This window comes from Urocitellus parryii, chromosome 7 (assembly GCF_045843805.1).
Source record: "Urocitellus parryii isolate mUroPar1 chromosome 7, mUroPar1.hap1, whole genome shotgun sequence".
In the NCBI taxonomy this organism is placed as follows: Eukaryota; Metazoa; Chordata; class Mammalia; order Rodentia; family Sciuridae; genus Urocitellus; species Urocitellus parryii.
Genome location: NC_135537.1, coordinates 18,843,246 through 19,987,419, shown reverse-complemented (window position 1 = coordinate 19,987,419; position 1,144,174 = coordinate 18,843,246). Strand labels below are relative to the sequence as shown.

Genomic DNA, 1,144,174 nt, shown 5'->3' with positions numbered 1-1,144,174 from the left:
TATATGCTGTGAAGATCAAATGAAATTATGTAAGTGAAACCCTAAGCTGTTCTTTGGGGATAGTAAAATGTAGCTATCATTTGCTTTAAAGTGCTTTCATGTATGTAATGCCTCCAGTGGAGTAACAGGAACTTCCTTTTCTTTCATTTTTCTCACTCCCTTCTTCCCATTATACTTTTGGCTTCTGACTCATTAGAAGTTGGTCCCTTCCTCTTTTCTTCCTTGAATTCCTTTGAATTCCTTCTTACATTACTTTCTTTTTGTCCCCGTCTAGACTTAATATCAGTTCTAGTCTTTTTCTCCTTCCATCTCCGTTTATTCATTTCCTTGTCTTACCACTGCCTGCCATTTTGATCTGTGAAAGCCCCACCCAGGGTGCTATCTGTGAGAACTAGACCTCATCTCACCTCCATGTCCCCTGGCACTGCTGTGGCTGTGTGGTCTGCCTCTGCCCTGGGCCCTCAATACCTCTGTGATCCCTGCAAGTGTGCCTTGTGATCCTTGCAAGCAAGGTCTCCCTGATTATGCAGAGTCACTCCCCCCACTCTTCAGGCTTCCCTTCAGCAAACAGCCCTTCCCCCAAACAAGAATACCAGAGAAGGGGAGGGATAGGGGAACTACTGGAGACCTAAATGGAGCAAATCATATTCGAGGTTCCTATGGTTATATCAAAATGAACCCCAATATTATGTATAGTTGTAAGGCACTTATAAAAATATTTTTAAAAAGGAAGAACACAGAGGGTATCAGGAGGAGTCTCCACTTTCTTTTTCTGCACCAGAGGGACAAACCTCTACTCTTAACCCCCACATGGGAGGCGCTTCTTCTGTGTGCCATGGATTTCCTGTCTGGAATATTCTTTCTTCAAACACTCCCTTTCAGGGGCTGGGGATGTGGCTCAAGCGGTAGCGCGCTCGCCTGGCATGCGTGCGACCCGGGTTCGATCCTCAGCACCACATACCAACAAAGATGTTGTGTCCGCCGAGAACTAAAAAATAAATATTAAAAAAAATTCTCTCTCTCTCTCTCTCTCTCTCCTCTCTCACTCTCTCTTTAAAAAAAAAAAAACACTCCCTTTCACTTTCTTCTTTACTGATTTCATTAGTTCCTTTATTCTGTGGACATTTATAAAACAACTCTTATATGCCACTCGGCATGCTTGGTTCTGGTCATACAGGGATAAATAAAATACCACAGCCTAGAAACACATTCATTATGTGCCCCCCACAATAATGAACATTGTTTTCTTTAAAATGTAGTCTAAATATGTGCCTGCTCCTTGCAATAACAACAATACACACACACACACACACACACACACACACACACACACACACAAATAGCCAAGAATATTCTTCCCATGGACGTCCAAGGCCAGTTCCTGCTCAAACTGTAGGTTTTAACTTACTGTCATCTCCTTGAAGAGACTTCGCCTGGCCAGTTAAGTGAGGTAGCTTCTTCCTGATAGTCTGTTAACCTTCACTGTTTCCTTTGTATCTTTTATCCCAGGTCAAAATGAGAGATTCCTCAGTCCACTTCCTTGTTTAAGTTCTATTGCTTCTACTAGTTGGAAACTTCATGATGCCTGGGACTCTCATCTTACTTGAGGTTGTATCTCCAGTATCTCCAGTACCCTCGTACTACTAGAAAGTTCTCTAATTGTATTCTTCAAAACACCAGGACCACTTTGCCTGTTTTTCTCCCCTCTTTCTTCAAGTCCATCATAAAACCTAAGGATTTTTTAAAAATATTTTTTTAGATGTTGATGGACCTTTATTTTATTCATTAATTTGTAGGCAGTGCTGAGCATTGAACCCAGTGCCTCACACATGCTAGGCAAGTGCTCTTCCACTGAGGCATAACCCCAGTCCCATACTGATTTTTGATGTTGACAGCAATTAGAATCTCCCAAAATTCCTGATGCCCAAAATACACTGAGACCAATTGTTTCTGGAGAAAATTTAGGTAATTCCAAAAGCCAAGCTTGAGCAGCACTGACTTAACCTCCGCATGACACTGGTGACTCAATGAAGGAATAAATGAGTAGATAAATAATTCAAAGAACATAGTAATTAGCTCCTGCTTATCTTGCAAACCCCTAATGAGTTCTGCCTTTTCATTTTTCTAAGCTTTTACCTGCTGCTGTCTCTACCCAAAACCCTCACATCCCATTTTGGCTGCCTAAGGGGTTTCCTGCTGGACTCCCCAGTAAACTCTGGATTTGAGCTCAACAAAACCTCCTCTGCCAGGCTTTGGCCTCTTCTCTGCTTGCACACAACATGCTGTGAGAGCATCCTGGCTGCTTCGCACTGCTGTGTCATGATTTTCTTGACCCGGAGCTCTCTTCTCACTGTATCCCATGTGTAAGCAACTGCTTAGCCAGAAAAGGCATTCCAAAGATGCTGTGGAATTAATTAATGAGTTAATGGACCAACACACTGAATGAATTTTTAAAGAGATGCTCTTTTTTTTTTTTTTTAGTTTTCCGTTTGTTTTAATAGCTTTATTGAAATGTAGTCATGCGACATATAATTACTAATTTACATTGTATAACTCAATGTTTTTAGGAGATCCAAAGAGCTATATAACCATCACATAATCAATTTTAGAACATTTCATCATTCCATTAATCATACATCCTCCCAGCCTCCCAGCCCTAAGTAATCACCAGTAGAGACAGAATTATGTCTCTATAGGGGCTGAGATTGTGGCTTAGTGGTGGAGTGCTTGCCTAGCACGGGTGGGACCCGGGTTTGATCCACATAAAAAATAATAAAGGCATTGTGTTGTGTCCATCTACACCAAAAATAAATATTAAAAAAGGATTATGTCTCTATAGATTTGCCTATTGTAGTTATTTCCTGCCAATGGAATTATCCAATGCCTGATCTTTTGTGATTTGCATCTACTTCCACATGTGAAGATCCATCCATTTTGCCATGAACATGCATTTCATATAGAGTGTATGTGACAGAATACAGCTTCTGGTAGAGATCTGGGAGGAAAAATCAAGGCAGTAGTTTTTAGATAGTGTTATTACACAGAAGCCTGAAGAATTATCCAAATTCCTGAGCTCCAAAGATAAGGGGGAGAGGGGAGAAAGAAACTCAGCTATACCTGTTACCACAGAAGAACAGGAAACAGGGTGTGGAGGCCAGCATGGTTCAGCTCTGCCTCACCAGCCCTGTTCCAGCCAAAGCCTTTTGGGCAGGACCACCTGTATCATTAGGACACCACATTGAGGGAAAACTTTCTGGGTCTAGCTTTACCATATATTAGCTGTAACTCTTCATGTCCTATGTCCTCAAATCCAAAATGGAGATAAGAAAAATTCCTACCTTATAGGCATAGCATCATAGAATTGTTGCAAGAATTATACACATAAGTGCACAGCAGAGTACCTGGGATGCTGTAAATGTTTCAAGTATGTTTATGTTTCTTCTTGTTGTTGCTTAACCACGGCTCTTTGTATATCGACCTTCTAAACAAAATTTAATATAAAAAAGGAATCCTGGTCCTTTAAAAAAAAATGCAAACCATTACCTTGGGAAAACTTCACACACCATACAGATATCCACTGCTGGATGGTCAGTTAGTCTCCTCTCCCTTTCTATTAACGATGCCTCTTTGGCTTCAGCTAAATCTTACTAAATCTGACAAATATTCAGGTGATTTAACTGAAGCCAGAGAGTAATTATTAATAGAAAGTGAGAAGAGAGGTGTGTTAGGTCCAATTTTAGCACAAAGTTGATGGAAAGAACCTAATTGTCTCCACCAACTATTCATCAGCACCACTAGCAGGCAGAGTATGTCGGCTTCATGGACCTTTGGTCTTATCCTTTCACCTGCTCTCCTCTCCTACAGTTTCTTTACTTTCCTTTTACTACTCTGAGGTGTCAGACCTGCATATGGCACCTTCTGCTAAGCCTTTCTGGGCATCTCTTAAAGACAACTGGAATCAGCACATTGGGCGGCTAGCCTTCAGTAGGCAATTCAATGCTTGGACAAGACCATCCATCTGCACTGAGGCAGGTGGCCAGAGGATACATACACTGATTTTGCCACCATCCTGTCAGACAATTATCCTGCAAGCCCCAAAGAGCTGCCCTTGAAAGCAAGCATCTATCTTGAGTTAGGGAAGAAATCACAGACCTTCTGGTTTCCACAGCTTTGAAGGATCTTTCCTGCGCATCTGGCAAACCTTTGTTCAGTTTCAGCTCTGCTGTTCCTCTTGCCTTTCTCTCTCCTGTGTTTCACCAGGCTAGGATAGCACTGAGCATAGTCTCCAGTTACCACCCATGTGTATGACCATCTCTGCTGTTGCACTGTGAATGACTATACAATAGGGACTTTTTCATTTATTTTTATGTCTCCCCTTTGATCCCTAGGACAATGCATGCTCGTTCTTCTATTTGACAGCTATCCATGGAGAGCCTCTGTGTGTGCCGACACTTCAAAAGGCAAATAGAAACATGACATTGCAATTCTGAAATGAATTTTGAGAGGAGGAAATGAGGCCCAAGAAGGGAGTTTCTTGTTAAGTGTCCCAAAGACCCGGTAGGGAAAACTCCGGTGATAAACCTTGTTCTTTTATGGTAAGAATTTCTCCTTTGGTTAAAATAATAGATTGATTTAAACTCCACTAGAAAACTAAAGACAATCTGAATGATTATTCTGTTTGTTATTGGTTTTCCCAGCTCAAATACCAGCCTAAATTGGAGGTTAAAGATATCCACACAGACCAATGCAAATTTACAATGTGGCTAATTCCACTATTATCTTACTCTCTGTGTTTCTTACACCCCCACTCTGTTGGCTCATGTCTCACGCCCACCAGGCCAGGCCCACCAAAGGCCTGTGAAAATTTAACCTGGTAGGATTGCACAACTTTGAGAGTTTGAATTGCTTTTGGGGGGTAATGAATGAGATTCTTCAATAGCCTTGCAAAAATGTTTCTAGTAGGAGGAAAAATGAACAAATTGCCACAATCTGGTCCTCATCAGGCTTGGGTGAGGTTATTATACAACTAAAGGAGGCTGAGACACTCATCCAGGCCATCCTGGGGACTCATGGCATCTTGTTCTGTGTCTTTCTTCTCTGTTGTGGAATTTCTATTGTTTAGGATCTACTTCCCTTTTGGAGAAGATAAATGTGTTTTTTAACTTGATTGTCAGATGGTTTCCCAGGTATCTGCATATGTCCAAACTTTTTTAAAGTACTGATTATATCTCAGTAAAGCTTTTATAAAAAAATAAAAACCTATTTCCTCACTGAGTCAAATCATGGTCCATCAAATCCACTCTTGTGTCTTGCACCCAGGCAAGTTTTGGTAAGGAAGAACAAGACTAATTTCTACCATGTTCCTTGAAGGCTGCTGCTGAATCTCCTTTAACTAGTCATGATGGCTCTAATGCCAACGAATGTCACTATGTTAGATGAAACCACCATCATCTCTCCTCTAGACCACTGAGCATATCTCCTAACTACCTTCCTTTACTTCAATTCAAAGTGGTCTAGCAAAGTTTCCATGCTGCAGTCTGAAAAATCTAAAATTCTAATCTGACAGCTTAATTCCTCTGCTTAATGCCCTGCAAGATTTCCCATTGACCTGAGGACAAAGCACCAACTCCTCCATACAGGTTAGCAGTCACCTGGTCAAGGTTGCTGTGTATAGATAGGGGCCTCCAGCTAAGGGTAGAGTGAGGCTGGAACCCAGTCCATGTTCCACATGCCAAGCCATGAGCTCAAGCCTAAGACCCAGGGAGGGCTAGAGGTGCTTCTGAAAAGGCCTGTCACCTCCTGCTGGCCACCCACCTCCTGCTTCTATCCTAACTTCAGCATCACAATCCTACAGCCCACAGAACTCTGCTTTCTCTTCCCTCTGACCCTCTCCCTTCATTCCCCTCTGCTTGAACTTCTTTTCCTTCTTGTTTGTTTTTTAAAAATTAATTTTATTATCTTTTTAAGTGCAAGACAACAGTAGTCCTTCCTGTTTTCAGCTAGGTAAATCACATTCTTCTACCTGCTCTCCACTTAAGCATCACCTTTCCTGAGCCTCTTGGACTGGGTTGGGTGCCCCCAAAGTACATTCCCAAAGCACAGTGTGGTTTTCATAATGGAGCACTCATCCTAGTGTCTTAAATTGCCTATTATCTGTCTCCCCTTGAAAACAGGACTGCCCTAAGTTACTTTGTAATCTCTTTGTCTAGATATTCAATAGATACCTGCTGATCAAAGAAGCGAATGAGTAAATGGATGGATACATAAATATGTTAAGAACTTGGAACTCATGTTTCTTATTACCTACTCCCTGTTTTTATCTTAAGTGGTTTTTTTATCTGCCTTCACAGAATGCACTTGAAGAGGTAAAGTTCTAGGAATTGGTAATTTATCTTAGTTCTTTCAAAACCACAGTCTTTTAGATTTTATAGACTAAAAATGCCAGATTTCTTTCCTTTGAGTCTTCATGTTTCCAAATGAAAAGATGCTGGTCTCTCTCAGGTGTCTTTGCTCACAGTGGGAGGCCATGGCTGTCTTGTTGAGAAGTTTAGTATTCAGCCTGTGGTAAAGAGTCCATAGAGAATGCTAACAAGCGAGTGACATGTTCAAATTTGCATTTTGTGTAATCTCTCTGGTACTATAAGGAATATGAGAACCTGGGACCAGAGAAATCAGAGAGAAGACCAATGGTCCAGGAAAGACATGATGAAAGCCTGGGGCAAAGAAGGGCTTATGGCAAGGAAGATGGAGATGCAGAATCAAGAGACATTCAGGAGGTCAAAATACCTCTGACTTGATTCAACATGGATGGAGATTACTGGAGGGAAAGAAACAAGGATGATTCCAGAGTTTCTAGTTTCAGCAAGTAGGTCCCTGGTGGTACCATCATCTGAGCTCAGGGCTGTGGAGGAGGCAGTGGGTTTGCTTTAAGATGTATTCAGCATAAGAAATAAAGGTACTAAACACATCTATTAACCCAGCTTCCATATGCCTTATACAAAGAAGGTGCTCAAAATGTTTCTTGAATCGAAGGTGCAGTGCATCCTAGTTAGAGGATTTTTCAATATCTCCAATTTACACTGTCAGTGGTGTGTCTTTTGTAAGATTCCATCCAACCCATCCAACCATACTGCTCTAATATAATATTTATCCATATGACAAGCTAAGAAATTTCAACCCCCTGGAAAGTATGACTAAGAAATTTTACAGCAATAATAATTTTCACCAAGTGGTTGAAGGAATGGGGAAAAGGGATAGTTATTATAACAACCACAAATTGGTTCAGACCTACATTTGGCTTCCAATTTCACTACAAATTTCAGAGAAGCCATAAAAGATTCAAGTGAAATCTGGTTGGTTGATTAGAAACATGTGAAGGAACCCCAAACAGGCACGTGTTTCACATTCCCACTTCCAAGTTCGCCAAGAATTAATCATCATCTGCCCTGTGATATTCCAGAAAACAGAATCACCCCAGCTGGCCCTTGGAAGGAGAGGGCCTGGGTCAGCAGAATGCCTAACAAATCCAGGATGTCCTAGGCAGGAAGTTAACAAATCCTATACAAAATGGAGGTGCTATACTCAACTTGCTCCTTTGTCCCTTCCCAACTGTTACCATTGCCCCACATGCCCCACCCTTGGCCTTCTCCATACTCACCTCTGTATCAGAAGAGGAGAAGTTTTGGGGAGTAGCCTCTCCTATGAAAGCACTGTTGCCTCATCCTGAACCTCCCTCCCTCCCTGTCCAGAACACAAATTCCAGAACAGAACAAGCACACACTTTGGAGCCAGAAAATCCCAAACTTGAAACCAAACTCCACCATTTACTTTGAAGAATTCACTTTAACCCTCTTGAGCCTGAGTTTTCCTCACTTATCAACAAGGGAAGGCCTATTTTGAAAGGGTGTTATGAAGACTGAATTCAATAAGTTCTGTGCAATATATATATGCATATGATGCTAACAAAAGCATTTGGACCTTTTTTTTTTTGCCCCCTCCCTTCTGATGAGGCAAGCTGGAGCACAATTGTCACAAACATAGGATCCCATCAAGGAAATACCCAGGGAATGTTCGCAGCATATGCACTATAGAGACCTGAATTGGATCTAGTCCTCATTTGACTAGGACTGAGCAAGGGGACAACAAATCTGGCCTGTCTCTGGTTATAGTGCTATGAGAACAAGGAAGTGGGGTAATTTGGATTAGTCAGGTCAGACCTCATAGATGAGGCCACATTTTAATTTGGCCTTAATGGATGAGTAACATTTTCTGGGACATTTCACACATAAGGGGTGGAAAAATAAAGACATTGAGACCATGGTGCGCTCAAGAAACCGATTATGTTCAGCTGGAGGTGAGGTTAAGCAGGAGAGGTGCTGAGAAAGAAGTAGGACTACTCAATGACTTTATCAAGAGCTTACCATGCTGAGGCAGAGACTCTTGATTTAATACTATAAATAATGCAAGCTTATTAAAGAGATTTGAGAATTTCTCCTTTGAATTTTATTGTATTTTTCCTAGCATTTTCTATCTGCATTATGAAAATCATACAGATGGTAAAATATATATATATATATTCAAACGGTACAAAAGGATGCAATAATTTTCAAAATCTCTTTTTTCCAACCATGAGTCTACTGCTCAGAAATAACTAGTGTGAAGTCTTTATTCTCTTCTTGCAGAAATGTTCTATATTTAAATGCTCTTGTAAGACTTTCTGTGAATGAATAAATAGCCCCTTTACTGCACTTTCTTCTCTTTCCCTTTATAAGGTCTAATGAAATCTTTCCATTTCAGCATATATAATTTTGCCTCATTGTTTTAACTAGCTAGATGGCATTTCACACATTACATTGTTGCATCATCTTGTGTTTTACTAGTCCCTGGTGACAGATTTTTAGACTGTTCCCAATTGTTTATTATTATAACTTGGCAAGTATCTGAGAGTATCCCTGTAGAAAAAACTACTCAGCACAGAATTGCTGGAAGAAAGGGTATGTGCTTTTAAACTCTGAAAGCTATTTTCAACTTTCCCATTAAAAAAGTACCTATTTATACTCCAGTCTCTAGAGGATGACTATATTTGTTTCCACATACTCTTTATATCATTCTGCTATCAAACTTTTAAATTTTGGCCAATCTGATAAGTGAACATTATTTCCTTGTTTAAACTTGCATCTCTTTAACTGAATAAAGATGAGCAAGTACTCATCTGTTTACCAACCATTTTTATTTTTTTCTTTTAGAGCAGCATTTTTTAATGTTCATTGCCAACTTTTCTATTTGTTTGTGCTTTTTACTGATTTATACGAGCTCTTTATATATTTAGAAAACGGGCAAATGGACCACTGTTTTGTTTATGCTTTCTGAGCTCTATCCAAAACTTAGAAAAGTCTTTACCACTCCAATATTATTTTAAAATTCACTCATATTTTCCTTCACATTTTTATTACTTCCTATTTCATGTTTATGTTTTTGACATATTGAGAATTTGTTTTGCTATAGGGTATGTTATACAGACTTCATGATTCATCAGTTTTCTTTTAAAAGATGACTTTAGGGCTGGCGATATAGCTCAGTTGGTAGAGAGCCTGCTTCACATGCACAAGACCCTGGGTTCAATCCCTAGCACCAATAAATAAATAAATAATAAAAGATGGTTTTATTCCCAGGTAAATTTATTGACACTTCCTTTATCTTTGATGTCTGGTCTGCCTTTATCTTCTCTGAAATCCCCCTTTACAGAGAACTGTTTGATTGAAGAGCAAGGAGATCTACCTGAGACACAATGGAGTCTCATATGTCAAAAGTGCTTTGTGTGTATGTGTGTGTGTGTGTGTGTGTGTGCGCGAGCTATGTTAATCAGTTGACTCTATATGATTCCACACACTGGAATGTGATAGGGTATGTGATCACTCTGAGAATTCCTGTAAAGTAGGCATTTTGCAGGTTTCTCTTTGCCCTTCCTTTCCCATGGTGTGTGCCATGGGAAACAAGGATGTGGATGTTCACCTAGTCTGTTGCTATTTGGGGCACAATTGGCTCCTATGATTTTCTGCCTCCTTTTGGAGTCCTCTATAGAAAAATGGACTTACTGTCAATGTCTTCCTCCAATTAGATCCAAATTGTACTATGTTTATTAAATATTCTTCAGAGTTTGGGGAGGGTAGGTTCTTTCTTCCTTCCTTTCCTTTCTTTCTTTCCTTCTTTCCTTCCTCCTTTCTTTCTTCTTTCTTCCTTCCTTTCTTCTTTCTTTCTTTCTTTTCAGTTTTGGAAGACAGACTAGGAATAGAAATGGCTTTAAACTGTTTTCAACCAGAATTTTTCCATTTAAGATAGTTGAACAGGGGAAACTATATTGATTGTGATTTTGAAAGAAGGACTGGGGGAAAAAAAAACGGAGGTGGAAAAATCAATAGGAAGCCAGTGTGGACATCAAAAATAGAACAGAGGTGAAACGAATCTAGTGGAAATAATAATAGGGAGGAAGAAAAGTCTGCAGGCCAAACTGACAGAATTTTGTGAATTATTTAAAAAAAATTAGTTCAAGAGAAAAAAAAAAGAGGTGACTTGCTAGAGAGTCCTAAATTATTTGATGCAAGAAATATAGCAGAGCGAACGAGTTAACTTTAATATGTTTTGGTGCCTGTAATATTCAGAGGACACTATCAAGTAGACAGTTGGAAATATTGAACTGAGATTCAGGAAAGAGCCAAGGCAATGAATATGAATGTAAGTCACTATTAGATTGAAAGTTGTGGTATCTGGACCCATGACGTAGATTAATTTGCCAAGACTGCAGTATAAAGTAAGATGAGGGTGGAGACAGAACCCGAAGAACGCCAGTCTAAAGGGCTGGTGGGGGAAGTGGAACCCACAAAGTTAGAACTGTAAAGGTGGGAAGGAGACACCATGACAGAGACATCATGGAAAAACGTGAGGGAGAGTGTAGTAAGAAAGGATTTATAGTCGGCAAGTTCAATGGGCAATAAAACAAGCACTGAACATCATCCTCTGAATTTGGCAATTGACCAGACAACTTTGGTCAAAAAGGAAGCAGAGCAAAGGGGATCTAATACATACCTGGCAACACATTAGCATTGGCCTATCATTCTACTTTTTCTGCATAAAAATCCCCCAGAAGAGGAATCAGTGGCTACTAGATATTAACTAATCCTCTGAGGATCATTCAGAGGCTCAGGGAAGCTGTTGAATTTATATACAGGCCTGCCCCATTTTCAAAGCGCTATCTTATTTCCACTACCTTATCTTTCAAGTAAGATGATATTGAATTAACTAATGTCTTTAGCCTCGAAAACGTACTATACTTTCATATCACAGTTTCCTAAGTTACTCCTAGTAGAAAAAGTTTGCTTGATTGCTTTTACAAATTCTGATAGCCAGGACAATCACTAGGACTGGTGGCATAATGTGGGCTAATCCACTTCCTCCTGCAAACTAGCCCAACTGCATTGGCTTCATTCCTGGCAAGGAAGTGCACAATAGATGGTAACTAAATCAATAGCACCACAAAATTAGTGGCAAAAGGATAACAATAATAAACAAGGCAAATCCCCTATGTTTTCCCTGCTTTTTTTTTTGGGGGGGGGTACTGGGGAGTGAACCCAGGGGCACTTAACCACTGAGCCATATTCCCAACCATTTTTACTTTTTATTTGGGAACAGGGTCTCACTAAGTTGATTAGGGCCTCACTAAATTGCTGAGGCTGGCTTTGAACTTGGGATCCTCTTGTGTTAGCTTCCTGAGTCACTGGGATTATAGGCATGCACTACCCTTCCCAGATCCCTTCATGTTTCTTTTTTTTTCTTTTTCATAGGATATCTTTTTTAAAAATTCTAATTTGTTATATATGAAAGTAGAATGCATACAACTCATATTACACATATAGAGCACAATTTTTCATATCTCTGGTTGTATACAAAATATATTCACACCATTCATGTCTTCATACATGTACTTAGGGTTCCTGAATGTTTCTTTAATAGAAAATTTTCCCTAATTGATTGTTCATCTCCAACTATGTTGGAGAGAGATGAATATATACAAACTTTCTTGGCCTGGAAATGACACTCTCACCTCTTGTATTCCCTTTTCACGTTTCTGTCTCTCTCACAAGACACCAGCGCTCTTCTTTGCTCAATGCAGTGCACACTATAAAGGAGGTGCTCAACAAATGTTTCTTCTGCTGAGCTGTTTCTTCTCCATCCCCAGGCTGAAGACAGTGCTGGTGGTTCTATAACCAACTTGCCTTCCTTAAGAGAGAAACTAAAAAACACATCAACATCAGAGTACATGATTAGTCTCAACTTCATTACTCAACTGTTTCAAAACATATCAACTGATGATATTGGCTGAAGGAAGTGTCAGTAATTTTATAGTCTTCCTGAGTAGGGGGAAAAGATAAGTTGTATGAACAAGTTTATAATGGGAAAATAAATAAAGATTCTAGAATTCCTCCTTATCATTTCTATCCAGAGAAATTCGCCCCCGAACATAGAGAATGCTATGAGAAGTGAGATTTTCAATGGGGCCATAGGACCAGGATTTGTGTACTATATATAATATTCATAGCAATTGATTTTCAAACCAACTTAACTAGAAGAAAAGAAAAACTCCTTGCCTTGGCACTGTGGTGACTGCACTTCGTAAGACTGCCTCCTATAGCTAATTGGTTAATACATCTTTTAGTGGAAATGTTTTAGGGTACACATTTTCTCAATAGGGAATTCAAGAAGAGCAACATTAACCATGTACCATAATTTTCTGCATACCTATACATTTTCCAGGAACTGTGGCTTAATTCTTTAAATAATTCTATATGTCAAGGACCGTAACCTAAGTAACACACTTGAAGTCATTGGAAAAGCCAGGGTATAACCAGATCTGTTTATTATAGGATCTGTTATCTTAATTATAAGACTAGAGAATGGTGACCCTCCTTTTAATTAAAAAATACACTCTAATAACAACAGAACCCTTGATATTTAGATGGTCCTATAGTCCCCCAGAAAAAAATAGCCTTTCTTGCAGTTAGTTAAGGTCATGACTAGGTTTTGACTAATGTAATAGAGGCAGATGTGATATATGCAATTTCTGAAATTTATTCTAAAGGAAGGAAGCACACCAGTCTTCATCATATCCTCCTTCCTACTGGCCAGAGTTTACATGTAACTGCCATAGTTCCTATAGTCATTTTGGTATGGAAACTGTTTTAGTCCATTCTGTGTTGCTATAACAGCATACCTGAGACTGGGTAATATGCTCTTTTAAAAAAGAAATTTATTTCTCATAGTTCTGGAGTCCAGGAAACCTAATATACCAAGATGCAGGCTTCTGTTGGGAGTCTTCTTCCTGTGTCATAACATGGGCAAGAACATCACATGAGGAGAGTACAAGAACATCATCTCAAGTCCCTCTTCCTTTTCATATAGTCACTAATCTAATCACGGGGCCCCACCCTCATGACATCATTTAATTCTTATTACCTCCCAAAGGTAATTAATTTTCAAATACCATCAACATGTGAATTTGGGGATTAAGTTTCCAACACGTGAGGACTTGGGAGGCAAATCCAAACCATAGCAGAAGTAATAGGGAATTGCAATAGGGAAGAAAGTGTCTGGGCCACGTGCACCATGGAGTACTAGCTACTGCCCACAGACATCTTGAATGTGGGGACATCATTCCTACTTGCTTAAGCAACCGTGTTTATTTCTTGTTCCCCACAGTTGGGTCTAATTCTAACCCATACAGGAACCTTATGGTATCTCATGTATTATGATATACTAACATTGAATTTGAGTTTACTGTTAATAAGTTAGTATTGGAAGTGCTAAGTCCGAATGATAACAATGACTTAGATACAGGCTTTCTTCAAGGAGGTTTTAATCTTGAAGAGGAGAGGAGGTAAACCAATGGGACCACAATAAAGGGATTACGTGGTATGTGAGTAGAATATTTCTACACACCATTTATTTTCAGGTATGTTGTGAAATTTTTAAATTTGGTTTCCTACATGGACAAGGGAGAGGGCACTGTGAAAGTCTTAATTTGGGGGGAATGTTTCAGTTTCTGACCTTCCTGGGCTTCAAGTCTTTAATTACAGTTAATGAATTATGAGGGTTGGACTCCATGGCCTTCAAGGTCTCATGTAGCACAAATGTTCCGTGACTATGTGGCTAGAAGCCCCAAACAGGGATTTAGGGAATCTTGGAAGATGTACTATGGACTGAATGTTTATATCCTCCCAAATTCACATGTTGAAACCCTGCTCCCCAGTGTTATGGTATTTGGAGATTAACTTTGGGAGGTAATTAGGTCATGAAGATGAGCCCTTTATGATGAGGTTAGTGCCTTTATAAGAAGAGATAGGAGAAAAGGAGTTCTCTCTCTCTCTCTCTCTCTCTCTCTCTCTCTCTCTCTCTTTCTCCTTTTTGCCATGTGAAGACATACCAAAGAGATAGCCATTTGCAAAACCAGGAAGGATGTCTTCACAAGAACTCAACCATGTTGGCACCCTGTTCTCAGATTTCCTACTTCCAGAACTTTAAGAAATATATTTCTGTTGTTTTAGTCCCCCAATTTATGGTATTTTTGTTATAACAGAATTAATTAAGATATGGGCTGGGGTCGTAGCTCAGTGGTAGAGTGCTCGCACCACATAAAAATAAATAAAATAATAGGTAATAATAAATAATAAATAAAAGGCATTGTGTCCATCTACAACTAAAAATAAATAATAAAAAAGGATTAATTAAGGTAGATTGAATTTGGTTCTTCCACCAATTCACATGATGATCTTGTAATAGATATGCAAATCTGCTAACCCATAAGACAAGGCAGGTGAATAGTATAAGATGCCTTATACTATGTCAGAGAGTTCATTTATTCTATGAATACCTTATGAAAAATTATTCTTTCCTGATGAAAAACAATCAAGTTAGTATTTTAAAATATATGGTTGTAGCATTTAAAATAACTCTAACCTAGTATTCCCCACATAAACCAGGGATTATTTTTTAATTACTACCCTGTGATAATACCAAAATTGGAAGAGAAATGGAATTTTACATTATCTTTTATCATTTTACATGGGCTTATACAGATCACAGCTGAGGTCAGAAATGAAAATGTTCTCTAGGGAAAAAGAAGTATCTTGAACAGTCATGTAGGTCTGTGTGGATGACCATGACCAACAATCTTAATGTCCTGTTATTCCCCTTGATCCCAAATCAGTTTCTTTTATCCAGGTCCAAGCAATTCATCTATGTCCATTAGAAGAAAATCATTCAGCATCATCCATCCCCTTTTTAATACCCTTCAAATCCTCCCTTACAATAAATCTTAGCCTAAGGCCAGCAAAGTATTGTGTTTTTTCCTTTTAGAGCTTGTACAATGTGTACACATTTCCAGAGCAAGACATTCTACGTCAACTCCAGGCTGTAACTAAGGACTTAGTAAACAAAACAGTTAGGGGTAGTTAACATAGCTTAGTGCCAAAAAATTGAAAAGTCACTATCTTCATCAAACAACAAAATTCTGAGTGAATGGAAAATTTTATTGCTTTTTAAAAAAATTTTTTGGGGTAATTTTCAATTTGTCAGAAGAACATCAGTTTATTTACCTATTAGAACTAGAAAAAAACCAACTTGAGTAAAATAAATATACCAATCTCCTCTTCCTAAATTGAGGCTCAAATTTTGAAACTTTGCATTATGGACTGAATTTGTTCCCCAAAAGCTCATATGTTGGATTTCTAACTCCCAGTATTTCAGAATGTGACCATATTTAAAATAAGGTAAAATGAGGTCACATTAGGTGGGCCCTAATCCAAGATGACTGATATCCTTATAAGAAAGAACACAGATACCACACTGAGAAAGTGTTTGTGAGGAAGGAAGAAGAAAATCCTCTATAAACCAAAGAGACAAAGACCTCAGAAAAAAACAACACTGTGGACATCTTGATGTCAGAGTTCTAGCTTTAAGAATGGTGGAAAAATAAACTGCTATTGTTTAAGCTACCCAGTCTGTGATACTTTTTTATTGCAGCTCTAGCAAACTTATACAGGTTGCATATTCTGTGTCAGATTGACACAAATGGTGAGTCTCTGAAAGTTTATCCCAGTGCCTTGGACATCATAAGCACCACAAATGAAAATATAATTTTGTAATGGAATCATAACTCACCTAGACTTCTAGTGCTTAAATTGTTTTGAAGTGATAAATAACCAGCCCATTTTTCTTTAAGCCTCTCTCTCATTTCACTTCAGGCCAAAATTTCTGTAATAGTTCTTACTGCATTTGTGATGGAAACCAATGCTCTTATTGCACTGCTTGCATATATGTTCTGCATTCTTCTAGAATTAGATACAACTCTCTCCATAAGTGAGGAAGTGACCTTAGTGTCTCTTTATATAGCCTTTAAAAATGCCAGAACAATGGAGAACATTTAAGAGACAACACCTGAAGTCTAGGAAAATTGATCCACCTTGAGAACTGAGGAACAGATAGGACAAAAACAATTCATCTGGGTATTTGGGATTGTATTTGCCCATTCTGCCTTCTCTTTGAGGCTTTATGGAATTGTAAAGTTACTTGAACTCTTTTCTCTGGTCTTTCCAAATGAGCAGAGTGTCAATTAAAAATTTCTCTTGAATCATTCTTCCCTTTGTACTTTGCATGTCAGATATTTATGAATGGGTCTATAGAGCAGTAAGATAAGCCAACAAAGCTTCAATCTTTACATGTAATACTTAACCCTCAAAGTGTTCAATAGAGTTATTCTGGTGTTGCAGTCTTGGTTTTGAGTGTGGAAGTGTTTTTGTGGTGCTGGGGTTTGAACCTAGGGCCTGCACATGCTACCTTTGAGGTATATTCTCAACCCTTGTGGTTTTTTTTTTTTTAAATAAATGAATAAACACCTCCAAACTATGGCAAATTTATTCAGCCAATTATTTATTTAGTGCATCATCAATGCAGGTACCCTACCAAGAATGGAGATACAGAAGTGCAGATAAGGAACTTAAAGACCAAATGAAAGGACCATAAATGAATAGTGATGATACAGTGTAATGTTACATATCATCTGTGTGAAATGGTAATGGGAACACAGCAAAGTGAAAACCATCCTATTCTAGAGTAAGGGCTTCCCTGTAAACCTTTGCTCCCGTTGTCCCCCTGAATATCCTAGCTATCTTTCAATTTCGTATATTCCTACAGTTCTTGACTTATTAAAAAAAAAAAAGCAAGACATTCTACGTCATTCTATGTCAACTCCAGGCTGTAACTAAAGACAAAGAATTCATACTCATATTAAATTTTTTTGTAAGTCCAATGGGACTTTTAGAAAGTCCAGCTTAAGTTGTAACCCTTGGGAAAATCTTTTCTGATTTTCCATCCATCTTCCTCACAGTTAAAATCCATTTAGCAGTGACTCTAAAACCATCTTAAGAAATACTTCAATTGTTCACTTGTGTCATACATTGGTAGTACCTGTTTGATGCTGAAAGTTTCTTGGAGGTGAGAACCACCAATACTAATATGATGTTAAAAACTCAATGAATTTTATGGCTATTTAATCTAACTTCATCTTTTACAGGTGAGACAACCCAGAGTCACAGACATTGTCACTTACTCATAAGAATACAGAGTTAGTGGAAGAACAAAATTAAATTGCAAAGTTAAAATGATTTGAAAATACATATCAGAACACTAAGAGTCCTGTCCATCTTTTCAAGTGCCAGCGTCTTTTGGGGCTTTGACTTCCTTCTTCTAACATCCTCTCTCTTGAATTTAGTCCCTATAGAATGAAAGAAGGGCATATTGTATCCCTAAGGAGAATGCAAGGTGAGGGATTGTGTTAACACCATAGATTTTGAAATGAGATGGTTTTGTTTCAAATCACAAATCTTTTTCTTTTTTTTTCCTTTGTGTATCTCCAAATCTGTTTCTGTGTCTATAAAATAAAAATAAGTCTGGGGATATAGCTCAATTAGTGGGTTCAATTCCCAGTACCAAACAAATAAAAGTTAGAATACTTACCTTTTTTGTTCTCTTACAAGATCAGACTTGTGAAGTGATATCATAATGCCCAACAAAGAGTGAGTGCTCAAAACACTTATGATTATTATGAAATTAAATGCACATTTTTAAAATATGATCTTGATTTGATTAAAATGAAATGTCCAGGTAAAAGCTGTAGAAAAGGCTCACAATGCATAAAAATATCATGTAAATTCTTTATAAGCAGTTACACACTTCAAACCTCAGCATGTAAAGATTACCATTTTTCTAAAAAAAAAAAAAATTCTTTCCTTTCCAATCAGAAAAAGAGACCACCAAAGATGCCCCTACATTTAGTTAAACTACTTCCCTCAGAAAACAATCAGGCACTCATTTTTATTGCAGGTTGGAGGACAAGTGTCAAGGTCAATATGGCTATTCATTATTTGTAATCCCTTTTCCACTGTCAAACGAAAACAGGAATCAATTAATTTCCTTCAGATGCCTATTCAGTTGAGTCCCGCCGGCATTCTGGCTGTTTCTAAGGACTTTCCTCAATGATACCATCAAGGGCCTTGAGAGTTTCCTTCCTCTCTGCTTGTGTCTCTCCTAAAAGAATATTCAATTTACTACTTTTTTTTTCCTGGTGGATAATTAACAATTTATGGTAAAAGTATGGAAAATTACCCCCATTGTAGTTTCCCTTCAGCTCTGCCAAAACAAAATGAAACAAAACAAAACAGAAGGTTGCTACAGAACTTACAGAATATCTAAACCATTCCTACAAAATTGGAAAGGGATTTAGTGAGTTTCTAAGATTACAGCAGATTTTGTTAATGCTCTAGCTGGAGGTCTTTTTGACCTCTACTGATGATCTTGTAGGAAACTGTAAATGCCTTTGCTCTCCTCCTTGAATCTAAAAAAAAAAAAAAAAAAAAAAAAAAAAAAATCAGATCTACTGAACTGAACACAATTGAGAATTAAAGACACGTGCATTTCTATCTGGTAGTAATTAATATCTTTGTGAAGATAGACTAAGAAGTGGGTGCAGAGGAAATAAAAAAGGCCACCCTCCTTCTGCTCCTGGCTCTCAATCTGTCAGTTGCTGTGGGCACTCCTAACAAGTAGCAGGGGATGTCTCTATGAGAATGGAGAAGTCCAATTCATGAATTTTGTTTTCAGAGCCAACCATATAAACAAATGTGTCATATATCTGTCTGCTTAAAACTGCACGTGATACACTCCACTCTTAGGATGCCTATACTAGGGATTCAAAATTACTGAAGAGCTTCCTCCCTGCACTTTGGTACTAAGAATTAAATCCAGGGATGCTCTACCACTGAGCCTCATCCCCCGCTCTTTTTACTTTTTGGTTTGAGACATGATCTCACTAAGTTGCCCAGGCTGGTCTTTGAACTTCCCATCTTCCTGCTTCAGCCTCCCAAGTCACTGGGATTACAGGTGTATGCTACCATACTGTGCCTGAAGAGTTTTTTAAACATGCAAATCCCCAGACCTCACATCCCTGAGAGACTGGTGGAACAATGGTGATACCCAGAAATTTGAATTTTTAGTAAGAGGCTCAGACAGAATTGTGATGTAGATGCTTAGATCACATTTTTAAAATTTTTTGGCAGTTCTGGGGATCAAACCCAGGGCCTCCTGCATGCTATGCAAGTGCCGTACCCCCGAGCTGCATTCTCAGCCCAGACAGTACTTATTGAAAGATTTCTCAGGCAAGTGTATCAGGCGCCAGATGGTTATTCTTCCAGAGCTCACTAGCTCCCTGTCCTAGTCACCACCCTCAACTAGCTGTCTCACTGGAAACCAGAAATCTGACACAGCAAAGGTGGTAATAACTAGAAAACTTTTCTCTCCCAGAAACATTTTTTTTTATTTTAATGAGGAAGAAAGGGAAGGGTGGCTGGTTTAGAAAAACACTTTTACATGAAGGAAAGAGGGATGCTCAAAGCATCTGCCCAGTAAACCTGGCCCTGTGGCATTTCCACTTATCCATGCAGAAATTCTCAAACTCCTCTTTCTTAATTCTCATGACATGTAAGCCCACCCTGAAGTCATCTTCTGTCTGACTTTCTCTCTGCTATCTTTGTGAACCAAGCCTGACATTTTTGGCATCACCAATTATGGAATTCCTTTGCAGTTTTCTTTTACTTTTTAATTTTGCCCTCTTCTAATTATCATTAATCATCAAAAAGCCTGTGAAGTTAAAAAGGCAATATCCTCAGTTCTCTATTGAATTTGCTCCCCAGCTCTGCCATGTCATAAGAAAATTAATGAAGACTGTTCCTTCTGCACTGAAGAACCTAAAGCATGCTTTGCTGATTCAGTCTGCGTGAATGTTATTTGTTATTTTTGTTCATCGGGGTGTTAGTAAAGAATAGTGACATGGTGTTCAGAACATCTACTAAATCCTAGATACTGAGCTAGGTCCTCAACATCCATTAGGAAGTTTAAACCTCCTATCAGCCCTGCTCTGGAAGATGCTATCATGACCATTTAACAGATTAAGAGAGATTGAAGTGATTTGTCAAAGTCACACACCTGGAGAGCTGGAATTTGTCCTTCTGACTTCAACCCCACACTCTTCTCATTACATCACAACCGCTTCCCTCTGTTAAACATGTTGCAATTATTTAATTATAAGCGATTAATTTTAAGCACCAATGTGCCAGGGACAACATTTCGCTGGAATTGTGAATATAATTCAATTAAAATCATATTGTACTCAAATAGCCAACAGATATCCACAAAGCATTTCACACTCTAGAGAAGCTATGCTACAACATAAAACATATCCAGGCAATATGGTTAGCACTGACTGCATCTGCAAATTGCCTTCTCTATTCAGAAACAGGATGGCTTTTTAATTTCAGGGCATTAGTTCAAATCTGTTCTAGATTTGAATTGATGGAAAATTGTTCCCTCCTGACAGCCATTCGGCAGTCCATGCTCATTCTCAATAAATTGGTGTTCCCAGAGGGCAGAGTTGCTTGTGCACAAACTCTGAATGCCATTGTCTTCTGCTAAACCACATGGTAGAGTTGGGGAAAACCTGAGGAAAAGATCAACTTCCTTTAAAAACATTTCCTAAAGGGACCCTGTGTTTAAGGCAAAACAGATGCTCCTGAGAAACAACATCAACTGAAGGGGGCCTTGTGCTCTGCCAGGAACCATCCCAAAATTCAGATCAGCCCTTGATCATGGCTCCTCTTTTTCCAATCCTCTTCTTTTTTATGTCTTTGCAGCACATTCACACATGTGCACACACAGTGGTCAGAAGTCAGGTTGCAGACTTTCTCAATGTAAAATCTCAGGACAATGGAGAATCATCCAGCTTTGCAACAAACTATCTGGGGATGACCCTAGTCAACAGTGGTGCAAACACCTACAAATTTATGGAGCTCTTAATGTACCAGACCCTGGGCCAAGTGATTCATGTGGATGTGCAGGTGAGGAAATTGGGGATTATAGAAGCTGTTATTTCCAAGATCATGCATCTAACTAATAGTGGTTCTGGGATGCATACCAGCTCAATCTGACTCTGAAATCCAAGCTCTAAATTCCCAAATTGCACACATTCTCAGTCATCCCTATAAAGCTCATCTGTTAAATGGGTATGCTGGACAAATTTTAGATTTTTAGAAGATCAAAAAAGGAGCTCACAGGAGTTGTGGAACGTTTTTATTTCTTTGAGTTATTGTAATTTTTTGCCACAGGGTTTTTTTGTTTTTTTTTTCCCAGTCTTAACTTGGTTGCTTTTAGTCAGGATATTCATACCCCTGTTCATCCAGGGTGCACCTATCTTCTATCTTCCCACTTTAGGCTCTACTCTTTGCCTACTACGGCTTGTCTTCTGAAAGCATTAACATTTTCAACTCCTGAACGCTCTGTACGTATTTCTTTAGCTTGACCATCTATAATCTCTTCATGTCTGAAAGTTCGGAGCTCTGAAAGTGGGGTAGATACAAAGTAGATGCTAGTGAAGTCAGAGTGAGAGATGTTGAAATTAACAATGGCTATGTGACAAGATGCCAAGTTTGGGCTTACACGAGAAATGGAAGACATTATTATCTAACATGTCAATTCTGATTGGTTTTTAGTAGAAGAATGGAATTAGGTGTTGAGAAAGATTCTGAGGCTGTATCCAGACACAACAGAAGAGAGTACCAAGTTTGATTCTTGAAATGTTTTAGCCACAGAACATTTTCCTTGAACAAAAGCTTGTTAGACTTCATTAACAAAGCACAAGTGGAGTTGTTTGAGCTTCATGAAACAGATAAGACTTAAGCACCATTCTTCAAGTTTCCTTTAATCCTTTGTAATTACGGACTTAACTACCTTCATAGATATCCTTTGGCTCCTAAGAGATAATTTAAAAATCATTGGCAAACCATTCTCAAAGTATCCTTCATACTCAGAGATATATATATGGATTCCTTGAGACATCAAGAGCCTCTAGATAGTCAGGCAAATTCTAAGGAAAATGGAGGTTCTCATTTAAATACCTTTAATCAACCTAAACACAGGGTCAACCTCTTCAGGCAGAGATAGGTTGCCATTTACATCATTTCCATGATTGTTTATCTGACAAGCCAAACCATTTCCATCATGTCCTCCGTGGTCCAGAAGGTCATGGTCTCTGCACTGCCTCCTGGGTGGCCTCTCTGCCTCACCCCTCCCATCTAACTTATTCACCACTAACGCAAAGAGCAGACTTTTAAACATTAGATCACCTCATGTCTCCACTCAGGCCTACAAATCCTTCCCAGTCAACCTAGGGAAAATCCCCAAGTTATCACCACCTGAAGGTTGCTCCATGTATTCCCCAGTGACATCTCCACCGATCCTTTCCTTACTGTGCTCTAGGGCAGCAGCTCTCAAATCCAGTTCTGACACTCTTTCAGAGGTCTGAGAGGTCAAAATTACTTTTATTGTAATGCTAAAATATTGTTTCCTTGTTCATTTTCTCATAGCCCAAATAGTTTATTGATATGGATTCAGATTCCGCATTGTGTCTACCTTTTAAAAGACTAGCACTTGTTGAGTATTGATGTAATGTTAAAGAAGAAGAACTACAAATATCTAAAAAGCCTATTAAAATACTTTCCCACTGTCTGGTCACAGATCTCTCTGAGGCCAGATTCTCTTCACATTGGTAAGCCTGGAATGGGCAGGCCTGGTCAGACTCATCTTCCCAGAGAGATGTATATAAGTGGTACAAGAGAATACCCCTTTGACCTGGGGCTGCCAAGCTGGGAATTAATGAATCAAGGGCCATTGACATTCTCTTGCTTCAGTTTCATGAAATAAGATCTATCTGCAATAGGAGGGAACAAGGTCAACATACAAAGACAAGCAGATCCACAGTAAGAGGAGACAACATCATTTGAGGAGATGACATCATTTGAGTCCTTTGAGTGACGTGGGCCTGAAGCCTAATGTCTCAGTTATGATCCAGTAAATTCCCTGAGATGAGTTGGGCCGGAGTTGTTTTTTTTTTTTTTTTTTTTTTTTGGACATCTGTCGCTTGTATTTGAAATTCCTGACCAAAACTTACATCACTAGTATGTTTTCTTTAAAAATTGTTTTAAGGCCAGGTGTGGTGGTATACCCTTGTAATTCCAGAAGCTCGGGAAGCTGAGGCAGGAGGTTCTCACAAGTTCAAAGCTGGCCTCATCAACTTAGCAAGGACCTAAGCAACTTAGAAAGACCCTGTCTCAAAATAAAAAAATAAAAAGGGCTGAGGAATGAGGCTTAGTGATTGAGTGCCTCTAGGTTCAATCCCTGGTACCAAAAGAAAAGTTAAAAAATGTTATTATTAAATAAAGATTAATTTCTAATGTGAAAGAAGAGAATGTGTGTACATTTCTGCCTCAACCACACATATCTTTGAAGTCTGGCTTACCTGCTTTGAAAAGCCCTTGCTGATCCACCTCTCCTTTCCATTCTTCCTGCCCACCTGTGAGGGCTGGATGCCCTCATTTTTTGTTACAGAACACCTGGGCGTCTTCTTAACCACATCACATTGTATTGAAATGCCCTGTTTCTAGGATTACACATCCCTGTAGATGACAGTCTCCCTGGGGACCAGGATACCTTCATATACTAAGTACTTACACTCACAGCTATGTTTAATAAGGATTATATTAAACCTAGAGCTGAAAATGTGTACCCACAACTTATTATCACCACCTTGTGGTAGAGGTCTAAACTATTCTTTCATTTCCTTTGGAATATATCAACCAACCACCAAGTACCTTGGAAGGGGAAACCAGGGAATGTGCCTATTCAGCTTACTAAATTAGAATAATATTCTCAAATACAAAATTACTGAAAGGTTTCTAAGTCAAAACTACCCAAAAATAGTACTGTTAATTTTAAATAAATCTCAAGAATGGTGAAATCATGGGAACGTATTTTGGCAGATAAAGCTTGATTTATATTGTAAAATTTTGCCATATTGCATTCAAGGATTTTTAAAAATTAGATTCATTTTTATATAAAAATAGTCAGAGGCCAGTAAGTTTCCAGTAGTTTCTCTCCTTGAGGTGAAAAGCAAGGTCTGCTGCAATCACAAATCCTCAGCAATCAGTGATTCCAGCTGGCTGCATTTCCATGTCAAAACTAGGTTTGTCCTCTGGGAAATGAGCAGACAATAACAATAAATCAAATATGAAATTTTCCACTCTGCAAAGAGAAAAACATACCATTAAAATCATTGCTAGTAGGTGAACATTTGCAAGTGCTATATTTTGCATTTTCTTACATTCCTAACATCCCCAATCCCCATCCTATTGCTTCTCTGGTAATAAACACTCTACCCTCCATTTTACAAACTTCCTTTCCTAAATGATGATACCAGCTCCTGACAAAGCATTCTCTAGCACTTTCCCATGATTGCCTCTGCCATCTGACAGGTGTGTGTCTCTTAGAGACCTATCCATATTAATAACAGCTTGAGACATATTCATGTACTATACAACTTATCCATTTAAAGTGTAAACCTCAATTTTAAAATTTTTTTTGTCACAAAATTGTGCAACAATCAATTTTGAACATTTTCTTCACCCCAGAAAGAAACACTGTACCCATTAGCAATGACTCACCCCATTCCCCTCTCAACCCTAGGCAATCAATAATCAATAGATTTGCCTCTTCTGAATACTTAATTTAATGGAATTACATAATATGTGGTCTTTTGGAACAATGTTTTTAAAAGGTTTAACAATGTTGTAGAGTGTATCAGTATTTTATTTCTTTTTATTACTTAATAATATTCCACTATATTTATTTATCCACTTATCAGCTGATAGACATTTGGGTTGCATCCACTTTTTAGTTTTTAAAAATAAAATTTTAAAGAAAATTTGGGTACAAGTTTTCAAGAAATAGATTTTCATTTTTTAAAAATACATTCCCTAGGATTATAACTGCTGGCCTATATGTTTAATCTTTCAATGAGCTGAGAAATTATTTTCCAAAGTGGCTATACCATTTTACATGAATAGTGTAGGAGGGTTCCTGATCCACATTTATAATTGCCTTTATTTTTAATATTAGCCATTCTAGTAGAAGTGCTGCTAGTTCATTATGATTGTGATTTGTATTTCCTGTTCAGCATCTTTTCCAGTGTTTACTGGCCATTAGTATATGCTATTTTGTAAATTTGATGTCTATTCAGATCCTCTGCCCATTTTAAAATTGGGTTGTCTTTTTATTTTAGAGTTGTAGGAGTTCTTTATATGTTCTAGATACAATTCCTTTTGCAAAAAAAAAAAAAAAACTTTTGTAGTTGTTTTTTTTTTTCATTTTCTTTTTGTCCTTTGAGGTGCAGTTTTTAATTTTGTTCAAGTCTAATGTATCTACCTTTTTTTTAATCTTATGATTTTATCATATACGTGTCAAATGAAGGTCACAAAGATTTAGATTTGTTTTAAGAGTTTTATTACTGTAATTCTTACATGAAGTCTTTGATCCAATTTGAATTAATGTTTTGCATGTGGTTGGAGATAGGGATCCAACTTCATTACTTTGCATATGGTTACTGTAGCTCCCCAGTTGTTCCAGCACCTTTTGTTAAAAGACTGTGTTCTTTTCTCATTGAATTATCTTGCCCCTTTGTTGAAAATCAATTTCCTGTGAATGTAAGGGTTTGTTTCTGGATTCTTGATTTTTATGCTTATGCTTGTACCCTATTGCCCTGATTGCTATACTTTGTAGTATGCTTTGAAATTGAAAAGTGAGGACCCTCCAGGTTTGTTCTTATTTTTCAAGATTATCTTTGTAGACTTTGGTCCCTTCCATTTTATATGAGTTTTGGGGTTAGCTTGTTAATTTCTACAAAGAAATCGGCTGGAATTTTGAAAAGGATTATATTGTTATCTGTATGTAGATCAAGTTGGAGGATATTGCCATCTCAACAACATTAATCTTTCAACATTATTTTGTAAGTTTTCAGCATGTGCATTTTATACTTTTGTTTAAAGTATTTAGAAATATTTTGCTTGTTTTTACGTTATAAATGGAATTTCTTAGTGTCATCTTCAAATTATTCACTGCAAGCATATACAAAAATCTTTTTAAGTCTTTTATGTGATCTTATATACTTCAATACTGTTTATTAATTACAATATTATTTAATGAATTAATTTGAGTTTCCTATATATAAGATCATGTATTCTGCAAACAGAAGTAGTTTTTTTTTTTCAATCTAGATATCTTTTATTTCATTTTCCTGCCTAGTGATTCTGGCTGGCAGTTGTATCACAATGTTGAACAAGAGTGGACAGAATGCAAACCTTTTTCTTTTTCCTGGATATTGGTGGGGGAAGATTTAGTCTTTAACCATTAAATATGATATTAGCTATTGGGGTTTTTTGTTAATTTTTTTATTTGTCTTTAGCTATTTTTTTAACTTTGTATTTTATCAGTTCTAATCAGTTATATATGACAGCAGAAGCTTTTTGATTGATTGTACACAAATGGAGCATAACTTTTCATTTCTCTGGTTGTACATGATGTAGAGTCATACCACATGTGCAGTCATACATGTACCTAGGGTATTGAGGTTTGTCTCATTCCACCACCTTTCCTACCCACCTGGTCCCTTCCCCTTTTTTCCTTCCCCTTGGCCCAATCAAAGTTCCTCCATTCCCCACCCCACCCCCCATTATGGATCAGCATCCATTTATCAGAGAGACCATTAGGCCTTTGATTTTTGGGAATTGGCTTACTTTGCTTAGCCTGGTATTCTCCAACTCCATCCATTTACCTGCAAATGCCATAATTTTATTCTCTCTTAATGCTGAGTAATATTCCATTGTGTATGTGTGTGTGTGTGTGTGTGTGTGTGTGTGTATATATATATATATATATATATATATATATATATATATATAACAATTTCTTTATCCATTAATCTATTAAAGGGCATCTAGGTTGGTTCCACAATTTAGCTATTATGAGTTGTGCAGTTATGAACATTGATGTGGCTGTGGCTCTGTAGTATGCTGTTTTTAAGTCCTCTGGGTATAGACCAAGAAGTGGGATAGCTGGGTCAAATGGTGGTTCCATTCCAAGTTTTCCAAGGAATCTCCATACTGCTTTTCAGATTAGTTGCACCAATCTGTAGTCCCACCAGCAATGTATGAGTGTACCTTTTCCCCCACATCCTCGCCAACACTTATTGCTGTTTGTATTCTTGATAGCTGCCATTCTGACTGGAGTGAGATGAAATCTTAGAGTAGTTCTGATTTCTCTAAATCTTAGAATAGTTTGCATTTCTCTAATTGCTAGAGATGTTGAACATTTTTCATATGTTTTAGGATAAAAATTAGCTACTCTCAGGATGGAAAATAAAAATCAAAACCTAGAAGCACATTGTTAAGTATTAACATGGAGTGGTGATTATGGGGGAAGCCTTAACATTCCAATATAAACACATCCCATATACCAGGTGCCAAAACTAATGCCAGAGAGCTTTATTTAAGAAACTTCACTTCATCTTTCAAGAACCACAAGGAAGGTGATTAAGAGCTCTGAGTCTGAAGTCAGCCTTGTGGGATCAGAAATCCAATTCTGTCGCTAACTAGCTGATTAAATTGAAATATTTAACATCTCTGGGCTTCAGTTTCTACATCTGGAGATTGGAGATAATAATGGTACTTATTAATGTAGGAGTTAAGAATGGGCTCACCTGCAAGTAAAAGAACACCAGACAAAAGTAGGTTAAACAAATAAGGGTATTTTTACATAATCAAACTTCTAGTCAGTAAGTGCACTTCAACAATGTCAGGGATGGTATCTGTGATTCCTTTGGCCTTTTCTTCAGTAGCACAAGATGGCTGCTGCAAACCACACATCATGTCAACAAGGCAGGCAGCAAGAGGGGCCAATTGGAACTAGCTATGGGGTCCCCACTTGGGCAGCAAAGCCAAGGCAAAACCCCACAGATTTTTGTTTATGTCTTCATGGCCACACTATATCATATACATCCATTTGAGATAGATATATGATGGAGACATTCTTCACCCACTCAAAATCTATAAGCAAGTGAGAAGAATTACTGTTAGATAAGCACCTAAACAGTGTCTGCCATGTTATTCTATGAGGCTAGGGGAACTGAGGGAATTCATGCTCTTAACACAGTTCAGGTACTCATCTACTGCAGTAGAGGTTACCTGGGTTATTTTAATGTTTGTTTTTTGGCAGACAAAGAGTTTGAACAATTTGTCTCAAACACACAGTTTCTATACAAAAGAGCAAGATTCAAGAGCAGCCCTGTGGCCTCCAAAACCTAAGCATTAATAATGTAAAAAGTCATTAGAATACCCAGGTAGGAGCTTTTTTAAATATTCCTTTGTTCCTGCATTCCTCTGTATACTCTAAGACTCACACATTTTTTTTCTTTCATAGATATATTAAAGTATACCTCTGCTGGAGCCCCTGCAGGATTAATGGAACAAGAAGTGAAGAACAAATCTAGTGTTTAGTCTTCTGAATCACCAAGCAACCACCTATAATGCAGCAAAAAGACATGTGCATTCAACAGAAAACTTTGTATTTAACCAAAAAATTGCCATGAAGCTCAATTGTTCGATTAAGTATGGAAACCAAATACTGACCTTTTAGGATAATAATTGGCTTCTCTCAGAATGGAAAATGACTATGAGAATCAAAACCTGCTGTGTGAACTATCCCCTCGAAGCAAGATATTCAAAAGATGTTAGAAGCTTTTGCCAAGAAAACAGACATCTTTATTTTTCACTTGAAATTTACCATCACTAATTAAAACCACAACATTTAAAGACTGATGTCACCTTGCCCCACACCCCAGCCACTGCATGAAAGGAATTAGGTTCATATTTGCAAGGTGTAAGGAACATGTAAGGCCTGGTGACTTCATACAGAACAACTCGGTGAATATAATTACTGTGTACAGAGGTGTCTGGACAGCAGATTTTCATCAATGCCAGGACAAGCCTGTATTACATTATTAGAAATGGAGAACACATGGTTCCAAATCTGTTTTTCAACCATAAAACGAGCAGAGTATTTGTAGCTTTATTTCCTTGCAGAGGATAAAGAGAAGCTCCATGAAGACACAAGCTTCAACTATAAAGCATTGATCGCAGTGGTTACCAGACCTGGGAAATTCAAAACTGTCAACTTTTACCTTGCCAAATAAAACCAATTGTAACAACCAACAACCAACCAGCAAACTAACCACCTTCTTCCTCCTCCTCCTTCTTCATTATCATCATTTCATAGAAGGACTTTTTAATACCAAGCAAGAACAATGGACATGCTTATTCTCAAAGTAACAGGCAATATTTAAGCACAATGAGTTTCATCAAAGTCTATTTTTTAAAAATTATTGGATACGAACAGATTAGCATTCGGGAATCACAGGGTCAGTCTCCGCATTGTTTTCTCTGTCCTAGATCCATTTTCCAGGGACTGGATTTTAAGGATAAGAGAGCTCTCTAGTATAAGATTATAAGCAGGACCCAGAATTTTCAAGATGCATGCAATGAAAAATTGTCATTAGAAGTTTTTAGAATATATTTTTTAATTGGAGCAAAGAACTTGACAAGACTTCTCATACTCCCCACATGGTATATGCCCTAAAGTATCTTATTAGTTTTAAGACTGAGCTTATTCATACTAAAGATTCAAGTTCCTGTTATTGGTATTTTTTGCAAACACCTTCACCATACAACATAGCCTCCCTGAAGGCAGAGGCCTTCTATTCTTCACAGGATCTCCCACCCAGCAGGAATCTAATGGTGCTTACCTACTCCAAGTGACTCAGCATGATCCTGAAGCCTGTAAAAGATCTAAAAGGCAATCAGCAGCTGGTGAACATCACTGTGAGCTGGGGAAAAAAAATAAATCTGTCCAGAGTTAAGAGAAAACAGTTTACAGAAAATTAAAAACTTTCATGCTCATTCACATATCTTAACTATAGTATTTTGTCCATATGTACAAAGTATATGCAGATGGTGTGAGGCTGAAATATTAGTCTTAAATAAAGATTTTCTCTGTGCATTTTACTATATAGTAGGAACAGAATAATCACAGATGCCTTGTGACAATCTTATAATTTTCATTCTTTAAGGACACTAGCCTCAGTAAGATTGGGTGACTTTTTTTTATTGGTGCATTATAATTATACAAAGTAATGAATCCACATAATAGTGAGATTCATTATGGTATATTTATGCACATAACATAATCTGATCGATTTCATTCCCTAGGTCCTTCCCTTTCCCTCCCTTCCACCCTGCCTCACTTGCTCTATACTACTGATCTCCCTTCTATTATTACCACTATTTTAATTAGTGTTGTAATTATATAGATGCATGTAATTATACACCCATATGCACGTGTGTGTGTGTATGGTTTGTTGTGGTATATTCATACATGGACACAGTATAATTTGGTAGATTTCATTCTTTGGGTGACTTTTTTCAGGTCACAACACAAAGCTCTCAGAGTTGTGATACAGAATCCAATTCTGTTTTCCAGAGCCATGATCTCTCTACATTGATCTCTCTGCTTTCTGATTGATATTTGACAAAACCAGAGTTCATGTTAAGTGCAAAAAGTGACTTGCAGTGGTACTGAATGATTAAGAGAGGATAAGCATGTTAAACAGGATAAGGACATGACTTGTGCACTCAGTGACTCAAAGTCAAATGGAAAAGATCCTCATATACCCAAGTAACATCTTTTAGGGTAATTTAGCATCATAAAAATTTTCAATTTTTAATTCATCTAATTTGCTGAGCCTTTCCACTTTCTCTACCACATTCATAATATCTAACATGTATATTATACAGAATACCTTCTATAGTCAATTAGGTATCCCTATTGGAGAGTGAAATAAAAGCCCTCCCTAGAAGCTGCATCTCAATGCTTGTGAGTAGGAAAATGAAATAATATATTTTATATTAAATATATTTATATTTATATTTCGTGCTCCTTTGCACAAAACCCTGCACATTTAACCTACACACTGACATGCAAACTTGCAATTGTCACATTAAGAATTCCATTTAATGTACATCAGTGTTAATCTAATCAATGTTCCAAACAACTATCATTGTAACTCAAGAACACAATTCCTAACAACTATAATGAAAAAGAAGTGAGTGAAAGATTAGTTCTGATTGGCATTATCCTTGAGGATAGGGGCTATCTGTCTTCCTGACTGTTTAAGAACAAAGAAAATAGTGGGTATTCAAAATACTGCATGTGTGAGTGTAAGGAACAAAGGAAGGAAGAGGAGGGAAGAAGAGAGAATAAAAGGAGGGAGAAAAGAAACAATGGTTGTGTAGTTGGAACCTGAAAATCTCATGTCAGAGGAGGCCTGAGTGGGGTCTCTGAGCAAGGCAAAATGTTGAGAAGGGGAAAGTAGTGGGCAAGTCATCCAGGCCATGCAGGCTATGCACTGTCATACTCCCGAGGGCTGTTTACATAAGACCCTGATACTCTGGTTTTTCTTCAGATTGTATAAATCTTTCACTTTTTACATAAGACCCTGGCACCCCTAAAGAAGATGAAATCTATCCATAATGGTGGATATTCCCTAAATGTATTTATAGTTCATCAATCACGATTGATTTGGCTTTTTCTTCCAGAATATAATTTAGGTGAAGGTAGTGGTAGAAACTGAGATGAAGTGCTGTTCTAGAAATGATATCCAGGTTAAAAACTTGACCCTTCTTCTCATTTAGCTGTGCAACAAGCTCCTTGAGAACAAAAGTGGCATCTGTCTTGTTCATGAATTTACCCCAATGCCTAGCACACAGACTATAGCTAACAAATGCTGGATGATAAATTTTAATCACAAATTACATACTTGTTATGTCATCTATAAAACAAGGACATTGGCACTTATTTTACATGGTACACTGAATATGAAACACAATAATGCACATGAAGCAGGTACCAGGCACAGTGCAGACGGTTAATTATTAGAAACAATATGAATTTGTTTATTTTAAATAATGAAACCAAGCAATTTTCTGTCTTGTAAACTGACAGACACTAATGAGAATCTGGAGAGATACTGTTAGCCCAAGAGTTTCAAATGTGAGCAATACTTTCACTAGGGGATGATAATATAAAGATACGTAAGGAGTTCATGATTGTTCCAATGACTGGGCATGCTATTGGCATGCAGTGGACAAGAACCAGAGATGCTAAATGTCCAATAAAGCATAGAGCAATGCTACATAAAACATCCAACACATACACTCATGCTGTCATGAAAAGCATCACATTCTTTGAGATAATGATGTCTACTGGTTTCCTACCATCTTTTACTTTAAAATACTATATCCACAACAGGAAGTATGTCTTAAAAGTACTTGCAAATCAAATTTCCACATTGTTCTCATACATAGAAAAATAAATAGCAGGTCCCATCATATTATAAAATAAATTCAATTAAAATGTCACAATTGCCAGGAGTGGTGGCACACACCTGTAATCCCAGAGGCTTTGGAGGCTGAGGCAGGAGGATTGCAAGTTCAAATCCAGCCTCGGCAACTTAATTTTGTGAGGCTCTAAGCAACTTAGTGAGACCCTGTTTCAAAATAAAAAACTACAAAGGCCTAGGGATGTGGTTCAGTGGTTAAATGCCCCTGGGTTCAAACCCCAGTATCAAATCAAATAAAAAGGGCTGGGGTGTATATCAATTACAGAGCACTTACCTGTATGTGCAAGGCCTTGGGTTCAATCCTTAACACTATCAAAAAAAAAAAAAGTCATAATATTCTTATGAAGGCATAAAAAGTTCTAATAATAAAAAATAAAGATGGGTTAGCTGATGAATGCCAGCTAACAGAAAGGACTTCTGTTTCCTTCTAGGTGGTGGCCCAGCTGCAAAGCAGAGTTGGCCTTTTCCTGAGTGGGGTTCCGACCCCCTCTTCCTGGACCCTCCCCTGCTGATTGCCAATAGCAGTTGGGGCCAACTTTCTTGTAGATGGACACAATACCTTTATTTATGTATTTTTATGTGGTGCTAAGGATCAAACCCAGTGCCTCATGCATGCTAGGCAAGCACTCTACCCCTGAGCCACAAGCCCAGCCCCTCTGACTTTCTTGGTGTGAACTGTATTACAAGTTTATACCTGGATTTGAGGAACTGTGAACAATAGCAACAAGTTTTTGTTTCTTATATGGTTGAAGAGAACAATGTTTGACTATGAAGTGATTATAGTAAATAGGGCTCAGTGGCATCTCTTAAAGTAAGGCTGATATTGAGATCAGCAGAGGTCATCACTGACTTAAAATATCATTATATCGATATGTACCCAACCCAGGGGTCTTAAGAGAAAGAAGCTCACAAAGTAGTCTATTAAAGAATTGGAGAACCATACCAATAGATAGATGGGTAGCCATATAAACAATATGAAATAAGCAAGGGAACAAACCATCCCAAAGAGCCCAACAACTGATTTCCTTGACACCACAACAACTGATTTCCTTGACACCACAGTGGAGTAAATGTCTGAGAAGGAATTTAGAAAGTTCATAGTTAAAATGTTCAATGAACTAAAAGAAGATAGAAAATGAAATCACAGAGAAAATACAGGAAGTGAAAGATTACTTCAAAATAAAGAGAAAAAGATTCTAAAAAAGAACCAAATGGAAATCACAGAAATAAAAGAATCAATAAACCAAATTAGGGGATGTAGCTAAGTGGTAGAATACTTGCCTTGCATATATGAGGCCCTGGGTTTGATCTCCAGCACCACAAACAAACAAACAAATTAAAAATTAAAAAAAATAAACCAAACTAAAAATTCAATGGAAAGAATTACTAATAGATTAGAATACTTTGAAGATAGATTTTCAAGCCTTGAAGACAAAGTATATAATCTTGAGTATAAAGTCTACCATAAAGAAAACAGTGTTAAGAGAACATGAATAGAATAGTCAAGAAATCTAGTATAACATTAAAAGGCCAAATTTAAGAATAATTGGGATAGATACAAACTATGAAATACAAGCTAAAGGGATGCATTTTCTTTTCAACAAAATAATATCAGAAACACAGAAACCACTCTAACACATGGAGATTGAAGAATACATTTTTGAATGATGAAGAGATAGCAGATGAAATCAGGGGAGAAATAAAAAAAATTCTTAGAAGTAAATGAGAATAGTGCAACATATCAAAATCTCTGGAACAGAATGAAGGCAGTTCTAAGAGGAAAGATCATAGATTGAGCTCATACATCAAAAGAAGAGAAAGATACCAAATAAATAAACTAACATTACTTCTTGGATCCTAGAAAAAGAAGAATAAACCAACACCCAAATCAGTAAAAGACAGGAAATAATTAAAATCAGTGCCAAAATCAATGAAGCTGAGATTAAAAAAATATAAAAGATAAATGAAAAACAAAGAACTGGTTTTGTGAGGATAAACAAAATTGATAAACCTTTAGCTAAACTAACCAAAAGAGGAAAAACTCAAATTAACAAAATCTGAGATGAAAAAGGAAATATTACCACAGACACTACTGAAATCCAGAGGATCATTGGAAACTACTTTGAAAATTTATACTCTAATAATCTAGAAAATCTTGAAGATACTGACAAATTCCTAGAGACATATGGCCTACCCATGAGGACACAGAAAACTTAAATAGATCAATATCAAGTAATGAAATTGAAGCAGCTATTAGAAGCCTTCCAACAAAGAAAAGCCCAGGACCAAGTGGATTCTCAGCAGAGATCTACCATACCTTTAATGAAGAACTAATTCCAATCCTCCTCAAATTATTCCAAGAAATACAAAAGGAGAGAACAATGCCAAACTCATTCTACAAAGCCAATATCATACTGATACCAAAACCAGAACAGAGATACACCAAGGAAAGAAAACTTCAGACCAATCAATGTACTTGATGAACATGGATGCAAAAATTTTTAATAAAATACTGGCAAATCACATACAAACACACATTAAAAAGAAAGTGCACCATGATCAAATGGGTTTCATCCCAGGGATGCAAGATTGGTTCAATATACAGAAATCAATAAATGTAATTTACCATATAAATAGACTTAAAGGCAAGAATCACATGATTATTTCAATACATGCAGAGAAAGCATTTGACAAAATATAGCACCCATTCATGTTTAAAACACTAGAAAAACTAAGGATAGAAGAAAATTACCTCAACATTGGAAAGGCTACATATAAAAAACCCAAGGCTAACATTATTCTGAATGGAGAAAAACTGAAAACATTTCCTCTAAAAACAGGAACAAGACAAGGATGCCCACTTTCACCACTTCTATTAGTCAAAGTCCTTGAAACTCTAGCCAGAGCAATCAGGTAAGAAAAAGAAATTAAAGGGATACGAATAGGAAGAGTTCAAATTATCTGTTTGCTGACAACATGATTCTATATTAAGAAAACCCCAAACACTCCACCAAAAAAGACAACTAGAGCTCATAAATGAATTCATCAAAGTAGCAGGATACAGGATCAACATTTAAACCAATTACATTCCTATATTCCAACAATGAGTCCACTGAAAAAGAAATTAGGAAAACTCTCCCATTCATAATAGCCTCAAAAAAAAAATCTTGGGAATCCATCTAATAAAAGAGGTGAAGAACCTCTACAATGACAACTATAAAACACTAAAGTAAGAAACTGAAGTCCCTAGAAGATGGAAAAAACTCCCATGTTCTCGGGTAAGCAGAATTAATATTGTCAAAATGGCTATATTACCAAAAGTACTATACAGATTCAATGTAATCCCAGTCAAAATGCCAATGATGTTCTTCACAGAACTAGAAAAAGCTGTTATAAAATTCACGTGGAAAAAGAAAAGACGCAGGAATACAACAGTCACTAATATGCCATTATGTAAAAATGTGTGTGTAACCGATGTGATTCTGCAATTTGTATTTGGGGTAAAAATGGGAGTTCATAACCCAATTGAGTCAAATGTATGAAAGATGATATATCATGAGCTTTGTAATGTTTTGAACAACCAATAAAAAAAAAAAAAGACGCAGAATACCAAAAGCAATCTTTAGTAAGAAAAGTGAAGCAGGAGACATCACAATCCCGGATCTCAAATTATATTACATTACTGACACCAAAACAACAATGAAGACCAATGGAATAGAAGACATAAGAGACAAACCCACAAGAATGCAGTTATCTCATACTAGGTAAAGATGCCAAAAACATACATTGGAGAAAAGATAGCCTTTTTAGCAAATGGTGCTGAGAAAACTAGAAATCCATATGTGGTAGAATGAAATTTAACCCCTATTCCTCATCCTGCACAAAACTCAACTCAAAGTGGATCAAAGACGTAAGAATTAGACCAGAAACCTTGCAATTGCTAGAAAAAAATGTAGGTCCAACACTTCAACATGTTGGCTCAGGAAGTGACTTCTTTAAGACTTCAAAGGAAGAAAAATAAAAAATCAACTAGTGGGATGGCATCAAATTAAAAAGCACTTCATAGCAAAGAAAACAATGGAGCATGAAGAAAGAGCCTACAGTATGGGAAGAAAATCTTTGCCACCTTTTTCTCAAATAGGGCATTAATATCTGGGACACATAAAGAACTGAAAAACCTTAACCAAAAAAAAATTTTTTTTTGATTAATGGGAAAAGGAACTAAACAGACACTTCTAAAAAAGGAAAGAAAGAAAGAAAGACAAATGGTTAACAAATATATGAAAAAATGTTCAACAGTTCTAGCAATGAAGAGAAATGTAAATTAAAACTACACTGAGATTTCATATCACTCCAATCAAAATTATAAAAAACAAAATAATAATAAATGCTGATGAGGGTATAGGGAAAAAGGTACACTCATACCTTGCTGGTGGAACTGCAAATTAGTAAAACCATTCTGGAAAGCAGTATGTAAATTCCTCAAAAAACTAAAAATGGAATCACCATATGACTCAGCTATCCCACTCTTTGGTATACATCTAAAAGTTTTAAAATGAGCATATAATAGTGACAAAGCCACATCAATTTTAAAGCAGCACAATTTACAACAGCCATGATATGGAAGCAGCCTAGGTGCCCTTCAACTGATGAATGGATTTTTTAAAATGTAATATATATATATATATATATATATACACACACACACACATACAAGGGAGTATTACTCAGTCATAAAGAATAATGATTTTATGGCATCTGCTAGTAAATGGATGGAACTGGAAATTATAATACTAATAAGCCAGTCCCCCAAAAGTCAAAGTTTGATGTTTTCTCTAATATGTGGAAGCTAATCCAAAATAAGGGGTCTAGGGGTGAAAAAAAGAGAATACAAGAAAGATCAGTGGAGAAGACAAGGGGAATGAAGGGAATGAGAAAGGATGAGATAGGGAAAGACAGTGGAATGAATCTGACCTAATTTTCTATGCACGTATATGAATGTGCTAGAGTGAATTCACCATCATGTATATCCACAAGACACTAATTTTAAAAAAAACTAAGTAAATAGCAAAACATCAGCAGAGTAGAGGGAAAGGAACAAGCAGAGGAAGAAGAAGAGGGTTAAGGTAAGTACTGGGGACTGAATTAAAACAAATTATATTCCATGGTTTTATAATTATGTTAAGATGAATCCTATTGTTATATATAACTAAGAAAAATAAAAAAGAAAATTAGTTTGTAAGTAGAGTTTAGTACTCATGGACATAACATGTTCTATTTTAACTTGGCTTGTAGTCACTTAGTTCTGATAATAGTTTACTTTATTCACTTTGAATTTCTGCATAGCAGAACTTTATGTTCAAGTATAGACATCAGAATGACATTCAGATAGAGCTAAATAATTTCACTGAGGAAAAATAAATGATGTAGGTTCTTATCAAGAACTTGTTTTAACATAATCAAGACCAGGAGAATAGAGGAAGGGTATCAGGGGAAGGGAGGACAAGCAGAGGTATCAGGAATTAAATTGATTAAATGATGTTATGTACATGAACACATATGCCACAACGAAACTCACTCTTCTGTATAATTATTATGCACCAATTAAACAAACAAACAACAACAAAAAGTCTTATTTCAGCCAGCCACATTGTACCTGTGATTCCAGCTACTCAGGAGAATGGGGCAAGGGGGTCTTAGGTTTGAGGTCAGCCTGGCAGTTTAGACCCTGTCTCAAATAAGGAGGATGGAAGTGTAGCTTAGTGGTAAAGTACAAGGGTGAAGCCCTAGGTTTAATCCTCAGTACTGAAAAGAAAAAAATACTTCCATTCTGAGAATTATCTAGGGTAGCTATTACCCATTTACCAAATCATCCATAAAACAACCTCAGCATGGCATTTGTGGAACCATCTGATTTTGAAGTACTGTATACTAATCAGTCTGTTAGAATAAGTTATCCGGTCATGAATAAAAGACCAGAGTAAGTTCTAGTTCTGTGCCAGTAATCAGCTGTATGGCCTTAGTCAAATCTTTAACTCCTTTATGCCTTAGTTTCTTTAAATCTATAAAAAGAAGTGATTTCTGCTATCTTATTTAAAACAAAGTCCATTATTGTGAAAAATTTTTGCTTGTGTCTATAAAATTTAATGGTTTTACTTAAAACAATTTTTTTTAGTTGTGGATGGACACAATACTTTTTAAAATTTTTATGTGGTGTTGAGGGTTGAACCCAGTGTCTCATGCATGCTAGGCAAGCGCTCTACCACTGAGCTACAACTCCTGCCCTGGTTTTACTTAGTATAGTTGATTCTGAATTACCTACCCTTTTTCTAAGAAATATTTTAGGGAAGTTTTAGGCCAAAGGTTTGGAAGACTCTTTTGTTCATGCTAAGGCCCACACTGATTATTTTTTACAAAGAATTGAATGAACAGTTCAGAACTCTTCAGATAGCCATCAATCAGAAAATTAAAAAAAAAATCTTTCTATATCCAACTCAAATTAAAAACAAGCAAGTACTGGGCACCATGGCATGCCTGTCATCCCAGCAGCATGGGAGATTGAGGCAGTAAGACTGTGAGTTCAAAGTCAGCCTCAACAATTTTGTAAGTCCCCAAACAACTCAGTGAGACCCTGTCTCTAAATAAAATATAAAAAGAGCTTGGCATGTGACTCAGTGGTTAAGTGCCACAGGGTTCAATCCCTGGTACCAAAATTAAAAATAAAAAGCAATTAGGTATTACCTGTGTGTCTCAGTCCTCTGCTGCTCAGTTTCTGTCATCCAATCAATGGACTAAAAGGCATTTTGCAGGGCCAAGTACCATGGACTTCACCTGATAATTACTTTTATATCTGGAGCTTCAACTATGTCCTCCTTTCTGTTTTAAAACATGATGATCAACAGTTTTGAAATCAGTTTACAATTTCCCCTTTATCATATGAATTGCTCAGAGGTAGTTATCTAAGTAGCAAACTAGGAGAAATTCTTATGATAGAACCAAAGGACATATTCTTGCTTCTCTTTACTATAATTCATGAAAATTGCCTTTTGTCAGTGAAAACCCAAAACCTTGCAGTCCGAGGCCCTAATAGTGTTGACTAGGTTAGCATATTCACACAGGGAGGAAGCATTGTGACATGGACAGTCTGGTGGACAGGATTGTACAAGGGTCCCCTGACTATTGAAAAGTCCATCTATTGCTTGTTTTTTGGGTTGTTGTTATTTATTTTTTTTCTGTACTGGGGCTTGAACTCAGCAGCCTTTGCATATGCAAGGCCCTGGGTTTAATCCCTAACACTAACCTCCCCTAACCCCTACTCCCACCCCCCAAAAAATATATAGATAGAATAGATAGACAGATAGATATTTACCTCTCAAAAAGATGTACTGCCTTTTTTTCAGTGCTGATGTTGGGCACTTGGGACCAAAAGCCAGCCTCCTGCATGTTAGACTGGAGCTCTACTACCCAGTTATAATTCCACCCAGATGCACCAATTTTTCCTTTTATCAGGGAAAAGTGCCTATTGTCCCTTACCTTCTCCACTTTTTGTGATTTTTGTTGTTATTAGTGAATGGTGATCTTTGTCAAATGGGATAAAAGTGGTATCTTTTAAAATGTTTATTTCTTGGATCACTAATGAGATTTAATACTTTTATGTATATTTGCTATTAATACTTCTCATTTATAATTTCTCTGTTTTCTATAAAAAAAAAATTCTAGTTTTCCTGCTGAGTATTAGTCCTGCTGGTTGGTCCCTTGCCCTAAGACCTGCCTATTCCTTTGCAAAAATGGAGATGGAGGAAAAACAATGATGAAACATTAAGGCACTGGAAAAGCAGGAAATAGGTTAAGGATATAAGATCAAAAGTGCAGAACAGTGGCCTCCAAAGCAAAGTGCTTATATGCTTGGCTTATATTTACTTATATAACTGATAATCTGTTTATCATGTCAGAATATCATATTGTGTCTTTTAAAGTTTCTGAGCCCTGAGTATTCCACTGGTTTATACAAGCTGTGTGACCTCTGGTTTAACTTTCTTATGCCTAATCATTTGCCTATCTTATGTGGTTATGGTTCAAGTTAAATTAGTAATACTTAAAAAGTACTTAAAATGTTGCATGGTATACGTAAGTTTTTATGATCTCCTAATCAGATTCTGAGAAAAAGGAAAAAATAGAAGTAAATTATTAAAATAATTTGAAATATTAACAAATTCTTGTTTCTAATAAACCAGAACTGAGTTTGTATTGGCTTCAATGTGTTATGTTGTTAGTATGAAGTAATTAAAAGCATCAGAGTAACAAATAATTCGGTTATTTACAATAATTCAGTTCATCTTTATTTTAGCCTTTTTATATTTTATAATAAACATAATATTAATAAAATTTAAAAAAACACACATACATTGGTCATGCACACCAAATTTTTTTAAAAAGTAAATGGAATAAACAATCAAAAATGTTTGGAAAACACTGATAAATCAAGAGAAGTTTGTTTCAGCAAGAAAACAGTGCTAGGTAGATAGGTATTCAGTTACTGCTTTAAAGTCAAGTAGATAATTACTGAGTTAAAAATGTTTGCACAAGGAATCCTGATTACTCAGAAACTTTAAAAAGCCATAATGTAACTTACCCAAGAACAGAGGAGGCTCTCAGTAATTATGTCCCTTTATTAAACACTAAGATATTTTTGAGTAAGTCCTAAGAATTGGCAAAATTTCTAAAACGAAGGACTTTTCTCAATAACTGATTGAGAAAAATCATACTTTGGCCTTGAAAATAGTCCAAATAGCATAAATTATCAGGATAATAATGAAAACTTATGTCAGACAAATAGACTTTAAGTCAAAAAACTATAAAATGAGACAAAGAAAGGACATTATATAATGATAAAGGAGTCAATTCATCAAGAGGATATAACACATGTTGGAGCATCCAATATATAGAACAAATACAAAGGATCTGAAAGGGAAGAAACTGCAGTACAGAAATAGTAAGGGACTTCAGTACCACACCTTCAACAATAAATGAATCATCCATAAGAAAATTAATATAAAAACATTGCATTTGAACAACATTTTAGGCAAAATGGACCTGATAAGACATATACAGAATGTTCCATGCAATAACAACAGAACATGTATTCTTCAAACATACACTGAATGTTCTCTACATTATGTTAGGGCATAAAATGAGCCTAAGCAAGTTTAATAAGATTGAAATCTTTTATCCTTTCCAGACCTAATGGTATGAAACTAGAAATTAAATATCAGGAATTTCAGAAAATTCACAAATACATGCAAACTAACATGACCAACCTGAACAGCCAATGGGTCAATGAAGAAATTAGAAGGAAAACTTAAAATTATCTTGAGACAAACAAAAATGGAAACACAACACATCAAAACTTATGGGATACAACAAAATCAATTCTAAGAGGGAAGTTTATAGCAATAAGTTCATACATTTAAAAGGAAGATCTCAAATAAACAACTTCATATTACTCTTCAAGGGACAAGAAAAAAATCAAAACCAAAATTAGCAAATAGAATTATAAGGATTAGAGAAAAATAAATAAAATAGAAACACAACAAAACTAAGTTTCTTTTCAAAAAAGATAAGGCAAGATCAACAAGGCCTTTAGTTAGACAAAGAAAACAGAAGACTCAAAATCAGAAATGAACAGAGGAGACAATACAATTGCTGGCACACAAGAACAAAGGATCATAAGAGATCATGATGAACAATTATATGGCAACAAACTGAATATCTTAGAGGAAGTGGATAAATTCCTAGATACATACATATATCATGCCAAGACTAACCTGTGAAAGAACAGAAACTTTGAACAGACTAATAAGGGGACTGAATTAGTAATAATAAAGATTTCATTCAAAGAGAAGCTCAGGATCTGATTGATGTCTTCACTGCTGAATGCTACCAAATATTTACTTTTTGCACTTTTTTTAAATTGGTGCATTATAGTTAAACCAAATGCTTAAAGAAAAACTAATACCAATCTTTTTCAAACTCTTCTAAAAAACTGAAGACAAGGGAATACTACTAAACTCTTTTTACAAGGCCATCATTACCCTAATACCAAAACAAGGCAGGAACTTTACAAGAGAAGTACAGGGCAATAGTCTTTATGTACATAAATTCAAAATTCCTCAAAAAAATATAAGCAAACTAAAGTTGACAAAATACTTAAAGGATCACCCAACATATTAAAGTGGGGTTTATCCCTATTTGTGATACACCACATTAACAGAGGAAGGATTAAAAACTTTCATTATAATCATCTCAACAGATGTAGGAAAATTATTTTATAAAATATTCAAAATCCTTTCATGATAAAAACTCACAGTAAGCAAATTAGATATAGAAGAAATATACCTCAGCATGATAAAGGCTATCCATGAGAAGCTCACAGCTAACATATCACTCTAATGGTAAAAAACTATATTTCTTCTAAGATTTAGAACAAGACAAGGATACCCACTTTTCTTTTTTCTTCATCAAAGTATTGGAAGTTGTTGCTGGAGCAATTCGACAAGAGAAATAGAAGGTGTCCAAATTGGGAAGAAAGAAGAATTGTCAGTCTTTGCTGTAGACATGATCCTATTATAAATAAAATCATAAAAATTCCACCCCTCCCCCCAAAAAATTTATTCCTAAGTGAATATAGTAAAGTTGAAGGATAAAAAAACCAACACATACACACACACACACACAGAGACACACACAAAATCATTGTTTCTATACACTAACAAGCGACTATTTGAAAAAGAAATCAGAGAAGTCTCATTACCAAAAAATAAAAATAAAAAAACCTTAGGAATAAATTTAACCAAGGAGATAAAGGACCTGTATATTGCAACTATGAAATGTTGAAAAAAGAGACTGTAGACACAGATAAATGAGAAGAACCACATTCATGGACTGAAGAATCAATATTGTTGAAATATTTACGCTATTCAAATTGATCTACAGATTTAATGTAGTCTTTTTATCAAAATTCCAATATAATTTCTCATAGAAATAGAAAAAAAATCCTAAATTTCATATGGAATCACAAAAGAAACTGAATAGCCAAGGCAATCATGAGGAAAAAGAACAAAGCTGGAGGCATCACACTACCTAATTTTAATCCGTACTGCAATGCTAGAATAATTAAAACATCATGGTACTGGAAAACAAAAAGAAACACCGACCAATGGAACAGAAGAGAGCGCCCCAAAATAAACTCATGAATGTATGGTCAAATAATTTTCAACAAAGGTGCTAAGAATATACAATGAGAAAAGAATGTCTTTTTAAAAAATCATGTTGGAAAAAAATGTATATTTATATGCAGAGGAATGAAATAAGACCATTATTCACATCACATATAAAAAAATCAATTCAAAATGGATTAAAGACCTAAACTACTTGGGGGGGAAAAAACAGTGGAATAACATATGACATTGGTTTGTGCAATCATCTTTTGAAACTGACCCATAGAGCATATGGAACAAAAGCAAAACTAGACAACATAAAACTAAAAAGAAAACAACAGTGTGAAGAGACAAACTATGGATTCAGAGAAAATACTGGCAAACCATACATCAAATAATGGGATAATATCCAAAATGTACAGAAATTCAAACAACTCAGCAACATGAAAACAAAACACCCAATTAAAAAATGGGCAAGGGACCTAAACAGATATTTCTCATGAGAAGACATACAAGAAGTCAACAGATATATGACAAAATACTCAACAACACTAGCTGTTTTAGTACCTTTTTCACTGATGTGACCAAAGACCTGACAAGAACAATTTTAGAGGAGGTAAAGTTCATTTTGGAGCTCATGGTTTTAGAGGTCCTAGTCCATACATAGCCAGCTCCTTTCCTCAGGACTCGATGTGAGGCAAAAATGATGGCAAAATAGTATGGTGGAGGAAAGCAACTTAGGACATGACAATCAGGAAGCACAGAGTGAGCTCACCTCACCATGACAAAAATATAAACCCAAAAAGGCATGACTCTAATAACTTACTTCCTCCAGCCACATCCTACCTGTTTTCAGTTACCACTCAGTTAATTGCCTATCAGGGGATGAACACACTGATTGGGTTAAGGCTCACATAACCCAATCATTTCCCTTCTAAATCTTATTGCATTTCTAAACCATAACACTAGTCATTAGGAAATGCAAATGAAAACTACAATGACATAACATCTTACATATTTTATGATGGCATAATCAAAAGGATAAAAGTTAGTGCTGGCAAGGATACCAAGAAAAGGTTACTCTTATACATTGTTGGTAGAAATGTAAATTAGTACAGTCACTATGCAAAGTTGTATTGAGGTTCCTCAAAAACCTAAAACTAGAATTACCATATGATCCAGAAATCCTACTCCTGAGTATGTAACCAAAAGATCTGAAATCAGTTTGTCAAAGAAATATCTGCATTTCCATATTCGTTGCAGCACTATTTACAATGCCCAATTCACGGAATCAACTTGGTATCCATTAATAACAGATAAAGAAAATGGTACATATACACATTGAAATAATATTAAGTTTTAAAAAGGAAGGAAATTTTGTCACTTGTGACAACCGGATAGAATTAGAGAACATTAAACTACATGAAATAAATAAGGCACTGAAAGACAACACATGAATCTAAATCAATTGAACTCATAGAAGCAAAAAGAGGAGTGGTTACAGAGGTGTGGGTGGGGGTGATGGGAGGTATGGTCAAAGTTCAGTAAGATAGAAGGAATAAGGATTTTTTAAAATTCCATTGCATAATTATGATGAACAGTGAGTGAGTGTACTATATATTACAAAATTGGTAAAACCAAATTTTAAATGTTCTCACCACAAAAAATAAATATTTGAAGGAATGTATTAATTAATCATCCCACATCATATTCTTAAATCATAGCATCACTGTGTACCCCATAAATCTGTACAATTATAAATTGTTAACTTATAATAACAAAAAAGACTACTTATTCCTCAGCCTTTTCATTTCTTCCTTGGAAGAAATCCTTTCACAATTCTCTCCTGATTACAAATTTTGGACCACTATCATTGATAACTTTGACCTTTCTCCAAATATACTTCTAATAAGTGTACAAAATTTTATTCTAAATCCTGAATTGAGGAAATGAATTTTTATATCTCTAAGAAGTAAATAATTTGGGTTATAGAGACAAGCAAAATACACTCATATTTTAGGATTACAATTCTATTAGCAACTCTTCCTTAGTATTCCCACATACCCTTCACCCAGTTTTCCCTATTGTTAATATCTTATATTACCACAGTACATTTGTCAAATCTAAAAAACGACTGTCCTACTACATGTAAGTGGTTGGACTGGGTATACTTTTAAGTAGCTTATAAAAAAGAAAATTTTATCTCAGTTCTGGACTCTGGGAAGTCCAAGATCAAGTAAGATGCCAGCAGATTCAGTGTCTAGTAAGGGCTTGCTTCTAGGTTAATGGGTGATGTCTTTTTCCAGTATTCCCCTCTGTCTGAAGAAGCAAGCTAGTTCTCATGGCTTTCTTTCATAATGGAAACCCTCATGACCTAAAAAGTTCCCACCTTCTAATACCATCACATTGGAGGTTCAATTTCTAACATCAATTTGGCGGGGGGGGGGGGGGGCAAAAAAACTCACACCATAACAGCAACATCAGTACATTAATGAAATTCCAAAATGCACTATAATTTCATTTGTTCTCCCACTAAAGTTATTTTTTCTTGCAGGATCCAATCCTGGATATCACAATGCATTGTTGTTATGGTCTCCTTAGCCTCGTCTGGTCTGTGAATTTCCCAGCACTGTCTTGTTCTAAATGATGTGAAAGCTTTGAGATTAATGGACAACTATTTTCTAGTGTCCCTCAGTTTAAGTTTGTCTGTTACATCTCTTATGATAAGTAAGATTAGATTGGGTAATCAAGATTGTAGGTTAATTTTTTTAGTTGTTTAATATTTTTTAGTTGTTTTGTAATATTTGTTTTTATGTGGTGCTGAGGACTGAACCCCATGCCTCACACATGCCAGGCAAGCACTCTACTACTGAGCTACAACCCCAACCCTGATTGTAGGTTTTTATACCTACAGGTAAGTGGCCTTCTCATCATATCACACTAAGAATTCTATAAGATATTAACACAACTTGTCACTATGATTACTTGGTTAAGATAATTTCTATGACTTTCTTAACAGTGAAGTTCCTATTTTTCCCTTTATGTACTCAATTCTTAGAAGCAAGTCTAGCACACACTTTGACAAAGGGGAAGGTGCTAGGAGTTTAACTTTGAAATAAAGTTCTGCTTAGACTGGTAAACATTTGATCTGAGGAAATTTCATTTATTTATTAAAAAAATAGAAAGGATGAGAAAACTAGTAGCTTTCCAGTCATTTCACAGATAAGGATTTCAAAGTAAGGATGATATTTTGATCAAAATTGTCTTCTTATGGAGTTGCATGACTTTGGTCTTCTCCAATCTCTATGAAAGAAACCAAAAGAAACACAAAGAGGCCAGGCATGATGGCACCTTCCTGTAATCCCAGCAGCTTGGCTTGGGGCCAAGACAGGAGGATTGAAAGTTCAAAGCCAGCTTCAGCAAAAGCAAGGTGCTAAGCAACTCAGTGAGACCCTGTCTCTAAATAAAATGCAAAATCGGGCTGGGGATGTGGCTCAGTGGTTGAGGGCCCCGGAAATTCAATCCCCAGTACCAAAAAAAGACCCCACAAAGAACAAGAAGCAAAACCATACCAAGGAACTAAAAGAAATGTGAATCTCAACCCATGACACACAAGGAAGGGCTGCCAAAGTACACAGGGTGCAGGAAGACCATGAGAGAGGATGTTCATCCTCGCAACTCTCAGGCAAACTTAGCAAGAGAAAAGATGTCATACGAAAGGCAAAATTAGAAAACTAGTACATGAAGATTTGAAAAGAGGTAATAATACCTCCATCATTTACAGATGTAATTATTTTCAAGGACAATTGAAGAAATGCTTTAAAATGTTGCAAATAATGAGAATTCAGGCAGATAGTTAAGCACAAGCTTAGCATAAAGGAATAAATAATCTTATAGTGAAAAAAGACAATTTATAGAATATCAAATGATAACTTATAAAAGAACTATTACATTAATAGTAACATTGACATCTCTAATATGAATCAATAGCAGGATATCAACTCTAAGTTACTTCCTGATTTAACGACAAACTACAAAAATAATTTTGAGGAGAAACTAGAAAAACTGATGTCATATCATTACTGAAAATAAACCCACAAAAAGGAAAAAAATCACAGGGTGGAAAACTGATAAGTATATGACAAGGAGTAGATTTTACAACATATAAATTAGAAGATAAATCAAAGGAAAAAAGAAAATAGTCCACAAGAAGAGACAAAAAATTCTGAAAATGAAAAGTAATAAAACATTAGTTATATCACAGTTCTATAATAATCTAAACAGTATGGTAGTGATAAGAAAACAGATCCATGAAATCAGCTATAAAATAATTTAGTAAAGAATATATTGAAATCTAGAAATTAAAGACAAGAGTTTTAAACACATGGTGTTGGGTAACATTCGGGAAGGAAAAAAAATGTGGATCCCTATCAATATTTTATCAAAACAATTCAAGATGGAATCTAGTTAGACAAAGGATATAAACTTGAAAAAACATTTTAAAGACTCTAAAAGAAAAAAAAGGGGGAAATTCTTTTATAATCATGGAATAAGAAAAATTACTAAAGGCAAAAAAAAAAAAAGAAAAAAGAATAAAATGGAAAAAAAAAACTCTCACTTTTTTTTTGTACTCTGTTCCAAAGATTTGAAGGCAGCAGCAGACTATCTTACATGAGACTATGTGTCTTTGTTTTTCTACGTATCTTATTTAGACATTTGGCTTCAAAAGTCTAGTAGATTTAGGGGCTGGAGTTGTGGCTCAGCAGTAGAGAGCTCGCCTACCATGTGCTAGAGGCTGGGTTCAATCCTCAGCGCCACATAAAAATAAATAAATAAAATAAAGGTATCATGTCCAACTACAACTAAAAAAAATATTAAAAAAAAAAGTCTAGCAGATTTAAAACAAATCCACAGGACACCAGAGAACGCAAACAAAATAATTATATCTGAACAGCATTTCTGTTCCTCTCTTTTGTTGCCATTGTTGTTACAATGGCTTTGCATTAAAAATATTAAAAGCAAAAAGAAAAAACCACCACCAACAAAAACCGTATAAATATATATACCTGTAAATGTATATGGACTAGCTATAGAAAGGCACTAAACACTGCCAGCAATTACCTATTTTCAAAAACCTGAATAAAGTAATTTTCACATTGTCTGCTCTGAACTATCAGCCTAAGTAATCGAGAGTGAACTATAAAAAAAGTTCTTCACAAGTATAATACAAATATCCAATTTTGCAGTAGCACATATAATAGACACAAAAGGTGCTTTTAAATTATAATAGAAAGCTATTATTTGCCACTCTTCCTACAACACAAATAACTGAAAACTTGTCTGTAGAATTTTCAAAGCTGTGAGTTCTACGTACAGTACCACTGTGGACTCTATCATAAAAGATCCCGTTTTCTAAAAATAATTTCAGTTGGTCAACATTCAATTAATTAGAATCTTTAAATACCTGTCATTTAAGCACTTCAGCATCTGAATATATTCCTTTGCATTCACATTCCAAGCCATCTGTGCTTTCTAATTCCCAAATATGTCCTTACTTTGCTCATGCCTTTGAAGATAGTGTTTCTTCTGCTGAGACACTTTTGCCTCACCTTTACCTACTAAATGATCCTTGCTATTGGGGCCAGCTCAAATTCACCTAAAATTCACCTATTTGCAAAGTGCTCTGCAAACCATGTGGATAAGTTTATTATACATACACAATAAAAAGGAAACAAACGACATAGAAAGATACAAAGGCAGAATGGTCAATTTAAAAAGTTATTTATTAAACAAGTTAAATACAACTAAAAGTATACTTAAAAGTTTAACAATATTGGATCCCTTTTGAAATATCTATTCAGGGAACAAGTATCTTGTCAAACTTTTTAATGACATGGGAGATGATAAAAATTGAAGATATAAAAAGTATTCTTAAACAAACAATAAAACACGTGGTAAATCCAGAAGAAAAAATAAAAACACAAAACCACACAGATTATTAAACCATGAAACCAAAACGTTTCACATGTTTGCAAATGCTGTTACACTCACATGAGTACTGAACTGTCTTCATCCAAATTAATAAACAAATAAACTCACCTTAAGGTCATACGTTGTGGTATATTTTAAAAAGAATACATGTTGGGTGTGTAAATTGTCCACATCTAACAAAACATTTTACATATGAACCTATTCACTTATACTTAATGGAAGACAAAACAAAACTTATAATTTAAGCATCTTGATTTGAGAACAATTGTGGATTTGGTATCTCTGTTAAATTCCAACATAATAATCACCAAATGTGCTATCAAAAGATAGTTATTCCAATTTTTGCTAAAAAGAACTTCTTCCAAAAATTGTAGTATTTCAGGATAAAAGGAAACACAACATATTCTTTGTTCATAAATTACATTGCTTAGTTTCTACTGTTAACACAAAAAATAGTGCAAGAGGGAAGACTCCTATAGAAAAGCCTCTGTCTTTTCAGTAGTTTCAAATGGTGTTATACAATATTTCACTGGAAATAGTGGTTACACCACAGATTTGGCAGTTGCTTCTGTTTAAACCGTAACTCTGCCCCATAACATCCATCAAAGGCTTTCAAACATAATTGGTTTTGGCAGTACACATGGAGATCATGATGTGAATGGGGACTGCCCAATGGACACGAGGGCTTTTGTAAAAGAAGTTTTCTCTGTGTGTCTGTGTGTTTTAAGTAGGAAACAGGCGATGAAATAGTTTACCCAGAACCATAAAACACATCTTCCTAATTAAATCTCAATTGTATAAATAATATAAATCAAATGTCTAGAACTTAAATGGATTCTGAATTTATGTAAGAAAAGCAAATCCTTTCCTGCATTTTATCATTCTCCACAGAGGATAAAGCTTTAGTTATATACATTCTTCTGGACACAGAGGGAAAGGGCTCTTTGTCCCTTTTTCAGTCTGAAAGAGAGGTGAACGAGCAGACCTGCCACTGGCAGGGCTGGAGTAAGTGAAAGGATCCTTGTCCTTTTCTTTGCTGTCGTGCTTATGCTTGTGTTTATGTTTATGTTTGTGCTTCTTCTTCTTTTTCTTATGCTCATGGTGATGGTGGTCACTGTGTTTGGAGGATGTAGATTCCTTAGTAAATACTGAGAGTGGAGCTGTTGCCACTGGATGCATACTCATCTCCAAAGGCGATTGTTCTTTACCTTTAAGATTAAAAATACCAAATGAATTCCTGTTGATACCAAGGAAGACAAAACTAAAGTAAGAGGAAGCTGATGATAATATTATGGAAAGGGAGATTCCTAAGTACTTATCACTTCCATCAGGAATGAGGAATATCAATAAGATATCCAACCAGTTATACAAAGTTTTTAGTATTTTTGGCCATGAAGTTGAATGTTTTAGTTTCTTAGTTTATACAAATTATGATACAAACCAATGCATATATTAAAAGATGACCAAATTACCTTTCAATATTTTTAAGTATTACATGGTATGTTACGGGTTAAGATCTACATTAGTCAATAAAAATATAATTACTTCCAATACAATTCTGCCCTATGTATTAAATGTAGAAATGGCAGTATTTGATTAGTGCCATTTAAAAAACTATTCACTCACAAATGTGTTACTGACAATGATATTTTAGTGAAAACTGAACATTCTTATGGTCCCTTAATACAATTTCTGGGAATAGATGGGCAAAAGTAAACTCTCTGAGAGGATTCATATACACAGTTTTAGAAACCCAGAAAAGGGGGGCTGGGGATGTGGCTCAAGCGGTAGTGTGCTCGCCTGGCATGCGTTTGGCCCGAGTTTGACCCTCAGCACCACATACAAACAAAGATGTTGTGTCCACCAAAAACTGAAAAATAAATATTAAAAAATTTCTCTTTCTGTCTCTCTCACCTCTCTCTTTAAAAAAAAAAAAAAAAGAAAAGAAACCCAGAAAAGGCATAGTGTCATTGAAAAAGAAAGGGTCAAGAATTGGGAGACTCTTGCTCTAGACTAGGTTGTCCTTCTAGTCTTTAGTGTACTTTATCTCTTAGAGCAGTAAGTCCCTCATCTAAAAATCTAAATAGAACATTCTCTCCAGTTCTAACAATCTACCAACCTAGGACTCTATAATAGCAGTTCTGAGACTTGAGTAAAAGAATTTTCTTCTTGTCCTTTGACCATGCTTTAAAAAACAATTACCTCTTATATTACTTCAGGTTAATGGCATTGCTTTAGATGCAGCCAACTGAGGAAAGTCTGAGATTCATCTCAGATCCCATCTCCTCCAGATCTAACTGGTCACCAAATCTTGTTAATTCTCACAGCCTCTCTTAAATCAGTCCCCACCCTGATCCTGTCTGCAACTGTATTAATTCATACCTCTTCATCTCATCTGGACTACACCAATAGTTTCCTATTAACTGATTCCTCTGTCTGAAGTATACCCTAACTATATACAGTTGCACAGTAGGTTATTTGGCAATATCTGGAGACATTTTTTTGTGTTTTTTTTCAACTGGTATGGGGATAGGAAATGTAACTTGGCATTGTATGGGCAGAGAACAGGGATACTGCCAAACATACAATCTACAACCCCCTACCCCACAACAAAGAATTATTATGCCTAAAGTATCAATGATGTCCAGGCTGGCAAACCCTGTTCTATAATAATCTTCCTAAAAACAAAGCTGACCATGATATATACTTAAAAGGTCAGTTGGTTCTACTGATAGTATATAAGCTTGGGACTTCAGTGTAGAAGTCTCCCCCATGACCACCCAAATTAACAAAGAAAAAAAAATTCAAACTAAAAATAATCCAAGCTTTTCACTAAAATAAGCTTCAAGGTAACTGTTTATATTTTAAAAAGTAATTTCTCAGCACAAATTCTGATCCAAACCAGCTCCAAAACAGTAGTTTTCAACAAAGTAGGACGTTTTCTAAAAACTATACCATAGCACTAATTTTACTGACAATTCACAATGTGTCCTGAAGTTACCTTTCCAGTCTTATCTTCCACTCTTCCTCTAGGTAAAAGAGAATATTTGTAAATATTATTTCCTTGTGCTTAGAATAACCTCCCCTTTTTGTTATCTGGCTCACATACTCATTGAACAAATATCAGAAACTATTGGGGAACTAGAAAAAACAATGATAAATTGGATGGATCTTAGCTCTTCTGGAGCTTACAAATCAGAAAAGAAAAAAAGTTTCTAAAGATACAGGGGCCCAGTAGGGGACTTAAAGTATTTTGGAGGCAGAACTAGAAAGACAAAGTTCCCCAAAAAGTAATAGTAAAGATGTAACCTAAAGGAGGGTTTAGAGGGCCACTTTAGTCTCTTTAATTGTTTAAAAATAAATTCAAATGTCTCTTTGGGATGTTTCCCCAATGTTAATAAGTTCTCAGCTCATCATTTAGTTATTCTACATAACAGACTTCTGCAACTTTCTAATTTGCTGTCTGCACTCCTGGGAGACTGAGGTCCTTTTCTGGCTTGAAAAAAAGTTTCTTCATCTAATCCTAAGTACCTGCCAAGCTACTTGGATTGCAGAAAAGCCAATAATTATACTGGAACCTGTAGTTCCCAGCAGAGGCAAGTACCAAATGGACAACTGAGTGTTTGTGGTGTACTCTTTTCTAAGGAATATTTAGAACCACTTTGAAAGTGATTCCAATCTTTTGTCTGCAGGTCCTAAAGTTTACACTAAGGTTACACTGATCACAAATCTTATACTTCATTTGATTTACATGGGGTCTATTTAAAAAATGGATTAGAGCTGGGGCTGTGGCTCAGTGGCAGAGCACTCGCCTACTATGTATGAGGCACTGGGCTCGATTCTCAGCACCACATAAAAATAAATAAAAGTCCATTGACAACTAAAAATATTAATTTAAAAAATGGATTAGAACACAAGTTAAGAATACAGGTATTAGGAACCAAGGTCCTAGGAAAAATCTGATTCCAGGTCCAAGGCAGAATATTTATTTACAAAATAACCTGAAATATTGTGTATAATAGGAAGGAAGTTAAAAGTCTTGCCAAACAGATTCAGGAGTCAGCTTAAGAGGGCATTAATGTCCAAAGACAATTTGAATGCTGATAAAGATAATGATTATAACAGACTCAAGTGTCTCACTGAAGGATGCTAGTCAACCAACTCATTATTTTTAAATGTAATAAGTTTGTTATTTTAAAAATTATTAATAGAATCAAATATTTATTTTGACTTTTCTAAATGATTTATATCATTCTGTACAAATGAGGAAGAATTTAGCTTTATAAAAGTAGCAGATGAGTGGATAAAGAAAATGTGGTATGTATATACCACGTGACATATATATGTATTACTCATAATTTCATTCTTCTTTATGGCATTTGTTGATAAATGGATGGAACTGGAGAATATCATGCTAAGTAGAATCAACCAATCCCCAAAAAACCAAAGGCTGAATGTTTTCTCTGACATGTGGATGCTAATTCACAATAAGGACATGGTGGTAGGGAAGAATAGAAGGACTTTGGATTAGACAAAGGGGAATGAAGGCAAGGGAGGGAGAATGGGAACAGGAAAAATAGTAGAATGAATCAGACATTACTATCCTATGTGCATATATGTTACACAACCAATGAAATTCTACATCATGTACAACCCGAAGAATGAGAAGTTATACTCCATATATGTATAACATATCAAATTTTTTTTAAAAAAAGATGCTCTTGGGGAGGGAAAGGGGAAATACTGGGGACTGAATTAGAGCAAATTACATTCTATCCTTTTATAAATTATCTCAAAATGAAATGTAATGTTATGTATAACTAAAATGAATCAATAAAAAAGATGGGCTCGTTTTTTTTAAAGTAGCAGATGAACAAGAATTTTAATTTATAGAAACAATCCAACTTATAAATAAAAATAGAAGATGAATTAGAATATCACCATCTTGCAACCCTCAGGAACCTAATGAATCTACAACCTTGAACATTTACTGTGGTTAACCTCACGAAAAGGAATTGACCTGACACTGTATGCTTCCAGATGAAGAACACACCACCACCTGTAAATATGAATCCAATTACGCTCCAGAACAACTACTAATACTATAGAGACTTTTAATATGTTATACAAATAGCAAAATACAGACTTAAAAAAATACAGATCAAAAGCCTGGTTTATTTAACAAAAACACTATAAGCTGCGGTAGGGGGCAGGGGACTGGAGAGAGAGGGATGAGAAATTTTAGAATAAAAAGGATATATTAGCAAATTGAAATGTGGACCTTACATGGACACTGATATAAGCAAATGAATTGTTAAAAACAAAGCCAAAGTAATGGGCTGGGGATATAGCTCAGTTGGTAGAGTGCTTGCCTTGCAGGCAGGCACAAGGCCCATGGTTCAGTCCCCAGCAACAAAAAAGCACCAAAAACAAACCCCAAACAAAATAAGTATACTTATGAATCAATTAAAATTGAAGCAAATTAGATATTTAATAGTATAAAAATACTAATTTTACGTATAATAATTTTACTGTGCTTATAAACTTTAAAATTTTTATCTTTTAGATACATACTAAATTGTGGATGGAATGACAAGATTTATTTCAAACTAATTCAGAAGGGTAGAAATGAGTAAGAGTACAGATTAAATAAGACTGACCATGAACTGATCATTGTCAAAACTAAGTTAAAAGATAAATGAAAATGAAGTTCATTGTACTAATCTACTTTGTTGTTTTCCATAATAAATTGTTTCTTAAGAAGTAATTAGGGTAATTTAGCAATATATATGAAAATGTTAAGAGGCCATATCTTTGATATAGGAAAGTTCATTTCTAGAAACTTATACCACTAATATGTTCATGAATATGTGCAAACACATGAACACAGAGAAATTGTTTTTAATAGCAAAACATCTGCCCACATTATATTATCACCACAAAAAAAATTGTTAGCTCTTAGCTCTTATGTTTTTTCATTTGTTATAAACAATGCATATTTCTTATTTGCTTTTTCTCTATCTTTCCTAAAAAACTTTACCAGGTCTAATCCAAAGTGATAAGAAATACAATTTCCTTCTCATGTAGATCACATTAACATTCAGATTAAGTATACATGAATTTACTTTCACAATAATATAATGAGGTTACTCAAGGACTTTCATGAATATGCATGTATTAATCATTTCCTAGACACAAAATGACACACAATTTTAGAGGTTTATTTTTAAAATGCTTAGAAACTTGAGGCCCACCCACAGTTAAGCGTCACTCCTTTTTAAGCTAATGAAAACCATTTTAGTGACCTAAAATATGTATTTCTATTTAAGATAGCAGATAAATCAGAAGAAAATAATACACATAATTAAAAATACTACAATTTTCCTATTTCATATTAAAAATAGAAAACAAAAGACATATTCAGAGTTTTGTTGTTCTGAAAATTTTTTCCCGAAGACCAAATAAAATAAACCATGAATAAAGGTTATTGCAGCAAATTTAACAAATGCAAAAAAAACAGAAAGAGGCACTTACAATAAGTTTAATATAGGTTTTTAGTTCACTTGATAAAACTGCTGCTGAGAAACAGTGAATAATCTGCTAATTAATCTATTAAATTTGTTCATATTAAGTGCTTGGATTTAATCAAAAACCTGTAGGTTCTATTAGGAAAGGTATGAAGTAGTTTTTTTTTTTTCCTCAACGCTTTAAAGCAATATAAAAATAAAGTGTTGAATTATACCATGATGATTTAAGGATAAAAAGATCAAAGTCTAGGGCTGGGGTTGTAGCTCAGTGGTAGAGCACAGCTTCTCATGCATGAGGAACTAGGTTCGATCCTCAGCATATAAAAATAAATAAATCAAGATACTGTGTCCATCTACAACTAAAAAAATTAAAAAAAAAAAAGAAAGATCTAAGTCTGTTTCTCATATTTAGTACCAAAGAAAGACCTACAGGGAAAGTTTCCAAACTTAAAAAAAAAAAAAAAAAAAAGCTTTAACTTAAAAAATCAAGCACTAGAAATATGTTCTGATTTGCACAAGAAGAATTACATAACATAGTGGCCAAAGTTAAGCACCTGCAGAAACTTGCCTTCTCTTCCCCACAGAAACTACTAGGAATTCCCAATGCACCTTGTTCCCCTCACCTTGCTCTCCTCTTAATCACTGTAACCCTGTAGCAACCTGGAGATAGCCCTGTCACCTCAAGCCTTTACAGTGGTGGAGAGCTGCAGTAGTTGGAAGGGAGGGGCTTCAGTATGTTCAGCCTATCACCAAGAGGACCATTTAGCCCTTTCTGCACATTCCCTCCCTTACCTCAGCAAAGGGAAAGGAACACTCAGGTAATGAAGGAAAACACACTTGCCACTTTTCTTTTCTTACCCTAATGGCTCAACCTGCTACCCACATATGACTGATTACACCCTAAAATGCCCTTTTATCATATACAAGGAAAGGGAAAATTGTGTATATGTGAGACATGAGGTAGGGTGAGGTTTAGAAAGTAAAACCTTTACTTTCTACTAAACAGCTTCCATTTCCTCTTTTACCTAAATCCTCATTCCTTTTCTCTGTCTTCTAGATGAACTCTGCAACACATTTTAGTTCTTAATTCCAATTTGGTTCCCTGGTCCTAAGCTTAAGAAATCTGAGACTTCATCTCAGCTCAGGAACAAAGGAGGCAGGGACCCAAACAAAAAGGCTTTAAACCCAAGGAAAAGTATAAATAAGCAGACACTACAGGGTACAGCATAGGAAAAGTTTGAACTGGAAAGTACATACCCTCCCTATGAAGTCCTCTCAGTTAAATCTTCAAGAAAAATCTAGATTATGTGTGATCCCTTCATTTTTAGTCAACCCATTAAAAAATTTTTGTAAGAATTACCCAGATTGAATAAAAGACATTTCACCTGGATGAGCTGAATGTGCCTCCCCAAACCCATGTGTCCTAAATCTAGATTCCAAAGACTGAAGAGAGATCACCTTACAGCTGCTCTACCTTTCTCTCAGGAGCCTCTCACATGACTTTCAATCTCAGAAGATCCCCAGCTGTTACTGGGAGACAGGAAGAGAATACATTCCTTTTTAACAAAGAATTTCACATGACTTTATTTAGGTTAGGCTGAAGTTGTGCTTCTGACCTCCCAAAGATGAAGCCGAGTGGCCTGCTCTCACAGAAACTTTGCTATACACAATGGCTAGATTTGATACTTCTATTCTCCATCTGTGGTATGTGTTCAAAGGGCTTTTGGTAGGCTAGTTTGGGAAAGTTACAATATCCAACATTTTCAACAATGTATTTATGGAAAAACTGCATTCAAAATTCTAAAATCAATACACTTAAACTTTTGGGGCTGGGGTTGTGGCTCAGTGGAAGAGTGCTTGCCTCACGTGTGTGAGGCACTGGGTTCGATTCTCAGCACCATATATAAATAAAAAATAAATAAAGGTCCATCGAAAACTAAAAGGAAAAATTTAAAAACAAACTTTTAGAACACTACCCTTTGTAAAATGCATGTTTTCTAAAATCTAAATATTGCTGTTGAGTTTTAAGAGATGCTCAATGGTTTTAGGGTACTGAATAGTCCAAATATACTTAAAGGAAATTACAAAGGCATATCAAAGAGTATATTTCAAATTAAAAAAAAAAAAAAAAAAAGTTTAATAGATCAGTCTACATAACTGCCATATATTTTGCCTTATGATATAAAATAGTTCTACATGGATACCAATCAAAGCTAAAATTTTAACACTTTATTATTTTCCACCATTAGCCTGTATCTGTCTCTCCCCAGGCTTCTCATATGATGCAATGAGAACTACAACAAAGATTGGGGGTAGGGGGATTTTTAAAAGCAATATGAAACAATGATACAAAGCACACTAGTGGACATAAAAATGCATTAAAGTTTGCTTCTACACAGGTTTGTGGGCCACATCATTAAGAAAATCCAAACAATGTATTGAACTTCTTCTTGGACTAGAAACTGATTTGACTCTTAGAAATTCAGACAGAACTTAGTTTTTCATAGGCAAAGAAGGCAGGCAGAAGCACCATAAACTATATCAATAAGTTTTAATCCCATATGCTTTGTAATTTTTTTTTTAAAGTAGAAAATTATTCATGTCCAGTAAAAGTTTTAAAAATACACTGATGATAAGGCAAAACTATACCAAAACCAAAACTAAAACCAAGATAATACAAAGCCCTGAGTGGTTGAATGCTTTGCTTGTCTAGAATGTGTCAGGATCCAGGTTCCCCCTCTAGTACCAAAAGAAAAAACAAACAAAACCCCACAAAACAATAACAACAAAAAGAAAAAAACAAAACAAAAAACAAACCCAGAACACAAAATCAGCAGAGGCCAAGAAATGAGAAATGTGAAAATTCATTCATCAGAGTAAACGCCAAAGTGCAATAGTCTGGGGTCTCAACATCAAAATATTTTGAAGTGTCACTTTTATTTGAAGTCTCCTTTTAGTCACAGTGACCCCTAAGCTCTTCAAATGAATAAACAGTACTCTACTGCTTATACTGGAAAATAATTTTGGTTACATATCTTGTTTTTCACTCCCTGTTTCTTGAAAACTTGAAGACTAATGAATCTTTATTTCATGGTAGCTCATCAGCATCTAACGTTTATTACTCTTTATTTGGATTTTAACCTCTTAGTAAGTAACATAAGAACAGAATAAATAGAAAAATATGTAAAACCATGGAATAGGTAACAAGCACATCTGTACTGAATTACCTTTCATAAACTTAAGCCTAATTAGTATCAATAATTTAAAAGATATAACATTTGAATTTTCTAGGTAAATCATCAAGTCTTCATAAATAAATCACCAATCATGAACACTGGGTATATGGAGGGAATAAGCAGCTGATTTTCATATTTTATAAAGTTATAATGATACAGATTTGATGGTTTCTACTTAAGTTAGTATTTGTCATAATAATTAGAAAATGTACTATAAGAGCAAAATATTAATTTAAAGGGTATATATAATGGTATCAGGTGAAATGATTTTTATTTTCATTTATTTTTCTGTTAGTTTCCTGTAACAAAAGTACATTTCTTTTGAAACAGAAAAAAGTCTAATTTAAAAGTCTTTAAAGTTAAATAAAGTCAAATGTACTATAAGGAAAGCAACTCCTAAGATCTATATTTTTAAAGTATTTTTTCAAGTTATTAAAGTAACTCTATGTAGTTTACAGATTTGTTCTTGAGGGGAAAAAAAAAAAAGGAAATTAGTCGATCGATTTTTACCTGTTCCCTTACGTGTAAGTTCCATACTCCATGGGGGTTTTGTGGTAGCTGTGCTATCACAACCTGATGAATGCTGAGGCATTAAAACAGATCGAGAGCTAGCTGGTCGATATTTGGAAAGTCCTAAAATGCCAAACAAGAGGAAAAGGATGGATTTACTTCCTTGTTTCCTAAAAGCTGAAAAAAGCTGATGGGTTTTTATAAGTTACCCTTAAAACTAGAGGCAGTGGAACCACAGTAAACTTCTGATAATAAAAAGAATATCCTTTAAAAACTACTAACAATCCCATTTAATTTAATCCTTTGTCACAGGTCCTGTAAGTTTAAATCTGAAAATAATACACATTGAAGAGAGACAATATGGTGGAATGACTTGGTAAACATATGAATTAGATTCTATATTCTATCACAGAAACCATTTCATAAATTTTTTTACATGGAACTTTCACATAATAAAATGTGCCCACTCTCCCAAAAATCCACTAATAAATTACATTATAAAATTTATTTTAAAATAGATCAAAATAATTTAGGAATTACAGAAGACATTTAAGAAAGGAAGTGAGTGAGGCATGGCTGCTCACATCTGTAATCCCAATCCCAGTGGCTGGGGAAGCTGAAGCAGGAGGATTCCAGGTTTGAAGCCAGCCTCAGCCACTTAGTAAGGCTATAAGCAACTTGGTGAGATCCTGTCTCAAAATAAAATATAAAAAGGGATGGGGATGTAGCTCAGTGGTAAAGCACTTCTGGGTTCAATCTCCAGTGCCAAAACAAAAACAAACAAAAAGCAGATAGTGGTTTAATGGTGTAACACGATCAGTACCTGATACCAATTTATCAGCAAGTATCTATTTGTGTGTTAATTCCTTCACCTATAATATGGAAAAATTCTAAGATTTGGATGTAGTTGGCCATTACATGTGTGTGTCAGTTCAGGCAAATCATTTAAATATCTCTGCTCAAGTTTACCACTTAAGTGAGCAAAACAGGTCACTATTATTATTAAGATCTCTTACAATTATAGAAGCAAAAGAATTCAGGACCTATTAGTTTCCAATTATATCCTAGGCTCATATTCTATGTGAAACCAATTCTCAAATTCTTTAGTTCATCTTAGATTACCAGATTATATAAAATAATATAGGTCCCATAAATAAAAAGACAGACAAGCAAATCAAGGTGAATAGTGGGGACTTTAGAACTTAAAAAAAGTAAAATTTAAAAAACCTCACTCAAGCTGGGTGTGGTGGTGTATGCCTGTAATCCCAGCTGCTCGAGAAGCTAAGGCAGGAGGATCTCAAGGTCAAAACCAGCCTCAGCTAAAGCTAGGCACTAAGCAACTCAGTGAGACTCTGTCTCTAAATAATATACAAAATAGGGCTGGGAATGTGGCTCAGTGGTCCAGTGCCCCTGTGTTCAATACCCGGTACCAAAAAAAAAAAAAAAAACTCATTCAAATGTAAAAATTATAAACTACAACTACATGGGGTATTAGGATTTTCAAATAAGAAGAACATAAAAAAGAAGCAACTCAGGAAGGATATAAAAAGAAGAAAAATAGTCATATTCATTATAGAAAAATGCATTAAAAACAAACCTGAATAATAACAGTTATTATTATTGGTACTGGCAACTGAACCCAGGGGTGCTTAACCACTAAGCCATTTCCCCAACCCTTCTCATTTTTTGAGACAAGGTCTTAATAAATTGCTGGGATTAGAGTTGTGCACCACCACACCCAGCATTAAACCTTAATTAATCATTTTAGAGTTCCTAAATAAGAATATTAACTTATTACACTGAGGATAATAAAACAGTGCTATGACAGACATGATAATGATACATATAGATTAATGGATTATACCTTATGTATCCATATTAATTTAGAAACAACGTTGAGTGAAAAAAGCCATATTATCATACCATTTTCATAAAAATTCAAACAATAAGAGCAAGTAAACATAGAATAATACATCTGTGCTGTATACTATCAAGAAAAGCAACAAAACTAAATTTAGAAAAAGAAAATTCAAGATAGTAGTTAACTACAGTGCAAAGGCAACAGAATAGAACTAGGACAGAAGTCTACAGGAACATCCACACTTGTACTATGTTGTACAGGTTAAGTGATGATCAAGTTCACAGATACTTGTTCTATTACTGTATTTCATGACTTATGCGCGAGTCATATCAAAAGCTTTAATTATTCCTTAAAAATTAAAAAAATGTTTATGACATATACTGATATAATCTCTTCAAAAAGTACCATGCACAAAGCAATAGGTCCAATTTCCAGCACTGAAAAAAAGGGGAGAAAAAAAAAGCACCATGACAACAAATAACAAAAGAGATAAAAAAGCTAGCCTGTAGTGTTAGCTACTTGGGAGGCTGAGCTCAGCCTCAACGGATCCCTTGAGCTCAGCAGTTAAAAATCAGCCTGGGCTACATAGTGAAGTGAAATCACCCCTCACAAAAAAAAGCTGTATGAAAATCTTAAGATGAATATCTCACAATATAGCTAATATTCTTTTCAATAATATTTCAGGAATATATACTAAGAACATAATTTAAAAGTAAAAGTATCAAAAGCTTTCTTGTAAAGATATTCAGTTCAGAATTGCCTATAATCAATAAAGACTAGAAACAACCTCAACATCTGCAAACAGGGAAATAATAAGGCAAATTATAAGCATTATCAATTCAATAGTGTCTTGAGTAGTATTTCCAAAAGAAAACTTGCTTTGAGAGATACATGCAAAAGTCTAGAATATATTACATGGAATAGGCAGGCACAAAGAGAAAGTAGTATTATGGGTAGCACTAGATTTAGTTTAAAAAAATTAACGTAAATATAGTTACATTATTAAAAACTCAACGAGACCTAATTTTTCATTTCAAAGCTGAGTCTACCACACATGAGCACATACACTTAAAGAAATTAAAGCTATTGGGCTGGGGTTGTGGCTCAGTGGTAGAGTGCTCGCCTAACATGTGTGAGGCACTGAGTTTGATCCTCAGCACCACATAAAAATAAATAAAATAAAGCACCTACAACTAAAGAAAAATATTAAAAAAAAAGAAATTAAAGCTATTGTAAGGAATCTGATAAACAGGTTTTACAAAAAACAAGTTCAAAAGCACACAATATTTTAAAAAATTAAAATTAAATCAAGAGAAACACTTAAAATTTTTTTATTTTGCTTATGTGTTTTAAAATCTGATATCATCTAATATTTTGTACTGGCTGCCTTTTCAATTTTATAGGTTTCATTTGAAGATAAAGCAACAAATGTTCAAATGGAGATATCATGGGAACTCCTTCTTCTCAGAGTAGAATACTAATCTTACCTGGAGTTGACGGTCTTTCAAGCATGTTCAGATGATGGGAGATGAAGGCCTGACTATCATGAACAGTATCCATGTCAATCTCCTCCTCATCTTGAGAATTTGAGAACTAAACATAGGCACACAAAACAAACAAAAAGAAGCCATTACATCACTTTATATTTAGATCTTATCTTTTAGAAAAAGTGGCAGAGGCAATAAGAATATAACCCCTTATAATCTTAAAAGGAAAAGCAGTGTCTTTTCCTCAAAAGGTATTAAGAGAAAGGAAGGATTAGGTGGTCCAGCCTCCAAAAGAAGCTGATTTAGAAATTACTGGAAATGTAATAGCAACTAAAATCTACTCCTATATTGTGGGAAGAAGTAGTGAGTTGTGGTGAAACGTGCACACATAGTTCCTTCCCCAAACAGAGAAGAAATATGTGATAATAGAAGTTAAATAACTGGATGAAATGACTTGGAAGGACATTTGGGTTGTTTTATGATTCAGTCTGTCCCACATGTTCCTGTTAAGGAAAAACCATTCCAAGTATTCAAAAAGATTTATGAGAATGTGAATACCCTACACTGTTAATACAGGTTGAACCTGTATTTCTTACTCTGATTTTGAGTTTGACTTTACTGCTATCCTCATTCTTCTCCAGTATTTGACCAGGTTCTAGTGGGGACCCCAGTGGTGTATCAGCCTTCCTCTTCACTCCCTGCTGATGAGCTGATACATTACATGATGCTTCCTTGGCAAGGTGATCATCTTCCTGTGGCAATATTTAAGATCAAAATTAGACTTGTAAAGACAAGTAGCTCATATTATAGCTGAGAACTAATAGCTATAACAACCATGCAGATTAGAGCATGCCCAAAGGCTAAAAAATGGGCTTAAAAATATAACCTTTTTCTGTGTGTTTTACTTTTGGGGTGAGAATATAAGTATTTAAGTGAACTTCCAGAGCTTTTCCAAAAGAATGTATCTTTTAGTGTCACTTTCTTTACTTATCCTAAAGTGTGAATGTGCACAATTAACATATGGGCAAGAACTATAAACTATTTACTTCCACATGTTTATAAATATCTAAATATCTAAATCTAAAAGAGCTCCTTTTTTAGACTTGTTTTTCCTATGTTAATTGGCCTTACTTCTTTAAAATCAAACTCTAAGACACATGTAAAATTTACAACAAATAAGTGTGGTTACATTTCAAAAAATTTAGGTAAATAAGTTTAAAAATTACTTAGTATCATAGAGAAAATCTGAGTATCAAAATGTTAAAACACCAGTAGGGCTTTGCCATGCAAGTAATCTGGTCTAAATATTGGTGAAAAATGAAGCTTGAAATACTATAGACACTCTCATCAGTAAGAAAACTGTTTTTAGAAAACTTTGTTTATAGTCAAATAATTAATATGTATCCTATAAGTCCTTTTACAAAAAGGCTGACAATTGTATGATGTATAGTTAGAAAAGCTTTTCTAAAGGCAAACACACACAAATATATAAAAATTTTTAAGACAGTCTTCTCCCAAATCGGCAGCTTATTTATTTACCTGATCATTCATTCATTTATTTATTTTCATTCAACAAGCATTTGCCAGGCACTTACCATGTTTAGAATTGTGCTAGGTACTACACAGAGCAAAAATTAAAAAAGACAGGGCCTTTGGGTTCAAAAAGCTTGCCATGAGCACATTTGGACAAAACAGATTAATATGTAATAGATCAACTATTCATTTTTATTTTCTACTACTCAGAGAAGAAATTCTATGCTCAAATATTTTTTAAAAATGATTATGTCATCACAAAAGAGAGTAAATAGACTGATAAAATGCTAAACAAATGTTAGCTACAAGTTTTAAAATGGCACTGTGAACTGTTTTAGTTGCTATAAAATTTACCAGTTCACAAGAAGTAATTCTTTTCTCTAGATGGCTCTATATAATAAAACTATATCTTCTGTATGTAATACTTGTGATTCTTACAGGATTCTGAAATCCAACTAGCTGTGCATGACTGCCTGGATTATTCGCAGCTTCTTGGTTGCCTGCTACAGCCTCTGGAATTATAGTAGGATTCAAGACAGCTTTTTTCTCCTTCAGATTAAGAACCAACCCAAGCTCTGGTAAGGGTAAACAGGAAGGTCTACTGAGGCCAAAAAGTGTGAAATACAAGTCCACAGCACCACACCGCAACCTCCAGTCATGTGAAGTACCTAAGATATAAATAATAAAGAAATTTTATTATCACACCTTTATTCTTACAAAATGAGTACTATACATCAACTAAAAAATCTAACATTCTAAAAACAATTTTTTCCCTGGCTTTCAATATTCTTTTACTTCTTCCTCACCAGTAATTAGTTATACCACATTCATTCACTCTCTGTCCAACTTGTCTGATTCTCTTCATCAACAGACTGTCAAGCAAACATCACTCCATAATCCTTCATGTACCTTATCATAGAAAAAAAGTTTTAAAGTATTTAAAGTATTAAAACAAATACCTACTACACTCCTACCTTCTATATATAACAACTATTTATATCTAATAAAACACATTTCAACCTATCTTTTGATTGAGTCTTTATACTAAAACCAGTGTTAGTTTCAACCTATCAGAGACATCAGGCAAATTTGGTGAAATGTATGTAATACTTACAAACCCATAGAAGAAGAACAATAACCTGAATAAATAAAAATGACTTAAAAAAGACACAGGTTTGGGGTGTGCTCTGTGGTAGTGCATTTGCATAGCTTTCACAAGGCCCTGGGTTCAATCCCCAGCACAGGAAAAAAAGGAATTGCAAATATCTAAAATATAAGCAGCATAATGATAATATCATCATTACACTTGTCTAACAACATTTTTAAGTATTCAATATAAGCCAGATACTGTGCTTAACTCATTTTAATTCTCAGTTTACAGGAGTTGATATAATTATCATGTGCATTTTATAAATGAAAAAAGTTTAGAAGCTACACAGTGAGAAAATAACTAAGACTCAACTATCTGCAAACTGGTTTCAAAGAGAGTGCTCCTAAGCAGTGTTATCCTACTTCTTGACCTCACTCAAATAAATTAAGTTAAAACTATAATATACCATGAACTCCAGGGTGCAGACCAAAACCAATATGCAGTTTTAAAAAATGGAGACTGATTCTATATGCACTGACTGCCCCTGCCAGGATAAGAAATTGGTTACTTATGGGAAAGGCCACTAAGTGGCTATGGAAAAGAGGTGGAAAGTTTAAGTTTTCACTACTATGTAACACTTTGTAGGGTTATATTAATAGCCCTTTAATCATCTGAAACACTTTCAAATAAATTAATCTTTTATTTCCTTAACCTCAGTGGGGAGCAAAGTGAGCATATTCTTAACCAATATAATACCCATCACTGTAAAAGTGTGATATTCTACTTGAAAAAAAAAAAGGCAAAAACTAAAATCTTCTGTTCTTATGTGCTACTGAATTGCAAGTCTGCTATAAAATGAAAATACTCCAATAATAAAAATTTCTTTAAAAATCACTGCTCTCTTACCAGAATTCATAAGTTTCCAAAGTTGATCTACCAGGGCTTCATTGCATAATGGAGACTCCATGTTCTTTGTAAATGGTGGATTCTTAGTCAACATATTTAGAATCTTATGCCTGAAAGAGTGAAAAACAAATTAATTAATTTTTGCTGACCATCTGTTGACTGATACTGAGTCAGAGACACCACAAAACAGCTGAAAATTATGTGTACTTCTTCCTTCCTAATTTGCCACTTAGGCCTAGTTTTGTGACTAGATTAGTTTGATTTCAGAAGACGTTACATCCTAAATACTTCCTACTTGTTTCAATTTAAAAAAAATCTGGTTGTTTTGCTTCTAAATCAACTAACTGTGCAATAAAAAGCTTGACTACACAATCTTAACCAATCTTTACCATAACATTTTGTGTGTGTGTGTGTTAGGAGACCTTTGCAAATTTTAAGCAAGTACTCTACGACTTGGTTATATCCCCAGCCACTTTTATAATTTTGAGACACAGTTTCAAATGGCACAGGCTGAACTGACTTTTTCCTCCTGCCTCAGACACCCTAGTAGCTAGAATTATATGCTTGGGCTACTGTGCCCAGCTACACCCATCCCATGTTTTAAAATAAACAATCTACTCTCCATAGAAACATGTACAAAAAAGAAAACACACATAGACTGGTCAGTTAAGTACATTTTAAAATTGAGGCAAAACCCCCCAAAACCCACAAAATACATAATAGACCTAGAAGTCTATACTTAAGATAATAAAATGAATATAGACATCATTATTCTATCTTTGTAGAGAATGTGAGGGAGCATTTTTAATGTGGTACCTACAAAAAGATTCTTCAAATTAAGCTGAGGTAAAAAAGAGTCAATTAAGAAAAGTATTCTCATAGGGGTAACTGTTAAACTCTACTAAGTCATTTAGTCAAAATACGGCATTATGATGAAGAAAAAATTTGAAAAAGAAGTATCTGATGGTATGAAAATAAGACATCATATGAAGTATATAGAGAAAAGCAAACCCAGGTCTAAGATCAAGGAAAAATTCAAGGTTTAAGAGTAACTGGAGAGCTGGGGTTGTGGCTCAGTGGTACAGCACTCGCCTAGCTTGTCCGAGACCCTGGGTTTGATCCTCAGCACCACATAAAAAAAAATTTAATTAATTAATTAAATAAATAAAAAAAGAGTAACTGAAATTCTACAACATAAGTGAGAGGGAAAGAAACTGAATTTTATCCTTATGGTGCTTAGCAAATCTTGAGAAAAGGTGAATCTGGGAATTTTTTACATTTAATTGTTGGTGGTAAGACACCAAATTAGACTTGAAACTAGGAAAGAAATGGGAAGAAAGTTGATCTGTAAGTGATAATTTCTTAGACATTAAATGCTTATTGGCTATAATTTCATATTTATAATACTGAGACGTGGATTCTGTTAAATACACTTTGGGGCTATGAAATTAAAGATTATAAAATAAGACTGCTAAAAGACTACAAAAACAAAAAAGCAAAATGTGGTTATAGATACAACTATGAAGTGTGGTATGAATTTTTATAGACATCTACTTTTGTCTTTATGGATAAACACAATTCCTGTCCTTCAAGAACTATAACTTCATTTCTAAGAGTATAGAACTGTATTTCTGGGCTTGGGCCACTGTGCATCCTTAAAATGTGAGTGAGTCCCAATCTGGTCAACTATTTTGACCATCTCAGTTAAGAAGGTTCTTTCATTCTTCATCAAGATTTTAAAATTTTTAACTAATTGATTTTATTCTTTCTGTGTGTCGAGGGAGATGTATTCTAGCTGTGCTGGTTGGTTCAGTGACATATATACATACACTTATTTCTTTTTCTTTCATTTGTAGTATTTTAAAAAATGTAATTATTTTTTCCTAGCATAGTCAAAATTTTGAGGGTTCAAGTATTCTAGATTGTACAATTTGATTTGGTCCTGTATTATTTTCACTTGTTTATTTCTATTGTTTCTCTTTTTCTCTTCTCCTGCTAACAGCCAAATTCTGTTGTTTTTTTGTGGTACTGACAATTAAACCCAGGGGCACTTAACCACTAAGCCACATCGCTGAGTTGCTTAGGGCTTCAATAAGTTGCCGAGGCCAGCTTTAACAATTTTCCTACCTTCTGAGCTGCTGAGATTACAGTCATGTGCCACCATGCCTGGCCAAGGTTGACACTTGCCATTTGCTTCAAAGCCATATCCCAGTTCATGGTTATTATTGTTTTTACTATTGACAATTGCCCGAACCAATCTTTCTTTTTTATTGGAGGCAATTAATGTTGAAGACTTCACAGTAGGGACTAGGTATTTACTAAACACTGTATATTGTTTGTTGTTTGCAACCCTTGTTCTGTTGTTTATTTCACCCAATTCTGTGAGGTGCTAAGAATCTACAGGGACACTAAAAGTTCATAGGTTAGAGATTCTGCTGCTGAACTAAACATTCCTTAACATTACTTCCACTCAAGGGAAGAAACCAAAGACTCAAACCAATAAGGACTCACGGAGGGAAAAAAATAGAGAAGGAACCCAGGTCCCATTCCTTGGCATCTACGTATACATCAAAAACAGAGAGAAGTCCCAGAACAAATAAGATTAAATAATAAAAGAATACCCACAATAAAAGAGGTAGAGGAGTCCACCTGAATTGATGCGTAAGACTAAGACATTTGAAAACATGAGAAAACAGGCAAACAGATCTCTCAAAATCCACAATCCTCCAACAAAGATCCAGCTGATACTAAGGTGGGTGCAAGCCTAGAGAAAGATTATTAAAAAAAAACCCATTCTTAAAATGTTCAATGAACTAAAATAAGACATAAGGAAGGAATTGAGAATTCCTAAGGAAGGAATTACAGAAGATGAAAGAAAACTTTTAAATAGAGAGAAAAGACCAAACAGAATTCCTAGAAATGAAAGACACCATCAATCAAATTAAAAACTCACTTGAAGGCTTCACTAACAGATTAGACTGCAGAGAATATACAACCTTAGCCCTTGAAGACAGAACTTCAGGCCTTAAAGACAGGCTATATTATGATCTTGAGTACACAGAAGGCAATAAAAGAGAAAAAATTATAGGACATGATCAGAATACAAAAGACATCTGGGATAACATTAAAAGACCAAACCTGAGAATCACTGGGATAGAAGAAAACATGGAGATAAAAACTTAAGGCATAAAGAAAATCTTCAATGAGCTAGTTACAGAAAAATTTTCCCATATCAGAAATGGGCCAGACTAATGCTAATTGTTAATAGTCTCAAAGCCCCAACTAAAAGACACATATTAGCAGTCTGGATCAAAAAACAAGATACAACAAATTACAAGAGACTCATCTTAAGGGAAAGACAACCACAGGCTGAAGGTAAAAGGATGGAAAAAATATTCCATGCATGGTCCAAGAAAACAAGAAGGAGTAGCTGTTCTCTTATCCAACAAAGCAGAATTCAAGCAAAAATTACTGAGACAAAGGCCACTACATTCCAGAAAGAGTACAATCCAACAAGATGATATAATGAGGGTAAATATTTAAGCCCCAAATGTTGACACACCCAATTACATGGGAAAAAAAATATTCCTTGACATTAAATTCCATGACACAGACCCTAACACAATAATATTGGGTAATTTCAAAACACCCTCAATCACCAACTGGTCACCAAAACATAATATCAAATAAAGATATCTCCAACTTAATCAACATTATAAATAAAATGGAACTAAGGGACAACTACAAAATCTTCATTCCCAAATAGCTAAATTTACCTTCTTCTTAGCTGCACTTGAAACTTTTTCCAAAATAGATCATATTCTAGATCAAAAAGTAAATCTTAGCCAATACGAAAAAATGTGATATAGTCCCACATATCCTATCAGATCATAATGGAATGAGGCTAGAATCCAACAGCAAGAAAAATAATAGAAACCACATAAACCATGTAGACTGAAAAAAGAAAAAATAAACCAAAGAATAAATCAAGAAATTCTTATAAATGAACAAGAATAGAGATACAACATATTAAAATCCCTGAGAGAATATGAAAGCGGTTTTACGAGGAATATTTAAGAGCACCGAATTCCGTAGTTAAAAATTAGAACCAAGTAAATAAGCTTATGCTCTACTTCAAGGCCTTAGAAAAAGAACAAATTAACCCCCAAATCAGTAGAAGACAGGAAATAATTAAGATCAGAGACAAAAATTAATGCAACTGAGCATGAGAAAACAATACCCAAGGATCAATGCAAGGAAGAGTTGGTTCTAACCCTTAGCCAAATACAAAACAAGGGGGGGGGTGGGGAATAATAGGAATCCATTGGATTAGACAAAGGGAAATGAAAGGAAGAGAAGGGGGAGGGGAATAGGAAAGACAGTAGAATTAATTGGACACAACTCTTCTGGCCATGCATTTGAATACACAACCAGAGTAATTTGGCATCATGGACAACCACAAGAGTGGGATCCAAAACAGAATAAGTTATTCCCTATGTATGTATAATTTGCCAAAACCCACTCTACTGTCATGTATAACTAAGAACAATAGTAACAACAACAACAACAACAACAAAAACCCTTAGGCCAACTAACCAAAAGAGTAAGAAGATACAAATTAATGAGATCAGATATTTAAAAAAGACAAAAATTAAGTAATGAAATTGAAATGGCAATTAAAAGCATTCCAAAAAAGAAAAACCCAGACCTGCTGGATTCTCAGCTGAGTTCTACCAAACCATTACAGAAAAACAACAATCTTTCTCAAATTATTCCAGGAAACTGAAAGAAAACATTCCTAAAAATATTTTATAAAGCTAGTATAACACTGACACCAAAACCAGATAAAAACCCATGAAGGGAAGAAAACTACTGACCAATATCTCTAATGAACACAGATGTAAAAATCCTTAATAAAATAGCAGCAAACTACATTCAAAAATATCAAAAAGATAATATAACATGAAAATTCCAGGAATGCAAGGTTGGTTCAACATATGCAATCAATAAATGTAATTCATCACTTAAACAGAATTAAGGACAAAAATCACAAATAGACACAGATAAGGCCTTTGATAAAATCCCACTGCCAATCACCATAAAAAAATGAAGCTAAATCAAAACAAATAATATTAAACACTCTTTCAGGAGAAAAAGCAGTCAATGTAAGTTTGTCCCCTTAAAGAATTGATGCATTCTATTCATAAGTATGCTTAATTACAAAATGGGAGGATAATTCCATGGCACTATTAATCTAAAGCCCACATAACTATTTTTTCTACTAATGTACAAAAGGAAATATAAGCATAGAAATAACTGAAGAGCAATAAATAAGAATAGTAAGAATTATTGTTTTCTAGCTATAACAATTATAAGCTACTATACAGCTTTCTTCTTAATATACTGATTCTGCATTTTTTCAAAATTTGTATATTTTAGAAAGTCACTCTCATTGAAACTCTGTAATTCCAAAATTTTAAGTTTTAATTTAAAACAAACCTAGGTTTACATATTTAGTTAAAAGCTAAATATCTAAATTTATTCTTTTAATTTTAACAGACATATTAAATCAAAAGCAAATTTCATGGGAAAAAGAAGTGCTAATAGTTTGTCAGGTGATTATAAAGACTAACCAAAATATATTTATTTAGTTTAATTGGAAAAATATAATAAAAAGCAGGTATAGAATCTGAAAATTCTCTACTAAGAGTAGATTATACAAGAAAAATGGTAATCCCTGTCCCTACATTTGTGACATCAATCACACAGAAGACCACATACTTTCCTAAACATTCTTTTCCTGGTTGTTGGTTCTAAGATTAAACTCAGGAGGAGCTTAACCAGTGAGCCACATCTCCAGCCAATTTTTGGTTGTTGTTTTTGTTTTTTCTGAAACAAGGTCTCACTAAGTTGTTCAGGCTTACTTTGAACTTGTGATCCTTCTGCCTGAGCATCAAGTTACTGCTGGGATTACAGGTGTGTGCCATGATGTCTATCCTTAGCCATTTTTATATGATTATATATCTTAAAATTTTTTCCAACTAGTTGTCACAACACAAATAAAATAAATTAAGTTTAAAACATATATATACACACACATACATGTGTGTTTATGTAATATATATGTGATTAGAGAAAAAAGGAAAAAAATATCCATTTTTTTAACATGTATTTGACCAATTATGTACAAAGCAATGTGCTATGTGTCAGATATACAATGGCAGAAAGAGATAAGGCCTCTGCCTTTCAAGAGTTATATTCCAGCTGTACTCCAAAAATAATCAATAATCAAACTATAAAATTAATACTTAATAACTAGTCCAGAGAGTCAAGGAAGTTCCCCTTGACTCTCTGGACTAGTTATTAAGTATTAATTTATTTATTAATGATATTCTAAAGTGACAAACGTAATTATGAAGGGGAAATAAAAGAAAAAGAAAAAAATTCATTTTCTTTGCTTCTGACTTTAAGGTTTTACCTCAAATTCCTTTGGATAATTTTGATCACAAATCAAGAACTATGAAATTTATCTAACTCTAATCAAAGGAGTAATTCTGACATATATAATAATAAAATCAGGAATAGAAAATCTACATACTTTAAAATTTTTTTTTTTTTTAAAGAGAGAGTGAGAGAGGAGAGAGGGAGAGGGAGAGAGAGAGAGAGATAATTTTTAATATTTATTTTTTAGTTCTCGGCGGACACAACATCTTTGTTGGTATGTGGTGCTAAGGATCGAACCCGGGCCGCACGCATGCCAGGCGAGCGCGCTACCGCTTGAGCCACATCCCCAGCCCCATACTTTAAAATTTTTAATAAAGTCCTTTTTTTTTTGGTGGTGGTGGTATTTGGGATTGAACCCAGGGCCTCATCCATGCTAAGCATGAGCTCTACCACTGAGCCACATTTACAGCCCTAGTAAAGGCAATTTTTACCATGAGTTTAATAATCCACCAAAGACCTTAAAAAAGAAATGCTTATGTTTGGGCCAGGAGAGGAAAATGCTACTGATTTTAAGAGAAAAACTTATCTGTCTTAATATTAAGAATTCTGTCCAATTAATACAAACAAATATAGACATTCTATATGGCAGTTATATAATGAGGTTTTTAAAAAGTAATATCAGGATGAAGAGAAAAAGAAAAAGTTCATATTCAAAGTATAAAAAATGGGGCTGAAATTGTGGCTCAGTGGTAGAGTGCTTGCCTTCCAAGGCAGGCGGGACCCGGGTTCGATCCTCAGCACCACATAAAAATAAAGGCACTGTGTTGTGTCCATCTACATCTAAAAAAAAAAAAAAAAAGTATACAAAATGGAGAAACACAAAAGTCCCAAACATTTAAAAATATGTTGAATTTTTATAACTATGTGTATAAACTACATGCTATATGATATTAATGTCCCTAAGTTTCCCTGAGAGTGATATAAATGAACCACATCACTTGAGACCAAGACAAGAGGAACCCAAGCTCAAAACAAGCCTGAGAAACTTGGTAAAGACTTGTCTCAAAATAAAAAAATGAACAGATAAAAGGCTGCAGATGTAGCACAGTGGTTTAGCACTTGCCTAGCATGTGCCAGGCCCTTAGTTTAAGACCCCAGTGCCTGAAAAAAAAGCTAAAACAATAAAAAATATATATTTAAAAAGACTTTCTATTCAAACTATATATCACAGGATTCTTAAAATATGAATGCTTCTTAACAGTTTCAAACAGTATTCCCAAAACAATTAGATTATATGGTATACAGTTTATACAGTAATTTTAAATATTACAAAATTATGATAATCTGCTACAAAGTCTTTGAAAGAAATGTCTTTAAAACAGATCCCAGAAATATGTGTATTAATCTAAGTTATGTTAATGTAAACTGAAAACAAATGAATGAATACCCAATCCTACTGGCTATCAGCAGGATCTTTATGATAAACTGCCAAATGCACATACTCTGTTGGATAAAACAGGAGGCTGGTTTCCCAAACCTGTATTTTAAAACAGGTAATTATGAGGGTTTTCTTTTTTCATGTCAATCTTATATTAGCATATTGATCTCAAGGAAAACATACTTAAAATGCAAGTTAGATCACAAATCAAGAACTATGAAATCTTAAAAATTCTTTCTAGTTATAAGCAAACTTTTGCACAAAGAATTTAACAATCATCATCACTTAAAGTACTGGACTATAAGGTAACTTAAACAAGAGCTCATTATTACAAACAATGTGAAAATTTTTTTTAAATATTTATTTTTTTTAGTTATAGGTAGACACAGTATCTTTATTTTATTTTTATGTGGGCTGAAGATCGAAACCAGTACCTCAGGCATGCCAAGCAAGCAACTCTCTGAGCCACAATCCCAGCCCCAACAATGCAAAAATTTGTTAGTCAAAGACCAATCTCTGTGTTCACTTCTCATGCCCACATGCATTCTGGTGAGGTGGTTAGAAGGTGAGGTTTTACTTTCTGTCATTTTAGGAGATTGTAAGACAATTAAGGTCTCAGAGTCTTATGTCCTCATTTCTAGTTGGAAAGCTATAATTTATTTTTCAGCTTTAAATTCTGTTCTACAAAGTCATAATATTAAACCAAACAAAAATCTGTTAACTATTTTCAAAGAAAAAAAGACACAGAAATGGTTAAATGGACTCTTATCTCAATATCCTATGAACATACTACCTTGTAAAAGAAAGCAGCAGAAATGAAGAAAATGACAAGAAGAGGATTTAAAAATAAAAGTAATTACTATGTCAGAATTGGAATTTTATTTTTTCCTCATGTTCTAAAATTTTAATAATATTATCTTTAAAAATATTCCAAAATTGAGATTGTGAGACAAATAGGAAAAAAGGGACCCCCAAAACACTGCTCTTAATTACTCTCAAAATTGCTCTCAAAAATCAATGAGTTCAGAGGTCTTATAACTTGGGATTTGTAAGGAATAAAATCCATATTCACTACAAACTATTACATAAGCTTTTCTTTAAGTTACCATAGAAAACACACTAAAAATTACAGGGAATAAACTTTGTTAGCAATCTATTTTAAAAAACGTTTTCCTAAAGGCAAATCAAATTTTAGAAAATGAAATTTTAAAAAAGATACAAATATATGCTTAACATGTTCCCATATTTTCAAAAACTCATCTCTTCTCTGTATAATCTGAAATTATTCAATTTACTTCAGGACTTACAAAAATAAAGTACTATAGTACATAAACTAACCTCACATAGGGTACAGGGTCATTCTGAATCATATTAAGAAGCCACTGCAATTCTTCATAACTCCTGTCCACTGAAAATAAAATTGAGGAAATATAGTTGTAGTTAATTAAAACAAATTAAAGTACAAGTGATAAGCAGAGAGTTTATACTCATTCGTAGAATTCTGCTTTAGCTGGATTTCCATTCAAAGTTGAAGGTTACAATCAAGCTCTTATACTTTCTTAGATTTTTTATGCAATTTTATATTGCATAAAATTGTATAACATTCTTAAGAAAGAAATGTTTCACAAATGTAAACTAAATTTTATTTTAGAAACATTGTTAGACATCACTAGTTCACTTCACACATTCATCAAGTTTGAGTTATAATCTGATTTATAGCTAGGTCAGTGGAAAATTATCTTTGTGAGTTTACTTCTTAAGAATGTTATACATTTTTATGTTTATAATTTTGTAAGTATTGTGACATACATAACCAAGACACAAAATACTATCAACTACATATTCTTTACCAAAGTTCAAATCAATGGCAAACACACCATAAAGCCAATTATAATTTATTGAGTCCTAAATTAAAGATGATTAACTAGATAAAATCTGTGTAAACAGAATTATTTCTTAAGTGCTTACAGAGAGGCTTGATACCCATTGGTATCTCAACTATATTATAGAGAATGATCAACTTTTTGTCCACACAGTTTCTTTCACTTTGAGACCAAAGAGTAGTCTTAATTTTTCAGTACAATATAAAACACAATAAAAAAGTGCTATTAATATAACTGACATAAAATTATTCACTACTACTGTTCATCTTTTCAACATGTTTCACTTTTATGATTTGAAAAGCTTTTAAATTTTATTCCCAATAGTTGTCATTTCTTTTAATTTGACAACCAACGTTTAAACTTAAAATTTAAAAAACAGTGAAGTCTGGGGATTCATGGTTTACATTTAAGCAAATTACATTATATTTTAATCATTAGTTTAACATTCTTTTGGAAACCATAATATTAATATCTACTTCATTTCAGGTTTATAAAGACATTATATACCATTCATACATCCTGGGAAACAAGTTGAGCATACCAGCAAATTTGTTGGACCTTAAGACTTCCTTTTCATAGTTGGATGATAAATTTAGCATACTTAAATTTCTTTACTCTTCCCATATTTTAAATAATCTTGACTTCTAGATGTAGACTACATTTATATGTTTCTTTGACTTGCATATTCTTTTAAAAGAAATGTTTTACAAATGTAAACTAAATTTTATTTTAGAGGCATTGTTAGAATCAAGAGTTCACTTCACATATTCACCAAGTTTGAGTTATAATCTGATTCACAGCCATGTCAGTCGAAAATTATCTTTGGGAGTTTTCTTCTTAAAATGTTATACAGGAGATGTACTTCTAATTCTATAAGGCTACCTTAACACATGGTCACTATTTAGATCGCAGTTTTCCCCTAAAACTTACATAGCAATTTTTCACTTGTCTTTGAATCTTCATATTCTGAAGAATTTACAGGCCACACTATTCTTTTACCTTGTACAAAAATATGGTTCTGATATTCCTAAGAACTTTTTTCCTTAACCTGAAAAATTGAAATTTCATCAAAATATAGCTTAACCCAGTTTAATTTACACCCTTTCATAGATTTCTATTATTATTGCTTTTCTTCCAATCCATTTCATTTTTCATGACTTCTTCTTTCTTTATGTTTTTACTACTTTTCCTCATTTGAATTTTCAAAAATGTTTTAACATATATTATTCTTTTATTCATTTTTTGGCCTTCTTTTACATCTTTTTGACTTTGTGAAAAATTGCCTAATTTCCCTACTGAAATTCCTGTTTATGTCTTCTGCTATTTTCGGATATAATTTTTTTCAAGGGTATATTGCCTCCACTTCTTAGAAATTTCCAAAAAAATCTCCATTAAAAAAAACCCACATATAATTAAATCTATAGAAAACAATAACTTCTCAAAAAAGCCATAGATATCTATGATTTTATTCTTTTCCCTCATTTATCAATTTTTATGTGAATTCTACATTTTATCAAAAATTCTTTCAAATTCAATGTCACAAATTTAAAACTATATTGTAGACTTGCTTTAAAAAGTATTTCTAAAATGACATAGCATCTATCTTTAAAACATTACCTTTAGTATAATCAACAACTGCTTCCAAAGCTGCTATCCTGATGTCTACAAAGTGACCGTATTCAGCGTAAGACTTAAAAAGAGCTGGATCACTTGGCACATGTCCATTCTTTTGAAGTACCCGTATGGCTCTCAAGCAACTATGAAAGAAATTTTCAGTTAACTACTTTCATTGAGGTATTTTGAAACAAATTTGTTTTCTAGACAGCAGAGATTCCTTTATCACAGTAAATTTAAAGAGATGATTTGAATCCACATTCGATTTTGTAATATTCAATTTTTTCTATGATAAATTTTTTAAATAACCAGATCCTACTTAAAGAAAACAAATTTCAAAACTTATGGAAATTTAAGTTTGATGTATCATTACAACAGAAGAACTGTTCAGAAACTATTTAGCATAAAATATCATTTAAATTAAGTTTTTTCTCCAAAAGCTTTAATAATATAGTTTACTCATTTTATAATGGAAAGTTATATTATAACCTTATTATATAAAAGGTTACATGTAAACTGAATATAAAAATATATAAGATAATATGAGTAATTACAAAGTTCTGTAATTATAAAAGGGAAACATTTAGGTTATTTTTCAAATATTAAAAATTTATATGTAGATAAAAGAATCACAGAATTAAATTTTCCCTTTTATTTCCCAATTTATCTGATGAAAATAAATTTATTTTATACTTATAAAAATAAATATGGGGGGCTGGGGATGTGGCTCAAGCGGTAGCGCGCTCGCCTGGCATGCGTGCGGCCCGGGTTCGATCCTCAGCACCACATACAAACAAAGATGTTGTGTCCGCCGAGAACTAAAAAATAAATTAAAAAAAAAAAAATATGGGACTGGGGCTGGGGCTCAGTTGTAGAGTGCTTGCTATGTGTGAGGCACTGGGTTCGATCCTCAGAGCCTCATGAAAATAAATGAATAAATAAAGATATTGTGTCCATCTACAACTAAAAAAATATTTTAAAAACAAATAAATACGTTCAAAGAAAAAGCAAAGAAAATTTAATGCTACCTGACAGTGATAGTGTGTCTATAACTTGGAAGGAGTTTTTCCATATTCAAAAACCTGGTGATTTCTTCAAGAATTAGTCGCACATCAGGATTTAAGTTATCCAGGGTTCTAACTTCATTATTCACACTAACTGCAGGTGTAACAGAGTTGGCCAGAGCATCAATCATTTCTGCACGATAATAGTTATCTGAAAACTAAGTCAAAGAATAATTAACAGAAGAAAATTCTTCTAATGAAAACTTAATATGAATTACTTAAAAACACAATTTATCTGAAGATCTAATCCAGTTCTCTAGTAAATATTCAACTCTGGCCTTTCCATAGAGTCATACTTCGGAAAAAGAGTAAAAGAAATTTATTAATCAGTGACTCATTACTTTACCAAATAAATATTTACTCTGCAAGACACTCTCATAGCAATCTAGCTAGATCCTCTAAAAGGAAACCATGGTCCACAGGTCCTCCTGTAACACAAAGCTTCTAATCAGCTATTTAATGTTCTACTTTAATATATAAAAATACAACCAAGGATCACCACATATTTGAGGAAGGCTTCAACATGAAAAAGAAGCACTATGATAGGCAGGAAGCTGTGGTTCAATCTCAGTAGCACAGAAAGGAAAAAAAAAAAATGCTGGGCATGGTGGCACATGCCTGTAATCCCAGCAGCTCTGGAAGCTAAGGCAGGAGGATCACAGGTTCAAAGACAACCTTAGCAACTTAGTAAAGGCTGTAAGCAACCTATTGAGGCCCTGTCTCAAAATTTAAAAAAATTTAAAAAAGGGATAAGGATTGGCTCAGTGATTAAGCACCTTTGAGTTCAATCCCTGGTACCAAAAAAGAAATTTTTAAAAAGACGTAAGAAAAGAACTCAGAACAAAAAAGCAACTTGTAAGATACAGAGCATGGAAGGACCAGAAAAAAAACTTCAGTAAGGGACAAAAGAAAAATTCATGAATTATCATTAATATTATTTGAGTAATTATCAATGATATGTATTCCAACAGCATAACATTCCTTTTTTTTCAGCTTCCATATCGTTATTTTATCAGATTGTTTAAACATTAAATTTATTCTCATTTGCAATCCAAAATAGTTAATTGAAGTCTGCTGTTGTGTGTGTGTGTGTGTATGTGTGTGTCTGTTTACTTTTACTGGTTATTTGTCTTCTAAACTCTTTGGCACAATTTTCTGGGGGCGTTCAGACTGCCACAATTCAAGTCTGGAGAGCTTTTCTTCTGTGCTGCTAATTTCAAGCATTTAAATTTGGGTTGTGGCTTTTTTGTCTTTGAAGTCTGCATTCTTTTTTTTTTTTAATTTTTTTTACATGAGCTCTATTATTATTATTATTGTTGTTGTTGTTGTTTGCATCACAATTCTTAATATACCTTTATACCACAATTTATCATATCTCTGTATATAAGATATGTTGACACCAAATTAACATCTTCATACATGTATTTTGTGTAATGATGAGGGTCTCCTTCCACCATCCATGCAATTCCCCTTCTCCCTCCCTTTCCCTCCCACCCCTCTTCCCTATCTAGAGGTAATCTTCCTCCCATGCTCTTCCTCCCTACCCCATTTTGAGTCACCCCCTTATATCAGAGAAATGGATAGCATTAGAGCAGATTATGCTAAGTGAAGTTAGCCAATCCCAAAAAAAACAAATGCTGAATGTCTTCTCTGAAGTCTCTATTCTTTATTTGTAACAATTGTACTTTTATATCCTCTAACTCCAGAGTTTTATTTTTCTCCCCCTTCACTCCTACTTCTATATTCACTGTTGAACCATATTATTAGGAAAGGCACCCTGATGAAAAGATCAAGATTAGGAGCTCTGACCATTTGTCAGTATTTTCCCTAAAATAATTTAAACAAAAACCAAAAAAACCTAAAGAGCATCTTTCGTTTTTCCCCCTCTGTTTTACATGTCTTGTGCAGCATCAGTAGACAGAACTTCGGTTCATTTTATGAAATGCAACATCTAACCCCTTGTTTTCTGGGAAAAAGAAACTGCAATAAATTTAAGTTGATAATATAAATATCACCTCACTTCACACATACTCATTCTCAGACTGTAATAATCCTTCACTCTCCTTCTAGCCTGCACGTGTACAATACCATGTGACAAAGGTACAGCCACAGGTAGGCTTGAGAACCAAGCTTATTCCAATAACATTACTTTTAAAGAAAGAAATATGCATAGAAAAGGACCAAATATTAAATTGTGCCAAAATTCAGAAATCCTGCCAGTACGAAGATAACTATGGGCTGGGGTTGTGACTCAGTGATAGAGCACTTAGTATGTGTGAGGAGGCACTGGGTTCGATTCTTAGCACCACTTATAAATAAATGAATAAAATAAAGGTCCATCAACAACTAAAAAAAATATATATATATATATAAATTTTTTAAAAAGGAGTGTTATATGTACATATACATTCATATACATACTTTCTGACTTATACACATATACATCTTCTTAAACACACTTATCTTCTGATTCAGTAAGCATCCACAAATAATTTTAATGTATAGTCAGACTAGCCACTAACAATAGAAAATAAACTGGACTTTCTTTCCAATTTCATTAACTCTGATAATTCTATGCTTCAGCTTTGCTAAGGAACTGTGTATGAAGTGAAATAATAGGAGAAGTAGTGCTATGTTAGGCAAGTACTCTACTACTGACTATACCCTCAGTTCTCCTTTTTTTTTTTTTTAAGAAATGTAACCATGCTTGTTTATTATTATTATTTTTAAAATTAAATCTAAGCTTGATTTTTCAAAAATGATGCAGATGTACAGTGTTCATTTATCAACTACTTAGTAAATTCTTGGTACCATAATAAGTGCTTTTCTTACAGTCTTATTTTTTATAACATTATGTATGGCTATTTTAATGTAACATTCATAAAGGAAAAAAACTTCAATGAAACCTAACAAGAAAAAAAAATGGGCTTAACTAAATATAAAAAACAATTTGGAAGTCAAATCCCCAAAGATTAAAACAGTAATTTAAAAAAATCATGGTAATTATGTTTCTATGGGCATATTGAGTGCTTTCCCAAATAGGCCACACAGTTTAGACTAGTAGGTAGAAAAACTTTCTTCAAATTAAGAACTTTGAAAGGAAATAATGAGAAATATAGCCAGTTAAAGTCCATTAGATTAAATTTCCCTGGGAACTAGTTACCCAGCTATGTACTGACTGAAATAAAACATCAGATGAAATTAAAGATTTCACCCAGTGTTTTATTCCAATTTAGTGTTAAGTTAGATGAAAATCTTAGACACTTAAATGAAACAATAATGCAAGAAAAATAAGCAAATGCTTGTTACAATGGGTCTGACAACACAAGCTACTCATTAAAAAAGCCAGACCCATGAGAAAGGTAACTAAAAGTTATCCTTGGAATTCTATGACCCTAATGTCCCTTTTCTGGGTGACACTGATGATCATCTCATCCCAGCGATAAAGTCAAAAAGTATTCAAAAATAGCAAGAAAAATGAAACCTGTTGAAATGTATTCTTTTAAAACACTTAAGTTTTAAGGAGACTTTTAAAATTTGTTCTTTATGGATATACACGATAATAGAGTATATTTTGACAAATTATACACACATAGAATAAGTATTAGGATCTCATTATTGATCGGTTGTGTATTTATATATAAGAATAAGAAAGTTATGACTAATTCATTCTATTGTCTTAAGAACACTTTTAAATATTATTTAAAAAGGCAAAATTTGTCTTCTTAATTTTCATAGAAAGTCATCTTCTTTTAACTAGAGATCATTATGTTAAGTGAAATAGCCAAACTCAGAAGATCAAGAGTATATGTTCTCTCTCATATGTGGAAGCTAGAAAGGAAAAAGGAAAAGAAAGAGGGAGGGTGGATCTTATGAAAATTAAAAGGACATAAGTAGAGGAAAGGGACCAGTGGGTGGGAGGTAGGGAGATAGCAAAGAAGGAATGGGGAGTGGTACTAGCTAAATTATATTGTTACATTGTAGGCATGTATGAATATGTAACAATAAATCCCATCATTATGTATAACCACAATGCACCAATAAAAATGTGGAAAAAATAATCTTTTTTAATAGTGCTGACTTCATTTTTTTACTGTTTCAGCATTTTATTAAACTTCATAATTTTGTTCTACCAGTCACATGTGTCTTTGTATGTGATATTCCTTCAATTCGAAATGACCTTCCTAAATTAGCCCTATTCATAAACAGGGAAAGTCCTATTCATCTTTATGATTCAGTTTGAAGCTCACTACTTCTCTACAAAACTTCCCTACGATTTGGAAGCTGGCACTACTTCCTGAGATGCCCCAAGAAATTATGTATACTTCCATCATGGTAGTTATCCTGAATGACTTGTGTTTATTTATCTGATTACCTACTAGATTTAGTCCTTGAGGGCCCAAAATCAGACCATGAATATATAAGAGTTGTTCAATAAATGTTTAATGAATAAATGAAGTTCCAGAAGATGTCAACTGTGTCTTCTATTAAAAATTGTACATTGCCTATAACATATATTCAAAAAAATGCTTGATTATTAGACTGACAACCAGTAAGATGAAATAACCTTTGAAGGATAATATCTAATAACGATTGCTAAGTAAATGAATACAAACATAAAATGGTTAAAAAAAACACAACAACATCAAATTAACCAATGAACAAGTTAATCCCAAGCCTTCCAAGCCGTAACTGCTTATAAAAGTTATCATTTTATTTATTTTTATTAAAAGAGTATAAATAATATTGTGCTGCCAGACTTCATCAAACCAAATTTTAGCTGGCTCTCCCAAATACAATTCACTGCTACTCCCTACAAGAAATTTGAGGAACACTTAAAAAAAATTCACTGGTTATTCTAATAAGTAATGTTTCTAAGACTTTAACTCTAGAAATTTCAAGTATCATGGACTCAACAATGATTATACAGACAAATATCTGTTTCCTTTCTTCCTTTTTTTTGGGGGGTGGTGTTAGGGATTGAACCCAAAGCCTTGCACATGCTAGGCAAGAACTGCACCACTGAGCAACATCCCCAGTCTCCTAAAAATTTCTTTAAGAACAAAGTATCAATGGTTAGATTTATAATATCCATTAAGAAAAGTTTCTTACCTTATTTTTCCTGTTGTCATTGTACTTGATTAAGTCTAAAATAAATGTTAAGACTTCTTTGGGACAAAGGTTATGAACATCCCTTAATAAAGCCATTGCAACTGGCATAGTCTACAAATTAAAAAAAAAAAAATTAAGCATATAACCCAAATTTTTCATTATGACAATTTTTTGAACTATATGTAGAAAAAATATTACTCTAGAGTTGACATACATATGTGGATAGAGCCTAACCCCTTGGCACCCACTTATTCCCATTGAGAACATCTCTCTAAGCATTCTAAGAGCTTGGAAGGAAACCAAAAAAGAGAACTGTATGACTGGATGTACTATGTAGGACATGAACCTGTGAGTTCATTTGCTATAGGAAAGTATATTTCATGTAAATTATATAAACTCAGTTCTGAATGATACAGTGGAAAGGAATAGATTTTAGCATTGGTCATTATTCAACTCCTAACTCTACTATCTACTACCCTGTAGTGTTTTTTAGCTAGTTGCTTACTAAATAGGAACCTTGTTCACCTGTAAGCATTTTTAGGGTTAAATAAATACTGGCTGGAGTTAGATTGCATACAATAGTGCTCAATCTCTATTATTCTCCAGTACTACCTAACCCTGAGACTAAGGAAAAATAGTATGTTATCTGAAACCCAACCTACCTTTTCCCCTTTTCAAAATTTTCAAGTGCAATTTTTCTATGTAAATAGAAACATGTCTCAAATATAGTGGTACACCCTAGGCAAACTGCAGATACCCTTAGTACATGGCAAGATTTGCACTATCCCATCTAAACTGGGAGGGCAGAAAGAAGAATGGCTCATTTTTCTTGCTAGAAGGAGCAAAGGCAATGGAAGCAACAACAGTGTTCAGATTCTGTAAAATAAACAGAGGAAAAGTTTCTTTTCCATTGAAATATCTATCCTACACGGTTCTGTTCTCTCTCTGTCCTACCCACTACAAGTATTATAAGAAAAGTCAATTAGTCTAAAAGGATTAGCTTTCTAAGTTTTTTGACTGCAATAAGAAATATATTTTATAACACAATCTAACACATGCACACACATTTAGAAGCAATGTATATAAACTAAAAAATAAAAGGCTTATAATGAACCTCATCACACATGATACATTCTGACACTGCTTATTCTGTTTTATTTAAAAAAATAAAAAGCAAACAACAAACAAAAACTTCTAAATTAATTTCAAGGTCCCTCACAAACTGTCCACACCTCTAATTTGAAAGATATTCAGAAGTACAATAGTGTAATCCAGAGAATAATTAAATAGACACAGAAATTAACTTTCACAAGTCTGTGAAACAGCCAAGAACTGGGCAATATGTTTGAGTACTTATTATCCAATGTTCAGTTCTTAAAAATAAAACAAGATGCCACACACTTCTTTGATCACACCTATTTGCCTTTCCCTACAGCTGGGTCATCCTCAACCTATTCTACTAATGAAATTTATATAATTATACCATGATGGCCCCTCTCAACAGGCACCCCAATGTTACCAGAAATCCTTTACTATTCATTATATTGTACATAAATCAACTTGTCTAACATACTCCTCAATATATCTTTTTACTTGTTTCTAATCTGCTTTTCACCTTCTTTAGAAAAAGGAATGTTTCTATCTTTTTTACAATTCTTCTCCTAGTTGTGTCCTCTCCTCTACTAACACCTTCAAAATTTGTTCCATCACCTCTCTTTTACATTTACTTTCTCTCACTTAAAATTTTTTTTTTCTTTCTTTTGGGTACTGGGGTTGAACTCAGTGACCCTTGACCACTGACCAAATCCCCAGCCCTATTTTGTATTTTATTTAGACAGGGTCTCACCAATTTGCTTAGCACTTCACTTTTGCTGAGGCTGATTTTGAACTCCAGAGCCTCCTGCCTTAGCTTCCCAAGCTGTGAGGATTATGGGTGTGTGCCACCTCACCCAGCTCACTTACATATTTCATATCTTTCTCTCCACCAATTCTTTTTCTTTGCCCCAAATATGTCTTGGTTTACTTTTTCCTCTTTACAAAATAAACATAAAATGTCCTCTCTTCAACTTGGCTTTATCCTCAACACAGTTTTCTTTCTCATATTCTTCAACTAAAATCATGAAAGAATATGCTTCATTATTTTTCTCCACTTCAACTTCACTCCTTTCTATTTCAATCTAGTAATCTGATCTCTGACTTCATTTTTACATCACTCAAAAAACTACAAATGATTTCCTCATCACCCACTGATCACACTCTCATTCCTCTATCCTTTCCTAAAACAGTAATTCTAACCACACTATATCACCACTTTCTAAATTATCACTTACAGAAAACTTACTAATGTAATCAGTGCAGTAAAAAGCACTTTACATACTTATCTTATTTAATTCTAAAACAGATAAATTTTAAATTGAGCAAATAGGCTTTCTAAGTTAAAAACTTTTAGATTAAGAAACTTGTCCATGTGTAAACTGGTGGTGAATTATAGAACTGGGACAAAAACTAGAGGCCTATGCTGTATTGTTCCTGACATGGATATGCCTGTCACATTCTAGAAGGACTGCCATCAGAAAGCCTTACCAATTCCTCCATTTACCAGAGAACCAACCAAAGACAAGTCATCCATTTCTACTTACTTGAGTACAATATAGATAGTGAGTTACTTGTATAAAATTCATTTTTAAAACTCAAGAAAAAAATCAAAATTAAAGTTCTGAAAGAAATATTATAAGATCAAAAGCAGACTTGTAATTAAAAAAAAGTAAACACATTATTTGAACAATTTCCAAGTAAAACTACAATATACAGATTATGGCATTAAAGTCCTAAAGGCAAGCATAAATAAAATTAAATGTAAAAAAAATCATTAGAATAGAACATAAACTGTACCTTTTGTAGAAAATAACTTTGAAAGCTCATAAAGTTGTTTGTTTTCACAATATTTGGACAAGTTTTACAACAAAACATTCTAGTAAAGAGTGACTTCATGGCTGGTGGTCCTGTCCACGTGCTCACCATTGAATTTGCAATCTGCAAATAATCAGAAAATGAAGTATTTTTCCATCACCACTACAAACATATTTTTAAATCAATAAAATATCTTTATAAAAGCCAATACTATATTTCTTTTAAATTAATAAAATTTGAGCCAGGCACAATGGCACACACCTAAAATCCCAGCAGCTTGGGAGACTGAGGCAGGAGGATCACAAGGTCAAAAGCAGCCTCAACAAATTAGCAAGATCCTGTCTTTACAAAAAAAAAAAAAAAAGGCTAGGGATGTGGCTCAGTGGATCAATATCTCTGGGTTCAACCCCTCGCATGAAAAATAAATAAATAAATAAACAAATAAATAAATAAATACACACACACATACACATACACACACACACACACATTTGTCCTTTTATTATCATCTCCAAGAATATATACAAACCCACCCTCCAAAAATAATTCTTATGTATACTTATAGTTATTTTCCACAACTTAATTTCTAAACTGCAATAATCAAGAAATATGTTTGCAAAAGGCTTCTTCTCTGAGTAAGTTTGTCTCCATCCACTTAAAATGGACTTATAATTGTAATATTTTAAATTTATCAGGCAGAAACATCACCATAAATTTTAAATAAGGTTTTTCAGTATACCCAAGTCAAAAACCATACTATTTAAGTCTTTTAGAATGCTTTACAAATAAATAAATAAATAAATAAATAAATCTGGCTTCTGGTATGTTCAGGGTATATAAAAAATATGTCTGAAAAAATAAAGTTATGATTAACTTTAAGTAACACATTCCACATTTAAGTGTCACAAAGATCTTTACAGAAGCAATAAAATTTTATCTCTAAGGGATAATCATGTTTTTCCTCAAATATGTGAGAACACAGGAATTAAACTACTCATATGCTATCATTAAACAAAACAAAGCTAAACCATTACCATCTGCTGAAATGTAAGATAAATGAATTTAGCAGTCAGAAAGGGAAGAGGGTCACTAAATCAGAATGAACTTATTATAAAGATGCCTTTTAAATACCTGTTAACCAATACTTCTGTCTAAATATTTGTCTGCATTCTTCTGCATTCATTTCACTTTTTCTGCCTTCAGATTTTTTTTTTTAATTCTAAAGACAGATATTTAGTGTTTTTAAACAAAATAACTTTTCCAGAATGTTAAATTGTAGAGCCAATCAGTATTAAATTACATGTCACAAATATTGGTTCCTAAGCCAAATCAATGTGAAATAACTGCTACAGAGGGATAATTAAGATTGATTTCTATAATTTAAAAAGGAAAAACTCACACCAGAGAATTTTTTATCAAATATATTCTTTGCTTTAAAAATATAATTGGCATGAGCACGGTGACATATGCCTGTAATCCCAGTGATGCGGGAGGCTGAGCAGGAGCACTGCAAGTTCAAAGCCAGCTTCAGCAACTTAATGAAGCCCCAAGCAACTTACGTGAGACCCTAACTCAAAATGAAAAATAAAAAGGGCTGGGAATTTGGCTCAGTGGTTAAGCACCCCTATGTACCAAAATTTCCAGTTCCAAAAAATGAATAAAGTTGATTGGTCATTTAATACAACAGAGAAAATTCTCTTTGGTTTTAAAATCTGGTGTTTCAGTTTGACAACCATCACATTTTTGTGCACATGTGCTTTTAGGTTAAAACATGTTTCTTCCAAATCAGTCCTGTTAAGTATTTGGCAGAAGCTTTCAAAGAACAGTTACCAAGTAAATTTAGACTATGGTGAATTGTAATTCATTTTCAGAAATTAAAAAAAAAAAACCATACAATAGTCATCTTGTTTTCCTTCTGCTTATATAATCTCACCTTTGCAAGACAGAAGCAAGCTGACATCCTTACTCGGTAGAAACACTGCTCTTGTTCTAATATGTCAGTGAGAGCAAGCCGAGATGCTGGAGTAGGAAATTTTTCCAAAGCCAAGATGGATTCCTGCTGTGCAACAACATCCCTCTCATAGCGGAGTTGATATTGCCACATAAAATCAGCTTGCTCAAATTCTACCTTTCTCAATACTGACATATCTGGGTCTATCCTTATCCACAGCAAAGGGGAATCAGCACTGAAATAAAATGCAATTTTCTATTTTATTTATTTTAACTTAAAAAAATTAATCCTTATTCTTAGAAAATAAAAACTAAGAAATTATTAATCATATTCTCCTTTAGATATAGTATTTAAACCATTGAGTGAGTTTCTGTATTTTTTTAAACTGTACCAACAAATTTTTTATTATTTTTAATATATGTCAACTTTCTCACAATGTTTAATTTACATAAATCTTAATAAAAAGATCTTTTAAGGACAAGTCAACTGCTGTCACATAGGATACTGAATCCTTCATTTGCCATCTGAAAATATTTTTTTTGGCATTTTTATTTGTGATTATGTAATGTGAAAAAGGAAAATGATATGAAATCTCTCTATTTAACCTTCTATTTGATAATGGCCTCCTATTTGATAATGGCTATGAATACTATTTTTTATTGGAAATCAATTTGTGACTAAAAAAATGAAAACATCCATTTAACTAAATTTATTCCTTTAGTTGACTTTTAATACTTTTTAAATGCTAGATTAATAATTACGTTTCTCAAATGGCAAGTTCTGAAACTATAATTCTAAAGAATGAGTTTATCCTCATGTATTTTTCAAGTCATAAGCACAGCTCTAAAACTGAGTCTATGTCAACAATTCACCAAAAGAATACCATCTGTAATATTAATTCAATTCAACAAATATTACAGGGTGTTTACTATAGGCAAGGTACTTGCTACGGAAAAATTCAGATTAACACTGATATTAACACTGATATTCTACATGTAAATAGTAATAACAATCTGGTGCCCAAGTCAGTAAATAACTACAGATGTTTATAAAAACATACAGGCACAGGGTAAGTGAACAAAATAACAAAGTCTGAGTTATATTATCTTTAAAAATGAGGCACTGTCAATCAATAAATATTATACCACATAAAATAAAAAATGTTGGTTTTTAAAATTTTTTTCTAATTTAATTATATATGACAGCAGAAAGCATTTCAATTCATATTACACATATATAGCACAATTTTTAATATCTCTGGTTGTACACCACAAAGAGTCACACCATTTTTGTATTCATACATGTACTTAAGAGTAATAATGTCCACCTCATTCCACTGCCTTTCTGAGAACATTGGTTTTTAAATTATGTTTTTGCAAATACAGGGAATCTCAAAGTGTTCTGGAGCATTATCCCCAAGATAATATCATGTGACAGTACTGAGTCGGAAACTACATTTTAAGATCCCCAAATGATTCACAGGCACATCAAAGTTTAAGCAGCACTGCCTGAGAAGCCACCTAAAAGGAGCAAATAGACTGCTCACTTGAGGCTCTCTCAACTCCCACACAATCATGCTGCATTTCCTCTTAATTTCACTCAACCAGTCCAGATATATAATCTGATCTCTTTTTTGAGTCATGATTTTATAAAAATTGTTTCAAGCACAGAATTTATATTAACCTTAAATATTTTTTTAAAAAAAATTACTCATTTCAAGGATAATTACATACTTGTAAGTAACTTACTCCATTGCAGAAAGATCCATGTCAACTTCTTCTCCATTCATTAATGGGATTTTTTTCTTCTTATTCCTATATTTAAGAAAAAGTAAGTTTGAAAACTAGATTTTCGAAGATAAATAACAGCTAGAGATCTAAAAAAGAACCTCACATAATATTAAAGATGTTCTAATGAAGAATGGATAACAAATGTAAAGGAATTTAAAAACAACAAAATCTATTCTGAAGCTAGAGAAAATACTAAAATCTTTACCAGATCAAAGTTTAACAAAAAGCAGAAATATATAATTAAATGTCAACTGCAATCATGTATATTCTCAAGAACAATTTTAAATAGAAAAAAATAAGAGGATTTACCAATAAAGAAATCCTTTACAACAAATAAAAAAAATAACTAGGCCTGAAATAAGATGCAAATCATTTCAAATTGAATTATGTGCTTTATCTGTAAGGCTGTGTCCTATATAAAATGAAGTGATTAACTATTAAAACATCTTAAGAGTATTAATTAACACTTTAGTTGGATCTGAAATATCTCCCAAGGATTCATGTGTTAAAAGCTTGGACCTCAACTGGTAGCACTATTAGGAGGTAGTGGAAACTTAAGAGGGTAGGGCCTATTTGGAGGAAGTTCATTGAGGGTGTTATGTTGAAGGGCATTTCAGTACATAGACCCATTCCTACCGTCTCTCTACTTCTTGGCCACCAAGAAGTGAGCAGCTTTACTCGATCATGCACTGCTTACCATAATATTCTGCTTTACCACAGGTCCAGAGTCAATGGTGCAAAGTGACCATGGACTGAAAACTTTGAAACCACAAGCCAAATGAATTTTTTCTCAGGTATTTTGGCACAGCAATAAGGAGACTGACATGGAAAATGGTGCCCAGCAAGGAGGTCCCTGTTGTGACTATTTCTGACCATGTGGTTTAGAAGTTTTTGGAACTAGTCTGCAGAAATTTGGAAGGGTTTGGAGATGTAGGCTAGAAAAGCCCTAGAATTATTGTAAGCAGTGTTTAATGGACTAGTCTAGTGAGGGGTGGAAGACCAGAATGCTGATAGGACTATATACTGTAAAGAGCATGTTCATGAGGCTTCAGTTGTAAATGAGGACTCTACTGAGAACTGGACTACAGGCCACACTTGGTATATTCTGGCAAAAAAATCCTGTCTAAATTTTCTCTATGCCCTGCGACTTTTTGTGACACTGAGTTTAAAGAGGGGTTTCTATGGTAACTGAAAGGTAGTTGGCAAAGTGGTTACTTGCTACCAGGCTCCTGGTGCTAGAGTCTGTAAACAAGTCAAGCTGGCGCCTGGCATTTTGCAGAGGGAGTGGTTTGTGAAGTAACGCCAGTGAGCCATTAAGTGTGGAGATTCCTGATTGGTTGACTGCTGTATCTAGTTTATGTTAATTAAGATAAGCAGTGTGGAATGTATATATAAGGGGGGGGGTGACAAGCAACTTATGTAGATTCTCCACACTTAATGGCTCACTGGCGTTACTTCACAAACCACTCCCTCTGCAAAATGCCAGGCGCCATCTTGACTTGTTTACAGACTCTAGCATCCTGGCAATGCCACTTCTATGTGTTTTGCAGGAAGAAGCACCTTGCCTGCAGGATATCAACACAACCTTAACAAAAAAGAATTTATTTCCTCTTACACCATGGCATATCAGTTATCCAGAAATACCACTGTGGGAAACAGTCTTCAGGAAAGCCTAAATGACTCAAACAGTCTCAATAGGTCATCCACCTGAACTTACCCTTCAAATTCAACTTCAGTTTGATAAAGTTATATAAATTAAAGAATTAGGAACAGTTTTGGGAGAATGCTCTATGTAAAGATTTTGCAATAATGTGTGGACTTTTGTATTGAATGATGTTGAATTCAGAGAGGTGAATTAAAGTGGATAAAGCAAAAATTGTAGCCTGTGATGGTAAAAATATTGGCTCCAATACTTCAGAATGACTAGAAAAAACATTTTTAGTACATCTACTGTTATCCATCACTTTTTGAAAAGAAGCAAAGAAGAAAAAAAATTATTCTAGCACTGCATGAATGATTACACTGTGCTTTAGTATCAGAGAATTCCAGCAAAAACCTTATAGCTCTATATTCTCTTACATTATACAGTATGAAGAAATGTAACTTTTTTAAAAAGGACAAATCAAAAGTTACTGCCGTAAGAACATTCTTTAATAAACTAATTTTAAAACTTGAAGAAAAGAAAAAAAAGATGATGAAGCAAATCTGACAGAGGAATTTTCAAGGCAGCACAGCATTCAGGCAATGGCATCAGTATTGCTGGTAGCTTTTAGCCAGATATACTGTGAGAATAACAACAAGGAGCAAAGAAAGATTTGAAAAACCTGCAGTTTGGCCAGAAAACAGGCACTGGGGAAGTTAGGGCAAAGGAAAATGTGAGTGCTTAAGAGATTAGCACCTTTAAAAAGAAATCAAGTACTTTGCACTGGGATAATAGGGAAGATGCCTAAGGGCATCTCAGAAATTGGCCCGGTTCCATCCACTACAGACACAAGAATGTTAAGTATAAACCTTTCATTTGAAAAGAAGAGTAGGGGGGCTCCTAGGTCCCTAGGGAAGCCTCAGAAGTTGTTTCCCCAGGAATCATTTCACTGTGTTCAGTCATCTGTGCACAGAGGTCTCTGAAGCCATGGTCCAAGCATGCCTGGCTACAGCTCATTGATGGGAAACCTGCTGTCATCCATGTGATGCTACATGCCTGGGGCTTGCAGAAATGCAGAATGCAAGAGCTACAAGGTCACAGAGGTTTCCACCAAAGACCTGGAAGGCCAGGCAGTATGTGGTAGGTCAGAATCCCTGCAGGAGCCTATTATGGTTAGGATAAAAAAGCTCATGTGTAAAACAATGTAAGAAGGTTTATAGGAGAAATGATTCCAGTTATGAGTCTTAAGCCAAACAATGAATTAATCCCCTAATGGGATAAACTGAGTGGTAACAGAAAGTGGATAGGGTGTGGCTGCAGAAGGTGGGAATTAGCAGCATGCCTTTGGGGCATATATTTTTTATCTTGCAAGTGGAGTCTCTAGGCTTTCTGATCATCTTGTGGGCTGCTTTCTTCCACCACCCCCTTCTGCCACGGTGTTCTGCCTCAGTTTGAGCTGCAAGGAATGAAGCCAGCCTTCTATGGATTGAGACCTCAGAATCGATGAGCCCTCAAAATAAACTTTTCCTCCTCTATAATTGTCTTTTAGTCACAGCAACAAAAAAGCTGAGTAAAAGAGACCCTGAGAGGGCCATGCAGAAACCAGAAAGTGAAGCCAAAATTACAAAGGAGATTCCAGGAACATAGAATGTCTGCCAGGGAATGCAGCAGCAGCAAGCCAACACAGCCCAAAAGAATGGCCATGTGGGATGCAGTAAGCAAAGCCACAGGAAAGGGGCTGCACAAGCCCTTTGGGGCCCTTAGATGCCAGACATGGGATTATAGGATTTAATGGTGGCCTCCTGGATTTCAGTCTTGCTTTGGTCCAATTCCTCCTTAGTATTCCTTCCTTTTGGAATGAGAATGTTTATCCTATACCTTTGTATATTAGAAGTATGTAACTTTCTTTTTGCTTGTATAGAGGCTTACAGCTGAGAGTTTATTTTGAGCTTCAAGGGAAACTATGAACGTTTAAGTAATGCTAGAACTGTTAAAACCATTCGGACTCGTGATGATTAAACTAAATACATTTTGCACTGGGAGATAAGCATAGGCCTTTGGGGAGCAGGGGTAGAGTTTTATACTTTAGATCTGAAGTATCTCCCAAAGCTTGGTCCCCAGATGGTGGTACCATAAAGAATAATAAAATCCTGTCACCTGCAGAAAATGGATAGAATGGGAGAACATCATGTCAAGTGAAACAAGCCAGACACAGAAAGATATGTGTGACATGTTTTTTTTCTCATATGGGTAAACTTAAAAAAAAAAAAAAAGATGATCTGAAAGAAGAGAGATTAATTATAGGGTCTGGGAAGTGGGAGGAGAGGGGAGAGGAAGAAGAGACAGTAGAAGAATGGATGGACATGATCAATGCACAATATAAGCATGTAAGAAATAGCACAGTGAACCACATTAATTTGTACAATTAAAATGTGTCATAATTTTTTTACAAAGCATAAACCTAAATTGTTTTCCTTGAGTGTTTCTTAGCTTCAAAGACAAAACTTCCATCCTCTTCTCCTACCTGCTCCCTCCCCACAAAATAAGTACCTCAAACCTAAATTTAAAAAATTAACGCCATGCCAATGCAATGGCATATGCCTGTAATTTCAGCAGGAAATTATGGCAGGAGGATGGCAAATTTAAAACCAGGATCAGCAACTTAGCTGAAACCCTGGCTGAAAATAAAAAAGTATTAACTCAGTGGTTAAGCAACCCTGGGTTCATTCCCCAGTACCTCCCCGACACACACACACACACACACACACACACACACAGTATTAATTCTAAAGATAAAAAGTCATTAGAAACAGAAAACAAATGAAGACTATTTGGTAATGCTAACTTGAGGTAAAATAAAAAAGAAAGATACTAGATAACATGTTCTTTACTTTAAAAGTTTGGAATACAAAAGGATTTTTGTTTTGGCATTTTTATCTGTGAGATTCATAGTTTAACCTTCTGTTTTTAGTCATGATTAAAATGCCTACCTTCTGCTTTTGGAATGGCAGGGTATATCGTGTTTAAGGCTGTTTTCTTCAATTTGCAATGTATGATTGAAGGATCCATCTAATTCCTGTACTGTCACTTTAAGTGGTCCCTTAAAAAAATATAAACATACTGTTTGAAAATTGTGCTAGAAAAAACATCAATATGTATACTTATGTGTATAGACAGACACATGTATAAAGATATAAAATAATACTATCCAAGATGTGTATATACAAACACACAAGAGCATCTGGTGACAAAGAAGAGGAAATGGGAGAATCTGAAACCTGCTCTGAAGCCCCTCTTCCCTTCATAGACTCATGGGATTTTTCAATTCATTCTCTGCAAACAAAATCCTATTATGAAACTTCTAACCAGTAACTTTATACCTTAAACCCTTCCTATACTGAAAATGGAGAGCAATACAAAAGGCCCCTTTGGAAAAACAACACTTACCACATACTTCTGAGTTCCAGGAGATGTATAATCTTGTTTTATTTCCAACTCTAAGACATTTCGTTTTCTATTAAATGCAAAACTTCCATAAAATTTTACCACTCCACTTTGGTCTCTGAAGAATTGTAAAGGAAATTTCACATGCTGAAATGAATATATACTAAACAAAATAAGTTATTCACTGTAGTTTAAAAATTTTCAAATGTATTATCAGGAGTTCAAAGCTTGAAAGCAGACTTTATTATAAACCAGGTGACAAAGTATTCAAAAACCTTGTGAAAAATGCTTCCCCAGATTTAAACAAAATTTTTGAAACATTGAGAAATTTGTCTTTTGAAAAAAAAAAATTCTACCAGATTATTAAAATGTTCTTAAAATGAAAAATGCAAAAACTGCAAAATTCCAAGATACCATTCAAGTTGTGCCAATTTCTAACCACATCTAAAAGTCACCAGACCATTTCATCTTACAAGTGCATTGCTACAGGCTGTCTGGTAGATTATTTACCTCATCCACTAGCAAACCTATTTTTTACTTGCATATTAAAAAGTACTTAAAATATGACAAATTTTATAAAAATAAGCATGTTTGTATATATACATATATGTGTATCTCAATGATTAGCAGCAATTTTAGAGGAAACAATTCACAATTCACAGCCATTTCCACTATTTTTTTTACAAATATTAACAGTTCATACATACTCCCCCTACACCCCAAATCCTTCTTCTTTCATCTTCCCTTTAAACATACCTTACTCCCCACCCCACTCTGTAGAAATGCTATTGAAAAGGATACACCCACTGCTTTATTAAGGGCTGGATATCTTTGCCAGAGACATTTGAAATGGATTTCAAAAACCCAGATGTGGAAACCAACATCTGACTCCACATATGTGACTGGAACTTCTGAGATGAAGCAGTACTAGCCAGGCTTAGCAATTTATTGAAAACCTTTAACAATAAAAGTATCATTTAGTAAGTTCATATAACACTGCTTTCTGTTGTATACTGTACCCACTTGGCATTATAACCTCATTATAGCCAACTGTAAAATACAATAATTTCACAACTTCTTATATAGATTGTTCTAGTTAAAGACTACAAAGCAACAGAAACATGCAAAGATTTAAACAGCCAGAATACAAAAGCATTCTAAATGTAAACATTATTGAATAAATAATACAGTGAACAAAAAGTATTGTTTACAATTAGATCAACATCTAATACCTACAATTTATTCTGTTGAGTTTTATAGAGAAACTAAAAATTAAGGACTTAAGAATATTCATTAGCAGTCTAATACTCTCAAGTCTTAAGCATGAGTCTTAAATTTTGTGCCTTTACTATTTACAAAAGGTGGGGAGACAGCTGGAGGTGTTCATCAGTGTTAGAGTTCCTCCCAAGCATGTGTGAATTCCTAGGTTTGAGCCCCTGAACTACAAAAATTAAATAAAAAGTAAATATACAACCAGAGAAATGAAAAATTATACACCACTTGTGTACTATGAATCAAAGTACATTCTGCTGTCATGTATAACTAATTAGAATAAATACATAAATAAATTATATAAAAAAAAAAGTAGGTCTAGGGATATAGCGCAGTTTGTAGAGTGCTTGCCTTGCATGCACAAGGCTCTGGGTAAAATCCCAAGTGCCAAAAAGAAAAAAAAAAAAGTAAATACAAATAGTCACTAGGATTTATACTACTATAAAAAGTTGAATGGCTCTTTATAGATCATTTTCTCATTTAATATTTCCTTTATCCAACCTAAAGGCAAAATGAATGATAAAAGAATTAAAATTAACTTTAAGGTAAACTTAAAATGCTTTCTCTTTCTGTTTTGGGAGACTAAGGAAGAAGTATTGCAAGTTCAAGACAAGCCCCAGCAACTTAGCAAGGCCCTAAGTAACTTAGTGAAACTATGTCTCAAAATAAAAAATAAAAAGGGATGAATATGTGGCTCAGTGATAAAGTGCCTCTAGGTTTAAGCCCCAGTACCAGAAAAAAAAAAAAAAAAGCATTAAATGTTTTTTCCACCTGCCTCTCAGAATGCTACTATCATTTATAATCTCTACTATCTCATCTACCATACTGTTAACTACTTAAGCCTGAACATGTTTAAAAGTATGGCAGAATTTAACAATAGCAAAAAATAAGCACCTGTTAAATGGGTTTGTTTTTTTTTCTATTGCTAGTATTTTTAAATGGAATTTCATCCTTATTCTTCTAATTACTGCAGAATACAAAATAATGACTAAATAGGTTTGACCTTCATCTTCACATCCTAATTTCATCTTCATAATAATCATGTGCTAAGTAGCTTAGGTACTGACACCATTCTATTCTTGAGAAATGCAAATTAACAAGTTATTTAGTAGCAAATAACAGTATAAACCCAGATTCCTAGAGAATAATACTCATTATAAACATATAAATTTATCTCTTCTTTTGTTAAGTTCTTAATTTTAGTACTTACTTGTAGCATAAATTCCATGCTGATTCTATTTTCAATCAATCTCATCACAAGATGGGCTTTACACTGAAACATAGTGTAGTATTCCCAGGACAGTGTATGCGGATGCTTTATGGAAAAGTGTAGATGGGATGCTGGACTAAACAACAACAACAACAAAAAGATTTATTTAATAAAACACATTTGACTATTAATTAAGCACTAAATTTCATGGCCACATCAAAAGCCTCATGGGAATACCTAACATATTTCCTTAGTACTAAGAAACATCTAAAAATCAACTTAACTAGAAGAAAATTATGATATTTTCCTAACGCACATAAAGGAAAACTTGAAAAAATAGAAATAACAAACTCATAGATGGGAAGACATAATACTGTATATATAAATTCTCACCAAATCCAGAAATACAATCAATGCAATCAATTCCAACCAATATCCCAATACTAAAGCATGCATAAAAATACATTCAAGGTAAATTGCATAAAGTACAAATCTACCAAGAAAAAAAAAGAAATTTTTCTCTTCATAATCCCAGAGTGGGTGAAATTTTCCTAAGAAAAATGTGAAATCTGAAGAACATGAATACCAGATTGACTATGTAAAAATTTAAAATTTTGACAAGATAAAAAAGATCATTAGTGAGAGAAAGGTACAGTCTAGTAGAAAAGTAGAATTTCTACATGATCAAATACCTTGAAGAAGAATTGGGTAATCTGGAAATTACCCATTTTTAAAATTTGAATCAATATATTAGCTTTCAAAAATATATCAAATTATACTCTTTGAATCAATATATAAATAGTGGCCCTCCAAAAATTCACATTAAAACTTAATCCCAATGTAACAGAATTAAGAGGTGTGACCTCTGGGAGATGATTATGTTATGAGGGCTCCCCACCCTCTATGAACAGGATCAGCACCTTAGTAAAAGGGTCTCAAGGGTAAAGGGAACTTATTTGCCTGTCTGTCACTTAGGTCATGTGATGACACAGTGTTTCTCCCCTCTGTAGGCTGCACAACAAGATGCTTTCTTGGAGGCAGAAAGCAACCCTCCTCAGATATCAATTTTGTCTGTCCCTCAAGCTTGGACTTTCCAGCTTCAGCTTCCCCAGGGTTAATAACCATGAGAAATAATTTCCACTGTTTATAAATTAGCACCTATGTGATCTCTAATATCTCATCTACTATATTAACTACTTAGTTACAGTAGCATAAACTAAGACAAGTATTATGTGTGCTTAAAAGCATGGCATACTGGAGCTGGAGTTGTGGCTCAGTGGTAGAGCGCTTGCCTCACATGTGTGAGGCACTGGGTTAGATTCTCAGTACCACATATAAATAAATGAATAAAGGTCCATCAACAAAAAAAAATTTTAAAAATCGCATGGCATATTGAAATTTAAAGTATTTTAACCAATCCAATATTTATAAAATTATTTTTATATTTCACTTATTACTTTCAACCTTTTGAGCACTGTGGGTTTATAAGCTTTAGAAATAAACAGTAACATGGCAAATGCTAAGGCAAAATGGAATAGTATGTAAATCTTAAATGGAATGAAGCAAGTTAATGTAGTTACAGAGATTGTTTTCCAATACTTCTAAATTTTCTTGAACTCTTGAAAGAATATTTTTCACGTACAAATTTTTAAAATTAAACATATAACAAAAACTAATAAATGAGTGGGACTAATATAAAACCATTGAGTATAAATACTAAGGAACAATGGGAATGCCCTAATTATACTAGGAAACTGCTAAGCATCAGGCACTCAGGAGAAGAAAATAAAAGAAATTAAAATTTACTGAGTGCTTATTTATATATATAGCTTTACCTCAAGTAATCCTTCACAACCAACCACTTTAAGGTGAATCATTACTGGTAATGTATAAATACATTAAAACACACACATGCACATACACATAAAGGTTATGTAATTTTCTTTAACTGCAAATTTAACAATAAAAGTCTAGTTTGCCTAACTCTATAAATTCCCTATACTTTGGAATATTATTCAGCCATAAAAATGAATGATATAATTTTTTAATAATTTTTGCTGGTAAATGGATAGATCTAGAGACTACCATGAAATAAGCCATTCTCAAAAACCAATGGCAGAATGTTCACACAATGGGGGCAGGGAAGAGGAATAGAAGTTAGGTGGATTAGACAAAGGGTAATAAGGAGAAGGAAATAGGGATGGAAACAGAAAAGACAGTAGTATGAATTAGACATAACTTTTCTGTGTTCATATATGAATACACCACCAGCGAAATGCTACATCATGTACAACCACAAGAATGAGAGCCTAACTACAATAAGTTATACTTCATGTATGTATAATATGTCAACATAAACTCTACTGTCCTGTGTATCTAAAAAGAACCAAAAACAATAAAATAAAATAATTAATTCCTATTCTTCCCCACTGACAATTTTATCACAGTGATCATCTGCAACAACAACAAAAAGGATTACCACTTGCAAAACTTTAATTATCTTAATATTTGCTGTTCTTTGAGCACTACAGGCACTATGATTAACCCTATGAGTCCTAAGTAAAAATTTGCTTTTAAATAACTAAAATACATAGGGTTATAAAGGAAACTAATTATAACGATAGTTAATCAAAATATTAAAAATTATGATACTCCACTGAATATGCAAGTTTACTTATTAAAAAACAACAAGATCTAGCAAGAGTCTGCTGTAGTCATTTTGAGGTAGTAATGAATAAAAGGATATATAAATATATCTGCTACCAGCGATAATGTGACAGAAAAACACCTATGATTTCTACTGCTGACAAAGTAACACATATTGTTAATACTACCATAGTCTATTGCCAACATCCCTAATGAAGGAAATGAAAAATTTTAGTTTATGGTTAGGGAAATTAGGAAATTTTTACTTCACTTCAATCCATAGTCCTTTAGAGAATCTATGAACTTTAGATGAAAATTCCTGCCAGCACCACTGTGTTGTTATAAGTGACTATCTTAAGAATCACAGCCTCAGGAAAAGAGTCTCCTGTGTATCTCCTTTGCTAGCAAAGCAAAAAACTTTTTTCCTTTTTCTGAAACCGTGTCCTCATTATTGGATTGGCATCAGGGACAAGGACCAAATTTTCAGTAACAAACTGGCAACATAGATGGGACTTGAGAACACTTCCCTCTCCAGTTTTCTTGGGCAGGTCTAGTATTCCTAGCAATCCCTCTTCCATACTGAGGATTCAAGGTGGCTGGTCACCTTGTTAGAGAGCCAATGGCTAGAAAATTAGGAGACGAGGGAGTCTGCCTCAGGCTGAACAGGAGGAGCTGTTCCCATGAGTAAAGGGAAGGACTGAGGGACCATCTAAGCAGCTATCAAGCTCTTTTGGCTTTAGAAAATTCTTGCCTTCTCTCTCTGAACTGTATAGATTGCTCCATCAACTGTGAGAAAAAGGAAAATGAATGCTGTAAAGTCGGGACACCCTTAGCCATCTGCATCATTTCTGCCCTATGTATTCCTTGTCCAGTCACCCACCAACTGCTACCACAGACATCTGGACTGCCATGATGCTAAATATCCTTAACTGTCATTGTCCCACCTGATAAAGGAAGAAGGACTTTGGGTCACTTCTCTCCAACTTTGCTCTCTAGAAGGAAGCAACTTGGAGATGTAGTTACCCATTTTTCCATAAAAATGGAATGTAGAAATTGACAGTGGGGAAATGTAACAGTGCTCCACTTCATGCATTAAATATAAACTTTTGCTGCCCTGCTGCTGTAACTTATTTTTAAAACAGACATGTTTCTTTCTTCTCCCCTTCTTCCTCCCTAATCCTTTCTTTCCAATCTGGGGAGGGAGAGGGTAGGATTACCCTTCTTCCTCATCCTAGGCATTCCTGTGCTTAAGCACACACAAGAATGAAGTAATCAGGTGATGCAGAAGATCTAAGAAATCTCCCAAACTAACAAGCAAATTAAGACCCCCACCCCAATCTAGGGTACACCTAGAATGTAGCCTTTGAATCCCCCAATAGGCAGATTCCTTTAGGACCGGAGTCCCATTTGTTTCTCCTTTCCTAACAGAGTAATAAATTTTTTTTTTTCCTTTTTCCAAAACAAAAACAAAAAGTGGCTGTCTCTTTTAGTGACTTGATAAAACAGAGAAGACAGGGAGAAGGAAGAGTGAGGGAAAGAATAGGAAAAAGGAATAAATGAGTGTCTACTTAGGTAGCTACTCAGGTAAATAGGAAGCTTATTTATTTAGGGGTAGGATGTCTTGATGCTGAAATTATCTACTTAGACTTAAAAAAATCTGGTATAAAAGCAAAATACTCGTTTCCATTATTTTTAAACTTTAATAAGAACAGTATGACACATAGCATTAAGAAGTAATCACAGAAAATAGCCTACTTTTTTTTAAAGTCTTTTTTTTCAGTTTGAATCCATTTGTAGCCATCTCATGAGATAAACATAGAAAACAAATGAAAGGAATATTCATAGCATTAATGGTTTTGCATACTATTGGTACTTCTTTGGCCTTGCAGGGGCCTCAATAAAAACACAAGTGATCTAAGAGTGACTCCATGAAATAAGGCTCATATCTTGGAACAGAAAACTTACTTATCCTTCTCTTTTCCTCCACCAAATATGGGATGTAGTAAAACTCCCCCAGTTTTTAGTTCATATGCCACTATTTTATCTAGCTCCTAAAAAAGACAAAAAAATGGGAGTTAAAAACATTCACACACCAAATTTTAGAAATAAACCATAAATTCTCTTTCCTGGCACCAGAATATAAATTTTATAAGATAAATGAAATGCATCTGCAGAATAGTTAATGTTCTTATAAATAAAGCAAACTATACAGCTGGCTGAATGCTAAAAGCCAAACAGCATTCTTTACTTTGTGACTTCAGGGCTGGCCAGCAGCCTGGCAACTTTTCCTTATGGCTCTTCTCAACCTCTCTGACCTGTCTTCCAACTTTATTTTTTCCTTCTCAGTATTTTGCTTCTGAAGATTTAGACAAGTAAATAAAGGGGATAAATTATGTTAGAAATCTATAATTTTAAAACATCTCTAGTTTTCTCTAGTATGACATAAATCAAACTCATGAATAACTTAAACAATATAACAATGCCTGACACAAGTAGGATGTAATTTTTTTCTCCTTCTGAAATGAAGAACTGGCTCTAACAGTTCTGAATGTGTAAATTCTTTCAACAGTTCTAGATGTGTGAAGTCTTTTTAACAATTAAGTTTTGGGCTTGGGTTTATGCCTGAATGATAAAAATATATAAAATAATAAAATGGGTAAAATGAAGGAGGGTATTTAATGAGAACATTACAACTGAGAAGAATATAAGCATGACATAATTAAAACATATATGACTAGAATGGAATATGCAAAATAGATGTTTTAATTTTTTTCTAAATGTTTAAATAACAGGAAAAAGGTATAACAATAGAGAACATATAAGCATTAAAGGGATAACTAGCCTGTAATAAGCATTCATCATGTGCAAAACGCCATGCATGATATAGTGTGTCACAACCCTTGACAACAGGGTAAACACTATTTCACTCCTTACACAGATGAAGCTTAGAAAGATTAACCAGTCACAAAGCCAGACTAATTTGCAAAGCACAGGTACAAAAGACCACTATGAGGAGCTGGGATATATCTATTGACCAACTTGATGATTAGAGAGTTTAAATATTCTTCTCCTTAGGGAAAAGTTGTTAGGGGCCGACATTGACAATAAAAACTAGATAAAACAGATAACTAATTTTTTTCTCAGTGAATTGACACTCATTTTACGAGGGAAAATTAGAGATTTTTCAAGTTATGTTTTACAGTCATTAAAAATAAAGTACATGATGGGAGCTGGGGTTGGTAGAGTGTTTGCCTAGCATGTTGGGAAGACCTGGGTTCAATCTCCAAACCAAAAAGAAAGCAAAACAAAATGAGCACATATAACTTGGAAACCAGGAAAATACTAATGTATCTTACTGACTTATGAGTGTGTAAGGGATCTAGCTATTATTACCTCTTTAATCCAATGGTGGTACTCATTAACACCAAAAGTTTTCTTCATCCAAAGTCCATAAATATAGCCTGAAATTCCCTTCAGCACCCATTCATCAGACCTAAGCAAAAAGTCAACATATAAACTTATTTTTAATCATAAAACTCTTCAGATGAAGTAAAAAAGAATAATGCAACTAGTATGAACCTCCTCCAGCCTTCTGAAAGAAAAGGAAAGTGATTAACAAATTATTGGGCTCCTAAGTTCCTCTGTTTGATTTACCCATTCATTATGCCTTCTTTTTTTTTTAACATCTGGCTTAATCTTTAATTATAAGGCTACTTTCCAATCTTATTTCAAGTATAATTTATCAATAGATGTGCTCTATTTCAACAGTGTTGCTTCTCTCTTTACCAACTCTGCTCTGATCATCTGCCTCTTTAGAAATACTTGTGAATAACAAGGATTGCACTGCTCAGTTCAACATTCCACTTTCTATTACTGCTAATCCAATGCATAATTTTCTTTTTCTCTCTTTTTTTGGGGGCAGGAGGAACTGAACTCAGAGGGGCTTTAACACTGAGCCACATTCCCACCCTTTTAATTTTTGTTTGTTTGTTTTGTTTTGTTTTGAGACAGGGAATCACTAAGTTGTTTAGGCTAGCCTCAAACCTGTGATTCTCCTACCTCAGCCTCATGAGTCTCTGGGATTACAGGCATGTGCCACTATGCCCAGTTCTATGCATAATTTTCAATGGTATTCAAAACATGAAGTTGAACTATTAATTACTGTTATGTTTCTCCAGAGAAAAGACAACTGGCATCATTCACTTATTTATTCATTCATAAATATATCCCCATCTGTCCAGGTATCTGCCTATCATGTTCAGGCACCATTCTTTAATTAAACTATATAAAATGTTAGGAAAATTATAAATCAGAAATGTTCCCCTTTCCCATTTAGCAAGAAAGAATAACAAGCCAGGATTTATACAATAGGTAGAGTACAAAATGTTTGCAATTAGAAAGTGTAATCTTCAAGAATTTTTTTTGTATTCTTTCAAACTCATCTCAAGCTAAACAAAAAGAAAATAGAAGGGTTTGGTGGCTTTTTTTTTTTTTTTTTTTTTTTTGGCAGTGCTGAGGATTAGACCCAGGGCTTGGTACATGCTAGGCAAGTACTCTATCACTGAGACATACTTATAGTCCAAAAAAATATTCTCATCTCTCCTTTCTTTCAAGCAATGTGGTACACAGTTAAATACTAGCAAGGAACTCCCTATATCATTAACACTATTGTGGAGAATTATTTTGCTTTAAACATTACCTTGAACATTTCCAACTGCTATGAGCACTAGCATCAGAATTTTCACTATAGTTTTGTGCACATTTAAGTCTATTCTTTAAGAAATTGTGTTTAAAAGTCTGACTTTATTACAGAAGCAATTATACTGATTTTTACAGCCAAAAAGTTAGGATGAAATTTAAATTCATTACTTTTCTAAGATATACACAGAGAATAGTATCTTTTAAGTTAGTTATCTACAATTAGAGCAAAGGTCAGCTTACACTGCAAGAAAAGAAATAAACCTTTCTGATTCAATTTCTTATTTGAATTGAACCCAGAGGTAATGTAAACATTAAAATGACTTACCAAGACATTCTGGATATGAAACATCCAAAAAACTGCTGGGCCAAGGACTGGGCTAAACACCTTCTAGTCAAAGGTGTCTCATCTATAATCATGGCACTGTGTAGAAGATTTGTGCTGAAATTTAAATGAAGAGGAAGTTAATTAAAATCAAGAAATCATTATTCAGTCAAAATAAAATAATTAATAATTAAATAATCATACTTTTAAAATAATTGTATTAAAGTTAAACACAAAAGATAAAAACCAGAAAAGTTTCCCAGAATACTTTCTAATCTTTTCAGAACTTGGCTGAAATTTATAGTCTTAACTGCTACTTAACACAGGGAACAATGCTGTGCATAGTGGCACATGCCTGAAATTCCAGCGACTGGGGAGGGTGAAGCAGAGGAATCTCAAGGGCCACCCTGAGCAACTAAGCAAGAATCTTTCTCAAAATAAAAAATAAAAAGGACTGGGGATGTAGCTCAGTGGTAAAGCTTCCCGATTTCATCCCCAGTAACAAAAAACAAAACAACAACAACAAAAAAAACCTTTCCTAATAATTACTAACTTTGTTTTATTATTTATCTTTAAACACATTATCTCATTGGACTTTCCAAACAACACTCTGAGGAATGCCCATTTTACACATGAGAAAATTTAGAAGCAAGGAAGGTAAAACAACTGACTTTGAAACATAAAACAGATAATTGGAATTTTCTAAAGAAGGAATAAAAGAAGAGAGGCAGGTAAGGAAGTTTAAGAAAGAAGGAAAAGGAGAGAATGAAAAACAAGTCCTCTCTACTTTTTTCCATGAACAAGTTTCTGATGATATCAGCATATTTTTAAATATTACTAGAAAAACTAAACTATGGGTATGATTTTTTAAAATTTATAAACAAAAAAAGAGACTAAAACATGCAAAATATTAACATCTATTAATTCTGGATGAAGATAATGAGTCTTTAAAGTTACTTTAAAATTTTCTTCATGTTTTTCTACAATTTTAAATTTTAAAAACACAATATTTTCTTCAACTCAATTACATTTAAATTAAGGGGAGAAAGTTCATACCTCACATTAACGCTGCCCATAAAATCAGAAAGCTTTCCTCATATCACTATTCTACTTTAGGCACTTCAAATGTGAAGAGATACCAACCTAAAAATGCTCATGGAAGCATAAGCAGCCACTTCAACATAAGCCTCATCAATGAATACAGTCTTAAAACACGAGTATGGATATCGACATGTAAGAATTTCTTCATAAAATTCAAAAACTTCATGAAGGTATGACGTGGTATGTTTAAGCAATGGAAGAAGTTGGGGTAAACAAAAATGTGTAACCTGAAAATAAAAAGCCAGGGAGGTCATCTAAATGTAAGGGTTAACTTTTATATTTTAAATTTCCTAAATTTCAATTCTTTCTCTCTCTCTCTCTCTCTCTCTCTATATATATATATATATATTTTTTTTTTTTTTACAAATTTCATAATCCTGACAGTAAATGCTATGATAAAATTATTAATTACTTTTTTAATCACCTTTACCAAATATTCATTCTATTGAAAATACTAAATTCATGATGGATTATAAATCTGTGAAATGCTTAGACCTATTAAAAATAAAACTCTGGTTCCAAATTAAACTAAAATTTCTTCTGACAGGAATACATAAAAAGAATTTTCAAAACCTACCTCTTATTTATAAATATCTAACCTATTGAATACTATGCATTTTATAGCACTCTCTTAATAATTTTTCTTTTGCAGGTGCTGGGGATTGAACCTAGAGCCTTGCACGTGCTAGTCAAGTGCTCTATCACTATGCTATATCCCCAGCCTCCCATCCTAGTACTTTAGTTAATGCTAACCAACTGCATATAAAGAACAATTACTATATTTGGCCTCTAAAATCTCAAATACATAATGAAAGCTACAGAAGCTTATTGGTAGTTAGGAGATAAGAAATGCTCACAATACAAGTAGCAATTTTGGTTTTCTTATTAGGTAACAATTCACCAGTCACAGAAGTATCACCGTCTCATGATAATTCTATGCCAAATTAATGACTTCAACAACAGCACAGAAGAGAATACCCAGGAAGGTTTCATATAAGAAAAAGAATCTGAGGTAATCATTTTAAGTTAGATAAAAGTTTGGTACACCACAACAGGAAAAGTGAATATCCAAGATGGAGAAATAACTATGTTATGATAAATAGACTATTTCAAATATATTAAAATTTTAGATTTTTTACAACATGGTGCTTAGTATTCTAAAAAATTCAAGTATAATCTGATTAGAGTATAGACTGATGTCTACTAATTCTGTTCATTATTAATGTCTTCTTTTTCCTTAACATGTGTTTATGAGTGTTCAAGTCCCATCTCTGGAATCTGAAAAATCACATATTCAAAATTAAAAAGCAAGCCAGGCACAGCGACACACGCTGGCAATCCCAGCAACCTAGGAGGCTGAGCCAGGAGGATTGCAAATTCAAGGCCAGCCTCAGCAACTTAATGAGACCCTGTCTCAAACTAAAAATAAAAAAGGGTTGGGGATGCACCTCAGTGGCAAAGTGCCCTTGGATTAGAACCCCAGTACCGATAAATAAATAAACAGAATTTGAAGCGCAGGACTTATTCTCACTTCATTGTATTCAGAAAAGAGAAAAAAAGACTGAGGCAGGGTTCAAATTCTAGTCAGCAAACTCATGAAGACTTCTTTCCTTTTGAGAGGAATTCATTCAAGAATTCATGTCATTAAAATGTAATTAACAGTTTCTAAAAATAAAAAATAATATATATTTTCTCTCTAATGATATTCTTGGAAGCTGGAAGATGAGTTAACAAAGACATTATTTCATTAATACTCTTCATTTAATAAGAAATGAAAGGATAGAAGAGAGCAAGAGGGGAGAAGCTATGACTTACCTCATGCATATACGGATCTACAAGTATTTCAAAAGGTCCAATGGCCAAGGAGATGTTTGATGCTGCTGTAGGAATGGTAAGCATGTAATGGAAGGTCTTCTTCCTCATATCATGGGTATACACTGTCTCTACCAAATCTCCATTGGATATAGCCACCATAGCGGCATCTACTGTAAATTCTAATTTCCAGGTACATAATTCAGAGTATGAATCAACACACGGGAACCAAAATCTAGAACAAAGATTGACAGTATAGAAAATACATTGAAAGTGTATCCTACATTGTTGTCTCCACATCTAAGTTATTTTACCATTTCTAAAAATGTATAAAAAGATATTTTATTTCATTGATGAAGTTTTCACTCTGAGTTTTCAAAGAATCTGATTTAAAAAAAAAAATTCCAAAAATCATTTGGCAATATTTAAAAAATATATTGTGTGGCAACTCCAGTTGAAATGATAAACTGTTAAGCAATTCCTACTTTTTAAGTTAAAAATAATTTTAACTTGTATAATCACAGATATTTTTTATGTAGCATTCATTTGCAGCAATTAAAAAGTCTATAATTAAGTTTTATGAAACAATTAATATTCAGAATCTAGTATGTAAGTTGCTTTTTTTTTTTAATATTTATTTTTTAGTTTTCTGCAGACACAACATCTTTGTATGTGGTGCTGAGGTTCGAACCTGGGCCGCACGCATGCCAGGCGAGTGTGCTACCGCTTGAGCCACATCCCCAGCCCCTGGAAGTTGCTTTTTGATATTATGTGATATATTGCATAATTTCACACTGAGTACTAATAAAACAAGATGCAAAATTTATTTGACTGTCAATTCAGGTCAGGTCTTATTGTGGTTTTAGGGTTGGTACTTGGTAATGAAACATAAATGGGCTTAGAGAAGTTAATAATACAAGGAGAGTAAACTTACTATAAAACATTTCAGTAACGTGTAGCAAATTACAGAGTATATGAATGTATGAACTACAATTACACACAAAGATGTAGGTAAATTTCACTATCAATTTTGAACAAAAACAGCCAAATATAAAGAGCATAATACATATGACTCCATTTATATCAAATTCAAAAACAACTAAACTGGCATTTTAGAAAATAATATAGTTGGAAAACAGAATGCTCTGTGGAAACAATGAATGGAGGCAAGCACAAGGGGTGTCTGTGATGCTGGTCATGTTTTTCATCTTAATTTGAGATATGGATTAAATGAGTTCATTCACTTGTGAAAATTTATTGAGCTTTACATTTAAAATTTCTGTAATTTTCTGCATTTTTTTAAACTTCCATATAAAGTTAAAGAATCAAGTAAGATAATTATTTTAGAACAACAGACTTCAAAAGAAAGAGGAAAAGGAAAGACACAAGACTGAGGAGGAATAACTAGGAAGAGGTATATGTTTGGGGAAATCAAATTCATACTTCTCATTTTACATTAAATGAATATATTACATGTACATTCATGATAAAATAAATTGAAAAATAAAATTAACTGAAATATATAAGAATTTATAATCTACCTTGTGGAATTTTGATACCCACAAGAGAAGACATGAGCACCTCTCTCTGCCATACTCCCCTCTACACTGGGTACCACAAAATGAAGACCTCCTTTTGGCTGATCCAAAGAAAAATTAATGTGTATCTTCAGAACCTTTAACTCTGCAACAAATAAATACACACATCTGTTGATATATAAATAACAGTGATCTATATACAGAGTTACACTGAATATAAAATGGGAGTCAAAGCCTGAATTTTATATTAAAAACCATACTATGTACCTTAGTTAGGCCTATTATTCTCTCTCCACTTATATTAACCCAAGAGCCTACCTCTACCAGTGTTCCTACTCCAATCAGTTTAATTGATGCTTACTGCTTTTCACAAAATACTGCTGCTCTGGTTATATCATATCCTCTTCTCAACATGTCTAACAACATATAATGCCCAAAGAAAAAAGTTCAAAATTCCCACAATGCACATGCAGGCCTTTCCAATCCAATCCCGAATTTTCTTTTCAAGTTTTTTCTTCTTTTACATTTCCCTAAAAATTGTTCACTGTAGTTGACTTTGGAGAGTACAGAAGAAAGACGTATAAGAACAGGACTACCCGTGAATTTGCATTTTCTTTTAAGCTTTTCATTATGTTTGATAAACATGTATTGCTTTCATTAATATTTTTTAAAATTTTTACTTCAATTTATCTCCAAATATTACAATCATTTCAACAATGATAAACTTTAATGGCTGGTCCCTATATTGTATAACCTCCCTGAATTCTCCCACCCCCAGTCATACAGAAAGCAAATATAAAAAGTCTTTAACTTTTTTATCTCAGTTAATTTTTTTAAGGCTAAATGAAGGCAGGCAAAAGCTTTTATAATAATTATAATGGCTGAAAATGTACGATTTAGAAAGAATATGCTCTAAAGTATATAGAGTAAGTACCAGGAATCCTATGTTCCAGTTTTGACTTCACCAATAATTAGCTAAATGAAATTCAGTAGGCCATTACTCTCAGTAGATTTCAGATTATTATTCTATAAAATGAAGAAGCTGAACCAGATTATTTTTCAGGATCTATCCTGCTATAAGATGCTATAATTCTAAAATGATTTAATATGGCATAGGCTCTCAAATCTTGACAATTTGTCCTGTCCATCTTTTTTTAAAGTAAAAATTTTAAATTTAAAAAACAACAGTGATAGTGGCATGCCTATAACTCCTGATACTAAAATAGCAGAAAGACCACAAAGTTCAAGGCTAGCCTGGACAACTACTGAGTAAGACCCGGTCTCAAAATTAAAAAAAAATTTATAAAAGGGCTACAGATGAAGTTTAGTAGTTGAGTGCCCCTGGGTTAAATCCCCAGTATCACAAAAAAGACAGACAAAGTTTCCAACTCTTCTTCCTCCTCCTATATATTTAAACTGATTTATTTACAATTTAGATATCATTAATTTTCAAATCTCTGAATTTTACACGATTTTAATGTAGTCAATATATTCTTGGTACTTTACCATCAACGTGCTTCCATAGCTCTGATGGAACCTTAATGCAAAGTTCTCCATTTCCTGCATCAGGATCCACGGCACTAACTGCAGCTGCATATGCATTGGAAAAATAATTGAGATTCCTCCTGGAGAAAGAGGGGAGAAAAAATGATTTGTAATAACACTAAGTTACATATTTCACCAAGATTCTTCTTAGATCTCATTTGACACCAATTGTTTTTAAGCATAATATAATTCATAAGAATTACGATTCTTACATAGCTCCTAAGAATACTTTTTATCCAAGTTAACTATTGCTCTACTCACCATGTTAGAAACTATTAAACTACAAAGATAATGGCATATATATATTTCGCTTACTGTTACATGACTATTATCATGAAACTGACACACTGACTGATGTGCCGAGAAGGCTCTTGAATGACTATTATTATGAGCATCACATTCTTCATTAATTTTGGAATGTCAAAGTCACTATACTTTTCTACATTCTGAAAGTAAACAGACTACTCAATATATTAAAAATATTTTTCTATTATGATAACTGTAAAATAAAAGCTGTAAAACTTCAGAGGCAACCTAAAGACAGGAACTGTGGATTTTCTGTTTTTTTCTGGTGCTGGGGATTGAACTCAGGGACTTGCACATGGTAAGCACATTTTCTACCACTGAACTACATTCCTTGCCAATAACTGTTTTTTAACATATCATCTATTTCTTTCATTATTATCATACAATAAAAATGACCTTTTTCTTTCCTTTTGGTATACAGTTCTATAAATTTTAACACATGTAGATATAAGTAACCACCACCACAATCATGATAAAAAACGTTGCCATCACCCTAAAAGAGTGCTACCCCTTGTGTCAAATAAATGGAATCATACAGAACGTGACCTTTTGAAACTGGCTTGTGCTATTCAGTATGTCTTCGAAATCGAGCCAAATTGTTAGACGTATCGATATTGTGTTCCTTTTAACCAATTAATAGCATTACATTGCCTGACTCTACCACAGTTAATTTATCCTTGCACCAGCTCAAGTATACTTAGGCAATTTTCAGCTTTAGGCTGTCACAAATAGAGCTGCTATGAACATTTGTATTTAGGTTTTTTCTATCAATATAAGTTTCATTTCTATAGTGTAAATAAAATACTTGTGAGTGACACTGAGGCATATGGTAAACATGTTTAACTTTCTAAGAATCTGCCAAACTGTGTTCCAGAAGAGTTGTACTATTGATATCCTTACCAGCAATATATGAAAGTACTAGTCCAAATCCTCACTAACATTTAGCATACCATCTCATTTTAAAACTATTTTATCTACATATTACAATGACTTTTCAATAAAATTTTAAAAACATGAAATTTGAGAGATAGCGACAGAACTTTTATCCCATTAACCCCCGTTATCTGTGAAATTCAAAAATAAAAAATATGAAGGGCCAAGGGTGTAGTGAGCTTAACATGCATTAGACCTCGGGTTAAAAAAATAAATAAAAGAAAAAAACTTTTAGACAAAAAATAATCCAGATTTAAACATTACACATTAGAGTGCTTAATTGTTCTTTATTTATGGGTAATTATTTTTACTTAATCTCATTTCCTGAGAAAATGTAAACTGGTCCAAATAAAATGGGCAAGTTATCATAAATGTACTCTATTGGGAAGCCAGTCATGAAGAACAATCTTCTGATAGTTTGGTTTTAGTATAGAAATGAAATGTCTTCTTTCATAACTCATGAACTCAGAAATTACTACAGCAAGATTATAGGCTTTTGAATTTTCAGAAAAATTCTGTGATTTTTGCCCTATGACTACCACCATCTCAACTCCCAGCTCTCCTCATGGAAACACAGCTTAAAAAGGAACAATGCTATAGAGGAATACTAAAAAACTAGTAAATTAAAGGAATCAAAAGAATTCTAAGAACCTATTACAGGTTAAGGACTCCTAATTCAAAAATCTAAGATCCAAAATATGAAATATTTTGACCATCAGGGATGGTCAACCAGTAAAGTCTATCTATGTAAATACCCCCCAAACTGAAAATCTCCAAAATCTGAAACATTTCTGATCCTAAGTATTTCAGGTAAGGGATAACCAATTCTTATTTATGAAACCATATTAAATTAAAATAACCTGATAATCCTTTGTTGAATAAAGAACATTCGTTTTTTAAAACTATAGGTGCAGATTTTTGCAACAGATATCAGCTATACTGGCTACTCATCCACAAAAAACAGTTTCCTGTGGCAAAATCTGTTTATTTTACAACTAAGAAGAGAGAAGTCTAACAAAGCAGCAGACAGACAGACAGACAGACAGACACACACACACACACACACACACACACCAAAAAAACCCCCAAAACAAAACAAAAAAAAACATCCAAAGACCCACAGCTCCTTTGGAAGCGAACTATATCTATATCTATTTTATAACACATAAGATTCAAATTTTAAAAATGTATTTGGAAAAGCTTCCAAGTGCTAAAATTATTTTACTGGAAAAAAATTAACCCCCCCCCAAAAAAAAGGGAAAGGAGAAATGTTACATAACCAATATGGTTTTTAATTCTTAAAGGCAATTTAACAAGTCAACTAACATACAGTTGAATAAGCAGAAATGTCTTTCATCTTTTATCTGAAATTTTCCTTCCTGCATATCCTTCTACAGTTCAAAGATGCTAAATCTGAGAGCACATTCTATCAAAACTGGGAGGAGCTGGTGCCTAAACTTTAAAACAAATAAGAAAAAAATGTGATAAAATAGTACATTACTTGTTTTGAGTATTAAGACATTTAGGGCTGGGGTTGTGGCTCAATGGGAGAGCACTTGCCTAGCATGTGTGAGGCACTGGGTTCAATTCTCAGCATCACATATAAATATATGAATAAAATAAAGATCCATCAATGTCTAAAAAATTTTTTTAAAAAAGACATTTAAGTGTATTAAGATCAAATTTTACCATGGAATTTTAAGTTTTATTTTTTAATTTCAAAACCACTACAAGTTAATTCTCATTTTAGTTTTATTGGAAACTTTATAGGTACATTAAAGAAAAGTTATTTTAGAAACAAGAAAGATAACTCTAGTGTCTGGGAACATGCTAAAGATGTTAACTAGCTGTATTTCCCAAAGTTTCCTTTAAAAATATAATGTGATCCATGAGAGATATTTTTTATATTCAAATGCCAAGAAAAGTAATATTTCTCCTGAATAATCGGTGTATTTCTGTCTTGTGTCTTCTGAGTCTCATAAACAATATGTTTCCTTCTTTGTTATGACAACTAGAAATGAGAACCAAACCTGCAGTTTTCTTCTAAGAATCTTGTGGTAATTTAACAATGTGTATTCACCAACATCCATTTGTTTATCCTTTATGCCAATTTCATCATCTACCTTTTACAACTTTTGTCTAATAAAACTCTAAAACCAATTCCAAATTCTTTTTAAAACAAGTCATGGGATAATAAAATCAGAAAAAAAAAATCATCTCTCTTTAAAGAGTAGTAAAGATTTTGAAGTTAGGCAAAAAAGCAGGGGATGCTAGTTAAACATTTACTAATGACCATGGCCAATAAAATTCTGCTTCTAGCTGGAAGGAAAATTTAAACTATATCTTTCCTAATTTCCTAACATAATCTTTGAAAAGCCTCTCCTTTATCATTTCCTTTATTTTTAATACTAAAAGTGATAAAATACCAGGTGCAGTGGCACATGCCTGTAATCCCTACAACTTGGGAGGTTGAAGCAGGAGGACAGCCTCAGCAACTTAGCAAGCCTGTTTCAAGATAAAAAATAAAAAGAGTAGGGAATGTAGCTCAGTGATTTAAGCAGCCCTGGGTTCAATTCCCAATACCAAAACAAAACAAAACAAAGGGTTAAGCCATCATCAATATCACTAGAGAAAAATTTTAGGAGGTATCATCAAAGTAAGTAGCAAAGTAAAGTTTGCTTCCTTAATGTAACAGGATATCCACTGTTCCTGTCATTGCACTATAACAGATTATTTGCTATGAGTCCTGAGCATCAGAAACAAATCATTGGTAAAGCATATGTGCAAATAATATGTTTTGTATCTGGCTTCCTACCCTATCATCAAATGCAGGGTTCTAGGCTAAATATGATAGATATGTTTTTCCTCTAGCAAAACAATTAGTCCCCTATAAGCTCATTTTAAAGATGTCCTTTCCATTCATTAGAGGTAAACACTTAGTACTCTAAAGGAAGATTTCTTTTCTCCTGAAGAAAAGGGGATAGAGAAAATCTTGTAATGAGAGCCTTTTTATGTAAGTTTAGGGCAACTATAAAAACAATGTAATTTTAAGAACTCACCTATGTGAGATGGGAAGTTATAGGAGTAACTCAGAGTCCCTGGACTTTTCAACACCATTTTCAGGTCTCCTCTCTGAGTTTGAAAGATTCTGAAGCAATGATTACTTAGATCTTAAATATGTCACAAGTTAAGTTTCCCTTCTCAACAGTCCCCAAACCCTTATGGCAGTGTTTCTCAAGCAACAGCTTACAGCAGAATCACCTAGAAAGCCTATTAGAACACAAATTGTAGGATGCTGACCACAGTCTCTAGTAGGTCTGGGTTAATGCTTGGGAGTTTACAGTTCTAACAAGTTCCTAGGTGATGCTCATGTTGCTCAATTGGGAACACAATTTAAGAATTGATTGATGCCTTAAGGCAAAAATTATATATCCTAGCCACTCAGGAGGTTGAGGTAGGAGTATTACCAGTCTAAGATCAGCCAATTCTAAATAAAAAATAAAAGAGAACCAAGGATATAGCTCAGTGGTAGAGCAGCCTGGGTTCAAACACTAGTACCAGAAAGAAAAAAATAAAAATAAAAAGATTACACACACTACACTGGTTAATTTTTAAAAATATCACACTGATTAAGAAGAGTATATAATGACTTTTGGTATCTACCCCCAAATACCAAGAATCACAGAAATGATATGACACAATGCTACTGAAGCTTTTAAAAAACAAGTACTCTCAAATGTATTTATAATAGTAATGGACATGTTTTCAGGGGAGCAATACTGGGTTTGAACCGAGGTATACTCTACTACTGAGCTACATCTACAGCCCTTTTTCTTTTTTGAGAACAGATCCCTCCAGAGCAGCTAAAATTACAGGTATACACCACTGTCTCCAGCCTACACGTAATATTTTCATATGATATTTTAAAACAGACAAAATATTCTATAGACTATTTTAAGTTAGTCTTTGACCTAAGAATTATGGTGACCACCCAACACACTGAAAATCACTTTTATTTTTTATTTAGTAAATAGTTAAAAATAATTTAAAACAGGAAAATGGCTAATAAGATTTAACTAAGTTCTTTGGTAAGAAGAAAGGAAACTTGGCACCATATAATACTGAGAACAAAACCACCTGAAATACATGCACAAAGTGGAAAAAAAAATCCAGAATCTTATAATAATCTGAAAAAAATAAGTAATCCAATCATTGAAAACAATAGCAAAAAAAATTGACAGAAATGTTGACTTTTAAAGTGTACAACTTACTGTTTTGATTCATTGTGACAAACTTCTAAGGTTGGATCATTATAAATAAAAGCAGCCTCTAAATCATTGATCCTTACTCGATAGATTCTACACTGTTTGCTGTTCAACTTGATTCTATTCAAGTTTGCAACTGTAGGAAATATAGTCAGTTCCACAAAGCCCTAAAAGATAAAGAATAATAGCTTTATTATAAAGATTGGTATGTTTTAGAACATATTTCTTTGACTTCTACTACTTAGAAACATACTACCCTCCAGAAATAACATCCTAAAAAGCTACATACACACAAATTCTCTACAAATATCTTAATTTTAACATGATTGACCTAGTGAATCAATGGGGTCTGAGTTATGTATACTATACCATCTTAGTCATTCATATGAACTATCAGTGAAAATTAAGTTAATACAAGTTAATACAAGTATTCAATACACTCAAATACAACAATTTTTAGATAGACTGCAACCCAAACAGAGAATAATAAGAAGAAAATAAAAGAGCAGAAAGAATCAAACAGGTTGGTAAGTGAAAGAACATGGGAAGGCAAAAAAAGGGGGGGGGGGCAATAAAAACCTGTCTTACTGAAGCCAACAAGTATGAGTCCCGGCTTATAGGAGGTAAATCAGGACATGTGAAATAGCAAGTGCTAAAAGAAAATCTCAGGCATGTAGGTACTTCAAAATGCAGAAGATTTTCCTACCAAGTAGTCCATAGTTCTACCATGTTAGCTGTGTGGTATGCAATCTATCTGAAGCATATACCTAAGAGATGACAGACAGATAAATAAATTGACCACTCACCATTTGTTCATTTGTTCAATCAAATGGGAAAGACAGACAGATGAAACATGGAGTACATCACCAGTGATTTTAGTATCACTATTTGAAAACTAATATACTCAAACATGAAATATGAGAGAGCATAATATAGTAACATTTTAGGGGCTGCAAAGTGAGCAGGAAAACTTAAGAGGATATAATGGGGATATCTACAATGAAACTCAAGCAGTCACCAAGGAGAACTAGATTACAATGGCTTCTACTCTATGACAGATATTATACTGTATACTTTCATTATGTATTCTCTATTCCTAATACTAACTCTGAGAGATAAGTGCTACTTTATGCTTTTTACAGAGAGGCTCTAAGAGCTAAGTGCTATTGAAAAGTGCAAAAAATAAATTAACTTTTTACAAATAAATGAATAAAATTTAAAAAATTTATCAAGTGGAGAACTCACAGATACATTTAAATGATCCCAACAGATTCCCACTATTCCATAATGCCTCTGGGCACAAAGGCTTTAAATATTTTATTTATTTATTTGTTTGTTTGTAGTTATAGATGGACCTCACACATGCTAGGTAAGCACTCTGCCACTGAGCCACAACCCCAGTCCCTTAAATATGTTTTGAAACAACCTTAAGCCCAATTGTTTAAAAGCCTGGAATTATACAGACCCTCTGCCCCCTATTCCCAAAGAGAATCACACACTCTTAAATTAGACCATTTATACAGATCCATGGGGAAGCAACATAGAAAATAGGTCAAAGGCAAAAATATTGTTAATGAAGGTTTTATGTTTAAAAGTGTAAGCCATGAGCAATTGTATATGGAAGACCAATATTTTCTTAAATCACTAATTCAGTCATCCATTGACCACTCCAAATAAATGAGCTTCAATTATTTGAAAACCAGCAAGTAGTAACAACACAACAATGTCAAAAGTGAATTGGAAGTGTCATCAATATGTACTTCAGCAAGGGTGGGTAAGAACATGATTTGGTTTTTTACAGTAAAGTAAGTAATAACAAAAAAGTGGACAGAGAATATTTCAGGAAGACAGGGAAAGCATGCCCTGATACTACCTAACCTCTACAAGCCTCCTGTCATCATTGGCCACTGGTATAAATGCAAGTTCCCCAAGTATTCTAACCTCATACTTTTATTTCATTCTTGCTGCTTGACCTCTTCTGACTATTTCACAGCTTAACCATACTGTGTTTTCTATCTTTTCAAAAATCTTCTTTTCACTTTCTATCCTTAAATGAAATATCTCCTGACTCCCCATTGACAATAAACTACTTAATTCTCTCACTCACTATAAATTAAGATTGGGGAAAAAATACAAATTCTCACTGTTACTTCTAGGCCATTTATAGGATTTTATACAATACACACTACAAGAGCCAGGAGAATGGTGTTACAGTTAAATGAATGTGTTATGGGGGTAAACTCCTATATTCAAGTATCAGCTCCACCATTTAGTAATTTTATGCTCTTGGAATACTCTATTTTTCTGTGCCTCATTTTCCTCATCCGTGAAACAAAAATAATGATACTAACTACCTTGTACTGATATTATGACAACTGAACAATTTACTACATGAAACCTACTTAAAATAGCTAAGGGACATTGGTATGGCTCAGGGGTAGAGTGCTTGCATAGCATATGTGAGGCCCCGGATTCTATCCTTAGCATCAGGAAATTTGGTTGGCATTTAGTATTTGCTTAACACCTAAATGTTTATATTCTTTTTTTTCCTACTTCTTGTTTTTTGTGATCATACTAATACAGGCATACCATCCTCCACAATTGATTAAATCCCCCTACATTCACTGAACACTCCTTCCTAACATATCTTTGCTATCGTTTTAAGTGACTTCAATATAGGTTTATCTGATCCTTCCAATAACACCACTTTAAAGTTCCTTAACCCCAGATCCTACAATTTTCATTTCCACTCCTTGACAAAAATCAAAATCACAATCTGAGTCCAGCACAGTGTAATCCCAGTGCATGGCCTGGGAGGCCAAGACAGAAGGATCACAAATTCAAAGCCAGCCTTAGCAACTCAGTGAGACCCTAAGCAACTCAGTGAGACCCTGCCTCTAAATAAAATAGCAAAAAAGGGCTGGGGATGTGACTCTGTGGTTAAGTATCTGAGTTCAATCCCCGGGGTAAGGGGAAAAAAAAAAAGGAATCACAATCTGAAAGGTACCTCATCACAGCTCGATCCTGACATCATATTCTTGACTATCCAGGACAAGACACCTATTCCTGATAATTACTTCTCTCCCAGTCCTTCTGTTCGATCACCTACATGATTAAGAGTTTCTCACCCCAATCCATCCTAGTACTTCTGGGGTTTTCTTCACTGCTCCCCCTGAATCCTTAACTTCAATCACTTTTCTGCCAACTACCAATTCTACTCTGCTGCTGTGTTCCTCCTCCTTTTCTCCCTAAAATGATCCTTCTACTAGTCCTCTGGAGTTAATCTCCACATTATTACCAGAAATATTACTCTGCTTATTATCTTTGCCTCAAATTACAATCTTTCCTCTCTGTAGAAATTCTCCCTATGCCCATGAACATGTTGAAAACTCACAAACAAAGCCGGGCATGGTGCTACATGCCTGTAATCCCAGCAATTTAGAAAGGTGAGGCAGGAGGATCCCAAGTTCAAAGCCAGCCTCAGCAATTTAGGGAGGCCCTAGGCAACTTAGTGAGACCCTATCTCAAAAAACAAAAAGGAATGGGATGTGGCTCAACTGTAAAGTGCCTCTGGGTTCAAACCCTGGCATCAAAAACAAAACACAAAAAAACACCTCACAGAAAAGTAGGCACAAAATATACCATAGAAACAGACTGGGTAAAGATAGTGGGAGGTTTTTGTTGTCATTTTGGTTTGTTTTTTTTTTTTGAGACAGAGTCTTGCTATGTTGCCCAGGCTAGTTTCAACCTCCCAGGTTCAAATAATCCTCCTTCCTCAGACTCAGTGCTAGGATTACAGGTGTATGCCACTGCACCCAGCTTAAAAAGAGTTTTTGATTCACAGGGAATCTAAGGCCAATGATTACTGGGTCTAGAAGAATGAAAACTAAAGATAGTTTATGATGTTTCTCAATAATATAAAAAGTATAGGTCTAATAGGCAAAAACTTGACTCAAGGTGCAAAAGGAGGAATTTATGACCTCTTATTCAGTTCCTAGACCTCAGCCAGTTCACAGTTCCAGAACAGAGCCCTTTGAGTAAGTTTGATGAGAGGTCACACAGCCTCTAGAGTTTATCTTCTAAGACTATCCCAGAATGGCCTGTAGCTGAATTACCAGGTACTGATTCATTCTGGAGAAAAGAAAATTTCCAAATCTTCCTTGAGTTATTATATCTTGGTTCTGATCTGATGTGAATACTAAAGTCCTGAAACATTACGATAGTCCATTAGTCAGACTAAGTTTTTAGAGGTCAAATAATAAGTGGTGTTACAGACCAAGTCAATCACACAGAAAGACTTCTCCAATCCTATAACATATAGTATATATTTTATTTAGTAGTTGGCAAATATCCTTATTGGATACCTAGAAAATGGAGTAAGGGCTATTATGGTAAGGGTAAGTAGAGACCACTGGACAGACTATTTCTTTACTACAATATAGCAAACCAAAGCAACTAGACAACCCTGGGGAATTGCAGATTAGTGCCAAAAAAGATTGGAAAAATGCTGATACCAAAAGTTCCTCTCTGACAGGATGCAGGTAAGCAGAAGCTTCATTGATATGTTAATATTTTATTCTTCTACTTTCCTTTAGGAAAGTTACTTAACCTCTATTCTTTCAGCTACCTCACTTATAGTTACGATTAAAATATTATCTACTTCATGAGATTCTGGTGAAGATTCAATTAGTTAATACACATAACAATTTAGAAGAAGTTTCTACCATACATGTTCACTGTAATTCAATCAACCATGTCAACTCCTTCTATTCCATTCTCATAAATGCTATCATTCTTGAGGGTGTCACCATTTCCCCACCAGACTACTGTAGTAACCTGTTATACAGACTCCAAATTTTCATACCTTTCCTACACAATTCATACAACATTATACACCTAAAGTATTCTACCACAGATACAAAGTAAATAATAAGGTGTGAGGAACACTGCAAAAGAAACACCACAAATGGCCAGGAGTGGTGGCGTAGGCCTGTAATCCCAGAGGCTGGAGAGGCTGAGGCAGGAGGATAACTGTTCAAAGAGTTCAAAGCCCACTTCAGCAACCACAAGGCGCTAAGCAACTCCATGAAACCTTCTCTCTAAATAACAAAAAATAGGGCTGTGGATGTGGCTCAGTGGTCAACTGCCCTGAGTTCAACCCCCAGTACCCCCCCCCAAAAAAAATACCACAAATGAATAGACGAACTTAATGAAATGTTTAGAATCTTTACAAATCTTGACCATATCTCAAATATTATATTAGAAACCACTAAAAAGCAATACCACCTAAACTAGGTCAGCCAAGGATCAGAAAACAAAAGCAGTGGCATATTAGAAGCTAACTAAAGTGAGTCCACTCATCTTAATTTTTTCACAGAAGAGATCTCACAATGGGCTTACTGTTATTTCATGCACAACTCTAAAAAGCTTGGTTATACAAGCTTTCATACTCCACAATAAAGAAATAAATTGTAATCAGGAAAAAGAAAAGAGGAGAAGGATTGAGAAATGTACAGAAGGACATCAGAATCAAACAGATCTGAATTCTAATTCTTAGCTAGTCTTAAAACATCATTATCTGAAAGAATATACAGTGTTCAAGTACTGTGAAAGGTACACTTATTATTCATTATAATTTTTAGAAAAAACTTACCACAACAGACTTCCTCTGGAAATTTATGTTGTTGATGCAGACAACTTGATGGGTTGTATATTAAAAAATACAAAAGGATAAAATAATTTCTATTATTACATGAAAGCAAACTCTATCCAAGTATAAATATATGTTCTAAGCATACGTGTGCCTTTGTGTGTGTATAAAAATCATATAATCCACATAAATTCAAAAATTACACGTTAATCTTTCATTTAAAAACCCTACAAACTGGAATGATTTGCTTGTTTTAAATCTAGCAACAGCCACAAAACACAAATTTCTTTAGACAGAAATAATTTAGTACTTTAAGAAAAAGATTTATTAAATCTGCATGGTGAACTATATCTGCTAATTGACACTGCCATTCATAATGATCACCCTACAAAGACCACTTCCATCACAGCGAGAGGACTCTCGTTTTCCACCGTTTCCAAGGCCCACCAAGTCGGTTTCAAACAATTACAAACTAAATAATGAGAAAAAAGGGGGAGGAATGAAAAGATACTTATAATTTATATGGCCTTGGGCTTTCAAAGCCCTTGTCTCCTTTCTTCCTGTTCATTCTGAAGGGCTCCGCACCGGTCGATGGCATACAGCGGCCCGCGGGGCTGGGCTTCCCGGCTTCCCCGGGGGCTACGGGGCATTACCGGTCTCGGGAGCCTAGCTCTTCCCTGCCCCGACAGTCACGCCCCGCGTCCGGGACACCCTGGGCACCCAGACCCGGCTCCGCCGATAGACTAGGCTCCTTTCAGCCTCCTGCGTCCAGCTTCTGTCACACGGACGCTCCTCTCTGTAACCGCTCAAAGGGAGCGCCAGCCGACATGCTGCCGGTTGCCTTTAACCTCTGGCGTCAGCGGAAGTTGGACGCCTCCGGGGGCGGACCCGGAAGTCTCCCGTGAGTGGGCGGTGCTTGCGCGACAAAAACGCGGGAATTTTCTCATTTCCTTGCGATTGTTAAAACTTAGAAGAATGGAGAAAATAATGGATGAGAGGAGAAGCGCAGTTAGGGAAGAGACATTAAAAGTTCTTTTATTATTTTTTTTTTTGTACTGAGGATTGAACCCAGAGGTGCTCAACCACTGAGCCACATCCCCGACCTTTTTTAATATATTTTTCTCTTTTTTTTTGGTACCGGGGATATAACTCAGGGGCACTCGACCAGGGAGCCACATCCCCCAGCCCTATTTTGCATTTTATTTAAAGATAGGGTCTTGCTGAGTTGCTAAGTGCCTCCCTGAGTTGCTGAGGGTGAGTTTGAACTCGCAGTCCTCCTGCCTCAGCCCCCCCACCGGCTGGGGTTACAGGCATGCGCCACCCCTCCGGGCTAAAGTTTTTAAATAAAGGTCTACTGCTCGCAGGTTGTGAAGTGCGGGGGAACAAGGTTTGCAAAGAGCCTAGAATAAACAGGGTAGGGGCCAACATTGGGGGCGCTTCTCAAAACCAAGAGGAGGGATGTGCTTCCGGCTTGCTGTATGGAGACACCACAAACTCAACTCATTTGTACCCACTGATTTAAACTGTAGGTAATGTCCCTATACTACAGGTAGCCTGACAAACCTGGAGTCCTTATTAGGCACTGCTGACTCAATATATGCTGCGTGTGCCTTTGTGTGTGTTTAAAAATCATATAATCCACATAAATGCAGAAAAATGTATTGAAAAAGATTTTTCATATTCTTGTTGGTGAATTATAGATGTGCAAAATGGTGGGGTTTTTTTTACATGCTCTTACATAAACACAAATATAAATTAACCAATACCATTCCTCAGTATTTCCTCTTTCCCTCCTCTTCCCCTCCCCCAGTCTCTTTATTCTTCTGAACGCCCTTTGATCTGCATATTTCCCCAATCTTTCTTTTCCTTTTTCCTCTCTAGCTTTCACATAGAAAACATACAAGCCTTGACCTGGTGAGTTTGACTTATTTCTGTTACCAAAATGGTCTCTAGTTCCACCCACTTTCCTGCAAATGACTTCATTTTTCTTTATGGATGAACAAAACTCCATTGTGTGTATATGTCACATTTTCTCTATTCATTCATTCATCCATAATTTGGCTATTGTGAATTATGCTGCTATAAACATGAGTACACATGTATCATGGAGTATGACGACTCTAATTCTTTAGGATAAATACCAAAGAGTAAAAGAGCTGGATCATATGGTGATTCCATTCCTAACCCTTTGAGAAACTTCCAGACTGATTTCCATAGTGCATGTACTGATTTACATCCCAACAATAGTGCAAAAAGTATTCACGTTCTCCACGTCCTCTCCAGCCAGCTTTTATTATTTGTATTCTTGATGACTGCCATTCTGAGTGGTGTGAGGTGAAATATCAGTATAGCTTTAATTTGCATTTCCCTAATTGCTAGTGATGTTGGACATTAAGATCATTTGTTCATTTATTAGTTTATTTGGCGTTTTTATTGTTGTTTTTGAGTTCTTTATATATTCTGGACCTTGAATCTGTCAGAAGAGTAGCTAGAGAAAATATCCCCATTCTGTAGATTCTCTTTACATCCTTAATGGGTTTAGTTGCTATGCAGCTTTTACTTTTTTTTTTTTTTGGTGGGGGGTGGGGTTTTGCTGGAGAGCTAACCAGTGGCACTTAACCAGGTGAGGTGTATGCCACTGCACCCAGCGTGCAGAAGCTTTTTGATTTGATATTGTCTCATTAACTCTTGTCATTCTTTCCTGAGCTTCAGGGTCCTATTAAGAAAGTGGCTGCCTGTGCCTATATATTGGAGTGTTGACCCTATGTTTTCTTCTAGGAATTGCATAATGTCTAGCCTAATTCCTAGGTCTTTGATCCATTTTAAGTTAATTTTTGTGCAGGGTGAGAGATAAGAGTCTAGCCTCTTCTAATATGGAAAACCAGTTGTCCCAGTCCCATTTGTTTAAAAGGCTGTCTTTCTCCAGTTTATGTTTCTGGCACCTTTGTCAAAGATCAGATGACTGTATGTGGGTTTGTCTTTGTGTCTTCTATTCTGTACCACTGGTCTATGTGTCTGTCTTTATGTCAGTACAATGCAGTTTTTGTTACTATATTTCTGTAGCATACTTTGAAGTCAGGTATTATGATACCTCCAGCATTGCTTTATTGGTTTAGAACTGCTTTGGCTATTCTGGGTCAAAAGACAAGCCTTGACCTTGTGAGTTTGACTTATTTCTGTTACCATAATGGTCTCTAGTTCCACCTACTTCCATTCTTCCAAATGAAATTTAGGACAGTTTTTTTTCTAATTCTGTAAAGAATATCATTGGTATTTTGATGGGAATTGCATTGACTCTATACCTTGAGTTTTGGTAGTATAGCAAATTTAACAGTATTAATTCTGCCTATCCAAGAACATCAGAGGTTTTCCATCTTCTTATGAAAAAAACATATTTTGAAGCCATCATGTTGCATTTCACACGCATGAGAAAAAAGCTGGTAAACTTTAGTAACAGTTAAATCTTGTAATTATGTATTAACACTTTTCGAAACTTGGACCAGATTTAACTTGGCCTATCTTTTCCTTCTGTCCTACTGGAAAGCTTATTAACTAAAATAAAATTTGGTCTAAACAAAAACAAATTTTATCAAGCATTCCAACTCCACCTAGAAATTACCAGTAGTTTTCTAATGAGTTTTATTTGTGCCAGGATTATAAACCGATCTATAAGATTGAGGATTAAACCCATTTTGTTTAAAGTGCATGTATATACCAGCTAAGTGAACAGGGAAGCAATTACCAAGCCAATTTCACAAATCTTAACAATACACTTGATAGCACCTAGTGACATCCTGTTTCTGTGAAAGATTGAAAGTAGAGAAGAACTCAATTGAGAAATAGCATGTAAGTGACTAGATCTCTTCTAGACACTTATTTTCTTATCTAGAAAACTTTTAAATAATGAGAACATCAAATCCTAACTAAAGGTGTGAAATTTATATACAAAAAGCAATGTCCTTTCTATAAATAGAACCATGTAGACATCAGAGACTACAGAACTACTTTTCTATTAAATATAGGAAATAATACTTTCTTGTGCCCTTGTTTACACTGAGTACATACAACAAATGTAATCTGAAGAATACTGAAATATCCTGTTACACTTAAAAAGTAAGTAGTAATAGTTTCAAAACATTAAGATGAGAACAAAAAATGCATTCAAGGAGTAGGTTTTTAAAAGCCAAAATAAAAATACATAAAAGAATCTTTTTCTTATATCTAGCAACTTTATAAAGCAATTCAGTTCCAAAGAAGAAACTCTTGTTCAAATTTTAAGTAATGGGTCTTCTTGAATTATAAACTTTAACTCCATTTTGCATTGAAGAACGTGAGTATTTAGTGAGTAATGCACCTATGGTTTGCTTCTCTCCACACAAATCTCTGTGGGAAGGAAAAAATAAACGAATAACATGAAAATCTTAGGAAGCATAAATATAAAGTACTAATTATTTTATCTTTCTTCCCCTTAATCCATCTTTCAAGTAGGCATAAGGGTATGTTTTGCGGGGAGAAACAGGGTGGGGATTGGTTAAGTCTTAACTGAATGGGTACATTACATTACATTATTATTTTATTGAATCTTCACAGTAGAAGCAAGAGTGATATATTATTTAGCCCTACATTAGATAAGAGGAAGAGGCTCAAAGATGATAAACAACAGTCAAATTTTGCCACCAGGTCTTTATGACTTCAGAGTCCCATGTTTTCTGTAATATCATACAATTTCTAAGGTTAGAATTCCAAGCAATGTGATACCCTGGAGTCTGGAATGAGAAAATCTAGATACTAGGCCAACTGTGTGAGCCTGTCTATGCTACCTGCCCTTTTTGAACTTGAGCTTCCTTTTCTGTACCTCAAAGAGGAGAAGATTATGTCCAGAACATAATGCAGGGAGGGAAGACATGATGAAAGGGGAAAGGCCTAGATCATAAATAACCATGAAGACATGAAAGGGAGCTGTGACTTAATTCTAAATAAATAAGAAGCCCCTAAGAGAGTTTTAAATAATAGAAAAAAAGCATAACGTGATCTAAGTTTTAAATAATAGAAGCAACAAGTCAATGACTAAGAAACATGGGTGGGGGTATGTGGAGGGTTCACTATATTATATTGCTGCTTTTGAATGCTTAAAGCTTTTCAAAATAAGAAGCATAAAGAAAGGAGAGGGAAAGTAAGAAAAGTAGAAGGAAAGAGCCCAGTTCAAAGATGACCATCAGGATTTACTCATACTTTGCCCCAGAAAGTGAAGGAAGGCAAGGACAAGAATGGTTTCTAGACTTTTTGCTTGAATAATGGATGAGTGGAGGTGCTACTCACTGAGATGAAGAAGATGAAGAAGATGAAGAGTAGAGGCAGGAAGAATCAATGTTCTGTTATGAAATTCCTATTAGATATCCAAATGGACATGTTAAGTAGGCAGCTAAATATAACAATCACAGATAAGGTAAAGTATGAAGATAAAATGAAGAAGTCACTAAATTTAAATCCAAGATGAGGGCTCCAATGGAAAAGCATGCACAGAAGAGACAATCACCAAGAATAGAGTCCTAGAGCACTTCAAAATTTAAAGATGGGGAAGAAAGGGAAAAGTCAGCAAAAAGACATAAAAGGAGCTGCCCTGGGGAAGAAAGGAGAAACCCAAGATGTTTCAAGAAGGGGAAAGTGGCCTACTGTGTCAAACAGTGCTAAGAGGTGAAGTAAACAAGGACAATTGGCCACTGCATGTAGGAAGATGGAAGTCATTGGAATCAGGAGATGTCACTGGGTAAAGGAAAAAAAACAGAAGATGAAAAAGCAGAGAGTAAATATACACATTTTTAAAAGGTGTCTTCTTGTAAGAGAACGTATGTAGCCAGTGTTTTCTTTCAAGACGGACAATACAGACAATATTATAGATATTGTGCTGATGGGATGATCCATCCAATCCCAATGATAGGGAGACACTGATAATAAGAGTGGGAAAAGGGGATAATTAAAGGAGCCATGTCTTGAAGAAGACAGAGGAAATGAATCTATTGCAGAGGAAAGACTACCCTTAACAGCAGGGACAGTTCATGCACTGCATAGGAGGGACTGCAAAAGAAGAGGCGCAGACATGAGGAAGTTGCAGAGTTGACAATGGGATAAGGTGGTATTATGGTTTGGATGTGAGGTGTCCCACTAAAGCTCATGTGTGAGACAATGCAAGAAGGTTTGGAGGAGAAATTATTGGGCTGTAGCCTTAACCTAATCAGTGAATTGATTCCCTGATAGGGATTAACTGAGTGCTAACTGAAGTGGTATGATGTGGCTAGAAGAGGAGGGAATTAGGGCATGGCTTTGGGGCATATATTTGTATCTGATGAGTGGAGTCTGTCTCTGCTTTCTGATCACCATATGAACTACTTCCCTCTGACACACTCTTCTGCCATGATATTCAGGCTCACTTCAACCTCCAAGGAATGGAGCTGGCTGTCTACAGAGACCTCTGAAACCGGGAATGGGAAAAAAAAAAAAAAAAAAAAAAAAAAAAAAAAACAAGGAGAGAAATGAATTATAGTAGATGGGGTAGAGAGAGAAGATGGGAGGGGAGGGGAGGGGGGATAGTAGAGGAAGGAAAGGTAGCAGAATACAACAGTTACTTATATGGCATTATGTAAAAATGTGGATGTTTAACCGATGTGATTCTGCAATCTTTGTAATGTTTTGAACAACCAATAAAAAAAAAAAAAAAAAAGAGACCTCTGAAACCGTGAGCCCTTAAAAAAACTTTTTCTCCTTTACAATTGTCCTGGTTAGATCTTTTAGTTACCTCAGCAAAAAAAAAAAAAAAAAAAAAAAAAAAACTGATTAAAACAGGTGGTTCTGTCTAATTGCTCTGATGTCTTCAAGAAATAATGTCATAAGCATAAACTAGGCACAATGGCATACATCTATGATCCCAGCAACTTGAGAGGCTGAGACAGGAGAACAGCAAGTGTGAGGCCAAGCTGAACAACTTGCAGAGAGCCTGTCTCAAAAAATAAAAATAGGTTGGGGACGTAGTTCAGTGATAGAGTACCACTGGATTCCGTCCCCAATACCATGAAAAAATAAAAATTGTAAAATAAAGAAGGTCCTAAGCTGAGGACAAAGAAGAAACAGGAGATATTGCTGGTGTGTAGAGATAGAAAAAGATGTAATTGAAGTTCCAACAATAGAACAATTTCAATGAAGAAATGGTGCCTAGCCAGGGGCTTTGGTAAATTCCTCTTACATTTTTGGAGGTAGATGGAGGGGGACCAGGGATGAAACCCAGGGGCAATTTTACCACTGAGCCACCCATCCCTTATTTATTATTTTGAGACAGGGTCTTGTTAAGTTTCTTAGGACCTCACTGAGTTGCTGAAGCTGCCCTTGAATTTACAATCCTCCTGGCTCAGTCTCCCAAATTGCTGGGATTACAGGCATGTGCCACTGCATCCAGTTTCACTTACATTCCTTTTTTTTTTTTTTTTTCAGTTGTCGATGAACCTTTATTTAATTTATTTATTTACATGCAGTGCTGAGGATCCAATCCAGGACGACACACATGCTAGGCAAGCGCCCTACCACACTGAGCTACGATCCCAGCTACTCTACTCACATTTTTAACCGAAAGTGACAGCCCCATTATGTTCTCTCTGAGAAATTTTGGCTGCCCAGGTATAGGTATGGAATAAGCAGAAAGTTGTATTAAATCTTTGTAGATTTTTACCAGAGCCGTATGAGGAAGAGAGGGCACAGTAAGAAAGTATAAATAGCAGACGTTAGAGACACTGGCCACAGAATCTAAGCTGGGTAAACAGAAGAGAGATGATCTATTAGGTGTGACACACAGGGATGAAGCCATAGTGTTAGTGGATCTCAAGTGTCGGTGCCTTGAGATCCTCTAAACAGTGACTCAGGGTTAACACATTCTGCTGCAGTTTGGCTTCTACCAAAATGTTAAAAAGTAAGGCAATAAATAGGTGGCAAAGAGAGGTGATTAGAGTTTTAGTGAGGTATATATTCTGTCCCTCAAAGAACTGTAATTTTGTAGGAAAGAGAGCAGAAGTGTTCTAGGAGTTGTAAGGAACAAAGCTAACACATATGCCACCTCCAGGACCAGTCATCATGGAGACTACCTGAGCAAGTGTGGAGGGAAGCAGTGTTCTCAGGGAATGCAAAATAACAGTCCTGGTAATAAATCTAAAATGCTATGCCACTCTTTGTAAAAAGAACGACCCTCAAAATCCACTTTTCATAAATTACTTACCGGATATATGGAGCAATGTCTTCTTCTGTCCACTTCTCCCTTAGAGAAAATAGACTATTAAAACGTTCCTGATTTCCCTCTGGTAAATCATCTACTTTCAGCAAAAATATGATTTCTGGTCTTGAGTGTCTATCCACCAGTGCTAAACCCTATAAGAAATGACAACAACAACAACAAAAAATGGCAGTTAAAGTAATGATCTAATATTCAAACATGACTCATTCTTTTACCACTAGATTTAGCTTAGCCCATAGTATTAAAAAAGTCAGCTACATGAAACTTACACGAACCATCCACGGATTTATAATAGTCTTTTTCATGAAAAGAGTTCCTTTAAGCAGTCACCTCTTCTCCTTGTATTCCAGCTTCTACTACCACCAATTTATTAAAGTAACTTTAGTTATTTTTTCTTTTTAATAGTGCTGAGGATCAAACCCAGGGCCTTGTTCATGCTAGCCAAGTACCATACCATTGAGCTACATCCCTAGCCCAAGACAGCTTTAGTTATTAAGGTCACCAATGACCTGTCCTTGTATAATCCAGTGGGCTCTTTTCCTGAATTCATCTTACTGACCCACTGCTTCTTGTTAATGTTGATGACTCCTTTATCTACTCCTTTATCTTTATAGATAAAGGAGTCATCATTGAGTAGATAAAAGAGTCATCACTGACATCACTCTCTTATTTTCTGCATTACTTGATATAGTAGTTCCCTGGGCCTCTATCCTGACCCCATTACCTCTTTCACTGTCACTCTTCTGGGTAACCTCATATTAACCTGTGGCCCGGCATTACCTGCTAATGACTAACATTTGTATCTCCCACTCCAATGTCTTTCTGAGACCCAGACTTCTATATCCAAATTTACAGATGAATTCATGTTGTTTATCATCCCATTCTGCTATAGACCCAGTATGCTAGGAAAATAGGAAACCTAGGTATCATCGTAGATTTTATTGTTCAAACCCCAAACCTAAGTGGTTAACAAATCCTGTAGATTTAGAGCCTCAAGATTTCTCTATCCATTCCCTATTGCCTATTTCTTTGGCCAACACTCTTTTAAACAGGAGTATTTAAGTGCAGAAAGCCTGGAATGTTCTTTTTCATAATCTATCCAAACTTCCATCCATCTAACTTCTTTATTGTTATAGTACAGGATGAACATCTCTAATCAAAAATGCTCAAAAAGTTTCAAATTTTGGATTTGGGAGCATTTGGGATTTTGGATTAGAGATGCTCAACCTGAAGAATTTATGCAAATATTCCAAAATCTGAAAAATCCTGAAATCTGAAATAGTTCTGGTCCCAAGCTTTTCAGGTAAGGACACTCAACTTATATTCTTTCCAAAAGGCAAATCTGATAAGCACTTGATGAGGCAACTCTTCTAACCAATGTCACTGAATGGCCCCAGATCTTTAGAATTGAAGGGTTTTTTGCACAATCCATAGTGTCCCTAACTATCTCGCCAGCACCCTTCACTTAGCCACTATCCATACTAACAGTACCTCAATTTTTTTTTAAAGAGAGAGAGACAGAGAGAATTTTTTAATATTTATTTTTAGTTTTTCGGTGGACACAACATCTTTATTTTATTTTTATGTGGTGCTGAGGATCAAACCCAGCGCCCTGCTCATGCCAGGCAAGCGCACTACCACTTGAGCCACATCCCCAGCCTGGTACCCCAATTTTTATACTTCTATACCTTTTGAAAATACTCTCTTGGTACCTGTCTCTGCCCTTCCTACCTAGAAAGAAAAAGTTCATCCTTCCATACCCAGCAAGTAAAGCATCTATTACTTCTAACAATCATCTGATTGATAAACTCCTTTTCTTTGCTCTCATACATTCTGTGCATGCGTTTTCGGTGGCAACAATCACTATTTGTAAGAACAGATTTACTCATGAAATGTGCACCCCACCATTGCCAATTCCCAAGCCAGCTCTTAGCACCTGTATGGTGGTTAGCATCTAGTTTGGTACCTAGACATAAGAGGAACTTTGTAAATATGGAATGAATTCTTTCGTTTACTTTCCAAATACTTATTAAATATACTACATCCCAGGCAGAATGCCCCATATGGGCAAGCAACAATAAACAAAATGCTATCAAAGCAGACAGTGAGAAACTATGTAATTAAACACTTTTCCAAAGCTAAGGGGTAAGTGTCATGAGGAAAAACTACAGGGCACTACAGAAGGAGGAAATGGGAGGCATTTTTTTTAGAAAGAAATAAGTAAGAGTTGGTCAGGTGGAATTAGAGTGAATATCATTCTAGAACAAAAGCCTTATATGAAGGTCCTAATGTAAGATAAGAGTTTAATGATCTTTAAACCTTCAAGAAGGCTGTTATGTGGTAAGCCAGAGAGAAAGCAAACACATAAAGCTTTGGGCAGATCAAAAAGGGCCTAGGGGCTGGGGTTGTGGCTCAGTGGTAGAGTGCTTGCCTCGCACGCATGAGGCATGGGGTTGTAAGAGGCATGGGGTTCGATCCTCAGCACTCCATAAAAATAAATAAAATAAAGACATTGTGTCCGTCTACAACTAAAAAAAGTATTTTTTAAAAAAGGGAGCCTATAGGCCGAGATACAAAGTCTGTATTTTACATCTTAAGTGCAATGGGCAATCATTAAAATGATTTAAGCCAGACATTCATCTAATCTCACTAGCAATTTTAAAAGATCATTCTAGGGCCTGGGGATATGGTTCAATGGCAGAGCACTAGATTAGCATGCTCAGTGGCCTGGGTTGGAATTCCAGCACCATACATAGACAAAATTCATTCTAGTAGTACCACAGGAAGGGACTGAAGATGGGGAAAATGAGAAGTGCAGGAGCCTGCTGAGGGATTCTATTACAGATGCAGGAGACCCTGGTAGTTTGGAGTAGGACAGTTGTGATGGAAATGGAGAGAAATGGAATAAAATGAGACACACTGGGTAGGAAAAGAGATTATCTATGAATGGGCCCAAGGGATATTAAGGAGGTGATGGAAGTGTTCTAATACTGGATTGTGGTGATAGCTATATAACTAGTCAAGTCACTAAAAATCATTTTAGTTGATTCATTTATTTTTGGTGAGGATCAAACTCAAGGCTTTGTGAGTGCTAACACAAGCTCTTCCATTGAGCTAGCTCCCCAATCATTAAAGTCATTTTTAAAAGGTAATGTTATGAAATGAAAATTATGCCTCCATCAAGTATTGGGAATTCTAAAAGGACTCTGCGATGAATTCAACGGGCATTATAATCCCCTTGGTGTCTAGGAAAATAAATCAGCTCCAAATTCAGATCCAAGACAAATATTATCTCCCCTAGTAAGTAATCACCTATTGAATCATGTAGTAACTTTGACTGATATTACCTTGAGCTGATCAAGCCTAGTTATCATTCCTTCAGGAACACTCTGTTGCCACACTTCTTGAAACTCAGCCAGATTGAATTTCACTGCATTCTGAAGTAACATTTGTGCTGTTGCTCTGCATATTTTATCAGCACTCAAATCAAAATAAACTTCACCTAAGGAAAAGATAGTTTCAAATTATCCACTTACAATTAAATGTAGCACTAATGTTTTCTTTTCATCTATACTACTTCTAGGAAAGAATTATACACCTCCACTCACCTCCCACAGTGCCACTATTATTTTTAACACCAGCATGCTTTAGAAAGGTATACCAATTTTAACATACAAAAGTTAAAATACCCATTAAAATACTTTAAAAACTTACCTTCTTCTGTATATTTCTTCCCATAACATTTAAGACAGTGTTCTATCATTTCCCTGAAAAATTTAAAACAATCTTTGACAAATTACCAACATTTTTATACACTGTATTTTAAACCCTATTGCTAATTAGAAACTAAGATAAAAATTTGAGATTTGAGATACTAAATTATTTGGATGCCAAATAAGACTTTATTTAAATTGGGAACTAAATAAAATATACTGGGAAGCTGCTACATGCCAAGCCCCAGGCTAATACATTTTTACATGAATTATGTGAGCACAATTTTATGACTGTAAAATAGCTCAAACATAACAATTCCTTTTAGAATTCCCAATACTTGATGGAGGCATAATTTTCATTTCATAACATTACCTTTTAAAAATGAAAAATTTTAAATAAATAATAAATAGAAAAATTTTATGATAAAAACAAAATAGAAAGGAGAAAACATGATGTAAATTTATTCAGCCAGTTACCAAATTTCCTAAATCCTTTTTAGTTCTATATTTAAATTATTTTTATATTGAAATACAAATACTCTATCCCCTGGATTTAGTTTTCCTCTGGAAAAGAATTTCCTTCCCCTTAAAGAAATCTGGAGGGACAAGTAATTAAAATACTTACCCTGGTTCCAATGGTCCAAGTTCCTGAAGGCATATGTTCAAAGGAACTTTACTAAAAGACCAAGATTCAGAATCCACCAGCTGAGTTATATGATTCAGAAGTTTCATCTCATAGTCAAAGTCAAGAATCCTCCAATAACCTAAAAATTCCAAAAGTTATATTTAGCAAAGAACATTTAAACGAATTAAACATTAAGTGAATTAATTAGCTAACAGATTGTTAATACAGCAGCATTCTCTTGCCCATTGCAAAAAAAAAAAAAAAAAAAGCTCAAAAAAAAGAAAAAAAGGCACTAAAAGTCTTATTTTCTTTAAACAATTTTTTTTTTTTTAATGCTTTTCTCCCAGGTTTTGTGGTGGTGGGGATTAAACTCAGGACTCCATACACGCTAAGAACTCTACCATTGTGCTATACCACTAGTCCTCTCAATCATTTAAAATTCTGTCCTGGGGAAGATCAACCGATTTTTAAATAGCATTTTTTATATGACCAACACTGGGTTTCTTCAAGATGTTTTATATTCTTTTTTTTAATATTTATTTTTTAGTTTTAGATGGACACAATATCTTTATTTTACATTTATGTGGTGCTGAGGATCGAACCCAGTGCCTCGTGCATGCTAGGTGAGCACTCTACCACTGAGCCACAACCCCAGCCCCCAAGATATTTAATATTCTATTATCTCACAATAATTTTCTTGTTCTGTGAAAGTAAGGAAATCTGCAGCTGGTATAGCCATTTCATTAGCAAACATTTTCAAATAAATGAAGCGAGGGTCACAGATTCCAGGGTAATCTACAGGGTAATCTCTGCTGTGCAGCATTGCCAGGTTATAATTCCCCGGTCACGGCTATTTTGCAGTGATATTCTCACATTCATAAAAATGTTTAGCTCAATTGAGATATGGCAGACTCTAATACAGTATGGGCAAAGGAAAATAAACATTGGACACTGAGATATATTATCCCTGTAACTGTGCAAGAATATAAAATGCCATATTATAATTGATAACACAACCACCAGCCCTGGAAAAAGAAACTGAGCACACGTCCACCATTTCCAAGAGAAAAGGTTTCTATTTCTATACTGAAAAAATAAAAGCAACATTAAAAAATGGATTGTGTGATGTAAAACTAGAGGAGAGAGCTAGGAGTAATCTATGTATCCCTCTAGCAAAATTTTATCCATTCCCATGCAATCAGTGAATAATGTAGAGGGCTTCAGAAGATACATGGTTTATAGCTGGGTGCGGTACCACACCCCTGTAATCCCAGAGATTTTGGAAGCTGAAGTAGGAGGATCACAAGTTCAAAGACAGCCTCAGCAACTTAGCAATGCCCTAAGCAACTTACTGAAACTCATTCCAAAATAAAAAATGAAAAGGGCTGGGGATGTGACTCAGTGGTAAATCCTCTCTGGGTTCAATTCCTAGTACCAAAAAAAAAAAAAAAAAAAAAAGAATAAATGGTTTGGTTTGCCACCACCCCCCACCATTTAAAACTAACATTCAAGGCATCCATACACCATACTAATTAGCAGCAAGTATACTTAATTAAAAACTGTTTTAGACGCTCTAGACAGAATGAGTCTCAAGAAACCACAACAAAGGGCTAAGTGGTACCAGTTAATCCTAAATTGTGTGAAGTTGCTTTACTCAACAAAATTTGCCACATTGAGGGGTATAGTCTCACAAAAGTTAATCTTGATTGGAAGATTATAAGCAAATTGAATCATGTATCTACCAATGCATGCTGATTTCCTCATCCATAACACATGGGGACAGAATTAAGCTGCTTCTCTTGGCAATAATAAAAATAATTTAAAAATTAAAAAAAGAGAATGCATGCAAACATCTACTGAGGATCACCACAGATCCATGTGCTGAAAAGAATCTCCGATAAGGTATTGCACGGTTTCTCCATCAAGCCCTCCTGTATCTTTTATATAGGCTTAAATGATAAATACATGCTTAGAAATACATTAAAGAAGAAACACAGCCCCATCTCCAAGCAATTTGTAAATACAATGAGATTATTAAATTAATTTTGAACTAGGAATTCAAATACAGGATTCTTTGCCATATCCTATCTTTCAACATGTAGCCCTGGACAAGGTCGTTTTTTAAACTTTGTCCTAGGCCTTAGTTTCCTTACCTATTAAAAAAAAGTAATAGACTGCCTGATATATCAAACGCTTTCTCAATCAAACATGGTTCTTCTATTACCACTTAACCTAAAGAAAAAGGCTACAAGGAATGGTTAAAGTCACTGGTAACCTTCTGTATGATGATCACACATAGACTCTCCCATACCCAAAAAGACAAATACCATCCTATTTTCTTCCTCTTCTTCATTTTTTAGTTTTTGGTGGTACTAGGGTTGCAAACACAGCGCCTCATACGTGCTAGCCAAACATTCGACCACACAGCAACATCCCCAGTCACTAATATTATCATATCTGAACGCAAAAGATTAAATAAGCCAGGAGAAATGGTGCACACATTTAACCCCAGCTACTTGGGAGGCTGAGGAAGGAGAATATCAAGTTCAAGGCCAGTCTTAGCAACTTAGTGAGACTTTGTCTCAAAAAAATAAATAAATAGCCAGGCTCAGTAGCTCACACTTGTAATCTCAGCAATTCAAGAGGCTGAGGCAGGAGGATCACATGTTTAAAGCCAGCCTCAGTAACTTAGTGAAGCCCTAAGCAACTTAGCAAGACCCTGTCTCAAAATAAAACATAAAAAGGGCTGGGGATGTGGCTCAGTTGTTAAGCTCTCCTGGGTTCAATCCCTGGTACCAGAATAAATAAATAAATAAATAAACAAACAAACAAACAAATAAGCAAGCATGCAACAGGGTGAAGCTGTCCAAAAACTTCTCGATTCATACCCAAATCTATCTTTAAAAATGATAAAAATAAAAAATGTTACCTCCAATCTCACAGGCATTTAAAACTTCTAACTGGGTCATTATTTCTTCTTCACTTGCCTGAATTCGATCAAGCAAATCTTCAGTGGTATACTGAAACAAACAAAAACATTTTAGTGCTTTGAAGAATAATATTTTAGATTCCTTGTTGAATTTTCGGAAATAAATACATAGAACAGATTAAAGCAATATTTATGGACTAGTCCAGTTTCTTTTATTAATAAATAATGCTTATAATACAAAATCAATAGACAGCAGAAAACAGAGGTAAATGTTCATGTCACTGAAATTGGTAATAGTTTCTTTCTTTTTTTGTCTTGCTGGAGATTGAACCCAGGGCCTCATGCATGCCAGGCAAGCACTCTACCACTGAGCTACATCCCCAGACTTCACTGAAATGATGAATTTTTGTATCAAAGCACTATCAAGAGTTGTGGGTTGTGGCTCATCAGTAGAGCGCTTGCCTCACATGTGTGAGGCACTGGGTTTGATCCTCAGTACCACATAAAAATAAATAAACAAAATAAAGTTATTGTGACTATCTACAACTAAAAAATATTTTTTAAAAAACACTAACAATGCAAAAGAACAAATATTATATGATTCCACATCCATATGATGTATTAAGAGTACTTAAATTCAGAGACAGACAGTAGAATGTGGCTGTTATTGCTCAGGGAGAGGGAGGAATCCATTGGGAAATCCATTGTTTAATGAATACAAAGTTTCATCTTCCCAACATCCTCCATTAGGAAGATGATAAAGTTCTAGAGAAAAATGGTGCTTAATTTGCACACCAACATGAATGTACTTAGTGCTACTGAATTTATATTTTAAAGTCATTAAAATGGTAAGTGTTATGTTGTATCTATTTTATCACAATAAAAATACATCAAGAAATTAAAAGAACAACCTGCCAAATGGGAGAAAATATTTGCATATGATATATATGATAAGGGTTCATAAATAAAAGACAAATAATTAAAACACAGGCAAAGAAAGTAAGTAGATATATTTCTCCAATGATATACAAATTAAATAAAATCATGAAAATGTGCTGAATATCATTAGTCATCAGGGAAATGTACTTCAAAACCACATGAGATACCATTTATTTATTTACATATATATATGTACATTTTAAGCCTACAACACCCAGTATTCCCATGTGTTCTCCCATTCGAGAGCTGACCAGGCCCAACCCTACCTAGCTTCCAAGATCATAAAAGTTCAGGTATGGTCAGAGTGGCATGGCCCTTGAAAAGTTACCATTTTAAGCCCATCAGAATGAGTTTAAAATTTTCATAACCTTTAAAAAGTAAGAATTTCACCATGAAGTGCACCTTATAAAAGTTTTCTAAATTTCAAATCAAGAATGAAAACAGGAGTCTTACTTTTGAGCAATTTGAATCCTCTTCTTTTTGACTGTCAGGTCCTTCATAGGTATTTTCCATTAGAAGTTTCTTTAGCTTCTTTAATTTAGGTCTGCATCTTCTCAATTCCCAATAGTTATTAGAAAAACCAAAGATCTAGAAATCATATCATAACCTCTTAGGGTCCATTCTAAAAGAGAGTTCATAAGAAATTCCAACTAATCCATCTTTCCTGACCAAAACCAAAGAAAAAGGAACCAAAGTATTCTACTTTTTATCAGGAAGATACCCATCCAGTTGCATCAAGTAGATGGATAGATATCTTTAACAAACATCTTTTCTCAATGTCCAATTCAGAAAATGCTGCCAACAAAGTGAGAATCAATAACTGAGCATCACATCTCAATAATAGTCTTAGAAGGGCTGGGGTTGTGGCTCAGTGGTAGAGCGCTTACCTAGCATGTGTAAGGCCCTGGGTTCGATCCTCAGCACCACATAAAGATAGATAAATAAATGTATTGTATCCATCTACAACTAAAAAATGTTTTTAAAAAGAATAGTCTTAGAAACTAAAGTCTGCCCAGAATAGAATGAGCAGAATGGTCACAATTCTGCAAATCTGGTAGAAGTAAACTGAAAATGAACATGGTTATGAAAAACATAGTTATGAAAACATATAGTCTGAAAAATAGAAAATAGAAACATTATCTCAGTCATCAAATAATGAAGGAATATTAAAAGGAAAAGAAGGTACCCTCCTTCTATCTTGATCAGTTTGGGGAGGCTTTTGTTCAGTGCAAAAATTTCTACTATTTCGAATTACAGCTAATTTGATTGCTGGACTTGTTGAGAGCTACAGCAGAGTCTGAATGGCGCCTGGCATATTACCAGAAGGAGTGATTGAGAGGTGAAGCCAGGGAGCCATTAAGATGATAATTAAGTTAAGCTATGTATAATTGCTGTGACTGGATGACGCTGGATTGAAACAGGCTGTGTATTCAGTTGTATATGGACCCCTGCTGTCCGGCAATAGGGCGGCTCCTGCTGCCTACGCCTGTTGAATTCCCATTGAGTCCCCTTGAGTTCTCGGTGGAGTAGTTCTAGCGGAGCCCAGTGAAGGGTGAAGGAAGTTCTGGGGGAGGGAGTTCCGGTTGGTGTGGTGGGAAGGGCCACTTGGGTGGCGTTTGGGAGAGTTCGGGAGAGTTTGGGAGAGTGCCTGTTTGAACCTATAAGTGCCTCGTGGTGGCTCCGTTATTTTGTGACCAGCCAGACTGAGGCATGGACTTGTGACAGAGGTCTATCACTTGAAGAAATCCAGGTCACAGAGGCTAGATGATGGATGAATATGTTATTTCCCTCTACATTTTCAGGATAGCCGAGCACTGGATGCCCAATAAGTGTTTACATGAAAGGAGAAAAAGCTAAACTGGATTATCTCCAGGATGCCTTGCAACTCTGAGATGGAAGGACAGGGGATGCTTCTATTCTCAAAATAGGAAAAGGCTTGACTGACAAGATGAGGCTACAGCCTGAAGGAGATGCTACTGAATCTAAGGCCTTCAAAAGAAGAGGTTGGTGCCAAACAAAAAAGATGGAGTCTATCCGTAGTTCAAAGTGGCAGCTATCTGACTATCTCCAAGGCACAGATGTGGGCATATGGTTTCGTGTGGTACAGGAGAGGAATCAGGTTTGGCCTTATGTTTAAATTAGTTGCCAAAAAAAAAAAAAAATAGGATTTTATCCCCAAAACCTAAATTTCAAGCATAATTGAAAAAAAGAAAATCACAATGCTGGGCCTGCTTACCTACAAGTCAACTGAATAATGGCCATCCACCTACTTAGGGCTTATGGTGTCCAATTTGCCACAGACCCAAACACTACTTGCTACTCCTGGGTATCTACTACCATTTGTCAACCCCAGCCTTGCTGATGTGCATTCTCATTTAGTCCTCTTAGGCATTTCTCTGCTGGGAAGAGCTACCATGGATTATGGCTTTGGTTAGTGGATCTTTAAGTTCTACCCAGTCTCATCAACCAGAATTCCCACAACAAATAAAAGCTCAAAGATACTTGTAGATATTATTATGTTCTCACAAAAACACCAACCAACCAAGTTAGTGATGAAAAATATAACATCTTTTACAAAAGAATGAACTATTAATATATCTAGTTAGTTACAGTGAAAGATTTGTAACCCGACAGAAACCAAAATAAAAATTTTACTGGAAATTCCTCTATTCCAGTAACATCACATGAATCACCAAAGCTTCCCAGCATTTTCCCTTTTTTCCTCTCCAGTTCTATTTTTAAGAAAATAGTTGGCCTAAAGTCATCCTGAAAGAATTAAGAGCTATGCTTTGATTGTTACATGTGTAATGACCTAGACAGGATAGAGACTTTCGTTTGGTAACTACCATTAGTATTCTCCAAAATAATTAAAAATTTGTTATACTTGGCTGCAGATATTAATGAACTAAACCACACTTAAAGCACACTTCATTCAAAAATTCATTTTCTCCCCTTTTCTCCCTTGTAACTACTTCCATATACACTAGTTATGACTTGAGGGAGTTTCTTTTCAAAACACATCCACAACAAAATTCAATGAAATTAGGTCAAACTTTTTGAATGAGTCACCTAATAGCAAAGTCATCACATCAGAAAAAAGATCGATTTGAGACTTAAAATCAAATTAGTGGCTGGGGAATGTGGCTCAGTGGAGAGCACTTGCCAGGCATGCATGAAGCCCTCAGTTCAAACCCCAGTACCACAAAAGAAAAAAAAAAGAAAGAAAGAAAGAATTAAGTTGAGAAACTAAAGACAAGTTCACAATACTTCAAACAAAATAATAATAATAATAATAATAATAATAATGCTGAAAAACTTTTGAATTTCATTATAGAGGGCTAAGCAAGATGTTGCACACCTGTAATCCCAGCGACCTGGCCTTGGCAGGAGGATGGCAAGCTTGAGGCCAACTTCAGCAATTTAGTGAGACTCAGTTTCAAAATAAGGGCTGGGTATATATATAGTTCAATGGTAAAATGCCCTTGAGTTAAATCCCCAGTACCAAAATAAATGAAAAAGTAGAAACAAATTTCATAACACAACTTCTGCAATTCCCCACGATTATACATTTTATGCCAAAAGTTTTAATAAAAGGCAAGATTGGCACCTGTGTTATCAACCTCAGACTTACATAAATGAGGGGAGAGAAAACAGTACCTCAGTGTGAATAATGTTACACTGTGTTTCCTCCATCTTCAGCTGGTCTGGAGTTTTACAGCCAGGAATAAAAAGCAACATATTTGAAGTATCTGCTATTTTCAAGTCATATGTTTTGTCTTTACTGCACAGCACAGCTTGTTCATCTTTATCTCCCCGAATCACAAGACTGCAGGAAAACAGAGGGAAAATACAAGGTTTAGGGCTGGGGTTGTGGCTTAGTGGTAGAGCACTTGCCTAGCATGGGTGAGGCACTGGGTCCTATTCTCAGCACTGCATATAAATAAAAAAACAAAAAAAGTCTATCAACAAAATATATATATATATGAAAACATGGTTTATTGAGACTCCAGTGGACTCCAGTGGACATCTTCATTTTAAACTCACTTCCCGAATGTTCTGGCTTGCAGAATTTAAAATTAAGCCTTGATGCTGTGTCCAGCCTTGTGGTACAATCATGGATTCCAAAGAGCAAATACTGGACCAAGTGAGAGCCAGACAGGCGCCTGGTGCCTCACTAAGGAAAACAATAACTAAATATGGGCAAGAAAGACCTAAAGAGGCCATGAGGCCAAATGTCACCCAAAGGCATCTTTGTGCAAGCTACTGGGAAGACCACAAGTATCTAGAGGCTTTAGTCGATGTCTCACAACTTTCTAAAACAGGCTAAAGTTGTGCTTATGAAACATGTGCATAGGAATCTGGTTATAAAGCAAATTGGGATATAGTAGGTCTGGGATGGGACCTAAGACTCTATTTCTATAAAGCTACCTAGGATAAGCACACTACTGCTTTGATGCCCACTCAAATGTTTTCGGTGTTTTGTTCTGAGCAATCAAAGGAGCACATCCTAGCCTAACCATTAGCTATGCGGCAAAGATATCTCGGCCTTGTGAAAAGAAGACTGTGAGGCTGAATGAAAAATAGGACAAGGATATGTATACAAATGAAAGACTCTGAGAAAGGGAATTTATCACAGGTGAAGAAAAGCAAAAAGATAAGGATGAAGGTGAAGAGGAGGAAGAGGAAAGACCAGATGATGACAGAGTTGATTCTCCAAGTTTTCCTTGTGTATGGAACATTAAACTCTCCTGTGCACAACTCACTTCTTTTAAACAAATAATTACAAATCTAAAATAGAAGACTGCAATTGTCTTTGTAACTAAGCCGTCAGTTAAGTGAAAAGAATGTTTCTTAGATTCCTATTGCTAATAGTTAATAAGCCCAAATGTCTACCCTTTAATGTTTGTTTCTACATTGCACTATCCCCAATAAAATGCACAAGTTTGTGAGCTTAGCCAGAAAAGAGAAGGTTCTCATACCTGAAGTCTTTTTGATCTCCATTAACTCAGATGGACACTCATAAGGGAAGCTTTTCAGTTCTCTTAAGGGTACTCTGATTAATACCAAAGACTGGTCAATTGACTAGAACACTGTTTGAAAGAGTCAGATATGAAGATTGAAACGCAGCCCAAAGGGCCCAACTAAAAGGAACCTACAAATATGTAGGTTGGAGTAAGAATGACACAAAAGAAAATCAATTTGCAGGAGTTGGGACTGCACCAAGTTGACAAGCAACTGATTGAAGGATTCTCTAGATTTCTCAAGGCTGCCTTCACAACTACCAACTTCTATTTTTTGTTGTTGTTGTTGTTTGTACTGGGAGCAAACCCAAGGCCTCTGCATGCTAATCTAATCAAGCACTGTACCACAGAGCAACACTCTCAATACCTGACTATGTTTTTTAATCCAAGAGGTTGGCAGCAAATTTGCAGCTGACCTAGAATTAGAAATAGCTTTAAGTCCCCATTAAATGACCCCAAACAAGTCTGTTTGGGGCCCTAGCTCAATTACCAAGTCATAATTAAGGCTTTTTTTTTTTTAATTATAATACCTTTATTTATTTATTTTTTTTATGTGATGCTGAGAATGGAACCCAGGGCCTCGCGCTCTACTGCTGAGCCACAACCCCAGCCCCCCCATAATTAAGGCTTTTAACTTATTCCCTAAAGGTCCTATCCATCTTTTGAGTAAAAGTAATATATGTGGGAAACAAGACGTCTGTAAAGATCAGATATTATCATTGTACTTTAAAGTAGAACGGCAACAGAATGAATCAAACATGACTTTCCTATGTTCATATATGAATTCAAGAGCAGTGTAACTCCACATCATGTACAACCACAAAAATGGTAAGTTTTACTCCATCTACGTATGGTGTGTCAAAATGCATTCTACTGTCGTTTGTACCTAACAAGAACAACAACAAAGTAGAATGACAAAGTGTCCTGTGGAGTCCCTGGCATCACTGTTAATGTCTTCAAATTTTTAGTGGGGTTCTAGTTGCCGACAATTCCACTGACACAGGCCTCCTGGTTCGGCTGAACCCATCCTATTTATCAGCTCAGTCCAGCTAACTGCAGGGCCATGCAGGGGCTGGGGATCCTTCTCGGGAGTTGGCGGCACGCAGGATATCAGGCCACCAGCTGGCTGTGCGCCGCTGGCATTTCTCTGGCCCTGATTGCTCCACCTGAATTTCCAGGTGAAAAAAAACCAGAAGGCGGCTGGCAGCAGGCGGGCTCCGCGGGGCGTCCTGGGACCCCAGCCCCCGGCTCACCTGTGTCCGGCCTCCAGCTGCTGGCACAGTGCGGGCTCCAGTTCCAGCAGGCAGAAGTCGCCGGCGGCCGCGCCGCTGGCCCCCAGGCCGAAGCTCAGGCAGTGCACGGTGGGCAGCAGCTCGGCGGCGTTCAGCTTGGCGACCTGCAGCGTCGCGTCTACCTCCTCGCGTGTCCTCATCGCGGCGCGGCGAGGGGGATGCCGAGCACCAGGGTCGCGGGGGCGGGTGCGACGGGCAAGAACCAGACACTCAAGCAGCAGAAGCCGGCCAAACGGACACGAAATATACACTATTTCAAAAGCGCGCCAAGGCGCTGGAGACGTGTTTCCGGGGCGGAGCGCGCCGCAGTGCGCGGGAAGATCCCAAAGCATCAGGGCGCGCCACCCCTAGGAGGCCGGGTCTTTCTACAGAGTCTTGACCGCCAGAAAGCAAATCGGCTGCCTGCGGGCCTGCTGCGTGGAAGTTCGCGGAGCAGAGCTGAGACCCGGCGGGGCCTGACAGAACCCTACCCAGTCCTTCCCCGCCCTACCCCGCCCCACTCCGCCCCAGTCCTTTATTCCCCGCCAGTGTTCCCAGTCCTTGCACATACGATTTCATTAACCCCTTTAGGACGACCCTGCGAGGTGGGGCATGGTCATCCTGTTTTCTGCGAACGAGGAAACAGGGCCTTTGCCCGTGGTGGCAAAGACAGGAGATGGCAAAGTCTGATTCCAGCTTAGTGTAGCATGGCTCTAAAAGCATCTTGCGGGGTTTTGTGCAAAGGATGCACCACCGAGAATCAGCTGATTAGAATCAGACTGGGCATCTCACGTGTTTGTGCCCGGCGACCATCCTACCTGGGAGACAGGGGCTTGGACTAGTCTACCCATTCGTTTGTTTCAGCTCTTCAGATAATATGAAAATACTAAAATAGGGAGTCTCAGGTCTGTGAGATGCTTCAGTTGGTAGTGGAAAATTTGGTTTATTACTTCTTCATTAACCTTCTCATTCTGCTCACCCTGCCTCCAACACTGGGGATTGAACCCAGTGGTGCTCTACCACTGAGCTGCATCCCCAGCACTTTTTTATTATGTGTTTTATTTAAGCATTATGACTATACATAATAGTGGGATTCATTACGCCATATCCATACCTGTGTTTGGGGGCAAGGGCCTGCTGCAAAACTGAGGCCGCACAGAGGTCCCTTCACCAGCTCTTAAATCATGACACACAGATTTCAGACATGTGGCTTAGAGTAGCAGGCATAAGTTTGTTAGAAGGGGATAGAAAAAGGGACCTTCTCAATGGAGACATTGGGTCTTCTCAGAAGGCCAGAGTGCCCCTCTTGCCCTCCAGTTTTATTGGGAGTCCCAGGGAGGTTTCCAGAGAGTCCTACCCAGGTCTACCTTTGACTTTTGACTGAGTGGGACAAACATTCTTTCATTGTCTCATGAATGAGCTTTTGAGGGCACCTCATCTTCAAATCATAAAAAACATATGGATCCTGACCTTCTGAGTTTGATTTATTTTACTTAGCATGATGTTCTATAGTTCCATCCAGTGAATGACATAATTTCATTCTTCTTTATGACTTCCTTCTTATTTTTTATTTTGAGTTAGGGTCTAGCCAAGTTGCTATTGCTGACCTCGAATTTGAAACCCTCCTGCCTCAGTCTCTCTGGTATAGCTGTCACGTGCCACTTTGCCTGGCAACCTACTCTTTTAAAATATAAGAACACATAAGAAAAATGATAAAGCAACATGCTGAATAGGAAGGTGATTGCCTCATGAGCATATATTATTAGGAAGATAATCAACCATTACAGATGCACTATTAAATAGGAAACATTCTCTACAGCTAGAAGTAGTGCAGTATAAGTAAATCTTACATTTTCATTAGCCAGGCTTGGCTGGAATCCCAGCTCTGCCCTCAGAGCTTTGTGATCTAAGGCAGTTTGCCTATTTTTTTTAACTGCACTTCCTTATTCTGAAATTCATGTAAAGTACAACCTGTTATGATTGGGAAAATGTGGTGTATAGAATATTACTCAGCCATAAAGAAGAATGACTTTATGGCTTTTGCAAGTAAATGGATGGACCTGGAGACTATCATGCTAAGGGAAATAAGCCAGTCCCCCAAAATCTAAGGTCATATGTTTTTGCTGATATAGGAAAGCTAATCCACAATAAGGCGGGAGAGGGGAAGAATAGATATTGAGTAGATTAGATAAAGGGGAATGAAGGGAAGGGTTGGGGGATAGGAAAACGAAAGACAGTGGAATGAATCCAAAATTATTTTCCCATGTACTTATATGAATATGCCTTAGTGAATCTCACCATTATGGACATTCATAAGAATGGGGTCCTAAGTAGAATGATATATATTTTTAAACATTTTTAGTTGTAGATGGACATGATATCTTTATTTATTTTTTTATACAGTGATGAGAATGGAACCCGGTGCCTCACATGCTAGGCAAGCACTCCACCACTGACCCACAACCCCAGCCCTAGAATAACATATATTCCATGCTTGAACAATTATATCAAGATGAATTTTACTATCATATATAACTAAAAAGAACCAAAAAAATCTTTTCAAAAGTACAGCCTGGGGGCTGGGAATTGTGGCTCAGTGGTAGAGTGTTCACCTAGCACGTGGGAGGCCCTGGGTTCAATCCTCAATACATCATATAAATAAATAAAATAAAGGTATTGTGTCCAACTACAACTAACAAATAAATATTTTAAAAAGTACAGCCTGTTTAATAAATGGCAGCTGAAGTTTTGGGTTTTTCCCCCCGTTCTTATTTGATATAGCTAGTTATTTAATAATTTTATTTTAATTAATGATATTCGATCATTACCATTAATTCAATATTCCAGCAGGGAGTTGGACCTAGGTTCTCTTAAAATAGAATGATAAGGGGCTGCGGTTGTTGCTCAAGCACTGGGTTCAATCCTCGGCACCACATAAAAATAAATAAATAAAATAAAGATACTGTGTCCATCTACAACTAAAAAAGATTTTTAAAAATTAGAATGATAGGGTTGGGACTATTGCTCAGTAATAGAGCACTCTCTTAACATACAGAGTTGGTTCCCTAGCCCAACCAATAAGTAAATAAAGCAAGCTTGCAAACTGTATCACTTTGTTTGAACTTACAATAACTTCAGATAAAAAGTCCTAAATTACCGCTAAATTTATTTTATTCTGTGGGAAATACAATCACTTAAAAGGTAGTTTCACATATTTTGTGAAGTAGATTTTTAAGGTTTTGCTTATATAACAATCAAGATTTTTCCCACTAGGTGGTGATATTGTTTCATGTTTCATGAAGCAGCCTGCTTCTCTATTTTCCCTCTGTTGCCTTAGAAAAGCAAAGAAATCTTTACTGTTTACTGAGTCAAGCACTAGACTGATCATGCAACTCCTGCAACAAAGTGAGTCAGATCCTTCCATTCAAGACCCCCCAGTGGATTCTGATCTCCTTTAGAATTAAAAGCCAAGTCCTTACCAAGGCCCATAAGACCATAAGTAACCTGTATTCCCCTCACCCCTCATCTTGCTACTCCCTAAATTCACAGGACACACTTTTACCTCAGGATCACTTAATTTATTTTTAAATCAACCTTATTGAGATATAAATAAAATATATCCATTTAAATTAAATGATTTAACATTTTGACAAACACTGTGAACCTATTATTGCAAGCAAGATGCAGAAATTCTTATCACACCCAAAAGTTTTCTTGGGCCACTTAGGAAAAAAGGAAAGGAAGCCGGGCACAGTGGCACATGACTATCATCCCAGTGACTTGGGATACTGAGGCAGGAGGATCACAAGTTCAAGATCAAACATAGCAACTGAGCAAGGTCCTAAGCAACGTAAGGAGATACAACCAGAGACATGAAAAATTGTGCTGTATACATGTAATAAGACTTGTAATGCATTCTGCTATCATTTATTTTTATTTATTTTTTTTAAAGAGAGAGAATTTTTTATTTATTTTTTTTATTTTTTTAGTTTTCGGCGGACACAACATCTTTATTTGTATGTGGTACTGAGGATCGAACCCAGGCAGCATGCATGACAGGCGAGCGCACTACCACTTGAACCATATCCCTAGCCCTTTTTATTTTTTTTTTAAATCAATAAAAAGTGTGTGTGGGGGGGCTGGGGATATAGCTCAGTGGATAAGTGCTCTTGAGTTTAATTCCTAGTATCAAAAATAAATAAATGAAACAAAAGAAATGTGGAGTTTTTAATAATTTGTTTAGAATGTAAGTGAGTCCTGAGATCAATTGACAACTGGTGATATACATAGCGTCTTCCTGGCGTAGAGTGGAGACCATCTCCAACGTTCAATGATAGTGAGGTCCATGGGGCCTGCTGACTGTTTGAAGCCTTGTTCTGCCACTTACTGGTTGTATGACCTTGGGGAAATTCAGTTAACTTGGCATTGCTCTGGTTTCCTTTTATATAAAATAGAGATGGTGATAATGATCAACCAGGTTCCACATAGAAAAATAGAACACATTTAGATAATGAAAGGGCTGGGGTTACAGTTCAGTGTGGACTGCTTGCCCAGCATGTGTGGGACTCTAGGTTTTATCCCTAGTACTGAAATACAAAAAATAAATAAATAAATGAGGGAGAATTTCTTATAGGAAATTGTTCTCATGGGTGATGGGGAATCTAAGACACTCAAAAGAGGAATAGTGAAACAATCTCAAAAATCGGAGCAGCAGGAAACCTCTGCCATTCTTAGGTCAGAAGAGAGGCAGAGTTCCTGGCCCCGGGGGGACAGCGGTCCCCCTGGGAACTATAATGGAACTGTGTAGAAGGACCTATAGCCTCAGAGGCAGAGAGCATTGATAAGAAATACCCTGGACTCTCCTTTATGTATGCTGTCCAATCTCCCACCACAGCCTCCTGTTGGCTGAATCTAACTGGAAATGTCATGAGCTTGGAAATGCAGTGAGTGGGTTCAGACCCCTTCTGCTGCACATTAGAGCTGGGAAAGAACCTGGGAACCAGAGAGCAAACAGGTCTAAAAGATTATATCACTGCCTTGTAGGGAGGTAGGGATGATCACTTCCCTCAACCCTCCGAAGGGGTACAGCACTCACTTCTATAACAAAAGCCATGCTAACAAATGAACACACATTTATTTCATTGTGTGACTTGGGAGCCTTCAGATTGAAGGCCAATAGACTCAGGATGAATTATCCATTTTCTAGGATTCAATGAAGCCATAGAAACACAACTGGACAAAAAGGGTGCCATCTATTACTGGTAACCCAGTGGGAACACCCAGCTAGGCCTATCTGTGCAGCATGTCTTCCCCGGAGCTATAGGGCAGGACCCCTTCTGGAATGAGATTCTTATGACCTGTGACAAACAAGGTAGACCAGAGAATTTCTTTGTGGCCAGCTCTTACACAGAAAGGTGAAGGAAAGTTAAAGCAATATTTTTAGGTTTTATGTCTGGCTTCAGGTCTTCACTTTGGGGTACTACTTTCTGAGCCCCAAACAACCTGATAAGGAATGTTTCAATTAAATGATTTAACAACTATAACATATATGTAAGTGGTATAAGTAGTACCTGGCACATGTTAAGTGCTCTACAAAAGTTTATAAATAAAAATTTTTAAAAAGCACTAACCCCCAGCTGTTTTGATTTCTTGTGGGGTTTTTTTTGTATTTGTTTTATTTTAAATATCAGTATTTTATTTTATTTTGGTACTCATGGTTGAACCCAAGGGTGCTTTACCACTGAGCTACATCTCCAGCTCATTTATTTTTTATTTTTGAGGCAGGGCCTCACCAAGTTGCTTAGGGCCTCATTAAGTGACTGAGGCTGGCAATGAACTTGTGATTCTCCTGCCTCAGCCTCCTGAGTTGCTGGAATAACAGGCATGTGTACCTGTGTCCAAGCAAGTATTAGGTATTGTCGACAATTAAGTATTGTTGACAGCCTACAAAGTTCTGAGCTTTCTTTTGTTCAGAAGGAAGGGATGGCCCTGCCATCCAGCAAAGCCCTCCAATGCACACACATTTATATCAAAGCACAATCATTTTCTAGATTATCTCTCATGATCGATGAAGGTAGATATCTGATAACTTCTTTTTCTTCCTTTATGGTATTTTTAATCCAGAAATAAAATGGTATTTCCACACACAAAGGTCCCTGAACAATGGTTCAAGTGCATTTTCTGTGCCTAAGCTTTGGGTGAAATAACTCCACTAAGGAAGGAGGAGAAAAGCAGAGTGCAATGGTGCCCAACTGTAATCCCAGGGACTCTACTCTGGAGTCTGAGGCAGGAGGATTGAAAATTTGGCACCAGCCTGGGCAACTTAGCAAGACCCTATCTCAAAATGAAGAGAGCTTAGAAATTAAATTAGTGGTAGTATGTGTGCGACCTTGGATTCAGTCCCAGCACCACATAAATGAAAAAAGAAAAAGGAGGAGGAAGAGGAGGAGGACAAAAGTGTGGGGCATATTCTTATTTACAATCTAGGTAGACAGAGAAGATACTCACTCAGGAAACAAACAGGGAAAATCCATGCCACGCTGTGCCCACAGAGGTTACGGTAGTCCTACGGCTCTGATGTATTCAAACTAAGGATTGACAGCGTGGAGGAAGAGGGAACAGGGAGATCTCAGAGAACCAGCAAGCTTTCCCTTTCTTTTACGTACTTGATAGTGCTGGCTAATTGTCCAAGCCTGCCAGGGGACACAGATAACACCATTATGGCATTTGCCAACTCCCTCACACTTTCTCTTTCAATCCTGTGAAGAGGTTGCCATCATATTCCCCAGTAGTGAGAGCCTGGGAGTTCTCAGCAGCTGGTCTGCCTGGAGGGGATAACCCCTCCTTCAAAGGGCTTAAAGAAGACGCCAGTAAAGCACATCAGAGTATTGGCCTATGGGAAGAACTGGCACCCAGGGACTTGCCCCTTTGGAGAGGCAGCATAATGAAGGAACTACCAAAGTGGCTTCTAAAACCAGCAGAGCTGGGTTCAAATCCAGGCCTCACTGGTTTTTGAGGCCTCACTCATTTGCTCTACTCTGGAAGGCTTGCATGGTCTCCCCTTCCCCTAGCCTCAATTTCTTCTTCTCAAAAGTGAGAAGAAAAACAGTTCAAAGGGTTATTTTGAGGAATAAATGCTTAACATAGACCATACTTTGTGAACATGCCCAGGAGCTCAATAAATACCTACTATTATTCCCTTTAAAAAACTCCTATCTAACTCAGTGTTTCCTTTAAAACTAACAGATGTGATTATCATTTTGTTTTAATGTACTTAGTTTGCAGGTAATATAACCTTTTTGTGTGTATGTAATTAACCAAATATCAATATGTTGCCCTTACCAGAATATAGGGAAGAAATGTAAAAGGGAAATAATACATAATAAAAATAATAAATACTTCAATATTTAAATGAGCATAGAAGACCTAAGGAGGTAATCATACTCAGGTGTTTATAATAATTTTACTTATTTATTTAATTCATGGTACTGGGGATTTAACCCAGGTGTGCTCTACTATTCAGCTACACCCCCAGTCCTTTCTTATTTTTATTTTGAGACAGGAGCTTTCTAAATTGCTGAGGCTAAACTTGAGCTCACCGTTCTTCTGCTTCAGTCTAAGGAACAGCTGGGATTACAGGTGTGAATCATCATGACCAACTTCAGGTTGAATAATTTTTAATTAAGAGAATTAAGAAAACATTTTACTCAATGTTTCCATACTTTATTTATGCATTTGTCATTTTAAAAAGGCTAAATAATTTATTCCTACTCAACACATACAGATGATCACTGTGACTGCTGCAGTTACTGAATACAGAATATAATTGTGCCATATGCAGTGAATGTCACACAAATGAAATTACTTTATGAAAATTCAGGGTCAGGTTTGGAATAGAACAAAGTACAGTCTTTTCTCAATGTACACAATAATTGCATTCCTGATAATTCAGTATTATATTAAAATTGTGCAAAATGACCACCTAAGACAGACATTCCAGATTTGGGACAATGCTTTGTGAGGTGCTGAGACAGGAGGTTCACAAGTTTGAGGCCAACTTTTGCAAATTACAGAGGTCTTAAGTAAACGAGAATAACTAGCATCTCAGTCCCTCATGACCAAAAGTCAGTAGCACACCCCCACCCCACCCCCAATAGGATAAACAGCAACTTCTGCCCTAAACTTCCCAACAAACTCGCAGGAGGTAGCCCTTTCCCTATTAGCAATCCACAATCATTTCATGTTATTATGAAAAAAAATCGGCAGGTGGCAGCATACACCAAAGTATCAAGCATTCAAGTCCTGCAGGGAACCAAAGTTAAGACCCAGGGGATTTCCTGGGAAGGCAGAATTGGAACTGGAGAGCAAGCGACCTCAACTTTATTTGTAATGCTTTCTTTCCATTCCTATGAAGTCAAATATAACAAAAATATTTAAAATGGGGGTGAATAGGCTAGGCATGGTGGTTTGGGAGGCTAAGGCAGCAGGATGGCAAGTTCAAGGCTACTCTGGGCAACTTAGTGAGACCCTGTCTCAAAATAGGAAAGGTTGAGGATGTGGCTTGGTAGTTAGGCACCCCTGGGTTCAATCTTTTGAACCAAAATTAATAAATTAATTAATTTAATGTGTTGTGAATAATGAAGGTGAGGGAATTTTATATTTTTACTATCTTTACATTTATTTTTAAAAGACAGTTCTCCTAACAGGATCTAGCAATGGAAGTATCTGGACGGAATACTGCCAAATCAGTTTTCTTCCATTCACAAGAAGAATAAAAATTATAGCAGCTAAAGAATTGGGATTTCCACTAATGGTTAAGAATAGTCTTAAATCTGTAAGAAGATGTAAATTCACAGGAAGGTGCAACACACTGCTTGGGAAAGTCCAGGAAGATCACATAGAGATGGAGGCGTCTGAGTTAGTCTATAAGATCAGGCCAGAATAAAACAGATGTACATTAAGAGGCATCAGCAACACTCATGACAACTAGTCTATTATGAAACCTCATAGGTGGCCCTATTCTTTTGCATATTTTATAAATTTAAGCCCATCCCCTCACACTGCCACTCACCTTTAGGAAAAGTTTAGTACACAAGTACCACTCAGAGCTTGGTCAATCAACTGGTGGCCATTACTTGTGGTGAAAAACAACCAGACATAACAACATTGAAAAATCAATTAGAAATGTGTAGAGCAAGCTGGGTGTGGTGGTGCACGCCTGTAATCCCTGCTACTTGGGAAGCTGAGACAGGAGGTTCACAAGTTTGAGGCCAATTTTTGCAAATTACAGAGGTCCTAAGCAACTTGGCAAAACTCTGTCTTAAAAAATAAAAGGGCTGGAGATGTAGCTCAGTGGTAAACTACTGCTGGGGTCAACCCCCGGTCGACCTCCTCCCCACCCAGCCAAAAAAAAAAAAAAAAAAGAAATGTGTAGAGCAATTTGACAGAATATTTCCATTTATTGATCCCTATAGAATTTGGGATTTTGCTTTATAGATTTTTTTAATCTCATTTTATTACATTTCATCAAAGTATCGGGCTTAAATGGGCTGAAAACACAAATACATCACATACCCACACACTACATACCACCATCAAAATTTTGAGAAACATTAGCCCCCAAAGTACTAAAACATACAGAAAGCATGAAAGAGGCGAAGAGACCTGGAAAGCTCTCATTTAGTAATGTCCACCTAGGGCTGGGGATGTGGCTCAGTGACAGAGTACTTACCTAGCATGCATGAGGTCCTGGATTTCAATCCCCAGCACTGGGGGTGGGGAGGGGGGTTGTGGGGGGGAATTATCTACCTTTAATAAAAGCAGTTTTTAAATTTCATTTAATCCTCCCAATAATCCAATGGGACTGGTGGTATAATCTTTACATAAGAGGACAGAAAATTCAGAGAAGATGATGAACTTGCCCAAATAGAGCCAGGAATCAAACCCAGATCTGTCAGAATTTAGCTCTTCCAGAATCTTCATGCTAGAGTAATTGTCACATTGGTGTCCTTCTCTCTTTCATCAATACTCATAGGTCACAGCTCACTCTAGGACCACTTGCTCCAGGGCTCCTGGTCACAGGCATTGGTGCTAACCAGTCCTCAGGAGTCAGTTCATCAATTTTCCCATAAATTAGGGAAAAGAGTTTTTCTCCTTACCTAGTGAGGCATGTTGTATTTCATGTATCAATGAAAGGTTAAAACAATAGCAGCAGAGCAATTCCCATTTCCTATAAACATCTACAACCATCTACACACAACAACAACAACTATCTTGCCAAGTAAGAAAAATTAATTATACTCTCTCCTGCTCATTTTCCCGACTCAATTTTTCCTCCCATATGTTAAGGCACTTTTCAGAAGGAGCAGCCTAAGGATGGAACCCAAGGTTTCATGCGTACTAGACAAAGGTAGCACTGAGCTACCTTTCCCAACCCTTTTTAGTTTCTTTTGAGTCAGGGTCTCTGTAAGTTGCTGAGGCTGGGCTTTAACTTGCAAACCTCCTGCCTGACTCTCCTGAGTTGCTGGAATTACAGATGTGTGCCACTGTAGTGGGCTTAAGATACTTCTTTTCTAACTTAAAAAAAATTTGGTTACTGAAATGAATCTTTAAAATTTTAAATAATGGAAATTTTATATAATGCTATTCATTTAAGCCATGTGTTATAGGTTAGATATGGGGTGTCCCCACAAAGCTTAGGTGTAAGAAAAATGAAAGAAAGTTTAAAGGTAAAATGATTAGACTATGAGAATCTACACCTAATCAGTGTGTTAATCCTCCAATAGGGATTACCTGGTAGTGACTATAGGCAGGTAGGATGTCCCTGGAGGAGACTATAAACCCTGGAGGTGTATATTGTGTCAGTGGTAAGGGAAGCTGTCTCTCTCTCTGCCTCCTGGTGCCATGTCCTGAGCTGCTTTCCTCCTCAACACTCATCCCCCATGATGTTTTGCCTCATTTCAGTCATAGAGCAATAGAGTTGTCCACCTGTGGATCGAGATCTTTGAAACTGCCCCAAATAAACTTTTCTTCCTCTAAAATTGCTCTTGTTATTGGGTCTTTTGATGACAGCAATGAAAAAGCTGACTAAAACAGCACATAACAGCCCTATAAAGGAGAAATTACTATTCATGTTTTGTCAATAGGAAATTGAAGCCCCCCCAAAGTTAAGTGACTAGCAAAGATTACAAAGTTATAGATGACAGAATCAGGATAGAAACTCAGCATTTGAGTGAGAATCCCCCCAAAACTATTTGCTTGATGTTGTCATTTTAGCACTGGGAATTAAACACTGGGAATACTAGGCATATGCTCTACTGCTGAGACCCCAAGCAAATTCTTGATATTCTATATAATAATTACTGAATTAAAGCATTAACTACTTCTGTTAAATGATTTTTATGCTTTATGCAGAATGAGGCTCTTATTTATTTATTTAAATTTGTTATATATAACAGAATGCATTATAATTTATATTACACATATAGAGCACAATTTTTCATATCTCTGGTTGTACACAAAGTAGAATCACATCATTCATGTCTTCATACATGTACTTAGTGTAATGATGTCCATCTCACTCCACCATCTTTTCTACCCTCATGTACCCTCCCTTCTCCTCCCTCCCCTCCACTTTTCTCCTTTGCCCTATCTAGAGTTCATCTAATCCTCCCATGCCCCCACAACCACATTATGAATCAGCATCCTTAAATCAGAGAACAGAATAAGGCTCTTAAAATCACATGTAACTGAAACTATGACTCCCTGGGTCTACATTTCCACCATGATCTACTTAGAAAGTTAAGAACCTTAGAGAATTTCTTTGAGCAAAAGAGTTGCCTGATATTTAGTGTTGGATATGAGAGAGAGTGTTATCCTGGAGTCTGGCTGAGCACGGCCTTGGGAGTCAGCAGAATTAGAGTTCAAAGGCTGCCTAACCTTCTATATAAAAAATTTAGATATGCTTTACCTGTCTGTGCTTATGCATATTTTTCTTTTGGTGCTGGGGATCAAATCCAGGGCCTCATGCATGGCAGGCAAATACTATACCACTGAGTCACATTCCCAGTCCTGTGATTAAGCTTTGTTAGTTGTAAATTGAAATCAATATTTAACTCTTAGAATTTTAAGGATAAATTAAACAATATAAATAAGGTGCCTGTGGTATATAAAACACATGATGAATGCTTAATGAGTTGTTGCAAGTTTCAGTTAATGTCAACACTAACATTGCAGCAGTTTGGCAAAGACTTGTATGATCTTCCTTAAAAAACAAAAACAAAAACAAAAAAACGTGCTGAGTGAGGTGGCAGATGCCTGTAATCCCAACAGACTCGGGAGGCCAACTTAGAGGGCAGCCTCAGCAATTTAGAAAGAGACCCTCAGTAACTTAGTGAGACTCTGACTCAAAATTAAAATTAAAAAGGGCTGGTGAGTTAGCTTAGTGGTTAAGCACCCCTGGGTTCAACCCCCAATTCCAAAAAAGAAAAGGAAAAAACATGATCAAACAAACATGCCCTCCCCGAAAATAAAATACAATACACTTGTAGAAGAGTAAATATAAATACTTTGAAATAGCAGAATTGATTGATTGATTGTGTGTGTGTGTGTGTGTGTGTGCGCGCGCGTGCGCATGTACGTATAAACATGTGTATATAGAAGTTGGTTTTCAACTTCCTCCCATTTTCATTCTGTAAACGTCTCCCTGCTTCTCCTTCTTTTTTTTTTACCCATGTACTAGTCTGTAAACTTCCACCACATACCTGCAACTGAAAAATTATGTCTCTCAAGATAGTTGTGGAGCTCGATCCCAGATCTGTTTAATTTCAGGCCAGCGTTATGTATCGATCACACCGTCAAGTTATATAAGTTGTCTTCGGTGAGAGTGGTCCGGATGAAAGGAATGCTTAATTTTTCCATGCCTCGCGGTTGCGAAGGCTTGAAATACCTGCTACTCCGGGAGGCTGAGACAGGAGAATTGCGAGTTCAAAGCCAGCCTCAGCAAAAGTGAGGCGCTAAGCAACTCAGTGAGATCCTGTCTCGAAATAAAATACAAAGTAGGGTTGGGGATGAGGCTCAGTGGTCGAGTGCCTCTGAGTTCACTCCTCGGTACCACCCCTCATCCCAATTTTTTTTTTTTCCATGTCCTGCAGTGACATGTGTATCCTCTCTTGTGCACTATTGGGTGTACTGTTCTCATTCATTCTCTGCAATTTGGGCATGGGCAATATAATAAAAACGCAGGCTTTCATAGCAAGAGCTTTGCAGGGTAAAGGAAGGAAAGTCCCGGGAATTCATCCACAGCCAGCACACACAGCCCTGAGCCTGTGCCCAGCTCAGATGTTGATATTTTCCTCCCTCGGCCCCGCCCCCAGCCACGAGGGACTCCAGCCACGCCCCTAAGCTGAAGTTTCTGGGGCCGGACTCGCCTAGTGCCTCCGCTAACTCACAGGGATTCCCTCCCTAACCAATCACTTCAGAGCATTGGGACTGCCCCGAACAAAGATGGCGGGAGAAGCCTCGGTGAGGGCAGACTGATTCGAACAGCAGAATCCGAGGCGGATAGCCCAGGCAGTGGTAGCGGCGTGGCCCGGACCATGGAGGAGGGCGGCAGCACTGGCGGCAGTGGCAGCGACAGCAGCACTAGCGGGAGTGGCGGGGCGCAGCAAAGGGAGCTGGAGCGCATGGCTGAAGTCCTGGTCACTGGAGAACAGTTACGGTAAGACCTGAGACAGAGAGGGTGGGCTTGCTATGGCATTGCCAGCCCGTGCCCGCTGCAGTCCTGCGCGCACGCGCCCCGTGTGTGGTGGCTTGCGAGTCTCTCCGGGCTCTGGGACAGGTGCAGACGCGTGGACAGTCCACGCTGCGCCGCGCCTTGCTGCTGCAGCGGCTGGACACGCACAGCGTGCGAGGCTGTCCGGGCAGGCACAGGCGAGCGGGTGGTGCGCGCTGCGCCCTAGCCTGGTTGCTGCAGCCCTGCGCCGGGATGAGTCGCTACCACCCGCCGCGCGCTCCCTCCTCGGAGGTACTTGGGCGCTGCCAATGCTCCCTGCTGATAGCCTGCACCTTGTCCGCCTGGTGAACCGAGGGTCGCTGTGGGGTCCGAGCTAACCCCAGCCCCTGTACTCCTTGAAGTCAGCTCAGTGATTGCTTCTGTTGTTTTCCTTTTTTGTGTCTGTTGGCAAGTCATACCTTATTCCTCATCTGTAAAACGGAGTCCACGCCTCCTTTTAAGGGTTGCTGTGGAAGCTAAACAGAGAATTTTTCAGAAACCCTGAACCTATCTATCCTTTAATTGGCACATCATAATTATCCTTTGAGTCCGCCAGGGGGCGTGGAGGCACCTTGTCTAGTGCCCTTCTGCTGTGCCAACTTTCCCAGAGGTCACGTTTTGGGCCATGGACTCCATTGATCGCCCCAAGTCTGCAGCAAGAATTAGAATTTGTTAGGTCTCACAACGCCCAGAAATGAGCGATGGTCTTCAGGGTTCTCCTGCTGTTTCCATCACTTCCTGTTCTGTGTTTGAGGATTGTAGTTATGGTCAGACTGGTTCTGCAGCTGCCCTTCTGTGATCATAAATCAGTTTGCCAGGAAAAAATAATCCATCTTTGTAGTGTTTCAGCCTCAACTTGCACATGGGCCCCTGGCCCGGCCAGAACTACGTTCCTTTAAGGTCTTGGTTTGAATTTCCCAGCTCATTTTGGTTTCTAGATGACTGTTTCAGGACCTGATGGAGAATCTTGCAAACATTCCTGAAGGTTTGGTAGACACCAGCTTGCAGCGCTTAGTTTGAGGAAGTAAATTTTGAACGTCAGAATTCGTGTTACAAAAGACAAATTGCACATTTATATACCTTGTTGAATTTTTTGAATGTATAGTCAAAAGTAAAGGGACTAAAAACTTGTTTTCCCTTCAAGAATGTTTTCTAACTAAAATTTGAAGTAAAGCTCTTCTGAAATAATCTGAAACACTTTGTTTTTAATAGTTTGATTTCTTTGTTTTTCATTACTATATTGTCTTTTTTAGTGTTCTTCCTTAGATAAGGTTACTTGCTTTTTATTTCTTTTACAAATACTAGGTTGTGTAGTAACTCCCTTTGTCCAGCAAGCTCTTTATCCTTCAGAGTGCAGCTTAAATGCCCTTTCTTATGGGTCTCCAGAGCATTTGTACTCCCTCTTCCCTGGCTCCTCTCCACCCTGCAGCAGATTTAAGGGTCATCCATGGGCAAGTGGGTGAAAAGATAGAAGGCTGTCACTCAGGAGTTAGAGCTGAGTTTGAATTTCTGCTCCACCACTCATTCCAAGGGTCATCATTAGGTTTGTTTTGAGGAGGCCTTTGAGCTGCAGTGAATCTTGGCCATGTTACCCCTCAACTAGTATAGGACCTTGGACAAGTTATTTAATTTAGAATGATGATAATAATGAAATTTACCTTGTAAGTTCTTATGAAGACTAGATGCATTAGTGCTTAAAACAGAACCTGAAATGTAAGTGTCATATCAGCATTAGATATTGTAATTAATTCATTCATTTCTCTGAGCCTCTGTTTCCTCATCGGTAAGATGGCAACAGAGATAAGAGTATTTTATGAGAGGCTCCTGAGAATTGGCCCTGAGCTTCCTGTAACACCACATGTCACTTCCAGTTACATAAAACCTGGCAGGAAGGACTACAGCTGTTATGAGCATACGTTACAGACCCAGGCTGCCCAGGTTCTTGTTCTGTCTCCACCATTTATTAATTTTTGTGACTTTGGGACAATTTACTTTTAACCTCTCTTGTCTCTCCTCTATGGAAAAGAGATTCTTTTAATTAAGACTTTCAATATTTTAATTGATTTCAAAATTTTTCAATTCCTTTTAAATCATTTTTTATAAATGACAGTAGAGTGAATTTTGACATTATACATATATGGAATGAAACTTCTCATTCCTCTGGTTGCATGTGATGTGTAATTACACTGGTCATTACTCTATATGAACATATATGATAGAAGTATATGACATATATATGAAATAAAAAAATGCACATGAAAGATTCTTAGATTTAAATTTTCTTATTTTATTGGTACTGGGGGTGGAAACCAGGACCTCAAACAAGTTAGGTAAACACTCTACCACTGAGCTCTATCCCAGCCCTTTTTATTTTGTTTTGAGATAGGGTCTTGATAATTTGCCCAGGCTGGCCTTAAATTTGTAATTCTTCTGCCTCAGCCTCCCCAGTAGCTGGGATTACAGATGTGCACCAACACATCCAACTTAGAAAGGGAAGTCTGGTGACAGTCCTCCCTCAGGAGTTTTGGGAGCATGAAGTGAGATGCTACATGTAAAAGTTTTAGTAAATGTTAGTCATTTAATTTTACTTTGGAAAATTTTAATCATTCTATTTGTTATTTCAGTCATTTTATTACTGTGACTAACACATAGTAATTTCTTAATAAATGTTTGGATGAGTGTTGTATGTAATCCAGTATACTTCTATTAATACAGCTTAATACGATATTTAATTAACACTTAGGGATCAGCGTGGCTGTATGCCTGGCTTCCTGATTACTGGAGGGTGGAAACTTGGTCATCTTTTTGCTACTGTCACAATGTGTTCTTCTGTCCCCAGCTTGCTCTCTTAACTGTATGATTGTGGCCACTTTGTGATGACCAGGCCTCTGGCCTTTAATTGTTTCACACATACCCTGGGTTCACCTCTGCCTTCTCTTGCCTTTGCATTGGTTTCTGGGTCATCAGTGATAAGGTTGGGATCATGAGGAAAGAGGAAGCCATCGACTGAGATGTGAGATAAAAAGTTATGCTTCCAAACTCAGTTCTGTTCACTTCCTTTTCCTTTCTCTTTAGTTTTGTAGCTCTGGTTCCTGGGGCAATTCAGTGAATCTTTGCAGCCCTTACACCCTTGCAGATTGGAATACTATCCTCCCACATGAGATTTGTGGTGGTGGATCAGATGGGGTACAACATGGAAAGGCTCCCTGTAAAATAAGTCAATAGACCCAGAAGAGTGTTGTTGTGAATATTATCTGCTCCAGATGGGAAGTTGGAGGCTGGCTGCACGATGCTCACACTTTTCTGCAGTTCATTGCATAAGAATAACACATCTAACATCTGCTGCTTTCCTTTCCATCTCGACTGCAGGACCCTTTTCCTAATTCTCTTTATGTTTTTCCCTTGTCTTAAAAGATTTTGCTTCCTTGTCCAATTATTTCCTATGTTTTTGCATCTAGGAATGCATTTGGATCCCCACCCCCAGGTTGGGTCATAATAAAAACGTCAGATAGTAACAAGTGTTGGTGAGAATGTGGAGAAATTAGAATTTTCTCACACTATTGGTGGTGATGTAAAATGGGATGGCCACTTTGGAAAACAATTTGGTAGTTCCTCAAAGATGAAACATAAAAACCCAAAAATTCCATTCCTTGTTATATACTCAGAGAAGTGAAAGCATCTGGCCACAGATATCCACGCTGTTATTCATGAAAACAGAAACAGCTCAAATATTCATCAGCTGATGAACGAATAAACAAAACATGATCAGTCCTTTAGTGGAATGTTATTCACCAGTAAAAAGGCAAAGTACTGATGCATGCTACAACATGGATGAACTTTGGCAAGATCACCCATAAAAAAAGCCGGATTAAAAGGACAAATATTGTATGACTCCATTTCTATGAATTGTCCAAAATAGGCAAATAAATAAAAAGACAGAAAGTAGATTGGCAATTGTCAGGACAGCAGAAGGGGGAATGGAGGGTAACTGCTAGTGAGTATGGAGTTTCCTTTTGGGCTGATGAAATGATGTAACCCTGATTTGTATGATGGTTGCACACACAACTCAGGATATAGTTAAAACCACTACATTGTGTACATTAAATGGGTGAATTGTTTGGCATGCAAATTATATTCCAGTAAAGCTGTCACAAAAATGCATTTAGATAAAACATTGGGATGGTAGAAGACAAAAATATTAAAACTTTTTAGTTGCTGTATTTTTATTGCCCCCAAAATACAATGATTTTTTTTTGTCACTAATTAAATAACATTATTACAATACCACTGGGATATGTGTGTGTGTTTATTTTTAACGGTGTATAATAGTTATATTTAATAGTGGATTTTTTTTACATTCTTGTACATGTACACAATATAACAATGTAATTTGGTTGACTTCACTCCTTAGAACTTCCCCTTCATTTCCCCTCCTGGTGGTACTGATATTTTACATATACATTATCATAGTGTTTTGTTGACAATAGAACAGAGAAGAGGTACTAGTCAAGAAAATATTCTCTGAATGTTCTTAATTTTTTTAAGCTTCTTTTAAAAAAAAGACTTGTAGTTATAAATGGACACAATACCTTTATTTTATTTATTTATTTTTATGTGGTGCTGAGGATCAAACCCCGTTCCTCACACATGCTATCAAGAGCTCTACCACTGAGCCACCACCTCAGCCCCAAAATATTCCTAATTTTAAGATAATCAACCACATATAAATAATTCATATTAAGTGTCTTATGCTATGATTTTTCAAATCATTAGTTATTTTATGGGTTTTAGATGTAAACCTATTATTTTGAAATTTAGTTATCCATTTGTAACTATGACACTAATTGGGACATCCAGATTCTACCTCCTGTTTCTTCCAGGACTAATCCTGGAGGTACTTACAGAGAAAGATGTTTGTAATAGAGCATTTTAAAACAAAGAAGCCTAAAAATATTAGTTTGTTCTTTTTGTAGTAATGGTGAGAATGATCATCAAAACAATAACAATATTGAGCCAGGAACGGTGGTGCATACCAGTGATCCCAGCTACTCCATAGGCTGAGTCAGGAGGATCCCAAGTGAAAGGTCAATCTGGGCAACTTAGCCAGACCCTGTCTCTGAATAAAATAGTTTAAAGGGGCTGGGTATGTAGCTCAGTGGTAGAGCATCCCTGGATTCCATCTCTAGTACCACCAAGAGAAAAAACAATAACACTTAGACAGCCCTTATTACCTGCCTAGGTTTCTTCTAAATGTTAATGGCTTAACTCTTCATAGCAACTCTGTATAGTGATTACTCTCAATACCCACATTTTACAGATGAGAAAATGGAAACACAGAGCATTAAAACTGGCTATAGGTCAGTCAGCCAGAAAGTGGTAGAGTTGAGAGTCTCTTCTCTGAAGCAAGATGTCACGCTGCAATTTAACATTGTCTCATCTAGTGACTCAGAGGGTTAAAGAAAATAGAACACTAAAATTTAAAACAGAATCATGTGTATGAGACTGGCACATTTGTAGTGTGACAACTTTTGCAAACAAAAAAAGTCGACAAATGGTTTTTCCATTCTGTTGGGGGAAAATCTAATTTATTCCTAGAAGTGTTTATGTTTTGACAAGACAGGATTCTCATTTTCTTTACTAAATATTAAACTGGGTCTTTTTTGCCATGTGGTTTTGAAATTTTAATTTGGACTTCATTTATTCTGAATTTTGTCACCATTTTAATGGGAGGATAAATTGCAGTTAGTTCACTGTTTTGCCATGGGTGAGCATGGGAGCAGGATGGAAAAGAGAATTAAGAATATAAGAGGAATGCTTAAGTAATGAGAGAAAATGTTTCTAGCATTTCAGTTATTCTCTTCTATCTAGACTAATTATTCTAATTACAACAATCTTATCCAGTCACTAAAGCCAGTTCCCTAAAAGCAATTTACTAGGCAATGAGTTTTAGCAACGTAGGAAATCACAGTTTTTTCAGAATTTTTGCTCTAACAGACTGTGTTCCAAGCTCTCCTTGCTATTGCCTTTTTTATAAAAAATATGTTCACTAATGTATTGTCTTGCTCTCCTGGATTTGCTTTGCAAATGTCAAGGCACTGTGCAGATAAAAGGTAAAAAAACAAACAAACAAAAAGACAGTTGATCCAAAGACCAACATGCAATAAATCAAATATAAGATAAGGAAATTAGAAAACACCAAATAGGAAAAGGAGGAATAATTTTTTGGGGGGAGGGGGTACCGAGGATTTAACTTGATCAAGGGCACTCAACCACTGAGCCACATCCCCAACTCTTATTTTTGAAGAGACAGGGTCTCATTGAGTTGCTTAGTGCCTTGCTATTGCTGAGGCTAGCTTTGAACTTGTGATCCTCCTGCCTCAGCCTCCCAAGCTACTGGGAGGAGAAATGATTTTTTTTTTAAACTTTAAACCTAACAAACTCTTCAGGTTCTTTAGAACCCTGAGTATGTCTTAGTGGGTTGGTAGCCCTTATTGATGACATCAATCTGGAAACTTAGCTCCACTGGATACTGTAACAGAAGGGAACTGCTGGCAAGCTACCTCCCCAGCAGCTGCTACTAAAATCTAGGTACCCAAACATGGGGGTGATGCAATTTTATTCTTTTATATAACAGAGAAGTCAAGAAATTACTGCCTATACAGATTCAAAAGTTGGTGGGGGCAGGGGCGGGGAATGGAAGCTAAGTGTAGAGTATTAAATTGCCTTTGGATCAGCATACAGACCCCTTTCCTGAGAATGCCATTTCTGCTTCACAAATTGGATCTGAGGTCAGGGAACACAATCCTGGCAGATAGGAGACACTCAGCAAAGGCTTCTTTCTTCTGTGGAGGGAGAGTATATAAAACTACTTTGTAACTTGCAAAAGCATGCAAATGAAAGACACCTAGTAAATGTTCAATAAATGTGGAATTATACCCCTCAGCAGTTATTTTTACATATAACCTTTAAAAAAAAAATGACCTGAGTATTACTTGTTTGTGGATGATATGTGTGTGGTTGTTTTTTAAAAGGCCAATGCTGATGTTTAAATTATGGCTTCCGTCAGTTTTGGAATCAGTAATCCTGAAAATAAGTTAAATAAGAGAATTCAAGGTGAAGGAAGACCACTGCCTTCTCCTGTTATTTTTAGTACTCATTTGGATCAGGAACTTATTTCCCTTTATTAGGTTGTGACTCTTAAGTGGTGAGTGTCCATGAGTTCAGTGATTAGGAAGAAAAAGGAAGCAGCAGTCAGTCCCTATGTGTATGGAATGTTCACACCTTCCCTCCCTCCCTCCTTCCCTCCCTCCCTCCTTCCCTCCCTCCCTCCTTCCTTCCCTCCCTCCTTCCTTCCTGCTGGTGATTGAACCCAGGGGGGCTCTATCACTGAGCACATCCTGAGCCCTTGTTAATTTTTTGTTTTGAGACAGAGTCTTAGTAAGTTGCCCAGGCTGACTGGCCTCAAACTTGGAATTCTCCTGCTTCAACCTCCTGAGTCACCAGGATTGTAGGTATGGCCACCATGTCTGGCATGATCATGCCTTTCTAGCAAAGAGTGGTAGCCACCAGATCTGAGTCTTTAACTAAACTTGGAAGCTTATGTCAGGGACTATTTTTATGGATTAGTAGATACTTGGGGGCCACAGTGGAGATGCAGTGGGGGGAGCTGGCTTAGTGGATCAGGCAGCATGCTTGCAAGCAGCTGTTCCCATGGTGATACCAGCAGGAGCAACTTGAACTATTGTCAGCAGGGCTGGCTGGAATGGTTTCATCCTTTGAAGTGTTCATAGCACTGACTTACTTACGTCTGCACACAGAGTCATTTTTTCTGTATCTTTTATGCTTTGTTTTGTTTTTGCTATACTGGAAATTGAATCTAGGAATGCTTTACCACCAAACTACATCTCCACATCTTTTAATTTTTTTTTTTTTCATTTTGAGGCAGAGTCTCACCAAGTTACCCAGGCTGGCCTCAAACTTGTGGGTCCTCTTGCTTCCAGCCTCCCTAGTAGCTGGGATGGCAGGGGTGCGCCATTGCGCCTGGCACTTTGCTGTATCTCTTCAAACATTTTAAAGATTTGATAGGGAAGCCAAGATGGAGCATTGAAACACACCGGGGAGTGTGGGCTAAGATACCCTTTTGCATCCCTAGTTTTGAGATACCAGCTGTTGCTGTGGTGTAGCAAAAGGGCACAAATGCCAGGGCCTGCAGCTTGAGGAAGCCCAGGGCAGCTGCAGAGGCAGGTACCTTGAGCCAGGGAAGGCTGAGGTCTGCCTGCTTCTAACCCCCAGGCTGCTTGCTGATGGTTCTGTAGTTTGATTTGATTCTGTCTCCTTACAGTCCTTGTACTACAGATTTCTGATTCTACTATTTTCCTAGGAACTCTCTTTATTGAGCAAACTTAACTTCATGAAGGGGTGTGTACCCTAGAGGGGTGGGAGTTGCAAGGATGCCTGAATGAAAAAGACAAATGTCACATACTCTACGAATCTTAGGTTTCATGCCCCAAATAACAAATTTATTTTAATATCTGGATTTGCAATAAGTATTAAGCTCATATTAATAATTATTCAATATAATGCAATAAGCAGAAAACCCGAGAAACACTGAAATGAGATCATTCAAAAATCTAAGCATGGGTGAGCTGAAGATGCTTTTGGACATTTGGGTCAAAGAACATTTAGAAAAGACAACTGTGCCTCTATCATAGGGAAGATAACTTCCATAGAAACTCTTGCAGGGCCAGAGCTTAAAAGAAAAGAATCACACAGCCCTTAAACACAGGATGTGGGATGAAAAAAAACAGCCTGCATTGTGGGAAACTGGGCCAGAAGTGGGCTGTCAGGTTCTGGACTGCCCTGACTCTGAAATGTTCTTCTGACCTAACAAGCCTGTGGTAAACCACTTGATCTGGAAATTTGGAACACAATCTTAGAGGTGATGATAATCATCTAGAGAAGGGGCCTATGGATGATAGGGAAGTGTCGGGTCCTGGTCTGTGCATTTACTTTTGCATTACGTCCTTGACTCCTTACAATAATTCTGTCCTTTTTTTAAAATAGAAGAGATCACCACATAAGCAGTTTGCCCAATGTCACATAAGTGGTAGGTATGGAACCTTGTTTTGGTTCCTTGATTTTGAATCCAGGCCTTTCAGAGTCCTAACAAGGTGCAAGCAACTGTGGAAGTAACCAGCCAAAATATCAAGAATTAAGGTTCTTACTCCTTGCCTTCCAGTCGCAGTCTATGGTGGCAGGCATAGGGAAAAAAGCATCATGGGCATAATAATTTGAAAGTAATAATTTGAATGGACAATGTATACGTTGGTTTACACAATGAAGGGCATTTCTTAGTTATGTAACATTAATTTCAGGTGAGCCTGGGTCAGAATTTCAGGTCTCAGCTGGGCACCGTAGTCACATCTGTAATTCCAGCAGCTCTGGAGGCTGAAGCAGGAGGATCGTGAGTTCAAAGCCAGACTCAGCAACTCAGTGAGGCCCTGTCTGTAAATAAAATATAAAACAGGACTGGGGATGTGGCTCAGTGGTTAAGTGCCTCTGGGTTCAATCCCTGGTACAAAAAAAAAAAAAAAAGAGAGAGAAAGAAAGAGAAAGCCAGGTCTCCAGATCTCTTTCTCTTCAATTCTTGATTCTCCTCTGTGCATTAGCTTTGTCTTGATGGAGACAAAGCTATTGCTGTCGTCAAGCCGTGGCCATCAACCATGTGATAGGAGATTTTACTATCACATTTATCTTAACTTCAGCTTTGATCTTTTTAGACCATCTTCAATCAGAGCCGCAGGATCTTAAGGCCGAGCAGCATCCAGCATTGGTTGTCTTCACCTCACCATTTGCAGTTTTGTGGCATGGAGGATGGTGTTCCCTTGGCTATCTTAGACCAGTCAGAATCCCCCTTGGTAGCTGCTGTCCTTTGGAGAGGGAGTGAGTGAGTGTCGGGTGATAGATAAGCACAGCTCCCTCTGCAGAAGGTCATTTGGGCTTAATGATGAGGCACCCGAGGAGGGTATGATATTATTAAGGCAAAACTTAAGGAGAAATACTTTAAAGCTGGGAGGGAAGGAAGTTTATACACAGACAAAGAAACATAGAAAAGCCTCAGAACTGAGACAGAGTGGGAAAGGTGGGGAGCTGCTGGCATGTGTCTTGGACCTGACTGTTTTCAACATAGTTCCCTACAAAAGTCCTCCAAGGATGGTGGCCGGTTGATCATCCCCACATTTGCCCCCGCCAATTCCTTATTTGGAATATACGGCCCTATTGTTCAAACATTTACTCAGTAATAGAGGTAAAATAAAACTCTCAACACATGACTACAGTTGCAAATGGCTCAAATTCAAGTTGGAAGGAATGATTTTTGTACTACTTGAATTTTGATGTCTTTCCAAGAAACACCTCCACCCAGAGAGAGTCCCAGCCAAAACTGTCTATAAGTTATTTCTTTGTATAAGCAAAGCTGCTTGAGGAATAATTAAGATGCAGACTTTCTGGGAAAGTTGCAAAATGGTGTTTACTTATATAACTCAGCAGAGGTCACACGTGTCAATATAATTTGTCAATATTTTTTCTTCCTTCTCTATAAATTAGAAATTGAAAGTACCTTTGATTGCCACGGGGGCATTTTTTTTTTCATTCTTAGTTTGATTTAAGCTTATAACTCAGTTTACCATTGCACTGACATAACATTCTTAACTCTGACCTTGACTTTGTGCTTCATCTTGCTGTAAACATAATAGAACTAAATAGAAATAAAACTGGTTTTATTCTTGGTTAATAATGTATGAGTTTATCTTTTATTTTTTTAAAATATGTATGTAGCATGTGCACAAACCCTTTATGCTGAAGTACTGACAAGGAATTGTGACTTAAACAGCATGATTATTTCTTTACATGTGTCAGCTGCGAAAGAGAGAAACTCCAGTTAAACCACTGAGAAGCATCTTGATGTCTAAGAAACAGGGCTCAGAGTTGGCACATTTGTCTACTTGTTCCATCACTGGCTGACTTCCCACTAACCAGAGCTTTAAGCCTAGAGGAGCAGAGTCCAATTACTGAGGACTTTATTATAATTTACACTCGTGTCTTTCAATTGAAGGTGCAACAACTAGGGCCAGAAATTCCTTAGAAACCACTCTTCTTATGGGCCGGGACTTATTGATCCTTATATTACCATGGAACAAACAGTCTAATTATTGACATGTTTAATTAACCAAAAGGGGTCACTTTAATGATCTCCCTATTAACTCTATTTTGGGTGGTTATTTTGCTGCTAGATTGCTTCTTATCTTAAAGGGATAGGAGAGGAAGTTGGTTTGACTATTTATCAGTTCTGAAAGAATGTTTATTCACAGAGGCATTTGAAATCTGTGAGGATTTGAAGATTTTTCTGGACATTTTCAGTTCTTCCATCTCTTCCCTGTCCCATCTGTATTCTTAGATTTCCTGGTTGAAGCCAGATCTTCTGGGAGTGCTGGGGGCAGGGTTATAATAAAGATCTCTTCTCCCCAGGTTCTTGAGATTCAGAACATCTCCCTGCCACCTGTAACTTCTACCTGATACAGAATTGATCCTTCAGCCTCTGCCAGAAAAAAAACCTCAGTGGCCTGTACTCAATCTCTTCCTAATGAGCTTCTAAATAAATGGGCTGAGGGTGGGGGTCCATCACCGTAGCACCCCTGTATATGGACTCTAACATACATATTGGGAAATCATTGCAATCTTTATTGATGGCTTATGTGAAAGGAGATTTTACTATCACATTTATCTTAACTGTTGTTAAAAGACCATGTACCTATAATAAAATAGGACCATTTGTTTTACTTACTAAATGAAAATGCTATTATTAATAGAACCTAGCAAGAATTAGTTAATAAAGATGTCTAAGGTTCCTGGGAATTTAGCCTTCATGGCGATTACAATGCAGTGTGTAAAAATGCTTATTTAAAACTACACTTAGGGGGCTGGGGCTGTAGCTCAGTGGTAGAGTGCTTGCCTAGCATGTGTGAGGCACTGGGTTCGATCCTCAGCACCACATTAAAAGTAAATAAATAAACAAACAAATAAATAAAATAAAGGCATTCTGTCCACCTACAACTACAAAAAAAATTAAAAAGATAAAATAAAACTACACTTAGATCTATTCAGAGTCTTATTCAGATGTTATATCTGAGAAATGCAATTAATCCCTTAAAACTACACACATCAGAGTGCAGACATTTATGAAGCATTAGGCTGCATGGCTTTGAGACTCAGGTCTGAATTACCTGCTTAACCTGAAGTGCCTTCCATGGTACAAGGTTGTCCCAGTGAGTATGTGTTTTTCACAGGGCATATGTTTTCTTCTCCAAGAGCCTTTATGTCTTACTTGATAATTCTCCTAGATGAAGATCAAGGCATTTGGTGACCTATTTTCCCTAACCCCTGAGACTTTAGGAATGGGAGGTGTAGCAAAGAGAGAAGTTTTCTAAATCAGAAGGCCAAATCTCACTAACAAATTTCTTATTCTAGTGCCTTAAAAGAATGGGTTCTCTGTCTGCTGTGAGCCTCCTGCAGACTGTCACCATGGGGGCTACAACATTTTTGCCCCCCTTATATGGTGAGGTGGGAAAATATATAATATGTTATAGTGCAGATTAAGAAATGGTGTTTTAATCAACTTTTTGTAAACAAAAGACCTGACAAGAGCAATGTAGAGGAGGAAAAGTTTATTTTGGCTCACACTTTCAGAGGTTCAGTCAGTAGTTGTCCAACACTGGGCCCAAGGTGAGGCAGGACATCATGGTGGAACTGTTGGCAGAGGAAAGCAGCTCAGGACGTAGAAACCAGGAAGCAGAGAGAGCAGCTCACCAGGAACAAAATACAAACCCCAAAGGTATGTATGCCTCCAGTGACAAGTTTCCTCCAGCCACACCCTACCTGCCTACAATTACCACCCAGTTATTCCATATCGGTAAATTAATCTGCAGATTAGGTTACAGTGCTCATAATCTAATCGCATCACCACTGCACATTTCTTGTTTTGTCTCCAGCTTTGGAGGGATGACTCATATCTAAATCTTAACAAATGGCTTTATTAGTAATCCACAAATACAGATGATGGTCAAGAAGGGAGGGAGTCCTCCACTCTCTTAGTATTCTATAAAGAGCTGGGTATGATCTGGAAGCTGCCTGACACACAGTGGGTTTCTATTCCACAGGGGGAACCTTGTCTCTCTGTCACTGTCTTCCTGTAGTGCAAGCATGAGAATGACTGAATGACCTTATCTCTGCTGGGCATTTACTGTGAACTCAGGCACTGAAGGGCCTGAACTGGAAATGCTGAGTATCTAGCACCTGGAAATCTTGGGGGCTGAGTTGAAGGCACAGTCTTTTTTACTGGGGAATGTTCCTACTCCCTGTCCACCAGCACACTGCATGACAAATCAAGCTGAGCTTCTGAGGTCATATCCACAAATCCTGCATGTCCCTCCAGCCTGGCAGGACTGTGCACTATCCAAGGTGAGGTATGGCACCTCATTCATTCTTACGTCTAAAGCTTCCTTGCTTAAAATCCAGGAAGAAGCATATCATTATTTCAATGCCACACTTGCATTTTTTACTTACTCTGAGGTTTTGAAACAAGGAATTTTGCAAATGAGAGTGTTAAGCCGAAGGTTACATTAGGTTATATCTTTTAACCTTTGACTATTTTTAATTGCTTAACACTGAACTTTCATCTGTTTTCCTTCTGCCAAGATAGAAGGATTATTCATTGGGAGCAGATTTTAAATTTTATTACTAGGCTATCAATTGCAATATTTGTTGGTTTGGTGTTATTTTAATTTTTTAAAGCTTTTTCAAGAAATAGTAATAGTATAATGATAGCTAGTATTTATTGAGCTCATACTGTGTGCCCAGTAGTATGATAAGCATTTCATGTGAATTATATCATTTAATTTAAGAGTAGGTAGCATCTGTTCCATTTGTGAGTTGGGGATGCAGAAGCTTAGAGCTTAAGAAACTTGTCCTAGGTCACAAGGTGAGCCAGTGGGAGCTGGAATTACAATCCACAGCCTCATTTAAAAGTCATGCTCTTCGATGGTTCTGTACACAACTGGTCTCAGCCTTAAGCCATTGAAGCATGGAGGTCAGAGGTGGAGCATGTGACCATTGTGGACATGGAGCCTGCACCTTTGAAATTTGACTAATCTCTGAATATTTCTGTCTATAATGGACAAAAATTAAACTTACATATATGATAATCATGCCAGCTACTTATATGAAAATGATCTCATTAATTCATTAAGAATCAAGAAATATTTAAAAGCTCTAAAAGCTTAGGTTGGTTATATAAATAATTATTTTTCTCTGCCATGTATGTCTAGTTACCAGGTAAGTTACTGGTGAATATGAATATAGTAAATATGTCAGATTCACTTTCATGCATATTACTTGGAGTTACTATTATGCATTGTTGATTAAAAATATTAGTAGTTGTGAATATGAACCTACTGGTCATATTTTAGGCTCTGGAAGAAAACTTATCTCTGATCTTTTGTGTGAAATTTAACCCTAGGAAAATGAATATTCTTAGACTGAATATGCTATACATATATGAAATAAATTATCCAGTAGGATTTCATACAAGAAACATTTTTATGTATTTTAGAAATTATTTAGTACTGTGTAGATCAAGAACATTTTAAGATATTGCTCAACTTCTGTTTAGATATAGAAGCCTGAGATATTTTCACTTAATTAACTGTAAGATTCTTACTATAGATGCCATCGCATAAAGACTTTGACTCATTATCCTCAAAAAGTATAAGATTAAAATAGCAAAATAAGCACAGGATATTTAGTTCAACACCCTCGAACTTTCTTTGAAGGCATGGACAAGGCCATAATTTTATGATCATAGATTTTCACACCAGATCTCAAGATGTGGTGGAAAATAGGACCTGTAAGTTTAGGGGCTGATTTTAGGGTCAGAAGAATACAAAATTCTAAGGATCACAGATTCTTGGAATCAAGATAGAAAAAAATATAAAGATCTTCTAAGCTCTAAGGGAATGTTTGGGCATAATGCTACAATTTTCAAATGTCCTGAGAGAAGGTTCATTTGGGGAAAAAAGAGGATAAAGAGTATTTTTAAGGGGAATATGTAATCTTGCATGGTTTTTGGATAAATGGGCTCTCTAAGCAGAATCAGAGGCTGTTTCTAACTGAATTCTATTGACTAATGCAAATTAAAGTTCATAGTTTCCTTTTCTGTAAAATGGGAAGAGTAAGTCGTGTGCTTGAGTTACATGCCAGTAAAGTTCTTAGGATAGACCTAGCATGTAGGAAATGCTCACTGTTAGTTGTTACTGTTATTAATAATAACAAACAGGCTAACATGACTCAGTTAATATTTAGAAAGCACCTTTTCTTCAATTATGAACTGCAGGTACAGAATTTATTCATGGTATTGCACACAGGACTTAAAAATGATATATGAAAATCAATCTCATATATGTCAAAGATAGAAAAAAACTATGGCTGGTAGGCCATATGTGGCCCACTGCTCACTTTATAAATAAAGTTTTATTAGAATTCAGCCATTTTATATTATGTACGGCTGCTTTTGTGCTACAACAGTAGTTAACGGCAACAAAAACTGTATTACCTCTGAAACCAAAAATATTTACAGTCTGTCCCTTGATAGAAAAAATTTGTATATTGAAAACTGAAAAAAAAATTGTATATGTATATGTGTGATTTGTATATAGATACACAAGTTGCCAACATTCTTCAAGTGAGATATAAATCCTTGGCAGACTTATAAATTGATGTTTATGTGATCACTTCCATTTTAAAAGCTTTATATTTTACAGTAGGAAATCAAGCATAGAAACATTCTATAATTTTGACCAAAGGTCAATAAGGCTTTTACTTAAATATTATCAGTCATATGGATTCTAAACCTTCATTTTCTAATTACTTCCCCCTTGTCATGGATGTGTAATACCAATTTCATTGATGGAAAAGATAACATTAAAGTATTTGCAGCTACAAATTGACTTTGTATGCAGTTGTGGCAAAAAGTCCAATTTCTTCTGATAAAATTCACACTAGAGGACGTGTGGGGCGGGTAGTTCAGTGGTAGAACACTTGCCTAGCATGCACAAGGTTCTTGGTTCAATCTCCAGCCCTGGAGAAAAAAAATAAAGAAAAGAAATGGAAAGATAACACATGTGTTGCTGTTTGAACCAAATGTGAAACTTGATTTTCTCCTATCATTTTTGGCCTACTGTCTATCAACCACTACAGATCTTGAGGTATTGCTGTAGGTATAAGTCATATTTCCCTTTTACTTCCCCTTATCTAGTGATATAATGCTTTCTTTATTTTGTATTCTCTGAGCAGCTGCTTGTGTTGATGTTATCAGACTTCCTCACATCGCTAGACATGAAATTAGAAGCTGTCATTAGGTAGCTGGATTGCACTTCTCTACATGGGAGTCTCTACTTCTCTAAATTCTTGTTCTTGGTCACAGATCTCATCTAGGAAATGAATGTTGCCTGAAAAAGGAATTACTTACTCTTTCTATTCATTCCTTTACCTTCTTTAACTGGAAGAAAAACAAATCAGCTGGACCCAGAAGGCACGCCTGCATTCATTCAGACCCAACAAACTCTTAGTGAGGTGAATGCTTTCCATCTGTGCAACAATCTGTAGATATTGAAATTGTTAGCCAAAAATCTTGGTTAAATAAGAAATCTGTTTTCAGAAATGTGTATTCTGGCATTGGCAATTGGAATGACTTTTAGTTTGTAAAACTTGTTTGATTTATTATTTTTTTCATGACAAATCTGTTATGAAAAAAATTATAATTTTTTTGCTCAGAGAAACCTGCCAACGTATTTCAAGATTATGCAGCCTTCATCATTTAGAAGTTCCTAAATGTCTCTGAAAGTCTCTTACCTATCTAATTTCAGAACCTTCCAGCAGTTCGTATGCTGCCCTGATGTGATTCTGGAGCATATTTACACACTTGTACAGTTTCTGGGATTTCAGAGACTGGATCTTCAGCCTTCCCTTGAACTTGTAAAAGCCTCTTTATCCTTTTAGTTAAATCCCTCTTTACTTAAATTAGCTAGAATTAGTTTCTGTTTCTTTCCCTTTTTTAGTACTGGGGATTGAACCCAGGGGTACTTTATGACTGAGCCCCACCTCCAGTTCTTTTTATTTTTACTCTGAGACAGGGCCACGCTAAACTGCTGAGGTTGACCTGGAACTTGTGATCCTCCTATCTCAACCTCCCTATTTGCTGGGATTGCTAGTGTGCACCACTGCACCTGGTTCTAGGTTCTGTTTCTTATTTACAATCAGATATCACAGTTGACACAAAAATTAGTACCAGAAATCTAACAAATAAATACTGTGTCAAAAATTATAGATGTCTTTTACACCCATTTTTTTATTCTTAGCTTTTGCTAGAAGCACAAAATGGGGATATTTATTTTAAAAATATTTCCTGTTAAAAAGTGTAAATGAAAGCTAATTCTGCTTGGTATAGAATAAACTTTCACATTTATATGTGCTCTCATAGATGAAAATGTTTGACTTCTGACAACATTTGTTATATAGAGGGTTCTGTTATTCTATTTTTGTACTAACTTATAACATTTCCACTGTTCTAGGAATAGAGTGAAATATAAATAAATATTTATAAATTGATCTCTAGTGAAAAGGGAAATTGCTTTCATTTTTCAAGCAATGGTTTTTTTCCCCTCCCAATTCTTCCTTTGAAAATAGAGGATCTCTGAGATTTGAGGAATTGAACTTCTGTGTGCTTTGGAATTGACATTGAGCAAGAATAGTGTTTTTATTAAATTGATTTTATTTGATTATTTGCAGTTTATTTACTTACTGCAGTACTGGGGATTAAATCCAGGGGTGCTGTACTGGTGAGCTACATCCCCAGACACTACCCATCCCTTTTTTAAAGTATTTTTTTAAATTTTAATATTTTTTAGTTGTCAATGGATGTTTTATTTTATATTTATATGCAGTGCTGAGAATCGAACCCAGTGCCTCTCACCTGCTAGGCAAGTGCTCTACCACTGAGCCACAACCCCAGCCCACTAACCCTCCCTTTTTATAAACTTTTGAGACAATTTGTCCCTAATTTATCAAGGCTGGCCTCAAACTTTCCATCCTTCCGCCTCAGCTTGCCAAGTCACAGTATACTAGGTGCCTAATTTCTTTGCAGGTTTTGTTTTTGTACTAGGGATTGAACCTAGGGGCATTTAACCACTGAACCACATCCCAGCCCTTTTTAATATTTTAGTTAGCTAAGTTACTAAGGCTGGCTTTGATCTCATGGTCCTCTTGCCTCAGCCTCCCAAGCCACTGATTACAGGTGTGTGCCACCATGCCTGATTTCTTTGCAGCTTTATCTGTATGCATGGACAAAGACACAATTCTATTATGAACCAGTTACCAGTTTTTGGTCTTTGTATATTTCAGTGTGTCACTTCAGTGTGCTGTTGAAGTTGCTAAACATTTAGGTGCCAATACAGACTTACAGTTTGGAGTCAGCTGATTATGTAATCACAAGTAAAAAGATACACAAACATACTAAATTTTAAGCTTTTACAAATGTTGTTAGAAATACATGAGAATTTCAGCTTCATGGATTCACAGCAGCTATTATAGTTGATGGCACAAATGCTCTCTGAAGAAATGGGAGCAGGCATGCTTAGTTTTTGGTCAGAAGAATCACATAAAACATTTGCCGGGTGAGGTGGAATTGTGAGGAAATGCCATTCTCTCTATAACAAACCTTCCTTTCCTAAATCTTAGATTTGTTGTATTTGTGATACACATTATGAGCATTAGCTAACATTTAAATAGCATGTTAGTTGGGCATGGTAGTGCACACTTGTAATCCCAGATACTCTGGAGGCTAAGACAGGGGTGTGACAAGTTCAAGGCCAGTCTGGGTAACTTAGTGACAAGAGACAGAACTCATGTTTAAAATTTTTTCTATTCCAAGTCCTATATGCAAATAACTTTACAATGTTTATGCTCCTAGAGGACAACTGAAATAGTTTTTACTGATGCCAAGAACTTTGATACAGAAACACATTCAGAAACTTAAAAATGCAGATTTCTTAAATTGGATAATTATTTCACACCTATAATTAAATTCTAGAAGTTCTGATATGTTCAAGTAGAATTATTTTTTTTAACTATGTGAAGTTGGAGAAGAAATCTTGAGGTTCTATCATTCTGGAGTTCACACTGAATCATATATATATATATATATATATATATTTTAAATATATATATATATTTTTTATATAAATAAAATATATATATATTTTATTTATATAAAATATATATATATATTTTATATATAATATATATATATATTTTATTTTTTACATGAATGGTCTCCGAGGACAGGGTCCCTGAGATGTATCTTGTTTGTCACTGTATACTCAGCGTTTGGCACAGAGCCAGTATATAGCATCATGGGTGTTAATATTTGTGAACAGGATTGAGATCCAAAAAACTGAAGTAGCTGCCATAGTTACACATTAATGAAGGTCTTCCTTACGGTTGGTCACACCATGGTTGAATAATGTGCTACCTTCATGTCTTCAACATAGTGAAGTTGTTGAAGGAATAGTGAAGTTGACGAAGTTGAGGGAATTTAGCAACCATCTCTTTCAACCCCTTTACGTGGCTCTTGCTCGGCCACCTGATTTGGTACCTGAGTCGGAATCAGAACTGATGGTCTTGGTTCAGCCACCTTCCTTCATCATGTCAACTCTGAAAATATTTATGAGGAATCCAGACTAATGAGGTCTCTCAGGTGGCCCCTGAGCTGGCCTCTGTCAAGCTGAGATAGGACGTGAAACTTGTAGCTTCATCCTGGGCCGTTTTCTCTCAATCCCACAGGCTTTTGCAGAGGACATTTCCACCCAAGCAGCATCTTTCTGCATTTCTGATTTGTGCCTTCCAGTTTAGCGAAGCTTAGTTTCCAACTTTAATTCAGAATGGAAAGTGGACAGCCGTTTCTGGTGAATTAGAAGTGTGTAGGGTTCTCACCTCCTGGCTGTACATTTTCTATTTAACTGGGGATCAGGAGCTGTAGTTTAACATCTGGAGCATGAACACCCTTCCTAACCTTGGGGGGCAAGGTGTGGGCACCTCTGCTCTATGAGGGGTTGGTGGGAAGAAGGAAAATACAGTACCCTCTGTTTGATTGGCTGTGTGAAACTTCTGTTCTCTTCAAGTTCCTTGCAGCTAGAAAGAAAAATTGTGAATACATTTCTCACATGATTTATAAGAGTAACTTATGAGCCTGGCACTGTTGTAGCCCTGGAGAACAATGTGTAATCTGTGAGAACGATGCCCTCCAGGAACTCACAGCCTGGCGCCAGCCATCTAGGTTCAGGTGCAGAGGTAGATGGATGTGACAACCCAGCAGGATAATTTCTGTAATAGAAAGATGTCCCAGTATGATGGGAGCTCTGGGTGGAGGTGACAGACTCCTCCTGGGGGAGAGAGGATGGCAGAGACCTCCTCAAGCAGGTGACAGCTGAGCTGGGGAAGAGAGAAGCTACCAGGAGCACTTCAGTGAGGAAGAGAGCACTGTAGTCACTTTAGCAAGGAGAAAGATTTGCCAGTGTGACATGTCCTGGCATGTTCTTCAGAGTCCTAAGAGTTCTGTCATCCAGTGAGTTTCCAATGTCTCAGCTTCCCCCTCCTTATCTGTGTAAATATCTTGATGTAGATTTCCTTAATTGAGGCATATTAATATAACAGTTATATACATGCAATTCTCTCCTAATGTGTTTGTATTATAAACAAACATAGAAAAAATTTTTAAAAATCTTTTAAAGTTTAAGATTAATTAATTAATTAGCATAGACATTTCGGTATTTTCTAGCTCTTTCCCAATGGATGGTCCTAGGCCCTCCTTTAGAAGCCATTCTTTGGACTCTAAGCTATACGACAAAGGTCAGTTATGTAAGATTCACTACGGTATCCCTCAGATCTTACAGTCTCTAGTATTACTGGGAACCCCATAAATATTTGTTGGATTGAGCTGATTTGTGGTATTGCCATACCACAAGCCTAAGGTGATGAGACAGTAGCAAATGTGTCCCAGGCTTTAGTGAAGGAAGCACTAGCATAGCCTTTCCCAGGACTCTAAGCAGGACTCGAGAGCTGAGTTCAAGCTCCGACCCTTGCCATTTGTCTTAGTGTAGTCGAGTTCCTCATAATTTCTCTGTGTCTCCTATGCATTCAGGGAGTTCAGCTGGGCCAATAATATTCCTGTGCATTACATGGTGCTTGTGGTGTGTAATTAATAAAAGGGATATTGTGACTCACTTGGCACAGTTGAAAGGCCTATCAAAATGGTAAATAGCCCTTATATAAGCAGGCGGAGAGAATGAGGCTATTCTTCCTCCTACCACAGCTCTTACTGGTAATGATAACAACATCAATAGCATATTTTTCTGTTTGACTTTTGAATCCAGGGGTCTTTGATGTTGTAGTAACAGAACTGTCTTCTTTGCATGGCAACCAGCAAAACACAGAGTCTGAGATAGCCCTCTAGTGAGTCAGTGGATCTGAACAAGCTGTAAGGCAGTGGACCAGAACTTTCTTTTTTCAAAGCACAGTAAACATTTTATTATGCATTAGTTAATTTGAGGCTTTGGGGGTGTATATAAGGCACAGCTTATCCCCAAATACCAGAGAAACCTGAATATATCTTTTTTCATTTTTTTCTGCAAGAATAATTTTCTCATTCCTATGTGTGCTCCTGTATATAACTGTTAAATTAATATGCCTAAATGTTTCTCATCACATTTTGTCTTTAGTCAGCCTACAGATGTTTATTGAAAGCCTGTGAGATTGGCTTTTGATAGTCTTGAACAAGATATAAAGAAATAAACAGCATGATCACTGCCCTCAAAGAGACAGCTTTTCTTTGTGTGTGTGTTGGGGATTGAGGGAGATGACTTAGGTAGAGAAAGAGAAGAATCCATGAGTTGATGGAGGGCAACTGAACAAAATATTACTGTGGTAAAATAAGAAACATATTTAGTGTTTTTCTCTGTTACAGACCCTGAATCCTTAGTGTTTCTGAAGTTATGGGAGTGTCCAGCGTTATTTCTAATACACTCTTCTGATCATAACTGTGTCTATGCTAGTGAAGTGACTTACACATATGTGACCCCCTCAGGATGGGGCTGGTCACTAGAAAGACCAAGTGACCAGAGGAGTAGAGGGTTGGAACTTTCAGTGCTACCCACCAACCCTCCAGGACTAGGGAGAGGTTAGAGATAAAGCCCTATTAAAAAAAAAAAAAACTGGACTGAAGTCAAGAGAATAAATACAGTCATTGATGTTTACTGTGAAATTGATTATATAACACCAATAAAAAGTTTGGAAGTACCATTGGATGGAAAGTAAAGACTAAAGAACAGTTGATTTTTGTGCAGGGCACTAGAACAGAGACCCTACACCTAATAGAAGAAAAAGTAGGCCCAGATCTTTACCATGTTGGCCTAGGATCCGACTTCCTTAACAAGACTCCTAAAGCACAAGAAGTAAAAACAAGAATCAATAAATGGGATGGACTCAAATTAATAAAGCTTCTTCTCAGCAAAGGAAACAATAACGTGAGGAGAGAGCCTACAGATTGGGAGAAAATCTTTACCACATGCATTTGATAAAACAATAATCTCTAGGATATATAGAAAACTCAAAAAACGCCAAAAAACCAAATAACCCAATCAATAAATGGGCTAAGGAACTGAATGGACACTTCACATAAGAAGAAATACAGTTGATCAACAAATATATGAAAAAGTGTTCAACATCTCTAGCAACTAGAGAAATGCAAATCAAACTACACTAAGATTTCATCTCACTCCTGTCAGAATAGCAATCATCAAGAATACAGGCAACAAAAAATGTTGATGAGGCTGTGGGGGAAAAGATATGCTCATACATTACTGGTAGGACTGCATATTGGTGCAACCACTATGGAAAGCAGTATGGAGATTCCTCAGAAAACTTGGAATGGAACTGCCATTTGACCTAGCTGTCCCACTCCTTGGTTTATACCCAAAGGACTTAAAATCAGCATACTATAATGATGCACCCACATCAATGTTTATAGCAGTCAACTCACAATAGCTAAATTGTGGAACCAACCTAGCTGTTGCCTAGGTTGGTTCCACAGTATAGTATTGTGAGTTGGTATATACATTCAATGGAAATTACTCATCTTTAAAGAAGAATTAAATTATGGTATTTTCCAGTAAATGGATGGAGTTAGAGAATATCTTGCTAAGTGAAATAAGCCAATTCCATAAAAAAAATAAAGGTAGATGTTTTCTCTAATATGTGGATACTAATTCACAATAAGGTGGGGGACACTAGAGAAGAATAGTATTACCTGAGATTAGATAGAGGAAAGTGAAGGGAGGGAGGGGAAGGGATGTGGGGATAGGAAAGATAGTAGAAGGAAACAGACGTTATTACTTTGATTCTACAACATGGACACTCAGAAAAAATGAGAAATTATATTCCATCTATGTATGATATATCAAAGTTCATGAATGCATTCTACTGTCATGTATAACTAATTAAAACAAATAAGGTGGGAGGGAAAGGGAGTGAGAAGGGAAATCGCATGGAAATGGAAGGCGATCCTCAGGGTTATACATAATGACATATAAGAGGAAAGGAGGGGTAAGACAAGATAATACAAATGGAAGAAATGATTTACAGTAGAAGGGGTAGAGAGAGAAAAGGGGAGGGGAGGGGAGGGGAGGGGAGGGGGGATAGTAGATAATAGGACAGACAGCAGAATACATCAGACACTAGAAAGGCAATTTGTCAATCAATGGAAGGGTAACTGATGTGATACAGCAATCTGTATACGGGGTAAAATTGGGAGTTCATAACCCACTTGAATCAAATTGTGAAATATGATGTATTAAGAACTATGTAATGTTTTGAACGACCAACAATAAAAAAATAAATAAATTAAAAAAAAAATTTAAAAAAGACTAAAGAACAGGTCTAGGATTGAAGCTCAATAGTAGAATGCTTGCCTCGCATGGATGAGGCACTGGGTTTTAAAAAAAAATTATTTTAATTAGGTATATATTACAGCAGAATGCATTTTGATTCATTGTACACAATTGCAGAACAACTTTACATTTCTGTGAGGCACTGAGTTTGATCCTTTGCACCACATAAAAATAAGTAAATAAAGGTATTGTGTTCATCTATAACTAAAAATATTAAAGAACAATAAGAAGAAAATTTACATGTCTGCTAAGTGCAGTAATGCTTTATTATCTGGATTTGTTTCGTTTTTACTACATATTTCTTTCTTCTTTGTTTTCTGTGGTGCTAGAGATTGAATCCAGGGCCTTGTGCATGAGGCAAGCACTCTATATCCCCAGCCCATTTACTACATATTTCTTAGTCCAAGGCTTTTTCTTTTCTTTAGTAGTAATGGTCACCTTTTGACCTTTAGCTTATGCATTGAAGAAATGCAGAATGAACTTTGTGTAGTGGTGCAGACCAGTAATCCCAATGACTGGGGAGACTGAGGTAGGAGGATTGCAAGTTCAAGGCCAGCTTGAGCAATTTAGCAAGATCCTATCTCAAAATAAAAAACATAAAGGGCTGGGGATGTAGCTCCTGGTAGAATGCCCCTGGGTTTAGTATTAAGTAACCCCCTCCCCATTCCCTTCACCCTTACCCCTCCCCGCCCCATTAAAAGGTCTGCAGCATAGAACTCAAATATCATGATGCATTTTGGGAGCAAATGGAATTTATTCTCATTTCATGAAGTGAAAGTCACAGGATAAGCCAGACATTTAAAAAACAAACAAACAAACAAAAAACCTGGGACTGGGGTTATGGCTCAGAGGTAGAGCGCTTGCCTAGCATGTGTGAGGCACTGGGTTTGAGTCTCAGCACCACATACAAATAAATAAAATAAAGGTCCATCAACAACTAAAAATATATTTTTAAAAAACCACTAATTGCATGTCCAATGCAATGGATGGATTTTATCCACTGATACATGATTCAACATGGGATGTTACACTGGCTGAGTTTGGTTTGGGTGAGAGCTTCCCTAGTCTTCAAAGACCATGTTAAATACATCAGGAGAAGATTTAGGAAGCTGGATGGTGTGGTCATTTCAATAAATAATTTTTTTAAATTTATTTTTTAGTTGTAGTTGGACACAAAACATTTATGTTATTTATTTATTTATTTATTTATTTATATGTGGTGCTGAGGATTGAACCCAGGGCCTAACACGTGCTAGGCGAGTGCTCTACCACTGAGCCACAACCCCAGCCCCATGGTAGAGTTTTAGAAATCCAATAACGAAGACAAGGTCTTGAGAAAAAGGAAAAAGAAGATTTATTGCTTTGCTAGCAAAGGAGAAACGAAGAGGACTCCTATCCCAAAGGCTGTGATTCCGCCCATTCGCAGGAACAGGGGGCTTTTATAAAGATGACTCATAGAAAATGAGATTAAAGAGGAGAAATCAGGAAGGAGAAGATCATGGAAAAGAAGATCAGGGAGAAGTTTAAGGAAAAGAAGAACGGAAAAAATAAAAAAAAATATGTAAGTTTCGAAGCCACAAGGGATATAGTCAAAGCATTAAGTGAACCCCTGTTACAGAGGGTTCTGTGGTTCTCGAAACATGGACATGTTCTGTTGTATTTACTCAACAGCTCATTTCCAGCAAGTATAGCGATTGTATTCAGGCCATCATTTTTTCTATTAACAAACTAGTACAAAATGCCTATTCTTTGGCCTACTTTCTTTCAGAAGTTGGGAGGTGAACTCAGGGTCTTGTATACGTGCTAGGTAAGCGTTCTACCACTCAGCTGCATCCCCAGCCCCTCTTCTGTGGTTACTTGATGTCAATTTATCAAAGTGCATGTTTTATTATTGTTTTAGTCTTAAAACCTGTTCATGGGTAACTTGAGTTGCTATTGAAGCTCTTGTCCCTGAATTTTATTGTGTAATCAGTGGGAAAGTTACATGGTTGATGAATGGGGACTCATTTGCAGGACATTTTAAGTTTCAAGGAGGAACGAATGAGATCCTTAACTTATCCAAATACTTTTGGGCAGCTGTAACAGTGATATAAATCAGAGTCACCAAGGAACAGTCCACTACGCTAAAATAGAAGCTCCTTAAAAACCAGGACAGCCTACTAATTCTCAAAACACAAATATTAACTTTTTGGTACCCAGAGCTAGAGTTTGTCATGTTGGATTTTTTGTTAACCAGAATCTTTCACACAATAAAACAAGGGATGGTATGGGAAGATATTGGAAACAGATACCCATAGTAGGGTGAAGTTCAACTAAGTCTTTCAAAGGCCCCGTAGAATCCTAATGATTTCCCAAGAGTCCCCATTGAGCTTCCCTGCTTTGCCTTTACTAGCCTGATTAGTAGAGTGTAACTTTTTAGCTGTTGCCAAGTGCCACTCCAGTTCAAATGACAGCTGTCAGGAGAATGTGGCTGAGGGCTGATGGGATCTTCAGTTACCTAGCTATCTTTAGAAGATGCTCTGTTTGGCTTAATGAATACTCTATTTCATAAGTAGCCACAGGTGTTTGGAGGCATTGTAGGCATTCTTGGGGCTCCAAATAAGGTTTGGTAAGTTTTTAGATTCTTTATATAATCATCAGCAGATTTTTGAATACCTGCTCATAGGAGTTATAGAGAAAACAGTGTTGGGGGTGCTTATAAAATAATGGAGCACCCATGAAAAACCTAAATGTGGGAAAAAACCCCACTACAGATAAAACCATGAATGTAACTAATAGCAACCATGCAGAGATATTCTTATTAGTGAGGTTGGATGGACTCTTCTAGAGAGTCTTGGTTGCTGGGTATGGTGGTACCTGCCTGTAATCTCATCTTGGAAGGCTGAGACAGGAGGATGGCAACCTGCAGACCAACCTGGGCAACTTAGTCAGATCCTGTCTCAAAAAACAAAGAGCTCAGTGAAGTGCCCCTGGGTTCAATCCCCAGTACTGCAAAAACAGAACAAAAAGCCAGCAACTTGGGAGACTGAAGCAGGAGGACCACAAGTTTCAGACCATTCTCAACAGTTTACTGGGACCTTAAGCAACTCAGAGCTTATCTTATCTCAAAGTAGAAAATAAAAGGGACTGGTGAAAGCACAGGAAAGGAAATACAAAAAGAAAAAGGAAATGGAGGGAGACCTCATGGAGCAGCGATGGTTTATTCATCACTGGAGAGACACATCTTGGTTGCAGGTGCAGGGGGTGGGGTGGGCGGCAGCTGGCTCCCAAGAGGGTCTGGTTTTTGTAATGTGTAGCAGAGCTAGGTCATGGAAGAGTTCTTTTTGCAGACAGGGCCAGGTAATGGGAGGAATTTAGGGTGGGGCAAGAGGACTGGTAGGTAACCATTTCCTTCAACTGGGACTGTAGCTCAGTGGTAAAGCACCTCTGGGTTCAATCCCAGGTACCAAAAACAGTGAGTGGTGGTGAGAAACATTAAGTTCTGGGTGGTGTACGCAGCGTTGCCATGTGCAAGCTATTAGCAACTGATTTCAATCACCAGAGAAAACCTCCTCTATGCGCAGGGGTTAATCATCTCTCTCTTGTCTTTTAGATCTTCTCAACAGGTCTTCCTGTGACCAAAAGTTTTGGTTCTTAGTGTTTGGAAGTGTGTGTCCCCACCCGGCACTGACACCCTGGGGTTCCTCTTTTATGGGTACTGTCACCCTTTCACAGAGGGCTGCGTCTACACTGATGCCTCCTTCTCACCGAACTTCAGTGACCACAGGCACCTTCAGTTTGGGCTCCTTGTCCTCGGGGCTGACAGATACTGAGGTCTTCTGCCAGTTTCTCTCCTGTCTCCTTGTCTGACCCCCTTGCTGAACTCTGAGCTATCAGCTGACTCCCAGAAGGCCCTGTCCACCAGCCCGAGCCCCACCTGTCCAGACAGTAGATAGAGCTCCAGCAAAAGCTCGGCCGCCTGCTTTGTGTACTCTGGAAAAACCCAGCTCTTCCTCAAGGAAGAGCCATTTTAACATCTCCTCTCCCAGGGAACCAGACCAACATACAGGTGGTCCTGAGACTGCGTATGCATAGAAAAGCAATGGCAGAAACCACTAGAAGTGCTGCTGGCTGTGTTCAACCTGGAAGAGGGGGTACAGGTGCCAGAGGGCCAACACTAGGACCAGGTACATTCTGTACCGTGCTGTTGTTTCTGGTCAGCATTAAACAAAGATGGACACCCCAACCCTTTTATTTGGTGTCATTTAGCCCTATCCCAGATGCTCTGGCAAAATATGAAAAAAGAAAGAATTGTAATATAGTTGAAGAGAGAATTAGTGCAAAGAAGTGTAAAGTAATACAAAACAGTACGTGGGTAAAAATGAGCACTGGAGAAAATAGATCCTACTGGAAATTGCATCCTGCTGGTTAGATGAAGGACGGGACAATGGAAGGAGGTTGAAGTGAACTTGAATTTGGTGACATAAGAACATGTCCTCCAAGAGGCTGGGGTTGTGGCTCAGTGGTAGAGCACTTGCCTAGCACATTAAGTCACTGGGTTCGATCCTCAGCACCACATACAAATAAATAAAATAAAGTGATTGTGTCCATCTACAACTAAAGAAAAAAAATTTTAAAAAAAGAAAATGTCCTCAAAAGGAAACAGAAGTCTAGAAGTCGAGTGCAATGGTGCACACCTGTGTTTCTAATGACTTTGGAGGTTGAGGCAGGCAGATCACAAGTTTGAGACCAGCCTCAGCAACTCAGTGAGGCCCTAAGCGAGTTAGTGAGACCCTGTCTCAAATAAAAAATAAAAACCACTGGAGATGTGACTCAGTTTTTAAGTGTCCCTGAGTCTAATCCCCAGTAGCAAAGATTAAAAACAAACAAACAAAACAAACAAAAAACCATTCATTTAGAGACAAAGGCAGAAGGTGAGACATTTGGCTAAGACAGAGAAAAGAAATAGGGGAAAAATAATGTGGGATAGATTTTTACCTATTTTGGAGACATATATACTGTATATAGTATATAGTATATACTGCCTCTATACAGAGTACACATTTCATGTGGAAAAAACAACACCTGTTTCAGTTCCATTGCCCTCAGACTACAGAAACTAGTCTACCATAAACAGTTTTTTAAGCTATGTCTGGTATGCAGTTGGGAGTCAATAAATGTATGTTGCTTGAGAAATATTTTTTACAAGCTCCTTACCCAAAAGCCACCTTTAGTATAGATACAGATGTCACTGATAACACTTTTGAAGACTCAGAATATTTTTAAATCCTGAGAAACCTTGTGTGTTATCGTGAAAAAAATGTGCAAAACCCAAAGCCGGTGTCACTCTGGCAGCCTTAGCATCTGTCCTGGGGGCTGAAAATAGACGATGGTAACCCTACACGGTGTTTGCACAGCATGCTTAGCACAAGATTCCCTTTAATACGCTCATCCTTGTTTGGAAGCCCAAAGGAAATGAAATTTGCTGTTCTGTGTTTCCTGGCCCTGTGGTTTGTGGTTGATCTTTTCAGTACAAAATGTGCCCAAAACTCTCTGTTCTATTTTGATCCTGTGAGAATTTACCCTGGAGGCTCATCAGGGTGTCTGTGAAAACACAGAAGTTACGGGTTGAAAGAGATTTTCGAGATACATGGAGTCAACTTCCTCATTTTCCAGATCAGGAAATGAATTGGGTCCTGACTGGAGAGACCAATCTAGATGCCAAGAGACTGCTCAGGTACCTAGATAAAAACTGCACCCACTATGGCTCAGGTGTCCCGACTCCTCCCAGAAATGACACTCTACCTGACCCCTTCTCTTCTGCCCACTTATGGACCACGGTCAGGGCAGCTTCCTGAGCCTGGCTTCCCCTGGGTTCATCTTTGCCTTCCAGTGGGACAGCTCCTTCCTTCGAAATGAAGAGCCTTCCTATTCTAAACTTCCCCTGTCAAAATGGGAAAAGGTGCAATACCTGCCATTAGTTACACCAGCTGAGTAACTATTCACCTCGTATAGAAGTGAGCTTATGTTCCTCAACCAGAGAACTGTCTTAATAATTACACACCAATTTTTAAAACACTGTCTTAAAAATAAACAAAATCATGGAATTTGCAGGGAAATGGATGGCATTAGAGCAGATTATGCTAAGTGAAGCTAGCCAATCCCTAAAAAACAAATGCCAAATGTCTTCTTTGATATAATGAGAGCAACTAAGAACAGAGCAGGGAGGAAGAGCAGGAGGAAAAGATTAACATTAAACAGAGACATGAGGAGGGAGGGAAAGGGAGAGAAAAGGGAAATTGCATGGAAATGGAAGGAGACCCTCATTGTTATACAAAATTACATATAAGAGGTTGTGAGGGGAATGGGAAAAAATAAGGAGAGAAATGAATTACAGTAGATGGGGTAGAGAGAGAAGATGGGAGGGGAGGGGAGGGGGGATAGTAGAGGATAGGAAAGGTAGCAGAATACAACAGTTACTAATAGGGCATTATGTAAAAATGTGGATGTGTAACTGATGTGATTCTGCAATCTTTGTGATGTTTTGAATAACCAATAATAAAAAAAAAGAACATTAAAAAAAAAAAAAACCCAAAAACCTTTATGCCTTTTTATTGGAAGGAAAGGCCAGGCCACTGCCCAAAGAAGAAGCAAGCAGGTAGGGAAATGCACTTAAAAGGAGGGGACCTAAAAGCAGGATAAACCTGGTTCTGAATTGAGTTCACTGGTCTGTGGGCCTTGGGCCACAGGTTCTGGTTCTCAGAGAGGGGTACTTGGGTTCCTGGAAGCAAGCCGGCAGGGTGGGGCGGGTGTGTCCTTGACCACACCCTGCCTGGCTTAGATTTACTTGCTCAACTTCACCTTGCTTCCCTCCTCCCTGTCATTTCCCATTATTCTTCTGAGGCTGCTGCTTTTCTTTTTTCTTTCTTTCTTTTTTTTTTTTTTTTTTTTTTTTTTTTTGGTAGTGGGAATTGCCCCCTGGGGAGCTCCACCAGCCCTTTTTATTTTTATTTTGAGATAGGGGGCCTTGCAAAGTTGCCCGGGCTGGCCTTGAACTTGCCACTCTTTGGGCTCAGCCTCTCACCTGGGTCCCATTATTCTTTTATTCTGTTGACTCCTCAACACAACTGTTGGCTCTGTGAGATCCCAACCCAGGGATAGGCAAAAGTGTGGTCCCTAATCTTCCTCACTCAGGCACCCATATTCTTGGGCCCACCCAGACCTATTGAATTAGAAAAGTAGGCTGTGTCCCCATTGTCCCCCCTCCCCCAGCCTTGTTTCAACCAGCCCTTGAGGTGATTCTAGTGCTGACAGTCCAGATCAGCTTGCCTGTGTTTTTCAGGTTTCATGGTGGTAGTGGTGGGATGTATTGGATGACATTTTAGGTATCTGATGATATTTTGTACTTGATCTTTCTATATATTTTCCTTTGTCTAAAATAGTCCCTGAGGTACTGTCTTCTCTGGGAAGAGGTTTCCAGTTTCCACCACTAATCGTTTGGTTGGGAGGCAGCATGTTGTTGAAGAATGAGTGCATCCTGGGGCTGGGGATGTGGCTCAAGTGGTAGCTCGCTCACCTGGCATGTGTGAGGCACTGGGTTCGATTCTCAGCACCACATAAAAAAATGAAATAAAGATATTGTGTCCATCTAAAACTAAAAAAATATTTTTTTTTTTTTAAAAAAGAAGAAGAATGAGTGTATTCTGGATGCCACCAGAAATCACCTGAAAGGCTGCCACAGGCCGAGCCCAGGCCAGCTCTCTTCTCAGTGGGCCACTTCTGGATGAAGAATAGCTCAGGGGGCTCCTTTCCCACAGTGCAACTGTGGAGCACACTGACCCATTCTGGAATCAATCAGGAGCCCACGGTTTAAGTTCCAGCTGGGAAAACTTGAGCAAGTCACCGAACTTCTCTAAATCTCAGTTTTCCCTTCTGTAAAAACCAATATGAGGGAAGGCGTGATCTGGATTTGCCTGCCAGTTCTTTCCAGTTAAAACACTTAAGTGATTTTAATTATCAATTTGGTTTTCAGAGAAGAGTGAGGTTGAGCCTCCGGTGTGGTGGTGTAGGTCTATAATCTCAGTGACTCTGGAGGCTAAGACAGGAGCATTGCTATTTTGAGGCCAACCTAGGCAAGGTAGCAAGACCCTATCTCAAAATAAAAAATAAAAAGGGTGGGGGATGTTACTCAGTGGTAGAATGCCCCCAGTTTTCAGTACCTCCAAAAAAAAGAAGAGATGAGGTTGGCACTAGCAAGTCTCAAGGAAGAGAGGGTCTCAACCTATTTGTAGGGAGTGAGCAAGGAGTCCCTCACCTCCAGTGCCCTGGATTTAACCCGCCACTCCATTAGCAGGGCTGTCTTTCTAATTCTTTATCAAAAGAGGCCAGACTCTTCAGTAATTACTAGCCCACCCTGATTTTTCCCTGATTCATGACTACATTTGTTTTGCAAAATCACCAAAATGCATATTTAGGGACTTCTATATGCTTGCAGCAAAAAAGACAATTAAATATATATTACATAATAATAACTGTAATGGGAGTTGATATTTATTGAGATGATCTTGTGTGCTAAGAATTCTACATAGTTTGTCATTTATTCCTCACTATAATCCTATGAGTCATGCTTTCTTATTCCCATTTTAAAGATGAGAAAGTCCAGTCACCAAGAAGGGACACTGAACTCTGGTGTCCAAAGTTAGAGGGAATAATGGATGGAAGTTGTATTTGAACCCTGGCTCTCCAGCTCCATAGCACTGCTTCTGTGTGAATAATGAATAGTGAATGAGGAAGGCAGAAGTTATTTTGTTTACTAATGTAACTGAGCCCCTTAGACCTACCTGGGAACTTTAGTTTTCTTCTCCCCCAGTTGCTGTCACCTGAGCAGGACCGTTTCTTGGCTGGCTGTCAGATCTTGGAACCCCATGTGAAGGGAGGGATACAGTGTATCCTGCTGTTTGGGAAACCCTGCTCTAAGAGAACATAGTTCACCTGTGTTTGTAGAAGTCAGGACAAGCATCCCTTCATGACAGAGAGGGACAACAGGGACAGGGGCCAAGAGTGGAGAACGCTGCCCTGTCCTTTACCAAGACCGCCAGGGCTGATGGACACTGTAACCAGTCTTGGTCCTGTGAGTCACGCTGTGTCTTCAGCAAGTTCTCCGAACCATTCTGGACTTGTTTCTTCACCTGTAAGATGGCAATTAGAGGCCTAATGCTCCTGGGCGAGGTGTGTAGACAAATAATGGCCTGTTTGTGAAACAGAAATTCTTGGTGCTTCTTGGAAAGGTGCTTCATGAGCAGGAAGAGCACATTTCTTCTGACTCATCAGAGGACAGATCAGACCTGGAGATATGGTGTGCTTTTGTTTCTTCAGAAGGAGAGAGCTCTTGAGAAAGAGTTCACGTGGAGAAAGAATAAGTGAAAATCACAGGTTTAACCCACGATAAAGAGAGCTGACCTAGAGAACTTCCCATCCCGACCCTGTCTCAAGAATGAGGTCAGAGATTAGAAAGGCCTCACAAGCCTGTAGGCAAACATCATTGAGAAGCAGATGTCTCACATGAACTGACCAACTCTCTGAATGGTCTAATCCTCTGCCCATTTCCTGCCCCCTGGAGTGTCATGTTAATCATATGACATCCTCTGGATGCAAACATGAGGATAGCGGGATAACTTCTTTTGTAGGCATTTCTGTTGAGTGTGACCTATATATTGGTGGCATTGTCTGTGATGTGTAAATTGCGTAAGTTCTCATTTTTATTATGGCACTTGGACATACCTAGAATGTTTCTTCTTTCGAGCACTGCTCCAAACAGGTGCTCCTACCACCAAACAGTTGATGACCTGAAAGCTCTTTAAACATAGCAATCAGAAGATCTGGGTTCAAGTCCTGATCTCTTATTATTAAAATGTGACTTGATCAAGTCTCTTAACTTTTTTGAACTCCCCTCTTTATCAGATGAGCGTGACATTGCCTTCCTGTGAGGCTCAGCTCTGGTGGTGTATGGCTCCATCCAGATGCAGCATATTACTATTATTTTGGCTGCTGATACTCCTTCATCATGATTTAGAAGGGATTATGTGTTATATGAGATTTGGAATAAAAATTCCTTTCTGGGTGTGTTTGCCATCTCGATGCATTGCAATGACCTGAGACAGCTCATAGGGGATTTTGCTTTGTGTCGACTTCACACAAAGAAGGACTTGGAGTAGAACTTTGATTTTGGCTTTGTTCTTCATTCACAGAACAATTGCCTACAACCTCCTGAAAAGGATTTGCTAGTGGAATGTTTGGCATGAACATTTTCTACAACAGTGAACTGCAGCTGGGCATGGTGGCACACACCTGTAATCCCCAGCAGCTCAAGAGGCGGAGGCAGGAGGATGGCAAATCTGAGGCCAGCCTGGGCAATTTTGTGAGACCTTGTCTCAAAAAAACCAAAAATTAAAAAAAAGGCTGGAGACAGAACTCAGTGGTAGAGTGCCCCTGTGTGCTAAATAAATAAGCGAAGTGGGTACTGCCACTTTTAGCCTGTTGTGAGTGAGTTAGTGTGTGTGTGTGTGTGTGTATGTAGTCCCAGACCAGTTCCTTCTGATTCACCAGAGTCACACATGCTCTGTTTACAGTTCTGTACTCTTTCCTTCCCATTCCTGTCCGTGTTCTATTGTTCTGGTCAGGCTGGGAGCATTCAAGCAGTCTCTTGAAGCAATACTACAAAATGTGCATTATGATCTTATTTCATATAAAAATATACTTATCAAACCATATGTGTGTGTCTATATAGCAGATTTCTGCAGAATTACATAAGCAACAATTAATATCAGGGTTTTTTTGGAAGGTGGAGAGGAAGGAAAATGTCATATATCAAAGTAGATACTACAGTATACATAAGCACACTTTCCTGTCAGCTAGCTTCAACAATGATCAGTTTATTGCTAGTTTACTGGCTTCAATAATCCAGGAAGGAGGCTTTTAGTTTTCATTTAGTATGTGTTGAATTTTTCTCTACTGTGAGCATTTATTTGGATAATTTAAATTTTTAATTATAAAATGAATCCCAAAGGTAATGGAGTTGTGTTAAATTTCATTTGTTCCTGTTTTCGTTTGTCCTTTTAGGCTCAGAGCCTTTCAAGGATAATGACTTAGAGTGACTTTCTCTGGGTTCTCAGGTCCCCAAGGACACTTACTGGCTGTGGCAGAACATGTGGAAAGGACAATAGCTTTGGCTTAAGGCACACCTGTGTTGGGGCTGTTGCCCACATCACAAGGCTCTCTGTTCTGTTTGCTGTGTTCTTAACTCAAAATGTTGACTTTGGCTGAGATTTAGGACACTGTTTTTAAATGAGAATATGTGCTTTCAGTCTCCCCTCTGTTTTCTGGGTCCCGCAGCCTGCTGCATTTCTCTGTGAGCTATTTTTTGAAAAACAGTTTCCACATTTCTTATCAGATGGACAGTGATTTTGTAGGTATTATTAACACCCTGCACTCAGTAATGTTTGTTCTCCTAGGGCTGAAAGAGGAAATTGTCTGATGCAATTTTAGCAGCTGGTTAGCTGGACCGGAATAGAATATTACAGAATCACCTTGAATCTAAAGCCTATGAACCAACTGTCGGAGATGAAGGATGGGATGGTGGGGTTTGGTTTGGTTTCATTTTCTTTCCTTTTGTACTGGGATTAAAACCAGGGGTGCATATGATTGAGCCATATCCCCAGTTCTTTTTATATTTTGTTTTGAGACAGGGTATTGTTAAGCTTAGGGTCTCACTAAGTTGCTGAGGCTGGCCTCTAACTTGTGATCCTCCTTCCTCAGCTTTATGAACCACTGGGATTACAGGTGCACACCACACCACCATGCCCGCCTCTTTTCTTTTTTTGATTTAAATTCCATAATCAAGGGGATTGAAAATGCAGCCAAACTGGGTGTGATAGCTCATGTCTGTAATCCCAGTGGCTTCAGAGGCTGAGACAGGAGGATCTCCAGTTCAAAGCCAGCCCCAGCAATTTAGTGTGGCCCTGAGCAACTCAGTGAGACCCTGTCTCTAAATAAAATACAAAATAGGGCTGGGATGCAGCTCAGGGGTCAAGTGTCCCTGAGTTCCATCCCCCGTATACCAAAAAAAAAAAAAAAAAAGTGCCACTAAAACAGAGTTGGGTTTCTCCCCAGTGTGTTGAGTATGGGTTGCTTTGGACTCTGTTAGTCCAAAGACTATTTTGTCTATGCTTCCCACGGTGCTGAGAGTATAGTATGTGCTAATTGATTTTCCCATCCAGGATTGATCCCCTACCATTTCCTGTGCACTGGAATTGCAGCAACAAATAAGCAATTGTCCCCTACTGTCCATGATCACATATATCTGTAATATGGTGGGATGAATGCTCTACAGTGGCACTAAAATACCTTGTAGGAGAATAGAGGAAAGAAGGCTGCTTCCTGGTGTGGGGCAATGTTCACAGAGCAGGTGCCCTTGGAAAGCTGACCCTTGAAGAGCTAGTAGGATTTTTTTGAATTGCTGAAGGTGGGAAGAGGGCGTATTCTAAAGCATGGTGTCCTCATGCTCAAGGTGTGAAGAGTCAAGAGTGTCCGGGAGGTGAGAAAGAGGCAAGGCAAGGGAGCCTCAGAGGGACCTGGGGTGAGAGGAGGGGCTGCTTGGATCCTGGGTACTGTGAATTTTGGATCTAGAGAGTCAAGGCTCACTTAACCATCTGAGGGGCAGGGTTGTGTCCTGGTTATTAAAAGGTGCACAAGGCTCCAAAGAGAAACTGGAACCCTCTAAGGAACCAAGGCACTCCAGAGCCTGCTGTCCCTGACCACCCCTTGTTGGAAGCTTCAGCGACCTTGTCTCCCGTTTTTTTTTTTTTTGGTACCAGGATTAAACTCAGGTGCATTCTACCACGGAGCCACATCCCCAGCCCTATTTTGTATTTTAGAGACAGTCTCACTGAGTTGCTTGGTGCCTCACTTTTTGCTGAGACTTTGAACTTGAGATCCTCCTGCCTCAGCTTCCCGGAGTTGCTGGGATTACAGGTTTGGGCCACTGCGCCTCATTCCTAATGGTCTGGTTTCCTCGACTTCCTCAACTTCTTCTGTTTTATTTTTAACCTTTGTTCCACAAATTCTAGGTATTCTGGGGCTGTGGAGGGGGTGTGTTAGAACACCAGGGAATACTGATACTGCCAGTTACCGGTGACGAGTCCTGCTCCCTCACACGTTGAAGTGTAACATTAGAGAATTTAAAGCATATAAGGCAGGGTTTATTTAAAAAGGGGTATCAGACTTCTCCCAGAAGGGAGAAGGGAGAAGGGGGCCATAGCTGGTATCCTGGTATCCCAAGAAGCCAGGGTGTTTCGCCTTTTTATGTGTCCTAGACCTTTGTTCTCCTCTTCTCCTTCCCTTTTCCCCTTATCTCTCTCCTTCCTGTGTGTGTGACTATGCCCAGGAGATGCCCAGGTGGGATGGTCAAAAGGTGAGAAGCACATGGGGCTTTGGGGCCAAATTGGAGTTATCTGGGCAGGAATGGGGCATAATTAACAACTCCCTATGGGGAGGGACTATCGCTGAGACAGGTCACTTTAGCAACAGGCTGGAGCAGGGGCAGGTTATCTTGATAAGGGTGGAGGAAGGGCTCTGAAGGAATTAGCAATTCAATTCCTCCATCCTCTGGATCTGACCCTTGCCTGTCTAATTCTGGCTTCAATACTCTGGATTGGACAGCAGAGCTGCCTCTTAACCAGAGCACCCCGCCTTGCTCTTGATTTACTGTTTGGGGAAGTTTTCACCTGAAGAAAATATGCCATGGCATAGAGTTTGAAAACCTCAACTCTGGTTTAAATCTGGCAAGGGGTCTTTGGGCTTGGTGTACCTATGACTGTAAGCTGGACTGGGGAGCATCTTGTACCCTGGGCCTTCCCATTGTCCTGCCTGTGCATGTGTACAGGGACCACCAGAGGTCAAGGGCTCTTCCACTTAGACCCTGCCCTATGCAGACAAATGAGCATGTGTTTTGAGCACTAAAGAGTGCTATTCATGAGAGGCTCTGCTCTGTAGAAATTTGTCTTTTCCAACAAGGCTTTGAAATATGGCTACTCTCTCCCTTTCTTTGAGATGTGTATTTTCAGGTTTTGAAAAGTTGTGAAAATTTGAAAGAAGTTTAGTTCAAGTAAAAGGAAATGTTTTTCTTTTTAAAACAAATGATAAGGAGCAAAACTTTGGCAATCACTCTACCACTGAGCTACATCCCAGCCCTAGTAGTAAACCTTGGGAAATCAATTACTCTAAAAAGCAGAGATATAGTTTTTAATTTAATTTAATTTAATTTTTGCAGTACTGGGGATGGAATCCAGGGCCTTGCACATGCTAGGCAAATGCTCTATCATTCACTGAGTTACATCCTGAGCCCTTTTTATTTTTTTGATTTTTGAGACTGGGCATCACCAAATTGCCCAGGCTGGCCTTGAACTCATGATCCTTTTTGCCTCAGTCTCCTGAATAGCTGGGATTACTGGTGTGCACTACCACACCCAATTTGTGATAAGCAAATTTCAGTGCTCATTTTCAGAATTCTGTGTTTCTGACTATAAAAGAAAAAAAGATGGTAGCACAGTTATTGAGCACTTTTAAACCCCTGGTAACTTGTCTAAAAATATCAGTGTTCATATAGCCAATATCCTGGATCTAAAATTTTTTCTCTTTCATCTTATTTCTGCTCAGTTTTTGTAAACATGGAAATGTACCAGGGCTTGGTGGTGCAGGAGGGGGAGTGTGCCACCCCTGTCCCACTGAGCAGGATGGGAGTCAGTAGGCATACAGACTTCTCCAGAAGGGCTCCAGGCTCAGGGGTTGTGAAAGGACAGTAACTGAAAGGCTCTGTTCTGTAGTATTTAAAGATAAACACTACCTAATAATTTTTTAATTTGGAAACTTTACAGGAGCTAAAACTCCTCTCTTGGCTCATAACTTATTCCTCCTCCTCCAAATTATATGGAAGCTTGTTCCACATTTCAATTTCTAAGTAAATTGGTCTTCATTATTCTTGGATTCCTGACAGACATCATGTCTAAGAATTAATGTTTTGCATTCTGCCACTCTGTGCATGTTAAACAAATTACTCATTGTCATTGTCACCGAATTAATTAGAAGGATTCATGTGATGACTTCAGCACACTTATGTGAACTTTTTTTTTAAAATTAGGGCCCATTTATTTTTTTTAACTAATAATTACAGCTCTACATGGGTACCATTTGTAGTTTAGAATTACCTGCCTTCAGGAGTTGTCACGAGGATCAATGCCCATGAAGCAGTTTCAGCTGTGTCTACCACATAGTTGGGCACCAGTATCTCTGTTTTACCGATGCGTAGAACTCCAATGCTTGAAAGTTGATTGTCACAGAATTACTGACAGTCCAAGTCTTTGTTTTGCTGAAACGACCCTTGGGGGTTAAACCTGTGTGCCCAGAAAAGAACAAAGGGCTATATGGAATGGTTTCCCAGAGGTCTTCCGGGTCTATACCTCCAGAAACATCATCCCATAACTAAAACATAACCTATTGCAAGAAAGAACTGAGCCTCATCAGCTTGCCAAGAAATACTTGGGCAGTCTCTTTTTTTCTTGAAATACCCAAACCTTCCTTAGATCTAATATGAAGGTGGCTATTTGAGTTGGTTCCTGAAACTTGAGTATACTGAGCAAATATTAGGAATTAATTTTATACTAAAATATATATTTCTACCTGCTTTAATTTCTTTGTTTTCCCCCCTTCTTTTATTAAAGTCTTTTTTTCAATCAGAATTTCATTTTTTAGCTATGTAGTTTGTTTGTCCTTGCAGTTTGTAATTCATTTAACAATGATGATCTTACTGCAGTTTTTTTCTCTAAAAATTTCTTTTCATACTAATTTCATCTTTGAGTTCTTATTTTACTGAACTCATGTTCTTTTCAGTTTTTTTTTTAATCAGAATAGGGTCATTTCTTTTGGTTTCCTAAATTGTTTTCTTTCAGACTAGATTCTTATTTAATCTATTGCATGATCTCTTCCTTTTTTAATCTTTGTGAATTATTATTCAATTTTGCATAGCTCTTTTTTTTCATCATGTTTATGTTTATGTTTAACACAAGCAGTTCTGTCCCTACTTTGGATATGTCCTTTTTTCCCTAATCTCTGTTCTAATGAGAGACAGATGACACCTCCTTGACCCCTTCCTAAGATATCTCAAAATGAAAGAATGTCATTTCCCCACCTTGAGCTGCTCTCTACCCAGTGGGGATTGAACCCAGGATGTCTACCACTGATCTACATCCCAGTCCTTTTTATTTTTATTTTGAGACAGGGTCTTGCTAAAATGCCAAGGTTGACCTTGAACTTGTGATTTTCCTGCTTTAGCCTCCTGATTCTCTGGGATTACAGAGAGTTAATTTTTCTTTTCTTTCTTTTGTGTGTGTGTGTGTTGTTGGGGATTGAACCCAGCACCACCTGGGTACTTACCATTGAGCTATATTTCACTGCCTTTTCTACTAGCCCTGAATCAGAAGACAGAAAACTCAGGTTTTCCTGTTTTTGATTTTCTTTTTTTCCTAAGCAGTGAGAGCCCACTTGCCTTCCCTGGTCACTCCTGGAATTTCTTTCTTTTTTTTTTTTTTTTTTCCTTAGCTGATGTTTTTAAAAAGTTATAGAGTTAAAACCTGGTATTGATACCGCCAGTTACTGGTGATGAGTCCTGCTCCCCACATGTTGAAGTATAACATTAGAGAAGCACGCTGAGGCAAGCATATAAAGCAGGGCTTATTTAAAAAGAGTAACAGACTTCTCCCAGGAGGGAGGAGGGGGCCATAGCTGGTATCCTGGTATCCCAAGAAGCTAGGTATTCTGTCTTTTTTATGTGTCCTAGGCTTCCTTGTTCTCCTGCTGTCTTCCCTCTATCTTTCTCCTTCCTGTTCATGACTAAGCCAGGAGATGCTGGGTGGAGTGGCCAAAAGGTGAGAAGCAGATGGACAGGGGAAGGTCCATATGGAGCGCCCAGGATTCATTAATTGACGACATTATAACTCCCTGTAGGGAGGGGCAATGCCTGGGACAGGATACTTTAGCAAAAGGTTGGAGCTGGGGCAGGTTATCTTGATAGGGTAGAGGAAGGGCTCTGAAGGAATTAACATTTCAAATCTTCCATTCTCTGGATCTGACCCTTGCCTATCTGCCTGTCTAATTCTGGCTTCAGTATGGTGGTGCATGCCTCTAATCCCAGCAATTTGGGAGGCTGAGGTAGGAGGATTGCAAGTTCCTGGCCAGCCTTAGCAACTTAGTGTAGACTCTGTTTCGAAAAAAGGATAGGGATGTAGGTCAGTGGTAGAACACCCCTGGGTTCAATCTCTAGCACCCAAGAGGGAAACAAATTAAGCCAGATAATTTTAAAAGTAAAGCATAGCAAAATTTTGGCTAAAAGTGGCCGAAGAAGGAAAGCAGTAAAATCTAATTGCATATTTTTTCTCCCAGTACTGGAGTTTGAACTCAGGAGTGTTCTACCACTGAGCTACATCCCCAACCCTATTTTTCATTTTGAGACAGGGTCTCTCTAAGTTGGAGAGCCTGATCTCCTGCCTCAGCCTCCAGAGTCACTGAGATTACAGGCTCATGCCACAATACCCAGCTATTTGGCTGAATAAGATTCTGTGGTTTGATTTCACTCCATCCGCTTTATAATTTATAATCTATAATCTTTATAGTTTATATTTCGTACCCTGTCCTCAGCACATGAAATCTGTGGTCTGGCCCCAAGCACATGGACCAAAGTATTTTCTGGAAGAATCAGATAAACATGATGAGTCAAGTACTCTACATAATTTTCACAAGTAGCTTCCCTAGAGGAGAAAGCCCTGAAGACACAAGAGTGCCCTCTAACATTCTAATATACCAGCTTCCATGTTTAATAAGACACATCCCAGATAATATGCAGGGTACTTAGTAGAATTTGAATTGAAGATCCAGTGAATAATAGGGTATTTTTTATTATTATAAGTAGGTCTCATGTAACATTTGGGATATGTTTGTATGAAAATTTGTTGTTTCTCTGAAATTCAGATTTAACTGAGTTTCCTAGATTTTTTTCCTGCTTAAATCTGGCAATGCTATTCCACCACTACTATTTTATAAGCATATTTTCTGGGCCTACTAGATTCCTCCTCTTTGATGTTTTCCTAATATTACTGACACCCTCATCTCTTTTTCTATTAGATTTATTGCTGTGCCCTTTCTGTAGCCAGTCTTACTAATATGTCTGGACTTCTAGTTTTTAGATGATAGAAATTTACAAATGGTGGGGGGCTGAGACTGTAGCTCAGTGGCAGAGTGCTTGCCTGGCATGTGTGAGGCACTGAGTTCAATCCCCAGCACCACATAAACAAACTAAATAAACAAAATAAAGATATTGTGTCCATCTACAGCTAAAAAAAAGATTTTTTAAAATATGGAATTTACAAATGATAGAGCATTGTGAAGTAATTAAGCACAATTAACATTTACCCTCAGTTTTTTAGCCCTTAGCCGAGGATCAGTAATAAAGTACACAAAACAGCCTTTTAGTGACCAGAATAGATGTCATACATTCCGTGCATGATGTGCTTGTTCTCTTTATTCCTAGATGTTCATGTCAAGCTTTTGCTCAAAATCTTTGAGTTCTACATAAATATTTTTACACCAGCTAGCTTAGAGGACCCTGGCAGAACAGAAGCAGGAGATTAAGGGAACTGTTGGAGTTCAGGAACAAGGACAGTGATTTGCATGACAGCAGAACACAGGAGGAGACCAGAGAATGAAAGACCTTTTATCTGACTCTAGGAAGTTCTGGGATGACTGGGTGCAGGAACAGACAGCTCTAAATGCACCAGTTTCTCGCAACTTTCAATGCCACAGAGCCATCAAACCATTCAACTGGAGGATGTTTTAGGATGATTTTGGTATTAGATACCTAATTCAACTTACTTAAGCATAAAGGAATGTATTAGTTCATGTAATTAAATCAAGGTTAGGCAGGGTCTTAGCTTTTGCATTGCCGGTGACCAAAATACCTGACAAGAATGACTTAGAGATGGAAAAGTTTATTTGGGGCTCAGGGTTTCAGAGGCCTCAGTCCATGGACCTCAGACTGCTCTGGGCTCAAGGTGAGGCAGAACATCATGGCGGAAGGGCCTAGCAGAGAAGAGCAGCTCAGCTCATGGCAACTGGGAGGCAAAGGAAGAGAGGGGAAGGGGCCCGGGGAAGATGCACCCTTCCAGGGCAGATCCCTGATGACCTGCCTCCTCCAGTCATGCCTCCCCCTGCCTACAGTTACCACCCGTCGGTCCATTTAATCTAGGGTGGAATTATTAGTTTACAGTTCTCATAATCCAATCATCTTACCTTGAATGTTCCTGCATTAACAGTAGCTTCTGGGGATACTTCCTGTCCTAATCACAACAGTTGGTTTCATGAACTTCTGAATTCAGTGCTCAAAATTGTTTGAAACATTTCCCTCCCCCACCTTTTTTGGGTACCAGGAATTGAACCCAGGGGAGCTTCGCCACAGAGTCACATCCCCAACCCTTTTTATTTATTTATTTATTTTAATTTTGAGACAAGTTCTCACTGTGTTATCCAAGTTGGTCTCAAACTTAGGATCCTCCTTGCCTCAGCCTTTCATTTCTTCTGTATTTAATGGTGCATGAGTCTGCTGCCTCAAAGTTCCTAAAAGGCAGGTGGTAGTCACTCATGAGTATTTGTTATATGAATGGAGGAGTGAAATTATGGTGGACCCTGAGCAATTTGTGATGGAGAGAAAGTACCTTGTTTCAATAGGTTTCTAGAGTTTTTATTGGTGGGTTGAACCAATAACATCAGAAGTAGAGGGAGAAAGAGGAAGGGAGTAAGGTAAAGTAGAAGATAAAGAGCTTTCTTTGATCTCCTGAATGGCTGGAGAGTTGTAGGTTGGCCTTGTGGTTTTTTCTTCTCACATTTACCTGTATCATCCCTAGATATGAGGGTGGAATCACCTCCCGGAGCCTTTGAGCTCTGACAGTATGGAAATCACCAACTGACATGAAGATATTTTAGTACCACTCGGATGCATTTAGAGCTTCTGTTTTGTTAACTTCTCTCTGGGATTGGTTTAATTATTCATGTGGTCTTCCAAATTCCTAAAGTAAATTGTTCATTGTTTTTTTCTAGACTCAGGCTGCATGAAGAAAAGGTCATTAAAGATAGACGACATCATCTCAAAACCTACCCAAACTGTTTTGTTGCAAAAGAATTGATTGACTGGCTGATTGAACACAAAGAGGCTTCCGATAGAGAGACGGCAATTAAGCTCATGCAGAAATTAGCAGACCGGGGCATTATTCATCATGGTGAGTGAGGTGGCCACAGTCAAGTTGACTTGAGAGGAAAAATAGGGCTAAATCTTTCATGAATTTAAGAAATGCAAAAAGAAAAAGAAAAAAGAAATGCATATATTACTTTAAGTTGTCTCTTGTGTACCTCTTCCCAGTTGCATTCCTGTCCTTCTGCCAAGAGGTATTGGCTTATTTCCATGTACTTTTTTATACTTTTCCTTTCTATGTATACATCTCTTAAGTAGCGTGTCATGTTGTTTTAAGTGTTTTGAGCCATTATAAGAATGCATGTTTATTCTTTTGTGACTTGAACAATACGCTATGAGATTCACTCATGTTAGTACTATATCCGTTCATTTTGCTGCTATCGTACACTTATCCATTCCTCTGTTGATGGAGATCCAGGTTGTTTATGTTTTTGCCATTTCTCTCAATGGTTCAGTTAACCCTCATGAACACATTTCGAAATCTCTCAGCCTGGTTTGGACCCTTGCATGTGCTCCTCTTCTCCGGGCTGGGATACCAAGCCCCCTCCTTTTTGCCCAGTTACTACTTACTCTTCAGATTTCCATGTACAGACTTTTCAAGGGAGCTTTCTTTCCCTAAAGTTGGGGTCCTGGGCTCTCCTTTCCCCAAAGTTGGGGTCCTGGGCTCCTGGGCACTGGTCTCTCTTTACCTCCTTTTTGTTTGGTTGTTTTTTTTTCCAGTACTGGGGATCAAAAACAGGGTTGCTTTACCAGTGAGCCTCATCCCTAGCTCGTTTTGTTTTTTGAGACAGGGTCTTACTAAGTTGCCCAGGCTGAATTTGAACATGTTAAGGCTAGCCTCAAACCTGTGATCCTTCTGTCTCAGCCTCCCCCTGGGATTACAGGCATGCACCACTGTGCCTGACTCTCCTCTCCCCTTCATGGCCTGTCACACCATGTTTTAGCTCCATGCTGCCATTTCTCTCTGTCTCACTAGATTGTGCGCTCTTTGAGGCTAACGTCTGCCTCAATATCATCTTAAGAAGAGTGTGTAGAATAAATGATGAATTTTGTGAACCTCTTAATAGATAATAATGATGATGATGATGATGATGATAGCTAGTCAGACTGAGCACTTACTGTGTACCAGGTATCGTGCTAAGTGCTGTGCATGTATTTACCCATACAGTAGCCATTTGTGTGCTTGCAGAATTGGGAAGTGAAATGATTCTTACTTAGCAACTTACATCACTTGAGTAATTAAATACAGAGTGATTCATTTTCCTCATTTGCCTCTCTGTGCATGTTGTGTTTCAGTGTGTGACGAGCATAAGGAGTTCAAGGATGTCAAACTCTTCTACCGCTTTAGAAAGGACGATGGCACCTTCCCGCTGGATAATGAGGTGAAGGCGTTCATGCGAGGACAGAGGCTGTATGAGAAGTAAGTGTGTGGGGACCCCGAGCTGTCATCCTGCCTGGTAGAGAGAAGCAGGGCGGTCTCCATCTTTCCTTCTGTTGACTTCAGCCTGGCTGCTCCACGGGGGCTGGTTACATAACTGTTCCTTTTAAGAGGAGAAAATGTGATCACCCATTTGCTTTTCTCTGCCAGAAATTAAGTTGATTTCATGAGATTCTTAATAAAGAATGAAGTCATCTTTTCTATATTTAAGTCAATTTAACAAAAACTCCAAAAGTGAAAACAAAGGATGGGGTTTGGCGCTCCCCTTCGGGTGAGGCCGGTGCCCTTTACCATGTGTGAAGCGGAATGCTGCTGTAGCAGCAGGAGGCTCAGGCTTGGAATTAGCTAGAAAAGCAGAGTCAAGGGCAGGGGAAGATCAGGGCTCATCAAGAGATACTTGAAGTAGCAAGAACTTCAAGTAGCATGATGTCTACAGGAATCATCTTTCTATTCTTCTTTTATATATATACACATACACACACACCAGGGATTGAACCTGGGGCACTCAACCACTGAGTCACATCCCCTTTTTTTATATTTCATTTTGAGACAGGGTCTCATTGAGTTGTTTAGGGCCTCACTTTTGCTGATGCTGGCTTTGAACTTGTGGTCCTCCTGCATCAGTCTCCCGAGTTGCTGGAATCACAGGTGAGTGCCACCATGATCATCTTTCTGCTCTTCTGAAAAGGATTCTGTTGTTGGATCTTGAACCCCCAGGAGTCTGTCTCTGAGCTGACCTGCTACTCTATGGCTTCTTCCTCATTCTACCTATCTTGTTTTTTTCCCCAGGGTAACCATTAGAGACAGGAGTGCAGAGGACTTAGCTCAGGGGTAGCAGGTGTGTCTAACATGTGCAAAGCCCAGGCTCAATCCCCAGTACCACCAAAAAAAAAAAAAGCAGAAATCAGAAGCCATGCCACATCCCAAGTGTGTAGCTCAGATGTCTGGGACATAGGAAGACCCCATGGTTGACAGCCATTCCCGATGTGAGCTCAGTATTGATGACCACCCTCAAATCTGTCCTTCCTGTGCTATGTGCTCTGTCCGACTTCTGTTTGCCTGTTTCTGTGCTGGTCTTGTCTCACTGTTTTTGGTTGGTGTTATATTTTATTTGTTTCTGGTACTAGGGATAGAACCAGGGGTGCTGTACCACTGAGCTATATTTTTTATTTTCTAAGAATAGCCTTGAACTTCAACCTCCTGAGGCACTAGGGTACAGGTGTGTGCCACCACATCCAGCTTGTCTTACCATTTTATGTCCCAATATGCACTAGCTCTTCAGTCACTTATTTTTTAACTTAAAGTATAGAAAATCATCTCATCTCCCTGGAAGGATCCACCAGCACCTCTATTGGAATATTTGAGCTTCTACTTGATGTTGTTTTCTTTCACTTTCTTGGTTCCATTTGTAAAATTCTAAGAGGTATTAGATATTTAGATACCATAACTTCAAACTATGATTCTGTGTTGCCAAAGCCATTCATGCCCTCTCCCTGCAGCTTATCCTTTGAATCTGGATATCCACACTTTAGGACAAGTATTAGCAGCAATTTTAAAAGTCTAGAAGAAGGGTTAGGGCTATAGCTCAATGGTGTAGTGCTTTCTAGCATGAAATGAAGTCCTAGGTTTAATCCCCAGCCTTATAAGGAAAAAAAAATGTGAAAATGTCTGGTGTCAGCTTTTATTGATAACATGAAGATCACGATGGCAAGATAACAAGAAGAAGAGTTCAAGTTGTTGACGCCTTCTAGAAAAGAGACTCCAGCCTCACCTTCTGTTGCTTCTCCTCTCATCCTATGTATGCATATTCACATGCATATCTCTGGACCATCCGAATATTCTCTCTGCCTTCAGGAAATATATTTACTCATTGATTATTTAACAGATCTATGTTGAGCCTTTACCCCATGCCAAGCACTGGAAATGTTCCCTGAGCTGGGCTTGGTGGCCACATGCCAACTTGGGAGGCTAAGTCAGAGGATTGCAACTTAGAGGCCAGCCTCATCAAGTTAACAAGATTCTTTCTCAGAACAAAATAAAATAAAATAAAAAGGGCTAGGTATATAACTCAATGGTAGAGCATCCCTGGGTTCAACCCCCAGCACCTCCCTCCCCACCTTGCCACACACAAAAGGTAATGAAGCATAATGCTGGTGGTTGTCACTGTTAGAAAGAAAAGTAGATTTACTGAAGGTGGTGAGGTGTTTTAGACAGGGGGGGGGTCAAGGAAGATGTCCCCAGGGAGATGCCATTTGAATAGCATGAGTTTTGCAGATGTCTGGTGGAAGGTGACCCAGGCAGGGGAACAGCAAGGGTAGAGTTTTTGGATACCAGGGATTGAACTCAGGGGCACTCCACCACTGAGCCACATCTGCAGCCCTATTTCATATTTTTTTTTAGAGGCAGGGTCTCACAGAATTGCTTAGCACCTCACTTTTTCTGAGGTTGGCTTTGAACTTGAGATCCTCCTACCTCAACCTCCCAAGCCACTGGGATTACAGGCGTGTGACACTGTACCCAGCTGCGTGAACTTTTTGATGGGTTCTTCAATATTGCTGTGCTTTTTCTGTGTGCACTTAACTTTCCAGTCATTAATATTCAGTGTCATAATATCTAAGGAAATTTATTTCTTCAAATTGCTTGTGAAACTAGAACTAGGAAAAAGTAATTTAATAAGTACTTAACCTTGGATGACCTAGCTGCCTCCTAGCAAACCTTGGCAGTCCCTTCTGGTGGCTGGAACACACCTGGAACAAACTTGAGGACTTTTGGAAGTGACATTTCTGTTTACTTATTCTATCTGTTATTTTTAGCATGTATATTTTATGCACTTTTCTTGTTTTCTAGGCTTTTTGTGAATTTTGTAAGTTTTAGATACCTTTTTAAAAATAACATTAGAAGTTGGAGGTAGAGATGTAACTTGGTAGAACACTTGCCTACCATACCTGAGGCCCTGGGCTCAGTCCCTAGCTTCTGAGAGAGAGAGAGAGAGAGAGAGAGAGAGAGAGAGAGAGAGAGAGAGAGAGAAACCATATGAATAGTTGGTTTTGTTTATAGCTCATTTTTTCAATTATTTTAATTTTTTAGTATTGACATTTTGTTCCTGCATTCTTTTTTTTCTTTTTTGTTTGTCTTTTACTTGTAGGTGGACACAATAACCTTTATTTTGTTTTTATGTGGTGTCCAGGACCAAGCCCAGTTCTTCATGTGTGCTAGGCGAGTACTCTACCACTGACCCCCAGCCCTAGCCCCAGTTCTTACATTCTTTTCAGCAGAATACTTATTTGGGATATCTCTTAAATTTATACATGAAAGATTTGCAAGATGTGTCCCTTTTGCTACTTTCCTTCTGAGATCCTAACAACAGATATTTGCTGATTGCCGACTGTGTATCAGACTTCCAGACTAATCCACTTTACTTAATTGTCATAACAATTCTGAATTAGATGCTGTTGTTGTCTGTTTTAAGAGTAAAATGTGACAGGGAAAGCTAAATCTCTTATCCAAGCTCATTTCAGTAAAATAACAGCTGGACCCCAGACCCTAACCTCTTTGTCACTAGGCTATTAATAAATCCTTTATATTTCTATTAGTAGAGATTAGATGAATGAAATCAACATTGACTTCAACCTATAGCTTCCCATACAGAAGGATTTGTAAGTTGTCAGGGTGAAGAACCTTCTGTAAAACTTCACTAAAGATAGACCAGGATGTCGATTTGGGGAAATGAGAGCCAACTCTTTCTCCTTGGTGGTAGGTCTGCAGGGCATCCTGTAGATCTGATCAAGGCAACAACAGCGCCTTTTATTTGCAAACTAAGTTCCTTTAAGCACTCTTGTTAGATTACTTCATCTGAACTTCCTTACAAAATGGGGTCATGACCTCTTCATCTTGCTTTCAGAAGGAGCATCAGAGACCCAAAGCTGTGAAGTCATTAGATATGAGGTGACACAGCCTGAGAGAACAGAGGGGGGCCTGTACCCAGGGTGGGGGCAGTGCCTGCTACTGTCTGCACCCTTCCCACCAAATCCGAGGGACCGGGACCAAGGGATGGAGGGACTGGCTGTATTGCCCGTGTTTCCTCTTAGCTCTTCTCTTGCTTGTTCTGTTATTAATAGGACTTTGAAACTCAGTGGTTTCTAGTTGAGGTTTTACTGAACTATGATGATTTTAAGGTGCCCTGGTTTTCTACTCTGTGGCGGTGTCTGCTGTTTAGTTGAACAGAAATTCTGTTTTGAAACTAAAATATCAATCACTGCTGGCTCTCCGTGTTTATGTCCCCCAGTTGCCTTATATCAAGGATTCTGGAATGAGTGACAATAAAGAGTTCAGAAGCTTCCCACTGTGATGAGAGTTATAGGGGAGAAGGAGACAGGAGTCCTCCTGCATAATAAGTGACAGTGAAGGTGGGCTTTGGAGTCATAAAGCCCTGGTCTCTAATCCCAGACATACATATTGCTCTGTGACCTTGAGCAGGTTGCTGTGGTCAAGACTCTGATCTGCTGTCTTCAATGACCGTACGGCCAGAATCCAGAAGGGACAGTTGGGAAGATTATATATGAGATTTGTCTGTACAGTATGTGGCATGGAACAAGAGATTAAGAATTTCTACCTGCTCTATTAGAGTAGTATTTATAATAATATAAATAAATGATACCTGTTATTCTTGGTTCATCATGTCATTATAAGATGCAGCCTAGTAAGAACTCAGGAGCCTTACTTGCTTGCTTGTGGATCTTGGCTTTGTGCCTTGGAGCAAATAGCTTCACCTTCCTCTGCCTCCATTTGCCTGTCTAGTAAATGGAGGTACTGATTGTACTGACCTCATAGGCATCTTACGGGATAAAGTGGACCAGCATGTACAAGCACACAGCATAGAGCCTACCCCCAAGTGTCGTGCATACTGCTGCTCATCTGCTGCCAGCTTGGAAAAAAGAGAGAGGGAGTGCATTGAGTTGATGCCCCAGCTTGTCATTTTGAGGAATTCATCTAGGTGCATTCAGGGCAGAGTGTGCTTTCATGAACATGCACCACCCGCGTGCACTATGGCCTGTGGATGGCTAAGCGTGCAAGGAGTGAAGCAAAACACAGCCTCTCTCCAGGAGAGCCTTGCCTGTCCACTGCATTTCACATGGGCGTGTGTACCTGAGACAGCCAGCACACAAACAGAAGGCACATTCTCCCCAGCAGTACAATTTTTAGTTTTCAAAGGAAACTTTTGTTAGCAGGATAAATATGCATAACTTAAAAGAGCAGCACTAAATCTGTGTATGCTGCCTTCAGAGGCTAGGAGGTGTGGTGCATCCTCCAAACTGTAGAACTAGTCATTTAGCAGTTGGCAAAATAGATCTCTTTAAGAGAAACACTGAACTCTAAATTATCAAGTGCTGGGCTGGAGTGCTCACCTAGCACACACGAGGACTGGATTTTAATCTCCAGCACTGCAAGAAAAAAAAAATACTTAAAAAAAACATATCAAGGGCTCTGTATACTGATGAATAGAATTAGCTATAAAATAGAATATGACTTAGAGGTACCATTTGCACTTTCCTTACTAAATCTAGTAGTTGAAATGCACATTTTCAGCTAACCATGATTTCATCTTTAAACTTAGAGGAGATATCTCCATTCTTATTTGACCTCAGTCTTCATATGGAGTTAGAGCCCTTCTAGGGCTGGTTCCTGGAGACATTTGTCTAGTTTTTCATCCAAAGGGCCTTGGTATTCTTAGCAGCAGGAGTTTCTCTCTGCAGCCCCTAGTGGTCCATTTATCCTGCATAGGGGTTTAAACCCAGCTGAAGAGTTGGCTTAAAGGGTCGGTATGCCATCAGATCTTTGCATTCCCACTGCTTCCTTTATGCTCTCTTCCAAGGACAGAAGAGTAATGAAAGAGAGAAGCTGTATCCAAAGCGCAAAGCCCCTTGTGTGTTTTATCTTATCAGAGGTTTCTCCATCATGTGCCCCAGGAACACTCCTTTGTTCTCTCCCAGTGCCTGGCACAGTAAATATTTGTTGAATGAACAAAGGACTCTCCATGTTGTGACAGCTATGAGCTGCTGATCTTGTGGTGTGAAAGAGCCACAGAGAGCTGGCTTTTAATGACAAGCAGCAGCAGCAGCCAGAGGTTTAGCTTGCCTGGCTTCTTAGAGTTGACAAAGCATTTTACGCATTATTTATTTGATGCTCTGTACAGTTCTGTGAGCTGTATACCCAGCAGGCACAACCAATCCTGTTGTAAAATGGGAAGCATGAGCTATAGAGAGGTTTAATAATTGATATAGACCCTGAGAGGGAACTGGAATTAAAAATAAAGGTCTTTAAGCTTTCCAGCTATTTATTCCATTTTGTTCTATTTTCAATATGGAAGTGGTTTTGTTTATTGTTTTTTTGTACCAGGGATTAAACCCAGGGCTCTTTGTCACTAAGCTACATCCCCAGCCCTTTTTATATTTTATTTGGGACAGGGTCTTGCTAAGTTATGGAGGGCCTTGCTAAGTTTCTGAGGTCGCCCTACCCTCCTGAGTCACTGGGATTATAGTTGTGTGCCACGTGTTTGACTTGTTTTGTTATTTCAAACTGAAATCCCAAGTTCTATAACTTGATTTAATTTGATTCAAAACAAATGAACAAAAAATTTGATGGTACGGGGATAAAACCCAGGAGCACTTTACCACTGAACTATATCCCCAGTTCTTTAACTTAGATTAAAAAAAAAAAAAACTTTTAATTTTTTAAATTGATTTGTTTAAAAAAATTTGATACAGGGACTCACTAAGTTGCTGAGACTGACCTCAAAGTTGCCATCCTCCTGCCTTAGCCTCCTGAGCTGCTAGAATTACAGGCTTGCACCATTGTTTTGAGTCTAGCTTGATTCAAATTTTATCTTTAAATATTTTAAAACTATTTTGCAAACTATAATACATTTTCTTTTTTTAATATTTTATTTTTTGGTTGTAGCTGGACACAATACCTTTATTTAATTTAATTTATTTTTATGTAGTGCTGAGGATGGAACCCAGGGCCTTGAATGTGTGATGCAAGTGCTCTACTGCTGAGCCACAACCGCAGCCCCAATACATTTTCTAATATGTGCATATTTGCATTTTACTTGTGCTACCTAATTAATTAGTGGTTTAATAGAATCTCCTAATTAACATTTTCTACCTTCTTAGGTTTAAGTTTCCTAAGGTTACAATGTTAGTGGGTTAAAAGCTATTAGGTTTTGTAACTATTTATGTGACCAGGAATGATTTTCCTCCTTCTTCTTCTTCTTCTTCTTCTTCTTCTTCTTCTTCTTCTTCTTCTTCTTCTTCTTTCTTCTTTCTTCTTTCTTCTTTCTTCTTTCTTCTTTCTTCTTCATCATTTGGTGTGGGCATCTAACCCAGGGCTTTGAGGCAAGCACTCTACCAACTGAGCTATATCCCCAGCCCTCAGGAATGATTTTGATAATGTGTAACTAATGTCAAGAACTGATAAGAGCTGGGCTCAGTGGCACATGCCTGTAATGCCAGTGACTTGGGAGGATGAGGCAGGAGGATCACAAGTTCAAGGCCAGACTTAGCAATTTAGTGAGGCCTTAAGCAATCTAGTAAGACCTCAAAATAAAAAAAATAAAAAGAGCTGGGGATGTAGCTCAGCTAAAGTGCCCCTGGGTTCAATCCCTAGTACAAACAAAACAAAAAACTATTAGGGGTCTGACCTTTTACTTGCAAGCTACCAAATTTGCCTGACATTTCTTCATGGATACTGTAGACGATAAGAAACCCCTGGGTCAGGACAAAGATACCTTATTATTCTTAGTAATAGCAGTAACCAGAGTATCATCATTTTGTTGACTTAGTTCTCAAACCTTAGTTCCTACAAAATAGCACAATGAACTCCGGAGACATTGCACACCCAGTGGGTTTCGTGGTAGAAGAGGAACCCTAAGCTTCAGGGACCTGAATTGTTTTTATCATGCTCTTCTTCAGACCCACCTGCCCTCAGTTCCAGAAGGAGATATAACATTGTTGCTTCTTTGGCAGAGAAAAATCTACCTTTTTTTTTTTTTTTTTTTTTTTTGCTCTAGGGAGAGCCATAATCTTCCAAGTCTATTCACTGTATAAGCATCCTTGAGAAGCTAGTCTGGAACAAAAGCTGTTAGTACTTCTGTTTGTAAAACATAAAAAAACGAGAGAGATTCATGGAGAATTCTCTCTCAACAAGTACAACAAAATGCAAAAATTGAATTTTGTAGCTAAACATTGGGATAGAAATGCTTATGCCCCTACTCCTCTTCTTATTTCTATATTTTTTCTGTTAATCAAAAATGTTTTATAGGTTTAATTGTTTAACTTGTAGTCTCAGCTACTCCGAGGCTGAGGTAGGAGGACCATGTGAATCTACAAGTTGGAGAAGACCAGCCTAGGCAATGTAGTGAGAGCCCATTTTTTAAAAAAGAAGAAGAGCCAGGTGCAGTGGCACATGTCTGTGTTCCCAGCAGCTGGGGAGGCTGGGGCAGGGGGATTCCAAGTTTGAGACTAGCCTCAGCAATTCAGCAAGGCCCTAAGCAACGTAACAAGATCACGTCTCAAAATAATAAAAAAAGGGCTGGGGAGGTAAGTCAGTGGTAAAGCATCCCTGGCCCCAGTAAAGTCTCATCCCCCCCCCCCCAAAGTATTTTTCAGTCTGAAGCTTTTACTTCTCAAAATTTCTTTGGGTTCAGTCTCATAGCCATAAGGAAGACTGTTTAATAATGGTGAATGATATGCAGCTTAATGGATTTTTAAATGAGCTGCTGGAGGAAAGTGTCCATCACTTGGCTCACACCAACTCCTTGCATCTGGTTTTGGAAATCACATTTTCCTAGTCATACACCTTCCCCCTGCTGTGTAATATATGGCAATAATGTTAGAACTTCGTTATTATGCAGATCAGGCAACAGGCCAGCTGCGCTTGTCAGAAGTCGTCAGCCCTAGGTTGTCATCGGCAGATTTCTAGCTCTGGTTGATTATTTAGAAGTGACTTGATTTAAAGGTAAACACACTGCTGTTCAAACAATGGCCTGGACTTGTTGACTGTAGAGATTGACTGTACTGGTAACTTCTGCTAAATTGTCCTAATCCTGTGTAGTGTCAGGGGTACAAACCAAGTTTCTGTAACGTTGATTTTTGCCAGTCAACCTCTAGAGCTACTTTTCAACTTGGTAGAATGCAAAATACCATTTAAGATTCCTGAGCTGGAGAAGTATGGGTCAGAGTTCTTCTTCTGCCACTTAAGACATTTGTCCCTCTTGAGTCTGTTTTTTCTTCTGTGATCTAGAAAGAAGATGCCCATTCAGAGGCTTGTTGTGAGGACAAATGTGGTCAAGTCCAATGGAGTCTTACTAAAGCAGGACCATTAGGTTTCCGATATGTAAGGAAATATATAGACTCAAAAATATCCTCTTATTGCCAGGTATGGGGGCACACATTTATAATCCTAACTACTTAGAAGACTCTGGCAGGAGGATCGCAAGTTTGAGGCCAGCCTGGGCAACCTAGCAAAACCCTGTTTCAAATAAAAAGGGCTGGCGGTACAGCTCGGTGGTAGAGCACCCTAGGTTCTGCAAAACAAACAAATAACAACAATAAAAATCTCTCTAAAACTGGATGTGGTGGCACATGCTTGCAATCCCAGCAGTTTTGGAGACTGAGGCAGGACGATTGTGAGTTCAAAGCCAACCTCAGAATTTAGTGAGGCTTAAAACAACTCAGTGAGACTCTGTCTCTAAATAAAATATAATAAAAGGGCTGGGGATGTGGCTCAGTGATTAAATGCCCCTGGGTTCAATCCCCAGTAGTAAACAAACAAAAAAAAACAAACAAAAAACAACCTTCTGTTACCCAAGTTGCATCAAAACCCAGCCTTTCTACAGTAGAGTTATATTCTACATGATGTTCAGCCTGTATGTGGGACATTTCAGTCTGTCTTCTAGATCTATTCTCAGCCCTTTCCAAGTTTCTGTGTTCCCAGAAGACTGGCCTATATGAACAGCTTTAACAGGCCTCATGGTCTTCTGCTCCTGGTTTGTCTCAGTCAGTGAAGGGACTAGCAGGACATTCCTGTTTCCTCTGTACTATTGAAGGCCACAGCTCTTGCCAGGCAGCCCTCTCCTTAAATCCATCCTCTGTGGGCTCTAGACACCCTACCTCCAACCCGTCCCCATAACCCTCGGGCCTAGAGTTGTTAATGGCTGCCCACCCAATCTCTGAGACTTGAACTTTACCATCCCTCCTCGTTTCCCTTAACCCTACCCATAGCTTTAGTAGTTCCTGTATTATAAGCCGTCTTCCATTAACCATGGTCTTGTTTTTCCTACTGGGACCCTGACTGACAAAGCCTGTGAGACTCACTTAGGGAGTCAGATGGGTTCTTATCTCCTTTCTCTAGGAGTTGACAGGCAGGCTGAATTGCCTTCCCCCTATAAATGGAAAAGTTACTTGATCTTTCTGTGTTGTTGTTTGGATGGTGTACTACTTGTAATATCATAGTTGAAACTGACACATGGTACTCTGAGTGGCCACTATTTGTAGTGGAGAAGTTCTGTATTATGATGAATTATTCTGGCTCCTTTGCCCTCTGCAGTGTTGCGCTGGGTGCCAGCCTGCTGCCATCTCTCCAGGGTAACTTGTGTTTAATATTTCAGTCTCTCCAGCATGACTGAAAACCTCTTTGAGGGGATAGACCTTGAAACCTTACCCCGTGATGAGATCTCAATGCCCAACACAGGGCATGTACTTCTAAATGCTGTTGAAGAGATGAAAAGACAAATGAATGTTTGGTCATTCTTATTTAGAAAAAGAGTCAATGGGCAGCCTCTTTCTCTCTTTCCTAAACTTAGGGATATTGAAGTGTAAATAAGATAGTAAGTAGATTTTTACTATTCTAGCCAGGCATGGTGGAACATGCCTGTAATCCTAGCAACTCAGGATTAAGTTCAAGGCCAGCTTTAGCAATCTAGCAAGGCCCTAAGCAATTTAGCAAGCTCCTGTTTCAAAAAATAAAAAGGACTGGAGATGTGGCTCCAGGTTAAGCCACCCCTGGGTTCAATCCCTGGTACAAAAAAAAAAAAGTTTACTATTATAAGATCATTCTCTTCATGTTTATTAATTATAGCTTCTGATTGTATATATTTGGAAAATATTATTTATTCAGAACTTCTGTGTTCTACACACAATATTTTTGGGGGCGGGTACCAGGGATTGAACCCAGGGGCACTTAACCACTGAGCCACATCCTCAGCCCTTTGTATATTTTTATTTACAGACCAGATCTCACAAAGTTTCTTAGGGCCTCAATAAGTTACTGAGGCTGGCTTTGAACTCACAATCCTTCTGCTTCAGCCTCCCTAGTTCCTGGGATTACAGGTGTGCATTACCGTGTCCGGCTATAATCCTATTTCTTACACATAATTTCATTCAGTCCTTCCCTTACCATCTAGTTTACTGGTAAGGAAAGTGAATTTGAAATGGGCTAAGTAACATGCTCATGGTCTTCCAGTTACTGGCCAAAAGTTGCTCACAGGGCTGGCTCTTTATTTTCCCATAATTGGCATTCAATTTTTCAAATTTTAATTCCTTGCAGTGAACCTGCAGAGACTGAATACCATGTCTACCATGTTGAGTCCAAAGACCCCAGCTCTCACTGAGTGTTGGTGGATTCCATCTGGAAGAGATTTAGAACCATGGAATCCTTTCTAGACAAAAATCACTCTGGCTGAATCAAGGGGGAGGAGGCAGGGTGAGCCCTCTATGGTCAACAGGCTGCAACAGAGAGCACACACACAAAGCTGAAGTGAGGGTGGGACCCTCTGAGAGAAGAGGCACATTGGCATAAAGTAAAAGGGAATATCTGGGAGAGATACCAATGGAGCCCTGGCTGGGAGTTTCTAAAGATGGAGGCTCCCTTGTGTGATGGCTTCTTATTAAGTGCGGAGATGGTTCCAGGAGGTATACTTGCTGCGCTGTTTTTCTTGCTTTGTTTGCTAAATGAAAACATCCCTGCTTAATTACGGTCCCTTCACACACAGCTTGGGAGGGAAAATGAGGGCATTGTTCCACCAAATGGGAAAAGCACCAAATTGACAGAAAGCACTTATTAATTTCAGAGCCCCTAAGAACAGTTTTTCATACCCTGAAGAAAGAACATCCAAATAACATTTTTAACTTTACTCAAGTAAATTTCTAGCTCAACTGTAAAGTTAAATGTATTGAAATGTAATATCCACAAAGTCTACAGCTTTAGTAAATTTTCATAAACTGAACACACCTGTGAGACCACCACCCGGATGGCATTTAAAAAAAAAAAAAGTCCTCTGTATTCTACTGTGGCCCAATAAATATCCCAAACAAAATTACCTTTGGCATCAGCATTCGAATTCTCTAGAATATAAAACTTACTTTTAAGTAATTTAACTTTGCCTTTTCTCTCTTCCACCCATCACAAGACACCACCCTCCTGCAGGTACCTGGACATGGTCTTCTGGCCAGTCTGGACTGTTTTCAGCCTCTGTAAGAATCAACCCTTGGGGAGGGGCATGTGTGTACTTGTATCATTGCTCATTGCAACTGTGTGCCAGGGAGTATGGTAGATGCTTGAAACAGATTATCTCTAATTTTTACAATGACTCTGATAAGTATTATTGTCCTCATCACTTTGAGAAGAAGTTTACTATCCTAGAAACCAACTACAGCTTGGAAACCACAGTTCTGAGATTTAAATCTAGGATGGCTTCCCCTTGTCTCTCCCTCTCTGGAGCTATGTGTGTTGAAAGGCCAGTAGGGAGGAGAAGGTAATCAAGTGGATCACCCCCACTCCCTTCATCTGGCCCTGGGGTATTGATTTTACTCATTTTGTTTCTTTTCTGCCTAAAACAGATTCAGAAATAACTGAATCACATCCTGCTTTTGTGGATCCTGCTTTTCCCTCTGGTCATGCTAAGTGGTGGCTGAGCATCTGCCCACACACCAGTGGCTCTACTTTGTGTTTCTTTTTCCCATTTCTCTGCACCAAAATAAGCCATTGGTGCTTTGGTGCTGATGACCTCTTGCTGGGTTCCAGCCAGAAGGACAGGTCAAAATTCCTACTGAAAAAAAAAAAAAAAAATCCCAGCTTTCAGAGAATGTGTGTACTCTGCTTCTTCCAGATCTTCCAAAGTAGGAACTTTGCCTTATCTGTTGTGTTCCTAGTGACCAGCACGGGTCAGGGTATCTATCCAGTAAATGCCTGATACATTTGCTGAACTGAAAAGCAAGATTGCTATAGTGGAAAGTAAGAAGGTGACTGATCCCATCATGCAAAAGGATCATTATGCTGTCATTTTTTTGTTTTGTTTTGTTTTGTACTGGGAATGGACCCAGGGGCTCTATACCAGCTCTTTTTTTACATTTTTTATTTTGAGACAGGGTCTTGCTAAGTTGCTGAGGCTGGCTTGAACTTGCCTGCACATCTTCCCAAGTCCCAGGGGTTACAGGCATGGGCCACCTTGCTCAGCTCATCTTTGCTATTCTGATGGACACTCCTGGGCTCAGCATTTTTCTGTGGCTCTTCTCACCTGTAGGGTAAGAAGCCTTTCTGACCTCATCACTTTCTGGTACCCATGCATCCTTCTCTCTGCCCTCCCTTCCTTCCCCTCCCCATCCTGTCCTGACACCTTGTCCTGATTTTCACTCCTACCAAGAATTTGTACTAGCTGACCTTGACTCTGTGCCCTCTCCCTGGCTCCCAAGGTCATTCTTGGAGCTGGAACGCTCCCTTTGGCAGACTTGGTTATTTTATTCTCTTGCTTCTCCTTTCTCCTCATATAGACCTCCACCTCTGTTAAAGCACTTATGTGCTTGTCATAGGTTTGTTGATGTGGTGGTAGTGGTGGTGCTGGGGATCGGAACTAGAGCCTCACACATGATAGATAAGCACTCTACCACCAAGCTACACCCCTGACACATGGGTTTTAGTGTTTGCTTACTATTGTATGGGGCAGCAACTTAAGGGTAATGGCCATGATTTTCATTTCAGTTAAAACTCCTAGGACACAGAATTAGCTCAGTAAATATCTGCTTCATGAATAGAAATGATTTTTAACAGCTTTTTTGAGATATAGTTTGCATATTATACAGTTTGTTCATTAAAGCCTATAATTCAATGGTCTTTACTATATTCACAGATAGGTGAAACCCCATCCCCTTAGCTGTCACATCTCTAGTCCTTCATCCACCTGCCTCATCCCTAGTCAACCACTAGTCTACTTTTTTCCCTATAGATTTCTCGGTTCTGAACATTTATATGAATGAAACCATGTAAGGTATAGTGTTTTGGCACTGTCTTTCTTCACTCAGTGTTTTCAGGGTTTACCCACGTTGGAGTATGTTTCAGTACTTCATTTCTTTTTATAGCCAAATAATATTCCACGTACAGATAGGTGGCATTTTTAGTTTTCCTACTTGATGGTCATTCGAGTTGATTCTTTGGGGCCATAATGCGTGGTGCTGTTGTGAGCATCTCTATGCTAGCATTTTCTGTAGGTAGATGTTTTCATTTCTCTTGAACATAAATCTAGGTGTAGAATGCATCAAATGAGTAACTGTGTTTCGTGGTTTCAGGAACTGTGAGATCTCTCTGAAGTGGCTGGGCCTCTTATGGTTCCCACCTACAGTGTAGGAGGCTTCCATTTCTTCAATTCTTGCCAATACTTGTTATTATGTAGCTTTTTTAATCTAGCAAAATAATGGATGTGAAATGGTATCTCCTCAAACCAGGGGTGCTTAACCAGTAAGCCATATCCCCAGCCCTTGTTGTTTTTAACTTTGGGATAGCAAAACTCCTGAAGTTGCTTAGGATCTCACTAAGTTGCTGAGATTGGCCTTGAACTTGTGATCCTCCTGCCTCAACCTCCCGAGCCACTGGGATTACAGATGTGTGCCACTGATATCCAGTATCTTTCTCTGTACTTACTGGCCATTTGTTTCAAATCACTTATTTGCTGTTTAATTGGGTTATTTATCTTTCTATTATTGTACTTTGTGACTTCTCTGTCTATTCCAGATACAAATCCCTTATCAGAGATATAACCTGAAAATATTTTCTCCCATTCTATGACTTATACTTGCCTTTGCATCTTTTCACTTCTCTTCTGGTTGTTTTGTTTGGTTGGTTTTATGCCAGGGATTTTGTTTTGTTTTTGTACCAGGGATTGAACCCAAGGACACTCTACCACTGAGCTATATCCCCAGCCCTTTTAGTTTTATTTTGAGACAGGGTCTCATTAAATTGAGAAGTTCTCGATAAGTTGCTGGCCTCAAACTTGCCTCAGTTTCCCAAGTCTCTGGATGATAGACATGTACCACTGAACTCTCCTAAGCCACAAAAGTTTTAAATAATGATTATCCCAGTTTAATTTTTTTTTTTTTTGGCATGTGTGCTTTGGTGTCAAATCTAATGTTTCTTTGCCAAACTCAAGTTCATGAAAACCCCCATTTTTTTTTTTTTTGGTAAAAGTTTTATGGCTTTGGCTCTTAAAATTAGGTCTTGAATCTATTTGGGGTAATTTTTAATATATAATGTCAAGTGAGGGTCCAAGTCTGTTATTTTGCATGTAGCTAGTTGTCTCCTCACTGTTTGTTGAAAAGACCATCCTTTCTCCATGAGATGGCCTTGACACTTATCAAAACTCAGCTGACAGCCAGGCATGGTGGTGCATGCTTATAATCCCAGCAGCTTGGGAGGTGGAGGTAGATACAGGATCTCCAGTTCAAGTCCAAATTTCAGCAACTTAGCGAGGCCCTAAGCAACTCAGTGGACCCTGTCTCTAAATTTAAAAATACCCCAAAGTGGCGGGGGGGGGGGGGGGGGGGGCGGTGCTAGGGATGTGGCTCAGTGGTGGAGTACCCCTGGATTCAATCCCCAGTATCCAAGAAACAAACAAAACTCAGCTGACCACAGACTATCAGGATAATGATTTAAAAGCTATCTTAAGAGAGGGAGTTTTATGACTGTACAAGAAGGTGATTGACTAAGGAGAGAAGGCTCACTCTCGCGCGCGCGTGCTCTCTCTCTCTCTCTCTCTGTCTTTATTGGCACAGAGGATTGAACCCAGGGATGCTGAGTCCCATCCCCAGGCTTATTTATTTTTTATTTTGAGACAGGGCCTCTTTAAGTTGCTGGGGCCTCTGTAAGTTGCTGAGGCTGGCCCCAAACTTGAGATCCTCCGTTCTCAGCCTCCTGAGCCACTGGGATTATAGGTGTGTGCCACGGCTCCTGGCTGTCTTCCCTTTATTTGTTTGTTTGTTTTTGGTAAGGGGACCCTTAATCACTGAACCACATCCACAGTCCTTTTTATATTTTTATTTAGAGACAGAGTCTCTCACAGTTACTTAGGACCTGCTAAATTACTGAGGCTGGTCTTGAACTCATGATCTTCCTGCCTCAGCCTCCCAAGCTGTTGGGACTACAGGTGAGGGCCACTACACCTGGCTATCTTCCCCTTTTATACAGCTCCCACATGCTGGGTCCTCTAGTCACTTCGCCTCTTCACTTGTATAAAGATGGTCCTGTTATCCTTGTATTGAGTTTTTTTTTTTTTCCGTTTTTCAATATGTGTACTCAGTTTTTATCACTTTCTTAACTCTCTTAACTCACTTTCCCTCCTTGGTATTGTATTTCATTTTTCTTCATCACTTCACCTTACACCTCCTTAATTTCTTCCTTTACCCCTCATTTCTTTCTTCATTTTGGGTGACAGATCCTCTGATGATGACAGAAGCCTCCAAATAAATAATGGCCATGTCTCTGAAAGAGCTTTTATAAAACTCGGCTTCCCTTGATAGTTGTTCGAAAGGCTTAGGAAGGTTTGGATTGTTTGGATTGAGGGCAAGGGTGCTTGGTTTTTCTCCTTTTTGTGTAATTTTATGGTTATGAAACCACAGTTGAATGTAGCCTTTTCAAATAGCCCTGGACTCAGAATCTGCTCTTGGCCTCTGTCTAAAGCTGATTCAAGTTCTGAAAATGACTGTTAAGACAACATTAAAAACCACAGGGAATGTGGAAATCACAGTTTAGGTTTCATAATCTCTGTCTCTTTATAACATGAAACCAGTACTAAAATGTTCTTGGTTTTCTTCCAACTAATTTAAAACAATAAGCAAAGAGGAAGGGATATTATCTTTCAAAGACAATACTTTCCATTACTGTTTCTTATGGTTTCTGCTTAGTTTTTGTCACTTGATAAGAACATGTTTGTGGAGCATCTAATGTATACCTCTTCTCTGAGTTTAGTTTTCTAAGAAATAAAATCATTTAAGGCATGGTATCTCACCTTTAAGAGCTTCTAGTCTGGCTGGAGGGAGGGGTAAAAATAGCATATTGAAAATTGAACCAGGCATGGTGGCACGTACCTGTCATCCTAGCAACTCAGGAGGCTGAGTCAGGAGGATTGCAAGTTCAAGACCAGCCTGAGCAATTCAGTGAGATCCTGTCTCAAAATAAAAAAATAAAAAGGGCTGGGGATGTGGCTTGATGGTAGAGCACCCCTGGGTACAATCCCCAATATAAAAAAAAAAAAAAAAGAAAAAGAAAAATTGAGCCGAGTACAGTGGTACATGCCTGTAATCCCAGTGATTTGGGAGACTGAGACAGGAGGATTGCAAGTTGGAGGCCAGCCTCAGCAATTTAGTGAGTCCCTAAGCAGATTAGCAAGACCCTATCTCAAAATAAAAAGGAGTAGGAGCACTGGGGAGATGGCTCAGTGGTAAAGTACCTCAGTGGTAAAATACCCCAGGGTTCAATCCCCAGGACCAAATAAACAAAAAATTGAGATGATATGTGTGTGAATATATACATATATATACATATATATATACATATATATAGTCTTAGGACTTAATGGGGTTATTTAAAGCACATTTGCACTACCTCATTTTTTCTGTACTAGTGATTGACTATCCAGGGCTACTCCATCATTGAGCTAAAGCCCCAGCCCTTTTTATTTCTTATTTTGATACAGGGTCTCACTAAATGCTGAGATTGGCCTCAAATTGGCGAGCTTCCTGCCTCAGCCTTGTGCGTCCCTGGGATTACAGGCGAACCCCACTGCACCAGGTCATTCAGCACCTTGATGTAAATGAGCACCGGACGGGACGCCCCTCTGCCTTTCCCTCAGGCTGCTGCAGCCCTCATCCCACAGGACTGATCACAGGGAGCTGGACCTCAGCCCTCCTTTGTCCCTGAAGCCAGGTTCCCTTGCCTAGTAAACATCCTGTGTCACTGCACCAGCAGCCCTTGTTTTCAAAGACTAGCCCAGATTTCTCCAGGGAAGGGAAAAAGAGAGGGAAGAGCATGAGTAAGGGATACAGCTGAGGACAAATCTGTGCGTTTAGTGTGGAGAGGGGTGAAGGGAGGAGCAGAGACTTGGTGGTGGAGTGTGGAATGCTGTTTTGCCCTCCCCGCTTTGCTTTTCCAGTATGCATTGCTTTTACTCATAAATATTAACGGAACAGCTTTCTGTTTACTTGTTCTTAACCTAATTATCATGAAAATTATATCAGTTTATCCATATAACATCTGTTTTACAGATAATGGCATAAAACTTAAAAATACCAGTACTTGGGTAAGCATGGATATTTTCCTGTTCACCACACAATTCAATATTAGATGTTCAAAACTCTGTGGGGAGCATCTACATCTAAATGTATAGTCTAAACTTTGGAAACTAGTTTATTATATTGGGCATAGAAATATAACCCTTTTTTTTTTTTTTGCAAGGTGTAGTGGCACACTCCTGTAATCCCAGCAGCTGGGAAGACTGAGGCAGGAGGATCCCAAGCTCAAAGCTAGCCTTCGCAACTTAGCTAAGGCCCTAAGCAACTTAGCTAAGGCCCTAAGCAACCTAGGGAGACCCTGTCTCAAAATAATAAATAACAAGGGCTGGGGATGTGGCTCCGTGGTTAAGTGCCCCTGGGTCCAATTTCCAGTACCAAAAAATGAAAAAAGAAATATAACCATTTTTACTTACATTTTGTCAGGAACCACACATCTGGTTAAACATAAACTTAACCTTAATTTAACTCCTTGATTGATAACATTTTTCCCAGTTATAAATGTAGTACATTTTCTTTGGGGCAGAATTTGAGTAATAGAGAACTCTATTTGGCAAAATTATTCATAAACCACCTTCAATCTTTGATCGAATTGATTTTTAAGTTTTAAAGCCAAATAACAGTTATCATGTATATAAATAATTTATTATTGTATTAACTCATGTCTTTTTAACTCTTTTCCTAGTTTCCCCTCCTGCTCACCATTCCCATATATTGTCATTTTATATAGGGTCTGTTCAGATCTTTTGAATTTTTTTTCAATGTACAAGGAGATTGCTATCAGCTTGTTTCTATTCCTGTATTGGCACCTAAATGTAGAGTTCCTTCTATTGTATGCTGCCTTCCCTTTGGTTAATGTGAGTCTGGGAAATCTGACTCAGATATAGATGCAGGAAAGGTTGAAATCAGTTCACATGTGCAATCAGCCTGCTGAAGGCTTGCAGGAGACAAGAATTATGAATGCCAAAACATGTGTAGAAATGGTTCTATACTTTGGGGAGGAATTATTGTTCTTGTCTATAAAAATAATACAAAAGCTTCATTCATTTTGATGCAAAGAAAGTTTTTTTAATCAAATAATGGCTCCATCTATAAAACTTATATAGTAGTTATCATCATTGTCAATACCATCATCATCATCATGGCTAAAATGTATTCAGTGTTTGCTGATGTTGTGCCAGGCATCATGATTTTTATGTCTCATCACATTTAAGCTCACAATTCCCTGAGTTGGCACTATTATTACTCCCATTTTTTAAAAAAATATTTTTTAGTTGTTGATGGACCTTTATTTATTTGTTTGTGGTGCTGAGAATCGAACCCAGTGCCTCATGCATGCTCGGCAAGCTCGCTACCACTGAGCCACAACCCCATTACTACTCCCATTTTACACATGAACAAAGAGAGTCAGACAACTAACAAGTGTGCAGAGTTCAAATCTGTCTGATTTTAGACCATCTTACATGTGGGCTCGTGGACTGAAATGTCATTATGGAACTAAGGACTACACAACTGTTCATAGCAGCATTATTCATGATAATTAAAAATGGGGGAAAAAACCCCAAATGTTTACCAGTTGATGAATGGATAAGCAAAATGTGGTATACCCATGAAGTGGAATATTATTTGGCAATAAAAAGCATAATTGGTACAATGCAGATGGTCCTTATAAACATTATGCTAAGTGAAAGAAGCTAGGCACAACAGACCACATGTGGTATGAGCCATTCATATGAACTCTCCAGAAAAGACAGATTCAAAGCCAGAACACTGATTAGTGTTTTGTCTAGGACTGAAGAGATGGGGAATGACTTAATGGGCTTAGAGTCTCCTACTGGGGAGATGAAAATGTTGTAATGTGGATTGTGGAGATGGTGGTATAAGTTGCACATATATTTTTTAAAAAAAAAAACCACTGAATTGTTTACATGAAATGGATTAATTGTATGGTGTGTGAGTTATATCTGAATAAAATTGGGAGAAGGAGGAGTTGACATCATTTCATCCTGGTAGCCTCTGCTTCCTCTTCCTGAAGCCCTGTGGCACTAGGTAGAAAGTCCAGGCTGCCTTGCTAGACAGAGGAGCGCCACAGAGGCTGACCTCCAGCCCTGGCCACCCTCTGCATGCAGTTGTGTGTAACTCCACGCCAGAGCCATCCAAAACTAAAAGATGGTTAAATGATGGTTGTTTAAAACTGCTGCATTCGAGGGTAGCTTATTATCAAGCAAAAGAGGAAGGGGACCCATTGTAAGACAAATTCTTGCCTGAACACTGTGACTACATAATGGTAACAAAATCAAATCCCAAGAAAGACTGGGCCTTAAAAAGGGGAACCGGGATGGAGACATATTTCCTTGATCAAGGGGAAATGAAATAAGGAAGAGTCAAGGGTGGTAGGGCATGTTTTAAATGGCAAGCCGAAGCCACCCAGGCAGCCTGCCAGCTGCTCTCTTTCCTGAAGCTCGCCTTGGCAGAAGCAGCTCACCAGCCACTTGTCCAGAGTCTACCAGCTCCTTGGCGGGAACTCTAGAGGACTGGCAGATCTTGATTCTGGAGGGAAAAATGACACAAAGTAACCCCATGCACTTGTCCTCCCTAAACCCTGAAAGGAGAATCCCTGAGCTGCAAGGGGCAGAGTCATTACAAGCAAGGCTAAAGGCCAGGAGTCTGTCTGCAGTGGAGAGTGTCAGCAGTACAGACTCATTTCCCCCACCCACCACTGGTGCTGGGGATCAAATCCAGGAATTCATGCACGTTAGACAAATGTTCTACCACGGAGCTACACTCCCCGACTGGAACTCTCTTGATTCACCTCATCTCCACATAGAGTCATCCTAAGGGGGTCATTTTATTTCTTTCTTTATTAATACATGTGCTCACTGTGTTGTCCAGGGTGGCCTTGAACTCGTACTCCTCCTGCTTCAGCCTCCTGATTGCATGGGATTGTAGGAGTGCCCCACTATGCCCAGCTGTAGGTTTCTTAGGTGGAGTCCTGGGTATTGAACCCAGCAGGGCTTAACCACTCAGCTACATCCTCAGCCCCTTTTTATTTTTTGAGGCAGGGGATCTCAGTTACTGCGGCAGGAGGATCACAAGGTGGAGGCCAGCCTCAGCAACTTAGACCCTGTCTTAAAATGAAAAAAAAAATAAAGGACTGGAGATAGAGTTCAGTGGTAAAGCACCCCTGGGTTCAGTTCCCAATACTCGCCCCACCAAATGGATGGTGACAGGAAATGCATAGAAATGAGTTTAATTTATTCATCCAGCCAAAATTTTTAGTAAACCTATTGTGCTAGGAAACAACCATGAACTACATAAACAGGGTCTCTGCTCATCAAAAGCTTACAGTCGTGGGAGCAGGTGATTCCCAAGGACTCTGGAAGTGGCATGGTTCAGATTTGTAAGAATCAGAGATTTCTCAGGAGATATAATATTTATAATGGCAAAATTGAGGCTAGTTATCCCATTTTTTTTGCTCCATTCTTTGAAGGTCAAAGAAATGAAGGAAGGGTGGTATTTCTTTTTCTTTCTTTCTTTTTTTTTTTTTTTTTTTTTTGTGGTGCTTTGGATTGAACCTAGGTCCTTGAGCATTGCAAGGAAGGCACTTAACTAACTGGGCTATATCCCCAGCCCCAGGGTGGTGTTCCTTATTGGGACCTGAACATATGAATCCTAGATTCTCATCACCAGTGCAGGCTCCCAGGTCTGGCCACATATGGCTTTTTTTCTGTGCAGTTTATTTCCAGCACCCTCCACCGTTCCTTATCGTGCCCTTAACACTTTCTGAGCTGTGTGATGTGTTCCTGTGTGTGATGTTTCACATATTATCGCCACCTTCTGTTGATAGGAATGTGTCCCAATTATCTATTCCTGCAAAGCAAATCACCCTAGAACTTAATAATTGTGTTATTTTTCCTGATTCTATGGGTTGGCGTGGTTCTTCCAGTCCTTTCTCCAGGGCTTGCTCTTGGAGGGCCAACAGGTCCAGGATGGTCTCATTCACATGTCCAAGAGTTGGTGCTGGCTGTTGCCTGGGCACCTTGGTTCCCTTCCTTGGGCCCTCTCCTTCCAAGAGGCCACCTGCACTCTTACATGGTGGCACTACAATGGAACAAAGGAGGAAGTTGGCCAGGCCTCTTACACTTCACCTTTGAAGTCTCTATAATGTCACTTCCACTGCATCCTGTTGATCAAAGCCAGTCTCAAAGCCAACACAAGTTCAAGGGAAGTTGAAACAGACTCAGCCTCTTGATGGGAGACACAAGGCAGTCACAGTGGAAGGCAGGTGAGAGGAGCTGTGTGGCCTCCGTGCACTTGATCACCTATAGAATGTCTTCATGATTCTGACACTTGTGTTGCCCTTCACCTTCTAAGAAGGGGCTGGCCAGTATTATACTAAATAATACTTAAGTAGCTCTGAGCTCTTATTGCCCACCCCAACTCAGCTGTCATTAACCCCAGGCAAGCAGCCTAGTAACTACTTCTCAGTATGAACAAAAGTACAGAAGAGGATTGACTTAGAGAGGGATTTAAATAAGAAGTGTTTAAATGAGATCATCCTGAATTAGAAGATTTTAAATGAGAAATTGTAGCTTTTATAAATTCTCTTTATATAAAATATATATTTATATTCTTTGAACTTTTAGGGTCCCCCCCCCCTGGAAAAGACTTTTGATGATAGCAGTAACCCAGTGAGAAAAGTAGAACAGGCGTTATTTTCCTTATTTAATATGTTTGGAAGACACTGAAGCAGTGAGAAATGGCATGTGGCAGTCTGAATTCGGATCCCAAGACTGCGGTTTGCTAATCCTATGCCCTTCTGTGACTTGTATTTAGCAAAACTCCTAATTCTTCTGGGAGGAGCAGAGGAATTTTGAAAGAGTTTCTGTTTCCATCAGTTCATAGCCTTTAGGAACAAGGTTGTCGTGTCCTGGTGTGGGCATCGGGGGTTACTTAAGTAGTGCAGGGCTTGGCATTTACAGTGACTTCTGCATTATGAAGCCATTTACTCATGTGTGATTGTTACAACAGCTCCGTGAAGGTGCCATTATACTCCTGAGGAGAATGAGTCTGGAAAAAAAATAAAGAGGGCTTGCCTGATGTCTCAAAGCTGCTAAGTGAAAACCTTATCTGATTCCTAGACCAGTGTTCACTCTGTAGCATGGTTGGGCTGTAGGTCAGAAAGCACCAAGGATGGACACCCTATGGCACTCAGGTGTACTGTGCAGTTATCCCTTACAGTGAGGGCTGTTGCGTAGTTTTCCTCATCTGGATGAGAACTGCATTTTTTCTTGTGTAGATGCAGAGGAAGCTGGGTTACAAAGATCTCTAAGGTTTCTTCCTGCTCTAGAGTGAAGTGGTTCAATTTGTATTGCATATTATTGTTTGAAAGGAAACAAAGCTTTTTAAAAGAAAGACCAGCTTTCATATGGAAGACAGAAATTACCAGGCACAGTTTTACAAAAGAAGATGATACAGCCTTGTATTTGGTTTTTGACCTTGGTATTTGTCGAGATTCTGTTTTTCATAAAATTTTGTGGATGAACATGGACCCTACCCTCCTGGAGCTTATATTGAATAGGGGAGGTAATCCTTAGTCTGGAAATTACACAAAATGCAGGGGAAACAATGAGAAGATTCTAATAGAGACCTGTCAATAAAGATGTGAAGGATAGGAGTTAAATAAGCATGAAAAATGGAGGCAAGATGGGGAGAAGCAGGAGAGAATATTCTAGCATTCAAAGGCCCTTTGGAAGATAGGGTATGGGATGTCTGTGGGACTAAAAGAAGGCCAGTGTCCCCAAAGAAGTGAGAGTGATTACTCATTTAATACTGGGGATTGAACCCAGGGTGCTCTACCACTAGGTTACCTTCCCAGACACTCTCCACCACCACCCTTTAATTTTTTTTTTTTTTTTAAATTTCAAGACAGGGTTTCAGTAAGTTGCCCAGACTGTCCTCAACCTTGTGATCCTCCTGCCTCAGCCTCTCAGATCTCTGGGATTATAGGCATGTGCCACCAGGCCTGGCCACAGCAATGATTCTAGTGAGACAGAGGGCAGGATTTTGCATGCATTATAAGCCGTGTAAACGACTTTGGTTTTTATTTTAAAGGCAATGAGAAGTCATTGAAGTATATTTTCTTATTTTTCCTTTTTGATTCTGGGGATTGAACCCATGTACTTTACCCGATAGCTATATCCCCAGCCTTTTTTAATTTTTAATTCTTCTTCTTCTTCTTCTTCTTTTTTTTTTTTTAACAGGGATAAGAGGCTGCTCTTTATTTTTTATTTTGAGACAAGATCTTGCTGACTTGCTGAGGGCCTCGCTAAGTTGCCCAGTCTGGCCTAAAATTTGCAATCTGCTTGTTTTAGCCTTCTGAGTGGCAGGGATTACAGGCATGTACCACCACACCCAGCTCACTAAAGTATAATTTCAACAGTGGAAGAACATTATCAGATTTGAATTTTTGAAAGATAATTTTAATTACCATATCAGGATATAGGTGTATAAAGTTGGGTTGAGAACAAAAGCAGATGGATAAATACTCTAAGAAAACACCATCATTATTTCAGTTAAAGGTATGGGTGTTTTTGGCTAAGGTGGTGGCAATGCAGAAAGAGAAGACCTAGACATACATGAGAGAGATTTAGGAAATAAAATCTGCAGTTCATCTGACAGATTGTGGGGGTGGGAGGCTGGTAAAGATGTAGGTATTGGGGCTTTTATTTATTTATTTTTCTGTCCAGAGAGTGGAAGCATTCACTAGCACAGAACCTGGTTGGGAGGAAGACAGGAGCTCAATGTTTGTTAATTTTGAGGTGTCTTTTCAGCATTTATATGGATGCAAATGACTGGAGTTGGGTGTAGAGGCCCTGTCTGGGGATGTATATTTGGGGATCTTGGAGGCACAGATAGTAACTGAATCTATAAGGATGTTAGAGTTCACCCAGGAGATTATGGAATGAGAAAAGAAGTATTTGGGGTGTGAATCTCAAATGATTCCAGCCTTTACATTAATGCATAATGTATTATTCCAAAACTTAAAGTTCAGGGAGAAGAGGAGAAACCAACACAGATGCCCTGAGAAAGAGATGGGAGTGGAGGAACAGGAGAGGAATATAAGTGTGATGTCCCTTTAGCTGGAGGAAGTGGTCAGTAGCATCTAATGGTACTTATGTCAACCTAAAAGAAGACTTAGATTTATGTTACATTGTGTCATATTTGCATGCATAGGAGAATGCTGATGGCCCCAGTGAAGCGATTTTGAAGGGCAAAATCCCAAGGAGTAGAGAAATGCTTAGAAAGCAAGTTAGGTGAAGATAGGAAGATTGTAAAGGACTGACTTATGTGGCTGTCTTAGCTCAGGCTACTTTAGCAAAATTACCCTAGATTTGGTTAGCTTAAACAAACAACAAGTGTTTGGGAATTTCCAGATGAAGGTGCCAGCAGACCCTGTATCTGATGAGGACCTGCTTCCTGGTTTGAGGATGGTTGTCTTGTCATTGCATCTTTGTATAGATAGAGCAGAGAGAGAGAAGCATGCTATCTGTGTCTCTTCTTGCAAGGGCACTAATTCCATCATGAAGGCTCCAACCACATAAACTACCTTCCAAAGACCCATCTCCAATCCATCACATTAGGGATTATTCAGCATATACAAAGAATTGGTGTGTGTGTGTGTGTGGGGGGTGGTTTACAAACAGTCTACAGCAGAAATCTTGTTAGCACAGTGATTTGAGAAATGGATTATGTCTTTAGGAAAGAAACACTAGCCTTTTTAGAAAGGTGGGATGGGGCTACTACTTCGCAAGGTGACTATCTTGAATATCATCTATGAATGGTAAAGTCTTAGGTTTTATTTCCAGTTTTTTTTCCCTTATTACCAGAAGAAAATGCATCTGTTCACTTCTGAAGCAGATCCTCTCTTAGAATTTGCATTTGTGGCAGCACATGTCAGCCAAATCTGTCTGTCTGACAAGTGCTGTGATACTTCACAGAAGTCTATGATTTAGGATTTCAAATGAGCTATGCTCCTTTTGTGTTGATTTGCTTTATATTTCTTTCCCACTTTTTTCCTCCCAGGCTGATGGCCCCTGAAAACACACTCTTACAACCCAGGGAAGAAGAAGGAGTCAAGTATGAGCGCACCTTCATGGCATCTGAATTCCTGGATTGGCTGGTTCAGGAAGGTGAGGCCACCACAAGAAAAGAGGCTGAGCAGCTTTGCCACCGGCTTATGGAGCATGGCATCATACAACATGGTGAGTGTATTGGTCAGCATTTGCTGTAGTAACAAACAAACCCCACAATCTTGTGATATATATAACAACAAGCACTTTTTTTTTCTCAATCATGGTTCTAAATCTGTTGTACCTCTGCTTGGGTATAACTTGGCTTGTCTGTAAGCTGAGAGTCAATTTCAGATATGTGTATCATGCCTTCTTGTTCTGGGACACAGTCTAGAGGTACATCCACTGTCTGGGGTATGTTATTTTTACAGATGACTGCCGAAGCTGAAAAGGACAGGCAGATTCTTGTGATGCTTTCAGAAGCTTCTACTCAGATGAGAATGTAACATCACAAACAACTCCATCCATGGCCTTGGGAAGTAGATATCTTGGGAGGAGAAAATGAAATTTTTCTGAATCATGATACAAGTAGTCACAGTGAAGGGTTAATCAAAAGAGACTTCATAAAGTTTTCATTTTCTTTATAGTGCTGAATCATAATGATGCAGTGTAACCTATTGGTTCAGAGCTGTATCAGTTACCTTTCACTACATGACAAATTATCCTAAAATTTAATGCATAATGTATTATTCCAAAACTCAAAGTATCAAACAACAATAACTTTTATTATCTCACACAGTTTCTGTGGAATTTAGGAGAAGCTCAGCTGGGCGGTTCTGGCTTGGGTGCCACCTGAGGTTAAGTCAAGACATTGGCCAGGGTGCTAGTCATCTGAAGACCAGCCAGGCTGGAGGACTCACTTCCACAGTGACTCACTTGTTGCCAAACAGGTTGGTTCTGGCTGTAGGCTAGAGGCTTTAGTGCAACACTGTGTGGACTTCAGCAAGCTGCTTGAGGATTCTGGTGACCTGATAGCTTGGCTTCCCCCAGAGAGGGAGGGGCCAAGAGAGTGAAAGGCAGAAGCCACAGTGCTTTTTCTAACTGAGCCTTGGAAGTCAGACTCTGCCATTTCCTCAATAGTTTATCGGTTACATGGTCAGCCCTGTTCAGTGTGGGAGAGGAGGCAGGGATACCAGAACACAGTGACCGCTGGAGCCATCTTGGAGGTGGACTGTCACAAATCATAGCCTCCCAAATCCCAGCCCCACCATTTACAGCTGCTTACCTTCCCCTGTCTCGAAAATCGGGATAACCTCACAGGGTGGCTGTGTGAATAAATGGATAGATGTAAAGACTTGGATCAGCGCCCTGCCCTTAGTAACTGCTTAGTCAGAGGCCATAAGGTGGAGGCTTGGGACTGGGAGGAAAGAAATGGGAACAGGACAGCATTTTGCCTATAGGGCAACATGAGAGGTGATCCTTGAGTTACTTTTTACCCCCGCTCCCTTCCAGGCCTACATAGGATTTCTATTCCAAGATTAGGAATTATAGACTTGAAATAAACTTTAGAAATTATTTGGAGCAATGTTAAACATGCAGATTAAAACCCCTTCGTGGGTCCTGAAATAAGTTTAAAGGATCATTTCTAGCATTAAAAAATTTTAAAATAATATAAAATAACTTTAAATAAACTAGACTAGGCTCTTTCTAATCAAAGTATGGTCCATGAACCTGCAGTATGACCTGGGAATGTGATGGAAAGGCAGAATCTCTGACCCTACCCAAGTCCTGCTGAATCTGATCTGAATTTTAAGATGATCACAAAATTGGACTGTATATTAAAGTTTAAGAGGAACTAAATTTGATTTAACTAGGAAATAATGGGGTATATTTTATAAAATAAAGATAAATATTTTTTGCAAATTTTATTTTAGTTAGGTATACACTATATAAATATGTAGATAGTATAGGTACTGCATGTTCTGTAGTATCTACATTATATGTATATATACTATCTAGATAGTATATATATATATATATATATATATATATAGTACAATATAGATATAGATATTTATGTAGTATTCAAGCATGTATTGAATTGCAACCAAAAAGCACCGTGTATTGGGGTCAAATGCTTGGAAAGCCACTGCTATGGAGGCATTGACTGGAGTGGCACTGGGCGTATCCCAGGCGCTTTGCTCCCATGTGCTACTGCCACACTGAACTCACAGCTGTGGATAACCTGCCTCCAGTGGAGCTGAGTTCACTGAGGGAGGGAAGATGAAAAGAAAGCGTGGTGCCAGTATGGTCCCTGGACTTCAAAGGCTCAAAGCCTTGTTGGACGAGAAAATAGTTTTAGAAGCAATTAGAGGACAGTAGAAGGTGTATCATATATTTTTTCCATTTGTTTATTGATTTTACATGGTGCTAGGCACTGTTCTAATAATTTTACCCTTTATTAATTTATTAAAACTGACAAGATAGCTATTAATCTTTTAAATCTTATTTCATTGTGGTAATTAAGAACACTTAATGTGAGATCTGCCCTCTTCTTTAAGGGTATAATACAGTATTCTTACTATCTCCATTTTATAGATCAGGGAATGAAATCACCAGTAGGTTATATAATTTGTCAGAGGCCATTCAGTAGTAATGTCCAAATGGACATTACTGCTGGTAGGTATGAACTTGGAGTTGGTTGGAGTGTTAGGGTTTTCCCGGTGAGCCATGGTATGTTTGAGTTACAATTGGTTCTGCCATCTTTGCTCAAGCAGAAAAATTCAGGTGATAACCAGGTTCTGTGAGAAAACCAGCCTCTTGTACTATGATTATGACTTCTCTCATGACTCATACTGTGCATGAGAGAAGATAGAGGATGTCATGAATTGTTTCCAGATGACTTCAAAGGAATGACTAATTACACCTCAATTACAATGAATTTTATATGCTACAAACATAAGTGCCATAAAGATGCAATGCAGGGTTAGGGATGTGACTCAGTAGCAGAGCACTTGCCTAGCATGCACAAGGCTCCAGGATCAATCCCCAGCACCACAAAACACATACATACATACATACATATAATGTAAAGGATAAAATTAAGACTTTGATAGCAGATCTTAACCACACCAGTTTGCATTCCATGATTTTAGGAGTATTGAATAGTCTGTATAGCAGCTGGACTCATCGTTATACAGCACAGCAATTCATTGCTGGATTACTAATTTAGAGTTACAGAAATGTAGCCGTCATATCTGTATATGTTAGGGCTCATGATAAATACCAGTTAGTGTCTTAAACTAAGTGAGACCCTGTCTCAAAATCAAAAAGAAAAGGGGCTAGGGATGGAGTTCAGTGGTAAAGGGCCCCTGGATTAAATCCCCATTACCAAAAAAATAAAAAGTGTTTTCATCAATTGAAACCAGTTGGTATAAAAATCAGGCCCACTTATGAAACCCTAACTAGCTTCACCTATGAATGGTGAATGACACTCTATTATCAAGGCAGAGTTTGTTAGTCACGTAATTCATTTGCATGCATATTTATGTTATGTGTCATGTCTGTGTGATTATATGTATATACTTATTTTTGGTACTTCAGATTGAACCCAGGATAGCTTTTCCATTGAGCTGTATCTGTAGCCCTTTTATTTTTCCATTTTGAGACAGAATCTCAATATAATCTTACCAAATCCTCACATCAATTCTGTGACATTGATATTACTATGATAGTTTTACAGGAAGAAATCTGAGTTTCAAGCCTTTAAGATCTTTTTTCCAGGGTTGCTTTTCTGGCTAGTCCCTGCTAGGCATCCATACCTTAGAAAGAAGCTTGCCTATGTCCAGTAAGCATGTAGTCAGGTGTGGCTGCCTGGCACGGTGGCAGGAGCACAGTTTTTAGTACAGTGTCTAACTCTGATGGCCTTCAAATGCTAGTTCTTGTATATGATCTGATCAATTCCAAATCATAGCTAGCATTTATAGAGCTCCTACTGTATGCTAGCAGTCACTGTTCTAAGCCTCTATGCCTTTACTCTTTTATTTCTCTGCATTCTGAGTTAGTTATCATAATCATTTTCATTTTGAGATGAGGTTAAGTAAACTTACTGAAGATGAAAGCTAAAAAGTGATAGATTCAAGATTAGGGATCAAGCCAGTCTAGCTTTAGAGGCAAACTCTCAAATACTAAAGAAGATAGGGTGCTAAATGTAAGTCATAGGGCACTAGGGGAAAAAATTCAACTTTTATTATATTAGTTCGCACAACCTGGCAGAGGTTGCAACTATAAAATACCGTTAGCCCATAAAATCTAAAAATTCCCTTTCTCCAAACAATGACTAGGTGCCTTGAGTTTTTTGTGTAACCTTTGCAAATGGGATGAACACGCTTCTTTACTCATATTAGATACCCACCACCCCCACTGCCTTAGCTGCCATCCAGCTATCTCAGCCTTAAAAGAAAGGAGATGGAAACTGGATAATCATGTGGGTAAACTGCTCACAGCTGCAGCAGCTGACCCTGGATAATCAGGCTATTGCTGCTGTGTCCAGGCGTATAATTTTCTCTTTTAGAACTTTAGCTAGAGCGCTTCAACAATTTTAACACTCCAGAAAGCCTTCTTTCTTTTTCTTTTGTTTTAAAAAATGTATTTAGATAACATTGTGCAGTACATAAAGTAGTTTCATGAGAATTAATTTTTCCATTCCCCCTGCTGCCCCAAGGTAGTAATGATTATCCCTTCCCCTGGTGGAAGAAGGTTGCTGAGACATCTACTCTGAAAGCCATAAAGAACTTGGGAGGATAGATGCTATCAGGAAAGGACCCAATGAAGGAAACAGAAAGCAGAGGCAGCTCTACAGTAACCCAGGTTTATTCAGGACAGAGCTGCAGTTGGGGGCCCAGTGGAGACTGAGATCTGTCTTCCACTGAGGTAATGACAGGGGAGTAAGGAAGGAGGGGACTTTTGCGGTTAGGCCTTTACCAGGTTAGGCCTTTACCAGGTTAGGCCTTTACCAGGTTAGGCCTTTACCAGGGGGTTGTCAGGGAAGAATCAAAACAGGTGTTTTTCAGGATTTCAGTCCCAGATAACAATTTCCTTTCTTTGCATGATAATGGAGTATTGTCTGGAGGATTGGTCAGGCTGCCACCACTTTGGTTCTAAGATTGAGGTTAAATTTCCAAATGGCGTTACCTGTGTCAAGTTTGTCTTAACAAAATGCTTGATCCTGACAGGAATCAATGGCATCTTTCCAGTAATCAAGGTCATTGACAGAGTTCAGCTTAAACCTGTCTAGAGAAAGACAAATAATGAAAAGAAGTGAAAAAAAGGAGAGAGGGAAGGCAGAAGAGAAGATGAGAAGGAATAAGCAGGGAGGGAAGGAAGGAAGGACCAATGAAGGTTAAAGGTAAAATTGTGTAGGGGAAGAAGAATAACTTTCTACCCTTTGTGAGTTTGTTTTTTTTTTTTTTTTTTTTTTAACTGGGAATTGAACTCAGAAGTATTTAATCACTGAGCCACGTCCCTAGCCCTTTTTATTTTGAAACAGGGCCTCGATAAATTGCTGAGGCCTTGAACTTGAAATCCTCCTGCCTCAGCCTCCAGAGTGGCTGGGATTATAGCCATGGGCCACCGTGCCTTGCCGTGCTCTTCATGAGTTCTTCACTGGATTCTTGTAACAACAAGAGAAAAACAAGTTTAATAACATGCATACCTCTTGTGTACATGGGAGATAACCCGGAGAAATGAGTGGACTTCTAGAGTAGATCTCAAAGGCATTGTTTAAACTTTAGTCCTAAATACCATCCTTATCTGAAACAAAGGGGGAAAAAAAAAGGCAGTGAACACCTGGCTAAATGAAAAGGCCAGGTGGTGGAGCGCAGCGCAAACAAAGTAAGGTTTGTTCAGTAGATTTAAACCCAACCCTTCTCCATTGGCTCAGAGTCCCTCCTGGTTTAGTCATCCTTCCCTGTGCAGAGGGAGACATGCTTGTGCTTACACATGGACGGTTCTTTTATAAAGGGACAGATTTTCCCAGCTACTGCTGTGTCTGCTGATCCTAAAATAACTAACTCAAAATAATCCTCATGGCTGCCTCTCCCTCTGGAGATGTCCTGCACACTCCCTGGAACGCGTCTTCCTTGCTTTACTCCCAAAGGCCTGTCTGTCTCCCCCGCCCCCCCCCCAACCTCCACCCCTTGATTGCCCCCATTCTCCCTTGAATATGTATCTACTTTCCTAACTAAACCGCTTTCTCTGCCTGGGGGGGAAAACAAAATCCTCATGTCAGAGAGGCATGTTTTGAGGTGGGATACTGTCTCCTGAAGTCATATTTTGGGATAGCATATTGTTTCCTACAGTGGTATTTGGGGATGGCATTTCCTGAGCATCATCAGTCGCAACATGCCCAAGCCATTGAAGAGAAGCTATTCTAACACTTGACAAAATGGTGAGAAAATGCTAAAGGAATCTTTATTCAAGACTCCTGCAATGGAGGCATTGTGGTAGGGGAGAAATGGATTGAATTCTAAGCAGACAAGGACGAGTGAGGATTTATAGCATGATGACGGGGTCCTTGGAGGGAAGATCACTAGGAAGAGACATCACTAGGAAGGATTCTTACTAAGCTGTCCTTCCAGGTTGATTTTTTTTTTTTTTTTTTTGGTACTGCGGATGAAGCCCAGTGGTGCTCTACCACTGAACTGCATCCCCAGCCCTTTGTATAAATGTATATTTTGAGACAGTATCTCAAAATAAAGACCAGTTGTCCAGGCTGTTTTGAACTTGGAATCCTCCTGCCTCAGCCTCCCGAGTTGCTGGGATTCCAGAATGTGTCCCACCTGGAAGGCTCAGGGTTGTTGCTAAAGGCAGGCCAAGGACTCACACATCAAAGATGGGAGATGAGGACCATGAAAAGATACTTCAATACCAAAGGTGAGAGGACTCTTGCTGAAATAGTTTAGCAGGATTCTTTGCTAAAACTGGGATGGGCCCCCCAGCCAATGACAACAGGACAGGGATTGGGAGAAACAGCAGCAGGGTCAAGGCTGAGTAGAAACAGGGTTCAAGGAAGCCCGACTGAAGTTTGGTGGAGGAGAGAATTTTTGTCAGAGCTGACCTATCCTTGCTTGCCTACCTGCTCTTCCTTTCCACAAGGCCCTCTTACTCAGTCTCTTTCTTTGGCATGCGGTGACCTTTGGCCACTTCCACCATCAAGAAATGGAGATTTTCTTCCATTACAAATGGAAAAAAATACACCTTTCTTTACCCTTACTTAACTAGTGCCTAGGTGTTTTTAGGACAGAGAATTTTTCTCCATCTTTGTATCTCCAGTGACCTGGACTTTATATATATTAATTATCCCTTGACCAAAATGCTTAGGATAAGAAGTGTTGCAGGTTTCAGGGTTTTTGTTGTTGTTGTTGTTTGTTTGTTTCTTTTTGTTTTTGAGTTTGGAATATTTGCATAGACTTTATCAGTTGAGCATCTCTAATTTAAAAACCCCAGTCCCTAGTGTGTATACACACACACACACACACACACCAAAAAAATAAACAAACAAACAAACAAACAAAAAATCCAAATACTCTGAAATGCTCTGAAATTCAAAACTTGATGCTCAAGGGTTTCAGATTTTTGAAGCATTTCAGATTTGGGATTTTTAGATTAGGAATGCTCAATTTGTAATAGCCACTCAGTAAAAATGTATTGAATGAACAAATGATAATATTGACCATTTGTTGAGAACTTGACATTTGCTAGGCACAGTAGATGTTTATACCAGCTAGAGGTCTTTGAATATAAGGGGTCTCAGTCATCCCAGAGTCAGTTAAAGAAAACACTGAAAAAGCAAGCTACTCTAAGAGGAGGAACCAAAGCAGCTACCAGGAACCAGTGTCTACATGGTAGTAATCTATCCCTCCAGCCTCCAATGGCCAGATAAATCTGCTCTGTTTTCTGTCTGTTCAATTATTCTTATGATGCAGATATTCTAGAGAGGAACCCAATTGGCTGATTCTGGCTCACTTGTTCCTCCTACCCTTGATCCTGAGTAGGCAGGACACTTTGATTGACAGACCTTCTAAATGGGATAGATGGAGTAGTTGCATCAAAACCAAAACAACAACAACAACAACAAAATGCAAGCTCTGTTACTACAGGGAAATGAGCACTAAGCAGATGAGCACAGCAGCAGATAAGCTGGTTTAAAAAAAAATTAAATTATATTTGGCTCTAATCTTGACAAGCAGTCAATACACTCAATACTGTCAGCTTATTTCTTTTGATGAGGATGTTGAGGAAATTGCAAATGATATAATCATTCTCACCTCCAAAATATTAAACTTTGAATTAAAAAAATTAAAAATGGGTAAAATATTTTCTCATTCTAATTTCAATATTTAATGTTTCAATCCATAATCAACCACTATAATCTAATTTTTATTTTCTCAATTTAGAATTTCTGGGAATTTTCCACTGTGCTCCCTCATGTGTTTGGCTGTTTGCCTTTTTATTGTAGCTGAATCCAAAGCAGGAAGAAAAATAGACAGCCAGAAATTTGTTGTAATATAAATATAAGAGAGCAAGGTTGCTTGGTAAAGTCATGCACTGAGACTTTGGTACACATTATAGTGTTGGTTTTGGTTAAAGGAAAACAGACCGGTCACTGTATCAGATCTTAACTTTTTACAATGTGTGAAAAGACTAAAGGGTAGGCACTCTGTATAATTGTCCAAAAGAAAAGTGGTATACATGGAACAGAAGTGTTTCTTTTGTGAAGTGTCATAACTGTATTTCTTTTCTCCTTGACATTAGTATGGTTTTGTCAGGGGTCTATAAACTGGTCCTCTAGAATCAGATCATGTTTGGCTCCCAGGCCTGTGTAACTGTCCTTTCCTGCCTTGTCCCTGACAGTTTTTCACCCAGTGTCCCCTGCAGTATGTAGTTCTCAGTTTACCCAACCATGCACTATTTCCAAGAGGAAATCTTTTGCTGGGAATCAGACCCAGGGCCTGATGCATGCTAGGTGAGCCCTCTACCCATGAGCTACATCCTCAGCCCCTATAAGAGGAAGTCTTAAAATATAAGCACATATGTTGGGGATATAGCTCAGTTGGTAGAGTGCTTGCCTTGCATGTACAAGGCCCTGGGTTGTAATCCCTAGCACCACCAAACAAACAAACAAACAAAAACCAAGAAACAAACAAAAAAACAAAAACAAAAAAACACAAGCACACAATCTTTCTACAGTTCAAGTAGAATCAGCTATCTGTATTCTTGGTGTCTCACAGGTAGATTCAACCAACCATGGATGGAAAATATTTGGGAAAAAATTGAATCAGTATTGAACACATACAGTGTGTCATCATTCCCTAAACAATATATTTTAACAACTATTTACAAAGCATTTACAGTGTTTTAGGTATTATAAGTAACCTAGAAATGATTTAAAGTACCCAAGAGGATGTGTGTAGATTATGTACAAGGACTATGCCATTTTATATGAGGAACCTGAGCATGCATGGATTTTGGTATCTGTAGATCCCCATAGGTACCAAAGGAGAACTGTAATATGGGAAGTACAGAGTCTACTATTAAGTACTTAGCTTGGCCTTATGTGATAATTTAAGTATTCAGATGGGATTAAGTGGTCATTTTTAGTGGGACACATAAGTTGAGTTCTCAGGTTTATTAGAAAAACATACTAGAATCTCTCGGGTGGACTGGAAAGTTCAAAGTGTGGATTCTGATAAGATTGCCTCCTTTCTTCTTGGTAGAGGAGCACTGTGATGTTAAATTCTAGTTAGTGAGCTTGACCACAGCCCCCAAAGAGGCAGGGCTCAGGGGGACAAAAACTTGGGATCCTTTCCTTTAAGCAGTGAATTGTTCCCATACTTTCCATCACAGGTCTTTTTTCATGTCTTTGTATCTTGTGCCAATCTGGGATGAGTGCCTTGGGTCAGCCTGACCCAGCTAGGAGGTTGAGGGCTTAGTCAGGGATTCCAGCGGGGACTCAGGCTGTCTTTGGCAGAAGACTTGTAATATTTATTCTCGCAGCCATCCTTGTCAGTCTGCTGTCACTTCTTCCTCTAGAAACTCTCCCACCAGCCTTTTGTGGCCTGATTCTGAGTGTCTTGCCATTTTACACATTCTCTCAGCTGATAATTCCATCTCATTACAGCTGGGCTGTCTTTCCTGTTTAGACCAATGGTTCTTTGGAAAAATCGCTCTTACCTTCCCCTTCCTTGCCTGATGCATACTTCCACTCCAGCATGGAATGGATAAACAAGCTCAAGTGTATGAATCTCTTGGAGTGACTGACCATACGTAAACTCTGATGAGTGCAACTATGAAATTATTAGGTTGAAATTTACAAAGGCATTATGTATGCACAAACCCACACATTGGTCCTGTTTATAATTGGATAAATATGTGTTTTTAATTTTTATAACTGATTTTGATTTAATTTTGAGTACCATTTAAAGAATTATTTGTATGCTATTTTAAATTAACATAAAATTTTAACCCTAACATTTCGTGTAGTGTTTTTGTTTTGTTTTATTTTCTAAAAAGCTTCCTTCTTTCTTTCTCCTGAGTGTTGACATTTGACCCAAAATAGGGCACACACCCTCACCTTTCCTTCCAATCGAGGAAGATCTGCAAATCAAGATTTGGTTGTTTGGTTTTGGAGGTGTTTTTTTTTGTTTTTTTTTTTTTGTTTTGTTTTGTTTTGTGTGTGTGTGTGTGTGTGTGTGTGTGTGTATGTAAGCATATGCTCCACCATTGAGCTACATTCCTAGCCCCAGAATCTGTATTCTTTAAATTTTATTCCAACCATGTCCCCAGCTATTTCCCAGGTTTTGGTCAAATTGGAAATTCCTAAAGGTTCCATGCCCGCAGGGAAGGGGTGAGTGCTGATTTTGCCTCACTGGCTCACTACTCTCTCTTTCTAGTCCTCCAGGTTGCTTAAATCATGAACTCATGGAGATTCCTATTGAATGGGTACATAATGTGCTTCCTCGTCAAAATGAGGGAAATGGGATGGGAAAAAGAGAGAGAGAGAAAAAACCTACCACTGCTCTTAATTATTTGCCTTTAGAAGCTCAGGACAAGGGTCATCTTCTCTGCAGGTGCTGCACCTGTTTAAAGGGATGGATGTTATTTGTTGGTTGATTGGTCCATCCTTATGGGAGAGAAGCCTCCACATCAGTGCTACCAAATGGAAATATGACACAAACCACAAGTGCAGTCCACATGTGTAATTTTAAAATTTCCTAGTAGCCACAGCAAAAATGTAGGAAGAAGTTAAATTCATCTTTGTAATACATTTTGAATCACTATCTCTAAAATATTATCATTTCAAAATGGAACTAAAATAAAATGTTAATCTTGAGTGTTACATCTTTTTCATACATAATCTTGAAAATGCAGTACTTATTTTATACTTAACATCAGATTCACCATATTTCAAGTGCTCAGCAACCACATGTGGCTAGTGGCCACCATCATAAGGAGTCCAGTTCTAGACATTTTGGAAACCAGCACAGGGCAGGGTAGCATCTTCTTGAATGCAAGTTTAATTTTTTAGTCCTTTATCCCAGGAATCTTTCTTCCACTGTGGTGGAGACTATGGAGAGCTGTATTTTGCAGTTCCACTTTGGAACTAAAGAAGTGGGGGATCAGCCCCAGAAGCAAAAGCAAATGTTCTCCCTTCCTCAGCACAATGATTCCACAGTCAAGTTTCCTTACCCATTTTATTGATGAAGTATTAATTACCCCAAGAAGACACAGTATGTGAATGGCAGAGAGAAACACAACTGTAGCCAGGAGCAATGGTGCACGGCTGTAATTGCAGTGACTCTTGAGTCTGAGGTTGGTAGATTCCAAGTTTAAGACTAGCCTCAGCAATTTAGTGAGAGACCCTGTCTCAAAATTAAAAATGAAAGGAGCTGCTGGGAATGCAGCTCAGGGGTTAATTGCCCTGTGTTCAGTTCCCTATACCATAAAAAGAAATAGACCTCCAGTGTCTGACTTCACCGTCCAAGTTCTAAGCCACATCTCTACGATAAACAATTCCTGTGTTTGTTTAGGTTCTCATAAAAAATTGAAAACAATGTCCTACAGTATATGGCTACCAGACTAAATTTACACTCAGTTCTATGCTATCATTTGTATCTTAGAGTCTATTGAGGTTTATTATTCTATTGAGGTTTAATTTCATATTTTTCTTTTTATTCTTACCTTTAATTGGTGGTGGTGGTGGGGGCTCTTTACCATAGAGCTGTCTCTCCAGTCATTTTTACTTTGAATTTTGAGATAGGGTCTTGCGAAGTTGCTGAGGCTGGCCTCAAACTTGCGGTCCTCCCGCCTTCACTTCCCAAAATGCTGGGATTACAGGTTTGTGCCACTTGTTCTTACCTTTGATTTTTTTAATATTTCCACAAGTCAAAACTAGTTGGCTACTATTGTTTAGACTGGGACTGATCTTGTTAGTTCTCATGTTTTTACATAGAAAAGATTTATCTAAGATATGATCCAAAATTCAAATAATACCTTCTATTCTTCTTTGTGGGGTCCTTTGAAGTTTTACTGTAAGTGAAACAACATTATCTCTCTCTTTCTCTTTATTTATTTATTTTTTTCCTGGCAGAGCTGGGGACCAAGGAATCTTGTGCATGCTAAACAATGCTGTACCACGGACCTACCTCCCCAGTCCACAGCAATATCGTCATATGTATGCTTGTGTCCCTGCACACGCACGCATTCACACACACACACACACACTTTTTTTTTTTTTCTGGTATTGGAAATGGAAGATCAAACCCAGAGCACTTTGCTACATTCTTACCCCGTTTTATTTTTTATTTTGAGACAGGGTCTAAGTTACTCAGGTTGGTCTCAAACTTGCTATCCTCCTGGCTCAACCTCCCAGGGATCACAGGCATATGCCATTGAGTGTCCAGCTCAGGACAGCATTTTCAATGGTGTATCATTGAGACTCTGTCTTCCAGAGAGCTATTAGTCTCCACGTGTTTTCTTTCTCCCCTGCCTTCTGATTTAGCATCATGGCATCTTTGGGGGGGAGACAGTCTCATGGGGCGATGAGGGGATGGGGTTTGAGTCAGTCAGTTTTTCTGGCTTGGCTCATTAGTTAATAACTCTGGGACCCTTTGGCAAGTTTATATTGTCTATTCTCCACTTCTCCCATCTTTAAAATGGGAATAGTTATAATGACTCTGATAGTGATGCTCTGAGAACTAAATGATAGAACCATCCCCTGTGCTTTAGCACATGGCCTGGCAGAGTGTTACTGGGTTAGCTGATCATTATTATCATTGTTTTTATTCTCAGCCCTCCTCATCAAATTCCTTGGGGGCAAACTTTAATATAAGTTTGATGACCTCATTCACTTCTGGTCTTAAACAATACCTCTTACACATTGTCTGAATACCTCTTACACTGAAGTGCTTTGAACAGGTGTTTGGATTTATGCCAACAATTTAAAAAGATTTACAATAGATTTGCAGATTTTTTTTTCATTGAGTCATGTATCTGAGATATTCATTTGCTTGACAAAATAGATTTTGTTTTGCTTTTTTTTAGGATATTTTTACCTTTACTGCATGATATAGTCTCTGAAAAATCTAACCTATGCTCTGCATGTTATCACTCATAAAGAATGTTGTCAATATTTGAAATACACACAGCTACCACCTGCTGATGCGTAGAGAAGAATGAAGCATAGTTTGACCTTCTGTCTGTTTAATACCTTTATGTTTCTGCCAGGAAGACACAGAAGTAGCAGAAACTTGTATAATCAGAATGTCATGTTTGGTTTCTTCTGTTATCTTTGTTAAGGTGACTTTGAATCCTTTTTCCTTTTCTCTTTCCCATCTTCCCTCTTCCCTACAATCAATTAAATAAATTTTAAGTAGGATATAATTTGGTGTATGAAGTGTTTCATTTTAATATTAGCTAGGAGAATTTTATGCCCTAAAAACCAATTTCCTGCTTTTACATCCTCTTCTTAATGTTGTCAGTTCTAAGGAAGTAATTATTTTAGCCTCTGACTCACTGCTGCTAATGCCTCTTGAGAAGCTTTATACCCCAAACACCTAACATGGTCCTTGTTGAAGTAGGCACTCAAAAACAATTGCTTTATCTTCTTGAACCAAGAATTTTGCTGCTTCCGGTGACAGGGCTCCTTCAATTACTGCCTCCTCTCAGGATGATATGAGGTGGCTAATTTTGGCCTGTGATTCAGCTCAGATTTTCCTGAAAAAATAGCTTTCTAATTCATTCTTAATTCATGTTTTCTTCCAAACACATGGTTAAAACCACAATATTAATATATTTTTTTCAAGTTTGGCAATTTTTGTTTTAAATATGTAGTATTAAATTACATCAATTACCTGGGTTCTGTAGGCCTTTGGTCTATTAGGGGAAGGGAGACAAAACACTGCAGATCCAGCCTGGACATGTGAAGCAGCTTAGTGCTTACATCTTGTTGGCAGAGTGGGTATGGGTTTCTTCTATGCAGAATCCATTTGCCTTCTAGAAACACCGAGTATGAAGAAAAGACCTGCTACCTGCTTATCCCTGGAAGTTTGTCTGTACTCTCAGGCAATGTCTGTAGTACTCGGTGGATCTTTTAGAACTCAGTAGAAGCCAGGTGCAGTGTCACACAGCTGCAGTCCTGGGAATCTAAGAGACTGAGGTGGGAGGACTGCTTGGGCCCATGAGTTCGAGACCAACCTGGGCAACATTGCAAGACCCCATCTCAAAAACAAACAAATAAATAATAAAAAACAAAAATCAGGATAAAGAGGTCAACAGGAGACGTAAAAGCAGAAGAAAAAGGAACAAGTGGTTATCACTGACCATACAGAATGATGCTTCACCAACACAACCCCACTACCAGCCTCGTACAGTTTAGTGAGGTGATGGGCCGCGGCCACCCTGGCTGTGGAGGAATGTAGGGTGATAGTGATGTTGGCAGTGGCAGCTCATGAGCTTCTGTCTGTAAGCCTACCTCGATTCCCTTTTTAACTCTGGCACTGGTTTGTAGTCGTATTCATAGCTCCTTTAGTTCTGTCCTTGCTGTTCTCTCTTATTTATTGCCTTTGCTTTTGAGGCCCCCCTCTTTTACTCCACTAAGTTGCCTACGTGATCCCAAAATCCAAGATTGTCTTTTATGGCTTTTTGATGCTGAGGTTGCAGCTGAGGTCTGCACTCGCTGTGTGGTTGTGAGACTGCTGGGCTAGTTCACTGATTTCATCAAGCCTGTTGGGTTAGGTGGCTTTCCAGTAAGCATTTCCGGAAGGGTGAAAGTATATGACCTTCCTCCTTTCAACAAGATAAGTAGCCTAAAATGTCTTTTATACTCAGCTGAACTTGTAGAGCTCAAGGTGAGTTTTTTTTAATCTTTGTCCTTAGACTACATGTGAATGCAATGGAAGCTGATTTCCCCCCTCTTACATCCTCAGCTTTTTAAAATTTCTTTATGTCTGCTAGGATCACCCTGATTGATAGCTTATCATACGTGAGAAAAGAAAACATCTGTACTGTATCATCATTATTTTGGTAGACCAAATGACATCTCCCTCATGCTTTCTGTAAGTCAAGACATCCAGTCAGCAGGGATCTGTTTCTCTTTAAACAAACCTGAGCTCAGTGTTTCCAGAGCCCCACACATCCTAAGCAGTAAAATTCTCTGTGTTTACATGGCCTCGGCTTTCTGGCTATGTCTGCCTTCCCTATTTCATAGCCCAAGTCAAACCTCTAGAGAATTCCACCAAAGCAAAGGATGTCCCAGAAATTATAAATCAAGTAACAAAATTAGTTTTTTTTTCTTTTTTTTTTTTTAAAAAAAGTTGTTGATGGACCTTTATTTTATTCACTTATTTATATGTGGTGCTGAGAATTGAACCCAGTGCCTCACACACGCTAGGCAAGTGCTGTACCACTGAGCCACAAGCCCAGCCCCATACAAAATTTGTTTTTGATTATAGCTGTTGATAAGATCACAACTGGACATTGAATGTGGGCTTCGAACATGTGTTTCTTCTCATTGTCTCCTGTTTAGAGATGAATAGTGCTAAAAAGCAAAGAATAAAACTTATCAAACCGGATATGTTGCAACATTTACTATAATATTAAGATCTTCCATAATACTGGAATCTGAGAAATGGAGACCAGGATCACCTATAAGATTTAGAGTCACCTGTGAACTGTTCTGCTTGATTTTTTTTCTTCCCTCTTTTCGTTTAGATCATGCATTATTTTTTTCTTTATTTTAAAAGGTTAAGTAGCTTGTATAGTAAATAATTTTTGTATTGAACATGAAGAATATCACATTGAAATGTAGACAGAATTAACTTTCTCTGTTTGGAATATAAACGATTACATTTACCCATTGTTATTTCTTGGATCTCTGCTTATGTAAATTATAATTATAAAAGAAATGTTTGTCTTTAATATTTTTAAGAAGCTTACTAAGCTTATTGTGTCTTAACATACTCCTTTATTTCTTGATTTCCTTTGACTTCAGAACTTTAAATATCTTCAGTGGGATTCTTGCTAAACTTGATCTGGATGTCCAGTTAAGAGATCATATTTTTCATGCATCATAGGTGATAGAATTGCACATGAGAGAAGGGCAAAATGTTCTCTGAAAGAAGGCAGAGAAGAAAGGAAATGGGTTCTGTAAAGGAACGTAATGATCTAAGGCTGGAAGTCTTTAAGACAAAGAACATGTGAAACCCTGTAAGTTGGGCTGGGAATGGAACTCAGTGGCAGAGCACTTCCCCAGCATGCACAAGGGCCTGGGTGTGATGCTCAGCACCACCAAAAGAAAACAAGAAAAGAAAGAGAAGGAAAACACCATATAGAGAAAGAAAATACCATATATTAGTTGCCATGCCATATCTCTTGCATGAGTTACCCCATTTCTTCTTTCTATAGAAACTGTGCAGAAAACAGTTGAAATTTGAAATGTTTAATAAGTTGCCCAAATCACTGACTCAGCTACTCAGTAGAACTGGGATTCAAACCAAGACTGTCTGACTATAAAACCTGAGTTCTTCATGGAGAGGTATTATTTTGTAAGACTTTATTTAGCATAAGGGAGTTTCAGTAAAGGCCTGGTTTAATTGTTTTGTTTTGATATGAAATAGTGTCTCTTTCAGCAGACTTTGGTGTTAATGAGCTTTCCAGTGTCAGATCGCTCTTGATCACAGTGCTGAGATAGACAGCTGGGACCATGTGTGACTCTAGCAGCTCTTAGCACTGGTTTGTGGAGTCAGTGAATTGGTGTGATTTATTGAGGCTGTGATACAGCTGACAACCTGCACTCCTTCAACTTTTGAAGCTACAATCACATGTTCCATCTTCCAGTTACTTACACAAAGCAAGTGCATGAAACTCACGTTAAACTTTTAATGAGAGAGAAAGGATAAAGAATACTTCAAGGCAAAATTAAGTATTGACAATAATGCAGGCAATTTGTGCACCTGTCCCTCCTCTACTGAGAGAACTTGACTCATGTGCCAAGACGCACAGCTGGGTGGATGAACCCATGGTGACCTTCGTTTCACAGAGGGACAGTGGCTGCTCCTGAGGCATTAAAACTCAAGTCAGTCTTTGGAAACTGAAGTGGGGCATTCAGTGTAATGGCTTCTAAAATTGAATTTTCATAAGCCAAATGGCAGTGTATCATCAGCAAATGATAACAGTAAAAACAACAACAGTGGTTGTAAAATAATTAAAGTGCAATTTGTTGGGTTCTTACAATCTGTTTGGCAATATGTGATGATTAAAGATTATTTAAATTTAACCCTGTCTCTTTATCTTAGACAGTATGTTTTCCATTTGGCTGCAGATGGTGTAGAGCTGAGGAGATGGAGTATGGAGACTGGGAATTAAACACTAGATTGGTAATTAAAGCTGGAGGAGACACATGATTAGATTAGCAGGCGAATTTCCACTGCAGTTAAAAAATACTTTTAATATACTTTCATCTGTTATGGAATTTGTTTGTATTCAGACTATTTTTTAGGATTTATTTATACCAGAGCCAACACTTTTATGTAATACACTGTGCCAAGAGAAAACAGTAGGTATTAATAAGTATATATATATAGATCTGTGTATTTGCAGGTCATAATTTAAGATGTCATTGCTAAAGACAGCTTGAGGGTTTTTTAAAATCAATAAATTCAGAAAATATGGCCAAAAATAAATAACTTATCTCTAAACTTTTATTATAGTATCACTCAGTGTTGTGATGGAAATTTGTTAAAATCTGACTGTGAACAAGGGAAGCAGTAATTGTAGAGATCACATCAAAGTATAATTGGTTTATTTCTTGGTCCAGATAGCATTAGGAGAGCATCTTGTGACTCAACAATAGATTATTTACTGAGAACATGTAGAATTACCACTGAATTAAGTGTATCTTTCTTTAAGGCCAATATTATTCATTTGACCAAAGTGAATAGTTTATCATCATTTAAAGACTATGAATCATCCATATGAATCATTAGGTTAAATGTTGGCTGGAATATTCTCATTACAGGGATCTCGAATTCTGAGACTCGGATCAAGTGCCTTGTAAACCCAAGGCATTTTACGAACTGGCATTGGCTTTAAAGGTGCTAATAAATTATTCTTCCATTTCAATTTCCATTCCATCATTCACATTTAAACTCCAAGATTAATGTTTAACCAGCATACATATACATTAACAAATGTGGGTAACAATTACAGTTACAACCCTAGATTGCACTTTTGGTGTTGACCTAGAGAGGATGTAAATAATGTTTATGAAACACCAAAGGAGGGTGTGAAGAAGTTAGCATTATTGATTAAGTGGTTAATGTGAATTGTACTAGGTTACATTTGATTATTTTCCTAGTGGTTTATGGAATTTTTAATCTCACAATTAAAAAAAAAGTTGCCATTGATGAGTATTTTTTTTAAATTTTTTCTCCCTCATTTTGTAAAACATTAGGTGTGAAAAGTACCTGACTTATAGTCTGCCTAATTCCGTACCTGTTAGCTGCGTAGATGGATAGATGCTGGACAATAAAAATGTAGTCCTGGTATAATTTTGGAGCAAAGGAAAGCCTTCAAACTAGAAAAACCAAATGCTCAGCAAGCCCTCCAGGAACTACAGGAGCACACAGATTGGTTTGGGTGGAACTCCGGCACAGACGGCTCAAAAGGGTTCAGAGTCAGCACTGTTATGTGCCTGGTGCTCATCCTTCTTACCTATCATGCTCGAATCTCTTTCAACCATTCATCCAGCACCTTCCCTGAGCTAAGCATATATGATAGTCTAGGATTTGAGGATGACAGAGTGACTAAGCCAGTCTGGGCTCTCAGGCAGAGTGACTTAGTTGGGGAAAGAGATGTGCTCACCCTCTGCCCACCCCCAGAAAACCCTTGTTACACGACAATATGGTGTCACAGTCACAGAGAGATGCCCAGTCACTAGGTATGTATGTGACAACACACTCCATGATGCACCTGAAGAGTGAATGTTGGAGAAGGTAGCATTTTACCATCACTTTAGTCTTTTCCAACTGTCTGTGGCCTGTGACTTGTACAACTCTGTCAACGTGTGGCCCATGTTGATTTAGGCTCAGAAGTTGTAGCAGTGTGGCCTTGGGCGAGTTACTAAACCAATTTAAGTCTCATTTTTTTTTTCCACAGTGAAATTAAGGGAAGGAAGGAAAAAAAAAAAAGGAACAGTCACATTTACCTTGCAAAGTGATCATGAGGCTGGGGTCTGGGTCAGTGGTAGAGCACTTGCCTAGCATGCACCGGGCCCTGGGTTCAACTCCCAGCATTGCAAATAAAAAAAAAAAAGAAAAGAAAAGAAAATGAAATTGTCTCTGTGCAAATGAAATTGTCTCATAAAGTGCTTAGTAAAATGGCCTGTAGTCAGTGAACGATTGTTGTCACTGTCATGACTAAACTTCACCAAGGTTAGCAAAGGAAGCTACGATCACTGCCCCAAATAACCTAGTGTTTAGGGGGAGAAACAGGGAGAAAATGGACAATGACAGTGTAGGGCAGTCAGTGCGGTGATGAAGGGGACCCAGGGACCAGCAGACCACCTTGAAGAGAATAGCTCAAGTTGGGGGTGAGGTCAGGGAAGGTTTCCCTGAGGAACAGCTTAGCAAATTTTTAAAGTGCATGACACATGGAAGCAATTTGGGACTGCAAATTGTGGAGAGACCACAAGCCCATGTGGTAGCTATAGAACTAACCTCTTTCTAGAGGCTTCTGCCTCTGTTGTCGGCATCCTCTGACTTCTGGCTGCAGTGCTGGGTGGCCAGGATGCCAGGCATCCTCACCGGCTCTTTCTTCTCCCCCAGTGTCCAACAAGCACCCATTTGTGGACAGCAATCTTCTCTACCAGTTCAGAATGAACTTCCGTCGGAGGAGAAGACTGATGGAGCTTCTCAATGAAAAGTCCCCCTCCTCCCAGGAGGCTCATGACAGCCCCTTCTGCCTGAGGAAGCAGAGCCATGACAATCGGAAATCTACCAGCTTCATGTCAGGTATGCCGGTCCCATGATGTATGTGAACCTGTATTTGCCTTATGAGAAATGGTAGAATAATAATTCTTCTTTGTGAAACTGTTTCTCCAGCAGATTTTTTATTTAAGAATAACCAAGAAGTATGCAAATAAACAAAAAAAGCAAAAAAACAAGTTGTTCTCAGGTTTAAATACCATGAAGTCTGTTTTATGAAATTATGTACTTGAATTAGAGAAGATCACTCAAGCTCATTCATGCCCTATTTACTTTTCATTTACAAACAACTCTCTTCTTCCTCCTTTTTTATCTTTTTTTTTTTTATACTAGGAATTGAACTCAGGGCACTTTGCCACTGAGCCACCTCCCTAGCCCTTTGTGATTTTAATTTTGAGACAGGGTCTCCCTAAGTTGCTTAGAGCCTCTCTAAGTTGCCAAGGCTGGCCTCAAACTTGTAATCCTCCTGCCTCAACCTACTGAGTCACTGGGATTATAGGTATGTGCCACCACACCTGGCTCACAATTATATGTCATCAATGATCCTCCTTCCTTCCTTCCTTCCTTTCTTTTGGTACTTGGGTTTGCCAGGGTGCTTAACCACAGAGCCACATCCCCAGCCTCTTTTCTTTTTTTTATTTTAAGACAGGGTCTTGCTAAGTTGCTCAGGGCCTCACTAAGTTGCTGAGACTGGATTTGAACTTGCAATCTTCTTGCCTCAGCTTTCTGAGCTGCTGGGATTTCAGATGTGCACCACCATACCCTGGAATGACTAGGTTTTCTAAACCTTGACTTTAAAAGGCTATTTTAAGGACAAATAAAGGACTTATATATGTGTGTACACACAAAAACAATTAAAAGGCAACTGATTGTCAACCCATCATCAAGAGGCAACACAAAGAAAACTAGGAAAAGCAGCAGCAGGAGCTCATAAAGCACACAACCTGTGGTAATGTGTAAAATCAAGCTGTCTCGGGTTTTCAGTTACTAATTGTATGTCACCGGTGGTGGTGATTGATATCCACAAAGATAACTTAGAAAAGGTGAACTTGAAGAAAGTGTCATTTTGTTTAAGAGGGTGAGATGCTTAAAGGGGTGTTTTCAACTTCTCAGAAAACTTGGCTTTCACTCAAGGGACTTGTTGGCTGAAGGTCTGGAAGTACTGGGCCTCTTCTAGCACCAACGGAAGCGTCCTGTCTTGGTTCTGGGTAGGATTTGACTGAGAACACTTACAAGTGTGTGCAGAGATATTTCTAAGTCCCAGGTACTGAAACAAGATTGGTCGTGTGAATTTTCTCATTTAATTGTTACCACAAACCTACGAGGGTTTTTCATATCTTCGTTGTACAGGCAGAGAGGAATTGAGTGGCTTACCCAGGGTTTGAAGTGGTGGATGGAGTTCTCTTGGCTCCGATGTTTACTTTCTACTGGCCCTGACCTAAGCCCCAGGCATACCTGGTTCCTCAGACATTGCTGGGCTGGAGCAGAGAATGAAGCAAGAGCTGTGAAGGGAAAATAAAAGCTAACCAAAGATCAGCAGCCTAAGCCTGTGCTCCAAGGTCAGCCTGGCCAGACTTAAAGGACACCTAAAGTTGTGTGTCTTCTGAAGGTTGTAGCCTAATGCAAAAGCAGAGTTAAGAGTTCACTTTTGCACTGGTACAAAGGTTTACCTGTTCCTCAAGAGGCCCCAGCAGACTCGAACACATGATGCTGTTGAGAAGGAGGCTGTAGTCATTGTAGTCCCCCAGAAAGCTAGATTTATTTTTTGCTTCCTTGTGCCAGGCAGTGGGCAGAGTGTTCTCCATAGCCTCTTTCTTTCACTTGTGGCCCTTCCTCTGCTTGAGAGCCAGCCTGTTCCACAGCAGGAAGAACCAAATCAGAAAATTGAAGACACTGCCTCATGTAACACTTCGAAAGTATGAATATGTGCTCTGTATTTTAAGTCCCTTCTCTCATGACTCTGAATGATTAATGGTTTGATATGAAACCAGGTGGCATTTACCATTACTGTTTATTTATCACACGTGTAGCCAGCACTGAACTTACACCCTGGCCAGGAACGCTTGGGTTTGGTCATTCCTGAAATAATATCATACTTTCATGGACATTCTATAATCCTTCTGCTTGCACTAACCCTGTGAGCTCACATGGTTACTTTACATCAGGGAAATCGAGTCTCAGAGAACTGAAGACAGTGGCCAAATTGTGCTGTAAGTGGCAGAGCTGCCCCTCAAGTTCCTGCTTTTCTGACTCCAAGGCCAGGGTGTGTTTTCCTGGCCAACGTACCTTGCTTTGCTGTACCTTGCCTCTGGAAGAAGCGTGGGTGCTCCAGGGAACCGAGATGGCCCCCGCAGTGAACTGTGTGTGTCTTCCCTTCTGCAGTCAGCCCCAGCAAGGAGATCAAGATCGTGTCTGCCGTGCGGAGGAGCAGCATGAGCAGCTGTGGCAGCAGTGGCTACTTCAGTAGCAGCCCCACCCTCAGCAGCAGCCCCCCTGTGCTCTGCAACCCCAAATCTGGTGAGTTCATGAAAGGCGGTCCTGCTCCTGGCTATGGGGACTGGGACAGATGTGCAGGCTGGGTTCCCCGGTGAACAAGTCTCCCTGAAATGGAGGGAGACTGCAGGAATCTTGTGAGAGCTGGCTCTTAGGGGAGAGAGTAGAACTGGGCAGAGGAGAAATTAGATGGCGAGTCAGTCTCAGTGAAGGCTGCAGTGGACCCCAGTGGAAGATCTGCACTGGGTGGCCCCGTAGAGTCACATGGAGTTGTGTTGAGAGGGCTGGGCTTTTGTACCCACCCACAAGTTAACCAGATTTTAAATGTTGCTATCCCAGAGAGGAAGCCATGACTGGCCAGTGTTACTCTCTTCAGAGAAGTGGATCCCAAAGACAGCTGAGGGCCATCTGCTGTGAGTTCTCCCAGCAGCTGGGAGGAGCCCCTCAGCCTTTGAGGGGCAGCTGCTCACTATAGTAGGAGAAACAGCGCTTCCCCAGGCTGGAGGGTACACATCAGAGGCTTGTGCTCTTAAGGAAGAATGGATCTATGCAAATCCCCCTGTCTCTGGAATTCCCGGGTGCCTTACACTTTTAAAATCTACTCATCAACCTCTATGGTCTCTGTATGCCTGGGAAAAAAATGCAGGTTCAAAGAATGTTGAACTTGTACTAAGAAACAATCCTCTCTTGACCTCATCACCCAGGAACCTGCCATCCATCCACATTACCCCTTTCTCACTCCCCCTACCGGCCCAGTCCTCACTGTTCTTCCCAGGATGAGCTGGTGTATGACATCATTATAGTCATCACTTGAGAACATCCTCAACTCCAGTTGTTCAGTGCACTTTCCACTTTCCCTTCAGTGTGTCCTTTCAGGGGACTTTGTTCCTTCTGTTCATGTTTCCCCAGCATCAGATGTTGGGGATACAGAGACGAGAGGCCATGACCCCTTAGCTCAACGAGTACTTCATCCCCGTGGAGGAAAAAATCAAAACATAATAAGATGAAGGGCTAAAAGATGTTGTTCAAAAGGTTTAAAGAGGAACTTGTCATCCAATGCTACTGTCTGGGAAGGTGGCTGCTTTTTCTGATCTAACTTGTGTTTCTCTGCCTTCCGAGAACTGGTGGCAAGAATAAACTTGCAAGCAAATGAAGAAACTTGCTTCCATCCTGGTCTTGGCTGCAAAATTATTGAATACCCATGTTCTACTATGTTTTGCTGTTACTGGAGTGTGCTTATAAGGGAGAATGAGAAAGGAGAAGGACTTTCTAGAAAAAGGATATTCAGGGCTTGTCTAGTGTGTGCTAGGCCCCGAGTTCCATCCCCAGCACAATAATAAAAGAAGAAGAAGGATATTTGAAAACTGGGTAGAAGCCTGAAAGGCCTCCTCAAAGTTAAAAGCAAAAGATCTCAGTTTCAAAAAAAAGGATAGTCATACTATCTCCATTTTTCCATATATATTTGTGTGTGTGTGTATGTACATATATTTATATTTGTGTATATACATATGTATATATTTGCACGTGCTAAACAAGTGCTCTACCACTGAATTACATCCGCAGCCCCCACCCACAGATGGATAGGTAGATTTGAAAACCTTTTTTTTAATATATCAGAGATTGAACCTAGGGGTGCTTAACCACTCAGGCACACTCGCTGCCTTTTTTACTTTTTACTTAAGACAGGGCCTCACTAAGTTGCTGAGGCTGGCCTCGAACTTACAATCCTCCTGCCTCAGCTGATATTGCAGGGGTGTGCCACCAAGGCTGGATATTTATTTATTTTTGATTGCATATGATAAAATATGAGCAAAGGGTTAATTATTTAAATTAGCAACACATCTATGTGCTCCCAGGTGGGTTATACTATTTCCTGTTTTCCCCTTTCACCCAGATCAGAGGGAAGAATTCACTGATAAGTGGGTAGAAAAGGAAGCTGCCTTTCTTGAGTCTCTGAGGCCTGGAGCAGTCAGGACTGAATAGTGGCTCCGGCATCTCACTTCTTACCCATATTCTGACAAGCTTCTCCTTCACCCTTGTGAAGGTGGCCGGTACTTTGTGAGCTCATCTATGATCTTTTTTTTTTTTTTTTTCTCAAGCGGATAAACAGGCCTTCAAAGTAAAGAATTTAAAATTAACCACCCAGAAACATCAATATGTATTTTTGGTAGTTTATTAAAAAAATGCCTTAAGCCAGACATTCTGCCCAAAAAACTATAGCTATTATGACCATAATCAGTATCCTGCTAAAATGTTATCTTCCAAGGATATGAAAAAAGGACTCTAAGGATATTTTTTCAAGCCTCAAAAGTTTCTAGTTTTTCAAAGTAATAAAGAAATAAAGTACATTAAAATAAATGGTCACTGTGATGGTGTCCTGTATTCAGATTCATAAACTCCATGAGGATTTATGGGGCATGGAGAGGAATTGTCTGCCAGGATTAAAAAATATCTCAGCTCTCCAACATGGACCACTTTTCTTATCTCCTTTCCATCTTCTGAGAGATTCTGTTCCCAGCTGGATATTTAACCTACTCCCTTTTGTTTGGTGAACATAAAATCATTTGCTGTTTTATAAGCTTCTGAAAGCAAAAGTAGTAATCTCAGCCATCTGTCATCTCCGCAGAAGCATTTCACTGCCTTTAACTGAGAGATCTTGTTAGGCCTGGGCTGCACCCAACAGACAAGACCCAGCTGCTTGGAAATCACACATGCCTTGCCCCACACTCCTGCCCACTTGTGCAGGGCTGGTGTCTGACCTCTGGTTGCCACTTGCAAAGGGAATTAGAGCTGGCACTTGTCCAGGCTGGCCTGGCTCTGGCACTTTCCATTTCCTTGTGGCACTTAAGTCCCTGATTTTCATATAAACTAGAATGGTCTCTGTCCCCGATCAACTATTCTAGAAGGAAGGGGAAATCCTTTCTCCAGTTCTTAATAGGCATACAACAGATGATAAAGTTATTTGTGGGTGTTTTTTATAGCTGGCGGGTCAGGAATTGGCTGCTGGCTTTTCCATCTTGGTAGGCAACAGCAACAGGTGAGCCGCTGAAAACAGACATCTTAGGATGAACAGACACCACACCACACCACTGTCTTCCAGAGCTTCTGAGCCCTTCTGTCTACTTACAAGACAGCATAGTGCAAGGGGTCAGTGTAACACAGTGGCTGAGAGTGTGGGCATGGACATTCAACATCTGACTTTGGTCCTAATTCTGGAAGCTGCTAATTAGCTTTAGGTCCTTGGCCATAAATACTTTAACTATTTTAGGTTTGTTTTCTCACATATAAAATGAGGATACTGATGAACCTAACTCATTAGTTCTTGTGATAATTAACTGAATAATGGGTTACCTAGCATGATACTCAGGACATGCTGAATTCTCAGAAAAATTCACCAGTATTATCACTCTGGGCACAAGGCAGTATTATATGTAGCCCTGTGTTCCTATGTTATTTAGGAAATGAGTAGAGCTCTTTTTTTTTTTTTAAGAGAGAGAGAGAGAGAGATAGAGATAGAGAATTTCAATAGTTATTTTTTAGTTTTCAGCGGACACAACATCTTTGTTTGTATGTGGTGCTGAGGATCGAACCTGGGCTGCACACATGCCAGGCATGCGCACTACCGCTTGAGCCACATCCTCAGCCCGATGAGTAGAGCTTTAATGCATGGGACAAGGGCAGTGTGGGAATGGGGTTGGAGCTGGTTAGTGCTTAAAGCTTGACTCTCAGACTGCTGGAGCTATTTTTTCCTACCTTTGAGACATATAAATGCATAATAGATTTATAAGAGAGAAATGGGAAAAATAGAAAACATGACATTTTCCTTTATAGGAAAACTTCGACCCTGTCCTTTGTCCCTTCTGCTTCTATTCCTTTTGCTACCCACCAACTCCTTAGCTCTGTGGGTGGGTTTAGGGTTACTTGTTTGCTGATATTTTATTACTAACAGTGGGGCAGGGGCCTGGCCACTGTAGTTCACTGATGGTCATGTAACAGGTGTTCAGTAAGTATCTGCTGAATGAATGAAGGAAGGACTTCCAGGTACTCATTCCCTGACCCTGTGTCTGCTTCTCAGTGCTCAAGAGGCCAGTCACTTCTGAGGAGCTCCTGACTCCTGGGGCACCATACGCAAGGAAGACGTTCACGGTATGCTTATGCCTTGTTTTTTCTCCTGTGATACTCATTTTTCTGTCATGTCAACAGGTTGATGTGTAGCTCATGGACTGAATTGAAAACTTGTCCTAAATTTCCTTTGTTTTTCACATGTGTTGTGAGCAAACTGTGTTAACATAAACAAAACACATTTGTGTCTTTCAAGAATATCACAATTTATTGAATAACAGTAAATTCACAGGCTATACCAGCTGATCAGTGGCAGTTCACTGAATATTTGTGGGTCACCTGGTAGTCATAAGCCAGGAGATCACAGGTTCTTTTACTCTAATCTTAGTTTCTAGTATCTGTAACACTCAAGTTATACTTTATACAATTATATATACAGTTTACAGAAAGGTCAAGAAGAAGTTAAGGCAGCCATTGGGGTTCAGGAGGCTGCACTGAGAGCAAAGGCAGAGACATGAATGCAGAGTCAAAGAGTCAGTGGAGGTGGTCGGGATGCAGAACTGTCAAAGCACAGGAACTTATGCTAGGCCAAGGTCTGCCTGGACAGCAGGTTCACAGTGTCAGCTTGAGATGTTAGCTTGGAGTGGGTGTGCATGGTGATCACTGGCAGCAGAAACTGCTCTGCTAAAGTCCAAGGACAGAGATTCAGAGGTTCATCACTGTGGGTTTTCCTGGGCAAGCTTGGGACGAGTGATAGGTGATAGGAAAAGGATGCTGTCGTGACCAGACTCTCCTTTTTGGGCCTCAAGTAGGGGGTTGTTTCATTCAGTAGTAAAAGTCTGGGGTGTTTGATAAGCTCATGAGCCTGTTTTATTTTTCCCCCATATGAGTTTGATACACCTGTCCATGTGCTTCTGATTAATTTGATGAGGCCACAGGTGGCCATTTTTATTAGTGTGATTAATTTATCAGTTTTTGGCTTATGGTTGTTTTATGTTTGTGTGTTTGTACAAACAAGGTATAGAGTCATTCTACCTGAGCACTTAAACTCAACATTGTGTAGCTTATGGCAGACTACAAAATGTAGCAGCTCAGATTTAGGTCCAGCCTGAACACTGCTGTTTTATATATCATGAAATAATTCAGAGAGGGCACAGCCTGCTCTCCATATTATGAAAGTAGGCTTTTTTTTTTTTTTTTGGACACTAAGACACTAAAACATAAAGCTCATTAGGTCTTTACATGATTCACTTGTTATTCACATAGTATTTTGGTATCTTAAATTATTTTTGATATATCTTTTAAAAAGAGATTTCCATTTTGCATTTATGCTAATGTAATTATGGAATTCTAAGGCAAATGGTAGTGCAAATAATGCCAACAATTTCTTCTGCATTACACTTAATTTTAAAAATCACTTAAGACAGTAGGGGAGTCTTAAGGTAGAAAAAGGGAACAATCGAATAAATTGTTCCACTGTAAAGAGTGGTGCCTTTTACAATATCAGCAAACCCCGAGTTGTGAAGGCATCTAATTTGGGGCCCTGTGTGGCTGTGAGGGGCTCCTGAAGACCTACTGGGGAAAGGCCCTGCAGCCTTAACTCTGCCTCCCTCTAGCCCCAGAGGTTTTCTTCAGAATGTGGAAGTTTTCTGATTGACAGCACCTCCCCCCATCCCCTTCCTTTCAGATTCCTCACATCTACATCAACTTCCTCTTATACACTTCTCTTTCCTCTTGTTTTCCATTACCTCAGGTAGAGAAACACACACACACACACACACACACACACACACACACAAGCTTTCCACAATCATACATAATGCAAACATTTTTTGATGGCTACTTCTGTTGCTGAGCTAGAGGACTTAACATGAGAAAGGCACTGATATATATTTGTATCCAGGGAAAAGGCAAACAGTGCATTTGGGAGTGAAATTTTGTATAATAAACGAAATAATAGCAAACCCTAAAATCGCTAAAGTGATTAAGAATCTTGAGAATTTCCACCAAATTCCTGCTTTCCTCAGTCTCCAGCTTTGAAGAGATGGTGGATTGTATTTATTTTAGGCTTTTAGTTTTATGCCAGCATTGCTAGTAATTGATTGTGAATGCGTTTCATCTGTATTTCAATTAACGTATGTATTAAGGATGAATCTGAGAGGGCCCAGGGAATGTAACTGCCAATTATATTAGTGATTCAATAAGAAAAGGTTATGTGCCATTTCTAAAATAACTTTTGGATTGGAGTCTACTTATGAATTGAGAACTTTATGTACCTTTTCACCTCCTTTTTCTCTTCCCTTCTTTCTTTGTTTCTGTTGTTGGTACTGGGAATTGAACACAAAGGTGCTCTACCACTAAGCTATATTCCCAGCCCTTTTTATTTTTCTCTTTTGAGACAGTCTCTCTAAGTTGCCCAGGGTGACCTCAAATTTGCAATCCTCCTGTGGAAGTCTTCAGAATCACTGGAATTACAAGTGCATGCCACTGCGCCTGGATCACTTTATTTTCTTGGTATAGAAAATTGTTTCAAGAAATACTAGGCTCTTCATATTTCTCATTATCAGTAATTTAAAATGTTATTCCAGACATGAGTGACATAGATAGATAATAGTGTATCGTTTGGATCCAGATGGAAAAGACAAACTTGGGGTAGAGATTGGATTTGGAGAGAAATTACAACCATGTTTTTAAGATCTTCTAAACCTTCTACTAGATTTTGATATTGAATCATCGAGCAGCCTAAGAAAGAGGCAGTCTGCCAATTATTTATTGAGTAGTGCCCTCCCCAAAGCAACTTCCTTCTGCCAAACAGGTTCTGTTTCTCAACCACATTTTCCACAGAGCTATGCCTGCTTTCATGATAGAAGCAAAGTATTCCATCCCCTTAACAAGGTGGCAAGGAAGTGGAGAAAGATGTGTCATGGCACATGCTTAATCCTGTGCTGGTTTTCCGTCTCTTGGCAGGACAGGCAAATTGCCAGGGACTGCCTGCCTATTGCTAATTGTGGTTTTCTTCTCTAGATTGTTGGCGATGCGGTTGGCTGGGGCTTTGTGGTAAGAGGAAGTAAGCCATGCCACATCCAGGCTGTGGACCCCAGTGGCCCTGCAGCGGCAGCAGGAATGAAGGTACTCCCAGGCCTTACTGACTTGGTTTGTATCTGTCCTGGGTTCTGCCTGCGTTGGCTGCAATTCTGTCATGGGATCCAAAGCCCTCTCAGGTTGTGCCCTTTCAATTTCTAATCTCCACACCCTTTACCTGTCCTGGGTCTTCCCTCTCCTTTAACAGCCCAGTGTGAACACTTCCAGCCTTATTTAATTATTTGATGCCATCTGTACTTTCTCTCCCTAAGTATTTTTGTTCCATTTTTGTCAAATTTTCTTTTTCCTTTCTGAATGGGGTCGAGATGAAGATAAGAGCATATAATGCAGCAACCAGAGAAGAAGGTTTGCCCACTTCCTGCCTCTGCTTTGTATTCTCCAAACTCTCATTGTTTTTCTTTCTTTTTTTTCCACATTTCTCTTCTTAATGCTGAATTTAGAGAGGAAAAAAAAAACATACATATATATATATGTTTTTTTTAAATTTTAATTTTTTTTTGTTAGTGGGGAGGGATGCTGGGGATTGAACTCAGGGGCACTCAATCACTGAGCCACATCCCCAGCCCTATTTTGTATCTTATTTAGAGACAGGGTCTCACTAAGTTGCTTAGCAACTCGCTAAGTTGCTGAGGCTGGCTTTGAACTTGTGATCCTCCTGTCTCAGCCTCTCCAGGCACTAGGATTACAGGTATGCACCACCATACCCAAGTGTATTTATTTATTTTTATATATTTACATAAACATATATTTCTTTTTGCTTAAATCTCGTTTCAAAATCTGCTGTTTGTGTTGTAGACAAGGTCTATTCTGTGGATTATATGCCATCAGTAGATCATACTAGACCCTAATGAGCACATATTGAGAAAAAAATTCATGGAATTTGAAGAGAACAATATTCATATCTTGATTCTGCTAGTTACTGGCTTTTTGAGCAAGTTTGGTGACATCTCAGAACCTATTTCCTCTTCTCTGAAATGGCATTAATCTTTCCCTTAACTCTTTTTATGGATTATATATGTGGACATACTTGATAAAGTACAAACAGCTACACAAATATCAATTCAATATTGAATGAATTGAAAGATTTTCTGGCAATAATTTTACATATTGTTTGGTATTAAAGTGATGTGTGTCCAAGAAAATTTGGAAAACACAGACAAGCCTAAAAAAAGTTGAAATTGCCTATCATCTTTCTTAATCCAGAAATGACAACTATATAACATTCTAAAAGCAGCCTTCTGGATGTATAATTAGCACCCGGTAGAGTAGTACCATTTACATTTTGATTTTTATTTTTCTAGACTTCTCATATGCATATATGGAAATACATTGTCTTTATAACAGAAATGAAAGAGAATATTGAAAGCATTGATTTTTTTTTTTTCTCAGAGCTTCGAAACACCTTTATCTGGCACAGTTTTGTTCTGTCATCTGTGAAACATTTCCCAGGGCGTATTGATCTCAGTTATCCGGGACATGGGAGGGTTCAGCAGGCTGGAAAGCTGTAGATCACTCTCACCATTCACTCATCAGTGCTTTCATCCTCTCCCATCAAGCTTTTTCTGGTGCAGCAACAGGTGTGATTGGATTCTCCACCTGTCTGCTTTCCAGCATGTGCCCTCTGGCGTTGGTGTACACACTGGGGGAAAAGGGGGAGCAAAGAGCTTCACCTTTAGTGCCAGTCTAGGTAATCAGGCTAGTGTGATCAGGTGCTGGCCCTGCACCCTGATTTCATGACCTTGTCCGAATGGGGGAGGCACAGTCCTGCCGTGCCCTGTGCCCCATGGCAGCTGTGGAAACCTCAGAAGACCTTCCCTACCTTCTCCGTACCACAGCAGGCACAGCACCAAAGAAACTCAGCAGGAAAGTTGGCTAGGAACATAAAGGGCAAGTACTTGTGTCTGTGCCGAGGCTGAATTTCTCATTTTCTAATGGAACTCTTGGCTGTGGGAAGGATCTTACATTTTATTTCCATAGTAAAGTACCCAGTATGGATGATTTTGGCAGAGAGCTTGGGTGCTGAGCGTGCATTCATTCACATGAGGACTTGGCTTTAAGCACATTTCCTTTGAGGAAACCAGTAGATTTATATTGCAACTGAAGAACTTGCTTTGCCTAGCCAAGTGTATAGGGAATTTAATTGATTCTAGTTCATCTCTGTCAATTAACATGCATAATTGGCATGTCAGTTAATTAACTATTTGCTGTATGTACCTGGATAAATGGGTTTCCTGATATATGTATTTTTTATTTTATAAACTAATACATCATATGGTTTATATTTTTATTTTCCTTGGAAGTTTATAATGGTTTTCCTATATCCTGGAGCTGTATAGAATTCATCAGAGCAGCTCTTCTGCAATTGCATAACATAGCTCTCTTACTCAGCAGAATGTTCTATCCTGAGCTTCTCTACTTAAAAGTAGCTTTATTTGTATTCTATCCCATTTTATTTTATTTGCAGTACTGGGAATGGAATCCAGGGGTGCTGTACCACTGACCCATATCCCCAGCTCTTCTTTTAAATTTTTTAAAATTTTGAGACAGGTCTCTCTAAGTTGCCAAGGCTGAATTTGAACTTCTGATCCTCTAGCCTCAGCATCTGGAGTTGCTAGGATTATAGGCTAACACAAAGCAGCCAGCACCTTGCCAGGGTAATTCTTACTGAACAGGAAGGAATAAGCCATAGGAGAATTAAAGTCTGAAATAATTAGTGAAGAAATAAGACAAAGTCAAAATTAGTTTTAAGGGAGCCCCAGATGGGTTCTCCCAGTCCTGGTGGAAGCTGGAACAGAACAGTTAGAAAATGGCTCCGATTCTTTATTTAAGGGAGAGCATCAAAGGCGGGGATAGGTTTCAGTGGGTAGAGTCTTGCTTCATGGTGTCTTGCAGTGGACAGCTTGATTGGCATCTTGGGAAGCCGCACCTATTTCTGGGAGTCTGTGTGGCTAGGTGGCTGCAGCAGGTCACCCCATCTCTGGTACTGTGTGGAACCTGGCGGAGCTGAATAGAACACATATGTATCTGGGCTGTCTTAACCAGCACAAGTGCCACTGGAAGTTTCCAGATATCAGACCTTCCTATTCACTGACTACAAGGCCAGTTTTGGTCCATACGTAGTCCACGATGGCTCTTGACAACAGGTGTGTGCCTCCTCATCCAACTTAAAACCATTTTAAACTGCACACACTTCATCTCCTTCTTGGAAATTAATAAAACAAATCAGCATATTAAATTTCTAGTCTTGCAGAGGGCTAATTTTGTTTCAATTATTTAACATATCATTTTATCACTTAAGAGAAACACTCAAATGGAGTCTTCATTGGTTAAGATAGCTCTCAAACTGTTAGAAGATGCCTTTGGCCAAACTATTTTGGAATGAAATTCATAGAGATATAGTTTTGAATGCACTATTGGTTTGTTGGTTAAATGAAAATGATGGTGATTGTCATGCCCTTCAAATAATTTAGCTGTGTTTATTATTAGAGATAGTTTGTTCATGATTCTCTGACCTAAAACACTTACTAAACTATCTCATATTTTACCACTTGTGTTAGTAATAGAATGTTTCAGTTTCATAAGCAGCCAGTTGTGTAATGTAATACTGAAGGCTTGTTTCCACCAACCTGTCCTGCCACAGAGTTTTGATTTTGCAGTTCTCTTGGGGGGCCTAAGGGGAAGGTCTGCTTATGTTTCTACAACTCTAAAGTGGGGCATGAAATATGCAAAGTGTCAAAAGTGTGGTTGCACCCATGGCTGCACATTTGTATCTCCTTCTTCCCCACATTTTCTATTTGCTGACTTTTCACTCATCTTTGGGAATTTCACCAGCAGCTGCTATTCCTTTCAATACAAAGGGGAAGGGAGAAAACATGAAAAGGAACCCTGGTTTCCTGAGAGTCTTCTCTGTGCCTGTACCTTGCTGGCCCTTCTCTTCGTGAGCCCATTTAATGGCTACAGCAAAATACTAATATCCTGAGGGAGCAGCAATTTCAGGATATCTGTCCTCTCTATCACTCCAGTTAACTCCATTTCTGGACCACGCTATGATCATCTTAACCTACGTGATCCTCTAATAAGCAGCCTTCTTTCTAACCAGGCAGACTTTTCACATTTCACTAGTATCTCATGATCGCGCCTATGTCCAGCTCTTAAGTAAATCTAATTCATTGACTCTGGCCATGAATGCTCTAATGGCTTCCTGTCACAATGAGAATAAACTCCAGATGTCTTTTGTGGACTGCAGAGTCCTTGATCTGGTTCTGCAGATCAGAACCTCATCTCCTGCACTGTGTTGCTTATAGTACCCCTGACTTTCTCTTTGTGCTCCCCAAATATCAGCTTTGTTCCCACTTGAAGAAAGACGGCTGGTTCCGTTGTTGTCTTTCTAATCTCAGGTTCCATGTTGATTTTCCAGAGAAGCCTTCCTTAACTATCCTGTGATATTCCCCTGTCTTCCACCAGCTGCTCTTCATCATCTCACCCTGCTCTCTTAGTCATTTCAGTCTGCTGTATCAAAAATAATATAAACTAGGGGCTGAGGTTGTAGCTCAGTGATGGAGTGTTTGCCTACCACGTGTGAGACACTGGGTTTAATCCTCAGCACCATAAAAAAATAAAAAAATAAATAAATAAATAAAATAAAGGTATTGTGTCCAATAATAATAATAATATACACTGGGAGGTTTTGTAAATGACAAGCATTTGTTTGGAAAGTCCGAGATCAAGATACTGGCGGATCCATTGTCCGTCAGGGCCTGCTACCTGGTTTTCAAAGGCCATCTTCTCGCTGTTTCCTCACACGTCATAGAGCAGAGAGAAGAGCAAGTCTTCCTGTCGTCTTCTTATAAAGGCACCAGTCCCATCCACTCTCATGACCTAATCCCTTCCTGAAGGCCCCGCCTCTGTGTTATTCTACAAAAGGTTCAGGGAACTTACATACGGAGCCACTTGTATCATGAACTTGGGCCTTTCCCATATATGGTCTTGACTTTTGAAGGTGGGTGGGTTACAGTCTCCCTACTTCACAAGTGAGGAAACCCAATTAATCCCTTCCTGGTTACCAGTTTGTAAATATCAAGAGCTAGATTCAAATCCACATGCTTCTCATAGTATTAGTTCATGAAATACAAACCCAAGGCACAGCCCAATAGATGACATGTCCCATTAAAATCTTAAACCCTAGGTAGACTGCTCTTGGATTCATGACCTTTCATGTCTCCTGTGCAGAGACTGTATATTCTATGCAAAGTGCATTGGTAAAGTGGTCACATGTTCATCTGGGTTGGCTTGAAGAAGATCAAATGAGTAGTTTTAGTCCCTGGCACTGGCCCCTCACTTAGGTGAGGACTAGATCTTGCAGTGTCATCCAAGTGAAAAATCTAAAATACTTACTTTCGTTAGTTGAATGAAACACTTGTTAGAACTAACGGTTGAGCCTTTAGGCTACGAAGGAATCTGAGCCATATTTACAAATAAAGGACAAAAGATATCCTTGCTTTTTTCTGGAAAGTTTATTTTTCTTGTGGGAATAATTAAATCCTGCCAGAAGCAGTATTCCAGTTTTCATGCTGCCCCGTGCCAAGTCTCAGAGGGATTTCAAGACTCCTGGCTTCTTTTCTTGTTTCCTGCTGTGATGAATTGATGGATGTGGACTGACTCCATCTCTTTTCTCTGTTTACTTATTTCTTTGCATGTTTATATAGAAACAGAACTATCTGAGTCAGAATAAGGAATTAGTGGCCATTATATCTTTTTTCCCCCCTCTTAAAAATTGACTTGTTTTTCACACAGAAAAAAAAATTTTTCAAAATCCTGCCCATTGATCTTTTCTCCCCAGGGACAGAGTGCTGTGTTATTTCATGGAATTTACCTACTGCACCAAAAGAGGCCAGGTTCTTACCTAATTGGCCAAGTCAGTTTGGGCACTAAAGTAAATTATGGAATGACCATCCACAGAGATTTTTTTTAAATGACTTCATTTGATGTTTTTAAAAGTAGCTCCTTTCCAGGTGACTTCAGGCTGCTCTGTGCCTTGGCTGGCCCTTACAGAGGGTGACAGGAATAGTGGGGACGAGAATCCTCCACTTGCCACTGGGCAGGACTGGGAGGGAAGAGACAACTCCTTTGCCTGGGAGGGACCTGCCAATAAGTGAGGGCCACTTCCCGGGCTCAGACTCACATCATCTCCTGCTCTGTCCCCTTCCTTAGCAGGGAGCCTTCCCTGTGCCAGGCTCCAACAGTCCTCAAGTAAACATTCACCTCTACCATGTGCTTGGCATTAGGTTAGGCCATCCTGGGATTTACAGTTGAGAGAAGAAAAAGAGACATTAAGCAAACACTTCCCCTAATGAAAGTAGAATTACTATAGGAAAGGAAAGGGTGGGGGGAACCTGATGCTTCTGCTTTTGCAGAATAAAGGGGGAATGAGCAGGAACACTCCCCAACCTTCAGGGGAAAGAAGGCCTGAGCTGAGACTCAAAGAATGAACAGAAACCTGCTAAGTGTGTGCACCCTGCATGTGTATGGGTGTGCACAGGATTGGGTGTTCACATGGGTACACACACACACAGGTTTTATTCTGTATGGAGGGAACCCAGAAGGTAGCATGGTGTCTTGCAGAAAAGAATGAAAGTCATAACCAGACGGCAGTGTGAGGAGAATTGGGAAGGAGGGAGCTGTGGATTAAGGAAGTTTCTTGCCTTTTTTTTTATGATTCACCCCATGAGGAATATGTCTAATATATGTTTTTTCTAGTTACCCTCCCTGTGAAATGTAGATCCCAGTGATTTACAGAGTACCTGTTTATCTATTATGTTCTACTGTATATATGTATACAGTGTGTGGATATATATATATATATATATATATATATATATATATTCTACTATATATATGTCTATACAAATGCACGTATGCTTTATACTTAAAAATAGGATAAGCTGGGTGAAATAGCTCACAGCTCTAATCCCAGCTACTCAGGAGGCAAAGGCAAGAGGATTGCAAGTTCAAGGGCAGTCTCAGCAACTTAGCAAGGTCCTACGCAAATTAACAAGACCCTGTCTCAAAATAAAAAATAGAAAGATAGAGGATATAGCTCAATAATACAGTGTCCCTGGGTTCAACCTCCAGTACTGCCAAATTAGTCAAAATGATTTAATCAATACACACACACACACACACACACACACACACATATATATATACACACACATATATACATTTTTCATACTCTAAGAAACAATATTTGTTCTTTAGGGACTATGTCCCTTTCCTCCATGAGAAAGCATGATTTAGAGGAAGGAAGAGGTTCAAGAGCTTTATAAAATTATGTTCTGAATTGAGGCATAATTTTCATGCAATAATGCACATGGCTTTTAAGTGTGTAGTTTACAGGTTTGGTCAGATGTGCACGCTAGTGTCACTACCAGTCAGATTGTAGGACATGTCACTCCAGGAAACTCTTCACGTCTCTTTCATGTCAGCCCCTTCACCAGAGGCAGCCATGGATATGATTTCTGTCATAAGAAATTGGGTTTTTGGAGTCAGATGGATCCATTCGCCCCTCCTCCTGCCTGTGTAAGGTTTGGCACATCATTTAGCTTCCCGGGCCTCTCTCTCTCTCTCGTCTGCTGACTGAGGACCTTTGTGGCTCTTCCTCAGGGCTAGGTGGGGGGTTGAGGGAGGTGGTGTACAGAGCCCCTTACCAGGCTGGGCACCTGGTCCTCCCCTCCGTCCCACTCTGAATAATACATGGGTGCATCTCTAAGAGCCCAGCTATAGCCAGTTTATAAAATAAAGCTGAATACCTCTTCAGTCTTGGACTTTGTCTTAGTGCCTCTGAATGTCATGCTTGCCAGTCCAGTTGCCCTGTGCTCTGCCCTGCCCATTCCAAGGTCATTTCATGGTCTAACATAACTGCTGACGTGATAGTGATTAGGGTTTGCATCCTAGCCACTCTGAAGGGAAGAAAGGAAGCAGAGGGCACTGCCCCTCATTTAAAATACTTTCTGGGAGTTGCACATACTACTTCTTTTATATTCCACTGGCTAGAATATAACCACACATGGCTTGGATGCAAGAAAATATGGGGAATGGACATTTTATTTTGAGTGGCTGTTGCAAATTCACATTGTACTTTAATTGGGGACTGTCCTCTAGTCCTAACCCCTAGTGCCTCAGAAGTTGAGTTGACTTTATTTGGAAACAGGGACTGAGGTAAAGTTAAGATGAGGTTATTAGAGTGACCCCGATCTAATATGACTAGCGTCCTTATAAGAAGAGGAAACTGGACGTAGGGACAGATGCACAAAAAGGATGATGTGAAAAACATCTCAGGGAGAAGATGTCCACATAACAGGAGCGATGGAGCTACGTGCTAAGGGATGCCAAGGATCGCTTACAAACTTAAAAACAAAACCTGGACAAACCAAGGAAGGACTCAATTCTGGAGCCATCAGAGAGAGCAAGGTGACACCTTGATTTCACACTTCTAGCATCCAGAGCTGTGAGACAAAATATTCTTGTTATTCTAAGCCGTCCAATTTGGGGGACTTTGTTACAGAAACCCTAGGAAATAAATACAGTTGCCATGTCCAGAAAAAAATGGGGGTTCTATTAATAAAGAGAGGATAGTGGATATTGGGGGACAACTAATAATTTCTGTCATGACCTACCCCCCAAAAAAACCTGCACAGATATCCTACAACACATATTTACTGAGTACCTACCATATGTGATGCCCTAGAGCAGGCACAGGGGGTCCAGTAGGGAGCAAAGGCAGCAAGGTCAGGGGCTTCAGGTTTAGCTATGAGGCAGCTATTAATGACCTGCAAATATCTATTACACACAAATATTTAATTATAAACTGTGGAACATGTATTTGAAAGGAACATTGCTGAAGGCAAGGCTTCCGTTCCTACATTACAGATTTTTGCATATTTACACATTTCATCCATTGTCAGACTTCCACAGTGACGACTCTGAAACATGCATCGAGTCTGTCCTTTTGCTTAATTCTACCCATCATATCTTCTGCCAGATGAAATGAAATTATCATTGGTATTACTGTTAGAACTTGGGGTCCTCCAAGAGAGCCTGTAAGAGTAATTGAAATGACGGAAACTGAAGTGGGAACATTGGTTTGCCTCAAGGTCAGATCCCCGGAATAGAAATTCTGGGTATTGAGTTGATTGAAGGCTTTGTTTTGCACATTCCTGAACCTCCTCCTCTTCTCTTCCATCTCAATAAATAACATCAACATCCACCCAGTTGCCTGGGCCAGAAATCTAGAAATCAGCCATGCTTTTCTCTTTTTCCTCTAGTTGAAGATGCTTCTAAAATGTATCTTGAGCGAACAAGTCTCATTTTTGTTTTCTAAAAGGATTTGAGCATGTCAGCAGATATTCAGTTAATATAACGGATACAAAAGTCACAGATGGCACTGAACCTATAGACATTACTAAAAAGGTATTTTTTTTTTATTTAATGATTGGAAACATATTCTCCTCTTTCAGTAGGTTTAATGGATAACTGATAAAAGCTCTACGATATATTAAAGCAATATTTGCTGAGTGATATGAAGCACCAAGCACCATGCTAGGTATATTATATCTGTCTTACCATTTAAGATAATAATCCTCAGACACAGTTATTGTCTCCATTTTTACAGATGGAAAAAAAATAAGATTCAGAGAGGCTAAGAAATTCTCATAAGGTCAAGACTTGAATATGAATTCATGTATGCTGGGAACTTGATCCTGTGCTTTGGAATTGTTATTGCTCATGTATGGAGCTGATTATCTCAAATGAAGGCATAGGCCAGAAGTTCCTTTTGTATTGTAGGGATTTAGATAATCTTGTAGCCTGAGCACAATATTACACTAGGGGCCACTCTACATGGGCTCGTACTGTAAAGCCATATTCTCCAAGAATATAATACCAATAGATGGCATTTTGAGGAAGTGATAAGTTCATATCAATAAAATTTTTAAAACTGAAAGTGTTGCGTTTTGGAAACAAGGAAGAACATATGCTTGTCTCTGAATTTTCTGTACCCCAAGGATTTGAGCAGCTCAAAACAGTTCACCTTTAGGATACATTTGAACAATCAGCATTTTAGCAGGTCTCCTGAATGAATATTTGCTGTTGATCTGATCTAAAAGCCTGAACCCTAGCCTCCCAAGAGACCATGTGTAGATCCTGATGACTCGATTGTAGAGAGCCTTAAGCAAAGTCTGGACTCAGCATCAGCAGACACTTTGTTCCACTCAGGGCTTAGCATCTGTTTTTTCCTTACTCTGTGCTTTGTGTGACAGTGGCTCACATTCTTACTCAGGTTGAATTCCATAGTTAAGACTTTTTTCCTTTTGCCCCAAGGCTTCATTTTCTTCCCCATCCATCCTCCAGCACAACATACTTCTCCCACCAGCACCGTTGTGGAATGTACAGAAAGCCTCCAGATTGGCAGGGCCTCAAGGATGTCCCAAATCCCACAGGGCTGGGCTTCTGAGACCACTTTCCAACCAACTTGATTTTTAGGAAATAAAGGCAGCATTGACAGTGTTTAAAGGGCATTGGCTCAGCTTTTGATTTTGACTCAAATCTAGTGTTTTACATTGAAGAACTTTATAAAAGATAGGGTAAAGATATCTTTGCCAAAAATATTTGAAATCTACCCATAAATAAATGGCTTTGGAGTTTCCAAAGCATTATTTTCACTACTAATAATCTGAAAACTTAAGAGTTGGGAAGGTTCCTTTGATTCTTTTTGGGGGGTGGGGTGGAGGGTAGGGGCAGGGATGGGGATTGAATTCAAGGGTGCTTAACCATTGAGCCACATCCCTAGCCCTTTTTTATATTTTATTTAGAGAGGATCTCGCTGAATAGCTTAGGGCCTCACTAAGTTGATGAGGCTGGCTTTGAACTCGTGATCCTTCTACCTCTGGAGCTGCTGGTATTACATGTGTGTGCTAGCATGCCCGGCAGATTCCTCTGATTCTTAACATTATTTGGAGATCATGTGCCTCTTTGAGGATCTGATGATAGTTATAGACCTTAATCCCAGAAAAAAAGTCGTGCACATGTGTGTGTTACATTTGCACAATTTGATGTTGTGCATGGATCATACAAAAATTTAACCGGGAACCCAGGATAAGAACCCCTGGTTTGACCTCTTCAATTAACAAAAGCAAGGCCTACAGAAGTGAAATTTCTCATTAAGGGTCAAGTGAGATGAGCAGAAGTAAGATATGACCACGATATTAAATGTGGGGGAATAGACCAACTGCTGTGGTTGTGGTCTGATGGTCACTCATTTTATATTATTTTCAACCGTCTTCTTCCATCACGGTGATTCCAATATCTGATATGAACTGGGCTGTTTTACATTTACATTATGTTCAACTGTTATAATAATAATAATAGTAGTGTTAACAATAATAATGATGCTTGCTTTTGTAAAACGTGTGTGAGGACATCACGTTTCTCATTGTAGTCTCACAGCTTCGGGAAATAGAGATGAGGAAGTACGACTGACTCCATTTTACACATTAAAAAATGAAACCCACTGAGCTGTTCATGACCAAGATGAGAGTCAGTGCCATGAATTGCATTGTAGGGTACTGGGCTTGATTGAATATAATCATCTTGTTTAAAGCAAGGCATAAACAAGAACAAGGATTGCCCAGACCAGGGCTTCTCATCTTTCACTATGCATCAGAATCATCTGGGAAACTCCTAAACAGTACTCAGAGATATAGACACGGTTGATCTGGATTGAGCCCCAGACGTCAGCTCTCTGTGTAAACTCCCAGGTGATTTTCATGCACAGCCAAGTGTAAGGATGTCTGTCCCAGATCTCTGGAGAGGAATACAATGCTGTTTGTTCTGCATATTGCTGGACCAGGGACTATGTTGATTTTCATGCCTCAAATTCAGATGGAAAGCGGTATCCTATGACTTGTTTATGAAATCTTTGGTTGATGTACTTTTGGTGTTGGGGTATTTCCTTGCAGAGTATCAGTTACACACATTGGAAAACTTTCTAGCTCTTAATGTCAAAATTCTCATGGAGCACACCAAGCCAAGCAGCAGCCCCTAATCCCTAATAACAGTCTCTAGAGCCAAATATTGCTCATGCCTTCATCCTGGTTGCTTTGAATCATCACAGCTGGGCCATGTGGCATTTAGGAAGCCGAGCCTGCCCCAACTAGCAGTGTAAAACACAGTTCACATCTCAGGCACCGTACCTAGGGAGGCTGCCAATGAGTAGCTGTGGTCTTGTACCCTGGGAAGGTTCTACTGTGTCCTGTTTTTTTTTTTTAATTTTTTTATTTTTAAGAAGCAGAGCCTTTGTGAAGACAAGAAAAATATACTTCCTAAGGAAAGCTTAGGACTAATTTGAGGAGGTCAGTGTTATTTATTCATATGTGCTCTAGGTCTTTTAAAGTGAGGATGTTCCTCCACAAAAGGGTAAATATTTGCTTTCCCCACATGTGTCAATACCAAGTCCTATACCCTCTCCGTGTTGGCAAGAGTTTGTGCAGACTGGTAGAAAGTTCACAGCGCAAGGTTTTAAATGGGGCTCACTGTTGGGGCAGGGAAAGTGTGGGATGTCAGCTCTCTGGATAAGGAGTGTCCACAGAGCCCTCTGCATCTCAGGATAAAGCTACATTTGTGACAGCCACGTGTGGACAGCTGTGTAATCACTGCAGACAAAACAGGACCTTAACTATACTGTGTTCTGGTCAGGGTAGCCACCTGCACATGTCCACCCTGGGGTTAATGGGATTCAATTCTGCTTTCTAAAACCCGAGTAATCAACACCAGGCACCAATCTTATCTTTGTAAGCCCAGAGGTACCTGACTGTCCCTGCCTAGACCAGGCCTGGGGAGGCTGTGGGCCACATGTGGAGAGAGGTCAGCTCTCTTTAGGATTTTCAAGTCTTGTGGAAATAGCCTATAAATGGAGAGACATAACTAGAAGAAAAGGTCATGTTTGGATTTCGAGGTGGTGTTGCTGCTTTGATACTGTAATGGTGGGTATGTGCCATTAAACGTTTGCCCTTATGATGGGATGTGCAGCAGGCAACCTGGTCTCTATTGTGACCATGGACTCTGGGTGATAATGATGTGTCGGTGTGGCCTCTTTGGTTCTACAAATGTATCTCTTAAGTGGAAGATGTTGATAATGGGAGAGGCTATGCATGGAGGATTATAGGCAAGGAGATATGGGTCTGTGCTTTCCTCCCTATCTTTCCGTGAACCCATAACTCCTCAAAAAATAGTTCACTTAAAGTCATGTTTGTATATGATTCAGTGCTCCATTTTGCTGTAATGAGACTCTGTCTGTGCCCTGCTGTTTCACTATCCACCTTTGTGTCAGTGATTGGAAGTCAGCTGACTGTCCACCCCAAGCTCTCTCAGAGCTCCTCGCCCATACTCCGTCTCTTCCTGGACACTGCAGCAGCACATCTCATCAGTATGGTCATGTCTCTAAGCTCCTCCTTAATGTTGCATCTCCTATTAATCCCCTTCCCCATGTCTGTCCTTGCCATCATTATTCTCCTGGCCAGCCAGGTCCGATACCTGGAATTCTCTTGGGTCCTCGGCCTGCATCCTCATTTGTCAGCTGTGCCTGTGCAGTGAGCTTCCATTTTTATGCCCCCTTTAGTCTTCAGTCTGGGTGACACGTTCCTTTTGACACTTATTTTAGTGGGTCTGAACTTTTCTTAGCAGAGGCAGCATGTGATATGAACGGCTGAATATAGAGTGGAGGAGAATCAGAGCGAGTTGGAAGCTACCAGCACTTCTGCATTTATCTCTCACCTCATAGAAGAGTGACCTCAAGTTGTAACCCATCAGCCTCTCTGCGTCTGTCTTAGGAACTTCCCTTTTTATAATACTTCTTCCATATGCCCTTAGTCCCCAGAAAGCACCTGGGTTGCTTTTGGTTCCCAAACCTTCATTCTGCAAATTCTTCTTTCTAGGTGACACTAACTTTCATTCCTGAAGATTGTAGAGTGGGCTCACAAGGGAAGCTAGTGACAAAGTGTCTGGAAGACTCCAGCCTCATCAGCTGGCGGGATTTTGGAAGCCACTGGTCAGTGGTACCATCAGTTGAGGAGAAGAATTGGACAGGCACCCTCGTGTCCACCCTTCACTGCCATGAACCACAGTAGCCATGAGCAATGGCAGCTGTTTCACTTCCACCTTCCAGATATTGTGCACAGTTCTCTTGTGGCCAACTTGAACCCGGAACTACACAGGAAAGGGAATCTGGGACATGTAGTTCTAGATTAGCCAAGTTGATACCATAAAACTCTACCCTCTTATTTATATTCATGTTCTTCTGCTGCAACACATAACTAAATCAGGGTCACTCCAGGTGAATTTGGGTTGGCACAAAATAATTACAGAAAATACCCCTTTCTTTGGGTTCTGTGATGGCTCTCAACCTTAGGGATCCATTGGAAAAGAGAAGCAGCATACCTCAAACCCTGATTTTATTGGAGGAGGCTCTTCGGAAGACCAATCCATCCATATAAGGCAGAGGGGTAATGTTTGAAGGGGCAGCCCACTCCCACTGGGTAACGTCCACTCCCAAAGCTTTGCTCCTCTGCTCAACGGAGATGGGGATCCACCTGCTTCCATTGCTCAAACCTAGAGGACGCTCAGCTCCTATGTGGCAACTCCCAACATTCTTCCTAAAGGCCAGTCCAGAAAATGATCAGTACAGGAGGAAGGGGTGGAGAGAGTGAATAAGGCTCATCCAGAGAGCAGTGGTGAGGATGCTCTGTTAAAGGACGTTGACAGCTTTCCTTGAGCATTAGACCTCATACCTACTACCAGAGATGGAATTCTACATCCAGAGTGAGGCTGCTTCCACGGTTGTCTCTGTGAGCTAAACCGTCTGTCTTATTCCCTCTGGCTCTTTGAGACAGGGATACGAAAGGATGAAGTTTTGAAGAGAAGAATCCTTTTCACAGTATTTTCTCTCCAGCCTCTAAAAGAACTGGTCCCAGCAAGCTCTAGTTGTGTACTCTACATGGTTTACTTCAGCCACTTTGTAAGACACAGAAGAAATATGACCAAGCTAAATGTGGCTGTCTGGAAAATTTTCTGGGAAAAATTTTTGAATGTCCAAAATGTAGTTGGTTTTCCAGAGTTAGACTATAAATTAATCGCTTTCTCGCATAGAGGCTTAGTAAAGGAATTTGGTCCTGGCTAAGATTCTAGTGGTTTAGCATTTAAAGTAACTATTATAGACCTGGGAACTAGCCTAGAGGGTAGAGTGCTTATGTAACTTCAAGTCTAGTAGATTCTAAAGGGGATAAAGGAAGGGACCACTTTTTGTTGTTCATTATGCTGGTTACTGTGCTAGTTGCTTACTGGGTATTGTCTCCTTTACTCTTTCTTGAAACCCTGTGGGCTGAATATTAATTGCATATTATTGTTGAGGCTGAAAGAGTTTGAGCCACAGCCATGGGTGGTGCAACTGAGTGTGAGAGCTAGAAGCCAAAACAGCTCAGGTTGGTCTGGCTTCAGAGCTCATGATTTCCCCATCGTACCCTAGTGCTCTACAAATGGGTTGAAATTATTTTACTTTCCTGGTCCTCAGTTTCTCCATCTTCCTGCTATATGTTACCCACTCTGCCAGAGGTTAGGTACTCTCTCTTTTTTTTTAAGTTCCTTTTTTTTTTCTTTTTTAGTTTTATTGATTTTATTTTTTTAAATACATGACAGTGGAATGCATTACAATTCTTATTACACATATAGAGTACAATTTTTATATCTTTGTATATGGAGTATGTTCATGCCAATTCAAGCCTTTATACATGTACCTTGTTTTGTTTTGTTTTGTTTTGCATTACAATTCTTATTATACATATATACCACATTTTTTATATCTCTGTTTATATATAAAGTATGTTCACACCCAATTTGAGTCTTCATACAGGTACTTTGGATAACGATGTCCATCACATTCCACCACCCTTGCTCATCCCCTGCCCCTCCCTTCCCCTCCCACCCCTCTTCCCTATCTAGAATTCATCTAATCCTCCCATGCTCCCCCTCCCTACCCCACTATGAACTCTCTAGGAATAGCTATTTGAGGAACTTTATTCCACAAATTCATACAGTTCTCTGTGACTGGTGTTCAAGGCTTCTAAGAATGATATGATCCAGATGACACACTGTCCCACACCTACTTTCAAATACTAGACAAGTCTTCACCCCCAGTATCTCACCAAATCAGCATGGAACACTTTCTTGAACCCTAAGTACAAGTTCTTGAACTGGGACAGTCCTGAAGTGGGCCAGCTTCATGGTCCTAATGATAGCCATGTAGTGGTGGAATAAGGAAGTGGTTCTGAGCAGAAACCAGCTTGGTCCTTCCTCTGTGGGCATCCAGGAAAGGATAGGTAAGGATTCTTAGTCCAGCTCTCACTACACCCAAAAAAGGGTACCCTGTGGTCAATCCTATTTAAATTATTTTGTTTTTCCCATTAAAACATTACAAATTAGGTGGCAACATCCTTATGCATATCTGCAATACGCATGCCCCGCCCCCATTTGTTCTTGACCCATATCAGAGCACAACCACCTTAGAGGAAGAATGAGAAAGGTTGACTCATTTAGAGGTTAGATCATAACACCAACAAACTACAGATCATCCCTTGTGGGTGAAATAATGCCTTGTGCTTTTTTTTTAAAGGACTTTATTGGGGTGTGTGTGTGTGTGTGTGTGTTTTTTAAGAGAGAGTGAGAGACAGAGAGAGAATTTTTTAATATTTATTTTTTAGTTTTCGGCGGGCACAACATCTTTGTTTGTATGTGGTGCTGAGGATCGAACCCGGGTCGCACACATGCCAGGCGACCGCGCTACCGCTTGAGTCACATCCCCAGCCCCTGCCTTGTGCTTATGAGAACAAAGTTATAGTTCAATTAGTTGCCTGATGAATAACCTTAATATTCTTTATCTTGGTTAAGAGTCAGTCTTTTAAAATCTTTGGAGGGGGAAAAAAGTCTAATAATTTCTGAGTGTTAAAACAGTTAATAATAAACATTTTAAAGCCAAACAGATAACTGGGTAAAAGGTTCTTATGGAGAAAGGAATTTGGGATCAGGGAGGAAGGCTGACCTCGTCGAGCCTTGTATTTGAGTCAACGTGTGGAGGATGTGCCTCCCACTGTTGGAACCTCCCCTCAACCCACTCATAATTGCAGGGAGTTCTGAGGAGCTTTCTGTATCCAGAGTAAGCCAATTTTGTGGTGGCTATTATGGTTTAGATATGTGACATCCCCCAAAAGCTCACATGTGAGACAATGAAAGCATTTTCAAAGGTGATATGATTAGATTATGAGAGGTGTAACCTGAATGGAGGATTCATCCACTGATATGGATTAACTGGTGGTAACTGCAGACAAGGAGGGTGGGATACAGTAAGTAGGGGGTGCACCTATGCACCTTGTGGGGTTTATATTTTGTCCCTGGAGAGTGGAGCTCACTCTCTCTGCTTCCTGGTTGTGTCCTAGGTTGCTTTCCTCAAGTTTCCTTTCTGCTAGGATGTTCTGCCTCACCTGGGGCCTAGAGGCATGGAATCAGTTAAACATTGACTGAACCTCTGAAACCGTGAGCCAAAATAAACTTTTCCTCCTCTGAATTGTTCTTGTCGTGTGTTTTATTGACGCAAAAGCTGACTAAGAGCAGCTTAGGAGTGTGAGAGTGAGATTTGATCCTAAGGTGATAGGTAATGTGCATGCATTGCTTCTTTCCAGTGACTGGACCTTTCTTATGGCTTTGGGAAAGTGCCACATTGAGAATATGCTGTATTCCTTGAATGCAAGCAGGCCTTGCAAGTGGTCCTAGAACAGTCCCGGGCTGCCTGTGGGAAGTGGACGTGAACTGTCAGTATGGGTCACAGATCCTCCATTTGGCTTTTTCCATATCTCTAGAGAAAATCCCAGGAAAACAATTTTTTTGTCTTAACTTTGAGAATCAAGTTCCACGAACTGAGCCAGCATTCCCCATCCTTGCCCCTCCTTTGGGTGTACCACAATCCCCCTGGAGTTGATTTACCCAGCTGGGCAGAGTGGACCAAGGGTAAGCCTAGATCTGACACACACCAGTGGTTGATGGGTTCAAATGGGGCAGATTCTGTGTAGGGCCAGCAGGCACTTTGAATTTCTCAAATTGAAACAAAAATGCTTTTGTGCTGCTTTGAGTTACTGTCATTGTTGTTTTATTGTGAAAGATAGTCACTCTTATGAACAGTTGGCTTTCCTTCAAGGCTAATTGTGCGCTGTTCTTTGGGGACACCACATAGACATATATAGCGTGCTTAAAATGCATGAGGCTTAGAGAAGGACTAATTCCCTGGGGAGAGAATCCTGTGCTTGTCCAAGAGCTGGACCTCTACCTCCTCCCACACCCGTCACTCCAGCCAGTTGCATACTTGGAGAAGAGATTTATGGGGCTGAAGATACAGCTGCAAGTTTTCTTTTTCTTTCTTTCTTTTTTTCCTCCCTCCTTTTCCCCCTCAGAACAGTGTTCTGCTGTCCTGGCTGTTCTGCTAGAGACACAAACCCACAACTTATTTACAACAGCAGCATCTGAAAATTCTAAGTCGTGTCCTTGATGAGTGTGAATGTTTTTATAAGCATAAAGCATTCCATGGATGTAATGAATTCCTACTTACCAGCAAATCTTGAGCTGGCTTATGTCTCTAATATTTTGATGAAGGACCATCTTTGAGTCTAATTACACTGTACAACTGCTTCAGCTCTGAAACAGCTTTGTTAATGTGAATACCTTAGGGACAGGACCACGGATTCCACAGATTCTGCTCTGACCCCTCTGTTTACTTTCAATGTATACTAATGGTTTACTGTGGCTTCTAGATTCTCTGTCTTTATAGGGTTCTCTTAGATTGGAGCAAATTCTCTTTTCAGTTTTTAAACATTCTTCATCTAGGGGTTGGGGCTGTAGCTCAGTGGTGGAGTGCCTGCTTCACATGTGTGAGGCACCGGGTTCGATCCTCAGTACCACATAAAAATAAAAATAAAGATATTTGAAAATAAAATTCTTCATCTGAATGAGTGAGGCCATCACTTGACAAGTTTGCATTTCCCAAACTAGAATCCAGACTGGCTTTCCTGAATAAGAAGCCTTGCCTTCAACAATTTGCTTTCACTGGACTATATGGTGGAAGAAGGATTGCGTAGGAAGAAGAATGAAAGAGAAAAGCCAACATTTATTTAATATTTACTGCTATTAAACACTGAGATTAGTACTTAATCAGATTTGATCCTATTAATAAACTTGATCCTTATTTTACAGATGAGTGAAGTAGAATTCAGAGTTTTCAACTTGCCCACAGTCACAAAACTAGTAACTTATAAAGGTAGGGGTTAAAACGAAAATGTTATTGAACTATGTAAAAATGTACAAAGTATTTAAGTACATCTACAGTTATTACAAACTGAGTTGCTAATGTAACCACTATCAAGGAATTCTAAATCATGGACTAGTTATCTATTTTTGAAGTCTTTTTAAATTAGTCATACCGTAAGCATGGTATTGTGTACAATATGGGAGCGGAATTGCTGATCATAGGCTATACATATGTATTACATATGTCTAGGGTGACCTTCTGCGTAATTGCTCTATCCTTTATTGAAAATGGGACAGAATAGTCTTAACTGTTTTTGTGTAATTGCCCATTTATCCCTTGAATTCTGTGAATTTTGCTATGTGGTTTATGAGACTTTTTTTAGGTGGGTAAGTGTTTTCAATTTTTTTTTAATTTTCCTGATAAAGATTTGAACCTTTGATCACTATGAAATGTTTCTCTTTTCTATCGTACAGTTTTGGTCTTAAGTCCAATGCACATGTATGAGGATCAGTTACTAGACTTTTAGTCCTGTCACATTCTGCTGACGGCTATGCTACACAGTCTTAAGGGAAGAGAGCTTTGTAATATGTCTTTTTGCTTTGTTTGTTTGTTCATAAACCTAAATGCATTAAGTGCAGGAAAGAAACTCTGATCTTATGTTCTTCCATTTGCATGGCTCTGAAACTTCAGTTTATGTATCTAAGAATAACATTTCCTTTACAAATTTAATAGAAACAAATGCCTGGCCTAGTTTTTGGCACATAAGTATTTAATAAACCAAAGGCACTGTTAATAGTAAACATGTTGTTCAATCACCATTTTCTTTTCCACATAGAACATTAGAGCTAAAATGTACTTTAAATTTTCTAAAAATGTTTTCTTTTTTTTTAAATATAATTTATCAGATGAAGAACTAATACCCAGAGAAGGGAAATAGCATGCTTCATAATTCAGTTTATTGGGTGTAGAGTTGAGATTAGAATTTATCTCCTGACTCCTGCTTCTGCGCTACTTTTCTTTTACCCTGTGCTTGAGGATCCTTGGAGAATCCCTCATCAGAAAGAGAGGAAGGAAGGAGAGAATGAGAATATCCCCAGGGATAAACTCCATAGGAAATTGATTTTTGCTGTGAATAAACCAAGTTTTAGAGGCACGTAAAGGGTGTTTATTATCAAGCATGGTGATATCTATGCTGTGTTGATCATGTTATACCCAATTTCTCACCCACCTACTCAAGACAGATGATATATTTAATCTTTTGCTCTTCTGTTTCTATTATGAAGCAGCAATAACCACAACAGCAAAAAAAGCATTGGGAGTGGAATTGTTCATGCTGGGTGAAGGCAGAGATTAGGTAATATAATCGATTATTATGACAAATGATGTGGTTTAGGGAACTTGCTGGCTGAACTATATGCAGCATTGCCACCAAAGGTGATTGTACCCTCCTCTATTCCTCTGGAATCTTTAAGCTCTTCATCCAGAAATCATTAATCTTCCCCTCATTGTTGCATCATAGTTAAATCTAGCAAAGGAGAAGAGCTGCCATCAGTGAGAAGGACCTTCCTCCTCCTCCTTCAGGTTATGAGGAAACAGGGTTATCTGAACTGTCTTTGGAGATAAGATGGCACATAACCCTGCTGGATCTGACTTACGTTTGCCTGAGTTATTGTTTTCTTTTCCCTTCCTTCCTTCCTTCCTTCCTTCCTTCCTTCCTTCCTTCCTTCCTTCCTTCTTTCCTTCCTTCCTTCCTTCCTTCGATTGAACCAAGGGCATTTAAACACCAAGCCACATCCCCAGCCCTTTTTATTTTTTGTTTTGAGACAGGATCTTTTTGCAAAGTTACTTAATGCCATGCTAAATTGCTGAGGCTGACCTTGAACTTGTGATCCTCCTGCCTTTGTCTCCCAAGCAACTGAGATTACAGGCATGAGAGTTATTTTTTAGGAGAATAAAAATGTCCCCTACCTGTTCTTATTTATTTTCTTCTCTGTATAAGGATGATGGTGATAATAATGATGACTATGTAATGAGCAGTGTTCCATATTCAGGGATAGTAGAAGGAAAAAGCAAATGTTGTGTTCTTGAGAAATTAATTATGTCTAAGAGGCACTTAGACACCAGATCAGGGTAGAGTGTTCATCCATAGGGTGTTAGTGCCAGTTTTAGGGAAGTGGCTAGCTGAGTGCAAGATGCAGAGTAATCTAGGATGTAAGTCTACAAGTTCAAGGTCAGAATCCTGGCTTCACCACTTGTAGCTACATGAACTTGGGCCAGTGAAGTAACTTAAATTTCCATTGTAAAATTCGAATAAAAATAATTAACTGCCTCAGGAGGGTATGATGAGAATTTTAAGTGAAATCACACACATCAAGAACTTTGGAAGAGGGCTGGGCATGGTGGTGCATGCCTGTAATCCCCGTGGCTCTGGAGGCTGAGGCAGGAGGATCACAAATTCAAAGCCAGCCTCGGAATTTAGTGAGATCCTGTCTCAAAAAAATATATAAAAAATGGGCTATGGATGTGACTCAGTGGTTAAGCACCCCTAAGTTCAATCCCCAGTATCCGAAAAAAAAAAAAAAAAAAAAAGCTTTGAAAGAAGATTAGGTGTTCTTAGCTATTATAGCACTGTCCATGCTGATTGGCAAGTTGTGACCTAAGAAGTCGTCTGGGGTAAGGACTGCTGTGGTATGAATGTTTGTGTCTCCCAAATTCACATTTCACACATTGAAATCCTAGGCCCCAAGGTGAAGGTATTAGGAGGTGAGACCTTTGGGAAGTTATGAGCTCATGGAGGTGGAGCCTTCATGAATGCCGTTATGCCCTTTTAAAAGTGTCCTGAAAGAGTGCTGTCACCCCTCCCGATATGAGGATGGGAAGGTATCATCTGCTAGGAAGCCATTGGCCCTCCCCAGCACCTCTTTGTTGGTGATTTTAGAATTCCTGCCCTCCAGAAATGGGAGACAAATATTTGTTATTTGTAAGCTACCCTGTTTATGGTACTGGTTTTCGCCTCCCAGACAGATTGAGGTGTGGACCCAATGGCTGGGCTTTCAGAAGTGTGCATTGGAGAGGAGAGAGAGTGCTCTGTGGAAATGTGTCTGCCATTGCTTTCACATTATTCAGGATCCTATTATGACAGTCACATGTATGATTTGAAGCAAAGATTAAGGGAATAAGAACAATCAAAATATAACTTGTTTTTCTTTTTGAACACGAAATTTCAACATTTTTCAAATATTTCTTAATTTACTCATGACTCTTTTTGCTGTGGTTTACCCTAGCCTTCTTTTCTTTTTGATGTTTTGGCCTTCAAAAGTTGTAACTTTATTCTCAGTAGGCCTGACCATAGTATTAATTTGTGACATCAACAGTTGAGATAAAGCTCATAAATGTCATGAGAGGTATGTGTGGACTAACATGACAGCATGTTTTACTTTTTGTGTTGTGTTTTGGGAAACTTAGATGTTATCTCCGATTGTGGCTCTAATCTTCAGCATTTTATAGATTATTATTAGCTTTGAAGCCTAAAAGTTAGCAAAATTTGACTCAAGTAAAAAACTGAAATGTGATTTTTTTTCCCCTTTTGTTTGAAGTTGTTAATACTCATGGTTAAAGAATATAATGTTATAAGACAGGTGGGATGAGCATTTAAACTAATGATGTTGGAAAAATTTTGACTAGATGCTTTGCAGCACTGTTTCTCGAAATGGTACCTGATATGCTCAATGAAAATGGGAATTCTTAGAGCACACTCCCGGAGAGTCTGATTTGGTAGGTCTCGGGTGAGATCTGAGAGTCCACACTTGAGAAAACTACTCAAAGTGACTTGTATTTGCAGTGCAGTTTGCAAGCTAGCATTTTATATCTGAGTGTGCTTTTTGCTTAAGCAATTGGCATTAAAAGTGACTTAGACAATGTTGATTGCACACATAGCAGGAACAGCTACCATGCAACTGCCCCCAGCCCCCAAAAGCCTTCCTTATCATTTGCTGCATTTCCTGACCTAAGAAGTGTTTAAGAGAAGATAGGCTGGATGGCTGGCAGGGTCTGATAGAACAGGGTTCCACTTGTAATGGGATCTTGATCAGGATGATCTCTAGAGCACAGTAGAGCATTCTGCTTGATTGAGAGTTTTAGGTTTGCTGCCTGGCATCTGGTTCCTGCTTTCTGTATCATTTAGATGGACAGGATTCCCCACCCCATAACTAGGAACCAGCTCTTCCTGATTATTTTCTGCATCTGTTTCTGTCTCTTTTATCTCTCTCTTCCTTCTGATTTTTGTCTCTAAAGCTTTATCTGCCTCTGTCTCTCTAAACATTTTCTGTAATCTTCAGAGAAAGTCTGAAGCAGCTCACCCTTCAGTCCTTTCAGGATCAGAAAGAAAGAAAGAAAGAAAGACAAAAGAGGCAAAGACAAGTCAAAGTGCATTCATACGAAGCAGTGGCAGGGTGCAAGATTCTGAATGGATGCAGATTCCCAGGGCAGGGAGAAGACCTTCTTGTAATTGTAGGTGCTGTGTTTCTCCCCAGCCTCGCTCCCACTTTGGATGAATCAAGTTGAGTAATTGTGGGACTTCAGCCATGTAAGAACAAATGTGCAGTTGCACAATCCCTTGGGAACTCAGCCTGTCCAGAGGGTTATCATCCATCTGCCAGGACTGGCGCAGGGAGAGGAATTAGAGGCAAGATTATTTAGTTGATTTGGCTTCCTATCAGGAGGAAGGCTGGAGTTCTGCCTAGGTATTTGTTCCAACCTGATCACACCCTGCAATGTGCTTAGTCCTGCCTTCCTCTTGTTAACTCTTACAAGGCCCACTCAGTTTCTTAGACTTTTCTCCACTGCCTGCTTGCTCAGAGACATTTCTTTCCTAGGCTTACTACGACAGACGAAGGTGATAACATGTTTCATGTCGCTTCATTTAAAAGTTAGCAGATGGGAGAGACTGGATCCTAAACTTTGCCAGGTATGGTAGCAAACACCTGTAATCCCAGCTATTCTGAAAGCTGAGGCAGGAGGACCCCACATTTGAAGCCAGCCTGAGCAATTTAGTGAAATTCTGTCTCAAAATAAAAAATTAAAATGGCTGGGGATGTAACTTCAGTGGTAGAACACTTGCCCAGCATGCGTGAGGCCCTGGACTCATTTCTCTGCAGCACACACACACTCCTGGGAGATGAGTTACAGAGCAGCTGCACAAACTCATGATTGATCGCTTTTCTAAGAATTGGGGAAATGAAAGAACTGCAGCCCAATCTTTGAAAATAGACATGATAAAGATGATTATAAGGAAAAGTGTTCTGAACTCGCTTGAATTCTCATCTAAGCCCTCCAGCCCAGGAAGGGGGTAATATGTTCCTCAGGTGGGCCAATTCAGAGGCACCTGTTCTCTGTATTTGTGTCTGTTTGCTTTTTAATACAGAGAAGTCATTTCCCCCCAAGCTGTGCACTTCCTGTGGTTACTCATAATGCATGTTGATTTGCAAAATATAGTGTACCATGGATGCTAATTGGAGGTCCATTATGACTGAATACCTTACACTGTAAGACTGCAGTTCTAGATCATTTTGTACATTTTTAGTAACAGGACATTGGAACTGCAGGAACCACAGTGTTGAGAACACTTGGGGAGAGATGACGTCTTTCTAAAGTCTAATTCTAAAAATACTACCTTGAATATAAGCAGGATAAAGGTTTTGAAGCCTTTTTTTCTTCCTTTAAGGAAAATTGTGAAATAAGTGTCTAACTCTACATATTGTTGAGAATGACAAATGACACACATAGCAACCCAGTCTTAATTGAATAAAAACCTTCTTAAAAAGTTGAAAGATCCTAAACATCAAAACTATAAGAGATTTGAGTGGGTCTACAACTATTTAATAGTTAAAGAGAAAAAAATACCTATCTTCCACTCTTTGCATTCCTCAGAATTCACGTGTACATACTGTACTTCATAAATTTGTATCTGTGTAATGCTGTGGATTCATATGGAGTTTAAATTCCAGATGTGGCACTTAACTGTGTGACCTTGAGCAAGTAACTTGACCTCCCTGACATTCAGTTTGCTCACAAGGATTGTATTGGGAATTATGGGTTGCCAATGAGAGAAACCAGCTATGATAAGAAAAAAAAAGAACTGATTAGAAGGATATCAAGTACACAAAACAATCAAAGGCAAATCTAGAGAACCACAATTGATAAGCAAGGGACAGGAATAGAGATGACCTGGAGACCTAAGAACCAATGCAAATGAAGTTTGTCTTTAGTGTTACATCCAGATTCAGTGCTTCGGGGAGAGTGAGGGTGAATGGCCAAGCTTGAGTCAGGTGACCCCAGGAATGAGGGAGGTGACAGGGTACCTCGGTTGACATTCCTATGCATATTGCCCACTGCAGAGACAGAGGGAAGGTGATTTCTGAAAAAGATATCAAGCTGATTTTAGGATGACAGCTGGGTGTCTGGCCAGAACCTAACACATGTCACTACATGGTTGTTAGGAAATTTTTGGTTTGTTTGTTTGTTTGTTTGTTTGGTACTGGGAATTGAATCAAGGAGCATTCAACCACTGATCCACATCCCCAGCCCTTTTTATTTTGAGACAGTCTTGCCAAGTTGCTAGGGCTTTGCTAAGTTGCTGAGACTGGCTTTGAGCTTCCTGTGATCTTCCTGCTTCAGCCTCCAAGCCACTGAGATTACAGGTGTGTACCAATGCGCCCGGCCAGGAAGATTTTTTAATTAAGTATTTAAAGTACCTGGATTGGTGCTTGGAAAAGAATATGTTTTATTCTCTCGTCTCCTGTGTGTGTGTGTGTGTGTGTGTGTGTGTGTGTGTTGCTGGGGGGATTGAACCCAGGGCCTCATGTATACTAGGCACTTATTCTACCACAGAGCTATATTCCCATCCCCAAAGACAGGTTTTCAGTCAATGGACAGACTTTACTGAAAAGCTGCCCTCAATTTTGAAAGGACCCTACCTGTGATATTCTGCTTCTCCAACTAAATTGTGAGCTTCATGAAAGCAAGGACTCTGGTGGTTAAATCTTTTTTTTTTTTTTTTAATTTCTTCACACTCACTTTGGTTCAAGATGTCTTAGCCTTGTCCCCTTGGTGGCAGAGGTCTCCCCTTGATGGTTATACTCCCAGAGGTGTACCCAGGTGTTGGCACAGGTAAAGAGGATTGTGGGCTATGAGTTGTTCACAGGGCATTTGTTCTAACCCCCTATTGCCCCTGCTACTTCGAAAGGGAGTGAGAATGTCTAATTGCCCAGTCTTATTGCCTTATTTTATGAGAAAGCAAATAAGTCACACTTTGGTATTTGAGAAAGGTGCCTGTGTGTGCACATGCATACAAACCAAAACCAAGAAATGATCCTCTCCCTTTGCCTAAAATTAAATTTAATTCAAGCCACCACTCACCAAGATGTATGATGTCCAGATCATAAATAAAATTATAAATAAAAAGAAATCCCTTACCCTTTAGCAGTCACCCCCATGTCCTACCCCTGTTCTCCAGCCCTCTGCAACCCATAGGACTCTGCCATTCTAAACATTTCCTACAGATGGCTCCTCTGAAGTGGTTCACTGGGAGCATGGCTATGGGGTATGTATTTTGTATCTGGCAAGTGGAGTCCTCTCTCTCTGGGCTGTTGTGACTGGCTTCTTTCACTTCGTATGTTTTCTAAGCTCATCCGTGCGTGTTACAGCGTGTGGTTTGTTCCATTTTATGGCTGGATAACCTCCCATTGCATGGATACTCCACATCTCATTTCTCCTTCAGTTCTCGAAGCTTCAAGCCGCTGTCTCTTTGGCTTCTTTTCTCTGCTGGTTCCAGATAGGGGATTTCAAACTCAAACGCCCATCAGCTAAGCATCAGTTAGGAAGTAGAAATTACGGTGGCAAATGAGAGGGTGGCGTATGCCCCATTGAGAAGGGGCTGCCCTTACTCAGCCCCTGTCCAGTGGCCATCCGGGCTTGATGTGATCAGGTCTTCTCCTTGTCCAGGAGAGGCCCCAATCTGGATTTTATATGAAGAATTTCTATTTTTTTTTAAATTGTTGGTCAGTTAATACAAACTATAGACAAAACCCAGTGTGGTGCTGACTCATTCTGAATGTGACCCTGTGTGATGCAGAGACACATTTAATTTTGGGGAACCTGTGAAGGGTGAGCTGGAGCTGGACTTCCTGGAAACTCTTGCTTTCAAAATGATTGGATTATTTGGCAATACAAAGAGGAAAGAAGAATCAAGCTCTAAAGACCAACTCTCTGGTATGGGAGGGGGTGAAATTCCTCCCATTCTTTGGCTGGAGAGTCTGCTCTGCAGAAGAAAAAAACAAAAAAACAAAGCCCAGGCTAATGCCTATGTGCAATTAGAACGAAATTGTCCTGTGCATTACTGTGACCCACTTGGGGAGGAATTACGACCTGGTGCATGACCTCCATTATGACTCTGACCTTGACCATGGTTGACAAATGCTGATTTTATATAAGACATGCCCTGAATCCAAGAGGAAAGACTAATGAAAAGGAACAGGGAAAACTGGTGATCACGGGGTGGCCTTGGGCAGGTGAAACACCTTAGTGATGTAAATTGGGGAGTAGAAAATCCAAGAAGAAATAGCAACTGTTCACTGAGTAAATAAACAGTCTGCTTATGACCTTCCACTTTCTATTCTGTTTTGTATGTGACCTTGAAGGGAGTGTTTTTAAGGAAAAAAATGAATAGAACCTAGCTCTACTGTATTGCTTGGTGTTAAGGAAGAGGTTTTAAGTGCATTCTCTAATCCGAACCTGTGAGGATAAGCATGTTTACCTAACTCTTTTAAAAATAAGATGTATCATGTTATTGTTTGGATGTGAAGTGTCCCCCAAAAAACTCATGTGTGAGACAATGCTAGAAGGTTTGGAGGAGAAATGATTGGGGAGGAATTAGTCCCTGATGGGATTACCTGGTTGGTGGCTGGAGGCAGGTGGGATATGGTTGGAGGAAATGGTTCACTGGGGGTGTGGTTATGGGGGATCTATTTTGTATCTGGCAAGTGGAGTCCTCTCTCTCTCTGCTTTCTGATCATCATGTGAGCTGGTTCCCTCTGCCACAATCTTCCACCATGATATCCACCTTATCTTGAGCCCCTAGGAATGGAGTCTGCTGTCTGTGGATTTGGACTTCTGAAGCCATGAGCCCCTAAAATAAAACTTTCCTCCCCTAAAATTGTTCTGGTGAGAACTTTTAGTCACAGCAGCGAAAAAAAAACTGACTAAAACATATTATGAGACATAGAAGAGCAGAAGTGATTTGTTTAAAGTCGTCCATCAAAGGGGCCAAGGATGTCAATCTATAATGTTGGATTCTAAATCCCACATCTTTTCTGCAGAGGCAGAACTGACCTTTTAATACTTTCAAATTTTGGTGTACCTAAGTAGTAGGTATAGATTGTTTGGAACTTAATATAATGTTTGAATTTAAATTGAAATTATCCTCTGTTATTGTTTAGAGGTGAGGTATCCCATCACCCCGCTCCCCCCCCCCAAAAGCTCATGGGTGAGACAACACAAGAAGGTTTAGAGGCAAAATGATTGGATTATGAGCTTTAACTTAATGGGTGGGTCAGCCCCCCAATAGGTATTAACTAAGAGGTGACTGGGGCTGGCAGGGTGTGTCTGGAGGAGGTGGGTCATTGGGCATGCCTTTGGGTATGTATTTTGTGTTGTGGAGCAGAGCTTCCTTCCTGGTGACCATGACCTGAACCTCTTTCCTCCACGTCACTTCCACCATGATGTCCTGCCTTATCTTGGGCCCTGAGGAATGGAATCAGCCATCTGTGGACAGAGACCTCTGAAACCATTAGCCCCAAACGAACTTTCCCTCCTCTCATTTTCTTGTCAGGTCTTTGGTCACAGCCATGAAAAAACTGACTACAACACCCACTCAGAAAACATCTAAAGGGAAATGGTAGCTTCAGAATGTTTTTGTATTTTCCACATTGTTTGGTTGAATCCTTCAACACTAAATTAATTAATAACCAGTTAGGAGCAGGAGCACACATTAGTTACTCAGGCCTTGTACTAACAGGAGTGGGGTGATGAGAACCACAGATATGGGACTCATCACTCAATTAGTCCATCTCAACCATCTTCCATACTTCCTTTCCTTCTCCCTGTTTCTATCCCTTCTCCTGCTTGCTGTCTTTTCCTTCTTCCTATTTTCTTATTTTCCCAGTGAAAGGAGAGATTTATGTGGAGCAAGAAGGCCTTCAGACTCAATCCTAATTGTGCTGTTTTATTTATGCATTTAGTTATTCAGTTCATTCGACACTGAATATGTGTAAGTACTGCTGCTATAACAAATAAGCACAGACTTACCAAACTTAACTGATATATACAGAGTGGGCGCACATAAATGAATGGTGCTTGTCATTGTTTTGTGGTTCCCTCTCCTGCCATAGGTTACCACTCACTGTAAAAGTTAGCCTTTGTTAGCCTCATCCACTTTTCTGGGGATAGGAAATAGGGAGATTTGTAGAATTTATCATTACAACTGGTACACTTCAGCCAGGTGTGATGGCACATGCCTGTAATCCCAGGGACTCCAGAGGCTAAGGCAGGAAGATTGCAAGTTTGAGGCCAACCTTAACTACTTAGGGACACTTTGTCTTAAAAAAAAAAAAAGTAGGAGTGAGGTGGGGATTGGGAAAGTGGCTTTCTTGGTAAAGTGCCCCTGGGTTCCATACACAATACTGGAAAAAATGACTGGACCCCTTGACAAATGGAAGGAAGCACTAGGAAGCACTATTAATAATCATGTAAAAGCAATATTTATAAAAGAGAACTGTTTAGAGAACACTGGACCATAGGTTTTCTTGTCTACAGAGTCCATATGAATAATTACAGCCATAAAAAAAAAAAAAAAAAACAAACCACAGTGACTGTAAGGAAACATTGCATCTCCACAGATTTGGAGCACTGTAACGAAGCTTTGTGTATTTCACCTTCTTTAATTCTTGCAATAACCTTATAAGGTAGGTAACATCCCTATTTTAGAATTAAAGGAAATAAAGCTCAGAAATTTAAATAACCTAGCTTAAGGTTCTGAGTTAGGATTTAAGCCCAATTTTGTGAAACCCTAAAATAAATGCTTCTTCACCAGGCACATTATTGACGCACACCTGTAATTCCAGGAACTCAGGAGGATGAAGCAGGAAGACTGTAAATTGTTTGCCAGGGCAACTTAGACCCTGTCCCAATTTAAAAGGGGGTGGGCCTAGTATTGTAGCTCAGCAGTAGAGCACTCCTGGGTTCAATCCCCAGTACTGAAAATAAATACATAAAATACATGTTTTTTTCCCATCACAATGCCAGGAAAAATGTGGCTTTTTGGAGATTGTTGAATTGGAGTTGTCAGTGGGTTTGGATGGATATTTTAAGAATGACTTACCTGTTATGGCTGCACGCTATCTTTATGAAAGGTCTGTAAAAACCTTGCAGGTATAACTGATGTTCTTTCTTTTCATTGCTCCTTTAGGTCTGTCAGTTCGTCGTCTCTGTCAATGGGCTCAATGTGCTGCACGTAGACTACCGGACCGTGAGCAATCTGATTCTGACAGGCCCACGGACAATTGTCATGGAAGTCATGGAGGAGTTAGAGTGCTGAGCAGCTGTCCCTCCAGGCCTCCAGTGGCCCATGGGTGACCAGAGTGACACAATAACACAATGACAACACTTCATGCGAATGGATGGCTTTGGACATAGGAAATTTTTCTTTGTGCATACACATCTTAAAATTGAGTTTCATACACTGTTTGAATGTGGAAGAACCGGGTAACACATATTTTAAAAAACATTTGGGAACTAGAGTTTTCCTACATGATGGAATTGCCTTACTAGATTTCTAGGTGTAGTTCTCATTCATTGTATTTTTAAATCTTAGTTTGCAGAAAGTTGTTAAAATGTTTTTCTACCCAGAAGAGCAACATGCTAAAATTCCCCTTTTAGGAGTCATTAGTTGTTACAGACTTAAAATTGTACTTTTAAGCTGGGCACAGTAGTATGTACCTGTAGTCCCAGCTACATAGGAGGCTGAGGCAGGAAGATGGCCAGGGGTTCCAGGGTCACAAGGCATGATCCCATCTCAAAAAACAAAAGCAACAAACAAACAAAAACTTTCACCCAAATTAGCAGGGAATTGTTTAATCGAGGGTCTAGATTTCACCAAGCTTCAAACGAAAGTGACATCCATAGGAATGTGACCTGTTAACCAACATTTCCAAAAAGGTTCCAAAGCATCTAAGTGATTAAAAGCCATTATAAAATGACAAATTTCTTAATTACTGCCTTCAGTATCAACTTTTAACTTAATGTTAATTAGGACATTAGATTAAAAAAAAAAGAAAGAAACCTTGTCATGCTGTGAGCAGGTAAATAGGGAAATAATGATCTTTTACTGAGATGATTATTCTTTTTACTGAGCCTAAATCATTTGGTTCTATAAATCAGCTATAACCATTTTCTAGAATTAATTCTAAATATATTGAATGTGAATAGAAGAAGTTTGTGCATAGACGACACGTGAAGCTCAAAATCAAGCCTTCTAGCAAGGGTTTTACTTTGCAAGTGTCCACTTTTAAGGTAAATATTCTAGAATTCAGTTTCTGTGTGATAAAACTTGAAACTCTGAATTGCTTTCTTAAACCCAAATTGTTACTGGCCTTATAATGCAACATATTCCAAGGACATGACATGCTGCTCATTAGGGGGATTATTTTCACTGAAATTGCCATCTGGGGTAGGGATTTTTCATCTTTGTTGTACAGATGCACGATTCCTTTTTTGGTCTAGGAAAGAGTACATCTTGGGTCTTGGTATGTAGAGGTAGTTCCTCAAAGTGCCAAATGAGGGAGTCTGGGAATGCTAAATTCTTTTTATTATTTCCCATAAACAACAAGATTGCTTTCTTAATATGCTCTAACAAAGTAAGAGGGTTGTACCTCAGTCATTTCTTGGTGATAGGTTATCACCATACATTGGTACCAGCGGATGGGAAAACATGCTGAAGATTTTTTACATATATATATATATTTTTTTTCCTGGTAATCCAACTTTTCTAGCTGTAGTCAGAGGATAGGATTTTGAAGTAATATTGAATGTCTAGCATTAATATTGTCAATCTATATTTGAGAAAGATGATTGCCTCCACGTGTGTGTGCGTTTCTACTGCGTGTTGGGCTCTGTGCTGTGGTATTTGCTGTGTATGATTTCCTTCCCTCCTCATCACAGTCTTTTGAGGTAGATATCACCACCCACATTTTTCAGATGTGGAAACTAAGTCTGAGCAAGTTTGAATTTGTTCTCTAAGCTCAAACAGCTGCCAAAACTACTGCATCCTACAGCCTGAGTTCAAACACCAGGTAGTTTCATGCTAAAGCCTGTGTTACCCCTCCCCTCCAAACTTTCCCCATTTAGGGACCTTATATTGGAAGCTCTCATATGCCAGGTGCCATGCTAAGACTTGACCTGTTTGTCTTTAATGAGCTGTGGGGTCAAGGCCAGCGTTATCCCCATTGTACACGTGAGGAATCCCACTTGTAAAGAGGTTAGTCATATGCCCAAACCACACAACTAGTCAGTAGGAAAACATACTACCTGGGTTTTTTTTTCCCCATTTTTTATTAGCTATTTATGTATATAGTAGTTGGTTACCACCTGGTTTTTAACAACATTTCTTGTAGCATCTTTTAAAGATGGGTCTTAGATGCTTTGTTTCTCCAGGTCTTCATTAATTGACAAGAGAAGAAAGAACGCCTTTCCAAAAAAATGCCATCTTTTCACCTGCTGCTTGTACATTTTACTGAGATCCCAAGGCCCACCGTCTTGAACCCTGGGAAATATAACTTCCCGTGAGCTAACCTGAGCACCAGAGAAGTACCTGTACTCCACACAGCCTTCCCCTGCCAGGGAGCGGAGGCAGAGAGGGTTTTCTTCCTTGGTTCTCATCACCCTCAGTTTAAAGGCCAAATGCCAGAGTGTCTCTTAAGGCCACAAGAGCTGTACGTTAGCCACTCCTCCGCCCACCCCAGTGTCCTCATACCTGAGTCACAGTGAATGCCCCTGTGTCCCACGTCCTCATCTCACTCTCTTCAGGGTGTGCACCTGCTGTTTCTCTTTCCTAGAATGTTCTATCTCCTTCTTTACCCAGGAATCTCTTTCTTCTTATCAACCCACCCCTTACATATTGTCTCCTCTGAGAAGCCTTTATTGCCAGTTTCCTAATTCTGGCATTTATGCCCCTTCTCTGAATTCCTACAAACCTTGAGTTAGTCCCACCCCAACCCCATTATAGTACCAATGACATTCCTTTGAAATTGCTCTGCCTCCGGACTGTCTCCCAGCCTAGACGCTGAGCATCTGCAGAATAAGGATGCCTTGGTACCCAGGAGGATATCCCTTTACCTAACATAGTTCCTTACACAGAGGAGAATTCCAGCTGTTTATTGTTGCCCAACAACCTCCCCCTAAGTTTTTTTGCTCCCGACCCTACAGGTTGTCAGTTGGGGCAGAATTAAGCTGAGGTGGCCCACCACTGCCCCACGTTTGTGGTTAGTGAGCAGTTGGTGGAGGCTGCTTGATCTTGGATGGTGCTGCAGTTTGAATCTTGAAAACCCCTGAAGACCCATGTGTTAAAGATTTGATCCCCAGAGTGATAATATTGGGACAATGGTGGAACCTTGTAGAAGGTCCTTAAGTCATAGGAGTATGTCCTTGAGAGGGACTGGGAGGCCCTAGTCCTTCTTCTTTTTCTTCCTAGCCATCAGTTGAGCACTTTTGTTTCACCATCTTCTCCTGCTGTGATATCCTGCCTCACCATAGACCCCAAAGCAATGGCCAGTTGATGGCCTGGAACCTCCCAAAATGAGCTATAGTAAACCTTTTCTCTTTGTAAGTTAATTATCTCAGGTATTTTGTTATACTGATGGAAAGCTAACAAACACAGATGGTCTTATGCATATGTCTTATAGTGGGCTGGGACTGTGGGCCAAATTGCCTGTTTCCACTGCATTTGACTATTCCCCAGAACTAGCCCAGGCTGAGATTAAATATACTGCAATACCTTTCTTCTACTTGCTTAGAAGTTACATAGTTTCACTTCCACACCATTTTATGAGCCAAAAGGAGTCATAAAGTTAGTCCAGAACTAAGGGGTAGGAAACAAGATGCCTCCTTTTTATGGGTCAATTTCAAAGAATTTGTAGCCATTTTTAATCCACCTAGAGTGGGACACCACCACCCCCCCCCCCGCCCCATTTGTTTAATAAATCCCAACAGGTAACCTAGCTACAGAAAGCTTTTCTCTATCCAGATGCAAATTACTAGTCAGCATCCTGGGTAGAGTGTAATATTGAATCAAAGCTGTTTCTAATGAAAACTTCAAGTCAGAAAATCCTAAAATGATAGTGCTATGGGAGGCCATGTGGGGCATGGCTCAGTCTTTTCATTTGATGACCAAGGAAACAGAATGGTCACGTGACATGCTCAGACCCACGAAGCTTGCTGGGTGAGAGCTTAGGCCAGAGGCCCTGTTCCTCCTCCTAACCAGGGCCTTTGCAGTCCTGCTGTGTAGCCGAGGGTAATGTTGCCAGAATGGGCCTTTGGCTTGTAGGTATTCAGCAAAGGAAAGAGGTCTGTAAAGGCTAGGGAATAGAGTTTTAATTGATCTGTCTTGAATTGTCAAATCATATCATAAAACAATAAGTATTCTACCTGATATTTTCACAGTTTTCTGCTTTAAAATTTAAAAACCCATTTCTAAATGTAGCACAAAAGAATATCTTAAATGAATAAGAGCAGTGTTTCTAGGAGCTTTTATTACGTGTGTGTGTGAGTGTGTCTGGACTGTGCCTTCCCCACATAGGGCACGGGTATTGTGTGAGGTTTTACTCACACCCGGGGGCCTCTGATATCTTTCTTTGCTCCCTTCTTTGCTCACTTTTGATTTATCAGGTGTTTGTGTATGTGATGAGTTTATCTTTTGGTGATGGAAAGGAATATAGTTTTTGTTTCTTCATTATTTCAATGTGTGCAAATTTGAAAGCCATGTTTTGTTATAGAGAGAAATGCAGCTACCTTTTGGGTTGAGTCTTGAGGTTTTATTTGTAATCTTTGTTAAATAATTGTATAAATTCATAAGACGTTAAGTTGATAAATGGGGAATAACTTGGAGATGATAATCATTATGTGTGTGGATTAGTGTGATTGACTTCACACCATCTTATAAAAGGTGGCTATACCACAGGGACAGGTAATTCATATTTAAAATGTTACTCCTGAAAGTTTGTTCATATTGGAATCTCACATTTTTAAATACTGTTTCCTTTCAAATGTATTGTGAAAATAATCTGCTGTCTTAAAGAGAGACCTGTTTTAAATTGTTGAGATTAACTATTCTCTCCTGTTGAGTATTAATCCTGTTTAATTTTTTTATTATAAATGATCAGAATAACTCTAGAACATGTTGGTTTTGCTAATTGGTTGAAATCTGTCACTGTCATTGACCATGGTTTTAATCACTTAAGGCAGATTTTCAGGTGCAATGTATCTTTCTTCATTTTAATACCAAAACACAAATGCGCTATGTACCAAAATGAAGTTCATTGTCAAAGATAGCATATGGTATTGTTAAATGAATTAATAAATGTACTTAATATATATCTTTAAAATTGGGTTGAGGTTTATTTGCCCTTTATTAAAATGGTAGCATAATACTTAGAATTATTATATAAAAACAGAGGCATGTGGCATGAAATAAATGGAACATTTTTAAAACAATGACTTTAGGGCTTCAGCTTTTCCTGTCATTTAAAACAAATTAGCCAATTTTTGTTCAAAGAAAGGGTTGCATTATAAGCTGATCTACTACTTATTTATCAGAGAAAACACATGGGACTCATATCTAATTCTCTAAGGTAGCCAAAAGTGCCATTTTTAAACCTACTTCTTGATGGATTTTTCTGGAGGTCTTTTGCCTGGAAAAAAAATATGCACTAAAATGTGTTTTTTTTTCTGTACTATATTTGATTCAGAATAATTTTCTCCTATACAGATACCCTATATGATGGGTATTGTAGGATGTTCTATATGGAAAAATACCATGTACTTGTCATTTTTAAAAACTGATGACGATGGATTAGGAAATAAGTTAAATAATTCTGTATTGCGGGGGGATGTAAAGTTTTAGGGGTTAGTGGTTATTCACACTATACTCAGAGTTAACCAAAAGGACATTTAATTTTCTATTGCTTATTCACTTATTGATTCATTCAGGAAACCTTACTGAGGACTTGGGTTTTAGACACTGCACGTACGCACTGGGAATACAAAGTGAGCAGACGTGCAAGCTAATCCTTCAAGAGTCACCTTTGGGCTTGTCTCTTAAAATTATTCTCTCTGTAGATGGGGGAATAAGAAAGCAAGGTGTTTAAACAGCTGGGTTTTTTGTTTTGTTGTGTTGTGTTTGGGGTACCAAGAATCGAACCCAGGGGCACTTAACCACCGAGCCACATCTCCAGCCATTTTTATGTTTTATTTAGAGACAGAGTGCCACTGAGTTTAGGGCCTCACTGAGTTGTTGAGGCTGGCTTTGAACTTGTGATCCTCCTGCCTCAACCTTCCAAGTCAATGGGATTACAGGTGTGTGCCACTGCACCCAGCTAAAACATCTGTTTTAATGCTAGAGACCACCTTCCAACTCAAGAACCAGAATACTGATAATACTTTAATAATTTAATTGTATTTTTCTTCCCACTCCCATCTCTGACTTTCCCTTAATCAAGGAAAACACAGTGATGAACATGAAGTTTACCATTCTTCTCGCTTTTTTTGGTTCTTATTAATTGTTTAGTTTTTTTTTTTAAAAAAATAAATTTACTAAAAGAGCATCGAGTTTTATGTAATCTGCAATTTGCATTTTATTCTCCAGATTTTTATGTATAATAATTCATTCCTTTTTCAAACTCAGTAAAATCCATGCCGCAAATTCTTTAGTTTCCTGTCGATGGGCAGTTGAGCCATTCCCACTGCTATTGTCATAAGTGTGGTTGCTCTGAACATTCTCATGCCATCTCCAAACAATAGAGGAGTTTCTTTTAGATGTCCACTTAGGAAAATAATTGTTGAGTTGTAGGAAATATGAACGTCCAACTTTATAGAGTTATACTAATGAGCTTCCAAACTGACTCAAAATACAAAAGTGGTGTATATTAATTAATATCTTCTCCAACTCTTCACGTTTTGAGACTTCTTGATGATTGTCAAATGAGTGTATGTGTGGTCGATGATACTGAGGTTTCTAAGGTGCTGCAGAGCTCCTAAACTAAAGCACAGACTTACCTACGTTTGCCATCCTAATTTACTACATTATGCCTTCATCATATGCAGGATGTCTTCAACCTTTGTATCCTACAACTCCATGAATCAATTGAGGCAAGGATTATTGAGAGTTTGTATAATATATTCGGGAACCTCCAACAAATAATCTGTTACTCTACATTCAATTGAGTGCCTTAAAAGGGCCCATTCTGTCACTTTTTTTTTTTACATTTTTTTAAATTTGTAAATATACATGATAAATATTCATGATAGAAGAGAGTATTTTGACATTATATATACATGGAGCATAACTTATTCTAATTAGGATCCCATTCTTGTGGTTGTCTATGATGTGGAGTTTCATTGATGGTGTATTCATATATGAACATGGGAAAGTTGTGTCCAATTCATTCTACTGCCTTTCTATTCCCATCCACTGTCCTTTCCCTTCCTTCCCCTTTGTCTAATCCAATGAACTTCTATTCTCCCCCTACACACACACACACACACACACACACACACACACATTGTGTGTTAGCATCAGCAGATCAGAGAACATTTGGTCTTTGGTTCTTTGGGATTGGCTTATTTCATGTACAATAATAGTCTCCAGTTCCATCCATTTACAGCCAAATGCCATAGTTTCATTTACCAACTCCATAGCTTGGCTGCCATACACATTGACATGGCTGCGTTACTGTGCTACGCTGATTTTAAGTTCGTTAGGTATATGTCAAGGAGTGGGATAACTGGGTCAAATGATGGTTTGGTTCCAAGTTTTCTGAGGACTCTCCATACTGCTTTCCAGAGTGGTTGTACCAATTTGCAGTCCCATGAGCAATGTATGAGTACACCTTTCCCCACACATCCTTGCCAACATTTATAATTACTTGTATTCTTTATAATTGCCATTCTGACTGGAGTGAGATGGAATCTCAGTATAGTTTTAATTTGCATTTCTCTAATTGCTAGAGATGTTGAATATTTTTTTCATATATTTGTTGACCAGTCATATTTCTTCTTCTGTGATGTGCCTGTTCAGTTCCTTTGCCCATTTATTGATTGGGTTATTTGTGGGGTTTTTTTTAATATTTTCTAATTTTTTGGTGTTAAGTTTTTTATATATCCTGGGGATTAATGTTCCATCTGAGGTGCAGGTGGCAAAGATTTGCTCCCATTCTGCAGGCTCTTTCTTCATGTTTTTGATTGTTTCTTTTGCTGTGAAGAAGTTTTTTAGTTTGATACTATTCCATATATTGATTCTTGATTTTACTTCTTGCGCTTTACGCGTTTCGTTGAGGAAGTCAGTTCCTAAGCTGATGTAATAGAGTTGGGCCTATATTTTCCTCCTCATAGGCCCAGAGCTCTGGTCTAATTCCTGGGTCCTCGATCCACTTTGAGTTTTGAGCAAGTGAGAGACAGGGATTCAATGTAATTCTGCTACATATGGATTTCCTAGCATCATTTGTTGAAGAAGCAATTTTTACTTCAATGTGCATCTCATTCTGTCACTTTGACTATTTTTCTCAGTTACTGAGGAATAAGGAGATTCACAGGTTAATAGAAAACATAGCTCTGAATTTTGGATTGTAAATTGGGAGGAAGCCAAAATAAATTTGCTTTTGGATCCGTATCTGACTCAGATACCTAGCTATTGAAATTAAAACATATGTGGAATGTGGAAATGACTCACCAAACATAATCTTTAAAGTTTAAAATTTCCTATAGAATAGTTTCACAAACAACAATATCTATTTCTTACCCTATCAGATTCCCAGCAGTTTTACAGCCTGGTAGGAAAGCAATAAAAAACAATCGACATGTTGGCACTATTGTAGGTCATTGTATCCGATAGCAAAGCTCTCCGGGGGTATTGGAGAGTTCATCTTGATGATGGAGGTGGTTTCCCCCCACTGCCCCGTGAACACACCTGAACTGAGACATCATTAGAATTACATGAGCAACACACATCCTTGTGCTTCTGTTTGCATAAGCTTTCTGTGGTCAGAGCGGAAGCACAGGCTACTGCTTGCCTTGTATGTCTGATGAACGTACTGAGCAAAATAAAGGAAGGTTTGTCAAGAACTTGGCTCACGTGTCTCCTTTCTTTAGTTTCCAGAACTTGACAACTCTCTTTTTCCTTGGCAGGTTATTCTGTCTTTGTGGCTCTCTCTTTGACTCCGGGGACTCCATATCTTACTCTAGCTGTCCTTTGCTTCCTCAGAGTTAAATATTAAACTCATTTCTGCGAGTCTTGAGTTGCCTGGGTCCACAGAGGTCAGTTCATAATTGGGGCTTTATGAAGGTGGACAGTGACACCTTTCCAGGTCCAGTCTGACTCGATGGGACATCAGGTGACTAGCACTCAGGTAGCTTGGGAAGAGAGAGAGGACGTTGGCTCTGTGACCTCAACTTGAACATGGATGTGTGAGTGTAGCCAAAACTGTGAGCCTGGAATTTTAAAAGACCCAGATGTTTCTGCTGCTATGAATGGTAAAAAGCAGAATACTAGCACCTACACCTGAAAAACTCACGAGCTGCGTGACATGGGGACACCGATGCTAGTTAAATATTAAGTAGGGAGCCCCCTAGATCTGTTATTTAGCAGCACAAAGGGAGGAAAGCAAGTCTGATGAGCTGTCAGGAACATGGGAGTCTGAGAACATGAGACCAGCCTGTTGTGTTAAACTAAGAACCCTTGATTTTTTCAGATTTTACTCCAGCCAGTTTGAGCTACATCAGCTTTCTGGTGCTTTAGGTATTGACATGGAATGGGAAGAGGTTGGGTACTATCTTCATTAAAGTTCACGTTCTTTCTTAACAAGCAAAAGAAAATCCACTAATTTTCTTCCCTACATCCACCTGTTTCGCTTTCTTCCCACCAGTACTGTACATACTCCCAACTTGTTCTGTAAGTGCAAAGAAAAGAATAAGATAAACTTTGTTAGATAAACTTTGTTAAATTTTCTGGTAAAATTGTTATTTTTTTCCCAAACAGTCTTAGAAATAACTGATAATGAGGGCTGGGTTTGTAGCTCAGTGGTAAAATACTTCCTACCACGTACCTGTGAGGCACTGGTTTGATCCTCAGCACCACATAAAAATAAATAAATAAAATAAAGGTATTGTGTCCATCTACGACTAAAAAAAATGTTCAAAAATAATAACTGATAATGATAGTTACTATTAGTACTATTACACTGAGGATGTTGCCTAATGGTAGAATGCTTGCTTAGCATACTCAAGACCTGGATTCAGTCCCCAGCACTGCACACAGACACATACACACACACACACACACACACACACACACACACACACACACACACAGTGGGGGGTAGGGGGTTACTAGTATTTATTGCACTCTAAATTCATGTCAGCTACTCTGCTAAATGTTTTCTACAGATGATCTCATTTAATCCTCACAATTCCGTGAAGTATGTATTAGTAAAGTTCCCATTTTACAAAGACTGCAGTTCTTTAGTCATTAAGTCAGTGGAGATCACATATTGGCCAAGTGATGGGGCCAGGCTTGGAACCTAGCCCCTGACTACGGAGGGAATCTGCCATCCAATTTGAGCATGAGATTACACATGCACAGAAATGGAGAGAACAATCTAGAATAAGAACTTGCTCCTTGAGAGCACCCCACTTTCTGCTGGGGAGCTACCCAGTCCCCTCCTGAGCAGTGAGGACCTAGGCTTATTCCTCTAACCTGGTGCCTGGATCGCATCCTTGCTTTTCATCTGCACACATGGTGATTCTACCTGCTTCGCTCTTTCTTCTCGATATCACTACTATCACTTGACTCCTTCCAAGAGTCTCCTTTCCTCCAAAACTGGGGGTGCAGTAGCTTTTTCTCTAGCTTGCTTGACAGTTGCTATTCTAGAAGCAAATGTTTTCATACGTGCATTTCCTTTCCTTTCATTTCATCTAGCACAATCATCTTTGCTGGACCCCTCTGCTGTGTTAAATATTAAGTGCTAATTACTAGAAGCAGCAATGAAAAGTAACCTGGCAAGTCCACGAGTTCTAGTGGACAGAAACTGCATTAGTGAATACTGATATACCCAGGACCTCATCGTACCCTGACACAGGAGCCACTTGATGAATGTTTGCTAAATAAAAGCATGTGTTTGTAAAAATGTCCCCCAGTTTGCAGTGGTCCTTAGTCTTCCCTAGAATAGAAGTCTCGCTGATGCCTGTTTCCACCTCCTTTCTTAAAGATGGCCTGTCAAAGACTCCACTCCCCTTTTCAATCATTCTTGGAAGCAGGCTTGTGTGTCTTCGCTTTCTCTTGGTCCTCCTTAAGGCACCAGCAAGGCCAGACTGACATCTGGTGGAGCACAAGGGGATGTGGAGTTCAGAGAGAATAAAATGGTGAGCTGATAGAAAAGATGGAGGAGAAAGAAGCAAAGGAACTTTTTTTTTTTTTTTTTTTGAAAGAACAGACCTTCAGGGTCACCTATCCACCACAAAAGGAGTCCAGGTAAATCCCCCGCATTCTAGGCTATGAGAAAGAAGATGGTTTTCATTTATAGTAGCAATAGTTAAGTGTCCACTATGTAACAGACATGCTAAGTGTTTTACGCCCTCTATTAAGTGTTTTATATTTACTTTGTGTACATTGTCCAAGCAACCACTTTCTAATGCAAGTCAGCACTTGGTAATGCCTGGTACAGTGCTTCAATCCCGCCCTAAACTCTGACCTTTGGCTTCCTCTTTGACCTCCAAACATGCAAAACAGATTACAAAGCAGGCTGGTAAAGCTGGAATTTTCACTCACAAACGTTTGAAGGGGAAAAAAGCATTCTTAAGAGAGTTGCGGCTGTCTTTTAATTCCTGACAAATTCTTTATTTTGGGATTTGTCATGCTTTTCTTACATGAATGAGGAAGTCAAAAAGAATATGTTAGTTTTCATTTAGAAAGATGAACATGTTAAAGGACTCTTGGGATCTACCTCAGTCTTCTAGCTAGGTTATTGACTCTCACAGAGTTTTATTAGGAAAGAACGTGACTGTGAAAAAATCAAAGATTGTTAGTGCCCACAGAGGAGGAAGAGTAGGAGGAGGAGGAAGAGGAAGAAGAGAAAGGGGAGGGGGAGGAGAGAGGAGGAGGAGAAGAAGGCGAAGAAAACAAATCTCAAAGGACATGCACTTTATGGTTTCTTAACATAATGCACACCATTGTAGGGGGCTTCCTGCCTCTAGTCCCAGTTATACAAGGGGGCTGCCAGGATGCACACATTGGCCATCAATCAGTTTCAACCAGCGGCTGAAGTGCTCTTCTCATTCCTTGGAAATGACTGTTCACATCAATTGTGTTTGGATGACTTGGAGTGATGTAAACCTCTTACTATGAAAGAGTAAGTCAAGAAACAAAGAATGTATTGGCTTGTCCAGCAAGTTTTGTGGGGGTTAGACAATGGGGGGGGGCTCTGTGAGGGCTGAGACCACCACTTGCATGAACAGAGGCTGCCTCTTGTGTGCCTGCTGGAGTCTCCCCCACTCCTAACCTTGCCACCCCAAAGAGAATTCTACTGCAAAAATAAAAACACGGCTCACAAGGCTTCTCATACAATATGCTCCTTTCTTGGAGACGTTTCTTTATAGTTAGTGTCTAGGCTCTAGATAAAAATCAAGTAAAACTTCCTTTTAAAAAAATTCATGCAGACTGGGAGTTAGAGTGCAAGGCTATTTCTTTTGATTCTCCTTGCCTGTTGTTTTCCTGGACCACCAACTGACTTTGGCCCTGTCTTACCCTTTCCTTCCCCATTTTGACTCAAAATCTGTTATGTTTCCCTTTCAGCTTTTTCATCCGTCTCTTCCAGCACTCGTTGAATGTTGAACTCTGTCTCAGGGATGCTGTCTAAAATTGGGCAAGAATAAATATGAGCTTGGGTTCAAAGATAAGTAATGGAAGAAGCACTGAGGAATCCACATGGAGAGGCTGCCTCCTATGGTCAGTCTGTGTAAGATGGCAAACAGGAAACAGAGTGAAAATCAGCACCCTGGCAACAGAAAGACCGCAAGCCCAGGTTCCATCTGAATTGGAGAAGGAGCCCTAAATCAAAAAAAAAAAAAAAAAAAAGAAGGAAGAGGGCGCAAGTTCTTTTATCATGAGCAACATTGTCCAGAACTCCTTTCTCCTCTTGACCAGCTCGGTGGTGTCTTGTGAATCAACCTCAGTTAAAGTTAGATCCCGAATTGAACAGATACCTCTTGATACCCTTACAATGGTGTCTTTTGTATCAATTCTATTTATATATACTGTTTTGTCCTATCATTGAAGACCCTAGCAGACTCATCTTGGTATATCCTACAATCTCTAGCATATAACTCCATAATAAAGTGATTCATCTTATATGAATTAAATATGAGTTAAAGACAGTATCCATCCAAGTGCTGTTTTAATATGCTAACTTGGGCAGTTTCCTCATAGAATGTGAAATGCACAAAAAATGATATGAGTAATTGTTGGCATCCGCTGTTTTCGCATTTGCCTTGTTTAATCCTTACCAAACCTCATAAAGTTGTTATAAAATTAAATGAAATGAGATAACCCAATGTAAAAATCTTAATATGTGTTTGGCATATCAATGCATAATATCATTGTATAAGTTATAATAAGTATATAATATAATTATGTGGTTTTATTTTAACACACATCAACTGTAAGATGACTTTGTGGTAGACTGACTAGACACTTGCTCACCAAATCCTGCTTCCTCCTTCGGGCACACAGGAAGTGTACATTTCCCTGCTCCTCTTGCATGTGGGTGGAACAGTGTGACTCAGTTCTGGCCAATGCTATGTGGTTAGAAGTTAGCCCTACCATATCCTGTAAAACCTTACACTCACTCTCTCCCCTTTCAAGGGCCTGAAGAGAAGGATTCTTTGATTGAGGAGATGCTTGATGGAAAGGGCTTGGATCCCTAAGTTGTGCATGGAGGAGACCATCCTGACTCACATGAGGCAGAAATGTGCCAAACCACTTAGATTTGGGGGATTTATTTGTTGTTATAGTGTATGTGAGCCTATCCTGATTAATAAAATATGTATTTATTTTGACATAACTAATTACCCGAATAAGGCAGAAGATTTGCACATGAAAAAAAATCTTCAAAACTGTGGGATTTTTGGAAAGCTATACAGCATCATCCTGCTGGAGGTTAAGTTTCAGGTTTGCACAGTGACAATAATGGCTGAGCTGGGACATGAATCAGGTGTGCCTGACTCCAGGACCAATAACTTTCTTCATCACATTTTCCATCGGTTTGAGGGGAGAGCCAGAAAAAAAATGCTTTCTGCTAGCATCAGTGCTAAGGCTCAAGGTCTCAGGGGCCAAATGAGGGTGAACTGTGGATTAGCCACTAGCTTTTGTAGATGAAAAATGGTGGAGAGCTCTAGAGGCAGTGCTGAAAGGTCAGAGTGGTGAGATGTGCATTACTAAGGAGATCAAATCATGAGGTCAGAAGCCAAAAGGGGAACAGGGCAGATGTGTAGAGCTCTGGAGTTGACATCAAGAAAAAAGAAACCATGGGAAGATATTGGAGGCTGGTTCTAATGTGATATTGATTAAGGAGGAAGCCATGAAGGACAGGACCCAGCAGGGTGGATTTAAGGCAGAGGAATGAATACATCAGGAAACCTCAAAAAAAAAAAAAATTCCTACAAACACCAACCCCAAACTTTTACTCAATAACTGCAGAATGCAGAAATGCATAATACATAAAATATTAGCTTCATCATCACTCAGGGTGGTCACATTTATGGTTCTTCGTTATTCCAGAAAGATCAACTATGTCATCACCAGTTCTTCTGAGCACCATTCACATTTGTTATATGAGAATTCTTCAGCTCTTGTTAGTATAGACACACAAATAGCTGGTTAAATCAGTAAATGCACATTGTTAAGTATATATTTGGTCTTTTAGAGGGTGGATTGCCTCTACCTAATTTTGTGTAGTTATAACAGAATACCTATCATGATGCCCTCTCTCTCCTATTGAACCAGTGGGCCCCAAACTCAACTTGTGCCATTTGATCCTCTTCAAGGACAATGAATTTGAGCTGGATAATGCAATTATGGAAAACACAGTTAAAGCTAACTCATCCAGGTGGTCTCTTAGGCTAACCTTGGCTCTTATCCTCTCTAACCATGGTCCCAGAACTTCCAGATGAAATTTGTGCACTATGCTGACTTTGGGGTGAGGTATGAAGCAAAGGAACTCATGATCAGGCCATGATGGTTGGATAGGTTTCGGAGGGTCCAAGAAGCCAATTCTACAAAGTAAGTGGAGACCAAGCATCAGATGTAGAATCAGGAATCTGCCAAGGAGTTCAAGAAAAAGCGTAAGTAATCAAACCCAGAAATCAGTTTGGAAAAATTCCCTGATTAATTTGGGAAATAAAGGTAATTCAGTAAGACTTTTTTGTTGTTGCAAGTGACAGAAAACCAGTTTAAACTAATGTAAGGGCGAAAAGACTTGATTGCTTTAACCACATTGCGAAGAGATAATGATTAAATAATTTATGGGACACTTCTGAGAATGAAAGTGAGAGCTGTTAATGATTGAGCTGAGACAACAGGGTGTAAGCTGGAACTGCCTATGTAGACTGGGAGGCCTGCTCATTTTAGTACAGAAAATCAGGATGAATACAACCTAAAAAGCTGCCGAGTTTCTCTCCCCCTTTCTTTGTTGCTTTTTTTCTGAGTATCTAGAGCGAGCTATATTCCAATAAGGTCATATAGCAAGGGACACAGCTGGTAGAAGCACCAGGCTCAAATTCTTTTTCCTTAGTTTTGGGGTACTGGGGACCTGACCCAGGGTTACTTTACCACTGAACTACATCTTGGCCCTTTTTATTTTGAGATGGGTCTCAGTGATCTCAAACTTGCAATCCTCCTGCCTCAGCTTCCTGGGTCCCTAGGATTACAGATGTGCACCTCCTTGCCCTGCTCTCTCCAGGGTTAAATGCATACAGCTTACCAGTCAGAAAGGAAAACAGTGCTGTTCCATTTGCTCCACTGTGAAATATCTTGTCCGTGAATTCCATGTAGTCTGGCCTATTTCACATGAATTTCTGGATCCATCTCTGAAAAAAAGATGGATTTCTACCACAAGTTCATCTTGGCTTATATGTCCTTCCTGCTTGGAGGACATGGGAGAACAATGATTAACAGTCTCAATAGCTTGAAGCAGCATTTCCCCAAAGAGAAAGGCTGTTGTTATGGAAGACAAAACCATAAATATCCACGAAGACAGTCTTTTTATAGAGTGCCTGCTGCCAAGTCCGCTGGCAGTGAGAACTGTTAACTGTTACATAAAACATGCTGGAGCTACCTGGGAATAGGGTGAAAACCTTGTGGCCCTGGAAGCTCTTTGAAATCTGCCTTTTTTAGGAAGGGTCTGGTTTGGAATTGAACCTAGGGACTCAGACATGACACACTTTCCCAGTGAGCTATACCCCTACTTCACAATCAATCTTTTTAAACAAAGAGTCACAGGCCTGTCCTATTCATTTATTATCCAGTATATAATACTCAGTTACAGATGTGTGAGGCCCCAGAGCTGAATGCTCCCATGAGCAACAAGCACCTTTCAAATGAAATGACAGTAGGAGGTGACATAGGAAGGATGGACCTGGATTCTGCTCTGCTTTTCTCATTTGGCTTTGCCCTGAAAAGCCATTGGCAGAGCCATGAAGACACTGGGCACCTTGCGTTTTAAATGGAGAGTTAGGGAACAGGAAGGAAAGTAAGGACTCCATAGAAAATGACTGAAAAAAGAGGTTTGGTAGAAACAACTTTCTTTCCATCCCAGATTCGCCAAGCTCCTAGTTCTGCATCCACCCAATACCCTCCTTCAAATCCATTGCTGAAACCACAACCATCTATGATGAAATTTGGAACAGAAAGAGGTGCTACTTTCCACCCTGGAATGATCGTTGCCCCTGTGAAGAGTTTTCCTTCATGCTAAAACTCATCAGAAACCTGCTTTTCCCCAACTCAACCCTTCCCTAGGAGAGGGAGTGGATACATGTGTGGGAGGCTGTCTAGATGGCGATGGGTCCCACACCTGCAATGAGGTGGCCCAGCCCGGGGAAGGAAGGGGAGTGCAATCCAACAGAACATGATTCCACAGTGGGCCTCGCCACTCCAGGGAGCACGGCATGTGCTGGAGAGAGCTCTTTAACCTGCAAGCCAGCTGTGTCTTCCAAGAAACTGCAGCCTTAACTCCAATAATAATTAACCAGCTCAGCCCAAGCCCTGTTGGAGCAGATAGGGTTATTCTGGCCACAGTACTGAGCAACATGACCATCTGCTGCAAGCCCTGCCCTATGAAAGTAGCTGACAGAACTGAAAATGCTGGAAGCTATAACCACTGTTTGGGGCTCCACATTATAAAAGGGAGAGTCCACCAAGGGCTACTAATAGGTACATTCTCTCTTGCTAGACTCTAAGGATCTGTGCAAACCACAGAAATTCTTCTTGGAACTAAAAAATGTGTGGCTAGAAAAAACATTTGTTAGCATTTGGTTTGTAATAAATTACTAACAAAATACGCCATAGGCCACCTTGGCCCAGGGTTCAGGATAATGAGACAAATTACTGGTAATGGTTTTAAGCATTTCAGTGATGGTGTGTGGTCAATGTGTACATTGCCTGTCCCATCTTGTTATTCGTTCTTTCGAATGTTTCTTTCTTCTTTCATCATTCAAGTCAGAATCTTTGTTGTTATGCTTTTTGTTCAAGTATTTACTGGTAGTTGTGGTTGCCTTCCAGACTGGAGTTCTCATGTTTACCTGGCCAGTAGGTTCTGGGTTGAGCCCCTCTCCAGCACACGCCCTCTGCTAAAAATAAGAGATGCCTCCTCTCAGGTCCTGCTCCCGTCCTCATGGCAGCCCACATTTTAGGAGAAAGGACTGACTTTTTGGACAGGAATTGCAAAGACCCTGCTTAAAAGAGATTATGTGATCAATAGGGGCATGTAAATATCTAACCTCCAAGTCCCAATTCATCACAACCCCTGAGGGGATGGTCTGAGGGCTTTGTGGTGGCATTTCATATTTCACCTGTTCTCTTTGCTCATTTAAGCCTTCCTTTGTCACAGATATCATTCTGAAGTGTGCCTACCCCAATTAACTTCTAGCTTTTTCCCCCCAGTACTGAGGATTGAACCTGGGTTTCACAAATGCCAGGCAAGCACTAGTACATGGTTATCTATCTCAGTCTGCTTTCCAGCAAACTGACCCCAATACCATATAACATAAACTCTGAAAAATGCATTGATTATAATCGTGCCACTAGATGAATTTTTATAAAATGAACCCACCTATATAATCGGTCTCCAAATCAAGAATATACCACACAAGTTGGGTGTGGTGTACATACCTGTAATCCCAGCAACTGGGGAGGAAGAGGCAAGAGGATTGCAAGTTCAAGCCCAACCTTAGTAATTTAGTGAGACTCTCCTAAGCAATTTAGCAAGACTCTGTCTCAAAATAGAAAATGGCTGGGGATGTAGCTCAGTGTGCCCCTAGGTTTGCAATCCTCAGTACCACCCACCCTCCCCCAAAAAGAATATCCCACATGCTTTCTTCTCATCACCTATCACTTCTAATAGATTGATTTCCCTTGCCTGTCCTAGTGCTTTATCTAAATGACATCATATCGTACATTCTCTATCTAGCTTCCATTGCTCAATATTTTGTTGGAATTTGTTGGTGCTGTTGCATGGGTTTGTGAACAATTCACTACCGTTGCTGTGTAGTATTCCACTGTGAGGATGACACAGTTTGTTTTTTAGCTTTTTGGTTGACAAACATTTGAGTAGTTCCACTTGGAGGCCACTCAGAGTGGCAGCATAATGAACATTCTAGAAAATGTCTTTGGCTGGGCCTAAGCACTCCTGGTTGTAGGGAATTGCATTGTTTAGTTTTAGTAGGCACAGTTCTGCCAAACAGTTTTCCAAAGTGGTGATACCAGTTTATACTGCCATTTGCAGTACAGGAACGTTAGGACCAACACTTGGTGTTTTCTGTCCTTTTAATCTCAACCACCATGGCCAGCTGTGTGGTAGCTGTACACTGAGGCCTTTATTTGCATTTCCCTGGAGCCAATGAAAATGAGCATATTTTTACGTGTTTATTGGCTATTTGAATAGTTCAAAGTGTTGCCCATTTTCTGATGAGTGGTCAAGATAGTCTTCTCTTTGCCTTTGACCCCTGGGAGCCCCTACGGAGGCCATCTTTGGTAGAGAGGGAAGGAGGAGTATTTTGTTAGAGGACAAAAGTTGGGAATAGGTAAAGAAAGCGTGCAGAGGAATACACATATGATAAAGCAGGGCTTTGAAGCTGCTGGAGAAAGGAAGTAGACATGAGATTCATCCACAACAGCAAAGCCATAGACTCACGTAGGGAACAGTAGATGGAGGTGGTGGAGAGAAGCCGCCGACACAGATGGGGTCCAGCTGCTGGACTCAGGAAAGCCAAGCGGTGGCTTTGGGCAGGTGCCAGCAAGAATCACAGGAATCCGCTCAATGGAAGAGACTCTGCACACATGAGAAATGTTCTCCTGATTGCCAGAATAGTTAGAAAAGGCTGTTTCCTGGATAGTATCCAAAAAAGAGATTAGCGTGAAAAATAATAGTTGTCGTGGGTCTTGGGTAGCCGGTGGACTTATGAGATAAGTGAGTGGATAGCACGGTTTTCCAGCAGAAGAAAAGGTACAAAGTTTTTTTCAGGCTCAGTCAACCACCACATGTGAGCAATAAACAACAAGGGCAGAGTGACCTAGAACACAAAAACATCATTATCCAGGCAGCGCTGTCCCGGCAAGCAGCCCACAACCCTGACTAGCAGGAGGGGCTTGGGGTCAAACCCATAGTGACTTTGAGGCTTTTTTCTGCCTTTCTGTGAAACTGACCCTTCACATACCTGTCCCAACATGATGCAGAGAATTTTTTTTTTTTTTTGATACACAAGTCAACTTTATTAAAAGAAAGCAAGAAGCACACACTGGCAGAGTAGAATGTGGGTGGGCACTCACTGGTTTGATCTGGGCATTGATATGTAAAACCTATGGTTTGTTTGTTTGTTTTGTGGTATTGGAGACTGAACCCAGGGGCGCTCTACCACTGAGATACATTCCCAACCCGTTTTATTTTGTATTTTGAGACAGGGTCTCAATAATTTGCACAGACTGAACTCAAACTTGGGATCCTCTGCCTCTTGAGTCACAGGCCTGATGCCTCTGTGTCCCAGCTAAAATCTATAGTTTTATAGACATGATCTAAGAAGGTGATTTTGGTTCTCCTTTCTGTTAGTTACATGACATGCTTACTGGGTTTTTTTCTTTTTTAATTTTAATTTGTTATATATGACAACAGGATGCATTACAATTCATATTACACATACAGAGCACAGATTTTCATATCTCTGGTTGTACATAAAGTAGAGTCACATCCTTCAAGTCTTCATACATGTACTTAGCTTAATGATGGCCATCACATTCCACCGTCTTTCCTAATCCTATGCCCCCCTTTCCCCTTCCTCCCCTTTGCCCTATCTAGAATTCATTTAATCCTCCCATCCCCTGCCCTGCACAACATATTATGGATCAGCATCCTTAAGTCAGAGAAGTCATTCAGCATTTAGTTTTTTGGGATTAGCTAATTTCACTTAGCGTTATATTCTCCATCCATTTACCTGCAAATGCTGTGATTTTATTCTTTTATTGCTAAATAATATTCCATTGTGTGTATATATACTATATTTTCTTTATCCATTTATTTACTGAAGGGCATCGAAGTTGGTTCCACAGTTTAGCTATTGTGAATTATGCTTCTATAAACATTAATGTGGCTGCATCCCTGTAGTATGCTGTTTTTAAGTCCTCTGTATATAGACTGAGGAGTGGGATAGCTGGGTCAAATGGTGATTCCATTCCCAGTTTTCTAAGGATTCTCCATACTGCTTTCCAGATTGGCTGCACCAATTTGCAGTCCTACCAGCAGTAGGACTTTTTCCCCACATCCTCGTCAACACTTACTGTTGTTTGTCTTCATAATAGCTGCCATTCTGACTGGAGTGAGATGAAATCTTAGAGTGGTTTTGATTTGCATTTCTCTAATTGCTAGTGATATGAACATTTTTTCATATATTTGTCATTGATTGTATATCATCTTCTGAGAAGTGTCTGTTCAGATCTTTGGCCCATTTATTGATTGGGTTATTTGTTTTTTTGATGCTTAGCTTTTTGAGTTCTTTATATATCCTAGAGATTAGTGCTCTATCTGATGTGTGAGGGGTAAAGACTTGCTCCCAAGATGTAGGCTCTCTGTTCACCTCACAGATTGTTTCTCTTGCTGAGAAGAGACTTTTTAGTTTGAGTCCATCCCATTTATTGATTCTTGATTGAGTCTTATTAAGGAAGTTGGGGCCTTATCCCACATGATGGAGATTTGGGCCTGTTTTTTCTTCTATTAGACACAGGGTCTCTGGTTTTATCCTAAGTCCTTAGTCCATTTTGAGTTGAGTTTTATGCATGCTGAGAGATAGGGGCTTAATTTCATTTTACTACATATGAATTTCCAGTTTTCCCAGCACCATTTGTTGAAGAGGCTATCTTTTCTCCAATGTACGTTTTTGGCACCTTTGTAAAATATAAGATAACTGTAATAGGAGGGTTAGTCTCTGTGTCCTCTATTCTGTACCATTGGTCTACCAGTCTATTTTGGTGCTGTTTTTGTTACTATTGCTTTGTAGTACAGTTTAAGGTCTGGTATAGTGATGCCACCTGCTTCACTCTTCCTGTAATGATTGCTTTAGCTATTCTGGGTCTCTTATTTTTCCAAGTGAATTTCATGGCTGATTTTTCTATTTCTATGAGGAATGTCATTGGGATTTTAATTGGAATTGCATTAAATCTGTATAGTGCTTTTGGTAGTATGATCATTTTGGCAATATTAATTCTGTCTATCCAAGAACCAGTTAGATTTTTCCATCTTCTAAGGTCTTCTTTAATTTCTTTCTTTAGCATTCTGTAGTTATCATTGTAGAGGTCTCTCACCTCTTTTGTTAAGATGATTCCCAAGTATTTTATTTATTTTGATGCTATTGTAAGTGGGGTAGTTTTCCTCATTTCCCTTTCAGGGGATTTGTTACTGAAATACAGAAATGCCTTTGATTTATGGGTGTTGATTTTGTATCCTTGATGCAGAGAATTTTAAAGCTACGTTGGATCCTGCTTTGGATCCAGTTTGATCTGAAAGAACTCTCAGGTCCCTATGAATGACCCTGGAAACTAGGATCCCATTTTACTCTTTTCAGACCCCTATCCTATCACTTGTGCTCGGGAGAAGATCTTACTATTTTGCAACAATAGGTTCTCTTGAGAGAAGAGTTTATATTAGGGATGGGAGGGAGGGGAGATACTTTCCACAGACCTAGTTGAACCTATGGAGCCTGTAGGAACCTTATGACCTATTAGCTAGTAGATAGGGACTGCAGAAAAAAATGTTATTTCGTGAATTCATTTAGACAGGTTTTTACTGAACATCGGCTATGTCCGTGGTGATTTGCCCCCTGTGGGCACAGCAGACAAGAGTACCTTCCTGGAGCTTTTTTGTTCTGGTGGGTCAGGTGGACAGTAACCAGGTAGCTGCAATAAAATATAGCATCAGGGAGGTTCAGACACCTTTCCCTCGGAGGGAAACTTGTTCAATGTTTTATAGAAGAAGTAATTAAAAGACTCAAAGCCCAGGTTCTCCACCAGTGGTTCTCAAGTGGGACTGCTTTTGCTTTCCAGGGATATTTGGCAGTATATGGAATGATATTTGGTTATTACAACTAGGTACTATGAGCAACTGGTGGACATAGGGACACAGCTAAACATTTTATAATGTACAGGACAGTGCTCCAAAGTGGAGTGATTCGGCTTGTTATGTCAGTAATGCAGGATTTAAGAACTTTGGTGCCATGTGGGTCAAACATTAATATAGTTTCTAAACATTCTGCAGTACACAAGGCAACACCTCCAGCCCTGCATACCACAAAGAATTATCTAGTCCCAAACTTCAATAGTTCTGTAGCCAAGAAATCCTGTTCTGCATGAATTCCTGATTCTTCCTACTCTAGTTGATTAGTTCCTGTGGACCAGACCTGGTGCTAAGAATTTTCATTGTCTCATCTGCTCATCAAGGAAGAACAACGGGTTCTGTTGTTATTTCAAAGTGTCCCAAGTTAAAAAATCTCTTTATGAATCATTATGAATAGATTTATGGAACAGAAAGACCTTGCCTATTTAAAGTAGATAACATTCACACCGGGTGTGGTGATACTTGCCTGTGATCCCAGTGATTCAGGAGAGTGAGGCAGGAGGATCCTAAGTTCAAAGACAGCCTCAGAAATTTAGCAGGGCCCTAAGCAACTTAGTGAGACCCTAGCTCTAAATAAAATATTAAAAAAAAAAAGGACTGGGGATGTGGCTCAGTGGTTAAGTGTTCCCAGGTTTAATCCCCAGTACCAAAACAAATAAAATCCCTCAAACTCTTAAACTTGGAATACATAATTGAACATAGGTATTAAAAGGTAGAAGAAATGTCTAAATTTTCAATGATTGTAGCAGTTCAGTTTCAGGGAACTTGACATGACTCATGATACATAAGTACAAAAATATAAAATAGTATCATCAAGAGCTTTTTTGCTCTATCTGAAAAAAGCATGGAATGCCAAAGTAGTGTCCTAAAATTTAGAAGTGTCTTCCGTGTAGCTGGCAGCTAGAGGTTGTCTTTGCCCTATGGCTTCCCAGTGAATCAGAAAACACCTGAAAGTCTGGATCTATCTATGGCCACATGGTCCACTTAGGCCAATACCAAACCAACAATCACCTTGTTTAAGAATTACCAAAAGAAGCAAGGAATTCGTCTTATCTATTTCAAAGGCAAGAAACATTGGAAAGGTCTGTGGAGACGCCTCTCCTCTGCTGAATGCAGCCTGCCACCTGGCTGGTGAGCTGAAGGGGAACTGTGAAGAGGAAAGAGGGAAGGGCAGATTGGGCAGTTGGTGAATCTCTTGTGTGTGTCTTCTGCGGTGGTGAGGAAGGAGGGACGATGGTCTTTTGCAAGAAAGAGACTAGTTTGAAAACTTCTCTCGGCCCCAGGTCATGTATTTTTTTTGTTTGTTTTATTTTGTTTTAGGTAAACACAAAAGCTTTAATAGCAGGCGGATATGGACATGTGGGAAGACACAGGGCTGAGGCAGTGGGAGGAAGGGCTGCGTGAGCCCTAAAATGCCTGCTCCTTCTAAGACATTCCAACTCCACTAATGTTTGTATCAAAACAAAATAAAACAAAACCACAGGCTTAAGTGAAATGAAACACCTCTGAAGACCCAGGACCCTCCTCAACCCACCCGTTTATAATCCCTGTGAACCGGGGCCTCAGTGTCTTCTGAAGGTGAGGATTCTCCCATTGAGTGCTGCTGCCGCTTGCCACGTTAGTCCTAGGTACAGTCTCACTGGGGCAACTTACCAAGAATATTGTGACAATTCTTCCTGAAGACAAGGGTAGAATGAATCATGTCAATATATTCAGACTTGGCTGTTTAGCAGGCTAGGGTTTAGAATCTAGGCCAGTAAATAGAAATTAAAGGCAATTTTGTACTAATCAAAGTCTATCTGGATACGAACATACATTGGCTTCTAGAGTTATTTAGGGGCTGGAGATGTAGCCAAATGATAGAACACATGCTTATCAGTCACAAGAGCCTGGGTTTGATCCCCAGCATCAAAAAAATAAATTAAAATAAAAGAAAAATTTTAATTTTCCCTCTTTACTAAAACTAACACCATTAAGCCAATAATCATAATATATATTTTCTTTCCTTTCTCTGTGTCAGGCACCACATGCTTCTTCCTTCCTTCCTTCCTGCCTTCTTCTCTTTTTCTTCCTTTCACATTTAATCCTTGCAACGACCCTCTAAGGTAGGTGGTGTCACTCTCCTCATTATACAGATGAGGATGCTGAGGACAGAAAAGTTCACCTGTTCTGTCTCATCATCCCAGATGTGAGATAAAAACTTAAATATAGAATAGAATATATCAGATAATTGTATGATATTCAGCATAATATAATCAGGTTATATTATAATTATAATGTGATTATTTAAATTGATATATGTGCTCTAGATTATGGTTTCCAACCTATGTGAATGCACCTGAGTCAACTTGGTTGAAATGATCACAGAATGACACACTTGGGACTTCATGGGATAAGCAAGTTTCCAGTCATTCAGTAAGTGGCAGAGATGGAATCTGATCTCAGGAGGTGTGGCCAAGTTATCATCCATAAATCCAACTAACCATTATCAAATCTCTTCTACCCCCCAGGAGCTCTACCAGTGGAGGGAGTGACCCCAGAGCCTTAGACCTACAGGCACCCCTTGTTTTGTTTTAGGTAAACCTGGCAAGAAGAGATTCAGAAGATGAGTTCTTTGTAGTCTCCTGAGATGTTTCTTGTGGAATTATCCTTATCACTGCTGAAGCTCCTCAGAACAATGGCAGGGGGTTCAGAGCAAAGGTCTAATTACATGCTGATGACTATTCATTTCACTGGGCACGGGGTGTGCATGGGCAGGGCGCCAGGAGTCCTGCTATCAGGAGCGCATGATGCACCCTGGGTGGATGAGTTAGAAGTGATGGCTGGATGTCAGGGCGAAGGCTTCCCAAACACTGGAGGACCGATGGCTTCCTTTTGACCTCCCGGGCAGCATGTCAGATACACAAGGCACTTTCCATAAGGGGTGAAAATGCTCTGGGGTGCAGAAGTTTAGGATAATATCTGGGAATTAACAAAAGTTTTTTTTTTTTTTTTAATATTTATTTATTGTTTTTTAGTTTTCAGCAGACACAACATCTTTGTTTGTATGTGGTGTTGAGGATCGAACCCGGGTCGCACGCATGCCAGGTGAGCGCGCTACCGCTTGAGCCACATCCCCAGCCCAACAAAAGTTTTTGAGACCAATGCCATGCAAGCTGTTTTCTGTCTCACTACACCAGGGACTTGATATCAGGTCCCTAGTGAAGTAAGGACATAAAGAAACTATTAGTAAATTCAGTAGAATAAAAGAGATAGACTAATAGGCACCCTCAGGAAGCAGCGGTGCTGTCCTGCTATGACTTAAAAAAGGAATTTGGGTCTGGATCCTAGAGCCTAAACATGGATGCTGAGGAACTTCCGGACCAAGGGCTTAAACATGGACGAGCGCCTGAGGAACTTCCGGATCCTGGGACATAAACATGGATGTGTGCCTCAGCAACTTCCGGTTGCTACGGCTTAAACATGGAGGACTGATGAACTTCCGGATCCAGGGGCTTAAACATGGACGTGTGCTTGAGGAACTTCCGGATCCGAGGGCCTAAACATGGATGCCTGAGGCACTTCCAGATCCGAGGGTCCAAAGATGGACATGTACCTAAGGAACTTCCAGACCTGGGGGCCTAAAAATGGACATGCACCTGAGGAACTTCCGGGTCCGGGGGCCTAAACATGGAAGACTGAGGAACTTCCCGATCCAAGGGCCCAAAAATGGACGTGCATCTGAGGAACTTCCGGATCTGGGGGCCTAAATATGGATGTGCGCCTCAGGAACATCCGGATCCGGGGGGCCTAAACATGGACACTGAGGAACTTCCGGATCCTAGAGCCTAAATATGGATGTGCACCTGAGGCACTTCTGGATGCTACGCCTAAACATAGATGTGCGTCCAAGGAACTTCCGGATCTGGGCAACTAAACATGGACGTGCACCTTTGAAACTTCTGGATCCGGATCTTAGGCCTAAACATGGATGTCTGAGGAACTTCCGGATCCCGAAGCCTAAACATAGACCCTTGAGGCACTTCCAGATCCGAGGGCCTAAACATGGACGTGTCCCTGGAACTTCTGGGTCCTTGTGCCTATAAAGGGCAGGGTGTGACTCTCAGAAGGGACGTGGCCCATAAAGGGGAGCTGAGTATGGGGCCTGTTGGGAGGCAGACTGAGCTGTCACACCCTGAACTTGAATGTGACGATGGCCTCACTTCCCTGCCTTCCCCTGGGTGTCACTTCCTCCCCTTCCAAGCGGTGCCGGGGAGGAAGTGAGACCAGGAGCAGGGGCCAGGCCACTGTCTTTCTCCGCCCTTAGCCAAGCGCCCAGCCTGGCTGGGGATGGGGACGTCTTATGACACTAGGTGCCTCCTACATCCCTGCCCCAGGACCTCAGGGACTACAGGCGGGGACAGTCATTGATTCTCCCCTGGCGGTTGACTCTCAGCCTCGGGTTCTACCCAGGGAGAGCTCTGTTTCCCAGAGGGTCAGGGGGCCCCTGTGACCTGCTGCTCCTTACCCACTGTCATCCTGGGTGAGCACAGGTCAGGACACCAGACGCTAATGAGAGTGACATCTCCTGGATGGGCGGCTGGGGACTTTGCCTCTGTCCCCAGGCCTCAGACACTGGATGATCCCCCCCAGAGACAGAAAATAACCCCACACTGCCCAAGACTTATTTTTAAGCTTTGGATTCTGAAATTTTCCTGCTGCCACTTTCTTTGTGAAGCCAGTTTTTCAACAGAGACAATATTCCAGGGGAAAAAAAAACCATGGTGTCAATCAAACCAAGCTGACACATCTAGTCCTCCAAGAGAAATCTAGATTGGGGGGAGAACATCCATTCTCAACTGGCGAAATAGTGAAGTTCCCTTGTCCTTATTTTGTGTAAGCAAAATAAATAATCTGATGTTAACTCATAAAAAAAAGAAAGAAAGAAAGAAAGAAAGAAAGAAAGAAAGAAAGAAAGAAAGAAAGAAAGAAAGAAAGAAAAAGAAAAAAAGAAAAAGAAAAAGGAATTTGGTCCAAGTGGGAGGCCATTTCTTCAACTTCAGCCTTTAAATAGGCTGTAGTTGTTGTCGTCTGTAATCCATTTTCTCTCTGCCTGGCGAAGGTCCGGGTTGGTCTTTGGCAGTCTGGTCTCACTTTGGCTATTTCTGGCCCTACAGATTCCCTGGCTTCCACCCTGTCTTCCACCCAGCCCCCGGCTCTGCTGTCCACTTGCAGGACCTGCCTCGTCCCGAGGATGGTGGGCAGCAGCCTCAATCTTTGCCACAGTGGGCGTGTCGTGGGTATGTAGGTTCTCCCTCTCTACCTTGCTGCCTTCCGAGATCCCAGGAACCTCAGGAGCAGAGAATTACCTAGGGAGGCTCAAAGTCATTCACTCTGCCAACCACGATGCACTGTCCGATTTACTGTGTTGTGGTTGTCACATGGTTGGGCGGCCTGGGAAGTGGATGTTGCTTCCTTGGTCTGACTGAGGAGGAGGAGGAGAGAACTTTCTCTTCCCCTAGGCTTTCTTCTCCAGGCCGCAGACTTTATCCCAGAGAGCAGGCGACAGGGCAAGCATGCTGATCACTTCATCTTTTGTCTTTCTTTCTATTAAACTTCTCCCCACAAAAAAAGGTGACATTTTTCTCTTACTTCCTGGACTCCAGGGTCATCTTTAAGCAAGGACCTGCAAACCTCTTGGCCTGCTTGTTATGGGAAGGGAGAGAAGCTTCAGAAACTCTGGAAATGAGTCCACCAGGCCTATCTTTATATAGATAGTACCAGGCTCTATTGATAAAGACCCTCATTTTCTGTCCCCAGACAGCCTCATTTTCTTGTCTTTCTAAAGAGGGCAAGTGCACCATATCTGTCACCCTGAGGCTTTAGAATGGCTCATCCTCAGAGGCGAGAGAATACAATAAAATATGATTCAAGGGAGAAATTAAAGGACACAGCTTTAATATTTGTAAAACATTTTGGAATGCTTATCATCTAACCCATTCCCTTCAGACCTCCTTTATGTTGAGGATTAATGCAGAATTACACTGGGAGCCTCTTTCTGTTCTGGAAGTTGATTCATGTTTTGCTCAAATTAACTACGCATCTTCAGTGACAAGGTGTCAAGCTTGGTGTCCATGGGTCTTTTGGTAAAAAGTCAGTCACCATCAGCAAGTGACCAAGGGAGAGAATATGATAATACAGGGTTGAAAAAACACTTAATTGACAGTCGAGAAGCACTAACAAGTGTCCTGCTTTGCTGCTCTTGAACTTTGGGATTTAAATTAATTTAGGGTGATTTCTTTGAGGTATTTGGACTTTGTTTCCTTATTAGATAAAACACACTCTGTAAGGAGGTCTATTCTCCATCTATGAGGCTGTACAAAAGAAAGCCCACTTACTCAGTACTTTTCCTTCATAAGGTTATGAAATACTGCCCCCTGGTGTTTTTCAGTGTTTGCTTAGTTTTAAAATAAAATTTTAATTTTAAACACATCGAATGTTAAAACTTTGTTTTGATTTTTTTTTTAAGGCTTACCCGTTTTTCTCAACTTCTAAAACAAAGCAAGTAGTTATAGGATCACAGCTACTGCTGCAACTGATTCAGTGAAAAAAAAAGTTACAATATCCTTAAGTGAAATGTAAATGCAATTGTTCCCATTTTAATGATAAAGACAGACAATAAGGGCTAGGTTGTGGCTCAGTGGCAGAGCGCTTGCCTTGCACATGTGAGACACTGGGTTCGATCCTCAGCACCACATAAAAATAAATCAACAACATAAAGATATTGTGCCCATGTATAACTAAAAGAAGGAGAAAGAAAGAAAGAAAGAAAGAAAGAAAGAAAGAAAGAAAGAAAGAAAGAAAGAAAGAAAGAAAGAAATTGCCAATCCTCATCCATAAGGATTCTCTTGAAATCTGTTCATTCCTGGACTTGTAACATGAACTTAGACTTACTCAGCTTAGATCAAAGACTCCTGATCTTTGGTTTAGAAAAGAACAAAGTCCCTTCTAAATGCCAGCCTTGTTCTGCTAAAGCAGTCATCCTTTCACTTGTAATGCTGAATCTGTGCAGATGAACTACACTGTGATAGCCCATAAGCCACTTGGGGACACTGTTCCTTAGAGGGTTCTCTAAGGGACAGTGGAATTCTCTAAGGGACAGAGAATCATAGCCCAGGAGCAAATTCCAGTGCCTAGGAGCGCTCAAGGACTTTAAAAGGATTGCCACTGCTCAGTTCCCTGAGTCATGCTGTATGTGAATCTCCATCTCATCTTTCTTTTTAAACAAATTCACTGAAATAATTGAAAAATACATTTTCTAATAAAAGATAACCCACTTGTAGGAAAAAATACACAAATAAGTGTACAGCTCAGTGAATTATCAAAAAAAAAATAATAAGCCCAACCCAATAACCTACACCTGGGTCAGGAAAAAAATGTTACCAGGGCCCCAGAAGACTCCATAGATTGCCCTCCTAATCACTACTCCATTTTTCCCAACCACTGGTAACCTCTGTCTTGACTGCTAATACTATGGACTTATGCTTTGAAGTTGAGGGGTATGGTCTGCTTAATCTGGGTTAAAAATGTGAGGGGATGTCACATGGGTATATTACATATGCATAAATACATTGAACTCTGTATTTAAAATTTGTGCATTTGCTGCCTGCAAATTATACCTCATCATTTATTCCAGCTTTTTATTCATTTATTCCCAATGGTAGGGTTGGCCCCAAGTAACCTTCCCATTATGCTAACACCTTACATAATCACAGTGCAAGTATCAAAACCAGGAGAATTGAATTAAAATCAGTATTACAGTGTTAACTAAAACGCAGACTTCAGTTAAATCAGTTTTTCAACTATTGTCCTGTTATGGTTTGGATATGAGGTGTCCCCCAAAGGCTCCCATGTGAGATAATGCAAGACGGTTCAGAGGAGAAGTGATTGGGTTGTGAAAGCCTTAACCCAATCAGTGAATTGATCCCCTGATGGGATTAATTGAGTGGTAGCTGAAGGTGCGTAGGGTGTGACTGGGGGAGGTGGGCATTGGGGGACGTGGCTTTGGGATATATATTTTGTATCTGGCTGGTGGAGTCTGTCTCTGCTTCCTGATCCTCATGTCAGCCACTTTCCTCCCCCATATCTTCCACCATGATGTTCTGCCTCACCTTGAGCCCTGAGGAATGGGAGCCAGTCTCCTATGGACGGAGACCTCTGAAATCATGAGCCCTCCTATAAACTTTTCCTCCTCTACAGTTGTTCTGGTTGTGTCTTTTAGTCACAGCAGTGAAAAAGCTGACTAAAATATGTCCTCTTTCTGTTCCGGGATCCTGTTGAGGATTGCACATTCTATTTGTCTTTTATTTCTCTTTAGCCCCTTCCAGCTTATAAGAGTTCCACCCGTGAGCAGAACTTTCCACACCTTCTTTTTTAGACAGACCCACAAATCCTCTCACACTGTGGAATTGCATGACGTTTAGCAGCCTCTCTGGAGGTTGGACCTGGAGTTCCACCACCTTCTCTGGGTTTTCTCTTCAAGGTCTTCTCACTATCATCACCCACCGCCACCAAAGAGATGTGTCCCCATTCTTTCTCTCAAGGAGTAGCTGTGCCAGGTCAGGCTGACCCTACTCATTCCCATGGCATTTTCTCCATCATATACCTTGGAAATTCAAGAGACATCTTTGCTGTTCCCTCAAGGCTGGCTAAACGGTGGCCCTGATGTCCATTTTTACTACTGCTTACCTTTGTCAACTTTGGCAGGGTGGCAGGGTGTGGTGAGCGTGGAATGGCTTAGATGTCATTACTGTAGCTGGAAATCGCCCCACCACCTATGACCAGGTGAAGTAGACTGGTGAGAAGGGAGTGAGGAAATGCAGCTGTGAGGGCAGATCAGGGGAAGGACACGTGTTCAACTCCTGCTGTGTCAGGCCCTTTATCCACCATCTCACTTAACCCTCACTGCAACTCCATGTTACTCTCTGTTTTGGAAATGAATAAGCTGAGAGAGACTAAATAATTCACTTAAGGTCAGACAACTGTCAGAATTTGTGATGATCGCACAGATTGTCCATGACACATGACGTTTTGCGCCTCTGTGAACATAAATGAGAACAGCAATATAAGAACAAGAGAATGAGATACCCAGTCTTCCCAAGAATATACTCTGTGTCACTCAATTCATGTACATTATTTTAGTCCCCATGACGGCTCCATCAATTAAGGTCTACCATTATGCCACTTACAGACAACAGAACTGGAGTTCAAGGGCTGGGATATGTTTCCCACAATTAATTCAAGTTAGATCATAAAATGGCCAAGTGCCTGAGCTTTACTCTCATTGCAGTGCTCAGGCCTGGAGAGACTGTAATGTAGGTGCCAGGAGGGCGGCAGTCGAGGGACAGTATCTGTGCATGTGGCACTCGACCACCACTTCTCTACCACTGGGCAGAGAAACTGAGTTCCAACCTTTCCACCAAAGCTCTTATCTAATTACTCCTCCATCAGGTAGGGTAGGCTAGATTTTAATGCAGGAAAAAAATCTCAGTGGTTTAAAACAAAAGTTTATTTCCAATGTCAGCTGAAAAGCTCTGTTCTGAGCTGTCTGTCCTTGGACTAACGGATGGAGTAACATCGTCATTACAATGGAAACACACACACACACACACACACACACACACACACACACACCCAAAACTCCTAAAACTGTGCTGTCCAATACATAGACTCTAGCTCATGTGGCAATTTAGATCTAATTTAAAAGTCACTAAAAAAAAATAAAAATTTCAATCCCTAGTTGCACTAGCCACGTTTCCGGTGCTCAATAGCCAACAGTGGCTCCTGCTACCATATTGCACAGGGCGACTGTCTCATCCGCAGGACACACCTGTGTTTCATCTGTGGACATTGTTGACCTAGACTAGATCACATTGTTCTGACTCACAAATAAATGGCACATGTTTTCTTCCAAACAAAATTTGCTAGTCAAAGTTTGGGGATCGAGAGCTGAAATGTTAAAAATTAAGATAAAATTTAGATAAATACAAAAAGCATAAAAGCAGTCCATTTTAAAATTATCTTTCTGATCCTAGCAATATAACAATCCAAAGTTCCTCCACCCCCACACCTGCATTATGAATGAGTATCTGCTTATCAGGGAAAACACTCAGCCTTTGGATTTTTGGGATTTGACTTATTTCACTTAGCATGATATTATCCGACTCCATCCATTTACCTGCAAATGCCATCATTTCATTCTTCTTTAAGGCCAAGTAATTTTCCATTGTATATATATATCACATTTTTTTAATCTATTCATCTGTTGAAGGGCACCTAGGTTGGTTTCATAGCTTAACTATTATGAATTGAGCTGCTAAAAACATTGATGTAGCTGCATTACTGCAGTATCCTGATTTTAAATCCTTTAGATATACACCAAGGAGTGGGATAACTGGGTCAAATGGTGGTTCCATTCCAAAATTTCTGAGGAATCTCCATATTGCTTTCCAGAGTGGTTGCACCAATTTGCAGCCCCACCAGCAATGTATGAGTACCTTTTCCCCCCACATCCTCACCAACATTTATCTGTAACTTGTATTCTAAATAATTGCCATTCTGACTGGAGTGAGATGAAATCTCAGTGTAGTTTTAATTTGCAATTCTCTAGTTGCAAGAGATGTTGAATATTTTTTCATGTATTTGTTGAACATTTTTTCATATTTCTTCTTTTGAAACGTATCTGTTTAGTTCCTTTGCTCATTTATTGATTGGATTATTTGTTTTTGTTGTTGTATATCCTGGAAATTAATGCCTTACCTGAGGTGTGAGTGGCAAAGATTTTTTCCCATTCTGTAGGCTCTCTCTTCACGCTGTTGATCATTTCCTTTGCTGCAAAGAAGCTGTATGTGTTTTAAATTATATATTTTTATATAATTACATATTTATATATAAAATGAATAGGCGTGAAATGCATATATTTGATCACATATATAATTTTTATAATGGTGTGTAACATTTTATTGTGTGTAACATTCCATTGTGGGTCTGAAATGTGTGTATTTCATTTCACTTAATATTTATTTACTGTGCTATAATTGATCATTATTAAAAACCCAATATCAACCTTTAGAAACATGTTATGGAAAAGTCTCTCATAAATTTCTGGAGAAGGAATAAATTGTCACAACCACTTTGAAAAGGAATAGGGCAGTATCTCATAAAGTTGAATATTCTTAAGCCCTAGGATCCAACGGTTCCATTCCTATGTCAGCATCACTATTCACAGGAGAAGAAGAAAATTGACAACAATCTAAAAGCCCATTGTTCAAAGTATGAATAACTAGACACATTTCAGTACAATTGAATGCTACACACCACTGAAAGTCAGTTACAAGACAACTGAACCTATCAATGTGAATGAATGTTTCTAACATTGATTTCTAAAATTTCAAGATAACTAGAACTAAATAGTCCATATATGTATGTATATATTACATTTATGTCTATATATGTGTGTAATGCGTATGTACCTATTGCATATGAGTGTGCGCACAGATGCATATCTGTAATTAGTTATCAGTATTCTGGTTCTCAGTGTGGTGTTGGATTCATAGATGTCGTTTTATTATATGACATCATTTTAGGGAAAATTGGCCAAACATGGAGCACAATGATAGTGGTGTGTCATGAACTGAGGAGTTTAGATGAATCCAGTAAGAGCCCTTTATGCACATGGACCGCCCCACCTGGTGCCTTTTTATGTACCATCTTCAGTTGCCTCCGTTGTTCTCTCTCTTGGTGGTACCCAACTTCAGCCAGGTTGGCTTTTCATTTTAAGGCCTCGAGGAAACATCACAAAATAGGAGAGAGCTGACTTCCTGAGCAGCCGCCAAAGGTTAGAAACCACACCAGGAAGCACAGAGGAATTAGCTTCTTGCAAGGTAAAACAAAAGGAAATGGGGAAGTGGAGTGAATCAATTCCCACATCATTTTTTGAGTTGTAGGTGGACACAGTGTCTTTACTTTGTTTATTTATTTTTATGTGGTGCTGAGGATCGAACCCAGTGCCTCACATGTGAGAGGCAAGCGCTCCACCACTGAGCCCCAGCCCCAGCCCCCCAACTTCCTCCTTCAGAGGATGCTCCATGTGCAGTTGTTCCTTGTGACCCTTTTAGAGAGGTCCCCAAGCAAAGCACACTTGCTGTGTCTCTCGGCAATGTGCAGTGAATCAGTCCCAGGCAGCATGGAACACAGCCCTTGGTGTGCCTTTATGTCTTTTCTGTTCCCACGTTCTCCTCCCTTCTCTTCTCCCTGTCCTGGCTTTTACTTTTAGGATCTTAATTCTTGTTTCAGTCTCTACTTTCCGGAGGACCTAGTCCCACACAAAAGATTTCATTTAAGACACTAATATGAATTGCTCCTGTCTCAAAATGAATTTAAATTGTGCCCTCTTAATCCAGCCCTCTTTCAGGAATACCTTAAATCACCCTCCCAATGACTCTATGAAATGGTTTTATCTGGAGATGAGGAAATGGTCCCTTGGAGATTCCATACGATTTAATACCATATGATCCCTGGGATTATTCATTTTAGGATCAACTGGTATTCAGGCCTATTTTTACCTAGGAGTCCTTAGAGGCTTTGCTGCTTCCTAAATCCACAAATATTAATGACTTAGACATGCAATGTCTGAAATATTCATGCAACCAGGATTCTACACAAGGAATTCAAGATGATACACTTAATGATAAAAAATTGAGAAAGTTTCGTTGGAATAAGGAACTTATTAGCAATGTGGACAAACAGAAAAAACTCTCTGACCTTTTTGTATTGATAACAGAAGCACTGGAAAATATTAATCAAAAGATAATTTTGTGTCTAAAATAAACCTATGAAAATGTAAAGGCTAATTTCAGAAAAAAAGTTGCCTAAAGCAAATTACATAATTGATGTAGGTGGGTTTCCATCTATTATTGGGTTGTGAAAATATGTAGTGGGTTGAAACCCGCCTCCAAAAAAAAAAAAAGGGGGGGGGCAGAAAAAGAGTAGAACAGTTATTATCTGTTTGCACATGAGAAAAAGGGTATGCTGAGCTGGGCTTGGTGACATATGCCTGTAATCCCTGTGACTTGGAGGCTGAGGCAGGAGGATCACAAGTTGAAAGCCAGCCTCAGCAATTCAATGAGGTCCTAAACAACTTAGCAAGACTCTGTCTCAAAAAAAAAAAAAGACTGGGGATGTGGTTCAGTAGTTAAGCACGCCAGGGTTCAATCCCCAATAACAAAAAAGATGAGAGAAAAAAGAAGAAAAGTATATTCTGTTTTGGGAAGTTTTTCTTTGTATGTTTTAGAATGTATGTAGGTGTATATGAGGTAATGATATAAATGTCTTTACTATGGTTAAAAAGTTGTGTGTTCTTTTTGTTTGTTTTTGTTTTGTTTTGGTACTAGGGGCTGAACTGGGGCACTCAACCACTGAGCTACATACCTAGCCTTTTTATTTTTTGAGACAGGGTCTTGTTAAGTTGTGTAGGGCCTTGCTAAATTGCTGACGCCAGCCTCAAACTTGCAATCTTTCTGCCTCAGCCTCCTGAACTCATGAAATTACAGGCACTGTACCTAGAAAAAAGTTCTTTTTAAAACACCGATGTATTATGTGACAATATCACCTGGCTTAAAAGAAAACAAAGCAGAACATGTGTTTGGAGACAGAGACATCAGGTGACTTGCCCAACCATAATTTTTATGAGTCCAAGTTAAGTGGGTGTTATGGTTTAGATATTAGTTGTCCCCCAAAACTCATGTTGAGTCAATTTGAGAAAGTTTAGGAGATGAAATGATTTTGAGAAACCGACTTAATCAGTGCATCAATCCTCTGTTGGGATTAACTGGGTGGTAACTATAGGCAGGCAGGATGTGACTGGAGGAGGCGTGTCATTGGGGGTGTGCCTTTGGGGTCTATATTTTGTCCCTGGAGAGTAGAGCTGTCTCTGCTTCCTGATTCCATGTCCTGAGCTGCCTTCCTCCACCATACTCTTCTGCCATGATGTTCTGCCTTACCTTGGGCCCGGAGCCTCAGAGACTGAGACCTCTGAAACCGTGAGCCCCCAAATAAAGTTTTCCTTTTTGGGCTGGGGCTGTGGCTCAGTGGTAGAGCGCTCACCTAGCATGTGGGAGGCACTGGGTTTGATCCTCAGCACCACATAAATAAATAAATAAATAAAGGTATCATGTCCGTCTAAAACTAAAGCTTGCTCACCTACTACTCTTCAGTAGGAGAGTGTTCTGGGAAAGGCTGAGAGACTCTCCACATTTTTTCTTCACTGGAATGCATTTAGTATGCTCCCAATATGCTTCTGTCCATGATAGACAGGACTCGGTTTACTGTCCCACCTGGTTCTCACATCACCATCCATCATGACAACTTTCTGATCCTCTCCACTCCTGGAGAATCTTAGAGCTATTAAGGGACCAGAAGTAACCCTTGATTCAGAGTCTGACACATCTTTGATATGGAAAAATAAGTATTCACAGGATGATTTCCTTCCAAGTGATTCACACCTGAGATCTGACTAAATGCCCAAGCTTAAGGGAGATTCTTGGGGAGGAGAAGACAGGTTGTCATCTAGTCTAGTGAAGTGGAAAACAAACTCAGAAGGAATTTGAACTCCTTTTTGGCAAGGACCCTCCTTTTTTTTTTTTTTTCCAGACTTGCTGCCAAAACAGATTCAATCTGCCTTTTGCAGGTGTCTGTGTGAAATAGTGGGAGTATTTCATGGCAGGAGAAGAGTGGGCTGGACAAGACCTGGTGAAACGTCAAAACAGTCCAAGGATGCTCCAGACTCCCCTGTGCAACTAGATTCTTCTTCCCTAAAATTTTAACTTCTTACTCCTGGAGCAGAGAACATTTTTAAATGCTTTTGAACTAAAAAAAAGGCACAAATTAAAAAAAATAAAAATAGCAATTGTAAAAGTAAGGGAAAATAACCTTAAAAAACATTAGCAATACAAAGAAAAAATAAAATTTTTATTACCTATTATCTCATCATCCAGAGAAAATCATGGTTTATACTTTCACCTATATTCTTTCAGACCTTCTTCATGCACATAACACATACTTTGTTTTGTTTTGTTGTTAGAACTATTCTTGTCTCTTAAACTTCACATACAATGGTCTTATGGTCTTATGCTCTTTCCAGATTCAAACAGTGCACATATTGTGAGGGTCCTCTCTTCAGTTTACATACACATCCTTAGTCTTCCCTCCTCTAGAAGCTTCACAATCACCCTGGAAGTATGACAAGACTCAGAGAGCTGTTGTTGTTCTGTTATCGTCAATAACATGCCCATTTGATGACCAATGACAAGGCAGTCAAGGGAACTTGACTTCTAAACGTTATCACTAAGAGGGAAAAACTGAAGCAAAAAAAAAAAATAGTTGCAAGGTAGCAAAAGCAATTGATTTGTGTATTCATAAAAAGCAAATTTCACATGAGAAATAGAACTTTGAGGTATAGCTCAAATTTTACTTTCTTAAAGGAGACTTCAGTATCAGTGGGGTGTAGAGAACTTAGGAGCTATTTTGAGAGCCATTCGTGATCTTTGTAATGCTACTGCCTTCAAATCTGATAGCTGAGGTTGAGATTTGCAAGGCAGTTGAGAATAGGAGCGTAAGCAAGGACAAGAGGGGACCGAAGCAGCAAGCTGGTGTTCTAGGCAGTTCTCACCACTTCCAACCTTATAACGTGGGTGTTTTGCAGAACACCTGGTGCCCTTCTTCACCATGCAGCAAAACCCATGCTTGGCCCAGAAATCAGAGGAACTGAAGAAAGATCCAAAAAAGGGGGAACAATGTCAGACCTGGCCACTGCCTCATGTGGTAAACCACATCTTAGTAGTAAAATTCATACGCTGCAAAGCCTGCTGCTTCATTCCTGCCTTCTGAAAGTCCACGAGACTCTTGTGGTCCCCCATACAGGGAAAGGAATTCTGCAAAGTATAGTTTAGCCTGGTCAAGCAAATCCAATACAAAGCCTGGTGGGGCAGCCCAGGCCTTCAATCCCAAAGTGTCAGATGCTTAGTAGCCATGCCTAGTTTTCCATTGTCTGTCTGTCTATCTGTCTGTCTGTCTATCTATCTATCTATCTATCTATCATCATCATCGAAATCTCTCTGTCTATATCCATCCGTCTATTTTTATGGTGCTGGGGATTGAGCCTAGAGCCTCATGTATTCCACCCTCTAGCCCTCTATTGACTTTAATCATAAGATGTTTAAACATTAAGAGATTCCCTGCAAGACCTCCTTCATTCCAAACATATTTTTTGATCCACGGTGTGTAGAAACAACATTATAGTCAGAGAGATCATCTCAGCCCATGTAACCCCATTCTTTGCCTGTAGATTCATTAGCATGAGGAATTCATGGTGGTCAATGGTCTGTTCCTAGTTCAGATAACTGTTGTATGCCTTGGTAGAAATGTTCCTCCCTTTGGAAACAAGGCCTCTAGAGCAACAGTCTGAAGTTCCAGGGATAATATGCAAAAATTTTGCTAATGGTACTGAGTGTAAGGGTAAGAGGAGTTAATTTCCAGACTTTAATTCCTGGATTTAAGAATTATGGGTATGGGAGAAACAGCCTCATAAATTGGAGACTGGTTTAGAGCATGCTATGGTTTGGATGAAACTTGATCCTTAATGGTTTCTATGTTGGAGTTTTGGTCCTAGAAATGGAGCCTAGTGAGAGGTCATTACTGGCTCCTCCCACACTCTGGCTTCCTCTCTTACAACAGGATCTTTCCCTTATACATGTGCTCCTGCCATGAAGTCCACCATAATGTGATGTAGCCAGGGGACCCTCACCAGAAGTAGTGCTGTGCAGTTTGGACTTTCAGCTTTCAAAGCTGTGAGTAAAATAAATCTCTTTTCTTTGTAAGTACCCGTAGTCACAGGTAAGTTTTTATAGCCCAGACCACAGAATAATAGAGAGCACAGAACATTTCCTCAAAGACATTTTCCAGCCTTACAAGATGTTGCCACCTAGCTGGTACCATAGCTGATCCTGTAGAAAGCCATCCCTTACTTTATCAAGGCTATTGGCTCAGGATTTTGGCCAATGTGGTAAGATACTAAGGTGATTAAATGATTCTGAACCTCAGGGAAATTAAATTCTAGCTAGGGAAGACTTACATTAATGTAGAATTATAAGAGGTTTAAGTTCTACAGAAGAGCTAATATGAATACCTCCAAATAGGGAATTTGTTCTGGTTCTAAAGAGTCAGGAAGTTTTACCATGATAGTGGCCTGAGATCTAAAGAAAGTAGGAGCTACCTAGATGGAGAATAAAGAGAGAAGTACTCCACATTGGAGAATAGGAAGCTGACATAGGAGGAAACCAGGGGATTTAAGAATTATGGGTGTGCTGGAACAGAGGTAGTATGAGAGAGCAGGGTGTGGTGGGTTGGGGAGTGGGGAAGGTGGGTGTGGGGCTGTTATGTCAAATCTTTCAGGTTGTATTAAAAACATTTGACTTGATCCTAAGAGCAATGAGAAGCCACTGGAGGATAATGCCAGTAGTTCCAGCAAATTGTTCCTCCATTTTCCACTGGTTTGCAATGTGCCAATACCATAATTTCTTGGTGTGTAAATATCTTGTTCCACCACTTAATAACTTTAGCACCCAGTGATGTTTCTTGCCTAAGTCAATTTTTACTACCTATGGTGCAAAATAGGGAGCCCCTCTACATCCATTATTTGGCATTCTACAGTAAGGAAAAACTTTTTTTTTTTTTTGCTGTCTATCTCCAGACCCATGAATTTTAAAATATTTTATCCAGTGAATTATAACCCATTACTATGATAATTTATTTTCATTCTCAAAATTATTCCAGATTTGGCCAGGGGAACCACTTCAGACCGGCTGTGTCTGTTTAACATGACCTCATCCGTCTTTGAGTAGTTCTGTACTTTCTGGAACAAGATGTTCCAGGCTTATTTTGTATTTTCTTTTCTTATCTTGGAGTCAGTTATTTCTCCAAACTGGCTCCTTTTATTGGGGCTGAGTACCTAGAAAGCAAGCTCAGGGCACCATGGGGACTTCATGGCTTCCTGGTTCTTCCCAGCTCATTCCCACAGGGCTTTTCCTTGACTTCCCTCCTTCCGTATTTCTATCTCCCTGCTCCACAGTGAGAAGAATAACTCCCCAAACATCAGTTTATTTCCTGATTTACTCACTCACAATGCACACAAGTTAGCATCAGATTTGCTGCACCCATAATTCTGTCAATAGCAAACCCATGAAATAGAATTCAAGATTTCTTAGTAGTTCTTTTGTCTTTATATGAGTAACATGGAGTCAAAGAACAGTGGTAGAGATGTGATTGGACTGTTTACTGTTTTCATTTTCCCTCTGGTGTGGCTATATTATTCATTGGAAATATTGTAAAGATCAGGTTTTTTTCTGTTCATATTAAATTTTAGGTTTTAGATCCATCCTTGTTGATCCCATTTTGTATTTTGATTATGCAAAACACGAAATAGTTTACAATAGTGAAAATTATAATGAAAGGTTTATTTGAGAAGTCTATCCTCCTCTCCTATTATTTTTTTTCCTAATTTATCTTGTGGATAAGGATTTTCTTAATTTCTAGTTTTCGTTCCTTTTTTGCTTTGTTTTGTTAAACAATCAGAAACACTGCCTCCACGCCACATCTATTATTTCCCCTCCTCTCTTGTACAATAAAATAGCATTATTGTATTGTACTTTATGGTGTACTCTTCTGTATTTTGTCTTTTTTATTTAAAAATGTGTTCTGAAAGTTATTTAAAAACCAATACTTATTTTTTTTTTCAAAAGACACACAGTATTCTATTTCGTAGGACAGCAAATTGGTAACCTTGGAAAGCAGAATGGAGATTCCTCAAAAGAATAGTGTTGGATCCATCATATGAACCAGATATCCCACTCCTGGTTATTTATCCAGAAGAACTAAAAGCAGCATACTACAGTGATACATGCATACCCGTGTTTACAGCAGCATAATTCATAACAGCCACATTTAGGAACCAGCCTAGTGGTCTCTCAGTAGAAGGTTGGATTAAAAAATGTGGTATACATACACAATTGAGCTTTACTCACCCATAAAGAATTAAATCAGGTCATTTGCTGGCAAATGGATATCGATTCTTTATCTGCAATAATGAAAACATTTTCTCCCAGTTTGTTTTTTGACTTTATGATTTTGAGTTTTGTGCTATGCGAAGTTTTATTTTTTTCTTAAATTTTTTTTTTACAGTTGGATTCATGAATCTTTCATCATATCTGGATTTGTACACATATTTATAAAGTCTTCCTTCACTAGATTTCAAAGGAATTTATCTGTTTTCTCTTGGTATTTGCATGACTTAATTTTTATAATTAATTTTCTCATTCATTTTAAAATTTCCTTTTGTGAAGTGTGAGGAAGGGATAGAATTTCATCTCCTAAGGGCTTTCCTCTCTTCCTAACCCAATTTACTAAAAAGCCTAAGTTGTTCCCAGGAATTGAGATGCCAACTTTATCATACATTAGAGTTCCATATCTTTTTATGCTTTCTAGTTTCCACCACTAGCTTGTCTATTTATTCATGCTTCAGTCTCCCAAATCACTGTGAATATAGGCATGCACCACCATGCCCAGCTGTCTTTTCAATAGTATCTTTTATAATTTATCAGCTTTGACTTAAAGCCTTTCCCTTTTTTGTACTTATAAAAACATTTATTATTTTTTTTGAGCCTCTGGGAAAAACTTGGTTGAGTATAGGCTTCTATCTTCTGTAGGGCTCTTTGATTTCCAGAAATGGAAAGTTTTCCCCAGTAATGAGGCTATTGATGGAAAGGGAGCAGAGGGTGTGGCTCTCTCTTTGGAGTCTTCCAAAAGTTTGAGGAGTTGAAAAGGCTTAGAGGATGTCTTGCCTGGAAGCAGAGAACAGAGGAGGTCATCAGTCCCCCAGGTGCCTTCTGGAGGACCATTCCGTTATTTTGTGGGAGTATCCCCTGACTGGAATTGTCTCTTGTTTTTTCTCCACTACCTCATTATAGGAAACAGTAACTCCAGATGAAGCATCTTACAATTTTTCACTCTTTTGGAGTTCTTGTTCATGGGTCTTCCCGGAATGGAGCAGAGAAGTATATAAAAAAATTTAGAGTGAAAACCAGAAGATCATGAGCTCTAACAATATCACAACACACCCTTTTCTTGGGCAAATGTGCAAGAAAATATTACTCCAGCAAGATCCACTGTATGTGGAAGCAGGTGCTGTTACAAAATAAAGTTTTTGGGGAAAAAAAGTATACTTGAGACTATAGGAAAATTCCACTTGCATACATCATAAAAATATACAAAAAAGGAAAGACAGTTGCTGGCAGTCATTTAAACTATGAAGTTCAATTGTGTAAATATATAAACCACATTTATAATTTTTAAAGAGAATGTCTTTCGGAAGAACAATTCAGATTTATCACCATTTAACACTCTCTTCAACAGAATAAGTTGCTTCTCCAAGATGTGGATGGGTTTAGGTCCTCAGTAAAATAACTGAAAGTCCTTACAGCATTACAAATGAATATTAAGGGCACCCTGTAGTTATATCAACTATGCTGCCTGTGTTCATTTGAACGATCAGACAGATTCATTTGTTTTGATCATCGATTAAAACCTCTCTGTTGAAACTGCATTTTTGTCCTGTGGAGTAAGAAAGAGTTTCAAACTCTGTTCAACCCTCTCATCCCAGGCTGCCTCATGAATTACTTCATTATCATAAGTGTTGACAGGTCAGACTTGGCAAGTTAGCTTTCCAGGAGGTTTGGAATGAACGGAGAGTTCGTCAGCATGCCTTCCTCAGTACAAGGGGAAGGCCCTGAGCAGGACACCTCTAGACAAGGAATCCATCTAACCCTTTATGGATCTGGAACCTCCTCTGGATGTTTTGTGCTGTTTGAGAAATCCAGCCCATTAGTTCTCTTGCAAGTTGACCCCCATATTGGTGAGGAATCTTGGATTCTGCCACATGGTCACAAGACATCCTTCTTTCTGCCTCTTTTTTCTCTTTTTTTTTTTTTTTCTAAATGGATGATACTAAGTGTTTTCCTGTACCCACAGGATCATGATGAGGATCATGTGTGATGGGTTATTTCACAAAGATTTGAAAGCAAAGTAGCCAACTTGTAAAAATCCCATTCTTAAAATTGTCTCTCCCCAAAACAAGATTTTCATAAGAAGAAAACACAAGAAATAAGAAGAAAATAGATCTGAATGCTTGAATGATCTTCCTGATAGTTAAATCAGACCATATCATTGTTCTGTTCACAACTCCCTTTCTTGCACAGAGAAAAAATCCAAAGTCTTTGTCTACAATCCCTGGATTTAGCTACAATATTGACAGCATCTGGAGCCAGCTTCCTCTCTGACCTCACTCGGTAGCCACGGCCCACTTGCTCACTCCTCTTAAGTCTCTGTGCCTCCCTGCTCTTCTCCCATCCTCAAGACTTTGCATTCATGTTTTCTTTCTTTTCCTCCTGTTAGTTCCACCGCAGACTCCCTGTCTTCATTTGGTGTCTGCTCACCCTGACCACCCCATGCAACACAGCAGTTTGTATCCATTTTGACCTCCTGGTCTTATTCTTCTTTCCACCTCTTACCAGTGAAGTTGTTCTATGTATTTATTTGTTAGGTCTTTTCCGTCAATCTCCCTTATGAGTAAGCTCCAAGAGAGCAGGGACATCTTCACTGTGTGTCCCTGTTGCCGCGGATCTCACCAGGTAGGGCAAAGGTGGTAGATAAGTATTTCCTGGTGGGATGAATATGAAAATAAGTGTATGGGTCCTGAGTCTAGAGCCACCAGCCCTCTTAGTTAACCCGCATGTGTTACGCATATGGATTTAGATAGATGACTTACAACTGATGACGGCCACATGGGAAGAATCAAAGAGCTATAACTGATTAACATTTCATCCTACTCAGTATAGCAAACATTTAGCAAGCCTTTATTATGAGCAAGGTTCTATGTTGGAGATGCTATTAGCACATCTGCTTCTCTAAAGAAGCTTATAATTAATGTTTTCTACATAGGAAAACCCAAAAGTACAAACACTTCCAGACACTTGGGATTCCCTCTTCTGATCTCCGTAGAAATAAGTTTAGCTTGGCAGGCCTTTGTTGAAACCATACTATGAACAGGGCACAGTGTCACTGATAACCTTTATCGACATTCTTCATAACAGCATCACTTTTCAGCTTTAAATAATGAAAAACCTAATATTGGGGAAAATTCACTATGGCAATATAGCATAAATCATAGGCCTTTGCAGAGCTGCATTAACTTAAGTGCTTCTAGAAGTACAAATATTAAAGCTATTAGAATTCTATTATGGTGATATGTACACACACTGTTCATTGATGAGCATTTTTGGTTGAAATGAGCAATACGTGTGTGTGTGTGTGTGTGTGTGTGTGTGTATAATTAATATTTTTATAAGTTTTTCTTATTATTGTCTGAATATTTAGGACCCATTTTTTGGCAAATATTTTTATAGTTTATTTCTGGTATATCCATCTAAATCATTTAAAAGAATAATTTTTGGGGGTACCAGGGATTGAACCCAGGGACCCTCTATCAGTGAGCTACAGCCCCAGCCCTTTTGATTTTTTATTTTGAGACAAGGTCTTGCTAAGTTTCTGAGGCTGGCCTCAAAATCATGATCTTCCTGCCTTAGTCTCTTGAGTAGCTGGGCTTGTGCCACTATGCCCAGCCCTAAGAGTAAGTTTTAAAAGCACACATATATCAGACCTCATCATTTAAAAGGTAATGGAATATAAATAGTTCAGAATTTGGTTTCAAGTCTTGCTCCTGTTAGTAGTGTTTTAAATATTGTTTGGTCTTGGTGGGTATATCTTGATGGTTTTATATTATCTGGAATTTTCTCTGGGGTGTGAATTTTCAGAGGAAGTCTCATGGATACCCATGGAGTGTGCCATCTATAGGAGCAGGAACTAAAATGGAAGGGAATAATTTGTAGTTTTTGGCTCAATGTAAATGCATTTAACTTCTTCCTCTAGCAACCTGGCTTGTCCACTGGGAGACAGTCAGGAAACAGTGCTTCGTCCTTGTCATTAGTTTCTATCGAGCTCTTTGGGGTTATCATTATTATGATTTCCTCAGAATAGTCAATTCTATTCAGTTGACAGGAAAAAGCAATCCACATGAATTTAAGTTGATTAAAAGAATGTTAACAAGGAAGATATATTAACACAGTGATAAGGATATTAGTTCTTTTGGTGACAGGTGGCCTTGGTGACAGGTTTTGAGTTGTATCTCTTTGACTTACTACCTCCATGATAATTTCCTCCTCCTTCTCAGTTCCTGCTTCTGCAAGTGGAGAGTATAAGTGTTCCACCCCAGAGGTCTTTTGAAGTGCTTCTTAGCTGAGATGGTATCTTGACCATCCACATCTCATAGTCTCCTCCTCCAAACCTTCTGAATCTATGTGATAAAAGGTACTAAGAGAAAAAATGATAGCATCACAATAAAAGGAATGGATGAGTGGTGACAGATATGTTGAAGAAAATCTAATTCTAAGGAGTAGTGGAATCAGGGAAGCTGAGAAACCACTCAGTCTATATCACAGTCTCTTCAAAAGCCTGAGTCCAAAATAGCAGCATCATAGAATGTCTTAGCTGGTTGCAATAATAAAATACTGTAGACTGGGTGGTCTAATCAACAAATGTTTATGTCTTGCAGTTGTAGAGATGGGAAATCCAAGGGCAAGGTTCTGGCGATTCAGTGTCTGGTGAGGGCCTGCTTCCTGGTTTGCAGTTGGTTGCCTTCTAGCTCTATCAGGAGGGAGAGGAAGGGAGGGGAGGGAGGGAGAGGGAGGGGAAAGTTCTGGTCTCCTCTTCTTATAAGGGCTTTAGTCTCATCATAGGGGCTCCACCTTGTGACTCATCTAAACCTCATTCCTCCCAAAGGCACCTCTTCCCAATAATATTTTGACTTGACAAATTTGGGGAAGACACAAACATTCATAGCTCTGGGATGAAAAGGATTGGTGTTAAAACAAGGAGGATTGAGTAGAAGCTGTTTGAGAAACAAATCAACAGAAAAGTTGAAAGGTTATTATGAAGAAAACCCATACAGTTTTCACATTGGTTCAGCAAAGGGTTAACATTTTTTCAATCTCTCTCTTTACACATATTCACTATTTTCTGAATCATTTGGTACTTTTTCATGCTTAATACTAAGCAGACCCACCAAGGAATAACAAAAATCTCAGAAATGTTTCTATGGAAGATGGAATCCCAAACTAAGAAAGAAACAGTCTTTTGGAAAATAGTTTACACAGAGAGAAAGTCTAAGAAAAAGAATACCATTAATATCTTCGGGAAAAAAATAATAGGATGCTATTTGAAAAACTGTAAAAAGATAAAAATTATTCTTAGAAATTAAAATATTATAGCAGAAATTTTATTTAAAATAATTTTATTTAAAATAAAATTTTATTTAAAATAAAATTTAGCAGAAATTTTATTTAAAATAATTTTATTTAAAATAAAATTTTAAATATTATTTAAAATAAAATTTAAATACTAGGGACAAAATCCAGAAGGGAGAACCAAGAGACAAAGAGATAGGAAACAGGAAGAAAAAGAAAATATATATATATATAATCATTCTCAGAGGCTGACTATCCAGACAGAGGGGAGGATTTCATTAGTTCAATGCTTAAAAAGACTTTTCCAGAACCAAAGGGTATAAATTTCCAGACTGAAAGAGTGTATGTAATTGCAGAGTACAGTTGATTAAACTAAACTCATATTAAAGCATATCACTGTGAAATTTCAAAACGGGAGGCAAAAAGAAGCTTCTACAATGTTCTAGAATGAAAAGGTTGGTGAGATGAATTCAAGGATGACCAAAAGTCACAATGGCTTCTCAATCATAGCAGCAATGCTGAAAGCAAGAAATAAAGAAGCAAAAATCTTCAAAAAATTTAAAGGAAAATCATTTAAAGGAATCCCATGCCCAGTTAAGCTAGTAATGAGATATGAGGGCAAGCTACATCCAAGGCCTCCTGGGCATCATGCACCTACCTTAGGCTACCACTAGGGGATGTGGGAGGGGAGAGGAGGGTTGGGGAGATAGGAAGGTTTGTAGAATGAAACAGACATTATTACTGTGTATATATATGTGAATGCATGACCAATGTGATTTTGTAACCTGTATACTCAGAAAAATGAGATATTATATCCCATCTGATTCAAAGGTATAATATGTCAAGGTAATTGTACTGTCATGTGTAACTAATTAGAACCAATAAAAAAAAAAAACAAAAAACTGAGGGAATGAATGGGAAATAAATAAATAAATAAAATGAAATATATTTAAGTCCAAAAAAAAAGAAAGAAAAGAAAATGAAGGGGTAAAACAACTCAGAAGGCAGAAAAATTGAAAGCGGGGGTATATAGCACAGGAGAGAAATAGGGGGAACCTATGGAATAATGATTGTGGAGGTTGGTGGCTATGAACTCCATAAAGCCTCAATCCCATTATCTGATAGTGTTTGAAGGTGGGACCTTTGGAAGATTAGATTATGTGGGTGGAGCCCTCCTGAGCAGGTTTACTGTGTAAGAGGGGTGATCTTTCTCTCCACCATGTGAGGATACCAGATAATTGTCATCTGCAAACCAATATGCAGTTGTGGGATCTGGAGCGTCCTTGATATTAGTCTTTCCCAGCCTGTAGACTGTGAGAAGTAACTTTCTGATGGTTCAGCCATCCAGTCTATGACATCTGTGACAGCTACCCAAACTGACTAAGATAGAAGCCATTCAGATTGAAGTAGCATGGCAAAAGAGAGGCTGTCCAGAGCTGTCACTATGCCTGCTACTATGAACCTTTTTTCTTTCTTTCTTTCTCTTTTTGCTTTATTTTTGTTTTTAAGGGAGTGTATGGTTACACTGCTGCTGGCTTTCTAAGGTCAAATGTATTTATCATCATGCAATGAGATCAACTTTGTGAGAAAACAAACTTAAGAGGCCATATTTCATTGGAGAAACTCAAAACACATGTCTTTGGGTCCCTTTATGTAGCTTGCACCAGAAAATGATGTCATACCCGTTGAACCAGCTTTTAAACCAGAGAAATTCATGGAGGACATACTCTACCAAATCAGAGGGATATACTAAAAGAGAAGAAGAAATGATATCCAGGAAATAAGGAATCCAAACGTGGAGAAAGGCAGAGGGAATGTTTAGTAGAAAAACAAAGGTCAGGATACAGCTTTTTTTAAAGGAACCCTGTCCAGAGAAGGAGAAATGGCTAAAAACATATCCCTGGTCTATGTGATCTTATGGATCATTGTACTAAGACATTAGTGGAAATAATAGGAAGAAATGGCAAAAGAAGCAAAAAGAAAATTAAGTAAATAAAAAAGCAAGATAAGGTAAATATTCCTTTCTTTAGTCAAGTTAATTTTGGGAAAACTGAAAGTAGAAAGGGAAACTAATCATAATACATAATGATGTTTTTATGTAAATGATATTTACATAGCATATAAATGGAAATTCTGAACATGAATTTTACCAAAATTGTAATCCAGTCACATACAGAAAATAGAAGAGGGGATGGCAGCATACAAAAATTTCCTCTTCTATCATAATAGAAAAAAATAGATGATGTTTAAGATAGTAAAGACACATAACAGCATATACATTTATTTAGAAGTACAGATACTCGAAAATGTCAGAAAAAATTCTTACCTTGCTGAAACTAAAAAATGGGTTACTTTTAGAGAGAAAGACAGTATTATTTACGTTTTGCAAATGTTCAGTATATCACTTGACTTTAAAAATTACACGTATGAATTATTTTCATAAAATAATAAAAAGCTAAAATAGCCCACTTGAGCTCTCCCAAGTGTGAGCTCTTTTCATGATATTATTACTATGTGAATGAGTCTTGCTTTTTCAGATGACACAAAATCTAGCAATATCTGCCACTGAAGTTTCAGGAGATTTGGACAGGAATTGGACCTCAGATTCTTCATTGTAAAGTGAAGGAGTTTTGGCACATATGTGATCACAGGCCTGTGCCAGCACTATTATGGTATGAATAGAACCTTTTATGCAATATGCATATGCTGACAGGGTGCTGTCACACATGAAAAACTTGGCTGCGGTCAAAGTCATGACTTTGATATGGGCCATGGAGCTGAAAAAGATGAAGAATGTCTTAATTCACTGGTCCAAGACCATGAAGCGAAATTATGAGAAGAGAACTCCAGGACATTAAGAATAAGACAACGTAGTTTGAACCCCTGGAATGATTCTTACCTTGAAGAACTAGTGTAGTAAAATAGAGTGATATACTTCACCACACTTTGTAAAGCAAAAATTCTGATTAGACATGAGAGGTATCACTAATGTTTGAAAAGTCGTTAGCACACTATGGTAGGAAAATCTCTGGCCTGGGAGCTAAGACTTTTGAATTCTAGTGTTGATTTTGCTATTAACAATCTGGGGAAACGTGGACAACTTCTCTTATGTCCTTTGTCCTCACTTGAGGACTGGAAAACTAAAGGATGACTTGGGTGCATTTCTCCCATTAGCAGGGGAATAAAAATAAAAACGGGCATAAGTAGGGTTGCCCATGGGACTGAGAGCAAAGCTTCAGGAAGGACAAGAGCCAGGTAGGTGTTCAGGAGCTCTGGGCAGCACTGGTATCCCAGAGATTGAGCAACCAGGATGGCACACGGACCATTCAATCAGAATGAATGCCTGCAGCCAGACTTCAGCAGGGACCTAGAGGCCCCAAGCTGATCCAAAGACCTGTTGGTCAGAGAAAAATCTGGGCAGTGGCCCCAGAAAGGTGATAGTAGAGAGGATATTCAGGGTTGTGAGCCAGCAGCTATCTACCAACTGGCCTTGAAGCATTTTGATATTTTAACAACCAGTCAGCCACTTTGGAGTGCTCCTACTGGGTATAAGAGAAGCATCTGAATGTGGGGAGCTGGCATTCCTTCCGTTCTCACTGTTAGGATGAGCTGAGCTAAAAGTTCAGCTAATACATTTTTTTTTCTGCTCTTGTTTCCCACCACTTAATACTCATGTTTGAGAGAGGAGAGTATTCAGTTGGCTTAGTTTACAGTTTATGCCTATACTTGGGTGAGGAAACAGGGCACTGGCACCCCTGAATGATAGACACCCCCCTACCTCCCTGCAGCTGTATCCGATGAAGTGAAGGCAGTTTCCTAAAGGAATGCAGAGCTCTTCATATCTCACTCTAGGGTGAAATACAAAATATTTAACAGCTGCTATGGCAGGTTCTTCTGTCAATTAGGAAGAACATGGATCCTTGAATTTGGGGCAGGGTCCTGAAGGCTCCCCACTATGCTAAAGTTAACTGTAACCAGCTGTGCTGCTACAAGAGGAAAATACCAGAGTCACAGGAGCAGGAGGTCAACATTGAGTAATGGAACATCAGAACAGGGATTGGGGACTTGGGCCATAGTGATTGGTCATAGGCGTGACATAGTGTTATCAGCTGGCTCCTATCTGTTGATTGAGTATGAAGGGAAAAGGGATGCTGGGCTCTAGGGGATCACAGCTGACTGTTATAGAGCCACTGAAGTAGAACTGCAAATAACTCATTCAGCTGGGCACTGTGGTTTGCTAGCATGCTTGAGGTGTGATGGTATTATTGGTTTTCATCATGACTAGGAGATAGGGTGGCTGCTACTGGAATTTGGCCTATGGGACTAGCAATGGCAAATATTCTACAGTGTTCGGGGTAGTGCTGCTGTCCTGCCCAAAATGCCAGCAGAACTTCTTGTAAGAAACATTGAGAGGCTGGGATTTAGCCAGTGGTAGAGCACTTGCCAAGGAGACCCAGGGTTGGATACCCAGCAACAGCAACACACACAGGACACATTGAACAGAAAATCTTTCAGAAGGAACTGCTGAAGAGTGTATAGTCATATGCAACAGGCAGAAGGGGTAGAATACCAATTTGAGTAATGTAGTTTTCATAAATACATGTCATTTAATCCATTGACAATCCCCTAAGGTTTAAATAACCACCTTCTTCTTATACATGAAGAGTTAGGTTTAGCAAGGCAAAATACTTCAGCAGGTAAAAACAGGCAAAGGACAGAGCCTTTCAATTTAGGTTTAAGTCTAAAGCCTTCCTGCAAGACTTCAGGGGACTAAGAGGAGAGGGGCAGTGTGTGTGCGTGTGTGTGTGTGTGTGTGTGTGAGAGAGAGAGAGAGAGAGAGAGAGAGAGAGAGAGAGAGAGAGAGAGAGAGAGACAGACACTGGGGAGAAATAAAATAGAATTATAGTCATGTCACAAACTCAGGGTGAGAATCAACTGTGGGAAACTGGAATTCCTAGATGGAAAGGAAAGAGATTTTTGCAGGGTCTTCTGGTCTTGTTTCTATGATTCAGTTCTCTGTACTCTACCACACTCCGAGGGATGACTTTAAGATAAATGTTGAATAAACACTCCTGCAAGGACTAGAAATTTACACACAATTGCAACTATATGGAAAACTGACTGAAACCAACTATGCTGAGCTAACATTAACTGAAATTTATTTACTAACAAGTTAAAGAGATATAGGAAGTATGAATTAGATTTTTTAAAAAATAAGATTTTATATGGTCATTAAATCAATACCAATCATGTAAGACTTTTTATTTAACAAACATGATTTCTTTGTAATTATGGGATTTTGTATATTTTTTTTGTTTTTAAGACCATCAGGTAATCTTCTTTTCTTAATTTTCTGTAATGAAGCAATCATACGCCTCTCCCATCTTTTCCTTTCAACCCGTGATAACGTGCAACTCCCTCCCTCAAGGGAATTACAAGAAAAGGTTGTACCCGTCATCAGTATCTTGGTAAGAACGAAAAGCAAAAGAGTAAATTTTCGTTAGTTAAGTGGGTAATAGAATAAGCACTTGTATTAAGCGGGGAGGGGAAAGATCTAACCAAAGTAGTCAATGTCTCTAGGAGCTGCATTTAGGGAATGCTACTTGTCAATCTCCTGAGTTGGTAGGCATCTTTCTAGTTCCCGCCCTATTCAAAACTCCGCACAGACACCAGGTGGCGGTGTCGCCCTGGCAGTCCTGCGTCCAGAGGCCTCGGTGGGCGCTGTTCTTCTAAAAGGCTGCGGCTGGCCATCTGACCCCAGAGGAAGGGGTTCAGTGAAGCGCGGAAGCAGAACGGCGCCTTACTGAGGCCGCGCCCTGTGGCTGAGCCGAAGCCAATTTCCACCCCAAAGTCCTGCGGGGCGGCGGCGGGAGCTGGAGCCCGCCCTTTTCACTCCAACCGCAACACGAGGTGGAGTTCAGAGCCTGGGCAGGGGCGCAAACACTAAATTCGAGGAGCGCAGAGGAGGCGGCTCTGAGCAGTTCGGGTGGTTGGAGTGTGGGAAGGACCACTTTGCAGGGTGTCAAACTTTACAGCTCCTTCTGCTGGATTCTCAGCCGAGCATGAAGGAGGCAGGTTCCAGGGCTTTCTAAGGGTACTCCTTGCCCTTTCTCTTCTCTCCATCACCAGCTTTCTGCGGTGACGAAATACTGTCTTTTCAGTTTTCCAAGGCGAGAAGGTGATTTCTCACAAAAATAGGGTCTTGCTAAATCCCCAGTTTCTACTCAGCCTCTCTTAACATTTGTGAGCGAACCACAAGTTATAGTGTAAAGAATTGGACGCGTGGGGTTTGTTAAGTTGGGTTCAAAAAATGGGAAAGATGACTTTTTAAGGAGGGCCCAGAGGGCGAGAGCGTAGGCCCGATTCCCCAGGGAACCAGCGAGGGGCTCTGGAGCTCCTGGTGTTGATGATATTCAAGTCTCAGGGTAGAACCTCCCAAAGAATGATCCGCATGGGTCAGAACCAATGTTTGATAAATGCAGTCCCTGGTCCCAGGACAGACCTGTCAACCAGAATCTCTGCGCGTGGTCTAACCACACGAACCTGTCGACATTCGTCTTTTCATTGCCAACAAAAATGGCCAATTTAATACCCCCACATGATTCTCCTGTACGTTAAAGTTTGACAATCGTCGCTTTGGCGTTTATATCCCACTTGGACTAGTTGGGAAGGAGAGGAAAGACCTAAGGGGGCTGTTATAGGAGCCCAGTCTTTTCAGGCGAAGGAAAGAAAGGCGAGTCTTTGGGGATGGAGAAGTGGACCCAGAGTGCCTGGAAACAGGAGGACACAGAGACCTTCCGTAGAGCTCAGGGGGGCTGTTTTAGGAGATTTGCCTGAGCCTCGGTCCCAGTCCCTGGGAGAGAGTGGCTCGCTCCCGGTGCACTACACAGAGCTGCAGTGCGTACCTGGGGCGGTCGCCAGGTCTTAAGGGGAAAGGGTGTGTGGCGGGGGCCGGGCTCCTCTGCTTCTCTTATGGGGGCGGGGATGCGGGAGAGGAGGAGGCGAGAAAGTGGGGGGCGCTAGGGGCTTGGGCCTGCCTCCCACCTCCTCACCTCCCGCCCCCAAGGCCACCGTCCGCTTTATAATTGGCTGCCCGTAGCCCTTCCTTTTTCTCTTATCTGATCCTGGGCACCCAGCGGGAGGGAAGCGCTGCAGAGGCGGAGGCACCTCGGGGCGGCGGGGAGTGGGAGCGGGAGAGGGAGAGGGACAAGAAGAGGGAGAAAGGCTAATAGAAAAAAAATTTAAAAAGAAAAAAGAAAAAAAAAAGGAGAGGGAAGCGAACAAGGAACCGTGCGTTGCGGTGCGCCGCTGGGAACCAACTCCAGGCGGATCTTCCTTAGTCACCAAGAGGTTTCCAGCCTGGGCTGGAAGCTTGCCTTGCACAGGTCAGTTCGACTTTCTCTGCTCTTTTTTGGCTTGGCTTTGAAAAGACTCCTCTCGAGAAAGGAAAAGTGGAGAGAGCGAGCCACCTGCAGACGCAGTGCAATTCCCTGGACCTTGTCTGAACGCGCGCGCTCCCAGGATGGCGTGGGGATCCTTGTGGTGGGACAGGACCGTGCGCCCAGATACCTCTTCGCCAGGCTCTCTGGGCAGCGAGATGAGTGGCTCTGCGAGATGAGTGTCCGGTGACAGTGGAGATACTGTTGCTCCTGGGTGCTTCTCCCTGTGCTTGCTCGAACGCGGCTGAAGAAGCCGGATTTGGCTGCGGGAAGGTGGAGTCTCCAGTATGTAGAAGGGGTTTAGAAAAGGCGACTATATAGCGGACTAGGGGCTTAGTGATTTGTCTTGAAGAGTTGTGTGTGCATAGTGAACACACTGTTCTTATTTAGTCTGTATTTGGTGTAGTTTGGGAGATCATGGAGATCATGGGAGGCAACACTCACGCAACCATCCTCTGTACTGTCACAGATTTGGGTAGCCAAGGACCAGGTGCTGGAAGCAAAGGGGAGCAACCAGGCAGAACTTAATGATGGAGGATGGTGGCGCTGATGCGCTCCTCCATGTCTCTGCTGCAGGAAACCTGGACACAGTATACTTTGCTTTGGTGTCTGAATCAAGGAGGTTGTGGCTTTGAGCTGAAGTGCACTTCCATGCTCTGATATTGGAGGACCCTTTTTGCCTAGCTTCTTCTTCCCTCACTTCTTTTCTTGCATTCCTCTGGATCCCTCCCAACTTTATGTCCTCTAGTATGCAGCACCTGGGTGGAGAACCCGGACTTTGGCTCACAGTGCGCACAGCACAGGCTGAGCAGGGTAACAGCTAGCTCAAGAGCAGCGGTATGTGTCCTTAGAGTAAACTTAGTCACCGGCCAGGACCTGGAGGCCTCCTGCAAATTTGAGACTACAGGCGCTGAATTCTGGGGGAAGCATGTCCGATGTGGCAAAAGCCAAGGGTTGCTCAGCTAAGATCCACGCTGGCTTTGGACCTGGCCTAAGGGAAAGGGTCCAAATGAAGCTTGTGTATAGCTCTCACAGGGGCCTGATTTTCCCTGAACATTGTTTCTGGGGGTTGCTGTTGACAGTTCCATTCCTTCTGAAAGTTTTGGACTCCTTTCTGTAAGTTTTGGAGAGTCCCCTGCTGGCGGCAGCTAAAGGGATAGGGGTGGGGTGGAAAAGAGGGGAATATGGTGGCTCAATGGAGAGCAGACATGAAAACGAGTTTTCCTGATTCCCCTTGATAGAAGTATAGGACCCCCTCATAGACAGAGGGCCAGGAGGGCACTTTGTATTTGCAGCATGTGGTCAAGAAGCCAGTTGCCAGTTTAGTCCAGGGAACGAACGGCTTAAGCTGCTTGCAACAAGGAGACTTGTGTTTGATTGCTAACAAGTAGTTCAGTGCTGCACGCAGAGAGCTTGCTGGGCAATTTAGAATGAATGAATGAATGGAATTTGGACTTTTTTTTTTTTGTTGTTGTTCAAAAGAGCAATTTGGATGAATCACCTCTGAACATGGATCCAGTGACTTGCTTGTTGTAAGATAGACTTTGGGATAGTTTTGTTAAAAAAAGATCTTTATTGAGAAATAATTCCCATACCTAACAATTTGCCCCATTAAATTATACAATGCAATGATGCAATGGTTTTTAGTATCTTCAACTATATTAGTATATTGTGCAACTATCACCATAATTTAAGAACACTTTAGTACCCCAAAGAAATACCTGTTCGCAGAATAATATACCTACAGTAGAACTAACACAGAATTATATACCTATATGCCTGTAACTGTGGAGTAAGCAGTGACTCTACAATTCTTCTTAATATGCCACCCTGGCTCTGTGGTTTTCATAGGAATGGATTATACCGTATGTGGTTCTCTGTGACTGATTCTTTTGACTAGCAAGACATTCTCAGGCTTCATCTATGATGCATAGGATATATTTTACTCTCTCCATATCAGTGGACCCCCGTCCTTGTGCTTGAGGAGGCTTGAACCAGAATGGACCTGGACCTCCACTGTAGCCCTGACCTCCTGTAGGTCCCTTTGAAGGAGAGGAGCCACAATGGTGAGGCCTCTTAGTAATTCCCTGGGCAGAAATCCTTGGAACCTATCAGGATTCCTGGAGCAGTTTTGGATGGGTCCCGGGCTTCAGGATTGATGGGAGGAGCTCTTTGGCGCTTCTCCTGTTGTTAACAGTCCAGCTGAAGATTTCAGAAAATGCTTGGGGCCTCCCCATGCTTCTCAGACTCAGCCAGGGTCAGCCTTACGAATGGGCTGAGCAAACTGATGTGATTTAAGGGGTACTCGGGAGAGCCCCCAGCCTGTGAAGAAAGACCCCTTGGGGTGTTCTCCCTTTGGATCTAAAATATTTCCCAGGGTCCCCTAGTAAAAGATCTTTTGCTTATTTTCAGTTGCCAGTCTCTGCAGTGATGTGACTAGAGCCACATTTGCCATCAGTCTTATCCAAGTTCAGCCAAATGACTGCTGTTTTCCTGGCGGACGGAGTATATACTAAGATTCCTTTAAAGAGACAAGAGCCGCCTTGAATTGCTGCAGGATGAGGCATGACTATTTAAAAAAACTCCAAGTTAACAAATTATCTGGGATTATGGCAGTTTGTGGAGAACAAAATTATTGGAAATGAGACATAAGATGAGTCCCCCAGGGGAACTGGCATTGGAGTGGGGGCAAGGGGAATAGAAAGAGAATTGACAAAAATAAATTTTCTTCTTGGGACATTTGCCCCCAGATAGTGCTGAATATCAGGAAAACAATCATTCTCCTTTACTTTTTCTATAAGTAAATAAAAAGTGGCAGGCATCCACTTTTTTAACTCTTCTATATACACTAAACTTTGAGTGGAAACTGCTTCTTGTTTCCATGGGGGTGACTGGTGTGTCTCTCTGTGTGTTATTGTGTGTAAGAAATTGTGCTACTCATCTTTCTGTTACTATAACAAAATGCCTGAGATAACAAACTTATATAACCGAGAAAATGTTTATAGTGGCTTGCAGTGATAGGGGTTCTAGCCCATGAGCAGCTGGCCCTATTCTTTTGAGCCTGTAGTGAGATAGTATATCACAGTGGAAGCATAGTAGAGCAAAATTACCTATGTCACAGGTCTGGGAGTTAAGAGAGAGAGAAAGAGAGGAGGGAACCAGGTTCTCACAACCCCCTTCAAGGGCACACTCCAATGACCTTAAGACCTTCCACTATGCCCCTCCTCCTCATGTTTGTAACACCTCCCAATAATACACCCTGAGGACCAAGCCTTTAACCCGTGGGCCCTTGGGGCACATTTATGATCCAAAACATAGCAGAAATCTCAACATAGTTATTTGTTAGGTATCTGTCCTTTTCTCTTTTAGAATCACATTTGTCTTTCAGGTACTTGGAGAAGTAACTATTCCTCCTTTAGTGATGAAACCACTGAGCTTCATGGAGATAAAGAAACTTTTGTGGGATTAAGAAGAAGATGATTAAGAAAAGTCTATATGGAAATTTGGACCCAGGTCACATTGGACACTGTCTTGAACAGCTTCCCCGACGGGGGAGTCACTTGTGATTGCAAGTGGCTTGGGAATAAAGGAACTGAGGCCACCCGATCTGGGAGCTGGAGCAGAGGATGGAAGGCAGACAGATAGGAGGGAGATGTCAGCTTGCTGCGTCTGTGCTCTTATGCACGTCCCTTTACATCTCTAGTTTTTATTTTCCCATCTGGAAAACACGGATAACAATAGCCACTTCATAGGGTGGTTTAAGGGGACTTAGTACAGAGCCTGGGAGACAACAATGCGTTCTCTTTTCTCCTGCTTCTTTTTCTTCTTTTCACTATTTTCTTTCCTGCCTCCACTGTTTTGTGGGCATAGTGAATAGAAAGGAGAGTGTATGGGCAGTTCAAAGACCCTAAGCTAAGGTGTAGAGCTTAGAGTCTCCATTTCCTCAAGGTCATATTTTTATCAGTGGACTTGTTGCTCTTTCTGCCCATGGGCCTTTGGTGGCACTCCCCTGGTGGGTGTCTTCAACTTTGAATTTTAGGGAGCAGTGTCTGATCTCTTTCCTCCCAAGAATTGCCTGGGTTGCTTGTGAAAACTGGTCCAGAGGGAGGCTGGACTTTGCCAAATCTGTTACAAATGTCTTAGGACACATCTGTCTAGGGGCAGTCAGGAGACCATTAATGGAATGAAGATCTGTTCCTTTCCGTCTCTGCTTTTGCAAAGAGGAGAACACTGAATTGATCTCCAAAAATGATATTCTACTGATGGTTTTTTTTTACTCTGCTTTTCCTGCACCCTCTGGTCCTGCCTTCTATCATGTACTGGCATTGTGCTAAACTTTCAAATTGGTTAAGTAGAAATGAATAGAATCAGCTACAGTACAGTATTAGATGCTACAGAATGGGAAATAAAGGTTATTCCTATAGGAACCAGAAAACAAAAGCAAAAACATTTGATCCCAAATGTGGAGGATCAGGGAATTCTTCCTGAAGGAAAAGATGTCTAAGCTGAGAAGCCCAGCTACCTTTTATGCTGAATATAAGAGATTTGGTTACAAATAAAAATCTCCCATTTCTTTGAAAGAGGCTCTATGTCAGTCCTTAAAAACAGAAAGGGTGGAGAGGGTGGGTAGAAGCCAGATGATGGAACATTCCTGTGTCAGGGAACTGTCAGTCCAATTTGCCTTACTTTTGGAATAGCTCTGGCTCCCATCACATAGAATTTAGAGCATCTAGTTTGAGACTGCTAGAGCAGATGCATTTCTGAGGCTAATGTGCAGTCAAATGTCATGCATTTGAGTAACTCATAGGACTGCTGACTTAATAGGGTCTTTCTGTCATTTAGAAAAAGTCAGCCCCTCGGGGTCCATGCCGTTGGGAGAAGAAAGCATCACTGGGTAGCAGAGCTCTGAACTGAGGCACACACTGGCAAGGAGAGTGCTAATTTCAAGTGTCATTACCCTAAACCAACTACAGATTGTGCAGTACCTCAGCTTTGGACTGTGTGTGCCTCAGCCCTAAGCATCCAAACATTGATAATTAAATCATTATTCATTGGTTGCCCATTATGTATGTGAATTTGTTTTATTATGAGTTAAACTTCCCATCTAGAGGTGTGGTAGTGTCCAATATCCAGACGGTAAGAACAATTACCACGGCCGTGGAGTTAACTGGAGAGTTGCAATGGGATGGAGAACAGATGCATTCATTGGAGGCCTGGTTAGTACTACTGCTAGTTGGTGCCCACGGGAATTGCTACCTGCTCCTGATGAGATAAAATTGTGTCAGGATACAAATCATATAGATCCCTAAGCACGCTGTTGGTTCAGCTGAGGTATTTTTTTCATGGTAAAGCTTTCCTAATGAAGGAAACAGGGAAATTCTTCTATTTATATTTTGGAGTAAGCACCTTGTCTCACTGTACCAGCAACAGTTTAGAGACTGGCTCTTTGAAGTAGTGCCCATCGTGGGGACAGAGGCCTGCATCTGGTGAGGACCCTTGTGTTCTCTGCCTCGCATCCTCTTCTTTACCATTTCTCTTTCTCTTCTCCCTTTTCTCACTACCACTTTACTATTTCCTTTCTCTTCCCTTTTGATGTTTCTATCTTGTGCAAAAATTATCGTGAATTTGAGCGTTTTGTCTTTTAAAAAGCAAAACCAGGAGAGCCCCAATACCCAAGGTAAGAAATGAGAATGGAAAACAATCTCAACATTACTGGCAATTTAAAACTTTGGTAATTAAAATAAGTATATTCCAATAAATTACAAAAACTGGACAAAATAGAAATCATTAAGATTTGTCCTAGGTTATATAGAAATTATAAATAAATAGGCTCAAATCGTGAAAAAGTTGTTAAAACCTTATCTCCCTCAAAATACCAAATCCTATGATTTTTGCAATAGCATACTAACAAAAAGGTGAAAGCCCAATGATACCAATGTCTTCTTACTATAGCTGTCCCATCATATGGTATGTAGAAAAAGGAAAACTTTTTGTAAAACCACAAAAATAAAACTAATATAAAAACTTGACAGCATAATAAAAAATGAAGCTATTGACTAATCTCACTTACTGGTCAATATAGTTGTTAATAGTATATTAACAAAGAAAGCCCAGTAATACATCAAAAGAATAATCCACAGTGATCAAGCTGAGATCATATTTTCAAATAAAAGTTTAGTATTAGAAATTGATTAACATAATTCATTGTAATGATAGATTAAAGGGAAAAAAATCACATTGATTCTCTCTCTAGCCCACTACAAAAATTTAGCATTTTTTCAGACTGATGATAAGGTCTACACAGATGGCTATTTACTTAACATGATACATCTATATCAGTATATATATGTTTGTCTTCTATCTGCCTGACTGTGTAACCATGTATCATTAAAACCAAAGTCATGTTAAAGAAGCATTTCTATGAAAAACAAGAACAAGACAAGATGTCCACTATTAATATTTTGGAAATAGTAGCCAAAGCAGAAAATTTAGAATGTATAGGAAAGATATCATTTGCAGAATACGTTTAGGAAATTAACTGTTATACTTTGACAAATGTTAAGCTATTATAAATACTAAAAACCTTTACTAAAGTGATAGATTACAAAACTAATATTAAAATAAACAGTTTTATTAAGCAACAACTTGTTTAAAATCTGGTTAAAGAAAAACCTATTTATGCTGTGAACAGTGGCACAGGAGAATCACAAGTTAAAAGTCAGGCTCAGTAACTTAGTGAGGTCCTAAGCAACACAGAGAAACTCTGTTTCAAAATAAAAAATAAAAAAGGGATGGGGATGTGGCTCAGTGGTTGACTGTCCCTGGATTCAGTCCTTGGTTAAAAAAAGAAAAGAAAAACATATATATATATATATATATATATATATATATATATATATATATATACTTTGTTTATTTAGGATATATATATATATCCTAAATAAACAAAGTAAAGGTAAAATATCTATCTATCTATCTATCTATGTAATGCAGTTGATTTCTTTCCCTAGTACCTGCCCTTTCTCTCCTTTCTTCCCTGTCCCTCTTCCTCTACTCCTCTGGTTCCAGGGCTTATTTTTAAGAAGGTCTCATTAGCTAATCCTGAAAATGTTCCTTATGATTCCGTCTGTGAGGAGGATGGTATTTTCAGTAGAGAGAAGAAATAAGGAATACCCAAAATGTATGATACTAGGTTGGGCCTATTGTTGTTGCTGTTACTGTTTTTTTTTTTTTTTATTTTTAATGCTTCCTGACCTAGATCATCAATTGACTATAAAGTTCTACCATAAAGTGAATATTAAAATCTTAAAAATCTACTTGGGGAAGGTAATTTAGAGGCCATATGACCACTACCCCAAGTTTGGTAACATCTCTTATGGATAAAAACTTACCCATCCTATGTCTTCAAACTTATAATAAAAGAAAATAAATTCAGCACAGTGGCACACTCCTGTAATTCCAACAACTTGGGAGGTTGAGGCAGGAGGATTGCAAGTTCAAGCCCAGCCTAATCAACTTAGGAAGACCCTGTCTCAAAATAAAAAAAGACTAGGGATTTAGCTCAGTGGTAGAGTGCCCCTGGGTTCAATTCCCAGTAGCAGTAAACAAATAAACATACTATTATTACTATTAAAATTAGAATTTGGATTTGGATCATACCACTTTTTCAAGTTTTGTTGTCAAATCTGCACAAAAGAAATCAGTTTTATCTTTTCAAGTATATGAACAAATCTGTTATGTGCCTCTGATTCTTAGTTTTCCTAGGTTGAAAGCCTGCTTAATTATTACCTTTCCTTCAAACTTTTTTGCATGAACTTGTCAACTAACTGCTAAGTCTTCTTCTAAGCCAGTGCATTGCTCATAAGTCATGTTTCCCACATTTTCATACAGTTGATTTTTTAAAACCTCTATAGATCTCTCCTCTGGAGAGTGATAAAAATGGATAGGAATGTATTTCAAAAAATCTAAAGCAAGTCACTCATGCAAATAATTGATGTGCCTGTACTCATCTGAATCTTCAGTTTCTGCTTAAGCCTTTCTGCCAAGTAAGTTCTATAACCTTAATATGATGGAGGAATAAAAAGTCTTTTGTTCCTTCTGTCCTTCCTTCTTTAGCATCTGCCAACTAACAAATTCATTGGTTATTATTTTACTATTTCTTTTGTGTTCTTGCAGCCTGTTGCTGACATTGCTACCAATTAGAACATTTTGAGTGCTACTCTATCAAATCATCTTAAAGATAGATATTATCTTCTACATTTTACTGATAAACAATCATAGAGTAGTTAAACCAGTTAGTTAAGGACCCCAGCAGATTATTGCCAGAACTGTCCTCCTAACTCCTACTTAGGGGTTAGAGGTGATGGCCTGCATCTTGTTGCGGGGTTCTTTCTTCTTCTTGCCAAGGGTATAAGCCACCTGAGAAATTAAAGTCTAGAATAACTAGTGAAGCACAAAAGACAAAGAGTCCGAAATATATTTTCAAAAGCAGAGCCCTGATAGGTTTAGTCCACAAGGGAGCTGGAACTAGACAAAAGACAAAATGGCTCCTGTGGTTTATTTAAGGGGGTACATCAAAGGCAGGGATAAGGTTTCAAGGGCAGAGTCTTGCTTTGTGATATTTTGCAGTCAGCAGGTTGATTGGCATCTTGGCAGGTCACACCCATCTCAGGTGCTGTGTGGGACATGGCAGAGCTGGATAGTAATTCGAAATGTCTCTGGGCAATCTTACACAGAAGAAATGTCCACTGGTAGTTCCCAGACACCACATGTTCCTATTCAGTAGCCTTCCATGCGCGGTGGCCCACGCACAGCCCATGGATGGCTCGTGACATCCCACTTTTCCATTCATACCATCTGTGCTAACTTTCCTTTGTATTTCATTCTTATTTCATTTAGTTTTTCAACATGTTTGCTTATAGCCTTCCTTATCAAGTAAGTTGTAAGTGAGCTCCCTAAAGGGAACACATGGCATAAGGTTTTGTATCTTCTTTAGTACCAAGTACAATGCTTTTGTTATATGAAGGACTCTCAGTAAGTGATTGTTGGAATGAAGATTCCAATACTAAAAACTCCTCTCAGGGCATAGAGTTTCTGGGTATGCATGTGCTAGATGGCTAATGGCAAGTTTGTTTACATTTATAGTGTATTTTGGGAAGTGGGAGTCATTGAATTGAATGTTGCCCAAGGTTTGTATGTGTACATGTAGATAACTCTGAGAGGTGGGGGATAAAAGAGAGGGAGCTTTATAAAAGCTTTAGAAGAAATATTTTAATGCGTTTTGATAAAAATGGCTGTGTATTAGGTCGGAGGTTTTGTAGATGTCTGGGATCACTGACTAATGGCTGTACTCAAGGTTTTTGCTCCTTATAAAACCTGGCTACACAAATAAAATTACAGATACCAAAAATACAAAATAGAGGCAGAACAAATTAGCACTAATGAGGCTAGTTTTAAGTTACTGATATTTAAGATTATGACCGCTTTTTGCAAGTTATAAGGAGTTTTTATTACTCTGGTTATAAGTAATTTAAAAGATACACAATTTGTGGATAATTTATACCAGTCTGTGGCTTATTTTTCATTTAGGATATCTTACATTACATATTATCACCTCTCTTCAAATTTAGTTTATACCTCTGAACTCAGAGCTAGGTAGCCATTTCTAGCATGATGCTTTCAAGCAAAATAAAGGTAGATAAATAAATAAATAAATATTAAAACCCAGGGGGGGAAATCAAGGTAGGATTTCTTGTTTTGTACAGGCTTTTGGGCAAAGTTTCAACAAATTTGACTTTGACATTTTGGTAAACGTTAAAATATCTCACGGATTGTTAGTAGAATTTGGGATTTTTCTTGCCTCTACTTTTCAGTCCAAAAGTTTGGGGACTTGGCAGAAAATCTTGGGAAGCTAAAATTCCACTTTTTCCAATATGCCATTGCTCATCCTAATTTAAAATAAACAACAAAAAAGAGCAGAATTTAAAGATAGGCTCCGCCTACAATTTTTTCCATGTAAATAATACTTAGTTCCCCCAACTGTTGCCAAGGCTAATGTAGCATTGATTTATTTGTTTAGTTAGCTCTTAAAGCCAGTGAAAGCAGATTAACTTCCAATGTTATATGTTAATTATTGCTTGGAAACATCTGCACACAGATATTTCAGTGCTTGGATGAGAACAGAGAAAAGACTGTTCACCTGATTATGACTTGAAAAACAATCCTTTAAAGTAATATCATGTGATGTCTGATATGTGTGGGTTTTTTTTTTTTTATATCGAGGATTGAACCCTGGGGTAAACCACTGAGCCATATCCTCAGCCTCTTTTATTTATTATTTTCAGACAGGGTCTTGCCAAGTTGCTTAGGGCCCCATTAAGTTGCTGAGGCTAGCTCTGAACTTGTGATCCTCCTGCCCCAGATTCCCAAACCACTGGGATTATAGGTTTGAGCTACTGACTTGTCCTGAACTTAAATGTGCATACCTGAAACACAAATGTGGCCTGTTTCTTTACCTTTCCTCTCATGCCTTGTTCTAGCTGACCCCTCTGGTTATATCACTGGAGATAGATAATTTTAGAAAGAACACTTCATTTGAGTTGAGAAAGTGGGTCTACTGTTATATTTTTCCTTGGCTATATGGGATACTACCTGTGTGCCTAGCATATTTACTGATGTACTGATTTGATAGGGCTGAATCTGGCTGCTGCATTTTTTGGACCCCCTGTATTCATGCCTTCTGTCTACATACGGGTTGCTCACACCCTTCTGGATAATCCACTAAGCTTGATTTACCTGCCTCTGTAGGGTGAGGGTTCTATGTATGTTCCAGGACTTTTCATGTGGTGTTTTATCAAAACTTCCATGTCTTCTTTGTCCTAACAAATAATTGGTTTGCTAACATGTAATAAATTAAATCAGGCTAAAATTACTTATAGATATTGGTTACTTAGTATGTTACCTATTATTTTCAAATTTCTTTATTATTCATTTATTACTCTCTATATACTATGATATTCTGGAATGAAATTTGAATATCAGGCTTAAGTTTTAAAACATATAGCTTTGAAGGTTCACATAATTGCTTTGGTATATTCGTTGTACTAACTCCGGGGTTAAAAAGGAAATTAAAGGTAATATGATGCTGCCAATGCATATTAAGTGGCGAATTAATGTCCTCAACTACAGAATGGCATTATATTAATTAAGGATTAAACAAAAACAGCAATGATAAAAGAACAGCAAAAACTAAAAAAAGAAGTGCATAAAAGCATAAGAAAGCAACTACACATGATAAATGCAAATTTTTGGTAAACAAAACAGTACCAACAATTTAGCAAAATAGTTGTTCTAAAATATTGCAAATAGGACAATCTGTAGCTTATTTACGTAGGAGGGAAGAGAGAAGTCAGAAAAATACCAACTTAATACACACAATATAGCAATAAACAAAAAAAAATAAATTGAGAGATAATACAACTATGTGTTAATAAATATGAAAATCCAAATAAAAAGAACAATTTCATGGAAAAATATCCAAACTAGACTAAGAAGTAGAAAACCTATGTAAATCTATAAAGAAACAAACAAACAAAAAATTGAAAAAGTTGTATAAGAATCAGCATCAAAAAATAAAAATAAAAAGACCCCAAAACCAAACATGTCCATTTGATGTTCTTATTCCTGTAACTTACAGTTTTTCATAGATAAATCTCAAGCTACTTAAACTATTACAAAACACTGAAAATACAGAAAGCTTTAATTTATTTTCTGAAGCTAGAAATATCTGGATGCCAAAATTTTTTAAGAAAAGGAAATTGAAAGTCAGCATTGGTTATTAATATAAATTTGAAAATTAGCTATATGAATTTGACTTTACATAAAAATGATAATACATTGATACAATGAAGATAAGAGAGGGAGGAGGGCTGTCCAGGTGGTTTTAGACTCCAGGAAATGTCTGATTGGTAGTTGTTAAAAGAGATTCTATGGTAATCTGGTGTATTACTGGCTGCACAAACTCAGCCCAGGACTAGGAGTTCAGGCATCAGAACACTCTGTGCAGGAGGCCCCCACAGATGGGCAAAACCTTGGAATCCCTGAGACACATCCTTGTCCAAGTCTCTCCTCACAGGGACCCAGCTCTAGTCTTCAAAGCTTTGGATGTTACTGGAATTTGGTTAAAGTAAGCAGCAGCAAAGGGCAGCGTTTCCAAGAGAAGGCATAAGTGGAGGCCATCTCCTGGACTCTTTTGTGAGTTATGCAATCCTCCTGTGGAGAAGCTATTTTGGCAACCTTGAGTGCTGCTTTAGTTAAGTACAGCAGAGGCCCAATGGGAGGCAGCTCAAGTGGTCCTGATCAAATCCTCCTCCACTGATCCGGCTTGCAGGATCAACCAAGGAATTAATTCATTATGGGAAGTGTTCAGGAAGCAGTCACCTCCTCCTGTGGCACTTTAGATTTGTTGATGACCTGGCATCAGCACTGGACTCTATCTATCCTTTGGAATCAAATGAACACGGGGGAGGCTGCATTTGGAATTTGAGGAGCAATGCCCATTTTGCAACTACTGCATTGGAATGGAATCCTAAAAAAATCCCTTCTGAAACAAAGTGTTCTAAACAGGAATTTATCTTCTAAATTCCCAGCTCTGTGATGAAAAGACACTCAGCTATAAGGCCACGGACTAGATCATGAGGGAGTTAGAAGAATCCAGGAAAACAGGAGGAGATCTTACGGTTTTACAAAGAAAAGGAAGGAATCCTCAGCCTACCCCTAACTCAGATCCAAAGTAACACTGACATTTCCTGACCTGGTGATATTCAGCTGAACCCAAGGCCATGTGTGACTATCACTATGAAGGTCAGGTTCAAGTGTCCCCAAGAATGTCCCCAAGAAGAGGCCAGATTTAACTTTAGGAGTTTCCTCTAAGGGGGCCATCAGGGACTTTAGCATCTATAGCTGCTACATGACACGGTGCTAATCTTCCCCACCCATTCCATTCACAGAATTGAACAGGAATAGGACTCCTACAGGACTCAGCATACCCCTTGGTGACAGTGTTTCACTGCACTGTACGGACAGAAAGTATGGAAGTAAGCATTGACTAAAATTTATTTCCCATGCTGGGCTCCAACCTAAAGCATAGTTGCTTTGTACCTTACTAGATTATATAACTTGTCTCCAAGAGTGGGCTGGTACAGCATCCCTCAAAAAGAATACCATCCAGGACCGGGAGAAGTAGCATGGTAGCAATTTCAAAAAAAATATTTGAGATTAAATAAGCAGTATGGAATTTTTAAAAAAGAAATTCTGGTACAGGGGGAGTTTGGTAGGAAAACAATAAAGTCATGAGTAAAAGGAATGCATAGAAAACGTATCTGGTCCTATAGAGTTAGTAGAGGTGACTATGAATTTGACCCCAAATTTCTGACTATTATAAAAAAAAGAATATGCTAAATTTCAAGACTAAAACTAAGAAAGATAGAATATGCTAATTTTAAGACTACTATATTATTATAATAATTTTTTTAAATTTTTTTTTCATATTTTTTGATTTTTTTTTCTTTTTTTTATTATTTTATTTTTTTTTAATGTTGGTTGTTCAAAACATTACATAGTTCTTGATATATCATATTTCACATTTTGATTCAAGCTGGTTATGAACTCCCATTTTACCCCGTATACAGCTTGCAGAATCACATCAGTTAAAATTTTTTATTTGTTCTAATATTAGATTAAATTTTAAGACATATGTTTCAGGAGATGTATAGGTTTTCCTCAGACTGAGAGCTGAGCAGAATTTTCCTCATGGTTCATCTAAAACAGTTCCCTGTTTCTTATTCACCATAAAATGTATTGAGCCCTCTCTGAATATAAAGATGATTCTAAGTATGTCTTTTTAATCTCTGAAGACAGGACTCAGAATTTCTCCTCCATAATGACCTGAAATAGAATTTTAGTGTGTGGGTGGACCTTTAAGATTAATAGCAAATGATGTCCTTTTTGACCCTTTCCCTTCCCTCCCTCTCTCCCCTGTTTTTCTTTTCTCTTCCCTTCCCTTCCCTCCCTCTTTATCCCCTTGATTCCTTTTTCCTTTTATCTTTCTCTCTCTCTCTCTCTCTCTTTTTTTTGGTAGCTCTCTTTCACTGATATTCTAAGGAAAAAGAAAAATCTGGAAGAGTTTTATATTCACATATTAGAAAAAAAAGACCGATGAGAAAAGATTAGAGATCATTCAACTGAATGAAGAGAACATGGATCAATGGGGTCATAGAGCATCAAGTGGGCTTACAAGGGCTCCTTGATCGCTAGTAGAAAGGTCCTGTATATTTGTACTCTGTAGGCAATCTAAGGCGGTGGTCGGAGTTCTAACTAACTATAGGTGATAAATATGAGAGGGACATGTGACCGGATAGGACATTGTGACGGGTTTTACTGCTCACTTCAGGTACAGTGATGGAATTTATCTCTTTGGGAGATCCACTATGCAATTTATGTCCTTAGAGAAGTGGCACAAAGCACATTCTGAACCGCTCTCCCGAATGCCTTCAGATCACTATCTCCATTTACAACTTCTTCTAAAAAATCTTTCATCAGTTTGCATTTTAGACTGTCATCCACAATGTTCTAGGGAATTAATTATTTCCTAACAAAGCCAATCCACATTAGCTTATTTGCCTGTCCTAGATGACCATGTATACTTACTTTCAGCTTCTAAAAAAAGTCTCTGTGCTTTCTGTTTCCAGGCCAGCTGCTACACCCCATGTAAAAGGCAGAAAATAAAATGAAGATTTTTCAGTGCAAGATGCGGTACTGGCTGATCCCAGCTTTTTTGGCAATTGCATATTTCTGCACTATCGTCCAGGGTCAAGGTAATTGAAAACTTTAACAGAATCAATGGGGCCTGAGAGTATAGCTCTCTTGGTTCTGATTGTTGTTTTAATCCACTAGGATTAATAGTGCTTCACTGGTTTAATTGTGTTTCTAGGCAGGCCAGTATGTCAACTCAGTTTACCAACTGTTTGTACTGTAGAAAGGTACTATAGCTTTGATGAGTATTACCACCTCACCAGTTAACTGAGTGTATTAATTTTGAGGTCATTGCTTAAGTAACACCTTCTGAAAATACCATGCAAGTTTAATCAGTGAGAATCAAATTTTCATATTATAAGATCAGTTCTTTTAATAGAGCTATAATATGCATGTGTGTATATTCTAATTATACTTCATCCCCCATATAAGTGTCTATAAAATATTTATACCCACTCATACTTGGTCCTTAATTTTGCTCCTTTCCTTGAAAATGGAGCACATAGTTTAAAGGCTCCTGGCAACCCATGTTAAGCATTTGTAATGATTACTAGCTTTGTTTTAATTGAACTTTGTGAGATCTACTCTTTGTATTATTACTGGGCTCCTAGTTTTTATTTTTTATTTCAATCTTATTTTATGACATAAATCTGTGGTTGAGAAACTATAGACTTGGCCCATTGCCGGTTTTTATGAAGCAAGTTTATGGGCTCACAGCCATGCATATTTGTTTACATATTCTCTGTGGCTGCTTTCTTGCTATGATGGCAGAGTTGAGTAGCCAATGACAGAGACTGTATGTCCTTCAAAGTCAAATATATTTACTCTCTGGCCCTTTACAGAAAAATCGTGCTAATACCTGAAATAAGTGCATAGTATTCATGAGTGTGTAGTGATGTAAGTAGACAAACATGGTAATCCTGCAGAGACTGAAGTGTTGGTGATGAAATGTCATTTATCACAGAGCAAGGAAATATAAATGTGACAAAGTGTTTTTAGGAATGTTAATGCCTAATGTTTGGAGTTGAGTGTTGTGGAAAACTCAAATGCATGAACCACCACACCCTGCCTCCTTAAAGGGAGGCTTATCTGTCTGGAAAGGAATAGAATTAAACTCTTTGCAAGCTCAAAAAGCTTTTACACGGTGTGTTTTTATACCCATATTTTCAACTGCTTCATTTTGCACATAGTGGGAAATTAGGTAGACAAATTCTGCTTTCCTTGTTTACATTGGTAAAAGAATGTTTTCATCAGTGGTGATTGGAGAAGCAATGATGGGAATCATAAACAACTCACTCCAAACTCAAGGATGCAAGATACAGGTCCTGAGGAACAAAGCATGGGCACGTTGCTCAACTCTTTAGTGTTGTCGTCTCAGTCTAGCTTAGTTCTTCAATGGTCAGTCATGGAGTAACATCATTAGAGCTCTTCTAAGATATTTCCAAGGGTGCACTCTACCAGGTATTCATTGTTTGCCAGTTTAAAACAACACTTATGGTGCACATTCTGTGTGTCCAGTTCAAGATCTAGAGCCAAATAGTATTTTATTTATTTTATCTTCAAGCAACTTGCTGTCTACTAGAGAGACAGACATATAGGCAGATAAGTCACAATATAAACTTTGTGCAGTTGTGGCAAAAGATGAAGGGGGAAAGATATATGGAAGCCAGGTTATAGAAGATTTTAAACAATTATGGTTTTTTTTTTTAAGAAAAACACTTTGATAACATTATCGGTGGTACTACTTTTGTTTGTAACTTATATGGGTTTGAGGGATTGGAAAAAGTAAGAGAAGTTAGACCATTAAAAGACATAAAATTGTTAATGAAATTGGTGTGGAGAATCTGAAGTATGTGATATGATAGAAAGAAGAGAATGAATCCAATAATCACTTAAGATTAAAATGATTCAATATGGAGATGGGTGCAGAAATGGGAAACATCAGCTATGAGTCTGAGTCTAAAACCCCGGGATCGAGACCTGAACGGATGGGACCTTTCATTTCAACCCTTGTGTTATTACTGCTTCTGTTTGTTTGCCTGATGATGGCTTACTATACCTCATTACAGGCAGTGAACTCTCTTTTGATGTCTTATTTCCAGTACAGAATGATTGCTTCAGTCATAATAGACATTGATTAAAGAGATTAATAAATGGAGCAGGTATTTGAAGTGGAAACAATGAGTTCAATCCTAGAAAAATATATGAAGCTGAAGTTGTTTTGGGGGGCATCCAGGTGGAGATGACTGGTAGGCACTTGGTGGGGAGTTTAAGAGAAGGATTTTGGGACAGGAGATTATATTTGAATTTCATTGTACCTGGGAATTAGCTGAGAAGAACCTGTAAGGTAGAGTTAGAAAGGGATAGATAGCTCATGGGAAGAAGGAGTGTGAAGTCCACAGAGAATTAGCAGTTAAGAGTTTAGTAGAAGAAAATGACAATTCAAAGTGTCCAAAACAAATTCAACTATCAGGAGAGTGCTGTGGCCTAGAAGTGAAGGCTGAAAATGACTTTCAAGAAGGAAGATGGCGGCTATATGCTGGAGGAAATCCCATAAAGAAAAACTTAACATTCCATTGGCTTTAGTGTTTAGGAAAATACATGAGATCATTGAGAAAACTCATCTTATTTCTACCATGACTCCTTTTAGTTACATGATTAATTTTGAGCAAGGGATAAAGAATATGAATTGCTTTATTAGATTTGTTTTCTCCTTCTGAAGCAAGTATAGTAGTGAGCTCCTGTGAGTTAGCTATGTTGATTCTAAGTTTCATTCATGTAGGCATGTTAAAAGTCATGTTTATGAACAAAATCGAAAAAAGGTCATGTGGTAGGCAGAATAATGTGCCCACAAAACTGTTCACTTCCTGATTTCCAGAAACTATGAACATGTTATAGCATATGTCAAAGGGGAATTAACATGTTGGATTGAATGAAGTTGATAATCTTCTGACTTTAAAATTATAGAGATTATCCTAGATTATCTGGGTGGCTCCAATATAATCACAAGGTGCTTTAAATATGGAACATGGGGGCAGAGGATCCAGCATCTAGAGTACCATGCTAGAAAGACTTAAAATATGGCTGTCTTTGAAGGTGGAAGAGGGCCATAAGCCAAGGAATGTGTGTGACCTCTAGTTGGAAAAGGCTAGAAAATGGGTTTTCCTTATTCCTTTCCTCGGTCTATACCCAAAGGACTTAAAAACAGCATACTACAGGGACACAGCCACATCAATGTTTATAGCAGCACAATTCACGATAGCTAATCTGTGGAGCCAACCTAGATGCCCTTCAATAGATGAGAGGATAAAAAAATGTGGCATATATACACAATGGAATATTATTTAGCAATAAAAGAGAATAAAATCATGGCATTTGTAGGTAAATGGATGGAGTTAGAAAAGATAATGCTAAGTGAAGTTAGCCAATCCCAAATAACCAAATGCCAAATGTTTTCTTTGATATAAGGAGGCTGATTCATAGTGGGGTAGGGAGAGGGAGCATGGGAGGAATAGATGAACTCTAGATAGGGCAGAGGGGTGGGAGGGGAGGGGAGGGGCATAGGGTTATAAATGATGGTGAAATGTGAGATCATTATCATCCAAAGTACATGTATGAAGACACGAATTGATGTGAGTATACTGTGGATACAATAAGAGATATGAAAAATTGTGCTTTATATGTGTAATAAGAATTGTAATGCATTCTGCTGTCATATATAAATAAAAAAAAGAAAAAGGAATATAGCCTACTGGTACCTTGATTTTAGTGCAGGATACCCATTTCAGATTTCTGATCCTTAAAGCTATTAGATAGTAAGTATCTGTTGTTTTAAGGCACTAAGAATGTAAAATTTGTTACAGCAGCAGTAGGGAACTAATACAGTTAACATTAAAAAGGCATACAGGCTGGGATGGGGTGGGGCTGTGGTTGTGGCTCAGTGGTAGAGTACTTGTCTAGCACATATGAGGTATTGGGTTCAAACCTTAGCAACCACATAAAAATGAAATAAAGATATTGTGTCCACCTATAAATAAAAAATAAACATTTTTTAAAAAATTACAGGAAATTAATTCCCTCTTAAATTGTTGATCAACAGAATGTACCTTATCACTTGGTCTCTTCATGTAATAATTCATAAAAATCTTTCCCCCTCCCAAAACTGTAAACCCACATTGGCTTGAGGAGTTGCATTTACCTGGATTATTCTGGCATCTTCTTTACAAGACAAGTTGTAAATGAACTGGTATGCAGGAAAAGTAAGGTGTTGACTGTAGGGAAAAGATGTGTATAGCAATGACAGAATGGTTGTATCAACACTTTCTCCGAATTTCACAGTAAATATGCTTTGGTTTCAGCAATGTTTGTTTTGGATGGTTAAAAAAAGGAACCACAGAAGGTAAAGTGACTGTCACTTAAAAACCTCAAAGCATATGAAATTGGAGACTTTTTATGGAGACTAGATGTCACTTTATAAAGGCCTCTGTGTCCACACATTTCACATGTATTTTTCAGTCAAACATATTTGAACATTGAGAGTATTTTTCTTACTGCTTTTTTCTGCATTTTTGTAATGGATCATGAAATTAAAATATATTAAATTCCAACATGGTTAAAAGAATGTCTCTCAAAATTTAATTACTCCTATTTATAAAATATTTGGGCAATGTATGTAACAGAAAAAATAAGTGACATAAAAACTAAGGGTTTGGGCTGGGATTGTGGCTGAGTGGCAGAGCACTTGCCAAGCATGTGTGATACACTGCTTTGAGTCTCAGCACTGCGTATCAATAAATAAAATAAAACTCCACTGACAACTAAAAAATATTTTAAAAAACTAAGGGTTTTGTTTTTTGTTTTAGATCCCTTAGAAAAAATAACCGAATAACTCTCTGCTATTTAAAGTTTTTTTTTAAAATATAATAAGTAGTCTTTTCAATTTAGGACCCTTAACTGTGCTTATAGAGGAAAATACTCTCAGTGTGACCTCTACTATAACATCTCTATCAAAAAGAGATTTTTGGTTGCACATAAAAGGAATTTTCTGTGGCCAACTTAAACAAAAATGTATACACTAGTAGGTCATGCAGTAGCTCAAATAATTAAAATAAAATTTAAGTAATCAAACTTGACAAAGATAAGAACATGGGAACCCGTGGTGATAGAGTTTGCAGGATTGATGACAATTTTGCACACAGCATGTCCTGGCAATGACATCACCAGAGCCATTTTTCCTTCTTTCATTACTGGACTCAAGTTTCAGATTCTGGGAGAGTCAGCTTGACCTGGTGTGAGTCATTTTCCCACTTACCCAGGGGAGCATGGGGAAGGGCAGTGCAGCCAAGGTTCCCTGAAGTAGAAAGACGGTTTTCCTTGGAAGAAAAGCAGGGTGCTGTTTGGTAAGGAAGAGGGGAGATGTTAATGGGTACTATGAAGACCACAGCTATGTGTTGCAGCAGTGCTGTGTGTGGAACAGCATGTTCTAAGAAATCAGTGAGAATATTTCACTAGAAATAAATCTTTACATCTTCATACAAGTATTTTGTATAGCAATGAGGGTCTCCTTCCACCATCCAATGTGAGAGAGAAAAAAAAAAAAAGAATAGCGTTACCCTAGATTAGGTAGAGAGAAGTGATGGGAGGGGAGGAAGGGGATGGGGAGATAGGAAGGTTGGTAGAATGAAACAGACATTATTATTACTGTGTGTATATATGTGACTGCATGATTCTGCAACCTGTATACTCAGAAAAATGAGAAATTATATCCCATCTGATTCAAATGTATGATATGTCAAGATCATTGTACTGTCATGTGTAACTAAGTAAAACAAAAAAAAAAAGAGATAAATCTTTACATAGATTACTACTTGTCAAAACAGCGAGATTTTAAAATGAATTGAAAAGAAAGAAAGAAAAGGAGGAAACAGCAGAAAATTGCCCTTTAATTAGCATTAAAAAGGCATACAGGCTGGGATGGGGTGGGTCTGTGGTTGTGGCTCAGTGGTAGAGTACTTGTCTAGCACATATGAGGTATTGGGTTCAAACCTTAGCACATATGAGGTATTGGGTTCAAACTCAGATTGTGAAATAGAATTTCATAAGTGCTGATGACAGGGAGGCTTCCACAGAATGACAGAAAGTGCCTCTCCTGCCTTTGGGCTCCGGAGGGAAAGACTGCAGTGAAATGCTTTGGCTTTGAAGAAAGCGTTCCTTCTGAAACGAATCACCATCTGATTATTATGGTTTGGACGTGAGGTGTCCCCCAAAAGCTCACCTGTGCGACAATGCAAGAAGGTTCAGAGGAGAAATGATTGGGTTGTTAGAGCCAATTAAATCACCCAATCAGTGATTGAATCCCCTGACAGGAATTAACTGGGTGCTCACTGAAGTGGTAGGGGGTGGCTGGGGGAGGTGGGAATTAGGGCATGGCTTTGGGGTATATATTTGTATCTGAAAAGTAGAGTCTTTCTCTCTGCTTCCTGATCACCATGATGTGAGCTGCTTCCATTTTCCACACATTCCACCATGATGTTCAGCCTCATCTCGAGCCCCGAGAAATGGAGGCAGCCTTCTATGGACTAAGACCTCTGAAACTGTGAGCCCTCAAAGAAACTTTTTCTCCACTGTAGATGTTCTGGTCAGATCCTTTAGTTACAGCAGTGAAAAGCTGACTAAAACACCCATACAGCAAACAAACCAACCAACTCTATATTTTTAGCAACAGGACTCACCCTGCACCAGAAAAGATAATGATTTGGATCCTCCACCTTCCCTTTTGGGGTGAGGTTCATGGACTCACAAGTGTTCTATTGGGCCTACCCTGGCTCAGGAAGCCTTGCTTCCCCATGCAAAGGATGAGTTTGTCAGCTACCTCTAGGTTCCTGGTGTGTGCCAGAAATATAACTATACATTTAACTTTTGTTCTTTTTTTTTGAAAAATAAGGACATAAACTGACACAAGTTAGCTTATGAGTCAAGTTCAGGCAAGCATTTGTACTTACTGGAAGTTAAGTATAGTGTATATGCAATAGAAAGCCCTTCCTTTGTGCTTGCTAAAAGAAAAAAAAATCATGGGTCTGGTATTAACTATATACAAATTTTTGTTCCATGAGATAAGAGCAATTATTTCTCCATGAAACTAACAGTGTTTCTGTCAATTTTGCTGCCCTTGGTTTTGGCCCAGGTCCCAGGACCTTCCAAAAGGGGAAAAGGGCTAACTTTGAAATCCACAACTGTGACCTCATGCCTCTTTCTTTTTTAACTAGCATTTCTTTTTTCAATGTTTTTTCCCCAAAGGCAAAAACTTAAAGGGATTGTGAACTTTGTGTCTAATCATGATTTTCTTGTAGCAATTATGAGAGTTATCTAAATCCTATAGACATTAATGTGATGTGTTGATAAAAGGTCACAGTGGTATTGCTTTTTGCTAGCAGTCACAATGCAGCTGTAGTCATATGAATCATTTGTAAATTAAGAAAAACATTGACTATTGTTGGATTTGGTTGTTGCATTTTCTCCAGACTTTGTGTCCTTCAACAATCCCATACAAGCCAATGCTAATCTGGTTTCTGGAGCACCATCTGCATTGTCTGAGCACTGTCTATGATGTCCTCTGTACTTTTTTGCTGGGGGTTTAGAAGGTTAGCAATTGACTAAAAAGATGTTGAGGGCTATTAATGCAGAGAAAATAATAAAGTAGTAGCCTACATGGGAAAGGCTCTATAGATTTAGAATTTCTCTGCTCTCTGTGAGATCTCAATGTACCTGGTAGTGGTAGTGGGGTGCTGGTAGAATCAGTTGACTCTTTTGGAACCATCTAGATTGAAGCCCCCATTTGATGTACTTTTCCACTTGATGGTTCTCAGGCATGCTGTTTTTCTTTCAACTGCACAGTCAATGCAGAACTTGGCCAATGATATCTACCAGCCCCTTGAGTTGATTTGACTCAGAAACTTGGATCTAGTATTTAATTTTTTTAATTCTTATTTTTAGTTTTCTCTCATAAGTAACAAGAACCTATCATGCATAAGGTTTCTTCCCAAGTTGAAGACTGAGCAATATAGTAAAAGTTTCTCTATTCATCCTAATGCTAGGTTTAGCCACCTTCCACTTCCATTTGAAAATAGTTGTCCTTATGATAAATTTGTACTTTCTGATCAATAGGGGGAGGGGGAAGCAGTGAGTAGGGAGAGGGAAGGGGAAGAAGAGGTACTGGGGTCTGAATTAAAACAAGATATATTCAATACTTATATAATTATGTCAAAATGTATTCTACTGTCATATAAAACTAAAAAGAATCAATAAAAAAATTCCTGCTTTCCCATTAACCAATGAAAGGTAAATTCTTTCTTCCATTCATTATCAAACTCAGAATGGGAAGCTGATGTGTTTGTCCCACATGACTGGCACTCTCTACTTATGGGTAGTAAGAAACAACGAGAAAGTGAACACTGTTCTTATGATTGTCTTTCAGTGCTTTCTGACTTCAGATGAGGGAATAGTTTGTAGAGTAGTTAATTCTTCATGCATCCAGCTCAGTGAAGGGTGACTTCTTAGTGTAGATCTTCATCCAATCAAATAGTGTGTGCGTTTCATCTGGGGTCAATAATTTTCCCTCACTAGTATGTAACCTTGAGCAAGTCTCTTAGGTGCTCCTTGGTTCCTTTATCCGTAGTATTGGGATAGCAATACATTTTTGTGAGGACTTAAATGAACTCAACAGATGTTTGAGGATTTTTGAGCTCAAAGTTAGAGGAAACAAGGGAAAAGGGGAGGAGATATTTATTGACCACCTATTATAGTACATTATATCCATTAGCTTATTCAAAATTATCATCTTGCCTTTGCAGAAAGTATTGCTGTCACCTTTTCTAACACTGAGAAAACTGATTCTTTGGAAAAACATAATCACTTGTTCCATGTTATTTAGGCAATAAGTGATGGAACTGGGAATCATATTGACATACAAGCCCCATATGATGCCACATGCTATTTTATAGGACTCTTGTTTCCTTCCTTTATACTCCATTTCTGAGATAAAAAGGCTGGGTATAAGAGTGGGTAATGAGTGCTAACTTTCCTGTTATTTATTAACTTTTCTTTCTTTCTTTTTTTTAATAAAAAACTAGATATTTTTAGGTATTATGTAATAAAAACCTTCTTAACTAAAGTCCTTCTTTTGAAATTCTGGAACATTTATGGAGGGTGCTGAAAACATGTTTTAAAATTTGAATGACTTACTCAAAAAGCAGCTACCCATTTTGATGATCTGTCAAAAAAAGATTATTAAATATTCTGGGTGGAATCATGACCCATGTACTATGTATCTGACAGGTTTAAGTCAGTTAATCTTGAAGAGTTGATCCAAGTTTACAAAACAATTATCTTTTATTTGATCCTTTGTAAGCCTTTGTAATTTCTTTCTCAGATGTTTTAAGTGACTATCTTATTACCATAATTTGTTCTAATATCCTTCTCAAATATTATATCATTAAAAATATTGGATCACCACAGTGAGAAACCAAAAGTCATGAGTACAGTGGTCCCAGTGGAGAAGATTATAAATGCTCACAAGTTCCAAGTAGGAAATTCATCTTTACAATATAATAGAGGGATTTTACAAAATTGGCTTCAATTTTTAAACTACGATAGAGAATTAGATTCTAACACTTAGTTCTTTGTCATAAGGAGTCATATTTGACAAATAGGTGTCTGTTAAGTAAAAAACAAATGCCCTCCCATTTGCATTATTTTACAAACTGAACATTAATGGGGTTTTAGAGAGAGCATAGTTTGAGGCTGATGAAGCATGTGTATTTTGAATGTTACTTTGATTTTTCAGTTTAAAAAATGAAGTGTGGACATTTCCATGTTTAAGCCATTTTATTCTTCCTTTACAGTGGCTCCACCCACACGGTTAAGGTATAATGTCTTATCTCAGGACAGTATACAGATTTCATGGAAGGCTCCAAGAGGGAAATTTGGTGGATACAAGCTTCTTGTGACTCCAGCTTCAGGTAAAAACAATCAATAAGAGCATTAGCACCTTCTTTTGTATAGGTGGTTAGAAGTGTTGCTTTAGGGATCATTTGAAAGCTCTTTGTTTTATTGAATCTTTTGAGCTTGAAATCTCACCTTGTAATCAAAGAAATTATGTTCTCCAAAGTATAAAAAAGTGATCTTGATCTCTTTGTAATTAATTCTCTTCAGGTCAAATTTCCAGAGCATGGAAGAATCTCTGTTCAAGTCCAATGATGCTTCAAACGTATAATACACCTGGGTGTCATGACTATTTAAATACATTATAATCAATTAACTTGATAGAATGTTATTCAGAAATTACACCTTATTACTGTAAAGGCTAAGTAGACATTGTAAAAATAAGTGATAAATTAAAACAGGAAAAATATAAACAAATTTATCAATCATGAGTATAAAGTAATATGTAAAAAATTTTAATTAAATTTTAGTTGAATTTTTCTTTCTCATATTTATGCTTCTATTATACAAGTATGATAAACTGAAGAGAGGGCATCTGAGGGGATTGCATGGGTGTCGTGGAAATGAAGAAAGAATCAGCAACTGGACTTTTTAGTTCAAACCCTGGTTTGGTCATTTTTCAATAGTGTGATTCAGGAGAGGTATTTAATATCTTAGTGCCTCTGTTTCTTCTATGCAATGTGTCAGGCAATGTTAGTGACTTCCTTGTGGAGGTTTCATGAAGGTAGATTACTGTAATACTGGCGTGGGAGCTTGTTATGAAATGCTAAAGATTAGGTCTCAACTCCAAACTCCTGAATTGGCATCTGAATTTTAAGAGTCCCTAGGCAATTCCTATTTGTATTAAATCTGAGAAACAAGCAAGTGACCAAGCAAGAAACACCTGGCTTCTTGCTTGGTCACTAAAAAGGACATTTTTTAAAATTAAGAAATACTATGCATAGGCTCATTAGAGTGACTTTCAGTTGAATGACAGCAGATGCCAACTTTTCCTGTGGTGGCCTACAGAAGTGACTCACTTGGAGAAAGAAGCTCTTGGAGTGGGTCCCAATTATGAATTTTTTGGACTTTTAAAAATAGTTGGTTTAGGGGCTGGGACTGTGGCTCAGCGGTAGTGCACTTGACTGGCATGTGTGATTTGATTCTCAGCACTGCATATAAATAAATAAAATAAATAAAATAAAGGTCTATTAACAAATATATATATATATATATTTGGTTTAAAAAAATAAGACAGCATGGAAGTTTAAAGTTTAAGAGATTCTTGAATACCATTATGATTCTATCTAAATGTCAGCATACAAGTTACTAATTTGTGGTACTTTGGAGAATTCCCTATGTCATATTTTGGAATGTAATGAGGAACCATACAATCTTAGAAGTGATTTGGATGGCTGCTGAGCCAAACCTCAACCTGATCCTTCAATCCCCTGTGAAACTGTGCATCCAAAAATGTATGTGCCCAGCTCTTACTTAAATGTCCACAATGAAATAAAAATAAAAATATGGATAAAATGAAAATAAAAACTGGGGTGAAAGCAAATTATTTTCTGGTGAGTGTTGAGTTTACTTTGCATAATGTCCTTATTACATTCCCCCAAGTCAGTTGAACAGCTTGACACTCTGGTATCTACTTGACTAGACATAGTAAATAAAACTGCAATAAATAAATCTAGACACATACTGTTTATAGATGTTTTAGTACTTTGAGACATAGTCCAAGTATTGTTTATGCCAGTCTTTCACCATGATATACTGCAAGGATGCTAATAGCCCTTATGCAATCAAATGGTTTAATAGTCAAATAGATTTGGGAAATGCTAGTTTAGACAGAGTTTTAAACTTTTTAATGGAAGGATTCTCAAAGCCTTTAATAAAATAATACATTATGTAACTCTCAACAGAAGACTCTAATACACAGGGTTTTACACGGAACTTTTTGTTTTTAGCAAAGCACCCATTGTGAGAATTTACTTTCGGTGAATTTTATAGTGGGTGAATTTTAAATGATAGAAATTTGTGGAACCATATTTAACATCTTGGATGCAAATGCATTTAAAAAAAGGGGCTTTGGCAAGAGAAAGACCCAACTTTCTGTTCTAGTAGCAGGCAGCATGAAAAGTAACATCAAAAACACCTTTCAAACTTAATGACATTCATTTTATTAGAATATAATTAAAATATATTATAATCTGTGTTACCTTTGATTAATTTGGCAAATTTCAAACCCCTCTTGCTGTTACCACTAGAGGGATAGAGTTTTAAATTAATTTCCCTTTTCTCAGATGTAGTAACCCATACCAGAAACTTTTAAGTGGGCAGGCAATGCATGGTTTCTTCAGCATCCTGAGCCCATGGTGGCTAGATTTAAGATAATTCAATTGTTCATGTTTCCAGGATGCTTTGAATTACTTAGAGAGGCCATAGGAAAAATTCCAGTGTGGATAATTATGTTCAGCCTGCTCATAGCTCCCTTTTCACTTTTAAGTGGAACTCTTTTCCTTGAAGAGTATATCTGATATTGAGGGCCTGCTGTCTTCTGCCTTTGTATCGTGGCTTTGCCTAGAGAATACAAGTCATAGTATGTTGTGATGGAAGATTTTCATTAATGTGCTTTTATCTAATTTAGTCAGTTATCCAAGTTTTCTAGTAAAAGAGAACAGCTGAAAATGAGAAAGTTATATTCCAAGGAAGTGCTATATCCATGTACTATTTATTACATGCATTTTATACGCCTTTACCTTTCAACATGCTCAAAACATTATGCTGTACACTGTAAAAGTAAATAGTGAAAATGAATTTTAAAAGTGTCTTAGCCTTTTAAAATCTTGTTTTATTATTTCATAATGCACATAGTTAACCTTATGTAGAACTGTTTATCTTTCTGTTTTATTATAGGAGGAAAAACCAATCAATTGAATCTCCAGAACACTGCAACTAAAGCAATTATTCAAGGTCTTATGCCAGAGCAGAATTACACAGTTCAACTTATTGCATACCATAAAGACAAAGAAAGCAAGCCAGCTCAAGGCCAATTCAGAAGTATGTATTTATAGGTCTTAAAGAACCACTGTGGGGCTCTGTTCCAACATTGGATTTGAATCTGTGGTATATATTCTAAATGCTTACAAATGTAGATTTTTTTCTAGATTTGCAGAGATCTTAAAAGAACTTCACTCCAACCTTCTATGTATACCTCCTATCTCTACCCTTCCATTTCCTTATTGTGGTGGATTCCTCCAATTCTTCAAGTTTTACTTTCCAAATGCTCTCCCTGACATTGTTTCCTGAGTTTTACTTAGACATCTCTCCTGTGTACCTTCTCTGGTTGTACTAGCTTCCCCTCTGGTTCAAATGACATCGAATCCCAATGGCCTTTTTATTTCTCTGTGTCCCTGACAAACAAGCTTATAAGGTTTGAGAAGTCAGAGGTTCGATTCCTTCTATTTTTAATTATATTCTAACTGCGTATCAAATGCATGTCCTAATAGGTGCTCAATAAATACTTAAAAACTATATGATGATGCCTGCATCTCCTCTGTAGAATCATTCAGCAAATGTAGAGTGTGCAGGGGATATTGTAACCAGGGGAGAAAGCCCTGAAGTTGCCCAATTCATGTCTGCACAGTTCTATTAGAAAGCTTTTCCTAATATAGAGTTTAAAATTAGTCCACACAGGCCCTGGTTCTATAACTATCAGGATGCATTCATTCATTTATTCACTCCCTTTTTAATTAAAAGTATGTACTACATGTCTACCACGTAGCAGGCCATATTCTCCGTACTAGACACATGTTAAATCCTTTTCTCTATGGGCTGGGTGTTCTAGTTACCAGAGAGGCCCTCTTCCCAGAGGTGATCTTTCAAATGTGAAGGACAAAATTCTTGTATTGTGAGTAAGAACTGAAGAAATCTATCCTGGTTAACTTTCTGTTACTTCATTGCCAAAGAGCAATTTAAAACATAATATCCCCAAATCAACCAAATGGTACAATAAACCCCTAAGTTTTCATCATCCAGCTTTAGCAATTAGCCACTCATCATGGTCAGTCTTCTTCCTATATAGGGCCACACTCTCCTTATTGTTTTGATGCAAATAATAGACATTATTTAAAATAGAGTTTCCTTATATTAAACAACAGCTTTTTCAATTCTGCTGTAATATTAATCCACGCATTCAGGAGGCCACAGAATCTGAAACTCTGTATATCAATGTTCTGTCTGGATTTCCTACACCATGTTTCCTATTTTCTTCCTTCCCTGAGTAATGTTCTGTGTGAACATTTGGTGACTTAAAAAAAAAATTAGAATGAAATCAAACAAAACTTTGTTAACCTACTACCTCTTGAAACATGTGAACAAAGACATTTGGTATATTCACCTATCAGTGGGATGTACAGATATTATAAATATTATATTCTTTTGAGACTCTCATTGTCCACAAGCTCTGGAAAAGTTTTTTAATATTATTTTTAGTATAAATCAGCCTCTTCTTTTATTCAGTTTTTAGCATCTTATATCTATATAAGTGAATGAAATAATTTAAAGTCGGTGAGAAGCAGTAAAAGGTGAAATGGTTTGTTTAGCTGGAGTCTGAAGGTTTTGCAACTGTATATTTCAAATATCCCACCAAAAGAGCAGTAGAAGAAACAAAGGCCCTTAAAAAAACTTTCTCAGTAGCTACTTATTCAAAGTACTTAAAAAGAAATTCATTTGTTTACAGCTTGATTAGCTCTGAGGAATAATTGTAGCAAAGGTCTAACTGGTTAGCTAGAAAAATTATATGCAGACTTTTTCTTAGCTATGTTATTGTTACTGGCAAGAAAGAGGGATTAGTTTGACTTAAATAACAGTTTCTAAGAAAGAAATTCAGTTAACTTTTTTTTTGGCATGCCTTCCTTTTTAATGTTGCATGTCAGTAATATTCTTCCTCCCTGTAAGATGGAGTTAAAGCCTGGTTTCTATGACTTGAAAAATTTCAAAGTTAGATCCAGGAAAATTGTGGTCAAGACAAAGCTTTGTGGGTATAGGTTTGCAGCTAGTGCAGGGATTTGGATTCTTTATGAGCCATCTTCTTTTGGATATATAGGAAACTTATACAACCTTTGGATTTTAAAGACAGAAGGGCATGTCCAAATGCAGGATATTAGGCGTCCAAATCTGCCACACATGACAATAACTTCCAGTCTTGGTTTCTTCATCTGCAAATGGGGATGACAGCATGTATGTAATGTTGTGTGGATTAACTTCAGTACATAGTAAGACATAGTAGTTACTGTTGTAAACCACTTTGCTCACGACAGTTTTCTAGTTATGTCCTTATGCAACTAGGTGTGATATATCTGTTGTACCTTCTAGGTGACCCATTGAGCCAATTTTCAAAGTGATTTATTTTTCTTTTTTATCCATAAGTGGGGTTATGGTATGTCATGGCAAACTTTCTTTTCAGTGACCATTTTTCCTTTTTGGAATGATCTTTTGCTGATCTCTGCCTGCAAAATTCTGCCCATGTGACTTAAATGTCACCTTTCCAGTGAAATTTCTCCAAACTCCATTTTTGGAATTATTATTCTTTGCCAGATCTATTTCTACCTCCAGTTGTACTCAGTACAATTTTTCTTATATTAAATTTGCCAACATATATTCTTTGAGAAAATATAAGTAATTTGGGGCCAAAGTCCATGTGTGGGTGGAGTTGAAGATGTAGATTTGGAAATTATCCATGGGGAAGATGAGAACTTAAATTGTGTGATAATAAAATTACAGGCGGAGTTTACAGAGATGCAAGGCAGCTTTTGCAGATGATTTTTTTTTCCTGGAATGAAATAGAAAAAGATCCAAAGAATGAGAATATAAAGGAGGGGTTAGCCAGGATAATGCCTTTGTAAAAGCTGAGAAAAAGATTTTTTAAAAAGCCATTTTAATCAGTTTTTTCACTGCTATGACCAAAGGATCTGACAAGAACAATCTCAAAGGAAGAAAAGTTTATTTGAAGGTTCACAGTTTCAGAAATCTCAATCCACAGATGGCCCATTCCCTTCCTTGGGACTTTAGGTGAGGCAGAACATCATGGTGGAAGCATGTGGGTAGAGAAAAGCAGCTTTGGACATCTGCTCAACAAGGACAAAATATAAACCTCAAGGGCACACCCCCAGGTACCCCCCTCCTTCAGCCACACCTTACCTGCCCACAGTTACTGCCTTTTAATCCTATGAGTGAATTAACACATTGTTTAGGTAGATACTCTCATAATCCGATCATTTTACCTCTAAGCTTTCTTGCATTGTCTTGTACGTGAGCTTTTGGGGGACAGCTCATATCTAAACCATAATAAAAGTGGTGCTCCAAAGGGCCCGTGCTTATAAAGAAGCTAGAGAATGAGCTCTAAAGTGAATGTAAAACATTAGGTCAGTAGGACTAGCATGATCAAAGTATCTTACTACTTTTTTTTTCTTTTAAATCTTGTAATTTAATTTCTGGGTACCAGAAAGCCAAGGAAGGTTTTCACAGACAGAAACAATAGAGTTGGAGTGAGAATTTCTTGGTGGATGACAGGTCTCAGACTCTTTCGCAGAGGGATAGAAGCCAGTGGAAAGAAAGAGGTGGAGGCTATGAGAAGGACAGGAGCCTTGGAACCACATCCTGGAGAAGACAGCAAGGAAGGGTGGGAGAGAGCCGTTGCTTTCCCCTTGTAGCCTACCCGGTCCTAAATGTGCTGATTCTGTGAGGTGAATGTACAAGTAAATGAAGTGTGTTGCTGTTGGCTTGCTCCTGCATAGTCACAGGGCATTTTGTTTGTGCAGAACTTGCCATTTGGTGGTGGTCTTGAATGACGCCAACTGTTTAAGCTTCCAAGCAACAGCAGGAAAACTGTTGTGGATTTTAAGCAGAGAATACAAATAGAAAGTTAAGCTAATGGTGTTAAGTTGGTAGTGTATCAAAGGGCCAAAGATCATTTTTGGTCTCTGTTTCCTATTAATGTGACAAAGAAACACTACCCTTTGTTAATAGAGAAACATTTTTTTTTAAGCTTGAAAGAAAACTGTTATGAGGTTCTCCTGTTGCAGATGGAGTCATTTCAAAGGAAACTATTCATGGCTAATATCTTTCTAGAAAGGGAGTCAAGCTCATAGGCCAAGTCCAGGGACATGAAGATATGGCATATATCCTAGACCAGCACCCATTGGTTTTATAAGATGTGTTTTGGCCTCCTGGTTTTATAAACTCTTGTGTATGAGATGGGAGTAATATGCTAATTTTGCAGCAGGTATGAAGGAAGAAATTTATTTGATAACCTCTGCCCCTAGTCAGTACTCAACACAAATTCCTTAAGTGCTTTCTGCACCTTCTCCTGAAAAGGTTGAAAAAACTCAGCAGTTCTAATATTTGGGGATGTGTTTGTGCCATGGAACTGATTTCTATTAATATTCTAAGGGTTTTCAGGGGTTTTAGTAAAAACTTATTGATTTTTTTTTTCTTTTGGACCCTAACGAATAGCTGTATTTCTACTTTTCTTCCAGTTAAAGATTTGGAAAAAAGAAAGGATCCAACAAAGCCCAGAGCCAAGGTTGTGGATAAAGGAAATGGGACTAAACCCACTGTACCAGGTCAGACTCTTTTTTTTTTGGATTGGCTCACTTTGGGAGTTGGTTGTTTCAATGACGCAGGCTGTACATGCATGCGTGGTTGTTGGTGGCAGCAGAAGAGTATATAATCGACTATAAAAATCACCTTTGGGGCCTTTCCACCCTCTTCCTTCCCCAACCTAATGACAGTCAACACTTGGGCGCATGACACCCTGGTCACCTCTCTTCACATTCATACATGTGCAGCCTTCCCATTCTGGTCTTTGTTCTGTGCCTTGCTGTTTCCCGTGGGTGCTTTCCCCATCCATCTGTAGAGGAGTCAGGTGGGGCAGTGGTAGGCTTCTCAGGCTCTCCCATTACAAGCCTACTGTTGCATTCAGGAGGCACATGGGAGAGCTTGAGTGATCTTATGCTAGTTACCCAAATGATTGTGTCTCTAGTTCCTCATCTGCAAAATAGGAACAGGACACCTCAGAGAATTGTTTGGGATAAATCATGACGATATGCATAAAATAGTCAGAATGCTGCCCACCCTGGAATATGTTAGGTGTTATTATTAGTCTACCTCATTTTAAAAAAATGGCCAGATAATCTTTGTGGGATAGACTATGAAATGTACTGCTCATTCCCCTATGATTGGGCATTTAAATGTTTTCTAATTCTATCATAAACATACTGCAATGAGCGTATTTCTAACTGTGGCACTACAGGGCTAAAGGATTTGCAAATTTTATACTTCCAAATTTAGAGTGTGCTACATTGTCTTAATTTTTTCTATAATTTGTATTTCTACCAGCAACGTATGACAGTGCTTATTTCTATATATTTCTAACATTTGAAATACACAATATTTTGAATTTTTCTCAATAATACTTAATTACTTTAATTTTTATTTCTCTGATTACTAATGAAATTGAGTATTATTTTTTTTATCTTAGTAATCATTAATATTTTTTTTCCTGTTCATTTTTGTTTTGTGTTATCATTATTTGGGGGCAGGGGTAACAAGGGATTGAACTCAGGGGGACTTGTCCACTGAGTCACATCCCTAGCCCTATTTTGTATTTTATTTAGAGACAGAATCTCACTGAATTGCTTAGCGCCTGGGCTTTGCTGGTAAGCTGAGGCTAGCTTTGAACTTGCCATCCTCCTGCCTCAGCCTCCTTACTTGCTGGGATTACAGGCATGCACCACTTCGTGTGGCTTATGTAATTGTTTTTATTAATTTTTTATTAGTGCATTTTATTATACATAGTATTGGGGTTCATTTTGACATAATCATACATGCATAGAATATGATTTGCTCCCTTTCAGTTCCTAGTGTTTCACTTTCCCTCTCCTCCTCCCTCTCCCTGTTCCCTTTCCTCTACTCTACTGGTATTTCTTCTACTTATTTATAGTTTTTTTTTTTTAATAGTGCATTATAGACATACATAAAGGTGAAATTCACTGTGGTCTATTCACATATGTACATAGGAGAGTTTGGTCAATTTCATTCTACCATGCCTCCCTATCTTCTTTCCTCTTCCTTCCTCTTCAATCCCCTTCCTCTGCTCCACTGACTCCCTCCTGTTTTCATGGGATTCCTTTCACTAACACACACACACACACACACACACACACCTCTTTCCCCTTATTTTGGAGATAGCTTTTGAATATAAGAGAAAATATTCAACCTTTCACTTTCTGGGTCTGGCTTATTTCACTTAACATGATGCCCTCCAGTTCTATCCATTTACCAGCAAATGCCATGATTTCATTCTTCTTTAAGGCTGTGTAATGCTCTTTTGTGTACATATACCACCACATTCATCTTTTGAAGGGCACTTAGGTTGGTTCCATAATTTGTATAATTGTGAATTGTGCTGCTATAAACATTGATGTGACCATATCCCTATGTACACTGATTTTAGATCTTTTGGATATATAACAAGGAGTGGGATAACATTCCTAGTTTTTTTGAGGAATCTCCATACTGCTTTCCAGAGTGGTTGTATTATTTTGCAGTCCTAACAGCAGTATTTGAGTGTACCTTTCCTCCCACATCCTTGCCAGCATTTATTAGTATTTGTATTCATATTTGTGTTGTCTTTTCAAAATGAATATTTGGTGGCAAAAATATTTGTGATGAGGTACCTTTTAAAATATTTTCTATTTAATACCTGAAGTTCTATATCTAGTATTATTATTTTTTGTCCCTTGTCAATATCTGGAATTGTTTTCTTATTGGTTCTTTTAAATATTATGCATTGCTAATTATCTGTAATGAAATGGAATGTACTTTATTTGGCCTTTTAGTTCCATTCTGTAATATTTTTACCAGAAAAAATTTATTACGATCACTTAAAAAATGAGTATTTGGAAGATTTCTAAGTATTTTGTATATAAAACCCTTTTCTGTTATATTGCTATTTATCCGCAAATATCTTCTCCTGGACTGCCATTGGCTTACAACTTTTGCATCTCTTTTCTCTCTCTCTCTCTCTCTCTCTCTCTCTCTCTCTCTCTCTCTCTCTCTTCTTTCTCTTTCTTTTTTTTTTCTTTTTTTTTTTTTGGTGCTAGGGATTGAACCCAGAGTTGCTTTACCATTGAGGTACATTCTCAGTTCTTTTTTTTTTTTTTTTGGAGACAAGGTCTCAATAAGTTGCTGATTGTCTTGATAAATTACTGAGGCTGATCTTGAACTTGTGAGGTTCCTGTCTCAGCCTCCTGCATAGCTGGGATTACAGGCATGTGCCACCATGCCTGGCTTGCTTTATTCTTTAATATATTTTCCTTTCCTAACATCATGAACTGGATACTTATCTCATTAATTTTTGGTCTTTCTTCTTTTCTATTATATGTAGTTTAAGGCTATAAATGTATAAGTTCTGCTTGAGCTGTATCATATAGATTTTGATATACAGAATTACTGTTATCTAATTATTACTATATTCTTTGATTCACAAATTACTTGAAATATGTTATTAATTTCTAAACATGGAGATATTAAACATATTTATTTGTTATTAATGTCTAACTTCATTGCACTGTGGTCAGGGAATATGGTGTATAGGGAAATTCTTTGAATTTTTTTGAGACATTTTATTACTTAGATGTTGTCAGTTGTTAAAAACATTTTATTATTTAGATGTAGTCAATTTTTAAAACCATTCCACATGTCCTTGAGAAAAATGTGTTTTAGTCTCTATCACTAATATTTATCCATTTACATCTATAACTCTTGCAATCTTGCTTTCAATAATTATAATGATAAATGAGTATGCAATAAGAGTTATGTTTTCCTAGTGGATTTTTCTTTTTCTTGTTTTGTAATGATTTCTTTGTTCTTAGAAATTCAATGTTTGCCTCAAAGACTATTTGGTCTAATACTAATGTAGGTGTAACACCTTTATTTTGTTTAGTACTCAAAAAATACATCCATTTTCTGTTCTTGAACTTTCACTCTATTTGTGTTCTCAGGTTTAAGGTGAGTAGTTTTATAAAGAAGATTTAGTGGCATTTAAATATTCTGTCTGACAATCTCTGTGTTTTACTTGATGACTTCAGTTCACTTGGTAGAAGTTACTGATAATTTTTGGGCTTACCATTTATTTTGTGCTACTATCTCACATTTTCCTATCCTTTTTTTTTCTCCTTTATGGTTTACTTAAACTCATTCAAGTTTCTTTTTTCTTTAAATTCTTTTTATCCCTCTATTGACCTGAAAGGTATTTGTGATTTTCATATTTTCTTGTATGATTGTAATCAAAAAGTTAACATGCATATGAAACCTAAGATTAGCCCAAGATTCATCAATATCTTTATAGTTTCCCAACAGTGGAACATTTACAGTGCTTCTCTTATCTATCTTTAGGTCTGTTGTATTGTACATGTATCTTACACCTATATCACATGGTTCATTCTAGCCCACTCTCCTTCCATATTTATAACACCAATTTCAAGAGACGGAGAAACATGGCTCCCAGTATCCTAAATGCATCTCCTTACACACTCATCCGTAGAACTAGTTTCAGAATGGTTAATCCACGTACACTGCCAAACTGACAAACCTATAACTAGAGCTCAATCTTTGCCTTTAGACTGGAGTTTATGAATCTATATTGAAACAGAGCTTGGATAAGTTCTCTTCTTCCCTAGTCACTGTTTTTGTTCTTTATATTTAATATGGTCAGGCTAATTTGTAGATACATAAAACATTAATGTGATTCCAAAAGTAAAAAAATTTAAAAGGGAAATAGAAAGAAGTATTGTTTCCCCTCTTCCTTCTTCCTAGCTTCATGGGCCCTTTCTAAGTAGGCAAACCCATTTCTTCCTTTCTTTTATTTTTTATTTACTTGTTGGCAGTGCTGGAGATTGAACCCAGGATCTTGAGTGTGCTAAGCAAGTGCTGTACTATTGAGCGGCACCTCCCCCCAACTCATTAGATTTGGACTTATCTTTTCTGTACTTCTTTTTATATATAAAGATTTGTTAATAGTTTTCATGTAGGATTGTGTATGTAAATTCTCAGCTGAAGTTTGTATCAGCATTTTTTTGCACTCAGTGGAATGGTGATGACTCGCATGAGGTGGGGTGGGGGATAGTGAGGATGTTGAGGGGCCTGGTTGTGTGGGGGGATTGTCTTAAAAAGTGAATTATAAACAGTGACAATCCAGGCCAGCTTAGAGCTCCCAAGGAGTTGAATGGGGAGCACTAATGGAAGCCATGGAGAACAGGAGACCCTCCCCATGCAGGTCTTTCAAGCAGGATTTAGCATAAATATCCCTCCAAATTGTGTTAGCCTCATGATTCTCTTCTAACTGTGCTGCTCATTGTTTGCCTTACAATCTATAATTTTCTGGTACAAGAGACTACTTTGACAGTGGCTCAGATATAATCAGACATAGTTCACATATTTTAGAATTTTAGTTTAAATGCAAAGAGCTGAGATCCTTAGCAGAAGTTGCGATGCAGTTAGTTACTTGTTTTTAATCTGCTGTACATGTTTCTTCAATAATCTAAAACTAGCTCGCAAACAAAAGTGGAATTTGCCTTTGAGCATAATATTGGCACATTTGCATGATGGCTATTTCTTCATTGTGTCCAAACAGCTTTTTCTAGTTATTTTTGGAGTTTTGCATAAGAACGCAGAACCTGATTAAAAAAGATTATGAGACAGATAGTAGCAGCATGGGGTTTCTTTCTTTCTTTCTCTTAATCACTTTTTCATTTGTGATCATTGATTCTCATTCTCTTTCGGTCTCAAGTTCTCTACAGTACAGAGAAGGGTGGGTCCTACAGCTCTCACTTTTTAGGGGAAAAGTATGAGATGAGTTTGTTATTCTTTCCAGAAGTCAGCAAACTATGGCCTCATGGGCCATGTCCAGTCCTCTATTTTTTTTTTCAGAAAGATTTTTTGGAACACAGCTCTGCTCATTCCTTTACATATTGTCTATGGCTGCTTTCCCACAATATCAGAGTTGAGAAGTTCCGACAGAGATCATATGGCCTCAAAAGACTAAAATGTTTTCTGTCTTGTCCTTTTTAGAACAATGTTGCTGATTCTTTTCCTTAGAATGTTTAAAACTTTTGAATGTTTTGGAATAGAACCCTTCACTATACTGAGTGATTAATTGCTATTCCAAGGACAGTGTGTCTGTTTTGCTACTTCTAGTAAGAATTGTATAGGATATACTCTCATTTATATACCTTTGAAGGATTCTACTTATATGCTCACATTTTATTTTATTTTACCTGAAACTAGAGAACTCCCAGGAGTTGGTTGTGAGGATCGAATGAATTAATATATGTAAAGTACTTGGAACATAGTAAATGCCAGATAAGCGTATGCTGTTTAGAGTGCATATTTTATATGAGTTGATGCCATCATAGCTAATCTTTCATGTTGATTTAACAATGACTGCATAGCTGAGGTTTGATAATTTCCGCCTAGTCCTGAGCAGTGAGAGAGTGGCTGGGGAGTAAATGGTGAGCATGGTCACCAAATTCTGCCCTGACAGAGCCTCGGTGGCCCAGTGGCAGCTTAACATATGTACCCAGTGCCTCCTCTTGCTGAAGAGCCAGTTCTGAAGTAGACACAGTCATTATGGTAGAGTGTGACAATCTTTAGAATTTGAGCTGAGCTCATGTGCCTGGAATCCAATTTTGTGTTTGCTTCTGCTAGGCATCCCTGGCTTTAAGCTGTGGACACATGATTATCCTCAAGGTGTATTTTCCACTTACTGGGATCGCTGATCTCCCATAAACACTTAATGGTCCTTGACTCATAGTTCACAGATGGATTTAAAATTTTGTGTCCTTTCCTGCTAGGTATTCTAGGCCTTGGATCTGCCAAACCCAGGGCTGTGAGCTCAGCTTGAACAGATGGAGATTTAGATTTCAGTTAGGCAAGGGTCAGAAGATCAGCTAAAGCACAGGGGGTAGGTGGGTTTCACAGGTTAATGCCAGTTATATCCTGACTCCACTCCTAGAAGCAAGGGGCAAGGGGCTGGTTCTGGTCATAAATGGGACATTGGGGTTAAGCTGTGGGCTGAGATTCATGCATTAAAAGGATTAGAATGATGCCTGGCTCGTTGAGTATCCTCTGGAAGGGATTTTTCCTTCTCCTCCTCCTCTTCCTCATTCTTTCTCTTCCTCTTCCTCTTCTTGTCCTCTCCTATTCTCTCTGTTAATGTAATTACCGTTGTCTAGACACTCCCCACAGCCTTCCAGCTCAACTAGGGTGGACTAGAACATCATTGCTAATCAGTTCAGGGAAACAGGAGGAAACTCTGCCTTTGTGCCTGGCCCTGCATTAGGGAAAAGGCCCCCGAGAGTGTGTCACCACAGGCCTTGGCCACACACAGTTTCAACATTCAATTATACTCTTCACAAACTCGGGATCCTCCCATTCAAGAAATGAATATAAAAAGTGCTCAGGGCTGCTAAAAGCCACGGGATGCCTGGCAGGAGCAAACATAAAATTGGATTTCAGGCACAGGAACTCAGCTCAACTTCTAGATTGCTGCAGATATAAAATGAGTGAAGAATTCATAACCAGTATTTCAAATCACAGAAATAAATCATGAGCTGAGTAAGAGTCAGAGGACACATACTGGGTGGTCCCTGGATTCAATGAGTTTCAGTTATGGAACTATTACCTAAAGATTGTATAATAAAGAACATATTAATAAGGAATAGAAGTATTCAAAACAGAAGAAAGAATAAAAGACTATAACAAAGGATATCGATAAATTTTAAAAGGGACCAAAAAAAGAGTGTATGTTAAAAGATGGTCTCACTCACTACCATGTTATTGAGACTATAGGACACCAAGGACAAAGAGAAGATTTTGAAAGAGGAAAGAGAATCAAGTAGGAAGTAAAGGACTTGTTGAACCCTTTTTTAATTGATGGAGATTTAGTTATCTGCCATGATCTGTTCTTCAGTACCTTGAGATGTTGAATAAAACCACTCTTTTTATTTTATTCCTTTATTTATTTTCAGTATCAGGGATTGAACCCAGGGGCACTTAACCACTGAGCTACATATGAAGCCCTTTTCTGTTTTTTATTGCAATCTTCCTGCCTCAGCTTTCCGAATCCCTGGGATCACAGGCGTGTGCCACCACACCCAGTAAAACCACTGTTTATAAAAAGTAATGTCAGTGACTTACATAAAACCATGATAGCAGAGATAAAAGAGGACAGGAATCCCTTCCAGTGAGAATACTCCTAGTCCATAGCATTTCATATGTTGTCACCTAAATGTAAGAAGGCAATTGATATAAAACTTGGAATTCACCCTGTTTACACATGGTTCCTCACAGAGCTAATTGAAATCCTTTAAGTTCTCAGGATCTGTGTGAGAACTAAACTTTTCTTCTTTTAGACCTAGTTTCCCTTTTGTTTATGATCTGCCTTCACTGAACAATTCTAGGTGATATATTAGTCAGGAATCTTTTGACTTCAGCTGAAACACATACCAAATAGTTTAAGCACAAAGCAGTCCATGAAGAGTTACGTCTTGTTTAACTACAGGACACGTTTGGGGAAATGTGTCATTGGGTAATTTGGTCATTGTGCAACCGTAATGGAGTGTACTTACACAGACTAGGTGGCTTGGTGAATGATCCAACCATTTTCAAGTGTTGGATGTACACGTGATTGTACATGTTATGCCTTTATATGACTGGTGGTGCACTAGGCTTGTTCACACCAGCATTACCATAGACACATGAGCAATGAGCTGTGCTGTGGCATTATAATGGCTATGATGTCTTAGGAACTTTGCAGCTTCACTATAGTTCCATGGGAGCACCATCACCTGTGGTCCATTGGTGATGGACATGCTGTTTTGCAGGATATGACTATATATGCAACCTCGTTGGATCTCTATCTGAAATAAATTTTGGTGTAGTCCATCTCTCAGGAATTCTGGAGCTTGTCAATTGTTAACTTCCTTCTTGTTGAAGGATTTTTTATTGAACATCTCATCTGTGTACCTTCAGGGTTGACTGCATCAAATTGAGCAGGTGTTTTGGCTTCAAAAGTTGTGAAATTTTACAATCTATTTGTTAATGATTTGGAGTAACAGGGATGACTGAATTGTTGCATTTTGCAGAAAATCACCTAAAATCACCTAAACAAAAAAAAAGTAGACATATAGTCAAATCATATAGTACTATATGCAGAACTGCAAATAAATGGAAATGTCATGTGCTGGCTTCTAAAGTGGAGCAAATGTCATTTTAAAATAGAGGTGGTCAGACAAAGTAGACAGGTAGATTTCGGAGATGATACGTAAGAGATGAGGGGGATAGAAATTGAATTGGAAGTCTCAGAGATGGGAATGCTTTTCAGGAAAACAAAGGTAATTATATTTCAACAAAGGGAAAAATAAACATGGATGAGTCAAGTGGAGTTGAATTCAGGAGAGCCTTGAAAAGCACAACAGATAGTTCAGGTGTAATTCGGTAGGTGGGGCAGGGAGGAAGTAATCATAAACACCAGTGCTGGAAGTTCCTATAGCTGAGTCAGTTGAGAGGTCTTGAATTGAGCATTCCATCAGGGGTGGTCTTGCACCTGCTTTCGTGAACAGCAATCTCACCGTTTCCCCAAGCAGACATCCTGTCTGTAATTGAGTGGAGATCCATCTCCTCGTACATGCCTTGTGGGCATACAGAATGTTCCTAATCCCTCTTCCGTATGACAGCCCTTTCAATATTTGAAGACAGCTGTCATATCTTCCCCATATCCTTACGGAGTAGAGCAGAGAAGAAATGTGATGAATGTGGTGTTTAGTAATTGCCAGTTACTATGAAGAGGGGCTCTGAGTGACAGCCGGAACAGTCTTCCTGCTGTAGTGCAGCCACTGAGCTTCACACTCCTGGAGGCTGTCATGGTGGAACTCACTCCAGGTCAAACATGAGACCATGGCTTTGATTTCATGCTGTCTTTAATTCCAAGGCATGGGAAGCTTTCTTTCCCACTTTCTTTTCTACCTGTTCATCCTCCTTCTCTCCTTTCTTCCTTCTCTCCTTTCTAATGCTTCTCTCTGTTGATAGAACCTGAACAGCACAACAGCTAAACAGTTCAGGCTTTGCAAGTCAGTCCTCGATTTGGATTTGGTGTTTCTACTTCTCAGTGTGTGACAATGGGCACATTTTAATCTCCCTGGTTGCTTAGCCTTTCCTCCTGAATGAAGGGAGAGAACACCTGCCTTCTAGGATTGATATTGAGCATAAATGAAAAGACAGGTAGGTAGAAAGAGGTTTATGATATGGAATTGGATTGCGTGATTATGAAGCTGAGGAGTCACAGCCGCAACCTGGAGCCCAGGAGAGCTGAGGTGTCATTTCAGCACACAGAAGTTATTGGTGTAAGTTCCCATTCAGAAGCCAGCAGGCTTGACACCTAGGAAGAGCCGATGCTTCGGGTCAGGTCTGCAGGCAGGAGAAGACTGATCTCTCCCCCAGGAGCCAGGGAGGAGCAGCTCTGGCCCTCTCACCCATCCTTTTTGCCCTGTTGAGGTGAGTTTGTGAGTTGCTCCCACAGCAGAGCAGGCAATCTGCTTTGCTGCTCACCCAGAAACACCTTTATTGACACATCCAGAATAACGTTTGGTCAAATGCATCGGCACCCGTGGCCCAGACAAGTCAACACAAGAACTTAATCATCATGTTTAATCATCATGTATATTTCTAGGAAGAAAGAAGTTCTAGGAAGAAAAATAGAAGCAGGTAAATGAAGAGAATGTTGGGGGAGAATTGTTTCACATTAGCGTAAGTCATCTATCACTGATGCTTGGAAAGGTACATCTCCACCAAGACTGGGTTAGATGAGCACCAAGCTCACCTTGTTGAAGATGAACTCCAAGTATAGCTGAAATGAGCCCCTGGCTCCACATCCACTAGTCCAATGCTATTTCATATGACAGTGACCATTCATGCTGCCTTTGTGAGGGCAACTGTGGTAAAGAAAGCATGGTGCATTGGAAAAGGCAGATTGGACCAAACATTTAGAAGACCTGGTGTCCTGTCCTAGCTCCGCTCATACCTAATGAATCCATCACCGATCCTCTCTTAACCTCAGTTTCATTTTCCAAAAAATGAGGACAATAGTTGCTCTTTATGGGAATGTTGTGAGAAACAGAATATGCCAATGTATCAGAAAACTCTTAGAACAATTTGAGCTCTTGACAAATAGAAAATGATCTTAACTCTTTTTTTAAAAAATGTCTCTTCAGTGAGAAGTCTGTAGCCAATCATGGCTTGGTAACAGTGAGCTTCCAAGAGTTCTACTGCACCAAATTCTTAGGGATTTTCTTTTACTTTTGGTTAGGAAACTTGAAGTCAACCTCACAGGAGACTTAAGTGAAAAATTGCAACCACAGTTTTTTTTTCTTCAAATGTCTTGATTAATGAATGACCTTGCTAGATATTTTGCTAGTGGCATAGAAAAAATAATTCAAAGCCACTAAATGAATCCTAGACTAGTTGTGGTGAAATAATTATGAGGTTTCCTGACTGTATATTAAGACAGTATGAGTAAAAATAGCACACTCTTGCTTTTCATTCAGCTTAGCCACTAGCATTGGGAAAACATCAAGGAAGATAAGCAACTCTGATAAAACCTCCCTGATCTCTAAATAACTGTAGCCTACTTTCCCAGTGCAGTTGCATGGCAGGGCAGGAGGAGAGACCACATTTAACTGAACTATCATGGTTCATTTCTCTAATGCTTACGTTATGAATTACATGAAAACATAATTTTTTTAAAGAACACAATTCCATTTAGTTCACATTCAATGATGTGACAAGAGTTGAGCAGCCCAAAGGATCTAAAAAGGTAATGCATAAAATTCCTTACTTCTCAAAGTGTTCGAGGTCTAGTCAGGGAGATAGAAATATTTGCAAAATGCAATATTCCATTGTAACAAGTACAGTAACTATATAAAAATGCAAGGAAGGAAATGAGGGTATATTTAGAGTCCCATCTGGGGGCAGTGGGAAAAGATTCATGGAGGTAGTGAAGGGTAACCTGGGTTTTGAAGGATGAATAAGAGTTTACCTGGCAGAAAAAGTCCTGTAACTCCTGTAGTCCTTTTTATTTTTTTGTATTTTTATTAACTTCTATGAGTGAATATTTTTCTCCATAAATACACTGCAGGGCTGGGGATGTGGCTCAAGCGGTAGCGCGCTCGCCTGGCATGCGTGCGGTCCGGGTTCGATCCTCAGCACCACATACAAACAAAGATGTTGTGTCCGCCAAAAACTAAATAAATATTAAAAAAAAAAAGTATAAAAAAAATACACTGCAAACATTTCTACATAAACCCAAACTAGATCTTTAATCTAAATGCCATTAAGACAAAAGAACTAATGTGGCTTAAAGGGAAGACTTTTAATTTGGTAATTTTATGCCATTTTCATTAAAATAGCAGCCCCACCCTCACATGTAGTTACTCTTTATAAGATAATAAGATTTTGTTTATTTGTATAGGCCCCTTAAAAAATCTGAATGTATGTTGTTCCTTGTTCCCTAGAACAGTGCTCTTGGTACTACACAGTAAAAAAAAAAAAAAAAAAAAAAAAAAAATATATATATATATATATATATATATATATATATATATATAAATTTCACTGGAAAATTAGTTGTACAATCTCAAATTAACAGACACAGATTTAGAATTTCTCATTATGTTAATAACACAATTAAATTAGTATGAAATTATCAGTAAGAGCCACTTTTTACAGGCTACTTTTGCACCAAGTGCATACCTTTAAAGGAGTAAACAGTTCTGGACAGACAGTTGGAGACAGCACATATTAGCTGCAGACACAGCAGGCAAGCCTATCTATAGAGACACTGCTTTATATTAGAGGCTCCCCCCCCTCCCTTCCTTCCTTCCTTCCTTCCTTCCTTCCTTCCTTCCTTCCTTCCTTCCTTCCTTCCTTCCTTCCTTCCAAATATTAAACCCAGGGGCACCTTACTACTGAACTACATCCCTAGCCTCTTCTGTTTATTTTGAGATAGGGTCTCACTATGTTGCTGAGGCTGGGCTCAAACTGCGATCCTCCTGTCTCAGCCTCCCAAGTCTCTGGGTTATAGTTGTACACAACCACAACTGTTTTCCTCCACCCACCCCCCCCCACTTTCTAAGTGTATATGCTGTAGAGTGCCTTCATGAGATATGGGACATATTACCTGGGTTCAAATCCACGCTTTGCCACTTAGCTACCTGACACCTTGGGCAAATCACAGAATTCTTATATGACATACTTTTCAGGACTGATAATAATAGTACCTGTCTCATAGTACTATCTATTAAATCAACAGATTGATGTGAAGGGCACGCCATTTAATATAATGATGAATGTAGCCTTCAGATATGGAATGGCAGGAAACTGTTCTCCCAGGCTTCCTCACCTTGCAGCTTTAGAAGGTGCAGAACTGAGAACTGTTCTTTTTCTACTTGTGCAGTTGTTCCTTTTGATTCTATGTGATATCAGACAGCTGTGAGTTTTGCAGTCTGCCTCATATATTGAGTGTTGCATTTAGTTGTTAAAGCATATATCTATATTTTTACTCTTTCTGGTTTTTTTTCAGAGTTGTGTTTTTGATAAAGTTCATGTTCTGCCAAAAGCTGAAATAGAATATAATTCAAGGGGTTATTCTCCTTAGCCCTTTGCTTAACTTTATTTTTCTTTTTGGTGTATGCAAAAACTTACTGACTAGGATGTTTGTCAAAAAAATTGAAAAAATCCAAAGTGTACAATATTTCTCTATGTTTTAACTGTACATACAATATTGAGGGCAAAAAGGATTTAGTTTATTTAAAAACGAATCACTGAATATTGTTCTTTTTTTAGTTGCTGATAAGACATTTGTTTTATTTATTTATTTTTATGTGGTGCTGATAATTGAACCCAGTGCCTCACACATGCTAGGCAAGTACTCTACCACTGAGTCACAACCCCAGCCCTGAATATTATTTTAACAATAAGAGTATATTACTTATTCCTCTTTAATGCAATTTAAATTATATTTTGCTACTTAAATTATATTATGCAATATTAACCTGGTCCCCCAGGCATATGTATTTTTTCCCCTACCATCTGATTCATTTTAAGTCACTTGCATATTTTCTTTTTGATTGGCCTCTTTCCCTTAATGAATATTGAGATGGATAAGGTGTTTGCCAGTGGAAGGTGATAGTATTTGTCTTCAGTTTTGAAATGGGCTTGTTTTATCATGACAAGAATTTGGGTATATTTCTCAAAATATCTACTAGAGCAGCTAGAATAATGTTTGAGATGTGTAATCATAGAACTTGAACATAACAGCTTTAAAGCTCTTTAAATAGCTTTGGTTAGGAAACTTGAAGTGTCTAGATGCCTCTGGCAAAGATAAACCTGCTGACAGGACAATTGTGACACTTGTCTGTGGGCAGGTCCACCCACACTCACCCGCCTGAAGACCTATGCGCTGCCTTTGTGCTTGTTACAACGGATAATAGCCACTAGGTTTCATTGTGTTTGAATTTATCTTAGAGTAATAACCTGGGTTTAGGACTTTTGGGGAAATAAGTTTTTATAGTTCCCTTGTGAGTGTGTAGAAAAATCATACTTTGGAATACAGAACCAGTAGTAGATTTTGACATCTAAAGTCCTTGAAAAGAACATCTTTCTGCTGATGTAACAGATGCTAGACTTTAAAATAGGAAACAGGGCACCAGTCTTAATATCAAATACAATATGCAGAAATTATACCTTGCATTTAGGATTTTGGGTGCTTGCATTATATGACATAAGCATAAAAGTATTTTCCTAGATAATGTCTTCTGCAAGCCAGGTAGGATTACTTCACTTTTCTTTTAATTAGTTAGTTTGAATATTTGTGTGTGTGGCATAATAAGCAGCCCACCCTTCCTCCTCAAGATCTCAGATCTTGACTACCACCCACATCTATCCACCTGGTGCTGGCACTACCCCAGATCCATGGTCCTCTCACCCAAGCAGTCTACCTTGGATCCCTTCTTTCCTTTTCCCTTGCTGTCCTTTTTACCTAGGTCTACCATCACATTTAAATGTAATGTTCTTGTACCTACATTTTTTTCAACCACCAAATATTGCTATTTTCCAAATGGCAGTAGGTTGCTGAGATTCCTTCCTACTGCTGTATTTCAGTGAAATAGCTCATTTAATTTTGCTGTTATATTACTTTCCATTCAATGCCATAATTAATGATCCTCTCTCATATTAATGGTATTTGAGTTGTTTCCAGCTTTTTACTACTGTGAACAGTGCTACTGTTAAATTCCACCTACTTATCTCCCATTGTATGGGTGAAAGAATTTCCCTTGTTGTAGACTCAACAGTGGAATTGCTGGATGATAAGGTTGGTTCAATATTTAACTTTAGAAGGAAATGCCAACAATTGCCTACAATAAAAACAGTGATTTTACAAATGGGTTTACAGCTTTGAATGTTGGACAGGGAGAGAACAGAAGTGATTAGGATGTGATGATTATAAGGGAGAAGGAGAGAAGATATAAGTAAAAAATAATGAAAAAGTGAAAGAGAGAATAATAAAGATTGACTGTTAACAGCAGAAAAGAGAAAAAGAAAATCAAGGGAAAGAGATATGTGAGTCAAAAAATATATTTAAATCAAACATTTTAAAATTAAAAATAAAAATAATAAGACTACAAAGCAAAACTGAAATATATGTATCAAACTTCCTAGTTCTCATAAAAAATGATCCATAAAATAATGGCTTCAGAAATGCTAGAAATAATAATAATAAAAAAATGTGAATATGTATAAATGGCTCTGAACCATTAAGGTCAATTAAACAGAGAAAAGAAAAAAGGAAAAATCTTGATGAAAACTTAAAGAATCATCTCTGTTGGAGTTCAAAGGATTTTCAGTTTCCCTCTTAGAAGTGATAGGTGAGGTTGTCTGGAGTGTGATGCTTGCTCCACCCTGGGGGTGGGGGTTTGTTAGAAAAGAGAGGTTATCCTATAGGCAGAATTCCTGGAGGCAGGGTTTAGGCTTAGATATACTCCAGGCTCTTTGCTGACTGCCAATTGGTCTGGAGTTTTGTTTTTTTGTTTGTTTGTTTGTTTTATTAAATACCAGGGATTGAACTCAGAGGCATTCAACCACTGAGCTACATCGCTTTGAACACAAGGATATTGCGTTCAGCTCTATTTTGTATTTTATTTAGAGACAGGGTCTTACTGAGTTTTACTTAGCAAGCCTTGCCATTGCTGAGGCTGGTTTTGAACTCGTGATCCTCCCGTCTCAGCCTCCCAAGCTGCTAGGATTACAGGTGTGCACTACCATTCCCAGCTGGTCTGGAGATTTTAAATCTACACACCTCCTGGGCCCAGCAGTTGCAAATGCACACTGGAAGATTGCATCCCAGAGATCACCCCTTGGTTCCACTCATGTGGTGGAGGAGCCAATTCTTAGTCCACTGGATCACCGGCAGCTCCCACATTTTCTGGTCTCAGGTGGGTTCAGTCTCCAAACTCAATCTCTTCCACCCCTGCCCTTTCAAATTCCTGGCCAGGTGCTTTTCTATTTTTCTATTCTGCCATCTTGAAAACCCTCTACATTTGTTTATTGACCATGAATATTTTCTGTTCTCTATAAAATCTGTTCATGTTTCTTAATATAAATTCTTTTTCTTGGTTTAACATATTACACAGGTATTTTTCCAGCGGGTCCTGAAGGTGGCAGGATTAGAGGGGGAGGGGAGAGCCAGATGGGTTTACATGATCAACTGTCTCCTTTGTAAACCTCTCTCCATGTTTGATTTTCTCCTGGTCACTTAGGCACATTCTATGTGTCGGTTTGCCAGGAATCGGCTCCCCCAGCTGCTGCCCACTGTGCTATGCTTTCAAAATAGTTCCTTCCTCTCTCCTCCACATGCAGGTGGGAGAAATGGGGCTCTCCCTGTCCCCCACACAAGGATATTGTGTTCAGTGTGCCTTTCAGTTTAGTCAGACAGTCTTTGATCTCTAAACTCTCCTTACCCAGACATGCCTCAGGCCTCCTAAAAATATGGGTTTCTTTAATTCCCTTATCCTTCCACTTTGCTCACAGAGGGACTGTTGTGGCTCGTGCCTCTGGCTGCAGTGGCAGCTGTAGTGCTGGGGATTTCTTCCTTATTATATCTAACCTCCTGAGTCCCTGATCTGCTTTGAATATACAGTATTAAATTCCAGTATAACCCCACCCCCACCCCCATTTTTGTTCACCCACCTTGCTGAGGGGCTGCCTATCTGCTTTCTGGGTTTCACACCACAGAGCAGCCAGGTGTGAATTCTGCCATCTTGAAAACCCTCTACGATCATTTATTGGCCATGTATATTTTCTATTCTCTATAAAATCTGTTTATGTTTCTTAATATAAATTATTTTTTGGTTTTACATATTACACAGGCATTTTTCCAGTTGAACTTATCTTTTTTTTTAATTTTAAGGTGTTTTTGATGAACAACTTTTAAAATTTTAGTATTATTAAGGTTATCTTTTGTTTTATAGTCAGTTAATTTTATACCTTACTTGGACTAGGTCTTATTGATATCTCTAAGTTACTATGACTTCAATGTGCTCAGCAAACAGAGCATTCTTAATGGAGATCATTTTTCAAAACATAAAAAAATACCAGTTTTCTTACTCCTCTTCCACATAAACAGAAAGTGTTTCTTTCTAAGAGCTTTTCTGCATTGTTCCATAACAATTGTGTGAGTATTTCTAGCAGTTTTAGAAGAGAACTACTCTTCATTTGGGAGTAGGCTTTCCCCAGAAAAAAAAAATTAGAGAAATGGGCCCTTAAAGCTTAATCAGACCTCAATTTTCCCTGCTTATGTCCAAAACCCACATTAATTTTTATCCCATGATTCGTGGCAGTATTCCATTTTAGACTTTTCTTGGTTTGTCACATTAGGGCTGACTCCCAAACACAAAGCTGGTAGCTTTCTTCTATTTAAAAAATGGGAATTTATTGCCAAAAAAATATAAACTATTAACTTTTGGAGTGAGGTGTACTGTTGAGCTCCATAGGAGACTGGAGTGTTTCATTGGCAAATATATTCCCCCCCATCTGGTAAAAGTATCTACATGTTCCATGCATATTTATTTCTGGAAAAAAACCCTGAGACCCTTTAAGGCAAAGTGGTGTGGTAGGTGCAAAGGCATATTAAGCTGCCAATGCCAACCATAGTAGTTCAGCTATTTTTCTTTAGGTTATAAACATATTGGATTTGTTTTGTTTCTTAACACACCTGTGCTTTGGTTTTCAATATATAAATTATATTTTAAATATTTTTTTTCTTTTTTTCATATTACAAATTTAATTAGTTAGCAGGACGTACATGGTAAACAATGCCTTTTAACAACTAAAGTTTGAAATTTGAGAGTAGTGCCCATCTTCCAATGGGTATAACCCTAAGTTTTTATTTTTTTATTGGTTCTTTTAGTTATGACAGTACAATCCATTTTGATTTAATTATATGAGCATGGACTGTATCTTATTCTAATTAGGACCCTATTTTTGTGGATGTACACAATGGTGGGATTCACTATGGTGTATTCATATAGGCATTGACATTGAAAAATGATGTCAGATTCATTCCGCTGTCTTTCTTTTTCCTTTCCTCCCTCCTTTCCCTTCATTCCCCTTTGTCTCATCCAATGCGCTTCACTGCCCCCACCCTTATTGTGAGTTAGCTTCCACATATCAGAGAATACATTGGACCTTTGGTTTTTGGGAGACTGGCTTATTTCAGTACAACAGTCTCCAGATCCATTTATTTACTGGCACATTTCATAAAGTCATTTTTTATGGCTGAGTAATATTCTATAGTGTATATATATCGTATTTTCTTCATCCATTCATCTGTTGGAGGGCCCTTATGTTGGCTCCATAGCTCAGTTATTGTGAATTGAGCTGTTATAAACATTGACGTGGCTATGTCACTGTAGGATGCTGATTTTAAGTCCTTTGGATATATACCAAGGAAACTAAGTAGGGATTTTCTGGGCCTTCAAGAGACAAAGTGGATAAACACATATGCACACACACACACACACACACACAGCTTTATCTCCTCTCTTAATATGAAATTGCCTCAGAGTCAAGCAGTCCTTTGGAAGCACAGACTAGAGTATGATGCAATACTCCTAAAGGCACTAAAAATACCATGACGTGTTAAAGGATTTGTAAAACACTTCAAGAGTATTCCCTCATGCTGGCTGGCTGTGAACAGAAGTGGTGGTTTTCAGCTAGTCAAGCAGCCTGCTCCTTGTAGCAAAAACATGGCCGGTTACTCTCATCTCCCAGGATTCCTGTGGGTGGGGGACATTCTCTGGTGGTCAAGCTTCGGTCATGCCATCCTTTTCTGGATCGTTATCTAGAGTCCTCATAGAGCCATTTAAAAAGTCAATTACTTAGCTGGGCATGGTGGTGCAGGCCTGTAATCCCAGAGGCTCCGGAGGCTGAGGCAGGAGGATTGCGAGTTCAAAGCCAGCTTTAGCAAAAGCAATGGGCTAAGCAACTCGGTGAGACCTAAAGAAAATATAAAATGGGGCTGGGGATATGGCTTAGTGGTTGAGTGCCCCTGAGTTCAATCCCTGGTACCTGCCGCCAAGAAAAGAAAGTCAATTACTTAGATAATTATCAAGGAGAGAATCTTGCATGGACAATATACAATTTTTTTTTTTTTTGGAATTAGAGGAAATTCTTGGGTTGTATTCCAATTTTCCTTCTCCAGAAAACTTTCTACTTTAGCAGAGATCTGTGTACCTTTCTTAGATTAAATGCTTGGCCTTGACTTTTCCTTGAATTTGGGAAAAATTTCTCTTTCCTATCACTTCCTCCAGCATAGACTTACCAGACTAGGAGAGCCACCTTTTGGCTTCCTGGCCATCTTCCCATCTTGGCTGACTGACCTACACTGGTGTTGCTAAGACCTTTCCTGGAAAGAATCTGCAGGCCAGAGCCCAAAGTTGGATGATTTTGTACAGACACTACTTTCTAAAACACTCAGAAGGATGAGTTGCCAGGTTGGCAGGAACCTGCCAGTATTTTGCTAACTATTTCCAGAACACTGACTCTGCTGCCAACCGTTACCAAGATTTTTCCCTAGTAAGAATGCATCTAAGAGCAGGGTTGTAAAAAGATGACTGCTTTAATGGGAACTTTATTGTAACCTTAGCACTGTTATTTGAGAGACATTAAAAGAAAGTCTTTTAGAGGTTCCAACAGTAACTAACGTGAGTGCTTTTCTGGTTTTTTGCTTCACAGAAGTGAAATTTTTCTGTGAAACTCCAGCGATTGCTGATATTGTGATCTTGGTTGATGGTTCTTGGAGTATTGGAAGATTCAACTTCAGACTGGTTCGGCTTTTCTTGGAAAACCTGGTTACAGCGTTCAATGTGGGCTCAGAGAAGACACGAATTGGTATATATCCTGTTACTGACAATAGTAGTCAACTATCAATATAAAACCACTGGAAAACTCTACAAACTGCCTTTTATTTAGAATTACAGTAGCAACTATACTGATGTTCCTTAAAGTGCATGTTTGGGTCAATAAGTATTTGGATCAATAAGTATTTATTCCTAACTAATTTTTGCTATGGCAATATCATTCAATTAATTATTGAATACATTTTAATTTTCTGAAAAGGCAAAATATTATTAATAACAATAATAAAGTTTTAAAGGTATTGCCTATTTATGAGTTTGTCACATAGCAGCTTTTATTTTTTTTTAAAAAAAAGGTAGCTGAATCCAGGGAAATGTTGAAAAAAAATGGAAATAGTTTTATTGTACAAGATAATCTTTGCTAAGTTAATGCTAGCCAAGATTAAAAGCAAAAAATTACAAATCTTTAAAAAATTACAAATATTTTATAATATAAAGTTTCATAGTTTAACTTTTAAATAGCAATTGAGGAAAATCATTCCTTTTAGATATAACATTAACAAATAATTCTAGACCTTTTACCTACATATGTGACCAGGGATTTTTTTTCTTTTGAATGTCAAATACCTAATTAGGTGCTAACTTCTATAGGGTTAGAAAATTTGTACCCTCCTTCTACTCCTGCATACATAAACTTAATTTCTTTAATTGATGTCAGGAATTCTTTTTGAAAGTCTATAGTCAAGCCAAGAAAAAGAAAATGTTGTACAAAATTAGGCTCTCACCCCTTCTGATTTCTTGAGTGGTTGTTCTGTGACATTCTTGAGCAACACATCATTGCTTGTGGAATTTCTCATCTTTTCCAGGCCTTGCACAGTATAGTGGTGACCCCAGAATAGAATGGCACTTGAATGCCTTCAACACAAAAGATGAAGTGATTGAAGCTGTCCGGAACCTTCCATACAAGGGAGGGAATACCCTAACAGGTATGTTTCTCTCAGTCCACATTTTAAGCAACATCTCTTTCCAAAGAATAGTTGTATTACCATATTTGGCTACTTTTAAAGACTTAGCATACTGATTTGTTAAGCAAAAAGCACTTGTAATTCTTAGGTAGCTCTTTGAACTCAGTGTTAAGAGTTAAACCCCAGACCTCTCATTTGTTCTGCTGTAGGAACTTCATGTCCCTGTAAGGGGTTGATTGGGCTAGAAGAAAATAAAGCAATCACCCAGGCCAGCAGCCTGCTGGCCTTTATTAGTTCATTTTCCTTCCTTTTCCCCTCTTTTCATGTATATTCATCCTGACACTTAAATTAAAACAAATTTCTCTCTTATTTTTAAAGAAGGTACTTTTTTTTGCCCTTATTCTGAAATCAGTAGTTATCAAGAAAATATTTATGTATTTTTGGCTCATTAGTATTTTTGAAAAATGATTCATATAATAATATTGACATTATAATTATCCAAAGGGTTTGTGTAGTTTTGTTGTTTATAATTATTATATTATTATTATTATTATTACTTTTTGTGGGCTGGGACTGAACCCAGGGCCTCATGCATGTTAGGTGAGTGCTGTACCATGGAGCTGCATGCACCTCAAACCCTGTTCTTGCTTATTTTAACCCTAGTACAAGTTATTGCCTAACACATGATATAGATACTCAACTTCCATAATGAAGATTCTCTTATTGACTTTTTGGTAAACCACTGAAATCTTGATAATTCTTTGCTATTTTGATGCAAAATGTAGCAGAATTTTTGTTAATAAAATGGAAGTTTATTAAGCACAAATGCTGTAACAGTATTGCAGTATTTCTTATTTCTTTGTGAATGGAATTTGTCTCAGAAGGTAGGAGTTTTATGATTTTAGTTATGTTCCCATTACTTGTTGGGGGGGGGGAGCAGAGAGGAGTGGGAGAAGAGGGGAAGGAAGAAAGTGAGAGAGAAATTTTTGGTTCTTAGAACAACATGAACAAAATTGAAAGTGTAGTGATAATATTTTGGACAGGCACTAATGTGTGGGAGTTATTGTTTCATCATAAGTTTAAAGGTTTGTTTTTCTTGAACATAAGCTCTGTTAGCATCTGTTGCCATGAATTCAGTGTCTTTGCATCTACAGTTATGAAGTAAAATATTGTGAAAGCCCACAGTGGCAGGCAGAGGCCAGGAATTTTCCCTATTTATTCCTCTCATCTTGGGGTGAAACCACTGGGACGGTTGATTTCTGTTTATCTTTCCTCGTTTTCCTCTCAGCTCTTGCTTTGAACTACATTTTTGAACATAGCTGTAGACTAACAGCAGGTCAGGTGTCACTTTCATTTTTCATTCCTATCATTAGTGCTCGACACAGAACAAGTGTCCAGCAAATTGTTGTGCAATGATTTGATAGGCTGAAGGAATTCTAAGATAGCAACAGTACCCTTAGTATTAAAAATCAAAATGCACATGAAAGATACATGTAGGAGAGGTATTTTGTTATCATTTGAATAAGTGAAGTGCATTATTCTATGTCAGTACATTCAGTTAAGAGAATATAATAGTCTATCTCAAAGATGCACTATTCAATTACTTTATTGCCTTTATTCTGATGGATTTTAGTTTTTCTTCAGATCTGTCAAGCACAAGGTCATTTTGAAAATGAAGATTCAACATCTAATAAAACCTCTTTTAGCTCAATAAGTTATGCATCTTGTGGTTACATTTTTCAGAATCAGAAGGCTTTTGATTAGAGACAGTAGCTTTGTGTTGATTTTTCCTTGTTTTCCTCCCAGGTCTTGCTTTGAGCTACATTTTTGAAAATAGCTTTAAACCAGAAGCAGGATCAAGGACTGGAGTTTCCAAAATTGGCATCTTAATCACAGATGGAAAATCTCAAGATGATATTATTCCGCCATCTAGAAACCTTCGTGAGTCTGGTGTAGAACTGTTTGCTATAGGTATGTTTCTTCCGCTGTGGACTGAGACACCCACTGATTCATTCATTTGTTATGCAATGCAAGGGTCAGTTCCTGGAAAGCCATACACCCGAGTGCTTTCTAGTCCTGGTTCTCACAGTCAGCTGTTCTCAGACCCCAACTTCCTTGCATTTAAAATGAGAGTGTTGCAAACTGTCATGTACTACACAGTGATAGGACCTCTAGATGGGATATTGACCATAACACATGAAAAGCATGAATTGACATAAAAGGTCAGGTGCATGTCTGATACCATTTAATTAGTTAGGACATTCTCTTTAGGATCAGTTTATCTCTTTTCTGATTGTCTAGGGCAAAACCAATTTATCATTTCAAGGAATTAATGTCCTGCAGCCTGGAGTTCTAGATATGCAGTATTACTGATTTGAAATTAACTCCTTAAAAGGGAGTGTAGATATGACCAAAGCATGATATCCTCAATATGGAAATGTCATGTGAAACCCATTAATTTGTGCAATGAACTCCACTTGGAGTTATATATCAATTAGGACAGACATACTGTGTTTGGTATCTGTTTTTCACTAGTGTCCAGCCAAGAACAGTCTAAGAACAGCTGCAGAAGTTGTAGAAACTGTGTTCTTTCCTCTCTTTTTCTTATCTCTATAGCATTTCTAAGCAATGGGTTCCTTATGGGGGAAGATTGCATCTTCATTCCTATCACCTAACCCAGTGCTCGACACAAAATAAATGTTTAGAAAATGCTTATGGAATGATTTGATGGCCCAAGGATTTCTAAAATAGCAATATTACCCTTAGTATTAAAAATCCAAATTCTCATGAAAGATACATGTAAGAGAAGCATATTATTTTTATGCACATAAGTGAGGCATCTTATCCTATAGAGTTGGCATGGTTATATTTGCCATTCACAGAACATAGAATAAAAATATCTAGGGGGAAAAGAATGTATTGTGTTCCAACTTTGTTTCAGTAAATTATAAGTTTATTACTTTAATGTGTTTGTGTTTTGTGGAGGGGAAGGCAGTGTTGTATCTCAGTGGTCTGCAGGAGCGGCTGAGACCAGTTTGCAAGAACCAATTGTGCACATCTCTTCCTACATCAGTATCCTGTGACCTCACTTGGATAGTTTGAAATAAATCATAGTTACATGTTTATACTGCAGTGATTGGAAAACATCACAAATCTGGGCAGAAAGAGGGCTGTTAAATATTTGCTATATTTACTAGCACACTTATAGAACTTAAGTGGACAATAATCTAAGTGACTTTTAACTATATGATAACTTCAGTCCTTAAAATAAATGAAGAACTTAATTTAAACTTTCTTGGCATTAACATTTATCATTCTGAAGTTACACAATACATCTTTCAGAGTTATCAATGAAAGTAAAAATTCCTTTGACCCATTATTGGTTTGCTACTCAAAATGTGAATTTTGGAATGCTTTATTCAAGAAGTATTTGCTTATCGACTGTGTTTTAGGCATTGTGGTGTGTGCTGGGGCACAAAGTTGGGCAAAGCAAAATCCTTATATAATAAATTCCTTCAAAGTCACTATCACCATTTTCTTTCTTTTCCATGAAGTTGCAAGGCAAACTATTTTATTCAGAAAGGAAGATTGATTAATTTCAGGATATGTTTCTTAGAATATTCTTATGAGTCCAAACTTGTCAGTTTCAACTGAGTGTCATGAGAAAGCACCGGTGGCTGATTGCTTCAGTTGTGCACTCAATTAATATGGAATCACATGTGCATTTTAGAATAAATCCCCAGGCAAAAAAACATCACAGAGGTTTATTTTTTATTTTCTTATCCCTTCATCCAATAAAGGAAATTTCTACAGAAGACTTAAAGTCATGGGGGATTAGCTTGTGTGTTTACCCTCCATTCTCTTCTCTTGTTAATAATGAATGGATGAGTTTTAAACAAAACTTTTAAGTCAATTCATCCAGATATGACTTGTACTATTTTTTTTCCTCTGGAAATTACCTGGAAATCATCTGTATTTATTATCTTAAAACCTTCTAAAGAGAAAAGTTCAGAGACAACTAATGCTTTGTTACTCAATATATCGAGACTGACAGCTAAGTTACTTGGCACGGCCAGGAATCTAAGAAGTAATTCATGTTGCTCCAGGTCATCTCTCTTCCTTGCTTCCCAACTACCTCCTTTTAATACTTCCAGATGATTGAAATGACAGGGATTTATAAAGAAACCCTTCTTGTCTGCTAAAGCTTGGGGAAGACAAATCTACCTTAATACCCATAAAACCTAACCTTGGATCTCTCCTTTTCTACCTCTAATTGCAATGGTAAAACTTTACTAATTTTAGCATATACTCTTTTGAGACGGAGCGTGGCATAATAAAATCCAAGCTGTACATTCACTAGCTGTGTAACCTCGAGCAAGTGAATTCAACTCTCTGCATATTTATTCATCTGGAAGTTGGCAGGACCAATAATGCCGACCTCACATAAAATACATATTAATATATGTATTTTACATATATTAATTTACACATTAATATATGTAAAATACTCAATGCTGTGGGCATAGTAAACATTCTTCCAAGTGTTAGTGTCCACTGCTCTCTGCCCTTCTCTGTTCCCTGCTACGTTACAGAGACTCAGGATTTTGCTTGGCCTGTGATAATGGAATACAGTAGATACTGTGGAAGGACTGGAACTTCCTTTTTGCACAAGGAAAATTTCAGTGGTTATTAGGCAGCAAGTTGTTTTTGAATATGCTAGAAACAAATTCCCCCTAAGCTTTCTCTTGGCTCACTCCTATATAATAATAATTTTAAATGTATGTGATTTTCATTCTAGGAATATCTCTCAATTTAAGTAACCTTATTTCACAGAAATTTAAACCAGAAGCTTTGATAGTATAGAGTCCTGGTTTAATTACTATTGCTTCTGCAGTATTCATGAAAGCAGAGGTTAGTTTCATTAAATGATCTTCCTGTTAGGATGTACTGAGCAAAATTACTATCTAATCATTTAAAAAAAGGCTTCGGAAGCTGACTTTTAAAAAACAATCTGACATGAAACATGTCTCTTTAAAGTAGCAGATGCTTTCGACTGACTCTAAGCCTGCAAGTCTATCAGCAGGGGAAGTGTAACCAATCGGGATCTGAGATAGGAGTCCCAGCTGCCATTTGTCAGGACACAGGCACATAATAGCTTTCATTTTGTTAACAACCCATATTCTTACTCTGGCCCTTTCTTGTTTATTTTCTTTCTATATACATTCTAGAGAATCAAAGCTATTATTTCCTGTTATGACACAGAAGATTTAGGTATATTTTTCATTTTTTTCATGTGTATATTTATTATGTATTTATTTAATCATTCATTTCCTTTGATAAATGTGTTTTTTTTTTTTTTTTTTTTGGCAAGCAGGGATGGCGGGGAGTGGAGTTTTGGAGATCCAACTCAGGGGCACTTGACCACTGAGCCACATCACCAGCCCTATTTGTATTTTATTTAGAGACAGGGTCTCACTGAGTTGCTTAATGCCTCGATTTTGCTGAGGCTGGCTTTGAACTCCTGATCCTCCTGTCTCAGCTTCTTGAGTCACTGGGATTACAGGCCTGTGCCACCATGGTGGGCTCATTCATCCCTTTGAGATGTGAACTTCCTACATTGTCCAGGCTGGCCTCAAACTCCTGGGCTCAAGAGAATTTTCCACCTCAGCCTCCTGAATAGCAGGGACTGCAGGTGTGCAACACCACACCCAGCATGCATGTGTTTTAATTTAAAATAAAAATTTTCATTATTTATCAAAATGAACAGCCTGGGTCAAGCCAAGCCCCCTGTAGTTGCTCTTTCCAATGAGACATGAAGGTCACCATTTGTCCCTGTTGTGCTCAATGCCAGGGGTGAAAAACGCTGACCTGAACGAGCTGCAGGAAATCGCCTCGGAACCGGACAGCACGCACGTGTACAACGTTGCCGAATTCGATCTGATGCACACGGTGGTGGAGAGCCTGACGAGGACCGTGTGTTCCAGGGTGGAAGAACAGGACCGGGAAATTAAAGGCAAGTGGGTGACAGAGCACAGTCCCAGGGATGTGAGTGTCATCAAGCACAAAGTCTATGCCGGACTATAAAAACCCTCACTATTCCTAATTTCAAGTTTCTTAAGGCTCCTTTTGGTCCTAACTCATCAGAGTAGACAAGGAGCATCGTGACAAACGTTGTAGGGCTGATAGAGGGCTGCTTTGACCACTAGATTTTTTTTTCTCCATAGTGTTCCATTTAGAACACCACGGTTTTAAAATTAAATTAAATTCTTTTTTACCATCATGTTTTTAAAATTAAACTTTAAGTCTTGTGATAATTGTGCATTCATATCCAATTGTAAAAAATAATACACAGAGAGTGCATTCTTTACCAGTTTCCCCCAATGGTAGCATCTTACAAAAACTATAGCTCCCATATCACAAGTGGTGGAACAGTCTAGGTACAGAACATTTCCATCACTGCAACTGTGGCTCCTGTTACCCATTTATAACCACCCTGACTAACGTCCTTCCCAAACTCTTTCCCCCCAAATTGTTCCCCATCTCTAATTTTCTTTTATTTCAAAAATTATGTGAGTGAAATTATGCAATATATAATCTTTAGGCACATTTTTTTCCCCATGCAGAATGAGTCCCCAGAAATTCCTCCAAGTCGTTACGTGTATCAACAACCCTTTCCTTTTTATTGCAGTGTCATATTCCCTGGTATGGATGTGTCACAATTTGTTTAATCATTCTCACATTGAAGGATATCTGGATTCTTTCCAGCTTTCGGCTACTGTGAATAAAGCTGCTGTGAATAAAGCTGCTGTGAATGTTTGTGTATGTGTTTGTGACTCATCCAATCCATGAACACATTGTGTTTGTTTACTTGTGTGTTGGTTTCTCGAATGAACATAAGTTTTTGCTTCTCTGGAATAATGCCCAGGAGTATGATGGCTGGATCATTTCCTAGTAACATATTTAGTTTAGTTTTCATTAAGAAACTGCCAAACTATTTCCAGAGTGGCTGTAGCATTTTTTTGCTCCCACTAGCAGCGTATAAGTGACCCAGTTTCTGTGCATCATCACAACATTTGTTATTGATACTACTTTTTAAAATTTAGCTCTTCTGACAGGTGTGGAGAGATGCAACACTATGGTTTGAATTTTCATTTCCCTCATGGCTAAAGAACATCTTTTCACATACTTATTTCTTCATGTGTATGTTTTCATTGGTAAAATGTTTCTTCATGTCTTTTGTCCATTTTCAAGTTGAATAATTTTTTTGTGTGTGTCAGAGATCAGGTAGGAATAATTTATGTGGGTTTATTTCAGAGTTCTCTGGTCTGGTGCACTAAATCTACTTGTCTAACCCTCTTCCAATACCATCTTGAATTATTATAGCTACATAGTAAGTCTTGAAATTGGGTAGAATTGAGTTCTCCTACTTGATTATTCTTTTTAAAAATCATTTTTACTCTTCTGATTCCTTTGCCTTCCCATTAAGTATTAGAATAATCTTTATAAAAAAATCTTACTGAGATTTTGATAGGAATTACAATAAATCAATGATCAATTATCAGACATCAATTACCAAATATCAATATGGGGAGAAGAATCATTTTTACCTTGTTGAGTCATCTAATCAATGAATACATTTGTGTCTCTTAATTAGACATTCTTGATTTCTTTCATCAGCTTTTTATAATTTTCAGGACTTACATGTGTCTCATATACTTATATCCTATACAGGTTTTGTTAGAATTCCACTAAAGTATTTAATTTTATTTGGGTGATTTTTGTTGTATTTTTAATTTTCTTTCACTTGTAGACAGACACAATACCTTTATTTTATTTATTTGTTTTTATGTGGTGCTGAGGATTGAACCCAGTGCCTCATATATGCAAGGCAAATGTTCTACCAATTGAGCCACAACCCCAGCCCCTTTGATTGTATTTTTAGTTTCAGTGTCCACATGTTCATTGATTATAAGGAGAAATAAAGTTGATTTTTTTATGCTATGATGTTCTGATTTGTACTTGTTAAGTAGTCTAGAAGTTTTTCTCTAGATTTTAGAGAGTTTCTATGTATAAAATCATCTGCAAATATGGAAGTTTATTTGCCATAATTTTTGTTTCCTTTGATCTCTATAAATTTTATTTCCTTTTCTTGCCTTATTGCATTTGCTATAATTTCTCATACTGATTGAATATAACAATTGTAAGTAAACATATTTGCCTGATTCTCAATTGTAGGAAGAAATTTTCTGATTTTCAAAGAGTTAATCCATTTCATCAGGCTTGTAGGATTAATGTGTGTGTTCTTCAGAGTATTCTCTTATTATTACTTTGATGTCTCAAGGTACTATAGTAATTTCTGTTTCCTTTCTTATTTTGATGGTATAGGTGTAGAAACCTTGCCTGTTTTCAAGTCCCTTTATCACCATGTCTGTGTATCATGTAATTGTCTTAAATATTTATGTATATATAGAGAACCACATCGGAAATTTTATATTTTCTGCTTCAACCATCAAACATAATTTAGAAAACCCAAGAGAAGTAAAATGTATCATACTTCCTTATTTTTATACTTTCTGGTATTTTTACTTTCCTCATGAGGATCTAGGTTTTCTTCTTTTTAAATCATTTTCTTTTTGTTTAGACAACTTTCTTTAAGGATATGTCTGTTGGTGATAAATTCTCTTAAATTTCCCCCATATGAGAATGCCTTGGTTTTCCCCTAATTTCAGATATTTTTGTTCAGTATAGAGGTCTGGTTGGAAAGTTCTTTTCTCTCAACACTTGAAAAGTGTTGTGCCTCTTCCTTCTGTTTTCTGATGAGAAATCTGTCATTCAAATTGTTCTCTTTTTATAGGAAAGGTCTCATTTCTCTCTCATTACTTATAAGATTTTTTTTCTTTGAGTTTAGTTTTTCAAAGTTTTATTATAATATATCTTAGTATGAGTTTCTGTGTGTCTGTCTTGTTTGGGGGTGGTATACTCATTTTCTTGAATCTATAGTTTGTGTGATTTGTCAAATTAGAGGCCTTGAAGATGCCTTATTTCTTCAAGTGCTTTTTCAGCCCGGACTTCATTCTCTTTTTCTTTGGGAATCTGATATGAATAGGTATTTCATTATAGTTCCACATCTCTTTAAGGCTCTGTTAATTTTTTAAGTCTACTTTTCTTCTCTTATTCAGATCAGGTAATTCTATCAATCAAATTTATGCTGCTGTTGAGTTCATTAACTTTTTGTAAAAATGTTGGTTGTTACATTTTTGTATTTCCAAAATTTCAACTTGGTTCCTTTTTATATTATTTACTTTTTACTAAGATTTTCTATTTCTTTGTTGAGAGTTTTAATTTTTTCATTTGTTTCAGTTGTTTGTAATTGTGCATTGAATTGTCCTATGATGACTGGACTCTGATTTGTCTGGTTTCCTCTGGTACTGCTCTGGCAAGGGAGGTAGGGGCACTGCTTCACTTTTGCTAGGTAGAAGTCCAGGTTCTTGACTAGGTCTCCTTTAACATCTTAGAAGAAGAGACTATTTACTAGCCTTCCACTAATGCCACCCTAGTAGAGGAGCAGGAGTCCCTCATTCTTTGTCCCTGGGTGGCTTCCACCAACACTGCTGTGGAAGTGACCTCCTTACTGCTGAACAGTGGTGAAAGCTCTGAGTCACCACTAGGTCGTCCCTGACACCCTCCCAGAGTGAAGAAGTGGCCCTGGTTAGAAGACGAGGCAGGCTCTTTATGTGGTCTCCACTGATATCACATGTAGGGGTGTGGTAGAAAGGATTTATTACTCCATGGACCACCTTAACTGGGGTGCGGGGATGAGGTGATGTTGATTATAGCAAAGAAAGAGCAGCAGCACTGACTCCCCATTTAATCTTTGCTGTCCATGATGTGGACACAGCTTTTTCTGTAGTGTTTTCTGTAGTAGTTAATGCCTAAAAATTTTCCGTCTTGGGAAGCTGACTTTTTCAGGTCCTCTGACTAGAGAAAGCAGGCTTTGTTGCAACATCTTTCTTTTGTCTTTATCTTTTGATGTTTTGGGGTTGCTAGATACTTTAGTTCCATGTCTGGAATATATGAGCAAAAAAGAAAGCAGGAAACTCACCCCGGGATATCACTTGAGTCCTGCAATCTCCCTGCCCCCTGCTTCCTACCTTTCCTTTAATTTCAGTGTCTTCTTCTGCTTGTCTCTCATATAATTTTCAGAATTTTAAGTTATACTCAAAAGGAGGAATAGAGAAAATTACATCTGCTTTGTCTTCCCAGGAACAAATCCATCATGGATTTTTAACATTCGCCCATCATGATATCATTGGTCTGCAGGTTGTACCTGGCTTATGTGATCTGGAAGAGGGGCCAATGTTGAATTCTTATTTTAAGAGTCTGGTTTTGTTTCCTGCCTCTATTGTATCCAGGAATGTGACCTGATTCTCTTTGGCTCATGTCCTTCTCTTGCCTGTCATCCCCTTTTCTCTGGGCCAGATCTCTTAGGATTGGGTTCGGTATCTAAGCATTAGGATCCTGAACAAACTTCTCTGGGCTTCAGAGTAAGACTACTTTAGATCCCAGCTTCTCATGCACACAAAAGAACTCTTCATGTGGTTGATGGTAAAGCATGCGATACAGTTCCTGGTCATAGTTAATGTTCAAAACTTTTGTGGTTATTAAAGTCCCTTGGGTAAGTGCTCTTAAAGGTAGAGAAATCCTAAAACTCAAACTTGTTATTCTTGTTTTCACCTTTTATTCTTTCTCCATTTGAATTTTACACGTCCAAAGTCTTCATAGAACTATTTGTTTTAACAGGTATATAACATGCACAAATTGCTTACCTAGTATTTTGACTCAGAGTAAGCATTTGGTATATATTAGTTGCTTTTTCTTCTTTTTAAGTTTTTATACCAGACATTTCTTTAAGCCTTTATGATTGAGGCTGTATCATCTTATTCTAAAAACTGCATGCTCCAGGAAGCCCAGATAGCAATCTGAGCTTTGAGACATACTACTAGTGAGACCTTCATCAAATTCATTCTTTCTTGTGCCTTGGTTTTCTCACCTACAAAATGTGAATTATATTAGTAACTACTCAGAATGAAATGAGATAATACTTATGAAGAACTCAGAAGAATACCTTTAGATTGCACACATGCTCAATTAATGCTCTTTTTTATTGTTCATTAACAATACTCTTAAATGTCTTTAAGAACATTCCTGGGAGTCAAGGACTATGTCTTATTTAAGTTTGTACCCTCAGAACCTAGCATTGTGCATAGTATCTAGTGGATACTAAAATGTTTGAACTATTGCAGACATTAATAATTACATCAACTTATCTAGAGATAAAAAATCTAAGAGGTAGTACAAAAGCAATAGTCATTTCTGACTAATGAAATTTGTTAGGCTTACAAGGATAACTTTGGGAAAATGGTTTATTTGATATATTTCTTTGCTTTAGCCTCAGCCCTCACCACCATTGGGCCACCTACGGAGTTGATTACTTCTGAAGTCACAGCCAGAAGCTTTATGGTTAACTGGACTCATGCCCCAGGAAAAGTGGAAAAATACAGAGTTGTGTATTATCCCACCAGAGGTGGAAAACCACAAGAGGTAAGAAGGAAGCAGTATTTTTAAGCTATACTTTTAGTCCTCTGAAGTCTTCTATAATAATGAGAACAAGACCCATGTATATCTGAAAGATGATTCTGTCACGAATATTTTAAATCATTTGAAATACATTTCCATGTGTCTACATTGTTCTCCCATCTCTCTAAATTATGGTGGTTCCATCTTCTTCTCTTATCCCTCCATCAAATAACTCTCAGGACTGATCAGGTATGCATGTCTAACTTAGCTTATTCTTCTTCTTAAAGCTAGTGAGTTCTAAAGTAAAACTTATTAGGGGCCAATTATCTGGCCAGCACCTCTTTTGATATTCATTCATTTTTTTCCTACTTGGGAGTAATGAGATTTCTGTCCTAGTGAAGTCTTTGTGTTTCAAATTATGAGGTGATATAATGGACAAGTCCTCCAGGATTTGGAATTTCCTAAACGTTTGTAGAGATCAGTGCAATTAAAAAGTCAGAATAAAACAGCTGTGGCCAGCATTTTTCAGGGGTTGGCCAACACAGAAGAGAGCACCTTTTGCCAGATGATTGGGTCCTTCCCAATCCCTACTTTTGATACTGCTGTTCACAGGGAATTAATTAAAACATGGCAAAATCCCCATTTCCTTTTGTTGTTCTAACCTCTGATTGACCTCGGCAAGTTTCATAATTTTCTTCTGTATTATTATTTTTATGGCAGGATTTGCAAATTTTTTTTCCTTTCAAGTATTAAAAATAAGAAGTAAATCATTTGGACAAAAAAAACAACCAGAGTGCTTCCAATCATTCTATCTTTTTCATGACTAATAAACCTTTCAGATGCTTTCCAAATTTCCAAGGAAAAAAATAATTTGTCTCCTATTATGTAGTGGATATGAGTAGGATAATGATTATCTCAGGAGTGACACAATTTCCATTAGATAAGAACTAACAAATGACTTTGGCCACATTCCATAAAAGATGCTTCACTTTATGTGGTAATTTAAGGAGAGTTGGTGGCCATAAGAGTAAGGAGGATGTGTTACAAATAATAAAATAGCCAATGAAATGTTTCTTGCTGGGGAAACTTTTGCCTTTTGGGTTGTAGTTCTGCATGTGAGATATCCTCAAACTCTCAAACTGTTCTTCAAACAGGTGGTGGTGGATGGAAGCTTATCTTCCACAGTGCTGAAAAATTTGATGTCTTTGACTGAATATCAAGTAGCAGTATTTGCAATATATGCTCACACTGCTAGTGAAGGCCTGAGAGGAACTGAAACCACACGTAAGTATTTAATCCTACACCACTTCTCACTTGGCCAGCACTGCCTAGGTGGCCTTCCTACATCAGGCTGCTCAGGTTGCACTGGTATATATCCTAAGGCAAATTCATAGAAAATAGTTCTCATGCCAATTGTGATACAGGTCCCATGATGTAGCTGCTGATTTTCAGTGCCACATATGGAAATGGGTGTTATAACTCTCTGGAATGTTTAGGAAAGAGCAACCTTGGTGGTAAAGGGTGCAGAAACACTCATTTATTTATTAAACAAATGGCTCTTAAGAACCAGGAACTGTGTTAGAATCTGTCAGTAGAAATAAGTGAGAGTTCTGTGGCTCTTCTGTCCAGTAGACTACCAAGAAAATTATGTTGCATCTTTCTTCATTGTTCATATCATGGTCATAACCAGATTCTGAATACTATGACCATGATAACACATATAAACAACACACACAAGATACATAACTCATGGGAAGAATGATGGGAAGAGATATTGTTTTTAAAAAGATCAACCATTCTTTTAATAATTTCAAATAATGAATTTCTACTACATGACAGACACTCTGAAAATTTTGTCTAAGAATATCTACCTCTGATGGAGCAATAAGAATTTAAAGAACACAAAGAACAATATTCCAGGCACTATGGTAATCATTCTCTATACATTTTTGGATTTATGGCTGACAAGAATCTGTAGGTGGGTGTTATGCTTCAACTTTGCAGAAATATTTGAGTGGCCATCCTTGCTCTTGAGGATGTTTTAGTCTAGTAAGGGGTGGGCATTCAAACCAAGGACATAGAAACACACTGATGCAATGAAGTGCTGTAGACACATCAACAAAAGTTTGCAAGTGTAAGCAAAGTTTTGAGTTTGCCAGCGTGGTGAGAAAAGTAGGCAGGGCCACATTTTGAAGGATATAGAATTATATTTGAAAACAACATTTCATGTTTGTCATTAGCATTAAGCTAGGAGCTTGCAACTTATCCCTTTCTGCCTCCTGCTTCAACATGGCCAACCTTATTTCTTGGTTATTCCATTTTTCTCAAGGATACTTATAAATAGCTGAACATTAAAATGAATCTCCTCTTGCAGTTGCTTTACCCATGGCTTCTGACCTTGAACTATACGATGTGACCGAAAACAGTTTGCGTGTCAGATGGGATGCAGTTCCTGGGGCCACAGGATACCTGATCCTCTATGCTCCTCTCACAGAGGGCCTGGCTGGGGATGAAAAAGAGGTAACCTTCTGTGTCCTACTGTAGTCCTAGAGTCTTTGACTTTTTAAATATATCTATATATCTATTCTATAAAAATTGAGTGTATAGAACTTAAAAAATTCAGATTAACAACAAGAAAAAAATTATTTGTAATCCTACTACCTAGAGATAATGATTTATTAACATTTAGCTAACAGTCTTTATGAATGCATTTTTTTGGGAGTATCAGATATTGAGTGCAGGGGTGCTTAACCACTGAGCCACATCCACAGCCCCCTTTTGGTATTTTTTCTAGAGACAGGAGCTCACAGAGTTGTTCAGTTCTCTGATAAGTTACTGAGGCTGGTTTTGAACTCGTGATCCTACTGCCTCAGCCTCCTAAACTGCTGGGATTACAGGAATGTGCCACCACACCTGGCTCAAATGCATTAAAAAAATTTTTTTCGATTTGTATTATCTTGTCTTACCCCTCCTTTCCTCTTATATGTCCTTATGTATAATCCTGAGGATCGCCTTCCATTTCCATGCGATTTAGAGAGAGAAAAGGGGAGGGGAGGGGAGGGGAGGGGAGGGGGGGATAGTAGAGAATAGGACAGACAGCAGAATACATCAGACACTAGAAAGGCAATTTGTCAACCAATGGAAAGGTAACTGATGTGATTCAGCAATCTGTATACGGGGTATAATTGGGAGTTCATAACCCACTTGAATCAAATTGTGAAATATGATGTATTAAGAACTATGTAATGTTTTGAACGACCAACAATAAAAAAAAAATTTTTTTTTTTAGTTGTAGTTGGACACGATACCTTTATCTATCTATCTATCTATTTATTTATTTATGTGGTGCCTAGGATAGAACCGAGCGCCTCGCGTGTGCTAGGCGAGTGCTCTACCACTGAGCTACAACCCTAGCCCCACGAATGCATTTTTAATACAACAAATGAAGGCAGTTTTGTAGCTTGCCATTTTCATCTCATTTAATGTGAATATATGTCTGTACCATTAAAGAATATTTTATGTAGTCATTTTGCATTTATAGTATCCATTGTTGGTTCATACAGATTGTGTTTATACTCATATTATTGGACATAAGAGATAACTTGTAAAAATTATGCTTGACATTCTTAACATTCTTTGCATAATTCTGAATCTTTGCATAATTGCCCAATTATTTCTTTGGAATATATTCCCAGAAATGAAGTTTCTTTTTTCAAAGGGGCATGCAAATTATTAAAGCTTATCTTAGATATTACCAGATGGTTCTAGAGGAAGTTTATATAATTTGTCTTACAATATACAGTTCATAAGTGGTTATTTCACCCATGAATACTGAATCATTATTATTTTTTTACTAATTTGAGACATAGACGAATATATCTCATTGGTATGAATTTTGCATTTATTTTAAATCATGAATATTTGATTTCTAAATTATTTCTTTCAGTACTCAGGACTCATTTTTAATGTATGAGGGGCGGGGATTGTTAGAATGCAAACATTCATAGAAAAAAGAAGAAGTGTCTTGAACAAGCTGTGGGGTAGAGAAGAGAGGCAATTTGGACATTGGTTCTCTAAGATTGTTTAAAAACCTACCTCTGCTTGCTGAAATCAGCAAAAAGTAGTGAAAAATATGGTGAATCTGAGTATCCAGAACAGAGCACTGGTGATCTGATTTTTCTTATTTCCAAGACTTAAAAAATGTTTTCCATTCAGATGTAAAGTTGATCTTAATTGTTTTGGTAGAAGAAAAAGTTAAAAATGATGCTGGAAAGATGCTTAGCTACACTAGAAAAGAGAAAAATCATAATGAAAGGAGTGATGATTCCAACAGACTAGTGAAGATTTTTTGAGTCTGTAACAGCATGCAGCAGTGAACATGTGCGAGACAATCACTCCTCTACTGCTGCAGGTGTGGAAGCTGCTACAGCCGCTTTGAAGGATATCTTGAAATTTCATCTGTTAAAGATACATTCTGTCTGGATGTGTATCATAGGGAAGTATTTTCAAAATTTTTTTTCAGTGAGGCTACTTGGTCAGGACAAAACCTGGCAAGGAACTAATATGACCATGGGTAGAGGAATGGAAAACAGTAATGTAGTTATAGAAAAGACGCTCATAAAAGAATTAATAATGTAAAATCTGTCTCTATGCATCAATGAATCTTGAAACATTATTGACAGAGAAAAAATAACAAATTATAAAAAGATCATGTTGATAGGGTCTCATGTGTTTTGTCAAACATATAGGACCATAGATTGTTATCAGATTCAGACACATATGTATGGAATTTAAAAAAGATTTTATATATATATATATATATATATATATATATATATATCTCCAAAAGATTGAGAAAGAACTTCTGTTTTATTTGAATATATTAATTCTTTCTAAAATAAGAACTGAAATCGATATGACAAAGTTTTCATTTTGAATTTGACTAAGGAGGTAAGGGATACACTGGGGTGTATTATATTATTTTCTATACACTCATGTTATATGATGTAATATTTAAAAGTTTAAAAATCTAATTTGTCAGTAACACTTGTAGTTGTGGGGCTAGAGACAGTTTATGAAATTTTTTCTTTCATCCTTTCCAAACATAAAGTGAACCTGTCACACAATTGGCTCTTGGTTGTGCAACAACTGAGATTATTGGCTAGTTGACCAACTGCAAAGATTAGAAATAGTATCTCAGAATCAAGAAGCAAATTGTTAATTCAGGTATCAAGGTGGGCTTATCATTTCTGAACACTAGAAGGGACCTGCAATCCAACCAGATATGCCTCATATTGAATGGAGTGGTAAAACTAGCCCAACTCAATTGAGCTCAAAGTAAAAACTGGGCATCTGGCCAGAGCACTGGTTAGAATTAGCAAGTAGTGACAGATGCCCACTTAGCCCTGCCTCCAGCATGCTGGCCTGGCTTTTTATCTCTACAGGATATTTCTGATTCAGTTCCACCCACACTCTTCTGGGGCCCAGACGCCCAACATTGTTCTTCTGGTTGGAATTGCCATTTTTCCAGATGCAAAGAGTTATCCTAATACAGGATGTATGGGTATGTTCAATTTTATGTAGTTCCATATTATGTGTTCCCAATATAAAATACAAAATAATTTAAAAAATGATGACTGAAGCCTATTTGATATAGAGGTTGTGAGGAGATACAAAGTCTTATTCCACAAAGCCTCACCTTTGAAAGTTCCAGTTGGATCAGCAGGAATAAACACATTGGGCAAATGATCTAATTACATGTGTTCTTTTCAGATGAAAATTGGAGAGACCCACACAGACATTGAGTTAAGTGGGTTGGTCCCCAATACGGAGTACACAGTCACAGTTTATGCCATGTTTGGGGAAGAGGCCAGTGATCCTGCTACAGGACAAGAAACAACATGTGAGCATTTTAGTCATTTTGATGAAAAACTGTCATAAAAGTTCAAATAAATGTTAGGATTGGAAGTACCAGTTTAGGTTGAAATCTTTTAGAAACCTATTGTAATATAGAAAAATGCGTATTTTATCTAGGGGAAAGAAGTGCATTTTTTAAAAAAAGTATATATTTTTTAGTTGTAGATGGACATAATACCATTATTTAGTATTTTTTTAATGTAGTGCTGGGGAATGAACCCAGTGCTCCACAGGTGCTATGCAAACACTCCACCATTGAGTCACAATCCCAGCATGAAAAGGCATTTTTTCTATCTTGTATTAAAATAAGTGAAATGGATATCAGAACTGAACTTGAACATCCTTCAGATAATTCCACCTGTGTCTCTGACTGAATCCAAATGCTGAATCTGGATGGAGAAAGAAGAGCTCTATAAGGGTTTCGAATCACAGGAGCTGGGATGGGAATTTTAGCTTAGGTCATATTTCAGCTGGGTGACAACGGGCAAGTATTGTAACTATTAAAAGAAGAACAATATCTTACAACATGTGGTTGATATGAGATTAAATACAGTACTACATGTGAAAGCACTTAGCACATAATTACTCAATATCTGTTTTCCACGCATCAAGACAAATAATTTTTTTTTCTAAAAATCTTTGCTATCCTTTTATCTGAGCCTATTATTGTATTTTTTTAATTGACTAAGAAATTTTTGGCATGGCTAGTCTTGACTTTTTGTTTGGTTGATTTTTGCCATGTTGGGGACCAAACCCTGTACTGCACACGTTAGGCAAGTGTTCTATCACTGAGCGACATGCCCAATCCTATAGCTAATTTTTAGTAAATATATGGACTTTATAATACTTTTAGGAAATGTAGACATTATCTATATTTTAAATATATGTCAATAGTCTGGTTTATGTAACTACCCTGATTTACTAATAAGTCTTCCCATAAACTACTGAAAACATGATTTTATTCATCTTTTGAAACATAGGAAAGTTCAGGAGGCCCTGGGTACTTTCCCACCACTCTGAGCCTTGGAAAGGGATGAGAGCAACTTTCTGTAGTGCTTGGAAATTCTACTTGGGAAATACATAACAGAAGTTTAATGCTAAGGAAATATGTTTTCACACCTTCATTCTACGTTAATTAATGCTATGTTCTCACACTTCAGAGAAAGACTAATGCAATTAAAATAGCAAACAAACAAACAAACAAAACAGGGACAGAAGAAAAGAAATGAATTTTACTAGAAAGTATCTAATATACCACTTGACTTGATTTTTTAAAAACAAGAAAGAAAAGAGGTACTAAAGGTGATGTTCTGGGTAATAGTCCCTGAGACTGGCATCTTTCTGTATTAAGGAAACTGGACTTTATTCTGTTATGTCGCCAGATACAACTGAATTGCAGAAAAATATAGAGTGAAGTGTTCAGAATGATGGTTATATTGCTTTTCTCTTTCCTATACTTTCTCTCTAGTCCCTTAAGTATCAAGAAGGTCACTGACTCCTGTTAAGTTCTTTATTAGCAGGAAATCAGTATGTATTACATTCAAGAAAGAATTGGCATTTGGGATAGGGAGTATTACGCCTGTGACTATGGCCTGTAATTCTCAAATTTGTCTTCAAGGTTTTTCTATCAGCACTGTTGGTTATTGTGGAGTGTGTGTGTTTTATGTGTGTGTGTGTGTGTGTGTATGTGTGTGTGTGTGTGTGTGAGAGAGAGAGAGAGAGAGAGAGAGAGAGAGAGAGAGAGAGAGAGGGAGGGAGGGAGGAGATTAGCTAGCATACTGGTCAATATCACCAGCTCCTATATCAACTCCCTGGGTTAAATTCTTACTGGTCTTCTGCTCCTAGTAACTGTGATTTTGACCAAGCTACCTCACTTTAGTTATCAATATAATGGGAATGATTACAACTTCATCCTTGCAGTCTAATGAAAGGTTTAATGGGATAACATGTTATGTGTCACACACACCCATGGAAAGTACTCAATAAATGTTAACAATTATTGATACTATAAATCTATACTTGAAGTCTCATGAAACTCTCAAATATTATGAACAATTTTCAATATGTTGAATCAGAAGAGGCTCCTTGAAGAAGTTAAAAAAAGCTATGGAGCTAACAGCCAGGAGTCTGCAGAAATATTTCTTTGAATAATTTTAAAGTAAAGCAGAGTAAGAGAGTATTCATTTTTAATTTAGTGTCAAAAAGCCAATATGAGAGTCCAGGGCAGGTAATTATTCATTGATTCCTTGAATATTTATTGAGTATATTCTATATTGGAGACAGAGCTGGGAACAAAATTAAGCCAAATTCTTCAATCCCCTGAGATTTCAATGTGTTTAGGTGTCGGGGAGTGGAGAGAGGTGGGGGGAGGTGGAGATAGGGAGGGAGGGGGGAGGGAGAATAAACCAAAAAAATGTGCAAAGCATAAAATGAGAAAATCCCTAGGGGAGCATTGGGATGGAAAACCTTAGCACAAAGGTGGTGTGTGTTCAGGCCTGAAGGAGGTAAGGACAGCAGCCAGGCAGGTACCTGGGGGAAGAGCCTCGTAGCAGATTGGATAGCAAGTGCAGAGGCCTGTGTGAGCGTGCTTGGAGGTTCCTGTACCAGAGGAGATGCCAACAAGTGGCATGAGCCAAGGGCAGGACGGTGGGAGAGAGAGCAGCAAGATGGCAGTGGTCCAGTTATGGAGGGGTAGAATGGTCACTGTAAGAACTAGAGAGTTGGGGGCCATTTGGACAGATTTGCCCAGCGGAGCCAACGTGTATGGCATTGGGTTTTACAGGAGCCCACTGGCTGCAGTTAAAGACCATTGAGAACTCTAAGCCAGGTGGGGAGAGTGGCTTCCGTCATGTCAGTAGCTAGTGGGCGTCGAGGAGAAGTGGTCACCATCTGGAGATTTATTGAAAGCACTGATGGTGGATAAAAAGTGGGTTGTGAGAGAAAAGGAATCCAGGACGACACCAAAGTTTTGGGCCTGAGTGACAGGAAACATAATGTTTTCCATTTGCTTAGAAGGAAAGACTGGGGAAGAAGTTTGGGTCAGTGGGCCAGGTTTGGAAGTTAGTTGGAGACGCCTAGTAGACACCCACGTGGAGATGGCAGACGGCATCTTCCTCAGTTTACACACAGAAATCATGGAGCTGAGAGGTAAAGCGGCTTTGCCAGAGTCACATGATAGTCAAGTGAAATAGCTGAGATTTTGTTTCAGGGTCCTTCTTTTTAATCCGTTAGGATTTTTATTTACACTAGGCTATCATGATCGCACTGACCAGAGGAAAAAGGCACAAAATATTACTTAAATCTTATTTATTTCTAGGGATATATATATATATATATATATATCTTTATTACTATAATTCTTTCTCTATCAGGAAAACTTTTTCTTTGCTAAGTAGACGGCTCACTGTTTATTTTGGATTATAAATTCTTATCCTGGTGACATTTTTCATATGAAATAGTTCAGAAGATAGTGTTTCTTGTCTTTTTTTTATATGATTTAAAATTCTAATTATTTTCTATTCCATTTACTGTGAAGTGCCTTTATCTCCACCAAGAAACCTGAGAATCTCCAATATTGGCTCTAACAGTGCTCGATTATCCTGGGACCCTACATCCAGAAAGATCAGTGGTTACCGGATTTTATACACCAGTGCAGATGGGACTGAAATCAATGAGGTAAGGTACAGAACAGGATATGAATTTTTCAGGCCACTGTGTGGAGTTTATCAGTTGCATATCCAAAGGCTACTGGCTTAAAGCAACACTAATTATATTCTTTCATCCTTTCTATGGGTCAGAAATTGAGGCTTGCATGCGCAGTTGTAGCTGCAGGGTCACACATGAAGTTAGATATTAGCTGGAGTTGGCATCTTCTCAATGGCTTCTTTTTTCTCATGATTGTTTTTGGTTATGCTTGACAATAGAATTTATTTTGATATAATTATACAAGCATGGAACATATCTTATTCTAATTAGGACCCTATTCTTGTGGATATACACAATGATGGAATTCACTATGGTGTATTCATATATGTACAAAGAAAAATTATTTCAAATTCCTTCCACTGTCTTTTCCTATCCTCCCGCCCTTCTCTTCATTCTCCTTTGTCTAATCTACTGAATCTCTATTCTTCCCTTCTACCCCTTATTGTGGGTTAGCTTCCACATATCAGCAAAAAACATTTTACCTTTGGCTTTTTGGGACTGGCTTATTTCACTTAGCACAATAGTCTCCAGATCCATCCATTCACTGGCAAATTTCATAAAGTCATTCTTCTTTGTGGCTGAGTAATACTCCATTGTGTACCACGTTTTCTTTATCCATTCGTCTGTTGAAGGGTACCTAGGTTGGCTCCTTAGCTTAGCTATTGTGAATTTGTATGTCTGGTACTTGCTCTGAGAAGACTGGAACAGATGGAGTAAGTCTCTAAGTAGACTTTTCACATGATGCTTCTGGCATGCAGCTTTAGGGGAGTTGGCACAGGAGTCCACAACACATGTCTCGGGAGAGAGAGTACAAAGTGGAAGTTACAATGACTGGGCTCAGAAGTCATTTGATATTTCCTCCACCACATTCCATCACTAGGAGATGTCACAAGCCCCTGCCTGTATACAAGGCAGAGAAACAGATACCACCTACCATAGGAACTTGTCAGTCACGTACGAGGAGCATGTATGATGGGAGATGTACACTGACGTGACCATCTTGGGAAAATGCCATCTTCCACGGTGGATGGGGCTGGGAAAGTGTGTACTTTCATGGACGAATCAAACTAGAAACAGAGTCAACATTATCCAGTTTATCTCTGCTTTTGAATAAACTGACATTGGAAAGAGTTAGATGAGACAAAATTAAAAAGATGAACAATTCTACTTTTGTATAGAAAGGTGCTTTCAAATAATAGAACTTAGTAAACTCATGAAGAATCAGAACCATGCGTGCCATGACTAATACTTTCAGAAATTCTTTCCTTGGAACTATGTTTTGGTAAGATAGCAAGGTTATTTTTATTTTATTTTTCCTCATCTTGGTCCAGGAAGTTAGGACAAAGAAATATGTTGGATTGCATCATTTCTATTTTATCATCAAATAAAGCAAGTATTTTCATATATCAAGATAAAATTTTTCTACAGTTAAATCTAGGCAATAGTTTACGGAATGCACCTTCACAAGGGAACTTGTATATAATGCATGGCCCATAAATGCACATTTATAACCTACAGGAGTACAGCTAAACATCTCTCATTAAGACTGCATAAATCCTGAGGGTAAATCATTTTGATGAGTTGGGGTCATTGGGACCCACAAAGTTGCTTTGTGTTTGAAGACAGGAACCTAGAGCAGTAAAAAGATTGAAATGAAAACCACTGAGTGAGAGGTATTTCTCTTTCACCAGTGATAAAGAAAACACTTTCCCAAGAGTTGCAAACCTAACCCTGTAGGAGGATCAGATGGATAAAATAAATGTGCACAAACAGATACACCTGCAAAGAAATACACTTTCACCTGTTTTTCCTGAAACATGAGGTTAACTTACACTATATATTGCGTTCCCATTTTGAGGACATAGCTGTAGAAGAAATTCTCTACTGAAGGGCAATTTGAGACCAGTGATCAATGATAATGGATAATGGGCTTTGAAGAGCACAAGTGCCATCCAAGATACAGCAGGTCTCAGCTCCTACTATGCCCAGGGAGCTGCCAGGTCATGGGACTCTTGAAGAGATAGACAGACTTCTATTTCTGTATAAAATTTACCAATTTAAAAATTGAACATCCCAAATAACATGACAGCTATATTCACCAATAAATGTTTCTTTATTGTGGAGCACGCTTCCTTAGCAATAACTTCTATAAAATAGAAGTACACTTTCATATAGGTAGGCTATATTTATGGCTATCTAATATATAACATAAGTATATAATGAAAAAGACTGTTGTCTTTGTCCATTCAAGCTGCTATAGCAAATTGCCTAGACTGGGTCACTTATGCTTACACTGGGTCACTTAGAAATTTACTATTCATAGCTCTGGCAGCTGGGAAGCCCAAGATCAAGGTACCAGCAGATTGGGTGTCTGGTAAGGGCAGATTGCTCATCATGGACACCCACCTGTGTCCTCACATGGTGGAAGGAGCAGATGATTCCATAGAGCTTACAAGGGCGCTAATTCTTCATGACCTAATTACCTCTGAAAGGCCCCTCTTAATATTATTACACCAGGAATTAGTTATCAACTTATGAATTTGGGAGGGGGAACACAAAGATTCAGATCCTAGTAGCAGTTATGGCCTTATCTAGTATTTTGCGTTTTTTATTTTTGCAAAGAATGACCCTACACAAATATATCTGTTGAGAATGTATGAATTTTTTTTTGTAGTTCTGTTCAACCTTAGGGATGCCTTTAGCATTTGTTATCTCTAATTTGTGTTTTTCTGGGAAATTAGAAACTATGCTAAAATTGAATTTAAAATATGAATCAATGGACTCTGAATGAAGACCTAAGAAAATTTTATTTGAATAGAATGCATTAATGCTGCTTGGATTTTTAAAATATTTATTTTGACTGGTGCATATGTTTTCTCATTTCTTGATCTTTTTTTTCGGGAGTATTGGTGGTTAAACTCAAGGGTCCTTAACTACTGAGCCACATCCCCAGCTCTTTTTTGTATTTTATTTTAGAGACAGGGTCTCACTAAGTTGCTTAGGGCTTGCCAAGTTGCTGAGGCCAGCTTTGAACTCATGATCCTCCTGCTTTAGCCTCCCAAGCTGCTGGTATTATAGGCTTGTGTCACCATGCCCAGCCCTTATTTCTTGATTCTCAAACTCAACATTGCTGCATAAGTATATCTTTTACTTAAATGTAGTACTATTTTACCTGACCTAGGAAAATATGATCTTTGAGAGTGAATATTTCTACCAGTTTTGCTTTAATTTCTATGAATTTAAGTTTTTATGTTTAGATAATGCACAATTGGGACTTTAGGAAATCCCCCTAAACATTCTGGAATGAACTAAAATCTACTTTGAAGATGACATGAAAGCTTTTATTTTAAAAGCAGTTAACATTTCTCCACTTCCCTTCCTCCTCCTCTTACCTTCCCTACCTAACTTCCCCTTCCTCCCACTCTTCCTCCTTCACTTTCTCTCCTCCCTCTCTATCTTTTCTGTAATGTCTCCCTGCCAACTTGGAGATGGGAAAAGAAAAGTAAACCAGGACACATCAACTGATGATGATAATGATGGTGGCAATTGTGCTGATGATAATGGCACCTACCACTTGGCTGTTTACCACGAGCCAGGAGCTGAGTATTCTGGAGAGACTCTCAGGCAGTCTTTACAGGACCAAATGCTGGAAAAGCATGACTTGTCAGATGATGGACAGATGCCATCTCAGTCTGCATTCACTGTAAAAGGATTTGGGAAGTATACATACATGATGGAGAATCAGTGCTGCCATTTGAATTTCATAAATGAAAAGGCCACAGTTTTTAGACCCTTGAGAGTGTGGTTCCCAACAGCAATGACTCAGTTGCACAGCCCAGAGAGCAGCCCAAATCCCTCATTGCTCATCGAGGACTCTTCATCCTTCCCAAATTAGGCGAAGTTAAGCTTTTAGCTGGACTCATAAAATCATTCTCAAAAAATAGTTGCAAAACAGTGAGATCATGATAATTTGTTACCCTTTCTTCAGATTCTTCTCTTACATCTTTAAATCACCACCAACAAAACCAGTTCCAGAACTAATATTTTAAAACCTAATATTATAATGAAAATAAATGATACCTAAAGTCTTCATAAAATAAAATAATCAATGATTAAATTGTTTAAAATAGTCTATTCAGTATCAAATAAAATGTTTTAGTAAATAAATTAGATCCTTTTAAATAGACTATCTATATAAAAGACTATGTATCTATCACTTTTTCCCCATTTAGTCTCTCAGTGTACCTAAAGAAATATGATTTTAACAGCTTTTGTGTATGTTTGATATGTTTTCCTTCCTATTTGTCACAGGTTTGAGACTTAGAAATCTGTGGTCAAGGACTAAGGGAATTCCATTTGATAGTTTTATAACTACTGAAGTCAGTTAACTCTTTGGACCTCAGGTTTCTCTTTGGAAACCCATTCTTCTACATGGGAAGGACCTCTAAACAAAATAATGTGTCAAGTTCTTGATATTAGGTGCTCAATACATCTTAGCTGTGATGATGCAAAGCAGTAGAAAGCAATATCTAAGTATAATTTTGGAAAATGTGTCTGAAACTCATATTTTGAATATGGATTTGTGTTCTCTCTGAGTTTAAACAATAAAACCATCCTGGAGAAAGAGAATAGGATTTAGAGTTGGAAACACCTGGGCTTCAGTCCTTGGCCCCAGCTGGTTTCCTCTGGGGCCAGATCCTTACCCTTCCCATCTTCACATTGGGGGTGACAGTCAGCGACCTACAGGCTGTGGTCAGGGTCAAGTGCCTCTGTGTGCATAAAGCATGCAGATCATGCCAGGCCGGGGCAAACACTAGATGCTAAGGACAAGCTGTAAAGTTATTGATCCTTGGGTCAGGAGAAGATAATGCAGAGCTTCAGTGAACTATTGCTATGTGACAGAAACTCAGCTTAAAACGGAGGACCATGGTCAGACAGTGCGGCAGAGCTCAGCAGGCACGGCTCGTCTCCACCCTGTGGGTCAGCTGAGGTGACTCTGGAGTCCCTCGGGACTTGGGGGCTGGAACTGCCAAGATGACGTCTCCCCAGTCTCGTATCTCAACTGGGGTGACCTGGAAGGTAGGCGTGACTGGCCCTCCAGCAGAGTGGCTCGGGGTTCTAGTTCCATAAAATGGACGCTCTGCTCTCCAGGTGGGTACAGTTTTGGACCTACAGTTAATTCCTTCTGTGGTCTCTGGACCAGATCTTCATTTATATAAGACTTTTCTTATCTCTCTCTTTTTTTAAAAAAAAAGCTTTTTGGAGTTTTATCTTCATTTTCACTTATTTTATTCATTAGAGAATACAATTAAACATACAGTGGCAAAGAAATTAATCGAGGCCCTGCCCACAAGGGCTCAACAGGAGACAGACATTAAATAAACAAAGAAATAAAAACCTTTCAAATGTCACTGTGCCAGGGAGGAAACTACAAGGGCAGTGTTAGAGAAATGTGGAAAGAGAAACCTAAACCCTCTGAGGAGGTGATCCTTAGGGACATCCTGCCAGATGAGGAAGACCTAATTTTGAAAAGAGCTGAGTAATAGGGTCACAGACAAAATGAGTTGCTTGTGCCAAGGCCCTGAGGTGGAAACGTTGAGTCTATCCCTGAAACCATGGTGGCTGGAGCTTCATGACCAGTGGTTCATTAGGACTATAGCAGAGAGGACTTGTGCTCCAGATCATGCAAGGACATCCAAACCCAAACCCAGGGTGCTTGGCTTTGGTTTTGGAGGCAATGGGTAGCCACTGAAGGTTCCAGTGGATAAAGGTTGTTTTGATTGCCATGAACAAACTCAAAGGATGAGTGGTTTTCCTTTTAACGTTGGGTGGCATTAAGATTAGTCATTGACAACATTGAAACTAGAGAACTTATTGATGTCGATCAACAATGTCCCCCTGAAACCATTCTAAGTGGAACCTAATTTGGCAGTCTACTCTCAGATAAATATGGCCATTGTTTCAGTGGTCTAGACTATTGTTTCAATGGTCTAGACTGTTGTCAGAGCTAAGGTACCTTATTTTAAGTTATTGCAAATTTTTGTGAGGATTAATTGAGAAGGCATGTGAAGGCCCGGGCTTTACACCACATGTAGGTTCCCAGCATGTTCCTGTCCTGTGCCCCTTGGCAGCCCAACACCTAGCCTTTCAATGATGAAGATGGGTCTGCTCCTCTTTCTCTCTCCTCAAGGGTGACTTTGAGTAGGACTCTGCCTGATAGATCCTCCTCTCCTCTCCTCTTTGTGTTCTTTCCTCAAGGTCAATTCTTGGTTGTGTTCTAACCCTTCCCTCTTCTTACATTCTTTGTTCTTATCCTCAGGATTTCATCCCTTATGTACCCCAAAAAGGTTCATATATATTTTCCCAAATAAGTCTTTCTGTGAAAGATAAAGGGATATTTCAAATGTTTACTAGTTTTGGCTGTTTTCTTTAGTATTAATACCCTTCCTCTGCATGGTTGGGTACCTGTGTCTGTGCATCACTCTGCCCTGGAACCAGCAGAGCCCAGGAAGTAAGACCAAAAGGCAGCTGCTTCTAGTAGATCTGTCTGGAAACATTAAATGTATTTATATCAGCCTCTGAGGTTGTGCACACTTAATGTCCTTCAGGAATGGAAACAATATTGATTTTAAAGTTGTCCTGAGAATTAACCCAGCAGGAAATCTATTGAAGGGTGTAAAATTAGAATAGTGTATATATAAACTGACTGGTCTTATAATTCAGGAGGCTTTTTGAAGTATTTTATAGCCCTGCTGTCTGCCAAGTGAACTACAGACCATAATAAAATGATTGCTGTGTTTAGAGAACGTCGGATACAGCTACTGTGATGATTCTCTCTTGCAGGTTGAGGTCGATCCGATCACTACGTTCCCTCTGAAAGGTTTGACTCCCCTCACCGAGTATTCCATTGCCATTTTCTCCATCTATGAAGAAGGGCAGTCTTTGCCTCTGGTTGGAGTTTTCACCACAGGTAAGCCTCGTTAGGTTTTGGAAGTTTTGCAAAAGTAATCATATAGAAACCAAAACCTAAAACAGCTTCTTCAGTTGTGATTTTAAAGATATTGCATTTTCACTTTTAAAATATTATTAACAAACCATTACATAGCTAGCATATGTACTAATTGTTTTGTACCAGAGTGAAGAAAAGAGAGAAGTTTGTCTACCTTTAAAAGGTCTAAGTTTTAAAAAGCCTGTGCATTCTTCTTATTCTAACCTCACACCTTCTTTTATTCCTTGATGTAAACATTTTGCTTCCCTTTTCCATCCACGTGTGTTCATTAAGTTGCATTTCCAAATACTGATATCCAATCATTTTTGGCCAACAAAAAAGTGACAATTTCTTATTACTTAACCTAACGCATCATTATAGCTATTTCTATTTTCATGGAGCCTAAAAAAAATATTAACACAAAAAAGAATGTCTTAAATACTAAACTTAAATAGAATGTATGCATACATGATTTTTCTATTCTATATTTACTCTGTCATTGCCCAAGAAATCATAAAACATTTGCCTCTTGGTGCAAAAATTGTGTTGTTTGCCTTCTGAATTTGTCAATTGGCCTCAGACACAAATTTAGTTCTGCATTGAAGAGATGACAGGTAATTTAGAAAGAAATGAGAGTACTGATTGAGAAATGTTTACACAAAGATACAATAATTTCACAAAATCTTGGAAAGTCTGATAAATAACATTTCTCTCCTGATGACATCCATGTGAGAACATTAGAAAGATGAAGATTCTTCCCCAGAATGTAGGACCAGTGAATAATTAATTACTAAAGCAAAAAAAAAAAAAAAAAAAAACCTAAAAGGAAACATTTCTCCAGTCTCTGGGGTACCATTTTGCTTATTTACTCAAAATACTGGGAAGATAATATCTTTATAAAATTATGAATATAGCATTTTTATTTTTTTCATACTTAAAAGAGGCAAGTAAATAGTCTAAGAGTTCTGGAATTACTGGGACAAAATTTGAAAGTCTGCTATTTCCATGGTTTTCCTAATTTATGCTGTTGGTAGATGCTGGAAGTTGAAATGTAATGCCACACTAGACTGATGGGCACTGCCTTTCCTCCTATGGTTTTCCAAAAGCAAAAGATTCCTTATGGAGTCTTTTCTTCCCACAGCCCCTGGGAGCTGTTTGGGTTTTGGCTTTCTCGCCCTTTCATTTCCCTAACAAAATCTTCCTGTGCTTCCAGAGGAAGTTCCAGCCCAGCAATACTTGGAAATCGACGAGGTGAAGACAGACGGCTTTCGAGTGACCTGGCACCCACTCTCTGCCGAGGAAGGGCAACACAAGTTGATGTGGATTCCAGTCTACGGTGGGAAGACCGAAGAGGTAAGTCGTCCGAAAGAGATGAAAACGGATCCGGAGCATGTTCTGTGCTGCACAGGAGTTGGTCTTCATTTTAAAAAAAGATTGAGAATCCCAGAGGTCATTAATATTGTGCAAGCCATGGAGTGTCACAAAGGTCCAACCATGTTATTTTTCTAAGACTAAAATGCATTGTCTCCTGGGCTTCAGTCATGTATCTAATATATTTCTAGATTCTTTTACTTTCCTACAGAACGTGTAATAAAAACTTCAAAGTACCACCTTTAGAATATTAATAATGTTGATAATTAAAATTGATTTCAGCAGCCTTGGCGTTCATTATGCTTCATTATTCCTTGATTGCACTCAGAATGACATTTTTTTCCTTTTTTTTTTTTTTTTAAGAGCCTTTTCTCCCCTTTTAAATTCAACTAAACCTGATTACTAAGCACTATATACTTTTTAGGTTGACCTAAAGGAAGAGCAGGATTCATATGTTATTGAGGGTCTGGAACCTGGCACTGAATATGAAGTCTCGCTGTTGGCCGTACTTGACGATGGAAGTGAGAGTGAGGTGGTGACCGCTGTAGGGACCACACGTAAGTCTTGTTCTGGGGCAAGTGCAACTTCAGCAGCACCCACCATCCACATGGACACTCCCTTCACCACACCAGGCTCCCTCTCTGTCTGCCTTGTCCCTGGCTGTGGAGTCTTCAATTATTCTCTGTCCTTCAGAGTTCGCCATGTATCTCTACCTTCCATGAAACGGACATGTGAAAAATCTTAACGTTCTAAATTCTTACCACTTCGAGGAAGTGATCATATCTGTCTTATTCATTATTGTATTCTCCACACTTAGCACAATTGTTGGTTTGTTTTCACTGGATGATAAATATTCATTGGATTGATGGATGCACAAATGGATGAGTGGGTGGAAGAAAGGACGGAATAATTTTTGAATGAATAAATTGGCAAATAAATAAACCTATGGCTAACAGGTCCAAGAGTTTCTGGAATTTTCCAAGTTGATCATGGTTCCAAGAGTTTTGTACAAAAAAAATTTACTCATTGATTGATTTATTCCTTCATTTTTTTTTAAAAAATGTGAGCTATTAACTGCGTATTAAACTGTCTTACATCGGGTTTCCTGGAATCAGATTTTGAGACAGAAAATTGCATCCAGGAGGTTTATTGAAGAGTGCAGTTAGGAGACACTTATGTAAGGAACTGAAAACTGTGAGATAGAGAATAGGGAGAAGCTGAAACTGAGCCTTCAGCTCATTCTGTTAAAAGCTCTAGGGCTAGAATCACCCTTCTGAATTGCCCCAAATTGTGGCAAAGGAGCTGGGCCTTTACATCCCCACATCACCAATTATTGGAGTTGCACTGTTCCTTGGCAGGGCAATTCCTAGAGCTATTGAGACTTGGCAGCCAGTATTCCAGCACCTGGAGAATAGATGTGTTCATCAGCGCGTGAATGCAAAGCACCTCTGCTGCTCCATTCCATGTACACCCAGGGAGGGTACTGGAAAGAGACCATGCACTTCTTGCCAGAGCACATTGCCCTCCTTGGTGGTCTTGCTTGGCAGCCCTTTCACAACTTGGTCTAGCAACTCTGTTTAATTTCCTTTAATTATTACGGTTATGCCGCTATTTCAAAATAATTGGGAGGTTTCATAATTTTATGGATGTAATTCAGATGTTTATATGAAGTCTGGTATCTGTGATGTGAAACCAGCCTCTTTGGGCTTTGGTTTCCTTATTCATGGAACAGATATGCCTGCCTTACTTGTGACTCACTTTTCTTGTCTTCCAACCGTAGTCAAGTTTGTGGTAGGAAGAAAGTAAGATAATGGAGGTGACATTTTCTTTAAAAGTTATTAAGTGATTTATGCAAATGTATAGAGGTATTGTCATTATAAAATTTTAAAATAATGAATTTTTTTTTTTAGTTGATAGTTTTTGGACAGAACCAGCCACAACCATAGTACCTACCAGCCCTGTAACTTCAGGTAAGAACACACAGGAGCCCATTTTTCCGATACAGAAGTCATATTTTATTTAACATTATAATTAGGGAAGAGATGCTGCCCTCTTCCATGTCTACCAAACCGGTTCACATTTCCTGCCACTCAAATTCTCAAAATCTTCTTTACCATGGTACTCCAGCCTTCTATTACTCCAGCCTCCCTGTTAAATCTCTCTGCCTTTTTCATCTCTGTCTTAGATTCCCATTCACCTTCCAGAGCATGTTAACATAGTAACATCACTGGGGGTCTTTGCCCCCCTTTTTATCCCAGAGATATCTCCTACTGCTCTGTTGAGAATTATTATGTCATGGTTTTTGTGCATTTTTGTGGGTCAATAAGATTTGGCTAGTCCATCAGCTGTTTCCTCTCCCCTCCACTGCAACACACTTCCCAACTAGCTACCAAAGGTAACTAAGTAACATATGCACTCACTTCAGTGATTTACAGTTACCCATTCATTCATTCATTTCCTTTTCAACTAATCTTTACTGAGCCTTCCTTTGTGCCCTAAGGTCTTTTTATTGTAACATCTAAGATCTTTCCTGATAGTTCCTGCTTCCCTTCCTGTCCTCAACTGTATTTCCCACTCTTTCTCCATTTCCTCCTGTCATTTCGGAACTCTTTGCCTTGAAATGAGGAGTTCCCTCCCATTCCCACTGCCTGGTATCCTGCCAGGTAAATGTCCATCTTTTATCTCTTCTGCGACGTTCTTCCTACTCTTGTCAAGGTTATGTCCTGTATATCTCAAAAGACCTAACGAAGTCAAACACACTGGAGGAATGTGATGAATGTTTTCAGAACGAGTGAATAAATGCATGAAGAGGAAGATGTGGTGGAGATGAGCAGGGCAGTCCGGGCAGAAGGGAGAAAGGGAAAAAAAAAAAATTGAACAAATGAAGGAGCAGGCACCTCCAGAGATGAGGAGACAGGTGAAGGAGTTTGGACAAGTGTCAGAGAGAAAAGATAAAATCTGTGGGCTGAATGGGTAAAGGCACTCTGGATGTTCTTGAATGACAAGTGTCAAAACCAAAATGGGGGACTAGTAGGTGGGATGCATGTTGGATGCTGATGGCCCACGAAGGGTGATGAGATCTGGTGCAGCAGGACCACTTCTTCAACAAATCGGTAGTGTGACCTGCTTATGTCCATGTTCCCCTTTAGGTTCATGGGTTGATTTTTCAGTCCAGGATATTTTCCCAGGGTGTCCTGAATAGTGTGTATGCAAGGCTGATAATCTAGAGAAGTCCATGACCTCATCTTATAAACATCTCTTAAACCCATGCTCTCCTAAACCTGTAGCTACCTTGACTTCCCATTAGCCACTAGAGTGCAGCTGTTCTTGCTTCATGTGGCTCTGCATCATAGATCTATCTTCAATGATGCTCCTTGCCACTCCACAAGTAATCTCCATGGCTCATCTTGGAATATGAAGGGGTTGGAAGTTCTTTAATCCTCGATTGTGTTTATTTCAGCTTTCCAGACAGGAATCAGAAACCTGGTTGTAGATGATGAAACCACTTCTAGTCTGCGGGTAACATGGGACATTTCTGACAGCAATGTGGAGCAGTTTAGGGTGACCTACCTGACCGCACAAGGGGACCCTGCGGAAGAAGTGGTAGGAACGGTCTGTATAAATACAGCTAAATAGAAACTCCACAGACTTTCCTAACAGAACTAATGAAACAGTCTCCAGAGACTAATGAAAGCTTTACTGCTCATTGCTTGGTGACTCTTCCATCTCCAGAAGCTAATGTTCTTGATAAACTCAAACTTCACTGCTGATTTCTTGATTAGCTTTCTATCTCCAATTTTTTTCCACACATGTGCTTCAAGCTATAAAACCTCTAAATCTTGTTTCTAACATTGCTTCTGCTGCTTTGATGACTTGGAATACCAAAATTGGGTCATAAAAGGTCTATCACATACTTATATCTGTAGATATAGGTGGATAAAGTTTCAGATCGGTATTTAACATTTTTTTGCACTTGGCAATCAGATAAAAAGCTTTTCAAGCAAAACACACATGGAAGGTTTTTTTTTTTTAATGTAGTTGAAATGTTTCTAACAAAATGCCATCCATTAACAAATAGTTATGTTTTTTTAAAAATTTTACTGATATCAATTCATTTCAAGAAGATTTATAGTAATTTCTTATATATCTTAATCATGGGTGTCTCTCCTCAGGGATTTAGATTTTTATATGTTGTGTTTTCTTTAAGTTGATCTATCTTTATTTCTTTTTTCTATATGGCAAACCTGTCACCCTCTTAATCATGGCCTCTACATGTTCTCTTAATTTATACCATATTTAATTTGAAATTGTTTTGTAGATGTGGGTCTAGGAACCAGATAACTCCAGTGTTTAGCCAGAAGAAATTTGTCTCTTTCATCATGCAATATGATTTATCGAGCCTCATTAATTGAAATTTTGGTCTGCATTAGTTTTGACACTCTAAGAAAGAAATTTTTAAAATTCATCACTGCTCAAGAATAGCATTATTCTTTCTTTCCCTTCCTTCCTTAAAAAGTCTTGGGTGGAAAATCATTTTTATTTATGTGTATACATAAACTATTACTTGAGTTCAAATTTCTTTCAGGAGAGGACTGTATTTATAATGAAAAGAGGAAAGCTTATAGGGCCCAATGAAGGCCTCAACAAGAACCCTATCCCTGTGAACAGCCAGAAGATCCATGAATTGGTCTGGGGATACTTATGGAAAGTTAATGATCTCAAACAAAATCCACTCTTACCATACATTTCAAATGATTCATGACTGGCAAATTTTTTAAAAATGTACTTAAGTATGGCAATTAATATAATAATTTGCAGTGTTTTATTTTTCCTAACATTTTCTTCCTTTCATGGCTCAGTTTCTAAAAGTGAGATCCATAGAAACTTTCCAGACTATGGGTTTTTCATTTTTGTTTTTTTGTGAATTTTTCTTACTCTTTCCAAGAAACACTTTAGCTTCTTGGTGAGTTATTCCTGTTAATTAGTAAACAGTAACAATTTAATCTCACACATGCACTTGTGAGCTACACAAGCCAAGGTGAAATAATAATAATATTTACTTTGGGTTGTATCTAGATAATTTTCCCTTTGCTAGTTTCTTTCCTTTAGCACTGTTTATTTTTGAAACACTTGGACACCTGCATGAAGGGGGAAAAAAATCAAAGTCTTAGTCTGCCCCAGTTAAACAAACCTTTAATAAAAATGAAAAATATTGATATATTTGGTGGTGATTATTTACTATGCAGAAGTATTTGTTTTTGTATTTTGCTTTTGCTGTATTAAAAAAGGTACTGTAGTATTCATTAAATATCAAACTCTTTTGGTGCATTTTAATTAAACTAGATTTGTGCACACAGCTTATAAGCACTTTCTTAGTTTATATAGGGACTCACCTGAGGATAGATTGAGAATTGTTTCCTCAAGTGTTAGTGCTATACAAATGGATTAGTGTTATTATTAGAAATAGAAAGTGGGTGCATCTAAGTTTAGATTATGAAGCTAAGGTAGGACCATCGGATGTGGACCTATGCCAGAGAACATTGGTCTTACAATCACACAGACCAAATGATATCTTAAAATAAGGATGCATACAGAGAAAGACAGATGATAAAAACATATTATAAAAGCAAAAGGAAATGTGTCCAGAGAAGAGGTATGACTCCTAACATGTTTCCAAATTTTCCTTAACTGTAAACACTGATTGTATTTATATAAGGAAAGAATAAGAGAGCGTTGGAGAATAGTACAGGTATACAGCATTGCAAACCAAAGAGAACAGGGTAATTAAATTTATAAAGTTAAGGTATGTGAATTTTTTATGTAGATTCTAGGTATAATCAAATCTACCAGACACTTTCAAGAAAAAAAAAATAAACACTTAGAAATAAAACTGCCTGCCAATATTTCATAAAGATTAACTTTCAACTCTTTTTTGAAATTAGAAAAAGTGGCAACGACATTGTCTCCATTGTGTTAGAGCAGGGAGATCTCTTATTTATTTATTAAAAACCAGACTTTCTAGAGCCTGGGTTTCAAAAGCATTAACCATGGCACACCTATAATCCCAGTGGCTCTGGAGGCTGAGACAGAAGGATTGCATGTTCAACACCAGACTCAGCACAAAGCAAGGCACTTAGCAACTCAGTGAGACCCTGTCTCTAACTAAAAATGCAAAATAGGGCTGGGGGTTTGGCTCAGTGGTTGAGTGCCCCTGAGTTCAATCCCCAGTACCCGCCCCAGAAAAAAAGCATTAACCATGGCCTGAATTTTCAGTTGTAAGGAATTTTCTAGAGTAGGACTACTCAAAATGGGCCTTGGTCTCCTACATGATAAGTTCAGATTGAACATGAAGCTTTTAAAAATGTGGATAGCCATTTGACATTGCTGCAACCATCCAAGAACAAGATGATGATCACTTTTCTAGCAAACTGGTATTATTGTATTTTATGCAGATATTGGTCTACAGTGGATTGGGGTTAAATCAAAATTCAACCATTAACTCTTAGTCTTTAATCACAGAGAGTTTGAGAACCACTGTCTAAAAACAGATGGGACTGTTATAAAATGAGACTCCAGTGAGATACAGAGGATCCTTTTTCTACTCCAGGCAACAATTTGCTGCTTGTTGCCCGGTCTGCTCTGAAGAAATTTGGGTCATAATGGAGCCAGATAAAGTTGCATTTCTGCAAAAATTAAAAACATGAAGTTTATTGGCAAAATTTTCATTCTATTTAACCATGAGCATCCTTTATAGATTAGTTTTATAAATACAACCACCGTCTGCTTTTGCCTATATATTTGTGCACACAGCTTACAAGCACTTTCTTAATTTATATGAAAGTTAGATTGTTATAGATTGTTTCCTCAAGTGTTAGTGCTATACAAATGGATTAGTGTTATTATTAGAAATAGAAAGTGGGGTGCATCTACGTTTAGATTATGAAGCTAAGGTAGGACCATCGGATGTGGACCTATGCCAAAGAACATTGGTCTTACAATCACACAGAGCACAATAACACTTGAGGAAACACACACACACACACACACACACACACTCACACTTGTTTGTTTGTTTGTTTTACTCTGCTTTACCTAAACAAGCAGAGGCCAAGCAGGAAGAACTTTGCATACTCCAGAAATTTCCATTTCACTTTTCCAAATAATTATCATGAGCGTTAAAAAGTTTAAAGCAATACATTTGTGTGAAGTAGGAGGCCAATGTTAAAGGAAGGTGTGGACTCTATTCTCACGTTTATGTTCCTTTACTGAGCTGGGTGGGCCTCAGTTTCACCATATGCAAATGTGTGAAATGACAAGGTGGTGATAAAGATTAAGTGAATAACTGTATTCAAATTCTTGAATAGCACCCAGCACATATACTTGCTAGATAAGTGAGAGCTATTGTTCTAATTTCACAGCAACAACTTCCTGGCAAGCACAATGAATTCTTCAAAATAACCACACCACTTTTCAATATACCACAGGCTGAACTTGATTGGTTGGAGGGTCATGTGCTTTTCAATATGAAAGATGACCTTATTTAAGGAACATCCACATGGGTGGTTTACTAGAAAGACAGCTTGGAATGAAAACCCTGGCTCTTTTTTCTGAAAGAGTTATATTTAAGAGAAATACCCCAAAGGAAGCTACACTGTCTGAGTAATATAAGTCAGGGCACCCCCTGTCACAGTCCTTCCTTAAAAGTCTTTAATGCCAGGTCGTCTGACTTGAGAATAAAGCAGAGCCCCTCTTTTTCATTGCTCCTTCCCAGGACCCTGTGTACACACATCAATGCAACTCTGTACCTTTCAGTGCTCCTTCCTATGAGGAACAGAATCTTATTAATCTAATATAAAATCATCTAATTCAGACTTCCTTTTTCATATTAAAAAACATTGCTTTTTAGAGCTTTGCAATATCTTAGCAACAGCTGCTTCTGGGTTCAACTGGAGGCTTCCTAAGGCTTATTTCATGATTTATAGGTTTCTTCCTTCATCCAGGAGTAGACAGCACCGCCCTTGCCTGCTGGCATTTCACCCAGCCCTTGAATGGAAAAGTCTCTAGTTGTTCGGGTCTTGTGACTCCTTTCAACCCATTTGGGTTAGTTCTTACATCCTAGTGTTTTTTCCAGGCCTGATTTTGTTCCTTAAATGGTCCAGAGATGTGCCAGCATCTAACTCCTGGAGCACAGGCTGCAAGTTTTGTGCTTTCAGCATTGAGCATACAGGGCTTTTCTGGTCCACACTATGCTCTTAGGGATGTGAGGTTTGCACTGCTGCATACTATGGTGTGTGGCACTCATGCTCGAGCAGTTAACCCTGGTGCTGCGTTTCTGTTTTGGGCATCTTCTTAGAGACAGAAGGATCATGATTGCAGATTGAGGAAGACATCTCCTTTTGGAAATAAAAAAAAAATTGCAGCACTTTTTAGTGTTGCTGGTAAATATGTTTCAACTTGGAAAACTTGGCTCCCGTGCATGGCTCTGTTGCTCTTGGCTAGCATCCATTCTTTCTAATTGAAAGAATAAAAATGCTGGGTTCAGGTTATCTCTGAGGGAGGAAAGCAGGGGAGGCTGATTTTGCAAGAGGATACTTAAGTTGAACCCAACTGATAAGCAGCAGTATGAGTTATAAAATGAACACTCCTAATCCATAAACACCTGCTAGGCAAACAGACCATTATTCTGTCTTGTGAGGACTTCACAAGTGCTGAGAAGATGTTGAGAGAAGAATACTCCTTAAAGTTTAAGAGCTTCAAACCTGAGCCTTCTGTATCAGTGGGTGTAGACTAAGGGTTACTGCAGAGGGGAATTTCAGAGCAATGCTCTTGTATGCATGCCCTTTCTTTTCTCACCATGCCCTGAGCATGTCCCCTACTCTGATGCTCTCTGAGCATGTCCTCTGCTCTGATGGTCTCTGAGTGTCTACAGTCTCTGATGATTTCTAAATGTCTCCATTAGTAGGTCAGTGGGAAGAAGGGGTCTTACTAGGACGATGGTCCCTACTTTTCTGTTCAGGTTATGGTGCCTGGGAGCCAGAACAATCTCCTTCTGAAGCCTCTCCTTCCAGATACTGAGTACAAAGTCACAGTGACTCCTATCTACACTGATGGAGAAGGTGTCAGCGTCTCTGCCCCTGGAAGAACCTGTAAGTGACGCTTTCTCCTTTTGAATATGAACTGACTCATAAACTGGAAATGTCTTTTTCCCAGTAATGTATCCTGAAAGATGCAGCATAGTGACATGAAAAGAGCAAAAGTGATTTGGAAACAGAAAATCTGTGTTTGAATCTTGTCTTCACATGCAAGCTGTCTGGCATTGGGCAAGTTGCTCAACAGCTCTGGGCTTAAGTTTTCTTTTCTGTGAAAACTAAGACTTGAAAAGCAAATAATCTCTGTCCTCCAGCATCTGATTCATCACAGGCCTGTGGATTCATCAAAATACTCTCATTCCCCACTAGAATCAGGATAAATCCACCATCCTCCCAATGGCTCTGCACAACTGTCTGACCTGGACCCTGCTGATCTCTTTGATCTCACCTCCTAACTAGTCCTAGCTCTAGCCTGCTTTCTGCTGGGCATAGGACTCTATGACTGTTCCTCCTTAGGCTATAGCTAGTCAGTCCCCTCCTGTGGAGCATCCTTTCCAGATATTGGCATGTTTGATTTTTCTTTTCACTGTGGTCTTAGTTCAATATCAAACCTGCCCCAGCCTTTTTTGAACATCTCATGCAAACTAGTTTCCACTCTGTGACATTGTCCTGTTTTTTGTTTGCCTTTTGTTTTTGATCATGTGATGGCACGATTTACTGCCTTGTGTTCCCTTTTTTGCTCATGGATTTCTTCACTGCCCATCTCCCATCTCTGCAGGGCAGGCGTCACGAGAGCCTTGGAGTGCCTCTGTGCCCTTCACCTCTGAAGCTCCCACAGCAGAGTGTGGCACAGAGGAGACATCATGAAATGTTTATTTAAGATGACTTGGCCATAAAAATCAAATGAGGAATGGGTGTGAAAACAATTGGTTAAAGTACTCCAAAGTCTCAGGGGTCTTCATCACTGTAATGGATATCTAATTTTGCATACAGACTAATGTAGGGCATGATGGTTTCAAACAGTGACCATTTTATTATTGTGTGGATTAGGAAATTAGGCAGCTCCACATGGTATCAATTAACATCACCCAGTGGTATTCACTTGGTGGCTGCTTTGGTCTAGAGGGTTCATGACAATTTACTAATCTAGCATCTTAGTGGGGACAGCTAGACTCAGTTCTCTCTCTCCTTTCTCTACTAGTGTCAGAGCCTCTCCATGTGGTTCTTTCAACAAAGTAGCCATATATCCTCATAGCGACTGGGGTCTATGAAAACAAGATATCCAAGAGGCAGGAAGGAGACTGCTGGGCTAGTTCAGGGCTCTGAATGAGTGTTACTTGTGCTGCAGTGTATTGGTCAAGGTAGTCACAGATTCCTGCCAGAACTAAACAGAGAGTTGTGGCTTCCACGTTTCAATGGAAAGATGATCAAAAAAATCTATGACCATCTTGAGTCCATCATAAATACTAAGTAGTTACGTGAGATCATGTGCAGAAGAGTGTCAGAGACTGAATTCTATGCCCAGGGCAGCTGAATGTGGATTTTTTTTTCATCTGAGTCTCTGCAAGTCATTAAAATTCTGCTGCCCAGAGTCCTCCGCTGAGCAAATAGCTATTAGCTCCTCCTCCAATGGCATTGGCATCTGTCATCCCTGTGTCTGAGCTATTGTACCTCCACCCAGACTCCATCCAAGCTGGCATATTTTTCTAAAGATCGCCTAGAGTATTGTGATCTTCCTTCCATATTTATTTCCCGTGGGGTCATGCAGAAGGAGAGATGGCCATGGGAAGAACAGAGCAGTAATGGAGTTTCCAGCTTGGCCCTCCACTTTTGCCAGTGCCAGTATCTGGATTCGGTCTCCTCCACTGGATGAGTGACTGCATTGTCTGCACTGGATACAGTCTCCTCACTCTGTGGATAGTGGATATCCATCCTCTACACAGGATATATTTTATGTGTCAAGAGGCTCGACAGTGGATCTGGATTTGACCTATACAATGGGATTTTTACTGTATATTTTTTTTATTTTGCTGCTAAGTAAATGTTGGAACCCACATACTTAAACAATGAAGAAAAATCAATCAATATTTACCTCACACTAGTAAAGACTAAAACAGACAATTACTGTAGAAAACATGACTTGAATCTCATTACAAAAGTGTCATTCTATGCAGCAATCTCTCGATAGTAAAATTATTTCAAAGTGTGAGTAAATGGTCTACATATTTGAAGAGTAATTAGTACAACAACTATGTTCTATCAACAATGAAATAGTGATACTGTCAAGACGCATCACAGTTAGCAGAGCTCCTCCATTTGACTTTAATATTTTTATAAAAATTGATAAAACAATAATACAGAATTTTAAAAATATATAGACAATATGAAGCTGAAAATAAGGAAATCCTTAGACTCTTGCCTCCAAGAATCATCATTATTCGTTTTGTGTGAGCAGCATCCTCAGTATCACCCTGATCACGTGGAGCAGAGGGTGATGTAGATAGTAAATTTTAATAACACTATCCAACTTGATGTTACTTCACATTAACTGAGGAAAAGGGAACCAGCATGATATTGAATGGATTTCTGAATTCCAGACAGAATCCTTTCTTCACAAGAGGAATTTTCCATATATTTAATTTTTAAAGCAACCACAGATTCAAAGGCTTCCCACTGTGTGTTTTGGTGCAATTCGCCCTGTGTCTTTAACCCTGTGTGACGTTATCTTAGCTTTTGTTGACAACAGTGGAGGTCCTCAAGAAGGGAACTACACTGAATCTGTGTTTCTCCCTTTCTTCCCTGCTCAGTGCCCTCCTCTGGTCCCCAGAACTTAAGGGTCTCAGAGGAATGGTATAACCGGCTGCGCATCACGTGGGATCCTCCATCTGCCCCTGTAAAAGGCTATAGGATCCTCTACAAACCTGTCAGTGGTAAGTAATGCTCCGTCCCATGAGCAGGGATCTAAAGTATATTTTAAGACAATTTTTTTTTTGTTCTGTTTCGGTAACTGTTTGATTTTCTAGTTTAAAGAAATAGGAAGAGCCTCTTGTTTTTCAGAAAAAAAAAAAGGTGTTTTTAGCATGGGCAGTGTTCAGACCGATATCATCTGAAGGGCGGAGCATGACCTATGCTGCTGGCACAGCAATGACTTACACCTGACCTACTCATGCCCTAGACAAGGAACCAGCCTAAGAAACCTTCATTTTCTAGGAACAGGAAACTTTATGGCTCTATGGATATGGAAGTTCTAAATATTTGAAATCTCTAATTTTGATTTTTTTTTTTAGTTCTGTCTCTTTGATTAGTTGAAAAAAATAACATTGATCAACTTCTCATTCTGGAAACTAGGGAGATAAAACTCACCAAAGCAGAAAGATGCTTTTACAGCAGCCCTGTAGTTCAATGCCCAAGGAGACCCTACTCCTCTGCCTTCTACATCATTATATCTTAAAGGCAGGAGAAAGATGTAAATAGGGGGTAACTGTGCCCTTGGCCCGTATGCCTGTGAAGAGGAGACCATATGGACTGCAACTCAGAGTATCATCTCCCTATATTTATCGTGCTCATGGATGTTTAAACTGGAAACTGAAAGCCTATTATAAACATTTTTGCAATTTTCTAGACCTGGCTTTCAGAACTCTGGTTGGTCAACAGAGTTTCTACAATTATTCTTAATTTGGCATGAAAATTTTAAAAACATTTTTTGAGCCATTACAAAATGCTTTCTGCCTTTGAAAATTCCATTAGTCTTAATCTAATGATAAGATGAACCTGAGATGTTGTTCTTGTCCCTGTATCAATTTTTAGCCTCTTCTGTTATGTCCAATTAATTTTCCAGGAGTGGTTGTCATGGTGCCCATACAAATAAAATGGTCTCACCTCCAGTTTCTCCAGACAAACACCTTTGTGAACCATGACAAATAAAATAGAAAGGATAGAGCATTGGTGCACTGGCCTGCTGCATATTGAGTCTTTGGAACCCATTATCTATAAATTTGTCTGCTTTTTATTTTGTCTCTTTGCTTTAGGACTGAAGGTTATGTTAATTTGCAAGATATCTTTGCCCAAGTTCTTTTGATTATTTTACAAATATTTATCAATTTTTTCTGAGTACCAATAGCTTTGGTTTTGAGTGGTGGTTCCCAAAATTGATGCAATATGCCCCCAATCGGGACATTTTGGATCATCACAACTTGGGGGCATGGGGGATATGCTACTGGCATGTAGAAAGTACTGCTAAACATTCTACCACTCACAGTGGTAATAAAGAAGCATCCAGCCCAAGTGTCAATAGTGCTGAGGTTAAGAAATCCTGTCCAGGCCCAGTGGGAGAATTGTATGTGGCCATTTGCCCTGCACATATGGAGCAAGGGAAAATAGCTACTGATTGAACACATACAAACAAATACATGAATATATTGTTGGAAAGGGGGCTTCTGGAGGAACATGATGAGTATTTCAGGAACTTTCTCTAACTCAGAGCTCTTAGAGAATGGGCACATATGGAAAGATGCTGCACATAATAAATTTGTGTAAAACTTATCAAAGAATGCTTTTAATGTGAAATCAAAGACACCAGCCAGAAACTGAGTTGAGACAGAGTTGAAGTTATAAAGGCCTGCAGCCAGCTGATCAAGGGCCTTGGGATAAAAGCTTCATCTGTCCAATATTAAAAATTTAGAATCTGTAAAACATTGCTTTAATTATTCCATTATTGATGATTTTTCAAGTACAGTTTTCAAAAAAGTTTTGATTTTTCTATTTAAAATAAAAAGTTATTGATGTTTTAGCATGTCCTCAGAATAGATTTTTTTTTTTTTTTTGGTAATCTTACTACATCTTCCAGTTCCCCCAAGATATAAATTCAATTGTAGTTCACCCATGCAAATTATTCACTCTAATAAGTTAACATGTGGTAACTCAAACGCAACATCTTTCCTATAAAAGATGTGAATGAAGTGACTGATCTAGCTGCCAGAGATTGCTTATTGTCTGAAGGAATAGGTGATGGGAGATTTTACTAAAACAGAAAACTGTGGGTATTTTTAACTTAATAGATTAAGGTTTCAGTTTGGATAAAGCTGAAATATCTTGGTATATTGGTTCTATTAGTGTGTTCAAACATAAGGCCCAGACAATGTTGAGGGTTTATTTTTCCCCTTAACATCACTATTATATGAATTACTGGATAATGTTCATTAATACAAGCAATGTAGCTAAAATCAGGATCTCAAAAATTGTTCTTATTTTCTCCCAGTCCATAATATTTCCATGTTGGGAAAATTGAATTTGTATGAGAAGTTAGATAATTTAACCAATCAGGTATTAAGAATTATTTGCTATCTAAGTGAATTTAAATAATGTACTCTTAAAAACCATGGCCCTATCTTATTTTTTAACATAAAAGTAGTTTTTATGCTGCCAAGTAAATTTGAATAATGATTAAAAAAAAAATCCTACAAGGGGTAGATAAAACTGTAGCATCTACTTTCACAGCTAGTCTCCCATGTGGCCAGGTCTGGTCTGGTGTGCAGGACAAAATATGCTGTTCCTTCCAGTTGGATGCTTGCTGAGGATGGAGCTGGGAAAATTGATAATGTTTTCTTTAATTGGGCAAGTACCTCAAATGTCTGTTCCAACAGAGTGGCTCCTAATAGGGTGGAAGATGGATTGTGAGGTGGGATAACTTGTTTGAGTAAGCACAAAGGGAAAAATGGTAATGGGAAAAAGACAAGGTGCCTAAAAATGATCTCCAGGCTGGTGGTCAGGTACGGGTGTTAGAGCTGGATGTTCTAGGTTCAGAGTCTCAGCCCTGCTCTCTGCTTGCTGGACAATCCTGGGCAACTGAAAAGCAGCTGACTGAGTCCAGTTTGCTCCAAGAATTCTTGCATTTTTGCACATTCTGTCATAGCTGAAAGATATGCTCCTTCTCCTTCAGTTCCTGGCCCAACCCTGGAGACTTTTGTGGGCGCTGACATTAACACCATTCTTATCACCAACCTCCTCAGTGGAATGGACTACAACGTGAAGATATTCGCCTCCCAGGCCGCAGGCCTCAGCGAGGACGCGCTGACAGGCCTGGTGAAAACACGTAAGACTGATGTCCGTCCCCTTGCCCCAGTTCCGTGTAGGGTTCTGCTGCTGGGAACCCAAGCCCTGCTTCAGCGTGGCAGTTGCTTTCTCTCCCTGCCCCCCTCCGTGTTGTCCTTTCTGGATGGTGTTTCCTGGAAGGAGAGGTGTGCTCTTTCCTCAGGGGAGTTCCCAGGCCAGCTTGGCAGGCGGGATGTCAGCACCTGGCTTTCAAACTGGCTCCACCATCTCGGATAGGATTTCCTTCTGGAAAGTCTTTTGCTGGCATTTCTCAAAATAAGTGAAATTTTCCAAACAGCAAGTAACCAGGCCTGGCTAGTGCCAGTCAGAGTTGGGCCAGGGGAAATTTGCCTTTTTTTAAAAACCGTTCTCCTTCCAGCCTCTGACCCCCACCCATACGCCATCTATTAAAAGTATATGACACTCCACTCTACGAACTTCTTTCTCTTTTATGGGGTTTTATGCTGTCTGCGCACTGTCTGGGACTTCTCATTGGCACACAGCACCACAGACACCCATGGAATATGCAGTATTTTCCAAATTCCAGCATGGACCTTCCATAGTCCTCAAGTGTGTTATACCTCCACACCATCTGTGGAATAGATTTCTTTACATCAACTTACAGTTTTTGACCTAAATACTTTTCAAAATCCATATAATTTACTCTAAACAGATTTTCACTCTAAACAGATATTATTTTAAATAGCACATTAAAAGTAATACAGAAATGATCATCATAAAAACACTTCCACTGTGATAATATAACCTGAGTGCTATTAAACAGTACCTGCGTATTCTTGAGAATGGGTGGTCATGGTAGCATCAAAAGAATAACCCTTGGGTGTGCTGCTTGTTAGCTATGGCCTTGGGCACATTACCCACCTTCTCTGAGTCTAAGCTCTCTCAACTCTACAAGGAAGATAGACAATATCAGACAACAAAGAGCCTCTACTCAACTAGACCCCAGCCATCCTGGATTTCATAGAGGACTTCCCTTCCTTAAAGGGGGTTTCCTTAATTCTCCTTTGTGGAATATCTTGAGGTCTTAAAAGTTAGATGCTGAATAAGTTCAATCTCAGTCAGTCTCTGTATTTGACTGGTCTGGGAAGGCTTTGGTCTGTGGTTCTGACCTTGAACTTGGCTGCTGAAGTGACACTATTCTGGGCCCTGACATAAACCTCAATGTATTTCCGTGTGGCTCTATGCCAGCACCCACTATCCCTCCTTCAGCTCATGTCAGATCTGCTGTGCATCTTCCCATCTCTCTCTTCTCTCTCCTTCTCCTGGTTGACTTTCCTCTTTGGATTACACTTCTTCAGTCTCTGATATTTTTCTTTCTGGCCTCTCTCCCTATCCTTTCTTCTCTCATTCTGTCCTCCTTTCTCTGCCTCCGTCTCTTTTCTTTTCTTTCCCCACTCTCTCAATAAACACTGAACATTCCAAACATTTTGTAAAAAACTTGGAGTGTTAAAGTTTCATATATTCTTATCATTAATGTAAAAAAATAGGCTAATTATTTATTGTCTTTCTCCTTAACAACAGCAACAACAAACCTCACATAATGGCACATAAGTAAATTTAATGTTTTTTTTTTTTAAATTTAGTATAGAAACCATTATTAATTTCCTTTTGTTGTACATGAGAGAAGTAGTTTAATTTGGTTTAGAAAAAACTTCCTTCTCTGCTGTAAGAGTAAGAAACAATCTACAGATAGAAATTATGTTTTATTTTATGAGTTACCTAAAAGATGGAGAAGTCAGAGAAAATTATATGGATGGAAACAGTCTAAGACCATTATGAAAGTAGATAGTATTAAAATTTTCTGGGGTTTTTTTGCTTGTTTTTGTGTTTGAATCTGAATGATAAACCCCAGATGCCTACTCTTATCTTATCCTAGAGAAACAGTATTTTTATATTGCTTGTCAAAATAATCACTTTTGCATATTAGTGTTCTAAGATTAATACAAACTATGTGTTTTAAGCTATTTGCACTATAAATTCTTTCATTTTAAAAATTTCAAAAATGTGTTCTTTCTCATTCATTCACATTTTGTTTTGCTTTTATTTTTGATTGGCAAAGAATCACTACCCATGTTTACGGCGTGCAATGCAATGTTTCAATACTAGCATGCATGGTAAAGATCAAATCAGGGTAATTAGCATATCCATAACTTTAAATTTCATTTTTTTGTGGTGATAACATTCAAAATCCTCTCATAACTATTTTGAAATATGCAATGCATTTTTATTAACTCTGGCCACCCTTCCTACTGTGCACATACTAGATTTATTCCTCCAATCTAACTGTAACTTAGTCCCTGTGGACCAAGCTCTGCCCATTGCTCTTCATCTCTCCAGTCTCTGCTACCCACCCCTCTCCTCTCTGCTTCTATAAGATCGACTTTGTCAGATTCCACATATGAGTGAGATCACAATGAAATACTATTCAGCTTTTAACAATGATAAAATCCTGGGACTGGATTTCCCACCTCAGTGTGGAGCTTGGCATAAGAATTTTTACTACAAATGTCTTCAGACTTGGGGACATTTGTGGCCACATCTTCAGTGTGACCCATTTATCTTTCCATTTCCTCATAGTGTTCTTGGGTGTGACCAATCTCCAAGTCAGCCAGATTGAAATGACCAGCTTGTGTGCTCGATGGGAGGTGCATCGTCATGCCACGGCCTACAGGATAGTTCTAGAACCCCTCCAGGGTGAGTACAGCCCATCACGCATGCTGTCCTTGAGTCCTTGTGAACTTGGTTCCATGAAGATCACTGTGAGCAGCACACAAGTTACGGGAGACAATAGCCCTCTTGAAGGACAATTGTGTGATGGTCAGCCATGCAGTACGTTGAGCCAGACTGACCAGCACATTGTCACGTGTCCTCCCCCGACCTCCATTTTTCTCAGCTCTCCGTGGGTACAAGGCCAGTGCTGATCTGTGTCAATCGGGTATACACATTGGATCAACACACTCTCTTTCTGAAGGTGCAGTGTGTCCATGTTGCCACAAACAAGTTCTTCAGCACCACAGTTCTGAAGGATAACAGTGATATGGAACTTAACCCAAAAGTTGAAACACTAGAAACCTTCCTTCCTCACCCTTAGAAATAATGACAAGAGCCAAGTGCAGTGGTGCATGCCTGTAATCCCAGCTGCTCAGGAGGCTGAGGCAGGAGGGTCTTGAGTTAAAAGCCAGCCCCAGCAATGGGGAGGCACGAAGCAATTCAGTGAGACCCTGTCTCTAAATAAAATACAAAATAGGGCTGGGGATGTGGCTCAGTGGTTAAATGCTAACCATCCGTGGTTAGCCCCTGCCAAAAATATAAATACTGACAAGAGCAACAAAAGTCTGATTCCCCAAAACTGAATGGCAAGGGCTGTTATTCCTCTTTTCGTGGAATTAGCATGGATGGCATTCAAAAATGAAATAAAATGATAACAATTACTTTGATTTGTAAAAACATTAGAAATGTCTTGTTATTTTGTGGGGGATTATAGGAGACATTAGAGAATCCCAAAGGAAAAAAAAATTATGTTCCACCCTTGATAGCAAAGTTGTTAAAAAGCTAGCCTGTTCTTTGTAGACAAATGAGTCAATTTGTTCAGGTCCAGATAAGACTGGGTTTACTAGCCCATATCTCTCACTATAATGACATTCAAAAATCCACAATTTGCACTTTTGAGCCAATCCATAAAGGGAAAAACAGTTTAGGAGAGCCCTGAGACCATTTCGAAATATAAAATACAAGCTGAAGCAAGAAGAACATTCTAGAAGAATTTCCTGCCAGTCTCAGCCCAGATATTGTCTCAATAGCTTTGTTGTGCCACCACTTCCTTGATTCCATGTGTCTAAGCCTGACTCTGGCTCCACATATGGGAGTGGTTTAATATGGAATAAACAGTGAGGAAAGAAAGGAGAAGACAAGAATTTTGTGATGTGTTAAATCTGATTTATGGGATGCTTAGCCAAAAGTAGATGAAAGATATAAAACTATTTGAGGAACAACTACAAAATTACGAACCATATTTTATTTATCTTTATATGTCACTTTCAATATGGAAGGGTAGTGTTTATTAGGCTTTTAAAAAATACTAAGCAGGGCTGGAGATGTGGCTCAAGCGGTAGCGCGCTCGCCTGGCATGCATGTGGCCCGGGTTCGATCCTCAGCACCACATACAAACAGAGATGTTGTGTCTGCCGAAAAAATAAATATTAAAATTCTCTCTCTCTCTTTAAAAAAAAATACTAAGCATATAATCACAATCTCAAACTATCCTTTAATAATTTTCTCATTTTACATAATTTAAGAAGTTGGAATGGAGGAAACATAATGCCTGTAGATATTCATAGTCGTTCATCAAAATTTTAACTCTATAGATTGATTGAGAAATATACGTATTGAAACTAGCTCTGTAAATGGAATTGGTAAGATCTGAACATATTTTTTATTCAGTGATTTTAATGTGGCGTATTTGCAAGCAGCATTGTGATTCTTTATCAGAGCACATGATTAATGTGTGTGATACTGTTGATCTGGTAATCCAAGCCCGCAATAATTTATTTCTAGAGCCAAGATCTTTGCTGGCTAAAAGCTGAGTTCGTATATGTACTGTTTTAATCTTCCAGTTAAGTCAGCTTGTGCACCCTCAATATCATGTTCAGGCTGCCAGAGAACTTTCAGCTGAGCCACTATAGTCTCAATTAAACAAGAGTGTGCAAAAGTCCTGTTCAGTTTACTTCTCTGCAACATTTATAGCTGAGAGATTTATGAGCAAAATTAGCCTGTGCCTCATTCTCCCAGTTGTCTAACTAAATATTATTTATCAGCAACAGATCGTAATCGACAGCTTCAAAGAGGAACGTTGGTGGGGGTGTGAACATGGGGGTGGCAGTAGGGAACATGTAAATATGTTAATGTATATGATTTAGATCAAGGAATTGTCTTTCTGCTTGGGAGTGGGGCAGAATTAGGCTGAGCTTCTTTACATGGCAGAGAAATGTGATGACCATACTGATTCACTATCTCTGGAGGACTTGTGGAGAGATGTCCCTTCTTCTAAGGGCATGAAAGTCCCACGGCCCAGGAGTTAACAGCTCTGGGATGCCTTGCATTGACTCCATGTGCTGCCTCTGTAGAGATCTCTACTCTTCTACCCCAGCCAAAGGAGATACCAGGGGTAAATGGGACCCGGTTCCTTCACGTGTTGAAGAAAATCGTTTGCCCCAGGTTGACCTATTTCTGAATGTCTCAGACAGCTTTCTTCAACTTAATGGATAAATTTTTCCCATGGCCTGATCATGTGCAATTTTTTTCTGACATGAAGTCAGTATAGACAGGTGTCTGCTATAACCACAACTGCTGGTCAGCTCTTTTCTCTGGGCTTCCATTTGTCTAAAAGTGACTTGATTTGAAGTCATTAACTGAGGCAATTACCTGTACATTGCTTTTGTGAATAAAGTTTGCAGGCTGTATCATTCACATTTGTTAATTTTATTTATGGAAACCTAGATAAGAGGAACTTAAACCAAAAGTTCAAATTATTGGTTTCTATGTTGAGAGGACTGGAAGTATCCAATTCCAGGCATGTCTATATCTAGGCATTCAGAGTCACCAAGAAGAAGTCTTTCTTAAATTTTTTAATTTGTTCTTTTTAGATATACATGAGAGTAGAATGTATTTTGACATATTATACATGGAGTATAACTTATATGAATTAGGATCCCATTCTTGTGGTTGAACATGAGGTAAAGTCTTGCTCCATCCTCTGCTCTGTTCTGCTCTTCTCTGCCTTCATTCTCCGCCAGGCTCTGTGTGGGCCCCAGTAAGATCCAGAATGACATCTTCTCAAATTCTCTTTCTCAATATTTCCAACAGAAGTCCAGGAACTGAGTCATATTGGCCTGGTGTGGGTCACATGCCCCAAATCTGTCATTGAGTTCACAGGCATGAAATAAACTGACTTGGTTGGTCCTGGTTGCTTTCCACCCTGTGTATCTGGTGGTGGTAGCAAAGAGGGGTGGAGTGGAATTTAGTCCTCTCCAACTCATACAGACCAAGAGTGGGCAGGAATAGATCCAAAGAAAGGAAGATTAAATGCAAGACAGGCAGAAACCACAGATGTCCTCTACTTATGTAAATATTAAAGCTTTTTTAGGGCCGAGAGGAAAAAGAAAAGATTACCAGAAAGACTAGGTCCTCCTAGGAGGGACTGGAATACAAGCTGCCAATCATCTACTTGCCAAATTCAATTTTAGATTTTGGGGCAATTCTAGGACAGAACAAAGTGAAAGGCCTTTAATTGGATTTGTTAACTCAGAACCCCATGAGAAACCCTATTAATTTGGTGGGTGATCTGGGGCTCTGTCCCTCTCTCCATCTGTTTTTGAGTTGACTTGGCACCTAGGGTTGGATATAGCATTTCCCTTCAAATTTATGTATTATATGCTACAAAGGCTCAAATACTGTGTTCCCTACCTAATCCCCACAACTTGGTGAACTTCTTTGTAGTTTGCTCTGAAAAGAGTTCAGAAGATATTCTACTGGTATTCTTTTTTTTTTTTGTGGTGCTGGGGGTTAAACCCAGGGCCTTGTGCATGCTAGGCAAGCACTCTACCAAATGAGCTATATCCCCCACCCTATGTATTTCCTTTTAAAGTACTGAAATGTCAATTTTGTAATAGCATCCACTAACAAGGATAGAGAGTTCATAAATGGAGAACCTGTCTTTCCAAGACCAGATCCCCCGCCCCCACCAAAAAAAAATCATATGGAACAAAACCATTCTCAATACTTTTTTGAAACAGTGATATTATGATTTGGGAACTTTTGAAAGTTTTTGAAATTGTTGAAATGGTGACATTATGATTTGGGAACTTCTGAAAGTTTTTGAAATGGTGACATTATGATCCGGAAACTGTATTTGAGGGACTTGGGGAGTGGCAGTATTCATATCATCAAGTTCCAACGTACATTCTGAATATCCTTCATGGTTCTCAGAAACTAGTCTTGTTACATTTGGGGGAGTTGGTGGCATCAGTATCAAAAGGATGATCATTCAGAGAAAGTATTTATCCCTGCTTCCTAGAAAAGAATAGACAAATATAGACAGATTTTTCAATGTTCGAAAAAATTGACTTAATGTTTTTGACATAGGGGTTGAAGAAATTAGTCATCATTTGATCAGTTTAGGTTTTATTTTCCTTTAAAGAAAAGCCACTGGACTTGAACTGCACATGCCAAAAGCAACATGGATACAGCTCTGTTCACGGAGCCCCTCTTTGTTAGTATTGGGAATCAAACTGATATTATTCGCCATTGATTTTATAATGTCTGTTTCAGTTTTCCAGTGGCTTATGGGTTTATTATTTTTAGCAATAAAGCCCATTCATGTTCTATTTTCAAAGGTCTTTCAAGTATCTATAAGAAATAGGAAATGGCAGAAAAGCACATTTCTAGAATTGATTCCCTGGAGAATTCTTAGAAAACTTTTGTGGACATAGATTAATATAATCCAGTGTATGCACTGTTTGTATTATGGGTGGCTCACAGAGGCCTCCAGAAAGCTCCAAAAGGTGCTTAAGGATAAGAAAGAAAGAGTTATTGTGAGTTTCCAAGCCTGGGAACCACAGGCTGAACTTGGACTTCAGCAAAGCAGAGTACTGGATTTTCTAAATTTTGCTTACTATCAAATTTCCTTCACAGTAATAATATAATCTCATAAACACCTTAACAGTTTTTATTTCGTCATTTATATAATATTAAAAAAATGAGCAGGGCAGACAATATTTCATTATAAACAAATTAATAAAGGGTATATTATAAAATTTTCTGAAAATCTTTAATCATAATATATAAGAATAAGTTTGAATTTCCATTATGAAATGGATTTAATGTAATCAGATTTTTAAAGGTCAGGATTTTTCCATAGACAAAATTTAAAATGACATATATCATGTTTATTCTGATATATACATATTGAAGTACACAGGTGTTTTGTTCCAATATCTGTACATTAAAATATAGGTGGAAGTTTATCTAGTATTATACTTTCTGAACAAAAATTATTTGACATTTTCACAATTTGCACTTAAAGCAGCTAGTCTGTGTTTAGATAAATTCTTTTGCAAATAACATTTTTGAGGAGTGGATATTTCTTTTTAACCATTAAATATGTGTAATGTGTTTAGTCAATGTGGTTTTGATGGTATTTTTTAAATTCTTGAAAATAAAGCTTTATAAGGCATCAATTAAACACTATGTATCAAAAGAGCATTCTAGAATTGGGTGTGGTGGCACACACCTATAATCCCAGGGACTTAGGAGGTGTGAGGCAGGAGGATCCCAAGTTTGAGGGCAGCTTGAGCAATTTAGGGAGGCTCCAAGCAACTTAGTGAAAACCTATCTCAACATTAAAAAAAATTTAAAAAGCTTGGGATATGATTCATTAGTAAAAGCACCTCTGGATTAAATCCCTAGTTTTTTTTAAAAAAAATTGTTTTTGAGGGAAACTTGAGTAATTGCTCTTTCATGGTAGCAGTGATTCTTCCTGTCAGCTAGTTATCTATTATGGTCAAATATAAACACTCTATGCCTAGAAGAAACTGTATGTGAAACTTTACAGTAATTGGAACCACCAGAGTAAACCATGTCCAAATGAGTGATAAAACCCCGAGTCATGAGGCCCCACCACCTGATCTCCAGCTGTTGTATTTGCACATTTAACATGCACTCAGAGGCTCTCATGAGGGTTTCATTGTGAAAAAAACGATCCATTTAATTTACATTATTTTATGATACTTTAGTGGTAATGAAAACAACACCCTCTGACACTGGATTTTAGAGTACTGAATGCAGATCTCATTTCTACTGAGTTATGGACTGGACAAATGACTAACTTTTCTGGCCTCCAATTTCTTGTCTTTAGATTGGGGATAATTATAAATATTGTAAGGATCAAATGAGTTAATACAGATAAAATTCTTAGAATATTGCTTAGCACATGATCAGCACTCATTAACTGTTGCCTATGTTTATCTTTGTGGTTGCTCTTATCATTAATACCAATACCTGGCTTGATGGGCCCTCAAGGAATGAACATAACAATCACACTTCCGCAAGCTCAGGACCCAAGGGCCAACACTGATTCTTCCAGGACAGGCATAGCAATTTTGCTGTAGGTGTGGGAAAGAAGAAAGGTGCTAACGGTTAACTGGGCCTCGAGTTCTTTGTGCCTCATGGTGGAGAAGGCAGTAGAGGTGCCATGAGGTGAAGTTGGCTGCGGCTGGACTCCTTGGTAGAATCAAAAGGACCTGGTAACCAGCAGGTGGGAGGCATCTCTACAGTATGTTTGGCCTTAAGCCACTTAAGTCCCATGTCCTGTTTCTTCAACTATGATTTTAAAAGAATAGAAAAGATTTTCAGAGTGCATACAGGGAGTTTGGAGAGGCCCCTCAGAATTCTACTTTATGATGGAAAGAAATCATGGATGTTCATTAAAAATCAAGACTACGAGAGAGGAAACTGGGCAGTCTGGGGTCTCCTTGGTTTTCCACTTTCTGCTTCCAGATCTTGCTAATATTTTAGGCAGCTTTGGATAAGGCTTTTGAGAGCCTGGAAGCCCACCACCCTAGAACTTTATATTTCTAACTCCATTTCTCACATCTTGGCTAAATGTATTATTGCCTAGAAGGACATCCTATTGAATGATAATAAGTTATAAGGAGTTAAAAGTATGTGTCCTTTGACGTCATTTTATGATCAATTACTTATCTGAAGAATCATGTTGGAAAAAAGTGAGTTCAGATTTTAAGCAAATGAATATATTCATATCCACCGCCCCCTGCAGCAGATCAATTAAATCATATGCAATGTATTCATATAATTATGTATATTAATAGTTCTACATTCACTAGAGGGCTGACCTCAGGGATCTTTTAAGCTTTATTTTTATACATATAAAGTGTGACTTTTGAAATAATGTATATATAAAACCTTTAGAAAAATATTTAATACTTCACACAAGTGCAATTAATGCTGTATATATTTGATATCGTGCATATTAAACATTATAGAAGTGAATAATCTACTCATGGCTTTCTAAAAAAATTTATATGTGTATGTTTTGCTTTGTTTTTTATTATAGATACCCAAAAGCAAGAATCTACTGTAGGAGGAGGTACAAACAGGCATTGCTTCTATGGACTCCAGCCCGATTCGGAGTATAAAATCAGTGTTTACACCAAGCTCCAGGAGATGGAGGGACCAAGTGTGAGCATAGTGGAAAAAACACGTAAGTCTGGTGGCCTCTTTTCTGATTCCCCTCACATTATTCTAGCATTCTGTTTTGGATCTAAAACTTTGCTCCATTTAGAAAAATATAAGCTGTCGCTGCCCAGGAATATATGTAATCCAAGTTTTGCTCCTTTTTTCTAACTCCAGAATTCTTTGCCTATGGCCCACTGATGTCATCAGTATTTTCTTTTCTTCCATTCTCCATATATGTGTCCACAAGGGACTGTAAAGCCACTTGATGGCAAAGTGCTTGAAACAATGACCTACATTGTGATCCTGACCCATTTGTGGTGTGTGGAGTGGGAAATGAAGTTTTAAGGACTGGGTCCTGACATTAAAACAATGCCACGTTACCCTGCCATGAGGGTGGGAATAGAGCCAAGATGTTCCAACTGGTTGACCCTAGAGTTATTGCTTGCTTAAGAGGATATTGTGCTTTTTTTCAAGTTGGCAGTAGATCTGATGCACCGAAGGGAAAGGAAATGTATAAAATTAAACAAAGCACTTTTTACATGTTCCAAAGGAGGGTGTCAACCTCTTGGAATGACTTTTAATAAAAGATTCCTGACCTGGAGGCCCCAAACATTAAAATAGTTTCAATTTTAATTAATTCTAGGGGACACCTGTGTGTTTAACTCAGTATCTTAACTTGGTGGGAGATGGGCTTTTGTGGTATCCCACCCATGTTTAGATTTTTCAGCCTCTCTGACCTGCAGAAAGAAATCATTATGAGTGTATAATGTTAACAAAACAGAGGTGAAAATATAATTAATTGGATCATCTAATTTTCTTTGTATATAGACTTTATTTCATAACACTGATATAATAACATTATCTATTACATGTTCATTTTTGAGGAGTAATTTATATATCATAAAACATAAGGGACATTTTAAGTGTACAATTCAGTGATTTTTTAAAAAATACATTCAAAGAGTTGTGTAACCATTATTACAATCCAATTTTAGAAGGATTCTATCAACCCAATAAATCTACTTTATTTTATTATATATTTGTCTTTTGTGGGCATTTCACATAAAGGAAAATATATAATAGGTAATCTTTTACATCTGACATCTTTCACTTAGCATATATCTTTGAGACTTATTCATGTCATAGAATTTATCAGCAGTTTTGTTGCTGATTAGAGTCTCATTTTACAGACAAAGATAACTTAATTTTTAAATTAATAAGGCTTTGATATTGCACAAGACTTAAAGTCAAACAGGTTTGATTGGGTCTCTTTTTCTGCCCTTTAGTAAGACTCGAGACCTTGGCGATTCAATACCTCTAAGTTGATTTGGCTGGTCAGTAAAGTTAAATATCTACTCTCTTAACTCCAGTGTTGGCAGGAAAGATCCAATAAAAGAGTACCTATTAAAGAGCTTTTCCACCTGTATCTCAGTGTACAAGAACTTTTGATCATTACCATACTTATCTGTTTGGAAGTCACAAACTGACTGCCATTGTGATAGATCTCACTATCAGATAGGTTTTCTTTTTTGAAAACCCAGAACATCTTATAGCAGAGGACCCATGTATCCTTATGGTGCTAATCTGCTGGAACCAATTAACTCCTGTCTCTAGTGAAGGTTTGTAAGCTAAGTTCTTTATCATTTTAATTGCTCTCTTGACCTCTAAAAACATTTCAGTTTGGGATCCCTGATCTATGTCAACATCCCCTAACCTTAATCCCATGACTGTTAGCTATCAACCTAGGGTTAATGCCAATTTGGATAGCTCGTTTGATATAAATGTTTTCCTGATGTTGGAGACATCTGTCTCCTTGTAGTTTCTACCCATTGGCTTTAGTCCAGCCCTCTGAAGCAATGGAGACTGTGACTGTTCCTTCTACTATGTGACAGCCCTCACACACTTGAAGACAGCAGCCATATGTATGACACATATGGATTAAAGACATTTGTCACCAGTGCACTGTGATTCTTCTTATCCAAGAGGTTATTTGGCTGGATGTTCTGCCCAAATATCTATTGATCTGGCTACCATAACCTCTCATTGATTAGATTCTTGATTTGTTGACTAAATTTGGGATACGTCCCAAATTTTGACATTAAAAAGGGGAACATTTTAAAGATGATTTTCTATTTCCATAGATTTTAAGGTGCATAATTTTGGCTTTGGAAACATTTTTTTTTACAATCCTGTTTTTAATGATAAAATTTTTAATTTTTTTGTTATACTTGGAACTTTTTAGCTTAAAAAAACGTCTTGAAAAATAAGTGATGCATATATCCATAATTGCTTAATAGATGAGTATAAAATATATTGTCGATTTCTCTCTTTTACCAGTCTTCCTTTCTAGAAACACACATTTCTACAACTCTCATTTCCTCCTGATATTCTTAAATTCTGTTATTTTTTTTCACAAATGAGATCATTCCATGTTATTCTATGACTTGCATTATTTCATTTAATAATTAATCTTGGACATTTTTCCATATCAGTAATGTATGGTTGTTGCATTCCTTTAATGGCACATCATTTCATTGAAATAATTTTTATTTTACTGGATGTTAGAATTGGAAGACATCTTAAAATTCATATCTTCCAACCTTCCTGCCAATGAAGTAAATCCCTTTACAACATTTCAGGCAAATAGTCATTCTGCCAGAGCTTGAATCCTTCCAGTTATTTGTTACTTACTGTCTCTTGAGACTAGACACCCCCTTTGTGAATAGCTATGATTTTTAGAAGGTTCTCCCAAATATAAATTGGGATAATAAAAAGAATTACTCAGGTTTTCTTAAGTCTTTATGTCGGAAATAGAAATGAAGATATTATAAAATAATATTTTATGTTTACCTAAATGGCACCATGACTTTCAGGTACTTTGCCATAGGAGCTGTCATGAGTTGCTCCTCAAATCTTACATTTGTCCCTAGTACCTTAGCCAAACTGTACCCTCTGCATAGTATGTAGACTTCTCATCCCACGTCACCAGGTTGAAAAGATCTGAGCACATTCTAGCTTCTTGGTGTCTACATGTGGTCCTCAAAACTGAAGGACATTTTCCAGATTCAGACTGAGCAGAGTCCAGAGTGAATCAGATTCCACTAGGCACAAACATCATGAGGGAAACAGGGTGGGGATGGGGGAAAGTGCCATGGAATAAGAATTGATGGTCAGTCCTTAGACGGAATAGAAATGAAGTTAATTATATGTGTGAAAGCAGTCAAAGGCTAACTCTGAAACCGGTTGGCAGGATTCCTGCCTTAAATCAACAGGAGAACCACTTTGTAGTTGACAGTTTGATTGCATTGACTCCTGCTGGGTAAGCTGAATTGTGACAAAAATGGCCTTTTAAGCCTTTAGTCTGAGGTTGAGAGGATGGTTGGAGTCTGTTCACAGGCTGTGGCTGATTTATAGGAGACATTAAATTCTCAAAGACAGTTTTCAAAATCATTGATACCTCTGAAGAATGATTACCCTGCCACTCCCCATCTTCCATGCAGACGGGGTAACTGACTGATGTCCTTTCTTCCTCTACAGTGTCACTTCCCACTCCACCACCAACCTTTCCTCCAACCATTCCACCTGCAAAAGAAGGTAAGAGAATAATACAAGGGCAGTGTACTCCTGTTTAGGAGTTCTGCTTGTTTTATTTGTTCATTCATTTAAAAAAACCAAAGTATTAATGTGAGGTATTTATTATGATACTTGACTTTCTCCTTAATATAAATGATTATCAAACTATGATGTGACTTTCTTTTAAAATAACTACTTAGTAATAAATCATATACACAAAACGGAATTGCTTAATATGGATTTTGTGAAAAAGCAGTGATGATTGATTTGCTTCATTCCACTAATGAACATTTATTCCCTATGGTTAATTCTCCAAATAATAAGGCAGAATTGAACTCTGTTTATTTTCAGTATTATGAGAGAAATAGGTGCTTTCATGGGTAATTACCAATCAAGGATATGAGTTATACGATATTCTGTACTATGCTAACCCAGGAATGAGAACAATTAATATTTATGCAGGCTCATAAAGGGGGAAAAATTTGATCTACATTTGAAGAACAAGCTTGAGTGATAAATAATGGGATGAATAACACTTATGATCCAAGTGCTTAAAGTATTGGGGGAACTGTCAATTCTTTAATATGACACAGACAACAACAGTGGGTTTAGAGTAGGAAGTGGTTTGTGTGCCAGAACAAGGCATTGGGCTTTATCCCATATGAAATAGCATACCATGAGAAGTTTGCATACAGGAAGGGAGAGCTGATAAAAATCTTTGTTTAAAAAAGAGAACTTTGGTGGAATTGGGAGGATGAGCCAGAGGGAGGAAAGGAGAAAGAACATGTAATCAGAAGGTTGTATTCACCATTCATTTTAAAGTGCTGTAACCTGCCAGGAATATGTGAAAAATAAGTTGTTCCTGCTGTACAGGAGCTTAAAGTCAGTGGGGTTATATGCTGCACAGACTGAAAGAGTCAGGGGATTGAAGAGGCAATGAGCAACTCTAATAAATCTCACCACCTGTTCTGGCACAGCAGGCAGTCTTCTCTGAGCACCAACTTTGCAGCATCATTTTCCAAATGAGGTTATTTATGTAGGAGCAAAAATGTACAACTCAGGTCTTTCTGTGCATAAATTTTGTTGTCCTGCATCTTTTTTTTTTTTTTTTTTTTTTTTTTTTTTTTTTAATCCAGGGGCATTCAACCACTGAGCCATATCCCTAGTCTTTTTTTGGTATTTTATTTAGAGACAGGGTCTCACTGAGTTGCTTAGGGCCTCACTAAATTGCTGAGGCTGGCTTTGAATTTGCCATTTTCCTACCTCAGCCTTCCAAGCCACTGAGATTACAGGCATGTGCCACTACGCCCAGCTATCCTGCATCTTTTAATGTTGTTCTCTCTCCTGGAGATGGTTCTTTCTTTTCCATCTTCACATCTAACTTCTAATTTCAGTATCTATGATTATTCTGACTCTTGGAACTAAAGCTAGAATCCTAATAGATGATTTACTAATTAGGCAATACTGCTGTAGATACTACAGAATGTTCAGAGGTCAGAAAATCATTTTTACGTATAGCTGAACATGGATATCATTCAATAAGTAATCATAAATACTCCTGGAGATAAGTGATTAGGAAAGGTCTGTAGGAGTAAGAATTGACAAAGTAGAAACATTAATCTTGAATTTTCCAACATATGGTTTTAGTGGTAGAACTTTTTGCAAGTTGAATGTACTATTCATTTTAAGTTGTATTTGTCCTGAATATATTTAATTTAAAAGCCTATCAATTTTATTACTAAAGTAATACTGAACACTTATTAAACAAACATTGAAAAGTAGAAAAATGTTTTAAAAATTAAAAACATAATTTCCTATCCTTGAGATCATTTATTCATGAATTTTGATATATTTTCTTTCTTCAAGTAAATGTTTCATTAGCAAATTCTTAAATAGATTTTTTCCTTGTACTGGGAATGGAACTTAGGGGCACTCAACCACATCCCCAGCCCTTTTTTGTACTTTATTTGGAGTCAGAGTCTCACTGAGTTGCTTAGCACCTTGCTAAGTTGCTGAGGCTGGCTGATTTTGCTCTCATTTTGAAGGTGAAAATTAGCAAATATTGTGATTATCTCAACTTTAGATTCAAACTACAAATCTGTGAAATTTTGTAAATCACTGAATTCATGAGAGTGTATTAACTCACTTGGAGATGGTTTATTTTATACTATAAATAGCTGTCAGGGAGTAAAGTTGCACTTAATAAGATAGAAGAAACTGAATGTTTTTCTTTTAAATAAGGATAAGGACTTATTATCTCAGGATACTGTGTGCAACTGGCCTAACATTAAAAGACTTATATTTTTTAAGAGCAAATTGTTTATTGTTTACTTCATCATAAAACAGAGTGAACCACAATGAGCTACACTCATGAGGAATAGAGAAGCAGAGATGACCCAAACAGACTACGATTTCAAAACAGGACTTTGAAAAACTGCTTTTAATGGATTAGGTTTTTATTGGTATTGTGTAGGGGTTTTGCTTTTGTTTTTGCTTGTTTGAGTCTGTCAATATCCATGATACCTCCTGATAGTAGTTTCCCTTGCTAGTAGTGTTGTACATTTCTTGACATTTAGCAATGTGCAATAAAAGGGCATAGAAAGATTTTTTTGAACAAGGCTGAAATTAATGTTTGCTTATGGCCTCAATCCAATGTACACTGAACTGTAGATTAATCAGTTTCCATTGTATCAATGCCCTCCTTCTGTGCTTCAACATCTCCGAGGATAATTTACTGATTCAAGAAGTGGAGGTCAGAGTGAGAGGGATAGCATGCCTTCCTTCCAGTCAGTAGGCATGGACCATGTTTGCTCACAATTCTGTCTCTAAATCCTGTGTTTTCCTCTTTCCTCATTTTCATTCTTTGGTGCCAAGATTGGGGGACTTCTTTTCTCCCTGTTTCCACATGCCCAGTAGAAGCTTTTTGATTGTGAACAGCAACCTTGGCTATAACAGAGAAATGATGTGCAGAAACAATGATGAGCAAGAGAACAGAAGACGAACCTTGACAGGTTTAAACCTTTGCTTTGGGAACAAGCTTTAACTACCAAAGGACAGACCATTATCTTTTTTATTGGCTTAATAGCTGCTATATTTTCCTTTTATCTCTGATTCAAAATGTATTCTTGATCATCAGTCTGTAAATCTGCAAAGGCGGACCTGGTGTTGATGGTGGATGGGTCTTGGAGCATTGGAGACGACAATTTCAATAAGATCATCAACTTTTTGTATAGCACTGTTGCAGCCCTGGACAAGATTGGTGCAGATGGAACTCAGGTAGAGTTGATAGACTAACCACTCATTCATTTTATGCATTTAAAAATTATTTTTCAAGCTCTTACTGTGACTATTTGTCAGGGGATATGGGTAAGGAACTATAACAAGAAGATGCTAATCCTTAACAGCTATTGAATTCAGCAAATAAGACAGGGCAGAGAGTTCTTGTCAGGACATGTTTCTTTTGTATGCTAGGACAGAGTGTCTCCTTTAATGATACACACAATATTTTCCCTGCCCTTAGGACATTAAAATGTTGAAGGGAGCAGTTATGGCTGCACAGTACTCTAGATCAAAACATGGGATACTCATTTTTTTTGATTCAACAACATTTATAGTTTGCCTATAATTCCAGGGATTTGGGAGACCGAGGCAGGAGGATTACAAATTCAATCCCAGCCTCAGGAAGACAATTTAGCAAGACCCTGTCTTAAAGAAAAAAGAAATTTAAAAAGTAGGTCTTTGGTAATGCACCCCTAGGTACAGTCCCCAGTAACAAGAAAAAGAAAATTATAGATAATACCATGCTACTGTATGTGTTCTCTGACCAAGTGGAAGTCTACACGTGTGTAAAAAATGAATGCACCTTCTCTCTCTAGGTGGCCATGGTTCAATTCACTGATGACCCAAGAACAGAATTTAAACTAAATGCTTATAAAACCAAAGAGACTCTTCTAGATGCAATTAAACACATTTCATACAAAGGAGGAAATACAAAGACAGGTAAGACCAAAAAATGTCCAACTAAGGCTCAAAGTAATTAGCTATTGGTAACTACTGAAATGACTTTTTTGGCGGGGAGGGTATAAAATTTTTTTTTAAAACTTCTTTGATTTAAGAACTTTGTTCCTCCCCTTTTCCCTCTAACAAAACAAAAACAGGAAAGAGTGAAACTGAACAGTTGCCTTCCTTTGTTTCAGGAAAAGCAATTAAGTATGTTCGAGATACTCTATTTACTGTTGAGTCAGGTACAAGAAGAGGCATCCCAAAAGTTATTGTGGTTATAACGGATGGAAGGTCACAAGATGATGTAAACAAAATCTCCAGGGAGATGCAAGCAGATGGTAAGTTTTACCTGTATAACAAAAGTGGCCATGCCGATAATTATGTTAGGATTATTATTTACTAAATACAAATCTATAGGCTATATCAGTTTTACTTAAATATTTCCAACTCTTTATCAACTGGACGATGTGATTTTTAAAATATCTTCTGCTTTACAAATTTCAATTATACTATTTTACTAGAGAACATTTGTCATTGTCTCTAATACATTTATTACGTGCAGGATGCCCTGGATAAGGAGCTCCAATAAATAAGTGCAATATTGTGAAAGGACCATTGTAAAAGGCCAGGGAGGGAACTCATGACAGAAATTTCTCAGTCTCTTAATCTGTAAAATTGAGATTCTCACAGGACTATTGTCAAGATTCACTGGCATAAAATATGGCTGGCAGTTAGAAGTTAAATATTTATTTGCCAACTTTTGCATGATGACTGGTCTAGAACGGGTAGACTTATCATAGTTTCAACTTCTGAAGAAAACACTGAGATAAATTCAGTTTTTCTGTTTCAAATGTACCTCATCCCATAAATGTTAAGATAACCACTAAAAATATACAGCCATAAATATGTTGCTGAAATGGGAACTGTTTTGTTTTAAGTGCTAATTGGAGCATTGACCTTATTGAATTTCTTTAAAATGGAAAATTTCTTTAGGGGATGATGGAATGATTATCACATAATGAAATATGTGCATGCAGAATTCTGATGAACTGTAAAGAATAAATCATGTACCCCCCACTAGCCTTCCTAAATAAACATATTTTAAACATTTGGATCTTTGAACTCCTGTATTGCATCTTGTCTTTTGGGTAATTTCAAATAATAAAAAATCTGTTTTCCTTCTGCCACAGGTTATAACATTTTTGCAATTGGTGTGGCCGATGCAGATTACTCGGAGTTGGTTAGCATTGGCAGTAAGCCTAGTTCACGCCATGTCTTCTTTGTGGATGACTTTGACGCCTTTAAGAAAATTGAAGATGAATTAATTACTTTTGTCTGTGAGACTGCATCAGCAAGTTAGTTCTTTGGACTTTGTATACTTACTAATGTTGTTTAAGGTTTGAAATAAATATATAATACTGGTTAAGTAATGAGTGCCATCTTGAACTGAAGGAAATGTTAAATTCCAGAACTGTTTGTTATGGATTTTAAATTTTATGGTTTTGAACATATGGAAAAGCCTCCCCTCCCTTCTGTTTAGAGTTTTAGGTTGATAAAGATCTTCCTCAGGCAGATGAAAATCTGTGTTTAAAAGGCACTATAGGAAATAGTTTTCAAAAATGTGTCAATAAACTGCCAATGAGGGCAACACATTAGAAGTGAGACATCTTCCTACGCAAGCTTACAAGCACAGCCATCGATTTTAATGGACCTACAAGAAAGGAAAGAAACTGTGACTCTTTGGCTTTAAATGGGGGACTTTACAGCACTTTAGTCTTTACAAAACCAGAGAAAACCAGAGCCACATCTGATTTGGAGTCCTTTCACTTGCACTTCCAGAAAGGTTATGTTAGTTAGGGAAAGAGTATGTTTGGAAAATATCTAAGTTCAGTTTTATATTGCTTGTTTTGTTTTCCAGCCTGCCCAATGGTGCACAAGGATGGTGTTGATCTTGCAGGTATGCATTATCAAAATTTTTTAAAATGTAAATATATTAAATAACTCTCATTTGGGGTTTAGGTTTCTTGTTTTTGGATTTATTTTTTTAAGTCCTTAATAAACAAAACTTGAAATTTATAATTGTAAACCACTCATTTATAATTGTAAGCCACTCATTTTTATTCTCCCTCTCTTCTCTCTGGTTATCCCCCCCTCCTGCCTCCTAGGATTTAAGATGATGGAAATGTTTGGTTTGGTTGAAAAGGACTTCTCATCTGTGGAAGGGGTTTCTATGGAGCCTGGTACCTTCAATGTGTATCCATGTTACCAACTTCACAGAGATGCCCTGGTATCCCAGCCAACCAAGTATGTTTCCATTGCAAGAGGATAAAGCCAATCACATGCTTATTATAACTCAGAATGAAAATTATGTCAATTAGAAATGCCGTGATAATTCATGGTAGGATTTTTTTCATAAGGTTTTGAGCAGATGATGTTTACTTTTCTTTGTGTAAAAACATCTGACTCATGTATAATGCTTGCTGAAATTTAGCATTTACCCATCTGAGAAAATACATAAAATAGTTGATATTTACATAGCACAATATATGTAGCATATTTCTAAGTGTATATATATATATGCTAATTCACTCAAACCTCCAAACAACAATGAAGCAGATGCAAACACGATATTATTTTTACAAATGATGAAATGGAAGCACAAAGAAGCTAATGATGTGAGTGAAATCACATAGTGTAAGATTGATGCTGGACTCTGCACCCAGTATTCAGGCTCAAGAGCCCAAGCCCTGAACCATTGCATGATGGTGTCATGATTCAGATGGTGTCTATCCTTGAGAAGTTACAGCAGCAACTCTAGATCACTAAGAGTAATGTTCGGTTTATGTAAAAGCCACACTATCCAGCCTCTTTGCAGAAGGACTGGTACACGTAGGGATACGGGGCCATTTGCAGCAATTCAGCAGATTCCAGAGGTCCTTGAGGTTTTCTTTTAGGGATTCCTTGGATTAAGGGTTCATCCACTTCTCAAGATGACATATATTATTTAAATTCCAAATCAAGATCTTTTTTTTTTCAAAATGGCATTAGTATTTCATGTGAAACATTTTTTGACTGTTCAAATTTTGATATACTACATGCATGGACATCAAACAGTGGGAGAGATCACATTAGAGTATTAATTTTTTTCTTTCCCATTTATTTAAAATGTTTGCTTTTAAATTTTCTCCTAAGATATCCTTTGTTAAATCCTACTTTAGTACTATTCAAATTATTTTATTATATTCTATTATGGGGAATAATATTTGAAATAAGTAGACTTTTTCTACTAATCAAACATATTGATCATTATAGGAAAAAAGTTCCATTTTCTAAAAGATGTTAGAAATGACTTTGACCTATAGACTACATGTATTTTTAGATAAATCTAAAATCCAGTGCTCTTTTTGGGCAGGCTTTTTCCCCCCATATTCTCTAATGATGAATATTAAAATGAGTAGGACTTGGAAGCCTTGTGATGAATGAGAATTGCTAAAGAAAAATCCCTCTGCTGGTTCACTGAAATTACTCATCACTCAGCAAAGGCCTCCACATCCAATCATCAGTTCCCAGCACTTATCTCACTTGACTTGTCAGCACATGTATTAGTCAGCTGTATGTTGTTGGGACCAAAATACCCCACAAGAACAATGTAGAGGAGAGAAAGTTTATTTTGGCTCATAGTTTCAGAGGTTCGGTCCATAGATGGCCAACTCCATACCTCTGGGCCTGAGATAAGGCAGAATATTATGGAGAAAGGGCAAAGCAGAGAAAAGCTACTCCTGAGAGCCAGGAAGCAGAGGGCGGGGTGGGGGTAGGTACCAGGGACAAAATGTAAATCCCAAAGTTATGCTTCCACTGACCTATTCCCTCCAGTCACACCTGCTTACAATTATCACCTAGTTAATCCATCGGTAGATTAATCCACCAATTACATCACATCTCTCATAATCTAATCATTTCACCTCTGAGCATTCTTTTGAAAACTGATCCCCCTCTAGTACCAGCTTCATTTACTATTTTTCTTCTGTAATTAAATATAACTGTATCTAATTTCTTAGGAAAAAGGGCCTGACTCCTCTCTGTCATGTCCCACATCTAGTCTGCTAGGAAATCCTTGTGTTTGTACCTTCTCACAACCTCAATCTGGGTCACCACCATCTCCTCCTTGTCATTGCAGCAACCCCCTGATTGGTCCTCCTGCTTCTACCCTTGCCCTCTTTGTTTCTATTCTTCAAGTAGCAGTTAGAATGATGCTTTTAAAATGTCAAGTCAGATCATGTCACTCTAAATCGTCTGATTTCCTATTTCCCTTACAGAAAATATCAGAGCTCCTGACAAGCTTACAAGGCCCAACATTATCTGGGCTTTCATTTCCTGACTTTTTCAGTCTTCTCCAGTAACACTGGCCTCCTTCTTGTTCCAAAACACACTAGGTGCATCCCACCTTGGTGTCTTTCCATTGGCCATTCTCTCTCCATGAAATACCCTTCCTTCAATTACCTACCAGGCTAATTGTCTTGTTTCACTGTTGTGTTTGCTCAAATATAGTCTTTTCAATGAAGTTTTGCTTGACTTTAAACTTTTCAGTGAGCCAACCTTAATTCCTTTAGGGTTTATATCATTATATAATCCTTATCCAATAGCCCCAGTCTATATTAAGATGCTCTGTGTTTTTGTTTGGCTTCTAATGGAACTTATTACCTTCTAACATAGTGTATCATCCACCCTATTAGAATTTGAGTGCTACAAGTATAGTATTCTTTGTCAGTTTTATTCACTGATGAGATCATATCTGACATCTAGTAGGTAGGCAAATATTTATTGAAAAAATAAATGGATTAACTAATACATAAATAAATGAAGGAATGAAGCATTTCTTTCTTTCTCTGTAAACTTAGTTTTCATTTTTAAACTTGTGCTAAATCTCCACATATTCATAACTTCACTCATTCAGTTAATAACCATTATAGAGTTCCTATTGCATGCAGGGCTTTTTTTTCTTTTTTTGCTTAGGGGAAGATTAAAAGTAAATAAGTATGTGCTTAGTTGTTAGAGAGAAATGATTATATAAAGGGTTGGTTCTCCAGGAAGCAGATTCCAAGGAGGATATTGGTATGTAAGGTGATGAATGACAGAATGCTCTTGTGGAAAGGATCAGCAGAACACAGGACAGGGAAGCAGGAGGAGTCAAACTGTGAAGCAGAAATCTCAAGACACTTCTTTTTTTTTATTATTGGTTGCTCAAAACATTACAATGATCTTGACATATCATATCTCATACATTTGATTCAAGTGGGGTATGAATTCTTATTATTCCCATGTGTACAGATTGCAGGATCACATTGGTTATACATCCACGTTTATACCTACTGCCATACTAGTGTCTGTTGTATTCTGCTGCCTTTCTCAATATACTTCTTAGCTGACCACCCAGAGGAGTTCTGGACATGGGATGATCCTTCAGAGCTATCTCCCACTGGGATGTGAGGTTCCAGTCCTTATGTGGAAACTGGTCCGTGAAAAGAGATGCCTGTGTGTTAGTCAGCTTTTCATTGCTGTGATCAAAATACCTGACCAGAGCCACCTAGAGGAGGAAAGATTTATTTTGGCTCACAGTTTTAGAGGTCTCAGTCCATAGTCAGCTGATTCCATCAGAAGCAGCCATGGTGGACATGGTGGACATTCATGGATGTGGTGGGGGAGAGCTTCTTAGCTCGGGGCAGTGTGCATTATGAGGTGTATTCACTTGATAATCAGAGGGATGACCTTCTGAGGAAACATACAGTAAAACGTGATTCTCTTTACACCTTTAGGTATTTGCATCCAGAAGGATTGCCTTCTGATTACACAATCAGTTTTCTGTTCCGGATTCTTCCTGACACTCCAGAGGAACCATTTGCTCTTTGGGAGATTTTAAATAAAAATTCTGATCCCCTGGTTGGAATTATTTTAGACAGTAAGTATATGTATGTATCTAACTTTTGAGCATGCATGTGTGAATAATGTAGGTGGCATACCATCTTGCCTGCTTCATGTATATTGCAGAATAACTCAACTTGTGAAATGTATACTCAACAGTGAGTTAGGTAACAGTCGATTCATTCATTTATCTACTCATTCTTTCAGCAAATAGTTCTTGAGTTCCTATTTTGTGGAAGAATTAATTCTGAGATACAATACTGAGCAAGGTGAAGACAGTTTTAATTTAATTTTTTTCAGAAAAATTTTACTAAGATAGTAAAGACTATCTCAGGAGGAGCAAAGCTGATGGAGGGGCATTGAGAGAGGTGAGAATAGACATTCATTTTTGGACATGGATATGATAAATATGAAATGCCTATTAGGTATCCCAGAGTGGATGTCAGATGGGCAGTACATTTGGGGAGAATTCTGGGACAGAGATATATAAGCCATGATACTAGGTTAGAACATCAAGAAAGTGACTATAGAAAGAGAAGAGAATAGATATAGGAACTGGGAAACTCCACTGTTTTTAGGTTAGAGAGTTGAAGAGCAACTGGCGCAGGAATGTTACCTATATGATGATCATTTAATAGATGGTCGAGTTTTTGGTTAACAACACTCACTTTTCTAAGTCTTAAGAATAGAATGAATCTAGGGACCAAAGAATGGAGGGTATTGCTTAGTGTTAGTTAAAACATTGGATAAGGTGATAATTTTAGGCTTATTTCCAAATCATATTTCTTAGTGGACTTTTCAGTAAATGGAAAGGACTCAACAACTAAATAGGATATGGTAAAACCATTTTGCATGGACATTGAAATTAAGGGAAAGCTATAGATTATGAGGGTGTAAGTCACTAACTCTGTATATATCTTGCACTTAAAAACAAAGACGTCCCTTAACATTATGAAGGCTAGCTTGCCTCTTTGAAAGCAGAATAAAGAGTTAAATTGTAATGTGGGAATGTATTAGTGAGTAGTGCTTTACTTTATTTATTTAAAAATATTCCTTAAAGATCAGGAAGGTTTTTATGTGTTTGTTCATAATAAATGACATATCTGAGTGGCTTAAGCTACATGTCTCAGGAAAAGTTGGTTGCTGCAGTGGGTTAATAAGACAAAGGGTATAACTTCTCCTTCTTGAGATTTGGTAAACTTTATTCTTCTTGTTGTCCACTTCCACTTCAAACTTTGGACTCCTCTGAAGGGAGTGATGAGGATGAGAGTGTGGGCAAGGAAGTACAAAGGAAGAGTGTGCATAGGTTCCCCCCCACACACACACATCACATGGTTAGTCAATTTGGATAGCTGAAAGCCTGTGGCAACCTGAGAGCTGTCAATCATTTCCTGACCTGCTACTTTACCTTAAATACAGTCTCAAAATACTGGATGTATTATTTTAAATATTGAGTTGAATTTCAGAAAAAATTCTTCACTAATTTTAATTCTTTCTAAATTATTTCTGTTTTTCTTCATTTGAATAGATGGTGGAAAAACTCTAACTTATTTCAACTATGACCAGAGTGGGGATTTTCAAACCGTTACTTTTGAAGGACCTGAAATTAGGAAAATTTTCTATGGAAGTTTTCACAAGGTTAGTAAGGTTTTGTATGTTTATATTCTTTATTCTATTTGGTGATGGGAAAAACAATAGGGTGAAGTTAGCCAATCCCAAAAAGCCAAATGTCAAATGTTTTCCTAATATAAGGAGGCTGACTCATATTGGGGTAGGGAGGGAAAGCATGGGAGGAATAGACAAACTCTAGATAGGGCAAAGGGGTGAGAGGGGGAAAGGAGGGGGCGTGAAGTTAGAAATGATGGTGGAATGTGATGGACATTATTATCCAAAGTACATGTATGAAGACATGAATTGGAGTGAGTACACTTTGTATACAACCAGAGATATGAAAAATTGTGCTCTATATGTGTAATAAGAATTGCAATGCATTCCAGTCATATATAAATAAAAAATTAATTTAAAAAATTTATGAATTAAAAAAATCTTCAGCTTGCTTGAAATCATTTAGTACTTGATAGAAAATGATGATAATATAGTAAACTCACATTCTTTATATTTATTTATGTATAATTATATATGTAATTGAATATTTTACTTAACATTGAATATATTTAATTAAAATATATAATTTAAAAAACCCATAGAACTTTTTTTTCCATTTTATTTATTTATTTTCTTTTTTTTTTTTAGACAAACATGACAGTAAAGTGTATTTTGACATACACACATGGAGTATAATTTATTCTAATTAGGATCCCATTTTTTGTGGTTGTACATGATGTGGAGTTTCACTGGTCATGTATTCATATATGAGCCTAGGAAAGTTATGTGTGATTCATTCCACTGTCTTTCCTATTTCCATCCTCCCTCCTTCCCTTCATCCCCCTTTGTCTAATCCAGTGAACTTCTAATCTTCCCTTCCCTATTCTCCCTTGTTATGTATTAGCATCTACTTATCAGAGAGAACATTCAGCATTTGGTTTTTGGGGGACTGGCTTATTTTGCTTAGCATCAAAGTCTACAGTTTCATCCATTTACCAGCAAATGCTGTAGTTTCATTCTTCACTGAGGTTGAGTAATATATACCACATTTTCTTTATCCATTCATCTGTTGTAGGGCACCTTGGTTGGTTCCATAGCTTGGCTAGTATGAGTCAAGCTGCTGTAAACATTGATGTTTGTATCTCAAGTTTCAGCTGAAGTAAGAGTTGCCACCTTCAGTGCTTGTTGACCAATGCCCAGAGATTCTGATTAGGTGCTTTTGAGATGTGGCCCCGAAACGTGCATTTTCAGCAAGAACTCCAGGAGACATTGGTAGAAGTGGTTCAGCTTCTGCCTTAGAGGAAACATGTGGGGGAAGGTAGCATATTACTAAGCAGACTGTTGCTGCACAGTATGTGATGTAAAAAGGATTGCTGGTCTACCTGGCCAGCAAAGCATGGGAAGACACAATCATCTTAGAGAATGAAGCTGCAGATAATTGATTATGCTGCATTGTTACATATGTACAAAGAGAATCAATCATTGCCATTGTAAAAGTCACCCTGGAGAGAATTTTTGTCAAACTTAACTTTGTCAAACTTTACTTGTTCTTATTTTAGTAACTTGGCACTTGTAATAGAACTCTGTTCCTAGAATGTGCTCAAATTTATCTAATTTACCAACACTGCTGCTCTCTGGGGGTTTGAATGTCATAATCGTATACTAAATAATTACATAAAAGTCACTGCATAAGCCAACTTATTTTTTCATTTTTGATAGGACTGGACTACCTGAGAAGCACATTAGACACAGGCAGGGATTTATTAGTTCATGGTTCAAAATGGTCCCATTAGCAGCTTCTTGGATTTAATATCATTTACTCATCAAGGTCTTCATGATTCTTTGTTATGTGGAGTCTGCTGGAGTCTGTTGCAAAGCAGTCAAGAAAAACTGTAGGGGAGATGAAAGCATTTGAATTTCATGAGTGTTAAAAGAAACATTGTCATCTTAGCCTGCGGTTTTGGCATGAACTTGCACTTCTCATTCCAAAGAATACTTTATGAATCTTAGGTGAACGTCAAGCTTTATTTACCTTACCAGAGCTCAAAGACGTAGAAGTAAGGTTCATTAAAAATGGGTTCTAAATTTATAAACCTTCAAGTTTTAAAAAAAATTATATGAAGAAACATTTTCCTTCACTTTGTTAATAAAGCCAAACAGCCAAATAAGAAAAGCAAAAGAGAAGAAGGAGGAGGAGGAGGAAAAGAGAGGAAGAGGAGAAGGAGGAGGAAAAAAGGAGTGAAAAGGAGAGCCTTATCATGTAATACACTGCTTAATAATAGATTTAATAACACAAAATTTCAATGCAAATTTACTTTGTAGAGCTTTGATTTGTTCATAGACTTGCATTATAAGTGAATACATACCTTTGTCTCATTGTTTTTTTAAGAAAATGAATAATGAATGCTTATTACAGAATTTCCCCATGGAAAATATAAAATACAATGGCTACCTATTTATCCATCACTCAGCTTCAATAATCATCAAAATTTCAGCAATCTTGTTTCTCATTGATTTTTAATTGGCTCTATTTTTACAACTTGAAATATGAAGTATAGCCTCAAGGTCTCTTTCTATAAGTACATCCAAAGAAGCAAAATAGTTTTAAAATTGTTTCAAAGTCTACTTTTGTGAAGCAAAAAGTTTTTGTTTTAATTTTTTTATTCTTAGTTGTTCACAAGAGTAGAATGTATTTTGGCAGAATATGCATATGTAAAGTATAATTTGTTCTATTGGGTTCCCACTCTTGTGGTTGTACATAATGTGGAGTTATCCTGGTTATGAATATGTATACAAGGCTAAGAAAGTTAGGACCAATTAATTCTACTGTCCTTCCTATCCCCCCCTCTCCTCCCCTCTCTCCATTACCCACTGTGTAGTCCAGTCTATTTCTATTATTCCCCTCCTCAACCTCCCAGTTTGGGTATCCATCCACAAATCAGAGAGAACATTTAGCCTTTGGTTTTTAGGGATTGGCTTATTTCACTTAGTATGATATTTTCCAGTTCCATCCATTTACCAGAAAATGCCATAATAAGTTTTGTTGTTGCTGTTGACACGGGAATAGTCTCCCCGCAAATTAATCATTCTTAAAGTCTGGGTTTTATATCCCAGATTTATTAGCACCTAACATGAAAACTTCTGTATTTTATAATAATGAAAAGTCCTCTACGGTTCAAAACCACACAGGAGCCCAATTCTGCCCTTCCTAAATGATCACAATTATGATGCTGGTCAGAAGCAGCAGGGTAGTGGGGTGTTCTGTACCAGTATTCTCACTTAAATAAAGGTGAACTCATTTTTTTTTTTGGGGGGGAAGAAGATTCTCAGGAACTTCACTGATATTTTTATCCTGTTATAACTAAATAAAACATTAAATAACAATTGGTATAAATTCATGAGTTTTCAGCTCATGTAACAATAAAACAAAACCAAGTTGAAGATAATCAGTAAACTTAAAAGCAATATTATTTTACTATGAAGCATGATATTATGCCACTGTTATACAACCTCTGCATCAGTGTGAATGTAGAATTAGCTGGTAGAACTCTCAGACCTAGGTTATTTTGTCCAATACTCTTTTTCATTGAGCTACCAGGATTCCTTGCCTTAAAAAAAAACTATTCGAACATTTTGCTTTCACTTGCAGTAAAGTCATTGTTTCCCTACCGATTTTACTGTTCTGTTCACAAACTGCCACAAACAACTACTCCTTCTGAGGCAAATGCCATATAAATCAAAATGTGTTTATAAACATGGAGATTTTTATAGCAGAACCTGGTTACAATGTTCAAAGATAAACTTACCTTGATTATCACCTAAATGATAACATAAGGTTTTAAAAATCTTCCCAAAGTGTACACTCCTGAAAATATGTCCTGGAGATCCTGAGATTTTAGTTTGAGGAAAGTGTATGAGATATTAAGCCAAAGGGCTTGATTTCGTTTGGGCCTGGAGTCATTAGAAAGCATCCCTCCATCCCATTGGAGTCTAGCTTGCCTTTCCTACCCTTATTTAAATAAATATGTAGTGTCATTTCACAGCCACTGCTGGTACCTTAGGTGACTTTAATGGTAAATTACAAGCATTTTTCAATTTGAGTAATGTAGGGCTTATTTAAATATACATCTAGAATATGTATAACTAAGTAGCAATTCTATGATTTCAGAGATGTTGTTGCTTTAGAGTAAGGCTAGATTCTAAAAGTTGAATCCTTTCAAGTTTAGAAAAAAAGAGTTAATTAAGTAAGAATGGAGATGGTTCCTGGAAATGAAGCAATCATGGAGGTGGTAAAAGGAAAAGAATTCTCTTACAACAAAACACATGGTGACAGAATTCCTTCTGTTTCCTTCATACTATTTAATGGTGACTCATATAGTTATATGGGTTTGGTTGATATTTCCTCTGGCATATTCATCTTACCTCCCAAAACATCTTGACTTTTACCCAGCTACATGTTGTTGTCAGCAAGACTTTGGCCAAAGTGGTTGTCGACTGCAAGCAAGTGGGCGAGAAGGCAATAAATGCATCTGCTAATATCACATCAGATGGAGTAGAAGTCCTAGGGAGAATGGTTAGATCAAGAGGACCAAGTGGAAATTCTGCACCAGTAAGTAGATGAACAAGTAAATTGTGTTACTGTTGTAGGGAAAACCATCTTTGATGTACATTTAGCTATTCTACAGTAGGAAAGTTTGGTAAAGGAATGGATGGATGGGTGGATGGATGGGTGGGTAGATGAATGAGTGGATAGATGAATGGATAAAGAGCTAAAGGTCTCTTAAAGTGAGCCAAAACATGTACCTTCAAAGCTCTTGGAAGTCTACTGTCACCTGTATCTAGAAAGAACAAGTTAAATAAAACAAAAACAAATAAACAAAAAAAGCTCCTCACGGTAGGATTCTGCTATATTATAAGAAAAATACTCCAGGAACTTGGCTAGTTTATTTTCTTCGTGCAGTTTAAAATTCAGACAGTACAAAATACATCATCTGATTTGTGGAACAACTGGTTTTTTTAATTGGAAATCAAAATTGTAAATGAACCTCATTTACATAAGCAATATAAATCCATACAAAAATTTTGAATATTACACCTAGGAAATTGGTATAGTTTGGTTTAGATTTGGACATTTTAAAATTAAGTTTTTGCTATCACTAATGTGAAGTTTTCCCTTTAATTAGCAATAGTTAATTTGCATAACAGTAGCATCTTAGGATAATATTTTTTTATCATACAAAAATGGAGCTTAAATTTGGGAGACTGCCAATTAGCAAAGAAATCACATTCCATTCACTTATTACCTGCAAAAAAGAACAGCATATACAGGTTTTTTGTTTTAACACCATGCATTCACAGCTAATTGGCATCATTTTGTAATCTGAGTCATTCTTTAATTGGTAAGGTATGTTTTATTATACACAATTCCTTCTATTCTAATCTACATTTCTCTTCCATGTAACAGAATAATTAAGATAATTGTGAATCATTGCTATTGTCTTCCACTTTCATAGATCTATAGAATTAGCCAGCCAAATGGAAATTTAGAAAGATCTGGTAGTTCTCAAAGTCTTTTTAAGCTGATGATAACCCGTACAAATGAATTTTTACACTACATCCAGTAAATAAATAATATTGGGAGGGGACATGAGGTGGCACGTATCTCCACTTTCCAATCCGCCCTTTACGGAATACAGTTTTAATTATAGTCTGTTCACTTTCTATATCAGGAAACAATCCTTGAGGGAAGAGTTACTTATTTGGGGGCAATGTACTACTTTGTGGCATTTTTCTTTGTGCAACCTCTATTTCCAATGTGGGTACTGAAACTCGATGTACAATCTTAGTTCAAATTGTCTCCCCTCTTTTTCACTGAACTACCATGATACTTTTCATTGATTCTTTTAGGACCTTGAGAGTAGATGTGCACTGATTAGCTTAACACTTAGTTTTGAAGTATCTTTAGAAGCTCTTTTGTTTTTACCTTGCCTTGGAGAACTATGGCTTAGATGTTTAGAAAGAGAATATGAAACCTATGGAAGGCTGTCTTCTTTTCAGTGATGTTAGGGATGTTTTACTTTTACTGTGTGGTATTTTATACTGATTAAGATACACATAATCTTCTGCTTAAAGGAAGATATATGCTCACAGAAATTTATAATAATTCTCTTATATAGATGAATGAATGTATAGATGGATCATCAGAAGGATGAATGGATGGTAATTTAAGAGTAAGAAACAATTTAAAGTGTATCAGATTCTAGGTTCAGATCACTGAATACTATTATGATTTTCTTAATTATTTTATTAAAATAATTGAAGTTCCTGACACTTAGTAGGCATTCAAGGATAAGAAGCTCTTTATTACTGAACTAAGTTATTAATGTCTTCTTCATCCTCTGTCCTACCTGTTATAGACCACTAGTGCTTGTTTAAAACTCCATTATTGATAGTCATATACATTTTATGTTCTTTCATAATCCTCATTTAACCCTTCTAGCCAGAGTATTATATTCTCTAAAATAGAAACCATGACTTAGTCTTCTTTTAAAACCACCCTGTTCTGCCCCACATTACAGTATCTAGTAAATTTCTATAACAGACTAAGTTTTCAAGAAACACTTGATAGAAATTAAATAGAAAATTGTCTGAATAGTATCCTGTCTTTTCTTAGTTTTGTTATACCTATATTATATCTCATGTGTGACACTGACAGAAATCCAGTAACATGTGACATATTAATAATAATTTATAGTTTACAATTATAATAACGATGACAGTAATTGCATTTCAAATTGCACTATATGTAATATTTATATTCCAAATACATGACCAGTGAAAATCAAAGAATCAGTTTCTGAAAGCAAAATGCCTGTAGGTTTCAGGTTTACTAATGATAAATCTTTACTTTGGGCCATGAAAGAAATGCAGTTAAACAGAGCACCCTCTGTGATGACGTCCAGCTAGTGTAGACAAAAGGGAATTTATAGAAGTTGATATTTAAAGAGTTCATTGTAAGGCTGGTAGGAAAAAGTCATAGCTTTTGTTAGAATCGAGAAGTCCACAAAGATTACTAAACAGATTTTCAGTCTGCCCACTTATAAAAGAATTTGATTATGTTGAAATGGATGGTATTAGGTTAGATCTCAAGAATGTGATTGGAAACTCAGACTTGCTTTTTAGGGTATGAGTTAATTGTTTCAGTACGAGGTAAGAGAAGCTCTTGTCTTTAGTTTCAATTTAGAAATTTATACATCTTGAAATACATCTGTATTTCAGTAACAGGCAAAAGGGAATTTATAATGCACAAATTTTAGATTATTCCAGGAGAGAATAGTATAGTGAGAGAATAGTAGCTCACAGATCAACAATCCCTGCCAAATTCAAAAAGATTCAATAAGTACCAGATGGTGGTAGAATCTAAAGATTCCATCTTTAAGGAGAATAACTTGTTTTAAAACCATAGTTGAGTGGAAGACGGATGAATGGATTTGGGGATACAATAACTACTGTATAAGTTACACATATTCTTAATAAAAATAACTTGTATTCAGCCATGCAAGATTTTATAGGTGGTGCTAATCTCTCCTGGGACTAAACTAACAGGCAGGCTGAATTTAACTGTCAAAACAGATGTGGAAAGACACTTGACAACTGTGCTTCTTCTTTCCAATCTTTTTCCCTCAAAAATTTTTTCTTTCCCTTTTCTGATACCTAATGAGATGCTTCTAGAATTTTTTTTTTACATGGATCATGTTTCTTAGAGTCTCTCTTCTGCCTTTTCAAAACTAACACTTAGGTGGTTATTCAACTGGAATTTATTTAGTTCTCTCCTATTCATAGAAGAGAAATATAATTTATGTCATGGAGTCATCTATAATTTTATCCACTGAGTTAAAGCTTTTATGTGAAAATCAACAGTAGACTACCCAATAAGTCTATAAGAAGCAAATGATATATTAGAAAAAAGATAGTGTGAACATTTTCACATTAATTGTCTCTTTATAACCTTAAAATGGTAATGGCAGCTAATACTTACATATGCCAACTATGGGTTACATATGCATATTTTCTGAGTTTATCAATTTAATTTTCTAACAATCCTAGGAAGAAATACTTACATTACTCTCACTCTAAAGATGCAAAAATTGAGACTTGAAGAATTTAGGAAGGGGTCTCCATCACCTGCCTTCCATTCCATTCCTTCTCCCACTGGAATCAGACTTGGATTCTATAGAATTTAAGACTTAGAAGGGAGTCTGGTCTCCACCTGTGATCAAGTGCCTGTTTGTCTGTTGACAGGTTCGAAAACTCACCATTTGAATTACAACCTTGAAATAAGTGTGATTCAAACTTTTATCCATAGTGTGCATCTATAAACATTTTAATTCCTACCAACAAGTATGACGGTTGTTAACTTTCATTACCTAATTTAATTTAGAACCTTCACAGTTTTTCTAAAATCTAATCAATTGAGAACAAGTTAAAACACTCAGTTCAACAGCTGACAAATGCTGTGTGCTCAGTACTATTTGGAATAGAGTCCAAGTTAAGACATGAAATTAAAAATAGAAGGTGGCTTAGTTCCTGGACCTTTCTATAGTATTTTTGTGCCATGGAAACCTCTCTATTTTTATAAATTCAGGTACAGCTTGACTTCAAATCATAAACTTAGTTATATTATGCTAGAAAAAGATCAGAAGATAAAATCTGGTGTTGAGTGGAAAGTGGAGCCAGAAGTACATTTTAATTCCCATTCATAGATCAAAATGACTCAACTGCTGAGAAATATTTTAATCTTATTTTCATGTTAACATTTGACCCCAAATGACTTGCCTTTTGTGCAACACCCAGACAAAAATGTCCAGTGATGAAAAATGAATATTTGTAATTGGTTAAGTATTCCCTTGAAAGAGATTTTAAATAGGGAAAGTCAGAGGTTTTGTGTCTCTCTCTTTTTTTCTTTCTTCTTCTGGCATAGCTATGTCTTTTTTAGCATTCAATTAGTAACAAAAGAAAAAAGCCATAGAATTTTAAAAGATGTTGCATCATGCAGGATTTGCCTAAAGCATGATTTATTTTTGAACTACATGGTCATGCCTTTTAAAGGCCCTCAAATATGGAGATATTTTGACATGTCATTTCTGTATACTGTGTCCTGTACAATTTGTACACATGTGTATTTTTTTGGTTTGTTTTTGGAATAGAAGCCAGGTGGTTTTGCTTTTTGTTTTTAATGAATCCCCAAAAATATGTCTTGAAAAAGAAGTTCCTAAATCCTGCTTGAGGAATCTAAACTATTACAAATGCAAAACAATTATGAATAAATTTGTTGTACTCAAAGAAAAAGCTGCTGATTTCATCTAACTTGCAAAAGAAAAGACAGCCCACATAATAGCATTCCTCAAATGATAGCAATGGATTCATTGGACACTTAGTAGGCACTCAACCCCTCGAATAAATAAACTGAATTCATAGGAACCCCAGTAACTCTATAGGGTGGAAGCCTTGCCAAATGTTTGTATGTAGACATTATGCTCTCACAAATGACTAGATGGTGAATATTTATTTGAAAAACTTCAAGAAAGCCTGGTGCACATTGAGGCTAATGAAAGACCTTTGCTTTAAGTCAGTCTTTCCATTTACGAAAATGTTTTTACACTGGGGGCTCTGTTCAGAAGTGGAAAATTTCTTAATGGATGAAGGATTTGCTGACTTAGCTGACACTATCGAATGCTTTCATAATGGGACCCATTAATAAATGTCCTCAGATGAAATGGCATTGTAAACTTAGGCTGGGATATCTGCATTTTAAACATTAGAGCAAAGATTTTTTTTTTTTTCAAAATAAAACCACACATTGGTTGCACTGTTAAAATCCCAACCCAAACTGAGCTTTCAACATGTGGTTTAATTATTTAAGCTTTTTCATCCCAGGTCCTATGCTACAGAAGGGACATTAATATTAACATACCTCATAGTGGTGATTTGAGGATTAAATCATATAAACGCAATGTTTACAGGGTAGGCTTTCAACAAACATTGGTTGTTATGGTTATTATTTGCTAAGATTTTTCTCAATCAGAATATTTAACAGACAATATTATTGTGGAAACACACAACTATTATATTTCTGCCTTCAATACTGTCACATTCCTTTTTATTCTACTTTTTTTTAGCCTCTGTATTTTACATATACATACATAAAATACAGTGTTTAGAACTTAAAATAATTTTATTATTTATGAAAATTATGTTTCAGGTACTGCTCTGGATAATGCTCCATGCCATCTCACTTGTTCTTCACAATAAACATTAAGAATAGCTACTACAGATGAAGTATTCTCCACTGGAAATACTCAGAACCAAAAGTGTTTCAGATTTTGAATTTGTTCAGATTTTGGAATGTTGTATCACCTTATATCACCTCACCAAAATATCCCATTATGAATGTTTGCATGCATAATGGGATATTTTGGTGAGGTGATACAAGTCTAGATACGAAATTCATTGATGTTTCATGTTTATTTTATACACATAGCCCCACAAATAATTTTATCCAGTATCTCTAGAGCACTGGCATTTTGACTGAGACCTTCTCTGTGAAGTCAGGTGTTGAATTTCCCACTTGTGACATCACACTGGCACTCAAAAAGTTTGAGATTTTAGATTTTTGAATTAGCAGTGGCTCGACCTGTATTACTACACTACTTTTTCAGATGAAAAGACTGAGAGTCCAAGACAAAATAATTTTTTCAAAACAGCTGTCGGTGGAGGAATCAGCGACTATACCCAGCAGTTAGTTCCACAGGATCCTAATCCCTGTGCTTGAAATATTTAATGCTGTTCTTTTTTTTTTTTAAATAAAACTCAATTGTAGCATACTTTGTAAAATGTTTTAATTTTAAAAAATGATAGATTTTTATTGGTCATGGTTTTATTTTATGTTTGCACTCTCCTGGCTCATGTATCGTACTCTTGGGAGGGTAGGAGGTCAGGCCATTTAGGGGGGGAAAAAAAGACAGTGAGCCCTGCAGGTATTTCAACAGACAGCACATTAGATGTACACAGAATCAAGAAAGTAAAATGTTTCATCCATCTGCTTCCAAACAAAGGCTTATCCTGTTGATTGGTTAGAATGAAACTTTGCAATAAGTCACACAGTTATTCTTGTGCTTACTGACAGAAAGCCTGATTTCATTTTCTTTACTGTTGTAATTGGCTTTCTTGTGACACTGCAGGTACCTTTAGTGACTGCTCCATGGGGTTGTCTATGGGGCATTCTAGTTTTCATCTAGAGGGCTCTTGGCCTGGAGGCGTAGCACTTCATAGACGAAAATAAGGCCCCCGAAGTTTCCAGCCCTTGCTGAAAACACCACGTGCTGTAGGAAGCTTGCAGGTTTAGAACGAAGAGTTTCATGTCTGTCCCGGCACTGTGATTGATGACACTTTCAATATTTGAGAATAATATAGAAAGGAATGAATAAGAAATGGTTGGGTTATTAAGTTAGTGTTAGCACTTAATGATATTATAGAGATGTTTCTGTATGTTTCAACATATACATTGAGTAACTGCCAATATACATGAATAAAGCAAGATTGTCTAAATATTTCCAGCATGATCAATGGCTCAAATAAAATACACTTAAACTCACATTCTCACAATACCAAATAGGAATCTGTCATGGCACATAACCATGTTGCTGTTCAGTATTTATGTGCTGGTCTCTAACTGCCTGTGAATTCTTCTGGGACAGATGCATCCCGCCCCCCGATTTTTGTACCCTGAAAGGTTGTGTAATATCTGGCTTACCTTATGCACTGAAGAAAATTTGCCGAGTATATGCACAAAAGAATAAACAATTAATTAAAAAAGTTTTCCTGGATGCTTATTATATGCCTCATATTATGATACATGATACAAAAATGAGTGTTTGCCTGTCCCTTAAGTCTGAGGAGGAGGCAACATGAATAATTGCACTGTATGGTGGCAAGTGGCAAGAGACAAGTGTGACTACAGGGCATTGAGAGTGGCTGTGATGATACTTACAAGGAAGGATTTCACAAAGGAGCTCAGCTTACTCTCTAGATAGAAGTGGATAGAGGAGGTTGTGATAAGTAAGCAGGTTTAGATGGTGGGATAATTTGAGACGAAATCTTATATCATTATATTTAAGGAACAAAGTTAGTTTGATATTATTGGATTTATTTTAGTATACTTTGGTTATAAGTGTCTTGGTGTTATGTAATATATCAATCATTACAATGAAGAGCACACTTAATTTATATCTCTTTTATTTCCTTTTTAAATCATAGTTCCAGTTACAGATGTTTGACATCATTTGCTCCACATCATGGGCCAGTAGGGACAAATGCTGTGAACTTCCAGGCCTGGTAAGAATTCTTCATCTCTATTGAAATTTTTAAAAAATGATGTTCAATTTTTTTCTGAAAATGAGATGCTATTTCACAATACTTATAAATAATTCATTGTGATGATAATCAAAATTAGGAAGAGGTTAAGGAGGAGACAATAAAAACAAGAAATCAACAAGATGACAACAACGTGGTGTAACCTGCACAATCTGGGGATGCCATTGACACATGGTCCAGATGGTACCACATTTACTAGTTCACAGAGCCCTTCATATCTCAATTTTTTTCATAGCACTCCAAGTCAAAGGAAATATTTGACAGTGCATTTATGAAATAATGAGGTCCAAACATCTTACTAAGAATTTCTTAACAACTCAATAACCATAAAAATACATATGAATTGAAAATTGATTGTTGTATTTTATTCTTAAATAACTATAATTGTTTACTCATGGAATGCGTGTATCTACTGAGGATTCCAGTAGCTTTTCTATCTTGAAAACAGGTAAAACATTTCCCTCCCTGCTTCTTTCACATTACTTTCTCCCATGGTACTTGCTTTTCATCATAGCAACTACTAAAATATCCAGTAAATATGAAATACAAAAAAGTGTTTGAAATATACTCTTGAAACCATGAACTACCTTGAGCTAGTCAATCACATGAAGTCCAATGGGTACCAAATATTGCTGTGTTTCCCTTGGAGTTTTTAAAACACTCACTGTGTCCCAATAAGCTTAATACTGCACCCAGAGCATCCTGACATACCTTTGTGGAACTGTAGCCGTAATCAATATGACCCCTGTAATGTTATTAGTAAACTAAACCATTTTTCATTATTTATATAAAGGGACATATTTGTTTGTGTATGTGTATATATATATATATATATATATATATATATATATATATATATAATAGATTTTTATCTTAGGATCCTCAGGATAAATGAGCTAGAATGAATGACCCTATGTGGTTGGATATAGGGTCTAGATGTGTCCTAATAATTAAACATGCAGAATGAACATGGATAGGCCTTCATGAAATCTAAGATTCTATTTTATAAGGTTATACACCAGATCACATGTATTTCAGGGAAAAAATTCATGGCAGCCTGTGTTTAAAGAGGTTATAATTCCTTCTTCATCAAAATAAATTTTGAATAAACTCTAGCGGGGAATTAAATTACACACCTTGCTGTTTTGCTTAAGTACAGATAGATTGGAAATCGGAAGAGGAAGCATTCAGAATCTAATGAAATTTCAAGCAAAAATTAGATCTCCACTTCTCCCAGGAAAGACTAGCCCTTACTGTTTTTTTTCCCCCTACTTCTATCGCTGCAGATGTATGAATTGCATAGACACAGGTGGATGTGTACTAATGTACATTGCATAGACACAGGTGGATGTGTACTAATGGCAGAACCATCACAGAATGGACCCCAGTGGCCTGCTGGTTACCTTATTTTGGGGATCTTTCAGGAGGGTTAATCTTGTACTTTAGTCTGACTGACCAGTTATCAAGCTGGAGGTGCTTAGCAGGAGGTAGAACTGAAAATCTGACTACAGTCAACCATTTAGAAAAAAAAGGTGTATTCAGCATACACAGGCCATTTGTTCAACATTTTTGTGTTTCTGTCGTGAATATTTTAGAGACTCAGATTATTTTCAGTCGGTGATTTAACTGTCACCTGTGATGTACTCTCATCTAACCTTACTGCCCCAAAGTCTTAAACAGTGAAGCTCATTTTCTCTCTATCTAAAGGGACTGATGGACTTTGCGAAGTTCTATAGTTTCTTATCCTGGTGCTAAGTTCATTTTGATGATTGCTCCAAAAAGGATATTGACCAGTTGTTCCCAGGGGGCTCTGTCTTTCTCTACACTTTCTTGCCCCGTGACACAACAGCATAGATTAGTGAGCCTGACATCACTAATTTATCTTGTTGTGTCACAGGGCAAGAAAATTCTCTGAGAAGAAAAATGGCTGCCTCTCCCAAAGATTGAGGTCAATGTCATGTTTTTCTTATCTTTAGCCACAGAATGTAAGCAGTTGATGAAATTGTCACAGGGAATCGATGGTGTGTTTAAACACTGTTTTAATATTGTTTTATTTCTTTGGTTTAGTACAGATGTGGCTGTTTTGATTGAGTTTTCCAACAAGTTTTCTTTTATCCTTTGAAGTGGAAAAATAGTGTAGCTTAACGGAAGTTTTCAGGACCTTTAGTTCATAAAGTACTGTTACTCCAAATGGATTAAATAGTACCAGGAATAATTTGTACCCACTTCTAACTCACTATCTTCCCTTGGATTCTCACTCCAGCTTTAGAAACTCCTTTGCTGTGGTGATTGTCAATGATTCACTAGGCCCTCATGTCGTTTTCTTTTCAGAAAAGGTGTGATTACTGCCTTTTTGGCCAAATGTTCACTTAAAATTTTTTTTAAATATCTTAAAGTATTTTCTTTGGGTTAGCAAAGCCATTTGTTTAAACTGTCTTGTTAACAACTGTGCTATCTATTTTCCTCTCAGAGGGATGATGAATCCTGCCCAGACCTCCCACATTCCTGCTCCTGTTCTGAAACCAACGAAGTGGTTCTGGGACCGGCTGGGCCACCAGTAAGTCATTCTAGTTTGGCCTCATTCTAGTTTTGCTGACTGTTGTAGTAAATGCCTATTTGCCATCTTAATCACATGAATAAGCTGAGGTATAGAGGTATTTAGTAACTCAGCTAAAGAACACAGCTAGGACAAGTGGGACTTCAAATCCAAGTCTCTGTGAATGTTCAGCATCTTTCCTTTAAGCTATTGTGGCTTATCTTTAGTATGAGTGTTTCAGTTCTTGTTCCTCTCCTCATAACCTGTAGGATTTGTATACTCTCCCTTTGCCCATTCTGTCTCTAAATTTATATGTGAAGGGACGATTTTTCATTCACCAGAAATATACCCATCTGAGAACAAAGTTCCTACTGTAATAAACTTCCTACAGAAAGAAAGGAAAGAAGGAGAGAGAAAACATTTTTGTAAAATAGAAAATATAAATAATTGCACTCTCTAGGTCTTTGAATTTACTATGATAAACTTTTTGGATAAACTTTTTGTATTATGTTTAATACTCATAATATTTCTTACCGGCTAAACTGGGGTTATTGGTGTTTCTTAAGATTGATCTAGCTGCTCTGTCGTCAGGAAATGGCAAAGTATTAAGGCAGGAAGATATAGATAATATGGAAAAGATGCATTAGCAAATGAAGAAACCCAGACCTTGAAGGAGAATGTGCTCATGCATGGCCTGCCCTTGCATGTTGAGTGCCAGAGGTGGCCTGGCACAGTCAGCTCATGTGTAGCAGGTAGCCCTCACTGGCAGCTGGCTTGCAGCATGCAAACTCCCCCTAGGGTGGCTCCACCAACATAATTTTCCTGAATTGAGCAAAAAGAAAGAGATCCTGCTGAATGCATCTGAAATATATCTCAAAATTCCTCCTATATCTCTGGCACATAGAACATTTTTTTAAACTCTGGATATATAAACCAAGCACTGTTTTGTTTTATTTTTAAACACTCTCAAAGAAGTAGAGTAATGGTAGAAGCATCAAACTTAAACAATAAGTCCCTGAACCACCTGTATTCCTGTTTTCTCAAGTATAAAATAATACCCACCTCTTTAACTGGTTTTATGAGAAATACACTAGACAGTGTGTATGTATGTACTCTGTGCATTATAAAATGTTAATCAAACATAAAGTATTGTGTTTAATCTGGAAAATGGAAACAAATATTTATTTTCAACTCTGTGCCAAATTTTCCTTTGGACTTCAGGGCAATACAAAGCAATATTATGTTACAGTTTATTAGATATAACATTTATTAGAATCTATAGACTCTCCAACATGACAGTGTGGGAATCAATAAGTATTAGGCACACTAAAATATGAAAAGTGCTGGATGCTTTTCTTTAGAAAATTAGAAGTTTACTAATTTGTGGCCAAAATTTGCTTATCACACCTATGTATATGCCAGAGAATACTTTTTTTCCCCCCAGAGAAAATTCTCATGTATTTTTACTGTATGAAGGCAGGGTTATATGGTTTTGGTCAATTTTTCTGTGAACCTAATAAATGAAGTATATTTTAAAATAACTCCATAGACACTTTTGTACCCACCTCCAAGACTGATCATTTTGCCTTTGTTTAGCTCACTCTGTGGTTTCAGGTTGCAATAAGTTAGTTACCTATGCATCTAAGACCTTAGCCCATTCCTTCTCTTCCCACCTCCCTTTTCTTTCCTTCCCTCAAGAGTTGACAGTTTCATTACTATATGTTTTTGTGCTCCTACTATATAAGTATACATTCCTAAAATATATCACACTTTATAGTAACATGTTTGAGATTTATGTAAATGTTATCAGGGTGTGCTTTTGGCACCTGCCTCTTTTCACCTAAAATATGTATTTGAAATTTATCTTGGTCAATATTTACCATTTACTTCATTGGTTGAAACTGCTGTAAGGCATTCCACTCTATAAACTCCATTTTATTGACTCATTACAGTGGAATATTTTCCTACAGCAAACATGGTTACAATGGGCATGTTGCACATATGTGAGTATTCTGGAAAGAGCATTTAGACTCGGGCTTGCTGGAGAATAAGGATGCATCTTCAACCTTGTGAAGCAGCCCCTAATCACTCTTCCAGGGCTGTCCCAACCTCCCTCTCAGAGGCTCCGTGGCAGAGATCTGGATTCCCTGCATCCTCACTAGCTCTGGCTGGTGTTGTCAGAGAAGAGTTTTTCTTATTTCCTATGTCACTGTTATTTTAAATGTGACTGTCCTTCAGTGATAATGAGATTGAGCAATTTTCCATTAGTCTACAAACCATTTAAATTTCTTCTTTTACAGATATCTATTTAAAACGCTTTTGGTTTTCTGATGTTCTATATTGTTATTTCCCAATGAAAGATAATTTTTTTAAGTATTCTGAACACAAATTTTCTATTAAAGATAGGGTTTATAAATAAACCAGATTATAAATAATCCAGATCTGTGATTTGCTTGTTGCTGATTATGGAAATTTGTATTCTGTACACATTTTAATTCTAATGTGGGGAAATTTAATATTGCTGTGAGTTATTGTGTTTATATTTTTCTTTATCCCTTCTTTTACCTGTAATTTCTCTAGAAGTATTTTTTTTTAATTTCCAGTCATGTGGATTTTTTGATATCCAGTTTATATTGACATTTTTGCATTTGATTAGGGAAGTCAGTCTCTATAATTAATACCAATACTTTGACATGTGTTGATATTTGCCATGTGTCAAATTTTTTAGAACTTTCGTCAAGTTTTGCAGATGTTTCATGTGTGCTTTAAAAGGGTTTGTGTTTTCTAATCGTGGAATTTAGAATTCTGTAGAAAAATCTAGTAGATCCAATTGTGGGGTTATTCAAGTCTTTAACTATATGAATTCTTTATGTTGCTGGGAGAGATGTTTTAGCAATTCCAACTCCAATTGTTATTTTGTCAAATTCTCTTGTCATTGGGTCCTGAGGTTGTGTTAACATGTCAAGAAATTTTCTATTATCTGCATAATGACTTATTATGTAAATTGTGGAATGAACCCTTTAGATGTATCTATGCTTCTTGCCTCAATTCCAGTTTGTTTAATATTAATATAGTTTCAATATTTGTATTTGGTATTACTTTTCTGGTATATATCTTTTTATCCTCTTAGTTACAGCATTTCCATGCTTTTATATTTTAGACCTTTCTAAATAAGATATGCCAAATTTTACTTTTAATTTGATCTTACAATCTTTCTTTTAAAGTTTAGTCCATTCTATTGTTTTTGATAATTATTTGGATTTATATTCACACCAAATATTTGCTTTCTGTTTGTCATACATATGTGTATGTATAATGTATATATACATATATGCGACAAACATAAATAATTGACATTTTATATAATTTTTAAAATTCTCATTCTTTTTCTTTACACTCCACTAAATTATAAAATTATGTTATATCTGTAATATTTATTGTTTGCCTAGAAATCTTGGCAGAAGTACTTAATGAGTTTAAAAGAATATTTTAGCTTCTTTTAAATCAATATGATATCCTTGGAATTCTTTCACCTTGGATCATCCTTTCTGTAATTTATATTGTTTTGCTATCCATTATTTTAGTGCTGTCTTCATATTGTTTTGCTATCTAGTATTTTAGTATTACTATCATAATTAGACATCTAAATTATTATTACTACTTATTACAAATTAATATTTATTAAGACTTGCCTACATTATTTGATATTTCTTACAATTTCTTCCAGTATCATTTTTTTTTATCTCACTTATCTCATTTGAATCTTCCTTCAGAAAGAAACTATTGGTAGTAAATTCTTAGTTTTGTTCACCTGAATTGTTTTTGTTTGTTTCTGACAGCATCTGGGATGTTGTCAACAGACAGTTTGATGGTTATTACAGATTTTGCTCTGTTCCCATCACAACTGTAGAAAGAACATCTGACCATTCACCTGACAGTCACCCATTGTTTTTTCCAACTCATGCATAGCATATCCTTTTAAATTTCTCATTTAAAAAAAAAGCATTTCCCATTCAGCTCTTCCCCGACCCATCATGGACCCAAGTTCACATTTCAGTGCCTTGTGTGGGCTCTAAAACACAGCTCTGCTGCATGCCTGGGCATTCTTCTCTATCCTCCCCAAGGGCAGTCTCAGTGCTCATGTCTGCTATAATTTTTTTTTATTTCTTCTCTACTCCTGGCACTTAAGGATTCAGTTCTTAATTATAATAATGCATATTTTATTTTAACAATGTTAAATAATAAGCATCTGTAGCTTGAGGGGTTTCAAGTGTTTTTTCTTTGTACTACTGCTGCAACCAGTTGTGAAATATTTATGACCTTAGAGTCAAATGAGAAAGTAGCAACAGAGAAGTGAAAGAGAAAGTTTGGACTCTGAATTGAGAAAAAAAAATTATAAAATAAGAGAAAAGCTAGTGAAGCTTTCAGATATTTTGATTAAAGAATAATAATTCCTTTAAGATAGGATATAAATAATATTTAATAAATTCCATCTGATGGATTGAACATGGTTTGATTATGTTCTCACTTAAGAATTCAAACAGTAGTATAGTGTTCCCATTAAACCATAAGTTAGGAGTATAAGAAGGTCCCTGGTTTTGAGAAATGATACCTCTGGCATAAATATCTGGGAGAGAGTCACATTTGGACAAAACCTTCAGATCAAACCAACCAGTTAAGATGAGAATTTAAGAGTTGTGATAAATGAGTATGTTAACTGGCATATATTTCACTGCAAGGAGCAGAAATTTTGATTAATATAGTGATAAAACAAGATTGATAATAAGGCATTTATCATTTGTTCAACCAAATTTCAGAGGTAAACAATCCCAAGACAAATGACACTCCTCACCTTCTTCAAGGACCTGGGGTGTGCCAGCTTCCTAGGCTTGCCTAGGCTCTGTTTCTTGGTCCAGTTGGTCAAATCTATTGAACAGGACCATCCTTCTACTTGCAGAGAAAAGCTGGGAAAACAAATGTCTGCCTTTTTTTTTTAGTCTTTCTAGAAGCAGGCATAAAAGGGAAAAGAGGGTCAGGAAAGGTTCCTCCAAAGCCAGCTGACAGTATGTGATACTGATTAAAAACCTTTACCACATAATTAAGAGGCATGTGTCCACACAACACATATACATGTGCATATGCTCATATGTGTATCTCATATGTAAACACAGGTAACCCAATTTAAAAAAGGCCAAGTGTATAAGCAGGTAGTCACTGCTAGGATAAAATGCAAATGGAAAAACTTATGAAAACATATGTAATCAGTAGAATTCTGGGAAGTGAAAATTAAAACAGGAATAAGATATTATTTTTTTTCCAATTACGTTAGTAAAAATGTAAACTTTGGTACTCACCAGTGTTGGTTAAAATTTAAGGAAACAGGGATCCCCTTAAACTATCAGCAGATGCATAAACTAGCACAGCTATTTTTGAGTACAGTTTAATAATATATCTTCATATTCATCACATTTCACCTACAATTTTATTTCTTGGCACCTTCTTCTGAGAAACATCAACATTTTTACTTAAGGGATAGATGAGGATGTTAACTGAAACATTGTTTAAATAATAAAAAGTTTTGGGGGAGGGTAACAATATAACTCAAATAATAAAATAATGGCTAGATAAACTATTACATGTTTAACATGTGGATAATGTTATACATTGGTTATATACAACGGTTAAGAAGAATGAGTTAATATTTATATGATATAATGCAGAAAAAAATCTCTAAAACATATTTAGTTAAAAAATTCAGACCTATATGAAAGGAATGGCATTACATGTTTAAATTATATACATCAAATAATACCACAATAATGTCATAGGCAGCATTTGCTATAGATACATATACACATACATATAATGCAGTTCTGTATATTAAACACCTTGAAGATGAGCAACCAACTGATGTTGATGAGGGAGTGGACTTAAGTGGTTGAAAAGAACAGAGAGAATCTTGAGATCACCTAGAGCAGGGTATTCCCAGGCAGCTTGGGTGTTCTGCTGATGGTGTACAGAACCATCTTCAGTAATCCTGAGCGTTGCATGAAATACATTGGAATCACACAGGATGAAAGTTATCTTGTCTTAAATGATCTGTCAATCCTCCTGCTCAAGTAAAAAGAGAAATTCTATCTGGTTTTACATAGGTCTTTTAATACAGTTACTTCCCTTTTATCAAAGAGCTGGTTCAGACTACAATAGGAGAAAAATCTAGCTCAATTTAATAATACCATTTATATTATATTTATTTTTAAAGTGACCCATGTTTAGAAAGTGATACTTTTTTCCATTTACTGTAATGTCATATTTGATTTTAAAGTAGATTTATTAAATGCAATAGTCAATGAAAATATTCAGAGACTATATATACATATTTATTCATATTCATTAGACATATAAACATATATCCAAATAATATACACACACACATTACATATATAGATATGTATCTACAGATAACTGGTAAACAGTTCAGGTGGTCCATTAATATGTCAGAAATCTTGGAGCAACTTCAAATGACTAATGACTAATCTAATTGTCTTTATTTTCTCTGTAAATAAAAACAATATTATCGTTACTTTCACAGGCTTTTTGCAACTTAATTGAAGAACTGAATCTGAAAGTTATAGTATAGAACCTACATAATTTTAGACCAACAAATATCTTATTATTTTTATTCACGAGTAACAGTAGTCTCATATAAGCATTAAATAAATAAACCTATAATTTTTTCAGGATTTATAAGGATTTGGCATAGAAAGTTTCCTCAAACTATGAAATCATCCACAGGGAGGGCTGGAGCTGGGTGGCAGAGCTCCAGTTACAGAGCATGATGAACATATACCAGTACACAATGTGTGGGCTTTATATAAAATAATAATGACATAATCCAATATTATGAAGAAGAATGAATGAAATGTACTGTTTTGAGATTTGTCTTTGAGCTAATACTTAACATCTGTTTGCCAGGGTGGTCCAGGACTCCGAGGACCCAAGGGCCAACAAGGTGAACAGGGCCCAAAGGTAATATGCACTCTCTGTCTCTCTCCTCCTCCCTCTCTCCCTTCTCCACCTGCCTCAACTAGTTATTGTTTGGAGTTAAGTCTGGCCTAATTTATCTTTGTGACCTATATGAAAGTTGCATCTAGTCCTTTCTTTTTTTATTTTGTAAGTCTCTTGCTTTTTAATAAAAATATTTAGTAATTCAGCCAAAAGAACAATCTCTGGGTCAAAAACCAGAGTGTTAATGTTCTGGGTGGTTTAATCTACAAGGAAGTTGTCTCTTTGAAACATTTTTGTCTTCATCCATCTATAACTAAAATGTATCTTAAGAGGAGTTGTGCAGAATCACAGCTTGACATCAGTCCCTTCCAGGTAATTTCTCAGATTTTATATTCTTCCTCTTCTTTTACCACTGTATATATCAAATACACAGCTTTGCTTTCCATTCTTATTGCTCAAGGCCACTAAGTGTGGTGATTTAGGTTGTATACTGTACAAAAGCGCCAACCAAATAGACCACGCCATGCCAAGCCATGTCAAGAAGCATGTTTTTCTACTTTACACAAAGGCATCCTAAGGACTGGCAGAAGCCCAGCCACTAATTGATTTCAGGTCTCATCCTTTTCTCTCTGTCTTTTGGAAAATCTTCTAACTGGTCTCATGTCTCCAGTGGCTTGACTTTCTGATTGATTCTTCACATCTGCCCCCAGATTATTCTCCCTTAAGTCTATGCTGGATCTTATCATGCTCTTTAAAAACCTGCAGAGATGTGCTATATTGTCTTGAAGATACAATGCACCCTCTTTGGCATGATGTTGAAGGTCCTTTATAATTTGACTTCCCATCTCATTTTCATGATGCTATTCCACATGCTCTCTTCTCCATCCATCTTGCTTGATTTACTGTTTCAATATGGTAACTTATTAAATTTATGTAACATTTACTCATAGAGAAAAGAACATTACAAATTTTTTATTGTCAGTTGGAAACAGATGAAGCAGGGGAAACTGTGGGGATAAAACAGAAATAAATAAAGTTAAACGTAATTAATCAGGTCCTACCCAATTGAAAGCTCAGATCATAAGATGTTTCCCTGTTTGTTTCATCTTCTGGGATAGACTGATGTCTTTCCATAAACTCCATCGCTCACAGCACTGTAAGAAAGGCCCATGGTTGGAGGCCTCTTTTCAAAAGGATGCTGGTTGGTCCTCCTCTGTTGCACCTGCAGGCAAGGCCTGTGAGCTTTTGTGGATTCCTCCCAACACGTCTGTCAGCCTGATTTCATTAATTTTCTAACCTCTTACTGGACAATGGTTCCAATCATGAAGATAAATGAACTTGTAGATGTTTGGTGATCCCAGACTCACCTACTTATTCCTGTTATCCATTTCCACAGGACTGCAACTGATATGGTTTATCTCTGTATGACAATTTTGAAAAATCCCAGATACTAGAATGTAGAAGGTTTTGGAAAAACTCTTATTAGACAAAGAGTGATCACATGCCCACTAGTGTGGAGAGTGTTGGAACAGACTATACCTTCAATATCAAAAGCCCCTTTATGTATTCTGTTTTATATTGTTGCAGAAAATAGTAGAAATTCAGAAGCACAAAGCAACTGTGCTGATGGAACCTTTCAGTCAACTTTGTCTCATATTTTATAGAATGGATTGGACCACCTTCTTTCTGCCCCATTCTTATTCTCCATTCCTTAATAACATTCAAATGATATATTACTACACTGTTATAAATATTAAGCAATATTTATGTCATCTCCTCTCTCCTCCAGTCTATTTTTTTAAATCCAGATTTATTCCTGGATTTATTCAGTGCATTCAGTGCATCCATATCCTCACCTCCCAAACAATTCTAACCAACATATGAATTCGGACCCCCTAAGGATCCTGTGAAATTGCTCTCATTAAAGTCACAAATGATCCATTTGTTACCTATCTTTTGTTTCTTATGTCACTTGAGATCTGTACCATCATTGACTTGCTTGGATACCTTTCTCTTTGAATTTTTTCCTGCTTTGAACTTTTCTTCATCACACCATTTTTATTCTCCTCCTAATTTTAGGCTTTCCCATTTCAGATTCTTTCCCAGGCTTCTCTTCCCCTCCTTTCTACCCAATTTTTATCCAATTTTTATTTACTTTCTCTTTTTCTCTATCAACATATTCTCCTTAATAACTGCAACCATAAATAGATCTTCAAGTACTCCAAAGTTCATTCCAGCTCAGAGCTTGCCTGACTCCTGAACCATTGGACATTTCCTGCGTTTATCTCCATACCACCTAAATATTAACTCAGTCTGCACTTATTATTTTGTATTCTTTGTCCCGAGTCATGGATTCACTAATCTCACATGATACCCAAGTTATATATCCAAAGGAAGTGAAATCAGTATGCCCCAAACATCTGCACTTCCATGTTTATTGCAGCACTATTCACAATAGAAAGGAGTGGTAATAACTCAGGTGTCCATCAGCTGGAGGAGAATATGTGGTACATAAACCATGGAATGCTAATAAACCATAAAAGTGGATAGGATGCTCTCATTAACGACAATGTAGATGGAATTCTGGAGGTCATTATGTTAAATGAAATTATCTAGGCAGTTGAGAGTAAAATCTTAGTTACCAGGGGCTGGGCAGAGTATTGAGGAGATAAAGGTTGGTCAACAGCTCCTCAGTTACAATTAGGAAAAGTAAGTTCTGTTGCACAGTAGGGTAGCTATGTATAATAATACTTACACAGTTGACTGTTTTCACCACAATGAAATGATAGGTATTTGAGGAGATAGCTATGCTTACCCTGATTTGAACATTACACAATGTTTACATGCATCAAAACATTTCATGGTACCCTTTTAATGTGTTCAATTATAATGTTCCAATTAAAAAATAAGATACCCTTTATCTTGGGGGGTCTTATTAAAAAATAGCTTTAGGTGGAGTCACTGAGATAAGGAAGAAGATGAAGTTGAGGATAAGTAGATTTTTCCGGGTCTAAGTTTATAAAGGTGGTATAGTTTAAATCACAAGGTCCTAACTACAGAAGTAAGGGTTGCTGAAGTAGAAAAGATGCCTGATCCAGAAAATAAAGGAAATGAAATAATATTGAGCCTTGGGTCCTTTGGTGGATATTGAGGAGGTTCAGGGTGAGGGCAGAATCAGGATGAGGAAGACAACAGGTAGGCGCAAAATCCTCTGTGCAGAGGAGTGTCCTGAGGGGACTTGACAGAGGTGAGGTGGAGAGGGTGCAGCTCCTCTGCTTCACCTGGAAGGCTGAACCTTCACAGCCCAGGAGGCTGGTCTTGAAGCTTTTACCTCTGTGGAGTTTGTTATGGAGTGTGGAGGGTCTGGTTACTCACATCATAATTATGCCATAATTGGCACAGCATTCTCCTTTGTGGAAGCAAATAAATAAATAAACAAAATTGCAGCAGCCCCTTGTGTTTATTCTTATGGTGTGCTGATGACCTTTTGCCTGGAAGGTAAATAATTTGGTCTTTGTTTTTAATATCTTGGGGAAAATTATAGAGATAAATTATCAGTGCTATAAGTGGAAATAACCTTTTAGGTAGCAGAGGTTCTAACGTACTTCTAGGATGACTTTTCTCCCTTGTATTCTAGGGACCGGATGGCCCTCGGGGTGAAACAGGCCCTCCAGGACCTCAGGGTCCCCCTGGGCCCCAGGGACCAAGTGGTCTGTCCATTCAAGGAATGCCCGTGAGTCTTGTGCACATATTCAGATGGGTTTCATTGTCATCACTCTTCCATGAAGTTATGCAGAAAGAAATTTTGCCCTCTGTCCCTTTGAAAATAATAATTGATTCAGAGTTCCTTCATTAGCTATGGCTACAGTCAATTTTTTGCTCAATGATGGCGGTCTTTGAACAAACAGGTGCACATACCAAGAGTACATACATCTACAAGCATTTTGTCCACAAAGGAAAATCAGGATTTAATATATGTACATTGCTTGTTTGATTAAATTCTTAGTGGATGTGATAACAACCAGGAAGTAACAAATGTTGCACAAATGTAAGCATTTGTTATTGATTTATAGTAACTGTGGATGAAGATTCATGAAAGCTGTTTAATTATGATCTTTATCTCAATTGGCATCAAAGTGCAATCCATTGAGAGTTTTATATTTTAGATGGTATATGTTATACAGCTGCTTTTCTTTAAAAAGATATTTTACACCATTGGGGGAAAAATGTAATTCCATTAACTGATCTTCATTAATGTTACTATAGGAATCTAGATTTGAAGACTAATACTAATCTTAAATTAACATTTGAGACACAGTTTTTAGCAATCTTTGTGTCCCCCTAACTGAAAAGTTTTCCCCTTCAGTGTTGTTTTGCACTTTAGAAAATATTAATATGCCAATTTGTATAATCATACTATTATTAATAGTAAATATTTGTTGTAGGTTACCATCTGCCAGGTTCTGTTTTTGCTTTTCCATTCTGTTTTTCTAGCCAAATACAGATCTCTATAGATATGAGATCTTAAAGTATAAACTACAAATCACATTGAAATATTCAACTTTTCCCCTCATGTATTTACAGTCTCAGCTTAGCCATATGGGACTGTATATTTTGTGTTGAAGCTGTTCTCATGTATTAATGTTCAGTTGGATGGAAGGGTTTACATAGATGCCCTACATTATATGAGAAGTAAAATATACTGTTTGGATGTTACTGTGAAAACAATTTAATATTGAAAATGTTATAACAGTGGGGTGTGCCATGGAGAAAAGACTAAGAATTTGTTTATGTGAACTTCACTCTGCATTCTTTTGGCTATTCAGGGGATGCCAGGTGATAAAGGAGAGAAAGGAGACACTGGCCTTCCCGGTCCACAGGTATTTTATGTTTGTAGTCTGTTGCTCTCAGCTCCAGAACTTTGGCAAGGAGGAAAGGTCGTGGCTTCTGAAGTCAGCTGTGACCTTGACAGTGGTTCCCGTATCAAAGATGTTGGTTTGTGTTCATTTACATTAAGCCCTTTCTAAGAGCCACTGGATGCCCTCAATGTGAGCTCTTGTGGGGGATGTTCCTTTTTGGGGAATAACTTCTGGGTCAGAATTCTAAGTTACCAAGGGTTCCTCTTTTTGCTCATAGATTTGTTTGGAGCCCTTGATCCATTTCAAGGAAGCTGGGTGCTAGGATAAGTCAGGCTTTAAATCTGACTCTTCTGCCCAATTTTTCTACCTAGGGTATGCCAGGAAGTGTGGGTTCACCTGGACGTGATGGCTCACCAGGCCAGAGGGTAAGAATTTACCTAAGGTTGGTTCTTAGCAAAGGGGACTTCTCCCACGTTGCTCTACTGCTGACAAGTTCTTATGTAAGGAAGGTTTTGTTTTTGGTTTTCTCCTGTCAATCTATTCTACCTACTGTGCATCCATTTCCCTTCACTACTGGCCTTCTATGTCCATTTCTTCCATCAAACTTTTCCAAATTAGCAGCATCCCTTTCTGAATGCTCCCAAACTTGAACATAGTTTGCACTTAACTGCACGCACTATTTTAAGAGATTTTTTTTCTAATTCTGTCAAATCTTTAAGACACAAACCTAAAGGAAATCAATAATCTTTAAAGAAATTTAAGGAATATGGTTTATAAAGAAATCTCCATTTATTTAGTATATTTCAATTGTCTCTTCTTTTGACCTATTCAAGTGGATAGCAGTAAAATAAGATATACAAATGGTCAGGAAAGAAGTAAGTTAACATCTGGTATTTACATAGTCAACAAGTTTCCACCAAGCCAGGCGTGAGGTTCTTGTTCTCAAAAAAATACATAGCATATTGGCAGGAAATGCAACTAAATAAGAAATTATATTATATGCTATGATGGGTTAGGACTCTATGAGAATACAAAGAATCCAATCCATGGTTATCTATAACTAGGCTAGACTTAGTGGATCAGGGAAAGCTTCCCACAGGAGCTACCATCTAGGCTGAGACTTGATGGAAAGACAGAAGGTGGCCAGGTAGTAAGGAAAGGAAAACTTGCAAGCAGAGAAAACAGCACAGACTAGGATGGAGGTTGAGAAGAAGGTGGGGCATTCCACCATTGCATATAGTTGAGTGTGGCTGGAGATGAGCTTGCATATGTTTAGATATAAGGAGTTTGTCAAGAGACAAAGCTAGAGAGGTAAACACAAATTCATTTAAAGCATCTATTTTGCCAAGGATTTATGTAAAACAAGTCATTAAATTTTCATCAAGGGAGGGAAGGACCATCTTCTTAATCTGCCACATGTTTACACATGTTTCAACAGCTCCACAGTTTCTAACAAGACTGAATTATAGAGAATGGCAACCACTTAGAGCCAGCAAATAACACATTTGGTGTTCACTGGGGTTTCAGTACAATATTCATGAGGCTAGCAAACAGTTGCAAGGAATACTCAATTAATTCTCTGCTCAAAGCCCGCCTTTAGGTCAGGGCAACTATGCTGCTCAAGAATATGGAAATTATTTTTTTTCCTAGGGAAATGTAGGGATAGGCTCTTAAGTCCCTTCCATTTTTTTTTTAAATATGGAACTTTCATTTGCCTAAAATCTCATAGTAGTCTCTGTTCATCCAATGGAATTAGCATGTAAAACATGTCTAGGTGAATGTCTAAAGAAGTCATTCTGTGAAAGTCAGATTTATGTAGGGCTTTTGCACATGTAGAGGGAGTGTCTAGAAGTATTTATACACCTTGGCACGGAGCTTCAGTTAAGATCCTGTGTGGTTACACACCTAGATTCCTTCGTGGTTCCTGAAGGTCTGAAAACGGCAAGTCCAAAGATTTGGTTGAGTGAGTTTATTTGATTTATCTATGTGTAGAGCACAGTGTTGGCAAAGAACTCCCAAATTAAACATGTTAGATTGGTGTTTGAATCATTTGGTTTTAGAATTCTTTCTTTTAAAATCAATATACCAGCACAGAGTTCTTATAAATATTTTGCTATTCCTCCAAACATGTTGTGTTCTCCTATAGGATTAAAATCTTAGAGCTGTAATAAAGTGATAAGATATCTTGGATTTTATTTTCCTCTCTCCCTCAATCTAGAAATAAAACTTTGAGGGTGTGTCTAATTTCTACTTTGAATACTTGGATAGGAATGGGCTTCCTTTTTAAATATGGTTTTCAGAGAATATTCATTTATTATAGGGCCACATTTAAAATAAAAAGATGGTATAAATCTGATGGTTATTGTTTTAGAAAAAAATATTTGAGGGCAACACCATTCTGGTACACATCTTGAGGGGATACCATCCGCACAAAATGGAACGCTGGAAATGTACAACAGACAGCTCTGCCTGGACCACACATAGTTTTCAATTAGCCGTATCTTAACTGATACACATATAATCTTAACTATAACGTGCCATTGACTACACTCAGTCTGCAAAGAGTTGCTCATTATTGACTGCAGAGAATAGTGAAGAGGAGATAATTTCAATAGTTAAAGGAAATAATTTGCAGACCAACTACCTGGAGGAGATGGAAGGATGGGGTTGGGTCTAGCATGACTGTTCCCTTGGGCCAGAAAAACAAATGGGTCTTCTCACAGATTCTAGAGAAGAAAGGAGGGAAGGCTGTATGAAAACACTCTTATTCAGTCTTGTTTAGTCAAGTGATTGGAGGGCTTAAGTATAGTAAAATTCGAAAACAATAAGATAGATACTGAGGTGGGGTTGTAAGGCAAAAGGCTTGGGGCCAACTTTAATGGGGGTGAACAGAGCTAAGATGAGAACCACCCCAGAAGACATGCTCTGCTGAAGGGACAGGTCTCCCCACTGAGCGCTAGCAGAACGATGAGTCTTGCTTCTGCAAAGTACCTTCCAGAAAATTTCCAAGGAGAGCTTTTTCCAGGGAATCAGGAAGCAAAGCTGGTTTTCCCCTTCACTGTCAGAACTTAGATCACTGAGCAGTACTTCATTTCCCTTGATCCTGAGTGAGCAAAGCCTACTCTAGGCACAGAAGGAAGGAGCTGCAAAGGACGCTTGATGACATCCAGTGAGTGCTTCTGCTCCTTGGAGAGTCACCAAGGGAGGGTCTGCTCTGGCAGTGGTGGCAGGCCACCATTCCTTACTGCACAATCTTTCTTTTAAGTCTTTTCCTTCTCGTGTTAATTTCAAGAACTCAGGGGCAAAGCCTAGCACCATCACCCTGAGTGTTAACTCGGGAAAAGTGAGCACCTCTTTTCTGAAGCCGGTGCCAGTGTTACACGGGAATTTACCTGAAAGATGGGAGATCTTAGCAAGTAATGAGAGAAGGTGAAACATCTCCTCTTTGAATATTTCTAGCTGATTCTGGCTTTTCCCAAGGGGAATCTTGGATTCGAAGAGGCAGCTCTTATTCAACTCGGCCTGAGGCCATAAGCAAGTCCAGCACAAGCTGGACCTCTTCACCCAACAAATTTCCGCCTCTGGCTGGGAAGCCAAAAGACCACTGTGCAGGCCACACTGAACAACAAAGCACGTTCACATTGAACTTCTAAATGCAGTTCTGTGTCCAGGGTTCATTCCCAGTTATTGCAACTAAAACCATTCTGGTCTTATCTTTCTTTTCTGCTGTAAATCTTGTCATTTCCCTCTTATCTCCTTTGTCTCTCTTGGTGTCTGTGAGCTCGGGGGCTCTCTTGTGATTTCTGAGTTCTTCTGGTATATGTTGGACTTTGCAGCCTCCACCTAAGACATCCAGATGGTCGTCCTTAGGGAAACCAGAAAGAACAGATAAAATGATCGATTGAACACTCAATCGATAGATAGATCTAACTGTAAAAAAAAAAATAAAAATAAAAAACAACTGCCTTTCTACTTCTGAGGGTTACTACCAATTATCTGGCCAGTAATCCCAATAGATACTTTAAAATCATGTTTAATTTCCAATTCCTAAAATTTCTTCATAAAGTTAGAGAGAGGAGAAATAGAAGTCATAAAGAGATTTGTTTTTATAGCATCTGGAAGGCACTCGTACAATATGGCCTTTGTGTATATCAAACCCACATAATTAGCAAGCATGTTTCAAGTGTCTTTTCAAGGCAGAATCCAAGAAAATATTTTAGAAAACCAAAATATTGTACTGGAAGGCATAGGATGCTAGCTTCTAACTTACAAGTAAGCTTAGTTCGGGTGCTTCTTTGCCCCCAGGTTACTGCTTCCTGCATACCTATGCCATAACCACAGCCTGCCTTCCTCATCTATAAAAGATGAAATACTGTGGAAAGTATTCTGCATCTGGATGCTGCTGAACCCATGAGGTTACCGAGGAGCAGGATGGTCCTGTGGGGAATGGCATAGACTTCACTCCTAGCCAGTCCTGGGCTTAAACTGTAGCTCATGACACTGGACTAGTTACTTACTGTTTCCAAGACACTTTCCTTGGTTGTAAACAGAAAAATATAATATTTGACTCTATAGGGTTGTTGCAAAGATTAATTTATATAAAGCATTTCCACATGAAATGTTATTTTAGGTATGTTAGTAGTTAGTGTTCACTATTTTTAAGGTAAGCCTAGTGAGCCAGAACATTTTATAATGCCTATACTTGATATATTAAGTGGCTTTAGAAGTTTGTAAAAAAATGTCTAAAAAATGCAAGCTTGGTTTTCTAAAATATTTTCTTGGATTCTGCCTTGAAAAGACACTTGAAACATGCTTGCTAATTATGTGGGTTTGATATACACAAAGGCCATATTGTACTGAATGTCCCATTACGTTAAAAGTGAGAAGGACTTAAAGTGTGCTTGAGAAATTGAGCCTGAGTCAACTATTTGGATTTTATTCCCATCATAAGTGTTAGGCAGTAATGAGAGATTCTTCTACATGATATTTTGTGAAATACTGAGATTCGTGATTATTATCCCCTTGAGTGTCTTCCTGCTTCAGAAAAGGAAATGTAAGATTCTATCATGAAACTTGTGAAAATGATTTGATTTTTTTTCCTTTGTGAGTCTAGATGGATTTTTTATAAAATCCCAGGAAAAAATCCATTCAGTCACAGCAGTGGTAATAGTATATTCAATTGGGACTTGACAGATTATTTTAATAAAAACAGCTGCAACCATAGCCATTAAGAATTGAATATGTGAAAGTGCTTTGCAAAAGTCATGTTCATTAATGCTCAGGATAACCACAAACACTAGGCACTGTTATCCTCACTTTACAGACAAAGAACCTGAAACTCACAAAGTTGAAGGAACTGGAATGCTAGGAAGTGTCAGACTTCCAATACCACACTCTTTCTTTCCACAAAATAATTTTTTTTTACTTAAGTAGAAATTGATGCTTCACCAATAAAAACACAGTTCTTTGATCACTGTACCTTTACCTAGATAGGAGCAAATCTGTGCACATCTTAGAAGGGCACAGCTCCTAGAGCCTTTAGTTCCATGTTCTTACTAGCTTTAGAGATACTTCTACTGCAACTAGAGATGAAAAAAGGAGAAACCACCACAGACATAACAGAAATCCAGAGGGTCATTAGGGACTATTTTGAAAACTTATACTCTAACAAATTGGAAAACCTAGAGGAAATGGATATACACAACCTGCCAAAATTGAGTTGAGAGGACATAGAAAACCTAAACAGACCAATAAATAGCAGTGAGATAGAAGCAGTAATAAAAAGCCTTTCAAAAAAGCAAAACTCAGGACCAGATGTATTCTCAGCTGAATTCTACCAGACTTTTAAATAAGAACTAATGCCAGTGCTCCTGATTATTCAGTGAAATAGAAAAGGATGGAAGATTTCTAAAATCTTTCTTTGAAGCCAGGAAACCCTCATCCCAAACACATCAAGGAAAGAAAACTAAAGACCAATATCCCTAATGAACTTATATGCAAAAATCCTCCATAAAATATTAGCAAATTGTATTTGACAGCATATTAAGAAGATGGTACATCATGACCAAGTTGGTTTTATTACAGGGTTGCAAGGATAGTTTAACATATGCAGTTAATAAATATAATTCACCACATAAATGGAATTAAGGACAAAATCACATAGTCATCCCAGTAGAAGTAAAGAAAGTTTTTGATTTATGACTTAAATCAAATTCATGGCTTACAAAAAACACTGAAGAACCTAAGGATAGAAAGAACCTACCACAACATCAAAAAAAGTTTTATAAAACAAACCCAAGGCCAACATCATAGTGAATGGGAAAGAGTTGAAACTGCTTCCTTTAAAATCTACAATATAACGAGATGTCCATTTTCACCATTCCTACTCATTGTAGTCCTAGAAACAAGCCATAACAACTAAATAAGACTACTCAATGTAGTCCTAGAAACAAGCCATAACAACTAAATAAGAGAAGGAAATAAGGATAAAAATGGAAAATAAAGAAGTTATCAAAATTTGCAGATGATATGATTCTATACTTAGAAGATCCAAAAAGCTCCACCAGAAGACTGATAGAGCGAATAAACAAATACAACAAAGTAGCAGCCTACAAAATCAACAGCTTTCCTGTATACCAATGATGAATCTGCTGAGAAAAATATAAGGAAAGCAACCTCATTCCTAATAACCTCAAAACAAACAAACAAACCAAACAAAAACAAACAAACAAACAACCCTAGAAGTAAATCTAACTAAGGATATGAAAGACCTCTACAATGAAGACTGTTGAATGTTGATGAAACAAATTGAAGAAGACACAAGAAGATGGAAAGACCTCCCATGTTCATGGATAGGAAGAACTAATATTGTTAAAATGGCCAGACTACCAAAAGAAATATACAGGTTCCATGCACTCCCTAGTAAAATACCAATGACATTCTTCACAGAACTGGAAAAAGAAAAACAGTTCTAAAATTCATTTGGAAGTACAAAAGACCCAGAATAGCTAAAGAAACTCTAAGCCAAAAAAAAAAAAAAAAAAAAAAAAAAAAGCAATGCTGGAAGCATCACAATACCTGACATCAAATTATACAACACAGCTACAGTAACAAAAATTGCATGGTACTGACATAAAAACATACAATCACTATGGTAATCATACATAGAGAGACCAATGGCAGAGAATAGAAGACACAGGGACAACACACCTGATCCTGTCGTCTGACCCTTGGCAAAGGTGCCAAAAACATACTTTGGAGAAAAGATAGACTTTTTAAGAAATAGTTCTGGGAAAACTGGTTATTCATATGTAGAAAAAAATGAGACTAGATACTTATCTCTCACCCTACACAAAAGTCAAATGAAAATGTATCAAAGATGAAGAAATTAGACCAGAAACTATGCAATTCTCACAGGAAAATGTAGGATCAACACCCACAATATGTAGGTGTAGGCAGCAGCTTTCTCAATAAGATCCCTAAATCTCAGGAAATAATTCCAAGAGTTAATAAATAGAAAGGCATCAAATTTAAAAATCTTCTGCACACCAAAGAAAATAATTAACAATGTGAAGAGAGAACATACAGAATGGGAGAAAATCTTTGCTATATCCAGAATACATAAAGAATTCAAACTTAACACCTGAAAAGCAAATAACCCAATTTAAAGATGGAAAAATGAACTAAACATACACTTCTGAAAAGAAGAAATATAAATGTCCAACAAATATATGAAAAAATGTTCAATATTATTAGCAGTTAGGTAAATGCAAATCAAAACTACTGAGACTTCATCTCACTCCAGTTAGAATGGCACCCATCAAGAATGCAAACAATAATAAATTCTGAAGAGGTTATGGATAAAAAGATGTAGGATCAACACCCATAGCATACAGGTGTAGGCGACACATTTTACTCTCTTGGTGAGACTGTAAATTAGTACAATCACTATGGTAATCATTATGGAATTTCCTCCAAAGATCATTAAATTCTTTAGTATCTTAAATAATTAAAATTACTATATTATAGAATACATGTGTACCTGTTTTTATAGCAGCACAATTCACAATAGCCAAACTATGAGACCAGCCTTGAAGGCTGTCAATTATGAATGGATAAAGAGAATACACACACACACACACACACACACACACACAATAGAGTTTTATTCAGCCATAAAGAAGAATGAAAATTATGATATTTTCAGGAAAATGGATGGAACTTGAGAACACTATGCTAAGCAAAATAAGCCAAATTCAGAAAGTCGATGCATATGTTTTCTCTCATATGTGGAAGGTAGAGGGAAAAAAAAAGGAAATGTGGGGTGGGCAGGTCTAATATAAATCAAAGGGAGAGCAGTAGAATAAGAGGAAAGGGACCTGGAGAAGGGGGAGAGAAACACTGGGGAATAATATTGCATTCTGTTATGTTGTAGGCATATATGAATATGTAACAGTGAATCCCATCATTATGTAAAACTACAATACACGAATAAAAATATGAATAAAAGAGAAACATCTATAGGGCTATAGGAATAGCAGAAATAACATCTACTTTACATTCTAGTCTTAATGTTGTCCTTGAAGATCTGGCCAGATATTTTATATTTGAAAATCAACAATTCTACCACTGATGTCAGCAGCTTGTTGTGTTATGTTTTGTTTTTTTAATATACAGATTCCTGGACTTCAACCTCAGAGATTCAGATAGAGATGGTCTTAGGCATGACTTAGGAATGCATAGTTTTAAAAAGCTGAATGATTCTGATTATCAACTAGGTTTTGGAATCACTGGCTAATATATTATGTAAGATCTATTGTATGTCAAAGTAATTTCTTTGGTGGAATATGATTGATGTTTGTGTTTTAATTTTACTTTAATTCTCTGAAGTCATCACTACTTATCACTAAAAATATCTATGTTTATATTTTATATATCTATTTAAGTTGTATATAAATATCACATACACACACGTACCCTATACATACATGTTTAATGTATGTGTCTTTGTGTTACTGCAAATTCCTCAGTGAGACCCAACATGGTATCATACATAAGGATCCATCCTGGATCTTTGGCCTGGATCATTGTTTATAGGCTCTGTTTGCTGCTTGGCCTCTTAATTTGGTGTTGGTCTTAATCCTGTATAACAAGTAGCAGCCTCACTTCTGCTGGCTGACTGCCACACTGGTCTGCTCACAGCAGTCCAGAGTCACGCCACAGTTTTGCAACTATGCATCAGGGGTTTCTTCAAGTATTTCTGTAGCCTTTGCTACTTGAGTCTGGCCAACTCTTCAAATTCCAGCTGCTTGCAGATCTCACTCCACCAGTTGAAGGACCTTCACAATTGGCCGTGTTCCAGAATGTTGAAGCTAGTATCCATTGTAGGCTTCAGAGAAGGCAAGGGTGATTGAGTAAGGAGTTCTGCCTGCTATTTCTAATACCACAGACATAGTATGTTGGCTGCTGACTTCAATCTCAGTTGCATCACTAGTAGTGGGCAAGTGGGTTTTATCCTTCAGATGATATAGGCACAGAACCTAGAAACCATAAACTTTCTAAGAGCCTACAAAAAAAAAAGCCTACAAAATTTTTTTGAAACTTGAAAAAAGCATATATATTTGCTCTAGAGTATGGAAAATAAAACTGAAAATTGGAATTAATAAATGTTTAATTAAATGTTTATAAAACACCACCTTGCCAGTTTCAGCCATAGGTACATTTAGTGTTTATTAGAACATTAGTAGTTTTGAAAGTAAATTATAGGTAAATTGTGTTTTGCTAACAAATTATAGCCAACCATAACTAACTAATGTACTCATAGCCAAATGTTTTAAAATATAAATTTAAAAAATCCTTTCAAGTTTTTATAGGAGAATTATTTTTAATGTGGGATATGGGTGTATATTAATATTTTGAGGTGGGAATACCAAAAAGGGAAAAAATTCCTGGAGCTGTTGGTGTTATAAAACATCTCTGTGTGTGGCTGATTTCATGCACTTTAAAAATACATATTTGTCAGCTTAAGTGCAGCCCATCTTATGCTTATAAAATTTCTATTTCCAAATATTCATTCTGTTACTTAACTAAGGATTTCTACTTTTTATGAGGATACTTAATTCATAAACACACTTCTCAGATTGCTCTCTGCTATGAAAAGGAAATTTTATAGATAAAGGAAAGTTTGGGGAAATCTGAACACATTTTTCTCTGTTAATGGTTGAAAAATATTTTGTAAACTTTGGTTGCAGTTCTACTATGTCATAAAGCTAGAATCTGCCAATTATTTTTCCTTATAAAAATGCACATATTTTTCTAAATTGCACACTTTACCAAAAATTTCTTTTCACCAAGTTCTTTGCTTTTATATAAAAAGTTTCTGCTATTGCTGCTCACTTAGGGATGAAGAGGTGAGAAATGGGGCCTGAGCCTATGTAGGAGTTAACCCTCTTGCCCAGCATCTGCTGCCGTGCAGGAACACAGTGGTACCTAAGGAGGGAGACCCATGCAATGAGTGTGTCTTTGTCCATTGTATACTGCTACAATAGAACACTTAAGACTAGGGGATTTATAAAGAGCAAAACTTATGGTGACAGAGACTCTAAAGTTCATAACTGAGGCGGTGCATCTGATTCTTGCTGTGTCATAATGTGGCACAAGGCATTGTGTAGGAAGCAAGAAAGCAGGAGAGGGTCAAACTTGGCTTTCTATTAAGCCCATTCTCATGACAACAGCATCCATCCAGTCATGAGGGCACCTTTCATAAAGGTCCTGTAGCCCAGCACGTGTATTCTGGGGACACACTCAAACTACAGCAGAGTCTACCCATCCTGAGTCAGTTGATTTAAATGCCATGTCTTCTGTGAACACTTCCTTGTGTCCCCAAGCCTGGGTTATGGCTCTTCCCATATGTTTCCATGGAACTCTCTGGTCTACCATCATAGCAGCTTGTTGGTTGGTCCTTTTCATTGTTTGAAAAACCATGTGTTCCTCGGGAAGTGACTGTCTTTTTCATTGTCATTAACTCCAAATCTAGCAGAACACCCAGCAGGAGGTAGTTCTGCAAGCATTTCTGAGTTATGTGACTAATGTGAAGCTTACAGAGAAAAATATTTCAAAGATAAATTTACTGTTATAATCCAGAAGTTAAAAAATCAAATTATTTTATGAGTTGCAAAATAGGAGCCTCTTTTATTTTCTAGGGATATGGAGAATTTTGGAAAATGGCTTTGACTGTAGCATTAAGGCTAACATCCTCTCAGTTATGATGTTTTATAACACAGAAATTTTAATTTGGGTTGATGAAAACAGATAATACACAGTAGACTTAAGATTACCTTTATTTTTGAACTTTTAAATCTAATAACGTTCAATTGTTTATGATGATCCAAGAAGAAAAGTGCCAGAATAACATATACTATAGTGGATGCTGTTGATACCCTGATTAGATCCCCTTTATCTGGCAGCAACCCCTAGCTTCTGTGAGTGTTGACTGCTACCAATTTTCCTCTTCCCCAAAGAATCACCCTTGGAAATGCCATATCTGTCCCTGGACAGTGACTTTCCATGGGTCAACTCTGATCTGTAATTCATACTACAGAGCTTCTCATGGCATCAGGCTGAGAACAAACTTGAGATAATTCACTTCTCCACCTGGATTCTTCTATCCTCTCCTGCTTCTTTCACTGTTACAAGTTTCTTTCAAGAACACTCCTGCAATAAATCAGCTACACAGGAATCCATTTCTAGTTTCCTTGGAAACTGCCCCTTTTAAATTTAATATATTAAATGCTTTAATGTATTAGTAATACATAGACATCTTTTTTATTTTTTTACATTTTATAAACCTAAATGGAAATTTTGGCTTCTGATGTTAGATGATTCCTGAGATTCCTGATATCTTCCTACATTCTTTTTGAGGGTTCAAGATCAAGGAGGACTGATGCCTGCAATTCCCCCTGCCCTATACATTTCCATACTCGTCATATCTCCAAGAAACATTTATTTATTTATCATGATAAGCATAACACTTCTTCTAGGAGCTTCAATTTTATTCAAGTTAAATGTTTATTAGTACCTATTTTATGCCAAAAATGTCCTAGGAAGGTGTTATGAATGTAAGAAAGAATAACATAATTTCTGCCCTAAAAATAGGAAGTAGAAACTTTGGGGATACTGATGTGAAAGAATACAGAGCAGACATCTTTTTTAGGATGCATTTGTTCCCATTAAAATACTAGGTCCATCAATCCCTAGCACCACACATACACACAAAAGTCTAAAAATACTAGGTCCTCCTACTGCAAATTAAGCTCCTTGGTAAGAACACACTACATCATCTTCTCTTCCAGGTGAAACACTCAGGGTCTATAAATCAGGTGGACTGAAACCTGTTCATAGCAGTGTCCTTATAATGTCATCATAGACCCTGGGCACAGAGCCATGTTGCTTTTTTAAATTCCTTTACACATCATGGCGAGAGGAGTGCAATGTGTTATTTCCTGTACATCCTCCTTGGAACAATGCAATTTTCTGCAGGCTTCTTTTTAAAAAATCTGTCATGGCTCTCCTCCCTCTGTGATTAAGTTTGTCCCTCTTAGTATTTGCATTTTTTTCCTTCTGGCATGGCCTAGAAACAGTCAGGGAATATGTTTGGATTGCTGGGCAGTCGAGGTGGCTGGGTGTCATGTGTGGGCTCACATGTGGATGCATGTACCCTGCCTATCTTGTGCTAGAAGACATTTAAGACAGGAAGCAAAAGAAGCCCTTTTAAAAATGTTATCTTAACTTACTGAATATGTGTCTAAAGGCCATTTTTTTCTTATGAGAAACTCAACTAATAAAAAGGAATATGTTATCAAAAAGATTTTTTTTTGACAGCTAGATTTCGTAACTTGTTCTTGGCTCCAAGTTTTCTTACTTGGAGGATGAGGGATTTGGACAGAATGAGTTCTAGATTTCTGTTCATCTCTCACCTATTCTGATTTTTATATGCCTTTCTTCCTGGACATGCTACATTTAAATTTCCTTTGAAATGATTTTTTTGTTTTTTTGAGGACTGGGGATATAGCTCAGTTGGTAGAGTGCCTGCCTTGCATGCTCAAGGCCCTGGTTCAATCCCTGGCATCCCCCACCCCAATAAAGTTCATTTATTTAAAAAATAAATGAATAAATAAAACAGTAACTTTTTTCCTACTAAGGTCAGATTAACTTTTGTTGTTTCGTTAGCAGATCCAAGGCAGGTTGTATGTGTGTAACTTAATCTGTATCAGGGCTTACCACTGGAGACTTCTCAGATTTATTACTATTTTTTTACTACAGCAAAAGAACAGAAATAGTAAAAAACACAAAGCAAAATAATACTAGCTTTTATATCAATATTGGATAACACTATAACCCTAAAATCTAAGTGTTTTTTTTTAGTTGTAGATAGACACAATACCTTTATTTTATTTATTTATTTTTATGTGGTACTGAGGATCAAACCTAGTGCCTCACACATGCTAGGCAAATGCTCTACCAACTGAGCTACAACCTCAGCCCTCTAAGTGGTCTAAAGCAATACAATCAAATAGAATGAAATAAAATAAAACTGTATTGCTTGTTGACAGTCCAGTGCTGTCCTCAAGGCTAGGTGGAGGAGAAAGGAGGGCATTTTCTGCTCCTCACAGTCATTCAGGGACTTTTTTTTTATGAAACCTTTTTTAAAAATTTTTATTGGTTGTTCAAAACATTACATAGCTCTTGACATATCATATTTCATACTTTAGATTCAAGTGGGTTATGAACTCCCATTTTTATCCCGTATACAGATTGCAGAATCAAGTCGGTTACACATCCACAATTTTACATAATGCCCTATTAGTAACTGTTGTATTCTGCTACCTTTCCTATCCTCTACTATCCCCCCTCCCCTCCCCTCCTATCTTCTCTCTATCGATTCAGGGACTTTGGGTCTTTCTTGGAACACACTTATCTTCAACATGTGACTTCTAGAGTTGCTTTGGAAGGGGAAAAGAAAGTAGAAAATCACTCAAGGAAATGTTTATGGCCAGAACTGGAAGTGGCCCTTTTCTATTAGCCAGAATTCAAGCATGTGGCTCCAACATGATTGTGAGGAAGCTTCAAAACCTGACCAAGCAATGTACCCTGGAAGACCAAGGAAGCCAGGAACGCAGGAGGGCTCTAGCTTTCTCTTCCTTCTCTGGAGTGATGAGGTTGAAGTGATGAAAGAGCCTTTATGACCAGCGTTTTTCATATACAGACATCCTACCCTGCTCCATGCCATCTCTCACAGCCTCTCCTGTCCTCATTCCACTGACCTTTACCATCTTTTACTTGACATTTTGTGGTGGGAGAGATAATGAGAATATGGATGAGGTTCCCCAAGAAGATGCATTTTCCTAAGTAAAATAAAGAAAAGAGAATCTCATAAAAAGATTGGAGAGATGTCAGAAAGGGAGTTGAGAGAGGCATTAGGAAAGCTGGATGAGGTAGGGTTCAATTGATATGAGATGGGAAATGATGATTTCAATAGAAGTCAAGTCCCATTGTGAAAACTCTATTTGTCCTTGCAGTAGGAGGTAATGTTTTGAACAAAATTTTATGAAGTTATTATAAAATTTAGATTGAAGACCTCATCTTATGGTAACTGCATTGGAAAATCCAGCAGTCACAATTAAGAACTAAAATCATTTAAGAGTAAGTCATTCCAGCTCTTATATACTCACATAACCACCACCCCCCCAGCCCACATACACACACACAAATATCCAGTAACTTAGGAAGATGCTTTTAAAAAGAACATCCATCATTTTCTTTCTGCCTTACACTCTTCCAGCATGGAATGGGAACATACATGTCTCCATTTGTAAGCCCATGATGACAGACATCACCATGTCAGATCCATATCCTTGAAGTAGAAAGCTTCTCCTATTCTCATTTTCTCTCCCAGTCTGCTCCTGGAGTTGCAGAGTTTTCAATATTGCAATTTTCCTGTTGCAATAGAGATTTCTGGTAGGTATTCCTTGCTTAAGAACCTTAGGTCGTGAAAGACACTAATTCATCATTTTGTCTGGTTATTAACTACAAAAAAATTGATCCTCCTCATTTGTTATGCATGGTTTAATAAAAACATTTTCTTGAAACAAATTCCTGTTTAAGTTTATAAGTGGCATTTTTTTACACCCAAAATTCTTGCACTGAACAATTTAGTGGAGCCAACAGACACAAAGGTCTTGCCAAGAATGATTCTCACGAAGAGTTTGAAAACAGTGAACCCTTGGTAGTCCAGAGTGAATCCTTGGTACTCCACCTCCCTCCCACCACAGATATTAAAAGGAATTAGATGAGCCCATTCTGAAAGTCATGTAAAGTACCCCCTTAGTTGACACAATGTGTTTCTTTTCCCCAGGGATTTCCTGGAAAGGATGGTTCCTCTGGCCCTCCGGGACCACCAGGGCCCATTGTAAGTATTTCCAGAAACTACTGGGTGTACTCTTCTTTAAGTCATTTCATTTCTTTTGAGAATTTTCATTCTGTCAGAACTTTTACTCAACAGCCATCTCTCCTATGGTATAACAACTTGTCCCTTGGTATAGAGTTCACCTTAAAGCGCATTCTTTAAAAATAATATATCCATATGGCTTGATAATTCTATCTCCGTGACACTGCCACCTTTATTGATTTAGCTTTTAGTCAACACAGGTAAGGCTTGAATGTGAAAGAACCATACCTGGCCAATAGTGTAGAGACTTAACATCTTCCCATCTTTGGCAGTTGGGAATAGGAATGAACAGAGCTCAGAAGCCTTGATAATAAGGGGTAGGAGGCTGTCATGTGTTTGTGACCCTTGCTTGAAAGTTGGCTGTCATAGATGAGAATGTGTGAGTCCTCACCTTTGTTCCATTTTCCTACCTCTCTATTAGGGCATTCCTGGAGCCCCTGGAGTCCCCGGGATCACAGGCAGCATGGGACCACAAGGCGCCCTGGGGCCACCGGTGAGTTTGTAGCAGTCGCTGATCAGTCACCACATTATTTCTGTGTCTAATTTTGCTGCCACGTCCATTGGTCAGAAACCTTTATTTAGTATTGGACTCTAGGATTCCACAAAGGAACCTGGAGAAGCTCCTAGAATAAAGATTTAAGTTTGGGTTGTGCATATGTCATGGCCAAAGTCAAACAATCCTGATGGAATGATCAATCATGATTTTGCTTCTATGTTTCTGTTGCTTGTTATTCTGTATTTGCCTAAGTTAACTCAATGTTATCCTTGCAAGGATTTGGTACAATAGCTAGGTGTTCATCAAGTCTGGCTCCCAAGAGAAAAAAAAAACCACAAAGCTCAAGGAATTCATGGTTTAATGAAAGTAGGAATAGATTTTGCTTTGCTAAATTCCACCAGGAAGACAAAACTTTTCATTAAAACAGATACTCATAAATGATCAGTGGTGTAAGTGGAAGCACAATGACCAGTTCCTTACCTCCCATTTTTGTGCTTCTTGTCTCCTGGGTTGGTGTTTAAATGTAAACAGTGTGAGGGGATGGGTTCGGGAAGATGGGGAAGATGTGGGTGGGAGGGAGGACCAGTGAACACATCGGTTTCCTCATTTGTAAATGAGGTGATTGCATTCTGAGGTCTCTGAGGCTACACTTCCTATTTTCTATGACTTGCAAGCAGTTCCTTCTAGGTATTGGTACTAGCAATCTGATATCATCTGTGTTGTACTAAGTCCATGACCATAAATGAAAGCAATTGAAGTACAGGCATGTATTACAGAAAACATGCTGAGAGGTTGTGGCACAGTGTAATCTGATGGATGAGGATAGGAAAAGGTGATGGGTTAGATTTCTATTGATTCTTAATGGACTATTGCAATCTCAGCGGCTTGCAACAACACAGATTTACTGTCTTACTGGTCTGTAGGTCACAAGTCTAGCCCTGGTCTCACTGGGTTAAAAGCATGGTGCTGGTATTTCCTTTCTGGAGGCTCTAGGGAAGAGTCTAATTCCTTGACTTTCTGACTTCTAAACACTGCCCACATTCCTTGGCATATGGCCCACTTCCAGCTTCAAAGCCGACAGTGCTGTCTGCATCTCTCTGACCCTTTCTCCAGAGTCACATCTCTCTCTGATCACAGAGGAAAGGTTACTGCTTTTAAGAACCTATGTGATTACATTCGGCCTACCCAGATAATCTTAGATAATCTCTCAGATAATCCTCAAATCCTTAACTAAATCCCATTTGCAAAGTCCCTTTTGCTGCATAAGGTGACACATTCACAGGTTTGGGGATTAAGTGTGAACATTTTTAGGGGCTTTTTCCTGCCTGCCATGGTGAACAAGACTTAACAGAAGTGTTGGCTCTGATTCAGAAGGTGCCTCACTTTCTCTCTCTACCAGTTAGTCCTGTTACTGCTTATTCTTGAATCTCATTTCAATAAAATTGTTTTATCCTCTGAGGCCTTTGCAGGCTATGATTCACATGGAACATACTCTCACACACACACACACACACACACACACAAGGTATGCACATAAAAATGCATCTGGATTTCAGCAGACACATTCTAACTTGTACATGAAATAAGTCCTATCCCTAGCAGTCACTTTTCAAAGCAGTATACTTATTCCAGCTGCATTGTAGTTGTCCGAAACACTTTTACATCTCTTCTTTTTAAATCAAACTATCAGGTAACAGAAAAAAAAACTGGATAGCTTTATCTTCAGACATTTTATTATTTTTAATCCAAAAAGATGTCATTAAGCATGATTCTATACATAGAAACATACACTGATACCCACATGTGAGCACTTACAAACACACACACACACACACAGTCTCTATTATCATTTCATCACAAGCTTATCTTTTCATTTGACTCTAGGCTATTCATTTTTAGGAAAGAGACTTACAAATGTTCTGTCTGCTACTAGGTTTCAGTCTGCTTTATAAACTGCTTCTAGAAGCTAGAGTTCCATAACATGTCAGCAGGACTTTGGGACCAATGTTAGAGGCAGTTCATATGTAGCCCAAAAAAGATATAGGAAACATTAGGCTAGCAAAGACTTCAAAGCATTCTGAAGTACAACCAGAAAAATACCAAAGTACCACTTGAACTTGGTTAGGCAGTAAACAGACATATCTTCTTGTTCTTATTGACATCTCCTAAAACTAGTTTCCCTTGATTAAGCTAGCAAAGATCCTGATGCAAGTAGGAAAGGTCTAAGGAATAAAGAGCAGGAGCTGGGAGCTCTGGGGGAGTTTTAGTAGGGTGTGGAGGAGTAAGACCTGGAATATGTTAATAAGTATAACGTCACCTCATGAACTCACCTGGCGTTTTGTGGTGCAGAATTGGACTCAAAATATGGGGCATATAGAAATACCTGGCTGGGCATACAATCTCAGCTACTCAGAAGGTTGAAACAGGAGGATCACAAGTTGGAGGGATAGCTGGAGAAACTTTAGTGATATCCTGTCTTAAAATTAAAAACAAAAAATAAAAAAAAGTTTGAGGATATAACTCAGTGATGGAAAGTCTGGTTTCAATGCCCAGTACTGCAAAAATAACAGCATTTTTTGCTCATAAATAAAACATTTGTTGATGGTATTTTTGTTATAAATCAGCAGAAAAGTAATTGTCAGAGATGGAAACCATTTGGTCTATAGATACTGGGTGAGGATCCACAGTAGGATTTCCCATCAGGAGCAAGTTGTTCTCTGAACTGTCCAGCCAGGCTTTCCCCTGCCTGGGGCTGCCATTGCTCACATGCCTGCTGGTTGCCAGGCTGGAACAGTGCTAAAGCAGACTCTGTGTCACGGTGCTGAGACCTTCATTGATTTCCCGTAGATGTCTGTCTAGGAAGGCGAGGGAAAGAGACCAAGAGGGACAGACTGTACCACTGAAAATAGCAACGTGCTTCCCCACAGTGTGTGCCAGAAATGCTTGCTTTCCTGTACTCTGCCTCCAGCTGCCAGCTCCCAAGGACAGATGTGCATTAGTGTTGCTGAGTTTTTAAGCACCAGCTTGAATACAGTGCCTCCCTGCAGTGGGGCAATGCAGGATGGGGGTCATGACAGGAGGGGCTCCTTGCTGCTGGGGCCAGGTGCTTAGCTTGATCTCAATATAGGTAGGCCATTTAAAAGTTCTGTGTTAGAATTCAGGATTCATGGGTTCTAGATGTGACTCTGGCCATCCAACTATGGGAGGCACATAACTTAAAGAAATCACCGAGCCTTTCTAAACATCAGGTCTCTAAATCAGTCATTTATATGTGATGAGTAGGCTCAGTGTGTGCAGGATTACATGGTGCAGAGGAGTCATGAAGGGTATAAGAGGTGACCAAGACTATTCCACATGAAAAAAAGTCATGGAAAGTGTAAAGAGAAGGGCATTTTTATATAAGAAGCTATAATGCAAGGCAGAAAATGTCAAGTGCCTCAAGGGAAAGACAAGGAGTTTTCTATGAAAGTTCCATTGAAGGAGAGAAGTGAGAGAGGGGAGAGGAGAGAATGCCCTCAGCTGGGGGTGGTGTAAGGGCTACAGAAGGATGCAGCCATTTCAGTGGGATCTTGAAATATGGGTAGAATCCCCACCCACAAAGACAGGCAGATGGCCTCTGTGGATGGGGATGAGGAAAACACAAGGCAAACACAGGAGCCCCCTGTTGTTTGCACATGTTGTTATTTTTAATTTCAGCGCTCTCATGGCAACCCTGGTTTTATTTCAGGCCCTTCTCATTCCCCACCAATCCCATCGCAGGATGCTCTAATGGGGCCTGGTCCATCTCCTAGCTGATGGACATCTTTAGGACAACTCTGATGTGTCATTCCCTGGCCTGACTCTCCTCAGTGGACCCCAATCCTCAGAGGCTGGGTCCCCTATATTCAGTGTAGTACACATGGTTTCTCCATGGCCCTTTCCCACTTGAACTCAGTCATTGTCCTTTCACTTAGAGTTGAGTCACATCAAACTAGGTCAAGCTCTCCAAATATATGCCACTGTGTCCAGTGATTTTTTTTGTTTTGGGGGATGCTTTTGCTGTCTGGGATGCTCTCCTGTCACCATCTGGTGAGCCCCAGTTTTTTTTTTTTTTTTTACTTTAAGTGTGTGTGTGTGTCCCCTTGTAGGAAGCCACCCTCACCTCCGTAGGATGTTGGTATCTCCTCCAGTGTTGATGTCTGTCTTTGCACAGCAGTGATGGCTCCTTAAGGACAGAAATTTTTTCATGCTTATCTTTCTAGACCTCAGCTCAGTCTCTGATACAGAGAGTACTTCATATGTAAGGAGAGATGAGAGAAGGAGCGGGTGGGGGGAGAGGAAATGAACATTTGTGTGTTGTGTTTGAGTTAGGCAGATTTTCAGGGGAGTATTTGATTATTCTTATAGTTGAGGGGTCTCTGAAGACCTCTGAAGCCAGCCTAGGAGGTTTCAGTTTTGCTTAGCAGGCATCTTTAATATGTGGAACTTGGACCATGAGATCATTTTTCTTCCTTCCAGTGCTAAAATTCTTTGCATCTATGAATGTAGCTACTGTATTATCTTTTCTTTACATTTCAAGTGTTCCTGAAATGAAAGGAAAATGTGCCACTTTTTCTGCCTACATCTACTGGGACTGTGTGTTTTCCCTCAAAGCATACCTTGGTGGAGTTATGGGCCTTCACTTGCTCAGGAATTTTTATTTTGTTTTTGTTTGACTTTGCAGAAATCAAAGGAAAGATGTCAGAGAAGTTGGAATAAAAAATAATTTCTTGCCATACTCATATTTTACTAAAAAGATCTTTCATCGAGACTGCCTACTATGTCCTTTAGCTACTTAATAACAAGCATCATAAGACTGAATTTGAAGAATTTCAGGCCCAATTAAGCAGCTCCATCTCAACCTACCAGAAAGTGCCAATAGTGGATGCTGCTATTGACCTTACAATCAGCTTGGTACTGTGACTTCTTTCTCTAAATTTGAAACATTTTCAAACAAGCTAACATAATAAATCATAGCAATGGAAATACCAAAAAAGTTGTACTGATGCAAAAATAAAAATATTCAAGGTAAAGTGGATTTTTAAAATGACTCAAGTTGAAACCTATTTCTGAGTTACTAGAATTAGTTTTGGTGGATGGTATGTTTTGTTTCATTTTGTTTTAATTAGGAAAATATCATCTTCACTGGAATGGAAGATATGGACTAGCAGATGTGCTAATTAGTGCCTTCTTCCAGCAAAGTGCAGCTTGTACTTGAAGTGCATGGATTCTGGATCCCACAATTTGGGCTCCGTTTCCTGGTCTTTCATGTCTCTCTTATGTGACCTTCCACAGGTCATGGTGCATCTCATGGTGCATAGTGAAGTTCTTGGTGCATCTTTTCCTAATGTGTAAAATGGAACTACTCTTTCATACTGCTGTTAGAAAGAACACATGTGTTAATCTCGCAGGAGCATTTCAAGGTTTAAGGGAATAATCTTACAAGACAGTTAGAAGGGTTAACTGAAAGCACTGGAGCAGTCCTTGGAATGTAGTAAAAGCAACTTATTAATTACTAAAATGTGCAGTGTCTTAATATATTAAAAATGTGGAATGTGTGCTTATTTGGGGTTGCTGATTTTTCTTTTAGTTTTGCATCTGGTGCTTGAAAAGCCTATTTCTGTTGAGGACTTACTTGGTGGTGACATAAATAGCTCTAATCTCCAGCTGGACCTATACTAGTGGACACTGCTGCCTCTCTGGAGACTTACTCTTTGTGAAAACCTAAGGCATAAGGGTAAAGGACACAACCAGTACATTCATTTCCAAAAGAGAAGTGGAGCTGGTATGGGAAGAATGCTATGTAAATCTTGTTTTTTCAAAAAAGTTTTTATAATGGAAATTAAGTATCTTTTTTAGCAGAATCAACACTTTTTCTAGTGCTCTAGAAACTTACACTGCAGTGTGTCTTAAATATTTTTCTTCTCTTTTTTTTTTTTCAAGCAAAGTAGTTGAAACGAAACATAAATTGGCTAGGTATGCAGACTTGAAGTAAAATTCAAGCATTCATTCACTTGGTGAACACATATTTTTGAGCGCCTGCCATGTTTCAGGCAGTCTTGGGAGCTGAGGACAGAGAAGTCCACAGCCAGGCACAGACTGCCCTATGGAGCTCCCATGCTGAGAAGGACCTACTTTCCCTGTAGAGGTTGGACTCCTTCTCTTTCAAGCACATGCTTTGCATTTTTCATCAATTTCTATTTCTTCTGATATCTATTGCCAAGTAATAAAAAAACATGACATCCTGAAGAAACTTGCTTTGCATTTGAAATGTGATTTCTTTGCAGAAACAGTGAACATGACATTTTTTTCCAGTAACTTTTTACAATAATTGTAAAAATTTCTTATGGGTCTAAGAGTAGCTTAACCACATTATTAAATAATAACTCAGCTGAAATCTCATGTATATATGAGTGCCTGTATTGTACAGAATTAGAGAGAATTGTGTGCCATTGTGCTGGACAGAAAGCAGAGAGAGACTATGGGATTTTCTAATCTTATTTTGAACTTGAACTCCCAGGTTGAGAGGAGATTTTTTTCCTTTCTCTTTGGAGATGCTCTTTTAAAAATTTAAACAGTTTAACTATTTAGAAGAGATTCCTGAAATTAGTTATGAAACCTCCTTAGGGTTCAGTACCTATGGAGTTCAGTGCAGAAAAATGTGAAGGACCTTTCTGGTGAATACATTGGTTACAAAACATTACTGTTGCATGACTCCAATTTCTTTAGCCAAAAATACCACGTCTCTTCTGGAGATAAAAAGCCTGAGGGAGTAAATGTTTATGTTTGGTGGGATTATAGGTCACTGTCTATTTTATTTTGATGTTGCGTAACTATTTTTGCCAAAGCTAAGAAAAATGTCTTTATCAAATAAGAAAAGATGCACCACCACTGCTTTTGGCTGAGCTGCATCATAAGTTAACTTGATTTTTTTTTCCCATTTGTATAGGGTCTTCCTGGAGCAAAGGGTGAACGTGGAGAACGGGTAAGGCTCTCTGGCTATTTGGGGCTGGAGCTGTTGAACAAGCCATTGCCTAAGCCTATGAAAGAACTGCATATATCTTCGTGGTTACTCATTGCTATTATACCAATCTCTCTCCCTTCCTCTGTCCTGCTCCTGACTGTTGTTGTTAGCACATTTCCCAGTAGGAACAACCCCATGGACTTGAGGTCAGGAGAACTACTTTCTGTTTTCATTTTTGTTCAATGACCTTAGGCTCCATTCTTTAAGGATAAAATGGGCAGAATCAAACTCATTTAACTCACAAAGTGGATTTGACAAGGAAATTATATAATGATGTAGAAGAACTCCCAAAGGTATATAGGTTTATACAGATTCCAAATAATAGCTTTGAACTGTTTTCTTGATTGTCCAATATTGGCATCCAGGAAGACAGTAGCTGATGTAGAACTAAAGAACTGGCCCCCCAAACTTAAATCAATGTATTTTAGGGGACTTCTTTCAGAAATCGTGCAGTTGCTGATATAGTTGTGTTATCGACTATAATAGAAACAGCACTGGCTTTAGGCTCATCTGATTACCTCCATGAAGCTTGGGCAATGTGTTTAATGCTGGTCAACTATAAAATGGGTTTATTGTGTTTCCTCTGAGTTGTTATTAGTATCAAAGGAGCCACTACTTGAGAAAGTGCTATATTTTATGAGCTCTAAAGAAGTATAAGTGAGGCATTAAACATATATAGGTTTGTTTTAAAACTATTAAATTTTTTGGAACCTGGGACCAGAAATGCTGAGTTGAACTTTTTAATGTAATAAGGACTCTCAGGAACCTTGAACCCTGAGTGCACGTAGCCTACTGCTCTGTGGTGGTCAGTCTGTCTTGTTGCTAGGAGCCTAAGAGCCCTGGTGGGAACAATGGGTCAAGTCATCCATATCCTGGTAGACCTGGTATGTGGCTGTGCTTTAGAAGTGTGCTTCTCTCTCATCCAGGGTGACCTGCAGTCTCAAGCCATGGTGAGGGCAGTGGCACGTCAAGTATGCGAACAGCTCATCCAGAGTAAGTGTGTCATAGTTGACCGGGTTTTAACCCCTTGCTGTTCACATGGAGTTTGTCTTTCCTATGACTGTGAGCCCCAGGAGAACTCCTTGAAAAAAAACTTGTTGGTGAAGACTCTGTGAGCTTCAGATGGCCACTTCTGATCCATCTAAGATGTCTTACAGACTACCCTTGGCTCAACATCCATGGTCCAGGAGCCAAATGCCTGTGTTATCAGTCCAAGATCTCTGGATTTGCCCATGTGGATTTAATATGACTGACAGATCAGATCTCATATTCCTTTCTTGCTGTACAGATAGATTTCTTCTCAAGTATCAGCACTTGAAAGCGGCCAAACTGTGTCTTCAGAGGCTACCTTCATAAAGATGATTCACATTAATTCACGTGATTCTTATTAATTCACAAGATTTAAATCAGTATCTCCTTTTTATCTATTTTATATCTATTATCTTTTGGTTAGGCTAAAGTCCTTCCCTTTATTCCTTAGACTTTATACCAACGCACACAGTGACAGGGTAGTTATGACATTGGATGGGACACTTGGGATTTGTGCCAAAGATTATGCTGGAACACAGTTGTTAAAACATTATGTCTTCATTTTAAACTTGTGCCTTTTAATGGGACTGTATTTCATTTTGCATGTTGCTCCTGCCAACAGACTGTATATATTATCTCAGTAATTTAACCAGAAGGTTGCTAGACTGGTGGATCCTTCTCTTTTCCAAGTGACCTGTTTAATTACAGAAGAACTGAGGTCAAGCAAAGATAAAATATTCCTTGAAACCCACCCAGCTCTAGCCTAGCTCTGCCATCTAAACCCCACCCAGAGAATACTCTCCTTCTCTAGGACCAACATTAGCAGAGTGGCGACCTTGTCAGCCTTAGGGTTACAATTATTTTAATCCAGGGAAGTTAGGGAGTGAGGCCAGAAGACCCCTGAAAATGTCCAAGGAGGCCTAATGGCCTGATCCAAACTCCCTCTCCGGGAGGCGTGGAGTGAAGCTCCCTGCATGGACTTGGAAGAGCTTTCATTAAGACACAAATATCAGGACAAACTGAGGACAAAAGCTACTATCTTAAGACACAGAGTCTTGCTCCCTGTATTTTAACTCAATTTAATTTAAATAAGTGTCCAAATTAAATGTATAAGGAGAAACAACTTGCCAGTTAAATGATACTGTTTCAGTTTTGTGCCAAAACAGGTTCTTTAAAACCAATACCATAGAAAAGGGAAATTGAACTTGAATCTCCTCTGGAATAGAATACATTCAAAACTCTCCCATCTCCTACATTATTTCATAGGTTTCTCATTTTAATACAGTGCATATGAATAGACAATTATAATAAGAAACCTTACATGACTTGCTGAACATCACATGAAGAAAACTTCACAATATTTGTTGACTTATTCCACAATAAAAATGAAGCCTTTTATAATATATGATTATTTAAAAATGGAGGGCTCAAAATTTATTTTTCTCTCTTAGGAATTCTCAGACTGTTGTGAATGACTTCAAGGAAGTAGAGTCAGGGAGTTGAGACAAGAAAGTTTTAAACACGTCTGTAAAACAGGGAAGCCCTGCCAGTCAGTACAGCTTGGAGATGGAAGAGATTGTATGCAACCCACTCAGAGACTGTATTTCTGGCAATTCAGTCATCCTCCTTAATATGGCTTTGGTCTTCCTCTGGGTTCCCAATTTTATTTCTTAGGCTCCTGCTCAGGACTTGATTTATCAGTTAGTGTATAATTCCTTACAAGCTCAGTCATCTGCTTTTTAGTTTTCCATTAACCAAAAGAATTATGCTAAGAAGACTCACTTGGGAAACTTTGAGTCCAAAGTGACAACAGCTGGGGATGTGATAAAGGACAGCCCTGGTCAGTGAAGGAAGCTGAGAAAGCAGATGTGGACACACCTGCTGCAAGGGGGCATGCCCACAGAGAGTCCTCCAGTCTCCAGGAGAGGGTCCCTAGTTGCAGTCACAGTCCAACTCTTAAGAGGGCATTGGAAACATTTTAGAAGTATTTCCTCAAAAAGTGGCTTCTATTTTTTGCTGAGCTTTAAATATTTGAAAACGTTATAAGTAATAATCACTTTTATAAAGATCTCATCTCCTGATGATGTGGGAAAAAAGAGGGATTCTGGTATCAAGTGCTTTGCAAATCTATTCTAATTATTAAAATGCATTCTTACAGTCACAGCTGGGTTAAAGGATTATGGGAGAGAAAGCCAGATTTTTATTATATAAAGCTAGTGGGAGTTTTTGCAGCTGGGACCTAAGAAAAGTGTCCTGAAAAAAAAAAAAAGGCTTGGCAACCAAGATGAGTCCAGACAGAGAACTTGTCTGGGGATTTGTGAGCAAGAGGGTGGGGCTGGCTTTGTAGGTTGGAAAAAAGACAAATAACATGCGGGGCGGGGGGGGGGGGGTGGTTGTTGTAGAAAAAGGCAGCTGGGAGAGGTTTAGGGGTCAGATAAATGTTGGGGTGAAGATAAAATTTATGACTTCTGCTCCGTGATGCTTGTTGGGAAGCTGACGTGAGCTCTGGAATTCCAAACACATGAGATGTGACTCGAATACAGTCCAGCAGTTAATGTCATCCAAAGTAAAATGTAAAAAATCCTAAGTTGGAAATCAACATATTTCAGAGGGTGTGGTTTTTTTGTTTTCTTCCCCTTGGTGGGTATTGCATAGAATTGTTTGGGGCCCTAATGGAAAGTACCCCCATCCTCCCTTTCTTTTTGTGACCATTCATTGAATGCTGTTTTCTTGCTTCATACCTCAGGTCACATGGCCAGGTACACAGCCATCCTCAACCAGATCCCCAGCCACTCCTCATCCATCCGGACTGTCCAAGGGCCTCCTGGGGAACCTGGAAGGCCAGGGTCACCTGGAACCCCTGGTGAGCAAGGACCCCCAGGTGCACCCGGCTTCCCAGGAAATGCAGGTGTGCCAGGGGCCCCAGGAGAACGAGGTAAGCTGGGCCACTGCTCTTATGGCAACTCCCCTGAGAAGGGGACAATGACACAGAGCATGATACTTTTATGATGATAAAGTCTGAAGTAATAGACCTAAATTCATTCTACCCCATCTATTCTTTTAATTTTTTGATGGTGGTGGTGGGGATTGAACCCAGAGCCTTGTGCATGCAAGGCAAGCACTCTACCAACTAAGCTATATCCCCAGTCCCTGCTCCATCTATTCTTCAATTTCTTGTTTACCTGTCCCTGAGTTGAGAAAATTGAGCAGTATACAACGCATTCATCAGGAGCCACATCTGTTTGTATGACACAGAAGGGTCAGAGCCTCTGCTCACCTCTGAGAGGCTTTTGAGTTCATGAAAAGAGATGTCCCCACTAGATGGATGAATTAAGGAGCTCCTTCTAGTGTTAAGAATTAGAAAATGCTCCCTCACTCTGGGTAGATGTGGCATCCCGTGTGTGTCATGGCGAGCCGGGAGCTCACTCTATACACAGATATGGTGCTTTGTGTGTGTGCGCAGTGCACAGATTGGGCAATAGCCAGTGGCAATCCTGAGTCCCAAATCATATTGACCTGTGACTCACACATCCCTGTATGGAACATATAGCTCTGAACTTTAAGTTAAAATATCATGTACAGCTCATCTTCCTATAATATGAGGAAATACTTATTTAACAGTTTCTTGGACAGTGCTTTATCTTTCTCGCTGAAGTCTCTATAAAATAGAGATCTCCACTTCACCTTCTCTTTTACCATCTATGGCTCTTAAAAGTATTTTATAACATATGTTGTGACACTACATCGTGTACAACCAGAGAATGAAAAGTTGTGCTGAAATGAAAATTGTGCAGAGAATGAAAAATTATGTACAATGAATCAAAATGCATTTTGCTGTCATAGATACTTAATTAAAATAAATAAATTTAAAAAGTATTACATAACACAAAAATAAGACACCTTTGACCAGTCATGGTGGCGCACGTCTGTAATCTCAGAGGCTCAGGAAGCTGAGGCAGGAAGATAGCAAGTTCAAAGTCAAACTCAGCAAAAGCAAGGGGGCACTAAGCAACTCAATGAAACCCTGTCTCTAAATTAAAAAAAAAAATTATACACACACACACACACACACACATACAAAATAGGGCTGGGATGTAGCTCAGTAGTTGACTGCCTCTGAGTTCAATCCCAGGTACCAAAAAAAAAAAAAAAAAAAAAAAAAGACTCTGTTTGAATTTCACTTAGTTTCATTCATTGATCATTCCAGAAGCAGATAAAAAAAGATGGAGGAAGTTGGGATCAAATATTAATCTTGGAGAAATGAGGGGCAAAATTGTCAGAGATGAAAGTGGGATCTGAGACACTATTTCTAGAACGTAGGTCTGGGAAAGCTGAGTGTTGCCTGTCTTCTCTACAAGTCATCCTGCATTTGTGGGAGGGGTGGAATTAATTCCCCTCATAAGATTTGGGATACGACTGGAGATAACAAAGACGATATCTCATAGTCATCATTGACTCGTGCCTGAAGGCCCTGTGCATTTCTGCCTCTGCTCTTTTGTACACAGTGTCTTTCCCCCCTGGGAAATGTCCTCTCCTCCCCTTATCTAGCATACATACATCTTACTCTTATTTCAGGGCTCAGCTTAACTCCTGTCTCATGCATGTAGCTTTTCTTGATCATCCCAGTGTATGGAAACCTCTGCCCTGAACACCTGCTGCACTTTCTGTCTCTCCCTTCCAATCTAGCACCACTCTTCTGGTGGTAGTGAATGGCTAGTGTGCTGAACATGGGTCAAGTGTGAATTGCTCTGCACAATGCTTTGCATTTAATAGGCACATGCTAGATGGCAATTGCTTTGATTATGATCCAGATATGATTTTTCTTTCTGGAGGTTTTTGCTAGTGTCAGGGCATAGAGAAGGGTCTTATTCCCTCATAATGTGTCACAGACTTGGTTACCTGGCAGGTGGCCCCCTCTGTCAGTAGAGTACCTCTGATGGTGTTGGGGATGGAGAAAGTGTGACTCGGGAAGCACAGAGCCAGCATGGGGGTCACCCCCGGCTGGTCACTAGCTGCCTTTGTTCCTTTTGGAAATTGTAGCCCTGTTCTTATTGAATTGAGACTTTCCTGCTCTGTGAGATTGCTAAGTGAATAGACCTGAGAAAATCACCTAGTAGTTCTCAAAGAGTGGCCCAGACAACCACTGGAAATAGGAAATTCCATGATGTGATTTTCTTACCCACATGTAGGTAAGAATTCCCTAAGATGTAGAGGATGACAATAAGAAAATGAGAGATGCCCTTTGAGTGTGGGGAAGGTGATTTTAATTGATAGATGATAGAGGGTGTTTGGAGATTGCTAAGTTGGGGTTTATAGGCCAGAGTCCAACAGGCTCTTCATTTACAGCAAAGCATTTTTGGTCATAGCTGGCATTCATTTCTACAAGGTGTGCAGTGATGTTTTGCTCTTTGCCTTGTGCTCCAAACACCCTAGGAAGGATTGAGAGAGAAAAATATCTGGTCTTTCCACTGAGCCAAAAAAAAAAAAAATAGGCTTTTACAAACAGAGGTCTTTAGCCATCTGTTCTCTTGATTCTCCCATTTTGCATAAAAGGATGCAGATGAAGTTATTGAGGCCTAAAGAGCTCAAAATCAGTTCATTGCCAGGACCATGTTTTTATTCTGCTGTGTACAGTATGATTATCATGATGCCACATAAAACAGTCTTAAGGAATGCGCCATTGAAATGAGCAAAAATAAGTGTTATTACTAGGCAGTACAGTAAAGTATAAAAGCACGATTTAAAGGAGTATGACTGTATGTGTGGCTTAGCACTCACATGGACCTTACTTTCTGCTGAGGCTCCATGGGTTACACTAGTTCCCCCGCAAGTTCATGACTCTACTCACACTGGCTAAATTTTCATCAGAAATGCACCAGCTGATCTCTCTACTATCATTTTTTAAAAACTTGATATATAGTAAAAAATGTAATGCAGAATGCTTATGTATCTGTGTGCATGTAAACGTACACAACTGAGGCAAAAGTACTATTATTGTGTCCTATTTTCTTCCTTTCTTCAAAGCTTTAGGGGAGCTCTTGAATATTATGACCGTGGTTTGAAAGGCACTATCCTGGTACAATATCTTTAACTCCATCTTTATAAGAGAAATGGCCATAGAATATGTGTTTAGAGAGCTGAAGAAAACTTACAGGCATCCCCTCCATCTTAGCAATGTAACACAGATGGCTTTTCATGAATCTCTTTATTACCTAAGAGAGAATACAGTTTTTGCTCAGTCTGATTATCTTCCCTCATTAACCCTTTGTCTCTTTAATTTAAACAAAATCTTGTTTAAAGTTTGTGGGGAACGATCTCAGCTATCTTCTCACTGAGATTATAATACATAATCCTTAGAATGGAAAGCTTCAGAGGGTTCTTATGGCTGGTGCTGGTCAAGTTTTCGGTCTAAAGCTTGAGCTCCAACTTCGATTTACCTAATTGCTGGTGCTCAGAATTTAAGAGGCTTAATTTGTACGATGCCATGTTATGCAGCTTAATTTCTCACCTGCTTTTTCTTGTCCTCTTTGTTTAAGTTCCTCCAGGGATTACTGCATTGGTTACTTCTTCCTAAACCTGGCACTGTCCTCAGATAAATAGTTTTTCATACCTGGGTCCTTGTTATCCGAAAATTCAGAAAAAGGGTACAATTAGCCCTAAAGTTCCTCCATCGTTCCTTGAACCTAGTGATGGCTCTTCTTTACCTCAGATCCTTCTCCAGTCTTGGTCTTGGATAATCCTAACGTAGTTATACGTGCATTTTGATATATTATACATACATGAATATAACTTCCTATTCTTGTGGTTGTATGTGATGTGGAGTTTCACTGGTCATGTATTCATATATGAACAGAGGAAAGTTATATCTAATTAATTTCACTGTCTTTCCTATAAACATCCCCCCTTCCTTCCCTTCATTTCCCTTTGTCTAATCCAACGAACTTCTATTCTCTCTCCACCCTTATTGTGTGTTAGCATTCACATATTAGAGAGAACGAACATTCAGCCTTTGGTTTTTGAGGATTGGCTTATTTCACTTAGCCTGATAGTCTTCAGATCCATCCATTGACTGGCAAATGTCATAATTTCATTCCCTTTTCTTTTTTAGATTAGTTTTTCTTGGTGCATTAAGATTGTACATAATAGTGAAATTTGTTGTGACATATTTGTACATGCATATAACATAATTTGGCCAATTACATTCTGCACTACCTCCCCTTTCCTCTCCTCCCACCCTCTGGTTCCCTTCCTTTACCCCTCTGGAACAGCTCCATTTTCTAATTCCAACTCTGCACATCATTCCCACATGATTCATCTGTTCATTTCCTTACACTGTTTATTTAAAATGTTCATTATTCACACTACTATCTTGAACTAAAATTAACCAAGTTGACAATGAGTTTGTGGGTCTGTAGCTCACAAAATTAACTTTATATTTACTTGAAAAGAAAAAGAAAGTACTCCTGATTTCTGTCTTCATGCAACTCCTTCAGTTTCAATGATTCTTCAAAAATTATTGGATCAGAGGCACCATGCAACTGAAGGTTTTCATTTTTAGGTTTTCCACCCATAACAGCTGGAATTCATATCTGGTTTGTTTTGTGCAATAAATCAGCAAATATGTATTGAATGCAGGGCTTATGTAAGGCTTTTTGGCTTGGCCATATGTAAGATAATACCATTATTTGTGGCTTTCACTTATTAGGCACCAAATGCATTTGCCAACTATTGTACTCAATTCTATGTTTGTACTATCTCATTTGGAGAAAATAAAAGACATGGTTTGATAAAGAAGAAATATGGACTGTTTCTGAATGTTCAAGTTGAGAGATAGTAAATATTATGTGAGTTAGAAAATAAATGATTTCAGAACGTAGAGGAAGATGTCATTGTGGTCTTTGAAAAGAAAGTGTTCAAATACTGGGTATCATTTGCTTAGCATGCTGTGTAACCCTAATAAAAATCTTAAGAGATCAGGATTAGCCCTGTTTTTTGGTGAGAAAACTGAGGCTGTGTTTGCTTTCCTGTGCGCTGTTTCTGTCTGTGAATTATTTAGTGAGTTTCATAAAGGAGAGGTCAGAGCTGTGCAGAGTCTGATGAACCCTCTTTCAGGATGACTCCTAACAACCACAAAATTCAAAACATGTGACCTGTTGGATTGGCCAGAATGTCCTGGTGGGCTGTAGCTTGACTATTTGCAAGCTCTTTGTGCACTCTGATTTGGTATATTTGGATAGCATTGGGGCATCTGTGACTGATCCATTAGATAAAAACGAATGTGATAGAAACCATTTGGCATGGTTATACCATTTGGCACATGACAGTTCTCCCAGCAACTTCGCAAATACTCAACACCACATAACAGAGTCCATCTGGAAGAATTACCTGTAGAGAAACTGCTCATAGATCTGGCACTTTGGAGGACAACTCTAGAATTTAGACTTCTATTAGGATATTTGATTTGGAGGCAAAGAGAGAGAAACATGGAATTGTACAAGTCAATCCTTTTTAGAAGAAAAATCATTTCGCCTCTCTAATTCGTGAAACTGCATTATCTGAGAGTAGCATACTAGTTTGAACAGAATGTGGTTTGGGGCCTCAGTGACATATGGATTAGGATTCTAACTCTGCACTTAGTTACTAACTATGTAATCGTGACTCCCTAAGCTTAGATCCTAATTTCTCAGAATTTTCATTTGTTCAACCAATGCTTACTGAGCATCTACTACATGTCAGGCAGAGTGCTTGGCATTGACAGCATGGTGGGTAAGGCAGGCATGCATTTCCCAACTTTCAGGCCACCTTGCTAACTATGGGCAAGACAGATATTAAACAAATAATATATGAATAATTTTATTAAAGTTGTGAAAAGTGCTAAGAAAAAAATGCAGGATGTAATCTGAGCGAAGGAGACTCTGACTTAAGTCTACAAAGTGGTATTTTAACTGAGACCTGAGAGTTTGGTAGGAATTTGAAATATCAATGAGAGAAACGGGGAAGCATTCTAGGCAGGGAAACACCACATGCCAACGTCCTGAGGTGGGAAAGGGATTGAAACATAAAGCCATGATTCTCAATCCTACCTAACATGTTGTCCCCTCTTTACAACAAATATTTGTGACACCTTTTTTACTTTTCCAAAATGGGATTCAGAGGTAATAAATGCAACCTATCTTCACATACAAACAAATAATACCAAATAAAGTACCAAAGTGTACTCTTGTATAACAGAAAGGGAACTAAAAGGATATCAATGTAGGTCAAATAATTTATTTCATTTCATGTAGTTAAGTGCCAAAAAACCCTATAATTATTTCATCATCCAAAAATTCTTCTAGAAACAATTCTGCCCATACTAAGACCCATAGGAAATAGCACAGGCAGAACTTGGGGAGTGAGGAGGAAAATAAGAACCCAGGAGAGGAGAGGAGCAGACAGGGGCCTCATGAAGCAATCAACACTTTGTAGTTCTGGGTGAGGAATTTGAATTTGATCCTGAAAGCAACAGAGACTTCCCCCTTTCTCTTTCAGAATGTCATTATAAAGAATTGTGCCATCTTTTAATGCAGAGTAATACTCCATTGTGTATAAATGCCACATTTTTTTTATCCATTCATCTATTGAAGGGCATCTAGGCTGATTCCACAGTCTTGCTATCGTGAATTGAGCTGCTATGAACATCGATGTAGCAGTGTCCCTGTAGCATGCTCTTCTTAGGTCTTTAGGGAATAGACCGAGAAGGGGAATAGCTAGGTCAAATGGTGGTTCCATTCCCAGCTTTCCAAGAAATCTCAATACTGCTTTCCAAATTGGCTGCACCAATTTGCAGTCCCACCAGCATTTGGAGGGAAATGGATGGCATTAGAGCAGATTATGCTAAGTGAAGCTAGTCAATCTTTAAAAAAACAAATACCAAATGACTCCTTTGATATAAGGGGAGGAAACAAGGACAGGGTAGGGACGAAGAGCTTGAGAAGAAGATTTACATTAACAGGGGTGAGAGGTGGGAGGGAAAGGAAGTGAGAAGGGAAATCGCATGGAAATGGAAGGCGATCCTCAGGGTTATACAAAATGACATATAAGAGGAAAGGAGGGGTAAGACAAGATAATACAAATCGAAGAAATGATTTACAGTAGAAGGGGGAGAGAGAGAAAAGGGGAGGGGAGGGGAGGGGAGGGGGGATAGTAGAGAATAGGACAGACAGCAGAATACATCAGACACTAGAAAGGCAATATGTCAATCAATGGAAGGGTAACTGATGTGATACAGCAATCTTTATACGGGGTAAAATTGGGAGTTCATAACCCACTTGAATCAAACTGTGAAATATGATGTATTAAGAACTATGTAATGTTTTGAACGACCAACAATAAAAAAAAAAAAGAATTGTGCCATCTACATTTGTCTTTCTTGTGCTCACAGTGAAGATCTAATACTGCAAAACACTTGATTGCCATTATGCAAATAAATGTAAATGATCTCCTCGCCTTTTTAACCCAAGGTTTATTGGCAAGGAGAGTTCCCCCAGGGAAACCCAATAGAAAAGGAGCTGCCTTGCTCTGGTGCCATAAATCAATGACAGTCCCTTTCATGGGTGGCGTGGGGGCAGCAAACTGAGACCCTACACTAAAGCTAACCTTTTGTGCGTAATGCTCATGAGAAACCGAGACAATAGGGCTGAGAGAGAAAAAAAAAAAAAAAAAGTCCTGGATAGATTTAAAGTTTGGAGAGAGAAGTAGGTTTCTTTTGTTCAGTATTCCTGTGGTGAAGAGATAGAAGGGCTGAAGATAAATCTAGCAGAAAAATTTGGTAAGAAACCAAAATAAAGGCATAACAACTGTGAGCCAGGACCACTGCCATGGTAGAGATCAATTCTGCGAAACTTCTTAATGCCCCATGTATCCTGACTTATTCCTGGAAAAATGATCTGTAGGGGGCAGGCCAACTTGATTAAAGGTAGAGCAGGGTCGGACTTTCATTACGACTCTGGTTGGCACTTAAATATTGACAAGTCTTGCTGTGATTTTGTACCGACACTTGATGTTCAGTTGCCTGACTGTGCTCTCTCTTCTCATTGCTGTTTGAAACACATTTTCCTTCTTCTGACCTGAGTCCCATTCCAGCCTCTCATTTCCTGAGAGAAAAGTCAAGATAGAGTTTGCCCTTTTCTCTCCCAGTATCATCTGGTAAGTCCAATTCAAATGCCTTTTAGATAAGACCTTTTTCTGAAACTCTGCTGGATTAGGTTTTCCTAACATGTGGTCACGTTAAGGCATGGACAATGAATGCTCTTTCCTTTTTCCTCTTTACATCATCTTTCATTTTTTAGGGTTTCTCCCCCACCCCCACCCCCACCAGTTGTGAAGTGACTCATTACATTGATCACTGCTGCAGAAACTTCATGCATTAGTAATCTGCCGCTGTGTTAACAAATTACCTTAGAATTTGGTGGCTTAAAGCAGTGAACGTACATGGCCTCCATTTTTGTGGGCCAGGGATGTGAGTTTAGCTGGGTGCTTTGGGCCCAGGGTCTTTCATGAAGTTGAAATTGATAGTCATCCAGGGCTGTAGCCAACCGAAGCCTTGACTAGGGCTAGAGGATCTGCTTCAAGATGGGTCCCTCTATTCTGCTTTGCTCAGAACTGGTGCTGAGAGAAAGAAGGAGAAGGAGAAGAAGAAAAAGAAGGAGGAGTTGTCATTGTTGTTCCCAATGACTTCTTTGGAGCTAGTCTCAGGAGTCCAAGCCTTCCCTTCACTGTGTTCACTTGTCTGATGAGAGTCGGTAAGCATCTCCCACACTCAGGCAGAGGAGAACTGTGCTGTGCATTTGTAAGGGAGGTATATCAAAGAATTTGTGAATATATAGTTAAGCCATCGTCTACCTGTAAATCACACCAGGCCTTCTGGCTGTGCAGTGCAAGCTGGAGGAAGCTTTCATTCATCAGAGTGGCCCCTCCATATGCTACTTCCAGTATGCTGAAGAATGAGGGAACTTGGGAAGGGCCAACCCATTCTGTACCTGCCTGTTTTCACCATCTCTGCGTGTTTTCTCTCCTCTAGACTTTCAATTCAATGCCAGATGTAAACTTTTTAGAGGGAAACAGATGCAAGTTTAAACACCTAAAAAAGAGTAGCACATATTGCAAAAAATATTTTTGTAGAATACTAGCATCTTTTGTATTCCTATTTCTGAGGTTTGTTGTAATCAGGACAAAATTGTTCTCCAAATAAACAAAAAGAATGATTTAAGAAAAAAAAAAGTTGTTGACAAAATTAAATTCTGTCTTCACTCCTTGTAATGAGTAAAATTTGACTTTATTACAATGACCAAAATCTGTAACTGGTGTCTATCAAAATGTTCTTTTTGCCATGGAAATATAATTTGTTCCTGTAACTTAATTCCAATAATTTAGAGGGCTTGCACAAGAGGATCCCACAAGTTCAAGGTCAGTCTCAGCAACTCTGTGAGACCTTGTCTTAAACTAAAGAAGTTAAAAGGTCTGGGGATAGAGCTCAGTAGTAAAATGCCCCTGTTATAAAAAATTTTTTTAAAGGAGGAAGAGGAGGAGGAGGAGAAGGAAAAGAAAAAAATAAAACCGTGGTTAGAGTCTGTATAGTATGTCTATTAGTTATGAACAAACATCTGATAAATCTGCACATTACCAATCCTGCCCATTAATCTGTGATGCTACTACTCAGCACCCACATGGAATACCTCTCTTGAACTGGTCTTTGATGGTTTCACCTTGTCCCATCTCACCAATGAGGCTGCCTTCTGCAAAGATCAAAGTTATTGTATATTTTTCTTTTATTCCTCAAAATACCTGAGATACAATAGTTACTTCATGAATCATAAATGATGTTTATTACTTTTGGCTGGCATCTCTATGGCTGTCCCTTGTTCCCGCTTGTGCCACGATGAAAGTCAAAACACATGTGGTTATAGCTCATGAGTCCTGAGATGTCAGAGACATCATGTGAACAGCAAAGTACTGCCAAGTTCACAGTGCTGGCCATCACCGAGCATCATGAGGTGAAAGTGGTCAAAAAATCAGCGTGAGATGTTTAAGTAGGAGATTTGGTTATGCTGGTTAGCAGAAGAGAGAGACAGACTGCCTTTTTGAACTTGTAGGAATGTCACCATTATGTATAATTATAATGCACTGGTGAAAAATATGGAAAAAAATATCAGAATATTGTTTTTTTTATTCTAAGTTTTTAGGCCTTTCCTTGAACATAAATAAGTGCAGTCGAAATATAGCATGTACTAGTTTATATAATAAAACAAAAGCTGTAAGCAGCTTTAGCAGTGATAAACCATGTTCAGTGGTTTTTTTGACCTGGCTATCAAAGCAAAAAATATATGATAATAAATAAATATGTTGAAATACATTTTTAAGGTGGGCAAAAGCATGTATAGAAGAGATATATGCATTAGTCTATTCCATTTTAATTGGTTCTAGATTTAGCTTTGACATGAAATTACTTGGTAAATGTAGCAAAAGAGTTTGACTTTTCTGAAGTTCTTTGAAAATTTGGGAAGACATGAGAAGGCTCCTAGATATAAGATGTGCTTATTTAATAAATAGGCCTTCTTGCTTGTTATGAAGGGCTGTTGGTCGTAATAAATTTGTTTAAACCTTTGTAGATCTTTTTTTTTTTTTAAAGAGAGAGTGAGAGGGGGACAGAGAGAGAGAGAGAATTTTTTTAATATTTATTTATTTTTTCTTAGTTCTCGGCGGACACAACATCTTTGTTTGTATGTGGTGCTGAGGATCGAACCTGGGCCGCACGCACGCCAGGCGAGCGCGCTACCACTTGAGCCACATCCCCAGCCCCACCTTTGTAGATCTTGACCTTATCCTAGTCCCCTGACATAGGTCTCTTCTCTCTCAAGGATAGAGGTCGTTGTATCAAGACCAAACTGTAATTTAAGTATCATCGACTTATTCCATATTCATGTTGAACCTGAAATGTTCATTGGCTTAAGCCAAAGAAATTGACTCATTTTCCCACACATTTTTAATAATTTTCTTAATAATCAGCATTGTAGATAATATAAGACAGCATTTAAAGAGGAACTGTCAAGACTTTGGAGCTGAGAGAAATAGACTGGCATTTGATCTGACATTTTTGTGTACCCATGAGGTCAGTGGCCCACGCTGAGTGGAAAAAAACAAAAAAAGCCAGGATTCCTGGTGCCTGACAATCCTGTTTCCTCCAGCCACTGAACTGCCACTGTGAACAGCCAACCTGCAGATGAGAGTGGGCTGGTGTCGCTGATGCACTGTGTACCCCATCTTCTTTCTTCAATCCCCCACTGGCCTCTCTTCTCCCTACTGTCCCCCCCCCCTTCTCTGCCCAAACTTGAGTGAGTGTATGGACAGACACTAAAGCAAACTCTGCCCGTAGTGTCTTGCCTGATAGAAACTGATGGAAAATCCTGAAGTGCACACTGTGCTGTTGCCTTGGCCTGGACACAGTGAGTGGATTCCTTTGACCACTGGGTTTCCTTGTTTAATGATTCGACACATTTTCCTCTGGTGTTTCTGTGGGGCTGACACAGTGTTTTCCTGGATGATTTGAGCTCTGTGGGACTCCCATCTGCCTTGGTTATTGTAGCACCCAGCAGAGCAGATTGCAGATTTTGTGGCACCTGAAACTTAACTAAATTGGGGTTCCTCTTTCAGAAGATAAGTCCCAGTTATGAACATGCAATAGGTACAGGGTGTTGAAGGGGGACTGTGCAGGCAAGGAGCCACATCCATTTACCTTGAAGTCTGGCCCCCAAAGCTTGACCTGACCTGGCCTCTCTCCTTAACCCTACCTCTGCCTCTCTGCATCTCAACTTGACAGCTGCAACCCTCTGTGGCTCCTGATTCCAGTGGGCAACAAACGTGTCTCTCTGCTTTGGATCCTGCCCGAAGGCCTAGGCTCTGTGCTCAAGCCACATCATTTATTCCTGTTGTTTCTGCTGCCCTCCTATGGGTGATAGTGGCTTCCTGCTGTTGTTTATTTATAAGCTTCATCTTTATTTAACTCTGGAGGCCATCTATTACCCATCTAATTGAGTCTCTGTCTGAAATTCGTCTGCCTGAAAGACCTAGAGTGGCTTATATTTCCCTGGCTTAGCTCTGAATTATATAGTACGTGGCCAGTTACTAATATGAAAAGAGCAACAGGAAATGAGACTTTTAGCAAAGTTTATTTACACTTAAAGCAATATTTTCTACTCTGGGCCACTATAACACAAAGCATGAATCTCTACAGACTGATACTAGCCCTGTGGACCAGACATGTGGAAATACCAGAGCTTGGCAAAGGGCATAAGATACAGTTAAACTGAGTCCAATTTCTTTGCCTTCTTGTAACCAGGTTCTTAAGTACATTGTACCTAGTAGGCATTCAAGCATGCACTGTGTGAAGAACACACTGAACTTGAAATTCATCGCCAGCATTTCCCAGGCAACAGACAAATATAACACAGCTGAAGTCTTGCTCCACAGTCTCTGTGACTTTTTGGTACAATTACCATGAAAGCATTCCCCAGGCCTTGCATCTCTGCCTGGGCATAAATCCTGGGAGTTCCTCAGAATGTCTGGGATCAGGAAGCAGCAACTGCTCCACGGAGTAGCAGAGACTCCAGCCTGGAGTGCTTGGTGTGGCTGGGGGGCCATGGAGATGAGTAAGATCTTCCTACTCAGAGGCCAACAGGCCAAAGAAAATAGGAAACAGACAACAAGGGCCAGGCCCAGGACATGTGGTCAGTGAGCAGGATAAATCCTCCTAAATTCAACCCCAGATCTTGCTCAGAGCAGAGGATAAGTGAAACTGAGGGACACAGCTGAAGAAGTGGGGTGGCACACACAGACTGATAGCTGAATGTGAAGACAGAGAGAACCATGAAGACGGATTTGACACTTCAGGAAGCCACAATTGCACCAAGCCAGACAAGAAGTGCAGCCTGCATACCCAGCTTTGGGTGAAGAGGCAGCAAGTACAGGCTTCCTATAGAGGCACCCACACCAACCTTTCCTGGTTGAAATGTTGGCTTTGTTCTTCTTAGCTAAGGACAGGTGACTTGGCCTCTGTATCACAGTCCTTTTTCAGGGTTAATGAACTTTGCCCTCTTGGTTCCTATGAAAACGGAGTGAATTTGTACATGTAAAGCATCTGACTTCAAAACCTAGTGAAGTAGCTTACAGGCATAGCTGATGCACCATAGGGCACTTTTTGGTATTGTCTCAGTCTGCCATCAGACTGTATTGCATTCATCCATCCATTTTTGTTGGTAGATATTTCTAAAGTGCTTGATATGCAACTGGCACTGGGGATACAGTGAAGAATTAAGACACACAGATATGGCTTTCATGGAAAATATTGACGGGTCAGTGTTAGCTTACTGGTAATGGAGAGTCAGATACTCTCAAATGGCTTCTAATGAGAATCTGAAGAATGAATCACAGTGACCAATGTGCCATTCTAGTGGAGGATGTTGATAACAGGGATATGCTTGTGTGCAGGCAGGGGGCATATGGGGAATCTCTGTTCTGCTGTGAACCTAAAACTGCTTTGAAATGTTAGAAACATAATAATGAGAGAGACTGGGGGTGGGGCAGAGAGAAAGAGAAGAAGGAAAGGAAGAAATGGGTTCTCTCTGATGATCTTAAATATTTTTGATAACTACAGAAAACTAATGATATATCAATCTTGGTTAAATTACATTTGGGGTAAATTACATCTTCATTTATATTAATTATGCTCATAAAACATTACTGAAGCTTACATTTAATTGGAACTAATTAAGCTCATCTATAAAAAGCACTAGAGTCAATTTCCCCATGCAGGGAACTTGATTTTTAAAAAGCAGTGTTCACATAACCCAGGAGGAGTGTGAAAATAATACCAAAGCTCCAGCTTTGTTGTTTTATTTTCAGTCTCTAGATCCTTCCAAGGTTCTACTTCTGATGCACAGCTGAGTGCTGACATAGGCCTCTCCATTCTGTCAGTCTTCCTGTGTTTACTGGGCTACCTGTTATGAGATCCTTCTTGGCTCTAATACTAGAGAGATAAGTAAGGCATATAGTTTGGGGGCTGGATGGACATGAGTAAGAAATACAGTTGGATACATGGAGCCCTAGAAGGTACAGATATTATGAAAACAGAGAAATCATTCATTCATTCTTTTATTAGTTCACTCAACAAAATATTTGCTAGTTATGTATCCTGCAAAGACACCCTACAGTATTATGGACAGAGCCAGGAATAAGATAGATAATCATTGCCCCCTTGGATCTATTGTGGCTCTGCCTATTATGGATACAGAGAAGGTTGAAGCAGCATCTTGAAGAATGATGTGCACTTATGCAGAAGGCAAGGTGAGAGGGTACTTCCAGAGGAAATCTCTCTTGCACTCAGATTCCGTGCATCTCCTGAGTCTCAATGCTTTTGTGGAAAGGATTCTGGCATCCTTCTGTGGTGACCCCATCTTGGCACCTAGGGGCCTCACCTTGGGTCTTTGCAACAGAGATTTATTATAGGCGATGACTGTTTGTTTTGTCTGTAAAGAATGACTTTGTGTCCAGACTCTGAGGCCCTTAAGCATCTTATGAACAGTCACAGGCTGACTTTTAGGACATTTGGCATCCTACCTTTTAATCAGTGTCTACAAAACTTATCAAAAATATGTCCACATCTATTTTTGGAGCACTGAATTACTTGTTTAAGCCTAGACTTTAATTTTAATCCTTATGATTTTAAACATGATTATTGCACTCCCAAAAGAAGACATACAGCTAAGTTCACATATCAAGGATATGAATATTCCTTTGGCAGGAGAATCATATGTATACATATGTACAAATATTAATATATTAGCCTATATGTAGTTTGGAACATATGATAACTTTAAGGGCAATAAAATCTAAAATTTCCTGTTAATATGTAATTGTATCTTTAGATTTCCTGTTTCCTTTTCTGAAACATTTTGAGAAGCTAGACTATCTTTGTGATGTTCTTTATTACTTCCCTTAACTTGGGTTACAGATAATATCAAATTCCACTTATTGTTTTCTACATAACTAGAAAATTAAAGCAAACAGATTTTCTATTCTGGGTCTTGCCCACCTTTTGCTTTCTTACAAGTCAGCTAAAGCAGGTCAGGAAACTCAGAGGTTAATCCTGAGATCATTTTCCTGGGTGTCCTTACAGCCTGCCTTTGTCTTGTACTGGTGGAAAATCCAGATGATATTGTAGGACCGAGAGGTGGTGAGAGGCCTCTGAGTCACCCTGCAGTTAATCAGGAGCAGCTTGGTGTTAGTCATCAGTTTATTTTCTTATGTTTTAATTTTTTCAAAATTAGCGGTTCTCATGGGGAATGTAACGCCAATTCTAATAGAAAAAGAGGGATTTTGCTAAATTCCCAGTTGCCCGTTAGGGTGCTGGCATTGATAAGTGAGAGAATACTGTCAGCCGGAGAGAACCAACTCAGCTCCTCAACTAATACCTCGAGGACTTACTCAGGTGGCTGTCTGTCTAAACAACCTGATTAGCAATCAAGCAGTAAAGGGTAACTAGTCTGAGTGAAGCGTGAGCTTTTAAAACTCAAAGGAGATGTACTTTGACTTTTGAGAAATCTCCATCCTCCTTATGGGCTCCTAAAAGAAGCAGCAGGCCCTACCAGCATGTCACAGGTGTGTGGTCTGCCTTGGACTCTTATTGAGGCACTGGCCTTAACATCACCAAGGGCACATGAAGTAGGTCTGGGATTGTGGGAAGCACAGCAGTGCTAGACCAGACTGGACCCCTGAAAGCAAGGAAGAGTGCTTTTTTATTTCAAAACACTATCTTGATCCCAGGAGGTGGTTACTGGGAGCACAGAAGACATCTACAGTGTAGAGACAATAATTATATGTGCAGTGTAAAGAAAAACTCAGCTGCTCACTACCTACTTTACCAACTATTTTCAGAACAAATACTGTACCGATCCCTTTCTTTCTAGAACTTATAAATCAAGATGTTAAAAGTGAATATTTTGAAGTGCTAGAATTCTTACTTGTTGTGACTTCTAATTTGTCTACTGTGAATATGTATTATATTTGTAGTAAGAAAATCAAGTTATTTGTAATTTAAAAAACTTTTAAGTTCCCTGCATGACTGCTGTCTATCAAATTGGCTATTTTTATTTATTTATGTTTTCTTCTAGGCTTTGTCAGTAGGTATAATTAATCAGAGACGCAGTTCTGCATTCTACTCTTTCAAAGAATTCTTGTTTCTGGGAAGTGAATAGCAGAGACCTTCTATGATATGTGCTAGGGTTACCTGATTCTAGTCTAATGCAATCCTATCATGGTCTTTAGTGGTCAGGACTCCAACAGGTGCCTTCACTGTCCAGTGATTTTGTGATAGGACCTGTCTGGATGATGAGGTATCAGAGTATGTGGTTTTTTTGTTGTTGTTGTTTTGTTTTCTGCCAGTGAAAATGTATAGTTTGTTAAAAGTATCATAAATTACTTGGAATAAGAGTTCTGCTCAAAGGAAAAGAAACTCAAATAGGTTTAGATTTTTATGGGGCTGAATCAGCCAAATCAAACACAGGCTTTCCTGAAGCTTCCAAGTTTTTAATGGAAACTTACGCTCTTCAGAACTTTGCTGCCTAATTATAATTCATGCCTTTTGCAGATATATTACAGGGTGGACCAAAAGGAAAATGTTAGATGTGTCCACTTGTGATTTCTATTGTGCTACTTGTGGAGTGCCAACTGCATACGTCGAATGGCCTGGTGCGTGCAAAGATACTGGCCAGCTCTGTGCAAAGACACAGGCCAGCTCTTGGCAGGTCAGACCATTTCAGGAAGAAGTAGCAAGAGACCCTGGCTTGCAATTTGCAGACTACACACTCAGATGCAGAACCAGACCACTGGAATATGATTTTGCATAAGCTACTAGGGTCAGAATTTAATTTAAAAGTCCTTTGGTACCCATAACAAACCCAATTCATTATTGTCATCAGAAAGATGCTTTTGAAACCTATAAAATTTTATTTTTAAAAAAGAACTTTTTCTCCCCCCACCTTTTTTTTAAGGTTTAACTGGTATCAAGGGAGAGAAAGGAAATCCAGGCATTGGTACTCAAGGACCAAGAGGACCCCCTGGACCAGCAGGTAAGCCTTGCTACTTAATTAAAAAAAAAACCTGTAAAATATAAATCTTTATATTCACTTGTTATCACAGGTGAGAAAATGGCCATATTTATATCCTTGTATCTAAGTGGAGTGGTTCTACTTCCCATTTATTTTACTGAGAAGCCAATTTGTTAGTAATAATCCTTCCCACATATAAACCCCCAAAGTTACAGCATTTTCTGAACTCTTGGTGGATATATGAGTTAGGCGAGGCTAGGCTAGGCCTAGTAGCAAATCCCAAATACTTTGTGGATTGACATAATAAAACTTTATTTTATCTTCACAAAGTTTGATGTGGGTAAGGTAGTGCCTTTCCATTTTGAACCCCATGACCTGCATCATGGGTCATATAGACCCTGAGAGAAAGATAAAGAAGGCCCATGAGACTCAACTTCCTAAATATAATGATACACTACTTCCATCCATATTTCAGTGGCTGGAACCAGTCACACATCCCCAGAACCACTGGCAGGGAGGCATGGAATCTCAAGGAACATGAGTGAACATCACGAGCACCAGTTACTCCTGCTGTGGTAGCCTCACCAAATGAGTTTCCTGAAAATTTAGTTTTGTGTTCAAAATCCCACGCTCTTAAGATGATCTCCAGATGATCAGACCTGCTATTAGAATTACAATCTTGCTTATTGTATGTTTAGAATCTCAATCTTAGCCCCACTGGATCAAATGTTCCTATTTTTCTTTCCAGTCTAACAATGCTTTTGGAATATATTTCTAAGAGAGATTCCTGATGCAACAAGTCCATTGCCTCAGGAATAGCTTCTGTTATTAGAGATTTGGATGAGGACCTTATCTAGCATCATGCAGTGCACTGAATAGGTAGTTGTGAGCATTGAGTGAACAGAACTGCATGTGTCTGAGAGCAAACACATGACTCAAATACAAGGGGATACTCGTTCCTACTTTTCAGTTCTTATTGAATAGTGTTATTTCTAGTTGAAGAATTTTGAACATTGTTGGAACCCAGGCCTAAAAATAAACAGTCACCTCACTGTCCCCCCACAAAACAAAACCCCCCAAAAACATAGCCTGACAAACTTCTTAAATACAAAAATATTTTAACCCTCCTCCCATTTTCATTCAATCTAAGATCTCAGTTGATATAAAATAGACGAAAGAAACTTTAGGTTGATATATTGTGTCTAATTTCAGACTTTTATTCCTCCAGGTAATTTCTTTCAGACTTAGACTAATTTATTTTAATTATCTGGGGCCACAAGCCAGCACTAATTTGCGTGACTCTTCTAACTAGATTATAAGGTTGAGATTTGCAAGAGATCATGTGTGTGCACATACAGGCATGTGCACGCCCATACATTGGGTTCATAAGGAGCTGTACTGGAAAACAAAAGTCCCATAGAGAAAGCAAGAACGATAGTAGTTTGCTCCTGTTCATTAAATGCCCAAAATGCTATAGAGAAGAATGCACTTTGCTTCCCAGTCCTGAGCTATATGCTCTTCTGTCCAGGGAATCCAATGTAGGAAAAAGAACTGAGAGAGTAGGGAGAGGCTGATTAAGCCAATTGTTAAGATGCATAAGGTTGCTTATTGGAAGAATTAGTTGATTTCATGGTGATCTCAAAACTCACCCTATGTGGTAAGAGATCTGTTCTTTCCTTTTGTGGCTGCTTCTTAGGACCTTCAGGGGAGAGTCGCCCTGGCAGCCCTGGACCCCCTGGCTCTCCTGGACCAAGGGGACCACCAGGTCACCTGGGGGTACCTGGACCACAAGGTCCTTCTGGCCAGCCTGGATATTGCGACCCCTCGTCATGTTCTGCCTATGGTGCGGGAGGTAAGTGCTAAACTCTTGTGGGCTTTGAGCAGGTTTACTACGGTTAGGACCCAAATGGGGAGGGGGCTCTATGAGAAGCAGAACAGTTATGAGAGGGAAACAGAGCATGACTGCCTCACAATCCTACCTTAGCCCAGAAGCATGTTCTATAAAGTGCCTATTACTGTATGGGCTATTCCTACAGAAGCCTTAAGAGGACTTAAAAAATAGTCGCACATCTAAGGCTTCCTTGCTTTCAAATGGTGATCCATAGTGACTTAGCCTTTGACCTCACATTTGATTATCTGGGGGATAGGGGTTAACATTTTGGGGGCCCTCATTCTGTTATTGCTGGGGTGTGATCATGGTAGCCTATAAGAATTTATTTTTAGGGAAACCCCAAACTTATGACTTCCCCCATAATTAGCAGGGCCTCTCAGATTCTTTCAGGTGACATCCTGTCTACCACATACATTTTAGGTGACCAAGGATAGTCTTAAGAAGAAACAAATCTGGCCATGCTGTCTTAGCCTCATCACTAACTACTGGACCGAGATTCTGAAATATTATGCTTCCTAAAAACATCTGCAGTGCATGCTGATGTGCTGGGGGGAGGGGCGGCTTTCTGACATAATTATTCTTGGAAGTTCAAGAGAGAGGTTCCGAGATAGCTCTGGGGCAAATGGACTTTTTAGTCAATGAATTTAAATTTTCTGCTTTAGGAGAAATTTAACCTTAGATGCCAGAGGCATTGGTCAAAGTTTTGCTGATGTGTTTTTCTCTGTTCATCTTTTCCCTCCCCATTCTCTCATATTCCCTTGTCCCTTATTAAGATCTGATCCCTTACAATGATTACCAGCACTAAAATGGAAATCCTCCACTCTGGCTATATTGGCCTGGGCATTTGGCTATGAATACAGAACTGTCCTGTTGACCACCACCATTAAGCCCCAACCCCTAACAATGGATACTCCCCTTTCCTGGCTCACCTGCTTCCCTTCCTTCCTACTTTGACATCTCTTGCTCTCTCTTCTCCAAACGTGATAGGAATGATAACATTGGAACTTAACCCAATCATATATGTCAATTGTAACGGAAACTGGCTGTTTTAGGTCAGCCTGGATAGAGGGATCTGATTGTGTACCCAGGATTCATCCCAAATTCTTCTATGCAAAGGCTTTGTAATAAAGTTACTTACTGTGCCTTCTCCTCTTTCCTGACCCTGCACAAGATGGATGAGCATCTTTCTCTCTGACCTCTCCACTCTTCCTTCCTCCCCCCATCACTTCCCCTCCCCACTCATCCTGGTGATGGACTTCTAACATGAGATTGGTTTTTAAAATTTATTTTTTTGTTCATAATTCTGCTACATGTTCAGGGTTTCTTTTGTAAATAAAACATATAATATTTAAGCACTTGGCTCTGAGTCTAGTTTTCTAACAATTTCTCTAACATATCCTCCGGTTCCTCCTTTTACTAACCAGGAAACCTCATGGGGAAGGTACAAGAGGCATGGTGGGTTAGGCAGCTACAGCTTTCTACCCAAGCAGGATATCTCTGTAGTTTACTGACCAAATCTCTCTCTCTAAGGACCCCTATGGGGGGAGAATATCAGTTCATGGTTCCTGGGTCCTATCAAGTCCCCACCCCCACTTTTCCTCTTTAGCTCCCCATCCGGATCAGCCCGAATTCACTCCTGTCCAAGATGAGAATGAGGCCATGGAACTGTGGGGCTCCGGGATCTGATGGCCTCAGGAGACATTTGAAGACCAACAGCAAGACCTCTTAAAGACCTTTATTCATGAAAATGTTAAGTGGTTTGTATGTTACTTTGGGGGAGGGCCTCATATCTGCATCCCAAATTTCGTTTTTGGATAACATTCATATTAGAGTTATTATTAACAAAAATTATGGGTTTTTTTTAAATTCACTTAATCTATGACAACATTAGAAATTATTTCCCCTAGCTGTTTTAAGGATATGCCAGATAATTTGGTTTTTTTTTGGAGAAAAGTCCTCAAAGAAGAATTGAGAGAAAGTAGATTGAATTCTGGAATCTTTTCTCTGTGAGATGATCTCAAGTTCTAAAATGCACAAGAGAAATATGATTGGGTTGGAGGGAAATGGGGCCCCCACAGAAAAAGAATGAATTCAAAGAGATTCACAGATTATAACATTTTCTCTGCCCCATGGGAATGACTTGCTAATAAGAAGAAGGGTCATTGTTGGTGAAGCTACCTCTTACATAATTGATCTGTCCAACTCTAAGATTACTCAGTGACTGGTTTCACAGGTATCCAAAAATAAGTGCTAGAATATAAATTTAATGAATCTGATAATTTTAAACATAAATTGAGTTTTTCAATGGTTTTAGACTCATGTAAAATAATGATTTTTCACCAGCTCCAATGGAAAGTGATCTTTGATGAAGGATTTGTTGGGCAGTATGTTCTAGGGCCTTCCTCTCCTACAGGGATTACTTTCTGCAGATAAGTTTTTGCAAACCTGTTTTTATTCTTTTTGTAAGCAAATAAAAATTTAAAACAACATGTGGAGTCTTTGTGCTGCCTTTCTAAATGTCCCCTTAAACTTTTGAGGTCCTAGTTGAGTGTCTGACCACCAAAAAAAAATCAAGAGTTGCCTTGCTTTACGTGATCTTTCCAGCTCTCGATCCCTCATTTGTTCATTGTGGAGTAGGAAGCTTAACAGAAGAAGCAGTGGGCTTAAGACAAGGCCAGCAAAGGTAGTGCAAATGTATGAGTGATCCTGAGTCAGCGCTTATCCACATTTGACCAAGGGACCCCTCTGTCTTTCAGTTTTGAAAAAGCCTGAAAAACTCTAGAAGACAGAGTAGAAATGAATTTCGTCTAAGAGACTGTAGTCTTCAACTAACTTGTCTTTTTCTTATCTAAGTATTTGAGGAGGATTTGAGTCCTGGTGTTTGCTAGTTGAAAATGGAAATGAAAGAGAACCATGACTTAATGTATGCTCTTTCCTCTGCAACATCTCCCTGGTAACAGATGCTTTTAAAGAGTTGGAATGAGGACATTTAAAACCAGAAGCTATGTTCTTTCTGGGTCAGGAAAAGACTCATTAGAAGGATGGTGTCTTCTGACACCTTTTACTCCCACCACTGCACAGAGGGGTAGAAGACCTCCGTTTTCCAAAGGATTCATTCAATGTTTTGGGTCTGTGTGCCTTTGGGGATTCAGATAAGTAGTTTTTTTTTGAGTCTCTGCAGAAAATATATAACAAGTAGAAAACCAGTAGCCATGTCCTTTCTGTTATGGTGTACGAATCCATGTTAGCAAGCAGGACCAATGAGGGGGAAGGGAAGGTTTCATGAGGCCAATCAAGACAGCCTGATCCAGAATCCCCTGAGAGAACTCTTCCAAGTTAAATGCCTACTGTGTGATTAGTCACTTCATAGCCTGTTCTCATATTTCTATCTATGACATGTAGTGAGTGAGTATAGAGGAGGACAGTTTATATACTTTAAGGTGCCCTTGTAAACAAATCCTTTAACATTGTGTCACACCAAAGACTCTCTAGATTGTCATAAGTGGTGAAATTTAAACCACTGGAGGTTCTAATCTCTTCCCATCATTCTCGAGTTGTACAAATACCTTTGGCTTTGATTTCTCGTGGTAATCTAAATTTGTTTATTTAAGCTACAGGGAAGTTTCATTAATTTGGAATGTGTCATCACCTGGACCCAGTGTATCAGATTTTTATTGAGTGAAATGTTCAAAATAAAAGGTGCAACTCAGATTTTGGATTGTGTTTACAATGCATTGCCTGTAATAAAAACTGATTTTGAAGTGCATTTTTAGTGAATTGCTTATTTTGGCAAGAACTACATCTTAATTCATAGCGTATATTGTTTTCTTAAAGTAAGAAGGCATCATTTCACACAAAACAAGACATTACTCTTCAAAATTTTCATCACTTTGTTAGAGACTCTCAATGTCTTTGGGGAATAGTCATTTTAGAGTATTTTAGAATAGTGCTTTAGGGTCATTTTGTGCTCAGACAGGCTCCACCTTCCTTCCAGGACAACCCTCTTTCCTCCTCCCTTTTCTAATTTTTTTTTTGCCTCACCCGATCCTTCCATATCTAATTTTGCTGTGTAACACAGATTTTTTTGGTTGAGGATAAAACCCCAAAGAAGAGCCATGTGAACTCTGGCCTCATGGAGCTTCCTTTTTGGTGCTGGAGAAAGACCAAGATGCAGGAACAGACAGACAAAATAAATTATAGATCATGATAAAATATATGAAAGACGCAGAGAAGAAGCCAAGGCAGGAAGAAGGAAAGGGAATAAGGGGTGACTTCTTCTAATTAGGTGGATACAACGTGCTTATGTGAGGGCTGATATTTAAGTGGAATAATGTAGGTAAGGAAAGGTGTGGAGGAGAATTCCGGCCTTTGGCTTGTCCTCAGTTGAAAAGGTGCTTGCCATATGCAAAGAACTTAAAGAAGTCCAGGCAGCAGGAGAGTGAATGGAAGAGTGGACAAGATGAGGCTAGAGAAGAGCACAGGTTTTTGGTGATTTGGGTTTTATTTCAAGTCCATTAGAAGCCATGAAGGGGTTTAGAATGCATTGCCTATAATAAAAACTGATTTTGTATTTTTATTGACTTGCTTATTTTGGCAAGAATTATATCTTAATTCATAGTGTATACTGTTTTCTTAAAGTACGAAGGCATCATTTCACACACAAAAAGACATTGCTCTGTGTGTGAGTGTGTGTGCGTGTGTGTGTGTGCGTGTGTGTGTGTGTGTGTGTGAGAGAGAGACAGAGAGAGAGAGAGAGAGAGAGAGAGAGAGAGAGAGAGAGAGAGAGATCTTGTGTGTGTTTTAAGTTAGTGGAGGCAAAGGAGCTCTTCCACTGTTGGAGCCACACTGTTGGAATTTTCTTCAAAAACTGTCGCTAGCAGTGCCACAGGCCAGGCGCATGCCAAAGACTTCAACATTGTATCAGTCATAAAGCTGGGCCAGGCAAAGGACTATCCTTTCGAATCTCGGGAGTTGAGCACAGTACACATTTCTTTCTTTCTCACAGAGAAGATCAGAGCAGCTGTCACCGTGTCTTGGCTCAGTGTTCCATGCTGCTTCTGTCTGGGACATGTACTTCCATGACGGCCATGGCAAGGGAGGGGGATCGTGGAGAATCATCTCCCTAAGCTTCTCTCAGAAGTGACGTTCTGTACTCCCACTCATGTGTCCTTGGCCTAAGGAAGCCTCAGGACACACTCAATTTCACAGCAGAGGAGTAGTAGGTCAATCTTCCCACGTGCTTCAAAGAAAAAGAGAACTGGAAATACTCGTGAAAAGTCGTAAAATCTCCCATTTGAGCCTCACAACAGCCCCAAACCTAGTTCACTATTATCTTAATCTTCCTAGTGAGAGACAGAAGCACAGGCTGTCTAAATTACCTGAAGGCTCACAGTCTGAAGTCAAATCTAGGCATTCTGGCTAAAGATACCCACTCTTAACCTGTAGTCTATTCAGCCTCTCATATTGGTGATTCTTCAGGTTTAATGGCAAAAAGGAGAGGAGTGGACAAAAGCTTACTCATGTGCAGATTCCTAGACTCTGAAGAACACCCAGAGGTTCTATTTCAGTTGTCTGAGCTGAGAAGTAGATTCTTTTCTTTTCTTTCTTTCTTTCTTTCTTTCTTTTTTTTTTTTCCTAACCAAGCACATCTGTGGGTCTCAGCTTGAGAAACACCATTTTGAGATCTTTCTAATTGTGTGGTAAAGAATGGGTTGGAGGAGATCCTAGCAGATGAGAATACATCAGTGACAGGGATAGACGACGAGGACCATCTAAACCAGTGGGAGCAACATGTCTTATGAATGAATCAACTAGAAGTGGAGACTTGGAATGTACCTAGATTACCCGGCTCTTGAGCATAAAATGACAGGGTGCATGGAGATAAATTGACCCGGTAGGGAATTTCGAATTTGGGGCAGGGAGGTTGAAGAGTTCCGTTTAAGAGATAAGCTCAGCGTGAGGTGTTAAACAGGCAAGTTGGAACTTGGTAGAGAAATCAGGGTGAAGATCAATAAAGCAGTCATGAATGTGTGGGTAGAATTTAAAGACTAAAGACCATAGAGTGGAGGTGGGATGAGTGTGATCATGGGGGTAGGGAGATTTCTCACTTTCTACACTTCCTTTTTCACTTTTGTTTACACAAATTCTCTAACTTGGTTATTCATACTTTTAATTAAGTATATTTAAGTGTATCTCTCAACCATATATTTCACAAGCTGCAGTTATGTTGAACCAGTTGCTAACCCCTGAATGCATGCTCTGTCATGTTCCTGTGCCCTTGTCATGCTTTTTCTTCTGCAGGAAAGCCCTTCTCTGCCCCACCTCATTTAATGGCGTACTTAGACCCACTCTCAACTTTCAAGACTCTCCTGAGGTTCCCCTTCCAGTGTGATGCCTTTCCTAAGCCCCACTATGATCACTCGGACCACCATGACACCAGACTTTCCCTCTCTAGCTAATTCTTTAACCTCGTGCTCCCATCTAGTGTGCATTCTTTAACACATCTGAGACATGCTCAGAGTGTGCTTGTTGCTTGACAGCTGTTCCATAAAGTAGTATTAGTAGACTACTACTAAGCATCTCATCCTAGAATATTTTCATCCATAATCTGAGCCAGATCATATACTTTGCTTCTACCAAGCACAATTTTCTCTATAGTTATAAATTTGGGAGACAGGAAAAATGTCTCGAAGTAAATGATCAGCTTCTATAGAGGCTTGCAAATTCATAGCTATTAAATGTTTCAGAATGTGAAGGAAGCATTTTAATCTTGTCTTCCCAGAAATTTATTCATTCATGTGTTCACAGATTCATCTGTCACTCCATGCCTACTTGTATCCACCCACCAAACTTTTAATAAAACCCAAAGTTGGTTCAGTCATGTCTTGGGATTCTGGAGAAGAATAGAAAAATATAATGTCATAGGAGTTCCTAACTTTCTACTCCAAGTTGAAGCAGGGAAAATAGCTTGGACCAGATACTGTAAGATTTTCTATTCCATACTAAATGTTCAGATTACTACCTGAAGGCAACATGAAGTCAGTGCATATTTTTAAGCAGACAAGTAACCGGATTCTAGTCATTATTTGGAAGAACAACTTTGATTGGAATACAAGATAGAGTTAGAAAAAAATTAATGAAGATCTCTGCTAGCTTCTATTTTGGGCACTTCATATTAAGTTGATTTTCACATATTAAGGTAAGTATTCACTTTATCACAAATATTGGGATATGGAAAGGAAATAACATCTCAGTTTACACACATACACAGAAGAGGCAAAGCAGTAATTTTAATTCTTTTTTGTTTGTTTCCAAAGTTTTTGAGCCCTTCTCTCTATATACTACGCTGCCTGCTACCATGGTTCAGTAGATGAGGGTGTATATACCTCAGCAATGCAGTGGTGGAGCAAGAGGAAAAGTCAGTTTTCAGGACTGTTGAGGAAAAATTATGGGCAGGATTTGGTGATTGATAGAGAGTAGTGGGATATGGAATAGAAAGTAAGAATGGTTTCAAGATTTCAAATTTGGGAGATTGGGTGAAAGGTAACTTCACTAAATGAGATGCAAATTTGACCAGGGGGAGAGAATTATTTTAGAATGGAGTATTAGCTATGAGTTTTTTCTGCTTTTTGCAGAGTAAGTGGATTATTAGCACAGAGAGAGAGAGACTTTTTTTTTTTTTTTTTTTTTTTTTTTTTTTTTTAGAAAAAAGCAAAATGGAATGATTTGGGATGACTCATTTAGGCTGTGACATCCAGTCAAGGCTTATTCCCTCTGGACCTGTCCCTACTAAGAAGGGTTGCTCAAATGCAGAATGGAGGTTTCCAAGGTCTGAACCAAAATATTTAGTTTAAAAAGAAATCATAACTTTTCATTCTAATTTGATCTGGCATTGGAACACTGGTGAAAAGTGTATATTTTTGCTGGACAAACTCAGAGTTTAGAGAATTCCTTTCCTCACAAAGTCCTGGTTCTTCTACACTCTTTAGAATGACTATATTACCAGTAATTAAGTAAATGAATATACATGCAATAATTTTTATATTATTTGCTTAAATAATATTAGAAATTTGGGTGATAACACATTTAAATATATTATTAAATGAAAAAAGCAAGTTTCAGGAGAGTATGTATATTTATTTATTATTTTTTTCATATTTCCATATTGAAAAATCTAGTTGAATAAACTCCAAATACTTAATAGTGGTTACCTACTGATTTGGAGATTGTGTAAGACTTTTACTTTTTAAAGTATTTATCTCCCTTAAATATTAATATTTAATACTTTATATTGTTTGAAAAATATTTTGCAAAAAGTGTGTGTTCTCAGAAGCTCAACACTACTGGAAAATCACAAAAGATTTTAGAATAAAATCCTACTTTACAAAAAAAATCTATTAACTTTATATCATCATAATTAATGATGCACAGAATAAATGAAGAAAAATGATCACTGATATTTTGCAACATAAATGTTCATTTTAAAAGCAGTATAAAAGGGGATATATATAGTACCAAGAGTGGTAGGAGGATTTGCTTGTTTTGGTAGCATTTATAAATGCATAAATACTGCTAGTGGTTTGATTTCTCTCTGTATCTTACTATGCAATGAAAAACACATGCTGACATGGGTAACCATATTTCACTGTTTGTTTCTTTGTTTCATTTCATTTCATTTTATTGATTAAAAGTATCCATGACCAATCTAGTAAAATCCTACTTTGTTAGCCTAACTTAAAGGACATTTTATAATGGAATCCAGAGCAGTAAAAATATTTTCTAAGCTCTAAAATGAACTCTGTGTGGTAACAAAGCAAAAATAAGAGTGAGACAGAAAAAAGAATTATAATTACTGAAGACATTTATCTCTGTTTTTCAGTGTTCTGTCATCTGGCTCAAATTCAGTGAATCCTGATAAAATTGCATCCTGATTATGCTTTAAAAATTATGTCATAAAAGTCATTAATTGGCTCAGCTTTCACCATGAGAAATCATTAATGCTCAGATGTGCTCCATTACTGAGTAGACATTGAAGAGAATTTAGTTTTTCAACAATTCATGTGTTTTCACTTTACCTGTCTTATTTTCATATGCACATTTACAATATGCTTTGAACTGAGAAGTCTGGTGCCCAAAAGGATTGGACTTCACAAAGTTCTTTTTATGAATATTCCAGTATCAGATTTGGATACCACAAGAGAAGTCCTGCTAACTAAATCTCCAATGTCTCTAGCTGCCTGCTGGTATTCTTGGAGTCTGGCTGCAGGTCTTATCTTTGCTTCCACTCTCAAGTGTGAGTAAGTCTTATCAAACAGCAGGAGGCCACAACTCTGGAGATGGGAGCAACAAAAAAGCTAGAACAGTGGATACAGTTCAAAAGCTAGCTGTGCAGGTAGCCATGGCAGTTTGCTGGTATCTTGGGGGAAGTTTACTTTTCTTCTCCTGAAACAGCTACCCATTGTCCATTTCTGCAAATGCTTTCTGAAGGAATTGGGTGGATACTGCATATTGAAGATAGCTTTTAAGGATGGGGAGTGATAAAAGTGACCATTAACTTAGCAGCCCATTCATCCAGCAGCTTGGCAGTGTGGAAATACGCTGATGGTTTCTGCTGTCACATGTCTAGACAGCTCAACAGAGACATTCTGGGTACCAGGAAGATTGTAGTTTGTACATAATTTCTGAATCTGAATATTATGAACTCTTTAAAAATAGATTCTATGTCTATCAAAGCAGGTGTTGCCTGCCGTGGGCTCAGATGTGTTTAGAAGTATTCACCTGATTTATTGCTCGATAAGGACCTCTATTAGCTTGAAGCTGCTGTCCCTACATTCTTTCCTTAACTTAGTGAAAGCCTGGATTCTCACCTCTCTAACTCAGGTATCAGCCAAGAGACACTCATGTTCAAGTCACAGAGAATTTTATATTGGTTGCTGTGCCTGAGAATGCCTGGCTACCACCGATTTTGGGGGGAGGATGCAAATTAGATTCTTTCCCCAGATGTCTACATGCCAAGTTCTCAACAGTGAAACTGGTAATATGGTCTCTTAATGAAGAGAGTTGAGACGTGTAGTGTTGCCATACCTGCTTTTTTTCCCATCTGACACTGTTTGCAGAAGACTCTCAGATCTTGCAAGAGGGTAGAGCCATAAGACAGAAAGTGTTTTATTAGCTTTTTTGTTGTCATGACCAAAAGACCTGACAAAACAATTTAAAGGAGAAGAAGTTAATTTTGGTTCAGGTTTCAGAGATTCATTCCATGGTCAGCAAACTCCATAACTCTGGTGGAAGAAAGCAGCTCAGAAAATGGCAACCAGAAAAGAGGGAGGGTGGGAGGAAGGCAGAGAGAGAGAGAGAGAGAGAGGCACTCTGTTCACCAGAGACAAAACATAAACCCCAAAGGCATGCTCTCAGTGACCCACCTCCTCCATCCACACTACCTGCCTACAGTTACCATCCAGTTAATACACATCAGTAAATTAATCCATGGATTAGGTTAAACTCTCATAATCTAATCATTTTACCTCCGGACATTTTTGTTTTGTCTCACATATGAGTTTTGGGGGACACCTCATATCTAAATTATAACATTCCACCTCTGGGCCCCCAAAGCTCATGCCTATCTCCTAATGCAAAATATATTTAGCCCATTTCTAAGGGTACCCATAGTCTTAACAGTTCCAGCATTGCCCAAAAGTCCAAGACCAAAATCTGAGCTGAGACTCAAGGCAAACTCCTAGCTGTGAATCCCTGTAAAGTTCAAAAGCAAGTTACATAAATCTAATACATAATGACACAGAGTGAACATTTCCATTCCAAAAGGGAGATATAGGAACATAGAAGAAAAGGATGGGTCCAAAGAAAGACTGGAAGTCGGCTAGGCAACAAGTTGTGTAGCTTCATCTCCAGCGTCTAGGGTACATGGCATTGTGATGTTATCTCCTAAGAGCTTGTGTAGCTCTACCCAGCCTGGCTGGAAGCAGACCAAGTGGCCTCTCTTGGATCATGTTCATCAATTTCTGCAGCTCTTCCCAGCAGATGTTCCCCATTATTGGTATCTCTTAATCTTGGGGGTCTCCACTGCAACTTTGGCTTCCTCCTCACTTCCTCATGCATCAATCACCCTCTCAGGGGCAGTCCTCAGGGACTCCAACACTGCTACACTTTGGCTGCACTTACTTTGAAATCTCAGTGGAAGCCTCCATGACCCCTTAAGTCCAGCATCCTGCAAGCCTGCATGCCCAGTTGATGCCAAGGTCTGCCACCATCTTAAGCACAAAATTAAGTTAATCACAGTTATGATCCCACGTTTAGGTACCAACTTCTGTTTTAGTTTGCCTTTTCGTTGCTGTGACCAAAAGGCCTGATGAGAACAACTTGAAGGTGGAAAGTTTATTTTAGTTCAGGTTGCAGAGGTTCAGTCCTCAGTTAACCCACTCGGTATCTCTAGACCTAAAGTGAGGTAGAATATCATGGTGGAAGAGTGTGGTGGAGGAAAACAACTCAGAACAAGGCAACCAGGAAGGGAGGGGGGCGGGGCGGCAGAGGGAGAGAGAGTGTTCTTTTCATCAGAAACAAAACAAAAGCCCCAAAGACACCCCCTAGTGACTTACTTCCTCCAGCCACATTCTGTCTGCCTACTGTTGCCACTTAGACCCTACAAAACACAAAAAGATGAAGTCTACTAACATCCAGAATGAGCTTGAAATTCACTGTAACTGAGACCCCCATCCCTGGCCAACACTTTGTTTGAAGCTTTTCAGAAGATTCAGCTAACCCACTCTCAGACTCCTGACCCATAGAAACTGGGAAACAATATGTGTTGTTTTAATCTGCTAAGTTCGAGATTTGTTAGTAGCATGACTCATATACTGAATATGGCAAATTCAGGGTGGAGAATAAATTTAATATGCATTTTGAATTTCTGACCTGTGCGGGTGACAAAGAAAAGGTGATAGAAAAACAGGTTGAATTTTATATGCAACATGTTATTTGACAAACTGAGAAGATTATCAACTGAAATATCTTTTGCACTTTCTACACTCAAATCAATAGAATTCCGTGTCTTTGAGGAATCTCTCTAAAGGCTGAAAGTGTGTCTCACTAACCCTGCATTCCCTGTGTACTTGTGCATAGAACTTGTGCATAGAATACGTCCAGGAGATGTTTGCACTGATAGCTTTTTTTTTTTTTTGGTCAGGATAAGACATACATACAGAGTTATTTAAAGTTGCACTGTCAAACCCATCTTCATATCACACCAATAAGAAACTGATAATATTCATATATCACACTGGGGTATAAAAGTTCAGATCTAGGAATGTCCCCTGAAAAGAACATATAATCTTCTCTATAAGAACTATAATCTTGTCAGTAGATTAATCATTCATTTGAATTAATGATTTGAATGGAGTACTAGATGGGGCTATGTAGGTAGGTTGGGGGCATGGCTGGAGGAAGTAGATCATCTGTTTGGTTCCCTTTTTCTCTGTTTCTTAGCTGGAGTGAACTCAACAGCTTCTCACTGCCACAGCCTTCTCCCCTGATGTTCTGCCTCACCTCCAGCTCGGCTCAGAGCAAAGGAGTCAGTGGACTATGGACTGAGACCTCTGTAACTGTGAGCCTAAAAACAAACTCTTCCTTCTCTAGTTGTTCTTGTCAGGCATTTTGGTCACAGAGATGCAAAGCTGCCTAACACATGGGGTCAATGGATGAGGTTGTGTCTTAAGGGCTTTGACTGCCCCAAGGATTAAAATTCAGTATCATCGCACCTCTGGCTTAGGCACAGCACACTAAGACATTTCTTTGGGGTAAGTCTGGATTAAACCCCTTGTTTGGGTACTTTCCTTAGGTAGGGATTCAATATATGCCCATTCTCTTCCCTGTTTTACCCTCTTTTTTTAAAATATATATATTTTTAGTTGTAGATGGACCAATACCTTTATTTTATTTGTTTATTTTTATGTGACGAAGGGGATGGAACCCAGTGCCTCATGCATGCTAGGCAAGCACTCTACCACTGATCCACAACCCCAGCCCCTTATTTCACCCTCTTGTTATCTGGGGTGAGAGAGCTCCAGGTGAGTGTCCCACAGGCCAGTTAAAGGATGAAAGTGGATCAACCTGGAGCCATCCTGACTTCTCCTTCTCATTCTTTTCCATTTATCAGAAACCCTACAGGTTCTAAATTAAAAACAGACTCTAACCTCTTTCCCCCACTTCCACTGCTACCACCTGGGCCCAAGATGATTTCTCTTTCACTCCTGGCTAGTGTCTCTACTTCTGCTCTTGTTTCCCTACGGTCAATATCCAGTACTTCAGCCATGACGATCTTCTAAAAGGTAAGCCACTTCATGTCACTCCTTTCAAAACTCCAGAGATTTTACATTTAGAGGATCCTCCTTACCTCTCTAAACTCTATACCTACTATTCACTTCCTGGCTTACTGTTTGTCACACTGGTGTCCATGGAGTTCTCCAAAATATCTGCATGACTCAAATTCTCCTCTCCCAGGTATTCTTCCCTAAAGCTTTTGCTTAGCTGCCACCCTATGTTGTAATATGCCTTACCCTCAGCATTTCTGATGCTCTTTAGCCCTCTTTTCCTCATTGCACTTTGGAAAACTTACATATAAAAATATTGCCTGGGGTGATAGTGCATGCTTGTAATCCCAGCTGCTCAGGAAGCTGAGGCAGGAAGGACCAAGCCAACCTGGGTAGTTTAGTGAAAACTTGTCTCAAAATGAAAAATAAAAAGAACTGACAATGGAGCTCAGTGACAGAGCTTCCTGGAGTTCACTCCCAGTACAAACAAAACAAACCCCACACCTTCTGGCCCCTTTCCACTACTTCTATGCTGGAATACCTCCGTTTAACCCTGTGGAATGTTAATGCACACAACACAAGCAGAGGTTTGAAACATCTAGAACAATTAGTTCTGGGGCTCATGGATTAGACCTGGACCCAAGCTTTAGCATGGAGGTAAGCCCAGCTGAACCTAGTGGAAATCAGTGAAGCTCCATCTATGTTGCACACATGGACACTAAAATAAGTGCAGAAAAGGACCCCAAATTATTATTTTAGGGTGGTGTTATGCACGAATTTTGTGTTAGTAGCTATTTCATCCTTGACACCTACTATTTAACTTGTATAACCCTTATATTTAATATAAAGTACATATCGTCTATTACTTGCCTTCCTTTACTGGAATGTAGCTCCATGATAACATACAATTTTGCTTTATTTACATATGTATCTCAAGCATCTAGGATTCTATCCATGACATGTTATTTGCATGACTGAATGAAATACAGCAGCTGATCCCTTGTTAATACAGACTGGAAGAGTTGGCTGCTTAATCCAAGGTTTAAGCTACTAGAAAAGTGTCTCAAGAATACACATATTCACATTTCTCCCATAATTTCCTGGCTCTGCACACATACCATGCTGGTAATGGTGCACTAATAGTAAAAATAACTGGTAATATCCTTCTAACAAGCTATACCAATATTGTATTTGGACTATGTGAATTTGGCAAAAAATAAACACAGATGCTTTATCCTCAAAATGTCCTCTAAATAGTCAGACTCATTTTAGTGTTGTGATTGCTAAAGAAGATGCCAAATTGCATCATAATTTCAAAGTGTTGATTCTAATGGATTTAGTACAGGCTGATGAGGGGGAGATCTGCAACATCAACTTATAAAGCACAGGTGTTCTACCAGGAATAGAATGGCCTTCTAGCAGACACTGTGCAATGTTTTAATAGGTATTAACTTTGGAATTGAAGTGTGAGGGCAGTGAAAGCAGAGTTAAATCTTGAAGTAAAGATTTGTTTGAAATCAAAGAGGCCCTCATGGCCCAAGTGGCACTGTTACAAATCTGTCTCTTCAGAGGCCCTATTATTCTGTCTTCATGTGGAAAACATATTCTAAACCTTCCTGGCAGGTAGCCTAATGAAAATTGGCCCTCAGGTGGCGCTGACCATCTGTTTTACTGGTAGCCCATCTCAGATTTACATTCTTCCAAGGTGAAGCCCTGAGTGGAGGTGATGCTGCAAAACTACTCAATTCTCTTTATTTTAGATGTTTTGGGCAGAGTAGGAGAAATATCATTTCTCTGCAAGAGCTTGTATTTAAGCTGAAATGAGGCCTTGATGTCTGTCTTGGAAAGCTCATACCATCTTAAATAGGGTTCCATCCAATTCAAACTCCACTTTGTAGAACTTGGCAGCAGAATCACTCCAGGGGCTCCAGCTTTGCAGATTTAGGCCCTGCTACCTGTTCCATGGTTGAGGGCTGGTTAGCCAGTATAGACCTGGACATTAAATGTTGTTCTTAGCTGAACATGGTTAAGCCCTCTTTCCTTCAGAAGGTAGGAAAACAAATCAGTCAACTGCAGCATACAAAAAAGATGAGGCACATGCATAGGGACAGTGTCAGTATTTTGCTTGGAAGAAATTCGTAATAGAAACTATAGCAGGAATCTGGTAACTACAATTTACATTGCATTTTTTTAAACCTCCTTCATTCCCATTAAATCTTACAAGTAAAACAAAATTCTACTGTCTCATCCCTTTTTTTTTATTGGTTGTTCAAAACATTACAAAGCTCATGACATATCATCTTTCATACATTTGATTCAAGTGGGTTATGAACTCCCATTTTTTACCCCAAATACAAGTTGCAGAATCACATCGGTTACACATCCACATTTTTACATAATACCATATTAGTGACTGTTGTATTCTGCTACCTTTCCTATCCCCTACTATCCCCCCTCCCCTTCCCTCTCATCTTCCCTCTCTACCCCATCTGCTGTTATTCAATTGTCTCCCTTGTTTTTTTTTCCCCCTTTCCCCTCACAAACTCTTTTAAAAAAAAATTATTAGTGCATTATACTTGGCAGTGTTTCTTCACTACCAACACAAATCTCTGGGCCTCATGGTCCAATTTATCTAAACCAAAGAGACTTCCTTATTAACCTCACCAATCATACTTCTTAGTAGGCATCTTGTTAATTGGAGTAGAAAAATAGGATAGGAAATAAAAGTCCTGGCAAAGGATGGTTGCAAATATCTCCTCCTGCCAAATCCTGATTAAATCCCTGAGATATTCAGTGCTTGGTGACAAGGACTGACTCTGGCAACAGGTGTGCCCATTCAGGAGGTATTAGTGAGTTGCCTCCTGCGTCAACACAGGTGTGGCAAGGATATGGTACCAGAGTCAGTGTCTCCCACGTGGCCCTGTCTGCTGGGGTGGAAGCAGTGTGACTCTTCAGGACTCTAGGAGTCAGACTAGCAGGAAGATGCAATAAATCAATAGTTACAATGATTATTGTTGTCCCATAGCATGGCACATGCATTCCTAAAAATCCCTGCATAATGAAAGTTTGCCTGCCAAAAATATAAGGGCCATGGGAAAAATGGAGTTGAGGCAGAAAACTAAACACTTGTAGTCTTGTGACACCACGAGTCTAAACACAAATTTCTAATAAAGGGATACTACAGCACATGTTGAATGAGCTTTTAACACATGAAGTTTTCTGGATGGAAGTGTCCATAGTGAAGGGTTGTGGCTTTTGAGTTGAGGGAGCCCCATATGAGCTATGGGGAATTTCCAGCTATGTTGGATGATCATAGTTTTTTAAATGAAGTGACAGGAAGATGGATGTAACCTATTGTCCTGTTTTTAATTGACTTGAACTGGCTTAAAACAGAAACCCAGCTTTTATTGCTTTAAGTATTCCCCATTAAAAAAGTCTGGCCCCAAATTTGACTGTAAGACACAAACTGCTCTCTTCCTGTATGAGGTTAGTAGTTATTTCCAACCCTCTGAAAGTGATTTTCAGTTGTCAGTTCTCTGGAGAGGAGGTAATTATTGGGAAGTTAATATTAAGCTCATTTCTTTTGTTTTTAAGTGTTGTTTCCTATGATGATCAGCATGATCATTAACATCACACTTTCTCTTGTATCAAAACTTTGCAAACGCTGAGAGTTGGAATACAACAAGTTAAATCAGATAGTGCACTTGGGTAAAATGGATAATATCAGGTATAGTATATTCTTCCCAGGCCACTATGCTCAGCAGGATAGCATTTTTCATGTTTACTTTACATTAACCAATAATGCAACACACTTACCTGATAAACAATTGCTTATGAAAAAATGACTTCATCATATAATTTTTGGAAAAATTAGGATTTATTTTTCAGTAAGAATTTATTACTTGAAAAAATGTTCTGGCCAGGCATGGTGGCATGCCTATAATCCTAGTGACTCAGGAGGCTGAGGTAGGAGGATCACAAATTTGAAGCCAGCCTCAGCTACTTAGAGACCACATCTCAAAATAAAAATAAAAAAGGCTGTGGGTGTAGCTTAGTGGTTAAGAGCACCCCTAGGTTCAATCCTCAGTACTGGAAGCAAAGAAGCTCTCTTCTGTTTCTTCATTTTACTTTGATAGGAACTGCTATTCTAGTGGTCCAGTTTCTTCCTCCCTCAGGTGAGCTGTGATTCTTATTTGGCTATTGTGGTTGTATTTCCCAGGGTATGTAATTATTAGGATGTTTTACCACTTTACCTCAGTGACCATGCCGAGTTAATTTGTGTTACCTGTTTCTGTAACAAAATACTTAACATAACCAATTTATAAAAAGGAAAAGTATATTTTGGCTCAGTTTTGAAGGTTTCAGTCCTTGGTCTTTAGCCCTGATGCTTTTGGACTTGGGGCAAGAAGCATGTGGTAGAGCAAAGCTGCTCACTTCCTGACTAGAATGCAAGAGAGATGAAGAGGCTCTGGGGTCCCACTCTCCTGTTCCAGGGCATGCTCCCAATAAGTGGAAGACCCCCGCTAGGTTCTACTTCTTAATGTTTTCACTACCTCCCAATAGCACTATGCTGAGGCCCAAGCCTCTAACCGGAGGATCTAGGACATTCTGGATCTAAACTATACTACTTTCTGTGTGCCTAATTTTAAATAGGGGGAAAAAAAAACAAACTATATGTCTATTATACGGCTGATGTAGAGATTAAATAAATTAACTCATATGACATTGCTCTTCCTGGTACACAGCAGGTGCTTCTTACTCTACAATAGACTATATGCTCTTTGGTAGGGAAAGGAAATATGAGAGACATATGTGGTTTCTGTTTTCTCAGTGCCTAGCACTGTGCCTGGCATTATAGCAGCAGTCGGTATGTTTGCTGAATAAATCAGAAAGTCACTCCTTGATTGGTAAGATAGGGGAAGAGAAGGAAAAACCACAAAAATGCCACCATAAAAATGCACTGACATCTTAATTTCTAGAGAGGATATTCTTCTAGGGATATTTACCCCAGCACTCCAATCTAAGTGTCCAGCATGGAGGTGAAAAGAACCAACAGAGGGAATATGGAGAACAGTGCAGAGTTGGCAAACAACAACACAGGTATGGCAGGGAGAGTTCTAGGGAGTAGACAGGCATTCTATTATCTTGGAGTCACAAAATCAAAAGGCTATCTGGGACACAGAAAAAGATGACAGTCTGCCTTACTGAGCTGACAGGATGAGCTTAGCTGGATAGGAGGATAGACAGAATAGCCAATAAAGGAAAAGCAAAGGAGGTGCCTCTTCGTGGGGCACAAGAAGAGTGTTCTAGAACTTGAGAAAATCCAGAGATGGGCATTATTTTGGTACTTACTACCAGGAAGCAGTTTTATTTCGATCATTACATAACAAAACAATTCTATAAAATAACGAGTCTTAGTGCAGTTTCCTGAAGCAGTTGTTTCACTGTTCTAGGGCAGAGAAACTTATCAGGAAGAAGCCTACATCGCTTCACTGTAATTTTCCTTCTCTTAGATCCGATAATCTTCAGGCCTGAAAGATATTAAAAAAAAAAAAATCAACATTCATCTCTTCATGAATCATTATTTTTTTCTAACTAAGGAAGGGAGATTATTTCTCCAATTTACAATGAAAGCAATGATTCACTGAAAAATTCTACAAATATTGCATCTAAATATATGGTAAAAAACACTAAAGCCAAAACATCACAAAATAGAAAATTTAAATGACAATCTGAAGTTCTTTTGAAAACACAAGGTCAACTTGTGCCTATGTATGTATGTATGTGTGTGTATATATATATATATATATATAGTTACTGAATAATTTACATCTCTGCTCCACTTTTGAACAGTTTCTCATTAAACTCTTCTCACTGTAATCTTTAGGAGTTTAAAATCACATAAAAAATAGATTTGCCATACAAATGCAGATTTTAAATGTGCAATTTCCCTATTTATATTATTTTATCATTTGCTAGATTTAATTTTCATTATGATACATAAACAACATGAATATCTAAACACCAGGCCTTTGATATTTTTACAAATGTACAATTGATTTTCCCTCATTTATATACTTACAGTAAAGTATATAAGTATTATATACTTTATAATAGAAACCTGAGAGTCACTTCCTTTAGAACATATTAAAACAAGGAAAATTAGGAAAGTGTTAAATCTAACAATAGATAAAACAAAGAAAAGAATCATAACAGATAAAAGGAAGAATAAGAAATTATAAATTGTCCCCAAATTTAAAATGTTCTGTTGTCTTTCAGTTGGGTATTTGTAGTTACTAAGCTCTCGTAGAATTTTCTGAAGGAGAATAGTAACATTTACATTAAATAGATATTTTTGAAACAACTATAAAAATATCTTAATTTGAGTTCTTTTAAAAAGTAGATATACTCTGTTTGCCCTGAAATGACTTATCTATTCCATTTCCACATTTACAGTATATTTTCTTAAATGGAATACTCATAAGGTATCAGATAGCCCAGCTAAGAAGACCAACTGTCTACTGGCTCAGGAAAAAGAGCTATATTAATTTGAAATTGTTTTATTGTTAAGCTGAGGACCACAGGCACTGATCTGGGAAGCGAGCCAGGTATGCTTTACCATATCAGCCATCTATAACAACAAGAGAAAACTGCAGAGTTTTGTCACTGTATTTTTGAAATCTCTTTCCAAATGTAAAAACTGCAACCAAAGTCTGAGAAATGAAAATGGGATAGGATAGCTAAAAGTGGCCCCAATGTGTACCCATTTAACCTTTGCTATTTAACTCAATACAACTAAAGCAACTCCTAGTTAAATGACACCAGTACATTTGAAGAAGCAATTTATTCTTTTATACAGCTGGTTCACATAATTGCAAAGGAGCTGGTGGTGATGCAACTGGAAAAAAATCTTCTGAGTTAATTTCCCACAAGAAATCTCTGCAATTCCACTCAATAAAATTAAATGTGTTTGGTCAGTCACTAGTTGTTTCCACAACAAAGGTTAATTTGTTAAGTCAAAATGAAATGATGATACCACCTTTTAGTAGAATTTAGAGGCAGAATTAGAAATGTGGGAGAAGTGTGTAATCTGCTAGATAAGGGCATGTGGATACTGACCCCAAGGCAAGGGGAGCTGGATGAAGCCTTGATTTGTTACAAGCAGATATTTTTTTTAAGAGGAAGTGAGGAGGATGGAGATGAGGGTTCTGTTAGGGCTGCAGCAGTAGTGAGTGAAAAGAAAGGTCAGGTTCAGAATTTTGGAAGCAAAGAGTAACAGTTGGTCTACGGGGTGGGTGGAAAGGGGAAGGTGGGGAAAGGGCCAGGGAGGTGAGGGAAGAAGGAGCTACTAGAAGTTGAGGATTCAAAGACAATTACTAATTTTCAGCTTGAAGAACTCAGTGAATGGCTGTGCTATTTTTCAGGATAGGGGACAGGATTGATTTTGAGCATGATGAGTTTGACATTTAAGAGAACTAAGACAGGGAGGAATAAATCTCTAACAGATTCCTTGTCTTCCATCTCACTTCTCCATATCATGTGACTTTGCTTAAAACTGTCAAAGGCCCTCTCTTGCCTTAGCACAGTTCAACTTCTCCAGAATTAAACATATAATCCATGACATGGCCTCAGCTAACCTCTCTGAGTCACTCTTATTATATCCTGTCTTTCTGCACCCCAGTCCCTCCACACTGCCTGCTATTTCACAGATAAAAACCTCCGCAGTGCTGGATTTGACTCGGGTACTTGAAATGCCCTCTGCTTGGAATCTCTTATCTTTTCTCTGCTGGCAAACTTGACTAATCTTCCAAAATTCACCTCAAAGGTTACATCTTCTGGCAAGCTCTTCCCTACTTTCCCTCTCTCTCTAAGCCAGGCAGGCCTCCTTTGTCTGTGATTCCCAGAAAACTTCTTGTGTACTTCTACCAGTGTTTCTTAAATTATACTTGCTTTTACTTACTTGTGCCCAATGTTTATTAGGTGTCACGAAGTGTAGCAACTACTTCAGGTTAATTATTTTACTTTATCCTCACAACCACTTTGAAAGAAAGACATTGCTATTAAACTGCCTTTGCACTGACAAAACTGAGGCTGAGTGGCTCAGTAACTTGTTAATGATACAGAGCTAGGAAGCAGATGGCAGGGATTTGATGGCAGATCACGTGATTCCAGTGCTTGCAAGGGCCATTTTACTCCATTTGACTCCTATTAGACTGCCAGTTCCTTCGGTGGCAGAGTCCCATCATGATTGATCTTTCATTCCCAGCAACAAGCATAGTGCTTGGCAGAGTGTGGATGCCTGGTAACCTGTCATGCAGCATAGCTACTGCCTTTGTTATGCCACTTTGTTTACAAATCCATCCTTTCCTCTTCCTCCTGACACATAATCAGGGTTTTTTTTTCTGATAATTAGCTTGCTCTCAAGGAGAGGATGGGGGGGGACAGTGTCATGGCTATGGGACTAGATTCTAGACACTAGTATAGCTAGAAACATCCTTTCGTAGTGGAGGCAATTAACAACATCATATGACTTCTGAAGGTTCCCATGTGGGGAAAAGAGGTTTGCACTAAAAATGACTCTCTTTTTCTATTTCAAACACAAAAGTAAGCACACATAAAACTTACTTGCACTGCTTACTCCCTTCCACTAAAAGAAGAAAACCTATGATAATATAAAAAAGTGATGGAAGAGCTATTTTCTTTGATGTTTCTCAAACTTGAGTGGGCACAGAGATCAAGTAAAAATGTATCTCTGATTTCATTTATTCTGCAGCAGGTTCATGGTTCTGTATTCCTAACATGTTCCACACGACAAAATGCTGGTTCACGTCCCTCACTCTCTAGCAAGGGTTAAGCTCAGACCTCGGACAGAGCTCCTTGGTGACAGAAGGAAACAATTTCTTGACAAAGTTTAAAAATAAAATAAGTACTTCAGAAAGTCAATTTTTAAAACTCTGCTGTGCCTAACAGAAGGCAACAGGCTTCCTCAGCTAGAGGTGACTCCATTTGAGATAAAGTATCTTTCCTGGCTCTTTACTAACAGAGGACTACATTCACATGCAGTATTGTGTTTTTCTGATACAATACATGTCTTAGTGATAATAACCTGTAATAAGGCTGGCTACTGAAATTTCTTTGGTGTCCATCATCAAAGAGAGATTAAATTGTAGTCTAAGTACCTTTAGTATCAAGTAAATTTCACTATATTTAGGTTCTTTAAAAGATGGGGACCCCTGTGGTAAAAATAAATAACTAGAATTGAATTATCAGATTATCTTGCTTACATATCTATCCTATTCTGCCTGAAATCTGCCTAATCTTTTTATTACATTAAGTAAATTTTAAGGCAAAAAATCTGGCATCCATTGTGCTGCTTTTCATCTGCTTAAATATCTGAATTTTACTAAAATGACTTGAGTTTCTGCCAGAGGGATGATGGGTGAATTTGTATTCTACTTTTGTCCTAATTCTCTGTAACTCTTTCAATGGAAATAACCAATTATCAACTTTTAAAAGGCATTATGCAATGTTAATGTATTTGTTAATGGCAATAGCATTCTTAAAGTGATCTTAGGTAATCTTTGGAGAGAGATTTCAAATCCTTTACAGAAACCTAATGCCTACTTATTTTTATGGGTTTTGATGAAAATCATAAAAATTTACTCCTCAGCAGAAATATAGGTTGTATTTTAACAAAATTACCATGATCTTTCTTTAGATATGTAACATAAAGTATTCAAATTTATATATATCAGTTGCATTAGAGCAGACTATTAAGGAAAAATTGTACCTTAGCTGAAGTTATTAAGAAAGTGTTAAAAAGCAGCAAAGACCAAAATATAAATATAAACTATAACAATTAAAAATCAATTTCTATCTTTTACAGAGAATTTGATTCCATCTATTTGTTCAGGCATTCTTTCATTCAACACATATTTATTGAGTGGTCTGGTGCTGCTATGGCTACAGGAGTAGAGTAGTGTCAGGAGAAAGAGAGATTCCTAACAGATATTAATATGTAATATATATATAATATATAATATAGCTATAACATATAATAGATTTTATACAATTCATTAATCATATGCACACAGATATTTTGACCTTTGAAGAAAAAGGTAAAAGTTTCCACTTTCATGTGTACTTAGGATATACTTGGAAGATTTTTGAATCTTCCAAGAATGATCGAACATAAGATTTTCTTTAATTCATTTTCTGTATTTTTCATAGCTAGCAAATGTTCCATAGCAACAATCTATTTGGCCAATAATATTCAACACCAACAGAAAATTGCCTTTAAACAACATAATTTTTTTAAAAATTACTTTTTTTGAATGAGTAAACACCATCAAAAGGGCTTGTCTGAGCCATAGAAAATATTCTAGTTTCCTTGAAATTGCTCTTAACTGTTCAAATCACACCACATGTTATGTAATTGTTTTGTAGGGTAAATCCTTTATCACACATGTCTCTATGCAAAACATCACCTGACACCTATTAAATTAACAGGCACACTGCAGAAATGCACAGATTCAAATTTAGAATATGGAAATGATAGAGGTCAACACATTTATATTATTCTGAAAATGGCATCATTTTTAAAAAGAATCTTTTGACTTCAAAAAAACTTTAAGAGATTATAGTGGATATTGTATACTGGTGGAAAGAATGTATGTAGTTTGCAAATACAAGGAAACAAGATTATTTAGCACAATGTTTATACTGCAGTTAAATTAGTGACAATATATTAGTCCTAACATAATTTATTTTCTAAAAAAAAAGCATTCATATCTCAGTTGTAAATCTAAGAAACTGGGCATAACTTAAGTTTAATAAATCTCTTCTTCTCCCTTAGTTCTGGTCTCTGTTAGTATAATACTTATTCTAGACACCATTTAAAAGACTACAATAAAATCTGAACAGTGACATAGTCTGAAAAAAACAATAAAAAGTCAGTTTAATTGAGTTTTAAGTCACTTCTATTGCACAGACAGAATTCGTAGAATAAACCATTCCAGGCAGTCTGGAACAGCACACGGTTCTTAAATGTGTTAGCTGGACAGGGAAAAGTAAATTTCAGTGATGGCACTTTATATGCATTTCCGTCAGGCACTCAGCTTTCTCATACCCTGATCACACTGTGCTTTAAAACAATCTAAAATCACATGATTGTTTATCATGTTTAAAATTCAAATTTGTTTTTTAATTAAATTGGAAAGGAAGTGCCATTACATTCAATTATCACTTTTAAAAATCAGAATCTATATTGGCTAGGGCTTGTAAATGATCTGTTTTTTTTGTTGTTTTAAATAGATTCCTTTTTTATTTCAACAACCAGTCTTGACCTGTTCATATCAAAGAACACTACCACTTAGAATACCTAATTTGAACAAACTCAGCAGCACTGGAAATACTGAGGACTATGGCTTAAGCCAATGCTGAGCTGGTTGAAATGGATGGGAAAGTTGGAAAGTAACCTTGTTCCCTAAGTCCAGCTAATAACTTCTGACTGTAAAGAGCAGCAAATTAAGTTAAATCTTCTGGGAAAATGCCACATGACTAGACTAGCATAAAATTATGGAAAATCTTAAAGCTGTCCAGACCCCAGCTCCTTATGGGATTGGAAAAGGTAAAAATCCTTCTTTACTGTGTTTTAACTCTCTGATCTAAAGCACTTTTTCTAAAGACATAGGTACAATTTTTTGCTCAGCATCACTTAAAACTTTGAGGATTAATAGCTTTCATATTAGGGAGCATACACTACCTTAAGTCCTTATTCTCTTTTAGAGCTGCAGACTGAAGAATGCTCAACAGTGCCCTTTTCCAGGGTTACAGTTCTCAGCTGCTGGAGCCCTGCTTTCCTTTTACCTAGCTGGATGGAGTGCCTATTGAACTCTAATCCTAATCCTAACCACTGGAAAGAAAATTACAGAGCCAGTCATGACCATCCTCACACCTTCATCTTTTCCACCCATCTCTCCTTTGCAGGCACACTTCTGTAACACACTCTGTAAAAAGTAAACACCAGGAATATGGATTTTCATTATAAATATGTATTTTCGAACATTCATTAATACTGAAACTTTTCACATTTAAGTTTCTCTATAAAGGTTGAGAGTTTTGCTTAAAATAAAGCATTACTGAATTAATGAGTAAGAAATCATAATGAGAAGCAATTTGAGACTTCCCATCTATGTAGATTTTCCTAAGAAAAAATCTCACCTCATAATTTCATAAAAATTGGAAATAAAAAATTTAAATAACCTGTTATTTTTAGTCTACATAATAAAAAAATTTGATTACAGTGATAGCATTATAATTTTCATGATAGAGTTCTGTAATGTGTTGGCAAAATTGCAACAGTTATGAGGATAATTATTGATAGTATTAAAATGAGTTATCCATTTAAAAGTTAACAGTTTCAGGCAGGTGAACTATAATGAAAGGACAGTCCTATTGTTTTTCCTTTCCTTTCATAAAAAGAAATTCTAAGTGCAATCCCCATATCACCACTTACTCATGGAAAACACACATCTGCTCTGTACCACCAAGAGAAATAAGATATCTCATAACATTTTCTTGCAAAATTCATATATTCATGAAGTGTAAAAAAATACTAATATGCCAAATATATATTCACTAACTGAAGAAGTGAGATGAATGGCCAATACTACCCATATAGGAAAATAGCTTTTAAAGAAATTATTTATAATTTTGTCATAAATATCTGTTCCATTCTTTGTTTTTCCCCATTACTTTAAAAATGACTGCACAATTAATAACTAGCAAAAGAAAATATAACATATGTTAAAATTAGAGCTGCAAATATACAAGCTTTGTCAGTGACTTAAAATTATTTAAATTCCCAACTATGGTAGGTTTTAATTAAAACAATTCTATTAATCATCTACAGGACTCAAAGCTTAGCCTGACAATTATTACTGTTGCTCAAAAGTTTCTAACCTCTAATAGAAAAGTCAATGAGCTTTCCTTTTACCAAAAGTTAACAAAAGTACCAATGATGATGTATACATTTATATTATAAATGTATTTTAAGTTTTATTGCTAAGGAAAAAAGAAAAACAAAAGCAAGCTATTTTTGTGTCTGTTTACTTGTGGTGAAATTCAGGTATATGTGTTCCAGTCAAGTCTCTGCAGATTCATCATCAGATTTATGTTGAATAAATTCCAGTTAGTACATTCCAAAGGAAGATTATATTTTTGGCTTAGCTATTTTGGGTGGAGCAAAAGCATATTTTAAGTAGGTTCCTCCAGAAGGAGAAACTATACTTCTTCCTGTAAAGGCAAGCCTTCCAATAATGAGAAATTCCATTTCCAATGCACTGAATGGCCTGGTGTATCAGATATTTTAATTCTAATTTTAAAGTATAAGACCTTTAGGAAATAAACAATGAAGGTGATATGGTCCAGTAAGTTGCTAACCACATTGTGTCTACTGAAATTAAATTTATTAAAATTACATTCAATAAAAAGTTCAGTTCCTCACTCACGCCAGCCACGGTACAAGTGCTCAGGAGCCACATGTGGCCAGTAACTCTATATGAAGTTCAGCTATAAAGCTTTCTTATTGCAGAAAGTGCAACTGAATAGTCTTGAACTGAAAGATCATCTATTTCCTAGACAAGGTTTTTGGTGAACCAAAAATGACTTATTCTTTTCCTGGTCACATGATTTTCATGTAACAAGCTAACTGGACTTGATGACACCTGCAATATGCAAGGAGAATGACATTGTGAATTATTTGCATTAAATGATTAGTATACCTATGCTGTGATATACTCTTAAGTTTCAGTAAATGTATTTCCACTTTATTAGTCTGGAAACACAAGTTAACATATGTTGTGTGACAAGTAATGAGAAAAGATCACAACATTAATAAAGTGTAAAGGAAAGCCTGGTGTCTAATGCATATTCCTGTCACAGGGAACTCTAGAATGAAAAGAAAGGACAAGAAAACTCATTCCTGGGGTAGTAACTAAAAATGCATCAAGTAGCTCTAAGTTTGTCTAAAAGTCTCTAAAAGCCCTTCCTAATCCTATTAACATAATGAACAGTCACCTTTCAGTTTGTTTTAAAACAGCAAGAATTGCTAAGTAAAATAAGTGTTGTGTTTTCATTTGATTATAATAACACTAAATATAATTTGTTGTAAATGGTTAGTATATGATTGCACTGCTTTGACTGAACTGATTTAAAGCACATTTCAGCATTCTACCCACCTCTATATAAACACACACACACACACACACACACACACACACACACATATATACACACATACATAAATAAAACTCAAAGTTCATATTGTGGTCACATATTTAATAGTACCTTTGGTAATTATAGTTAAAAAAAAAAGGTGTAACAACCCTCTTGACTAGGAATATACACTCATTTATGATGGTGTGTCTTTAAGAATATGTGACATACCTATATTTACAGAATTTGTTACAGGAAGGTAACATGCCAAAACTTAAAGAACTACTTTAAATTCCTTTTTAGTATATAGTTTATCAAAACATAATATTTGAGAATGGCTTATAACTTAGGTGCACTTATATAAAATACATTAGCAAGCATGCTAAAACAATATGAATTTGTAAAAGCAAAAAAATTCCCTACACAAAACCTGGCGAACACTTCCAGTGCACTCCATTTTTGTGCACATTAGCTCACTCCTTACTGCAATCCTCTAATAAATGAATTAGCTCCATTTCACAGTGGAAGACATTGAATCAGACAAGGAAATGGACTCAGAATGAAAACACCGAGGACCTACAATGTGCCAAGTATGAAGAGTTGGGGATATAAATTCTGAACCAGATGATGCCTCCTCAACCCTTAAAGCTGTTCAGTACTTAGAACATCACCAAAACTTTGTCTTGTTTGGCACATTTAGTATTTGATAATCACTGTTAACAAGGAGCACTTAGCAGAGTAGCTGGAAGAAAGACCTAGGAGCTAGTCATCTTCAGCTTGAATCCTAACCCACCACTCACAATTACATCATTTTAGACATTACTTTATCTTCTATGCCAATACTTTTTCCTTCATAAAAAACAGGGATAAAAATTGTAATATAATGTTCACGAATTTGCTCAGAAACAGGTCATTAATCCATGTAAAGCACACCGTAAATGTTTTATTAGTTATTTATTTATTTTTGGTACCAGGGATTGAACTCAGGGGCACTCAACCACTGAGTCTATTTTATTTAGAGATAGGGTCTCACGGAATTGCTTGACACCTCGCTGTTGCTGAGGTTGGCTTTGAATTTGCAATCCTCTTGCCTCAGCCTACTGAGCCATTGGGATTATAGGCTTGTGCCACTGTGCCTGACCACCTTGTTATTTTTATTGCTATTTATGCAGTGATAAATAATACATATGAATATAAATAAATGAGATTTTCTATATAGGGAAATATATTATTATTAAATATATATATTATACATACATATATATTAAATATATGATTCTATACTATGAAAAAATAAAGTGTGTTTTACTTCATATCTTCTAGATATTCTTTTCTAACTTCACTTATAAAAGCTGATAATGGAGATTCTGTATCTGCATTAATCCATTCAACAAATATTTGTTGAGTACAGTAATCAGAGATACTTAACGTGTAGGGTACAGTAATCAGAGCTGAAGAAGACAAGCATGTAGTTCCCTCATGAAATCTAGACATTAAGCAGAAAATCACACAAATATTTGATTACATTAGAATAAACACAGCAAATGAAAAGTAAAGTATACAATGAGACCCTATAATGAGGAGACTAAACCAGTTTAAACACTACAGGAAGCACTGTTTGCGGAGTGACATTTAGAGCTGCATCGTCTGTATATCCCAGGCAAAGAAGCCTGGAAACAATTAGATGGGAGATAGCCTGTCAAATCTTAGCAGCTTTATGGATTTTAGATAGAGGAAATTGTATGGAAGAGAGGAAAAAGATTTTGTTTTTCTATTTGGATCAAGACTAAAATTCCAGAATTAATGACTTTTCATTAGATGATATTCTTGGCTTAAGAAGCAATAAGAAAAACAGAATTCCTTCGTTTTAGGTTGATGACAATGCATTTATCATTCCAAAAGACTACAGTCTATCCAGGTAGGGAGATCCCAAATGAAATACCTGACATCATCCTTGCACTTTCCTAGCAAGATGGTCAGGGTTCTGACATCTAACATCTGGAGGTTATTTGCAAGTAGTAGCTGCTGAGTTCTCAAGGGAGTAAAAACATGAACTGGCTCTTCCTACCCTAAAAGATCTTATCATTTAGCTGAAGACAACAAGGGTACCAAGTTCAACTTCAAAAATAAAAAAAAGAAGAAAGGAGAAAAGACACTTACGGAGACCATACTCTCGGGAAAGCCTCTACTTCTTCCGGGGTGTATTCATCTAGACGTTTTGGAATTTTCCGAGGCTGAGGCAGCTCTTCCACTAAATTCTTAAGAATATCTTCTGGAATATCCTATGTTAAACACATTTGAGGCTTAATTTTCTTAAAACATCTTTCTTAATAATAAGTTAATAATACTTAGTACTAGAAAATATGCAAAAGATGTTTATAGGATGAGAACAATATAATCTTAAAACTCATTGTCTAAATCTCTGAAAAGCAAAATGGACCAGTAATATAAGTAATTGTATTACAACAATATGCTTTACTTTGTCTATAAAATACATCATTTAATTTACCTCTCTTTTCAATTACAGGAAGGTGCTGCCTTAGTTCATTCTCATGCTTTCTCATCTGATGAGTGGATGTGTTGGGTCTACTGTATCCAGTACCACTACCTTTCAATTTGCACTTCATGTTATTGCCAGAAAAAAACTTTGAAAATTAAAATCTGCTGGATCTTTAGGCTGTTTATTTATCAAAGAAATATTTACTGAACTTTTTTTATGAACCAGAAATTATGTTTGGTGCTGAGTATATAAAGAAAAATCAGAGATCATGACTTCTAAAGGTTTACTCTTCTCAAAAAGTCACCTCTCAAGCTTAAGTTTGTCAGGAGGGAGCTCTAACTCCCTCGATAAACTTCCTCAACTAAAGCAGCATCCTTGCTCTTAGCTTGCCTCTGACCTCACTTCTCCCCACACTCTGGAAGTTTCTGACTTAACCACTCCTCATCTTTCATGCACTGGTTGAACTCAACTGCACTGCCTTTCTTTGTGGCATTTCCTCTGTGCAGAACTACTTCCTTCTATGCCCACATGCTCATAAAAACGAAGAGAAAAGATGGAAAACTGGCCTGACAATAGTGGGCAGAATGGACTGCAGTGGGGAAAAGCAGAAGACAAGGAAAAGAGGTCAGCAGCTATTCTAGTAACCAAAGTAAGACATAAAAAAGACTGAATTTGGGGAATAAAAAGTCAACACAAGAATAAAGTATATCAACTAAGAGATATTATAAAAAAGGAATCATAGGAGTTGGACAGACTACATAAAGGGAATAATATTAAAATGAATGGGTAACTGCCAGGTTCTCCAAAAGCCCATGTGTAAAAAGCTTGGGCCCTCAGGGTGGCTTGAGAGGGAAGTGGTGGAACCTATAGGAGATGGGGCCTATTGGGAGGTCCCTAGGTCATTGTGGCTGTCCCCCGAAAGGGAATTATGGGACCTCAGTGTCTTTCTCTTTGCTTCTTGGCCATGAGATGAGGTAAATAGTTTGCTCTGTCATGTGCTCCCTATCATTGCCTGCTGGTATGCCACCAAGGCCTGAAAGCAATGGGTTCAACTGATTAGGGGCAGGAACCTTTAAAACCATGAGTTAACTAAATCTTTTCTCTATAAGTTAATTATCTCAGGTATTTTGTTAAAGTAACAGAAAGTTGACTAACAAACATAATAACCAAAGGAATTAACATTTACATTGTACCCATGACACAAAAATAAAGCAACTACCAAAGGGAAATATATTGTGAGACTAGATGGATAAATTAATTTCTATGAGACTACTGAAATAATGGTAAGATATCAACATGGAAATATTTTATGAGCATTTCCACAAGGAGAATAGACAATTTCCTTTTTTTAATTGTGTGTGCCTAGAAATTTTCAAAAAAGGGAGTACCACACAGTACATTACAACTCTCCAAAGAGAACATTATTACAACTGGAAATCATATATCTAGCCAAGGACATGACATCAAATAAGATAGTTCTGACTAATGAATATAATGAGAGTCAGAATAAAATTTTATAATAGCTTTAGAATCATAGAGCTCGTTGGGCGTGGTGGTGCACTCCTATAATCTCAGCGGCTCAGGAGGCTGAGACAGAAGGATCACGAGTTTAAAGCCAGCCTCAGCAACTTATTGAGGTCCTGAGTAAATGAGAGCCTATCTCTAAATAAAATATAAAAAAGGGCTGAGGATTTGGCTCAGTGGGCAAGTGCTCATGAGGTCAATCCACAGTATTCCCCCACCCTCAAAATCTGAGCTCTACTGTGTTGTAAGCCTGTTCTAAAACATACTATAGCAAAAATTTTAATATTTAATATTTAAAATGGCTTTTTAAAATTATGATTTTCATAGGCTGGGTAACTATCAGCAGGAGAAAACAACAGATATTAATGATGTTTCTTTACTCAAAACTATTATAACAATATTGATATCCCTTCTCTTACTATCATTACTTCTCAGTAATGCAAGAAAAGTTTGCAGAAAAGTAGAGAATGCCTGGGTAAGTGAAAAATTGTTAAACAACATTCAGTTTTGACTTATTTAAGGGGAGGCTACATGTTTGCTTTGTATTTATGAAAATTTGTGAATATCTCATACTTCGATGGGAAGATATTTACAAAATCCCTAGATCATTTGTAAAGATAAATTCTAAAGTTGTCAGGTGCTCACTCAGCACAGAAACTAGAACACAGTGGATTCCTAATAAATGTTTGCAGAACAGAATGGAATTTTTACTGAAATAAGCTTTTCAAATTTCCTATTACAGAAATGGATAAAATTATCAAAGAATGGATAAAATTGATGTAAAATGAGGAATTAAAGTTGTTAATTAGGCATTACATGTAAAACCAGGAAGAGAGAGAAGTGCCTCCTTGAATCTACACATAGAGGGTAATCCATAAATTTTATGTACCTGAAAGTAACTTAAGAGTACTTTGCAAATTCTTCAACCCTAAATATTTCAGCATGTATCTCCTAAATATAAGGATAGTTTCCCATACAACCATGTTACAATTTCATATTCAGGAAAATAAACATCAATGAAAAAGTTTTTTTTTAATGTAATACATACCTTATATTCTAACTTCCCAAATTGGTCTAATATTGTCTTATATAACTTTTTGCCAATCTAAGAGCTAGTCAAGGATTATATGCTACATTTAATTATTCTATTGTTTACTCTTCCACCTACTCTCTAATCTGAAGAGTTGCCCTATCATTTTTCTTCAAGAAATTAGCAACTAGAGATATGAAAAATTGTGCTCTAAATGTATAATAAGAATTGTAATGGGGCTGGGGTTGTAGATCAGTGGTAGAGAGCTTGCCTACCATGTGTGAGGCACTGGGTTTGATTCTCAGCACCACATGTAAATAAAGATTCATTGACAACTAATATTTAAAAAAAAGAATTGTAATGTATTCCACTGTCATATGTAAATTAAAAAATTAATAAAAAATACGAGCATAAAAAAGAAATTGGCATTTTAAAGAGTTCAGTTCAATTATGTTTCAGAATGTCTTGAATTGGGATTTTTCTGATTGTTTCGTTATAATAAGATTCAGGCTAAGCATTTTTTGCGAATATTATATACTTTATATTGAATCTTCAGTAAGAGGCACATGCTGTCAGTTTGTCCCATTTCAAAGAATACATCGGATCACTTGGTTACCGTGGTGTCCAACAGACTTCATTAATGCAAAAGTATCTTTTCTCTTTCAAATAATTGGTACTCTGGGATTGGCTAACTTCGCTTAGCATTATCTTCTCCAACTCCATCCATTTACCTGCAAATGCCATGATTTTATTCTCTTTTTATTTCCGAGTAATATTCCATTGTGCAAATATACCACATTTTTAATCCATTCATCTACTGGAGGGCATCTAGGTTGGTTCCACAGTTTAACTCTTGTGAATTGTGCTGCTATAAACACTGATGTGGCTGTGTCTCTATAGTATGCTGTTTTTAAGTCCTTTGGGTACAGACTGAGAAGTGGGATAGTTGGGTCAAATGGTGGTTCCATTCCCAGTTTTCCAAGAAATCTCCATACTGCTTTCCATATTGGCTATATCAATTTGCAGTCCCACCAGCAATATATGAGTGTATCTTTTTCTCCACATCCTCGCCAACATTTATTGTTGTTTGTATTCTTGATAGCTGCCATTCTGACTGGAGTGAGATGAAATCTTAGAGTAGTTTTGATTTGCATTTCTCTAATTGCTAGAGATGATGAAAATTTTTTCATATATTTGCTGATTGATTGTAAAACATCTTCTGAGAAGTGTCTGTTCAGGTCCTTGGCTCATTTATTGATTGGGTTATTTGGTTTTTTTTGTGTTTAGCTTTTTGAGTTCTGATATAAGGAGGCTGACTCATAGTGAGTAGGGAGGGGGAGTATGGGAGGAATAGCTGAACTCTAAATAGGACAAAAGGGTGGGAGGGGAAGAGAAGGAGCATGGGGGTAGAAATGATAATGGAATGTGATCGACATCACTATCCAAAATATATGTATGAAGACACAAATTGGTGTGAACTTACTTTGTATACAACCAGAGATATGAATAATTCTGCTCTATATGTGTAATGTGAATTGTAATGTATTCTGCTGTCAGAAATATAAAATTAATTTAAAAAGATTTAAAAAATAATTGGTACTCTGAAGCATAACATTTTGAAACTAAGCCATCTTTTTACCCAATGGTTATAGAATATGCTGATAATGTAGCTTTTCTAATTCAATATTCCTTCCATGTTTTCTACATGACATTCTTCCATAAAGAACTTTTCCTTTTTCAGAAGAGAAGAAAAATCATAATAAATTTAAAAATAATTTTTGGACTAACATGGTGATTTTTGTTTTTCATGAATGCAATCCGTTATTATTACTTCAGACTCACAAAGTCCTGAATTTGGTCAGTGGGCACAACCTCAAGCTGCCTGTGTTCCTTTGAGACTTCTAAGTTTTTAAGCCTTAATTTCTGTTCCTATTACTTTACTATCATAAACAATACAGAAATGATAATCTTCTGCACAGAATAGCACATGAACTGGTCACTAGTTATGCTCATTTCTATTGGTTATTTTATTTTCTGAATATGTAAAATTTTAACATGGTAAAAACCTAAAATAGAAGAATTCTCTAAAACGTATTCTTTAAAAAAATCTCATCCTCTCCCCTATTGCTTTCCAATTCTTTGTATTCATACTTCAGTAAATAGCCAACTTCATTTTCTCATTTATTTTTCTGGTTTCTTTATGCAAAAAAGGACGCAGATATGTACATCTGAGTGTTGAAGCACATTATGTATATAGCCAAAGAAAAGGTAGTGAGTAGTCTATATTATCTTTCACTTGTTTTTCATGTCTCAATATAACTTGGAATATGTTACTTATTGAGTTTCAGAAATACCTTTTATTTTTAAAAATAATTGCACAATACTCAATTATCTGGATATAGCAAAGTTTATCCACTTTCCTCAATAAGCATTATTTATATTTCTTATTGCATTATAAATAAGGTGAAAAATAATTTCATACATGTGTATTTTTAGGATAAATTGCTATAAATGAGATCGCTGGATCAGGGGTGAATCTTTTCATGTATGCACTTTGGTCAAAGATTACCTAATTTACGGAATGACAGTAGGTTGTACATATTGTATTCCCATGAGTAAGTGCAAAGTGTGTTTCCCTGTGGCCTTGATGGTAAAATGTTTCATTTGAACATTTACCAGTTCATTTCTAGGGAAAATGGTACATTTATTATTATTTAAGTAGTGTACTGTTCAACTTAACTACCAAACATATTTAAAACATTGATACTTGAGCCTATCTTGTCAATGGAATAAATATTCATTAATAATATTTATTCTAAAAAATTTGTGAAGTACAATCAGAAATAGGAGTTTAAATTTCTGTGATTTTTGTGAACCTTAAATGATTTTATTCTGAACATGATTTTATACCTGAACATGTTATATCAGAGGTAAAATGACTAGTGGGGTATCACTGTACTTATTTGTATAAAGCAAAGGCAATAAATCAATCCTGTTTAAAAAGTATGAATAATCTACTCACTATGAATAATTACTTATACATTGCTTAAGCTTATATGAAAGAACATAAGTAGCTTGAACAATCACTATTACTTGATATTCTGTAATAAACTTCTATATTATTTTTCCAGTACAACTATAAGGACAACAATTATAACTTGATATTCTGTAATAAACCTCTATATTATTTTTCCAGTACAACTATAATGACAGCAACTATTCTAAGCAACTGCCAGGCCCTATATTAAACACTCTACAATTAGATTATTATAACCTTTACAATAAATTTATGAAATAGGCATTATGTTCATTTCACAGTTTACAAAACAGGGGAAATAAGTAACTAGTCCATGCAGTCAAAAAATATTTTTTGACATGCAGTCAAAAAATAATGGGACATGAATTCAAATCCAGGCAGTTTGACTCCAGAGCTTACACTCAAAATATTTTATTAAAGAGCCTCTAGTGTTTCACTAAATTATTACTATTGAGGAAAATTATCTACTTTAATAAATAAAAATATACTTTATCGGGGGTTGGGGGATATAGCTCTGTTGGTAGAGTGCTTGCATGCATAAGACCCTGGGTTCAATCCCCAGCACTGCCCAAAAACAAAACAAAAAACTTTTTCTTCCCCAAGTACTTTTTAGTTGAGTAAATTCTAAGTAAGAAAAAGAATTCTAAAGTTAAATCACAGGAAAGAATTAGCAACCACAAAGTTATTAATTCATGATTTATTGGAAGTTTGCCACTGGTCACAGAGAAAGTGAACTAAGTTAATACTGTTTTTCATAACAGGGGCTCTCATAGTTCCTTGTTCAAAATAATGCAGTTACTAACAACAGCAAAAACAGACCTTATAAGATTTTGAGTTTTAGTTCAACGATGGCTCACCATTTTATGGTTTAAAATAGGAGTAACATTTACTTTACATATACAAATTAAATTACAAAGATGTGTCAGAAGTTGAGATAAAATTATTGAAACTAAGTCAATGGCAATTATTTGAAATAAAGAGAAAATGTTTAGGAAAGGTATCATTACCAAAGACCACTGACTTACCTCATCTGGAAAAAGATGCAACCTTTGCATCATTGTTCTTCTGTGAAGGTTTTTTGGCAGCATGCCATAAATAGCCAATTTTACAATCTGAAAAACAGATATACCTAGAATTCAGTAAGAAAAATCTGACTTGGGAAAGAAAACAAGCAAACACAATTATAGATGGCAATGAAAACTAGTGGCTAAGATTCAGCATAAATACAGAAAAGAAACAGACCTAGTAAATATGTTGAAGCAAATAAAAAGGAACTTGTTACTTTGTACGTTATTCTTTAGGCTTTATTTGTTTATTGTTCATTTAGGAAAAAAAGAGAAGAGATTAAAAATAACCCATGTATGTGCCAACTTTAGACAGCATAAGAATGTCTCTAAGCTTATAAAAGAACCCATGGCTCAAGTAATCTATCACACAAGTTAGAGGACTTTAATCTTGGCAGCACGTTAAATAAATGGCTAAATTGAAAAAAAAAATCATGCTTAACATTAGTTGAAAAGTTACTGTATGTACAGTGGTCAGTGTATTATCTTTTAAATCTTATTTATGATGTTGTGAAGTAGGCATTATAATTAGTTTCATTTTACAGATAAGAAAACAAATAGTGAAAATAAAGAGATTCTCCAATTTTATATATCTAACAAATGGTGGTACAGGAATTTAAACCAACCAGTTTCATTCCCAGAACAGACACATAGTACCTGCTATCATCTCTATAATATGCTTCTCTCTATAACCTATCAAGATGACAAAGTCCCTTTCCCTTCCATACCAGTTCCCAAGACGGCAAACTAACTTTTCCATGATTTATTTCCCCCCTTTTAAGTTATTCTCTTTGTTGGTCTGAATGTGATTTAACGTGTATTTGGTATAGAAAAGGCCTCACCCTTTAAGCCACAATCTCCTGGGGGCCTCCTATATACAAATATTTGTTGTATACAAATATACTGCAAGCTCTTCATGAAAGTGCTGATAGAGACTTCTGGAGTGCTAAATTGATTTTTATCATTTATATTTATATTCCAAGAGTATAATTTGATGTGTGTTAATGCACTAAATACATGTTAGAATTTAGTTGCATTGTATGAGAATTTCTTATTCCCTTTCTTCTCTCATCAAATCAGACGACAAAGCCTTAGTACAGACTGAAGCTAATGGCATATCATATATGTTTTCTGTTAGTGCTATTAATACTTTATGTTCTAGAGAATTTAATGTAGATTTATCTGTTAAAAGCAATTAAAAATTCATTTCCTCCAACACAGAAGCTTTGGACAAGTGCCACCAGTGGTTAGTGGCTGCCATACTTGACAATGTGAACACAATGTTCCCATCATGGTGGGAATTTCTATTGGACAGCACTGATCTAGGTATTACTTTTTAAAAATTTTCATCTTTTTAAAGTCATAAGTACAACTGACAATGTTAAGACTACTCAGCATCTTTTCTGGATAAGCAAGTTGCTAAATCCTCTGAATATCTTTATAATAGTAATTGTATTGGTAGAGTTATATGACATTTGGTTTTCATGATCGTAAAATTTTGTTGTATTTATCTGATTAACATGTTAATATTTTAAAAACATTTTTATTAGTGTATTATAAACAGGTGGATTTCACTGTGACATATTCATACATCCATATAACATAATTTGCTCCATTTCATTACCCAGAACTTCCCTTTTCCCTCCCCTCCTCCTCCTTCATACCCTCCGTCTACTGATCTTCTATTTATTTACTTTTTAAAAAACTGGCGATTATAATAATACACAAAAGTGTGGTTTATTGTGATATATTCATAAATGCACACAGCACACTCAGTTTCATTTCACTGTTCATTTTCTATCCTTTCCCCTAGATTCCATTCCTCTAATCCACTGTTTGTCCTTCTATTTTCATGAGATCCTCCTTTTTTTAAGCCAATGCTGATTACAAATTATAGCTACCAGCAGAGTCTATTGTTTGAGACAAACACAGTGTTTGAACTGGAAATAAGATGAGTGACCTCTTCCTTAACAAGTAATTTTTTTTTCAAAATACAAGAGAAAAAACAAAAAACTTTTATGAAGTAATAATGCAAATGAATTTAACCCTGAAATATTTTCTAATCTTCAGCATTCTTCAATGCATTTCAATTTTTGTCCATAAAAATGATTTGAAACAATTTCTACTAATGTTATTCAATGTCAAAAGTTGGACTATACTGCCTCCTAGTGTATAGCTAAGATGCCTGAATGAAGCAGAAACTAAATTTTAAGCTTAAAAATATTTATAAAGGATTAAAACTGTAATTTGTTGTAGTAAGTCATGGTATATATATTAGTAGCCTTTATAACTTTTAACACTTTAAATGCAAGTCAAATTAATAGACTACAATGACCTGTAATAGTCTAAAAATACTAGTTATGGAGTGGAATATTAAGTATTCTTCAAGAAGCAACCTCTAAGCACATTTTCATAAAATAGATATGAATGATATAAAACAGTAAAACATAGAACTTGTAAATGGTATGTCAGGCATCATTATAGTAAAATAATCCTCCCCTACACTTAACCAAGAAAATTTTGGGCAGTACTACAAACAAATGATTGTGTATGTATGTGTGTGTGTATATATATATTCACTATTTTGGGGTAATAAAATAGAATATCTTCAGAGTCTAACACTCTTGCTCATTTATGAATGTATTTAAATAAAAAAGCTAAAATAGTCCATAAAAATGGAAAACACTCTCTCTATTCAGAGTATAGTTTAAATGCCAGGTTTACTGAGAATTTTAAAAGGAAAAATAAATTGTAATACAAATAGAAAGTTTGGTTTTATTCATATTGAAGATTGATATATAGGTTAGCACTTCTCCCTGTATATAACTCAAATGAAAGATAAAGTAATAAATACTTTAGTAATCTCATAAATGTAGATATTACCCGGAAAGACAGTATCAGGGGGTGTAGTGGAGAAATTAAAATTTGTTGAAAAGTCTTTGCTGATAGGTAATTTTCACTGTGAGTGTGACCTCACAAGGTTTTGAGGCCCAAAATATACCTTTTTATGGGAATCAAGATCTTAAGTCTAAAGTTTAGCTTAAAGAAGTCTTAGGATGGTAATAACCCTCTGCACTTCACAGTAACTAAGTAAATCCTTTTTTTAAAAAATTAATTTTTAACATGTTTCAAAGAATTCTCAGAGATGAAATTCCAAGATACTTAAGTGTATCAAGTATCCTGAACAGACACAATAAACTGAAGATCCACAACGACCACAAATATTACAGTCAGATATAAATGTTAAGAATATGTACATTATGCTTAAAGAAATATAATAGGGAACTAAAATATGAAAAATTGACCAGGAGACTATCAAAATTGATCAACAAATTTGAAAAAGAACCAAATAGTAAAACTTCAAGAAAAGAAAATAAAAAGATAATTCAATGAAAAGATTAATTGAATTAGACACAGATGAAAAGATAATTAGAGAACTGGTACGTAGATCTAAAGAAATTACTGAAACTGTAGCAAAGAGAGAGGGAGACAAAAAATATGAGAGGTATGAGTCATGCACAATAAAATGCAAAAATCTAAGTATAATCAGTTTTTCAAAAGGAAAGAAAAAACAGTAAAGAGACCAAATACTAAAAGATGTAAGAGCTAAAATTTCTAGAACTGAACACAGTAATCCTCAAATAAAATACACAAGATCCCCAAAGAAATATATGAAAACCAAAGCAAAAAAAAAAAAGGAATAAGATTTTAAAATTATGCAGAAAGACACAGTACATACAAAAAAATTAACATCCTACTTATGCATACTAAAAATAGAAATCTATGTAAACAGTAGCTTCAAAAAGCTGAGAAACAATGTTCATCCTAGAACTGTATATGCAACTGATCCTCTGTATTAGTAGGTTCTACAGATTCAACCAACTGTGGGTTGACAATATTTCAAAGAAAAAAAAATCACAACTACAAAATTTTATTCTGATCATTGTAAGACAATACAGTATGCCAACTATTTACAAAGTATTTACATCCTATTAGGTATTATAAGCAATCTAGAGATGATGTCAAGTATATGGAAAGATGTGCATAGGTATATGCAAATACCAGGCTATTTTATGTAAGGGAATTCAGCATCTGCAGATTTGCTTATCCATGGATATCCTGGAACCAATTCACAATGGATACCAAGGGATGACTGTATAACAAAATTATCTTTCAAGAATGAAAGTAAAAATAAAGAAGACAGTTTTGACAAAAAAAAATGAGTTCAGAATTAGGAGAACATAACCATTGGAATGTCAAAGGGAAGTATGCATGGAAAGGAAAATTGATCCCAGAAGGAAGGATGAGTTACAATAAGAAATTGTAAGCAAAGAAAATCATTAAAAAATTAAAAGCAGGATAAAACAATAACAAGAATGTTAAACTGAAAGAGTTTTAAGAATATAGAAAGAATACAGAAAGCAGGTAGAAGAATATAGAATATAGAAAGAAAAGAATAAAATAATATTTACCCAGGGGGAAAAAAAGAACACAAGTGGTTAAAAGTATAGACTTCTCAGTTGAATGAAATCACCTTTGCCTCCCTTTTGGCTGTGATCCTTGCCAAGTTTCTTTACCTCTCTGAAACATGATTTCTTACTCTATAAAATAGGACTATGACATGGGTGACCATGAAAATTAAAGGAAATTGTGCATGTAAAACTGTTAACAATAAATGCATCTAAATACATTGGTAAATGAATTAAATATAATTTAAAATGAAAAAAAAAAGAAAGCACGTAGGCTAGGAGGGAAGGTGGGTATTAAAAATGATTTAAAGTCTTTGATTTGATTAAGAGGAAGGTAACGATACTGATTAACCTTAGACTTATAATAAACAACTTGAATAAATCCAAAAGAAGACAAGGGAAGGAAAATAAAATAAGATCTAGTTCCATGATGCTTACAACAAACACACCTATAATAGGAAATGGTAAAATTTAAATAATGGAAAAAATATATGAGGCAAACATACATGAAAAAAAAAGCGTCTGCTATACCTATACTCTCAGAAAAAAACAGATTTCAAAGTAAAAATCATGACTGAAGACAAAGAAGTTCAGTACACATTGACCTTGATCTATTCTTTACAAAAATTATATATAATTTCAAACTTAAGTTTATCTAACATTAAGTCTTCAAACTATACAAATAAAAAAATTGACAAACTTATAAGGAAAAATGACTAAACCACAAACTGAGATTTTAAGAATACATTAAAAATTAGAAAAACAAAAGAACTCTTTCAGATAAATAATAAAACAAGAACAAAAACAAGCCAGTAAGAATATGTGGCTGGAGCAACATACTTAGCATACTTGATGAAATATATATACATACACATAGAAGTACACACATCTCTCTCTCTCTCTCCACCCCCTCAAAGTATTTGCAGCAAACTCATATTCTATGCAAATATGCAGGATTCAAGAAATTAAAAAAATGCATTAGAATTCTTTGCTAAATGTAAAACATAATAAATAGTAATTAGGACACACACCAAATTGAATGGCAATCAAAATAATACTTATCAAAACTTGTGTAAGATAGCTAAAGTGAAGAATCTGTAGAAGAGAAAGGAGATGAATCCATCTTTTCCTAGATGATAAATAAAAAAATTCAGTAGACTTACTGCTATTGGATCCTTCTGGTGAAGTTGAGCAGCTGTGACTTGTCTAAATCCACCTGGGTAGCTATTAAAAAAGTAGAGATTAAAACTGGGTATAGGATATGGTACTGTATCCTTAAGTTGATCACTCGTTTTTGATTAAGTACTTTAGTAAATTATTCTTGTTTCTGGAAACTATACTGTTTATTAATGTCTGAAATATAAAATAGTAACCTGTGCTATTTGAAATGCTGCTCTCTTAAGTGGCCAGCTCTCATCACTTCATAAATAGTTCTAATCTTGGAAAAATTTCTGGACATAACTGTATTTAATTTTTTTATTCTAAATTATTATATATGACAATAGAATGCATTAAATTCATATTACACATATAAAGCACAATTTTTCATATCTCTGGTTGTACACAAAGTAGAGTCACACCGCTCTATCTTCATACATGTACTTAGGGTAATGATGTCCACCTTATTCCACCATCTTTCCTACCCCCAATCCCCTGCCCTTCCCCTCCCTCCTTCCCCTTTGCCCTATCTAAAGTTCCTCCCTTCTTCCCATGTCCCCCCCACCCATCCCCATTATGGATCAGCATCCTCATATTAGAGAAAACATTCAGCATTTGTTTTTTGGGGGATTGGTTTACTTCACTTAGTTTAATAACCTCCAACTCCATCCATTTACCTGCAAATGCCACGATTTTATTCTCTTTTATTGCTAAGTAATATTCCATTGTGTATATATGCCACATTTTCTTTATCCATTCATCTATTGAAGGGCATCTAGGTTGGTTCCAAAGTTTAGCTATTGTGAATTGTGCTGCTATAAACACTGACTTGGCTGCATCCTTGTAGTATGCTGTTTTTAAGTTCTTTGGGTATAAACCAAGGAGTGGGATAGCTGGGTCAAATGATGGTTCCACTCCAAGTTTTCCAAGGAATCTCCACACTGCTTAGTCATTCATCCTTTTATTATGGGCAATCTATCACTGCTTGATTTAAAAAAGAAATAGCAATGAGCCAGGATAGTTCATGTTCCCTGCCATATTAGGCCAATTGTATAAGCTAGGGGTTAAATCTAAGGAAAATGGTGGTAGACCAATTGGTTTCTAAAGTCAAGTTCATACTATAAATAGGTAATGAGTTTTGGCCACTAAGAGTCACTTGTTGGCTCCAAGTAATAAAATACTTCATTGTGTTCAGATCAAATATTATATGTAAAATGGATGAATTAGCAAATTAAACTAGGTTTTGTAGTAACTCCTAGTATAAATTTTAGGCAATTCATTTTACCTGTCTATATGATTTTACTAAAAAGAAAAAAATCTGCCATATCTACTTCATAATATTTCTAAAAGTCAAATGAGAAAATATTTGTATAAAAGAACAAATTTTCAATTATTTTTAGGAAACAGTTAAAATTGGAAAGTCAGAAAAACTTAAGATTAAGTAAGTGTGATTCCTTTCACGAGTTTTTCTTTTAAGAAAATATAAAAACATTTTAAAGACAACTTAAGAAATCACATTGTGGGAATAAAACTTAAGAAATCAAATTTAGAAGTTCTCTGAGAAAGATGGGCACTTTTCAAACTAATATTATTTTATTTGCTTCATGGTATTTCAGTTTTAGTAAAACTGTCTAGACTTCTATACCTGTAATCTTTCTATCCATGGAAAAATATTTTGTAGCTTCTATGCTAAAGAATCTGTATTTGCTACTGGAATGGCAAATTCTAAAGCATAACACCATTTATGCTATATTTTAGGAGCTTGGATTTCATCCTAAGGATCTGGAAAGCTAATGCAAAATTCTGAGTAGGGGAATGACTTCAGTAATGCAATACTCAGTTGATTTTTACTAGCGAAAAAATAACTACATTTCTTTCTCCACCATAAGACATCTGGATGGATTAAGGGAAAATTGTTTAAATTATTTGCCATGTGCTTTTTTTAATAAAATAAATCAAATAAACATTTTCTGAATCCCCATTATGCTAGGTACTGAGGATGCACAGATAAATATTATAGGATTCTATTCTCAAGAAAAATAAGGAAATAAATTCTGTTGGAATGACTAGTAGGTAAGCTGTATCTCTAACTCATGAAAATATATTTGAGGCTGGCCTCAAACTTGTAATCCTCCTGCCTCAGCCTGATAGTAGTTGGGATTATAGGCATCTTTCACTGTGCCTGACATCAGAGATTTATTTTAAATCATCTTGATTATTATAAATCATATAGTACACTACTGTACAGTGACCAAAAATAATACATACCAAAAGGTTCCCTGGTAATTTTATATTAAGTAAATGAAAATATAAACTTTTTATATATAAAAATGTTAAATCATGGGATCAGAAGTAAATTTTATTCCTTTTTTAAACTTTCTACATTTTCAAAAATTAGCATATTTAAAAAAAATTTTACATGTGACTCTGTGTTCAACCAGAGACATGAAAAATTGTGCTCTATTTGGTAATATGAATTGAATTGCATTCTGCTGTCATATACAACAAATTAGAATAAATAAAATAATCAAAAAATGTTACAATTATAAGTTAAATTTTGAATACATAATTATAACAGTGTTATGAGCATAATAAAGTAGTTTGTACAAGGTTTAAGTAAAGAGCCAATAGAAAAAAACAGAAAGTGATTAACTCTATGGACAGTGAGAAAATAGGGAATGTATCCCAGAAAAGATGACATCTGAACCAGTTTCTAATGGTTAAATATGAAAGTTCACGAGAAAGATAAGATGAAATTACATTCCTGCCACAGCAACACCACAAAGGCAGAGATAAGCAATAGCAATATGTTGGCTAAAAGAAAAGGTGATCAAACAGCAGCAGTTATGCAGTGCCGCGCAGTTTTCATCCATCAGTGAGAAAGCACTACTGACAGGGACAGACACTACCAGTGATGTAAACACTCATTGCTTACCACTAGCTGTTGTTATTTCCCTTCCTTTGCAGTAATACCACACAGTAATTCACAGCATTTTGTGTCAATAATTTCCTTTAGGTTTTTATCACATTTTGTTATTCTGACTTTTTTATTACTTCCCAATTATCTCTTGATTTCATAGAATTTGATTTATATGTAGAGATTTGCCAATAGCAGAAACTACTATGAATGCTAGTTTTTTGTTAAGTTATGTAAAGATTTCAATAATGTATTTTAAGGTGAAGAATGGGCAAAGGCTGACTCAAGAAAACAAAAAAGTTATGCAAGAGATGAAAAGAAACATACCAGAACACCAGAGGTGAAGGTGCAGTTAGAAACAAAAAAATGATTTTGATCAGGAATGGAAGAGCAACATTTAGCACCAAAATTTAGATGATAATATAAAAGGTATGCTTAATTAATTTTGTCCTTCATCTGAATCTGTGGATTAACCAATACATTAGACAACAAAATTAGATCTCAAAATATCTCGACAGGGAGAAGATAAAATTTTACAACGAGCAAAGTTAAGGTCTTGCAGTTGAATTAAAACAACTAAAACACATAAGAAGGAAAAGACATAATTGAATGGGACATGTTTGAAAAAGACTAAAAAATTTTAGCTAATAGTTTTAGCTCCATGAATCATATTAGTCACAAGACTTTGAAGAACAATTCTATTGCAACGGAAGAGGGAGTTTAAGTTTTAGACTAAGAAGGAAGAGTCACATTGTACTTGCAAACCATGAGAACACATCCACGTGAGTATTTATTTAAGAGATATTGACAAATAAGAATGTATTTAAAGAGTGACCATTCCTTAAACTTCTTGTGAAATTTCATCTGTTCAAGATGGTTCTGGAAACAGCAGTAAGATGAATTATAGAAAGCAGAAAGCAGTTAGAAGACTGACTTAAAAATGAGAATAATTTTGATTAGAGAAGTTACATAAAAAGCTTGTAGGAAGCAAATAGTTTTGGTAGTAGCTAATATTTGGCATAATTTTGTGTTCATTTTGATTGAGTAACTTATACATGTAACATGAGTATAATTAGTATTTTATTAAATGCTAATTTTTTGAAAATACCCTTTTTCCTTTTAAATAAGAGTGGCAGCTAAAGTAATACCTTTTAACTATTTTCCTTGACAATGGCAAAGAAATCTTACCCAGTATGTGAAGAGTATACTTTTTGTTCCCATTTGTTTCCAGAAAATGCAATGTGTCTTGTGTTTATTATGACAACATGATCTCCACAGTCACCTAGATTTAAAAAGCAGTAAGAGAGACTTTGTGTGAAAAATCAAAACTTAAGAAAGGTAAGTTATCAAAGCCTAAACAACCTATAAAAAAATAGAAAGCAAATCATAATGCAATATCAAAAATCCTTAAACAGATTTCTGTTTCTTTTTATATAAACCCCAAGTGTTTTAAGTAACCCCTAAGAGTTGGCTGATTATTTGGAAAACCTCAGCACTGGAAGGTAAAAGAAATTGAATAAAGATGCCAATAACAACAATGTATGTTTTTTAAAGGTAAACTACTGTTATTTTTATTAATCTCCCCATAATAATTACACTTCACTAAAAATGTTTATATTAGTACTTTTAAATATTTGACATTAACTTTTCCTTACAAAGAGCAGAGAAAACTGAAATCAATATGTATATAAACATAAAAAGTGTGTTCTACCAAGAAAACAAAACTCATTGAAAACAAATGTGAAACATTATCATTAAATTTTTTTTTTCAAATTTAAAGAACATAGAGTACTATGATTTTATGTATAACTACTGCCACAAGATTTTTTCAATCACATGTAACTTATTGTTTAAAGTGCAACTCTCAATTGTGACTATAGACATAGCTGACAGGATGTATGACCTGAAAATCAAAATATACATACATCTGAGAAATGTCAGAGTCTATGCAAGGGCAGATTCAAAGACACCTGTTAAGTGTTGTAGAAGTCTCAAGTTCTTCTAAAATATGCTTTATAATCCTTTCCACTGATTAATAATTAATCCACTCACTGCTTATTACATACTAACTAATTTCAGGTAGTATTATTAATGCTGGGAATATAGCAATGAATTACTGAAATCCCCTTGTTAATGAATCCTACGTTCTAGTGGAGGAGTTAGATAACAAAGAAACAAATAAATACATATACAACATGGTAGGAGCTAGTACAAATAGGGGGATAGACAGTAATGGGCTAGTGGCATTATTAATTGGTACACTTTTTCCCCATAAACTTGGGTTTTTATTTCTCTTGGATAAATTTCCAGGAGTGCAGTTACTACATTATATGGTAAGTTCAAGTTTAGTTTTATAAGAATCTGCCACTCCTTATCTAGAGTATCTGTACCATTTTACATTTCCACCAGCCATATGAGTAATCCCATTTCTCTACCTTCTCATCAGGATTCATTATCACTTTTTAAATTTTAGTTATTTTGATAGATATATGTTGATATCTCATGGTTTTAATTTGGTTTCCCTAGTGGCTTAATTGAACATCTTTTCACATGTTTATTTGCCTTTTGTTCATGTATTTCAACCATTTTCTAATTATATTTTTTTAAAACTGAGTTTCCAAACATCATATAATATACTGAATATGTGTGTGTATGTGTACATATATTCACACACACATATATATACACACAAGTATATATATGTACATGTATATACACACATTCTAGATACAAGTCCTTTTTTCGCTATGTGGTTTACAAGTATTTTCTTCCAATCTGTGGCTTTTCTTTTTATTCCCTTCCCATAGTCAAATCCTTGTAAGCTCTTTGCTTTAGCACATTGGTTTTTAAACTGCACTTGATAGTCTTAGGGTTCTTATAATGTACCTCAAGGATGAGGGGAAAAGTACAGCATTGCTTTTATATATTATAAGATTTGGTGTAAGAAATGTTGAAAAACCAGCCATTGCAAATTAATGATAAAAAAATAAAGGTTGGCTTTGGCTTTTTATGTCTATTTACAATTTGGAAGGACAAATATCCAGATGCCTACATAAGTATTATTTTGGGCATTCCTGAACTTGTGTGTACCCAGTGTGACAGGTGATCACATAGGTTACCATAAAGTCTGAGTGTAAAGACATTGTGAGAGTACAAAGCATGTTGATAAAATTTACTGCCAATTTTAAATTATTCACTTGCAAATGAAGTAAATATTACAGATACAAAATGAAGCAAAATCTTCTTCAGCACTTTGTAGGATGATATTTAGGGGTGAGGTGAAGTATAAGTATGTAATTTAGATTACAAAATTAAATGATTTGGTAGTTAACATCTGAAATAGACTGACTAAATATTAAGATAAAAAATATGTTAGGCAGCTCTATAAAACCATCATAAACTTACAAGACAGAATACTAGAGATTATTTAAATTTTAAGTCTGATCTTTGCTGAAATACATGGTATTTATAACGTTAACCTTTAAGAATTTCAAAACTTTTATTTCATTCCATGTAGACGGGATATTTTAAGATAATCTAAAGTTACTTTAATAATGCTAAAGAAAGGTTTCCCTCTGCTTCTTTTAAATTTTCCTATAGTTCTTCTCAGTGAATCAGGTATTGAAGTCAAAGGAGCAAAGTCCTCATGAGAATAAGTCATACTCCATAAATCACCATGTGCCCTTCTTTTGATTTACTAGTCAAAAATTAAACATGTTGGAAAAGTTCTCGAGTCCCATTCAGAAGAACAGTTCTAGTTGATGGGAATTTTTTTCCTAGTTGACCCCCATTTCCAATAAAAATTGACTTTTCTATCTTGACCCCCATTTCCATTTCCTAGGAAACTGTATGCCAATTTTCCAAATAAATACAGTGATTATGAGCCCATAATACACACTTAGTAAATGCTTATTAAACTTGAAAAAAAACACAAAGAACTACACTATTAAAAGACATTATAGTTATAAATTGAAAGCTGCTTAAATTTTGTTTTTAGTGACATCTTGTGGTCATAAAAAGTTTTGCTGACATAAGTTACATATTCAATATAGATGAGACAAAAATGTAAATCGGTCTTTAAAAAGTAAATTTCTTATTCATATAAAAGCTATTCTCCATTATTAGAAATGCCCTAACAAGGAGCCACAACAACTCTTCTGGTGTTTAGCAGAATGCACATTCATCAGTATCTGAGGAGTACTTCTACAATAATGACTCCCTTGTAAGGAAGCAGAACTTTAACTGAGTGGACAGACAACAGCTATACTTGGATACAGAAATTAGGTGAAGATTACTTTCCCTCAAATTATGTATTATTTGCACTTCTTCAAAGTCAATCTAAGTGATCTTATTTACTACTTGCTAATAGCATTGCTAGGGAAAAACAGTGTAGTGACTAAGAATCACCATATTAAAGAATTTACTACATGAAAAAACAGGAGTCTAAGTTCAGTCTCAGTTCTACTATTGTATAGTTGAATGATAGCAAGAAAGAAACTTTATTCTTCCAATCTTAGTTTTCTCATCTGTCAGTGAGATAATTAAACAAACCTATAAATTGGTAATTCTATGACTGGTATTTTCCTGGTCTGCCAAAATAATATTTTTTAAATAACCAGAAATTTATTATTACTGAAAATATAAATCTGCTGATCACTGTTTTACTTTCAAAATACAGTTCATCTCATTATACATGGGTTCTGTATTTGCAAATTTTCTAATTGTTAAAATTTATTGGTGAGGGCTGGGGATGTGGCTCAAGCGGTAGCGCGCTTGTCTGGCATGCGTGCGACCCGGGTTCGATCCTCAGCACCACATACAAACAACGATGTTGTGTCCGCCGATAACTAAAAAATAAATATTAAAAATTCTCTCTCTCTCTCCCTCTCTCACTCTCTCTTTAAAAAAAAAATTTATTGGTGACTCAAAAATCAATACTCAATGTTTTTGTGGTCATTCATTGACATGCTTACAATGGAGAGAAATGTGAGTTACTTAATGTGTGTGTTCCCAGCTGAGGGTAAACCCAGCAGTGCTCTACCTTCCTATTTCACCTTTTGCACTGTGAATAAGCATCCTTTGGGTGATCTACTTAATGTCACATCTTTGGGGTTTGTGTATTTTTTGTTAGTGCTTTCACTGTTTAAAATGTCCTCCAAATTTGATAGTGTAGTATAGTATAATGTTCCTTAGTGCAAGAAGGCTATGATGTACCTTATGGAGATAAAATGTGTGCTAGATAAGCTTAATTCACTTCTGAGTAATAATGCTCTTGGTCATGAGTTCAATGTTAAAAAATCAATAATATATTGATTCTTTAACATTATAAAATATATATATATATATATATATTTTTTTTTAAAGCTAACTTTAATTAGGTGTGGAGGCACATGCCTGTAATGCCAGCTATGTGGGAGGCTAAGGCAGAAGAAGTACAAATTTGAAGCCAGCCAAAAAATAAATAAATAAAAAGGTTGGAGATATAACTCAGTGGTGCAGTGTCCTAGTACTGAGGGAAAAAAAATATGTGTGTATATGTGTGTGTGTGTGTGTGTGTGTGTGTGTGTGTGTGTATGTATGTGTGTATAGAAACCTACATAAACAAGGTTATGTATTGACTGAAAATATAAAAGTTGGACTGTGGAATGCAGTGCACTGACTATACTGACTGATGAAAAAGTTATATCCCGTGGCTACTCAGAGGAACTTAAACCAATATTTCCCCTGCAAGCAATGGTTCAGGATTTATTAGTCCAGCATTCAAGGTGATTTTATAGAACATAACTTTAGGGAATAATAAGAACACCTGTATTTACAAAATATCTATTTGAAAGTGTCACACCACAAACTATTTCTGATAAGCATCCTTTGGGTCACACATTGTACTAGATGCTTAAAAAACAAAGATTTAAAATGAAAAAAATCCTTAGATTCATATACTTAATTGCATATTTTATAAGGTATGAGGAGATTATTTTGATACTTTACTGAAATTTTCATTAAGTGGAGAAAAAGGTTAGAGTAGCAAGTATAATATGGAAAAACATAAATCCTTATTCTCACCCAAATCAGATAATTTCAAATGCCCATCCACACTCCAGCTCCACAGATCCGTAAATCTAATTTAGCTTACATGCCAAAGTTCTAGCTAAATGTATTTCTTTCAATTTCAGAACTCATATTTATGAATAAAAACAAACATACAATAATCATTTCTCACATTCCAACTGTATGTCAAGCACTATTACAGGTGCTGGGGCTATAGCTGTAAATGAAACAGGCAAAGTTCCTATCTATTTGAAACTTATTTTAATGAAGGAAGGTAGATAATAAATACTCACATGTTAAGTGATATACAAATGCTTTTTTTTTCTTTAAAGAAAAAAGCAAAGTAAACATTTAGAGAGTAAAAGGGGAAGCAGAGGGATCAGGGAAGGCTCACTCAGAATATAAATAATTTGAGTAGAAATTAGTAAGATGTGAAGGAATAAGCCATGTAGATATATGGGACATCCAGGCAGAGGGAACACAATGTGAAAAGGCCCTGAGGCAAAAACTGTTTGGTAGGCAAGTTAATGAAATAGAAACAGATCTGAGAGGTCCATTCAAGGAATGGAGAGGTAGAAAACAATATTGGAAAATTAAAAGGAACCACATTAACAGATCCTTGCAGGGCATTAGCAGAATTTGGGCTTTTAGCCTTTCACTTGGAAAAGATAACTCTGGTTGATCTGTGTAGAAAAGGCGACATGAAGGCAAAACATGATAGAAAGCACAATGGCTTAAAATCAGTGTAGAAGGGAGAAATAATAAGAGGTGCCAGATTCCAGACATTTTTTTCTATTTTTTTAAGATAAATATTTGGGGGGGGGCTCAAAATAGAGGAGTCACAAATGAAGCAAAGAAAGGCTGCAAACCGGAATAACAAAATGAACAGGGATGCTATTAATGGAGATGAGGAAAACTGGAAAGAAACAGGCTGGTTTGGGTACCAGAAATCAGGAGCAAGATTGTTCCAAATGGGCTTATTCATTAGAGAAGTCTACTCAATACCAAGGAAAATTTAGTTTGGAGAAATTGGTTATGAGTCTAGAATCCAGGGAATGGATCAAAACTGAAGACACAAGTTGGGAGGCATTAGCATTCGTATGATTTTTAGATTCATGAGACAGCAATTGCTCACATAATGAATGAGAACAGGTTCAAAGACTGGGCCTGTGGCACTCACCCTTACTAGTGAAAGAAAAATAATTGAGAGTTCAAAGAAAAGTGAAGACAGCAAGTGGACTGAGAAAGAGTTAATGTAGGACAAGAAACAGAAAATGGCATCTTGGGAAACAAATGAAGATGGTGTTTTCAGAAAAAAGTTCTCCATAAAAATTAGATTGGATTCCTCAAAAACAAGGAAAACAATAAGGATTTTTCAATTAGAAAAGTAACTAAAGGGATACAACAACTAATGGCAATAAATAAACCTTGGGGAGAATCCTCGTTCAAACATATAATAGCTATAAAAAAGCTCTTGACAAACTGGGTGCTTTTAATATGAACTATTTGCGCAGCTTAGGTCAGAGGATCACAAGTTGTAGGCTAGTCTGGGCAAGTTAGCAAGACCCTGTCTCAGAATAAAAATATTTTTAAAAATGGCTGGGGATGTAGCTGAGTGGTAGAGTGCCAATGGTTTAAACCTCAGTTACTGTGCACCCCCCATCCCCGGGAAAAAAACAACAAAGGAAAGAAAATTCTTGAGACAACTTGGGAAATGTAAAAATGGTGACATCAAACCACATAATTAAATTACTCTTCATCTTCTTAGGTGTATCAATAACATTTTGGTTACAGAGAAAAATCTCTCTATTCTTGGGCAATGCATCCTGAGGTATTTAGGAGATATAATGACATATGCAACTTATTGAAGGACAAATAACCTGGAAGAAAAATGGATAAATGACACACACAAGCATTTCAGATAAGGAAACTACAAAGGCCAAGGACTAAGTGAGAAGATACTGAGCCATTATTCATAATCAGGAAAATACAAATTAAAACTACAAAGAGTATTTCACATCTAGTGGAGTAGTTAGAAAGAAAGAATGAAAATATCAAGTGTTACTAAAGATGAGGAGTAATGTGGTATATTCTGCTGGCAGAATATCAAGTGTTTATAGCAGCATAGTTTTGAGAACTTCTGAGCACAGAAATTAGGTTTTGAATAATGCTAAGATTTGAAATTATATTTCTTTTATTGAAGAGATGTTTTGCTTCAACTGTGAATCGATTACCTCTGATAAAAGTACATTGTCAAAGATGAAAAGAAAAAAAAAAGACAGTAGCTTCCCATGATGTACCAGTAATTCCTGCCCTATGGATATACCTTGGGAAAACTATTCCACATGAACACTGGGGAAAGAGTGCAAAAATATTGAAAGCAACATTATTTAATATAAATGCCAAATATATGGGTATTCATTTCCTCATCATTATTTTCTTTAAAATGTACTTTATATGTTTACTATACATCACAAAAATTAAACAAACATGATCAATTGCAGCAAATGCTATTGACAGGTCAGATGAGATGAGGAACAGAAAATGACATCAGGAGCCATCAGTGAGGTACCACAATAAATAGAATCAATTAAACCATCTATAAACTGAACTCTTCTAGAATGAAAGACAACTTTCTCTATTATTTTAGAAAAATCATAGAACCAAGTGTAATCTCAACAGCTGAGAAGGCTGAGGCAGGAGGATAGCAAGTTCAAAGTTAGCCTCAGCAACTAAGAAGACCCTAAACAACTTAGGGAGACCCCATCTCCAATAAATAAATAAATAAATAGATGGATAGATAGATAGATAGATAGACAGGACTGGGGATGTGGCTTAGTGGTTAGTGCCCCTGGGTTCAATCTCTAGTACACCTCCCCCAAAAAAGAAAGAAAAATGATACTAAAAAGCAAATCTACTTACTTGAAACAGTTAAAAATTAAGCTTTTGTGCATAGCTAGCTCTACACATATCTTCTCAGGAAAAAGGATTTTTCCAACAGAAGATTATTTCCCTTATTTTCAAAAACTCTATTTAAATGCATATCATCATGTGAAGAGCCACATATGAAATGTAATGTGCAAATCAGGATACTTCTGAGAATGAAAGGAAGGGCTACTGGTAATTTTGTCTGCCCAGTGGTATAAAGTGGGGTTCTGCCAAGAAAACTGATCTGTTATGACTTTTCCATAAATAATACAAAATTCAGTTTAGTGTGCTAATAAGTTTTCAGAAAGAATGGAATCCTCAGGAAGAAAGGGGTCCTTTCTTAAAGTTCAGTCAAATTTCATCCATATTCTATTCTAGCATGAAAAGTATGTTATGATCAGGCTAAAGTGATACTTACTCAGTTGATGGTATACAGGTTTATGTAATCCTTGAAGTCTTATTGATGCTATAGCAGCAAGTTTACCAGGGGGCTGCATTTTCCCATCTAAGAGATACCATATTCGAGCAAAAGTGGCCCATTGCTTGAAAACACAGAAAAGAAAAAAAAAATTAAAAATTAAATGAATTAAAATGGAAATAAATATTTTTACTATGAATTAAAATGGAAATAACTATTTTTACTATATACGATTATATATGTATTCTACAGTTAATGTCAACAATTACTTTGAAAGAACTATCATTAAAAAATTTTTGTTTTGTTTTCATTTCTACTTCTGAAAAAGGAAAGCCTTTCTATTATTCACATTATTTAGGTCAGTAGGTATATTATATTGAAAGCTGAGTGGCCAATTGGAAACTGAAGACAATTCAGGAATTCAATTCCAGGGTAAAGTTAAGTAAAACAATGTAGTTGGGAAAGGACAGCTAAGTTGAATGAATTTAAATTTTAAAGAATTGTCTTAAGCATGGCGTGGTGGCACATCCCCATAATTCCAGCAGCTTAGGAGGCTGAGGCAGGAGGGTCTCCAGTTCAAAGCCAGCGTTGGCAAAATCAAGGCACTAAGCAACTCAGTGAGAACCTGTCTCTAAATAAAATACAAATAGTGCCCTCCACAGACCTGCATGTCTGGGGATGTGGCTCAGTGGTCCAGTGCCCCTGAGTTTAATCCCGGGTACCACCCCCTCCCAAAAAATTGTTTTATATATCTTTAGGTTATTTCAGACATGTAGACCATTCTTTTTGTAGTATTCATCAGTGTCTTTAAATTCGAAGAAAATTCCATCCAGAAAGACCTCGACCAGATGATTTCATTATGCATATACACCAGAGATTAAACAATTCTGGGGAAAAAAATGCAACTAGGCTAGTGGTTTTGTTTTAAATTGTCACAAACTTCAAACTAGCCTATACCATAGGCAAAAGACCAATTTCCCCCCACCCATTGCAGACGAATAGTTTTATAGAAAAAAAAAACTTTGATAAAAACGTACAAATGCTGCCACAATGCAAAACTGTTATCAAAGTTTTTAAAAGAGATTCACTTCGCTTCCTGTATTTATCTGACCACTGACAAGTAACAAACAGTCCCAGGAAAGAAGCAGCACTGGGCTAAAAGTCATCCAGGACTAACATATTCAAAAGTAACTCCTAACCTACCCTTCCACCTGAAACCTGCGTCAACTTCAGCCTTCCCTGTTTCAGTTGATGGCACACCACCCTTCCAGGTGTCCAAAACACAAAAACAAAAACACGAAGACATCCTTCTTACTTTGCTGTCGACTCGCATTCAATGTTTCAAGAAACCCTCTGGGTTCCATCCTCAAACAAAACCTGATCACTTTTTAGCACCAAATTCCTGGCCTGGATTGTGCACCCTCCTGTGTAGTGGGGTTTATTGCAAAAGCCTTGAAGACGATTCTCAGCTTCTGCCTTGCACAGACCCGCATCTCTGTACAGACAGGGTGCTTCTCAGGACCCTGTCAGTTCACGTCTGACCCTTTGGATCAACTCTCCAACAGGTCCCCACTTACCATCTCTCTGACAGTCCCTCGGAGAAAGGGAGAAAGAGATGAAAAACACTGACTGACAAGGAGGGGACGAGTACCAAGACAGCAAGTGATGGTCGTCCTCACCACCCCCAGTGTGTATTTTCCCAAGAGTGGCTGCGGGTCTCGGCTTCCCTGCCGATTCACCCTCACTACTAATCCGCCGCTCTCCTTCTGCCAGCCTAAAGAACACCAACCATCAAGGCACAACAATCTGAGCTCACCTGGGTTGCCCTAGAGAAACTCGACATCTTTCCCCACTGGCCGAAGCGTCCTTTTTTAACCCCAAGCTGAGCCAGGTCATCAGCAGTACTTGCCCGGCGGGAAACGCATGGACCAAAGCACTTAGGTTCCTAGCTCGTTCAGCACTCTTCTGTTTCTTCTCACTTATGGATGCCCTCCAGTCTTCCCACGGTAACGATTTAGTCAAGGAAGAAAGAAAGAAGGCAGTTATTGATAGAATAATTCCCGAAAATAATTCCCAGTAACCTACGGAAACAGACGGAGGACACAATTTCCAAACGAGCTGAGCGGAAAAAGAAAACCGGAAGTGCGTCAAGCGCGCGGCTGTTTTGAGACTTAAACCTGGGGGTGAGTTCTGAAGGAAGGGATGGATCGGTATCTGCTGCTGGTGATCTGGGGGGAAGGAAAGTTCCCGTTGGCGGTCAGCGGGGAGACTGAGCGTGCACCAGAAGCGTCGTCGTTTGAGGGTACCGAGAAGCAGCCGGGTAAGCGCGGGGCTGAGAAACGGCGGGAATGGCTTGCGGGAGGAGATGTTTGCGTTTGTGATCTAGGGAGGGACAGAGGTCACCATAGGTCCCGGGAAGCTGCGAATCTGGGTGGGATAGATCTAATGAGGGCTGGGCACTGTCCTCTTCATGGGAACAGAAGTACAAATTTGTGGATGCAAGATCCCAGGGCTTAAAAGTTCCTGGCACAGTAAGAATTTAACTGATCAAATCCTTTGTACCTTAATGGAATTTCTGGTCTTCTAAAAAGTATACAATAAATTGTTATGTCTTCCGTGTCCCACATACAGGCAATACAGTAAGGAACAAAATACAAGGTCTTACTGACCTTGAGCTTCCATTCTAATGGGAGGACGCATATAACATCAACTAAGTTTAAACAAGAAATGATAAATTTTAGGCGATTTTAACTGCTTGCCCTTGCGCTGCTTTTTGGTGCTTCTGTCTAGACTATTGTATTTTACTTGTTTGTTTTGGTCAGGCAGTCATTTTGAGGGGGAAATGTACAAAGTGGGGTATAAGGTGTTGTGACAGAGTTCCTGTTCTTTGCAGGGAATTTTTGATTTGTGCTAACTACTGGCATGCACAAATCGGGGCCTTTTTAGTTTTCTCTGCTTGCTCTTGCTTTTCTATATCAAAACATGAACAGATCTTGATCAACATGTAGTTATTTTATGTACAATACATTGGTTTTGAGAGTCACTGATAGTGAAATTAGAATAGGCCTATGTTATGTAACTTGAGCCATGGAGTTAGACTGTCTTTACTTTTTCAGACTTCACAGCAGCAAATGTTTATCACCTCCTGAAAAGAACCATTAGTACTTCAGTTAATCCAGATGATAGTACTTTCCCTGGTAAGTACAACATAAACCTCTCTTTTCTCTGGCACAACAGTTGTATTGCAATCAATTAATTTGCTCATTTAGGAGAACAATAAATACTTTTGACTTGGAACAGGTACTGAGATACCAAGGTAACTTAAAGGAATATAAAACTGGAAAAGGCATCACTTTCTGATATTTCAGTATCATAAAATGGTTATGAAAATTAATATAGGTTTCTAGACCCCATGCTAGTAACCACTATCCTTTATTGCCTGATTGGCCTCTGATCTTGTTTCCCATAAAGACACATCTGACTAGCTTTGACAGAAATTGAATCAGAGGATGCTATGTTAGAGACTAAGGAGTTCCATGAATTTGTTTTGAAGAGCCTAAAAAAGAGGGGAAAAACCCCTCAACTTTTATTACACAAAATATTTCTTAAAGGAGTGTATTTTATGCTAGGTAATACTCTAGATATGAAATCCCAAATAACCACATATGACAAAAATAAACTGATGACTGCTAAGTGTGGTGATATACATCTGTATTCCAGTGACTCAGGAGGATGAGACAGGAGGATCTCAAGTTTGAGACTAGGCTCAACCACTGAGGGAGACTGTCAGCAACTTAGCAAGACCCCAAGACGACTAGGGATGTAACTCAGTGGTAAAATGTCTCTGGGTTCAATTGTTAGTACCCAAAAAGGAGGAAAACAGAAAACAACAACAACAAAAAACCCTGAAGACTAAAATAGCCCCAAAGCCTTTTTTATCCCATTATCAAGGTAAATTATCTGTAAAGATTTGAAAGTATAAACCTTAATTGGAAAGAAGAGACTGTTACAAATACCTCAGAATTCCAAAGAATTTTGAGATGAGATCGTTGGGTCACTATCAGTAACCTTTAAGGAATCACAGACATTTTCAAGACTGGGAAGAAGGTAAGAGCTTGAGAGATTTCTAGTAAATTTAGAATGGAATCCTTCATTCTCTTCCTTTCCAACTTGAGTGCTGTAGAATCACTCCCACAAAGAATGGTGATGAGAAGAATTCTGCCATCAAACAGGAATATAGAGACTAGGAGCTCCATGAATTTCTTTTGAATGCACCATCAGTATTCATGAATGCATCCATGAAATAGTCTTCAAGAAGTGTGCATTTTAGAGACAGATCCAGAAATTTGACAGGAAGGGCATCATTATTACAGATCGTGTATCGACACCAGGTTCAACAAAGATGTCTGGACCCAAGAAATAAGGAATGTCTCATATATGTTAGTGTCTTGTTGTCCAGAAAACATGAGAATTAAGATTCGCCAAACAAGAAATATAATTTGGTTAACTGTGTGCCTAATGCCACTTTTAAAAATCTATCAATGGGTATGAAGACTAAGCACTGATTGTCAAATAAAGTTATAAAACTGGGAAAAAAGAAGAAGAAAAGAAAATTATTCTTGGATCTCAGCTATAGTTTTGTTCCTTTATGAAATTTTCTTGCTGGTCTTTACTTATATATAACACAGGGTAATGTGACATATGAGGAGGATTTTTTTCCTGAATAAAAATACATTATTAATGCCTCCACATCAACTTCTTTAGCACTTATTTGCTTTTTAAAAATTATAATTATCAATATATATTATTTGAACAAATTATGCTACTTTTTCTGTCCTTAACTCCTACTGATTCTCTTAAAAGCCCTTCACAATTGTTAAACATGCTGGACTTTCTTGGTTCTCATCTGCTTTAACTTTTTTGAGATATTGCATATTTTTTTGTAAAAATCTTACTACCTTTGGCTTCTATTGACATTTTACAAATGCATGTACATACTTTGAAGCTTATCTTTACTTTTGCTTCCTCCTCTTGGCCTCTGTCTGAGAATGTCCTTTGAAGACTCAGAAAGCAGAAGTGTCAGAACAGACAAAGTGCTAAAAGCTGAAGGAAATTTCTGTAGATGCCAGGGAGAGTGAGTCCAGTATGGTAACTTTATATTTCTCATGACTGTAAAGTCTGCTTCTTCCTCTTTTCTTACATTAGAGAAATTCCCCTCTCTCAGTGTTAACTATCATCATTAGAAAATGATTTCTACCCCTTCTAGGTCTATTCCCAAAAGACCTAAAAAGAGCATGCTACAGGGACACTGCTACATCGATGTTCATAGCAGCACAATTCACGATAGCAAGATTGTGGAATCAGCCTAGATGCCCTTCAATAGATGAGTGGATAAAAAAAATGTGGCATTTATACACAATGGAGTATTATTCTGCATTAAAAAATGACAAAATCATAGAATTTGGAGGGAAATGGATGGCATTAGAGCAGATTATGCTAAGTGAAGCCAGTCAATCTTTAAAAAACAAATACCAAATGACTCCTTTGATATAAGGGGAGTAAACAAGGACAGGGTAGGGACGAAGAGCTTGAGAAGAAGATTTACATTAAACAGGGATGAGAGGTGGGAGGGAAAGGGAGTGAGAAGGGAAATCGCATGGAAATGGAAGGCGATCCTCAGGGTTATACAAAATGACATATAAGAGGAAAGGAGGGGTAAGACAAGATAATACAAATGGAAGAAATGATTTACAGTAGAAGGGGTAGAGAGAGAAAAGGGAGGGGAGGGGAGGGGAGGGGGGATAGTAGAGAATAGGACAGACAGCAGAATACATCAGACACGAGAAAGGCAATATGTCAATCAATGGAATGGTAACTGATGTGATACAGCAATCTTTATACGGGGTAAAATTGGGAGTTCATAACTCACCTGAATCAAACTGTGAAATATGATGTATTAAGAACTATGTAATGTTTTGAATGACCAACAATAAATAATAAAAAAAAATAGTAAAACTGAAAAAAAAAGAAAATGATTTCTAACGTGCGTACTATCCTAGCTTGTTTTCCAAGTCCAATAGTACGCTCATTAATTTTTCAAATTGCTATAATTTCAGTCAGTACCACTTATTCAGGAAAGATTTTCTTATATTTGTGCTTCAAATATATCTGTAAAAGAACTCCTGGGAGCATTCTAGAAATTCTTGTATGGCTAGAAGTCTCTTATGCAGACCTTCTTCTTTTGTGTGGTTTTATGGGATGAGAAATAACAAGCTGAGCCATGCAAAGCCATCCTATTGTAGTAATTAATGGGAAAAATGACAATTGTTCCATAATCTTTAAAATTTTCTGTTAAAACACTAAAAAACTCTCCTAATGTTATGTATGTTTAGGAAAATAAAAAATCATAAAAATTCTTATTTTGCACACTGTAATTTAAAATATTAGAAACATTGAGGATTCATGTATTTTATTTCTTTGTAAAAATTTTATCAAGAGTAGTTGGACCATGCTTGCTATCTTCCTGTCATCTGGCTTAGATTACAGTGTGATGGTGCCACTTAGTGAGACAAGCAGATTTGGGAGGGAATATGACACACTATTTGGAATGTGTAAAAAGTTACCTAGCAAAATGTCAAAGTAAATGTTTTGTAAAAGTTGAATACATGGGTCTGGAACTTGATGCAGGGTATGGCTGGAGATACAGATTATAGAATCATTAATACATAGATGTCAATGGAAGCTATCAGAAAGATGAGGTATCCTTATGGATAATGGGAAGGACAGAAAATCTAAAATTGAATCCCAGAATTTAAAAGTGCTGAACACCAGTATTTAAAAGACTGAAAAGAGCAGCCAAAAAAAAAATAGGTGTCACAGAAGCTAAGGGTTGTAATGGTAAATTAGTGGAAAGGGTCATCTTTGATTTGAAATGCTATTTGAAGGGGATTGGGAATGTTGATTAGGAAATGGAGAAGGTCAGGTGTAGACAGCCCTTTCAGAAAATTCATGAAGAGGCAAAAAAGAGAGACATGGTAGTCAATGGGAAGGGGAGCTGAACTTAAAAGGATTCTATTTAAAAAATAATAATTTTTTAATTACTCTAAAACACTAATGAGGGGAACATACTGAAATGAGTAGGCCAGGGTCTCAAAGGAGTTTTGAGGGATGACCTTGAATTGGAAGGTCAGTGCTTCTTAACATGTTAACAAGAAGGAATGAGGCCAACTTAATGGGAGTGTAAGTAGAATCCCATGTTTCCTGAAAGAAGTCATCACACAATGACTTCTATCTGCTTAAGGAGGTAGGAGGTGAAATCTTCTGCTGAGATTGTTGGACGAAAATGATTATAGACACTTGGCATCTTGTCTGACTTCCATGAGAAGCAACTCCTTTGTCTCCACCCAGGCTGAACCAAACTTCCATGGTCTTTGGAGAGTGAATTTTTTTCACTTAATAGTTACATGGTTTTGAGTTACTCAGCAGTGATTAAGTAGGTATATTTTCAGTTTTTATAATAAATATTAATTTGTTTGAAAGGGTTATTAAAAATAATAGTGGATTTTGAGTTATGACAAACTAATGCAAAGTGTTTGTTGTAACTTTGCCCTTTAAGTAGATTGTTCTGTTTGAATTTTTATCAGAGATTTTTAAAAAGATCCATGGATACACACACACACACACACATACACACATACATACACACACATATATATATATATATATATATAACTTAGAAAACATTTCAAATATGTTTCAAAATTACATTATTCTCTTAAGTACATTTGCTATGACATTTGATTATTTATGCCTACTTTTCTTCTAATAAGTGTGATTTTGTTTTCAAGCCTGTTCAGTGGGTGGTGTTCCTGGTTCCAAGAAGTGGTTCTTTGCAGTGCAGGCAATCTGTGGATTTTACCAGGTAATTCTTATTAGTCAATGTCTTTTCATAAAGAATTTCATGAATCTATTATCTAATGTGATCTTTTATTAGTTTTGTAGTTCTGATTGGCAAGAGATACATTTTGATGCAGAAAAAGATAAGATTGAAGCTGTTCTTCAAACAAATATTGAAGAATGCTTGAGTGCTGTTGAGTGTTTTGAAGAAGAAGATAGTAATAGCAGGGAATCCTTATCCTTGGCTGAGTATGCTTTATATGCTTTTTATACTATCTCTAAGATATTTTATGGACGGTTATAAAGATGTAGACAGTTATTTTAAGCCAGGAGGGTGAAGATTACATATTTTAGCAACTATACTAAGTAAATTTTAATTATCTGAAAATTTTAAATCTTCAGTGTGAAAGACATTGGGCATTAGATCTTTTATCTCAAAAAAAATTCTTCAAAATACAAAAGTTAATATCTGAAAATGTTTTGTTTTTTAACCTTACATAAATATGAGAATTATAGAAAGTGATTAATTAACATATCACTTTCTTGAAGATAAGTTCTGCGCAATATTATATTTTAAGAGCTTGACTAGGAATGTCATTTAATGTTAATAGTTATCATTATAACCAAAGTATCATTTTCATTTTGTTCTTTGAGGCTGAAATACATGATTTTTAAAAATTTATTTGTAACTTCAATGTTTAAAATACTTTTAAAGTCCATACAATTTTTGATAAGTATGTATGTGATTGAGTGTTTTTTAATTGTGGTGGTTTTTTAATTATGGTTTTTAAAATTATGGTTCAGTATATAAGATTTTCCAGATTACAAGTTGTGATAATTTTTTCTTCATACAGTGTCCCATCTCTGATTCATAGTGCCTTTTATTTATTCTTAATAATAGTTCATGACAGAAACATTTTTAGTGTTCATATATTGTAGTATGGCTATAAGTTGCACAAATTATAAAAATTCCCTTTGTCTATCTCCAGATGATATTGTTTATATTGGTTATTGAGGGAAGACAGTGTAGAACCTTGGAAAGAGCATTAAGTCAAGAGTCAGTAAAGTGGTTGCTAGCTACCTGACCTTAGGGCAGGCACACTGGCCCTTATTTCCTCCTCCATTGATTGTTGAGGTCCTTTTAGATAATTTCTAAGGTGCATTCATTTTCCCTTAAAAGCTCTTATCAATTCATGTTTTCTCACAACTGTTAAGAGATGACAAGTGTCATGGTTAGTGTTTCTGGTAAATGACCTAATAACTATTTCCACAAGAGGGAGCCTGAAAACTTTAGTTTAACATAATATGCCTTAAATTGTTGTTGGCTTTTTTTTTTCACAATATCAGTTTATAATAAAGGATTTAAATACCTTCATACTATGTGATAAACTATTATCAGGGGAAAAAATCATCATATGGAGAAAACTGATAGGTGGTGATTACTTTAAAAAGTCAGAAAAATATTTGTCCATTAGTTATCATCTATATTTAGTATAAAAATATAATTCAAAGGGCTGTTGTTCCCTTCATTATTGTTAATTTTATTTGTATTTTGGGGTGTGGGTCAGAACTTATACCCGCAGTTTGAATCCTAGCTTCTATACATACTAGTTAGGTACCTTTAGGAAAGTTACTTAAAGTGGCACTGAAACTAGTACTATAGTAGTGCCACATGAATCTGTTGTCAGGGTCAAATAAAGTAGTGCATTTACCTTAACACTTAACAGTGTCTGGCACAGAGATCATTATTACCTATTAAGATAATATAAACTAGATATGTATCTATGTGTGGATTTTTTTTTTCCCTCTAACTTGTTCTTTCATTTTAGTCTATATGAAGAATGTGCTGAAAATTTGCATCAGTTATCAGACAAGCTTCCTGCACCTGGTAATATTTATTAACTGCTTTCAATACTTGGTATCTTACACTTTTTTTTGTGATTGAGTAATATATTTAGTCTTTCTGCTAATGTCTTTCTCACTTTTAATCTTGAAAATCAAAATGAAAAAAATAATTTCTTAATTGAAGTTGATACAAAATGTACTCCACTATTTTAATACAGTAATGAGACATTGAAATTCTTTTTATTATTTTCATTTAGGTAAGCAAAAAATTAGAATTTAGAAAATTAAATACCCATTCTGTTTCCTTATTTAGTTTTTACTGAAGAACAATCTTGCCACTGTTCACCATTGTTTTTCAGAGTGTGTTCTATAGAATACTAAGCCTTTAAAAAAAAACTCTTGGAAAAATAGCTTCTTTAACCTAGATATTTTGGATAACATTTTTTTTATGGTGAAGTTAGTATACATACTATCAAATGGAATATTGTGCAGTAAAAGAATCTCTTTGCTCAGCATTTTTTGTAGAAGCTATTTTTCTCCTATAGTGGAAAACATATTTTGTGAAGTACTGTATTGCATTATTTTTAAAACTGTTTTTAGTCCTGAACCAACCTTTCTTTGTGTTCATCAAGTGGCTGTCATCTAAAATTTGGTAGAATTTGGCATCATATACTTTTGAAGGCTTTCTTTTCTGAATGTGTCATTTTTGAAGGTCTTTTACTAGGCAGATATTTATGAGGTGTGTATTATATATCAAGCATTGTTCTAGGGGCTGAGTATATAACAAGGAGTAAAACATAGATAGTGACCACTAAAGATTTTTTTTAATGCACATTTTTAGGTGGGGCTTATATTACATACTGGTGCATAATATCAGTACTAATCTACTTTTATGAATTTTAAGAAGTCAGATCACATATCCAAGATTCAATGCAGAGGACTTAGTATATTGGTATATACAAATAATATAGACATGAACCTTAAAAACAAATATAAAATACATTTTTGGAAAATGAATCTCATTTTAATATATTTAGGATATTTGCTACTCAAATAATTCCTATGGTAAATATTTCTTTTAAAATAATAGTAAAACTATGAGTGATAATCTATTAATTTTACACATCTATTTTTAAACAAATTCTTATTGACACCAAAAATCATAAAGCATGACAGTCCAATCCTTATATTCAAGGAGATCTTATTTTAGTGCAGAAAGTCCTACATAGAAAATAACTGCATGTATTGATAAGTAAACATCATATTTTGTGGGGTTTTTTTTTTTTTTTTTGTGTGTGTGTGTGTGCTGGGGATTAAACCCAGAACCTTGCATACATGCTAAGCACCCAACTCCTCATTTTTTTAAATGAAATATGTCAGGTTTAAAATATGCATTGAAATATCACACAATTGCTGTTTGGGCAGTTAAAGAACTTTCATTATCACTCTCTATTTGGCTTCTGTTTCATTTAGATTTTTCATGTCCTTCAGTAATTTTATAGTTTTATAAATTTAGACTGATATGAAGTTAGCCTTCTTAGAATCTAATGATGTTCTCAGTATAATTGGTTTTCCTGAGTGTTTTATTGTCCCTTAAAGAGAAATAATTTATTTGAGCATCACAATTTAAAACTAATTCATTTCCTTTTAGACAACAAAATTAAGTGTAGAAAAGTATAATGAGATTGCGCAGGTTTTTTCCTCTGTTGAGTACAACAATAGCATTGATGATCTCCAGGAGGTGATGTATATAATTTACCACTGCTACATAATTGACAAGTAATTATGATATAGTTCATTGTTTTCTAGCATATGCTAGCTATTTTGAGATAACTTAGCTTTAAATCTAATGTTGAACATTTAAAATTTTTGAACTCCTAAATATGTGTATTGTTTTGAAGAATTTTGGAAAGTAAAGTTAAAATATTCCTTTATCTTCTCAATAAACCTAGCATTCAACTGTTCAGGGTACTATTTTAAGACTTTCCAGATCTAACATATTTAAAAATTATGAAAATGTTTCTCTCTCTTTCTAGGTAGAGCACTGATAGACATAATACTATTGCCCTCTGACAAAGATCCTCTTCAGCTGAAAGACTGTTTGCCTGCTGTAGGAGCATTAAAACATTTGAGGGAATGGCATTCAGCAAAAATTACTGTAGTGGCACAACACTGTGAAATGTAAGCTTCTTTGGTCATAGTTATTATTGTTTATGTTATCCAAACATACTAATCTCTGTTTAATATACTCCTCATTTCAAAATTATTTTAATGTGACAGGTAAAGTTTTATGTTTACTTTGAGTTATATCTAGAGAATAATTGAGATTTTTTTCCATTATACCCAGGATGTTTAAGTTTTTAGTAAATATAATTTATGATGACTTATAATCACTATTGAGCATTGATTTTCCAGACTCATTGTGTACTTTTAAATAGGCTTATGTTTTCCAGCAAGCAGCATGATGTATGTATGTAGGTGTACTCCAGTTGTAATATCATATTTTTGTTTTGTTTTGTGCCAGTATGGAAATAATTATACAGTGCAATCTTTTATGATATTTTACTATTGATCAATTGTGTATTCTAATTTTGATGCTTAAATTACTATTCAGATTGGATTTATTAACTTCATGATTATTAGACAGTGCTTATTGAAATTTACTTCATGTCAAGCACAGCAATATATGCTGATGAGTTAAGAAAGTGAGAAAATATGGTCTTTTTCATGAAAGTGTGGGGAAAAACAGGAATACTAACAAGAGATAAATGAGATAAATTGTAAAATTTCGTGCAAAGCCACATGGGAACAATTTTAGAGTAGTCCTGTTTCAGAGGTAGGTAACAGATGTTAAGCTCTGTGTCTTTGTGTATACATTTGACACATTAAAGCAACATAAGGGAAATATCTATTTCTTCATCCTTAGTAATAGAGATAGTCTATGAGGATGTGGTATTAAATTAATATGTGACAGATCTTACTCAGAGACTGAATAATAGGAATTCGATGGTATTAGTAGGAAAAAAAAACCAGTGATGTAAATTTTGCAATTTTGCCTGTCTTATAGGTAAACTGTAACCATGAAATATAAGCAAAACATAAAGCTGTGTATTTAATTATCATAATCTTTTTTTTTTTTTAATAGAAATTGTCAGAAAATTGTAGAATACCTTTCTGCTCATGTTATATCTTTAGAAGAGCTCAGAAATGCTATTGACTCAAAGGAATTATGGAGGGGAAAGATTCAGATATGGGAAAGAAAGGTAAATGGATTTCTTAATTATTAAGCAGGTCTTTCAACTTTATTTTTAACACAGGTACTTTAAATAAGTCTTATTTTAAATGTATTCTATAAGATGTTTTACACAAACACTGTAGAATTTTCTGTGACAATAAAAGTGTTCAGTTATCTGTGATATGTCCACTAGCCACATTGCTATTGAGCAGTTTATTTATTTATTTTATTTGTAATTAAGCACCTTATAAATGACTAGTCATCTGATGAACTGGTTTTTACTTTAGTTCATTTAATTTAGTTTCAATGAAAGTAGTCATTGTGATTAAGTTTTGGAACCTACAATTCTAGAATACAACACTTTTAAAACAGAATTTAACATTAGTCAAATTCATGTTGTTTACCCAAGTTGCTTTATTTTATTGCATGTGTGATCTATTAGAAACATTGCTTAGAGCAGTACTGTGGTACCATCTTGGGTAATCTCCGCTTTCTACTAACCAGGTCTCTAATTTTAAACAATTTTCTTTTAATCTTATCAGACCCCATTTCTCAACTACAGAATGAGAATACTAGGTTAGTTGGATTCCTTTGCTCCTAAATTTCTATAAGTTTCCAATTCCATTTTGGTGTCTTATCATGAAACAATATGGTGGTTTTTATAAGTTGTTTCCAATATAAAATAAGTGTTTCTATTAATTTATGTATTTTTTAGATAGGCAAAATTAAAACAAGGAGTTTCTCAGTGCTTGTTCCAGGTGGTATCAGAGCATGAGTAAGCCCTTGTATTTCTCCTAAGATTTTTGGCAATAATCATTAAACTATTTTTCCCTTTATAATTCATACTTACTTGTGACTTAATAAAAGCTGTAATTAAGATAGTAAGAATTAATGTGCCAGATCTGTCTTACTGATTTGCATCTTGGTTCATTCTAATCTCAGGAAGGTTTAATCTGCAGGTAAACCATCTTAACAGGAAAAAACATACAGCTAAGTAGTAGAGTGGAAACTCTGATTATCTAGGACAATTGCTTTTGTACACATTTTCTAAAACTGCATATTTAGATTCAGCTAGAAAATGGCAGAGTTTTTTCTTTGTGATTCATTTCTTATTACTAGGAAATTAAATGTCTATAAACCCACAGCATACATTTCCATCTTGAATGCAATCACTTTTTTAGTGGAGAATACCTTTCAGCTAAGAGGCATTATAATGATAAAGGACATGGAATCTAGAGTTATAGTGTCTGCACTATAATTACAACTCTTTTTTCTGTAAGACAGACATAGTAGTTCCAGTTCACAGGTTTTTATAAGATTTACATTAAAGCACAAAATAACCACTGAGTGTTTACTGTCATTTTTGTTGCTGCCATTACTATTATTAGCACCATTACCGTTACTTCTGTAATAATTGATCTTCTTATCAACAACACATATTGAAGGAAAAACTGTGTGTGAGGCACTGTGCTAATATTCAGTAGTGAGTAAGACTAACATCTTCTGCCTTTGCATAATTTACAGACTGGTAGGAAGCCAGATATTGAACAAGTGTATGCAAAGGAGATTGTCTGGTCCTGTGGTTGCATAGAATGGGCTTAGTGTACTCTTGCTGGCTAATTAAGGGTCAATGGGAGGTTTGCATGAAAAATTGATGTTTAAGTTAAAACAGAAGGGTGTGTACGAAAGTGGAAACTACCTTTTGAGCTAAGGAATCAAAAATAAATTTATACATGGATTTCCTTTTAACTTTTCATTGTAATAAGATGTATTAATCTTCATAATATTATTCATGATGCCTATATTTGTGTTTTTTCTTTTGATTCTTTTCAGTTTGGATTTGAAATTAGTTTTCCTGAGTTTTGTTTAAAGGGAGTAACACCTACAAATTTTAATACATCTAATTTAAATAATTGCTTTCTTGACAAAAAGACAATACCATTAAAGGATAAGAATATTTTGCCAAAGGTAATTGTGTATTTAACATTTTTTTGCTGTCATTCATTTGTGAATATTTTTGTTCGAATAATATATGTTTTAATCTTGAATTATTGTTACTAATGTATGTGCTTAAGTTGTGCTCATTGCATAATTCTTAAAATTCTTACCATTAAGTGCATGAATTAAATGTTGGTGAAACTATGATTGTTATAGATTTTAAAATGTGATGATCCTAACTTTAAATCATTATAGGCCTGAAACTGCCTTTGGCTAAGACTTTGCTACATGAATTAATTTCCCAATATTGTTTATCATTGCTTACTATAAAAAATTTACTATGATATCCTTTCATAGGAATTTTACTTTCTTTGTTAAAGATTAGCATAATAAGAATGATAATTTCAGACTTTCTCTTTGTAGTATAACATTCACGTATGATAATTTGGGGCTAATTGTCTGATTTTGAGGTACTATTTGCAATGATCTTAGGGTACAACTTCCTCAGTAATGCAAATATCCCTCAGTATATGTATGCACATTTTGTGAGTGTGTGTGTGTGCGCGCGCGCGCGCGCGCACGCCCTCATGCATGCGTGCATGCATGCATGTAAAAAAGAGAGAGAAAGAGGAGGGGCTTTAATGGTAAATAAACCCAGTTTTTGAAACTTTATCACCTATTAGGTATTGTATATAAACATATTTACGTACGCAAATATATGTTTATGTATTTCATATTTATGTGTTTTATATATGTATATATTTATGTGGAAAGAGTGAAAGATATGTATCTACACATATATACAACACACATACACAAAATCACATATGGTGAAAATCACTCTGCTTTTTATTTTTGGTAGTACTAGGGATCAACCTCAGGGCCTCGCACATGCTAGGTAAGCACTCTCACTGAGCTACATCCTCTGCCTTTAAAATGTAATACTAATTTCTCCAGGATGTAATCTCTTTTCTTTGTCTTTCTTTATCTCCAGCTATTGAAATAACTGTCCTTTTCTAGTCCACTCTAATTTAGTTTCAGGCCCTACCCAAAGAAATACTGAAATATTATTTCTGTGAGTGGGGCTTTCTCTCTTAATTCACAACTATTGCCTTCACTCTTTGTCTAATTTCTACAGTCTTTCCTCCAGAATTTTTTTTTTCTTTCATCTTGGCAGACCACTGAACACAAGTTCCCCCAGAATATCTTTTTTTTCTCCTTTTCATTCCTGCAGATTCTCTCTTCACAGGTAGATTTTTTTGTTCTTCAATCTTGGATCACCTGTTCTGCTGAAATTACATAACAGTAGTTGAGAACTCTTGTCATTGCTGCAGACTTCTTTCCATACTTATTTTCTCCTATTAAAATTCTTGTCACTTGCTGGGCACAGTGGTGCACGCCTGTAATCCTAGCAGTTCGGGAGGCTGAGGAAGGAGGATTGTGAGATCAAAGCCAGCCACAGCAAAAAGTGAGGCACTAAGAAACTCGGTGAGACTTTGTCTCTAAATAAAATACAAAATAGACTGGGGATGTGGCTCAGTGACTGAGTGCCCCTGAGTTTGATCCCTGATACCTACCCCCAACCAAAAAAAAAAAATTCTTGTTAATTACTAAGGAGTCTCCATGTCTGTCTACTTTGAAATATAGAATTGAAATGGAAGAAATTCTTGTCTGTTATAGAGGATTACATTTGGGTTGCCAATCTTTTTTTAAAAAGTTGCTTTTTAATATCTATTTTGTAAAGTTTTAAACTCCAAATCACTAATTTGTTTACTTTTATTTTCTTCATAGTATTTATAGTATTAGCAATTCGAATTTCTTTTCTAGGTTTTCCATTACTATGGCCCTGCTTTAGAATTTGTTCAGATGGTACAATTATCAGATCTACCCTCCTGCTATGTGTCAGACATTGAATTTGAGTTGTATCCTTTCACTTGCGGGTTCATTGAAGATTACATTTTCTCTGTGTTAGAATATTCTGGTGTAAACATTTAGTATATGTTTATTTTTATTTCATTGTACTCAGTGTTTTAGTGGTGACGCACAAGTAGGACTCCTCATTATTGAAGTGCTAGGGAAGGAAAAGGAAATTCTTCTTTGTTCACGTCCTGAATTCTGTATTTTTCCAATCAGAAATCTTTCTCTCTAGACAAGCACTTTTGTTTTCATTCAGTGTTTATTATTTTCTGTTGGTAGGGTTATAGAAGTAATACAGAAGTCATTGAGCCTTGCTTCTTCAATGCAGTTATACTGTTCTGTGCCTGAATACAGGCCAGATCTGCTCTCTCACACAGAGTAACATTAACTGAAACTCTGTCTTTCCCATACTCTGTCCAAACACCCCACATACATATTGTGTATGTTTGGTTACTTTTGTTATTATTTTACTTAATGTTTAATGCTTCCTAAAAATAACTACCTGCAGGTCATGGTGGTCTATGTCTGTAATCCCAGCAACTCAGGAGTCTGAGACAGGAGCATCACAAGTTCATCACCCTGGGCAACTAAGGTAGACCCTGTATCAAAATAAAAAAATAAAAGGCTGGGATTGTAGCTTAGTGATAGAGTATCCTTGGGATCAAACCCCAGTGCCACAAAAACAAAACAAAACAAAATCAAAAACCACTTCTCTTTTTTTAAATTCAGGATGCATTTCCATGACTTCTGTTTTTCTGCTGATGAAATCTATAAATGCTGTAAATTATAATACATAGTAGCCACTCAAACATTGTAAAATGAATGGCATTTTATTTTGTTAGCCCCTGCCAAAATTTTCGTTATTTTCTTTCAGATTCCTTTCTACAGAAAGACAACAGAAATGAGGGCATCAGAGAACCTTACCCAGCTGTTTGTCATCTGGCAGTACCAAATAATGTGGTTTTTATTTGTAGTTTTTTTTATTTTTTGTTGTTGTTTTTGAAGGGTTTTTGTTAGTTTGGTTTTGATGGGGGGTTGTTAAAAGATCAGGCTGGAGAGCCTTTTCAGATTGATCAAATCCTAAAAGACCTCCTCTGCCATATTTAGGAGTTAAATTTTGTTCTAAAGATGATGAGGAACCATAGAAGGATTATAAACCAGGGGGGCAGTTTAATCAGAAATCGACTTTACTATTATTATTATTATTTTGATACCTGGGATCAAACTCAGAGGTTCTTAACCACTAAGCCACATCCCCAGCCCTATTTATTTATTTAATTTTAACACAGGATTTCACTAAGTTCTTTAGGCCTCACTAAGTTGCCAAGGCTGACCTAGAACTTTGGATCCTCCTCTCTTAGCCTCATAAGTTGAACCACTACACCTGTCTGGAAATAAATTTTAGATCTACTTTTAGTATTTTGGAAAACTGTGGAGCTTGATCTAACAAAGTAACTTTTGCAATGGAGAGCCAGGTTAAAGTGTAGAATGTATTAAGAATGTAAAACAGAATATCATGATCTGCTACATGCTTGTAAAGTGAAGAGGCTGGATAAGAATTGGATGATTCCCTATGTTGATATAGATGCCACTGATTGAGATAACAAGGAAAGAGAAGCAAGTTTCATAGAGGTAGAGTAACTCAAGATTGGGTAATAGTTTGAATAGTAATGGGTAGTTACACAGTGGATAGTTGTTAAAATTTTTATTCATTTTTACATGCATGATTGTATAGAACCACATAGTCAGTACCTCCCTGCCTGGCTTTGTGACTGAGGGAGGTACTTTCAGATATAATGTGTTACCAATGTTGCTTTTATCTCTTAGCACCTGTTAGGTCAGAAGCTAGGTAGCATTTGACATATTTGTCTCATGTTTGATCCTTGCTTTTTGCCAGTGGTTTTTAAAATGTTTTCCATTGAAAATCTGGGGATTAAGAGAAAGCTTTCCTGAGTAGTGGTATTGGAAGATAAGTTGAGTGGACAAGGCTCTTGGCCCTCTCCTACTTTAGCCAGAGCAGCTGGCTGTTCTAAATGTTGACTTTCCAGATCTCACATGCAAAAAGTTATCGGCACCCAAAAGGTTTGAAAAGCACAATTTAAATTGTTTTTATGGTTCCACCCCCCACATTTAAACATTAGAACTTTTTTTTTTCTAATAATATGCAATATATTTTTTTCATTTTCCTGGTTTTAAGAAAAGTTCTACAACTTGAAAAAGAAAATCCTTAAGTACTGTATTCATGATTCCAGAAAAGGCAGAGGATTCCTAGTTTTGCTACTCATTACTTATTAGGTAGGGAAGAGGGAAGAATGTTATCAATACGTGGGGAAAAGCAGACGAATTTATATATTCTTGAAATGTTCAAGTTTTCTTCCTGCCATTTTTGACATGATTGATGTATAAATACTAGTTGGCTGATGTATCTTTGTATACACTTAGAAAAATACATATGCTATCACATATATTCACAAATAAAAATATTAAATAATAATAAAAATTCTAAGAATTTTTAGAAATATACTTAAGAAATGGATATTGTATATAAAAATTATTGATTAGGTATGGAATACTAGCTGTGTTCTTACATTTTTATTCACAAATTTTTACAAATTTCTTGTTTTTAATTGATTTTATTTTTAAAATACATGCTAGCGGAATATATAAATTTCTTGTTCTTAGTTTATAGTAAAAATATTCAGAACAAATTATCTGAAAAACAGTCTTTAAAGAAAGGAGTAATTGTTAATTTCTGTAGTAGGAATTTTTAATAAATGAATTTAAACAACTTGGGGTAGAGTTGAAATAATCAAACTTATTTTATAGAGTAGAATTATTTCACAGTTACTATTCCTTCATTTCTTTAACTCTGTGGTACAGAGGATTGACAGGAAATAACACCAAGCAGAATTCCATGTTGCTGTTGGAGCAGATTTCTTCTCTGTGTGGCAAGGTATAGTAGAGAATTTTTATGGTGCTTGGTTTTTATACTTAACATTTTAGGATGTGTAATAAAAATTAATATAGCTTGTTAATCTATTTTTGCTTGATAACTTTTTTTTAATGTAAGAACATAATTTTGTCCCTAATTCATGTTAAAAAAATTTGGACTTTTCACAGTAATATACTTTGCAGACAAAGTGATGTTTTGATTTTAGAAGAAATTTCAGAAAGAAACTTCATAACTGGCAATTGTTTTAAAATTTCAAAATTTTAGAATGCATTATTGTTAACCTACTCTTTAAGGCAACATCTCATTTCAATTCTGTGGAAGACATTTACATTTACTATATTATCTTTTTTATGGTAGGACAGGGGTCAAAGTGAGGAAAAGTTTTAAAACTTCACTGAATTATTATTTGTAAATTTCAGTTTTTCCTTAATTCCAATGATATCAAGTAAATTTTAGCAATTTTAATATAGATATGTGTGCATCTCTTTCTCTGCACACACACACAGGCACACACACAGACTCACATACATATAATGAAGTGCTAGAGTTGGTATATTTTTAACCTTTTTAAAATTAACTACTTTAATATAAATATGTGTATATTTCTATGTATATATATATATACATAATGATATACTAGAGTTGGTATATTTTTAATCTTTTTAAAACTATAAAGAATTCTAAGTGGAATTATGTATCTAAAGTGAAAGTACAATTTTTAAGAAGAAAAAAAAGTTTGGATTTGTTTCTGGTTATTTATCCAAATATTATGTTTCTATGAAAATGATTTTTAATGCACAATCTATTGACCATATATGCATAACATTTTCTTATCATTTTAACAACAAATAGACTATAGCAAACACTCCTGAAGGGAGAAACTGATTATTGTAATTATAACATTTTCCCCCATGGTACTATAATCAAATCTTGATTATAATTGCCTTAGAAAATTGATACAGTTAAAAAAAAATATATGATTTTGGATTTAAGATGCTTGACTAGAAATACTGGGGAATGATACGGGCCAAAGTATGTTGTTATAGTGTGTGCATGTATGAATATGTACAACTATAATGCACCAATAAAAAATATGGGAAAAAAGATGCTTGACTATATGATAACTTAATTTTTGACTTCCAGCCTCATTTTCCTATAAATTTAATAATGTTTTGAATAATGTATCAAAGTATTTATTTGATGAACTGGTCTTTGTATGAATATTACAAGTAATAGTCAGAAACATATCTATAATTTGTTTAATACACATATAAAATGATACTGAAATAGTTATTGGAGATAGGCAACACTAATTTTAGGTGCAAGCTAAACTATTATTATTTATTATCAAATTTTCAGTTGTTTTGTTTTAAATTTCTTATATTAGATTGTCATTTTTATTGCTTTCTTGAACTATAGCTATGAAATGTTAGGACATACTTTATCAGTACATAGGACCTTATAAATCGGTTCTCACTTTAATGAAACAAAAGTGATAATATTTGGAAGCATATTATGTACTTTAGATAACAGATTTCTAAATTTTAAGCACTTTGTTTTTCTTTAACATTGAGTCATAATTTGCATTTACATTTTTGAAAAAAATGGATGTTTTTCTTTTTTTTACACTGCCTATTGTGTGCCAGTTATTTGTTAGGTATTGGAGACAATTAGATAGCTTGGGAAGCTTTCATGTTGCTTAAGTTCTAATGGTTTATGTGATAACTCAGTAAATGTCTGTTTGAGCTTATTTATCTTTCCATCTGATTAGCCCCTAAATATAAATGAAAGCTTCTTTGAGTAAATTGCATTTTCTTAGTTTAGGAAAAGGGAAGATTAGGATTATTTAGAATCTGACATACACTAATCTTATGGCCAGGGAATATGTTTTTCATAGAGAGGAATTTCCAAAGCTGTAAGTGTGATTTCTGTAGTGACTGCTTGTTAGGGAGAACCTCCTGAAATGATGGAATTACAGTTTTGAAATGTTGCTTGACCTTTAAATTCTGGAGATAAAATGAGCCCCTAAAAGGATCACACTCAGATCTCTTAGAGCTATTTAATGATTAGTATATGGGTGAGAACAAGCTGTCAGAGACCAAGTTCATTATGAATGAAGTATAGACAGCTGACATATTTATTTGGTAGGGAATTAAATCTTGTGAGATTTAGATGTTTATTTTTATTTTTGTAGCAAATGTTTAATAAAAATTAGGCCATCTCAAAAGAGTGACCAATTCTTTATTTGCTGGGTCATGACACATTTATATGGAGCTATGAGGTACTAATTGAACTGCATTTAGCATCCCTAAGATGTTGAGAAAACTGTAGCTGTGCCTGATATGGCATATTCACATTACAGCCTCCCTGACCTTTTGGACCATACAGTCTTGTCATATATTCTGGGCTATGAAGTCTTATTTATGCAAGAAAGAATTAGGATTTAATGTTTGAGAAATTAGATGTATCTTTTATATTTGATTATGTTCTGTGTCTAAATATTTTAATCTTAATTACTAACAGTTGACTATGTAAATTCTATTTGATGTAAAAAGATAGCTAGTTACCTTAGTAAAGACAAAAAGCATATTTATTTTTACCTTTCTAATGTGTTCCTAAAATATTTATTTTTATTCCTGTTAAATAAGAATGCATAAGTAAAAATAGTAAATAGCAACATAATTAGCACATTAAAGTACTAATTGAGCCAGGCATAGTAGTACCACAGCCTGTAATCCCTGCAGTTTACTGAGGAGTCTGAGGCAGGAGGGTCAAAAGTTCAAGGCTAGCCTTGACGAATTAGTGAGACCCTATCTCAAAATTAAAAAAAAAAAAAAAAAAAAAAAAGAGGCTGGGGATATAGCTCAGTGGTAGAGCATCCCTGGTTTCAAGTCTCAACATTGCAAAAACAAAACAACCCCATCTAAACATATATACCTTTTTAAACATTTATCATTTCTTTATGGCATAATGTTCAAAATTAGTTTTTTGAAGTGTACTTTAGTTACATATGTAGTCACCCTAATGTGTAATAGTTCCATTCTTAATATGTAGTTTAAAGATGAGAAAAATAATCTGAAGAAGAGTATACCTCCCCTAGATGTTTGTATTGTTTGAAAAGTTGCTTTTAAGAATCATTATTTATATAAATAAATTTTAATGTACTTTGGTTTTGTCCCTGCCGTGAATATTTGCACATTTTAAAGAAAAATTACAAATGTAGGATTATGAAAATAGATAACAGTAAGTTCATATGGCATTTAAAAAAAAAACAAATCAAATTGTCACATATCTTATATAACCAATTCATCCATTTAGATCAATTAGGTGTAATTTTGCATTTTTGACTAATGCCTTGCCTAAATTTTTCCAAAATTGTTTTTTTTTTAATAGTGTTTTTTACTGGGATGTGCTGATTGATGTAGCTGCGTTTCTAAAATAGCTTTTAGAATTGTAATTTGTTTTATTTAGTCCTTTATCAAGCAATTTACCTAAGTTATTATGATTTTTTTTTTTTTTTAGCAAATACTTAAAAAGCATCTGTATGCCCAACCCTGGGAATACAACAATGAATAGATTGACTTTGCTCAGAAATATGTCTGAGAACGCTGTATGTTTTCTAGGATACAATTCATTATCTTCTCTGAGGTTTTTACCTATTAGCATTAAATATCTGATTTCTGGGAACAAAAGTTGCTGTATTGCTTTTAGATGTATTGTAATTTTGAAGCCAGAACAACAATCCATCCAAAGTTCTAAAATTATGGTTGGATAAGTAAGACATATTTTGTAGTGCTAGAACTCTCAGTCTCTCATTATTTTGCAGATACACAAAGAAATTCTACCCACATCTGAATATAAAATAAACAGTATGAATAACAAGGTTTTCAGAGATGTATACCTAAGTGGAAAAGGGAGGATCAAGGTTTTGAATGCCTTTCCCTATTTTAATTTGTTTGCTTTCTTCTTTTTTTTTTTTTTTTTTTAGACAGTGGGACATTATTTTTTTAACTTTTTGCAGTGAAGTTGTTGATGGAGAAATACATGTTAAATAGGTGAAATATGAGGAGAAAGTTGTTATATGGCACTCTTTGAAGAGTGGATTCCAGTCTGCAATCAATAAATATATGTTCTGCTTTTCCAGGTTGGTGCTCTTTTTGTATTGCCATGCACAATTAGTAACATACTTATTCCACCTCCCAACCAACTTAGTTCAAGAAAATGGAAAGAATATATTGCTAAAAAGCCTAAGACAATCAGTGGTAAGTAGTAAATCTTTATTATCTTTACCATACAACACAGATAGTATATTTATCAAATTTGAAATGAAGTTGATATTTCTTTATTGGAATATAATATTTAATTATTTTTAACCATTAAAAATATATCAGTGATCAAAAGGCAGAACTTTTGTTTAATTAGATAGCTAATTATGTTGGTTTCTTAGAGACATTTCAGGAACCAAATAAATGAAATACAGTAGCTCACTTATATGGTGCATTAAAAAAGTGAACTTGGGGTGTCAATTTTCTGAAGAAATTAGAACTTACTTATTTAATGGTTTAACTATCTGCTGTGCAGTGTTCAAGGTGCTTGAAAAATTAAGTGATTCACTTCTAACTTTATGAGAGAAATAATTCATTGAACATAATAGAATATTAGAAAGGCAACAGAGTATAATATGGCCCAGTTTTAAGTCCTTGGAGAAATTACAGAACTGTTAACTCACAAAGTCAGGATTTATATAAAGATTTTTGTCAATTAACAATTCTTTAACTTTTCCAAGTTTCAATTTCCTCATCTGTAAAGTGGGGATAAAAACACATCCATACCATTATTGTAAAAATTAAATTAATCATTTAAGTCTGAATCATTTAATTCTAATCATTTAATTAGGAATGTTGAAAAAGAAAAGACACATAAACACAACATAGCTATAGAAGAGACGCAGTATAGGGTCTTTGGAAATAACTACATTTAGATAAAAGTGGAGAAAAAGTTAGGAGATGATTTAATAAAGATGTTGGAAGTCCCTAGTAAATTATAATCCTTGACATTAGTATCATAATACCATTTATTGCATTATATAAGGTATTGAAAGAAGTATGAGAAATAAAATGAGAGTCAAACTGTATCTTGAGTGGACCTTTGTGAAACTTGTAGTCAAGTGAGGAATGTATTTTAAAAAGCAATCATAAGGCTGTTTAGCCAGTGGTGTGAGGTAAAGAGAAGGTCACTTCCAGAGTGAGTGACCTGGCATATCCTTAGTAGCTCCAGGGAGGCTTCCAGGAGGAAAAACTGTTACCACACCACAGTGCAGTTTTAAACCTTCCCACCTACTCACATGGAAAATGTATATCTGGGGATTTTAGAAGATGCTGAAACAAAATCAGAAATAAATTTCCTAAGTGCCAATTATAGTTAATTTTCTTAGGCTTCATGAAATTATGGGATAATATCCATTTCTCAGCATTGCATATACAGAAGCTTGATACTATAAATTGAATGTTAACATCTAAATAAATTGAGTATATCCTTGATAACCCATCTCTTATTTTTTTCTTGTAACTTTCTACAACTTCAAATAGTTACTTTTTTTGAGGTTTTAATTTTAAGACAATTTATTGAAGCCAAGTGTGTTGACTGTAGTCCCAGTGACTTAGGAGGCTAAGGCAGGAGGATCACAAGTACAAGGTCAGCCTCAGCAACTTAGCAAGGTCCTAAGCAACTTAGTGAGATCCTGTCTCAAAATAAAAAAATAAAAAGGGCTGATGTGACTCAGTGATAAAGCACCCCTGGGTCAAATCTCTAAAACTAAAACAAAACAAAAAAAGATAATTATTGATTTAGAATTTACTCAGGTTTTTTTTTTTTTTTTGGCATGATTTTTATTGCAACTTGAAGAAAATATTATGTGGCTTGGTTTCATTTTTTCTTTAAATTATTGCTTCTTGAAATCTACAGATTAATAGTGGTAACTTCTGAATAAGACATAGATCACATGATATTCTTTGAAGCCAAGTTGTTGATTACTGATTAGGCTGGATCATTAAGGGTTGATTAAACTGACACTTTACTGTATTTTTTTTAAAATCATAGAAGTAGCAACAAAATCAAATTTGATAGCTGATTAAGTTCTGTTCTACCTGTAACCCTTTTTGAAGGGGAAATTTATTGCTTATCACTTTAATAGAACTCCTTTTGTAAAAAGAGAGAAACTAAGTTTTAGTATAAAAGTTTCAATAACTCTTGCATCCAGAAAATTTTAAATCCTTTCCCTTATCCCACTAATAGTAGCTCTCACTATCCCAAATAATATATCAAATCTCAGATCATTCCCCTAAATCATAGCTGTTTCTCCATAACCTACAGAATTATGCCCAACTATACTGTATTGTTACACTATATATTGCGGAGTCACTTAACCAAACCCTGTACTCTTTCCTAAAACTATTTTCTGTTTTATTGCTTTGTGCTTTTGCTACTGATTCTTTCATTCATTGACTGATTCATTCAATATGTCATTCATACCTTCCATTAATTATTTGAATATGAATCAGATATTGTATATCACTTATGATACTGTAATCTGGGGTTGCTTCTCAAGGAGGTAGACTTTATCTTCTTGCCATGGAATTTATACTATAACATAGAAAATTGGTATTGCAAAGAAATTATAAATCCTATTGCAACATTGTATTTGGTAGTAACTGACTAGGAACAATCACTAAAGCATATCGCATGGAAAAAAGAAGGTGTATAATGGTGTTGTTACCGTTTGTGGTTAAAAAAAAACCCTGTATGTGTAATGAGCATTAACACATTTTTATATGCATTAAATATTCATCTTTTCAGTAGATATTTTTACTGAGCACCTACACTATACTAGGTACTGTTTTATATGCTAGACCTAGCAGTAAACAGAACAAAGTCCTTTCATTCATGGAGCTTATAGTGGAGGTTCCAGTTTTGCTTCTTTCCCCAGATAGCCATATAGCTAGGTCTCTCAATTTTTTCAGGCCTTTAATCCATAGTCATTTTCTCATTCAGGAACCATTTTGCTATGTCATCTAAAATTGCAAATTAACTCTTCTTGTATTATACCCAGCTTTGTTATTAGTATACCAAATATGTGTCTGCCTTACAGAAATATTTGTTTAAAAATAAGTGATATATACAATATATTTTCAGGTAATAACTGCTGTTGCAATAAATAGGGAAAGGCTTTGAATGGACTCCATCTATGCAGTATGAGCCAAAGTTCATGCCTTGGTTTTTATTAGTTCCTTAGGTTTTATCCCTTATAAAGTATGTACTAATGTATTAATTTGGGCTATGTGATATTGCTGTTTTTAATATGTCAGAATCACTAAATATCAGCAACTTCCTATGGTTTAAAATAAACAGTGATCAATTTGAAGTATGTTTAAATTACAATAGCAGAAGAGTGCTTTTTAAAAGTGATATTTAGTGATATATTCAGAAATTGTTATATATGAACATTTTTTTTCATATATTTTTTGACCATTTGTATTTCTTCTTTGGTGAAGTGCTTGTTCAATTCCTTTGCCCATTTATTGATTGGATTATTTGTTCTGTGGTGTTAAGTTTTTTGAGTTCTTTATGTATCCTGAAGATTAATGCTGTATCTGGTGTGCAGGTGGTAAAGATTTTCTCCCATTCTGTAGGCTCTCCAAGTTCTTGATTGTTTCCTTTGCTGTGAAGAAGCTTTTTAGTTTGATATCATCCCATTTATTGATTCTTGATTTTACTTCTCGTTCTTTAGGAATCTTATTGAGGAAATCGGTTCCTAAGCTCATAGGATCGAGAGTTGGGCTTACTTTTTCTTCTAGTAAGTGCAGGGTCTCTGGTCTAATGCCTAGTTTCTTGATTCACTTTGAGTTGAGTTTTGTGCAGGGTGAGAGAAAGGAGTTCAAATTCTTTCTACTACATGTGGAATTTCAGTTTTCCCAGCACAATTTGTTGAAGGGGCTATCTTTTCTCTAATGTATGTTTATGGTGCCTTTGTCTAGTATGAGATAACTGTATTTATGGGGATATGTCTCTGTGTCTTCCATTCTGTTCCATTCATGACTGTGTAGGTACCAACACCATGCTGTTTTTGTTACTGTGGCTCTGTAGTGTAATTAAGGTCTGGTATTGTGGTGTCTCCTGCTTCACATTTTTTTTTTGCTAAGGACTGCTCTGGCAATTCTAGGCCTCTTATTTTTTCAAATGAATTTCATGACTGCTTTTTCTGTTTCTTAGAAGAACCTCATTGGAATTTTAGGAGGAATTGTATTAAATCTGTATGTTCAACATCTCTAGCAGTTAGACAAATGCAAATTAAAACTACACTGAGATTCCATCCCACTCTAGTCAGAATGGCAATTGTAAAGAATACAAGTAACAATAAATGTTGGCAAGGATGTGGGGAAAAGGTACACTCATACATTGCTGGTGGGACTGTAAATTGGTGCAACCATTATGGAAAGCAGTATGGAGACTCCTTAGAAAACTTGCAATGGGACCACTGTTTGACCCAGTTATCCCACTCTTTGGTTTATACATAGTACAGTGACAGAGCCACATCAATGATGTGCTTATAGCAGGTCAGTTTACAATAGCTAAGCTATGGAACCAACCTAAATGCCCTTCAGTAGATGAATGGATAAAGAAAATGTGGTACATATACACAATGAAATATTATTCAGCCATAAAGAAGAATGAAATTATGGCATTTGCTGGTGAATATCTAGAACTGGAGACTATCATGCTAAGTGAAATAAGCCAGTCCCCTAAAACCAAAGGCTGAATGTTCTCTCTGATATGTGAATGTTAACCCACAACAAGGGAGGGTATGGAGGGGAAAAATAGAAGTTCATTGGATTAGACAAAGGGAAATGAAGGGAAGGGAAGGTAGAGGAGAATAGAAGACAATAGAATTAATCAGACATAACTTTCCCATCCTTGTATATGAACATAACTAGGGCAACTCTACATCATGTACAACCACAGGATAGGATCCTAATTAGAAGTTATATTCCATATACGTACAGCATGCCAAAATACAGTCTACTGTCATGTATATCTTAAAAGAACAAATAATAAAAAAGAAATTGTTACATGAGAAATATACTAAAGAAATGTGAACTAATGAAATTATCTAACTTATCTAAAGAAAGACTTCTTTAATGGTATATAATTAAATATATAATGAAAAATGTCTAACTTACACAGAGACATTTATGAATGTCATAAAAATTTAATGATTATCTGCAAATTCTCATAAATATGTAATAAAAATATTATCTACCAATGTTGAAAATGTATTCCATCCCAAATACTTTGCATTCATTGTCTCCAATTCTCAGAACAATAATGAAATGTAAATTTTTTACAATCTTTGTATTACAAATGAGAAAACTCAGGGTCAGGGAAAGTAAGAAATTTTTCTAATAACACAGGGAAGAATCAGAATTTCCACCTAATTCTGAAAGTATCTAAAAGCCATGCATGATCCTTTTTGTTAAATCATTTAGAAGTATTTTGAAAACAATTTTTAAAACTTATTCTTTTCTTCTATATTGGCCCTTGACATATATGGAAGTTTTTTATTCCCAGGTAGGAAAATAGGGTCTGATAATTTTATAATTTTATAATTTATAATTCTGTTTATTTACAATCCTGCATTTGTTGTTGCCTTATTTTTTTTAAACTGTAACTCTTTGGGAATGAAAATTATTTAAAGTACTCTTGAAGAGAAACCATGCCTTTTTGTTTTTTGACCATACAAATGTTCCAATAACAATATAAAGAGGCTGAAGAAATGTTTTGAAATGATAAGCATGCCCCTTCTTAGATTCAGATAACATGACATATATGTTTCAAAATAATGGGCTGGAATTAATAAGGTTAAAATGATACTACATAACTGATTTATAAATAATTTCCATCTTTAGAAACAAAGCACTCTGGTAAAGATTTTTGGCAATAAACTTTAGAGGGAGAATCAAAATATTCTTTCAGTCAGTAACATTTTTTATGATGGGCCATATATATATATATTCTACTTCATGATGAGTCTCAGTAAATATAAAAGAATAGAACTAATGCATAGTATGTTCTCCAGTTACAATGAAATTAAGTTAGAAATCAACAAATCTGGGATATTCTGTATATATTTGGAAATTAACATACTTGTAAATAACCTATAGGAAAAAGGAGAATTAAAAAGAAAATTAAAAAATTATTCTAACTGAATAAAAATAAAATCTAACATCAAACTTAAGGAAAATAGTAAAAGCAGTATTAAGAAGATCTTAAATGTTTATTATAGAATGGAAGAAAAATCTAAGATCAGTAATTTTAAGTTATCAACTTCAAGAAGCTAGAAGACCTAAATCCAAGTGAGTAGAAGGAAGTTGAAATAGACCAGAAAGGAATAAATAAAATATTGTTAAATATATCTAACAAGAGATGTACAAGAGATGACTGAGAATAATTAAAGAGGCTATACAAAATGGAGAGATATACCATATTCGTAGACTGGAAAATTCATTATTGGTACTATAGTTTGGATCTGGATTGTTTCTGAAAGGCCCATGTGTTAAAAGCCTTTGTCCCCAGCTCAGGGTTTATTGGGAGGTAGTGGAACCTGTAAGAGATGGGGTCTAGTTGGAGATAGGTCATTCCCAGTGAGAGCCTTCAAAGGGAATGTTGGAACCCTTGCTCCGTCATGTCTCTCTTTGCTTCCAGCTGCCATGAGGTGGGTCAGCATGAACTGAAACTTCCAAAACTCTGTGTCAAAATAAACCTTTCCACCTTTTAAGGCAATTATCTCAGGTGTTTTATCACAGAGCAAGAAGCTGACTAGTACAATTAATAAGATGACAGTGTTCTCCAAATTGAATTAAATATTTAGTTCTATCTCTATTAAAATTCCAGCAAAACTTTCCATAGAAATTGATAAATGGATCCTCTATTTATATGGAATTGAAAAAGGTTTAGAAGTGCCAAGCCAATTTTTAAAATTTTTGAGGCTTTACACTGTCTGATTTTATGACTGTAAAGCCATAGCATTCAAGACAGGTGGTATTAGATTAAGAATATACATAGATCAAAGAACAGAATAAATACAAAGATGTCAGTGGAAAATGAGTTGTCTCTTCAACATAATGCTGGAGGAATCAAATATCATTTATAAAAAATACATATTTAAATTTTTTAGACTATGTATACATTTTTTTACTTTATTAATAGAATAACATAGATACCAAAAACATAATGCATGAAATGGAAAAAAATTATATAAATTAGAATCTGCCAAGATTTAAAAGGTCCACATTTTGAAAAATGCTGTTAAGAAAATTAAACAAGTTATTCATTGAGAGAAAATAGTTCTAATCATTTATCTGACAAAGGACATACATGAAAAAATTCTTAAAACCCAATAATAAAACATTCCTATTCTTAAGTGAATCAAACTTAAATAGATATTTCATTTGTTACATGAATGGCCAATAAAGCACATGAAAAGATGTGCTTTGGATACGCAAACTACAGCTAAAATGTGGCACTACAATACTGTCACTAGAATGACTGTAATTAAAAACAGTGACTATCAGATGTTGATGAGGATGTAGAGAAATCTCACCCATTATTGGTGGGAAAGTATAATAGAACAGATACTATAGAAAACAGTGTGGCTTGCCTATCCAACCCAGCACTTTCATTCCTAGGTATCTATCCAAGAGAAATAAAAACACATGTTCACATAAATACTTGTGAGCAAATGTTTATAAAAGCATTATTCATAATAGCTAAGAATTGGAAACTATGCAAATATCCATCAATTGGCGAATAGATAAATTTTTTTTAATACAGTGTAATACTCAACAGTAAAAGAGGAATGAAAAATTTGGGATGATCTGAAAATATTATGCTAAGTTTATAGATAAAGTTAGACAAGATTATGTTATTATTGTTTGTTTATTTAGGAAATCTCTATGAAAGGCAAAAGTAGACTGCAAGGTCCTTCATTGAGGCCATGGGTAGGAAGAGAGATCTACCACAAGGGTATAATGGGAGTTTTCCAAAACTGGGTTATAATGATAGATGGACAATTGTATAAACTCCTCTATTTTATAAAGTTATCTTTTAATATGTGCTTGTGTGGAGTGTAGATGTATATACATGTATGCAAAAATTATACCTCATTAAGGCTTTATATATTTGAAGAATCACTTAAAGTTTCTTTAACCTAAATGTAGAGTTCTGTTCCTTTCCCTAGTTCAGTGATTCCTAATACCATTTACTCATTAGAATCACCCTGATAGTGATTTTTAAAAGTCAAGCTGCATCCCACCTGAAAATAAATCAATCCAAATATCTGGGGTGAACCCAGGAATCACTAATGTGTAGAAAAGCCCATTAAGTGATTCGGATGTACAGCCAGGAGTGAGAACCTCTGCCCTCTGTGTTGCCCTTTTCAACCCTGGGTTAGGAAGTCACTGCAACTGAAGAGAGTCCTGCATGTATTCTTGACCAGAGGAAGGCATTTATGCCTTACCTGCAAAGCAGGATAATAACACTTGTTTAATATATTTCAGTCATGTTTGAATCAAATTGGTAGTGGAGGTAAACACTTTGTAACCTCTGCAGTAGCTTTTTGTTATTCTGCCTATCTTACATGCTTTTCGTGTCTGCAGAACAATAAAGAAGTCGTTGTTGTTCATAATAATGAGGAAGATCTTGAAATATCTTCTAAATAGCTTCTCTATTCATTGTTGCTTTCAAATTGTACATTTTGCTCTATTGTAATGGAGAAGAAATGTGTACATTTGTGATCCTAATGTTATTTGTTTAAAAATAGTCATGGTAGAATCTATAAATCCTGCATTTTACAACTTGACAACAGAAGGCTTCATACAACTACTTCAACAACTACTCAAATCTAAAATGACTTAAAGTCATTTTAGGTTTCTTCTAGAATTTAGTTTCATTTTCTTAGACAATCTCAGTGGCAACGAAGTTTCATGATAAATTTCTCAGAGCTTAGTCGGATGACTAAGGTGAGGATCAAATGAGATAATATATATTTTTGAAAATAATTTATGAATATAAAGTAATTAGATTCCTTTTATTCTTATGCCTCCCCACCTGGCCCTAAAACCTTTTTCAAAAGTCTAAACCAAGTGTCATGGTGCATACTTATAATCCCAGCAACTCAGGAGACTAGGCAGGAGGACCTTGAGTTCCAGGCCAGTCTGGGCAATGTAGTGAAACTGTGTCTCAAAAGAAAAAATAACAAGGGCTAGGGATGGAGCTCAGTAAAGCACCCCTGAGTTTGGTTCTTTGTCCTGGGGAAGAAATATGTTGGGTCTAAAATTGAGCAGTGATATTGTTGGAAAGAGTGAGCTTCCTAAGATACCTACATTGAAAAATAGATATTATGTTAGTATTTGATTTCTGGCATTATTATTAAAAATTACATTATATTGCCATTTCTTAAATATATATATATAATAATAATTATCAGTAAGTCAGAATATTCACTTAATTAGAATATCCTTTTCCCTAGTTGTCTGGTGGATATTTTTATTTATATCATATGCACTGTTATTTCCCTTTCAGATGAATATGATTTTTTTTCATATTGTTGAACAACTAAAATAGTATAAAGCAAGGGTGTCAGAGGGTTTTTAAAACCACTAAGAAAAAAGGAAAGAAATGTGGGGGGAGGCTGGATTTCGTCATAATTGAAGGGAGATCATAATTGAAGGGAGAGTAGAGGGAAGGGACCGTGGGAAAGGGGGAGAGGAGGGAAAGAGGAAATACTGCGGGATGATATTGGCCAAAGTACATTGTTGTATTGTGGGCATGTAGGAATATGTAACAACAAATCTCACTATAACCTACTACTGTAATGCACTAATACAAAATATGAAAAAAAGCAAACTAAGAAACCTCTTGTTATAGAGTTAAAACTTAAAAAACAGGAATATCAGTGTTTTAAAAGCTACCAAGAAACTTACTGATGTAGAATATGAATTGATTTTTTATGCTAATGAAATACTAAAAATGACATATGCCTTCATTATAGTTCATGTTAATTTGTATACTTTGATATAAGTAATAGACACTTCGTAGTTTCTGCTTCTCCCATTTATCTGTAGTGTAAAAAAAATGTATGTATGTTCTTGGTGAAGGGACATGCAAGCCAAACACCTCATTCTTGTTTGATAATATAAATATAGCATTTGAAAATAGAAATTTTCACTTATAATCTTTTTTTCCTTATTTCTTGAAGACGAGTGATGAGAATTGAGTAACTACGTTTATTATAAATCTGTTACTCTTGGCAGTATTACATACAGATTATTTAATAATAATAATAACAACTGTTCAGTTAATACTTGCCAAATCTGGAACAACACTTTTTAAGTGACTACATAGTCTTTATAGTTAGGGAAGTTCTTTTAAGTAAATATTTTTCTTTTGAGGAAAGTGAGATTATTATAATCGCAAGCTTCAGCATTTAAAAAACTATAGAAAGGATGTCTTAGATTGAAGAGACACACAGCTTGAGTTGGCAGAGTACTAAGATCATAAATGAGTTAAGGTGATTGAATTTTTGGTAGAATTTAGTTTCAAATAAAACTGGTAACAGGTATATTTATTTTAATAACCTTAATTAAATTTTCTATAATTGCTATTTATGAATAGAATAAATGTCTCTTACAATCTTACTGAAAAAATTTTATATACATTATAATTGTTTGAGGATAGGCTTTACCCAAGGTTTGTTCATATTTGTGAAATGTTATAATAAAATGACAGTATTGTTCTGTTCTTAGCATTTCTGGATGTATGAATGTGTGACTTCACAGTATCCTATAGACTATATGAAAGATCTTGTGTATGTTGTGTGGTCATATACTGTAGACAACTTTTGTTTTGTGAGCAGAACTTTATAATTCCCAAGGTAAAGATAGATTTTAAAGCTTCATTGAGATAAAATTCACATATCATACATTATATGCCTATTTAAAATATGCAGTTTCACAGTTTTTGTATAATCATAGAGTTGGGCAGGCATCACTCCAATCAATCTTGGGACATTTATATCTCACCAGAAGAAAACTACAGATCTGTTAGCAATTATTCCCCATTCCTGCCAGTTATCCCTCCCCTGTGCCCTACCCTCTTTCTGTCTGTGTGGATTTGACTATTTGGGGCATTTTCTTTTAAGTTAACTGTGTAAGTGTAGTCTTTAATGACTGGCTTTTTCCACTTAGCATAGTTCTTTCAAAGTTCAGCTATGTCGTAGCAAGTGCCAGTACTGCCTCCTTTCGTTACTGAGTAATATTCCATTTTTTTTTAGGTATATCACATTTTATTTATACATCAGCTTATTGGCATTTGGGCTGCTTTGAGGTTTTATGAATAATAATGCTATGAATATACATGTGTAGAGTTTAAATTGTTGTGAGTATAAATTAAAAAGTGAGCATGCTGAGTTCCTCTCTTTTTTCAGTATCATGAAATAGAAATTTAGGTTGATTGAAATCTTTTTTGATGAAAATATTCTTAACCAGAAATTTCTTTCTAAGCATTCCTTTAGCTATATTCTATAAAATTTAGTATATTATATATTTGCTTTCATTCATTCTAGGTTTTAGTTAAATTGTCCTGTGATTTTTCTTTGACCTATTTGTTACTTAGTGCCATGTTGTTTAATTTCCACATATTTGTTAATTTTCCAATTTTCTATTATTAGTTTCTAATTTCCCTATATTGTGATAGGAATATATACTTTTTTCTGAGGTTAGCCCTTTTAAGTTTGTTGTACTTTTTCACTCCAATATTTGCATCTGGTATTTTTATTAACTATATTTTTTATAGTGTCTATTTGCTGAGACATTTTTCTTTAAGCATGGTTTCCTTTAGTTCTTTGAACATATTTATAGTATTTACCTTGAATTCTTTGTTATAGCTGACATTTGGGCCCTTATCTCAAAGGTATTTTCTGTTGCCTGCTTTTTTCTCTCTGTAGATATCAAACATTCCTATTTCTTTAAATGTCTCAAATCTTTTTTTGATGAAAGTGGCATTTTAGGTCTTCCTACCCTTTTATTAGGATTGTTTTTGTTGTTTGCTTGTTTGTTTGGTGAGTAGCTGGGCTATTTTAATGAAATCTGTTTTCTCTCTCAGTGTCAATGTTTTGCTGTCACTTTTCAGAGGTTATAGCCATCAGTGGGGTGTATTCTCCCCGGGAGTAAGGTGTTTTTTGCAGGTCTTTCAATTCCTGATTTCTTACTTGTCTTCCTCATTTGGACAAACTTCCTTACCCAGCTGTTAGATTCTGATTTCCAGCTTATTGTTTTATTGTGGCTTACATAGCTCTGTAGTAAGTTGCTGATCCAGTTAATTTGGAATAATTTTTGAAGTTAGTCTTTGCATTGGATTCTAACTCCCTGGTGCTTTTTCTTAGCTTTCCTGGTTCTCTCTGGTGAACTAGATCTTTGATTTTCTGCCCTGTAAGTGAGCTGGGGTGATAGCAGTGTAGTGCCCATTATTGTCAGATTGCCTATCCTGGAGTAGAGCCTCTACCTTGAGCAGGCACTAAGGGGGGGATGGGAGTCCCTGAAATCTCATTCTCATTAGGAATTCAGCTTCTTCAACTTGGAATTGAGGAGCTGAGTGCTGACAGCTGGCCCCTCCTCATGATTCACCATAACCCTTGACTGGAGCTGAGGGCAAAAGGACATCCATCTTCTTGGCCATGCCTACTTTAATGGGATATTCGGTCTAGCTGCATTCAGGGGAAAAAGCTGGTCATGGTTAAAATGCTATAAACTCACAATTTTTATCCAATTTTAGTTTTTTTCCCTCAGGAAACCTTTCTTCGTTTACTGTATGGTGAAATTTGGGGAAAATTTTCCCAATTATATTGCTGGAGAATGGTTCTGCAGATGTCCACATGCTTCCATCTCAATGGCCCCTAAAATAAACTTAAGGGAAAAAGGGACATGGATATATTGCTTTGAATGGTATAGTCAGTCCGGAGCAAATATAATTACCCAGGGAGAATATTTGACTCAAGGAAATGAGACAAGGGCAAATTTGCAATGGATGAAGGTTTAGAGGAACAAGTAAAGAAGATTGAAAAGGCATGATCAGAGTGAAAGTTGGGAGGCCATATTCAATGAGGGAAAGCTTTTCAATAGGATACATTGCCTAGGGAAAGAGCCAAACAAACCCATATTAAACATTTCCCTGAAGTTGGGCCACAGTTGACTCTGGTAGTCTCTACTTATTTTGCAGTCCTTTCAGGTCTCTTAATTCTTTTCGGTCTCTTCTATCTCTGCAGTTCTTTAGTTTTACTATACTATCACTTGCAGATCATTGTCCTTCTAAGGAGTATTCCAAATGTCTTCTCTTATCACAACTCATATTATTGTGCCACTTCAATTTTTTACATGTAAAAAATTTTACATGTAAAAAATTCCATTATGGAATATAAAGATTGTAGCCTCTTTCATGTTGTTTCAATCTCTTTTTTTCCCCTGTCTTTACAAATCAGTTAACAATTCTTGAATATTTCCTACATGCTAAGTACCAAAGCTGTTAGGGCTATGAAGTTGAACATTGATGTAGCCCTTAGTGTAAAAAAAAAAAAAAAAAAAAAAAAAAAACCTTATAGTGTTCTGATTAATTTATTTCTTATTGTTTTACGTGATGTGCTTTCCACATTTTCTTCTTTTTCTTAATTCCTGACTCTAGCAACTTTTTTGTAAGTAACCCTTATCATCACCTCAGTAACTCACCTTTAGTATTGATTCTCACCCTCCCACCACCCCCAGAACTGGGGGTTGAGCCCAGTGACACAGGGACTCTACCACTGAGTACATCCCCAACCCTATTTATTTAGGGACAGGTACTCACTAAGTTGCCCAGACTGGCTCAAATTTACAATTCTCCTGCCTCAGCCTCCTGAGTCACTAGGATTACAGATGTGTACTGTCACACCCAGTTAGTATCAGTTTTGATCTTGTTGTTAGCTATGGTTTTTTATGTACAGATATGAATATGACAATATAAGAACTAAACGTGGATTGTTTCATGGTGGTATTTGCTACTCCATTATTTACACAACTTCTATCCTTTAGTATAGCTGGTAAGTAAATTAAATTTTGAGTGCTAATTTTTTTGCGTTTAGTTCTTTTTATTTGCTCAAAGTCATGTACATAAAGTCAAGTATATTATCTCAACAGGTTGTAAAATTTAATTTGAAGCAATCAGTCAATGTTAATAGATATGGGGTTACCCTTATTTAAGGGAATAAAAATATTCTAAAATTAGACTGGTGGTAATGGTTGCATAATTGAATATACTAAAAAACTGTTGAATTGTAGACTTTGAGTGAATTGTATCTCAGACACACACACACATACACACGCATCTCAAAAGTTTTGTTTTTTTTTAAATACTTGGTCCTATCACTTCCCTTTCTATTTGTTCTTCAGAAGCAACCATTTTCAACTCCAAATTTGTAAGTTAATTGCTTAGATTGCCACTGAAATTTTTTACATGTAATATGTTTTCTGTTGATTTACCATTATGGATTATAAGGATTTTAGCCTCTTTCATTTCTTTGTCCTTACCATACCCTCACATTCTTCTCATTTCCCTTTCTTCCAAGGATGGTCATATAGTCATTTTATATTAGTATTCATTGTTTTTATTATTATGGTTATGTAAGCACTATTCATAATGGAATCATGTAGCATAGTATCCTGCCAATCATATAAGAAACCTGTCCTCAAGGATTGGTTGATTTTACCCTCTAGATTTGTTCCATAGCTTTGTGGTGTGAGACTATCTTTTCTTCATCATGGAGATTGCTTTGGGATCCTTTGTCCTCCTATTTCTTCATTTACTGCCCCATTTTGTTGGAACACAACCTCTAGTATTTTCCTCTGAAAGAGCATAGGTGAAAAAATTTTGAGACCCTGTATGCCTAGAAATGTTTTTATTCTACTCTCTTCTCTCATGTATTAGTTCTTATATATTTACATTATTTTAAAAGTCTCTATTCTCACTTAATGAAATTTCAGAAGATAGTGAAAATAAATGGTTTTGTTCAATTTATAACCCTCAACAAAAAGGATTCTACTTCTGTTTTTACTCCCAAAGACTTCCTAGTTCTTCTTCAACCTTCACTGTAACCCTCTCTTGATTTGTTTTTAAAATATAGTTGAAGCTGTCTTTACTGACCTTGACATAACTAGCATACCAGATTAATGAATGCTCTCTATTTCCTCTCTAAAATACATAAGGATGCTCACTGCAAGAAACAAAATATTACTATTCTTCAGTACAGTCTTCTCTTTGCCATGGGGATTTGGTTCCAGGACCTTCACAGATACCAAAATCTAAGGGTCCTTAAGTCCCTTATGCAAATGGCCTAGTCTTTGTATAGAACATAAACATATCTTCTCATATACTTTAAATCGTCTCTAGATTACTTACAGCATCTAATACAATATAAATAAAACTATATTAATGGTTGTTTTACTGTATTACTTAGGGAATAATGGCAAGAACTACCAATGCAGTTTTTTTTTTTCCAGGTATTTTTAATCTGCTTGGTTAAATCCAGGGATACAGAATCTGAATGTGGAGGGGCAACTGTTTATCTGTACACTTCTACTCTCACCATTTGAGTTGTGTGTGGTTGCAGAAGTCAGTTTATTTCACTTTAAAGAAATAGAATTTGGAAATAGAAGATCTCATATGAGTGTGGCCATAAAAGAAAAATATTATAGAACTCTTGTAAACCACATCAAAAGAATGAATATGCAGTTTTAACTTTATAAAACTATAGGTTTATGCTTTGTGTTATTTTTATGATTGTCTGCTTTAATAGCTTTCTCAATTAAGTGAAAAACTAGTGGCCTCAAAAATGTTGAATTCAGGTCTGGGTATAGAGCTTAGTTGGTAGAGCACTTGCCTTGCATGCACAAGGCCCTGAGTTCGCTCCCCACCACACACACACACACACACACACACACACACACACACACACACAGATGTTGAATTCAACAGCTTGTTTTTTTTTTTTTATTGGTTGTTCAAAACATTACAAAGCTCATGATATATCATCTTTCATACATTTGACTCAATTGGGTTATGAACTCCCATTTTTACCCCAAATACAAATTGCAGAATCACATCGGTTACACACTCACGTTTTTACATAATGGCATATTAGTGACTGTTGTATTCTGCTACCTTTCCTATCCCCTACTATCCCCGCTTCCCTCCCCTCCCATCTTCCCTCTCTACCTCATCTGCTGTTGTTCAATTCTCTCCCTTGTTTCCCCTCCCCTTTCCCCTCACAACCTCTTATATGTAATTTTGTGTAACATTGAGGGTCTCCTACCATTTCCATATGCTTTCCCTTCTCTCTCCCTTTCTCTCCCCCGACTCTTCTCTGTTTAATGTTAATCTTTTCCTCATGCTCCTCCTCCCTGTTCTGTTCTTAGTTGCTCTCTTTATATCAAAGAAGACAATTGACATTTGTTTTTTAAGGATTTGCTAGCTTCACTTAGCATAATCTGTTCTAATGCCATCCATTTCCCTGCAAATTCTATGATTTTGTCATTTTTTAGTGCTGTGTAATACTCCATTGTGTGTAGATGCCACATTTTTTTTAATCCATTCATCTATTGAAGGGCATCTAGGTTGGTTCCACAGTCTAGCTATTGTGAATTGTGCCGCTATGCTTGTTTTAAAATAACATGGAAACTTTATTATATTCCTTTTGGGCTTCATGATTGCCCCATTACATGTTGCATTTTTGCATACTTGCTGAGATTATTGCTTTTCTTTAGTTCCAGATGTTGAAGTAAAAGGAGAGTATTCTAGCTATTATCTCTTGGTACAAGGTAATGGCAGTAGAAGATGTAAAGCCACAATGCTTCACTCGGCCAACCAGATAAATGGCTCCTTTGCCCTTACTTTAATTCATGGAAAGATGAAAACAAAGACAGAAGAAGCCAAATTGAGTAAGTGTTAACCTAAGTGGAAAAAAAAATTCTACATTTGTTTGTATGTAAAATAGTCTTGTGATTTTAAGTAGAAGAAATATTAGATATTTAATGACCTTATTTTTTTTTAACTTTCTGTCACTATTTACTTTTTGTTTCACTACCTTTTTACAATTTAAAGTGAAGAGAACTCATTCCTTTTACAATATGCATACTAAAATTTAGCAGATCAGTCTTCAATCAACTAAAAAATATTTTTTACTTTAAACACATATTATTTTTCTATAATTTATTTTTTTTTAATTTTCATTTGCTTTCTCTCAGGCCTTTTCTGGTTTTTGCCCTTCTTTTTTTTTTTTCCCCCAAGTTCTATATTTTGGTTACCTGATAACTATATAACAGACTACCTTAAATTTAGCAAGAAGATATTATATTATCTCTCATGGTCTGGTGTATTAAGTGGGTTCAGCTTCTGAGTTTCCACATATGATTATAGTTACATACAGCTGGGGCTTCAGTCATTTGAGGATCCCACAGGAATAGCTGTCTAGGATAGCTTCTTTATCCCCATGTTTGGTACTTGGACTAGGATGGATGGTTTTCTCTCCATGTTCCCTTCTCTACAGGCTGCTTGGGCTTCCTTATAGCATCAGGTTCTCAGAATAGTCTGACTTCTCATATGGTTGCTGACTTGTCTTAGAGAAATTGTTCTAAGAAACTGCCAGGTCTTCTGTGACCTAGCATAGAAGACATTCAGTGACACTTTTAACATTGGATTTGTGGTTATGTAACAATTTTGGTAATTACCAACCATAAGGAAAGAAAAGACTCCCGTGGCGTGGAGAATAACATTATCAGTGTGCCAACCACCAGGAATAGGAATAAGGAATGTAAATGCTTCTGCCCACTTTATCCTGAGCTACTGTTTAGGTCCTCCATGCTCTGTTAATCAGTTTGTCTTAGTTTGTGAGATAGAACATGCTTATATAAGTTATGTGAAGTGGGTATATTATTTACCAGTAGGCAGTACAGGATAGAAGAAGCCTAGTATCTACTGTGAGGTGGTCCCTCAAGGCTTAAGAAAGCTGCTTGGGGTAGTTGGAGTCTTTTACCACAGCTGAGGGACCCTGAAAGGCAACAGACCCTGGGGTATGTACTTCAAGGCCCATATGACCCACTGGGCTAAACACTGAAGGTCATCTCCTTGTAGGAAGGAGGGGAACAAAGCCTGACCTGTCTTGAACACTAACTTCTTCCCTATCTCAAGATAGTACATTCCTAGCATGTTCCACAGTTTTTTGAGGACTATTGGCAGGAAGATAAGGGGAAGAGACTGGGTCAGCCCAGACTACCCTGGAACCATCACGCATAGGTGGAGCCCAGATTCATTGTGGAAGGGATGCACAAGGAGGAATAACAGGGTGTGGTTTGTTATAGGAAGGATTGGACATGCTATCTTCAGAGACTAGGGACGATATTTCATCTATTTTATGAGTAGGCAGAAGAAAATAATGATATAGGAATTCTACTCTGGTTCCTAAAGTCTCCCAAAGAATTAAGAATCGGGTCAAAGTTTAAAATGCAAAACTATCTAGTATACTTGTTTTCTCCTGCTTAATTGTTACTTTGAAATATGTAAGATCAAGAGAGTGATTAGCTTTTTTAAAAAGTCATTTTTAGGAACTGAATATTAATTAATAGAATATCTTCAGTGTTGATTCTTTTCTGTTTTCCAGGCTTCCCTTTTGACTTATTATCACTTCCATGTTTTTCTGAGGAACAAGTTGTACAGAGAGAGAAACAGTTAGCTAATGTGCAAGTTTTGGCTTTGAAAGAATGCCTGAGTAAGTATCAAATTTTACTTTTTTATTCTACTGTAAGAATGTTGATTTGTTTAAACAAAAGCTTTCTATATTTGCACACTTGTTTTAAATACTTTGTCTTTTAGGTATGAAACACATTTATAAAACTATTCTTTATGTAGACGATGTAGAATAGAAGAGGTATGCAACTTTAATTTTAATCAGATTCAGAAAGTTTCTACTATTTGTACATAACTGTTAATAGTTTAAAAATATTTTGCTGAGTAAATTTTGTATTTTAAATTTGGTTTTAACTATATATTAGAAAAGATTCCGAAGTTTATTATCCTAGTTTATATATATATATAATAACTTTTATATATTTTTGAAACAGAATAGAGACTACAAGTAGAAGAAAATATAATTCCAGAGAAATTAATAAGTTAACCTGAGAATGGATTCTGACTTTAATCGTGACTCTCAAAAATAACTAAGCAAATTTCACACACTGAATGAAGTTGGTGTTACAGATTTTCCTTAATCAGGAAATTAACATTTTTTCATGAATCTTAATTTAAGAGTTTTCTTCTATTATTGTTAACTTGGTTATCAGTATTTTTTATAAATACTAAGCATGCATTTTTGCCTAATATGAACTTATTTTAAGAAAATCATTGATATATAATTTCTAAGAAATTCATTAAAAAAATCATAAGACTGCCTTAATTACACATAGAACAATATTAGAATTATGTATTTTATGAAATCAAATTATCATTATTTTATTTAAAACATTTTTAAAACATCTTATATTCAGTAGCCTGTTTGTTCAATAGAAGATAATTTTAAAATATTTAGTTTCAATTATTTATGTAAGGATTTCAAACCTTTTCAGTTGTATAAAGCCAGGGTAATTGTAAATTGGTTATTTTTTTAACCAAGAAAATGATGTTTGTTCAAGGAAAACATAATTAGAGAGGCAAATAAGTTTCCATAAAAGGTAGTAGGTGCTAAAATCTAGAAAAAAAATATATATTGAAATAACAGTTTGTGATGGTAAAATGTGTATTTCAGACATCAGCTGGCAGTGTTGTTCACTTCTTGACTTTGTTCTGTTGCTTCCAGGCCCTCTTCAGGTGCTGATTTTCTTGCCATAACCCTCCTGCAGCTTTTTATACTCAGCTTTTTCAGCATCTCTGCTCTTATATCTTCATCTCTCTTCCTCAACTCTCCCAACTGGGAACTCTAAGAGTGACCACCTCTCCTCTGAAGATGGAGAAGAGCGAATACAGGAGGGCCAGCCCTCCTGGATGGGGAAGGGAAATACCAACTTCTAGAGCTGGGTTGTTGCCTAGGGGTGTGAGTGAAAGCTCCCAGATGGGAGAGCAGTTGGGGACCGGGGTATGGAAGTGCTAAACAAATGTGCAGGTATAAGGGTGCCACAGCACTGGGCAGAGGACAGGTGCAGGACCTACAATTGAAGAAAGCCTTAGAGCTAGTAGCTGCTGGAGAAGCCAACTCGGGAAGTATCTATGAAATGGCCAGTTTGCAATCTGAAGCATTAAATCTTGGTTCATATTAATGATCCACTTAATCCATATAGGATGAAAATACTGAATAAATCCCTTCAATACCCAGAAAGTTAATATTGCATTAAAACGTTGGTAACAAAAGTAACAAAGATGCATCTGTATAGAATTCCTGTATTTTAAAATAAGGCAGAGAAAAATGACAGCAAAACAATTTCTAGTGTAAGCATGACATGTCTGATTATCAACTTCAGTGATTCTCAAATATGTGAAATGTGAACAGAAAAGTGTTTAAACTTATATAGTTAATTCACTTATACTTATGAAATCTAAAGAATGTAATGGAAACAGCTTTCTTTGAAAAAATCTAGAGTTTAATATTGATTCAGAAATTGTAGACTTTGCAGAAAAACAAAACTTGTTCAGAAAGATTTCTTCATATTAAACAAACAGAAATAAACATTACTGTTTTTTCATTATTTTTCAGACTAGTATTAATAAAAAAATAAAAAACTAAACAAAAACAGCTGGAAAAGTTTCCACAAAGGTGCATTCAGCAACGATACTACTAAAGCACATTTTTTAATAGTACAAAACTCAAATAAAATTCTGTTAGAGCTTAATTTTTAAAAAGTAAATTCTAATTTATTTTACTTGTGAATTATGTCTAATACTATGTTATGAGAAATTGTGATATAAAACATAATTTTAGCCAGTCACAGCCTTGTACACCTATAGTCCCAGCCACTTGGAAGGCTGAGGCAGGAGGATCACAAGTTCAAAGAAAGCCTCAGCAAAAGCAAATCAGTGAGAACCTGTCTCGAAATAAAATACAAAATAGAGCTGAGGATGTGGCTCAGTGGCCGAGTGTCTCTAAGTTCAATCCCTGGTACCCCCTCTAAGACAAAAAAACAAAAAAACTTATAATTTTATAATTTATATTTTACCTTATATTTTTATAATTTATAACTTTTTGTACATGGAAGGATATTTAATACTACCTTGTTTTAGTGATTCTTCAAGAAAAATTTAAGACTGCTTAAATAGTTTAATTAAATAAGAAACTGTTCAGTATGATGCAAAATAAATATAAAAATAATATTATAATTTTGCTCCAATATTACAGTCATAACTCTGAGCTTCTCACATCTTTTTAAAATTTACAGAACCCATTATAAACCTGATTGGTGCTCATTCTGCTGATACTTGTAGATATTCTACATTTCAATTTAATAATTACTATGTTTTTAGGAATAAGGCATTCTTTGATCACTCATTCAGATTTTATTAGTTTTCTCCCAGATATTTCCTTTTCAATTATATATAGACTCATTTATGTAGAGATTATTTTTGTCTATGTAAATTATCCTGCTTGTAATTCTGTTAAACTTCATGTATTTTCCCTGTTTCTCAGTCATATGGTCAATATGAATTCTTACCATGATCTCCAAATTGTAATATTATTGATAGTTTTAATAAGTAGAGGTGAGGCTTGTACTTTGAGTAATTTTTTTGTTGTTGTTTTCGAATGACTTTCAGCAGATTGTGCAGAAAGTAAAAAACAAGGTTTTTTATTTCTCACCTAGAAGATGTAATAGAAACAATATATTATAACTCTTTACCAAACTAATATTCTTGACTATAGAAACCCGTGTTAATTTTCAAATCTGGAAGGACCTGCCAATATCCATGTTGGTGAAGTGGGTTTTTATGGAGGTGTATATCACAAAGCTGAGGCTCTAAAGTGGAGCCTTGAGACTGGTTGCTTCTTTCCCTGGACTGCCTTGCCTTGTTAACATTCTCACCTTGCTTACTGTGTGTAGTGTGCTTTAACCCTCTGTGTCTAAGGGCACAGCATGGTACTTTACAGGCAGTAGGTTCTTGATGTTTGTTGAATTGAATTCTCTGTGGATTTATAGCTTACCATTTTATTATGGAAGAAAATTTTATTAGTTTGGAAGTATTTAAAGGTGAAATTTTTTTTAATCAAAGTAATACATAAGTACAATTAGAAAAATTCAGATGATACTGAAAAATTTTAAATGGAAAATGGCAGTTCCTTCCCTATCCCTCCTTATCTTTCAACCTCTGTATCCATATGTATTTATCCTCTGTCCTTCCATCTGGTTCACCTGACATTTTTTTTTCTATTTTCTGAACAGTGGATGTATGCTTCTGTTTCTTGATTTCAGGCATTCTTCACTGAAAGGCAACACTTAACTATGGTTGATAAAGATTTAGTGTTTCCATATCACTTTCACTTCTTCTTACAGTGACCCTTTCAGTGAAGTCCTAATTTTTTTCCAAATCAGTGGTTAGTTTAACATTAGTATAACTATATAAATAAGTTTACTGCTGAGCCATGTAATTCATGATGATGATCAAATCACCTGTGTTAGTCAGCTTTGCATTGCTATGACAAATAAACCTGACAGGAACAATTCAGAGGAGGAAAAATTTACTTTGGCTCATGGTTTTAGAGATTGAGTTCATGGTTGGCTCACTCTGTTGCTCTGGGCCCATGGTGAGGCAGCTTACCATAGCAGAAGAAAGTTGCTCAGCTCAAGGCATCCAGAAAGCAGAGAAACCTTGAGCACTAGGAGTCAGAGATAATATAATCTCCAAGGACATGCCCCCAGTGACCTGTTTTCCTCTAGCCACACCCTTCCTGCTCAAGTCACCACCCATTAATCCATTCAAATAAGGAAACCATCCAAGTGGATTAATTCACTCATCATGTTATAGCTCTCATAATCTAATAATTTCACCACTGAGCATTCTTGCATTGTCTCATGAGCTTTTGGAGGACACCTCATATCTAAACCATAGCATCACCTTATTTTTAATTTGATTACTCTTGTGTACAGACAAAATATTATGTTTTTCTATACGTTCCAACATTTCTGCCACACTTTTAACATTAGCCTTCATTGTTGATCAAACACACCAGTTCTTTTTTATTTTTGTATGTTTTTTGGGAGCGTTTCATATTTTCCTCAACTCTGGACTGCTTACTTGAATCTTTTGACAGCTTGGAGATTTCTTTTTTGGATTTTTTTTTCAACTACTTTTTTTCTCCCTTAGATTATTTTCTTGTTCTGTAGAGGCATGTCTTCTAGGAACTTCTTGAGTAAAAGTTCATGATGTGTAAAAATTTTAATTCTTGCATTTCTGAAAGTATCTTGGCTTGATTGATAATTCATTTAGAATTTGAGGTTGAAAATCATTTACCCTAATTTTGAAGACATTGCTTCATTACAAACTGCTTTCCTGTGTTCTTGTTGAAAAATCAAATACCATTCTGACTCTTTGCAGTCTTCTTTAGATCTCCCCAACCCACCTCAATCAACACCCATTCCTGAAAACTTTGTGTGGAAGCTTTATTCTGAATCATGTTTTGTCTCCCACCATCCACCCCTCTCCCATTTATTTTATTTTTTAAAAATACTTTTTAATCTGAAGTGTGAGGAGTAAAGATTTGTTCCCATGATGTAGGTTCCCTATTTACCTCTCTTATTGTTTCTTTTGCTGAGAAAAAACTTTTTAGTTTAAGTAAGTCCCATTTGTTGATTCTAAATGTTAACTCTTGTGCTATGGGTGTCCTATTGAGGAATTTGGAGCCCGACCCCACTGATACCAGGGTCACCAGCACAGAAGCAATTGTCACATAGGTACTGTATAAAAATGAATATTGTCTTCCTAGTGTATTCATTTTTTTTAATTACTAAATATAATCAGGGCCTTTATAAAGTATCTTTGAAATTTTGACACTCAAATTTCATTCAATCATAAATTAAAGTTCTATATGCTACAAAAAAAATATTTTTTAATAATTATTTTTTAGTTTTAGGTGGACACAGTATCTTTATTTTATTTCTATGTTGTGCTGAGGCTCGAACCCAGTGCCTCTTTATGCTAGACAATCACAATACCAATGAGCCACAACCCATCCCCAACCCCTCTCCCATTTATTGAGCTGTGTGCTTGATGGGTCCATTTCAACAGAAGATTTACATCCTTCAGTCTGATAATTTTTATTAATTTATCTCTTTAAAAATTTTCTTTCAGTTTCTTTTTTTTCTCTCTAGAACTCTTATTAATTATATACCAACTTATCTGAACTTAATTTTTATTACTGTTTCCGTATCATCTTTTAATTCTGGTTTCTGAGGGACATCTTCTGTTTCATTTTACAGCTCTTTTATGGAGGTTAAATTTTTTTAACACTCATTTGCTTAATTGTAGAAGTCCTTTCTTATTCATTCATTGTTCTTTTATCAAAGCAAGTACTTGTTCCAGTATCTGATCTATGAGAATATTAATTAGCATGACCTTTCTTTTGTTCTCTGCAACATTTTTTTCCCTGTAGAGCTCCTTTTTTTCTCTTTGTTTGCTTTAAATCTCTCTTTCATATTGGATTTCCATGTTTAGTTTGAGGGATCCCAATAATACTTTCTTCCTCTCCCAGAGTTGGAGCCAATATAGAAAAAAATGAAACATACAGATGTAGATAACTTATAGGTGAAAATGATATGGTAATTTGGAATCATGGCCAGGAAACCTTTCTTATATATACATCCAAACTCAAACTTGAATAGCTCTCGGCTAGGCAACTACAGACCAGACCTGCAAGGGAAGTGTTTTAGTCAGCTTTTGAGTCATTGTGATGCAATATACCTAACCATGAACAAGAAGAGGAGGAAAAGTTTATTTTGTCTCAGGGTTTCAGAGGTTTAGTCCACAGCCAACTTCATAGCTCTGGGCCAGAGGTAAGATAGAATATCATGGCAGAAGGGCATGGCAGAGGAAAGCAGCTCAGGACATGGCAGTAAGGAAGCAGAGACAAAATATAAACCAGGGACAAAATATAAATCTCAAAGTCAAGCTGCCTCCTTCCTGGCCTACCTCCTGCAGCCACACCCTACCTGTTACTACCTAGTTAATCTGAATCAGTGGACTGACTAATCTACTGATTAGGTTTCAACTTTCATAATCATTTTACCTGAATATTCTTGTGTTGTCTCACATATGAGCTTCTGGGGGGGACACCTCATATCCAAACCATAATAGGGAGGTACTTTGCCATACTATACAGAGTATGAATCCTAAAAAGCAGTGAGCAGAAAAGAAAAGAAGGGTTTATTAAAACATGCTTGGTTCATGATTTACTCATTGAATGATGCAGGCAGAAGGGAGCTGAAAGTTTTACTTAGTTCTTACATGTATAAACATGGGGCCTGGGAAATGGAGAGCCCCTCTCCCCTCAACACTTTTCCTTAGATGTCTGGTGATTCTTTTCCATCATGCTGTCTTAAATTTCACTTTATTGGCCTATGTCTAATGTAGTCTCCGGCAAACTTCACTGGAGAGTGAAAATTGACCAATCTGTCCTTACACCAATATTAGTATCTGGACCTTTTTTCTCTGAGAGTGTTCAGTTTTTCTAAGGTGATCCTTTAACTTTCTAGTGGGGTAGTAAAACTACTAGCATCAGGGCTCAGAGTCTAACCTTTCAGTGCTATATAGACTTTCATTATGTCTAATATTCTATAGTCTGGGACAAAAAAAAAAAGAAAAAAAGGAAAGCAGCCAGATGCACTGGTACAAGCCTGTAATCCCAGAGACTCAGCAGGCTGAGGCAAAACATTTCAAGTTCAAAACTAGTCTCAGCAACTTAGCAAAGCCTTAAGCAACTTAGTGAGACCTTGTTCCAAAATTTTTTTAAAAAGGGGGACCGGGGAGGTCGCTAAGTGGTTAAGCATCATTGGGTTCAGTCCCTAGGGGAACCCCAGGATGCTTACCTTCCCAAAAATGAAAGCAGAGTTGCCTGGCTCTGAGTGCTGGAGGATCAACTTGGGGAGCTGTCTGACTACTTCCTATATACCCAGTCCTGCTGCAGGCACACCTCACCACCATCTGCCTCATACTCCTTGGTGGTGCTTCTTTGCAGAAACCCAAGGTCATACCTCTTCTGCTGTGCTGACTCACTTATCATTCCACTGTCATTTCTGTCTTCCAAATTTGTGGAGAAATATCATTTTTTAATCATTTTTTCTTTTATTTTCCCATTGTATTCCTTTGTTATATGTTTTTAGGTTTGGAAAGGTCAAGATATAGAAGGGCCAAGCTCCCATATTTAACTGAAGGTCAACAAGTTTTATTTTCACATAAATACTGACATAAGGCCATTTTTAATGCTTTGCAATATTTCTAAAACTTTTGTAAACTTGCCTTTACTGTTTTATCAATTTTTGGTGTTAACAAATTATGCTTGTTCTCTTTATCTCACAGAACTAGGAATTCTACCATTGTCTGCAAATAAGATTAAGATGAAAGGGTGGTTTATTGGAGAAATTGGCTTGTTTGAGTTTTGAAGATTTTTTCATAAAGGACTTGTATGTATATGGGCACTAGAGAGACTTGAAAAAAAGTCATATGGTTAATTATATTGATTTGTCTTGCAGAAAGGAGAAAGTTGGCAAAGCAGCCTGAAGCAATTTCTGCTGATGAACTTAAAAGTCTGTTAGTACTCACAAGGGAACGCTTTTTACATCATTTTGATGCTCTTATTCCTAAAACAGTTGTAAGACCAACTGACAAAATTAAAACCTCCAATATGTTAAATGGTAAGCTCTTTGTTATACTTTATTCTTTCTCTGTGTATGTGGTGTCTACAGTAGCTATTATTTCTTATTATAACTTAAAAGATGTATTGGTCAAGTCAAAATGTATTTTATAAATTTAAATAATGATATATATTTATACATTTATGTACATATGACTTAACTATACTAAACCTTTTGATAACATCTTTTATTGAGCCGAGGGAGAAGCATTATTAGATGATCCTTGTTAGTTTTACTGAACTGTTAAAATTCTGTAATAGGATTTCTGTTAAGGTATATTGTCAGAAAGTGAAGAAAGTAAAATCTACACATTAAATTTAACAGAGGTAAAACTTCACATGGTATAATACTTCATGTTTTCCATTCATTAGGGCTGGAATAGTCACCAAACTTCACTGAAGGAGCACCTCCTTCTATGTTTAACTAGATTTTTGTCTGTTTTCCTGAATTCTGTTGTGATGAATTTGAATACAGTGAAACTTTTCAGTATCTAGAAAGAAAGCATTTGAAGATATCTTGACAGAATGTTAAATATAGAAGACATTTTTGTTTGTATTCTGAGAAAATCATTTTGATTACTTTGGTAAATGAGAAAATGATCACAGAATCAAGTTGGCAATAATGTTTGTTGAGTGCCTTATCTGTTTAATATCGTGAAGGTGCACAAAGAAGTGAAAATGCAGAAAATCTTGAAAAACAGGATTGCAATTGAATTGGAAAGCTAGATATAGAAACAGCATATACTGCCATGTTGAAAAGCAGATTCTGTCAGGGTTCAAATATTAGATTTGTCACTTGTTTGCTGAATGTCTTTGGATAAATTATTTTACCTCTATACCTTTGTTTCCTCATGATTAAAATGGGAATAATAATATAGCCCACTCTCTAGGGTTCTTATGGGGATTAAATGACTTGATTCCTATAAAACACTTAGAACACAGTAGGTGCCAAAAAAGTATTAGTGTCATTTGTATTGTCATTGTTCCATATCAGTACCAAACTTAAATATTGGCGCAAAGCAATCAGAAAGGTGCTGGAGACATTATTAATGGAGGATGTGTTGAATAAATAAGAGCATGGCTTCACGGCTGCGATGTGGGCTTTGGAGCAAGCTGAATGGTTGAGTGAGCTTGGCACTGGCCCTGCTGTGTGACTGTGGGCATGTTTCCTAACCTCTTTGAGCTTCATTTTCTTTGTCTTTAAATTAGAAGATTAAATTAATTATTTGTGAGTTGCTTAGGAAGTTACTAGTGTGAACTAAATGCTATATATGTGTTGGTTGAGTGAGTCAGTGTGACTGACTGTAATCATGCAAGGTTTGTTAGGAGTTCAAGGACTCAATGGAGAATTCTATGTACACAGAGAAGAGAAAATAGAATTTTCTAAGGAGAAGCAGCAGCAAACCAGTCATGGACGTAAGAAAAGGGAAACTGAGAGAAGTTGACTAACCAGAGTATTTACAAAGGAGCTAGGTAAGGGTTGAAAGTTAGGAGATTTGAGAAGTAATTGCTAGGGCTTTTAAAATAAGTTTAGGGCAATGTATCTTAAAGTTACCTGTACAGAATCAAGTGCTAGGACATTCTTAACACTGAGCTATAGGAGTGCCCATCCTTAATAGGAGTCAGATTATATCACTCCTTTGCTCAGACCTTTCTGATGGCTTCCAGTTGCTGGGAATGTCTTGCCCTTAATATGGCCCATAAAATCCTGAAATCATATCTGGCGTCATGCTCATTCTAGCCTTCCAGTGTCCCATACGTTTCCTGCCTACCACAGACTTCTTCTATTCCTTAGACATGTTACATTATTGCTTTCCACCTACACAGTGTCCTGTGCTGTAGCCTTTTCCCCCAGCTTTTCCCTGATTAACTGATAGTCATTCTTTAGATGTCTATTTAATGTAATTTTCTCATAGAGATTTTTCTGGACCTTGTTAATTTGTTTCCTGATATATTCACTCCCTATATTTTTCCTTCAAACTATTTATCATATTTTAACATTGTCTCATTTATAGGTTATTATTAATATTTATCTTCTCTCTGAACTGTTCTCTGAGGGTAAAGAATGTGCCTATTATGTTCTCTCTAGTATCCCCTGAGCCTGACGGAGTAGGAGCTCCCGCAAATACTTGAACAAATGCAAGAAACACTAAAGGTTTCCAGAACCTCAAGTGAAATTTGACAGACTATTCATTTGAACATAACTTGTAGTGTTCCTGTAGCTTTGATTTGAATGATTCCACATGTAAACTATATTACATGTAGAAACAGTAAGGCCAATAATCATGTTTCATATTCTGACCCATTATTGCAACCATGCACATTAGAAGTTATTTGCAGTTGGTAGGGTTACTTAATCTGCTCATTGTTTTAAAAAACTCTAGCATGTGTAACAAGTGACAAGTTATTAAGTTGAAAATACCTTATTCTAACTATCTTGTTTACTGTTTTCATGAAGTTGCTAAAGACTTTCACAGAGCCAAATGTGATGCCTCAACTCATAATATAATGACTCTGTCCTTTACCTGGGACCACTGGGGCATGTGAAAGCACTACCTAAAAGAATTCACTAGGTAATTATGTGAGATAATACATTTATTGTTTCAAACAGTCTATATAATTCTGGCTTTATCAAACAGATTATATCAATTATACTATAACCTTTCTCAGTGATTCATTCATATTTGGGCATATAAGATTACCATGGTTTGTATTCATTAACTGCATATTGTTATCAGTGGCATTACTTTGTGTTCACTGTGATTTTTTATTTTGTAGGGCAGTTTCCCATATTTCCATTTTGTATTGATTCTATTTCTTTGTTTCTCCTGTAAAATAAGATACTTTTTAAAAAAAAAAAAAAGTCTTATTGATTTCTCAGAGATCTTTTTGGTACTCTTTGGTTGTTGGTGTGGCATGTGATAGTCCTATCACATAAATAAAACACTATTTTATTTTACTGTAAGAATTATATAAGTCATTCCTCAAAAGACATGATGTTTATGAATGTTTGTCCACCCATTCTTTAATATTTAGCCTATGTCATTTATATTTATTAGATTGTATTTTCCAAGTTAATAATTAATTGTATTGTGATATTTAGGGACAATTTAATGACTATTTTTTAAAGATGGCTTGCATTATTTTATGAACTCAGCATGCAACTGTGCAGAACTGCTATTGATTTTCATTCTTTATACTTAGGAGTGGAAAGCCATGTCTCCATTAAGAAGTATGTTATTTCATTATTGTGCTCCTTGCTCTATAAAATAGTATTTTACCTTTTATTTATAAATGGAAAATGGTGTATTTATATGGTGTTTGTGAGTGCATTACAATATAGATGTTGAAAATGTTTTACACATTCAAGCTTAAATAGTTTTATAAGTAAAACGAAAAGTATTCAGTTGGTTTCCATTTTCATTTCTTAAAATTTGTTTAAAATTTCCCATACTGAATCATCATTTTATGATTTCTCCCAAATATAAAATGAATATATCTGTTATCATTGATGGTTAAACACCTAATGTTCAATGCATTCCATTCCATTTATTAGAATAATGTATAATATTTAAAAATAGAAGCAGATAGTTTAAAATAAAAAAAAATAGTAAGTAATTTTGCCAGTGTTAAAGTAGTTTGGATGCACTTATATTTCTGATGAGAACAGAAGCTGAACCTCTAGGTTTTCTTAGAGTCTTGATGCAGTTCAGTGCAGCAAATTAGCTAGAAAGACAAATACACTTTTTACCTACATTTTATAAGTAGGAAAATAGCATTCAATGTTAGCAATATGAGGATGTATATGTTAAGGCATCTTATATTAACAGATAAGCAAGAATTATTTCTGAGTAACCTTTACCTGAGAATATCATAAATTATTTGTTATTTTATTATTGTGCTTTTGAGAATAAGATATTCTCTTTTTAAAGATAAGGAATTTTTTAGTTTATTTGTACTAAACCTGTATTTATTATGAAAATCTTGTAGTATATCTAATGTGTTCTTTACAGAGCTGCCTGTGAAGTTTCATTGAGAACTAATTTCACTAAAAATAGCAAAATTGTGTCTTTGTTTCATAAGCTAATAGTTCTAATTCAGTTTTATGAATCCTAGCTCGTAACTTTTGTTTTGAGGAGACATTTATTTTCATCTCTGGCAAACTTCAACAAACTTCTTATGGCATTTTCTACAGTTCAGGCCATCAGAGAGGTCTTTGATGAATGCCTAATGTAAGTACTCTAAAACTAACCCAGTCTGGCTTTATACATACACAGATTTATGTTTGTGTTAGTTTATACATATGCATAAAAATGTGTGTATAGCAAAATTTATCCATGTACACATATGTGCATTTGTACAAATTTCAATATGGTGATACTTTTTAGTATTTATGTGTACTTCTTTCTCTTTAGCTGCCTGTCCAGTAAAATCTGATTCTTCAAATCTAATGGAAGCCAGTTCTCTGGAATGGCCAGAAAGATATGTTCTTCACAACTTAGAAACTTTTGAAAAAGCTAAGCAAAAAATGAGGTAATATTTGAGTTCATAGTAAAGCATGTCTAGCTTATTATTTTTAAATGGACTTTTTTTTCCTTTTTCTTTTTCTTTTTTTTAGTTATAGATGGAAACAATACCTTTATTTAATTTATTTGTGTGGTACTGAGGATTGAACCCAGTGCCTCACCCCAGCCTCAACTTTTTCTTAATGCTTTAATATTTTTATGACATATAAATACTTTATAGTTTCATTATAAAAGAATACATGTGCTGGGCTCAGTGGCACATACTTGTAATCCCAGTAGCTCCAGAGACTGAGGCAGGAGGATACATGAGTTAAAGCCAGCCTCAGCAACTTATTGAGACCCTAAGCAACTCTATGAGACCCTGTCTCTAAATAAAATACAAAAAGGGCTGGGGTCATGGCTTGGTGATTAAGTGACCCTGAGTTTATTCCCTGGTACCAAATAAATTAGAAATAATCAAATAAAAATAAAAGAATACATGCTTTCCATAAATAGATAATCAACAGAGTAATAAATCAATTCAAAGGGAAATGTTGTTTTTCCTCTGCCTTTTATTTGTACTTTGCAGGATTATATAACCACAGTGAGCATTTTGATATGTAGCTTTCCAGACCATCTTCTGTAAACACTTAAATATGAATATATAAGAAAAATTTAATACAGGAACATTGAAACAAAAGTAAAATGAAGGGAAAATGAAGTACAAGTACTCTCTTCATTTGAGTCACTTCTTTAGCTGTTTCATTTATGTTCACATAGTACTACTGACTCCTGGAGGCAGGGAGAGCTCTCACTTAAAGTGCACCCTGGTGGATAAATGGGTGAAGCACATTTGCTTGTAGAGGACCAAATAGGTTATCATACAGAGTTTGGACTTCAGTATAAATACATTGGTTAGCTTTTGGAAGATTTTATACCAAAAACTGGTGGGATTTGATTTTGTAAAATATTGGCTCTTTTGTGGCAAACTGATTTCAGGAGGGAAAGAGTAGAGGCAGAAAGATCTGTAAGATGCCTCTTTTTATTTGCAGGTTGAGAGATAACTGATCTCAAACTAGGGTAATGATGAACAAATTTGTGATATATTTTGATGGAAAGCTAGTAAATAAAAACTTACTATGATGGATTGGTTGTAGAGAGTAAAAGAGAAGCATTCATGATAATTTAGTTTTCTAGCTTTAACAGTACAGGGTAGTGTTCTTATATATAAGGTGGGAGAGACGGATAGGGAGTTAGGGTAAGACAGATTTGGGGAGAAAAAAATCAGTGCTTTGGGGATGCTAAATTTGATCTATGAATTATCCAAATGGAAATGTCAGGTGGACTGGAAGAGGGATTTGAACTCAGTTTGAAGTTATCATTAAACTCAGGGTCACTACAATAATTGATGAGACCATGAGGAAAAAAGAGATAGGTCCTAAGACCATTCCCTGAGGATCTCTGGTGTTTACAGTTAAAGGAAAAAATGACTGAGAAAGAAGAGTGGGAAAAGAACAGATTATTCAATTTCTTGCCCACCAATTTTAGATGATATCTTTTCATTTCCCACAAAGATAAAGTTAATGTACCAATTTTTCTTCCCTTTTTATCCTTCTTGTTTATTTGTAGTGGATAATTCTTCTCTTTTTAAAAAATATTTATTTTTTGGTTGGACACAATATCTTTATTTATTTATTTTCATGTGGTGCTGAGGATCGAACCCAGGGCCTCACACATGCTGGGTGAGTGCTCTACCACTGAGCCACAACTCCAGCCCTAATTCTTCTCATTTTATAGCTATTTTTCTTTCTCCTCTCTGACTTCCCATTCTAACCTGGCCAGACCCCTTTTATCTACACAGCTTTTATCATGGAATTTCTTTTGATCATTTTCCTAGATAAGTTTCTTATTATTTTGGATCAGCTTTTGTTCCTTGATAGATATTTGATTCTGTCCCTAAAACTTTTAATTTTTTTTAATTTACGGTTTTGAGATATCAGATAACAGTAAGGAATGTTTTGGTCTCAAGATTTGTCTTTTTTAGCTCTGAGAAGTATTCTATCATTTCTTCAGAATGTTCTTCATTTTCTTCTTATTCTTCTTTCTCTGAAATACCTGTTTTAATTAATGTTAAATTTACTGGATTATTGTTTTAATTCTAATTTGATTTTTCTCTCGATAATCTTTTCTTGACTTGAAAGGCTGAGGCAGGAGGATCACAACTTTGAGGCCTCCTCAGCAAATTAGCTAGATGCTATCTCAAAATAAAATTAAAAAGGTCTGGGCATGTGGCTCAATGGTAAAATACTCCTGGTTTCAATCTCTTATATAAAAATAAAGAAAGTCTATCCTTTTTTTGCTGCATGTCCTCATGTATTTCTTCATCACTGCTTTTATATTTTCTGTTAAAAATTATAGTAGTCATATTTTAAATTCCTAATATTTTTTCTTGTATTTCTGTCCTCTTTTTTCAGTAGCAACCTATCCTTCTTTTAATAGTATTGAGATTTGAGATGAGAGGTAAGGATATTAATTAGAATTTCCTGTATTCATTTTAACTGTTCCTTTGATGGTCTCAATTCCCTGTAGTGGTGGTTTCTTTTCTATAGTTTTTCTCCAGTGTCTTGGTTGTCTTTCCACAGCTAAAAGCTTAGGGCTAGGTTGGTTTTTACAGATGATTGGCCTGTGCTTTTTCTCCAAATGTCTACTCCTATCCCCAGCTGCTTTCACCTGGGTTAATATTGGGTAAGGAGCTGCAATGCGGGGCATGTGTGGTAGGATTTACTATAGGGTATACTTTAAGGTAAGAGTAGGCAAGCCACCTTGGCTTTTCATCCAGCACTAAATAGGGCTGGAGGTCTTAATTCTGAGCCATTAACACTGACCCTAGGAGAGGCACTTGGTTCTATTAGTTTTAAAGAATTTGTTTTTAGAGGGATTTCACCTCTTGGGTTCCCTTCTTCCTCCAGGAGAAGTCTTTTCTGCTGTCCTTTAATAAACTTCTAATTTCTACTCTGAAAAAAAAAAAAGAATTTGTTTTTAGAGATAAAAAGCACAAGGGTGAGGTGTATGGTATAGGACAGTAGTCCTTGCACCACTCTTCTGAGAATTTATAGTTCTTAAAATTTGTCACCTTGATTTGTGCCCATTGTCATTCTGTGACCCCAAAGTTATTGTCTCATTGTGGCTTCCTGAGAAAGGAAGACTGAATTTACACCTTTCTTTATATGTGTCCCCCTAGTTCTTGTGGAGGAGCTTGTGTAGTGTATCCTGTTTTGAAATTCATTGAATTCTTTGGTCCACTGTTTTTACTTTCTTCCTTTTCTTAACATCCATTATTCATTTAATTTCCGGTACTTCACCATTGTGATTTCATTTTGCTTGAGTGGAGAACTTAATGTGTGTGTTTAATCTCATCTTGAGCTAGAAGTAATTTTGGCGTTCAAGGTCCACCTTTCTCTTAAGCCTCCTGTAAACCCAGGAACTCTGTTATATATTTCTTCTGTAAACAAGTAAGTATACTACCTTCCCACTTTGTTCGTAAAACTCCTTTTCTTATACCTTTTTGTAACTCATTCTACATTGATATATTTATCTTTTCCCCTCATTTCTCCTATCTTAAGTCAGACCTTTACAGTAAATTTTGTTTGTATGTGGTACTGAGGATCGAACCCAGGCCGCACGCATGCCAGGCGGCGCTACCGCTTGAGCCACATCCCCAGCCCCCTACAGTAAATTTTACATGTAGTAATTATGATTATTGGTCTAGAGATTATAGTGGACTCTTTTATTATGTCATAATGATATTTGTAAAGTAAATATTCAATAAATACTTGTGGGACTTAAGAAGATTTGGAGACACTGTCACCTTGGGGCAAGTTGTGGCATATATTTTCAAAATTTGTTTTGTGTTAAAACAGATTTAACTAGACAGTATAGGATCATTAGATAGTAAATGTCCAAATTCATAATTTGGTTTTAGACCCACTCTATCACCTATTGTGTGACTTTGTTGCCTCATCTTTAGGATGAGGATAAAAACTTCATTCTACTTGAAAGTTGTGAAAATTTAATGAGAGAATATATGGGGGAAAATAACTATAAATTTGAAAACACTGAACAGAATAAGGTATTGTCAACATTGTTATTTATTTATTTTTTAGCCTAAGACATCTCAGTAGTATAATTCAAAGCTTCTAATTGCTTTGATATGCTTATATGTTGTGTTCTGTATAAAAGCAAATTATGCATTTTCCCATTGCATCTAGCCTGTAATATTAGGGTGATATTCATTAAGAAAACTTTGTAAGTCACTATTAGTAGCTACGTAGAAGTTCAATTAAACTCATAATGCAATTCCTGCCCTTCTGAAGTATGATGTTCAGAGAAAATGTTTGAGTGTTTTTCTGTTCAACTTTTTTAAGATTTATACTTTCAATTTTAAAGTACAGAGAATGGAATAGAATGGAAGGGGCATTTCAGTATGTGAGTAATCCTTAATGTATAGAAATGTAAGTCTAAAACCACAATGTCATTATTTTAATCATGTAATTATCCGAAAAATGCTTAATGTAATAGGGAATAAATTAATATGAAGTTGGTAAATTAATTTTCTAAATATAATTTTCTATGAACTTTTATTGGTTTATGTTTTGATAGAGTAGAAGTAGTACTTAATTTGGAGTTAGTCTAGTCCTGTCATTTTAAATAGCTGAATCACCCTGCATCTGTAATATAACCTATTGTGTGTTAGAATCTTTAGTTGAAAAATAGGAATAATGATTTTTTTAGGCTTGATTTTCACTTTATAAAGGACTTATTTTTAGGTGTTACTTCATTTTAAAATAAGATCTATTCCATCTTTTTCAAGGGAATTTGTTATTATATGTAAAGCTGTTTGAAAAGTATAAAGTCCTGCACATATTTCAGATGTAATAATGATTCAGTGTATATTCATAATGTCATAATCCTGGCTAGAGGAGACCTTGGAGAAAATTCCTATTACTGTCTCATTTCATGGTTGTGCTTTAAGTAATCTTTCAAGTTCATAGAAAATTGGAACTTTCAATTCTTGCCTTTAGAAATTTATAATTTTTATGGAGTTTCAGAATATACAGGAGTTCGGATTTAAAATTTATAGAATTGGAAACTTCACACTACTGAATAATGAATATACAGTCTTTTATAAATAACATAATTATGTTCATTTAAGTAGTAGAATTTTTGACATGGGAACTGAAATTTTCAATGTAACCTACATATTTTTTAAAAATATAGTTTAAAATGAAGTGATTTACAAATATTTTACTTTATGGTCTTCCCTAAAAGTGATTCTTTAATTTTCCTAGTGTATTTCTCTGGTATGCTTATATCACCTTTTCCTGACTATGGTGAATTCAAATACACCTTTAATAAATGTATGTAACATTATTTTTCCAGAACTGGTTCATTACCTCGTTCATCAGAACAGTTGCTGGGCCACAAAGAAGGTCCACGGGATTCAATCACATTATTGGATGCTAAAGAATTGCTGAAATACTTCACCTCAGATGGATTCCCAGTGGGAGATCTTCAACCTTTACAGATTCAAAAGGGGTAAGTTATAAACTTACAGTTTCCAAAAATCATTTTTAGATACTATTGCCTTGCATTTCCTTAGTTAATTAATGCCCTATGCTACTTACATGATATTTACAAGTATACTTCCTGCATTTATCATTTAGCCTTAATCCTCCTCACCTTTACCTTAGCCAAATGTCCTACACTTTTGTGGTATTAAATATAAAGGAAAAAGGAATAATAAAAGCAACCTCAGAGTATTCCCTATATTAATCAGTACATTCTAATTTATATAGGAAGGACAGTACATTTTTTCTGCCACTACCCTATCTTAAATACAAATGTAAACTGTTTTATTTCAGAGAAAAGAGTTTTGTTTTGACACCAGAACTTAGTCCTCGGAAACTTCAGGTCTTACCTTTTGAAAAAGCCTCAGTATGTCATTATCATGGAATTGAGTAAGTTTTTATTTACATTTTACTCTCCTACATGTTGTTAACTAGTGTCTTTTATGTGAATGTGAAGGGTGACTATAATAAAATAATATAAATTGAGACAGAGCCAAAGAAAAAAATATGTTAAAAACCTCAAGAAAAGAAAAAAAAAGTGTTGGGGGAGCTGTACATACACAAACAGTTTGTCTCCTGTTGAAAAATGCTATTTGATGATTAACCAGTTTAACATCATTTAAGTATCCTCTTATTAGTTATTAAATATTTTAATCAAAAATAATTTTGTGTCTACATTATTCATGCGTATTTGCACTGTGGGTCTCATCAATGTTGCCTGGTCACTAATTATGTTGTAATTGCTTAGAAGCTATTCGTTGAAATGTGTTTCTGTTTTTAACATGTTAATTACATTAGCTTTTTAGAATTTTAATTGACCATTTTGATGATTCTCTTGCTTGATGTATTGGTTTTGGGGGTTATGTACATATCTACCAGTTTCACAGGGACAGAAAATAGAAGATTTTATATTTTACCATGAATTTTCAAGATCTTGGTGATTGAAATGTTTCATAGTTTTAAAGCAAATTATTGGATCCAACATGGCGGCCGGCGAGCAAGCACCATTTTCTATACCTCCGCAGTAACGGGATCAGAGAGACACATAAATACACTTGCATGGGACCTGCTGAGGATCTTCTAACAATATTCCACTGAAAGGAGACCTGCCGATAACTAGTAAGTCTGTGTGAGGGGTCAGTTTGTCCCAGGCGACTGAATCTCGGCAACTCGGATCAGGGACACAATCCTGCCGGTCACGGTGGCAGCTGGACTAGGCCCCGCAGGGGGGGGCCCTGCAGGGCTGAGTCTGTGAACGGCCTCTGGCGGTTCAGCGCTAGGATCCACACCCCTACCACCCCACCCCCCTCCAGCCGGATCGGAGCAACGCGGAGCAGGGACACAATCCCGCCAGCCACGGAGGCGGCTGGACTGGGCCCCGCAGGCCTGAGTCTGTGAACTGCCTCTAGCGGTTTGGCGCTAGGACTTTGGCAGCGCTTAGGGCTGAGTTTCAGCTTTGAGACAGAGGAGAGAAGCAGTCCAGTTTGGTTCCAGACACTGGTCGGACCACAGAGGAGGACAGCAACCGCCATTTCGGAGAGATGATATCATCCCCATGTTCTACTGATCTCAGCTCATTCAGCTACGCGGAACAGGTGATTTCAGGCTAGTAAATTTCAAAAACACAACAGTTGCACCAAGCAGAAAGAAGCGCGTGCAGTATGAAAAGACAAGGAAAGAAAGGATCACAAGCAATGCAGGTCAACTCAACTTTAGAAGAGGTAATAGCTGCAACAGATGGAATATCAGATAAAGAGTTCAGGATATATATGCTTCAGATGATCTGGAGTCTCAAGGAAGACATGAGACAGCAAAATCAGACAATGAAAGATCACATTGACAAACAAATCCAGGAAGTAAAAGATCAATTTAACAGGGAGATAGAGGTAATAAAAAACAAACAAATAGAAATACTAGAAATGCAGGAAACAATAAACCAACTTAAAAACTCAATTGAGAATACTACCAGCAGAGTGGATCACTTAGAAGATAGAACATCAGACAATGAAGACAGAGTATTTCAACTTGAAAAGAACATAGATAGCTCAGCAAGTCTACTAAGAAACCATGAGCAGAACATTCAAGAGCTATGGGATAATATCAAAAGACCAAACTTAAGAGTCATTGGGATACAGGAAGGCACAGAGCTCCAAACCAAAGGATTAAGCAATCTATTCAGTGAAATAATACAAGAAAACTTCCCAGACTTGAAGAATGAGACAGAATCCCAAATCCTAGAAGCCTACAGGACGCCGAATGTGCAAAATCATAAGAGATCCACACCTAGACACATTATAATGAAGATGTCCAACATACAGAATAAGGAGAGAATTTTAAAAGCTGCAAGAGAAAGAAAGCTGATTACATTTAGTGGTAAACCAATCAGGATAACAGCTGATCTCTCAACACAGACTCTGAAAGCTAGAAGATCCTGGAATAACATATTTCAAACACTGAAAGAAAATGGGTTCCAACCAAGAATCGTGTATCCGGCGAAATTAAGCTTCAGGATAGAAGATGAAATTAAAACCTTCCATGATAAACAAAAGTTAAAAGAATTCGCAGCTAGAAAACCATCTCTTCAAAAAATCCTTGGCAAAACATTACAAGAAGAGGAAATGGAAAAAAACATTGAAAACCAACAATGGGAGGTAGGACAGTAAAGGGGGGAAAGTAGTCAAAGAGGATAACAAATCAGGTTTAGTAACATCAATAAACAAATATGGCTGGAAGAACAAATCATATCTCAATAATAACCTTAAATGTTAATGGCTTAAACTCACCAATTAAGAGACACAGGCTAGTAGAATGGATCACAAAACAAGACCCAACAATATGCTGCCTACAGGAGACGCATCTGATAGGAAAAGATATTCATAGACTGAAGGTGAAAGGGTGGGAAAAATCATACCACTCATATGGACTGCGGAAACAAGCAGGAGTGTCCATACTCATATCTAATAAAATAGATTTCAAGCCAAAGTTAATCAAAAGGGATAAAGAAGGACACTTCATACTGCTCAAGGGAACCATACACCAACAAGACATAACAATCATAAATATATATGCCCCAAACAACGGTGCTGCTATGTTCATCAAGCAAACGCTCCTCAAGTTCAAGAGTCTAATAGACCACCATACAATAATCATGGGAGACTTTAATACACCTCTCTCACCACTGGACAGATCTTCCAAACAAAAGTTAAATAAGGAAACTATAGAACTCAATAACATAATTAATAACCTAGACTTAATTGACATATATAGACTATACCACCCAACATCAAGTAGTTACACTTTTTTCTCAGCAGCACATGGAACCTTCTCAAAAATAGACCATATATTATGTCACAGGGCAACTCTTAGACAATATAAAGGGGTAGAGATAATACCATGCATCTTATCTGATCATAATGGAATGAAACTGAAAATCAATGATAAAAGAAGGAAGGAAAAATCAAGCATCACCTGGAGAATGAACAGTAGGTTGCTTAATGATCAATGGGTTCTAGAAGACATTAAGGAGGAAATTAAAAACTTCCTAGAGTCAAATGAAAACACAGACACAACATATCGGAATCTATGGGACACATTGGAAGCAGTTCTAAGAGGAAAATTCATTGCTTGGAGTTCATTCCTCAAAAAAAGAAAAAACCAACAAATAAATGATCTCATACTTCATCTCAAAATCCTAGAAAAAGAAGAGCAAAACAACAGCAAAAGAAGTAGAAGGCAAGAAATAATTAAAATCAGAGCTGAAATTAATGAAATTGAAACAAAAGAAACAATTGAAAAAATCGACAAAACTAAAAGTTGGTTTTTTGAAAAAATAAATAAAATTGACAGACCCTTAGCCATGCTAACGAAGAGAAGAAGAGATAGAACCCAAATTACTAGCATACGGGATGAAAAAGGCAATATCACAACAGACACTTCAGAAATACAGAAGATAATCAGAAATTATTTTGAATCATTATACTCCAATAAAATAGAAGATAGTGAAGGCATAGATAATTTTCTTAAGTCATATAATCTGCCCAGATTGAGGCAGGAGGATATAGACAATCTAAACAGACCAATAACAATAGAGGAAATAGAAGAAACCATCAAAAGATTACCAACTAAGAAAAGCCCAGGACCGGATGGGTATACAGCAGAGTTTTACAAAACCTTTAAAGAGGAACTAACACCAATACTTTTCAAGCTATTTCAGGAAATAGAAAAAGAAGGAGAACTTCCAAATTCATTCTACGAGGCCAACATCACCCTGATTCCGAAACCAGACAAAGACACTTCAAAGAAAGAAAACTACAGACCAATATCTCTAATGAACCTTGACGCAAAAATCCTCAATAAAATTCTGGCGAATCGGATTCAAATACATATCAAAAAAATTATACACCATGATCAAGTAGGATTCATCCCTGGGATGCAAGGCTGGTTCAATATACGGAAATCAATAAATGTTATTCACCACATCAATAGACTTAAAAATAAGAACCATATGATTATCTCGATTGATGCAGAAAAAGCATTCGACAAAGTACAGCATCCCTTTATGTTCAAAACTCTAGAAAAATTAGGGATAACTGGATCATACCTCAACATTGTAAAAGCAATCTATGATAAGCCACAGGCCAGCATCATTCTAAATGGAGAAAAATTGAAGGCATTCCCTCTAAGATCTGGTACAAGACAGGGATGCCCTCTCTCACCACTTCTGTTCAACATAGTCCTCGAAACACTGGCCAGAGCAATTAGACAAACGAAAGAAATTAAAGGCATAAAAATAGGAAAAGAAGAACTTAAATTATCACTATTTGCAGATGATATGATTCTATACCTAGCAGACCCAAAAGGGTCTACAAAGAAGCTATTAGAGCTAATAAATGAATTCAGCAAAGTGGCAGGATATAAGATCAACACGCATAAATCAAAGGCATTCCTGTATATCAGCGACAAATCCTCTGAAAAGGAAATGAGGACAACTACTCCATTCACAATATCCCCCCAAATAATAAAATACTTGGGAATCAACCTAACAAAAGAGGTGAAAGATTTATACAATGAAAATTACAGAACCCTAAAGAAAGATATAGAAGAAGACCTTAGATGATGGAAAAATATACCCTGCTCATAGATAGGCAGAACTAACATCATCAAAATGGCAATATTACCAAAAGTTCTCTATAAGTTCAATGCAATGCCAATCAAAATCCCAACAGCATTTCTTGCAGAAATAGAAAAGAGAATCATGAAATTCATATGGAATAATAAAAGACCCAGAATAGCAAAAACAATGCTAAGCAGGAAGTGTGAATCAGGCAGTATAGCGATACCAGACTTCAAACTATACTACAGAGCAATAGTAACAAAAACAGCATGGTACTGGTACCAAAACAGGCGGGTGGACCAATGGTACAGAATAGAGGATACAGTAACCAATCCACAAAACTACAACTATCTTATATTTGATAAAGGGGCTAAAAGCATGCAATGGAGGAAGGATAGCATCTTCAACAAATGGTGCTGGGAAAAGTGGAAATCCATTTGCATCAAAATGAATCTGAATCCCTATCTCTCGCCATCCACAAAAGTTAACTCAAAATGGATCAAGGAGCTTGATATTAAATCAGAGACACGGCATCTGATAGAAGAAAAAGTTGGTTATGATCTACATACTGTGGGATCAGGCTCCAAATTCCTCAATAGGACACCCATAGCGCAAGAGTTAACAACTAGAATCAACAAATGGGACTTACTCAAACTAAAAAGTTTTTTCTCAGCAAAAGAAACAATAAGAGAGATAAACAGGGAGCCTACATCCTGGGAACAAATCTTTACTCCACACACTTCAGATAGAGCCCTAATAACCAGAATATACAAAGAACTCAAAAAATTAGACAATAAGATAACAAATAACCCAATCAATAAATGGGCCAAGGACCTGAACAGACACTTCTCAGAGGAGGACATACAATCAATCAATAAGTACATGAAAAAATGCTCACCATCACTAGCAGTCAGAGAAATGCAAATCAAAACTACCCTAAGATACCATCTCACTCCAGTAAGTTTGGCAGCCATTAGGAAGTCAGACAACAATAAGTGCTGGAGAGGATGCGGGGAAAAGGGCACTCTTGTTCATTGCTGGTGGGACTGCAAATTGGTGCAGCCAATTTGGAAAGCAGTATGGAGATTTCTTGGAAAGCTGGGAATGGAACCACCATTTGACCCAGCTATTCCCCTTCTCGGTCTATTCCCAAAAGACCTAAAAAGAGCATGCTACAGGGACACTGCTACATTGATGTTCATAGCAGCACAATTCACCATAGCAAGATTGTGGAATCAGCCTAGATGCCCTTCAATAGATGAGTGGATAAAAAAAATGTGGCATTTATACACAATGGCGTATTATTCTGCATTAAAAAATGACAAAATCATAGAATTTGGAGGGAAATGGATGGCATTAGAGCAGATTATGCTAAGTGAAGCCAGTCAATCTTTAAAAAACAAATACCAAATGACTCCTTTGATATAAGGGGAGTAAACAAGGACAGGGTAGGGACAAAGAGCTTGAGAAGAAGATGTACATTAAACAGGGATGAGAGGTGGGTGGGAAAGGGAGTGAGAAGGGAAATCGCATGGAAATAGAAAACGATCCTCAGGGTTATACAAAATGACATATAAGAGGAAAGGAGGGGTAAGACAAGATAATACAAAGGGAAGAAATGATTTACAGTAGAAGGGGTAGAGAGAGAAAAGGGGAGGGGAGGGGAGGGGAGGGGGGATAGTAGAGAATAGGACAGACAGCAGAATACATCAGACACGAGAAAGGCAATATGTCAATCAATGGAAGGGTAACTGATGTGATACAGCAATCTGTATACGGGGTAAAATTGGGAGTTCATAACCCACCTGAATCAAACTGTGAAATATGATGTATTAAGAACTATGTAATGTTTTGAACGACCAACAATAAATAAAAAAAAATAAAATAAAGCAAATTATTGCTTTTATGTTAATTTTCCATCAATTAAATTAGTAGAAAGCTTGCTTATTCATTGGTATTCATAGGGTTACAGATTCTAGGAAGCAGAAGTAGCAGTGTTGTACAACTACTTCTAATAAGTACTACTGTTGTAATAAATATGAAGAACATTGTTGACATGCCAGAGAAATTGGTTTTTTTGTTTGTGTGTTTTGGTAACAGGATTGAACCCAGGTATCCTTTCCCACTAGTACATCCCAAATTCCCTTTCATTTTGAGACAGGTTCTCTATAAGTTGCTGGAGCTAGCCTCAAACTTGCAATCTTCCTGCTGAACCTCCCTAGTCACTGGGATTACAGATGTATACCCTCATGTCTAGCTCTGATGCTTATTTTTGAGGTGATTAAAAAATTGTTTTTAAACACCTGAAATGATGTGCTTGGTTTATGCCATTGAAGGGACTCCCATTGCCTTTTATTACCTTGAATTAAAATACTTCAAGCAAGAGAAGTTAAGGGACTAAAATACTCTGAAGCCATTGAAATAGGAAGAAGAATACAAATGTAAAAGCTATTTAAGAAACATAAGTGGACTAATGACCTTTTTTTTTTTTCTTATTCTAACAAAGGGAGAACCAAAAAAAGAAAAGAGTGATAGGTTTCTATTTTAAAATAATTAAATCAGTAATCAACCAAAAGTAAAGGTTAAGCTAAGGAAAATATTTTCACTGTAAAGAAGAGATAAATTTTCTTTAAAATTAAAGAATGCTTATAAGTCAGTAAGAATATAAGATGAATACACTGTGGAAGAGTTAGCAAAATCTTGAAACCCTCTTGTTTATCAAAGAAAAAATGAAGCTGGGCACAGTGGTGTATGCTTGTAATTCCTGTGACTCCAGAGGCTGAGGCAGGAGGATCACAAGTTCAAGATCAGCCTCAGCATTTAACAAGACCTTAAGCAACTTATTGAGACCCTGTCTCAAAATAAAAAATAGAAAGGGGTAGGAGGGGTGTAGTTCAGTGATTTAGCACCACTGGGTTCAATCTCCAGTACAGAAAGAAGGGAAGGAGGGAGGAAACCACAGAAACAAGAAATGCAAATACCCAGTATACACGAAGACGTTTTTCTTCACTAATCAAAAAAAAATTTAAATTGGAACAACAGTGAGAACACTTCACTCATAACATTGCTATATGTGATTTAAACATAATCCCATTATTCTGAGTGGTATTGTGGTGAAGGTGCGTGAACAACCTAGCTCAGAGGGATATAAATCACTGCAGCTTTCTGGAGGGTAGCTCATAATTTTAAAAGTCATACAAATGTTTCTAACATCTGATTGATTAATTTAGCTTACTGGAAACATTGGTGACATACACAGAGTTATTATCTAATGGTATTGTTCACAGTGTTATTTAAAGTATAAAATGATTTGTCTGCTTAGAAAGGAGGTAACAAGTCCTTATAAAACTAGCCATGCTCATGTCCTATAGCCCAACAATTCCACTACAGGGTATTTTCCCAAGAGCAATGAAAGCTTGTCTCCATAAAAAGACTTGTATAAGAATGTACAGAGCAATTTTATTTATAGCTCAAAATGGGAAACGACTTAGGAGAACAGATAAATAAACCCATATATAAAATAAAATAATACTACTCAACAGTAACAAGGAACAAAATGTTGATGCATACAACATTAAACATCTGTGTGTGGGGAAAAAAAAAACAGTTGAAATCAGAATTTGAGGACTTTGTAATGAGCAATAGGAAATACAGCATCCAATAATGAATCATTTCTGAAAGTCTTATATGAAAAGCTAATTTGAATCTAAGTGGTTCAGATAAGGATTTTGGATTTAAAATTGTGTTTTAAATGATAGACAATTCAAAGACAACTACTCAATCACAAAAAATAAGATGCCATTGTTGCACCTTTTTATTTCTAATAGTGATGAAAGGACTCCATTAGAGGATGGTCATTCTCTCTCATTAATAGGTTCCCAAATAGCTCTAAATTTTGATAAATCTTTTAGTTAAATTATTTATATTCTTAGCTATATAGCCTTTTGTGCATTGAATTCAAAGTTCACATTTTATTTGTACTATATTTACCTTAATCAGATTAAACTAGGAGCTTCTTTGTTCTACTATATAAAAATCTGATTAATAGGATATATTCTTTTGTTCTCTCTTTTTGATTTTATGAAAAACAAGTTATTAAACATTATAGAAAATTTGATAATGAGAACCAACAATTTTTTTCCTTTGTTACTACCTACCTCTAGGGCTAGCTTTCAGAAACATCTCTTTTATTTGTTTAGTTTTCATTTCCCTAGTGAAAGGATATGCTTCAGTCAATATATTTTTTTCATTAATATTTTCTTTATATATGACAGCTGAATGCATTGCAATTCATATTACACATATGGAGCACAATTTTTCGTATCTCTGGTTGTATACAAAGTATATTCACACCAGTTCGTGCCTTCATACATGTACTTTGGATAATAATGTCCATCACATTCCACCATCATTTCTAACCCTATGCCCTGTCCCTTCCCTATTTTTTAATGTCTTCATATAAAAATGTTATTGACTCTCTGATATGAAAAATGAGAAATTGTTCCACATATTCTCAATTTGATTTTCTGCTTTTTCTTGCTTTTAAAAATATATTATAACTTCTTATTACATGACATATAAAGCAGAATTTCCCCCATTTGTTTGATAATTTTAGGGCTTTGTAATCTAATAAAGGAACTTAAGTAGGATTTTTAGGTATTTTGTATATAACTTGAATATTAAAGTTGAAACCAATAAGCATTTTATATCATTATGATGAAAAACAATTTCTCTCACTAACATTTTCTTTACCACATAGTCAAAATACTTACTCTAGGACACGTTTTTACTTGACTCTTCAGTTTGAAGTATCCATCACATAACCATATTTTAGATTATGTTTCCCCAATTCTGTAATTTAATGTTGTTTATCTTAAGTCTCATCTCCCTACTTTTTCCTGTTATTCTTAGTTTAATCATAGAAAAATACTAATGGTCGGGCTGGGGCTGGGGCTCAACGGTAGCGCACTTGCCTGGCATGTGTGAGGCACTGGGTTCAATTCTCAGCACTGTATATAAATAAATAAAGTCTATCAACAACTAAAAAAATATGTTCTTCGTGTTCATTTATTAAAATATTAAAAACTTACTTGAACACTACTTGATGAATCTAAATTTGCACAGCTTTATTAATTTATGCACACAATATCTTAAGACTCTGATGCATTATCAAGGAGTAGGTAGGTGTCCTCTTTACAAACAGATCTAGCTGTGACTTAGATTTCTTTGCTGTAAATTTATGTTCACTAAGCTGGAGACATTTAGATAGGACAAAACAGTTGTAGGAGATAAGCACCATGAATTCAGAAATATATTTTCCTAGAAGATTTAGGTATATTGAGTGAAGGCCTATTTATGTTCAACATAGATTATAGATTGAAACAACTCAAATGGAATTTTAAAGTTCTTTCTTCCTGTGTTATAATGGGTCTTTAGAACCCCTAAGCTTTTCCTCTACTTTAACATAAAGGAATATTTGTTTAAATTTTTTTTTTTAATTTAAAAGAAACCTTCTTAACTGTGTAGGTGTGCAAATTAATGTTTCTTCATGCAAGGAGAAGTACAGCTATGGTTAACTTGATTGATTGTTGTTTATCTAACTGGTCCTATAGGGTAAATTATGTTGATTGTAAAAGATGCTGTTTTGTTAAACAACAGATTAAACTCTGCTGTGGTAATGTGACGTTCTTTTGCACATCAACCTCTTGTTTCTTTGTAATTTCATTCATCTGTTCTAGGAGATTTGACAAGTCTCTCCTATCTCCATTGTTATTGCCTTGTATGTAGTAAACATATTTTTATCTATTTCTTAGTTATAAAATAAAATTAGTTTCATCTTATGAAACTTATTTTTTCTCTGTTAGGACCCATAAAGCATTTGGTTATTCTTTGGTAATAAAATATGAAATTATAATTTTCAACAATATATATTTATTTCACTAATATCAAATATATACCTCACTACTCTCTTTTTTCCTTTCTGATTTACAAAGTAATTTTGTTTCTATAGTAAATTGTAGTATAATCATGGATATTTTATGTGTCGACTAAAGTTAAAATGTACAGTGTATGTAATACATTTGAAGGAATGATATTATGAACAGCTATGATCAAGAAACAGTTGGGGGTTGGGGATGTAGCTCAGTGGTAGAGCACTTGCCTAGCTTGTGTGAGGCACTGGGTTCAATCCTCAGCACCACATAGAACTAAATAATTTAAATAAAGGTATTGTCTTCATCTATAACTAAAAAAAAAAAAATTAAAAGAAAAAAAAAGAAACAATGGGAAGCTGCACATGATGGCACATGCCTATAATCCCAGAGACTCTGGAGGCTGAGGCAGGAAGATCACAAATTTGAGGCCAGCCTCAACAACTTAGCCAGAACCTGTCTCAAAATAAAAAAATAAAAAGGGGGAGTAGTTCAGTGATAAAGCACACCTGGGTCAATTCCCAGTACCAAAAAAAAAAAAAAAAAAAAAAACTAGAAGAAATATATCTACATCTTAGAAACTAAATAGTTGGATACAAAAACATATTCTTAGAATCAAAATATCTACCATTCTCTTTCAAAATAATTTGCATACAAGCTAATCAGGCATTATGTTGCCTTTTGACTAGAATTTTTTTTACACTTCATGTTTCTTAATTTTACTCTAGATTTTACCAATTTCCCAAGACAGAAGTAGAATGCATCAGTATTTTTTATGGTTGCTACCGATTTTTAATGAAGTACATTTTACTAAACAACAACCTGGAGAAAGAATATTAGAGAATTGAGAGACCCACCAATTAACATTTTGTCTAAAGTAAGCTATTAGGTTAAATCAGAGATGTTTCATTCCTAACTATACTTTAACATTACCTAAGTAGCTTTGTAAAAAATTGTATTTAAGATGTACATGATATTTTGGTATGAATATGCCTAGTGACATGATTACTGTAGTCAAGCAAATTAACACCCATCATCTTACATAGTAACCCCCTTTTTTTTATGTGTGGAAAGAACACCTAAATCAGTAACTGAGTCATACCTAGACCAACTCTAAGTCAGAAACTCTGTGCATGTAATATTTCTTTTCTTTTTCTTTCTTTCTTTTTTTTTTTTTAGATATACATGACAGTAGGTTGTACATAATGTGGCAGTACACTGTTTGTGTATTCATATATAAATATAGGAAAGTTACGTCTAATTCATTCCACTGTTTTTCCTATTCCTATCTTTCCTTGCTTCCCTTTATTCCCCTTTGTCTAATCCAATGAACTTCTATTCTTTCCCACCAATTTATTGTGTGTTAGCATCCACATATTGGAGAGAACATTTGACCTTTGGTTTGTTGGGATTGACTCATTTCACTTAGCACAATAGTCTCCAGTTCCATACATTTACTGGTAAATGCCATAATTTTGTTCTTTATTGCTGAGTAATATCCCATTGTGTACATATACCATATTTTCTTTATCTATTGATCTGTTGAAGAACACCTCGGTTGGTTCCATACCTCTGCTTTTGTGAATTGAGCTGCTATAAACATTGATATGGCTATGTCATTGTAGTATGCTGATTTTAAGTCCTTTGAGTTTATACCAGGGAGTGGGATAACTAGGTCAGATGGTGGTTCCATTCCAAGTTTTCTAAAGAATCGCCATACTGCTTTCTATAGTGATTGGACCAATTTGCAGTTCTGCCAGCAATGTATAAGCATACCTTTTCCCCCACATCCTCGCCAACATTTCTTGGTTCTTTTATTCTTTACACTTGCTATTCTGACTGGCATGAGATGAAATCTCAGTGTAGTTTTAATTTGCATTTCTCTAATTGCTAGATGTTGAACATTTTTTTCATATATTTGTTGACCGATTGCATTTCTTCTTCTGTGAAGTGCCTGTTCAGTTCCTTTGCTCATTTATTGATTGGGTTATTAGGTTTTTTTTTTTTTTTTGGTGTTTTTTGAGTTCTTTCTGTAATCTGGAGATTAATGCTCTATCTAAGGTGTAGGTGGCAAAGATTTTCTCCCATTCTGTAGGCTCTCCATGTTCTTGATTGTTTATTGATTCCTGATTTTTAACTCCTTGCACTTTAGGCATCTTGTTGAGGAAGTAGGTTCTTCTGCTGACTTTGTGTATTTGTCTCTGTGTCTCTTATTTTGTACTATTGGTCTTCATCTCTGTTTTGGTGCCAATACAATGGACATGTAATATTTCTTAAGACTCTTCAGATGATGCTAATGTTCAGCTATGTGTAGACTACTGAATGAGATGGTCATTATACTTTACATAAGAAATGATATGGTATAATGGTTAAAGGCAAGCTCCAAAGTCACCAACTTGTGTTTAAATTTTAGCTGTACTGCATATTATTAGTGTTCTATAAAATTTGCTATGGTAGAAAATAAATGTAATGTTGATGGGAAAAGTAGCTGCATACATTGTCTGCTTTGCTTGTGTTTATGGGCACTGGCTTCAATGTTCATATGTACCAATTCAAGTAATGCTCACATTTGCTCTTTCAGATAAATACTATGAATCTCATTTTGCAGATTGGGCAGTTGGAGTGTAACTGAACTTAAGCAATTTTGTTACCAGTGTCCCAAGACGTCAGGCCTGGCCACTCATCCCAAAGGGGAAAAAATCAAACCAACAAAAATCAGTTGTGTAATAGGAAAGGGAGTCTTTATTCTTAGTGTGGCCTCATTAGAAAAACAGAAATAAGGGTTGTCTTCAGATGTCGGCAAGAGCTTTGAGGTTATATAGGGGGAAAAGAGCAAAGTCAAGAGGTAAGAAGATCTGTACAGCTGGCAATCTTGGTCAGGCCCGGATCTGGTTGGTCATTATCCTGAGGCTGGTTGTGCACTTCTAGCAGAGCGAAGGAAATTGCTTGGAGGGCAGTTTCATCAGTTCCATCATATGTGTTTTATATATCAGACTTATGGTCCTAGAATTTAACAGAAACTGAAGAGAAGAATAACTCAGAAAAGAACAGGTTATAGAGAAACAAGATGGAGTTAGTCAGTCAGTAATTGGACTTTGCTTCAATTTATCTAAGTTCACTAGAGGAACTCAGATTTAGATCCAAAGCATTAGGCTCCATGGTCTGTGTTCTTAGAAATCAAATATGTGTCATAAAGGGAAAGATAAAGTTCTTAAAAACTCCACCAGGCAATCATATCTTCTGGTAATAATACACTCTTTGAGAATTGAACTCCAAAAATCTGATTTTAGAGAACATTTTAGAATTTCGCAGGTGAAAAGGACAGATAACACAGAAAGGTATTAATTTTTTAAGTCTACAATTGCATGCATGACACTGTGTTTCCTTGATGCAATTGTAAAAAGGGGGAGAAGGTGAAGGACTTTGCAAGGTCATATGCATTGCAAAGTTTCCTCATTGCTTATTTGTTGTGCTTAACAACATGAATTCCTTTGAGTCCTGAAGCATTTGCTGAACTAAATTTCATTGGTTCCCTGAGTCAGATTTAGCTAGAAATCAGATATAGACAACCCAAGTGTTTGAAAGAAAATCTGTCAGTAAGGTTGGTAAGATTCAATGAAAAAATTCAAAATGTTCTGAGCTATTTAGTGAGCCATCTTAAAATGCCTTCATACCATTTAATCTTTGTGTTGAAAATAAACTTGCCCTTTCTAACAGAAGTCAGCATTTCATGTTGTTATATATCAGCCATGCTGAGAAATCAGAGGTTGCTAGAGTTTTAAAAAATATCAAAACAGCAACTGTATTATTTTGAAACTAAGTCAGAGGATTAACTTAATCTGTTGCCCAGAAACACGGTCAAAGAAAAGTTAGATTGTAATTCACATTTTAAAATCTTTTGCCCTTTTATATAGCAGCTTGAAAAAATACTGAACTTGTGGGGGAAGTAAGCTATTCATTCAACCTTCCAACAGTTATTAGAAAGTTAAGAACTTTAAGAAAATGTCTCCATATTTTCTGTTTGAAAAGTAAAAGCCCTTTGTTCTCTTGGATGCTTTGATTTTAATGATCTTTCCTTCGTTTTAGATATTGTTTAGATGACCGAAAATCTTTAGAAAGAGATGGGGGATTTTCTGAACTTCAGTCTCGTCTTATTCGTTATGAAACTCAAACTACCTGCACCAGAGAAAGCTTTCCAGTCCCTACAGTGTTGAGCCCTCTTCCATCTCCTGCAGTTCTGTCAGAGCCTGGGAGTGTTCCTGATGGAGAAGCTTTGCAAAGTGAACTACGAACTGAGATACCTCGGGTGAAACGGAGATCTCAAGATCTGAATTGCCTTCATCCCCCCAAAAGGTGATATATTAAGTGCACAAAAATAATCTCGAGAGAAAGTACTTTAGACTATAGGGAACATTTCTTTTCATATTAGTCTTTCATAATATTTAAGTTGCTTTCTGCTTGGATTTTATATTAGTTCCTTCATGCCAGAAAGTTTGTTTTTATTTTGAGCAGTTTATGATTTTGCTTATAAGTTATAAAAAGAAATGACTTGGAAAGAAATACACTGTTTCTTGCTGTGTGTACTAATTTACAGTCCATTAGCACAACAGAGTGTAAAGTTTTTAAGCCATGGAACACTAGAGATCTCACCTAATAGATTAAGCAGCTGAGCTGCTCTGTTGAAGAGGGTATTTGGACATGTAAGCTCCAGCCCCAAATAGTTCCTTCTTCCCTCTCCCCACTGAATCCTGCCTGTGTTGGCCCTTAAGCAAGGAGTCCACGAGGCACCATTTTAAAACTATTTATTACCTATGAAATACACCTTTGAAGACCACATAATTAGTATATTGTATGAAACTTTTTTTAGGAACTATATTTCCTAGTTAAATAAAATGTGCAAATACTTGATCAGAAATTAGAATTTTATGAAACACTAATTTCTGTTGCATTTTTATGTCTACAATTTTTTTTGAAATTTAGGTATTTGGTACCTAAAGCAAACCATAGTTCTTATTGTAGTTCGGTCTTCAAAAAAGTATGAAATATATGAAGACAAAAATTTCAAATTTCTTTTGAACAGGTAAAAGTATTAGAATACTATTTCTCTGATATGGAATAACTAAATTATTTTTATAACTACTTTATAAATTCATGATTTTTTTCTAATATCTGATAAAAGTAAACCCATTTAACATTTGGGCTACTATATTTTGTAACTTTCTTATTTCTGAACTATGTCTAATTAAAAGATTTGTGTTCCAGAAAAGAAAGTAACCTATGGCTTCTGGTTGCTTTCCCTACTAGCAAAAGTGAAGGCTACATGACTATCTTGAAAAAAGAAAAATTTCAGTCTTCCTGGAAGCAAGTGTAAACATTATAGAAATATTAAATCAAGAACCACTTTTGTAGCTTATTTGGATTTAATACATTTGTTTTGCACACAGTTTCAAAGATATAATATGATACAGGTTATGTTTTTTTGTTAAAATTCTCTTAATATAAAAATATGTATGCTTAATAGATGAGTATTAAGTCTATAAAGATAATCACTTATCATGCTATAAGATGATTTATGATGTCATAAATGAGGATATTGGAGAGGGGGAAAGGGAAAGTATAATAATATTGCTTGTTGCTTTCCCACTTGCTGAAATTCATTGCCTTCAGTTTTATTCCCTCATTTGAAGAAGTAAAAGGATAGTGTTATAATACAAAATTGATTGCCTATTTAAGGCTGAGTAGTAAGAAATACTGTTTGTTTTTCTTGATCTTAGGTTTGAATGGATAGAGTTGTAACATTTAAGACAAAAAAATAGAACTCATTGTGATTCACTTAATCTGTTCTTGGTTTTTTGTTTTTCTTTGTTTTTTTTCCACTCTTATAGACTTGTGAAGTCTGTAAGTTCAGATTCTCTTTCTCAAATGAGTGGCAGTAGTAACCATCACCATCATGTGGTGACATCCAGAAAGCCACAGGCAGAGCGGTCATCATCAATGACTGGTCCATTGGTTCCAGTCCCTGCCTGTGAAACTCCAAAAGTCACTACAATGGCCAGTTCTGTTCCAAAAAACGTGCATGCGTCGAAGACATCAAAGCATACTAAGGAATCAAGATCACAGAAACATACACGGGTAAAGACTTTTTCCCATCTTTCTTAGTTCTACATGAAAAGAACTCTCTTTATTTTAATATTTCAAAATGTATGTCTGAAAATTTTGTGAATGAAATGGCATAATGTCTAGAATTTACTTTAAAAGAACTCAGTACAAGAAAAATGATGGGAAAGCAAATGAGAGCATAAATGAAACAAAATTCGCCACAAAGTGGTCATCCTTGAAGCTCGTTGATAGAGTATCAAGATAGGAATATGTTATAAAATACTTTCTCAACTCTCTGTGTTCAAAATTTTCCATAATAATAAATAAGTACAAATCTATATATTGCTCTGGTGTATAACTGTTATTCTCGGTTTCAATTCAGGGCTCTTGATTTGAAATCCTTTTTTAAGATACTCTAATTGTTTCCTATTAAGATATTAATCCTGTCACGGATGTGACCATGTACATTTTATTGATATCTATTCATTTCTTTTTTTGTTTTAATAACCTTATATATCTTTAGCATAGTCAGTTGATTGTCTAGTTCACAATTCATTTATGATTGGATACTAAAGTTAGGATGATTGAACCTTTTCTAAGAATATTGGTTGTATGTTATATTCTTTTAAGATACTGAAAGAAGTAGTAACTGAAACCCTGAAGAAACACCGGATCACAGAGGCTCATGAGTGCTTCACTGCATGCAGCCAGCGCCTCTTTGAAATCTCCAAGGTCTATCTAAAGGTACAATGTCTTCTCTACTAATAGCAAAGTTTATTTTGTGTTCTATGTTCCTGTTTGATGTAAAAAAAAATGTTTAAATGAGTATTTTTTATACTGATAGCATATAATTTGTTGGCAGATTTTTCTTTAAATGGAAATACCAAAATTGAAGCAAAATATTTTATATTTGATTGATTTTATTTTATCCTCATACATAGAAAGCTACATTTTAACTGGAGTTCTCCCTAACAAGTGTTTTCCCTAACAAGTCTTTTTTCTTAAGTTGGAACTTCAAACATTACTTAGTAGTTAATCAATCAGTTTAATTAGTAATTTCATTGCAATATGTGGTGAAAAGGCTACTGGACTGAATACCAAAACAACTCATTTCTAATTTTGGATTCCGTATCAACTGGTTGTAAAATATTAGGCAAGTTAGTCTAACAACTTTTCTAAACTTTGATGGTATTAGACTACCTCCAGTCTTTTGAGTTTCAAACTTGAACGACAGTTATGTGTAGATTTCTAGTTCAAATTGCACATTGACCCATTGTATTCAGTGTCTGTCTTTTTTATAATTTCCCAAGCAAAACATTATTCCGACAAAAAAAAAAAATGAGGTGAAGGGATAAGAAAAAAAAAAACACCTATTGAAATGTACATTGTTGAATAAGAAAAAGAGCATGGAGGCAGATAGCAGAGTGAAAGAAGTTACCACCTAAATGACTACCCTGTGAAATGCCAGTGGGAACCATGCCAGATTAGTAGGCAAACTCTTTGAGGGACTCCAGAATTATAAAGCCAGGTACTATGAAAAGCAGAGGCAGAGTGCCAGGTGGGAACAAGAGGAATTAAATAAAGATCTACAAAGTAGACTGGGAAACTTTCAAAGTGCCCCACATGCCCTTCTCCCACAATGGTAATAGTTCTGTACTGTGACCTCTGTGACAGTGTAAGAAATGGTCTCCAGAAGAAATATTGGTGGCTGCAGTGAATAAGCCAACTGCCCACTTTGTCACCTATTTATGTAAAGCCATAAATGAGCAAGCTCTGCACAGATAGGTCTTTCATATTTTTAGTGTCTCTTTTAATTATGACTGGACATTCAAGGGTTAGCAGACTTTCCAGAAAGCTTCTAACACAAATGATGCCAAAATACAAAGGAGTAAAGGGAACTCTGAAGGAACAGAAAGTGGGAGAAGTCTTCATAAAATTTTAGTTCTATTAGAAATCAGGTCATTGTATTCACAAGCTAAAACATCGATGCTGTTTCCAAAAAATGCACAGAACATGAAAGCTCCTTAAAATTTAAAAAATTGTAACAAAATCAATTTAATAGACAAAATGAACAGTTGAAATTTTAAAAATTACCAGAATATAGAACCAAAAGCAAAAAATATTAAAAGAAAATTAGAGAATTAATCCAGAAAATCCAATGTGCTAATTAGTTGCAAAAATAGAAACTAAGGAGAGAAAATTGTCAAAAAGATAGCCAAGCACTGAAGGACTCAAGCCTCCTGCTGGGAAGGGGACTCAGCATGGCTTCCCCAATAAATGAAAGCTCTACAACAAGTCATGTTATGTGGAATCATGGAATTTCATACCTCTTAGCATAAAGAGAACATTTACTAAATGGTTTACAGAAAAGTTTACTTACAGTGTACATAAAAAGAATCAGAATGGCATTGGATTTCTCCACAGTAACATTGTAGGCTAAAATATGGTATAAAAGTACTTTCAAATTCTGAGGGAAAATGATTTATCTACTAAAATTCAATTTAGTAAAGATTCTTCAAAACGTGGAATTCTAAAATAAAGAAATAAAAAAAATTATTTTACCCGCTTGAGAAATCTTCTAGAAGATGAGTTCAGCAGACAGGAAGCTGAATGAAGAAATAAAACAAAAACACCAAGTGGGGAAGACAGGTCCTAATAGGACCAGGCCTAGGGAGCAACTAGACCAAATTAGAGCAGGCTGTGGTAGAAAGGTCTACATTTAAAAAAATAAATTAAAATAAAAAAAGAACCAAGACATTACCAAGTACACTTCAGTGTTTTTAAAAATTTTTGCTGTACATTTAGTTAGTTCATTGTGAGAGAGAGGGAAATATTCAGAATTATGTACATGGAAAATTTAAAAGAGAGAAAATTAAGCAGGTAGACTCACTACAGGAAAAGTAGGATGTTGAATGAAGAGATCTTAAACCATAATACATTAATTACCTCAGGACTGAACAGCATTTACCTAGATATAATGAGGCAGACACTGTCTTTTTGCCAATCAAAAATGGTGATATAGCTGTTATTGAGAAGATGGTATGTAAGACCTGGATCCATGGCTGTTAATTGTCACTGTCTTAAATTACTTAATCACTGAGTTGTAGCATAAATATATTAAGTGGAAACATGAAGGTAAAGCAAGAGGAACAGCTAAAAGAGTTAAAAGTAGCTGCCTTTGTGAAGCATATCTTGGAGATTTGGTGAAGGATTGCTCTTTTTTTATTAAATACAGTTAGATTGTGTTTACTTTGTAATTTAATTTAAAGAAGTCGGACTTCAATTCCTTTTCCTATGTCATTCCTCTTTGTTGAGGAATGAAATCATTAAAAAGAAGAGAGGAAGAAAAAGAATTTTAACTGAACAACAAATATAAACTGTGTGTTCATTTTTCAAGTAATGAAACATTATTAGATATTCATGGTAAAGGATGATGCTTAGATCAGGTCAGTACTATTGGGAATATGACAAACAAGTGACATGAATTTAGGCATATGTATATATATTTTGGCTAGGATATTTTTATATTTAGGATAGAGTTAAATCACAATATATTACTTTGATTTTTTTGTTAATATTTTCCTAATCAAATTTATACTTGTAGATTATTTAGGATAATCTTAAGCTCACTTAATAATGAGTTATTTTTTGTAATTTAATGTACAAACTACAAAATGCTGTATTTTGTTAATGTTTAGGATCTTAAAACTTCAAGGGGTCTATTTCAAGAAATGAAGAAGACAGCAAGCAACAATGCTGTACAGGTAAATAAATTATTGCAAAGAAACTACATTTAATTAAGTTAGTATTTTATTTCAGGATTGTTGTGCTGCTATTTTATATACAGTGAGAATTGGTGATGGTATTTTTAACTCTGTCCCTTTGAAAACTCTTTAAGGTACTGAAAAATAGGCTTATTCAGACAGAGTATTGAATAGTACTTAAAAGATTTTGTTGTTAGCAGAAAAGTTTCTAAAATGATATTAAGAAAAAAAATGATAAATAATCCAAACAGCTTGAAAAAAATAAACCAGGCCAGGCACAGCTAGAAAAAAATAAACCAGGCCGGGCATAGAGGTGCATGCCTATAATCCCAGCAGCTCTGGAGGCTGAGGCAGGAGGATCACAAAGTTCAGAGCCAGCCTCAGCAAAATCGAGGAGCTAAGCAACTCAGTGAGACTCTGTCTGTAAGTACAAAATAGAGCTGGAGATGTGGTTCATTGGTCGAAGGCCCCTGAGTTCAATCCCCGATACCAAACAAATAAATAAACAAACAAACAAACCAGTTTGACTAGTTGTTTTCAAAGTTTGGCTTAATATTTTTTGAGTGACCCCTTTAAAACACATTTCAAGATAATGGCTTAAAAAATGGAATAGGACTTTTCATTTTTCTAATAACAATATTGTACTTAACATTGAAAGTTCAGCAAAAAGTATTCTTTAGATAGAAAATCATATGTTTTTAGGTAGAATATTAGGATTTGAAGTTTCTGTAATGTATTTTCTACCACTGTTATTTTTGATGGAAATATACCATAATCGTATTTTTTTTCACCCAGGTGATTGAATGGGTATTAGAAAAGACAAGCAAGAAATGATACAGAATCATTCTCGTTAGGACAATTCAAGTTGGATGGAGCGTCATTCTTTTTTTCTGAAAATTTATAAACATTTTAAACCAAATTTTAAACTTTATTCAAAGAACAGATGTTACGTATTTAAAGAACTTCATAAGTATCCTCTTACAATTTGGATGATGCTGAGTTAATTATCTTTAATTATGCACTTATTTTATACAGTTTCATTGTATGTTAATTTTTTAAGTTATTTTTATATGTTTTAAAATTTTTACATTTGGTTATTTAATTATTATAATAAATAGGAATATTTCTTTACTTCTTGGGTTACGAGTCTTTATTGTTAGGTCCACTTGAATTCCTGAGTCTAAGTCAGACACTGCCATTTCTTTTCCCATGTGTCCTAACAGCATTGTTTTTATTGAACTGTTCCCAATTTAGAAATAGTGGTACCACTAATTCAGACAGGTCCTTGCCCTAGAGCTTCCACTTTGAGGCTATTATTGTTTACTTGGGATCAAAAATGAAAAGGGGGCAAATTGTGAAAATGTGAAATGAAAATGACTGTGGATTCCCTGAAAGAAAACTTTATCATCATGTTAGCCAATCTGGAAGATACAGGATATATTAAAAAAAAAGAGTGTGGAGGGAGAGATTTCCCAACATTCAACCTTCTAAATATAATTGTTGTTAATATTTTAAATATATATGTGTATATATAATTATCTTTTAAATGATTTCAAAATTTAGATCATATAATGTTTGTGTGTGTACATGTGTGTTTGTGTGCATGTGTATTAATTCATAGCCTGCTTTTTTTTCACTTAGCAATACAGTGGTCCCCCTTATTTTGCTTTCTGTGGTTCTAGTCAACTATTGGTCAACTGTGGTTCAAAATTATTAAATGGAAAACTCCAGAAATAAACAATGCTTTAGGTTTAAATTACACACTTTTTTGAGTAGTGTGATGAAATGTTGTGCAGTCTTAGCTCCATCCTTCTTGACATGAATTATCCCTTTGTCTAACAATTGCATGCTATTTACCCTCTAGTCGCTTAATACCTGTCTTAGAGCTTGTAGTCAGGTAATCAAAGCACAAAAATAGGGATGGTGGGAGATTTGGATATACCAGAGAAGTCACAAAATACTTCCTTTAAGTGCCAAGGCAAAAGTTATCTCAACAAAGATAGAAAAACAAGATCATATTCTAAGGTTGCTAAAATGTATGGTAAGAACAAATGTATACATTAAATTATAAAGAAAAAGAATCTCCGGCTGGGATTGTGGCTCAGCGGTAGAGCACTCGCCTAGCACCGGCGAGACCCAGGTTCGATCCTCAGCACCACATAAAAATAAAAGGCATTGTATTGTGTCCATCTACACCTAAAATATTTAAAAAAAAAAAAAAGAATCTCAAAAGTTATGGGAAACAGTGCATGATTAGGCACTTAAATTAAGTTGAAAAAATTCTTACATTTGTGTGTGTGTGTGTGTGTGTGTCTGTGTATATATGAAAAAATATAGTATATTTAGGGTTTGATCCCTAAACCATATCCATGGTTTCAGGCATTCACTCGGGGTCTTGGAAAATATCTTCCTCAGATAAAGGGGCACTGCTGTTTATCGTAAAGTTAATATCATCGTCATTGTTTTAATAATTGAATAATACAAGTGAACAGAGGTTAATCTTAAAGTTTCAGTTTTTTCCAATAATAATTAAGACTTTAATGACTCTTCTCAGTATGTCTCTGATTATTTCCTTAGTGTAATTTTTTAAAATTTTTATTTGTTTTAAAGCAACATGTTACTTTATTTTTTTTAAGTTGTAGATGGATACAGTTGGACACAGTATCTTTCTTTTATTTTTATGTGGTGCCTCACACCCAGTGCCTTACACATGCTAGGCAAGTGCGTTACCACTGAGCCACAACCCTAGCCCCAGTATAATATTTGAGAAGTACAGTTTGTGGGTTTTAAACATTTTAGTGAATATTTCCAAACTGCCTTCCTGAAGGATCAATTTGCATTCTTATCAGCAGAATCTTTGAAAAGGTGAACTTTTTTTCTGAAATAAATTGCCAACTCTTACGTTTTGAGGTTTGAATTACTTTTTGTAAAGCCATTTGAAATTTGGCATGTGTAAATTATGTCCATTTGAACAAAAACAAAAGCAAAAATATAACATTAAATTGACATTATTAACTAATCACTTATTAAGAGGACATTATTATAGCCATTTTTATTAAAAATAAAGTTGGAAGTCTTATTACTTCATTTCAAGACTTACTATAAAGCTATAATAATGGAAAATATATCAATAGACGAAGAAAGAAAAAGTTTAGAGTCATACCACACACCAAACTTCTCCTTGAAGAAAGAAAAGTGAAGCTTGAATAAATGGATAATCCATCCTTGTAGAAAAACAAATGACCTTCAACCATGTCTTCACTCCATGTGCAAATATTGACTTGATATGGATCAAAGTCCTGAATTTAAAATCTAAAATCACAAAACACATGGAAGAAAACAAAAATTTTTATCAACTCTTAAAATAAAACAGGAATTTCTAGCACCTAAAAAGCACAAACCATAAAATAAGAAATAATAAACTTTATTTAAAATTTAAAAGTTCTGCTCTTGAAGGATACCATGAAGAAATTGAAAATGTAAACCCTAGTCAGGGATTAATTATTTGTAATGCATATTTCTGACATAGGATTTATATCTAGGATACATAAAGAACTCTCACAGCTTAATGATAAAACAACCAAATTGTAAAACAAAACAAAAGGACATCATTACCCTAAGTACATTTATGAAGACAGGAATGGTGTGACTCTACATGTGTAGAGATACGAAAAATTGTGCTCTATATGTGTACTATGAATTGAAATACATTCTGCTATCATATACATCAAATTAGAATAAATAAAAAAAAGAAAATGTGGTATATATACACAAAGAAGTTTTATTCAGTCATAAAGAGGAATAAAATTTTGGCATTTTCAAGAGAATGTGTGAAACTTGAGAACATTGTCTTAGGTGAAATAAGTCAAATTAGAAAGTCACGTGTTTTATATCTGGAAGCAAGAAAGGTGGGGGATCTCAAGAAAACTAAAGGGAGATCAGCAGAGTAGTGGAAAAGGACCAGGGAGAAAAAGAGAATAAGGAGGGGAGGGAAAGAGGAAATACTGGGGAATGATGTTTGCCATATTGTTATGTCATGTGCATGTATGAATCTGTAACAACAAATCCCACCATTCTGTATAACTGTAATACACCAATAAAAAAAGTCAAACCACAGGAGTGGCTATATAATCCTTTATGAAGACCTAAAATATTTAAAGTTACTGATTGTAAGGTTTACAATGTGATGATTTGATATATACGTACATTGTGAATGATCACTGATATATAATTAACACACTCATTGTAATTTCCTCTGTGTGTGTGTGTGTGTGTGTGTGTGTGTGTGTGTGTGGTGAAGACACTAATCTACTTTCTGCCACTATGGATTTGCCTGTTCTGTACATTTCATATAAGAGGATTCATACAATATGTGTTTTTGTGTGTGTGTCCTATTCTTTCACTTAGCACAAGATGCTTCAACCACATTGTAGCATGTTTTAATCAGGTTCATTCCCTGCTGTGACTAAAAGGACCCAACCAGAACAATCAGAGAGAAGGAAAAGTTTATTTGAAGACTCAGGGTTTCAGAGGTCTTTGTCCTGCTCCATAGAAGGCCGGCTTCATAGAAGGCTGGCTCCATTCCTAGGGCCTCCAGGTAAGACGGGACATCATAGTGGGAGAGTGTGGTAGAGAGAAGTATCTCACTGATCATGATCAAAAAGCAGAGAGAGATTCCACTTGCCAGATAAAAATATATACCCCAAAGCCACACCTCCAATGAACCAGCCATCCCACCTGCCTCCCTGCCACTTAGTTAATCCCATCAGAGATTAATTCACAGATAGGTTAAGGCTACATATAGTCCAATCATATCTCCTCTGAAATTTGTTGCATTGTCTTACATATGAGCTTTTTTGGTGGGGGGTGGGGCACTTCACATACAAACCATAACATAGCATGTGTCCTTATTTAATTTCTTTTTATAGATGCATAATATTTTATTATCTGAATGTGCCGCATTTTGTTGATGCATTCATTGATTGGTGAACAGTTCAGTTGATTCTACTTTTTGATGTTGTAAATAATGCTGGCATGAACTTTTTTTTCATAAATATTTGCATGAACATGTTTTCAATTATCAGGAGTAGAATTGCTGCCCTATATGGTAATTCCAATTTAATTTTCTGAGAAAACAATAGAGTGTTTTCTAAAGCAGCTAGACCATATGACATGACATCCCAACCAGCAATGTATGAAGGTTCCAATCTCTCCACATGCTTGCCCACACTGGTTTTCTTTTTGACAAGTGAAATGGTATCCCACTGATCACATTACTGATAAATAACCATCTTGAGCATGATTTTATGTTTGGTCTACTTACATTATCTTCTTTTATTGTTTTGTGATCTTATATGATATATTACCTATAATATCACATTTATAATCTATATCAAATTATGATAATATATGTTGTTATTCTATTTGGTTGAAACCTTGATAGACCCTTTTAATTATTTCACTTATTTCTCTTTGGTCAGATAGGTGAACTTCCTTAAGCATCTGTTTTTCACATCTTCTGGTGATTGACTCCCTCAGTGTTTGTTTAAAAAAGTCTTTTTTTTTTGTCTTCATTTCTAAAAGAATGTTTTTTAAAAAAATTGAATTTTAGACTAACATGTTTCATAGTTCATTGGGTTTTTTCTGTGCTTTCAAAATGTTTGTCTTCTGATGTGCATAATTTTTGATACATCTATGATTTTTCGTCTTTGTTTCTTTGTATGTAATGCATCTTTTTTTTTCCTTATTTGTTTTTAAGAGTTTGTGTGTATCATTGATTTTCAGCAGTTTGATTTGGGTGAGCATTGGTGTGTTTTTTTCTTTTTAAAGATATATTTTTTAGAGAAATGTCCACGGAAATCCTTTGACCATGTTCAAAACTGAGTCATTTGTCTTTTGTTATTGAGTTTTATAAGTTCTTTTTATATGCTGGATTCTATCTATTATAGAATTACCGGATGATTTGCAAATATTTTCTCCCATCTCATGAGTGCTTTTCACTTTATTGTTACCGATTACATCTGTGCAGAAGGGGTACAACCTCATTCTTTGTGTATAGATAGCCAATTGTCCCAATACTGTTCACTGAAAAGACTATTATTTCTCCATTGAATTTTCTTGGCACTGCGATGCCCATAGATTTTAAGGTTTTGCATCAAAATGAAAAGGTCTCTGGATCACCAGATTTCTGAGCAGGAAGCAGGGTAAGAAAACTGTTAAGTGGCAAAAATGGACTATTTCTTATGGAAAAGAAAGACTTCTTAGAAGTCAGAGTCAAGAATAATGGAGTAGAGTTCTATTCCCAGAAACAGAAATGGGCTCTGATAGAAAGACATTCCCAGGCCCTCCAATCTCAGTCAGATTTCAGAATTATGTGAACTAGTGACTAGTCCTTAATGAAACAAAGTGTGTCTTGCAGTTTTCCTTCTCCGGCCTCGCCACAGTGTACTGGATGTATGGATGGCAATTACTGTAGTATTTTTAGACCATAATATTCTGGATTTTAAAAAGGCACATCTTCTGAATATTTTGCATGTGGAAGGAATGAAAATTATTGTATCCAGAGGGTGGGATATGATAAGTTAAATGTGTCCACAACCCTTCAGGCTCCTCATCAAGATGTGAAGCCTATTTCCTCCATTCTAGCATCTGGGCGAGCAGTGACTAGTGGAAAAGAGGTAAATGACAAGGAGGGAGCTGGAACCTAGGCTTGAGCACCTCACCGTTTCTGTTTTGCTCTTGTAGAACCTTGCCCTGAATGTAGAGGAGCCACATAAGGGAACTGTTCTAGTCTGCTAGAAGGAGAGAGGCCACATGGAAGATGTTATGGTTTAGATATGAGGCGTCCCCCAAAAGCTCATGTGTGAGACAATGCAAGAAAGTTTAGAGTTAAAATGACTGGGTTATAAGAAGTTTACTCTAATGAGTTCATTAATCCCCTGATAGGGATTAATTTGGTGGTTAACTGTAGACAGGTAGGGTGTGGCTGGAGGAGGGGGTCCTGGGGGCATTCCTTGGGGTATATATTTTATCTCTGTTGAGCAGAGCTGGCTCTCTGCTTCCTGGTGCCATGTTCCCAGCTGCTTTCCTTGGCCATGCTTTTCCACCATGATGTTCTGCCTGGCTTGAACCCCAAGGAATGGAGCTAGCTGTCTGAAGACTGAGACCTCTGAAACCATGAGCCCCCAAATTAACATTTTATCCTAAAATTGTTTTTGTCGGGTCGTTGGTCACAGCAGTGAAATAGCTGACAAAAACAAAAGAGAACTAAGATGATGCCCTATCTAACACTGGCACCAGCTGCCAGACTTGTAAGTATGGCACCCTGGGCTTTCCAGACGAGAAGAAAGCTCCAGCTAAATACAGCCACCTGAGGAAGTTCCCTAAAAACCAGCAAGGAACTGCTGGCCAACCCACAGAACAGTGAGCAATAATACCTTGATGTGTTCTAAGCCACTAAGTTTTGAGGAGGTCCCATTCAGATCCAAAAGTTCATTGAGAGGCCAAGTGCAAGAAAGAAAGTTGCAAAAATTTCAGTTATTAAGGCCTTAGTTTGGAGTCAGTAATTGAAGAAAAGAGAAATAACTTATTATTTTTTTGTTTTGGACTGAGTTTCCCTTTCTTGTGAGACCCAGAAAACTCGCAGAGGAAGAAGTCCTCCCCACCCCAGCCTTATCCTTGGGGAGGATTAGGAAACAGACAGCTGCAATGAATGAAGCATTATTAAAGGTCTTTCCTGGACATTGCCTTTGAGTTCTTGGGAGGAAATCCAAAGAATTATAACTAAAAGTTGCTGAAAATATAAATGGCTTTGTTTCTTGAATCAAATTTTCTTTCAGCATTCCCAGGCCTTTGTCCAAGTCAAGGCAGAATCACAGCTATCAGGCCAGCTGGGAGAACAGGACAGTTTGCAGTCAGCCCTAGAGGCTCTGTCTGCAGGGCACCTTTTCCTCCCTGCAATGAATGGTTTGATTGTGTGGCAATGCCTCTCCTGCCTCTTGTATGCACAGGGCTTGGTTAGTTATCACTGCCTCTGCTCTGCTTTCCTTGCTCTGACACTGAGCAATGTCCTCTATGAAACCTCACTCCCTTCAAGAAAAGGCCTTGTTCATTCATGACCCAGGGGAAAATGAATAGAGAAGAAAAGGCCAAAATAGAGGTTCCTGCTGTTTTTCTGTTATCATTCAAATGTGAATCCAGACCCTCCTTGGATATGGTTTAATCATTTTAATGAGGTATTGAACTTGCTTCCCCTAGTGAAACTTCTAAAATTAGTGTAATTTAGAAGACCATAGGCGACATAATAATTGATCTCTAGCCACATGTTCACATATTTCTATTATTCTGGATTTTCTATGCACAGATAAAACATGTTTAAGAACCTTTTTAAAAAGGGCATTTTCAAATGCCCTTTTAACAAGTTAATGTTGCCGAGCTTGGTGGTGCAAACCTGTTATACCAGCTCCTGTTATCCAAGCCGAGGCAAGGAGGATCACAAGTTGGAGGCCAGCCTGGGCAATTTAGTGGAACCCTGTTTCAAAATTAAAAAGAGCTGGAGATGTAGCTCAGTGGTAGAGTGCTCTGGGTTTCACCCTCAGTACCAAAAAAAAAAGAGTTCATGTAATATGGAAGGAATGTTCAGATCACAGCCATCATCCCTGGCCTACTTCTAGCAGGACGATAGGACTTTGCATTCATCCTTCAGACATCTGTATATGTGCACATATATGTCAAACATGTGTCCACTGTTTGCCCACTCTCAGAACCAAACACCCTCCTATAAGAATTATTGGTAATGTCCCCTTTACTGTCATAAGTGGTCTTTGTTTGTTTTGATTCCTGAACCCGGGAGTGCTTTACCACTGAGCTACATCCCCAGCTCTTCCTATTTATTTTTTATTTTGAGACAGGGTCTCACATGTGATCCTCCTGCCTCAGCTTTTCAAGTTGCTGGGATGAAGGGCCTTCTCCATCCCTCTCTGCTCATCAATGAAATGGGTAAGTCATGGTCTTGAACCACGTTCCCTAGAAATAAAAACTTGAGGCAAGGATTAAATGCTAATGGTTTATTTGGAAGGTTCAATCCCAGCGCCCTGAGAGTGATGAAAAAAGAGGAGAAAAGGGCAAGAAAGACAGGAAAACAAGGCAAAATGATACATTAGTGCCACACGAGGCCCAGAGAGGCAGCCAGTCACTCAGCAGCAGGTGTCTTTGTCACATGGTATATCTCAGGAGGGATGGAGAATGGAACAACCATGTCTCAGACAGGGACACAGAAAGGAGGAAGAGCATTGCTTATCTGCTCAGCACCTTCCTGTTGCTAATCCTGTTCAGTCCCACCAAGATTTAAATCCCCTACAGTTCTGCATTGCTCAGTTTATTACCATTAGCAGCTGCTTGAAAGTCAGCTTCTGTGTCCTGCAGCGTGGCTTTTCATCCAAACCTGGAACTGATGATAGGATCCAGAAATTAAGTAAGCCTCTCCTCCTGGTTGCCTGGCAGCAGACTACCAGAGGTGCAGGAGGCAGCATTTTCAGGCAAGCAACTGGTTTGCTCTAAGAAGCAGAAACAGAAAGCTGGATGTGGTGGTGCCTGAGCTTGAGTAAGCGGCTGGGAAGTGAGTTGTCAAGATGGTAGCTTGAAGGCATCTGGGAGATACTAAGGATGTGCCCAATACAGTGATATAACCTATGTAGACTCTGGATTTTTGAAAATTAGTATTTCCTAACTGTGAGATAAAGAAGTATTTAAAAAGCAAAGTAATGGTAATAAAATAATATGCATTTCAACATGGTGATGCTTTGGTACTACTATACTAGAAGACAAAATGAAGTAGTTCAACATTTGACTTTTATCTAGATTTGCCATTCAGGAGGCAGCAGTGTCAGGTGGTTTGTACTGTCAGGTACCACACACAGACTTGTTTTTATTAAATGTTAATAGTCTTTGATAATGTCCTGAGCAAAACACAAACACAAACTGTCTTCCATTTACATAGTAGTTGCCTATCTAGAATATTCAGAACATATTGAACTAAAATGTTTTCATAGGTAAAAAGAAGTCAAGGTCTAGGCTCAGATAATTTTAAATGGTTTTCACCTACATGGATCTCAGAGGACACACAGTTGATTGGGAAGTGCTTCCATCTAATGCAGAGCTGTCCTCATCAGAGTGTCAATCAACTCTGGTTGTTGTTTATTAAATAGCAATAGTGGGGTCACTGCCTCCAATCACTGGGATAGCCAAATAGCACTAGTACAGATTTCTAGAATGGTCCCAGTGGGGCATAGGGATGTAGCAATCTTTTGACTCTTCTTGAGAACCACTTTAAAAGAAAACACAAATGGGGGACATGCATCTTGCAGAACTTGCACATAGAGGTTTTGTCCATATTAATACTTTGAGTTGTAGAATATTCACACATACCTGTGTGCCAGGATTTATTTAGTATTGATGGTCACATTGACTTTTTCTTGGTTTTTGTCACAAACAATGCTGCAAAGATTGTGCATTTGTGTGATTATATCTCTAGAATTAATTTCCACATGACAAAAAGTGCATGCATTTTAAATTTTTATGGATTTTTGTCAAATTTCCCTCCAAATGATTACCAAATAGACACCCAGTGATGGCTAAATAAATGTCTATGTTCCTATCCCTCCTACCACTACACATTATAAAAGTCTAAATCTTGTTAACTGGTCCTGTAAAGATGAAAAAGAAAAATTTTGAATATCCTATTGAAAGCCATTTTTTTTCAGCTCATTTTACATTACTTAGTAGCTCTCAGCCTTGACTTGTTTTTGTATACAGGACATTCATGTGGAAGAGAAATTGGACTTTCAGTGTTTTCTAGGGTAGAGCCAGGGTCACAACTCAAGGTTAGGCAGGCAGAAGTTTTGACTCTAAAAGCACAAAGCCTTGCAAGCAATTCTAGTCATCTAACAATGGAGTGGCCTGCCTGAGGAGATAAGGAACTCCCTCCTCTATAAGCCAGAAAATTTCAATTTCAGGCTAGATGAACATTTTCAAAGACGTTCAAGAAGAGATTCCTGAGTTTACTGGCATATTATATGAGATCAGTGTTTCCCAAAATGTAGTACCTTGACCATGGTGTGTGTGTGTGTGGAGGGGTGACTTTAGGTGGTACAAACTTTAAACATTTTTTAGTTGGTGTAAATTCATTTTTCTATGTATTTCCCATGTTGCTGTTACTGGAAAACCACATACCTAGATATATGAAGGTAATAATGCTGAAACTATAGGTAAACTTTGAGCAAAAATGTGCTTTATGATCTCTGAGGTCTTTTTTGAAAGTTCAGTTCAAAATCTAATCTCAAGAACTGCTGAAGTTTCAGCTAGGAAAAAGATTTTTGAATCATAGCCTGTTACATTTATTATAAACAATTTAAAAACAATCTAAATTATATAGTACAACAGAGAATTCAGGTGCTTAGAACTTGGTGCACATGTCAAATCCCATGAAAATTTAGTTAAAAATGCGAGCCCTACATCCTAGGTGAAAACCTATCCTGAAACTAGAGTCAACTTAATAATTTAGAGATAATACTAATATTTTAGGGAGTCTGTTAATGTTTACCACAATGTGATGAAAATTGTATATTTTCAATGAATTCAGAAAAAAAGATAAGTGAACACACATGAAAACTTTCTAGTGGCATCCCGTTTTCCACCCTCCAAAGCCAGTCTTGACAGAAAAGAATAGCAGGATTTGTCTTCATACTCCCACGGTCCTCTGTGACTGTCGTGAAACCACCATCCAATCCACTATGGTATATATTTGGAATGTAATATAAACTTCTTCACTGGAAATCGGGGTGAATATTTATTTAATCCATATATAAACAGTACATGATGTTCATGGTGCTATAAACAGACACACACACAAAAAAAAACCAAAAACCTCAAGATACATCCAAAAATCATTCTCTCACCCCAGCCTACTCTGATTCCCTCAATATGGCATATTTAATATTTGTAAAATGGGATACAAAGGCCCTGTCTATTAATTTTAGGAGAATCTTTATGACCATTAAGACCACTCTTTCTGACTTCAACCAAGCAGAGTCAATGAGCTTTTGGACAAAGGACCAGTTGAACAAATTAATTAAATGCCTCTGCATGGGTATTTTGTGATAAACTTATGGCATTATTTTTCCTACTTACTTCAAATCAGAAAAAAAATCATATCCATATTCCTATTGGATTTAAAAATTCCTGTTAAAATGGGTTACAGAGAAATCCTCATGCCAGAGAATTCACCCTCATCCAATGACAATAGGAAGCTTACCACAAAGTACAGATTAAAATATTGCTCATCACTATGGTTTCCAGGTAGGGACAAACACTGTAAATTTAATAATTCATGAGATTGCACACATAGCAAATTGGAAAAAAAAATTCCCCCAAATGACTCAGTTATCTGTTGACTCAGATATAATACAAATCTGAGCCTGTGCCATGCACACTAACACACATCCAAATAAGATGAAGATATACACTATTCATTCTAACTTTATGAATTCAGAATGAGAAAAAAATTGATTATTTGAAATTATGCATTATAGCCACTCTGATACGATACACTTTAATTGGGTAGAAAAAATGGTTCACATACACAACTCTCTTAGCAAAATTTTCTAGTTCTTTGCTAATAATACATTTTAACTTACTTCAGAAAATGCATTAAGTTTATTCAAATATATTTTTCCTAAAATATAAATATTTAAATTAAATTTTTATAAATGTAGAGGATATAGTTTCTGTTGACTCACACAAATATCAATCAGTCCAAGACTTAAGTGATAAGGAAATAATATTTGTAATTATTATGATCATTTTAATTTGTCTATAAATATATATAGGATCTTTGCAACTTAATTAAGAGTCATTAACTCATACTTCATGTAGTACCGAGCACCTTAGATTACATATTGTTGAATTAAACTATTGGCATTAATATAGGCATTTTAATATGTTATTTACAATACGCAAGTATAATTCTCTTGTATAACAACATTCCAGTGATTTTGAAAATATATAATGAAAGAGTGCAGTGTAATTTACAAATGTGTCGATGTTTTCCTACAGTATTTAAGCTAAGACTTCACTCTTCAGTATCTTAAAATAGGAAACAAACAACAAAATGTCAATGACCTAAAGCTTTGTTTACTAAAGTATGGTTTATAAAACGTTAGCTTCACAAGATGCTCCCAGAAAGTTCTATGGGTAAGTGTAAGGAAAGACACACTGGATCCACCCACCCAAAACCCACTTGAAGAATTGTAATGAGCATTAGAGTTTCTAAAGTGGCTGGCAATCATGAAATCTGTTTAACATTTTAAAACTCAGTATTGAACAAAGATTTTTATTACCAAACCCCTATCCAACTGACCCTGGTCAAAGTACCACCCTTAGAACTAATGTTGTATGATACTACATACTTTGGGGAAATGTGCTTTAAAATAAAACTTTGCAACTCAATTAAACATATACATATAAGGGAGCAAAATTACTTTTTAAAAAAACAGTCTCACTTTTTAAAGCTCTTTGCATAGGTATTTGCGAAAATAAGACTCTTAAAACACACAGGTCCATCACAGAACACTTGTCCACATAAACTACAGGGGAAAGAAGTACAGAAATCCTTACAGAAATTCTAGAGCTAATTTTGAAGGTTTGAGAAAAGTGACTCCAAAATCAAATAATGGATGTTATTTTTGGTGAATTAATTTTGAAGGATAGATGCAAAAGCATTAAATCAGTAATGTGCTATATACTGTCTCAAAATATTTTCATAGAAAAATATCAGGTCATTATATTATTTCCCTGGAATCCCAAGAGTTGCAGATGCTACCAGTAGATTTCACCATATTGCTGAGTCCATATGTAAAACTCAGCATCATCCAGAATTACATGAGACTGTTCGATTACTTGCTTGAAAATGCATGCATATAAGCACAAGCAGAATGAAAGGTCGGTCAATCAATTGCTGAGTACTTTCACTGAAAACAGTGAAATGGGGGAGAATTAATTAACCCCCCAACCTGGTGGATTGTTTTATATATATATATATATATATATATATATATATATATATATATAATCATACTTATGCATATATGATATGGACTTATATGCATACATATATATATATGTATCAGATGACACTCTCTTTTTAAAAATACCCACAATTTTCTTTCTATAAATAAAGCTATCAGTTTTAGCTATAAGATAGCAGACCTTGGTGTAAGTGTAGTCCCCAAATTAATCATCTTTTGTACACACAAGTCTTCAGCAAATCTTTGCAATTTAAGCAGTCTACTTTGGCTCAGATTCTGCTAGCTTATAGCTCAGATCAGTATCTGATGCTTTATTTAATTCCTGCTCAGCCTATGCCAATGACAACACTTTGGAATCATTCTACATCACTGAAAGAGAATTCATTAAGAAAAAAGAAACAACAGCTGCTTCATACTTCAATGAAAGGTGGGTTTCCATTTGAAGTATTTTTCTTTCTCTACCAGTGAAAGTCAAGTTAACTAGAATTACAAAATAAAATCACAATAGAACTAGGGATCATTGTTGCTGGGATGGAGGGAGTAAGTGAAAGTATCCATTTCTCATGTATTCAGCCCTTGCTTACCTGGGTGAACCAGTCGCCTAGAAACTGGTATGATTAAGATCTGCACATGCTGTTCTAATGGCCATGTCCTTGGTTGTCATATTTTAGAAGCTATGCTATGTCATATCATCTTTTTAACCTCATTCTGTTCTAAAAAGTTCTAGTCTGATCTTCCTCATGGTGTTTTCTTAGCGCACCCTGTGTAGTTGCTGAAACTGACAGAGGACCTGGGACAGCTGCACATGACTCCTGAGACCTGAAGCTGGCCTTGGCATGCTACATCGGGTGCACTGATCACTACAGGTGGTGCCTGATGTCACACTCCAGTGGCACTGCAGACCTCTTTTCTGAGGCAAGTCGCCCCTCTGTTTAGGCCACCAAGCCCAGTCTTGTAATCTTAGCCGAGAGAAAGGAATGAATGATGAAGACGATCGGCTTGGGGCAGGAATGAAGATCCAGTTGCTGAAATTTAAAAAGAGAGCATGAGAGATGTTAAATTAATGCTTGATGCAGAGTAGTGATTTACACATCAAACAGATCTATGAGCACCTCGGCTTTTAAGCCTTAACTGGAGCAATTATGTTTTGAAATCATTGCCTCCCAGCGAGATAAAGGAGTAACTCTTTGAACTTGTTTCTTGCATCTCATACATCTTTTTTTCTGAAATAGATTTTGTGAGATTTATCTATATCAATCCCATAAATATTGATGCTACCCATTTTGACTGTCCAAACCATTTATTTTTGTCTCCACAATCATGATATTTATGTTGGGTTTGGGTCAGCATGGAGCAATACTAAATTACACACCTAAAGATGAGGTTTAAGTCCTGATTCTGGAATTTTTTAGATGTATAATCTTGGCCAAGTCACTTAAAATTATTCTCAGTCCTACTAACCTGCAGGTCATAAGAGTATTAAATAAGATATGGCACGTGAAAATTCCTTGTCAACTGGGACCAAAGAACCTTAAGCAGCTGTGTGTCCTCATTGTCCTTGACTTACACCTGGGTAAGCAAGTGTATCACATCTCTGTGAAGGTGACTTATAAGGCCTTGTCCTTCTCAGTGTGGTTCCTGGAGAACCCAGCACACACATGGTAGAGCATGAAAGTCCTTCCCATGTGGAATTCTATCACTTGATCTGATTTAGGTAAATTGGGGTAGCTATACCAGTTCTCTTCTGTTTTCATTTTTGTCCTGATGATGACACTGTTGGAGATGAAGAACTGGAGATGACAATAATATCTACCAAAGCTAAGACTGTACTCATTACAAGTCAGGTACTGAGCTTCTCTCTATCTTACTTAATTCCCTCTCACAAAATCCCTATGAGTTAGCTACTGTTGCCATCTTCATCTTTTACATGGGAAAGCTGAGATTTAGAGAAGCTGTAAAACTTTCTGAAATTGTAGATCTTACAGTGACTAGAAAGTGTAGACACAAATATAAGTCTATCTGATGCCACAGCCAGGGCTTCATCGCAATGTTCTATGTCACTAACATAGAGCGCAGCTTTCAGAAAGAAAATTAAAGATCACCCGTTTCACTCCCTGTATTTATGAATAGGAAATAAGAAATTTGGAGTACATTGTTTGCAGACTCAGAGAGAGAATCTAGGAGACCTTCTACCCTCAGTCTATTGCATTTGTTACAACTCCTCTCTGATCTATTTCCCATACCAGAAAGGCCTGCTGCCGCCTTCTGGGATTGCTCAACCATACATTCAGGACTGTGTCTGAACTTGAGCTTATCAACCCAGACTACCAGGAATAAAACAGTCCTTCCTAAATCTTCCAAGTCAGATTGTAATTACAAGCAGGAAGGCTGGAATTTAGACGTAAGTGATTTTCCTCGTGGGCAAAAATAGTCTTGAATCTTTAAGCCAAGAACAAAATAGGAGACTGATTCCTGTTCTTTTCCACTTTGTTAGAGTAGTCACCTTTAGGAAAAAGCACACAGCTGAGAGTGATTGATAGAGCAGCAATAGAACTAGAAATATTCTTAATAAAATGGACTTTCACATCACATCTTTATTTCCAAACTGGTTGCTTTAGGCTATAATTAAAGATTGAAACACGCACAAACCAAACAAGAATTCAAAACAATTCTGTAGATCCATTGTAGAGGTAAGAAAAAAATTGATTGTCTAGAAAGAGTTCCCAGAAGCAAGTGGAGGTCAAACATGAGCCACAGAAGTGAACTTCATGGTGACTGCCTGTGGCACCCACAGCAGGGAGCCTGGTCCTATGCTGGGGTGAGCAGTGTCACATGATGTAGAACAGTGAAGTTTTGACAGAATAGGCCCTGAACTCTGTTAAATGTGACCTGCCCCTTCAACCAACTACTTCTAGGTATCCCAAAATTGTTTCCAGAAAAATTAGCAGTAAAGTCCCACAGGAGAAATAACTAATAAATGTGGAGAAACAGAAATAGAGGAAGAATTGTGGAAAGCCAGCAGCTAAACTGAAATAACTGGATTTTACAAGTTGAGGTTTGTCTCCTGTGTTTTACATATTCTCCATCCCTGTTATCAAGGGGAGGTCAACAAATAGTTCCTGATTATCTGGGTGGCTAGGAAGGAGTTGAATAGAGACTAGTTAATATAAAATCTAGGGCCTCTTTGAAGTTCTGTACTTGGCAAGCTAAATGAAATGCTATATCTTCCTGGGAAATGCTCACAACTACACTTGCCTGAATTCAGATGAAAGCACTGTTCTCACCCTCTATGAAACTGAAGTAACATATTTTTCAACATAGCAAGCAGCAATGGTCACAGGCAATCATGTATTTAACCACATGGACTATTTGCATTGGTATGAGAAATACAAATATTACCTTCACCAGTAAATGTGCTAATTCTGTTATTTGACATGAGCCCCAAACTTCTGTGCCCTTCTGGGTCCCTCTCTCCACTCGGGTAGAGTTGACCCAGTTTCTTGTGCTTTTTTTCTGCCCCTGCTACTCTGCCCCTTATCCAACTCTACCTCTTTGCTCTGGTCCTCTCTGCTCCTCTGAGGCCTTGTGATGGCAGGGAAAGCTTCATCTACCTCCCTGCGTCCGAACACCTGGCACAATGCCAGGACCTTATGGCTGCTCCATACTTCTAAAAACTGAATGTCACATTTTTTAAGCTTCTGAGACCTTATTTGATAAGAATTTAATGCTAACCTTATAAAGGATTCTTTCCTTTGATTCAAATATTTATGCAGTCTTCTAATGAAAAACGAAGCCGAAGAAAGAACATTGAAATAATTGAATCTAATCACTGTTTTTCAAGGATCAAATAAAACATGGGTCTGCAGGTACTTTGTTGAGTCAGATGCTCCCTGAATACAGTTAGCCCTGTGTCTAGGACTCCTCACAGGTGGATTGTATGATAAAAGAAATGCAATCGCACTGTCAAAAGAGAAGTACACTTACAATCTCTCCTTCTTTGCCTCCAAAATCTAAATACAGCATCCTGATTCCATCGTCAGATGACATTTTGAGCTTTTCATAAGGGGACTGTATGATTGTCTTGGGAAAGGCACCCTCCTGTGGCTCAGTGGAGACAGAAAATCCGTTCTCATAATGGATGGTCAGGCGGCACTCCTGGTTTTTGTAGGTGCAGGCTGAAGGAGAGGGGGAGGGAGAGAGAAATAGAAATGGTGGAAATCAATCCATCAATTGATTTTCCCAGGTGCTTAATACTTCTAGTCTCTTCAGTCCCAGAGAATAGACACAAATTTCTTACTAAAATTAAAAAAAAAAAATAGTGGGGCTGGGGATGTGGCTCAAGCGGTAGCGCGCTCGCCTGGCATGCGTGCGGCCCGGGTTCAATCCTCAGCACCACATACCAACAAAGATGTTGTGTCCGCCAATAACTTTAAAAAAATAAATAAATAAATATTTTAAAAAATAGTAGTTCACAAAAATATCTACTTTGGATTGATTTTTTTTTCTTTTTCCTTTTATTTTTTTAAGGCTTTTGTTAGTGTATTATAGTTATATATAATAGTAGGGTTCATTTTGACATAATCATACGTGCATGGAACTTAATTTGCTCCATTTCAGTCTCCAGTGCCTCCTATTTTCCTCCCTTCCTCCCTCCCCCTATTTCCCTTCCTCTACTCTACAGGTCTTCCTTCTATTGATTTATTTCCTTTTTTTAAAATCGGTGCTTTTTTTGTAGGAAAAAACATAAAGGTGGGATTCACTATGGCATATTTTTATACATGTACATAATTTTGTCAAATTCAAATATTTGGAATGTTTTGATATGATAATTTCCTAGCCCCAAGGAACCAAGGGATATAAATGGAAGGAAATTCCTTTGGGTGGGATTCATTGAATATTTCCTTTTCTGTTCATCTGATGACACAGAGGTCCAGAGGCAGGAGCACTTGCCTTCCAATGGCCAGATGGCCCTTCTCTTGAGCCAGAAAAACCCAGACATTTGATTCAAATAAAGTAAGCCACCTCTAAATCATCATTCTCCTCTTCACCATGTGGACACCACACACACTCGCACGCATGCATGCACGCACGCACAATGGTATATCTGATGTGGGTGAAAGAAGAGGGAATTCCTTCACCATGTTCTCAAAGTTAACATGGTGTATACTAAGGAGTTCAGGAGTACATCATTAAAAAATAATCTGTTTTTTTATTTGAAAACGTCTAACAAAGTTCGTTTCAGAAAGTGGTGATCATTTAATGTCCCTGATGGTCATAAGTCCTGGAAAAGCTGCTGCTAGGGAGAGTCCCTGACATGGTACCTTTCATTAGAATGCTGTTTCTTCCCCTGGCCCTGTGAAAAACCCAGGGTGATATCCGAGGGCACCGTCTCATCCAAAAGAACAGGGAAGAAAGCTCACAAGCAGGTCTGGCACCTGCTTTTCATTAGGGAGCCTCGCTGTATTTAGAGAAAGAGTCCAGCTGTTTAAGCCTATGAGCTGCACAGGGGGACGGTCACCAGCACCCTAATCCCTAATTAGGAAGAGTTGTAAATATATCATTTAAAACTTACAAAGAGTCCTGAACAAAGTTGTTAAGTATAAGATTGGCTTTTTTCCCCCCCTCACAAAACATCATATTTAATAGGCCTTGGCAGGCCAGTTGATTGGGGCTTAATCTACATCTAAATGAGGTAGGGGGGAAACCAGGACATTTTCTTTGCTAGGACAGTTGGGGAAGAGGAAGAGGAGGACACTACTGAGTGAGAACTCACTCTCTACCATTATTAGCTTTGCTTTTACTGAAGATAACCTTAACACAAACTTCTGAAGCAGGAACTTAGCCCAATATTATAGGTGGGTAAAGCAAAGCTCAGAGAGATGAACACGTCACCATCTGGGACATTCAATGTTCAGAATCCAAGTTCTTTCCACACTGATCTTCTCCATGGAGGGGTATGAGAATAGGACCAAAGCAAAGAGTTTCTCAGGTTTCTTCTTTCATGAATAATGAACGTCAAGAGTTTGGGAAAGAAATAGGGATCTCTCTTGCTCATAGAATGAGGTGGCTTTTAATTGGAGCTCTGATGGAAAAAAGCATCCCTTTCTCTGATTCACTGTAGACACCTTTTAACTTTTACTAAGGAGTGATCTTTCTTGAAGCTGTCCTTTCTAATAGTCTTTCTGGGCAGGACCCTGGGCCCTGCACTGGGCCTACCTCCCAGTCCAAGGAGGACCAGGGATAGTGGCACAGAGGTAGTGATGATGCCATCTTGACTCCTCCTCTTTCATGGACTCTACTTCTACCACTTGCAGAATACATCAGTCAGCTCTCAACATGGTCATTTTATCCTTCCTCCAGGTATGAACTTTGCACTGTGTCTTCAGATATTCCCAATTAGCTGACTGTGATCAATTTTAACTCCAATTGAACTCAAGTGATATTGGTGGCCTTTATGTAATGGAAGCAGCTATCTAAAGATGTTTTCAGTCTACACAGGATAAATTGAACACATATTCACATTAACTAAGGCTGTGATTAGAACAGAAACCCTTTCCTCCCACTGTCTACAGGCATCTTTCAAGTTGTAACTGGGTGGCACCTTTAGTCTCTTCCTTTCTTCTCTGACATCACTCAGCTAGCTCAGCTAGCTTTGTTATTCTTTTTTGGCTAGTTGATGAACAGCCTCATTATTTTCCTATTGAAGTGGAATTCAGCATATCAAGACAGAAAGATTTTACAAAATTTAAAATAGAATGTCAACTTAACCAAATTCCTTTGGATATGTTTATTCTTTCCTAGAACACTCCCAAAAATGTTGCATGGAATCTTAATTTGCTGGCTTTACATGTATAAATGTATTAAGTGTGGGTGGTTTATGCCCTTTCACTCTCAGGTCAAAACTCTCGTGTTTCTTGTCATAGAGCATAGGCATCAAAGATAAAAGCTTCAGGGTCTTTCTCAAAGGATTTTCAATACTGAGGGGAAACATATGGGGGTACAAATTAGTCTTGAGGTAATTATAAGAAGGCACTTATTATCTTGGATAAATTGAAGCAGAAATTCTACAAAACATCTGACTTTTCAAATACAATAGGTAGTACAAGAAGTACTACATGGTAATATGAGTCGCCTCTTTTAGAATGCTCCTTGGTGCCTGAGAAGTTGCACCTTAGCATAGTACTACCCAAAGAGTGGTCCACGGACCAGCAGTATCAGTGCCACCTGGAATCTATCAGATGTCATTCTCAGGCCCCATCCCAGAACTGTTTAATCTGAATCTTTGGGGGGTGGGGAGGGTCAGCAATTTAAGGTTTTTGAGGATACAACAAAAATATTATGATGATGATTGTTTCCAGTGCAGCTAAAGTTTGGAAGCATCATTCTTAAACATCTTGTAGGGAATCTTCTTCCTTTAGAGTAGAGCTGATGGAAATGTTGCAGATTTACACTGTCCAGCAGAGTAACCATCAGGTACATGTGACTACTGAGCACTTGAAATATGGCTAGCACAACTGAGGAAATAATTAAACTTCAATCATTAAAATTTACATAATCACACAAAGGCCACTATATTGGACAACATAGGTCTGGAGATAATAATAAGAAGAAGAGCAATTAATAATACTACCTACTGATAACAAACCTGGAAGTGAGTCCTATTATTCCTATTACACCTCTGAGTATTGTTCTCCTGTTTTTATAAATGAAGAGATTAAAGGATTAAAGAAACGATTAATAAAAATAGAACTGGAATTTGAATCCAAGCCTATTTGAATTTAAGAACTTAATAGTCACCCCAATTGTGACTATAACCTTGTACTGATATCAAAAAAGAAGAGGGCAGACAATACTACAAGAAAAAAGATCCTAAGAAATTCAAAATTAGAGTTAATGGAAGACTTGCTGAGGATATGAGTGGCTATGTCACTCACATGATGCCCTCTTTACCAGTGTCCCCAAGAGACCTGAGAGAGGTTGGTCATAGATCTCAGAACCAGAAACTACTTGTTAGATCTCAGGAGTAGGAAAAATAACATTCTAGACACTGCCAGCTGTGCATTGTGCTTGCTGACAAAGGACACTGGGTTAAATAGGAGTCTGCCTTAGCAAAGGTACAAGACTCTACAGCATGAATTTTGTCTATTAATGTTACCTTAGATTCATATTACTTTTCCAGTCTCTTATTTTACCTTTTGCCCAATTAAAGAATTAAATTCTATGTGTCTACATATGTCTGTATATTTATATATGTTTTGATAGCTATCTATCATCTATCTGTTTTAGAGGACAGCATTCAAATGACTTATCACAGCAACATGAACAGAATTACTGTCTGTGACTCACTGGTATAGCAGGGGATAGTGAATGAGCAATGGAATTCAGGGTGACACAGTCTTGTTAAAGTCCTTTCTGTCATTGACTAGTTGTGTGGCTTTGGCAAGTTACTTAGCCTTTCTTAAGAATTTACTTCCTGATTTGTGAAGGTGACAAGGGAATTGTGACTCTTTGATTAGATAGGCAATTTATTGTGACCCAGGACCATGCATTTACACGCACACATATGCATATACACCCCCCGAATCAAAAGTTCTACAAAACATTAAAATAATATCTACATTGACGTCTCCTTTCTATGTGATCCAATTTTGAAAAGGTTGGCTTTGCCTTCATTAATTGATCTTGAACCCACAAAAAGTTATTTCTTACTGAAAAGGGAAAAGAAAAGACATTCTATAAAATACCTAGTGTACTGTGGTTACTCAATAATTGATATAGTGTAGCTACCTAATATATTTCCAATATTATTCTGTGAAAAATTACTCTGAATCAGTTCAGGTGGCTTATAGATAAGAATCCTATTAGTTCATGCCTCAAAGTTCCTGCCTTACAGTAATCCACCTACTGGTTATGGATAGGAAAATGGTAACTGACGATCCAAGTTACCTGCCAGCTTTCTTGAATGAAGGCCAAACAAGGTTTTTCACCATAAAAACCTTTGCTTATATTTCAGTTGGGCATACATTGCCTGGGTCCAGAAGAATTTACAGTTGCCTCTGAAATTTTAAGTACCTCAGAAGGCCAGTAATGGGAACTACTTTGAGGCCAGTGGAGGATGTATCCTTCCTGTAAGAGTGACACAGTCAGCCCACAGCCAGCCCACCCCCAGCCCACCCCCAGCAGTACTCACGGGTGGTGATTTCCGCAATGAGTTCTGCCGAGTTGTGGCACCCCTGTACGATGCTTCTGGTCCAATGGGAGAGGTCCCTGCTGATCTCTGCCCTGAAGAGGTGTGTTTCAATCCCTTGCTTGGTACCAGTTCGGGTTGCAAAGGACAGATCCATGCCAGCCTGAGGTGATCCCTTCCCTGGACCTGAATGTACCAGCCTGGGGTGGGGGTGGGAGGGAGAGATTGTTATCAAAACATTCCTTTATCCACTGTGCATATCACCTAGTAGAAGCTCCACATGGGTGATCTATTTTCATTTTGGTGATCTCGAACCAAATAGATACACTCTACCCTTCTCCACGTTTTTCTGCCATCTCTGTCCAAAGGTAGATTCAGATCAAGAAGCTTCCAAGAGCTGCACATATTATTAAACTCAGAGGAGTCAAATAATGACTTTAACTTGTGCAAATCCTGCTATACTCATTCAGCAAAAAAGAAAATAAATGAGATAGAGAAGATAATTTAAATGGCGGTGTAAACTTCTTTCCAGCATTCCATTCCTGAGCCTCTACATGTCCCAGCATGAACATGAGATGGGAAAGTGAATCTGATGTTTCCTTGTGGGACTCAGTTCCCCTAGATCTTTGGTATACCAGTCAGAAGGACCAGGCTGCAGTGCATATTCTTCTGGGTGGGTCCTTTTGTTATGCAGATGATCTTCAAATGAAAACAAATCACTGAGAACTCAACTGAAGAAGCTGCATGCAGTCTGTTTATCCTTGCTGGAGAAAGAACTGGCACTGGAGACTCTTTACTTCTTGAGAAACAGCAGAAAACTGTACTTTAGTGAGAATATAAGGGATTTTCAAGAGGGGGTTTTTAACTTTTTTCTACATAAGATTTTCACACTGACTTGGCATAATATGTGACTTGGGTAGTAAATAATTTTCTAAAAGGCCAGACTTAAAATGTGAAGAATCAAAGCGCTCTGAGCACCACCTTCTGAGCAGGCGCTGGCTCCTGCTTCTCACTCATCACCTTGAAAAGAATCCTGCTCCTTGATACCTCAATTCCTTTTGGGAGAGACTCTCATATCAATCATTTGCAGGGCAGCGTGAGTATAATTTTGTAAATGTTACTTCTCTCCAGGGTATTTGCATTTTCATCCTTATCTTTGAATACAGAGAGCAACACTTTACCATTTGCTAGAGAAATGCCAGTTGTCTAGCTCCATGGTGGATGGGAGGGTTATTTTCTTAGGCAAAGATCTTGTTACCTCTAGATTAACAATTGCTCAAAGGAAATACAAAAAGCTTATTTTCTCTCGTAAACCTAAATACTGTCACACAAAATTATCAGTGGAATAAAGTGTATTTATAGCCTGTTGAATTTCTAGAAAAAACAAGATTGTTGTATGACTCTGGGGCGCTTTCTTTGGCTTATAAAGTTAGAGTTTGGAGGGAGAGGTGGTGATTTTCAATCAGCTTGAAGGAAAAGGTTAGCCTTTTGGCTGTGAGGTTCATTAAAGTTAGGGAAGTCCATGATCTCCCTGGGAATAGAGTCTCAGACAGTGTGAAGGCAGGTGGCTGCTGGTGTGGTATCCATACAGGTTTAACCCGGCAGGCTGACATCCCTTGGCTCCAGAGACAGGAGGGCATTTGGTAACAAGAAGGGAGCAAGAGTGACTGAAAAGCCTGAGAAGCTGTTGGAGGATTCAAAACGAAGTACGGCTGAAGAAACCAGGAAGATTTCTCTCAAAGTTTGATATAGATTTTAATGGAATTGAGGAACAGATAAAAATTAATTAGGAAAAATGTATCTAGAGCAAACAAGAAAGGTGTATTCACTTCTTTTCTTGAAACCTTAAACCTCTATCAGTGGGGCCCAAGTGGCAGGATGTATGTTAAACTGAACAAGACAGAAGTTTGGGAGGCCGTCACTAAGTTCTTACTGACTGAAAGTGGAAAAGATTTATTTTTCAACAAATCAAATGTGCATTAACTAATATTTATATTAAAGACCAGGTTGAGGGCTGGGGTTGTACTGTAGCTCAGTGGTGGAGCACTTGCCTCCCATGTATGAGACACTGAGTTTGATCCTCAGCACCACATAGAAACAAATTAATAAAAAATAAAGGTGTCGTGACCACCTACAACTAAAATTATTTAAAAAAAGAAAAAGAACATGTTGATTTTCTATCTAAATAACACACATGTTGACTTATTTATTTTGAACAAGACAATATTACTACAGTACTTTCTGGAAACTCTGAGATATAAGCAAATTGTTGTTTCTACTATCTAGTGTGTATACTGATAATAAAAGAATATTTTCTTATCTAAATTAAGTGAAGTACATCAGGCATAAAATGCTGCATTTGGACACCATTCAATTCTGTCTGCCATGTGTTAGATCTTTTAAGAATCACTACCTCATATGATAGTGTTTTGAAATGAAATACAATGATCTGTGTATTGGAGCGAGCACAGAAACCAGCATGTGGTGTATACTCAATAAATATTTCCATGCCTTATACCTACCCTCAGTTTTCTTATTTTAAAAGTATAATTCCTGCCCCATAGCATTGGAATTAAATTTGATAAAATATACAGAGCATTTAGTTCAGTATTAGGTATATTGTAGTTAACATTCCATAAAAATTGGTTCCCTTATGCCTTGCTTGGCCTAAGTCATTCTGACCTTCCACCCTCTGAAATTCCATCCAGAGGGCGTCAACTCTGTCACCATCTGGTTCCAGCATAAATATGTTGTAAAGGCAGAAGCAAAGCGAGAACAAGATAAATCACCCTCATGGGGAATGTGGTGTATGTGTGTATGTGTGTGAACTTCTGACCAATATTTATTTTTCTGGAGAGACTCTACAATTGAAGCCAATAATAACAGGAAAATTTAATTTGTTGGAAGATTCACACTTGGTAACTCTGAGGATGAGAAATGATATTACTAACAGGATGTCACAAGGTGTGAGAAAGCCCTGTATCAGGTTGACCCATGTCATGTACCAGGAGTCATCGGTGTGGAAGCCCAGCATGGTACAGGAATAATGATGCGAAAAGGAGCCCTTGAAGACAGGACTGTTGGTGTCCTGTTATCCATCCCATCACTAAATTCTTATTGATTGAAAATGGAAAGATTGATTTTTCAAATAACCAAGGGTGAATTATCTAATAATTATATTAAAGAAAAGGTTGATTTACCATCTAAAAAATGGCACATGTGTTGAATTATGTGTTCTTCTTTTGATATGACAATATTAGTATAGTACTGTATGCAAACTCTGAGATAAAAACAAATTCGTGTTTCTGCTACTTATTTTGTATATGGATAACAAAAACATTTTCTCTAAATTGATATTAAGTGAAATACATCAGATATCTGCTATACGCATGAATGCACACGCTCTGGATGGAGTATTACATAGACCTTCAAATTAAGTTATAAATACTATATGTAATTGTGGGGAATAGCTGTCAATATATTTATTGCAGAGTCTTGAATATGTAATTCAACTATGTAAAATAAAAGTTTAGAAACAAATATATAAGAAAACAATTTTAGAGGTGTTTTCATTTCTTCTTCTTTTTTTTTTAGTTAAAATTTCCTCTTAAAAAATATACTACACAATTTAAAGGTGGATTGTAAAAAGCTATGAAACTGAAATGAACCCCAAACTTCCAGTTTTTAGAATCAGGGCTTCTATTACACTGAAAAGCATATAAATTCTGACTCAGTATGTCCTGAGTGTTTGGCTTGTTGCTTGTTTAGTGTTGGTGGCACTTCAGTGCTGGAATACTAAGTGGCTCAGCTATGCTGCTCTGCATTTGTTTATGTCTGGGTTCTCCTAAAGAGAATACATCCAGCTCTTAACACCCAGCCCCTGAGCCCTGGTTGTGGAACAGCCCTCCTCAGGATGAAATTAGCTGATCCTCCACTGTGGCCTAATAATCCCTTACACGAAACAACTGGCCTCCAGTAAAAGACACCCAGGACAGATGCTGACACCTGCAAGCTGTAGTGATTCTTTTGGATTCAGGGTGTCCTGAGGGGCCATAGAGGAGCTTCCTGCTCTGTTCAGATTCCTTCTCTTCTCCTTCCAACAGAACACTGGAAATCACTATTCATTCATTCCATCAATGAATAAAGATTTTGCCATTCACCATCTGATATTTTAAACAAATATTTATTGATCACTGTCCTAGACTGAACAGTGTTCCCTTCAAACTCATATACTGAAACCCTAATCCCCAATACGACTACGTTCGGAAATAAGACTCCTAAAAGGAAGTTATTAAATTTGTGGGGTTGTAAGAGTAGGGTCTTAATCCAATTGGACTGTGTCCTTTTATGAAAAGGAAGAGACCTCAGAGACACAGATCTCTCTCCCTGTGTGGCTAGGAAACAAAAACCCTGTGAGGACACAGCAAAAAAGGCAGCCATCTGAAAGTTAAGACGACAGCTCTCATTTGAAACCAGCGTTGGAAGCACCTGCTCTTGAATTTCTAGCCTCCAGAGGTGCAAGAACCAAATTTCTGTTGTTTAAGCCACCTAGTCTATGGTGTTTGGTATGGCAGCCCACACCATATACAGTCTTTGCAAACTCAGGGCTCAGTGTGAGCACAGCAGACATGGTCCAATCTCTGAAGAGACAGTGAAATTAGGAGAGATCCTTTCTCCCCTATAAACTCCTGGATCCTCTTTACTCCAGATGCAGCCCAAGTTCTCAGGAAATTGATTTCTCATTTACAGAACTGAGTCAAAGCCAGTCTCCAGCAGAGGACCAGTAAAGGATATAAGCCAAGGTGGGTGAGTGAAGAAATGATTCTCCACTCTTTGAGGCAACCTGCTTACTATGATGATCTTCCTCCAAAGGGTGAATCTGAACCTTTTGGGAAATTCTGGCACAATGAAGGTGTTATGGTTTGGATATGAAATGTCTAAAACCCCTAAATTCATGTGTAAGACAATGCAAGAATACAATAAGGTCTAGAGGAGAAACAATTGAGTAATGAAAGCCTTATCCAATCAATTAATCTCCTGATGGTATTCACTGAGTGGTAACTGAAGGTGGGTACGGTGTGGCTGGGGGAATGGGTCCCTGGGGGTGGAGTGCTTTTGGGGTATATATTTTCTCTGCTTCTGATCATCAAGTGAGCTGCTTCCCTCCATCACATTCTTCCACCATGATGTTCTGTCTGGTCTTAAGCTCTGAGCAATTGAGCTGGCTGTCTATGGACTGAAACCTCTGAAACCATGAGCCCCAAATAAACCTTTCCTTCTCTAAAATTGTTCTTGTCAGGTCTTTTAGTCACAGTAGCAAAAATCTGACTAAAACAGAAAGACAATCTCATTTATCAAAATATGGAGTATTACTCATCCATAAAGAAGAATGAAATTATGGCATTTGCCAGTAAATGGATGGAACTGGAGATTATCATGCTAAATGAAATCAGCCAGTCCCAAAAGTCAAATGTCAAATGTTTTTCTCTGATATGTGGAAACTAATCTGAAATAAGGGAAGTGGAGGGAGAAAGAATGAGAGATAAAAAAGGGAAAAAGGTGGGGAGTAAAGCTTAGAGTAGATAAAGGGGATTGAGGAGGAGGAGGAGGAAGGAATACATAAGGGAAAAACAGTGGAATAAATCTGACCAAACTTTTGAATGTACAATCATGAATATATCACAGTGAATCTCAATATCTAGTATATCCACAAAACACTAATTTAAAAAAAATAGAACTGTAAGTAAATCACAGAAAGATCAGTAGAGGCAGAGGAATAGTGGGGGGAAGTATAGGGGACTGAATTAGAGTAAATTATTTTCCAGGCTTTTGTGACTATCAAAATGTTAATCCCAATGTTAATAAATATCTAAAAAAGAATTTTAAAAATTTAAAAGTATTTTTAATTCAATACTTTAAAAGTAATTTCTACAAATATATTTGAAATAACAGGTTTTCTTTCTTTTTTCTTTTTTTTATACCTTCTCCCACTAATTGATTTTGAATGTTGACAGTAAGAAGCTGGGGTTATGGAGTTATGGACATTCACCACCATACCGCCTTAATGGGACTAACAGAGCTTATTGTTTTACAATTCATGGCATTTCAAAGAAGAGTCAAGGCCACTAAATGAGGTAAGCTGAAAATCCTTTCCCTTACCTCTTGTACTATGTGGGCCACCATGATAGCAGTAGTAGCTACTAGGAAAAGATAGAGGAAAAATGATGGCCTCATAAAACTTATAGTTGCTCTGAGAAATGTTTCTCTTTTGATGAATGAAATTATGCAAATTTGCATTTGTATTCTGCCAACGCCAAGCCAATAAAATAATTCTGGATATATAATATTGAAATATGCCTATCAAATATTGTGCTTACTGAGCATCTGTACACGGGTGGCTGACGGAAAACTCAGACTCAACATAAACTAAAGCAATACTCCACAAGGGCCTTAAGATCTTCAGAACCCAGTATGTGGCTTCTAAGTAACCCCAAGATCCCCAAAGGCCCATGTCTACCCTAAAAGAGAGAAAGTTTACAAGGAGTCAAACCAGTATTCAAAAGAAGTAGTTATTTGGATGGGAAACGGAAGGTCTAAATGAGCAAAGGTTAATTAACAATACCAAAGACAACATAAGCTATCTTTTAAATGTCCTTGGGACAAGCAGATAGAAGCTGCCCTGTATCTTCAGCCTAACAATGATTCTGACTTGAACCTGAGGAAGGTGCAATGGAAGCCCAGAGGGAGTAGCATTTCTAAAAAAGAAGCACCACCTACCTACTCCAAATGAATTCACGTCTTGCCTGGAAGGATTATACCCAGATGTTCTGGGAGGACTCAAACACTCCAAAAGTGAAACTCGGGGGGATTCTTGGGGAAATCAGGGAGAACAAGTCAGAGGTTAAAAGACTGGAAAGGTGGAAATTCTATCTTGCTTTTCAAAACTTGGAATAAAATATATTCTGTAACCCTATTCCCAGCCAAGATTCTCCAATGGATTTTTAAAATATTCATTTCTGGCTTTGGAGAAGGAGAGAAAGTAGTTCATGGCAGGCTTGCTTATATTCAACAATTTTACTCAGAAACAGGATTACTAGAAAGGTAATAGATGAAATGAATATTCAGAAAGGACATGACAACAAAATTTCCTTCAATATCCATATTACACTTAAAATCATAAGTGTTGATACAAAGTTCACTTTGTTAAATGACAATAGCTTTTAGGGTTCAGTTTAATTAGAGATGGAGGCAGAGAACTATCTCCAGACCTGTCCTGCTAAACATTTTTATTAATGTCTTTTATAAAGTTGTAGAGGACATGAACATTTAATTAGTAGATGGTCCAAAATTGAGAAGAAAAGCCACAGAATTAGGATGTAAGATAGCTAAGCATTGCAATTAACCACCAACAAGATAATAGTGAGGGAGACATAATGTAGAACCACCACTAGAAATTTAATTGGTGGTTAACTCAACCCAGAGCTGCCAGCAGCTCTGGTGTGATTACTGGGATTGAGCAGGTGATTACCTGGTGTCCCTTGGTACTCATCAGATAGCACCTGAAATATAGCATTTGGTTCCAGGCACCATGCTTTAAGACAGTGCTTCTTAATCTTTTGGCTCCGTGAATACCTTTGGGAGTATAATAAAGTTCCTACAGAGTAGGGAGGTCCCCTACTCTGAATAAATGATTGTAAATGCAGAAAGCAAGTAGAATTACAAAGGAAACCAGTAATATTGAATATAATATTATACAAATATCATGATGTGAGAAGACAATGATCAAAACAGTACCCAAAACTACTTCATAAAGAGAATAGTTTGGAAATATTTTGTCTAGAAAAGAGAAGGCTGTGTGTTAGGAATGGAGAGGAGAAAGGGCTATGCATAAATGCCCACATTTTCTGTGGAAGTGTAAGCACAGGCTGGCCAGTGACTTTCCAGGGATGTTAGTGAGGGTTCTCCCTGTGGTTTCCTCTCTGGAATTTGACCTATCCAGGGGGACCCATGCTTGGAGCAGATGATTTGTTTCTTTGGAGGTAACATAAGACAGAAGTAGCAGGGCTGGAACCCATGTCAGGTGCCCACTTAGTAAGCAGGTGTTGGGGTGCACAAAAGCTATTGACCACAGGTAATCTATTGGAGCTCATGTCCAAGCATACACCACATAATCTCCTCCTCAGACACAAACCCCTTCTGGATCTTATCATCATTAATCCATTTCCACATGATTTTATGATTACTACCTTTTAGACCTCATTCATCAAGGTCATCCCTACTGATTTCATGGTCTCTATTACTCTACTTGATACATGGTTGGTGTTCAATAAATGTTGGTTGAATATCTGCATAAATGCATGTTTCTTCCAAAGTTTTTTTTTTTAATTGCATTCAATTTTGCAGAGGAAAGTGTGTGCGTGCATGCAAGTACACACACGCGCGCGCACACACACACACACACACACACACAATTGATCTATTTCAAAATGTTTTGTAATTTGGAGCAAACAAAAGTGCTTCCTAATGGACTTTTAATTCATAGTCCACACTTAGAAACACATATTGTAGGCAGATTTTGGGAACTGAGTGCCAAGTAAATGTCAGTGAACATTATGATTTTTAGAAGTCTCCATTTGGACATTTGAAAGGTAGGGCTGTAATCTGCCTAGGTTTCTCCCATTCTGCCAGGAACAGCCTATTACATTCCTCCCAAGACTTTTCCCAAAGATCCGTCCTGATCCGTCTCAGGGGACTCTGAAATAGCTATTATTTATCTTTCAATTATTTTACATTTTAAGCTATTTGTGTATCCTTAAAAATATGACCATCTGTCTCTTATCTGTAGCAGGAACTAAACTACAGCAACCAAGAAACTAGTATTGCCCCAGAAAAGATAACTTCTTTACCCAGCCAGGAAAAGTACTGGCACCCTGGGACAGGCTTTCAAGCTGCCATTCACACCCAGTTTCCAAGTCATCCCTGAAACTGCTGGAGAACCCTAAGGACATGCTTTATTTCCTGGTTTCAAAATATAGATACAGATATATAGTTAAATGTCTTTATAAAAAAATGCTAGTGAACACTGCGTGGAAGAGCAGTTATCACAGACTGTGTAGGGGAAGCCACCATTATCTTTAGAACATAACTTCTATCAGGGCAGGAATTTTTATTTGATTATTCCCTGCTACATTCTTAGCACCTAGAATCATTCCAGGCATAGAGAAGGCACTCAGTAAATATTTGCTAAATGAATGACTGAATGAAGAGCTAGAACACTAAGAGGATGATTGTATAAGAAATTTGTGACTAATGTCTCCCCTCACAACCCTTAGCCCCTCAACCATACAGAACAGTAGTGGCTAATGCTAGTCCAAAGAATGTGGGTTCATGTCCACTAAATAATAATTTCCAGATTACTTTAGCTATGGACAAAATTAATCTTATAAGGTAACTAGGATGAACTATTTCATGAGAACAGCCTAACATCCATTTCCTGTTTCTTCCTTTAAGCCCATCTTTAGCAACTGGTGTTTTTAGTAGTAACTTTCTGATTTATTGAATTAGAGTCATCTTTCGGGGTGTAGGGGGTGAGAAATTGACTATTTTTTTCAAAACAACAAAAAAATCATTAAGATTTCATGTTCACTGCAACATGGATCCAGTTCAAAGAGATGTCTATAAATAGATCCTCAAATCAGACACAAAGAAAGAATAAAATGTCTTTAAATTATTTCAAATGCCCAAAGTGGTATATCCCAGGAGGCTCCAACTGACTGTGAAAAGACCACTTCCAGGTCAAATCTTTGTCTAACTAACATTCCTGCCAGATATCAGGACAAGCGTTTCTCTACCAACAACTGGGCTACTGGGTTTCATGTTGTTTCCAAATCCTCAGACATGGCTCCTAGCCTGACTGCTTTTGAGAAAAACAAACATGCAAGGAAAAAAAAAAGAAAAAAAGAAAAAAACAACCCTGTCTCACAAGGGATGCTTATGCACTCATTTAATTCTGGATAGGTGTTTGGGAATGTTGCATAAAATGTTCCATACAAAAACATTATTATTAATATCCTTAATTAAAGCAACAACAGTTGCAGCACACAGATTCAGCCAAATTAGGAAAATTACATATTAGGTAACTGGGTTGCTAAGCAATATTACATCCTCATTTTACTTAATTGCTGTAATTAGCATCTCCCACCAGATGCCACAATGCAGGCCACACACAGAAAGAGAGAAAGAAGAGAGGAGAAGGGAAGGGAAGAGATGGGAAAGGAAGAAAAGGGGAGGAAAGGGGAAGGAAGGAAAAGCCACTGGTTAGATCCCTTAAATCCTTCTGGATTAAATTAAATTAAATCCTTCAATACTCCCACCTACTGGCCACTCCAATAGAGCCAGCTGTCAATAGATGCTCTAGGGAAGTGTAGGGCAAAGAGTCACTGACAAATACCCAACTGACCGGTGGAAGCGGCTGACCATGAGCCCCCTGCCCCCTCCAGCAGGAATAGCTGATCAATTGCCTCATTTCTAACTTCTAAACTTCTTCCTTTTGAATATGATGGTGAAAGTCAGGCAAGGTCCCATCTTCCCGAAAGCTGACATTCCTGAGGGATATTGACTATAAACAAAGACAGAAGCAGCGGCACCCAAACAATTTGAGAACATTCTAGATTCTTCAGTGGTATTTATCAGGTGGAGACAAGTGATTGTCTTCCATACTTTCACCAATGGTCTCATGACCTTTCATAGCTACTAGCCGTAATACAGAGGGAGGAAAGTGACTGTCCACCGTGGGAACGTTGGCATGGATGTGTCTCTTGGGGCTCTACAGTAACTCTTTGAAAGTGGTATTATAATCTCCACTTAAAACGGAGAATCCATGGCCGTGCAGTAAACCAGTCCCCAAGATCCCTCAGAGTCCAGAATTTGAACCCAGCTTCATAAATGTACAGAGTCCCCACTCTTCCCATCGTACCAGGAAAGGGGGCCACACTCCAGCTCATCTGATACAGGAGGAGAAGGAGACTGAAAGGAAAACGTGGAACAATGACCTACCATCATCCATGAGCTGAATTTACCCATCTGTTGCTCCTCTCCAGAGGAAAATGGGACTCACCGTCTAATGGATGTTCTCACCTCATAATAGTTCAAAGTCTTGGGGAAATTTTCCCTTTGAAGTTAGATCTGTCTTTTTTTTTTTAATTTATCACTGTTAGAGCTATACTTTTAAACACATTTTCTTGAAACTTCTGGTTATCTCTTACATGTTCTCTTGTCTCATCTACGCTTTAATTAGTTCAACATATGCCACAGTGTGTGTGTGTGGAATACATATTATGGAAAAGATCTTTGAGAATTTCTCCACGTATGGAAATGGCAATTAAAAACCAATTCTGTTCGGCTGGGAAAATGAAGCCACAGGTGAGTAACCTGAGCAATCAGTTCTTATAACATTCGGTTTTCCATTTTTTTCCACATTTTTTCCTTTTTAAAAACTTCCTCCCATCGGTCCCTTCCACAATGTGGGCCGCTAACAGGAGCCTGTTAAGTTTCTTAAATTGTACTGAACATTCCTACCTCAGGAAGGATCCATCCAGGGGCCACGGGCAAGAGGAATCCAGAGCTAGTTGTGTAGATGGGGTAAGGTGTTCCAGTCTCCCCATCTCCTTCCCAACTTCCCCAGTCCCTTCAAGCTAACTGACAGTCTTCTGAACCTCAGTCCTTCCATCTCAATACCATTAAGACACTAGGGGTCCCTGATAAAACTTATCAGTCATTCACACTCTAATTTCAATTGCTAACATCTGTCAATCACTTATTTCTTACTTCTAATTCATATGCTTAACATTTACATAGATAATCAGCCCTATCAATGAGTGTGTGAAGTAGAAGACACTCTTGCCCATCATATGGATGAAGAGACTTGTGTTCTGAGATGATATTTTAGCCAAGTCTTCGGATTCAACTCCTGATTCCAAAGTCTTTAGGCTCTTTCCTCTCTGCTTTCTGTCACCCACAATCCCTGAGAATCTCACCGTTAGTAGGATGGAGACAGGGGCCATCAGCCAGTGAAATCCCCGGGCATGTGGGTACAAATGGGATGGCTGGTAGAGGATTTGACAGGGTACAGATCCATGCTACCCTGGGAAATGTCCATGGACTATGCCCACATTTCCAGAGTGAGGATGCTTCTCAGGCTTAGCACAAAAACCACAGTCTGGTTATAATTCTCTCCCTCCCCTTTTTTTAGTCGTAATTGGAAACTTTATTTTGTTTGTTTATTTTTATGTGGTGCTGAGGATGGAACCCAGTGCCTCGCATGTGCTAGGCGAGCGCTCTTCTGCTGAGCCACAACCCCAGTCCCCTGATAAAAATTTAATGTTTGACAAATACAATTGGCAATCTCTCCCAGTGGATAGACTAAATTTTCTAAGAGCAGTCTGAGGGCCCACTACTCTTAGCATATAGAAATAGGTTATTTCCTTAGGTACTAAAGATAACCTAACTTATGTAATAGAAATGCTCAGTGTCCCTGGCTGCTAGGTGGCATAAAAGTAAAGAAGCGTGCATCGGTCAGGTCCTCTTTCAAGGTTACCCCACACCCTCTTCTTTGGCTCAAAGGTTGGTAATCTGGGCTTAGAGCAGCATCACTCATTTTACAAGCTCTGTGTTTTTAAAATGTTTGCCAGCCACTGGACTGACTTACATCTCCTCTAAAATTCCAGAACTATTGCAAACTTAATCTTCGCTCTCTGTAGACCCATCTGACTTGCCAATTATGATAATAATGACAAAAACCTAATACTTTACTTCATATGGGCAAGATACCTTTTTAAAAAATGTTCAGCAATATCAAATAAACCTTGGCTAAGCAAAATATATTTTCCCGTGGACTCATAACAAGATGAAGGGTGAGAATAGCTAAAATCACAACATGTTTGCAAACTTCCTGAGTGTGCTGCCATAAATTGCACCATCAATGCACAGAGGCACCATGGAGGTTGATCAGTGGGAGAGAAGACTGCTCGTAAACTTCTCTGCATGGCATTCGACACCAAGAACATGTCGCGAGCATTCCCGGCACCACTGCTATGAAACACAATCAAATTTTCATCTTCCAGAAAAATATAAATTAGATGTGCCTGGGCCTTAACAACAAAAAAAAACCCAAACAAATAAATCAACTGTGAACTGTCTGAGGAAGTAACTCAATTTAGAAGAAACCTGTTTCCTACTGGCTATGGTCCCAGCCAGCCTTTCTTGTGTGAGGGAACAGAGAGACTTTGACCTTCTGAACAAAGCTCCCCAGCACTGCTAAAGGGAAGGGATGGGGCTGACAGTCACCCAGTCTGGGTTTGTGCTAAGCTTTATGCCAGAGAAGGCTGGATATATGTCCTTCTATAAAACAAGCAATGAATGAACCAATGAGCTGTGCACCTACCCCTTAATTTATATATCGAAATCCTCACTCTCAATGTGACTCTATTTGGAGGTTGGGCCTCTAAGGAGCTAATTAAGATTAATGCATTCATAAGAATGGGGCCTAAACAGAGAAGTCCACTATTATGCATATTTATAATGCACCAATTAAAAATGATCTTAAAAAAGAGGGGAATGGGGCCCAATGTCAGAAGATCTGTGTTCTATATAGAGAGACAGCAGAAAGCTTGCACTCTTTTCAGGCATGCACAAAAAAGAGGTCATGTGAGGACAAGTTAAATGGGGGTAGCCGACCACATGCCAAGAAGAGAGACCCCAGAAACTGACCATGTTGGAATCCTAATGCTGGACTTGCAGTCTCCAGAACCATTGAAAAATAAATTTCTGTTTTTCCAGCTCCAGTCTAGAGTACATGTTGAGCATCCTTAACATGAAAATCTGCAGTTCAAAACTTTCTGAGCACCAACATGACAAGTCTACACCACTGAATTTTGTTTCATGCACATAATTATAAAAAGTGTTGCATAAATTACCTTCGGGCTATGTGTATAAGGTGTTTAGATTAGGATCCCTCTCTGCAATATCCCATTGTGTATGTGCAAACATTCTGAAATCCAAAAACATCCTGCACGCTTGTAATCCCAGCAGCTCAAGAGGCTGAGACAGGAGAATCATGAGTTCAAAGCCAACCCTTATCAATTTAGCAAGGCACTAAGCAATTCAGTGAGATCCTGTCTCTAAATAAAATACAGAATAGGACTGGGGATGTGGCTCAGTGGCCAAGTGTCCCCGAATTCAATCCCCAGTACAACCCACCCCCAAATAATAACAAACCTGAAACACTTCTGTTACCAGATAAGGGATATTCAAACTGTACTTTGTTTTGACTAAATATCTTATTTTAATTTTCACAATCGTTCTGCAGTAGGCATTATGGTTCCATTGTTCATATGAAGAAACTGAGGTCAGAGAGAAAACTTGCTTACGGTCATACTGGGTAAACTGGGGCTCAATTGAACAAAACTGGAGTGTGAACCCAGATCTGTCTGATCTGATACAGTGAAATAACTTTTTCTCTCACCAGTAAATGTGATTGTCTTCCATTATTTTTAAAAGGGATAGTGTATTTTTAATTTTATTGTTTTGCTAATTGGGTGGGTTTTAAAGAATTTCTTAGAAAGTGCTAGGATGATCTTTTGTGGATTTTAGTTGATTACAAGTTTTCACTGCCATGAAGTTGTTTTAAAAATACAGGATATTCTTATACATGCAATGAGAAGGTTTGTAAAAGCGATAATAATAATAGCTACCTTTATTTAGCTCTTAGCATGTGTCAAGCAGTATTCTAAGGACTTTACATTGTTTAATATTATCCTTATTACAGTCCTATTTGGTAGGCACAGATAAAGTGACATGAGGCAAAAAGAGATTGTGAAATGTGCCCATTTCCAGAGCTAGTAAAAACCAGAGCTGAGATTTGGAGCCAGGTTGTAAGCATCTAGAACCTGGCCCAAGAGGGAGCACTGATGAGATGGACCACTGTGCAGCCATTCACACAAAGCCAAAGAAGAGAGTGATATTGGCCAAATTATATTGTCATATTGTGTGCAGGTGCAAATACGTGATAACAAATCTCATCAATAGGTGCAACTGCTCCAGTAAAAAATGTGGGAGGAAAAAAAGAAACAAAGAGTGAAAACCCCATGGGAAATGCCTGCAAGTTAATGGTAAGACAGTTGACAAGATGCTGGTGATGGTAGGCATATGCAGCCAGGACAGCCTTCAGACTAATTCATCAGTGTTCATCACAGCTTGAGGCAAAAAAATGCTTCTGAAGGGCCACCTCTTCATGGCAAAGTTCCCTCATTACCAAAAAACCTCGGAAATTGGGAGTCAGAGAAGATAGGCTTCTAAAGCAGTAATTCTCAAACTGTAGCCCACATCAGAAACATCTGGAGAGGTCAAGAGGCCCCCTTGAGACTTTTTTTTTTTTTCAAGTGGTCTGAAGTGAAGCCAAAAATCTGCTTGACTAACAAATTCCCAGTTAGTACCAAGCTGTTGGGCCAGGGACCACACTTTGAGAACCACTTGTGAAGCCATGGGTAGACACTCTAGCTCTCTAATACTGTCTACACCTCTGTCTTCACTTTATCGTGAGATCTGGGGTATCACTTTTTTGTTACATGGAACAATTGGGCATCTACTGCATGATTAAGTTGTCATAAGAGGGGAGATTTGTAACATACACTCAAAAAAATTCTTAGAGCCACTAAAACTCTAGGAAATTAGCACATGTTCCTGGGAAGCTGCATCGAATAGTGGGCAAGAATCAGAAACTGGAATCAGAATTTGAGATCCATTTCTTGCTAACATATAACGTTGGGTAATTAATGTTAGTTCCACCATTTGCTTCTTCTTCATGAAGTAGAACTAAAACTTTACTTAAGGTTGGGAGGGCTAAATGTGGTAACCCTGCATTTGCCTAATGCTTACTGAAAACACACACTTCTGACTCCTGACCCTAGTAGCCTGCTTAGCCAGAACATTCAAGTCAAGGTCATGCTGATATGAATCTTAATTTAAAACCTGGGGGATTCTGAAACTGGGCAAGTTTTGCAAACCGTCATGGAATCCAATTGGCCTTTATCTAGAGGCCAGCCACTGGTTGATCACCATCTTGATCCATTTTGCAAATGACATTAACACGGTCTTGATACTGTCACTGAGGATAATTACTTAGTAGACACCCTATAATAAAACTGTAAAGGACATAGCTCTATATTTCTAAATAAAAATCAATTAAGCCATACACTTAACATTTGTGCATATTGCTATTTATAAATTGAACCTCAATAAAATATTTTAAAATAAATTCTTAAAAGACAATGCTACATTTCTTTATAAATGCATAAAAACAAATAATACTACTAGACAGAGTCCATGCCCAAATGATCCTAAAGAACACAGTGCCTGGTGTGACTGTATGGAACTTTTGGGAAGTGAATGAGAGAGTCACTTGATGAACTTAAGTGGTTAGGGAAACAGCTAACGAAAATGCTGGGGTAACTCTGAAACATAAGGGACCCCGTTTTCCTTCACTTGCCCTCCTGCCACTTCGGCAGTGGTGCCTCTGCCAGAAATCAACAGCCTCAGCTTTAAACGAAAAGAAAGGCAGCTTCAATTTCAGCTGGGGGAACTCTGCCTTCCACAGCAACTCATTCAGAAGCCCAGCCTGGAGCTGAAAAGAGGCACCACCAACCCACACTATTACACAGGAAGGGAGAGATCCCTCTTTTTTTTTTTTTTCTGCTACTGCATGATTTCCAGAAGTCCTTTTCTAGGCAGTGCATCCAGAGAGAAGCTGACCAAGACCAATGAACCACAATGGCTGATATCCAAGCCACAAAGTCTATTAAAAACCTATTTTACCCAAGTACATTTCCCCGTGGGGCTTTGAGACAATGACATACCACTGAGTTCATTTAACAGACAGGGCCTTGAAAGAGGAAGGAAGAGTGATTAGCCTGGGGTTAAGCACTGTTCTGGTGGGATAAAGACCAGGATGCAAAGTCCCAGCTCTTTCCAGGCTGCTGCTCAGGAGCAGATAGATAGCAAGTTACCTGCTGGCTTTCGGGGATGAAAGTAAGAATGAATAGAATAGCCTGTGCCACCTGGACATTTTGGACATCTTCTGCTTCACAAGCTTGCCAGCTGGAGTTCAGAGTAATAACGAGGGGCCTAATTTTATCATTGCTCAGAGGGCTAGTACTCATATATAATGAGTTTCATTCACAATTCAGTGGTCAGGCTGGGTGATTTGGGAGAGGGACAGTGAGCTGAGGAAAGAAGTGTCACCACTGGCTCTCCTTTAGGCTCTGGTGGTGGGAGACACTGGATTTTTATGCTGCATCTTCCATTCTAAATGATCACAGGTTTCCCTTTTCTATTTCCACATCAGATGCAGGTTTATGATTCCCAGCTATTTATGTGATTTGCTCAAAGTTCAGACCTGGCATCCCTGTCACTCGTGAGCCTGTAAGAGATACTTTCAGTTATACCCAAAGCTCCTAGGATCTCATTACCTATTTTGCACACCCTTATGGGGGCTTTACTTTTCAGGGTTTCCACCTGTCATTTTCTTCAGCAATGTCCCTGAGCCCACGGAGCTGCTGGGCCTGCCTGTGCATGTAGCCTGAAAAAACTGTGAGACGACATCCATCAGGTGCTCAGCTTTAGAAGGACTGCTGTGGCAGTGTTTGAGACCAGTTGCCTACCTGAGTCAGGATGAATTCTGAAGGAAGCATTTATGGTTGCTTCTCTACTTACCATGGGGTTACATTCTGATTAAACCCATTGTACCTTGATAATATGTTAAGTAAAAAAATGCATCAAATACACCTAACCTACTGAACATAACCTGGCAACACAGGACAGTGTAGGATGCGGGTTATTTTCCCTGTGATTCTGTGGCTGACTGGGAGCTGTGGCTCTCTGCTGCTGCCCAGCATCTCCAAATAGTATTGTGCCTACTGGGTATGGCTAGCCTAGGAAAAGATTAAACTCCAGAGTAAAGTTTCTATTGAATGTGTATTGCTTTCATTAAACACCCACACACCAACACAAACACACACACAAATTGAACCATCAATAAGTTGGGGGCAGTACTGAACAATAGAACTTTGAGTAGTAATGGGAAAATTCTAGACCTACTGTCCAAAATGATAACCACTAGGCACATATGGCTGTTGAGTACATGAAAGGTGGAGAGTAAGAGTGAGGAACTGAAGTTTTACTTTTATTCACATTTAATTCAGTTAAATAGCCACATGTAACTGGTAGCTACCATACCAGGAGTGTGACTCTCGAAGTCCCTGTAGGGTCAGGCCAAGCTGAGAAATCACATTCTCTTTCAGCTTCTCCCCTGCCTTGCCTGCCCCTTCCTTCCAGGATTTTTCTGGAAGCACCTGCTTACTAATTCACCTCCATCCCATCCTGTCCTGTCACCACTTCTACCTCTGGGCAACCAGACCTACGCACAGCCTTTCCTGGAAGTCTTAACACTGGTCTGAAGTTTCTCTGCTGAACCTGGTAACAGGACAGAGAAACTGAGAAAAAAGTGACTCCCGAGGAGCAATTATCTCTTCCTGTAGCTAAGACTTTAGAGAAATTTGTTTTTATTTTTATCTACTTATTTTCCTTTTGACCATGGAGTTGGCATCGTTATTTGGATTCAGCAGTCACCTCTTGAACCTTTGTTACTTTACACCAAAGGTAAAAATATCTACCCAGATCATGTCCATGACTCTTAACACCTCCAAAAGCTCCTAATGCTCCCAGTGGTTCAGATTTCAAAGAATGCAAAAGGATGTAATAGGGAAAAGTCTTTCTCTCTATTCCCTATGCTCCTGTCGACTTCCTGTGGAACCAGAGCACAGGTATGCAAGACACTACCCAGAGCTGTAAGCTAAGTGACCTGGGGCAAATTTCTTAACTCTTCTGAGCCCCAGATTCCAAATCTATAAGACCAGCACACTAACACAGGCTTGTGAATGCATACAGGAATTGTTGGAGGAAACTTGTGTCAAGGGCTAGATACTCAGCCAGCAACTGCTCCGTCTCTCCAAAGCCGTGCCTGGTGCTGTAACTGGCCACACAGCACCGCATGAAGCAGGAGCTCTGCACGTGTGTCCCCCCCTCTTGCTGGAAACCTACATCCTCTCCTCCTGTTCCTCTGGTAAGTTCTCACTCAGATTTCCATTCAAACATTACTTCCACTGTGAGAACTCCTCAGCCCCTCTCCAGGCAGACAGGCATTTTCTGTTGTCTTTGCTCCAGAAAGTTCCCTGCACATCACTACACTTTTGTCCAGATTGGCATGGCATGGCAACAATGGATTCACAAGGTTGACCTTTCCCACCTCTTTATCCCTTGGCTCAGTTATAACTCTTGGCACATAGTAGACAAATTGTAAATTTTGGGGAATGAGTGAAGGAATAAAAAAAGGAGTCACCACTGGTCAGAGATTCTAAGGGGAAAGCTGTATTCTAGAGTTAATTTTGTTTTCCTGTTGCCTAAGTTACCTGGGAACTCTACCTTACTTTGACCCTTGTTCCTGAAAATTATTTCAAAAGGCCTGAGTCAAATTTCCCTTCTTAGTAACTGAAATACAGTGACTGTGGTCTAATCTTTCTTTGGTTTTTAGTCATGAGACTGTCTCAGAATCTGAATATTAGTAAGCCATGAATGAAAAGTGCAGATATAAATTGCAAAAAATGATAGAGACTAGGCTGAATTTAATTGGGCCCCAAGGCATAGCTTAAATCTTTGTGTGAACATTTTAAAATATTTAGATTCTGACAATTGAAGTCTTATTAATATACTATATTATGTTTTACTAGCTATCTACCAAAGATTTTGAAGCTTGGAAGTCTCAAAAATTAAATCCTTTTTTATTTTTTAAGTGAACTAGTCCTGGCTCCCTGAAAACCTCCTCCATTGGGGCCAATAATTTCCACCTTCAAGTCACATTTGCTGGTGTCTATTATCAATTGTAACTGGAATTAGGAAGGATTTGAAAGAATTACAATTCTGCTCACAGTTGTATTTTGATCTTGTGTTGAACAAGTTCTCCTACTAGGTCTCATTCTCTTCCCAGCCCCTGAGCATGGACTACAACTTGTTTGGCATCTCTACCTTTCTAGGAGAGGAGAACCTATCTTGTTTCTGTTTACCTGTTGCTCAGCACAGAGGCCCCCAAATCTAAGTGCACTGCGCTGTTCTGTTGGACCAAACTCGGTGACCAAATTCTTGGCAAGGTTTGTCCCACACTTTTCAATAATTCATCGAGCAGAAACTTGAGGGCCAATGTTTTCAGGCACAATATCAGGAAGGCCACAAATATTATGTTACCATGCTCTACTTCTAGGTAAAGTGACAGTGGCATCGAGGGAATGAAAACAGGCCATTGTTATAAAGTGCATACAGAAAGAACCAGCAGTGAAAGCCAGGATGGCAGCTGTCAGCTACGTGAAGTAAAACTCAGGTTTGACTCACTTGATTTCAGGTTGTAGTCCTTTGAAGAAGGAGATTAGAATATGGCACACTAAGACCATATTTCATGTCTTGGCCACTGTGAATAAGGCTGCAGTAAACTTGAGAGTATAGATATCTTTTTGAAATCCTAATTTTAATTTCTTTGGATAAATACCCAGAAGTGGGATTGCCAGGTGATCACATTTTTAACATTCTGAGGAAACTTCATGCTATTGGCTATACCATTTTACATTCCACCATTAGTGTGCAGGAGCTCCATTCTTTCCACACTTTTGCCAACACTGGTTACCTTTCAATTTTTTGATAAGAGTCATGCTAACAGTTGGGAGGTGATACATCATTGTGCTTTTGATTTGCATTTCCCTAATGATTAGTAAGGTTGAATATTTTGCATGTTGGTCAATTTGTATGTCTTTGGAGGAAATGTCTATTCAGGTCCTTTGCTGATTTTATAATCTAGTTTTGTTATTTTTATTGTTATTGAGAGGTAGGGCACCCTTGCATATGTTGGATATTAATCTTTTTCAGGTATGTGGTGTGCAAATCTTTTCTTCCATTCTGCTTTTGTTTTGTTGATTGTAAATAGCTATTATAAATAACAAATTCCTTTGCTATTCAGATGATTTTTAGCTTGTTATAATTTCATTGGTCTATTTCTGTTTTATGGTCTATGCTTTTTGTGTCACATTCAAGAAAGTATTGTCAAGGTCAATGTCAAGAAGCTTTTCTTCTAGGAGTTTCATGGTTTCCAGTCTTATGCTTATGCTTAAGCCCTTAATCTATATTGAGTTGATTTTTGTGTGTGGTTTAAGGTATGGGTCCAATTTCATTCTTCTGTATGTAGATGTCCAGTTTTTCTGGCATCATTTATTGAAAAGAATATCCTTGCCTCACTGTGTCTTCTTGTCATCCTTGTCAAAGATCAATTGACCATAAATGTGTGGATACATATCTAGGTTCTCTATTTTGTTCTGTTGTTCTATATATTTTTTATGCCAGTACTATGCATTTTTTAAAGAGAAAGAGAGAGAGAGAGAGAGAGAGAGAGAGAGAGAGAGAGAGAGAGAGAGAGAATTTTTTAATATTTATTTTTTAGTTTTCGGTGGTCACAACATTTTTATTTTATTTGTATGTAGTGCTGAGGATTGAATGCCAGGCAATCGAGTTACCGCTTGAGCCACATCTCCAGCCCAAGTACCATGCATTTTTCATTGTTGTAGCTTTGCAATGTAATTTGAAATCAGGAAGGGTGATTATTCCAAATGTCCGTCAATAAGGAAAATATGGTATTTATATATAATTGAAAATTATTTGACCTTAAAAAGAAGGATATCCTGACCTTTGTGACAATATGAATGAACTTGAAGATAGTATCCTAAATGAAATAAGTCAGACACAGAAGGAAAAATACTAAATGATCCCATTTATAAAAGTAATCAGAAACAATCAAACATTTTTGAAGAAGAGGAGAGTAGAATGGTGGTTGCCAGGGCGAAGTGGGAAATAGGAGTGTCAGTCAAAGGGCACAAAGCTTCAGTCATGCCAGATAAGCATGTTCTAAAGATCTATCATATAGCACAGCATGTTTAATAACAATATGGTATTATAAATTTAAAATTTTGCTAAGAGGGTGGATTGTATATGTTCCTATCACATAAAAATAAGAAAAGTAGGAGGTGAAGATGTGTTTTTGATATTAATTGGATATACAATATGGTATTGATTGTGCTGAGGGCTTCCTGGGTATATAATTATCTCTAAACTCATACAATTGTATAGATTAAATTATACAGCTTTTTGCACATAAATCATGCCTCAGTAAGGTTTTTTTTTAATGCTATATTTCACATGAGTTATAATGTACACTTAGGATCTTAAGAAAAAGAGTGCCCAACAGCCACACTCCCACAGAAAGCCTCATAGAACTGAGAAAGAACTTGTTATGGAATCTCCTGTGTTGACCAAACCTTGAAAAGCACAGTGGGACATTCCATGTGACATTCTTTTTGCCACTAAGTGAAGACCCTTGAGTGATGATTCCACTTGGACTTCAAGATTGCAAACACATGTGTCTAGTTCATTTCCAAGGTAATGGGATAGAAACCCAGGAAAGCAGCCAAACTGGGACCATCTCACCAGATGTCACTGTTCCTTGATGATGGATGGGATGGATATTTTGTTCTTTGTCTCTGCATTGCCTGATGTTTCATGATAAGTGATAATTAGTCTGTCTAGTTAAAAATGTGTGGCTCTGATTCTGAGGAGCTCCCAGCTCCTGCTGCTACAGTGAACAATAATATGACATGCAGAAATCATTGCAATTGATTAAAATGTTATCAAGCTGCAACCCCGGCATACCCAAACACAAGATCACGGTTACCTGGTGGCAAGAAGAGGGTATGAGTGAACTGGGCTGAACCATGCTTCCTTCCTCCGAGGCATGCTGTCATAGATTAAAAGGTCTTTCTCCGTCAGAACAACCAGGGCTGGTTTCCAGGGTTTCTCACTCTCCCCTGGCACCTGAAACAGAAAGAAGAGAACTGTCAAACAACAGCTTGAGAACAGGGTGATTGGAAAGAGAAGCTGGCATCCCTCCAGTCAGAGGACCCAACAATAGGAGTGTCTTTCAGTTCAGGCTATACAATCAAGATGGAAAAAACCCCAAAAAACAAAAAACCTAGTCATGAGCCCAGTGGTTCCTGATCCTTGAAAATTTCATGGTCTCATGGGCCATGGCACGCACATTCAGTACAGCCAAGAAGCAGCCCAGCTGCTACACATCTGTCACTGTCTCTCACCTGCCAGTCAGCACTGAATCTTTTTTTTCATTGTGGGAGGCAAACGCTTAAGGGAATCAGTGCTTCCAGCTTATTCTCTGGTACAGTGCATCTGTTTTGTTAATGAAAGTTTTTGAACAAATATTCAAGCCTTGAAAAATATACTATGGAGGCAAACATCTACCCAGACAGGTGTCAGACATCATAGCCTCCTCTCCTGGTCTTTTGCTATTATTGTTTCTATGATGCAGGCACCATCCTGAAACTTCTCTTGTTCTGTTGAACACTCGTTACAGAAAATTATTATTATTATTATTATTTTTTAAAGAGAGAGTGAGAGAGGAGAGAGAGAGAGAGAGAGAGAGAGAGAGAGAGAGAGAGAGAGAGAGAGAGTTTTTAATATTTATTTTCTAGTTCTCGGCGGACACAACATCTTTGTTGGTATGTGGTGCTGAGGATCGAACCCGGGCCACACGCATGCCAGGCGAGCGCGCTACCGCTTGAGCCACATCCCCAGCCCCCCAAAATTATTTTAATTCAAGGGCCCAGATGGCCTAGCAGGGATTGAAAAGGATTCAAGCATCAGTTGGGTGATTGGGACTATGGACATCCCATCCAGTCCTCAGAATCTGTGTAGCTCAGATCTTTTCTCATAAGCCATCCCCTCTTAGTCCCTTGTCAATCCTCTCAGACTCCCCAAATATTCTTCCATGTCTGAAAATGTTTTCCTTCCAGTTTGAACTCTGAACCCCCAGATGAATCTTTAAGATTGGTCTGGAAAAACTCAGTGCTCTAATCTTGCTATTCAAAATATGGTCCATGCACCCAAGCATCAGCATTTCCTGGCCCTGCTAGGAATGCAGAGTCTCAGGCCCATACCAACCCATTGAATCAGAACCTCCACATTCACAGGATACTCAGCTAATTCCTGGGCTCATTAAAGATTAGGAAGCACTGCTCCAGATGAGGTCAAGATTGTCTTTGACACAAGTAACTAATTCAACGAACACAATCATCTCATGAAAGTCATGATGCAAAATCTATTTGAATTAAGCTAGACAACAAGCTAAATACATAATATAGCTGATTTCTTCTTATTCTATTCGTATCATTACCATGTTTAAGTGCCACAGTGAAGTCTGTGTTGAGGTGGAAATGTGTTACATGTTTTATGCTAGCAATCGTGGCCAGTATATTAGGAATGAGCGATCTAAACAGGGAAGAGCAGGGTAGGGGGAAGGCTAACTTTTCTACATTTTACATGTATGCTGTCTGAGTCTGATGCCAGTCTGTTTTGTGGCCTGTATGACTCTGGACAAGTTATCCTTCTGTGTGCTTCCACTTCTTCACAGAGAAACACAACAGAGGTTACGAGAGCTGGCTCTGGAGTTAGAAAACCTGAACATAATTCCTGTTTCACAGTTTCCTAGCTGCAGGGTCCTGGAAAAGCCAGCCAATTCTTTTGAATCTGTAAAATGGGAAATGTCAGTGCCCATAGTAGAAGGCTATTGTGAAGGTTAAATGAGTTAAAATTTGTCAGAGTCTTAGGGCAGAGTCTTAGGGCAGTGCCAACCAGGCACCTCGTGGTACCTGCCAAGGAATGCTTGCTTACCTCATAACCCTACAGTGAAGATTAAAAGAGAGAGTGTGTGCAATGTGCTTAGAAGCTGTCAGATGGTAAGCCCTTAGTAAGACTTAGGGTGGGGATATTATGCAGACTCCAATTTTAAAAATGGTCAAAAAAGGTGTCCTTTGGAAACGGTATCCATATGAGAAGGAAATGACTTTCTCAAATATATATATCTTGGGGTGCTGACCATTTTACTATCTTCTCTCCTCCTTTCCAAACTTCTCCCAGGAAGAATTCATTGCACAATGATCATCTTTATTTTTTAATTCTCATGTTCCTAGAATTCCCAATAAAGCTCCCTTTCTAATGGAGAACATGACATTGCCTCCTTTGCTGCCTATAAAGCTACTTACACTAGAATGTGAATGAATGCCTGGCTTATTCCCTGCTTTATGCATTTTATGCATACTAAAAAATTTATCTTTAGCTTATTGCTTATGTAAGAAGACGTTTCCCCCAATAGAACAAGAACATCTTCAAGAGATCAAAATGGATTGTTTGAGAAGGCAATGTAGCAGACCTTACAAGGTGAATAACTATGGTCTAAAGGCATGGAGTGTTTGAGGGGGGTTTGAAACAAATTTTCCAGTTTCTACATTAAACTTAGTAAATTACTTTTCCAGCTCATTAAATAGGACTGGAGAAGTTACAAATGATCCTCCCAAAGTGACTATCTTACTTACCTAGTCAGATCTGATCCATTAACTTTGAACAGGATCACACATTTAAATGTGAGCAGGACAAAGCATAATTCTTCAAAAATAATACTAAGTTTGCAAAATAAAAGTCAACAGTAAAATGAAAAGTAAAATGCAGACCTCTCTGATGGTGGTATCACAACCTTACCTGCATAATTCCAAAGCCCTAAAAAGTTTTGTAGTTTATTAAAGAGCCCTGTGTGGATATGTGAAAGTCTGCCGTGAGAATACTCAGAGTGGCCATTTCCCACCATTTCTGTGTGCAGAGCTGTCACTTTAATGCTGTGTCAATGATTGAGGGTAGCAGGCTACCCAGGAGAACAATTGACTTTGCAAGGGGAAAAAAAAAAATTCATAGTGCAGAACAGGGTTTTGAAAACTTTTTTTCATACCTTGGGCTATATAACCTTGTATTTAGGTCTTTGAAGCACAATTTTCATCATGCTGAAGCATTTGTGTCCTTGTTTTAGTGATAACTTCCATTCCAAATCCAGTTTTTCTGGCACCTAAGATATTTCAGTGTTGACACAACAGTCCTAGGGGTGTGTATGAATTTATTAAAACAAGAGAACTGAAACAGATGCAAAGCCTTCCCTTCCCATCCCAGCCTCCCACTTTGGGTGCTATAGATGTCTCAAGACTAGATCATATTTCTAATGAAGAAGGCAAAGGAAGGAAAACAGGGGAAGTCATTCAGTTCTGGTATTATTCTGAAGCACAACTTTGGTGAGCTGAATCCTGAATGTGTTAGTCAGCTTTTCATTGCTGTGACCAAAATACTTGATAACAACTTAGAGGAAGAAAGACTGATTTGGTTCGCAATTTCAGAGGTTTCAGCCTGTGGTCAGCTAGCACCACTGCTTTGGGAATGGTGTGAGGCAGAACATCGAGGTGGAAGGGCCTGGTCAAGGAAAGATGCTCAGCTTATTATATCTAGGAAGCAGAGAGAAAGGGCCAGGGACAAGATATAGTTCCCAATGGTGTGCCCCCAGTCACCTACTTCCCCCAATCAGGACCCACTTGCCTAAAACTTCTACCTCTCCTAGTAGTTCACTCAAATTATAAATGCATCAAATGGATTAATGCACTGATGAAGTCACCATCCTCGTGATCCAATCGTTTCCATCCCACCTCTGGACATTGCTGGGTCAAGTCTTCAACACATGATCTTTCGGAGGACATTCCAGATTCAAACCATAAAACTGTGCCCACGTTCACTTCTGCATATTATGAGAGTAAAGATTTACACAGTGGCACAAAGAATGTAAGACAAGGCAGTAAGAAGTTACTGGTAAGAATTGTGGAAAGTGGATACTTTGAGCCTTCCACTGAGACAGCTCTCATGAGTTACTTTCCTCAGTAGTTTTCAGTCTCTTTAAATTGAATCAATCCTCTCTTCAGAGCAAATCACAAGTCATAGGACATTATGTAAAAGCACAGAGCATTGGCATGGAATTGCATCCTGGTTGGGGCCATGACACCTCTGGTGACCTTATGTCTTTATATTACCATCACCCATTTGAGTGGGGTTACTTGAAATCCTTGGAATTTAGTTGGAAAAACACTTATCTTGTCTTGTCTAAAATACTTAGGATATGTGTCTTACTTCCAAAGAGATGGTTTTACCTAGACTTGTCAGTGCCTTTTTTGTATCAAAGAAAAGAACAATATTACCAACTCCAAGGGAGACAAATTAGTACACACAGAGGGCTCATAGAGTGCTATAACACAGTAAATAAGCAGGACTTAAAACGTATGATCTACAAGTAGTGTTTCCTTAAGTATAGCCAGTTAACGTCAAGGAAAGATCTGAGTGAATTTAAGCAAGGATCACTTGCCTTTGCTGAGTTTAGATTTCCTCATCTGCCAAATGAAGGGATGGGATTAAACTGACTTCAAAATACCCAAAAGACCTAAAAACAGCATACCACAGGGACACAGCCACATCAATGTTTATAGCAGCACAATTCACAATAGCTAGACTGTGGAACCAACCTAGATGTCCTTCAGTGGATGAATGGATTTTAAAAAAATGTGGCATATATACACAATGGAATTATACTCAGCAATAAAAGAGAATAAAATCATGGCATTTGCAGGGAAATGGATGGCATTAGAGAAGATTATGCTAAGTGAAGTTAGCCAATCCCAAAAAGCCAAATACTGAATATTTTCTCTGATATAAGAGGGATGACTCAAAGTGGGGTAGGGAGGGAGAGCATGGGAGGAAGATTACCTCTAGATAGGGAATAGGGGTGGGAGGGAAAGGGAGAGAGAAGGGGAATAGCAAGGATGGTGGAAGAAGATGGTCATCATTATATAAAATACATATATGAAGATGTGAATTTGGTGTCAACATATTTTATATACAAACAGAGATATGATAAATTGTGGTATAAAGGTATATTAAGAATTGTAATGCAAAAAAAAAATAAGAGAGCTCACGTATAATGGCATGATTTGGTGTGAACATACTTTACATACAGAGTTACGAAAAATTGTACTATGAGTGAATAATTATGAATGTAATGCATTCCACTATTTTCATGTATGTAAGACATAAATAAATAATTTGGGGTTAAAAAAAAATTCAATTATTTTTAAGTTTGACATTTTCTGCTGTAAGGTTTGGACTGCTATAGTTAGTTAACACTCTTGCTTTGCAAGTCTTTGTTCAGTGGATGCTGCAAGAAACATGTGTGTCCTTTTTCTTCCCTTATGGCAACTCACTTTTCCTAACATACTTAATTTCTATCTTTTACTGGAGCAGATGTGGCAGAACGAGCCTATGGCTGTCAGAGCCAAAATGCACTGGCTTCGAAATCTGGCTTTGCCACTTCTTAGCTGAGGGATATGAACTGATTTCTGAACTTCTATAAGCACTCATTCCCTGATGCTGAGAATGGCCTTCCATTCTTGTTTGATGAGGATAACTTGAGATAAGGCATATAAGGTTCATTTCCCACATGGTAGAGTCTGGAAATGTTGTCAGTTCACCTCCGGCACACTCTGTCTTCCATTTCTGCTGCTCAGGAAGGAAGCCCTACTTGTAGGGAAAGTGACCAACAGCAAGTGAAAAAGTTCAGGGAAAGTCATTCAGAACGTTTGTGTTGGAGATCATGGTTATCTTGACAACTTTTTAATTTGTCTGCTTCAACTCAGTTTGCCAGGTATTTAGAACAAAGGACAAGATAGCAGTGTAATAATAATTAGCATTTATCAACTTCCAAATGCTTTACAAACACTAGATAATTAATCCCTGTACCAACTCTCACGGAAGCAGATAAAGATCACCTAAGCAAAAGAAGAAGAGGGATAATAGCTTTCAAAGATGGCAACAGGAATACAGGGAAAGTGCTAAGCAAGGCCACTCAGATCTCCAACTCTCTTCCAGCTTGCACGGAACAATCCTCAGGACACAGCCATCAGGAGCCAGGAGACCTCTACAGCTGAAAGCAAAGAAGATTGAAAAGAAAAAGGATGTAAAATAAAACTGATTTATAAAAGGAAGAAAAGAAAAAGGAGAAAGGGGGAAGAAAACTAGAAAAAGTAGGTAAAAAAAGAAAAAAAAGTGCTCCGTGGAAGCCTCAGCTTTACTCTCCTCTCACACAATTCGCAATTGGTGTAGCACCTGAATCACACACTGAGTTCAAGCATGGCTTAAGGAGAGCTAAATGGCCCATTGCATTTGGTGGATATTAAGACAATAATATAAGATGTTAGAAATACAGGGTAAGAAATATGGGATGAAGAACACCATCTGACTATGAGACATTAAAGATAGCATCACTTTTATTTGTAGACTTTCCAGGAAACCAATACCTGTAGTCCCAGATCACCTTGAACTTTACTCCTTCTTACAACTTTTGAAACTGGCTGTGGACCTACATAATCCAATAAAGCTCCAAATAAGAGGTTTATAATTGAAGTATTGATCAGAGTCAAAATACTAGTTGACTTTATGGGACTTTGGTGTTCACACTAATCTCTAGGGCATATAAAGAACTCAAAAAGCTAAGCACCAAAAGAACAAATAACCCAGTCAATAAATGGGCTAAGGACTTGAACAGACACTTTTCAGAAGATAATATGCAATCAATCAACAAATATATGAAAAAATGTTCATCATCTCTAGCAATTAGAGAAATGCAAATCAAAACTACTCTAATATATCATCTCACTCCAGTCAGAATGGCAGCTATTATGAATACAAACAACAAAAAGTGTTGTCGAGAATGTGGGGAAAAAAGGTACACTTATACACTGCTGGTTGGGCTGCAAATTGGTGCAGCTAATATGGAAAGCAGTATGGAGATTTCTTGGAAAATCGAGAATGGAACCACCAATTTGACCCAGCTATTCCTCTCTTCCAAAGGACTTAAAAACAGCATACTACAGGGACACAGCCACACCAATGTTTATAGCAGCACAATTCACAATAGCTAAACTGTGGAACCAACCTTTTTATCCATTCAATAGATGAATGGATAAACAAATGTGGCATATATACACATTGGAATATTACTCAACAATAAAAGAGAATAAAATCATGGCATTTGTAGGTAAATGGATGGAGTTAGAGAAGATAATACAAAGTGAAGTTAGCTAATCCCCAAAAAACAAATGCTCAATGTGTTCTCTGATATAAGGAGGCTGATTCATAGTTGGGTAGGGAGGGGGAGCATGGGAGGAATAGATGAACTCTAGATAAGGCAGAGGGGTGGGAGGGGAAGGGAAGGGGCAAGGAGTTAGAAATGATGGTGGAATGTGATGGACATTATTATTCAAAGTACATGTATGAAGACACAAATTGGTGTGAATATACTTTGTGTGCAACCAGAGATATGAAAAATTGTGCTCTATATGTGTAATAAGAATTATACTGCATTATACTGTCATATATAAATAAAAAAAATAATAATTAAAAAAAAGAAAAACCTCCCAGGTGTTGTCAGGACCATGCTCCCTCCAGAGCTCTAGGGAAAAATCCTGTTTTGATCCTTTCTAGCTTCAGGTAGCTATCAGTATTCTTTGGCATTTCTTGATTTCAGCTGCTTCACTCCGTTCTCTGCCTCTATTGTCACATGGACATCTTTCTGAGTGTCTTCAGATAGCCTTCTAATAAGGATGCTGGTTGTTGGGTTTAGGATTTGCCTCAATCCAGTATGAACACAACTAATTATATCTGCAGATACAACCAAAACCCTCATATATTATTAGTTGGAATGAATAATGGCATAACCACTCTAAAACATTGTAGCAGCTTCTTACAATCTTTAGCATATACTTATCATTTGATTCAATTACATCACTCCTAGATATTAACCAAAAACAAATGAAAATACAGGACCATTCAAACACTTACATAGGAATACTTTTAGTAAATCTGTTTTTTGGTTTTTGTTGTTGTTGTTTTGTACTAGGGATTGAACCCAGGGGCACTTAACCCACTGGACCACATTCCCAGCCCTTTTTATTTTTTGTTTTGAGATAGGATCTTGCTAAGTTGCTTAAGGCCTCGCTAAATTGCTGAGGTTGGACTTTAATTATGGTCCTCCTGCCTCAGCCTCCAGAGCTGCTGAGGTTACAGGCTTGTGCCACTGTGCTCAACTAATAGAGATGTTTTGAAAGTTTTTTAATACCTATAACTAAAAAAAAAAAAGCCAATGTCCATCAACAAGTTAATGTATTTGTATATGTATTTATCCAATGGAAAGATATTTAGAAAAAAACAAGAAACAAATTATTGGTACACTCATTTACATGGATGATTCTCAAAATATTTTTCAGTGAAAAATGCCAGACCAATAACTTTATATATACTATATAATTCCATTTACATAAAATTCTAGAAAAATGCAAACTGATCTATACTAACAAAAAGAAGGACAGTGGTTGCCTAGAAGAGAAAAAAATAGATATTACTATTTACTAAAAGCAGATTGCAAAACAATAATACATAATAAGCTTTCTTTCTTTTTTTTCTTTTCCTTTACACACAGGGGAATTATCTCTGCAGGATGGAATTTTGAGTAATTTTTGTTTTATTGTTTTGCTAAAAATAACAACGAACAAAACTTAATTTTTAAAATGCAGTCATAAAAAGGTTTTAAAAAAATGTAGCTTCTCCCCAATAATAAGGAAGGTGAGAAGATGAGGAGGGCCTGGTGTCCCACTGTTTAAAGGAGAAAGGCCACAAGGCCCTCCACCTGCCTGGGATCCAGAGCATACTGTCCTCAGAATTTTCCTAGTGAGAGGTAGACAGGAAATTAATCATAAGAAAATGGCCAGAACTCACTATGTTTTTCAGTCAGCTTTCCAGTTTTCTTTATTCCTTCTGAACACTTGCAGACAGGGAGTAAGAGTTTTTCCAAGTTATCTTATTTAGCGAGTATGCAGAAGGTCAGATGCTAATGTTCTGTAACGGAGCCCTTGGACGGCTCTGTAAGAGTGATGTCTATTCTCCAGGATTTCATAATGAAGCCAATCTCAGGGCAAAGCACACATATCCAAGGAAATAAGCACACGACCCATTTTACATCTCCTCTTATTGCGGAGCATTAAAGGAAGATGAGGTGGGAGGCTCATGGAGGTCTAGTCTGTCACTGCACAGGGGCATGTCAACCATGTAAACCTGGCTTTGATTGTTTTGCTTCATTGGCTTACCATCAATAAGACAGCACTCCAAAATGGTAACATAATAAAACACATTCCAGTAAGTGATTCCAGCATTTCTTCTTGCTCTAAAGCGGGTATTGGATTCTATTTGGGTTACTCTGTTTTACTGTGAATTCAGGATAAACATAATCAAGCTGGACTAATGAATTGGAAGAGCCAGACCCATGGACCTGAGGCTGTCTTGTTTAGTTTGGGATACTCTTACTCTCTATACCCTTCCCTGCCGTTTGGGAAAGCAGATTGGCAGCCTTGTTGGACACTTACTAGAGGGAGGAAGGGTGCCCTACACTTTTTTTTGCCCTTTTGTCCCCCTTAGGCTAATTAACTTTTGCTGCAAGGTAACCATCATCTGATGGTTTTAGGAATTGTTGTAGGGCCTCTTTTAATAGCAGACAATATCATGTTATTCTGTGGTGTGTGTCTGTGGTCACTATCACTTCTGTTCCTGCAACTGCATAGAGAGAACATATACACTGGCTGATCCTCGGGGAAGACTGGCTATCAACTTGCTTTGTAGACACAAGCATGCTAGAGTGTTCAGGAGGCAAGTTCTATCACTTGGACCAAGTTCCACATAATCTAGCATCTATCAAAGTTTGGCATTAGTGTTAACTGGGCACTTGCTTAGGTATTAAAATGTGTTTTCTTCCTTGTTTCCCATTAGAATATTATTCCCTTTGGATCTAGGCTGGGAAGCCCATTTAAGAGAAAGGATGAATTATTACATTATCCATCTCCTATTCTGAACCCTCACCTTGACTTTCTGAGTGAAATCCTGCCATGAACTTGGACCCAAACAGGATTCTGCTGTGTGTCCACTTTGCCATCACACTTTGGATAATTTTGTGTGTTTCCTCCCTGACCACCTTAACTTTCCCTACTAGAAACTTGTTCTTTCCCTTTCCTTCATGGCTTCATGGCCTTGAGACCCTCTTTGTCTCCCAGGCTCAATTTTCCAGATCTAGACCTGCCTGGCCCTTGTCGATTCCTTCTCTCAAGATGAGCCTCAACCCTCAGAAGGCTATGTCAGCAATCATCCCATTTAGAGTCAAATATTCCTTTGTCACCCACCCTCAGAGCCTTGGATCAACTGGAAACATCCTGTGCCTCCCACAGGACATGGTCGCTTCCTTCAGCTGCAAACACCAGCTGTTGGAAATGAAGACCTGTGGTTTGTATTAAGTGAATTCCTTTGCGTGCTCAGCAATGGCTGGTCCTCTTAAACCTGCAAACATTCCATTTTAATATTGTTTACTTATTTGCTCAGCTCATCCTTTTCTGAGGAAAGTCCCAAAGTACATTTCAAGTCTCTGTCCTGCCTGACTTATGTAATATTATAATGGAGTCAGGTCAGACTTGTTTGGAATTTGTTAAATCTTTGGGTCTCCTACCAACAGTAGGGAGTTAGAAGGAGCAGATGGGAGAAAAAAAGTTTAGAGAGAACTTGACATATTCCATTGAGTCATTTAAACGTGGGGACTTAAAAATGTACATGACAGGAAAGAGACACAGCTTGCCAGGGTAGGCTGGGAAGTGAACATGTGAGACCACCACTCCTTGATGGGCACTGTTAGAGGCTAATCTGTATCCCCCCAAAATTCGGATGTTGAAGTTCCAACCCCAGGATCTCATATTGTGACCTTATTTGGAAAAAGGGTCCTTTCAGTTATAATTCACTAGGTTAGGATGAGTTCATACTGGAATAGGCTGGGCCTCTGATCTCATCTGACTGACCTGTGTTAAAGGGGAAGTGTGGATAGATGCACACACAGTGAAGAAGACACGCACACATGAGGACAGAGAACAGGGTGATATATCTGCACCGACTGTCTCTTCCCTCTGGTGCATCTTTTCTGTCCCCTTTTCTACACTTTGGCATGTGGAGGTTCACTCAGACATAGTAGTTGGTTCAAGTTCGTGAAACTCTCTCTTGGTAATCAAAGCCCTTATTCCCCAAGACTCACATCTGATTAAAGTAACTCAAGACTAAGGTGTAAATGACTCATAACCTTTAATATGTTGTTCCACTGAAGGATCTCTCTATTTATAGCCAGTAGCTGGGACAAAATTAGTCTCTCATGTCTTCATTGAATAATTGAAGGGCTAGGAAATAAAACATGGTTTATTCTCTAAGTGAGATATAATATTCTGTTATATTATCAATTTTATTTACAAGATTTTGGTTATTTTGGCAAACACTTTTCTTGCTATTTTAGCTTTTTTCTTTTTTTGCTTATAGTGATTATCCCAGCACAAATTCAAAGAGTAAAGCCCAGCTTAATGTGCTATGCAGTTTTAAAATCAAACATATATTGTATGTTTAGCAACATTATAACAGATGGGTAAAGTAAGCTATGAAATAGCATTGGGTTTTTGTAACTACCAAATTTGTCTAGATATTTGCACCACTAGAAAGTTAAGTGGCTCTCAACCTTTCCAGCTTATGGCTTAGAAAGCACTAGATACAAAACATGATTTCAGCAATGTTCCAGTGGCTATATCAACCACAGAATCTAGATAAAGAATCACAAATTCAGGTGACGATAGAGGGTTAGAACTCAAAAGGAAAAAAAAAAACTTACAACTCACTTGTAGGGTAGGTTTTTTTCTGAATTAGCCTGTTATTAGTAGGAATAACTACGGGCACGACATTGTCAAACCTTCCAATATTTCAAGAGAAACCAGTAATACAGATTATTTTGATATGACTTTTCCCCATTTTTAAAATTTGGAGTGTTAGTTTCCTATTGGTGCTGTAAGAAATTACTACAAACAGCTGGGCATGGTGGTGCACACCTGTAATTCTAGTGGCCCAGGAGGCTGAGGCAGGAGGATCACAAGTTCAAAGCCAGCCTCAGCAACTTAGCAAGCTCCTGAGCAACTTAGCAAGACTCCATTTCAAAATTAAAAAATAGAATAAAATAAAAAGAGCTAGGGAGTGTGGCTCAGCAGTTAAGTGCCCTTGGGTTCAATCCCTGGTACAAAAAAAAATTACAACAAAAATAGTGGGATTTACTTTTGTGGCTCAGGAGTTAATTAATTCCTAAAATCAAGGTGTCAGCAGAGCTGGTTTCCTGTGGACACTCCAGGGAGACTGTCTCTTTGCTTTTCCAGTTTCCAGAGTCTCCCACTTGCCTTGGCTCTTGCCTTTATATGGCATTACTATTTCTCCCTCTGTTTCTGTCCCCATATTTTCTTTTTTTGACTCTGACCCTTCTTCTGCCTTATAAGGACCCCTGTGATGACATCCTGCCTGCCTGGATAATGCAGGATAATCCCCCCCATCTTAAGGTCCTAAGTTGAATCACATCTACAACGTCCCTTCTCCCATGTAAGGTAACCGTCGCAGGTTCTGGGGATTGGGATGCAGACATCCTTGGGGGAAGGCATTACTCTGCCTACCTCAGTCGGCAAACAGTTCATGTTAGAAAAATGACGTAGAGAGTGAAATGTAGGAAGTCTGAGATTTGCTTTAAATTGCTCCCCCACATGACCCAATCAGTAGATGGGGAAACAAAGTAGGCAAAATCTGGACAGTTGTTGAAATTGGGTTACAGGCAACTGCAGGTTAATCATTGTTTTTTTCTTTTCTCTTATGGAATTTAACAAAATCTTTGTTATTAAAAACAGTAAGGGAACCAAAAAATTATACCTGCAAGCCAGATATGATCCATAGACTGAAAATTTGCTCTTAAATCGTAAGTTCCTACCTGTTCAGAAATATACAGCACACATCTACACATTTGACTCTTAGTTGGTTAATTTTATATGTGAAGTTGATTGGGGTTTCTGGAAAAGATTAGCAGAGCAAACAAAAAGGTGGAAGAAAGGTGCTTCTCTCTCGTGCTGGGAATTGAACCCAGGGTCTCACATGTGCCAGGCACACCCTCTACCACTGAACTACACCCCAGCCCATTTTTCCCACTTCTTGAGCTGGGGCATCTTTCTTCTCTTGCCCTTGGACTTTGAAGCTCCTGCTTCTCAGGCCTTTGGACTCTGGGATTTACACCAATCTTTGCCTGGGGTCTCCAGGCTTCTGAAATGAACTGAATCACACCACTAGCTTTCCTGGTTCAGCAACTTACAGGTAGCAGCTCACAGGCTGGTGGGACTCTTTGGCCTCCACAATTATGTGAGCTGATTTTCACAGTCAACCTCCCTCTTATAAATCAATATGTATCCATCCTTTTGGTTCTGTTTCTCCAAAAGCTGTTAATCCAGTCACAAAGGCATTCACAGATTTAACATGCAGGGTTTTAAGGAATCCCATGTTCCTCAAAATCCCCAATATGCCAAAGGTTTGTGTGGCCTGAGGTGTGAGAGCAGGCTTCTAGCTACTGTATGAAACTGGACGTAAGCAGCCTCCATCTATTTTGTGAATTTTCTTTTTCTTTTTTGTTTTTTAACTCAGTGACTCTCCTGAAGGTGTACCATATTTGTCTCTAAGTAAAAAATGGATTAAAAAAAAGACATAATACAGATGGTACAAGTGAAGAGAGAGGAAAAGATGTATTGAGAAATTTTACAAAACTCAAATTTTATAGGAAAGATATTTTCTGAGGTGGTTTCAAGAGTTTAGGATCCCTCAAAGTTCTTGAGACACAGCTCTCACCAGTGACAAAGGTCCCCTAAATAATCCTCTGGCACTAATATGCTACCTATTCCTTACTCCCTTACTTATTCCTTCCAGCTTCTGAAAAATCAGCCTTTAAAAATTCTCATCTTGCGTGGGATGCCTGTCTTCTGTGTATCATGGTTTCATATTTTATATATACCTTTAAGTATGTACCTAGTGCCTGGGATACAGCAGGTGTTCACCAGATCCTGGCTGAGTGCTGGACTGAAGCCATTCTTAGTCAACTGTCTTAGGTTCCCAATAAACAAGTCAACTGTTTCTAAGCAGCATTATTTCAAGAGCTTGGTGATGGATGTGTTCGTTTGTGGACATCCTTCATTCACTCCTGGCTCCAATTCTTTCCCCTTTACTAGGTGTGAACTGTCCATACTGAGCTTCCAGAAATGGATGAAAGGAAGCTCCTAATCTGTGACACTCACAGATAATTAAATTAGACTCCTCTCAGTCTGGTGGGGAAGGCTATTTTATATTTCATTAACTCCGAAGGGCCATTTCAATTACCGTCCCTGTTTGGTAAACAAGTTATCTTTGACTTACAGCCTTTACTTCCTTAACACCCGGGAAGCCTGCCCTTTAAAAGGAAGCTGATATGCAGCCGAAATGCACAATTTTGAAAAAAAAAAAACCTATCTTTTGAAAGGCAGATGACATTATCACCAAATCCAAAAAGAACGAGAGCATTTTGGAAAAAATAAAGTCAGTGCTTCAGTGTCCTCTGTTTTGTTTTCAGAGGATAAAAGAGTGGGTGTGTTTGTAGGCTGCCTTGTCTACTTTCTCATTTTATTTATTCTTCTATAGAGAAAGTCCAAAGATTTTTGAAGAAAGAAAATGTTAAGATACAGGACTGTGTTGTAGCCTTAACACCACATCAGCTTTCCTTAAAGTCATGGTCTGATCTTTGGTCACTCAGTAATGCCAGACATCCTCAAACTATCGACTGTACGAATGACATCAGCTTATTGCTTTTAGTTGACTCTATCGGTGCTTTATGATTAAATAACTGAACCAAATCCAACAAGAATTGATTTTAGAGAAATCTCAAAATTGTACATCAGAGGACCAAACAACAATCAGTTTCCCAAGTCTGCTTACCCTGCTTTAGTTTAAATGCTTTCATAAAGCCTTTGATTATTAGGAATATCCATTTTTTTCCCTCTGACTTGGTAACAAGAAGGCAGTTCAGTAGTAAGAAAATAAGTCTTACCAGCTATTTCGTGTTTTTAGCTCATCTCAGCTGTTTTTTACTATGATTGATCTTGACTGAGTTATTGATCTTCTCTATCCTTCAACATTTTCATCTCTAAAATGGGGGTAACCAGTCCTCTCCTCTGAAGCTATTAGGAGGATCAAATCAGATAATGTGAATATCTGATTGCGTATCTGAATTTCCACAGCAGTGCCTGGCTCCGAGAAAGTTCTCAAAAGTCAATGTTTCTCATAGTTTCATCTCTAGATCACCCATATCAGCATCAGAGGGGCTGCTGGTTACAGATTTGGACATCTGCTCCTCTTTCAATCCAATTATTCAAAAAGTGCTTGAGATTTAATCTGCATTCCCCTTGCCTTACCCAGGCCCCTGTGTAAGTCTTTAAGAGCTTTTTTTTTTTTTTGTAAATATCTATTACAATTGTCAATTACTATTAGCATTTTTAGCATTGTCATCTGTATACATTATTCTTTTTCTACCTGTGATCTTCAAAGAGCAGTTTCCTTGGGTTCTTTGCTTCAGTACTACTTGGAACTTCATGTTAAAAATGGATTTTTGTATTTGATTTATTCTTGTGGTGCTGGGGATTGAACCAGGGCCTTGTGCATGCAAGGCAAACACTCTACCAACTGAGCTATATCCCCAGCCCACACCCACTGAATCCTGATATCTAGCGATTAAGATTGCACGTATCTATTTTCATAACTTCTCCTGGGGATTCTGATGCAAAACCTGCTTTGGGATTCACTAACCCAGGCACTCATTCTGACACTGGATGATAGTCCTTCATTATTTAACAATCTAACACAGTCCATACATTATGAGTGTTCAGGTGAATTAACCCACATAAAGATATATCTACCACTGTAAAACTCCAAGATATGACAAGTTTTGCTTAGGGATTTCTTCTTCCTCACTTCATTCTAAGGCTCTATCTATGAATATTTGATTCCTTCACAGTAGTTCCTCTAAACCCTAGTCATTAAAGTACCATTTTCAAATTTTTGTTGATCCCCTTGTACTGTTGAGGGAATAATTGCCACCTGTCTCAGTTTCAACTGACATAAAAAAATTATTATAGACCCAGGAGCCTAAACAACAAATATCTACAGGCTGGGAAGTTCCAGACTAAGAGCCTGGCAGAGCAAGTGTCTGGTGAAGGCCATTCCCTCGCTGGAGTGCAGGTGGCTCTCTTCTCAGGGTATACAGTGATAGTGGGAGGGCTAATGGGCTTTCTGGCCTCTTCTTATAAAGGCTTTGATCTGATTCATGAGGGCAGAGCCCAAATTAACTCCCAAAAGCCCTACTTTCAAATACAGTCATGTTGGGATTAGCATTTCCAAATACAAATTTTGAGTGGACACAAATATTCCATCCATTGTACTGTCCAAAATCTACTCTTTCCTTCTTCTTAAAAGAACTTCAAGATGTGTTAGGAGGGATTATATATTCAGTTAAAAAGCTATTTCTCAGCTCCAGCTTATCTCTCACATTTACCCTCTGCTAACATCCCAACACAGTCCAGTAATCTGCCTCCACCCCACAAAGCTCACTTAAATATCCAAATTCACTTTTGTGTGGTTGGGTCCTGCACAGGCACAACCTGCCCTGAAAAGAATCTGCTTCCTGCAGCAGTCTTTATGCCTGCTGGGGCACTTTTTGCAGTTATCAAACAGGAAACAATATATTATTTCTAAACAGAAAAGTAACTGTGAAAATATAAAATGGCATATTCCCCCCCACCCCAACCTTATTTTCCTCTCCAAAATTCTCTTTTGCAATGAACAATATATTTGTGGCCCACCTCCTTCTTTCTGGAGTAAAAACACCAGGAGGAGAATTTCAAGAATCTTTGAACATTGTACAAAAGCTCAACAGAATCAAATGAGACATACGAAGGCTGTGTTCCAAATGCAGTGCCATGGCAGGGTTTAAATCCTTCTAAATATGGGCATTTTTGGAAAGATCTTGGGCCTAGCAGGGCTTTGAATAGCAGGTCTCATAAAAAGTTCTCCTGGTACTAATTAAAAATGAGAACTAGAACTCAGATTATAAAACTAATCGTGTAGTAAGCCCTAAAAAACTAAAGAGAACATCACTCTCTGAAAAATAAGATTTTTCTTGTATTTATTTTCTTTTTTTGCTTTTGGAATTCATATATTCATTCAATAAGTGTTTACCATAAATTGTGTGAAAGGCACTGTACTGAGTGTCTTAGTGCCACTTGACAACACAGACAAGGCAGGAAAAGGGGAAAAATGAGCAACAAACAAATATAAAAAAGTATACATGACAAGCATATAAAGAGAAAAAAACAGATTTCTATGATTTAAATATACTACAGAATATAATAGAAATTTTGATTTAAGAACAGTTCATTTACTGTCCAATGACAGTTCAATGTTCTCAGACTGTAGAGAATTGTTTAGATCTAAATTTTGTCTTCCACACAATATTAATCATCCCATTTGTGTCATTTGCAAAAGCACCAAGCATTTCCTTAATGTCTCTAAAATAGTGACAAAATTTGTAAAAGGCCTATGTTTACCTTGATTCCTTAATGTAGACTCTATGGAAATACATATTTGGCGAGTTTGGAATGTACAAAACAGTAAAAAATTAGGAGTCTACAAAGCAATATGGTAATTATTCCAAGAGACACCACATTCTTAGCAGGAAGTCCAAATTTGATTCAAGGTGCGAAAGTCTAGTGTGCTCAGGGAACCAAGCTGAAGATCTGGGCTCTTATCAAGATAACTAGATATCAGGGCATTACTCCAAGAGGTAGACACTTGAAAACTCTGCGGAAGACAGTAGAACTAACTCTACTAGTAATTGAAACTGCAATCAGCTCTGTGTGCATAGTTAGTGTTCACACTGCTTATTTATACCAGTGATTTCATGTTCAACAGGGAACCACTCATTTTTCTGCTTTCTTCAATTTCCAGCCAGTAACCGCATACTGACCTAACTTAAGGAGATAACAGCAGTTATTTCATAGGATTATTGTGAGAATCAAGTGAGGTAACATACAGAAAATGGGAAGCACAGTAAACTTGTGTATTTGTAAGAGCACCTGTTTTAAAGATGTACAACCATTTATGAATACGCCTTCTGGAATCCCCAAGCTCACTTCTAGTTCTGCAGGGCCCATCACATACAAAAACATGTCTGTTGTCTTATTGGCACATCCTCAACCAAATCTGATCTCCATTACTCTTGTATTAATTGTGACTTTCAACCTGGTTCTACCTGGCTTCTGGTTCTCTTACCAGTATGCCTGTGAGGCATGAAGCTTTGCTAGAGAGCACTTGTGGAAGTGGGTAAGGCACTCCATAACCAGTCAGAAACGCCTAGATGCTCCGATACTCTTCTCCCAGATTTTCTTCTGTCCTCACATCATCAGTAGTTTCTAAAATATTGCTACAGTGAATAAACCTTTCCCCAAGAACACTTTTGTCTTTTCATCTTTTGCTTCCAATGATTTATTTCTTTTCATATTTTCCTATGTGTTTTTCATTTACCAAATACTATCAGATTTAGTCCACTTCAACTCTGCCTTGTGACCCTTCAAGACTTGATGACCTTTCTCATCAGAGTCGTTTATTTCCTCTATCCACGTTAAGACTTTCGGATCAAAGGCAGGCACGCTCTTCTAGATAAGATTTGCCAGAGATGCATAACCACCCTAGGACCTCCTTGCCCTCTGCCAGGAAAGAATGTGCAAGAATAACTGTTTTTTTACCTCACAATAAGGACAGTGTATGATTTTGGATAGAAAATACATCATTCCATGACAACTTATTGGGTTTAGATGTCTGAATGCCCTGGTTCTTTTTTAATTTTTATTTTTTTGAGTCTATGGATGCTTAATTTGCGCAATTCTAGCACTTCTTCTTTTAGTCTCATACCAGCCTCACCCCACAACAAAATTAAATTAAATTGCAAAAGAGGTGGTTCAGTTGAAGATGATGATGATGTAATAAGTAAAAAAAAATAAACAGACCACTTTAGTTTAATTTTACTTGTTTTGCATAAAGGGAATATTAAGGGTCTCTTCCTACTGCTTCTATTACAATAGTCACTAATTATCTACAGTTAACCCCATTCATGAAAAGGCTAAATCATCTATGAACATAGTTTTTTTTTTCCCTAAGAGTATGGAAAAAGGCTGAAAGCTTTGATAGAAAGCTACTAGGACAAAAAATACAAAACAGATAACAGCAGAAAAATTAAGAAAACAATATTTCCACCATCAGTCTATCCTAACAAAATGAGGCTATGCATTCCTTCACTGTTACAAATATTTATTGAGCACATATTATGTGCCAAGCATTGTGCTAGGAATGGGGCATACCACGAGAAGCAGAATCAGATAAGCATTCCCTGGATGGAGTTTATAGGATGGTGGAAGGGAGATACACTACATAACCCATCAATAATAAATAATAAATACAATATAAATATAAAAAAATTGCTGCCAGTCATTATGATGCTTCCATAAAAGTTTTACTGAGTGAAGTTCCATTTTCTCCTCTCTGGGGATTTTGCTATTCTTAATTATTCTGAGATTACTTTTGAATTACATGCCACTGGAGCAGGTGTTAACATGGTCGGTGAATTTGATACACACACCTGTAAAAACAGGTGCGTGGAGATTGCTGGCTTTCTGTAAACATTTCTGCAAACAGCACATTCCTCTGCATATAATCCTTCACTCTATTCCCATGGCCTTTTTGGTCAAATGTTTGTACAGCTGCTAAAAAGAAAAGGGGAGGAATAGATAAAACCAAACTTTGGGATTAAAAACAAAAACACCCCCCCAGAGTAGATATTTCTCTGTTGCTTTGATTTTCCATCTTCTCATATTTTGAAAAAAAAAATCAATTCTAGAGTTTTGATTCCCAGGGTAGACAACAAGAAGAACTGTGAGGTCAGTAAATTTAATTGCGGCACCAGGAATGATAGTCAAAATATTTAACAACTATCACAGATACCAACTGAAGAAGGTTCTGAACCCATGCAGTGTGCAGCCCCACAAGAGCTGGGCTGAGGGGCAGCCTCACACTCCTGGCCCACACTTCAGCCTCCCAGCACCCCAACACCTCAGGTCTGGCTGTTATCTCTGGGTCTGGAATTTAATCAGATACCTAGGGAACACCTCCTGTTGTGACATCCCAGGGCTGGAGAGTAGATAAGGCACATGTAGTTGTTCCTGTCCTTAAGGAACTTAGAGTCACTAGTGGACAAAGGAGAGAGTCAACAAACACAAAGGATGATACCCCAGGGTGTGATCAACAAAGCAGGTGAGGAGATGAGGAGCAGGCCAGCAGTGACACAGTTTAAATAAAGGCATTCTCACAGTATCCTCAAGGCTTAAAAGGGTTGGTCTGTTAAGAGGCACTTGCCTTCTAATTAGGGACAAACCATGAGGCAAGAGAAATGAATTGTTAAAGGTAAAGTTTCAGCCATAAAATGGCCTAAGGAGAAATTTATTTGGGGAGAAGGCACTCTGGATAGGGGTTTTCCTAATCCCATCAATCACCTCATCGAGGAAGCTATCTGGGGATTCTATTTTTAAAGCCGGCCTGAATTCGCAAATGCAAGCGTCCTTGTCTAAAGAGAGGGCATCCTGAACCCTTGGGAGGTTCTTTCTCAGGATGGCGTCAGGCCGGGGACACTCTCACTGCTCATTTTACCCAATTCCGTAGGCTTGCGGTTTTACCCTGTACTCAAGGTGGGGAGGCTTTGTCTGCTAAAGCCCTGACGTCTTAATATATAAACCTCATGCCATCCATTTCCCACCAAATTCTATGATTTTGTCATTTTTTAATGCAGAGTAATACTCCATTGAAGCTAGCCAAGCCCTAAAAAACAAATGCCAAATGTCTTCTTTGATATAAGGAGAGTAACTAAGAACAGACTAGGGAAGAAGAGCACGAGAAGAAGACCAACATTAAACAAGGATGAGAGGTGGGAGGGAAGGGGAGAGAGAAGGGAAATTGCATGGAGATGGAAGGAGACCCTTCGGGTTATACAAGGTTGCATACAAGAGGAAGTGAGGGGAAAGGGAAAAATAATACAAGGGGGAGGAATGAATTACAGTAGTGGGGGTAGAGAGAGAAGAGGGGAGGGGAGGGGAGGGGAGGGGGGATAGTGGAGGATAGGAAAGGCAGCAGAATACAACAGACATGAGTATATCAATATGTAAATCAATGGAAGTGTAACTGATGGGATTCTGCAAGCTGTATACGGGGTAAAATGGGAGTTCATAACCCGCTTGAATCAAAGTGTGAAATATGATATATCAAGAACTATGTAATGTTTTGAACAACCAACAATTAAAAAAATAAAATAAATAAAATAAAAATAACCATATGTTTATCTTATAAAATAAATAAATAAATAAATAAACCTCAAATGATTTTGATAATTCTGAATTTTTTTTCACTTTGAATCTCCTGTATTTTTGCACTTCAGAGAGATATGTTTGCTTTCTTAATATCTTATGTGAAAAAGTGAAGGCAAGAGAGGCCAGGTCGTGGGAGTTGGTGTTGGGTGGGTGGAGAGTTTCAGAATGAAATGAAACGTTTTCAGATGAAAGTGTTTTGGCAATGGTCATAACCACAAAGTGAATAAACTTAATGCCACAGAACCTGGCACTTCAAAATGACTTGGCTGAAAGGATCAATTTAATTTTTTAATATTTGACCATCATCATAATAAAAGATCATAAAGGCAAGAGTCAAGCAGAAGGCCCAGAGCTTGAGACAGACCTTGTGCTCCGATGTGCTGGTTCTCCTTCAGGTCAGAAGGCTCAGGAACCTGAGCTGTATCCCTGTGCTTTGTCCCCACAATGTACTTACCTCCTGATCAATGTCTTCATGGCCTTCTTCATATTTGTGTGTCTGTGTGTATCTGCTACCCTTCTGACCCATGCCCAATGACACACACACACACATCCACACACCCCAAAGAGGCAGGGCATGAAGCAGAGGGAAGCAGATGGCTTTAAAAGCTGCTTGTCCTTCAAGTTGAAAAAGTATACTTCAGTGCTAAGAGCCATAGCCAAGTAATATGATGCATGGCATTTTTGGTTGAAAGGTCACACCAGCAAGCCATTGAGATGATATGATTATGTTAAGATCTGCATTCTTACGGATGTTGGACTCCTGCTGTCCACCTTGGCCTGCTACGGGATTCCTAGAGAGTTCCCATTGGTTGGGGAAGTGCGGTAGGAGGGAATTCCAGAGGAGGGACTTCCTGTTGGGGTCCCAGAGAACCCCGCGTGGGTCGGTCGGCAATCTTGCCGGGAGCGTATGGGGCATTGGCGGCAGTTTCAAAAATAAAGTTTGTTCCTGCTTGAGTGGCCCGTGATTTTGTGCCCAGCCAGACTGCGGCACTTTGGTGTTTCCCTTTCTAACATATGTATATAAGTATATACAGACACAAATGTCAACATGTATTAAGCCAGAAGTCTATATTGGTTTTCTCTTTAATCAGAAACCAGACATTTCAAAATGTATTCATTTTGGTTAAACCCATTGGCTTGTTATTTCACACATAAACCTTTAATGAAATTGAGATCTCATAAAATCCACTCTTCAGTGTACTGAGGTCCTATTGCTGCCATACCCAATTGTAACCACAGCTGAATGGGTCTGAAGACTCAAAGACTCAGGTCAAAATCACGATGTCAAGTTGACGGTGCTCCTTCTGGAGGATCTAGAGAAGAAACTGTTTCCTTCCCTGGTCAGATTGTTGGCAATTCCAGTTCCTTGTGGTTCGAAGTTCCTGCTTCTTTGCTGTAACTCTGCTGAGGACTGCTCTCTCTTCCTGCTACTAGAGGCTGCCTGCATTTCTTGGCTCATCACCACCTGGCTCATCCACACCAGGGGAGAGGGGGATCTCCTTGTCTTCTTTTGCTTTTTTTCTGGTCTCTTAAGATGCATTCTTTGTATTCCTCCATTTTAAAAGTGAACGGTATAGTATTATCTCTAGCTTTGTTTTCATCTCTTGGCTTCTTGTCTTCTGTAGGAAGTCTCCCTCTGCCTTCCTCTTATAGATATTTGAGGACTGGCATTGTAGCTAGGGTAGAATGCTTGCCTAGTAAGCACAAGGCCATGAGTCTATCCCTAGAACCATAGGCACACCCCCCTCACACACACACATACACACACACACACACACAGTTGGGATTACATTTAGGTCCTACCAAGATCATCTTCTCATCACAAGATCTTTAATTTAATCAGATGTTCAAAGACCCTTTTTCTATAGAAGGTAATATTCATAGGTTCTAGGGCATAGGACTTGTACATGTTTATAGGGCAATATTGAGAATCATTAGTACCAAAGGTACTAAGTGGAAGGCAAACCAGGTGGAGGGTCTGCTTAAGGTGACCAGGGAAGAAGAATGCTAGTAGGAACTTTCAATCAAGATTTCAAGAGCCAGAAAAAGACTTGATTCCTGATTCCTTTTCAACGACCCTCTCAAAATAGAAATTGACATTAAAAGTTGGTAAAATACCATATAAATAATATGTATTAGAAGGGGGTTGCATAATCGTGTGATTTCTATCTCATCAGATCTAGCAATCACACCCTGAAATAGTGAGATAGACAATGCTGTGTGCACATGCAGATTATTTGTATGTTTCTGAAGCTCATTGCTGCTTGATGATTTTGATGTAAATCCAGATTTTATATCCATTTATGCCCCATTTAAAAACAAATTTGAAGAGTTAAATACAACCTTGACAGTGATAAAAGATTTGGTAAGGATATAGATGATCTGCAATTCACCAAACGTTCAGACTGGTCATTTAACTGTCAGGAAAACCCATTTCTATTTATTTGTTGGAAATTGTTGGATATTAGCCAGTCGAGCCCTGAAACCCATCATTTAAAGAATCATTAAAGGTTTGCAGTTATTTTTTGTATGTCAGAGGTGTGTTTTCGTTTTGAAGAATAGAAGATTCATGTGGCTTTTTCCTTTTAGAAAAATTGTAATGATAGATATATCTCTTTATTACATGCTTTTTTCTTTGCACTAGTAATAGCTATTGAAGACCTCTGGGGTGCAACTAATGTTCTCTTTCTTGATCTGGATGCTACTTACATGGGTATGTACAATTAAAATTCATCAAGCTGTACTAACAGCATATGCACATTTATGTATAAGCTACACTTATTAAAATAAAAAATTGGCACTTTATTTATTGTTAGCATGATCAGAAAATGCAAGAAAACATCAGTATACACAAGTACACCAATAGCTTGCTCCTCAAAATTTTTGTTGGAATGTTGCAACTCACCTATTGTTTGTTTACTTACCTGTCTTTTTTGTGGTAGGTAAGATGGCCACAAATCTATCAACAGATGGAGCCCTTCTGTGCTAGTCTGCAACATGTTCTGACTAATAGGACATTAACTATATAACTTCTGAGACCAGGTTTGAAGATAATGTAAAACTTCCAATTTTGTGCTCATGGAACTCACCCTTCTGTGATCTAGCCACCACAATGAGAGAAGCTATACACAAGGCACAGAGAGAACCAAATACTCTAGCTGACAGACCCAACTCACTTCCCAGCTAACACTAGTACCAATTGCCAGCTATTTACATGCGCCATCTTGGATGTTCTAGTTTGGTCAAAACTCCAGCTGATGGCATGTGGAGCAGGAGTTCTAGAAAAACTCAATCAGCCCCAGAAGCATCATAAATAAATAAATTATTGTGATTTTTTTAAGCTCCCGTCTCAATTTAAATGCATTTAATTCAGGAAAGATATTAGGTTAGGGTGTCTATTGTTTACCCATTTTTCCAGTGTTGGCATTGTCTTGGTCAGCATAGTGCAGTAGCTCTACAGTCAGACTGCAGGGTTTTGTTGTCTACTAGAGGCTGACCATGGGGTAGGGGTGGCAGGAGAATGAGAGAAGACTGGGTTTGCTCAAAAAGAAGTAGGATGAGGCACAACGACAAGTCTGTGCAGTCAAGGAAATACAAGGACAGCACCCAGAGCTGGGCTTTCCTGGGAAATCTGATGAGTGTGTGAGAGAGTCCAAGCAGAACGAGAGTCCAAGACAGCCATGCCAGACTGGTACAGGCTGAGCAAAGAGGACTGGTAAGACTGAGGTCAGAAGGAAAAGAAAACATTTCTGACGGAGGACAAACATGCCACCAATTTTGAACACTCCAAGCAGGTAAAGAGCTTGAGGGCAGGGCGGCTAGGCTGGCTCTCATGGGTTTAGGTCAAGAGATGCTGGCTGCTAATATTGCTGGCAATACAGATGGTTCAGATACAATGACAGACACATTTGCTCCGAGGAATAATCTCAGATCTCAGCAAAGAGACTTGCTGTTCCTGCAGCTATCATTACATTGGTATCTAAGTAGGAAGGAAGGTGGTCAGCATGTAGCAGGGGTGAAGAGACTCATTACATACTCAAGGATGATGAATCTCGACGTCAGAATTTAGATTTCAGTAATCTCCTGAGGATGTAAACATCTTGGATAAGACCATTTTAAATGATCTTTAAAACAACCTAGCTTATGTTTTACTGAAAAACACCTCACAGATATCCTAACTTCTGCCTGAGCCTGATCCCATCTCTAACTCAGATGAAAGCTTCACCAAGTCCCTTATGCTAAGAAACCAAACCCCTTTATTTTAAAATCCTTTACAAAGCAAAATATACAAAGTGATATGTACCAGGGACAGCTTCAATCACCTCTTGTGTCTCTCTCTGCCCCTGAATCTCACCGTGTCCCCTGCTTGGGGATGGAGTGGGAGATCCGGCCTGTCAGATGTGCTGGAAACCGATTAAGAAATCACAGCATTTTTAGGTTTTGAAGTTGCCATATAAAAATAGCCTCCTCAAAAAGAAGTGTTTGGTTGCATGATAATGAGTCAGAGAGGCTGGCTTAATCATCCTGATCTGTCTACAACACGCGCAACGCCGGTCTACGCGTGTTTTTCACTGGATCCAGTCATCCCAGGCTTGGCATTACAAGCCCTCAGACAGTCACACGCATACGGCTGTCTGGAATAATGCAGGTGAGAGTCAGATAGGGCACCTGAAGTCCACTGTGTCTCAGGTTAAAAAAAAAAAAAAAAAACAACAACATTCACTGAATTCTACTTAGGGTGCTTTCACCATAACTATCAAGGCAGGGCTTTTGTTTCTTCATTTTGTTTATTTTATCCAAGAATCACGGTAATGAAGACATTTAAAATCACAAGCCGGTTCAGGCATAGGCATGCATGCGTGTGCGTCAATGGAACAGGTTCTACAAAGTAGTATTTTGGCTACGTGTGACGGTCAACCTGGCTAGGCTGTGGGCCCCATTGTTTGGTCACATGCCTGTCTAGGTATTGCTGTGATGTATTTTTCAGACTTAAATTGGTAGACTGTGAGCAAGGATTGGCCTTCACAATGTGAATAAGAGGACAGACAGGTCTCCACTCCACACTGCCTCAGCTCTCGAGTCTACTCCAACTCTGGCTACTTCAACTTTTGTCAGAATTGTCAGCCCCCAAAATCAGATGAGCCAACTCTTTAAAAATCTCTCTTCATCCATATACATATCCTCCTGCTTCAATTTCTCTACAGATCCCTGACTAATATAATATGTAAAATATATTCCATTATTTTTATTCTATATTATCTACTTAAAAGAAAAATGTGGTTTGTACCCACTCTATTAATTTTAGGCTACACTAATAAGTTGTGACTTTTTAAAAAATTGCTTTGTTATCATATAATTTGTACACTACAAGGTTCTCCCTCTTAAGGTATCTAATTTTAGAATATTTCTTTGTCCTTGATGGAAAGCCTGGACCTTTTAGTAGTCACTCCCCAGATGAGAAGCATGGTTCTAAGGTAGCTTCTCAAAGTCTGGTTAGAAACTGTCAGCCGCAGCATGGTTGGGGAACTTTTTAAAAATCCAAATTATTGCATCTCCTTCCTCCTTCCCCCAACCTACAGGATCCGACACTCTTAGAGTGGGGCCAGAGATTTGGGCTTGAACAAGCCCTCCAGGTCACTAAGATGCATATTGAAGTTTGAGAACTCCTTATCTACAGGATATTGTGTTTAGAGGCAGGTGGGTTGTATGCCAGAGTGAGAAGTGGCATTTGCTGGGTCTCATGTCACCAACAGGTTCTGTGGGATTCAAGTTTCATTCAGAAATCTTCTTGAAATGTTTAGGACTAAAATTTGGTTCAATGATCAGTTCACTAACCACTTGGGGGAATCAAAACTCAAAGATGAGTTTGGCTTCTGTCGCCCCTTCACTGTGGATTTTGACCTGGGATGATGAAGGAGAGGTGGCACAAGGACTAAGAGTCACCAGACCAGGGCTGCGGCAAAAGCGATCCTGCTTTTCCAGGCATATGTGAGCGAGCGGCAGGTTGCTTTGGTCTAGACTATGACGAGAGAAAAAATGGCACATGAGGAACGAAATAAAGAGAGAGATGTAAGGAGAGGATCCAGAGGTTTCAAGCCACCTAAGAGGCAGGAAAGAAACGGAGGTAGGCCTCCTGAGATCTGGAAAACCTTCAGCGGTGGAAGCTGAAGGTAAAGCCTTCAGTGTCACCTCTCCTTCTCCATCTGTCTCTGCATTTGTGTCCTCTGCTTTCTCAGGGCTCATGCTGGTGCTCTCTGCACCTGAGTCAGTTAGGTTTCCATTGCTAAGTGGCCCACTCTTGCCATTTTCCCTACTATCATTCCCTCTTCACAGGCCACCAATTAGCCCGTGGATGGGAAACCTAAGACATTTGTGTCTCAACTTCATACATTAACTATTCCAAAAATGGGAGCATCAGGCCTACAGACTAAACTAATTCTAAAACCATTGCTGTTAAGAAAGATATAATTCAGGACTCAAAGCCAGGTGAGATGTGTTTTGTTATTCAAGCCATGGATATTCTAGTGACTATAAAAATATATAGTATGCCTATCCCAAGTCATTACTGAATAAGAGAGAGTACTTGAAATTGCACCAGGGGCATGTCTGGAATTTCCATGTGGACATCCATCCTGTAGTTTTGTCTTCTCTCCTGTCAACAAGTGTGTGCTCTTAGACTGGTCACCACTTATTCCTGTACCTATGTTCCTTTGTGTATGAACATAAAGTCAGTGATATAAAAGAATTCCTTCCACCTCTACGCTCATTTGATTCAGCAGGGACGATCCAGCTTGAAGGAGCAAAGAGACAGAGTCTTTTGTCTTGGATAAACGTGCAGGGAATCTGTTTTCTTCTGGGAGTCAATGTGCCCCTCCACTACACACAACTTGCACTGAAGGGACTTAGCTAAGTTTCTAGTAGCCCCTACCATGTTTTGTTGTGTTTTAGAAATCTTACATACATTCACAAACCAATCAATGACATATGTCCTTGGTTAGAGTTTTAAGTATCTGTGTGAAGTTTGCATTCAACAATTGTAACATGTGGTGCTTATTTGTAACCCTGGCTTCATGGATGCCCAGTAGATGTTTGTTGTTGACAATGATGAAGACGGTTTCAAAACTGAGATATACAAAATGGGAGCCTTCCAGAAAGATTATCTGATATTCATTAAAACAATGCCCAGATAAGGCAAAACCCCAGTATAATATTAGTGTGTGATATTTCACTGTAAGTCCCATGAGTTGTGCATGGATTTGTGCTTTATGTAGCAAGGTTACTCCATGGCTTGTGGTATCAGCCTTATGGAACCTCTGAATGCATTACCAAAGGCACACCTTTCTGGGAAGACACAGTCCTGTAGGTGACATTTAGCAACAGACAGTGCCTTTGTCTTAAGGAAAGAAGACTCATCTTCTGGTGGGGCTGGCCCTTGTCAAGGTTCAAGGATTGGTCAAGTAGAATGTCAGCTTGATTTGGAGCCTACTTGTTCCTGCATCTGAGTACTTTTGAGGATGCATAAGCCTTACAACCTCACAGAGTGGCCCTTAGGGAAACCATTGACTGTAACTACAAACAGAACTAAAACAGGTGTTGCAGAACTTTATGCAATCATCTCAAAGCAAAAGCCATTACTCTAAAAGTGTAGACTAAGATATGTGTATATTTTGGTCTAAGTCATTATACTTCAATTTTTTTTGTTTTTCTGCTCTTGCTTTTTAATTAAAAAGGGGAGGACCAGATTTGGGTTCTTGGTAAGAAGTAGACAATAGGAAGTTTTTGAAGAGGCAGTTATTATCACTACATCTGGTAATCAATAGTGGATAAAACTTTCATCCTGCTTGTACAATTGAAGGTCCTTGGCCATTGTGGGGTAGAATGCTTAATACAGTGTCTTCAAAAGAAAACAGCAATTTGGGCATGTTTGGTCTCTCACAAAGCAAAGTGAAGATGGGAATTCAACATGGTGACATATAGGAAAGTGTTCTTAAATTCTAAAGGACTATGTAAATGTTACTTTAATCCGCAAGTTAGCCAGTGTCAAGCTTAGCAAGAAACCACAAGAAGAATTCATGATAATTTGGGGAAAACATGGGAACGCTCCCTATCCCCACAACTACATAGTGTTAAGAACATAATATGGATCCAGAAAGATAATTAAATAGGGGCTACACAACTGGAAGATGGAGGTAAAATTATCATGAGTTGGAGTTGAGATGGCTTTATACCTAGAAAACTTAAGAGAGACAGTTGGAAAACTGTTACAGAAGAAGAATCTAAGAGTTTGTGTAGGTACAAAATTATCATCTAGAAATCATAGCCTTCATATCTATAGACAAGAGTCAGTAGGAGTTAAAATGTAAAAGATTCCAAGCATAATAGCTCTGAGTAAATAAAAATAAAAAAAAATAAAAACATCTAACTAGTGGAGGATCACAAAGAATACTTAACAGAGTTATTTCTAGAAGAGAGTATTCATGTCACTCACCCCTGTATCCATCTATAAATGTAATGCAATCCCAATAAACTCACTTAAATTTTTATTCCAACAAAGGAGGACTGGATATTTTTAAAGATCTCATGCTACAAACATCTAAAAGTGCAGGATAAAATGTAGTTCTTGACCTTGAAGGAATAGCTGAAAGTCAAGAGTGGGAAACCAAACCAAACCAAACAAAAACCACAAGTGGATACTACGGCCGCACTGGGATAGAAAGGCTGGGTAGAGTGAAGGAGAGGTGATTGGTATCCACACCAAGAACAAGCTTCAGCACTCTGTTAGAATAGCTAGGGGGCACACAACTCCATGGGTAGCCATGTCTGCAAAGTGGCAAGTTCTAACTGATGTTCAGGCATAATTTAGACCCTTGAAGGGGTAAACTATTCATGAAAGGATAGACAGAATTTTTTAATAGCTTTTAATTTGAATAGAATAAAAAAAGCCTCTGATGATTTTTAACCACAGCCTTCTGCTTCACAAGGATCTGAGGTTAACATTTATACTGCCTACATGGTTCAAGCTGGTAATTATCATCAACATTGGCCTGTGCCAGTGGAATTCTGCCAGCACTTGGAAGATCCTTCAGGATAATGCTACTCTGTAAGGACACACCTTTCACCCAAGCACAGAGAATTCCCACAACTAAACTCCCAGTGGAGATGAGCTCATGCTTTGGAATTTCAAAAACACTTGAGGTAAAACCTGAGAACAGGTTAACAACTACATCATATTAGAAAAGACTTAAGTTTTTATTATGGGCTGAACTGTGTCCCCACAAAATTAATCTGTTGAAGTCCTTACGCCCAGTATCTCAGATGTGACTATATTTGGAAATAGCCTCTTTAAAGAGGTAATTAAGTTAAAAGAAGATCATAAACTTGGGCTTATTCCAATATGACTAGTGTTCTTATAAGAAAAGGAGACACACACCCCAGGATTAAGAGAATGTGAAGACATAGGGAGAAGCCAGCTTTGTGCAAGCCAAGGAGAGAAGCCTTGGGAGGGACCAGCATTGCTGACACTTTGACCTCAGAGTTTTATCCTTCAGAACTGCAAGAGAATAAATTTCTGTTGTTTAAGTCCCCCAGCCTGTGGTACTTTATCATGACAGCTGCAGCTGCCTAGTACACTTGTTATAACACACTAAAAGGGCAGAGATTGCATTAGAAGTCTATTTAGAATTAAAAAAAAATCATGCACACACATACACACTCAGAATTTGACATTCTGGAAGAATAAAGGACTCTTGCTAAAAGCAAACGTGAAAAACAAAAACAGAAAATCACTAAAGGAAGTATATTATGAACAAGGAAACAAATTTTTAGGAAGGAATGGATATAGAAAGCAAAGTTGTGCAAAGAAATCTATTTGTGTACAAATATCTGTTTATAAATGGATTTTAAAAAGTGATTTTGGAAGTGTAAAATGCCACAGTATTTAAGACATTGGACAAAATAATATGTAAGACAAGAGTTCAGTGAACACTTCTTAAGATACTTTTGGGGAGGGGTATGGGTTAGAGTTAATTTAAGTCAAATATGCATATTAAAAATTAAAGGGTAACTTCAAAGGAAATAGAAAAATAAGTATTAGTCCAAAATAAGTAGGAAAAAAAGAAAAGAAAAACCAAAGTAAAAATAATAAAGATAGTACTAGATAAAAAAAAAGAAAAAGAAAAAAAGAAAAACCAAATATTTCAACTCTGGAAGAATTCAATACAAAAATGGCTGCTCTCCTCCTGTGTGGTTAATGTTCTGTGTTCCTGAAAATGACGGAAGAAAACAATGGAGTAGAGCAGGTGTAGGCTCTGTTCTGGAGCTCTCCTCTAGCCACCTGTCCAAGTGGGTGATCAAATGACCCCCATCCATCAGGAGTCCTGCCACCAAGCAGCACAGACTGCAGCAGGACACCTTGAGCTATCACAAAAGACTGGGAAGGTTTGAAGTTCCATCCCAACCTGCCACCAGACAGAGAGCTCTGTCACCAGTGGGGTATCTTTGAGGACAGCTGCCAGGCCCTACAGATCCACCTTTGCAAAATTCATAATCACACTGAAAAAAAAATCTAAAATTGTTTTCACTAGGGGCAACATTAAGTTTTTAAAAGAAAACAAATTTTAAAAAAATCACCAAAATGAATCAAAAAATCAAATGGTCTCAATCCTTTTATTCTTCTCCCCTTTCTGCCTGGGAGTGAGAAAATGAGAGCTGCCCCACTTTATCATTATATATTACATGTCAAGGTGCACAGATGTCCCAGCACTGCTGGCCACTTTCATGCATGATATTTTCCAGATTTTGCAGGAAACACCTAAAAACCTGGAAGCCATAGTAGTGATCTCCTGCTTCATGTGAAAATGCACAGATTATATTTACCAAATTCATATTTTCCTACCCCAATCTTTTCCTTTGGGATCCCCCATGAGGTTGGACCAATGTTCGTATATATTGGATTTCATATTTCTCTAGCTAATCTAAGCACAGGACTTATACAGTGATTCGACCCCATAGGATAATGGCTTGCTTTGTACTGAAATGTTCTTCATTATGTACTATTTGATTTTGAAAACTTTTCAATTTTTTGTTTTCTCCATTCATTAGCTTATACATACTTCCAGATAGAGGTCACGTTTTGCATTTTAGTGTACTCATGTCCCTGACAGGTCTGATCCTACAGTAAGCACTTAACCTAAATTTGCTGATTTTTCTTGAGACTGTTGAACAGAGTGCTTATAAAAATAGTTTTAGTTATTATTTTAGAATGCCTTCTGTAATTACATCTTTGTTCATGGTCACTTTTGGCCACCTGGTGGCTTGTTAAAATTTCACCAAAGGATAGAGAAGACAGGAAAAAAAGCAAAATAAAAAATTGGCAAATAGCAATTAGAAACTGCAGAAAAGTATCAGTTAATAAAGAAACTAGAACTATTATGTTAAATTATATTAGACTATTAGTAGAGTTTGTTTTTTCCCCACATTTCCTACAACAACCTGTGAAGAAAAATTAAATCAGAGAAAGAATAATTACTTTGGAGCCCTGATAAGAAGGCAAGACACAAGGCACTACCAGATGTGTGGCAAATTTTCTTTGAGTTTCCTGGAAGTACTTGTGAGGTTTTTTTTTCTTTTCTTTTCCTGTGTATTAGTGGGGTTGGTTCTTACCTAGAAGACAGCTACTTCAAGGTTAGCCCAACTGTCCTCTGTATAGAGCTTCCCATGAGCCACCTCAAAGGTGAACCATTGAGTTCCCCTTGATTTCATTCATAGATCTCCCATTGTGGCACTTATTATGGTTCCTCTGGTTCACTCCTTGGTTGTAACTCCAGCCCTGGACAGTGTGCATTGGAGGGAAGTGATCGTGTTTAACTGATATTCCTGCTTTGCACAATGGTCCTTGCAATAAAAATAAGAGTGCTTATTACTATGAATGAAATCTTCTTATATCAGATGTACTGATAAACGTGTTGCAAACATTCAATCTTTGCAAAGTCTTTGCAAAGCAGTTATTTTACCCCTTTCACAGATAAGAAAACCAGAGCTTATAAATATTAAAATAGCTTGCCCAGGTCACACCTAATCCAGGTCCTTTGTTACCACAGTACACAATGGAAGTTATTAAACTTCATTGTGCCTCAGCATCTCCTGGAAGCTCACTGAAAATGTAGAATTTCAGGTCCCTGCTCCTAGAGTGGTTCTGATTCAGTAGCTTTCAAGTAGGGTCCTGAGGCTTGCATTTCTGACTAGCACCATTCCCTTTCCAAGCAATATTGACAGTATTCTGTAGAACATTCTAGAACCACTGACACATTGCTGCTGCACTATGATAGCATAGAGCTCTACAACCATGCCCTCGGTGCTCGATCAGTGAAGTAAATACGTTTGTAAATAAGCTGTATCTACAAGAGGGAAGAGGCATCTCTAAATTCAAATGTGTATCTTTCAGGATATCTGAGAGTCTTCAAATGGTTCCCAAAAGACAAAATTCAGTTTGTTTCCAAAATAATTTGATCACTGATTCCATTATTTTTTTTCCCAAGCATACCCTGTTTTAAATTGCAGTCACAGAATTTGGAAAACAGTGTCTTGGAAAATAAACATATAAAAATAACTTGTGGGGCTGGGGATGTGGCTCAAGCGGTAACGTGCTAGCCTGGCATGCGAGGGGCGCTGGGTTTGATCCTCAGCACCACATAAAAATAAAATAAAGATGTTGTGTCCACCGAAAACTGAAAAATAAATAATAAAAAATTCTCTCTCTCTCTCTCTCTTAAAAAAATAACTTGTATGGGCATGAGGTTCTACAGTGTACACAGTACTCTCACATGCATCGCTGTGAGCTCACAGAGGCTGTCAGTGGTTTGTGCAAGAAACAACAGCTTGAAGGAGCAGAATGAGGATGAGACTGGGTCTGGGTTCAGTGTCACTGTTCTTCTCCAGTATCACAGCAGGTACCCATCTTCCCCATCTAACCCAAGTGCTCAGGAGAAATAGTGAAACAGAGTAGAAAGTTTATCCTTTCTGGGCCTCAGTTTTCTCACCTGTAATATGAGGCAATTGGAACAAATTTAAGAGAGATCCTTTGCCCTAAATCAAATCACCATCCTATCCTCAGTAACATGATTGAATTTACAATCAAACTCCTTATGCAGTTCAATCTACCTTCCTTAATCTAGGAGGCAGAAAGAGAGCTAGGCCCTCTGCAGTGTGATAACAAATCACATGCATTTCTTCCTCTGGCATATTATGTCTCCCAGCATGTGCCAGCAGAAAATTTTCACACAACTGCCTTTTGAAAAATTGTTGCAAAGGCCAGAGTAGCATGCCCTTTTGTACCCTGGCTCTGTCCTGCCATCTTTTAAAAAACAAAAACAGACAACACAGCACTCCCTTGAAATGTCACCAGTGTCCTTGTGGTCAGTGCCACATGGCCATGCCTGGAGGTCTTAAATCTACTGTTACTCAAGAGCAGGCCTGGATGTCAGCTTCCTTTTGATAATAAAAGCCATTATCTGACTCTTCAAACATTTCGACTTTCCACCTTATTTCATAGTTCATAAAACACATTTCTGATGTGGAGGAGTTTTTTATTTAAGAAGAGATATAAGAACATATTTTTTTTTTCTACCCGTTGCTTGCTTATTACTTCCCCAAAGCCATGAGGTGGTGATTCTGCAACACAGTTCTAACTGCCCAGGTCTGTTAAATACCTGTGCACTGGGCGTCTTGCTGCCCTGCCCTCATCTCCATCTCCCTGTGCATCTGGCTACCAGTACCATCAGTATTACCAGTGCCAGCGTTAAAATGTATGCCATGCAACTAATTAGTTGCACATTAGTAGCAGAGCCAAGGAGCAGCATGATGGATCCAACTATTTGTGTGAGCTTAGGTCAGAGTCTCAACTGAGGACGCCTGGAATGCAAAGGTCAGCAGCTTGGCATCAGCTCCTGAGCACACATGGAGCCCATCTTGCTCAAAGGAGTCATTGGGGAAGTGGATTAATACAGGGCCCAGTTAAGAATTCAGAGGAGGAAAAGTCCCCTTGCAACACCCACAGGGCTTTACTGTTAGGGATTGCCTTTCTGCTCACATGAAGCATATATTGGGTTTATCCCCCAAATAAGAGAAAGTTAAACATCCAAATGGCATTATCATATTTCTGAGAATGAAATACCACTAATCAGGGATCCAAGTGAGTAGCCTCAAGGTTGGGGTGAAAGTTTTAAAGCACATCTATTTAGGCCTACATGTTATTTTTACCATCTGAAGAACATAAGCTGGTTTCAATCTAATGGAGGTAGAATGATGAGAACATGGGTTTCCCTTCCTTATATATTTTCTTCCTTTCTTTCCTTTTTTTGTTTCTCCCTTTCCTACCAATCTCTTACTTAACTGCATGTAGTAATAAATAGTTCCTTTTAAAAACTAACTGTTCTTCTCAGAGTGGAGTCTCAAATCATCCCCTGTAATTAATCATTTAGTGCCTCATGTTACAGGTGAGAAAACTGAGGCCCTAAATGTTTTTTTTTTTTCTTTATGGAGGAAAACAAACCCTAGTAGTGGGAAATTTTATTAGGAAAGGAAGACTTCCACACATCTGTAGGACTGCCATCATTCAAAGTAGTTATTTAACAGTTCATTTGGTGTAAGAATGTCAAATTTTCCTTTTCTCTAAGGTTAGAACAATGAAGTAGACAGTTCTAGCATTTGGTGATTGTCCAAATGATTATTTGAACCAATGCTGGTATTTAAAATTAGCTTGATTTTGTAGTCTCGGTTTGAAAGAGAAAAATGAGCAAACAAATAACACAACGTCTTGTTTAAAATGACAGAGTAGGCACAGCTCACATTTTTATATGTCACTTAAAAATTAAAGGTCAAACTCATCATTCCGACAGTGAAGATCAGCTTTCTTGTCAGCACAATTCAAAGAGTAGTTTTATTCGCAATGGTCACACCTTTTTCTGGCAGAATCCTGGTAAGTACTTTGCCCCATGACAGCCACGAGGCTCACACAACAGGAGCAATGATGCTTGCCTGTGTTCTTCATGAAGGGGAATGTGTTTCCTGCAGATCCTGCAGCCCACCTTCCTAAACTGGGTTCCTAGCCTTGCACACAGGCACATGCTCACTCATCAAGTGAACAGTTCTCTAGTAGTAAATGGTGTAGAATCAGTGAGCTCTAAGGAGTGTTAAAGGAAACAATGAATATGAAATCACTCTATAAAGCACCAAACAAATATTTAGTTGTGCTGTTATAACTTGTGTGGTGCTTTGAGCTGAGACACCAAGGAAAAAAACTTTTGTAGAATGAGACATTGGAGTGTTCACTTCCAAATCTAGTTTGGTACCATATACAAGGCCCTAGACTCTATTTCATAAAAAGCAATATGCTTCCGCTCTAACTTTTTAAAAGAAAGACAGTTCTGAGTGCACAAATTCATATATACTGGGCGAAGACTGGATTAATAGGCGCAGCTCATGAGAACTAGTAGTGAAGTAAAACAGAGCACCTGGCCTGGTGGTAAAAACCCCAAAATGATGCTAAATTATCTCCCAAAGGAAGCATTCAGCTTTCTCATGCATTTTGAATGAGGTGATCTGTTGGTCAGCCTTGGTTGGCACAGTAGCATGTCCAACCTCACTCCCTGTTCAAAATTCACCTCCAGGTCCCTAGCTCTGTGAGGCTAGAGACAGGGAGGGTGGTAAGCTGATTGGAGTAGAACAAAAGTGTGTGTGTGTGTGTGTGTGTGTGTGTGTGTGTGTGAGAGAGAGAGAGAGAGAGAGAGAGAGAGAGAGAGAGAGAGAGAGAGAGACATGAACATATACATGGACCACAGTGGAATACCCATGTGACTCTAATGTAGATTTTCATGAATTGCTAAGGAATTGTCTCTGAAGACAAATCCAAAGAAGAATTCTAAAAATGCAGCACAGCGACATTTGAATGAAGGTATAACAGCCTAAGGGGGTTGCTAAGAAAGTAACACCTGAATACATATATGCAACGCTCCAGCTACCCAAGATTAATGGCTATTCTTAAATGAGGCCATGCATCTTGTGACTTCCCTCTTTGAGCATGCTAGTCCTGCAACCCAGAAAGTCTTTCTCTACCTCATCTTTAACCGATGTGATTCTGAAATCTGTATACCGGGGAAAAATGGGAGTTCATAACCCACTTGAATCAAATGTATGAAATATGATATGTTTTGAACAACTAATAAAAATAAATAAATAAATGAAATATTCCATTTGGAAAAAAAAAAAGATTCAGCTGAAGACCTTTCTTGACTTCCCAGGTCAAGTTAACTTATTCTTTCTTTGGAGTCCAAACAGATTTAATTTAGAAATACAGGATAGCATGCACAATTCTATATTTGACATTCTTAGTTTTCATGTTTGTCTTCTCAATGAAAAAAATTTCTTGAAAATACCTTTGCATCTCCAACCCATTGCCTTGACCATTATACATAATTACCTAAAATAAATCCCCTCTTCCCTTAGGTACATAGTGCCTGTTACTTTTGTGGCACTTATGACTGAATGGCCTACAGGTTATCCTCCTTCCCGGGAGGCTCCACTCTAGCGTCTGTGTAGTTCACCATGACAGTTCATACTTATGACTGCTTGGCTGTTCCATGTACTGTTCCATGTACTCAATAGATATTTAATGAATGAATTAATTATAGGTACTGAATAATGTTCAGCAAATAAATAAGCAAATAACTAGCCAAACATTGTTATTTTTAAAAACCATGGTATTATTTATAAGCAAAAATATGTTCAATCCCTAAAAGATGATAGATAAATGAATTTTTTAAAAAACCCAGATTCTTATGACAGTTCCATTTTGGCCTTATACCTGTTAGATTCTATTTGTGTGGTAACCTAATTATTATTCAAATTAGATGCCTGAAGCTTAGGGCAGAGGAAAAACAAGGTGGAAAAAGATCAAATGATAAAAAATCCTTGTGTCCGGAGAAGTTTTTTTTTTTTTTCATATTTCTAAGGTCTGCCTTCCCGGGATAATATCAAGGTGCATGTAGTTTCCAGAAAACTGTCTGCTTCAAATACAGTACTCGAAATTGTTTTTAAGGTCCTTGTTTGTTACAGGAAAAGCTTAACCATGGATTCCAGCCCATGTTTACAGTAGCACAATTGACAACACCAAACTATGGCACCAGCCCAACTATGGAATGGATGGATGGATGGATAAAGAAAATGGGGTAGAACTCCACAATGGCGTTCTGTTCAGCCGTAAAGAAGACCAGAATTATGTCATTTGCAGGAAAATGGATGGGACTTGAGACTATTATGTTAAAGGAGATAAGCTGAACTCAGATGGGTTTCTGTCATATGTGGAAGCTAGAGAGGAAAAAGGAAAAGAAAGCTGGTAGGGGGCCTCATAAAAATTGAAGGGAGATCTTGGGAAGAGTATAAGAAAGGGAATGGGGAGGGAGGAGGAGAAGGAAAGGGGAAGTCGTTGGGAAGGATATTGGCCAAATTGTATTGCTATATTGTGTGCGTGTGCAAATATGTAACGATAAATCCCACCATCATGCACAACTGTAGTGTACCAATAAAAATATGGAAAAAAACAATAAAGGCTTAGGTAAAAAGAGGAGAAAACAATAAAATATACCTGTATGGGTTAGTTTCCATAAAAGTCATCAAGAATCCTAAGCTTCCCACAGATTCTTCCTCAACCTTTTTTGTTTTTAACATTTTTTAGTTGTAAATGGATCTTTTATCTATCTATCTATCCATCCATCTATCTATCTATCTATTTATCTGTCTGTTTATTTATTATTTATTTATATGCGGTGCTGAGGATTGAACCCAGGGCCTCACACATGTCAGGTAAGAGCTCTACCACTGAGCCACAATTCCAGTCCTTCCTTCAACTTTTGATCTCTTCCAATGAAGACAGACAGGAATTTCTGAAGACATTGTTTTATATCTTTGTTAAAAACTCAATTTTATACACTTAGTTATAATTGTCTTATTTAACCAAGTTTATGTACACTTTAGAAAGTTGCTTTTATAATCGGCAGTTAATTAAACAAGGAATTATTTCTACAAGATTGTTAATAGGGTCTTGGTTAAAATTATATACACATGAATTTCACATTCCATCTCCAGGGAAATTGGAATGGATCTATATACTTTGATTTATGACCTCTCTTCCAGGCATCAAGTAGGACTTTTTTTTTTCAAGTAACACTCTTTTTATTTAAGGATTTTTTTTTCTGTGAGATTAAGCTGTGAGTCACATAAGACCCATACAAAACTTTTGAATCTTTCCCCTTTTTGTAGACCAGTTCATGCCTGATTTCTTCTTTCCACATTTCCCTGGAAATCCCAGTTCACACGGATCCTTCTTGCTCTCTAATTTCAGAAGCTCTTTTGTTGGGTACACATTTGGATTCTTCATGAAGTTCAGTTTTTACACCAGTACTTACAGGAGATCTTTGGTTTTTATTGACTCATTCACTATAGTTTTTATTTTGTGTGACCCTGGACACAGATGATCCATAGTCATTTGTAATTTTGCTAAGGGCTGGTTCTGAAAGTATGGGCTGACCCAGTATTGGAAGAGGCAGCTGAGTGCTCTGCAGGGCACCTCAGTATGGCTGTGCTGTGCCACCCTTAAAGAAAGTCATTTCAGACACACACTCCACACTGGGATGTTAGGTTTCTTCCTGTAAAATGGCATAAAAAGCCAAATGACAATACTGATGATGATAACTCTAGGAAAGTGACAGTTCTGTGCCAGGAAATTGAAGTTAGAGATAAAGATTAAAATATTGAGCTAGTAAGTAAGTCTGAGCCCTATGACATGTCAATATTTTAGTGAAAGGATCAATGAAAATTCTTTTCACTGAACTTGATAGGGAAAATTTTGTAGAGGTATTTAGTAGCATTCACAAGTTGGAGATTTCTAAAACCTGCCATACAAATTCCATCCCAAAAATATTCCTTAGTAGTGAGTCCCACATTTCCAATAAGTTGAGCCAACTAGAGGGCTGATTGTCTCATCTGCTGCATTAAACGTATTGATGCTTTGTGCCCAGCCCTGTGCCAGACACTGAACAGAAAGTATTTCATTTAAGAAACATAAACTCTCTTTTAAGGTAGGGTATTAATGCTTCTTCTTCTTGTTGTCGTTTTTTAATTAACCAAAAGCTGAGGATTAAAGACATCAGGAAACTTTCTATTAGTCACCTAACTGGTAAGCAACAAAGTACGGATTAAAATCTTGGTAGGTCCCTGTCCAAAGCCCACTCTTCTTCTCCTATATTATGCTGTTATTTCAACCTCTGTCATGTTTCTTTGCTTCCTCCATATTCATTCAATAAATTCTTATTGGACTTAGTGGACTCCAATCTTATTTCCATGTACCCAAATCCACCTTAGTCAAATTCAGGCTTGTTGCCTGAATTCAGCAATTAAGATATAGTCTATTAAATTGTGCAGCAAATATTAGCACACAAACACAGCACTCTTCCTCTCCACATATACCAGGGATATTTTTATGTTTTGTGTACTGACACTTTTGACCTTAGGGTATGTCTACCAACTGCATCTTCCCTGAGGAGTGCCCCAGCATATTTATTTCCAAAGCCTCCGACAAAAATCCAATTGGGTTAATATGCATTTTTCCCTCCACACCCCTTAGTAGGGGTACCAATGATCTATAAGGCAGCATAGCAGCTTGACAGCTAACTGGGAAAAAGAGGATGGAGTAAAGAGTCCAGGAAACCTGCAACTGAGAAGAATCAGACTGTATTTCCCATAAAATTTGGTTGGGTTGTATGTGAAGCAGAAAGTAAGAGAACAGGGCTGGGGATGTGCGGCCCGGGTTCGATCCTCAGCACCACATACCAACAAAGATGTTGTGTCCGCCGAGAACTAAAAAATAAATATTAAAAAAAAAAAAAAAGAAAGTAAGAGAACAAAGTGAGGAATGGAGAGGTGGAGGGTAGGGTAGGGAGCTCAGAAGTTAGATGAACTTCACAATTGCGTGTTTTAGGGACCATGACAGAGTAGTTTGATAAACAGGCCCAATGATACACATTGTGATTGCTATTCTAGAAGCCTGTTGGAACAGGAGGAAAACATTAGTTACACTTAGGCAAAAACAGGTATGGGTTAATGGGTTATTACTAGAAACCAACTTCTCCATTTCCTCCTCCTGATGCTCCTCAAGGTTTTACTCTTCTGTTCTTTCTCATTCTTCCAGAGAGATCTTCTACTTTTGGAATTTTCGTCTCTAGAAGGTTCTCCTCATCTCTGTCCCTACTTCTGACCTGACCTTGGAAATCTCCCATACTCTCTAGTGGCCAAAGAGCAATGGCAAGATCATGCTTTTACATAACTCCAAAGAGTTCTGACCTTGTTTACATGCATGGTGAGGATCACCCTAGTAGAGTCACGTATGCCCTGGACTGAAAGTCAGACAGGGGTGTTTTTCGTTCACATCTATTACAAACTGGCTACATAACTGTGGCCAAGTACCACAAAATTGCCAATCCATAGTCTATCATTTTTATCTGCTACTCCAGCTCTAGAGCTCTGCAAGAATTCACAGTTCTTAAAGCCCATAGAATAAGTAAGACATATATCTGAGTTTTACTTGATGGAGGCCACAGCAAAGCCACAGGCAAGCTGAATGAAGAGCTCTCATTTTCTGACTTTCAATGTAGTCTTATTACATTAAAAGGATGATAAATTCATGGGAAATAAAGGACAGCCATTCAAACACACCTGCATCTCACACATTAAAAATTCTTTTTTTAAACTTGACATTTCCAAGTGAGGAAATCCCTAAATTACAGACAGTTCACCATCTAAGCATTTTCCTGTGAAATGATGACTGTTTAGAACACAGAAATGAGACCCAGGTGCTTGAGTTCCCTCTTCCTCATTCTTCCAATCCACAGAAAAGAGGAGTAGACATGAGGTAAATTCTACTTTATTCCCAGAGAGAATGTGTCACAGTGTCTATTGGCAACAGGGATAGATGTCTGGCCAGTACCACTGGTCCCTGACCCATTCACTTCACAGACGTGGGCTGGTAAACTCCCAGACACTCTCTAGGCACCAGACCTAAATAACCCTTCTCTTTTTTCTGCAAGGTGGAAATCTGTGGGTCAAAAACAGATCAGGGAATATTTTAGGGCCTCTCTCTGAATCGTCATGACAGAGAAGTAAGCGGGGTAATGATGAGAGTCCTGTTTGACCTCCGTGAAGTTCCTCACCTTCATCTTGCTGCAGGTCATAGGCAGCTATGGTTATTGTTAGGTCAGATTCCAGAACTCCAATTACACCTGTATTTCGATCCCTAATGCTAAATAAAATCAATATAAAAATGTCAAATTTACTTACTTGATACACCATGTAGCTGATTCAGCATACAGAACACAAACATGCCAATCGCGCTAAATTGCCTTTCTACACAAAAATGTAAGGATGCAAAGGGACTCTGAAAATGATGTTTGGGGATTTCAAAGCATCAAAAGATAATTATTCTATCTTGTGAGAGAGGAAGAGCAGGGAAATGCCAAGGGAGCTATTAGAATTTTAAGTAAAGCTACACTTCTAGGTAGGTGGTGCTTATATGCTTCCACACGTCCCAGAACTGCTCCCCATGTTCATCTCTTTCCCACCTAAAGTTCTGAGGTATGTCTGCTGAAGTTTCCTCCCTCATGGGCGCACACTGGTGGTTATGGTAGTTATTGTTGGTCCTCCACCACAATCCTCTTTCTTAGGACAGTGCAACCAAATTGCACATGAATATTGGCTGTCCACAGTGTCACTCTTCTCAAGAGAATTACTCTTGTGTGATTGAAGTGGTCTCTCTCCACCTCCAGAGAGTCCACGGTCAATGGGTAGATGGCATCCTTGCTCCTTTGGCTTAAGATGGGAGAGCTCTGTGGCCATGTACACTCTAGAGCTCCAGGAGAGGTGATATTTCAGCTGTACTTCAGTTGGTACCACATCTTTATTTAGCCTCCTCCCTGTCTTTCCTGCTTCACTCACTTCCTTACAGGCTGTTCCTAAAAGCCTCCCTCAGCAATTCACTCTCTGACAATCTCCATCTCAGGCTGGGTCTAAAGGCATTGATGGATGTAAGGTCCAGTGATCCCCGGAAGCCTAAATTGGCATGTGTTGCCTTGACATCGATGAGCCTTGGTTGATCCCAAAGGACTACTGGGGAATTCTGCTCTCACTGAAAGGAGCCCCACCCAGTAGGAATTGTGCCATCGTGCTAGATCTCATAACTGCTGGACCAGGTTAAGGACTCCACCTGGCCTTCAACCTAAGATGTTTTATTTCCATAACAATCTAAAAAAGGACTCAAACAAACCAGTTGCATTTCCCCTTCTTGTTACTACAAAGCCTGCTTCCCACACTTCTAGTCTTTCAGTCTGCTCTGTGGCAATGTGCAAAGCACTGCCCAGAGGGTCCTCCTGCCCCAGGTTGTGAGGTGTGACTGAAAACTGCTACCAATCTCATCTGTCCAGTGTGGTATTGTGTATTCAACCATCTCACTCTGGTTAAGACGGAAAGTCCCTCTCTCACCAATAGGGTGAATACAAAGGGACCCAGAATCATACAGTTATACAGTCAGGCTGGGGGAGATTTTCTATTTCTATCTCGAGTTCTACTGTCTGCTGTACAGAGGTGGAAGCAAGCCCACATGCAGTTGTGTGGACCAGTCTTTCAGAAGTGAGACGTGCCTGCTCCCACTGCTCTTCCATGGCAGCCCTGACATTTCCCCATTATGAGTTGTGCTGCCACGTCATGCAGAAAAGGGGGCATATCTTCACCTTTCATGATGGCTGCCTCTGCCAACCACCCATCTCCATCTGAATTCTCTGATATTTCAGAAGAGAGGGGCAATTTGAATTACATCCATACTGGCACCTTTAATTTAAACATGTACAGCAAAAGACTAACATGAAGATACCCAAGCTGTTGCCAGGTTTTCCTCAGTCTGCCTCCATCTCAGGGCTGATTCATTCAGGAACTTGATGACTGCTTTTTAAAGCAACATAACAGGCCTATTAACGCTTAATTGCATTAACAGTCTGTGTTTCCTAGCACAACCAACAGTCTAGATTTAAGGATGATGCAAGCCAAGGGTAACCTGAATAGTTTATTTCCATCTCTTATCAGATGGGAGTTCCCTCAGGTCAGAGACTATTTTCTCCCTGGAAGAAGTGGTGGGAAATTCCGACTTAGGTGATTTTCAGGCAGATGGTGGGGCTGATATATTTAGAGACTCCAGAAATATCATTCCATTAATTACACTGTCAAGATCTTGATTACCACCAGCCTGCTTTACTCAGGTCAGACCTATTTTACATTCACACTTGAGATTCTTTTAATATAGCTGGGCAATACGGCTAGCAAATGAAATTACTTGGTTATATTTACCTGGAATTTGGGGTGGGAGTAAAAAAAATCACTATTGTTAAAACTAAAAATGAGTGGTAGTACAAAGTATGTGAGAAAATAGAACATGTGGACATATGCATACACTTGTATACACACATATATAGAGAGAGCTATAGGTTTACATAAATAAACAGAAAATAAATAGGGACAGGTGGATAAATGAATGGATAGATAAGATGGATTAGACGGATAGAAAGATGATGGATATCTGATAGAGAGATACAAAGAGAAACAGTGAGATCAATATAATCTTTCTAGGTGCAGTGGTGCACACCTGTAATCCCAGCAACTTGGGAGGTCGGGGCAGGAGGATCACAAAACCAGCCTCAGCAGCTTGGCGAGGTCCTAAACAACTTAGTGAGAACCTGTTTCAAAATAAAAATTTAAGTGCCCCAGTGTTCAATCCCTGGTACCAAAAAAGAAGAAAAAAAGAGGGCAGGGTTGGGGGGAAGGTGAAGTCTTGCTTTGGCACAGCAGTGTTAAGACTATAAAAACGGGAAAATGGCTGTGAAAGCTGCAACCACACTAAGGGATCTTTATCATCAGTTGGAAAAAATAGGGTTGTTGCCTGACCTTTACACTTTTTTAATCAAAATATTACAAACTGTTTTACAGCTAGTTACACTCACGTAGAAAAATGAAAACAGAGTAAAATTAATATGTACTTAGAAACCTATGAACATTAGACATGTTGGGAAATAAATGCTTTATATTCCTGATAAAAATGTATCATCAGTATATTGAACCCGGCTTGTTGCTTTCTTTGCCTCACACAATTCATGAGACAGAGCAAGCTTCTGTTCTGTGCCTTGGCAGACTGTCAAAACCAATCTGAGTTTGGATCAGCTAGCAACCCTGTATCATTTGCACTTTCAATGATGTGTCATGTCTCTGAGAGTTTGTCACTGTGAAGTCATCACCCGCGTCACTTCGTCTTGGGCCACTTCATCGTCTGTTCACAGATACTCTATTCACCTAAGGTTGTAGGTTCACTTTCACTAAGTTCTGACTGTATATCTGTCAGCAATGGCTCTGTCAACTATTTCTTCTATAATTATATCAGTGTTCGGTTCAGATGTCACTTCCAGTAATTCTAACATTAAACATTTCACTTTTCATTCCTTTTCTGCCGTCTTTGTTGAACAACTTTCTCTTCCTATTAACCATTCTTATAACATGTCCCAAAGATTCAGTCCTGGGAAACAGGGAGGAAACACAACTATACCGTTTGCTGTCTCTGTGTGCACTGACTTTGAAGGCAGGGATGTTTTTGGTCACTGGTCATGATCACATCTGCTATCTACACAGTGATCTGTAGAGTGAGAAGCCAGTGGCACGGTTTGCACTTATGAATTTATTTACGCTTATTATATCATGACAACTAAAATTTGTAGGTAGAAAATGTGCAAAGCAAGGCTAGCGTGTGTGTGTGTGTGTGTGTGTGTGTGTGTGTGTGTGTACAAATTGTCTTTCCTTAACCTGTCCTATCAAAGATGATTTCAGTCTCTGTAAGACCTGTTCTTTGGATTTCTATCGTAGAAAACTAGAAAGAAAAGAAGAAAGGAAAAAGATTATTGTGTGGAAAATGCAAGGAGGGACCTAAGCAGAAATGTCTGATCAACAAGGAGATTCTTCAGAAAATTTGGAACAGAACCACCATTTAACCCAGTGAACCCACCCCTCAGTATATACTCAAAGGACTTAAAATCAGCATACTACAGTGACAGAGCCACATCAACGTTTCTAGAAGCTCAATCCACAACAGCTAAGCTATGGAACTAACCTAGATGTCCTTCAATGATGAGTGGATAAAGAAACTGTGGTATATATACACAATGGAATATTACTCAGCTATAAAGAATAAAGGAGCTATGGCATTTGCTGATGAATGTATGGAACTGGAGACTATGATGCTAAGTGAAACAAACCAATCCCCCCCCAAAACAAAATCTGAATGTTTTCTCTGATATACTGACACACAATAAGGGGGTGTGGATAGAAGTTTATTGGATTAGGCAAGGGGATTGAAGGGAAGATGGGGAGATGGAAATAGGAAAGACAGTAGAATGGATCCAATATAGCTTTCCTATGTTCATACATGAATACATAACCAGTGTAACTCCACATCATGTACAACTGCAAAAATGGGATCCTAATTAGAATACGTTTTACCCCCTAAATGTATAATGTTAGAATTCATTCTATTGTCATGTATATCTCAAAAGAAAAAAATTTAAAAAGAATGAAAGGGAGAAACAGAAAAGAAAATTTCTCCTTGATTTTCTTATTTTTGTGTCAGAAAGGGAAACAGTTGAAGATATGGATGGATATGGATGAGAGTGAATAGGAGATTTTAGCAGTGCTGCTTTTCCCTGATTTCACCATTGTAAATGAAGGATTGAATTACCTCTATGTGTCTCACAGTTCTGAAACTTTACTTTTGATCTGCTATGAGAGGGGCCTCTGGGAAGCCTTACTCATATGGATAGACATTTCCCAGATCCCTTTATTAGCTCAGCTTAGTGGAAGGTGCTGGGTTTTGGAATTGGAAGGAGAAGGTGAAATTCTAGCTCTGCCACATACCAAAGGAGTGATTTTAGAAACATCTCTCAGATTCTTCAGGATTACCTTACAGGATTGGGATTATTAAAGCTCGTTGCCTGAAACAGACTAAGCACATAATAAGTGTGAATTACCAACATCCTTTCCTCCAATAACATCACGGGAGAGGCAGGGCTATGGAAAAGTTCCCATTTGAAAGAATCTGAAATGGGAATGAGTAAGACTGAGAAATGAACTTGCATCTCAAAGCTCCTGACTAGGATTTTGTTTTGCTGTGTTGTGTTTTTGCATTTTTAATTTGAAAAGAAATTGTGTGCAAATGGAGATACCATGCGAAGCAAAGCAAAGGTAATGGCTGATAAGCAGGACATAAAATAACCCCACGATTCTGCCATGTTTCTGATAATTATTGTTTTCCCAACTTAGATAGTTCCAACTTAGTTTTTTTCCTTGTCTGAAACTGGACCATTGAAAACTGCTCAAAGCATAGATAACTGAAAAGATCAAAAAACAACAGTGGAAAAATGTTTGGGGCCTGAAGCATTTTACATTTCGGGGTAGAAATTAGTATTTATGGGTCCTCTGGGCCAGACTGGGACTTGCAGATTCAAAAGTACTGGAGCTAGTAGGATGTGGGAAAGGCTTTTTGTTGATGTGCTTGGCCAACTAGGGGTGACAGTGCTCCTAGAGAAAAGCAGTACCAGACTCCCTAGCATGGCACATAGGACCCAGGGGTCAAGGAACAAGGGAAATGACTCCATTCCAGGTTTGCACTAATCTTGTCACTGCAGAATCCAGAGAAAGGTTCCTCAAGCTCAAGGAGAAATCAAGCGACTGTAGTAGATGAATTGCAGGGGGTTCTTTAAGAAATTATATATATATATAATATCACAGCATTGTCCTGCTTTCTAAAGATTTCTGCATCCTAATTTTGAATGTGACTGTTGATAAAACAATTTCCGTTCTCTGGGGCCCAGAGTTCTCATATGTAGGAAGAAAATTATGGGTTATATAGCACCATTAAGTCCCTTTCTCTCTGATTTTGTGTAGGAAGGCTCCTCTCACATACCAAGTCAAATTTAACCATTCTGTCCAGCTTTCAAGATCTTCCATAACTCAGGTGCCCACATTGCCTTCCCTAAGATGAGCGCCCCCTGCAGACCAGTCTCGGGCCAGCCCTCTGCCCTTCCTCTGGGTTGTACTAATGTGGGCTGCGCTGTTCTCTCATTGTCCTTCTGTCTGGGAGTGCAGCAAACTCTCCTGAGTCCCTGGGACCCTCGCCATTTCTCAGGAGTCATTCTTCAACTTCCCAGACTACCTTGCAGACAAGAAAAATGCTAATATAAGTTTTCCTCTGGTGCAGTGTCAAGGAGGTGTTAGGATTTGCACTGAAGAGGATTTTAAAAAGGAAGTTGATATTGCTGTTCATGTAAACCCCACTTCCAAAGACTTGAAATTAAGTATAATAGGCACAATCTTGCCACAGAGCTACTGTTATTCCTCTACAAAATCAAAGTTTAACAGTCAAGGCAAAGACAAAGGACATCGATTTAAGGTAAATTATAGCTGAATATATATAGGATCACATTTTATATCTTTACAAATACCAAGCAAATTTGCTGATATTTGTGATAATATATGAAAGCACAGTATTAAGGATTTTCCATTCATTTTAACATTTGGCTAAAAACCATTCATATTTCTCCACAGCAGGATTCAATATTAAATATTTATTCAAAAAATTTCCAGATTGGATTTGTTCCCTTGGATTTGATCTATGAAAACCCTTTGAGAAGTTTAAAGATGAAGGCAATAAAGAATATTCTTGCTTCTATAATGGCCCTGATAAGTCCATTCTGCTGTTATGAGATGTTAGATAAGATACTTCAGGAGACATCTATGATGATGCATCATCTGACAATAACTTTCCCAAAACAGGAAGAACTTTTTATATGTCTTTATTACTGTTCTACGGGAATGTCTACTAATGGGTCTACAAATGATTTGGGGTAAGTAAAAAAATTAAACCTTTGGAAAAATTATCAATATCACTAAGAATGATACATTACAGTCTTTCAACTATCCAAATAGTAATAATTTTAAACACAGTTTGTGATGATTGATTGTATATCTTCTTCTGAGAAGTGGCTGTTCTGTTCATTAGCCCATTTATTGATTTGATTGGATTTGTTTGTTTGTTTGGTGTTAAGTTTTTTGAGTTCTTTATAAATCCTGGAGATAGTGTTCAACATCTCTAGCAATTAGAGAAATGAAAATCAGAACTACTCTAAGATTTCATCTCACTCCAATCATAATGGCAGTTAATAAGAATACAAGCAACATTAAGTGTTGGGGAGGATGTGGGGAAAATGCACACTCATACATTGCTGGTGGGACTGCAAATTGGTGCAACCAATCTGGAAAGCAGTATGGAGATTCCTTAGAAAACTTGAAATGGAACCACCATTTGACCCAGCTATCCCACTTCTCAGTTTATACCCAAAGGACTTAAAAACATTCTACAGTGATGCAGCCACATCAATGTTTATAGCAACACAATTCACAATAGCTAAACTGTAGAATGGACCTAGATGGCCTCCTAGATGAATGGATAAAGAAACTGTGGTATATATACACAAGAGAATATTACTCAGCATTGAAAGAAAATAAACTCATGGCATTTTCTGGTAAATGGATGGAGTTGGAGAATATCATGACAAGTGAAGTAAGCCAATCCCCCAAAACCAAAGGCAGAATGTTTTTTCTGATAAGTGGATGCTGATCCATAATGGGAGTAGGGGGTAGCATGGGAGGAGTGGAGGAACTTTGGATAGGGCAAAGGGGAGGGAGGGGCAGGGAGGGGGCATGGGGGTAGGAAAGATGGTGGAATGAGATGGACATCATTACCCTAGGTACATGTATGAAGACACGAATGGTGTGACTCTACTTTGTACAACAATAGAAATGAAAAATTATGCTCCATTTGTGTACTCTAAATTGAAATGCATTCTGCTGTCATGCATAACAAATCAGGAAAATTAATAAATTAATTAACTAAAACAAACAAACAAACAAAAAACACTATGTGTTTAAAGAGATGAGGCAAGAGTTGAGACCATCTCAGCTACTGGGAAGCTGCCAGAACATGTGTGCTGGCCAGCCTCCCTGTGCCCCTGCAGATCCAAATTCTGCCCTCTTCCCTCCTGATCTGTGTCCTGGGGGTTTCAATCACCTTAACAGAGCACATCACTGGGGCTCCTTTACCTCCATCTTCCTGTTAGCCTCAGCCACTGGGAGACACCACCAGGAGAGCAGTGACCAGGGGTTGAAAGGCACCATAGCTAGGAGTGTGAGGCCATTTTCAGGAGCCTCAGAGCTTATTAGTTTTAAAGAATTGCCCTTCTCCTTGCTTTGTTGGTAGTGGCCTCTCACACTGTGAGCCCTGGGGTTCTTCTCCATCTCCTACTCATTCCCCTTACCTTGGCTATACTGTATACACTATCCCCACATTAAATCCTTCTTAGCCATACCTTTTAGGTTTCCTATCTATCTCCTGCCAGGACCCTGAAGATGTGGCACATCTCACTCATAGGACCATACAGGTCCACACAGAAACTTAACCAAGTGAAGACATTCTTCATTACAATCAGTTTCTACCCTGGCCTTCCATTGTGAAACCCTGTTGCCTTTGCCTCTCTTGTACCTGGTCACTCCTTTCCTTGTAGAGCTCCCTATTTTTCCATTTAGGAACCATACCTCTTTATCTGTCAGTGCACAGAACTTAGGTGAAGCTGTTCTCGGTACTGACTGGAGCTCCACATATGATCCAGTAAATCCAATTAGATTTCAATTCACGACCTGTGTGGGAACAACTGGAGCACAGAGGCCTCCACTCATGGAGATAGCAAGGTATAGGAGAAATAAACCTGGAGCTATCAGGCCAAGGAGAGAGGGCTTGACTGGGAATAAACAGATAAAGTGGACGGGGAACACAGAGATGGAGGTGTGCCTAATATTAGTATTGGAATCCTTGCATCCCAGCACGCCTGAAGCTCATAATTGGACATCCTAGTTATCAGAGTCTATATGTCCATCTCCCTTTTGCTTGAGTTGAGCTTTTTGTCACTTGCAACTGTAAGATTACTGACTATAAGGCCTTCTCCCAATGAAAACATGTATTTGGGGAGAGTGAAAGTGGAGAGTATTGGAGAATGGGCCTTTTAAAAAAGTGTCAATCATTCAGATTTATGGTGTTGTTTGCAGTCAGGGCCCTAACACTGCATTCATGGAAGGCTGAATGGGGGCTGTTTTTATGATTCTGATGCTTCCACCACTTGTGTTATCTCTTTAGTTCTCTAAAATCTGTAAGAGATGGGACAATGCCAAACCAAAAGACCCACGGCATTTTAAACTCTGAGGCGCGGATCCATGCGTGAACTGGTGCAAACAAAGAACAATGGTGGACGGCAGCCGAATGCTGTGTTTAAGTATTATTTTCAAGTGCCATTTCACTGGGCCTTCTCAGATGACAGGGTTCACTGGCAGGAAAACTGTTATTGCAACAATCATTATCCCCATTTACTACCTATTAGAATGTGAGTCACTGGGAGGTCAAACTGTCCCCAAAGCCTAGTGTTCTTGAGCACTCAAGGTCAAACTCAAGGGACAGCAATCAGGTGTGAGGACAATGGCAAAAGTTCAATCCTTTGAAATGAAGAGCAGGGGTAACTCTCAAGAGATGGCACAAAGAGAGTTTTACTATCACCAACACATCACATACCTTGGGAAAAGAAGTCAGAGTGACAATGACAACTTTATGCAAAGTTCTTTCCCACAGCTGTCCTCTGAGATGCAGACAATCCCTTCATTAAAGACACCACTTCTCACTCATTTGTTTTAAAGACACCACTTCTCATTAATTTGAAGTAATTCTAGATTAATGTGGAGTTGCACAAACAGTACGGAGAGCCCCGTGTGCCCTACTCCTGGTTTCCTCTTGTGGTTATATTTTACGTATTACTGTACGATATCAATTGGGATTTGCCTGACACAAAGTAGGTGCTCATCAAAAATGACATTTAGAACTGTCTGGCTTAAAAATGCAAATAAAATACAAGATAATACATGAGTCATCACACAGCAGTTACTTAATAAATTATTTTTTAAAATTTTTTTTTATATTTTACTTTTAGGTGGACACAATATCTTTATTTTATTTTTACATGGTGCTGAGAATTGAACCCAATGCCTCACACATGCTAGGCGAGCGTGCTACCACTTGAGCCACATCCCCAGCCCCAAGAAATTCTTGCTTTTACTATCATTGCAATCATTTAAAAATGTGTAATTCAGTCATCCCTATAGGACCTGTGTCATTTATGAGTATGCTCATCAAAAAACACATAAAACCTTTGTAGCAAAAATGTTGACTTCTTTGCTCAAGGCAACAGTTCTTTTGAGTTTGGGTTACTTTCTCTGCCCTTCACAATATCACCATGAAAAATCAAACTCTTCATCAACTCACTCATTCATCTATTCAACAATTAGTGACCCTGTGACAGCTGCCACATATTTATATATTGGGGAAATCAATGCTGATTAAGACAAATTCACTATATAGTGCAGTAAGGCATGCAGTCTGTTGGAATGGAGAAGAAATCTACATAAACTGCAAGAGAGATAATCAGACTGTGAAAGGAGACAGGTGGTTACAAGCACTGAGAGGTTAGGGAAAACCATGGAGGGCGCCATTTTCCTTACCTTTTCTGCAAGCCAGCCAAGGTGCCTGATCTCTCGGCTTCCAGCAATGCCTGTTTTCCCCAGCTGCTCTCTGACCTCAGCAATCACTCGGCTCACCAGGTCACTAACATTGGCATGAATGGCACTAAACCAGGCCTGAGCTGTGGCTGAATCCTTGCTCCTTAGTATCACAGTGTGCTTAGCATCTGGAGAGTGGATTTCAAGCTGCCTGGAGAAGAAGAGAAAGAAGGATTAGAAAGGTCCCTGGCAGACCAGGTCTCAGAAAGATGAGCTAATTCTTTCCTCTTTTAGACCTTTTAGACTGTGTCAGCATCTCATGATTTACCCTCATGGTCCCACCATTCATTCATTCACTCATCTTGTTAATCTACAAATGTTTATCTATTGCCCAGACATGATCTATGTATGTACAGGGAACGTGTTGTGCAATACCAGATCACCTGAATTGAGGATATCTGTTACCCTTAATCCTTCTTATCCAGCTTACTAGAAGTATCATATCAAGACTTCCAAACTGTGAGCTGATACTCATTCAATCCGCAGAGGATTTAGTAAGATACATCACAGATGTTACCAGCAGGAAGGAGAACAAAATATCTAGCCACGTGTTTAATCCTACTGCCCAGTGTTAATCAATTGAGAATATTTTGGAATAAAAAATGTTCAAATGTTGTAATCTTTAGGAACCATGTTGGTGGTACACTTAACTACCACTTAATCCTTGGACTCCTGTATCGAGAGAGTTAATTATCCTAGGAAGGGGTAACAATAGGTAAAAGTGCACTAAGATTATTGTATTTTAAGCCAAGCACCAAAGTTTATGCCAGAACTCAAACCGGATCATCTGAGATGCAAAGTGAAATAGCTACTTACTATAATTGTAGTAAAAGAAGGAAATTCTAGAAGGGTACTTTGTAACTTCTTACTTTGAAGTAATACTAGATTAATGTGGAGTTGCTCATTGTATGGAGATCCCCACGTGCCCTATACCCAGTTTCCCCTTGTGGTTTTATTTTACATATTATAGTATAATATCAAAACTAGCAATTGACATTGGTATAACAGGAGTGTGCAGTTCTGTTCCATTTTATCCTGTGTATATTTGGTAAGCACACTGACATCAAGATTCAGAACTATTCCAATGCCACAAAGATCTTCCTCCAGCTACTCCTATATAGTCACATGTCCCCCTCCTCATCACCCTCCCAAATCCTAGGCAGTCACTCACCTGCTCTCCATCTCTATAATTTTGAGAAAGACACTTTTCATCATAGGGAGGAAAAATATCTTATTCATTCTTTAATATATGCCAGAAATAATATCATCTATTCATTCATGTTTGTATTAGAAACATATGAGGATTAGGAAATTCAAAACTGATTAAAATTTTCCACTTTTTAATTTCCTCCATTCCTTAATAATATGCAAAGATTCCCTGAGAATTTACTATGTGCTAAGTTAAGTTTTAAATCCTTTTATGTTATTCTATCTAATGTTCCTAATAGCCCTATAGTCTGATAGTGTTAACCCTACTTAACAAGAAAAAGCTGAAGTTTGGAAAGAGAGAAAAAGAAGTAATTTGCTCAAAGTTGCTCAAACTCACATAGTTAGCGATGCTGGGGTGCAGACCCTTGTAATGTAGGCTCAAAAGCCAATGGATTCAAATTCTGCATTAAAATGTCTCTGCTTTAAATTGAGGATGCCAAACCACTGTCTTCCACTTTGGTCTGAAGTCCAGTATAAGCCTCAACAATCATGCCCAATAGTGTCCTCCTTAGCTCCTGAGTTGCAAAATCAGTTTTGCACATCAGCTGAAAGTTAGTAGTCCCAAGCAACCTGCCCTCATTAACATTTGAAATGAACCTTTGAGAGTAAACCTTTTAAGTTATAAACTTAAATTGTAGAAAAAGGAATGATTTGGAAAGTGGGATGTCTCTAGAGGAGTTTTAGCAATTAACATTCTTGGTAAGAAATTTGCAAAAGAAGTCTCTTCAGTGGGACTGTAAGTTTTAAGTGATAAAACAGGGAATCCGTAGATGTCATTGGTCTTCAACTAGATGGAAGAAACCCTTTTGCTTCTCAGGTACTTTTCAAAGAAATGGGCAATAAATCTTGGTGGAATTTTCTTTCCTTCCAAAATTATTACTCTTCAGTGAAGTTGCATGGCAGAGTACAAGCCAGGATTTTCGAAACGAATTAAAGAGGGATCAACTTGCTTTTCAGAGTATTCCATCAATATTAATTAATTCAGGAATTTAAAATATGCCAATATTTTATGTACAAGGTTTTCTTACAAAGACCTGCACTTAATTGTAAAGAAATGACACTTAGGAAGCAGCCATTCCCCAGCGCTCTCTCTCTCTCTCTCTCACACACACACACACACACACACACACACACACACCATGGTGCCAGCAAAAACAAAAAGAGCATATTGTCTCTAGAGATGCCAGCATGGTCCTAGGAGAAAGGTGACTTATAAACAGAGTTACAGTCTTGTGATGTGGAGGCCCTTTCTTGCAGATTTTGACAGCATTTATCATTATTATTAATTTTTAAATACATAGCACATGGAAAAATTCACAAATTGTATGTGTAAAGCCTGAATGGATATTCATGTAACCACTACTTAAGAAATAATAAATATAGCTTCCCAGGAGTCTCTTCTGTCCTTCAGTTCTAGGGTCCAACCTCCAAAATAATCATTCTTAGACGTTCTGTCTCCATGGATTACTTTTGTCCCTGTAATTCTCTGGTACTTTTTTTTTTTTCATTTGTTGTGTTATGGCTTGGATCTGAAGGCTCAGGTGGCCTGGTCTGTAATGCAGCAATGCTCAGAAGTGGAGCTCTGGGAAGTGACTGGATTAGAAGGGTGCTAACCTCATCAGTGTTTCCATCCACTGAGACATTCAGGGCTGAATGGATTATCTGGAGGTGGCAGAAACTGTAAGAGGTGGACCCTGGCTGAAGGAAGCAAGTCACCTGGGGTGGGCCCTAGAAGGTTGTTTCTTGTTCCTGGCCCTGAGTTGCTCTTGTCAGACAAACACAGTGACAAAAAACCTGGTGAACACATTGTGGTTGTTGCCTGAAGTGTGAGGGGAATCCTGAACTATGTCAGAGGCAATGTTTAACTACCCGGTCCCACCCTTTTTAGCACTGGTTTGCCAAGTGTGGCCACAGACCAGCAGCTTTCATATCATGTGGGAACTTACTGGAAATATTAGAAATGAACATTATTGGTTCCCCTGGGGGGTGGGGCTCTGCAATCTCCCTCCAGTCAACCTAATGCAATTCAGGTTTGAGAAGACCTGCCTTAGAGGTTCATAAGAAAAATCATTGAGTTGGGTTGGTTGCCAGACTTCCTTAATGGCCTGGGTAGACTTGCTGAATGGTGAATTGCACTCTCCCAGGCCAGTTCTCAAAGACAGAACACATAGAGAGGCCTATGGCTTTTTACAGTTAAAAAATTATACACACACACACACACACACACACACACACATATATATATATATAAATCAATCAAGCAGCAAAGGTTCTCAATCAAAAGTATTCCTCAGAAACCCTTGAATAGTTTTTTAAAACCATTTAGTTAAATACAGATGTTTGGACTCCATCCCAGACCTATTGAATGAGACTCTCTGGTAACTAAAGCCTGGGTATATGCTTCACAGGTTCCACAAATTATATGAATTAGAGTCATCTCAATCCCTCTAAGCCCAGGCTTGAGCTCCCTAAAGAGCTGTGGCACCTATGGGTAGTTGTTACCAGAAGGGCAACAGAACAATAGAATAGAGAGTGTGTTAGTAATCTATTGCTGAGTAACAATTTTACCCAAAATTAATAGCTTAAAACTTCAAACATTTATTATCTTGCAGTTCCTGTGGTATTGAAACTGGGCAGTGGCTTAGCTGGTTGTTTCTAGTTCAGGGACCCTTTTGAGTTTGCAGTCAACAGGGGCTCAGACATCTGAAGGCTTGGCTGGGGCTGAGGGTTAACTACCACCATGGCACACTCTTCTGGCTGTTGGCAGGAGGCCTCATTTCTTTACCACACGGAATCCTCCAGAGGCTGCTTGAGTGTCTTCATGTAATATTTAGTACCATAAACTAAGAGATTTAACTTGGTTTCCCAAACTAAGTGGTTTGGAGTCATTCGTCACCCCCCACAAAGGAACTGCTATGCCTTTTATGACCTGGTCTCCAAAGTCGTATCATGACTTCTGACTTTTTTTTTTTTTTTTTAGAGAGAGAGAATTTTTTATTATTTATTTTTTAGTTTTCGGCGGACACAACATCTTTGTATGTGGTGCTGAGGATCGAACCCGGGCCACACACATGCCAGGCGAGCGCGCTACTGCTTGAGCCACATCCTCAGCCCATGACTTCTGACTTTTTCTTTTTCTTAGATATGAGTCACTAAGTCCAGTGCACATTCAAGAGGAGGAGATTTAAGTTTCCTAGGATACAAGGAAGAATATTGTAGAATTTTTAGTCATATCTTAAAACCACTAGAGGGAGGCTTCTGATGAAACCAAATTCTGGAAACAACCTCTTTCCAAATGGAGAGGGAGTTCTTGGTGCTGTGGACCTGCAGTGTGTAAAGAGCTTGCTGATTCTCATGGAGATGGAGAATACCATTCCCTCGGAGCTGTGGCTCTGGATTGTAAGATGAGGCATATAGAGGTATTTTGGTAGGGGTCAATGTCACCAGAAGATGAGAAATGATCACTCATTGGAGCCATATGTGAGTAGCATGAACCCAACAAAAAATGATGATGGGTGAATGTTGATTGAACTGGGGAGGGTTTGATACAGAAAAATATCATTTGCATAATGAAGAAATCAAAGAATTCAGTAATGTACATTCATCTTCTTCCCCTCCAACAAAATTCAAAGATAAAAGGGATATAAACTTCCTTTTTTTTTTGGGTGTGTGGGGGGGTAACTGGGGATTGAACTCAGGGACACTTAACACTGCTCTATTTTGTATTTTATTTAGAGACTGGCCTCATTGAATTGCTTAGCGCCTCCCTTTTGCTGAGGCTGGCTTTGAACTCGTGTACCTCCTGCCTCAGCCTCCCAAGCTGCTGGGATTACAGGCGTTCACTACCTCACCCAGCAAAACTTCCTTTTTTAATACCAATAAACTCTACAATCTAAAGCAAATGTAATTACCTGATAGCCCTGAAGTCTCCAAATCCTTTGAGTGAAAACTCTAGATTCTGGATAAGGTGGTCTTATGCACACAAAAAAAATCTCCATTACTTAGTACAAACTTAAAATATATACATACACATACATACATTTTTTATTACTTTATTTCATTTTACTAAAATCTAGCCCACTACAATGAATATTCCACTGCAAAAAGAGACAAATTTCTTTCCTGGGGTAGCTGTGCAGTGGTTTCTCCAGCAACCCGCGTTCTGGAGGTGGGTTATGGATTCAGATTGGCTCTGAGACTTGTTGGTTGGGAGGCATTACGCAAATTAATTAACTACCTTAAACCCTCAATTTCTTTATTTGCAGAATGGCCCTATTTATTTGCCTCTCAAGAAAATTGGGAAGATTAAATGAAATAACATATGCTTGAGATTTACAGTTCCAACCTCATCTCAATCAATATTTCTAGTTTACAATGTATAATCTTCTCAAATTTGTGTAAAATAAAAAGGTAGTAGTGTCGTGAGGCAAGGAAAGACCGTCAGAGCGGGCTGTGGTTCCACTCCGTTCCAGAACACTTGGACTTAGAGGAAAATGCAAGTCCCAAGAAAAACTAAAAAGTCACACAAAGACTATTTGTAGCATCCTAGAATGGAAAAAAAAAATTATGTTGGGGAAATATACATGACTCTTCCAAGATTTGGAAAGATTTGGGACAAAGCTGATAATGTCATTCCTTATCCCATCTACCTTTGTTCTATCTACCAGAGCTACATGAGGCTCATGTTCAGGAGGTTGGGTTAATGTGAGTATGGCCACAACTAGAGCTAGAACCATCTGTGTTGGAGTCCCTTTTCTTTCTCATAGCCTGACATAACCTGTGATTAGAGGGTTGAAAGAATTTTTAAAAAATGCTGTAATCTTTCTCCAAATTTTTTTGATGGCAACATATTTCAAAAGAAACAATTTACAGTCAAATATTAGTGGTACACATGCCTTTAAAAAGGCAGCTTCAATTCCAACAATTACTTCATCAATCTATAAACATAGAGGAGGAGAGAAAGATGGGGGAAAGGACATAGGAAGAGGGGAGGGAAGAAGAAGAAGAGAAGGATAAGAGAAATAAGAAAACTCAAGGGTGAGAAGCCACAACTCGGGAGTGTGTGAAAAGTCATGGTCAATGTCCTTAAAATCAGAGAGCCAGAGATGTGGGATACAATGGAAGCAAGAAAAGTGCTAGAGAGGAAAGAGAATGGTGTGATCTAGTTGATGTAAAATGATCTATAGAAACTATGCTTCTAAATACTCAGACCCTTCTTGGAGAGGTGCAGAATCAGGTTCAATTAGGAGGGAAACTGAGTGACAGGAGACCACCGGGGGAGGCGGGGAGAGTTCATTGTAACTTAGCAACTGTTGAGGTTGGTTCCACTGAATACATCGTGTTTTTCACTGTATTTAAACAGAGCAGGAGAAGGAAGAGCAGCAGGATTATTAGAAAGCTGTCATTTAATCAATAGTGATTAAAACAGCCTTGAGTCAAGTCCAAGCTCTGTTGTTTATGAGCTATGCCTCCTCATGGACATCTGTGACATCAGTTTCTACTCCCTAGTCTTTTAGTAACATCCTCTTCCTATGTGGTCTGGGAATGGAGGGTTCAAAGGTTGTAGGTGTGAGCCATTTGGGCCAAGGGAATTCAAACCCAGAAATTCCGTTGGAGTCAGTGCTAAAGAAATGTTGTCCCTCACATGTCAGATATATAATCACAGGTCTGCTGATGGCCATCATGCCATTAAAAGAGGAGGCTCTCTGCAAATAAAGCCAACACAGAGGAAAGCAGAACTGAACATGAGAGACAGGAACTCAGTTCTACCTGTCACTGTGGCTATCCTTGGACCCTTGCATGTTCCCCTTTCTTGCCTGAGTCAGTTCAGCTACTGGTCGAATACAACTAATTGCCTGACCCATACACGGATCAAAAATAGGTCACTCAGTTTCTATGAGCCTCAATTTCCTTCATCACCTATAAAACAGGGGTGGTGGTTATCAGCTTATAATGATAATAATTAGAGAATCCAATGAGATAATAATTCTGCAAGTGCTTAGTGACCTATCAATCCTGATGTTAGTAAGTTGTCATTTATGCACTTAGCATTTTAAGTTCTTGACTTAGTACCCGGGAAAAAGAATCATGTTAGTGAACATAATGTTTTTTTTTTTTGGTATTTTCTAAATATGAGCACATAGATAAACAAGTTCACTCTCTTAGCTACACAAACAGTAGAGAGACAAGGCATGCATATTAAAATAGAAAATTCCAATAAATGTCTGAGGTTATAAAATGCAGATAGAAACATGAGTGATTTTTTTTTTTTTTGGCAATATTCTATTCCAGCACACTTACAAGGTCTAGCATGTTGGGTGATATATAGACAAGTGTAGTACACGGTCTCTGTCTCCAAAAAGCTCTTCATGTATAATAAGCTGAATAGTATCTCCCCAAAAATTCAGGTCGATGTGGAATCTCAGAATGTAATTTATTTGGGATTAGGATCTTTGCAGATCAAAGTAAGGTGAGGGCTGTGATGAGATCCATCTCATTATTTCATGAATGCATTCACTGGATTAGACTGGATCCTAAATCTAATGACCATGTCATTATAAAAGACAGAAAGGTCATAAAGAGACACACAAAGGAGGCAATGTGAAGATGGAGGCAGAAACTCACAAAACACAGCTCCTGTAGGAATGTAGCTATCTTATGTTCATTTCAACACACTTGGTAGTTAAGAAATCTTCTTGGCAAAAAAGCTTCCTCTTGCCCACATTCAATGCTACAGCCAGAAATAAAAGGGAAAAAAAGCATTCTGAAATGAGGAACCCAAACAAAGGCCCTGGGAGCCCGCTGGCCTATAGGTGGCCTCTAGCATGCTGCCTCTTCCTTCTTGGAGTAAAGAAAATCCAGATGACTTTCTTGCTAGTGGATGAGTCCTACATTTCTGGAACTGGGCAAGAGGAGGGAGGGAGGAGGGACAGGAGCAATAAAGTCAGAATGGCTGATTGGAGCTATTTTGAGCAGGCCGGTCTTTTATAACTCTTATTTTGTTCCCCAGTTGAACTGACCACTGCTTGATGAATTGTGTTGATCTGTAGTTCAGCGATAAAGTTCTCTTTTAATTCCCTGCTGAATAGAAATATTTAGGGCAATGCCACAGCTGTGTTTATTCTCACACTCCACCACAGTTATGTAAATACTGCCTATGGAACTATTTCTGATAAAGGCCCATACCAACCCCAAGGAATTATACGTTCACTCTAGATGTCTGCCAAGATGAGCCTCTTCCATCCAGCTTGGCACAGCATATGAATGATATCACAGCTTCTCAGAGATCATTTGGCAAACCTCACAATAAAAGAGTAATTTTCTTCCCCTCTTGCTCTCTCAAAGGCTTCCACTGAGCCAAGTAATATTTCCCAGCATTCTCTGCTCCTCTTGTTTGGAAACATGAGGCTGACACCTAAAATTTGAAGCCTCCCAACAAAAAACTAATAGATAAAACAAAACTTGCAACCTGGCAACGAAGGTTTCATATGACCTTTACCTTGCAATGTGAAGGTGGAGAAAATATGGATGAAGCTAATCATGGGGCTGGGGCCATGGGAATTAGGCAGGATACAGACCACACAGTCATTATGGTTGTGTCCAGTTCCCCTATGATTGACCAAAAAAAAAAAAAAGATACTTCCCAACAGACATGCGTTAATAATAATATCTCTGGATAGTGGGATTTTAGATAGTTTTATTTCTATCTTTATGCTTTTCTATATTTTCCAAATTGTTTTTGCAAAGTAATCAGAAAGAAATTAGAGGAGAAAAACATTTTTTAAGAAAAACAAACGATTGCAAATCTTTAGCAATAATGTCATTAGTGAAATGATTCACTAGGAAAAAATATGTTCTTATGTGAAAAAGCTAACACCAGAGGGGGGAAAAAAAAAACAAGATCAAAATGTTAAAATGGGCTGTAACTGAAAGACCTGAAGGAGATAAAGACTGGTACTAAGAACATGCACCATGAGGTTGAGCACTTGTCCTGGGGGTGGGTGTGTGCAAACTCCACCAGAAAACATGTGCACTTTTCTCTTTTCATTCTAATAATCACAGGAGGTGGGAGCTATGACAGGTGAGAAGATGGCCCTTTGGAGGGGCCAGCTTGTCCAATCTATTTCAGTTAGTAATAGAAAAAGCTGGGACTGGAACCCTAGTTAATCTGACTCCAAAACCCAGGTCTTCATCATGATTCTCTGTGATCATTTCAATAGGGCAAAGGTCCATGTGAACAGGTGTGGTCCCCAGGGTGATGGTATGGGCAGTAAGAGGAAGAACCTTATTGGGAAGTCCTGAGGTCACTGGGGGCATGCATCTGAAGGGGATTATGGGACCCCAGTCACTCAGCCTTTCTCTGCTTCCTGGCTCATGATATGCTCTCACATATTCTCCTACCATAATTTACCACCTTCTCCAGAGACCCAAACCAATGGGGTCACCTGAACTTGGATTCAAATTTCCAAAATATTCTCAATAAACTTTTTCTCTTTATAAGTTAATTGCCTCAGGCATGCCATTGTAGGAGTGAAGCTGGTACATGCTCCATTTAGCAGGATGCTTATAAAATGTGGTATATCATTTAAAAGAGTAGGGGACATTTTTTCATATTGTTTGTTGCTCAGTATCTTTTGAACACCCTTCCTGTGTTGTGGAAAGTTTTCCAAATTATAAATTCAACTTCCCCAAGGCATATGCCAGAATTCAAAATTCTATCTTTCTCTGCTGCTAGGGAACAGAGTCTCTTTCACAAAATAGAAACTCTGAAGGAGTCAACGTAAGGATGTGGGCGTGCATGGAATCCATCTTTGGGCAGGTATGGGAGGCATCCAGCTCTCGGGGGCCAAGCTTGGCCAGCCTTGTATTTAGTGCAAGCTGAGGCACTTGTGTGAGCTCGGAGGTTGCTGTCAAGTGGGGGTGGCAGCAGGGGTTATTTCCCTTAGTACAGCCATTACAATACGGTTGGCTAGGCAACTTCTTGGCCTGAAATCTTTGGAAAATAGATAAGAACCCGCTCTCCTTAAAAAGAGTCGACTCTATTGCCTGAAAGCAATCCCCAGTTAAGAATGTAGATTTAGGAAGCAGGTTGCTATGATAAAAACTAATGAGATCATCTAAAGAATGTGTCAAGTGTGAGCAGGTAATGCAAAAGCAGCCAGATTTGGTGCTGTCTTTCACAAAATCCTATTTCAAAAACAGGTCATGCATGATATAGTATTCTGCTAAGCTCTGAGGGAACCTGACAGTATCTCTCATGTTGGCTAGGTTTCAGTTTTTCAGTAACATAAATTTACAAAATATGTGAAGAATTTCAGCACTTTGACCTTTCCTAGGGGAATGATATCCTTATCAAAGTTTTAGAAGAGGAGTCAGCTAAAGTTAAAACTAGAGAAAACATTCCCCTCCCACTACATATTTCATCTGCACCTCAAAAAATATTCTGTGGTTTGACCTTGCTCAGCAGATTAAACAAAAAGCCATCTAAATATACAAGGTGTGAATGTAAATCAAATAAATGTACATTTGTCTCTAGACTCTTAGTACACTGACAACAATGTATCCTGTGGCCCAGTCCAAAGCATAGCCTTTGGTATCTGAGGGCCTGTTGGGGTAGGGTGGACATATTTAGCAAATAAAAATGTAAGTTGCCCAGTTAGATTTGAATTTTAGATAAACAAGGAGTATTTTTTAGTGGAAGCATGTCCTATGTAATCTCTAATGGTAGAGATGGTGTCAAGTACATGGATGAAAATGTATAGAAAGTGGGGTGCAGAAGTGCCTGCTTATAATCCCAGCTACTCAACAGGCAGAGCAGTATTTGAGGACAACCTCAGAAATTTAGCGAGATCTTTTGTGTGTGCAGGAACACACACACACACACACACACACACACACACATACACACATACACACACATAAATAAATAAATAGTTCTGGAGATAGAGCTCAGGGGTAGAGAACTTGCCTAACTGTGTGAGCTCTTGGGTTCAATCCCCACCCAATACGACATACACAACAAAAGGAGGTCTAGAAAATAAAATGCATAGAATTTTATGGTGGATAAACTGTGAAGGGTGGAAAGAGGGAAATGTCAAGGTATTGCCTAGGTTTCTGTATTAGAAAACTGAATAAATGACAGTAACTTTCACTAAGAGAAAAATGATCCAGATTTGAAGAGAAATATGCATTTGGCTAAATATCTCCATTGTCATTCATATCTCATTATAGCCACAAATTTGTAAAATCTACAGACACCAGCTACTCCCCAACACTCTGCTTTTGGTGATTTTGCTTTCATGACAACATCCACTCAGGAGTACAGGTTGGGTGAGCCAATCTTGCTCCGTGCATCCTGTCCTCTTGTATGGAGTCCCGTCTCCACGTTTTATCAGTTTTTTCTTGGTGATATCTCCTTTTCAAAACAGTCAGCCGCACAGTAAGCCACTGGTATTCCCTCAGGAAAGCTGAGACAATCATTTGCCTAGAATAGGTTATAAGCTTTATTTTCTTGGTCAACTTTGATAAGGAAGCTGAGGTCTCACTCCAGGCTCAACTAGGAGAAATGTTCTGATCATCCACGAATGTCTTCCATGGTCTTGGAAGTGGCAGCATCTGTGATGTCTACTTATTTCTAGAAAGTCTTTTGGCAGAGAGCTTTCCAGAAAGCTCCTGGTTGCCCCACCCTGGAAGAGAATCCTGGCTTGGGTCATCTAATCATCTCTTTTCAAGGTTTATCCTTTCACAGTTTACCTTCCCCACTAACCTAAATTCTTGAGGGCAACCAAATATCAGAATTATCTTACTGTCACCCCCAGCACCTGACACATGGGAGGGTACACTAGAAGTATTTACTGGACTAAATAAATAGATGGCTGGGTCTTTGTGTGGTGCCTACTTTTCTAGTCAATGTCCATCTTCACAGTTGTTTTTCCCTTATTGCATTAACTCTTTCAGACTTGATCAACTGAACTGAACACCACAGCTAGTGTACTAGTCAAAAGTTTTGGTGTTCCATGGGAATCTAATTCCCACAGATAAAAATGCAGCAACTAATTCAGAAATGGTTACCTATTATTATATTGTTGACCAGAATATTTGCCACAAGTGATTTTCTTGGACTGAAATAACCAATGTGTGATCTTGTGAGCATTTCCAGGTTTAGATGTAGAGGGAGATGGCCTTACAGATGTGCAAAGCAGGACAAAAAGGTGACACAGAAATAAAACAAGGAGATTATTCATCCGAAGTGCTGCTATCTAAGAGGCAGCAATATCAGTGGGTACCATAGAACTCACTTATGGGAAAGTTTCGTGTAACATAATGAGATTTATCTGTCTGGCCCACTTATAAAATTGTGAGCAAATGCCTTTTCATTCATTAATTTATTAATTATTTTTGAGTGCCTGGCACCCATCAGACATGGCATTAGGCACGTGGAGAGAAGGAGAGTTCAACACAGATATTGTTCCTGTAATCACTGTGGTTACAGCCCATTGATCTGGGACAGGCAAACACTCTCTTAAGCTTTCAAATAACATGAGAAATTCCTAAAGCAAGAGAATAATTTGCCTTTTTTAGAAGCAGAAAATCTTTTCCTAAATTGCCAATAAATTACTTAAGCAATAATTAACTGCATGATGTTGGCAGTTGCTACAGGTACTAATAGTACTTCATCATCCCCAAAGAGTCTCACAGACCTTCATTCTGAATTCCTACCAAGTCATTCTCTGGGAGGAAGGAGGACAAAATAAGAGGAGAAGATAAGGGCAAAAGCATTTTATCTCTGGGGCCCTTATACAAATAAAGATGTGTGTATACACACATACACAGTGTGTGTGTGTGTGTGTGTGTGTGTGTTTGTGTGTATATATAGTGAGCATATATTATATATATTTTGTATATACATGGATAGTTTCTATACATGTCCCCAAAGGCCCTTATGCTAAAGACTTGATTGCAGACTGTAGTGCCATCAGGAGTCAGTGGTGCCTTTGAGAGGTGGAGCTTAGTGGAAGGAAGTTGGGTTATTACCTTTGAGAGGAAATTGGAATCCAACTTCTTTGTGTCTCTTTCCTTCCCAGCCACCATCAGGTGAGCAGCTTTGCTCCTCCATGTGCTCCTGCCATGATGTACTGTGCTACTACAGGCCCCCAAACAAAAGAGCCACTGACCATGGACTGAAACCTCCAAAACCTTGAGTTGCTATAAGCTTTCATCCTTTTAAGGTTGTTTTCTCAGGTTATTTTGTCACAGCAATATAAAGCTGACTAACACACAGTGGAAGGCAGCATGAGACATTAGTGTCCATGAATCTTTCAGCAATGATTATTCGTAGCTGTTACCCAGTAGGGAAGATGGTCCTGGGAGAATGTGGAAGAGGAGACATAAACTGGATGATCCAGAAGGATCTGAAGAGGGTCGACCACATGAATGGATCTAGGGAATTGGATTCAGGAAGTAGAAAAGACCCCAGGCCATTTCAGTTAGCATGGGTGAACTATAGAGAGAGAAAAAGCAGAAACCAAAGTGATCCTAGTTACATGCATGAACAAATGAATGACCAAGGTCAAAATTAATAATGTGTTAGGAATTAGAGGTCATTTAATCCAACCATCCATTTCACAGGTGAAAAATCAAAGTTCTAAAGAGAAATGGTTTATCCAGGGTCATACTTGCAGGTAGTAATATTATGGAACTTTACATCTAGATTTCTGAACAGCTAATTTCATATGCTAAAGGTAATTTCATATTCTTTATGATTTTCAAGTGGAAGTCCTGAATTTGGGGCTAGTAGCTTTTTCCATATTTGAAACATTCACTGATGTACTTTGCAGATAGTTTACCATCAAGGTCTTTATGAAAATGACAGCTTCATAATTATTTTCTCTGTGGAAGCCTTTGCTCAAAGACACTTTCACCTCTTTTGTAGATAGCAATAATCATTTTCATTACCTGAAGGATTTAAACAAGCACAAACAAATAAATCAGCTACTCATAAAATTGCAATTTTTTTAAAAAAAATCTATATCTGAACTATCTAGACAAGTTTTAAATTGTCACGCTGGTTGCGAGAGGGTGAAAATCAGAATAATGCAAATGTTCATCCCAAGTTCTAAAAGGTCATGCTATATGAAATTCAATCTTCCTCATTCTTACAGTAAATGCCAAAGTGCCAGACAAGTTGGGAAGAGAGTCGGTCTCTCTGCAAAGCCGTGAAGTTGTGGGGTTAGATTTGTTTTATTTTGTTTTGATTGCATTAACTATTTTTTTTTGGCAGAAAATATGTGTGAAATAGTAGAACAAGAAAATTGTTATAAATGAAGGAAATTAACTGAAAGCTTTCCAATTCTTGATGTAGAGGTGCCTGGGGAGGAGGGGAGCAAGTCAGGGAGAGAAGAGGATGTCATGGTTTCTGCATTTGCTGCAGGGGACACCTGTGCTCCTGGGGTGGTCAGATGCCTGCCTCTGCCTCGAGGCCTTCCAAACATGTGCTCCCTCCGGATGCGCAAGTCAAGTGACAAAACTGCATCTCCAGCCTTGCACCTCAGGCAATTTGAGGAAGTGGACTGCTTTTAACCAAGACTTAAATATATCCTCTCTGGGGGAAAAAAATACCAAAAAACTGAAAGAAGCCCAGCTTTTGGGATAAGACAAATACAGATAAACTTTTGAATCATTCATTCAAAAATATTTATTAAATGCCTGCTCTCTGTTAGGCAGGCCGCTAGGTGCTGGGGAGACGGGGCCAGACAGTGTGCCACAGCGTTCAAGGAGCTCACTGTCCACAGGGACGAGAAGGTGTCTGAGGGATTTGGCAGACAAAGAACCCCATGACCACATGTGACATAGTGCTTGATGTCATTAACAGAGCCAGTGTGCCTTGGTCCTGGACTGGCTACTAGCTAAATAGCCTTGGGCAAAGAACTCAATTTCTCTGTATCATAGTTTCTCACCTGCAGAGAGAAGTGGGCTGAGCTATCACAGGGGTATGGACTGGAACAGCGATGGCCCTGTGGCTCACTTTAGAAGGAAGAGGAGAAGCTGCTTAAACCAAAAAAAGGAGCATTAGAGAGAGGCTGAGGGCACAGCAACCCAAGGAGTTTAACAGCCTGCACCAGCAACCTAAGTGCAAAACTGCATTTCACATAGTGCAACCTGTGAGGAGTACTTAGCAGTGTGGGGGAAAAGTGGAGGGCCAAACAGGGGACAGAGCCCGAAGGGGACCCATTGCCAGAATTACATAAGCAGCATGAGCTGATCAAGTTTATACTGTAGGGAGATCATGTCTGGGAAGATAGATTGGAAGGGAGAAAAACTGGAGGCAAGGGGACAGTTAAAATATCTCTGATCTTGTAGGGGTGACAGCAGAGCAATTGCAAAGGAGAGAGCACTTTAGACAGAAAAGGAGAGACGAGAGCAGAACAGGGAGAGCATTCTATTAGGACCATTTGATCTCTGAATTAACACTTGTATCTTTAGGAAATCATGTCTTGTAAATATTGAATCCAATATATGTCCATCTGTGAGTCCTGGGGTCTGCTAGGTGTGGCAAAACAGGAGACACAGTGAGTTAGATGTAGTCCAGGACATTCAATTATAGCTATAAACATGGTTGGTACCAAAATAACTATAATACATGGCAGAATAATCATAATACATGGTAGAACTGGGGTGCTGTTAAAAAAAGCATAGATTATCAGAGGAAGAAAAGGATGCTGAGCATAAAGAACAGTGAGTCCTTTGGGAAGACAAAGGTGTTGAGATGGAGCTTACGGAATAAGAGGATGGGGCGGGTGGAGCATGGCAAGGGCATTCCAGTCTCTGGGATGCTATGATCAGGAAGAGAGGGGCATGAAAGTGTTCAGGAATAGCAAATAGACCAGTTTTATCTGGGAAATTCTTTCTATAACTATGTTATTTTTTAACAGTTTATTGAAATTAATTGATATATCGGGAGTAGTACATATTTTAAGAGTGTAATAGGCTAACACACACAGATACCTCCTTGACTCCTTCCCCATTACGCTTGCTTTAGATGAGTTTGCATTTTTGTAGAATTTTAACAAATGGAAACATGTAATGTAAATTCCTTAAGTCTAGCTTTTTTCACATAGCATCATTATTTTGAGATTTACCCATGTTGTTCATTCCCTTTTATTGTTGAGTAGTAATCCATCTTGTGGAAAAGCCACTGTTTGTTTATCCAGCTTTTGATGAACGATTGTTTCTAGAGTTTGGTTATTATATTTATTCATAATATAATAACTGTGAACCTTTTGTGTGTTTATTTTGGACATGTGATTTCATTTCTCTTGGGTAAACAGCTAAGAGTGGACTGTTGATTCATTTGGTGATGTGTATGTACCAAGTGGTTTTAACATTCTTCATTCTCAAACAGAAACATATGATGGTTACAGTTCTTCCACATCCTTGCCAACACTTAAAATGATCAGTCTTTTAATTCTAGCTAGATTAATATATGTGTAGTCGTATCTCATTGTGGTTCTAATTTGCATGTATGTAGTGATTAATGATGCACATCTTTTCATGTGCTTATTTGCATTGGTAAAGTGTATAAATGTTCACCCTTTTAAAATTGCATTGATTGCCATGTTATTATTGAGTTTAGACAAATCTATCTATCTATCTATCTATTAGATACAATAAATATTGTTTCTACTATTTTCTCCCAATCTGTGTTTTCATTCTCTTAAGAATAAAATATTTAATTCAACAAAATTCAATTTATCATTTTTTTTTCCTCTGGGGATGTGCTTTTGGTTCCACATCTAGAATCTTTGGGAAACTCAAATTTATAAATATTTTCCATGTTTTCTCCTGGAGGTTTATAGTTTTAGGCTTCATATTTAGATTGATGAAACATTTGAACTAATTTTTGTATATGGTGCAAGGTATAGATTGAAGATCATTTTTTATTTGAATAGTCAATATCACCATTTGTCTAAGATCATCACCATTTGTCTAAAATGACCATTCTTTCTCCATTAAATTGTCTTAGCATACCTGTTGAAAATCAATTGTCCAGAAGTGTCTGAGTTACTTCTGATTTACTTCTGAATTCCCTGTTATGTTCCATCTATTGACTTGCCAGTTGACTTCCCAATTTTGAAAGAAACACCCCACTGTTTTGACAACTGTAACTTTAGGAAATACCTGGATGAGGTGGTGTTTAGTCCTGAGATCTCAACATGCTATCATATTTCTTCGGTCTCAAGTCTTCCTTAGCATTATTTGAAGTGCAGATCTGCAAGTGACCAAGTTCTTTGAGCATTACATTTGAATAAACCTCTATTTCATCTCAATTTTTGAAAGATATTTTTGTTGGATATAGAATCCTAACTGAACTGTATTTTCTAGTGCATTTGAAAGATGCTCCTCCAATATCATCTCATTTGCATAGCTTCTAAGGAGAAATCAGCTGCCTTCTCTTTATTCCTCTGAATATAACATATCCTTGTCCTTTGGTGGCATTTCAAGGCTTTCTTTTAATCACTGGTGTTCAGCTTTGTGATGACAAGGTGCCATTTGTTACATACTTCTTGTCCGCAGGGTTTATTGAGCTTCTGGTAGTCTATGGATTTACAGTTCTTATCAAATTTGAACAGTTTTCAGCCATTATTTCTTCAAATGGTTTTCTGTTCCTTGTCCCTTTGAAGATTCCAACTGTATTAGGCTGCTTGAATTCTTAGCGCAGCTCACTGATTCTCTGTTCTTTTCAAAAAACAAAACAAAAAAATCTTTGCTTTCTGTGTTTCATTGTGGATGACTTCTATTATTAGATCTCATTTGCTATTAATTCCATCCAGGGCATTTTATTCCCACAGAGTAGTTTTCACAGCCAGAAGTTTCATTTGGAGTTTTTAAATAACTTCATGTCTTAACTTTCTGAACACACAGAATACAGCTATATTAATGGTTTTAAGGTCCATATTGGATCCTTCAAACATCTGCATCGGTTCTGGGTCATTTTCAATTGATTGATTTCCCTCTGCACTGTGGGTATATTTTCCTACTTCTTTGCCTGGCCTGGTAATTTTTTTAGTAGATGTCAGACTTTGTGAGTTTTACCTTATGGAGTGCTAGATATTTTTATATTTCTAAAAATATTCTTCAATATATATATATATATATATTTTTCTGGGACACAGTGACTTGGAAAGCATTCGATCTTTTCAGGTATTGCTCTTAAGTTTGTTAGGTACTACCAGAGTGGGCTCCGTCTAGGTTATTCTTTCTGTCTCTGCTGGAGTGTGGGCCCTCTGTGTACCCCATCCAATTCTCCAGGGATCGTGACATTTTCCAGTGGCAGGAGAGGCACTGTCCTGGCCTCCCCTGAGTGCTGAGCACCATGACCTCTAATCCTTTGGGGGTAGCTATTTCCTTAGCCTGTGAACTTTCCTCATGTATGTGCTGATCAGTACTCAACAAAACTCCATGGGATCCTTTCAAATCTGCAGGGCTCTCCGTATGCAGCTCCCTCTTTCTGGTATCCTCCTCGTGAGAGCTACCTGTTTTGGTCTTCCTAGAGTCTCAGCTCTGACTTCCCAGCTTGAGGAGTGTTTTGGGCTCTCCCGGGGCTCCATTCCCTTGGGCAGGGGCCTGCAAACTCTCTCTCAGTTTGCAGGCCTGTGCAATCTGAAGGGATCACCTTGTTTGTTCCCATCTCTCTGGTATTTTTCCTGATGCCCAAGAGTTTGAGCATTGTTGTATCACATTTTGCCAGTTTTTTTTTTTTTTTCTCTTTCAGGCTGTAGGGTAAATCTATTTTCTGTCATTCAACTTGTTTGCAGTGGAAGTCTTACGGCTTGACTTTTAAGATAAGTCTTAAAGAGATAATTTTTCAATGTAACAATCTTTATTATAAAGGTGTATGGGGGTTGAGGATGCGGCTCAAGTGGTAGCGCGCTCGCCTGGCATGCGTGCGGCCCCGGTTCAATCCTCAGCACCACATACAAAGATGTTGTGTCCTCCGAAAAACTAAAAATAAATATTAAAAATTCTCTCTCTCTCTCTCTCTCTCTCTCTCTTTAAAAAAAATAAAAAATAAAGGTGTATGGAATTCGTTTTCTAATTAGATTGTGTTTGCTCAGTTCATTTCAAAGCTATTTTTTGAGGAGATACTACATACCTCATACTGCACCTATAAAGATGAATCAATCCCATAGGGTCTCTATATTCCTGACATCAGTTTAAAGATATAGATAACTTAAAGGAACACATTGTAAGGCTTATATATTACACATGCTTTCCATATTCCCTCCCTTCTTCTGATGACTACCGGTACTATCACTGATTTCATATCAAGGGCAGCTGGAGGAGATAAGAAACTCAAACCACATGATATTATAAGTTGTAAACAGCCCTAGAATTAGACTGAGGGGCAAAAGTTGAAACTCCAGGGGAAAATACTTCATGCTGATGAGCTGTTGATTTCTCTCTTTCTTGCTATTACTGTACTCCCATAACCGTAATAGAAAGTTGGCGCTACTTCAGATAGAAGAAAATGGAGTTTCAAATGGTTCCACTCTGGGACCTCAGGGAATGAAGCAGGCTGGGGTGAAGGTACAAGATTGATGGCATCGTGGGGCTGGGTTACCCATAACCATCTCCACAGTGCTTCCAGCTTTGAGAAGAGCCTTTCATACGAAGTTTGAAGCAATTTGTTGACTTTTCATGAGTTGGAGCAGCTGACATTCCTCCTGGCTCTGGGCCAGGGTGGGTGCTGTGCTAAATGAGAAACCAGTTTTCCCATCTGCACAGAAGAAACTTTCCCTGATCATTTGTTAAAGTGTTATTTCCAAGGCACTGAGTGAATTTAATTAATTTTGCCACCACTATCCCCTCCTTAGTAAATTTTTCACACACGTGGATTCACTAGGAAATTGAATTTCCCCTCTAGAAAATAACAACAACAACAAAAAAGGACATTCAATGACAGGATGAGAGAATAGTTTGGTGAAAGCCCCATGATGTAGTCAAAGTGAAAATGCCTGTCAAACTGTAATGAGATGAATCACATTAGAATGCAGATTCTGAGGCCACAGACGCAGAGATTCAGCATTTCTAGCAAGCTCCTAGGTGACATGATGCTGCTGGTGGCCTGACAGCAGGTTGAGTTTTGATGCTGCTCAGAAATTCATCCATTATAGTGGGAGACATTTATTGAACACCTATTATGGGTTAGACACTGAGTAAGGAACCGAACAATCAAAAATGGACTAAACTGAACCTCTGCACCAAGAAATCAATTCAGAGAGAATCAGGCAACAGGGATGGGATGGCCTGTTTAAGCAATGAGTACATGGATGCCTGTAGAACTATCTCTGCTTTTGAATCGCAGGGAGACTGAGCAGGAGAAAGTCTGGTCTTTCAAAATGCAGCACCCTTTCATGTTCAAAACGCTAGAAAAACTAGGGATAACGGGAACGTATCTCAACATTGTAAAAGCTATCTATGCTAAGCCTCAGGTCAACATCATTCTAAATGGAGAAAAATTGAAAGCCTTCCCCATAAAAACTGGAACAAGACAGGGATGCCCTCTTTCACCACTTCTACACAACATAGTCCTGGAAGCTCTAACTAGAGCAATTAGACAGATGAAAGAAACTAAAGGATACCAATAGGCAAAGAAGAACTCAAACTATCACTATTTGCTGATGACATGATTCTATACTTAGAGCATCCAAAAAACTCCACCAGAAAACTTTTAGAACTAATAAATGAATTCAGCAAAGTAGCAGGATACAAAACCAATACCCACGAATCAAAGGCATTTCTGTACATCAGTGATTAATCTTCTGAAACAGGAATGAGGCTATTTATAATAGCCTCAAAAACAATCAAACAAACAAGCAAAAACAACCTTGGGAATCAACCTAATAAAAGAGGTGAAAGACCTCTACAATGAAAACTACAAAATACTAAAGAAAGAAATTAAAGAAGACCTTATAAGATGGAAAGATCTCCCTTGTTCTTGGATAGGAAGAATCAATATTGTCAAAATGACCATTCTACCTAAAGCACTATACAGACTTAATGCAAGCCCAATCAAAATCCCAATGACTTTCCTCATAGAAATAGAAAAAGCAGTCATGAAATTCATTGGAAAATATGAGACTCAGAATAACCAAAGTAATCCTTAGCAAGAAGAGTGAAACAGAAGGCATTATAATACCAGATTTTAAACTCTACTACAGAGCTACAGTAACAAAAACAATATGGTATCGGCACCAAATATGTAGATAGGTAGACCAATAGTACAGAACAGAGGACACAGAGACAAACCCACATAAATACAGTTATTTCATATTAGACAAAGGTGTCAAAAACATATATTGGAGAAAAGATAGCCTCTTCAACAAATGATGCTGGGAAAACTGGAAATCCATATGCAGCAAAATGAAATTCAACCTCTATCTCTCCCCCTGCACAAAACTCAAATCAAAGTGGATCAAGGACCTAGGAATTAAACCAGAAACTCTGCACCTAATAAAAGAAAAAAGCAGGCCCAAATCTTCATCATGTCGGCTTAGGATCGGACTTCCTTAACAAGACTCCTAAAGTGCAAGAAATAAAATTAAGAATCAAGGAAAGAAGATGGCGGCGAAGGGACTGCATCACCCCAGGGCGCCGCGTCGCTAAGTGGGAGAAAGACAATGCAAAACGGCTGAAGGATATCTTTGGGAAGTTCCAGTGAAATTGAGGTGCTCCAGAATCTAGTGGACAGATTTCCATCGTGCGAAGTTCGGCTCTGAGAGCTCCATTTCCCCGCACAGAGGGTCGCATAACCTGACAGGCGATCGCCCGGAGGCTGGAGTCTGTGGCGCGCGCCGGGGAGCGGCAGGGTGCCGGAGCGGGGGAACAGCGATACGGATCCAGGGGGGCTCCCGCCAGTGGTACATCGGAGCCCATAGTGCTGAGTTCCAGCTTTGAAACAGAGGAGAGAAGCGGCCCAGTTTGGTTCCAGACACCAGTCGGACCACAGTGGAGAACAGCAGCCGCCATTTCGGAGAGATGATGTAATCATCCCCGTGTTCTACTGATCTCAGCCCATTCAACTACGAACAGGTGATATCAGGCTGGTATTTGCCTGCGTCTAGCAGACAGATTTCTTGCTCAGGCTCGGGGCGGGGGTTCTTGTGGAGAATACTCCTAGAGGCTCGTGCCTGGCAAGGCGTGCGCCGGGCACTGAGCAGCTGGATTCTGGTTCCGGGGGCTAACCTGGCCCAGGTCTGAGGAAACTGCGGAGACTGCCGGCGGAGGCCAGCTCCAAGTGGAGCGTGCGCTGAGCTTGGGGCGACTGGGTTCTAACTCCTGGAAGAGTTTTGGCCTGGGGCTGGGGAACCTGTGGGGGTCGCTCCTTGGAGCCAGCTCCCAGCGGAGAGTGTATCAGATCGGAGAGGCGGGGTTCCGGCTACCTAAGCTGCTTTGGCCCAAGGCTAGGGAACCGGCGGTGACTGCTTCTCAATCAGGGTCCGGCGGGGTGTTGTAGGGGCAGATTGGAGCTTCCTCCTGCGCCCAGAGCAGGCCAAGTGACCCGCCGGCGTGGTACCATGACACCCCAAACGCAGCTGGGGCTGAAGAGAACAGCCGCCCACGCCTAGAATAGGACCAGCAATTCCGCGGCGCAGTAGCCAAGTAACCTCATTTGGAGTAGGGGCTGTGCGGAGCTGCCATCAGAGCAAGCAGGGCAGGCAGACCTGCCGCCAACTGGCAAGACAGGCCAGGTAGCTTGCCACCGTGGTGGACATGTAAAACCGAGGCAGTCGCGTCACACTGGTTGGAGTGGGGGTGGAGCAGGGTCGCCGCCCGGGTCCGGAGGGGGCTCAGCGACCCATTGGAGAGGTAGTCAGGTACCCCCATTGGGAGTGGGGGCTGTGCAGAACTGCGACCCACCAGCCTAGAGGTCTGCCAGCGCAGTAGACTCGTCACACCAATTGGAGTGGGGGCCCAGCTGAGCCGCCACCCACATCCAGATCAGGACCAACGATCCCAGGGCGCGGTAGTTACGTTACCACAATTGGAGTGGGGGCAGAGCAAAGCCACCACCAGTGCCCGCAGCGGGGGCAGACCTGCGACCGATCAGCGGGGTAGACAGACCACCATAATTAGAGGAGGAGCACAGCCAATACCCTCCCAGCAAGGGAGACTTCCCAACTATACAAGAGCAACATAAATAAATAGGGGGTAAATTTCAAAAACACAACAGTGGCACCAAGCAGAAAGAAACGCCAGCAGTATGAAAAGACAAGGAAAGAAAGGACCACAAGTAATGCAGGTCAACTCAACTTTAGAAGAGGTAATAGCTGCAACAGATGGAATGTCAGATAAAGACATCAGGATTTATATGCTTCAGATGATCTGGAGTCTCAAGGAAGACATGAGACAGCAAAATCAGACAATGAAAGATCACATTGACAAACAAATCCAGGAAGTAAAAGATCAATTTCACAGGGAGATAGAGGTAATAAAAAACAAACAAATAGAAATTCTAGAAATGCAGGAAACTATAAACCAACTTAAAAATTCAATTGAGAATACTACCAGCAGAGTAGATCACTTAGAAGAGAGAACATCAGACAATGAAGACAAAGTATTTCAACTGGAAAAGAACATAGACAGCTCAGCAAGTCTGCTAAGAAACCATGAGCAGAATATCCAAGAATTATGGGATAATATCAAAAGACCAAATTTAAGAGTCATTGGGATACAGGAAGGCACAGAGCTCCAAACCAAAGGAATAGAAAGTCTATTCAGTGAAATAATACGAGAAAACTTCCCAGACTTGAAGAATGAGACAGAATCCCAAATCCTAGAAGCCTACAGGACGCCGAATGTGCAAAATCATAAGAGATCCACACCTAGACACATTATAATGAAAATGTCCAACATACAGAATAAGGAGAGAATTTTAAAAGCTGCAAGAGAAAGAAAGCCGATTACATTTAGGGGTAAACCAATCAGGATAACAGCTGATCTCTCAACACAGACTCTGAAAGCTAGAAGATCCTGGAATAACATATTTCAAACACTGAAAGAAAATGGGCTCCAACCAAGAATCGTGTATCCGGCGAAATTAAGCTTCAGATTAGAAGATGAAATTAAAACCTTCCACAATAAACAAAAGTTAAAAGAATTCGCAGCTAGAAAACCATCTCTTCAAAAAATCCTTGGCAAAACATTACAGGAAGAGGAAATGGAAAATAACATTGAAAACCAACAATGGGAGATAGGACAGTAAAGGGGGGAAAGTAGTCAAAGAGGATAACAAATCAGGTTTAGTAACATCAATAAACAAATATGGATAGAAGAACAAACCATATCTCAATAATAACACTAAATGTTAATGGCTTAAACTCACCAATTAAGAGACACAGGCTAGTAGAATGGATCACAAAACAAGACCCAACAATATGCTGTCTACAGGAGACGCATCTGATAGGAAAAGATATTCATAGACTGAAGGTGAAAGGCTGGGAAAAATCATACCACTCACTCATATGGACTGCGGAAACAAGCAGGAGTGTCAATACTTATATCTAATAAAATAGATTTCAAGCCAAAGTTAATCAAAAGGGACAAAGAAGGACACTTCATACTGCTCAAGGGAACCATACACCAACAAGACATAACAATCATAAATATATATGCCCCAAATAATGGTGCAGCTGTGTTCATCAAGCAAACTCTTCTCAAGTTCAAGAGTCTAATAGACCACCATACAATAATCATGGGAGACTTCAACACACCTCTCTCACCACTGGACAGATCTTCCAAACAAAAGTTAAATAAGGAAACTATAGATCTCAATAACACAATTAACAATCTAGACTTAATTGACATATATAGACTATACCACCCAACATCAAGTAGTTACACTTTTTTCTCAGCAGCACATGGAACCTTCTCAAAAATAGACCATATATTATGTCACAGGGCAACTCTTAGACAATATAAAGGGGTAGAGATAATACCATGCATCTTATCTGATCATAATGGAATGAAACTGAAAATCAATGATAAAAGAAGGAAGGAAAAACCAAGCATCACTTGGAGAATGAACAATAGGTTGCTGAGTGATCAATGGGTTTTAGAAGACATTAAGGAGGAAATTAAAAACTTCCTAGAGTTAAATGAAAACACAGACACAACATATCAGAATCTATGGGACACATTGAAAGCAGTTCTAAGAGGAAAATTCATTGCTTGGAGTTCATTCCTCAAAAAAAGAAAAAACCAACAAATAAATGATCTCATACTTCATCTCAAAATCCTAGAAAAAGAAGAGCAAAACAACAGCAAAAGAAGTAGAAGGCAAGAAATAATTAAAATCAGAGCTGAAATTAATGAAATTGAAACAAAAGAAACAATTGAAAAAATTGACAAAACTAAAAGCTGGTTCTTTGAAAAAATAAATAAAATTGACAGACCCTTAGCCATGCTAACGAAGAGAAGAAGAGATAGAACCCAAATTACTAGCATACGGGATGAAAAAGGCAATATCACAACAGACACTTCAGAAATACAGAAGATAATCAGAAATTACTTTGAATCCTTATACTCCAATAAAATAGAAGATAGTGAAGGCATAGATAAATTCCTTGAGTCCTATGATCTGCCCAGATTGAGCCAGGAGGATATAGACAACCTAAACAGACCAATAACAATGGAAGAAATAGAAGAAACCATCAAAAGACTACCAACTAAGAAAAGCCCAGGACCGGATGGGTATACAGCAGAGTTTTACAAAACCTTTAAAGAGGAACTAACACCAATACTTTTCAAGCTATTTCAGGAAATAGAAAAAGAGGGAGAACTTCCAAATTCATTCTACGAGGCCAACATCACCCTGATTCTGAAACCAGACAAAGACACTTCAAAGAAAGAAAACTACAGACCAATATCTCTAATGAACCTTGACGCAAAAATCCTCAATAAAATTCTGGCGAATCGGATTCAAATACATATCAAAAAAATTATACACCATGATCAAGTAAGATTCATCCCTGGGATGCAAGGCTGGTTCAATATACGGAAATCAATAAATGTTATTCACCACATCAATAGACTTAAAAATAAAAACCATATGATCATCTCGATAGATGCAGAAAAAGCATTCGACAAAGTACAGCATCCCTTTATGTTCAAAACTCTAGAAAAATTAGGGATAACAGGATCATACCTCAACATTGTAAAAGCAATCTATGATAAGCCACAGGCCAGCATCATTCTGAATGGAGAAAAATTGAAGGCATTCCCTCTAAGATCTGGTACAAGACAGGGATGCCCTCTCTCACCACTTCTGTTCAACATAGTCCTCGAAACACTGGCCAGAGCAATTAGACAGACGAAAGAAATTAAAGGCATAAAAATAGGAAAAGAAGAACTTAAATTATCACTATTTGCAGATGATATGATTCTATACCTAGCAGACCCAAAAGGGTCTACAAAGAAGCTATTAGAGCTAATAAATGAATTCAGCAAAGTGGCCGGATATAAGATCAACACGCATAAATCAAAGGCATTCCTGTATATCAGCGACAAATCCTCTGAAACGGAAATGAGGAAAACTACTCCGTTCACAATATCCCCCCAAAAAATAAAATACTTGGGAATCAACCTAACAAAAGAGGTGAAAGATTTATACAATGAAAATTACAGAACACTAAAGAAAGATATAGAAGAAGACCTTAGAAGATGGAAAAATATACCCTGCTCATGGATAGGCAGAACCAACATCATCAAAATGGCGATATTACCAAAAGTTCTCTATAAGTTCAATGCAATGCCAATCAAAATCCCAACAGCATTTCTTGTAGAAATAGATAAAAGAATCATGAAATTCATATGGAATAATAAAAGACCCAGAATAGCAAAAACAATGCTAAGCAGGAAGTGTGAATCAGGCGGTATAGCGATACCAGACTTCAAACTATACTACAGAGCAATAGTTACAAAAACAGCATGGTACTGGTACCAAAACAGGAGGGTGGACCAATGGTACAGAATAGAGGACACAGTAACCAATCCACAAAACTACAACTATCTTATATTTGATAAAGGGGCTAAAAGCATGCAATGGAGGAAGGATAGCATCTTCAACAAATGGTGCTGGGAAAACTGGAAATCCATTTGCATCAAAAAGAAGCTGAATCCCTATCTCTTGCCATGCACAAAAGTTAACTCAAAATGGATCAAGGAGCTTGATATTAAATCAGAGACACGGCATCTGATAGAAAAAAAAGTTGGTTATGATCTACATACTGTGGGATCGGGCCCCAAATTCCTCAATAGGACACCCATAGCACAAGAGTTAACAACTAGAATCAACAAATGGGACTTACTCAAACTAAAAAGTTTCTTCTCAGCAAAAGAAACAATAAGAGAGATAAACAGGGAGCCTACATCCTGGGAACAAATCTTTACTCCACACACTTCAGATAGAGCCCTAATAACCAGAATATACAAAGAACTCAAAAAATTAGACAATAAGATTACAAATAACCCAATCAATAAATGGGCCAAGGACCTGAACAGACACTTCTCAGAGGAGGACATGCAATCAATCAATAAGTACATGAAAAAATGCTCACCATCTCTAGCAGTCAGAGAAATGCAAATCAAATCTACCCTAAGATACCATCTCACTCCAGTAAGATTGGCAGCCATTAGGAAGTCAAACAACAATAAGTGCTGGAGAGGATGCGGGGAAAAGGGCACTCTTGTTCATTGCTGGTGGGACTGCAAAATGGTGCAGCCAATTTGGAAAGCAGTATGGAGATTTCTTGGAAAGCTGGGAATGGAACCACCATTTGACCCAGCTATTCCCCTTCTCGGTCTATTCCCTAAAGACCTAATAAGAGCATGCTACAGGGACACTGCTACATCAATGTTCATAGCAGCACAATTCACGATAGCAAGATTGTGGAATCAGCCTAGATGCCCTTCAATAGATGAATGAATAAAAAAAAATGTGGCATTTATACACAATGGAGTATTACTCTGCATTAAAAAATGACAAAATCATAGAATTTGGAGGGAAATGGATGGCATTAGAGCAGATTATGCTAAGTGAAGCTAGCCAATCTTTAAAAAACAAATACCAAATGACCCCTTTGATATAAGGGGAGTAAACAAGGACAGGGTAGGGACGAAGAGCTTGAGAAGAAGATGTACATTAAACAGGGATGAGAGGTGGGAGGGAAAGGGAGTGAGAAGGGAAATCGAATGGAAATGGAAGGCGATCCTCAGGATTATACATAAGGACATATAAGAGGAAAGGAGGGGTAAGACAAGATAATACAAATCGAAGAAATGATTTACAGTAGAAGGGGTAGAGAGAGAAAAGGGGAGGGGAGGGGAGGGGAGGGGAGGGGGGATAGTAGAGAATAGGACAGACAGCAGAATACATCAGACACTAGAAAGGCAATTTGTCAATCAATGGAAGGGTAACTGATGTGATTCAGCAATCTGTATACGGGGTATAATTGGGAGTTCATAACCCACTTGAATCAAATTGTGAAATATGATGTATTAAGAACTATGTAATGTTTTGAACGACCAACAATAAAAAAAAATAAAATAAAATTAAGAATCAAGAAATGAGATGGATTCAAACTAAAATGCTTCTTCTCAGCAAAAGAAACAATCAATGAAGTGAAGAGAGAGCCTACAGAATGGGAGCAAATTTTTACCACACATACATCAGATACAGCACTAATATCTAGGATATATAAAGAACTCAAAAAACAACACTTATAAAATAAAATAAAATAACCCAATAAATAAATGGGCAAAGGAAATGAGCAGACACTTCACAGAATAAGATATTCAATCAATCAACAAATTTATAAAAAACGTTCAACATCTCTAGCAATTAGAGAAATGCAAATCAACAAGATTTCATCTCATACCAGTCAGAATGGCAAATCATCAGGAATAAGTGTTGGTGAAGATGTAGGGGGAAAGGTACACTGTTTCATCGCTGGTGAATTGCAGAATGGTGCGACCACTTTGGAAAGCAGTATGGAGATGCTTTAGAAAACTTGGAATGGAACCACCATTTGACCCAGCTATCCCACTCCTAGGTCTATACCTAGAGGACTTAAAATCAGCACACCATAGTAATGTGGCCATCTCAATGTTTATAGAAGCTCAATTCACAATAGCTAAACTGTGGAAACAGACTAGATGCCCTTCAATAGATGAATGGATAAACTGTGGTATATATACACAATGTAATACTGCTGAGCCTTAAAGAAGAATGAAATTATGACATTTATGAGTAAGTGGACAGAGTTAGAGAGTATTATGCTAAGCAAAGTAAGCCAATCCCGAAAAAACCAAAGGCCAATATTTTCTCTGATAAGTGGATGTTGATCCGTAATGGGGTGGGGCAAGGGAAGAATGGAGGAACTTTGGATTGAGCAGAGGTAAGATGGGAAAGGAGAAGGGGAGTGGGGGGTGGAAATGGTGATGTTATTACCCTTATGTAATGGATATTATTACCCTTATGTATAGGTATGATTGCATGAATGGTGTGACTCTACATCATGTACAACCAGAGAAATGAAAAGTTGTGCTCCATTTGCATAAAAAATAAAATAAAATTAATTAAAAATAATAAAAGAAAGTGTAATCTTTGTGGATCTCAGGCCAGATTATGCATCAGAATTGCCAAAAAGGTTTATCAGAATACAGATCACCAGGTCCCACTCCTAGACCTCCTTCTGAGAATTTACATCTTAATAAATGTCTTAGGATGCTAAAGGTGCTGGTCTAGGATCACAGTCTGAGAAACATCTTCATACATTTGTTAGGCTTTGGGATGCAAAAATAAATGCAATGCGGGGGGTTGTTCTTTGTAATGGAAGGCTAGGGATCTTGGTTAAGTGGGGGAAATAGGTTATCTTTCCCTAACCCTATACAGGGTGTTAAGGGAAACTTGAGAAGGAATTTGAAGTGTAATGGGATGGTTCTATGCCATGTGGGGTTTGGAGTCAGAAAGGGCTGGACTTAAACCAGATTCTATCACTTTTTGCCTTTCCCTTATTGCATCAAGTACTGGAAACATAGTAGCCAGGGATTCCCAGAATCACAGCAGTAATGATTCTGTTTTGAGGGAGGCAAGCAGAAAATCTCCCCAGAGTCAGTGATGTCTGAGTGGGGCTAAGGATAACAGGCCTATGAAGTGAGTCCCTTAGGGGTTGGTGGGTAGTGAGATGAGGGTTGGTTCCAGGAAGAGGTCACCATGGTGTCTAATAACACATTGCTGAATCACTAAGCACTTTCTAGTAAGTGTGCATATATTACAACTTGGAAAATATAATCAAATTTAAAATTCCCTGTGAGGACCCAGGACTTTAAAGGGATCCTAAGGACAATTCTTTGAAGTCCAAATGAAGCCAGGTTTCAGTGGAAAGGACAGAGTAGACGGTAGATTCCTCACTTTGGATTAGGGTTTCAGCTCTGTCTTCTTTCAATTCTGCAGCATTCAGAGTTTGCATGATGCTTTTTGCCATTTCTAGCCACCCTACAGGGCAGGTGACAGTATCATTACTACCATTCTACAGATTAAAGACTAAATTGGGGAAGCATTAGATAAAATGCAAATGCCCAAGATTCTTAACTAGTAAATGATAGAGCCAGTGTTTGAACTTACTTTGACAGAGATCAAGTTTTGTACTTTGGGAGCGGTGCTTCAAAAGACCTTTTCTCCTACTTACCTAATGATTAGACTTGCCAAGAAAACATGTTCAACTGCAGATTCCCAGGCCCATTCTCCAGAAGTTTCGATTCTATGGGTCTCAGGTGGGGCCAGGAATCTGTATTTTTTAACCCTTGAATACCCTCCCTCTTCTACCTGTGGGTCTTATCCTAGGGGATATTTGAAATGCACCATTACCTGCCCTAAAAGGTGGGAATAGTATCTCTCCATGAGTCTTATCTACCCAGAGCCTCAGAATATGACCTTATTTGGAAAGAGGAGCTTTGCAGATACAAAAGGTTACAAAATGACGTCACACTGGATTAGGTGGACCCTATATCTAATGACTGGTGTCCTCATAAAAAGGGTAGAGGACACATACATGCACATACAGAGGAGCCAGTGAAGACAGAGGCAGAGATCGGCAGGATTTAGGGACAAGTCAAGGAATGCCAAGGATTGCCAGCAGCCACCTCGGACTGGAAAAGTCAAGGAAGGAATCTTTCCTAAGTCCTTGGATGAAGCATGACTCTGCTAACTGTTTGATTTTTTAGTTCTAGCCTCCAGAACTTCGAGAGAATAAATTTCTATAGTTTTAAGACACTTAGTTTGTGATAATTGGTTATGGCAGCCCTAGGAAACAGATACACCTGCCATCTGGAAATTCTAGGGCAATAATTATTGTCTCAAATTGACATTTAAATGTTCAAAGTTAGTAACAATAGTTGCTTCTGGGGAGGCGACCAGGTGGTTTAGACACAGGAGTTAAAGACAGATGTACTTTTCATGCCATGTCCTTTGTATCTTTTGAATATTAAACAAATGTGCATGTATTATCCGTTGAACAATAAATAAATACATCATTAAGAAATCACTAAATATTTAAAATGATATCCCAGAGCAACGTGCAATTATTTGGGACCAAAGCCGTCAATTAGAAATGTATTAGTTTTTTTTTTTTTTTTTTGTACTCTTCCAAAGAAACAAACGAATGATATTAAGCCATTAAAAATTAAGATCTCATTCAGAAGAGTGACTTTTGGGATCAGTGCTGGGGATCAGGGTGACTTAAGCTACTGATTGAAAAGCCTCCATCATGAGACTAGAAGCTCTGCAAGACGACACAAAGCTCTAACGAGACAGCAAAGATCATGTTTTCTACTTGTTAGGTCAAAAAGTGACCCTCACGTTGTCTCTATTTTATGTTCTGAAATACACTAAAAGAGGTAAAATAACTTGTTTCATAAACACAGTATTAAGCATGTATGCCTTGCATCCATTCAATGTAATACTTATTGAGCACTTACTGTGTGCTAGGTACTAGATATATAGAAAATAACTAGATGTCTTCCTGGGCCTGTTCTGGGCCTGTTTGCCTTCAAATCCATTTCTTGCACTTCTCCTGACTTTGCTCAGCACCATGGGAAGGACATTGCCTAAGGCTTCTATGTCATATGCCTTCCGCCAATGAAAGGCATTGGGAGGGACTGGAGGACAGGAGGAAGGGAAGACCCCGGCACCTCTGCTCCCTACTGACCACTTAACATGGCATCTCTAAGAGGATCTCCATCTTCTCGTGGCTCTCGCTTCCTGGAGAGGCCCACCATGAGTCCAGCATTTGCTGTGTGGTCCTGCCCTCAGGATGTTGGTAGCATCCCTTGTTCTCATTTTGTCCCTTTCACCTAAGAGGGGTAGGGGCTTCCTGCCATTGCTGACCTCTTGGTGGCTTCATCTTTCCCTGTTAGCTTTTTACCTCCTCCTTGACCAGTGTCACCCATTCTGTGCATCCAGTTCTCTCTGTTGAAAATTCCATGCTGGTCTCTTTTCCTAATTGGAACTTCCTGAAGTGCCTTTGCAGACTGGATTTTGATTTCCCATGGTTTTAAAGCCATTCTCAAACCGTGCAGGGCAGGACAGTGTCAGTGCAGGGACAACTGGGCAATCTGGAGCAGCACACACTGTCAGATGCCCATTAGTGCCTGTAGCCAGGGCCCTCTAGCCTCATTACAAATTCTTGGCTCCAGGGTCAGCTCTATGCTAACCTCTGTCCCCTTCACCCACTCAGGGCTGTAATTCAAGGCTCTTCAGGACAAGGAATTCAAAGCGAAAGAGCTATAACTGCAATTGGAAATACAGGTTCAAGAAGGAGGCAGGCTACTCATGACGATCCCAAAGCTACCCAATCCTCACAGAGGTCAACAGAGGTCACATTTTGGGTTCCTTGGAAAACAAAATCAGATATACTACATGTGGTGAGAGTTGGAGACTAGTTTTCCTCCTAAATGGTGCCTCACGGTTTTTGCAACCTAATATGCTGGCTGACGCAATCCTTGTAAAAGAAGAGATTTTTCCATCTGGGGACCATGACTCTCCTGGGGAACTTCCAAGGCATTGCAAAGATCACAGCTGAAGAAATTCTCAACAAAATTTGGCGCTGTTCAGGACAGCATGCAGATATAGGAATGTTGCACTAGAGGCTGAGAAGCTCATCTCTGTCTCCTGGGTCTTCCTTGTATTTCCCTTTCCTCCATCCACCCATCAGCCCATTCATCCGTAAGTCGTTCATCCAATGATTATTTATTCAAAGCCTACTCTGAGCCAGTCACTGGGCGGGATGCTGGGGGTAGTAGGATGAGCACAAGAAAATAAGCTTGTTCCACTCATGGGGCTCACAAGACAATGAGATGCCAATCAAATAAAGTCAGGGATAGATGCAAAAGTACCACATGGTAACACCTACTAAGGGGTGACACATGGGGTCCAGGTAGGAAAGCTTATACTACACAGTTGCTGAACAGCTTCAGGCTGTGGGTTTGTTTAGGCCCCAGTGATGGAGTTGAAGATGCAAGGACCTCTTTAATGTCCTCTTTAAGCCTCTAAATAGCTTATGCAGTATTTTAACACCTATTACCTATTTTATTTGCACACAGACACTGCAAGGACAAGATTTTTAAAAAGTAAAAGTCTGAGTATTATAGTAGTAGAAGTTAAATTAGACGAACATCTGAGAGAAAGGGTAAAGGTTAGAGCAAATACGGGAGCAAACTATCCTCAAGTCTCTGTTCTTTTTGTCCATGATTAGCAATCCTGTCTTCAAAGGCAAGTGATTATGTTAGGAAAGCAGAAGAAAGGCCAGGAACATACACAGGAATTCTAGGATTTTTAGCTGAGACAGAATCTGGTTATGGTAGAATTACATGTATGTGTGCAGGTGTTTTGCAGAGGCAAACAGAAGCAAGGATTTCTCTTAAACAAAAGTATCCTCTAGACCCTGAGGGAGCCAGGCGCAGTGGTGCACACCTGTCATCCCAATAACTCATGATGCTGAGGCAGGAGGATCATGAGTTCAAATCCAGTCTCTGAAGGCCCTCAGCAACTCAGTGAGACCCTGACTCTAAATAAAAATACAAAAAGGGTTGAAGATGTGGCTCAGTGGTTAAGTGCCCTGAGTTCAATCCCCAGCATAAATTAAATGAATAAATAAAAATTAAAGACCAGGTGGGAAAGAGGTTCAGCCACAAATAATAACAATCTCTAAAAGCAGGAGCTATAACAGCAAAGGAAGTTTTTCACACACCCTAAGTGTGAAAAGGCCCAGTGGTCTTTCATCAGTTCCCCTTGGGTCAAGCTTGTTCGCTTGGATGACTTAAAATACAAAGGAAATAATATGGCATCTTTTAGGCTGTGTATGAAAAAAATATATATGGAATAGGGAAATAAAAAATCATTTACTAAAGATTCATTGCTTACTTAATGAGAATGGTGTCTCTCAGTAAATATGAATCAGTTTGACTAGATTCTTAGTATATGCTGACTATCAGGGCAGGAACAATAGGATTGGTTTATAAAAATGTATTAAGATTTTGTTTTGTAGGCAACTAATTCCTTATATTAGATCCTTTTCTGCTTAGATTATATAGACTGGTTCCTTTTTCTTTCTATTCTTGTAATCTGACTGCTAATATTTTCTAAATACCGTTCCATAAATATCTTCTAATAAATTTCTATGAGAACTTTTAATTGTTGAAATATTGAGCTTGGAACTTAGTGCTGAGTCCAGTTGTTTTAATCTAAAACAACTATAAGCATCAATATGTTTGAAACTTCATGATTTAGCTTTAAAAACATTGTAAATGAACTTTATAACAAATCTATTCTGCAAAAATTCAGGATAAAATCCACATGAGTGGAAGGTGTGCCTTTTCCATTCAGTGGCTTTATATATTCCCTGTAAAACCCATCTCACTGGCTGTGCATTTTGAAAGGCATTTAAACTGTGTAACAATTTTGAAAAGCATATCTATTATACTCATCTTATATATAGATTAATTGAAGATTAGAAAAGTAAAATAAAGTACTAGGATCCCAGAGAGGGAGCACTGAAACCTGTGCCCTTCTGTTTTTGAAGCAATACTCTCTTCAATCTGCAACAAATAGACTTCTAAGGCAGCAATAATTCTCAGCTGCTGTAAACATTGTTTTCTTTTATAATGGACACCACATGGATGTTTTTATTAAGTAGAGATTCAATTCAAAGGTCTATAGGGACTTACAGAAAAGTAGTGTCTGTTATTGGATTAATAAGGAACCTTTACACAAAGATGGTGGGGAGGTCTCTGTGTGTTCAGTTTACTTGGATCTTATCTTGGTTTTCAAAATATAATACCTAAATGAGAATGTTCTGAGAATGTTCTGGTAAATGGCCTTCAGGTAATGAAGTATACAAATGACAATGATGAAAAAATGTCTCCTCATAAGAAGAGCGTGGGGGCTGCATGTACGTATCTTCCTTTTCTTAAATTCTACAGTCTACTTCTGTCTCTCATCAAGAACCGCTTTTTAGAGAGGCAAAACTGATGCGTATTCCCATCTATTGGGTACCAGTTTCTTCACTGTCTTGCCAACCCTTGGTAACAAACTATTTTGCTGCTCTAATTTGGAGAAATAAAATCTCATTTTAATATGCAGTTTCCTAATCAATAATGAGGTCCAATCTACTTTCAATTATGTAATCTACTCCTCCTCTAGTAATAACTGATAACACTTAAGGAATGCATATGCCATAAAAAAATCTTTGCTAAATCCCTCTTGTGGATCATATCCTTTATTCTGACAATACCCTATGAGGTGCGTTACCTGATCTTCATTCTACACAAGAAATTGAGGCATAGAGAAATCAGTTTCATGTCCTAGTTTACACAGCGAGGACCTGACAGCTTTGGACTCAGACAATCTGACCAAGTCAGATTGTCTGAGTCCAAAGCTCCATACTCTTAAGAATTATGAGTTTTGCTTCCCACTTTCATGTTTTTGCTCATTTGGTTTTCTTCTTCTATTGTCCTTACTTCACAACTTGGTCAAATGTTACTAGCTAAGTCAAAGTGATGTTTCTCAATTGCATTTTCGGTGACTTTTAAACTTGTAGCAGATCAAAAGATCCACTTGCAATGGAGCAACATGGAACAACTTTAATAATTTTTAGAAGTGCTCAGGCTTATAACATTATCATGTAGTAAAGTATTAGAAATGATTTCAAATGTTTTATGTTTTAATAATGGAGAAATTCCTTGATATTTTTTCTCAATGTCCCTAAATAGTAATTTAGACGATGTTTATGATATTTTAAGAATGAATATTTATTGGTTAGACCTACTAAAATGTCCTTAAACACTTAAAAAAAACCCATAATTGTATTGTTTCCAAGATGCAATTTACTAATAATATTTTAATCTTCCAGAATACTGCATCATTTTAATTGGTAGAAAACATTTGAATTAGTTTTTATTGAGTTTTCATTATTCAATTAGCTCAATGCTAGTGTGTATATATATATATATATATATATATATATATATATATATATATATCAGTAAATTCTTTTTTCTTTCATGGAGAGAAAAAATTGTAAGTATCTGACTCAAAATAGTGTATACGTCATGCTACACAGGATTCAGAAAGGGAAGGTAGATGGAGCGAGAAGAAAGTCTGCAGAAGTAGGAAAATATGACTAAAATATATGTTCTGTGCTGTGAACAGCACCTATTATAACTTTGTACACACGACAATGACAATACAGTTGTGAAGACTGGACACCTGATGCACAGGGAAGCACACAGGATCCTGCTGATTACTCTGATATCAGCAGGAATGTTCTAGTTCAAATTTCCACTCCAGCTCATGCACCTGTTTTATATGCCACTCTCCTTTCTTCATATCTAGCAGCAGGCTACAGAATTGTGCCAGCAAAGCTTATTGGAATATTTCTATATAACCATATGTGGCCTTGGTAGGATTCTACACCTTTTTAGTGATTCAAAGCCTATCTATGTGTTTCCTGGAGAAATTAATCTAAAAATGCTATTTGCAAACTGACCCAGTTCTTCAAACTGTCACCTACTATAGACACAGGATCAGACAGAAACATATAAAATCATGGTGTGGTTTTCATCTGCTGAAACAGCTGTTTGATAATTTTCAACTCAATATTTTACTCAGGCTTTCCCAGCACTTAATAAAACTAAAAAAATTTAACATAACCTTATGGCATTGGAATGATCTTTTAGTATTCTTAGTAGGGTTGAACATTTTTCAAAGAAGAAGGAAACAGGAAGAGATGATATTTGCTAAGTGCCTACTATGTCCCAGGCATTAGGAATATATCAACTCATTTATTTATTTATTTTTATTTTTTTGCAGTGCTAGGGATGGAACCCAGGATCTCATGCACAGTAGACAAGTACTGTACATTGAGCTGTATCTCTAGCTCTTGACTTATTTAATTCTAAGAACAGTATATACATAAATTGTCAGCCTTATTTCATATAGTCTTTAAAAATTCAAAGAATTTAAATTTCATGAAATCACCTGGGTTATAGGTAGAAAAATCTAATAATCAAAGCCAGATTGGTCTGGCCTGAAAGTCAATCATCTTTTCATGACGGCACAATCCATGTGGTAAAAAAAAAAAAAAAAAAAAAAAAAAATTGCAAGAGGGTTTGAGAAAACACCTCCATGAATTCTAACTTCTGGATCTAGTGTTCCCTTTGTAGGTAACACCAAGAAGCATTTTCCAATTGTCTGAATGTTTACTAACACAGGCCATGAAAACAAATTGCATTACTTGGCATATGCTGTGTGTTTCACAATGGAGATGTGTTTCACCACATTGGAAGTGTGCACCAAAGGGTAAACAATTTGGCACTTTTGGTGAGAGCAAGTCAATGTTAAAATTTTGCAGCTAAGAGTTTTGATTCCCACTGATGAAAGGCTACTTCTCAGGTGGACCTGCTTCTTCTCCGGATAGCTCACCGTCTATGTGATGCCTATTTATAAATGTTTCACTGTCAAAACCAGGTTGGAATGGTGACAGCAGCACTCTTACCTGTGTCTTCTCCAGCCTAGAGCTTCGTCATAATGGAAGAAAGTTTCTCTAAACCTCCACACTTTCCAAGGAGAGTCAAACAGTCCTTACCAAGCCCATTCCAGGGCCAAGCTGCCCTGTCCCCTCCTGCTGCACTAATCCTGCGGCTTCCGGCTCCACTAAAACAAATTCTGTTTTATGCTTGAAGCCTCTTGATTATCCTTTCCCTATGAAGCTTACAACATGGTGGCTACAAGAAATGGGCCAGGCGTGTTGGTGCATGCCTGCAATCACAGCGATTTGGGAAGCGGATGCAGGAGGATTACAAGTTTGAGGCCAGTCTCAGGAATAAATTTATTGTCTCAAATTTTAAAAAGTTTAGAAAGGATTGGGTTCAATCCCTAAAATGAATAATACAAACAGCAACAACAACAACAAAAAACAGCAACAACAAAAAATCGTTAACAAAACTCTAGGTGGAGCATGACACCTTTTTATTAAATAGAAACCTTCATAATTGTTCTGGGGCTGTCTAATATAATGTTCTTATCCAACAGTGTTAGGGAATGAAGCGTCTGGGTGAACCATACTTTCTTACATCTTGCTATCACTCGTATTATATATATATATATATATATATATATATATCAGAACTATTTTCAAAAAGGCAGAATGTAGATAGACTTTTGTGATTTTTTCCCCCTCTAGATCCATTATCTGCCTTTCTTTCCTTGCTCTGTGCTCCAAGAGGTCAAATTCTATAGGGAAAATGGCATCACTTAGACCCCCTAGCCTCTGGCTTCCTTTTGTGTATAGCTACTTGGAAGCATCAACAGAAGATTCCAGGCCAGGAGAAAAGTAAGGTTGTGGTATGGACCTATCCCAGCCCCCACTGAGCCACTGTCCCTCTCCCAAGATATTGTCTTCAAGGTCACAGAAACTTGCTCCCTTTGCTTCTCAGGCCAAGGGGTGGTATCAGGCTCCTGTTCCTGCTGAGCCGTGGGCACTTCCCTATCTCTTGTTGGTGCCTTTAAAATAGCTACTCTTTTCTATAAAGTCCCCGTTAAACATTCACTAGTTAATCCTTCAAGGGTGACACCTATGTCCAGATAGAATCTGGACTGTATTTAGTGATTTCTATGTGTTGTCCTGAGAGCTGTGGGAAATACAAAAGACAAACAGGACATTTATTATAGAACTTAGAGGATCAAAATAGTCCATCTTAAAGTTAAAAAAAAGATATCAATCTCAATCAGATTTAACATATCAGTGATGTCAAAATTCCTTTTCTGATATTATTTAGGAGCACAGGAAGTGTCTGTTGATGGACACATGCGTTACATGTCCAAATAGGGGTTGCTTTAAATGTGTCTGTAGGGCTAAGTGCCCCAAACCAACCTTTCCCCACTATGGAAAACAAAATTCCACACCTGTGGAAAAAAGGGAGGACAGAGGTCCTCTGTGAAGCCCCCTCTCCCCTAGTGGAACCGTTAGTGTAGGTGATAGCTATCATGGTAGCACTGAGGTTACTTTCAAAGGCTTCATTAACTCAGCTGGAAAATCCTGGGGCAGCTATTTGCAAACCAAATGGAGTTCAATTAATGTATCAAGAGCAAAGGATCAAGACCTATATTTTGAGACTCTATATCAGCAAAAATCCTTCAGCTCCCAGATGGTCAAGTTCAACCTAAGAGCTCTTCAGAAAGGGAAACTGAAATTTTCCTGGGTTGGTGTGTACAGTACAGGAATTAGCCCCAATACACTCCTGTGGCACTGTGTCTTCATGCAGTTGTGGCTTGGTGCTTAGTGAGCCCTCTCCTCAACTTCTTCTCTCAAGGCAAACCAGAGACGGTTTTTAACTAGCTTACTGTTGCTACAGAAACCTTACTAATTTATACCCCACTGATTAAAAATGTATGATAATTAGTATGAATGCTGAAGTTTATTTATGAAGGAAATAGATTTTCTTAAAAATAACAAGGCTATGAAACTGCTTTTATGCTCATTAAAATGAATCTTTTGTGCACTCTATTGTATACAAAGATGTAAATTATGCAGAGATTCTTATTGAGAAAAACACAGCAGCTTGGCCATTCATGTGAATCTCTCCTCCCTTATAAGAACCTTGTAAAAAGACTATGAAGTAGGTCTAAGCCCCAAAGAGGAGGAAAAGTAAGAATCCAATATGTGTTGGGAGCACAGACAGCACTGGAGCTAGTAGGAAACTGACTCTGTAGAGCAGAGGAAGTTACAAACTTAAAGGGGCACAGAAAGGATTTCAGCCAGGTGGTGGCCCCTGGGCCTTGCTCAACCTGCAGAGGCTCCGAATCCCATGGAGAGGGTCAGGGCTGAAGACAAGGGTCCAGTTGCTGGCAGCTGGGTGTTCTCCCATTTTTCACCCCTCATCCACAACTGAGGAAAGAGACTGGATCATTCTTTCCTACCTAAGTGAATGAACAGACACAGAGAAACTTCTCCAACACTGACATTTGCAGAATTGGAAGGTGCCTGTTAATAAGGAAGGCTTGCCAAGCAACAACTCGACAAGAATTCTCACCACTGACAAGCCCCACCCACACACACATAGGTTTTAACAGGTTTCTTATTCTCAGTCTAAATAAAAAACAGACTAGAAAGACTCAGCAGATGTTTGAGGAAACTTCCAACAGCAAAGGTGAGGATCCAAACAAACAGAATGGAGAAACAGAAAGCACACACAAAAACTAATTAATAGTCTCTAAGAATTGACAAAAAAAAATGTGTCATCCTGAAAATAAGAATGAAATTCTATGAAAAAGGAACAATTGGACAGCAAAAATATTATAGTTGAAATGTAGACAAAATACATTCATGGGAAGGGTCAAAAAATAAAACCATGAGATGGAAATAGGGGAAAAAGAATCAGACTTAGGACACCATCTAGGAGGACCAAGATCCTTCCAGGAAGGTGACTAAGAACAAAACAACATCAATGTGGGCAACTTTCCCACACCTCAGTGGTGAGGACCTAGATTGGTCCAAATAGGCTACAAAATAAATAATCAACTCCTACTGCTTTGAAACACATAAATCTTGTAGTTTTATTTGAAATTCAAACTCTCTGCCTTTATTATTTTGATGGCATTGAAATTTTTATTTAAGACAGATTTAAAAAGGGAGCATATGGCCTATTGTGTTAGGTGTGTTATAAGTGGGACCAAGCGATGTCTCCTAGTCTCACTCATTGTATATGTTGAAAAATCATGTTCCTATTTAGGACTTGTTTCCTATTTCAAACATCTGACTAATGCAACCCAACGTCCCTGCATTTCCCCATCACAATCACTTTTAAGACAACAGTTGAAATGTTACTACATATTCTACTTCTTATATTTCTCAAAGGCAGACTAGGAATATTGTAGGGTCAAACACCGAGACCATTTTAAGAAATATACCTCTTTTTATGCCTTTCTCCAGTAACAAAATATTTCATTTGTGAAGCAACTGTAGACAGACAGACAAATCATGACTATAATGGTATTTCTGGTAGTAGAGGGCAGTCCATAATTTCACAGTTTTTTTTGTTTGTTTGTTTGTTTTCAGTTTTGAATGCAATGGTAACTGTTTTAATTTATTTTTTAAAATTAGAGTTGAATAAAAAGAGAACCTTGACTTTTATTCATGATATACATAGCCAATTATAAGCTTTGCCACTGTGATGTTTCAGGAAGCTACCCTGTCCCATGGCATTGCTGGGCACAGCCCATGTGGCAGTTCTGCTGGTTTGAAGTCCCTTCTCTGCAGCTCTCCCAAGTTGGAGTTGCATGCGAGTAGCTCTATGCTCTGAGGTCTGCTGGGTGGCTCTGCTCCCATGGTCCCACTGGGTCTTGACTTAGTAAGGACTTTCTGTAATGGTCTAGAAAGTTCTCTGCCTGGGACCTGGGGCCCTCCTATACATCCTTTGATATCTAGGTAGTGACAGCCATGGCCAACAGTTTGGGTACCATGTGTACCAGTAGAGATGGTGCTATGCAGATGCCACCCAAGTTTGCTACCTGTGGCCTCCAGAGGGACAGCCTGTGCCACACTTTGGAATCTTGGGCCTGCAGCCAAGAAGTGCTGTACCATACTGTGAGGAGCAGGCCTGTTCCCAAGGTCTGGGCATTCTGAGCCTGTGATGGGTAAAGAGGCTGCAAAGATCTCCGAAATGCCTTTGGAGTCATTCTTCCACTGACCTGATGAATAATAGCTTCTGGCTTCACCTACCCATACCTATCTTCTTAGCAAACATTTTCTTGGCATACCTTTTGTGTTCTGTCTGAACACACTTTTCATTCTTTATGTCATGGCCAGTCTGAGCATTTTCCAAATGTTTAAATTCCCCTTCCCTTTTGATTGTAAATCTCCTCTTTGATTTGTTTCTCTCATTTTGCATTTTACGATAAGCAGTCAAGAGAAGCCATGCCATACCCTCAGCACTTCTAAATATTTCTCTGTCAAATATCCTACTTCATCCCTGAAAATACTCCTACACCACAAACACAAGTCAGCCAAGGTCTTGGTCATTTTATAACAAAGATGGCCCTTTCTCCATTGTCTAATATCATGTTCCTTTTGAGACCTCACCAGAAATGCCTTTATTGGTTAAACTTTTACTAATGTTCTCTCCAGAGCCCTTCAGGTGATCTTTAAGAAGATGAAGATTTTTTTATACCCCTCTTCTATTGAACCTGCACCACAATCACCCTTAAGTCTCCTTTCACAGTAGTGTACCTGAAAATTCTTCCAGCCTCCACACATTATGCAGTTACTTATTTGTTATAGAAATATGCCACTTTTCAGCACCAATTTTTGTCTTAGTCTTTTACAGGCCACTATAATAAAATATCTTAGCCTGGGTAACTTATAAACAACAGAAATTTATCTCCTGCTGTTCTAGAGGCGAGGAATTCTAGGTGTCGAGTGGAGGGCCTGTTTTTCATAAGTGGCATCTATTACATGTCTTTACATGTTGGAATGACACACAGGCTTCCTTGAACCTCTTTTATAAGGGCACTATGCTATTTATGGGTAAGTGACTGTGTGACCTAATTAATACTACTGCATTGAAGGTTAGGTTTCAACATACAAATTTTTGAGGGGACACAGACATTCATATTATAACAGGTAAGGAACTAAGTATCAGAGACTGAAAGTAAAAGAGTATAAGTAATGACACTGAGATTCAAACCCATATTTTCTATCATCAAATCTAGAGATTCAATGATCTTAGGAGGTATTTCATTTGTACCTCCATTTTAGATATTTAAAATGTGTCCCTCATACCATTATATATTGTTTTTACATTTTTCTTCTGTTTCTAAAATGTGGTGTCAATCATAACCTCTTGACATTAATTTTGGTTATGAAGCCACCATTATGCCACTGTCTAACCAAGGATGAAAAAACAAAAACAAACTTATCGTGTTAGTCTCTTCAGAGGAGAAACGATTTTCACAAACAGACTTGCTGAGAAGAAAAGACAGGTTTGGGCAGCTAATGAATCTCCATTCTAGATGAACTCAATGATGGAAATTTTCAATAGTATTCAAAGTTTAATGAGTATAAGCTGAGAACTCTATGTTAGATATAGATGGCAATAATGCACCCCCCAAATGCTGGGAAAGGGGGAAAAAGGTTAAATTAGTAAAACAATTATTCTTTTGTTGGTAGTCACCTAAAGACTATGTGTGTAACTAATATTTGAGATTATCTAAATCTCTTAAACAAGGTGATATGAGAGCAATATCAGGAAGCTGGGACAAGAAAGTGATTAAATTTCATAAGCAAAACCCAATTTACTGATCCTCATCAGAAGAAAAAACCCTGTGAAATGAAGGGGATTAATTAGCCATGAAAAGACAGGGGAGCACCTCATGGGGAAGCCCCAGGCTAATTTATGTACAGCTCAAAGGAGAGGGAGTCTTGGCAAAGCAGAAATTTACATAATGGTCACCTTGACAAGGCTCTCCCCATCCCCGAAGGAAGGGCCTCCAATTTCCTCGTCTAAAATATACTTCTTCAGATCTATTAGCACCTCTTGTATTGATTCCACACTCACCAAATAACTTCTATGACAGTTAAATTTCTCATGTAGTGAGATCATGTATCCTTTGTAAGTGGCTCTGAGGTTAATGTGTGTCTACCTCTTAGAGAGGAATTCACTCTCATGATGCTACTGAATCAAGTTGTAGATCTTCTGTGGCTGAATCTCAGGTGCTGGCTTGTGGTGACATCACTGATGGGGAACCTATCAGACCCCTTGGAATCACCAAGTATGTTGAGTGGAGCTTTTCTATTTGAAAAGAGGACAGGAACTTCTGTGAGTTTTTCATTTGTTCACCACAAACAGAGATGCATACTTTTTTTCCAAGAGTAGTTGTGTATTTCTCTCTATACTATAACCAGGAAAACCTACAGGAACTCTGGTGTGAAGTAGAGTACATGGTCGTGACTGACACCTTGTCAACTGCCCATGTTGGTATAGCTGCTCTCAATCCAGTAATAGACTTGGGTAATAGATTGTCTGGTTTCTTTAAGTTCCCCACCTCTGTCAACATACAACTATGATTTTATTTATTCTGTTATCTCAAGGTTATTTTAGTGGAAAGTTTTATTTTTTATTCAAGAAATGTTTGAAAAGGTAAAAATGCCCAAAGTAGATAAACATGCCATCTATAACTTATTAACAAAATATTTTTGAATGCATCATTTTGCACCAAAATTCCAGAGAGCTGGGGCACTAAAATAAAAATACAGGGTACCTCAGAGTTTGAGAAGCTCTGGAACTAGGTAGGCATAGGAAAGATTTGCAAGTCATTAAGAAAGGTACTGTAGAATGGATGGAGGTGTAGTGTACACAAGGGGTAGTGGGACATCCTGTCCAAAAAGACTGCCTGTGCTGAGGCTTAATGGGAGAGCAGGAAGTTGTCAGGAAGCAACTGTAGGAAGTTTTCAAGTTATTTAAGGGCTGCTGGATTGTAAAGGAGGAGGTGCGCAGAGCTAAAGAGTTGGGGAAGATCCAAAACCTAATGGGGTTTTCATGCAATCCTGAGGTGTCAGGTGTTAGCACAGGTGATAAAAAGCCATTTGATCAAAAGGGCAAATTTCAAGTTTCTCTTCTTCTCTAGACTAGCAGGGTGTGAAGTAGATGGGGATGGAGAAGGAGCAAGTGGGAAACAAAGCACCCAGTCAGAAATAGATCCAGCAACTTTGAGGAACTGAGGCTACGGCCTGGACCAGGGCAACGGCTATGAAGGCAAAGAGCTGAATATGAAAAGCAAGAGATGTGTAAGAGGTAGAATTTTAAAAATGCTGTAATCATTGATACCCACGAGCAGGGAAAGGTCCTTGTGCAGTCGGTGCCTGTGGAGTGACCTTTTTTACAGAAAGAGCAGCAATCTTGCCTGCTGTTCTATGGCTGTTTCTATTTGAGAAATTGAGCATTAGAGGTTTTAATGCAAACTCTAAGCAGCTGTGTGTCACCAACTGAGAGGATTAGCCCCGAGATGCTGTAGCATTTGTCATCAATTCTCAGGTTTTAGCACCCAGGAGACCATTAACTCCTGGCTTACAGTGCAGGTGAGCTGTTCTGCCAGGTGCAGAATTTGGAGGCAGTGGGGACAAGGATTCAGAAACTGGGCTTGGTGACAGCCAGGCCTGGAATTCCAGATTTGCTGTTGGCTTCAAGTCTCACTTCTCATGAAGTTTTATTGTCAATAAAATGGAAATGAGAGGACTTAGGACGTAGGATGGCTATTTAAAGTAAATGAAATTCTTGCTTAAATTCATGTATATGTTGTCGAACCAAGATTTCACCATTGGTTGAGCTGACCACACAGTTTATACCTGTTTTTTTCTTCTTGTTTCTCTTTTATATTTACTACATACACTATTTACATCACTTTTATTTTTAAAGAAATGGTACAATTTTAGTTCATATTTCTCCTTTGACCCAAGAGTTATTTTATGGAGAAAACTTAAAAGTCCAAGAAGAAAGACATTATGCATTCTGAGGTCTTAATTTGTTATTAGCTTTCTAGTTTTATTCTATCATCATCAGAGGATGTTATTTGCATTACTCATACCTTGTGGAATTTATTGTATTTTCTTTGTGACCTTATGTGTGGAGAATTTTGTGCATGTTCTATGCAGATTTGAAAAGAAAGTGTTTTCTCTATTATGAGGGTACAGATTTTGCAATGTATCCCAGTCTGCCTTATGAATCATGTTGTTGGTGTCTCTTATGTGCTCTTTATCTTTTGTCCTTCACTTTCGTGTAGTGGTGTGTGCTAAATTATCTAATATGAGTGCATGTCTGTCTCTTTCTTTTTTGCACTTTCTGCTCTAAAGATTGCTGCTGTCTTATTTGGTATGCATTCCTAACTATTGAATGTTCCTTGTGAATTCTGGCCTCAGTGTAAATCAGTCCTTCCTTGTCTCATTTTGTGTTTTTGAGCCTACAATTTACCTGGTCATTTGTCAAGATCAAAATCGAGGCCTTTTTGCTGCTGTTGGTAGTTTGCATTTGCCTTGTCTGCTTTCACTACATCTCTCACCTTTCAAATCACTTTGTGTTAGCAGTGTCTCTTGTATTCTGCATCAAGTTGTGTTTTGCAGATTTTACATTTCTGATGGTATGCTATACTCTGACCAGTATATAATTGGAATTCCACAAAACATTTGTTTATTTTCTTCTTTTCCTCAACCAGGGGAAGCCTCACCAAGGTCCATGATCTCCTTGCTAACAACAGTTTAGACCCATCTGCACCTGAAGTCTCCTTGGGAAGCCTCTGGCTTAGCCAAATCCTCGTTTTCATTCTGTCTTTCTTGTTTTGACACCCTGGTAGAGCAGGCTGTCCCTCTCCCACGTGGGAGGCCTGCAGACGTTCAACAAAGGTGGATTTGAAGAGCTCCGACATAAAGGTTTTCAAACCTATTCTCTTCTACAGGCTTGATACACAAGATGAAGTTTCCAATATTTGATTCAGGCCTGATGTCAACCAAAACATTCTTTAAAATATAATTGACTAATCTAGGAGTAACATTATGACATATAAGTCTACCACTAGAAGGAATCCTAGAAATCACCTCATTGGAATTTCTCCCCAATGTATTGATAGCTTTTGTGACCCCTCAATAAAGTTTTCCAGTCTCTATGCATTTTCTGAAAATAACTGGCTACTATCCGATGCTGTCACTCATTCTATAGGCAGGGGTTTAAAGATCAATCATACATTATACTAGGTATATGATGTTACCAACTTATATTAGCACTCTTAGCCTCAATTATTTATCTATAGGATGGAGACCATGATAGAAACTCAAGAGGACAAAGCAGGGTTATAATGTCAAAGACTAGGCAGGTAAAGTAAAACACACTAGGCAGGTAATTAATGGAATCCCCTAAGAATAGATCACAGGGGTGACTAGGAGGGTTCATTCCCTTCTCAAAGGAGAAACCTCTACGAATATCACTAGGTCTTTCAATTTTTCTTAAAAGTAGAAATCTGTCATTTTTATGTGAATTTTCCCGATTAGGTCAACTAATTTAGATTTCTTTAGAACCCTAGCTAAACCACTGAAAAACAGCATTTATCTGTGATCTGGGTGGACCTGTAGACGGCAATTTCTGGCATGAATTAGTGCAAAGCCTAAACAAGACCAGCACTTCATCCCATCTGAGGCCTCCATGTCAGGTTCTTGGGAGAAAAGACTTGTCTGGCTGGGTGGGTAAGAGGCCAGGGAAGAAGAAACTCGCGATAAGCAGCACATGATCAGCAAGCAGGCTCATGAAACAGGCAGAAATCACGTGGGAACAAAATGGAGAACAGAGTGGGAGTCCATTAACAAAGGACTTCAACTCCTTAGGCCTGTTCTGCCTCCTCTCTGGCCTCTACTTGCTGGCTGTCTCAGCAGTGGCCCAGCCCTGAGCAGGCATAACTGACAGAGGAGGGGCAGGTGAGCAGGGCCCTAGAGCTTCCCTGGAGTGAGCTCACTGGCTGAGAACAGAAAAAGACACCAAGCTGGGAGCCAAGAAGGCAATTTTCTCCCTTGCCCTATTCCCTTTGGCTTTTCCCCGTCAGCAACTCTGAACCTAGCCAAATATTTCCTATTGGGGTGGGTTACAGCTGTCCCACACATGTTATAAATAAGGACCAGTAGAGCCGAGCCTATTTTTAGCACTTTAATGAGAATGCAGAGGTCATGCAGAACCCCCCTTCCTGGCTCAGTTCCTGCTCTTTCTATGTCTCTTGCTTTCCTCCAACACATACATTTTTCTATTCAGATGATTTAAAGTAAGATTTTTTGGGGGGGGATGTTACCCCAAATATTTACTTCAACTTGGCAGGACTCCTTCTGGTTGCCCTGGATTGGTGATACATCTATCCTGTGACAAAGTCATGCACAGACTTTGGGAAGCAGCACTCCAGGCGTAGTCTGAAGCTGCTCCTTTTTCTCTCCTGAGCATAAAGGGAGGTGAGTAGAAAACAGCTTCAAGGCTTCTCTCATCTAACCCTTCACGTGATGCTAAGCACTTTGCCTGGATTTCCCCTTTGAACCCTCACAACTGGTTTCTGTTATAATTATTCCCATCTACAGATGACAAAAATGAGGTATCCGTGATTTGAGAAATAGGCACAAAGTCACATAAGCTGGCAATGATAGAGCCAAGAATGAAAGTTGGGATCCTAATTTCAATCCTTCCAGTCTTTCCAATGCTAGGGCTCAGCATGCACAGTCTGCAGGAAGGTGAGAGCAAGGAAGGAGGGTGGACCAGGGACAGGGGTCTGGCTGGAAGCACACACTCTTAGCAGGGCTCATTCTTGCTGTTCTCGGGAACCAGGGAGAGTTTTCAGATCAGGAGCAGAGCCTGGCAAAGGGCCTGCTTCACCTCAGAGGCCAAGGAGCTGCTGAGATAAGGAGGAGAGTTTTGGCTCTCATTACCTGTTCTCGGGGTCAGCCAAGGCCATACTCCGAGTGACGTAGCACATTTTGAGGGGGATGCTTTTCCGGTCTCTATGGAAGGAGAAGGACTGCGATGACAGAGGGTCTGAGGAGCCACCCCCTAACCGAGGGGACTCAGGAGGGGGTGTTTCCCAGCCGATCTCAGACACTGGAGATCCTTTCTTCACGTAGGGCGTGGCTTCTCGCATGTACTTCACTGCAAGCAAAGAGACAAGAAGAAAGGCCCTGAGTACTTCTGCAAAGTCTGATTTGTGTCTTTGAAAGAAACTTGCATCAGACAAGCTCTTCATACCGAACCTCTTAAATTCTGAGCAAGATTCAGAAATTCTGTTCCTCTGAACATAATTATGCTACTATTTAAATTATATACCAGTGTGGCTCTAGGAACTTGCTATGACTGTGTCCTGCGGTTTAGAATGACTTGTAGCTTTTTCCCAACTGTAGCAACATTCATCTTTTCTGATTAAAAGTCGCATTCTGGGAAAAGGCTGAAAACAAATGGGCAGAGAGTGAGAAAGCATAACTTAGGCCTGAAGATGGACTATTTAATAGAGATGCAAGAAATCTGGAAGTCATGTTTACTGCCCCTGACTAGGTTTCTGTCCAGAAGTAAGGGTAGGGTTTCAATTTAATGGTGCTGAGAACATATATACAAAGACAAACACAAGAAAGCACATTTTCTGGCGGTAACAATTTGAGTAGCAAAAAACATGATTTATCAGACCTGAAAACTAGAAAAATGTCAGCTTAAATAAATTGTAAGATATTTCATAGTCATTTAAAAGCGATATTGATGTAGATGTGTAGATGTAGAAGATTCTGTAAGATGTGTTATTAGTAGAAACAGACAGCAGTCTCATGCTATTATATCTTTGTAAATAAAGTTGCAAATATATATGCCTGTATGTCTAAATAATTTCTGAATACACACACAAGAAAAGATTAATACTAGTCAATAGTTAGTCTTAGGAGTGGAAATAAAAGTCAAGATGATGAAGAAATAGGCTTTTGCTATTCATTTACTATTCTTTTAGAAAATTCTCATGTTTGTGAGTGTGTGTGTGTGTGTGTGTGTGTGTGTGTGTGTGTGTGTAAATTTATAAATAAAAATTTAAAGGCCAAATATAATGTAAGAGATAAATGGGATAGGCTGAAATTCTGCCCTTTTCTGTGTTTGTCTTGGTATTGTGGAAGCTATTTTCCTATTCTAAATTTGAGCATTTGTCCTTAGACAGTTTTTGAGTTGACAGGGCAACCAGATTCTTGGAATGTGTAGTATGAATGTCTGTATCCTTCTGTCATTCACACACCCTGGCTCTCTGCTGCATGGGGAGGCAGGGGAAGTGACCAAGTCCCTCACAGATATCTGTTAAAATTACAAATGGCTATAGTTTGCAATAAGTGAAAACTAGGAGACATTTCCTCCAGATCTTTAATAAATCAGTTCACAAATTAGTGCTTCCAGTGTGAAAGACAAAGAATCAGGTTTAGGGAGAATACAAAGAAAAACAATATGTAGTTTCCCTACTGGAGAGTTAGAACACCCAGGGTGTCTATAGTAGATGTTCTTGGTGTCTGGATCCCTTTTGCTGTATCCCAGCTGCTATGGTTTGGCAGAGAACAACTCATAGCTGCACTTCCACTCTGTAGAACTGCTTTTTCCTCAGCAGAGGATAGCAAGACTGGAAGACCACAGAATTGTCAACCAGTCCCTAGATAGAGGCTCTGCTTCTAGGGAAGCCCACCTAAGAGCAAACATAAAATGTACACAAACTATGTGGCAAAATAGAATGAGCTAAGTTTTATACTAGAAATAGAATACTTTGGAAGAAACCATGGAAAACAAATGAATCCAGGAGTTTGAAATACTGATCAGGTTCACAATAGTTTTAATAAGAAAAGAAATATATCCAGATTCATGTAGTATGTATGTATGTTGGGGGGCTTAATCACAGATGTCAAAAACAACCCTATTAACACAAGGCAAGGGAGAAATCATTTAATACAAACATATATTTTAAAAGAAGATTTCAAGGTTTTAACTAAATATAAGGGTAATTAGGAGTACTGCATGGCTTCATGGTTGTCCCCAGTGTGTTAGCACAGTTATAGTCACAAAAGGAGAAAGATGATTATTGAACCAGGTATTTTAAGAAATATTTTTGTTTCTGGCACTGTGTTTAAGCAGGAACACAGCTGTACCTAGGAACAAATGCAGAAAATTTAGGGGGAAAGACTAAGGCTATCTGTGAAATAAATAGACCTCTACAGGAGATAATAAAATTTTCATCTCTAAAACCATTTTGGTAGGAGCTAGAACACTGCTTAGCTTTGTGCATTGCAGAGTTATACTTTTTGACATTAGGAAATTCAAGTATCAGCTGAGATTGGTTGAAGATTTTTTTCCTTTGGTTGCATTGGTATCCTGGCTAGAATGTGGGATGAGTATTTCAGAAATGAGAATTAGGGATGCCTCATGAAATAAGTGGCATTAAAACTTGGCCTTAAAGGCTAGCTTGGACTTTAAAAAGTAGAGATAAGAATAACAATCTTATATAATATATTCTAATTTTCAATTTTTATTGAAATTCCATAAGAAAGAGAAAGTTGTACCTGAGTTTGGAAGGGGGATAATGAAGTAACACTTGTGCCAAATATTGAATCGGATGCCTCAAGTATCCTCCCATATTTAAGCTCCAAAATTACCACTTAAGGTTCCACTTTATGTTTACTAAGAAAACTAAAGTCTAGAAATTATTGAGCATTGATATGCCTACAATAATACACGAATAAGAATATGCTATTATCCTTTTCAAACCCTGCTAGAAAGAAATGCCTTATATGGCTATTCTAATTCAGGTGAGTTCTAGCAGTTTTATGTAGTTTATCCCTTATGGTATAGTATTACTGTACATACCAGCACACCAGTGCTCAGAAGTGTATCTTATATGAAGTCACATGGTAAGTAGTGAAGTCCAATTTAGTAGATATCATATTCTTTCAAGAAATCTGTCTTTGCCACTTAGATGAAGGATGCAAAAATAATAAGCTAACAGGTTTGGATTTATTCTATGGGCACTAGTGATACTCATAGTGGCCTATGAGCAAGACAGTGGCAAAATCAAAGATCAGAACTCTAGAGAGAACTTTTATGTATAATTAAAGGAAAAGATGTTAGGATGGTTTCACCATTTCCAGGGCCACAAAAAGTTAGTGCCAGAGACCAAGAAACATTCCAGAGTATTCATTTAAGGTTTGAGGAATCACAGAAACTGTGGTTTGATACACTTTTGGGCAGAAGCATGAGAGTGCAGAAAGTTAGCCTGGAAGCAGATATTTACCCAGTATATGGTACAATACTAGAATAATTTATAAAGGAGAGACAACATACAAATATGCCTTGCAGAAAACATGCATAATAGGGAATAACATTTAATATAGATTGTTTCTTTTAAGTTACCAACCAAGAATAAAGACAGAGAAAATAAGTTAACCAGATAGATGTGACAATTTAAAGATTTATTAATTCAACCACAATTTATCAGTCACTTTTCACAAGCTGAGAACTGTGCTATCCATGAGATTTGATAAGAAGTGACTCCTGATTAAAAGGAACTGAAGCCTGGAAAAGGAGGAAGAAAGCAAGTAGGTGATGTGAGTGTTTGCATTAAATATTGAACCTGACTTAAGAAGGTCCCAAACTTCACAAGTCTATGGGGACCTAACCAAATTAAATGTAAATCCTTTCTCAAAACAGCTATTTCATCTTAGGCTTCAAAGAATCTGTATGAATCATATTTAGTGACAATGAGCTGGCATAACATCAAAATGCTTCACCCAAGAAAACAGGTACCTGGAGCAAGAGTTAACACAGCAAGAAGCTGACAGCAAGAACAGACTTATATATACTGCAAAGCTATGAGTATGTTTATAGAAACAAGTAAGAGTTTGAAAGAATCTTCCAGAAATTACTTTTTAATGTGATACACAGATTGGTAAAAGAACCAAACAGTATGTCTAGCAATAGTAATACTAGTAGCAACAACAACAACAACAATATTATAATTAAAACTTCAATAGACAGGCATGTCAGAAGAAGGAATTAGTAAATTGTAGATAAGAAAAAATTATACAGAAGGTAGTGCAAAGATAAAAAATGAAAAATATAGAATAAAGCTTAAGAGATATGAAGGATGAAGCAAGAAGGTCTAATATATGTATAATTGGAGCCCCAGAAGACTAGAGAGAATGTTGAAAGCTTAAGAATTTTCCTGATGCAAACATATCAACCCAGGATGTAGTGAAAACAAATTGCAGTTTTCTATAAACTTCTTGTTTAAAAAAAATGGCAAAAGATTTATCCAGGCTGAAGAGGGGGAAAAAAAAAAAAGGCTGGCCCAGTGGTGCATGCCTGTAGTCCCAGCGACTTGGGAGGCTGAGGCAGAAGGATTGTGAGTTCAAGGCCAGCCTCAGCAAAGGTGAGGTGTAAGCAATTCAGTGAGACTCTGTCTCTAAATAAAAATATAAAATAGGGCTGGGGATGTGGCTCAGTGGTCATGTGCCCCTGAGTTCAATCCCTGGTCCCCCCAACCCCCCCCAAAAAAAATTAATATTTAGAAATCATAATAAACAACATATTAGAGATGTCAGATTAGGTAATAAGTATAAAAAGGGAAAGTAAAAAGATATTTTAGTATCATTCTTTGCTTCCAACATCTGTGAAAGCAAACTATCTATGGCTAAGTAAAGATTAGTCTCAAATCCAAATTCCTTTAGCCAAATATGATCTTAAAATAGTTTTACATTTCTTTCAGTCAATAGTTAATAAATTAAATGTATGATGTTTAATATGGTATTATGTGCATGCTGCTGTTAAGATCAGAATGAATACAAATGATTTTACTATCATGTGGTCATCATGTAACAAATGGCAGGTAAATTTTCATGTCAAACACAAGTTATAATTAGGCAGGCAGAAAATGGATAAAATCACATCCTATTTCAAATACTGTTTGTTCTGATATACAGCAAAAAATGAAACTGTTAATTTTTTCATTATGTTTCTTTATGCTTTATTTGATTTGTTTTAATGTTATTAGTGAGTTCAGAGAAGGAAAGTGTGTCAATTTGCCCTTGTTCACTGTGTTTACATTATTAGTATCTTGTATATTTTATTTCACAAAAATCTTTAAAATGTCTATTTGGCCAATCTAAGTAAATTCATCTAACTAAGCATATACAAACTACTAAATGCTCAAAGTAAACACAGAGTGAGGCCACCACATGAAAAACTGGTTCAGAAGACTGTGTAGTTCATTGCAAATAATCATCAAATTTATAGAACACTGGCTGCAAGTATATTAAATACTTGCCAAAGTTTCCATTCCCTCAAATAAAAGCCTTTAATAAAATGTGTTTTCTTTAAAAATAAAGTATCAACCCACAAGTTCTAGAAACCTCATTTGGTTTTGCTGAAAGACACCTTTGGACTTCACCATTAAGGCAAATAGAAATAAGATTACCATCCTTCAATTAACAGTGTAGGTTTCTTGGAACTCATGCTTCATCTGAGATCTTTAGATATTACCTTTGCCTTTTATTAGTGTCTTTAGGAGTCTCAGCAAAATCCCTAAATGAGTCCTGTGATCTCTGGTAGAAAAGAAGTTTTCAATATTAAACAAATTAAAGAGGCAAAGAGGTTATCATTACTGTTCCTAAGAAAGACTTCATTACTGTTCCTAGGACTTTTTCAGAACACCTACTATTTCTGCTTACAACTCATATGTGTTCTGAATAAGTAACATCAATACATCCTTGCTTAAGCCCACTTTAAGAGGTCTCCTTGTTTTTTACAGGTTTTCTATTTCTACTTTCCTATTTTATAGAAAAATAGAGAAACTTAACTTGGTATATAACACAATGAAAGAAAATTGCCACTAGATTTGATCAAGAATCCATGATTCTTGTTCAGAGGAAACATTGAAATTGACGGAACGTTCCTTATCGCTGGAAGAGACGTTAGTATTTTCGAAGAGACTTGTCCATGAGCTATAAGCATAATTCTATGGTCTTGAGTCTTCTTCGATCCTTGACCAAAGCCGGAGGCTAAGTACCCTCAGGCAAAGAATGAGAACAATGCAGCCAGGTTTGGGGTGGTGAAGTTATGTTTCCTCTACATTCTTCTAGCCATGTGAAACCATTCCATGGTCCTTCATGCTTTACATACTGAAGTTGCTACACATTATAATCATAGTCATAATAATGATTATAATCATAACAATATGTATAGTCCAATGTAGGGAAAGGAAAGTGTTACTAAGACTAGATTTGTCTGCAATTAATACCTCCAATCAGTGCTTTAATAATATGGAGGTGGGTTATTCATTTGCTAGAAGTCTAGAGTGAAAGAAAAGGGGTATTAGGACAGCTCTGCCTCCTGAAGTTGCCTAGACTAAGGATTGTGCTCCCTTATCTCTTTGCATTCCTAGTATACCACCTAATGATCCAAGGTGGCTGCTTGAGTTCCACCCACCATGACCCCTTTATGGTTTGGATATGAGATGCCCCCTAAAAGTTCACGTATAAGAAAATGCACTAAGGTTCAGGGGCAAAAGATTAGATTATGAGACTTGTAACCTAGTCAGTGGATTAATCAACTGATATGGATTAATTGGGTGGTAACTGTAGCTAGGTATAGTGTGGCTTGAGAAGGTAGGTCACTGGGGATGTGCCTTTGGGGTATATATTTTGTCCCTGGTGAGCAGAGCTCTCTCTGCTTCCTGATTGACATGTCTTATGCTACCTTCCTCCACTTCAGCCTCCTGCCATAATATTCTGCCTCACCTCTGGCCCAGAGCAATGGAGTCAGCTGTTTATTGACCGAGACCTCTGAAACCATGAGTGCTAAATAAACTTTTCCTCCTCTCGAATTGTTCTTATCCCGTATTTTGGTCACAGCTATGTGGAAGCTGACTAAAACAACCTCATTCTATCCTGTGGAAATGGAAACATTATTTTTATTCCTTTATAGCCATTTTTTTTTAGAAATTATCATACTATTTCTGCTTCCAACTCATCAGCCAGAACTTAGTCTCATGACCACTTATATATAGAAAAGAAATTTATTCTTTTTTTGCAGGGAGGGAGTAGCAGGGATTGAACTCAGGGACTCAGGGGGTATTTGACCACTGAACCACATCCCCAGACCTATTTTGTATTTTGTTTAGAGACAGGGTATCACTGAGTTGCTTAACACCTCGCTTTTGCTGAGGCTGGCTTTGAACTTGCAATCCTCCTGCCTCAGCCCCTTAAGTGGCTAGGATTACAGGCATGTGCTACCATTCCCAGCTTATTCTTTACTTTGATCAGTCCTGTTGCCATCCAGTCAAAATTGGTGATGAGTAGGGGAGGCTATTATAGTAGGAGCAGAGAATAGATATTAGGGGATGACACTCTACTTTTGTCACAAGGATATATCCCCAATTCTGGAAGAGATTTTACAACAATAAATACAAGTAAATGTATTAAGGCAATCAGTAAAAAACATAGTAACTGTGTTCCATATATACTTTGCTAAGTGTTTCATGTGTATTAACTCATTTAATTCCCCAAACAACCTACAGTACAAGCATCTTCCCTATTTTACCAAAGACTTCGGTGAAGAGGGGTTAAGTCACATGTTCAAGGTTACATCGCTAGAAGATGGAAGAGGCTTGAGGCAAACCTAGCACTCTGCCTAGAGTGCTCCACTTTTAACCATGAGGCGTTATTACTTCTCACACTTTTAAAAAATTAATTGTGTGTGTGTGTGTGTGTGTTTAAGCCAATGTTTTTATGTGCTGGGAGAAAACATCCAATTAAGAGGCTGTTGCCTATAACATAAGAGAGCTTGATTTTGTAAGCCTGAACTATTAAACTATGGCATTTCAATAAACGCCTTTTAAGACACCATAATATGTATTCATAATAGAGGGTTTAACCTGGCAGAACTGAACAGCTAGTGTCTGCATAATTACACCTCCATGTGCTTACAGACAGTAATTTCAGGCAAAGAGCTGTTGAAACCAATCAAGAAGCAGCCAGACCCAGTTTGGGGCGCCTAATAATCAGAACTAATTAATAAACCATGCCCTTTCTGGGCATCATGAATTAAAAACTATGGTTGAGCAATTAAAATTCCAATCTCCAGTTGCAAAAAAATAGAAGAGGGAGGAGAGCTGTAAGAAGCGGTGGCCAAACCAATAATCCACCAAGTCACTTTCAATATGTTTGTAGGGTTTCACTTGAAGGACAGGCAGTCGCAGGGCTTTCAAAAGGACATTCAGCAAAGCCCAAGTTTGCTAAGGGCCCCAAGTGGCCACAATTAAATCTTTGTTGGGGCGGCCAGATGACATTTGAAAGGAAAAGCACACACAGGCTACTAATGAGGAAATGCTTTAGGCAAATCCAATCAACTCTCCTACCAAGCTGGTTTCTAAGGAGCCAGAAAATCCATCTGATATGTTCAAGTTTTCTTCTTAAGAATAACAACAAAAAAGGGACTCCGATTACAGGAAGGAAAAGAAATATTTCATTACTCCAAGGGAGGAGAAAATAAAATGTGAATTTTCTAATGTGATGGAGGGGAGAGGGAATCCGCCGGAGGCAAGAAACATGGGGATTCAGACCTTTCCTGAAACATTCAAGTGGAGGGCAGGTGGGTAATGGTGGGATTGCCTGACAAAATGCAGTTATCAGATTTTTTTCTTCAGATATTTTCCTAGGTTACCTTAGAGAGGAAAGGTGCAGAGAGAGGTCATGTATATTTCCCAAAAGACTGTAAAATGATGAAGAGGCAATATTAACTTTCTCAGAAACCATAGCGAATCTCTCAGAAGGCTGATGGTGTGGTGAAAGAGAATTGGTCCTGGGTATCAGGGACCCAGGTTACTCTTCCAGTTCTGCTGTTAACTAGCTCCCCAGCCCTGGGTAAGTCACTTTCCCTTCCCAGATCTCATTTTCCTCATCTGTCCAGGAGGGAAAACAGGTCCCCAGCCTTCCAACATCATGTGAGCCCTCGGGGAGCTGCCTCTTCCAAAAACATTTTCAAACAGAGTATGTCTTACCTCAATGATGCTATTTGTGTCATCACCAGCAAATAACCCTATTAAAATGTGTGCCAAATTCTAGACAAAGGCCCTGGGCAGATGTTTCTTCTGACTTTACAAACCCTACAGGCACTTGACACATGAAAATAAGCCCAGGTGGAGATTATCCACTTGACTTACCTTTTCTCTGGTTGGGCAACATTGTCTAGAGAATTGTTATTTTCATTCATTTTCAATATCTATTTCACTTGTATTCTGCCAAGTAGGTTTTTTTTTTTAAGGTAGAATTTTAAAAGGCATTTGAAGAATGGCCGAGAGTTTCTCAAAAGGTCATGAGGACTTTTAGGATGGGGTGTTGAGTCTTACTACGTGGAGTCAGGAGTAGAATAGGGTGGATGTCACTTTGTTCAGTAAACTTTGGCCTCCGAATAAAAGACCATCCCCGAATCATCCTATTTTAGATGATGTAGTCATTTAATGGGACCGGCCTCGATTCTTCAACAAAGCAAGACCATTGTCCCAGAGTAAGCCAGTGGACCCAGAGAAAGCCACCTATTGCACAGGTCATCCGGTAACCATCTAGAGCACTCTAAGTATTCATCCAATTCAACAAACATTGGATGAGTTCTTCTATGAGAAGGGCTCTGAGTGTTGAGTTCTCACAGTGAAGGAGATGGACTGGCTCCCTGCCCTGCAGGTGCTCACATCCCAGTGTTCATGTGCATGCTGGGAGATGGGTGGAGAGAGGCATTAAACAAACAGAGAATATAAGGCACTGTTCTTAAAGAGACATGCACTAGAGGACTTAGGTCTGTCCCAGTTTATACAGAGCCATTCACATCTGGTCCCTGCCTAGATGATCTGGTTCCTGTAGTTCACAAGTAAGCACTGTTCCTCTGAATGTGGCATGTTCTTTCCTGGCTCTATTCTTTGTGTATGTAGTTTCCTCTGCATGGAGATCTACCTGGAGAACTCCTCTCTGTATCCTCAAAGTCTCACTTTCAGCAAGACCTCCTTTCATGAATTGCTCCTGACAGCTCCAGACACACCTCCTTCCAAATCCAATCATACTTTGTGGTGACTTTCACTGAAATCAACATTATCAATACCATGAATATCAGGATGATAATTATTCCATGCCAGACACTATGCTAATCAATCTACAAATGTTTGGAAACTTACAATTACATGCAATTATTTGTTTGCATAAAAATCTTGGTCTAGGGGGATCATAGGTCCTCAAGGTTGAGCAAATACTTTACAATGGAAGTTAAAACTCTAGACTCTGGAGCTAGACTTTGCAATTTCACATTCCATCTCTGCCATCTTCCAACTGTATGAGCTTGGAAACATTTCCTTAATATCCTGATGCCTTCATTTCTCTACCTGTAGAATAAGGACAAATAGTAGTGCTTATCTCAGTTTTTATGAAGACTGAATAGTTCACACACACAAAGAGTGTTCAGTATGTAGTAAATGCTCATGAGAGGTAGAAAAAATAAAACTCAGCAATTGCCTGTTCACACCTGTATCACAGCAATTAGCACAAATGTCTGGCTATAAAACATGGCATTATTGAGCAGATGAATAACAAATAGGATCTTCAACATACAATTTCTCACATACTTGTTCTTTAGGAGGAAGAGTTGTAACTAATCTTTATTACAGGGAAAGTAGTAGAAGCCAGAAAGTATCAATCACTCCTTCAAGGTTACAATCCAAGGAGTAACAGACCAGGATCAGGAATCTGTGTATTCTATCTTACAAAACAGCAAGCTTTGTCTGGAATGATCCAGATAGGAATATTTTGGGACCACATAGGTCTTAGGGTCTCTGTGACAACCCCATTCTGCTATGGCAGCACAAAATATGTTACAGATGATATGTAAATACATTGGTGTGGCTGCATCCAAATAACATTTCATTTACAAAAACAGGCAGCCAGCCAGGTCAGATTTAACCCACAGGCTGCAGTTAGCCAACTTTGGCTTTAGAACAATAACAATAACTAGCAATTATTGATTAATTAATGAGGTACTGGGCCCGCTCTAAACATGTGAAGTACACTAGCTCATTAAGAGCAATTCTAGGAGGCAGGAATATTATTGTGCCTAACTTATAGGCAAGGAAGGAATGGCATGGAGAATGGGAGTGACCTGCCCATTGGGGTCAGCAGTGTTGACTGGCAGCCCAAGATCCAAACTGAGGTGGTCTAGCTCCAAAGCCCCTAACTGCTGTCTGTGTTCTTTCCTTGTGTGCTGCATGCCACCAATACACATATGTTTGTTCAACCATAATTTTTAAAAAAATTCATGCTTTTAAAAAGGCCTTTTTTGTCTGCAAGGTTTTATTTGCATAAAGAAAAAGACAAACCAAGCTCAAAGGAGGCTGGAACTACTGGAACCTTCCTCATTTGGCATCCAGTGTTACAGGGCTGCTAGTCCAGACTCCTTCAGAGCCTGAAGGTAGGAACAACCCAATAGCTGATTTGGAGGGTATTGCTTTCACCACTTCCAGTTTCTAGAGAGATGCTGGAGGGATACCTAATGCCTTCAATGACAAAATTAAGGTTTTAATTAAAAATTAAGATTTTTAATTTTTAGGCCCAGACTAAGGAGATAAAAATAACAGGGATAAGATAGAAAGTTCTGTTATTGCATATTCAAAAGAAAATTTACTGTAGCAGGTACAAGGAGAAGTGCACTATAAATAGTTCATGTGAAAGAAGATGCTAAAGATTTCCGTGGCTGTGGTTGCCATAATAAAGTAATAGGACATTAAACTCCGCTGATTGAAGTGTACTGTTCAAAAAAGGAAAGTACATTCCTTCTCTCTCCACCTTCTTATCAGCCCATACCCGAAGCCTAAACAGATTAGACAGGATATAAATGAAGGTAAAGGGTGACCAGGTTGTTGAAAGGTCAAGAAATAAAGAGGCTGTATCTTACCTAAAAGACATTAAGACACTGTGGTAAAAGAGTATGAGTACTGAAATCTGATGCTGAGGGTGAATTCCCAGCTCTTCCATTGTTCAGCTTCGTGGCCCTGAGCAAATCATTTAGTCCGGGTTAATCCTTTTGCCTATCTCATAGGGTTGTAGTGAGATTAAACAAACTAATATAAGTAAAAATTTACCAGGAACTTGGCATAGTAAATACAGTAAGTGCCAGTTATTATTATTAGGCATTATGTAACCTACAACAAAAAGGTTTATGAGACCTATGTAAATGAGAGCTGGGATAAGCTCACTCTGCAAAGTGGAGTCATGATCAATGAGCCCAAGTTATAGAGGTCAGATCTGAATTTAATATAAGAAAAACTGCAATGATGAACTCCCTATTGCTGGTGATATTCAAGTAAAAATTGGCTGAGATATCTCTCTGACATGTCACATAAAAGAATTCTACTTTGTGGAAGAGAAGATTGTTTCTCAAATCCCTTAAGCTGTCATGTGCTAAGATTTCTTCTGGAATGTGGTTAATCAAGATGCCTAGCTCAAACACTCCACCAGAGCAAGGTCAGATCTGGGTTGTATTGCTATGAAAAACCATGCTGTATTTCTTCACTATCGAATGCTTGTGAGCTACATATTAGATGTGAGACAACAGGGTAGTTTTTAAAGCTACTTGAGTCACCTTAAAGTGATAAAAATAATGACCTCTTTAGAGAGGCAACAAGGTGCAGAAATTGAATATATGAGCCTCAGAGTTGGAGGATCTGAGTTTGAATCCCAAATCTTCCTCTTATTAGCTGAGCTTCTTTGAGAAAGATATGTGACCTCTCTGCATCTCTGCATCACTTGATAATATTAGAATCTATATCACAGGACCTTATAGGGATTAAATTATTTTAAAAATGTATACAAAGCTCTCAGGACAGTGCCTACAGCATACATGGCACTCAAATTTAAGTATTACTACCACGATACCCTTGTTGTTATGAGATCTCAGTGAGAAAGTGCATTGCAAAGGTACCATTCTCTTTTCTAACTTGAGGACTATCAAAATTTATGAATGCTTGAGAATACAATTTAATTTATTTATTATTATTTTTTTCCCATAAATTAAGTCCCAGTCTGCATTGTGTGGACCAGACACTGTAGGATAACTTATCATTTGGACATTGAAATTCTTGCTTCTGAGGATTTTTATGATTGTTTTAGTCAGCTTTTTCATTGCTGTGACCAGAAGAAAGACCTGACAAGAACAATTAGAGGAGAAAAAGTTTATTTGGAGACTCAAGGTTTCAGAGGTCTCAGTCCATAGACAGCAGCTCCCTTCCTCAGGGCTCAAGATGAGACAGAAAATCATGGTGGAAGAGTATGGAGAAGGGAAGTGGCTCACATGATGATAAGGGAGCAGAGAGACTCCACTCACCAGGTACAAAGTATGTACATACCCCCAAAGACATGCCCCCAATGCCCACCTCTTGTAGCTATACCCTGCCTTCAGTTACCACTCAGGTACTCTAATAGAGATTGATTCACTGATTGAGTTAGGGGACTCATAACCCAAATGTTTCACCTCTGAATGTTCTTGCATTGTCTCACACATGAGTTTTTTGGGGACACTTAGTATCTAAACTATAACAATGATTATGCCAAGGAGAAAAAGCATACAAACCTCAAATCCAATAATTGCTATAGAATATAATTCAATACACACAAAAAATTGTCTACAGTTTATTCCTCAGATATTAGTAGATATCGAGAGGTCATTTTCAGGCTTAATCCTCAACAATTTGCCAAAATGACCCTCACCATCACAGGTAATCACTTTGTAGCTTCCTTGTAAAATATAGCAACTATTTTAACAGCTAAACCTCAAAATCTGAAGAAGAGCGCATAACAAGCAGTAGGGCTGTCTGAATCCTCAACTCCTAATACTGTCTTCACTTTTTTTCTAAACTGAAGACCACATGTGATTTGGACTTCATCTCAGAAGGCAAGAAGTGACCCTCTCACTTCCCCCTTCCAGATATCTCTATTATTCCAGGAGTAGGTTGATAATAACATCCTGAAAATCAAACCAGGGGCTTGGTGCATTTGTAGTTACTCTTCAGTTGCAGAAGCCCAGAGTCCTTAAGTTTTTCCAAAGGAAATCCCATGTAGCAAATAAAATTTCATAACCAAGAGAAACTTGGGCAAGGTGTGAGTTTTGATTTTTTCACTCTAGACTGGAAAGGCTGCTCACCCAAAGTAATCATGGAGGGGGAGGTATCTGATGGTAAAGTGGGCATCAAGTTTCATTCAACTAGATGATGTTATGAATACCTACTATTTTGAAAGTTCTCTGTAGCACTTGCATGTGCACAACTCCATTTTGTGCTTACTGCCATTTCCATCTGAAACATACTTCAGAGGCCTTTTAGTATCTGGCTATACATCTATTGCTGGAGACTTCCATGACCGAGTGAGTGAGTATAACAACTTCCCCCAGTAGATTCTACCTCTTTCTTAAACACACATGTACACACAGACACAGCTTGCTCCTCACTGCCAATGCTATAGGACTCACCAGAACTGACCTCACTGGGCATCGGCACTGGATGTCCTCATAAATGTTAGATTTAGCCTTGTCTTGAGCAATACTCTTTCAGAAGAGTAGTGCCTAAGAATTATATCAGGATGACATAGGAGAGACCCAAGCAACCCTCTTGGGTGTGATGGAAAGATCTAGGAGAATAAAACCTCACAAGACTTAGCTCTAAACCTCCAGAGGCTTCACTTGAGACTGGATAGTCAAGATAAGTGATTTTTTAAAGGGGGTAAAAAAGGGCTGGTAGTGAACATTGGTAAATGGATGCAACCATATGAAAATTAACAATTAAAAAATGCAAGCAAATTGGGGTTCACAAAGTTTAAGTGTCTTACCACAAATAAGTACTAGTTCTGGAATTTGATCCCACATCCTCTAAATCTAATTTCAAAATCATTTTCACCATGATCACAACTGTAGTAATACAACTAGTTCAAGTAACATGGGGCATGTGGTAGATTACTGTGACTAATGTGCAAAAAGTTACTGCTGATGCTGAGAATATCTGTGGATGATGGTAAATTAATAAACATATCTTGTAAAGATCACATTAGAATTTGAATTGTCAAATATTTCCCATTTGTCATAGGGGAAAATCTAAGGTTGTATAGGAAAGATTAAAAAATAGATAAAGTTCTGTCATGTTTAATGGAATAAAAGTGGGAAGAGAAAATATTATAAGTAAAAGAGAAAGGAACAAGAGGCATGGGATTAAAAATAAAAGGACACTTATGACACTTTTATGATAATAAATTTGAAAACTTTGACTGAATGCCCAAATTTCTAAAAATAAATAAATAAACAAATAAACTTAGGTGGAAATAGAGAACACAGTTAATCTTATAACTGCTAAAGGGATGAAAACACTGGGTAAAATTCTCACAAAAAAATACCAGAACCAAATTTAATAGTGGTTTGTACCATTTTTTTCCCAAAGAAGAGCTTATTTGCATCTAGACAAAAAAAAAAGAGTCCTCCCAATTTATTTATGAAGCTAGTATCATTTTAATCACAAAACCAGACAAAGATGATGTCAAAAAGGAAAATTTCCAACCATTTTATTGTTAGATAGAAATACAAAATGCTAAACAAAATATCAAATAACCAAGTCTAACAATATACATAGGAGACAGCAGTAAAGCATGACCAAGTTTGGAATATATGAAAAATTCAGGATTGGTTAAATATTAAAATGTATAATTATGATTCAGCATATTACCAGATGAAAGGACAAAGTATAGGCTTACTTAAATAAATGAAGGAATTCACTTTATAATTTATAAATTTTAGCAGGTGGTTATATAAAAAAACAAAGTCCCTAAGTAAACTCAAGATAGAAGGTTAATTCCTTAGCTTGATGGAGGGTATCTACTGGAGGATTTTGCAAACACTTAAAGGGAGAAATTCTGCAAACATATTCTCAAGGACTGAGGAAAAGACATCATTTATTGCTGCTGTATGCAGCACTGCACTGAGGTCCTGGGCCAGGTAGAAAGGCAAGAAGCAACAACTCAAGGTATGAGGATTGAAGTGTTAAAAAAAAAAAGGAGTGAATGTATGAATAAATAAGTGAAAGAAACAAGGTAGAAAAGAAAGTAAGGGAAGGAACAGGGGCGGGTGGGGGCGGGTGGAAGGGATGGATGGATGGAGGTGGGGAGGGCGGGAGGATTGATAGATAATGATAATGATAGAACTCATTATACAGGAATTGCCATCATAGCGGGGGTCCTGATTTTCTCAGTGGTCATTAGCAAATCATTTAACCCTCTAATGTTCTTAAGCTTTCTTATCTATAAAATTAGGGTTTTTAACTATCTTGGATACTTAGATAGATTGTAATATCATTAAAAATAAAACAGGTAATGGGAAGTACAGACTTGGGGATGAGAGTAAACTATTTTATCTTTGGGGATAGAGTCAGCTTTTTGTTGCTGTGACAAATACAAGAGAAACAAATTATAGAGGAAAGATTAATTTTGGCTCAGGGTTTCAGAGGTTTAATCCACAGTCTGTTGGCACCGTTGCTTTGGGTTTGAGGAAGGCAGAACATCATGGCACAAGGGTATAGGACAGAAAAGCTGCTTGGCTCATAGCAATAAGAAAGAGGATCTATCTATCTATCTATCTATCTATCTATCTATCTATCTATCTATCTATCCATCCATCCACCGATCCATCCATAGAGAGAGGTAGGGAGGAAGGGAGGAATGGAGGGCACAGGGACAGATATAGCCCTCAAGGACACACTTCTCACTCCCTTCTACTAGGTCCCACCTCCTGCACTTTCTTCCACCACCTAATAGTCCATTCAAATTACAAATCCCTTGGAGGATTAATCAACTAATGAGGTTAGACCCTTCATGATCCAGTCACTTCTAAAGGACACAACTTCTGAAACTGCTACATTGGAATGAAGCTTTCAACACATGAGCCTCTGGAGGACATTCCAGGTCCAAACTATAACAGATGTGGACAGAGCACCTGTGAAGAGACAGAGGTTAACAGATGTTGAATTATGAATCTGAAGCTCTGGGAAGTGGCCAGAGCTCTATTTTAGTCCCAGTGGAAAGTGATATAACCCAGCAATCTTACTGAGTGCTAACTAAATGCTCAGGGTTTTACATAGATTATGTCTCTTGCTTTTCACAATAACCTGTGAGCTAGATCTCTCATTCGTCACAGTTTACAGAAGAGAACACAGAAGTAGAAACGCTTACATAAGGCCACACATCCTCAAGGCATGGCGTCCACTCCAGCCTCAGTGCCATTCCACAGCCTGTCTCTACCCCACTTGCTGCACTGATCTGCCACTTGGACCCTGATCCGGCTTTTGAGGCCTTCCAATCTTGGTGGTACTGCCTTGCATTCCAAGTTACCCACAATACCCACCCCCACCTTCTCTGCAGAAGGCCCAGAGACAACCAAAAGGGCAAAAGGTCAAGATCAAAACTGGAAAGGGAAGTTACAGATGACTTCAACCCTTCTTCCCTTTCCAAAGCGCTATCATGTTCTCTGTTCTAATCTTGGAGCAGAGAAGAAGAGGGAGGAGATTGTGGGTGTTGTGAAGGGGGAGTTCAAACCAAACTTCAGGAAGCCCACTGAGTTACTCAAGAGTGTCCATAGTTGAACAAAAAAAAAAAATCCCAGAATCAGGCCAATCTGGCTTATGCTCCTGACTGCCCCACAAATGGCTCCACAGAACACTTCCTGGCACCCCTAAGCCCCAGTCTCTGCAACTGTAACATAACAAGCAATCCACTCAGATATTTGCAATAAATATTTAACTAAATAATAACTACCATTCAGAAATATTCTAAAAGGCAACTTGACCTAGGTACCAATATGAGTCTCAAAACAATCAACAGAAAATATTTTAGGGCATATCTGCCTACACTTAGAGATGAATCTAAAGTAAATATCTTGTTGTCTTATGCAAAACACTGGAACCCAAGAATTCATGGACAGGGAACAAAACTAGAGTTTTAAGAAACCCAGAGCAGGAAGCATGAAAAATATCCTAAATTAATTTTGTGATACGTGTCGCTGCTTCTATATAAGTGCTTACATAGTGAGATGGCCGATTCTAGGTATGAACTCAGCAGTTTATTTACTTTCTTTTTCTGTTTGCTTTCTTTTTCTTTCTGTCTTTTATTTTTATTTATTTTGGGGGGTATTGAGAATTGAACAAAGGGGCTCTTAACCACTGAGCCACATACTCAGCCCTTTTTTTGTATTTTATTTAGAGTCAGAGTCTTGCTGAGTTGCTTAGGGCTTCGCTAAGTTGCTGAGGCTGGCTTTGAAATCGTGATGCTCCTGCCTCAGGTTGCTGAGCATCTGGGAATACAGGCGTGCATCACCGCATCCAGCAAACTCAGCAATTTCTATAGGCCGAAGCAAGACTTTATTGTCTCAATGTTTGTAATGCTGTTAAATAAAATGTTATTTTTAAAGATCATTTAAAAAAATCTTTACACTTTCCAAATGTTTTTCCACTAAGGTTAAGTACACCCAATACCCCAAAGTCTCACTGCTTCCTCAGACCAGAATGTCAGGGCTGTCATATAATAGATCTGGCCAAGGAAACTCTTATCATTCATTGTCCCAGGCCTCCATGCAAACCTACCATAAAACGGTACCTGTGGATGCCCTTGGGATCTGGCACTAAAGAGCTCAAAGAATTTTGTCTTGGAAAAATGTAAGTCCTTTACTTTCTATGAAGGTCCAAACTTTTCACACCTTTTTCTATTTTGTTCAACAGATAATGCTTATCTAAATATACTACCTTATTGAACAAGCCTATAAGTCATGCAGGATTTGTGACCCAAGAAGACTTAAGAGGACTCTGATATCTAATCACATATTTATAGTCTAATATGCTAACTGTAATAACAGAGACAGAAACTCAAAAACAAACTTTTTCATCAAAACAATTTATCCTGTTCATTGTATACCAAAAAGAACACTACCCCACCTTTTTTTTTTTTAATCCTTGGGTAATACTCAAATACTTTAAAAATGAAATCTCTGCTTTAAGGAAATCCACCCACAGTATATTATATGGTATTCTAATTACTTCCAAGAAATAGTTCCTCCCAGGTCTGCAATCATTTCCAAACATTAAGACACACTTCAGTGAATCATACTTGAGGTTCATGGAATTGTAGCTTTATAAGTGAATTACACTTGTAATGAATTTTCTACCAGAACTTAGAGATACATGACTTTATTCATACACTGAATGAGATGTACATAATCCTAAAATTTTTAACAATTCTGGGTGCCAACAAGAGTTCAGGGAGAGAAACACTACAACTATTAAATATTGGTTTTTACAGACATTTCTTAATATGATGATAAATTATGTAGTCACTTAGAAAAGTATAGTAGCAGTAAAGATTTCACTTGATGAGACACTGCAATGACATAATAAATATATTAATACCACAGGGCACTCATTCCTCCTTTGACCTCAACTGTAATAGTAAGAGCAAAATCCTTCGAAAGTTCATAGGTGTCTACACATGAACTGAATGAACGTATTTATACCTCACTGTAATTTATTTTGCATACAAAGAAGCTGAATCTCAGGCAGGGTGACTTGCCTGACATCATCTGCATAGTAAGTTGTGGAATAGGGATTCGAACCCAAAGCCCTCGCCATTAATCACCACACATATTCCTCTTTCCAGTACTTAATCATGCATTTGCAAAAACTCATCTTTGTTCCCAGGAAGAAAAGAATCTGAAAATGAATAGGTTGCCTAGAGCAGAAATATACATATGGTCATTCTTGAAAATTGTTTCCAAGAGGAAAATCCTGGATTTGAGAGTGAGGATGAACACTCCTGAGTTATTCTCTTTTTGCTGCAGGAGGATGAACAATGCATTTAATGTTTCTAAAGAGTAAAGGCTTCCTCATCTATCTATACTCCCATAGGAGCCGTATGTTTTAAATTTGGTTAAATGAGTGAAAAGCTCAGATCTTCAGTGCATCTTTAAATCAGCTTGAAGGAACACATATTGACATATAAAATTTCTATCAAGAGAACATTATCCTCTCTGACCGAAGTTATTCCTCTCATGCTTCTTTTCAGTCATCATCCTGTTCCTAGAAAAGAAGTCACTGACCTGCTTCAGATCTAATTGCTTAGCCTAGAATTTTCTATGAATAGAAGTATACAACCTGTGTTTGTCCAACTTCTTTGACTCAGTAAAATATTTCTGAGGTTCACCCATGTTATAACATGCAATAATATTTCATTTCCAATAATAACAACTTGAAGTTGTTATGAAGGATTAAAAGAGATAATTTACATTAGTACCTGTAAAGGGTTCTATGAAAATGGCTCTTGATATTATTATACAAAAGAGGAAATTCAGGAACAGAACAGAGCTAGAATCAAAAGAGGAAGTGTCTGCAACGGTCTTAGGCCAGGTCATATTTGAAGAAATGTTTTGATTCCTGGAGTCTCTTATACCATATTATTTATGATCCCATACCAGAAGCATGAATATTTGATGTTTTTCTCTTTAACTGAGTTGAAATTAGTCTGCCAGAGGAACAATGACGTCTTTTGCCTACAGAGACCCAAGGGTACCTTCCACATGTACTTCTGAAACATTTTCCTTTGCTCACCTTGGAGACAGAGCCCCACCTATGTCAGATTACATTTGAGAGTACAGTGTGAGAAAAGCCATCGATAACGCTGTCTCCAGTGGGAGCCAGACTCCTGCCATCCATGCTGGTGAGCTGTTTAATTTCAGTTTTTCCAATATTGAATCTCACAGAGGGCGAGCCTGCCACAATAAATAAACCCACACTTCAGAGGAAACAGAGCCATGGAGGCATCTACCGAGTCCTTTCTATCTGGCAAACACATTCTTCACTAAAAATAATGGTACTCAACATAGAGGGGTAGGAAGGGGGAGCGTGGGAGGAATAGAGGAACTCTAGATAGGACAGAGGGGTGGAAGGGGAAGGGAGTGGGCAGGTGGTTAGAAATGGTGGTGGAATGTGATGGACATTATTATTCAAAGTACATGTATGAAGACACGAATTGGTGTGAATATACTTTGTATACAACCAGAGATACGAAAAATTGTGCTTTATATGTGTAGTAAGAATTGTAATGCATTCCGCTGTCATATATAAAGAAAAAAATATTGGGTATTGTTCCCTGAAGATAACTCGAGTAATAGCAAATGGATGGCTATTGAAAGGCTTAAAATGTGTGTCTTCACTGATTGCCTATTCCTGATTTAGAGATCCTCAGAAAACCCACTTCTCCTCTGACCCCTACAGCACACAGAAGTGGCCAGACATACCTAAATCCCAGCAATGAATATCACTTAGGTTCAATCTAGACCATTCCCTCCATTCCCTTCTCTTCCATGGTGTCCCGCACAACCATGGTAATTAGGGTTGTAATATATCAATGCAAAATAGGAAGTTTGGGGGAGAGTTTTAAATGAGGATATATAAATTTTTGTTTCTCATAATGTTACACTGTCTACTATTTTTTCAAATGAAAAATTAAAAGGTATCAAATACAAAACATTGTCCTAAATGATTTAAATTCACCCCTTGGCATCAATAAGATCAAACATGTTTCAATTATCAAAATAAGTAAATAAATAAAAGTTAATGGTTGAACATTTGACTGTTTAAAACTCTCTTTTTTACCATAATACAATATAAGAAAACAATTTTAAAAATACTCCCATAGAAGTCATGGTCATCTGCCCTATTGTATTCTGTCGGTAAAATTGTTTTGTATTGAATCATCATTGTTGTTAAACTGATATTTGGAATTTCTTTAAAAAGGAATAAAACTGAAGAGTAGACATTTTTAATAAAATAATAGTAAAGAGGTTTCTACAAAAAAAAGTACTTCAATCTAGATAGGAAGCAAGCACCATTCTTCTAGACTATTTCCAAGAATTACTTGAAGAAGGCGAGATGTAAATACAAATTCTGATCCCTCAAGTAAAAAGTTTAGAAGCCTCCCTGAGTCTAACTAACAGATGAGCTTGGGAAATGACCTCCTGTTCAGGTAGCAACTTGAGCAAGATGGATGCTCTTCGAGGAATTGTCAAGAGGTAATAAATGTATTAAAATATCATGGTGGCAGGTTTCAAGTCACATTTAGAGCGAGGTATAGAAGAAAACCTCAAAGTTATTGCAAGCCTGTGGGTGTAAGTTTCTATCCTGCTTCCTGCAGAAACAACATCTGTTCTTACATTCAGTACAAGTCACCTCTGATATTTATTGCATTTGCTGAATGTTGAAAGGATCTGAAATGTTAAACCTCTTGATCTGTCAGCAGTCCTGGATTTCTGTGAAAAGATGAGCTACATAATAGCACAAATTGGAGAAATTTCATGTATCCAAAAGACATAAATCCCCATCACAGTTGAATTCTCTTTCAATACACAACTGAAGAAGTTTTAAAATATATATCCAACCTTTCACTTTCTCTTCTTTTTTTTTCTTCCTTCTCTTTTCATTTTCTCTACATGCGCTGCTCCATTTCATTTAATAAGGTGCATCCAAGGTCATTCAGTCTCACTTTAACCCATTCAGTTCTCCCCAAAACAAATTTAGCCTAAATACTTGAAATTCAAAGCATGTGCTTGTTTGGTCTCATTAAACTCACAATATCCTTGTGGGAGAAGTATGGAATTTGGCTCATTATCCTAACTGTTAATGAAGGAGAAATTGCCTGTATTTAAGTGGGGTTTACATTTTATTTTTATCCAATGCTCATCTTTCTTGGTTCTTATAAAAAAAAAAAAAAAAAGACTGGGAGTTATTCAACAGAGCCCAGAAAGCAAAAGCAAATTAGTTTTCTTCATGAGTTCTGCATGACAGGGAGAAAAGTGGTTGAAAAAAGAGAAAAAGACAGACTTGGGTTTCACAGTTTCAGTGTGTCTCTTTTAAAGGGGTGATAAACAACGCCGGGCAAGACAATTATATGTCTATGCAAGATTTCATGTGATGTCAAGCCCTCTGAGACACAGTTCCCTGGCACAATCAGAGAGTCAATTGCCAGGGGCTGAAATGAAGGGTAACTGAGGTGCCTTCTTCTTCTTCTTGCTTTCTCCTTCTCCTTGTTTCATATTTATCAAGCACTCCCTTTATTTGTGATGTTGCCCTACCTACCCAGCAGCATTGAAAAAGCAGCCAGAGGCGGGGTTCATCAAAAAACCAAATCTCTAACTCATCAAGGAACCAGGGATTCTGGAGAAGGCAAGGAAGAGAAGCAGCTGATATTCAATCTGCACTGGTTCCCTTTACCTTGGGAAAGCCTTCTGATTTAATCCAGGTGCAATTGTCAGTCTGTCCCAGGAGCGCCCGGGCATCCTTTCTCAGTGAGTCATCATAATGGTTTATATCATCATCTCTCCCACCAGGCTCTGAACTTCTTCATTTGAAAAACTCAGATCTTTCATCTCAGTTGTCTTAGGGCTGAGTTCATAGTTGATCCCCAATAAATACATGATTAATGTACAAAAGAACAATGAGTGAATATAGGTATAAATTTTCTCACTTCAAATACATCTTCCACAGACTAACTGCCTGAGGGTAAAGAATATATGCTGTGGAGAATTTATTATTATTATTATTATTATTATTATTATTATTATATTATTAATTATTTTATATTGATTATTGACAACATTTACTTGGAATATACTTCAAAGTGTTCTTACACATTAGTAATCTTGAAATTTTATCCCTATTGAAACTATTCATATATTTTGATGTTATTTTCTTTATACATTCACACAGAATAAAACCCGTTCCTTAGCCAAGATTCTAGGTAAAATATTCTATTTTTGTGAAGGTCAATACTTGCAGTTTATCATGGGTTCCAGCCACCGACTTTGCAAATGCATATCTTCCCACACTTGGGGAGGATGCTGTAGGTTTGGACACAGGGCTCTGTTTTTGGAGAGTTAATATTCAGTATTTTAATAGGTAATGAAAAGTTGTAACAATCAGAAATGCTCACGGCTACCAGCAGTGAGTTCTCGCTCATCAGAGGATTCCTGCAGAGGCTAGAAGTCTGCCAGGCGGCACCTTACAGAGGAACTAAGCCTGACACTGGTATTCAGTTTAGATGTCCTTGACCTTATCTTCAACATCAAATTCTAAAATATCATTATTTATGATGGCAAATAAAAAAATTTTCTAGTACTATTAAGTGGCTTGGGGACACTAAATAATTCACGTAAGGGCAAAGGCCAAGAAGGCCAGAGTCTGGGCTTCTCTGAACATTAATTTCACTGCTGATTTCCTCACAGCAGTTTTCATGGATTTTAATATTCTAGCTGTTAGTCAGCTTTCTATCTCTATAACAAAATACCTGAGATAATTAACTTATAATGAGGAAAGGTCTATTTTGGCTCACAATTTTGGAGGCTCTAGTCCATGATCAGTTGACCCCACTGCTTTGAGCCCATGGTGAGGTAGCATATCAAGGTGAAAATGCATGGAAGAGCAAAGCTGCTCTCCTCATGGCCAGCAGGTAAAAAGGAAGAAGAAGAGGCTAGAGTCAAAAAGGAAGAAGAAGAGGCTAGAGTCTCACAATCTCTTTTGAGGGGTATGTCCACAATGACATAGGGACTTTGCACTGGGCCCCACCTTTTAAAGGTACGAAAACTTCTCGATAGTGCCACCTTGGATATGAAGCCTTTGGACACATAGACCTTTGTGGGTCACTCATCCAAACCATAGCACCAACCAAAGGAGCCAATCCTCCTTGCAGAAATCCTTAGGTTCTCCAGAAGTGAACTTCTGCTGATCTTAAAAGACCCTTGAACTTGCACTGAGTCTCTCCCTGGTTCATGTCTCTTTAGGCATTCATACAGATTCCCTTTCCCCACTAAGTACAGTGGTTCAGTCTTCCTACGCAAGTTAATCATAGGCCTGTAGGAAGCCACCCAGAAAAACATTAGGCAGACTGATTAGAATGCTACGATTCTGATCCTCAGGCCACTAAGGACCTCACTGATAATGGAAATGCAGTTTAATGTTCCTTTCAGTTCTGCCTAGAAGATATGAAATATCACCTGCTATCACAGAGCCGGCGATGCAGCCCAGTGAACCCCAGTCAAATGGGCCCACTCGACATTAAGACTCTTTTCTCAAGTTGCACAAGTTGAGAGCTAAAATACAGAGCTCTGACAGAGAAGGGGCCCAGACCAAAGGAACGCTTGGTCGACTCCAACGGACCAGGAAATGGATGGAAACTCCTGCTCACCAGTTTGCTCTTTTGTTCCAGCTTTACCCCATGGTACTCCACGATTTCAGGTTTACTGAGGAAGATTCTCGGTTAGCAATTGACGCTGAGCCTCCAGAGCCCTGAGGTTGCCTTTCTTCCCCATGAGGAACTTTCCAGCCTTGTAGCAGAAGCCGGGTGGGAGGCCCCACAGCTGACCCTGCTGCTGGACTGGCCCCTCCCCCGGCACAGATGGTAAATGGCCAGGAATGCAGGGTGGAAGGGAGCCAGGGTCAAGAGGGACTTTCCATTGTGATGCTCAGACCCTGACACAGGGCCAGACGCTGCCTTTCCACTCTCTACCTTTAAAGGGAGGCTCTGCAGGGCATTTTTAGAACAAATGAAAATGAGATAGAAAACAAAGCTCTCTTTCCTCAAGTGGCTCAAAAAGCGAGCCTTTCAGTAGGGCCTAGGATGGGCTTGAGGTGGAAGGGAAGATGTGTTAGATGGTTTCTGTCCATGAGTCCTGAGCAGGCCCGTCCTCTGAGCCAGGCAACAGAGCCATTGCCCCCTTCACTCTTTGTGAGTTCTTTTCTGGGTCACATTGCTGTCCATGGGATAAGAAGTCCTGTAAGCCAAGGGGACATGCCCAATTAGAGCCTGTGCTCCTTTTCAAGATCTTAGATTCACCAAACTGGCCCCAAGCTTAGGTCCAGGGCATGTGAGCATCCTTCCTCCCTGTCTGTTCTCCTGAGGTCATTGCACCACAGCAGGCCAATTCTGTAGGATCCAGCAGGAAAAGGGACAAAAGTTTAGTGGGACGTGGACAGACTCAGTGTGGGCTTGGATATCCCCACCTGGGAGCACAAAATGTGTGCAGTGCCTGAGGAGCCAGGGGTGGAAGAGGAGAGAGGACAGGCCTCTGGCCAGGGTTCCTTCTTTCTTGGCCTCCCACCAGCTTTCTCTCTGTTCCAAAGCAGAACTCTGTGGATCCTCAATACCATGCAGGAAAGGAGGAGCCCAATATATTTTATCTAATGTTTCTAAGTGAGACTGATAACTTGAACATATTAGACCTGAAGTACGTGGAGCTCCATTTGTTCTAATGTCCTGAGCTCTGAAAATATTAGGAGTTGGCTGCTCTGGCCACACCCCTGCCCACTGTTTCTGGGACAGGCAACAGAGACTGTTGGCTTTTTACACGGAAGAGACTAATATGGTTTGGGCAGCGGGAAGTGATGGTGCTGGGGGGCCCAGGAGGGGGTATCTGCAGCTACTAAAACCAATTTAGTGGTTAAGAGGAATTAAAACCAGTAGGAAAAAATCAAAATAGAGCACTTTCTCCAACTGTGGTTCCCTATAATCTCCAAATGTCACAAGCACTAAGGCAAAAGAGTGATAAAGCCACACAAAGAAGGAATGGAGAATGCTCTCCTGTGCCTTGAACTTGTGATTCCAGAACGACTTTGACGCTGTGACTAGGAAAGTGCAAAGAAGGATCTGCTTTGGGTCTGTCGAGGTGCCCAGTCTGGCTGCTGTCCTAGCATCTGCCATCATAGCATGTGATTCTCCTCAAAGGCAGGGACACTTTTAGTTGAAGAAGGTAGCCTCATTGTTGAACTCATGTCTTAATTGGTTTACCCCAAAAGCAGATCCCAAGACTCAGAGTAAGGTGCAGATAGTTTATTTGGGAGGTGATTCCAGGAAGCACAATCCAGGGTGGGGAAGGAGAGACAGGGAAGGAAGAAGAACCACTGTGGGGTTCTAGTGTCCCCCATGGTCTCACGCACTCCCTGCTCTTAGCAGACGATTTCACCTTTGCTCCTATTTTTACTCAGATCATGGGACATGATTTACTTTTTGTTCTCTTTCATGTAAAAAATCAATGACATAAGTGGTGGCCAAGGTTCAGAAAGCCAACAGCTCTTGCCTTCTTATTTGTAAACCAACTTCAAACTGCCTACATATTTTACTGAAGAAGTTATAGTTACAACATAGCTTAGAACTTAGCTCCCACTTTCTCTTGGATATCTGCACTACCATCAAAGCTTCTGAAGATAACCTGATGCCATAAATAATATGGGCAAAGACAGAGGCTATAATATGACTTAATCTATATCAAGTCACTTCCTGGGTGCTGTCTGGAAACCCCCAGCTATGTTATGACCATGGGGGAAATTTCCATATGCACCAGGAGTAGCTGAATACCCTTCTTTGGAACCCAAACTGTGAACCTCTCCTCGCCCTTCAGCTCTTAACGTGACCTGGCTCTCAGGTCAAAACAGCGTGACATGGACCAGAAAGGTTAGGTTGAAGCCCTCTTAGCAGGACACATAGCCAGTGAGCATCTAGTCTGACTCTCTGACCTTGTGACCCCATTTTCGTAAATGGATCTTTGCCTGTTTTTCAGATCTGCCTACCATTTCCTGTTTCTACCTGCTGCAAGTGAATCCAACTCAATGAACAACAACTGAGCAGCCAATTACTGACTCAAGTGGGCAGGTCAAATTACTGGCTTTTCCTTTTTGCCTGACCCACTGCGATCAACCCACTCTATCCTATCCTGAGTTATAATAAGATAGATTAGAAACCCATGTAAGTACTATGAAAGGCATTGACCAGTACCTTTTATAAACCCAAACTTTGAAGATCTCTCGTGGCAAATGCCTTCTACGCAGAGGTGACTTACAGACGTCATTTACTGCTCTGGCAGGACAATCAGCTAAACAGAAAATGAAGCTGCCTGATCATGATAATCACGATGCCAAATCAGGAGCGGGTGGAGAAATATAGCATATTTATTTGTTGAGAATGAGGGTGAGTGATTCCTTTGCCCCTCCACAGGCACCTCTATCCATCAGTCATCAAATATTCTCCAAAAGCCTCCCAGAGACTATGCTGAGATTAGGCACCAGCTTAAGAGTCTTAAGTCAGGCATGAGGAAGAATTTTCTGACCGTAATTAGGGGATTTAAGTACTTAGGTGTATTCCTGAGATGATCTTGGGTAGCCTCCCTGCTCTTAGAAATGCATTAAGATTTTGGGGGGCAGCTAAATCACTGATTTCCTGGTGAGTTCCCCAAAACCCTAGAATGTCATGGAAACATAGATTTCTGTGAAGGGATTATACAAATATTTGGTTAGGATTTCACTTTTTAATTAAAAATTATCTTGACTATTAAAACTGGTAATAAAAAGTGGTGCCCATGTATTTAAATGTGACTTACATAAAACTTTGACACAGTGGAGCACTAAGGTTGGGCTGCTGCTCCAAGTTTAATTTATTTTACACAGACCTTGAAATTAAGCTTCTCTTACAGCACATATGTAGCCAATTGCAATGGCATCTGTTAAATAATAATGACCACTTACAAATACTCTCCTGTGTAGATCATGATCCTCTCGCTCCTAGACCATCCAAACCAGATGCTGAGGCTCATATAAAACTTCAAATGTCCCCCCCACCATCCAATTAAAAGTTGTTGTCTAATGAAACAGACTTATTACTCTAATTGGCTGGCTTTTTAATGAGTGTGATAAAGCCGTGCTTATCAAATAAATTCATGTAAACATAACAATGCCATTTTTATTTGTGTCTATTCATTGATGTTTGATATAGATTCCTTTGGGGAAAATGTTACGGTTAAAAATAACTTTGAGACCACTAGTTTAGATAAAGATAGGTAGTGACTTCAAAATTCCTTTTCTATCTGATTATTTTATCCTTATACTTGTTCCAACTGCATTAGAAAAATGGAATTTTAATATGCAAGAATATTCACGGGATTATGTGTTTTCTAAGTAAATGAAGTAGATTTCAGATAAGCTGCATGTAGCATTTATTTTATTTTATTTTTTTTTATTTTTATTTTTTTTAAAGAGAGTGAGAGTGGGGGGAGAGAGAGAGAGAGAAAGAGAGAATTTTTAATATTTATTTATTTTTTTTTTTAGTTCTCGGCGGAAACAACATCTTTGTTGGTATGTGGTGCTGAGGATCGAACCCGGGCCGCACGCATGCCAGGCGAGCGCGCTACCGCTGAGCCACATCCCCAGCCCCTTATTTTAAAAATATATGCAGTCATCCCTTGGTATCTATGGAGGATCAATGGTCTCAGGATCTATTTCTGCAGATGCCCAAGTCCCTTTTATAAATCAATGCCTATCTGCACATAGCCTATCCACATCCTTCAGTATACTCTGAGACATGTCTATGTTACTCATAATACAAGGTTACGTAGTTGTTGATGTATTGCTGAGGGAATAATGACAAGAAAAAAAGTCCAAACATGTTCAGTATGGAAATAATTTTTAAAAAATATTTTCAGTCTATGGTTTGTTAAATCCATGATTGCAGAACCCACAGATGTGGAAGGCCAATGGTACATCTGTAGATGTACACACATATACCCATACACACAACCCCAGAGTTAGTGCACTGGCTTAGATATGTCGGCAACTAGGGAGATGTCCCAGTTCTCTCCCTTGAAACTGCGTGTCCCTGGGCAGACCTGACCTCTCTGGACAACAAATTGTTCTCATCTACAAAATGGAGGTAATAATACCTACCCAGCAAGATGGTCATAAAGAAAATCACACATGCTTAGAAGCTGCTACAGTTTGGATCTTGACTGTCCCCTAAAGGTCCATCTGCTGAAGGCTTGGTCCCCAGAGTGGTGAAAGTGGTGAAACTAGGAGGTAGTGGCATCTTTGAGAGCTAAGGGCTCTTGAAGGGAATGATGGGATTGTGGCTCCCTCCTCACTTTCTTTTGCTTTCTGGTCATGAGGTGAGTGGTTTTGCTCCACCATGTGCTGTCATCATGATGTACTGCCACATTACAGGTCCAAAGCAATGGGACCAGCTGATCATGAATTGGAACCTCTTTAACTGTGAGTGAAAGTAAACTTTTATTTTTAAAAGTTGATTATCTCAGGTATTTTGTTATAGTAATGGACAGCTGATTAACGCAGCCCGAGTACCATGCCTAACACATATTAAACGCCCAGTAAATGGAAGTTATGACTATCATTAGGAAATGGTTCTTGCCACAGGGTATTTCCAGTCTGGTGGGAAAGGTAGAAGACTTGTGAACAGATAAACTAATATTAGAACTCAACAATCAGTCCTTGAGAAGCACGGAAGAACTCAAAAGAGATATGCTGGATGAAGACAGGAGGTCTGAAGCTGTGTTCATTCGCCATGAAGAAAAGAGATTACTTCAGCATCTGCTAAGATCTTTGGATTCTTGAAGTTAGAAAGAAAGCTCATGGAAGACAACAGAGGGAAAGGCTTTGGAGATTCATCAACGTTTTGGCTGTAGGTTCAGCTTGGTATCTTACAAAGGAGCCCTGCTTCATGGGCACCTAAAAAACACAGGGGCATTGTGGTCAGTGAGAGTTCTTGGGAACCCTGATAATGCTCAGGCTTTCAGATAAGAGGCAGCTGCAGGCCCAGGCCTGTGGGCCTTAATTAGCTCCTTTCCTTGACTCCTCTGCTACAGAACACAGAGTCCCCTCACCTGGCGTCACCTGCCAGGGAGGGTCATGCATCTCAGCTCTCAGAATAAAGTTCCCTCCACACACGCACATGGAGCTGAGCTCCTCAGCCCATGCCACATTCCAGCTTTCAAACTCCCAAAGCTATTTTTAGGTGAGATGCCCTTCTAGGGAACATGGAGTGGGGAAGAGAATTCGAGTAACATGAGGGAAGGAGAGCACCAGAGCTTAAAGAGACAGCTGCAATTTAACTCACCAATCTCGAACCCCATTTCAAACTTTGGAAACCACCTGTGGTTGCCGTTGTTGTTTCATGGGAATGGAAAACAGATAAGAAAGGTAAGGCCCCCCAAGAAGGTGTTAACTAGGGAGGGAGAAAAGCAGGTTGGCAGAGCACAAGTTGGAATAGGGGCAGAGCAGGGAGATGGAGGTGGGGCTGAAAAGAAGAGCAGGGAGCCAGTGAGGGTCCACTGAAGCCTGTGGTCAAGAAGCACAGGGAAGGCCGAGTGGGGCCCAGCGAGCAGCCTAGAAAGGAGAGAAAGGGAGGAGGTGTAGAATAAGGGGACTCCATGCCACAGCCCTCCTTCCACCACCTGCACCCCGACTTTGCCTCCAGCTGTGGTGGACAGTTCCTTCAGACCCTGAGTTTCTCATCTTCAAGCTCCTCAGAACTTCTGCGAAGCTGCAGAACTTACTCAGCCGGGCACAAGGAGTTCATGGGAGGCTGGGATGGGACAGGAGAGAGGAGGAGCAGGGGTGAGGGGAGTTGACCGTGGCTAACACTCCAGCCTTCAAACTCTCATTATTCTAGGGCAGGCTGAACAATTCCTCTATAAAGGTACCCAGTAAAATTCAACCCCAGTTGTGCAAAGTGGTAGCCAGCTCAATATTACCTGTTTTAAGGATTCACCTTCCCTGTATCTATCCTGACTTTCCCTCATTCCACATTTTTCAGATTACCTTCTAAATAAACTACCTACATCGTGGTCCTCATCTCAGACAGACTCTGATTTTAAGGCAACCCAAAGAGGATCGAAGAAAGGAAGATGGTGGCAGCAGAGGCCACAGCAGAGAAAGGACAGATGTCCTGCCAATGGAAAGATTCTGCCATACACGGTCTTCATCGTGTACCACGGGCTGGAGAGGGACCTAAGACACTGTCGTCTTCCATTAAGGCAGTCACTCTATGATCCCAGGCAACAGTCGTTATTACAAGTTGCCATGTGGACACTTCTCAATATTAGTGAGGGAATGTATGAAGTCAATGATTATCATTAACACGGATAACAAGTTGGACCATAAGAAAGTTATCCCAGCTGACTTGTTACAAGCCAATCTGTTCGATCTCCATATATTGAAACTCCTGCTTCCCTCTCTTTCCATCTCAATAAGGAGTTTTCTCCTCACCATGTATTTTACAGGAACTAACTGTTCTGCATCATTGGTGCAGTAGAAGCAAAATTATTTTTCACACTCTTGTTTACAAATTCTGTATTCATTCAATTTCAAAAAGTCTAGTTTTGAACACCTACATTTGTAAGAAATGACTAGTTATCATTAAAATCCCTGAATGTGATTTTAGCTCTTGGACTGTCTTTTCTAGTTATATAGACATCCTCAGAGGCCTTGTCAGTCAGTGGGTATAATTATTATTTTGGGGATGAGGATTAACTCTTTAAAAGACAAGAACCACTTATTTCTGCAGCAATAGAAATAGCGGTTTTCTTAATCAACTACCCTCTGTGGACTGCACTCATCTTTTAGCCTCAAATATGTAATTCCCACAATTATTCCAATAACTAACTAAATTTATGAATGAAGTTCAGACAAAAATGTAAGATTAAGGTAGACATTTTGAAATAGACCTCCGTTTAAAGGACAGCTCCAAGGCGGCTCACTCTTCAGCAGAATAGAAAGAGTTCTATCCAATAAGAACTCTTAAGAAGACGGTGTATTGCAAAACCTTTCCACTGGCACATAAGAACGAAAACATAAATTTTAAAAGGGAAAATCTGAACCATTATCTGTACTCTTTCTGCTAGTGCTCTGGAGTGAAGAAGGCTATTAAAGATCTACATCGTAGGGAGTGCACATAGCTGGCTGTAATCCACACGGAACTTCCAGGAGGGTCTCGAAGAGGCGCATGCAGGCGATGTGGAATAGTGTTGGTAATTAAGCAGTCATAAAGATCTGAAACTGGAATGCTGACAAGATAGCATCCTGGCATTACTGGCGCTAATGGTCTAATAGTCAATCTGCAGGGCTCCTCTTCAGCTTAAATAATGTTTGCCAGGATTCTCAGTCAACACTTTCCTCCATTTCTTTTTGCATTACACTGAAGGAGCTGTTAGAAGCCTGCTGTGATTCCAAGATGGAAAGGAAGGAGGTTCTCCTGGATAACAGGAGTCGAAGGGATCAGAAAAATACTCCTTAATAAAACACTCCCCTCCTGGGTAACACAGTAAAGAATATAGGACCTCTGATGTACAAGGTCAAAGTCTGTCTCATCTTGCTATCGGCAGTTACAATAAATTAAAACCCTGAAAAAAAAATGCATAAAGCTTTAGAGGCGTATGCCAGAGTGCAGCTGAGGTAGCTACAGGTTCATTTCCATGGAGTCCAAGGCCTGTGGCTACAGAGAATAAAGCCATCTGATCCAGACATGAGCCAGGTGAGAAGTGTTAGGAGCAGCTACACTTTAAGGCAGATTGGGTCTGTTTACCTGAGGTATGAATAGGAGCAAGTTATTTTACTTTTCGGCTAAGTATCCTACTTTTGTAATAATAGCAGCTACCCTGATGTGTTAAATGTGACCACACGTGTTTCCTATGAGAATTCTATTTCCTGATGGCTGGTCTAATGAGTGCCTAACTATTCTCTGTGACTTTGAGTCAAAGCCCTGTGATCTTTTGCCATACCATCCAGCGCCCAGCTGTAGTACAGAGGAATTAGCAGAGATTACAGATCTGGCTTGCAGGGTAAATCTTTCTGAGAACATACTGTGAGGTGGGATGACTGGGCACATATGCCTCCTCCAGCCCCCTCCCTCTTGTCTGTGCTTTTGTGAATTAATGTGAAAATATTTATTAACTGATCCCAATGTGTTGGACACTTTTTTTAAAAAAAATCTTATTTACCATGGAAGATATAATAGAATTGTCTACAATATGTTATTATTAGTGGAAAAAGAAAAGAATGTCTAGAGGATCTCTGGACTCTTCTGGAAGAGACTGGTAATGATATGAATGATATGAATGAGAGTAAGGGCTTGGGGGAGACTTGGGGAACTTGCCAAATTATGTAGCCCATGCATGTGTTAATTATTCAAATTAATTTTTGAATACTTCCATGTGTAGCTATACTTAAAATCACTATAATTATGATTAATAATTCTATGCTGTGCCTACATGAATCTATGCTAGAGGGCTCTTTAAAAATCCAAAAAAGAAACTCCTATTGCTTTCCGAGCAGGCTGAAGGAACAGGACAGGGACCGTGCTCAATTTAACCAACATCACAGAACAGTAGTGCTGAATGAAAACTATGTCTAAAGTAAAATGTGGTATCCAATCTTTGCACTCTTTTTTTTGGGGGGGGGGGTTCTGGGGGTGAAACCCAGGGGCACTCTACCACTGAGATACATTCTTGACCTTTTCATTTTTATTTTGAATCAAAGTCTTACTAAATTGCCAACCTGGCCTTAAACTTGTAATCCTCCTGACTCAGCCTCTCAAGGTACTGGGATTACAGGTATGCACCACCATCCATGCCCAGCTTCCACTAACATTTTTAGCAAAAGAGTGTGGGTCAATATCCTAGGACTATGACTATGCCATCAGGTCAGAGTGCAAATGTGGATACTGTGAAAGAAATCTTCTCAAAATAAAATATTCCTTGTCAATTCTATCAATAACCCCACAGTGACATTTTATATGTAAATCCTATATCCATAAATCTAAGTATCTGTACAAGCAAACCAACTACCTTCTATGTGCCAGGGACAGTAATAAAATGAATTGTAAATATTAGAGTAGTGACCTTAAAAATGACCTCAAAATGAGGATAGTTCTACAACAAACTATTCTTCTAAGTGGAAAAATTACCCCTACTTATGTCTCTTCAATATATTTAACAGATTACATTAGGATCACTGGGATGAATCAGGATCTCGGTTCCATCATAAGTTGTGAAACCCTAAGCCAGTTACTTATTATCTTCGCACTTCAATTTCATCTTCTGTGAAGCAAGAATAATAACACTTATCCTTCATGGTGATTTAAATATTTTAAATAGTATATTGGGGGGCAGGGAGCTTACCACACAGTGCCCGCCATGGGTGGCTTTGTAAATAATAGCTAAGAAGAAAAAGTCCAGGTATTTTCAGCCAAATGAATCAATTACAGTTTATAAATCCAAGTCAAATTATACCCTGCCTATTTTAGCTTGCTCACAGGGGAAAAGAAAAAAGAATGCTTAGCTCTCTCCTTTTTCCCTTTCACAAGTTAAAGAAACCATACAACCACATTACCCCCAAAACACAGGTGTTCCATAAAAAGAGTCAGGAACTCCTTATTTTCAGACCCAGAGGGTATAAAAGATGGCCAATGGCAGAGCAGTACAAGCAGGATGAATGAGACCAATATCCTCTCTCTGGGGTCAGTTTGGGAAAACCTAGATGGACCAGGTTTGGAAGAGACAAGTCCTGCTTGCTTACTATTTAATTAGAAAAGGTGGGCTCTGTTAACCTGAGTCATAGATTGTCAGGGCAGTGAAGGGCCTTGGTGATCACGCAGATCTGAGGGTCACTTCATAGAGCAGGGGCAGGAAACTGGGTCCCACTGAGAGGTGACCAACCCTGAGCCACTGAGGGCACGAGAACCAGACCCAGAAGGAGAAGCCAAACCTGCATCTACCTGGGGTGGAACCTCTCTTCTCTGTCATCAGCACCCCAGCTGCTGCAAGATGCCAAGGGCCTAATTCTGGGTTATAAGGATGACTTGTTGAATCTTTAACTTCCTCTAAACAAACTTCAACTGAAAGCATTCAACACTCCCCAGTGCTGTATAATTTCTGCAGAGGGGTCTGGTATGGAGATTTTATTTCATGAAAATGGGGGAGTGTACAAGCAGTGGGCAGATTTTCAAAACTGGAGCTTCCTTTGACAGCCCTAGGAGGCAATTTGGCTCCTTTCAAGATGCTTATCTCTCCATGAGGGTATGAAAATTAAAAGTTGGGAAGCTCAGAACCTTGGTATAGAGTTTTATTACTGACACTTTAAATAGGATACAGCGGCTGTGTTCTTTTCTTCAAAGTGCTGATGACTCGTGGGTAAATTAGCTTCTTTTTTTCAATGCTCCTTTGGTTATCAAATGCCTCCTGCACTGGTGTGTTAACTTTACTTTCTGTAGCCTTGAGTCACCAAGAGGAAGACAGCATTATAGTTTATGATTTGGGGGAAAAAGGCATCTGAAATGACGCTTGCAGGGCTCACTCTTGCAAGGCTCACTTTGTGGATGTGGGTTCAGGGTTCTTGAGCATGAAAGGTTTTTCTTCTGTTCTTCAGATCATTATACCATCAACTTCAGTTCAGAGCTGTTTCCTTTTTTGGACACAAAGGCATATTCTAGGAATAGGTAACATGCAGAACCTATCTTGGAGACTCTTAACAGGCAGCCCCATAGAAAGGGCACGTTGGCTATGAGTCAACTCTGCCTGGCCTTAAAGAATTTCTACTTTCATAGCACATGGGTTGCAAGGATCAAATTCAGTAGAGCATGTTCATTAGAACTGTAGCTGTTAGGAACCATCCAGAATTCCAGAATGCTCCTTTGGTTATCAAATGCCTCCCGCACTGGTATGTTAATTCTACTTTCTGTAGCCTTGAGACACCAAGAGGAAGACAGCTTTACAGTTCATGATTTGGAGAAGGAAAAAAAAAAGGTATCTGAAATGATGCTTACAGTACAGTGGGAAAGTCACTGTGACAAATATCACCTAAAATGACATTGTGACAAATATCACCAGGGTGCTGCAGGGGACTAATTTTATCCTGAGTCCTCACAAAGTATGAGGTAGACAAATGGCCTCTCTGAGAAACAGACTCACAAAATCGTTCAATAAATAAATTATAATAGTTTATGGCAGAATCATGCTGTGGCCTGTGGCTTTCCTCTTCTAAGGAATCACTCTGCATGGATAAGAATGTCTCTCTGTGTTAAAAACCCGGCTGTGGTTTGTAACTGGGGCCTCTGTAGGCGTGCTTGGCTGGTTCATGTGTGACATGCACAAGCATCCATCTAATTTTCCTCCATAAAGCACTGATTTTGTGTTGGACACATTCTCTGTGGAGTGACAGGGCCCAGGTTCCATGATTCCGAATTTCTAAGCAGCAGGTTTTTCTAAACTTCCATCTACCCAACCAAGTAATGTTTCTCTTTCTTCAACTGTCTTTCAAAACCATGCTGCCTGGGATTTCTAAACAGCTGGGTGCCTGAAAGAAGGAATGGAGCAAGGGTCTGACTTCCCGGGTAATTACAAATAATTAGCTCTAAACTATCAAATCAATCATGTTCTTTCCATTCCCTTCCACCTCTAAGCCTTCAAGGCTCTTATTGACAGGACCTCCACAGGATATAAGAGTTCAGTGATCTAAAGTCATGACATGCACTGGTAAGGACACTGGTAAGGACAAAATCTGCTTAAACTCCAAGATCCAGTCATCACTATGGAGAAGCATCTCCTCAGGGGCAGGAGGCTGGAGGGATTACTATATGGTAGTGACTAGTTTAACATCTGACTTTCTCACTGGACTGTAAGCTCTGGCAGGAGTGGATAGTATCTGTCTGTTGAAAGCTATGATTCAAGTGTTGTAAAGTTCTCTCAGTAATAATACCAACCTCAAGGCTTATGATGAGCAATTAAAGATCAATGAGTGTAAAGACCTTAGCATAGTAGTGAGAATATTATAGATATTCAATAAATATTTTTGTTGAATTCAAATAATGGAGGAGCAAGAAGAAAGAGGAAAGTTTATAACCTAAGTTCAAGTTGGTTTCCAATTTTCTTTGCATAATGGCCATGAAAGCTAAAATTAATTGAGTACTTGCTATGCACTAGGCTTTATATCACTTTATCTAATGCTGGTGACATAAGAAGTAGTTACTCTCATAATCACTACTTATTGAGGAAGAATCTGAGACCTATGGAAAAGTGCTCCTGCATTATCTAACAAATAGGTAGCAATTCTAGGGTTCAAACTAGATTTTATCCTGAGAGCCAAGGATGACCCCTTATGCTGCATGTATATGGGTTGAGCCACTTCCAACAAAAGAGCATGATTGAACCATTGGGACCACACGGCCAGCACTAGACTGAACAATGTTTGCCTTTTGCTCTCTGAGAATCCTGGAAGAGAAGAGAACCCCCAGCATAGAGATTGCTGAGAGTTTCCAGATGGTTAGGGATGACTGGATATACCCTGATAGCAGCTTTGGAGTTGAACACATCTCAATTGTTGTTCAATCCAGCCTCTAACAACTTGTAAAGTTCTAAGAGGAAAAGTATGTAAAATAGAAAGATGAGTCAGAAGAAGCAGACTGAATACTTAGAGGCATTTAAGAAAGAGAACCCAAGTCTGCCCATTTTGTGTCTTAAGGAAAAAAGTTGTGACTCTAGTGGAAGAGTGTCACCCCAGTCAGCAGCCGTGGCCATGTGACACCATGACAAATGCTGCAATGTCTCCACCAACCCCAGAGTCAACTTGAAAGTCTGCACACTTTTGCAGGGACATAGGAATGGGGCTTGGAGAACAAGACAAGGGACCTCCATGAGGTGACCCCCAGGGCGAGAAGGCAGAAGAATGGAAACCAGCTGCAAGATCCAAAGGAACAGAAAACCAAGGAATGAAGATTTAATGATTGACAAGGTGCTATGGGTTGAATTGTGTCCCCCTAAAATTTATATATTGAAGCTCTATCTTCTAATACTTCAGAGTGTGACTGTTTTGCAATTAGGGTCTTTAAAGAGATTAAATTAAAATAAGATCACTAGTGTAGGCCATAATCTGAGTGCTTCATGTCCTTGTAATCAAAGAATATTAGAGTGCGGAGAGAGAGAGAGAGAGAGAAACAGACAGACAGACAGACAGACATAACAAGGATACATGTGCATGCACGGATAAAGACCACGTTAAGACATATGGGGAAGTCAGCCATCTGCAAGCCAAGAAGAAAGGCCTCAGGAGAAACAAACCTACTGACACCTTGATCTTGGACTTCTGTTCTCCAGGACCATGAATACATTTCTGTTGTTTAAGCCATCGAGTCCATGGTATTTTGTTATAGCAACTATAGTAAACTAATACACAAGGGAACAAATGAGTCATTCTGGGATTCTCCTAGGAGGCAAGAAGTGGCAGGAGACTGGATGAGGCAGGTTGAAACAGCTCCAGAGGAGGTTTGTATCATTCCCCAGGCACTGTTCCTGTTCACCATACTCTTCTGAATGTATCCCCTGGACTGGTGGATTGTGGGGAATTGAAGATACAATAGCTAAGGCCCAAGGTAAAAGTTGATGGACGTTTTGAAGAGATCTTAGATGATCACAAGAATTTGCCACAGGAAGATGTCAGAGAAGATAACTGAAACTCTAGTAGGGGCCATAAAGAAAAGCTGGGAGCCAAAGAACATGAACCCTGTTTCTTCTGAATTCCACTGGGAGCTTGTTTTTGTTTTGTTTGACACTAAAAACTTCTGTTGCAGGAAACAACATTTTCATGAAGTTTTTTGGGAAGGTCAAGAAGCAAAGTAGATACAAAAAGCTTTCACAAAAGCCTTCAAGTGAACCAGCTTGGATTCTATTAGAGTGGGCCTTTTCCTTGCCCTGGCTTCCCCAGGGGTTGCCCACTACCTATTAATATGCAAATTCAGGACTAAAAACATGGAAATCTGAGAAGCTAGAATTTGGAGTAAAATCTAATGCATCTTATTCCCATAAGCTCTTTTGATTACATAGCCATACTCAGGCACAAGCAATTTTACAAGATAGCCTAACCACACTGGGAGGAGGTATTCATTGTCTCTAACCTCTGTCTGTACACATCAACCTTTAAAATATTTTCTCTCTTCCCTTTTCCCCCTCAACAGTTAATAATAAAGAATTTAAATTGAATATCAAGGAGTTTCTTTATAAACAAGTGTGCACAGCGGAGTTACAGTCTTGAGTGCTAGATCCACCTTCAACTTGTCCTGTGACCTTGAATATATTACATACTCAGTGAATTTGTTTCTTTATTCATAAAATACAAGAATTAGAAATGAGTGTACTGTATGCTGGGAGCTGTGCAAGGTTCTTCGCAGATGTCACCTCATTTAATCCTCTCAATCTTGTGAGGCAGATAGGTGTTATTACCTTCATTTTCCTCAAAATACTGGGGCTGCCCGCTCTACAGAGTTAATACTCTAAATAAATGACACAATGGCTGAAAAAATACTTTGTCAACTTTGAAGCATCAAAGCACTGTCAGTTGTACATTTGTTTTCAGTTTAAACAAACCTCATGATGTGTGTATCGCGTGTTCCTTGACTGGCACTTTCTAAGAAAGAAAGGAAAAGCAATTTGCGTCTAGCTCTGACATAGTATCCTATAAACTAGCAGATTTTTTGAGAGAAGAAATAAAAACCAAAATAAATTCAGGCAGAGCTAATCACAAACACTGTGCGAAGACATGGAAGGTATCAACGTTCAGTTGTCACCTGGGGTAGAGCAGCTGCTGACTGCCAAGGCTGATGGCAGACCTAGGGCCAGCACGTAAGAGGCTATTTGTGAAGGTCAGCTTCTGTCTGCTCCCCACATTTCCTTGACAGGTGGACCTCCTTTTCTCCTTTTCCCCCATTCAGACCTTTCCTCAACACTCCCAAGGGTGATTCCACTTTGCATTCCTACCAGATCTCCTAAGAAGTTACCACATATGCAGCTCACCCCATCCCGTTGAGTGTCAACAGACACCATGGAGTTAATGTGCCACCTGGACACTACAGAACCACAGGTCAGGAATGAAGCAACGGGGTGGGCTGACTGCTAGGTGTGTACATTTGGGTCCCCTGCAAACTCACATGTTGAAACCCTAACTTCCAAGGTGATGGCATAGGGGGTGGGAATATTTGGGAGGGGATGAGGTCACGGAGTCCGACTTTCACAAATAGGATTCGTACTTGAGAGAGATCCTTGCCCTTCTGCTAGGAGAGGACAGAGCAAAAAGGCCCCAGCTCTGAAACAGAAATGAACCCTCACACCTGGACTTCCCAGCCTACAGAACTATGTGAAATAAATCCCTGTTGTTTATAAGCCAACCAGTTTTGGGTAGTTTTGTCATAGCAACCTAAGTGGACTGAAATGCAACTTCTAATGAATCATAGTAATTAATATAAGGAATAATACCCCCTAGAACTTCTAAAGTAAGTTTTGGGTGAACTAGTTTCATGTAGCGTCTATTTCAGGTGTTCCACGACACTGTGACACAGATCGGATATGGATTGTTGTTATCTTCGTTATTTAGATAAGGAAAGCAAATCCCTTTTTTCTTTTTTAGATGCGGAAAGGAAAACTTTGAGGCTGAGTGACTGACTTCCGGCCTTCCCTCTCTCCACCCAGCCCTTCTTTCTTCCATTCCTTTTTAAAGTAACAGAAATGTTCCTGCCTATAACTCCCAATCATTAGCTCTGCCTCTATCCTCTAAAACTGTTATTGGGCTCCATCAACCAAAAGCCTCAAAAGTAGTACTATAAAGATGAGGAGATAATATACTCAAAAGTCCAACACAAACTGCGAAGCTCAATACAAATATAGGCTAGCCTCAGATAACTACATCACCATTAAGGTTATTGTTTGTAAGCAAAAATGACATGCTATCTACCTATTTCACAGCAGCCTCAAGAATTCCAGAACCGGTTCTGTTCTATTCCAATAAAAAGGCACAAAAAGACTTTGCTCGTCAACCGCTTCTGCAATTGAGAACACACTAAACTACCAAGCAAATCACTGGTTGTAAAGAATGTTCCTGCATTTGGCAGCGGAGCTGGTGAGGCATGGACATAGCAATGAATAATGGGAACCAGTGTTTACAGGGTAGCAAATCTACCCTGTGAAACTATGTCCAGACAAGTGTTTACAGAAAAACTCTTCTAATATCTAGAGAAAAGAGAACCTGGAGGGAACTTCAGGCACCATATAAAGGCATTTTTAAAGTAATCACATTTTATTTTTCTATACCCAATGTACCTATACCCCTCTTATCAATCAGCAAACCTTGCTAACACTAGCAAATGCAGAGTCTGGTTAGTTACAAGCATGCAGTAGGGTTGTGAAGTTGAGAGGAAATCACTTGACCCTATGGGTGGAAATAAGCTGACCTAGAACAACAATGAAGGTTGTTTGGGATAAAGGCATTCAGTCCAGCTCAAACACAAAGGAGTGCTTTTGTCTAACAAGGGAATTTCCCAGGAAGCCTAAGTTTTCCTGCATAAGCATTTAGGAGCACTATGGAGAGAGCGGTGATGCGGGGATCCTGATGAACTCAAATCAGGAGTTAGAATGGACTGATATTTGATGTTGGATAGGAAACATTTGGACACAGTAGAAGAAGAAAAATAAGAAAAGCAGAACAGGTCAGAAAAGTTCAGGGTCGCCAGCATTTGGATTGAGAAATTAAACACATCCAAGTGACTGTCATAACAAAAAGACCAATGTGAGTTCCACACCCTCCTGACATTTACCTCAACTGCTAAGTATTAAATATTTACAAAGCACTTGGACTTGTAAAGTGCTTTCTAATTCTTTAAATTTTTGCCTTCTGCCCAGATGGGGAAATGTTGCTATTACTCCTATTTTATTGGTGAGGAAGTGAAGGATCATAAATGCTATGTGACTCATTCAAATTGCAAGTTAATGGAAGAGTTGGAGCTTCCTTGAATTAAAATGATATACTCATGCAAGACCCCATATTCCTAGAGTAACCAATTCATTAATCAATCAAGGGTGCCCTAAAAGAATTGGAACAGGGAAGCACTTGCCTACATCCTTTCTATAATTTGCTTTGCCGTGAACAGGATCCTTGAATCCTTTAATTTTAGGCAAATGAGAAAAATCTGGAAGGGAAAGAAGTGACTCTTCACTTAGATAAATGGCTGAAGACAAGGTGAATTTCATAGCACCTCTGCGCTGGTCACCTCCTCCATCTCTGAGCCATGAAGCTGTCATGGTCATGAACTTGGCATGTGATGTATTTTATACGTCATACAGAATAAAGGATCCAGGTTGCCCATCCATCATCTCTACACCTTCTAAAGCATGATGGAAGGAATCATCAACTTCCTGTAATTGAATTTGCAATAAAATGAAAAAAATCATAATAACTAATAGTTATGAAATATTTGTCATGTGCCAGGTACATTTTATGTATTTTAAGTACATGTTTTATGATCTTCACAGCAGCAACACGAAGAGGGTTTCAATTATTACTGCCATTTTACAAATGTAAGAACTAAGGGCCTGGAGAACAGGGCCTCAGTTAGACCACTGCCAATCAGTGGCAGATTTTATCCCATATCTCAAGGCACAATTATGTCATACCCGCCTTCTGCCCACACACAAAGAAGTGTCTTTTTGGTGTTTGGCTCCATCTCCACTTCTTATGGCTCTTTTCCTTGCATGTCCCAGTCTACCAAGTCATGGTGGTACGTGGGTGCTGATTTTATTACCTTGTATTGAAAACATGTATGATAATTTATGTCCTGACCTGGATCAAAATGGTCAGAGATATGAGATCTTACCTCTCTCCTAATTTTTAAAAAATATTAACTTGAGCATCTCCCCACTTTTATTCTTCTGTATCAGTGGTCAGCAAACTACAGCCAATCTGGCTAGGCAAATCCGCCTTTTGACCTGTATTTGTATGACCTGCATGCTGATAGTTTTTACATTCTTAAAAGTTGCCAAAGGGAATGAGAAGAAGAAGAGGAGTAAAAGAAGAAGTAAAAAGAGAAGAAAGAGAGAGAGGAGGAGGAAGAATATGCCATAAAAATGCACATGACCTACAAAGCCTAAAATTCCATCTTCCAAAAATATTGCAGGGTCAGCATTGAGGTAAGGTGCTTGTGAGGGGTGCGAAGACTCCCAAATAAACACTGCCCCTTATAAACCCAGTGGGGGAAGAAAGGGTTAAACGCCAGAGTCAGTTACAAACCTGTTGTCCACAGGGGCTGGGCAGGTATAATATAGCTGTGAGTGAGCTGGATGAAAGCAATGGGAAAGGGTGACAGGGTGTGTGGACACAAGGGAACCAAAGTCATTCAACGTAAAAGCAGAAATCAAATCCTCTGAGAGCCAAGCAAAGCACTGGCTACCAATTTATGGCCACTGGCTAAAGTGCAAGCATTCTGAGATAGAAACCTGTCCCTTTTAAAAATTGTTTTCTGTCTTCCCTGAGCATTATAATCCAATGATTGGAAAATCAATAAAAAGAATTTTCCCGAAATGTCAGGAAAAATATACCAAATTGGGATTATTGAGTAAGGGACGGATAGTGTTCATGAAGCTGTTTCTCCCTAGTATCTTTCATTGATACCCTCAGAGACTACACTTGGAATAGGAAATTTCCTTTCTTTTCCTGGAAATTACCAGATGGATAGGCATTTTTTAGATAGAGAACTATATACAGAAGTCAGAGGAGGCATTAAACACAGCATGGATTTCTGAAAACCAAGTCAGGTCTCTCTGTGGGTCCTGCAGAGGGGAGGAGGAGGACAGAGTCACTTACGTCAGGTACCTTAGGGTTGGGAGAGAGGACAGGTAAAACACACAGTGATCTTTGGGGCTCAGACCTAAGCCAAATCTCAAGTCTTATATCTATTTATAAATGATTGGAAAGAGAGAATGTACAGATATTTCCAAGGGAGCAAAAGAAACACATTTAAAAGTAATGTAAAGAGAGGTGGGAGTCAACTACAGGAAGCTCTTCTGAGGCCCCGAGGAAATCACCAAAGGGGCTGCCACTTCCCTGAGAGCAAATGCAAAACAATGCATTTGGGGAGAGGATGACTGCAGAGAAAGGAAGCTGAAGCTTCTCCACATCCACAGAACAGCTAGAGGAAGCACGTCCCACACAAGCCACCCAAGGAGGGCGAAAGTTCAGAATGGCAGGTCATCTGTCTGTGCCTTTTGTCCCCTGATGTTGACTTCATACCTATTATATACTTTAACCACAAAGAAGGCTGTAACTAGAGTGTTCTGAAGCAAAATGACTAAAACACTTTTTATTTTTGTTTTATAATAGTTACTTATCAGGGTCTGGGGGACCCTTAAGCATGTGCACAACCAAGTTGCTAAATTAGTTTGTTGCATAAGAATAATGTTCACCTTGTGCATGTAGTGGTGGGACGGGGGCTGGCATTTGGCTCTAAAATATACAGTAAAACTTCTGAGGGTCCGAAATTATTGCTGGGAAATTTCTCAAAGCTGTTTTGCATGGTTTGGTGTATGAAAATCCCTAAATTATTTAGCACACCTATGTCCCAAGAAGAGTAGAACTCCTAAAGGAAAGGTCAAAAGAAAATTCTTCAAGCAGATACTTGAACACTTGAGCCATTTTTCCTTTAGGTCACTTGTAAATTTTTTTTAAATTTATTATTAGTTATACATAACAGCAGAATGAATTTTGATTCATCGTACACAAATGGAGCACAACTCTTTATTTCTCTGGTTGTACACGGTGGTATATATAAGCAATGGAATATTACTCAGCATTAAAAGATAATAAAATTATGGCATTTGCAGGTGATGGATGCTAAGTGAAATAAACCAATCCCCCAAAACCAAAGGCCAAGTGTTTTAGGTCATTTTTAATACCCTATCTGTACTTGTAGGATAGGTGAAGTTGAGAACATTCCTACTTGTCTGCTGGGTTTCTGGCCATTCCACAAATATAACCCTGATACAAATCAATAACTTCACTTTTCACTTATGAGTAATAAAGCAGGTATGCAGTTGGCATCTTCCTCTCACAGTCCTGGGTTCCAAGACAATGTCTACTACAGAAGCAGAGATTCTTTATGATAGTCTTTCTGCTAAATTGTTCCACAAGGAAACCTCTGATTAGTAGGGACACAGTATGTGAGGGCAATTCCAATGAGGCTTGGTTGTCAAAGGACACAGATCTTAAAGGCTGGCCGGCTGTGTTTCATTATCATTTGGAGTCTGGAAATTGCATGTAACACTGAAGTAATTACAAAACACAATCGACACCCTTTTCCTGGCCTCTTGATTGGAGTTCCTGGTGCCTGGCCAATATCATCCTTATTAAGTAATATCTGTATTGCAGACAGGAGTAATCAGCCCATATTGATGGAAAGTTGAGTGAGGGGTCACACGAAGGCTTGTGTTTAAAGGGCTCTGTCAGCCAAGTTTTCTAGCCAACTTGAAAAAGTTGGAAATCTAATGGAGTTTGATTTGTGGCAAAAATAGAAGTAGTAATTCTCTATCTTTTGATGAGAACCCCTTTCACCTATGAATAAAACATTAAACAAACAGTGGGTAGGTAGTCGGGAACTTTGGTCTTTTTAGAGGTGTGGGGTTTTGATCAGTGACAATATTACAACATTGGCAGGGAGAACAGGATCAGCCTAAATCTATTCTTAAATTTGTATGTCACAAACTGAAGTGACACAACTGTCATGCTCCAGGATCCAGTAAAATAAAATGTCATGTCTTTAAAGAAATTTTTATTTTTTTTGTCCAGGTATTCCTTGTACAAGAAGCTAAAGAGATGGGGGAAATTCACTTTCTTTTTTCCATTTTTCATTAGGGAGAGAAATTGATTAAGTCAAGCCAGGAAGAAGGAACAGCTATTTCTCCCCTACACAAAAAATTAACTAGTTCCTCGCACTTCTCTTTAAAAGCCGATAGGGCCACTTAAACAAATGAAGATCAATGATAACAATGCAATTCCCTGTGGTAGACAAATGTACAAAGATTTCTTAAGTGACACAAAAAGATGACGGTGAGCTGTCATGTGTCTTAGCCCCTCTACCAACCCTGGAAGCTGACTCATCTGTAGAAGACAGATCATTCTCACTCCCTCAGAACACAAATAGACACTCTCCAGTTACTCTTAGTATGTCTGATGTGGCATAAATTCAACTCCAGTTTTATCAGTAAATATCACATATTGCTAAAATTGCAGAGGAACTCAGTGGGCACCATTTTCCCTTCTATTTGTTTTATTTTCTTTTTTAGTGTTGGTAGTTTTTTTTTTTTCTCCAGAAGAAGGAAAGCTTGTCTAAATTCCACATGCAGATTATTTTAGGGAATACATCAGACTCTGAAAACCAAAACACAAGGAAGCAGCATCTGCAAACCACATATGTACATACTGTCCCCTCCTTCTATGTCCAAAGGTCCTGCTATCTCATGGTCATGTTCTGAAAAAACAGAGTTTAAATAATGTAAGGCTATTTTTTATTAAATAATTTGGCAGATTTTTATACACTGATATTCCGAGCTCCAAGGCTTTCTGATAATTGTCCTCTTTATTATCCAAGGAAAATGGTTGTCTATTCTCCATTACAACTCTTTCTCTGCTCTTTCTGGTATCCTGTGAGACTGGCCTTCCATCATCAGCTACCATCTACACTCTGTTTGATGCAGTCATTGGAACCACAGGCAGCAGAACAAACGTGGGAAGAAAAAGGTCAGAGTAATTAATTTAACAGTCTCACCCACCTCCATGTCCTTTTTGGTCTTGGCCACACAGTGCTGCAGAAGTCACATTTCCAAAGCTCTAGCATTTACTAGACCCTGGTGACACAGTTCTTTCCCCACCAAAATATGGTTCCCCTGCCTAAGGGTGCTGATGGCTCCCCAGTATTGCTGGGTCCCTGGCCATCTTGATTGGTTCCCCAATCCAGTCTCTGCCTCTGTTCCTAATTCCATCTGTTTCCTACCAGGTCCTTGCCTGATATAGTGTTCAAATGGAAAAAGTCCAGGATTCCCCTTGGACGGCTGAAGATTTAGGGAGAGAAACAGAGTTACATTGTCCTACCATGATGTGTCCCAATTCCCTCCCCTGGTTGGATTCCCACACACTTCATTCACCATGGTATCTTCTTATGGCACTCTTTTTTTTTTTTCACCTACTCCCCACTTGGAATCGTACCTTTCTCCCTCATTCCTCCAAAGCACAGTATAATGTTGCTAGCTGCCAAGACATTGGACCTCTTCTCTTATTCCAAAATCTTCCCCCATATCCCCAAATCTTTATTCTCTTTATTTTTTTTAATTCTCACCTCTACTTCCAAGACTTACTTCATCACACAGGATACTATTACTCTGTTTTTGTCTCAATCTTGTCCTTAAAGGCTATGTCCAAATGTCTTAACTCAGGAACTGCCAAGCTGTAGCTCAGTCCCCCCATCCTCCAGTGTAAGAAATAACATCTTATTGCAACACCTGCCTGTTATCTACAGCTCTTTTGTGCCACTGCAGAGTTGAGCAGTTACAACAGGGATATTAGGGCATATAAAGCCTAAAATATTTATTTTTTTGCTCATTATAGAAACAAATTTGCCACCTCCCTCCTCACTTTAGCCTTTCACAACTACAAAAAGCCAAGCAGGTATTCTTCTAAATTAAAATTACAGTCTTTCTTTAAGACTTATTGACCACGATATCAAGATGACTACATGGTCAGCTTCTCAAATAATGATCTCTTTTTAGTGCTCAGAATCATAAACACTCAATATTAGTAAAGATCAGAGAAATGGTATTTCCTGTATTCAGAGCCTAGACTGAAACCACATTTCTGGGGTATAGTTTAATCATTTTGAAAATGTGCAGAGCTTTTATTCCATTAATGCTATTTTTATTCACTTATCCTAAGGAAATGAGTGCACACTGGACAAAAATTTAGTTACAAAGATGTCATCATGAATAGTTTGTAATTGCTAAGTAGAAAGCAATATATGCAGCCAATAACTGTTGGAGATCTATTCAAGGTCTTACTCTGAAGCTGTAACTTTTTTCTCCTTAGAGAAAGATTTAAAAAAAAGATAAGAATGCAGGATATGTAGCATGGTCTTATTATTTTTTATTTCAAATGAAGACATGTAGGCATACCTATGCACACACATAAACACATACAAACAAAATAATCCAGAACAATGTACTGAATTTTAAAAGTGGCTGTTTCTGGGTGAAGAGAGAAAAATCATTTTTCCTCTTTCTTCCTCTCATCTTTCTCCACAGGAAATACATTTTATATATTACTAACCATTTTGGGTTTGATAAGCTCTTGAGGAGACTTGCTTGCCAGAGTTTTAACCCTGCTTTGTGGGCTTTCTCAACAACCCAGACATTTTGCTCCCATTTCCCTCTACAACTGGGCATCCTTTCAGACAGACTACAGGGGACTACTCAAAACAAGCCCTTACGTAGCAACAGCTGACATCCTGTCCACTCTCCTGATGGCCAAGACTCCTGCATCCTCTCCATTAGATCAGGAAGTTGTTTGTTTGGAGGTGGGTTTTTCCCCCCTCTTTTTAAACCTGCTCTAAAAATATCTCTATCCACATAAATAGAGATGACGGAATACAAAAAATTTGGTCCTCATCCTTCCGCGGTCTGGGAATTATGGTCTGGAAATTCAATACAAAGGATCTGTTTTCTGAAGCATCTGGCACTTGTGGAGACTGTAAAGACCAGAGGGAGGAGATGGAACCGCCAAATTTGTGGATGGGGCCTCTGACTCTGCAGGACCACTGTGGAGATGCCCACAGAAGGGGAAATGTGTCAGATCTATATTTACTGTGCTTTTCCAAAGAACAATAAAAAAAATGAAAATTTCTTCCAGGGGTAATGTGTTAATACTTCTAGTGAAAACCTAGAATGGCCCTGGCATATCCTTGCTTCATTATGTAGGGTAGCCTTCTGGCTTCATAAAGCGTGCTGTGGTGGAGATAGCCTGGGCTTTGGGGCCAGGGAGACACAGGCCTTTCTGTCCCAGCCACACAACTTCACCCTGCTGGACAATGAGGAAGTAATTTGCACCTGTCCGAGCCTAAATTTCCTCTTTTACAAAAAAACAGAAATAATATTACCAACCTTGATGGGATTTTTGTAATTGCTAGCAACTGTCTATGTTATAGATAGTATGGTCCCTAGCATCTAATGTGGAAATTAAGAAAGCAACTTACTAATAATATAAATTATTAAAAATTATTATTTCTAAAAGTTATTATAATGATAGTCTTTTAGTTTGTCTGATTTTTCAAACACCGAAGCAGAGGGAGGCCTAAAATATATTTAGAGGACAGTCTTCGAGGATTAGTTATTTCTAGCTAGTTCTTCCAACAACCTGTTTTCCCAACTTTTTAAATTATTTGTTTGAGCAAACCTTCCACAGTTCACTGGCTGCAAGACAGAGTAAAGAGAAAGGAAAAGCATTCTCTTTCCTCTGTATATGTTTGTAGAACCCAGATGGGATCAAGCCTAGGTCTTAAATTATTCCTTTCATTATATGCTAGCAGTTGATCAAATTGCTTACTGAGAAGCCAACTCATTTTTAAGAAGTCTACTTAAATGTATTGATTTTTTTCATGTCTAGGAGTTGGATCAATACACTCTACATAAACCACTACAGTGCCTTTATGTCTCTACATAGTGCATTTTATTCTATTTCTCTGGTAGCAGTATCTTATGGTTATTTGCCGTATGCTGGGAAGACTCCCTCTCTTGCGGTTGCCTTTTGAGCTTTCTGGTTATTATGAAAGTCTTAAGAACAAATGTTGATAAAGGTTTGCGAAGAAGGAAACTGAAACAGACTTAGAGGAAGTTAGAAGCCAAATATCTTTCTTGTCTTCATATTTTTACCCAAAGCCTGGGTGTGGCTCTGCAACTGCAACCCTGGTGTTGGCCAAAAATTTCAGTATGGGAGGGTCTGCAATGGCCATGGAAACCCTGTATGCAAGTGCTCGTTTGTGTACTTACCTAGCTCCTCATGCATCTAGATTCTGCTTCTACTTTAGGTGAACACACTGTCCAAGTATTTAAATTGAAGCTATTACATAGCTCTTTCGAAGTTTTAAAGTTTTCACTTTATAAACCGCTAGAAATCATGGGATATGCTCAAAATTTCTACCTTAATTTTTTTTCAGTCATATAAGATGACTATTTTAATTATGTAGAAATATTTATAAAAGCTCAGTCATGCTTACAGGGCCAGCACTCCCGCCAAAGACAAATTGCTCCATTACTAAGGCTAATCATTTGTCCTTCTTTCTCTCCCTCCTCCCTCCTTCTCTTTTCCCCTCCTTCCTTTCTTTCTGTTCATCCTCTCTGGCAACCATCATTTATTTAACTCATCCACATACACTCCACAAAGGCAGAGGCTAGCTCCTAAAATAATCCTAAGTACACCATGAGTCTCCAATGTATATTAGTTGAATAAATATATAAGGTGCCTTTGGTCATACAGCCAATCACAGTTATAACTGAAGAGTTATAATATGGTGGTAATTATTACTTTACTGTATTACTACTATGTAAAGTGAAGTGAATTTTTACAGGTAATACTGCCCAGGAATAAAATGGTTGCTACAACATGCTGCCTGGTTATTATTATTATGGTGTGATACAGGGACAAGCCAGACACCACCCAATCCTGCTGTGTTGGAACCTATAGTTGAATGAAGGTTAGAGCTATTAGGCAGATAATCACACAAGCAATTAGACCATCATGTTCTATGGAGAAGAAGCTTAAAAGACATATTTAGGGGACCTAACCTTGCCTAAAGGGACCTGGCAGTAGCAGGGCCAGGTCAAGGCCAGGTCCTCCTAGTTTGTAAGAATCAAGCTGGATCTGAAGGGTGAGTGACCAAGGCTTGTCATGGCAGTGAGTTAGCATGCAGGAAGGGCCAACGTGAGAAGAAACACGCCTAGGAACTGAGGGAGACTGGGAGGAATTCAGTGAGCCAGAGAGTGAAAAGATGAGGGTGGGAAGAAATAGAGATGAAGAACATTTAGAACGTGAATTGGCAGGACTTGATTACAGGCAAAAAAGTCAAGGATGGGCTCAAGTTTCTAGCCTTGGTAAGTAAATGGCTTTATTTTTTAACCATCTGTAGAACTGTCATTCATTACATTAGTGTCTGGGCAGAGAGTGTTGCTGAGAGTGCAGAGGCTGTACATGCATACTAACTCCTTAGCTTGCCAAGAAAGAATCCCCATGACCTGGCCTTTCTCTCCCAACCCTCCCCAACTTTCTGATTCCAACAAAGATTCTGATTCTGTTAACTGTTCATGTTTTGCTTACCTTTCTTTTTCTAACCCGTTTGCATGGCATGTCCATCTATCCCTTTCCACCTAATTAACATTTCAACTTCTAACAATACTCAAAAGAGTTATTTCACTCCTGACACCTCTTAAAATAGAACTGATACTTCCCTTCTTCATCCTCCCCTGCACCTTCCTGTAGTACTTTCAAGCTCAAATGCTCAGAGAGGCCAGGAGATGTGCAATAGACCTGGCTCATGTGTGAGTGAACTTGTCTGCATTACCAGGAGGTGAGAGCTGTGCTAAGTGGAGACCAACTGCTCTAAATGGCTTTAGCTGCAGCAGATTGTTACAGTGGGAATTAGAGAACTTAAAGTTATCAGACTTGAGATAAAATTCAAAAGAACCTCAAGATCTAAGGGTTGTGTGTGTGCGTGTGAGTGTGAATTCAGGCATGCACACACATGTGTGTGTGTATGTGTGTGTGTGTGTATGTGTGTGTGTGTGTGTATTCTCCCAATTTTTCAATATTGGCTCAACAGAAAAATAATTTTTTAAGATTCCAATCAGGCCATTATAAATATGACCCATTTGTAACCTCTGCTCTATAGCTTTCATCTTCATTGTGCTGACTGGTCTTCTGTGTCCCCTAATCATCTTTACTGCCTTTGCCTCATGCATCCTCATGGGCACTTCCCAAAGGCCAGCACTGTGGTCTATTTATTGCACTCTGTGCTCTACAGCAGCATCCTCAAACCTTTGTAATCCTGGAACCTGGAGCCCATTGTCAGGCACATTCCCTGAGTGCAACAAATATTTTGAACTAATACATAGACGCAATTAATCAGCCTTCAATAGAACTTTATTAAATGTACACAACATGAAATAACTTGCTGGGCTCCTAACTGTCCCAACATCAAATGGCTTGCCTGGAATACCTTCATTAGTGATTTATTTGTTGAGCTGATTTCTCTAGTTGTCACCTAATTTAGATAACACACAACGTTTAACATTCATTCATCAAAATCAATGTTGTCCTTTCATATCCACTTTCTGCCAAATCACTGTCCTTAGATTCAGGTCACTGTGCTCTGACTTTTAATAATGTTGCCAATATAGTACATAAAATGCTCTCTGACTCTTGGGGGGAAAATGATGCTGTAAAAAAAGGAATTGATTATAAAATAATTGAACACATTGGGGTGTATCTGGCCTTCTGTTTAAATGGAATTGACTCGGTGAGGATTATAAATGCTCTTTGTTCAGGGAAGAAGGATGCTAAGTGATAAGGAGAAGAGGAAGATACATTTCTATCTGTCATGAAGTGTCAGGTGGAGAAAGAAAGACTGCCTTCAATTTTCCAAGCAGTACCAAGTTTACGTGTAAGTAAGGGAATTCTGATGTAAGGATGGCAAAAAGTTTCCTAATGAATTTAAAGACCCTCCCTTCCTAGTGGCAACCCCGCTCCCATGTACAACTCACAGACTTGGCATGCTGCTTGAGTATTATGACACAGTTTTCTAGAGAGAGGAATCTGTTAGCCATGGATAACGGATAACTGATAACTCTCCCATTATTGCTCACTGTCAGCTCTAAGGAGAAGGGTGGCCGAGAAGTCACAGGATGAAGTTGTGATGGGGGTGGTGAAGAAGCAAGAGAGTTTATAAGCAAAAGACTCAATGAGGACACTAAGTTATCTGGGGGGAAGAAATAGGGAGAGAGTTTTCATCTTTTCTGATGGCCTGTGGGATTGTGCTGCCCACATTAAGATGACACTCAGGAAAACTATACAAGTAGATTAATCATGAATGAAGACATTTCTGACATGTCAACTGGGCAGAGGAGCTCAGTTAAGACAGGAGGTTTTTCTGTCTCTGTATTTGATTGCTTCCATTTTTTTTAATCACTGCACACCCAGACATTCTTACAACTTAAATCTTTAAAGTTACAACTTATGTGTAAGAAGTCTGTACCCATGATCATGGCTGCACCTGCTGTGGTGACAATATTGTTATTGGCATTGGAAGAAAACGTCTGGTCTTACAGCTGGCTCCTAATTTTTCTTTATCCTGCTGCATTTGGCTCATCATTGAAGCTTCCTTCCAGTGAACTCTTTTATTTAATTAAGGAAAAAATCCTCCCCAGCCAGAAGCTCCATCAATTACTAGTTACTGCACCCTGAGCTACCCACTTAACCTCTAAGGCTTCCATTGCTTTTCCTGTGAAATGGGGACAACAATAGCACAAGGATTATAAGAGGAAAATGGTAGAGGGACTGAGCACAGAGTCTGCACACAATGGGTGTCCAAGAATGTCAGGTATTACCGTCAGGTTGTTTTCCAAGACATTCTCATTTGTCCATCTTGTTCTAGTTTCAATCAGGTAGCCACACGGGGTGCACCTCAGCCCACATGTCCCTTAAAACACTGCAGGCAATCTTGGTATTGTCGCCTGGTACCAGTTGTGGGTGATGGTCTTACCCTTTTTCTTGTCCATAAACCTCCCCCAAAGACGGATTTGTCTCATTAAAAATGACATACACAGTGAGAAAAAAGAAGAACATCACATAGAAAGAGATAATTAGCACAAGCCATGCTTAATAGAAGGGCAGGTTTACATGGTTCATTAGACTGGAAGGTAATGAAAAATCCAGTTTGATCCCAGGTCAGGCTATTTGGTTAGGTTAAAGCTTCCAGAAACACTGGGGCTAGCACCACATGTATATGTGTATGTGTATGTGTGTGCGCGCGCGTGTGTGTATAAAATGTATGTATATACATATTTTGTAATTTGCATATAAATTAGTTCATCATAATATTTTAAAAATCACAGTCTTAGCACATGAATGTTAATTTCCACTTTAGCAGAATAGAAATAACTTCTCCGACCATCCTCTTGAGAGTTGTTGTTATTATGGAAAATAAAAAAAAAATAATATGTGCCCCTTTTCAAAAATCTTTTCTGGGGTCTCTGAATCTGATGACACGGGTATTTAAGAGGCTCTGCATGAACAGTCAGTGGTGGGTGTGAGAACAGAAAGCTCTTGCCCATCCTAGAGGAACCACACAAACCTCCTTTCTGAAATGCATCTCTTATACATGGAAGGAAAAATAGCAAGTGTATTAGACCAGCCCCAGTATAAACTAGGTTCTTCCCAGAATCACATATTTGAGATTGTTGGGAATATGGAAGATATAATTAAATGACTTTAAAAAGCCTTCCTCATTTATCTTGTCTTAGGTCCTCCAGTCATCCCCATATCCCCAACCCAGAAAGAATACAACCCCTTCATTCCACCCACCAAATCCAGTCCAGTGTAAGTCCCACACTTTCTCTGAGAGGTCCACTCCCAGTTCTCTCTTAAGACCTGCCCATTTCTCAATAGCACAATCATATAGAAACATATGCATGAAATATCATGCAGCTCCAGGTTTTCTAGTAAGCCAGTGTGCTTACTCCTTCCACCCAACTAAATGGGAAGTTCCTTGAGGGCAGGGAGAGTGCTTCCTGCTGACCATGTGAGGTCTGCTGTCCCCCTGCAGGACTGCATTCAGACATGAAGCTGTGAGCAGCAAGAGAAGCAGACAGCAGCAGCAGATAAGGTCAGACAAGCATTAGAGTGGGTCCAGGGGGTGCTGGGGACAGTAAGACCAATGCACCCAGCTTTTTAAATTCACACTGAGAACTGGGAAGCAAAAACTGTTGTAGTACAGGGACTTCAGCAATGAAATGAGTCATACATTTAATGTTTTCAACCAGTGGGATGACACATGTGTGCACCTGAAAACTGGGGTAGGTATATAATTAATTTTTGTAAGTCAAAGTGAAAAATCAAAACAGGGGATAATGTGTTGTATTAAAGGAACCCTATGATCAGTCCTGCAAAAGTAAATATATTCATCCTGGTTTGTCTCAGGAACCTAAATTTGAAAGCATAATGCTTACTTAAAGCAGGGAAATTGGAAATTGAAATTTGCAAATTAATGGCATAAATAAGAGAAATCTCCCAAACTTTTCTCCTTCTAGCCTGCTAACAGTAATTTACTTCCAATTTGGAATAATAAATAAATAAATAGCTTGAGGCTGCATTACATAGAAAAAAGACTGAAAAAGCATTTGATTGCTGGTCCTTATTGAACTGTAGAGGAGTGTAGTTGAGAAATACGGTTTCAGATTGCGATTCTTTATCTCTCTGAGTTTGTTTATTCCTTTTTGGGGGGCAGGGGGTTAACCAGGGATTGAACTCAGGGACACCTGACCACTAAGCCACATCCCCAGCCCTATTTTGTATTTTATTTAGAGACAGGGTCTCACTGAGTTGCTTACCACCTTGCTTTTGCTGAGAGTGGATTTGAACTTGCAATAGGATCCTCCTGCCTCAGCCACTGGGATTACAAGCGTGCACCAATGCACCCAGCTTTTTTCATTCTTAAAGTAGGAATAATAATTGTCTAAAATCTATGAGGTGATTGGAAAGATTAAATGGCATCATGCGCATGAAGTATATTTGTAGAAACATATAAGAAAAAAGTGAAATATTAATAAAAAGGTTGCCTACTCCTATCCTTGGGAAAATAATGGAAGAAAGCTAGTGTGGAGACCTGCTCTTCAATCTATCATCTGTGACTGAGGAAAGACAATATCAAAGTGAAGGATGCAGGAAGGTACACGAGTGTGGGAATTCAACTGCTACTTTCCTTCCTTCATATTAGGTCAGAAAGTTGCATCATTTAATATATTATGGACTGTGGAGTTGTAAATGAGGAGGAAAAATATGATAAGCAAACTTGTGAGTCAGCAGGAACATTTAAAAAAAGACACAACTTTGACTTGCACATGGCAGAAGCTGACCTAGTAAAAGATGGTCTACAAAATCCAAGCGACATTTGGATCTGAGGCAAGGAGGGAGGTTCCCATTTCACCCGGCCTGGTTGCAGGGGTCAGCAACCTTGAGCCCACTCAATAACGTCATGTTGACAAATGTTGATCCTGTTTTATGGGAGGGTGCTGGGATGAGACAGAAAGAGAGAGAGAGACACAGAGATAGAGATCCATCCAGAGATGATTAAATGTTTCCTGCCTTAGGGCACTTATGTTCTGGGTGTGGTTTGAACTAAATAATGACATAACAAGGCAAGAACTAACAGAACAAACAGAACAATAGGTGGTGAGTGTCGACTGAGTGATTTTAACAGAAATTGCTTGAGGAATTCAGAGCAGGACGGTGTACTGTGGGCTTTCATGTACAGGGAGGACCATCTGTGCTGGCTTTAAACCCTGGGCTCTGGAAGCCATGGCCCAGGGGTCATGCTATGTGGAATACACTTGGGTTCAGTAGAAAGGGTATATTTAGTGAACACACAGTCAAAAAAGGACATTTTCTTACTCATAAGACAGTAAACTTCCCATGTTAAAACTCTTTGTCACTAGATAATAGTAATAATAATAATAACAGTGACAGTAGTATCAGTGGCAGTGGAAGTGGTGGTGACACCAGGCACTGTGCCAGAACACTATCTTGTTTATTGTTCAAGGTAATAAAGATAATAGCAGGTAACACACATTCAGCATTAAAATGCCCAGGCTCTGTTGTAATAGCTTTAGGTATATAACTTCACTTAATCCAACCCTAGAAGGTTGGTCTATTTTTACCTCCATGTTACAGATGAAGAATCTTAAGTCTCCAAAATGGGGAGTAATTCAACCAGGGTCACACAGCTGGTAAGTGATAAAGCTGGAATTCCAACCCAGGCCAATCCAGCCCCAAGGCCCATGTTCCTGAGAGCAATGTTATGGTGCGTCAATGGATTGTTGTCATGCAGAGATGTTATCAAAGAGAGACCTACATTGGGAGTTATTCTAGACAAGATGGCCTTCCCTTTCCTTCTTCTCCAAATTATTAAAGAGATCCTATGAACCATTGGTGTATCTCATACAGCCAAGCTCTATGTATATTCCTACTACTAACATAATTTTCTATTTTCTTACTTTGCTTTGATTGCCAGCACAATGTTTCACACACTTGGCATTGAAGTACTTATGCATTTATGTGTCTGTTTCTTACCCTAGCTTGTGAATTCCATGAGAGTAGGATTTTGGTCTTGTTTACCTCTATGCTCCCAGTGCCTAAACCCCCACTTTGTTTGGCAAACGGATGGACAGATGTGAATGAAGGGACAGATGTCTAAGATAGTGAAGATGGCTAGGATTCACTTTGGAGCAGTTCACTTAATTGGACAATGATGTGAGCACATGTTCAGAGCAAAGGTACTCATCCACACAGCAGACTTTTGGAAAGGGGAACTGGTCTAGTCTGAATGGGTAGAAGGTGAGTATAATACAGCAAGGGTTCATGCTGGAAAAGTGGGCTAGAGTCAATACCTGAGAGCCCCAAAGGCCACAGCATTTAGCCAGAGTAAGAACGTGAAAAGTGTCTTTCTTCAGTGGATTGCATGAGTTGGGCTGACACTCTTAGTACAGCCCCCAGTAGAGTCATCTCTACCTTTGGGGTCTTTCATAGCTAATCTGGATGGAATTCACATTCTGCCCAATTCTCTGGCTTGGGATAATGGGGCTTTTATTTCCCCCAAGACAATTGGCTAAAAATCTGAGTGGAAAACAAGAGCAAAGCACCTGTTCCATTCACAGTGGCCTGAGCACTGAGATTGAAATCTGAGGCCTGCAGAAAAATAAAGTGAAGTCCCAAGGTCCAAGTTTTGCTTTACCTGGTCAAGCCACTTCTTCAGCCAGTCTTTCTCAGGACAGAAACAATCCAGCCTTTTTCTGTGGTACAGGATGAAGTATAAGTTCTCTTACCACATGCTACTTGTGGGATGCCAGAAATTGAGAGAAAAAAATAATAATACCAGTAACACAGCCACTGTTTACTGTATGTCTGTTGTATGCAGCCCTCCAGCTCAAAACTATGTGACTAACTAGTCCTTAATCTTTACAACAACAAGGCAAGAGGGAGTCAATCTCTCAAGGTCATACTTTCACTCAGTGGGTGAGACACAGGAATCAAAACAGATCTATCAGGTTCCCAAACCTGTTTTCTACTGAAAGGACAGCATTCCTACATGACAGTGAGTGACAGGTCTGTGGCTGCCAGGCCAGCTGAGCAATGAGTAAGGGAACCTGGGCTGCAGCAGAGTTGAGGTGGGATGGCTGGGTGAGGAGGAGGCTAAATAAAAGAGGAAGCAGGGAGAAAAGAGGAAGCCTAAGAGGGTCCTATTAGAGCTGAAGACCAGAGCAAAAGATCATTTAAGGACAGGAGGTCAAGGCCAGGAGACCCACTAAGTGGTCAGACATGGCAGGTGTACATAAATATCTGAAAGCTCACACAGAAAGAACTGGTTCATCTTGTGTTTCAAGAAAAAGTAGAACTAGGAAGACAAGCATTTGCTTTTAAATCATGGTCACACTCCTGATTACCCACAATGTCTCTAACACTAGAGATACCAGGTTTTGTGGGTCTAATCCTCCTCCCTTCCTCTGTGAAGAACTGTGCACTACTCCAACCCCAGCATTCCAACAGAGCTGTCCTTCCTTCCTGGCGACATCAACTGTGACCACAGTGGTACAGATGCTGGATGAAGGAGAAGCTGAGCAGACCACCCCCCTCAGGGGGAATGTGGGAAACAGGAAGGACAAATCCCAAACCCTTTCTGATTGTGAAGTAGGGGTGTGTGGACTTGAGAAGCTACTAGTGGCTATGTTTTTCACCCAGTGGAGAAGTCCCCATGAAAGTATAAAGAACAGAGAAAATCAGACAGGGGATGAGGAAAAGAGAGACATAAAGGAGGGAGGGAAGGAGTAATTTTCAAGGTTCGAATCTTGTTTCCACCCATTCCTGAAATTTGTCCTTCCCAAATTTGGTCAGTAGAACTAATAGATACCATTCTTCACTTAAACAAGTTTAAATTGGATTCTGTCACCTACAACCCCAGGATGCCTCCCCTATGAATGGAATGGCATTGGTCAATCCCTATGGACATGGACTGAGGTGAGTTCCTCACCTTGGGAAATATATTCCAGAAGGGCTTGGAAAATGATACTAAGACACAGGTTTGATGAAGGTGTTTTTTACTTTGAGTTAGAGATCCTCATCAAGTCTAAATTCTATGAGAGCTGAAAGACAGTCCAGAACATGCCCTTTATTTGTGCCTCAGTTATACCTCTGCATGGGTCCTTAGCTTCATAATTTCTCCAACTCCATTAGCATGTAATGTAATCTATTGAGGACCCACGTGCAGGACCTCCTGGGTGGATTTCACAACCACCCTGATAATGAACAGAAGAAGTCAACAGGGGAAATACTTTTGTTTTCAAGCTGAAGCATGTCATAATATACAATCAGGATTGCAGTTTGGGGACATCGCCAGAAAGACCCAAAGCTACTACCTAGGCTAACCTTAAAGAAGGGCCCAAGTGGAGTCACCTCACTTTTCTATGGTTGCTGGGCCTCAGAAAAGTTTTATTTATTGAATAAGGAAATCCAGCTTCTATATCTTCTTGTCATCTGCAGCCATCCTATTACATAATCCCAGCACAGACTCTCCTCCCCATCAACCTGTTTTAGAAAGGGAAGTGAAACTTCTGACATCGTACGGCTGTTTTAAATAATGAGACCTAAAAGTTTACATTATGTGTTGTAGCCAAGACTTATGAAGTTCTTATTCCCCATGGAGTTCATACCAGACATGTATTACAGGATATGCATAAGCAAAACAATATGCGGTGTAGCTTCTTTTTTTACATGAAATCCAAAGCAATCTTCAGAGGACAGAGCAGGTGAGTTAATAGCACCATCAGAGTAAATGACCAACCCTCAAATATTCAAGCCTTTGTACCAATTCACATAGGAAATATTCCATGGTCATTATTTCCTAAGATTAGGTTGATGGCTTACTTTGAATACTTTTCTTAAAAATGACACCACTTCCTTTCCAAACTAGAATACTTCTTGATTCACTTAAGGATTGAAAATCACAATGAACACACTGTACGCGTGTTTGGAACTGGCAATACAACACTGAGGCAGCCATAGTAGTTCTCTGAGTTTCCATAACTGGTGGGAAGATTGGAGCTCAGTCAGAAAGATCAGCACACCAATGTTCTCCTGCCCTTGGCACTTCTGAGAAGATCCAGCCCTTGGCCCATCATCAAGTACTTCCTGTTCTAAAAATAGGCTGAGCTACAATGACTCTGGACCAAGACTAATTCCAAAGCCTTTCATTCTGAATCAATCCAGTAAATGCTTATTTGGCCTTCCAGTGTTGCTCACAGGCTCATAAGCTCCTCAAGGGCAGGCTGCATCTTTACTCATCTCCATACGTGAAGATCTTCTCCAGCACTTGACAGGTGCTCAATAACCTTGATTCTCAGCAAAGAGTAAAGGGGATTCAAACTCATCTAGGTCCTGTGTCTAAACTGTGCTACCAGGGACCAGGAAACTTGGTCCTACAAAGGGCCAAATGGCAAATATCTTAAGTGTTGCTGGCAATACAAATACTCAACGGTCACAGACCACATAAATGAATAAGAGTTGTTTTGGAATTTTATTAAAGCATACTGAAATTTGAATTGGATACAATTTTCATATTACAAAATTATTACTTTACTTTTTGGAAAAAAAAATCCTGAGCTCCCAGGCTATACAAAAGCAGATGGTAGACTTTGGTTTCTGATTCCATATATAAATAGCCTAGAAGTCATCACTTTGTCCTCACAACAGGAAGAGGCTGAAAAACTGAAAAGCAACACCTTTTGCTGGGTCCATCAGAGCGGTGAGGTCACAGAGCACATCACCACTGCCAGAAATGGAGAGATGAGTAGAGGCAGAGACCATATCCCAGGGTGGTGGTGGTGGTGGTAGTGGGTGGTAGTGTGTGTTCATGTGCATGTGCAAGTGTGCAAAATCCCCCTGGAGGCCACTGGGTGGGAATTCCCACAGGGTAACTGATGAGCTGCTAGATGATTGAGCCTAACTTGAGAGATTAAAAATTTCTGAAGGCCCAGCCTTTAGAAGGCACCCACGTTTTTGTGTTTCATCTGCCTAAACTCAACCAAGTTCTCACTGTGAAGATAAACAAACAAAAATAACCCGCTCATACTTCCAGCAGGGGGAGAGGACACGTAATCATTTTAAGATAGATCTACATTTTTCTGTTCTCCTTATCCTGCCTTCAGGGAAAGTGTTTTACCAGAACCTAACCTACTGAGGTTTTATCAGAACCTAACTGCTTTAGAGGAAAAAAAATACCCAATTCAGCCTCCTTTATTCTCCCTGTCTCATTTTTGGGGTGAAAAAAATCCGAAAATACTTATGATCAATTTTATGTTATCAAATTTACTAATATTTAAATCTTTATGTGCATAAAAATGACATAAATGAAATCAAAAGACATGTGGGAAACATATTTGCAACTAATGGAAGCTAATCTCCTTAAACCAAAAAGCACATCCACAAAAATTAATCAACCCAATAACAGAAAAAAAATGTGTAATGGAAATGAATAAGGAAAGAAATTCAAGTCTCTATAACAGTAGAGACTAGCTAAAGATTGAAAACTCATCACTGGATGGTTGAGTGCTTTTTCTCCACCACCCACCCTGCACTGTACCACCACATCAGGAGGATTCCAGTCCCACAAAGCACGCCAGCTGAAAAGAACAGCAAGAATCAGATTCTATTTATAAAGGAGTCTCTAGGGAACTCCAAGACAACAGGGAAGACAAAATAAGGACATCAGAGGAAACTTTCGCCTCTCATACCTACATTGATAGCAATAAATACAGCATCACTCACAGGCAGATAAAAAGAAGAGGTGGTAGATTGCAATTGGCCCATGGTCCTCACTAACTTATTCCTGTACTAAACTCTAAGCTGGTTCTACCACCCTTGCAGCACCAGGCATCCATACCAGTCTCTCCAGGGCAAATAGGAAGCTCTGTCTCTTGGGACAAGTGACCCAAACCCTGTCCAGGAGGAATGATGAATGTCCTTTGACATACCCAATTCTCTTACATTTATTCATTTAAAAAATTTATTGCACATAATGTTTAAAGAGAAAACAAAATTTTTTGAACACATTCTACTATGCAAATACACCAGGTATTTTTAATTGGAGACCCTGTCCACATACACATAGTGACAACCCTAAAGTGGATGCCAACTGGAGTCGGCTCTTTTTGTCACCATTTCCCAGACATCTTCCCCCACGGATGTACAACTTTATGATTTCCATTTTGAATAGGTGTGGATGCTTGATGGAACAACCAGAGACCTTAAACAGAAGTGTTTCTTTTTATCAAAATAGTAACTCAGACCATGAACCACATCGAGGCTAGCTTCCAGCTATCCATGTACTTTAGCTCATGGATTGCTAGTTCTTAATAAAAATAAAAACCACTGGGAAAGATCCAACAGGACTCTTTACCGAAAGTGTCTCTGACACATTTTCAAAAGCAACCTGATTTCCTCAGTTTCTCCATTTTCCATTGTCAGCGGGACAATATCTACATTTAGAAGCCACCACTATTATGGACTCCAAAGAACTGAATTTGATTACTCATTGTGCCCTGGCTTTCCTTTAAAGATTGATAACAGTGGATTTCAAGAGGCACATAAAAGAGCACTAATAGCACCAGCTGGCACGAGGCAAGAGGCACACCAGCATTTTTATGAATGTCCTCCCTGTCACTACAGCTCTATTCACTAACAAAAGCCCTGCTGTTTTCAACTAACTGCAGGCCCAGCAAATTGCACTTAACTAGGGTGGCAGTTCTGCAGAGCAGGCAGTGTTTACAGGATAAGGCCAGCCAGGAAACCCATTCCCTTTATCCCTCATCAGGGTGAACAGAGGAACCGTGACCATGAAAGGCCACACACTAGGACCGGTTTCTGATGCTGTCACCTGGTCAACTGTGTGAAAGAAGGAGTTGTTTGGGTTTGGAGGGTGGGGGGAAGCTTCTCCTGGATTTTCCAACCCTGCTGCTATTCGTTCATAGGCTCTTTGCCAACATAAGGTACACTGGTGTATGTTCCATTTATTTCTGGTTTGGATTCCAGCATATACGGCTTTAAGCTTTGCTGAACCAATGGTGATTCTAACGATTTTTGTCTATATGTCTGCACAACCTAAGGCTGTGGTCTTTGGGAACAGGTATCTTGTTTATGCCCAGATTCAGAAGAGTTTTTAGAACACAGCTTCACTCCTGCTTGATGAGACCAAACAAAACTAGGCAATAGAATTTTATTTACATGGCATAATAAGAATTGCTAACATTTATTGAGTGCTTACTCCATTTTTTTTGTGTGTGTGTTTGTGGGGGTGGTACTGGCAACTGAACCCAGGGGTGCTTACCTGTTGAGCTATATCCCCTAGCTTTTATTTATATATATATAAATTTTGATTTTGAGACAGAGTCTCACTGAGTTGCTTAGGACCTCACTAAGTTCCTGAAGTTGGCTTTGAACTTGCGATCCTCCTGCCTCAGCCTCCTAAGCTGCTGGGATTATAATTATGCACCACCATGCCTGGTTTACTCCTTTTGTTTTTTTAAACCCAACTACCTAAAGTATTTAAACTCTGAAAAGTGCCTGACCACAATCTTATCTAACAGGTGTTAACATTCCCATCATATAGTTGAGAACCTGTGGTTCAGAGGTACAGAGCCAGGCACCCTGTTGGCTGAGCCAGCTCCTCTGCTTCTCACCCCTACACTGAACTATCTCAGAAACTTCTTTTTCTAGCACCAGCTGTATGATTCCCATGCAATTTCCCTTGATATTTAGATATTATGAGTCCTCAGATCTCATTTCTACATGTGCTTATTCCCAAGAACTGCCTGGTAAAGATACCTGATGTAGAACACAAAGTCCTTCTTAAAAGGCAGGAAGAGAACTGCAGGCATTAAGAATACAGTCTTCCTGGAACACGCAGACAGATGATCAGTCTAATAAGCCACCAGGAAAACTGCAGGAAGTGCCTAGTCCACCGCTGGGCTAATGCTCAACTCTTTCCTCTTCCAGGAGGAGCTGAGGCTTCCTGGTGCCCTTATAACTCACAGTTTCACTGGCTGCTGTCCTGCCCTTTGGAGAAGCAGAACTGACTTAGTTCTCTTTTGACACTCACCTGGTGGATAGCTGAAGGTAGCTGCCTGGATGTCTGTTTTTTATACCCCCAAAAGCATAGCATTAATAGCACAATTTACTTTTAGTCCATTAAATTTGTCAGGTATTCTAAAACAATATGCCTCCAAGAAAATAAAGTTACAGATGGATCACAATGTCAACAAATAGTGGAACAATAAAACATTAGAAGAAAAGAGACCTATGTGAATAGTCTGAAGTAAAGTAGGCCTTTCTATATGTGACATCATACGAAAGGCTATTTAAAAAAATAATAAACTTGACTGCATAAAAATTTGGAGCCGGGTGTTGTGGTACATACCTGTTATCCCAGCAGCTTGGAAAGCTGAGTCAGGAGGATCACAAGTTTAAAGCCAGCCTCAGCAACTTAGTGAGACCCTGTCTCAAAATGAAATATTAAAAAAGGGTTGGGGAAGTGGTTCAGTGGTTAAGCACATCTGGGTTAGATTCTCTAGTCCCCCAAATAAAGACTATCTTCGAGGCAATTCCAGAACATACTAACTAATAAAATATTGGACAGTGCAATGATTGGTTAGAACTTTCTATTCCCTGGGTAGTGAATGCAAATCACTGCATATGGCTTTTCAATCCACTTTTCAACAGCTTAGGTTTTAATAGAAGGATTTATGTCTGTCTGTCTGCCGTACTGCTCATTGTTGTTTCCTGCTCCCTGTTTCTCTCTCACCACGTTCTGCTTTGCTTCTCCCTGTGTGCATGGTTTACATTCTACACACATCCAGAAGTCAACATCCTACTTTTATTATATGAATGATTACTATAAAGCACTTCCAGAAACACATACAAAAATCTTATTTATCTAATCAAAACAAACAATTTCCAAAGTGTTTGACTATGTTTTAATAGATGATAAGAAATTTAGAGTACGGCTTTCTCTCACCCCCTCGGTGCTCCATAATACAGCCCTTAAGAGCTTATTTGGGTGCCCAAGCCACATCACTGCCGAGTGTGTATAGTTTTGTTTGTTTTTTTTTTTCTCTTTTAAGGATCTTTTTTGTCCTTTGTGTTCAACTTTGTTTCCATAGCTACAACAATTACTACAGTCAGCTCCTGTGCTGGTCCTTAGTATTTTTATTCACCTGACCTTAAAGTTCAAGCAAAGCAGAGGGATGATACTCTGGGGATTCCTGCACTGAGGAGGAAGCTAAAATAAAGGGCTTCTACAATCCCATCCCACTCCAACGTACTTTAGAACTGCACACAGTGTATCCAGAGTGGTCATATACCACTAACATACCATATGTGTATATTTGACCTATACCCAGAGCTCTCATTCTGGATGTACTGCTAGGCTAGCCTATATATTCTTTAGACCTTGAAAATATTAACAACAACAAAAACAGTAGTAGAAGGTCCCAGAGGTATAGTTATTCAGAATTCAGACTCCATAGCCGACCCTCTGGGTTCAAATCTGACCTCTGATACTGTATGACCTTGGGCAAATCACTTAGCCTCTCTGTGCTTCAGCCTCCTCATCTGGGAAATGGGGATAAGAGTTCCTCAGAGGATTGTTCTCAGCCTTAAATGCAAGAAAACATATAAAAGCCCTTTTGAGAATGCCTCCACTCAAAGCCCCTTTTATTATGAGGTTTGTATTTGGCTGTGCTGTTTCTTCACTAGCACAGTGGTGTTTGTATTAATGTACTAATATCTATCATTTTTCCTGCTTTCTGAACTTTCCAATTCTAAACCTCTCTTATTCTGGATAAATTGTGAATGATGACTCCAACAGATGAAAGGAGACACACTGCTTCCCTAAGTCCGGCAGGGATCTCCAAAGTCCTGCAGGGATCACAGACAAGATGGCCACAGACCCACCATGCAGGAGCACAGCCGCACCATACAGGGGCACCTCTCGGTGGCCCAGGACACTTAACTGCAGCTGTGTTGATACATATGTTGATCTGCCCAGAGCCAGGCAGCTGTTCTGATGTTCTAAATGCACTGCTGGAGACAAAGGCAGATGTTCCTATTTGGCAAACTCGTTGCAGAAAACAGCGGCACAGTGAAGAAAAATCCACCTGGGGACAGACTATTCCACCTGTACTCCATCTCACCACAGGCTCCTGTGCAACCTAGTGTCCTTGCACTGCTAAAGTTCAGTGGATCAGCACCCTAAAGCAGGGGGGGGGATCAGCACATGGCAGCCCACACTCTCGGGCTTCACCCAGGAACACTGTAGGGGCAGCAGGCATTTACTGAGTACAGCTGTGTGCACGGTGCTACATTTTGTGTGCATACAACAGTAACCATTCCCCCTCCACACTCTGACAACATCATTTACATCAGAGCATGGTTCAGGGAGGTGGAAAACCCAGCAAACACATGAACAAGGTAATAAGACAATAAGGGACATGGAACCGCCTCATCTGTCAGGACACGCATCTACGCATCAGCTGACATTCACAGCGACTTCAACACCTGACATTGCGGTCATCACATGCATGACACTTTCTCCAACATGTGAATCCTGCATTGCCAGGGTGGCCTTCCCTCCCCGACACACGCTGATCCTGGTGGCAGGACTGACACCAAGAGCCAAGAAAAGCAACCACCTTCACTGGGCAGAAACCGAGGTGGGTGTGGATCCTTGCCTTGGCTTCCTTCACCTCATTCCGTATGGTCTACGTCTATCCTGTCATCGGGATGTGAACTAGGCTTCATCACAGAGCCCTTCTTTGACGGATTTCAAGTGCTTAACTGAAAAACAGACCTAACAATGATCCAGCCTTCCATAGTAAAACTGAAATTTAAATCCTGCATGAAAAGATGCTTCTCTAAAAACACAGACCTTGGGCTCTGGAGTCATCTAATTTAAATGGACCATGTCTATTTCTTCATGCAGTTTATTTCTGGTACCCATGTTTACCTCTTTCTTTTTCGTCATTGGGTCTTGGAACATAACCAGTGTTGCAGGCAAATGTTTTATTATTTAAGTATTGAATCAGCTTTGGATTTGTTTCAATTAGGTGGGGAGGGGGATGGGAAAGACAGGTAGAGTTCTTAGAATCCTAAGGGGAAGAGTCTTTCTAAATAGTCACTTCTTAACCACTATCTGGGGAGGTCAGCGAGACTTGCGGGTACAGGATACTGAATTTGTGTCTGGACTAGAATGCAACCAATAGCCCAGGATCCCCAGGAGAGAAACTGCTGTGTCCCAGAGGGAGGTGAACAAGGTTTTGGGAAACAAGCAAAGCACAGGGACCCAGTCAATAATTAGAATCTTAGAATACAGGAAATGAGATAAAAGATGAGAATTTACCAAGTTCAAGGAAATTCTGGGGGTGGTGCTTTCTCTCCGTCTCTGCTATTTCTGTCATATGAAGAATGGAGAGACAAGTATTCTTTAGGAAATGTTCTAGTTTCATACAAAAATGAAGAAAAGAACAGATTCAGGGGAAATACATAAATATTTTCTTTTTCTTATGTTACATATAATTATATCACAAACGTTGAAAATCCTGCTTAAGAAAACAAATGCAGTTAAGATCACACAGACTCAAGATCAGCCTACTCACATTTCTTTCTAGGTGGTCAATTAGTTTGAACAGGAGAAGCGCTTTAGTTTTCATATTCTTTCTAGGCAAGAATCATTTTCAACTCGAGGGTGTAACTTGAAAGCAATGGAAAAACATGTTTAAGATGAACCAAAACCCAGCCTTATCTTCTATGAAACTTAACCTCAAATACAGAGCGTTAATTCACACCGAGCTCTCTGAGCATCTTTTCAACAGAGTTTAGTCCTACTAACTGCACTCTTCCAAATACACTGCTCTCAGTTCTGTTGGGCAACAGCATTCAAACTGTGTTTTAGCTCTGTCCTATATCTGTCCTGTCCAGGACCCTCTGGGCAGACTCTCAGATATATAGGAGTATGTGGTTTTTTTGGTTGTTGTTGTTTGTTTGTTTGTTTTTTGGCAGTGCTAGAGAATAAACCCTAGGCCTTGCACATTTACCTTTGAGCCTCATCAACAACTTTTATGTGATAATTTTATTTTTGATGCACAAATATATGAAAAAATGATGTACAATCAATCAACAAATACATGAAAAAATGTTCATCATCACTAGCAATTAGAGAAATGCAAATCAAAATCACTCTAAGATTTCTTTTCACTCGAGTCAGAATGGCAGCTATTATGCATACAAACAACTATTAGTGTTGGTGAGGATGTAGGGAAAAAGGTACACTCATACACTGCTGGTAGAACTGCAAATTGGTGCAGCCATTATATAAATCAGTATGGAGATTTCTTGGAATATTGGGAATGGAACCACCATTTGACCCAGCTATCCCACTCCTCGGTCTACACCCAAAGGACTTAAAAATAGCATACTACATCGACACAGCCACATCAATGTTTATAGCAGCACAATTCACAATAATTAAACTGTGGAACCAACCTAGATGCCCTTCAATAGATGAATGGATAAAAAAAAGTGTGGCATATATACACAATGGAATATCACTCAGCAATAAAAGAGAATAAAATCATGGCATTTGCAGGTAAATGGAAGGAGTTAGAGAAGATAATGCTAAGTGAAGTTAGCTAATCCCCAAAAAAACAAATGACAATTTTTTTTTGAATCAGAAGGCTGATTCATAGTTGGGTAGGGAGAGGGAACATGGGAGGAATAAACGAATTCTAGATAGGGCAGAGGGGTGGGAGGGGAAGGAAGGGGGCATGGGGTTATTAATGATGGTGGAATGTGATTATTGTTATTATCAAAAGTACATGTATGAAGACATGAATTGTTGTGAATATACTGTGTATATAACCAGAGATATAAAATATTGTGCTCTTTGTGTGTAATAAGAATTGTAATGCATTCCTCTGTCATATATAAATAATTTAAAAAAAAAGAAAAGAAAGGGAGAAATGTGACCAGTTATAAAATAGTGGACAGGCATGTGACTAACTGGAGCAAGGATATAAAGGCATTCTTCAGTACCCCTGAGCTTGGGTACATGGTCAGACTTCCAGGGTAGCCGCTTCATGGGTATGACAGGACTGCCCTGACAGCCACATTCAGGGTGTGAAGGGCCAGGTCAAGTGCGAAGGTCTTGGTCTTGAGTCTGAGGATGCAAGCTATAAAATGGCTAGATCAGATTTGCATTTTAGGCAGATCTCCCTGGTAGCTGTAGCATATGGAATAGATTCACTTAAATGGCAGAATTGACAGAACACAGTGAATGACAGAAAAGAGTGTAGGACGAATCCAATGTTTCTAGCTTCAGAACCTAGTGGCAGACTCAAAAACTGAAGAGAAAGAGCAGGTTTCTGGGGTCAAAGACTAAGTTCGACTTTAGCATGCTGAGTTTCAAAAGCCTTCGTACAATGACGGGGACTCTCCATGAGGCAGCTAGAAGGTAGTTCTGGAACTGCAGAAGAGTTATGGAGTTGAAATTTTGTTATGCTGCACTTGTTGAAAACGCAAAGAAATAATAAGAACAAGACAACACGGATAGTCATTCTAGGCTACTCTACCTCTGAGAAAAGAGCCTATTGTTTAGTGTGTGTGTGTTTTATTTATTTTTTTCCTCCTGTTCTTCCTCATGTAGTTGGGATTTTAATGAGAAAAAAAGGGACTGGATGCAGGCCCTTAATCCAAGCGATACTCATCATTCTGCAGCCAGCTAACCGCATCCTGGCCATCCTGGCTGGGGGGGCAACCCCCAGCAGGCCCTGAGTTCACTGTTGTGGGGAAGCCCTACTCTGGCCCCAGGCAGGAGAAGTCAAGATCAAAGCTCACAAGGCAAATATTGTTCTGATTAAAACCCAACTTTCTGCTTTTGATGTGAACCAACCTCTATTGTTGGTAGAAAAAATGAAGGAGGGGAGCCGAGAAGACACTGGCAGGAATTCTGAAGCCAGGGTACACTTCATTTAGAAAAGAGAAAGAGAAGATCGACTGGGGGCATGAGTAGACAGAAAGCAGAAGAAAAACTGAAAGGATGGAGAGGAAAACAAGGAAGAAAGGGTGAGAGGGAGCTGAAATCAGCCCACGTCCAGGGGACATGGGAGGGACCAAGCACCATTCTTTCCAGGGCCCTGTGCTATGGAGGAACAAGCAGGACACAGCCAAAGGGGAACCTCATTCTAGTCTCATTGTGCCATCCGTTGCCCATGAGGCCCCTTTCCTTAACTTGCAGGTAAGCACTGGAAGCCCCCTTCGGCCCCCTTGAAGCTGCCTAATGTTTGTATTCCAGGCTGCTCCCACGAGGTGTGCGCTCATCCTGGACTACCACTTCCTTTGTTTCTCCAGGAGAAGGATGACTCATCTCCCACTGGGTAATGAAACGCAGGGAGGGTGTTTGAGCCGCTTCCACAAAGTTGCAGCACTGGGCCGGGTCCCAGGCCACTTCCACCGTTGCAACTACCGACATATTGTGAAATTAAGAAACACCAAAGCAGGATCACCCAAACCCCAAACCCTCCCCTATCTTCGAATGGTTATATTTCGAAAATGATTACCCTTATTCACAAGCAAAATAAAACTTCATTTGGGAACACTTTCAGGAAGCTTAACTAAAGGCCCAGTGCTAAATGACCCACCTGCTCCTCCCCTAGAAGCCTGGTCATTTCAGTATACCCAGGAGCTTAGCACATCCCTGACACATGGTGGGTAATGGAAAAGCACTCGCTAAATGAATAAATGCACACATGGATGAATAAACGGTCTCCATGTCCTTGGGCTCTGCATACTTCATTAGGAAAATAATAAGGTGGCAATATGTTCTCTGGGAAACATGCAGATTAAAGTCAGGCCCTCAAGCTGGGCAGATCCCCAGAAATAACCCCTTACCACCAGATCTAAGGGACAGCAATAAGGCTCATAACTAGAAGTAGGAATGGCACCCCAGTTTCAGCCATAAGCATCTAATACAAAACTTCAAATAGGATACATTTCTACCATTCAGCTTTTGAATGATGAAAGACAGAACTTTCTGGAAGTCAGAGACTGGGTCCTTTGAAAGAGCCATTACCATGGTTTTATTTGCTTCATACATGTTTCTGAGGGGATTAAACAAACTTTACCCTGTGCATATAAGGGGACTCGATGAATGGATAAGCATATGAAATTTGGGGAAAGACCAAGAGCATGTATCATGGTATCGACCTTAGACGTATCTATTCCCCATTCCATTGAACAAGTGCTGTTGACTTCCAGGTTTTATTTTTCAGCTCATGTTTCCAGCTAGATTTACCTAATGAAGACTGTTCATGATGGTTATAGAGAGGAGATCCACATTGGAGTTACAGCGAAAAGACAAAGAAAAAGAAAAAAAAAATCAGCTGCTAAATATTGATTTCAGACACTTCAAGATGGTAGGGTCCCTTCTTTGTATGTTCCACCAATGATTCCCAAAGGCCTATGCAAGTTTGTGCTTCAAATTCAGTCCCTGGGAGGAGGAAAACACAACTTGACATCTACATTTCTTACAAAATTCACAAAGAGGATTAATGAGTTAATAAGCTTTAAGTACTTTGCAAGCCACAGGTGCCTGGCAAACATTATTAGGACGACATTTTTCCTACCAAAGTGGTTCAAGCTTTGAACAGAAGGTGAAATCCCAGGAGAAATGCCTGATTCTAATATAGGAAACTAGAAGCCTATTCTCAGGTAATAAGATGTCTGTTAAAGTGCCCTACATTGTCCAGTCACTGGTGGCAGGGACAGATTTAGACAATACGAAGGCAACAGTATCCCCCAAAGCACCATTGAAAGTAGTTAAAATAATAAGCAATTTCCATTAACAGTGGCATCTGCAGCAGCAGCAGAAATGCTCTGGTTAGACTCATGTTCTCCTGAACTCTGTCTCTCAAGTCTAAAACTTACGTACCTGGTCTGCAAACTACAGCTCTGCTAATGTCCCACCGTTAATGTCAGCCACATCCGGACTCCATGTGTGCCTACAAATGTGGCCCCAAACTGCAATAACTGCATTTATTTGATACAACTCAGGTGGGTTCTGAGACTCCGGTTAGCAGAGAAAATACAGTTATTAGGCTCACTTTAAGCTTAGCTTTGTCACCTTCCTGTCCCTAGGAACATTTCTTCATGGCTCTTTATTTACTCTCAAATAAAAAAATAATGTGAAATGGTTAGGCAGCTAAAAATTTCCTGAATGATGTCTCCTACCCCATAAAGTGATTTTATACTTATTTTGCAACTGAGGTTGCCTCACCAAAAAATGAAAAAAAAAAAAAAAAACTTCAGATGTTTTTAAGAAGGCAATGACCTCTAAATCAGGAGTCCTGACCCCTCATTTCATCGGTGTTCTAACGTTTCATTTTCAGAACAAAAGGATTCACCCAACAGAGTTGCAAAGAGTAGATTTAAGGATTAGAGAATGGAGGAGGGGAAATATTTGTGGCTATTGAATTGCAGAAAAATACAGTGAGTTTCTAAATCAGTGGTGGCGGAACTCCATCCTGAGCTCATTTCTTGGGCATGCCAGGTCTGCGCTAGTCGGGGAGCCCTCATCGCCATTCAGAGACCCTATTGCTGTGAATACCCAACGCACACATGAATAACCATGACATGTATTAATGGCCACATTGTAGCATGAATAAAATGCCCCAGAACCACAGATTGAAAAGAAATTGATTGAGATTGGCATGGTCATGAAAACCTTAATGACAACAACATATTGATTCTATTTCAGAAGGAGGCGGATAGCTTTCCTGGCAGCACGAGACATGTATATGTTGGGTGCTCAAGGCCTATTGAGTATTCACTCATTCATCTACTCAAAGATTGGCTTATTCATTCTTCATCTATTCACCAGGCTGCTATGCACTGCAGGCACCATGTGGACCCTGGGTATATGAGGAATGCCCAATGGGGACAGTTTGAAAAGTGGTGGGTGTCAGGCTCTGAAGTTCTGGTGGTATTCCTACAGTTTTCAGGGTTCTAATCAAGGATTTTCAAGCAGGTGAATAACATAATAATGATTTCATTAAGTAAGATAGTTCTGAACAAATATAAAAATTTAAAATGTAGGATGAAAGAAGCTGATGACTGAGAACTGAGAAGATCTTCCTGTAGTCTAGAAACAGAATGATATGGTCTGGCTGGGACCTGGGCAGGAGGCCTGGGGAAATAACATGGATTTGAAAACCATGGGTAAAATGAAAAGAATTCTGGAAAGAGGCTGTGGACAGAGGCAGAGCTTGGTTTTCTGGCCTGGTTGAGTGGACAGACCATGGGTGTGTTATTCTGTTTGAGTCCCTGGGAGGAGGAAAGCTAAACTGGAGGGACAAATGATTTGGGTTTTGCAGCATGTCAAGTTTGAGAAAATTTGGTGTCATGCCTGCAGGAACATCTGGGCAAGCCTGAAGTTCAGGACAGATGCAAGGGCTGGAGAAAGAGATTTAGAATTGTCTGCAAGGAAATGACATCTGGAACTCTGAAAACAGAAGATAAGACATTTTATTGAAACCCTATTAAAGACATGTGGGAGATGATAGTGTAGGAAGCAAGACCTGCCCCTGGAGCAGGATAATCAGGAAAGAGTGCTCTGACAAGCCAGCCAGGCAAGAGGGAGTTTCCAGAAAGAACATGGGTAAGTGGCAAATGTTTGCAAAACAGAACCCCTGCTACATTTTTTTCCTAACCCTACCAACAAATTTGCTTATCAACACATCCTTTAATGAGTCTTTTTCAGCTAGATCTTAAACATTTATCTGTGAAATTCTGTTGAAATCAAGGTTTTTTTCTCTCCTTTTTGGTGACACTTCCTCTCATGACCAAGAGCTGGAGATGAGCAGGGGATGAGTCAGAGGATTCGATGGAGCTTGAAGGAACCCAAAGTGGCCAATATGAGAACTTATGTAAAATACATTTTCTTGCCATCATGGATGGTAAAGAGGTTTTTCTAAGCGATAAGTCAAAGTCATTTATGTAATAGCTTTTCTGGAATAATGGGAATTACAGAAGGCTGTGTTTCCAAGAAACAGTAAAGGTTGCTTCAATTCTCTTCTTTCTCTCATCTGCCTTCCTCTTTGAGTAACCAGTAGGAAATTTCTAGAAAGGGAAAGCTGCAACATCAAAGCAAACCAATGCCACAAATGCACATCAGTTGACTTCTTCATATCAGTTTAGTTAGTGATAAGTTAAGATCAAAGAAGCAGGGACCACCTTCCCGCGTTGCCATCTCTCAATAAGTAGATTTTTAAAATTAATTAGCTATCAGATATTTTTCTCTTTTTATGAAAGCAACATATGATATATTAAGTTCAGCTTTTGTTTTATTTTCATTAAAATAAATATGGTCAGACAAAAAAAATATATAAGAGTAAAAACATGACAATTCAGGTCTAATTTGAGCTTGAGTCATTAACCAAACTCCTGCGAATGCTGTGTCGTGCCCCATGGAAACCATCTAACCCTGGTTTCCCTTTGACTGAAGCTACAGCTCTTTGCTTGAATTAGATCCACAGTGAGCCAAACTCTGAAGCAGGCCCGCTGACCTACAGGCCATCAGGAACGTGTGCTGAATCAGTGCTTCTTTGCTTTACAAGGAGCAAGTGGTGGCGAGTGAGGAGATAATGTCTAGAGCTGATCATCAAGGAAATGTAGCATAAGCACATTATTAAGTTAGGGTGGTAACCGCGGAAAGAGCTAAATATGGAAACTGTTAACCGTGGTTTCCTCTGGGAAGTGCACTGGGGGTTGAGGAGGGTGGAGATGGCTAAAGTCAGAGACTGTGTTTTGCACTAGAAGATGTTCTGTACTTTGAATTAAAAAAAAAGAACATTTTTACTTGGATAATATTTAGCATTAAAAAAACCGTGAAATGTTATTATTGCATGTATGCTTACTTATGCTTATTGTAATATCAATATCAAAAATCCAATTTACTTAAAATATGTTTTGAAATGAATTATCTAAACTATATGAAGCTGATAGTTTTCTTACTTTTTAAATTAGACTCACAGAGTCACAAAAAGATACACTATCTTCTATTTTACAGATTAAAAGGTCAATTGCAAATTTAAGGGAGCTACCCAAGGCCAGGGATCAAGAATCCAGCCTCTGTATGTGCTTTGTCTGTATCCCTTGGCCTGCCTCTGTGCACTTCATAAAACAGAATGGATACCTTCTTACAAAGGCATGTTCAGTTAGTGCTCTGGATCCTGCTGAACTAGCATTATCACAGCTCAGCCTTATTAGACATTAAAAATGTCCAACATTCAAGAGAAGCGCAAGGAAAGTTCCAGGAGCTGGGTATGGAGTTGGAATTTGCAAAATGAAAGTCTGCTTCCTGGTGGGGAGTGGCCCTAGCCTCCTGCATGGCTGTACCACTCATGCAACTACTTAGGCAGGTGTATTGTCTGCTAAGGCTGTCAAATCAAGTATCACAAAGTGGGTGGCTCAAACAGGAGAAATTTCTTGTCTCATTGTTTTGGAGACCAGAAGTGCAAAATGAAGGTGTCAGCAGAGTGGGTTCCCTCAAAGGATCTGTGAAGGAATGTCTCTGGCTTCTGCATGGCTCACTTCTCAGTGGCCATCTTCTCTCTGTGTCTCTTCACAAGGTCTTCCTTTCATGCATTTCTGAATGTCCAAATTTTCCCTTTCAATAAGGGTATCAGTAATATAGTTTAGGGGCTTCGTCCACTCTAGAATGACATTATCCTAGCTAATGATGTCTGTAATGATCTTATTTCCAAATAAGGTCATCTTTTGAGAGACTGTGGGTTAGGATTTCACTATAGCAACTTTGGGGGAACACAGTTCAATCTATAACACTTTGGAGATAACCGAATCCTTCAGGCCTTCCCTCTAACATTTATAGCATTTACTGGAAATTTTCTTCTTCTGGGAATGCATCGCATTAAAAGTTAAGATCAATTGGAAAGTAAGATTTATTAGTTAAAAATTCACTTCACATTTGCTTATTTTGAAAGCCTGTCTTAAATAAAGCAGAGAATGTTAACCACAGCTTTAGGTTCTTTAAATGAATAGACACTCTGGAATGTTTTAGGATCAAAGGGAGTAATAATTTCAATTATGAATAAGTATGTAGGTACATAAACTTACATACCTATAATATTGTGGTGTACATGCATGCACATGTCATGTTATGCTATAAGCATAACAAATACTATACGACAGCACCCCCATCCAATAATGTAAACGCACTCACCTAATACATACTAAAAGACACTCATGGGGACATGTCACGTTTTAAGAGGTTTTTTTTCAATTATAACTGTACAGCTGAATGAAGTCTGAGCGCCTCAGAGTGGGAAAATACACATAAAACTTTAAAATCCAATTTACTTTTTCATTCGACTATGATGTTTACCTTTTGCTTTTCACTCAGAAAGAAAAACAAGGGTAACAGGTTCCCTTTGATCTCCAGTCAACTCTCCCTGTGTGCAGGCCTCTACGGCAAGGGCACCACTTTTCACAGGAAGTTTAAAAAGGGAAGGATCTCCTCTTATCAGGCCTGATTAATTGTTCTATAATATGTAATTCTAAATTAATGTAGAAAGATTTTGCAAATATGTTTTAGCCGTCTTGGCTGGACTATGCTAGGTTAACTTTGAACACCAGTTCTGCCAGCAAACTAATAGAGTAGCAAATATGTTTTGAAGTGAATTATCTAAATTACATGAAGCTGATAGTTTTCCAGGCATGCCTACTTCTCATTCCCCGTTGCTCTGTTTTCACTGACTCATTTCACTCACACATCTTTCATGGCGTCATTCAATAATCATAGGCAAAATCCAACCTAAAAGTGGGTTGCTTTCCTTAAATGTATACAGTTTGGAAGTAGGATGCATTTTTAAAAAGTAATAATACACAGTGCATATTTAATCATAATGAGATAGCGAGAAAAATTATGGCAAAACATAAGTATGTTTACTTATTAAAAAAATATAAAGACAACATTTTCTCTTCTCTTCAATCTTTTTTTTTTTTTTAAATATTCCGTCCTCCTTCAACTTGCCCTAATAGAGGCTTGGCTTTCCCCTCAAAATACCACTTCATATTCCTTTTAAGCCATTCCAATTCTGGTCCCCACTTCAACCTCTTACCAATTTCAAGGGCAAAGGAGAATAACCAGCAACTCTTTGCTTCTGACTGCCCCTTCCAGACACTTGATTCTCATCACTCTCTTAAAGAACTCTGTTCTGCAAGCTACTCCAAGGAATCGCAGGTCTTGCCCAGGAACCCCTTCTCAGAGGGTGTGCCCAGGATGCTGGCTAACTTCCCAAACTCAGCTCTCTGTAGGAAAGAAGAGATGCCCAGTCCTAGCCAGACCAGTCAGATCCCATCTTTCTCTGGAATTTGTAATTAGAATACCCTTGATGTAGATAGAATGTGTCGAAAATGGTGTGAAAATAGCAGTGGAAGAAGAAATCCATACATTTGTACTCCCGTTCATTCATTCATTGTTTTCACTCATTGTTCATGCAAGATAAACCATCAGCTGCTGGCCAGAAGGTAATTAGAATTATCTAGCTGAAAAAGCAAAGTGTCCACGTGGGAAGATGGAAAAGTAGTTTTCAGGCTAAAGCTGTAGCAGGTTCTGATGGCAGATCAAAGGTTTTGGTTTTATCTTTCAGTTAAAATGAAAAGGTAGCCAGCTTTATAGGACCAATCCCTATCAATGTTCCCCTGCTTTTCCATCACTGTCCTTTCAAGATTCATAATTTGAACGTAACCACCATGGACTGAAATATCATTCCAATCCACCATTTTTGTTACTAGGATTGAACTGTCTGTGACACCACCATTCTCCCTGACTTTAACAGGAGGCAGATGAAGGGAAGAATACAGAATGTGGCCTCTCTGTAAGTCTGTTTTTCCAGGTGGATTTTAAGTGCCTTGAGGTCTGGTACTGGTACTTTGTCAATGTTTTTATCTCTAGATCTCTGTACACAGGAGATGCTCAGTCCACGTATGTAGACCAGAAAGGAATGGGAAACATTCATCCTGAGCTTGGAGATGGAACTGGGGCTGAATGTGATTTTAAAGAACGTACATACACACATATTCCTTAGGATATCTGAAGGAATACCTTGCTGGGCATGCAGAGTGAGTCTGGGAAATGTGCTTTCTTTGGTATAAGGAGAAGGCAGGAGAAAAAGAAGTGGAAAGAGAGCCAAATACTTTCAAAGAACAACTTTATGTCCTCAGGAAAGAGCGATTTAACGATATGCAACACACCTGTGCTTGCCCAACGGCACAGTGATTAAGAAATGTTGTTATCGCCTTCAAAAGCAAGTTTTCTGAAACATTAAATATGATAACCTCCTGGTGAATTTTTCCACAGCACTGCAGTAACCACTTCTAATCATGCAGCTCAAAAGATAAGGCAAGTGGAGATCTAACAGTACACAGGCTGCCCATGAAGAAATACTGTTCTCAAATGTAATCTATCAGGACATAATCTATTAACCGTTCCACTCAAGGGACCAACTCCAGTTCAAAACCTTTCTTTCTTCCAGGGAACTGGGTGTCTGGAATTACAAACACTAGGGCAAGAAGTTGTGCAACTATGAGTCAACCTATTTAGCGTCAAACCCTACATTGTTTTAACTAGGCAAATGCAGGTTTTTCTGAGATGGTTTTACAAATCTTAAAGATTCTAGAACACATTAACAACTCAATAATTAATCTGAATTTTAAAATGCTGCTTCCAAAGAAAACAACAACAAAAAATCATTAGTTTTTAAAAATCTTCATAGCTTTGCTATTTGAACTACATGAAAGAGCTTTTTAGACGTGTGACTAGCTCACAGTGTCTTTCTCAATGATGAATATATGCTTCAACTTATTTTTAATATAGGTCAAGTGTGATCATTGTTTTATGCTGTGGAAGGGAAAAAATCTGCAAATGGTTTAGTTATGATAATAATAGGGTGATTCCAGGAAATTAAGCTTCCTTTTCACATAGCTCCCTTCTTCTTTGTGAATCAAACCGGAAGGATGAGCAAAGAGGTGGTGAATTTAGTATTAAGAAGGTGAACTTTATGACCACTCAGTAGAAAACTGGAAAGACATCAAGAACTCCCTTAGACCATACGGTATCCTGAAGCATGGCATAACTTGATAACTGAGAGTGGAATTGATGAAATTTTTTTTTAAAAACAATCATTCCCTTTTTAAACCTCCCCCATCACTATTCCAGCCCCCATAAGCCCAGGTTTTTCTCATGTCTTCACCTAGAAAACTCAGAGAGTAGAAAACCCAGAAGGTAAGTCCCTTCTTTCATATGGACTAATCAGAGCATCAACTTAAAGAAGACCACTCACTCATTCATTCATCCATTCAACAAGTATTTATTAGTGCACACTAAGTTCCAGGTACTAGAGAATATAACTGTAAACAGGAGGAGGCAGACAAGAAGCCAATTAATAGCATATGAGTATTATATACATACTACAGTACATCAAAATATGTAGTTTAAGGTTCTAGAAAGAAGGCAAGGTAAAGATAGAGAGAGATTGCTGTTAATGACCATCTTGTTAGTTTTACAACTACAATATCAACATGGCAATTTGTGAAGTTTCAGTTGATAACTCCTTTGGGCTATGAGGGTTAAGACTTCAACATATGAATATCGGGGCAACAAATTCTACCTATAGTAAGAGTAAAATATGTGAAAGTAGGAGGAGAGCCAACAATCTGTAAAACAGGTCTGGGTATGAAAACTGAAACAGAGTGCCCATGAAGTGGGAGGCTCCTGGCACCTGGGATCTGCCCTGGGGAGTCTAACATTTCCAACCTGGTGGGAGAGGACTCCAGAGGGATTTAAATTAAAACCACTCTGTGTGGGAAGCACACTGATTTTACACAGCACTGAAACGGGCACTGACCAGCAAGAATGGGCTATTCTGCATCCACTGCAGGCCCAGGCTCTGCACGACAATATTCCTTACTGTGCTGGCTTTCAGGGTTCCTCTCTGCATGTCTGTATGGCATTTACTATTTGTAGCAATCATTTAGCAAAGCTGCAAATAGTGTTCTATGCATTTTGTATGTCTGATCTGTCTCTACAACTTTTTCAGACAAACTTTCCATTTTCCCAAAGTAAATTTTACAATATATGTGCACAAATATAGAGCTTCATATCTTAAGAAGAGGAGGAGGAGGAGGAGGAGGAGGAGGAAGTAAATAGCTGAGGATGGAATTTTACAGACTATTTATTTATTGAGATTCCATTTAAAAAAATGTTTTCTTTCAGATATTTCTTCCAGTCTTACTGGGCATTTTCTGAAGGATACACAACTTAACTCAGGACTTGGAATAACTATATAAAGTTGCATTAGTTTTCCTCTGATAGACATGAATAAAAAACACCATAAGTGAAACAGGAGCTCCAGTCACGTCATAGATGAGGCAAAGATAAATTTGTGTAGAGTATCTTTACTGGAAAAATGAGAACTACGGATTCTGTGACACAGTTATAATTTCAAATAAAATACAAATAAAACATATTTATATTTTAAATAAAATAAAATACAAATAAAAGTTTTACATGTTTAAAATATTTTGAAACCAGGACATCCATATCAACACTCTGGTTTTCTAGTTTATAAATAAGGATCAGAGTGCACACTATTAAAACTCAGGGCAGAGGCCAGTCTTGGCCAGTAAACTTCTGAGTGTCAGAAGTGTGCTATATCAATAGCAGAGTTTTCACTAACACCAGTAGAGTTTATCTCTATGACTGGAGTTGATAGTACTCACTGCCACATACACTCAAATTTATCAAAGAATGTCCCATTGGCATAGCCAATTCAAATGTTTTTAAAAGATCCACCTGGAGGTGTAGCTCTGGTGGAGTGTGTATTTAACTTTACTCTAGGATTTTAATTTAACACCTAGTACAAAAAAAATAAAATAAAATAAATAAAAAAGGATAGGGATAGTGCACCCAACTTTGTTAATCAGTTTCCCTTTCAACCAGGGGTTGATATAATGAAGGCCCATGGTCTAAAGACATTCTTGAGTAGTTGTTGACCCAAAGCTATGTAAATTATTTTATAGTCAGTAAATCTCGGTAACCAAATCCACTTATTTCTTACTTTTGTCCAAACCTGGCTATGTTAAGGCCATTGCTAATAACCAACAATTACCAATGGGTAATTCATTCTGTTGATTTCACTGAAGTGTTAAATATAAAACCTGACTGACTCCTTCTCTAAGAAGCTTACAGTCAAGTGCAAAATGACAAATAGATCATAATAACAGCAAACCCACTGGGAATTTGATATGTTAGGTACTACACTAAATTCTGTATCAGTGCTTGTTTTGGCTATTAAATAGTTTATTTAGGGCTGGGGATATAACTCAGTTGGTAGAGTGCTTTCCTTGCTTGCATAAGGCCCTGGGTTCAACCCCAGCACCACAAAAATAAATAAATAAAATTTTATTTAACAAAAAGTTTAATAATAAAAATATACATGACCCGATTTTTATGTCATAGTTAAACAGGTGGAGAAGGGACAAAGATTTCTCTGCTGAACAACCATTATTTATACTTGTTCCAAGGCTTCTAACATGAAGATACTATTTCCTTGCATTACCACCATTCCAATACTGTTCTGTTGCATACTAGTTGCCATCTCCACACATTCATCTATCATAAAATTCATAAAGGGGTCAAATCCCCGCAATATTCCTTGGACATGTCTTCCACCATTTAAAGAAAGTGCTTTTGTTCCCCTGTGTTATCAATGAGAAAATGGAGGCCTGCATAGGTGAGCCAAAGGTACAAGTTTCCAAAGCAAGTTTGTCTACTCTGCTCCATGTGTAGCTTTTGACTGTCACTTTGTGACTTAAGAGTTCCCCTGTGGACATGTAATGGGAATAGTACCAGCAAAAGAGAGAGACACTGTTAATGTCTATGTGTGCTCCAAAATCCAAATCAAGACAAATCAAACCACAAGAGACAGGGACTCTAGGCAAAAGAGAAAAGGAATCACAGTATGTGGCAACAAGTACTGTAAGTTGCCCATCTTGGATCAGACCTGCTCATGCCCACTAACAACAGGTCTCAGCACTCTTCACTGTTCCACAGTCAGTGTTTGACCACATCACAGCCAGTTTGGGCCAATGGTTCTCAGGCCTGAGCATACACTGGAATAACTGGGAAAGATTAGCTCCTAACGCCCTAAATGAATCCAAGACTAACTAAAACCAGGATCTCTTGGGGAAGGATTCATCATGAGTGTTTTTTTTAATATTTAGTTTTTAGTTTTCGGTGGACACAACATTTTTATTTTATTTTTTATGTGGTGCTGAGGATCGAACCCAGAGCCCCGCGCATGCCAGGAGAGCTCACTATCGCTTGAGCCACATCCCCAGCCCCATCATGAGGGTTTTTAAAGCTTCCCAAGGTGTGGCCAACTTTGGGAACCAGTGCTATAGGCTATACACCAGTGTCTCTCAATGGGGGCTCTTTTGTCCCCCAGAGGACATTTGGCAGGGTCCGGAAACACTTTTTTTGATGACAACTAGAGGAAAAGATGGTACTTGCAGCTGGAAGCCAAGATTCTACTCAACATCCTACTATGCAAAGGATTCCCCTTATCCCCAACAAAAGAGTTACTGGCCCCAAATGTCAAGAGTGCTGAGGTTGAGGAACTTTGAAGTACACAATGCTCCTGTTATGTTTTAGGTATGAGGTGTTCCCCAAAAGCTCATGTGTAAGAAACTCCAAGAATCTTCAGAGGTGAAGTGATTAGACTATGAAAGTTGTAACCTAATCAGTGTATCACTCCACACACGGATTGACTTGGTGGTAACTGTAGGCAAATGGGGAGTGGCGGGAGGCGTGGAGGCATGGCTTTGGGGTTTATATTTTGTCCCTGGTGAGCAGAGTGAGCTCTCTTTCTGCTCACCAGGGAGCCATGTTCTCCTGGTGGCAATGTTTTGAGCTGCTTTCCTCCACCATGCCCTCCTACTGTGATGTGCTGCCTAACCTTGGGCCCAGAGTAATAGAGTCAGTCACCTCTGGAACTGAGCACCAAATAAACTTTTCTTCCTCTGATTGTTCTTGTCAGGTCTTTTGGTCACAGATATGAAAAAGCTGTTGAAAACAAACTCCCTTAGTACTCTCTACACTCATAAGAACTGTTCAATAACTATCAACAAGATCTGAATGATTCTCCACTGGCTAAAAATTCAAAAAAATTAAGAAGCTGATAAAGGAGGCTCGAATTGTTGCCTTGCAAAGTTTCCCAAGGATAATATACTCAATCTTGCTCTGAACCAAATTTTTACAACAGATTGAAATGAAAACATGTTTAGCACTGTGCACCATACCTCTTTCACCACAATTTCCTCTAGCCACTTTTAGATTGAGAAATGTGATTATGACGAAGCCTTAAGTTATATGTTACTTCCTCTGTGCGCAGTTCTACATGCAGAAGCTGGTTGACAGGGAATAACTGTACTTCTCTGCCTGAGGACATCTTTCAGTTGGTAGTGCACATGACCCTCACTGAGATGCTAGCCAGAAGTACCACAAACTTAATGTCCCGGAAGCATCTCTTAATGAAAAGATGGATGGATAGTTGGTTAGTAAGGTGTACCTGGGTTCCATAGCCTTCCATTGGGATATGCTGAGTTCTAGAGAGATTGAGTGGCTCATAGTGGGGCCTTCAATATGAGCTCATTCCCTTCACTGTCTGATGTCCTCATTCCATTCCAGTGTTTCCTTGAATTATATCTCAAATAAACTTCTGGCACTTAGATCCTCAACACAAACTCTGACTCTTAGGGTGTACAAAGATGAAACAAATCTCCAAGGAGATGAAATCATCAGATAAGCATAGCACACTCAAGAATGAAGAAGAGAGAAAAGAACTTGGGGATGCCTGAGTCAATACTAGCGCAAACAAAGAATCTTCAAAAGCTATTTGTGACATGCTCAGGAGACAAGAAAAGATAGGGCATCCACAAAGCAACGAGAGGAGGATGCTATATTAAAAAGGAGCAATGAGAGAACAAAGAAAGTAGTTTTGAAACTCAGAGATCTGTATGATAGATGAAATAGAAAAAAAAATCAAGGCAACAGTGATAGATAGAAGCATAGTAATTCTCCATAGGGGGAAAAAAGAGAGCAAAAATAAAGACAGAAGAGAAGGTGGAGAAAAAAAACAATAAGGCAACAACAAAATCAGTTTATTGGTGAGTTAATATAGGGGGTCCAACATTTAACTGACAGGATTTCCCCACACAGAGAACAAAGAAAATGGAGACAAGAAATTGTACAAGCAAATGCCCCAGAATTGAGGTATAAGATCTTCAGGCCAGAGGTCCCAAGAGGGAATAGTTTAGGGCTTCAAGAAAAAAAAAATGAACAGTATGGGTAGATTATGTGATATATATGAGTATTTGGAAAAAAAATTATTGCTAGAAATTTGATAAATCCATTGTTGCACTTGGAAGAAGAAAAATAATAGATATTTTAATTTTTTTTCTAAAAAAAATTATTCAAGAAACTAAGCAAATGGAAATGAGAAGCAGTTACTAGCTCCAAGAAACTTAATCATACAATATTATGTGACTAGAATATGAAACAATATTAACAGGGTTGATATTTTATAAACATTGATTGGCTTGGTCCATAATGCCTAGAATTGATAAATCAAGAAATAGTAGTATGAGCATAATACTCAGAATAGTAAAATGTATATTCTAATTTTAAAATATTATTAACATTATGATTTATTTTAATATTCTAAGTTTTGTGTTCCGGAAGATACGGTACAGACTCTCAACATCTAGGCAGGAGAGAGTGTGAGGAAAGGTAGACAAAGGAATGCTACAAGCATATATTATGTTAACTGAGAAAAAAATTTAGAACTGAAGTAGAGAACAGAGGGAAATATAGGAATATTGCAAGCAAAAATGAAAAAAAAATCATTAACCTTGATTTTCATTATAGATGAAAGAATGCTTCAGATGAAAGTATTTGAAATGCAGGGCCCCAAATAGTCAAATAATTACCTATATTTTATATTTCACTTTGCTTATATAACCCTACTGTGTTAGTCAACTGTGACCAAAATACCTGACAAGAACAACTTAAAGGAGGAGAGATTTATTCTGGCTCAGTTTCAAAGGTTTCAGTCCACTGCCAGCTGGCTCCATTGCTTTGGACCTGGGAATGTGTGACAGAGGAGGCTGTCATGAAGGAAGCAGAAAGAGAGACAGGAAGGGGTCAGGGACAAGATAAAGTATCAAGGGCACCCCCCCCCGTCCCATTCCCTCCAAAAAGGTTCCACCACCTACAGTTCCCACAGCTTTCTCATAGTCCATTCTGCTCTGAATACCTACACGGATTGACCCTCTGCTGAGGCCAGAAACCCCAGGATCTATCTAATCATCACTTCCCCAAAGCTCCACCACTGCTGTGCTCAAAATCTCACCCCTGCTCTTTCAGGAGCCTTTTGGAACATTCCAGATCCAAACCACAACACTTATTATATTAAGTCACCTTCTTCGGGAAAAACCTTCCTTTTAACTTCCAATATACTTTAAGCCTTCTCTTTGGGTCATTCTATAAGTTCTGCAACAGCATTTTCTCATACTTGTATACTTATTTTTTAAATTATTTTGTAAAATGCATTTGTAACCTGCAGGAATGTAACCCAGCCCTCTGCTCCTGTCTCCCCTCCGCACTGTTGTATTTCAGAAGAACTTGAGTTTCATCTCATTCTAGTATAGATTTTTGCTTCAACCTATCAAAAAAAAAAAAAAAGGCCCATCAAAGAAATACTTGTTGTACCAATAATACTGCATAGTTCCTACACACCATGTTGAATCAATTCAAACTGCTTCTGTTTTGTATAGTTTTCATCTCTGATTTTGAAAATGAGCTTTCGTGCTGCTGGCATCACGAAGTCACTGGAGGCTTGGATGGAAGCTGATTTCCTTCAGAGTGTTGACAACTGCTCTTGTCCCTCAATCAGGGCTCTTCTCACCTGAGACTGCTTTTAATTATCTGCCCAAACATTTTTTTTTCCAAATGCACAATGACATTGTCAATTCAAACCTAAATATTTATTAGAACGGATTTGCCTTTCCAAATCTCAAGAGAAATATTTTTTTTTCCTTCCATCAGTACCAGATTTGAGACTTCCAAGTTTCTTTGTTGTGTATTCTGTGTGATGGGCTTTTGTTCCGTGTTTCCTACATGTTGAAGGTTCAGCCTCCTCGCACCCTAACTTTAAGCAGCCCTCCTACTTGACTCCATCTCAGACAATTATTTTTTTCTTTTCTTACATGTACATAAACATGATATATCTTCCACCAGATGATTTCTTGGATTCCATACAACACAGTACTATATAATAGAATAAAAAATGGAAGTATAATACTGGTTTAATAGCAGTTATGTAAGTACATTTATGTAAATTTACATAAAACAGTTATGTAAATTTACATTTTTAATAAAAGAAACATTCTGGCTTCTTTTAGCTAATAAGATCTTCACATTCCTACAATTTTTCACAGAAGTTTGCATTTGGCTGTGTAGTTTAAATAGTCGCCTCCTAGCTTTCCTTTACAAAACATTTTTTTCCTGCAACTTCCTGCATAATCAGCATATTAGTACAAATTTTACATTTGCCCACCAAAACCCACAGCAGCCTACGCTGTGGTCTGGTTGATGGAAAACATGTGATATTACTAAAAATCATCAACAAAACACACCCATGTGGGATCATACTCCTCTCCCTTCAAAGCAAGCAAAATCCCTTTGGGATAGCCATTATACTGTTCCCTAATACGGCAAATTCAAAACTGTCTCATGTACCCCCAAAAGACCTTTTTCTTTCTTTTTTCTTTTTTCTTTCTTTTTTTTTTTTTTGGTACCATGATTGAACTCAGGGGCACTTGACCATTGAGCCTCATCCCCAGCCCTATTTTGTATTTTATTTAGAGACAGGGTCCCACTGAGTTGCTTGGTGCCTCACTTTTGCTGAGGCTGGCTTTGAACTCTAGATCCTCCTGCCTCAGCCTCCTAAACTGCTAGGATTACAGGCGTGTGCCACCATGCCAGGCTCCCAAAGACCTTTTTCAACATATGATTAAACCCTTTAACTTCCGTGATTGAACCCTCTATTTGAAAATAACCCTAGCTAGGTTTGTGCTGTGCGATATTACATGGTTAGTGATTGTTAAGCCTTCACTCAGCTCCAGCAATGAGCTGACTGCTTTTTATACACAATCACTTTACTCCTTACAGCAAACCCAAGAAGAGGAAATTTACTTTACTGGTTAAAAAATAGAGGCTTGTAGTTTAGTAACTTCAATGAGCTCCCACAGCTGGGAAGAGGTGGAATAAGAATTTCAGCCTAGAGAGAGTGAATCGCAGGTCCACCCTCTAAGCCACCACACTATATGTATTGCTTACTGCTTTGAGAAAAGGGGAAAAAAAAACAATGATGGAAATAAACATGGCAGTTTGCACAGCAATGCAAATAAACTGGATTTGTTAAAAGCAGCCATACTCAACAACCAGTCAAATTTTAGACAAATATTTCCACACTTATCAACATGCCAAGAACAATGCTTGCAACCACAAGAGCAGTTGTTTTAAAAAGTACTGAGCTCACACATGGGTCATCATTTTAATTTCCTTTACAATCACCATGCATCCTGAACTTTTCTATCTCGTCCATCCCACACAGAGAGTGAGGCTCATCTCCATGGGTCTGTTAGAACACTGACCTCATAGTGGGTAATGTATATTTCCGCTGAAGTCTCACTGTGCAGGCCAGAGCTGAAGGCAAGCATTAGTATAGATCAAGGCCAGTGAAGTGGGTAATGAGGTTTGGTACATAAAACACTTGGTATAAATGCAGGGGAACTTCTGGCTTTTCTTTAACATTAACTGCTTCGAAAGGCATCACGTGAAATGGAATGCTTGGAAGGCCAGTAGCTGAAAGGAAATAATTTTCCAAGCAGACCACTGGTAGCTTCAGCTAGATGCCTTTCACAAATATGGAGCTGTGTGCATGTAGTGAGTTATTTTTAATACACACTCCATGGGGCGACTGCTAAAACGGATGGCTGAACCTGAAGAGCATCACCCACCACAGCAGAAATGAGGAGTTGAAGGGCCATTCCCATCAGCTTCACTGGAGGAAGATGGTCTGAATCCTCACACACATACGTACGCTTACAAAAGACACAATTAAAATATCCAAGCAGACAGTTTTCATCTCCTCAGGTAAAAAGTGTTCTTACATATTCAGATTCATAGGACCTGAGCCACAGAGGGTGGTAGGTGGGGGGGGGGTCAGGAGGGGTGGTCATAAAAATAACATTAAAAGGATAATTACATTCTTTCTTGAACTTTTAAAATCTTGTCTTGTTCCACTTTCAACTGTCTTTCAGATGGGTCTGTATTAAGCAAATGCTTCTCAGATCCATACGGTCACATCTATATTGCTTTCTTCAGAGCCAGGTGTAATTCTCATTATCCAATGCCAAGTGTTTATCCCTGTGGCAGGGCAGGGTGAGTGGTAGGTGATGGGAGAGAAAGAAAGAAAGAAAGAAAGAAAGAAAGAAAGAAAGAAAGAAAGAAAGAAAGAAAGAAAGAAAGAAAGAAAGAAAGAAAGAAAGAAAGAAAGAAAGAAAGAAAGAAAGAAAGAAGGGAGGGAGGGAGGGAGGGAGGGAGGGAGGGAGGGAGGGAGGGAGGGAGGGAGGGAGGGAGGGAGGGAGGAAGGGAAGAAGGAAGGAAGGAAGAAACTAGTCCCAGGATTCTTTCCCTCCCTCCTTTTCTGCCTTCCTTCCTTCTGTTCTCCTTCTGTCCCTCCTCTCCTCTCTGTCCCTCTTTTCCCTCCTTCCCTCCTCCTTCTCTCCTTCCCTTTCCCCCTCCCTCCTTCCTCCCATCTATCTGCCTTTACATCATTTCCTTTCTAACATTTTAATAGCCTAATGTGTGCAGGTGCTGCGCTATCTGCTGGGTTCATGCTACTCCTCATCACTAATTACACTGGCTTGTCATTATCAATCTCAAGGGCTTCACACCCTGTGTCTGATGGCTGCCTCCTTAGTTTACTTTAGGCTCCCTGAAATCAGGGGCCATGGCATATACCTCTTTGGTTCCCTCTGTCCACTATGGGATGTCTTGAGTTTGTGCAGTGCATAGCAGGACAACCTTGATGGAGTGTTGGGCCACCTGACTCCCAGCTCCATCATGTACAAGGTAACCTCAGGTAAGTCGCCTGCTCTCTGGCACTTCCACTTCCTCCTGTGAACCCGAGGAGATCGTAGTGCGAGTCCATCCATCCACAGAAGTCGGCTTGTGCACAACATCATAATGGGAGCAAAGTCACTTTACAAAGCCGTCCTTGCCTGGGAAGGTGCTCCTAAGCAAAATTCAGAAGAACTGAACACCAGAGCCTTGTCCACCTTCTGTTAGAAGTGTGTCTCTGGCATCACCTTCCTGACACGGAAACCAGAGCATGACATGCCCCTGCTTCAAACACTTGGGCTTTAGTACAAAGTCCGGCTCTGTACACACAGGCTTGGTGTCCGTTCAGCTTTGTCATTTTCCACTCTTACCCATCAGTCAGGTGTGAAGGTCACATTCTGCCTTCCCAAGCATACTAAGTCACAGTGGAGGCCTTTGCTGTTTTGAGGCCTTCCTTGAGGCACTGCCTTTCTTAGCCCTGTCCAAGGAGAGACCAGGTACCCTTCTCCAGAGATACCACAGAATTTTATAACACCCCTGATGTCACCCTACTTCCTCTGTCCTGTAGGTATTTGCATCATGCTTATCCATATCTGTCACTAGATTGGTGCTGGGTTTTTTTTTGTTGTTGTTGTTTTTTGTTTTTTTTTGTACTGGGGATTGAACTCAGAGGCACTTGACCACTGAGCCACATCCCCAGCCCTATTTTATATTTTTATTTAGAGACAGGATCTCACTGAGTTGCTTCGCACCTCACATTTGCTGAGGCTGGCTTTGAATTCATGATCCTCCTGCCCTAGGCTCCCCAGCCGTGGGATTACAGGCTTGCACCACTGTGCCTGGCTAGATTGGTGCTTCTTGAGGGTGGAGTTCTAGTAGCATATGACACATAGAAGACACTCAATAAATGACTTGTCAGGTGGGAATATATGTGAATGAATGAGAAACGTTTTGATGAGCAAGGAAGAGATTATTTACGGAGGTGCAGAAGATTCTGGAAGGACTACCTGGGAACTCCCTTAGTGTTACTGATTCAGCAAACCAGACTTGACACTCAATAATAATGTTCTTTCCCAAAGATGTCTATGTTTTAGTCTCCAGATCCTTCGAAGAAGTTACCTTTCATGGTAAAGGTGAACTAAAGTGGAAGATGGACTTAAGGATGTTAATCAGTTGACTTTAACATGGGAAGATTATCTTGAATTATCCAGGTGTGACCAGTGTCATCACAAGGGTTCTCAAAAATAGAAAAAGTAGCCAAAGAAGACGTAGGAGTAGTTAGATGTGAAGAGGATTCCACTTACCCCTGGAGTCTTAAAAACAGGAAGGATGGGGCTGGGATTGTGGCTCAGCTGTAGAGCGCTTGCCTAGCATGTGCGAGGCCCTGGGTTCAATCCTCAGCACCACATAAAAATACATAAATTAAAGATATTGTGGCCAACTACAACTAAAAAAAAAATTAAAAAACCCAAAAAACAAAAAACAGGAAAGAGGCCATGAGCCAAGACGTGGGCCCTTGGAAATTCTAGAAAGGCAGAGAGATTCTCCCCTAGGATCTCCAGAAGGGAATACAGCCAAACACATTTGGCTTAGTTTAGTAAGACCTTTGTATGACTTGTGACTTAAAAAAATCCCTGTAAGATAATACATCTGTGTTCTAAGTAGTAGGGTTCCCGGTACCTTGTCATAACAGCAATAGAAAACTAATATGCCAGAGAAGAAAGTATAAGACTCAATTAGGACAAATCACTCACCTCTTGGTGCTTCACTTTCCTGATCAACAAGGTGGAGGCAAGCATCCCTAATCTAAGGTCGGTGTTGGAATCTAAGACTTAGCAGTAACCATGTGTCTCTGGCAAGAGACTTAAACCCCTCTGTGCCTCAATTTTCTTATCTGTGAAACAGGGGCAACAACCGCATTGGGTGAGGATTGAAGTGAATCCATGCAAAGTGTTTAGAACAGTGTGTGATTATCATTTGGAGAGGAGGTATCATACTTCTAGAATTTAGTGATGGCAGCCAGGGATCCTGGGCATCCCAGGGCAGTCCTTCACAATGAAATAGTTTGCTAGACCTCCAAAAAAAACCCACACACCCCTGTCACATTTTCATGTGTGCACCAAGGGTGACTTTTACATAGAGGTGCTAATGTGGAACTTCTTCATTAATACCTCTAGTGTAGAATTTATCTATTGACATTCTGTTTAAAAAGAAATAATGTCTTTCCTCATTATGTTAATGTTGGGACATTCCATTATTTAATTTATTTATTTATTTTAAAGAGAGAGAGAGAGAGAGAGAGAGAGAGAGAGAGAGAGAGAGAATTTTTTAATATTTATTTTTTAGTTTTCGGTGGACACAACATCTTTGTTTGTATGTGGTGCTGAGGATCGAACCCAGAGCCACGCACATGCCAGGTGAGTGCGCTACTGCTTGAGCCACATCCCCAGCCCGAGATTACATTATTTTAAAATTTAAATTAGAGACATACTCTATTATTTATGAGATTTATTTCATGATAGTATAAGGGATGTTAACAAATTTGTTATTCAAAGTGTGCTTTGGATCTGAATTCAGAGAGAATAAAATTTACAGGTAGCTACACCCAGCTATTCAACGAAGAAAACCAGGGCCCAAACAAATTTGGTAACTTGTTAAAAAATGAAACTCAGGTCTCAAGACTTTTATTCCAGAATCTGAGTATTTAAGAATCTATATGGCTTAAACAAAGTAAGATTCCTCAAGGAAGACATTCTCTTCCAATCCTGCCACAAAAAACACTGTCCACCGGTTAGCCCCATCTTCCTGTTCCACAACCCCCACTTCCACCACCAGAGAAAGTGATACAAAAAGGAGATTCCAGATGACCTAAGCATCCTGGAGCAGAACTAAACGTTCGCCCCGTGGACACAGTTCATGTTTAGCACTGTCCCTGGCTTTCTCCTTTGAGTTTTTACTTTTTCTAATCCAGTTCCATGGGAGCCTTTTGGACCCAGGGATACGCTGTCTAGCCCCACCTCCACACTTCAACATGAATCTTCTGGAACATTCTGAACAACTCAATCTTGACAAAGTTACAGAATAATTAATTTTATTATTGTCTCAATTATAAAAAGTTGACACATATTTCAAATTACTATTTTACAAACCAACTAAGGAGCAAAACCTCTTCCCACACACAAGAGCTGCCAAGGACACTTACGCAGGTGTGCCCTGCCCATCCGCAGAATATTCCAGTCACATTGCAGTCTATGAGAATGCTGCCCTGGAATTATAGGTTCCAATACCTGTGTGGTTGATTGTAGGGTCCTTGATCCCCTCCATGAGAAATGAGTACATGGTATGAAAATTTCTGATGGTAAGTCTAATGAGTACTTAGTAGCCAATGGCTTAATTGGCACTTTGTTTGCTACTGAAATCTGAATTGTAGTTTAGTCTCCGCACTAGCCATGTGTTCAACCTTGTCTCTCTGTGATAGTGGGCCACACCATAGCAGCTTCCTTATGATGGCCAGACACGTGTTGTATCCAGATTTTAAGACTTTATCCTCCTTTCCTCCCCTTCCTTTGGAGTATTCTGTACCATTCCAGCTTCCTGCTCAGGATAGTCTTCAGTTCTTTAGCATATCTGGGGAATGGGGCAAAATGCCAGGAGCCCAATAGCTTCAACTGGCTCTAGTGCATAGTACCATGTGTGCCTAGAGGTTGAAGGTATGAACTTTTAGATCACATAGACCAAGACTTCTGATGTGCTCCTGGTCCTTTAAGCCAATAACCTAGTGTTCATAAATTTTAGTTTCCTCTTTAATAAAGTGAGCAACAATAGTATTGGCCTTACAGAATTACTTTAAGTGTATCATGAATAAATGCAAATAAATTCTAGGATGCTCAAGAAATGTGAGTTATTATCATGATTCTTGATCCTCAGATTCTGTTTAAATCCTGTGGCCCCCAAAGGAATGATCTCTTCCAGCATTACCATTCAATTTCAGTTAAGAAATATAAACTCCGGTAAAGGAAAAGGAAAGGATTGCTCCTTAGAAGGGACAGTTTCCTGTTTGTTTCATTTAAATTGTAAAAATACTTTCAGCAGGCATTGATGTAGGCCCTTTATGCTCTTCCATAGGATGTACCAGTGAAGTAAGGAGGCCCAGCAGTTTCCTTATTCCAATTTTGCAGATGAAGGCACTAAGATTCAGGGAAGAAGACATAACTCTGTGGCAGAATCTAGCACTAGAATGGCTGGGTTGAAACTTGCTGTTCCTGGTTTCACTTTGCAGGGTGTTCTCCTAGTAGAGGTAGTAACTTTCCACAAGGGGGCGCAGGTGCAGAAATGGTGCACACTGATGGTGGGTGGGGTACTAAACTAATCCCCCAAAACTCCCTCAAATAAAATAAAATAAAACCAAACTAAAACTGTATATTTGGCATAAAAAATATATCTTTAAAAATCTCCCTTAGTGCTCTAGTCAACCAGATTACGTTCCCAAAGCCTCTCGTAGAAATTTTAGACTTAACCCTGCATTCAGAATATGAGGTGTGTGTTTTAATGAAGCCTTGAGGGTGGTTCTAACAAATCTCCTCAACTGGGAATCTCTGCACTAGGCCAGCTACAAAAGAGAGGGTTTTGATGTCTGCCTTGAAGTATGACCATGACCACCACATTCCGGACACTGTAGGACCTACCAAACAAGAGACAGTCTCTTGAGAGAGGCCTGCATTTGTATCTCTTCTTAGCAGTCAATTTCTTAAAAATTGGGCTGGGGAAAAGTCTTCCACACTGAGCCAAAGTTGTTCACTTCTAGAAGGCCCCAGGTCTTCTCTACACGCCCTGCCTGCAACATATGGCAGTGTTCTGAAAATGTCATGTGAGGGGTTTTGCAAAACTTCAGTTTTTGGTTGCTGTCTCAAGAAAACTACACAGCTGTTTGATTTATTTTATTTTTCTAAGTTTAATTTTAACTACACAGAATCAGCTTTTTCTTTTGTATTTATTTATTTTTCTCTTTTCTGGTGAGAAGTTTTTTTTTTGTTTGTTTTGTTTTGCTTTTTTACCTCTTTCTCAAATCAAATCATTATTCATTAAATAGAAAACTAGAAGAGGAAATAAAGAAGGGACATAATAAAGGACAATGTTTAAACTAAAAAAAAAAAAAAAAAAAGGCTTTCCTTTTGTCTCTCTTAGCCCGGATATCAGTAGGTATTTCAGGCTGAGCATGTACCCAGCAGTTTACAGTCCAAACTGCACTTGTCCAGATCCTACCTTGTCCGGGTGTCTCTTCTCTCCCAAACCAGCACACTGAGTCCAGAAAACTTTTTTTTTTTCCTGTTTACTTATGTTAATCATCAAGCCAAAGCAAACACTTTCTGGATCCAGGATGGTAATTAAATATGAAGACATCACAAAATCCTCTAGACAAATAAGGGGGGAAAAAACCCTCTTTGTATTCTAGATCAGGAGTTGCATCAGCTGTCACACACCTAGCAAAGTTTCCTGACTTGGAACCTTGTGTGTCACACACCAGCATAATTAGGTGACAACTAAATTTACTTAAAGTCTTAGTTTGGGTCTTAAATTAATTATTATATCACAATGTCTCAGTTGAAATAGGTTTCAGAAGCTATGAATTCATTTATTCATCCACTCTGCCTGCATGTCATTGAGCACCTAAGCTCAAGAGAGAACTATAACTAAATAAAAGCCCCCCTTCAGGACAACTCAATCTATAGAAATAGAATTACTACATGATATTAGGGTCCATACAGTAATACCCACAGCATTAAAGAGAATAATAGATCACATGAGAGAAATGCAGCTATAGGAGAAAGGAGAAATTACCAGTAATTACCAGCCTGCCTGCCCTTCTTCCCCACATAGAGCCACAAGTCCTCCAACAGGTATAAAAGGGCCTTCCTATTCTATTCACAGTCAATAATTAGGGGGTTAGGGACATGAGACCTTAAGAGAGAGAGTTTCTAAGGTTCCTCACATGCAGGAGAAACTTTACAAATGCAAAGTTGATTCCACACCACTCTGAAAAGGCTCCAGAAAACACAGGCAGAAAAATCCTTTCAGTTCTCCACCCCCGGGAACCTGGAATCCCGACTGACTGGCCAAACACGGGCCAGTGGAAGGGAACTCATGCCTCACTGCAACACATTTCCCAGTCTTTGGCACTACTCCCAAGGCAGAGCCCCAGGGTCTCCTATTTGCATGAGGGATGTGGGGAAGGACTGCTGGAGTTTAGCATTCAAAGACTGCCACCTCTCTCTGGTTCCTTTATGATTCCATTCAACCCTTCAAGGCTGGGTTGCCCAGGTTTCTGAGGGGGACATTTTGATAAAGGATAAAACTATCAGGTTCGTGGTTAATCAATGGCCCTGATTTGCAACTTGGACCAGTTAACATACCGTCCACTCTTCCTGTGCTGTTCCACTTTCCAATCCCTACACTGAATTCGGATCGACTGTTGATAAAAATGAAACAACATGCATTTAGCACTGGAGCCCGTCAAGAAACCCAGCTTTCCTTGCCTTTTCAGGTACCTACTCCTGGGTCAAGGCCTGTAACGTCCTGGGAGTGAGGACAAGTCGTACCCAGGTGGACGAAAGTTGTCAAAACTCAAAACTCCATGCTGAGGCCACCCTGATCCACTGGCCCTAACACACACACAAACACACACACACACACACACACACACACACACACACACCGCGGGCCCTGGGGTATAAGGACACCTGGCTGCCTGTGAGTGTGGCAGACGGTAGGTGTGCGCGGCACGCGCGGCGTTAACCCCTTACCTTCCAGCAGCACTTCCTTGCCGGCTCGTTTGAGCGCCTGCACCGCCTCATCGTGGGTGGCGTCCCGCAGGTCTGCGCCGTTCACTGACAGGATGGCATCGCCCACGTACAGGGCTTGGGTCTGGTCGGCCGCCAGACCCTTGAAGATCTTGCTGATGAGTATAGGCATTTTGTTCTCCTTGCCCCCCTTGATGCTGATGCCCAGACCGCCCAACTCTTGCTTCAGCACCTTCACGCCGCGCTTCTGGTTGGAGATGGACTCGGGCACCTGCTCCGGCAGGTCGGTGAAGGCTGTGCGGACCCCCGCGGGCGAGTCGGGGGGCTGCGCGCCTCCGGTACCCGGGTGCCCGGCCCCAGCGCCCCTGCAGAACGAGCCATTGGTGGCAGTCCCGATGCCATTGTACGCCGCAGCGCCCTCCTCACAGCTGAGAACCAGGGCGTCCTCGCTCAAGTTCACCAGAACTTTATGCCAGCGATCCCGCACCAAAACTTCCAGAAGACCGCTCCGCTGAGCCCGGCCGCCACCTCCGCCAGCCGGCCCAGCCGCCACCGCCGCCGCCGCTACCGCCATCTTTCCGGCATTCTTAAAATGCCATGTGATTGCAAAAGGGGGGAAAAGTGGGGAAGGGTTGCGGCGGGGAGAAAGCGGGGCCCGTGGGAGCGAGAGGAGCGCGTCCCGCAGGGAGCAGGCGGCACGCGGGACTCCGCTCCCGGAGTTCGCAGACGCACTCCGCGCGAGTTGGCAGGCGCAGCCCAGCTGGTTCCCCCTCGCCTGATCCTGGGCGGGGTGGAGCAACCTAAAACAAGGAGAGACCGAGACAGGGGAGGGGAAAAGGCCAGCTGCCAGCTGCAAAACCCCAAACCGAGGGGAGCCGCGGAGCAGCCAAGTGCTGGGGAGAATCCGTAGGAGGAGACACGCTCGCAGGGAAGGGCGGGGACCCGCCGCCCAGCGGCCGCTCACCTGTTCAGCCACCGCAGTCTCTGCGCTCACAAGCGACGCGCCGGCCCGGAGACCCTCCTACCTGGTCCACGGAGCGCACGTTGCGGCAGGGACAGCTTCCCTAGCTCCTTCCCCGCCCCGCGCCACTCCTGCCCGCCGAGTCCTTCTTTCTTCTCAACTCTCCCTTCTCCGTGGCCCACGCACCTCTCCTTGACAAGTGTTTGTTTCCTGTCTCAGTGCCCTCTCTGAATTCGTCTTAGTCCCCTTACCTTTCAGACCCTTCCTGTAGATGACCCTTAGCCCTATTCCTTCAGTTGTACGGTAGATTGAGGTCTCCGCAAACTGGCTTTTTCAAGTCAAGGCTTCGCTCTTTCTGCAGAATTTTTCCGTGTCTGTCCTTTCCTGGGAGGACAGTTGATGCAGACCAAGTCTTAGGCTGTCCCAGAGTCAAGAGGGGAAACTGGCCCACGCACCCAGAATGAAATATCTGCATAACCTGAGCTCCCTAAGCCCTCTTCTTCTTAATACTTAAGTCATCTTTCTGTCTGGCTCTGGATAGCTTCTTGTCTGCCCAAGGTTTTCAACAGATCTCGAACTGTCTCAGATCCCAGGAACAAATGTTCCTCCAACTGGAACCCAATCTGAACTCCATACTTTGTCCTATATCCCCCACCCCTCAGATCAAATGCTTTCTGAGGCTTTCTCTTTCTTTTCCAGATCCCACAGAGGAAGTACCCTACATAAGAACTCAGATGGAATGGCTTATCTTTAAAGCATTTTTATAAGTTGCTTACTGGTATCTGAAAACTGCATTCTCCCCCCCAAGGTAACGATATTATAATTCTTGGTCACCTTCTTAGGCCAATCCAGAAATAGCACCATAAGATATATCATAGCTGGACATCCCAGACTTCTCCTGTCCTGGAACCTCTCAAGTTGTCCCTGGAGACTCCAAGCAGGTCTCATCGTTCATTTAAAGTGTTTCAAACTTCTCATATACCTTCCTTTCCCACGGAGTGCTCTCTTTCTCTACACAAAACAAAACTCACTAATCTGCCAGTACCTCAAGGTGAACTCAACCCAGCAAGGTGTCTGAAGGCAGGAAATCTTACTGAACATGTGTATCATTCCACTGATGTGTATCATCATCAAAAGTTCTGTATTCTTTCCAGAATGACTTACTCTTTTAATCAAATGCATTCCTAAAGAGTGAAATCTCAGTCAAAGTCGTATAATGAATTGAAAATATTTGTAGGTTTTCTTGAGAAGGGGGTGTCACTGTGGGTCTGAGATTAATGCTTCTGTTTTCAGCTCTCCCCTTTCCTGTATTTTCATACCCACTGGTTTTCTAAGAGCTCTTAATTCTTTCATGCAAAGGTACCCACATCAGGAACTGCATTCTTGGGGGCTCTTTATCCCTTAATGATGCACAGGATTCAACAGTGAGCTGACAGCTGGTATTGCTATTGGGAGGAAAGTCAGCCAGGTCTGGCCCTTGCTTAAGAGGCCGAGGACTTTTGAACACCACTATGCAGGGAAGTCAGAGTCTAGGACTCTGCATTCTACCCCAAAACATTAAGGTTGAGATAGACACTAAAATGCCAGGGTGAAGATTTTGAAATCCAAACCAATTTGTCCCAAGACCACATATTCTCCATTAACAGCGTGCCTACATATTTCTTCTGTGGCCAAACAATTTGGGAGGCCCACACACACCACAGGTAATTTATCAATTTGCCATAAGAAATTGCAGGCTCTGGGATGGGACTTTCTCAGAGTCTCTGTGATAGGCACATTTTTTTTCTGTGTGAGCAAATCTACATGGGAAGAAGTATGCTGCTTATTGAAATTTGCATCAGGATGAGGAGAGACAAGTGTTGAGTATTATTAGGCTTGAGGCGTGCATGTTAGCCAGAGATGGCCTTGCCAGTGGAATTATAATTACAGCCCTGTTTTAAGTGCTTTACAGATATTAACCTAATCCTCCCTGCAATTCTTGGGGGTGCTTACTGTTATTATCACTCCCATTTTACAGGTGAAGAAGTGGAGGTATGAGTTTAATAACCCACTTGGGTCAGGTAATTAGTAAGTGGCAGAGGCAGTATTTGAAACCAGTTATAAAGTTGAGACTCTTAACCATTGTCCTACAGTCTCTTAAAAATATTCAAAGCCTGTCAGCGACAGGCCCTGTGTCATCTGCACACTGTAGTCAGCCTTTCCCCTGAGAGGGAATCACCACAGGTGAAGGAAGAACAAAACTTCTGGCCAGGAGTGAAAGAGAGAAAGTGGAGGGGGCGGGGTTCCACTATCCCCTTTGAGAGTGCGACCCAATGACCTGAAGACCTCCCACTAGGCCCCACCTGTAAAGTTTTTGTCACTCCCCAAATGCACCAAATTTAGACCAAACCCTAACACCAGGGACTTGGAGGGACATTCTGGATTTAAACTATGTGAGATCCTTATAGGTTCTTGCTTTTAAAGAAAGGTGACTGGAAAGGACTGCAGAGATTTCATGCCTCTTCATTTTAGAAATGTGACATTTGAAACTCAAGGCTGTATAATGAGTTTGTGGCAAAGCCTAGTCTGGTTATCCTCACTATCAGTCCAACTTTAATATTCCAGAAATGAAAACTAAAAGCCCCACTTTTACCAGATTTCTTACACTTAGCTCATTCCCTGTTCCGTTTCTGCATGTCCTAATCTTTGATTGCCATTTCCCACCCACCCCAAACCGGGTTTCCTGTATTCATTTTTCCCATGGGATACTCATTTTCCTACAGATGTCTAGGAGGACTTAGACTTGCAAGAGTAAGTCTCACAGTCTTACTCTTGCAAGAGTAAGAGTCTTTACTCTTGGAGGCTGAGGATACATGACAATGGAGCATTGTGTAGCTGAAGGAACAGTGGGTTGTCCATTTATTCTGCAGTTTTTGTTGTGTGCTGACCATGTCCTAGGCCTATTGTAGGTGCTGAAATGTGGGAACAAACCGGCAAGGTCCTGCCTTATGAAGTTTGCAGCAGATAGTAGGTAGAAGTGGAGACGAATTTTATGCACATACTTTTGATTAAAAGCAAATGCACAGAATGGACATTGACTATGGCAAGAGGCTACTAGAGTTGGAGACTACAAGAATGCTTTTTTGAAATGACATTTGGACTGAGATATGTATGCTAAGAAGAGGGAAGTCTTGCAAAGATCTAGGGAAGAGGGTACCTGGGAGAAGGAAGGGTCAGTGCAAAGCATCAAGATGGAGCTAAGCCTGTCTGATTCAAGAGACCAAAATGAGGTCAGTATGTCTGGGGTAGCCTGTGGGAGGAAGAACAAGGTAGGAGAGGAGACTAGAGGCAGAGGCTGGACCAGATCCCGAGGTGGGGCCTCGTAGGATTACAACACAGACTGTCCTCTTTATCTTCTTTGGGCTTCAACAACCACATGTTTTGGGTTTTTTGAAAGAGTCTTGGTTTCAAATATTACTTCCTATTTACCTACTAAGCAAATGTCTACTTGTTAGAGCACATGATCTAAAATTTAAATTTGGAAAGTACAATTACTGTACTTTTGACACTACTTCTTTTTTGTGTGTTTTATTTTTGTTTTTTAAATTTTTATTTCTTCTTTTTAGTTATACATGACAGTAGAATGTATTTTGACATATTATACATACATGGAGTATAACTTCCAATTTTTTTTTGGTTGTATATGATGTGTAGTTATATTGGTTGTGTATTCATATATGAAAAAAGGAAAGTTATGTCCAATTTATTCTACTGTCTTTCCTATTTCCATCCCCCCTTCCCTTCATTCCCCTTGTCTAATTCAATGAACTTCTATTCTTCCCTTTCGCTACCCCTTATTGTGTATTAGTATCCACATATCAGACAGTACATACAGCCTTTGTTTTTTTTTTTTTTCTGAGAGGGGGATTGGCTTATTTTACTTAGCATGATAGTCTCTAGTTCTATCCATTTCCCGGCAAATGCCAAAACTTAATTTTTCTTTATGGATGAGTAATATTCCATTCTGTTCCATTCCATTTCAAGAAAATATACCACATTTTATTTATCCAGTCATCTCTGTAAAAGCCACCTAATTTGGTTTCATAGCTTGGTTACTGTGAATTGAGCTGCTATAAAAATTGATGTTGACACGACTTCTTAAAGAATAGAGCAAGTTTAGGGGGCTGCCCCAGTACAGAATAGAGATTGGTACAGAGTGAATAGTGAAAAAGAAATGGAGAGCTCTTGGGTATCTGGTGTGCATCAGAAAACAGAATGAAAGAAGAGCAAGGAGGGTTCACAAAATGTTAATACACATTGAGGAAACATTGAGTCCCTGCTCTCATGGAAAACTAAGGTAAGTGCTGGAGGTAGGCATACCCAGTGATACAGAGAAGACAGGAAGACTGACACACGAGGAGCACCCAGGCAGAAGGAGGTGGCTTCAGTCTTCAGATTCCAAATCATGCTAGGTCAGTGATTCTTTCTTTAAAGATAAATCACCGATACAACCAGGGTGGGGTATGGCCTATCAACAAAAGAAGGCTGAGCAGTTTCTTTATTCTCTGGTGTGCCCCAGTTGGCTAACAGGTACTTCAGCATCCAAAAAGCATCAGGAAACACCCTCATTGCATATACCTGCATATTCCTGGGCAGGTCCTTAGTAAACTAGATAGTCAACCACCCAGACCCTCAGTGAACATGTCAATCAGGTAAGAGTCAATGGATTTCTCGCTCATTTAGGATTATTAATTATTCTATTACTCACTGTGTAGACTTTTTTTTTCAGTGCTGGATTGTAAAGTAATTAGTTGTTTTTCCTCTGCCTTCGCTTAGTGAATTTCCCTTTTACTTTCCTTCCATAACAACCTGCTGTTGAAACAAACTTTCGACCAGGATGTCAGTGTCTGTGATAAAAATTTAAGTAATTTTTCATAAGGGGTGTTACCTTTTGTCAGTTTTTAATTGTCAGGTTAGATTCCACTGGAAAGACCGGTAGAATACAATGTATGTGTCACGTCCTAGGAGGCAGATCTTCCAACACACACTGGGAACTTTAGCAAGTCAGCCTGGCAAGCATGCTGCATGTGTAAGGTGAAAGGAGTGAGAAGTTGACATTTCCTCCATATGCATCTTTAAAATAATATGATATAAATTCAAAATGATGATTTCATAACCTGGTAAAACCACTCCGGATTCCAAAAGAGGTTAGTTATTAAATTACTAGGCGAACCTTTATCATACGGGATGTATGTGTGAGGAAACCTCAAACTCCTTTCTCTACCATCTCCACTTCTGTTATGGAGACACTTCTGTGAGCTCCTCCCTTGGTCCACGAGAAATAGCAAACTTCCTTCCTTACGCTGCCGCACAGCCTGAAAGCCTATGTTCATAAGTCACAGGAAGCACTCCTTCCTGCTCCAGAAGTTCCCTCCCAGATGTCCTCCCTGTTCACTCTTAGTGCTGAACTCAGTCCACAAGTATGTCCATGTTCAAATTCTTTTTTATTCTGGAAGGATTTTTCATCTTTCCTTTCTACATCAGTTCCTTCTTATCCATAATGTTGCCTTCCATGGTTTTAGTTACATATAGTTAACCACAGTCTGAAAATATTAATGGGAAATTCCTTCCGGAAATAAACAGTTTGTACATTTGAATAACACCATCCTGCTCCATCTCAAATCAATGCTTTGCCCAGTGTATCCACTCTGTATGTGCTATCCGCCCCATAGCAGTTAAATCAGGCAGAAAGACCACATTCATATAACTTTTATTGTAGCATATTGTTATAATTTTCTATTTCACTGTTATTGTTATTAACCTCCTGCTAAACTTTATCATAGATGTGTATGTGTAGGAGAAAAACATGGTATGTATAGGATTCGGTACCATTCAAGGATTCAGGCATCCAACTGCAGGACTTGGAACATATCCCTCACAGATAAGGAAGACTACTGTATCTCCTAACTCTTAACTGAAGCTTCGAGAATCACCTAATATCACATCCTCCACCACACTGCCTTTCCTGTCAAGGACATTAACTTCTACTGCTCTGGGAGTCACTCAATACTCTTGCTGCCTGGGAATATTTTAAATCACAGAATGATTATTGCTTTTTATTTATCATTGCTTAACAAATTCTAGTAATTTTCTATTACTCTCTTAAGTCTAATAACATAGACCTTTCCAGATATATTAAGTTCCTGAGACTTTTTTCCCCTAACCAATGCATTCTTCACTATTATCAATTAAACATAGATGTCTTTAAGGTCTATTCTGAACTGGTTTTTTTTTTTTAACTATCCTTTCACTTCTAAACCTCAGTTTCTCACCTATAAAATGGGTAGGATTTGTTAAAATTATTGCATTTTAACTTGATTCTAATTTGGTAAATAGGAAAAATCACAAGAACGATCTAATTGGTAAGTCATATGAGATAATCTCGGTTCTTCCATATGTTAGATGATACAGTTTAGATATTCAGGTAAAAGGGTACTTCCTTGTGCTTATAGCATAAATATCAAGCTTCATGGAAAAGGAAGAGTTTGAGCTTAATGTTAAAGGATGGGCAGGCTTCAGTTTGAGAAGAGAGATACATTCCTATTAGAGAGACAAACTTGGTCAAAGGCAGGAAAAAAAGGAGGTGTAGATTATCTTCAGTGAGTAGACCAGTTTTGATGAGTTTGAGAAAGTAGTAAGACCAAGATCTGGTGAAAAGAGAGTGTTATTGTTCAGAGGACTTGGCTGCAGTTGACAGTATTCCAACAGATTCTTAATGTCAAATGGGAAGTGCATTGGTTCACAAAACAAACTGCCTCAAGTAGAACTAGAACCTGATACTAGCATACTTCATTCTTCCATCATGTTCAAGGCAAAACTGTAGATGGTAGCTCCAAGACCACAGTTTCCAGCTTGGTTTTCAGGAGGGAAATGGGGAGGAGAGGAGAAGGAGGAGGAAGATGAAAAGGAGAAGGAGAAGGAGAAGTCAAAAGAAAAAAAGAACCCAGGTGACTTAGCTTGGATCACATGTGTTTCTGGTGGCCACCGAGAGACACCATGATTGACAGCCTCCATCAAAGCCCTCTAGTTAGAGTTGGGAAGACAATCGTGGAAGAAAGAAGCATGTTTGATGGAAAAAATTTGGAAAGGAGTCTGGAACAGACCAAGTGAGAACTGCTCATGGTAAACCAATGGAGACCTTACCATAGAATTTATCATAAAAGTGCAAGGCAACCATTCATTCCTCCTAATCACGGGGCAGGGAAGAGTGCATGCCTGCTGGTGGCAGAATAAAGAATGGGTTGGTTTTGAAAGGCTGAAGTGCTCTAGCATGATCTCTCACACACAGTAGGGACAGAGGTGTACGGTGAACAGAAGGTAGGAAAATAACTTAGACTGCTCAATAGCCTAGGCAGGATAGCTATGAATTAGTATTTGTGTAAAAAAAAAAAAGAGAAAGGTTAAAGAAAGATTGACTGGCTTGTGATAATTTACCAGAGAGAGAACTAGGAAGACAAGGAAAGGTCAATGAAATAACAACTATCTCTTATTAAACCTTTATACTGTTAGTCCTTGTATGTACATAATATAGGCCATTGATTTCAGATAGAAACCAGGTGGCAGGTACTATCATTCCTATTTTGCAGGTGGGATTGTCAAGTACCACAAAGTCACACTTCTTAAAAGTGTTTGAGGCAGCCTAATTCCTAGGTTTCTTTCACTCCGAAATTAATGGTCATGACTGTTAGTTAGATGATCATTGAGGTGAGAGGATTTGTCAGGAGATGGTGTGGGGGCATTTTAGATTCCTCATGTATGAGGGAATTTTGGAATGGAATTTATAATCAAGAGGGAAGCAGAACTTAAAGGTTTGAAAAATTCTCAGCCCCGCCATATGAGGAATGAAAGGGTAAGTTTGGAAGAGAATGCCAAGGGTATGGCCCAGCTACATTTCATGAGGACATTAGAGGAAGCCAAATCCTGTTCATCAAGACAGTGGAAGAATGACCTCCAGAGATCTTTAAGGCTGCTAGTCTTGCCACAGGCCCAGAGAGCCAGGGCCTTGAGGGCAGAAAATTAATGTAGGGGCCCATGGTACCTGTCAGACCTCAGGGCTCACTGCCCAGGGCTGCCTCAGTTTCTGCTCCATAGTCTCAGTTGCCCTGCTGTGGATCAGGTGGAAGGCACCAGTGGGAAACCTTGGCAGTGTCTGTATTATGCCAACTCTGCAGGCGTGGAGGGGGTGAGAGCCGTGGAGCATGAGGACTTTTGCCTAGATTTCAAAAGAGGCTTCCGAAAGCCTGGGGCTGCAGGCAGAGGCTGCGACTGGGGCAGTGGTCCTCAAGACAGTCTCCAGAGGCCCAGTGCTAGAGAAGCAGAGGGGGTGGGCCCTCTTCCCCTCAAGCCAGAATGGTGACCAATCGGTGAGCCACTCCAGCCTGGGAGGCACTGAATTCTGACCACTCAGAGCTGCTGCTGGGCTATATTCTGCAAAGATGTGGTTCTCTGCAGCTTTAAGCACCCAAACCCCACCTCAGTGTGTCAGAAAGGTGGGATGTGGAGTAAAGGATGATGACTCTATTGTGTTGGGATTCAGTGTTTGTCCCGTTGGGGTCTACCGATCCCTTTCTTCCTTCCTAGTTCTCCCTCTTGGGATGGGAATGTTTGACCTCTGCCTGTCTCACCCTTGTATTTTGGAAGCACAGGACCTGTTTTATTTCACAGTTTCACATCTGGAGAGCGATTTGCCGCAGGGCAACTCATGCTTTGGGTCTCACCCATTTCTGATTTAAAGGAGACTTTGAACTTAGACTTTAAAGCTGATACCGACCGGAACAAGTTAAGACTTTGGGGAATATTGGGATGGAATGAAGATATTTGTATGTGAAAAGGACATGATTTGAGGGGATCAAGGGTGAAGCCTTCATAAATGGAATTTTCAAACTCAGAACATGGCTAAAGGAAGCTAGTTAGGCTCTTCCATCCTCCACCTCTCCTGTCTTGTGAACACTCAATACCCATCCCCACTGGAGAACAGAAACGAGGCATCATCTTGAAAGAGGAGACTGGATCCTCACCAGACAACAAGCCTGCCATTGTCTTAGTTTCAGACTTTCCAGCCTCTAAAAAAGATTTTTAAAAATATTTTTTCTTTATTATAAATTATGCATGGGGCTGGGATTGTGGCTCAATGGTAGAGCGTTTGCCTGGTACATGCAGGGCCATGGGTTTAATCCTCAGCACCACATATAAATCAGTAACATAAAGGTATTGTGTCCAACTACAACTAAAACATAAATATTTTTAAAAAATAAATTATGCAGTCTCAGGTATTTAGTTATAGTAACACAAACAGACTAGGACAGCATCATTTGCTTAAACTAGATTCTAATGTGATCAAGGGAAAAACTACAGAGAAAACAATAGCGGCTCTTGAGTAATGATGAAAAGATTAAGAAAAATCAAAGAGTAGTCCTTGACAAACGTTAAAAGCAGAATCAACAGAATCTGGCTTTCACATTGAATGTGTAGAGCAAAGGAAATGTTTGGCTGTGGGAGAGAAATTTGTAACTGTATGCTAACTTGTGAATCGTTCCTGTGAGTAATTAAACCAGAACTCTACGAAAATAGCAAGTAATTGCAAACCTTAGAAGCTGCGGACACATTAAAAGACAAAGGGCAATGCTGTATTTTACTTCTGAAATGAAAATGCAAACCCTCTGAAACATCACAAAATACACTGTCCAGTGAATGCAACTCCAACAAGCAACTGAATGCCTGAAAGCTCTGGTCTGCCTGGGGTCAGGACAAAGAAAACTAGAGCAAGCTAAAGGCAGAGCATGGAAACATCCCAAGGCAGCTGCCTCCTCTCTCATCTCCATGGGTATAAATATTTTGTGCTACAGGGGAAGGGGATTATGGTGGAAGACGAGGGGACAGAATTCTCCCAGAAAAATGCTAGAACAGAATGGCAAGGTTAGGAGTGACCAGAGGACTAGTCTAGGCAACAGTGGAGTAAAATACTCTGACAAGTATTTTAAAGGCGAAAACTGGACTCATACAACATCTGTTTTCATATATTTATGTTAAACATCAATTTCTTCAGGGATGGAGCTGTGTTTAAAATTTTATTAGCTCTATAAAGAGCTTCAAGATAACATCTAGCTGTTAGTTATTTCCAAACATGGGAAGGCATTAGAACCACTAAGGAGTATGATAAAAATGCAGATATCAAATTCAATAATTCCTTCGACATTCATTGGCAGACAGAGTTCTGTAATGAAGGCCTGTCTCCCATACACTGTTACTAGTGTTGCAGTTGTCCGTTAATAGATTCTTACTTAATGTGCTGTAATCCATGACTCTCTCATTTTTCTGTCTGATATTTGGAGAATTTGGTCTATATTCGCTTATTCAATCTGATTCCTGTATTCTTTTGACAGGTTCTCTTTGCCTTTAAGTACTTCTTTTCCCTATTTCTGGAATAACAAGCTATTCCAGTATCAAAATGTAATCTATCTGCCCAGACCCTAGGTCAGCCATTCTTTTAAAGATCTCTGAATCATTTTAGAGGGGACTGTCATTTAAAAACCAAGACCTGGAGACCAGGCATGGTTTCTGCTACCAAGGAAGATAGCGTTTAGACTCTCCATTCAACTCTAACACCATAAAGAACTTCCTTGCCTTCTCTTGCTCATAGGTATCTCCCAATATGTAAGAAATCTGTTTCATTTTTCATCTTGCTGTGTCTACCATATCAAATGAAAATTGTTTCAGATTCACTATTCCAACAGCAGTACTAATTACAAAACCACTGAGCAAGTTCAGTATTTTTAGTTTATATTGTCTTTAGAATATATTCCAATAAAAGTGCATAGAGTGCCATACAGATGCTTGATCTAATCTGCTATTTAAATATGCAAACTGGTAGATTCTGATTGTGGAGCATTCTACAAAACAAGGGACATTGAGTTCTTCAAAAATGTCAAGTCTTGGAAATCGAGGAATAAGGTGGAATTGCTATAAATGAAAGAATACTGGAGGCATGAAAACCAAATAAAATGCAAAATATTGGATTGGATTGTCATGAAGAAACTACAAGAACTTTTTTGTGTAACAATTGAAGAAACTTAAATATAGACCACAGTTTGGTAATATAATTGCATAAATGTCAATAAGGTTTCTTGGGTGTGATAGTGGGTATTGTGGTTATAAAATATCTTTGTTCTTAGAAAATGCACATTAATTATTAATGTTTTTAGGGGCAACATGATGTCTACAATTGATTTTTAAATGGAGAAAAAGAAGAACTATAAAGAAAATGTAGCAAACTTAGGACTGACTTTCAAATATAGGGACAAAAAGAAAGAATGAGTGAAAGAGAGAGACGCATGAAGTAAATGTGGCAAAATTAGCAATAAGAGAATCTAGTGAAAGGGAAATAGGTATTCATTGAACAGTCGTTTCAATTATTTTAGTTTTAATAGTTTTTAAAAATATAGTTGGGGATAACAATACAGAAATATGAGCCCCACCCAAATGATTCTGATGATTTTGATCTGAGGAACTTTCTGGAAATGCACATTTTTATCAAGAGGATTCTGAGGCAGATAAGACAGCACTTAAGAATGACTGAGTAGATGGCATTTTTTAGTGGGATTTATTGCCTCAAATCTGTACATGAACACAATATCACAATACAATTTGGTCAGTGTAATTCCCAGTATTTCCGTTTTCTTTCCCCTCCAGTCTCCCCACTATCCTTTCCTCTAGTCTACTGACCTCATTTTGATTTTCATGATATCCCTCCCTACCTTTTTTTCCCTGTTTTTCCTCTCTAGTTTCCACATATGAGAGAAACCATAATGACCTTGATATTCTGAGATTGATTTATTTCACTTAATAAAGTGCTCTCAAGTTTCCTCCATTTTTCCTGCAAATGACATAATTTCATTTTTCTTTAAGGCTGAATAAACTTCATTGAGTATAGATACCATATTTTCTTTATCCATTCATCCATGGATGAACACCTAGGCTGGTTCCATAGTTTGGTTATTGTGAACTATATGCTGTTATAAACACAGGTAGGAATGTGTTGCTCTAGTATGATGACTTTCTTCTTTAGTATTATTATTCAAAATACTAAGTAGTATTTGTGTTCCTAAATAAAGTTTTATCGGAACTCAGCCACACACACTCATTTGCATATTTCCTATAGTTACTTTCATGCTACAAAGACCAAAAACTCACAAAGCTTAAAATATTTTTAACCTGGCCATTTGCAGAAAAAAGAATAACTTTTGGCCTAATGTATTAAAATTAATGGGAAAGGCATTGGAACAACTTGTAAATTTTACTTTACTTTTTGTTCTTTTGCAGTACTTGGGATTGAACCCAGGGCTTCGCACATGCTAGACAAGTGCTCTACCATTGAGCCACATCCCCAGTCCTGAAACAACTTTAAATAGTATGGAAAACTGCAAGTTAGGGAAAGGGGCACTGATCTGGCAAAGTAAGCGTTCCAGTCCATGGTGAGTATTATCATTATATACAAAGGAAACAGGCAAACAAGCAAAAAAAGAATCAGAACAAAAATTTGAGAGTGCCAACAATAACTGGTTTCTTCACATCAACTCTGGGAAGCAGAGGTCATTAAAGCTTTATAAATAGGGACTTGGAACATAGAAATAAAGAAACCCACTCAAGGTCACTTTAATTGTAAGTGGAAGGATTGTGACTCAGAATTAATTTGGACAGATTTCATGTCCCCTTTTGGTTGGGCCACCCTTTCACCTCTGTCACATTTTAGGCTTCATTTAATTGAAACTAAGATCTGATGCTCCTGGTGTTCAGAGTGAGAACCTTTAAAATTATTTTAAAGAGGAGCCCCCAAGAGAATCATTCTTTCTTCTAAAAAATGAGTCTTTGTCAGGTTAATATTGTTATATTTAAAATTCCACCCTATAGACTTTCTGAAAGATTGCAAAATGAGGTTATTTTTTTCTGTACCACTCATATTAATACACCTAAGTAAAGCACTCTTTGATGAAGTCAGAATTCCATAAAGAATGCAAAAACACTTTACTGCCTTTTATTTTCATTCCAAAAAGTAAAGTAATTCAAAATTTTGTTCTGTGATTCTTGGAGCTTCCTCCCTCCTTCCCTCTTTCTCTTCCTCCCTTCCTTCTTTCTTCTCTCCCTCCCTCCCTCCCTTTCTTCTTTGCCTCCTGTTTTTTACTTAAAGGAGAGTATTTTGTTTGTTTAATAGAATCAAGTTAGATTCTATCACAAAAATGCACATTATAATTTAAAATTCTTTCAAGGCTAAAATTATGATGATTGTTCTTTGGGGAATGTGGAAATTTGCAATAGGATAAGACTATGACATCTATACCATATATATATGTGTGTATACACACACACACACAGATGCATGTATCTGATATAGGTGTATATACATACACATGTAAGACTGCATATTACATACATAAAATATATGCATATATTATCTAGATAATACATCTAATTATATCATAATGTTTATTCCTCACCTCCAAAGAGAAATGTTCTTGTTCAATTTCCTTGAAACAATCTGCCCTCCAGCCTTGTATTCAATTTTCCAAATTTCTATGAGCCATACCTATAAAAGATATATTTCCATTACAAGAAAAACAATGCAAGCACCATAACAAATGGCTTCCAAGTTGGGTAATAACTAGAAATGGTGAAAGATGTTCAGAACTGGAAAGCACACTCAGAGTGAAGAGGCGGTTCTTCCCAATCTCAGTTGGTGATTTCTGCCATTCAGGAAAGCGTAGGAGTCAGATATTGTGATTCTCCAAGACCATGTAGTAATACACTTTTAAATGATTGATAAAATTTGGCTTGAATCATTTAAAATATCATTTGTTCCCACAAATACAATAGAAAACAAACAACTCAAAAAGACTCCTGCAGGCTGCATTAGGTCCTTAGGTCTTGAGTTTGTAACTCTCAAGGTGAGTGACTGAATTGTGGTCATGGGTCTCCAACCAGGTAGCACAGTGGAAGTCTGTGCTGGACACTGTGATCCAAGCTCGTATTCTGATAGAGTAAGATCTCTGATCTTGAAGGATCTGTTTATCCAATGAATGTTCTGCAAGGCAGGCTTTTTGGAACTATCAGCTGTCCTTATCTTCCTTCTGCTTCACCTACACCAGTGCCCAAACACTTGGCAGAAATGTGATGGGTAGGTATTTTGTTTTCTACTGTGTGATTACACACCAGATTATCTGCCTTACTGTTCTTTCAAAAAAGTAAGGTAGAGCTATCAGAGAGAACATTTCCATCTCTTTCCAAATTCCCAGTTGTCAAGAGTTAAATACTTCCATGGACTAGCATGAAAAACCAAGACAACAATATTTAATAAGTTTCCAAAGTGAGATTTGTATGAAGATAACATTTGGAAATATTTGAATCAATAGGGATGTCACTTTTTATTCTCTATAGATGCAGACAATCAAGGGAACAATATTTCTGGGAAGAGTTCTGGGATTTGCTCTCTATAAATGCCCCCCCCCCTTTACTTCTAGCAATTATCTTTAGCCACGTAAGGGTTAACTCAGATGCAGGGGGAAAGTTTAGGGAGCTAGCAGATCTGGTTCTGAGCAACCTTGGGAACTACAGCCTGACCCTTGGTCATCCAGGGGAGGGTGAGATTATGTACACATTTCAAAGTTTCAAACTCCAACAATGTTCTGGGATTGGGCTGCTTCCAGGAGAAATAACCTGACTTTTTTCTTCCTTTTCAAGTACTCACAAAAATTGTAAGTTATTCAGCAATTCTTAAGCTTTTCATTTGTATATTATATTACTGTTTGAACAGTAATATGATGATCATGGTCATGGATCCTTTAAACATCCTGGAAAGGTAGGTCAGGTGTGAAGCATAGTTTACTGACAGGGACACAGAAGCTTAGCAAGGTTCTGGGACTTTACCATGGTTACTATCACTTAAGTTTTCTGCGTCAGACTTCAGAATTTTTTCTTTCAGTATTTGAGGACTCATTGCTCTATACAATACTTTCCTACTTCTGTTGAGGTCATCAACTTTTAAACCTGATTCAACATGTCCCTATCACTTTTGACCTCAGTTATTGTGCAAACACTGCGATAATTTCAGAAACAATTATTGACTAATCTGTAAACAGCCTGTGGTAGACACATTCATGGGGATAAAAAATATAGGACTCTGTTTCTGTTCTCAAGGCATGGGCAAGTTGGATTTAAAAAAAAAAAAAAACGAATTACACAAAACTACCAGAAATTAAAGGTAAACCTAATAAGAATAAATGGATTCAACATGTGTCAAACACAGGACTAACTACTTTACTTATTTAATCCTTGCAAAAACTCTCCAAAGCAATGTGATTATTCACTTGACAGTGGAGGAAATTATTGAATAACTTGCCCAAGGTCATAGCTGGCTAGTGACAGAACTGGGATTCCACCCTGCTTCTGCCGGATGTCGAAATTCTGGAGAGTTTCCCTGCACCATTCTGTCCCACTGAACATACACAGGGGCCTATTGTGGTGGGGACTGAACACTGAAAAGCCCAGGAAATGGGGAGGTTGGGCTTCCTCAGCAGAGGGCAGAAACAGAGAAGTGAGTTGTTGAGCTGGCACTTGAAAGAAATGGCTGGTATTTCTGGTGGAAGAGTGGTGGAGAGGAGAACACAACTGAGTGGTGGATGAGTAATGGGGGATGCGTTGGTTATAACTGTGTATGCAGTTACCCTCAGAGGTCAGGCGTCTCCTCTGGCAGGCGAGGCATAGGTTAGCACAGCATGTTCTTGGAGCTAGATTTATAACTATGCCTCTTTGTTCTGCAAGGGAATTTGTTGGCTTTTGCCAAGTACCTTAGCTTCCTGAGTACCGGTACTTCTTGGGTGAATGGAAAGCAAGATTTTGCAACATCTGTGAGAGGAGAAGGAAGGGGCTGAGTAAGAGTGAGGTGAACAACCCCTTACCTTAGGGACAGTGAAGGAGAGCTGAAGAGGCCTCTTGTGGGTGTTACTTCCATTTGCTTCTCAACACATGGCATTGCACAAGTTCTTGAAAAGGTGATTCAAACTTTGCATCAACCAAAAAAAAAAATGTTTTTTTCTAGTTTCTTTTGGAAAAAATAATCAGATACTTATCAACACCAAGTCTACAATTTCTTCATAACAATGCTAAATACACACAGTGTGTATTATGTTCTGTGCACTGTTTTAAGTACATTAATCTCTTTCGTTCTCAGAACAATCTTATGAGGTATGAATGATGCTAAATCTTCTTTTCCCTATTGGAAAACTGAGGCACAGGGAGGGGTTAAGTAACTTCACTAAGGCTCTAGGGCTGGGATTTGAACCCAGGAAGCACAATTTTAAAGTCCACATATTTGCTAGGAATTGTTTTCCCTTGTATGGAAGTTTATGGCTATAGTGGGACCATTCTTTTTATGTGACCATTTAAAATCAATCTTTAAAATAGAGCACTTTTTTTTTTTTTTGCTATTCCTACACAAGCAATTTTACATGTCAGTGGTTTCAGAGAGGCGGAGTTCTGTTCTTTCTTGTTCTGAAGTCAAGGTCTAAGGGAATGCCTTAGTTGTTCTACTATAAATGTGCCTTAGAGATGCCCAAAGAAAGTCAAAGGGACAACCAAGAAATATACAGCTATTTTTTTTCATTCACTCATCCACACATTCCATTAATCATTCAATAAGCACTGAGTTTTAATACAGGGAAAAACACCATGGGCCAGACCCTAGGTAATACATAGATGTACAAGACAGCCCTTCCTCTCTTAAAGTGCTTTCAATGAGATTCTCTATACAACATCTGCCTTTGGAAGCTATTGCTATTGCTATGAATATTACTACTACTAATTATAATAATATTTACAAAATAATTTCGTAAAGTACTATTTCATTCAGTCTCCATCATAACTCTGAGAAATAGAAAACACTATTTTTTCCTCAATTTTACACATGACAAATTGGAAGAACAGAAAATTGAAGCCCAAATAACACTAATTGATTGTGGATCTGGACCTAGAACCTGGTTTTCAGGATTCCACTTTCTCTTTTATTTCTTCTGTATATAAGAGCTCTGCTGGGTGTTAGGAGGTGAAGACAAGAGCTCTGGGAAGTGAACTGGCCAGTTAGTCTTGTGAGTTATAGCTGGACCCAGGCAGGGGACCATAAAGCCTATAGGACCTGGCCCCTCTCAGCCATTCTGAAGGGGAGTCAACTCTGACAATGGATGACAAGATGATGTTAAGACTTGTTGGTCTTTGGCATAGTCCTCACTAAAAATAACTGTTTCTCACTAGGACTCCTTGTACTTTAGAAAGTGAGGATATCTGGTAAGGTCTCATGCCAGATTAGAAAGTCTCATGACCACTCTGCCTATGCCACCAGGAAGCTATGGACTTGGAAAAGCAGGATTCTGGTCTTTTGTGCGGGCACTAAAAGATCCTGGATGAGTGTGTTTAAATATGCCCACCTATAACCTCCTCTGTCTTAGAACAGGGCATTTGGAACTAGGTTATTCAGGTCAAGAGGCCAACTAAATGGCTGATGTCAGAAATCAAAGAGAAAGTAAATTACAGCAGGAGACCCCCACAGGAGGCAGCCCAGAACAGTGAAACCTATGATCCCGAAGGAAATGACAAGATTCAAATATGGGAAGAACATAAACCAAAGCATTCCTCTAAAAAAGAAAAAAAAGAAAAAAAGAAAGAGAAGGATTATAAATTTCAAAATGGTTTTCAGCCTCACTCACATTAAAAATTAAAACATTATTTTTCATGTCAGGGAAGTTTGATAACACCAGTCTAAAGATAGTATAGGAAAATAGAAGACTTATTCCCTATCAGTGGACCACATTGTGGAACGACCTTTTTGAAGAGCTTTCAGCAGCGTCTATGAAGCACATACACTTTGACCCAAGTGGTCTATTTGGGGGATTTTTTTTTTATGACAGAGGTACTCACACAAGTGCACGAAGATACCAGGCAAGGGAGTTCATTGCAACATGTTTGTTAAAACTGGAAACAATTTAAATGTCTATGAATAGGAAATAGGAGCCAAACATTTTAAAACATCTAATACTAATTAGCAAAAGCAAGTAGTTGAATAGCAGATATATTATGAGCATTTGTATAAATAAACAAATGAATATAGGAATTCATATGTATATCTTTCTCTATTCACATGTAACTGTGTGCTTTTGCACATATGGACATTCCTGAAAGGAAATGTAGTTAATATATGTAGTTAATGCATGTAGTTAATAGTAACTCGAGGGGGGAGTGAGAGTGGGAGCCCAGTGTGGGATGGAGGTTTGTTTCTATTCTATTGGTGTATAATAACTTGAACATTTTTAATCGTAGAAGTTTTGTATACTTAAGGTAATATTTAAATGAACTAATAAAGGACTTATAAAAAACAAGAATAGACCAATACACGGGGCTGGAGTTGTGGCTCAGCGGTAGAGCGCTCGTCTAGCATGTGTGAGGCCCTGGGTTCGATCCTCAGCACCACATAAAAATAAATAAACAAAATCAAGGTGTTGTGTACAACTAAAAAATAAATATTAAAAAAAAGAATAGACCAATACTAAGAAGTGCTATCAACCTCAAGTTCAAAACACCAAAGGTGAGCTTGGGTTGTGGCTCAGTGGTAGAGCACTTGCCTAGATGTGTGAGTACTGGATTTGATCCTCAGCACCCTATAAAAAATAAATAAATTAAAAATTAAAAAAAACAAAGGTATAATGATAATGGTATTAAAAATAATGTCATACATTTAACTTTACTTTGTGCTAGACAATGTCTTAAGCCTGTTATATACATGAAGTTATTTAATATTTGACATAATCCTGCAAGGTAGTTATTGTCCATATTACTATGTTTGTGGGGTCTGAAAAGGTTATCTTTAAGAGGTGAGATTGAGATAGAAGATCACAAGTCTGGAGCTGAGTTCAGAACTGATTTGGAATTGACAAGCAAGAGTCAAGAAATTCCTGTCAGGGCCTTGGAGGTTTCTCTGTTCACGCTTGTGAGCACAGAGTTACTGATGAGTTTAACTTCCTTCAAAGCTAGAGACAGTACTTCTGCCTCCCTGTGTGTCCGGCTGACTTGATGACTATGTCAGTTGAGAGTTAGGAAGAGTTGTATTAACAGGAACCAAATAAAATAATTGACTAATAAGATAAAAATTTTATTTATTTATTTATTTTTGGCTCATGGAAAAGAATTCCAGAAAGAGTCCAAAGCCAGTATGGTGACTACATGAAATCAGGGACCAACATTTCTTCTTGCTGGCCACCATACGTGGCCCTCATATGGACGTGGTCTTCATATCTATGGTTGAGATGGCTATTGGAGCTCCAATCACAGCATCCTTACTTCAAAGAGAAGCGGGCAAAAAGAGAGATAAGTGGCTGGATTTCATGTATCCAAGTACGTTTCTTAAAAGGTGCTCACTGTTGGCGTCTACATATCTTTGTGCAGAACTTAGTTATTGACTTACAGTTGAGGAAGAGCACATGGAAGGAAGCTGGGAAAGTTAGTCTTTAGACAATCAGGATAACAAATTGGGGGTTATTACTAAGGAAAAGAGGAAATATGGATTTTAGAGTAACCAACTGGTAGTTCTGGAAGTAAGAATTATCCACTCGTTTGAAGAATATTATCCATTTCCAGGTGCTGAGAAAGGGAGCTTTCATCCTAGAGACTGAACATTGAAGGTCACTCTACTTATGGCTTCCACCTAAGTGACTGACAAAGGATAGTTTGAAGGCCTTGGGAGCCTAAGGGTGCAGGGCAGGTAAGCAGATGCTAAGCAGGTATAAGGGTCTCTAAGAAAGGATGGACATGGTCCCTCGTCACAATTTTACAAGGGTCAGACTTGTACTCTCATCATTTTCTTTGATCAGTGCTTTTCTTACTAGAAGTCTTCTACACCACAATTTCTACCTCTCACGTCTCATCTTTGGAAAGCCATAAGGGTGCTCTAGCACTCACTATTTGGTAAGGACCTGAAGAGTGATTTTCTGAAGCAATCATTTTGCTTATTATTGGTTTCCCCAAATGGACTTATAAAGAATGATCTTTTTAACTCAGAGATGAGCTATAGAATAGCAAAGGGAAAACAAAACAAATCAAAAGTTCAAAGCTGAAAAAACAAGAAGTAAAGTCCTGCCAAATATTTCTGGGCTTCAGCAGAGCAGACAGATCATACAGAGTTCTAACTGGCACCCCATAAGCCAATGTATCATTCTTACTTTCAATAAGTGACAGTCTGAAAAGGTGAGAAGTTATTTTCTACCTTGGAAAACATCAAAGAAAATCCAGCAACTTACATTTTAATACAAAATAAAAACCAACAGATATCCCAGCCCTCACAAAAGAAGAAGAAAGCCCGAGCAAGAATCAGAGAGGAATTCAGGTACCACAATTGAAAGAAGCAACGGGCTGTCAATGGCCCATGACAAATCTGGCCTGCCACCTGCTTATGAATAGCCTGATTGTAAACAGTTTGTACTGTAGATATAGCACTTTAAAATTTTAAATAATTGGGGAAAGTATTTTATATAGCCCAATATTATTAAATAGAATTTAAATAAAGTATTATTGGAACACAATCATTCCCATTGATTTATGTATGGCCTATGACTGTTTTCCTACTACAGCAGTAGACATCATGGTGATTGTAACTGAGACCACGTGGCCCACCAAACCCAAAATATTTATCTGGTCCTGTGCAGAAAAAAAGTGTGCCAAATCCTCATCTAAAGCACCAAAAGAAGAAAAATGGAATAAATGCATGCCTTTATCTGCATTACCTAAAAGTTGAATGAGCTCAAAAACTACAATTTGTGTGTCAATTACCTCATTGTTCACATGCAAGTAATAATAACTGGTTCCAATTACTATTTCGAGGATTAAATGAAATAATTCCTAGAAAGAATCTGCTGTACATCCTGGAACATGGTAAGTGGTCAACACACAGCAGTTGTTCTTTACTCTTTGTTGCTTCAGTTCCATCATTTAGGACTTATCTTGGTGCTAGAGTTTTCCCTGGACTCCTCAAGTTGGATTAGGTGTATTTCTGCTGTGCTCACATAATACTCTGTGTTTATGTCAGTCACTACTTTCCATGTTTTGTGTATCTAATTTCTACTGTGAACCATGAATTTGTTGAGAAGAGACCATGACATTAAGATTTGTATTTCCATTGGCTGTTGGTGAGTATGACACAGTAGTATTGGAATTTAGTGGGTTGAAGGATGTTATTTCCTAATGCTGATGTCCAAACTTAGACTTATCTACACAATCAGTCCCTAGACTATTGGCTAAGACAGACCTCCCCTCACTGGGCAGAATTTGCACGAATAGCTCAAAGGAATGGAGTCCTCCTCTTATGGAGAGGAAAGACAGAGGGTAAAGAAGGAAGTGACATTCTAGGGGGGTTATCTCTATGAGGAAACATAAAATAATGGAGGATAATGTTCCCCTCAGCCAGTGGGCACTCTATATAAAAATCAAATGAATGCTATATAAAAGTCAAAAGTCTCATGGGGTGGGTCTCAACATTATCTCCCTCCCTCTTATTCTGCATTCAAATTGGTCATACTTGCCATATGAAAATCAAAAGTGCACCTCAGGCAGTCATCTGAGCTCTGCAGTTGTGTGGGAAACATTAGGAAGGACTTCCTAGTGTTCTCTCAACATCTATCTGTTCTATTGCCAAAGCTTTCTAATATAACACGTCCACACACACAAACACATACAAACATATACATGTAAAGAACCCTTTTGTCCATACCACCTGTACAAACTTATATACACATGTACACAGATTGTCCTGAACCTAATTATAAGTCAGTGGCTTGATTTCTGACTTTATTTTTTACTTTGCAATGATGTGAAAGCAATATGTGGTGAGTTGAAATAATACTTTGAACTTTGATCTTTTTCTAGGCTAGCAATATGTGGTATGACACAGTCTTACAGAGACGGGCAGGGGCAGTGAGCCACACACCGAGTCAGCCATGTGATCATGAGGGGACACATTCACACCACAGTGCAGTGTTGCTGAGCTATGATGTTGGTTACATTGCATTAAATACATTTTCAACTTAAAATATTTCCATGGTTTACAATGGTTTATTAGGACATAACCCAATATGCATCTGTTCCTATAGGTATATTCTATAAATTTGTCGTTTATTTTTGCAATTTTCTTTTACTTTTATGATACATTTTTAAAAAGGAACTCTCTAAATTGCTGTGTTCAGACCTCTTCAGTTTGAATCCACAATCTTCCTTGGAGCGCGTACGGCTGTGTCAGTGCTGGGCCCCAACTAGAGCACTTAGGTTAGGAGCAGAAGTCCAGTTCTTTTCCATGGAAGGTCCCTGGCATAGGAGAAATCATTTTATCTTCACCAGCCTGACTTCTTTGCCTGTCTCTGCGTTGGTTCTAAGCTGCTACAGGAAAAGAGGGCCGTGTTGACTGGGCTCCCAAAAATCTATAACAGGAGGAAAAGGAGTTTTCAAGGATACCTAGAGCTTGCAGCCATAAGAAGCAGCAGCAAGGGAATCGTTATTACAGTTCCTAAATGAAGTGACCACCTCGACAGTGCTTAACAGTGCTCTCTTGACACAAAGGCCAAGACAGATGAAGACTGAGACAGTGCTCGATGGACTATCATCTAGGAGGGGAATCTTGACGACATCCAGGCTAGGTTTCAAGGATGAACACAAAGAGTCACGACACAGCATGTTGAAGAGGGACTAGAAACAGCTAGTGTGATTTCCTCTTAAAAACAAAACCTTGGGGAAAAGAGGAACACTTAGGTAACAAAGGAAACTTGTAGTTGAAGTATGAGTGGTTAGTTTTAAGGGAAAGACCTTAAGATTGCTTGCATATGGATAGTGTGTAGAGAGAAATTGAAGATACAGGGGAGAAGGGATCATTGATGGAAGGGGCTTCCTGAGGAAGCCATGAGGATCCTATAGTAAATTGTATTATTATGCAAAAATGTTTCACTTCTCATTCTCTGGAAGACATTGTACATCCCATTATGTTCACTTGGGATTGGCTACCTGACATGATTTGGTCAGTTGAATGTGAGTGGATTTGAAACACATCGTCGGCTCTCTTTCATCACAAAGGTGATGAGTTCCACCTGGGGTGTGCTCACTCAGCCTGTATCCTGGGATGAAAAGACTTGTGAAGTAGAGCTGTATGCCAGAGAGAGCCATAATTGGCCCACGAATGACACATAATGCCACTGAAAAGTGCACCTTTGAAGTTTTAAGTTGCTAAGATGCTGCGGTTTGTTATCATAGCAAAGCTGACTAATAACAAATCCCAAGCACAGACAGAGGAGCATTCTTTCAAAAAGCAGGGAAAAATTTATCATACAGAAGAGGGATTGAAGGAAGGAAGGATAATAACAGATATAGATCATTTTTAGTGGTTAAAGCAAAAAGATTGACTTCTGTCATCCTGGGGACATGGTCTTACCTTTTTTTTCATTTTGTAAGTTTTTTTTCCCCTAACAGTTGTTGTCAGACATTAGAATTGGTAGGAAAACTAGCTGTTTTGCCATCAAAGTTTGAAGAGAAAATAGGCTATGAACTTCTTGATTGATGGAAAGATGTTGGAAGTATCCTGGATTTCACATTGCTTGAATGATGCACCCACTTCTGAAGGGTCAGACCATGGCCACAACCATCTGCTTTTTTTTGTCCCATCAAGATGGCTGCCATTGCTATATTGATACACCAACTTGGAAAATCCAAGAAAGTGATGGAGACAGTGCAAATTTGGTTGACTTTAGGAAAGGTGAGGTTAATGAAAATCTTGTGGAATAGTCATCTGTTCGTATAATCTATATGCATTGAGCCATATAGTTACAAAGTATTGTGCTAGAATTACAGTTAAAACAAACACAAAGAAGTCATTGTCTACATCTATGGTGGTCATAGTTGGTTAAAATACCCACTTATATTTTTTTACTCCTCGTGTGTTCCATTTTCCTCTGTTGTACTATGTCGTCTTGTCTTTTCCAGAATCTTAGGAAAAGCAACCTGAAATAAATAACTCTATCTTTTTAAAATCCTGTGGTAATTTAAAAAGATAACACCTGAGGGCAAATGAACGTAGAAGGATTCCCCAGTAGGCAAAGAGAGTGTGATTTGTATATCTCTGGACCACTAGGGACTTAAAGCTCTGCATATGCCCTAAAGGAGAGATCAAAACTTAGAAGTCAAGACTATGATGAGAGCCAAGGAAGTGGGGACCTGTACCACAAAGGTTCCCAGCCTTAGAATGAGTTCCAAGACCCTGTGAGTGGCATGGAAGATCCTGACCATCAGAGACACAAGGAATGCTGTGGGCTTGAACTGTGAGGCTGACCCATGATGGTCACCACAGGTTAGAGATTAGAAGGTCATCCCTGTTGTTTTCTTTTTTGATGTTGTTGCTTGTGTGTTTTTAGTTTTATAGACAGTGCTTAAATGTCTTATGTTCTGGTGTGATCCTAGAAGAGAAAGGTCCCCAATAGTGCCTGAGGTGGAATATTCTGCCAGCCTGGCAGGATGGTGTAGAGAAGGAGAATTATATTGAATTAAAGAAGAGAAGGGAAATGATATTTCTTATAGTTTTTACTTTGAGCATTCTACCTCATGTTCTCAGCATCCTACTCTATGGACAAATAATCAGGTTACTCTTTAGGTTCTCCATAACTTCCCAAAGCTCCTTAATACTGTGGACTTCCAGAAAAAAAACTTTCCTTTCTTCTACTGGGAAAAATGACATTGTCACTATAGTATCTGGTGGGCTGTGGTAACTGATCTTCTTCTTGTTTGGAATGATTCTTTGCGCCTAAAGTTGAAGAGCTTAAAGCAATAATGTCTTCTTAGTTGAACAACTTCTGTTTATGTGGGCACAACTTAGAATTTTCTAGGAAGACTACAAGTCCAAAAATGGGCATGTTTCCTCCTAAACAAGGCCAGAGGGGAAAGCAAAGTCTCGAGTAGCATCACACATCAAGGCGAGCAAAGTCAAACATTGATTTCTGACCAAAGGGCAGAAGAGAATCCCACACAAGATATGTAATCAAAGGTCAGATCTAAGAGTAAACTGGATCGGAATGGAAAAGTTTGAAAATAAATTGCAGAGGGATTTGGAAAACTTTACAGAGAAGCCCCAAGTGTTTGGTGGGTAGGAGCTGTCTTCTGGGTTTTACATGATTTATACTAACTTGTTATTTATTTATGTTATAGTATAAAAGCAGCACTGGCAACAGGGTTTAAGAAAAGTTGATTAGTAAAAAAAAGTATTAGTTTAAGAAAATCCTTTCATTTGATCCCTCATCCCACCCTGAAAACTAAGAAGGGACCATTATTATTACAATTTATTGGTGGATCACCACAATCTAGTTCCAAGAATGCCAGAATTTGGAGAGAAATGGTTTGATAACAACTAATCGTTTACTGTCGTAGAGAGTCACAGGTGATTCTTCTGCCTCCTTCTGCTGCTTTCTGATGGATGTCATGCGAACTGTGTAACAAGCACCAACTCAGGTACAAAGGTGAAAGAAATAAGAAGCCTCAAATATAGTAAAAAAATATATATATAAAATAAAACATCAGCTACAGATGTGAGCCATATGAAAAAAAACTAGGCGAAATTACTTTTAGTATATATCTTATGTCTTTTTATTTTTATAATTTAACTCAACATATCAAAATATTATTTTTACTTATAATCAATATAAAATCATTAATGAGATTATAGGGATTTTTATACTAAATTTGTGACATTCAGTGCATATCTTATGTTTACAGTACTACTCAATTCTGACCAGCCACATTTCAAGTATTCAGTAGCCACATGAGGCTATTGCTTCTGTATTGAATGGGGCAAGTCTAAAGAAGCTCATTTTACACTTGTACATTTAAGATCAAAACATTTGGGGGGTATAAACTGTCTTCCTTGATTGCCACCATGTCCCCAGTGCCTTATAAAGTACCTGGCTTGGAGGAGGTGTCAGTATTTGTTGAGTGAATAAATGGTATTTTCAGTGTTCCCTCTGGTTTCAGTAATTAAGTCACTCTGTGTAATCATTGTTGCATTTGAAATTGCCACTTTTATTGCTTTATTTAATACCTTCCTCCATGTTGATCATTCCCAGAGGCCAAATAGTTCCTACAAAGTGCTCGATAGCTCCAGGCACCTGTTACTCTGCTGTAGATCATGGAGGAGGGGTTGAGATAATGGAATCTGATGTTGTACTATCGTTTTTGCTTTCTTGTAGGCATTAGTTTGTTACATCAAACACAGCATTAATACCTTTTTCTGCTACATGAGTTTTTGTGACCTATTTTGAGCATTATTCATGCACCAATATTTATTTTCTATTATTTTGATTTTGGAATGTTTTCTCTGTTTCTATGTATCATGCTAATGTTTTTTTAGGGCCAGACATTTTCCAAAGAATTTGTCTCCATTTTTTTTAATGCACATCTGTAGAAAACTAGACATGGAAAATTATAATAAAGAAGGTATGTTCTTTAGATACTCAGTTTCTATTTGATTCCCCTGAAAGTTTCAAGCAAGCCTCTGGCTGATATACCCCATGGTGACAGCTCTCCCACCAATAAGTCACATTCATGTAATTCACTCACTCAGGGTGTAGGAAGAATGTATGACTTTCTTTAGCCAACAAATATGATAACGGTGATAGGATGGCACTCCTGAATTAGGTTGCATTACATGAGATTCTATTTCAGCACACTGGAGAGGGGACTCAAAGCAAACTGCCATGGTGTGAACTGCTTAATAAGAGAGCCACCTGGTAGGTAACTGTGGGCAGCGCCTAGGATGTGAGGTGTCATCAGGCCAACAGACTTCATAAAGCTGGACCTTCATTCACATAACACAGGAAGATTAATTGATAATACTTTCTTCTAGGCATTAGTGTGTTACATCAAACACAGCATTAATACTTTTTCTGCTGCTTGAGTTTTTGTGACCTATTTTGAGCATTATTCATGCACCAATATTTATTTTCTATTATTTTGATTAATGTTAAACTCCTACCAATGAGCTGCAGGAGCTTGGAAGTGCCTTCTTGTCAGATAAGCCTCCAAATAAGAATGCAGCCAGTTTACGTCTAGACGATGCCCCGATGGGATGGGATTCTGCACAGAAAATCCTGCTAGGCTTTCAGAATTCAGACTCCTAACCTGTAGAAACAGTAAGATAGTAAGCGTGCAGTTTTAACTCATTATGTTTGTAGTGATTTGTTGTTGTGGTTACCCAATATGATGTTCTTAACACAATCTGATCTTTGGGTACATTTTCTAAATGACTGAAGTAGTAAAGTGTAAATGGCATATGTGTGCATGTGTCTGTCGACCCTCGGTTCCTACTGTTCCCTTGGAGGCCCTCAAGGCTTTAGTTGTACACTGATTAAACTCCATCATATTTTGTGCTTCTGCTAGGAAGCCCCTTGTTCTCCCAGTCTATCATGGAACTCCTGCTTATTTTTTAATCTTAGTGAAAACACCTCCTTGAGACGTGCAAGTTTTGGAGCTTCCTGCTTAGAGTTCATTCCCTTTTCTTTCTGGCAGCAGAGAACTTGGTCATTAAAGCAAAGATCATTATACTTACTATGCACATAATGCCTGCAGATGTTCGTGTCTGCTTCCTCTTAGTACTGGGAGCTTTGAGAGCAGTGGTATGTCCTGTTCACCTCTTGCTTAACCACCATTAGTAAGATACATAGAAGTATAAATATCTAGTCTTAAGTCACAGACACACCTGCACCCCAACCCCTAAAATGCATCTAATGAACTTCCTTGATGGCAGAGAGATTGTTTCCCAGGTATTTAAAATTCCTTCTTTAGACAGAGCAGATCAATAATGGATAATAATTTCAAAAGTAAGAAAACTCATAAACCAACCTGGTTATTTTGAAATTAAGAAATAAGACTTTTGTTCAGAAACCAGATTTTCAACATCATATATCATCACATTTTCAAAATTTCAATTTGACTCATTCTATAAATGAACTAGAGAGATTATCCTGATGTAGCATCAGGTTGCTGACAATGATTAGGTGATTTCGATGCTCCCTCAGCTCTTCTGACGCTGGGGTGGCATTTTCACAAATGAGCACTTTATCCCATTTAAAGGCACCTTGGTACACAAAGGTGGTAACCCAGAATCCCAAATGCCAGCCACAAGAAAACTGCTTACATACCAGGCTATTTTATTATGACATGAAGGCTTTGAAACTAATTTTTAAAAGAGGCATTTGGCTTAAATTTATTTCTGGAGTATACTTTTAGAACGACTCTTTTCAAATAAGCGTCATGAAAAAGTTTATTTTTAGATTTAAAGAGCTGGACTGTACTTGACTTTCTATGGTAGGTTTTTATAAGCCATCTTACTCCTCTCATATGAGAGGGCTATTAATGTTGCTTTCCAAATAGTTTAGATCCTGTGAGGAAGATTTATAAAAAAATCATTTTCGTCTTTGGGAAAAAGTTAAGTCACTTCAAATGCCAAATCAAACATCTGATATCCAATGTAATACAGCATGGATAAAAACATAATTTAGAAAAAAAGTCAAGTAATATTTAGATAACATTATAGAGTTCATAATATTCCCTCATCTCACATTAAAAAAGAATCTGAGAAAATTTTTCTCATTACTATTTAGTTTGCTGGATAAATATTTCTCTCTTTCTCTCTCTCTCTCTCTCTCTCTCTTGTGTGTGTGTATGTGGTATTAGCAATAGAACCCAGGGCCTCATGCATGCTAGGCAAGAGCTTTGTCACGGACCTACCTTTTTTCATGTTCTTTAGTTGGCTTTTGTTATTCTTTTTGAATTTATGTTTTAAGAGTCACTTTTTATTTAAATGCTAAATATGTAATTTAATATTTCTTCCCCTTCTACAAGAAACAAAATAGTAATAGCATAAAACAATATTCAGAGGACAGGTGTTGAGAATGTACTATTTCAACAAGACCTCTGCTGAGAAATATGAAATTATTTCTCATATGTAGAAACAATAATATGGAAGCAATGGAAATAATGGCTTTCACTTGTGGCTCCCACACACACCATATTCTATTTTTAGGAGGCGCACAGCACTGCCAAACTGTTCTCTTTCATCACAGTGAATTTTTATTGCTATTGTAACAATAAAAGTATGTATTTCTTGCCTATGAAATTTTTACTTGTGAATTAATAAATAGGATGCCTAGGTATGTAGTTGCTAGTCATTAAAGCAAAGGCAAAATTGTTCTTTCATGGCAGGTGGGCCAATTAGCATCTTTAAAAGAAGCCATCATTATGTTAACAAAAAAACTTGGGTTTGCTGATGAATAATGATTTCATCTCAAAAAAGCACTTTGAAAACATTGACTAATTAATATGACTCAGAAGGCTCAAATAAAAATATGTTCTCTGCTCTAGACGTTTAGCTTTAACAGAAGCATTGGGGAAACAAAGAATGATCAATTGGAAAAAATGTGTTTCTCCTTTGCCTGTTGAAATGCAAGTTGCAATACAGTGTTTTAACAGTTGTTTGTGTCAGAACGAGGACAACCTACATTTTATTATTGAAAACATGTCTTTGAAATTATAGTTTTATTTTCCTGGAAACATGGTGGAATAGATAACCTGAAACTCTTTAAAAACACCTTGTCATGCTGGCTAAAATATAGACAACGTGCTTTTAAAAACATAGCTGAGATTATCGATAAGTAAGGGAAGGTGCCAAGACCACTGTAGGGTGGTAATACTGTGGGATTGTGCAAGTCCAGGGTGGGGTAGTTACCAGTGTCCGTAACCAATGATGCTAGGCGCACATTGGCTCAGAAGAAGATGGGCTTATGTGAATCAAAAGCCTGTAACTGAGACCATTGTGTAAGCATAGTCCCATAAGGACTATGATTTTAATGAGAGGGATACTAGAAAAAAATGACCCACTATTAAAGGAAGAAGACAAGGAAGTTTGTCTGCCTTGGATCAGACTCAGAAGAGTATTCCTTCTGATAAGTTGAACCATTGACACATCTTACTTGGATAAAGAGATTGTTTTGTTCACTCTAAGCATAGTCTGAGAATTTCATGGTGACAAATTAACATAAAAATGGTTCTGGCAGAAAAAAAGTCCAAACTTTTCTTCTGAAGAATGCATTCTTAACTATGACACACTGGATTGTTATAGATAAATCTGTTCCAAAGAAATACTCACAATGAAATATTATAAAACAATTGAGGAAAAAATTCAATATGCAAATCAGCAGACACAACAAAAAGTAGGAATTTTATCTTTTGAAGATTTTTTTTTTTTTTTGGTACCAGGTATAGAATCCAGGGGCATGTAACCAGGCACAGCTCAGCCTCTTCTTTTTAGCTTTTTTTTTTTTTTTTTTTTTTTTGTGACAGAGTCTCCCTAAATTGCTGAGGCTTGCCTCAAACTTGTGATCCTCCTTCTTCAACCCCATGAGTGCTTGGATTACAGGTGTGCAACATGGTGTCTAGCCAAACAGTAGGAATTTTAAATGATAGAATTAGCAAACAGAGTATATAAAATGTGAAGAATTACATAGAATTATATATAATGTATAGAATGTATACAATATACTACTATACACTATATAATATAGTGTGTAGAAACTACAGAATAAGTGCATTTAAAATGATTAAAGCATGACTTATCACCATTAGAGAGCCTTTATTTCTACTCATCAGTCCTTTCTTCCCTCTTATCTTTATGCCTTTCTTCCCTCTCTCTCTGTTAAGTTATAAGGGAATTAAGCTTCATGATGAAAAGAACACATATTTTTTAAAATTTATTTATTTATTCTAATTTGTAAGACATGACAGCAGAATGCATTTCAATTCATAGTACACATATAAAGCACAATTTTTCATTTCTCTGGTTGTACACAAAGTAGAGTCACATCATTCATGTCTTCATACATGTACTTAGGGTAATTATGTCCATCTCATTCCACCATTTTTCCTATTACCAAGCTCCCTCCCATCCCCTCCCTCCCCTTTGCCCTATCCAAAGTTCCTCCATTCCACCCATGCTCTTCCCCTATCCCCATTATGGATCAGAATCCACATATCAGAGAAAATATTTGGCCTTTGGTTTTTTGGGATTGTCTAACTTAGCATGATATTCTCCAACTCCATCCATTTATCTGCAAATGCCATGATTTTATTGTCTTTTAATGCTGAGTAATATTCCATTGTGTGTATATATACCACAGTTTCTTTATTCATTCATCTATTGAAGGGCATCTATGTGGGTTCTACATTTTAGCAATTGTGAATTGTGCTGCTATGAACATTGATGTGGCTGTGTCCCTGTAGTATGCTGTTTTTAAGTCCTTTGTGTATAAACTGAGGAGTGGAATCACTGGGTCAAATGGTGGTTCCATTTCCAATTTTCCAAGGAATATGCTTTCCAGTTTGGTTGCACCAATTTGCAGTCCCACCAGCAATGTGTGAGTGTGCCTTTCTCCCCACATCCTTGCCAACACTTATTGTTGTTTGTCTTCATAATAGCTGCCATTCTGACTGGAGAGAGAAGAAATCTTAGAGTAGTTTTGATTTGCATTTCTCTAATTGCTAGAGATGTTGAACATTTTTTCATGTATTTATTGATGGATTGTATATCATCCTCTGAGAAGTGTCTGTTCAGTTCCTTAGCCCATTTATTGATTGAATTATTTGTTGTTTTTGGTGTTAAGTTTTTTTTAGTTCTTTATATATCCTAGAGATTAGTGCTCTATCTGATGTGCTTGTGGTAAAAATTTGCTCCCATTCTGTAGGCTCTCTCTTCACCTCACTGATTGTTTCTTTGGCCAAGAAGAAGATTTCAGTTGAAATCCATCCCATTTATTGATTCTTGATTTTATTTCTTGTGCTAGAGGAGTCTTGTTAAGGAAGTTGGGGCCTAATCCGACATGATGAAGATTTGGACCTACTTTTTCTTGAACTAGATGAAGAGCCTCTGGTCTATTTCTTAGGTCTTTGATCCACTTTGAGTTGAGGTTTTTTTTTTTTTTCTCCTCTTTTTTTTAATTGGTTGTTCAAAACATTACAAAGCTCTTGACATATCATATTTTATACATTAGATTCAAGTGGGTTATGAACTCCCATTTTTACCCCAAATGCAGATTGCAGAATCACATCGGTTACACATCCACATTTTTACATAATGCCATATTAGTAACTGTTGTATTCTGTGCATGGTGAGAGATAGGGGCTTAATTTCATTTTGCTACATATGGATTTCCAGTTTTCTCAGCACCATTTGTTGAAGAGGCTATCTTTTCTCCAATATATGTTTTTGGCATCTTTGTCTAGTATGAGATAACTGTATTTATGTAAGTTTTTCTCTTTGTCCTCTATTCTGTACCATTGGTCCACAAGTTTATTTTGGTTCCAATATCATGTCATTTTTGTTACTATTGCTCTGTATAGTTTAAGGTCTGGTATAGTGATGCTACCTGCTTCACTCTTTTTGCTAAGGATTGCTTTGGCTATTATGGGTGTCTTATTTTTCCAAATGAATTTCATGGTTGCTTTTTCTATTTCTATGAGGAATGTCATTGGGATTTTCATTGGAATTGCATTAAATCTGTAGAGTGTTTTGGGGTAGTATGGTCATTTTGACAATATTAATTCGGCCTATCCAAGAACAAGGGAGATTTTTCCATCTTCTAATGTCTTCTTTGATTTCTTTCTTTAGGGTTTTTTCATTGTATGGATCTTTTTTAATGTAGTTTTCATTGTATAGATCTTTTCTCTCTTTCATTAAGTTGATTCCCAAGTATTTTATCTATCTATCTATCTATCTATCTATCTATCTATCTATTTATTTATGTTGGGGGACTATTGTAAATGGGGTAGTTTTCCCCATCTCCCTTTTAGAGGATTTGCCACTGATATACATTAATGCCTTTGATTTATGGGTGTTGATTTTATATCCTGCTACTTTGCTGAATTCATTTACTAGTTCTAGAAGTTTTCTGGTGGAACTTTTTGGATCCCCTAGGTATAGAATCTTGTCATTGACATATAGTGATAGTTTGAGTTCTTCTTTTTCTATTTGTATCCCTTTAACTTCTTTTGTCTGTCTAATTGCTCTGGGTAGAGTTTCAAGAACCATGTTCAATAGATGTGGTGAAAGAAGGCATCCTGTCTAATTCCAGTTTTTAGAGGGAATATTTCCAATTTTTCTCCATTTAGAATGATGTTGGCCTAGGGATTAGCATAGATAGTTTTACAATGTTGAGATAAGTTCCTGTTATTCCTAGTTTTTCTATTGTTTTGAACATAAAGTGGTGCAATATTTTGTGGAATGCTTTTTCTGCATCTATTGAGATGGTCATCTGGTTCTTACCTTTCAGTCTATTGATGTGATGAATTACATTTATTAATTTCTGTATGTTGAACCAACCTTGCATCCCTGGGATGAACCCCACTGATTGTGGTGCATGATCTTTTGGATATGTTTTTGTATTCAATTTGCCAGATTTTTATTGAGAATTTTTGCATCTATGTTCATTAGAGATATTGGTCTGAAGTTTTCTTTCTGTGATATGTCTTTGTCTGTTTTTTGAATCAGGGTGATATTGGCTCCAAAGAATGAGTTTGAAAGTGTTCCCTCTTTTTCTATTTTATGTAATAATTTGAGGAGTGTAAGAATTAGTTCTTCTTTGAAGGTCTTATAGAACTCAGCTGTGTATTCATCTGGTCTTGGGCTTTTTTTGGTTGATAGGCTTCTGATGGCGTCTTCTAATTCATTGCTTGAAACTGATGTGTTTAACTTGTGTATATCTTCCTGATTCAGTTTGGGTAAGTCATAAGATTCTAGAAATTTGTTGATGTCTTTGATATTTTCTATTTTATTGGAGTATAAATTTTCAAATAATTTCTAATTATCTTCTATATTTCTGTAGTGTTCATCCTGATATTTCTTTTTTCATCACAGATTCAAGTACTTTGAATTTTCTTTCTCCTTCTCTTCATTAGCATGACTAATCATTTTTTAAATTTTTTTTCAAAAAACCAACATTTTGTTTTGTCGATTTAGATTTTTTTCAGTTTTTTATTTATTATTTACTGTCTTCTACTGCTTTTGGTGTTGACTTGTTTTTTCAGAGCTTGGTATATGTTGTTTCAGGATCTGGGTTGAGAAATCTACAGAGATCCTAATTGGTTTCCCCCTATATGTTATCTAATTCCTTTTTATTGTGACTTTTAAAATTCTGTATGGTAGGCATTTTCATTATAATGTGCCTTGGTGATTTGTTATGATTTTCTACTTTGATTTTCCAATCTATTGTTCATGTTTGGAAATTTTTCTGATATTATTTCATTGAATAGATTGCTCATTCCTTTGTTTTGTAACTCTATGACTCTGTGGACTGAAACCTCTCAAACTGTGAGCCAAAATAGACCTCTTCTCTGCATGAATTCTTTCAGGTATTTGTTGTGGTAATGAAAAGTTCAGTAATGCAAGCCTTAAAGTTGGCTCATCCTAAAACTGAATAAAACCAATTTTTTAATCTAAATAATTTGTATAAAGAGAGAATAAACTAATATACATGACTGGCAAAAGGGTATGCCTAACTATACACTGCAAAAATTTCTTTACAGATATATAATGAATATTTTAATACTAATACTATTTTGTTTATTAGTTTTTGCAGTGCTGGGGATTTGAGTCTCTTCCTTCTAATAGACAAGGGCACTCCTACTAAACTATAGCCCATGCCAATACCTTTTAAAATAGGAGGAGATGGACACTTTCTAAAATGACAGTCAAAATGTTTTTTCTAAGTTAACAGTTTCAACAGTTCATTATAAAGTTTCTGGGAAAAGTAAGCATTTAGTTTTTTTTTTCTTTCCCCTAATCATCTTTGATAAAATGGTAAAATAATACATACTTCAGTGTCTTTATGGACATTTAGAATTCTAAAGTACAGCAATCAAAATCTAGTTAGTTCCAATCCCAGATCAAAGTTCTCTAAGTAAAAAGGGATTTATTGGCTTTAAAACTCAGAACTTGTGTTTCTAGCTTCAGGAGGCTCCATCCAGGAGTGCAAATGATGACCAGGGGAAATTGCCTGCTTCTTGCTTTCTATGTACGCCTGGCCTATCCCAGTTTTGGATTCATTCTCAGAAAACCACCTCTAATGTGGTGGTTAACATGATCAGCATTTCAAAAATAAGGAGACAGTGGATACTTTCTAAAATGAAAGTCAGATGAATTTTCAAAAATTTCAGAATTTCTAGGTGTACCTTACTCCAGAGCTGGTGATCACAAAGAACCCTTCTTTCCTGAGAGTCTCAGAGAAGTGAACACTGACTGCCCTGCCCATGTCATGAGTCCATTCGTCAGTTGGTCCTTTTAAGCTAAGGATGAACTTCTCTGGACTTGTGTCCCCCAGATCAGGGAGTGGAATTCATCCTTTCTTGTCCACATGGACCGAGCACAATAGGAAGGCACGGTTTTCCAAAAGAAAAAGAGCTGGGAGGCAAACAGCAGAACAACAGCAGAAAAAGACTAGCTTCTTGACATAGGATGATGCAGTAACAAAAGCCATGCCAACATTACTGGATATATTGTTTTTGCCTATTTTAATAAGGGAAACTGGGGACTTGCAGTGTCCAGAAAGTAAAATGGCAGAAGATAGCTCCTCTTCTGTCTGCATCTTGTCCATCAGAGAAATGAAGCTGAAATGTTAATCTAACTTGGATTTACCTTTCTATATAGATAGTCTTGTTTTGGGATATCTGCCCCCCCCACCCCGGAATTTTCAAGCATGATGTATGCTGTATAAAAATCAGTTGAGCTAATACTAGCTCTACTTCCAGTATGCACCAGTCTAGGATCCTACTGGAAGACAAGAAAGTGCCCGAAAAGGGTGCAGGAATAGGAAGGTGGCTTTCCCTTGTGTCCTACAGTAGCTGTCTTTGGAGAAAATAGGAATAAAAGGAATGGGAAAGATTAGAGTGAGAGCAAGAGAGGATTGTTGTTATTCACATGGCTCCTGAGATACTACAATTGAGGGCCATGTGGAAAGAGGTTAAATGCAAGGGACAATAAGACCAAAACATCAAATGTTGGAATTATGTCAGTGAAGTATTTCATAACAGCAAGTTACTGTATGAACGTGGGAAATTCAGCTATATCTTATCTGGGGTTCCTATGTGTGTGTGCGCGTGCACAGTGTAAGATATTTCTGAGCAAACAATGTTGCAGAGAACATTCTGTGCAATCGATTGTGGCAACTTTTTCACTTCACAGGGTCTATATCCTATTTCTGTGAGAAAATGTTTAATTCTTTTCTTGAGAAAAATTTGTTTTAGGGAATATATGTTTTCACGATCACGTACATTGGGTAAATCTAACATATGTACTCATTCTGTCTGAAAATTCATGTATATATTATAAATTATAAAAATTATAGAAATCAAATTTTATTTAGGTAAGTGTTGACCACAGGTCAATACCCTGCTTCATCCTTTTTCAGTGGTGTGAGGATAAACCTTCTTAAAATCTATCAGAAGTAGGATATCTTTCCATGTACTCTGGAAGACTAATTTTTTTCCCCTCTAGAATTTGAATCAAATGTAGAAACCAGTAATGGACTTGCAAATCCATTTTTGGAGTTTTACCATGTGACTGCTTCTCCTTTCTCCTCCTCCTCCTCCTTTCCCTCTCCACCTCCTATTTCTCCAGCAAGCTGGCCCTGCTGTAATTTTAATCATAAAAATGCTAATTGCCCTCAGACATAAGTTTCATTCAGACCTTATAAAGAAGAACTGGGTATGTCTTCAGTTTCTGAAAGATGGATGGAGAGGTCAGAGCTTGCCTAGGGTCATGTAATTAAGGACCACTCGATTAAAGACTGCATTGTTGCTGAAAACATAAAACAGCAGCTGGATTGTGAGAACAGTGGGATTTCTGGAGCCCAGGAGGCAAAACCTCTCTCTCCTCCTTAAAACTGCCAGTAAGTTTGTTGTCACATGTGGAACTCTGCTCAGATTTTCACTTACATACATACCAAACTGTGTTGCCTTAAATTATTATTCTCAAGGGTACTTGGAAACAAAAGGATACATACCTGATAACAACAGACATAGTTATGTTTCGAATTATGAGTGACATTAAACAATACACGTGTTTCTCTTAACCAACAAAAATATCTCTAGTAGCTAAGATATAATGCCATACACTTCACAGCCCAGTGAGGACCAGGTCCATATCTGACTTAGGGCTAACTGGTATGGTAACTAGAACACACCTGCTGCAGTCTAGTGAAGGTTTGTTTCCAAGACAGCTCTTCTTTCTGCAGTTTAGCAGATGGGCCACATAGCACCCCTCCCCGCCAAAAAAAATCTTAAAAACAGAATTTTTATAATAGCATAATTTAACTACTTTTGAAATTGACAGAGTGATGTTAATATTGGTGCTGGACAATCATTTGGAATCAAGTTTTACTGTTGCACTGTGGGTTTGATCCTTGGCTTCATTCTTTGTTTTCTTACTGGTTTAGTCGGTGTGTTTCTAATTTGCTGGTCTTTTTTCAGGCTTCTAAAGAAAGCCAGTTAACAGAAAATTATACTTGAGCGACAGTTTGCCTCCCCGAACACAGCTCTTCCACCTAAAATAAAATGGAGCTAGCACGTCAAAGTTGCATGGGGTAGGATTTGGATTCTCAAAGCATGTGGCTGCAAAATTTTCAGGCAAGGACTGAACCAAACATCTGGCAGACCTAAGTCAAAACTGCTATGGGGTTGCTTTCAGTCTGCTTTTGCCTGTGAAGCTACTGGGGACACTTTATAGAAAATATGAGAATACATTCCCAGAGAATTTTGTCTCCTGATATTTGGATATTTTATGTACAAAGGAAGTTAAGTTAGAAGTTTTTATTGTTAGTTTTTCAGGCTTTTCTCTTTTGTTATTAAAAAAAGTGTCTAGCCTTTTTAACAAATGGTGATGGGACAACTGGTTATCACTATGTAGAAAAAAGACACTAGACCTTTATCTTTCATCCTGCACACACACACACACACAAACACACAAAAAGGATCAAAGACCTTGGAATTACACCAGGAATGATGCAACTACCAGAAAAAATGTAGGATCAATACTTCAGGTTTTAGGCACAGGCACTGACTTTCTCAATAGGACCCCCAAAGCTCAGAAAATAATGCCAAGAGTTAATAATCAAATTTAAAAGCTCTTCACAGTAAAGAAAACAAATAGGAACATGAAGAGAGAACCCACAGAACGAGAGAACATTTTGCCTTTGACAGAGGATTAATATAAAGAATTTAGAAAGAACACAAAAACCTTTACACTAAAAGACCAAATAATCTACTTAATAAATGGGCAAATGAATTAAACAGACACTTTTCAAAATAAGAAATACAAATAAATGGCCAACAAATACATGAAAAAAAATGTTCAACATGATTAGCAATTAGGGAAATACAAATCAAAACTTCACAGAGATTTCATCCTATACCAGTCACAGTGGCTGTCATTAAGAATACAAATAATAAATGCTGGGGAGGATATGGAGAAAACAGAACACTTTTACACTGTTGATGGAACTATAAATTAGTACAACCACCATGAAAACCAGTATGGAGGATTCTGAGAAGATTAGTCATGGAACCACCATATGACATAGCTATACCACTTCTTGGTATTTACCCTGAAGAATTAAAGTCAACTTATAACAGTGATCCATGCATACCCACGTTTATAGCAGCACAATTCACCATAGTCAAACTATGGAACCAGCCTAGGTGTCCATCCACAGATGAATGGGTTTAGAAAATGTGGTATGTACACACAGTGGAGTTTTATTCAGCCATAAAGAAAAATGAAATTATAGCATTTGCAGAAAAACGGATGGAACTAGAGACCATTCTGTTAAGTGAAATAAGACAAACTCAGAAGGTCAAGGGTTAGATATTTTCTTTCCTATGGAAGCTAGAGAGAAAAAGGAAAAGAATTCGGGGTGGGGGACATCTCCTAAAAAATAAAGGGAGATCAGTAGAGGAAAGGGACCAAGAAAAGGGTGAGAGATGAGACTGAAGTGGGTGAGTGCTGGGGAGTAATACCCACCAAGTTATATTGTTATATTATGTGCATGTATGAATATGTAACAACAAATCCCATCAACAGGTTCAACTATAAGACACTGATAAAAAAACATGGGGAAAATGTGTCTAGGCCTATAAAGGAGGTCAGTTCCTAAAATTCTTTGTATAAGCGTTAGGGAAACTTTATTTATTTATTTTTTTAAATCTGAGTTTATCATTCTGAAATCGCCTCACCCTAGAACAGGAAAAAAAAAAAAAAAAAACAGTAGAGACCACACATCTCTTGATTAAGCTGTCACATTTGTAGACTGATTGACCTGGAGACATGATTTCAATTATTACTTTTGATGGTTCTGGAATTTGTGTCAGGAGATAAGGCTTTTGGCCTTTGGAGACTATTTCTATTGCCGAGGGCAGGGGATATACATCATTGTAGCTATATGAAATTTCACAACCCAGTTTGGTTAGTTTGCTCCAAGAGTTTTATAGTTATTATTTTTTTCTCTCTCTTTGATTTGAAGCCTGTTTTATAGAAGTCACATATGCTTGGCCTTTGTGTCAGAACCTTCATAGTCCAGTGGGTGCGGCTCTAATCCCAGAAACTCCTGGCCTAAAGAACTTCTTTAACTGGCTGTGCTACCATTGCTGCTATTTTTAATGAAATCGTACTTCAGATTTAGAAGGACAGTAGAATGACCAAAAGATCCAATTTGCTATGGACTAAATTGTGTTCTTTCACCAGTTCATATATTGAAGCCCTGCCCTCCCTCAAATGTGATGGCATTTGGAAGTGGGAGCTGTTGGGAGGTAAGTAGCTTTAGATGAGGTCATGAAGATGGAGTCCTATCATAGGATTAGTGTTCTTATAAAAAGAGGCAGAGACCTTAGAGCTCTTTCTTTCTGTCTTTGCACCACGTGAGGACACCTGAGGAATAGGGATTTCTACAAGACAGGAAGAGGGCCTTCACCTGGATCCGAATTGACTGGCACCTGATCTTGGACTTCCCAGAGCACTCTCTCTGTGGTATGTACACACATACCCACCATGGGATTTCCTAGCCTCCAACTGTGAGAAATAAATTCCTGTTTCTTAAGCCACCAGTCTATGGGTCTTTGTCATAGCAGTCGGAACGATGAGATTAGTATAGTGCATGGCACAATGCTATTATTTACATATATTCCTGAAAAGGATTGTATTTAAAAATATTTGCATTTAAAATACTCACTGTATCCAGTATTAATGTTGTTGTGTGTGATGATTTCAAGGCATATACTAAAATTTCCCATTTTAAAGTTGAGAAAACCGAGGCTGAGAGATATAAAATGAATTTTTCAAGGGTCATCTCGCAGGTCACTGCAGAACAGAAGGCCTGTCTTAGGAGAATATTATCCCTATTGCCTGGTATAGGGCTTGACTTCTAGTGGGTCTTAGCCATACTTTTGTTGAATAAATGACTGAAAGAAGTACTTAAAAACACAAAGTCTTTAGATTTCAAGTTCTTTGTTATTTTTTACTGTACTGAAGCTGCATATCTAAACCAGGATCATGTTTACTGGCAATGACAGCAGAATTATGGACACGCAGGAAGAGTTTGCTTAATCTAAGTGTGAACTGAATCACATTCTTCTTTTTCAAAATGCTGGAGGAATCCTGATTGTGCATGCTGTGTTCAGGGAACTGCATTTGTTGGCTGCCTAGAAGGAGTGACTTACCAGCACAGACTGCTGACCAGACCACCTGAAAGGTATAAACCCTCAGATCCCTGATTCTTGAGATCTAAAGTCTACACAAACCAGAGAATACACTGTGCCGGGAAACATGCTTCCCTGTGAGAGAACACATGGCTTTGATTCCCTCAGGCTGCCCAGTATATAAAGACCAGCTTTGCTCCCATGGAAAAGATATCCTTGATTCAGCAAAAGGAGGCCTCTGAGAAAACTTCCTGGATATTTTTATTTGGGCAGTTAAGAAAAATGCTGAGGAGAATACTTATTTGGCACTTAGTCATAGCAAGGAAAATTTAATAGTGAATTACAGATCTCCCTAACAGAAATATTTCTGATAGCACAGCCTGCTGTATTGAAAATGAGGCCAATAGGGATGGAAGAGACCAGATCCTACTTCCAGCTCTGCCATTAAAGTGACAGCCACAGCGTTGCCTCAACCAAGTGGATCAGCCTCTCTGGACTGCACTCTATCAATGAATTGGTTAAACAAATAATATAAAAAGTTCCTGACAGTTTAAAATTCTGAATCTGTATTTTCATGAGAAATGTTTCTGGTCTTCTACAATGAAAATGAAAACCCCTCCCCCATTTTTTTTAAAGGCTCTGAGTGACAATCAACATTGAAAGAGAAATTAATTCCATTAGCATTTTAAAAAATCTCAATGGCAATATTTTCTGAACAATGACTCCCATTGATGGTGTGAGTGGGCCATTGTGCCTTCTGCCAGCTAAACAGACACCACTTTATTCTTAGCAGCTGTGATCCCTAATTGGAAAGGGGACTGCTCCAAAAATGATAAAAGGGAAATCGTATCACAGTTCTGAAAAACCAGCATGGAGCCTTGAGGCTTCTGCCGCCCTGGTTGCTGTTCCTCCCTTCAGCTGCTTGCTGGGGAATTTGCCCTTTGGAGAGCAAAGCCCTACAATGGCTTAGCTTTTACTTTGGGGACATTAGCTTGGAAAGCTTCCCTTAGCCCTCTTTATTGCTAAAATGGGTAAAGGAGGGTCTTACTGATAGAACGGATTCTTCACCAGAGCAATATCCCCTGCACTCAAGCTTTACTTAAACTGTCTCTCTTTTCCATTTTTGAATAATATCGAAATAGGGCAAAACAGAACACACTGATTCTTTTTCTTTTGGGGGATAGGGGTATTGAACTCAGGGGCACTCAGCCATTGAGCCACATCCCTAGCTCTGTTTTGTATTTTATTTAGTGGCAGGGTCTTACTGAGTTGCTAGGCACCTCGCTGTTGCTGAGGCTGCCTTTGAACTCACCACCCTCCTGCCTCAGCCTCCTTGAGCTGCTGGGATTACAAACATGCACAGCCAAGCTGGGCTCTGATTCTTCAATCGTATAATCAAGTTCTAGGAGAACATGATTCTCAGTTTACTGAAAACTATAGCCATCAGAGCTTGTTCATGTCTTTGCCTGGGAGACTTCTCAAGCACACACCCACAGCTCTTTCCTCATCCACTTAAGGCTTTGCTCAAATTCATCTCCAGGGAGGCTTTTTCCTGCCTGAACATGAGCAATGCCTCTGCCCCAGTCCCTATTCCACACGCTGCTTTGTTTTTCATCACAGAATGTCTCTTTCTGTCATTCTGTGAAGGATGGAATCCTTCTGAATTTGGTTCACTATCAGAATGTTTTAAGTTCCCAGAATGGTGCCTGATAGACTGTATGTACCCCATCCATATTTGCTGAATGACTGAATGTCGAATGGTATACAAGGAAGCACTCTAATAAATATCTCATGAATGGATTGATTCATTCATCTTAAGAAAGGGAATCTTTTGAATTTCTGCTGGTCTTTTGGTTTTATTCTGGCAGAGAGCAGAAGCAAATTGGCCTGCCAGTTGGTGTGGCCTTTCCAAAGCGCTTCCTCCTTGTTGGGGTGATATGACCCTCCCCAGGAGAGGCAGGCTGATAAATATCAGGGCCTGTGCTGGTTTTTGCTGCTGTGCCTCTGGCTCTCCAACAGACCATTCAGTTTTCCCTGGGTTTCTCTTATTCAGTTCTCTTTTCTCCTGTCTAGGAACTTCTTATCTCATATTCAAATAGCTGAGATTGTTAGATTGGGAAGGGTCAGATAGTTAAGTAGCTCCTAAGCTTAATTGCACCTTGTAATCACTTGGAGGGTTTTTATCCCAGGCTATTCAATCAGAATCCCTAAAATGGGATCCACATCAGAACAATTTAAAAACCCTCCCACTGATTCTACTTGAGAACTACCATTTATTCTGCCTCCTTCGCCCAAGTCAGCAGATGGGAAACCTGAACTCAGAGGTACTGTATTAGTTTCTTAGACTGCTATAACAAATCATCATAAACTTGAAACAAAAGAAACCTATTCTTTCAAGTTTGGAAGCCAGAAGTTTAAAACAGAAAGATTCCATGATCCAGAGTAGTTTCTTCAGACCATACCAAAATCTTTTCTTCTGTAGACTAGATAATGGTGTCATGGTATGGAGGAGAGAGAAGAGCGGGTGATGGAAGGAAGGGTTCTGATGCCAGGCCACAGCAAGGAACATCCAGAGCTCATGTGAGGAAGCAGGGTGGGGGAACTTTGTTCCCAGCGCCCTCCACATGTCTGGGCCACCCAGCAAACTATGCTCCATCGTTCCTGAGCTTTACTTAGTGACCTTGTAGGACAGTCCCTTCCCATATTGAGGGTGCTGAGAAATAGACGGGCATCTTCTGAACACCCAGAGGTTGGAGGTGGCAGCAGAGCTAGCACAACTTGCTCAAGTGTTCACTGGGACAGTGGCGGAATATGCTGACTAGTACGTGAAGAGCTCACATTAGTATAGCACTACATGATTTATAAAATACCCTTACATGCATTTTAATGAGTTATCTTTACTGAAATTATCTTACTGAAATTGTTACTAAATCTGAGGTATTATTTACAGAGAGTATGTGGCCATGGGGGAACATTAGCCCACGTCTGCCAAACTTCCAATCCTCGGCTTTTCACCACCACTCAGGATTCTGTGTGCCAGGTTCCCAGGGATACTTTGTAACTCTGTGGAAGCCAGGCCTTGAGACTCAGGGTCACCAACCATTTGATTTGCCTCCAGGATGGCTGAGAACTCTCTATCTCTCAGAAGAGTTTATCATGTTCTTCTGACTAAACTCAATGACAAAGGATCAAGCTGGAATTTCTACGAGCACAGAAAGCAGTCAAGACTAAATTGCTTTTAAACATTCAGTTTCGATGATAATTAGAGGAATAGCAATAAAAGTGTCTTCAGAAAAATAAAACATGTATAGAAAAGGCAGTATCAATTTAGTCTTTGAGTAAAATCAACTGCCTAAAAATTAGAACTCTCAGAAACTAGTGTTAGATACCATTGTGTGATTTTATGTCACTTATGTTCTTTCTGCTCTTCTTATCTCATATCTATAAAATGAAAATGATTTATAATATACCTGCAAAAATATATGAAGTTTTTACAAAAGCAAAAAGGTACTATGTCAATGCAACACAGCAATAGATTTAAAAATTAATGAATCTGGTAAGCATGTGCTGTGGCTTGAATTATGTCCCCCATTCATATTCAGAATAGAAGATGACCTTATTTTGAAGGGTCGTTTGGAAATAAGGACTTATGCTACCACAAGCCAAGAAATTACCAGAACCTGGAAGATCAGGACTGCAGCAGATTCTTCCCTCCTGTACACAGGGCTCCCCGCTGCTGCACCATGTACCACAGGCGTGACACGTGAAGCTTGACACCTATTCTTTACATAGCTGTGACATTGGTGCAGAAGCTAGAATTGTAATAATAATTTTTTTTAAAACTACTTGTTGTTGTTTAGCAACTTCTCAAAACTGACATGGAAGACATTCACCTTTACTGAAGTAATTAAAATATCCCTGGCAGTGGTCCCCAATAGTGACACAAACACAGTTGGTAAGGAACAAAGTGTGCAAAGAAGAATAGCAGCCAAAATGCAGAAATATTTTTGTGTGCCCTGTAAGGTATGTAATTTGTCACTAAGAAACTGTTTTCAACCATGCCTGTAGCAAGGACATTGAGAGTCTAAGATTATATATACTGTTTCCTGGGTCCGGCCCAAGGAATGATATCTTGCTGAAATGTTTTGAGTCTGATGTCACAACCACTCTCAGATACACACTGAGAATACTGTCCAAACGCTGTTAACACAACTAAATTAAATTCAAACAAGATGTAAGATTCAGTAGAAGAGTTAAATGAAACACAGATCTTAAGAAATACTATTTGAATTTGAATGTTTCATAAAGAAATGATAAAATGACAATACCCTTGTACCTCATGTGATACAACTGAGATATCTTATGACATTCCTGGGACAATAATTTATTAAATGTGACCACATTAAAAGATTTCAACATGATGTATAAGTTAACAGTTATTTTTTTAATCTAAATATTGCTTAAAGCATCCTTTGACCATTTCAATAACTACTGCTTCAGAAGAGGAATTTTTCTGAATTATAATTAATTTTTTAAAAAAGAAGTATCATGACTCAAGGAAAGTTTGTCTAATTTGGATTTTCTGTCAGTAGAACACAAATCATGTGAAAATCTTTAATAACATAATCAGCAACATGCTGAAGTAAAATAATAAAATATTTTTATAGAAGAAATATATAATACTTTATGATTTGTGTCTTTACTTTAGAGCTCTAACATTGGCTAGTCACCAACTGAACAATACTATATGAGTTAAATTCCATTTTCTTTGACATTATGCTGACTTCCAGGTTTTTTTAATATAGTATAGAAATATTTTTTTAAATTTTGAATAGAGAATATATATTTAACAGTTTATTAGCCTGATTTATATATTTGTGATATATCAATATATGACGTATGGGTCTCCATTTGGTTTTAGCATTTGGTTTTGGTTTTGGCATTTGGTTTTGGAATGATGAGTGGACCCGACTTGACTACCTTTCTGGAGGAAATCAAAATACCTTTTCCAGATGAAGGCTCCTATTACAGACCTTCATAGAGCTTCCTGAAATATATGCACTGGATTCTTGTTCAACTTTCTGGGTCACCCATAAAATCATGTAGTTCCTGAAATTGGGGATTTTGAGAATATTTGGAGTAGGGAAGACTGAGTTTAAGGGTTTGTGATGGGTTATACTTTATTGCACACTGACCGGTGTCATGCCCTCTCTATAAACACAGAATAAGAAGAAGGAGAGATGATTAATCTGCAATTTGAGTGATTTTGGTTATGCCCCAGGAAAAACGTGTTTAGCAGCCAACAATTTTTAAGCCTTGCAATGGTTGATTGAGAAAAAATGGTGGGAGCCTGTCCCTCTTCCCTTGGGCTATAGCTGGATTTCTCTGATTTGAATGTCATGTCTCAGGTGTAGTCCTGTCTGAAGGCTGAGGAATGTGACATATGATTCTGAATAGTGCTTACAGTTCTAGAAGGTAAGAATTCCCTGGCCTGCTTCTTAATCATTGCACAATCACACATAACTTCAACTCCAAGGCAGGAAATGAATTTTACCACAAATCACAAGTTGGTAAGAAATGGACTGCATGAGCTGTAAAGGACGGTGCTATTTTGTTTTTGCTGAATGACTGAGGGAGCCTCTCTCCTGGGCCACTGGAGGCGGGGCTGGGGTTCTATTTTACCAGGAACACAATTCCTGCTGAAAGACCACCAAAAAGGCCTACTGGGTTATGCTCAGACTGGATGGAGTTGTGACATTTTGCACTAAGGAACACCTTCTTGGGTTATGTGTCCTCAGTGACGGCCAAGCAAATTAGTGGCTAACCCTCCGTCCCTCCTATGACCAGCCTGCACCAATTGCCAGTGGAGCGGGGCATTCTTGAAGCAGTCTGCTTGAAAGAACTGGCTCAGGTTTCCCAAGAGCAGCTGCTATTGGCTTAGGCATCTGAATCCTTTGAATAGAAGATGGGAGATTATCTGTCTGACTTACAAGGAAATCTCTGCCGCTCTCAAACTCAGGGAATAAAATGACTTTGGTACAGAAAGATTAGAGTAGGCAAGAAATGACAGAGGCTAGCGATTAGAAGAGATGCCAGAAAGAGGAACATGCTTTAAAAAAAGAAAATTGAACCACTTCAAATTAGTGTGTATTTAAAATAAAAATATTCCTGGGAGAAGTGCTTGGGATAATAACTGACTAAAATGATGGTCTGGAGCTCCCTTAGAATGTGAGCTGCACAAACACAGAGATGGCTCACGCCTGCAAATCCAGAGCTTGAAAGATTGTTAGGTACACAGGGAGCCTCCGCTCACTAAATATTGCCAAATTTATCAATAAGTGAATGGCTAAATAAATCTGTAAGTTCTATGAGGGGCCTCGTGGATTAAGTGGAAAGAGATTAAAGGTCAGAAACAGACTTTTATAGACTTGAAAGTAGCTCCCTCCTTTATTGTATGATCTTAAGGATTTTTAACCTCAATTTTTAAATTTTTGACATTTATTAATAATAATCACTTCTCTCAGTTAGGTGCGAACTTAATAAAATGTCATGTGGAAGTTCCAGGTACATACTAATATTGAGGATTTAAATTTCTTGGTCCCTTCTTTCCTTGCCTAAAGTTGGGAAACATAGTTGTAAAAGAACAGCCCAAAGAATTTGCTTCTGGTTCTCAAAATTAGCCCATAATAGAAACGAAGCAAAGATGACCTCAGTCCTTTCAGTGCCATTCTGGGGCCTCAAGTAGCGATCTCCCCAGGCATGACTGCATCATCCAGAGGCATATACCTGTGGTAGCCAGCCTGTTCCTTGTGGATCAGGGCTCCACTTCTGTGACCTTTCGTTTTAAATTGAGGATTTTTCATCAATAGAGTAACAAGTCAATTCTGCCTAGCAGAATATATACTAGAAGACAGATTCATAGTTTTCTATCTAAACTGGAAATTCTTACATAATCTTTTTAAATATCTGTAAATTCTTAATTTCTTGAATGTTCTTTGATGAATTTTAAATATTTTTATTATTGCATTAGAGTTATAATTGTGGGATTCATTTTGACATGATCAGACATGAATGGAATGTGAAGTACTAGGACTTCCTATTTCCTTCTCCACTCCCTTTCCCTTCCTCTACTCTACTGTTCTTCACGTTTTTGTTTTGTTTTGTTTTGTTTTAAGGATTCTGCTGATTCCCTCTTTAGCAAAACAAACTAGTCTTTTTATACTGGATTTACATCATGTTTTTTACATTTTGAAAATTATATTTTGATCATGTTTGGAAAGCTCCAACTTTTGCTACCAATACTTAGAACATACTAGACACTCAGTACAGATTTGTTGAGAAACATGAGTGCATAAATAAGGCATGAACTACAAAAGGAAGGTCAAGTCAGCCCGGGGTGTTGTTGGCTTTTGGTCCCACCCACTCTAATATTTTCATTGTGAACTTCAGATTCAACCACTCTAGTCCACATCAGCTGCACAGAAGGTTTGGTTCTTATTGATTTTACATCAGGGGGACTTGGGATGACAGTGGAAGAGATTTGTCAGTTGAGCCCAAGCCGTCCCATCAGACTCAGCTTGGAAGGAAGCCCCCATCTGCAATGGACACGGCAGCTTTTGTTAGGTGTTAGGTATTGATGACTGAGGTTCTGAATTTTCTGATTTTAATATCTACCATCTGGACCATTTCTTGACCTTTTATCTATGCACAATGTCCTTTTGTTCCTCCTTTGCTCCATGTTTCCATATGGGAAGAAACCCTACCAACATCTCTTGACAATTTCCCCTGCCTGCTTTAAGAATCCAAATTCTTTACTTGGTGGATAGACATATTTTTAATCCTTGTACTTTTTGTTGTTGTTGTTAAGAAGTATGTCTGTATCAATGCTTACTTAGGGATTGTGTTCTTCTCCAGGTAGGAAGAATCTGGAAAAAAAAAGAAAAGAAAATCCACCAAAACCCATTTCTTAACAATGAGGTGGGGCTAGAGGAATAGCTAAACCCTTCCAATCTCCAGAAGTTCAAAAGAAAACAATCAACAATCAAATAATGAAGAGAATTTATTTTTTACCATATAAGCAGATATACTGATATGAACAATCCAGTCTGCACTGGATGGCCAAAAACACTACCAGCAACCCTATTTTTTTATTTTTTATTTATTTTTTGTTGCCACGGAGACTTTCTTGGATGTGATTTTCATTTTCAATAATGTTGTTTTGTGGTTTCAGAATGAATGCTACTTTCCTATTATCAAGCTCATAATGTACATAGAATGAGGGGGGAAGGTGAAAGGCAAAGGGCATATTTTAGTAAGGAGTCTTCTTGATAAGAACTTTCCCAGAATCCCCTCCCAGTGGTTTCCAATTTCTCTCAGTCACAACAGTGTGACTTTCTGCCCTTAGCTGCAGGGGAAGTTGGGAAACACCAAGTCATGGTTCTCTTACTAAGGAGAAAGGGGAAATTAAATATAGAGTGTGTATCCAGAACTGTCCATCATAATTTTCTTATTTTTATTTTAACACATTTGATTTTGGCTCTGTAGTCTGGGATATCTTTCAAAATTCACAGTTACTCAGCAGAGAAATCAATATTTATATACATTACTCTCTAAAGTATAAAAATAAATATATTGGGGCATTGAGAAATCGCACGAGATTCAAACAAATTAGGCAAACTGGAATGGAACCCTAGTCATGCAACTTGCTGGCTGTATAATCGTGGTCAAATTTCAGTCTCATTTGTCTTAATCTCTAAAACAGAGTATCCCTGTGTAAGCATGGATTTCTTAGGAAACAGAGTCCATAACAAAGACTATGTATTAAGACTTTTGGGGGACAGTGCTGGAGATTGAACCCAGGCCTTGTGGATGTGAGGCAAGCACTCTACCAACTGAACTATATCCCCAGCTCCCATATTAAGACTTTTTAAAGGGTTCCAGGACAGGCAGTTGGAATGAGAGTGAAAAGAGAAAAATAGGAATATTTAATCAGATTTTTTGTATTGTTAAGTTTATAAGACAATTTTAGGATTCTGAGTTAATTTGCTTTCTACCAGAGTTAAAATGTTCTTTATATTAGGAAAATACGATAACAGTGCAAGTTTTCTTTTGAATGGTTTCACTGGCAAAAGGGATAAAAAAAAGAAAACAGTCTTTTCTGTATTGGCTCTTAGTTTTTAGGGACATATCTTCTGCCTGATCTTTGAGGTTTCTTCTCTACCCAATTTTATTATGGAAAGATGAAGTTTACTTTACAAGACTCATTTAATTTCCAGCAAAATATCTGGCATCTGCTATCCTTAAGTGAAATGTTAAATCCAACTTTTGGTAGTTCCTAGGGTAAGAGAGGAAAAAATTTCCTTTTTACCATAAAAGGAAAAAGAAAAATTATATGGCTTATGTCAAGAGCTGGTATAACATCCCCAAACAAGCCCAGTGCCTGGGCTGTTCTAGGTGCTCACCATGTTTGTGGAGTGAATTTGCCCACTAATCCCTACTGGCTGCTGTCTTAGTTCTCCAGTATTTCACCTGTTTATAGGATAAGTGACAAATATAGGTCTGGTTTGGGCAAATATAGTAACTCTAAATTATTAACCTTTAATAATCCTGTGGTATTAAATGAGAAAATGAAGTGAAATACTTTAAAAGTTTTATATTATTATCATTATTAAGGAACCACAGGAGTGGATTGGAGCAATAACCAGTGCAGCTCGACTTTCTAAAAGAGGAATGAACCTCAGGTGCTTCACATTCCCTCACGAGGCTGAAATGAAGATAAAAGTGTCATTGGATTAGCTTTAATCTCTTCCACAACAGAGGATAGCATTTTGTTCCAAACAGCTGTGAGAAAAGGTATTCAATCAGGAAGAACACAGCGGAGTCAGAGGGAGAGTGATAAACCAGGGGCAAACAGACAGACCACAGCTGAGTTTCTGTCTCCTCAGGTTACATGGTGGACACTCAATTTCCAGCTGAAAGGTAAACTGTCCACCAATGTGGTGGTCTCACCTAAGCAAGCTCCCAGTTACCTGGGACAACCTGTTCTGTGGGGGTTTACTTTTTTTAGGTAACCTGCAATACCCAGAATGTCTGACAGTTATGTTGAAATACAGTGTTTTTCTAGAAAAATGGCTTGAGCGGGAAAGGTAGCAGCTGAGTAAATATTTGGAGTTGATGAAAGAGTGGTGGGTAAATGAAGGACCCAGCCAGCTTTCCACAAAAGTGTTAGGGTATCAGTTGATGTGAGTATTGAAAGCCATGGGGAGCTGGGGGTTGTGGTGCATGCCTGTAATCCAGCAGTTGGGGAGGCTGAGGCAGGAGGATTGAAAATTTAAAGCCAGCCTCACAACTTAGCAAGACCACAGCAACTTAGGAGAGCCTGTCTCAGAATAAAAAAATTTAAAAAATAAAAATAAAAAGGTGCTGGGGATATTGCTCAGTGGTTTAGCACCCTTGGGTTCAATCCTCGGTACCTAGAAAAGCAATGGTGTGTGTGTGTGTGTGTGTGTGTGTGTGTGTGTGTGTGTACGTGTTGAGGGGGGAAATTTGAATTAGGTACACATGATTGTATCATGAATATCTTCCTGTTTTTTGAAAGTGGATATATACATGGAATTTTCAAACTTGTACCCTTTTCAGTTTGGTATTACCCAACTCAGTGAATGTGAGAAAACCCAGTGTAAGGTAGCGCTTCAGCTGTTGATATTGGGTAACCCGTAATTTGTGCTCATTATGATTTATTGTGTTATGTGGCCACAGTTATATGTGGGTAATACTTAGAAACATTTTGCAATGTTGAAGTAGCATGGAGAGCACTCTGTCTTCAAATATCAGTAGCACCCCAGGATTGTATTTTTTGCTGAAACATAGTCATGGCTATATAAACACTGGCTACATTTTGCGGAATATTTTCCTCCTTCATCTGTGATTTATCTCCAAGTAGATCATATTTTTCTGAATAAGGAATTTTATAAAGTTACACATTTGAGTGGGTATTCACAGGACTTAAAATGAGCAGCATTTTTTTTATTTGGAAAATAATACATTTTCATTATAAAGAAATGTTCTTAGGAAAAAATCACCTGTATTCAGATTACTGAAGTGATGACCACTATTAACTATTACATTTAAAGTATATATCCTCCCATATTTTTTTAGAAAAATGAATCATTATCTTTACACACTTGTGAAACTACAAGTGTGTTCAGGACCTTGAACTATATACCTTAATGGTCATGTTAATGAGAAACAGAAAAAATAAAAACTGAGATAAATTAAAATAAAAAAATCAAAACTCTCACTCTAACTGATGGTTCAAATTCTTCTATCAAATATTTTTCTAAAAGGCTAAAGAATGTCTTCTTTAATTTTCTATCACTCTTCTTTTTATAAAAGTATTGCATAGGTAATATGATTTGCTCTGTTTTCTCATGTGACCATTCTAACAATATGAGAAGCAGTAGTTCTACCATCCTTTAACATTAATTTATAGAGTCAGAGCTGGATCAAGGTGTTTGACCTCTACTGCCAATGCTCTTTCCATTCCATTGGGATTCTGCTCTGGAGATTTGATTGACTGCAGATATTCTTGTAAATTCTGCCCTTGCCATGCTTAGTGATCTTGTGTGGCATCTAGACTGGTATAAGCTGACATGGTCTTGGAAACTTGGCCCAAGTCCTATATCTGACCTGGATTTCCTAAGTCCAGGGCTTCTTGAGGAACTCATTTGACTTGTTCTGAGGTGCCTACAATATGAACATTTGAATATGTGAAAGGCAGAAGTCTGGGTTGCAATCTTTGTTCCATCATTTCTAGTTGAATGTTTTTTGAAAAATTATTTAAGCTTTCAGAGCTCCAGCTTGATCAATAAAATTCAGGTAATGTTGCCTCTTGGCATATAACATTAACTCATGAAGTTTGACTATGATCACATCTGTATTGCACCTTACACTGACAGGAAACAACTGATAGAAAATACACATCACAGATTTATAGGAGAAACTGGACTAACTGTGGAGAAGACATAAATCACTGTTGAAGATACTGCTAAGAAATAGCCAAGTCTCTTATAGATCCTTCAAGCCAAGGGTCTTCAGAGCATTTGGCTCCACACTTAGCTTTGCAAACAAGAAGAGATGGGGAGATAGGACCCTGGTTAGAAAAAAGGATGGAGGTAACCCAAAGACTTTCTTAGCTTTCCCAAGACCTCTGGACCACAGTGACCCATCATAATTGTCTTTGAACCTCCAGTACCCTAACATTTATTGAGTGATTAATATGTGCCAGGAAAATGTTAATGACACCCTTATGGAAATAGAAGACTTTCAATAATTATGTGTCCAATGAATCTGTGAATGGTGGTGGTAACATGTTGGTAACATGTTCAGGTGAGTTATAATGAGTTATACAATAAGTTTTTAACATGTTTTCCTCCTCATCTTACCCTTAAGCTTGGTCCAACTTGCAGTACGATCACATTCAGACTCAACTGAGATTATTTCATCCTGGTATCCAAACGCAAGTTTGCCTGACTCCATATCTATTTCTCCTCCTGCTACGAAGATCTACCCCGCATTCCTAGGGTAGCTTAGGAAGGGACCTGATAAGCATAAATCTTTGAATTCAATACTCAATGAGCAAAGGAGATAAGACCAAAAAACCAGAAATAATAGTAACAATGTAATACAATGTTTAACTCTTTAATGGTCTCTTCTTAACAAGAATGAAGCAAATCACCTAAATGAATTTTCCAGATAATTGAGGTTACGCTCTAAAAATTTTAACATAATTTTTATTATCATCACCTTTTCTGAAACTGTATGATTTTTGGCATTCCTCACCAGACAGCTCTGAACATAATTTCACATTTGTTTGAGAATGGAGACATCAGTGTTTTGCTGAATGAGCAGCTTTTGGGGTCTTTGGTTCTTTTCTTTCTCTTTCCTTTAAATGTCTCAGGTATCATTTATGCCACATTTCTGGCTCCCCTTCTCTCCCCTTTCCTTTCTTCTTTTTCTTTTCTTGGATTCTACTTATATGGCATTTTAATGCCTCCTCCACCTCACCACATCCTTCTCTCTACCCTTTTGTACCCTTCACCTTGTTCTCTGGCTTCTGTTAAGATGGACACTGGGCAGCTCTGGCAGACATCTACAAAGTGAGAGGAGAGTGAGGTCAGGATATACTTATTTCTCTGGGACATCAGTGTGGGCTAATCCCTCTCCTCAAACACTCTCTCCTGTCAATCTTCCCCATAGTTTGGTTCTAGTAACGGTCCCCTTCCCTGTCCCTGAAGGTCTGGATGTAGCCATTGCTCCACCCTGTTGTCCCCCCAAACTCTGCCTGCATCTTTGTGAATGGTCCTTATATTAAGATCTCCTCAAGTACCAATTATTTGAGGATCCTGTTGTTATCTTGGCTAGCCCAAAGACTGTATTTTATTCCCCATTTTAAATGGGATAAATCAATTTTAGAGATTTTTATGTACTGTGTCCACTCATCTAGCTAGTAACAGTTGATTCTGGGGTTTTCACCCAGGCCTGTCCCATGCCTGTGTCCTTTGTGTAATCTCAACCTGTGTGACAAATTATGGGACTGGTGTTTTTAGCAGAGAGGAATACCAGGGTGGGTTTGCTATGTTGCATGTGGATTGTTCTAGCTAAAAATCATGTTGAATTTTAATTACCATTGTGGTGGTAGAACCTTTAAAAGAAGATTAAGTCATTAAGAGGGATTAATGCCTTTCTCCTTAGAAGTGAGTTCTTGCTGTCTTGGGACTGGATTAATTACTACAAGTACAGGTTGTCATAAAATAAGACTGCTCCTTTTGTTTTGCTTCTTTTGCCAGCACACCATTTCCCTTTCCTTCTTTCATCATGAGTTGAAGAAGCAAGTGGCCCTCATTAGAGGCAGCTGCTCGATCTCCTACATCCAGAACAGTGAAACAAAACCCTTTTCTTTATAAATTATCCAATCTAGACTACTCTGTTATAGCAACAAAAAGATAAAGACGGGGATAAAGAAAGAAAAAGTTATATTTTATGAACATAAATAAACTGCCTACTGCTGGCAAGATGCTGTACCTAGAGGATCACAAGACATTAGTTCTGGAAAGTTCCTTATCTGTAGGCAGTTTGCACATTGTGCTTGGTGGAACCCTGGTAGGTCCATTTAGACACTTCTGCAGTTTCCATGAGGAACAGATGGGATATTGGGGTGTTATGAAATCTTGTTTGCTTTGTCAAGAGTCAATGTATTCCAAATAGCTTTATCATTCTTTTTCTTCTGTATTTACCAAATATAATCAGAAGAGCTAAGGTCCTAAGGTTTCCCTTGGTGTCTCCTTTAAAGTGAGATTGTCCTATCCCATAAGATTTGGGGGACTATTATTGAGATTGTACATATCAAAATCCTGATTCTCATTATGTATGTATTTCTTTCATATTTTCATTCTTCATGAGTATAGTCAGAGAGGAAAAAATCCAGGTTAGGCTGTGAAGTGTTACATTTATATCCCTGATTCAGCAGAGCTTGGTTAACCACCAGTAACTCTCCAAATGTGGCTTTGGTCTGAAAAAGTGCAGCAACTGGAGGGTAAAGAGGGCTTTGAGCTCTGTCCTGAGCCCTTATATGACAAGTATGTGTCTTGTCTGGCAGGATTCAGTGGTAACCACACTGACTCACATAAATGCAGATAATCAGATGGTTAATCCATGAAAGTAGGCCCTCACCCACTTACAGACAGCTGCTTCTAAAAGCCCTCAATCACTTGAGCAGCAATCTCTGTTCTTTTCTTAGAGCTGGCTAGGTACATTCTGAGCTGGAAAATGTCTTATGCTAGGCATTTATCTTGAGCAGTGCAGCTCCAACAGTAAAGTTTGAGAACCACTAATCTAGGTAAAAGTCTCTCTCTCTCTCTCTCTCTCTCTCTCATATATATATATATATATATATATATATATAGATAGATAGATAGATAGATATAGATATATAGAGATATAGATATATAGATAAATGTGTGTGTGTTTTAATTCAGTTGTGTGTCTACAAAAACACCCAGAGACCACACACAGCATTCATCCCACCATGAATTCCAGTCACTAAGGAATACAAAGCCAATGGTTCTCAAGTTGGGCTGCATAATACAATCACCAAGGGGTCTTTTAAAGTTATTAAAGTTCAAGTGACATCTCAGATAATTTCAACAGGAAATTCTGGTAGTGGGGCTCCAGGTTATTCCAATGTGCAATTAAGATTGAAATAAAAAAAAAAAATCAGTGTTTTGGACCAGGTGTTTCTTATTATGGGATGCCCTTGAAATCCATTCACTTTTAAAACAGAAAACATTTTTATTTTTTTATAAATTGCCCACTTTAGCTCACTTCTGCCTGTGGCTGTGATGGATTGACGTGATGGGACTTGCCTTCTCACAGCAAAATTAGAGAACTGGATGGAATGTGTGAGGCAGCTGTTCCTGGACACTAACAACAGGTAGTGCGGGACTGTCAGGAATGAAGGGGAAGTGAGCAAAGTGAACTTTTTGGACAGTGCGGGGAGAAGATGCCCCAAACATAGCATAGAAGGAGACAGCGTGAGAAGCCAAGTCTGGCAGTGGAGTGAGTACTAGAGTACTTCTGAAAGAAAGAATTCAAAAATCTGCACAGAGGCCCCCTTGATCTTGTATTGAATAGGAAATCACAGGTGTGAAGGTTGAGACTCCTTGAGGCTAGTCAAAAAGAACCAAGAAAGAGCAGTCAGCTGCAATTTCTCAGCGTATACAGGATTGGGAGTTGCATGGGTTCTGATCAACTATAGCGAAGAGTCCTCGTTGAAGCTCTGAGGTCTTTAGTGGAGACACTAGAGGGTCGTGCCTCAAGGAGGAATGAACTATCTCCAGAGCCAAGGACAGTCTAAGCTTGCCCTAACCAAGATCATTAATAAAAATCAAAATGCTTAGGAGAACTCAGGATGGCCCACAAGTTACTTCAATGTCAGCTGAGTAAGTCCAGTTTTTTTAAGAGAATTTTTTTTTTAACAAGATCCAACCCTCAACAATGTAAAAATACACAATTTCAGGATCTAATGAAACAAAAGGTAGATATGTGAAAAAGTATAAAAGTTCAACCTACTACAAAGAGAATCTTCAGTCACTAGAAACAGACCCCAAATGACAATGGCAATAGGATGGCTGACAAGGACCTTAAACCATGTTACCAATACATTCAAGATTTAAAGGCAAACCAAAGCATCATGACAGGAGTGAGGATTTTAAAAATGAAAATCTAGAAATGTAACAATATATGAAGTGAATTTCCATTAACACTAAGAAGGAAAAAAAATTCTCATTTAAAAGCATAGCAGCAGAGGCAAACTAAAGCACAGTGTGTGGGTGTGGGGGGGTTGTGGGGAGCCTGAAAAAAATAAAGAGAGCCTCAGAAACCTGGGGAGCAATATCAACAGTCAATATGTGCGAGGTTAGAAGTTTGTGAAAAGAGGAGACAGAAAGGGCATCAAAATTATTTGAAGAAATACTGGTAAATATTTTTGCTATTTTGATAAAAACTATAGCTCTACATATCTAAGATGTTCGACAGAAACCCAATCAGCATTAACACAAAGAAAACCTTGCTAAGCTGTATCATAAAACATATGATAAAAGCAAATCTTAAAGAATAGAATAAAGCTTTAAAAATCCAGAAAAAATAGAATAAGAGCAGGCAGATAAAGAAAATTTTCATTATATACAGAACAAACATGCAGACGTCTAGTTGTCTAGTGGGAGACCATGTAAACCAGAAGATAATAGAATGGCATCTGAATGCTGGAGAAAGAAGATATTAGCCTAGAATTCTCTATTTGCTAAAAGTAGTTTAAAAAATAAAGAAGAAATAGATGTTTTCAGGTGAGCAGAAGCTAAGAGAAATCATTGCCAGCTGATGTGCACTATAAGAGATCTTCAAAGTTTTTCTTTTGGAAAAAAAATAACAGATGAAAACTTAAAAGTATGCAAACAATAAAGAACACTGGAAATGGTTAAATATGTTTCTATATATAAAGACATTTTTCCAATGTATCAAATATATAAAAATTATCAGTGAGATATTTTCAAGGCTTTGTTCAGTACTAAGTCTTTGCAACCTGTGTTTGATTCACAGTTACATCCCATTTCAATTTGGACTGGCCACATTTTGAGTATGCTATGGCCCTATGTGGTTGATGGCTGTTGTATTGGAAAACACAACTCTAGCCTATTGGCCTGGTTTATTCCCTCAGTTATTTATTTTCATCTGACAATAAGTGTTTGTGTTTTCTTATTTATTTTCTGACTCATTGTACTAGAACATAAGCTGTAAAATATAAAGAACGTTGTGCATTGCCAATGGCTACTAGAGATCCCTATATGGTAGGCACTGCTATTTATTTATTTGAGTAAAAAATGTATCAAAGAAAGACACATGGATACTATATAACAGGGATCCTAAAATGTGTACTTGGGGATCAAGGAGGTTTAATCAGTAAAGTCTTTGAAATTTGGTGGATATGGGTTTGTAGCTCTCGGCTCTATCACTTGTAATTGTGCATCTGGCTCAGCTCTTCAACCTTGCGTTAATACGGGGGTGTCCAAAGATGTAAGGCATGGAGACAATGTTATCTCTCACATTATTTTGAGTTGCTTGGGCTTGAGGATAATAAAAACCTTTATTTTTTCCTTATTAAACATTTTCCCAACAGACAATGCACCCCCCATTGTCTGCACCTGGGGTAAGCTACTGGGGTATATCACTATTTCTCTGTGAGCTTGCATCATTAAAAAGATTTTCATGACTTTATTTAGCAAATATTTTGATAATTTTATTGATAGGCAATTCTAAATTTTATATATATATATATATATATGTATATATATATATATATATATATATATATATATATATATATATGTTTAATCCTAGCAATAACCCTAGAAAAAAGGGAATTTTTCTATTCCCATGTTATAGATGAAGTGATTAAGGCCCAAGTTTCCCTAGCTGGGAAGAAATGGAGCTAAATTTTATACATGAGCCATCTGACCACAGAGAACATATTCTTATATTGCCTCTTGGTAGTAAAAGCCACCCTCCAGGGTTGGAGATACTGTATGAAAAGTTGTTGCACCATGGCCGGCCCATAACAGATACTCATTAGACAGTAACTATTCTCATAATTGCTACTACTATTTTTTATCACCTGGGAATCTGAAATCACAGGGAGAGTAACTGACACTCATCAGTGTTCACCACCACTCAGAGGTAGAAGGGGCTTGTTATAGTTTAGATGGGAGTTGTCTCCCAGAAACTCCTGTGTTAATGCAGAAGGTGAAATGATTAGATTATGAGAGCTGTGACCTAATCAGTAGATTAGTAATTTGGCAGGACTAACTGGTTAATAGCTGGAGGCAGGAGGGTGTGGCTGGAGGAAGCAGGTCACTGGGGGTGTGCCCTTGGGATTGCATCTTGTCCTCTTGGGTCTTCCTTCTTTCTCTCTGATTTTCAGCTGCTATGAGTTGAGTAGCTTTCTTCCTTCATGCCATTCTGTCATGAAGTTCTGCCTCACGAGAGCTTAAAACAATGAAGTCTGCTGATCATGCACTGAAATCTCTGAAAACATAGACCGCCAAATGAACTTTTCCTCAAGAACATTGTTATCAGGTATTTTGATCACAATGATGAAAACCTGGCTTACACAAGACTTCGAGTGTAGCCTGCTAACTGCCAGTCATCTCACCTCTGTCTTCTGTCTGCCTTCATGAGAAACTAAGAAACAGTGAGGAAGATGTGTGGTGCTTCAGTTAAGTGAGAGCTTGCTTTTTTTTTTTTTTTTCTTTGTATGGCCTGAAGCTCAATTTATATGATCCTGGGAGGGAATTTTACACAGAAAATATTCTAAAAGTATCCTTCTCCACCCCAGCTCCTTATCACAGAGAAAAAATAGCATGTAGGATTCTAAGGTTATAATGTATCATGGTTCTTTTAAATCTTTATTCAAATTTAGATATATTTTTATAAATTTTAAAGGCATGATTTAAATTTTGAAAAATTTTCAAATTATGGTGTAATTTACATAAAGTACAGTTTTAAGTGTTTAATTAAATGCATTTTTACAAAAATGTATATATAACCACATTACCACCACCTACATCAAGAGAGACTTTATCCAGGATTCTAGAAGTCTCCTTTATCCCCCTCCTAGACAACACTTCCATGAAAGACAACCTCTATCAACTCAAACTTATTTTACCAATTCTTAATTTAAATGGAATTTTGGCTCTGGTATTTTTGCTTAACATGATTCCTATGACATTTTTTATTTATTGTTGTGACTCATAGTAGTTCTTTTTTTAAAAAAAAATTGCCGAATAATATCCTATTTGGTGAATAGTCCACAATTTATGTCTTCATGTGTTATTTTTGGACATTTCATGAGTTTCTAGTTTGGAGTATTGTGAATGAAGAATCTATGAAATTCTTGCATATGTTGATTCTTGCATATGTGTTAACCACAAATCTTATTTTTATTGGATACATACCCACTCATGGAATCACTGAGTCATAAGATATAAATATATAATAATGATTAGATTTAAACGAAAATGCAAATGAGTTATTTTGGTTTTTGTTTTCAAACAAGTTGTACCTGTTTTCAGTTCTTTAGCAGTCTGAAAAGTTTTAATTGCTCTATATCCTCAGGGACACTTGGCATTGTTACTATGTCTCTTTAGAACAATATATAATTTGGACACTCTGTTTCATTATCACATTGTTTTAGTCAGCTTTTTCCCTGCTGTGATCAAAAGACCTGACAAGAAAAATGTAGAGGAGGAGAAGTTTGTTTTGGCTCACAGTTTCAGAGATTTAGTCTATGGTCTGCCAACTCAGTATCTCCAGGCCAGAGGTGAGGCAGAACATCATGACAGAATAAAACAGCTCAGGACATTGCAGTCAGGAGAAAGAGAGCTCTGCTCACTGGGGACAAAATGTATACCCCAAAGGCATGTCCTCTGTGACCTACCTTCTCTAGCCACACCCTGACTGCCTATAGTTATTACCCAGTTAATCCATATCAGTGGATTAATCCACTGATTAGATCCCAACTGTCAAAATCACTTCAACTCTGAACATTCTTGTACTATCTCACTGTGGGGGTGAGACAGGTAACCAAACCATAACACACTCATGCACAGATTACATGTAACTGATTAATTAACAAAAGATAACATTCTTGTAGAAAAGAAATTTCCATTGACAATCAAATTCCTAGGACTGTAGACATTTTCTTCTGTATTCATTTTTTTAAAAAAAATCAAAATTATTAAAATAATAACAATAAATCTCACCAATTTTAAGCATAGAATTTTTTGAATTTTGATAATTGTATACAATTGCATGACTTCTATGGTGAAGATAAGGAATACTTTCGTCACACCAAAAAGTCCCTTTGTCATTTTAAGGATCTTGGCTGACATTGACCTGCTATTGTTTACTAGTCGGTTTTTCTCTTAGAAAATTACTTGAATGAAATCATACGGCATGCAGCCCTTGCTTTCACTTAGCAAAAATGTTCATGTAATTGTTTTTAATCAGTAATTTATTCCTTTTGTTGGTGGGTTGTATTTCATTTAGCCACTTAGATGTTGATGGAAATTTTAATTCTTCCCGACTTAGAGTTATTATGAGCAAATCTGCTTTTTGAGTACAGTGTGAAACAAATGCTTCTGTGTCTCTTGGATAATTAACCTAAGGAAAGAAATCTCTGGGTATATGGTTAGAGTACTTATAAGTTTTTCAGAAATTGTCACTGTTAACCAGCATCATTCTTAACTAGGAATGAGGGAGATAGGACTTGAGCTGTTCCACATATATAGTAATAGTGGATAGATAATCTTTTTAATTCTAGCTATCCTAATGGATGAGTAATGGTATTTCATGATTTTAGTCTGAATTTCTGTAAAATGAACGATAAACATCTTCACAGATTTATTTGCTATTTGTGTGCCTTATTTGTGATGTATAATCATACCTTTATGTGTTATATATAAATCAGGCAATTTGTTTTCTAATTATGAATTAGAAAGTAAGAATTCTCTGTACATTCTGGATGAAAATATTCTATGATATACATTCATTGTGAATATTTACTACTATCTGTGATTACCTTTTCATTTTTTGAGTATCTTTTGAAGAGTATAAGTGGAGTCAAATATGCCATATCTTTTTGAGTGTGTTCCAGATGCTCAGGGCACTACTTAATAAATCTACTTAATCTTTGCTCAATCCAGAATCCCTACATTTTTTCTTTTTCTTTGTGTGTGTGTGGGTGGGTGGGTGGGTGTGTATGTGTGTAAGTGAGTGTGTTTTGAGACAGTCTCACTAAACTGCCAAGATTCAAATTTGTGACCTCCTGTCCCTGTCTCCCTGGTGTCTGCACTTATAACATGTATCCCCACCCTGGCAGAGTCCCCAAGATTTTTATGTTTTTCTCCTTGAAGCTTATTTAAACTCTAACATTGAGGCCTATGATTTATTTTGAGTTAATATTTGTATATGGAGTGATGTAAGGTTGAGTTATTTTTTCTGTTTAAAATTTAGATTTTCAGCTGGGTGCCGTGGCTCGTGCCTGTAATCCCAGTGGCTCAGGAGGCTGAGACAGGAGGATGGCGAGTTGAAAGCCAGACTCAGCAACAGCAAGGCGCTAAGCAGCTCAGGGAGACCCTGTTTCTAAATAAAATACAAAGAAAGGCTGGGGATGTCTCTCAGTGTTTGTGTGCCCCTGAGTTCATTCCCTGGTACCAAAATAATAATAATAATTATTATTAATAATTATTATTTTATTTTATAAATAAAATAAAATTTAGACATTCAACTGTTAAAACACTATTTCTTGAAAATGTTTCCCTATTGAATTGGTTTGGTATCTTTGCTAAAAAGCAATAATTACATATGTGTGAGCCCATTTCTGAAGTCTTTATTGAATTTTACTGACCTGTATGCCTATTGTACCACCTATTGTACCACACTGTTTTGATCATTTTTTGGAAGTAAGTCTTTAAAATTAGTGGAAGTCTTCTGAATTTCTTTGTCAACATGGACTATCCCAGTCCTTTGTGATTTCATATATATTTTAGATAAGCTTGCCAATTTTTACAAACATATCTGCTGGAATTTTGGATACAATTGCACTGAATTTACAGATCACTTAGTGAGAACTAGTATTTTAGCAGTCATTAGCCACCAAGTATATAGTATCTCTCACCACTTATTTAAATCTGTCTCCTAACACTGTTTTCTTCAACATTAGCTTACACATATTGCATATTTTATCTTAACTTTATTTCTAATTATATTTTTGTGTTTTATAAATGGCTATTTAAAAAATTTCAATTCTATGATTACAAAATTTTTATATTGACCTGTTATTATATTCAAACTTGCCAAACTCACTTTTTAGTTTTAATGTCTTCTTTTAATACATTTTACACAGAGAGTTACATTTTGATTCTTCATGAATTTTGGGTTTTTTGCATGAGCTGGCACCACCAGTAAATGTTAAATAGACATACCAAGAAAGCAAATTTTTATTTTGTTTCAATATTAGGATAATGCAATTTATCCTTCATGCTGAAGAATGATGTTGGTTGTAGGTTTTACAGAGATTATTATTTTTTTATAAGTTTGAGGAAGTTTCTCTGCATGCCTAGCTTGCTGAGAATTAAGTTGCTCATTTTTTTCACTAATCAACATTGAATTTTGGTAAATACTATCTCTGAATACATTAAGATGGTGATATGCTTTTCTTTTTTACTCTATAGGATGACTTACATTGATTTCTGGAATAAATTTTCATCATGATAAATTATCTTTTTCATTCATTGATATATTCTGTATGCTGAAACATTTAAGAATATTTCATCACTATTTTGAGGACAATTAGGATATCATTTTTTCTAACATCTTTGTTTGACTTTAGCATCAGGGTGATGCTGGAGTCACCTTGAGTTGGGACATGTTTGCTCCTTTTCAGAAGAGTTTGTGTACAAATGGGATTGCTTCTTCCTTAAATGTAGGGATGAATTTTCCAGCGAAGACTTTGGAAATGGATACTGAGCAGGGCCTTGGGTTCAGACTGTCTCTTTCTTTTCTTTTGGAGGTGGGTAGTATATGTTAAATAATTTGTCATTTTATTAGTAACAAATGTTATTTGTAAATTAAGTTGTTAATTAAAAGTATAGCACACACTGAACATCGGCCAATATAGAGCATATGCTGGAACAGAAATGAAATTACGATAGATTTCAAAGTGTTGTCATGTAATTTATTTTCTCTGACTATAATAAATTAAATTAGAAGTCACTGGAAGATAAATGGAAAAATCCTCCAAGTATTTGGAAATCAAGCCACAAACTTCTAAATAACTGATGTGTCCAAAAAACTCAAAAGGAAAATCAGGAAATACTATGAACCAACTGAAAACAAAAATATAACACATTAAAGATGAGAATATGGCTAAGGCAGTGTTTAAAATAAAACATAAAGCTTAAATACTTATATTAAAAAAACCAATGATTCTTACATCAATGATTTAAACTTCCACCTTAAACAACTAGAAAAGAAGAACAAAATTAATACTAAATTTATCAGAGATGGAAACAACAAAGTAAAAATATCAATGAAAAAGAAAATATAAAAAACCATAGAGCACATCAATGAAACAAAAAACTTACTATCTGATAGGATCAATAAAATTTATAAACCTCTAGCCATGTGGTCAAGATAAATAAGGAAAAGATATAATTTACCAATATTGGTAATAAAAATAAAAAATCAATAAATATTTCAGATATTAAAAAATAATAAATGAACCTTATGAGTATCTTTATATTAATAAAATAACAATTACTCAGCAGTAAAAGAGAATAAAGTCAGGTAAATGGATGGAGCTGGAGAATATCATGCTAAGTAAAATTATCATAATTTATCATAATCCCAAAATGCCAATAACAGAAATATATGAATGTGCCTTTTCCCCACATCTTTGCCAACACTTATGTTGCTTGCATTTTTAATAGCTGCCATTCTGACTGGAGTGAGATGTAGTTTAGAGTAGTTTTGACTTGAATCACAAATCAAGATTTAATAAATGGGATGTACTCAAACAAAAAAACTTCTTCTCAGCAAAAGAAACAGTCAATGAGATGAAGAGAGAACCTACATTTTGGGAGACAATTTTTTTTGCCACACGCACATCAGATAGAGCACTAATCTCCAGGATACATAAACAACTCAAAAAACTTAACACCATAAAAACAAACAACCCAATCAATAAATGGACTAATGAGCTAAACAGACACCTCTCACAAGATGATATACATTCAATCTACAAATATATGAAAAAATGTTTAACGTCTCTGGTAATTAGAGAAATGCAAATCAAAACTACTCTAAGATTTCAGTCAGAATTGCAATTATTAAGAATAGAGAAAACAATAACTGTTGGTGAGGAGGTGGGGAGAAAGGCACACTCATACTTTGCTGGTGGGACAGCAAATTGGTACAACCAATCTGGAAAGCAGTATGGAGATTCCTTAGAAAACTTGGAATAGAACCACCATTTGACTCGGCTATTCCATTCCTCAGTCTATACCTAAAGGACTTAAAAACAGCATACTACAGGGACACAGACACATCAGTTTATAGCAGCACAATTCACAATAGCTAAACTGTGGAACCAACCTAGATGGATAAAGAAACTATGATATATATACACAATGGAATATTATTCAGCATTAAAAGAAAATGAAATCATGGCATTTGCAGGTAAATGGATGAAGTTGGAGAATATCATGCTAAGCGAAGTAAGCCAATCCCAAAAAACCAAAGGCTGAATGTTCTCTCTTATAAGTGGTTGCTGATCCATAATGGGGGCGGGGGGAGGACATGGGAAAAATGAAGGAGGTTTGATGGGGTAAAGGGGGAAGGGTGAATGGGGGCAGGAAAGATGGTGGAATGAGGTGGACATCATTACCCTAGGTACATGTATGACTGCACTTATGGTGTGACGCTACATCATGTGCAACCAGAGAAATGGAAGGTTGTGCTGCAATTGTGTACAATGAATCAAAATGCATTCTGCTGTCATGTATACCTAATTAAAATAAATTAATTAATTTTAAAAAATCTAACTATTTTGGACTTTTTACTGATCTTTTCCTTTAACAGTTTTTCCTATTTTTTCTATCGAACCTCTGTTATTGGCTACTTAAACAACTGAGAATTGTCATATTCTTGTGATGAACTGGCTCACTTCTCATTAATGTCCCTTTATATCCTTGGCAATTCTCCTTCTGAAATGCTGACACAGCCACTCCAGCCTTCTTGATTAGTGATCATATGGCACATCTTTCTCATAGTTTTGCTCTTTTTACCTGTCTATTATTTTATGTTTAGAAATTTGGGTTGTGCTTTTTCCCACCTACAAAATCTGACATATTTTTATTTATTGAGATGGTTGGATTTAAAATTATCATGTTACCATTCACTTTCTCCTTGTCTTGTTCTTGTGGCTTTTTAACCTCTTTCCTGTTTCCTTTTGAATCAATTACATTTTTTTTGTGTTTTTTTCATATTTGCAGCACTAGCTCATTAGATATGCCCCTTTATTTGTGCCTTTGTTAGTGTTCCTAGTAGTGGCCTACTTTTAGGGTGGTGATGTAAAGGCTGTAGGTTCATGCATCAACTTCTTAATTATTATAATATGTGCCTTTGGAGACAATGAAAGCAACATTAAATGATAATATGTGGCTACCCAAGCGGTGGAAAAATGACACCAGAAAGTAATGACAGTGTGACTTACTGGGGGCACCATTGGCCTGTTAGTCTGTTGGGGCACCCTTTGGTAGTTATGTGTTTGTTCCAGATGATCACTATTTACAGATGTGTCTTCAGATTGGCTTACTATTGCTCTTCCAGGCCTCAGTTCACTAATTCCCCAAACCAGGAGTTGTAGAAGGGTAGTTCACTTAAATAAAGGCCCAGTTCAGTGTTTCCTGGATTTTATGCTTTTTTTTTTTTTTTAACATCATCAGGTCATTCAGTTTCTGGGATGTTTCCAAGTTTTAAAAATTTTATTTGCTCTTTTTAGTTATACATGACAACAGAATATATTTTGACATATTATACATACATGGTGTATGACTTCCCATTCTTGAGATTTTTTCATGATGTAGAGTTACACTGGGTGTGATTCATGTATGAACATGGGAATAATATGTCTGATTCATCCTACTGTCTCTATTATTCCCATCTCCCCTCCCTTCCCTTCATTCCTGTTTGTCTAATCCAAAGTACTTCTAATTTCCCCTCCCTCCCTCCTTATTGTGTGTTAGTATCCACAAACCAGAGAGAACATCCAGCCTTTGTTTTTTTTTTTTTTTTTAGGACTGGCTTATTTTATTTAGCATGATAGTCTCCTGTTTCATCCATTTACTGTCAAATGTCACAAAGTCGTTCTTTATGGCTGAGTAATACTCCATTGTGTATATGTACTACATTTTCTTTATCCATTCATCTGTTGAAGAACTTGACTATTGTGAATTGTGCTGCTACAATGTGGCTGTGTCACTATAGTATGCTGATTTTAATTCCTTTGGGCATATGCCAAGGAGTGGGATAACTGGACCAAATGGTGGTTTCATTCTAAGTTTTCTGAGGAATTTCCAGAGTGGTTGCACCAATTTTCAGTCCCACCAGCAATGTATGAAGGTTCCTTTTCCCCCACATCCTCGACAACATTTTTTGTTACTTGTATTCTTGAAATCTCAGTGTAGTTTTAATTTGCATTTCTCTAATTGCTAGGTATGTTGAACATTTTTTTTTTGAATATTTGTTGACCAATCATATTTCTTTTTCTGTGAAATGCCTGTTCAGTTTTTTGCCCATTTATTGATTGGGCTATTTGTTTTGTTTTGGTGTTAAGTTCTTTGAGTTCTTTACATATCCTGGAGATTTATGCTGTACCTGAGGTGCAGGTGGCAAAGATATCCTGTCAATCTGTAAGTTCTCTCTTCAAATCCTTAATTGTTTCCTTTGCTGTAAGGAAGATTTTTAGTTTGATACCATGTGATATCTCTGTTTTGTGATTGTTTTTAAACAAGATAGATTGTATTTGTGTCTTTCTTTTTTGATAACCATTTGAAGTTCACAGTAGATTTTACATTTTCATAGAAAAAAAAAGATCAGTGTTGTCGTATTAATCCCCACCAAAATCCAGGAGGACACCCTTTGGTCTTTTTTCAAATTTGTTGTTCTATTTGGAACATATTCCAGTTTCTTTCCTTTCAGATGATGTCTCTAGTCCTCAAAACATTTGCAGTGAAGATTTGCTAACATGTTGGTTAGGTCCATCACCAGCCCTTGGCAGGCTCTCCCTCTGATCTTAAGGAACAGGTAGGCACTTCTAATACTCCCTTATAATTCTGCTTTTATATGGAAGCATTGATTCTAAAGTGAAATCTAAAATATGGTTTCTTTTTCTCAATTGCCTACACCAGGCAAGCAAAGAGAAAGTTCAAGGAGTTGACTAATTGGCAGGTTGTTTAACCTTTCTTGTTCTCAGAATTTCTTTCTATGGTAAATAGAAATAGTTTTATGTGAGGATTGTAATATTTGCAACGTATTTGGTGCAATACCCGGAATATGATTATTTTTTATTTACAAGAATCTTTTAGTTCTAAGCCTGATTTTTTAAAATTCTAGTTTCTTTGACCTCCATTTAATTTCAGTTACATCATTTGCTTTTCCTTTTTGAAAATTACTTCTGTAATCAGCATAGCTTTTTTGCACTCATAATTTTTAGATATGCCTTCATGAACACAAGATTTCTCTGCTTTGGGAAATAATGCAAAGAATTCAGTATTGTATTTCCTAATCTCCTCTATTTGTCCATTTAATTCCATAATGCAGTATTAAAGCAAACTTCTACTGTGTTTGGGGTTAGTTTTGTTTGAGTGCTTTTGAATAAAAGAGAGGAGTAATTATTATAGACTGTCTATTCTTTTATTTGATTACATAAATCAGCTCTTGGTGTTATTATCTGCTATTGACTCTGAGTTCACCCTGCTTAAATACAAAGGTCTGCTTTCTTTAATAATGTTTCTCAGCCATTGTCTTTAGTAATATTTTATTCCTCTCATTATAGTTGGGCACATATTTGAATTTCTTTTGCATTTCAGTCCTTGAATGTTTGAAACAGAAATGCATGCAAAATAACTGGGAGAATCTAGTACCCTAGAACTTGGGGAATGACTATGGTTGCAAAATCACACCAATGTCTGGATTAAGCTTTAAGAGAAGGAGCATTTGGGATCACTTTATGCTTTCAGAAGGTAAAACGTAAGATACAGCTTTTAAGTTATTTTATTCTCATTATAAAAAGCATGTTTATTATAAAAAATATTTTAGAATATTAACACATAATATTTTATATATAAAACACATTTTGTATATAAACATATATAAAAGACTTATTTTTATTGAAAATATTTATAACATGTCCTAATGTGTATATAGATACACTTTTACAATAATTTATAGATACAGTCAAATTGTGTCTATTATTTTTCTGGTATAGTTTTTATCTTTTGGTCTTCTCCTCTCTCTTTCTCCCTATGCCCACTGAAATAATCCCCCAATCTTTTCTTTATTATTTAAAAAAATTAGTTTTGTTTTACTTTTTGACAATTATGAATAGATATGATTATGGGGTGAATTTTTTTTACATGCCTGTATAGTATGGAATGACTGTGTCAAGCTAATTAACTTGTCAATAGTTTTAATTACTTGCCATTTATTTCTCTTATCTAACTGTAAATTTGTACCCTTTGACCAGTATCTCCCCACTCCCCCCACTGCCAGCCTCTGTTAATTGACATTCTATTTCTATTTTCTTCTTCTGTGAGTTCAATGGTTTAAATTTCCACCGCTGGGAAATGTTTATTTAAGTCTGTTGCACATTTAAAAAAAATCAGGTTATCTTCTATAGAGAGTTAGTTTTTTTTTCTGTTTGGTATATTTTGGATATTAACCCCTTATCTGATACACAGTTTGCAAATATTTAATCCCAATCTGTAAATCGTCTCTTTACTCTGCTGATTGGTTTCTTGGCTGTGCAGAAGCTTTCTAATTTGACGAAATCCTTTTGGTCTAGTTTGCTTTTGAGACTTGAGCTTATGGAGTTAAGTACCATCTTAGGACTGCTTCATGGAGATGTCTGTGGGGCAGCAAGGTGAATGGGACTGGAACTGAAGAGATGACCAGGCAGAAGCCATAGACCTTCTCTCTGAGTCATGAGCCCAGGGTGGATGAGAATGCCTGTGAGTATAGTGTGCAGAGAAGGAGGACAGGAGCAGAGGATCTGGAGCAGACTTGAGATCTGTGGATGTAGTGGAAGTCAGAGGAAGGGCAGCCACAGAGACGGATTCAAAACGGCAGAAACAAAGCCACACAATACGTAGTATAACAACCACTGGGAAAAGTGTGCTGCAAGGAGGAATTGTCCCAACAACCAAGTTTAAGTTCTAAGAGGTTCTAGGCAAAAAGAGGTGAGTGATGCTTTTCATGAGGTGTTATTTTTTTACGAGGAGGACAAGAAAGCTAGATTTTAGTGTGAGAGAAAGTGCTCAGTAGATGAAATTCAAGGAATAGAGTGCAAAGTGTCTCCATCTGGCAGTTTCTATGAACAGGGTACTGAATCACATGAGGTGGTTATTTTTATTAAGTATAAATGCATCTTTGAAAAGTACTAACGAGAAGAGAGTGACAGTCTAAAAATCTCTTCTATGTCATCATTTTTTATGACTATGTAGTATTCTGTTTTGTAGGTGTAACATAATTATTTTAGTAATATTCGTTATTAGATCACCAGGCTGAGTTTGCTAAGCCATTATTAGATGTTACATAGCCAGAATGAATAGATTTATTAGCAATGCATATTAAATGTCTACTATGAACAACATGGAGGATACTACAATAAGTAAGACATTAGTAAATAAATGAGCTTAAAATTTAATAGAATAGATGACATGATTGGCTCCAAAATAAAGTGAAATGTGATAAGTTCAAAGCAGAAAATGGAAGCAGAAATGCCACAGGAATACAGAGGAATTTTAAAAAAATATGGTTCTTGCTCTGTAAACCCTTGGGATTTTTCTTGTTCAAGAGATAACTTTCCAGGCACCAAAGAATGTGTATAATTTTAAAGAAAAGAGTTTGAGGAAGTGCATTCATGTGAAAGGATCAGCCCGAACCAGTACATTCCAACTGTATTTTGTAAGGGGAAATATTTGGGTTGTTTGCTATAGAGAATATATGAAAGGAGAAGAGCCGGTAAGGCTCAGAAAGTCAGGATGTTGCCACATCATGGAGGGGCAAGGGTGACGTCTCCATTCTCTAGGTGAAGACGTGCTCTGTTCTTGCTCTTAAGAAACGTAGTCCCTTATTGGGAAAGAGAAGACTTGCCAGATGTTCAATTACTTAACAGGGCAAGAGATGCCAACAGACGGGAGCCAAATACCAGTCCTTAGCTTTGACCCATCATAGTTACACAATTAATTCTTGTTGGATGAATGAAAATGGGGGATAGAAACTGTATGGTATGAAAATTCAGAATAGGAAGGCTTGTCTCCAATGACTAAGAAAAACTCACTATATAACTTTTCTCTAGATTTTAAGGGTCCAGCTTGTCATATCAATCTGTTTTAACCCATTTTTTATTACTAAAAAATAGTGGAAACTGAGTAATGTATAAAGAGTAGAAGTTCACGTGGCTCATAGTTCTGAAGGCTGGTAAGTCCAAGATCAAGACCCTAGCACCTTCTTGGCATTTGGACAGGGTTATAAATGGCAGAAGGTATCACCCGGCAAGGGAGAGCATACTAGTGTTGATCTTCCTTCTTCTAATAAAGCCACTAATTCCATCAAAATGGAAGCCTCAACCTGATGACCTCATCTAATCCGAATAACCTCCCAGAGGCTCCCTCCTCCAAATACTATTGAATTTGGGGATTGACTTTCCAACCCATCAACTTTTGGAGGACACATTCAAACCATGACACAATGCTTTCTTCTCTTTCTTAAAGTGCAAGTTGGCCACCCACGATTAATATCCTTATTTTTGCAGACTTTATAACTTTCATATATGTTTTACTTTTGAGGGATACATGTGGGTGCTAAAAAATGTTGTATTTTATTTCTTGGATAATAGACCTTAAAGGTCTTTTCAAGGCTTAAATAAGAAGGGAAAATCTTCTTGTCCAAATGTCTACTGCCTGACAGATGGTGTGTCATGGTGATGAGAAGAGCTGATAAATATTGGGCTGGTATGAAGAGTGGTCATGTGGCAATGATAAGTTTTACTAGAATTAAGATTTGATTCAGCCAAATATTTCACTGACATGTATACCAGAAATTTCTAGGTGGAACTTGTTTTTTCTTGAAATGTCCTTCCTCTGCCTGACCCTTCAGTATCTCTAGTAATGTTTTTCTATAGCTCCCCAGAACTTGGTGAGCGGAGCAATGCCCGTTATTTCAAAATCTGTGTTCTTCCCTCATAATGGTTCAAATCTATGCTAGCATTCCATGGTTCAAGAGGGAGGGAGGGAGAATGGAATATGTATTTGTAACAAGTTAAGCCATAATTTGGTTCACAGTGTATTTTGAGGTTTCATTTATTTATTTCACAGTGAAATAACATTTTAATATTAATTTGGCTTGACTTTTATGCCATTAAATTGGCTTGCAGGATGGGGTTTGAGACTCCTTCCTTTATTTCTGTTGAACAGCGTGCAAAGAAAACATCTACCCTCTCTTTGAACAAAAGGGATGAACTAATGATGGCCAGAGAACAGCTTGCCAGGTAATAATTTGGAGGAACTGAACATCAAGTCACATTTCTGGGAAGCTTGCACCAAGCTGGCTTTAAAATCCCACATTACCTAGCCACTGTGCCCCTCCATTGTGCCCAAATATATGCCTGTAGTTAGACCCAATCAGTTCCCAAGGAGGATAAATTTTGCCTCTCTCACCTGTTCATATAGCTCTCCAGCCTTGAGATGAGTAGAGTTGACCCCCTTGGCATTTGTTCCCATGGAAACCCAACAGGGAACAGGAAGGAGAGTCCAAAATTATGCCTCTTTCAGGGGGCAGAATCCATTAGCCCTGGACATGTGATCACGGGTTCCTCCTTATGGTGATTTTAAAATAATAAACCTAAGCCTTTCCAAGGCCTGATTCATGCTTTTAGAAGGTAATAAGAGAACACTTTCAGGAAAAGGTTATCCTTAGTCTATGTTCATTAGCAAAGGTAGACTTTCAAATCATGTCCTGGAGATGAAGCACGGTCAACCTACTATCATTTGAAAGCTGACTTCGACTTAAGGCATTGGCTGGACAGGGTATGTACAGACACACTAAAAAGACTTCCAAGGGGATTATTAGTTTTCTGCCTGATTTATTCCCCTTCCTGAGTTCCTTCTTTATCCTTGTTCTTAGAGCCAAATCATGTCAGATAAAGAATAGTATGGAATGGGTGAAGGGTATGAAAAAGATAGTAAAGGCAACACATGGATTAGCATTCTTTGAAGGACTATACCTCTCAGGCTATGTGGGAGGAAGACTTCACACACACACACACACACACACACACACTCACAAATCCTGACAGCAATATTTCAAGGTACATACTGTATTATCTCCAGGAAGAGAAAACCTCTACTAATATTTTAGGTACCATATGTTTAAAGTATTAAAGTATTTGTACTTTTACATTTATGTGTGAGTGTGTGTGTTTGTGTGTGTGTCTGTGTGTGTGCATACATGTACAATTAGGTAGAATATATGCTACAAAGTTTATAAGAATTAGATTATGCCATGACAACATCTTTTTACATATTAAAAATAGTAACCTAGCATTTATTTGCAGATATTTTATTCTTGGCTACTCACACATAAGAAAATATTCCATCATATGACATCACTAATTAATTCAGTTATGCCATCTTTTTGATATTTAATGATATCATTTCTTCCATGACACATGATATTATGATTAGCATTCTTCCTCATTTTTTATGCATTTGATAATTTCTTTAGGGTAAGTTACTAGAACAGGAATCACTAGATTAAAGGCATAAATATTTTTTAATGATACTTAATATATTTTTCCAAGGTGGTTTGAAGAGGGAATGGGACTGTCTCGCATTTTCCCTAGAATACATGAGATTTACTTTTCCCCCATGTTCTTGCTAATCTAAAAACTTAGATTTTTTTTCCCCCAGTGAAATGGATCAAATCCAGGGTATTATGCATGTTAGGCATACTTTCATTCTTAAGGTTTACCCACCTAATATAGGCAAAAGGTAGTAAGTAATTTTAATGTCCATTTTCTGATTAGATTTTTAAGAATCTTTAAAATTTTATCTTGAGAATAGCTTATTGGTCAAGAAAAACAGATTTATACTTAATTTATACTAAAATAAGAAAAGTTAAAATGATTGTGTTAGTATCCAGGATGCATTTTGAAACAATTTAAAATCAAGCAAATTGATTAGAATGTTATTTTAGTTGTTCATGCTATTTACAGAATCTCCCCCATGTAATCATGCTGTGTATAATTGCATAAAGACATAGCAGGAGATATTTTTCTTGAGAAAACTTCTGAAATCAAGTTGAAAAGTTGTCCCCCATGATCCATGTCACTTTTGTATCATGTGGTAATTGCTTTTGCAAGTATTTATACACAGTTTGAATGTTGGTGTTGATAGGAGTCATTCTCTTTTCTATGTGGCATAAAAATGTGCATTGGAAAATATGAAGATAAGACAGGAGAATTTTTATTTCAGTTATCATGTGAAGGTTTTTTTTAAAAAATTGAAAGATTGCCAGACCTGATAAATTCTCTTTTCACTTGACAATTATTTGCTTCCATATCTTCATTTATTTATTTTATTTTTTTTAGAATCTTAACAATGTGAGGAATGTACAAAATTTGGAGAGTGGAATACAACAGAAAAATGTACTGCCTGGAAATAAACTTGAGTTTTAACACAGGATTCATTCAGTGAAAGGTGTGTAATTTAGCTAAATTATTTTACTTCTCTTGTCTTGGACTTTGTAATATGCAAAATAAGAGAGATGAATAAAACAATGTTTATTGACCTTACCTAATCCCAATATTTTGTTCTATGTTTTCCTCTAGGGTGTAAGGCAAGAATTACATTTTTGAAGATGTAAGCAAAATAACTACAAATTTGATATTTTTCATTACTATCAATAACTAATAGGAGGTATTGGGCAGAGAGATCATAGCTCATACATTCTGTCTGTAGTTCTAAGGTTTTAATTTAAAAGAGAGGAAGGACTGGGCATGATAGTTTACTCAGAAGGACAAAGAAGGAGAATCTCAAATATGAGGCTCGCCTCATCAATTTAGTGTGGACCTAAGCAATTTAGTGAGACCCTGTCTTTAAGTAAATAAATAAAAGTATTTATTTTAAATAAAAAATGACTGAGAATGTAGCTCTGTGGTAAAGTGCCCCTGGGTTCAATCCTCAGTGCACCCTCAAAAAAAATATATAAATGAGAGAGAGAGAGAGAGAGAGAGAGAGATCCTAAATTTGCATGTTGACCATGTGGTACATTGTAAGTATGTATTTTATATATTGGGTCTCTAAAGGTTTAGATGTGCCTCAAATTTTACATTTTAGTTGTGTATTATAAATGTACTCTGATACATATATCAGAGTACATTTATAAATATATAAGATTTTCTTAGCCAGAAAGTAGTTATACTGTAATAACAAATAATTTTCTCTGCTTGGCATGTTTTGTACCTTTTTTTCCCTGGTTTCTGGAGGAAATTATCCTCTGCTCTTTGAGGGTCTGGGGGGATGTTGATTATAGAGTCTGTTTCTTCTCTCTGAACCCTCACTGAAATCCTCTCAGAAAGGTAGGTGACTGAAGGTAAGCCAATTAGAGATCATTCTAGGACATTTCTGCTATAGGTGAAGGGAAAGAATTTCTCTTTTCTTTGGATGTCATGACTTCTAGGGCTAGGGGTCAAGGGTGTAACCCAGAACCCAGACTCAAAAACCACCCAAAATAAACAAACAAAAAAACCCCACAAAACACTTGTAGGTTGTCAGTGCCATGGGCTATTATTCCAAAATGTGGAAATAGCTGATCTTCAAGTAGAAGAAATCAGGCCAAGCTAGAAAGAGAATTAAAAATGAATAGATACAAGTGACAGGCTGAGAGAACTCGACGACACTGGTTGTATCTCTCAATCTTTCCAGTGTGTACATGATTCAGTAGGATCCTTCTTGAAAATTAAGTTTGTTTGAGTTGTTTTCTTATGTTAGCCAACAAAAGAACCCCAGAGTGTCCTGGCTTTTGATTATTGCAATACAGAGTACTGAAATACTCTGAGAGATTGAAGAAGAATCAGTGAATTTTATTACAGTTTATACCTGAATTTGAGGAACCAGGGAGAACAATTGCAGCAAGGCTTTGTTTCTTACAAGGTTGAACAGAATGAGGCTTGGCTCTGAAGGGATTATAGTAAATAGGGCTCACTGGCATCTCTTAAACTTGTGCTGATATTGGGATCAGCAGAGGTCACACATTGACTTAAAATATCAGTATCTGGATATTCATCCAGCTCAGGACTCTTAAGAGAAATTAGCTCACAAAGTAGACCTTTGCTTAAATGAAGTGAAAACTGTACTGAGAGATGGGTAGACATACAAATAATATGAAAATCCAAAGGGACAAACCATCCCGAATAACCCAGAATGCCTCAATAACTGACTCCATCAACACCACAGTGAAGAAGATGTTGCAGAAGGAATTTAGAAAGTGTATGAACTGTTTATGAGCTAAAAGAAGTTGTAAGGAGTGAAATCAGAGAGAAAATACAAGAAGTGAAAGATCACTGCAATAAAGAGAGATTGAAAAAGAACGAAACAGAAACCCTGAAAATGAAAAACTCAATAAATCAAATTAAAAATTCAATGAAAAAAAATCACCAATAGATTAGACCACTTTGAGGTTAGGTTTTTTTTTAGGCCTTGAAGGCAAGTGCATCCTTGTAATAAAGCAGACCATAGAAAATACATGTTAAGAAACCATCCACAGAATATTCAAGAAATCTGGGATAACATTAAGTTGTCAAATTTAAGGTTGATTGAGATAGATGAAGGCTCTGAAATGCAAGCTAAAGTCATGCACAATCCTTTCGTAAATATTTATGCCCCAAACAATAAAGCATCTGTGTACATCAAACAAACCCTGTCAATATTAAGAATCAAATAGAACACAAATTTGAAAATTTATACTCCCAAGCTAGAAATTCTGAAGCTATTGACAAATTACTAGAGACATATGACCTATCCAAATTGAACCGGGAGGATAGAGAAAACTTAAATGAATCAATTTCAGGTAATGAAATTGAAGCAGCTATCAAAAGCCTCCCAAAAAGGGAAAGACCAGGACCAGATGGATTCTCAGCTGAGTTCTACCAGACCTGAAAGAAGAGTTAATACCAATCCTCCTCAAATTATTCCCTGAAATACAAAAGGAGCAAACACGCCAAACTCATTCTACAAAGCCAGTGTCACCCTGATACCAAAACCAGACAAAGACACATCAAAGAAAGAAAACATCAGAGCAATATCCTTGATGAACCCAGACACAAAAATTTTAATGGAATACTGTCAAGCTTTGTACAAAGTCACACTAAAAAGATAGCGTCAATCTAACAAAAGAGGTGAAGGACCTCTGCAATGAAAACTATAAAACACTGAAGAAAGAAATTGAAGAAGACCTTAGAAGATGCAAAGACCTCCATGTTCTTGCATAAGAAAAATTAATGTTGTTAAAATGGTCATACTACGAAAAGCAGAAGGCCTCACAGTACCAGACTTCAAATTAGACTACAGAGCTACTGTAACAAAAATAGCATGGTGGGCTGGGGTTGTGGCTCAGTGATAGAGCACTTTCCTAGCATGAGTGAGGCACTGGGTTTGATCCTCAGCACCACATAAAAAAATAACAAAGTTATAATTTTTTTAAAAAAAACCCAGCATGGTACTTTCTCCAAAATAGGCATACAGATCAATGGAATAGAATAGAAGACATATAGACAAACCCACATAAATACAGTTATCTCATATTAGGCAAAGATGCCAAAAACATACCTTGGAGAAATGATAGCATCTTCAGCAAATAGTGCTGGGAAAACTGGAAATCATATGAAGTAGAATGAAATATGACCCCTATCTCTCACCCTGCACAAAAGTCAACTCCAACTGGATCAAAGACCTGGGAAGCAGAAATTCTGCAACTGCTATAAAAAAATGTAGCCCCAACATGCCAACATGACCTTCAAAGCATAAGAAGTAAGATCAAAACTCAGTAACTGGGATGCATCAAATTCAAAAATTTGTTCACAGAGAAGGAAATGAGTAATAACATGAAGAAAGAGACAACAGAATCCGAGAAAATATTTGCCACCTGCTCCTCAGGGCATTAATATTCGAGATATACAAAGAACTCAGAAATTTAACATCAAATAAATAAATAAAGATCCAATCAATAAATGGGCAAAGAAACTGAACAGACTCTTCTCAAAAAATAAGTACAAATGGCCAACAAATACAGGAAAAAATGGCCAACATCTTTTAGAGAAATTTAGAGAAAATCAAACTAAATTTAGAGAAAGTCAAACTAAAACTACATTGGGATTTTATCTCTCTCTCTAGTTAGAATGGCAATTACAAATAATACAAATAACCATAAATGCTGGTAAAGTTGTGGGGGAAAAGGTACATAAATACATTGCTGGCAGAACTGAAAATTTGTGCAGCCACTCTGGAAAATAGTATGGAAATTCCTCAAAACACTAGAAATGGAACCACCATTGAACCCAGCTATCACATTCCTTGGTATATATCCAAAAGATTTAAAATCAGCATACTACAGTGATGTGGCCACATTGATGATTATAGTGGTAGAATTCACAATAGCCAAACTATGGAGCCAACCTAGGTGCCTTTCAACAGATGAATGGATAAAGAAAATGTGGCATATATACACAATGTATAAATATGAAGAAGAATGAATTGATGGCATTTGCCAATAAATGAATGAAACTGGAGACTATCCTGCTAAATGAAATAAGCCAGTTCCCCCCAAATTAAATATTGAATGTTTTCTTTGATATGTATAAGCTAATTCAAAACAAGGGGGGGTGGATTAAAAAAATAGAAGAAAGATAAGTGGAAAAGACAAGGGGACATGAAGGAAGGGAGGAGGGATGGGATAGGGAAAGACAGTGACATGAATCTGACCTAACTTCCCTGTGTACATACATGAATATACCACAGTGAAACTCACCATCGTGTACATCCACAATACACTACTTAAAAAACAAAAGCTATAAGTCAATAGCAGTAAGATCAGTAGAGTAGAGGGAAAGGAAAAGGGGGAGGAAGGAGGCGAGAGGAAGGGAAGTACTGAGAACTGAATTAGAACAAATTATATTCCATGCTTTTATAATTGTGTCAAAATTAATCCTACGATTGTGTATAACTAAAAAGGACCAATTTATAAAAAAAGAAAAAGAAAAAAGAAAAAAGAAACAAAAGAATCATACTTCAAGTAAAAGGGAAATTAAAAAGAAAACCAAAATTTTTTTCCAATATATTTTAGAAGCCTTAGGGTATGCATGCAGTCAGTATTCAGTGAAAAATAATTTTAATGATATTAATTCAAATGAAGAGTTTAGGATTGTTAGTTTGGATTCCAAAAATGTTTATCAAAATATATACTTCCTGGGTCAAAACTACCAATATTAAGCATTCTTATATAGCCAAAACTACATGGAAATGCCACTGAATATCTGTATCAAATGTTGCCATGTATACATTTTAACTAATGGTATATGGGTAAGAATTCTGATAATAAAATTAAGAGAACTGACTGAAGTCTCAGTTTTATATGTAAAGATGTGTGTCCTTGGGGAAGATGCATCTTCATGGGACTCAGTATCCTCTTCTATAGAAGGAGGTATTTGGGCAGCATTGATCCTCAGGTCTTTGCAGTCATTCTCTCCTGTCATTCGCTCCTCTCCTCCCATTTCTGTATTTTATTCTATGGTGTTTAGTTATGACATCTTAGGTCATGAGATGCACAACTGAACAGGAGAACTAACAGGGAAGGGTGGTCATATGATTAAGGAAATAAAAATATAACCATCAGACATTCTGCAAATTGGAAAAGCCACATAAACACATTTGCATGTACTCTGTTGTTTACCAAACTCCCTTTTGCTTCTGGGTGTACACACTTAAATTATATTGCTGGTTATGCTTGTGGCAAGGTATGTCCCTGTGAATGAGTTCTTACCAATGAGACTTGAAAATAAATTATGAGTGTCATTCACTGGCTTTGCCTTTAAGCTTCCTTCTTTCCTCCACACTCATTCTCTTCCCTTGCCTATGGGTCAAATGCAAAGAACCCAGTGGTGGACTTGCAATGTCATCAGGAGAGGTAGAAAGGGCATGGATCCCTGAATGACTGCATGGAACAAAGCCATGAAGCTAAATTACTGAATTAATTTAGTTATTCACTTATTCTTAGTTCTCTCATTCACTTACACATTCATTTATATAACACAGGCCAACATCATCTTTCACCAAAATACATTTAATAACTCTCAGGGGCAGAATCCTTGGTTGAATGGACTGTGACCCTGCCTCAGTAGTATTGTTATTTCTTAAATTATATTTTTGTCTATTTTTAAAAAGCAACATGAAGCATTAAATACAGGTTTTGGGAAAAGTAATGGATTTTTCACTTTATATTCATGCATTTGGCATTATGCACATATTACAGCCATCACAAGCTCCAACAAGGAAGAACCCTTCTTTATTTGTTTCTCCATCATTGAATTCTGATTCCTCGTGTGCCTTCCTTAATCTTCCTAAAGATAGTCACCCCAGTCTATGAGCTCCTTCCGAAAACTTCACTGACTCTTTCATCTTCCCTCCGCATCAATGGGCTAAATGTTCTCTTGAATGGCAGGGATAATTTATGGCAAAGGCTCTTTCAATGTCAATTTGTCCACAGGGAAAGTATAACTCCAAGGACATGTTCTTCTCTGGATGCCAGACCCAACTCCCATTAGCACTAATGAGTACTACGTGTGTGACTCTTGCCTTTTCCAAACCATTGCAGCACAGAAAGAAATTTTTTGTCATCTATCACAGCACCATCAACCCTTGCTTATTCACCCACTTCTTCCCCAAATAACTTGCCAAATGAAAAGTGGAAACATTCCATTATGTCTGACCCAAAGGTTCTTTTCAAAAAGAGTTATGATGTCTTCCAAAACCAACAGACAAAGTTTATGCACACAGAAGAGTGCTTAGAGACTTAGCCTCATGGAAAGGTCAAATCTTGACCACTTGTAGGGTTGATTGAAAGCTCTCTAAGCTCAGAAACCCTGACTTCTTTGGACCCACCATAGTATATAGCATTCTGCCAGGCAAGTAGTAGATAATCCATACTCATAGCCAGATACCTGCTCTGTCCTTCACATTCATTCATTATCCAAGACAACCCTCAGATCTATTGATCTGTTATGTCTAGTGGATTCTGTCATTCTTTTGTACTGCCCAGATTTAGAAATCTGTCTTATGTGTGGCTAATCCTCACTTATGAGGTTTGGACAGATGTTACATAATCATTTTCCCAGCCTCTTCTGCAATTAAAAGGTATATGTGGGCATAGCCTAATTATTTTTTTATCATGTGCCCCACAATGGTGGTTATTGACCTGATGAGATATGAATAGCAAGGTCGTGTTTTGTTTTGTTTTTCTTTTCAGCAGCTGTGGTGGAAGCAAGGTGGTTCCTGAATAGCAGGGGTAGTAGAATTGGTGGGTTCCAATGTCGATGGCCAGTGGTACTGGCAATAGGGTGGGCAGTAAAAATCAACAGCAATAATAGTTTCCCTCTGGATTGGTACTGTGGTATATTTTGGGGTATCATTCTTTGCTTTCAAGACTCAAACTTGGTCATTTTTGATTTCCAGGGGTCTGTGAGCTAATCAGAATGCTTTTATATTGTTATGAAGAGCTGCTTCAGAAAACACTCTAAGTCTGATTCAAAGAGCTTTATTTACCTGGCCAGGGACTATCACCCACCTGGAGAAACTGAAGCTCTGTGGGAGAACAGGAAATTGCTGTTCGAGCCCTAAGCAGGACTGGATTTGGACTGGAATTTTCCAGTTAGTAAGCAAGCAAGTTAATCACATCTTGGGTCCAAGCAGATGTTGGACAACCATATCCTGAGTTTGAGCAGGTGGCTAGCAGGGGCAAGAATCTACTTCAAAGTCTTGGATCACCAAGACCACCATCTCCTGGGTTGAGTACATTTTGTGGGGTACAAAGTATAGAAAACAATATAAGAAAACAGCTTTCATTTTGTTCCTCTGAAACAGCTCTTGTAACAGTATTTTTTATAGAGGGTAGCAAAATGGAGTCTTAGGCCTGTCTGAAAAGTACTTGCTTTCAAATTGTCTCACTTATCAAAATCTTATATCTATAATCTATATTTTTTACTAATCTATAACCTATAACTTACACTCTTATTGATTGTATTTATCAGTTCACACCACAACAATGTGGCCTTCCTTTTCCTCCTAAATATGCTAGAACAGTGATTCTGAACCAGACATGATTTTGCCCCTTGGGGAGATTTGGCAATGTCTGGAGACATTTCTGATTGTCACTCTTGGGAAGAAAAGCTGGTGTGTGATGAGTGGGACCAGGTTTGCTGTTCCACCTTCTGGAGTGCTCAGGAAAGTCCCACCACAAAAGCCTGAAAGGTCAATTGTGCTGAGGCGGAGTAATCCTACACTGGAGATGTTTCTGTGGCTCGCAAGTGAACACCTGTGTAAAACAGGTGATATTGTTAACCCGAGTTTGGAATGAAGGAAGAGATTGAATTAGGTTAAACATGCTTTTGAATAAACAGTAAAGATAGCCTGGTAAAATAGATTGATGTTAGTCTAGACTTTCACAATTTTTTGTTAGGAAAGCTTTTGGTCTTCTTCTTTTAAGGTGAAGGGATTACCATGTCTCTTTTCTTCAAAAGTTTCTGTGTTGTTACAAATTTATGACTGTCTTATAATAACAGATTTATCTAAAATAGTGCCAGTTCTACCAGGGCACAATCAGAGAAAAAGAACAAGGAGGGAGAGAGTATGTATACATACACCATGCAATATACACCTTTGTCACAGGGATTTGACCTACCATTGTACATGGTGGCTAAGCCATGTAAATATGGTGTCCGTGGTACAGCTGCAAGTCCAGAAGGCAGAGTGGAAGAGAAGATGTGTTCATATCAAATAGCAACCACAAGCATGAGCTGCAACCATGGGAACAGGCTGAAATTGTCATCATGAAAGCAAGTGTTTGGCAGAAACTGGGGTCCTTCCTCACAGAGCTTCTCTCTCTCTCTCTCTCTCTCTCTCTCTCTCTCTCTCTCTCTCTCTCTCTCTCTCTTTCTCTCTCGCCCAAGAGTGAGAGAAACTGAAGGGAGATCCAAGGGAGAGTGGAGTGGTGGTGATCCAGCTCCTCCCTCACACCAAGAGGTGGGCCAGCAAGCCCATAGCAAGATGCATGTATGAGCTGCAAACAGTAACCACTTCACATCCACCCCCCCATTACACCCCTAAATCTCCCTTTTGTCCAACTCCATCTGGAAACTTAAAAACATGGGAATTTGGGAGAATGGGGTCACCATAGCTGAGTTGACACATTACAGGTCCAATGTGAAGTCCATCAGCAATGGTTTTCTTGAGTGTAGCTCCTTTCAGGATGAAGTCATGGGAAGTAAGTACACACACTGTCTTCTCTACACGCACTCAACATTCAACTGTAGGGCTCCTACAGGTTAGTCGCTGTAAGCCCTCCTGTCAAAATAAGGTCAGAGGAGGCACCTAGGACTCATCAGTCCATGGCCAACCTGAGACACATCAGGACACAGGTTGGTAGTTCCTTACACAGGACAAAAGAAGAACTTGAGCAGTCACTCGTGGCTCTTGGCTCTGCCTTCTGGACTTCTGTTTCCATGTTCTGAGCTATCTTTTGTTTTTCATGAAAGGTAGCCATGGTTTCTGGTTTGCAGTTTTCTAGGAGGTTCTAAAGACCTCTTTTCATCTTATCTGTATCTCTTCTTTCCAATTCAAGCTGTTGGTTTTGCTACCGATTCATTTTCCTTAAAGACTCTGTGACTCTCCTGAGAATCTCTGTGATTTTCCTGGGAATCAGTTCACTTCATTAGACAAAAACTACCCCTGTTCCTCCTCTTAAGACATACTTTTTTCCTTGAGGCTTCTGCTGAGGCCATTGTGGAAAAGCACTCAAGTTCTTTGGAAGCCCTATTTCTCTACTGAACCTTGTTGCCTTAGATCTTTCTGAGTTCTTAATCAGACTAAAGGACTGTGCCCAAAGGCAGCCTCTTAGGATGCAGGCAGAGTTTGGGGGATGGGAAAGATCTGTCCTTCGAAAAAAGATTATGGTGTCTCAGGTTTCTACCATACATAAACCTGTGAGGTTTAATTAGCCCTGCTCCTGCCAAAATAGAGAGCTTTCTCAAGTGCAGAGGAGAAGAGACCCCCCTGGTTAGCACCCACCTATCTCTGCAGAGTGTTGTTGTGATTCACATGTCCAGGCATAGCTGCAAGTCTATTGAAATTCTAAAAATGAATAATGCATGATATAATACTGTGTCCCAGAATTTGTTTTATTATCTAAATTTTGCACACTTTAATATGCCTCCCAAGAAGGTGTCTTGTTTATTAAGTATCACAAGAAAATGAAAGAGAAACAAAGACTGCAGAGAGAAGAAAATGATTTTGCCAAATTATTTCAATGCTTTGGTACATGAATCGGAATTAATAAGTGAATCTATTTCAGTATAAATTATATTTAGAGAAAAATGTGCTTCTCCCTGTCCAACTAAATATATATTGGCCATTAGTGTGAAATGCCACCAAATTATTAGCTACTGAGAAGACCTGCATGTCTTGGTGTGAACAGGCATAAAAATCTCTTAAGCAAGCAGTAAAATGATGGAAAGGTGTTGTGGAGTTGTCAGTTATGCCTATGTTACCTAGGAGCAAAATACCACTTAAGACTTCACTGTAGAAAACTGTTTGCCCTGGACTGAATGTTTGTGTCTACCCCAAATTCCCATGTTGAAATCCTAACCTTCACTTCAGGGGGCTTAGGAGGTAGGGCCTTTGGTTAGTACTTGGGTTATAAGGCTGGAGTCTTCATGATAGATTAGGGCTCCTACAAGAGGAGGCATGAGACCTGTGACCCTTCCCTCTGCTCTCTCCTTTATAAGGATACAAGAATAAGATGGCTTTCTGAGGCCCAGGAAGAGGCCCTCACTGGACACTGCATCTGCTTGAAACTGGACCTTGGATTTTCTGATCTTCAGAAGTAGGAGAAATAAATGTATGTTGTGTAAGCCATCCAGTACATGGTTTTTATGGTTTAGATATGAGGTGTCCCCCCAAAACTCATGTGTGAGATGATGCAAGAAAGTTCAGAGGTGAAATGATTGCGTTTAAGAGCCTTAACATAATCAGTGCATTAACCCACTGCAGGGATTAACGGGGTGGTAACTGAAGGCAGGTGGGGTGGGGCTGGAGGAGATAGGTTACTGGAGACATTCCTTTGAGGCATATACTTTATCTCTGGTGAGTGAAGCTCTTTTTCTGCCTCCTTGTAGCCATGTCTGAAGCTGTTTTCCTCCACCACACTCTTGCTCTTCCACCTTGGTGTTCTGCCTCACCTCGGGCTCAGAGCTGTGGAGTTGGCCATCCATAGATTGAGACTTTGAAACCACTAGCCCCAAATCAAATTTTCTTCCTCTGTGTTCTTCTCAGGTCTTTTGGTCACAGTGACAAAAAAAGCTGACTAAAACCATGGTGTTCTTTCATAGTAGCCCCCACTGCCCAAAATACTTTCTGCTCTTCATATGAAGACATGGAAGGATTTTGTGTTTATTTTTATTTCAAGAAGTTAGCAGAAGGTGTCAAATAAATTATTTACCCAACTGTTTTGTCTTTTTATTACAATGATTTAAGGTTGGTTATTTATATATCCATGACTGGGAATTTTGCCTTTTAGAGAGAAGTGAGGTTATACATTGATGTTTAAAAAGTGCATTGAGAATCTTGTACTCTTCATGCTTTATAGAAACTGCTGAGTGTGCAGAGACATAAGGAGCTCTGCCAGCCCATAGAGAGCAAAGGAGGTAGCACAGGAGGCAATTTTAGCACTACATGAAAAGGTTACTGGGTTTGATGTGTGTTAGAACACAAGAAGTTAATGAATTTGGTGCCCAGTTGAAATGCTCGATTCAGAAAAGTGATAAGGAAAATTGATTGCCAGTTCATATCCCATGACCTCTAGTATCTCTAGAAGTTCAATTTAAACATATGAATTTGCTTTAATTACCATATTAAATAAACAACTGGATGACCCAGCGGGTACCTAATAACTTGCCATTATTGTTATTGCTTGGGAGAAGCCTGTGTGTTGCTCAGAAATCTCTTGTTTGATTATTTAACAAAAGATTCCTGCCCAATAAAACTTCAAAACCTCTTAAAGACATAGTTAGAATTAATTTTGTATGTTCGCAGTCAATTTTCCCTTTGTTCCTGGAAATGGTAATAAGATAGGTTTGCTTTCAAGGCAGCCATTAATAAGCAAGATGGTGTATGATTTAAGTGGCCGTCCCTCTACAGCAAGCTACCGTCTCAGTCTCCCTTACTCTGGACTCAAGTTATTCCAAAAAGGCTCCCAGTGATTATGAGCTCAGAAGGTGATCAATACAGGTTTGTGGAAGGAATTAATGAACCATTCACCGTAGCTCAATTTCCAAAGCTGGTTCAGATCCTGTCACGTTCCTAGCACCAGGGCCACATCCTTTCCTTTGTGTGTCATGTAGTTTGGTTTCCATTTTGAAGGACACAAGTGCTGGTGTTTCTGTCCTTGACTCACCAATCATTGTGATGCAACACTAAGGTGAGGCTGCTGAAGGTAGGGATGACCTTGAAATGACACATCTCTGTATTCCACAAAGTATAGTCCATCTATTAAGCAGTGCACTATAAACACAAACCATCCATTTAAATAACCTGCCGCTGGAGAAGGCTGAAGACCCAGGCTCCTCAAGGACATGTAGACTCTTTTGCATTTTGTGGTTTATTTCTTTTTCTTTTCTTTTTTTTATGAGTTGCTCATGACAATACAATGATCTTGACATATCATACATTTGAATCAAATGGGGTATAATTTCTCACTTTTCTAAGTGTACAGGTTGCAATATCACATTGGTTATACAGCCACGTTTATACATTCTTCAATCTCTTCCTGCACCAACTTCTCAGTTTATGGTATCCAGGAAGTCGACTCAAACCCTTCCTACCACACCCATCACCAATCAACTGCAGTTGATAAGTGCCTTGTTGATTGCTTTGCAAAATAAGTTCTGAGAATCATGTTTTAAAAACCTTTTTGCTGCATAAGGAAATGGTTCAAATATCCTTCCTTTTACAGCTTAAAAGAAAATGATTATAAATGGCAAATTAGCTTGTCAATTTGAACCCTCGCAAGAGATGGAGATAATCACTAGTACTTAAGTTCAGGTGAAGACCTTGCTGTTAACCACAGATAGATGTATTTTTGCCTACTTTATTGAGAGGACAGCAGCTGTAGTGACCTAGAAGAGTGTGCAGGTCCCTGCCATGAACAACTAAACAAAATGGCTAAGCCCAGTATGTTCTAAAGCCAGCCATAAAAGTATCTTTCCAACTGCATACTTAATTGTTGCTACTTCTATATCTTACTAGGGAACACGAGTTTGGGCCAGGGTGCTTAAAGAGAAACTCTAGATTCTTATCCCAAACAAGCAATTTTCTCCTTAAAAAATTGAAAACTTTAGAGACAGAATGGCTGTCATTTGAATCCTACCTCTACGTTCAGAAAGGCAATAATTATAACATAACTGAATACTAGCTTCCTTATCTTAATGTGAAGATAAAAATAACATATACAGAGAGCCCGTTAAGTAACTGATGTCTTCTCCCCATCCTTCCTTGTTCAAGGATTGGCTCACTCAATACAGATACTCAAATGCCCTCTTTTTTTTTCTTTCCTTACACATAGATGCTATACAGCTCAGTATTCATTTCATAATCACACTCCAGCCGGTAATGGTGATGTCACACAGCTGTGACCAATGATATAAACGTTTAAGTGCAATGACATGAAATAAAAGGCTTTTAGCTCTGCCTCCTTCTTCCTGCTTAAAATGCAGGTGGGCTGGCTGCAGGTGCAATCTCTCTCTAGCCACAGTGAAGATGAAAGTCTTATGACGGAACTGGCAGTGGAGCAAGAAGATGGAAAGCTTCTGGCCTCTGGCAACGTCTTGACTACACGTCCAAAGGTATTGTGCAGGAGAAAATCAGAACTTTCCTCTGGAAAAACTTTGACCACCCTTTATGAAGAATTAGCTTTCTTTCTATTAACATCAAACCTTTTTCTTATAAACTAATAATTTGATGCTGCAAGTGCTGAGAATGTGTCTCCTTGATCCCTTGAGTGAGTTACCTTTGAGAATGACTGTTAGAAATACGCAGTTCAATTTAAATATTTGACGGAGTCAGTACGCAGACCCCTGTCTCTCTCCTTCTGATGCCCCTGTGATTAGTTCACAGCCTTGACAAGCTGCCACCAGGCCAGGTACTCAGGAAAGTGTTTAGGAAGATAAACATTGCTGACTGACTGATCAATTAAATAGGCTCCCTCTATTTTTACATTTTAAAGTCTCCTCTTTCAGCACCATCTCCTAGGAACGCTGACAACAAATGTTTCCATTAGCTGATTTTTCTTGCTATAGAGGTGAGAATGGGGTTGAGAGACAGCTGAAATGAATTTTGTGTGGTGTTGGCCTTGGGTGCACTGATGAGAAGCATGCCCTGAACTTCTTTTGCTGTGCCCCTGGGATACACAATTGTGGCCTTCGAGCCACGACCTCCGCAGAACCACTTAGAGAAAACTGCCAAATGCTCATGTAGCAGCGTGGAGCCTCTGCCTCACATGGCCTTACTCGGCTCTGAAATCACAGCCCTTTTGAGGGATCATAGCAGAGACAGCAAATTCCACGTTAATCCACTTTTTAAGAACCGATAAGATGTTGTTTGATATTAGCCAATCGGCTGTGGTGACTCAAAAGTGGGTCACAGACGTTGCCTTTTGCCCAGAATGATGGTCAAAAACATACAGGGTATTGTGTCCTAAAAGGGATTAAATGAGTCCAGTTCCAGATAGCCTGCAAGTTCAATCGTACGGCTTGGTTAAGCCCTGCGTTCCCTGGAAACGGAATCTAGGTTTACTCCTGAAGTGTTTGTTTCAGACATCAAGTGCTTGGGATGGCTATTCCTCTTAAATGCTGTTTCCTGTTTCCAATAACATAATGGAGCAAAGTCTCCATTAGGCATTAATGGTTGTGATTTTTTTTTTAAACCAGAAAATACTATATTCTCATTGTTAAAATTTTGAAATAGTACTGAGAAGTGGGAAGCAAAAAATAAAATTCCCCTGATCTCATCGTCCCTGGAGGGTATCACTGTTAACATTTTCTTGAGTCCCTGTGCACTTAGAGCCAGCTCTTCTTAAAGGGACATACGACATCAAGAAGAGCAGGAAGATATAAATAGCCCATCAGAATTTGATTAAATATTCCATTAATATCATCAGGTTCTCTTTTGTCTGATTCTAAAGAAAACAAGCAACCTTTTCCATTTTAATCAAGGATCTCATACAGACTTTCCACTGGCGCTGTCTGCGTGATGGCACAATAGGATAGATCTGCTCACCATGCATCCCACATGCTAAGTTCAGTGCCTCCTTCATAATGTGAACTCATTAAATATTTGTTGACTTGACTAAATATTTTATACAGTCAACAAATATTGTTGTGTGCCTACTGTGAGTCGGAAATTGAGCTAAGCAATTTTTTTTTGTAAACTAAAAGCTAATGTTTTTTCAAAATAAATCAGTAACTTGATGCTCTGATTTATTAGTCACTGATTTATAAGTCAGATTAATATGGATTAAGACCCTCAGATCTCATCACTCCATTTGTAATCTAGTTCTGAAATGTGTAAACCAAGACATGGACATTTATCCAAGTCTCTAGGCACTTGGAAAAGCCCTCGTGAACAGTCTTTTAGACCCTCTCATTTATTCATTATTCATTGATCATTTAGTTATTTATTCAAATCTGCCATCATTTGATTTTTCTTTCATTCCTTTTATCATATAAAGTCCTTCTATACCCACAATATGTCAGAGGTTATGCTTGATTTTGAGTGCACATTCTGAGATAGGACAATTCCTGTCCTGCAAGAGATAATACACAATATCCTCTTTAAAACAGATTTCTGGGAGTTCTCTCTGGCTCTTTTGAGGCAATACTGAGGTTCTTTTTTATCCCTCACAAGCCAGTTTCCAGGTCAAGGGAGAACAATGAAGTAGCCTGTATTCGGGATCCCACACGCACTCCTTTCTTATCTCCAAACCAAATTCCAGGCCCTGGAATCTAAGACTCACAACATGGGAGAAATTCTGGAGCTCATTCCACTGAAGAAAAGTATAATGAGAAACACGGAGCAGGCAGCTAAATTTATTATTAATATTTCTATTATGAAAAGAAAATTGTTTTGGTATATGTTTTGAGGCAAACACTGTCATCCAGTGTCTACATCCTTGTTTTTAGAATGTATTTAAGACTACATGACTCCTTTTATAATTATCAAGATGTCAGACAGACACATGGTACAGTTGACCCTGTGGCTATAGCAGGGACTGTGGGTGCCCAGACCCCTGAAGGTGAACTGGAGTCAGCCCATCATGTGTTTGATGTGGCTTTGTAGGAAGAGCCCCAGGTGATATTCCTCCATGCAGTGGCTGTTATGGACTTAAATACAGGCATGAGTTGATTTCAGTATTTCTGAGTCTGGGGTGAAGTTCATAAGAGCCTTTAGAGAACCCAGCAGTTAGCAGAACATTGATGATTAATGATTAAAAAGGCATGCCTTAATTTAACCAACATCGACACTTTCATAGATATTAGTTTGTTGGGATCAATATTGTTGTCCTTTTTATAAATGGCACAATAGAAGTTCAGAAAGTTCACCAAACTGCCCTGCATTTGGATTGCTCTTGCACACTGAACCATGGCCTCCAGGTCAGAACTACGGCTTCTCTTTATTACTGGTGGGTGAAGAAGGCAATGCTCCTGGAGTCCCTGTGTTTTCCTGGCCAGTTTCTTCTTTTCATCTTTCTTCTCTGTGTTCTTCCTTCCTTTCTCCCAGTAACTCTTCTTCTGTTCTTACTTTCTTAAGTGAGTCCTTCTCTATGGAAATTTCTGTAGTCACATGAGAGCAAAGGGCTTGGAGGACTCAGGTGGAAAGAGTCCTAAAAATTAAAATGAAAGTAACCTGTTTAGTACCATTTGCTCCTCAGAAACTGTTGTCAGGGCTTTCCAAACATTAGTTCATATAATCCTTGTGGTAGCCTCATTTTATAGGTGAGGAAATTGAGGCACAGGGAGCTTTAGTGATTCACCCAAGGTACTAGGGTCATAGGGGACTTGTGATTAGCATCCATGCGCTTAACAACTAAAATCTTTGTCCCTCTTGGGCCAGACCTACCTCTCCCCCCAAATTTTCAGGAAACATAAACTCGAGCAGCCAAATAGCCCCCATTTTAGCCTGTCTTTGAGTTATTAATGATTTAAAATATTTGTATCACAGAGCAGTATCTAGGGGTGACTGTGATCACAAGGCGAGGTGAAGAAGAGAACATCCACTCTCTTCATACTTTATATGTAGGCATGTTTTATTTCATGGATAAAACAAAATTTTCCTGGGTGCTAGGAAATGGGAATGAGCTCCAGAGCATGAAAAGGCTGGAAACTTAAGAAAAACACAAGGGAGTGGGTCTGTCACAGCACCTGGGAACATCTTCCATGTTGACTATGTTGAACTTGATGTGTGCTTTGGGGAAGGGGCTGACTGTGAGTGTCTGTCAAAGGACCTGGAAACCTGAAGAGCTATATATCTATATATCGTACCAGGAACTGAACAATCCAGTAGAGTAAGGGATGACACCTACATTAGGCATAGGCGTCTGTGAGATTGAGAGTTCTCGTGTATGCACAGTCTCTCTGCACTCAGGGCAGGTGCTTCTGACCACGGCAGCTGCACAGAGTGAGGCCCCCTACTTTGGAGTCTGTGGCCTCATGGGTTTGGTAGCTCAAGGGCATGCTGTGGCACAGAGGGATTCTTTGGTAGTGAGTTCACCATGGAGGCCATGTCACTTTTACCTGGAGACATGGGCAGCTGCAGCAGCTTGGGGAAAACCCAGCCACTGATAGGACTGATCAGATTCTCTTTCTGGAAAACCAGGATTAAGTATTTGGATTGAGGAAGACTCGTATGGGAGTAGGAACCAAGAGGCAAGAAGGAACTTACAATGACACAATGAGGGCTGGAGTGAGGGAGGCTAATTTAATTTAACTATTAAAGTAACTGGGTTTGAGTTTATTTTATACCCTAAATGGGTAGAGACAGAATTGTTCACCTAACACTAATTAGGGTATACAGTGAAACACGGACTGTGGATGAAGAGATTGAAGTCAAACAGACTTTCCCAAGGTCATATGGCTGGCAGGTAGGTGGACACCAGTTTGGTTTATCAGCAGTGGTTTTACCACAAGTCATAGCATGTCTTTCCAAGTTGAAAGCATGAACGTGCTCCTAATTGTACCAGCGTGGGGTCTATCCATCCCTCTGGGCCATCTAATGACCAGAGGCACATGTAGCTTGGCAAGGAGATCCTATTTTTATTGTGTTTTGTAACAGGCATCATTAGGACAGAGGAGGATGGCCTACGATGTAGAGTGGGATGCTGTAATTGTAAGGAACCTCTATCTGTACCTTTTTTTTTTTTTTTTTTAATGCTCAGGTCAAGTCTGTGTTAGGCCATCAGAGCTGAGTGAAGGAACAATTTCCATTTAGGCAGAAGCTCATGGTGCATGGGAAACAGCATTCTGAGGTTGTCTCAAAGTTGCTCCAGGAGCTGCTCACATTGATGAAATCAGCAATTTATAATTTCTGAATCTACAAGTAGGGGAGTTCTACAATCTTACCCCTTAAGTGCCTGCTTCCCTATAAAGATCAAAGAATCTGCACATCAGTCTTCTCTTAGTACTTGCTGATTCCAACACACACCAGGGTCAGGCAAGTAAGTGAATGAGCAAAGCAAGTTTTCAGTAGGGCTGGTTGGGGGCCATGGTAAACCGGAGAGCTTAGGACTTCATGAGGGTACAGTCACTATTGAGCACCTGTTGACTGTGGCCAGTGTTTTCTGGTCTTCTAACTTTTCCAAATAAGTTGGAAATCTTCCAAGGTACAACTTTTTTTGATTAATAATTCAATTTACTAAATACTGTGAGTCAATAGTGCACAGATTAATCTAAACCTGCTTGTGCCTGGTTCTGGCCCCTTGGTAGCCATCATCACTGTACACCAAGGTACAGGATCTGAGGTTCCTGAGCAAAGGCCATTTCCACTGAAATTCACAGGCATGGTTTATAAGACTTGGCGGCTTGGCTTGACCAACTTCTGCTTCCTTTTCTAGCATGATCTCTTTCCAGTCTCCCTGACAGGCTCTATGCAGCCATTTTCACCTTGCATGTCCACATGGGACTGTGATCTGCACTGCCTCCGGGCCTTTGCATGTGCTGTTCCTTCTTCCTGGTGACTAGTTAGTTCTCATATAGCCTTTTGATCTCAATCTAAAGAACACTTCTTCAGAGAGATCTAGTATTCTGCTTCAAGCATATTAGAATCAGTCTCCTGTTTCATCTTCTGACCCCCACATTGGCAGCTCTGTATGCTTTCTCTTCCTTCATAAATTGATTTGTATGGAGCCAACACTATTATGACTTTTCTTCCTGCTTCCTTTTCTTGTTAAAAAGGTGGTGAAGAGTCTGTTACCTGGAATTAGATTCCTTGGGTTCAAATTCTGGCCTTCCTCTTCTCTGTGGCTTTGAGCATCTTCCCTAACTTCTTTAACTGTCAATTTGGTCACCTATGAAATGAAGATAGTAATAATATCTACTTTAAAAGACTGTGAAATGTAAATGACAGATGCATTTAAATTGAGCAGCAGGATGCTTATCACATATGAGATACTCATTAAGAATTTGGGTGGTTATTGTTATTTTCTGATTGTGTTCATTGTTCCTTAGCTCTTTTTTTTTTTTTTTGGGTACCAGGGATTGAATTCAGGGGCACTCAGCCACTGAGCCATATCCCCAGCCCTATTTTGTATTTTATTTAGAGACAGGGTCTCCCTGAGTTGCTCAGCACCTCACTGTTGCTGAGGCTGGCTTTGAACTTGTGATCCTCCTGCCTCAGCCTCCTGAGCTGCTGGGATTTCAGGTATGCGCCACTGTGCCCAGCTCAAATTTTTTGAGAGTAATAATCTGATTTCTTCAGTTCATTTTTTCACACCAGATTTTATAGCAGTAGTTGGTCAAGATGTGAACTGTTTGTGGCAAAGGCTTGTGTGTGTGTGTGTTTGATAAAGTCTATAAAAGTTGTTGACTAATAATTCTGCCAGTCAGTTTCTTCTGGGTCACAAGAAAGCAATGTGCATACACTGTCAACAAATATGGGAGCATATTAGAGAATTTAGATGGTGAGATAGAGGAAGAAAGGGTCACATCAGTAGTCAGGTCACCTAGGAGGCCTAATGGGGTATGTGAGGCACACTTGACATGTAGCCATTCTCATTTGGAGCAGCCCTCGAACTTGAGAGTTTTTTCCATCTTTTTGAATGCCCTCAATTCATACTTACATCAGATTTTTTCCCCTAAGCACAGGTTTAGGTGATTTCTATTTCTAATATTTCTTTCTACAATTTGGGCTACAGAAAGAAGGTTCTGAGTTTGTCATTTCAAGAAAACAGTGGTACATCAAAGGGAGAAACAGAGGGTGTTTCCTTAATTTTTTCCCCCCAAAATCTAGCCATTCACAGGGAAAGTGAGGGTATAGGTATATAGAAATGTCCCTAGGAGTTTTCTGCGGCTCCATGTGGCACCAGTACAAAGAATAAGCCTAAGAGCTCTGGAAGGTGGTCAGGGGGAACCTGTGGTCAAGAATGGAGATGACACACCCCAAACCCACATGGATCAATAACTGAAGACCAGGAGTGAGACCTGAGGATGGAAACAGCTCAAAAGGTGCCCAAGAGAATAAGTGACAACCCCAATCAGCTGCCTTCCCGTCAACAATACAGTAGCACTCCATAAACTGCCCCCAAAGGAGAGGAACCCCTGAATTGCTTAATATTAAATTCCCAATCATATAAGAACTTGAACAAGAAATAAAGTTCATAAATTAAAACAAATATATTTCCTGCTCATTTGAGTTTAGAGGCTAATGTCCTTGGTTTAGTCAGCTTTGGGTTGCTTTGATCAAAATAGATTACAAGAACAATGTAGAGAAGGAAAAGCTTATTTTGGCTCATGGTTTCAGTGGTTCAGTTGATGGTTGCCTACTCCATAGCTCTGGGCCCAAGGTGAGATAGAACAAAATGGTGGAAGGGTATGGTGGAAAGCAGCTCAGGATATGACAGTCAGGAAGCACAGAGAGAGCACATTGCTCACCAGGGACAAAATACAAACCCCTAAATTTGGTGACCTACTCCCAGCAGCCACACTCTACCTGCCTACAGTTACCATTAAGTTAATTTACATCATATAATCCACTGATTAGGTTACAACTTTCATAAGCTAATCACTTCACCTTTGAACATTCTTGAATTATCTCACACAGGAACTTTCAGAGGACCCCACATATCTAAACTATAACCATTCCCATAAATTTCTTAAAAGAATATTTAGTGAGGCTATTTTGGCATCATTTGTTAAGGAATGAAAAAAATATATATAGATTTTTTTTCTGTATTTCACAATAACCTCCAGAGTTAACCAGTCTAGTTACTTAAGTTCAACCATCACCCTTTATTGATCTCTTCAGCTATGGCAAAGGTGACAGGTGACTATACTTGATGAACAAAAATGACAAGAACAGCAAGAAAGGTCACCTGAAACCACCTTCCTGGGAGAGTGACTGGGTTTGAGGCAGGCACTTAGATGCTTATAGACTCCTTAGGGAGGGGAGTTCCTTGGCTCACAAGGCTTTGGGGAGCAAGGCAAGATATTTAAGTGGAGCCAGTCTCACCCTGTAGAGTCCCAAGGGGGTATGCTGATTAACTTCATAGAACATTTGCTTAGCATTTTTAGAAAATCACTAATAGAGATGGAACACGATGTGTAGTGGTTGGGGACTTCGAGGGAAAACTAGATTTCCCCAAAACAAAGATTTAAAAATGCAGGACTGGTGGAGAGTGGAGGAATTTAATTCGATCTCTGTTGCATTAATGGACTGAGGGAGGTGAAATTTTCAGTCTGCTCAGGGAAACGGCTCAAACCTTGTGGGTATTACTGAGTCACATTTTTAAAAAGAACACACACAAAATAAATGGCAACCAAGAGATAAAACCTCCTTGTAGGAAAGATGGCAGAAAGATCTAGGATTATTTACCCACAAGAAAAAAAGGTTCAGATGACAGGAGCCAGCTTTCAATATTCAATAGCCTGTCACTTAGAAGAGGGATTGCACTTATTCAGCAGAGTCCTGGCTAGACTAAATCGGGGTAGGAGGTAGAGAAAGGCAACTTTTAATTCACTACATAGGGCAGACAACTCTGAGAGGTCTAAGGCTGGATGGGGTGGGTCAGACAAGAAGTGCAAGCTCAGAAAGGAAGGAATAGTATAGGGATGAGGTGGTACAGTGTCATAGCTAAGGCCTCCAGCAGGCTGCTTAATTTTTCTGCTTTGTTTCATATTCTTTAAAAAATGGAGATAATAAATACTGAATAGTTCTTGGCAAGAATTAAGTTAAATAATTAGCCCTTAGTTATTCATATAGGTGTGGTGTGTGTGTGTGTGTATGTGTGTGTGTGTGTGTGTGTGTGTGTGACATTTCTGATACCCTCTAACCTTAAGTTCTGTGATTCCAACAGCTTTGGGAGAGAAAAGTTGAAATAGAATTAGTTATTTTTCTACATTCCTTAGGTACTCCCCAGAATGTTGAAATGGGCTTAAAAGCATTTGAAAGTGCTCCAGTTTCTTATGAAATTGTTTTTGATGTGGTTTTTCAAAAACTCAGTTTCTAACAGATGGAAAATATGTGATGTTCATCCTAGTATCACCCCAAACTGAAAATGCCCCTCAATTTGCTTGCACAGAATGAAGTGTGAGGATTTTGTTACTGAGGAGTTGAAAGAGGCGGGGAAGAAAGAGCAATCTCAACTCTAGTTAACAGAATTATTTGAATGTGTTTACGGATTAGACTTGTGCCTGGGGAGCTCTGAGCCTTACAGGGCATGTTTCTCAACTTGTAAATAACATCACTATGCACTGCCTGTAATAAAGCACTATCACAAAGCTGAGCAGCTCTCCCAGTAGAAAACGATTATTTCCCAAGATAAAAACCAAATACCTGATGACCGAGCAATTCATCAATTCAAAGACAAAATTAAAAAAAAAATCCAGACAGACCACTCCTTTGGTGTAGTGTAAGGAAAACCATTGGTTGATGGGGTTTTGGCTACAAACACAGTAATGGCAAACCTAAAACCAATGTGAAAAAGTATTCATGGGAATTTTCATTATAACATAATTTGTTTCTGCTTAACTTTCTGCATGGATTCCAATTTTCTCCCAAGTTAACTGCGGAGGTGGAAGTTAAATGCCTTCGTCATCATCCAGGGGAATGGATTTGTTTGCCAATTGTGGTTTTCACTTCAAATTTTCTAGTAGGGTGCAAGAAACACTATTCTAATACCAATACACTGCAGGGAGACATCTCAAAATTGGAGAGCAACCGCTATTTGAATTTCATGTTTCTAGCTACAAGCAAGATGGAGAGGAGCAATCCTAGGCTTTGAAGTCAGAGTGACCTCATTCATTTGTTAACTCATTCAACATATATTTAGTGATCCCCTGTGTATTCTAGGTACTGTGCTAGGCTCTGGGGAGTTGGCCATGAACTTTTGGGCTGTTTGCCCCCACAGATATTACAATTTAGGCAATAAATATGTATAGTCTATAAACCTAATGGTCTTCAAATCCTGGCCTCTGTCTTTTCTCCGTTTGTGACCTAGGGTCACAATGATGCTTCATGTGTAACAGGGACTCAGCCAAGGAGGGCTCTCTACTCTTCTGTATGCCCCACAGACAGGCCCTAGGAGAAGGACAAAGTGTCTTCTACTCGGGTTTGGTTGGTTCCCTTTTGGCGCCACAAAAATGAAGATCCTTGTTATCTTTGTAAACTGTAGGTAGAGTCAGGATGAGCTGGTTTATTGTCCAATGTTCCAATGAGGACTTGTTTTTCAAGTCCCAGAAATAATAAGCCTCACATCTTTTTACTCTTCCATTTGCTCTCCCAAAGAGAATGTTTCTGGATAAATAACTTCCAACTGACAAGAGTTATTCAAAAATAAAAAATAAAAAAAGCCTACTGCAAATAGCTTGTCCTGAATACTCACCAAGTCTACTACCTTTTGCCAAATTCTACCAATTAAAATGTTGAAGAAAAGTTTTGAAGTGTAGTTCTTAGAGTCAATTCCAGTAGATAGAGCTTGTTTGGGGGTACTGTTAGGAAGACTGTGTGATAGACTGGTTAGGGATTGGGGCTTAGACAAAGGATGAATTTATTGGTGAGAAGATAAATGTAGGCATGTGTCAGTTAAGGATGTGGATACATTCTGATAAATGCATCATTAGGCAATTTCGTCATTGCGTGAACATTGTGGAATATATTTACACAAACTAAAACTGGAATGGCATCACTAGGCTATATAATGTTATGGGGTCAACATGGTGAATGCACTCATCATTGACCCAAACATCACTATGCTGCTCATAACTGTGTCAGTATTAATAATGCAAATGCTATTTATGATGCCATAGTCTCTAGTGGTGTTTCTCCAAGAAAATGTGTCTGAAGTTCTAAACCATCACATTCCAACAAACATGTATAACAGCCCGTGGGGAAGATGAGGGAATGAATGAGAACTCAAGAGCTCTTTCACCTTCTCACACCACTTTTCTTGAACTACAGGAGTTTATAATTCATCCTTAACATAGAGGTCGCATGGGATGCCAACGTGTCTTCTCCTTGAATGACTGAACAAACCTAGGTTATGTAGATTTAATTAAAAATTATCTAAAAATATTTTTAAATATTAACAAAACTCTTGCTCCCCCAAGAAGACCTTTTTGTGGAAGTAGCTATCAGTTGGCTATTTTCTTTTTAATTTTGGTTTTGCATTAATGAGGAGAGGAACAAAAAAAATTTTTTTAAAGGAATGGAAGAGACAAGAGGAATTTTCATTGGAAAAGGCTGAGATTTACTGGCAGGAGTTAAAAAATAAGGAAGAAAGGACAAAGGAACTCTTAGGCAGAGAGCCTATAGTCAAGAACTTGAGAGATTGGAGGTGTCAGGAAGAAGATTTTGTGATGCACAGAGAAGATGACGAGGGAAGCAGGAAGCTTTGAAGAAGTCTGGCTCTGCATTGTAAATGTATTTACTTCTGGTCTCCTCTAGGACACTTCAGGAGGCTCTTAAATTATATTCCAATTATTGTAGTTTCTGGATAGATATGCTTTTTCCTCTCTAAGGAGAGTGGGAAACTCACAATGGCTTTGTACGGCCTAACTTCGAATAAAGCACTTAAACTTTTCTGGTAATTTTTGCCTTAAAGCTCTGTTTCTCTGTTTATCTTTATAGACATCTCTTCAGTGTTTAGGAAGAAATAGCTAGAAATTATAGGGCTGAGATGCAGCTCAACGGTCGAGCCCTTGCTTAGTCTGTGTGAGGCTCTGGGTTTGATTTCCAACACTGCAAAAAGAAAAAAGTGATTAATTAATTAAAAAATTTTAAAGTAGCTGAAAACCCAAGGGCTCTCAAGTGAGACCAGTGCAGTTTTGAGTCCTGACTGCTGGATTATTGGTGTGTCTTTGACTCCTAGGGCAAGGCACATCACCTCATTTGCCTCATCTACAACATGGGGTTAAAAATGCAGGACTGTTAACAGCAGTAATACGAAAAGACTGGGGCTTTATCATTTGAGTCCCTTCAGGAAACAAATGGTCCATTCAAACTGGGAAAACTTGAAGAAAGTGTAATAGCAGGACTGTATGGGGAAAAATATGTATAGACCATATATAGGAGAGCCACTAAAGATAGCACAATATTTTGGGGTTGTCAGCTTAAGGACTGAGGCTGTGATTAGGAAGAGTATTTCCTGACATCTGGAGAAAGAGAATTCTGAGGAGAGAGAGAGAGAGAGAGAGAGAGAGATATTCCAAAAGAGACCTGTGGAGAGATGTGACCACTCTTTGGCAATCACTGAGAAACTGGGAAGGAATAGGGCGGCTTCCCTTCCTCTCTCTTTCCCTCTCTCCAGTTTCCTCCAGGGACTTCTAATGGTGACATCTAACTTGAAGCCTTTTAGTAAAGGAGTCTCTTAAGGTCACAGGAGTGAGCTGAGAGTGGAAAAGGATGAAGAGTGGATCTGGGGTAGACTGAACAGATCAATCATGCATGGTGTTATTTCTTTCTTCCTTGCTTTTATTTATTTTTTCTTCTCAACAGAATGGACAAGACAGTGTCTGTTCTATGGCAGAATAAGCATACTGATCATGGAAGGGCTTCCTTTGATGTAAGTTCTGTAGACTGTGACATATCCCAGGGATGGCTCTGGAGGTGGGAATGAACAAATATCAATATTTATTTAAAGGAATAGCACCCGGAGCACAGCTGGTCCACTGGCTAACTCTCCGGAGTGAGAGTGAATGATGCCGAGAACTTGCTATGCTGGTCAGAGATAAACACGAGGTCTTGTTTCAACAGTGGCTTTTCAAGTTTGTCTCTTGGCATGAAGCTCACTTTGGCAGAGGATATCATGTAAACAGGGCATATGCCTAAGCATGCAAGCCAAGTCACAACTTGTTGGATACATTTTCACCTTCGAGCCCATGACCCGTGGCTAGCTGACAAAGCTGATGGTAGGACATTCTTTCAGAGGAATGACTTTGTGGATCTTTTCAAAATTTGCAAATAAGTTGAAGACCACCTTTGGAAAAGGGAATGCTTTTGTTATAACTTGGGCAAAACTTTGATTCACTCTACTTCTTAAGTTCCTACCCTTCAGATAAATGATTCTTCTGTTTGGATCATGAATAGTGGCCTTCTAAGAGATATGTTCATGTCCTAATCCCCAGGAACTGTGAGTGTTCTCTTGTCTGGAAAGGGTTCTTGTAGATGTTAATAAGTATATTAAAATGATGAGATCATCCTGGATTACCTAGATGGATACTAAATCCAACAGCCAGTGTATCTGTAAGAGATACAAAGAGGACGGACATAGTGAGGGAAAGACTATGAGAAAATGCAGTCAGAGATTAGTGTGATGTGACCCACAAGCCAAGGAGGCTGAAGAGGCATGGAATTTATTCTCCCCTAGAGACTTTATAGAGATGGTGACCCCATTTGCAGACTTCTGGTCTTTGAATTGTGAGAAAATAAATTTGCATCACTGTAAGCCACCAAGTTTGTGTTAATTTGTTTCTATCAGCCCTATGAAACTAGTACAGCTCCTAGGAAACCATCTGTGCTGACACTTTGACTGCTAAACAGCCCGAATTTTAGCAGCCCGAGGAATTAGAAGGAATTCAGATATTGGGTCCTTGAAAATTATGTCCTCACCACAAATCACCAGATCAGTATATGAGCAAATGGAATGCTAGTTAGCTTGACTTAATCATTTTGCATTGTTCATGTATTTTAAAACATTGTGTTGTACACCATAAGCATATACACTTTTATTCTTCAACTTAAAAATAAGTATAAGATAAAAGGAAACAGTGTGGTACATGCATATCTTGGGATACATGTTTATGAAGTTTCTGAGAAGTCATCCTGGAAAGTTGGGCTCTCTGATCTACACTTTAAGCACTTGCAGCAAATATTAAGCACTCTAAGTCTAGATTCCCTTGCCTCTAATATACTTGTCCCATCAACTTTACAGGGTTGGCAAGAAAATTAAACTCTAAAAAATAGTAAAGTACATTCCACCAAACTATAGAAAGTTTTAATCATGCAGAGCTTAATAACAGTGACACATTCTGCAAACTGCTTCATTAGGTGATGCTGTCACGGTGTGCACATCATTGAGCAAACTTACAGAAGGAAACTTGCTGTGTTGTCACCGGATAGAATAAAATCGATGGTGTCACTCCTGTATATGCCTTCCAGAGTTGCCTGAAAATGGCTATGTGGTGCATGACCATGCATTTCACTGTTCGTTCGTAAGTAAACACACAATATATACTTATTGAGTTAAGTTAGATCCTATAAACCCAGATTTTGTGATAATTTACAAAAACAGTCTACACAGAAATCAGGATTTAGAGTTTTAGTTCTGGTCCTGTCATGAAGTAACCAGGTACACAGAAATGTGAAAAAATTATTGAATCTGACAGGGCCCATCTTTCATAATTGTTAAATGAAGGAATTGGATTTAATAATCTTTAATTTGCCTCCCAGTTTCCTGATTCTATAATATTTCAATAATATTATATCAGTAAGGCTTTCTTCTTTGATGACCTTGTTCCTTCTCATAGATTAAATTTTAATTAGAATCTGATAATCTCAACTTGTCCACCAAGCTTTAGATTTATAGACCCAATTATCTCTATGTTACAAAAGGTATCAGCAGAACTTCTCTGAATATAATGAAGGGTGACACAAAGTTTATTTGTACCAGTTCTTTTTAAAAAGAGAAAAAGAAAAAGAAAAAAATTAATTTATTGATTTAATTAAAAAGTCTATGAGTAGAGTTGATTTTAGGTTCAGCTAGATTTATGGCACACAGAATGTCATTTAGATGTACTTTTTTCCCACCTCTCAGTTCTTTTTCCTACAGGATTAGCTCCAGGCTTCAACTTCCATAGTGCAATAGTCCCAAATCATCTTATTTACATGCATTAAAGGAAAGTGAAAATCTTTTCCCCAGGATGTATAGCAAGAATCTCACTGTATCCCATTGGCTCTGATTGGCTAATATTTACATCTCTCAACCCATCACCACAATCACAAGGAATTAAATGCATTGATTGGCTTAAAATGGGTCACACGATTCATTGCTAAGCCAGAGACCCAGCTAGTAGTGCCCTGGAGGCTGCACAATGGTACCTCTCAGTAATTTTCTAAGCCAATTGTTAAATTTCTTGTAGCCTTCAATTGAGAAAGGGAGAGTGTTCACAATGGAAGTTAATGTTTGGTTTACTCATTTTCGAGAACTGGTTTACTAGGACACCATTGGATATAGTCCTGCCCAGGTGTAAAGTCATAGAGGAAGTGAGGATAGGTTTTCCTAAAGAAAAGAAAGAAAAAAGAAAAGAGGCTGTTATTAAAATGAGCCAAGAAAAAATGCTGTAGTGGCAAATAATTATCCACTAAGGCTTGGAGTTCATACCCAAAATGTTTGATGTTGAACTTGAGCTCTCATTCCTCAACCTCTTTGCCTCATAGGTTTTCTATATTGATAGTAACCAACACCCCAAACTTTCAGATTTAAAATACAACATTTAATATTTGGATGCTTTTCTATCCATCATCCTTCACTTTGCCCCTTTGCTACTTCTCAAATTCACCTCTTCTATTGTTGCTGTTCAGGAACTTGACTTAGAGTTATCTCATCTTTCCTTGGGCCACTTCAGGATCCTCTGAATTTGTCTACCTGCCCTTCCTCTTTTCCTTCTCGTATACATCCAGTCAAAAAACTTCAAAATGCTTATAATATTTTTATTTACATCTTCATATTTCTGGCCTCTGTCTTATCTCCATTTTCTCCTTTTTTGTTCTTCCTCCTTCCTCCTTTTTTTTTTTTCCTGGTTAGCTTCATCTGATTCCTTAAGCTGCAACTCAAGTGTACTTTCTTTAGTGAAGACTTCCTTCAACCCATCCCTCATGTTGGGGTAGATCTTCTTTCTTTGTTGCACAATACCAAAGCTCTTTCATTGAACTTACTACTTTTTGGAAAATGGAGACTGTTTTGCAATACAGTCTGTGTTTTCTGAGGACAAGTGCTGGTACTCTCCAGCATAGTGATGAGAAATACAGATAATTTCCTATCACAAATTTGCCACTTCCCCCAATTAACAATTGGATTCTATACCTTTTCTCCTTGATACTGCATGAAATTTTCTTACTGCTTCAAGCAGTAGAGTAGAGCTAAAGTAGTACTCTGTGGCTTCAAAGGTAAGTCATAAAAATCCTATATATTTCTGCTTTGTTCTCGTTAGACCTTTGTTCTTGGAATCCTGTTACCATTCTGTGACCAAGCCCAGCCTGAGGAAAGACTCTCAGAGAGGAAGCAGGGTCTCAGCTCAAGCTGCAAGCTGAACTCCTAAGAGCCAATGCAAACTTGCCTGCCATGTGAAACAAACATATTGGAAATATATCTTCTAGTCCCCTAATTGAGTCTCTTAAGCTGGTGACATATTGATCAGAGATGAGATGTTTCTGCTGAACCCTGTCCAAATTGTAGATTCTGAGGAAACTAAATGATTATGATTGTTTTAACTCACTAAATGAAGCTGTATATATGCAGTAATATATAAAATAAATGTTTAGCACAATACCTGTATCACCAACAATAGACGAGGTATTTGTTAACTGGTTGGTGATCTGCTTTCCTGAGTACATTAACACACTTGATCTTTGAACAGATCTTGAACTCATCCACCTACAGACAACTTCTTTTCTTTTAATTTGTTCCTTTTAGATATCCATGAAAGTAGAGTCTATTTTCAGATAGGCTTAGAAGGGATGTGAAGTTTCACTAGTTGTGTGTTCATACATGAACAGAGGAAAGTTATGTTTGATTAATTCTACTGTCTTTCCTATTCACATCTTCCCTCCATTCCCTTTATTCCCCTTTGTTTAATTGAATGAACTTCTATTCTTCCCTGCCCCACTGCTTAATGTGAGTTAGCATCCACATATCAGAACATTTAGCCTTTGGTTTAGGGGGACTGGCTTATTTCATTTAGTATGATGTTCTCCAGTATCATCCATTTACTTGCAAAGGCCATAATTTTATTTATTTTTTGGCTGAATAATACTCCATTGTGTGTATATACCATATTTTATTTATTCATTCATCTGTTTAAGGGCACCTAGGTTGGTTCCATAGCTTAGCTATTGTGAATTGAGCTGCTATAAACATTGATGTGACTGCATCACTATAATATGCTGATTTTAAGTCCTTTTGGTATATACTGAGGAGTGGGATCACTGGGTCAAATGGTGGTTCCATTCCAAGTTTCCTGAGGAATCTCCATACTGCTTTCCAGAGTGGTTGCACCAATTTGCAGTCCCACCACCAAAATTAGTGTACCTTTTCCCCCACATCCTCACCAAATTTATCATCACTTGTTCTCCTGATAATTGCCATTCTGACAGGAGTGAGATGAAATCTAAGTACAGTTTTAATTTGCATTTCTCTAATTTCTAGAGATGTTGGAACATTTTTTCATGTATTTGTTGACCAATTGTATTTCTTCTTCTATGAAGTGCCTATTCAGTTCCTTTGCCCATTTATTAATTGGGGTATTTTTTTTTGGTGTAAAGTATTTTTGAGTTATTTATATATCCTGGAGTTAAAGCTCTATCTGAGGTGCAGGTGGAAAAGATTTTTTTCTCATTTTGTAGGCTCTCTCTTCATGTTCTTCATTGTTTCCTTTGCTGTGAAGAAGCTTTATAGTTTGATACCTTACTATTTATTGAATCATGATTTTATTTCGTGCAGTTTAGGAACCTTGTTGGAAGTTGGTTGCTAAGCCAACAGGTTGGCCCATATTTTCTTCTAGTAGACTCAGGGTCTCTGGTCTAATGCCTGGGTCCTTGATTCACTTGAGTTTTGTGCAGAGTGAGAGAAATGGGGTTAAATTTCATTCTGCTACATACGGGTTTCCAGTTTTCCCAGCACCGTTTGTTGAAGAGGCTATCTTTCCTCCAATGCATATTTATGGTGCCTTTTTTTAGTATGAGATAACTATAATTATGTGAGTTTGTCTCTGTGTCTTCTATTCTGTACCACTGGTCTTTGTGTCTGCTTTGGTGGTGATCATGCTGTTTTTGTTACTATAGCTCTGTAGTATAATTTGAAGTCTGGTATTGTGATACCTCTTGCTTCATTTTTCTTGCTAAGGATTGCTTTGGCTATTCTGGGCCTCTTATTTTTCCAAATAAATTTCATGACTGCTTTTTCCATTTCTATGAAGAACATCATTGGAATTTTAATAGGAATTGTATTAAATCTGTATAGCACTTTTGATAGTATGGCTATTTTGACAATATTAATTCTGCCTGTGCAGGAACATGGGAGATTTTTTCTATCTTCTAAGGTCTTCTTTAGTTTTTTTCTTTAGTGTTCTGTAGTTTTTATTGTAGGGATATTTCACCTCTTTTGATTCCCAAATAGTTTTTTTTCGAAGCTATTTTGAATGGGATAGTTTTCCTAATTTCTCTTTCAGTTCATTCATCGCTTATGTATAGGAATAGAATTGATTTATGGGTGTTAATTTTATATCATGCTACTTTTCTGGATTCTTTCGTGAGTTCTAGAAGTGTTCTCTAGAGTTTTTTTTTTTTGTCTTCTTAATGTCATTGGCAAATAGGGGTAGTTTGAGTTCTTCTTTTCCTATTCATAGCCTTTTAATTTCTTTCTTCTAATAGCCCTGGCTAGAGTTTCAAGGACTATGTTGAATGTAAATGGTGAAAGAGGGCATCCCAGTCTTGTTCCTGTTTTTAGAGGGAATGCTTTCAAATTTTTCTCCCATTTAGAATGATGTTGGCCTTGAGTTTAGCATGTTGGGGTATGTTCCTACTATTCTTAGTTTTTCTAGATTTTTGTACATGAATGAATGCTCTATTTTGTCAACTTGCATTCAAGCTGTTTCTTCTGCCTTGAATTGGCTCTTTGCTTTTTGTATACATGTACCTGTTCAAGACCTAGGCTTCTGAAACCATCCAGTTGAATCCCCTTCCTTCTTCTTCTTTCTTCCTTCTTTCTTGCATTCCTTTTAACAATATTTTCTAAAAACCTACCATATGAGATTTCAGATATAACAATATGGGCAAAGTCCCCATTCTCTTGGAACTTTACAATCCCAGGGGGAATTTCAGTCAATCAATCAATCAATCAATCAATTCCAGTCAATTGATAAATAAATACATATTTTAAAGAAATCACAGAAGGCCTTACAATTAGTGCCTTATTTGAAGTAAATAGTGTGTGATCTTAGAGAATCATGGGAGGCAGGAGGGGAGAGGATGAGACCCTATTTTAAATGGAGAGTTCAGGGAGAATCTCTCTAAGGGGGTGACCTTGGAGACCTGAACAGTAAGGAGGAAACAGCAAGCCTAAATCCACAAAGTGGGAAAAAAATGTGTTCTGTTGGTCAAAATAAAGGAGACCTTTAGGGCTACAGCATAATAGTGAGGAGAAGCTGACTAGATGAATTTGGAAAAATAAGCAGACCCTAGATTTAGCAGACACAGTGAGGAATTTAGATTTAATTTTGAAGTCCATTGATAATCACGAAAGAACGTAAAACTCTTGACTTTCCGTTGTCTGGTTTGCATGTCAGACTTCCTCTTGCTGCCGTGTGGAGGGTTGGCAGGAAGAAGTCCTAGAAGGTCAGGAAGAAGAACTAGGCATGAGATGGTGATACCTTGGGATGGAGTTGGAGCAGGAGAAATAGAGAGTAAAATGTTTTTATGGAGATGAAATTTGTAGTTAGGATCTATAGGACTTGCTGGTGACTTGGATGTGAGTACTAAAGGAAAGGGAGAATTTCTGGTTTGGTAAGGGGTTTTCACTTTAATTTAAAGCACTGGGGAGACGTTGAAGGTTTTAGCAGGGGAGCACATGCTCCAATTTCTTCCTGATAAAACCAGATACTTCCTGTTAGAATTCATCTCTCCCTTCTCTGTGTAAGTATACCCTGATGGTTACAAAAATTCTTACATGGAAAATAGCATAAGGTAGAGGTTAAAAGTATAAGCAATTTTGTGGTTGAATTGATGTGAATTGATTTAGGTCCCATTTCTTCTTCTTGTGAAGTATTGACTTGGCTCAATTTATTTAACTCTGTGGCCACTGTTTCTCAAAATACGAGTAGCATCTATATTACGCTTTTGCCAGTTAATGAAATGAAACACCGAGAAAGAGAGATGTGTTTTAGGAAGGATAGTAAGAAAATCAAGTGTTAGTTTCAGAGGAATGCCACTTAACTATCATATCTAATGTTTATGGAACAACCACTGTGTGCCAGACATGTTCTAGCTTTTTCTTAATAATGTTATGATTTAGTTACTGCTGTTATCCTCCTTTAGAAGTGAATAAATAGAGACATTGAGAGCTTCTAAAATACACCTCAGTACACTGTAACATTTGACTTGTGTAGAACTGTTTTTCTTCATTACTGCTTCTCCTTATAGCTCTCAGACACCAAGGAGTGTGGATTCTTGTACCTGACACCCTTTGCCATCCGTGGCACATTGCAGAGACTAAATTCATCTAGGCTGAATGAGTGAGCCTTCAGGTTTTGACTCACTTGTCAAACTTGTGTTTTGACAAGACAGAGTCCAGAGTTATGGCGTACTGACTTCAGGGAGCACACCCACAGCTGGACTTGGAATGTCCTGAGCCTGGCTTCCTGGAGCCACCCGTCAGCTCCTTGATGAGATCAGATCCCCATATGGTGAACCAAGTGTTCTGCTGCTTGGTTCACAGTGAGACCATCTTGTGGTGAGTTTGTGTGGTCGGCTTGGTCTCAGAAGCTTAGCAATGACACAATAAAACCTTTATGAACAAGGCGACTCCAGGAATGGAGTATTCTGGCTACCGAGGCGGAAAAAGAAAGGCCCTTTGTTAAACTCTTGGAAAATCCCTTGAATATGCAGTGGCTGGCTATTCTGCCTTGGTGAGGTCTATGCAGCCTCTTGAAATTAAAAAGCTGATGATCCTCATGTCTTAAAACTTCACCGGCTTTACATCTTTAGTCCAACATGATTATTTTGGAGTGAAGCATGTGGGAAGAGATTGGGTTAAAAGTGTTCTAAGACTAGGCCTTAGCTTGATGCTCATTTAAAAATAACAGAATGATAGATAGAGACTTATTTCCTCTCAGAATTGACAGCAAATTGGTGAGGCCAATTTGGAAAGCAGTATGGAGATTCCTGGGAAAGCTGGAAATGGATCCACCATTTGACCCAGCTATAGCCCTTCTCGGACTATTCCCTGAGGACCTTAAAAGAGCACACTATAGGGATACGGCCACATCAATGATTATAGCGGCATAATTCACAATAGCTAGACTGTGGAACCAACCTAGATGCCCTTCAATAGACAAATGGATAAAAAAAAATGTGGCATTTATATACAATGGAGTATTATGCAGCAATAAGAAACGACAAAATCATAGAATTTGCAGGGAAATGGATGGCATTAGAGCAGATTATGCTAAGTGAAGCTAGCCAAGCCCTAAAAAACAAATGCCAAATGTCTCCTTTGATATAAAGAGAGCAACTAAGAACAAAACAGGAAGGAAGAGCATGAGGAAAAGACTCACTGTAAACAAAGACGAATGGGGGGAGAGAAAGGGAGAGAGAAGGGAAAGTATATGCAAATGGTAGGAGACCTTCAATGATACACAAAAGTATAAGAGGTTATGATGGGCAAGGGGGAGGGGGAAAAAAAGGGAGAGAATTGAACAACAGCTGAGGAGGCAGAGAGGGAAGGTGGGAGGGGAGGGGAGGGGGGATAGTAGGGGTTAGGAAAGGTAGCAGATTAAGACAGTCAATAATATGCCATTAGGTAAAAATGTGAGTATGTAACAGATGTGATTCTGCTACCTGTATTTGGGGTAGAAATGGGAGTTCAAAACCCAATAGAGTCAAATGTATGAAAGATGATTTATCAAGAGCTCTGTAATGTTTGGAACAATCAATAAAAAAATAAATAAAATAAAATAAAAGTGCAAGGCAAAAAAAAAAAAAAAAGAGAAAGTGATGGAAAGAGGGAAATTAATGAAAGATTCTTATTTTGACCAGAATCTTAAGGCTTCTTCCAAATCTCAGCTTAATTTCATCTCTAGAAACATTGTAGAATGCTTTTTACTTAATCAGAACTGTGCTCACTTTGCTCTGTCTAGTGTAAGTATAAGTTTCCATTGGTCTACAGAGGAAGAAGAAGAGAGCAGGGCTAGTCAGTGATAAGAGGAGGGCAGAGAATAGATTGTTCTGCATCTTTCAAAGGGAGTCTTCAGGAGATTTATCATGGGAGTACCAGGGCTTGAAGTACACGGTGATAGAAGGGGACATGATGTGATTTTAGCAGGCACTGAGAAGATCCTTCTGCCAAAAATAGACCCACCTGCTCATGGATGTCTGGCATTCCTTTAACTGGGGACAAAGCCAGAAAGGACAGCTGTTCCCTCAGATACCCTTCCCATAGTCTAGCCAAAGGCTGAAATTCCACCCTTGAACTTAAGGCTCAATTATCCTTCACAATCCACCCTAAAGCACATGTTGTCTGCTCCCTCCCCTATCTCTAAAATAAAGGTGTTAATAGAATTTTGCATTATTGCAGGAGTTACATAGACTTGTTCAAAGAAGAGAAATTGGGGAAGTAGTAGCATCCTTCTTTCCTCTTCTTCCTTTGCAACCCTATGATTTTGGCCAAGTCTCTAACAGTTCATATAATAGTTTCCTCCACTAAAAAATGAAAATAATAAGCCAAATTGGCAGGACCTGTGGGAGGGTTACATAGAAACAATGTAGAGAACCAGTTAGCAAGAGCCAGAAACAATCCAAATATCTATCAAGGTGAAAATAGTTAAACGATCTGGAATATTCACAGGATGTTACAGTATATATCTGGGAAAAGTACAGAACATATCTGTATGGACTGGGGCAGAGTCACATCCAGACATATTGATAAGTGACAGCAAAAATGCGTAGCATTGTTTATAGTATGCCATGGTCAGGATGAAAAAAGAGAATAAATGGAAAATGCAAATTAATTTATAATTTTAATGGCAGGATAAGACAAAAAATAATAAAAAGTAATTACCTACAGTGGAATGGAGAGAAGAGAGAAGTAGGGATATAAAAGAGCCAGACTTCTCTACCTATCTTATTTTACATTTTGACTTTAGAAGCCTGTGAATGTTTTATACAATTAAAAAAAAAACATTAAAAGGAAAAATAGTATAATGATTCCTAAAAGTTTTTAATAAAAAAGAAACCTAACTGTATATCAATTCTGTGGCATAACAAGCTCAAGAATTATTTCAAATTACTTAAAAAAAAAACCTCACAGGTTCAAATAGATTAAACATACCTCAGGAAGTATAACCTAAAAATAAAAAGAAGCACAAAAATATCATAGATTTTATATCATAGATTTTAGTGGTGATAATTGCACTACTATTGGGAATAAAATCATACAAGAGTAGGATAAAGCAACAAAATATTAAGTTAATATCTTTAGGAGATAGTTAATATCATTAGGAAATAAGATTTTCAGAGCAATAAAAAGATGTTTAAAATAGAAGAATTTAAGTTAAAAATTCGGTAATCTTTATTTTGAATTAGAAATATGGTATGAATTTATAGTGTGCTTTGTTCTTTCTAAAAACTACAAACTTCCTAGTCATGCCCACTGGGGCTTAGAGGCATTACCAGTACAGAAGTGATGACCAATCTGAGTACCAGCATGTGAAGTCTAAGTACCACTTCCATGTAAGGGAATTAGGGATAAATGGCTGACTCTAGATCTGGGGTAGGAAGCATCTGAGATGAGCCCGAGACGTTTCATTATGCTCAAAAGCAAGAATATGTTAGTCAAAGTTGGTAAGAGTATAAAAGCAAGGGCTGGGGATATAGCTCAGTTGGTAGAGTGCCTGCCTTGCATGCACAAGGCCCTGGGTTTAATCCCCAGCACCATAAGAAAAAAAAAAAAAAATATATATATATATATATATATATTTTGACTGCAACACATCAAAACACATCAGATATATACAATACAGAAATTCACTTGGGTGCTTGGGTAGCAGCTCACTATTCTGAACACAGAATAAAGAAAACTGAGCATTTATCCTGCCTTTATTTATTTTTCCTTTGGTTTCAGGTGATCAAACAATTGACGAGGGAAAGTTTTCCTCTATTGAAGAGCTCCAGCAAATAAGTGCTGGAGGAATGAGAAGATGAAAGTATCTCCATTTTACAAACTTGAATGAAAGAGTGGATCTAAGAAGCCACCTTTAATGGCTGCCAAAACCATTATGTGAAGACTGATGAGAAACTTGACAATGGAGGGATCGGACAGACACCACCCAAACCCACTTATCAGTCCTAACATCAGTAAACGCAGACAATCAGGAATCCTGGGACTCCAAACAGGTTACATAATGACACAATACCTAGCACATGAGGCTTACCTTACACGAAGAGAAATCAACGCTTTGATCTAACTGCATCTTTATAGTAAATGGGAATTGAAGAAGAAATTAAATGATTCCATAAAAGAGCAATCAGCAAATCTATAATTTGGGACATTCTGTAAGTCAAATGATGAATCTTTTTTGCAACATACAGATAACATAAATATTTTTGTAGAAGTAGGAAAAAGGGAACTTTTGTGGATCCCAAAGACTTAGGAGACCACTAATCAAATGCAATGGATGGACCTCACTGGATCCTGATTTGATTGAAATGTGAAAATGCCTGTTGGAGACAATTAGGCAAATCTGATGTGGCTTATCAATTAGGTGATTTTATACAATTATTAATTTTATAATGTGATAATGATCTTATAATTCTGTAAGAAACTCTTATCTACTAATGACGTGTAATGGACTAATTAGAATTAAATGATGTTTGAGATATATTTTTATAATATAAGGGATAGATGAAATAATATTGGCAATCACTGAAAATTATTGAAGCTGGGGATGAGTAAAGGATTATTTTCTGTCATTTTTTGTGTGTATGAACTAAAAATGAGCAAACCAACTGTTTATTACACACAGCAGACTTTAGTAAATGTTAACTTCTTTCCTTCTATTTTTAAGCCAAATTTTGCTTGGGCCACCAACGGAGGGGAGGAGTGGCCCAAAGAGAGAAGAGTAGGAGCATGAACACACACACACACACACACACACACACACACACACGCATGCTGGGATGGTCTTTGTTATTTTTTTCTGATTCTACAGCCAAGATCATGGGTTGCTGCAAAGGTATAAAGCACTTTTTAAATTAGAAATAGTACTTGCCCGGGTGTATGGTGAGGGGCAACCTTGATGGATTTTAGCCCCTTACAGCCCTTTGCCCAGTGTCTTTGCAAAGGATAAAAACCAACACAAACATGAAGTGGACTCTGGCTCTGTTGCCAACCATGCAGAGAAGGATAACAGAACCTGGAGGTTTTGAGCTACCTTTTGCAGAGATAGCTCACCTTTCTTACATACCTCCTAGTTCTGCCTTCTACTACCACAGGTAAGAGGCATGGAGATTTGTAATCCTTTGCCTTTTTATTTATTAATTTATTGTGGTAAAGTATAATCAGAGTCACAAGCAGATGAATAGCAACAGAAGTTCCTTTGATGGAATCTGTTAGTTTCCATGTGCTGATGCCTAAAACACATCAATAAGATTCTAGGAAGGTGGGGCTGGGGTCTGAGCATGGGAAGCCATGCCCTGTCCTTGTTGCAGAAACCTGAGTATAAGGGACAAATCAAAAGTTTTGCCAATGAGGAGAAAGGTTGCCTAGGATATTATCTGCAGAAAAATTCCAGGGTTGGCCTGGAATTGGAAGTAGCTGCTGAGCAATGCTCAGAACAAAACGAGCAGCAGGCAGAGTCTAAATACCACAAGGAAGATAATGTCGAAGGATGAAGATGCATTTCTCCTATGAACGTAGACAGGAGCCTGCCCAATAGCTGTGGTTGGAGGTGGGGCTCATCTATGGATGTTTTGGGTTGAACTGGCCGGGGTGTAGGACCCTCATTTGTCTACTGTTCACTTTCTGATCTTTCCTTTCAGCTGAGGATAATGGGAAACTGGCCTTTGGCTGCATAGAAACGGGGATCCTAGGTTGAAGTCAGAGACCCCAACTCATGGCCAGGAGTTTCTTTCCCTTTATGACTTCTGCCACCACTAGAGAGGAGTCACACCTTGGAGTCCACAGCGCTCCATCACTATGTAGTCATGGGGCATGTTGTTTGGGCCCTCTGAGCTTGAGTTTCCTGTTCTGTGATCCAGATGATAACAGAGGGATCTTTAAAATACCAGGCCAGATAATAAAAGTCACGGGCTTAGCAATTACATCCTTGGAGAAACTAGTCCTCATGCCAAAAACAACTTGTGGGTTTGGTCCTTCATTCAAAGAGGACTAGGAACCAGTGCCGAGTATTTGCTTTCATGGGGGCTTTGTTGGCCTGTTCATTTCTCTTGCAAAAGCATAATTACAGTTAATCAACTGGAGCAGAATGTTGGCTAAGAGACCTCAACCCAGCTCAGCAGAAGTGAAGTGGCAACGATGAATTGAGCTCTTTCAGATCAAGCATGCTTTCTCTTTTTGCACTGACCATTTTTCTTCTCCCAGAAAGTCTTGAAACACTTTATCCAGTTCAAGTTTTACTATAGGAAATGCCCTCCTTCCCTTTCTTTGAATCACCCTTGGATACACATAGGGCTGGCACACTTGGTCCAGTTTGGTGAAGTGCCTCATGCTCAAATTAGGTAAAACACTTTAAGCTAATGAAGGGATGGTTTATCTAAAATAAGTACTCAATTCACCTTTAATTGCTAAGTTAAAGTAACTTCACCAAAAGCTTCATCTCCATGATCCACTGGAAGTTCATATTTGCTGAAGTACTTTCTATACTTCCAGTATCATATGAGTACTCAAGCTTGTGATATGCCAACAGAAGGAGACTTTTGCAGCATTCTCTTGCTCAGGGGATATTGGAATTTCCATACATGAAGACCCAGAGGAAAGTTTTCCCAGAAAACAACAAAAAAAGTCTATACAAAGCGAGCTATCTGATGGGGAACAATAGAGCAAAATGAAAATTTAGGCCTATTGAAGATCATTCCAGGGTAGCTACCTCACCTTCCCCCTTATAAACTGCTTTTCTTTCTCAGGTGCTGTTCTGCTCTCAAAAACAAAAAAAGAAACCAAACCTTGACCACATAGCCCTTTGCCACTGCTGCCATCTAGTGGTCATAGGTAGGAACGCAGGACAGTTAAGTCCTCAAGTGGTTTAGTGTTCCCTGAAGTACAGGTAGATCAGACTTATGGTAAGGAGGCAACTGGTTACATAATGTGATTTTAGGGGTGGAAATTATCTGATGCATGTTTTGGAGGAATTCTGGACACTGCCTCAAATATCATTGTCTTTGGGAAAGCTGATCCTACATTAATGCCATCTTAACGTATCGTTAAATGCTTACAGTGGCTATAAAGAGTCAGTTTCTTAATAGTAGGGCAATGGAGTAGAACCAACATATATCATCAACTTCAGGAAACAACAATGATGGTTCCATATGGCACAGAAGACTGTGTTGATTCGCTGGGTGCAGGACATCACTGCATGATAAAGATTCTATCATAATTGCTAAGTTACAGTAATTTCACCATTACTTGAGGTAACAAAAGCTTCTATCCAGTTTTTCTTGACATGTCCCATGACAAAAACTCTCCAATCCATAGGCACATATTGACTACCTAATTTTCTTTGTCTTAGTTCTGAGATTCTTGAAAATCCTTGAGCAGTGTTCTTATTCTGTATTTTTTTTACTACAAAAACCTCAGGCAGATTATGATATGTGCCAATTTTGATGTTTTAACAAAATAACAGCAATTATAATTGCAATTATAATTCCCCCATTGATTATTAAAATTGCTCTACAAGGTTTTAGCTTGAATATTTTGACTGCAATGTGCTACTGGGCTAGGTGAGGAGTGCCTGCGTTGAATATGTGGAATGATATCATTCCTGGGTCTACCTGTCATTGTTCAGGAGATATGGCAGGGGAAGAAGAGGTTTCCTCTGAAGAAGGGAAAGTCATCTGGGTTTAACATATTTCCATTGCAGTTTATGTAAACTCAGGAAACGGGTTTTGTGGATTTCATAACCTAAGTTTAACTAAACTAAATTTCACACAATAGACAAAGTAACTATAAACAAAGAGATTCATTTTTTGCCCCAAAAATAATTACTAAGTGTTGTGCTTAAGAACAAAGTGGAACTACAAGTATTAATAACAAGAAATATGGAGGACAAGATTTCAGATATAAATTAAAATGTTTTAGGTCCTGGTCAGTTTCTGGATAAAGAATGATATATTAATAAAATCTCCAAATTCTAACTAAAATGTGAAGGTGAGCTTGTATATGTGTTAAAAGATTATAGGTAACTAATGTATTTAATTTCTTATATTATAAAATAAAATGACTTATTGAAGGATACACTTGTATTAGAGAAAAATATCATTAGATGCTATTTAGAAAACACATACCCAAATCATAAAAATAATTTTAGTTAAAAAGGGTCCTGAGTAAAGATGTATTAGGAAATTAAAAATAAAAATAAAGGAGAATACCTGAGAATACCAGACAAAAACAAATTTTAAAAAGGAAAGATTTATTTTAGCTCATGGTTTTATAAGTTTTTAGTTCACAGTCGACTGGCTATATTGTTTTGGGCCTGAGGTGAAGTAAAACATCAAGGTGAAGGGCAAGGTAGAGGAAAGCTGTTTAGCTCATTGCAACCAGCAAGCAGGTCAGGAATCAAGGACAAGATAGAGTCCCAAGGGCACTTCTCCCATGTCCTGCTTTCTCCAACCATGTCCCACCTGCCTACAATTTCTATCTCCTCCCAGCAGTTCTTTCACATTATTAGTCCATCAACTAGATCAGTTCACTGATCTACCAATGAGCTTAGAGTGCACAGAATCCAATCATGTCCCCCAAACCCCACCTCTGAACATTGCTGCACCAGGGACCTAAAGCATTTGAGCCTTTGGGAAATATTCCAGATCCGAATCATAATAATGAATATTAACAAACCCAAACTGTACAATGCTCAGGAGTATTTATACATTTAACAATGTAGCCTTGAAATAATAAAAGCAAAAATCTGATAAAATATCAAGGATGAATTCATAAACATACAGTTACAGTAAGTATTTCAAGATATTTATCTCAAAAACTTACAGATAAAGCAGACCAACAATTTTTAAAAGGGGAACAAAACAACACATTCAATCTAATATTTTTCAAGTACAGGTGAAAATTTACAAAAATTGGTCATTTATCAAGTCATAAGAGAGGACCCATGAATTCCAAATGATTGATATCATTCAGATTATATTCCCTGACCACAGTACAAAAGTTGTAACATATTTTTTTTTTTTAAAAAAGCTACAGATCTTATGTTTTTTGATGGTAAGAACACATACTTCTTGCTGGGTGTGGTAATGCATGACTCTAATCCCATGGAGGTTGACACAGGAGGATCTTAAGTTCAAAGTCAGCTTCTCAGCAACTTAGGCTCTAGGCAACTTGGTGAAACTCCATCTCTAAATAATAAAAAAAGTCTGGGGATGTGGCTCAGTGATGAAGCTCCCTGGGTTCAATCCTACTATCAAAAAAAAAAAAAAAACAACAAAAAACAAACAAAAAACACATACTTTTTGAAAGATTCTGGTTCTAGTGGCAATTCCATCAATCTAGGAACTGGGCAGATGCTATGCCTGTTTGACCCCAATAGCAGGTTCCTCAACTTCAGACTCAACTGCATATTCAGGAGCAGCCCCAGGACCCAGCTTTTTCCCAGCTTTACCATGGCCCCAGAGGCAGTCCTGTCCACCCGGTAACTCACCAGGAGCTTGCCCACCACTCCTCTGTATCAGGCTCACAGATTACGGACCTGACTGTATACCTGGAAGCAGCTCCACCACTCAGCTCCAGCTATGCTCAACCACAATCCTAGAAGGAGTTCTGTCCATCTGGAGGAAGGTCTGTTAGAGAAGGTCTTTATCTGCCAAAACTAGTTTTTAAAGAAAGACTGGAAGAGAAACCTTCTTCCTTAAATGCACAGCTACCAATAGGAAGCTGCAAAGGTCATGAAGAATCAAGGCAAACTTGACAATAACAAAGTAAGTGAACAAAACTCCAGTAACTGACCCTGAAAAGATGGAAATCAATGAACTGCTTGACAAATCATTCAAAATAATCATGCTACAAGAGAGTATAGATGAACAACTAAATAAGTCCAGAAAATATGGATAGACAACCAAATAATATCAGAAAAACAATACATAAACAAAATGATAATCCAACAAAGAGAGAAACCATAAAAATAACTAAAATTTTAGTGTTAAATAATAGAATAAATGAAATAAAAAAAATGAGTAGAGAACTTCAAGAGTAGACTAGATCAAATAAAACACGAAGAAAGTTCATTTAGAATTATGTAGTCAGAAGAACAAGACGAAAAGATGAGGGAGAGCTGGAGACAACTATGATCATTATTATGATTATAAGAGGGTCACAGAGGAGATGGTTGTGGTGGAACCATATGTATATGGCCTTGACTATAGTGGAGGTTATATGAATCTCCCCTTTGGTAAAATTGCATGGAACTAAACACACACACACACACACACACACACACACACACACACAAACACACATTCCAATTGCGTGTAAAATTGTTGAAACGCAATTAAGTTCTTTGAGTTTTGTTAATTTTGATTTCCTTGTTGTGATTTTGTTCTATGGTAATGCACAATGTTATCATTGGGCAAAATTGGATGAAGGGTCTACAGGTTTTTTAGGTTATTCTTCCTTAAAATTGCATGCAAATCTACAATTATCTCCAAATTTAAAAAAATCAAAAAAACAGTATGTACTTCCTTCTAAAGAATTGTTTAAAATTTACATTAAAATATGAAAATTACTAAAATTTAGAACACGATGATGAAATCATTACACACCAGATCTTATGGAATGCAAGCTAAATGGGAAACAAAAAACATGATGTAACTGCATGGCAGTACAGATTCAAACAAATTCTAAAAGAGGCTGGAAAAGTAGATAAGTGGTAGAGTACTTGCCCAGCATGCATGAGGCTGTGTGTTTGATCCCCAGCACTGAAAAAAAAAAATCTAAAGGAATACTGCAAATAATTCCATGTAAATAAACTTAAATAAAATGGATTGCTTTATCCTAAAGTATGAACAGTCTCATATTACCAAAAATTGATGAAAAATCTGAAAAATACATTTTAAGAATTGGAAGTAGCTGTCAAAAATCTCAAAGCTACTGGGCATTGCAGGTGAGCTCTAACACATTTCAAGGACAGAAAATCCTAAATGAATTTATTCAAGCTCTTTTATAAGGCTGTTATAAGCTTGAGATAGACTTAGGACAACGGCAGTTCCAAAAGGAAAGTGTATGCCAATTTCATTTATATAGAGAGATACTGAAATACTTAAGTAAGGTATTAACAATAAATGTAATGGTGTTTAAAATATGATTGTGACGAAGTAGTTTTACTTTAGGAATTCAAGGATGGCTCAGCATATACACCTACTGTTATAAAATTCTTCAATTAACCACTTTAAGGGGGGGGAAGCTACATAGCAATCTGAAAAGGTAGAGGAAAAAAAATTAATAAATTTAATCATCATTTATCACTAAAGAAATTCCTAATCGACCAGGAAAAGGAGGTAGCTTGCTTAAATGGACAGAATAGACTCACCCTCCACCCCCAAACCTCTATATCCTCACCTTGAAACCGTGGGACCTGCAGGGCTAGGGCAGCTTGGCCTGAACGTGCTACTCTAGGACCTTATATACCACTTTATGCTAATAAGATTTTGGGAAAGAATCAATCTTATTGGTTAGCCTTGCAGTCTCCTTTCTGGTCTGCTTCACTTCCCGTTTCCCGCCACTTGGAAGAGAAGTGGGAGGTGAAGGTCTCAGATTATGGGTGCTCAGGTGTTCCGGAATGGAGATTTGTGTGGAGCAGGCAGCCTAGCCTGCCCAGGCTGCCACCATGTGACAGGTCAGTGCCCCAGAGTTTGTCTCAACCTCGGCTGGTGCTTCTCAGGTGGGTGCTCGCAAGGTGGGCCCTGTGCGTCCTAGACCAGGGCTCCCTGCCTGCCCTCCGGCCTGCCCTGACCACTCTCCGGGAAAAGGGTTTGGCTTCACTGGTATCTTGATCTTAATGAACCACATCCTTGAACTCATTTACCTTAGTCTTCTGGTTGCCTTTGGACAATGGGCATTGTTGGTAGGACATTGAAAGGTGACAGTAGGATGATATTTATTGCCCTGGGCCTCTGTCACCAGGTTCCACAAACTAGCTACATTCCCCTACCAAAGTCAAAGTTTTCTAAATGCTAACCTACAGGGTTTCATGTTATGGATGGTAACAGTTTCTGGCTCTTGCTAGAGTTTACATTATGTCTTTTAAACTCTACAAAAACCTTTGTAAGCTATATCACCTTTATTAAGTGTCTCCTCAAATTACCCATTTAGAGTATGCATTCTGCTTTCTGCTTTGAAACTAATACATGAACCTGCCTATATGTTAACTTATACACAGGGATGCATATGTAAAAGTATAAAGAAATAAATGGAAAATACACACCAGAGCAGGGACAGAGGAAAGAATTTGAATCTGGCAACATGAGAAGAGGAGATCTCCTCAATGTTTATAATATCATAACCTTATATTTTTAAAATGTGACCATAGTGACAAAATATATTTCTGGGTAATGAGCAATGAGTGTTTATTGTATTACTGCCTGAACATCAGACTTTTAAAGTGAGAGTTAATGTGCAAAATGGCAATGATTTGTCACTTAGGAATGCTGGCAACATTGAACATAGATAACATTTCTCTATGTCACACTTTTATTTTTAGAACTCTTTAACATGCATCATTATCAATTTGTCCACAAGGTGGGAATTAGGATTTTCTGGTTGAATTGAGAGGATCTGGGAAACCTAAACTGTAAATAAACAATTAATAATTAAAGACTATTTATTACTAAGGTTAATAACACTAGGTAACTAATCCTGCACTCCAAAATTGACACAATTTGTGCATTCTTTACCGTGTATTTTAAGTAGCTACATAGCATTTTGAATTTGCAGACTATTTCAGCTACGATATTGAAATAGATGAATTATTCTACAAACTTATTCAGAAAATTTTATTTGGTTTTGCTATTTTAATGCAGCCTTTATAATTGTGCATAATAAATACTTTCTTCTGTTCATCACTTAATATCTTAGCAAATACTTATTAAGTAACTAATATGTATGAGTTATTATTCAATAAACTTTGGATTTTTTTAAATATTAAAAGGGATATAGTCTTAGTTACTCTGAGAAATTGTCAGCTGAATTTGTATGTTCCTTTGGTAATTCATCAAGTGGTATCTATTCACAAGTGTAGCATATCCATCATCTTAGTTTTTACCCAACTGCTAGGAATCGTCACCTTCATTTCATGCCATGTGCATTTGCTGAAAGCAGTAGTATTGTGCAGAGGTTTTTACTGTTAACTTGAGGATACTTGTCATAGTAGGTTGGTAAGAGAGAGTTCAAAGACCTGAAAGCAAGTATTGATCCAAGGAGCTTAGAGAAAAATGTATCCATGTTCCTAAACTTTTGTATTGAGATACCTTCTCCTCATGTTTAAGGTATAGGCCTGTGGAGATGACTGGGTCACAAGGTTCTTCACTAGGGAAAGGGTAGGGCAGAAGAGCAAACTCTGTGATGCTAAGTGTGTGCACATGGGAGTGTGATAAGGTTTAGAAAAAAACCTGAATTCTGTCTCAATTTGCCTACACTCATCCTTGGGAATCCAAAATATCAAGGATGTTATGAGAAATTCTAAGAAGTGTAGCAGAAGAGGAAAAAGATCTCTTCTCTATCGTTTCAGAGATATTAAACCCAAGAACAGAAGAGCCAAGACCATTTTACTGAGCTGCCATTTCCTGAGTACCTACTATGTGCTGGGAACTTTGTGTACATAATCTCTAATTCTTAAGACAACTTTTGCTTCAGTTTAATAACATAACATTAAAACTCAGGTTAAATATATTGACCAAAACACAGGGCATATAAATTGCAGAATTATTATTTAATTAAAACATATTTCTCTTATTAGGGAATCATGTCAGTTTCCTGTATTTAGTGTCATTCTTCAGGCAGAAAACCAATTGCTTCCCCACATCACCCCTCCCCCTGAAAAATAACTCTTGGGGCTTAGGGTGGAGCTCAGTGATAGAGTGCTTGCCCAGAGGTGCGAGACAATGTGTCCAAACACCAGCACTGCAAAACAAAAGAAAAAACTAATAATAATATATATTTTTCACATAAAACTTTCCTTCTAACTCAGTGTACTGGTGATGTTGGGGTAGAGCCAATATTTTCTTTAGATGGTGTCCTAGGCTTTTAATGGGGATCTTGAGCAACTCTGCAAAGAGCAATGTCGCTAATCAGGAAAATTCTCCCCACCTGCAAAATGCCCATATATTTCCTTCTTTGAGTGCAAGTGAGAATGGCCATCTATGGCATTATGTATTGTGAATGGTTCTCAATTAGTGTGAAACCATCTATTCTCAGTACTTATGACAGTGAAAGGAAGTAATCAGGTATATAGTTGAAAACAGGAGAACACTATCCAGATCTTTGATAGTTGTGTTTGGAATGCATTTTATTTATTATTCAAGGGAATATTCCATTTTCTAATTGTTTGCTTGGGCTTATGTAAAAATGTTTTTTAACCTCTTTAGTTTTCCTATGAGAATAAAAGGAATAAGTGGTCCAGATGTTCTGCTTAGCAAGGAAAAAAAAAAGGCCCAAGGTTAAAATGCTTGACTGTAAATGCAAATATAAATAATAGCCAACCTGTTACATTTTACCGTCACTTTCCCGAAGGTATGCTTGGTGTGTGCCAAGTATTTAGAATGCATTGAAGTTGTGAGCCATTTTTTTTCTAGTTGTTTTTCTGAACATCCTTAATTAGTACTTTCACTCCATATGTGCAAATAAAAACACCTTGTGTTCAAATAGAGGCTTCTAATATATCTAAGAACGTTTGTTCTCTAACGTATAGTAGTTATAGCATTCTTTCATAAACCTTTCTTCAAAATCTTGTTAATAGAATTATTTATTTGTTTGTTTGTTTGTTTGTTTATGGTACTGAGGATTGAACCCAGAGATGGTTAGCCACTGAGCAACATCTCCAGACTTTTTTTTTTTTTAATTTAGAGACAAGGTTTTGCTGTGTTGCTAAGTACCTTGCTAAGTTGCTGAGGTTGCCTTTGAACTCAATAATCTTCCTGCCTCAGCTTCCCAAGCCACTGGAATTACAGGTGTGCACCACCATACCTAGCTTGCTAACAGCAATTGATTAGTAGAAAATTTATTATTGATGATTCAGAGGTAACAGCCTATACCAAGCCTTGGAGAACTGCCACAAATTCCATATCATTGCAGTACAACTTGAAGTTTTACTTTATGAAATAGTATATTTATAAGAGCAAGTGTTAAATGTGTGGTTATGTGTGTATGTATAAATTATGTGTTTGTGAGTGTGTATGTATAAAATATATATGTATTGCATATTACATGCCTTAAATGTAATACATATATATGTATATGTGTATGCAAAATTTGTTTTGTGTGATCTTGATTGAAATTTTGATGATTATTATTTTATCAGTGAAGCTTTATTTATGGAAAGTTGTATATTATAAAATGAAAAAAAAATTTAAAAGTCTCTTAAGGTAAACTGGCTAGGATTTCATGAAGTTAAATTTCAAAAATTCATTTGCTTGATTCTATAAAGTGGACATGATTCTAACCAGGTCTATCTGAAACAATGTGGATAATTGATAACAACTTTTTGATTTTCACCTAGATGTTTAGTAAAGTTCAAGTATAGCCATTATGCTGAATGAAATATACAAGCACTTTTAGTAGACCCTGTTTTAAGCTTTTTAGGGAATGGGCAATAATTCAGCAAAAAAGTATAGTTTGAGTAAATTAAAAGGTTAAAGGATATTTGTTGGAGTGGCCACAGTAATCAACACTGAATTGTAAGTGTGCTAAGCACATTGTTTATGTCTTATCTTGTTTGATGTTTAGAACAATAAGTGAAGTAACATAGGTCAACTCTGTATTCATCCAGCCTTTATTTTGAATGCTTACCATGGGTAGGCTTTATTGCTTCTATTCTGCAAGAAGAGAACTTAGTCTGAAAGATAAATAAGGCTCAAGTCACATAACTGACAGAGACAAGACTAATATTCTAGTTGCCTGATTTTAAATATGGGCTCTTTTATCAGTAATGGAATTCTTTCTTATTACAACTTTAGAATAGCTCCTCAAAGACCACACCTCTGCCTTTAACCAGACCTTCAAGGTAATCAACTCTGTCTTATGATTGACCTAGAGATAAATTGGAGTGGGATGTATGCATGTGGGTGTTAGACACTGACTCTTTCTAGATAACCCTGGGCAAATCACTTAGCCTCTCTCTTTTTCATTTGTAGAATGGGAATAATAACATTTGTTTTTGGATTGGTGTGAGGACAGATAGCTGGAGTCTGTAATGGTATAATGGCACACACCATATACATGCCCAGAGATCAATTAATATTAGTAATAATTGCAGCAGTATTGCGAGTAGGGATAATTTTAATGATCCTCCCATTGCCCTTCACCTTGTTCTGGTTTTTGGCTGGTCTCATATTTTCTTCTTTTATAACTCTGTGTTTTAGTTTTACTTATTTCTATGACTCTTTACTTCTCACTCTCATCTTTTAAAAGTCTCCTCCTGACAAGTTCTGCAGAATCATCTGTTGGAGTCATCCTCATGTCTTGGATTGAACCACCATTGGCAATTCATCTCTTCTAGGTCTCAATAGTTTATTTTGGGAAACATAACCCCCTGTTACTCTTTTCTTCCCAGAATAAACTTGGATCACATATGTTATTAACATTCAGTATGCAAAAGGCAACAAGACTACTTGTCTATACATAATTCTAGCTAGAGACAGCTGAAATTACCCGAGACCATGACTGCAGAATCTGACCAATAAGAAGCGGATCTGTATTTTCTTTGTTTTTGGTTTTCTACTAAAATTGCCATGTACACATACATTTGAGTCAATATAAATATTGATTTAAAATATTTGAAAGTAGCTTTGCAATCCCACATGGACAGCTTAAGCTTCATCACAGGAATTCCTTTGTCATATCTCCAAGTTGTGTGGTTTGCCTCTCATATTAAAAGACTATTATTATTGCTTGGAAAAATGACAGTCACTGTTTGACCCACATAGAATTACTAGAGCTTCTATTCCATGGGACAGTTTTGGGAAAAATAATGGGAAATGAGTACTTTGCATTAATTCCTGGCATTAAATATAGTGATGGGTCAAAAGAAAATTAGAGAAGTTATAAGAGAGAAAGTAAGAACAGAAAGGTGCATTGGCTAGATTGTACATGGAACAATCATTAAATAATATGAATATGAAATGACAAAAATAAGTCCAGGGACTAGGAATTAAAACTCTCTCATCTGTAAGTCAGAAATAGCATTCCTATTTCAGATAAATAGGAATGCAGTGTGCTCCAACAGCACAGTCATGAAATCTAGGCCTCTGAGCTGGAGGGTGGGTGGGTTAGGGTTTGTGGGGACAGGAAGAAAGTATTTATTTCATATGGTAACAAAGGAACTAATTAAAGAGTATTTTTTTGGCATTAAAGAGGAAGAAGTTTCTAGACTGCACCTGGAGGTTGTTCTATTTTATAACTGTGGAGGGTCTACAAATGCCCTGCAATAGGAGACAGAGAATAATCCCTAGCATTTTGGCACAGGATTTCAGCAGGCCATTTTGCTAGAGCATATAGAAAACTTGCTGAAAATTTTAAAACCATAAATCTGATGGCTCTGACCTCTCAAATTTGAACAATTGTGAACAAAGGGACTCTGGTTAGATTTGGCTTGTGCAGGAGGCAGAACTTGATCAGTCTGTTTCCACAAGTTGGGAAGATGCTGATTTGTCCAATTATTTATTCAAACAGTATCCAGATCTAAGCAAAATAGATGTGAGTGATTAATGATGCAGAATCACCTTTGTCTTTTTGTCTCCAGAATTCTTTTAAAAAGCTTTCATTTATTATGTCAGAGCTATGAAAGAGATATCCAGAGACGGAGAACACTGTGGGTGTGAACACAAGACATCCAATTGCTAGGCAGGGAAATGGAGAAGAGTTAATTAAGAAGAAACTTGGCATGTGAGAGGATATTCATTCAATCATGAGCTGGAGGGAAAGTGGAGGTTTGATGTGGGAAAGAGCATGACGTTTTTAATAATCTGCAGGGAAACGTTAATAATACAAAGTTATCCATTAACACCACGTGACTCCCATGCCATCATTTTATGTCTATTAGCTAAATTTCTCAAGAGAGAAAAATCTGATTGGTCCAGCTTGAGTCAGACATCCTCACCTACCTGATCATCTTTGGCCAGCTGGACAAGATCAGCTAACCAAGCACGGTTGAAAGGGCTTTTCTCTATACAGAGGATTGGCACTTTTACACAGTGGGCCTGCCATTTCTGTAGTGGGGTCTGTATTGGATATTGGTCTTTGCGCATCCAGTTGCCCTTTGAAAATTAGTTCAATGAGAAATAAATGGTCCATGCCAATCTATAGAGTGGGTCTGTGAAGTTCTAGACAACATGATGAGAATTCAGGAATTCAGAGTTGGTCTCTAAATGTTGCCTAACAGTGTAGACTTTACTCTGTAATACACAGGGTATGAAATGACCTTGATCACTTATTTCTATAAATAAAATATAATTAATTCAAGCAACCCCACTTCTGTGGACCAACCTCGTTGATAGGAAACCAAATCTCAGGATTTGGGGAGGGCTTTTTCAACTTTAAGATTAGGAAAATACTCTAGGGGTTCTTATAAGTGTATGCAACTTGGAAAGGCCTTTTTGTGTTTATACCTGTCTGGGATCATGAAGTCTCTTCCAGGTGAGTTCTTCCACAGTTCAGATGACCTCTGGACATGGCTCTTGATAATCCTCGCTGTATCACCTTGAGCTGCCCTGTGAGGGGCATGGCGTTTTGGAGTGCTGGAGGCAGAGGTTGTCCACTAGTAGAATCTTCCTTCTTCCAAATCACCCTTCTTTTGTCTTAGGAAAAACAGCCTGCACTTCCCCCCATTCATTTCTTCACCTAAATGTCTGACTTTAAGCCTATTTTTTTTTTCTGGAAAAAGAATATTTATGTGTGACCGACAGTAAAGTATCACACAGAACAATGGATGAAACTGTAACCCCTAGGGGAGCCCCTCACCTTCCCCAAGGTGGAATAGAGCCCCCTGGAGTTGTCAAATATAGTAGACTAACAAAGCACTATTGGCCTTGTGATTCCACCCCCCCCCCCAAGAAAAACAAGCCATTAAGTACTCTGTAAGTGACAAAGCATGAATGTGGTGGCTTGGCAATGCCGTAGTTTCACCTAATGAAACATAAATTAATTCAGTAATACATTATCGTGCCATAAGTAACCCCCAAATTTCCTGTTTGTTCTAGTCCACATTCTTTAAATTCAAATCTGATGAAAGAAATCCTTTGGTTCCTTTTTGAGATGCAGCAGCTTAGACTAGAAATGTCCCTGTCTATAGTGCCTATTTTGCTTAGATCTAAACAAACTATTAAAATGTATTGATTAGACAAAAAGTTCAAGTTACTGTCTGTTCAGTGAGGTAAAGTACTTGAGAAGAGAGCTAACTAGATGTCCCATTGTTTGGTTATATTAAACATGACCCTTTTTGTGTCAGGGATGCTACTTATTCTGTTTTTATACGATATATTATAACCTTTTACCCCATACTTTAAAACCAAGCACATTAGATGGCATTATCCCCGTGTCAGGGACAGTCTGAGATATAGAATTTGAATACCAAAATGTTACTTTTAGACATGGCGATGGTTGGTTATAAGAAGCACATTTAACCTCATGTTGCCTCCATTCCTTTGGTAGTGGTTGGCTAGGTAGCAGTGTTCAAGAGGATGCTAAGCTGTGTCTGAGCTCAGTAGGAAAGGAGGATGAATGTCATCTGTCACAGAGATGGTTGGTGAAGAGGTGGCAGAATTTGGGCACTTTTATCAGGCATTATATTTTATACAGAAAATTCTTAAGTTATCAAAATATTTTTTGCCATGTATCATGTCCGTGAAAGTAAGAGCTAAGACTAAATGTTTTTGTTATAAGAGAAGGAGCTATTTTTTCTTTTAATAGGCATTTCTAAATGATGTAAGCCCAAAAAACAGTAATAAAATTTTATTGGTGTCATGTGATATTTTTTGCACCTTTAAGTTCCAACCACTTGAATTGCTTAAATAAATTACTTTAGAAAATAATCAGACCATAATGTTCCAATTATTGTTAGTGCTTTACAAATAAACCATATAAATGCCTGGCATTTTCAACTTTGAAAAATGCCCAAGGATGGCTGAACATATGGTCTAAAAATTTTCCTACTGGTTGAAACTCTATTTTCTCTCTTTAAGGCCTATGATTGACTCTCCCTCCCACCAAATTTCATAATAATAAAATGAAATAAAATGTGTCTGATGCTAAAATAACTTGTTTCCTCAAAGAAAGAAAAAAATATTCAACAGTTCTTTGTTTTGGGGATTACTCTTTTAGTGGATAATCATAACCACTAAAAGAGTAAATATTTTACTCTTGTTTAGATTTCCTGGTGACAGGTAAGTAAAGTCTTTGTTAGCAAAGAATAAGCAAAGAATGGAAATTTCACTTCAATAATTACCTTCTGACATATATGTACAAGTTGAACATCACAGATAGGAAAGAAAAAGGCATAAATAGGCAGCCAATAGTTTTTTTTTTCTTTTGGTAGTGGATCAAAGATTATCACCTACATTAGAATCTTTCAAGATATTTGTGTCATGACCCACTATTAAAAAAACACTTTTATATCACAAACATATTTTGCATCCCAGCAGAGAATATACACAAATACTTACATGTATATATAAACTTACATAAAGGTTTGCCTAAAAATCTTGTCCTTACCATATGTGACTGTGTGTTTTACATTTTAACCATTGCATTTTTTTTAAAACAAGTGGTTACAGTTGACTAAGTTGATTTCACAATTCCTGAGTGGATTACTATGCATACTTTGAAAAGCAACTAGACTGGGTGTTTTGAAGTCTTTGCACTAACTACTTGTTTTGACACCATACAGGTGCAGTTTTTACATAATTGCCAAGTTTGAAACAGCATGATTAAATAATTACATAATTATAAAGTAAGCAAGTAATTATAAATGAGAGTTACTTGGAGTGGGAAGCACTGAGAAGTTAAGTTCAAGTTTTGCCTTTAGACGCTTGTCTTGCATGAATAGCTTGTGGAAGGCTAGTTTTGTGCAAAGAGCACAGATTCTGTAACCAGACTGCCTGGGTCTGAATTCTGGCTCAGACTTAGCTGGGTGACATGGGCAAGATGCTTAATTTCTTTGGTTATCAGTTTTTTCATCTGTAAGATGGAAATACTACCACTTTTGACATACTGTGAGGATTTAATATAAGGTATATGGAATAAGCACTCAATAAATATTAGCTATTACTACTTAAAAGTCCCCAAAAAATGTTAAAATCAAGAAGGCATTTTCAAATACCTGTCTTTAAATTCATGTGATGAAACTGTCACAGGTGTTGGCTAATGTGCACTGTGTACTTGTCATCTCCTGGCTCTGCACAAGCAGTTTATATGCAGTTAACCTTTAAAACCTCGGAGAAAGCATTATTATTATTTCTCCATTTGTGTACATGAAGAAATGGAAGTTGAGAGTGCTCAAGCAGCAGAGCTGGTAAATGGCAGAGCTGGGATTCTTCCTCAGGTGTGTCTGTGTTCAGAGCCTTGCACCTGTGCTTACCAGTGGTCTTTGGCTCTGCCCCCACCCCCCAGTAGCCACGTGACTCCTACCTTTCCTTATTTCTTGTCTTTGCTCCATTCTTCCATTCTTCACCCTTTATAAAATAGCAATGCCCCTCCACTCCCACACTTCCTGTTTGTCACAGTGCCTTTTTAGTATGGTAGCATCTAATATCATTTGGTACTTTGTATTCAGCTGCTTACTTCTTGGCAAAAGTTCCATTAGGGCCCGGTCCTTTGTGTATTCACTTCTGTGTTCCCAGAACCCAATTTGCTATCTGGAGCATACAGCATATGCTCAATAAATATTCATAGTTGGACTAATAAGTGAAATAATTGAGGTAAATGAGACAGAAACAAGCCACAGAGAATTTAATATTAAGAAAATTTAGACAATTGCACTGTCTTTAGATTAATTTTGAATATATTTAATGTGTGGAGGGTATTCTGTGAGCTATTGTTTCTTCTAAGAAGAGTCGGGGAACCTTCAGTCTACATGATGGGCCTCTCTCTTGACTTAATTTCAGTGGATTACCTGGAAAAATAAAAGGAAAGTAATATTAATGCAGTCAGTGGCTAGATAAGAAAATGGAATACAGCAGCCAAAAGCTCTCAGATGCAGTACCTGCACTGTCCACCAGAGGGTACCCCTATTCCATAGAAATCAGTCCCCACAGAATTTCTCCAGCTTATTTTTGTGACCCTGTTGTGTTTTTCTGGGTTTAGCTTTTTTATTTGGGCTTGTCTCGCCTCTGCCCTTTTCTTGGAAACTTTGCCTTCTGTTTTCATCTTTCTTCATACTCTTCTTTATTTACCTTTTATTTATAACTTTGCCCAGGGCAATTTATTATGCAAAGAGGTAGACATCCTTATTGTTTGTTTTACAAAGTCAGGTGAGTTTTATGTTCCTTGATTTCATATTTAAAATCCAATGAGTACTTGTTAGTATGGATTATACATTTATTCCTCTAAGTAAAACAAAATATTTCATTAAGCATTGCGGTCACTCATGTGGCCTTTGACTTTTTTCCCTTATTACTTTGTAGGAGTTTTTAGAGTCTGACACTTGGAAGGATTAAGTTGTTTTGAGATCACTCAAGTAGTTGTTGGCTGAATATTTTTTTTCCATTTTTTAATTTATTTTTTCCTAAGATTTTTAGGTGTTTTAAGGCTTGGAGATATGAAGCAATTCGCCCCAAGTAGAACACATTTCTCAAAGAGTCAGGAATCTTGAGGCTCACTCTTCTAATACCCCCTCCATTTCTACTTGCCTCCCTGATGTCCTGCTCCTTGATCCCATGAATCGATCCTGCTCTCCAAGGGAAAAGTTTATAAAGAACATTAATTAAAAAGGCAGAAGGAGATGATTAATGATAACTGAGAGCAGAAAATAAGTGTTGGTTGATGTGGGAAGCTTCCAACTGGTACTGTCACATGCATTCTTTGTCATTCTCAGCATCCCCTCATCTGGGAAATGCTCCTTGCTCCTCTACTTGACTGCGTTAGGACCAGTGGGACCTTTGGTCTTGTGGCCTCAATTCATAAGTGAGTGTGTGACTCCGACTGACTGACTAGAGAAACTTCTATCCCTGGCAAGGGAGGCACTTAGCCCACACGAGTCTGCTGAAGTATGTTGGTTGGCGTTATGGTTGGATTTTGTCAATTGTATTAATTGGTTACAAAGAGAAAATGTTGATGACATTATTTTTTTGCTACCTGCTTCCTCCTTTGATCTATCTGCTCTCTCATTCTTGTTCCATGATAACATTTTAGGAAAAGCCTGTGGTTTCTGAGTCACTTTGGAGAGAAAACTAAAGTTTCATTTCAGGTAATGGAAAATCTAGCGTGGTCCAAGTCCAAACTTGAGCCCTACATTCCAATCAAAGGCTTCCCTTGCCTCAGGCTCAGACAGCTCCATAGTTCATGGCGTGCTACTGTCACCGTTCTAACCACACTGCTTCTCAGGTTCCCTTCTTTCTCCTCCAGTGTGTTGGCTCAAGGAGGAGAGGACAGGTTGAAGAAGGAGGGTCTTACTCAGCGATGTTTTCTGTTCAGTAGAAGTTTTGGGGGAGGGGGCTTCAGTGAGTCTTCACGTTCTTGACATGAACAGTATACTCCCTGACTTTCTTTCAAGTTGGTTCTTACATATTGCCTTTGTTCTCTGGGTTCCAGTACTCAGGACTTTATGGGGTTCATAGCTTTTGAGTAGCTTTGCCCAAAGTGAGAAACTATATTTCTAGTTTAGAGAGTCTCTCTATCACTTTCAAATCTCTCCCATATTTTATGCTAATGAAAACAAATTTTTTTTTCTGTTGGAATGGATAAAGTTAATTTTTAGTAAATGATGAAATTCTTGTCTTTTTGTTTTCATATGTAACACAGCTGAGCAGACCAACAGGACATTTTATAGTTGACTATATAAAACACTAACTCTGTGGTGGTTTTGCATTTTTGTTTTGTCCCATCAGTTCAGCTTCATAGGACCTTGGACATCAAGGCAGGTAATTTTTATTTTAGCGTTTGTATAGCCACTATAATCCTGCTATGGCATGATTTATTTACATGGAATGTTTTTTAACTGTGGATTAAGTCATTATTATATCAAAAGTCTGAACAGGGTTAGTTCTTCTCTAGCAGATGATTTGAGTCTTATCCCCAGTACTGGATCATATTAGACCCTCTATACCATCTGTGTGCATTGTGTTCAAGTTTAATTTCCAGTTTTAAATGGTACTTAAGATAGGGCCTATGCTAAAATAACAAGCCTGGTTAAGCAGAGGACAATCTAATTATCTAGTTGTTATTTAAAATTAAAGGTTTGGGAATTTTTCCACTAAAATGACTGATTTTGCACAGGTTGTTTTAGAGTCACCATGGCTCAACCTGAGTAATTTCTCTTACTCCAGGACTCTCTGTCTCCTAGCAGATGCCAGTGACTTGCCTTTGGCATGCCACCTGCCCCACCAGTAGCTGCTATTCAGATGTTCTGTGCCCTGACAAGCTGTGCTAGGTCAATTGCTCTCCAGATGATCACAAGGCTGCCCTGTGCAAGTCAAGACCAGCATCTGGAGGCCTTTACAGTTGCTGCTGCTAAATTAGTGAAGAAATCCCAAATAAAAGTTGCACATTTTTTCTTTTTTAATACATGTGTATAAACCAGCATCATTAACCCCCTCCTTGGATTTGAGTCCCCAAATATAAACAATATTTCTTTGCCTAAATCATGCCCTAAAACCTTAAGGGGGAATGAGACCCAGTAATATCAAGTTATATAAAAGGTCGTGCCAACAGTAAATTGAAGCCTTCACAGGACTTGCTTGGAGCACAGGACACTGTGCCTTCTAAATGCTACTAAGCCAGAGGCTTAGGGAGAGTGTACCATAAATCAGGGATGTAGTCCATTATTACAAACTGGAAGCTGAGCTAACCCCTGACTTGGAAACTATTCAGTAGACTTGTTGGTTCCATCCAGTTCAAAGCAATGCAGTTCAGTTCTGTTTTGTTCAACTCAGTTTTGTTAATCACTTTCATAAATGTTTATGGCATATTATTTACTGGGCACTGAGCAGGGTACAAAGAAATCTAGAAGTGAAACATGGCTCTGTTGATGCTGTACTACCTTCCCTTCTTCTCCACCCTGCCCTGCACTCAGAAAGTCTGGTTTATAGAAATCCGCATCATTGCCTGCCCTTTCTGTCTGGCTTTGGATTGGTTCAGGCAGTGGAAGACTCCAGAAGGAGAACCAGTGAGCAGGAGAGAGGTTTATTTCCCCAACTTCCTCCTGAACTGCCAGTTCATGCCAGTTTGCTTCTGGCCAGTCATCCCCCTCCATGCACCAGGCGCTGTGTCTGGCTAGATCCTGATGGATCCTTCCCACCCTCTTTAGGCCTAGTGTGATCTTAAATGCTCTCCCTGGGAGTCTGCCCCACCCTGAAGCTATGCCCACTCATTTGAAAACATTCCTGGCATTAAACGCTTCCGATATTACACGTACCATCTATGCTTGACAGAGGAGCCCAACAGATGCTCTAAGGTTATCTCAGTCTGAATTTATGTATTATGGTTAAGTGCTTTGCTTTTTGGGAGTAGACTGCCATACCAAGTCCAAAGAATACAAACCTGGGCATGTATGATAGATACAACCCAATTCTCAATGATAGACAGCCTACTATAGTGCACAGAAATCAAATCACTGATTACAGTGAGCACCTGATAATTGATGTTAAAAAGCAGGTGGAGAACTTGCCTTATCTTGGGGACCCTCCTGAAGGGCATGTGTTTGACATGAAACAGAAAGAATGTTTGGGGCATTAATTAGGTGGAGATGTGGTGGTACTGAGGAGGGTGGGGGTTTGCCTGGAAGAGGAAGCACCTTCCTGCATCCTCAGGGCTGGAGATGTAGCTAAATGGTCGAGTGCTTGCAGGAACTCGCACCCGCCCACCCACACAGGCTCCTTGGAGGTGACAACCCTTTAGCACCCCTGGGATAGGAGAGGAGGAATCAGTAAGGAGAGGCCAGATGCCAATCTCATATCTTTGATAGTCTGTGTGGAGCTCATCCTAGGGTGGGAAATCGTGGGGAAGCCTTTACACTATTGTCTGTGCTTTATAAGAGTGCCCTGGCCTCAGGGTGGTGAATGGATTGGGGAGTGAAGGCAGGTTTGTGGCGTGTAGGAGAGAGATGGCAATGGTTCACAACCATAGGAATGAAAAGAAATGTAGGTCGCATTCTCTTTATTCTAACTCTTCTCATGCCAGATAAGGTCCAGAGCTCTTTTCCCAGAGTGGTGGGAGGGGACAGGACTTGGGATCCGCTGAGACGCTGCGGGATCTTGCAGCCTGAGACCCGCAAGGCGGCGCGCTAGATCCAGGAGCCTACCCCTGGGCGCAGCGGGCACCGCCATCGCCTGGTGCTGGTAGAGACTGTCAGATTTGGAGCCCACGTCTCCCAGCTCTTTTACTGTCCTGTTTGGGTCCTCAAGGAGGGAGGCGACCTTGCTCGTCCCTCCGCAGCCTTAGAGAGAGAACCCAGACCCAGTTCTCAGACTGGGCGCTGGCGCGAGCCTGGAGCCCAGAGACGCTGTTCTAGAACCGCTGGCTGAGTGGCTTCCCAGCATCAGTCCGGAAAGGGACTGCGAAGGGAGACTGGACCCAGTGGGATGAGAAGATTATTTCTTGTGTTTATCACATCGAGCTCAAACTTTTCAATTAACATACACGTACACATAAACACATAAAAACTTAAATGTGAATGCATTACAATATGTTACTTATATACAATATTTAACATATTGTAACATTGTAACAATATGTTACAATATGTTAAATATGTTTATATTTACACACACAACTCCACGCTTACACTTTTATATTATTACATGTATCTGTGTGTGTGTGTGTGTGTGTGTGTGTATATATATATATATATATATATATATGTATATATTGTGTATGTATATATACTGAATGTACACACTACACACACACTTTCTTGTACATAATTACCATAAGGTCTTGGAAAATATAGGCAGGTATAAAAGAAGATGATGAAAATCATCCTGTCACCCAATAACTTCATAATATTATGTGATAAAAAGTAATGCATTTAAAAAATTCTTTCCCATTGAGATAAATTGTATGGACTTTGTTTAAAACATTTGCTAGCTATTATATTTTCCACATTTTTATGAGTAGTAATAGTTATGCATAAGGGTGAATTTTTATGTATGTGTACATGCACACAATGTAGCAATATAGTTTGGCAATATCACTCCCCAGCCCTCCCTCCTTCCACCCCTTCTTTGGTCCCTTTCCTTTACTGATCTCCCTTTAATTTTTAGGAAATCCACCCCCATCTTTCTTTTCCTTTTTCTTCTCTAGCTTCCATCTGAGAGAAAACATATAACCCTTGACCTTCTGAGTTTGTCTTATTTCCCTTAACAGGACATTCTCTGGTTCCACACATTTTACTGCAAATGCTATAGTTTCATTTTTCTTTATGGCTGAATAAAAGTCCATTGTGTATTTATATCACATTCTCTGTATCCATTCATCTGTGGACGGATACCAAGGCTGATTCCATAGTTTGACTATGGTGAATTGTCCTGCTACAAACATGGGTATGCATGGATCACTGAAGTAAGATGACTTGAATTTTTCAGGGTAAATACCAGGAAGTGGTGTAGCTGATCTTTTGAGGAACCTCCATACTGCTTTCCATAGTGGTCTTACTAATTTATAGTCCTACCAACAGTGTGAAATCGTTCCTTTTTCTCCACATCCTCTCCAGCATTTATTATTACTTATATTTTTGATGACTGTCATTGTGACTGGTGTGAGGTGAAAATCTCAATGTAGGTTTGATTCTCATTTCCCTAATTGTGAATGATGTTGAATACTTTTTTTTCATGCATTTGTTGGCCATTTGTACTTCTTGTTTTGAGAAGTGTCTGTTTGATTCATTTGCCCATGTATTAATTGGGTTATTTGATTTGTTGGTATCAAGTTTCTTGAGTTCTTTATATATTCTAGATGTTAATCCTTTGTCTGAAGAGTAATAGTTATTATGTTTTGAAAGTGTTTTTTCTAAAGAAATTGTACTCATTTACACTGTCCCTGAATTCTTGATAGCATCTGTTGTTATTAATAAAAACTTTTGTCAATGTGGTGAATGAAAAATGGAAACCCCAAATTTCTTTCCTTTAAATTTCTTTTATTATTACCGAATGTAATATTTTTTAGACACATTCTCCCCATATGCAGCTCACATTTTCTGTGAGTTGACTGATCATTATTATTGTTTCTTTTTTTTTTTTAATGGTACTGGGGATTGAATCCAGGATCTCATACTTTCAAGAACTCTTATCACTGAGCTACAGCCTCAGCTTTCCACCCAGTGTACGTTTATGGGTACAATTTTTCAAAAAAATTGTTTTGGCTTTAGAAAAAAAAACACTTCTATATTAATATGATTGGTCTTGTGTGATGTATTTTGAAAATATTTTATCTTTGAATTTAATTTATGGTACTTTTAGTGGGTCTGATGCATCTCTATAATCCCAGTGACTTGGGAGGCTGTGGCAGGAGGATTGCAATTTTGAGGCCAGCCTCAGCAATTTAGCTAGGTCCTAAGCAACTTAGTGAGATGTTAAGGTCTGTAAATAAGCAAAAAATAACACCTGGTATTTTGCCAGAGAAATGTTAGAGCTCGTAAACATGTCTGGATGGTGCCTGGCAAAATGTCAGAGGGAGTGGTTTGAGAAGTAACAAAAGCAAGCCATTAAGTGTGGAGATTCCTTATTGGTTGACTGATGTATCTAGTTTATGCTAATTAAGATAAGCTGTGCAAAATGTATAAATAGCTCTGTTGTCCTACAATAAACGGCTCCCTCTCCTGCTGTATCAAGGAACACAACTTATTCGTCACCCCCCCGGTTATTTTGCTGCAGCCGGACTGTGGCAGTGAGACCCTTTCTCAAAATAAATTTTTTAAAAAAATGGGCTGTAGGTAAAGCACTGCTGGATTCAATTACTAGTCCCCAAAATTAATTAATATAATTTATGGTGCTTTTCCCACAGACGTTATTTAATTGCTAAACATTAAATATATAAATAAATTTCTTTTAAATCAAGGGTTGATTGTTTTTTTCTCATATCTAGAAATTAGAGCAAAATAAATGAAGGAAGGGGAAAGGATCAGACATCATAAAGCTATAGTAAAGATCGGTAGAGTAGAAGAGGGAGATCAACAGGGAGAGAGGAGGGATGGGAAAGGGGAGGAAATGCAGAATGCACTTTTAAAACTCATGTTATGTGCATATATAATACACCATAGATAATTTCACCTTTGTGTATAAGTAGAGAGAACTAATCATAAATAAATGAGGGAAGGGAAGACCACAGTGGGAGGGAAGTGGGGAGGGGCAAGGGGGAAATGAACTGAAATCTAATCTGTGTATGCACGGGTTTGCTAGGAACCACTATGTATAATTATGATGCTCTAATAGAATAAAAGAAAATTTAGAAAATAAAAATATCAAATAAATAAATAAATACATAAAAGCATTCCCTTTCCCATACAAACAAGTAAATAGATTTCTTTTAAGATACTTCATTCGTTTTCTGCTTTCCTCATCCTGAGCTCAAAATTATCTTGCCTATACTGCATTCTTCTTGGTTTATTGTTTCATTTTTTAACATGAGGCAGTTTCACCTCCCCTTGATTAATTCTGATGATGTTTAGTGGTGGCATTGGCCCCTTTCTGCACCATGGCCCCTCCTGGTTAAACCAAGGATTGCATAACATTCACTGGAAAATTTATTCTGATTTAAATCCATTAAGGAATTGTTTCCCTGCTGTGTGGAGGGTCAATATGATGTAGGGCAGAAAACGCAGACTCTGCCATTCAGAACCATGTGGTCTTGTCTTGTATCACTTTTCTAATTTGCTAGCTGCAGACCAGGACAGTTCACTTAACATCCTCGGTTACTAACAGGGTAAAATAGGCCTAGAGTGTTTTAAAAAGAACTAAATGAGATAATATGTCTATGATGCCCCATTAGTACTCTTTTGTGTTCTCTTTATTGGAAAGATGTTGGACTGGAAACCAGAAAATCTGAGTCTTTTGCAACTCTTGTTACTTTTTGGGCAATTTACTTCAGTTTTTTTCTTCTTCTGTGTTTCAGTTAATAATTTCTAAAAGCAATAGTTATTTATGTTTTTTTTTTGTCTCACATGAAATTGAGACAAATTTGTTTCTACATCTCTCTCTCTCCTACACTTTAGAGGCTGTAAAGTGCTAAACTAATCAAAGATACATAGGTGCATTTATTAAAATGCCTTCAAGAATCAGAAACATAGCTCATCTTTGGAGACCAGATTCTTAGTTACATCCTGGAGTTGGCTTTATTAAACTGAGAAAAATTGAACTTATTATGCAGCTGCTTGGTTTCAAGTAACAGAAACCGACTCCGGTTAACTTATGCAAAGAGGGAATTTATTGGAAGGATATGGAGTTGCTCATGGAATAGGAGGGAGGGGTGAAGAACGGGCTGCAACAGCTGTGGTGTGTTGGAGGCAGTGGGAGCTGGGTAGGTGGAATTTTTGTAGAAGGAACTGATAAAATATCTTTCCCTAAACACTCCCCTGCCCTAAGAAATAAAATCTGTGTTCAATTTTAAAAAGTCATGTTGCTGAAGATTAAAACTTGTGGGGGAAGAACATTTGTGACCCTCGCTTGTCTTGTGCTTGCTCTTTGGCTAGAGGTGGGCAGGATGATTCAATGACAGCTGCAAGACTGTGTCTAGAGAGGGAAGAGAGACTCCCCCAAAGGTAAACAGGGGCGACATTCACATAGGAGGATAGGATGTTGAGTGGGCAACACACCACAAAAAATCCCAGTGCAGTGGGCTTGTTCTGCGTTATAGGAACCTGAGAGAGAAGAGCCATCAGGAAAGGATGCCTAGGATCAAAGCCAAACAGCTGTTCACTGTCCTTGTCTGACAACTCCAACTCCTAGAACTGTAGCCCAGCACTGCCCTTGCTGGGATTGGAGCAATGATGTTTTAAAGATAGATGAGGAGAGGGAGAGGTATCCAGGATGCTGATCTAGGAGGGCCCTTCAAGTCCAAGATCAGGGAGGATTTAGCATCTGAGATATTGTAGTTCAGGACCGTAGCCACCATCAAGTGCCAGATTCTCTGGAGGTGAGACATGGTGGAAGACAAACAGAGTGATTGCTGTCTCAGTCTTAAGAGTCCAGACTTTTCTGTTTCAGCAATAATTAACTCTCCTGTTCTTAAAGAGAAGAAAAGAAATGGAAACATGAATTCATAAGGCCTCACCTTTTTCTCTGTGCGTGCTCCCCAGGGGAGGTGATCCATTAGCAACAGAGGCGGGCATGCCAAGAGCAATAAAGGGGCAGGCTGGCCAGCCTAAGCAGACTGCAGCTAAAGGCTTTCCTGGAGAATCTTGCTCATTCATTAATTCTAGCCTTGGAAGGGGGCCAAGCCGTGTGGTTTCACCACAGCAAGGGGCAAGATCCTAATGATTAAATGCTCTTTGTTGCCTTGCATTTCACTTTTTCTAGCAATGCACTTTGAAGAATGGAAAATTGAGTTTTCAATACTCTGTTGTTTGTTGAAGCTAAAGCTAGTGGTAATTGAAGCCAGTTGAAGGCTGAAGGGAATGGCCAAGGTAAAGCTTAGAGCCCAGAGGAGGGTGAAGGATGCTAGTTTGGTGGTTCAGTGGGTCCTGCCGCTCCTCTTTATTGTGTTGAATACTTTAGTGGCAATTTATTTTGGGAAAAATCATATTATTTTTGAAAATACATTCCTTTCTACATTCTCTTCAAATCAATAATGCTCCAGTGTATATAGAAAATCAAGGATCAGAGTAATAAGAAGTGGTTTCTCAGTGGACAGTAAAGTGTCACCATTATTTGTTTAAAAATCTCAGGCTGTGTTGAGGGAACCGCAGGATTCTCCTCACTTCATCCAGATGGATGATCAGACCTTGATTTAATTAAATCGGTGTCCCTATTTGATCTTCACGGCACTCCTGGGTCATCTTGAGGAAATGAGATGTTTCTCTTGTTGTCAACTGACCAATAATTTAACCAGATCTAACTCCGGGACTAGTTCTTGGCACAGAATAAGTGATTTATACACATTCTTTAAATGAATGGATAAACTCAGTTACTTTTCTTGAACAAACCATAAATGCAGTAGAAAAACTAAATCAAACAATGGAGTTTGTGACTGAATAACTCATTAAAATCTTTTAGTCTGGTAATCTGGTGTGAACAAAGTTCTAATCTTCAAACCTTATGAAATAACATATTTATGGGTAGGAAACTACTATTCTTTAGCTTGAAGAACCAGGCAGCATTGAGTCTGGTTCCCACACCAATACATAGATGTAGGAATAAAAATTCTCCATATTCATCTGCTTTAGGTTTATTTTGGCACTTAATTCAACTTAAGTTTTTAGAGGATAAGGCTCTATGTGAGAAGCAGGAAAATTCTGAGGAAAAATTGGGGTTCTGTTTTGTTCTTCATCCAATGGCTATTTCTTGAATGTGTATAGTATACAAAACAATATGGTAGCTCTTGGACATCCTAGCTAAGAATCTCTGGGATATATAGTTACCATTACATATATTCTTTGTAAATAGCTTTATTAAGATACAATTTATGTACCATAAAATTTACCTATGTCCACCAGCCAGTGGTTTTTAGTATGTTTACAGAGTTAGATAGCTACCACCACAGTCTAATCTTATTATCCCCAAATAACCCCTGTATCAATTAGCTCCTCATCTCCTCTTCCCTGGCAACCACTGATCTTACTCTTTGTGTCTATTGACTTGCCTACTCTGGATAGTCCACACAAGTGGCATCATACAATGCATAGTCTTTGGTGTCTGACGACTTTCACTTAGAATAAAGTTTTTGAGATTCATCCATATCATATGAAGTATTAGTATTGCATTTGTTTTTATGGATGAATAGCATTTGATGATGTTTATCCATTCATCACTTGCTGGCTATTTGGAATGTTTTACATTTTGAATATTATGAACGTCATTGCTATAAATACTGTGTACAAATTTTTGTGTAAACATGTTTTTATTTTTTGAGTCTATACCTAAGAGTGGGATTACTAGGTAATGTAGTCATCCCATATTTAGCTTTCCACATTGACTGCATCATTTTATGTTTATATTTATCGTGTTTATATTTAAACAAAAAGTGAGAATTCATTGCAAGGGTTAAAAGATTTCTATACTCACTGAAGTTAGTATATTTATAAAATGTTTGGCACAATGGGACATCAGCCTTAGTCCTCATAGTTATTTTATAAGGATGTTATTATTATGCAAACCATTTAGAGGTAAGGAAGACGAGGAGTAGTGAAGTTCAAGGAATCTCCCAAGGTCACAGAAAGGGATAGGGAAATCTGAGACTCTTAATAGGCTTCTGTCTGGTCCCAGAACTGAGTTTTTCATATCTTTACTATAAAGTCTTATTTACTTATTTAAATATTATGGAGATGAAAATCATCATTTTCACTAATTACATACTATGTAAGCAGCATAAGTCCAGTTGAGAGGCCATACATTCTAGAGCCATGAGACTCCCATCTGATACAGGACAAGAAGCCAAATTCTACACACAGGTTTACCAGGTACTGTGTTAAGTGATGCGCTCAGGATGTTAGGAAAGAGGAAAATTCTGCTGATCATTGGAAAGGGGCTATAGATATAAGAAAACAAATGAGAAAATTAAATACCAATTATCTTGTACAATCTTTTGAATATTTATCACAAAATAAGCATTGTGCTGAATGATAACATGAGATAATTTAGTCTAATCTTCTCAACAGCACGATAATAAATGCCTTGGACTTGACATCATTTTACAAATTGTGAAGTAACCGACCTTAAAGTATTAAATACCCTAGCACTAGTCACACAGCTAAAGAAAGTGACATAGTTGGCACTTAAGTCTAGCTCCAAAGCCCGGGTTCATAAACACAATGCCATGAAATCAAATGCAGCAACCACTGTGAAGTTTACCCAGATATAAGACCCTACTGGAAAAAAAGAAAAATTGGTCTGTGGTTACTTTGAAAATAGTTTTTTAAATCTATGTCCAGTAAATGCAATTTTAGTGTACAACTTCAAAGAAATATATGAATAGATTATAGCTGCTTTCTTCTGACAAATGTCATCATTCAAGGGTAAACTTTTTAGGATGAAGGTTGTGTTCCCAAAGCTGCAAATACATTAAATCTTTGTGTATGAACCAAAATGTTTTTCTCTCTGTGGGGTGTTCTGTTGTGGGATTCTTGGTTAAGCCACAGTAAGGGCTCTCTGGGAAGTGAGATGATCTAGTAATGGTATTGAATAGGCCAAAATAACAGTCCATAGGATGTCTTGAGCTTTTGGTGGAGTCCTGGGGGCGACAGCTCCATTCTGCTCCTGGGATAGCTGGTAGAAGACATTCTTTCATGATGGTCAGAACTTGCCTTTAAGTTTGCCCAAGGGCTGGGAAGTCTGGGAAAAAGGTCAACATCATTTACTGGTTCTTGCAGCCCTAGGCAAATGCATACTGTATCACAGAACTGTCATGAAATAAGGAAATGAGCTGTTTCATCCTCCTGGTCTACCTCTTCATGGAAATCGTTTGGAGGATGAAATGATTCTAATTATGCACAGCACTTAGGGACAGCGCTGGGACCAGCTCTTATACTTTATTATACTTCAATAGTGCTTGAAGCGTGGGCATGGACCTGCACTCATTTTTTTGTGTGTAATGGAGGCTGAATATAGATCTACAACTGTTGATGTTCTTCATTGGATTTATAGCTGGGAAGTAAGTGGCTGCTGGGCCAGGCACTACATGTCCCATTTCTCCCTGGAGTTAAGTTGGCCAGGTGGTTGAATTCTGGATTATGGAAACTTCTCAAAAGTGATGAGCACCACATGCAGGCCTGGCCTGGTAGGCCTCTCCTGTACTCTTTTCCTCCCACTTTCTCCTCTATTTTGCCTGAATATTCATTTTGACAGCCAGGGTCTCTGCCTTCCTATTTGCCAACTCAGTGTTGTTAGTTTCATAAGAAGTAATTTCTATTGTGTTGGTGACTTTTCACATTTCTTTGGAAGGGTGTATTTATTTATTTTTAAAATTGGAGCTTTATAGTTATGCACAATAGTTGGATTCATCCCGATAAACTCATACATGCATGAAAATCAATTTCTGTTCGTGATTGGGGTGGTTATTTAGTAAAGCAGTTAGGTCTGGTCACAGTGGATTTCGCCCTTGGGCAATTACTGGACAATCTTTTCTGAACTTTTGTTAGTGAAGTGGAAGTAACCACACTGATTTTGCAATTTTGTTATAAGTATTAATAAGATAAAATAAAAAATTTTCAACATGGTCAGGTTGTTGTTATTTTTATTGAATATCCATGTACTATCCATTAGCAAAAGAGTTAGCAGACATTTGAGACAGTGCATTTACTTGACTGCTATATAAATATCTTTTCTCTCAATTATGTACTGGTCCAAGGCTCTAGGAAAGCAATACAGAGAAAGTCTATCTATCCTAGTGTTATCCATTATCCTCCCAACAGCTTTACACTCATATCCATTCTGCCTAGAATCTAAACTCCATGAGGGTTGGTACTGAATCTTGCTTCTATTTCCAGATTAGCAGTGAGCCTAGAGAATTGTACATAGCAGATTACTGACAATTTTTTTTTCTAGGTTTTCCTTATTTTCTAGTGTTTACAGTATCCTCACCACTGTGCATATGTTCCATTTTCCTGCATTATTTTCACACATAGCAACTCATCTGAGTTTCACGTCAATGTTATAAGGAGAGGAATAGTATTTCCCTGTTATAAAGTAACCAAGACAAGAAGAAACTTTTTCATACCCAGGGTCACATATAAGTCATAGCCAAAACAGGATAAAAATCCAAACATTTTGACTTCAGAACACAGGGTCTCTCTCTCTCTCTCTCTCTCTCTCTCTCTCTCTCTCTCTCTCTCACACACACACACACACATACACACTACCTCTTGTACACAAATGAATAATAGTAAGCTTTTCGAGAATGTATCACTGAAATGCTAACCTTCTTGTGTAAACTCATTTAATACTCCCTATAATTGTTTGAAATAGTACCTGTGATAAAATTGTTGTATAAAACACCTAAAAGGATGCCTTAATCTTTGTTTTCTTTTGGAAAATATTCATCAGAGAAATAAAAAGATCTAAAGATCTACTTATGTTAATAACCACATGGGGAACACTGGGCTATATATATATATTTAAGCGAATTCTTTTTCTTTGTTTGTCTTCTGCTGTTGATTGAGCACTGACTGTATGTCAGGCATAGAGCTAGGGGCTAAGAATATGGCCAGGAATTCAGTCCCTGCCCTCAAAGCCTTTCCTCTCTCCTGAGAGAGGGACAAACTTAAACTTAGTGAACTTAAGACATCAGAGCATGAGTTGGCTGAATTCTTTATGTCAGAACAGTTGGACTTAACACGGCCAGTTTGCACAATCAGAAGCCCAAGTAGGAGGTAACAACCACACTTGTACATAAAGTGAGTGATTTATGAGTGTTTTTTGTTGGGGGGCAGGGAAGCAAAGGAAATGTGATTTATAAGTATTTGTTGGGTTCACTTATTTTAACATTTCCCATATGCGCAGACACACGTACATGGGATATATTTTCTTGGTTACATACCAACAGGTCTGCAAACCTTCCAATTTACTCTGTATACTGCAGTCTCTTGCTATGATGTCTGTTAATATTTGCTATAAATTTGTCCCCTCCCAACTAAATAACAAAAATAAGACCACCACCACCACACATACACACAACAGTAATTCAAATGATTCCATTTCACATTTTCTTGAGACCATGCTTGCAATGAGGAAGTAAATTAAAACTGCAATAAAAAGTTACAGAACCCAGAGGTCTGCAGTATTGTTAATAACACCTTAGATTTCTGATATCCTTAGGAGCCCTCAAAACTCGTTGTATGTCTGTTCATTTTTTGCCCAATTTTTTGAGTCTTGGAAAGTTCTCAAAGAAAATAAAATGCTTATTTTCAAGGTGATGGAAAACAGTCTCAGAAATCAGATCAATAGTAAGTTGTAGACCCTTGACTCAAACCAGGCTCTTCCCCCCTCCTCCCCAATTATTTTACTTCTATTATGCTACAAATATCTTAAATTAACTAGTACAGAAAAACAATATTTTAATATTTTATATATATATATATATATATATATATATATTTTTTTTTTTTGCATTTCTCCTAAACAACATGATGCTTTATATGTATGTAAGCAGGTAAAATTGTAAGGACAATTTAAAAAATTATCTTCCTGGTTTCTATCCACACTTTAATAATAAAATAAGGCATCTAGTATTTTTTATGGAAAACATGTAAAAAGAGGTTTTGGGTGAGTTTGCCTGAGCTCACTCAGCTCTACCGAATCTGAGTTTGGGATAAGGATTTAATGCGTCAAGTCCCAGTAACCCAGCAGACTAATTGCAGCAACTATACAGAGGAGAAGGCAACTTAGGGTGAGTCCTCCCTTTCTTGACCAGGGCATCCACAGGCTGAATCCCTTTGCCATTGCTGACAGCTCCCATGCCTGGAACAGGATGGTGCAGGTCTGTGCTGGTCCTGTGCTGTGGAACATTTGTAATCCACTGTTGACTTTACCTTACTCTTTGAGGAATAGGTCAATTTATGGCAATTCCCTTTTACTTTTCTGAAGGAAGAAGGGTGTTATGGCTTAGAGATGAGGTGTCCCCCAAGGCTCCCATGTGAGAGAAGGCAGGAATTGTTCATAGGTGGAATGGTTAGATTTTGAGAGTTGTAGCTTAATGAATGGATCAATCTACTGATGTGGATTAACTGGGTCATAACTGCAGGCATGTTAGGTGTGGCTGGAGGAGGTAGATCCTAGGGGTGTACCTTTGGGGTTTATATTTTGCTCCTGGAGTGTAAGCTGTCTCTCTGCTTTCTGTTGCCAAGTCCAAAGCTGCTTTCCTGGCTGTGCCCTTTCACCTTAATATTCTCCTCAACTCTTTCCCAGAACTAGGGGGGTTGGCCATCTATGGACAGAGACCTCTGAAACTGTGAGCCAAAATAATTTTTCCTTCTCTACTTGTTCACATCAGGCATTTTGGTCACAGGGATGAAAAAGGTGACTAAAACCAAGGGCCCTGCAGTGTGTCTTTTATCCATTCCCTTTGTTTTTCTAGCCCAGTACTTCATTTTTCTCTCTTGAGGTATGATGAGCTGTTTTCGGATAGTTTCCCTTATTTCTGGTTTCTTTCTTCTTTGATTCATTTACCAGATAATTTATTTTCCCTCCTGGAATTTTGAAGTGAGCATGTCATTATTCTACTTAAAAAACTTAGAAGGACAATTTAAAAAATTATCTTTCTGGTTTCTATCCACACTTTAACAATAAAATAAGGCATCTAGTATCTTTTATGGAAAACATGTAAAAAAGTGGTTTTGGGTGAGTTTGCCTGAGCATGCTCAGCTCTACCGAATCAGGTCAATTCAGGATAAAATCCCACAGTTGAGGAATTCTGCAACCCAGAAATACCCAATAGTTGACTGTGTGACCTTTACAGGCTGATCCCTACCACATCACCTGAGGCATCCTACACTCCAGCCCCTGGGGCCTTTCTGACTATTCTCTATCAGAGCAAATGTTGCCACACCACCAGATTTTTCTTCTGCAGCTTCTCAGTCAAAAATACATTTAGTGGCACTCTCCACCTACCCAAGTGTCTTTACTCATTTGAAGTCCAGTTTAAAGGCGTCCTACTGTGGAGATCTTACCCTGATTGTCCCTTTAGCCTTCCATGCCTATAGGACATTACTTATGCAGACACTTGTCTTACCTTATAAGGAGGCTGCTTGTGTGTCTCTTAGATTAGGGGGATTTGCTTCATTGGCACGAGACCTGTAAAGTTGCACAGTAACCCATGCTCATAAGGACCTCACACTCTATTTAATGCTTTCTTATTGCCATCTTGAAATTCTTAAGAATTTTTATACAACTCACCCCGAGTCTTCAGTTTGCTCTGAGTCTTGTAAATATTATAGTTGGTCTTGTTCTTAAGGATCGGGACTATTTCAAATGTATCTTGAGCTATACCAGCTTTATGCCTTTTGTCTGCTTGCTTATTTTTAGATGCTTGTTGAAAAACATGAAGTTAAATAGCCAAATGATTTTCTTGGTTGAAATAACTCAGAGAAGGAACCAGGCTTGAATCCTAGCTGAGAGTTGTAGGGATTCAGGGATATCGGTTCACCCAAGGTCTTGTCTCTATGGAAGGAAGTTCCAGGATTCCCACAAACCACACTTACTCTTTATTGGGGAGACACATGTTTCTCCCAGAAGCACATAACAGGCATGAAGATGAAGCTACCTCTGGGACCACCCCAGGAAAGTGTGGAGGCCGGGGGTCGGAATTTGCTTTGAAGACAAGAGGCACAGAATCCCTCCAAGACTTACATGATGTGACTTCTTGGCATTCTTTTTGAAATAGCCGCTGAGGTCAGCCCAGCCCACTTACCTGGTTTCTTCAGGAAGTTTCTTTGGTCTACAAAGAACAGCCTCCAGGTGAGAACAAGTATGAGAACAGGAAAAGTTGGAAGGCTATAACAGCTTAGTCCTTCCCAGACTTTCTTCACGTTTGTTTTCAAGAATAAACTTCTGGCCCCGGGACTGAACACAATGATCCCTTTACCTTTTGGAGTGTTTTAATTTAACTTTATTACATTTAAGGTAAGGAAACTGTTTTATAAAAGCAGTCACTAATAATTTAGGGTGTTTCTTTAAACCATATCAAATAGTATTTTAAAAAGAAGGAGAAAACAGGTTTTCGAGTGGAGGGGTACAGAATATTTATATTGAAGTCTGAGGAAAGGAGAAAGCATTCAGGAAAACAATTGGATTCTAGTCCTTTGGCAGTGGAAAAGGAGACATGTAAAGTGTGGAAGCGGATGGACATGGTTTTTTTCTAAGAAAACGTCATTTTCAAATACTGATGGGTTTGGTCCTTGGGCTGTAGTGTGTAGACATCTGTTTTAGACAAATTGACAATCTTACACTGGGAGAAATTTTTCAGAATTACTTAACATTGTTCATAATACCAAATGTTCAAATGTCCATCACCAGCAGAATGGTGGCACCCATTGTTTTATATTTGATCAGTGGAATACTACATAGTAGTGAAGCTCAATGATCCCTAGCTACACACATCAGTGTGGGCCAGTATTGGACACAATTCAGAGCACATGGAATAAAGCAGATACATGGAATAGAGAAGATACATGTATCCTGATTCTAAAGTTCAGACCACATATGCACTATCTAAATACATTTAGGAATATATATACAGGTGGGGGAAGTAAAGAGGACAAACAGATATATCTTCATGGGAAGAGTGGATGAAGTTCTGGGCATTTCAAGAGTGCTGGTCAGTTCTAATTATTAAGCTGATCTGATAAACATAAAATTGTTTATTTTATTTGATAGACATACATTTTTTGTGAACTTTTTGGTAGATATACAGTTAAAAATAAAGTAAGGTTAAGTAACTTGTGCAAGACTATTCAACAAGTAAATGGCAGAACTGGGATTTGAACTTTGGTCTCTTTGGCTGCAAAGCTCAAAAATCTTTCTAATCACTTCTCCTATGTCTGGTTTAAGTCAGTGTTATGTTATTGTACTCTTTGCACTTAATTACTTCTCTATTTACACTAAGATACTGTGAAACAGATTTGTGCAGCCTTGATTTCTTCCCGAATCATTGGGCCTGTTAAGTTAATTGGTTGTGACACGTGGCTTCCAGAATGTGTAATTATCAGCTGCACTGAGTGGGAAGCTCAGATGACAGTTAATAGTACATGTAGACAGAAATCTGTGTGTTGCTACAACTGAAGAACCAGCCAAGAAAGTAACATTAATCAAAATGCCAATGTAGTGTACCAGAAAATAGTTTTATATGGAAATAAAACTCAAGCAGTCTCTGAACATTCCTATTTATAATTCATGGTTAGTCTTTGTCCATCTTATTCTCCTGATACAGAGACATGGAGGACTAGTATACTCTGTTGGATATAGATGGAAGAATGGTCTCTTCCCTGGCTTTACAGTGACCAAAGTTTCAATCCCTAATACCCACAGCAGCTGATTGGTAAATGCGATTGGTCAGTCAAGCAAAATTTCAAGTATGAGCAGCGAAACTTCTCAAAATGGCATCAGGCAGCTGATGATGTGCTATTGTATCACAAGTGGTAGGAAGAGTTTTGGAGAAAATGACCAGGGTTTCTGTCCTGGCTTTGCCACCTAAGGCTATGTGATTCTAGACAAATAACTTCACCTGAGTCTGCATCCTCATTGGCAAAAATTTATAAAATAGTTCAGGAGTTTGCAATTCTGGCTGTTCACTAAATCCCTTGGAGAGGTTCTAACAATACCAATTTACCTGCCTTGGACCACTTAAATAAATTTGGGATCAGAGAGAAGAGAAGAATGTTGGGTATTGGGTTTTGGGAAAGCTTAACTCATTTTGAAAAGTGGGTTAGGGGGCTGGGGTGTGGCTCAGTGGTATAGTGCTTGCCTCACATGTGTGAGGCACTGGGTTCAATTCTCAGCACCATGCGTAAGCAAATAAATAAAGGTCCATCAATAACTAATAAAATATTTAAAACAATGGGTTAGGACTCCTTCCTTATGATCTTTTATGACACTGAGCTGGAAGTTGAGGACCTTGTAAAAGCATCTACTTTGATTCTCTCCTTTGCAATGGCAAAGGTGATACCAGAGATAAAGAGACCCAGACAGAATCCAGTGATTTGTTAAGCAACTGAACAAGCTTTAGACCCACAATGTCTAAAAATGTTGATTTATTCTAGGCTTTTACTCTTTAGAGAGATAGCAAATCTTCAAACTGAAAACACTAAAAAGTCCTTCATCTACATGAAGGAAATAGTACACCTTCTTAATTTTAAGAATGCAAGGTCTGGATAATAAGTGCTATGTTACCTTGCACTTAAAATATGCCACAAGCAAACAATGAGATAAATCGTACGTATATGCATATGTGTGGGTGTGTATGAATGTGTGTTTGTGTTTGGAGGAGTGTTGAAATGATAAATAGGACATAAGAGAGTTGAAGAGAAATGGTGTATTAGTCTTCTCAGGTTTCCATAATAAAATACCAGAGACTGGATGGCTTAAATGAAACAATTTCTTATAGTTGTGGAGGCTGGGAAGTTCAAGATCAAGGTGCCAAGGTGCCAACAAGGTTTTATTTGGAGGCACCTTCTCTTGGCTTGCAGGTGGCTTTCATTTTGATCACATGTGTCAGGGTATCTGCTTTGTATATGCATGGGTTGGGGAAGGAGTGTGTGTGCCTTCTGGTGTCTCTTCTTATAGGACACTGATCTCCAAGTGACTGTCTTACCCATGACCTCATATAACCCTAATTACCTTTCAAAGTTCCCATCTTCAAATACCATCACTTTGTGGGTCAGGGATTCAACATGTGAATTATTTTGAGGGGGCACAAACACTTGGTTCATAGATTCCTAACAAATTCATTCAAGAAAATGGTTTGCTAGACCAAAAATATCGGGATTATTATTTTGGTTGGTCAATGAAATATCGTAAAAAATCAGACATTACTGATTCTCAATTCTAGGTGTAACTTAAAAATATCCTAGGGACCTTTTAATGAAACACTGATTCCCAATACTTGTTTCCTAACAGTTGAAACAGAGCCTTTGGGTAGCCAGGGTTGAGAACCACTGATTCTGTGCAGGTAGGTTGTGGAGCATAAGAAGCTAATGAGGTCACTTAGTGACAATATCTACAAATAAGGTAAGAACCTTCTCCAACATTATTTCATATATAAGATTAATAATTCAAGTCCTCACAAAGTTTTTCATGTTATTGGGTACTCCTTAACTTATTCTTTTGTACCATGCCTTTTTTTTTAAATATGCAAACTGAGTGGCTTGGGATTGCTTTGTAGACATATATAAAGCTAGAATTAAAAATAAGTATTCAGTGTAGATAGATAAATTGGGCCAGATTGAGAAAAACAGACCAAACCAGTTTGGGTCCAAACAGTTAAAGACTCTTTGTTTTTGTTTTTTGATAGTACTGGGGATTGAACCTAGGGCTTTGTGTATCCTAGGCAAGAACTCTACCAACTGAGCTCTTTCCCCAACTCCTATGGGAGGTTGAAATGTTACTGTCCCCCAAAGCCAGGCTTATACTACCCTTCCTAAAGAATTGTTAATGAAGCAACCCCTGAGCAGACAGGGAACTGCTAATTAATTTACCCTGGGCCCAGCTTCCTGCCAGGATCACTCCTCCCAGGTCCCTTCAGCCCACCTTTTGGCTTTCCCACCAGCATCTCCCAGTCACATACACAGAATGAAAGGAATTGAACAAGATAAAGGAGGAAAAATGTGAAAGAACAAAGAAAACTTTAGATGTATAAAAGGGATGGGACTTCCTTATCCCACAGATCCTGCTTTTTGGTCCTCTTATTCCTCCAGGGGGAAGTTTATTCTGCTATCCTTTAAATAAACCTTCTTTCTTTCTACTCTACACTTGCTGGGCATGCTTGTCTGATTTTATACTTCAGCTTTTGGGGAAGCTGAAGGACTTGTCAAGGTAACCAGTAACTGGCGGTATCATATATGTCTATATTATCACCTAAATTCTTCTCTTTCCATTTACTCCTAAACTTCCATATTTTCAAGCCATAAACTGATCCACAGACTTTTAAGAAAGACCTTGGGCAAGTTACCTCCCCTCCTTGGGATTCAATTTTCCTCATTTCATAAAACAGGACATTGGATGGAATTGTATAAGCTAACTCTACCTATCCACACATGGCTTGAGCAAAGCATTTACATCACTTTATTTGATCTCATTTTCTGTTGTTCCCTGTGGCAGGCTGTATTTCATTCAAAGTATATGTTGCCCTTCTTTGCAGGCAGTTATACTTGTTCATCCCCCAGAACTCAACAGTGGATATGTGGTTTGTTTAGCCAATAAAATGTGGGCAGAAGTGATATGAGACATTTCTGAGCAGAAATTTTTGGAGAGTTAGTTTGTGCTTTCATCACATCTCTTAATTCTTTGCCATGAAATCATCAATGACTCACACAGGAAGGTGACATAATTATTATAATTATTATCTAAACCTAGCACTTAGGAAAGTGGGGAGGGACACTATGGAGAGTGAAAAGATATGGTATTCATAATGACCCTGGACAACAGGCACAGACAAGGACTGTGCTAGATAAACTGGAATGTATGATGACTCTATAAATAGAGGCAGTTGTGTCAGCTTGGGCCCGGAGTGAAAATGACATGAGCAGAATCAGAGGCAGCCCACAGTGAGGGAGAAGTAACCCTTTGTAAGTACTAAGATGACGGGGACCTTTGTTATTATAGCTCAAAGTAGCTGATAAGGAATTTAGTTAATACAGCAGACTGAGGCCAAAAACTCACTGAAAAGTGACATTATGATAGCATAACTAAGAGAGCAATTTAAGTGACGTCTGGATATCAAAGATATGCTCTGAAGTACCTGGAGTTCCTGGATTTTTTAAAAATAAAGAATGCTACCCTTGGTATCTCAGTGAGTTTTGTAATCATGTCCCAGACAGGCTAAATCTCCAAGTGCCCTTCTCAACCTCAAATATTCTTCCAAGGGGTTTCTTTCGCAAGGTCTGTGTCAATTTATTTGACCATTCTACTCTGGTCAAAGCTTACAGAACTGGGTGAACTCATATGAGCAGCAATAGGCTGGCCAGCAACATATTTGGTAGTATTGTATAAATCCTCTGACAGAGAGAATATTGACAGTGATCCTTTCTCTCTGGAAAATATCTGATCTAGAGATACAAAGGGATAACATACCAGTTTTCAGGAGTGGAAAGACACATAGAAAAAGAGGCAAAGGTGATGAAGTTATGCTTCAGTGGAAACAACTTGGGCTGTGAGTTAACAGCTCGGGCTGCTGAAGTGCAAGCAGTTTACTCCACTATTAGTGATGTCTATAAGAAAGCAAAATTTGTGTTCCCGGATTACATTTGGTCTCAGTAAATTCATTGCATTGGTTATTTCTATGTTCCCATGAGACTTGACTTGTGTTATTCCCATCCCCTGAGGTTGACTGCACAGATAAGATCCTTGTATACAATAGAATCTTTCCCCTATTTTAGAATACAAATTGCAAATACAAATAAACAACAAACACACACTTCCAAGACAAGGAAGGAAGGACAACTAAGAACAATTACAAAAATTCGGAACTAGCAATAGCAAAACCACAGGTGAAAAGTTAAAATTTTCTTTTTTCAGTATGGAGCTTCTGGGTCCAACTCAGCAAAACCTTTGCACTATTTGACTTTTCCTTAAATGGAACTGTTTTGCATAGAAATGGACTTTTAATATGTCTGGTTGTAATAAGTTTAGTAGGGTGGGGTTGGTGCAAATCTTCTTATAAAAAAGCATTTCCTCTTATTTCATGTGGTTTGTCCCACATCCAGAGAGTGTCTTTATATTTTGCTTCTGATCTAATATTCTTTTTTTTTCCTTGTGTCTTTAAAACTGTGGCTTGGGAATGCTGAGGCAATTTCCTGCTAGCATCAGTTAGGAAAGGGATATGTATATGACAGCACTTCATTAGCATTCGAAAAACTCTCACATCCACACAGAAAGACCTAGATCAAATGGTTAGGGTGTCATTTTCTTTCAAGACTTATAGTATCTTAGAATAAGAAGGGGTGCCGCATAATTGAGTCTAAGAGTCTTGAAAGGTAAAGCTACAACTTTAGAGCCACATGGCGGAGAGTGGCACAGAAGGAGTAAATCCCAGGTATATAAGTTCCAGTGTTCTTTCTCTAATCAGGTTCTCATCCCCCTTTGTAGCTTTTATATTTGTAGATTGTAATTTTATCCTTAAATTAGATATATTGGTTTGGAATTATAAAAACTTCATTCATTCATTTTGTACCTGTTTTTCCTGTTATCTTTACTTTGAGGATGGTGATTTGTGGAGTTGAGTGAATGATGATAGCAACTTGTGAAAAGAGGAATAGGAAGGACAGAAAAGTTTGGGACAGAAATGACTGTAGATTTAGACCTGTGTCAAAGAAGATGATACTACCATGGGCTACCATCATTTGACTCTCAATTGCCGAGAAGAGTCAAGATAAGATCCGGAAGTGAGAAGCAAACGTTCAGCATCTTTGCACAGGTCCTAAGTTGAAAAGGTGGCAAGGATACTTGAATGCTCTTCCAACTTGTCCAGACCAGATTACATAAGAGGGAATGAAAAAGGAATTGAGAAAAATTTGTAGAGGGAGGTGGAAATGAGGTAACTTGAATAAAACACTGTGTGGTTTTAGAGTGAATCATCCTTCTGAAGTACATTCTAGTACTTTTGTGAGGATAAGAGGAGAAATCTGAAAAGAAAGGTTATGCTCTATGTGTTTAAAAAAAAATCCCCAAATAGCAGTGGTTTAAGACAAGAGAAGTTATCCATTCACTCAATAACTAAGAAAAAGACCAATCATCCTCAGTTTACAGATGAGGACTTAGGCTTATCTAAGAGCATGGAAGAGAGAGAGAGAGAGAGAGAGAGAGAGAGAGAGAGAGAGCAAGAGCAAGCGCTGGGAGCACTCTGATTGCCAGATTCACTTTTTCTCTTCCCACTGCACCATGGGTTTTGCTTCCCATAAAGGACATGCCCAGTCACAGACCATATCTCCTCCACCCTTTGTCTCATGAAGGGCTGAGCAGGCTGGTGTTGAATACCATGATCCTTGAAGCTGATGTGCTAAGTTGCAATATTTGGTGGTTTTGTGGGTTTGGAGAATGTCAATGTCCCATGTGGATGAGTGAATTCCAATCGTATTTGCAAATTGACTCTAAACCCACTGAACCGGTTTTATGGAACGTGGGGGACTTCATTAGGGATATGAAAAAGGATGTGGGATTTCTTTGAGTAATTTTTTATTGATGTATAAAGTACCTTTGGTAAAGTGAGGAAATCTTAGGGTAACCACTTGGAGAACTTTCTGAGTGAACACCCTGTGTGACACAAATCCTGAAGAAACTATAGAAAGTGGCCAATAGCAAGTCGCCTCGCCTCTTTCATTCTCCCGCAGGCCTCCTCAAAGCAAAGGTGACCACTATACTGGCTTCTCTTGCCATTGGCTAGTTTTGCCTCTCCTTGAATTTTGTATAACAGGAATCATAGAACACGTATTTTTCATCAACATGATGTTTTTTTATGAAGTTCATTCTTGCCATTGTGTATCGCAGGAGTTTGTTCCTTTTAACTGTTGTATTTTATATTATTGTATGAATAAACAGTGATACAATTATTAATATATAATGAATATAACATAGTTCTGTTTTCCACTGTTTACAGACTTTTGGGGTGCTTCCCGTTTTTGCCCATTATCACAATGCTTCTTTGAACATTCTTGAGTATGTATTTTGCACAATACGAATGCATATGTATTTCTGCTGGAAATGCAGTCAGAACAGGGTAGCTTGTTGATAGGCTATATGTCTATTCAGGTATAGTATAGAAGTCAACTTCTTTCTAAAATAGTTGTACCTATTTACATAGGTACCAGAAAGATATGAGAGTTTTAGCTCTCTAGCATTGATTCATTTGGTTGTATTTTGAAAATTTCAGTCGTGTTAATGGACATGCAGTATTTCCTCAGTGTGCTGTTATTTAGCACTTCTCTAATGTCTCATGACATGGGTCATCTTTTCATGTGCTTGTTGCCATTTGGGTATTCTCTTTTGTGAACTATCTGTTCAATCTTTTACCTACTAAAAAACTGGTTTGTCTTTTCCTTCTAACAGGAAGTAGTTTAAAAATATAAATTCTGAATATGAGTTCTCAGGTTTATTTATTGCAAATATACTATCACAGCCTTTTTATTCTTCATGATATATTTTGATGAATATTATTTCTTAGTTTTACTAAAGATTTATTTATCAATATTTCCTTTCATGGAGTATTCCTGTTTCTTGCTTTGCATTGCTGCATAATAGATGCTTGTGAGAAACAGGTCTGGATGTTGATTGATGATAGAGTTTAAGGTAAATGATGCCAATATTTGATGAAACTGAAGGGAGTTAGGACATACTTTGGAGGCCCCTAGAGAGGAACATCCCAAGGGCTAATGACTCATGACTTGGGGTCAGGGAACTCACATTAGAACCAGGATTCATTGAAGACACTGTAGAATCTCCAATGGGCGAGAATATTCTTCTTTATTTTCTAGAAGACAGACATCTTCTAAAACTTTAACCTCAAGACAAAATCCTGGATGGAATCCCAAGTTATGGTTTGATTTTCATTTTCCTTTTATATTTGTGCCCAATCTATGGCAAGGTGGTGCAGTGCTGATTTAAAGCTTCTGAAGTCTGAGAGGTTGCAGATGGTGTAAAACCAAACCCAAATTGTTTTCAGGATCCACTGAGTTAGCGGGGGCCATGTTTTTATGCATTAAATGCATAGTAAATGCCTCTTCCTTTCCTAGTACATAATTATATTAACTTAAGTAACAGCATGGAGATGATTTAGAATGGTGCTTGGGTAAAAGCCAAAATAAAGTTTCTTTGTGTTCTTTCATTTTCAAGAATGGACCATAATTTCTATTCTATTATTTTTTAAAAAATTCATATTCATTTAGTTAGGGATTATAATTTATTTTTTAATTTTAAATGTTATCTAGCTGCTTTTACATAGGTGGTATCATTTAATCTCCACAATAAAGGATATGTCATCAGCACTATTTTATAGCTCAGGAAATAGAGGCTAAGATAAATGAAATAATCTGCCCAAGAACCCTTGGACAATAAAAGACAAGAGTCTGGATTTAAGCTGTATGTTACTGTGGAAGTTCCTGTCATATTTTGAATTTTAGCATCAGAAGTGATGCACAGCTCTATTGTATTGCACCCCATTTTTAGGGATGGTGACCTATAGGTCAAGTCCTCAGCTTAAATTCTTATTGCTGACTCATGAGAACTTAACCAAGCCACTCCATCTCTGTACCTTATTTTCCTTAATTGCAAAATAGGACAAGTAGTATCTAACTTAAAAAGTTGTTTTGCATTTTTACTCTTTTATTCTTTCATGCATATGTGCATTCAGTCAGTCAATGAATGAATGAATGAATGAACGAATAGTGCCCTTTCTCAGCTCAATCCATGAACCACCCAATTACAATTTTGTCAATCTTTTTCTGTGTGCAGTACTTAGTGACTACTTTGTGGTTTAACATGTTTAATACCCCCTTTCCATTCTCATTTTCCACCCTCAATTTCAGAGATCAGTTTTAGGTCACATTCAACATATTTTCTATATACTTAGCTTCTAATATTCTTATCTCTTTTTTTCCCTATTGTTTCTTATCTTTACTCAGAATACCTCCTTTTGATAAAATAAACCTCAAATTTTCTTTAGAGAATCAGTCATCTCCCATTCTTGTCTGTTTCATTTGGGCAGAGATAATACCATCTTTGTATTCCAGCCATAGACACATATCTCAGTTCTGACCAATCAGAGAGCTACATGGTCATGGCCACAGCAATTGGCTCAGGGATGGGCAGTTTACACAAGCAAAGGCAGTCAAAAGGAATTCAGCAACTTATTAGCTAAAATTGTTGGAAAAGAGACTTCTTGCCATTCCTCTTATAAAAAGCCCATAGTGTGTAAGTTTGAAGCTGCTGGAAACTATTTTTGCTGACTCCAAATGAGAACCTACTTGAGAATTCACAGGTAAATTCATAGAGTACTGAATCAAGAGCTAGAGAAACAGGCTATATTTTAATGACATGTTTTGAAGGCCCTGTATCCAGTGGTTTCTGAAGCCATGTACATTTCTTGGATGTACCAATTATAGAAACCAATATTTGTTTCAGCCATTTGGAAAGATATTTCCATTTCTTGAAATGGAAGAATCCCTGACAAATACACAGACCCAGTGCATTCATTGGTTCTCATGAAACTGCCATGCCCCTATTTCTAGGCATCTGTTCTCCTTAGTATAATGCTTAGGAATGGGATACCTGCTGATGTGACTCAGCCGTGAGCTCTGGTGTAAATGTTCACTAACTCTGTGGGTGAAGAACCTCTGCCTGGGTAATTATCAGCCAACCATGTATTTCTCATGCATTTCTCTGACTGGAACTGGTGATAGGTGCTGTTATAAAATTGGACTTAAAATGAACAAGATGGACCCAAGCTATAATTTGATTTAGCCAAATCCAAATTCTTGCTCAATTGCCTGTTTAAAGCTCAAATCCTTGTAAACAAAAGCAGACAATTGTTTGGCATCATGTACAATCTGTTGCACAATCTGTCCATCAATGGCACTTTTTTTTTACATTGAATTTTTAGCTGGATATTTAAGATGCAGTCAAGTCTCAGATCATCTGTTCATTTTCTCAGCATCCACTCTGCACTAAGTGTGGTGCACTGGGAGTGTACTTTCAAGACATAATGTCTGCCCATATGGGCTCTTGTTCTGGTTAGAGCTTTTTAAATTCATAGTCTCGTGTGGCATCTGTATCTCTGCTTGTGTGTGTGTGTGTGTGTGTGTGTGTGTGTGTTTTGTGTGTGTGTGTGTGACTGTTTGGGTATGCTTGCAATGTTAAAAATCTAAGTTGAAGCAGGCACTGGCAGGACACTCATTAAAATAATGACAGCCACTTAAACCTCCAAGACCCTGAGCAGTGGAAGGCCTTCAGAACAGATTGCTGAGAATCCTCTTATTGTTTCAGTAACTGTCATCAGGGTCTGGGTTTCTGTCTTTTGTATAGGGAGTATTGCCTAGTCCTTAAAAAGTCCAGCTCCCATAACAGAGAAGCTGGACAGAACATTCTGTTGAATCCATTGTTGACTAGCTGTGGGTCCCTAAGCAAATTACCACACCTCTGTAAGACTCAATTTTTATTTCTTCCCAATGGAGAAAACTGTCTTCCAATGGGTGGTTACTATAAGGATTAAGTGAGGCTACAAATTTGAGAACTTAATACTGAGCTACTAGGTAGCCATTCCTCAATCAACGACAACTACTGCATTATTTCTAGCATTCTTACACTTACTTGATTAGAAGGACTTAAGGCAAGATGCCATATACTTGTCCTTTAAGATTCATCTTAAGGTGATCTCATATTTAAGAAGGTTTCTGGCATTATTTCTCATCATTAATTCTTGTCCTGCCATTATTATAGTTGACATAGTGATTTTTTTTCTGTAGATTTTTCTGTTTTCTTTATAACAGCAGCCATAATGTCTTTGTTAAGGCCTTATTTCCAATAATTGAACCCATGTACAACTCATTAATTTTTTAGTGAATGGATGTATATTGAAGTTATTTACATATGAAAGGATTTCTCTGACTCTTATTGAATGTAGCTTATTAAGAGGTCAAGTAGGAGGAAGGGGCAAATTAGATTATTGCGTTGGTTCAGGGGAAAATGACAGTGGCACCAGCTGATGGTAGAGATGGTAAAAATGAGTCCTATTCAGGATATACTATGGAGTAAAGGCTGTATAGTTAGAAGAGGAAGAAGAAGAATCAGATTAAGAACAGATAAAAGAAGAGTAAAAAGAAATTAAAGTTTAAAATCTTCCTATTCCATGATGACCAATTCAAAGAATGTGTTTTGTTTGATTTTAAATTTAATTTGTCCTGTAGATGGCTCCATTTTCCTAAGAAAAGCTGATGGTTTCAAGTCTTCTAGAAAACTTCTGTGCTGCTGTATGTTTGGCTTTTCTGACTGATGTTATGGCTTCACCTTCAATTTATAAGCAGTTTTGACTTTTTTCAGTTGCTATTATGTGCTTTGGCTCACATTTCCAAGATAACTTATTCATTTGGAATCAGTGTTTAAGAATCACTAAGAAATTTGAGAGTCCAGTGAAAGCTTGTGTAGGTTGGTTACCTTAATGATTCTCAATACATTTTCACCCACTCATTCATTCATCCATTCATTCATCCATTTTACTTAATGAATAACTGTGGTTTTCCAGGAACAGAAGTAGAGGCAGTGAGGAATATTACTAGGAATAAAAATATTTTTTATTGGTACCTCTGATGATATAAATAAGGGCACCAAGATACATGTTTTTAGATAAAATTCATTAAACAGTTACCATGTGCAAGGCAGAGTGCCTTAGCATTTTATATACAGCCAGCCCCAGTTCTGCATCCATAGATTCAACACATCTTGGAGAAAAATATGTGAAAAGGAATTGTGCCTGTACTTACCATGTATAGGCCTGTTTTTCCCTCTGGTTCTCTATATGGTACAGTATAATAAAAAAGCATTTACATTGTATTAGAAATTATAAGTAATCTAGAGATGATTTGAGATATATGGGAGGATATGCTTAGGTTATATACAAGCACCATGTCATTCTATAAAAGGGTTGAGCAACTGTGGGTTTTGGTAGTAATCTCCATGGGTGCTGAGGGATGCTCAGTAGTAATCTCCATGGGTGCTGTACATCTTCTCATTGAAATCTTCAATATAGCCCTACGAAGTATTATCAATATTATGTTAGGTAACTAGCTCAAGTTCAACATTGACTTTTTATTGTGAAAATTAGTCTTTCTAATGGACTTGACTCCAGATCACTTTCTTGGAGTTGTATAGACCTGTAAAGTCTGAGAATCAGAAATAAATCCTCTGATCAGTCCTCAGGAAAGCTTGGCTCCCTTCCTCTGCCTTTCTTTATTCCCTTTGCATTTATCTGAAGGTCTACTTTTTTTTTTCTAAAACTTCTGCTGATTATGTCAGTTATTTACCCCTTATCTAAGTTTTGCTGAACTACTACTGTGCATATGTAGCAACATAGCCTTATTTAGGGTGAATCTGTATAACAAAACCTAGAGAATGGAACTAAGCATCATTTTGTTTTTCACACAATCTGCAGAAGAATCCTCTTGGTAGACAGCTTTGTCCTTAAAGGACTCAACTGAGATGGAGCTTCTCTCAAGGAACTCACACCTTAAGGATGTCAAACTTATAGTCAGCCCAGGAGAAGGATTCTGTACAATCTTCTGCTTTGCTTCCCATTGTGAGCTATTTATTTCTTCTTTTTCTACCTATCCTATTCTGACCTTACAGGAAATTATCATGGACTCTGATGCTCACCAATACCAATTCCCTCTTCTTTAGTAATAGAGGGCTCAAGTTTTAACTATACACATGCTACACAACCAGAGACTAGATTTTTCATCTAGTCTTACAGCTTGGCATGGGCATAGGAATAAGGTCTGTCCAATTGGATAGAAAGAAACAAACAAAAGAGTATTTGTGGTATTTCTGTATTTTATTATAAAAATAAATGCATTGTGCTCCCATTACCTCCTTGTTTCCACTGCTTTGGAGATGATGAGAGTGGGAGCAGTCACCCTTAGACCTGGGTTTTGAAGCTGCACATTGGAAAAGTCAGAATTGCTCTTTCATCCTTGGACTCCTGTGTAAGAGAGAACTGAACTTGGGTCTCATGCAATTAAGTTTGTTTTCAACAATTAATATACAACTTGATACTTAGAGTTGGGTGGATGTCTTAATGGATACATAATATATTGTAGGCTGGGCAGTTGGTGATCCCTGTTATGCTGTAGTAAAACATTTGATAAAATGCTCATCTGTAGTACCTTGGATACAGTCTCTGTGCTGACAGAGTTGACTGCTAGTAAAACTTGTTGGAATTTGTACTGTTGAAGTGCACTGGCTTCCTTTTTGTACATTTAGTGAAACCTAGAAGAGAGAGTTAGTCAGGGAAGTTATTTATTAGAATTAGTGCTGATAGAAGTGTTCTTACAAAGGTGAGACCGCAAGCCTTTACTGCTTCCATTCTCTACATGTCAGTATTTAGAAAATGAGAGTGAACCTATGCCAAAGGTCAGGTTAGCAGGGTTTTCTTCCCTCTTAAGCCTATTGCTTCAAATTATCTCAAGGTACATATAGTTAAACTGAGAGATTTATAGATCGGAAGGAAACCTTCTGGCTCTGGTTACTTATATAGTAACTAAACTGGAAGCAAATAGGTCTAATGCCTGCAAAGATTCTGAGGGAATATTACTTCCTAAGAAACCACAGGCTTGGCTTGCAAAAGCTGCAGCTCTTTGAAAACGAGGCTGCCAAACGTGCACAATTGCATGTGGGGTTTGTGCTAGTGTGAAGGAAGCCTTTCTAATGCGTGGCATTTAGAGTTGTAAATCTGGCAAAGAATAGATTCTTTATTTTTAAATGCCACACATTATTATACACTACATAATATTTTGTCCTATTTTATTACTGAGAAAAGCATACTCATTAGGATTTTCCACAGAGCCAGAACCAATATATGATTGTGTGTGTGTATGTATGTGTGTGTGTGTGTGTGTGTGTGTGTGTGTGTGTATATATATATATATATATATATATATATATGGAGAGAGAGAGAGAGAGAAGGGGAGGGAGGGGAATGGGGAGTGGAGGGGAGGAGGGGAGAGGAGAGGAGAGCACTTTAAATACGAATTTGCTCTTTGCTCAGAGGCTGATTTAGGACACCCAAGATCATCTGTTTATAAGCTGGAGGCCCAGGAGAGCCAACAGTATAGTTCTAGTTGAAGGCCAAAGGCTGGAGGACCAGGAACACTGATAGCCAAGGGCACATAAGAGGGAAATTTCAGCTTAACCTCCCTCTGCATTTTTGTACTATTCAAGCTCTCAGTGAATTGGATGATGCCCACCCACTTCATTTTAAACCCCACAGACACAACCAGAAATAATGTTTCACCAGCTAACTGGAAATCTTTTAGACCAGTCAAATTGACACAATGAATAAGCCATCACACATCCCTTGATAATGGCCTGGAGGTCCAAGTGACAGTTTAGAATTATGAGACTCTTCAGATTCCTTCAGCAGAGCAAAGACAGTTCAGGGCTTGCAGCTTGTTGCTCTTCTTTTCCTGGTCTTGTTTCTATCTTGCACTGAAGGCTCTTAAAACACATATAGACATTCTACTCTTTATGGCCACATAGAAGGATCATGCACAACCTTGTCTCATCCATTTCAAATGCTTAACAAATGACAAAAGACAATCGGTAATATGTCTTAGGATAACCTATTATGTTCAGATTCTTCCATGTTTCCTCCATTCTTCTTTGTCATTATTTTTGTGACCACCACAGTGATTAGTAGCATAAAATATATTTTTTCCTCTAAGAAGCTATACATTTATCATGCTGAATAAAAACAATTTGTTTGCATGTCTGTCAAATTTATGTATTTCTTGGAAACAGGCCAATGTGTATATTCATGTTTGAATCATACAGCAAGAGATATCTTATGATACATGGTCAGTGAACACAAGTTGATAATACAGAAGTGAATGAATGAATGAATGAATGAACAAATATGATTTCATTATGTTTAGCTATGTGCAATCAATTGAAAATGCATCAGGATGTCAAGTGATTCCCATCCAAGAGACCTCATGAATATTTACATAATTGTCTGAGAATAAAGGGTTACAGGAGTGTGTTACTTATGTTAAGACCTGAAAAATAGTCATCCTTGTTTGTATTTAAAATTGACCAGAAATATTTTGTTTTGTTTCAGTTCTAGGAAGAACACAGGTATGGAATGAGGGCATGTTTTTATCAGCCACAGTTCACTCAATATTGCTTATACAAGCTTTCTGAAGCAAAGTCTAGAGCTTATGTTTAGGCTTTTCCAAGTGTTTGGGATAAGAAAACCATCTACATGTGAGTGTAATGATTCTCAATAGTTACTCCAGGGATTTGTAAGATAAGAGGAGCATTGTATGAGTTAGAAACACCAAAATCTCTTCATGCACTTTGTCATTTTATTTTTGTGCTCTTAGAAAAACTTAGAATGGTATGAAACATATTTTTATTTTTACATTTCCAACATTACTTTCTTTATGCACATATACTAAAACCATCTGTCTAAATTGTGGCAAAATCTGCCAGTACCAGATTGGCCTCATTAGTCATCTGAGAACACATAAACAGAGGGATTATGGAAAAATAAATAAATCTTGGCTAGATCATCCTGGTCTGGGAAAGTTTTTCTCATCATCAGCATCATTGCCAGACATGAAAAGGCACAGGTTTCCATCTTTAAAACACTTGGAGTTTTTACCCCAGGAAGTGAGTGAGAGTTTCCCAGAGACCCAGTTGATCCTTCATCATGTGAATGAAGTACTTCAGCTATGAACCAAAGGAAAAACTAGCATCCTAAGAAGCTGGAAAGGTCCTTCAGGGGAGAAATTGTGCAGATGTGCCAAAAAGAAGCACATGCATAAAGAGTGAAAGATAATTAGAATGGAAGTGTGAAAGAAAGTGAATTTTGGACACTGTCCCAACGAATGTTGTGTTTCTCAGCTAGTTAAGGCTCACTTTTCCAGGTGTTTGCGAGGGCTCTTAGCAGCCACTTCTCCACGGGAACAGCAAGTAGCCTACTTGTCATTTGAACTATTAAGTATGTATCAATTGTGCAAATGGATCTCTGCCACAGTAAGAATTCTCTTCATCATTTTTTTTGAAACTGAGTCCAAGAAACTAATAAATATCACTAGAGAAGATGTACTAGTGAGTAGAAGGAAGGTAACAAGGTAAAAATTTCTCTCCAATCCCCAACATAAGCAGGAACAAAATAAACTCTACCACAGCTTTTTGCCATGTCCTCTGTTCCATCACTTGGGTTCATTCTTTGAGTTCCAAGAGTCTGTATTAGTTAGAGTATGTTAGATTGACATGTGCTTGAATCTCTGCGGCTTACTGAAATAAAGCTTAGTTTTCATTCATGTCAAAAGTCAGTGAAAGCCAAATGGCATTATTTTTTTTAAAATCTCAGGGACCTTCTATTTTGTGATGCTGCCACGTGTGGTGTGCTATCTATCTTGTTGGCCAGGGAGGACAAAGCATGGAGAATTACCTGAGGAGTTAAATGCTGCACCTTGAATTCAAGTACTTGGACTTAACCTACCTACAAGGAGAGTGGGAAATGTAGTTCTGTTTCCTGGCTAGGGAATGGAAGTAGACTCGGTGCATCAGGCTATGTTCTGCTGTGTAGACAGTGGGTTTATGGTTGATAAGTATGTGACCACAATCTTTTCCAGCTCTTTCTTTTAACAATAGAATGTGAGCCAGGTGACATTTGCTAGTTTCAGAGTCTAGTTGTCAAGAGCCTTCCAGCTTCCACCTTGGTCTTTTTGGATGCTGTCCTGGGACTTCATTGAATCGAAGTAGCTCTAGTCTTCTGTATAATGAATGGCCACATGGAGGAAAATCAAGTCAACTTAGCTGACACCAAGCATGAATTTTTGTAAATGAATGAGCCTTCTGACCCTTCTCTTGAAGGTAGTTCTACTTCACCAGTGGACCAACTAAAGTGAGCAGAATTGCAGAGCCAGTGAACACAACTAGGATGAATAATAGCGTTACTGTAAGTCACTGAGTTTAGGATGACTTCTTATAATGCAAGGAACAATGGATATGGGTTTCAAAATTTTAAGAATAAAATGTGAGATTCAACCTTATAAACCTGAAGCTAGTGACTTATAAAGGGTGAATTTGTTAGGGCTTTTGCAACCCTACTGCTAAGCTGAGCCAAGCTTAGCAGGGATGTGCTATTAGCTGGGATCTGGAGGAGTGATGGTGGTGGGGAGGGAAAAGGGAAGCAGCCATGTCCAATAGCAACATCACCTAACTCACAAATTGCTCCCGGTTTTCGACTTGGAAACATGAGTTTTTAAATGCCTAAACAGTAGAGGTAGCATTTCTTGGCCTGGGAAAACATTTTGGTTGACTACCCCTGGAAACATTTGTATTTTTGTCATAATGAAAATTGTATTTTTTTTATGTAACATTCTTTTATTTTATATCTGTTTATTATTTCTCCTGACATTTAAATATATTTTTCCCTAAAGTTTTAATTGAAACATAATTGTATATATTTAGGGGGCACAATGTGATAGCTCAATACAGTGTGCAGTTGATCAGATCAGGGTAACTGGCATATTCTTCACCTCAACCATTTATCATTTCTTTGTGTTGGGAACATCAAAGTCTTCTCTATTAGTTGTTTTGAAATATACAATTAAATGTTGTCAACCATAGTTATCCTATTATGCTGTAGTACATTTGAAATAATCCTTTTTGTCTAACTGCAGCCTTATATCTATTGACCATTCTCTCTCCATCCTCCCTCCCAAGCCTCTGGTAATGCTATTCTACTCTCCATAGCTATGGGATCAGCTTGCTTAGTTTTCACATGTAAGTGAGGAGATGTCATAATGTCCTTCTGTGCCTGACTTATTTTACTTAGCACAGTGTCCTCCAGTTCCATTCATGTTGCTGTAGATGCCAGGATTCTATTCTTTTTCATGGTTGAATGGGATTCCAATGTGTAGACGTGCCACTTTTTTAAAGATCTATTCATCCACTGATGGATATATTGATTGATTTTATATCTTGGCAATTGTGAATAGTTCTGTAATAAAAATGGAAGTGCAGATGTGTCTTCACACATATTGACTTTCTTTCCTTTGGATATGTACCCAGGAATGTATTTACTGTATCATATTATGGTAGTTCTACTTCCAGTTTTCTGAGTAACCTTCCTATTATTTTCTGTAATGACTGTACTAATTTATATCTCCATCAACATCCTATGAGAATTCCCTTTTATCTACATCCTCTCCAGCATTTATTTTTTGTCTTTTTGATAATAACCATTCTGTGGCCAAATGGTCTCTCATTGTGTTTTTGATTTGCATTTCCCTCAGGGTTAGTAATACTGAGCATTTTTTTTATATATTCTTGCTGTCCTTTTTTATGTCTTCTTTTGAAAAATATCTATTCACATTATTTACCTATCTTTTAATCAGATTATCTGAAAACCATTTATTTTATGGTCCCAGGAATTGAAATATTTCATTTCAAAATCTATTGTGGGGATGGGTATGTAGCTAAGTGATAGAGTGCTTGCCTAGCATGTGTGAGACCCCGAGTTTGATGTCCTCCAGCACAAAAACGACATAAAACAAAATGTAGTATGTTCTATTGAGAATATTAAAGGTCAATTTCATGTATTACAGCCCTTTGGGCTTGAATTTATCCCATTTTTATCATTCCTAAGCAACTTATAAACTGACAGTTTTTTTATTTAATGTAGAATTAGATAGTTGTTTTAAAATTTGTGAGTGGATTTTTCTCTTTGGTTGGGACCCTGTAATTTTATTATATTGTGATCAGATAATATGGCTGCCCATAATTTCTGCCTTTTAGGATTTGTTGAAACCTTTTTGTGGTCTAATTCACATTTCATTTTTTGAGATCATGTGTGAGTGAAAACAGATCTAGGCTTAATTGAGTATCTATCCATTAAACCCAGATTATTAATGTTATCCTCTTAATTTTTCTTCCTGATTTATTGATTTCTATGAGAGTAATGTTAAAGTTTTTTTTTTCATTTGCAAATGGATTTGAAACATTTTAAAATTATATTTTTAACTTATCTAGATTTTGCATGACTAAATACACGTCATTTCATGATTTGTGGTATTCTTATGGTGTGAGGATTGTAACTTTCACACACACACACACAAAATCCTTTTTCCACAATTTGATGGTTTTGATTGTAACATTATCATGTCTTTTTTCTTTCCTTCATCATGTTTTCTCAGAACATCCTATTCAATCCATTTACTCTGTGTTTATGTGTGTGTGTGTGTGTGTGTGTGTGTGTGTGTGTGTGTGAGATGGTGGTACTACAGTTGCTATACCACTGAGCTTCTTCCACAGTTCATTTTCTAAAATTTTGGCATTTGGATGGGATAGCAACAATTGCATTTTAATTTACTGTTGGTTTCTAAATATTGAAATATTAAATTTTGAATATTTAATGCTTCAATATAAAATAATAAATAATCAAGCTACATTCAACTTGTAGTGAAATATTTTCTTAAGTTCTCTATTTGTTGAATTGTTAGGTCTGGTGAAATAAAGATGTAAATACAGTAATAAAACACTCAAATCATTGCATTGCACATAAACAATAATTATGTTAAAATATTTTAATTTCATGTTCAAAATAATTAAGAACTTTAAAACAATGTTAAAAAAGTAGAAAGATTATTATTCAGTGTGAACATTGATAATGTTGTAGCTAGAAAATTTGAAAAATATATTATTTTAGGACAAAAATTTGTACAAAAGTTTAATAATATAAAATCAAGTAATAGATATTATCATAATTTCAAACTTTATAAAATTATATGATGAATTACTGTTTCTAAGGATAATTAAATGCTGAGAACTTAAATTAAATCTTAGTTACTTAGTTTCATGTATGGACTTTTTAATAAAAATATTTGTGAATTATTTACAAATAGAATACCACAAATAGAATGCCCACATATATCAGAAAAGCAACTTGCTTATCTCAAAATTTTAAGAGTTGAAAAAGGCCTTGAGTTCATCTGTAAAGCATCCAGTATATACATCTTTGATTTAGACATAATAAAAAATTTAAGGGGAGGAAGAAAAATTTCTTTATTTGTTGAAATTCAAACATTAAAATATAAATGTTTCTACATTATTATAAAAGTAAAACCTGTATTATAGAAAAAAGGTTAGAAGAAAGCATGCTAAAACACGCTATGCTCATTCAAATCAAACTTCAAAACAGTAGACTTTATAAGAAAGCTATTAGAAGAAAATTCCTTATCATTTTGGATTGATGGAGGCTAAAAGAGCCTCTTTTGTAATGATGAAGTAGAAGAAAAACACTTTCTGAAAATGTTATTGTTATTGTTATTATTATTATTACAGTACTGGGTTCTCTACCTCTGAGCTACATCCCTAGTCCCTTTTATTTTTTATTTGGAGACAGGGCCTTCCTAAGTTGCAGGGGCTGGCCTTGAACTTGTGATCCTCTGCCTCAGCCTCCAGAATAGCTGTGATTACAGGTGCGTGCCATTAGCTGCACTCTGTACTCAAAGCCAGCTAAATTGTGATCCCCTGAAAGGCAGCTCAAAATGAGCTTTTATTTTATATTGTTAAAGGGCAGTTCAGCAACCACAGCAAAATAAGGCAGCTGACAGGGCTGAGAAATCCTTGTTCCTGTACTGTAATGTCAATCCTTTAAAATTGGCCACCACTGTACTCAGCCAAAAAGTATATTGCACACATGTCTACTGTGCATGTGTGTGGCTTGTGACAACAAGCATTTACTCTCACATCACATGTTTCCAATTACAAATTAATTTCAGTTCCAGGACCCAGGCAGATGGAGTGGCCCATTGTGGGTGGTGCATGTTCTTGCCCTTGTTCCCACCACTCAAGGACTAGCAGTATGGTTTCTCCTGAGGCCTCTCCTTGGCTTGCAGATGGGTATTCTTACTTCCTCCTATGCACACATCCTTGGTGTCTCTTTGTGTCTAAATTTCTTCTTTTCATGAGGATTCTGGTGAGAATGGACTCTGACCTATCCTAAGGGCCTCAGTTTAACTTAATCACTTCCTTAAAGGGGCTCTAACTGCAAATTCAGTCACATTCTGAGATGCTAGGTTAAGATTTCCACATATTGAACTCTGGGAGGATGCAGCTCAGCCCATAACACTCTCAAGAGTTTTCCCTCCAAGCTGGTATATGTCATGTCTGCTCAAATGTTTTGTTCAGAGCAAGACCAAGATAATGCCTGGGGCTGCCTAATCCTCTGAGAAAGAAAGAGGGAGTGAATAGCTACCAAGTAATACCCCATGGTCATAAGAGCTGATTGCAAAAAAGAAGATTACATCATTACATACAGGTGACAGTGTCTTTGAGGGACATAGATCCAAGACTGAAAATTCTGTCACATTTTAAATGTTAATGTGATCTAAGTTGTGCCAGATTTTATCCAGAAAGACTGCTGTGGTCTTTTCACTTACCAGTGTTCAAGAAATGCCTATATTCCCACTATCCCTTGGCCTCAGCCTGCTTTGTAATTTTTCATGATCCACTCTGTGTCTGGCTGTTGTCAACAGTTCATTGTTCTTGAGAGAATTTCATGGACATAAAGCAAAAGAAAACCAATGAAAGCAAAAACCTGGCAAAGTGCCATAGTTTTTTTTTTTTTTTTTAGAAAAAAAAACTAGCTGATTGTCCTGGGACACAAATTAATAGATTATTTGAGTTGATAACTAAAATGATACATTTTCTTGCAGAAAATGAAGTCTGGGATCAGTAAATTGGTTAGACAGTTATGACCAACCAGCCCAGTTAGTGATTAGTGGATATTTTTTAAAAACTGAGTAAGTTTTTAAAAGTATCAGGTTTTGAGGAAAATATATTTAAGGCACATAAGACAAAATATTTTTATCAAATTTGCCAAAATATACTGAACATAGTAATATTTGGAGTTTCTCAATCCTTTCTGAGGATATTGGATTAAAAAAAAAGTGCTACTATGTGAAAGACCAAGAGTCACTTAAAAGACTTGGTAAAGCTTTTGGGTATGTTTCCCAGACTCTGAAGGAAAGAATAATTTTCATGGCTGGATAGCAAATCACCTCACAGATCAGGTTCTCCTCAATTCTTGGTTTTCAAGAAAAATTGAAGGAGGAAATAATAGGTTGCCAGTTGAGACTATTAAAATAATTTTAAATGATAGGTCTCCATATGAATTTTGGCACTTAACTTGAAGGAAATCAAAGTAATGGATGATACTGCAATAGAACATTACTTCCATGCCATTCTACTTATTATAGCTTCTTGGAAATTCTATATATGAAAGTAAAAATCAGGAATAGACAAAAGACTGAAAGTGGTCTAATTTTAGAGACAGGGAAATACCTTATATAACAGCTGATTGTAAAAAGAAAATCATATCATATCATATCATTAACACATAAGTCATCCAAATTTCATCTTTTCTTTGATGTTTACCAAATTTTAACGTATTTGTTCTTTTGCTCCATTATGGGTTAATAATAATTATAATTCTTTCACAATCAAAAATAATTTTTAATACTTAAAGCCTAAATTATTTTAATAATTAGTTTATATAAATTTAAATATTTAGTTTATATAAATACTTTTGTTGTAGAGAAGACTTATAGGATGAATTTTTCAATATATAAATGTATAAATCAAATAGGGTTGAGTTTTAACTACTTCAGTTTCTCAGAACTATGTCTGAAATCAAGAAGATTTTTTTTTAAAGATAGAAATGAATTTACCATGAGATGGAAGCATAAACTTTAGGGCTTCTTAAAATAGTTCTTTCTAGGGTCAAGGAAGGATACCTGGCAATATGTTTGCATGGTTATATTTTTATAAAACATGAAAAAATAAGAAATATTTAACCACAGTTTTGGCTTTAATGGTTTATGTTCTGTCGTTTGCAGTTTCTTCCATGTGTTGATAAATGATTGCTGTGCATCTTATTATAGAAATAACTTTCAGGAATTGTCCTAAAACTCTTTTCTGACTCAATAGGGTCATGTCACAAAGGTACCAGAAATCCCATTTCTTCATGAAAGCCTGTGTAGAATGCAGCTTCAGAAATAGATTTCTGCAAATTATAGTGGAAAACAAACAAAGTTGCAAGTATATGGAGCCATGAATTGTTCTATGAGGAAATATTCTGAATATTATAGTTCAACTACAAAAATGTTTGAGATGTTTACACGAGATCTTCTAAGAATGGGTCATGAAACAAAAAGATACTTTCTAAACTATTACAATTCACCTGTGTTCAAATTCTGATCTACTGTGGTAGGGAAAGACTAAGTTGTTTCTAGATAAGAATACTGTGAAAATGTTGTGGAGTGAAGAAGTAATCAAGAATATACAGCTAAGATATATAGAGGAATTAATATTACAGAGATGAGTTATGCAGTAATTAATAAAAGTACTATTTTATTTTTATCTACATTGATGTTTGTGCACTTGTCAGACTTTTCAGATTAATAATTTGGGACCTTTGACCGACCAGCAGAGCAGACCTAGGGCCCGCCAGCGTGGTAGATGGATCACACCAATTGGAGAAGGATCACAGCCACTAACTGCCCTGCAAGGGTGATTTTTCACCTATACAAGAGCAATATAAATAAATAGAGGGAAAATTTCAAAAACACAACAGTTTCACCAAGCAGAAAGAAATGCCAGCAGTATGAAAAGATAAGGAAAGAAAGGACCACAGGCAATGCAGGTCAACTCAACTTTAGAAGAGGTAATAGCTGCAACAGATGGAATGTCAGATAGAGAGGTCAGGATATACATGCTTCAGATGATCTGGAGTCTCAAGGAAGACATGAGACAGCAAAATCAGACAATGAAAGATCACATTGACAAGGAACTACATAAACAAATCCAGGAAGTAAAAGATCAATTTCACAGGGACATAGAGGTAATAAAAAACAAACTAATAGAAATCCTAGAAATGCAGGAAACAATAAACCAACTTAAAAACTCAATTGAGAATACTACCAGCAGAGTGGATCACTTAGAAGATAGAACATCAGACAATGAAGACAGAGTATTTCAACTTGAAAAGAACATAGACAGCTCAGCAAGTCTGCTAAGAAACCATGAGCAGAACATCCAAGAACTATGGGATAATATCAAAAGACCAAACTTAAGAGTCATTGGGATACAGGAAGGCACAGAACTCCAAACCAAAGGAATAAACAATCTATTCAGTGAAATAATTCGAGAAAACTTCCCAGACTTGAAGAATGAGACAGAATCCCAAATCCTAGAAGCCTACAGGACGCCGAATGTGCAAAATCATAAGAGATCCACACCTAGACACATTATAATGAAGATGTCCAACATACAGAATAAGGAGAGAATTTTAAAAGCTACAAGAGAAAGGAAGCAGATTACATTTAGGGGTAAACCAATCAGGATAACAGCTGATCTCTCAACACAGACTCTAAAAACTAGAAGATCCTGGAATAATATATTTCAAACGCTAAAAGAAAATGGGTTCCAACCAAGAATCGTGTATCCGGCGAAATTAAGCTTCAGGATGGAAGATGAAATTAAAACATTCCACGATAAACAAAAGTTAAAAGAATTTGCAGCTAGAAAACCATCTCTTCAAAAAATCCTTGGCAAAACACTACAGGAAGAGGAAATGGAAAACAACAATGAAAACCAACAGTGGGAGGTAGGACAGTAAAGGGGGGAAAATAATCAAAGAGGAAAACAAATCAGGTTTATTAGCATTAATAAACAAATATGGCTGGAAGAACAAACCATATCTCAATAATAACCCTAAATGTTAATGGCTTAAACTCACCAATTAAGAGACACAGGCTAGTTGAATGGATCACAAAACAAGACCCAACAATATGCTGCCTACAGGAGACGAATTTGATAGGAAAAGATATACATAGACTGAAGGTGAAAGGTTGGGAAAAATCATACCACTCATATGGACTGCGGAAACAAGCAGGAGTGTCCATACTCATATCAAATAAAATAGATTTCAAGCCAAAGTTAATCAAAAGGGATAAAGAGGGACACTACATACTGCTCAAGGGAACCATACACCAACAAGACATAACAATCATAAATATATATGCCCCAAACAACGGGGCTGCTATGTTCAACAAGCAAACTCTTCTCAAGTTCAAGAGTCTAATAGACCACCATACAATAATCATGGGAGACTTCAACACACCTCTCTCACCACTGGACAGATCTTCCAAACAAAAGTTGAATAAGGAAACTATAGAACTCAATAACACAATTAACAACCTAGACTTAATTGACATATATAGAGTATACCACCCAACATCAAGCAGCTACACTTTTTTCTCAGCAGCATATGGATCCTTCTCAAAAATAGATCATATATTATGTCACAGGGCAACTCTTAGACAATATAAAGGAGTAGAGATAATACCATGCATCTTATCTGATCATAATGGAATGAAACTGAAAATCAACGATAAAAGAAGGAAGGAAAAATCATGCATCACTTAGAGAATGAACAATAGGTTACTGAATGATCAATGGGTTTTAGAAGACATCAAGGAGGAAATTAAAAAATTCGTAGAGTTAAATGAAAACACAGACACAACATATCGGAATCTATGGGACACATTGAAAGCAGTTCTAAGAGGAAAATTCATTGCTTGGAGTGCATTCCTTAAACAAAGAAAAAACCAACAAATAAATGATCTCATACTTCATCTCAAAGTCCTAGAAAAAGAAGAGCAAAACAACAGCAAAAGAAGTAGAAGGCAAGAAATAGTTAAAATCAGAGCTGAAATTAATGAAATCGAAACAAAAGAAACAATTGAAAAAATTGACAAAACTAAAAGTTGGTTCTTTGAAAAAATAAATAAAATTGACAGACCCTTAGCCATGCTAACGAAGAGAAGAAGAGAGAGAACTCAAATTACTAGCATACGGGATGAAAAAGGCAAGATCACAACAGACACTTCAGAAATACAGAAGATAATCAGAAATTACTTTGAATCCTTATACTCCAATAAAATAGAAGATAGTGAAGGCATCGATAAATTCCTTGAGTCCTATAATCTGCCCAGATTGAGTCAGGAGGATATAGACAACCTAAACAGACCAATATCAATTGAGGAAATAGAAGAAACCATCAAAAGATTACCATCTAAGAAAAGCCCAGGAACGGATGGGTATACAGCAGAGTTTTACAAAACCTTTAAAGAGGAACTAATACCAATACTTTTCAAGCTATTTCAGGAAATAGAAAAAGAGGGAGAACTTCCAAATTCATTCTACGAGGCCAACATCACCCTGATTCCGAAACCAGACAAAGACACTTCAAAGAAAGAAAACTTCAGATTAATAATTTGTTGTGATTTCTTCTTGTAAATGAATTTTTATATATATTTTGTACTCAAAATTTTGAATTCATTTTTCTTATGAAAGGCCCCCAAAGTATATATACGTTAGACCTAATACAACCTAAATTTGCCCATATCTTAGGTATTATTTGTTGCAGCCCTCTTATTAAGTAGATGAGGAAACCCGCCCACAGTCAACTTCTTGTTTCTTGGAATCCCGTGTTCCAGGCAGGATTACATCAATGGAGAGCCCTCGGCAGTGAGTCAAGCCCCTTCTTTCTATTAATCCATGGATAGAAAGAGTTAAATTCCTTTGTATGGGTGCATCTACACCTAAGATTTTAACTGAGAAAATGGCTGTGTGACGCTAACCTCTAGTACTTTAAGTGAGGAGAGACTCTGCAGAAAACATTTCAGCGGTTGAATATGGACTTCTCGGAGAAAAAGGCATTTGTCCAAATAGCCAAGAATGAGGAGGGAGCCACTTTAGGGTTTAGCCCGTTCTTAGCAGCCCAAACACTCCAGCTTTCTTGGCCATGACACTGAAATCTAGAGATGCATATCCACATGATGTTCATCAGTGTTGTTGGGTCAAGCAGGAAATAACCTGATGATGTGAGACTCTGATAATAATTACGATGACATCACCTGTGTTCATATTCTCCAAGGCTGCACTTCCTCTGAAGGACACATGGCAGAAACCAAAGATGTTTCAGAGTTCTGGGAGTCACAGGGAATTTTGTTCATTCAGATCTGCCATCGCAATATCATCACAAACGTGTTTTAAGGAATCCATTTTATCATGTTCTGTAACTGACTTTGTACCACTAAAATGAGAGTGTATTTGTGTGTGTTTGGGGAGTTCTGATTATTGACATTGTGTGGAAGACAAAGTATTGATTTTCTCTTCTGATACGACAGAAATTTTGAATTTGAAAACCAAATAAATCAGACTTTCTCATACTGTTGAAGACCAACTATATCATCATAGAATTTAAATACATGAGCAGTAGTGATCTACTGAAAAGCCTTGCAGTGGCTGTCCCACAGATATTAGTCTGCCATTAAAGTCTTGCTTTTCAGGTTAACTGAAGACTTTATGGCAAATGTGCTATATGGCTTTCTGAGATTGCAAAAGCTAACAGAAAGCACATTTAAGTACTAGATCAGGCACATCCCCTGAAAGAAGCAAGACTGTCTGAGCTGTTTCTGAGCTGTCAGGGAAAAAATGGGTTTTCCACTCTGTTCCCATTGCTTTAAAGATGGTCCTTCCAAACATCTCTCCCAAGAGACCTTGCTATGGCTATCTCAGGCCATAGCCATGTCTCAGATGATTTCTAAAGTTTGAGAAGGCTCCTCTTCTCATCCCAGTGCTTTAATTTAAATGTTATGTCTGCCAAAGGCCCACATATTTAAAGTTTGGTCTCCAATTTGACACTGTTGGGAGATGTGGAAAGTTAGAGGTGAGGCCTGGTGGGAGGTACTCAGGGGTCATTGGGAACATTCCACAAAGGGGATTGTGGAACCCATCCCTTTCTCTTTTTTTCAGTTCTCAGCTGCCATAAGATGAACAGTTTTTGCTCCATTGTATACTCCCGCCATGATGTGCGGGGCCCAAGGCAATGGAGCCAACTGAGCATGGACTGAATTTTTTTTCTTTAAAAGTCTATTATCTCAGATGTTTGTTATAGTAACACATTCAGTTTGAGGTGTTGTAATAACTCTTGTCTAGAAGAATTGTTAAAGGGGAAATTCTAGTAGAGGTGGTTAAAAATGTACTTGGATAATTACAACATGGAGTAGAAACTACTATCTGGTTCTCTGTAGGCAAATCTATATGGTAGATGTGTTACTTAGCTTGCATGTGACTTTTTAAATTTGTTCTAATTAGTTATATATGACAGCAGAATGCATTTTGACACATCATACATAAATGGAGTATAATTTCTCATTCTTCTGGTTGTATATGATGTAGAATCACACCAGTTGTGTAATTATATATGTATAAAGGGTGTCTAATTCATTCAGTTATCTTTTCTTCCTCTCCTCCCTTCACTCTCCTCTGCTTAATCCAAAGTACCCCTATATTTTCCTAGCCCCCCACCTTTATTGTGAATTAGCATGTGAATATCAGAGAAAACATTCACCCCTTGGTTTTGGGAATTGGCTTATTTTGCTTAGCATGATATTCTGCAGTTCCATCCATTTACCAGCAAATGCCATAATTTAATTCTTCTTTAAGGCTGAGTAACATTCCATTGTGTATTTATACCATAGTTTCTTTAACTATTCATCTGTTGAATGGCACCTAGGTTGGTTCCATAGTTTGGCTATTGTGAATTGAGCTGCTATAAACATTGATGTGGCTGTGTTACTGTAGTATGCTGATTTTAAATCCTTTGGGAATACGCCCAGGAGGAGTGGGATAACTGGGTCAAATGGTGGTTCCATTCCAAGTTTCCCATACACTTGAATGTTTTGTAGTTTCTTTCTCCCTCTCAACTAGAGACATCTGAGACCTGAGTCCAGTGTGTGGCATTTCTCGTGATGGGGTGTTTCCTGGGCTGTTGATGACATGTGATTTAATTTTGTTTCCCTTGATTCAGAGGAAGCCGTTTCCCTTCTCATTCTACCACTTTCTCTTGCATATCTTCTCTTTTCCCTGAGGCATGGGCATCTACATCTTTGCATATTATATCAAATAATTGTCAATTGGTAGGAACCCAGATGGGGTTAGGTTTGGTTTAGGTGGTTCCAGGGTCTGTAGGCCATCTCAGTATCTATGGTTGTGGCATTAATCAATGTGTGTTGTAACAGCATTGCAGCAAACAGACAGGAAAGAGGTCGCAACTCTGGTCCTGAATTAATAGCACAGAAAAGGTGAAATTCACCTCTTGTGAATCACCTAGAATGTCCTAGTATCACTTCAAATTCTAAATACAGCACATTTTTGAAACGTGAACTTTTAAGCCCACAAGTCAAGAGAATATCCTTTCAGGCCACAGTCCCCTTGTATCTGGCTGCTTGCAGTCAGCATGCAGTTGCTTTCTTTTCCGCCTCATTCCACCTGTTACCTACTCTTCCTGCCCACCTCAACATGGATGATGGCAAGGGAGGAAGAGGAAAGGAAGCCATTCATTTTTGAATTGGTGCTGTCAGAGTTTGACTTCACCTTCCTTGACTTGTGGATGTGTGAAGTTTGATCATTCTCTCTGTCTCTCTCTCTCTGACTGTCTCTCTTAATCTCTCTCTCTCTCTCTCTCTCTCTCTCTCTCTGTGTGTGTGTGTGTGTGTGTGTGTGTGTGTGTATGCATATACAAGTGTTCATGGGCTCTTCTGTGCCACTTCTGAAGGCTCCTGTCCAGCCCCTCCATTTTGAGGGCAATGCCCACTCCTCAGATGGTCACTTCCCTCAGTCCCAAGTACTTCAGAGGATCTCTTCACAGTTACTTTCACTTTTGGAAAATCCTCATTCCAGAATACTTTTGGGGAAAGAATTTTAAAAACGACTCCAGGACAGTTTTTTTCTCCTTCAAAGTCCACAAACCTGGCCCATAAAACGGGCCACATCTTTATACTGCCTCCCACTGAAAAGTGCAGTTCTTTCCAGATGCACTTAAGAACTCAGCGGGCAGGGCAACTCGCCTGTTCACCTGTCCTGCCCTCCAGGATCCTGGGAGGGGCAGATCTCAGTTTACCACACCCACCAAACTCAGTGGTCCCCTCTGAAGATCTACAGGGAGCCCTGTCAGGGTTTTCTTCTTCAACCAAAGGTGAATGGTGGCAGCCACAGGATCCAGAGCTGGAGCAACTGTGTTCATGTTCTCTCCTCCCTCCAGTTGCTTGACCTTTTTTATGATCAATGTGGGACCAGTATCATGGATTCAGGAGCTGAGGTGTCAAAACCAGCCTAGAATACTTAGGTTTAAAGTTTCCTTTTTTTATCTGGCACTTTGGAACTGTGTTTTTTTTTTAATATAATTTTTTCTGTCTTTGAAATTTCAGTGGTATTGTTCTGTTATTCTTCCTATAAAAAACTTGATATGTTAGCAATCTCTTCTTGGCTTCCTCATCTGTGATTTGGGGATAATAATGTTTGCCTTGTGAGAAAAAGATAAGTAATATACGTGAAATAATATGCTTGAAACAAGCACAGTTATCTAGCACACCGGAGGGATTTCTCAAAATTAATTTCCTTCCTCCCACTCTTCTACTCTCTCCCACAGAAATAATACCACTGCCTTTTTATTACACTGATGAGATTTCTGGAGGCAAAGATATTTTACAAAAATGGTCAGAATTGGTCTTTGACTTATTATTCAGTGATACATTTCCAACAAATCCATCTTTTCGACAAACACTGTGTATCTACTGTGTGTCCGGCAGAGTGATGGGTGGTGGAGAAACAATGACCCAGGTAAGTGGTGTTCTTGGAGCCATTGACATTCTTGTCTAGGAGGACAGACAGCAGGATGGTGATGGGAACACTTATGCCCATGTACTTTTGGGTCTGGATAAAGTGATAGGGCCCTGAAAACCTCAGATTTGGTTGAAGAACAAGTCTCTGGAGGTTGAGCAGGTAAGCATAAACATTCAGTATTCCCAGACAAAATTTGAGATCCTTCACTACAAAACACTGAAGGACCATCTATTCATTTAGAAAGCAGGAAAATCCCAGTCTTTGAGGACAGAGGCAACAGAGGTTAGCACCCCTCCTGGGTATCACTGTGAGTTACGACAGGATGACTGGTTAAGACCTTTTGTGAAATTCAAAACTATTTAATCAATGCTCTCTTTTAATCTCACTGTTTGGGCAGTGTTTAAGAAAGGAAACAGAAGAAGGAAGGTTTTTAATTTAAAAGTCCAGTGCGATTAGAGAAAACTGGCAACACAGAAGCAGCTTACCACCACTTGTCTTTTATCCTATGAACCGGCCCTGTACTACTTCCCTGATGGTCAGCTAATGTGGAATTCGATTTTATGCAGACTAGAAAATTAATATTCCTGAATATTTGTTAAGAGTAGTTGGAGATTTTCTTCATTTGCGTTATAGCTGGGTCTGATTTTTTACAGTAGCTATTAAAGGATGAATATTTTCATGACAGTCTCTTTTGAGGTCTGAAAATGAATAAGAGCACATGAATTGCTACTTGTTATTTTTGTTAACTACGAGCATAGAAAGATTCTGTTTTACTCTAGGGAAAACAAGAATTATTCTGTTCTGCACAAGTATACTTTTTCATATTTATTTCCAGAATAGGAAATCAAAGATGGAACAGCTGTTCTATTAAACTACTCTGCAGTCATTCATTATATTAATCATAGCTCTTTCAGTATCTCTTTTTATACTCCAAATGCATATAACCTTCTTATCTGAATGTTCCCTTATGTTACATTTTGATTTGGTCAAACAGATGAATTACAAATGAAGTTCATGGAAGGACTTATTGACCCCCAAAGAATATGACTTCCTTTCTTATTGAGACGCATCAATTAATACCTCCCCCATCCCATGGGTATCTGAGAAGTCGCTGCTTCTCTTCCATTGGATTTAATTTTAACATAATAAATAATGGCTTACATTGTAAGACCCTAAGGACTTTAACTTGTCCTTGTTTTTGGATGATAGTTTTCTCAGTTTTATTTAACCTGGCTTTAACTTTTATTCTCAGCAAAATACAGAAATCAAGCACTTATCTGATTGATTTATAAAGCATAGAATTAAAAATATATTGAGGGTGTATCTCCTAATTTATCTAGGAACCCAAGTTGAAGAAATTTTCAAAAAGATCAATAAAAGGGAACATTGACAATGCCAGTACAAATTTTAGTCAATTTAGTCAATATTTGAGTCAAATCAGATGATTGGCTAACTAAAGTGTATAAGACTTTATTTCAGTACCTCCCCGCCCCCAAAGTTTGACTGGGAATATGACCAGGTAGTTCAAGAGTATTATAGTTGTGGAGTAACCAGAGCAGCAGATTCTTGTGGAGTAGGGTGAAAAATGGAACATTAGTTCATTTGCAATTGAATACAATTCAACAAACTTATATTGAAAACCTATTATTTTCCAAACCTTTGCTCATCACTACAATCCAGTAAAATTTAAATCAAATAAGTGGTGTATAACTGAAGTTTTAATTTCTGATAAATTATTTTTGTTTAAAGAAGTCAAAGAAATTCTCTCAAGTGAGGATAAAATCATAGTATAATCCACTTCCTCCCCACAAAATCCAGTGTGGCTATCCTTGTGTGATCTAGATTTGCTGGGCAACTCAAATCCATTGTCATTGTTTCCTCCTTGTTAGAAGAAATATCTATGAGATGACATTGTATAGGGGAGTTTGTAATTATAGGATGATGCCAAAAGTTAAATCCATTATCAAACTTTGATGGAACCACACTTCCGGAGGAAGCTGGACTCAGTTCCTTTCCTGTTTCCAAACATTCAAGGTCATTTAATGGTCCAAGGTGTAAACACTATCAAGTCTTTTCTTCTGAAGGCATCACAATCATCTGATATTTCCCAAGCACATCTTTTTTCATTCATCATTTCTTGTGAGTCCCCTGCCACATAAGAGCAAAATGTTGCTATTGTGGCCTATGCAGAGAAGCTGAAATGTCAAGGGAATGGGTATGTCCTATATGACCTGCTCTACACTTTATAGAGCTGTTTTTCCCCGTCTATCTATATATACTCTTGGAGTATTTATCAGAGACACGATTTACAGAAATGTTTCATCATGATCTCTGCTCTCGAGGGACTTTCAATACAGTGTGCATGTGCACAACAAGAAGAGACAGACACTGTCGAGAGGTATACAGTGCTTCGCAAGTGAAGAATTCCCCCAGAAAATCAGAGAAACCTTCCTACACAGGCAGCATTTGAATTTCTTTGGAAAGATGACAGAGTGCCTTTTTCATTTGGTCTAATTTTATTTAGGTGTGGACCTGATCAATGCCTCTCAGGTGGTGGTTTGAACAGATGTTCCGGGTATAACCACTGAGAAAACTTTCAGTCTCAGGTTGCTCAAGTGGGCTAGAAAGGTCAGGGGGGATAGAAAGGTAAATTGGGAACCTATTGTACTGGATCTTCCCTGTAGGCTGTGGGTAGTTTTTGAATATCATAGAGAAAGGATATGCCCTGACAGTGTGTGAATGTTGAATAAGGCTGTTGAGGATTAGAGTCTGGAAGAACCATGACTTTATTTCTTGGTTAGTATCAAGTTACTTTTTTTTTTTTTGTACTGGGGAACCCCAGGGTCTGGAGCATGCTAGGCAAGTGCTCTACACTGAGATGAGCCCATTGATACATTATTCTTTGGAAGAGATGATGAGGGTTTCAGCTGGGTACGAGAGAGTCAAAGTGAGAAGAGAAATGTGTGAAGCAATGGGGTGGCAATAGCTATGTGTTGCAAAGCAGTGTTTCCCAGAAACTGTCCAGGACTGAAGAAGTCTGATTCTGTCATGCAGTGTATCTCCTAGAATCTATCCTGCTTGGTGGTGACAGAGGGTGTCATGTTCCAGGAAATGTTGGTTTACATTTAGGAATATGCATCATTTTCCCTGTGCACAAATTGTAGCAAAATGCAGTGTTTTTCTGTTCATATATGTATTCATTTGAATACCTACTTGCAAATGAGATTTTTCTTTGGTGATTTTAATTTAATCACAAAGAAGTAAAATTGTTAAAGGCCATGTGGAAAGTGTTGAGAGATTCTGAAACTATGAATCTAGGCATAAGGTAGGATCACATAGTAGAATATTTTTGGGGTCACTGCTGCCCAACTCCTTGTACTTAAGAAAAAATGCAGGACATCACATCTTCTATTATTTCTGAAGAATCAAATGTTTCTGTTTCAGGTTTGCTAAATATCCATTTCCATGAAAGAAGTTTCTGAAGATCATTTTTCTCTTCCAAATTCAAGTATCTGTGGTTGTGCCTGGTTGGCATGATGTAGATTACATGTTTGCATTCATACTGAACAGTTATTTTTTGCATTCTGCTCTTTAGAAGCAGGATTTGTGATGTGGAAAATGATTAAAATAAAGGGAGGCTAATGAAAATATACAAAACTATTAGATATTAGCAATATACCCTATTACTAATTAATATAACAAATAGTAGCATAACAGATGAAATATTATATATTAGTATTTTAATATCATGTTTTAGTATGATATTATTATTATTATTATGCTATCATGTGGCAAGTAATAGCCCAAATATCAGTGACTTAACCCAGAAAAGATTAGGTTCCCCACATGAATCTTTTGGTTGCCTGTATCTCTACTTGGATTGATTGTGGACCAACTGCAGTTACATGTCACAAGTCTACCTTCAGAGTTCAGAAGTGAAGAGGAAACTCCAATACCATTTTGGGGGAGGTGGGAAAAAAGCAATGATGAAATCGTCTGATGGCTTTTAAAGTTTCTGCCTGGGTGAGGCCTATGTTGCCAAAGTTAAGTAAAATTTCCAAGACTAGTGCTCACAAGGCAGAAGCATCCTCATACAGGAAAGGCAACGAATAAAAATTGGAAACTAAAACAATCCATTGCATACATCAACTTTCCAATACCCACTTCTTATTTATTTATTTGTTTTGGCATGCTATTTGTTCTTGCTAAAAAATAAATTAATATAGGATTATTAATGTTTGAGCAAATGCCTATCAAAATCTCTCAGAACATAATGTGTATACTATACCAAGGTATGATATAACAATATTAATCTCATACTAAGGTATAATATAACAAAAATATTAATCTGATTCTCATGTGTCTTATAAAATTATTCATAGGGATTGATCAATAAGGAATGTTGAAAGTTTTTCAAGAAACAAAATGACATTTATAAAGACATATTATCTCTAAAATGAAATACACTGAAATATTTAAAATAATTTTAGTAGCTAATCACTCTTGAGTGCTAACTGTTCCAGATACTGTCCCTAATTTTATCTCAGTTTCATTTTCAAATGAGGACACTGAACTTTGACCAAGGTCCTGTGACTGGAAAGCAGAGAACAAGGATATGAAGTCACTTACATTTGACCTGAGACTGGTTCTTTTTTTTTTTTTATTTGTTCTTATTAGTCATTCATGAGAATGTATTTTGACATACAGTACATACATGTAGTATAACTTCTCATTCTTCTGGTTGTACATGATGTGGAATTACTGAGACAAGTTATTGATCCTCAACTTTGTACAAACAAGTTGCATGGATATGTATATGTTTCATGGTATGTTTCAAATCAAAATGTTGACAGTGGTGGGTTGTACTTGGTTAGGGTGTAATTCATCTGCTTGGAAAGTTTCGTGTTTGTGCAGGTAGCTAAAATTCCTATACTCTGTGTTAGTAAGGAACGTACAGGTGGAGAGCCACAAATTAAAATAAGTCTTCAGGCCTGATTTAAAAAAATCATCATCTATATAAAGAACTACATACAAAAATTCTCCAGTCTAGGCAAGCACTGCAGGAAGAAAATATGATGATCTCAGAGCCATAGCCACACTCTTCTGGCCACATCTGATGCTGCACTGGAGGAGCACATGTGGAATATTTGGCAGTGGTCTGGAGTCTGAGACTCTTGCCTTTTTCAAACTGAACCTTTGAGAGTCAGTGTTGGCAGAAGATGAGTAGACCATTTTGCATACAGATGCTATTACACAACCATTTACATCTATAACACTCAGGTTTGTGGTGATTCCATAGAAAATAGAATCATGGAGACTCTTAACATCTGTTCTCAGCAAGTAGAGATGCCTCCAGGAAAGGCTTAACTTCCTCTAAGGTATCTGATCCTGAGACCTGAGATTGGAGAACTCAGGAGGTGGAGGACAATCTAAAACAGGCATGTTTTCTCTCATATGTGAAATCTAGAAGGAAAAAAATAAGATTACGTGAAAGTAGAAGTGGACCTATTGGAGAAGGGTAAGGGAATCAGTTGGTAAAGAAAGGATAAAAGAGAGAATGTCTTCCTTCAAAATATGCGTGCATGAAAATGTCACACAGAGACCCATTATTTTGTACAGTTATTATGCAATAATAATTATAATGAAAATGTATTAGAGACAAGGGTTACTGGCCCTTTGTATTACTACTTAGCTGGAGAAGGTTTTGCTGAAGTCAGTTGAAATTTCCTTATAAGCCCAGTTATGATTTATAATTTGCCTATTGTTCCAGACATATTATCCTGGAACTCCTTCTAAGCCTGGGAGGAGGTGAATTAGTTGAGATTCCTTTTGGTTAACTGCCTTGGAATCAGTGGGATCAAATAAAGGCCAACTAAATCATATTAAGAAAAAAAAATCTGTAGTCAGTCTTAGCTACATGTGTTTGTGTTTTTTTTATGTGTGTGTGTGTGTGTGCACGTGTGTGTAAGGGAGATGGAGGAGAGACTGTGCACATAAAATTGGAGATAATCAGTAAATCTTGATTTAGATTATATTTCATTAATTAATTCATGGATTGAGGATTAGAAGTTGTATTTGGACTGTTTTTCTTGAAACTCAGTAAAATGAAAGTAATTTGTTTAAATTTGAGAAACAAAAACAGAAGATTACTATTAATAATATGAAATTTAAAAAAATAAACAGGACTAGCATTTTAAAAGTCCCAAGCAATGGAAAAAATCAATACTGTAAACATGTATGCCAGTTTATAATTCTTGCAATAGTGGCATAAAGAAATTAGACTTCATATCCCAAATTAAATAAGTAAGGAAATTATAATTTATTGTTATGCCATTAAGTTACAAGTTTAATTTTTCAGAAATTTGGGAAGCATTACATGTAAAGAGTAGAATATTTCATATAAAGTGCACACAGTTATGTAAAAACGGTATTATATGTTATTAAAATGGTTTTTGAGCTTATTGAAATTACTGATTAGTTTGGAGTTCTGGAGATATGGTAATTGCATAAAAGAGAAAACTCACTGATGTTGATTTATCAGACTTGAGCCTGCACCTAATTTATCAGTAGCATTTAGTAGAATTGTTTAAGTCATATAACAGGATTGTTTTGCAGAAATTCTCAATAAGGTATACTACAAATTACTTTTTAATAATAATCTAAAGTATTTAAATACATCAGGGTTTGGATCATTCGTCACATGCTGCTTAAAAGCAACCACAGATTCTCAGTATCCTTCAATATGTGTATATTGACTTATGACTTTGCAGGTTGTTGTATTGACTGCTTCTCACTTTGGATGCAAAGGCCAATCAGGTGGCTGTGCTGTATTTCTCATCTTTCATGGAGAGTCCGCTGCAGCATGCTCTTCTTGGAATGATGGCTAAGCACATCTCAAGCCCCTGCTTGCACTATATCTATAAATAACTGTTGGCCACAATAAGTGTCATGAATGAGCCCAAAGTCAAAGGTTGGAAAATATTTCTTAACATTTCAAGTGGTGTCCTTAAATGGATAGGCCATGAATTGGGACCAATATTTCAATTTTCCTCAAGATCCTAGGTGGTGAACATTTTGGAGTCAGTTGGTAATATGAGAGAACAAAGTTGTTTTTTGTCTATTGCAGTGTAATATATTACTTTATGTTCACCAAATTTCCATACACACACAGATATGATGTTATTTGTTAGGAAGTATTTCTCTGGTTTAGTTCAGAAAAAGCTCATGTGCCTCTCAGGCCCAGTCAATTTTCCCTGTCACACCACATTTTTGTCTTCTTTCTCCATGAGTAGAACTTTCTTCATGTATTTTAAACTGATAATATAGTAATGACATTTGTGCCTCTGATTTGTTTATATTATTTTTAAATTATCAACTAGTATCCCATCATTGAAGATGAAGATTTTGCTTTAATTTCTCCCCCTCTGTTTTTCCTGTTTTCATATCCACCCACCCTCTTAACAGGGTAAGAATATGGTTTTATCCTGGAATATGGTTTTATTCTATTCAGCTCCATAATTAATATTTACATTATATGATATGCAAGCAATATGTGCCTGATCTACTTTGATATCCTCTGTGTGTTTTACAATATGCAACTAATTTTAGAAACAATCTGAAGGGGGAGATCATGGCACCCTTCTCTGTGCTATAAACTATGTTAACATTATTTCTCTCAGAAGACCTTTTTATTTTCCCTGAAGTTTTTTATTTGCTTATTTTATATTTGCTTATTTATTTTGCTATGTATTCAGCACAGTACAACTCCAAATTAAATGTTGGAGTTTTCTTATTTCTATTCCTCCCATAGCAAACTTTCTTTCCCATTGTGGACAGGGAATTCAGGGTCAATATGGTTGTATCATGTGTTTTCCAAATTCTAAATGATTAGGATTTAGTTTTCTTGGATTCACTAAGGCATTTACCACCAATCTTTCTGCTTTTCATCCTCTAATTAATATTTTATCATCTCTTTCTTCTTTCACAGTTTTCCTTAACTTTGTAAATATATGCAAATATATTCTTGAAAAAATCCTTTACTATAACTTTAATGGAGTTTTGGAAGATAGTGAAAGTAGACAAGTATATTCAACTTCCATTCCTTTTTAGAGACTTATAATTTATATATCTTAAATGGACTCTTTTTCAATGTAATTACAAAAAAAATTTACATCTTAACTTCTTACTCTTTCTATCCCAATTGCAAATTTCATACATGATTTCCACATGATCAGAAAATAAATCCTCTTTAAAAACACTTGCTATACTTGAAATATTTTATGCCAATACAAGATATTAATCACTTCAAATTATGTGTCTTTAATGATCATAACTATTAAGCGATGGCCCCCAAATAATAACTTCGGGAGAGATTGTAAAATGTCTTGCCTGGAGTTTGGTGGTCTTTTAAATGGGATTTTCCTCTGTCCCTTGGAAAAAAAAGAGGTGTCATATGTCATGTGATGTGATGCTAAAGATGTGGGATGGACTATTCTGTAAAGGATGAGTTCCCCATCATAGGAAGTGTTCAAAGAGAGGCTATCAGGGATTACAGTATTATTATTATTATTATTATTATTATTTATTTTAAGTTATACATGAAAGTAGAGTCAATTTTGATATAATTATACGAACAAGGAATAGATCTCATTCTAATTAGGACCCGAGTTTTGTGGATATACACAATGATGAGATTCACTGTGGTGTATTCATATGTGTATGTTGAAAAGTTATGTCAGATTCATTCCACTGTCTTTCCTTTTTCTATTCCCCACTATCTTCCCTTTACTCCCCTTTGTCTAATTCAAAGTGGATTCAGTCTAATCTGATGAACTTCTGTTCTTCCTCTCCTGCCCCCTTATTGCAGGTTAGCATCCACATATCAGAGAAAACTTTCAACCTCTGTTTTTTGAGATTGGCTTTTTTTACTTAGCATGGTAGTCTCCAGATCCATCCATTTTCCTGCTAATGTCATAAAGTCATTCTTCTTTATGCTAGGTCATACTCCATTGTGTATGTATAACACATTCCTTTACCCATGCATCTTTTGAAGGGCACATAGGTTGGCTCCACAGCTTAGCTATTGTGAATTGTGCTATTATAGCAGTGCTGCTAAGTGCTGCTAAGTGCTTACAGTGCTTTTATATGAAGTTAAATTAAATTCTTTAACATTTCTTCTAGTCTCTGTGCATCTATGAGTGGATTTTGGTGAGAATTCCTCTTATGTTTGTATCCTTGAATATGGTTTCTATTGTGGTTTGGTGGAAAAACAAGTAGTCTTATACTCCAAGCTCAATGTGGGCCAGCTCTATGATCAGTTTTGAAACATTCTGTCTCTGATGGACAGTATACGTGATTGCTTATGGAAGATGCCTAAGAAATTTTTAAAGAAAGAAAGGAAAAAGATTTTAGAATGTTGAAGTCTTCCAGAAAAAATAACAGCAGCAATAACAGTAATGGTGAGCTATAGAATTTTATTATGACTTGGCCCAGGGTGGGATGCTGCCAAGAGATGAAGTCTTAGGGCCCACCATCAACTTCAGAGAGTAAAAACACCTTCCAAGTTCTTCTTGTCCCATATAAAATGTTTTAATCCACATTCAGGTGAAATACCATCAAAAAAATTTTACTTAGATTTTAGGGCCTCTTCATCTAGTCTTCTATTTTATAGACAAGGTAATTAAAGTTCATAGAATTTCAAGTGACTCTGTCAGATAAACCAGAGCCCAGACTTTTGAGCACAATAGGTAATTTGCTTCCATAGAGTGAGTTTTCCCCATATATCTCTATTGTCTTCTAAAGACAACTCTTCATGAGGAAAGAATTTGTGTACACTGGGCTTGTTGATAATGGTGGTACTGATGGAGATTTTGTGTTCTGTTGTGATGGATTTTTAAAAAAAGTTTCAGCTAGCATTTGGTAACCAACACTGCCTTGTTTGTCCAATTTGTCCAGTTGGGTGCCTTTATAAATCATGGCCTCTTTTCCTTATAGAAGTTGGGTTTGGGACTCTCAAAGAGAGAAGCTAGTGATGTTATTCTAATTTTGGGGTGCAATTGTGTGAGGAAGGAGGGAAAATATATTTCAGTCTTAGAATAAATTAGTACATGACAAAAACACATTTTAGATGACATTTCCTTCTGTCTTTTGCAGAAGTAAGTTAGTGTGCGCTTATATTTTCACATAGGAATAGGAGAAAAAGTGAGGAAAAATTTTTAAAATTTTCAATGTTTTTAAAGTCAGTTTTAATAATCATGCCTGTATAGCGAATTTTCTAGGCAGTTTGATAATATACTCAGAAAGATCATACTGCAATATTCCTAGATAGTTTATGAAGTTAATAAAAGAACCCAAGATTTTTGAGAATTTTAGAACCTATTCATAAATTGTCTAATTTTGGCAACACTGTCATTTGTTATGAATTGGTTTTGGCATATTTTAATTGGGTTTTGATATTTTAAGAAAATTTCCCAATATTTGGAACATTTGTTAACACACAAGTTATGGCACCATAAGACCTTGGCTTAGGGAAAAAATATCCCTGCAAGAAATTGTTTTATTTTCCACATTTATCCTATTGTCATTATGCCCAATTTTCCTGTATTTATCAAGTGTTAATTCAAGGGGTATTATTACAGTTTACTTATCCTTGACCTGTGGTAGTAAATGTTAAAATATTGCTTATTGATTTTTTCAAAGTATGCAATTTGGTCAATTTGGATAAATGTTCTTCTAGGGTACTGTTTCTTCTTCCTTCCCTATCTCGACCAAGAACATCATATTCTACCTATTTTCCAAATGTGGAAACTGAACTCTTGTTTCATCTACACCTATTTGCTTTTTCAATCATGGTATTATTTTTTTTTCCTAAATAAAATTTCTATACTAGTCCCCTTCCTTTAGCCCCCCATTGTTTTTATTCTTATCTTAATCCTCATTAACTTAGGTCTGGCTATTTAATAGTATCCTGACCACAGCCTGAGTTCAAGTTTCCCTGCTCCATCAATGTCCCCATTTATCCCATTTCAGCATGATCCTATGTGAGGAAGTGCTGTAGATGTGGTGTCTAAGGGCACCACGTGTGTTAATCATATCTCTATCTCAGCTCAGATGTAGGCCCTTAACAAAATATTTCATCACTCTATGCCTCTGTTTTATAATCTATAAAATGGGAGTAATAATTCTGAATACTTCTAATGTTGTTTGGATAACTGTCATGAGTTCATAATGCAACATACTTGAAAAAGTGCCCAGAATGGAGTGCTAGCTGTTATGTTGTCAGTCACTGGATTTCAATACCTGTCCTAACATGCATTTCTTAGTGTTTTTGAGCTTGCATTGATGGAACATCAACTATGATGGGGACTCTATTAAACATATTCATTTCATTCATATATTATTCTTATGTAATTATAATCCTCAAATTGCAGATTAGGAACTGAATCTTCAGGAAAAAAAAATCATAAACTCAATGTCCATAGAGAACAAGGGCCATGGTGAGACTGAAACAGACCTGCTTGACTCCAAAGCTTATGCACCTGTCAAGTAGGCTGCTCCACCTCCACCTGTGAACTCAAGCCATCAGGCATACTATTGTTTTTAGATAGAATTGCATGGAAATCAAAAAATGTTACAAAGAGTTTATCCCTAAGTCTGTGAAATAATATTAGACAATAGACATATTACTGTAATTATCATCAACTCATTGCTTTTAGAAATAGAAGTAATCTGTTTATTGTTAAGTATAGTAATTACTTTAAAACTTTTTCTTAGTCACAATTTTTTCTTCTAGCTACCTTTGGAATTATTCAGCAAGTTATTCACCCACTTTCAAAAAACTCTATTGGTAATTTGTCCATGATTGTGTTAGGATCACAAACTAATTTTAAAAGATACAGCATCTTCTAAATAGTTAATAATAACAATAATAATAGTAATAATAATAACAACAACAATAACAGGCTTATTACCAAAGAACATGAAATGTTTCTCCATTTCTTTTGTTCTTTTATGGCCTCAGTAAAATTATAGAGATGTCTCTATTATAAGATTTTCATACTTTATTAAAACTTTTGTAAGGATTTTTTGTTTTGGTCTATATGATTATGTGCTCTTTTTGTTCTATTTTTTAAAGTACTGTCACTTTATTTATGTGTATATTACTTCAATAGTTTATCATTTCATCTACTCTTGAATTATACAGGTAGGCAGTCAAATGATTTGAAGACTGCATTGCAGAGTTATCCTTTTGTTTTTGATAGAATATACGATATATGTTTTCCTATGTTTATCCATACTCAGCTGCTAGATAACATGATGGCATCTCCATTTGCCCAATGAGGATTTACATGTCTGATTATAGTATTAAAAGGCAAATTTGGCAAACTTAGGCTTCATTTACAAATCAAAGATATGCTCTTTGATTAGAATGACTATAAAGGTGCTGTGGAGGTGTTAGATTTTGAAGTTGGTTGGAAGAATCTGACACTCTTAAATGAAGAATAAATGTTTTGAGATGAGTGAGCGCTGAGAATTAGCAGTAGTTATGGAATTACCAGAAGTGTATTTATTGTTATGTGATCAAATTCATAGCTTAGGGTACAGATAGAAAATTGGGTTCAAGTGTCAACCCAGAACAGTTGATGGAAAGTATCTTTAGCACTTTGATATAGAAGATTCCAAGGCTCAGTCTGTGCTCTATGGAAAAGGATGCCATCATGTCAAAAATGGCCTACAGAGTGATGGCTTGTTGGCTCCATGTTGCCTTCAATAATCTCTAGGAACCAATTGACAGCTATAAGCAAAATTAACTAATTTATGGTAATTCAGAGAAAGAAGTAAGTGGTTCATACAGAAGAAAGGTAAAAAAAAAAACCACAAGACAGAAAAAATTCTCATGCTACTATTTTTGCCTAAACCAAGAAATACATTTCTAATATAGTGATGTTTGTTGATAGTATGATCTGCATGGCCACACAGAGCCTATTCTTCTTTTCTTACTATGGCCAGTACACTCTATAGATAAGAGTAGATGGTTCTTCTGTAGGTCCTGAGGCCTGTCTTGTAGCAGACAGAGCACAATCTAGCTGTGGAATGTTCTCATATGATTTGGGGTGGGATCCTTTGAGCCCACATGTTTTCACAGTAAGTGCACTTGATTTTCATGGCTTGCTTTATTTTTAGGTCTCTTCATTGTGGGATTTCTTTTTTCACAATATATAAACATAAGCTTTATGACATTGTTAATTTTTTAAGTTCTGAACATTAGACTCCAATTTTCTCTTGGAGTTTAAATTCTCTCACTGAAAAAGAAACCTTATGTCTCTGAGAGTGTTCAAGAATTGATGTGAAACCTCAAGGCTTCAATTGGTGTTTGAAAAAAGTCTGTTAAGTAATGACACCATTTCCAGATTTAAATTTTTAACAGAAAACCTTCTACATAACTTGTCAAATTGATCATCCCATGGATTCTTAATGTCATATATGAGATTTTGGCTTGTTTTCTTCTTTTAAAACTGTTTGTTTACAATGAAGTTATATAGAAGATATTCCAGGATATGTTGAGACAGAAAAATACATGTTTGGCTGATACTCCCAAAAAATGTACTTGAAAAGAAAGGAATGTCTTAGGAAATTAATATTTTTGGCTTCTTTTTATGTGCCAATATATGTTTTATTTAATTTAAGAGAAGGGCACATAGTAGCTTCCCAATAAATATCTTTTTTTCCAACAATTGGTATAAGATGATTTGGCTTTGTCACTAAGATTTGCTGTACAGATGTTGGAACATTTTCTAGCATTCAATCATAGTTAAGATTTTCTTTTCTTTTTATATCTTATTTACTTATTTATTTATTTTTATGTGGTGCTGAGGATCAACTCCGGTACCTCACATGTGCAAGTCAAGTGCTCTAACACTGAGCCATGGCCCCAGCCCTTTCTGTTCTTTTTTTTTTGTAGTAGATGAGCTAACCGTATCAGTGAGAAAATATGGTTGAAACATTGCAGTGGATCTAAGAAGGTCCTGATTGTTGAGGTTGGTTCCAGATAATGAACCTCACTGGGAGCTTAGTTAGCTCAGAATTTGAAGCAAAGTGGAAAACTTGTAGGAAAGAAGCTCTTCACATTTCAGGCTCAGAGAGAGACTCAGGGAAGGACATTACTTGTTCTTTCATGGAAGTTACAATGAGGCAAATGGATATTTAAAAACTCAGCTTTTCTGTCAGAAATAGCAACTTCAATAGGCTGCTTAAAAATTAAATATTTTACTCATATTTTGTGTCCTAAAGTGTTTGAAAGTTTAAGGTTTGATGATGGCTGGGGCAACTAGGAGCATAAAGAGAGGAAGGGTATCACAGCCACCTAAGTGTGCAAGTCAACAAGGGTTGGCATTTGTATTAACTGTTTTGCAGTCTCCACTGAGAGGTCTGTTCATAAATATTGCAAGATATATCACTTGTAGATTCCCCAAATAGCACATGCATGCACAACCTCATAGCCAACACCTATATGTCCTCTTAGGTGGCATATTCATTTTGAATTGGGGAGCAGAGAGAAGAACCTTGTCTTAAAAACTATAGTGTATGAAAGGCAGCCTGGTGTGTTGAGGTTTAGACAGGACTTCTTACTTTTGAAAAATAAAAAGGTTGGATGTATAGAAGCTGGAGCAAAGTATGCCCTATAAACAGCACCAGCTTGGCAGAGGAGGAGTGGTCTGTTGCTTGGCAGTTAATGAGGCTGTTAGGACTCATAGCATGAGCACTAATGCTGTGTAGTAACACAAGACCCGTGCTTGATGCCAGTAAGTAGTTTGCTCTACTCAGAATTGGTTCAAAACCTGGGAAGAAATAACCCTGCAAATGAAGAACATCAAAGATTGTGCCTTCAAATTTTTGAAAAGCAGTACTTGAACTTGCTTTGCTTGGAGCACATGAAGCATTTCTAGTAGAGCAAGTTCAGTTGGTTCAGAGTGATGACCAGCAGGTTAGATATGAATACATTATACATACTGTGGCAGCTGGAATTCTAAGGAGGACCCCTGAAAATCCTCACTCTTACATAATCCTTTTCCCTTTGGGCTTCCATGAAACCTGTGAACATTAAGAGATCACTTCAGTCATTATATTGCATTTTATGGAATCTAACTGAATGTCCTTAAAAGCAGAGTTTTTGCTGGCTAGAAGCAAAAAGGAGAATTAGGTTAGAAACATGGAGAGAATTGGAAGCACCATTCTGGCTTACAGCTGAGGAGTAGGCCATGTGCAGAGGAATACAGGCAGCTGATAAGACATGAAAACTGTAGCCCCTGCTCAGAGCCAACAAGAAAATGGGGACTGAAATGCTACAACAATTGAATTATTCCAACCAGCTAAATGTGCTTGGAAGTAGATTCCTCGCAAGACACGCCAGATAAGAATCATGGCCCTTGGGAGATCCTGAGTAGTGAACCCTATCAAACCCACCCTATTCCTAACCTACATCACTGTGAGCAAATAAATGGGTATTATGCAGGGAGGACCATAGCACACATAATGATCACACATGACATCACTTGCATTCCTGTACTCCCAGGCCCAACTGGACTCCAAGGAACTCATAAAAGTTTCTAGTGATCGAACCATAACCCGAGTGTGCTTCAAATGTCACATACTGATTTTATTCCTATGATTATGATGTTCCTACTGCTTTTAATAAGGTTCTTCTTGGGTGAGGCTGGGTTATGAAGATTAAAGGAATGTTAAGAGGCTGAACTATTGAGGAAGAAAGATCAAACTAGAAACAGTCCATTCCTCCCATTATCATGTAAGTTTGTGATGAGTAAAATCATACTTTTGTTGATCTACTACTGTTAACATCTTTAGGTTCTCCTACTATCTCTCTACATCAAGCATATATTTCCCTTGAGAAATGCTTTCAGAGGTATTTCTACTTTAGTAAAATATCATAAATAACAGAAAACCAGCACTCAATTCGATTAATTTCTACTGATGACATTTCTAGCCAATGGAAAAACCAAAGAGAATAATCCACCCTTCCTAGCATAATGTGTAGTAAATTCATTCCTCCCAAGAATACTTTTTCTACTATTTTCACCCCACTGACTCTATAGATCGATCTATTGGATAAGGCATATCTCATTTGGAAGAAGAATAACCAAGTCTCCTTGGGAGAGAATTCATATTAAGTGAAAAAAAATTATGGATGCAAAATGATGGCAAATAATATGTGGAAACAATTTTAGCCCATTAGTTTAGGTTGTGTAGGGTACTATAGTGAGTACTTTAAATAATGTGAGATTCAAGGAGTGTGAGCCCAAGCTCATGCTGAGCATCCTGGCAGATCTTCCCTCTGGTGGTGGACTGGTCATCACACAAGGTGAAGAAATCAGGGAAAACTATCACAGGAAATATAGCCACCTGCTTGCAGGCTGCCTGAGGGAATCAGAAACCCAACAGTTTCACCTCAAGGAGCACAGGCAGAGTAGGTAAGCTGACCTTTGCTTAGTGCTTTAGTGACCTCTAACTAAAACATTTCTTTGCCAGATGTAAAATACTCAGAATTTTGTTGCCACAGTTTCTGAGCCCTCATTATTAAGCCTTCACTAGCAATCTGTACTAGACCTGAAAGTTTATGCCACTGCAAAAGACTTTTGACATTAATAGTCAACATGCTTAGATGAAGAATGGGTTATGTTCATTCTTCTTGTAAAGATGGGGGGCATTTCCCTGAATATGGTATATCCTTTGGACTTATTCGACTCTGAGTAGTTATTTTTCCAAATGGTGCCAAATGTTTCAGTAATGCCTCTCGACCTATGGAACTAAGGAGATTAAAGGTGACATCACCTTTGTTGTTGAATAATAGTGGATTTTTATATTTTCACCTTTTAAAAATATATTAACCATCATCTTCTGAGAAACAATATCAGATACAATTTATGGTTAAGTCAAACATAAAATGCAATCAGAAAATAGGCAGAAAAATGCCAACATGATATTTTTAACTTTATATTTTTCTTGTGATTGGATTCTGAATTTGGCATTTAGGACTCCCCTAAATCTAGCACTAGTTTTATTTCTTGTGTCATTCTTTAATCTCATCATGCATGTGTTTTACTTTAGTTAAATTAATTTATTGTGATTCTCTATATTTTCTCTTCCTGTCTTTTATGCTCTGCCCTTATGTTTGAAGTACCCTCCACATTTCTGACCAGGTTTAGGAAATGCTTTGCATTTTCAAGTGCTCAGCAACAATCCCCCTTCACAGATGCCAGCATCAGACTCAATTTCTTTCTCCTTTGAATCACTTTGTTTTCACTACCTGTGCTGAAGGGAGATCATTTTGTTATTGTTACTATACGTCACCATCTTTCTTAGCTAAGAATGGAAGCAACAGGAGTGAGATATTGGAGTTGGATGGCACACATCCTTCCTATATCTGCCTCCGTTCTCCTCTATCATAGTTCTTATCACAGGGGTTGTAGAAGGTTTTACTGTCCCTCTTCCTGGACAGTAAGAGTCTTGAAGACAAAAACTATCTCTTATCTATCTTTGTACCTCAGGATCAAACTGTATCTGCAAAGAAATGTTTTGAACGTCATAATTGACAGGATAAGACACAAACTAAAATTTGGGTATAAAAATAGAGATGGTTAAACTCCTTACATGGGCCATGGGAGCATAGAGAATGATCTCTCTCTCTCTCTCTCTCTCTCTCTCTCTCTCTCTCTCTCCCCCTCCCTCCCTCCCATGAATTGAATCCAGGGGTGCTTAACCACCTTAAGCACTGAGTCACATCCCCAGCTGTCATACCTTCCTTTTTGACACCAGGTCTCAGTAAGTTGCTTTGAGCCTTGCTAAGTTGCTGAGGCTAGCCTCAAACTTGAGATTCTCCTGCCTCAGTCTCCTGAGTTGCTGGAATTACAGCTGTGTGGCACCACGCTCAACCTGGCTGGCAAAGAACAACTTCTCTGTCTACCCTGGTGGGATTAAAGGAGTCATCCCTAAGAGTTGATATCTCAGTTGAAATTGTTGCTGTTTTCTAGTGGTATGCTAGAGGTTGGATTTCAAATAAATTATATAAAATAAAAGTAATGATAAAGCTCACACTTCCTAATTACTACATTGTTCTATTATGTAACCTCTTGAGGTTATTTACTTCTGTGGTATCTGATAATAAAAATTTTCTACATTCAATATTTACACTATGAAAATTGACAGAATTATTATTTTTCCCCCAAAGCCTGTTATTGACTCTGATCCATTGGCCATCCCCTTGAGCAATAAATCTTGCCTAGTCCACCTTGTTATTTTCTCAAGATATTTATTTTAGAGATAAAATAAATGTCCTCTCTTCTCCACCACCCTTGTTGTTAATCAGGATTTCTCAACACTAGGTTTTCAGCTACTTCTTAAGTAGTCTTTTGTCTCAGTCTCCCACATTCCAGTTTGTCTTCCACACAGCAGTCAGATGATGCTTCCTAAAGGTAAATTTACCAGGTCATTTATTTATTCCTAAATCCTCCACTGGAAACTATGGTTTTCATTCATACACATACAGGGTTTCTCATATACAAGGCCCTTTATGTAAGGACTTCGGCCTCATCTCCTCTCACTTGTGTTCTGTTCAGCTTCTCAAACTTCCTACAGTGCCCCCAACTGAGCACATATAATCATACTCCTGGGCTTGGTTCATCATGTTCCCTTTGCCCAGAGAACATTTTCGTATTTTTATAGAGAAGAACATGTGTTTTAACATATTTCACTCTTAGATTAGACTGTTTCACTTCTCAGCTCTCCAACTTAGAAAATTTGGGCAAGTGATTTAAACTACTCTCAGCTTTAATTTTGTTTTCTGAATACAGCAGTAATAATTTCCAACTTCTGGGGTCATTGGAGACATTAAAGACGAAACATATAATTCTTATCATAGTGCCTAAAATACAATACTACATGAGAGTTAGCTTTTATTATTATTTTTGAGTTTTCTCATTCTTTAAAATTCATGGCCCATTTTTTTCTCCCTGAGAGACTTATTCCTGATTCTCCTCCCTAACAGTGTGGACCAAATATCCTTTTCTTTGATGTCTCTATAGGGATTTCCATAGTGTTCCATTAACTAAATTTTACAAATCATTCAACTGTCATGATGTCATAAACTTAAGTGGTTTTAAAAACAAAATTCAAAACTTAATATTATCAGTACATCTCTGTATCTCTAAATAATAACCATTTTCTTCAAGTTTGGTTCATTAATTTGGAATATTCTATAGAATTCCAATCTTGGTAGTTAAATATTTTAGCTTTGACACCCCTTGTCTTCTTTTTGTTCTATCCTTGTACCTATTTCACAATTCTGTCTTAAATCCATATTTAGTTTCTAACATTAGGATCATGTAAATATGACATGCTACTGAATAGAGTGTAGTACTAGGACAATGGTTACATCATTTTTTTTTCTTCCGGGATTGCCTGTCTGTTGTCCTCCCTTTTCCCTTCCTTACCCTTCTTCCTTCTTTCCTTTCCTTTCTTCTGGTTGATGAGTAGGCATATGAGTTGGGAATTTGGCTATTTTCTTGTGGGCCTGCCCAACTCCCTCCACCAGACTTCAGTACAACCCGTCCCTAAAGCACTCCTTTGATACTTGTAGAGACACTTTCAGTTTTCTGACAACAGGTGAGCCATGTGAAATGATAGTATCCTGGTTTGCCTGTGCTTGTTATTTGAGTGGGGGCTGGTGGCCTCACTGTTCAGAATAGTGTGTTATTTATTCCTTCTGATTTTAATCTGGTTCCTCTTCCTTGGTCTCTTTCTGCCTTGTATCTTGACATGGAACTGGAGTATTTTGGTATAATAATTTCACTTTATATTCCCCCATCCCCATGTTTTATGGATATCAATAAATCTCAGAGTTGTTCAAGGATTATGGGGGCAAACAGTTGGATTTTATGGGTATAATTAAACTGAACTATGAGCAATATCTTTCTGCAGGATCCTGTGGCATGAATGACACATACTAGTGTGAATTCTAAGGTGACCTTCATGATTTCTGCCTCTGGTTGCCCTGTCTAATCCCCTTCTCTGGAGGGTTGGAAGCACCTGTTAATATGGAGGAATATCACTCCTTCAATGAGGCTACACTGGGTGGCAAAGCTGAAGGGATTTGCAAATAAAACAAATGTCCCTAATCTGTTGACATTGAGTTAATCCAAAGGGAGATGATTCTGAGATGATCCGTTAAAATAGGCCAAAACAGATTCCAGATGAGAGGGACTTCTCCTATTGGCTTTGAAGAAGTAAGCCATTCTGGGACAAATGTCAACTGTAGACTACCTCTAGAAAAATAGAGTGACATACCCCCCCCCTCCTCCCAAAACTGAGGGATCACAAGAAAATGGGTATCTCAGACCTGTGGCCATAAGGAATTAAATTCTGTCACCAACATGAGTGCTCTTGGAAGAGGAATCTGAACTCCAGATAAAAGCACAGCCTAGCAAATATCTTGATTTCAGCCTGTGACATTGAACAGAGAACCCAGTTACACTATGTCCTGACATCTGCTGAGAGAAAGAGTAAAAAATAAATGAATACACATTATGCTGCTATTTGTGTTAATGAGCTGTATAGCAATAAGAAATTAAATAGGCTAAGTGCTTAATATGGACAATTTCTTTTTTCTATTGCTGCTGACCTTACCTTTTATGCTAGTGGTCTTTTTTTTTTAAATTTCTATTTAAGTGACAAGAAAAAAAAACAACCTAAATCATGTATATAAATAATTTACCTAGAATTATGCTCAAAAAATCTCAGTTCTAGTTTGAGAGGTGAATTTGAGAAAATGCTCCCTTAAATTTCTTCAAATAATAAGGAACATGAATATTAATATTACCCCTTGGAAGCCTGGCTGATAGGAATGTAGAAGAAGGAGGTTTCTGGAGATGGAAATGTACAGGGCTGAGGATTTGGGCCCAACAGAGAAGATGAGCTATGAGAGGTTCTTAGATGGGAAATATTTAGTGAACTTCAGAAGGAAGTGGAGTTTGATATCATTTGTTTGTCTTCTGTTTAGCGGTACAATTTGCCAGCTATTCTTAATACATGAAAAATTCTAATTTGTATTTTTAAAAAAAAGACGCTCCAGATGCTCCAGATTTGATTTCTTTGATACATGCATGCATGTAGGCACACACCCTACCTACTTTCTGAGAGTAGGCCACCATGATGGGCTGAAAGTCTCAAACACATTTCTACCTCTCCTCACACGTAGCCTAGTTTCATAATCATCTGGACACATGTGGTCAGAAATATAAAATTCATCTATTGAAAACAGCCTTACATTAACCACATCACATAGAATGAGCACTGATATAAATTGACTGCCGTTGATGTAAATGGCTGGCATACAATAAAATTTCATTAACTTCAAATACTGGGAACCAGACTCTTAAAAGACTCTGAAAGAAAGAAAACAAGTAGATCTGGTCATCTGGGGAGTAGCAGGTATTTTTACACTGAATTAGACATAACTTGCAACAAATTACCATTTGATTAATGAGATTTAAGACTGTGTGACTATGTTTGTATATGTGAAAGTACCATGAAAAATGAGCAGTTTCTGTCAGTCCAGGGTTAGGGCACTGGGACTGGTCACAGCAGGGACTATGGACTGTTTAACTAATAGGAGTTGTACAAAAAAGAGCAGTCTGTCAAACTTGGGTCTGTGTAAGCTACCTTTTTTTTTTCTCTTTTTTTGACGCCCTTTAACTATTCAATTTTGAAATTGTGATTCAAAATATAAGAATAATATGGTGGAGTAAAACAAACCATCATTTCAGGAGACAAAAATCTCTAAGTTTTCTCAATATTTAACTTATGTGTTAATTCATTTGCTTATCAAGTAAATCTGTATCAAGTGACTATTACTGCAGTAGATTTTCTGGGCATTGTTTTATTGTTGACACATGATCCTGTAAAGGTGTTTGTATTCTGAGAGTTAATCTCCTCTGTAGTAATATGATATATTTTTCCTAATAGAGAAAATTCCTAAAAGACAGTGTGCATGTATTTGCATATGTAGCAGTCAGTTTAGAAAACGTTTAGAGTGGCAATTTATAAACTCCTGCATAGCATAATATGTAAAACTAGGGTAACTGTTTGAAAAGAATTAAAAATACCTGGCCAATTTTGGGAGGAAAAGGAAGAATGTATGCTGGATGTGATGTTTCCCTAATAAAAGACTATTTTCCTACAGAGATATTTATTAGAATTATAGTCAATAACATTTCTTCATATAGTTGGATCATTTTTTCCCCTTAATTTAAGTGAAATCTTCTTTTGAAACATTCTCTGAGAATGGTCTCCTGAATCAGATTCTGACTGCTTTGACCGTGACTTTCCTTCTACACTTTCATTGGTTGGCTCTTTACCGAGACAGTGGAATAGAACGGTGGGAACACTTTGATTGGAGCAGCAGCATTGAGACCAGGATGTGGTCACAGTTGTTGAATGGATCCCTTATATGTGTAGATCCACTGAATATTTGGCGGAACAATTTTCTTCTTAAGTCTGAAGAGTTAGATTAGGTATTATTATCCCATGTTATTGATGAGAGAACTGAGATTCAGAGTATCAAAAAACAAGAAATGGCCATTTCAGGAAAGGGGCACAACATGAAGTTTCTTTCAATATTTCTTCCTCCAACTAAGAGTTTCATGAGGTGCTACATGTTACTATGCGAGTGCATTGGAATCTGAGTGTAGAGGTATATGAACTCCTTGAAAATATGAAACACTTGAACAAAAACATAATGAATTTAATTTTAGCTGTATTAATATCAAAAAAAGAGAATGAAATTTTTTTTTATTAAAAGTATATGTTAGGGCCTGGGCTGTGACTTAGTGGTAGCACACTTGCCTGGCACGTGTGAAGCAGAGTTCGATTCTCGGCACCGTGTATAAATAAATTTAAAAAAAAGGTCTATCAACAACTAAAACATATATTTTTTTTAAAAAATTATAGGTTAAGCTAATTTTTATACCACTTTGGTAATTTTTGTCAAGTAAATATTTCTGTATTATTATTTACTTGATATTTTAAAATGTGATACTCTGCTTTTGGTTAAACATATTTTTGAAAGAAACTATCACGCTTGTAAATGGAAAACTGAGATGACATGACATAAAATTAAGGTAGCCCAAAATACAGACCACTAAAAAGAACCTCTGATATACCAAAGACCCCATACAATTGTCACTTGCTCAGTTCAGCACATCATGCTTTGAGAAATTCTGAGTTTAAAACAGAATGCAAAACATAATACTGTTATACACAGACTCTTCTAGTAAAGTTCATTATTTTCATAAATAATTAAAACTGATAAACTCAGAAAATCCACAATTTGTGTGACCTCTGCTTGGTGAAATTGTCTATTTCTACTTATTGTGTGGTGTATCATCTGCTAATTGTTCTCTAAAGATATTTTATTGTTTTTTTTAGATCCCTCCCCATTTGAAATATAAAGTTAAAACATAAAGCCTTGTTTGAATTCTGCATTTACTTTTTTTTTCACAAGCTGAAATGCAGGCTTAATGGGGATGAACTGTCTTTGAACATAAAAAGACAACACCTTAGGGAACCAGAGGACAGAAAGAAAGGGGCGAGGGACTTGGGTCCCTGCATGCCCCTGTGAAAAAAGCAGCCTTCCCCTCTAGACTGCTACCGGTATGAATTTTATGGAATAATATTCAGAAATAAAAAAATGGACAACTGGACAAATAGCCTGTGGTATATCAGACACTGGATTAAAAAGAAACAGACTGTTAAGCCATGAGAAGATGTGGGGAATGTCAATGCTTATTACTGGTGAAAGAAGCCTGTTTGAAAGAGCTACATGCTGCATGATTCCAACAATATGCTATTCTAAAAAAAGCAAAATAAGAATGATGGACACATGCCATTATACATTGTCAAGCCCATACAATGTACAATACCAAATGTGAATTTAATGTAAAGGAGGGACTTCATGCAGTAAGATGTCAATGTAGCTTTATTAGTTACAACAAACATATCACTGTGGTGTTAGATGTTGATGGTGGGAACCCTGGATTAAATGGGAGTCCCATAGTTTCCATTCAGTTTTTCTGTGAACTTAAAACAGCTCTAAGAATATAATAAATGTAAACAGTAAGATGATATAAAGTTAAATAAATTTAAGTTAGATAATTCTTTTTACTACTTCATTTATTTAAAATACCAAAAATGCTTACTATAACTTAAGCTGTATCAGGTGTTTGAAATGCACAGATGAATAAATCACAATACCAGCTGTTAACAAGCAAGCATTGCATCCAGTGGAAGGAAATAGTTAGCCTACTTTGCTAAAGGTGTATGCTGTGATGGAGGTAGATGATAGTGCTGCAGAGTCCGTGGAAAAGATGCCTAACTCAGCCTGGGAGACAGACAGAATGGTACACAGAGGCAGCATCCACTATGAATATACAATTACAAGTGGAAATTCATTATGTCAAGGAGGGAGGCACAGTGTTCAAGTCCAAGAACATGCACATGCCAAGGCCACATCACATCTTATCCTCCTAATTAAGGGCTCAGTAGTAGGTTCTGGTTTTTATAATTTACAGTTTCTAAGAAAATAATTATATATAAAATGTAATTCTGACTTTTCTTCAGGATTGTCCTTTATTATGCTTTATTACCTTTTGAATGAAGATGTGACTATATAACTTCCTTCATAGGAAATTTTTAGTCTTTCTGGATAAACTAACATCTTCCATTACTCAGAACCTGAATACCTGTTGCCTAGATTCCAAGAAGTATGGGGCCATTTTTAGTGTTCAGTCATGATAGCTATAACCTATGTTTCTGAGCAGTTTATTTTTCTTTAGAGCCTATGGTGTTTTCTTTTTCTACTGTTAAATAATCTTATTATGTGCTTGTCTTTCATGGTAAGCCAACAAAAAACCTTTTTGAAGTAGAGGGGATAAACTATATATAAATATACATATAAATACTACAGAGTCCAGATGGAAAGCAGGCAGCATTTGGGGCTTCTGGGGCTGCAGAAAGCCATGTACATGTTAGATTATAATGCATTGTAAGGTTCACATTATGTGACTTGTGAAAACATGCAAAACTCATTTGGCATTGTTCCTTTAGTTCATGTATCAGTTTTGTTGTTTTGCTTATGTTAACCTCCTTTTCCTCTTTTATGAAATCACCAAATGCACTTCCTGCTCAAAGTAGTTGGTATTCCATCCCTAGCCCCAGGCCCCACCACCACCTTCCCTGTTCCTAAAGAATTCCCTTGGTAGCTGTCCATTGCCACTCTTCCCCAGTATTCTTCCATCTGTGTGGTTGCTCTGGAAGCCATTGCATCAGTACGACCCCACTCCCTGGATACACAATGATGGATAAGAAAATAAACATCTTTATCAGATTTGGAAAGGAGAGGTTCTAATTCGATCTAACTGCTCTCTTTATGGAAGGAAATGAAAATTAAGAAATTGTTGGCAGTTATGTTCTGCTACATAGCATGAATGTTAATCAGTGAAAATAAAGTGGATAAAATTAATCTGTATGACAAAAGTATGTATATAAATAAAACCCATTACTCAGAAATTAGGAAAACATATCAGCCTCTTCAAAATAGCTTTTGTGTTCAAAAGGAAATTAAAACTCAAACCAAAGACTACTTACAAGGAAAACAATGCACTAACAAGATGCAGTAAAAGTGATATTCAGAGGAAAATTAATATCCTTATTTGCATTTTAAAAATCTATTGAAGACTGAAAATAATTACTCTTTCACTTTTAGAAGCAAATAATAACAAAACTGAAGAAAAAAGATGAAAAGATTTATTAAATAAGGAACACAAATTAACAACTGGAAAAAAGAATCATTCTTTTGAAATAAGGTAAAACAAGAAAACATTGACCTCTGTGCATGAACAGGGGTGGGGAGAAAGGGAGAGGGTGTTAGAGAAAGGAGAAAAACATACTGTGAATTGAAGAGAGAGAATATGTACACTTATTAAAAATATTTTAAAATATTTTGTTAGTGCCTTCTAGTTATACATGGTCGCAAAGTTCATTCCAACATGATAATATATGCATGTGTTTTAGTCAGATTTTTCATTGCTCTGACCAAAAGACCTGACAAGAGCAGAATAGAGAAGGAAAGGGTTTTTTGGCTCAGGGTTTTAGAGGTCTCAGTCCATAGATGGCCAACTTCATAGCCCTAGGCCCAATATGAGGCAGAACATCATGGTGGAAGGATGTGGCAGAGGAAAGTAGCTCAGAACATGGTACCCAGGAAGCAGAGAAAGCTCTGCTCACCGTGGACAAAATGTAAACCTCAAAGTCAAATCTCCAGTGGCCTACTTCTTCCAGCTATGCGCTCACTAGGTGTAGCTTCAGTTAATTGATAAGTGGATTAACCTACCCATTAGGTTATAGTTCTCATAATCTAATCATTTCACCTCTGAAAATTCTTGTATTGTCTCACAAATGAGCTTTTGGGGGATACTCATATGTAAACCATAACATCATAGAATATAATAGGCTCCATTTCAGTCCCTAGATAAGGAAGATTCTTGAGAATGGGGACTGTTTCATCACCATGTCACATATTGGGAACTAGCAGAATAGACATCAGATACCTGTGGCAGAAGAGAGACCTCACATCTTGTGAGTGTGGCTATGTCACCACATTCCCAGTGTCTGTCCCTGGTTTCTTCTTTGCCTCTGACTCCTTCTAGCACTCAAGACACACTCTTGCACCATGTTCCCCCATTCCTATAGTATGCATGGCATGAGACATTCGTTTTTTAATGTTTATATAACAAATAACCACAAATTCAGTGATTTAGAACAGAAATTTATCATCTTACACTTTTTTATGTAAGAAATCATTACAGGTCTCATTGGACTAAAATTGAATTTTCCATAGGTTTAGTTCTTCTCTGGAGGCTCTAGGGGAGAATATGTTTCCTGTTCATTTGGGTTGTTGGAATTCATCTCCTTGCAAATGTAGGACCTGGTCTCCTTTTTCATACTGGCTGTAAAATGTGTACTGTTCCCAGATTCTAGATGTTGCTACATTTATTGGTTAGTGGCCCCTCTGCACAGCTAGTTAATGTGAGTCAAGTTCTTCTCTGGTGATGTCTTCTCTTATCTACTTTTACACTTTTCTCTTTTGCTTTTAAGGACTCCTGACTAGATTGGATTAAAAAAGATAATTTAAAAATTTAAGGTTCTTAAACTCATTCTGCAAACTTCCTTTGATGTGCAGCATTCTCATGTCCGAGGAATTAGGGCATGAACATCTTTGAGCAGGGTAAATTTTTTCTTTTAACACATACAGATTTTATTATTCGTTTGGCATAAATGCTGTTTTCTCCTAAGGGAGCTGTACTCTCTTGCTAGAGTGGTAGTTCTGGATCCTCAGGCTCAGGTGTATGCACAAGCAAATTGTAAAATACACAATGGAATACTATTTATCAATAAAAAGAATTAAACTATTGATATGTATACCAAAAATAATGACTCCAAAATTAGTAAAGTGGGATGCCCTCTCTCACCACTTCTGTTCAACATAGTCCTTGAAACACTGGCCAGAGCAATTAGACAGTCAAAAGAAATTAAAGGCATAAAAATAGGAAAAGAAGAACTTAAATTATCACTATTTGCAGATGATATGATTCTATACCTAGCAGACCCAAAAGGGTCTACAAAGAAGCTATTAGAGCTAATAAATGAATTCAGCAAAGTGGCAGGATATAAGATCAACACGCATAAATCAAAGGCATTCCTGTATATCAGCGACAAATCCTCTGAAACGGAAATGAGGACAACTACTCCATTCACAATATCCCCCCAAAAAATAAAATACTTGGGAATCAACCTAACAAAAGAGGTGAAAGATTTATACAATGAAAATTACAGAACCCTAAAGAAAGACATAGAAGAAGACCTTAGAAGATGGAAAAACATACCCTGCTCATGGATAGGCAGAACTAACATCATCAAAATGGCGATATTACCAAAAGTTCTCTATAAGTTCAATGCAATGCCAATCAAAATCCCAACAGCATATCTTGTAGAAATAGATAAAAGAATCATGAAATTCATATGGAATAATAAAAGACCCAGAATAGCAAAAACAATACTAAGCAGGAAGTGTGAATCAGGCGGTATAGCGATACCAGACTTCAAACTATACTACAGAGCAATAGTAACAAAAACAGCATGGTACTGGTACCAAAACAGGCGGGTGGACCAATGGTACAGAATAGAGGACACAGTAACCAATCCACAAAACTACAACTATCTTATATTTGATAAAGGGGCTAAAAGCATGCAATGGAGGAAGGATAGCATCTTCAACAAATGGTGCTGGGAAAACTGGAAATCCATTTGCACCAAAATGAATCTGAATCCCTATCTCTCGCCGTGCACAAAAGTTAACTCAAAATGGATCAAGGAGCTTGATATTAAATCAGAGACATGGCATCTGATAGAAGAAAAAGTTGGTTATGATCTACACGCTGTGGGATCGGGCTCCAAATTCCTCAATAGGACACCCATAGCGCTAGAGTTAACAAATAGAATCAACAAATGGGACTTACTCAAACTAAAAAGTTTTTTCTCAGCAAAAGAAACAATAAGACAGATAAACAGGGAGCCTACATCCTGGGAACAAATCTTTACTCCACACACTTCAGATAGAGCCCTAATAACCAGAATATACAAAGAACTCAAAAAATTAGACAATAAGATAATAACCCAATCAATAAATAGGCCAAGGACCTGAACAGACACTTCTCAGAGGAGGACATACAATCAATCAACAAGTACATGAAAAAATGCTCACCATCGCTAGCAGTCAGAGAAATGCAAATCAAAACTACCCTAAGATACCATCTCACTCCAGTAAGACTGGCAGCCATTAGGAAGTCAGACAACAATAAGTGCTGGCGAGGATGTGGGGAAAAGGGCACTCTTGTTCATTGCTGGTGGGACTGCAAATTGGTGCAGCCAATTTGGAAAGCAGTATGGAGATTTCTCGGAAAGCTGGGAATGGAACCACCATTTGACCCAGCTATTCCCCTTCTCGGTCTATTCCCTAAAGCCCTAACAAGAGCATGCTACAGGGACACTGCTACATCGATGTTCATAGCAGCTCAATTCACGATAGCAAGACTGTGGAAACAGCCTAGATGCCCTTCAATAGATGAATGGATAAAAAAAATGTGGCATTTATACACTATGGAGTATTATTCTGCATTAAAAAATGACAAAATCATAGAATTTGGAGGGAAATGGATGGCATTAGAGCAGATTATGCTAAGTGAAGCTAGTCAATCTTTAAAAAACAAATACCAAATGACTCCTTTGATATAAGGGGTGTAAACAAGGACAGGGTAGGGACGAAGAGCTTGAGAAGAATATTTACAGTAAACAGGGATGAGAGGTGGGAGGGAAAGGGAGTGAGAAGGGAAATTGCATGGAAATGGAAGGCGATCCTCAGGGTTATACAAAATGTCATATAAGAGGAAAGGAGGGGTAAGACAAGATAATACAAATGGAAGAAACGATTTACAGTAGAAGGGGTAGAGAGAGAAAAGGGAAGGGGAGGGGAGGGGAGGGGGGATAGTAGAGAATAGGACAGACAGCAGAATACATCAGACACTAGAAAGGCAATATGTCAATCAATGGAAGGGTAACTGATGTGATACAGCAATGTGTATACGGGGTAAAAGCGGGAGTTCATAATCCATTTGAATCAAACCGTGTAATATGATGTATTAAGAACTATGTAATGTTATGAACGACCAATAAAAAAAAAACAAAAACAAAAAAAAACCAAAATTAGTAAAGTAGTATAAGTGAAAAAGTACATACCCAAAACAAACAAATTAAAAACCCAAACAAATAAAACGGTTCTCTCAAACTGTCTAATTCCCCTTGTGTGACAGTCTGGAAGATGCAAAACTATAGGGATAGCAAAGAGATCAGGTCTTGCTAGATTCTTGGGATACTGGGGGTGGAGGCAGTGGATTAACTTCAAAGGCTCCTTGAGAGTACTTTTTAGGGTGATGAAAATATTTTGGATCTTGAATATGGTAATGGTTGCATGAGTGTGTGAATTTTCCAAAACTCACTGAAGTGTATACTTAAAAGGTTTAATTTTATTGTATGTAAACAATAGTGTAATAAATCTAACATTCCAAATAAAACTTTCTCAGTCTCATTCACTAAATGTCCTCCTCCCAGGCAACAGAGTTGAACTTCTTTCTTACTTGGCTTCTAACTTTTGCATAGGAGATTTGCAGAGGCCAGTGTTGAGACTCTTTAAAGTTCTACTCTCTACTCTGAGATTTGGGAGGAGCCTGACTTTCAGCACATGCTTCTTCCAGTTTCAATCTGCTATAGAACACCTTTGGCTTTCACAGCATTCCTTGAGTTGAGGTTAGCTACTATGATCCATTTTCTTTTTTCAAGACTTCCAACAAATACAATCAATTTGTTCTAAAATTATTATAATTATCAGTAACTCCAATGGTGTTAATAGGAAGCCATCATATAATCCAATGCCTTACCAGCCTACTTGTACCTTATCCAAAACACCATTATCTGGAGTCTCAATAATTCTGATTGCACTGAATTATCCTGGTAATCCTCAGATCAATTACCAGCAGAAATAGATATCTTATTGCCATAGGACTACTGAGTATTCAGGCTCCCAAATTCCATCTTGACCTTCTGCTCTCCAGGTGTACTGTAGGTAATAAGTGCATCACTACCAAATTTTCCAGAAAGCTGATCCTGAGATAGAAGCTTATGTGTGACGTGTGTGAATAAATTTTGAGAAAGTATGTCCCAGGGAGGAGGAATAAGTGACAGAGGGGTGAAAAAGAAAAGGGAGAGCCAAAATAAAGACAAATTACTGAGTTCATCATTGCTACTCGCTACTGGTTACTGAACTCAGCAGTGCTGTCTAAAAAGCCATATGAAAAGCATTTAAAGATGCCTTTCTTAAAGGAAAAAGATGAAAATATTCCTCCATCAGCTCCTGAGCCTGAGTGAATGAATGGATACTTGTTTTAAGATTAATTGCCCTTCATTTCTGAGTTGCATATGTAAGCATTGAGCAGGTTGCCTTGATATCAGATACTCCTGGTATATGATACTCTGGGGTATCAGAAATATTGGGATAATAGATTTAAAACAAATGGCATGGGTAACCAAAGGCTAAATGCTATCAGTTGTACAACATGTTTGGTAGGAACCTGTGCAGAGCTTGTTATACTCTTGCTGGAATACTCAACAGGAGAGATCAAGAGAATATAAAGTGATGATTGAGAGGTATACAATACAATACCTGATAGAGCTGTTATAAAGATTACATGAATTAGAACAGTGCATGGTGTGTGCATACATAGCCAATAAACCATGTCTGTTATGTATCTTAGTGAACCTAAGGAAGATGTAGAATATGATTGACATGTTTGATTTCTCCCCTAGACATACATGCTAAAAAGAATATATTTTCTGAGTTTGGGAAGCTGCAACAAAATACTATAGACTATTTGACTTATAAACTACACAAGTATGTTTCTTATGGAAACAGATATAAAGGCTGAAAGCCTGAGATGAGGATTATTAAATTATGGTGAATGCCCTCTTCTGGGTTGCAGACTCCCAACTTCCCAATATTCTCTCACATGGTGGAAAGAGGATAAGTTAGCATCCTGGGATCCCTCTTTTAAGGGCATTAATTCCATTCATGAGGGTCCACTCTCATTACCTAAATACCTCCCTCCCAAAGGTCTCAACTTCTAATACCATTGTATTGGGAATTAGGATTCCAACATATGAATTTGGGGGGAATATGATTATTATGCCTGAAGGTTTTATGTGGTTTCAGCTTGAGTAAAGTCTGTTGAATTCACCAAAACTCTTTCTTGTAAATTGGCACTTTTGTTTTTGTTTTAAGATTTAAGGTTCTTTAAAGTAATTTGTTATGGCAATGATCTTACTGCCAATTATGGTTCTTGTTGTGGACAAAGGATAATGTTTCTCGATCATGCCAAACTTGAGGTCCCTTTCCATATATTCATTTCAAGAGAATCCATATCTTCCAAATAAAGAAATGGAAAGAAATGTATTCGATACTATAAACACAATGCAATGTGAAAAATTCAGTGCATTTTAACAGATTGGGTAGGAAATTGTATGTAAGAAAGAGGAAAGGGAATTATATCATTGATTATGAACCACACATTATGTTTTAAACATTGCTGAGTGCATGGCACACAATTTGTTATTGAGCCCCACATAACATATGAATGATTATGGCTTGTACCTGTTCTATGGCCAACATACTTTCTGATTCACCAGTGCCTGTATTATTAAATATTTTGAATATTAATTTTGGAAATAGCTACATGTTATAATTTCCATTTCATAGAGAACAGAACTGAGGACTTGGTTGATTAAATAACTTAATATAGATTAAGCCACTCAGCTGGCAGGAGGAGGCATTTAGTTCCTATTTCTATCTCGCAAAGTTCCTACCATGTTCTGCTGCCTCTGATGTAACATGCTACTGTGCAGGTGGCTGGAGCATAAAAGAAATTGCTCTGTTGGTTAGCCAGGCCTTTGGGTGAGAATTAGTCTAATAAAAATTCATTGAAAGTGTTTTGCCCTGAAGAAAGCAAGGTGCCTGCCGTTCTTTGGAGTTTATGTGTTGACAGTGTAAAGGACTGGTACAAAGAAGGTTGTCTTGCTTTTGACTTTATAGTCTCCATCTGGTCAGGAAAAGAGTAAATTGATCACATCTGCTGCAAATCCGTGGCTGGGCTATTGGACCTTGTAGCTTTGACACTAAACCTCACAGCCTCTTCCCCGGATCCTGGATATTATATCCTGCACAGAAGTGTGCCAATTTTCACAACTTTTGTACTCTTCTCTAGCATTGCTCAAACTCTGATTCTCTTGAGTATCCTTTAGGGAAAAACTTGGAAGTTTTTTTTCTTTGAAGTGATAGTAAATACATTAGGCTTTGTGGGCCAATGGGATAAATTGAGGATAATATAGAAGATACATTATGAGAGAAAACAAATTTCCACCAGATGTCTTTGTGAAAGTATGAAATTAATAATGATGAAACTTATTGAGTGTAAATTATTTTGTAATATAAATATACTAAGGAGTATAGTAGAATTACTTTGAGATGGAATAGCATTTTACTTCTTTAGGGTTCCTAATTAGTATTCTAGAATCAAACTAATGGCAAACATTCATCTGTAAAAGACATTTTTAATTCACAGAATGTCCCAAAGCAGGTGGTAGGACAGATTTGGCCTACAGGTCATAATTTGCCAACTATTGGTTTAGGAAAAACTTGAGTCTCCATTGGGAGTCACACAATTTTACATATTGCTGCAGGAGCACAACACAAGTAGATTTCTATAAAGACTTCTACTTGTATGCCCAAAGGCAAAGAGGTAGGAATTCCTATTTTGAGGATACCATGATATCAGATTCTGAATTTTGGTTTCCAGATCCAGCCAGCTTCATGGAGTCAGGTGCTCATGTGTATGAAGCGGGATGTCAGAAAGAGAGTTCAGGTGCTCACTGTTGAAGGGTTGTATGTTTATACAGGGAGTAAAATATTTTTCCTTCAATGCCCACCGCTGTTGCAAACCATGCCTTACAGTGGGAAGAATAAAAAAGGGATATTTCCCCCACTTTTAATCAGCACTGGGTGGCCAGCAACAATGAGGATGCAGAAAACACATGTTGGAAGGTAGTGAGATGTGAAGGCCTTGACATGACTATCTGTGTTCCCACAGAAGGCACCGACAACAGTGGAAAAGCCAGCTTCATTCTCAAGCAGCTGTAGGATGAGGAGCACTATTAACAAAGTCTTGAAAACAATAAAGTTCCACAGTCAACTGGGAATTTTTTCAGTGCAAGGATAGTACATAAGTATTTCATGTCCCTGGGGTTTCTTTAAGATATCTTGCAATAATGTTAAAGAGTATCACAACAGGAAATTCCAATACTGGATGATAGTGTGAACTCAACTAAGTCAGAGAAAAACAAGCAAAGATGATCTAAAACAAGGGGGAATAATCCATCCAGTTAAAATCTCTGTAAATTATTGTTAGGATACAAAGCAAATGAACATTTGTTTAAGAAAATCTACTATAACTTAGTAAGAACAGCCAGTCAGTAGTATTTGAGCCATGGGCCTCCATTTCCAATTTATACCATCTGAACTTGAGGGAAGTTTCACTTTGGATAATAAGACCAAGGATAGGAGGATTTCTCTCTCCTCATCTTCCAATCAAGGCTTAAAAGTATCTCAACAGGAGGACAAGTTGCTAGCAACTTGACTCCATATTAGAAAGAAAAATATTCTTGGTGAATATAGAGAAAAGGTTGGGCACTCCTTTCCTCCACCCAGCTCTTATTCATAGAACAGAGGCTTTGCCTCAGTGCAGTAGGACAGGGATACCAAGGCGTCAACTTCCCTTGCTCTGGCCCACACATTTTATAGAGATTCTACACTGAAAGAGGCTAGGAGAAGACCAGAGGTTACTGCCTAACCATGAACCTAAGGATCAGAGAGTTTGCCTAGGGGAGAAGATAGTAAATAATAAATGTGTAGCTCTACCCAAAGAAACTGCCATTATTTGATTCAGAATACAAAGTAGTTCAAGCCTAACGGCTTTCTCTTGAATAATGGTTATTTTAATTAAGAGAAATGAATTAAACCATGAATAATTCTGAGATTTCAGAGAGAACCAGAGAAAGAGACAGCTAAAAAAATCCCTCCTGGGGTCAGAACAAACACCAAAGACTGGCCTCAAACAAACCAACAAACCATAAGTTCTTCCCTAAATTAGACTTTTGAGCAAATTACACATCAGGGTATTTTTAGAATTATTGGGGTTTAATATGAAATGAAGAAGATAACAAGGATGTTAGAAAAAGAGACAAAGAGAGTCCTGCACAAGAAACTACCATCCAGAATGATTGCACAGGATGGCTGCCACTTCTAAGGAGAGACACGAAAGGCTGCAACTGTGAACCAAATAGAAATTACTAACAGCCTTCCCAAATCATAAAGCAAATAAACGAG

General features: G+C 37.8%; 7 protein-coding genes, 1 non-coding gene and 2 pseudogenes across 14 annotated transcripts; 5 read left to right on the top strand and 5 right to left on the bottom strand.

Annotated features, from left to right (window-relative positions):
• Positions 1 to 49,973: 49,973 nt before the first annotated feature.
• Taf2 (TATA-box binding protein associated factor 2) lies at positions 49,974 to 124,768 on the bottom strand. 2 transcript variants are annotated; one of them, XM_026393877.2, is made up of 27 exons: positions 124,458 to 124,768; positions 123,946 to 124,000; positions 118,299 to 118,459; positions 112,750 to 112,868; positions 111,247 to 111,388; positions 109,709 to 109,940; positions 107,936 to 108,120; positions 106,796 to 106,909; positions 105,163 to 105,262; positions 103,735 to 103,820; positions 99,124 to 99,259; positions 97,443 to 97,597; positions 96,645 to 96,759; positions 96,188 to 96,297; positions 91,514 to 91,579; positions 89,748 to 90,000; positions 87,797 to 87,937; positions 84,905 to 85,015; positions 79,757 to 79,950; positions 78,732 to 78,871; positions 76,570 to 76,639; positions 67,350 to 67,459; positions 65,792 to 66,021; positions 64,417 to 64,572; positions 63,821 to 63,926; positions 60,473 to 60,595; positions 49,974 to 51,407 (listed from the first exon to the last, which is right to left on the bottom strand). In XM_026393877.2, the coding sequence occupies exons 1-27, from the start codon at positions 124,538 to 124,540 to the stop codon at positions 51,106 to 51,108; spliced, it is 3,795 nt and encodes a 1,264-aa protein (XP_026249662.1). In that variant the 5' UTR covers positions 124,541 to 124,768; the 3' UTR covers positions 49,974 to 51,105. The 2 variants fall into 2 exon arrangements, with proteins under 2 accessions (XP_026249662.1, XP_026249663.1); XM_026393878.2 differs by lacking the exon at positions 64,417 to 64,572.
• Positions 93,174 to 93,478, top strand: LOC113186427 (transcription initiation factor IIA subunit 2 pseudogene; annotated as a pseudogene).
• A 3,448-nt stretch (positions 124,769 to 128,216) lies between the features above and the next one.
• Dscc1 (DNA replication and sister chromatid cohesion 1) lies at positions 128,217 to 147,065 on the bottom strand. The gene is made up of 9 exons (XM_026393888.2): positions 146,695 to 147,065; positions 144,078 to 144,246; positions 140,874 to 141,008; positions 139,482 to 139,572; positions 136,553 to 136,691; positions 135,929 to 135,981; positions 135,562 to 135,716; positions 132,200 to 132,348; positions 128,217 to 128,325 (listed from the first exon to the last, which is right to left on the bottom strand). Exons 1-9 carry the CDS (start codon positions 147,063 to 147,065, stop codon positions 128,217 to 128,219), a joined length of 1,371 nt encoding a protein of 456 aa, XP_026249673.2.
• A 13,116-nt stretch (positions 147,066 to 160,181) lies between these two features.
• On the top strand, positions 160,182 to 296,424 carry Deptor (DEP domain containing MTOR interacting protein). Its single transcript, XM_026393861.2, has 9 exons — positions 160,182 to 160,429; positions 204,769 to 204,947; positions 206,216 to 206,339; positions 233,051 to 233,229; positions 253,419 to 253,604; positions 255,960 to 256,094; positions 260,146 to 260,216; positions 263,157 to 263,261; positions 294,152 to 296,424. Exons 1-9 carry the CDS (start codon positions 160,308 to 160,310, stop codon positions 294,278 to 294,280), a joined length of 1,230 nt encoding a protein of 409 aa, XP_026249646.1. The 5' UTR covers positions 160,182 to 160,307; the 3' UTR covers positions 294,281 to 296,424.
• A 52,176-nt stretch (positions 296,425 to 348,600) lies between these two features.
• Positions 348,601 to 547,576, top strand: Col14a1 (collagen type XIV alpha 1 chain). 3 transcript variants are annotated; one of them, XM_026393869.2, is made up of 48 exons: positions 348,601 to 348,702; positions 363,504 to 363,629; positions 373,467 to 373,583; positions 376,465 to 376,608; positions 381,087 to 381,173; positions 400,957 to 401,112; positions 401,945 to 402,064; positions 403,850 to 404,014; positions 407,895 to 408,056; positions 413,493 to 413,644; positions 414,775 to 414,904; positions 415,995 to 416,140; positions 419,393 to 419,522; positions 423,072 to 423,211; positions 430,085 to 430,211; positions 431,443 to 431,582; positions 432,025 to 432,157; positions 433,511 to 433,570; positions 435,061 to 435,203; positions 440,617 to 440,746; positions 443,497 to 443,619; positions 446,628 to 446,780; positions 449,378 to 449,494; positions 456,930 to 457,076; positions 460,589 to 460,645; positions 463,761 to 463,900; positions 464,500 to 464,623; positions 464,821 to 464,964; positions 465,817 to 465,981; positions 466,545 to 466,583; positions 466,792 to 466,930; positions 470,440 to 470,582; positions 472,074 to 472,183; positions 476,601 to 476,759; positions 484,466 to 484,543; positions 487,053 to 487,139; positions 494,094 to 494,147; positions 497,764 to 497,859; positions 498,953 to 499,006; positions 499,357 to 499,410; positions 514,398 to 514,451; positions 514,912 to 514,983; positions 521,954 to 521,989; positions 522,955 to 523,021; positions 525,804 to 525,992; positions 543,142 to 543,219; positions 544,895 to 545,050; positions 546,696 to 547,576. In XM_026393869.2, exons 2-48 carry the CDS (start codon positions 363,542 to 363,544, stop codon positions 546,773 to 546,775), a joined length of 5,385 nt encoding a protein of 1,794 aa, XP_026249654.2. In that variant the 5' UTR covers positions 348,601 to 348,702; positions 363,504 to 363,541; the 3' UTR covers positions 546,776 to 547,576. The 3 variants fall into 3 exon arrangements, with proteins under 3 accessions (XP_026249654.2, XP_026249653.2, XP_026249655.2); XM_026393868.2 differs by having other exon boundaries at positions 435,061 to 435,212; XM_026393870.2 differs by lacking the exon at positions 546,696 to 547,576 and adding an exon at positions 545,863 to 546,265 and having other exon boundaries at positions 435,061 to 435,212.
• A 13,077-nt stretch (positions 547,577 to 560,653) lies between these two features.
• Mrpl13 (mitochondrial ribosomal protein L13) lies at positions 560,654 to 601,742 on the bottom strand. Its single transcript, XM_026393867.2, has 7 exons — positions 601,538 to 601,742; positions 599,722 to 599,845; positions 591,516 to 591,609; positions 587,416 to 587,476; positions 581,745 to 581,831; positions 574,789 to 574,910; positions 560,654 to 563,942 (listed from the first exon to the last, which is right to left on the bottom strand). Exons 1-7 carry the CDS (start codon positions 601,562 to 601,564, stop codon positions 563,921 to 563,923), a joined length of 537 nt encoding a protein of 178 aa, XP_026249652.1. The 5' UTR covers positions 601,565 to 601,742; the 3' UTR covers positions 560,654 to 563,920.
• Positions 601,743 to 601,923: 181 nt separating this feature from the next.
• On the top strand, positions 601,924 to 682,389 carry Mtbp (MDM2 binding protein). 4 transcript variants are annotated; one of them, XM_077800971.1, is made up of 22 exons: positions 601,924 to 602,041; positions 602,838 to 602,918; positions 607,569 to 607,642; positions 607,715 to 607,866; positions 609,447 to 609,505; positions 611,499 to 611,643; positions 612,608 to 612,725; positions 614,531 to 614,665; positions 616,463 to 616,557; positions 619,433 to 619,505; positions 623,650 to 623,767; positions 640,406 to 640,459; positions 642,298 to 642,405; positions 650,357 to 650,518; positions 654,933 to 655,050; positions 660,462 to 660,617; positions 660,944 to 661,039; positions 675,779 to 676,045; positions 677,578 to 677,824; positions 678,422 to 678,535; positions 681,490 to 681,555; positions 682,351 to 682,389. In XM_077800971.1, exons 1-22 carry the CDS (start codon positions 601,924 to 601,926, stop codon positions 682,387 to 682,389), a joined length of 2,595 nt encoding a protein of 864 aa, XP_077657097.1. The 4 variants fall into 4 exon arrangements, with proteins under 4 accessions (XP_077657097.1, XP_077657095.1, XP_077657096.1 ...); XM_077800969.1 differs by having other exon boundaries at positions 640,406 to 640,579; XM_077800970.1 differs by lacking the exon at positions 642,298 to 642,405 and having other exon boundaries at positions 640,406 to 640,579.
• Positions 682,390 to 694,922: 12,533 nt separating this feature from the next.
• On the bottom strand, positions 694,923 to 928,709 carry Sntb1 (syntrophin beta 1). The gene is made up of 7 exons (XM_026406674.2): positions 927,787 to 928,709; positions 830,456 to 830,672; positions 781,137 to 781,344; positions 727,697 to 727,836; positions 704,827 to 705,023; positions 699,621 to 699,811; positions 694,923 to 696,661 (listed from the first exon to the last, which is right to left on the bottom strand). The coding sequence occupies exons 1-7, from the start codon at positions 928,355 to 928,357 to the stop codon at positions 696,569 to 696,571; spliced, it is 1,617 nt and encodes a 538-aa protein (XP_026262459.2). The 5' UTR covers positions 928,358 to 928,709; the 3' UTR covers positions 694,923 to 696,568.
• Positions 912,380 to 912,529, top strand: LOC113195241 (small nucleolar RNA SNORA62/SNORA6 family). The gene has a single exon (XR_003302378.1). It is a non-coding gene; the product is annotated as a small nucleolar RNA SNORA62/SNORA6 family (small nucleolar RNA).
• On the bottom strand, positions 913,308 to 914,728 carry LOC113195230 (small nuclear ribonucleoprotein G pseudogene; annotated as a pseudogene).
• Positions 928,710 to 1,144,174: the final 215,465 nt, after the last annotated feature.

Excerpts from the sequence above, each read along its gene's own strand:
- Col14a1 (XM_026393868.2), top strand. The coding sequence starts at position 363,542 with ATGAAGATTTTTCAGTGCAAGATGCGGTACTGGCTGATCCCAGCTTTT. Across the intron at positions 431,583-432,024 it reads ACGGTGGGAAGACCGAAGAG|GTTGACCTAAAGGAAGAGCA; the intron begins GTAAGTCGTCCG and ends TATACTTTTTAG. Across the intron at positions 464,965-465,816 it reads CAGGGAGATGCAAGCAGATG|GTTATAACATTTTTGCAATT; the intron begins GTAAGTTTTACC and ends CTTCTGCCACAG.
- Sntb1 (XM_026406674.2), bottom strand. The coding sequence starts at position 928,357 with ATGGCGGTAGCGGCGGCGGCGGTGGCGGCTGGGCCGGCTGGCGGAGGT. Across the intron at positions 781,345-830,455 it reads TTGGCTGACCCCGAGAACAG|GCAGCTTGAAATCCACTCTC; the intron begins GTAATGAGAGCC and ends CTTCTTCTCCAG. Across the intron at positions 699,812-704,826 it reads CATTGCGGAAATCACCACCC|CCTGCACCTACAAAAACCAG; the intron begins GTGAGTACTGCT and ends CCTCTCCTTCAG.
- Dscc1 (XM_026393888.2), bottom strand. The coding sequence starts at position 147,065 with ATGCTTTGGGATCTTCCCGCGCACTGCGGCGCGCTCCGCCCCGGAAAC. Across the intron at positions 144,247-146,694 it reads CAGCTGGAGGCCGGACACAG|TCTTGTGATTCGGGGAGATA; the intron begins GTGAGCCGGGGG and ends GTTTTCCTGCAG. Across the intron at positions 141,009-144,077 it reads GTAACATTATTCACACTGAG|ATCTTTGGTTTTTCTAATAA; the intron begins GTACTGTTTTCT and ends TATGATTTCTAG.
- Deptor (XM_026393861.2), top strand. The coding sequence starts at position 160,308 with ATGGAGGAGGGCGGCAGCACTGGCGGCAGTGGCAGCGACAGCAGCACT. Across the intron at positions 204,948-206,215 it reads CCGGGGCATTATTCATCATG|TGTGTGACGAGCATAAGGAG; the intron begins GTGAGTGAGGTG and ends GTTGTGTTTCAG. Across the intron at positions 260,217-263,156 it reads ACGCAAGGAAGACGTTCACG|ATTGTTGGCGATGCGGTTGG; the intron begins GTATGCTTATGC and ends TTTCTTCTCTAG.
- Mrpl13 (XM_026393867.2), bottom strand. The coding sequence starts at position 601,564 with ATGTCGAGTTTCTCTAGGGCAACCCAG. Across the intron at positions 599,846-601,537 it reads GTTTCTCTAGGGCAACCCAG|CAATGGGCCACTTTTGCTCG; the intron begins GTGAGCTCAGAT and ends TGTGTTTTCAAG. Across the intron at positions 587,477-591,515 it reads GTATACTCTTCACATACTGG|CTACCCAGGTGGATTTAGAC; the intron begins GTAAGATTTCTT and ends CTTTTTTAATAG.
- Mtbp (XM_077800969.1), top strand. The coding sequence starts at position 601,924 with ATGGATCGGTATCTGCTGCTGGTGATCTGGGGGGAAGGAAAGTTCCCG. Across the intron at positions 640,580-642,297 it reads GACAGAAGAAGCCAAATTGA|GCTTCCCTTTTGACTTATTA; the intron begins GTAAGTGTTAAC and ends TCTGTTTTCCAG. Across the intron at positions 655,051-660,461 it reads AAAGCTAAGCAAAAAATGAG|AACTGGTTCATTACCTCGTT; the intron begins GTAATATTTGAG and ends TTATTTTTCCAG.
- Taf2 (XM_026393877.2), bottom strand. The coding sequence starts at position 124,540 with ATGCCATCGACCGGTGCGGAGCCCTTCAGAATGAACAGGAAGAAAGGA. Across the intron at positions 99,260-103,734 it reads GGAGGAAAAGAGAAGGATAA|TCCAGCATCCCATCTACACT; the intron begins GTAAGTTTTCTG and ends GTTGTTGTTTAG. Across the intron at positions 96,760-97,442 it reads CCCTTAATAAAGCAGTGGGT|AGACCAAAGTGGAGTGGTAA; the intron begins GTATCCTTTTCA and ends ACAATTCTTCAG.